This window comes from Bos javanicus, chromosome 6, assembly GCF_032452875.1.
Source record: "Bos javanicus breed banteng chromosome 6, ARS-OSU_banteng_1.0, whole genome shotgun sequence".
Lineage (NCBI taxonomy): Eukaryota > Metazoa > Chordata > Mammalia > Artiodactyla > Bovidae > Bos > Bos javanicus.
The window spans coordinates 101130712-102175461 of NC_083873.1; the positions used below are offsets into that span (position 1 = coordinate 101130712).

Here is a 1044750-nt window from a genome sequence, read left to right on the forward strand (position 1 = left end):
CATCTATTTAGCTATGGTAGCTCCTAACATTTCTATATTTTGATGCAGTTCTTATATATTATGGTGGCTTGACAAGACTGATAACCATTGTTTTACAGTACTTTTCAAATGTCTGTCGAATGACATAGGACTATCCTGACTTTGACCATATGCTTATAACACCTGTGTTTGATTTTCTGATATTTTTCCTTAAATTTTTTTCACTGTTTTTATTTTTGATCAATTTCATTGTAAAAGGAACTTGATATTTTTCCCCCTAAAAAGCAGCATCACTTGCTACAAATACAAGGTTAATATAGCACAAGTGCAATGTCCACGAAGCATCTTATTAAATGCTATCTGAATATAGCTGCTTTGGGAAAACTCTGACCCTTGGAACCTCTGTTTATTTCATGAAAGTGAAGATTGGCAGGTGCCAGAAGCACTTGAGAACTTCTCTCATCCCCAACTGGTACTTCCACTTGATATAATAGTCAGGAATAGCAAATCAAAAATGGACTTGTGTTGCTACTGTGTTATTTGTTATCACTTCATGTCCTGCCCATGTGGCACTTGATTTGGAAGTGCCTCTTGATGAGGGTGAAAACAGATAATGAAAAAGCTGGCTTTAAACCCAACATTCCAAAAACTATGACCATGGCATCTGGTCCCTTCATTTCATGGCAAATAGATGGGGGAAAGTGGAAACAGTGACAAATTTTATTTTCTTGGGCTCCAAAATTGTTATGGATAAGGACTGCAGCCGTGAAATTAAAAGATGCTTGCTTCTTGGAAGAAAAGACAAACCTAGACAGAATATTAAAAAGCAAAGACATCACATTGCCAACAAAGGTCTATATAGTCAAAGCTATGATTTTTCCCATTGTCACATACGGATGTGAGAATTGGACCATGACAAAGGCCGAGTACCAAAGAATCAATGCTTTTGAATTGTGATGCTAGAGAAGACTCTTGAGAGTCCGTTGGATTGCCAGGAGATCAAACCAGTCCATCCTAAAGGAAATCAACCCTGAATATTTATTGGAAGGACTGATGCTGAAGCTGAAGCTCCAGTACTTTGGCCATCTGATGTGAAAAGCCAGTGCATTTGGAAAAAACCCTGATGCTGAGAAAGACTGAAGGTAGGAGGAGAAGGGGGTGACAGAGGATGAGATGGTTGGATGGCATCACGGATTTAATGGACAAGAGTTTGCGCGAACTCTAGGAGATAGAGAAGAACAGGGAAGCCTGGTATGTTTCAGTCCACGGGGTTGCAAAGAGTCTGACATGATTTAGTGACTGGACAACAACCACACTTTGGGAAATACAGTCCACTCTTCGCCAGTACTGACAGCCCTACTTCCTTGAATGTTTGGCTTCATATCTAATGTGAACCATGGGTATAACTTGCAAGAGTCTCATGAAACCCTCTTGTAAACATACCAAGGTCTGAAAAATTAATGAGCTTCAGGGAAAATGTTTCATATGTGGAAAATACTTGCTCAAATGATACTTACTAAATACTTTATGTAAGACAGATTGCTAGCTGGAAATCTGTCGTGTTCCATTATGCTTACTCTCTTGGTAATGTATTTTAAAAGTACATCTGAAGCGGGGGACCTGAATTTCTCTTTCCTTTCATTTTAATTTTGAATAAATTTAAGCTCACTTCCACTAACCTGATTGAGTGATGAAAAAAAAATAGCCAATTAACCAAGAACTTTCCAAGTATTTGGCATATCTGTCAGTTGGCATCTGTGTACTTATTTGTAAGAAACAGTGGAGGAATAAGAGTTCAGACTTTGATGAGAAGCAGGCACCATTTACTTCATATGTTAACAATCTGAGACTAGTTGCTTCTCCAAATTCCTAGTGTCCTTGTATGTAAAATGGAAATAATCCCGAACAACCCCCTCAATTGGATTCGTGCACTTAAAAATAAAAGAGAGTGGAACAAAACCACCAGGAATAAATGGTACAATATGAAGAAGGCATTTAGCATATTTATTATCATTTAAGTATCATGACATTGATGATGATGGTTTTAACATTCTGGGCTTCCCAGGTGGCGCTGCTGCTGCTAAGTCGCTTCAGTCGTGTCCGACTCTGTGCGACCCCATAGTCGGCAGCCCGCTAGGCTGCCCTGTCCCTGGGATTCTCCAGGCAAGAACACTGGTGGTAAAGAACCCTCCTACCAATGCAGGAGACATAAGAGACACAGGTTTGATATTTGGGTCAAGAAGATCCCCTGGAGGAGGGCATGGCGATCCACTCCAGTATGCTTGCTTGCAGAATTCCATAGACAGAGGAGCCTAGCGGGCTGTGGTCCATGGGGTCGCAAAGAGTTGGACACAACTGAAGTGACTTAGCATGTATAGCATGCACGCGTGACAAGGAAAAGTAATATGCCTGAACACATAAATACAGAAATTGTGCTTAACTATGAACTCTTCAGTGTTTTTAATACAGAATATCTTCTTTTAAGTTTTGAAATCTCCATAGCGATTCCTACTGAAACAGATAAGTATAAGGTCTTATATTCTGAAAATATGTTTTTGTGTGTCTTGTAAGTCAGATTGCAAATATTCTTGCAGGAGTTTGGTGAAAGTACATCCCTTAAAGGTATATATTTTGTGAAATAAATGTATTGAGTTACATTTTACATATCATGCAATTTGCCCATTTCAAGGCAGTGATTTTTAACAGATTTCCCACGTTATGCAGCTGTTACCATGTATCAGTTTTAGAACATTCTCTTCACTCAAATAGCATTTCTTGTACCCTTATTGTTATTCCTAGCTGCCCTTCCTCCCCAGCAGTCACTAATGTACTTTCTGTCTCTATAGATTTTCCCTTTTTTGGACATTTTGTATAAATAGAATTATTCAATATATGGTCTCTTGCATCCAGCTTTTTTCACTTAAACATAATGCTTTTGAACTTCATCCATATTTCAGCAAATATCAGCAGTTTATTGCTTTGCATTCATGAATAGAACTTCAGTTTGTGGAAATAGTACAGCTTGTTTATTCATTTATCAGTTGGTAGATATTTCAGTTGCTTCTGCTTTTTGGCTTTTAGAAGTAATATTGTGAATATGCATTTTGCATGGACATGTTTGCATTTCTCTTTGGTGCACACCTACAAGTGAAATTGCTAGGCTTTATCTGTGTTGAACATTTGGGTAATTGCCAAACTGTTTTCCAAAATGGCTGCGACATTTTATATTTCCACTAGCAATGTATGAGTGTTTCATTTTTTTATCCTAGCCATTCTAGTGAATGTGGAATGGTATCTAATTGCTGTTGTAGTTTGCATTTCCTTGATGACACTGATTCTGTGTATCATTTTATATGTGTATGAGCCATTCTTTAAATACATCTTATAAGGCATACAGTTTTTTATTTTTCTGATTATCTTGATAATTTATTATAAGGAAATGGTTGAAAAATTGCTAAAGAAACAAGATTGTATTCTGGGAATTAAGGTAAACATCTGTGAACTATAGAAAGCCTACATATACATAGTCATGATGATCTCACTGTTGATATTCACTTAAAAATCTATATTTGTAAAGCAAAACTCTGCGTGTGTAACTAAAACATGAGCTCAAAGAAAGTAGAGAATTTTAAGACTCTTGATGATCTTTTTTCCCCTAACATCTACAACAGTGTCTGACACAATGTAGACATTCAATAAATCTTTGTCCTTCACTATCTCCTGGAGTTTGTTGAAACTCTTGTCCATTGAGTTGTTGATGCCATCCAAATATTTCATCCTCTGTCACCCTCTTCTCCTCCTGCCCTAGCCTAGGTACCCAACTAACACAAATACTATATACACTGTAATAAGTTTATAATACTTTTAACACAAATAATACTTTAAAAAACACACACAAAAAAGAAAACATTTTTAATCTTACAGTACAGTACCTTGATGAGTTCAGTAGTACAGTGTAACAGCTGGCCTACAGGGACTGGTGTTGAGCGAACAGGCAAAAAGAGTTACTGACTCGGGGAGGGAGAAAGGGGTGGGAGATGGTAGAGCTGAAGGATGGGCAGCAATACGAAATGGAGGGCAAGCTGTGATTTCTCTCATGCCTGGCATTGGGCTTCCCAGGTGGCTCAGTGGTAAAGAATCTGCCTGCCAATGCAAGAGATGTGTGTTTGATCCCTGGGTTGGGAAGATCCCTGGAGGAGGAAATGGCAACCCTCTCCAATATTTTTGCCTGGAGAATGCTTGGACAGCAGACCCTGGCAGGTTACAGTCCATGAGGTCACAAAGAGTTGAACACAACTTATCAGGCACACACTGACATGGATGGAATACGTGTTTGCATCTTTGAAAGTTCACAACTCAAAGAGCTGTAATATAGGGGATTTACTGTATATGTGGTAGTAAAGTATCCTTTCCAACAAAGAGCTGAATAACATTTTAGTGTGAGATCCACAATAAGTATATAATTGGATTCTTTTAAAACTTTTTCTTTTTTCCCTCAATATATATGTGTGTGATCAGACACTCAGTCATATCTGACTCTTTGCAACCCCATGGACTGTGATGTTGGCTTCTGCTGTCCATGGAATTTTCCAGGCAAAAGTACTGGTGTGGGTTGCCATTTCCTCCTCCAAGGGATCTTCCTGATCCAGGGATTGAACCCATGTCTCCTGCATCTCCTGCATTGGCAGGTAAATTCTTTACCGCTGAGCCACCTGGGAAGCCCCAACTGGGATGGTATCATTTAGCTCACATTTGGAGAATGCTTTTGTGTTGTAATAAAAGACCACTGAAGTGTCCAAAGGAGGGACAAGTTTTGAGTGGATTTGAACACTTTTGGTGTTGATTTTGTAGATTCACATGGATATACCAAAAAATCCATTTAAGTTCCTTTTAAGACTATGAATTATAGATTCAGCAATGTAAAACTAAACCTTTATTCATCTCCTTTATAATGCACAAAGATTTTTTTCCCCTACATTATTGACTTTATTAGAAGAAAATAAGAATTCTGGAAAAGAATGTTTGCCTCCTTTATTGTTTATCCTAGAGTCAGATCATCAAAATCTTCCAAAATTTTGGTTTCCCTGGTGGTTCGGGGGTTAACTAACATTCTGGGCCTCCAGTGCACGTGCTGCATCCCTGGTTGGAAAACTGAGATCCCACAGGCCTTGCCACTCAGCCCCCCTCCTCCAAAAGTTCCCAAAATTATGATGGTTACAAAAATACATGAGCAACATGCAAAAGAGTCAGTGTTGAAGACACATTAATAAGAAAAAAAAAGTTATATTAAGGAAACTTTGGTTGCTATTTAGTTTTCAATAACTAGAAAAATTATGTGTGATACTTAGTTCTGGTTTTTTTATTTAAAAATGAAAATATTGAATTATGTACATGAATTTTAAATGCTGTTGGGGGAGTTTTAAAAGATATTTTTAGCATATGCCCATCAGCATCAGAACATCAATAATCCTTCTCTGGAACATTCTTGATTGCATAATCTGAAATCTCTCAGAAAAAAAAAAAAAAGATTATTTGTTGAATGTATTATGATGATGACATTTCCTTTGTTTCTCCTGAAATTCCATCTGTGGAGTTTAGTAAAGGGAAAAATATGTAGGCAGACAACATAAAATTGTAAAGTAACTAAATACAGCTGTAACTTCTCTATCTTAGCTAAGGCAAGTTCATTAACTGTTTGCCAGGATTTTGAAGACCACATGAAACTGAAATTACAGCTCATAATGCTTCAAGTACTGAGTACAGTTGAAGCCAGCCGGAGCTATGTGACAGTCTCAGGTACATACAGGTACTAATGTCAAGATATGGATGCTGGTAGCGTTGTATAAACCCTCTATGAAAGAATACTTCATGTCTGTACATGGGAGTCAAATGTTAGGAAAGATGGCATACCCCATTTTAAACAAGAAATGTGAGATCATCATTCATATCTCACTGCTGCTAAGTCACTTCAGTCGTGTCCGACTCTGTGCGACTCCATAGACGGCAGCCCACCAGGCTTCCCGTCCCTGGGATTCTCCAGGCAAGAACACTGGAGTGGGTTGCCATTTCCTTCTCCAATGTATGAAAGTGAAAAGTGAAAGTGAAGTCGCTGGGTTGTGACTCGTATCGACCCCATGGACTGCAGCATACCAGGCTCCTCCATCCATGGGATTTTCTAGGCAAGAGTATTGGAGTGGCTTGCCATTGCCTTCTCCATCACATCTCACTAGATAATTACATAATCATAGTATACTTTAGTTCAGTTCAGTTCAATCACTCAGTCAGTCATGTCCGACTCTTTGTCACCCTATGGACTGCAGCATGCCAGGCCTCCCTGTCCATCACCAACTCCCAGAATTTACTCAAACTCATGTCCATTGAGTCAGTGATGTCGTCCAACCATCTCATCCTCTGTCATCCCATTCTCCTCGCGCCTTCAATCTTTCCGAGCATCACGGTCTTTTCAAATGAGTCAACTCGTCACATCAGGTGGCCAAAGTATTGGAGTTTCAGCTTCAACATCAGTCCTTCCAATGAACACCCAGGACTGATCTCTTTTAGGATGGACTGGTTGGATCTCCTTGCAGTCCAAGGGACTCTCAAGAGTCTTCTCCAACACAACAGTTCAAAAGCATCAATTCTTCGGCACTCAGCTTTCTTTATAGTCCGACTCTCACAGTCATACATGACCACTGGAAAAACTATAGCCTTAAGTAGACAATCTTTGTTGGCAAAGTAATGTCTCTGCTTTTTAATATGCTGTCTAGGTTGGTCTTAACTTTCCTTCCAAGGAGTAAGCATCTTTTAATTTCATGGCTGCAGTCACCATCTGAAGTGATTGTGGAGCCCCAAAAAATAAAGTCTGACAATGTTACCACTGTTTATCCATCTATTTGCCATGAAGTGATGGGACCAGATGCCATGATCTTAGTTTTCTGAATATTGAACTTTAAGCCAACTTTTCTCTCTCCTCTTTCAGTTTCATCAAGAGGCTCTTTAGTTCTTCTTCACTTTCTGCCATAAGGTTGGTGTCATCTGCATATCTGAGGTTATTGATATTTCTCCCAGCAATCTTGGTTCCAGCTTGTGCTTCTTCCAGTCCAGCGTTTCTCATGATGTACCCTGCATATAAGTTAAATAAACAGGGTGACAATATACAGCCTTGATGTACTCCTTTTCCTATTTGGAACCAGTCTGTTGTTCCATGTCCAGTTCTAACTGTTGCTTCCTGACCTGCATACAGATTTCTCAAGAGGAAGGTCAGGTGATCAGGTATTCCCATCTCTCTCAGAATTTTCCACAGTTTATTGGGATCCACACAGTCAAAGACTTTGGTATAGTCAATAAAGCAGAAATTGATGTTTTTCTGGAACTCTCTTGCTTTTTCTATGATCCAGCAAATGTTGGCAATTTGATCTCTGGTTCATCTGCCTTTCCTAAAACCAGTTTGAACATCTGGAAGTTCACAGTTTATGTATTGCTGAAGCCTGGCTTGGAAAGTTTTAAGCATTACTTTACTAGTGTGTGAGATGAGTGCAGTTGTGCAGTAGTTTGAGCATTCTTTGCCTTTGTCAAGCATTGGAATGAAAACTGATCTTTTCCAGTCCTGTGGCCACTTCTCTGAGTTTTCCAGATTTGCTGGCATATTGAGTGCAGCACTTTCACAGCATCATCTTTTAGGATTTGAAATAGCTCAACTGGAATTCCATCACCTGCACTAGCTTTGTTCATAGTGATGCTTCCTAAGGCCCACTTGACTTCACATTCCAGGATGTCTGGCTATAGGTGATTCGGCCGTTAAGATCTCTTTTGTACAGTTCTACTGTGTATTCTTCCCACCTCTTCTTAATATCTTCTGCTTCTGTTAGGTCCTTACCATTTCTGTCCTTTATTGAGCCCATTTTTGCATGAAATGTTCCCTTGGTATCTCTAATTTTCTTGAAGAGATCTCTAGTCTTTCCCATTCTATTGTTTTCCTCTATTCTTTGCACTGATCACTGAGGAAGGCTTTCTTTTTTATTATTTTATTTTATTTTAAAACTTTACAATATTGTATTGGTTTTGCCAAATATCGAAATGAATCTGCCACAGGTATACATGTGTTCCCCATCCTGAACCCTCCTCCCTCCTCCCTCCCCGTACCATCCCTCTGGGTCATCCCAGTGCACCAGCCCCAAGCATCCAGTATCATGCATCGAACCTGGACTGGCGACTCGTTTCATACATGATAGTATACACGTTTCAATGCCATTCTCCCAAATCATCCCACCCTCTCCCTCTCCCACAGAGTCCATAAGACTGTTCCATACATCAGTGTCTCTTTTGCTGTCTCATATACAGGGTTATTGTTACCATCTTTCTAAATTCCATATATATGTGTTAGTATACTGTATTGGTGTTTTTCTTTCTGGCTTACTTCACTCTGTATAATAGGCTCCAGTTTCATCCACCTGATTAGAACTGATTCAAATGTATTCTTTTTAATGGCTGAGTAATACTCCATTGTGTATATGTACCACTGCTTTCTTATCCATTCATCTGCTGATGGACATCTAGGTTGCTTCCATGTTCTGGCTATCATAAACAGTGCTGCAATGAACATTGGGGTACATGTGTCTCTTTCCCTTCTGGTTTCCTCAGTGTGTATGCCCAGCAGTGGGATTGCTGGATCATAAGGCAGTTGTATTTCCAGTTTTTTAAGGAATCTCCACACTGTTCTCCATAGTGGCTGTACTAGTTTGCATTCCCACCAACAGTGTAAGAGGGTTCCCTTTTCTTACATCTCCTTGCTATTCTTTGGAACTCTGCATTCAAATGGGTATATCTTTCCTTTTCTCCCCTGCTTTTCATTTCTTTTCACAGCTATTTGTAAGGCCTCCTCAGTCAGCTATTTTGCTTTTTTGCGTTTCTTTTTCTTGGGGATAGTCTTGCTTAGCAAATATATGTTATTCCTTCCAGTTTTTTTTTTTTTTTTTTCCTGAGCCATTCCTGAGGGATATGTGAAGTGAACAAGAAGTATCTTAGTCCACTTCTTTCAAGCTGTAGTCACATAATCCAATGAATAATAAGTGCAGTTTGTTAAGTATAATTTTAAAATATCTGTCGATGAGTTTTCTTGTGTCACTTACTATGAGTGCTTTCTTTATATCCACCTGAAAATAGGTCATCTGAATTGACAATAATTTTCCAATTTTTTAAATCATTCGTGCATTTCCTGGCATATATTTCACACTTCATGAATTTAAGAAATCATATTTCACAGAACAGCCAGAGAAAGTATTAACGCGTGGATATTACTCCATCGTGACTCCCACCTAAATTAGAAATGCCTATGTTTATTAAAAATCGTAGCAAACTAACTACTTCTTCCATTGGCAACAATAGATGCTCTGTGCAATGTCAAAGGCTAGAGCTTTCTCCTGAGACAATTCTGAATAAATATAATAAAGTTCTGGCACTGAGAGAAAACAAAATCCAACACGCATAGTCAATCAGGGAGAGTCTTGATTCATTTTCGTCATACCATAAAACCAATTGGATATTTCGTCAAAAACTCTATGAATAACACCTTAGACTAACACAATGTTACATGTCAAGTATATCTCCATAAAAATAAACTAAACAAATATGTTTTCAGTTACAAAATTAATCAACATGGATATTAAAATGAATGAATATGGCCCTGGTGACGTGGGATTCAAGGTTCAATGTTATATCCAAATTTAACTTAGAAGTAACATTCCAACACAAATGGTGCACCCTTGTACTAGAAATAATGTTGTGTGTGTGTGCTCAGTCGTGCCTAACTCCTTGCAACTCAGAGTTAAGTATAACAAATAATTTTCCTAGTTATTGAAAACTAACCACCAAAGTTTCCTTACTATAACTTTGTTTTCTTATTAATGTCTTCAACACCGACTGGTTTTACATGTTGCTTATTTGCATATGTAGTACCTTAATGTGTATGTAGTATGTATATATATGTATATATAGTATGTAAATACACATGCAGAATCTCTGTGGTTTGCAAACAGACTATCTCTAATCATATCATTGGTGACCTTCAAATAATTCTTTAGGTTAATACTTATTCTAAGGAATTGTATACATTATAAATATGAATAGAGTCTTAGTTTAATAAAATCTTTGTGACTCTTTGACCTCAGATTTATTTTCTATGGGAAAAATGTATGGGAACATTTTTTTCATAGCATATGACAAGAGTTTGTATGGTATTCATGTCATTTATGGGGCTTCCCAGGTGGCGCAGTAGTAAAGAATCCACCTGCCAGTGCATGAGATGCAACAGACGTGGGTTTGATCCCTGGTTCAGGAAGATCCTCTGGAGAAGGAAATGGCAACCCCCTCCAGTATTCTTGCCTGGAAAATTCCATGGACAGAGGAGTCTGGTGACCTACAGTCCATGGGATCACAAAGAGTTGGACATGATTGAGCACGAGCGCATGCACACACGCGTGCACACACACACACACACACACAAAATGTCATTTATAGTAAAAGGATGCACCATGAGTGTTTGAATGTTACTTCCAAGTTAACTTTGGACATAACATTGGACCTTGGATCCCAAGTCATAAGAGCCATATTAACTCATTTTACTATATATGTTAATTAATTTTGTAACTGAAAACACCTTTTTAAATTTATTTTTATTGAGATGTAATTGACATAAAACATGTTGTAAGTTTAAGGCATGCAGTGTTTGTTAAATATAACATAGATGTGTGTGTGTGTGCGTGCCCGTGCGCACGCTAAGTTGCTGCAATCGTGTCCAATTCTTTGCAACCCCATAGACTGTAGCCCACCAGGTCCCTCTGTCCATGGGATTCTTCAGGCAAGAATACTGGAGTGCGTTGCCGTGTCCTTCTCCAGGGGATCTTCCTGATTAGGGGACTGAAACCCTGACTCATGGGTCTCCTGTATTGGCAGGGGGGTCCTTTACCACTAGCGCCACCTGGGGAGCCCATAACATATATATCACAGCATGATTGCTGTTGTAGTGTTCACTAGCACCTCACCAGGTCAATTCAGTTCAGTCGTTCAGTCCAGCCCGACTCTGCGACCCCACGAACTGCAGCACGTCAGGCCTCCCTGTCCATCACCAACTCCTGGAGTTTACCCAGACTCATGTCCATTAAGTCGGTGATGACATCCAACCATCTCATCCTCTGTCATTCCCTTCTCCTCCTGCCCTCAATCTTTTCCAGCATCAGGGTCTTTTCCAATGAGTCAATTCTTCGCATCAGGTGGCCAAAGTATTGGAGTTTCAGCTTCAACATCAGTCCTTCTAATGAACACCCAGGACTAATCTCCTTTAGGATGGACTGGTTGGATCTCCTTGCAGTCCAAGGGACTCTTGAGTCTTCTCTAACACCACAGTTTAAAAGCATCAATTCTTTGGCACTCAGCTCACTTCATAGACCAACTCTCACATCCATGCATGACCACTGGAAAAACCATAGCCTTGACTAGACGGACCTTTGTTGGCAAAGTAATGTCTCTGCTTTTGAATATGCTGTCTAGGTTGGTCATAGCTTTCCCTCCAAGGAGTAAGCACCTTTTAATTTCATGGCTGCAATCACCATCTGCAGTGATTGTGGAGCCCAAAAAATAAAGTCTGCCACTGCTTCCACTATTTCTCCATCTATTTGCCATGAACTGATGGGACCAGATACCATGATCTTAGTTTTCTGAATATTAGGCTTTAAACCAACTTTTTCTGTCTCCTCTTTCACTTTCATGAAGAGGCACTTTACTTCTTTGCTTTCTGCTGTAAGGGTGGTGTCATCTGCATATCTGAGGTTATTGATATTTCTTCCAGCAATCTTGATTCCAGCTTGTGCTTCCTCCAGCCCAGTGTTTCTCATGATGTACTCTACATATAAGTTAAATAAGCAGGGTGACAATATACAGCCTTGATGTACTCCTTGTCCTATTTGGAACCAATGTGTTGTTCTATGTCCAGTTCTAACTGTTGCTTCCTCACCTGCATACAGATTTCTCAAGAGGCAGTTCAGGTGATCTGGCATTCCCATCTCTTTCAGAATTTTCTACAGTTTATTGTGATCCACACAGTCAGAGGCTTTGGCATAGTCAATAAAGCAGAAATTGATGTTTTTCTGAAACTCTCTTGCTTTTTCAGTGATCCAGCGAATGTTGGCAATTTGATCTCTGGTTCCTCTGCCTTTTCTAAAACCAGCTTGAACATCTGGAAGTGCATGGTTCACGCATTGCCGAAACCTGGCTTGGAGAATTTTGAGCATTACTTTACTAGCGTGTGAGATGAGTGCAATTGTGCGGTAATTTGAGCATTCTTTGGCATTACCTTTCTTTGGGATTGGAATGAAAACTGACCTTTTCTAGTCCTATGGCCACTGCTGAGTTTTCCAAATTTGCTGATCTACCAGGTCACATGATTATAACTTTTTTTTTTAGTGAGAACAATTAAGGTGTAGTCTCTTGGCAAACTTGGCATTAATAATACAATATTGTTGACTGAATTCACTATGCTGTGTGTTAGATGTCCAGAACTTCTCTACTATTAGCAATTTAAGGTTTATTTAGGTTTTTTGTTTTTATTATTGTTGGAATTGAAAGCCTATTTATGAATATGGTAGCCTTTTTAAAATAGAGTTATATTGTTGTAATATTGCTGTGGGGAAATGTCTCTGAATATTCTACACAAAGCCTTTTGAATGTCTAATTTGCATTAGCCTTTCCACTCCAGTGAAATGACCTTGGTGCTATAATGGAAAACATTGGATTTTTTTAGTCTAAATTTTTAACTTACTTAGAGAAATAAGAGTGTGGCTATTTATAAAGTGAAGCAATGTTCTCAAACACTAATGCAAACTGACTAAATGATGCCACCTCTAATGACTTGCCTATAAAATATGTATGTATGTTTCTCTGTGATATGTATTTATCTTATATTCTTAAACATCCTTCCTTTGTATTCAAATGTAGTATTCAAAAGCTATGCATGAGCGCATTCTAAGTCACTTCAGTCCTGTCCAAACCTTTGTGACCCTATGGACCTTCCAGGCTCCTCTGTCCATGCGATTCTCCAGGCAAGAATACTGAAGTGGGTTGCCGTTTCCTCCTCCAGGGGATCTTCCTGACCCAGGGATCGAACCTGTATCTCTTATGTCTTCTGCATTGGCAGGCAGGTTCCTGACCACTAGCACCACCTGGGAAGGCCTCAAAAGCTATATGACAAGGCATTTTACTTGTCACTTATTATGTATTTGGCAAAATGATTATCACTTATATATGTGTGTTTGGGGTCTAGGGTGGGAAGACAGGCTTATAGCAAAAAAGACCAGTGCTGTTATATTAATGGAAGTGAGTGATATGATCTTGAACTTGAGTAGTGTCAATAAAGAGGGAATGGATTCATAAGGTACGACATCAGAATATATAGGATCCAGTTATTAGCATTTTTCAAACTTTCCAGATGGTTCCAAACTGCAGCTCAGTCTGAGAATCACTAGTCAGTCACTCTTAGATATAGAGTCTCAGGAAAAGCAAAATTTAGGTTGACTTCCAGGTTTCTTGCTTGTTTGTATGCATGATGATGCCATTCATCATTGAGAAAATGGTAAAGAAAGAATTTTATTGCAAGATTTTTGCTGTTATCCAGCTTTGTTTATACAGAGTTCAGAGACGGTATGGGATGTCTAAGAATTCAGTGGAAAAGTCTGGTATGGAGATGTATACTCATAATCATTGTGGAGAAGTGATGATTGGCCTGGATTTAGCCAGGGTGTGTACATAGAAAATAACACTTAGAGGCCAGTAGAGGGAAAAAGGCTTGGGGGCTGATTAGTAAGCAATGATGGCCAGAGAAGGAGAAGGCGAGTGAGGTGGCAAAAAATGAATGAAATTAGAGACTTACCCATGGGAAATATTTGCCAGAAATAGCAATCAAGGAATATCCATGAATTTTTTTCTCATGTAGAGATATAGCTATTTTCATTTGAGTGGTCTATTATGTGGAATCATCAAGCTCAGATTTCTCAAAGTAATATCTTCCTACACCTACACTCAGAGTATTGCACATGTGTGTGCATACGTGTGTATGGTATGTTGGGTTGTATATCATGCTGTCAAATATTCTTGTTATCTGATTTGTTGTTGTTTAGTTGCAGTCATGTCTGACTCTTAGTGACCGCATGGACTGCAGCACACCAGGCTCCCCTGTCCTTCACCATGTCCCAGAGCCTGCTCAAACTCATGTCCATTGAGTGATGCTATCCAACTATCTCGTCCATTGTAGTCCCTTTCTCCTCCTGCCTTCAGTCTTTCCCAGCATCTGGGTCTTTTCTAATGAGTCAGCCCTTTGCATCAGGTGGCCAAAGTATTGGGGCTTCAGCTTCAGCATTAGTCCTTCTAATGAATATTCAGGATTAATTTCCAGACTAGCTAACATTTTAAGGGAGGAGTCTATACACACATAAGTAATCACATATGTGTAAGTAATTTAGAAGTAGGAAAAAAATGTCAACATGACAGTTTGGTTTGAGCATGAACAACATCTCCCATCACCATCCCTCCTACCTTTGTCATCAGGAACACTGGGGAGATGAGTATGTAATTAGTCAGCTCTAATGGATGGTAGAGTAGCCAGATTTTAACATATGACATTACACATTAGAATTGCCTCCTTATTTGGAAGTTTTCCACCTCAAGTACATATTGTTTATTAAGAATCAACCTTGAGAGTAGAGGAGCTCTTTAAAAAATTTCAATGCCCAAGCTTCACTTAGTCTAATTTAATCAGAATATATAAAAACCAATCATCAGTGTTTTTAAAAAGCTTTCCGGGGACTCCAGTGAACAACCAAGGCTGAGAATCATTTTCTTCTGTGTCACATTGGTTAATCTGGCAACATTTCCATAAACCCACATTATCTAAAAGCATGTTTCTGTCTTTCTGATGATATTTTATTACCTAGGACTCTGTCAATACCTTCATGGTTTTATAAGTAAGCTCCCCAGATGCAGATTTGGGAGTTACATTACAGCTTCCCAAGTGGCTCAGTGATAAAGGATCCACCTGCCAATACAGGAGATGCTAGAGATACAGGTTCAACCCCTGGGGTGGAAGATCCCCTGGAGGAGGAAATGGCAACCCACTTCAGTGTTCTTGCCTGGGAAATCCCATGGACAGAGAAGTCTGTCGGCTATGGTCCACGGGGTCGCAAAGAGTCGGACACAGCTGAGACACTGAGCAGGCTCGAATGCACGCAGGCTGCCTTAATAGAACACCACACACGGGGTGGTTTAAGCAACAAACATTTATTTTCTCACAGTTCTGGAGGCTGACAGTCGAAGACCAGGATACCAGCATGAGTGGGCTCTGGTGAAGACTCTCTTTTTGGCTTTTAGATGGCCACATTCTCACCCTGTACTCATCTGGCCTTTCCTCTTGCATGTGCACAAGAGCAAGTGGAGTTGGAAGCAAGCTTACCTGTGTCTTTTATTATAAAGACCCTAATCCCATCAAACCAGAGTCCCACCCTCATGACCTCATCTAACCCTAATTACCTCCCAAAGGTCCCATCTCGAAACGTCATCACATCGGAGGTTGAGATTTCAACATATGAATTTGGGGGAAACGTGTTCAGTCCATACAAGGGTCGTCATGCAGTTCTCTGCCATCGTCGCTTTTAAGCCTGGAGGCTTCTTGGAGACAAGTACTAATTCAGTGTGGTCCAGACGGATAAAACTGTCCTTTGGTGTTGTATGTAATTCAGCAGTGACTCTTACATAACTACAGTGAGGCGAGACAGTTTAACCAGATTCAGATTTCACTGCCAAAAAGCATACTGGTATCTGGTTATGATAGATACATTTAAAAAAAAGAAAAGCTAGAACAGAACCAGACTTTTCTTGTAAATGTTTAGTTTGGAACTGCCTGCTGCCTTTGGACTCACTTTTCCATGTCCTGGTGAATTTGGCGCACAGAACAGCGTGTAGTTTTAGACAGTTTGTTGGCAGGCTTCATCTTGGTAATGCTCCTGAATGTTTCAGTCTCATATACGTTCTCCCTGTGACTTGATGGGCATTACATTATTTTTTCTTAATTCCAAGCAGATCTTAGGTCATCTCACTATATGTGTTGCAAAGAACTTTGCAATAAGTGTAATAAATTTCCTGTGTGGGTACACTGGAAATTCATTTTAGTCACTTAAATTATGATGTGTTCTGTATCCACAGTGAAAAATTCCCACTTCTAATTTTGAGGCTTAAAAGTTTTAAGGTTTTGATCTGTGTGGTATTATACTTGTAATCACTGTGGCATTCTCCTTTTCTGTGTGCATGATTCTGTTTATCAGGGAAGGTGGAAGTGGGGTTAGAGGATGAGCAAGAGGGATTGTTGTCAGATTCCTTTATCCCAGATTAGTCAAAGGCCTATATTGTACATAGATTATAAATAAACAAGCAAATTCTGGGAAGTATAAAAAGCTTCTTACAACCACACACCTGGCAGGGACTTTTCACCTGGAATATACAGAAAAAGTTTAAGTCAAATAAATGAAGCATGGTATGGAAACGTGTTGATGGTGATGAAAGTGAAAAGTGAAAGTCGCTCAGTCGTGTCCGATTCTTTTCAACCCCATGGATTATACAGTCCATGGAATTCTCCAGGCTAGAATACTGGAGTGGGTGGCCTTTCCCTTCTCCAGGGGATCTTCCTAACACAGAGACTGAATCCAGGTCTCCCTCATTGCGGGCGGATTCTTTACCAGCTGAGCCAGAAGGGAAGCCCAAGAATAATAGAGTGGGTAGCCTATCCCTTCTCCAGCAGATCTTCCTAACCCAGGAATCAAACCAGGATCTCTTGCATTGCAGGTGGATTCTTTACCAACTGAGCTATCAGGGAAGTTGATGGTAATGGGTTAGCAATATATGCCCAAGGGGGACAAAAAAGATCTATGTTGTTCATGTCTGTTATACCTAGAATGGGGTGAAAGGCAGTAGACACTGTAGGTGTTCAAGAACTATTTGGTGAGTGAATGATAGAGCAATCTCAAAATGACCAAAGGAAGACCTGCAAGGATGTAAAATTGGGTCCTTTATAGAAAGTCACATGGAAATCAGGCTCGATTTTAAAAAACACCACAGAATCCAGAATTAAAGTCCAAGTCCAATCTAAGGTGAAACAAACTCCATCTGTTGAGCAATTAAGGGGCATATGCTACAGAGCATCTTCTGGCCTGATAGCTCTTTCACTCGGGATCCCTGGGCCTGCCATGGTCTTTTTGCTTTCACTGGATATGACGTGCACAATTTTTAATTTCTGAAAACAGATTTTACCACCAGGTGAGTGAAAAAGACCTGAGGTCTGGGTAATGAATTTACATTAGCACATAGTTTTGAATTTCTCCCGAGTGTGTGATTTTTAAACCACCCAAACCCCCACCTTGGGACTGCCTTAGTGGTCCGGTAAAAAAATGAACCTGCCAATGTGGAAGACGTGGGTTCGATCCCTGGTGGGAGAAGATCCACATGCCGCAGGGTAACTAAGCCCATGTGCCACGGTTACTGAAGCCCAAACTCCAAAGCCCGAACTCGAAAGCAACAAGAGACGTCTCCGCCGTGAGAAGCCTGAGCGCTGCAACTGGAGAGTAGCCCCTGCTCGCCACAACTAGAGAAAGCTCATGTGCAGCAGTGAGACCCAGGGCAGCCAAAAATAAATAAATAAAATATTTTTCAAAAGAGCTTCTTTAAAAAAAAAACCAAAACCCCTCATATCTCAGTGATTAGCCCCAATTTGCTTTCTGTGCAGTTTCCTGTTTGTTTACCCAAGTGGAGTTTAAAAGGACCCACTCACTGGGCTACTCTGAGGACCTGAGACAGGGACAGATGTGTATAAGTGTGTGCTGCTGCTATTGTTACTATTATTATTACTACTACTATTATTAACCAGTTTAGGGATTTTAACTCCCTATTGTATATCGACTCTTGTTCTAATACAGTCCATTCACTTTGTTGTAAGACATGATATATTTCTCTGAGGCAAAGAGTGTATCGCATGAGGTACTTTGAGCAATTAACGCATACCATGGATATGTACTTAACTGACTGTACATATTAAAGCAAATATTAATTAGGCAAAATAGGGGCTTTTCAGTAAGAGATATAAGGCTGCAGAGTTAGATGCAGGAGGTAGCTATTTGTAGAATGGATATACAAAGAGATTTTTCAGAGAAATATCAGATTTCCCCTTGCAGTGAGTAGCCTACTGGCAGTTAAGGAGGATGGACTGGGATCCTCTTGAGGTGAACTGGAACTGACAAACATGTTCCAGTCTTCCTGAAACAATTGTTTTCTTCCATTCAGTGGGAAAGTGAAAGTCACTCAGTCGTGTTCAACTCTTGGTGACCCCATGGACTATACAGTCCATGGAATTGTCCAGGCCAGAATACTAGAGTGGGTAGCCTTTCCCTTCTCCAGGGGATCATCCCAACCCAGGGATCGAACCCAGGTCTCCTGCATGTGGCTCTCCTCGAGCCACAAGGGAAGTTCAGTGGGAAAAGGACAAAGCTAAAAATGAGAGCACAATGCAAAGGGAGAAGTCTCTATTTCTACAAAATAACCTAAATTTAGCAAAGCATCTCAAAAAGTCATAAATTTTTAAGTTGTTGCCTTTAAGCAAAAAAAAAAAAAATGTAATAGCCTTTACTAACTGAAATAAAAAATAACATATTTGTCATTTTTTTCTTACCATTTTTATATAACTAGCAGAGTATAGGTATATACTTATAATGCTGGAAACTAATTAACGTATCACTTTAGGGAAGGAATAAAATAGTTATCCCGCTTCACATCTCTTATCTTGATTCATAGCTCAGATATTTCTATTCCTGGAGCATTACTGCAGCTTTGGTGCTAAGAAAATTGCTGGTGGGTGAAGAATGATTCTGCGCTGTTTCATCCTTCACAGTTTTCACACCATTGCCATTAGTCTGACTTTGCTTTCGCGCCACCTACTGTTCAAAGGTCCTCACTGCTACAGCTCAACTTTATCGTGGAAACACAAAAAGATGTCTTCAAAATGTATTTCTTGTTTATCATTATTGTCTCATGTATTTATTGCATTTAATTCACATTTTTATATATTCTATTTATATGAGCCTATAAATTATACTTGATATACTCCACATATTGAAATTACGCACATGGGCTCAGTGGCTCTGGTGTGTGCACCTCTTTCTGACCTCATAGACTGTACACACCAGGCTCCTCTGTTCATGGAATTACCCAGGCAAGTATGTTGGAGTGGATTGCCGTTTGCTTCTCTAGGGGATATTCTGTACACAGGGATCAAATCCAAGTCTCTTATGTCTCCCTCACTGGCAGATGGATTCTTTACCATTGAGCTACCTGGGAAGCCCCATTGAACTTATACTTATTTTATATTATTTTGGTATCTTTGCTGTGCTTTTTCTCTAATGCTACTAGAAGGAGCATTAACTTTGAAGGCAACACAACCCAACAACCCAGTCACGGATTGGATTGGATTAGAGTGGACTAGATATGAATAGAATCATAAAATGGAAATCCTTAATTGCAATAATAGATGTCACTGCATATCCTGCCCCAGGTTGTGGTTCTGTTAATGCTCGTGACTGAGCTTTCAAGTGTCTGGTGCTTTACTGCATATCTAGAGGCAGGAAGAAACACAAGCTGGAATCAAGATTTCCGGGAGAAATATCAATAACCTCAGATATGAAGATGACACCACCCTTATGGCAGAAAGTGAAGAGGAACTAAAAAGCCTCTTGATGAAAGTGAAAGGGGAGAGTGAAAAAGTTGGCTTAAAGCTCAACATTCAGAAAATGAAGATCATGGCATCTGGTCCCATCACTTCATGGGAAATAGATGGGGAAACAGTGGAAACAGTGTCAGACTTTATTTTGGGGGGCTCCAAAATCACTACAGATGGTGACTGCAGCCATGAAATTAAAAGACGCTTACTCCTTGGAAGAAAAGTTATGACCAACCTAGATAGCATATTGAAAAGCAGAGACATTACTTTGCCAACCAAGGTCCATCTAGTCAAGGCTATGGTTTTTCCAGTGGTCATGTATGGATGTGAGAGTTGGACTGTGAAGAAAGCTGAGCGCCGAAGAATTGATGCTTTTGAACTGTGGTGTTTGAGAAGACTCTTGAGAGTCCCTTGGACTGCAAGGAGATCCAACTAGTCCATTCTAAAGGAGATCAGCCCTGGGATTTCTTTGGAAGGAATGATGCTAAAGCTGAAACTCCAGTACTTTGGCCACCTCATGTGAAGAGTTGACTCATTGGAAAAGACTCTGATGCTGAGAGGGATTGGGGGCAGGAGGAGAAGGGGATGACAGAGGATGAGATGGCTGGATGGCATCACCGACTCGATGGACGTGAGTCTGAGTGAACTCTGGGAGTTGGTGATGGACAGGGAGGCCTGGCATGCTGCGATTCATAGGGTCGCAGAGAGTCGGACATGACTGAGCGACTGAACTGAACTGAGAGAAACACAGAGGGGCTTTGGACTGTATGAAATAGAGTAATTTACCAGAAAAGAAAAAAAAAAACACTAGTGTCTTTTATTTTGCTTTACCATTAAGACTATTTTATGTATATCTTTTCAAAAAATATTTTGGAAAGTATTTTTAGGAATAAGTGAACTTGAACACAGTTTTCAAGATGTCCCAGAAACATGATTTTTATTTTCTTTACTAGCCTTTAAGATGGTTTCTACATTGTCTATTAGAAACTTAATAGAAAAAAAAATCATTTCTGTAATTATGAAAAGAATAAAATTGGTTAAAGACATGTCCTATGAGAACACCCCCATCATTTTAGCATCTGTAAAATGGTTGACAGTATATGCTACTTGCCCCAACTGGCTCTGATGTTAAAATGGAAAACCTCAGCCCTTGCCCTGTCTAATTCTGAGGTAGGTGAAGTCCCGTGATCTTTGAAGATGCTCCCTTCTGCTCGGACTTCATCCTCTGACCTCTGTTCTCCCTTAGCTTATTGTCAGTTTCCCACTTTGGGCTCTGTTTACCTGCCTTGCTTTAATCAGAATGGCTTCTTTTATTCTTCATTCTCAGTTCATTCTTACACTCTCTCACATCTTAGCCTCAACATCACTTCCTCAGAGAAGCCCTTCAATTCCTGAATTAGTCTTTTATTGCTATTAGATGGCACCCAATACTTTTCCTTATTATCATTCACACACTTTGCAGTTAGATACTTGTGTTATTGACTTTATTTTTCTGGGCTCCAAAATCACTGCAGATGGTGATTGCAGCCATGAAATTAAGATGCTTACTCCTTGGAAGGAAAGTTATGACCAACCTAGACAGCATATTAAAAAGCAGAGACATCACTTTGTCAACAAAGGTCTGTCTAGTTGAGGCTGTGGTTTTTCCAGTGGTCATGTATGGATGTGAGAGTTGGACTATAAAGACAACTGAGTGCCAAAGAATTGATGCTTTTGAACTGTGGTGTTAGAGAAGACTCAAGAGTCCCTTGGACTGCAAGGAGATCCAACCAGTCCATCCTAAAGGAAATCAGTCCTGGGTGTTCAGTGGAAGGACTGATGTTGAAGCTGGAACTCCAATACTTTGGCCACCTGATGCGAAGAGCTGACTCATTTGAAAAGACCCTGATGTTGGGAAAGATTGAGGGCAGGAGGAGAAGGGAATGACAGAGGATGAGATGGTTGGATGGCATCACAGACTCAATGGACATGGGTTTGGGTAAACTCCGGGAGTTGGTGATGGACAGGGAGGCCTGGTGTGCTGCGGTTCATGGGGTCGCAAAGAGTCGGACACGACTAAGCGACTGAACTGACTGACTGACTTGTGTTATTAGGGCTTTCCAGGTGGCACTAGCAGGAAAGAACCCACCTGCCCATGCAGGAGACATAAGAGACATGGGTTTGATCCCTGGGTAGGGAAGATCCCCTGGAGGAGGGCATGGCAACCCACTCTAGTATTCTTGCCTGGAGAATCCCATGGACAGAGGAGCCTGGCGGGCTACGATCCTTTGGGTTGTGAAGAGTCGGACACAACTTAAGGGACTTAGCCTGCATGCACCTGTGTTACCTACTTTCTGTCTCCTGCTCCCACCAGATTATAAATTATAAGCAGGCTAGAATATTCCTTAGGGTCCTAGCCATTGTGTTTTCTGTAATTTCCATTACAGAATAGATGCGGGGGAAATAGTTGAGGAAATCAAGCTGAGAGTCCAAAATTGAGAACTGAGATGCCCATTGTTTCAGTCCATGTAGAACTGTGACGTCAACTCTGCTTCTATGTCACCCTTGGGGCAAGAGAATAGTCATGGAGGCAGGAAGTCCCAGGGCCTGGATCCCAGCTTCTGAAGGAAGACCTTTCAGCGACTCATCACTTCCCGAAGCAGAGTCACGGAGTGCAGTGTTTGTTCCCACAGCTTACAGAATCCCTGGTCTTGCTCGCCACCGCTCTTCCCACTTCCTGGGAATCAACTGACCTTTCCCCCTCCCCCTGACCACCACCTCTCCTTCCCATGCTCCTTTTCCCCACCAGCCCCCAAGAAGCAAAGCAAAAGGAAACCAAAAAATCCCCAAAACAAACAACTGCCTCTTCCTATCTCTGCTCTCAGCCATCTTCATGGATTAACAGGGATACAGAGAAAAAAATATAAATTAATATTTCAGGAGATTATCCTGTTACTCTGGTATTCGGCAGAAAATAAAAATAAATTTTGCACATTACACAGAGGACACGTTGAATTTTCAGTGCTTATTTTTGTAGCACCTCCCTTTGCTTTCTAAAAGACTCTAAGGATTCGCAGCTATCTTAGATTATTAGACAAGCAATCATGCTGAGAACAACCATCTTTAAAATGAACTTTTTAAAAAAGCTAGAACATGCCGTACTAAACTTTATGTGTCTATAACCAATCACCAATGTCTTCTAGAGAATAAGAAATGAATTTAGGATCCAGAGATAATTAATTTTATATTAATTAATATACACATAGGGCTTTCCCAGTGGCTCAGTGGTAAAGAATCTGCCTGAAATACAGGAGGTGTGGAGACAGAGCTTTGATCTCTGGGTCAGGAAGATCCCCTGGAGTAGGAAATGGCAACCCATGCCAGTATTCTTGCCTGGGAAATTCCATGGACAGAGGAATCTGGTGGGACAGGGATCGCAAAGTGTTGGAGATAACTGATCACACACATATGTAGACTGGGCATTTGGGGTATGCTGCATTATGTTTTATTTAAAATCTGGTACATATATTCTCATTGTTTTATGAAAGTAACATTCTTGCTTAACATCAGATACACACAAAATATGAGTGTTTACACTTTTGAATATTTTCAAACCACACTGAGGATTCCAAGTCCCTCTAGGTCCTTCTCTTCCCCACCTGTAGTAGCATCTAATAGGCGTTACCTAAGTATGTGCCTCTTGAAAGCTGGATTGACTAATTTAATTGCCAACAGAATACAGAAGTCTGACTCTTAGATGTATATTTGATGAAAAATGAATCAAATAGTATAAACTTCACTCCATAAAAAATCTCCATACTTCTATCCCCACAGCAACACAGATGTACACACAGTGGCATCACTTCTTAAACTGTATCTCCGAGAACTCCCAGAACCGGTTATTCCTTATGCCAAGTATGAAGACTTCTTGTCCTGTGCCAAACTGCTCAGTAAAGAAGAGGAAGCTGTAAGTCAATGCAACTATTTCTTAAAATGCTATTATTTGGGGGGTTTGTCAGTGTTCCTTGTCTTTAACCTGTAAATTTTCCTTTGCCCTGTTTTTGGATTGTTTTCCACTATGCTAAGTATTGACATTACACACAGTTAGATTGTTATACATGTTAGATTTTTACACAGTTAGATTTTTACATTTGGGCTTCCCTAGTGGCTCAGCTGGTAAAGAAGCTGCCTGCAATGTGGGAGACCTTGGTTCGATCTCTGGGTTTGGAAGATACCCTGCAGAAGGCAAAGGCTACCCACTCCAGTATTCTGGCCTGGACAATTCCATGGACTGTATAGTCCATAGGGTCGCAAAGAGTTGGACGCAACTGAGTAACCTTCCCTTTCACTAACACAGGTCCCATTTATAATCCTCTCTCTCATCAAGAAGGAAAGTAGAGCTGAAGAAATGAAATCAGCACTCCTTGCCACACTGCCCTCTAAATGCTAAAAATTGGAAGGACTCTCACTATACTAAGGCTACTAAGTTTAAGTTTTGTGGTTTGCTAAGTGAAGTCGTTCAGTCGTGTCCGACTCTTTGCGACCCCATGGACTGTAGCCTACCAGGCTCCTCCCTCCATGGGATTCTCCAGGCAAGAGTACTGGAGTGGGTTGCCATTTCCTTGTCCAGGGGATCTTCCCAAGCCAGGGATCAAACCCAGGTCTCCCGCATTCCAGGCAGACACTTTAACCTCTGAGCCACCAGGGAAGCCCCAAATAACCTAACTGTAAATAAGGCTATTTTTCCTTTTCAGTCAGTTGTGAACAAATGTTAAAAATGGTAAATCTGTTTCTCCACAAATAGTACTCACAGAGATATTTGAGATGCTTTCACATCTTTTGAAAATATTTCTGAAATGCTCTCTGTGATAGTGGCAAGTTTTTAAGACAGGATCCATCACTGGTAATAGGTGAAACTAACAAGAACAAAACAAAACTAAAAGCTGCATGCCCCTTTCCCATGTGCTTCCATTCCAAGGTCAACACTTAGATAACATGCATTCTCTTCTTTATACTCAGGGTGTTAAAGAATTGGCGAAGCAAGTGAAGAGTTTGCCGGTGGTCAATTACAACCTTCTCAAGTATATTTGCAGGTAAGAATTATCCTAAAGACAAAATGGAATTTTAAAAGACTGTATTTACACTGACAATAGTCCATTTTGACAATGAATAAAAATCAGTTGGGTTTCCCTGGTGGCTCACTGGTAAAGAATCTGCCTGCCAATGCAGGAGATGCAGGAGACACAGGTTTGATCCCTGGGTTAGGAAGATTCCCCTGGAGGAGGAAATGGCCACCCACTTCAGTATTCTTTGCTGGATAAGCCCATGAACAGAGGAGCTTGACAGGCTGCAGTTCATGGGGTCACAAAGAGTTGGACATGACTTAGTGACTAAAATAACAAAACAACAAAATCACTTAACTGCTCTGAGCTCCAGTGTTGGCCTCTGTAAAATTAAGAGGTTTGACAAGGTGATCTCAAAAGTTTCTCTGAGCACTAAAATTGCTTGATTTTGTAATCTGTTGTTTCTGAAGTCTCTTTGACCTCTACATGTTGAAAATATGTGGCTTTGAACTTCCATCGAAGTTGTACCATGTACCATTGCTTAACAGAATGAGCCTGTATCTTGGCATGAGAATCATTTATCTAGGAGTCCAGATTCTACCACTGACTTCATACATGATTTTATGCAATTTTCTTCTCCTCTTTGAGACTAAGAGTCCTAATAGATAAAAGGGTAGTGAAAACACACATTTCACATGATTGTTTTAAAAATTAAAGTATATTACACTATTGATACTATGTATAAATAAGTAATGAGAACCTACTCTGTAACACAGGGAACTCTACTCAATCCTCTGTGGTGACCTAAATGGGCAGGAAATCCAAAACAGAGGGGATATATATGTATATGTATAGCTGATTCACTTTGCTATACAGCAGAAACTATTACAACATTGTAGAGCAACTATACTCCAATACATTTTAAAAATTTTATATGCATATATATTTATACATATGATGAATGTTAATATATTATTCGTTCCCATTTTTCTCAGGGCTCACTGAAGAAAACATTGTAACTCAGTTTTGCCAGAACACTAATTGTGCCTCAAAATACTCTCTGTCAATGACCATGTTTAAGGCCAGGGATGGCATGTCCCGTGTCTGTGCTGCTACTTAAGAAATCAAGTATATATGATTGAAACACATTGAATTTATTTTTTAAAATGTTATTGGAGTATAGTGGAAATACATTAAGCATATTAAATTTAAATAAAGAGATGAATGATTAATAAAGGCTTCCCCGGTGGCACAATGGTAAAAGATCTGCCAGACAACAGGAAGAGCAAGATCAGGAAGATCCCCTGGAGAAGGCGATGGCACCCCACTCCAGGATTCTTGCCTAGAAAATTCCATGGACAGAGAAACCTGACAGGCTACAGTCCATGGGGTCGCAAAGAGTTGGACACGACTGAGTGAGCACACCACACTACTAATTTCATCTATTTCAAATAATAAATGGTAGTTTGACTTTTTGCCCTTCGATTTTGCTGTAATTTAGGATGTATAAGAGTAGTGAACATGTGCAAATAGGCACCTTTTTAGAAACTCATGAGATAGTCATCAACAGCCCAGACTCTAGGGTAAGAGCACCTGGGTTCAGGTCTCAGTCCTGCCGCTTATTAACTCTGTGTCCTTGGAGAAGTTTCTTAACCTCTCTGGTGCCTCATGTGTCTTATCTGTAAAGTGGAGATAATAATAGTATTTAGCTCACTCAGAGAGGCTATGAGAATTTAATAAGCTAGCACAATGACTGGCACAGAATGAAATATATTATTTTAAATAACACACAAAGTAAGTTTTCTAAAAATATTTTTCTTGCTTCTTCTTTGTCTCATTAGTACAATTAATAAGCCATGAATTAATAGAAGCTCTTGTAGTACTGAAGAGGGGATGGGAAATGAACAAAAGCTGAAAGATTAAAGAAACAATCTCTGCTACTAAAATCATTCCAGGAAAGGACTGTTTCATGGCTCTTATTCTTTAGCACCTAACAAGTTAAAACAATTTGTGTTTGCAGTTTCTCATATCAATAGAACCGAGGTTTTAATTTAAACCATGTTTAATGTCACTTTTTTAATAGACTATAAATTTGAGGCTCACAAATTGACCCACAAGGGGGATTGATTCCTCTTCTCAGAAATAAGAGATTGTACCAGACAAGCTTATTTTTATAGTTCTCCAATTAAATATGTATATAAATTGGATATTTACTTAGAGATAAGAAAGAAATTCATATTCTTGAATCTCAAGTCCACAATAGCATTATTCAAACACACTCGTTCCTGTGACTGACAGGGGAAACCAAGCCAGGCCAGAGCAGATATTTTATATGATCCCTTATGATTCTGATACTTAAAAATTTGCAATATATATTCTTCACATTTGGCAGAGAGATGTTTGAATTTCTAAATGACTGTGTGTCCATGATCATCTTTGAACAGACTCCAGTTCATAAATTTCCCAATAACCCATTTTTTTTTCCACTGACAAATTTGATCCCATTGTGTTTTGTTCATACTCTTTTACTCAACAGGTTCTTGGATGAAGTGCAGTCCTATTCAGGAATTAACAAAATGAGTGTGCAGAACTTGGCCACTGTCTTTGGCCCTAATATCCTGCGTCCCAAAGTGGAAGATCCCTTGACCATTATGGAGGGTAAGTGAATTACTATCATATATCGTCATCAGAAGAACAGTCAGTTGTCTCTTGATTGTCCTGAACCTATTCTCCTGTGAGGAAACAAAGGAAGTAAGTGAACCCATGGTAATTTCATTTACGGACTCAAGTTCTTCAAATGTAAAACCTTCTTTTGAGAGCCAGGCATTTTTTGAGGAGTTTACTAAACATAAGTTACTAAGCATTTCCTCCATATTTTCATGAGAATTAACAGAACTTGCATAAATCATCTGTAAAATATCACACAAGAACTGGAAAAGTCTACTTCACTTTCTGAGTTGGATGCAATTTTCTGAAACCTCAAATAGTTATGCTTCTAAGTTAATATATTTTTATTAGTTCTCGTTTTTTGGACTGACTTCAAGAGGCAGAAAACATGGGCCTCTAAGACAATGCTGCTTATTTACTTTGGGTTGAAACATGAAGAATTTCTTGTTTTCTATACTACAAGATACCTCAAATTATTTATCACAATGAGAGGTTACTTCTATTTATTTTCAGCAGGTCTCCTTGCTAGAGTACCATTCTTTCTTGTGGGCATTAGTAGCAGCACTGATGTGCAGGTCTTGGCGAGCTTTGAGAGTAAGATTAGAGGATGGGAAACTCAAGTAAGCAGCATTAAAGAGCAAACTAGACACAGATATTATTCCGAGATCTGGAGAGGATATCCATTAAGTCTTTACCTAAGAATTGATTTATGCTTGCAGGAGGGGACTCTGTGCTACTTTATGGGGAAGAGTACCAGAAATCAGTTGTCTGAGGCTTTCCTGGGCCTCACACCAAGCTTGAAATAAGTGTATTTCCCACAACCAGAGTAGAAAATCCTGACATCGAGGCATTGCATAGAGTCCTCAGGAGGGTCTTACCTTGGTGATCATGTTAAAAGTTATGGACCAAGCTCTACAAAGCTTTTAAAAGAAATCCTAATGATTCAATAGAGGATTGAGGAAGAAAAGAAGGAGGAATAATTGGAGCACAAAGGATTTTCAGGGCCATGAAACTATTCCATGTGATACTGTAATAGTGGATATATGACACTGTGCGTGTGTCAAAACCCAGATCACACAGAGAGTGATTTTAATATAAACTATGCATACATGCATGCTAAATTGCTGCAGTTGTGTCTGACTCTTAGCAACCCTATGGACTGCAGCCTGCCAGGCTCCTCTGTCCATGGGATTCTCCAGGCAAGAATACTGGAGTGGGTTGCCTTGCCCTCCTCCAGGGGATCTTCCTGACCCAGGGATCGAACCTGCATCTTGTACAGCTCCTGTATTGTAGGCAGATTCTTTACTGCTGAGCCACCAGGGAAGCCCAATATAAACTATAGACCTTAGTTAATAATCATAATATATCAATATTGGTTCATCAATGGAAACTAAAACTGGGCTTCCCTCAGATGGCAAAGGATCTGCCTGCAATGCAAGAGACCTGGGTTCAATCCCTGGGTCAGGAAGATCCCCTGGAGAAGGGAATGGCTACCCACTCCAGTATTTTCGCCTGGAGAATTCCATGGTGGGCTACAGTCCATGGAGTCACAAAGAGTCAGACATGACTGAGCGACTAAGGCACACTCAGCAATAAAAAGGATGAGCTACTGATGCATGAATAATAATATGGGAAAATGACAAGAGCCTTATGCTAAGTGATAAAAGACCTGACTCTATAATTGTGTTTATATGAAATTCTAGAAAAGAAGAAAAGTATAGTGACAGAAAGGAGATCAGTGGTTGCCATGGGTAGGGGATTGGCTACAAAAGGACACAAGGAAATTATCTATAAAATGGTTAGATAGTGTTTCCAGGACTGTCGTTTGTCAAAATTTATCATATACCTCACAGATATCTTGTACATGTACTGAAGGATACATGTGCAAAGCAATTCATTGCAAAAAATACAAATTGAAACTACATTTTATAGAATGCTCTGTGTGTGTGTGTGTGTGTGTGTGTATTTGTTTAGTCATTCAGTCGTGTCCAATTCTTTGTGACCGCATGGACTGTAGACAGCCAGGCTTCTCTGTCCATAGGATTCTCCAGGCAAGAATGCTGGAGTGGGTTGCCATGCCCTTCTCCAAGGGATATTCCCAATCCAGAGATCAGACCCAGGTCTCCCGCATATATATTAAAGTACCTAGGTGCCTTCGAAGGAAAACTGAATTCTTATCCAGTTCTTATGAAGACTCAAGTGCTCATAGTATGGTATTAAATTCAACCTGTATAAAATTATATGAGCCTGGGGGAATTGTTGAAACATGTAGTCCAGTGGGACTCCCAAATCTGCATGGATTCTTCAGATTGGCCTGGTGATCACAACCGCTCTGGAGTCATATAATTTTATACATCACCTCTCCGAACCTCAATTTTCTCATTTGAAAAACATTAAGTCTTATCTCAGAGCCTTGAATGCATGCTAACTCACTTCAGTCATGTCTGACTCTTTGCAAGCCTATAGACTGTAGCCTGCCAGGCTCCTCTGTCCATGGGATTCTCCAGGCAGGAATACTGGAGTGGGTTGCCATGCCTTCCTCCAGGGGATCTTCCTGACCCAGGGATCAAACCCATGTCTCTTATGTCTCCTGCAGAGGGAGCAGGTTCTTTACCGCTAGTGCTACTTGGAAGCCTTCTCAAAGCCTTATGAGAATATTAATTTAGAAGATGTTTAAGTGAAACATTTCCACCTAATACAGTTTCTCAAACTCTAACACACACAGGAACCACCTAGGGATATTGTTGACATGCAACTTATGATTCAGGAGGTCTGTGTGCAGCCCACTAGGCAATACCAAGGCTACTATTCTGTTATCACTGTTGTCTTATCATCTGGGGCTGGTCGCTGCTGCTGCTGCTGCTAAGTTGCTTCAGTCATGTCCGACTCTGTGTGACCCCATAGATGGCAGCCCACCAGGCTCTGCCGTCCCTGGGATTCTCCAGGCAAGAACACTGGAGTGGGATGCCATTTCCTTCTCCAATGCATGAAAGTGGAAAGTGAAAGTGAAGTCGCTCAGTCATGTCCGACTCTTCTCGACCCCATGGACTGCAGCCCACCAGGTTCCTCAGTCCATGGGATTTTCCAGGCAAGAGTACTGGAGTGGGGTGCCATTGCCTTCTCCAGGGGGCTGGTTAGAAACATAAAATCTCATGCCCTACTCAACATCTACATTTTAACAGAATCTCCAGATAATTTGTATGAACACTTATGTTTGAGCAACACTGGCCAGCATCAGACCTGACACATTGCTGATTCCTGATCTAAATATGTTAGAAGTTTTGAATCATGACAGAAGTGTGCAGGATATAGATGGATATAACACATTTCTTCCTATTCAGAATTTGAGTTAGGCCAGTAAGTCTCCCATTCTTTACCAAGGGGCCCTGTGTGCTTGTTGGGCCAGACTTTTGACACTCAGCCAGGCAGTTTACAACTTTGCTTTAGCATTCTGGTCCTGCTTGTGCAGAGCTCCAACATCAGCTGGAGATGAGACCTTGGGGACTTTCAGTTCTCTCCCGAGTGTGCACACAGCCCTAGGTATACATAGAACCCTATGCATACATGTACATAATCTTCTAAATCTTCAAGTATATAGCAGAGATTTCAACACCTCCTATGGAAATCTCTTCAGATTTTCCTTCTAAGCTTTTTGTTTAGCCTGTTGTTTTGTCTTCAACAGTTATCCACTTGCTTCAGGCAAACATGCTTTTTTATTTTCCTCTGTTCTATTTTATACCTTTTTGAGTACATATAGTATGATTTTTATTTATTTTTTACTTTATTTATTATTTATTATTTTTTAATATAAACTTATTTATTTTAATTGGAGGTTAATTACTTTACAATATTGTATTGGTTTTGCCATACATCAATATGAATCCGCCACAGGTATATACGTGTTCCCCATCCTGAACCCCCCTCCCTCCTCCCTCCCCGTACCATCCCTCTGGGTCATCCCAGTGCACCAGCCCCAAGCATCCTGTATCATGCATCAAACCTGGACTGGCGATTCATTTCATATATGATATTATACATGTTTCAATGCCATTCTCCCAAATCATCCCACCCTCTCCCTGTCCCACAGAGTCCAAACATGCTTTTAAATGAAAAAGCCCCTAATTGTTTTTGACAAATGCCCCTGAGAAATGTTGCTAATTCTAGTCAACTCCTTAGTCAGATAAAATGAAGACAAGCCTCTTGAGTGGGGTCTTCCAGGGAACCACCAAACAAGTCAAATTACAATTCTTTGGGAAGGCGGCTTTGAAGGAGTTCCAAACCAGCTTTTTCCATTCCAGTCGCTGCCTCACTTCTGGTTCCCGCTAAGATTGAGGGTTGTTGGTTTTCAAGGGTACTGCAGAAAGGAGGATGGGAATAGGGAGAGTTAAAACACTACAGAGCTTGCTGTTCTTCACCAAGAGTCAACAATTTTTAAAAAAATTAACACTCTCCAGATTACAGCAAGCCTTTCATTAATTTCCAAATTTCTGAATATATTGACTGGGAACATTTTTGTCAGTTACTTTTACGGAAGAGAGCATTCTCGTACGTCTTGATTACACCATTCTGGCTAATGTCACTTAATATGCCCTAAAACTTTTGAATGCTGAGCAAGAGTTGTATGGAACTTTATTGACTTGCTATATTATGAAGACAGACCACATATCCACTAGAGATTGTCGAAGGTTCCACTTCAAGGTGCCATTAAAATGTCTTGATATTTTGAGGCAGTTAGATGAGAGATCACAGTGACTTCTTCTAAGAAAGATTTTTCATAATTAAATGTCAAACTTACAAGAAGTGGTGTGTGCCAATTAGAAGCCTGTTCTTTGGAACTAGTTAATTCTGGTTTTAAGCTCTTCTTTTTCTCCTTCATAGCTTGGGACATTGGTCAAGTTACTTAACCTTTATTAGATAGTGATAATAACAGTATCTATTCATAAATTTTAAAAAATTCAACTAAACTAACAAAAGTAAAGTGCTTAGTACAGTTCACGTTAAATGTTCAAGAAGTTTTTAGCTGCAATTGCTATTGTCTCCCTAACCTGGAGAAGAAAATGGCAACCCACTCCAGTATTGTTGCCTGGAAAATCCATGGACAGAGGAGACTGGTGGACTACATTCCATGGGGTCACAAAGAGTTGGACACTACTCAGTGACCAAACAACAACAATTGCTATTGTCATCATTAAAAACATAGTTTGGCACTGCTAATAATAATGCCGAATGTGCACCTAAATATGGCTCTTTAAAAGTCACTTTCAAAATAGGAGATAAATCAAAACTGTTTTGCTCATACTCCTTTGCTTTGTTTGCAATTCCAGGCACGGTGGTGGTTCAACAGCTGATGTCAGTGATGATTGGCAAACATGATCGCCTCTTCCCCAAAGAGGCAGAGCTGCAAAGCAAGCCCCAGGATGGCGTGAGCAACAACAACAATGACCTTCAGAAGAAAGCCCTCATGGGGCAGCTACAGAACAAGGAGAACAATAATACCAAGGACAGTCCCGTAAGGCGGTGCTCTTGGGACAAGCCTGAGTCTCCCCAAAGAAGCAGCATGGATAATGGATCCCCCACAGCTCTGCCAGGCAGCAAAACCAACAGCCCCAGGAACAGCATCCACAAGCTGGATGTCTCTAGAAGCCCCCCTCTCATGGTCAAAAAGAATCCCGCCTTCAACAAGGGCAGTGGGATTGTCACCAATGGGTCCTTCAGCAGCAGTAATGCTGAAGCACTCGAGAAAGCCCAGACCACTCCCAATGGGAGCTTACAGGCCAGAAGGACCTCTTCCCTGAAGGGGTCTGGTACCAAAATGGGCACCCACAGCGTGCAGAACGGAACCGTGCGCATGGGCATCTTGAACTCTGATACCCTGGGGAACCCCGGGAATGGCCGCAGCATGAGCTGGCTGCCCAATGGCTACGTGACCCTGAGGGATAATAAGCAGAAAGAGCAAGCAGGAGAGTCGGGCCAGCACAACAGGCTCTCCACCTACGATAACGTCCACCAGCAGTTCTCGGCGATGAGCCTCGACGACAAGCAGAGCGTCGACAGCGCCACCTGGTCCACTTCCTCCTGTGAGATCTCCCTGCCCGAGAACTCCACCTCCTGCCGCTCCTCCACCACCACCTGCCCGGAGCAAGACTTTTACGGTGGGAACTTTGAGGACCCCGTTTTGGATGGGCCCCCACAGGACGACCTCTCCCACCCCGCGGACTATGAAAACAAAAGCGACCGGAGGAGTGTGGGCGGCCGCAGTAGTCGGGCCACCAGCAGCAGCGACAACAGTGAGACCTTCGTTAGCAACAACACCAGCAACCACAGCGCCCTGCACAGCTTAGTGTCCAGCCTGAAACAGGAAATGACCAAACAGAAGATAGAGTATGAGTCCAGGATAAAGAGGTGAGGAAAACCTGGAGCCCCTAGTGGCCAGAGAGGGTGCGACAGCCTCCTGTGAGGCTCGCCCGGGTTAAATCCACTAACTCCAGTCAGAGACCTGGGTTCAGGTCCTACGTTCGCCATTTGTAAGCTGTGGGACTCAGGGAAAGTTCCCTTCATCTCTGTGAGTCTCAGCTTGCCAATGTGAAAATTTTTAAACTCTAGTAGTAATCTACCTCAAGGTGAAAATTGCTCAGATGTGTCCAACTCTTCTTTCATGGGGATTCTCCAGGCAAGAATAATGGAGTGAGTTTCTATTTCCTTCTTCAGGGGATCTTCCCAACCCAGGGATCCAACCCGGGTCTCTTGTGTTGCAGGCAGATTCTTTACCAACCTCAAAATCATGTTAAGAAATCATTACACATTGTCCCCAGGACAGAGCAGATGCTCAGTAATTCTACCTCTTGTTATTAGTAAAAGCATGGATTTAGGTTCAAAAGCTGGGGAGAGGAGTGGGAAGGGATGTCTGGAGAACAAGGAGTTCATTATCACAGGAAGAGGATGAAATGAGAGTAAATAGAAGTTGGAAAATAAACAGATCTTTGTTGTTCATTATGTCCATGGTTGAATGCTTGGGGTTAATGCTTGTCTGCTGTCGCCCAGGCTCAGACCAGGCCACAAGGATTCAGCAGTGAGTAAAGAAGACAAAAATTCAGCCCTTGAGGAACAGGCTTGCAGTCCCCTGGAAGAGATAGATAAATAAGTAAACTGATCCTATGCTAAGTAGAAGACTGAAGCAGGGAAGAGGGGTGAGAAGTGTTGCTGTGGGTAATTCTAAGTGTAGGGCCCTGTAGGAGGCAATGATGCAGATACCCAGCAGAAGTGGAAATGCCCTGAGGTGGGATGGACAAGGAGCTCAGAGAGGTACCATAGAACCTTCAAGATCATCTTAATCTTTGGCTTTTACTCTGAGATTGGAATCCAGGCAAGTTTGTGAGAAAAGTGATAGCATGAAGTATAGTCATATAGACAGGAAACTTGTAGCACAAACGGGGAGCAAAAAATATGATTTATAAGGAAACCATTGTGCTGAAACCTAAGTGATACCAGTTGACATCTTCTCATAAAATATCCAAGAGAGGAGTTGGCTTAGCAACTTCAAGGAGGTAACCTGGGAAAGATAAAGGATATTGGCTGAGCATATTGCCTTGACAATGCCCCTGACTATCAGATGCTCCAAGGTCTTGAGAGGCAGCAATACAGAAAATGGAGCCACTGCCCCACAAGTACAGCCTTGTGCTGGAAACCTGAATATCACCACACTCCACAATTTCACCAGGGTTACAGGAATTACAAAACTGATTGTTTTTCTGTTCACCTTTCAGTGTAGTATAGGGGAAGGACCCTGCACTCTTAAGAGCAGGTCTGAGGCTCAGTTCAGCCTGAAGTAGCCCCTCTAGGGGCCTCAGCCCCAGGCCCAGGCTGTGCCTTGGTAGGCCCCTTCGTGTTCTAAGATCCTCATGGTACGTGAACATCTTTGTCCTGTTCAACTGCTTCCATGGCCCTAAACCACACATGGTTGTTTTCTTTATATATAAAGTTGACCTTCATGTATTTTAATGTTTCCCATCCATTTATCAATTATCAAGCCAAAAGATACATATTTTTAAGAGCTATGGAAAAGTAAATAAAAATACCTACATGTTAGATTGAAAAATTACTTTATTGGAAACAGAAGCTTGGTTTGAATTTTTCTAAATAATGCCAAGTGACAGGAGACTTAAATAAGAAGAAAAAAGAGCGTTATCATCTTATAAGGCTGCTCTTCTTTCTGAATGTAGTTTATGGAACCAATGGCTACCAAATCTCTGAATTGCTGCCAATGCATGATGGTAAATTAGCACTTAGCAGTGGAAAGCTGAGATGACACTTGAAACTTGAATTAAGATAGAACATATATTATTCTGAACAGTTGCAAATGTACACATTCATTTCTGAGAACATTGGTATTACATTTATGTTCTGAGTCTGTGGTGCATTTCAGAGACTTTGATAAGAGGACGTTTCAACAGAATATCATCTCATTGGCCTCTTTCATTGGCATTTTTACCCACTTGACAAGCAAAGGAAGAGGTCCATGATAAAACGGGGTAGAGGATCTGCCATATGACCAAGCCAAGCAGTATAAGAAGTGATTGTTCTAATTACTGGTCATTACTGTTTAAAATTATATATTTCTCTCTCAATTCCTTTTTAACTCTACAAGTATTGAGGCTAGATAGATGATAGATATGTGTGTACATATATACATACATCCCTAGATAGACAGATAGATCATGGAGAAATAAATAGATATTACTTTATTTATGTATCATTGATATATATGATTTTTAGTTTTTAAACATGTGAGTTTAATGCTCTTCTCTCCCTCAAATTAGTTTCTACCTTTATTACACTGTGGTCAGATCAATTCATTTATAGATATCAGTCATTTGGTCTGGTAAGAAGTATTATCTTATTATTGGTTTGAGATTATATATATGACCAATAGATCAAATCTGTTAATCAAGCTGTTCAAATATTTTTCATTTCTCCTAAATTTTATTTGCTAGATCTATAATTTCTAACAAAGCTTTCTTAAAATTTCCTAATTTTTGTGGATTTATCTATTTATATTTATAATTTTGTTATATTTTATATTGAGTAACTTGGGGCTATACAACTAGATGAATGCAAGTCCAGAATTGTTTATATCCCCCTAATGAATTGATCCTTTTATCATAAAATAATAGTAATAGTGCTTTTTGCCCCCAAATATTTTTCTGATGTTAATATTCCTATATAATTTCTATTTTCATTAATAACTCCTTGCTATATATTTTCCATTGTTTCAAGTTTTGTGTATAACTATTTGAAGACATATTTTTTCAGTCCTGGAGTACAAAAGAGTACATCTCCTCTTTTGTTTGTTTCATCTCCCCATTTTCTGAATTTTCTCTCTATATCCCTTACTAAAGTATGTTGGACCTTCTTAGTCCAATCTCCCTCTCCATCTTTGTTAATTTCACCTTCTTATATTAAATTTTCATCTTTTTTCATTCCATGAGGCATTTGGATAGTTTTTCTCAAAGCTGTTTTCTCATTTATTTATTTCCTCTTCTGATTCAATTCTGTCACTTCACTCAACCCATGAGTAGAGTTTTCGTAGTCTCTTTGCCATTAAAGACTATTGATGTTCCAAGCTCTCAGTTGAGTCACTTTCAGCCTTCTGTCTCTCTTATACTGGATATCTCCTCTTCCCTGTGTGACAAGTGAAAACCTAGTCGCAGCTTCTAGGGCTTCTATCTGAGACAAATACCCCTCGTATGTTTTCACTTGCTGTTCTAAACTTGTTTCTTCCTTGGTTCTGATACCTGAAGATGCTCTTTTATTTTTTTAACTTTGTATTTTAAAAATATTTTTCTAACATATTTTTCCAACATTAGTCTGTGCTTGCAATGGGAGGGGTTTCTTCTATTTTCAACTCAGCCATTAGATTCCAGGAAGTTTCATACAGGTGCCTGATATGTACAAATGCATTAGTATATTTTTAAAGGATAGTCTTCCTTGATATTAAAGGTTGAGTTTCTTCCAACTTTTTTATTTCTAAAACAAATAGCTTTACAAAGCAAAGAGAATATATTGGGAAATAGTTCTGGGTGAGAACCAGCACATTACCAGGTTTTTAATGTAAAACACATGATCATGTGATCAAAATGGCCTTCCAAACTAATTAAAGAATGTGATTTTTTTTTAAATCTTAGTTGCTTACAAAGAGAGAGCAGATTCATCTTTAAGTGTTCTTATGATTATCTGGATGAAATAACATATGGGACTCATTATTTCAGAGCAGAAAAATAATTGAGATTTTAATTTGAAAATTATTAGAATAATCAGATTTTTGAGTGCTAAGTGTGCATTAGCCTCTCACATTTCAGTAGCATGGCAAATTCAAGCATACCCTTGCAACTTCCACGCATAACAGGAGAAATTAAGATGCCAGCTATTACCAAGACACATCATCTAATAAAGAAGTGCTTAATGTTCCTCCTTGAACAACAGCAATAATAAGTTGTGTTTTGGAACTTAGTGATTATGGAGAAAACTCTATTTTTTAGGAAATTATCTAAAATTATATAGCCATCTAAAAAAATACAGCTATCAATCTATAAAATACAGCAAGTCCCCTACATGCTGCTGCTGCTGCTGCATAGTCACTTCAGTCGTGTTCAATTCTTGTGCAACCCTATGGACTGTAGCCCACCAGGCTCCTCTGTCCATGGAATTCTCCAGGCAAGAATACTGGAGTGGGTTACCATGTTCTCCTCCAGGGGATCTTCCCAATCCGGGCATTGAACCTACGTCTCCAGCATTGCAGGCATATTCTTTATCTCTGAGTCACCAGGGAAGCCCAAGTCCCCTACAAGGAACCTTCCAGTTGTAAACTTTCAAAGAAACAGATGTGCATCCCATTAATGTCAGGTGTGAGTAAAACTGCAGCTTGCCCTCTGTCTCCTATTGCTGGTGATCCTTCAGCTCTACCATCTTCTACCTCCTCTCCCTCCTTCAGTCAATAATTCTTCTTGCCTGTTTACTTGATACCAGACCCTGTATGCCAGCTGTTGTACTGTATTATTGTACTTTTCAAGGTACTATACTGTAAGATTAAAAATGTTTTCTTTTTTGTATTTTTAATGTCTTATTTCTATGAAAAGTATGATAAACCGATTATAGTACAGTGCTATATAGCCAATTGTGTTAGTTGGATACTTCAGCTAACTTCGTTTCTTGGACTTACAAGCAAATTGGATTTACAAATGTGCTCTTGGAACAGAACTCATTTGTATGTAGGGAATTTACTGTATAGTGATCTTAAGATACGTTAACTTGGAAGACAGAATCGCAGCTAGCAGGCTACTTAAGTGGACTCTGTTGTCACAAAATGTCAGGTGAATTACTTATTCAACACATGTAAGCTCTACTTCTCTTGTGAATGTAAGGCGGCTACTTTTAGAACCACTTTTGTAAGAGGGGTGCTGTATAGTCCCTTCTAAGTCCATTCTTAACAGTGGACTTACTCTCTCTAGCAATGACATTTTCACTGCCACTCTTTTTCCTTTGGTAGAAAGCAAATTTGACGGCCCTCTTTTCTTTACAACTTTATCAGACTTTCCCCTTTCTTTCAGTGAAGACAAATTTACATTTAATGACTCAGGAAGCTTTGTAGTTTGGGCTCCCTCCTGCTTCTGCCAAATTCTGTGCTGCATGATGACCCTGGTCTCTGGCTTCTTTGTGCTGAAATTCATTCATTCACTATCAAATGACAATGAAGTGCTTCCAAGAGAGGTCTTGGGGTCTTGCAGAAATGATAGTGAATCATGTTATGAAATAGTAAAAAAAGAAAAGAAAATATATGTATGTATGTATTAATCAGTGGACCTTGATTCACTGATTTGAAAGGGCTCATTCCAGTTTCCAAAGCATTGCAGAGACAGAGTTTAGGAAATATTTTTTGTAATCTTTTTTACATTTCAAAAAACAAAATTACTTTATCTCTTATTCCTTCTCCCACCCTGTGCAGCTTAGAACAGCGAAACTTGACTTTGGAAACAGAAATGATGAGCCTCCACGATGAACTGGATCAAGAAAGGAAAAAGTTCACGATGATAGAAATCAAAATGCGAAATGCCGAACGGGCAAAAGAAGATGCAGAGAAAAGAAATGACATGCTTCAGAAAGAGATGGAGCAGTTCTTTTCCACGTTTGGGGAGCTGACAGTGGAACCCAGGAGAACGGAGAGAGGAAACACGATATGGATCCAGTGAGGGGCGCTCTCTCCCGCTGTCTCGAGCGGCCCTGGGAAGGACGCTGGGGATTCTGGTGGGAAGATTATATGGGACCAGGTGGCTGGTCACCTGGCTGTACAGAGTTCTAGCTGGGGAAGGCATATCATTTATAGACATTACCCGCCCATATCTTCAATGTGTACCAAAGTTGTATCATGTCCTATAATGCTACTGTTAAGTGTTACAACTGGATATGTGTATATAGAGTAGTTTTTAAAAAGTAAACTAAAAACAAGAAGCATATCTCAAGAATTATTTTATTGGCAGTCTTGTATTTAAAATGTTAAATCAGTATGTCATTGCAACTTAGCTTGCTTTCAAGCTTCACCCCTTGCACTTAACATAAGCTATTTTTGGCATTGTGTTATCATCAGCTTATTTTATAGATCAATATTTTTATTTCCCCTTTTGCTGAGGAAACGGAGATAAGCAGGTATATAAATATATGAAAATATATATGAGATGAGTTATTAAAATCAAAAGAATACTTTGTGGCTGTGCTGTTTGTGCTGATAGACCTTGCCGTGACCAAAAAGAGAAATGTAAATAATTTTATAAAATATGATGGAATCCCCAGGAAACTTTGAATCACTCTATGAATTCTGCCCTTGACACTGTTCAGTTTTCTTGATGAGATGGTTTGACACAGGAAATTTTAGATTAAGTAAAAAGGTCTCCTTCTCAAGTCCCCTGGTCTGTCTTGCCCATGCCATAGACGCATGTCTCCTATGCAGGATGCACTTTAGAGGGGGGAAAAAATCATTAAAAAAAAAAAAGAGCATTTAAGTAGTCATGCCTTGAGTTACTCTTTCTGCTGGATGGTTATGAGAGAAAATTCTTCCTGCCATTGGGATGTTGAGAAACAATGTTTGCTAATTATGGTGTCCATGTTGAGCACCTGTCCCCCTACCAACCTCCCCCTGCCCTGAACTGCCCTCCGGAAATGCAAACAGTGAAACAGTATTACCGTATCTCTCTCAGTGAAACTGCTGGAGTACGTGCCTTATATTCCTCTTTTGCTCAGGCTGACTGTTCTGTTGTCATCTAGGATCCTTTCCGAATGAGAGCTGGCAAAGGTAGTTTGAAGCCAGAGGGAGGTGATGGAGGGAACAGGGACCAGGAGAAGGAGGAGACAGTTTGGAAGAAACTATCTGGCTTCTAATTTGTTTTTTTACAATATTGTCCTTCCCTATTAAAACATATTTATGCACAATAATTTTAAAATGTGAATCTTTAAAAGTCCGATGGTGATCAATTTGTGAGCATCACTAATGGTAACTTTCCAGACTCTCTGGGACTCTCTGGAGCTGGAGATTGGAGAGAACAATTCTTCACAATTAAATAAGGCAATGATTTTGAGAGGCAAAGCAAATAAATCTTTCTCAGACTAGAACAGAAAGTCACAAAAGGCATAATTAGAAATAAATACTACTTGAGTTTATGGGATTTGCGTTGTTTGGAGGCTCTCTGCTTGTGTGTATTTATTTTCAAGGGGACAGTAACCTTTACAACCTCCGTTCTTGTCACTGTGCTGCCTTTGTTTATATATTTAAACTGAGCAAGCTTATGTGGTCCTTTGGTATCAACCACTGTCTCTATAGCAATAGTTCTTTTATCTTTAGTTCCCTTTTCTCTCTCTCTTCAATTCTGTAGCAAGATACTCCTACCTGGATATCCTATAGAAAATTCAAATGCAAAATGTGCAAAAATGATCTCTTATCTTTTCCCTAGTCCCTGCCTTAGTTAAAAACCACAGACTCATAGGAAGCTGTATGTAACAATAGTAAAAATCAAAGACTATGCAAACTGCTCATGTTCAAATTTTTTCCAATTGTCCAGCTGTTACTAAATCTTCTGTGCATCTCTTTTTTTCATCTGTAGAATAGTTGGGCATAATAAAAATACTGCTCTCATAGACCTATGTGGTTTCAGCAAGGTAGCTTATATCAGGTTGAGGACGGTACCTAGTATACAGGAAGGGCTCCATCAATGTTAACTGGAATTTATCTCTACTCTACCCTCTTCTTCATGTTAACATTCACTCATCAAGTACTGTCTAGTCCACCCATCCTCACCTTTTTCATCTGCTCGCTTTGATCAATTTCTCCCCATCTCTTGATGAAAGCATCTCACCCAGCCCCTTAAGTTTTGGTATTTCATTTGCAGACTGCTCTTTGTAAGTCATCCTTCTGACCATTGTAGCCTTTTTAATAACATTCAAATGCCCCTCACACAGTATATATGACTCTAACTTGCAGTTTCAGTCTCAGATCCTGCCACTTCCCCCATACCTGTAATGCTGTCTCATGCCTCTGGAACGTTCCACCTTCTTTTTCTTTAAGATTTTTTTTCTTTTTTGATATGGACCATTTTTAAAGTCTTTATTGAGTTTTTACAATATTGTTTCTGTTTTTGTTTTGTTTTTTGTGTCATAAGGCAGATGGGCTCTTAGATTCCTCACCAGGGATCAAACCTGCACCCCCTGCATTGAAAGGAAAACCTTAACACTGGACCACCTGCAAGTCCCTCCACCTTCTATCATTGTGTGCATCTTGACTGCCTTCCTTCTATCTGGCACACACCAACCATGTGTTTTTTGGTTTTTGTTTTTTGCCAAATCAAATATCAGTTCAGTTCAGTTCAGGCACTCAGTCGTGTGACCCCATGGACTACAGCATGCCAGGCCTCCCTATCAACTCCCAGAGTTTACTCAAACTCATGTCCATTGAGTAAGTGATGCCATCCAAACATCTTATCCTCTGTCAGCCCCTTCTCCTCCTGCCTTCAATTTTTCCCAGCATCAGGGTCTTTTCAAATGAGTCAGTTCTTCCCATCAGGTGGCCAAAGTATTCGAGTTTCAGCTTCAGCATCCATCCTTCTAATGAATATTCAGGACTGATTTCCCTTAGGATGGACTGGTTGCATCTCCTTGCAGTCCAAGGGGCTCTCAAGAGTCGTCTTCAACACCACAGTTCAAAATCATCAATTCTTTGGCACTCAGCTCTCTTTATGGTCCAACTCACACATCCGTACATGACTACTGGAAAAACCATAGCCTTGACTAGATGAACCTTTGTTGGCAAAAGTATGTCTCTGCTTTTGAATATGCTATCTAGGTTGGTCATAACTTTTCTTCCAAGGAGTAAGAGTCTTTTAATTTCATGGCTGCAGTCACCATCTGCAGTGATTTTGGAGCCCAGAAAAATAAAGTCAGCCACTGTTTCCACTGTTTCCCCATCTATTTGCCATGAAGTGATGGGACCAGATGCCATGATCTTAGTTTTCTGAATGTTGGGCTTTAAGCCAAATTTTTCACTCTCCTCTTTCACTTTCATCATGAGTCTTTTTAGTTCTTCTTCGCTTTCTGCCATAAGGGTGGTGTCATCTGCATATCTGAGGTTATTGATATTTCTCCTGGCAATCTTGATTCCAGCTTGTGCTTCATCCAGCCCAGCATTTCTCATCAAATGTCAGCTCCCCTTTAAAGCTTCCTAAGATCTCAATGGAAGGTTAGTTGTGCTTTGTGCTCCCAATTTATATATATCCCTTTTACCCTTTTCCATGTCTGATTGTTTTCTTCACCAAGTTAAAAAGCAGTTTAGGAAGCAGCAAAGTGGAATGGTAATTGCAGGAAGCTGAGAACCATACAGAAGTAAGCATCTTAACAGTTAGAACCGGACATGGAACAACAGACTGGTTGGAAGTTGGGAAAGGAGTACGTCAAGGCTGTATTGTCACCCTGCTTATTTAACTTATATGCAGAGTACATGCAGGCTGGATGAAGCACAAGCTGAAATCCAGATTGCCAGAGAAATATCACTAACCTCAGATATGCAGATGACACCAACTTTATGGCAAAAAGCAAAGAGAAACAAAAGAGCCTCTTGATGAAAGTGAAAGAGGAGAATGAAAAAGCTGGCATAAAACTCAGCATTCAGAAAACTAAGATCATGGCATCTGATCCCATCACTTCATGGCAAATAGATGGGGAAATAATGGAGACAGTGGGCTGTTTTCTTGGGCTCCAAAATCACTGCAAATGGTGACTGAAGCCATGAAATTAAAACATGCTTGCTCCTTGGAAGAAAAGCTATGACCAACCTAGACAGCATGTTAAAAAGCAGAGACATTACTTTGTCCACAAAGGTCCATCTGGTCAAAGCTATGGTTTTTCCAGTAATTGTGTATGGATGTGAGAGTTGGACCATAAAGAGAGCTAAGCACCATAAAATTGATGCTTTTGAACTATGGTGTTGGAGCAGACTCTTGTGAGTCCCTTGGACTGGAAGGAGATTAAACCAGTCCATCCTAAAGGAAATCAGTCCTGAATATTCACTGAAGGGACTGATGCTGAAGCTGAAGCTCCAATACTTTGGCTACCTGATTCGAAGAACTGATCATTGGAAAAGATCCTGAAGCTGGGAAAGATTGAAGGTGGGAGGAGAAGGGGATGACAGAGGATGAGATGGTTGGATGGCGTCACTGACTCAATGGACATCAGTTTGAGCAAGCTCCAGGAGTTGGTGATAAACAAGGAAGCCTGGTGAGCTCCAGTCCATGGGGTCACAAAGAGGCAGACATGACTAAGCAACTGAACTGAACTGGACTGAATATGCCTCAGGCAAGGCACAAAAAAATGATAAGTCATTTAACCTTTGAGCCTTAGTTTTTTCATCTGTAAAGTGAAGATGATAACTAACTCTATTGATAAATGCAGTTTCTTAAGGCACCAGAAAGATATCTTATCGATTTTAGGTGCCTCCCCCTCCATCGTCACTGGCCTTCCCAGGTGAAACAATGGTAAAGAATTCTGCCTGCCAATGCGGAAGATGCAAGAGATGCAGATTTGATCCCTGGGTTGGGATGATCCCTTAGAGTAGGAAATGGAAAACCACTCCGATATTCTGGCCTAGAAAATTTAATGTACAGAGGAGCCTGGTGGGCTACAGTCCATGGGGTCACAAAGAGTTAGACACGACTGAGCACACACATTCTTCACCATTGTTATGTCACAGAGTATCAGCATGGAGAGTTAGCAATAAATTTTGTCTTTGCTTTATGAGGGATACTGTTATTAATCTTAATTATAAATAGTGATGACAATCTTCAGTCAATGCATGCCATGAGCAACTTGTCCATCTGGGTTTTTATTGGTTTTTATATTAATTCAGCTGAAAGCCTAGAAAAATATCAATGGGAAATTGACATAAGAATATATTGGAAATATACAGGTAGTGTTGAGGGTTCATTTGCTGCATTCTGCATACATTTCTTTAAAACTCTTTAGACAACTGTGATGATTTTTACATTATGGGCTCAGGAAAAAAGACTTGCTTCCAAGTGAGTCTATAGTACTGGTTTGACTTATCAAACTATATGGCTATGTATCCTTTAATGAACATTTAAAACAGAAATGCCCATGCCATCAAGCTAACTAAAGTGCAGATTTTATATGTAAATTTATCATGAAGTGACTAAAAACTCCAAGTAGAATTTAAATAATGTCATTCCAATTTATTCACAATCTGAGGATTCCTTTTACAAAATTATATCAATGCTAGGTAAGAGAGTTTAAATCTCTTTTTAAAGATATAATTAATATGATATAATATTCTAAAACTAATTCATATAATTAATACTGCCATAATTTTAATGATATAATTATCTCTCATTGGAAATGCAGGAGTGGATTAAAGACTGGGGTTGTTGTTTAGTTGTTAAGTCATGTCCAACTGTTTCCAACCCCATGAACTGTAGCCCGCCAGTCTCCTCTGTTCAAGGGATTCTCCAGGCAAGAATACTGGAATGGGTTGCCATTTCCTTTTCCAGGGCACCTTTTGGACTCAGGGATCAAACCCATGCCTCCTGCATTGGAGGTGGATTCTTTACTGCTGAGCCGCCAGGGAAGCCCCAAGAAGCAGACCACAAAGCCCAGTGTTCCTTATATTGCAGATTTGTGCCTTCTTGGTGTAGCATCCTAGAAGAGAAAATTCATGAACTTTTGCATTAGGAGACCTGGATCATAATCCCAGCTCTGCAGCTTAGAAGTTACATAAGCTTAAAGGAAGTTACATCAAGTTTGTAAGCCTGTTCATTTTTATGTAAAATTGGGATAATAATAGTGTCTTTTCCTTATTAGATTTTTTTGAGGCATGAGTAAGTGATTAGCACTGTATTTGGCATATAGTAAGTGTTCAGAAAATGAAGATCATAGCATCTGGTCCCATCACTTCATGGGAAATAGATGGGGAAACAGTGGAAACAGTGTCAGCCCCCTTTATGTTTTGGGGCTCCAAAACCACTGTAGGTGGTGACTGCAGCCATGAAATTAAAAGACACTTACTCCTTGGTAGAAAAATTATGACCAACCTAGATAGCATATTGAAAAGCAGAGACATTACTTTGCCAACAAAAGTCCATCTAGTCAAGGCTATGGTTTTTCCAGTGGTCATGTATGGATGCAGTGGAGAGTTGGAATGTGAAGAAAGCTGAGCGCCGAAGAATTGATGCTTTTGAAGTGTGGTGTTTGAGAAGACTCTTGAGAGTCCCTTGGACTGCAAGGAGATCCAACCAGTCCATTCTGAAGGAGATCAGCCCTGGGATTTCTTTGGAAGGAATGATGCTAAAGCTGAAACTCCAGTACTTTGGCCACCTCATGTGAAGAGTTGACTCATTGGAAAAGACTCTGATGTTGGGAGGGATTGGGGGCAAGAGGAGAAGGGGACGACAGAGGATGAGATGGCTGGATGGCATCACCAACTCGATGGACATGAGTTTGAGTGAACTCTGGGAGATGGTGATGGACAGGGAGGCCTGGTGTGCTGCAATTCATGGGGTCACAAAGAGTCAGACACGACTGAGCGACTGAACTGAACTGAAGTATTCTATAAATGGTAGCTGTTGGCTCCCAAATTACTCCTGTTAAAAGGATGCTTCTGGAGCTCATAGCTGGGTTCTGGCCTTGGGAAATGGACCAGCAATGAAGCACTAGCAGGCACAGCAGCAGAGGCTGTAATTGTGACCCTGTCTCAAGGACTCTAATTTTACCTTTTCTCAGATGATCTACCGAGATTGACAAGAGAGAGGCATGCTAAAAGCATCCTTTCTATTTGGAATTAATACAATTACATCCATAATCTGGGAATAAAATCTAAAGAACCACCTCTAACTGTCCATCAATTTTGTCTATGTGGACATAGAGGAAGACAATGGGCATTAAAGGTATTAGGTAAAATACGGTGAAAGTGCCTAAGGATGTGGCCAGTGAACACGCCTACAGTCATATCAGCATCACCTTTAGTGAATATTTGTTGAAGGAGTCCACATTCTAGACTAGCAGGAGGGGAGGTGCCCTGGGATACCTTGTTGTTCTTCAGTTGCTAAGTCATGTCCGACTCTTTGTGACTCCATGGACTGCAGCATGCCAGGCCCCTCTGTCCTCCACTATCTCCAGAGTTTGCTTAGATTCACATGAATCTGCGCAAACCCCAGGAGATATTGAAGGACAGGAAAGCCTGGCGTGTTGCAGTTCACAGGGTCACAAAGAGTCAGACGCAACTTAGTGACTGAACAGCAACATGTCCCTTGAGTCAGTGATGGCTATCTAACCATCTCATCTTCTGCCACCCCCTTCTCCTTTTACCTTCCATCTTTTCTAGCATCAGGGTCTTTTCCAATGAATCAGCTCTTTGCATCAGGTGGCCAAAGTATCAGAGCTTCAGCAACAGCCCTTCTAAATGACTATTCAGAGTTGATTTCCTTTAGGACTGATTAGTTTGATCTACTTGCAGTCCCAGGAACTCTTAAGAGTCTTTTCCAGCACCACAGTTCAAAAGCATCATTTCTTCAGTGCTCAGCCTAGTTTATAATAATTTCCACATGAGATGTATGGCAGATGTTAAAAGACCACAGAGGTGAGGCTGGGCAAGGCACCGCAGAGCCATCACTATGACATGAGCCCTAAAGGATGAGTTGGATGTAATCAGACAGGGAGGCAGTTTGGAGCCAAGACCTCCCTGGAGCACACGTGGAACAGCATGTACGAAGGTGCTTGTGCTACAGACTCCAGGGAGGGGGCCTTTTCAAATACACAAGATGCCCTATCCAGCCTGTGCCATCGAGGTGGCCTTCTACCTAACCACCTTCCTGCACCCTGTGAGACTTGAAAACACACGTAGGTCCCAGGCGGCTTCTACTCTTTTATTCAAAGGAAGCAGCCAGGGCATGAAGTGTTTTGCCTTGTTTGAATTCACAGACCACAGGGAAAGAGTGCTGGATCGGTGGCTCCTGTAGGTCTCTTTCATTATTCTCTTTATAGTCTTCTTAATGGGACCAGTGGGAAATGAGCCAGGTGTTAGAACTGCCCAGCTGAGGTGCCTCTTGTTGCCAAGTGACTTGGATAACGAACAGTTTCCCAGGCAGCCTGACTTTACTGAACCTACTCTAGAGCTTTGAGGGCAAAGTTTAGCCAATGAAAAATGTGTTTAACATCCCATTTGTGGCTCAGGTCCAGGGCCGGATGCCACTCTTTATTTATGGACTGTGTATACCTGCTGTCATCATAGCCCCTCGAGGGTCAAGCCCAGGCGAGACCAGCCCACACAGGTAGGAGTCCTTTTGTTTTAACTCAGGGGGTCCCTTTCTTAAGTGGAGAGTACAGGTAACAGGATAACACTGAATTGTCTGAATGAGGAGTCAAGTTGGACTATTTGCTTGGAGCAAAGCTATCTCTTGGCTCTGAGGGGAGCCCTTTAAGAATTTGTGAAAACACTAAGTCCATCCTAGCCCTTTCCTCCCGACATGCACGTTCCCTGCCTCCACAAGTCATTAGAATTGGCTAATGACTCTTAGCCAATTAGAACAGGCTCCCACACTTCGCCCTCTGTTGTTGTTGCCATTTAGTTGCCCAGTCGTGTCTGGCTCTTTTGTGACCCTATGGACTATAGCCTGCCAGGTTCCTCTGCCCATGGGATTTCCCAGGCAAGAATTCTTGGAGTGGCTTGCCATTTCCTTCTTCAGGGGATCTTCCTGACCCAGGGATCGACCCCTAACTCCTGCATTGGCAGGTGGATGCTGCTGGGCCACCTGGGAAGCCCTCACCCTCTGTTACTTTTCACCGAAGTAGCTAATGGTCCTTGTCACTTGTCTCCACCTGTGAGCTCATCCCCATCTTGCTCAGCACATTCCCACATTTGCTTCAAACTCTGATCCCTCTCCCATTATTCCCCAACCTTTCCATTACACCTTCTAGATCTGCCAGCATCCCCTCTCCATCTTTCCTGAAGCAGCTATGTCCTAAAGACATGGCTGTCCTGCAGCCCTCTCCAGGGTGGCCTATTTTTCCTTCCCACAGCACAATTCAACACAAATGATAATTCCCACAATTATCATTAGCCTGATGGAGAGGAAGGTCTCTCTTTGCTTTTTATTGCTACTTTCAGAGGGTTGATCCTCTCTCCTCCCTAAGAAGCTTCTTGGAAGTACATGTCACATGCCAGAGTATTTTTAGCATCTAATCAGCTGTTTGTCCTAACCTCTATTTCTCTGTCATATACCAATCTGGCCACACAGCTCCTTGACCTACTCGGTCCTGAAAAGTCTTGTTTTCCTTTGCCCAAACATCAGCCACCTGTGCCCAAGGTTGACCTCACACCATGACGTTACAAAAAATTGTTGCTCTTCTTGGGTCTCTAAGTCATGTCTGATACAGTGACCTCATGAACTGCAGCATGCCAGGCTTCCTTGTCCTTCACTATCTCCCAGAGTTTGATCAAATCAAGTCCACTTACTCGGTGATGTTATCTAACCATCTCATCCTCTGTCATCCCCTTCTCCTCCTGCCTTCAATCTTTCCCAGCATCAGGGTCTTTTCTAATGAGTCAGCTCTTGCATCAGATGGTCAAATTATTGGAGCTTCAGCTTCAGCATCAGTCCTTCCAGTGACTATTCAGAGCTGATTTTCTTTAGGATTGACTGCTTTGATCTCCTTGCAGTCCAAGGGACTCTCAAGCCTAGCATTTCATATGATGTACTCTGCATACAAATTAAACAAGTGAGGTGATAATAAACAGCCTAAAAATAACTGCACCATCACCAAAATGTCTATACCAAGCATCCACTCTCTGATTATCACTTCTTCTCTTTATAGATCACTCCTTTTTGCACCATCACTCCAACAATTCTTGAATGCTCCCAAAGTATCTCAGAGTCATGGGCTTGCCTAAATTTTCACAAATTATTATCCCCTCATGTCATCCCTCATGGCATCACTTCCCTCCTTGACCAACTTAGCTTCTGTGGCTCTCCATCATATTTATTCCTTGGAGTAGGAAATGGCAACCCATCCCAGTATTCCTGCCTGGGAAATTCCATGGACCAAGGAACCTGGTGGGCTACAGCTCAGGGGGTGCCAAAGAGTCAGACACAACTGAGCACGCGCTCACACACTCCACTCTCAAATCCCTTCATCTTCTCTTCCACCACTCCACTCATCTGGGAAGCAAAGAAAAGAACTCAACTTTGGCTAAATCCAATTTCTGATTCCTTCTAACCTTCATCTAAAAAACTAAAAGGCAGCCTTCAGAATGGGAGAAAATAATAGCAAATGAAGCAACAGACAAACAACTAATCTCAAAAATATACGAGCAACTCCTACAGCTCAACTCCAGAAAAATAAATGACCCAATCAAAAAATGGGCCAAAGAACTAAACAGATATTTCTCCAAAGAAGAATACAGATGGCTAACAAACACATGAAAAGATGCTCAACATCACTCATTATCAGAGAAATGCAAATCAAAACCACTATGAGGTACCATTTCACGCCAGTCAGAATGGCTGTGATCCAAAAGTCTACAAGCAATAAATGCTGGAGAGGGTGTGGAGAAAAGGGAACCCTCTTACACTGTTGGTGGGAATGCAAACTAGTACAGCCACTATGGAGAACAGTGTGGAGATTCCTTAAAAAACTGGAAATAGAACTGCCTTATGATCCAGCAATCCCACTGCTGGGCATACACACTGAGGAAACCAGAAGGGAAAGAGACACGTGTACCCCAATGTTCATTGCAGCACTGTTTATAATAGCCAGGACATGGAAGCAACCTAGATGCCCATCAGCAGATGAATGGATAAGAAAGCTATGGTACATATACACAATGGAGTATTACTCAGCCATTAAAAAGAATACATTTGAATCAGTTCTAATGAGATGGATGAAACTGGAACCTATTATACAGAGTGAAGTAAGCCAGAAAGAAAAACACCAATACAGTATACTAACGCATATATATGGAATTTAGAAAGATGGTAACAATAACCCTGTAGTATGAGACTTCGAAAGAGATACCGATGTATAGATCAGTCTTATGGACTCTGTGGGAGAGGGAGAGGGTGGGGAGATTTGGGAGAATAGCATTGAAACATGTATATTATCATGTATGAAACGAGTCGCCAGTCCAGGTTCGATACACGGTACTGGATGCTTGGGCCTGGTACACTGGGAGGACCCAGAGGGAGGGTTGGGGAGGGAGGAGGGAGGAGGGTTCAGGATGGGAAACACGGGTATACCTGTGGTGGACTCATTTTGATATTTGGCAAAACTAATACAATATTGTAAAGTTTAAAAATAAAATAAAATTTTAAAAAAAATAAAAAATAAAAAACTAAACGTGGCTGAAGAGCAGAGTATCACTGATTGACTTGTCTACCTTATATAAAAATGGCTCATTTCTCTCTCATTGTTGTCCAGTAACTTATCTTTGTAATTTTTAAGGTCTATTTCACACTTCATAAGCCCCATGAGCTCTTTCTATCCTCATATTCAGCTGATAATCTTACTTATATAACCTTACTTACTGATAGGCTCTTTTTACTGAGAAAAAAAAAATCCACAAAGCACATGAGATCTTAGCTCCCCAACCAGGGATCAAACCCACACCCCCTGCACTGGAAGGTGAGGCTTTTCCTCTGGACAACTAGGGAAGTCCCTGTTTTAACGTTTCATCGTCATATTTACCAGACAACCTACATCTGCACTGTACACACCACCTTAGCTCTTTTTCCAAAAACCTGCCGCCTGCCCCACCCAGGCCAACGATTCCTCTTTGAGAGCACACCTCTCCTATTCCAGAATATTGCTCCTTCAAATAGATACTCTTTCTCTCTTGCATTAGATATTTCGCTCTTAGCTATTAAGCCCTCCCATACATACTTACACTTTGGTAACTTAAAAAAATCCTTTCATCTTATATATATATGTCTAATTTCAACATCACTCTTCTGCTTCACTTTTCAGGAAAAAAAAAAAAACTTGAATTTTCTGACCTCATTTCTAGCTTCTTGCTTCCCATGTTCTCTTGAACTCAGTGGAATCATGCTTTCTTGCTCAAAATTGCAGAGAAACTACCGTAGTCAAGGTCAGCCATGACCTTCATAAAATCAAGTCCAATCGCCAATCTTCCATCTCCATCCTCACTGCTCAGTGACATTGTCCATGGTGCCCACTCCCTCATTTTTGAAACACTTTGGCTTCCAGGATAGCACATGCTCCTAGTTTTCCCTCTGCTTTACTAGACATTCTTTAGAACACCCTCCTGTTCCTGACTTCTGTATGTTGGAACAAGAGGTACATTCATCTTTGGACTCTTCTTCTTTATCTACCCTCAGCCTCTTAAAAGCCTCTTATAATCTCCTTGTTTCAATCAACACTTATGAGTCTCAAATTTATGTTTCAGCTCAACTTCTTTCCTACCTCCAACCTCGTAGAAACTCCAGCTACTTCATATGAGTATCTAATGAACTGACATTTCCAACAAGAAATATGAATTTCTTCACAAATATGTTTCTAGCCCATCATTCTCAGTCAACCACACCATCATTTACCTTGCAGCTTATATTTCTTAAAAGTACAATCATTCCTTCATCTCTTTCTTCCGTATCACATTTCAATCTATCAGCAGATCTCGTCAACTCTACCTTCACAACGTATCCTTAATTGGACTCTGACTCCAACTCCTTCTCAGCACCAGCTCTTCTTAGCCCAAGTTCCATCTTGCCTTTCTGGACTCCTGATACACCTTACAATGGATTCTTTGTTTCCATTCTTGTCTTTTTTCTTAACCTCCTCTCTCTACTCAGCAGCAAGGGAGATACTTTTTAAAAAGAAATATTATGGCATTTCCATGCTCAACTCTATCCATCATCTTCCCATGATAGAATCAAAGCCCAAGATCTTGCCATGCTCTGACTCTTTCTATCTCTTCAATTTCACTTATTATCACACTTCTCTTGTCCATTATGCTTTATTCACAAGAGGCAGTGTGTGCTTAGTTTTGTCTGACGCTTTGAGATCCCCTAGACTGCAGCCCAGCAGGCTCCCCTGTCCATGGAATTTTCCTGGCAAGAATACTGGAGTGGGCTGCCATTTCCTCCTCCTAGGGATCTTCCCAATCCAGGGATCAAACCCACATCTCCCCAGTCTGTTGAATTGGCCAGGCAGATTCTTTACCACTGAGTCACTGGGGAAGCCCTTTATTCACAAGACTGTCATTCTTGTCAATATAAGAATTCTTATAAGAATATATAAACAAGCTCTTACTCCAAGGCCTCTGAACTTGCTTGTCCCTCAGATACTAATATAACTCATTCCCTCACTTTATTCAGGTCTCTGCTCAAATATCACCTCTTCTGAGAACCTTGCTCTGATCACCTCATCTAAATGATACCCCTTATCATGCCTTATCCTTTTAACTACTTTGTCTGTTTTCTTAGTGTTATCCAAGACCTTGGGCTTCCCTCATTGCTCAGTTGGTAAAGAATCTGCCTGCAATGCAGGAGACCCCGGTTCGATTCCTGGGTCAGGAAGATCCGCTGGAGAAGGGATAGGATACCCACTCCAGTATTCTTGGGCTTCCCCTGTGGCTCAACTGGTAAAGAATCCATCTGCAATGAGGGAGACCTGGGTTCAATCCTTGGGCTGGGAAGATCCCCTGGAGAAGGGAAAGGCTACCCACTCCAGTATTCTGGCCTGGAGAATTCCATGGACTGTATAGTCTATGGGGTCGCAAAGAGTCGGACACAACTGAATGACTTTCACTTTCACTTTTTCAGTGTGCATAGAACAATCATGGGAGGACTGAAGTACTTAATATCTGTGGCATGGGTCAGTGAGTGAATGTTCAGAGTTCAATGTCAAGTTTCTGGTTCACATATTCAGTGATGTTCTGAGTTGGAGTTTCTAACAGAAAATAACAAATGAGTAAACTCTACCTTATTTTAGGGCTCCAACAACCCCCACAGACTGAACAAATTTCAAAGATTTGGCTTCCTATGAGAGCATCACTGCAGAGAGACTCCAGTATCTGCTGTGATGTTCTTTACTCATTTGGATATTTTGAAATATGAGCCTCAAGCTCAGCATTCAGGCCCAATAGCTCTCGGAAGAAACATGTATCAAAATGAACTTTATATTATGTAGAAAAAAGCTTCCATGCTATTTTTGTTGTTGTTGTTTTCTAGCCTCTGAACTTCTTATCTATTTTTCCCCCAGGATACAAATATCATAAGTCATTGGCAAGGTGTCAAAATGCCATCACATTTCTCCCTTTTTCTGGAGACTGAAATTTGTTTGTTGTTGTTTAGTTGCTAAGTGTGGTCCGACTTTTTGGCACCCCATGGACTCTGCCCAGGCTCCTCTGTCCATGGGATTTCCCAGGCAAGAATACTGGAGTGGGGTGACACTTCCTTCTCCAGGAGATCTTCCCAACCCAGGGATCCAACCCACATCTCCTGCATCGGCAGGCAGAATTCTTTACTGCTGAGTCACCAGGGAAGCCCTTCCTTAATTGTACTTATGTACGATTAGACAAAATGATAACATCAAAAGGAGCAGATTCCGTGTTTCATTTGCTTTAAGAGAATAATAAAAATGGAATCATTCAAATCATGCCACTAATTTGAACACGTTATTATTTTAAAAGAAAGTAATAGATGAGTTAAAGATTTTTTGCTTTAACCACTTATTTTTAAACTGTTAGGCTTTATTTACTCTGAAGTTGTGAGGATAAGAACTATATTGTATTTATCTCCTACAAGGACACAGAGAGAGATGTTCAACAAATGGCCTTGGAGTGAATGAATGTGCCACTTAAGAATGTAACTCAGAATTTAAATTAGAAATTTAGAGCAATTTTCTGAGAGCTTGATTTGCACCAAATCCGAGTTTGCAAAATACTAACATTAAGAAATAAGCAATGGCTTTTTGAAAGTCTTCCTTTCATAAAAGAAGCACTTTAATATCAACAGTTTCCTTAGTCCATGTAAAATATTATTTGGTTTATAAAAATTGATTTTGTGTATAGTTGTTCATAAATAATCCTTCGACAAATGCAAATATAAATGTGTTTGTGAAAAGCAAATTGTGAGAGATACACTTTTATAGGAAGAGTGTGGAGAGGTTTTAAGATGAATAACATTTTATATCTGCTTTCGAGTTGCAGACAACGTGGATCATTGGGTAAAAAGAAGGAAAAGAAGGACAGAACCGGAAGTTCAGTGTCACGGAAGTGAACCATGGAGTAAAATTTGAATCTTCTAAATTGCACTTCAGACTTCTTTTACATTGCGTTTTATACTATGATAAACAAGTCTTTAATATGTGACAAGAGAGGATGGGAAATTCCAAAGTGGTGTTTGATTCTTGTGTATGTACCATCATATCTCATGTGCTTAGGAACTGTACATGTCTACAGTTTGTTTCAGTAACAAAAGAGAAGACACTGATCTAAAAGGATGAACAGATCAAATTCAGTCTGGACCTGGGGAGATGACTTGCCATGTTCAGTGGTCCCTGATGTGAACTGACCTGAGACAAGAGCGTTTTCAGTGTGTTTCACTACTTGCAAATGTCTTCCAGGCATGCCTTTCAAAATTCAGAGAGGAAAGACACGCAACAAGTAGCTTTCCGATAAATCCGTAAGGTCAAAAACCTCTAGCTTGAGTACAACCCAGTGCAACTGCTGAGCAAAAAGAATCCTCCTTCTAGGGTGGCTGTTGCACAAGCAAGAAAGGTAGTTTTCAAGATATCTTTAGTCTCACTGTAAATGTGCTCAAAATGACCCACATATTTGGTAACTTTTCATGGCACCTGGTGTGCACCAATAACTCCTCCTGATCCTTTCTCTCCATGAGCAGTCTTATGGCGTGTGATTCCCCTTCTTAATATTGTATTTTCAGGTACCTATACTTGGCCACTTTTAAACTTACTTTATTAACAGAGTAAAGATATGTGATTTAAAATAGAAGCTATGCCAGAGATAACAAATGGCTTTTGGTTTCTATTTTTCTCATATATAATAGGTTCGGTTCAGTTCAGTGGCTCAGTCGTGTCCGACTCTTTGTGACCCCATGAATCACAGCACGCCAGGCCTCCCTGTCCGTCACCAACTCCTGGAGTTCACCCAAACTAAATTGTGTTAACTCAAAAGAATAGATATGTTTATCTTCCAGATTTTCTTTGTAATAGTTAGCTGGTTAAATAAAACATTGCATTTATAGAAATAGAAGGCCATTCCTCAATTTTTCAGATGTTTCCAGCTTAACATGGGTTTGGTGACCTTATCAAGACATAAAATCATAAATTCAAAGAGGAGTAAGGTTAACTACCATGTAGACACACACACACACACACACACACACACACACACACACACACAACAACTTTGACCTCTCTCGAGTAATGACTAAACTGATCAGGACTTCTGATAAATTAACCTGATATTTAACCCTGTTTTACTCACCTAATACCCTCAGAAAATTATTTTTTCCTTCTTCACCGATTTTACACCTTAAAAGAAACTTATATGAGTTGTAGATGTACAACCAACATCTCCAGACAGAAATGAAGGCTATTTTTAGGAGAAACTAATCTCAAATGAAAGTAGAGCTTTCTACATGGTCACATATGTATTACACACTCATTACCCAAAGTGAGAAAGTAGGTCACTCCTCATTTCTTATTTATTCCCTGGCACAATCAGACTGCACAATGAAATCATGTGATATGCTTCAGAGCTACTGTCAGGACATAAAACCCAAGACAATGAGCAGCAGGACAACAGTTAGCAACAGGCAAATTCCAACAGTCTGGGTTTGGATTTGGTTTTATGTTACTAGAAGCAGATTTGCTCTGTTTTTTAATAGTTCATAAGAAACAGAAATCACAATGTATCGACTTCATATCCACCTACAAAGAGTTCAAAAAAGCCAAAGTTCTCCCCCCATTCATCCTCTTGTTCCACCAATATCTTGAAAAGAAAAAAGAAAAAAAAAAACACACAAAATGAAAAAGAGTGAGAAAGGACACAAATGATTTAAATAATTTCAATCCTTATTAAACATCACTGAAGTGCATTTGATCTATCAGGCTGACTTCCAGTTCTCACCACTAAGACCTTGCAAAGAAACTGGATTGCGTAGTTTTGTTTCCAGGGTTGATCTAGAACTGTAAAGATGAGATGTGTATGAATGTGTGTATGTGTTTTAAGTCCATTTCATAAACACGGACACAGGACGATTCTCATCATTTGTAATAGTCTTTGGAGTCCAATCATGCAGAGTAACAGGCAGGTGTAAATTAGGTCTTGTTGCAAGATATACATGGCAAGGTGAACAGTTCAGTGCTAACTAGGGGTGGGAGATTTCTGTCCATTAGGATATACTGGCCATTGGTCCCACATAATCAAAAGTTAGATGTACAGGAGTTCATATACAAACAGAGATCTTCCCTTTCAGCTTGCTGACCAAGGAAATGAGTCAAAGTGAGCCATTTCAGACAGCGAAAGAACTGTCCAAGTGCTAAAAGAGATAAAATCTTGTATTTTAATCACATGGAAAATAATTAGTGTAACTATGTACATTATAAGTTGATTGTTGTTCTTAGAGAAAGGAGTTTCCATTCTGGGTTCAAAAATCTCTGTGGACAATATGCATGTTGGGCATTGTGAGCAGGGTAGAGAGTGGAGATTTCTCTTCAGACCCAAAGTGGTTGGAATCAAAGATTTCTCAGGCTATTTAATCTCTTGCTCTGAGCTATACAAGATAAATTCTCTTCAGCTAACCTGGTTGATAGCATTCATCACAGAGCACAATGCTTTTAAGATTTAGATTATCATATGTTGAGAATTACATAGAAATAGATTTGGAATAATTTAGATTTTGCAATGACTATTCAAAATTTTGAAGTCCATTTTGCTTATTCTGCCCCCCACCCTTCCCTGGCAAGTCATAAAAGGATTTATCTAATCTCACCTAGTCTACTTATTCTATTTGTCAAGGCCTATTTCCTGACTTATCAGTCAGCTGCTATCAGTATCCTTAGGTAATATTTTTCTGATAATGATAACAGATTGAAAAAAAAAAAAAAAAACTATACAGCTCCCTGGCCTTCAATTAAATAGTTTACTCCAAGTGGAGGGAACAGACCAGGCCCTGGTCCATCTATGGGGTACATTCTCTCAAAGCTCAGTCATCAGATTCTTGAAGATGCAAGATTATTATCAGTTTTTATTCCACAAGAAGAAATTTGGTTATCAGGCCGTATCTCTTTTGGCCAACAGAATACATATAGAAATATCAAAGTGGGGGTGGTGGTTTTGCCAAGCTCTCTCAAAAATCTAGTTCCTCCTGCACATGGACATGTAGCTATCCCTCCTGTAAAATACTACAAAACATTTCTTGAAGGATCACTATGAAACTACTTGCCCTTTAAGGAAAGTCAGGCCAACTTTGCATTCCGAAAGGAACCCCAACCATAGGCAGGAATTTCACTTTTCCCAAGAGTGACCTGACACCCCCCCTACCTGAAAAGCAGGAGAGACCTTTTGAAGGAATGGGTGACTGCACTGGAAATATTTGTTTTTTCGAGAAAAGAAGACTCAGTGCAGAACATAGTATATTCTGTGGATCTGGTAACAACATAATCACCTCCTGAAGGGACTGATAAAATGGACCCAAGGTTGTGAAGGGTGGGTGGACTTTTGCAATGATGGTTCTCTTTGTTGGCCTATTGCCTGTTGCTTTGATAATCTAGGAAAATTAATTGTAGAAGCTATCAAGAAGCTAACCCTTAGCTTGCTTTGTAATACATGATATCTCAATATAAAGGTTGTTTCATTTTCCCTTGACTGGAGGGAGTTCTGGCTGAAGGTAACCCATTTCCAAGAGACAACAGGAGAGGCCAGACTAGTGGAGTTTAGAGAAGTAAGTAAGTAGCAAGTGGAAGTAGCAAGTAAGGGGAGGGACTTTAGGTAGTTCTTGCCTGGTTTCATCTGAATGGAAAAAAAAAAAAATCACTTCCACATACATGAGACAGAGTAACTGTCAAGTGGTTTGAAGTTGCTGGCTGGCTGGAGATTTCCTTTTGTCTCCTGATGTTGTTTCGTGGCTGATGAAATTCTCCCTGGGATTCACTCTCTTTCAACAGCTTCGTGCTCTCTGCACTTAATCTCATGTGGTTAAAGAGCCAGGAGGGGAGAGGCCGCAGGTATAGCAAGAGAAGAGCACAGAGAAAGGAGATAAACAAAGAAAAAGGAACGCAGAGAAGAGAAACTTTAAAGGGGGAGGGGGAGTGAGGGAGAGGGTTGAGAGAGTGTGACACAAAGAAAATTGAGAGAACTCATGTGAATGTGGAAGCATTTTTCCAATCAGATTGTCTGCAATATTAACCAAAAACAAGGGCAGCAAGATAGAGACATGGGCCACTTCTATTCCAGGGGGCAAGCTGCACAGTCTAATAATTTTTCTCTCCATTTTGAACAAATGACCTCTTGTCATGAAATCTATGGTGCGAAGCAACCCCTGGTAAATGGCAGCATTGCTCCCGTGGCGATGGTGGGAGTTGATTCTATTGCTTAGGAAGAGATACAGCTTCCCTATCGTTGTGTTTAAGGCAGTTTTCACAGCACTGGCATTCTTGGCTGCTCTGTTTTCCGAGGGATTCCATTTGCCCGTCATCTCACACTCAACCAGCCATCCTGTGTTTCACTCCTTCTTCAGGTGAAATACCACCACATTGGTGAGCACCAAAATGGTCAGAGTGCAGAGTTGTGATGGATACTTCACTAGAGTGAATAAGAGGAGAAGGGTCGACCTAGTCCTGTTATTGCTGAGAAGTTATCCTGGTATCGCCTTGTATGGAACCAGGATGTTTCACAGTGCCTCCTTCAAGTGCCTGGGAAAGCACTTTCATTTATTTTTGAGCTAAATTCAGGAGATTTTGCTAAACATTGACATCAATGCTTCATGGCTTTTAAGACACTCTATTGCTAAAGCTATTTAGGAGCAGTAACTTATGGGCAGAGTTATTGCTGTCATGTCAACTTGTGGTACAAAACTCAAATGATCAGCCCTTCTTGAATTGTTGAAATTTATGAAAAAATAAATAAATAAGAGACATTGGCCATGTTAAGGAGTCGGGGAAACCCCTGAGGAACGTCTGTGGATGTTTTCAAATGCTAACCTGAGGATTGCCCTGGGCTTTGGGTATTTTTTTAAGTAATCTTTTTTTTTTTTTTAATTCCAGAAGAGGGAAGTAATATTTCTTCTCAAAATAAAACCTTGACAAGGTATAAACATGGAAAATAGCACAGTCATGGAAAACACAACCCACAATCTAAAAATAGCCTAGGCAAACTCACTTTTTGTTAGGGATACCACGTAGAGGCAGCTCCAGTCTATTTCAGAGAAGGGTTCCCATCAGATATGGACACACTAACCCTGCCTCACTAGCTGCCAATCTCTTCTCAGTTGTGACACATAATTTGCAAACGATAAATGAGGGTCTCCTTTCTAAAACAGGAATGCCGGTGTCTCCTAAATCTGGGTCATACCTCCTTTAGTTCTTTCTCCCACATGGCCACACTACCCTAGTCTCTCCTACCCACTCACTATCAGAGAAAAGACCCTCAGCTGTTATGCCTACCTTCCTTCTAAAGGTCAAACCATTCAGTACCTGGAAACTGTTACCCTCTCCCACCCCGCACTGTACATAAGCATCACATATGTTCTTTCTACAAATTGGTTTACAGGTGCCATTTAATCAGTTCAGATTTGGAAGCTACATCTTCAAGGGTCCAAGAGAACTCACTCCCTCCCCATATTCCGCCCTTTACACATTTTCTTATAAGACATACAGCTTAATCAATTAACAAACTAAATAGCTTATATACTGGCAATATATTACAGATGGGTTTATGTCAGAGTAATAGATCACATGAAATGGACCATGTGGTACCCCAGTGCGTGATGTCTTGGGAGAGCCCTGAGGACACTGACAGTAGCATCTCTAAGTACGTGGTGCTGTATGAATACAGACACATGCGGATCTGTATCTACATCCATCTGACTAGGCCAATAGGAGCAGGTAGATGCAAGATAGAGACACACACATGCTTGATGGGGCCACTGCACACCTTGTCATGCCATTTGAAAGGGCAGTTACAGGTCACTGGTTCTGCAGCCATTAAAATTACACTTTATGGAGAAGGCTTCTCTAATTGTGTTTGATTTGCTTTCTGTAGTAAAAGCATCATTGGAAGAATACCAAAGCAAGAGCAACTAGGAGTTAAATATACATTTGGCTTAGCTGCAATACAGAACTCTGGAGAAGAAGCAGGCTGAAAGATGTGTTTCAATTTTAGACTCGGATTCTCTCCCTTGCCACGTTCTTGTCGTTGCGTGTCTGCGTTTGCGTGTGTGCGTGCGTGTCTGCGTGTGTGTTCCATCACATCATCTCCTGAAGAACGCTGGGTTTCGCAGGCAGGCGGCTAGTCACCTGCAACAACCCAGGGGTCCTGCCGAGGCTTCCAGGCTGCTGTCAGTGTCAGATGCCAGGGTCTGGTCGGTGGACATGGAGGAGATGTCATTGACGGATGAGGAAGGAGGGAGGCTCTCACTGCTGTTCACGGCTGCACCTGTGCTAAGAAAATGAAGACCGACATGACTAAACCTGGAACTAGACTCAGCTGGATGTCACTCAGCGGACAAGTGCGTGCACAGACGACAAGGCAGCGCTCCCCAACCTTTTTGGCATGAGGGACCGGTTTCATGGAAGACAGTTCTTCCACAGAGCAATAAGGGGGGATGGTTTGGGGATGATTCACGTGCCTTAGCTTTACTGTGCATTTATTTCTATTATTAGTACATCAGCTCCACCTCAGATCATCAAGCATTATTAGATCCTGAAGGCTGGGGACCCTAGATAGGGGATGTCTGCTCCATCATTCATTCGACAAGTCCTCACAGAACCACTAATACAGAGCACTACATTAGACTGTGAACATGAGGATAACAACACAGTGTCCCTGGTCACAAGTTATTCAAGGGTTAAAGCAGTCATTCAAAATTGGGAAAGGAGTACATCGAGGCTGTTTATTGTCACCCTGCTTATTTAACTTATAATATGCGGAGTACATGATGAGAAACGCTGGGCTGGATGAAGTACAAGCTGGAATCAGTGTTGCTGGGAGAAATATCAATAACCTCAGATATGCAGATGACACAACCCTTATGGCAGAAAGTGAAGAAAAACTGAAGAGCCCCCTGATGAAGGTCAAAGAGGAGAGTGAACAAGCTGGCTTAAAACTCAACATTCAGTGAAGATCATGGCATCTGGTCCCATCATTTCATGGCAAATAGATGGGGAAAGAATAGAAACAGTGACAGACTTTATTTTTTGGGTCCCAAAGTCACTGAAGATTGTGACTGCAGCATGAAAATAAAAGACACTTGCCCCTTGGAAGAAAAACTATGGCCAACCTAGACAGCATATTAAAAAGGAGAGACATTACTTTGTCCACAGAGGTCTGTCTAGTCAAAGCTATGGTTTTTCCAGTAGTCATGTATGGTGGTAAGAGGTGGACCATAAAGAAGGCTGAGCACCGAATAATTGATGCTTTTGAACTGTGGTGCTGGAGAAGACTCTTGAGAGTCCCTTGGACTGAAAGGAGATCAAACCAGTCAATCCTAAAGGAAATCAACCCTGAATATTCATTGGAAGGACTGATGCTGAAGCTGAAGCTCCGTTACTTTGCCACCTGATGGGAAGAACTGACTCATTGGAAAAGACCCTGATGCCAGGAAAGATTGAGGGCAGGAGGAGAAGGCGATGAGAGGGGATGAAATGGTTGGATGGCGTCACTGACATGAGCTCGAGCAAACTCTGGGAGATTGTGAAGGACAGAGAAGCCTGGTGTGCTACAGTCCTTGGTGTTGCAAAGAGTGGGACATGACTAGTGACTAAATAACAACAATGCAGTAACTGTCAAATTCTGCTCTACCCTAGAAATCACCTGTAATGATTCTAAAAGAAAAAAAAAAAAAACCTCCACTAAACACCCCATTCACCCTTCACACCTCTCATATCGTAACGCATCTGGCCTTGGGTAGAATCAAGGCATTTGCATTTTTCAAAAGCTCCCTGGAGACTGATGTTAAAGGCTGAAGACCACTATTCTATGAAGAGGGCAAATAAGTGAACACCTTTAAAGTAATCACCTGAACCTGGATGGTTTCAATTCAGGAAGGTGTTTGTTTGTTTGTTTGTTTTCCTGCATAAGGCAGTAGGTGAGATTTTAGTTACTGACCAGGGATCAAACCCACACTCCAGGAACTGGAATCACAGAGTCTTAACCAGAGTCTTAACCACTGGACTGCCAGGGAAGTCCCTCAGGCAACTTTTAAAACAAACACATATAAGCCTCTTATCCCAGAAATATAGGCTGAGGTAATTCCCAGAGATCAGAATTACTTTGAGGCTACAGTTATAAGAAAGGAAGGTATATTAAGTAAATATTATTTTACCGTCATTAATTTGACATCAAACTTAAAATCCATGTAGGAAAATCCAGGTAGGACTGTGGATGAAAGTTACCATAGACCAAAAAAAGAACAGAAGTCAGACCCACAGTCAGCCTCTTGAGTGCGTTTACTTTTCATCAGGCTTGCTTACCTGGGAATCTCCAAATAAGAACTACAAAAATTTTTTAATTGATCTGCTATGTAGGAATACAAAGGTTTTGAAACTCTGAGGAGAAACCTGCTTATGGTAATCACTCAATAAATACTTACTGAGCTACAGTAGTTTTAAGAACCACACAGGGGAGATTGTAAAACTGAATTAAACCAAAGCACCCTGGAAAGTCCAATCACTTTTTCTCTTTATAGAGCCTTTATATTCAAGCGATACAGGTGGTGAAATGCATGTTTTGTGAAATAGTTCACTATTAAAAATATATGAAGTATAAGCATCTAATAAAGTGAGATATATTTGGTGAAAATCATATATCCCTGTGAATAAGTCACAGTAGTATTATCAAATACATCTAATAAGTTAGGGGGAAAAATCTAATGAAGTGGAGAACTTAATACAATCTCCTTGCTCCTGGAGTAGGTAGGTGATTAAAATGTGACAGTAACTGAAGAGGGTACACACACTTAAACTAAGACAAATTACATGGATCCTTTTAAAGCTGTTCTTTGTTGATTATAACCATATTTATGCAAATTATGATAAATGTAAAAAATATAGGAAAAAAAGACAGCAATATGCACTGATCCTCAAATTAATGATAACTATTAAACTTTTGATATATTACTTTCTAGTCTTTTTGCTAGGAAGTCTAAGTATAATCATTTCATATATACCCTTTTGTATCCTGTATTTTCTTATCCAAAAAACCTATGCAATATTTCATGTTCTTTAAACTCTTAAAAATATCAGTACCCACTAATCTTAAATGTCTCTATATTTTTAAATCTGTCTTATTAACATCTTCATGTAAATACCTTGACTCTTATTATCATATAATATTATGATATATTAATGATATATATTAATGATATATATTAATATGATAAGTTATATCATATTAATATAATGTAAAGTTCGGCTCAGTTCAGCTCAGTCGCTCAGTCAAGTCTGACTCTTTGCGAGCCACGGACTGCAGCATGCCAGGCCTCCCTGTCCATCACCAGCTCCCGGAGCTTGCTCAAACTCATGGCCATCGAGTCGGTGATGCCATCCAACCATCTCAGCCTCGTCTTCCCCTTCTTTTTCTGCCTTTAGTTTTGCCCAGCATCAGGGCTTATCCAATGAATCAGTACTTCGAACGTGTGCTTAGTTGCTCAGTAAGCATACAAGTAATGTAAAGTTATCTGGCTTCAATTCATTCCAGCTTTATTTGACTATATCCTTTACAGATATGGTGCAGAGCTACTTCATTTCCTCTTCTGACATATACTAGTAGATTTCTGAGGCCAGCAGACAACTCTTGATTAAACAGCCCAACTGCCCAGCTCTGTTTTTTTCCCTTTGATTTTAGATTAAATTATACCAACATCCTCATATTCTTTCATCAGCTATGGTCTCTAATAATTGAGCATTACTGCAATGGGCTTCTCCGGAGAAGGCAATGGCACCCCACTCCAGTACTCTTGCCTGGAAAATCCCATGGACGGAGGAGCCTGGTAGGCTGCAGTCCATGGGGTCGCTAAGAGTCAGACACGACTGAGCGACTTCCCTTTCACTTTTCACTTTCACACATTGGAGAAGGAAATGGCAACCCACTCCAGTGTTCTTGCCTGGAGAATCCCAGGGACGGGGGAGCCTGGTGGGCTTCCATCTATGGGGTCACACAGAGTCGGACATGACTGAAGTGACTTAGTAGCAGCAGCAGCGATGGGCTTCTCAGAAACATCTTAAATTTTTCCACATTATTATTAAAGGGTAGAGATTAAAACTAGATGCAGGATTTTAATAAAGGCTTGATCAAATTATGGGCTGACAGAGTGAGATTACTGTCTATTCATCTCCTGAATGATATATTCTTATACTATGGATGGTTTTCAAATCACGGTACTAGAGTTTAGATTTAGTTTTAATTTGAAATATAAAATATTGCCCATATATCTTTTGTAACAGCTTCACTGAGACATATTTCACAAATCTAATTTGTATAATTCAATTTTTTTAGGTTATTCACATAGTCGTGTAATCATTACAACAATCAGTTTTGTAGAGTTTTCATCCCCACAAAAGGAAATCCTATAATCTGCTTCTTACCACCCAGCCCTAGGCCATGACTAACTTACTTTCTGTCTTTATAAAACTGTCTGTTCTGAACATATCAGATAAATGGAATCATACAATATGTGTCTTTTGTGACTAGTTTCTTTCACACAGCTTAATATTTTCAAAAGATTCATCTGTATCAATACTTCACTTCTTTTTATGACAACAGTATTCTACTGTATGAATATATCCCTTCTGTTTATCTATTTATCAGATAATATCACATGATATTTGTCTTTCTCTGACTTACTCCACTTAGTGTGATCATCTCCAGATCCATCTGTGTTGCTGCAAATGGCATTATTTCATTCTTTTTAATGGCTGAGTAACATTCCATTGTACATGTGTACATAGATCTTCATGCATCCATCTGTAGATGGGTCTTTATGTTGCTTCCTGTCTTGGCTATTGTAAACAGTGCTGCAGTGAACACTGGTATGCATGTATCCTTTCAAACCATGTTTTTCTCTGGATATATGCCCAGGATTGGGACTGCTAGATCTTTTGGTAGCTGTATTTTTAGTTTGTAAGGAGCCTCCATACTATTCTCCATAGTAGTTGTACCAATTTACATTCCCACCAACAGTGTAGGAGGGTTCCCTTTAACCCATAACCTCGCCAGCACTTACTGTTTGTAGGCTTTTTTATCATGGCCACTCTGACTGGTATGAGGTGATAACTCATTGTAGTTTTGATTTTCATTTCTCAGAATCTTTATCAACCGTATTTCTAGGGTTCCATAAATTGTTGTTGCTGACTCTGTATAGCACAAATGCATTAAAAAAGGTTCCTAACAGTGCCTCTATAAAATCCCCGTTACATTCTCAGGTTGTATGTAAAGAGTTTCCCTATACAGTGCTGTGGGGGATGGGAATCTTGTGTACTGTCTAGCAGCACGCTGCGGTGGTTTTAGTGGCTTTGAGAGTCAGTTATTAGCATTTCTTTCCAATTTTGCCTTCATCGATGACATATCAGTAGCTTGAAATTGATCACAGAATATTTACACGATCAGTTCAGTTCAGTTCAGTTGCTCAGTCGTGTCCGATTCTTTGCGACCCCATGAATTGCAGCACGCCAGGCCTCCCTGTCCATAGAAATTAGTAATTGCTACAATCAGTCCATCTTTTTTAAAGAGATGATTGCATGCAGGCATGCTCATTTGCTCAGACATGTTCAACTCTTTGTGGCCCCATGGACTGTATGTAGCCAGCCAGACTCCTCTGTCTATGGAACTCTCCAGGCAAGAATACTGGAGTGGGCAGCCATTCCCTTCTCCAGGGGATCTCCCTGACTCAGGGATCAAACTCTATTATTATTAAAAATTAAACCCCACACTGTAATTAAAAAAAAAAAAACTTTTGCTTCTGTATGATTTTTTCTATTGCACTATACTATATGCCTTCTCAACTGTAGCCATCTCTGGCTTTACTGAATGATCCTCTCAAGTCTGTTTTTTATGTAGACAATAAATAAATTTTTAAACCATAAAAACAAACAAAATTAGAAGGTTCCAGACAAATATTTTGGCTTCAAGTTGTTAGTTTACTGCCAAACAGTTTGGGACAATATGTTAAAAGTAGAATTGAACTGAATTGAACTTATCATTGCCCAGGATATCCTAGCAATGTGATAAATACCCCTCTTCCTATATTGTTTTCAGAGAAACCAGTAAAATACATACTTTTTTAATAAAATTTTTTTGTTAGTAAAGCATTATAAATTTTTGTCAATAAATGTGTCATTTAAATTAACTGGAAATACTAATAAAGTTACAGATAAAAAATACTAGTTACTTTCAAAATTACCTGAAAAAAATTTAGGTTTTATGGAAAGACATAATAACCTCAGATATGCAGATGACACCACCCTTATGGCAGAAAGTGAAGAAGAACTAAAGAGACTCTTGATGAAAGTAAAAAGGAGAGTGAAACAGCTGGCTTAAAACTCAACATTCAAAAAATAAAGATAATGGCATCCGGCCCCATCACTTCATGGCAAATAGATGGGGAAAAAATAAAAACAATGACAGACTTTATTTTCTTGAGCTCCAAAATCACTGCAGATGGTGACTGCAGCCATGAAATTAAAAGACACTTGCTCCTTGGAAGAAAAGCTATGACCAACCTAGACAGCACATTAAAAAGCAGAGACATTACTTTACCAACCAAGGTCCATCTAGTCAAAGCTATGTTTTTTCCAGTAGTTATGTATGGATGTGAGAGTTGGACTTTACAGAAAGCTGAGCACCGAAGAATTTATACTTTTAAATTGTGGTGTTGGAGAAGACTCTTGAGAGTCCCTTGGACTAAAAGGATATCAAACCAGTCAATCCTAAAGGAAATCAACCCTGAATATTCATTGGAAGGACTGATGCTGAAGCTGAAGCTCCAATACTTTGGACACCTGATGGGAAGAACTGACTCATTGGAAAAGACCCTGATTCTGGGCAAGATTGAAGGCAGGAGAAGGGGATGACAGAGGATGAGATGGCTGGATGGCATCACTGACTCAATGCATATGAGTCTGAGCAAGCTCCAGGAGTTGGTGATGGACAGGGAACCCTGGTATGTTGCAGTCCATGGAGTCCCAAAGGATCAGACATGACTGAGTGACTGAACCGAGCTGAACTTACAAAAATTTACCAGCTAAAAGTTGCATGTGTATCTGTGCGTGCACACTCAGTCACTCAGTTGTGTCTGACTCTGCAACTTCATGGACTGTAGCCCACCAGGTTCCTCTGTCCATGGGATTTTCCAGGCAAGAATACTGGAGTGGGTTGCCATTCCTTTCTCCAGGGAACCTTCCCAACCCAGGGATCACACCCGCATCTCCTGCATCTCCTGCACCAGTAGGCAGATTCCTCACCACTGAGCCACCTGAGAAGCCTAGAAGTTATCCAGCCAAAGGCATCCATAGTCTCAAAGGAAAATACTGTTCTGCTTTTCTAAATAAAATTATTTTCCTGACCCATCCACACATAAAAAGAGACACAAAGTATTATGAGAACCACTAGATTCGTTTTAGTCACTAAGATGTATTCCTTCTCTGTATTCATGGCTATCAGCTTCAGTTGGTTTAGGGGCTGATGTTTTTAAATAGAAAAAGTTATTGGGATAGATCTGTAAATAATTGGGAGGAACATACTCCCATAAGATGTAGAGGAGAAGGAGGGGCTATATATTAAAATCACTGGGAAAGCTTTATCTTCCATTTAGAGATTCTAAGAAATCTCTACCCATCTTGATGCTAAGCATCCCTAGCTCAGTGAGTCATTGTCACTTCTGGGAGGTTTACTTCTCAGGCAACAGGGTGGTGAACAGACTAAGAATCTTTGTATTAGATGACCTTCTAGTTTGTTCTTGCTCTAACATTCTATAGTAAATGCTTTTAGAAGAAAATTAATTTCTATTCATGGGCTGTTATTCCCTCAGCAGTCTTTACAAATCAATTCAGAAAGCAAGCACTCATGCTACTCTTGAAAATAAATCACTATGCAAGTAAAATCAGATAGTAGAAGGGAATATAATTATTTATTTAGAAGTGTATCTGGGGTTTAGATTTATTTCTTATTGATACACAACAATTCCATCAGTAAATTTCAAGCTTCTGTATTATTCTGCAAATGCACATTTAACTTTCTATTTACATTTTAAAAGCATCACTAAAACATGAGTTTGAGTATTAGAACAATTTTGTCACTGAAAAACTGCATTAACTTATTCCCTTGCTGCTGGGTTTCTAGTGTTGCCATGACTGAATATTAAGGGAGTCTAAGTCGTAATATTATTTCATCTCAGCTATTTACAAAATAAAATGTGATATGCAACATTCCTGAGAAAAGGTGATTATAATGAGGAATGCAATAAGGCTGAATCTTCAAAAGTTTTCTAAGTAATCGCTTTCTCTTTCCAGCATAGTTTACTGCAAATGTATGTGTGTGTGTGTTAATTGCTCAGTCGTGTCCAACACTTTGCAACCCCGTGAACTGTAGTCCATTAGTCCAGCTGAACTCCTCAGTCCATGGCTTTTCCAGGCAAGAATACCAGAGTGGCTGTATATATATATATATATATATATATATATATATATATATATATATACACCATGCACACACACACACACACATGCACACGCACACGCACACACACGCACACACACACGCGCGCACACACATACACACACGCACACACACGCACAGTGGTATGCCAATAAAAATTTAACAAATGGCTCTTCAGAGGGGTTAAGAATGCCTTGATTTGTAGAGTCAGCCAATTTCTATGTCTTAAATCCTACATGGTGGATTTCAAGCTACAATATGAGGTCAAAAAACTCAGATGTACACAAGCGGCTCGTTGCTCCAGCACATGGCTGTCTTATGTCTCCGCATAATGCACGGAAATATATCAAACACAGGGACTTCCCTGGTGGTCCAGTGGTTGAGGATCCACCTGCCGACGCAGGGACACAGGTTCAATCCCTGGTCCAGGAAGATTCCACATGCCTCAGAGCAACTAAGCCCATGTGCCACAACTACTGAGCCCTCATGCCACGGTTAGTGAAGCCCATGCACCCTGGAATCCACACTGCACAACCAGAGAAGGCACCTCAGTGAGAGGCCCACACACCGCAGCTGGAGGGTAGTCCCCCACTCACTGCAGCTGGAGGGTAGTCTCCCACCCACTGCAGCTGGAGGGTAGTCCCCCACTCACTGCAGCTGGAGAAGCCCATGGGCAGCAGTGAAGACCCGCTGGGCAAAAATAAATAATAGCTAGCTAAGTAAATAAAAGAATAAAAAATACCAAACAGAAATATGTCATATAATATGTATCACACGTATGATTTCTCAAAATCAAGCCAGGAATCTTTTCCTTTAAAATCATGTAGTGAAAGATTGAATCCACAATCATTTTAACTATAAATTGCTTAAGCCAGGCCACTATAGTTTAGAGCAGGTGTAGAAGGTAGATAATTTAGTATTGTTACAGGTAGTTGGAATGGGTAAAAGTATTTTGGCCTTCTCGTGTGCACAAAGAGCCTAAGGGGAATGTTTTATGATTAATTGCTAGCACACTAAACTAACTGCTAAGTCACTTCAGTCGTGTCCGACTCTCAGCGACCCCATGGACTGCAGCCTTCCAAGCTCCTCCGTCCATGGGGTTTTCCAGGCAAGAGTACTGGAGTGGGCTGCCATTGCCTTCTCCGACACTAAACTAAACGGGCATGCAAAAAATTTCAGGAATATATATGTCCCACAGTGAATAAATAAAAAAACCACCTGAAAGCATGGCAAAGCTTTGTCTGAAGCAGGAGTAAATGCCAGAAGCAACATTTGTGTACTTGATACTCGGTTCATTTACCTTCATGATGATTAACAAGTGAATAAGTATTAACTGGCATAAGAACATACTGAACTGCATACTGTCCCAAAACTATAATCCTGTCTTGAATTTTGTCTTTGGGAGAGCACCAAGAAACATGTTGAGGAAAGACCTGAGCACCAATTTCCAAATTAATAAATATTTAACAGGCTACTATTATGTGTAAGTTCTCAGTCCTGTCTGACTCTTTGCAACTCCATGGACTGTAGTCCATGGAATTCTCTAGGCCAGAATACCGGAGTGGGTAGCCTTTCCCTTCTCCGGGGGTTCTTCCCAACCCAGAGATCGAACCCATGTCACCCGCATAGCAGGCAGATTCTTTACCACTGAACCACCAGGGAAGCCCTTCTCTGGTGGCTCAGAGGTTAAAGCGTCTGCCTATAATGTCGGAGACCTGGGTTCGATCTCTGGGTTGGGAAGATCCCCTGGAGAAGGAAATGGCAACCCACTCCAGTATTCTTGCCTGGAGAATCCCATGGACGAGGAGCCTGGCGGGCTACAGTCCACGGGGTCACAGAGTCGGACACGACTGAGCGACTTCACTCACTCATTATGTGTAAGGGATAATACTCTGGCACCGCAGGGCACACAAAGCTGAATATTTAAATCTTTTTCTCAATGAATTTACAATCGATACAGGTAATAAGACAATGTGTAAAATACAAGTACTATTAGGACCCATAGGAAAGAAAGATCTTATTCTTTGGGAAGATATGAAAAGTCTTTTGGAACAGATACGAAAAATATTTGGGGACAAGGTGGTAATAAAAGAACACTTTTGAATGGGCAGAAAGGTGGGGAGCCAGTCAAGTAAGGCAGCGACAACGCAGGACCCTAGAATGGGTATAGTATCAAAAGCGGGAAAATGTGGAGTGTATTTCAGAGGGCTGTCTGTGTCAGAGGTTACTAGGCTTAAATTATAAGTGATGCAAAGCTATTGGAGGCACTGATCAGTAAATGATTGCTCAACCTATAGTTCTGAAAGATCAACTTAGGTCAAGACTGAAGTATGGTAAATTATTTCAAGAAAACTTTAATCATAATGGTGTTAACATAAAGGTATGGTAGCAATTCGATGTAAGACATCTAGCAAGCAAAATGTTTAGGATGCAAAGAGTGACTGACAGTCATAATGTGGGTATGGAGTGAAAGGTCAGTTATGGGTTTCAGGCTGGGAGGCTGAGAAAAATAGAGTTGCCATTAATAGAAATGGGAAAGTTGAGACAAAATTTACGGCTGAGTGGGTGAATCTAAATGGAGAGGATGTGTTTGGTTTTAAACAAATGGAATCTGAATTGGCAGCATCTCACGCGTCCTGGCCCAGTATCCTAATTTCTTTATGACTAGGTTATACTCATCATTACATAATTTGGCAGAATGAATTTATTTCACAGTGATTCCAGAAATAACAAACTACTCTGTAAACTAGGCTTCAGTTTTATTCACCTTAAATATATTTCTTACAAACTTAAAAATAATTACTTGGCCAAGACTCAGGTTCATCTATTCAGAGCACGTAGAAATTATGTCAATAACCTTAGATACTGTTCAAGAAAATGATCCAACACTTGGGATTGGTGCCAAAAAAAAAATGAGCATATAACCTTTTACTATCACACTTGAGCATTTTTTAATAGGCCCCCTCCAAAGGGTCATCTAACTGTTTTGTGGAACATAACTTTTTGACTTAATATTCTCAGTAGATTAGGATCCAGATGTTTTATAACATTGTAAACTTGTAGAAAACTGATAAAGTAAAACTCTTTTCTTTTTCTGCCTCGTAGAAAAGACAACCACAAAGATAGGTTTGGTTGCTGTGTAGGACATTTGTAGGTTTTTATTTAATTTGGTAATCTTATCTCAGTGTTATTTTTTCCATAGACTGCTGCTGCTGCTGCTGCTGCTAAGTCGCTTCAGTCATGTCCGACTGTGCAACCCCAGAGACGGCAGCCCACCAGGCTCCCCTGTCCCTGGGATTCTCCAAGCAAGAACACTGGAGTGGGTTGCCATTTCCTTCTCCAATGCATGAAAGTGAAAAGAGAAAGTGAAGTCTCTCAGTCGTGTCCGACTCTTAGCGACCCCATGAACTGCAGCCTTCCAGGCTCCTCCGTCCATGGGATTTTCCAGGCAAGAGTACTGGAGTGGGGTGCCATTGCCTTCTCCTTTCCATAGACTACCTAATCTTAATTTCTCATATCTTCACTGAACTTTGTCATCCTGTCATTTCCCTCATTAAGGAGCTAAAAGAAACTTTGCATGTACTCACTTTCTTTTGCAATAAGAATGATGACTTTAATGATTAAAGAATTACACTTCAATTATATACAAACTTTGTTCCTTTACCAAACACTCCAGCCTTTCTTATGGCAGATCACTGATCGCATCCCTTTAATGATCCATTGATCTCACTTGTACCATCGCTAATTCCTTTCTGCCTTCCCTGAGCTGTACAGTTTGCCTGAAAGGAATCGTGGGAATAAGATTTTTGTAGAAGTTTGTGAAAGTATTGAAAAGCAAATTGTGTATTTTTATGCCATCATAGATTAGCTGTTGTGAAGACCTGGTCAGGGTTGAGGGGAAAGTGGAGGAAACAAGCAGAAGATGGGGTATCCTGGAGTGGATAGCATAATTCTGAGCTCTTTGCAAAAAAGAAAGGAGATAATGAATGGATTTCCCTGGTGGTCCAGCGGTTAAGAATCTGGCTTGCAATGCAGTGGGTAAGGGTTTGATCCCTGGTTGGGGAACTAAGATCGAATATTGCTGCGGGACAATTAAACCCATGTGCTGCTGCTACTGAGCCCATGCAGCACAACTAGAGGGTTCTTCTGCAGCAACAAAAGATTCTACATGTTGCAATGAAGATCCTGCATGCTGCAAATAAGACCTGATGCAGAAATAAACAATTTTTTAAAGAAAGAAGAATAGAAGAAACTGTGAAATTTGTCCTGTCCTGTCTTGAAATGGGGCTTCCCTGGTGGCTCAGTGGTAAAGAATCTGCCTGCAATTCAGGAGACCCAGGTTCGAGCCCTGGCTTGGGAAGATCCCCTGGAGAAGGAAATGCAACCCACTCCAATATTCTTGCCTGGAGAATTCCAGGGACAGAGAAGCCTATCGGGCTACAGTCCATGGGATTGCAAACAGTCAGACACGACTAAGCGACTAACACTTTCACTTTCACATCTTGAAATAGGGCTTCCTAGGTGGTGCTAGAGGTAAAGAAAGAATCTGAATCTGCTTGCAATGCAGGAGAAATGGGTTCAATCCCTGGGTCAGGAAGATCCCCTGGAGAGGATAATGGCAACTCACTCCAGTATTGCCTGGAGATTTCCATGGATAAAGAGGCCTGGTGGGCCACAGTCCATAGGATTGCAGAGTCAGACACAACTGAGCAACACTTTCACTTTCAACACTTCCTGAAATGCTAAGTCACCCTTCACTGGATTCTGGTATTTCAACTTCTTAATGATTATAGGAAAAAGTATTTTGACCATTATGATAATTCTTAAGTTAGGGAGTCTTTCTGCCTTAGCAGGTGGCATCTTGCTGTTGGATTCAGTCTCTGGGCTCTTTAATCAGCAGCAGATAGAACAGGCAGGTTAAGTAAGAAGCATCTTCTACAGACTTGTATCAGTATAGAGGCGGGGTTGAATAAATAGGGTGGGCAGACAAACAACTCCGATGATTCCTTTAACCTTCTTTGACAATAGGAAAGACTTGACATAGAATTGGACATTTCCCTAAGTCTAGAAGTGAGAAAAACATGTCATAACTAAACAGCATCGGTTTGGGTATCATAGTAGTTGTGGGTTGCAAACTTGTTAAAGAGTAATATCAGCAGGAGGAATTGACTCACTCATTCTGTTTCCTGAAATGATTTAAATTGCATGGGAAAAATTATATATCAAAAGTAGGACACCAAATCTACTTTCTCTAAGGTAATAATTTGCAGCCTACAGTTTTGTCAGCATGATCTGAGTGTTGTTTAAAGCTGATGATAAAGTTGTTACATTATTTAAAACTATTTTTATATTCTCTTTCTATTCAGAACATCGGTCCTAGGAAAAATATATTGGCATTAAAAAGTGTAAGTAAATTATCTCAAGTCATCCTAAAGCTCATTGGTGAGCTCAGGAAAATATGAGTATTATATATGTGCATGCTAAGTTGCTTCAGTTGTATACAGCTCTTTGTAACCCTATGGACTGTGGCCCACCAGACTCCTCTCTCAATGGGATTCTCCAGGCAAGAATAGGGAGTGGGTTGCCATGCCCTCCTCCAGGAGACCGTCCCGACCCAAGGATTGAACCCTTGTCTTTTATGTCTCCCGTGTTGGTAGGCAGGTTTTTTACCACTGGGAAGCCCATGTATATGTACTAATGTGTGCTATATTTTGTAGACTGCCAATGGAAAGATTTTTCTGTGCTGACTTTAATTGGACCCCGTTGTGGTTAAGGCTTCAACTACTGTCACATCAACCTTAGGAAGAGTAAACTTTAGAGTGAATGAAGGAAAAGGTTTTAGCTGGAGGGATTGATTCCTGAACTCCACACTGAGGTGGTGGTCAAGAGGGCATTATGGATCTGAATTTTGAAGAGGAGCACCCACCCTTTAATCAGATTATGCTAATATTTCTTCAAGATTCCTTGTTATTTTAAAGCTCTGAAAGAACTCATGCTAAATCATTATAGTCAGAATAAATGCCACACTAACCATCAAAAGCAAGGAGACTGAAATCATTAGAGGGAAACAGGTAACACTGGTTCATATGCTTGATAAGCAGTATTATTGACTGCAATCTCTCCTTAAGGCCAAGAAAAATACGCAAGTACCGGTTTGTTGGTTATTCATTGAGAGTGAGTACCTGAAGGAGAAGGCTGTCCTTTCACAACGCCATTCTTCGTCTTTTCTTCCGAGTTCATTACTTCCTTATAGATAAGTTCTGTAACAAAGGTACCAGTGTTATGAAAATCAGTTTTCTCCTTAACCCAAAGAAAAAGTCATTCATAACAAACAATAACATTTTGATGGGACTGAGTCAATTACAAATCAAGTGGAATTTTTTACTCTTCTGTTTTTACGTGCTCAGTCATGTCCAACTCCTTGAGACTCCGTGAACTGTAGCCTGCCAGGCTCCTCTGTCCATGGAATTTTCCAGGCAAGAGTACTCAAGCGGATTGCCATTTCCTCCTCTAAGGAATCTTTCCAACCCAGGAATTGAACCTGAATCCCCTGCATTGGCAGGTGGATTCTTGACCACTGAGCCACCTGGGAAGCCCTATTTTCTCGCAAAAGCACAGAGCTTGGCAAACATAGGTGCTCAACAGTGCATTTGACCAAATCAATGTATGTAGAATACACATTACTTCTTTTCTGAATTCTTTGGGGAATTTCTGATGCATTCTGACTTTATCTCTTACAGATTTTAATGCCTTAGTTTTGAACATCCATTTCTCTTTTATGTTCTTTCCCTAAGAGATGCACATATTCTTGTGACTTGAAATTATTACTTTCTATCCATTTCCAACTCTTACTTCATCTTTTTTTCCAGACTCAAATTTTGGATTTGTAAAACTAAACTTGCCTAAAATCCAACATTAAAAAAAATTATTACCCTCATTTCCAAACTGGCATCCATTTCTGGCTTTTTCATTGCTAGAGATAAAAATGTGTATATATTCATTTCTTTTTACTTTATCCCTTTTAGCTAAAAATTACTCTGTGCAATTCATTCCTGCTTTGCAATGGCTTACAATTAACACAAGCACCATCCTTTATAGGTATTCCTCCAGTTTTCAGAATTGAGTCTATCCTCCTTGAGTGATATTTACACCCTATTACTTACCTAACAAGAACCTTTGAGTGCGCTCTGGTCCTTATTTAGATCAACTCTTTTTCTGTCTATCATTCTCATGATTTTTAAAATTTGATCTACTGTTTATATGAGCTTATTTTTCCATACTCTCCAATATGATCTCTCGAACAGTGGATTCTCCTTACTATCTTTATAGCACATTTTGATCATTCTTACCCTTTGGTTTTCTCTTATATTTTCATTCTAGTATTTTTCTCTATTTTTTATTTTCCCAACTTAGAATTACTAATTCTTTCAAGGTAGCTCAAACATTTCTTTCCTTCTGATGTACCCTTTCTCTTCCTCCTCATTTTGACCTAATCATTTGTTATAAACTGCATTTGGTTTTTTCATATTTATTCTACTCTGTGGTTATTTATATTAGTTTAGCAATTCTTCTCTGCTTTGTTTCATCCTGAGTATGATATTGACCATATAGTATGTGTTTGGAAAAGTTTTGTTAAAAAAAAAAAAAGGTAATTAATATATTCACTCACTGTTTTCTTACTTTAAATGAGAAATAAGCTGTTTGAATGCATACATTTTCATTTAAATTCTCAAGTCATATAAATTGAGTGAGTGAATTCACATATTCACTCTTTTATTTTATAATGCCTAGAACCATCTCAGGCATAACATTATCCATTTAATGTGATAATTTTATGTACAAACTTAGAATGTTTAATTCTGAAATTTTGAATTAAAGCTTGACTTTCACCATGACAAATATTTTGACAATCAGTACTATTTTTTAAAATATGTCAGTAATTAATTCCTTTCATTTTGGAGTAAATGTAATATTGCTATTAGTATGAAAAGACAGATGAAGTTTAGGAGTTTTGAAAATGGTCTAAGAGGATAGCCCTTAGAAAACCATCTGTTACTAAAGCATTTTAAAAGGAAAATACTTAAAAATATTTTATGAGTTGAAAAAAAAAGAAAAAGTACACTTAATTAGGCAGTAGGATCACCTTTCCATTCTTCAATGGTGTGCTCTCTCTCATCCAGCTGTTTGTCATATATCTGAGGTGGGGGCTGCGGGGAAAAAAATGAACAGACAATAAGCTTTCTATAATAGCCTAAAAATAAACTCTTACAATGCAGGAGAATATCTTGCTATTCACTGATTTTAGGGGTGATCAGAATCTCATATAAATTGTGGAGTAATTATAGTGGTGAAGAAGTTTACATTGCCCCAACAAACATATGAAGGATTCATTTACATGCCAATATTTGCTGCTAACAAATAAGGCAGCTGAATACAAAACCCAAGAGCTCACTTTCCAAAATCTAATTCAGAACTCATGTGTTACCAATTAATGTTCAGTTTGGAAATGGCAACCTGCTCCACTATCTTGCTAGGGTAATCCCTTTTACAGAGGAGCCTCATGGAATCGCAAAGAGTTGGAAACAATGGAGCAGGCATACATTCACTCTCTTTAGAATGCAAACAAGACACTTGATAACAAGGACCCAGAAGTTGCATTTTGTCCATTCACTAGCCCTCTAACAGAACCCTGCTAAAATTATCCCAGACTGATAAGATTCTGTTCCATTTTTAGAGCCTTGTGAAGAAGAGTCTTCAATGCCTCTCAACAGACCATAGTACTAGCCTCCAGCATAAAGGAATATTTAGACCTAATCAATTTTTATTCTTTTGAAGCATCTTAAGACATTTTTAGACATAGCTGGGTGCCCTATATTTAAATGTTTTAATATATTTCCTCCCCTCAGGCAGAAGCAAATGCCAGTTCTCTAGAGGGGTTCAAGGTTCACTCACCTTGGACCCCCGAGTGGCCCAACTTAACCCTCTCTAGGAAAAGGATATGACAGAACTTTTAGCCTAACATATGCCTTCCTCTTGCTCTGAGGAATTTGGATATGGAAAAGGAGAAATTTTCACAAATTGAGGTGCCTTTTAGGAAGGAGATCTCAGACAGATTCCTTAACCTGCTCCTCCCAAATCTTGGACCTAGAGAATTCTATCATGGTGACATGGTAGCTCCAATTCAGCTCAAGGAAGAGGGAAAGAAAAAAAAAAAAATATCTTAGAGAAAGAAAGAGGTGAGAGAGAAGGAGGTATATTGGCCAACAATGGCTTCAGTGAAAAAAAAAAAGAGCTGCAAACGTCTGGTGCCATGAGACAGGGGCCCCAGAATTCACGCTGTCCAATGCTCCAAAAGCAGCAGTTTTTTATAAGAAACAGTTGCTCTCAATAAAGTGACTCAGGTCTATTAGGATGTGTGTGCACACTCAGTCGCTCAGTTGTATCTCTTTGGGACCCCCATGGACTGTAGCCCACTAGGCACCTCTGTTCATGGAATTTTCCAGGTAAGAATAATGGAATGGGCTGCCCTTTCCTACTTGAGGGGATCTGCTCCACCCAGGTTTTGAATGCACATCTCCTGCGTCTCCTGCATTGGCAGGCAGATTCTTTACTGCTGAACCACCTGTGAAGCCTGTTCGTTTTGAGGACAGCCTTCCTCACAAGGGCTATCACAGGAAGACTTTGGACAAGATCTTCAGAGAAAGTTTCTGGCTTCTGTGGGAAGGTCTTTGACCTGTGGGCAGCACCGTAGTATCACATGGTTCTTCTTTACTGTGTGCAGAATCCCTGGCAGCCTGCATCATAACAGACAGGAACACTCCCCTTAGTCTCAGTATGCTGAGCCAGTGTCACATATCACAGAAGGAGCTGGATATAAAACTGAAAGACTGACCAGTTGTCGTGGGCAGCTTAACACCATATGGAATTACTGAGAAACAACTACTGATGAGCTCAGACATTCCTTCAAAATCTACGACTGCTACTGGGACAGAGGTTTTAAACCAGCTACTGTGATTCCTTGGTGGTTCACACGGTAAAGAATCCTCCTGCAGCGCGAGAGACCTGGCTTTGATCCCTGGGTTGGGAAGATCCCCTGGAGGAGGGCATGGCAACCCACTCCAGTATTCTTGCCTGGAGAATCCTATGGACAGAGAAGCCTGGTGGGCTACAGGCCATGGGGTCGCAAAGAGTCGGACGTGACTGAGCGACTAAACACACATGCACCAGTTATAGAAATATGATGATTTAATGCGTGCATGAGCAAAATAAGGTTATTTTTGATAAATTGTGAAAATGCATCTAAGTAAGCTAACGCAAAGCCAAACTCTGGTTATGTAAAGACACTTTTCCCAAGCGGCAGGTTTTCTGCTTTGCCTCTTACTGAGCTTACATAAAGCCATGGTGAGGTCTTCTCTAAGTGAGCCCTGTCCAGGCCCCCCAGCAGGGAGGCACACAAGCTCTCAGAGCCCCCCACTCCTCCTCTACCCGCACTCCCGAGCTCTGTGCACTGTTGGTGCCTCTTCTAACAATAGACTCAGCTCAGGACCCTTTGTGGCTGACATCTCCAAGCAGTGGATTTTTTAAGTTTCAAAACGGAACATGGCTCAAGAGTGTTATTTCCTGCCAAAGCTCATGAATGCCATATTCTCTTTGCAACTAAACTGTTTGAGAGAGGTTTTCCTTGGAGCTTCAGCAGATTGCTGTTGCTGATGTAGAAAGCACGAAGTATTACACTCTAACTGCAAACTATAAAGAAAGAAAGCAGAGTACTGAGTCCAAGATGTTACCTTTCAACAAATCAAAAGGACTGCTTTCAACACACCTGCATTAGCGCTATGGTTGAAAGAGCAACCTGTTTGTTTGTTTGTCTGTTTTAAAAGAGGGGATTCGATCACCTGCAATGGAAGGGTACTTCACATAAAGATGTTTCTACATCGCAATATAAAATAGTAATTGACCAATAATCCAAAAAGAGTAATGTCATATTCCAACATACATATGCATGTGCTCAGACAGCTATCATCAGCATGCAGTGGTCCAGACACCCCCTGCCTTTCCTGTTAAATGAAGCTAGGGGTCTACTGCTCTGTTGTTCCCTTTCCCCACCTTACTAAACAGGAAGGATTCTCTCTTCCCAGGTAACATTCTAAATAAGAAGGAAATGAGGAGTGAGTATCATGAGAAGTGCCCCAGAGAGTATTTTAAGAAAGTTTAGTAGATTTGAACAAATTGAGATGTGAGAAAATTAAGGATGAGAAGAAATTAAGAATAATCTATGGAGAGTTATTAGGGCTTATATCTTGCATGCTTTTGCATATTCTTCAAGAGACTGATGATTTCTTTCCTCTTGAAGATTTGAACTCTGTTTACCTGTTTTAAGTTCTTTTAGGAATTCATATAGATTGCATGTCTAAGTTAATATGGATTAGATGTGTTTTATATTAATTACACCATATATACAGGCACAAATGTTTTCAGTTAAATTAGATAAACATATGGCCAAATACAAGTAACTATGAGTTAGTAGATATTGGGATTGACTTATTCATTTATTAAATTCATTCATTCATTAAAGGTTTGGGGCACCCAGTATATGTATGCTAGGCTATATTAGAAATTGATATTTTGAAAGTGAATAATATGACTGCTTGACTTCAAGGAACTCAGAATTTAGCAGGGTAAGACTTATGCAAAACAGGTAATTAACATACAACATGAAAAATAAAAGAAATACATAGGTGGTATATGGGAGCAGAGTGAAGAAACACTAAGCAAAACCTTTTGATTCTTGGAGTAGATGATACTTGTACTAGTTCAGTGAGCAAAAAAATATCTTGGATACTGACAAGGTAAAGTGAGGAAAAGAAAAAGATGACTCTAGGCCACAGAATCTAGAAAACAGAATGATGATGGTGGTGAGGATGGTGCTGGTGATTGTGGCAGTGCTGGTGTGTGTGTGTTTCTCTGCTCAGGTGCACACACACAGCAAGAGAACCAGAAGCATCTGTGGTCATAAAATATAACTTATGTGGTCAGAAGGGACAAGAGGGCCATGCCTAGAGAAACAGATGGGTCAGAGAAAGGCTGGATCAAGAACGGTTTCAGTTCAGTTCAGTTCAGTTCAGTTCAGCTGCTCAGTTGTGTCTGACTCTTTGCGACCCCATGAATTGCAGCATGCCAGGCCTCCCTGTCCATCACCAACTCCCAGAGTTCACCTAGACTCACGTCCATCGAGTCAGTGATGCCATCCAGCCATCTCATCCTCTCTCGTCCCCCTCTCCTCCTGCCCCCAATCCCTCCCAGCATCAGAGTCTTCCAATGAGTCAACTCTTCGCATGAGGTGGCCAAAGTACTGGAGTTTCAGCTTTAGCATCATTCCTTCCAAAGAAATCCCAGGGCTGATCTCCTTCAGAATGGACTGGTTGGACCTCCTTGCAGTCCAAGGGACTCTCAAGAGTCTTCTCCAACACCACACTTCAAAAGCATCAATTCTTCGGTGCTCAGCCTTCTTCACAGTCCAACTCTCACATCCATACATGACCACTGGAGAAACCATAGCCTTGACTAGATGGACCTTTGTTGGCAAAGTAATATCTCTGCTTTTGAATATGCTATCTAGGTTGGTCATAACTTTCCTTCCAAGGAGTAAGCGTCTTTTAATTTCATGGCTGCAGTCACCATCTGTAGTGATTTTGGAGCCCAGAAAAATAAAGTCTGACACTGTTTCCACTGTTTCCCCATCTATTTCCCATAAAGTGATGGAACTGGATGCCATGATTTTCGTTTTCTGAATGTTGAGCTTTAAGCCAACTTTTTCACTCTCCTCTTTCACTTTCATCAAGAGGCTTTTGAGTTCCTCTTCACTTTTTGCCATAAGGGTGGTGTCATCTGCATATCTAAGGTTATTATTTCTCCCGGCAATCTTGATTCCAGCTTGTGTTTCTTCCAGTCCAGTGTTTCTCATGATGTACTCTGCATAGAAGTTAAATAAACAGGATGACAATATACAGCCTTGACGAACTCCTTTTCCTATTTGGAACCAGTCTGTTGTTCCATGTCCAGTTCTAACTGTTGCTTCCTGACCTGCATACAAATTTCTCAAGAGGCAGGTCAGGTGGTCTGGTATTCCCATCTCTTGAAGAATTTTCCACAGTTTATTGTGATTCACATATTGCTGAAGCCTGGCTTGGAGAATTTTGAGCATTACTTTACTAGCATGTGAGATGAGTACAATTGTGCAGTAGTTTGAGCATTCTTTGGCACTGCCTTTCTTTGGGATTGGAATGAAAACTGACCTTTTCCAGTCCTGTGGCCACTGCTGAGTTTTCCAAATTTGCTGGCATATTGAGTGCAGACTGAAATGAAGATGTTTTTCTAATGGGGGAGAACCCACTGAAGAATGAAAGATAACAGCATGGCCAAATCTATGGGCAGAGTCAAGAAAGACACAACTAGAATCACAGAGAAGAGTCAGGGAGCTGCTGCACCATCTAGAAAAAACACTAAAAGGTCTGGCTGGGGTGGAGACGGTAAAAATAGATAGAAACATGGATTCAAGAATCCTTAATTCTTGGGGTGGGATGGGGAGGGAGATGGGATGGAGGTTCAAAAGGGAGGAGATATATGTATACCTATGGCTGATTCATGTTGAGGTTTGACAGTAAACAACAAAATTCTGAAAATCAAATTAAAAAAGAATCCTTAATAAATATTAATAAACCAAATTGCTAGAATTTTGTTTTTGGACTGTGTGTGATGGGGAAGAATGACTCCCAGATTTCTAAACACAGTAGCTAGACAATGGCAATATTTGTGGAGTCAACTGAAAATATAGAGAGTAAAAACATAGAAAATGAGATTGATAGAGAAATGAGCCTTAGTGTTATGTGGGCAGAGATGGTTATTTGATAATCAAACATATAATATGATGTTCATAGAAATGCCGTTGGCTAGAAAAGGCAATGGCACCCCACTCCAGTACTCTTGCCTGGAAAATCCCATGGACAGAGGAGCCTGGTAGGCTGCAGTCCATGGGGTCACTAAGAGTTGGACACGACTGAGTGACTTTACTTTTACTTTTCACTTTCATGCACTGGAGAAGGAAATGGCAACCCACTCCATTGTTCTTGCCTAGAGAATCCCAGGGACGGGGGAGCCTGATGGGCTGCCATCTATGGGGTCGCACAGAGTTGGACACAAATGAAGCTACTTAGCAGCAGGAGCAGAGACATTTATTTGAGACTATCAGCAAGAGGAGTTTGCTGAAGTCAAAGCAGGGAGAAAGAGTAAAGGGCCAAAATGGACCCCTGTCAGACACCAAAATTTAAAGGTTGGCCAGAGGAAGATGAGTTACAGAAGGAGGAGGTGGGGGGAACAAGAGGAGGGGAAAGGAACATTTATAGAAATACATGGAGAATGAGAGTATTGCTATAGATGTGCAGTGATCAGAGGGTTTAAAAAATAAAAAAGAAGTAATTGGAAGTTTCTTATAAATAAAATAAAGATTTTGGCTTTGAAAATACCAGAAAGGCATGATATAAAGTATGCCTCTGAAACCCATCAAGGTTTCCAAACTTCAAAATTGCCATCATGCCCATAAAGATCCAGATAGATTCTTGGTGGGGAACATTAATACAAGCTAGCACCTAAAAGACAGGAACATTATAGAAGAAATATCCTCAATGCTAACATGGATATGGTATATGAATAAAACAAAAAACTGCATAATAGATTGCGACACTGTGACACTAAAGAAAAATGTTACAATGCTCTTAGATCTGCTCCCCTAACTATCTTTGTATGTGCTAAGTTACTTCAATCATGTCCAACTCTTTGCAAACCCATGGACTGTAGCCTGCCAGGCTCCTCTGTCCATGGGATTCTCCAGTCAAGAATAGTGAAATGGATTGCCATGCCCTTCTCCAGGGGATCTTCCCAACCCAGGGATCGAACTGCGTCTCTTATGTCTCCCACATTGGCAAGTGGGTTCTTTTCCAATGGTGCCACCTGGGAAGCAGGGCTTCATAAATGAAGATCACTCTTCTATATCTAATTCTATCTCTTCTATATCTAAATAAGGGAAGTAATATTTTTTTCTGAGAAGATACTGTACACTAGGCTTTTATATACAGTGTAATAATCCTCGAATCAGGAAACTGGGATTCAAAAACGTTTTAAAAAAATATCTTGAAGTTACAAAGTTAATTAATGATAGACTTTTGATTAAAAATTTAAGAATATGAAGAATGATTCAGAGCAAATAGTAATTGAGATGAATCTAAAATAAGGGATAATGAAACAATATCTAAACAATATTTAAATTAGGATCTTTGTAAAACAGGAAATAGAAACATAAGTATAGAGGGTTTTTGTATGAAGCATACAGAGGACTGTACTTCTCAGCTTGCCCAGCATAGTCACCGTGTGTGCTTGCTGTCCTCGCAGTTACTAAGAGCCCTCAGCTCCTTCACTCTCATAAGTGCTTGGAGGACAATTATGTGAGCAGCCTACTTGGCAATGCTGAAATATGCCTATTAGGGATGTCAGGGATACAACAATTGGAAGGGTGGAGAAAATAACTGCAACATTTTTCTACCACTGGAGTCTCAACACTTGCAGCTGTACCCTTTCCTGCTCAAGGACAACATGTCAGCATTTTCTTCCATTTTCTGCATTTTGGGGAATGTGAAACTCAGATATTAGTACTGCCAGACAGTACACGCTCCTGCTGCTGCTAAGTTGCTTCAGTCATGTCTGACTCTGTATGACCCCATAGACGGCAGCCCACCAGGCTCCCCCATCCCTGGGATTCTCCAGGCAAGAACACTGGAGTGGGTTGTCATTTCCTTCTCCAATGCATGAAAGTGAAAAGTAAAAGTGAAGTTGTTCAGTCGTGTCTGGCTCAGCGACCCCATGGACTGCAGCCTACCGGGCTCCTCCGTCCATGGGACTTTCCAGGCAAGAGTGCTGGAGTGGGGTGCCATAAAAGAGTACATTTCTACATTAAGTTAAGTCGCTCAGTCGTGTCCGACTCTTTGTGACCCCGTGGACTGTAGCCCACCAGGCTCCTCTGTCCATTGGATTCTCCAGGCAAGAATACTGGAGTGGGTTGCCATTTCCTTCTCCAGAGGATCTTTCTGACCCAGGGATTGAACCCAGGTCTCCCACATTAGAGGCAGACGCTTTAACCAAATTAAGGAATATGGATTTGGGGGGCAATCTCGAGTTGTTATGGCTGGGCATGATTTCTTGCTGAAGAGATCTTTTTAATCAGCATCTACTTAAATTCCTAGTTGATTATCCTAAGGTACAAGTTGTTCTCTCTTGCAACTTCATTTTTTTAATTGGAGTATAATTGCTTTATAATATTGTCTTGGTTACTGCTATACAACAATGTGAATCAGCTATCAGTTCAGTCCAGTTCAGTCCAGTTCAGTCGCTCAGTCATGTCTGACTCTTTGCGACCCCATGGACTGCAGCACACCAGGCTTCCCTGTCCATCACCAACTCCCAGAGCTTGCTCAAACTCATGTCCATTGAGTAGGTGATGCCATTCCAACCATCTCATCCTGTGTCATCCCCTTCTCCTCCTGTCTTCCACCCTTCCCAGCATCAGGATCTTTCCCAATGAGTCAGTTCTTTGCATCCGGTGGCCAAAGTATTGGAGTTTCAGCTTCAGCATCAGTCCTTCCAATGAATATTCAGGACTGATTTCCTTTAGGATTGACTGGTTGGATCTCCTTGCAGTCCAAGGAATTCTCAAGAGTCTTCTCAACCCCACAGTTCAAAAGAATCAGCAATAAGTATACATATATCCCCTCCCTCTTGAACCTCCCTGCCCACACCCCCATTCCCACCCATCCTCACAGAGCACCGGGCTGAGCTCCCTGTGCTGCACAGCAGCTTCCCACTAGCTACCTACTTTACACATGGCGGTGCATATATGTCAATCTCACTCTCCCAATTCCTCTCACACCTCCCTTCCCTTTCTGTGTCCACATGTCCATTTTCTACATCTGTGTCTCTATTCCTGGCATGCAAACAGATTCATCTGAACATCTATACCATCTTTCTAGAGTCTATATCCTGCTGCTGCTGTTTAGTGGCTAAATCATGCCTGACTCTTTGTAGCCCCATGAACTGTAGCCCACCAGGCTCCTCTGTCTTTGGGATTTCCCAGGCAAGAATACTGGAGTGGGTTGCCATTTCCTTCTCTAGGGGATCTTCATGATCCAGGGATCGAACCTACGTCTCCTGCATTGCAGGGGGATTCTTTACCACTGAGCTACCTGGGAAGCCCTCAGATCCCATATATATGTGCTAATACACAATATTTGTTTTCCTTTTTCTGACTTACTTCACTCTGGGTGACAGACTCAATGTTTTATATCATATATGTAAGTAATAGTTCTTAACTGAGTAGGGCTTCCCTGATAGCTCAGTTGGTAAAGAATCCGCCTGCAATGCAGGAGACCTGGGTTTGATTCCTGGGTTGGGAAGATCCCCTGGAGAAGGGAAAGGCTACCCACTTCAGTATTCTGGCCTACATAACTCCATCAACAGTCCATGGGGTCACAAAGAGTCAGACACGACTGAGCAACTGAACTGAACTGAAAATATATGAATTCTTCTTTCCTTAATCTTCAAGATAATCTTATTATCAACAGCATCATAGAAGGCTAGTGACGAAAGAGGGTTGAGAGATTATCTAGTGCCACCTTCATTTAATTTGCAAATGAGAATATGAAAACTTGGTGATCATAAGTGATTTGTCCATGGTCATAGAGTTAACAGAGGATGTCATAGAGTTAACAGAGGATCAGATGATTGGATGGCATCACCAACTTGAGGGACATGAGTTCGAGCAAACTCCTGGAGTTGGTGATGGATAGGGAAGCCTGGTGTGCTACAGTCCCTGCTGTTGCAAAGAGTCGGACACGACTGAGTGACTGAACTGAACTGAATAGAATTAATTAGTGGCAGAATTACAAATAAAATGTATTATCTCTTATGAGAAAAAATGGAATGAAGAATTCTTCAGTTCAGTTCAGTTCAGTTGCTCAGTCGTGTCCGACTCTTTGCAACCCCATGAATCACAGCACACCAGGCTTCCCTGTCCATCACCAACTCCCAGAGTTCACTCAGACTCACATCCATCGAGTCAGTGATGCCATCCAGCCATCTCATCCTCTGTCGTCCCCTTCTCCTCTTGCCCCCAATCCCTCCCAGCATCAGAGTCTTTTCCAATGAGTCAACTCTTCACATGAGGTGGCCAAAGTACTGGAGTTTCAGCTTTAGCATCATTCCTTCCAAAGAACTCCCAGGGCTGATCTCCTTCAGAATGGACTGATTGGATCTCCTTGCAGTCCAAGGGACTCTCAAGAGTCTTCTCCAACACCACACTTCAAAAGCATCAATTCTTCGGTGCTCAGCCTTCTTCACAGTCCAACACTCACATCCATACATGACCACTGGAAAAACCATAGCCTTGACTAGATGGACCTTTGTTGGCAAAGGAATGTCTCTGCTTTTGAATATGCTATCTAGGTTGGTCATAACTTCTTAGAGTTGAATAAATGTTAAACAGAATAATTCAACAGTCACAAAAGATTTTCATTAATGACAAATTTAAGGATGCCACTCTGATTTCTGTTCCCATTTTCTGTCAGTCTATACATGCAACTGGATCTCGCAGCTATCACGTGAGTAGTCAATATATATTCCAAAAGGCTTTTTGTTACAATACCCTGGCCAACATCAGGGTCTCTCCACACATAAATCCAGATATGAAAGAGCTAAATTGCACTAAGTTGTTCTTTGTATTCATCTTTAAGCCCTGAACTAACATTTTTTCCATATCAGTCATGTTCTGACCATATGACAATCATGAAGATGCTGGTGTTTGCTTTCTGCTTACTTTATCCTAATTCAGCATACAGGATGGTTTTGTTTTACCTTTTTTCTCGGTGTGTATTTGCTCTCTTGTTTAAAATGCTAATGAAAGCCTTAAATAGCATTGTTTTTCTATGTGTGTATTCTCTATTAATTCAGCAGCTGGATCAAAGAAACTTATATTCTGTCCTAGTGAAATATGCTTTGTTTTTTCTTATTAACCTTTGCAGTCTGAGCACTACCAAAGCATGCATGATTTATGGTAAGGCTTCAACCAAGATAAGTGTATTTTAGTACAAAATGAAATCGGAAAACCTGTTAAAAGAAACGTGAAAACTTTGCTTTAAAATTTCCTTGACTCAACACATACAAAGGTAAGTTTTCCAAATGTGTTTAAAATTTTTGAGGAATATAACTTCTTAAAATTTTAGCCTCTTGACTGGAAATAAACATTTATATTGAATAATTTTTCAGTTCAGTTCAGTTCAGTCACTCAGTCGTGTCCGAGTCTTTGCGACCCCATGAATCGCAGCACGCCAGGCCTCCCTGTCCATCACCAACTCCCAGAGTTCACTCAGACTCACGTCCATCGAGTCGGTGATGCCATCTAGCCATCTCATCCTCTGTCGTCCCCTTCTCCTCTTGCCCCCAATCCCTCCCAGCATCAGAGTCTTTTCCAATGAGTCAACTCTTCACATGAGGTGGCCAAAGTACTGGAGTTTCAGCTTTAGCATCATTCCTTCCAAAGAAATCCCAGGGCTGATCTCCTTCAGAATGGACTGGTTGGATCTCCTTGCAGTCCAAGGGACTCTCAAGAGTCTTCTCCAACACCACACTTCAAAAGCATCAATTCTTCGGCGCTCAGCCTTCTTCACAGACCAACTCTCACATCCATACATGACCACTGGAAAAACCATAGCCTTGACTAGACGAACTTTGTTGGCAAAGGAATGTCTCTGCTTTTGAATATGCTATCTAGGTTGGTCATAACTTTCCTTCCAAGGAGTAAGCGTCTTTTAATTTCATGGCTGCAGTCACCATCTGTAGTGATTTTGGAGCCCAAAAAATAAAGTCTGACACTGTTTCCACTGTTTCCCCATCTATTTCCCATGAAGTGATGGGACTGGATGCCATGATCTTCGTTTTCTGAATGTTGAGCTTTAAGCCACTTTTTCACTCTCCTCTTTCACTTTCATCAAGAGGCTTTTTAGTTCCTCTTCACTTTCTGCCATAAGGGTGGTGTCATCTGTATATCTGAGGTTGTTGATATTTCTCCTGGCAATCTTGATTCCAGCTTGTGTTTCCTCCAGTCCAGTGTTTCTCATGATGTACTCTGCATAGAAGTTAAATAAGCGGGGTGACAATATACAGCCTTGACGTACTCCTTTTCCTATTTGGAATCAGTCTGTTGTTCCATGTCCAGTTCTAACTGTTGCTTCCTGACCTGCATACAAATTTCTCAAGAGGCAGATCAGGTGGTCTGGTATTTCCATCTCTTGAAGAATTTTCCACAGTTTATTGTGATCCACACAGTCAAAGGCTTTGGCATAGTCAATAAAGCAGAAATAGATGTTTTTCTGGAACTCTCTTGCTTTTTCCATGATCCAGCAGATGTTGGCAATTTGATCTCTGGTTCTTCTGCCTTTTCTATAACCAGCTTGGACATCAGGAAGTTCACGGTTCACGTATTGCTGAAGCCTGGCTTGGAGAATTTGAGCATTACTTTACTAGCATGGTTAGCCACTCCCTTCTCCAGGGGATCTTCCCAACCCAGGGATCCAACCCGGGTCTCCTGCGTTGCCGGCAGATTCTTTACCATCTGAGCCACCAGAAAGCCCAAGTAGACAAATGGCAGCTTGTAATACTTACCAGTTGATTTTTTTTTAATTGCTTAGACAAGTCTGAGGAAGTAAGTCTATATTCTTAAATAGAAATTAAACACTCTAATACTACAGATGAAGTAAATGCCCTTTAAAAGTCTGATGAGTTGAAAGTACTCTACAGTGAGGGAAAAAAGGTTAATAAAATCTGTCTCTGGAAACCAATCTGATTAATTCTTCTTTTTTAAGTCATCTGGCACTGGGTCCTCAAGGGGGAGCTGAGAAGGGGATTCATGCACAGATGATCATTTGAAGATGTGCTCTCAGGGGGCATCCTGTAAGGGACGGGAGGAGGATGACCAGGGAAGAATGAATGACACAACAGTTAGCAACCTTAACAAGAGCTGTGTTGGTGCAGAAGTCAGACTGATACGTGTGAAAGCGTTAAGTGTGAAGTAAGAAATGAAGACTTCTGAGGCTGAATAACACTGTTGTGAAGTATTTTGCAGGAGGTGGTGAAAAATTGAGAATCTTTTGACAATTTGGATTTGAAGAGGGAGATGTGTGTAGAGTGACTCCTAGGGATTTGGTTCAATCACCTGAGTGGAAAGTAATGCCGTGGATTGAAAGGTGCAAAGTTGGGAAGAAAGAGGAATCAGTTTGGGGTAACAGGGGCTATGTCCAGCTCAAAATTCAACATGTGAATTTTGTGTTGCCAGTCTAAATGCCAATCTAAATCTACTGCTAGATTTACAGATCTGGAGTTCAGGACAGCCATGTGTAACAATGCATATATTTGAAAGTCATTCGTAGTAATTAAAGTTCGTGCAGTGGGCAAGGAAGCCAAAGATTCCCCTGGGGAAATGAAGTTAGGGCTATGGGAGAGGACTCCTGGGATCCCCAGTTCTAAGGGAAAAGAAAACAACTCAGACAGCAGTGGTGACTAGAGAATAGGAAAGGCGTCATCACAGTGATCAGCGGGGAATATATCGGGAAGGAGGGTGTTTATAGTCTAGTCAAATGTCAAAGATGCACAAGCTGCCAATTTTCTTTGGACTTGGCCCTTAGGAAGTCACTGGTAATCTTCAGTTCACTCGCTCAGTCCTGTCCAACTCTTTGCGACCCCATGGCCTGCAGCACGCCAGGCCTCCCTGTCTATCACCAACACCCTGAGCTTGTTTAAACTCATGTCCATCGAGTTGGTGATGCCATCTAACCATCTCATCCATTGTAGTTCCCTTCTCCTCCCACCTTCAATCTTTCCCAGCATCAGGGTCTTTTCAAATGAGTCAGTTTTTTGCATCAGGTGGCCAACGTATTGGAGCTTCAGCTTCAGCATCAGTCCTTCCAATGAATATTCAGGACTTATTTCCTTTAGGATCGACTGGTTTGATCTCCTTGCTGTCCAAGGGACTCTCGAGAGTCTTCTCCAACAGCACAGTTCAAACGCATCAATTTCAAGGTTTGAGACGTGAACTAGAGTAATTGTGAACAAAGTCTAATTTTTTACAGAAACTTGACTATAAATTGGTGGAAGATACTTCCATTGCTAATGGTGTATTTTAAAAAATAATGACTGATTCTTTATTCTTTAAATGAAGGCAGATAAAGCATGTTTATTTGTTTTAGTATACCAGAAGTATACTAGTATTACCAGTATTACCAGAGGAAAGTGAAAGATGGGAAACACTCCATGAAAGAAGAAATGTCCATGCAGAAAAAGACCATATGTGAGAAAGTACCATACCCTGAGCTTTTCTGGATTTTGTGTAACTGACTTTATCACAGCTTTCTCAGTGTCATCCTCCACATCATCCCCATCCTAGAACCATTCACACAGAGTTGATTTTCTTAGTCCAATTAATAGTCCTCCTCTTCTAGGCATACAATTAAAGCACAAAGAGATTAAACAGTCTATCGGTAAGTAGCACAGGCAGCATTAAACCTAAATCTATCTGAATGTAAAATCTGTTTGTTTGTTTTTTTGCATTTTCCACTCAACTATAGCTTATTATATGGAGCTTCCCTGGTGGCTCAGACGGTAAAGAACAGTTCATGCTAATTTAACCTGTTGAAATAAAGTTTTCTGTTTAAAAGTTTTCTTAACAAACCAAAGCAAGAGAGAATAACAGGGGGAAAAAGTCAATGCTGTCTCTAGTTGGAGGAACCCTCAAAATGCTATTAATTAGCATTACTGACACAAATTTCTAAGTCCGTGCAGCAGAAGGGCCTGTGTGTGCACTGTATTGTCATACTGCCACCTCGTGGTTGCAAAAAGCAAAAGCAAACATTAACTAAAAGCCCAAGTTCACCATTTTTATCAAATTGCTGTCACCCAGGGGCTCTCAACTTTGGTTGCACATTGAAATCAACTGGGAACTTTAAAAATGCTGATTCATTAATCCCACACCCAGAGATTTTCATATGATTGGCCTTCAGTGAGATCTCAGCACCAGGATATATCAAAGCTCCCAGAATAATTCTAACATGTAGCCAAGATTAGGACCTCTGTTCTAACTCCTTACACAGTAATCAAGGTTCAGTTCAGTTCAGTTCAGTCACTCAGTAGTGTTCGACTCTTTATGACCCCATGGACTGCAGCACGCCATACCTCTCTGTCCATCACCAACTCCCAGAGTTCACCCAAACTCATGTGCATTGAGTCGGTGATGCCATCCAGCCATCTCATCCTCTGTTGTCCCCTTTTCCTGCCCCCAATCCCTCCCAGCAACAGGGTCTTTTCTGACGAGTCAACTAAGTTTTGTTATTTGCCTAAGTGTGCCTCATTTGTATAGATGCAAGAGTCCCTTGGACTGCAAGGAGATCCAACCAGTCCATCCTAAAACAAATCAGTTCTGAATATTCATTGGAAGGACTGATGTTGAAGCTGAAACTCCAAAACTTTGGCCACCTGATACAAAGAACTGACTCATTTGAAAAGACCCTGATGCTGGGAAAGATTGAAGGCAGGAGAGGGGACAAAAGAGAATGAGATGGTTGGATGGCATCATCGATACAATGGACATGAGTCTGACTAGGCTCCAGAAGTTGGTGATGGACAGGGAAGCCTGGCATGCTGCAGTCCATGGGGTCGCAAGGATTCGGACATGACTGAGTGACTGAACTGAACTGATGTATTAAACAGGTAACTAATGAGAACCTACTGTACAGCACAGGGAACTCTACTCAATGCTCTGCGGTGACCTAAATGGGAAGGACATCCAAAAAAGAGTGAATATATGTATATGCATAAGTGATTCACAATGCTATACAGCAGAAACTAACACAACATAAAGCAACTATACTTCAATAAAATTGTTTTAAATAAAATTTAAAAAATATTTTGCTCATGTCTATTCTCAGGCTGCCATTAGTTCTAACCTGTGTTACTACAGATTTATCCTCCAACCTTCCATCTCCCTTTTCTCTATTCGAGACTCACATTGTGTACAAAGGGACTCTGTGGTTCAGTCGCCAAGTCCTATTCGACTCTTCGTGACCCCATGGACTGCAGCACGCCAGGCTTCCCTGTTCCTCACCATCTCCTGAAATTTGCCTGAGTTCATGTCCATTGAACTGGTGATGCCATCCAACCATCTCATCCTCTGAGAGTGACCTTGCAGAAGTTCAAATCAGATAATGCTATTGTTCTGCTTGCTAGCTTTCTTTTTTTAAGAATAGTTGATTTACAATGTTATATTAATTTCAGGTGTACAACATAGTGATTCCTAATTTTCATAGATTGTACTCCATTTAAAGTTTTAGGAAATATTGGCTATATTCCCTGGTGGTGTACAATACATCCTCGTAGCTTATTTATTTTATACATAGTGTTTTGAATGGCTTCCCTTCACCCTTGGGATAGAGCACACGCTCCCCATGTTTTTCTTCCTTGTGTGGTCCCTGTTTACCAGCCCCAGTTGTTTCTCAACCTTCTCCACTGAGTCACCCCCAAAGATGTGCAGTTCTCCCAACCCTCTCTCGACTCTGAGTTTTTTGCCAACCCTTTCTTCTACCTTTCTTTCATTTGGATGACTCCTGCTTTATTTTTCATACATCTGTTTAGACATTAATCATCTAAATTTCACCTAAAATCATCCAAAAAGCCTTCCCTAATTCACATTACTGAGTTGAGTTTTTTCAATGTGCTTTGACAAACCTAGATGGCATATTCAAAAGCAGAGACATTACTTTGCCAACAAAGGTCCATCTAGTCAAGGCTATGGTTTTTCCTGTGGTCATGTATGGATGTGAGAGTTGGACTGTGAAGAAGGCTGAGAGCCGAAGAATTGATGCTTTTGAACTGTGGTGTTGGAGAAGACTCTTGAGAGTCCCTTGGACTGCAAGGAGATCCAACCAGTCCATTCTAAATGAGATCAGCCCTGGGATTTCTTTGGAAGGACTAATGCTAAAGCTGAAACTCCAGTACTTTGGCCACCTCATGCGAAGAGTTGACTCATTGGAAAAGACTCTGATGCTGGAAGGGATTGGGGGCAGGAGGAGAAGGGGAGGACAGAGGATTAGATGGCTGGATGGCATCACTGACTCGATGGACGTGAGTTTGAGTGAACTCTGGGAGTTGGTGATGGACAGGGAGGCCTGGCGTGCTGCAATTCATGGGGTTGCAAAGAGTCAGACACAACTGAGTGACTGAACTGAACTGAACTGAACTGAAGCTTAAAATTTGGACTACTTGTCATTTAATGCTTAGTGGTTTTACTTCTCACTAGATTGTGGGGACAAAGTCTGGAGGATGAAGATTGTATCTTCATTTACCAGAGCCAAACATTGTACTCAGCACATAACAGATACGACAAGGCTTCTTTGAGAAGACATTTTAGCAAAGAACTAAATTAAATAATGGAGGGAAGCCATGTGGATTTATGTTTTATGATGCAAAAAAAAAAAAATCTGCTGTAAGTCTCTTCAGATTTCCCTGGAAGTAAAAGAAACAGACAAGGAATGATACTATTTCTTATAAATAAATACATGTAATGTGTGTAACTGGTAGTACACATCTGGACTACATTTAAGTGTCCCATCACATGCCCAATGCTTATATTTCACCAAACCATCTAAGTCAGATTCCGTGCCAAATCCCCAAATTCAATCTACATCACATTCTCCACTGCTGCTGCTGCTGCTGCTGCTAAGTCGCTTCAGTCGTGTCCGACTCTGTGTGACCCCATAGACAGCAGCCCACCAGGTTCCCCCATTCCTGGGATTTTCCAGGCAAGACTACTAGAGTGGGTTGCCATTGCCTTCTCCGACATCACTTCCCTTGTGGCTCAGATGGTAAAGCATCTGTTTACAATGTGGGAGACCCGGGTTTGATCCCTGGGTTGGGAAGATCCCCTGGAGAAGGAAATGGCAACCCACTCCAGTACTATTGCCTAGAAAATCCCATGGATGGAGGAGCCTGGTAGGCTACAGTCCACAGGGTCGCAAAGAGTTGGACACAACTGAGTGACTTCACTTCTCCAACATTGTATTCTCCACTATCAGACAACAAGAAAATTTCACCATTTTCAGGAAATTTACAGTCATCATGAATCAGGTAACCATTTAGGGCTGGAGAAAAATGGAAGGATCTTGATTCTCCTTTTGCCTCCAACTTCAAATATTGTGCAATAAATTTGGTTAAGATACCTTTGAGAACAAGTTGTTTTATCTGAATCAGCTAAATAATTGGTAATCAATGCTCTCAAAGACTTTTGTGAATTACTAGTCACCTCTTTTATGTTACCTGTAACTGGCATTGAAACCAAATTGTCAAACCAACCTATCAACCACTCATTTTACCTTTGGTGGCAAAGTTGGCTTATGGCCATAAGTGGTCATAAGTACATGACAGAAACACTTAGTATTAAATCGAAAAGTGCTCACAGCGAACATTAGAGCTGTGGAGTTGGGGAGACAGATCTAAAAATGGGTCATTTCAGCATTGTACATGATATGATGATGGCATGTGGAAGGTTCTAAAGAAAAACAGTGTTAACTTAAAATTCTGAGAAGCAACAGCTTTTACTGCAAGGCTTACCACAGGCAAAAGGCCATATTAGCCTCCATCATATGTTATAGGACAAAATTAAGGAGATAGGAAAACATCCTGGGTGAAAAATCGACACATCAAATATAAAGAGTCAGCCTCTTAAGGTCACGTGCCGTTTGCACTTCTGTTGGACAGTCACAAAGCAGAAGCAAAAGGAACAAGGGGATAAAAGCCCTTCAGCACTTCCCTATCAGTGACATGACTCAGTAGCAATTCATTCTAGAGACATTAACCAGAGAAAACCACACTCCTCTAGTTAGCATAAGTGAGTAGAGTAGCCCCGATAGGAATCCACAACAAATAAATAAACAGAAACTCTACTAAGGAAAACGGATGTGCCTATTCTTTACTGCCATTAAAAGAATGCTAGTGTATTTTAACATAAAAATTCATCTTTTTCCTATTACAAAATAGTTTTATTAAAGTATACATTTTTTCAAACTACAAGTTTCTGCTTTTCTGTCTTTCCTAGTAGTGACCTCTGTGAAAAATCTTGGTGGTGGTGGTTTAGTCGCTAAGTTGTGTCCGATTCTTGCGACTCCATGGACTGCGAACCTACCAGGCTCCTCTGTCCATGGGATTTTCCAGGCAAGAATATTAGAGTGGGTTGTCATTTTCCTCTCCAGGGGATCTTCCCGACCCAGGACTTGAGCCAGTGTCTCCTGCATGCAGGCAGATTCTTTACTGACTGAGCTACAAGGGGAGCCCAAGAACATGACATAAAGATTTGGGATTAGTGAAATTTTTCAATCATGTATAAAGAGTTCTGCTAATCTAGTAATTACTGTTTCTTCTACCTACCTTGGGTTTCCCTGGTGGCTCACTGGTACAGAATCTGCCTGCTGTGCAGGAGATGTACCTTTGATCCCTGGATAGGGAAGATCCCCTGGAGAAGGAAATGGCAACCCACTCCAGTATTCTTGCCTGGAGAATTCCATGAAGAAAGGAGCTTGGCAGTCTACAGTCCATGGGATCACAAAGAGTCAGACATGTATGAGCAACTAACACACACACACACACTACCCACTTAGATTCAATACACTTGGCACATTATATAAGTAAATGTTCATGTACCATTCTATAAACACAAGATGGTCATCAGGTAAAAAGTAGCAAATATTGTAACTTCATTTCTATTCTAAATTTCATCAATACAAACATTATTAAAGAATTTCCTTTATGAAGAATAATAGATGTTTTTAAAGAAAATCATGACATAGTGCAACAACCACTGGTTTAGAACCAAGGTTTTTAGCTATGGACTGTGTAAAAGTCATTTCTAAATTTTGTCAAATGGGAATAATGGTATTTAGAAATAGTGGTAGGGGCTCTTTTGCCGGAGTAACAGGAATATAGATGGGAAGATTAAATAAAGTAGTCAATATGAAGGTGATTAAAACACTTCCTTAATTAATTATTCTGAGAACTTGCAGTGTGCTAAGAACAAGTAGTTACACCGATGATGCAACTGAATGAGACAAAACCTTTGTCCTCAAATTGTTCCTAGAGCAATCATTTCTAATGTATATATATATACGGTGGAAACAGAATGCTGGGGTGGGTGGGTAGATGACTGGATAAGGAACAGAACTACCTAATGATGAAGGATTATTTCCTACTGATTTGCTCACAAGATCCTAGCATACCCCACACATCCCATCAAGAATTATTGTCTTGAGATTTCCCTGGTGGCCTAGTGGTTAGGATTCCAAGTTTCTCTGTGGTGACCTGGGTTCAATCCCTGGTCAGGGAACTGAGATCCTCCAAGTCTTAGAGCACAGACAAGAAAATGATAACAATTGCCTTAATGCATGTTGATGACTTGATGATTGCTTCTCAGGTACACTGTGGAAGATACAGGTTGAGAACACAAGTTTCCTCCTTACAAGCACAATCATAGGGAACTATGACCTAATGTAAGGCATAACTATTGTCCCTATTTTTCCTCTTAAAACATTTCATACAATAGATTTTATTTTTTAAAAAGTGCATGCCTTTTCATTCAGTAATGAGATATGAAAAAGAAAATAATTCTAATTGAGCTTTTCATTAATAAGACACAAATAAACAGCATTTTCATTTCCCTTATGTCATAAAGGTTAAGACCGTTAGGTTGAAATGATTTTGACTACACTCACAAACTAAATGTCCCTCTTTAGTAACATCATGTATTTTCAAATCTATTGAGCATTTTCACATATAATATCTTATCTATTGACATTGTTAGATAGGAAAATTCATAGATAAAGATCAGTTGTGACAATTATACCACCAAAAACATCCTGAATCTATCATTCTTTTTTCATCCCCACTGCCATTGAAGTTCATTTTATTATCATCTTTTATATCAACTACTTCACCAGCTTCCTAACTGCTCTTTCTGATAATGGTCACCATCTCATCAGTCAGAAAGAATGGTCTACCTCAACAGACATCTCTGATCAATATTCCTACAGGGATCCTTTCTGTTTTCAGTGTGGGTTCTCTCTGAAAATGACTTAATGGTGCTTCCTGACCTGATCCCTTCCTTGGTCACACTGAATTACCTGAGAAGAACTGCAGGAAAATGTTTTTTCTCTCTTGATCTTTGAACAGGTTGAACCTTTGAATAGAAGATTCTGCACTTCAGTCTCTGTTTCATTTGGCTAACACTTCCCCATCCTTTTTGATCCATTTAAGACTTTCTTTCCTTCTGAAAGTCTCACAAACTGGAGTCAAGATTGCTGTGAGAAATATCAACAATCTCAGATATGCAGATGATACAACTCTAACGGCAGAAAGTGAAGAGGAATTAAAGAGCCTCTTGATGAGGGTGAAAGAGGAGAGTGAAAAACCTGGCTTAAAACTCAACATTCAAAAAACTAAGACCAAGGCATCCAGTCCCATCACTTCATAGCAAATAGAAGAGAAAAATGTGGAAGCAGTGATAGATTTTATTTTGGGGGGCTCCAAAACCACTGCAGACAGTGAGTGCAGCCATGAAACTAAAAGATGCTTGTTCCTTGGAAGGAAAACTATGAGAAACCTAGACAGTGTATTAAAAAATGGAGATATTACTTTACCAACAAAGGTGTGTATAGTCAAAGCTGTGGCTTTCACAGTAGTCATGTACAGATATGTGAGTTGGACCATAAATAAGGCTGAGTGCCAAAGAATTGATGCTTTTGAACTATGGTGCTGGAGAAGACTCTTGAGAGTCCCATGGACAGCAAGATCAAACCAGTCAATCCTAAAGGAAATCAACACTGAATATTCATTGGAAGGACTGATGCTGAAGCTGAAGCCCCAATACTTTAGCTACCTGATGCCAAGAGCCAACTCCCTGGAAAAGACCCTGATGCTGGGAAAGATTGGAAGCAAAAGGAGAAGGGGGCAGCAGAGGATGAGATGGCTAGATAGCATCTAATGGACATGAATTTGAGCAAACTCCAAGAGAGAATGGAAGACAGAGGAGCCTGGTATGCTACAGTCCATGGGGTCCCAAAGAGTCAGACTTGACTTAGCAACTGAACAACAACAAATTCATTATTCTTTTGGCTTCTGTAGTGCTTTAGCCTTCTTTTTAATATAATTTACCAGAGGTCAAAATTTCTCATTTATTCTATCAACACTACTATATTATAAGAACTAAGTAATAAGAATTAAGTAATTTTATAATTATAATTAATGAACCCTCAATGACTATATGTGATTGAAACTCAATGAAAATTTAGGGAATTAAAGGTAACATAACCTTTAATTGTGGACTGTGAGCGGTTTCCATTGTGCTCTGCTATCCCCCAGATAACGACTTTGGTCTCCTCACTCTGTAACTCCTTGTTTTCTCCCATTGCCTAGAACCCCTTGGTTTAAGGAAGCTAGGTTATACGCCTCAATATTATAAATTAACTCATTGCAAATCTTTTTTTTCTTTTTCACTTATATTTTTGCTAAGCCTTCTATTTGTGGGGGGCTTCCCAGATAGCTCAGTTGGTAAAGAATCCACCTGCAATGCAGGAGACCCCAGTTCAATTCCCAGGTTGGGAAGATCTGCTGGAGAAAGGATAAGCTACTTACTTCAGTATTCTTGGGCTGCCCTTGTGGCTCACCTGGTAAAGAACCTGCCTGCAACGTGGGAGACCTGGGCTCGATCCCTGGGTTGGGAAGATCCCCTGGAGAAGCGAAAGATTCTAGTATTTTGGCCTGGAGAATTCCATGGACTATACAGTCCATGGGGTCACGAAGAGTCAGACATGACTGAGTGACTTTCACTTTCACTTTTCTATGTGTGGGGAATCTACTCAACACTTAAGAACTTCTCTGTGAGCGTATGTGTAAGAATTCTGGCCAGGGATAAACTTTTCTTTGAAATTATATAGGAGACCCAAGGCAATGGAGCAGGGAACACAAGCAAGCTTGCTTCAGAAAAAGAAGTGGTAACAGATTGCTGTAACATGATAACAGCATTCTGGTGCATATGTCATGAAAAGAAGTCACCAAAAATGGTTTATGCTAGACTTAGTCCATAGTAACAAACATCTTAAAATAAGAAATTTTCAGAAAAAGTGCCCAAAGCATAGCTATTTTATCCCTTGCTACTTTCAGAAGAACATGAGGAGTTCAGTTTTCAAAAAGTACATAAAGATGGAAATAATATCCTCCCTGGAGTTAGAAACTGTGGGGAATGTCTCTTGGTTATCAATTAAAAACATTTGCATAAACAATAAATTTCATTTTTTTACAACATGTTGTGGGTGAATAAATGACACTGTAAATCCCAAATTAAACCTGCAGCAAGTTATAGAGGTGATTTTTATCATTCTTAAGACTGTCTTGCCATTAGAAAGGGACATAATAATTTTATTATACTACACACTCTGTGAAAGACCATAAACTTTTAATAGACTTATAAAAAGGGAGTGTAACCTTTTCAATATTCTGTGTCATCCTTGGGTGAATCCATTCCGCCCTCTCCTCATGCAAGATGGATGCCCCAGGGCCCAAGTAATGGTTCCACACTCGAGAAGAAAATGTTCAGATCCAGCCTTTTCCATGAATTTGAAGGTTAGCATGATTTAGCACTCAAGAGCACTTCCCGGCCACCCTTTTTCTGATTCTACAGCTCCTCAGATTTCCAGACTATAGACTTCTGGTCTTAGAAGAGTTCTGCTGACTTCATCTCTATAGCTTTCATCTGGGGCTAAAAAAATCAAACTAAATATCATTCAGATTTAATAGCTTTGTTCTCACAGGACCACACATTTGTTTTCAGCACCATTAAGGATTATAGTTTCCTATTATTTCCCTAGAACGTGAAATTTCTCAATTTATCTCCTAACCTTGATAGCATGTGGTGCTGTTTGGACTCTACGTCATGTCTGACTCTTGTGATCCCATGGACCGTAGCCTGACAGGCTCCTCTGTTCATAGGATTTTCCAGGCAAGAACACTGGAGTGGGTTGCTGTTTCCTTTTTCTTCTCCAGGGGATCTTCCTGACCCAGGGATCAAACTTGCATCTCCTGCATTTCAGGAGATCTCCTGCACTGCAGGCATATTCTTTACCACTGAGTCACCAGGGAAGCCCATTACCTTGATAGCATAACCAAATTTAAGCATGAATTTTAAAACAAAATGACTGACTAACTTGACCCTATGGTCCCCCCTGCATACTGAAGAAATTAGGCCTTTTTATGTGTTTTAGCTGTTCATTTGTTTGTTTCTCTTTTATAAATAAAAAACATATCCACTTTCTTAGAAAATAGGCAAAATTCCAAAAATCTCTGGAGACAAACATGGTCAGAGAAAAATGGATACTGCAAAGGAAGGAAGTCTTTAATTAAGAGGAAAAAAATGGAAGCAAAGTATGGAGAAAACTGAACGGCTCATTCTCAGGAGACCTGTTCTTCATTGCAGAACAACGCCATCATGAAGCTATACACCAACCTGCTAACTGAACCCCTGAAAGTTCCATAGCACAAGAAAAGAGCTGGCTACTTGGAAAGTAGACATTGGCTATTAATTCTACTTAGGAAAAAAAATGTCATTTTTAACTTGCTTAAAAACACAGAAAACCTTTTCATATCTTCAATAAACTTAAAAAATCATAATAAAATTTGCAAGCATAGTGCTTATATTTACCTATCCTTTCTCCCGAGAACCCCCGCCTAAAAAAAGTAGAATGTTTGTAGATGAAGGGTCTTTCCATACAAATAAAAATTACCTCAAGGGTAAAAATTACCTCAAGGGTAAAAATTACCTGAGATTTTTTTAAGAAGGCATTAACTCTTTTGGCTACAGCTATGACCGATAGCCAAATCTAATAGTCAATTACACATATTTTTATAGCTCCCTCATCTAAAACTTTCTGAATCAGACTAATGTTTTTTAAAAACATTGGAGACAAAAACTCTAAAATCTCATTAAACTCATGAACTATATCCCTAGGAAGATGTACACACATAATTATAGGCATATAATTTCAGTATGTTTTGCCCCAGCCCTCTGAGGCTCATCCAAGGAACCTCTAGGGATAAATGAATGCCAGAATAAGAGAGCTTAGGGCTAGATCATGAGCTCAGCAGAGTAGGAGAATGTTTCCCTCATTTGTGCCTCTTTAACTATGGAATGGTGCTTAACATAGCACATATGCACAAAGAATTTGTTACACTGAATTGTGCATGCTGGCATGTGTGTAGTAAGGGATTTTTTTTTAAGGAGGATATACTTTTTAAAAGTTCATCATACAAATAAACTTCCTTGAATCTGGTAGACTTGGGACAAAGAAAAAGTTTTTTCAAGTAGCAAACCAGAGCAGCTTTAGGAACTTGCACATGGCCACCCACCAAATGGGCTTCCCTGGTGGCTCAGTGGTGAAGAACTTGCCTGCCCATGCAGGAGATGTGGGTTTAATCCCTGGGTTGGGAAGATTCCCTGGAGAAGGAAATAGCAACCCACTCCAGTATTCTTGCCTGAGAAATCCCATGGACAGAGGAGCCTGGTAGGCTACAATCCTTGGGGTCACAAAAGAGTCAGACATGACTTAGCAACAAACAACCCACCAAATAAGCATTACTGCCAGAAACAGAACAGAAAGTGAAAGTGAAAATTGCTCAGTCGTGTCCGATTCTTTGGAGACCCCATAGGCTATACAGTCCATGGAATTCTCCAGGCCAGAATACTGGAGTGTGTAGCCTTTCCCTTATCCAGGGGATCTTCGCAACCCAGGGATTGAACCCAGGTCTCCTGCATTGCAGGTGGATTCTTTACCAGCTGAGCCACAAGAGAAGCCCAAGAATACTGGAGCGGGTAGCCTATCCCTTCTCCAGCAGATCTTCCTGACCCAGGAATCAAACTGGGGTCTCCTGAATTGCAGGCAGATTCTTTACCAACTGAGCTATCAGGGAAGCCCAAATAGAACATTGGTGACCTTTAAATTACATACATACTGATTTATATATGTAATTTAATTTATACATAATTCATATATATAATAATTCATATATGTTTTATATAATCATTAACATGTGTGCCTTGCAGAAAATATCCCCACCTCTGCACAGCAGTAGCAGTTTCTTTATCAATAAAGGTTCTATATTGAAAGCATTCATAATGATATGAAGGTGGGCAGAAAAGCCTTACAGCTACACTTGAACTTGTAAACACAGTAGTTTAGAGGATATTCTTTTAGGACAGACAAAAAACTGTGGAAAGGAAACAGCCTAGTTTGATTATTTCAGTAACACAGTGGGTAGTCAAACAAAGCCAGAATGCAAATCACCAAGTAAGTTAGGTTTCCTAAAGATGAGCGATTTTTATGACTTCTGCTTATCTCAAGGCAAAGCTGTCCAGCAGAGATTCTCTCTTCTGACTGGCCTTTCTTTTTTCTTCTTTAGTCTTCCTCTTACTATAAAATTTGGTAAGTTTTCATTGAAAGAAAACCTTACAAGTTCCAATATTAACTTCTTTGCTTATCTCTTACAGACAGCTCTGAAAGGGGAAAAAATTTATTGTTTTTATTCTCTCACAGCTTGTGAATTATACTAACTTGTGGCATCTTTGCCAACAAAGGTCCGTCTAGCCAAGGCTATGGTTTTTCCAGTGGTCATATATGGATGTAAGAGTTGGACTGTGAAGAAAGCTGAGTGCCGAAGAATTGATGCTTTTGAACTGTGGTGTTGGAGAAGACTCTTGAGAGTCCCTTGGACTGCAAGGAGGTCCAACCAGTCCACCCTAAAGGAGATCAGTCCTGGGTGTTCATTGGAAGGACTAATGCTAAAGCTGAAACTCCAGTACTTTGGCCACCTCATGTGAAGAGTTGACTCATTGGAAAAGACTCTGATGCTGGCAGGGACTGGGGGCAGGAGGAGAAGGGGATGACAGAGGATTAGATGGCTGGATGGCATCACCGACTTGACGGACATGAGTTTGAGTGAACTCCGGGAGTTGGTGATGGACAGGGAGGCCTGACATGCGATTCATGGGGTTGCAAAGAGTCAGACACAACTGAGCGACTGAACTGAGCTGTGGCATCTGCCACAGTGAATAATCTTTCTTTCTAGGATGAAAATATTAAGAAAATAAAATAGGCTCTCATAAATGCCTACTCCTGTGAGTAAAGTTGGTGGATCTCACAATAACTAAAGTCATCTGGGAGAAAACAAACAAAAAGTTGTAGATTTGGGAGAAGCTGACAGGGACATTGTAACTCAGGCTTTCAGAGATCGCCACCTGTGATCTCTGGGAAGATAATTTCTGTTCCCTTCCCATGTTTTTAAAAGAATTCTCCTCCAGTGGTCTATTCAAGAGATTAAAAATATTCGCTGCCTAAAGGGTCCCACAGAGGAGCAGCAAAGGATGAGATGGTTGGATGGGATCACTCATTCAATGGACATGAGTTTGAGCAAACTCTGGGAGATAGTGCAGGACAGAGGAGCCTGGCATGCTGCAGTCTGTGGGGGTCACCAAAAGTCAGACATGACAGGGGCAGAACAACAATGAAAGGTAATGTATGAAAAGAAAAGCCTGATTCCAGACTCTACCAGTCAGCAAAACAGGTATCTCCTGAGAAAACACTCTCCAACCACTCCAGTTTTGACACCTGAGAACTATATACATTCAGTGAACTCTGAATCTCCCAATGATTCAAAGTCAAGAAGGCTTTTCTTCTGTAGAACAATTTGCTAAAATTAGAGACGAATGAATTAGTGTTTGAGCGAAGTATATATTCTTCTTGTAAGTCATGTAGGGAGAGGGGCCTTTAAGAGCAGGTGGCTAAATCTATCTACAACAAACATTTTGACAAGCTCCCACCAGCATGGCATCAAAACAATCCCAATGTGATTCAAAAGATATCTTCACTTTAACAGCTGGGCACATGAACTGTAAGTTTTATTTTTCTCCAGCAGGCAATTAGTAAACTGCTCACATTTTGCTGCTGAAAAGACTGCACCACCATGAACAGATGGAAATGCAGAATTCCACAAATGGCAGATATTAGGAATTAGAGACGTTGATTTAACTTTCACCAAGCAAACAAGAATCCAAAAACACACGTCACTCTTTCTATAATTAAATACATCAGAGTACATCAGATTCATATCCATTGTAAGCTCATGTTTCTTCCTTCTTATTTCTAAATTTATATACATTCTCTGTATAACAGACCTACTCAGAGTTCAACTCCACAACAAAAGGCTCTTCTGTGACAGATAGATGGCACTAAACTATTTCTCAAATTAAGCTTGCCAGGGAGTCGCACTAGCTTTTTCCCAGCGTGATGCCTGCTGCAATAATAAGAAATCATAAGACTGAAAGAGGTAGTCCTTGTGTCAGGACAGATGGAGAGAACAGCTGAGAGAAGGATTCAGCCAATTTAATAACTCCCTGTGAGTAGAATAAATCATAGTGAAAGGAATTCAGAGGAACATTTAGTCTGGAAAAAAAAAAGAATTTAAATGGTGGCAATTTTAGAATGGAATGAATAGAATAAAAATGTTTCACCTTACAATATCACACAGTAAAAACAAAAGACAGACATAAGGTCACTAGTGACCTGAACCCAAATTATAGACCAGACTAGTGACAAACGCTTGGGAAGCATTTAGACTGATTGTCACATTTAAAAGACATAATGCATGCTAACATACTAAGGAGATGAAATCCACGATGTGAGGTATTTGAGGAACCACTGTTAATTATTCTTTCCTCCCTCTGAAATGGCAATTTACCCTACTTATGAACATAGTTAAGAGAACTTATCATTTTTGATATTCTTAAAATGCTAGAGACAATGTGAAAAATCTTTTTTTGAGAACAATTTCCTTTATACAACCTCCCAGGACTTTCATGGGAATATTCAATTTATATTCTTTATTACATATAGCAATATGTCTAGTTGCAAATATGAAAACAAAAAAGTCTTTATAAGTTTTCCAAATTTTAATCCAAGGGGAGATGACAATGTGATTGAAATTATCTAAAGAAAAGTAAAAGGATTTTTTTTTTCTTACCAAAAGTGAGTGTACCTAACATCAAGAAGCAAACTAGTAATAATATCACTAGTAAAATCCCAGGTCATAGTCCGAGACACAGTCTTTTTTGCTTTAAAGAAAAGCGTTGAAGGCTTTTTGTCCATTAAATGTTAAGAGACACTAGTTATCTTATTACATTGGTGAAATAGAGTTTTTCTACCCCAATAAAAATTTCAGATTACACCAAAAAATTCTTAAATAGCATAAAGGTTGCAGGTTATGTTTATTTAAGGGCTTCCCAGGTGGTTCAGGGAGTAAAGAATCTGCCTGCAATGCAGGAGATGTGGGTTTGATCACTGGGTCAGGAACATCCCCTGGAGGAGAGCATGGCAACTCACTCCAGTATTCTTGCCTGGACAATACCATGGACAGAGCAGCCTGGTACGCTACAGTCCATAGGATTTCAAAGAATCAAACACTACTGAAGCAATTGAACATGCACGCATGTTTACTTATATATGTAAAAGTTCTTTCTTTGTATTAATAGTTGAGAGTTTCTATTAAATTTTATATCATAAACTTCATATTCAAACTGGCTTCTTTCTCAGGCACACTAAAAACAAACAAACAAAAAAGTAACACCCATTAACCCTTTAAGCGTGTGTCTATATTCCCCAGGCAAAATCAGGAAACAAAAAACAGTGGTTTCTGAATTTCAGATTGATTACTTATTCAGAAGCTGTCTTGAGGATATGGCCTAACCTTTTGATATTACTCACCAAAGAGAAATGTCAGTTACAAAGACTTTAATCTCCTTTCCCCTCAATAGGAGAGACACAGCCTATAGAGAGAGTTGTTTTCATTTATAACTCTTTTATATCATCTTTTCTAGATACTTCATGTTTAATGGTGTTAGACTCACTGAATTAGTACAGAGATTGTAAAATATTTGAAGCAAACACAACACCTCTTATTCAGTGGTTTATCACCAAAATGTAAACTGCTGAGGGACTCTTTGAACATGAGGGGCATCAAGTTCATATTCACAGTGGCTCATATTTTTCTCATTCCTAAATTTACATTCATTCTGAGTCTAGCAGAATGCATTTAATGCATTTATAAATGAAAATATTTATAAGCCTATTCTTTACCACATTGTTTTAGGAACTTCTTATGGACTCAAGAGAATTTTGTAGAAGATAGCTGGTTAAGCCATAGTTAGTGAAGATAAAGATAATATGAACAATAACTCATTCATGAAGTAAGTAATAGAAAAAGTTAATACATGATGTTTGTAATCAAATAATATTAGCTTTTACTATATATTCATGAGAATTAGAAGTAGAAAAGGAGAATAATATCCCACCATCACCCTCAATAACTTGAATTTTTTGGAAGGCCACAGATAGCCAATATATTTACAGATGACACATGAAGTCTTTACTTAGTATGCCAACTTCAGGATTCTTTGAGTATTCAATAATAATCTATGTGTTACAATTACTAAAACATACATAGGACACTGATTTGTATTCAAAGTCAAATAGTTTTTTAAATATCATAGCTAGAGACAGACTATCATAATTTGTTAAACAGGTTTCAAAGTAATTGATGCACATCAGGTCAAGGATTAGAAGATGGTCATTGCTATCTAGTTATTCCTGATTAACATTGAGGGACAATTATTACAGATTCTTCTTATATTCAGAATCTTACATACTAAACAAGTTAAATAGTCAAGTAAGGTAGATAACCCACATTTGGAGTCATTTAGGTCCAGAGATGATAAGTTATAAAATTCCCAATCAATAAAAATCTTCATTAGCTATTAACTGAATAGTCAAGACATATTTAAGAGAAACAGAAGACCAGTAAAAGCAGGCACTGTTTTTGTTTTGTTTTGTTTCTAATTCACTGCTGAATCACCAGAAGCTAGGTCAGTGTGGGACACACAGTTTGGGTTTAATAAATATTTACAGAGTGAATAAATACTAAATTGTTAATAAATAATCAAAACAAATTTGAATAACTCTGTAGGAGCTGGATAAAGAAGACGGGCTAATAAGAGAAGAAAAGACAAAGAACAAAGAACCAACCAAGCAGTGAATGAGAAGAAAGAATGACAGAGTGGCCTTTTTTCGTGTGTCTTACCTGCTTGGCAACAAAAAAGTAGCATGAAAACAACCTAAAGGAAAACAGATGGCTGAGTCCCTCACGTCCCCATGCATGGGCTGTTCAGCGTTGGCTCCACAAGCTGCAGGCTCCTCCTCAGTCACACAACAAACAACTAAAAAGTGATACCAATGTACACAAGGGAGTACACATATTCCGTTGAAAACCCAATGAGAAATGCTCTCTTGCCAAGACACTCAGGTTGGCATAGTATTCATGATTTCCTGGTAAGAAGCCAGAGTCTTCTCCTCTGCAGATTAAGTGTGCCTAATCAAAGAAATGCAAAAAAGCATCTGAGGAGGCCTTACAAATAGCTGAGAAAAGAAAAGAAGTAGAAGGCAGAGGAGAAAAGGAAAAGGATACCCATCTGAATGCCAAGTTCCAGAGAATAGCAAGGAGAGATAAGAAAGCTTTCCTAAGTGATCAATGCAAAGAAATAGACAAAAACAATAGAATGGGAAAGACCAGAGATCTCTTCAAGAAAATTAGAGATACCAAGGGAGTATTTCATGCAAAGATAGGCAAAATAAAGGACAGAAATGATACAGACCTAACAGAAGCAGAAGATATTAAGAGGTGGCAAGAATACATAGTAGAACTACACAAAAAAGATCTTAATGGCCCAGATAACCACAATGGTGGGATCACTCACCTAGAGCCAGATATCCTGGAGTGCGAAGTCAAGTGAACCTTAGAGAGCATCATTATGAACAAAGCTGGTGGAGATGATGGAATTCCAGCTAAGCTATTTCACACTCCAAAAGATGATGTTGTTAAAGTGCTGCATTCAATATGCCAACAAATCTGGAAAACTCAACATTGGCCACAAATCTGGAAAAAGTCAAGTTTTCACTCCAATCCTAAAGAAAGGCAACGTCAAAGAATGTTCAAACTACTGCATAACTGCAGTCATTTCACATGGTAGCAAAGTAATGCTCAAAATCCTTCAAGCTGACCCCTAGTGAACTGAGAACTTCCAGATTTACAAGCTAGATGTAGAAAAGGCAGAGGAACCAGAGATCAAACTGCCAACAAACATTGGATCATAGGAAAAGCAAGAGAGTTCCAGAAAAACATGTACTTCTGTTTCACTGACTATGCTAAAGCCTTTAACTGTATGGATCACAACAAACTGGAAAATTCTTTAAAAGATGGTAACACCAGACCCCCTTACCTGCCTCCTGCAAAACCTGTATGTGGGTCAAGAAGCAACAGTTAGAACCAGACATGGAACCATGGACTGGTTCCAAATAGGAAAAGGAGTTCGTCAAGGCTGTATATTGTCACCCTGCTTATTTAACTTATATGCAGAGTACCTAATGTAAATGCCTGGCTGGATGAAGCACAAGCTGGAATCAAGATTGCCAGGAGAAATATCAATAACTTCAGATATGCAGATGATACCACCCTAATGGCAGAAAATGAAAAGGAACTGAAGAGCCTCTTGATGAAAGTGAAAGAGGAGAGTAAAAAAGCTGGCTTAAAACTCAACATTCAAAAAATGGGGGTGGGGGGAGCGGTCCTAAGATGGTGGAGGAATAGGATGGGGAGACCATTTTCTCCCCCAGAAATTCATCAAAAGAACATTTGAACTCTGAGAAAATTCCACAAAACAACTTCTGAATTCCAGCAGAGGACATCAGGCACCCAGAAAAGCAGCCCGTTGTCTTCAAAAGGAGGTAGGAAAAAATATAAAAGATAAAAAGACAAAAGAGGTAGGGACCGAGCTCCATCCTGTGAAGAGAATCTTTAAAAAGAGAGAAGTTTCCAAACACCAGGAAACACTCTCACTGCCGAGTCTGTGGTGAACCTTGGAACAACAGAGGGCAACATAACCGGGAGGAAAAATAAATAAATAATTAAAACCCACAGATTACGCACCCAACAGTAACTCCCCCAGCAGAGAAGCAGTGTAGATGCCTGCATTCGCCACTAGCAAACAGGGGCTGGGCAGGGAGGCACGGGCTGCATTGCTTAGAGTAAGGACCTGGCCTGAATGCCCCGAGGGCAATCTGAGGGAAATAAGGTTGCTTGGGATAGCAAACCTGAATGCCCCGAGGGCAATCTGAGCGAAATAAGCTTGCTTGGGATAGCAAACCACACTGTAGGATAACTACCACGCGAAAAGCCTTTTTCTTGGGATTCTGGACGGTCAGCATCCGCCTGAGAAGGTGCGCCATTTGTACACCCAAAAAACCGAGAGGCAGGGACAGGGGAGGCAATAAGTCGCAGCGACTGTGCTCACCAAACACCTGGTCACCTGAGCTTCTTGGATCTGGGAAGGGCACAAAACGCAGGCCCAACCGAGTCTGCGCCTCTGAGGACTATCCGAATACCTAAACCTGAGTAGCTTAGACCTGGGTGCATACAACCCAGGGCTGACCTCAGACAGTTCCTGGCAGAGCAACCTAGAGCCTAAGAAGTGCAGACAGGGAAAGCACAAACACCATGAGCGCCGGCAAACCCAATGTGGCCGAGACACTGCGAGCACACGCCAGTGTTACTTGTTTGCAGCGTCCCTCCCTCCCCACAGCACGACTGAACAAGTGGAGCCTAGAAAAGTGTCCACCATCGCCCCCTTGTGCCAGGGTGGAAATTAGACACTGAAGAGACCAGCAAACAAAAGAAGCTAAAACAGAGGGACCCTCCTTGGAAGTGACAGGTACAATAGATTAAAACCCTGTAGATAGTACCGACTACATAGGAAGGGGCCTATATATCTTGAGAAATATAAGCAGGATCAAGGAGCTATCTGAAAATGAACTGACCCCACACTGCCCACAACAACACCAGAGAAAGTCCTAGATATATTTTTACTATTTTTACTATCATTCTTTAATTTTTTTTATTTTTAAGTCCTCTATTACTCCTTTAATTTTCATTTTTATAACCTACTATTACTTTGCAAAAAAAAAAAAAAGAGAGATAGAGACCCTATTTTTTAAAACAAACTTCATATATATATATATATTATAATTTTTGTGAATTTTTTTCCCTCTTTTTCTTTAATATTGTATTTTTGAAAATCCAACCTCTACTCTAGATTTTTAATCTTTGCTTTTTGGTATTTAGCATCAATTTTGTACCTTTAAGAACCCAATCTTCAGTACCCATTTTTACTTGGGAGCGAGATTACTGGCTTGACTGCTCTCTCCCCCTTTGGACTCTCCTTTTTCTCCACCAGGTTGCCTCTATCTCCTCCCTCCCCTTTCTCTTCTCTTCCCAACTCTGAATCTCTTTGTGTGTTCCAGATGGTGATAAACACTTAGGGAACTGATTACTGGCTGGATCTGTCTCTCTCCTTTTGATTCCCCCTTTATCCTCCTGGCCACCTCTGTCTCCTTCCTCCCTCTTCTCTTCTCTGTATAACTCCATGAACATCTCTGAGCGGTCCAGATTGTGGAAGGCATATAAGGAAGTGATTACTGGCTAGCTTGCTCTCTCCTCTTTTGATTCCACTTCATGTCATCCTGGTCACCTCTATCTCCCTCCTCCCTCTTCTCTTTTCCAGGTAACTCTGTGAACCTCTCTGGGTGTCCCTCACTGTGGAGAAACTTTTCATCTTTAACCTAGACGTTTTATCATCAGTGCTGTATAGATGGAGAAGTCTTGAGGCTACTGTAAAAATAAGACTGAAAACCAGAAGGAGGAGGCTTAAGTCCAAATCCTGAGAACACCAAAGAACTCCTGACTCCAGGGAACATTAATATACAGGAGCTCATCAAACGCCTCAATTCAGTTCAGTTCAGTCGCTCAGTCCTGTCCGACTCTTTGCGACCCCATGAATCACAGCACACCAGGCCTCCCTGTCCATCACCAACTCCCAGAGTTCACCCAGACTCATGTCCATCGAGTCAGTGATGCCATCTAGCCATCTCATCCTCTGTCATTCCCTTCTCCTCCTGCCCCAAATCCCTCCCAGCATCAGAGTCTTTTCCAATGAGTCAACTCTTCACATGAGGTGGCCAAAGTATAGGAGTTTCAGCTTTAGCATCATTCCTTCCAAAGAAATCCCAGGGCTGATCTCCTTTAGAATGGACTGGTTGGATCTCCTTGCAGTCCAAGGGACTCTCAAGAGTCTTCTCCAACACCACAGTTCAAAAGCATCAATTCTTCCGTGCTCAGCCTTCTTCACAGTCCAACTCTCACATCCATACATGACCACAGGAAAAATCATAGCCTTGACTAGACAAAACTTTGTTGGCAAAGTAATGTCTCTGCTTTTGAATATGCCATCTAGGTTGGTCATAACTTTCCTTCAAAGGAGTAAGCGTCTCTTAATTTCATGGCTGCAGTCACCATCTGCAGTGATTTTGGAGCCCAAAAAATAAAGTCTGACACTGTTTCCACTGTTTCCCCATCTATTTCCCATGAAGTGATGGGACTGGATGCCATGATCTTCGTTTTCTGAATGTTGAGCTTTAAGCCAACTTTTTCACTCTCCTCTTTCACTTTCATCAAAAGGCTTTTTAGTTCCTCTTCACTTTCTGCCATAAGGGTGGTGTCATCTGCATATCTGAGGTTATTGATATTTCTCCCGGCAATCTGGATTCCAGCTTGTGTTTCTTCCAGTCCAGCGTTTCTCATGATGTACTCTGCATAGAAGTTAAATAAGCGGGGTGATAATATACAGCCTTGACGTACTCCTTTTCCTATTTGGAACCATTCTGTTGTTCCATGTCCAGTTCTAACTGTTGCTTCCTGACCTGCATACAAATTTCTCAAGAGGCAGGTCAGGTGGTCTGGTATTCCCATCTCTTTCAGAATTTTCCACAGTTTATTGTGATCCACACAGTCAAAGGCTTTGGCATAGTCAATAAAGCAGAAATAGATGTTTTTCTGGAACTCTCTTGTTTTTTTCCATGATCCAGAGGATGTTGGCAATTTGATCTCTGGTTCCTCTGCCTTTTCTAAAACCAGCTTGAACATCAGGAAGTTCACAGTTCACATATTGCTGAAGCCTGGCTTGGAGAATTTTGAGCATCACTTTACTAGCGTGTGAGATGAGTGCAATTGTGCGGTAGTTTGAGCATTCTTTGGCATTGCCTTTCTTTGGGATTGGAATGAAAACTGACCTTTTCCAGTCCTGTGGCCACTGCTGAGTTTTCTAAATTTGCTGGCATATTGAGTGCAGCACTTTCACAGCATCATCTTTCAGGATTTGAAATAGCTCAACTGGAATTCCATCACCTCCACTAGCTTTGGTCATAGTGATGCTTTCTAAGGCCCACTTGACTTCACATTCCAGGATGTCTGGCTCTAGATCAGTGGCGCCTCCATACCTACACTGAAACCAAGCACCACCCAAGAGCCAACAAGCTCCAGAGCAAGACATACCATGAAAATTCTCCAGCAACACAGGAACATAGCCCTGAGCTTCAATATACAGGCTGCCCAAAATCACTCCAAACCCACTGACATCTCATCACCCATTACTGACACTTCATTGCACTCCAGAAAGAAGTCCAGCCCCACCCACCAGAACACGAACACAAGTTCCCTAACCAGGAAACCTTGATAAGCCACCCCTACAACCCCACCCACAGCGAGGAAATTCCACAATAAAAAGAACTCCACAAACTGCTAGAGTACAGAAAGGCCACCCCAAACACAGCAATATAAACAAGATGAAGAGACAGAGGAATACCCAGCAGGTTAAGGAACAGGATAAATGCCCACCAAACCAAACAAAAGAGGAAGAGATAGGGAATCTACCTGATAAAGAATTCCGAATAATGATAGTGAAAATGATCCAAAATCTTGAAAACAAAATGGAAACACAGATAAATAGCCTGGAGACAAGGATTGAGAAGATACAAGAAAGGTTTAACAAGGACGGAGAAGGCAATGGCAACCCACTCCAGTACTCTTGCCTGGAAAATCCCATGGACAGAGGAGCCTGGTAGGCTGCAGTCCATGGGTTCGCTAGGAGTCAGACACGACTGAGCGACTTCACTTTCACTTTTCACTTTCATGCATTGGAGAAGAAAATGGCAACCCACTCTAGTTTTCTTGCCTGGAGAATCCCAGGGATGGGGGAGCCTGGTGGGCTGCCGTCTACAGGGTCGCACAAAATCAGACACGACTGAAGTGACTTAACAGCAGCAGCAGAAGAAGAAATAAAAAAGAGTCAATATATAATGAATAATGCAATAAATGTGGAGAAGGCAATGGCACCCCACTCCAGTACTGTTGCCTGGAAAATCCCATGGATGGAGGAGCCTGGTAGGCTGCAGTCCATGAGGTCGAAAAGAGTCGGACACGACTGAGCGGCTTCACTTTTGCTTTTCACTTTCATGTACTGGAGAAGGAAATGGCAACCCACTCCAGTGTTCTTGCCTGGAGAATCCCAGGGACAGGGGAGCCTGGTGGGCTAACGTCCACGGGGTCACACAGAGTCGGACACTGGACTGAAGTGACTTAGCAGCAGCAGCAATAAATGAGATAAAAAACACCCTGGAAGGAACAAATAGTAGAATAAGGGAGGCAGAAGATAGGATTAGTGAGGTAGAAGATAGAATGGTAGAAATAAATGAATCAGAGAGGAAAAAAGAAAAACGAATTAAAAGAAATGAGGACAATCTCAGAGACCTCTGGGACAAGGTTAAATGCCCCAACATTTGAATCATAGGAATCCCAGAAGAAGAAGACAAAAAGAAAGACCATGAGAAAATACTTGAGGAGATAATAGTTGAAAGCTTCCCTAAAATGGGGACGGAAAGTATCGCTCAAGTCCAAGAAACACAGAGAGTCCCAAACAGGATAAACCCAAGGCAAAACACCCCAAGACACATATTAATCAAATTAACAAAGATCAAACACAAAGAGCAAACATTAAAAGCAGCAAGGGAAAAACAACAAATAACACACAAGGGGATTCCCATAAGGACAATAGCTGATCTTTCAATAGAAACTCTTCAGGCCAGGAGGGAATGGCAGGACATACTTAAAGTGATAAAAGAAAATAACCTACAGCCCAGATTACTGTACCCAGCAAGGATCTCATTCAAATATGAAGGAGAAATCAAAAGCTTTACAGACAAGCAAAAGCTGAGAGAATTCAGCATCACCAACCCAGCTCTCCAACAAATGCTAAAGGATCTTCTCTAGGCAGGAAACACAAAAAGGGCGTGTAAACTCGAACCCAAAACAATAAAGCAAATGGCAACGGGATCATACTTATCAATAATTACCTTAAGTGTAAATGGGTTGAATGCCCCAACCAAAAGACAAAGACTGGCTGAGTAGATACAAAAACAAGACCCCTATATATGTTGTCTACAAGAGACCCACCTCAAAACAAGGGACATATGCAGACTGAAAGTGAAGGGCTGGAAAAAGGTATTCCACCCAAATAGAAACCAAAAGAAAGTAGGAGTAGCAACACTCATATCAGACAAAATAGACTTTAAAACAAAGGCTGTGAAAAGAGACAAAGAAGGACACTACATAATGATCAAAGGAGCAATCCAAGAAGAAGATAAAACAACTATAAATATATATGCACCCAGCATAGGAGCACTACAATATGTAAGACAAATGCTAACAAGTATGAAAGGGGAAATTAACAATAACACAATAATAGTGGGAGACTTTAATACACCACTCACACCTATGGATAGATCAACTAAACAGAAAATTAACAAGGAAACATAGATTTTAAATGATACAATAGACCAGTTAGACCTAATTGATATGTATAGGACATTTCACCCCAAAACAATGAATTTCACCTTTTTCTCAAGCACACACAGAAACTTCTCCAGGTTAGATCACATCCTGGGCCATAAATCTAGCCTTGGTAAATGCAGAAAAAATTGAAATCATTCCAAGCATCTTTTCTGAACACAATGCAGTAAGATTAGATCTCAATTACAGGAGAAAAACTATTAAAAATTCCAACATATGGAGGCTGAACAACACGCTGCTGAATAACCAACAAATCACAGAAGAAATCAAAAATATGCATAGAAACGAATGAAAATGAAAACACAACAACCCAAAACCTGCGGGACACTGTAAAAGCAGTGCTAAGGGGAAGGTTCATAGCAATACAGGCATACCTCAAGAAACAAGAAAAAAGTCAAATAAATAACCTAACTCTACACCTAAAGCAACTAGAAAAGGAAGAAATTAAGAACCCCAGGATTAGTAGACAGAAAGAAATCTTAAAAATTAGGGCAGAAATAAATGCAAAAGAAACAAAAGAGACCATAGCAAAAATCAACAAAGCCAAAAGCTCGTTCTTTGAGAGGACAAATAAAATTGACAAACCATTAGCCAGACTCATCAAGAAACAAAGGGAGAAAAATCAAATCAATAAAATTAGAAATGAAAATGGAGAGATCACAACAGACAACACACAAATACAAAGGATCATAAGAGACTACTATCAGCAATTATATGCCAATAAAATGGACAACTTGGAAGAAATGGACAAATTCTTAGAAAAGTACAACTTTCCAAAACGGAACCAAGAAGAAAAAGAAAATCTTAACAGACCCATCACAAGCACAGAAATTGAAACTGTAATCAGAAATCTTCCAGCAAACAAAAGCCCAGGTCCAGACAGCTTCACAGCTGAATGCTACCAAAAATTTAGAGAAGAGCTAACACCTATCCTACTCAAACTCTTCCAGAAAATTGCAGAGGAAGGTAAACTTCCAAACTTATTCTATGAGGCCACCATCACCCTAATACCAAAATCTGACAAAGATGCCACAAAAAAGAAAACTACAGGCCAATATCACTGATGAAAACAGATGCAAAAATCCTTAACAAAATTCTAGCAATCAGAATCCAACAACACATTAAAAAGATCATACATCATGACCAAGTGGGCTTTATCCAGGGATGCAAGGATTCTTCAATATCTGCAAATCAATCAATGTAATACACCACATTAACAAATTGAAAAATAAAAGCCATATGATTATCTCAATAGATGCAGAAAAAGCCTTTGACAAAATTCAACATCCATTTATGATAAAAACTCTCCAGAAAGCAGGAATAGAAGGAACATACCTCAACATAATAAAAGCTATATATGACAAACCCACAGCAGACATTATCCTCAATGGTGAAAAATTGAAAGCATTTCCCCTAAAGTCAGGAACAAGACAAGGGTGCCCACTTTCACCACTACTATTCAACATAGTTTTGGAAGTTTTGGCCACAGCAATCAAAGCAGAAAAAGAAATAAAAGGAATCCAAATTGGAAAAGAAGAAGTAAAACTCTCACTGTTTTCAGATGACATGATCCTCTACAGAGAAAACCCTAAAGACTCCACCAGAAAATTATTAGAGCTAATCAATGAATATAGTAAAGTTGCAGGATATAAAATCAACACACAGAAATCCCTTGCATTCCTATACACTAATGCCGGGATCCTGCCCTGGCTGATCCAGGGTATTCGAAGCGGGGACGGCATCGGCGACCTATTTATTTAAATATTTTATCAAAGATATAAACAGTAATAGGATGAGGATAGCTCAGTAGGAAAATTCAGTGGAGAAAAGAGGCTGAGTAGCTTGGTTTACGCAGGAGACCAATAAAACTTCAAGACAAGAAGTTTGCACCACTTACGTAGGCCGCAGGCGTCCTTCCGTTCTCCCGAAGGAGAGGAGACACTGAGGCCTCCCCGGTCGGATCTTAGAAGCCTAGGCATAATTAGTAAGTATGGCGGGTTCCGCGCTCCAGACGGAGACTCAACCAGAGTGAGAGAGAGAGCGACATGGGGAGACCAGTATTTCGAGAAACTGATTCCAATTCTTTATTTTCCATGATCTACTTTTATACACTGAGATGTTATGCAAAAGTCACGCGGGGTCAGCAGTCCTGACTTTTATCAAAGTCAGGTGCTTCATACAAATGTATACGAGGTCTTAGGGGTGTTACATCATCTTCTGGCCAGGGGCCTGCTGACAATTTATGACCCTCTCCTTGTGACAGCGGTCAGTCAACCAGGACACTTATTTCTCCAGGGGTGATTACTCTTAAAACAGACACTACCCAAATAAAGTTACATTCCTATAGGGTGAGGGTGTAGTGGGCTTTAGTTAAGGAAAGAATTTACTTAGCCTAAGGTCTAACGTGATTAATATCAAAGGTTAATACTTATTTCTTCTATATATTCATTAATGTGTGTAAGGGCAGGGGATGTGGAGACTTAGCAACAAACATTGGCTCAACAAATGAAAAACCCTTCACCAATACAATTTCTAATCAGCCCATTATACTTATACTAATAGTTTTCTAACTTTTCTAAGGAACCTGTTTTTAGAAGGTTTAAAGCATCTCATGCCTCTCACGGTTGGGAGGCTGTGAGCAATCACATGTGGCCGGACAAGCCTGTCAGGCAGGCCAGAGAACCTTCAGAGGAGTTTGTAGGTTAAAACACTCTTATCACGCCCAGGAATTATTATTAACTGGAGCTCTAAGTTAACTCATTCTCCGAAAGAGGTGGTGGGGGACAGCCCCCCCGTAAAGTCAGAGGTGTAGGTGAGCACAAAATAGTAAAGTAGGCAGGCTCTGGTTATGGGGGTAGATGCTCAAGGATTTCCAGGGGGACTCCTGAGGCTCGATCCCGCCTTTGCGTATGTCAAGCCTCCTTCCTCATGACCCTTATCACGGGCGGAGTACCTCACTCTGGCCCCCAACACACTAATAATGAGAAAGGCTGAGCACCAAAGAATTGATGCTTTTGAACTGTGGTGTTGGAGAAGACTCTTGAGAGTCCCTTGGACTGCAAGGAGACCCAACCAGTCCATTCTGAAGGAGATCAGCCCTGGAATTTCTTTGGAAGGAATGATGCTAAAGCTGAAACTCCAGTACTTTGGCCACCTCATGTGAAGAGTTGACTCATTGGAAAAGACTCTGATGCTGGGAGGGATTGGGGGCAGGAGGAGAAGGGGACGACAGAGGATTAGATGGCTGGATGGCATCACTGACTCGATGGACGTGAGTTTCAGTGAACTCCGGGAGTTGGTGATGGATAGGGAGGCCTGGCGTGCTGCAATGCATGGGGTTGCAAAGAGTCGGACACGACTGAGTGACTGAACTGAACTGAATAATGAAAAAACAGAAAGAGAAATTAAGGAAACAATTCCATTCACCATTGCAATGAAAAGAATAAAATACTTAGGAATATATCTACATAAAGGAACTAAAGACCTATATATAGAAAACTATAAAACACTGGTGAAAGAAATCAAAGAGGACACTAATAGATGGAGAAATATACCGTGTTCATGGACTGGAAGAATCAATATAGTGAAAATGAGTATACTACCCAAAGCAATCTATAGATTCAGTTCAATCCCTATCAAGCTACCAATGGTATTTTTCACAGAGCTAGAACAAATACTTTCACAATTTGTATGGAAATACAAAAAACCTCGAATAGCCAAAGCTATCTTGAGAAAGAAGAATGGAACTGGAGGAATCAACCTGCCTGACTTAAGGCTCTACTACAAAGCCACAGTCATCAAGACAGTATGGTACTGGCATAAAGACAGAAATATAGATCAATGGAACAAAATAGAAAGCCCAGAGATGAATCCATGCACATATGGACACCTTATCTTTGACAAAGGAGGCAAGAATATACAATGGAGAAAAGACAATCTCTTTAACAAGTGATGCTGGGAAAACTGGTCAACCACTTGTAAAAGAATGAAACTAGAACACTTTCTAACACCATACACAAAAATAAACTCAAAATGGATTAAAGATCTAAACATAAGGCCAGAAACTGTAAAACTCCTAAAGGAGAACATAGGCAAAACACTCTCCGACATAAATCACAACAGGATCCTCTATGACCCACCTCCCAGAATATTGGAAATAAAAGCAAAAATAAACAAATGGGACCTAATTAAACTTAAAAGCTTCTTCACAACAAAGGAAACTATAAGCAAGGTGAAAAGACAGCCTTCAGAATGGGAGAAAATAATAGCAAATGAAGCAACTGACAAAGAATTAATCTCAAAAATATACAAGCAACTCCTGCAGCTCAACTCCAGAAAAATAAATGACCCAATCAAAAAATGGGCCAAAGAACTAAACAGATATTTCTCCAAAGAAGAATACAGATGGCTAACAAACACATGAGAAGATGCTCAACATCACTCATTATCAGAGAAATGCAAATCAAAACCACAATGAGGTACCATTTCATGCCAGTCAGAATGGCTGCTATCCAAAAGTCTACAAGCAATAAATGCTGGAGAGGATGTGGAGAAAAGGGAACCCTCTTACACTCTTGGTGGGAATGCAAACTAGTTCAGCCACTATGGAGAACAGTGTGGAGATTCCTTAAAAAACTGGAAATAGAACTGCCATATGATCCAGCAATCCCACTGCTGGGCATACACACCGAGGAAACCAGAAGGGAAAGAGATACGTGTACCCCAATGTTCATTGCAGCACTGTTTGTAATAGCCAGGACATGGAAGCAACCTAGATGTCCATCAGCAGATGAATGGATAAAGAAAGCTGTGGTACATATACACAATGGAGTATTACTCAGCCATTAAAAAGAATAAATTTGAATCAGTTCTAATGAGGTGGATGAAACTGGAGCCTATTATACAGAGTGAAGTAAGCCAGAAAGAAAAACACCAATACAGTATACTAATGCATATATATGGAATTTAGAAAGATGGAAACAATAACCCTGTAAGCGAGACAGCAAAAGAGACACAGATGTACAGAACAATCTTATGGACTCTGTGGGAGAGGGCGAGAGTGGGATGATTTGGGAGAATGGCATTGAAACATGTATAATATCATATGTGAAACAAAATGCCAGTCCAGGTTCGATGCATGATACAGGATGCTCGGGGCTGGTGCACTGGGATGACCCAGAGGGATGGTACGGGGAGGGAGGTGGGAGGAGGGTTCAGGATGGGGAACATGTGTACACCCGTGGTGGATTCATGTTGATGTATGGCAACACCAATACAATATTGTAAAGTAATTAGCCTCCAATTAAAATAAATAAATTTATATTAAAAAAAAAAAACAAAAAACGAAGATCATGGCATCTGGTCCCATCAGTTTAGATCAGTTCAGTTCAGTCGCTCAGTCATGTCCGACTCTTTGCGACCCCAGGAACCGCAGCACGCCAGGCCTCCCTGTCCATCACCAACTCCTGGAGTCCACCCAAACCCATGTCCATTGAGTCAGTGATGTCATCCAACCATCTTATCCTCTGTCATCCCCTTCTAATCCTGCCCTCAATCTTTCCCAGCATCAGGGTCTTTTCCAATGAGTCAGCTCTTCGTATCAGGTTGGCCATAGTATTGGAGTTCAGCTTCAACATCAGTCCTTCCGATGAACACCCAGGACCGATCTCCTTTAGGATGGATTGGTTGGATCTCCTTGCAGTCCAAGGGACTCTCAAGAGTCTTCTCCAACATCACAGTTCAAAAGCATCTGGTCCCATCACTTCATGGCAAATAGATGGGAAAACAATGAAAACAGTGACAGACTTCTTTTTCTTGGGCTCCAAAATCACTGTGTACAGTGATTGTAGCCATGAAATTAAAAGATGCTTGCTCCTTGTAAGAAAAGCTATGACAAACCCAGACAGCATATTAAAAAACAGAGAGGTTACTTTGCCGACAAAGGTGTATATAGTCAAAGCTATGGTTTTTCCAGTGGTCATGCATGGATATGAGAGTTGGACCATAATAAAGAAGGCTGAGTGTTGAAAAATTGATGCCTTCAAACTATATAGTGCCAGCAAAAAACTCTTGAGTGTCTGTGGACTGCAAGGAGATCAAGCCAGTCAACCCTAAAGGAAATCAACTCTGAATATTCATTGGAAGGACTGATGTTGAAGCTGAAGCTCCAATAATTTGGCCACCTGATGCAAAGAGTTGACTCATTGGAAAAGACCCTGATGCTGGGAAATATTGAAGGCAGAAGGAGAAGGGAAAGACACAGGATGAGATGGTTGGATGGCATCACCAACTCAATGGACATGTTCAGTTCAATTCAGTTCAGTTGCTCAGTCATGTCTGACTCTTTGCAGCCCCATGGACTGCAGCATGCCAAGATTCCCTGTCCATCACCAACTCCTGAAGCTTGCTCAAACTCATCTCCATCGAGTCAGTGATGCCATCCATCATGACATGAGTTTGAGCAAACTCTGGGACATGGTGAAAGACATGGAAGCCTGGAGTGCTGCTGTTCATGGGATCACAAAAAGTTGGACATGACTAAGTGACTGAACAACAACAGAACAGTCAAATTCATAGAGTCAGGAAGTACATTGGTAGATGCCAGGGACCAGAAGGCAGAGTTGGAGTGGGGAGGGTGAGGGAGATGAGGAGTTAATGTTTAATGGAGACAGAGTTTCAGTGCAGGAAGGTGAAAAATTCGGGAGATATATGATGGTAAGAGTTGCACAACAATGTGAATGTACTTGGTGCCACTGAACTGTACAGTTAAATATGGTTAAAATTTAAAAGGAGAGAGACAGAGAAAAGCATATCTGCTCTATCTGCTCTTGACTTTTGCCCTGTGATCAGAAAATGTTCTTAGCTTTGCCTCTGTATAAATGCCTTATAGGGTGGTATCTTCTCAACCTCTGACCTTAGAGTACAAGTTTCTGCTGAACTGGTCCAATGTGCCCGCCCTGCCCTCTGTGATTTGTTCACATCTGAGTCAGCCCTCACTCTGGATTGCTCAGACCAAGCTCTGGAATCTGTGCTACTTTAACACAGGCTCCTGATTCTCTTTTTGATGCTTTCTGATTCCACACCTAGCCCTATTCTACTCTCCTCCTCATGCTTTCTGATCTGTGTGCCTGTTGCTGTTTATAATTGTAGAGCTGATATTCTGGATGCTGATACTGGACAAACTGTAGCACGCAAACATTCTACAATGATCTTTAAGCTCTCATTTAAGATTTACCTTGAATAAATTTCTAGACATACACAACATTAAAATTTACACATCTATGTCACAAAAAGATTAAAAATAGTGCATATTTCTTGTATGGTTGGTCATCTCTTCCATGTGCTCACTTTGGTAATGACCAATAAGATACAAAGGCAGACAAGATAAATAAAATAATGTCAGAGAGTAACACTGCTCAAAGAGCATGAAATCTATGATGGCCTTGCAGTAAAAGAGTTTATAATAGTCAGGTTAGCTTGTTCCTATACTTTCACTGCTCACAAAAATAACATAATCCCTAGAGCTATGTAATAGTAAATATTAATAAAACATTTAAGGCTCTACTAATTACCTTATGTTATAAACAGTAAATTTGTAACATTACTGACTATTCTGGGCTTACATTTTCACCATGCTTATTTTAATTGAACTTCAGCACTAATACATGTAAGCATTACTCTGTTTCCCAAGTTATTCTCTCACTGGGGAGCTGACAACCAGGTTGTTTAACTTAGGGTCTATATAGGTAGATTAAATTCCCACACAGCCTTGTCCCAATTCCCAAATTAATCTTGAATTGGATAAGAAATAACAAATAAGTTCAGCACTGGCTTTGCTTTCCTAATCACACTCCACTGAAACTGGATTGGATTAGCCACACCTTTCCTATATGGATGGCAGGTATATTTCTATTCCCAACCTCTCTCTCTAGTCCATTGTCAGCTGAGGCCCACGTTTCAAGCCTCTCTTCCCGCATTCTCTCCTGTCACTTTGACTCAGTCACCAGGCAGAAGGTTTGGCTTGCCTGCCAATCCTCCTCTATACTGCCAAGTATCTATGGCTTGCCAACTGGAGGGCAGAATTCTCAGATACCAGCTGCCTGACTGGTTCAACCTGTCCCTCTGTCCAGATTCCCAGAGTGATGTTTTGACCATTTAGGACTGTATCTGGGCTTCTCAGAGACAGAGCCTTCCAACAGTGGACCTGATCACTGCTGGCCATGAGCCTGGCCCCCAGGAGCAGTATTCCAGGAGACAATAGTTCTAGTGTTAGGTTAGAAGCCTTCCTTTTTATCATGAATTGAGAAATGAATGTCCTTCTCTAACATGGTAAGTTCCTAACTGAGATCTTCATGATGATTACTTTGAATATTTATTTGGCTACTCTGGGATCTTTGTTGCGGCATGTGAACTCTTAGTTGCGGCATGTGGGACCTAGCTCCCTGACCAGTGATCAAACATGGGCCCCCTGCATTGTGAACATGGAGTCTTAGCCACCGGACCACCAGGGAACTCCCATGATGATGCCTTTGAGTTTGGATGTCTTTGGTTTGGTAGCCAAGCATTTCTCCCTCCCTTCTTCCTCCCCTCCATCTTCCTCCCCCCCATCTCCAACACAGAAGAATTACAGAAGCCCTTAGTAAGTTTCCTATATACTCATGAGCTTTCATAGGGTGCTCAGAAGTTTCTGAAAAAGTTAAAACTATGTATATATATAAAAAAAGGTCACATATCATACTCTTCTTAAGTTACTTTTTTATATGCCCTGAGACAGAGTTAATTGACTCCTCCTTAGCTTGCAGTTCACAAAAATCCTCCTAAAGTGTATCCATATGCCTATTCTCAGGGGTTGCAAGGTGAGAGTCACCCTGTATCCTAGCAGGGTCTCTAAACTCAGGAATCGGACAAGAAACAAGGCAGCTGATCCCTACTGTCTCGGTATTTCCCTCCAACAGAGCACAGAGAAAATGTCAAGCTGATTCCCTAAAATTGCCCTGACTATACGCTAATTTCTTAAAGATATCAATAGTTATAAAGAATATTTGTAAACAATGTAATTTATCTTTGGATGCATGCTTGCATTCTCAGTTGTGTCTGACTCTTTGTGACCCCATGGACTGTAGCCCATCAGGCTCCTCTGTCCATGGAATTTTCAAGGCAATAATCCTGGAGTGAGTTGCCATTTCCTACTCCAGGGAAATCTTCTCACCCAGGGACTGAACCAGCATCTCCTGCAACGGCAGGTGAATTCTTTATCACCGAGTCACCTGGGAAGCCCCATAATTTGTCTTTATGTTGGCTTAAATTAATGGCACTGGATTTTCTTATACTTGGAGGGTCTACATCAGCAAAATAAATAAATAAAAGCCAACTATTTAAAATCTTACAGGAACTAGATGGATTTTAGTGATTTTTTTTAAAATGTAGATTATTTCTATAGTTTCTTGAGCAGCTCCTCTTTTTCACCAAATATATCTGTTTTTCTGAATATCAAAAGGTAGCAAAGGCTTGAGCAGGCTTCCCTGATGGTTCAGTCAGTAAAGAATCTGCCTGTAATGCAGGAGACCTGGGTTTGACCCCTGAGTCAGGAAGATCCCCTGCAGAAGGAAATGGCAACTCACTCCGGTATTCTTGCCTGGAGAATCCCATGGACAGAGGAGTATGCCAGGCTACAGTCTATGCGGCTGCAGAGTCAGACACGACTGACTGACTAACACACACACACACACACACACACACACACAGCAAAAGCATGCAAGTAAAAATCATAATAGTAATAGTAATGATTATGAGAATAAGAATTTGTGTGATATTTACTGGCTACCAAGCACTGTACAAAGTACTTTATCTACATTAACTCTAAATTCCTGAAGAACACTCTACAATATGTATGATTGTTCTCTATTCCTAGTTAAGAAAACAGAGTTCAGACAAGAAACTTGAATTAGGCCAGCTTGTAAGTGACAGAACAGGAATTTAAACCTAATGCATCTTTCCACATCTGTGATGATGCAAACAACTCAATAAATGGCATTTATGTCTGATATCGAACTCTTCTTAATGAATACTGAAACAGTGAGAATACCTCCAAGCGTTTCATGAAAAAGTATTGACGGTAAATGTGGCCTTTGTGTTTGAGGAACATATTTCTGTTGCTCTGAACATTACTTGAATAAGAACTTGCTAATAATCTGAACAGATCTAACTTCAAATTTGATGTTCTGTTACACAAAGAGATGAATATTCACCTTGACATTCAACTTTGTACACTTTCAACTTCATCGTTACATGAATAATTTTCTCTCTTAGCATTATGACACCATTCATGTGCTCTTCTCTTTTCAGTTTGGTAGTTTGGCACTTTTGGAAACGTGATAAGATAGCTTGTAGTATGATTAACTGATTAATACACATAGCATTTCTCTACCCTTATTTTTCCTAAAGACATCATATTCTTTTGCACTTTCTCCTTTATTAAATCCTCTACTTGCCCCCCTTTTCCTTCAAAGACACTCACTTTGGCAATATTGAAATGACTGAGAAAAAGATTCTAGCCTTTTAAGTACCCTAAATTTGATCTTTCTATACTTGAGAGGAATTTTTCATAAGAAGTTAAAATTAATTTAAAAACCCATTGAAACTATTCATTAATATGTTGTTATAGATTCTAAGCAACTGTCTCTTTTATAGGCAACATAATTACAAGTGAATTACAAATACAGACTTTATGACTCCAATTAAACTCTAGGCCACAATCCATTAAAAACACATTATACACATTACATTACATATAAGGAAAAATATATATGCAACATGATTCCAGCTATCAAAATAACTGAGCAGTAATTTCAAATAATTTATGTTTATCTAAAATTTCATCAGCATCAGTGTCTCTTTTGCTGTCTCGTACACAGGGTTACTGATGTATGGAACAGTCTTATGGACTCTGTGGGAGAGGGAGAGGGTGGGAAGATTTGGGAGAATGGCATTGAAACATGTAAAATATCATGTATGAAACGAGATGCCAGTCCAGGTTCGATGCACGATACTGGATGCTTGGGGCTGGTGCACTGGGATGACCCAGAGGGATGGTATGGGGAGGGAGAAGGGAGGTGGGTTCAGGATGGGGAGCACATGTATACCTGTGATGGATTCATTTTGATATTTGGCAAAACTAATACAATTATGTAAAGTTTAAAAATAAAATAAAATTTAAAAAATAAATAAATAAAATAAAATTTCATCAGCATAACCTCAAAAATCATCAGAGAAAAAAACTCATGCTTAATTTTCACATATGTCTACATCATACTTTCTCTTACTTATTTCATTATTTCATTCTACCCCAGGAATATATTTGAAGTATTTCCCAAGAATGAGAGATTGGAAGAGATTCTAGTTTTTAGTTGTAAGAACACTAGTTTTTTTTTTTCAGTTTTAAGAGCATTAGAATTAAACTAAGAATATTTAATTTTGGGGATTTTACTTAGAAAAGGCAGAGGAACCAGAGATAAAATTGCCAACATCCGTTGGGTCATAGAAAAAGCAAGAGAATTCCATAAAAACATCTACTTCTGTTTCATTGACTACACTAAAGCCTTTGACTATGTGGGTTACAACAAACTGTGGAAAATTCTTTAAGAGATGGGAATACCAGACCCCCTACCCGCCTCCTGCAAAACCTGTATGCAGGTCAAGAAGCAACAGTTAGAACTAGACATGGAAACATGGACTGGTTCAAAACTGGGAAAGGACTACATCAAGGCTGTATATTAACCCTCTGCTTATTTAACTTCTATGCAGAGTACATCATGAGAAATGCCAGGCTGGATGAAGCATAAGCTGGAATCAAGATTGCTGGGAGAAATAACAATAACCTCAGATATGCAGATGACACCACCCTATTGGCAGAAAACAAACAGGAACTAAAAAGCCTCTTAATGAAGGTAAAAGAGGAGGGTGAAAAACCTGGCTTAAAACTCAACAATCAAAAAATGATGATCATGGTATCTGGTCCCATCATTTCATGGCAAATAGATGGGGAAACAATGGAAACAGTAAGAGACTTTATTTTCTTGGGTTCCAAAATCACTGTAGATGGTAACTGCAACCATGAAATTAAAAGACACTTGATCCTTGGAAGAAAAGCTATGACCAACCTAGACAGCATATTAAAAAGCATAGACATTACTTTGCCAACAAAGGTCTGTCTAGTCAAAGCTATGGTTTCTCCAATAGTCATGTATGGATGTGAGAATTGGACCATAAAGAAAGCTGAGCACTAAAGAATTGATGCTTTTGAAATGTGGAGTTGGAAAAGACTCTTGAGAGTCCCTTGGACTGCAAGGAGAACAAAATAGTCAATCCTAAAGAAAATCAGTCCTGAATATGCATTGGAAGGACTGATTTGAAGCTGAAGCTCCAATACTTTGGCCACCTGATGCAAAGAACTGACTCTTTAGAAAAGACCCTGATGCTGGGAAAGGTTGAAATCAGGAGGAGAAGGGGATGACAGAGGACAAGATGGTTGGATGGCATCACTGATTTGATGGACATGACTTTGAGCAAACTGCGGGAGTAGGTTACGGACAGGGAAGCCTGGTGTGCTGCAGTCCATGGGGTCACAAAGAGTCAGAGATGACTATTCAACTGAACGGAACTGAACTGAACTAAACTGAGTTGAAAGTCTAGAAAAAAATCAACTGCAAATTCACATAAGAATAAATTGGAAATAAATAGGTAGTATTAAGTGTTCATTTGCTACATTCTGTGTACACTTCTTTAAAACTCTTTAGGCAACTGCAATGATTCTTGCATTATGAGTTCAGGAGAAAAGATTTGCTTCCAAGTGTTGAGTCTATAGTATTGGTTTTACTCATCAAACTGTATGGCTATATATCCTTTGTGCTGTGCTGTGCTTAGTCATTCAGTCGTGTCCGACTCTGCAACCCCATGGACTGTAGCCTGCCAGACTCCTCTGTTCATAGGGATTCTCTAGGCAAGAATATTGGAGTGCGTTACCTTGCCCTCCTCCAGGGGATCTTCCCAACCCAGGAATCAAACTGGGGTCTTCTGAATTGCAGGCAGATTCTTTACCAGCTGAACTACCAGGGAAGCTCATGCATCCTTTAGAAAACATATAAAATAGAAATACAGGCAGGAGGAGAAGGGGACAACAAAGGATGAGATGATTGGATGGCATCACCGACTCGATGGATATGAGTTTGAGCAAGCTCCGGGAGAAGGTGAAGGACAGGGAAACCTGGTGTGCTGCAGTCCATAGGGTTGCAAAGAGTCAGACACATCCGATTGACTGAACAACAACAAAATTTTGTAAAAATCAAGTCAAGTGACTAAAATTAATTTTAAGCAAATTAAAATTTCATCATCATTGTAAAGCTGCTGAAGAAAGAAGGTCTTAAGAAAATGTTAGAATGTTATACCTCAGTTTCCACACAGAAAAGTCATTTATCACTGAATTATTTTCTCAGAAATTTTGTAACGCTTAAGAACTGGGTTACTATGAAAAGTTGCTTTTTTAGTATTATGTCTATAAAGTTTGATTCTACCTGATTTTTATTCTCATCCTTCAGCTCTCAATTGTCCAGTGAAGAAGGGAGGAGAATTAATGCCAGCTTGAACCTAGCATCTCTGACACAGTGAAGCAGAACAAAAAAGCCAAAAAAAGCAAGCTTTGGATGGGCCAGAATATCCTGGTATATAGTGAAGGTCACAAGAAAACAAATAGAAAGAATATTTCAAATAGAAAATTAATGACCAATTCAAGCAAAGTAATTTGAAGGTACTATGAATCATTTAGCACAGGTTTTCAAAGAATGTGAAATTTTGATGGGAGAAGGTAACACTGTTGATAGTAAAGTTTAAAAGAGGGACATTCCTATTGGGAGGCTTATTGAACACACATGGGCAAAACAGTAGGCCTGTTTCCTGAGCAGCCCTGGATCTACTCAGAGAAAAGGAGATAGCAAAAAATTAAAGAGTTTTGCTTCTGAGAAGATTCTTTTACTATGTCTCAATGGAAAATATGGAGATATACCTTCCTATGGCAGTCAACTTAGAACCAACCTGAGACAGTGGCCTTATTGAAATACCCAATTTTTCTCATCTAATTTATGCAAAGCTTCACAAAGTCACCAATGCCCTAGTAAAAGCTTTATAATCTAAATGTTCTGCTTTTGCACAATGAAGGAAACTATAGGCAAGGTGAAAAGACAGCCTTCAGAATGGGAGAAAACAATGGCAAACGAAACAACTGACAAAGAATTAATCTCCAAAATATACAAGGGAGCTTGTACAGCTCAATACCAGAAAATTGAACAACCCAATCAAAAAGTGGGCAAAAGACTTAAACAGACATTTCTCCAAAGGAGATATGCAGATGGATAATAAACACATGAAAAAGATGCCCAACATCACTCATTATTCAGTCAGTTCAGTTCAGTCTCTCAGTCATATCTGACTCTTTATGACCCCATGAATCGCAGCACGCCAGGCCTCCCTGTCCATCACCAACTCCCAGAGTTCACTCAGACTCACGTCCATCAAGTCAGTTATGCCATCCAGCCATGTCATCCTCTGTCGTCCCCTTCTCCTCCTGCCCCCAATCCCTCCCAGCATCAGGGTCTTTTCCAATGAGTCAACTCTTTGCATGAGGTGGCCAAAGTATTGGAGTTTCAGCTTTAGGATCAGTCCTTCCAAAGAACACCCAGGACTGATCTCCTTTAGAATGGACTGGTTGGATCTCCTTGCAGTCCAAGGGACTCTCAAGAGTCTTCTCCAACACCACAGCTCAAAAGCATCGATTCTTCGATGCTCAGCTAGGGAAATACAAATCAAAACCACAGTGAGGTATCATCTCATGCCGGTCAGAAAGGCCATCATCGAAAAGGCTACAAACAGTGAATGCTGGAGAGCGTGTGGAGAAAAAGGAACCCTCTTACACTGTTGGTGGGAATGCAATCTGGTACATCCACTTGAGAGAACAGTATGGAGATTCCTTAAAAAACTGGAAATAGAACTGCCATACGATCCAGCAATCCCACTGTTGGGCATACACCCTGAGGAAACCAGAATTGAAAGAGACACATGTACCCCATTGTTTGTTGCAACACTTTTTACAATAGCTAGGACATGGAAGCAACCTAGATGTCCATCAGCAGATGAATGGATAAGGAAGTTGTGGTACATATACACAATGGAGTATTACTCAGCTATAAAAAGGAATCTATTTGAATCAGTTCTAATGAGGTGGATGAAACTGGAGTCTATTATGTAGAGTGAAGTAAGTCAGAAAGAGAAAGACAAATACTATATATTAACACATATATATGGAATTTAGAAAGACAGTAATGATGATCCTACATACAAGGCAGCAAAGGAGACACAGATGTTAAGAATAGACTTATCGACTCAGTGGGAAAAGGGAAGGGTGGGATAATTTGACAGAACAGCATTGAAACATGTACATTACCATATGTAAAACAGATGACAAGTACAAGCTTGATGTATGAAGCAGGGCGCCCAAAGCCAGTGCTCTGGGACAACCGAGAGGGATAGGGTGGGAAGAGATGTGGGACGGGGGTTCAAGATGGGGGGACACATGTATACCTGTGACTGATTCACATGGATGTATGGCAAAAACCATCATGGTATTGTAAAGTAATTATCCTTCAATTAAAATAAATAAGTTAATTAAAAAGAATAAATGTTCTTAGTACCACAGCTTATTAAAACCAGGAACCTGATTGGAACAGAGGCAAAGAGATTTCTCCTCTATTACATTTTTTGTTACTTAGTTTGCATCAAGAGAGACTGATCATTAAATACAAGGAAATACTGGTGGTGTTAATAATTTAACAAAAACTAGTGGAAGTGTGTCATGAATAGCCAAGGTATTGGACTGAATCACCATCTCACATAGGAAATCCTGAAAAAGAAATGCAACTCAAAACATAGGTTGAAGAAAATAACTTGTAGAAGGGAAGGTAGTAGCTTTGTGACTTAGGAATTTTATGAGGGCCCTTTGAGAATTCTTTGGGATTCTAACTCTCTTTCAGTGCACACCATTGCGCACCCAGTTACTACCATTTGTTTGTGGAAAGAAAATAAAATAAACCTAAACCTTACCGCCTCCACTTCAGCAGGGTCATACCAGACATTGATGTACGGATGTTGTAAGGCGTCATCCACTGATATCCTTTTTGCTGGGTCAATCACTAGCATCTTTGACAGCAAGTCTCTGGCTTGGCTGGCTGAAGGAAATGAATGAAGAAAAAAATTTGTTAAATTTTGATTTTGGCAAGGAAATTTTTTGGAGGGAAAAACAGTTTTTAAAAAGTCAATTAGCACCTTCCTTCCAAACATCAGCTAACTTCACCAAGTGTTTAGGGAAATGCAAAATGAAACAATGAAATATTTTTTATCCATCAAATCAGATCAGATCAGTCGCTCAGTCGTGTCTGACTCTTTGTGACCCCATGAATCGCAGCACGCCAGGCCTCCCTATCCATCACCAACTCCCGGAGTTCACTGAAACTCACGTCCATTGAATCAGTGATGCCATCCAGCCATCTCATCCTCTGTTGTCCCCTTCTCCTCCTGCCCCCAATCCCTCCCAGCATCAGAGTCTTTTCCAATGAGTCAACTCTTCGCATGAGGTGGCCAAAGTACTGGAGTTTCAGCTTTAGCATCATTCCTTCCAAAGAAATCCCAGGGCTGATCTCCTTCAGAATGGACTGGTTGGATCTCCTTGCAGTCCGAGGGACTCTCACAAATAAAACATGGCATAATATTCAATAATCTCATTCATGTTGGTTGCAGTGTAAATTGATAAAGATTTTTTTAGAGGGCACATTTGGGAGTATCTTTTAAAATTTTAAATGTGAATAACTTATGACCCAACAGTTCCACTTTTCAGTATACAGTCTAGAGAAACAATTGCACATGTTCACGAAAAGCATCCAGAAAGGATGCTCACTGCAGCGTTGGTCAAGGATTAAACATTTTAAACAATCTAAATGTTGCTGTTGTTCAGTCACTAAGTCATGGTGAACTCTGCAACACCATGACTGCAGCACACCAGGCTTCCCTTTCCTCTCCCATCTCCTGGAGTTTGCTCAAATTCATGTCCATTGAGTTGGGGATGCTATCTAACTATCTCATCCTCTGCCACCCCCTTCTCCTTTTGCCTTCTATCTTTCCCAGCATCAGGGTCTTTTCCAATGAGTCAGCTCTTCTCACCAGGTGGCCAAAGTATTGGAGCTTCAGCATCAGTCCTTCCAATGAATGTTTGGGGCTGCTTTCCTTTAGGATCAACTGGTTTGATCTCCTTGCAGTCCAAAGGACTCTCAAGAGTCATCTACCTGTACCAATTAAGTTTGGCAGTTTTAAGTCTGGCAGGCTACAGTCCATGGGGTTGCAAAGTGTCAGACATGACTGAGCAACTTTCACTTTCAGATGTATTCACATGGACATGGTATTAAGTGAAAAAATAACTGCAGAATGACCCATAGATCCTGATGCCACTGTATAAATCTGCCTCTTCGCAATAAAACAACAAGCATTTCTGATAAAATTTGTACATGTATTGCTTGTATAATTAAAAATAAAAGTTAAAAGAATTGTTTTTTAAAAGGAAACAAAGTGAGTGTACACCACTCATTTTAAAACTTCAGAGCTGCAGAAAAGGACAAAGCAGTATCTGGAGGGAGGCAAGGAAGTTAGAGGTGACTTTCTGAGAATGGGAGAGATAATGAGGACTTTAATGGGAGCCGAAGCTTCAAGGATTGAGAGAAGGGGGGCAAATCTGAGAGAAAAAATCCACAAGATTTAGTAACCAAATTGATGCAGGGAATCTTGTTTATTTATTCAGTATTCAATTTATTCAATATACATCGTCTACTGTGTGCCAGGTACAGTTTCAGATGCTAGGGATACAAAAAATTTGCATAGTGATAATCAGTAAATGTATTTATTTAATAACATTGCTGAGTGAAGTGTATTAGTTGCTCAGTCATGTCTGACTGTGTGTGTGTGACCCCATGGACTGTAGCCATCAGGTTTCTCTGACCATGGGATTTTCCAGGCAAGAATACTGGAGTGGGTAGCCACTCCCTTCTCCAGAGGCTCTTCCCAACCTAGGGATCGAACCATGCTCTCCTGCATCGCAGGTGGATTCTTTAGCATCTGAGCCACCAGGGAAGCCCCTAACTTTTCTAAAGGATGCTCTAAACATATCCGAAAATACAAAATATGTTTCAGAAAATAAGGATCCAAACTGATTTGGAAATTTTTGTGGTGAAAATATTCAATTTATTCCAAACATGGTAAAACTTCAAATTAAAGAAAGGAAAATCTAAACTGGTTTGCTAAATTAGGGAAAAGGCAGTGTCTTTGAATTCATGAATATGTACCAATTTTTAATTAGCAATTGTTTATTATTAATGAAATATGGTTAATTATAAAATTTTGAAATTACATAAAACATAAAATCCAGAAAAGCTAACCTTCCCCACCATCTGGAAGCAATCATTCTTATTATTAATGTATTCCCTTCTAGTTTTATGTAGTTTCATAATTTTGATTATACTAGAGTTAAAATGTGGCAATCTAATTTTCACCTCTACAGCATTTGTATTTCTTGTGTTATTACATTTTAATAAAATATTCACATTTACTTATACTAATTATATAATTTTTAAAAATCACTAGTTAAGTTACTGGAAGATTTTTTATTTCTATTAGTCATTTTTCTGGGGATCTCCATTCCAAACACTTAATTTCTGCTACTCCCAAACTGACACTTTGAAGTTCACAAGAGTGATGAAAGTACAGAAATATACAATGATTTTCAGTATTAGTTTCTCTGATTGTTAACCTAACAGGTCTGTGTCTATTTCATTGGTTCAAGACCTCTTTGATTTGTAACTGATTTTATACCCAGACTCACACACTCCACGGGTTCTCATGTCACCCACATTTCTGTTCTTGGAAGAGTAGGGGTTGGGGTGGTCTCCTCATCTATGGGCAAATGAACTACTGGAACACCAAATCATCTCACTGAGAAACAATGATCACTACTGCTTGTAGGGAACAAAATGAGGAAGAGGAAAAGATTTTAATTCTTCATCGTTCACTCTTTTGTTTGCAAGTAAATGTCTTACACTCTTTAATAACAGTAGAATAAATCCTTCCCTTTGATTATTTGTGTAATTCTTTATAATCTGCTGATTTTGTGTTACAATTGTAATTCAATAATTATACAATTCAGAGAGTGGTACAGGTAGCTGAAGGGAGAAACCCAACTGTGCAATGGAAGTGTCACAGACACAGAAACAACACTGTACTTAATTTAAAAACCACCAGATGGAAGTCTGGAGAAGACAATATGACCCTGGAAAGTTGTAACACTATATTTCGGTTTCTCCATCTCATTTAATTCTATATTAGCTATAAATTAAGTCTGTACATTTAATCTCTAACTAATTAATTGTCCACTAAACATTTGCAGTAAAATTTCACAAGTGTATGTCCTTTTGAGGTGGGGGGGATTCCCTAATAGCTCAGCTGGAAAAGAATCCACCTGCAACGCAGGAGACCCTAGTTCGATTCTTGGGTCGGGAAGATCCGCTGGAGAAGGGACAGGCTACCCACTCCAGTATTCTTGGGCTTCCCTTGTGGCTCAGCTGGTAAAGAATCTGCCTGCAGTGTGGGAGACCTGGGTTTGATACTGGGTTGGTAAGATCCCCTGGAGAAGGGAAAGGCTACCCACTCCAGTATTCTGGCCTGAAGAATTCCACGGGAGTCCACGGGGTCCCAGGGGAAGCTGAAGTTCCAATACTTGACCACCTGATGTGAAGAGCCAACTCATTGGAAAAGACCCTGATACTCTGAAAGATTGAAGGCAAAAGAAAAAGATAAGATGAGGTTAAGATGAGCAGAGGATAAGATGGTTAGATAGCATCACTGACTCAATGGATATGAATTTGAGCAAATTCCAGAAGATAGAGGAGGACAGAGGAGCCTGGTGTGCTACAGTCCATGGGGTCACAAAGAGTCAGAGACAACATAGCAACTGAACAACAACATAGATCCCCTGGAAATAATAATTTTATTATTAATAAATATTTATTATTTTTTAATATCTAACAGTTACTGCACATTTAGTGTGAGACAGGCAGTGTTCTAAGTGCTTGACAAATTATTCAATTAATCCTCCCAATGATCCTATAAGATAGACACTTCTTGCTTTAGTTTGTTAAAGAAGGTACAGAAAGATTAGATAACTTTCCCAGGTTCACATAGATTTTAAGGGATAGGATTTCTTCCCCCGGCAAAGGAAAAAAATAAGATTTGCTTCATATCCCCAATTTCTGAAATGTCATAAGTTAGAATAAGAATTAAAATATTACTTATACTTTATAGGTTGCCAAATTTATTCTATGTCTTCAATCCTATAAAGAAGCTGTTATGATCCCTGTTTTGTGGGTAAGAAATTAAGATCCATTACTAAAGTTCATAATGGCAGACATAGTAGTAGAAAAAATTACTTATTAATGAAAGTCTTTGTTAGAAACAAAATACGAAAGTAAAAATCTCATTTGTCACTCTAAAATAAAAAATGTTGGTTAAGCATTAAGTAAAATACAAATAAAACTCAAACATCTATAGTTTCAAGATTTTAAAATGAAAATCTTGTGTTGAAAATATTTTCCAGAATATAAAAATAACTGGAACAATTGCTTCAATGTATATATAACGTTGTTCTTTTAGCGTTAACGTTGCAAAGTAATTTTAGATTCTAAATAAGCCCCGTGAATAGTTAACCCATACCATTGTCACACACTTTATTACTAGTCTTTTCCCTAGATATCCAGAAAATTTTTAAATCCTTGATTACTCTCCCTTTGTAAGGAGGATCTTTTAAAAATACCTCTTCTTAAATTGAGGTTGTTGTTCAGTTGCTAAGTCGTGTCCAACTCTGCGACCTCATGGATTGCAGCATGCCAGGCTTTCCTATCCTTCACTATCTCCCTAAGTTTGCTCAAACTCATGTCCATTGAGTCAGTGATGCCATCCAACCATCTCATCCCCTGTGGCCTCCTTCTCCTCCTGCACTCAATTTTCCCAGCACCAGGAGAGGTGTCTCCATGGTCTGCATCACCCACGCAGTGGTTCTGAAGTTATCCCTGAAGGGCTTACCTTTGAGTTTATTGTGCTCAGAGTCCGCTGGGAAGAGGGAATCTGGAAAGAGCTTGGGGAAGGTGAGTCCTGCATACTTGGGCCGATTCTCCACATAGTTTCTTACGGTGGGTTGCAGTTTCTTCATGAATTCTGGACATGGTGTTCCTAGTTGCTCAATAACCTTATTCCACTGGTCAATATCTGAGAATTGAATAGTTAAGGGCAAAAACAAGTGCAGGACACCAGCTCTTGCCTTTCACTAGTTGGGAGACTAACTGCTTCTCAGAGCTCTGAACGGTCAATAACACAGAAGAAGTTTTAAAAAAACAACAAAGGACAAACATAAAAAATCAGACTGTCAGGCAGTGAATGCCCTTGGAATTTTAAATTCACTTTGAGAACACATATACTTTTGAGGAATTAGCATTACTTAACAAAATATGATATCATGAAAGAGTCCTTGGGTTGTGTCAATGGAAAGGTATTTAAATAACACAAGAATTTCTTTTATTGAGTTAAACTTCTATATAGCCATGTAATTTGGAAGAGAAAAATTATAATGACACATAATAATATTATCATGAAATTATTCTAATCATTTACTTTCTAAAAATGACAGATGAATAAATATTTTATAAAATTCATCTATACTTTTCTTAAATTCTTTATAAGATTCTTTTTTCCTCTTGTTCTCTAGAAAATGCGAAATTTCCTTGTCTGTTAATTTTTTTGACTCATGCACATTACAAATAGAATCAGTATGATAATAACTCATTAACTCTTCATCAAAGACTTAAAAGATTCTGTTTATCAAAGCAGTCGCAACTTCATACCCATTTTCTTACTTCTGATAATAGTGCCTTATATCCTGAATATTGTAATATTCAATGAAGTATGAAGGTAAACACAGGATGTTCAGTTCAAGGCAGATTTCATCCAAGCGCCTGTGTTTCACAAGCATGTTAAACATGGGGGATTTTATAAGAAAAACATGATCTCTCTATGAAAACTAATACTTACAAAACTGGGGGTCTTTGACAGGCACACCCACTGATTGAGATTTTCTTTTTCATCTTTCATAGATATTTGATATGTCAGAGCTTGGGAATGACAAACACCACTTCTGAAAACTCTGAATAGTCAACTGGAAGAAGTTGATTTCAAATAGATTTTCTTGCCATGTGTCAATGAAAGACAGAGGCCTTAGAAATTGTCAAATCCAATACCACAGGCAGTGTTCTCTCCAATGTTGCTAATTCTATAACTCTATCTTTACTGTAAAGTTAATTCATTTCTGTTAACGCAATTTGTGACAGTTCAGGGAATGTTACCATAATTATTTAATTAAGATTTCTAAAATCATTACCCCTAGTTTTTCTATAGCATTGGACTAAAAATGATGGACAGTTCTGACAAAATTAACTAATTTAACAAAAATAAATATATAATGCAATGTAGATAGGTGACAGAACAAAGGTAAAACCAAGCTAATTTGCAAATGCGCTTCTATTTCTCATATAATCTAGCTGAATAAAAATTAAATTATATATCCTCTCAGTTATTAGGATGAAAAAATGTATGACTGTGTAATATCAAGAAATGAAGTAAGAGTGGGAAAAACTGAAGAATATTCCTTTACAAAATAATAGACATAACTAAACAAGAACATCTCTCAATAAAAATTCATCTCAGTTGCCATGTATATGAGAATATATAGTAGTAAATGAGAATCATTAGGAATACAGTAAAAAAATGTCAAAGATTAGAGTTAAAAGTCACTCTTAGACAAAAACTTATGTTAATACTATCGATAATAGGTAAGCTAGATTTACTTAGATATATTTTAAATAGAAAACATTAATACAGTTAAATAAACCTCAATGCTTACACTGTAAATTATGAAAAGAGATCTACTTTTTAATACAATTCAGTTATCATGTCCTAACAAGACATAATTTAATCAGTGATCAAACTTCTTGAGAATTCTAAAGATTTGATCAGGAAGAAGAAGTTATCAGATTTTCTGTAAAGGAATCTTCTAACAAAGTTAGCAAAATACTCCCAACACACTAGTGTAGTTATATTTAGCTACAGTATGGTAGCTCAGATGGTAAATAATTTGCCTATCATGCAGGAGACCCAGGTTTGATCTCTGGGTAGGAAGATCCCCTGGGGAAGGGAATGGCTACCCACTCTGGTATTCTTGCCTGGAGAATTCCACGAACAGAGGAGCCTGACAGGTTACAGTCCATGGGGTCGCAAAGAGTCAGACACTACTGAGTAACTCACACTTGACACAGTTATTTAATTCAAAAATGAATTGCTTTTAAAGCAACATTTCCAAAACAATTGCATGGTTTTTTTACAGTAAACTTTCAGAAAAAGTGAAAGTCACTCAACCATGTCCGACTTTTTGCACCCCATGGACGCTATAGTCCATGGAATTCTCCAGGCCAGAACACTGGAGTGGGTAGCCGTTCCCTTCTCCAGAGGATCTTCCCAACCCAGGGATTGAACCCATGTCTCCCACATTGCAGGCAGATTCTTTACCAGATGAGCCACCAGGGAAGTTTAAGGGAGTCAAACGTCCTGGAATTAATTAAACAAGAACTATTAAAATGTTTCTTATTAAAAGTTATAATTAAAGTCTCTAGAAGCACTCAGCATGTCTTCCTACCTTAGATTGCTCTTTAGATGAAACACTGTTATGGTCCTTGATATAATAGTTTACCAAAAAAAACCACTAATCTTTATTATTGGCAATGAAATACTTGATTGTTATAACTGTAAATATGTGGTATAGTCATCTTTAAAAGTGTGTGCCTTTATTTTAACCAATCTATTTCAAGCTCTTTCTTCCCAAAAACATGACTAGTGCATTTAAGCACTAAGTACATGTTTCACAGGCGTTCACAGGATTGCATCATTAACTATGTACTTAGTTAATCATATGAGTTTTCTCTATAATCATAATTAAACAAATACAATCCAATACTAGAAATAATAGCTCCTGGCTCTAAACCCAGGACTTGTTCCAAGGATTCCAGAAGAAGAAGACCAAGTCTGGAACTGACATAGTAAACATTACTTTAATTTTGCCATAAAATTGATCGTTTGTTTGTCCCAGGCAATCCCTCTTAAAGAATGCCTCTGAAATTGCTTTCTTAATCTATTAGGCCAACTTATTCACATAAAACAACTAATTTTATTAATATTTAAATAGAAAATAAGGTGATACATTTTAAAAGAACTTTTTAATCATCAGATTTCCACAATGATTATACTTTTTAAAATACATAAAATATTAACTAGGTTTTTATGATTATGTGTTAATTTAAAATAGTAAATTTTTTTAAAAGAATGACCAAAATTATTTTTGTAAAACAATTTCTCTGCTTTAGAACACTAATAAGTCATCATTTTTCTACTATATGAGTAAGGATATGAATACCTACAGATCCCAGCATGTGCAGTCATCAAAAAAGCAAACTATATATATTTTTGATCTACTAGTTCAGAAATCATCATACAACATAATTATCAAATGTATTTAATAAAAATTTTAAACTGTCATCTAGTAGGAATTATTTGACAATATTCTCATCTAGTTCTAAATTCACTACATAAAGATAGTCATAAAAAGTTTGGTTTTTTAAATAGAGTATGATAAGATAATGTTCAACTATTTACTACTAATGTCTTCAATAAGTAGTATTGTAATAGATGAAAGAAACAAAGTATGGATTGTAAAAGTGATTATTTGAAATCCTAAGATTGGAAATCATTCCAGCTAATTTTTGTCAGTTAGCCAAGAACTTACATTTAATGTCTTCCTTTTACATTAACTTCCTTGGTTGAGAAACTTTCTAAAATATATAACAAATTGCCTTGAGCCCAATGTATGAATAATGTCTTACTATTTTCTGAAAATTTGGGGTCATAATTTATACCATGTACATTTAAGCTTTCAGAGGCTACCAAGTGGGAGCAAGCGGCTTCCTTGGTGGCTCAAATGGTAAAGCATCTGCCTGCAAATGTGGGAGATCTGGGTTTGATCCCTGGGTTGGGAAGATCCCTGGAGAAGGAAACAGCAACCCACTCCAGTACCCTGGCCTGGAAAATCCCATGGACAGAGGAGGCTGGTAGGCTACAGTCCATGGGGTCACAAAAAGTCAGATGTGACTTAGTGACTCCACTTTTTCTTTCAAGTGGGATCATAAAGAGTTGTTTAGTGGCTTCATTCTTCTATGCCCTTTGAATTATTTATCTCCATTTTGTTTTTCCATTGATTACTTTTTCTTATGATGAATATGGTTTCCAGAGTTGACACCTTTGTGAATTCAGATTTGCTTTTTATTCTGCTCTTAGCCTTATATTCAGTATTCTGTGCAAAAATGTTGACATCTCTTCACAACCTAAAGAATATCAGTGTTTGTCCCCAAATTCTTACCTATGCTTTTAAAGATAATATTGTTTAAGAGTACTGTCTTTAGAAAAGTTCCAGGAGTGACTACTTTATCTTGCAAGACAAGCAGCTGCCTGGTCGGCACTGTGTTGTGTATCATTGGGAGGCTTCATGTTAGCCCTGCAATGAATGTGCAATAGGAGGTGGAGGTATGCATGCCACGTGTTAGGCATCATGATAAAAAACTGCAGTTCCCAAACTGAATATTCATAACTTGGGGAACTTATAAAAATATAGATCACTCCACTCTCCCCATTGATCTACAAGATTCTGAATGCATATGCTTGAGATGATATCATTAAGAAACATCACAGTAATTGCAATCCAGGTGGCCCCTGGTATATTTGAGAAATACTGACAATATCTTGTGAAAAAAATAAGTCCAGATCTAAGAATAAAGTACTAACCTGTTTCAGTTTTATGACACGGATTAGTTTAGGGTCAATTTCACCAAAATATTATTCCACATCTTTTGCTATGGAAAACTTAGGGGTTGTTCACATGGAAACATGACAAGGAAAGAAAAATCCTAATATTTGTTCCCTTTCCCCATGTCACTTTCCCAAAAATACCATGAGAAATTATGACAAGTGTCACACATAAGCTCCATGCAGAGAAAAAGGGGTTCTACTCATGAATACCTATAGGATTGAAATTACATGTTGCTATCATAAAAATACAGGTTGATATCATGTTACTACTCATGGGAAGTACTACTCATGGGAAGCATAAAAGCTATTCAATATAAGTTCAAACTATTTTACTATTTTTAAGTAACTACTCCATAATTCTGTATGATAAAATTTGTTCTCAAAGAACTCTCACTTCTGAGGACATTGTAAAATTCAGGCTAGAAATATATCTATATTCATATGACAAAGGTCTGGATTCAGATTTTCATGGTTTTGTCTTGAGTTTTTTGTTACTTTAAAAACATTTTTATTTTTTTTCATTTGAAAAGTGTTATTTTCATCTTGATAGTCCCCCTGAAATTCTAGAAATATGAATGTGACAATGAAAAATTATAACTAACATCTGTTTTCATTATAAATGAGCACAGGAAGGGGAAATATTATAAGCTAATAACACTTTGAAAAAGTCAAAGCTGACAGTTTGATTAAAAGGCTATTTGTTCACTGGCAGCTGATTGCTCATGGAATACTGTGGAACATGAAATATCCAGAGGCTAATATTTGAAGCATGATATATATGCACCTCAGCATAATCTATTTCATCTAATAAATCTATTTATCATTGTAATCTATATTTATTTACAAAGCAAAAAATATTGAAGAGACATTTCACATATAAGCAAATTCAATATATGTTAATATGTATCACAATGTAGAATTTTAATTAAACTATTGAGGGTTAATCTTTAGGGCCACTCATTTGTACAGGTCCCTTGCAAAATTCTATGCCTAGTTTTGCATTTGTAATATTAATTTTTTCTTTACATAACAACTTCCTCCAACTGCATTATATTCCGGCCTCATAAAGACTAGATCTGACTCTACCTGCATTTTGAAACTGGAAGATGTCTTGGAAATCATTTAAATTGACATCTGTATTTTGTAGCTGAAAAATGTTGAGGTGTTTTAAAATTGGTAAGTAAAATGACTTTAAGCAAAGTAGCGGATACAAACAGCTCCCAACACTAAAAGAAATACAAAATTCTATTTAACAGTTTTGGTAACTCTCTACTCTGTTCTGTGAAAACCTCTCTGAAAGATTACACTCATTTCTGGGTATAACACTATGCAAGAAAAGATTTAGAAGGGACAATGAAGTTTATATGAGGTAAAGAAAACATGCTATATGAGGCATACTTGACAAAACTTTTTATGTTTCAATTCAAAAAGAAAGGAGAAAATCCTTGCCTCCTCCATCCTCACACTCGCACTTTGATCCCTCTTTTCCTTTAGTTGTTAACACTTTCTAATACACCATGCCTTTTATTTTAAATTTCATGATGACAAGGATTTTTATCAATTTTCTTTACACGTATATCCCTAGGTATAAGCACATAGCAAGTGCTCAAAATATTTGTTGAATAAATAAATGTCTATTTTATGTTCAATTAGAGTTTTTCAAGGAGATAACTTGAAGAATAAGGAGAGAAAGTATTCGAAGAAACAAAAATTGAGAAATTCCAGGAATTGGAGAAAGGTTGAAATTTAGGTAACAAAGGGAATCCTGAGAGGTAAATAAAAAGAAATCCAGACCTAGTCACATGGGAGAGAAACAGCAACTAACCAAAGATCAAGAAAAAAATTCCTAAATGAAAGGAGGGAAAACAGACAGAGTATGTCCAAAGATGACTATCACACTGATGGCTAATTATTCAACAGTAATATTAAAAAGAAAAAGCCAGTGGAAAGACACTTCTAAAATGCAGGAAGAAATAACTGTCAATCTAAAATTCTATATCCAACAAAACTATCTTTCCAGTAGGGAACACAAATCAGAATACAGCTTTATTGTTAAAGACTTCTAAAGAACTTCTAAAGGATATACTTCAGAAGGAAAGAAAATAATCCCAAAGGGTCAAATTGCAAGAAATACTGATAAGCCAAGAAAATTATAATCATAAGGGTAAATCTAAACAAACTCTATCTTTACATAACCAAATGATAATGTCAATTTATGAGGTTCAAAGAAAAAAACTAAAATACTGAGCATAGATAGCATATTTAAATTGGTACAGTAATGATCTAAATTATTAGTATGTGGTAAGATCCTTCTGTGTTCAGGAGAGAGATAAAAATTATCTGAATTAAAACAGAAATTCTCCACAAACTGAACTATAGATTCAATACAATTCCAAAATCAATGCAAATAGGGATCATTTTATAGAAGTTAGCAAGCCAATTTTAAAATATTTGAGGAAAAGCAATGGCTCATTAATAGCTAAGGTACTTCTGAAGAAGACAAAGAAAGAAGATATTTATCTTATCTGATATGTGTATAGTATACACTTGTATTCATTAAGAAAGGGTAGTTGTGGTATAGAGATAGACAAAAAAAAAAAAAAAAAAAAACCTCATTATGAAACCGAATACAAAGCCAAGAATTTAACACCCTTTCCCCCTAAATGTGAAAACTTATGACAAAGACAGCATTATAGAACAATGAAGAAAGAATTAGCCATTCTTCCTCAGTCAGTAACTGGAAATGAAATTCCTCTTTCACACCATACACAAAAATCATTTCCAAGTGAACTAGAAGCTTAAATATAAAAGATTAAAATATTCACACCAAAACTAAAAGAGAATATAAAGGCATCAAAGGATTCTTAAGAAAGACATATAAATAAATGAACTATAAAAAAAGCAAATTCCAAAATCAATATAAAATAAAATGGCAAAATATTCTAAATAAGGGAAAGGATATTTTCAACACATAAAATGGACAAAGGTTAGGTACCACAATAAATAAAGAACTCCTACAAATTAGTTTTTAAAAATACAATTTAAAAATTTGTTCTAAAAAACAAAAGATATATTACCAGGAGGAAATACTAATGGCCAGTAAATAGGAAAAAATGCTTGTAAAGAAAATATAAATAAAAGCTCCAATGAATAGGATTTTACATCCAAGAGATTACTAACAAATTTAAAGACAAATCTGGTAATATCAAGAGTTGGTTTGGATGTGGAGTAGACAGTTACTTTTATACATATACTGTTACTCTGAAAATCAATCTGATGTTATCAACACAAAGTCAAGCTTAAAATGTGCACACCTATGAGTTCTGGTGTGACTTCCCAGATGGTTCAGTGGTAAAGAATCCACCTGCCAAGTAGGAGATTGAGGTTCAATTCCTGGGTGGAAAAGATCGCCTGGAGAAGGAAATGGCAACCTACTCTTATCGTTGCCTGGGAAATCCTACAGAGTAGCATGGTGCATGACTCAGCAACTACACAACAACAATGATCCTAGGCATTTATCATAAAGAATCTTGTCCATTTGCTCCTAGAAACATGTATTCATTGTTTATAAAAGAAAAAGCAAAAACTCAATGTATTCCAAAGTCTATTTGTAGAAGAACAGATTTATTGTATTAATAGAACATTCATATACTGGAATGCTATACCGCAATGAAAATGAATGAACTATTTCCTATGTACCAACGTGAATAAATCTTAAAAATATAATGCTAACTTCAAAAAAAGCTTGCTTTCCAAAAAAAAGCAAGTCACAAAGTAATAATAGCACAATATGTAAAATGGATAAAACTAAATGGAAGGAAAGTTATGACCAACTTAGGTAGCATATTAAAAAGCAGAGACATTACTTTGCCAACAAAGGTCTGTCTAGTCAAGGCTATGGTTTTTCCAGTGGTCATGTATGGATGTGAGAGTTGGACTGTGAAGAAAGCTGAGTGCCGAAGAATTGATGCTTTTGAACTATGGTGTTGGAGAAGACTCTTGAGAGTTCCTTGGACTGCAAGGAGATCCAACCAGTCCATTCTAAAGGAGATCAGCCCTGGGTGTTCATTGGAAGGACTGATGCTGGAGCTGAAACTCCAATACTTTGGCCACCTCATGGGAAGAGTTGACTCACTGGAAAAGACCCTGATGCAGGGAGGGATTGGAGGCAGGAGGAGAAGGGGACGACAGAGGATGAGATGGCTGGATGGCATCACCGACTCGATGGACACGAGTTTGGGTAAAATCTGGGAGTTGGTGATGGACAAGGAGGCCTGGCGTGCTGCGATTCATGGGGTCGCAAAGAGTTGGACACAACTGAGCGACTGAACTGAACTAAAATGATATGTTGTTTAGGGATAAATATGTATGTGCTAAAAATATAAGGAAAGTCCAAGAGATTGTAAAAACATGCCTTTAGGAATGCGATGACCTCTGGGGAAGAGAGAGGATATAACCGAGCAGGAACACACACAAAAAGTTCATAGGTATTGATAATGTTCTACTTTTTTAACCTGAGTGGTAATATATGCATGTTCATTTTATTGATCTTTTCAAAAGCTATAAATTTAATATTCTTCTAATTCACTTGCATAATTTATTGTGTAATTTTAAAGTAAAAGTGTCTGCCAGGGTGAAATTCATTAGGAGACCTCCCAATAGAAAAGTATCTCAGTAGTTGAATTCTGACTTTTCTGTAGAAAGTTAAACACATTTGATTTGAATAAAAATTTAATTAAAATACATCAAAATACAGCTACTAATAAAGGGTTTCCCTGGTGGCTCAGACTAAAAAATCCACCTCCAATGCAGGAAACCTGGGTTCAATCCCTGGGCTGAGAAGATCCCCTGGAGAAGGATATGGCAACCCACTGCTGTATTCTTCCCTGGAGAATCCCATGGACAGCGGAGCCTGGTGGGCTACAGTTCTTGGGGTCACAAAAAATCAGGCATGACTATGTGACTAAGCACATAACACAAAAATACAGCTACTAATAAAGTGGCATAAAAATGCATTAAATTTTAAGAACTGTTTTTGGTTATCTAAATTTCTCAAGGCTAAAAATAATGTGAATTCGTTTAGGTATAAAAAATAAAGGGTATAAGACCGTATTTTTAAGTTTTGTTGTTATTTTATGTATTAAGAACACATGTATAGCTCATATTGCACTGACTTTTATCAATCATTTATTTTGAGAATGTCTTCATATAAATGATATGTTAAAAATAATATGACTGCCTACAGAATATTGTATAGATGTATACTACACACACTATATATCTAGTAGATTAAATATAATTTTATTGCCACTTTCAGATGTCATGTTTAATAACAGGGCATTTCAAAAAATAAGTAATCTGTTTTGTATTTTAAAAGTTTAACATTATAATAATGAGTCTTCATAATATGTTTGCCTGAAAAATTCTGATTTGAAATTACCAACATGTTTGAAATTATGAAAAGACTGCATCTGACATTCAGAGGAGACACTTTAGTTAATAATTACCATTTACCCTTCCCAAAATTTACAAATATATCCCTATACAAGAGCTCCATAAATAACCAAAAATAAAAATACCAAGCTCAAGTATTGAAAGAACAATCTGAGACTTCTTAACATTAGCAGCAACCCAAAGGTTTACTTATAAGGGATTTTGGTATCAAGTTAAGAAATGATAACCAAGCAACTTAAAAAAAATGGATTCTAAGAAATGTTAATCTGTTTTAATAACTCAGTTGTGGAAATCTGATTTGATTTTCTTTAATAAAAATTATAAGAAAAGTAATGAAAAATAATCATTTTAATTTATAGGTGGCAAATAATTCATTTCAATCATCAATTATTCAAGCAAAATGAACTTCTAAAATATCAAAGAGTACAAAGTTAATAGATTGAGTCTGTTTTTTATCAAATGTCTAAAAATTAGGCAAAACTTAACTGTTTCATATTCATGTTCAAAGTCCAAATTCAAGTTTATAATCCACAAGATTTCAGAGAAATCTTGTTTTTTTTTCCAATTTGAAGGAATTCATTTTTTATCATGCTAACATACTTTTAAAGAGTATTAACATAAACATGAATGTTGTAAATTTATAGATACTATTTAGTAAAACGTATATGCAGAAGACAATACTGCAAAACAGGCATAAATTTTTTAGAAATAAATGTGTGTCATATAAAACTAAAAAAATATTTTTAGTAAGAATAGAGTTAAAAGTAGTGCAGTTTTATTTTTAACTAAATAAAACATTTCATGTTAAGCTTCTTATCCACAAAAACTGAGTGTCTAATTCAGTCAGTTTGTAAATTTGTCCAATACAGAGAATATATGCATGCACTTAATATTTGTTACATATTAATCTTCAAAGTAAATGGCTAATTGCACAGTTAGGCTACAATATTATTAATTAGATTTATTTTATACATTAAAACCCCATTATTATAGGCTCAATTTTGTTTTCAAACAGTGATCATTTAAGTAATGCTCATCTTATCTTTAGTATGATAATGACGTAATAGTTTGTAAGTGACTGTGAGTAGGATACTTAACTGACTAAATAAAATAAGTTATTATAAACCCATACACTAAATCACACTCTCCATATCTTTTTAATACTGCAAAGCCCATAGAACCTTTACTTGCTAATTATTAGCTGCTTAAGGGATCACTTTTACTTAACCAAGTGATATACATTTGTTTTCTTTGGATATTTCATATAATCATTATTAATTAATGAGGTTTTAATCATGGTACTTGTTAATAATGTGGAGAGAATAAAAGCAGTAATGGAGCTATTATTCCTAGACATTAAGGAAATGAGAAAAATTATTTTAGAAGATCATTTTTAAAAGGAAATTCATATGAATGTTCTCTGAATATGTGTTAATAATAAACTGATTGCATTTATGAATGAACATAAATTTAACTGATAAAAGATTTCCATGCCAAATGAGTATTTGTTATGGTACAAAAGCATAAATCTTTAGTCTTAAACTAAAAGATTTTGTCATTTATTATCTAGCTATGGATATAACAACTGACACAACTGAGTGACTAACACTCTCACAACAAAAAACAGTAAAACATAATAGAGTATATCATTGTTACTAGTTTCATAAGACTGAATTAAGGCAGATCTTTTGATAGTAATTGAACGTTTCATATGTGTTACAATATTATCTACATACAAGCTTGCTGGGAGACAAGATTACTCTCCCATGATGCCAGCTGGTAAATGTGACATTGGAGTTTCACAGAACCCCTCTAAGGGCAGTGAGGATATACCACCAACAGTATTATACTGGAGACCTAATGGAATCGATTGAACATATTACCCATAGAGACCACTGGCTTCTAAGAAGGATACGATCAGTGCCAGGAAACAGCACTGCACCTTTTATCATTTCGCCCATGATGCACCCTACTGACCACATGTCAACTGAAAACAAAAATGAAATGAAGATAAACAAGAAGACAGGAATAGAACAGCAAATAAACAAAAACACTTCACTACCCAGGCCTTGGAGCAATGGTCTGACCTTTTGCTGACTGGGTTAACAGTGCTTTAAAACACTTAACAGTGCTTTAAAACAGGGGGGTGGGAAGAACACAAGAATGTCAGGGCCCTTTCTGCTATGCAACTGAACTAACCATGCCATTCAATGCCACCTAATGTATGATAATATTACTTTGCAATTATAATGCAATGATTAATTTAGGTTCTGATTTAAAAGGTCTGATTTGCATTCATCTCCTAGAATCCTACTGATTTGTATTGTAAATTATTCTAGATTGTGTTAATGTGGGAAACATGCAAATTGGTTTCTCTTTCATTCTTTTGTATACCACACTTGGAGAAAGAAATAAAAGACTGAGCCGCCTGCAACCTCATAAGAAAGGGTTTCTTTTATAAAACACACTTACTCTTATTTATAAATATGGATAAATTTCCGGAAGTGAAATGCCAGTTCAGGAATGAGTGTTTTGGAATAGGCTGGTTCAGTTTCATTGACTCTCACCAAAGAAGTACGTTTTTAAACAGAAGCTTTGTCTTATTCTCGTAAAAACAATTGCTTTCTAACTGTCCTTGGTTACTCACGTGTTCCTACTGAAAACTCAGAAAGAAAGATAGGTCATTCTTATGAGGAAAATTAACCTAGAAGAATAAGGGAAGTTGAGGGGGAACAAATAGGGAAAGACATTAAGATAGCACACTAGAATTTTGCTCCACTTATTCTTCCAGTTATATATTGTAATTTGGCAGTGACCTTACAGAATTCCTCGAGATTCTTTCCCAGGTGAAGGTCTCACTCAGGTTAAATGCAAAGTTTGACCAAATACCTAAACAGAGTTATCACTGCAAAGAAACGGTTATAGCTATGAAGGTGACAAGCATACCCAGAAAAGCAAATTTGTCTTGCTTCCATTTTAGGAAAGCAAGTGACATGCAAAAAGATCAGGAAAAGATAGAGCAAACAGTTGTGCATCCCTTTATTATTAATACATTTGGAATTCAAGATAATATGTGTCTCACGAGAGGTTGGTATTGTGAGCACTTTGATTAAAGGGCAAAAAAATTCTCTAAAACAAAATTTGCTTTTGAATTGCAAATATTCTTATCATCAAAGTGACCAGTCTAAGTTGTTATTTACCATGTATCTATTTTTTAGAGATATTGTGGGAGAGAGAGATTTTTTTAAAAAAAGAGAGCTAAAGGCTCAATAAGCAAGGCTTTCTCTTGCCTGCATCAATTTAAACATTTGGGAAAAGGTTATTTCTGCCCCAAACCTATCCGCTAGTTAAAAAACATCTATTTCTATATTTATTTAATGAAAAAATATCTCTTTTATGTTATCTCTGACAGATATTCATTTTTTTTTTCTGCTACAGAACCAATCCCATTGCTTTCTAACTGTACATGTATGTGTTAGTCACTTGGTCATGTACAACTTTTCGTGAGCCCCATGGACTGTAGCCTGCCAGGCTCCTCTGTCCATGGAATTCTCCAGGCAAGAATACCAGAGTGGGTTGCCATTTCCTCCTCCAGCGGATCTTCCTGACCCAGGAATCAAATTCAGATCTTCTGTGTTGTGTCTGTCTGAGCCACCAGGGAAGCCCAGCCTTCTAAATGTGTATCAACTTGGCCAAGTTACTGACTCTCTCTTTTCATCCTCTAAAACATGGATGGCATTTATCATGTAAAAATTTTTTGACTTAAAAGGATTATGCCTGGTAAAGATCCTTCCACATTGCCTGGCATATAATAAGTTATCAATAAATGTTTGTTATGTATCATGTATTATATATATATATTAGAATTAAATATACATAGAGAAGGCATATTCATTTAATATTTATATACTATTATACTATATCTTATATTAATGTCTATAATTAAGAAATTTTTCCAATGAGGGAAGCTTACCACTCACTGGGCAATCCTTTTCACTGTTGAAACCACTTTGAAAGGCACTCCACGTATTAAATCACAGTTGACTCCATGGAATTTCTCTCCATTATCTAAATCGGAATTATCTTGTTCTCTAATACAAATAATAATCTTAAAATAGAATCTGTGACCCCTGACCACTCTTGCAAAACTGACAAATTTTCCTCTTTCAGACTAGAATCCCTTGCGTTTTCTTCTCCCTCACCTAATGCTGTTAAACAGCAACAACAGTAACAACAGATGCCCTAAAGAGGTCTTAGTCCCAGGGTTACTTCAGTCTCACTTGGCTCTAGATAGTTCTTGGTTTAATAACTGCTGTGTCTCCCAGTTCTCACTTATGTGGCTCTGTGGGATACAGATATTCTAAAGTAAAAGCAGAACATTTTTGGAAATATATCTTCATGATAGAAGCTACAATTGTAGACTTAATAGATCACAAAGCCTTTGTGTGAAAATAATGTAGAGAGATACAAACTCAAGATCTGAACTACTGATGAAAATACTGAATTCCATTTGCTTTATTTAATGTACCATTTGCTTTATTTAATGTACCTTTGCTGAGTTATAATACCCTGGAAACCTCTCCAAATTCCAGTTTCCATTTAACTTTCATCACAATTCACTATTCCTATAGACTCTCCATGCTTATGCCACAGAAATGCTAAGCCTTATGCCTGGCCTGGAAGCTAAATTGGTAAAGAATCTGCCTGCAATGCAGGAGACCACCTGCAAGGCAGCAGACCCAGGTTTAGGGATCAATCCCTGGGTCAGGAAGATCCCCTGGAGGAGGAAATGGCAAACGACTCTAGTATTCTTGTCTGGGAAAACCCCTGGACAGAGGAGCCTGGTGGGTTAGAGTACATGGGGTCGCAAGAGTCGGATGTGACTTAATGACTAAACCACCACCACCATTATAAATTACAAAAAGGGGAGTAGATGCATATGAGTTTATATAGATTTTTATTATTCAAGGCAGGATGAAATGTCAAGAGAACGTCATTGCAACAGCCACAGCGAGGGATTTTATTAATTAGTTATCACAACTAAAACAAGAAAGAGGGAATAAAAGAATTTGGTTCTAGATCTTTTTAAATCCTTTGGGGATGCGGGGTGATAGCTTTCCCTCAACTAATTCATCTATATGCTTATCAAGATGAGACTGGATTATTTTATGAAAATTTCAAGATATTCCAATGAATACCGACTGTGCATAGACCTTAGAAGAAATTGTCAAATTCAATCACAGTTGGAAACTGGATTTTGTTGCTCTCTGAGACAGTCTGATATGGTATGTGAGTCTCCATAAGATTTTTGTACACTAATGCCACCCAGGCAGAATTCTAGTTCCTTCCATGATTCTGATCATAACATTCCTCTCATCATCAGTATTTCCAGAGAAAGCAGATTCATTTGCAATTGTGGCACACAGAAACTGATTTACTTTCCTTAAAAGGAATGCTTAGTAAGTTTGGATGTTACTAAAATATGGTTATCAGTTTTCTAAGGGAGAAAATCTCAAGTGTATCATTTGTCAGGCATTAGATTATGCTAAATTATAATTTTTCTACTCTAGTCAAGAGATAGAAATAAAATAATAAAGGTCGTGACAGTTTAAATCTAAATTGTTGTTGTTGTTGTTGTTTAGTTATGTCTGATTCTTTTGCAACCCCATGGGCTGTAGCCCGCCAGGCTCCTCTGTCCATGGGATTTCCCAGGCAAGAATACTGGAGTGGGTTTCTATTTCCTTCTTTCTCAAGGGGATCTTCCTGACCCAGGGATCAAACCTGCATCTCCTGCATTTGCAGGCAATTCTTTACCACTGATCTACCAGGGAAGCCTCTAGTGAAGAAAATGGCAACCCACTCCAGTATTTTTGCTTGGGAAATCCCATAGACAGAGGAGCCTGGTGGGCTACAGTCCATGGGGTTGCAAAGAGTAAGACATGACTTAACAACAAGGTTGTGTCAGTTTAAATCTAAACATAGAAAGCACTTTATTGCTACTTCCACACCCCAGTGGCTTGATCTGTGATTTATGATGGAATATTTTTTGGACTATGAGAGCTTCTATCCAGCAACCTAACACATGTTTCCTGTCTAGGAGATTATGCGGTTCTGGTAATGCAATTATGAGACCACACTGCTTTTCTCTTTAACCTAATTATATCTTCATTTAGCATAGGATTCAGACAATGGGTTTTGATAAATCTTTCAACAAGCACTTCAAAGTACAATAGAAGAAGATTTAATATGGTTTTCTAAAATCAGAACACCATTTCTTTAAAATGTTTGCTTTAAAAGTTCAAAATTTAATTAGATATTTTACAAAAACACATTGTTTTAAACTTTAGTGCAAAGATAGAATTATGAAAAGCTACCGATATGCATAAATAAACTGTGAATGTACCTATTTTGCATCTGTGGATCTAACTAAGAAAAATAAAAAACATTCATGGAACACAATGCTAAATATTCTAGTTCCAGGAAACAGAGGATTTTTCTCCTTGGATCTAGCTATTCAACTTGTTTTTCTTTCTTTGTAACTTCTATGGCATCATATTAATTTTTAATGTTTATTTTATAGATGTTATACCATTGATTTTCTTTTTTAATGAAACAGAATAAAATCCATTGAAACTTACTATAAAGAAGAAAATCTTTAGCTTTATGTTAAATTATAAATAAAACTGTAATAATTTTCAAAATACTCTGCCATAAAAAGTCTTGTCATTTTTTATTGCACCAAAATATTTTAAATTGTCATCTTTAAAATCTCTATAATTCTGCAGTGTGTATAAATAAGGAATCTGAAGAAATCCTAATGTTGAAAAAATAATTTTTTTCTTTAAACTTTTCATGTTTTGATGAACACATAGTAAATGCTTGGCTCTGAATGTTTCACATTATCACCAAATTAAATACAAGTTCCCTGAAGATTGGGGTAATTATCCTCATTTCATTTTACACATCAACTTGCAGAAGTGCTTCAGTAAGTGACGAACTACTCATTTTCTTTCCTTTTACTGTCTAATTCACAGATAATTTTGGTTTCTCATCACTTGAGAATTTTTTTTAAGGCGGTCTTTTGGTTATTTCTATTTTTTTAAATAGTTTATCTAATTCAATTTGAAGGTTATATTTGGGCTAAGGTACCCCCAAACTAATTCCATGCCATAAAAATTGGAGTTCTTTATAATTTAAAGTTATTTACAGGTATGTGTATGTTTGTAAGGGGCTTCCCAGGTGGCGCTAGTGGTAAAGAATGCACCTACCAATGCAGGAAATATAAGGACACAGGTTCAATCCCTGGGTCAGGACGATCCCCTCAAGGAGGCATAGCAATGCACTCCAGTGTTCTTGCCTGGAGAATTATATACATATATGTGTGTGTGTATATATATATATATATATATAGTATATCATCACAGCAGTTCTGTAAGGCTGGCACAGGAGGTATTATATAAAATACATTGAAACTCCTAGGAGATAATTTATGACTAAAATGAAGAGGACCAGAGCCAGTTCTTGGAACCCTTATGCTCTGGAGTCTCATCTGACTGCTGAAGGGAGAGAGTCCCATAATAGGTTATCACTATTCGTGGATTTCGTCCTAAGAGCCAATCAGGCTAAGGGCGGTTGGAATGGAATAGCACAGTAATGACTAAGGAATCTGTTGTTTGTAGTTTTACTCTGTCAATTAGTTCAGTTTATTTTTAAAGATCTTCCAGTACTCCATCTACAGAACTGTAGAGGAATAAGGAAAAGCAATATGCTTTTAAACCTTTCTATATCTATTTCTCTCCTCTTTCACTTTCATCAAGAGGCTTTTTAGTTCCTCTTCACTTTCTGCCATAAGGGTGGTATCATCTGCATATATGAGGTTATTGATATTTCTCCCAGCTTGTGCCTCTTCCAGCCCAGCGTTTCTCATGATGTACTCTGTGTATAAGTTAAATAAGCAGGGTGACAAAGGAGCCTTGGCGTGCTCCTTTTCCTATTTGGAACCAGCCTGTTATTCCATGTCCAGTTCTAACTGTTGCTTCCTGACCTGCATACAGGTTTCTCAAGAGGCAGGTCAGGTGGTCTGGTATTCCCATCTCTTGAAGAATTGTCCACAGTTTATTGTGATCCACACAGTCAAAGGCTTTGGCATAGTCAATAAAGCAGAAATAGATGTTTTTCTGAAACTCTCTTGCTTTTTTGATGATCCAGCGGATGTTGGCAATTTGATCTCTGGTTCCTCTGCCTTTTCTAAAACCAGCTTGAACATATGGAAGTTCACGTTGTGACCAAACTAGATAGCATATTCAAAAGCAAAGACATTACTTTGCCAACAAAGGTCCATCTAGTCAAGGCTATGGTTTTTCCAGTGGTCATGTATGGATGTGAGAGTTGGACTGTGAAGAAAGCTGAGCACCAAAGATTTGATGCTTTTGAACTGTGGTGTTGGGGAAAACTCTTGAGAGTCCCTTGGACTGCAAGGAGATCCAACCAGTCCATTCTAAAGGAGATAAGTCCTGGGTGTTCTTTCCAAAGGACTGATGCTAAAGCTGAAACTCCAATACTTTGGCCACCTCATGCAAAGAGTTGACTCATTGGAAAGGACTCTGATGCTGGGAGGGATTGGGGGCAGGAGGAGAAGGGGACGACAGAGGATGAGATGGCTGGATGGCATCACCAACTTGATGGACATGAGTTTGAGTGAACTCCAGGAGTTGGTGATGGACAGGGAGGCCTGGTGTGCTGCGATTCATGGGGTTGCAGAGAGTTGGACATGACTGAGTGACTGAACTGAACTGAACTGAACTGATATCTATTTCTGGGGGACAGGGGCTCCTGGGAGAAATGGCAGTCACGGTGGAGCTATGTGCATGGTCACCCAAATGCTTCTCTCCAAGGCATCAAGATCCATCACCTCAATTTATTTTCTCCTGTTCCACCACCAAAGCTGGTTCGCTGTGTCCTCCCTTACTTTCTGCCCCCCTCAATATACCCTTCTGACCTTTTATCCCAGTTATGCCTTATCCTGCCCTCTAGTACAGTGGTCCCCAACCTTACTGGCACCAGGGACTGGTTTCATGGGAGACGATTTTTCCATGGACCAGGGATGGGGAGGAGGATGGTTTCAGGATGATTCAAGCACATTACACTTATTATGTACTTTATTTCTATTATTATTACACTAATTCCACCTGAACTCATCAGGCTTTAGATCCTGGAGGTTTGAGACCCCCACTCTGGTATACTCTGGCCTCCTCTAAATTTCCTGTGAGAAGAATTTTCCTCTTAACTCTGATCTTCCATCTGTTCAGATAATCTCAGAATCTTCAGCTTACTCAGATTTTCTTAGAGTAATAAAGGGAAGTATATTAACAAATTCACAGTGAAAAATATTCTCTTAAGCAAATACAAAGAAAAAGAAGTTAAGTCTTATTTTTTCAAATGTTTGTGATTATTGGCCATTTGTTTATGGGTGTGAAGAATGACTATTTTTAAACCCTGACTATAAAGTATGTATTGTTTGAGATAATGTTTTATTACTATAATATTAGGTAGAAGACTCAGGCTATAACAAAATGTATTAGTTGCAAAAGATTATTAGGAAATAAGCAAAGTTATTTCAAAGAGGGAAGGATTAAAAGTATCTATCTGTACTAGATGGATATAATAATCCACAGCCTCCAATTTTTGTTCACCTTACTTTGATTATCCCTAATTTTCATTTCTTCAAGCTTAGAAAGATGTGATATTTAGTTAATCTGAGGATGTTTTCTTTATTTCTTCAAATATATAATATTTTGGTAAATCATTCCCTGTTCCATAATAACCTGTTTTCTTGGAAAGATTATATATATATATATATATATTCTTTTCTTTCTAACTGAAATTTCTCATGTCCTCAGAGGGAAAGGCAAGAAACAGTGTTTTAGCAGCTCAACTGTCAGCTTTAATCAGAAATAATATGCCTGAGGTCCAGAAGTTTCAAATGAATATGGTGTGCCTATTTATATCATTCCCCAGATCCAGAGAACTCTAGCAGAACTCAAAATAAAGGAATATCACCTGATCTTGTTTAAAAAGGTGCAACCATTTGAAGTAGAATAGAAATAAAAAGGTAGAAAGAGTATATCTATTTAAAATGGATAACCAACAAGGTCCTTCTGTATAACAGAGGGAACTCTGCTCAATGTTATGTGGCAGCCTGGATGGGAGGGGAGTTTGGTGAAGATTGGCCACATGTATATGTATGGCTGAGTCCCATTTTTTCAGAACAGTCCCACCTGAAGCTATCACAACATTGTTAATCAGCTATACTCCAACACAAAATAAAAAGTTTAATTTTAAAAAAAGATTCAGGTTTAAAGAAAGAACTGATATTACAGTATATACAAACTATACTGATATTATATGAGACTTTGGTAATCAAGAAAATACCATGCCCTGGTTGGGTTGTGGAAGGAGTCAGTGACTAGCTAGTTCTTTAAAAAAAAAAAAAAAAACAGACAAACTTCCAAGAAAGTATCATAAAACTGCTGCACTATAAGCTATTATTGAAAGAAACAAGATCTTAATGAAATGTAGTCTTTGATGCCTCTTATATGATCATTGGACTATGTAAAGAAAATAGAAAATAAGTGACTTGGCATATTTATTGTTCTCTAACTTGAAATTCATCATAGACTGAAGAATTATTAGTAATACTATTATTATGTCAACCTATATGCAGGTTTTAATCATAAAACCATAATGAAAATTGAGTGTTTAATAGTGCATGTTTATATAATTAAGAAACTATTTACACAATAAAAACAAATACTTTCTATATGTTTCTTTGGATATTACAAAGGCTAGCAAACTAATGAATGGAAAAGTAAGTATGTACGTATGTATTTTGCCAACATTTTAATTTAATCATCAAGAAACTACCTTGTGATATCATCTGGGTCATGTCAATAGTCAAGAAACCCACACAATGTTCCTCAAAGTGAAAAGACAATTTTAACACAGTAAAATAGCTAAAACTTCAGTTGTCAATGGTAATTTCCTAAGAGCTCCCAATTTTTCAAGGTGTTTTACTATTTTCACTTAGAATACGGATTTTTTTAAAAGGAAGATTAAAAAGTTCTGTTCAGAGAGAAGAATATCTTTGCTTATGATGACAGAGTGCTATAACATCATTTTTCAGCCTCAGAGAAATTCAACGGAAATCACTCTGAATAATTCTAAGTGAATTATTCATTTAGATTGTTTTTTTGTTTTTGTTTTGTCTGTGAAGAATCTTGGAAGTACCCAAGGTATAAATTAGCATATACTAAACTTTGATATTACTTCCAGTAAATGCTGAAATCATTTCATTATGCTAAAATATTGATATGAGTCTTCTCCCCATAAATAAGCTCCATCAGCCCCCAAACTTGTGTCTGATCATCATGGTCTAGTGAAGTTACTTTAGTGTTCTGATCCCTTTATTACTGGTAGTAAGCTCTAATTACAAAATGATAATAATTTCATATAAAGATTAATGAAACAATTTCACCCAAAAACACAGAGTATATATAATCCATTGTTCAATAAGGATTTCTATGGTTTAGTTTAATTTTTAAATATGGTCACGACTAAGACATTAAGTTATAATTTTAATTATAGGAAAATGAACTAATTTCAACATATTTCATGTGGAAATTATTTACCCATGTTTAAGTAAAATTTAACTTAAGCAAGACATACTATCTTTACGTAGCTTCCCCACTGACTTTTACATCTACACTAGGGCTCCTTATCATATTTCATATTACCAGCTCATTTAATAATTCCAAATCAGAGATATCTGTCCAAAAAGTTCCTGATGAAATCTAGCTAAAGATTCAGTGGTATAAGGCAAATCAACACAGCTTTTTTTTAATTGACTACCTCCCCCACATTGTACATTCCATTTCTTTAATTCTAAATTTCATTGGAAAAGCAATTATCTATGTCTAAGTCACATCTCCAAGTCAAATAAGGAAAGCCAATTTTGAACCTACCTGACCTCCAGCAAGTTGACTAAAATTATGATTTTTAAATGTGGAAGTTCATGTTTTAAGAAAGATGTGCCTTAAGACTGGATATAGTGTCGAGAGTAATTCAAATCAATAAAGGTGTGGACAGAAGCTTAAGATGTTGGCAAGAAGAGAAATGAGCATGCCGAAATTTGTAGAAGCATAAAATGGATTTAGAAAAAAGATGGGTAATACTTGCAAATAGTGATTTCTTTTGCTAATTCGAAATATATTTTAATCACTTGAGATATGTTGGCCTCTCTTATTTATGAAAAACAGCACTGCTATTCTGAGTTATAGATAAAATAATTTAAGGGAAAAAAAACATCAAAAATGTAATTAAACTATTGAGATAGGTAATCTTCAGTACTGGTCAGATTATAGAAATAATCACTTTTTTTTTTTTTTAATCGCAGTTACACCACTTACCCAACTTTTTGCTTCTATCTTTACTCTCCTGGTAAAATCATTATGTGTTTAAAGGGAGAGAGAACAAAACAGGTAAAGCTGCAGCAAAAGGTACAAGGATACAGTCCCTTCCTGGAAACAGGATTTTGTGGCGAACCATTTCTCCCATAATGCATCCCACAGACCATATATCCACTAGAACAGGAGAGAGGGAGGTGAAGAAAAGGGAGGAAAGTAAAGTTAACTAAGATAATTGATCTCTGAAGGAGGAGGAAAAAGAACAGTTTGATTAGAAGGTACAAATTTTTGTCTCCCACCAAAAGTTGGTCAAAAAGGTGAATTAAAACCAGCACTGGAATGTGACATAAACGATGTCTAGTAGAACTCAAGTTTTAAAAATTACTTTGTGATGCCTTAGATTTTCCTTCAGTGCCTTAAGGTGGTAACGTGGACAAGCACCAGTTTAACCAAACTTATCTCCATGTCAGGTGACACAGCTCAAAGCCACCAAAGGGTTTTCAACGTCATTCTCTGGAGGGAGAGAAATTAATCTCAATCAACTCTTAGGGGTGGCTATTTCCATTTTCTATTCTACCCAATTACATGGAATAAGCCAACTAGACATCATCTTTTTTTGGTCCAAATCCAAGAAACTAGGAAACGGCTGAAACTATGGTTTGAAGGCAGAAGTATTAGTGACTTCTTTTACTAATTCAAAATATATTTTAATCACTTGAGAAATGTTGGCCTCTCTTATTTATGAAAAACAACACTGCTATTTTGAATTATAGATAATAAAATAATTTAAGAAGAATAAAAAAACACTGAAAATTTAATTAAGTCCTGATATTCAGGACTTAGTTTTTCCTTCAGAAGTTATTCTTATAAATATCAGTTTGAGTTCCTTTTTGATATATCTCAAGAAAAAAGATGTATAATTAATTTGCACAGGTATAAAGGAGTCATGAAGGAAACAGAGTATTAATGGTGTTAAAAAGTTGTTAAGCACGTATGTCGGTTTCTCAGTTGCCATGCTTGTTAACGAAACATACTTCACCTTCTCCTACTAATCTTTACCCTCTTCCAACTCGCTTTTTAGTAAGGATGAAGGGAATTGGGCAAAAACATTAGGCTAAAACACTCCTTGAGGAAGGAAGGCAGGGTTCGGTGCACAGGAGAGCTGGCATGCCTGATATGGGAGCAAGCAGGTTTTGTGCGTGATAACCCTCATCCCACACGTGGGTGAGAGCAGCACAAGGGTGGTAGGTATGCTTTCTCCACGGGTCCAGAGAAGCCAAAAATCTGAGGCAGAAACTTGCAATCCTGTCTAGTAAGGGAAGGACAAGGGATGCAGTCACATGCCATCTGTGTTCAGCAAAGATCTGAAAATCATTAATAGCAAATTCAGACTCCCCACAGATTTTTGTAGATTCTTGAATTTTTTAATTGGTTCCCACTTTGATTTTTTTTTAAATATGAAGAATGTATACAACCATCTGCTTTTCCAAATAAGTTAGACGTAGTATTGCCTTGGAACAGGATTAGATTTTTTTCCTCCTCCAAGCCAAAAGGAAACAGAACTCTGCCACTGTTCACCACAGTTAAGCCTGACCTTCCTGAGAACTTTTTCGCTTCCTCTGAACAAATGCACAAAAGAACTGGCTCTCCTCTAATCTGGAAGGAGCACAAGAAATTTTTCAAAATTTTGGTGGCCAGGAAATTTTCATAAAAGTACTCTGTAGCACCTACACATAAAAATACAATGATAATTATTTCTATAGAACTTACACCTTTCCAATAACTTAATAAAGTCTCAAAACAAGTATGAAAGGTATATTAAGTATACATATACAATTCTACTTTAAAACAGTTTTAATTCCTGAATATATTGGATTTTTTTAATACACCTCATTACTTGTTCGGGCTAATCCTTCAAAATAATATACTGCAGTGCTTTCTAATAAGAATTTTTATAAATCCTCATTTTAATAAAATCAAATTGTAATGTATTTTGAAGATTCTTTCTACCTTTTCTTTGCAAGTGTTTATGAATACTACATTTTCTTTATGAAAGCAGCAGTGTAAAATTTAATATTATTCTTTCTGTATGGTTTCAGAATTTATAAAAGCTTACCAGGTAATTACTACCTTAACTATTACTTACAGAACAGTATGTATCCAACTTGAACAATTTGGATTATTCTAAAATGACTATGCATTAAGCATGTGTGAAGATTCTTGCTCCAAGGATCTGTGGTATCTTTTTGTTTGTCTTTTCCTAGGACTAGAGACACCAGTTTAAGACATGACATAAAGCCAAATGGTCAAATGCAATAGATGGATTTCTTCCTGTTTATATTCACTGTGAGTTGAGCTGCCTTCTAAATATCAGTGTTTCTGAATATCTACAGCACGTGTGCTCATCAGTATCCATATGACTGTTTAATCAGACTGTATTTATAATTCTTTTGAGTTATAACATTTCAATGTTCTTCTAGTTATGCGTGCTTCTCAGAAGCATCCTTCATGTTGATTTTTCTTAGTAGTAATTTTTGAAAACCTCTGACTATGAAGGCTGGTAGCCCTATTTTTAAAAATTCACATACATGAGAGAGAACACTGCTCTTGACATACTTAGTTTCTTTACAGTTTCTGTGGCTGCTGCTCAAGAGGCATCCTTACCGTTCTCCTTGTAGCCCATTCCCAGAATGACCTCGGGGGCCCGGTAATAACGTGTTACCACATAGGGAGTCATCATGAAGCTTGTGCCTGCTGTTCTGGCCAGCCCAAAGTCTAGGATTTTCAATGTGCAATCAGACTTGACTACAATGTTACTTGGTTTTAAGTCCTGACAATAAGAACAAGAGAAGAAATTAAAAACGAACATCAAATGGCCCATGTGACGTCCATCTACTCAATCAACACGGCAGTCTTGCAATAGCACTGATGGGCCTTCCCACTGGCTGTAGAGCCCTATGTAAAGCCAAAGAGTACTGCCCCAAGGAAGCTTAAGATTAGGTTTGGGATTTTTTGTTTTAATATCCTCAGAAAGTTTTTTAAACCCAGAGGATAACTGTATCATTTTTACAATTTTTGGCTCATCTTGGGAAGAGGTTTTTAGGAAAAAAAAAAAAATCATTGATTGTCATCTGTTAGGTTTCTCTTTACAGCAACATAAGCCTTGAGTTTATATTTCATTTCTAGGCCTGACAGAAGAGCAGATCAGGGCAGCGGTCTTTATGCAACCAGAAACAAACAGGGGGAATGAGTTGTCTTGTTTCAGCTGCACGTATGACCTCTGCCAATCAGAATTTCTGAGAAGGCTCATAAGCTGACTTTCAGTGAGCTGAAACAAAACATTAAACAAAATGAGCTAGCGTGCTGAAGTCTCCTCCGACACGTTAGTGAGCTATATGCTTATTCTACAGTAAAATAAATGAGGAAGTACATTATATGTACCCAAGCTCCCCTACCTGAAGAACGTAATCTACAGCTGCCCTTTGTCTTCTCCACAAGCAACTTTATAGTTCTGGACTGTGTTCTTACCCTGTGAATAATCCCAGCAGAGTGAAGGTGCTTGATGCCACACAACATTTGGTAGAGCAGGTAAGACATTCGCTCGTGGTCTAACTCCATCTGAATCACCTGACACAAGTTAGCATCCATCAGCTCCATGACTAAGTAACTGCAGGGTAAATCCGCAGTGTTAGTTTCAAATCACAAGGCCCACGGAGTCCTTCAAACAAGTCAGAATCCTCTCCTAAATCTCTAACTCTTCCACATTTCCCAGCTCCACCTCTGACTGAACTAAGAATATGAAAAACTTGCAAGTATTGCATGCGTGACAGCCGTGGTAACCCTACCACAAAGGTGCTAACAGACGTAGCATTTACGGGTGTGTGGTTTCTGTTTGTGTAGTTTCTCCCTTTGTTTTGTTCTCAACTTTACCCTGAATTCCCTGAACTCTTTCCTGAGTATTAATATTACAAATAAGAAAAAAAATTCAGAATAGAATTTTCCATTAAATGCAGTGTATCTGTGTTAAAAAAGACAACATGCTATGATTCACTTAGAGTCACTATATTCCTGGTAATTTTTTTGCACAAAATCCAAGACACCACAAAAATAGAATAAGGACGATTTTTTTTTATCATGTCCACTATTAATATTTCTCAAAGTGAACTGACTCATTCTAGAAAGCTCACAAAATACATTAAAAATAAATAAAGAATAAATAGCAAGCCTTCCTGGATTCTGATTGAACCAAGAACATAGGACAAAAAACGCAAAGAACCAGAAAATAGCGGAACCGTCTTTCCAGGAAGAAACACCATAAAATGAGACTTTCGGGATCCCTTTCATTTGCTGCCAGTTCTTAAGGGATTTCACTCATTTGACTCCTGTCAACGTCACTTGTGTTATTTGGATGTTATACTCCCGCTTCCTTCATGAGTTGTGTTACTTACACATCTTGGAACTCCTCCAGTGTTTTCTGGGGTGTGAAGACATTTAATAAACTAATAATCTGAGAAGAGACAGTGGGATGGGAGGAGAGAAAGAAAAAGGGAGAAAAATAATTATTTGAAAAGCATATTTAAACAAGTACTTATTCCGCTCAAAGTCACATATTAGTACTATGATGGAAATAGAAAAGTTGGAAGATTTTTCTAGAACTGTCTCATAGAAAACTGTACTCAAAGGATATATGATCCGTCTTCGGTTAAAATGCAATTAAAAAGCTCAAATTCTTAAGCAGAGGAGTCAGAGAAGATACATAATTGTGGTATTGCTCTAGAGTGTGGTGGTTCTCCTTGGTAAATACAAGGTGGTAATATAATTAAACAAAAAAGGAGAAAAAACCACGTAAGGAAAGTTAAGCATCAGTGAAATACCCAGCAGGACTGGCAAGGCTATGTGAGGGGGTTGTGCATGCTAAATTGCTTCAGTCGTGTCCAACTCCCTGTGACCCCATGGCCTGTAGCCTGCCAGGCTCCTCTGTCCATGGGATTCTTCAGGCACGAATACTGGAGTGGGTTGCCATCCTCCTCCACGGGATCTTCCCAACCCAGGGATTGAAGCAGCATCTCTTATGGGTTCTTCACCACTAGCGCTACCTGGGAAGCCCATGTTTTCCTCCAAATGAAAAGTTTGCTTTCTATGTCAAGGAGGTATTCTAAGTCAAGATTTTTTTGTGTGTTGTTACTTTAGTTTCTTTTGCTCCTACTTCATTCACACTCCAATACTATTTAAACTAAAACTCCAATGGTATGTGTGGGGAAAGGTATGTCTTACATGATATCAATGATGAATTTAAAGGCAAATGTATTTTTAAAGTTATTAAAATTCTGCTTTTTGAATTTTTTCTCCTGCTTTAGTTATTTAATATATTAGATAGTAAACAGAATAAGTAAACTTTAAAAGGAAAAAACCTTTGTCTTACACAACTCAATTGCATACATAAGTTGCTCAAAATTTTCTTTCAGCTAAATATCCTGTATTAATGTGTCAGTGGGAAATAAAACCATAGAAAGCAATACTCTACTCATAAAATGGATGCAACCATTTCACAAAAACAAGTGGAAGATTTATACATCTTTAAAACATGAACTAATGAATTTCAATAAAGTTCAATAAGTGGTACACAAACAAGAAGTAATAAACAAAATGATTTTCAACATCTGAGGAATGCAGTCAATTTAGGGAATGATTTAGGTCTTCAGTAGTTTTCATTTGTTGATAAATTACTGAAAAAAATCACAATACTATCCAATGCATATATATATAGCCTGGTGGTCCACAGTCCATGGGGTCGCAGAGTTGGACATGACTGAAGCGAGTTAGCACACATGCACAGGCATATATACATGGCAATGGTTGTATCAAAAACAAGACTATCTATTCTGAAGCAGCCTTGCAGTATGGAATATGCATATAGAAACAATATAGTTTCACAATATTTTCAAACTTGTGATTAAAGTGCTTTGTTATTCTGTATACTTAGTTATGGTTTGTGTTGAAAAATGTCTCCAGATCTCTTTGGAACATATATTGTGAGCCTGTTTTTATATTACTTCATCAATCTTAGAAAGTAATTTATTTTGCGCGTGTGCCAAGTTGCTTCAGTCATGTCAGATTCTTTGCGACCCTACAAATTATAGCTCACCAGGCTCCTCTGTCCATGGGATTCTCCAGGCAAGAATTCTGGAGTGGGTTGCCATGCCCTTCTCCAGGGGATTTTCCCGATCGAACAATTTATTTTAATATTTGTTCAAATGAAAACATCAGCAACTATGTATAGGACACACACACACAAAATTCATACAAACAACTCTTAAAGATGAAAAAGTGCTAATCGATATTATCTGGTGAATAGATAATCTAGATAATCTAAATTTATCTAGAAAATAGCATTACCATTTTAAATAGATCGAGGTTGACTACTTTAAAGGTCAATCCCCAACTGTATATTATTGTATTCCTTTTTACCATGCCCTTGTAACACCTTCATTGTGTTTGATTTTCCTTTGAGAATTTCTCCTCTGTTCTTCCTTTTATCCCTTGTAAATCCTAATTCTTATTAATAACCAATTAAAAATCTTGTCTTTAGAAACAGATCATCACAGGTATTTCCATTTTAGTTCGACCATGTTCAGGCAGGAATCTGATTTGGTTCCTTTTTATTCTAGCATCTTAAGCTGCACAAATATGAATCAATGACCCCACTATCATACCAGCAATCACTTCCTAGAAGGATGTTCACTTTCTAAACAGATTGTCTTCTTTATTATTAAAATTTTAATTGGCATAATTTCAATATTTTACATTACTTCCCACAGCATTAACAGAGTTCTGCATTCTGACTGAATTTAGTTAGTATTATAAGCACTAATGCAGAATTTACATTTAGCTGTAAGGGAACTTCCTCTCTATTAACAAGTTATAGAAATTTATTTCCACAGACTTATATACATACATGTATACAAATCTATGTACATACACAGATTAATGGGGTAGCATATCAGATGCCATTTAAAATCATTATTTCAATTTGGAAATCCTTTTCAGGTATCATAAACACGAACCCCCATAGTCCAGTTAAGATTGGGGAATATGAGTCCCTCATATTGACAAAGTAAGCAGGACTTTCTCCACAATGTCTTTATTGCATTATAGGGGGTTGGAGGAAGGGTTGAAAGTGAAAGTGAAGTTGCTCAGTCGTGTCCCACTCTTTGCGACCCTGTGGACTGTAGCCTACCAGGCTCCGCCGTCCATGGGATAATCCAGGCAAGAATACTGGAGTGGGTTGCCATTTCCTTCTCCAGGGGATCTTCCCAATCCAGGGATTGAACCCAGGTCTCCCGCATTGCAGGCAGACGCTTTAACCTCTGAGCTACCAGGGAAGAAGGGTTAGGGAAATATAAATATACGAAAACAAAAACTACCAAAACTCGCCATGTAGTTGCTTCACCATTTGTGTCCATCCATCTCCCACTGCCTGTGGTATTTCTCATCCTCTTTGCTATCATAAAAATAGATTGCATTGATCATGTGGTTAATCTTGCTCCTGCCTTTACTTATCATACTCAAAGAACAAATTACATTAGTAGAATGATTTTTCTTAGGAATCATCCTTTCTGTCATCTCTATATTCCTTCCTAAAAGTATCATGTTCCTTGCCTGGCCAAACTAGAGATGGGCTCACACTTCATAAAATTTCTCTTTCTTAGAGGCCTTTCCTGCTCAACCTATTTATAAAAGAGTTACCCTATCCACTCTGTACTGACCAGTAGTTTTTTTTTTTTTTTTTTGACCAGTATTTTTTATCTTCCTTCTTTGTTTTGTTTTACTTGATAGACATTCTATACATAGATATGCCTATTTTGCAGACTGCCTTTCTCTCCTCAGTCGAACATGAGCATCACTTGGGCAGTGACTGGTCTCTCTTATCTTCACTGCTGTATTCTTAGCATCTAGAGCACAATCTGTACCTGGCACTGTTATTCAGTTAACAAGTATTTGTCAAGTGACTGAATTAAAAACTCATTAGAGTAGAGTAATAGAGGAAAAAAGGAACACTATCACTGGGCCTAAATCCATATATTTTTATTTCAAATATCTTTCAGCTATATACACTCATGTATTTGCTTCTACTTAGCACCTTATGACAAATTCACCTATTTATAAAGTGTACTCATAATTTCATATATTCTGTGATTTGATTCATACTCAAGAAAAATTTTGTAAGCAGTTAATATTACAGTTTTATAATAATAATCTATTTTATTACATGTTTATATGTAACAAAATATACACTATATTTATTATGATTTACTTATTAATATTATCTTTATTAAAAGAAGAATTATCTCCCATTTATCCTTACTAAGAAGAACGGGAGCACAGAAAGAATTCTAGAGGCCTTTACTGGTGGTTGAAGATTATACTCTGAAGTGAAGAAAGCTCTGTTGTAATGGTGCTCCCTACTGAGTTTAAATGCCAAAATGCTTTTATTTTTTGTGGCTGCCCTGCAAGACGTGGGATCTTAGTTCTCCACTGCAGTCTTAAGCACAGAGTCTTAACCACTTGACCTCCAAAGAAGTCCCTGAACAATGTTCTTGAACAAACCTGTTCTGAATGCTCTGCAGATATGTCTCTGCACCTTGCCCCATCCTACCAAAAGCAAGATGCCAAAGCACAGTATATACACTGAACGGTTGGAGACCACTGCCAGACTATAGCTAAAAGTAAAAGGAGACAAAAATCTTCACCTGTTAATAATTACATTTAAATTATTATAAAGAAATATAGCGTATTGTTCTTTAAGATATTTTTGGTTTTTGTTTTTTTTGGAGGGTTTTTTTTTTTTCTGGAAATGTGTTAAGTTTTCTGGTTAATCTAGAGTAAGAAAACCAAATATGGTTAATTTTTTAAATTAATTATTTTAATTGGAGGCTAATTACTTTACAATACTGTGGGTTTTGCCATACACTGACATGAATCAGCCACTGGTGTACATGTGTCCCCTATTCCGAAGCCCCTCCCACCACCCTCCCCATCCCATCCCTCTGTGTTTTCCCCACGCACTGGCTTTGAGTGCCCTGTTTCACACATCCAACGGTTAATTTCTTAACAGGGAAATCTATCCAATTCAGTCCCTCCATGCCATATGGTTTTCAGATGATTTTTAAGCAGAAAGCTACCATGAGGACAATGAAAGCAAATGTAGCACATGGGCAGGATAAACAATCTTAAGAGGCAAAAACTGCCAAGTAAAGAAAGCTTTTCCCACTCAAGTTGGCATACTGATCTTCTTTTCCCAATCTCACCACCTCCCACCACCAGCAGTTTAAAATACCAACTCACGTTTTTATGATTCACACACTTCATGAGGACCAGCTCCCGGTAGGCTCTCTTGGCATGCGTTTGGTTCTGAAAGGGTCTGCTGAGCTTCTTAATGGCCACATTTCTGTCAAGAACAGCATCATACGCAGCGCTGCAGAGACCCAAAAGCAATCCGGAATTAAGAACAAAGGAGCCCTTACAGTTCCTACCTACTGAGCTAAGGGTATGGATAAGGAAAATATCAGTTTGGAACCCTAGTCAAATACCTGCTTCTCAAGGCACATGTCAATCAACTGTAAATAAAGACATAAGAGTGACTAGTATAGAAACCTTCTACTTGCTAGGAAAATAAAAAGGGCTTCTTGCCAAGAAAACAGCATGTAATTGCATCAATGAGTGGGGGATAAAAGAAGAAAGAAAAGTCCTCAACTTTCTTACTAGCCACGTGACTGTGGCAAGTCATTTAATCTCCAGCGGCTTGAATTTCTCATCTATTAATATGTGATATTTAGCTATAAAACTTTATTGTTCTTTGATTATTTTAAGTAGACATTCATTCTTTCCCCATTCACAGGAACCAGTTTTTAAGGCATGATGCTAATTGCCTTGAATGCACAGGTGGGCTGATGTTCCAAGTGCACTCATTAATGATAACAGAGCTTGAAATACAGAATGTAATCAGAGAGAATTTCAGAAGCATAAATAACTTCATTTAAATACAAAGACAGAAATGAATGCTACTAACATTGAAGCTTTCAAACCATTTGAGAATAATTTACCATGCTTTATGTTTCTGCCATACTCAAAGTATATGGGTCTAGGGGTCAATGAGGAAGTGAGTCTCTTCTTGCTATTACATCTAATTAGACCACTTACAAAGTTTTTCCATCCCGGCAAATTTGGATTGTACTAGATTTTCTCTTATTTGCCAGAAGGAAGGCAGTAACCAGTATCCTACTGATCTATTGTATTGGAAGTGACATTAACCATGTAGAGCTCCAGTCTCTACACTAAAAGATAAAGAAAATAATTCCTGTGTTGCAGGATGACAGACTTACAAGATAATTTTGGACACAGCCTTAGAGTTCATCTGGTCCATGCCTGCATTTATACTTATTCCTCTCCAAAATATCTTCATCAAATTTTGACCAGTCTCTGCTTGAGCAGCTTCAAAAACCTGGGCTCCTTGACAAAAAGGCAGCCCATTCTGTCGTTGGACAACTTCAAGGGTTAGAAATGTCATCATTCTAATGAACAGAATTGTCTCCGTGATTTCTATTAACTACGTTCAGCCTTGCCTTCCAAGGCAACTCAAAATAAAGTCCTCCCTTTTTATCATGCTGTGCTGTGTTGTGCTTAGTGGCTCAGCTGTTCCCGACTCTTTGAGACCCTATGGACTATAGCTCACCAGGCTCCTCTGTCCATGGAATTCTCCAGGCAAGAATACTGGAGTGGGTTGCTGTGCCCTCCTCCAGGACTTTTCATCATGACAGACCTATAATGACTGAAATCTACTAAAGACCCTACTCAATCTCTGGCCTAATCTATAAGCACTCAGTAAGCACTCAATAACTCTTAGCTTTCCTTCCTGCCCCCACCCCCTCCCACCTGCCAAGTATTTTCTTTCTTGAGCTAAATATCACCAATGTCCTACTCCATTTGTCAGAGTGTGATTTCAAGTCCTACTGCCATCTGGTCAATTTCTGCCGAATATATTCCAGTCTGTCGATCTCTGAAAGTGATGTTGTTCCTCTAAGCATGTCATATCAGTGAAGAGTAGAGAAAGGCTAACTCCTTCATACATTCATTCTGTTGACAGTTAATACAGCTGAGTCTGTCCTAGCTCCTTTGATAAATGCCTCACACGCTATTGATTCACAGTGAACCTATGCTAATTAGAAACACTTTTTTTTTTAAAATCTTATGCTGCTATTTGACTCTGTCTTTAGCACTGGTACTTCTATTCTTGTGTTTGTTCTTGTTAACCTACCAATGGCAGCACAAGGAAAGGAAAGAGTCAAATGGGTCTTCATCTTATATGTAGTGTATAAGGGTAACAATGAGTCTGGAAATAGAGGAAGTGAAATTGCTTCCTGCAGATAAGAAATTGTATCAGCAGGAAACTGATCAGAACAGTCACCTTAAAGAGAAAGACTAAATTTAAAGTCAAAATAACTAAGGTCAAGTAATTAAAATATCTAAAGAAAGAATAGCAATTAGTTATGTCAGCCTAGGAAGGAGTTCAGTTCAGTTCAGTTCAGTCCCTCAGCCGTGTCCGACTCTTTGCAACCCCATGAATTGTAGCATGTCAGGCCTCCCTGTCCATCACCAACTCCTGGAGTTTATTCAAACTCATGTCCATTGAGTCAGTGATGCCATCCAGCCATCTCATCCTCTGTTGTCCCCTTCTCCTTCTGCCCCCAATCCCTCCCAGGATCAGGGTCTTTTCCAATGAGTCAACTCTTTGCATGAGGTGGCCAAAGTACTGGAGTTTCAGCTTCAACATCAGTCCTTCCAATGAACACCCAGGACTGGTCTCCTTTAGGATGGACTGGTTGGACCTCCTTGCAGTCCAAGGGACTCTCAAGAGTCTTCTCCAACACCACAGTTCAAAAGCATCAATTCTTCAGTGCTCAGCTTTCTTCACAGTCCAACTCTCACATCCATACATGACCACAGGAAAAACCATAGCCTTGACTAGACGGACCTCTGTTGGCAAAGTAATGTCTCTGCTTTTGAATATGCTATCTAGGTTGGTCATAATTTTCCTTCCAAGGAGTAAGCGTCTTTTAATTTTATGGCTGCAATCACCATCTGCAGTGATTTTGGAGCCCAGAAAAATAAAGTCTGACACTGTTTCCACTGTTTCCCCATCTATTTATCATGCAGTGATGTGCCCAGATGCCATGATCATAGTTTTCTGAATGTTGAGCTTTAAGCCAACTTTTTCACTCTCCTCTTTCACTTTCATCAAGTGGCTTTTTAGTTCCTCTTCACTTTCTGCCATAAGGGTGGTGTCATCTGCATATCTGATGTTGTTGATATTTCTCCTGGAAATCTTGATTCCAGCTTGTGCTTCTTCCAGCCCAGTGTTTCTCATGATGTACTCTGCATAGAAGTTAAATAAGCAGGGTAACAATATACAGCCTTGACGTACTCCTTTTCCTATTTGGAACCAGTCTGTTGTTCCATGTCCAGTTCTAACTGTTGCTTCCTGACCTGCATACAGGTTTCTCAAGAGGCAGGTCAGGTGGTCTTGTATTCCCATCTCTTTAGAATTTTCCACAGTTTATTGTGATCCACACAGTCAAAGGCTTTGGCATAGTCAATAAAGCAGAAATAGATGTTTTTCTGGAACTCTCTTGCTTTTTCCATGATCCAGTGGATGTTGGCAATTTATCTCTGGTTCCTCTGCCTTTTTGAAAACCAGCTTGAACATCTGGAAGTTCATAGTTCATGTATTGCTGAAGCCTGGCTTGGAGAATTCTGAGCATTACTTTACTAGCATGTGAGATGAGTGAAATTGTGCAGTAATTTGAGCATTCTTTGGCATTGCCTTTCTTTGGGATTGAAATGAAAACTGACTTTTTCCAGTCCTGTGGCCACTGCTGAGTTTTCTAAATTTGCTGGCATAATGAGTGCAGCACTTTCACAGCATCATCTTTCAGGATTTGAAATAGCTCAACTGGAATTCCATCACCTCCACTAGTTTTGTTTGTAGTGATGCTTTCTAAGGCCCACTTGATTTCACATTCCAGGATGTCTGGCTCTAGATGAGTGATCACAGCATTGTGATTGTCTGTGTCCTGAAGATCTTTTTTGTACAGTTCTTCTGTGTATTCTTGCCACCTCTTCTTAATATCTTCTGCTTCTGTTAGGCCCATACCATTTCTGTCCTTTATTGATCCCATCTTTGCATGAAATGTTCCCCTGGTATCTTTAATTTTCTTGAGGAGATCTCTAGTCTTTCCCATTCTGTTGTTTTCCTCTGTTTCTCTGCATTGATTGCTGAGGAAGGCTTTCTTGTCTCTCTTTGCTATTCTTTGGAACTCTGCATTCAGATGCTTATATCTTTCCTTTTCTCCTTTGCTTTTCACTTCCCTTCTTTTCACAGCTATCTGTAAGGCCTCCTCAGACAGCCATTTTGCTTTTTTGCATTTCTTTTTCTTGGGGATGGTCTTGATCCCTGTCTCCTGTACAATGTCATGAACCTCCATCCATAGTTCACCAGGCACTCTTGTCTATCAGATCTCATCCCTTAAATCTATTTCTCATGTCCACTGTATCATCATAAGGGATTTGATTTAGGCCATACCTGAATGGTCTAGTGGTTTTCCCTACTTTCTTCAATTTAAGTCTGAATTTGGCAATAAAGAGTTCATGATCTGAGCCACAGTCAGCTCCTGGTCTCGTTTTTGATTACTGTATAGAGCTTCTCCATCGCTTCTTCAGCGTTACTGGTTGGGACATAGGCTTGGATTACTGTGATATTGAATGATTTGCCTTGGAAATGAACAGAGATCATTCTGTTGTTTTTGAGATTGCAGCCAAGTACTGCATTTCGGACTCTTTTGTTGACTCTGATGGCTATTCCATTTCTTCTAAGGGATTCCTGCCCACAGTAGTAGATATAATGGTCATCTGAGTTAAATTCACCCATTCCAGTCCATTTCACTTCGCTGATTCCTAAAATGTCGACATTCACTTTTGTCATCTCCTGTTTGACCACTTCCAATTTGCCTTGATTCGTGGACCTAACATTCCAGGGAAGGAGTAAGAGAGGCAAATTCTGGTACTGCCTGGCAAAATAAATGCCTTCTGAGGTAGGGCTCTGGTGGCTCAGATGGTAAAGATTCTGCCTGAGGTGCAGAATCCTCCTCCAGTGCAGGAGACTGGGGTTTGACCTCTGGATTGGGAAGATCCCCTGGAGAAGGAAAGGGCAAGCCACTCCAGTATTCTTGCCTGGAGAATCCCATGGACAGAAGACCCTAGCGGGCTATAGTCCATGGGGTTGCAAAGAGTCAGACATGACTGAGCAACTAACACTGACTGACTGATGTTGGTCCAGGCATCCAGTCAGCCAGGTGGACATCCCCACTGTGGAAGTCATAGACCTAGGCCAGTTAGCAATCTAGTCTGTGTCTCCTTAGGCTGATTCTATCTTCTGCAGTTAAAATTCTGCTCATCAGGCTCTCCCTGAGACTCCTGCATGCAAGAAATCCACCCATATTTGATTAGTTTGACTACTTTGAATTTCTTGTAATTTAAAAAACTGGCATCTGGTTTTAAGTGTGAGCCTTTAGTGAAGCTCATCAATGTGCGTTTGAGTCCCTGAGATACTGAACAGATCCTGCAACACCATAGGCCCATGTGGGATAACCGAGAAAATGTCACCTTCTGGGGATCTGGGCAGGTTCTGGCCAGTTTCTCCTAGAAGTGTTGTAAAGTTCTCTCTCCCTCTGGTACCTCTTTTTGAAACAATTCTAGGTCTGAATCAGCACTGCTGCTTAATAGATGTGAAGTATGAGCAAGCTACTTACACTTTCTGAAATCAATGTCCTCATACTTAAAAATGGAGATAATAACAATCTGACAAGATTATAAGGAGTAAATGAGATGGTGATGTATCTACAGTACCTCGCTTAATGTGTGCACTCGATAAACAATTACTATTATTATTTTTCAAGTCAATGTCTTCGTTACTTGGAGGAACAAAATCTGCCTCCATGTTGAATCTGTTTCTTGTACTTTAACCTTTGCTTCCCATTGCTTTTATTTACTAAAAAGATAGTATCTATACATAATGGCCTGCCTCAGGGAACCCTGCCCCTCTGCCTGAAGGTTAAACCAAAGTGTCTAGGATTAGCTGACCCATTTCTGACCTGTGAATGGCCACAGGAAAAAGAAATGAACACATCCCCTCCCAAGGCAGGCTATTCCAGGAGATATTTAAAAGACTTTAGGCCTTTTTACTTTACTTCCTAACCTCCTCCACCTTTCTGTTCTATTTAAGAAACTGGCATCCAGACCCCTGACAAGACAGTTATTTATTTTGAGACACTAGTCTGCCATCTTCTCGGTCTGCTGGCTTTCTGAACAAAATCGCTATTCCTTGCCTCAACACCTCATCTCCCAATTTTATTAGTCTGTCATGCAGTGAGCAAAGTGAGCTTAATAATATCCTTGCTAGAATCATTGTGTGATGTAGGGTAGGATAAAATATATAGAGATATATCATTCTTTTTTATATTTATGTGTTATAATTGGATAGGTATAATATCTACTAATTAGCAATTTTTTATCTTTCTATTAATTACAAATCAGTTATACTACCATCTTGACCACATATCACAATTTTGTCCCATGATATAAAAGTCTGGGACAAAAGCTTTGTTAAAATCCAGATACATCATAGCCATACAGTTCCATTACCTACCACTTTAATAAGCTATTTGCTGTGATTTATTTTTAATGAAACCCCTATTCTCAATGATCACTACATCCTTTCTCAATGGCTCACAGGTTTTCTTTTCTAACTAATGCTAGGGCCAATGTCAAGTTCAACAGATATCTCTTATGTGTTTTTTCTTCCTTCTAGAGAAATAAGAATGTTTGCCTATCTATGGTTGTATGGAACATGGTAGTTTGGCTCACTGAACTTCCACTTAACCCCATGAATCATGCCTTCCTATACTGAAGAGAAAATGAAGATCATGGCAACTGGTCCCATCACTTCATGGGAAATAGATGGGGGAACAGTGGAAACAGTGTCAGACTTTATTTTGGGGGGCTCCAAAATCACTGCAGATGGTGACTGCAGCCATGAAATTAAAAGACGCTTACTCCTTGGAAGAAAAGTTATGACCAACCTAGATAGCATATTCAAAAACAGAGACATTATTTTGCCAACAAAGGTCTGTCTAGTCAAGGCTATGGTTTTTCCTGTGGTCATGTATGGATGTGAGAGTTGGACTGTGAAGAAAGCTGAGCACTGAAGAATTGATGCTTTTGAACTGTGCTATTGGAGAAGACTCTTGAGAGTCCCTTGGACTGCAAGGGGATCCAACCAGTCCATTCTAAAGGAGATCAGCCCTTGGATTTCTTTGGAAGGAATGATGCTAAAGCTGAAACTCCAGTACTTTGGCCACCTCATGCAAAGAGTTGACTCACTGGAAAAGACTCTGATGCTGGGAGGGATTGGGGGCAGGAGGAGAAGGGGACAATAGAGGATGAGATGGCTGGATGGCATCACTGACTCGATGGACCTGAATCCGAATGAACTCCGGGAGTTGGTGATGGACAGGGAGGCCTGGTGTGCTGCGATTCATGGGGTCGCAAAGAGTCAGACACGACTGAGCGACTGAACTGAACTGAACTGATACTGAAGAGACTTGAAAGACACACATGCTATTCCCAGAAGCTTTTGCAGCTGGTATTCTGGATTCCAATATGGTCCTGGATGCAGATGCAATCATGGGAGATTTGTCAGGCAAAAGCAAGGGTGGTAATCTTCTATCACCTCTCAGTTGGCAGGCCTGGTCTCAAGAAGACCTGAAATTTTCTTCTGAAGCAGTGAAAATTCATGCCATGTACCAGATTCCTGGGTGAGGGGAGCATCTGAAGCAGAGGCATTACTGGTCTCCAGGGCCAAGCCACCAGGCCAGTGGTTTCCAGTCACCAGCCTGATGAAGTAGCAGTGATGGTAATAAAGAGCACACAGTTCCAGCTCTGTGATTTTCAAATCTTGGTTACATCATGTACTCTGGAAGTTCAGGTTTTCTAGGATAATCTCAGGGGTTGGAGCTCCCCTGGTGATTCAGCTCTCTTGTGTCTGGGAGCCATTCCAAGAAGCCCAGACTAGAGTCCACTTTTCCAGGCTTTCCAATGCACCCAATTTACCGAATTAAATCTTTGCTTATTTACAGTATTTCTGTCTCCCGCTATGAACCCTGGCTGGCACTACTATCTTTCCCATTTTCTGTAATTTCTCAGTGATTACTGGCAGCAGTTTAGCAAATACATCTGCAAGTTGGCATCACTGATGCTGCATAGTCACAAATTAATGTCTGAAAGTTTTCCATTACTCTTAAGTCCTTCTTTTTTTGAATCTTGGTCTATAAAATATTACTTTATTTCTTTCAGTAGTTTTTCTTTTTTCTACATGTAGGTGAAAAAGAGAAAAATCTTTATAAAGGTTTTCCAACAACTTCTAGCAACTTTACTGAAAATTTTCGAGAAATTTCTTGACATACAGTACTAACTCACCTCCACTTCTACCAGGTTTATTCATAAAAGAAAGATATAGCCTTCTGTTGTTATGCTCCTGTTATTTAATCCAGTTTTATGATGCAATAAAGTTATGTTTACCTCCTTGAATATATTATACAAACACACACAGACACAGACACACACACACACACACACACACACACACACACATCCTTGTAGGCAAGTCTGTTCTCAACATAAAATCAGTTTTCCTTCTAGCAACTGTAGACAACCTTTTGCAAAATTTCCTTCTTCCTAAGTCATCATTATTTATTTGATAATTTCTCTTGTTCCCCTTCTCTATCACATTTAAAATGTTTCTTGATCAATATTAACATGTTAGTGCACAGAAAATTAAAAAAGAATACACCAAAAATCCCTAGGCAGGATGAAAAGAGCTTTATGTCTTAATAAAATAAAAATTAAAAAAAAACCTTATCATTGGAGCACCTTAAGATTCTCAAGCCACAGCTGGGAAGCCAAATTCTGTCCCAGAATGCACACTGCACCCTCCACTGCGCCCTTCACTGCTCTGTCCCCATGTTACTATTATGTTCTCACTTTGGCTTTTACCAAAGGCCTGGTTTAATTGAAAATTATCAAAAAGTCTCTACCCAGTACCTTCAAATATCTCTTTTAGGCCCAGACTTTAGAGTTCCTAGCCATGCTACCAAGACACTGATTCCAGCACAGACAAATGCATAGGCCAGCCTACAAAATCACCTCTGCATTAGGGCTTTTGTTCTTTCTGCCAGAAATGCTCTTCCCACATCCCCACTGGGCTGACTCCATCATATGATTCAGGTTTCAGCCTAAACATCATCTCCTCAGGAAAGGCTTTCCCTAACCCTCTTATCAAAAGTTAGCAGTTGATATTTTTTGATTGATTAATTTTTCATTGAATTGCTTGGCTATAACTTTTTTATTATATTTTGTTACAGACACTTTTTTCTGCTCATGGTCATTTTGGTTTATTTGCATTCATATCTTAATGCAGACAGATACACAGACATATAAATAAAATGAAATTTTTAAAAGTTTTAAACTCATAGAAGTATTTTTTAAAACATTTTATTGGCATATAGTTGCTTTACAATGCTGCGCTAGTTTCTACTGTACAGTAAAGTGAATTAGCTATATATATATATTCCCTCTTTTTTGTTTTCCTTCCCATTTAGGTCACCACAGAGCACTGAGAAGATTTCCCTGCTATACAGTAGGTTCTCATTAGTTATCTATTTTGTACACAGTATCAATAGTATATGTATGTCAGTCCCAATCTCCCAATTCATCCCATTTCCCTTCTTTTCCCCTTGGTATTCATACGTTTGTTCTCTACCTCTGTTTTATAAATAAGATTGTCTGTATCACCACTTTAGATGGCAAGTAATAGAATTATGACTAACAGTGACTTAATTATTAAAGGTATTCATTATATCATGTAACAGAAAGTCTAAAAATAGGCATGTCCAGGTTTCAGGAATACATTATAACTTTCATGGGCCATAGACACTTTTGATTTCTGATTTTCTGAAGATTGTTTCTAAACATGTTGAAAACAAAAGCCAATAACAGAAATCCATTAGTTCTTCAAAGGAAAGTGTAGGTGTTGCCATGAACCACTAAGATGCCCCTTCAGGAACAAAGGACTTTGTTTGTATCCAACTGCTGGGAATGCTGCTGGCACACAGCCCCGCAGCTTAGTCCTCTCTGGTTATAACCTCAGCTGAAAAGAGCTGCCTAATCAAAGTTACAGTCTCTTCTTGGGCAGCCTTCAATCAGCAAGTAACAAATCCAGGATTATGAAAGCCTAGTCATCTTGCTCCAACTCAGGAGAGCGAAGAAGGCTCATTCCCTCTTCAGAATTCCCAGTAGGGTTAGCAGAGGCTTCCAACGAGTTTCCATTGCAGCGGAACTTCTGCCTCTGCTTCTTTCCCATCCTTTCCACTGCTTTAAATCCCCAAAACACTCACTAATAAATCTCCTGCATGTGATCACCATCTCGAAGTGTATTTTCTGGGGAACATAACATTTGACAAGCAGTAACTCACAGTCAAATAGAGCAATAAGCTGCGGCATTTGCCAGGATCTTTTTCTAAGCAAAAGGAAGTTTCCCAATTGTAGGTGAAGGTGGCTGGGCTCAGAGCTCAACATCAAGAAAGCCACTTCATATGCAACAAACTAACCTAGATGACCAAGTCTTATTATCTAGATGGGTCGTTTGCAGAGATGTGGATGGACCTAGAGAGTGTCATACAGAGTGAAGTCAGAAAGAGAAAAACATATTAATGCATACATGAACCCAGAAAATGGTATAGATAATCTTATCTGCCAAGCAGAAATAGAGACACAGACATAGAGAACAAACATATGGATACCAAGGGGTGAACAAGGGGTGGGAGGAACTGGGAGACTGGGATTGACACCCACATATTTTGATACTATGTATAAAACTTCCCTGACAGCTCAGTTGGTAAAGAACCCGCCTGCAGTGCAGGAGACCCCAGTTTGATTCCTGGGTTGGGAAGATCCACTGCAGAAGGGATGGGCTACCCACTCCAGTATTCTGGCCTGGAGAATTCCATGGACTGTACAGTCCATGGGGTCGCAAAGAGTTGGACAAGACTGAGTGACTTTCACTTTCACTTTTTTTTTATTCATAAAATAGATAATGAGAACTCATTGTATAGCACAGGGAACTCTCCTTAATGCACTGTGATAACCTGTATGGGATGGAAGCTCAAAAAGGAAGAAATACATGTATATGTATGGCTGATTCATTTTGCTGTACAGCAGAGGATGAGATGGTTAGGTAGTATCACTGACTCAATGGACGTGAATTTGAGGAAACTCCAGGAAACAGTGAAGGACAGGGAAGCTTGGAGTGCTGCAGTCCATGGGGTTGCAAGGAGTCCGACACAACTGAGCAACTGAACAACAATGGCTGATTCATTTTGCTGTACAGCAGAAACTGAGACAACATTGTAAGGCAGTTCAGCTCAGTTCAGTCTCTCAGTTGTGTCCAACTCTTTGCGGCCCCATGGACTGCAGCACACCAGGCTTCCCTGTCCGTCACCAGCTCCTGGAGCTTACTCAAACTCATGTCCATTGAGTAGGTGATGCCATTCAACCATCTCATCCTCTATCATCCCCTTCTCCTCTTGCCCTCAATCTTTCTCAGCCTCAGGGTCTTTTCCAATGAGTCAGCTCTTTGCATCACGTGGTCAAAGTATTGGAGTTTCAGCTTCAGCTTTAGTCCTTCCAATGAATATTCAGGACTGATTTCCTTTAGGATTGACAGGTTGGATCTCCTTGCAGGCAAGTATGCACCAATAAAAACTAATGTAAAAAATACACTTTGCACTTGATGGACAACAGAGTTGAAGCATGAACAGCAAGGGACTCAGAAGCTGAACCCTCCAAGATAGGACCAAAAGCAGCAGCTCTTCCAAACACTAGGAACTGAACTAGAACTTTACAGCCCTCCAGCAAATGAGTGTTGTGGGAGATCACATCAAGACTTACCACGTGGATGAAGAATGGGGGACTAGCTAAACAAACTCATCACCACCAAAAATAGATGAAAGTGAAGAGGATGACTGTCTTAAGCTCAAGACAACAATATTCTCGGAAATCGGGATGATGGCATTGGAGAAGAATGGAAGGCTCCCAATTAGAAGCTGCTTCATCTCAGTGGGATGGAATGATAGGCGCTGCTTCTCTTCTTTTCTTTCGTTTTTGTGACAAGCTGTCTCATGCCCACTCTGCTGCCCATAGAGTACCACCATGTATGATCCGGTCCATGATTTAGCCTGCAAAATTCACAGAGCTACCATGCCACTCTTTGATAAACTCAGTAGGAAAGAGTTTAGTTTAAAACTACAGTTTAGCTTGATAAGAAATATCTGGGGGTAAAGAGGCTGATCAGCCTGCTATAAAGCCTATAATGAGGTTATAGAGATTAGTCAGAATAACTGTGCTACACTGATTTTGCCACGTGTGTGGCATCAATTTATAATTATTTATCTTTTAGTGATTAGTAAAAGCTTTTTTAACTTTGCAATAAAACCCTTTTGACAAAAATAAATAAAATTGAGGCTGCATATTTAATTAAAATTCAAGAAGGCTGAGCGCCAAAGAATTGATGCTTTTGAATTGTGGTGTTGGAGAAGACTCTTGAGAGTCCCTTGGACTGCAAGGAGGTCCAACCAGTCCATTCTGAAGGAGATCAGCCCTGGGATTTCTTTGGAAGGAATGATGCTAAAGCTGAAACTCCAGTACTTTGGCCACCTCATGCGAAGAGTTGACTCATTGGAAAAGACTCTGATGCTGGGAGGGATTGAGAGCAGGAGGAGAAAGGGACGACAGAGGATGAGATGGCTGGATGGCATCACTGACTCAGTGAACTCCGGGAGTTGGTGATGGACAGGGAGGCTTGGCGTGCTGCGATTCATGGGGTTGCAAAGAGTCAGACACGACTGAGAGACTGATCTGATCTGATCTGATGCTGAATTTTCATTTCTCATGTTTTCTTGGGCATAACTAAATGAAAACTAGAAAATAATTTTCCTAAAGAAACATCAGTATCTATTTCAAAAATTAGTAATTATTTTAAGGCCATGCCCAAAGACAATGATTTCACACATGCACCTAAAATGCATTTGAACTATGACTTTTCATTTAGGTCAAATGACAATTTTAAATAAATCTTATTTTCTATATCAAGGTGTATTTTTGGATATGTACAAAAAGTTAAGCAAAAGTTTATCAATGAAAAAAATTCTTAAGGTTTCAATTATGTCTGCTTTACATCATTTTATCTGCTTTATGCCAAATACTTCAAATATAAAATCAGAACTTTTCAATAATAGTTGGATTTTATATAATATATTAGAAACTATACTATAGTTTAGCTTGATTTTCTATAGGACAGTGGTTGTGATGTAAAAACAATTCACATTTGAGTTCAAGCAAATTGAAATATTCTATGAATCAAAATAAAATTTGCATATGTGCCAAGATTTGAAAATAGAATGTATACATGGTTAAAATAACTTTATTACAAAATTTTGGAGAAAAAGCTGATGTTGAATCAAAAAATACAGATGCTTCTGGAAGGCAGTCAGCATTTTCTTAGCACCCCTTATGATTCTGGTTGAAGAACAACTTTTAGTAAATAATTCTTAAATTTCAGATTGTTTTTCATAATCACTTAGAAATCTTTAACAATAGTATTCAGTAAATGGAGCATCCCTATACTTCATCTCTTGAAATTTTAGGAAACAGCTATTAATATAAACAAATAATACTTGCAAATAGAAGCACCCTGAAATGTGGTGAAAGGAACTGATGCAAGAAAGAAATGGAACAAATCAAATAATAAAATCATGTTTGAAGAAAGTTTCCTTCAGAAAAATACCAGTGAAATTGTATAAGAGACAGAGAGGACAATGAATTTTCAGTTGATAAAAGTACATGAGAATAAATGAAGAATAATCATTCTTCGCATGTTATATTTTTAATGTTTAGGTTATCAATATAAACACATCTTAAAGTTTTATTTGTGTTATTTTAAGTAATTTAGAACAAACAGCTCTAATTTTAAAGTTGTTAATTAGTCACTAAGTTGTGTCCAACTCTTTGTGACCTCATAGACTACAGCGTGCCAGGCTTCCCTGTCCTTCAACATCTCCCAGAGTTTGCTCAAATTCATGTCCGTTGAGTCGGTGATGCCATCCAACCATCTCATCCTCTGCCACCCCATTCTTCTTTTGCCTTCACTCTTTCTCAGCATCAGGGTCTATTTCAATGAGTCAGTTCTTTGCATCAGGTGGCCGAAGTACTGGAGCTTCAGTTTCAGCATCAGTCCTTCCAGTGAAAATTCAGGACTGATTTCCTTTAGGACTGACTGGTTTGATCTCCTTGCAGTCCAAGGGACTCTAAAGAGTCTTCTCCAGCAACCACAACTCTTTGACACCCATCAACATATTGTAGTGTGCCCTTTCACTGCCCAAAATTTCCCAACTTCGAGCTAAATGATATGCTCCCCTGCTACTGATGGCCACTGTGCTTCTTGTTGAAGAGGCTTTTGCAGGTTGCTTCCACAAGATGGGAGAGACAGAAGCAAGGAACTGCTCTTCCAGGATTATTGCTACATTCTTATCTTTGGCTGTTTCCTGGCAATAAAATTCGAAGTCTGATTTCTATTTAATAGTTTTAAGTGCAAATAGGTTAGGTGAGTGTCAGAACCTGGATGATGGCAGAGTTAGCTAAGGACTGAGCATTCACTGAGCACATCATTTTCACTTGGGCAAGTAACTCTACTCTGAAATGGCACCTCTCAAATTGGCCTTCTAATAAAAATGTGCTATGTCTCAAATTAATGCAACTAAAGACAGGAGGATGTTCCTGTGGCTCAGAGGTTGGTACTATTTCTTGACACCTGCCAGCTTAATGAGATCCATTAAGTGACCCACAGGAATCGCAAATGGTTCCTGCACACAGGACATATAATTATGTCAGGAATAAGCTTCACTGCCCAGCCCACGGGCCTACTCTCTCTTCTCCTGCGCCTGGCCCAGCACAGCGTTTCTGGCTTTACGATTGCCCTCCAGAGTCTGACAACTGTTGCAGCATTGTCAACTATGGATGACCCCCAGCATCTCTTGACTCTGAAAATGTGTATTAGCTATTGTTTACGGCCCCTGGACTTCTTTCCTTTGTATTGTCCTGTTCCTCTTTGTCTATTATTTATCTTTTTTAATTCACTTCCATGACTCTGATATTTGGCTGATCTTTATGAAACTGACTTTTATATCTGCAACAGTTTATTTCTATGATCATTATGATTTAATGATCATTACCATATACCATAATGATCATACATTACCTTCTACTACAGTTCTTGCTATCCTCAGAGTCGTTGTGCTTCTTCAAAATCCTGCGGGATTTAGCTCTGTATACCCTACAGGTTTGTTGCATGGAATTATATTTGCTGTTGCTAATTTTTTATGTCTAGAGCTTTAAAGATGTTAGGAAGATAGCACTGTATAAGTTAAGAACAAAAGTTCAAATAACCCAAGCAGCATATTTTAATTTAATGCTGGGTTACTCAAGATACTATCTCTAGCTAAGATGTCTGTCTCAAAGCTCCTGATTCACATAGACAACTACCTACTGTACACCCCTAATTAAATGTCTAAGAATTATCTGAAAATTAATATGCCCATAAACTGAAGAAACCCCTGATTTTTCTCTTCATCTGTTTCTCTTTTAAACACCATTTATTCAAAATAGAAGTCATCTTGATTTTTCTCCTCTCATCTCTTCCCCATACCCAATTCATGAAGGTCTATTTAATTCCAATATAAGTTTTCAAATTAATCCACTTAACTCTAACTCCATTTCCACTATAATGTGCTACATGTAGTCCAGAGAATCCCCTTAAATGCTCTCCTTAGATTAACTCTTGCTTCTCAACAACCTGCAACTCCCCACCCTCATAGTCTCATTTTATCTAAATGGGGCTGTCCCTGCCACACTACTTTGTTTCTGAGAATCCTGCTCGTTTTTAGTACTTATCAAGAAAATGACTTGAAGTAACACAGCATTAATATCATAACTGATAGAACCTCATAAATTGTTACAAAAATTGTTAGCTTGACTTAAAAAAAATCTGCCACACTGCTTGCTTTTAAGTCCACTGAAGGCAGGAGCCATTTGTATCTTGATCACCTTTTTACTCCAGCTTTACTGGGATATAATTGACAGATAACATTGTATTAGTCCAAAGTGTACAGCAAAATGACTTGATACATGTTTATTTTGCAAAATCATCACCACAATAAGTTTAGCTGACATTCAACTCATCAGTTCAGTTCAGTTCAGTTGCTCAGTAGTGTCCAACTCACTGCGACCCCATGAACTGCAGCACACCAGGCCTCCCTGTCCATCACCAACTCCCAGAGTTCACCCAAACCCATGAACATCGATTCGGTGAGGCCATCCAACCTTTTCATCCTCTGTAGTCCCCTTCTCTTCCTGCCCTCAATCTTTCCCAGGATCAGGGTCTTTTCAAATGAGTCAGCTCTTTGCATCAGGTGGCCAAAGTATTGGAGTTTCAGCTTCAATATCAGTCCTTCCAATTAACACCCAGGACTAATTCCCTTTAGGATGGACTGGTTGGATCTCCTTGCAGTCCAAAGGACTCTCAAGAGTCTTCTATAACACCACAGTTCAAAAGCATCAATTATTCAGCGCTCAGCTTTCTTTATAGCCCAACTCTCACATCCATGCATGACCACTGGAAAAACCATAGCCTTGACTAGATGGACCTTTGTTGACAAAGCAATGTCTCTGTTTTTCAATATGCTGTCTAAGTTGGTCATAACTGTCTTTCCAAGGAGTAAGCATCTTTTTAATTTCACCGCTGCAATCACCATCTGCAGTGATTTTGGAGCCCAGAAAAATAAAGTCTGACATTGTTTCCACCATCTCCCCATCTATTTCCTGTGAAGTGATGGGACCGGATGCCATGATCTTAGTTTTTTGAATGTTGAGCTTTAAGCCAACTTTTTCACTCTCCTCTTTCACTTTCATCAAGAGGCTTTTCAGTTCTTCTTCACCTTCTGCCATAAGGGTGGTGTCATCTGCATATCTGAGGTTATTGATATTTCTCCTGGCAATCTTGATTCCAGCTTGTGCTTCCTCCAACCAAGCGTTTCTCATGATGTACTCTGCATATAAGTTAAATAAGCAAAGTAACAATATACAGCCTTGACATACTCCTGTTCCTATTTGGAACCAGTCTGTTGTTCCATGTCCAGTTCTAACTGTTGCTTCCTGACCTGCATACAGGTTTCTCAAGAAGCAGGTCAGGTGGTCTGGTATTCCCATCTCTTTCAGAATTTCCCACAGTTTATTGTGATCCACACAGTCAAAGGCTTTGGCATAGTCAATAAAGCAGAAATAGATGTTTTTCTGGAACTCTCTTGCTTTTTCCATGATCCAGTGGATGTTAGCAATTTGATCTCTGGTTCCTCTGCCTTTTTGAAAACCAGCTTGAACATCAGGAAGTTCACAGTTCACAAACTGCTGAAGCCTGGCTTGGAGAATTTTAAGCGTTACTTTACTAGTGTGTGAGATATGTGCAATTGTGCAGTAGTTTGAGCATTCTTTGGCATTGCCTTTCTTTGGGATTGGAATGAAAACTGACCTTTTCCAGTCCTGTGGCCACTGCTGAGTTTTCCAAATTTGCTGACATATTGAGTGCAGCACTTTCACAGCATCATCTTTTAGGATTTGAAATAACTCAACTGGAATTCCATCACCTCCACTAGCTTTGTTCATAGTGCTGCTTCCTAAGGCCCACTTGAGTTCACATTCTAGGATGTCTGGCTCTAGGTGAGTGATCACACCATTGAGATTATCTGGTTTCGTGAAGATCTTTTTTGTACAGTTCTTCTGTGTATTCTCGCCACCTCTTATTAATATCTTCTGCTTCTGTTAGGTCCATACCATTTCTGTCCTTTATTGAGCCCATCTTTGTATGAAATGTTCCCTTGGTGTCTCTAATTTTCTTGAAGAGATCTCTAGTCTTGCTGTGTGGGGCCATCCAAGATGGAAGGGTCATGGTGGAAAGGTCTGACAGAATGTGGTCCACTGGAGAAGGGAATGGCAAACCACTTCAGTATTCTTGCCTTTAGAACCCCATGAACAGTATGAAAAGGCAAAAAGATAGGACACTGAAAGATGAAGTCCCCAGGTCTGTAGGTGCCCAATATGCTATTGGAGACCAGTGGAGAAATAAATCCAGAAAGAATGAAGGGATGGAGCCAAAGAAAAAACAACACCCAGTTGTGGATGGGACTGGTGGTAGAAGCAAGGTTCGATGCTGTAAAGAGAAATATTGCATAGGAATCTGGAATGTTAGGTCCATGAATCAAGGTAAATTAGAAGTGGTCAAACAAGAGATGACAAGAGTGAACATCAACATTCTAGGAATCAGCAAACTAAGATGGACTGGAATGGGTGAATTTAACTCAGATGACCATTATATCTACTACTGTGGGCAAGAATCCCTTAGAAGAAATGGAGTAGCCATCATGGTCAACAAAAGAGTCTGAAATGCAGTACTTGAATGCAATCTTAAAAACGACAGAATGATCTCTGTTCATTTCCAAGGCAAACCATTCAATATCATGGTAATCCAAGTCTATGCCTGACCAGTAATGCTGAAAAGCTGAAGTTGAACAGTTCTATGAAGACCTACAAGACCTTCTGGAAACAACACCCAAAAAAGATCTGCTTTTCATTATAGGGAACTGGAATGCAAAAGTAGGAAGTCAAGAAACATCTGGAGTAACAGGAAAATTTGGCCTTGGAGTGCAGAATGAAGCAGGGCAAAGGCTAATAGAGTTCTGCCAAGATAATGCACTGGTCATAGCAAACACCCTCTTTCAACAACACAAGAGAAGACTCTACACATGGACATCACTAGATGGTCAACACTGAAATCAGACTGATTATGTTCTTTGCAGCCAAAGATGGAGAAGCTCTATACAGTCAGCAAAAACAAGACCAGGAGCTGACCGTGGCTCAGATCATGAACTCCTTATTGCCAAATTCAGACTGAAATTGAAGAAAGTGGAGAAAACCACTAGACCATTCAGGTATGACCTAAATCAAATCCCTTATGACGATACAGTGGAAGTGAGATATAGATTTAAAGGCCTAGATCTGACAGAAAGAGTGCCTGATGAACTATGGACGGAGGTTCGGTAGATTGTACAGGAGACAGAAATTAAGACCATCCCCAAGAAAAAAAAGAAGCAAAATGGATGTCTGAGGAGGCCTTACAAATAGCTGTGGAAAGAAGGGAAGTGAAAAGCAAAGGAGAAAAGGAAAGATATACCCACTGAATGCAGAGTTCCAAAGAATAGCAAGGAGAGATAGAAAGCCTTCCTCAGTGATCAATACAAAGAAATAGAGGAAAACAATAGAATGGGAAAGACTAGAGATCTCTCTTCATCTCATCACCTGACTTAGTTACAAATTTTTCTTATGGTGAGACTTACTCTCAGCAACTTGCAAAATATAATACAGTATGGTTAACTATAGATACCATGCTATGTGTTACATCTCCATGACTTATTTTATAACTAGAAGTTTATACCTTTTGACCACCTTCAACAATCCCTCTTCCCACCCTTATTCCCATCTCTGGCAACCATCAATCTGTTTCTGTATCTATGAGTTCAGTTTTTTTTAGATTCCACATATAAGTGTGATCATACAGTATTCGTTTTTCTCTGACTTTGTTAACAAGTTCCATCTACGTTGTTAACAAGGTCCATCTACGTTGTTAACAAAGTCCATCTATGTTGACACAAATGGCAGAATTCCCTTCTTTTTATGGATGGATAATAGTCCATTGTGTGTGTGTGTGTGTGTGTGTAGATACCACATTTTCTTTATCAATTCATCCATCAACGGGCAATTAGGTGCTGTGTGCTTAGTCACTCAGTCGTGTCCATGTCAGTCAGTCTTTGCGACCCCATGGACTATAGCCCACCAGTCTCCTCTGTCCATGGGATTCTCCAGGCAAGAATACTGGAGAGGGTTGTCATGCCCTCCTCCAGGGGAATCATCCCAACTTAGGGATCGAACCCAGCTCTCCCGCATTGCAGGTGTATTCTTTATCAACTGAGCCAAATGGGCAATTAGGTATTTGGTAAATAATGCTGCAATGAGACTTGCTCACCTTTGTTTGCATTGAGAGCATAGCAGTGTCTGGCATGTATTTTTAAACAAGTAACCTAATTGCTGATTGAAATACTCCTAATAGTAGAGCAAAATGAATTACTGATCTCAGATTTATAAAAACAAGAGTCAACTAACATAAATATTCTTGAAGTCATATGTTTCATCTTTAAAATTCATATAAAATTTGTATTTTAATCCCATATATATCCATATTTAATATAAAATTTCACTTCTTCATTAATACTTCAGTCTTTACCTTAAATCTGAGCTCCAGGCAGGCCTGCCATATTTATCATGGGGCTCTGAGCATTCCTGCCAAGCTGCATCAGTATCCCTCCCCAAGCAGCCCCTTACCCTGAACCACAAAGACTCCAGTTTGAAAAATGGGAGAGTAACATCTACGCTGTTTTCTTTCCTCCAAAATTTGATTAACATTTCTAGACAACAATAAGGTGACTGAAGTTTCTTCCACCGGCAAACCTTTTCCTAATATCAAATAATTTACCAGATGCACTTTAGGAAAGATCAATTAGGTTCATCCTCACATTGACAGACACTGATGGGAAGCCTAGGTAAACCTGAAATGGGAAGCCTTGATGTAAGTGTTAACTCTAGGTCAAAAAAAAAAAAAAAAAAAAACTATGCATAGGCAATTTGATTTTAGGGGGATGTTATTTAAGTAATCATAGAAACTCAAATGGTGTTTCTTACAGTAAGTTTTATTATCTATAAAGCACAGGTTGTCATTAACTTAGGCAGGAAAAACCCCAGGTTGCTAAATATTATGCATGTAATAATCTTATAAGATAGGCACTGTTATTACCACCATCATTAATGTGACAAAACTGAAACTTAATGATAGCAACCAGTATTTATCAGCTTTAAGCAGTTTTCCTCCCAGTTTATTTTCTTCTAAAGTTCTTAAAACTTTCTATTTACTAGCGCATTTGATCCTCACCAAAATTTTAAGAAATAAGTATTATTATGATCTTATCATGGTTATTTTTGCTATTCCTACAACTTTAAAATCATTTCAAAATAAAAATTTGACATCATTATTATAAATATATAGAAATACAGCACACATTTGAAAAATAAAAATGTAACTGATGTTATATGACTGCAACATTGTGAGATCTCTTAATTTTCCTCCAGTTCTTATTATTAGAATTTTCTATGTTTCCTTTACTATCTCTATTGTTAGTCAAAACTATAAATATTCGCAAGCCATTACACTAAGATGTCAGCCTTTCTGATTCTTACTTCACAATTAGTTCATTCTTCATTCATGTATACATTCAATCAACAGATAGTTAATATTTATTTAGATAATTGAAAGAACTTCAAAAAATCACTTCATGATAATAACTAAAATTTACATTTCTCATCTGGACAGATGTTAGCGAACTTGCTGTATGTTTACAGAAAATTGGCAAACTAGTGGAGCTAAGGAAACTGAGACTCAGAATGGTTAAATAACTTGCTCATGAAATAATTAGCATATGAGTGATCTGGGGATAAACTGCTCTCCCATTAAAGCTTTACTGCTTATATTTATAAAAGAAACGAGCTTCCAGGAAATACCAAAAGCATATTTTTAAATAACGGATTTTTGATGTGATCAATTCCTTTGAGAAACATGGTAAAATCAGATAAACGGCTGGCAAATTCTGCTGGGGTTAGTTGTTTCTGCTTGCTTTAAACAAACAAGAACATTGCTCAGCATAGGTTTGGTCTACAAAGTATTCTTCTCACAAAACCTATCTTCCTAAAAATGTTAAACAGTGATAGAGAATTGGCACTTTAAGACTCTACATCAGAATTTCTTTGCAGAACTACCCAAAAAGGACCACACCTATCAAGTACAAGTATTGATTTTACTTCTAAATGATTGCCTGCCTCTTGCCATCTCCACCTTCTTCCTGTTGGTTGGTATCATTAGCAACCTGCTTACTGACCCCAAATGGGTTTCCTGATGAGCTGGTGTTAACAGCACTCCCACTGCATCCTGCTTTTATGGTTTTATGTGTGCTCAATTTAGGAACCCAAGGCACCCAACACTCATAAGCACCAAAATGGAAAAGAGATTTATTTATGTATTCTTTTTGTGATGCAGGCTGAGTTCAGAATGTACAAGAGTCACTTTAACAATAACAAAAACTCCCTTCTTGCAAAGGTTCTTTCTGTGTCACTGGTAAAGATTAAAGCATTGTGTACGTGTATATGCCTGTGTGTATGCCTGTGTACACAGGCACAAACACACGCATATGCATTTGTATCAATCGTCTATTCTGGGACACCTTAATATAGATGAAACTATGTGAACACAAATTCTACGTCCTCTAGGATTATTAAAAACAATATCTCTCTTTGTCCTTTGGCTACACATGATAAGGAAATGGAATTCCATTGTAACGTTTCTTTTTAATTTGAACTAATACTCGGTTTTTAAAATTAAGTTAATTTAAAATTGTTGCATCTCTTTATTCACTCAACAAAAATTTACTGATCTGTCAAGTGTCTGTTTTTCTTTATTAGGTATTTTTATTTGGATAAAATAAAAAACTTCATAGAAGAAGGTTAAATTCTGCCAGGTAGAAAATTAAGCAAAATCTTGCAATTATTTATTGTAATATATACAAAAAAAAAATACAAGTTCAGTTTCTTATATTCAAAGCACTGTGACATATTAGGGATGACCTAATACAGGAATAAAATACAAACTGAAAATATTAGCTAAAAAATGAGAGAAGAAAACACAGTACACAGATGGAAAAGTCTAGTTTTAAGGAGGATGGCAAATAGGACAATTGCTAAAGATGATAAAATGATGTGGGATCTAGTTTACACAGGACTAGTTTATACAAGTGTAGGGATTAGTTTATACAGGAAAAATGCTGTGCAGCATCACCCAGAAAAGTAGCCTGAATAGGTGGAGATGACAGTACATCCGTATGGATAGTGGTGGTGAAGAACTTGCCAATGTTCATTTCTACTGGCCTTTAATTTTGAAGTGAAACAGGAAGCAAGATCATCTGCTAAAAGAAAGCATGGGCAAAGTGGTGTTCGAGTTTTGAGGGCAGAAAAAGGAATAAAATTGTCACCGATAGTGGTAGAAATGTAACAGACTAGAGTTTCTGAGTGCTGAGTGCTAAGTCACTTCAGTCATGTCCAACTCGGTGTGACCCTACAGACTGCAGCCTGTCAGTCTCCTCTGTCCATGGGATTCTCTAGGCAGGAATACTGGAATGGGTTGCCATGCCCTCTTCCAGGGGATCTTCCCAACTCAAGGATGGAACTCACATCTCCTGAGTCTCCTGCATTGGCTGGCAGGTTCTTTACCACTAGTGCCACCTGAGAAGCCCCGATAAGTAAAACTCAGAGAGCTCGAATCCCTACATGGGTGTGTGTTAGGCACTCTGTCGTGTCCAACTCATTGCAACCCCATGGACTGTAGCTCACAGGCTCCTCTGGCTATGGAATTCTCCAGGCAAGAATACTGGAGTGGGTTGCCATTCCCTTCTCCAGGGGATCTTCCCAACCCAGGGATCGAACCCGGGTCTCCCGCATTAGAGGCAGGTTCTTTACTGTCTGAGTCACCAGGGAACCCAAATGTGGAAAGTTTAGATACTTTTTGTTTTGTTTTTTGGCTGCATAACATGCAGATCTTCCCCAACCAGGGATTGAACCCATGCCCCCTGCATTGGGAACACAGAGCCTCAACCAATGGGCCACTGGGGAAGTCTGGGCAGTAATAAAGAGATTCTGGATGGGCAGAATAAAGCCCCACTTCATCTTCTGGTCTTGAATTTAGGAGCAAACAGTCAACATGACTAAATGTTTTTCTCCAGCCATGTTTGGTGGGGAGGAGTTAGATTAAACCAGCATTTGAGTTTTGCCAGGAAGGAAGAGAGAAGGAGATAGTTGAGAGTTAATGTATGGGATAGATTATATTATCAGCCACAATATCTAAGCTATGGAAGGAGGAAAATGAGTGCATGAAGGTTATCAGGAACAGAGAAATGAGGACAGATAATAGATTGTAGGTCCTTGTAAAATTGGGAATAGGGTGCTGTGTCAAATGTATCAGGCTTCCCCGGTGGCTCAGCAGTAAAGAATCCACCTGCCAATGCAGACGGTGGGCTACCGTCCATGGCGTCGCAAAGAGTAGGACACAACTGAGGAACTAACACTTCACTTTCACTTTCCCCCAAATTCATATGTTGAGGTCCTAATGCCTAGTGTGATGCTGATTGGAGGTGGGGCCACTGGGGGGTAATTGTGTCCTGAAAGCAGAGCTCTCATACACTGGATTAATGCTTTTATAAAAGAGGCCTCAGAGAGATTCCCTCTGCCATCTGTCACGTAAGGTTGTTGCTAAACGACACCAACTATGAACCAGAAGACAAACTTCCACCAGACACAAAATCCTCTGGCATCTGAATTTTGAAATTTCCATGAGTTTGCATGCATGCTCAGTCACATATGCTCTTTCCAACCTGATGGACAGTAGACCCCCCAGGATCCTCTGTTGATCAGATTTTTCAGTCAACAGTGCTGGAGTGGGTTGCCTTTTCCTTCTCCAGGGGATCTCCCCTACCCTGTCTTGCAGGCAGATTCCTCACCACTGAGCCATCGGGCAAGTTGAACTCCCCAAAACTGCGAGAAATAAATTTCTGTGTGTGTAAGCCACACAGTTTATGGCATTTTGTTACACCAGCTGGAAAAAACTGAAACATGTGTCTACAGTTTTGTATTTGAGAAAATCTGAATACGTAATTCTTTCTGTGGGTGTTAAACATATGAATCTAACATTCTGGATGGAATTTTAGGTTCAGACTTTGGATGTAGAGTCAAGACATCTTCACTGAGACTCAATTCAATATTCAGCCATTACCAGCAATGCGGTGCACGAAGTGAGGAGATACCCTGCTCCAAAGCTAAACATAGCACTACCTTGACCACCTTCTAGAAGCAGATTCTCTACTTAAAAACACTGATAGCTTACAATTTATGTCTCTAAGGTAACAAAAAGTCTACACAAACTTAGAATGGGAAGAAAACTAACCCACTTAATCCAACAGTCCACCAAAAGAAGAAATTTTATGTAGAATACAATATTCTTAAGAGATAGTCATCCAAATAGCATGGTGTGTGAATGTGTGCTCAGTCATGTCCGTGTCCAACTCTTTGAAACCTTATGGACTATAGATGGCCAGGCTCCCCTCCATGGAATTTTCCAGGCAAGAATACTGGAGTGGGTTGCCATTTTCTCTTCCAAATAGCATGGTATTGGCGCAAAAGTAGAATTATAGATCAAAAACAGAATAGGGAGCCCAGAAATAAAACCATGCCCTTACAGTCAATTAGTCTACAACACAAGAGACAAGAATATACAATGGAGAAAAGAGAATCTCTTCAATAACTGCTGCTGGGAAAGGTGGACAGCTCTTGGTACAAGTGAAAAGTGAGATTAGGACATTTCCTCACACCACATACAAAAATACGCTCAAAATGGATTAAGGACCAACTGCAAGCTGAAAACCAGAAAAAATTAACCATTAAACCTAGAAGAGAACATAATAGAACATTCTGACATACACTGTAGAAATTAAAAAAATCTATCTCCTAAGGCAAAGGAAATAAAGGCAAAAATAAATCCAGAACAAAAAGACAACCTACTGAATGGGATAAAATACTTGTAAATAATATGATCTATAAGATGTTAATATCCAAAATATACAAATATCTCATACAATGCAATATGAAAGAAAAAAATCAACCCAACTAAATATGAGAGCAGAAGAACTGAATAGACATTTTTCCAAAGAAGATATACAGGTGACCAACAGGCACAAGAAAAAAATGCTCAAAATCATTAATCATCAGAGAATGCAAGTCAAAGTCAAAATGAATATCACCTCACACCTGTCAGAATGGCTATTATAAAAAAGGAAATAACAAGTGTTGGTGAGGATAGGGAGAAAAAAGAACCGTAGTACATCATTGGTGGTGTGGAGCCCTATACCAAGGACACAGGTGCAGAGCCCTGCACCAATGTCATCTATGGAACTGACCGAGCACCATAGCAACCATTGCTATGAGCACCCCTGATCTAAACTGGCCAGATCCATAAGCCCATGTTAGGTAAAAACACCCACCCTAACCAATCACCTAATGCTACTCTTCCAGCAGGAATTTACTTAGTCTCAAGATTATAAAAATTGGCTACTGACCCATGAAAGGGTCAGCTCTCCCTTCAGCCAGCCCACTGTTCTAACAGTCAGCTCTCTCTTGAGCCTGTCCACTGTTCTAACAGTGTCTCTCATTCTAATAAACTCTCCTCTGCTCTCATTATGCCTCATGTCTGGAAATTATTTTCCAACCCACACACAGACCAAGAGAGGTGGAATTGTAAATTGGTTCACTCACTATGAAAAACAGAATGGAGGTTTTTCAAAAAAGCTAAAAACAGAACTACCATATGATCCAACAACTCCATTGCTGGGTATATATCTGAAAAAAAAATGAAAACACTAACGTGAAAAGAAATATGCATTCTAACATTCATAACAGCATTATTTACAATAGTCAGGATATGGAAGCAACCCAAATGCCCATCAACGAACGAATGCATAAATAAGATGGGATATATGTATATATTCATATATATAAATATTCAATATTCATATATATAATATTCATATATATATGAATATTACTTAGCCATAAAAAATAAAATTCTACCATTTGCAATAATGTGAATGGACCTACAGAGTATTATGCTTAGTGAAATGTCAGATAAAGATAAATATTGTATGATATTACTTATATATGGAATCTAAAAAATACAATAAAGTAGTGAATATAACAAAAAAGAAGCAGACTCACAGATAGGGAGAACAAACCAGTGATTACCAGTAGGGAGAGGGGACAGAGGCAGAGTGAGATAGGGATATGGGATTAAGAGACACAAACTTCTATGTATAAAATAAATAAGTTATAAGGATACGATACATAGCACAGAAAAAATAGCCATTATTTTACAATAACTTTAAATGAAGTATAATCTATAAAATACTGAATCACTATATTGCACACTTGAAACTAACATACTGTAAATCAATTATACTTCGATAAAAAGAGAGAGATTCATTCTCCCAGCTTTTGCTTAAAAACTATCAGTAACCAATTGCTTACATCTTCACAAAGAAGACAGCCCATTGATGAATGGTTCTGACTCTGATAAAGTTCTTTCTTAAAACCAAATTCATTTCCTATTAATCCCTATATATGTCCTCTGGAGTCAAATGGAGTACATTACTGATTTATTGACACAGATATCTTCAAATATTTGAAGATATTTTCCATCTCCCTGAAAAGTCAACCTCTCGCCAAATTAAGTGTCTCTAGCTCTAGATTCAACAACCATACCCTTCCTATGTGTGAGAGAGAAAGAAAGTGAAAGTCATTCAGTCATGTCCGACCCTTTGTGATCACATAGACTATACAGTCCGTGGAAATCTCCAGGAAAGAATACTGGAGTGGGCAGCCTTTCCCTTCTCCAGAGGATCTTCCCAACCCAAGGATCGCACCCTTGTCTCCTGCATTGCAGGTGGATTCTTTACTGTCTGAGCCACCAGGGATGCCCCTTCAGTTCAGTTCAGTCGCTCAGTCGTGTTCGACTCTTTGCGACCCCATGCATCGCAGCACGCCAGGCCTCCCTGTCCATCACCAACTCCCAGAGTTCACCCAGACTCACGTCCATCGAGTCAGTGTTACCATCCAGCCATCTCATCCTCTGTTGTCCCCTTCTCCTCCTGCCCCCAATCCCTCCCAGCATCAGGGTCTTTTCCAATGAGTCAACTCTTTGCATGAGGTGGCCAAAGTTTCAGCTTTAGCATTAGTCCTTCCAAAGAACACCCAGGGCTGATCTCCTTTAGAATGGACTGGTTGGATCTCCTTGCAGTCCAAGGGACTCTCAAGAGTCTTCTCCAACACCACAGTTCAAAAGCACAATGCTTCAGCGCTCAGCTTTCTTCACAGTCCAAATCTCTTAATAGCAATTAGTAATCAAATGTTGCAAAACAACATCAGTCTCTACCCCATCCCCTCTATCCCACTGCCATCACACACACACGTACACATACAAACACACACACTTTTTTGGTCTATTACTTGTATTTGATCTGCAAGCTGATGATAACATCCAGGTGTTTCAGATTTTCCAAAGAATAAGAAGCCATGAAAATGAAAGAAATTTTACCCTTGGCAATAAGAACTATATATTCTACTCATCATTTAAAGGATAGGAAATTTATGTACACATTCAGATTCCTACTGGCTGCAATGTACACACACATGTGGGCATGAGTGTGTGCAGACAGATACACACTCACATATACATACATAGACACAGACTATTGGCTGCAGAGGCTTGAGAATTGGCAATTACTTCCCATGCTCCCAAGCCAAGGTTCCTAACAGATGCACAACAAATACTTTGCTAAGTGCTAAAAGCACTGTGCTTGTCAGCAGCAGTTTTCAAAAGGAAAGAAAAAGCATATTGTACATTTCCATAAATAGCAAATGGGCTACATAGCAAGACTTAATTTTTAGCTAGCAAGACTTCTAATCACTGAATCCATTTTGTTTATAAAGAGGAAATCGAGGCCTAAGGAAGACAACTGACTTACCCAAAGATACATGGTTTATTTGCAACATCAGTTCTACAAGATTCTGTCTTATGTTCTAAAGATTCAGCTGTACTAAAACATACAAGTCAAGCTCAGAATGGCTAATGACCAAGACTGAGTTAAGGAACATGAAACCACCTTATAAAAAAGATACTGTTTACAAAAAATGATGCTAGTACCCAACTCCTTGCAACCCCATGGACTGTAGACCACCAGGCTTCTCTGTCCATGAAATTTTCCAGGCAAGAATACTGCAGTGGGTTACCTCCTACTCCAGGGGATGACCGAGGGATTGAACCTGTGTCTCTTGTGTCTCCTGCATTGACAGGCGGATTCTTTACCACCAGCGCCACCTAGGAAGCCTTGCTAGTATCTTACAAGAAGTTAAGTCCACAGTGAACATGAGATACTTGACCACTGAACAAGATGCTAAGAGGTACAGTACACACCACAGGTGTTGTGACACAAGATAATCGATCCCTAAATGTGAGGAAACTGTCATAAGGTCCATCTCCTCATTGGGAGTAAGGGGCAGGGAGAATCCTGTGTTCAATATAAACAAAACAAAGCTCTATAGAATTTACTGATATAGATTAGACTTTTTAAAATCTACTTTGAACAATCTAATAGGGCAATGCTAAAGAAAAGCATCTTTTACTATAATATTAATGTAATAAAAACAGATAAGCACAATTAACATTTAGTAAGACAAAAAGAAGTATCAAGATCGGGCCAGAATAGAACACGTGTACACCCATGGCGGATGCATGTTGATGTATGGCAAAACCAATACAATATTGTAAAGTAAAAAAAAAAATAATAAAAAAAATAAAGTAACATTAAAAAAAAGAAAAGAATCTTCAATCCAGATCAAAGAGTTCTTTTATGTATCTGTGGTGTGGGTGTGCACGTTTGTGAGTTTGAGTGTGTGTGCGTGTGTGTATGTGTGTGTGTGTGTCAGTTTGGGCCTAGGAAGGGACAGAACCAGAATTTGTTGAGCATCTGTGTCACATACTGCATGTTGCATTTTACTTGTATTATACATTTTAATCTTTACATACCCTCACATAATCCTGTGATGTAGGTATTACTATCTCATTTTGCAAAAAAGGAAAGAAGCTCTGGAGCTTCAGGTCATATTGCTAAGAAGTGGCAGCAGCTAGGCTGAAATCTATGTATGCTGAATATTAAAATCTATAACCATTCAATTGATGTTATATTAATTACATACTAAGGTACTTATCTTTTTTTATTTTTTTCACAGTGTGGACTTGGTCATTCTCATTTAGTTATATACAATCATCACCACCCCATAACAAATTAACAATTCTGTTGCATCTCATATCTTCACTGAGAAGAATGCCTAGTAGTTAGAGGAAGGTCAAAACCAGGGACTCAGTATTCTTTGGAAAACTCTGTCAGACAAGGCTTATTTCTCTTTAAACATGCTCTTTGTAAGTAGTGACTCCTGGTGGTTCAGACTGTAAAGAGTCCGGCTGTAATACAGGAGTCACAGGTTTATCTCTAGGTCAGGAAGATCCCCTGGAGAAGGAAATCGCAACCCACTCCAGTATTCTTGCCTGGAGAAATCCATGGACAGAGAAGTCTGGCAGGCTACAGTCCATGGGGCTGGACACAACTGAGTGACTAACACTTTCACTTTCCTCCACATTTACCTGTAAGATGCATATTTAAGTAAAATGGCTGTAGAATTCCTGATTGCAGCAAAGTTTAACAGTGTAAAACCTACTTCCAGCACTAGAAAATGAATGACTCAGTAGCCATTAGATGTAAATTTGTGTAAAATCCTCCACACGTGGGAATGTAGGTATGTTTGACGCACTTCTAAGATATCAGCCTTGCAAGAATCTCATCCACTTATGAGGATTAACTGAATAATCCTCTGAGGGCAAATGAGATGACTTTGAATTAGTTTTCCATGCTGCATAATAATTACCCCAAACTTAATGGTTTAAAATAACCAAAATTGATCATCTCAGGGGTTTCATGGGTCAGGATTCCAGGCATGCATAGCCTAGCTGGACCCTTTGCTCAGGATCTCACAAAGCTGAAATCAAGGTGTCGGACAGCTGAAGGAACTTTATAGATCTCAAGGTTCTCTTCTGAGCTCACATAGTTTTTGGAAGAAATCACTCTTCTGTGGCTGTAAGACAGAGGTCCTTACTTTCTTGCTAGCTGTCAGCCAGAGGCTCCTATCAGCTTCTAGATGCCACCTCCAAGTCAGAGGCTTATTACCCACTTACTACATAATGGCTCACTCCTTCGAAGCCAGCAGGAAAACATCTCAGTCTCCTAAGAGTGTCTTACAACCTAATCAAGGAAGCGATGATCCTATCTATCACCATTGTCATACTTAAGTGACTGGATGTAAGACACAGGTTCCATCTGCTCCCAAGAGGAGAAGGTTATACAAGGGTTTGACTCATTGGGGGTTACATCAGTGTGTATCCACCATGGACTTGCTATGACTGAATGTTTGGTATCACCCAAGTCCATGCATTGAAACCCTACCCCTTAATTGTGATCATGTTAAGAAGTGAGATTTTGGGGAGGTAAGGACAATTCAATGAAACCATGAGGGATGACCTCATAAATGGGATTAGCGTCCTTCCAAGAGTCCGGAGGGACCTTGCTTCCTCTTTCATCAGGTGATAACACTGAGAAGAGAGCCATCTGTGAACTAGGAAACAGGGTCTCATAAGACACTGAACCCTCACCAATGCAGACAACCTGACTTTGGACTTCCAGCCTCCAGAACTGTGGGAAATAAATGCCTGGTGTTTGTAAGCCAGCCAGTTTACGGTATTTTGTAATAGCAGCCTGAGATGACCAAGACAGACCTCAAATCAGAAAGAAAGCTGTAGCAGTGAATTTAGTCATCCAGATCTTCTTGCTCATCAACAAGTTTTCACTCCATTCTTAATCAGTTGCAGTTTCTGACACAGAACAAGGACAAAGGGAAGCTAGCCAGCTGGGATTTAATTGTCCCATGGGAAAAAACAAAACTCAATTATGAAAGGGTTGCAAGCAAGCTATCAAGAAAATAACACAAACTTCATCCTTCTGATGACCCAGATAATATAGCTAGATTATTTTTTATTTTAGGACTCCTAATTAGGTCAATATTTTGAAGCATCAATAGGCAGACCCAAATATAAATATAAACTGCCCAGATTTGGCAGATCAGTTGCTTCCAAAGACTCTCTTACCAATCCTGCCCTTTTGAAGCCAAAGGATAGGTCAAGTCTGAAATATGCTGGAAGTGTTGTTTTTCCATCTGTTTCAGTTATCAAAAATGTTAAAGATTCCAACCAAAAAAATCAATTAATATAATAAATGACATATTTGCTATTGTTAGTTACTTCATTGAATATCATTGTTTTCTCAAATTCAGCTGTAGGATTTTTCTTTTCCTGGGAGAGAAAAAAGAAAAATATGGCTAGTTCCTTTAGTTTTTAGAGGAAGTTCATTTTCTTTCTCATAATTTTTTGCCATAGTTAAGGATGGAATTTCAGGAATTAACTATCTACTATGTACCCAAAGATTGTGCTGGGCACTTTTTATGCTCCTCTACTGACACTGAAAGCAAGGATCAGAGATTGTAAGTAATCTACATGCAGTCACTCAGCTAATATATATGGGGATGATGTTGTGCCAGTTCAGGCAGATTTTAAACCCAGATTCCTTTGGTGTTTACTTTTTATCTAAAAACTGTCATTCAAACAGAAGGGAACTTCAGGTGGGTGATCAAAGGAACTCAAATTATGAGGCTAAATAAATATGTGAACTTGGAAGGAATAATTTTTTCAACCACAGACCTTGAAAATTAAAAAGCAAATAGAGACTTCCCAAGAAAAATGTGTTTTTATTTCAAAGCAAGTGAAAATCAGAACCATCCTTTTACATTCCAAAGGACTGTTAAATAGAGACCTTTCCTTTCTCTTCCTGGATAAGATTCTTCATATTTCAGACATTAGATCTCTCACTCTCTTTCTCCTGCCCTCCCCACTTCCCACACTCTGTCTTAGAAGGAGGAGGTTGCAGCTGTGTTGCATTTCCTATACAAACTCTAAGATTCATAATTTCTTCTTGTTTTCAAAAACCCATCTGCTTATACAGGATAATATTTGGCTTTTATAGCTTAACCCTGAAAGGGGACATTGGTAACTGATGCAGTTGTTGCTGTAAGTAACAATATTCTGCATCAGATCTAGAAACTTCTTGTTTGCTTTCAGGACAAAATAAATTAATATAGATATTAAAAACGTGGAATGAGCTGTAAAAGAAGCAGAGATCTATGAACATCGTTAGACAAGTCATCTGCTATGGACATGGTAGCAGAGTCTGTTTCCATTCCCTGCCTATTATCATCCTATTTACCAAAAGAAAAGCTATTAATCATAAAGCATTTCAACTAATAAGCTTCATCCTCCTCAAAGAGCAAAGAAACAGTTGTTCGGTCGCTAAGTTGTGTCCTACTCTTTGCGACTCCATGGACTGCAGGACGCTAGGCTTCCCTGTCCTTCACTATCTCCCCTGGAGTTTGCTCAGATTCATGTCCATTGAGTCAGTGGCAATTTTATAAGCACTGCTCTGTGACTAACGCTATTCTCTTTTGTCCCACTTTTTCTTTCAATTGCCTTTTCATATGTAGCTGCATGGTCAAAAGACTTCTTTGTCCATTCAGATCTCTACCTCTATTTGAGAGTAAAGCAACGTTAGTGAAGAAATGTTACACAATATATCGAAGACGCTTCTCTATAAACGAAAGAAAAAAGCATTTTTCTCAATTTTGCTCTTTCATGAAGAATTATCATCTCTGTTTAAAGCTAATCCCGTAAGCATCGTCTCGTTTCCTCAGAAATTGTTCTCTAACAGATATGTTTTCACTTGCTGGTATCTTCGGGCTCTCTGCCTCTCTCTGTTCTCTGGGCATCTCTCAGCCACCTCTTTGTGCCCCCACATCTCTCCATCTTCACTCTTCCTTTTGTGCATCTGTCGCTGGTTTCTCTCTCACTATTTCTGTTTCTACATCTGTCTCTATCTTCTCTTACTTCTCTAGACTTGTCTCTCTGCTACCCACCTTCCTCGCCACACACTCAATCTCCAGCATCCAGCATTTCCCATCAGATGGGGTACACAGATTTTCCTGTCTTTAAAAATATACTCTTCCCTTGATCTGTGTAAAGCAAGCATTGAACACTCAAGATTGCTCCTTTGCAAGCAAATTTTAGGGGAAAGGAATCCACATAAGAATTGAGAAGGTACAGCTGAAAAACTCAAAGATAAACCTTTAATAAGAGAGTACCAAAATGAAGTCGCGAGTGCTAAACCAAAGAGGAAGAGGCCCGCGAGAACTTGCCGTCTTTGTCATTTGGTTACTGGGAACTTAGTAAAAGCAGTTCCCACAGAGCAGTGTGCACAGCAGTGGACTCCAGTGAGCTGGGGGGTGAACAGGAGATGAAGAAGAGAAAACAGCAATAAATACTTTTTAAGTGTCTACTCTAAGCCAGGACTGTGCTAGGCCTTAGAAATACAATTGGGATCAAGTTTGACAGTCTTTGCCTGTAAGAGCTTCTATAGTCAAGTGGGAAATGAAACACTACAAAGAAACAACATAAATACGGCATGATGATGATTTGACAAAAGAAGCATGGAGTGGTGTGGAAGCATATCAGAGAGGCACTGACACTGGATTCAGGTGGGTGGTAGACATTTAGGGTGGGAGGAAGGGGGCATGGTGAGAAATGCTCCTTTTTCTGTCTTTAGATGAAATTATCTGCAGATACAATTTATGGAGCTATGGCAGCCATCTTGTGACCATGAGGGACAACTCTGAGACTGAAAACCTACATGCTGTGGATGGTAAAGGGAAAAGGCAGAAAACACCTAGGCTGGGTGCTTGATGACATTTTTTGGGCCTCTGAATTAATCAATCTGGGAAATGATATACCCAGCAATAATATACCTTATTGTTTAAGCTATATTTATATTTTTTAGAAATAATAATAAAAATAAATAAAATAGGGCAAAGACTCCAAATCCTAGTCCCCCTCCTCTTCTTGGGCACATGGCTAGATATTTTCAGCCTCCTAAACAGCCTTGTAACTGAGCTCTGGTCACTGGACTGTAAACAGAGGAAAGCACACCCCTTCTGGGCCTGTGCAATAAGAGTAACTCCATGCTTTATCCCCCGCTGTTGTCTGGAGATCTTAGATGCCACAAGATGAATATGACAGAGCCTTCATCAGCCTGGCTCCTCTGATCACAAAATAGATGACTCACCCTTTTAACTACAGTTAATAATTCAGTTCAGTTCAGTCGCTCAGTGGTGTCCAACTCTTTGCAACCCCATGAATCACAGCACGCCAGGCCTCCCTGTCCATCACCAACTCCAAGAGTTCACTCAAACTCATGTCTATCGAGTCGGTGATGCCATCCAGCCATCTCATCCTCTGCCGTCCCCTTCTCCTCCTGACCCCAATCCCTCCCAGCATCAGAGTCTTTTCCAATGAGTCAACTCTTCGCATGAGGTAGCTAAAGTATTGGAGTTTCAGCTTTAGCATCATCTTTCCAAAGAACACCCAGGACTGATCACCTTTAGAATGGACTGGTTGGATCTCCTTTCAGTCCAAGGGACAAGTTGCTAAGAGAGTAGATCTCATAAATTCTCATCACAAGAAAAAAATTTTTGTAACAATGAATGGTGACAGATACTAACTAGACTTATTGTGATGATCATTGCTAAATATACACAAATATAGAATCACTACGCTATATACCTGAAACTAATGGCAATTATACCTCAATAAAAATGTATATTTGAAGTAGATGATTAAATATACATTATATCAATTAAAAAAGAAACAAGGTGTAGTCAGAACTATAGTGGAAAACATTAGGGACTGAACTGTGAAAGGAAATGAAAAGCCAAGGTTGGACGAACATTTAAAGCTTACAAATATTTGAAAAGTAGAGAAAAATAACTCATAAAAGAGATAGATAATTCTTCGTTAGGGAAGCAGGAAGGGACCAGGAAACAGTTGGCTTCAACCCAGTTTAACATCACAACCACTCACCCACCAGCCCATAATATTCATGACACTTGTCCTAGAGTCATTCCATTGTTCCCAAATTTCTCCCATTTTGACCCACCTTCATACCGGTTTTTGGCCTTTGATTCCATTCCCCCTTTAGAATCTCCCTCTCCATAGGATTTAGAATTAGTACCTGCCTTTTTGCTCATTTTGCTCTGGCTCCTGATTCCAATCTGCCTTCGGGAACTTTGGATTGATTTTTCTTTTACTATCTTTCTGCTGCTGCTGCTGCTAAGTTGCGTAGGACTCTGTGCGACCCCATAGATGGCAGCCCACCAGGCTCCCCTGTCCCTGGGATTCTCCAGGCAAGAACACTGGAGTGGGTTGCCATTTCCTTCTCCAATGCGTGAAAGTGAAAAGTGAAAGTGAAGTTGCTCAGTCGTGTCCGACTCTTCGCGACCCCATGGACTGCAGCCTACCAGGCTCCTCTGTCCGTGGGATTTTCCAGGCAAGAGTACTGGAGTGGGTTGCCATTGCCTTCTCCATCTTTCTGAGCATTACACTATCAAATACAGTTCTCCATCCAGCCAGTCCCTTAGCAACTGGCCATGACCCAGACCAGCCAACACTAATGAAAACCAACATGTATTGGCTACTTACTAAAGTCAAACACTATGTTAACTAATTTAATTTGTTTTAACAACAACCCTATACATGCATATTTCTACTATCCCCATCTTCAGATGAAGTAACTGAGGTCACACATGGGTAAGACTGAGCCTAGATCCCAATCAGGCAGTCTGACTCCAGAATCTGCTTTCTTAACCACCATGCAGCACTTCACATGCTGCTCAGTTCATCCGATTCCAAAGGGCAGATTTTGAAAATTCCCAGCTTGACAATCAAAGTAAGACAACATTCAAGAAGAATTAAATGAATACTTACTATTTCCAAACATTAAAAAGAAGTAAAGAAACGAGGGCTGAAAAAGGTGGTGGCTTATTAACCATTTAGGGGTCAATGGTAGCCTTCTCTATAGCATCCTACTCCATCCAAGGGGGTGATGGTACTAGAAATGGGGCTGTCTGTGGCATGAGAATTTAAACAGTATGTGAGGCCCTAAATGTAGACTATTTTATCCAGAAGTTTGATGATGAAGAAAAGAGAGTCAAGAGGCAGAAATCAGGCACATTCTAAATAACGTTTTTTACACGAGAATTAAGTGGGAGGTCTTCAAGGGTCTGGGCAGAAGAAGCTACTGGAGAAGAGAGAGTTGAAGCGAGACAGGGAACTACTGGCAGACCCCAGAGGCAAGGAATGAAATTAAGAACACTGGTGGGCGCCCACCTCCAGAGTTCCTCACGGAGGAACTAATTGGGAGAGAAGACTGCAGACAGAGTTAGGAGGTGGAAGGGGAAATTGAGAGCTCACAGGCCTGACTGAGGCCATCTGTTCTCTCCAGGAAGAAGGAGGCAAGCCTTCCACCAAGAATAGCGTGGGTGAAGTGGAACCAGGAGCTTGCAATAATGGTCATAAAAGGATTGTAAGGGCCACCATGGGAAATGGGATAGGGGGCTGATGAGACACGTAAGTAAAAGGATTGCTAAGCAGCATCAAGGGCCCAGCTGAGGATGAAGCTCATAAACTTATAATGGAGGAAATCAGCGTGATTATGTGTTTTCTCCAGCTGGGCTCAGGCTTTGGCAGGAGGAAACAGCTCGTGGGGCTGCCCAGGATGAGGGTTTGGAAAACAGAGAGCTGCAGGAGACAGAGAGGGAAGAAAACAGACAGCCTCCTATACAGTCTTTGAAATTATTTTCATGGCTCCAGACTTAATAGGAAAAATGTTAATCTAGCAGGAGGATGACAGAGAACAGGGAAACCTTGAAAGACTGACATCTGTAAGGACATACAGGGAGAGAAAGAAGGTACGAGAAGGAACAGCATCAGTGTGTGACAACAATTTGACTTTTAATTTCTCTCTGCTCCCTATTCCTCTCCATTTTCTTATATTTCCCCACCAGGGAATTATTTAACCTCCTAAATTTACTAGATTTCCACTGCATACTAGTTACTCTTCAACTTCTGTTTTTGCTAGGTAAATTGAGCCTCTCTCATTTGTTGCTGTTCAGTCACTGAGTCATGTCCAACGCTTTGCGACCCCATGCACTGCAGCACCCCAGGCTTCCTTGTCCTTCACTATCTCCCACAGTTTGTTCAACCTCATGTCCACTGAGTCAATGATGCCATCCAACCATCTGATCCTCTGTCGCCTCCTTCTCCTCTTGCCCTCAATCTTTCCCTCTTTTCCCTCTTGCCCTCAGTCTTTCAAAGTTTCTCTCATGGATCCAAAGTTCATTCATTCATTAGCAGCTCAGGTGTGGTGTGTGAATTAGGAGCAGGCAACTCCTTGGGGTACAGGGGACCTCCCCCACAGGGCACACTGCTGGGAGGCTGAAGGGCAGCCTGGGTTTCAGCCCCTACACTTCCCTCATCTATATGCGCTTGTGCAGGGCATCCTTCCCCGGCTATATTTTCCAGTCCCAAGTGAGCCCAGTGAAAAAATGTTTAAAATATATTCAGCATTGTAGCTCTCTGGATTGGGAGTACAATCTTGATTTTATGCACGGATGTATGAAAATCTTCTGTGGAAACATTTTGAATGATGAACATAGACAAAGAAGAGCACAGCTAAGAGGTCTCTAAAGTCCGTGTCTTTAAACGAAAGAAGCCCCATGTCATATGAAGTGGCTAAATTCCCTCTCTGATGGTGACTGACGACCCCATCGTATCGAGAAGCTTAAAATTCAATGGTTCAGTGCTGGATTCAAACACTGGATTCAAACACTCAGTGCTGGATGTTGGACACGCAAAGTGCAAGTCGCTTGACAAGGTCAAGTATTTCAAATACATTTAACGAGCCCAGGAATAGAGAGCGGAACGAGGGAATGACAGGGCTGTCTCTCAAACTTCTAAAAGATATCTTCCTTCATCCTCAGCTTCCACATTCAAATCCGTGATTAGCAAGACAGCTCAAACTCTATAAACAGAATAGGATGCTGGAATGGGCCAGAAGCATGACTCTGCAGAAGACAGAGGGCCAAGTACCTTCCCTCGGAGCTTTATAAAAAGCTCCTTGAAGCCTTAGTATTTTTAGTTACCAAATTTATTACACCTACCTGCTCTCCATTTTTTTTAAGTCATATTAATCTACAGATAGAATGGAAAGATCTCTAAGACCAGTAGCTCAGCATAATCAATGAAATCAGAGGAATAGCAATTGCCATCTGTTATTTGTTGTTGTTCAGTCTCTAAATTGTATCCGACTCCTTGCAACCCATGGACTGCAGCCCACCAGGCTCCTCTGGCCATGAGCTGTTTCAGGCAAGAATGTGGGAGTGGATTGTCTTTCCTTCCCCGGCTGATTCTCCTGACCCAGGGATCAAACCTGTGTCTCCTGGTAGCAGGCAAATTCTTCACCATTGGGCCACCTGGGAAGCCCATCTATATTAAGCATAATTTAATCTAACCAAAGACATTGTCTCCTTTCTGTGAAGAATGATGTTTTTTTCCGAACATGCAGGATAGTACAAGATTAATCTTTTAGGGATTCCCTGGTGGCTCAGACAGTAAAGAGTCTGCGTGCAATGCAGGAGACTGGGGTTTGATCCCTGGGTTGGGAAGATCCACTGGAGAAGGAAATGGCAACCCATTCCAGTATTCTTACCTGGAAAATCCTTGCTGGAGGAGCCTGGCAGGCAATAGTCCATGGGGTCACAAAAAGTCTGACATGACTGAGCCCCTTCACGTTTTCACTTACATTTAGGTTATAGTTTATATATGTATATAACCATGAATGCCCTCTAATCCAAACAATCAGAATGTATCTAGCAAAAAAGTACATGAAGCATAAACTAATTTTAGCTTTGCAATGAAAATACCTATTGATAACCTAGAAGACACATCCTCAAAGAAATAAGAATTAGTGTCACTTAAACTCTTAATCTTTGGAATTGAAGTAGAAACTGGAAAAAAAAATAGTTCATTTGTTTATTATTAATAGTTCTCCTGATAGGACATTAACGTTTATATCAATAACTGATTTACAGAGAAGACTCAGTCATGCATAAGTGAATAAATATCTATGGAATTTAAATAACTACTTATCCCTTCTGCCAACAAAAATGTTTCTCAGCTATAAACTCTCACTGTCCATTTTAACAACAGGGATATAAATTAATTGCCAAGTTTATTAAAGAAAGACAGGATTCAGAATAAATGTCCATAATACATTGCAAAATTAAACATAGTTTTAAGATTATATACAAGCTATGCCATCATTTATTGCACTGGCAATTATATAAGTATGGACATACGTACTTTATGGTTAACACACAGAAATATGGAACTTGTATAATGTTTTCCCTAAAAGCATGCTGCTACGAAACTCCTCTACCCATGGTTTCTTAAAGTCTACCTTTTCTCAGTGAAGGGAAAAAAGGTAATGTGTATAAGTCTTAATCACTAGTCAAGTAATAGAGCAAGTAAATATTTGGGGCTTATGCTAGGCAACAAGGCCAAGAAAAACAGTGAAATATAGAAGGAGAATACAGTGTCTAATTCTGTCCTATTACACCATCACAACCTCAACTGTCTTACCAATACAAAAGGCAATATCTGAAGCTCAATGCTCCTTATACCAAGAAGGTTGTGTTTAAAAAAAAAAAAAAAAACCACTACACACAGGAGACTATATTCAGTATCCTGTAATAAACTATAATGGAAATTTTTAATTAAAAAATAAAAAAGAAGTTTGCAATTAAGGGTCTAAGTTGTAAAAATAATGGAAAATAACAGGGACACAAAAGTGTGCTGATATTCCAGATGTGGATCAGAAGGCAATCATGTCCCCTAGTCAGAGGCTAAATGGAAATGTGTGAGTAACGCTGCATTGTTTAGTATAATGGCTCATTAGGAACTCTAAGAAGAAAAATGCACTACAGGATCAAAAGTGATGTTTCCAGAAGCAAAATAAAACCATCATCTGGGACCCACTGATCAGGCCTCTTTTGTGTTATTCAGGAAGCCTGATCACCCTCTGGATGGTCTCACTTCATACCATCAACCTAATTACCATAAAACATTTCTATCCAAATTCTGTGCTTCAAGATGGTTGGCAGACTCTGTGTCACCGTGTTGCAACTTTAAAAACTAATATTTAAAATTTGTGTAAATATTGTAAATATCCTTGGTTAACTGAAACTCGGAATGAAAAGGTTCAGAGGCTTTTCTTGACTCCATCATGGAGCATTACATAAGTCATTTTTTGCATCCCATATTCTCAACTACAATATGCAAACAATATGCACAGTCTAAGCAACTGTCGCAATCAGCCATCTTGGGTTATATGTGTTGACCTTCTGCAATTTTCCATTGATCGAAGAGTAACATTGTCTACCTTCCTTGAAATCTACTAAAATTCATGACAACATCAGATTTATAAAGCAATCTCATATATCTAATTTGTTTTATGCTATTTGAGTCCTCTGAGATACCAATGTCTCCATTTCACAGTTGAGTACAGATGAGTTCTGAAAGACTGAATGATAAATACTATCACTGATAAAGTACAATGGGAAATTCAATTATTCTGAAGTATAAGTGTATTGATAATTATAATGACTGAGCATGATAATATGAGGTATCTTAAAATATGTGTAGGGCTTCCTGGGTGGCTCAGCAGTAAACAGTCCACCTGCAATGCAGGAGATGCAGGAAATGAGGGTTTGATCCCTGGGTCGGGAAGATCCCCTGGAGGAGAAAATAGCAACCCACTCCAATATCCTTGCCTGGAAAATTCGATGGACAAAGAAGCCTAGTTGGCTACAGTCCCTGGGGTTGCAAAGAGTTGGAGTCAGACATGGCTGAGCACACACACACACAAACAACAACAAAAAATCTTTAATTGAATCAATAGTATTTAAATGTGCAAGTATTTTACAGAATTCAGATAATTTACTTAACTTCCATCCCAATCTCAATCAGCAATAAACATATATTGAATATCTTTCCATCATACAACCAAACATTGCCAAGGTTGCAACTCCTTTGTTTTGGTGTACACCTACAGATATTTCTTAACCTTTGCCAGTCATTTTGTAAATGTGTGCCATTATTTCAAGGGTGATTAAATCAGAGTCTAGATAAAAGAGCTCCAATTCATCATCAAGATGAGAAAAGCTGCTAAAAGCATCAGTGAGTCAATAACATCTTTTTTTTAATAAAAATGAACATTAAAAGGGGGAGACTTTCCATAACTCAGTTTTTAAAGCACATAGAAGCTACTATAATTTGAAGGAAATTCCAAGGATTTTGATGCTCTAATAATGTGATTTGATGATTATCAGTAATTATTTTGAGCATTTGAACAAATTCAGAAATTCTTGGGGGCTGGTTCGTGGTTGTCTTGGTTTTTGATGAGAGCTCTGGCCTACCCACAGTAATCCTACTTGTGAGGAGTTTCCCAGGTAGCCCCTGTGAATGCAGGAGGCACAGATTCAATCCCTGGGTTGGGAAGACTTCCTGGAGGAGGAAATGACAACCCACTCCAGTATTCTTGCATGGAGAATTCCATGGACAGAGGAGCCTGGTGGGCTACAGTCCATCCAGTCACAAAGAGTTAGACATGCTGAGCACTGAGGGTACAACTCATTATTATTATTATTATAAGTACTATGTGGAAATGATGCTTTTGAACTGTGGTGTTGGAGAAGACTCTTGAGAGTCCCTTAGACTGCAAGGAGATCCAACCAGTCCATTCTGGAGGAGATCAGCCCTGGGATTTCTTTGGAAGGAATGATGCTAAAGCTGAAACTCCAGTTCTTTGGCCACCTCACGCGAAGAGTTGACTCATTGGAAAAGACTCTGATGCTGGGAGGGATTGGGGGCAAGAGGAGAAGGGGACGACAGAGGATGAGATTGCTGGATAGCATCACTGACTCGATGGACGTGAGTCTGAGGGAACTCCGGGAGTTTGGTGATGGACAGGGAGGCCTGGCGTGCTGCGATTCATGGGGTCGCAAAGAGTCGGACACGACTGAGCAACTGATCTGATCTGATCTGATGTGGAAATGGGAAGGCAAAGATTCAAACTGTGTTCCACAATTTAAAAAAGCCATGAAGAAAACCAACAAATTATGTTCCACAATTAAAAAGACAAATCATGAAGAAAACTCCTTTTCTTTTTATCCCTTTTTAAAGCACAGGGGAGATCTTCAATCAACTTAGGTTGTATGCCTTATTATATCATCACCCTTAAGGAGATTCTACTTTGAGGCATATGATAACCATCTTCCCTAAAAATTAGATGGATACTAAGTCTCATCTATCTTTTCCATCACTTTTTTTTCTTTTTGAATTAATTTTTATTGGAGTATACTTACTTCACAATGCTGTGTTAATTTCTACAGTATAGCAAAATGCATCAGCCAACATATACACAGAACTTCTACTTTTTGGATTTCCTTCCCACTCAGATCTCCATGTTGCATTAAGTAGAGCTTCCTGTGCTATAGTATGGTCTCATCACTTTAAATCCTATTTGAGGGTAAACAAGGTTCCAACACATATGTATCTGTATACGGCTACCAAAATAATACAAGTACAGTTTCAGATGCTGAGCCAAGAATGGGCCCACAAGATAAAATGCTGTAACCGACTTAGTTTTCCGCATCACAGTGTTTCTTACAGAATGTTTTCTATCCCTGTCCTCCTTCCATGTAGATCACACCCATATTAAACAGATTTTTAAAAGCCACAAGTACAGGAACTCTAAACACTTTTTCAGTCTCCATTCAGTTCAGTCACTCAGTCGTGTCCGACTCTTTGCCATCCCGTGGACAGCAGCATGCCAGGCTTCCCTGTACTTCACCATCTCCTGGATCCGTAACCTGACCAGGATGATAGGACATTGCTAGGCAGGTTCACTGTACTCACCAGTATCCACTTATCAAAGGAAGGTAATGAAATAAGAATACATGAACACACGATGTTCTGCTGAACATGTTTGACAACTTAAATCTTAGATTGTTTATCTGCATCGGAGCTTACTGCTATAGACCACTGATTGAAGGACAATCACCAGAAATGATTTTTTACATTTTTGTAAATTATGTAAATTACATTAACATATATGTATGCAATATGTTATAAATTATGTATTTGTTATATATTCATTTCGTATATACACATATGGATATGTATCTAATTTAGAATTGATTAACCCACTGCATTATTACCAGGGCATCTTAGGACTACAATTACTTCTATTTCTATGTTCTCCTGTTCTAATTGGACTTTCAGGAAAGTTTAGTTAATACACAGTGTATAATAAATATTTAATTTTCTAAGTATACATTTTTATAATAAGCCACTGTAAGTCTATACTTTTTCAGCATTCAGCGTACATCTTTGACACAAATATCCTGTAAAAGATCATCTTACAAAATTGCATTGGGACTGCTTACAAGTTGATTACAGGTAGATAATAAAGAGGGGCTTCCCAGGTGGCACTAGCAGTAAAGAGCCCACCTGCCAATGCAGGAGGTGTGGGTTCAGTCCGAGTTGGGAAGATACCCTGGAGAAGGGAATGGCAACCTACTCCAGCAGTCTTGCCTGAAGAATTCCATGGACAGAGGAGCCTGGTGGGTTACAGTCCGTGGGGTCACAGAGAGTCAGATACAACTGAAGTGAGTTAGCACACATGCACAGATGATAAAGAAAACAACCTCAAGAAGGAAAGAAAATGTCATTTAAAATACTTCCTGTCACTTAAAACTGTGCAATCCATTCTTTTCGATTAAGGGGCAGATCAAACTTGGCAAGTCTTCTCTGCTGAACTTGACTGACCTGAATTTTGCCACCATTTCACTGTCACTTTAAATCATCTTTGCAGAAAGAACAGAAAATAGACATGTTTTCCGGGTTTGACAAGCAACAGCAGAACTGAAGTAAGAGAAGATAATGGACTCCCTGCTGTTGATTTCTTCCTACATTCAGTTTTTGTTCTGGAGCTGGTAGTAGACACAATGCTAATGAGATCCTCTTCTGATGATTGAAAAGATGTTCTGAAATGATTTGTTCATCTGGCTCCTGACTATTGCTGTTAAAAATACATTTTATACATCACTTTATGATTCCCCACCTAGGAAGCCACAGAGGACTTCTTTGTTCCCATGGAGAAGGAAAGTCATCAGTTTCTTTTTGTTTCAATGCGTAATATATTTTCCTCAGTGGTAGAAAGAAATTTTTAATTTATTCTAAAGATTTTATGTTAGATTTTATTTAATGATTCTAAATAATGACATATTTGGTCTATTATCTATGGTGAATGAAAAATAGCATGGTAATGGTGAATTCCTTTTGAAAATACTTTAGTATTGCCTATTTATTTTCCTGATAGTAGGTAAGCAATGAAGCCATTCAAAGAGAGGAAACAACATATAAAAAACCAATAAAAAGTTTAAGGTAACAGGAACAGGAGAAAGGAGAATCCATTTTAAACAAGTTAGGAGAATGGAGATTCTGTGACTTAAGTACTAATATATCAACAGTTCACTTGAAAAGCAAAATCCTTCTTATACATATACACAGAATTTTATAGTGATGTATGCCAAAATAAAAAAAAAAATTGATGATGAATTTCCCTTTTGGAGGAGGAGGAATTGGTTCCTCCATGTCTTATTCCTGTTCTAAATAAAATAAATCATCTGCTTCACATTGTCTGCCCTCCACCTCCTTCTGGGGACCCCAGACACCCCCAGTTTCCAATTTCTCCCAGTTACTCTACTCAGGATCATGCATGTGTGTGTGCTAAGTCTCTTCAGTCATTTCTGACTCTTTGCAACCCTACGTGGGACATTCAAAATATGCAAATCTGAGATTTCATGAACAGAGTAAAGGTGTGGATTTTGCAATCATGTTGGGAATAAATGTGTTTTTGGCGTAGAGAAGTGGATGAACTCACCATTGACAAAAGGTAACAGGAAAAAAAATTAAATATAAGAAAGGTAGATAGGACAAATCTACAAAAGTAGATCTTCCAGAAAAACAGCACATCACAAACCCAAATTATAATAAGTAAACAGAGATAGCTCAAAGTTAGGTTGAGAAAGAGGGACAAGGAAGAGACAACTGTATACACAGACAGAAGGGAATGTGCTGGAATTGTATCTGTGCATGCGGTAGAATGGCACTGGAAGAGGATGGAGAGGAATACATTATCCCATTTCTGCCCCTTCATGTTTGTCTTTGCTACTTTTATTTTCCTCTAATCTCAGGAAATTCCAAGGCTAATATTTTGGAATTCAGGTGTCCTTTTATCGACAAGTTTGCTGATAAAGCTATCATTAATTTTACTGATTTTACTGGAGTAAAAATTGTACTCAAGGACATTTTATTTACTGAAATTTGTTTCAATTACTATACTTAAGATCTTGTATGATTTCATTTCTGTACAAGAAGAAACAGAGGCCCAATGTATCCTATAAAAGGCTTCCCGGGTGGTTCAGGTGATAAAGGATCTGCCTGCAATGTAGGAGACCCAGGTTCAATCCCTGAGTAGGGAAGATCTTCTGGAGAAGGGTATGGGTACCCACTCCAGTAGTCTTGCCTGGAGAATTCCATGGACAGAGGAGCCTGGTAGACTATAGTCCATGGGGTTGCAAAGACTTGGACATGACTGAATGAGTAACACTAGCAACTAACTAATGCCCTATAAAAAATACTACAAAACTATTAGTTCTAGTAGATTTTCAAATGTTTCTGGGGCAATTTGTTAACTTCTTGAGCAAAATGGTGCTTTGGGTCTATTTTTTAATCTTTAAAAATCTATTAACTTCCTCTTAATACTACTCCTGATTTTTATGGTAGTTTTATTTGAAAGAAAATGAAATGATTCCAATGAAGATTGGAGCATCCAAACTATGGGTCTTGGGAAAATTTTCTCATGTTCTACAACTTTCCATTTTAAAAAGGTATCCATGAATCATTCTACTTTCTCCATCTGCTATTTCTCCTCCTTCACAGAAATTTTTGTTTCTGTTTTATTTTCTATTTTACTTTGAAAATTCTTCATGGATGCAGTGACCTCTTAAATGGGGTTCCTACTCTCCAAGTGGTATCCAAACCACAGAGTAGAATGCAGAAGAAAACATAAACATGTAATCTAGAAAATAAATTAAACCTTGGGCTGCTACGTTGCTTTAATCGTGTCTAACTCTCTGCAATCCTATGGACCATAACTCACCAGGATGCTCTGTCCGTGGGATTGTCCAGGCAAGAACACTGCAGTGGGTTGCCACGCCTGCCTCCAGAGGATCTTCCTGACCCAGGGATCGAACCCACATCCCCTGTGGTTCCTGCATTCCAAGCAGATTCTTTACTGCTGAACAACAGCGAAGCCCAAATTAAGCCTTACTAATAATTAATAAACTGTGGACAATTCTGAAAGAGATGGGCATACCAGACCACCTGACCTGCCTCTTGAGAAACCTATATGCAGGTCAGGAAGCAACAGTTAGAACTGGACATGGAACAACAGACTGGTTCCAAATAGGAAAAGGAGTACTTGTCACCCTGCTTATTTAACTTATATGCAGAGTACATCATGAGAAACGCTGGGCTGGAAGAAGCACAAGCTGGAATCAAGATTGTCAGGAGGAATATCAGTAACCTCAGATATGCAGATGACACCACCCTTATGGCAGAAAGTGAAGAAGAACTAAAGTGCCTCTTCATGAAAGTGAAAAAGGAGAGTGAAAAAGTTGGCTTAAAGCTCAACATTCAAAAAACTAAGATCATGGCATCCGGTCCCATCACTTCATGGCAAATAGATGGGGAAACAGTGGAACCAGGGGCTGACTTTATTTTGGGGGGCTCCAAAATCACTGCAGATGGTGACTGCAGCCATGAAATTAAAAGACACTTACTCCTTGGAAGGAAAGTTATGACCAACATAGACAGCATATTCAAAAGCAGAGACATTACTTTGTCAACAAAGGTCCATCTAGTCAAAGCTATGGTTTTTCCAGTACTCATGTATGGATGTGAGAGCTGAACTATAAAAAAAGCTGAGCACTGAAGAACTGATGCTTCTGAACTGTGGTGTTGGAGAAGACTCTTGAGAGTCCCTTGGACTGCGAGGAGATCCAACCAGTCCATCCTAAAGGAGATCAGTCCTGGGTGTTCACTGGAAGGACTGATGTTGAAGCTGAGGCTGCAATATTTTGGCCACCTGATGCAAAGAGCTGACTCATTTGAAAAGATCCCAATGTTGGGAAAGATTGAAGGCAGGAGGAAAAGGGGACGACAGAGGATGAGATGGTTAGATGGCATCACTGACTCAACGGACATGAGTTTGGGTAAACTCTGAAATTGGTGATGGACAGGGAGGCCTGGAGTGCTGCGGTTCATGGGGTCGCAAAGAGTCAGACACGACTAAGCGACTGAACTGAATAATTAATATTGGTCTCTCCCAAGCACATTTTATCTTCCTTACTTTGGTCATATATAATCTAGGGTAAAAGATGCAACTTGGAAGGAAAAAAGGAATTTCACAGTTTGGGGACAGTTGACAAAGGCACTCTGAACTCCTTTGAAAATAATATAGTTTGGTGTGTCTGCTTTTTAAGAGATTTATAGCAATCATCTTAATAGTAGAATATTATAATGTATGTATTAGTGTTAATGCCACAACAAATCACCACAAACTTAGCTGCTCAAACATAAATTTATTATCTTACAGTTCTTCAGGTCAGAGGTCCTACATTGAGTCCCTCAGGGATAAAGTCAAGATGTCAGCAGGCTGAGTTCCTTTCCGGAGGTACTGTAGAACAACCTGTTTCCTTGCTCATTTGTGTATTGCTGGCAAATTTCAGGTCCTCATGGTTGTATGACTGTGATCTCCATTGTCTTGCTAATTGGCAACTGAGGGCTATTCCCAGCTTCTAGAAGCTGCCCTACTCTTTGTCTCCTGACATGTTGCCTCTGTCTTCAAAACCAGCAACAAGGCAAGCCCCTCTCATGTTTTGAATCCCTATTCCCTTCTCTCTCCTTGCATCTCTCTTATCCATTCTTCTGTCTTCCATTTCCATTTTTAAGAATTCATGTGATTACATTGGTCCCACCTTGATATTCTAGGATAATCAATCCCCCCATTTTAATACCCCCTTCATCTTAAAGTTATATGGCAAAAGTTCCTTTTGCCAAATAAGATAACATACCAAGAATTCTGGGGATTATTTGAAGGACCATTATTCTGTCTACCACACTTTGAAATTGTTTTGTGTAACACAGAAGTTCACCTGCAACTTTGTGTGTGTGTGTGTGTGTGTGTGTGTGTCTGTGTGTGTGCTCAGTCACTCAGTTGTGTCCAGCTCTTTGTAACCTCATGGACAATAGCCTGCCAGGCTCCTCTGCCCATGGGACTTTCCAGGCAAGAATACTGAGCTGTTTGCTTTCCCAGGGAGTCTTCCTGATTCAGGGATGGAACCCACATCTCTTATATCTCCTGCATTGGCGGGTAATTCTTTACGACTGTGCCACCTGTGACATTTTGTGTCACAAAGATATTGACCTGCAACCTTGCACCATAATAAATAAACATTAAAAATAAAAATTTACCTAGCTTTTAAAATATCTACACAATGAAGTTTTGGCCCATTATTTTAAAATGTTAAAATATTCCATCTTCAAATTGCAAAAACAGCTTCTGATTGACATTGGCAAAGACTGAAATTCCCTGGGTGAATTTCAATAAAAACCTTGGTATATTTGATAAACGGAGAAGGCAATGGCACCCTACTCCAGTACTCTTGCCTGGAAAACCCCACATGCTGTGGAGCAGCTAAGCCTGTGTGCCACAACTATTGAGCCTATGCTCTAGAGCACGTGCTCCACAACAAGACGAGCCACACAGTGAGAAGCCCGCACACCACTACTACAGAGCAGCCCCTACTCGCTGCAATGAGGGGGGAGCCTCTGTAGCAACAAAGACCCAGCACAGCCAAAAATAAATAACAAAATAAGTAAAATTATTTTTAAAAAAACGTTTAAAATAATGTTTATTTCATCTTCATCTCATTCATCTCTTAAAAGGGATATTTGTATTTTTAAACAGATATCTCTACTATAGCTTTAATTTATACAACAAATAAATATATTGTTATAAGTAAATATCCCTTATAAATAAATATCAATATACATGTATATTTATAATGCATGTCCTAAATTTTTACTTATAGTTGTGAGCCACAAAATTGAAAATTACACTAAGAAGTTCACACTAAATATATTTGGTTGCTAAATTACAAGTTAAAACTACAAAATAAATGCTTACCAATCTGGTATCATCACTTTTGCAAGAGTTTTATAACCAGTAAGTTAGATCCTGATTTGTCAGCATTTCAATTTGCCACTCAAAATGTCACAAAAAGAATGGTTACCAAGGAGCCCAAATCTTTCCATTTTGGAAATACTCAACAAACATTTTTTTAATACCTCTTTTCTAATAGGCAACTGAATTGGGAGAGGGAGAGGGTGGGAAGATTTGGGAGAATGGCATTGAAACATGTAAAATATCATGTATGAAACGAGATGCCAGTCCAGGTTCAATGCACGATACTGGATGCTTGGGGCTAGTGCACTGGGACAACCCAGAGGGATGGTATGGCGAGGGAGGAGGGAGGAGGGTTCAGGATGGGGAGCACATGTATACCTGTGATGGATTCATTTTGATATTTGGCAAAACTAATACAATTATGTAAAGTTTAAAAATAAAATAAAATAAAAATTTAAAAAAAATGAATTTTAAACATTAAGCTTTAAAAGTCACTGAAACATTTGAGATCTCATTTATACTTCTTCAGAGTATAGAATTCTACTTCTACAGAGTAGAGAATTTTATTTTCTGGTTATCTGAACACATATTTCCTCATTTCTTGCTGTGAAAATATCCAAATAAGATTTTTGAAATGCTTTAGCAAAACCTCTGGTTTTCTTGGTTCCTCTATGGCTGTTGTGTAATGGATTTTTTTTTTTTTTTTTTTTTTTGACTAGGAAAAAGCTAGTCACAAGCAAAGATGTACATATTGTTAACCAATGGGTCGATAAATTTCTAATAATGTTCATAAATTTATTTTTCCTTGGTAGAATGGATATTTCCCATCTCAAGTCATACTGTTTATTTGTATATGTGTGTTTGTGGCTAGTCAACATATACAGCTGTTTCCCTCTAAAAATAGAAGTTAAATCCATCCTACTTACCAGACTATTCCCTGAGCCCCAGAGCCAATAGGCTTTAGATTCTGGTAGCGTTTGAGAACCGTGAACGTTGAGTCTCCCACTTCCACACTATAGAACTGGTTGTCAACTTTGCTTTTGCTCATGTTGTAATGTTTGGCGATATATGACACATCCACTTGTTTATCGAATCCCTGTGGAAAAGAACAAGAAAAACATGAGACAAGTGGACAGCCAGAATGGCAATGAGCCGCAGAGAAGCCTGTTCTTTCGATGATTACTAATACTGTGTCATCTGTAACAAAATTCTATAAACCTGCATTTCACACAGGAAAAAATATCGATTAGCCCACACATGATAATCTGGAGTAAAAGAGCTTAGAAATGTGCAAAGAAAAATTTGTTTTCGATGTTAAAACTATTTATGATAAAATATTCTTAGATCTGCCTCATCTTTTCTGAAATGTTTCACTGAAACCATATATTTATGCAGCAAACACCTACCAAACATATACTGGCCCCAGAGACCATGTGAGATATTAATACGTCAAGGATGATCCCTGATCATCTGTTGTAACAGCCATATGAAGAAGAATAAAAGAATGCATTCAGGTCTTCCCTAGTGGTCCAGTGGCTAAGACTCTGTGCTCTCAGTGCAGGGGGCCCAGGTTCAATCCCTGGTCCGGGAACTGCTCTCAGATGCCGCAACGAAGAGTTGGCATGCCACAAGTAAAGATCTCACCTGTCACAACTCAGACCTGGCACAGCCAAATAAATAAACTAAATTTTTAGAAAAAGAGCAATGAGGGCTAATTTGCCTTAAAAAAAAGGTTGTATCTACATCCTTTTCTCAGAAACAAATGAGATACAAAATAATGCATACTTTTAATTTGGAAAGTTTGAATTAAATAGTGTTGACTTCTTTTGCTCTCAGTAATACCAAAAGTGCTACTATCCTGCATTGAAAGATTTTAGTCACTAACACTGTTCTAAAATACCACATGACAGCTTTTTTATTTCAAGCTTAGATTTTAAGTATCTCAATTGCTATATCTTTCATTTATCACTAAGAGAAATTCTATTCATTATATTTAGCAATTGAAGAAATTGCTATTTTGAATCATGATTTATGAATATATATAATGTAAATATCCATTATCCATGATCATTGTTTATGCATAAATGATCTTTCTATTGCTTTCTATGACATTAAGTAGTTTGGATTCTGTAGTGGGAAGGGACGTTACAGAATATTATCCAGCCTCTTCCTTGCGGCACACATTGGTGGATGCCTACCCAAAAAGTCATTCATTTCCTTCTTGCTTACGTTGTTCAAGTTTTGAGCACACACATGCTCCATGGGTTCCTTCCAAGTTCCAGCACTTGACAACTGAACAGTCTAAACCAGTGGTTCTCTTTAGAGGTGGTGCCAACCCTTAGCAGGCATTTGGGAGACCTGTGGGCATGTTTTGGTGTCCACAATAACAGGAGATGTGGTTTATCAGCCAGTGCTAGTGGTCTACGAGTGGGACATTCCCCACTCATAGTGAATGGGACATTCCCGCACAGTGAATAATTTTCTATGTACCTTACAATTTTTGAGCATGCCAAAGTTTTAACTAGTAAAAAATAAAACAAAACTGGCTTTAATGTTCTGAGCCCAGAATCTAAACTAAAGGTCTTTGGTTTTAACATATACTGACCTCAGAAAATCTAATTCTCACATAATATGAAAGAAAAATTAAACCTTCTCAGGCTCTGAAATTCTAGCTGATAAAAAACCATTTCCTAGACATTTAAAAAATATTTTTAAATTGGAGAATAATTGCTTTACAATATTGTGTTGACTTCTGCCATACATCAACATGAATCAGCCATAAGTATACATATGTCCCCTCCCACCCCATCCCACTCCTCTAAATTGTCACAGAGCACTGGCTGGAGCTCCCTATTCCTGTACAAAACTTCCCACTAGTTATCTATTTTCCATATGGTAGAGTATATATGTCAATGCTACTCTCTCAATTTGTCCCGCCCTCTCCTTCCCCCGCTGGGTCTAAAATCTGTTCTCTATGTCTTTGTCCCTATTCCTGCCTTTTAAATAGTTTCATCAGTATCATTTTTCTAGACTCCATATATATGACTTAATACACCAAATTTGTTTTTCTCTTTCTGACTTTCTTCACTCTGTTTAACAGGCTCTAGGTCCATCCATCTCACTAGAACTGACTCAAATGCATTCCTTTTTGTGGCTGAGTAATATTCCACTGCATAGATCCTTAGACATTTTGGCATTTCATTTCTAATTAAAAAATTGAAATGGAGTACAAACTAATATGCCCTAGTATGCTCTTGGAAGACGGGCAAGCAGCATCAATGATGCAAATGAGGAGAATACAATGGGGACTGTGCGGACATGGTGGCAAAATCTACGAATCTAGTGCAAGAATCTTAAGACCTCAGACAGACTTGAGACCAAAATACTCGTGACAGAAGCAATCTATGATTGGGATGCATATGCTAGAAACAATCCAGTACCAATGCACTCAGACCTCAAAGAACAGAGTGGACTATATTAGGAATCTAGGTTGTTTGGACAGAGACTGAAAATCCAAGTCATTTACAAATACAGTGATGAGAGGTTTGAAATTCAGGAGGCAGTCTGTGAAGCACAGAACAGAAAATTAAACAAGACTATTAAGAATCAGAGCATTGTAAGCCCATTCACGGGAGACTAAACAGTTTATAATTTAGACAATGGGTGTGGACAATAACAGAAACAAGGACATTATAACAATCCTTTATTTCAACCACAGTATCAGGAACTGTTCTCCACATCTATAATCCATTTCTACTCTAGATTTTTTTTTTTTTTTTACATATTGGTAAAGTAACCCTAATAAAGTCATTTTTCCTCTCAACTAGGAAAGGTTAAATAAATCGTAGTTAAACTAACAAATGAATTTCATCTGTCAAGGTTGTACATGCGTGCTATGTCACTTGAGTCATGTCCGACTCTTTTTGACTCTATGCACCATAGCCCGCCAGGCTTCTCTGTCCATGGGATTCTCCAGGCAAGAATACTGAAGAGGATTTCCATGCCCTCCTCCAGGGGATCTTCCCGACCTAGGGATCAAACCTGCCTCTCTTATGTCTCCTGCACTGGAACATGGATTCTTTATCACTGAGCCACAGGGGAAGCGCCCCCCGTCAAGATTAATTTGGGAAGAAATGCCTGACTTGCCATTTGGCATGTTCTGACTCTTCTTTACATTTTTTACTATTCTATTTCTGACCACCCACAAAGTTCTTAGCATACATGAGTCTCATCAAACCTATTTCCTTCTTCCCCCATGTATTCTCTTCACCTCTGGAATGTCACTTATTCCAACTGCACTCCATGTGTGTAGTGATCCTCTGTAATGATCCTTTTGTTCCAGACCTCTGACACTGGAGACAGAACAAAAAGATAAGTCCCATCTAGATGAAGACAGTCAAAGAAGCAGGGAGTTAAAATATGGATGGTGTAGCTTAGAGCAGAATAAAGAAAAGATGCTGGGAGCAAACAGAGTAGCGACTAATTGCCTGCCTACATTCATTACCGTTAATTCATTCAACTACTAGGTACAAAACCACCACAGATGCCAAGCCATGGTTTAAAACTGGTTATGTTGAAAAGAAGACTTGATTTGTGTTTCCTCTGGCGAACCTTATTCCCAGTCCTCCCTGCCTCTAGCTGATTCTCAGATGTGAATCTGCGTCTGGACCACCTGGGAAGCTTAATCAAATACAAATGACATAACCCCTCAGAGATGTGAATTCAGGCCATCAGGATACGTCCTGAGTGTCGGGAGATTAGCTGGCAGTCCAGGTGGCTCTGATTTGAGGATCTGACTTTGAGAAAGGCAGCATTAGAACATCATTCTCACAGTGTGCTCCTTGGAGCATCCATATTGGCATCACCTGCACACATGTTTAGACCTACGACTGCCTCACTCCCACCCCAATCCTATTGAATCAGGAACTTTGAGGTCCAACATCTTACTTTAATAAGCCTTCTAAGTGTTCTGATGGATATTCAGAATCACACCCTGGAGTGAAGGACTGCCTGAAGCCTGTGAAACAGATCATACAGCTCTGCCTGAGATATTGTGAAAATAAAGTGAAACACTTATTACACAGCAGAAATAATATTTCTGCATCAACATCAGGGAACACACTCTGTGTCTTTACATATTGCCAAATTCCATTGTCCATGGCAAACACAAACTGGCAACCAGAATGCCTAGTTAGGACAAGGATTTATCCTGTATCTCAGATTCAAGTATTTGAAAGAGACCCACTGCTCCAGACTCAAGGACTAACAAAATCTTGGTACTCACACAGGTCACCAGCTGGCCAAGTACTATGTAATGGAGTATAGCATTTCATCCCAGCAATGGACCCACCTGAGAAGTACCCTGTAATTTTTCCCAGTGAGTACCTGGAGCAGGACTTTTCACATAAAGGGGAAGCTATAAATGGATTTGGTGGTAGTTTGGTAAAATGTTTAAAACAATCACAGAGCTTGGACTAAGAGCAAAATTTTAGCTACAAAAGTATTCCTTGTCAAAAAGAAAAAAATAAAAGTAACTCAAACGAAATACCTAATGCCCTGACACATTTTTTAAAATAAAAATTACTCTGTGATCTTTTTTATCCATTTCAGAGAATATAATTTCTTACAATAATATTGAAAATCATCATTGTTAAGTTTGTGAATTCACACACACACACACACACTTTCCTTCCTTAATTTCCATGCAGTCTCTCTTGTCATGATTATAAAGGTCGAACACAAACTCTTCTCTTAAAATGTGCCTATGAAAATATGCTATTAAGCACACTATATAAAATATGATCAGTGATGAAGAGCTTTTTCACCAGTTGTATATTTTAATATATTCTTGGTTCATACCCCAGAACTAATGATTTGAACCCAAGAAGGGAAGAACCAAAAATTCATATTAGAAAGGCATGAGTGAATGTTCAGTCATATTTGACTCTTTGTGACCCCATGGACTGTAGCCCACCGGGCTCCTTGGTCCATGGGATTTCTCAGGCAAGAATACTGGAGTGTATTGCCATTTCCTACTCCAGGGGATCTTCCTGAGCCAGGGATAGAACCCACATCCCCTGAGTCTCCTGCATTGGCAGGCAGATTCTTTAGCACTGCACCACCCAGAAAGCCCATTGGAAAAGTATGACTTTAGTTTAAGGCCAATAGATTAAGGCAGAGATGCTGATGTTTTAATATAGATCAGAACTTCCTGAGGAGCTTATAAAACAGATTGCTGAGCTCCACCAAAAAGTTTCTGATTCAATGGAACTAAGACAAGACCAAGAGTTTGTTTTTCTAACAAGCTTCACAAACTTCAAGAACCACTATTTTGAAGAACAGTAGATGTAAGAGATCTCACCACTCAACAAGGGCTAGTTGGAGAGGCCAAAACTCAGAGAAATGCAGGTTAAACCAAGTAAACAAAGGATGCGGAAGTTAAAAATAAGGCCAAGATGACTTTCCTTGGTACCAGCACCTCTATAACAGGCCCGGATGTCACATTCCCTAGGATATGTTCTCCTGCCTCACAGGTGCAATATAGCGCCCAGTCAACTTTACCTCACTTATCTCATGGAAATAAACATTCCATGACCTATTTATATTAAATTTATATAAAACATGGAAGGAATGTATAAAATTCACAAGTATTCATACATGCTCATCAAAATGAAAAGTCTCTTTCCAGAGAAGAAGCTAAGATGTTGATGAAATTAATTATACATAAGAAATATTACATTAAAAATGATAAATATCACAGTGGTAACATTTGGAGGTCAATACAGCTCAAAATAACTACAGGTTTAGAATAGTCTATTCTATTATTGGGTTAGGGTGAATGGATGTGAGAGTTGGACTGTCAATAAAGCTGAGTGCCAAAGAATTGATGCTTTTGAATTGTGGTGTTGGAGAAGACTCTTGAGAGTCCCTTGGACTGCAAGGAGATCCAACCAGTCCATTCTGAAGGAGATCAGCCCTGGGATTTCTTTGGAAGGAATGATCCTGAAGCTGAAACTCCAGTACTTTGGTCACCTCATGTGAAGAGTTGACTCATTGGAAAAGACTCTGATGCTGGAAGGGATTGGGGGCAAGAGAAGAAGGGGACGACAGAGGATGAGATGGCTGGATGGCATCACTGACTCGATGGACATAAGTCTGAGTGAACTCCGGGAGTTGGTGATGGACAGGGAGGTCTGGCGTGCTGCGATTCATGGGGTCGCAAAGAGTTGGACACGACTGAATGACTTATCTGATCTGATTCTATTATTGACTCAAATTATTTTTTAAAGTATTTAACTCATTCTTTCACCAAATACTAATCTTATATTTAAATGACTTGACAATTTACTTGATACAGACATAATAGAATTTTCTTTGAAAAAATTCAAAACAAATTCATTTCCTCCCTGTCCCCCATCTGCCAAAAAAAATGTTTAAGCTAAATTAAAAGAAGACATTTTGTTACTAGCAGTTTGGTAGGCAGAAAGGAAATCTGAATAGAACCTGTTCTGTGAAAAGACTGCATATTACAGAGAACTATAAAAAAAGGGGGGCCTTGTTTCATGATTGCCCATCATCAGTTCAGTGGCTAGCACATTGCTTCGGAGTTTGCAAAGAAAAATGTCCCACGTTACTGATCCTATCTTGCAAATGTCCAAAGCCTTGGTTGCATTTTTCTCAAATTTAATAACCTGTATGTCATCCCCTCCCCATTTTCATTTGTGCATGGCTGGCCAATGTTACTGCCAGTCAGTTCCTGAGCAGGAAGCATTAAGGTTTAAGAATTTTTAGATGTTAAGTTTCTTTAGTTTCTCTTGAATGATATAACTGAAAAGATCATCAGGCCTGGATTAGTTCTGCACTTAATATCTATAAAACCAAGCAACTTTATTGTTTCATTCATTTATTATTTATATTCTGTGTGGTTTCAAAAAGGATTTGTGCAGTTCACCATAAAAGATATAGAAACAATAAAAGCATTAAATCCATTTTTAAGAGCAAATGTCAAATAAAGCAGGTTGAGAGATGACAGTCTTACCAGAAGATTTAAGTTACGAATACCTACTGTCTGGAACACAAAAGTCAGTGTCATGCTTACAGCAAGCCAAAGAAAAGCATGACAACAACAGAACCACAGTGAGTGGCAACTTTTGATTTGCTAATTTCATGAAGTATATCATACAATAGTCCATAGGAAAAGCAAAAGTTCTTCAGCACTCAACCCTAAGGGAAAAAATATTCAACAGTTCTTTATATAACCCTGGAATCAACAAATAGGCAGTAGATACAGCATTTTTTCATCAAAGACATAGAACTCTGCTCCATACAAGTCATATGATATCAGTCCTCAATAAGGCAGGGGGAGAAAGATGAACCAGCATTAATCACTTACCAAGTAAAGGTGAACTTCATACTCTGTTAGATACTATATTCAACACTAACAACAGGTGGGGGAAGTGGCATATAGAGTTGTTAATTGGCTCAAAGTCTTGATACTTTTAATTATTAATAGTTGTACCAATTAGTATGAAGTTTGTCCAAATCCAAAACATGCAGTTTTCTTTTACTATTCATTTGTTCAGCTAAAATAACTTACAATGGTGATGTCATTTCTTATGAAAAACTGAGCTGTATGAACAGAGCTTAAGAGAGATGAATGAGTAACACATCCTACTCTTTCATTGATCAATTGCCTTAGTCTGGAGTTTGAAGTTCACTGAACAGTTCAGGATTGAAGTAGACAGTCTTGTGTTGGTGACGGAAATCTGGATTTTCAGAGTTGCCCAGAAAATGTATTTGTTAAATGCTTGAAGTGAAAGTGAAAGTCGCTCAGTCGTGTCCGACTCTTTGCGACCCCATGGACTATACTGTCCATGGACTTCTCCAGGCCAGAATACTGGCATGGGTAGCCTTTCCCTTCTCCAGGGGATCTTCCCAACCCAGAGATCAAACCCAGATCTCCTGCATTGCATGCGGACTCTTTACCTGCTAAGCCACAAGGGAAGCCCAAGAATACTGGAGTGGATGTTAGATGCTTTGTGCCAGGCACTATTGAAGATGCTCTGGATGTGATGTCGATCTAGCTCAACAGGATAACCAAGATGAGTCCACTACAAAACACATCTCCAGAAAATGAACTGGTCAATCTGCTGGATAGTACTTTACCACTGATATTTGGATACTGAAAACTATCTGCCAAAAGTGATGATTCTGCTTTTGACACAAGTGATAATGAGCTCTTTAGTCTTGTAGTTATGACCAATATATTGAATTGCTCATGATGGCCCTCCATGATTGAAATATAAAGTCAGCAGGAACAATGCCTGCTACTCTGTTTGTTATGCCAGAAAGGAACGTGTTGAATCCATTTAAAATCTGAATCACATAATCTACATATGAGTTTTAAAGGGGAGATTTGAGATAATATTTAATGACATTAAAGATGATTAAGGTTTCTGAAAAAGTAATTGTGGTTTCGGACAGTGAATTTTAAATCATTAAAACTAGGCTCAAAAACATCTTTATTAGTCAAAATAGGAACCATTATAATCAACATATTTCTGCCAACAAGAAATATGTTTGTTTATTCCTGTAGCATAAAAATCCTTGCTTTGGGATTCAGTGAACTCTTAGAAAGCATTTTCTGCATCCTGCTGGTTATGGAAGCATTTTCCCTGCAAAAAGTTCTCAAGATGCTTGAAGAAGTGGTAGTCAGTTGGCAAGAGGTCAGGTGAATATGGTGGAAAAGGCAAAACTTCAAAGCCCAATTCATTCGACTTTTGAAGTGTTGGTTGTGTGACGTGTGGTCGGGTGTCATTGTGGAGAGCAATCAGGCCCTTTCTGTTGACCACTGCCAGCTGCAGGCGTTGCAGTTTTGGGTGCATCTCATCGATTTGCTGAGCGTACTTCTCAGATGTAGTGGCTTCACCAAGATTCAGAAAGCTGTAGTGGATCGGATGGGCAGCAGACCACCAAACAGTGACCATGACTTTTTTGGGGGGGTGCAAGTTTGGCTTTGGGAAGTGCTTTCAAGCTTCTTCTTGGTCCAACCACTGAACTGGCCATTGCCAGTTGTCGTATAAAATCCACTTTTAGGGGCATGTCACAATCTGATCAAGAAATGGTTCATTGCTTTTGTGTAGGATAAGAAAAGATAACACTTTAAAAGAACAAATTTTTTGACTTTCAGTCAGCAAAGATTGAAGACAGGAGGACAAGGGGATGACAGATAATGAGAGGGTTGGATGACTCACTGGATATGAGTTTGAGCAAACTCTCCAGGAGGCGGTGAAGGACAGGGAAGCCTGGAGTGCTGCAGTCCATGGGGTCACAAAAAAATCAGACATAACTCAGCGACTGAGCAACAACACGAGGCACCCACGTATTGAGGTTTTTCACCTTTTCAATTTGCTTTAAATGCTGAGCAACCATAGAACGGTCAACAGTGAGTTCTTCGGCAACTTCTTGTGTAGTTGTAAGGGGATCAGATTCAATGATCCTCTCAGTTGGTTGCTGTCACCTTCCGCTGGCCAGCCAATGCACTCCTCATCTTCAAGGCTTTCATCTCTTTTGCAAAAGTTCTTAAAGTACCGCTGCACTGTACTTTCATTAGCAGTTCCTGGGCCAAATGCTTATGGATGCTGTGAGTTACCTTTGCTGCTGTATGACCCATTTTGAATCCGAATAAGAAAATCACTTGAATTTGCTTTTGGCCTAACATCATTCCCCTAGTTAAAAATAAATATAAAATAAACAGCAAGTAATAAGTCATTAGCAAAAAAAAAAAAAAAGTGAAAAATGCACATTAAAATTTATTTAAGAATGTATTCCAGTATCTAACAGCAAAGTTCAACAATGTCAAAACAGAATTATTTTTACATCAACCTAAATCGATTTTGTTCTGTCCTGAGCATATTTTCCCCATTCAACTTCTTGAAGTGTTTCCACTTTAAGAGGAAAACTGCAGTATGGAATCTTTTATTTATGCTGGTTGGCCCAGAGACCCTTACTCTGTGGAATCAATGGCTTGTTACAAATCAGTAATGCAGTAAAAACTCTTAAGACGTTTGTTTAATCACTATTTTCACTTACGTGAAAAAGTATATAACAGTAAGCAATAACAGGACAGGCATGGCTTCTGCCTGCCTGTTCTTTGTATATAACAGAAGATAACTAATACTGCTTGAATACCTACTAAGTACCATGCTTATATTAGGACCAGATGCTGTGTTAGTGAAGTCGCTCAGTCGTGCCTGACTCTTTGCGACCCCATGGATAGTAGCCTGCACCAAGCTCCTCCGTCCATGGGATTTTCAAGGCAATAATACTGGAGTGGGTTGCCATTTCCTTCTCCAGGGAATCTTCCCAACCCAGGGATCGAACCCAGGTCTCTCACATTGTAGACAGACGCTTTACCGTCTGAGCCAAAAACACACAAAAGACTTAACTATTTTCATTTTGCACTTGAGAAATCCTAGACTGGGTACTTCAGCAAAGGGTAACAGTACAACTTTTATCTACGAATCATTACTGTGAGGCCTTGGGCAAGCTTTTAACAATCTTAGCCTTAGTCCTTTTATATGGAATGCCGGCAACATATGCATATCTTGGAAATAATGTAAGTTTCATTCCAGTTCACCATAATTAAAAGAAAAAAAGAGAGTCACATGGATTTTCTGGCTTCCCAGTGCATATAAAAGTTGTGTTTACACTATACTGTAGTCTCTTAAGTGTGCAATAGTATTGTGTCTAAACTCCAATGAGTATGAAGTGAATCATAGTCTTTTAGCTGGTGGAAGCTCTTGTCATGTCTTTGGTGACTGCTGACTGATCAGGGTGGTGGCTGCTGAAGGTTGAGGGGCTGTGGAAATTTCTCAAAGTAAGACAACAATAAAGTTTGCCACATCAACTGACTTCCTTTCACAGATGATTTATTCGTAGCATACAGAGCAGTTTCATAACATTTAACCCACAGTAAAACTTCTTTCAAAATTGGAGTCAATCCTCTCAAACACTGCCGCTGCCTTATCAACTACGTTTATACTTCAGTTCAGTTGCTCAGTCATGTCCGCCTCTTTGCCACCCCATTGCCATAGCACACCAGGCTTCTCTGTCCATCACCAACTCCCGAAGTTTGCTCAAATTCATGTCAAGTCGGTGATGCCATCCAACCGTCTCATCCTCTGTCGTCCCCTTCTCCTCCTGCCTTCAATCTTTCCCAGCATCACGGTCTTTTCAAATGAGTCAGTTCTTCGAATTAGGTGGCCAAAGTGCTGCATTTTCACCTTCAGGGTCAGTCCTTTCAATGAATATTCACGAATGATTTCCTTTTGGATTGACTGGTTGGATCTCCTTGCAGTCCAAGGGACAACAGCACAGTTCAACAGCACCAATTCTTTGGCACTCATCATTTGTCCAACTCTCACATCCATACATGACTACTCAAAAAACCATAGCTTTGACTAGATGAACCTTTGTCAGCAAAGTAATGTTTCTGCTTTTTAATACACTGTCTAGGTTGGTCATAGCTTTTCTTCCAAGGAGCAAGGGTCTTTCAATTTCATGGCTGCAGTCACCATGTGCAGTGATTTTGGAGCCCCCCAAAATAAAGCCTGTCACTGTTTCCACTGTTTCCCCATCTATTTCCCACGAAGTGATGGAACCAGATGCCATGATCTTAGTTTTCTGAATGTTGAGTTTTAAGCCAGATTTTTCACTCTCCTCTTTCACTTTCATCAAGAGGCTCTTTAGTTCTCTGCTTTCTGCCATGAGGGTAGTGTCATCTGCATATCTGAGGTTATTAATATTTTTCCAAGAAATTTTGATTATAGCTTGTGCTTCATCCAGCCTGCCATTTCGCATGATATATTCTGCATATAATTTACATAAGCAGAGTGACAATATAGAACCTCAACATACTCCTTTCCCTGTTTGGAACCAGTCTGTTATTCCATGCCCAGTTCTAACTGTTAATCCGTGACCTACATACAGATTTCTCAGGAGGCAGGTCAGGTGGTCTGGTATTTCCATCACTTGAAGAATTTTCCACACTTTGCTGTGATCCACACAGTCAAAGACTTTGGCATAGCCAATAAAGCAGAAATAGAAGTTTTTCTGAAACTCTCTTGTTTTTTCCATGATCCAGTGGATGTTGGCAATTTGATCTCTGGTTCCTCTGCCTTTTGTAAATCCAGCTTGAACATCTGAAAGTTCATGGTTCACGTACTATTGAAGTCTGTGTTGGAGAATCTTTAAGCATTACTTTGCTAGTGTGTGAGATGAGTGCAATTGTGTGGTAGTTTGAGCATTCTTTGCCTTTGCCTTTCTTTGAGATTAGAATGAAAACTGACCTTTTCCAGTCCTGAGGCTACTGCTGAGTTTTCCAAATTTGCTGACATATTGAGTGCAGCACTTTCACAGCATCATCTTTCAGGATTTGATATAGCTCAACTGGAATTCCAACACCTCCACTAGCTTTGTTAATAGTGATGCTTCCTAAGGCCCACTTGATTTTGCATTCCAGGATGTCTGACTCTAGACCAGGGATCACACCATTGTGGTTATCTGGGTCATGAAGATCTTTTTGTATAGTTCTTCTGTGTATTCTTGCCACCTCTTCTTAATATCTTCTGCTTCTGTTAGGTCCATGCCATTTCTGTCCTTTATTGCACCCATCTTTGCATGAAATGTTCCCTTGGTATCACTGTTTTTCTTGAAAAGATTTCTAGTCTTTCCCATCCTATTGTTTTCCTCTATTTCTTTGCATTGATTGCTGAGGAAGTCTTTCTTATCTCTCCTTGCTATTCTTTGGAACTCTGCATTCAAATGGGTATATCTTTCTTTTTCTCCTTTGCCTTTCATTTCTTTTCTTTTCTCAGCTATTTGTAAGGCCTCCTCAGGCAACCATCTTGCCTTTTTGCATTTTTTTTCCCTTGGGGATGGTCTTCATCCTTGCCTCCTGTACAATGTCATGAACCTCATTCCATAGTTCTTCAGGCATTCTATCTATCAGATCTAGTCTATTGAATCTATTTTTCACTTCTACTATATAATTGTAAGTGACTTGATTTAGGTCATACCTGAATTGCCTAGTGGTTTTCCCTACTTTCTTCAATTTAAGTCTGATTTTGGCAATAAGGAATTCATGATCTGAGCCACAGTCAGCTCCCAGTCTTGTTTTTGCTAACTGTATAGAGCTTCTCCATCTTTGGCTGCAAATAATATAATCAATCTGATTTCATTATTGACCATCCGGTGATGTCCATGTACAGAGTCTTGTCTTCTGTTGCTGGAAAAGGGTGTTTGTTATGACCAGTGCATTCTCTTGACAAAACTCTATTAGCCTTTGTCTTGCTTCATTTTGTACTCCAAAGCCAAATTTGCCTGTTACTCCAGGTGTTTCTTGACTTCCCACCATTACATTCCATTCCCCTATAATGAAAAGGACATCTTTTGGGGGGTTAGGTCTAGAAGGTTTTATAGGTATTCATAGAAGCATTCAACTTCACCTTCTTCAGCATTATTGGTTGGGGCACACACTTGGATTACCGTGACATTGAATGTAAACTATTTTTTACATTATATTCTAAATCCTTTGTTGCCATTTCAACATTCTTCAAAGAAAATCACCAGGAGTAGCTGGCTTCTCAAGAAACTACTTTTTTTGTTCATCCCTAAGAAGCAATTCCTCATCTGTTAAAGTTTTATCATGAGATGGTAGCAATTCAGTCACATCTTCAGGCTTCACTTCTAATTCTAGTTCTCCTGATTTTCCACTGCAGGAATCTTCAGTTCTTCCCTCCACTGAAGCCTCAAACTGTTCAAAGTTCTCCAGGAGGGTTAGAATCAACTTCCTCTAAACTCCTGTTTAATTGATATTCTGACCTTGCCCCATGAATCACAAATATTCTCAATGACAACTAGAATAGTGAATCCTTTCCAGAAGATTTTAAATCTACTTTTCCCAGATCCACCAGAAAAATCACTGTTTATGGCAGCTCTGTCCTTTCAAAATGTCTTAAATAATAAGACTTGAAAGTGGAAATCATTCCTTGGTTCATGACCTCCATAATGGATGCTGTGCTAGAAGGCATGAAAACAACATTAATTTCACTGTACATATCCATCAGAGCTCTTGGGCGACAAGATGCCTTGTCAATGAGCAATAATATGTCAAAAGGAATCTTTTTTTGAACAGTAGGTCTCAACAGTGGGCTTAAATTATTTAGTAAACCATATCATGAATAGATGTGCTGCCATGTAGGCTTTGCTTTTTCATATACAGAGCACAAGCAGAATAGATTTAGCATCATTCTTAAGGGCCCTAGGATTTCCAGAATAGTAAACAAGCATTGGTTTGAACTTAAAGTCACTGGGTATATTAACCCCTAATAAGACAGTTAGGCTGTCCTTTGAAGCTTTGAAGTCAGGCATTAACTTCTCCTCTATAGCTATGAAAATTGGCTTAAAACACAACGTTCAGAAAACTAAGATCATGGCATCTGGTTCCATCACTTCATGGGAAATAGATGGGGAAATAGTGAAACAGTGGCAGACTTTATTTTGGGGGGCTCCAAAATCACTGCAGATGGTGACTGCAGCCATGAAATTAAAAGACCCTTGCTCCTTGGAAGAAAAGCTATGACCAACCTAGACAGCATATTAAAAAACAGAGACATTACTTTGCCAACAAAGGTCCGTCTAGTCAAACCTATGATTTTTTTGAGTAGTCATGTATGGATGTAAGAGTTGGACTATAAAGAAAGCTGAGTGACGAAGAACTGATGCTTTTGAACTGTAGTGTTGGAGAAGACTCTTGAAAGTCTCTTGGACTGCAAAGAGATCAAGCCAGTCAATCCAAAAGGAAATCATTCCTGAATATTCATTGGAAGGACTGATGCTGAAGCTGAAACTCCAATACTTTGGCCACCCTGATGTGAAGAACTGACTCCTTGGAAAAGACCCTGATGCTGGGAAAGATTGAAGGCAGGAGGAGAAGGGGATGACAGAGGATGAGATGGTTGGATGGCATCACGGACTCGATAGACATGAGTTTGAGCAAGCTTTGGGACTTGGTGATGGACAGGAAAGCCTGGCCTGCTGCAGTCCATGGGGTTGCAAAGGGTCAGACATGACTGAGTGACTGAACTGAATTGACTGACTCTTTGGCAGTTTCCTCATTTCTCTCAGCCTTTGTAGAACTGAAGGAACTTGAAATCTTGCTCTGGATTAGGTTTTGGCTTCAGGGAATGTTGTGGCTGGCTAAATCTTCTATCCAGACCAGTAAAACTTCTTCCATACCAGAAATAAGGATGTTTCATTTTCTTATCATTCATGTGTTCACTGGAGTAGTGATTTTAATTTCCTTCAAGAACTTTTCCTTTGCATTCATAACTTGGCTAACTTTTTGGCAAAAGAAGCCTAACTTTTGGCTGATCTCAGCTTATAATGGGCTTCCCTCATAGCTCAGATGGTAAAGAATCCACCTGCAATGCAGGAGACCCTGGTTTGATTCCTGGGTCTGGAAGATCCCCTGGAGAAGCAATAGGCTACCCAGTCCAGTACTGTTGGTCTTCCCTTGTGGCTCAGCTGGTAAAGAATCTGGCTGCGATGCAGGAGACCTGGGTTTGATCCCTAGGTTGGAAAGATCCCCTGGAAAAGAGAAAGGCTACCCACCCCAGTATTTTGACCTGGAGAATTCCATGGACACGACTGAGCAATTTTCACTTTCACTTTCAGCTTATAATGACTTCCTCACCAAGCTTAATCATTTCTAGCTTTTAATTAAAAAGTGTCTCAAGACACTGCTATAAAATCAGTGTACAGCCAACAGGTTTCAGAATGGCCAGGTAATAAAATATTTTTCTATCATTTGTGGTGGAGACAGTCAGTTCTCTGTGGATACTCATGTGCTCTACTACATTTCCCAGCCTCCCTTGCAGTTCTATTGGGGCATTTCTGGCCGAGGGATTACAAACAGAAGAGGCAGGTGCCACCTAATGCATTTTGTAGGCATCTTGACCTTTTTAAGAATGAGTTAGAGATGTATTGAGTATATAACCATGCCGGGAGCCGGCACATTGCATATTGAGTGCATATTGCCTATTGAGTGCAGCACTTTCCACAGCATCATCTTTCAGGATCTGGAATAGCTCAACTAGAACTCTATCACTGCTGGAGCCAGTGTGAGGAACTCCGCCCATGGCAAAGGTCATGAGGAAGGAGGCTCGGCATACGCAAAGGTGGGATCGAGCCTCAGGAGTCCCCCTGGAAATTCTCGAGCATCTATCCCCAAAACCAGAGTCTGCCTCCTTTCTGCTTTGTGCTTTCACCCACACCTCTGACTTTACGGGGGGGCTGTCCCCCACTACCTCTCTCTGAAAAAGAGTTAGCTTACAGCTCCAGTTAATAATTCCTGGGTGTGACAGTGTTTCAACCTACAAACTCCTTTGGAAATCCTCTAGCCTGCCTGAATAGGTTTTTCCGGCCACATGTGATTGTTCAGAGCCTCCCAACTGTGAGAGGCAGGAGATGTTCTAAACTGTCTAAACACAGATTCCTTTGAGTAGTTAAAAGATTGATTAGAAATTGTATTGGTGAGGGGTTTTTCACTTGTTGGGCCAATGTTTGCTGCTAAGTCTCCATACTCCTTACCTACTATGTCCTTGGCAGTGTATTGATTGATATAATGGGTGTATAGAAATGTAAGTAGTAGCCTCAATGTTTGTAACCTTGGACCCTTGAGTTAATTCTTTTCTTGATTGAGCCCACCTCACCTTTGCCCTATAGGAATGCAACTCTATCCAATGCTTTTTGGAGGCTGGCGCCTGACTTTAGAATAATCGCCTGACTTGAGAATAATCAGTTTTAGAATAAAAGTTTCTTAAAATGTTAACAGGCCTCCTGGCCAGAAGATGATGTAAATCACCTGAACTTTTGCATATGATAAGTTTGAAAATCTGGCTTTGATTAGGACCAGGAACTTCTGTCCTTGCATGACTCCACCCCTTCCCCCATTATCCTCTATGCACAACTTAAGGTATAAAAACTACTTTGGAAAATAAAGTGCGGGCTTTGTTCACCGAAACTTGGTCTCCCCATGTCGCTCTCTCTCTCACTCTGGCTGAGTCTCCATCTGGAGCACGGAACCCACCATGCTTACTAATTATGCCTGGGCTTCTAAGATCCGACCGGGGAGGCCTCAGTGTCTCCTCTCCTTCGGGAGGATGGAAGGACGCCTGCGGCCTACGTAAGTGGTGCAAACTTCTTGTCTTGAAGTTTTATTGGTCTCCCACGTAAACCAAGCTACTCAGCCTCTTTTCTCCACTGAATTTCCTCACTGAGCTATCCTCATTCTATTACTCTTTATATCTTTGATAAATATTTAAATAAATAGGTCGCCTATGCCGTCTCTCCTTTGAATACCCTGGATCAGCCGGGGCTGGACCCTGGCATAACCAGATAAATATATACCTTTAGAGAAGATAAACAAAAGAAGAGTTGAATAACATATTCCTGCTTAGTACTGGTTTTAGAACTCAGAATGAAAGTGGACATTACTCTTCTTAACCTACTGAAAAATTTCACCTTTGCTAAAATTTTAGCCTTTGAACCCCAACCTCAATAACAGCTTTGCAGAAGAGCAAAATTATCACTTCATATATTTTTTGAAATCTTACACCAGAAGGTAATGAAATTAAAATAGTGTATTAAGGAATTGGGTTTACCTGGTACTCAGATGGTAAAGAATCTACCTGCAATGCAAGAGCCCCATGTTCAATCCTGGGTTGGGAGGATTCCCTGGAGAACAGAATATCTACCCACTAATTAGTTGATATCTTAGGAACACTTATATAGATTAAAGTGGAATCCACAAATTGGTGCTTTTCTGACACAGCATTAAAGTAATGCTCACCAGGCTTCAGCAGTACATGAACTGTGAACTTCCAGATGTTCTGCTGGTTTTAGAAAAGGCAGAGGAACCAGAGATCAAATTGCCAACATCCGCTGGATCGTGGAAAAAGCAAGAGAGTTCCAGAAAAACATCTATTTCTGCTTTATTGACTATGCCAGAGCCTTTGACTGTGTGGATCACAATAAACTGTGGACAATTATGAAAGAGATGGGAATACCAGAGCACCTGACCTGCCTCTTGAGAAACCTGTATGCAGGTCAGGAAGCAACAGTTAGAACTGGACATGGAACAACAGACTGGTTCCAAAGAGGAAAAGGAGTACTTGTCACCCTGCTTATTTAACTTATATGCAGAGTACATCATGAGAAACGCTGGGCTGGAAGAAGCACAAGCTGGAATCAAGATTGCCGGGAGAAATATCAATAACCTCAGATATGCAGGCGACACCACCTTTATGGCAGAAAGTGAATAAGAACAAAAGAGCCTCTTGATGAAAGTGAAAGAGGAGAGTGAAAAAGTTGGCTTAAAGCTCAACATTCAGAAAACTAAGATCATGGCATCTGGGCACATCACTGCATGGTAAATTGATGGGGAAACAATGGCTGACTTCATTTTGGGGGCTCCAAAATCACTGCAGATGGTGACTGCAGCCATGAAATTGAAAGACACTTACTCCTTGGAAGGAAAGTTATGACCAACATAGACAGCATATTCAAAAGCAGAGACATTACTTTGTCAACAAAGGTCCATCTAGTCAAGGCTATGGTTTTCCCAGTGGTCATGTATGGATGTGAGAGTTGGACTATAAAGAAAGCTGAATGCCGAAGAATTGATGCTTTTGAACTGTGGTGTTGGAGAAGACTCTTGAGAGTCCCTTGGACTGCAAGGAGATCCAACCAGTCCATTCTAAAGGAGATCAGTCCTGGGTGTTCATTGGAAGGACTGATGTTGAAGCTGAAACTCCAATATTTTGGCCACCTGATGCAAAAAGCTGACTCATTTGAAAAGACCCTGATGTTGAGAAAAATTGGGGGCAGGAGGAGAAGGAGACGACAGAGGATGAGATGGTTGGATGGCATCACCAACTCAATGGACATGAGTTTGGGTAAACTCTGGGAGTTGGTGATGGACAGGGAGGCCTGGCGTGCTGCGGTTCATGGGGTCACAAAGAGTCGGACACGACTGAGTGACTGGACTGAACTGAACTGAACTGACAGAGCATTATTAACCAAACACTGAAAACCACAGATAATTCTGGGATCTTTTACAGCACAATTATTTTGACAGATATAAGCAATAACTTGCTTTAATCTGATTACTACCTCAACCATAATTGCTCTCATAATATTGAGCTACCTTTACATTCAGGTTAAGATCATTCAACAAGAAGTCAAGCCTGAACTTTCACATGCTTCAAGCAAACCAAACACATACTCACGTAAACCAATAGAGAAGTTCATCATTACAGAACCAAGTCTTAGGTGGGATCTATACATTTTTGTCAGAGAAGGCAATGGCACCCCACTCCAGTACTCTTGCCTGGAAAATCCATGGACAGAGGAGCCTGGTAGGCTGCAGTCCATGGGGTCGCTAAGAGTCGGACATGACTGAGCGACTTCACTTTCACTTTTCTCTTTCCTGCATTGGAGAAGGAAATGGCAACCCACTCCAGTGTTCTTGCCTGGAGAATCCCAGGGACAGGGGAGCCTGGTGGGCTGCCGTCTATGGGGTCGCACAGAGTCGGACACGACTGAAGCGACGTAGCATAGCATAGCATACATTTTTGTTAGATAATATTTAGTAGCATAACAGAATCTACTTACTAACTGGAATAATTAATAAATCTCTAAAAAAAAAGGCTGCCCAAGGTATAAGACCTAAATGTAACACAAAAGTCACTCTTGAAATCTGTTTAAAAGTTAAGTTTTTGTTTATTTAGAACAGCCACCATTTGTGGCTAGGAAAATTATTATTACTATATATACACACATAGTGCATTTGTTATCCAGACATTAGAGTAGCAAAATAAAATTTAATTACCTAGTCATCTAGTAATATTTTATATCTATTAAGAAAAGCATTGCTTTAACTAGAAAATTCAGCATGCTCAGTCTTGGCCATTATATCTAACAAGGGGCTATACCAAAAAACACTAACTTCTGAAGACACTGAAAACAATTTTGACATTAAGAACTCTACAAAGAGACTGTTATTTGTGTCATTATCCAGTAATATTTTAGACCTTATACATCAATACTGTCCTTTGGAATTTATATAAAAGTCTTCTTTGTTTTCCTACTGGTGACCAATAGAATCTTAGGCTTCTTTGCATTTAATTATAGTATTTTGGTTCTGAGTCCTATTCGCTACTCAGTTCAGTTAAAATTCTGTTATAATCAATAGAAGATGTCAAAATTCCATGACGAGACTGGATAAAGACATTCTAGTAAAATGGCTCAGGTTTCCAACCCCAGAATAAAACATAATTGAATTCAGTCTGGGTAGTTAATGACATTGTAAAGATTAAATGAGATAAAGTCTTAATGAAGTCCTCACAGATAGTAAGCATCTGTTAAGTATTGAGGTGTTTCCTTCTCTGACTTGTTATCGTTTAGCCCATAGTTATCATTGAGGTTTTAACTCAAAGTCAAAGAAGTTTTCTTTATGTTTTAAGCCAAGCTACTCTCTACTGCGCTTTAGACTAGATGGTGTGTTCTTTGAGGAGAGTCACCATTTCCACCCTGTACCCCTAATTTCTACAAGTTACAGGTCCACATTAGAGGTACTCAGTAAAGAAGTGTGTTAGTCACTTAGTTGTGTCTGACCCTTTACAACCCCATGGACTGTAGCCCTCCAGGTTTCTCTGTCTGTGGAATTCTGTAGGCAAGAAATACTAGAGTAGGTAGCTATTCCCTTCTCCAGAGGATCTTCCTGACCCAGTGATCAAACATGGGTCTCCTGCATTGCAGGCAGATTCTTTATCATCTGAGTTTCTGTGTCACAGCAGAAAAGCAGATCACTGAGCTCAGTCTCTTTGTTTCTAGTGTTACATAAACCCATAACTGTTGACTCACTAACATGAACCTCCTGTCTCTTAAGCCTTTCTGAAAATCAAGAAATCATTTTAAATGATTTGTAACCAACTCAAGCATCAATAACAAGATAGGGCAATAAGTTGATAAATTCTTAGATAAATGTTAGATTAACACTTGTGATTAACAAATTAACCAAAATACAAATTAAATATATTCCAGTCCCATCACTTCATGTCAAATAGATGGGGAAACAGTGGAAACAGTGGCTGACTTTATTTTTCTGGGCTCCAAAATCACTGCAGATGGTGATTGCAGCCATGAAATTAAAAGACGCTTACTCCTTGGAAGGAAAGTTATGAACAACATAGACAGTATATTCAAAAGCAGAGACATTACTTTGTCAATAAAGGTCCGTCTAGTCAAGGCTATGGTTTTTCCTGTAGTCATGTATGGATGTGAGATTGGACTATAAAGAAAGCTGAGCACAGAAGAATTGATGCTTTTGAACTGTGGTGTTGGAGAAGACTCTTGAGTCTCTTGGACTGCAAGGAGATCCAACCAGTCCATCCTAAAGGAGATCAGTCCTGGATGTTCATTGGTAAGACTGATGTTGAAGCTGAAACCAATACTGTAGCCATCTGATGTGAAGAGCTGACTCATTGGAAAAGACCCTGATGCTGGGAAAGATTGAGGGCAGGAGGAGAAGGGGATGACAGAGGATGAGATGGTTGGATGGCTTCGCCAACTCAATGGACATGGGTTTGGGTGGACTCCAGGAGTTGGTGATGGACAGGGAGGTCTGGCATGCTGGAGTTCACGGGGTCGCAAAGAGTCGGACACGACTGAATGACTGAACTGAACTGAAATGCGCTTATCAAGATGTTAAGATGTTGAGAAATTGACTTGATTTTCAAAGGTGAGCAAATCTCTACTAGTGCTTTTCTGAGTTTTTATTTACCCTCTTTTATTCAAAAAGCACTTATTGAGCATTTCCTGAATTAAGGTAGAATTCTGGGCTTGGAAGACAAGGATGAGGACACCCTGGCCCTACTCTAGAGGCCATCACCATTGAGCTGGGAAAGCGTAAACCTGTACAACCAATGGTAACACAAACTGGGATATGGTAAATGCTGTAGACACCAGTGGATGTGCATGCGGTTTCCAACATACATTATCTCTCTGTGCATATATTTCTTGGTTAAAACCATGACTCATCTATTCAGTACATCAGAGTTCCAAAAACAGCAATTTTCACAGATTTTTTCTTAATTCATAGAGTGAAATTTAACAGTTCTTCACTTTTCTATTCAATTGAGAAAAGAGGGCTAAGAATCTAGCTTACCTACATCTCTGGAGAATCAAGAGTTCTGGCACTTTCAATTCCCTGTTGGTCTATATTTTGTAAATGATTTATACAAGGGCAAACTTAAGATTTTTTTTTATTATCTATGACAAATTCCTCCCCATAATAGAGCAAGAAACCTCCTGCCTGCAAAAGCGGCTTGATGTTTTTAAAGAAAAAAAAAAATGAAATGAATAGGAGCAGCTAAAAAATTCAATGAATCTCATGTTCTTCAAATAATTCAACAAAGAAATAAGGTTATTACTACAGTTAACTGACATATTTACTGTTGATAAATAACTACCTGGGCAATTTTATTTTCTATATTTTCTGTGATTTCTTTCTTATAACAGTGAAAAACCTGGAAATATGATATAACTTTTTAAAGCCAGAGATTAAGATTCAAGAGACCTAGATTCTGGATATTCTTGTTTAGTCACTAAGCTGCATCTGACTTTTTGTGACCCCCATGAACTGTAGCCTGCCAGGCTCCTCTATCTATGAGATTTCCCAGGCAAGAATACTGGAGTGCATTGTCATTTCCTTCTCCAGGGACTCTTCCCCACTTAGGGATGGAGTCCATGTCTCCTGCATTGGTAGGCAGATTCTTCTACCACCGAGCCACCAGGAAAGCCCTCCATTTTGGATATACTCAATCCCTAATTGTTGACAAGTTACTTAAAGGTCTTCACATACCACCTGTGAGACAAGAAGTTGGAAACAACCTAACCCTACTATACATGGTGTTAAATGCCACTGCATACCAGGGATCCATGAGATGTCTCATAAAATGAGAAGCTTCCAAAGCACATAGTTTGAAAGACAACTCAAGCAAATAAATAGATAAAACTCAAATAAATAAATTCTGTATTCATTTAGAGAAAATAAATACACCATTTTCTTTAAATTGCTAGAATAGTAAATGAGGCACACAGCTACAGGAAAGAAAAAATAAACATCATCAAATTAAAATTCTCCATGGAAAGTAAATTAAGCACTCTGAGTCACAGCTAGAAATATTCTGCTTGCTATTATATTTTTAGGGTTTGTTAAGTTATAGAATACACATGTGTATTTTCTAGGTATTAAAAGTTTACAGTAAGCAAAAAAAAAAAAAAAATCAGAGCCATTAAAAAAGTTCATGCTTCATTTCTTCTCTTTATTCCTTTGCTTTAAACTCTTTAAGAACTCTTCCTAGAAATAGACACTCTGAATCTGTACCCAAATTTGGGGAGATGATTTAAAAATAACTTCAACCTACACAGAAACTTTTTGGATTAAAAATAATAGCTGAAGTTTTAAGATTTTTTTTTATAATTTCTTAAATTCAGATTAATCTCAAAATATGTAAAAAATAAACATTTTTTGTTTGTTTTTGGTTTGGTTCTTAAGGGCTAATGCCCATGGTAAATGACTAGGATCATGGACACTAAGGAAATGGCTTACAATCATAAAGCTTGCAAATGGTCCAGAGATTCTAATCAGAAATTCAGGCCTGCTCGTTTTCCACCAGGGCACTATCACAGCTGCAATTGACTGCATTAACCAAACATGTATCATTCATTCATTCATTATGCAAATATTTGGTGAGAGCCCACCCTCTCAGATATTATTGTTAGTACTACAACACAGCTGTGTGCAGAGGAGACAAAATCCCAACTATGTGCTGCTAATTATTCAACAACTGGCTAGGGCTGGGGGAGGGAAGAGGACTTATCTGCACGATTTGTTTATTTACATAATGTACATATTCCTATCATGACAGATCTACCAGCCCAATATCACTGAACTTAGAGCAGGGAAAGGTGTGCACGCTCAACGCTTGTGAGCCTTGTCAGCCTGTGGGAGCTCACAGCACATCACTGAAAAACTTCCATGCCCAAGTGAAAAATGTATTCCAGCAGAGAGAAACAACATGCCAGTCACATATATTAAAAGCTGTCATGGAGGGGACAAAATAGAAAGACAAAGAGGTTGGGTAGGAAGTGTGAGATAGGCAGTGTGGAGTAGGAAGGGGCAATTTTAGATAGATAAGCAGGAAAGACTCCTCTACAAATGAATATTTGAGCCAAGTTCTAAAGGTAGTGAATGAGTGAGACAAGTGGAAGAGTATTTTAAGGAAGCGTGTCTAGGTGGCAATACCCAAGGCAAAGGCTTAGGTATTAAAGAATTTTTACCATTAGTGAGGTGGGAAGACATCTCACTGACCGAATGGTTTTTCTGTTTCATTTGTTTTCTTTTTAATCAAGGAGTGACGTGATCTCCCTTATATTTTTCAAAAATATCTCTTGATGAAGTTTTGAGAGTAAACCCCTTAAGCTCCCGCAATAACCCAGGCTTGGATCAGAATCAGCTCAGTTCAGTTCAGTAGCTCAGTAGTGTCTGACTCTTTGCGACCCCATGAACCGCAGCACGCCAGGCCTCCCTGTCCGTCACCAACTCCCAGAGTTTATCCAAACTCATGTCCATTGAGTTGGTGATGCCATCCAATCATCTCATCCTCTGTTGTCCCCTTCTCCCTCCACCTTCAATCTTTCCCAGCATCAGAGTCTTTTCAAATGAGTCAGCTCTTTGCAACACGTGACCAAAGTATTGGAGTTTCAGCTTCAACATCAGTCCTTCCAATGAACACCCAGGACTGATCTCCTTTAGAATGGACTGGTTGGATCTCCTTGCAGTCCAAGGGACTCTCAAGAGTCTTCTCCAACACCACAGTTCAAAAGCATCAATTCTTCGGTGCTCAGCTTTCTTTATAGTCCAACTCTCACACCCATACAAGACTACTGGAAAAACCATAGCCTTGACTAGATGGACCTTTGTTGGCAAAGTAATGTCTCTGCTTTTTAATATGCTGTCTATGTTGGTCATAACTTTCCTTCCAAGGAGTAAGCCTCTTTTAATTTCATGGCTACAGTTATCATCTTCAGTGATTTTGGAGCCCCCAAAAATAAAGTCAGCCACTGTTTCCACTGTTTATCCATCTATTTGCCATGAAGTGATGGGACCAGATGTCATGATCTTAGTTTTCTGAATGTTGAGCTTTAAACCAACTTTTTCACTCTCCTCTTTCACTTTCATCAAGAGGCTTTTTAGTTCTTCACTTTCACCACATTGATGGGTGGTGTCATCTGTATATCTGAGGTTATTGATATTCCTCCCGGCAATCTTGATTCCAGCTTGTGCTTCCTCCAACCCAGCGTTTCTCATGATGTACTCTGCATATAAGTTAAATAAGCAAGGTGACAATATACAGCCTTGATGTACTTCTTTTCCTATTTGGAACCAGTCTGTTGTTCCATGTCCAGTTCTAACTGTTGCTTCCTGACCTGCATACAGGTTTCTCAAGAGGCAGGTCAGATGGTCTGCTATTTCCATCTCTTTCAGAATTGTCCACAGTTTATTGTGATCCACACAGTCAAAGGCTTTGGCATGTCAATAAAGCAGAAATAGATGTTTTTCTGGAACTCTCTTTTTCGATGATCCAGCGGATGTTGGCAATTTGATCTCTGGTTCTTCTGCCTTTTCTAAAACCAGCTTGAACATCTGGAAGTTCACAGTTCACATATTGCTGAAGCCTGGCTTGGAGAATTTTAAGCATTACTTTACTAGCGTGTGAGATGAGTGCAATTGTGCAGTAGTTTGAGCATTCTTTGGCATTGCCTTTCTTTGGGATTGGAATGAAAACTGACCTTTTCCAGTCCTGTGGCCACCGCTGAGTTTTCCAAATTTGTTGGCATATTGAGTGTAGTACTTTCACAGCATCATCTTTCAGGATTTGAAATAGCTCAATTGGAATTCCACTAGCTTTGTTCGTAGTGAAGCTTCCTAACGCCCACTTGACTTCGCATTCCAGGATGTCTGGCTCTAGGTGAGTGATCACACCATCGTGATTATCTTTTGTTCGTGAAGATCTTTTTTGTACAGTTCTTCTGTGTATTCTTGCCACCTCTTCTTAATATCTTCTGCTTCTGTTAGGTCCATACCATTCCTGTCCTTTATTGAGCCCATCTTTGCATGAAATGTTCCCTTGGTATCTCTAATTTTCTTGAAGAGATCTCTAGTCTTACCATCAGAATGGATCAGAGTGGTAATGGAGAAATTGGTAAGATTCTAGATATACTTTTAAAGGGGAGCCAACAGAATTTACTGACAGATTGGATGCAAAGTGTTGTCCAAAAGCTTATTCTGAAGATTTTGTTCTAAGAAACTGGAAAGAGGGGTTAGCATTTACTGAATTAGAGCAGAGCAATCTTGACAGAAAGATCAAGTATTTGGTTTGGTATATGTGTCATTTGCTACACCTATTAGACATTTGAGCTGAGATGTAGAACAAGCAATTGGGTATATGAGCCAAGTTTCAGGGAAAGCTTTTGCTAGAGGTATAACTGGGGAGTATTCATGATATCGATAATATTTAAAACACTAGAGTTCAAATGAGAGCCCCACAAGAGAGAGCATGAATTTAGTGAAGATTTAGTTAACTACTTAACAAAAACATATTCTCAGTGCTCTGCAAGTATGAACTCACTTGTTTCTTATAAACCTATTACCTTTTCCCTTTTTACTAATTAACCGAAGCACAGTAAGGTTAACTAACTTGCCCAAGCTCACAAGTAAATTGCTAAGTGGCAGATTTAGAATTTCTAACCCAGGGTGTTCAGATTCAGAGCTTTTGTTTTGTTTTGTTTTGTTTTAATTTTAATTTTAATTAAAAGAGGATAATTACTTTATAATATTGTGGTGGTTTTTGCCATACATTGACATGAATCAGTCATGAGTGCACATGTTTCCCCCCATCCTGAACCGTTCTTCCACCTCCCTCCCTACCTCATCCCCCTGGGTTGTCCCAGAGCACCAGCTCTGAGTGCTCTGCTTCACGCATGGAACTTGCACTGGTCATCTATTTTACATATAGTAATATACATGTTTCAATGCTATTCTCTCAAATCATCCCACCCTCATCTTCTCCCACATATTCCAAAAGTCTGTTCTTTACATCTGTGCCTCTTTTGCTGCCTTGCATATACGATCGTCATTACTGTCTCTCTAAATTCCGTATATATATATATATATATATATATATATATATATATATATATATATGTTAATACAGTGTATTGGTTTTTCTCTTTCTGACCTACTTCACTCCAGATCCAGAGTTCTTATTAGAGAAATCATCTGAAAGCCTGGAAGTTTGTGGCACTACAACAATTTAGAGGCCAGGAAGATAAAATAGATCAGTAAATCCTATTCATAGAACATAATACATTTTATTTTTCCATAGAAATTCTAACTATGCTCAGCGTAGAGAGTAGATTTACCAGTGTTTTGTTTTCTTTGTACTTTTCTATATTTTCTATAGTAAGCATGTTACTTCTAGAATTAGAAAATATTGTATTAAAATAATATTATTTTGAGTTATTTTTTAAACCTCATCTCAAGGGACATATGTCATTCTGTGTATATAACCCATCTCGATGAGAAAATACAGCAAAAATCATTACAGAAAAAATGGAAGTGCTCTCTGCTTGGAGTACGATTAGAGCTACTATAAAATTTACCAGCCACATAACAATCCCCTAGTGTAAAACTGAGCTCTGTTAATGATACAATGACCACAGTCTTAAGTCAGAATGACCTAAACATACTTAGAGGAGGTACGAGCACCTCAAGTAGACTTTTTCTTAAGAATATCATTTGTATGAATACAAGAGTGCAGACCTTCTATTGTCCATGTACACTACCTCGTCACTAGTAGGTTAGCGATACCTTTATTTGTCACATTGCTGCTAGTCTTATTTGTTCCCAACTCCTGGCTAGAACAGGGCATTGAAAAACGAACTAAGGGCTGTGTGTGCATGCTCAGTTGTGTCTGACTCTTTGCGGCCTCATGGATTGTAGCCCACGAGGCTCCTCTTTCCATGGAATTTTCCAGGCAAGAATACTGGAGTGGGTTGCCATTCCCTTCTCCAGGGGATCTTCCCAACTCAGGAACCAAAACCCTGTCTCCTGCGTTGTCTGCATTGGCAGGGGGATTCTTTACCACTAGTGCCACCAGGGAAGCCAAACCAAGCACTGCCTACACACTGTTACATCTGAGTCCTGGAGACTCTGCACTTGGGGCTCATCAGTCCTGGGATCAAAAATGATATCTATTTCAGCTATTTTGATTATTTAAGCCACATTTTAAGGATTTGAAAAAGACATATTAATGCTGTTAAATATAGTAAGAAATCACTTTATACTGTGATTAAGTACAATATTTGCAATATTAAAAAGAATTCTCTTCATTCCTATTCTAAGATAAATGAACTGGGGGAAAAAAATCTAGGCATCCAATTCTACTCCCTAGGCTACTTTTAATTCTACATAAACACTAACTTTAGTGTGAAACGTGCAAGATGAAATGGCAAAATGGAAATACAAGGGAATATACTGTACCTTGTTTTACCTGTAAGGAACACACACCTGACAAAAGGCAATTTTCACATCCAAGGTTGGTTCACTGCAGTAGTACAATAAATGGAGGCTCATAAATACCTACAGAAAAAAAGGGGGCATGAATTGCTAACTCACCTAATCATTCATTATTTAATAGTTATAAACTTTAGTATAATTTGAATTATACACAAGGTGTCATGCACAACATATATTTGGCATAATCCTTTTCAGACCAGTGCTAGGTACTTTTAACAAACTGCAAATATTAAATGAAATAAGGTAAAAAAGGTCTTATCATCTATCCTGATGGATGTCATCACAATCATGAAGACTAGATATAAGAAACTGAATATACCTCATATGTTAAAGTTAATTACATCCTATCACAGAGCACTTTCAGTTCTGGGCTTTCCTGATGGCTCAGATGGTAAAGAATCTGCCTGCAATGCAGGAGACCCAGGTTAGAACCTTGGGTCAGGAAGATTCCCCTGGAGAAATGAATGGCCAACCCGCTCCAGCATTCTTAGCTGGAGAATCCCATGGACAGAGGAGCCTGGTAGGCTATAGTCCATGGGGTCAAAGTTAAGTACATCTTATCACAGAGCACTTTCAGTTGTAGGCATCTAATTCTTAAAAATATCAAATATATGTTCAAGAAGATATATATAAGAATATTTATTGTAGAATTAAGGGCTTCCCCGGTGGTTCAGCAGTAGAGAATCCGCCTGCAATGCAGAAGAGGCAGGAGACTCTGGTTCAGTTTCTGGGTCCAGAAGATCCCCTGGAGAAGGAAAAGACAACCCATTCCAGTTTTTTTACCTAGATAAGCCCATGGACAGGAGAACCTAGTGGGCGATAGTCCATACGGTCGCAAAGAGTCAGACGGGACTGAAGCAACTGAGCACACACTCAAAAAAAACTTAATTTATAATAAAATTACAGACAGGACTTGGAGTAATTGAATCAGAGCTTAGGGTATCAGCATAGATAAACATTTCAAACATGATGCTGAATGGGGAAAAAGTATCTTTCAAAAAAGTATCAATATCATTATTAATGTAAAATTTTGAAGTACATAAAATAATATAAATTGCTTTGTTATCTAACCATAGAGTAAAAAAGATACTATATTAACATGTGTTTAATCGTGGTGGTAAGAAAAGATTTCAAGTATATTATTTTCTGTATGTTTCTTAAAACTCCTAAAGTTTTAAGGAGAGGATAATAATCTAGAGGTGGAAGTGCCAAATCAGGTATTGGTTATTTGGAAATGATGAGGCAGCATCAGAAAAATCCAACTGAAATCTTATTCAGTTCAATTGAACACACTTGATTGAATATTTATTATGCAAAAGATACAATTCTGTGATTAAACAATTTTAAAGCCACTATTGACAAAGACTTCTGTTTCAGGCAATATGAATGGCAAGATATCCTGAAAACCACTTTCAGTGCAAAAAGTGTTAAAAAGGTTAGATGAAAGAGACAAAATATTTTTAAAATGCATAGCTGAGCTGCTCAAAAAGAAAAAAGGGTAAGAAGAATTCTGCGAGACTGAAAACAAAGTGAAAGGATCCATGCGGAGAAGTAAATGAGCTGAACCCGTCACTTGTGCGCAGACCATCTGCTGATGTCTGAAGATCAGAACCTTAGCTTTTAAAGGGCAGCAGGCAAGAAGCCGAAGCTTGGAGCTGATCTGTGACGGGTAGTCACACTGGAAACACCTGCATAACATTTACTACAAGAAGTTCCAAACAAAACTCGGGAACAAGCAAAATAATTCCAGAAGTTCAGAATTGCAAATATATACACACATATATATTTTTTACATTGGAATGTGTGTAGATTTTTTAAATACAAAAAAAGAATGGCAGGAGTAGAATATATAAGACATTTCTGAAGAACAAGGTGGATATTTGAGGGGGTTGGGAGAGAATTGCTCTACCAGACAAGATTTAATATAAAGCTGTAGTATGTAAAGCTACATGGTATTGATGCCGAGAGAGTTGCTCATTCATGTCCGACTCTTTGTGGCTCCATGGACTGTAGCCCACCAGGCTCCTCTGTCCATGGGGTTCTCCAGGCAAGAATACCGGAGTGGGTAGCCATTCTCTTCTCCGGGGGATTTACCCGACCCAGAGATCGAACTGGGGCCTCCTGCACTGCAGGCAGATTCTTTAACATTTGGGCCACCAGGGAAAGAAAGTGAAAGTGGAAGTGAAAGTCTCAGTTTTGTCCGACTCTTTGGCATCCCATGGGCTATACAATCCATGGAATTCTCCAGGCCAGATTACTGGAGTGGGTAGTTGTTCCCTTCTCCAGAGGATCTTCCCAAACCAGGAATGGAACAGGGGTCACCTATATTGTGGGCGGATTCTTTGTCAGCTGAGCCAACCAGGGAAGCCCAAGAATAGTGGAGTGGGTAAGCCTAACCCTTCTCCAGAGGATCTTCCTAACCCAGGAATCGAACCCAGGTCTCCTGCATTGCAGGTGGATTCTTTACCAGCTGAGCTATCAGAGAAGCCTGACTAATAGATCAGAGAGCCCAGAAGCAGATGCTTACATACATGGAATCAAACAGATAATGTTATGTTAATGTAGATGTTTAAACCTGATTATATTAAAGATACCTGGGAAAAGATGAAACTTTGCATTAAACCATGCAGAGACAATTAGTCATGAATACTGGGGCAAGGGGAAAAGGACATACACCCTTTGCTAAGAGACAGTTGCTTCTCGTATTTGTGCAAGTCTTACAGGCAGAGGCGCTGGCTGCCTTTATTCCAGACTATGTTCTCAAGGATAGTTATAAGAAAAAACAGCCTTGGAAGGGAAAGATGCCACTCTCTGGAGTATAAGGCAGGTTTTATTACTATCTATTATCCAGTATAATATAGACAAGGTGCCCCTCTAGGTTAAAGGTAAGGCGTGCTAACCTCCCACTACAAGAGACCCTCTTCTGTAACACAACTCACTGTTTGTGTGGTAGTCATCTGACCTTCCTTGAGTCACCCTATGGGAACTGGGTTTGAGAAACTGGCGTGAATTCTGACACTGTAGCTCCTGCTATTAATGTGAGTAGTAAAGAACTTTTCACCTGACTCGGGAACTGCGTTTCTTCTGCCCCAGCATCCTCTGGCAGGCTACTTTGTTAGCTTGCAGGCAGAGTAACATCTTAGACTGTTAAAAGTTCTTCACAATCTCTACCTCACATTGTATACAAAACACAATTCCAGATGGATAAAATTGTTCAAGAAAGCCCAAACTTTAAATAATATGGAAGGAAATGTAGTTGAATATCTGAAAAATACATCATAAATAATATGCAAGTTGGTGGGAGTTGGGAGGGAAGTTCAAGAGGGAGGGCATATGTGTATACCTGTGGCTGATTCATGTTGATGTATGGCAGAAACCATCACACTACTGTAAAGTAATTACCCTCCAATTGAAATAAAATTTAAAAAAAACAAACATGTAAGTTGCTACCTTATAAAGGAAACTGTTGACAAAACAGACTACTTAAAATGAATCATTTCTGTTTATGAAAAAATGTGACAGGGTAAAAAAAAGTAGGCCATAAATTCAGAAAAGATATTTGACAGACACATAACCAGAGGAAGATTCATCCAGAATCTATAAAGAGCCCCTAAAATATGAGAATAAAAAGGCAGAGAATCCACAAGAAGAATGGACAATAAAAAATGGACTACATTTCATAGAAAAAGAAATATAAAAGCTTTCATAAATATATGTGTAATTTTAAGCCACACTGAGATACTATTTTATACCTATCAAATTGATAAAAACTGAAAAGTATGATAATGTTCAGTTTTTACAAAGCAGTTGCTCAGATGGGGATGTTTATACACTGCTCATAGTTATACACAACTGGCAGTTAGAATAACCAAATTCAGGGGCAAAATAGCACTAGGAAATAAACTTCTGCATACCCTGCTGCTGCTGCTGCTAAGTCGCTTCAGTCGTGTCCGACTCTGTGCGACCCCATAGACGGCAGCCCACCAGGCTCCCCCGTCCCTGGGATTCTCCAGGCAAGAACACTGGAGTGGGTTGCCATTTACCACCCAGCAATTCTATTTCTATACATATTTCCAGAGACACTCTTGTGTTTTGCTACCAGGATACACATAAAAGGCAGTTCATGAGAATACTTTTGTAATGGTAAAATAAATAATAAAAACTAATACTAGGAAAAAACAAATAATCATAGAAAGACCAATGAATAAACTATGGTACATTCATTGAGTACAAAGCAATGAAATGGTTGTTCAAAGAAACAAACATCCAGGTGACACAATATCATAAACATTTTAAACAAATGAAAAGAAATCCTACAGTATGTAGTTTCTTTTTTCTTTGATTGGGCTTCTTTTGTTCAGCAAAATGCTTTTAAATGTATCTATGTTGGCATAAATATCAATAATAGTTCTATTTATTGCTGAGTAAAATGTATCAGTTAATTTATCTATTCTGCTTTTAGACATTAGAGGTGTTTCTAATTTTTGGATATCAATAATGTTGCATGAACATTTATGTACATGTATTTTTGCACAAATATGTTTTCATTTCTTTGGGGAAAATATCTAAAGAGGGAATTGTTGGGTCATTGGATAAGGATATATTTAACTTATTAAAAACTGTTAGACACATTGGCTACCCACTGTAGCAATGCATAAAAATTCAGTTGCTTCACATCCTTGCCAACAATTGGAGTTATCAGTTTTCTAAATTTTAGTCAGTATTTAGTAATATTTCATTATAGTTTTATTTTTTTACTTCCCTGATGACTAATAGTGTTAACAACTTTTCCATGTGTTTATTGGCCATTTATTTATTTTATTTGGTGAAGTGCCTTTTCAAGTACTTTGTCCATTTGGTGAGACTGTAAATAGGGGAAGGGGGTTGTCTTTTTATAGAAATTTCAGAAATTCTCTATTTCAGGTAAAAGTTTACTATTACTTACATGTATTATGAATATTTTCTTTCAGTCTGTAGCTTACATATTCAGGTTACTAATGTTGTTTTTCAGTGAATAATAATTTTATGAAATTTATTTTACAATTTTTTTCCTTTAATTATTAGTGTTTTCTTGATTTTGTTAGGGCTCTTTGCCCACCCCAAGTTCATTAGGATTTTCCTGCACATTTTCTTCATGAAGCTTGACATTGTTATTTTTATTTTTAGGTCTGTGATACCTCTCCAATAAATTTCAATTCATGCTATGATGTATATGTTGAGATTCACTTTTATTTCCTTAATGATACCCAGCGGCTCAAACATTCTTGGTGAAAAGACTTTCCTTTCCATATTGAGTTGTCTGCTGTCTTCGTTCAATTGACTGCACCAGTGTAAGTCTATTTCAGCACTCCATTCTATTCCATTTATCTGTTGTCTATCTTTAACCCAATACCATCCTGTCTTGATTACTGTAGATTTATAATAGTCTTAAAATTAGGTAAATACTTCAAAATTTTGTTTTTATTTGGGAGACTAGTCGAGGTCTCTGCATTTCCACATTAATTTTAAAATCAGCCTAGTGTTTCAAAATATTAATAAGTTAAAAAAGAAAACCTTCTAAAATGTTGTTTTGGATTGCATTGGGAAGAACAGATATCTTAAAGTTGAGTGTTCTATCCACCACAATCATAGTATATTTGTCCATTTACTTGAGTACTCTCTAATTTATCTTGGTAATGTTTTGCAGTTTACAGTATATAAATATACCTTATACGTTTTTTAAGTTTACTCTTAAACATTTATATTTTTGATGCAATTATAAATGACATTTTCATTTTCACTTCCTAAACACTCATTTCTAAAAATAGTCAATTTTTGTAAGTGACCTTATATTTAGAAGCTTGCTAAATTCACTTATTATGTGTGTGTTAGTCACTTGGTCGTGTCCAACTCTTCAGTACCCCACACACTGTAGCCTGCCAGGCTCCTCTGTCCATGGATTCTCCAGGCAAGAATACTGGAGTGGGTTGCCATTTCCCTTCTCCAGGGGATCATCTTGATCAACAGATTGAACTCAGGTCTTCTGCATTGCAGGTGAATTCTTTCCTGTCTGAGTCACCTAAATCTAGTAAATATTTTGCTGATAGTTTAGGAGTTTCTTTACACACAAAAATGTCTTCAGTGAAGACAGTTTTTGCTTTTTCCTTTCCAGTATGCCTTTTATTTTTTTCAGCTAATTGTCCTGCCTTTGAAACAACATTGAATAGAAGTGATGACTTGCTGATAATCTCTGCCTTTTAACAGATCCACATATCCATTTTCATTTAAATTATGAACATTAAGTCCATCATCATACAATTAGTTTTGAATGTGTGTGTGCTAAGTCGTTTCAGTCTGTTTCAACTCTGAGAGTCTATAGACTGTAGCCTGTCAGTCTCCTCTGTCCATGAAATTCTCCAGGCAAGAATACTGGACTGGGTAGTAAGGCCCTCCTCCAGGGGAATCTTCCCCGGGATCAAAACCACATCTTTTATGTCTCCCGCATTGGCAGGCGGGTTCTTTACCACTAGCGCCACCTGGGAAGTCATTAGTTTTGTATTTATTCTTTTATCCCAATTTTCTGGAAGAGCCTTTCTGTAAGAATTGAGTATTGGTTTGTTTCCCATTTTATTTTACATAATAAGTTATTATTTATACTTCTTTTTCTTTTATTAATGAGTGTTGCTCTAGAGTTTGCAATCTTCATTTTTAATTTTTAGTAAATTAGATTCAAATAATATTATTCTACTCCAAACATGTAGTTTTAAAAACTTACAATGGTATGCTTCAATTTTCACCTCTAATCCTTTAAGATACTGTTATCATATGCTTTATTTATACATATTTTATAAACCCTACAGCACATTGCTATTATTTTTCCTTTGCGTAAGTCATTCTATTTTAAAGAAATTAAGAATTTACAAAGAAAAGTATTTTATATTTAATCATATATTCTGTGTGTAGTCCTTTCACACCTCTAAGTTTATTTTTAAGCACTTTTATTCTTATATTTTCATGTTATTATAAATGACATTTTTATTTCATTTCCATTTTCCAAATGCTCATTTTCAGCATTTAAAAGATGATTTTCCAAGATTTCCTGGTGGTCCAGTGGTTAAGACTTCGCTTTCCAATGGAGGGGGTGTGGGTTCCATCCTTGGTCAGGGAGATAAGATCCCACATGCCTTGAGGCCAAAAACCCAAAACACAAAACAGAAGTAATACTGTAACAAATTCAGTAAAGACTTTAAAAATGTTCTACTTCAGAAAAAAAAAAGGGGGTTGTTCCCTTGCTGTTTCACTACCTCGTGTGTGCGTGCGTGCTCAGTCACTCGGTCATGTCCACTCTGTGACGTTATGGACTGTAGCCTGACAGGCTCCTCTGTCCATGGGATTTTCCAGACACGAATACTGGAGCTAGTGGCCATTTCCTCCTCCAGGGGACCTTCCCGTAGAGTGCATTAAATGGGGAAATGTTCTCCCGGCCACTCTCAGTCTTTTCCTTCTTCTCACAGCACTTTGTTCATACTTTAATTATGAGTATCTTGTAATACTGTAACTGTTCATATGTTTGCTCCATACTATATTATGACCTTTGGGGGAAATGATTCTGTTCTATTCACGCTCACAACACCAGGACAGAGCACTACTCGTAGTGTATAGTTAACGTCAAATAAATGTTTATTGAATAAAAAAAGAATCAAAGGAAAAAAGCTTCTTTCCTTCTCTACCACAAATCTAAGTATTTTCACTATCTTCTCATATTGAGACCTGTGAATTTTCAACAAATTTGATCCAAACAAATTAGTAATGAGGAGTCTGCAGTAGTGAAAGTACGAAAGAGCCTAGCAAAGACAACCTCAGAAATCTTAGCAAGCAGGAATGTTTTTGTTCTGTACTGCTGACCTGGACATGTGGGAAATAACATCCAGCCCACCCACCTGAAATGAACAATGTATTTTCATTTTTAATGAATGAATAATCTTTCTATGAAAAGCAAGTATCTTGACCTTTCCTGATTCGCATTATAAAGATTCCAAATGTATTAATTGCACCTATGGCCAAGTCACTAAATCAAGGCAGAAGCTTCTGGTTCTACAAAGGGACATTAAGAGAAAAAGGACACTCAGTATGATAATTCTAGTGAATTACAGAAAGCTAGTCTGGTAATTATATTTCCTGATAGCATGGTAGAGAACATCTGGCACCATTACATAGAAACAGCATAAATGGCCAGGGCATTATCCTGACATTAGTCTACAATGGAATTAGTGAGAGCATCTTGGTATCTATGAATAGCTTGAAAAGGGAGGGGATGATAACTGGGGGAGTTTAGTGCTTTCAATTACTGGTTGTTCTTTTGGGAAAACCCCCATATGTTCATTTCTTGCCATGTACTCTACTGAGTTCCTCCTCATTACATGCCTATAGGAGTTAATGGCTACTCTGAGCAGAACAGTAGGCCAAATTGTATGAATGAGATACACTTGAGAATTCATTAGGCTAAACTGGTGCACAGCAGTTGCTATAAAAGAATGCAACTATGATGTGTTTTAATAGCTTAGATCAATACTTAAATTCTTTTGTATGTGAGATGTGCCAGCTAAACCACAGGAAGCTTGAGAATCTTTGCAGATGAAAAAATCAAATTGTTCTGGGCAGCTCCAGGCTCCCATGGTTTGTCACTGAAATGCAATATATAGAGGGGAAGACCAAATGACCTACTGATTCCAAAAATAGCCTAAGGTCCAGCAGTTGCCAAGGTGAGTTGGTACACAACAAACTCATTGTAAATAATTTTTGTATTTCATACATCTCTCATTTATTATAAATGACTAACAGCCTGCAAGCATATATACAATATTTAAATACAAAGTCACTGTTAATTACAAAACACTGCTTCTTCTATGCCCAAAACAATTCTCCCAACTATATGCAGAAAAAAAGTAATTATATCTTAAAACTAGTAATTATCTTTCCAAGTGCTGATACAGAAAATGAAATTAAATTTAATTCTATTAACAACTGTTTATATGTTCACTTTAAAATATTATTAAGTCTTTACATCCATGGACTATCATTTAGAGCAGGACTCAGCAAGCTGTAGTCCATGGACCAAATTCAACTCACTGCTGCTGCTGCTGCTGCTGCTAAGTCGCTTCAGTCGTGTCCAACTCTGTGCGACCCCATAGACAGCAGCCCACCAGGCTCCCCCGTCCCTGGGATTCAACTCACTACCTGCTTGTAAATAAAGTTTTATTGGAACACAGCCCATTGATTCATTTACATATTATCTAAGGCTGCTTTTACACTATTGTGGCAGAGCTGAGTAATTGTAGGAGGGAATATATGGCCTGCAAAGTCTAAAATATTTACCATCTCACCATTTACAAAAATGATTGCCTCTGATGAGAGCACTCTTCCCACAAACATCTAGGAGAACATGATTAACTTCAGGAAATATGCTATCTCCTTTCAAGGAATCAGTGCTTGTCTACCTCTAAAAGCTGCTGCTGCTGCTGCTAAGTCACTTCAGTCGTGTCCGACTCTGTGTGACCCCATAGACGGCAGCCCACCAGGCTCCCCTGTCCCTGGGATTCTCCAGGCAAGAACACTGGAGTGGGTTGCCATTTCCTTCTCCAATGCATGGAAGTGAAAAGTGAAAGTGAAGTCGCTCAGTCGTGTCTGACTCTTAGTGACCCCACGGACTGCAGCCTACCAGGCTCCTCCATCCATGGGATTTTCCAGGCAAGAGTACTGGAGTGGGGTGTCATTGCCTTCTCCGCCTCTAAAAGCTAAGTATCTCTTAAAATACTATTTATATAACAAGATGATTCCTTCCACAGAAGTCCTCTGATAAGCTTATTTAGCAGAAGTAAAGCAATAGAGACCAAAATGTAAGCGATGGGTTGTTGTATTTTGTTGTTTAGTCGCTAAGTTGTGTCTGACTGTTTTGCAACCAGAGATGGGGGAAAGAGGCAAATGAAGAAGAAATGGAGTGGAGTATTAAGAGATAGAACATATCAAATAAAAGATGTATAAATGGTGGAATTCAACAACTCAAGAACTATAACATGCACAAACCTTGTTGAGCTTTCTGAATTTTGGACAAACAGCATTGCTTCCAGTCCTGGGAACCCGGTAAAGTTAGCTAACGGAAACTCATGTCATAAAGCTCTACATGTGCTGGGTAAAATATAACAAAAAATTAACAGACAGCTGAATTTATAGTAAAAAAAGAAAACTGCCAGTGATGTTGAAGTTAATAAGCTTACAAAATCTGAGTGTGCACATCTCTTCCCACCTCCATGCTCAATGACACTTCTTCAGTTTTTTAAACTTGGCTATGCTGGGGATATGCTACAAACCTGAGCACTTTTTCTCAGAGAGCTTATAATTAAACATCTACTAACACACCACTGGAAGTTACCAGGTACCGAAAATGATAGAGAAAAAAAAAACCTGAAAGATGAATCATATATTTTCTATAAATATCATGAGGAAAGCAAACATCACAAGTGAGAATCGTCAGATACTATAAAAGAAATATTACAACACCACAAGAATTTCAGACATGACAGAAAAAAACAGAAAGACCATATGTAGGAATGAGAAAAATAATTAAAGAGTCAAAATAAATGTGATAAGAAATAAGCTAGTGATGTGATAAAAGGAAAAATGGATAGATTTGAAAATGAACTAAATAGAAATTGTGAAAAACGTAGCTTTAAAATTAAAAGCCTTATAGATTAAACAGGTTAAACTAAAACAGTTGAGCTAATGAACTGGTAGGACATTCACAGAAATTTGTGACAGAATAATAAAGAGATGAAAAATATGAAAGATTGAGAGACATATGCAATACAAGGTCAAAAATAAATATAATGGGAGTTCCAGAAAGAACAAAGCAAATAAACAGAAAATGCAAAGGGGCAATATCTGAAGTAATAATGAAGTAATAACATGAATTTAATTCTTAAAAACTGAAAAACATAATGAAGTACTTAGCAGGATAGATAAGGATATATCCATGCCTAGAAATATCATGACCAACTGTAGAAGAGCCAACACAGTGATAAAATCTTAAAAACAATTAGAGATAAGAGTCAGAATCCCCAGAAAATAATGATGGGACTGAAGGAAGACTGATGGGCATAAAATAAAGTGGGTAGGAAAAATGATGTTTTAGAAATAAACCAATTAAAACACACTATAGAACTAACATATTAAGAACAATAAAACGTACAAACAAAAGAGATCAGTTTATCACCAACATATAATAGAAAGAAAAGTGCTCTAATGTTGATAAGAAAAATTCTAATTTTGATGAGGAGACATAGTATGATTGGCAACCAGCTGAAAGAGAACTAAATAACACTGGGGATATTCTTCCTCCTTTACCAAAGAGAGATACAGACACCAAGCAAAGTGGTCAGTACAACAGAAAATCCCAATACAAAAGATGGCTACCAAAGTAATTTTTTAAAGGGCTTCGATCTTCATAGTGAAGAAATAAAAAATAAGATAGCATTTATTCACCAAGGGCTTCCCTGGTGGCTCAGATTGCAAATAATCTGCCTACAAAGCAGGAGACCCAGGTTCAATTTCTGGGTTGGGAAAATCCCCTGGTAAAAAGCAATGTTTATCCACTCCAGTATTCTTGCCTGGAGAATCTCGTGGATAGAGGAGCTGAAGTCCATGGGGTCTCAAAAAGTCAGACACAAACTCAGTGACTAACACTTTCACTTTTCACTCTTTACTCACCAAATTGAGGAATTTTTTTTGATGAAACAATATTAAATGCAGAGAAACAGACGTACCCTGCTCTCCTCCCCCCAAACATTCATTTTGCTCAATACTTCACTCATGTTTACCCAATATAAAATATGCACTAAATAAATACTTGTTGAGTGAATCAATAGGTGTTGCAAATAAATATCCATGCACTAAGGGGGCAGTTGACAACAGGTATTCAATTGCTTAAAAATGCATTTAAGACAAGTAATTCTGTACCTAAGAATTTGTGCTAAAGATATAATCAAATATCTTACAAACATCTAAGAATGTTCACCACAGCACTATATATAGTAAAATAATTGCAAAATAAAGTGTTCAGTAAAATGGATTAATAATTACTGTAAAACCATATATCATAATTCCATTTAAGCATTTATAAATTATAAGATGGATGAATGTTCACAATATATTATAAAGTGGAAAAACATAACAGAAATATATTACAATATGTCCTCAGTCTTTTGGGCATCCCTGGTGAACCAGTGGTAAATAATACTCCTGCCAATGCTGGAGACAAAGGTTCAGTTCCTGGGTGGGGAAGATCCCCTGTAGGAGGAAAAGGCAACCCACTCCAGTAATCCTGCCTCGGAAATCCCATGAACAGAGGAAGCTGGTGGGCTACAGTCCATGGGGTCGCAGAAAGTCAGACACTATTTGGTGACTAAACAGAAAAACAAGTTCAATCTTGTAAAAACTAAATGGATATGGATAGATATGAATATAATTTTACAGAGCTAGAAATGTGCTTTGTGCTTTTATGTATTTTCCAGTTTCTACAATGAAGACTACCTCTTTTTAATAAGGAAAAATGTTATTACAGGATATGGTAAAATAACAGATGCAAAGCTTTTAAGTGAAATAAAACACAGCAAACATCTAAGCAACTTCTTTTCACAGATTAGAAACTTGAGGCCTAATGGTAAACAGTTAGTAAATCTTCCAAATTCATATACGTCATCAGTGAGGCAATAAGGACTCTAATCCGAATGTCCCAAACGCTATGCAGTAAACACAGGTTAAGATTCCTCAAAATGTTGGCTGGCAAACATTTTAAATATACCAGTGATGGCCTCTGAGGCTTCTGAGATGGCTCAATGGTAAACAACACACCTACCAATGCAGGAGATGTGGGTTTGATCCCTGGGTGGGGAAGAGCCCCTGGAGAAGGAAATGGCAACTCCCTCCAGTATTCTTGCCTGGAGAATTCCGTGGATGGAGGAGCCTGGCGGGCTAAAGCCCATAGGGTCGCAAAAGAGTTGGACCCGGCTAAACAACAACAAAAATAGCCTCTGACCAACTGATTTTTTTTCCTCTTCTAAATGCTCCTAAAATTCATGTATATGGGGTTTGCATCCAGACACAAGTGTTTTACTTATTTTTCTAGAATATCCCGTATACAATTACATTAACACAGAGAAACAAGATTTTTATCATCCTTATAATTTATAAATCTAATAAAATGTTTCTTGAATTGCTTCTAGTGGGTTTAACAGACACCTCCATTTCAGATCTCATTATCACAAAACTTATTTTGTCTAGGCGTGAGATCGAAACTACTATATTTTTGCCTGGTTATATCTTTTTTGTCATGACATTTTCCATCTAAATATCAAGAAGTATAAAGTTCGGCTCCTCTGTTACTGCAAGAAACCCTGGGTATCTCCCACCACCACAGACATGATCATATTCACAGAAAACTCAGCATCTGACATCTGCATGCTCCATTCACCCACAGTCATTTGTAGGTTTGTGTGTGTGTACACATGTGAATTACATGTGGTCTTTTTTCCTAAATAGGTACCCGAGGTAAAGGGAAAAGAAAGTTGTGTCTGACTCTTTGAAATTCCATGGACTGCAGCCTGCCATGCTCCTCTGTCCATGGAATCCTCCAGGCAAGAACACTGGAGTGGGCAGCCATTCCCTTCTCCAAGGCATCTTCCCGACCCAGGGATTGAATCCTGCATTGCAGGCAGATTCCTTACCTTCTGAGCCACCAGGGAAGCCCCAGATAAGGGAAAAGATGATTTTTTTTCCTTAGTGATTCCACATTAACAATATTTGTAAAGCATGGAGCAGAATGTTTTTTATAGAGTAAGAGTTAACTATGTATCTTTATACATACATTTGATTAGATAAGTAAATAACATTTCACATCACAGAGGATAAGACATACAGATTACAAGCCCCAAAGAGTAAAAATAGACAAAATGTTTGTAGTTTTATTTTGATTTTTAGTCCGAATTACTTATGATATGTATAACCATTTTTGTACTAACTTCACTTTAAAAGGAAAATTTGAATTCTTAGCACATGAAGTGAATGAATATATGTATATATCCAGTATCCACTCTGTCAGGTGCTACAGAGAGGACTCCAAGTATGAAAGTGAACAATTCAAAGATAAAAGGTAAAAATTAGTGCCTTTAATGAATTCCCATTAAATTAAAATACTGTACATATATATATATAGGTTTTTTTTTATCCTCAGAGTTCAAAATTTTCTATATTAGAGTACTTTTTAAAAATTTTTCTAAGGATGGAGTTTTCTAAGGATGTTTATTTTAACACAGATGGGCATAATAATATGCTTTAAGCCAGAAAAAGCAATAAACCTTTGGGCAATCCATTTAAAAGGCAAAATAAAATCCAATTCCACTGAACAAGTAGCATTATTGCCTTAATTATGCATCCCCAGAATAACTAGGCCAACAGGGGCTATTAATTAGGTGAAATGTCAACTTGAATCTTTGAGAGGTGTTGAACTTACAACGAACAAATCCATCCCTTAAGTGATGCGGAAAAAAATCTAACAATGTAATGAGAAGAATAAATTCAGAGGTCACTTTATCTTCCAGTCACTTAGCAACTGAATTGGAGTGAAGAGGGCAAGAGGGAAATGATTTGTAAAAATAATTAACCATAAACTCTGAAGCAGACATTAGTACAGAGGAAGCAGTTTTTTCCCAGGGCTTCAAGCCAACTCTCCTAGTAGAAACATATTTATTTATCGTCACACAAAGCCCCAGAGATAAGGCTTACCACCATTTCTTTTTTCCATACATTCCTCTGTCCCTGCCAACTTCTTCTTTCTACTGCTCTACTTCACACACACACACACACACACACACACACACACGCAAAACTAAAGCCATGTTCTTTGTCTTCTTCACACCCTCTTTCCACCTCGGGTTTGCAGGACAGATTCCTCTTACTAGCCTCTTGCTGCAGGCACAATTAGCACACATCCTATTTTGCACAGCCAAATCTTTTTAAATTCTAAAGTAAAGCACAGCGCAGATAGACTTAGCATCAAACAGAGTGAAGTCAGAAAGAGAAAAATAAATATCATATACTAAGTTGCTCCAGGAGTGTCTGACTCTGAGACCCTATGGATCTTAGCCCACTAGACTCCTTTGTCCATGAGATTTCCTAAGCAAGAATACTGGGGTGGGTTGCCATTTCCTTCTCCAGGGGATCTTCCCAAACCAGGGATCAAATCCACTTCTCTTATGTCTCCTGCATTGCCCACCTGGGAAGCACATACGTGGAATCTAGAAAAATGATGCAGACACAGACGTAGAGAACAAATATATGGATACCAAGGTGGTGAGAGGAATTGGGAGATTCGGACTGACAGATACACACTTTTGATACTATGTACAAAATAAATAACTAATGAGAAGTACTGTGTAGCACAGGGAACTCTACTTAATGCACTGTGGTGACCTAAATGGGAAAGAAATCCAAAAAAGATGGAATATATGTATACCTATAGCTGATTTAATTTGCAGTACAGTAAAAACACAATATTTTATTTTTTTTATTTTTAAATTTTATTTTATTTTTAAACTTTACACTATTGTATTGGTTTTGCCAAATATCGAAATGAATCCGCCACAGGTATACATGTGTTCCCCATCCTGAACCCTCCTCCCTCCTCCCTCCCCATACCATCCCTCTGGGTCGTCCCAGTGCACCAGCCCCAAGCATCCAGTATCTTGCATCGAACCTGGACTGGTGACTCATTCCATATATGATATTATACGTATTTCGATGCCATTCTCCCAAATCATCCCACCCTATCCCTCTCCCACAGAGTCCAAAAGACTGTTCTATACATCAGTGTCTCTTTTGCTGTATTTTAAAGCAACTATACTGCAACTATACTTTGACTTCCCTGGTAGCTCAGATGGTAAAGTGTCTGTTTACAATGTGGGAGACCTGGGTTCGATCCCTGGGTCAGGAAGATCCACTGGAGAAGGAAATGGCAATCCACTCCAGTACTATTGCCTGGGAAATCCCATGGACAGAGGAGCCTGGTAGGCTACAGTCCATGGGGTCACAAAGAGTCGGACACGACTGAGCGACTTCACTTACTTATACTTTGGCTACCTGATGTGAAGAACTGACTCATTGGAAAAGACCCTGATGCCGGGCAAGACTGAAGGCAGGAGAAGGGGACGAAAGAGGATGAGATGGTTAGATGGCATCACCAACTCGATGGACATGAATTTGAGCAAGCTTCAGGAGTTGGGAATGGACAGGGAAGCCTGGTATGCTGCAGTCCTTGGGATCACAGAGAGTCGGACATGACTGAGTGACTGAACTGACTGATAGTCCAATGAAAATTAATTTAAAATATAAGCACAAATTTAAGGAACCAAAATTGTAAACAGCTATTCATTTCATTTAGTAACATATTTCTTTATATTAGAGTAAAGAAAGAAAAGGAGGATACTTGGGATATGACCAACACAAACTCATATCACAACCCATTTATTCCAGCAGAATAAATCATAAATTCATATGAGGTCAAACGTCCCCTCAATTTATTCTTTTAAATTAATTTTTTTAAAGTGGATATTTTAAAAGTATGTTTATTATAAGAATAATGTGTGTGCTTAGTCATTCAGTTGTGCCTGACTCTTGCAACCCCATGACTGTAGCCCGTCAGGCTCCTTGGTCCATGGGATTTTTCAGGCAAGACTCCTAGAGTAGATTGCTATTTCCTCCTCCAGGTATAAGAATAATATGTCTGTAATTTTAGGAAATGTAGTAATATACAGTAATATTGTCTTGTGGTTATTACAAAGATTGTAGCAGGTTTAACCAAGTAATACTTAACCTTTTAGAAAAAACTATTTTCTTTAATAATAATTAAATTAGGAGACAATTTGAAGATTTTTCTCTTTAGATAATTATTTCATGGAAAAAATATTTTATATTCTTTAAGTAGAATATTTATTTTCTTGCATTTAAATTGTTTTAATTATCCGCTAGTGTAACCCATCGGAGAAGGCAATGGTACCCCACTCCAGTATCCCATGGACGGAGGAGCCTGGTAGGCTGCGGTCCATGGGGTCGCTAAGAGTCGGACAGACTGAGCTACTTCACTTTCACTTTTCACTTTCATGCATTGGAGAAGGAAATGGCAACCCACTCCAATGTTCTTGCCTGGAGAATACCAGGGACAGGGGAGCCTGGTGGGCTGCCATTGATGGGGTCACACAGAGTCGGACACGACTGAAGTGACTTAGCAGCAGCAGCAGCAGCGTAAGCCATAGATTATGAAATGAAGTTAGGAGAAGGCAAAAAACATCTACTGAAAATCATCTACAGGCAGAATTCTCTGCTAAGTGCTTTTTATGATAATTAATTGTTTAATATTTTTTCAGAAATACATATATGAACAACAGTGTATCTCCTAATCTAACAGCATAAACCTGCACGTACTTCTGCAAAGCTTATGTTTAGAAATCTTATCTCTATCCAACCTAAATAAATTGTGATATACTAAGTTGCACAGAAAAAAACCATTTTAAAATGTACACTACATAAATGCCAACAAACTACTTGTTTGAAAAATGTGTAATCATCACTTCATGGCAAATAGATGAGGAAGCAGTGGAAACAGTGGCTGACTTTATTTTTCTGGGCTCCAAAATCACTGCAGATGGTGACTGCAGCCATGAAATTAAAAGATGCTTACTCCTTGAAAGGAAAGTTATGACCAACCTAGACACCATATTCAAAAGCAGAGACATTACTTTGTCAACAAAGGTCCATCTAATCAAGGCTATGGTTTTCCCAGTGGTCATGTATGGATGTGAGAGTTGGACTATAAAGAAAGCTGAGCGCAGAAGAATTGATGCTTTTGAACTGTGATGTTAGAGAAGACTCTTGAGAGTCCCTTGGACTGCAAGGAGATCCAACCAGTCCATCCTAAAGGAAATCAGTCCTGGGTGTTCATTGGAAGGACTGATATTGAAGCTGAAACTCCAATACTTTGGCCACCTGATGTGAAGAGCTGACTCATTTGAAAAGACCCTGATGCTGGGAAAGACTGAAGGCAGGAGGAGAAGGGGACAACAGAGGATGAGATGGTTGGATGGCATCACCAACTCAATGGACATGGGTTTGGGTGAACTGTGGGAGTTGGCAATGAACAGAGAGGCCTGGCGTGCTGTGGTTCATGGGGTTGCAAAGAGTCGGACACGACTGAGCGACTGAACTGAACTGAACTGAATCAAACAAAAAGGTATTTTAATATGACTCATGACAAAATAGAATGTTATGTCATACACATTTAGTTTGCTTTAATTTCATCTATGATATTTCATGATTAGTTGAAATGTCACAAGAACAAAAAATAAAGTTCAAAAAAACACCATTAGAAAGCTGGCCTGTATTTAGCCAACACTTGCAAGAGCTTTGTGTGTGCTTAGTCATGTCCAGCTGTCTGCGGCCCCATGGACAGGGGCAATAGTTGGCCCGACTCCTCTGTCCATGGCATTTTCCAGAAAAGAAAACTTGAGTGGATTGCCATTTCCTACTGTAGGGGATCTTCCAGACCCTGGAATAGAACCTGCATCTCTTAAGTCTCCTGTTTTGGCAGGTGGATTCTTTACCACCAACACCACCTGGGAAGCCCCACCTATAAGAGCTACTCAAGTCAAGTGTTTCATCCACAGTTAAATAAAAAGAACAAAAACGAAGATTCAAGTTTCACAAGATACTAACAGTTTGAACCTATTTTTTTTTTAATTGAACAATAGGTAATGTGGAAAAATATAAGATCATTATAGGAGTAATATGATTTCAAAAAAAGATATGAATCATGAATTATATCCACTCTCTTTCTGAAAGTAATAACATTTTGATAAATGGATGGTGGAGTCAGGAAAGAAAAGGCAGTGGTGCCATGAATCCTCCTTAAGTTCTGTTTAGTCTAAACATATGAAAAGTGACAGAGAAATATTTTATTTTCTTCTTTTATATACATTGATCATATAATTAACTGGTTAGTATTTAGAAGCAAATGTATGTATACGTATTAAACTCCATTTGAGTTTAAAGTTAGAAAAGCAAGTTCAAAATTTTACAATTACTTCTGAATAAAAAAACAGAAGTTAATGTTTCTTCTAGTGACATTTTCCCCACTCCAGTACTCTTGCCTGGAAAATCCCATGGACGGAGGAGCCTGGTGGGCTACAGTCCATGACGTCGCTGAGAGTCGGACATGACTGAGTGATTTTACTTTGACTTTTCACTTTCATGCATTGGAGAAGGAAATGGCAACCCACTCCAGTGTTCCTGCCTGGAGAATCCCAGGGACGGGGAAGCCTGGTGGGCTGCTGTCTATGGGGTCGCACAGAGTCGGACATGACTGAAGTGACTTAGCAGCAGTGACATTTTCAGCCTAGTATATTATATTTGTTATGGCATTTCTATCTAGGATTATAACGTTTGGATCAAGGCAAATATGTCTCTTTTTGTTTATTTTACCTAATTTATTTCTGTCTTAATCTCCAGGCTCTCTATAACCTTTGAATATGGTCATAGATTCAGTTGTATCTTAATTATCTGACAACATAAGGTACTTGTGAAGGAACAATATGATATGCCTAAGGATTAGCATTTTGTACCACTTTCCTCTCGATTGAACATGTTTAAGAAAGTTCTCCCTTTCCTTGACTTAAAAGCAGACCTTGGCTAGCTCTGCTAGGATAGAGACCACTGAGGAAAAGGGGACAGGGAGATGCCAACTGCCTGCAAGAGTCAGGGTTCTCACTCCAAGGAAAAGTCTAGAACATTCTTGACAATCTATTGCTATATGGATAATGAGATACTATTATTGCACAAAGAATTTGCATTTATTTCAGATAGATTTAAAGACTTTGTAGACAATCATTTTATCTAAACTATTTCATAAACCAAAGTTGAAAAGACAGGGTAAAAAAAACTTGGTAGAGAAATTTAGCCAAAATGATTTATTAAAATGACTTCTTAGTGCATAATATATCACTCCAAAGTCAACTGCATGAGTCTGTCCTTGTAAGTAACTCAATGGGAGACATTTCAAAGCTTGCCTTAATCACGCCCATTCGAAAAAACTGAGTAAAAACCTGACATGCGTGTTGTTCTCTTCACTTATGCATATCTACCGGGTTGGCCAAAAAGTTTTTCTGTGTTACAGAAAAACCCGATGGAACTTCTTTGCCAATGCAATACAAACTTTGGGGTTTCCCTAGTGGTTCAGTGGAAAAGAATCTCCCTATAATGTAGGAGATGTAGGTTCAATCCCTGGGTCTGGGAGATCCCTGGAGCAGAAAATGGGTCCAACTTTTTCCTACTAAAGTGGAAAGGGGAAAAATACTTCTTTTGCCTGCCTCCTGTAAGACGGAATGTGGTCAGTGATCTACAGACAGTCATCTTAAGAAGTAATTCAGAGCTATGTATCAGATGGAGATTATTGCTGGGCAGTATGGGAAACGAGAGAGGACAGTGGTAGCAGGTGTTCAGAAGCACCAGAGTCCAGAAACATCCCTTTCTTTGGCTTTTCGCCTCTGCTGATCACCCTTGGTTCTTGACTGGTCCTCCAGTCATCCAGAAGATATGCCCTTTTACCGAATTCTTCTGCTTAAACTAGCAAGAGCAAAAAAGATATCTTTGCAGAGTAGAAACTGTACAGAAAAAAAAAAAAAAAAAACTACATGGTACCCAGGAAAGTTACAATTAGGTCCAATACAAGGACTTTCTCAGTCAGTGGTTAAATATTATCACTAGCTCCTTAATGGGGAGGAAGTGGAGATAACTGCCGGAATCTATTTAGTTCTTTATATTCAATTATATGTTGATCTCATTAGGAAAATTGGTTTGACATTCTCAACAAATTTTATCATCATTCTCATAACATCCTGAGTTGAAGACTTCTAGTGTGTTTTTTTTTTTTCACATATAGATATCTGGACTGGATAATTAAATCCAATAATATGTTATCCAGATGAATAGAACTAGAAAAGTACAAGAGAAGATCTTCTTTACTTGTCTTGAGATAATTTTAATTCAAATTAAAGTAGATAGTCCTGGTACTAAGAACTGTTACCCTAAGCTACAAATACATGGAAATATTCAGCTGCAAAGTACAAACAGAATAAAATTGCCATAAAAATGTATTTTATCAAAGACACAACAGTTAAAGACAACAACATTAGCCTGAATTGACAAAACAAATCTAAGATATTCACATCCTCTTTATCTTAAGCCACATTTAATCTCTTTTCAATTATGCTTTTTATTTGTTAAAATCTGTATGTCAATGAATTAGTTGCATAAATAAAATATAAAAACATTCCCAAATAAGTCTCAACCTCTATTAATATAAATATTATATAAATTTTGAAATACTTTAAAAATCAAATGGAGTAAGTATTCCCAAATGTGGGAAAAAAACACAATTTTTCTTACATAAACCAATTGTATAAATATATTTTACATCATTAAATAATCATAATTTCCATCAATAAATGGTTTAATTGATATTATATAATTTATCCAGGCAATTATTTAAAAACAAGCAGCACGTACACGTGAGTATTTGTAGCTGTGTATAATGGCATATGTGTTACTAAACTACCTATGCTGGCCCTTAGGTCCATAGCTCCTACTGTCTAAGTAGCCATATTCTGCACCTTTTTGGGCCAACCCTGCCATCACAGCTGACTGGACTGGGCTGAGCTAGGATAGAGAGCTACATCAAACCTCTTGTGTTCTGGCTCAAAATTGTGATTTGGGTCAACTATCAGATCAGATGAAACCAGAAAATTAAGAGACTGTATAAATTAAATGAAAGAATAAGTTGTGCTTTAAAATGAGGCTATGGAAGTGTAAGAAGAAAGCACATGCTACTATAACAATACACGTCAGTTAAAATTAAAATGTAGTAGGAGGTAGGACAAAATATAAAAGACAAAAAGGGAGACAAAAGAGTTAGGGATGGAGACCTGTCCTGCAGAGGGAGTTGTGAAGAAGTCTCTACACAGTGGGAAGCCCTCTCACAGGCGGGTCTGTGGGGAGTTTTCAAATCTTAGAAGGTAACATAAAACAAACAAACCAAAAAAAAAAAAAAAAAAAAAAAACCCCACACCTAATTGCAGAAAGAATACACACTTAATTGTAGAAAGAGAACTTTCCCTTGATAGACTCTAACCCTCTCACAGAACAAAGGATTGAGCAAATACCAAAGGAGAGCTGCATACCGGCCCCTCCCCACCTGGAGGCAGAGAGGCAGGCTTCCTTCATCCAGGGCCAGAAGGCAACAGGCTGCTGCAATCTCAGCCACAGAGATGGCACCTTCCACCACACTGTGAGCAGGCTCCCAGCTGCTAACCAGGTCTTCCTGAGGTTCCTGGATGGTTGACATCCGCCAGGAGGGTCACAGTCTGAGATCAGCTTTCTAGAAGAGACATACAGTGCACCTGAGATGGTGCTCTCATGACGCACCCAGGAAACTGCACGGCCTGGACCAGGGAGGTGATTAAGACACACGGTCTACCTGGGACAGTGTGCTCTTCAAGAACCTAGTCACCTGAACTGCTCAGATCTGGGAAGGGCACAAAACACACACCCAACCCACAGAGACTAGGCCAGAACTGTGTCTGAGTGTCTCGTGTGAAGATAAGGTTCAGCAGTTGCCTTGCACAGGGCAGGGGCTCTGGGTGCAGCAGACCTGAGTAGGGCACAAGCCCTCTTGGAGGAGGTCGCCATTAACCCCACCATAGAACCACCAGAACTTACACAGGACTGGGGGAAACAGACTCTTGGAGGGCACAAACAGAACCTTGTGTGCACCAGGACCCAGGAGAAAGGAGCAGTTAACCCACAAGAAACTGACCTAGACATGACCATGAGTATCCAGAAGTCTCCGGCAGAGGCATGGGTTGGTGGTGACCTGCTTCAGGGTCAGTCACTGAGTGCAGTAATGTGTGCATGGGACATTTTGAAGGAGGTCCCCATTATCTTCATTACCTCCATCATAGTTTGGCCTCAGGTCAAACTACAGGGAAGGAACACAGGCCTGCCCATCAACAGAAAATTGGATTAAAGATTTACTAAACATGGCCCCTCCCATCGGAATAAGACCCAGTTTCCCCCTAAGTTAGTCTCTCCCATCAGGAAGCTTCCATAAACCTCTTATCCTTATCCATCAGAGGGCAGACAAACTGAAAACCACAATCACAGTAAACTAACCAAACTGATCACAAGAACCACAGCCTTGTCTAGCTCAATGAAACTATTAGCCATGCCATGTAGGGACACCCAAGACAGATGCTTCATGGCGGAGAGTTCTGACAAAACGTGGCCCACTGGAGAAGGGAATGGAAAGCCACTTCAGTATTTTTACCTTGGGAATCCCATGAACAATATGAAAAGGCAAAAAGATAGGACACTGCAAGATGAACTCCCCAGGTCAGTAGGTGCCCAATATGCTACTGGAGATCAGTGGAGAAATAATTCCAGAAAGAATGAAGAGACGGAGCCAAAGCAAAAACAGCACCAAGTTGTAGATGTGACTGGTGATAAAAACAAAGTCTGATACTGTAAAAAGCAATATTGCATAGGAACCTGGAATGTTAGGTCCATGAATCAAGGCAAATTGGAAGTGGTCAAAAAGGAGATGGCAAGAATGAACATTGACATTTTAGGAATCAGTGAACTGAAATGGACTGGAATGGGTGAATTTAACTCAGATGACCATTATATCTACTACTGTGGGCAGGAATCCCTTAGAAGAAATGGAGTAGCCATCATGGTCAACAAGAGGCCGAAATGTAGTACTTGGATGCAATCTCAAAAACGACAGAATGTGTCGGGAGCCGCGTTAGGCATTACTGACAAAATAGAGGCACAGCCCCAGACCCCTCTCCTCATTCCGCAGGCACGGATCCCAGAGCCCGGGATGAAGAAGTTAGGCCTTGTAATTCTGACTTGTCTTTTCCTCTTCTTGGCTGAGTTGACTGAAAAGGAACATTAAGGTGCTTATTGTTCTTGAGAGGAGCATGAGAAGGCACAAAGCCTTCTGTAGCTGTGCTCAGAAAATAATTCATAAAGTTAATCATTGACATTTGTTCAAGGACTTTTACAAAAGAGTGTTCCAGGATGAGCACATAGGCCGTAGCTTGAGGCCATGGGAGGGATTGCTATTTGAAGCCTATTTGTGAGGACAATGTTTATGGCAAAGGAGTTTACTGAACTTAGGGCTTAGAAATAATTAAAACAGTTAGAAGTTAAAGATTTAAGGAATGTTGTAAAGTTAGCATATTTTACTATAGCTTATAGAAGTTAGGAATTTTTAGAGATACTATAGCTAGAAACCTTTTTAAGAGATAGTGAGCTCAGGATGTTGGGAAACATCAAACAGGATTTAGGAAGATAAGTGGTAAACTGAGGAATGTAGCATGAGTTACAATGTGATCACAAGTTAACTATAGGACACGTTAGAGGAGGTACATAATAGATGATAAGGCTGATTCTGAGAGAATCACTGAAGCAGGAACTGTGTTTGAAGAGCAACAGTGATTTATGGAGATAATAAATCTGGGAGAGGGGGAACTGAAAATGTCAAAGCTCTGGCCTAATGTTTTTGTAAAAGTATAAGAGAATCTTAAACTTGAAATAAACAGGCAGTCCAAGAAAACTGAGAGGCTGCCTCATTTCTCTCGCCGACACCGTTCATCTTTTCAGGTTGAATCCCTGGCTGCTGGAGTTGGACTCTGGCAAGAATGATCTTTGTTCATTTCCAAGGCAAACCATTCAATATCACTGTAATCCAAGTCTATGCCCCGAGCAGTAACGCTGAAGAAGCTGAAGTTGAATGATTCTATGAAGACCTACAAGACCTTTTAAAATTAACACCCAAAAAAGATGTCCTTTTCATTATAGGGGACTAGAATGCAAAAATAGGAAGTCAAGAAACACCTGGAGTTAACAGATAAATTTGGCCTTGGAATACAGGATGAAGCAGGGCAAAGGCTAATAGAGTTCTGCCAAGAGAACTCACTGATCATAGCAAACACCCTCTTCTAACAACACAAGAGAAGACCTGTAGAGACACATGGACATCACTAGATGGCCAACACTGAAAAGAACTGATTATATTCTTTGCAGCCAAAGATGGAGAAGCACTATACAGTCAGCAAAAACAGGATCAGGAGCTGACTGTGGCTCAGATCATGAACTCCTTATTGCCAAATTCACACTTAAATTGAAGAAAGTAGGGAAAACCACTAGACCATTGGGGTATGACCTATATCAAATCCCTTACAATTATACAGTGGAAGTGACAATTAGATTTAAGGGATTAGATCTGATAGAGTGCCTGAAGAACTATGGATGGAGGTTTGTGACATTGTACAGGGGACAGGGATCAAGACCATGCCCAAGAAAAAGAAATGCAAACAGGCAAAATGGTTGTCTGAGGAGGCCTTACAAATAGGTGGAAAGAAGAGAAGCCAAAGGCAAGGGAGAAAAGGAAAGATATATGTATTTGAATGCAGAGTTCCAAAGAAGAGTACCGAGATATAATAAAGGCTTTCTCAGCAATCAATGCAAAGAAATAGAGGAAAACAATAAAATGGGAAAGACTAGAGATCTCTTCAAGAAAATTAGAGATACCAAGGGAACATTTCATGCAGAGATGGGCACAATAAAGGACAAAAATGGTGTGGACCTAACAGAAGCAGAAGATATTAAGAAAAGGTGGCAAGAATACACAGAAGAACTGTACAAAAAAGATCTTCATGACCCAGATAACCACGATGGTATGATCACTCACCTAGAGCCAGATATCCTGGAATGCAAAGTCAAGTGGGCCTTAGGAAGCATCACTACCAACAAAGCTAGTGGAGGTGATGGAAATCCAATTGAGCTATTTCAAATCCTAAAAGATGATGCTGTGAAAGTGCTGCACTCAATATGTCAGCAAATTTGGAAAACTCAGCAGTGGCCACAGGACTGGAAAAGGTCAGTTTTCATTCCAGTCCCAAAGAAGGGCAATTCCAAAGAATACTCAAACTACTGCACAATAGCACTCTTCTCACATGGTAGCAAAGTAATGCTCAAAATTCTCCAAGTCAGGCTTCAACAGTACAACACTATGTGAACTGTGAACTTTCAGATGTTCAAGCTGGATTTACCAAAGGCAGAGGAACCAGAGATCAAATTGCCAACATCTGTTGGATCATCAAAAAAACAAGAGTTCCAGAATAACATCTACTTTGGCTTTATTGACTATGCCAAAGCCTTTGACTGTGTGGATCACAATAAACTGTGGAAAATTCTTCAAGAGACAGGAATACCAGACCAGCTGACCTGTCTCCTGAGAAATCTGTATGCAGGTTAAGAAGCGACAGTTAGAACCGGACATGGAACAACAGAATGGTTCCAAATAGGGAAGGAGTAGGTCAAGGCTGTATATTGTCACCCTGCTTATTTAACTTATATGCAGAGTACATCATGAGAAATGCTGGGCTGGATGAAGCACAAGCTGGTATCAAGATTGCCAGGAGAAATATCAATAACCTCAGATACACAGATGACACCACCCTTATGGGAGAAAATGAAGAAGAACTAAAGAGCCTCTTGAGGAAAGTGAAAGAGAAGAGTGAAAAAGTTGGCTTAAAACTCAACATTCAGAAAACTAAGATCATGGCATCTGGTCCCATCACTTCATGGCAAATAGGTGGGGAAACAGTAGAAACAGTGGCTGACTTTATTTTGGGGGGGGGGCTCCTAAATCACTGCAAATGGTGACTGCAGCCATGAAATTAAAAGACGCTTGCTCCTTGGAAGAAAAGTTATGACCCCTAGACAGCATATTCAAAAGCAGAGACATTACTTTACCAACACAGGTTCGTCTAATCAAAGCTACAGTTTTTCCAGTGGTCATATATGGATGTGAGAGTTGGACTATAAAGAAAGCTGAGCACGGAAGAATTGATGCTTTTGAACTGTGGTGTTGGAGAAGACTATTGAGAGTTCCTTGGACTGCAAGGAGATCCAACCAGTCCATCCTAAAGGAAATCAGTCCTGAATATTTATTGGAAGGACTGATGCTGAAGCTGAATATCCAATACCTTGTCCTCTTGATGCAAAGAACCAACTCATTGGAAAAGACTGAAGTCGTGAAAGATTGAAGTTGGGAGGAGAAGGGGACAACAGAAGACGAGACATTTGAATGGCATCACCAACTCAATGGACATGAGTTTGAGTAGGCTTCGGGAGTTGGTGATGGACAGGGAAGCCTGGCATGCTGCAATTCATGGGATTGCAAAGAGTCAGACACGACTGAGTGACTGAACTGAACTGAACTGAGTGCTTATCCTATGTGCCCAAAACTATGCTAAATATGTTACATGCATTATCTCATGTAATCCTAATGATAACCCTATGTAATAGATATTCTTTTTAGTCACAATTTACAAGTAGCAAACTGAGTCACAGAGAGGGTAAGTAATTTGCCCAAAATCAAATATTTGTGTAAAACCAGAATTCGTATAGAACATGAGTATCTGAATCCATATTTCTTATACTTATCCACTGTACAATCCTGCCAGTTATATGAGAAAATGGCAACTAAAAAACCATAAGAAAAGATCATATCCTTTACTGAAAAGGAAAGACAGTCTAAAGCAAGAATCTTGTATATCTAGTTCCCCAAAAGACTGACTACAATACACATCCTATCCTTGGGCTCATATAAGATTTCTATATCCTCAAAGTCAAATGTGCCGAGTAAACATAATTGATACATACACTTCTATATGCTCAACAAATTGTTCTACCTATGATTCCTTCTACCCTGTCTTAATATATATAAATTTAAACAATCACCAAAAAAAGTACTTTCCATATATATATTTTTTTAATTACCATTGTACTCTTGGTTTGAGGAACACCATGATGTTGAACTTGAAATTGAGTTTATAATTTACCAAAATCACAATTAAGCATTTTTAATTATCAAAGAGGGACAGAGTGCTTATCAAGGAACTCAATTATAAATATTCATTCAGTAGCTATTATTGCACGGTTCTAGGCACTGAAGATGTAACAATGAATCAATCAAACAATAAAACAATTCCTGCCTTCATTGAATTTGCATTCTATTTGTACAAGACAATTGAAAAAAATAAATGTGGCGTAGTACAAGATCCATACCAATAGACAGCTTCTAGAAAAATGATGCCAAACCACAGCTTCAAACTGCATGGCCAGAGCTGACCAAGTTCATCCACATAATTGAAAAAGAGAACACTTATGAGAACTCTCCCTAAATGTGCCCACTGTTGGAATTCTACGTTTGATATTTTTAAGAACTATTTACATAGTGTGGGCATAGATAAGTCACAAATTATAATGACTGTCCAAAATGAGAAACTTATTTGCACATGCCCATTCTGGTTGGCTGACTTCCCAGATGAATTCTGTACGAGAATATAATAAAATTCAGATGGAATTCATGATTTTGAACTGGACTTACAGAATAGTAATTAAAGTCTGCAGTGCTAATAACAGACTTAGTAAATCAGTATTATTAAATTTCTCTATCAGATAATATAAAATTTGAGGGTTAAAAAAGAGCAAGAAAGGTTATCTCAGCATGGTTTTGAACAAAAGTAAAAGTAGCATTTACATAAAAATGAGACACCCAACATTTCCTTATAAAGACACATACCTCTAATACCAAAACAGGCCACTCAGAAATATACATGCAGCTCTTTCCCACGCAAGTAACAGAGTCTGATTCCATTTTTGATGCTTGATTGCTGACACTTATCCAGTTTTCCCCTTTCCCCTCCCCTCCTGCCCCACATGTAGGAAAACTGAGAAGAAAGCTCAGATGCCCCCTCTCTTGGTGATGTCAGGAAATTCAAAATACTCAAGTCCTGGTCCATAGGGTTACAAAGAGCTGGACACAACTGAACCAACTTAGTATGCATACAAAACTTTGCATAGCTTTTTGAAGCAAGTATGGTATCATCAGTCAACATCTGAAGCAAATATCGGGTGGGAGATCCATCTCTCCTCTTCACGGTAACCAGAACAACTGACCCAGCAGGCATGTCCAAATGATAATCAACCAGCGCTGGTGGGGTCAAGAAGGGTGGGGGAGGTCTTTCTCCTCTTGCTTAGGCTTGCTAACTAGCTCTGCTGCCTGTGGACTAGCTCTTTGCTGCATTTGCTGAGTCCCTGCTCAAGCTTCTGTTGCGGATTCAACTGACCTGCACCAGAAGTTTCACTCTCTGGCATTTAGGACAGGAGTATGGAATTGGGGCCCACCTTAAAGGGACCGTGGATTACGCCTCTTGAGCTGGACCTATCTGTGAGTCATGTGTCTTGATCCCAGCCCACAATGCCACTGATGTTAGACTCAGGGTGTGTGTTTCATTGAGGAACTGGCCCTTTCTGTAGAGCAGCAGTCCTCAGTCTTTTTGGCACCAGGGGCCAGTATTGTGGAAGACATGTTTTTTTTTTTACAAACGGGACAAGGGGTGTGGTTTGGGAAGGACTGAAGCACATTTAGGGTTCGTGCTCTTGTGATAATCTAATGATGCTGCTGATCTGAAAGGAGGTGGAGCACAGGTGGTGAAGCGAGTGAAGAGGAACCGCTGTCAATACAGACGAAGCTTCACTCACTCACCTGCTACTCACCCTCTGTGGCGCAGTTCCTAACAAGTACACGAGGTACTGACCCGGGGTTTGGGGACCCCTGCTGTAGAGTGCTCAGGAGAAAGACCAACATCCTGCACAATGGTGGGCCCACTGGCTGATCTCCTGTGTGGAGGAAAGGCGGTTGCTATGCGGCATGCTAAGGTCCCACTCTAAGAACCGATGGCTGAAAATGGGACACTGTGAACTGCCCTTGCTGATGCTGCTGCCTATACCTCTGTCAACAATAAAGGTCTTTACCTCAGGATTACCAAGAAAAACAGCCACGCCCCCATCCCCCACCCCATGATACACCCAAGGGTTAAGCCACACACAACATCAACCTGGATTTCTTAAATTCCACAAAGTAACCATTGACATGGAGGAGGACCCTAATCTTTCAGATACTGATTTGAGGCTTCTGAAAGAAGAAACATAAATATGAACAGTGTAGAGAGGACCATCTTTCCATTGAGGTGTACTGAACAAAACAACCATAAATAGAAAACTAATACAGGATATCGAAACAAACAAACAAAAAATGAAACAGAGGTCCACACCTTGACTAACTGGAAAACCAAATTTTACTAAAAAAAAAAATTTATACAAAAAGAGAAAAGGAAACTAGCTTTCATGCCTTTACAATATTGGTTCTGAATCAATTTTAACAAATATTGAAATGCACCAGCTGCCAAATTCTCATGTTGTTCGATCACTAAGTCATATTTGACTCTTAACAACCTCACGGACGGCAGCACGCCCGGATTCCCTGTCCTTCACTATCCCCCAGAGTTTGCTCAAACTCATGTTCATTGAGTCAGTGATACCATTCAACATCTCGTCCTCTATCACGCGTTCTCCTCCTGACCTCAATTTTTCCCAGCATTAGGGTCTTTTCCAATGAGTCGGCTCTTTGCATCAGGTGGCAAAAGTATTGGAGTTTCAGTTTCAGCATCATTTCAGTTTAGTTCAGTTCAGTCGATCAGTCGTGTCCGACTCTTTGCGACCCCATGAACCGCAGCACGCCAGGCCTCCCTGTCCGTCACCAACTCCCGGAGTTCACCCAAACCCGTGTCCATCAAGTCAGTGATGCCATCCAACCATCTCATCCTCTGTTGTCCCCTTCTCCTGTCTTCAATCTTTCCCAGCATAAGGCTCTTTTCAAAAGAGTCAGCTCTTTTCATCAGGTGGTCAAAGTCTTAGAGCTTCAACTTCAGCATCAATCCTAACAATGAATATTCAGGGTTGATTTCCTTTAGGATTGACTGGTTTTATATCCTTGCAGTCCAAGGGACTCTCAAGAGTCTTCTCAAACACCACGGTTCAAAAGCATCAATTCTTCAGTGCTCAGCTTTCTTTATAGTCCAACTCTCACATCCATACTTGACCACTGGAAAAACCACAGCCTTGACTAGATGAACCTTTGTTGGCAAAGTAATGTCTCTGCTTTTCAATATGCTGTCTAGGTTGGTCATAACTTTCCTTCCAAGGAGTAAGCGTCTTTTAATTTCATGGCTACAATCACCATCTGCAGTGATTTTGGAGCCCAGAAAAATAAAGTCTGACACTGTTTCCACTGTTTCCCGATCTATTTCCCACGAAGTGATGGGACTGGATTCCATGATCTTCATTTTCTGAATGTTGAGCTTTAAGCCAATTTTTTCACTCTTCTCTTTCACTTTCCTCAAGAGGCTCTTTAGTTCTTCTTCATTTTCTGCCATAAGGGTGGTGTCATCTGCATATCTGAGGTTATTGATATTTCTCCCAGCAATCTTGATTCCAGCTTGTGCTTCCTCCAGCCCAGCGTTTCTCATGATGTACTCTGCATATAAGTTAAATAAGCAGGGTTATAATATACAGCCTTGATGTACTCCTTTTCCTATTTGGAACCAGTCTGTTGTTCCATGTCCAGTTCTAACCGTTGCTTCCTGACCTGCATATAGGTTTCTCAAAAGCAGGTCAGGTGATCTGGTATTCCCATCTCTTTCAGAATTTTCCACAGTTTATTGTGATCCATTATAATATACATCAAATTCAATTCAGAATTTTGAATATAACCTGTCCTGAAATTTGGAATATATTTTTGTAAGAATATTATTGTATATTACTCAAAGGGTGATAGAAAAAATACTACTTATTGAACAAATAAAATATATCAGAATTTCATGGTTAATAAAGCAGAAATAGAATTTTTTCTGGAACTCTCTTTCTCGATAATTCAGTGGATATTGGCAACTTGATCTCTGGTTCCTCTGCCTTTTCTAAAACCAGCTTGAACATCAGGAAGTTCACAGTTCATGTATTGCTGAAACCTGGCTTGGAGAACTTTGAGCATTACTTTACTGGCATGTGAGATGAGTGCAATTGTGCAGTAGTTTGAGCATTCTTCGGCATTGCCTTTCTTTGGGATTGGAATGAAAACTGACCTTTTCCAGTCCTGTGGCCACTGCTGAGTTTTCCAAATTTGCTGACATATTGAGCGCATCACTTTCACAGCATCGTCTCTCAGGATTTGAAATAGCTCAACTGGAATTCCGTCACTCCACTAGCTTTATTTGTAGTGAAGCTTCCTAAGGCCCACTTGACTTCACATTCCAGGATGTCTGGCTCTAGGTGAGTGATCACACCATCGTAATTATCTGGGTCATGATCATCTTTTTTGTATAGTTCTTCTGTGTATTCTTGCCACTTCTTCTTAATATCTTCTGCTTCTGTTAGGTCCCTACCATTTCTGTCCTTTAATGAGCCCATCTCTGCATGAAATGTTCTCTTGGTATCTCAAATTTTTTTGAAGAGATCTCTAGTCTTTCCCATTCTATTGTTTTCCTCTATTTCTTTGCATTGATCGCTGAGGAAGGCTTTCTTATCTCCCCTTCCTATTCTTTGGAACTCTGCATTCAAATGGGTATATCTTTCCTTTTCTCCTTTGCTTTCCACTACCCCTCTTTTCACAGCTATTTGTAAGGCCTCCTCAGACAGCCATTTTGCTATTTTATATTTCTTTTTCTTGGGGATGGTCTTGATTCCTGTCTCCTATACAATGTCACAAACTTCCGTCCATAGTTCATCAGGTACTCTGTCTATCAGATCTAGTCCCTTAAATCTATTTTTCACTTCCACTATATAGTCAGAAGGGATTTGATTTAGGTCATACCTGAATGGTCTAGTGGTTTTCTCCACTTTCTTCAATTTCAGTCTGAATTTGGCAATATGATCTGAGCCACAGTCAGCTCCTGGTCTTGTTTTTGCTGACTGTATAGAGCTTCTCCATTTTTGGCTGCAAAGAATATAATCAATCTGCTTTCGGTGTTGACCATCTGGTGATGTCCATGTGTAGAGTCTTCTCCTGTGTTGTTGGAAGAGGGTATTTGCTATGACCAGTGTGTTCTCTTGGCAGAACTCGATTAACCTTTGCCCTGCTTCATTCTGCACTCCAAGGCCAAATTTGCCTGTTACTCCAGGTGTTTCTTGACTTTCTACTCTTGCATTCCAGTCCCCTATAATGAAAAGGACATCTTTTCTGGGTGTTAGTTCTAGAAGGTCTTGTAGGTCTTCAAAGAACTGTTCAACTTCAGCTTCTTCAGCGTTACTGGTTGGGGCATAGACTTGAATTACCGTAATATTGAATGGTTTGCCTTGGAAACGAACAGAGATCATTCTGTCATTTTTGAGATTGTAGCCAAGTACTGCATTTCGGACTCTTTTGTTGACCATGATGGCTACTCCATTTCTTCTATGGGATTCCTGCCCACAGTAGTAGATATAATGGTCATCTGAGTTAAATTCACTCATTCCAGTCCATCTTAGTTCACTGATTCCTAGAATGTTGATGTTCACTCTTGTCATCTCCTGTTTGACTACTTGCAATTTGCCTTGATTCAGGGACCTAACATTCCAGGTTCCTATGCAATATTGCTCTTTACAGCATCTAACATTGCTTCTATCACCAGTCCCATTCACAATTGGGTGTTGTTTTTGCTCTGGCTCCATCCCTTCCTTCTTTTTGGAGTTATTTTTTCACTGATCTCCAGTAGCATATTGGGTACCTACTGACCTGGGGAGTTCATCTTTCAGTGTCCTTTCTTTTTGTCTTTTCATTCCATTCATGGGGTTCTCCAGGCAAGAATACTGAAGTGGTTTGCCATTCCCTTCTCCAGTGGACCACATTCTGTCAGACTTCTCCACCATGACCCATCCATCTTGGGTGATCCCATATGGCATGGCTCATAGTTTCATTGAGTTAGATAAGGCTGTGGTCCATGTGATCAGATTGGCTAGTTGTCTGTGATTGGTATCCTCTCTCAATGCCTACCATCTTACTTGAGTTTCACTTACCTTGGACATGGGATCTCTCTTCACAGCTGCTCCAGGAAAGCACAGCCTTGCAATGAATACTCAGGGCTGAGTTCCTTTAGGATTGGCTGGTTTGAATTCTTTGTTGTCAAAAGACTCTCATGACCTTCATAAATTTGGGGACTCAAATTAAGTTAAACTAGGACATCCTACTAAACTTATACAAAGTATTTTTTATACTCACAGGAAAGTTACAAGATACAAAATAGAGATAAAATCCATTCTCATCTTAACCACCAGAACTATTCTTTGCCTAAATTTCACATAGCCATGAAGATCCCATGGAGGAAGCCATGGCAACTGATTCTAGTATTCGTGCCTGGAGAATCCCATGGACAGAGGAGCCTGGTGGGCTACAGTCTTTAGGGTCACAAAGAGTCAGACACAACTGAAGCAACTTAGCACAAATGCACACACGGTGTCCGTTGCTCTAAAATATCTTCCAGGGGTCATGCATACTCTGACCCAAACTAAATTAAGTCTTTGGTACTTGCAACTGGCTTCTTAAAAAGGAACCCCATGGACCTTCCGCTTTGAGGACCATTATAAGAACTATTTAGGAAAAGGGTGATAATGACCACTATTCCTTCATCAACAGATGAATCATCATCAAAAACCAAATTTGGGTTTTTCTTAAATCTGAATGAATGAATGGCATCTCAGGGTGGATTCAGAGAAGGCAATGGCACCCCACTCCAGTACTCTTGCCTGGAAAATCCCATGGACAGAGAAGTCTGGTAGGCTGCAGTCCATGGGGTTGTGAAGAGTCAGGCATGACTGAGCGACTTCACTTTCACTTTTCAGTTTCATGCATTAGAGAAGGAAATGGCAACCCACTCCAGTGTTCTTGCCTGGAGAATCCCAGGGACGGGGGAGTCTGGTGGGCTGCCGTCTATGGGGTCTCACAGAGTCAAACACGATTGAAGTGACTTAGCAGCAGGGTGGATTACTAATATTCACTATTACTATTACCTAATACCACGGTCTTACCCATGTAAGGTCTCCACACCCAATACTATTAAAATTATTGATTGGACGGATCCAATCAGCTATTGGTGTGTATTCTGATGTTATAGATTTGGTTAATTTGCTCTCTTCAGTGCCTGTTTCAACAGCCTCTCAGTCACAGTTTACGGCTTGCCCTCACCTTTGAAGGGACAGAACACACAGCCTGGCCACCCACGGCTGAATACTTCAACTGCCCCGCCATGACACTCAGTGTTTGTGGCAAAGTCTAAACTTCATCCAGCTTTCTGCAGGGGCAAGTATTCTATCACACTGATGACATCTTGCTCCAAAGAGATTCAGTTGAAACATGTAGTCAAGACATACAAACATTCACAAACGAGCTCACAAAAAAAACGGGATGGGCATTGCCCCACACAAAGTAGAAGTTCCCACCATCTCAGTTAAATTCCTGAAAATTATTTGGTAAGCCAAGTGTCACTATATCTCTATCAAGAAATAGTTGTTAACTCTCAGCACTCAGTGTTAAACAAGCCCAGCATCTTTTATGCATTTCTGGGTTCAGGACACACCATATGCCTCACTTGCAAATTTTACTTAAGCCCATTTAGGGGCTCTCCTAAAGAATCCGCCTGCAGTGCAGGAGTCCTGGGTTCAATTCCTGGGTTGGGAAGATCCCCTGGAGAAGGGAATGGCAACCCACTCCAGTATTCTTGCCTGGAGAATTCCATAGACAGAGGAGCCTGGCAGCCACAGGGTTGCAAAAAGTCAGACATGACTGAGCAACTAACTTTTACTTTAAAATCCATTTATGCTATTATTTACAAATAAGCCCATCTAGAATGGGACCTCCCAACAAAAGGCTCTAAAATCTATGCAAATTGCAATACAGAAGGTCTTCCCACTAGTGCCTCCTGCTTTCTTGAGATTTCTTCAGTGCAAGGACTTCAGTAATTTTTTCTTTCATTTCCTGGAATGTCTGGACCACCTGTGATGGACAGAAATTGCCCATGGACTGTGGCACAAGAAACTGTCCTCCTCAGTTACATTCCATCAGAATGGAATCTGCTGCATGCATTCAGTACTCTTCTGAAAAGAGGAGCTCTCACAGGGTCTGAGTCCAAGATCCTCCACACTCAGCTGCCTTGAGTCACGGGAGCGCAACCTGCAAGAATCGCACCACCACTGAGGCCTCTTTGCTACAGAATTGTGTCAAACCCGGGCCCCTTATCAAACCTTACCTGCAGGAGGAAGTGGCCCACCCTATTCCACCTTCACCCCTCACCCCCTTTCCACACTGCTGGGCAAGCTGATAAGAAAGCACCAGATGCTCCCTGATTTGGCACCAGCAGGACATTTGGATCACACAACCTCTGTACCATGCATAAAGAAACTCTCACCCCCAACCATAAAGAAACCCCAAGCCAGTCTCTTTCCCTTTCTTTCTCATGCCATTTTTGAACCTGCTTAGGAACATACCCTGCTGTCCCCCAACAATTCCATTATATGAGCAATAAGCCTTTTCGTACCCTCTCAGTACATGTGTGGCATTATTACTCAACATAAGAACCAAATTTGGGGTGGGTGTTCAGCCTCCCTCTGCAGGCTGAGCACAACACCCCTCTACATTAATGGGTTAAACATGCCACAGTTTTTACTTTAAAACTTTTTTGAACTATGGCTTACTTAACATTTTGTAATACCCAAAATTCCATTTGTAAGAGTTAGATCTCTATCTCAATTCTGATGGGCTTCCCTGGTGGCTCAGATGGTAAAGTATCTGCCTACAATGCAGGAAACCTGGGTTTCATCCCTGGGTTGGGAAGATCTCCTGAAGAAGGGAATGGCAACCCATTCCACCATCCTTGCCTAGAAAATTCCATGGACAGAGGAGCCTGATGGGCTACAGTCCATGGAATCGCAAAGAGTGAACACAACTGAGAGACAAACAGTTTCACTTTTCACTTTTCAATTCTGATGATCTGAGTACATATAGAAACAAAGCTTTCCCTGAGCTTTCATGTAACAAACATTTATGGGACTTCCCTGGGGGTCCAGTGGTTAAGAATCCACCTTGAGATGCAGGGAATGCTAGTTCAGTCCCTGTTCAGGGGACCTAGGATCCCACATGCAGTGGGGAAACTAAGCCCATGCACCTGGCTGCAAAGGAAGATCCCACACAAGAAGATCCCATGTGCGACAACTAAGATCTGAGGCAGCCAAATAAACAAATATTTAAAAATGTATGGAATACATACTACAAAACATTTATTGAATATATACTACATAGACCAAAGCCATTTCAGGAAATGCCAATTTTCAATTGTGACAAGTTCCAGGGAGAAAAGTCTACAATCCTGGGTGGACCTATCTGTTATACTGGGATCAATCCTAGACAGGAAGTTTAAGGAACTGATATCTGTGCTGAAAGCTGAAGAATGAGTAGAAGTGAACCAGTGGATAGTAATGAGAATTCCAGGCAGGACCAACACAGGACAGGGGGAGCTTAGGGAAATCTGAGGGACTGAAACTCGGAGCAATCAATGCCATCAAATGGTTTCAGGGTAAGCAAAACATGAGCAGACTTGTGTTTTTAAATGCTCACTCTGAGTCAGTCTGAAGAATGACGTGAAGAAGGTTGGGTAGTAGAAGATCAAGTGTCAATAACCAAATATTAGTACATAGTCACTGCAGAGGATTGTATAGACCTCAGTTTGTGTTTTCTTCTAAGTCTAGGTTAAGTTCAGAGAACTTCATCTTCTGAAGTGGACATTTAAAGAAAAATTACTCACAATTAATGCCTTCACCATTTACAGAAGTAATATCTTAAAAATGCCTCTCTATAGCAATGAAAATTAAGCCTCATTTATTTTGCAGTAATCTAAAACTTATAGAAGCATATGCCTAGTTGGCCTAAAGAAACCTTGAAGCTGACTGTTCCCAATTAGTGTGGAAATTCAACTGCTAAAGTACATTAATACCCTAGAGGGAAAAACAGTTTCAATACCCACACAAGAATCTAAATAGTTTAATACATCTGATTTCTGTGCAGAAAACAGTCAGTAGCAGGCCGTGTGTGCATACTAAATTACTTCGGTCATGTCTGACTCTTTGCGATCCTATGAACCAAAGCCTGCCCGGCTCCTCTGTCCATGAGATACTCCAGGCAAGAATCCTGGATTGGGTTGCCATGTCCTCTTCCAGGGGATCTTCCTGACCCAGGGATCAAACCCATGTCTTTTATGTCTCCTGAATTGGCAAGTGGGTTCTTTACCACTAGTGCTAACTGGGAACCAATAGCAGGCCTGAGATTGCTAATTCTAAAAAGGCTTGCTTGAAAGTTGGGCCATTGGCTGAAGTATGGGAACTTGTATTTGAGGCACATTTCCACCATGACTAGAACTGACCATGCCAAAATTGTGTGTACACACAGTGTGGTTTTGGCCGAACACGTGCTCTCCTTCTGAGACTCTCAATATTGGTACATACCAGGCAAACAGGAAATGTGACTAGACTCCTTGGGCAGTGGGTCTCCACTGAGCTTCCCCAGTAGCCATGCTGTCACAATTTTTTGCTGGAGGGATTAGGCAGGTCCTCTGAGACTCTGCTGGGAGAAGCAAGACTCTAGGAAGCTGGAATGTGATTCCTCTCAGACCTCAGCCCACCTGTCTGTTTCTTTTGCTGACTATGCCTTGCATCCTTTCACTGTAATAAATCTTGGCTATGAGAATGGCTATACTCAGTCCTGTGAGTCCCTGAATCCATCTCCAAAGCTGACAACAGTCTCGGTGACCCTGACACAGTTTCCATATTTTATCAGTAAAATAATAGGATTGAACAAATATATCATTTATTCCTATTCTGGAGTTCTTATACTTGCCTGGAGAATTCTTGTTGTTGCCTGGAGAATTGTTAATAAAATATTAACATATTATTTGCCTAGTCATATTTAAAAGTAATAGGCATTTCTAGAAGATACTGTATTCCTGGTGCCCACTGATCTAAGCATCATAGTTAAGTTTCTCTCCTATATATTCTCCACAAATTTTTCCATGGATACATACTCTGTTGGTCTTCCCAGGTGACTCAGTGGGTAAAAAAATCTGCCTGCAATGCAGGAGACACGAATTCAATTCCTAGATCTGGAAGCTTCCCTGGAGGAAGGCATGACAACCCACTCCACTGTTCTTGTCTGGAGAATCCCATGGAGTGAGGAGCCTGGCGGGCTATAGTCCATAGGTGGCAAAGAGTCGGACAGGACTGAAGCAACTGAGCCCATATATACAGTCTGTTAGACATATATACACATAGGGGTTTACCCGGTGGCTGGGCAGTAAAAAGTTGCCTGCAGTGCAAAAGACACCGTTGATGCAGGTTCAATCCCTGGATCAGGAAGATTCCCTGGAATATGAAATGGCAATCCACTCCAGTATTATTGCCTGGAAAACTCCACAGACAGAGGAACCTGGCAGGTTACAGTCCATGGGATCACAAAAGATCAGCTACTATTGAGCAACTGAGCATGCAAACACAGATATATGTGGATACAAATACAGATCTAGATAAGACAGATGTACATATATACACACACACACACACACATATATATGTATATTTCAAAAGAGAAAGAAGAGAGACTTCTAACAACAGACTTCTCTGACAGTAGATCAATAAAAATTTAATTATGACAGTGTAATGCAAGTGGTCCTTATACTGCACTAAATAAACATGGAATTTCATTTTTTTAAGGTTAAAAATATTTTTCACTTCCTGGGGCTTTCTGGCTTTCAGCTTGTCTCACACACTTGCTTCTAACTGAGGTGAGCTTGGCAAACTGGCATGGTTTTATGAAAAAATAACCTAAGTTTATAGGGGTCCACATGATAATTAACAGGCAAGTTTCTATCACTTGGGTATCTAAATATCCAAGACTTACTCCACATGTAAAACCAGACTTTACCAGACTTTCAGAGAGCAGTTTTAAGATCATGGTACATTTTAGAGTCCTTAGATGCTGTCAGATACAATGGGGACAAATGCAATTATATTTTTAAAATTAATTTTTTATTGAGGTATAGTTGATTTACAATGTGGTGTTCATTTCAGGTGTAATTAAATCTTAAAATAGAAGGAAAAAAGCATATTATTAGTGATAGGTTAAAAGATTATTGTTTTAGAGCCCATCATTATATTAATAGTACATTATGTCAGAGAAGGCAATGGCACCCCACTCCAGTACTTTTGCCTGGAAAATCCCATGGATGGAGGAGCCTGGTAGGCTGCAGTCCATGGGGTCGCTAAGAGTCGGACATGACTGAGCGACTTCCTTTTCACTTTTCACTTTCATGCATTGGAGAAGGAAATGGCAACCCACTCCAGTGTTCTTGCCTGGAGAATCCCAGGGACGGGGGAGCCTAGTGGGCTGCTGTCTATGGGGTTGCACAGAGTCAGACACAACTGAAGTGACTTAGCAGCAGCAGCAGCGTCATGCCAGAATGTAAAGATATTTTGAAACCTCTTTATTGGACACACGGGTTAATAAAGAGCATGAAACCTTATTTTTTCTTTTAAGATTTTAATTCAGTCCTGTAATGAATATTATTTCAGTCAGTTTCAGAATGAGTGATCCTTGATGGAAGAATCCAGGAGGAAGCCACCACTTTGATTTCTCCTCAAGAGTTTCAAAAATAGTTCGAGAAAATAAGAGATGATAGATGTGCTGGGTATTTAATTTTCTATTTCATGTTAGGACAATATATTTGAGAATTCTGTGTTTTATATTACAAGCATAACTGAAGACCATTTCCATAGTGAGTAGTAATTCCTTAAGAGTCTGATATGGCTGTCCTTTAACTTTTACCAATATCATGTCAATTGAGCATAAATCCTCCATGTGAGAATGTACACTCACAAGGCTTTGTAAATTCAATTTATCTGGATAAACTCAGTAGCATGTTTTCAATATATTTGATGCATTATTTTACCTGATTTTTGAAAAAAAAAAAAACATTTTATGTCCAATAATAACACATCGTGAATGTCACAATTTATCTTATCATTCATGATAATATAAAACCCACGATGAACCAAAATTGAGAAAGGGCTTTTCTCACACTGTTCCTCCCATATTTGTTCTGGTGGTAGCAAAATGTAAATACCTTCTTTGCCAAACACCAAAAACTATTTGAAAAAAGACATGTAGATGGTATTATTCTCAGGTTTTTAAGATTATTTTCCCATCTGTCAGCAAAATTGATTATAAGATAGGGGTTTGTCCTAAAAGACACTTAGACCAGCCTTGGAGACTATGTATGGCCAAACCAAAATTCATCTAAGACTCTCAACAAATTTTATTCTTACATGAATAGATAGAAAAGAAACAGAAAGTAATATTGATATGGCTCTTTCTACCTTTGCTTCTCTGATCCTCAGACTGGACACTGTCCACCTCTGTAGACATACTTCCTTCCCACCCTCACCCCACATTTTGCTTGAACAACCTTAAACTGCTTATGATATCACATAATACAGTGTTCTGTCTGCCTTCTCCTTTCCTTATGCAATTTCTTCTGCCTGAAATCCTTCTCTCACACACTTCTGTTTTATTTTTATACTTTGTTTCACTGAAGATATAAATTCATCTTAGAAGCCTCATCAGACAACTCCTACCAGATCTAGACTAGGAAAACTATGCTCCCAAGGTACCTGGAAAATCCCATGGACAGAGGAGGAGCCTGGCAGGCTACACTCCGTGGGGCTACAAAAGAATCAGACAAAACTTAGTGACTAAACCACAACAATACGATACCACAGGTATATTTCTACCACTCTCTTTACCTTAGAATTACAGTGTCTGCTACCCACTGCACAATGGGGATCTGGAAAAAGAGGATACCTCTTATTTATGTTTGCATACCTAGCACCTTGCACAGTACCAGACACAACGGTAGACACACAATACATATTTGCTGAATAAATGAATACTGACTCCCAGTAAGGTGTGCTTTCAGTCAACCTATCTTTATGTCTTAATTTGAATCCCTCATGAATAACAATGACTACAAATTACAGGTTGAGTCCATGCTTCAGTGATACTCATTTTATTAAGAAACAAGACTATGCATGGTTCTAAACATGTAGCAATTAAAATTCTACAGCACCTCTAAATTTGCCTTTTGAGAGAAAGCAAAAATCAAAAACTTAAATAAATTCTCCATATACTGACATTTTCAACCTCCCTCTTGAGTTTGCAAGGCAGCTAAAGATTGTCCACCAATACCCCAGTGAGCTTCTGTTAGGTTTAGACATAAAAATCCCAACTAAATCCTAATGGGAAGAACAAAGGATCCATTCACATTCCAGGGGCCATGTGAAGTCTAATTTGTTCATATCTACTGCCTACACTCCCAGATATATTAATTATGGATCATTAAAATATCTTCAATGAGCTAAAATTTGGTTATAATAAAATAATAAACTAGTCACTGTGAAAAGACCATATGGCAGCAATATGCATGCAGAGCCATCAAGATTAATCTACCTAATACCCACACCTAAAAGGGAAAGCCCTAGCATATTAGTCAATGTTTATCAAGGATTAATCATATAGAAATGATTAATCCTTACAAAACTCTTTTCTCCAGCACTTGTCTTTGTAGGTAAACACTCTCCAAACACTATCCATCAGGAGAAACTGATATATTGTTGTGAAGGAAATTATTCATATTTTGATATTCATCAAAAATTCAGTGACTTCAGCCATGAAATTAAAAGACGCTTGCTCCTTGGAAGAAAAGCTATGACAAACCTAGACAGCATATTAAAAAACAGAGACATCACTTTACCGACAAAGGTCCATCTAGTCAAAGCTATGGTTTTTCCTATAGTCGTGTAGGGATGTGAGAGCTGGACCATAAAGAAGGCCAGGCACTGAAGAATTGATGCTTTTCAAACTATGGTGCTGGAGAAGACTCTTGAGAGACCCTTGAACAACAAGGAAATCAAACCAGTCAATCCTAGGAAATCAACCCTGAATATTCATTGGAAGGATTGATGCTGAAATTAAAGCGCCAGGACTTTGGTCACCTGATGCGAAGAGCTGACTTGTTGGAAAAGACCCTGAAGCTGGGAAAGACTGAGGGCAGGAGGAGAAGGGGGCGACAGAGGATGAGATGGTTGGATGGCATCATCAGCTCAAAGGACTTGAGTTTGAGTAAACTCCGGGAGACAGTGAAGGACAAGGAAGCCTGGTGTGTTGCCATCCATGAGGTCACAAACAGTCAGACATGACTGAGCAACTGAACAACAAAAATGCAAGGACGGGACTTCCCTGGTGGTCCAGTGATTAAGACTTCACCTTCCAATGCCGGGGGTGCAGGTTCAATCCCTGGTCAGGAATCTAAGATCCCACAAGACTTAGGGCCAAAAAAACCCCATAAAACACAAGTAATATTGAAACAAATTCAATAAAGGCTTTTAAAATGGTCCACACCAAAAAAAATTAATTTTTAAAAATGCAGAGAAATAACTGGCTTTTCATTGCTGACCAGATTAAAAACATGAAATATATACAAACTTTATTACTTTTTGCAAGATGATGCAAATGCATCTTTTTTGGATTTTATTTTATGAAAAACCACATGCATAATATAATTTTCTGGCAAAAATTAAAATGACACGCTCCGAGAATAATTCTGAATTATCAGAACTGAAAATAATCAATCACAGTTTGGGAAAAACTGTTTCTCAGCTTTTATATCTAAATGATTATTTAAAAAACCAAAATAATACAGTTTGGTTGATTCCAAAATATATTTCCCATTCAGGACTGTATTTCTTTTTGAAGATTATTAATTTCTTTCTTAAATGGGAGATTAAGCATGTGAAATGTCACTGCATGAATTACCATATGATTTTAAATTTTACCACTTAAAGAAAATAAAATGTAACATATAAAGAGAGCTTCCCTTACTCATTTCTAAGAAAACATTCAAAAAGACTATGAAGTACCTTCGCCTATCATGACAGCCTACTGTTTGCTGCTAATTTTTAAAATAAACTATCTCTACTAATTTTATCTCAGGATTATTTTTGTGAATATTCTACTTTCTATGCAAGTGAGGAATCAAGAGGATTATTGGAATTATTGATTCATATAATTTATAAGCTTAATATTTAAATACATTGAAGTTAATACATTACCTCTGTACTAAGGAAATTGTACTCGTACAAGCTCACCTTACTAACTCCCTACTATAGAACTAATTTATAAATTATTTCTTTAAAACCACCCTTGATTTATTCACCTTTATTTTTGTACAATTTGAATTTCAGCAAAATGTTACTGCCGCAATGATTTTAATCCTAAAATATTGCATAACATCTAGTCAACATTTTTATCATCTCTAGTTTTATTGGAAATTATAAAGTCTTGGCACTTTTAAATACTTGTTCAGGCTACTTTTTGTTTTATTAATTACCTTTTTTATCTGCTCAGATACGAAAGGCAATTTAACAGTCCTGGAAAAAGTGGTCATTGAAGCATGTATATTACCATATATAAAATAGATGACCAGTGCAAGTTTGATGCATGAAGCAGAGCACTCAAAGCTGGTGCTCTGGGACAACCCAGGGAGATGGGGTGGGGAGGGAGGTGGGAGGGGGGTTCAGGATGAGGGGACACATGTGCACCCATGACTGATTCATGGCGATGTATGGCAAAAACCACAATACTGTAAAGTAATTAGCCTCCAATTAAAATAAATTAATTTAAAAAATCTAAAGCTGAGATAACTAGAAAAGACACATTGAAGGAATATTATAATTTTAGTTCCAGCTGAATATTTTGTCAGAAAAGATGAATTGATAAGCACTAGAATCTTCACCCAAGACTAATGATGACAAGAAAGTCAAAATGCAAGGAGGGGACTTTTAATAGCCTAATGTATTACCCTGGTTATTAAAATGATTTCTGTAGTATATCCTGTAATTGCGCTGTAGATATTTAAGATACATATTTATTATCATCCCTAGAGAGCTTTTACCAGTTGTGTAGAAGTTGAACGTCCAAATAAAATACCTGCAATATTTGAGACACACTTATACTAAAAAGCTTATTTATTGGTCATTATTTGAAATTCTAATTTAATTGGGCATTTGTATTTTTATTAGCTAAATCTTGCAACTTCTGTTGAAGTAATTAGAGGGATGTGCTCAGTCACTCAGTCATGTCTGACTCTTTGCAATTCCATGGACTGTAGCCTGCCAGGCTCTTCTGTCCACGGGATTTTTTAGGCAAAAATACTGGAATGTTGCCATTCCCTCCTGCAGGGAATCTTCCCAATTCAAGGATCAAACCAGTGTCTCCTGCGTGCCCTGCATTGGCAGGCGGATTCTTTACCCCAGAGCTACCTGGAACCCCAAGTAGAGGGATACTAACCATTTCCCCTCATGTTTCAACTGAAGAAACTTTTGACTCTAAACATTATAAAAATACATGTTCTTATAATGTTTAGAGTCAAAAGATAGCTACCTAAGGTGTGGGGCTCCCTTCAAATTGTAAACACAGGCCCCCTTTCAAAAATTATTATTTCAAGATGGCAGCAGTAGAGACTTAAGCCAAGTATCCATGAAGCCAGTCCCATTCTTAGAAGTTTAGCATCCCAGACATTAGGGTACATCTGAATCAAGTACTCTTAAATTACAGAGAAACAAATGGGGCCATTTTTAACTGGAACTGGTCTGTACCAGCGGTCACCAAACTTCACCTATAAAGGGTCACAAAGTATTAATAAATATTTTAGGCCAGGCAGTTTCTGTCACAACTGTTAACTCTGCTGTACATAAATAAAAGTGCATAGGCTGTGTTCCAATAAAGCTTTTTTTTTTTTTTCTTATTTTCCACAAAGGAGCTGTGGACCAAATTGACCCATGGTCTATTGTTTGCTGACCCCTAGACTATACTACAAACATGAGCAAAATTATCAGTTAGATCTGTTCAGTCTACACAAATATAACACCTAAGGTAGACATTTGGATTATACTCATTTCCACAAGACATTAAAACAATTTTGCAAAAATAGATAACAGAGTTTATTAAGTATGTATCTTCACACTAAATGCAACCATGTAATTTACTCAAACCACTGCCTCAGTCTTCTAGATACTCTAAAAATGTGTACCAGGGAATGCATAATGAGAAATGTAATAAAAGTTCCTTTTATCTTCCTCTTCTATTTAATTTTTATTTACTTTCATATGCCTTTTTATTGGCTAAAAAAAAATGTCAAAGGAAAAAACATGAAGAAAAGCATAGACAAGTGGCTGTCTTGGTCTGTCCTTTCTGGAGTGGTGGCTACATGATAGGCCATGCAAGGCTGAAAACTGTTCATGTATACAAGCCTCAAAGACCTTCTTGGGGTTCCAAGTGTTTTCTTTTCACATAATGCAAGCCCCTTAATAGTAAATAGGTGAAAGAGTTACTATTCCCATTTTGAAGCTAAGGAAACTAAGACCCAAAGAGGTTAAATATCTTCCAAGAATCATGTCAGAAATAGAAAGGTCAGGCTTATGTTCCAATCTTCTGAGCTCTTGGTATCGCAGAAAGTGCAGAAAGTAGTCATGAACCTTGTTTTTGAGCAGCCAGTAGTCAAATATAGACAAAAAACCAAGCACAAAGACCCAAGGAGCAAAACCATACATTTAACTAATTTTGGTAACTCAGGAATACATATATTATAATACAGAATCTAAGTACTCAGTGAAGTCAGAATAACTGATGGTTACATAAGGCCTAGTTCTAGGAATAATTGGAAGTTAAAGCTACCCACTCCAGTACTCTTGGGCTTCCCTTGTGGCTCAGCTGGTAAAGAATGTGCCTGCAATGCAGGAGACCTGGCTTTGATCCCTGGGTTTGGAAGACACCCTGGAGAAGAGAAAGGCTACCCACTCCAATATTCTGGCCTGGAGAATTCCATGGACTCTGTAGTCCGTGGAGTTGCAGAGTCAGACACGACTGAACGACTTTTGCTTTCATTTTTCACTTTCATAGTATGGGGAAGAACTAGTTCTAAAACATTCTAGGGAAAAATAAATTTTCTGAGTGACTGCCACAAAGATTTGGCTGAATAGGTATGTCTCAGCTATTTTGCTTCTTCCAGGCATGAATCTCCCTCCCCAGAGAGCATCCTTTGAAAGCTGACACACCAGTGACAAGCAAGTGCTTGGCAGTCTTTAGAATCATATTATATACAATCTTTGAAATTCTCCTTTCACTCAACATGATACTCCCCAAATTCATCCATGCTGGTGCATGACACTCAATGTATCATTTTTACTATTGTAAAAGATTTCATTGAGTAAATAAACCACAATTTATCCTTCTATTCTATTAATGGGAATAAAAGAGCATGATGTTTTTCAGCGCTCGATTTCTTCTAACTAACATTTTGGTGGTGGGTTTTCAAGGTTATCCTTACCCCAAGTCTGAAAAAAAGTGGAAAGGTACCATCTTGTACAGCAGGCTGGGAAGAACTATTTCCCACCCATTTGGTTTAGCCCCTCTCTACCCTAGGCACCCTCTAGAGCAACAACAGGTTTTTCTGACCATTTCACTTTGATCAGGTTTTCTTAGCCTACCCATCTTTGTGGCCATCATTACAAGAACCATAAGGAAATGCTCAGAACCCCAGGATACGGTATCGTGTTCCCCAAGGTGTGTGCTTTCCAAGTTACGCATTCTAGGTGACACTGATTTTAGATGAAAGAAGGGGAAAAAAGATAACAGGCCAGAGCTTTCCCTTTAAAACCAAGAATCATATGTAAAATGACTGTCCTCTCAATCATAATATGTATCAGAGTGAAGCTGCCCAGCATGAAGAAAAAAAAAAAATGAAACTATGGAGTCAGTGTATCTGCACTAACATGCAGGGCTCACAGTGAACTAACTATGCGACCTTGATCTTTCAGGGCTTCCATTAACTTCTACATAAAATGGGAAAAATAGTATCCCTGTTTCAGGGTTGACATATGGAGTCATAAAAATAAGAAATTAATGTAAAAATTCCGATATATATTATTTCTTCAATAAGTAGTATTTTTTTATCATCCTTTGAGTAATAGACAATACTATTCTTACAAAAATATATTCCAAATTTCAGGGTAGGTTATATTCAAAATTCTGAATTGAATTTGATGTATATTATAATGCTACTTACAAAATAAGAACCATTTCCTTTTTATGTCTTTATTAGATATTTGGTTTTCACTTTCATTTTCTTTAAAATAGTATCTTGAATACTTTCATTTAAACCATGAATACCTAGCCCAAATCTTCAACACGAAACACTTTATTAAAATAAATGAGTGATCATCTGACAAATGTATTAACAAGAGAATTTGCTTTCATTTCTAAACAATTGAACAAATCAACTTTTCTTTAAAATCATCATTGTCGTTTTCCTTATTAACATGGATTTTTACTCACCAACCCCAGAGTTAATCCTCTAGCTCTCAAAGTTTATAATACTCTAGAAACACTGTCTTGTACATTAAGGGGGAAGTTATAATATTAGACTGAAATCAGCAATCTCTAAGACCCTTTCAGGAAGTCCATCTCTTTGTAAGAAAAATTTCAGCCATCTTATTTACTTAATAAAGTAGGCAGATGCCTTCATGCATTTACTGAAAGCATGCAACAACAGATTAGGAGGAAAGAGAGGAATCAAGAAAAACAAAAATCATAACCAGTAACTGCTCCTGTACTCTCGTGCTACATTCATTTTCCAGGTAAAGAATCTAGATTATATCACATTACTCCTATAATTTAAATTAATAACATACAAGCTTTAATTATAAAATCCAATTTTCCTGCATTATCAAATTCACCCAGATATCACAGAAGCCAATTCTTAGACTCACATACAGAAATGAACTGAGATTACTGGGCACTTCCTTGCTTTCTAGATGAAGAAATTGAGGCCTTAGAAGGAAAGATTTTTATCTGAGTCTCAAACATTTCTGTTGATCACCCTTACCTGATCAAAAGGGAAATTTCAATATTCCTAATTCCTATCAAAAATATGTTTTGTTTGCACAGGCTCCCTGGTGTTAGAGGTCAGGACAGGGGTGGGATGCAAGGAGGTCTCCTGGGTGCCCACAATGTTTCATTTCTTGATCTGGCTAAAGATGTGGATGTGTTCATCTCGTGAAAACCCATCATACTGCACACTTGGGCTCTGTATACTTCTCGATATACTTGTTATATTTCATTAAAATGTAGTAAGATGCATTTCTACTCTCAGTGATAATTGACATATATCACATAGTAGTGAAAAGTCACTCATCGTTTATTGAATATCCACTATTTGCCAAGTCCAGTGATTTGTACTGAAAATATAAAGATAAATGAGGTTAAAAAAAAACAAAAACAAAAAACACTTCCCTCAAGCATCTTTCACAGTCTGGAGAAAGACAAGTAAACAGTTGCAAAGCTGTGAGCAAAGTGCTGATAGCTGAGTAGACGAGGAGCTGTGGGACTCCAGCACCTGAGTCAGCAGGGCTGGAGGTGAACAGTGTGCTGAGGACAAGTTTCAGAAAGAGAAGATGCCCCTCCCACCCCAGGTGAGCACTGGAGTTCATTCTCTGCGGACAGAAACTCCAAAATATCAAATAGGAGGACAACTGAGAGAGGAGGCTGGGCCCTGCCCAGCAAAGAGACCACATATTCCTCATTCTCAAAGTCAGGGAGATCTTCCTGACTAGAAAGCTCCTTGAAGGTCAAAAGGGGAGTGATGCCAAAGCCACCCATAGGCCTCTTCGCTGGAATCCATCTTGGCTGAGCAGTGCGTGCCTGCACACGGGAGGATCCTGAGATAAGCCCAATGCAGACTCAGAACCAGCCAATCAAAATGACTGGCCAAAGGAATCCCAGAAGCAATGCCCCACAGAGGTGACTCAAACTGCCATGAAGATGTAACTCTCTCTGAGAGCACGTGCATGTCTAGTCACACGTAGTGTACTCTTTTCCTCCTAATAAACACTTTGTTTCACTACAAAAAACAAGAGAGAGAAGATTTGTGTCCCCTATTAATTTCTCACTGCTGCTGCAACAAATTGTTACAAGCATAATACCTTAAAGACTGCCGGCAGAAATATCAATAACCTCCGATACGTGGATGACACCGCCCTAATGGCAGAAAACAAAGAGGATCTAAACAGCCTCTTGATGAAGGTGAAAGAGAAGAGTGGAAAATCTGGCTTAAACTCAACATTCAAAAAACAAACCATGGCATCCGGTCCCATCACATCATGGCAAATAAGTAGGGAAAAAAATGTAAATACTGACAGATTTTATTTTCTTGGGCTCCAAAATCACTGTGAGCAGTGACTGCAGCCATGAAATTAAAAGACACGTGTTCCTTGGAAGAAAAGCTATGACAAATCTAGACAACATATTAAAAAGCAGAGACATTACTTTGCCTACAAAGGTCTTTATGGTCAAAGCTATGGTTTTTCCAGTAGTCATGTATGGATGTGAGAGTTGGACTACAAAGAAGGCTGAGTGTTGAAGAATTGATGCTTTTGAGTTGTGGTGCTAGAGAAGGCTCTTGAAAGTCCCTTGAACAGCAAGGAGATAAAACCAGTCAATTCTAAAGGAAATCAACCCTGAGTATTCGCTGGAAGGACTGATGCTGAAGCTCCAATACTTTGGCCATCTGATGCAAAAAGGCAACTTATTAGAAGCTCCAATACTTTGGCCACCTGATTCGAAGAACTGACTCATTTGAAAATTCCCTGATGCTGGGAAAGATTGGGGGAAGGAGGAGAAGGGGACAACAGAGGATGAGACGGTTGGATGGCTTCATCAACTCAGTGGACAAGAGTCTGAGCAAACTCCAGGAGACAGTGAAAGACAGGGAAGGCTGGTGTGCTGCACTCCACAAGGTTGAAAAGAGTCGAACACGACTGAGCAACTGAACAGCAGTTCCTGGAGGTCAAGTCCACAGTCAGTCCCCCCCGGCTAAAGTCAAGGTGTTGGCTGGGATGTCTCCTCTCGGAGGCTCTGAGGGAGCATCAGCTGCCTCGACCAGCTGCCAGGGCCTCCTACACTCCTTGGATCTGACCACCTTCCTGCATCTTCAAAGTCAATAGCAATGTAGGACTTTCAAATCTCTCTCCTTCTGACCTCTGCTTCAGTTACCGAATCTCTTTCTCCTGACTCTGACCCTCCTCCCCAATTCATAGGGACTCTTGTGGTTACACTGAGTCCACCCGAGTAATACAGGGTAACAGTCTCATGGCAAGATTGTTAATTCAATCACACCTGCAAAGTGTTTTACCATGTAAGGTATCATTGTCATGGGTTCTGGGAATTTGGATATAGATATTTGGAGTGGGGGGACATTATTAAGTCTATCACACGTCCTGAAAGATGAGTAGATATGAGCCAACTGGAAAAGAGAGAAAAGAATATGCCTGGAAAAGGGAGTCAAATTTTGAGTCCTTTGATAAAGCCAGATAGAAACGTAGGTCAGATTATAATGTGATTAATACTGCCAAGGTCAGCCAGTTCAGTTCAGTTGCCCAGTCGTGTCTGACTCTTAGTGACCCCATGGACCACAGTACGCCAGGCCTCCCTGTCCATTACCAACTCCCGGAGTTTACTCAAACTCATGTCCATTGAGTCGATGATGCCATCCAACCATCTCATCCTCTGTCATCCCCTTCTCTTCCTGCCTTCAATCTTTCCCAGCATCAGGGAATTTTCAAATGAGTCAGTTCTTCGAATCAGGTGGCCAAAGTATTGGAGTTTCAGTTTCAGCATCAGTCCTTCCGTATGAATATTCAGGACTGATTTCCTTTAGGAAGGACTGGTTGGATCTCCTTGCAGTCCAAGGGACCCTCAAGAGTCTTCTCTATCACCACAGTTCAAAAGCATCAATTCTTCGGCACTCAGCTTTCTTTATAGTCCAACTCTCACATCCATATATGAGTACTGGAAAAACCATAGCTTTGACTAGATGGACCTTTGTTGGCAAAGTAATGTTTCTGCTTTTGAATATGCTATCTAGGTTTGTCATAACTTTTCTTCCAGAGAGCAAGTGTCTTTTAATTTCATGGCTGCAGTCACCCTCTGCAATAATTTTGGAGTCCCAAAAAATAAAGTCTGTCACTGTTTCCACTGTTTCACCATCTATTTGCCATGAAGTGATGGGATCAGATGCCATGGTCTTAGTCTTCTTAATGTTGAGTTTTAAGCCAACTTTTTCACTCTCCTCTTTCACTTTCATCAAGAGGCTCTTTAGTTCTTCTTTGCTTTCTGCCATAAGGGTCTTAACCTCCATCAGAGGGCAGACAGACTGAAAACCACAAGCACAGAAAACTAACCAATCTGATCACAAGGACCACAGCCTTGTCTAACTCAATGAAACTATGAGCCATGCCATGTAGGGCCACCTAACACGAACAGGTCATGGTGGAGAGTTCTGACAAAAGGGGCTCCACTGGAGAAGGGAATGGCAAACCACTTCAGTATTCTTGCCTTGAGAACTCCATGAACAGTATGAAAAGGCAGAAAGATAGGACACTGAAAGATGAACTCCCCAGGTTGGTAGGTGCCCAGTATGCTACTGGAGATCAGTGGAGAAATAACTCCAGAAACAATGAAGAGACGGAGCCAAAGCAAAAACAACACCCAGCTGTGTATATGACTGTTGATAGAAGCAAAGTCTGATGCTACAAAGAGCAATATTGCATAGGAACCTGGAATGTTAGGTCCATGAATCAAGGCAAACAGGAAGTGGTCAAACAGGAGATGACAAGAGTGAACGTCGACATTTTATGAATCGGTGAACTAAAATGGACTGGAATGGGTGAATTTAACTCAGATGACCATTATATCTACTACTGTGGGCAAGAATCCCTTGTGAGAAATGGAGTAGCCATGATAGTCAACTACCAAGGTAGAAGTTCATATCACAAAAAGAAACACAGAAGAATTTAAACCAGAAGAGTGATGTGATCTGATGTGTATTTTTTAAATATTTTAACAGCTCTGCATAACCTTAGGCTTCCCAGGTGGCTCTGTAGTAAAGAATCTGCCTACTGGTGCAGGAGACACATGTTTGATCTCTGGGTTGGAAGATCCTCTGGGGGATGGCATGGCAATCCACTGCAGTATTCTTGCCTGGAGAATCCCATGGACAGAGAAGCCTGGACTGCAGGGAGTTGGACACTACTGAAGCAACTTAGCATGCACATTTGGTCTATTCAATACACAGTAACCAGAGAAACCATGATCTCTTCCCTGGTCAAAACCCCAAATGACTCCAAATGCATTCAGAGTAAAATCCCAAATCCTCTCAACAGTCTATCAGGGTAGACAATCTGGCACCCTCAGGGTCTCTAAGCTTGTTCTCTACTCTTCTTTACCTCACCTGTTCCGCTCCAGACACTCATGGTAGCTCCCCCAAATACCTTAGGCACACTCCCACCTCAGGACTTTGCACACATTCTTTGCTCCACCTGAAACTCTCTTCTTCCAGATACCCATGTATCTCCTGCCTTGGGCTGCTTCCTGTCTTGGTTCAAACATCACATTCCCACTGACATCTTCCCTGATCACCTAGTTAATGAAGTGATTACCCTGCCAACCCCAGTACTCTGAACCCCTGTTTCTTGCTTTGCTCAGTCCATGGCACTGTTCTTTGTAAACTTACAATTTATTTCTTTGCTTGTTTACTGTCTGTCCTCCCCTGTAAGCCTAACCTCCTCCTGAAGCCACTAGAATGTAGTAAGTTTCACAACGGCAGGTGTGACTTTCCATTCACTGCTGTACATGGAATACCATCTGGCAGGTAGTAGCAACTCAATAAATACTCGTTTCCTGATTAATGCTGGAGTGCAAGGAAGAAGACCAAATGGAAGCACGTATTTAAGAGTCACATAAGTGGGGACTTCCCTGGTGGTCCAGTGATTAAGAATCCACTTTCCAATGCAGGGGATGCAGGTTCGATCCTTGGTCCGGGAACTAATATCCACGTGCCATGCCGTGGGACAACTAAGCCCACACTCTGCAACTACTGAGCCAGCGCGCTACAACAAAAGATCCCATGTGACACAACTAAGACCCAACACAGCCAAATAAATATATATATTTTTAAAGTCACATACGTAGAGACCTATACTAGCACATCCACAGTGCTACACAGATACACACTTTTCCAGGTGTTCTTTATAATTCTTATGTTACAACTAAAGACGCATAAAACTTAGGGGAGAAAATCTGTATGAAAAAGGGAAGAATAACATACTTTTTAAAAACATTTATAAAAATGATGCCAACCATTTTGTGCATCTTAGTAATCTGTGACACTACAACACATCCACATAGAATCATTTTTAATGAATGACAACATGAAATCAGAGAAGACACTGCCACAAGGGTTATGCAAAAGGTAAAGCTCCTTATATTTGAGACACCTGCAATTTCCAAAATGATTTTAAATATATTATTGCTCATTGATACTTACTGGATCTTATGCTTCTCTTTAATATGCATCAAACAAAAGGTCATTTCTAGTGGTTCAATTCACAATAGTCCTTAATAACATCTTTCAGCATTAATAAGTGAAGTGCCAGCTTAGAAGCAACTCTAATAAACACAGTGTCCTGTAAGAACCATAATGTGGCTTATGACACTTGCTGCAAACATCCTGGACGGACTACCAAGTACCATACAGAGTGCATATGTGCATTTTGTGGTTCCCAGAAGACATGGTGGAGAGCAATAAAATGTCAGCAACCAGTTTAAAAGGTAACTTTCAGAGGGATAATCAAAGGGCTGAGCCTAAGTGTCCCTGGCTTTTCTATTTTGAATGGCATCATCTGGTCTCTTTGAGCCTAAGAAATTTTCTTGTCAAACTTAACACTGAAATTTGGGAAACTCTAGAAGACTCCCTAATCCTTGAACACTGACACAATCTTTTCTTAGGATAGCCAATTGCTTGCATAACCTCTCTTTCAATCCTGTGTGTATGACATAATACTAACTATAAGAGCTCTTTAACATTTTATTTATTTATTTGGCTGCATCAGGTCTTAGTTGAAGCACATGGAATCTTTGTTGCATCATCTGGGATCTTTTGTTGCAGCGCAGGGACTCTTTAGTTGTAGAGTGTAGGCTCGGTAGTTGTGGTTCACAAGCTTAATTGCTCTGTGACTTGTGGGATCTTTGTTGCCTGACCAGGGATCGAATTTGAGTCCCCTGCATTGCAAGGCAGATTCTTAACCACTTGACCACCAAGGAAGTCCCTGTAAGAGTTCTTTATACATCTTTTATTCGAGTTGCTTTGAAGACACTGATTTTCTCAGGATAACTGTGTACATGTCTCTAAACTACAAATTACAGAACACACACCAGCACAACAGCTAACTTGTTAAGGAAAACAAAAACTTACGTAATGACCACTGTTGCTTGCCTACATAGAATCTATTCATTGCTTTTACCTTTTTAATACAACACCAATTTTGGTTAAATAATCAAAAAGTGAGAGCTGACACTTCAATAGTGCCTTCTCTGTTTCTTAATAATTTACATCTAATAACACACTAAACCTCAGGGTAACTTTATGAAGTAAGTACTGTTATCACTCCTACTAAAAATGAAGAATCTGAGTTAGAGTTAGCTTGTGCTATTTCACAGAGCAGGTAAACAGAAGAGGCGGAAATCTGAATGCAGGCAGTGGGGCTGTCTATGCTCTTAACCTTCACACCTTCCCACGCTCAGCCTGCTTGGTTGGGGGAAGTTAATTTCCTACAATTTCAAGAGAACCTCCTGACTAGTAAGCCAATCACAGTCATTCCAACTATCTTGCATGCATTCAAGTCACTTTAGTCGTGTCCGACTCTTTGCGACCCCATGGACTGTAGCCCACCAGGCTCCTCTGTCCATGGGATTCTCCAGGCAAGGATACTGGAGTGGACTGCCATCACCTCCTCCAGGGGCTCTTCCTGACCCAGGGATGGGACCTGTGTCTCTTACGTCTCCTGCACTGGCAGGTGGGTTCTTTACCACTAGTGCCACCTAGGTTCATTAAATGGCTTTCCTTGTCAGTCCTAATAGTCAGGGCTAATGCACAACTTAAACGGAACTTAAGGACTTCCCTGGTGGCTCAGATGGTAAAGTGTCTGCCTGCAATGCAGGAGACCCGGGTTCAATCCCTGAGTTGGGAAGATCCCCTGGAGAAGGCAATGGCAATCCACTCCAGTACTCTTGCCTAGAAAATCCCATGGGCAGAGGAGCCTGGTAGGCTGCAGTCCATGGGGTCACAAAGAGTCGGACACATCTGAGTGACTTTATTTTCTTTCACTTTAAGTGGAACCAATCAGCCTAAAGGGAGGAATATTTGCTCTGTGATAAGAAGGGAGGTCTACTCCAGAAAAGAATGTGCATTACTGCCCATGCTGCTGGCAGCCACCTGCCAATCAAGAAGGAAGCCAGTCTGAGGTCAAAGCCCAGAGGAAGGAAGGAGGAGGAGCCAAAAGAATCCTGAAGTCATGAAGCTGGAGTCCTGATTTCATTCCACTCTCAGCCTGCTCTGCCTTGGTACTTTCTTTTGTTTGGACAACAACTTCCCTTACTGTCTGAGCCAACTTGAATCAAGATGTCTCTTTCTTACACCTGAAGGTATCTGATAAATATTGGCATGATTAAGCATCTTATACACAAATTATAGGGGCTTCCTTGATGGCTCAGCAGATAAAGAATCTGCCTACAATGCAGAAGACACAGGGTTTCGATCCCTGAGTCGGGAAGATTCCCTGGGGGAGGAAATGGCAACCCATTCCAGTATTCTTACCTAAGAAATCCCATGGACAGCGGAGCCTGGTTGGCTGCAGTCCATGGGGTCGCAGAGTCAGACACAACTGAGTGACTATGCATGCATGCACACAAGTTCTAAATTGCTAAAAATCATTATTTAATCTGAACTGATTTTCCCTCCACCCTGATCCTGAGACCTGTGGTAATGCAACATTTATGTTACCGCCACTGAACTTACTGCTGAGTCATTCCCTTTCTAGGACACTCATCGACTTGACAAAGATTTATTGCACACTTACTCTGTCTCAGGCATTGTGAGGTCCTGGTTTAGGGAGATAAATGAGTCACAGCTCCTACCCTCACAGAATTAATGTCTAGGAAGGGAGAAAGACATATAAATCAACAAATTACCATAATATGTGATGGTGTTAGAATATATAAACTCTGCGAGTGTGCACATGCTGTGCAGGTACCCTGAGAGCATACAGGACAGAAACTAAGATGTTTTGAAGTCTTTATGAATGTTTTGCAGAAGACTTAACATTTTATCCTTGACTAGGAGTTTTACAGCAGAGAAAAGGACTTCTAGGGGAAGCATCTGATCAGAAGCATATGACTACAGAAAAGCTGGGAAGGTTTGAGAATGGCGGAAAGTTCAAGTGATGTTGTGCTTCAAAAAAGGGACAAGTTCTAGGGCTCCAGCCCTGGCTTAGTCTCAAGTCTTTCTGGTTTTTTATTCTCATACTTTAAGTAGCTTTCTACTTTCCTTCACTTAAGCTACATTACCCTCAGTTGAATTAATACAGCCAAACAAAGGGTTAAGCTCCAGTACTTTGGCCACCTGATATGAAGAGCTGACTCACTGGAAAAGACCCTAATGCTGAGAAAGACTGAGGGCAAGAACAGAATTGGGAGACAGAGGATGAGGTGTTTGGATGGTATCATTGACTCAATGGACATGAGTTTGAGCAATGTCCAGAAAATAGTGAAGGACAGGGAAGGCTGGCATGCTGCAGTCCACGGGGTCGCAAATAGTCAGACACGACCGAGTGACTGAACAACAACAAAAAAGTCAAAGCTGTGTTTCTCTGGCTTTTCTAGTTCTCCATCCAAGACCAGACGCAAAAAGCTCAAGAGATGTAGTTAATTACCAGTACAGCATTTGTGAGAACTAATAGTGATTTGTAAAACTCTGGTGTTACTTTTTGACAATCATAATTTGTTAGTGCTTCATGTTGCTTTACTACTTTTCCTAAACTTTTCTTCCACAATTAGTTTTGATGTATTCTTTGAAATTTTCTGGCTATTTCAATTACAATGTTAATTTGCTAACTTCTTCCTGTAAAGCTGACTCACAACCTTAACTTAGATACACACTGTATTCTAAATGAGTCAAGAGAATCAAACAAGAGAAATCAATAAAGTTTCTTTTAACCTCAATTTGTCACTTAGCATATAAATACTATATTTTTACTGGGTACCTAATAAATGCATAATAAGCACTGCAGATTTTTATTCAAATGTAGCTTTAGAACTAAGTCCACAGGAAATGGTTAAATAATAAAATCTCAAGTGGCTGTAGCCAGAAAATATTTCTGATGGTACCACAGAGGAAATTTCATAGAGTGCATGACCCCACCAAGCAACTCTTCTTTCCTACCTAGGTTGAGATCTCTGTCCAATGTAATTTGGGGTCAACTGGGAAGATTCACTCTCTCTCACAGTGACAGGCAACAGTGAAGCAGACTAGTGACCACCCCCCCTCCCCCGCCTGCCAAGCAGCAATGCCATTATTTTTAGATGAAAGAGCAGCTGAATTGTCAATCTTATTAAATATTTCAAAGAACAAATCATAAATTTCAGTATCGCAATGGTAAGGAGACAGAAATGCTGTCAATAAAGATTCTGTTGAAAATCTAAATTTTGAATTAATTCTGAAAGACTTAGAATGTTCTGAAATTGTTTTAAAAAGTAGAATTTAGCACAGGCAATTATGACACTAATTTGAGTCAGCAAACAAAAATAACAAAAGAGAAGAAATCTGACTAGGTCCAAGAAAAATCTCTTTGCCATTTCAACCTCCAGCTTCTTATCAGATCCCTAGTGAGGATAAACTGATAGCTAAAACCAGAACTTTATTATATTTATACATTATATATATACATATATATACATATACATATACCATATGCTTTCAGGTACATATAATGAAACAGTGGCTGAAATTAAATAGAAATTTATGTTTGTCACTTAAAAAGCCATCTGGAGGTAGGTGGTTGCTGGCATTGATCTAGAGGCTCAGTTATGTAACACCCTGTTTCTGTGATTCCCCTGTGCTGGGTGGAATGGAACCATCCCAAGATGGTTGCTAGAACTCTAGGCTCATCCTCGTTAGCTGCTAAAACAAGTAGGGGAGGACCAGACTTGCCAAGTCAGTCCCTGTTAACTTAGAAAGGGACATTTTCTGAGACACAGTCTTAGCAGACTTCCACTTGGGCAGAACTATGTCCCAGGGGTGGCCCCTTTTAGCAAAAGAGGCAGGAGAGAGAATTTTTTAGAAACCTTTTTCAGCCTCTATAGTGAAAGATGAAAGCAAGAGAGAAAAAGGATTGGAAAGGACTGCAGGTCAATCTGAACCAGGTCAGCCTGTAAACGCAGGAACTCATTGATCAGTATGGTGGGATACAGCTTTTTGGCCATATAGTGGGTTTGACCAATGCCAACAAATCATTGGCACTGAATCCCACATTAAAGAGTCTTTTCAAATATTTTTAAGAGAGATTTCTTGACCAAGTGGACACCCTAAAGACAAATTGAGCCAAGAGGTTTATACCTGAGGGAATCATCTGAGAAAACATCATGATTATACAACGAAGCCTTAACAAACTCACTCCTGACTGTATAGTCTACACATCATTGAACCCTAATGGGAATGTTAAATAAGGATATTAAGTGACTGTACTAAAAAAAGCTTCATGTCTAAAAAGGAGGAAATCACATGAAGTGAGGTCGGAACACATACACAAAAGTAGGGCAGCTAAAAATAGTACCTTTGACTATTTCTTATCGTTTGTCTTTATCCAAAAGCAGGAAGATTGGCTAACTGACCTTTTAAGGTCTTTCCATGGTAAAACTGTGGGCTTCCTCCACAGCTCAGCAGATAAAGAATCTGCTGCAATGTAGGAGCCATAGGAGACTTGGGTTCAATCCCTGGATTGGGAACATCCCCTGGAGGAGGAAATAGCAACACACTCCAGTATTCTTTCCTGGTGAATCCCATGGACAGAAGAGCCTGGCGGGTTAAAGTCCATGGAGTAGCAAAGAGTCAGACATGACTGAGCACATAGAAGCACACAGTAAACTATCCAGCTACACTCACAGGAATGATGATCTTTACAAACTTTCTGCAAGGAATTTGTCAAACCCATGGAGCTGTGGTCATTAGTTAAATATATTTGTTTGTCTGTCCTACAGAGCTTTGAAATAAACCTTTCTGTCCAATAATCACAGAGGCTTCCCTGATGACTCAGACAGTATAGAATCTGCCTGTAATGCAGGAGACCAGGGTTCAATCCCTGTGTCGGGAAGATCCCCTGGAGAAGGGAATAGCAACCCACTCCAGTATGCTTGCCTGGAAAATCCCAAGGACAGAGGAGCCTGGAGGCTACAATCCATGGGGCCACAGAGTTGGACATGACTGAAGGACTACACTCACTCACTCAATCACAGAGGCAAGCGACTGATTTCCTAGCAATCCTTGTACTGTACTTGTGGTCATCTTAAGTACGCTCATCAGAGGTTTTAAAAGATCTCAGACAGACGAGCTCTATTCTATGTTCTATTTTAAACGTTAGCAGAAGGAGATTATACAGTCTCAAGATAACTGTATCATAAAAATAGCTGTTATTCCTGGTGAACCATGTTTCTGCTGTTAAAACTGACTGAAAGCCTAGAGACTTTCAGGGTGAAAAAAAATTAGAAAGAGGCAATATTTACCCAATTTTGAAGTAAAGAATCAAGTTTCTTAAATTTTAATTAAATTAAGTCTAAATTTTATAGGGGAGTCATTTGACATCCCCTGTCTTTAAATTTCCTTATTATGGAATAGAGAAAGTAGCAAAGAATAGTCAATTACACAATTTCTGGAAATGCAGTCACTGCCGTAAACAAGTCATGGACAAGCTTCCTGGGGCCTTAACGATGTACTAGTGTCCAGGAAACATGTTTTCAAAGAGCCAAGCTGATTAATTTCACCAGCGGTCATGAGCCACAACACAGCCAGGGGACATGACAGATTGACTGTTGGAGGAAACTATTATTTTTCCTCTGTGACCAATGCTGTAACTGTTGAAATCATAGCTGGGAAGAGTAAGCTCAATCATGCAGTTAAAATGTTGTTTTCAACCAACTGACCAATAATTTTCTCACTGAAATAAAACTTCAGGGATCAACCCCTAGAAGTGAAGGAGTTACCCATCACAACAAATAATTGCTCCCACATTCAAAGTCTAAAAAAGATTCTGGTTCTTCAAATCACTGAGCAAAGACAGCAATCTACAATTCTCAACGTTAAGTAAACATCTTTTTTTTAAAAACTTTACAATAAACATAAAATTAAAAAAATAAAATATTTTCCCCAAAGTATCAAAATGCTTAAGATAATGCTTATTTTTCAAAAGAAGATAAACTAACATACAAATGCAGCTCCTCTGCAAGGACACAATATATGAGTGATATCACTGAGTCGACCAATCTGCTTAATTAATATGATTAATATGTCAATCAGAGTAATGTATTTTTGAAATCCTATTTTCTGAAGATAAACAATGATAAAGAGACTTTCATTACAGGAAAAAAAAAGCAAAACAAAAAAACGACTAAGATGGAAGCCTGAACAGGATAGAGGATGGAAGTGGGTGAGGAGATAGGAAATAGAAAAGGTGTTCTGGTTTGGTTTCACCTGGGACTATCACTATTTTCCAGTTTAAAAAATTAGAAAAATTAGTGCACCTGCTTTTTTAACATATAGTTTTTCAAAATGCATTTCTTGGTGTCAGTGAATGAAGAACATGAACAGAATTTGATATCAAGGTTTTCAGTCTATAACATGTCTCACTGTTCCTGACTTCTTCCTCAACGCATGTAACATTTTTAGTTTTAGTCTGTATGTACTTCGGTTTTTATTTGAGTCTGATTGCTTTACAATGTTGTGTTGGTTTCTGCTGAACAACAACTTGAATCAGCCATATGTATACATACATCCCCTCCCGCGTGAGCCTCCCTCCCAGTTTCCCCATCCCACCCCTCCAGGTCGTCACGGGGCGTCAAGCTGAGCTCCTTGTGCTATGCAGCAGCTTCCCACTAGCTGTCTATTTCATACATGGTAGCGTGCATATGCCAATGCTGCTCTCAATTCGTCCTGTCCTCTTCTTCCCCCACTGTGTCTATATGTCCTTTCTCTACCTCTTCGTCTCTATTCCTGCCCTGCATAATAGCTTCATCTAGATAGGATGCTGCAGCAGAGGGAGATAGTCTCAAATGGAAGAACGCCCTTCCTTTCTCAAAGCATAAATGCTGCCCTGATAAGACATTCTCCAGTGCATCTGCTCTTATATGCAACAGGGAAAGGACTTTGGAGACCTGCATTTAGATCTAATTAAAACCACAATCTGGTCTTGAATGATGGCTTTTACAGCTGAATACTGAAATATTTTAGAAATCACGATTCTCTCTGCTTTTTTTGATTGCAAAATTTCAGAGAAGTTGATCCAAACTGAATTTTCTTTTTCTGGGGGAAGAGATGTGGGGGTTGTAGCCTGCCAGATTCCTCTGTCCATGGGATTCTCCAGGCAAGAATGCTGGAGTGGGTTGCTATGCCCTCTTCCAGGGGATCTTCCTGACCCAGGGATCAAACCCATGTCTTTTATGTCTCCTGCATTGGCAACTGGGTTCTTTACCACTAGTGCCCCTGGGAACACCAGCGTATACTTAGCACATGATATACACTGGGCTTCCCTGTCAGCTTAGCTGGTAAAGAATTCACCTGCAATGCAGGTGACCCCAGTTCAATTCCTGGGTCAGGAAGATCTGCTGGAGAAGGTATAGGCTACCCAGTCCAGTATTCTTGGGCTTCCCTGGTAAACAATCTGCCTGCAAGGTGCGAGACCTGGGTTTGATCCCTGGGTTGGAAAGATCCCCTGGAGAAGGGAAAGGCTACCCACTCCAGTATTCTGGCCTGGAGAATTCCATATACTGAATAACCCATGGAGTCGCAAAGAGTCTGACATGACTGAGCGACTTTTACAATATATAATCACTTAAGAGAAAATTTGCCAGAAGATACAAAGAAAGAGAATGGAGAAGACAAATGGAAAGGAGGGAGGCCAGGTATCAGGTAAGTAAGCTGAGTTACACATTTATAGGTACTGGACAAAAGTTTCTGCATCTGAGAACCTCATGTACAGCAAGCAAATAAGGGCCAAGAAACCGTCCCCATTCTTTCTCACAAATAATTTTTACTGTGCTTTATTTAACATTATCAATGGCTTTCATCTCTACAATCAACCAATGTCCCACATAGAGACAGACTGATCTGGTGCCTTCGAAAAGCCATGACTGTGTCCACAGCTTGAATATCCTCTCCAGAGGAGAGTGGAAATATACATTTAACTAAAATTTGCCTGTTTATTTTAATTGCCAATTGTCAGAAACTTAGGGAATTAGTTACAATGAGGAAATTATAGCTGTAAAATCATGTTATAAAAGTTTCCACTCCTGTATTGAAATTGGCCAAAATTACATTATGTTTCTGTTTTGCTTATTCTGAGAACTGAATATTTGCATAAAATTAGATAATTTTCCTTTTTTTACTTTCATAGGAACATGATATATATTGCAAAATGAACAAATATTTCAATTTATTTAATAAGTACCTATATTTCTTCTGAGCAAATTACCACATTCTTTTAAAATATATATCATTGGATATCTGCAGCTTTATGTACTATATTCCACTGATAATGACTGCATTAGGTCTTTATATCAGGTAACTGGCCATGCACTATATTACTCTGCCTTTAATGTGAATATCATGTCTCACCGTACTATTTTAAAGAATTACAGAAAAGATAGGATGCAAGCATGAATATATTCTCAACTATACATGACTAATAAATTGGTATTTTTATTAACCTTAATAATAATTTATTTTCTTATGATTTCATCTCACCCAAAAAGGAAGAAAAAGCAAAGCCCAGCTAATAAATGGATCATTTTAGGTTGGTTTGGATTATGATCAACTGAGGCTTAATTTGCTATTAAAAAGGACAGATACTGAATCTACATATCATACCCACTGAGAGTGAATTTCCCAGGCAGTCTTTCTGAGTCCCACAGAATGTCTTAAATCTCATGAACTCATCCTACAGGGCTCATGTGATCCATATATCACCTCCCTCTTTTTTACTGATTGCAATTTTCCACTGAGTCAGCAATGACTTCACACAGGTTCACAGACTCCCTCTTAACCCCTGCGATTGTGCTGGGTGAATTCGATCCTCACACTGCTAACCATCCAGTAGTCTTGCCTCCCAGTTCTTTGTCGTTCTCGGTTCCATTTACTCTCACCTCCACTTTGCTTTAGGCATCTTCATCTGAAGCATTTATATCAGTCAAAACTGCCCCATTTTCTGATGTCAAATCCACTGAACCACATCCTCTCATATCTCCAGTTCCTTCACACCACTCCATCTTTGCTGCCCTTTAATCTCTCCAATTGGTTCTAATTCATCAGTCTACTCCTATTTATTTTCCCTCTTCTCTCTGAGTAACCTAAGCATCGTTTTAAATTCAATCTCACCAAACCCCTTAACTCCCATTTTCTCAATCAATTCATCACACGTACCAAGCAAAACCTCAAGCCTGGATCAATTCGGCTGTCTATTTATTCCTCCTCTATGCCTAGACTGATAAGGCGTACTACAGAAAAGACAGAATGCACAATCAGGAAGAAAAATGGTATGAAAAATTCATGGATGCCAGCTTCAACTGTACCTTCAAAATTGTTTTGCAGTCCTTGTCATCGTATTCTTTGTCCCACAGTGGCTGTGTGAAATCATCCCACGCTTCTACCCTAGTTTATCATTTTTAACAAATAGCATCGATTCCCTACTTCAAAGAAAAAACTAAAGTTGTCATTTGCCTCCCCTCAACACTAAATTATTTATAAACAACTCAATATTTCCTTGGGGCTGCAAAGTTAGGCACAACTTAGTGATTGTCAGACACAACTGAGCGACTTCACTTTCACTTTTCACTTTCACGCATTGGAGAAGGAAATGGCAACCCACTCCAGTGTTCTTGCCTGGAGAATCCCAGGGACGGGGAGCCTGGTGAGCTGCTGTCTATGGGGTCGCACAGAGTCGGATACAACTGAAGCAACTTAGCAGCAGCAGCAGCAGCAGTGATTGAACAACATTTCCTTATTCATTTTTGTCCCAGCAGAAGAGATCTTTCTCCATGTATTGGGTGGGAAATATGTTAGTTTGGGGTTTTCCACACCATCTCACAGAGGATGAGATGATTGGATGGCATTAGTGACTCAATGGACATGAGTTTGAGCAAACTCTGGAAGATAGGAAAGGACAGGGAAGCCTGGCATGCTACAGTTCATGGGGCCACAAAGAATCTGACACAACTTAGCGACCAAATAAAAACATGGTATGTTACAGAAAAACTCAAACATTTTGGCCAACCCATTAGAGTCCATTCTCTTTCCCTCATTTCCCATGGCCTTATATATCTCTTCCTATAAATTCATATCATCTTGCCCAACTGGATTTTTAATCTCTTCTATGCTCTTCTACGGAGAAGGCAATGGCACCTCACTCCAGTACTCTTGCCTGGAAAATCCCATGGATGGAGGAGCTTGGAAGGCTGCAGTCCATGGGGTCGCTAAGGGTCAGACACGACTGAGCGACTTCACTTTCACTTTTCACTTTCATGCTTTGGAGAAGGAAATGGCAACCCACTCCAGTGTTCTTGCCTGGAGAATCCCAGGGACGGGGGAGCCTGATAGGCTGCCGTCTATGGGGTCACACAGAGTCGGACACAACTGAAGTGACTTAGCCTAGCCTATGCTCTTCTAAAGCTGAGCGCCAAAGAATTGATGCTTTTGAACTGTGGTGTTGGAGAAGATTCTTGAGAGTCCCTTGGACTGCAAGGAGATCCAACCAGTCCATTCTGAAAGAGATCAGCCCTGGGATTTCTTTGGAAGGAATGATGCTAAAGCTGAAACTCCAGTACTTTGGCCACCTCATGTGAAGAGTTGACCCATTGGAAAAGACTCTGATGCTGGGAGGGATTGGGGGCAGGAGGAGAAGGGGACAACAGAGGATGAGATGGCTGGATGGCATCACTGACTCGATGGACGTGAGTCTGAGTGAACTCCGGGAGTTGGTGATGAACAGGGAGACCTGGCGTGCTGTGATTCATGGGGTAGCAAAGAGTCGGACACGACTGAGCGACTGAACTGAACTGAACTGATGCTGGTTTCACCCTCTCTTTGTCTGTAATTATGTTCAAGTCTTTCCTCTAATAATACAACAGGATTTTTCTTAAACAAAATGTTTACTAACCTGCATGTCTGAATACCATATTGTTTTTCCTTTTCCCTTCATAATTATACCACTAGAAAGAGAGGATCACGTGCTTTCCCTCTTCACCTTACATTTATTCTACCAAGGCAATCTACTTTCTACCTTCTCCCCATGCTTCCACACTTCCTTTTGTCCAAGTAACATTGCCTCCAAAACTCAAATGGAAACTTTTCAACTACTATCTTACTTAACCTCCTGAAACATATGGACTGCTGTATCCTTTTTGAAATTACATCTCGCTCCCTTAACTTCCTTCAAGTCTTTCCTCAGATGCCACTTTCTTATCTACCTACATAGGTTACCTGATTTTAAAATGCCAACACTGACCCCTGCACTCGGCCCCCCTTACATTTTGCTTTATTGTGTTTTATTGCATTTTCATCTTTCAACAAAATAGAGAATTTACTTACTTATTATATTTTTGTCTATCTCTCCCTAGCAACAAAGAAGTTTATCTGCTGTGTTCCCTGATTTATCTCAACATCTCACACAAAGTAATAACTCAAAAAATATTTGTCAAAAGAACGGGCCTTTTGGTTTCCAGGACAAAAGTCTCTCTCAGTTTTTCTCATGAATTTTGGATTTGTCTTTCTCTGTCTCCTTTGCAACCCCTCTATACACTCTAACTGTTAGTCTTCCATCCATAGGCCCTTTTTTCATATTCCTCTGAGAGATCTCAGCCACTATTAGGATTTGAGCTACTTCCTTTATGTTAAATATGAATACCTATATTTCGAGTCCATATCTTTCTCCTGAATTCAGACCCATGTATCTCGCTTCTTTCTATATATCTACACTTAAAGTTCCCACAGGCAACTCAAACTCAACGTGTTCAAACTCCAACCTACTACAACCCTTCACTAGCTATGTATTTACATGTCTTCTGTAAAAGTATCATTTCTAAGTTAAGTACAATATTTTACCTAAAATCTTATGGTGGAGGTGAATGATACTCTGGATGTGAAATTGAACCTATGTTTTATTTAACCAGGAAGTGCTCAAACCACATCTAGAGATTTAGAATTCTAATTGTATGAAAGGGAAATATTTATGGGTAGATCAAGGAAACCTTTGGTCTCAACCCTCAGTGATATTTTATCTATAATTCTGATAATCAGGGAAGTAATGACTTAGTATACTGAATTTTCTGTTACAAGTACATATAGAGAAAAAAAAATTTTTAATTTACCCTCCAAGCCATTTGCATCTACAAATGAAAGCCATAAACTAGCAACCATTATAGTAAATAAATAAATAAATTTATTTTTTAAATTAAATCTAATTTAATTTTTAAAAAATCTAATTTATTTTAAAAAATAAATCTAATAAATTTAACCAAGATGATCGCATTTCAAAAGCAAAACATATAAGTAAAACTATGTAGCATGATCTCCAAACACCAGAAAAGTGTGACATGGGCAAAGCATACCCTATTCTAAATAAATTTTAAATAAATAACATACACACAATGTGGACTGGGGGAAAGAATACTAAAGTTAAAAACTGATGCCTTGGGTTCAAATTTTACTTCTACTTAATTGTTTGGCTTCAAGCAAGTCAGTGATAGTGAATACATACTGAGTACTTACTATATGCTGTTTACTTTTCTAATAGTTTTGCATTTTTCAATTTTCATGACAACCCTACACAACAGGCGCCAGCATGTTTCTCAATTTCCAGATGAAGAAACCGAGGAATGTAGAAGTAATTTATTCAAGATCACAGTTTGTAGCTGGCATTCGTGTTTCAAATCCAGGTTGTTTAGTTCCAGGGCCCAAATTGTGTTTTGAGGGTTTGCCATTTATAAAATAGAGGTTTCCTATAAAAAATCAAGGTTTATTTAAGGTAGTATGTAAAAATGTCTTTTTGCAGATTTTAAAATACTATCAAATGTAAGATATAAAATTACTAGTGTATAGAGACACAGATGTAGAGAACAAATGTACAGACACCAAGGGGAAAGGGGGGCCTGGGATGAATTGGAAGACTGAGATTGATACATATACACTATTGATACTATGGATAAAATAGATAACTATTGAGAAACTACCCTATAGCACAGGGAACTCTACTCAATGCTCTGCGGTGACCTAAACAGGAAGGAAATCTAAAAAAGAGGGGATATATGTAAACATACAGCTGATAAAGCTAGACAGCATATTAAAAAGCAGAGACATAGCTTTGCCAACAAAGGTCTGTATGGTCAAAGCTATGGTTTTTCCAGTAGTCAAGAACAGATGTGAGAGTTGGACCATAAACCAGGATGAGAGCCAAAGAATGATGCTTTTGAATTGTGGTGCTGGAGAAGACTCTTGAGAGTCCTTGGATTGCAAGGAGATAAAATCAGTGACTTCTAAAGAAAATCAACCCTGAATATTCATTGGAAGGACTGTTGCTGAAGCTCCAATACTTTGGTCACATCATGCAAAGACTGGACTCATTGGAAAAGACGCTGATGCTAGGGAAGACTGAAGACAGGAAGAGAAGGAAGTGACAGAGGATAAGATGGTTGGATAGCATCACCAACTCAATGGACATGAGTTTGAGCGAACTCCAGGAGATGGTGAAGAACAGGGAAGCCTGGCGTGCTGCATTTCATGGGGTCACAAAGAGTCAGACACAACTTAGCAACTGAACAACAGATAGCTGATTCACTTTGCTGTACAGCATAGATTAACATTGCAAAGCAACTATACTCCAATAAAAATTAGCAAAAATAAATAAACAAAAATAAAATAAAACTATTAGTCTAGTAAATCATAAACTCCGAGAAGTGGTTTCTTTCTTTAGTTGGGATTTGTACTGCATCACTGCCTAAATGGATTTGAGAAGCTATTTCCTTCATGTAGTGGATTCTCTGATTTGAATTTCATTGTTGAGTCTTAAGAGTTACTCTGCAGGGACCTTAAAGATAACATTAAAAGTCTACTAAAATTCAGAGGAGAGCTCTCAGACATCCTGACAAATATTCTTATAGTAGTGCACTAAAGAAAAACACACAGCTCAAATCTTATTTGCATTCTTCACCAACTTAATGGATAAATTTTCATCTGCCATCCTTAAAAGGAAACAGATATGACTGGCTCTCTATAAAAAAAAATACAAATCTATGAAAATCAAGTTTTAATGCCATTTAACAAAGGCACTGGCCCATAAGAAAAATTTGGCCCAAAGTTTTAATCCACTATAGCATGCATTGCCGTTATATTCTTTCATTTATTCAACTCATCCATTCAACAAACTTTACTGAGTATTTACCATGCAGGCCACTGCATTAGATGTTACATGTGCAATGATGAGACAGATAAGACTATTGTCCTCACAGGGTTATTGTCCAGTAGGGCAAATTTTTTCACAAAAGTATTATAATGCAACATGATGAGGAGTATAGTATGGTTTAGGAGGACAGGAGAGGCCATGAGACATCTGACACATATATGAAAGGCCATGCTAATACATTTATTGGAAGGCAATATGACAGTATATTTTAAATTGGGGTATAGTTGCCTTCCAGTGTTAAACAATGAAGTGAATCAGCTATATGTATACATAAATCCCTCCCTTCTTGGCCTTCTCCCCATCTTACCCATTTAGGTCACCACTGAGCACTGAGCTGAGCTTCCTGTGCTTTGTAGCAGGTTCCCACTAGCTATCTATTTTACACAATTAGTGTATATATGTTCATGACATATATACACTCTCCCAAGTTTCCAATTCATCTCCCTGTCCTCTCCAGCCCACGTTTGGGCTCTTCATCTGCATCTCTCTTTCTTCCTTGCTAATAGGTTCATCTGTACAATTTTTCTAGATTCCACATATATGCATTCAGATCAGATCAGATCAGTCACTCAGTCGTGTCCGACTCTTTGTGACCCCATGAATCACAGCACGCCAGGCCTCCCTGTCCATCACCAACTCCCGGAGTTCACTCAGACTCACGTCCATCGAGTCAGTGATGCCATCCAGCCATCTCATTCTCTGTCTTCCCCTTCTCCTCCTTCCCTCAATCCCTCCCAGCATCAGAGTCTTTTCCAATGAGTCAACTCTTCGCATGAGGTGGCCAAAGTACTGGAGTTTCAGCTTTAGCATCATTCCTTCCAAAGAAATCCCATTGTTTTTCTCTTTCTGACTTACTTCACATTAACACATTTTTTAGGGCACAGGAAAAAACGCATCATCTTTTTCATATCTTTTCACTTTGCAAACCTGGAGAAGGAAATGGCAACCCACTCCAGTATTCTTTCCTGGAGAATTCCATGGACAGAGGAGTCTGGTGAGCTACAATCTATGGGGTCACAGAGTCAGACACGACCAAGCAACTAACACACACACTTTGCAAACTAAGCATTACGATATCAACTAATTCAAGGGGCTGCCTGAATACAGAACTAGCTGTTGCTCAATGCTCTTCGTATAATAATAGTCAAAACAACAATTCATCATGTTCCATCATGAACCATCTCTTTGGAAGATCCTGTTGGCTCACTGGCTATTTAAAATCATCTGCTTGTACAAAATGGAATGTGGGCTTTCTTTTTTGTAACAGGAGCTGAATTGGTCTTCTGATGTTTGAAACCTTAGCCCAGTTAAGAACCTTGTCTCCTGCCCTTTTTCATGTCTTTCTCTGTTTCTATACAGGAAATCCAGCAAATACTAATTAGAAGCATAATATGTAGGGGCAAAGGGTTAACAAAATCTTTTTTTTCTTTCTCTCTTAGAATTTGACATTCAATTCACTTTTTAGATCTGTTACCTTGGCAACCTGATAGAGGAGATATATCAACTAAGTTACCAGGTAGCATTGCTTACAGTAAAAATAATCTATGCTTGGTCAGTTGCATCTGGGTTGGGAACAACTATAAATGAATGATAAACACCTAACAGGTTTCGACTCTTGTAACTGGCATGTCTTCTGCAAAGGCTGTAGGAGCCTTGCCTCAGGAGTTGTTACTAGAGATATTGGCTCCTGTGGAACAGGGGTCTTTAAAGCCAAGGGAACTTTTATGCCTGCTCCTTCTGAGAATCATTCTTTCAAACCTGAGCTGTCACCTGGGAAACCAAAGGGTACAGCTCAAACTGTTGTGCAGACTTCAGGGATTTCTGCAGGGGCTGCTCTCACAGAAGAGCAATATCTGATGTTGCCCTGCTGCCCAGCTGGGGTTCCTGTCCCGTGTCCTTCAAGGTGAATCTGATGCCATGGATGACTTATGGTCATCTTGTGAATCTGATTCTTTAGTGGAACTTAAAAAAAAAAAAAAGCCCTGGCCTTGCCTTCAGAGCTTAAAGTAGAGTAATGGCAGATAACAGAACAACACATAAATAATGAATAAACACACCAGGAAGATGCTTCTAACTGCCCTTTTTAACATACTTCATTAACTGGACTCATACTGTGTGTTAAAATAAATGAATAAATTAATAAAATAAATAGAATAAATTAATGAATCTCACCAATTCAATGACTGAAAGAAATTAGAGCCTCAGCTCTCAAGCCCCATTTGATCCTAACTCAGTTTTCCTAACTGAGGAAACTAACTGAATGATCCTAACTCAGTTGTCATAGCTCGACACTCTCCTTGATCTTCAATCCACTTATTGATCCTCTGCCTGACCTCTTGCGCTGGGGAACTTCTACCTGCTCTTCTGTAGTTCCTCTCCAGTTTTCTCCACCTGCCCTGTGTCCAGGAGGATGGCCAGCATGCACTTCATTCACTGCCTTGCCCAGCTGCTTCCTGTTGAACCACTAAGGAACACCACAGAGATTAGAGGGAGGGTAAAGTTGGCTTCCCTGGTGGCTCAGTGCAGGTTCAATTTGATGTATGTTCGATCCCTGGGTCAGGAAGTTCCCCTGGAGAAGGAAATGGCAACCCACTCCAGAAGTCTTGCCTGGGAAATCCTGTGAACAGAGGAGCCTGGTGAGCTAAAATCCATGGAGTCGCAAAAGAGTTAGACACAACTTTTCGACATTCGCAAAACAGAAGATTGGGATATTTTTTTCACCAACTCCTTCCTTGTGGAGCACATCATAAGGAGGCCATTGTCACAGTCACCATGGAGTGGCTGTAAAAGTCACAGCTACTGTGAAGCTACTACTGTAAAGGTCACATCTCCAGGCTTCAGGAACCACCAGCCCCTAACCCCTTTAGTAGAGAGTGAGAGTTGGACTATAAAGAAAGCTGAGCACCGAAAAATTGATGCTTTTGAACTGTGGTGTTGGAGAAGACTCTTGAGAGTCCCTTGGACTACAAGGAGATCCAACCAATCCATTCTGAAGGAGATCAGTCCTGGGTGTTCATTGGAAGGACTGATGCTGAAGCTGAAACTCCAATACTTTGGCCACCTGATGTGAAGAGCTGACTTATTTGAAAAGACCCTGATGCTGGGAAAGATTGAGGGCAGGAGGAGAAGGGGACAATAGAGGATGAGATAGTTGGATGGCATCATCAACTCAATGGACATGGGTTTGGGTGGACTCCGGGAGTTGGTGATGGACAGGGAGGCCTGATGTGCTGCAGTCCATGGGTTCGCAAAGAGTCAGACACGACTGAGAGACTGAACTGAACTGAACCCCTTTAGGCTTAGGCATGGTCATAGCTTCCTGTCTACTTTCCTCAGGAGATCATACCATCTCATTATTTTTCTACACTATGTCCATATGTTTAAATTAGTCCCTGTTTAAATATCCACACCAAATGTGAGTACACTGTCTTGCAGGACTCTGACTGAATCATCATTGCTTCTGCTATTTTTCAGATTTCTTATAATAATTTTCCTGCTCCTAATGTATCCACCTGCTTCAGCCACCGGTCATGACCTACCTTGAGTGCTTCCATATTTCCAAACTTGGTCTAATCTAGCTGCAATCAATGCTAACCCTTGATGTTTACTTACCAAACCCCTCAAGACCTCATTGTAATTTTCTGGGCCCAAACTAACCGCCCATGCCCTTATAGCCACTACCCCTTATATATTGGTATGACAAGTAATCAGGGATTAATTTTTGCTTTGGAGACATAGCTAGATATAGCTGAAAGAGCAAAGGATTTAGGTCCAGATAGATGAAGGCTTGAATATTAATTGTGGCACTTCGCTGGTGCCTGAGCAAGTCAACAAAACTATCTGAGCGTCCATTTCTTCTGGAAATCAGAGAGAATGAGACCTATTTTGCAAGATTTGAATAAACACTGAAGATGACGTACATTGATATTAGAAGGTAACATGCACTGAAAAAAGGGGGTAGATTATGTTATTATTACAACATATTTAAAACCCAAGACCTATTATAAAGCTCATTCCAACAAAGGGGTCATTTTCAAAGCTGAATATATTCAGCTCTATTTGCTGTTGTTCCATTGTTAAGTCTTGTCTGACTCATTGCAACTCCATGGGCTACAGCACGCGTGGCTTCCCTGTCCTCCACTATCCCCCAGAGTTTGCTCAAATTCATGTCCATTGAGTCAGTGATGCTGTCTAACCATTTCATCCTCTGCCGCCTCCTTCTTCTTTTGCTTTCAATCTTTTCCAGCGTCAAGGTCTTTTCCAATGAGTAAACTCTTTGTATCATGTGGGCAAAGCATTGATGCTTCAGCATCAGTCCTCCCAGTGAATATTCAGGGTTGTTTCCTTTAGGATTGACTGATTTGATCTCCTTGCAGTCCAAGGGACTCTCAAGAGTCTTCTCTAGTGCCACAATTTGAAAGCATCAATTCTTCACAGAGAGATTTTGAAATTCTGCATTTAGGTGTAAAAAATCCTTTACTGCCTATTTCTCTCATATAAACTCACAATATCAAATGATTATGATTATTGATTATAATTGTTGCTTAGAGATAAGGTAAATATTCTATTGCCTCTAGTTGCTCCAGACATAAACAGAAGAAAAGTTATGTATCCAAGACTTCTATTTCTGGCTTATAATAAAAAATTTTGAAATTTGAAGTTAACAAGAAATGCCATATTAATTCCATTTTCCCCTATCAGTGTAACATATTATGACAGGCTTCATAGTGTATGATTTTCCTTTAACATTAAAGCTTTTTTTTGTAAAGTTGCCAAGATGTTTGGCATAGTTGCCAGTCCAAATTAAGAATATGGTCTTTCAAAGTGCAAACATTCAAAGAGTAAAAAATTTTCCAAGCCAAATGAGTTTCACACCACACAAGAACATGAGAAAACAAGATATTTCTCTTCAACTTCTTGGTCTGCATTAGAAAAACTTTTAAAAGTCCCACTACTATATCAGCCTTAAAGTCAGAAGAGCTGGTAGGTTGCAAATTGTAATTTTAAGGCTGCCAAAAGGATTTTTAAGACTCCTCTGCCCTTCATTCTAATCCCCTTCAATGATGTCTGAAATTCCTCTGACAATAAAGAAGTCTATCCTCTCATAACTAGAGATATATTTAAAATTCAAAAAGTCATTAAATTGAAATGTCTAGCTATATTTGCTTTTGTTTTTTCCCGATTCTGATAAAGATTTACAGCAAGGAAGGAACTGAATGGTTGAGAGGAGGGGGCTGGGAGCATTGAAAACAAACATCACCTAATTCACATTTGTGCCTCAGGAAGGCCCTGCACCCAGCTCTTCAAGAGTTGAATAGAATTCCTTACTGTGCTTCTTTCTTCTTAAGTAAGTCCCCCTGCTCTTACTTTTTGATGGTCATGGAATTAAGGGTCATGGAGATTCTGAGCCCATTCAGAAGCATTCCTTCACCCAATAACCTAAAAAATATTCTGTTGTGAAGTAAGGGAATTCAAAGCCCCTTCTATGCCCAACTGACTCATTGGAAAAGACCCTGATGCTGGGAAAGATTGAAGGCAGGAAGAGAAGGAGACAACAGAGGATGAGATGGTTGGATGGCATCACCGACTCAATGGACATGGGTTTGAGCAAGCTCTAGGAATTGATGGACAGGAAAGTCTGGCATGCTACAGTCCATGGGGTCACAAAGAGTCAGACACGACTGAGCAACTGAGCTGAACTGACTATGCCCAAAGGTGGCCTGCCAGGCTGAGGAATTCATGGGATATTCCCTTGAGTATCCACTGATAGAATCTAAAAAATGGATTGGCTTTGGTGACAGGGAAAACAACATGAATGGGTTATCATTTCATTTTGTTTTCCTTTGTTTCTGATACATGGGCACTGAAGGAGGATATATGAAAAAAGATTAGGAGAATGCTTGAATTCTCTTTCCACCCCTTACACAAATGGAGAGATGCATTAGAGATAGGTACTGCAGAAACTATTTTCAAGAGATCTTTTGTTTTTGTTTTAATGATGTCCATAAGCAGTGCTGTTTTACTGTCAGTGTGACAATGTGCCACCCAGAGTTGAGGCAAGGTTCATTACCCCTTCTGCATGAATGCCAAGCTTGCTCTGACCTTGAGGACTGATGGTTTCCTGGGCAGCAAGGGATAACATCTTTAACTCAGCATTTTCACATCTGAAAACAGGACTGCTTCATAAATAAAGAGAAGGATAAAGGGAAAGTGGAAATTAAAAAAAGAAATGTTATAAAAAGTGTTGGCAGATTGGTTCAAGAGAACATCTGAGGAACTTTGTGGCCCTTCCTTTAACATTGGCTGGGCATACAAAACACCCAGAGAAAAGAGAAGAGATGTCTAATAACTGGAAGATGGGGTCCTCTTTCAGCAGGTACCAAGCTGAGAGCTGCCATGGTATGTGAAATAATACACACTGAAATAAGATGCTGAGCTCTGCAGTCAGCCCCCAGATTTAAATGCTGGCCTAGCACTTACAGCTGTATGGCCTTGGGCATGTTATTTAATAAACAGTGCTTTGGTTTCCTCTTGAGTAAAATGGACATCATAACAGTCCCTACTTCACATTACTGCTGATTCCAAGGGTTTATACATGCAGATGGTTAGAATAGTAACAACGATAATGACAAACATTTGAGTGTTTGAATTTCATCCCATTTGTACCCATAGGTTGATGACGTCAGAAACATCTGGAAACAGATTAAGTAGCATTCTCTAAGCCTAATAAACATCTTCCTACTTTCTCTACCATCCTAAATTAGAGTAGCAAATGGCATATATCATATAAATATCTGGAGAAGGCAATGGCACCCCACTCCAGTACTCTTGCCTGGAAAATCCCATGGACGGAGGAGCCTGGTGGGCTGCAGTCCATGGGGTCGCTAAGAGTAGGACATGACTGAGCGACTTCACTTTCACTTTTCTCTTTCATGCATTGGAGAAGGAAATGGCAACCCACTCCAGTATTCTTGCCTGGAGAATCCCAGGGACGGCGGAGCCTGGTGGGCTGCCGTCTATGGGGTCGCACAGAGTCGGACACGACTGAAGCGACTTAGCATAGCATAGCATAGCATAACATATAAATATCTGTTCAAATTATGTAAAAATAATAAAAGAAGCTTTTATATTTGCTTCCTGATGGACTAGTATGTGTTAATAAAATCTTCATGAATCATAAATGAATCAGGATTTTGAGAGAAATTCACTTAATCCTCTAGAGTTTTAATTGATTACTGTCTGCCTCTATACAATCAGACCTGCTGCTGCTGCTAAGTCACATCAATCAGACCTAGATAACACAAAATACTAAAAACACAAAGGAAAAAGTAGCATGTCCCCTCACCAAAGTATAAATTTTTTTTATTTCAATCCTTATCAGATCCATCATCAGTGACGTGGGTGTGTATTATATACCGCATTTTCTTTATATCAAAGTTCAGATTTCTATGTAAGCAACCAAGTTGTTTGGACCATTTTAGTCTCCAACCCCAGGCTGCTCTGCTGAGCATTAGATGAAACAAATTAACAGGTGTGTAATTCAAATGTAAATGGGTGCAATCAGCCAGAAATGGATTCACAACTACAAGAAAAATGCTGTCCTGAATGAAAAAGCCCACAGAAGTTACTATTTGAGTATAGATTTTTTTCCCTCAAATGTTGTAATTTGCCTCTGCAAAGATAAAATTGCCCTCTGACTTTTGATAGGTAGACAAAAGAAAAATTCTAATAGAGCACCTGAATCAAAAGCCACATAAATGTATTTATTCCATCATATCGTTTTTCTTCTGGCCAGTGTCTCAAGATGTCCTGAGATCTTAATTCTCTGAGTACTCCTGTCAGCTACTTCTTTCCCTCAAGGAAGAGGTCAGCCTCTTGAGGTCTTCAAATACCACTTGCTTTGAGGCTTGCAGGACAAATCGCATCATGTCCCTGTCTCCTTCAGTAACCACTGGAATTCCCAGCATTCTTTCTCTCAAGCAGGTTGATCCCCATACTGCTCTGGACATGCCCTAATCTGTCCTTACACGCCTACGCCCGTCCACCTTGCCCTCTGCAATTTAATCTTTCATCTCCCTCCTGTGACCTCAGACAATTTTCCACCTTCCTGCTATGACTGACCTCGGGGTTGCCCTTACAGGGCTCTCAGGTGGTAGATTTAGTTTGTTTCACACCTCATGTTTCTCAAAGATTTCAAGTAAAGTTAGTTTGCTCCTTCCTTCCTAGCACTTTTTCTAAGTATTTTCCCTCTTTGTCTTTCAAAATCTTAAATCATTTGAAGTCTGTTTCATTACAGTTTACCTTTCATTCCTTTTTGATATTAGGAATCCAACTCTCAGTCATTCTCTTCTATTTACTAATTATCTTAACGTTTAACTCATTGTCTCACACTTGTCCACTGTTTTTTATCACCATTCTCAGTGACTTCAACATCCACCAACGAATCTTCTGGTTTCTCAGTTCCTTGACTCCCTTAGTTCCAATGACTTTTTCTCCACCAATCGCACATAGCTCTACTCTCAAAGACTGAGCGTGTGTGTGCTCAGTCGTGCCCAACTCTGCGACCCCATGGACCCTGTAGCCTGTCAGGCTTCTCTGTCCATGGAATTTTCCAGGCAAGAATACTAGAGTTGGGTTGCCATTTCCTACTCCAGGGATCTCCCTGACCCAGGAATTGAACCCACATTTCCTACATTGGCAGGCAGATTCTTTTAGCACTGAGCCACGGATTACCCATCATCAATAATTATAGAACCTCCAAATCTCAATTTCAAAATACTGTTTTTGCATTCAAACCACTCATCTAGCAATCCTTACCAGTACTTTCCCATTCTCACTCAGGATCTCCAACCCATTACCCCTTTGGCGTTTCATTTCCAACCCCTCCACCATAGTCTTGGCTCCCCTTTATTTAGCATCTCATCCATGGTCCAGCACCATAATCCCTCTCTGATAGGATTTGCTGACAGATTGGATTTGGAATGGAGAAGGAAGAGAGGAGAATCAACAATGGCTCCAAGGTTAGGGAAGGATAGAGTTGCTGTTTACTGAAATTGGGAAGACTCTTCCTTTATCACATCTGCCTGGAGAAACCTTGGCCTCTGTTAAACACAACTATCCAATCATTCTTGCCAGAACCTGAGCAAATGAACACTTTTGGAGAAAATCCTGACCATCTTGATTAGTCGCACTTCAAACTGGAATCCACATTTCTTGGCATTGCCAGAAATAATTCACGATTCTTCTCTTAAAAACTCAATTTCCATTCTCCCAGATGATTTTCATTCCTCCTTCTTATTCTTCTGGAATCTTCAAAAAAACCCAAAAAACCTCTTCTGCTCCACTCTGACCTGATAATCTTATATCATAATTCAAGAAAACAAATGTAATCAAAGACCTACCCCATCTTTCCATCAAAACTTCTTGCTCATTCTCTCTGCCTTTCCTTCTGCTCTACTGCCAGAAGAATTGCTGCTCAGATCTTTGCCAACCCTTCCTCTTGTGTTCCAACACTTGCTCTATTATGCTCTCATTTTCTCAAAGGCCTTTCCAGTGGCGATTTCTCATGCTCTGCTGAATCCTTTCACTGGCATACAAATGTGTGTTAATATTACCCAACTTAAAAATAGAACAAAACAAAAGCTTCTGTTGAACTCATGTCCCCTTCTAGCTACCATCCCATTTCTCTATGTACTTTCACAACAAAAAATCCTTGAAAGTCTCCATTTCTTGTCTTCAAATTCCTTTTCCCCTTTCCTCTTGAACCAATACCAGTTGGGCTTTTGCCCTTACCACCCACTGAAACAGATCTTGTCAAATTTTAATGATTCCATGTTGCCACATCTAATGCCAAAATTTCAGACCCCAAACCTGCCTGATCTACCAGCATCATTTGACACAGTTCACCATTTTCTCCTTCTTGAAAGAATTTCTTCACTTGGCTTCTTTGTTCTCTGCCTAACTGGTATCTCCTCAGTTTCCTCACCTTCTGACTTGCAGACATTGAAGTGCCCAGACCCCAGTCCTCAGATCTTTTCTCTCCTCCCTAAGGTACCTCATTCTGTTTCTTCTATAAATATCATCTACTGCTGATCACTCCCACATTTGGATCTATAGTCAAAGTCAGGATTTCTCCACTGAAGTCTAGAGGACGTGTGTGTGTGCATGTGTGTTTGCATACACACACTCCACATCACCTTTTAGGTGTTTAAAGATGTCTCAAAAAAAGTCCAGAAAACTGATACTTGCTTTTCTTCTAAAAACTCACCTACCCTGAGGTCTTCCCCATTTCTGTAAATAGCAATTCCATTTTTCCAAAACCTTGCAGCCATTGACTCTTCTCTTACTTACCCAAATCCAGTCTGTCAACAAATATTATCTGCTCTGCTTTTCCATAACGGAGGAGCCTGGTAGGCTGCAGTCCATGGGGTCGCTAAGAGTCGGACACGACTGAGCGACTTTACTTTCACTTTTCACTTTCCTGCATGGGAGAAGGAAATGGCAACCCACTCCAGTGTTCTTGCCTGGAGAATCCCAGGGACGGGGCAGCCTGGTAGGCTGCCGTCTATGGGGTTGCACAGAGTCTACACGACTGCGGTGACTTGGCAGCAGTAGCAGCATCATCCTCCCTACTACCATCCTAATCCTGTTTCAGGCCTAAATGATCAAAATAGCCTCTTAACTAGTCTCTGCCTCAGTCCTTGCCTCCCCAGGCACTGCGTACAACATGACAACCAAAGTGGTGCTTTTAAAGAATCTGCATTCCTCTGCTCAAAATCCACGATTAGCTTCTCACTCAGAGTCAAAAGCAAAGTCCTTACAATGGTCCATGGTCCCCGACATCCTGGGATGCCCGGCCTCTCCTGGTAGCACCAACTACTATCCTCCCATCCCCTCTTCATTCTACATTGCCTTCAATGCCATTTCTCTAAGAAGTCAAAACATACCTGTTTCATGGCCTCTGTTTTCTGTTCTCTCTGCCTGAAACTCTTTTACCCTAGATATCCCCCTCTCATTCTTAAAACGTCTGGTCAAATATCACCTTATTAAAATGACCTTCCACGATCACACTAAAAAATTGCAAGGCTACCTCCACCTTCAGCGCTCTCATCCTCGTTCTGTTTTTATATTTATCCATATTTATCAATATCTTGGACTTCCCTGTAGCTCAAATGGTAAAGAATCTGCCTGCAATGCAGGAGACCAGAGTTTGATCCCTGGGTTGGGAAGATCCTCTGGAGAAGCAACTGGCAATCCACTCCAGCATTCTTGCCTGGAGAATTCCATGGACAGAGAAGCCTGGCGGGCTACAGTTCGTGGGGCCGCAAAGAGTCGGACATGACTGAGTGACTAACACAGACACACACAACAATATCTTACAATGTAATCTCTATGGAGGACAGAATTTCCTTTCCTTCTGGCTCTTTTCCCAGCATCTGGAATGGTGAATGGAATCTGTAACATGCTCAGAAAATATTTCTTGAAATTAACTCATTGAAACAGCAACATAGCCAAAATAGAACCAGTCACACACACACACACACACACACGCTACTCCCTCCACCAAATTCGCCGTCTCCCTAAATAGCTCCATTATTCCCCCAGCTGCTCAAGTGAAAAACCTATGTTGTCATCTTTAGTCCCGCCTTGCCCTCAGACCCCACATACAGTTCTTCAGGAAGTCAGGCCCACATTAGGCCACCATAAAAATCAATTCCACCTTGGGCCACTTTCTCATCATATTTACTGCCATAATTCTATCCCAAGCCTTTAGAAACTTCCACCTGGACCAGTACAACAGCTTTCTGCTCCAGTCTTGATGTCCACCCAACAACCAAGCAATAGTTCTGAAGCATAAATTCAGAGTACATCCCTCCCCCACCTCTCTGGCTTCTCATTACAGCTGGAAGAAGATCTAACATCCTCCCTGCAGCCCACAGGCGCTGCATTAATGCCTGGGCTGCCTCTCGGATCCCATTTCCTCCATCCTCCACTATCAGGTAGACTTTCTTTCCCTTTCTTAGACATGCAAAGATCTTCTCCACCTGTGTTTATTTGCTTTTGATGTTCCTTCTCCTCGAATAACTCCTTCTCTAGGTCTTCATTATGGCTGTTTTCCCCTTACATTTCAGGTCTTAACTGAAATATTTCATCCTCCCATGGGCTTTCCCTGCCAGCTCTAGACAGAGTTAATGGCCAATCCCTCCCTTTTTCTATACATTACCCATATATGTAATGTTTTGTAGAACCTATCAGTATGTGAATGAATGAATTACATGTCATTGTCTCCCCTATTATCTTATTCCCACCAGGATGTAAACTCTTTGAGGGACCTGACTACTTCTATGTCATTCTCCATTATATTTGCAGCGTCTACAATAGTGAGTGGTATGTGGTATTATACATACAGTCATGATTTAATTACTGACTTCATAATGTCTACCAGAATTTGTTGTTTTTTAGTCTCTCAATCATGTCCAACTCTTTGGCAACCCCATGGACTATAGCCCACCAGATTCCTCTGTCTGGGATTTCCCAGGCTAGAATACTGGAGTGAGTTGCCATTTCCTTCTCCAAGGGATCTTCCTGACCCAGGGATCAAACCTGCATCTCCTGCATTGCAGGTGGGTTCTTGATCACTGTGCCACCCACACTTCTTTACCCAATAGCTAAAATGTACTTTTCTCTGTTCAAAATACGGAGGCTATACAAAGGTGAAAGTAATAAAATACCCATATTATGAGAGAAAAAGATAGATAAATAAATAAATTTCAGCAATGCAATGTGACATTTTCTGCATTTCTCTCCAAACTTCCTAAATATAAACTACATAAATCATTTTAACCCAGCGTGAGCTATTAGGCTGTGTAGTGAGTTCACCGCTCTGTCATTATGACGTATGCCTGCACTGCTTAATGTTTTTGGTTCCTGTCATTTTGACAAATTCAACTTTCTCTTTGCTAGCCTCAATGCTTCAAATCTCTTCTTCCAGTTAATGCAAATTTGGTCTTTTAAAATCTTCCCTTTTTATCACCATGACTACCTCACTGCACTCAAGTTCTTCCTCTTGCTTCCTAGGTCTTAATAATTCAATTCAGAAAGTGCTTGAGTGCTTACCAACACACTCAGTCTGTACATCCTATCTCAGCACTCAAGGCCCGTATCTCAATTCCTACTTTCTTGCCTCTATGCAGCCCATTTAGTAATTCATATTCTTTTTTCTCCATGTCTCTACTCCTATTCGGAGAGCAGTTCTACTTCAAGTACTACACGCCTTGCCAACACCTGCTCACCCAAACCCAGGCTCAGTCTGATTAATAACAAAACCCTAGATAACAAAATAAAGATTGTAAGAAAGCAATTAAAGTTCATTCTAAATAGTTGCTATGATATGAGCAAAATTCAATATCTGGTGTCCTTAAGGTCATATAATAGCAAGAATCCTGTAAAGTAGTAGTAAAACTATTTAATAAGGAAACTCAAATTAAAAGATATTTATATATCAATGTAGCCTAAATTTTAAAGTAAAATATGTTACTCTGAAACTGTTTTATGAATAATTGCATATTATAATGCAAAGATCATGAAGAATATTATGAACATATTATTACATCAATTTATAAGAGAAGGCTTACAACTTTAAATAAGAAAAATGCAGTGCTTAGAAAATACCTTAAAACTTGTTCAAGAAAATCAAAATATTTTAAAAGCATTATATGGACTAATTTATATAGCACCCATTTGGGTACAGAAATGGAAAGCAAACACAATATAGAACAATTCCAACTAGAAATTTAGGATCTCACTGTTCAAAAGATGCCCAGGATTCTAACTCATAAAATGAAACGATGAATTTGGATTCTCAACATTTAGTATATTTCTTAAGAGATAATTTTTTTATTTACTTTTTGCCTAAAACAAGAAAGGATGAAGCAAAGTGAGATATGAGCAAAAATAAGAAAGCACTATTTGCAGTTGCAATTTAAATTTAGGTAACTAGAATGCTGTGTGCAGAAGAATATGGAAATGCTAACTAAAAATTTCTAGAATCCAGATAGTTGTAAAATACATGAAATTAAGAGGGAAAAGCTAGGTCCTGCTAAGTCTCAAAGGCTTGTACTCCTTGACTCATACTGATAAAACAGAAGATTAATCAAAAGACTTTTACGTACCTTTGACTTCAAGACCAGCTATTATTCACACTTATTCCTTTGACCCATTTTCCTGTACAACTTAGGAAACATTATGATAATTAAGAATTAAAATCTTATTGAGATAAAAATGACAGTGAGATTGAAATTGACATATATACACTGCTGCTGCTAAGTCCTGTCAGTCGTGTCCGACTCTGTGCAACCCCATAGACGGCAGCCCACCAGGCTCCCGTCCCTGGGATTCCCCAGCCAAGAACACTGAGTGGGTTACCACTTCCTTCTCCAATGCATGAAAGTGAAAAGTGAAAGTGAAGTCACTCAGTCGTGTCCGACTCTTAGCAACCCCGTGGACTGCAACCTACCAGGCTCCTCCACCCGTGGGATTTTCCATACACTACCATATGTAAAATAGATAGCTAGTGAGAACCTGTTGCATAGCAGAAAGAACTCAGCTCAGTGCTCTGTGATGACCTAGTGGGGTGGGATGGGGTGGGGTGAGAGGGAGGTCCAAGCAAGGGATAAATGTACACAGACATGACTAAACAACAACATAGCTGATTCACTTGATTGTCCAGCAAAGACTAACACAATATTGTGAAACAACTATACTTCAATTTTTAAAAAAATACCATAAGTACATCATTTAATGATTTTGGATACATATTTACATCCTGCAACCACTACTCCAATAAAAATACAGAATGTCTCTAATACCCCATTAAGTTCCATCATGTCATTTCTAGACCACCCGCATCTTATCAGCAACCACTGTCTTGAATTCTGTCACCATAGATGAGTGTTGTCTGTTCCTGTGTTTCAGAATATGAAAACATGTAGTGTATAATGTTTTGTGCCTGGTAGATACTTCTCAGAATTATGTTTTTAAGATTTATGCCTGTTGTGATATGCATCGATAGTCAATTCTTTTTTATTCAGGGGTATTATTCCTCTGAATGAATAAATCACCATTTGTTTATGCATTTAAGCTGTTGTTGAAATTCCTGGGTTGTTTCCAGGTTGGAGCAATTATGAATAAATCTCCTTTGAACACTCTAGTACAGGTCTTTTTGTGGAAAAATGTTTCATGTCTCTTTGTTAAAAAACATCTAGGAGAGGAATTACTGGTTAATAGATAGATAAATTGATGCTTTTGAACTGTGGTGTTGGAGAAGACTCTTGAGAGTCCCTTGGACTGCAAGGAGATCCAACCAGTCCATTCTAAAGGAGATCAGCCCTGGGTGTTCTTTGGAAGGAATGATGCTAAAGCTGAAACTCCAGTACTTTGGCCACCTCATGCGAAGAGTTGACTCATTGGAAAAGACTCTGATGCTGGGAGGGATTGGGGGCAGAAGGAAAAGGGGACGACAGAGGATGAGATGGCTGGATGGCATCACCGACTCGATGGACCTGAGTCTGAGTGAACTCTGGGAGTTGGTGATGGACAGAGAGGCCTGGCGTGCTGCAATTCATGGGGTCGCAAAGAGTTGGACACGACTGAGCGACTGAACTGAACTGAACTGAGATAGGTATATCTATGTTAACTTTTTAAGAAATTAACAAACTGCTTTTCAAAGATGTCCCATTTTGTTGTCCACATAACCCATTTGGTGTAGTCAGCTTTTCAGTGATAGATATTTGAGCAGACATAATATGATATTTCATTGTGGTTTAATTTGCGTTTACCTGATGACCAACAATGTTAACACCTTTTCAAGTGCTTCTTGGCCCTTCCTATATCTTCTTTTTTGTCTATTCCAATTTTTGCCCAATTTCTTCAACTGACCCTGTTGTCATTTTATTATTGATTCATAGTAATTTTAAAAAAATATACTCTGGGAACAAGCCCTTTGTCAGATTTTGTATTGCAAGCAAGTATTTCCTTCCAGTATGTAGCTTACTTACCCCTTCATTTTCCTAGCAGTTGTCTATGGGCAAGCAGAATTTATCCTTTTTTTTTTAAACCCTTTTTTTTAATCATTAATGCTTTCTGGTACCTATCTAAGAAGCTGTATCTATCCACAAGGTGTAAAGTGTATTTTTTAAATTTTTTGCAGAAGTTTTATGGCTTTAGCTTATTGCTCAAATCTATAATCATCTCAAATTAATGTCTGTATGATGTGAAATAGTTTGAGATTTATTTTTTCCATACATTTATATTCATTATTAAATTTTAAGTTAAAATTTTGGGTGAGAAACATAACACAATATACCTGACATCAGCACTTACTTTTTTTTCCCTTTTACATTTTGCCAGCTTTCTTTTTAATGTTGTTGTTGCTTTTAATATAGCTTCTGTCTGCACAAGAATAGTCCAAACAGAAGCAGACTAAGACGGTTCTCGGGTCTGGAGAGGGCAAACTGCTTTTGCCATTTGCTTCTGGGCAAATTCTACCTTTTCTGAGGATATTTTCTGGATGGCTCAAGCTCAGGAGGTTTCTTAGAAGGTCTCACATATCCTTAGTCAACATGCATATTGAGTGGATTACAGCAGCTGCTGTTCTTATGAAATGCACTGACATTGACAAATGATTTGAACTTCTACCCAGAAATCTACCAAAACCTGCAGTCACGCAGTTGCTACCTGGCCATGGGACTAAGGACTAAGTGAACTGCCAGATCTCTTTTTAATAAAGATAACACAATGCTATTCAGACGGGCTTTTTAAAATTCTACAAAATAAAATAACCAAGTAAAACCTAACACTTCAACATATCTAATTATGAGATCTCATTATTTTATTAAAATTTTTATTTAATTGGAGGAGTAATTACTTTAAAATATTGTGTTGGTTTCTGCCATACATCACCCTGATTCTTCGCGACCCCGTGGACTATGGAATTCTCCAGGCCAGAGTACTGGAGTGGGTAGCCGTTCCCCTCTCCAGGGGATCTTCCCAACCCAAGAATCGAACCTAGGTCTCCCGCATTGTAGGTGGATTCTTTACCAGCTGAGCCAGAAGGGAAGCCCCAAAATACCGGAGTGGGCAGCCTATCCCTTCTCCAGAAATTTAACTGGGGTCTCCTGCATTGCAGGCGGATTCTTTACCAACTGAGCTATCAGGGAAGCCCACCATGAATCAGCCACAGGTATACAGAATATGCCATTTCTATTTACAATAAGGTACACCAGCATTCTGACCTTAGGAAAACCACAGCTCTACTGTAATAAAAAGAAAATAAAAGCTGTATGAGCACAAAATTAGTTTGCCTAAGGCCAAAAAAAGTAAGACAGTTGCTTCTGAGGTGTTAACAAAGCCAAGACATAAGCTGCACCTATTAACAGAGTTCCAAAATCTCTCAAAATAACAGTTCACATTTCTTCCTTTTCCAAAATCCTGTTAATAAAGTCAACCAAGGGAGAAGAGTTAACATGTTTCACTTGTACTTTTCTAACACAGACATTAACTAGTTCATGGTCACTAAGTCCAGAAACCACTTTAGCAGAAACTAACACAATTTTGTAGTGGTGTCTATGATCTTCAGAGAATCTGATTTATTGCCAAAAGTCACCAAGTCTGACTCTCTGAGCAATCAGATATTAATACTGTATACAAATTTTTGCCTTCACCATATTTGATTTTGATACAGCACTCTTCTAAAGTATTTCAAAATAAGAACTGAATTTATAACTTCTGTGATCTTTATATAAAATTCAAATACCTGGGTGGTGTTGTTTAGTTACTAAGTAGTGTCTGACTCCTTTGCAACCCCATGGACTGTAGCCTGCTAGGCTCCTCTGTCCATGGGATTTCCCAGGTAAGAAGCAGGTTGCCATTTCCTTCTCCAGGGGATCTTCCTGACCCAGGGATCAAACCTGTGTCTTCTGCATCTCCTGCATTGGCAGGCAGATTCTTTATTGCTAAACCACCAGGGAAGCCCTCAAATACCTGGTACAAAGTGTCATATTCAAAGAAAGAAAGAAAGAGAAAGCAGCAACCAAAAGTAATTAAAAGTAACTTAAATTCCCAGTTGGACCCCTTGAAATCTATTAAAAGGGATTCAATTTACAACCCATTTTCTTAAAATCTTCTCTTTCTTTCTCATTCCTGTTGATTGCCCATTTCTCCCACTCCTGAACTCTCCCTACACTCACTTTCTACTCTTTCCTAAACCTCCTTCCCTTTCTGTTTCTTGATGGGAACTTCCCTTTCCTTTCTCTGCTTCCTTGTTACCCCCTGCTACTCTCTTTTTTCTCAAGGCAATATCTTCATGCAAATACTCATCCCTAATTCTATTGTTCAGCCTCTAAAGATTATGCCAATGTGCACAGTAAATTGGTTAGGCAGGGGAATAGAGAAAAAGATGTCTCCTCACACACTGATCCCTTCTGTCCCTGTCACATACACATCTCCTCTTTTTGAGAAGTCTCAAGGTATGTTAAGGTACTCAGCATTCCAGTGCTCCTCCAACTAGTAGTCATCTGTCAATCAAACTTGACAGAAAGACTGAGGTTAAGCAATTTCCTCAATTAAATTGACGATAATAAGGAATTTGGCTTAGGGCTCTGTCTCCCAAATTAAAACATGTTCCCAGGGTACACCAAGCCTCTCTAAGGCTTTACATGTACAGACACATCTTATTCGTCTTCAAAACTGACTTTACTGGCATTATAAGCTTTCTCCACTTTTCCAAAACAAAGGATCTTGATTAAAAAAAAGAAAAACGAATGGTAATCATTTGGTACAGTTACTAGGTGAACATGGACCAGGTTTTTCACAAAATAAACATAAAATTCTGATCTAATGGATGCTTAAAGAGATCACTTTCAATTATACTGCCTATAGATAAGCAAAAATATAAAAAGCCCTTATCTCCATATCTATTGGGTTGGTCAAAAAGTTAGTTTGGGTTTTCCCATACAGTGTTATGGAAAAACGAACATTTTGGCCAACCCAATACATAAAGAATAAGAGTCTAGCTAATTTTGTGTAAAACATAGGGCTGCTAGGTTTATAACCCTTGCTAGAATATTTTAAAAGTCACAACTTAAAATAATCTACATAACTTTTCAGATAAGATAAAAGTGAAATCTGTGACAAAAAATGATAGAGTCTACTTCTAATGAGCAACTCCATATACTTAATTCTACATGGTTCATACTGGGACCATCACACCTAAAATCACATTTTATCAGAGTGGAAGGCCCAAAAGACAGTGAATACCCAAGCAAGTTTCACGAACTTATGAAAGATCCCCATCATGCTATATCTGTCCAGACCTAAAATATTCTGAAGTCAAATATGATTTTATTACCTCTAGAAAAGATGTACAAGAAGTATAGAATAAAAATGTGTGCTCTGGTTTCCAAAGTATAAAGATATGTGAATTTTGAGTTTTAACTAAAAAGCCATCCCCTTCAGGAAACTTCTCCTGATAAGGTTAAACATTTCCATCTCACTTAATTTCAACTTTCCTAACTCTTCATTCATATTTGATTTGGCATTTAAATGTCACTAGTACTCAAGGCCTGTTTGACTTCTTCAATGTCAAGCCAGCCTATCAGTGATATCTGCATAGGTTTGTTCAATGAGTATTGTTAACACTGAAAATATACTTTGATATTTTGGTTTCATGAAATATTTTTTTAAGTGTTGTGAACCTTTCTGATAGAAATTTGGGGCCTATATGAAAACTCTTTGTAAGAGTTTTTCCCTTGTTTTGTTCAGTTATTTAATTGACTCATATTTTTCCATAATCAATGATCTTCTAGTTTCTCAAGATTACCAGGCAATGTTTCCATATTTTCCTAGTACCTGTCTCTTTTATTCCATCTCCCACTTACCATTATTTCAAACTAATTTCATTCTTTTCAAACTTCATGCCCTTTCCCATCAATTCTTCATTCTCAGAAAATAATGTAATCTCATTCACAAAGAATATAGAATTTGTCTCTGCAACAGTATATGTTGCTACAACCAAGGATTAGCAGTAAAACTCAGTATTTCAATAAGACAAATGCTTATTCTGACATAATATGCAAAGGTAAATAGGCAGGCAATCTAGGTTCTGCTCAGGATAACAGCCAGGACCCCAAATGTTGACTCATGACCTTACATCATGAAGATGTCCAAGACTGACTTCCATTTCAACCAGATGGAGGTGAGGAGAAAGAGACAAGCCCCTTTATCTTCCCCATAAGGTGCACACATCGTTCCAGTCACATCCCACAAGCCCAAACATGATCACAGAACAAATTAGCTGTAAGGGAGGCTATGTGCCTTGCTAAAATTAAGGAGGATTCTATTACTAATAAGAATACAAGGGAAATTAATACCAGAGGCAATTTAGCATCCATCAAATCAATAGATAGGAATTTTTCAAATTAGCTCCACAAATCATAACTCTAAACCTAACCAAAAGCCACAAAAAAATGTACCTTGATTCACACTCACTCCTTCTGATGCCCTTTGGTTAGCAGAGGCTCTAACCAGCCTCCTTTCATCTTGAATCCATCCTATTTCATTGTCCAGGAGCTTCCTCTATCATTTACTCTCTCCTGCAACTTCAAAATACCCTGTGTCTGCTCACTTCTCCCCATCAGGATTACATGTTTAGATCTCTCCTGTTTTCATTCTTCAATTTCCTTGAGCTATTTTCTTCTATAACGCCCTTTATAAATTTAAATTCTTGAAATATTCCTCTAAAGTAGAGAGATATGCTGTTCTGTGAACTGCCTTCATCAGAATCACCTTGGGAACATTCTAAAAATTCAGATACCTAGGTCTTATCTTGGAGAGAGTCAATTCAGAAAACCTAGCACAGTGTAGAATCTATATTCATAAAGCCCCAGATGATCTTAGGAGTCAGACACAACTGAATGACTTCACTTTCATTTTTCACTTTCATGCATTGCAGAAGGAAATGGCAACCCACTCCAGTGTTCTTGCCTGGAGAATCCCAGGGATGGGGGAGCCTGGTGGGCTGCCATCTACTGGGTCACACAGAGTCAGACATGACTGAAGCAACTTAGCAGCAGCAGCAGCAGCAGATGATCTTAAACTTACCCAGTTTGGAACTCCCTAGAATGTACTTCCTCACCTCCTGTTTATACACCCAGTTCTGTTTGCATCCTTAGTAGTCCACTTGGGAGATCATGGAAATTACATCTCTACCTATTCGGATGGGCTAGAAAACTACAAGTCAATCTTGACTCCTCTTTCTCCTTTTGCCCACAAACCAACACACTACTCATTACTTACCAATATCTCCTCTATTGCTAAACATAACCTTTATTGATCAAAGATAACATTTACTGATGGAAGCACTTCATGTGTCCTGACTCTATTATTCTTCTTAATAACCTGAAGTATCTGGTACTATCACTATCACAATTTTTAAATGAGACACTGAAACTCAGAGTGGCTAGGATGACTAGCATCCTAGCACCACAGTGAACTAGCATCACAGTGCTAGTTCAGGGCAATGGCCAGGATTTGGACTGGAAATTCAGTTCTTAATCTATGGCCTTAACCCTCAGCCATTCCTCTAAACCGCTTCCTTATCCCTTAAAAATTTCTCTAAACTGCTCAGATCTCACCAACATAGTCTGGACCACATAATCTGCCAGGTTTAATAGAGTGGCCTCTAACTAGTCTCTAAACCTCAACTCTGTCTTCTCCAGCCGCAGAGATTCTCATATCAAATCACTAGAGAACCTGCTCATATCAGTCCATTAAAGCAAACTGTGTATCCCTTTTTATCTTCACATTTAGTGACATCATGCATGCTAAATCACTTCAGTCATTTCTGACTCTCTGCAACCCTACGGACTGTAGACCGCCAGGCTCCTCTTTCCATGGGATTCTCCAGGCAAGAATACTGGAGTGGGTTGCCATGCCTTCCTCCAGGGGATCTTCCTGACCCAGGGATCAAACCTGTGTCTCACGTGTCCTGCGTTGGCAGGCGGGTTCTTTACCACTAGTGCCACTCGAGAAGCCCAGTGATATCATATGGGTAGCTTTCAAATCAGCATGGTAGAAATACGTACACCACAGAAATGGACAAGCACCACACCTCAGGGGTGTTCATTCCTCTGAAGAGCCACTTTTCAAGCATTTGTTAGCACACCACTGTCTCCAATCTCTGTTCATATACCAAAGACTTTATAATCCATAATGCTACTCATGATCATGTGATCAACTTCATAAACGTTATAAATCTGGGCTAGTTGGTTCTTTTCTGTGCTCTTCAAAGGCTTCAAACTTGATCACCCTAGCACTGATCACCCTGTATTGCAATGGTCTGTTTACCTTACTGCCCCATTAGAGTGTTTGAGAATAGAAAGTGTTTGTTTCATTGTGTCCCTAGCAACCTAAAACACTGCCCGACACAAAATCAGTGCATAAAACCTATTCGTGGTATAAGGGAAGGAAATAACAAATAAAAGGTCTTTGCCCAAATATTTGCCAATCTTCACACCACTCCTCTTAGCAACAGCTTACCCTTTCCTCCTCAGTTTATGAACCAAATGTTCCAGGACATTATGGGTTACTGAGAGGCTATTTATCTCCAGGTCACACTTTTTAAAAGTCAGCAATAAACTTGACTGGGCTCTAAAATATTAGAAATAGCAACCATCATCAAAGTCACTGAAAACACTCTTTTGCATTTTATTTGCTCATTTTATACGAAGTTCAGCTTGTAATAGAATTGCAGCCTCAGCTTCCACCTTACAAAAGTCTTCTGGGAAAGAAAAGAGTTCTTGACAGCTAGCTTCTGGAGCTGGAGAAATGCCACAAAAAAATCTGAATATGCTGCTGTTCCCTAAAATAAAACCCTCTCTCATTCATGTAATTAGTGTTGCTTTGGAAGCATTATTTCTGTGGGTAAGTACAGCATAATTAATGCAATGTACAAACTCCATCTCCAACTAGAATTTTAACATGCTGTGCTGTGTGCTGTGCTTAGTCATTCAACCGTGTCTGACTCTTTGCAACCCCATGGACTGCAGCCCACCAGGCTCCTCTGTCCATGGAATTCTCCAGGCCAGAACATTGGAGTGGGTTGTCATGCCCTTCTCCAGGGGATCTTCCCAACCCAGGGATCGAACCCAGGTCTCCCGCATTGCAGGTGGATTCTTTACTGTCTGAGCCACCAGGGAAGCCCCAGAATTTTAACATAATCTATCCTTAAGTTCTTAGAGAAGGCAATGGCACCCCACTCCAGTACTCTTGCCTGGAAAATCCCATGGATGGAGGAGCCTGGTAGGCTGCAGTCCATGGGGTCGCTAAGAGTCAGACACAACTGAGCGACTTCACTTTCACTTTTCACTTTCATGCATTGGAGAAGGAAATGACAACCCACTCAGTGTTCTTGCCTGGAGAATCCCAGGGACGGGGGAGCCTTGTGGGCTGCGGTCTATGGGGTCGCACAGAGTCGGACACGACTAAAGCGACTTAGCAGCAGCATCCTTAAGTTCTATCCCCAAAGAAATGTAACAGAAGTTAAATATTTTTAATTTATATAAAAAGATACCCAAAAAAACAACTGTGCTTTGTTCAGAATAGCTTATCTCATCATTTTAGGGTCTCTTTTTTTTTTTTTTCAAGTGGTAATATTTTGTCTTCCCAGATGGCTCAGATGGTAGAGAATCTGCCTGCCACTGCAGGAGATGTGGGTTCAATCGCTGGGTCAGGAAGATCCCCTGAAGAAGGAAATAGCAACCCTTGCTATTTGTAATACTTGTAATAGTATTCTTGCCAGGAGAATTCCATGGACAGAGGAGCCTGGCAGGCTACAGTCCATGGGGTCACAAAGAGTCAGGCTGACTCGACTCAGTGACAGAGCGCGCACAATACTTTGACTAATTTCATTTTACTTCATATTCAGATATCATTCTATTACCCAATCCTCATCTTAATTTAGATGCCTTTTACTGATATAGTCTATCCAAATCTTAAATTATTTTTAAAAAACAAAAATGTATTGGTCATTTACTGTGTGTTCAGTCCTGTTTTAGGCACTGAAAATCAGAAATAAAAGGATCATAGAAGATTCCTCCCCTTAAGTAGCTTATATGATAGTAAGGGAGAAAAACAGTAAACAAAGTACTTACCGAGAGTAGTAAAAGTTTTAACAAAAGTAGAGACAGGGCGATGAAACAGCAAATGTGTCAGGTCAAGGGGTAGACAGGACAAGGTGGGCTATTTTAGATAGTCTGGAGGGACAACATATACATTCAGATGGGAAAAAAAGACAAGGGTATATTTGAGGGAAAAGCATTCCAGGTAGAAAGAATACAACAGCAAACTCAAATACTCTGAGAAAGACATGAGTATAGTGTGCTTGACTGGTGGGGAAAAAGTCACTAATAATAGGACATGGGTGTGGTCTTCAAATCACATGGTCTTCCAGTATATTTCACTTTCTTTATGAAAGTACATCACCAATTCAATGGACATGAAATTGGGTAAACTCTGGGAGATAGTTAGGGACAGGGAGGCCTGGCACGCTGCATCCATGGAGTCGCAAACAGTCAGACGTGGCTGGGCAAACAGCAATGAAAGTATATACTCATACTGTTAGTCATGAGCTTATCAAACTACCAGTGTGAACTCCCTGCGTACAGAGCTGAGCAGAGATGTGCAGTGCCACCGTATTAGAGACTATTTCAAAGACAAATAACCTCAAGAACACCAATAACACAATAATAGCAAAAAGTAATTTTAGAAACCAGGAAATGATGTCTTGAATTTTTAATCTTTGTTTTGAATAGTACTTTTTGTGCCTTTATACAATTTAATTTTTAATAATGACTGTGTTTAATAACTGGATGACGAAACTCCTCAGAATTTAACACCTGGTTCTTAGAGCCAGCTGAAGCCGGTTACAAGGCAGCTTCAGCACACCACTCCTGCACGCTCTGAGTCAGGCTCTTTAATCTGCCCAGAAACCTAAAATGATCTGCAAGGACATTTAATTTTGGGTCTAGCTCCCCGTTGCCAAATGGCTTTTCCCACTTCCCCATCACTCACTGAAAAGAAAAAGGAAAAGGAAATAATGGTGTATGGGTATATCATCTGTGGCAAATCCTGGGAAGTAAACTGTTATTTTTTAATTTTTAAGATTTCTCAAATATTAATATTAAGGTTGAAAGCCAGTTTTCTGGGGATCCTAAGTCTTGGTAGTAACAAACTAATAAAATTGTTTAAAAGAAATCATATGACAAACTTAAATTTAATACTAAGATTACTAACACACTTTTAAAAGTACTTAAGCATTGAAATAAAAGCTAGTGATTATGCTATTAGATGACACAGCAGAATGTAACTTTTAAAAATGCTACTTTTGTGGGGGGGACACACAGTTTTCAAGGGCAGAAGCCCCTATAAGCCCCTTTGCCTGGCAAAGTAATAAAGCTATTCTTTTCTACCTAAAAACAAAAAATGCTAACGTTTTTTGCAAAAGCAATGTATACCAGAATGCAATGCTGAATAACCAACATTCCTGTGTCCTGAGTTGATAAATATAACAGCATTGCTAGAATGATAGCATACTAAATAGTGGCTTATAACGAGTATATAATTTTATTTTTTCTACATTTAGCCACACCTTCACTCTCACTCATCTAAATATAATTGGCAGGAAATGGTTTACCAAACATCAAAATTTTTCTGTATATGTTGGAAAACTGGAGCAGATGTCACCATTTATTTTTAAGAGGAAACAAACACACACAAACAACACATAATAATACTCCTAAGATTGCAAAAAATTAAGGAGCGCTTAAAGATTGGTTCTCTAACATGAGAAAAACTTACATATGTATAAATTTATTATAGATATTAAACACAAAAGTATAAAATTATGATGGTTTTTAAATGGGTACTTTTAAAATTATAACCAAAACAAACAAATTATAAACAGATGACTACAAAATTATTTTCTTTCAGAATAATTTATATCACTCTTTTGGCACGTTTTACTCATATCAAAAGACAGATGCACAATTTTACGTATGGAGGATTGTTTTAATGAGCTATACACAGTATCATAAAACCTAGGCTAATAGCCAAATTGGCCTGAAGGCCTTACTGATAAATGTAGCTTTCAAAAACAGCAAAAGAAATGGCTTGGATACTCATCAAATGGACAGATTTGACTATAATTCACTAACTCCCTAGTGTGGTACTACATTTCGTTTCAGAATAAAGATTACCTTTGGCTATGGCATCCACTCCAAAGCATGAACAGAGCAGACTGCTCATCTTTCACTTAGCTTATTACACATCAGATAGAGCATTTAGTTACATGTGGCTTAAGGAACAGGTTATGTTTTATACCAGAGAAACTTAGACACTGAAAGGCAAGAATGCATTATTGATCCAGGAATCCATATGGTTAGAGGTGCCGCAGTATAACAAAACCTAATAAGAAAAACAAATAAAATTTACTAAAATTGAAAATGTTAATCCAACCTAAGTTTCAAACAAAAAAGTTAATTTAGCAGTTTATTAAAAGGAAAAGAAACTTATGATTAAAAAGTTAAATATAGTCACCTTGTTGTCACTGTTCAGCCTCTAAGTCATGTCTCTTTGCAACCCCACAGACTGCAGCACGCCAGGCTTCCCTGTCCTTCACTATCTCCCAGAGTTTGCTCAAATTCATGTCACCTTAATTGAACAATATTGAACATCACTAGTAGTAATGAACACACTGATATTACAAACTCCCTGAATGAATGCACTAAAAAGGGCATTCTTTCTCTAAATGCATAACTTCAATTTACTTATATGAATGATCACACAAGATCCAAATCAATACTCCAATACTTTGTAGTATTTTGAAAGTACTTAAAGTACCAAAGTCATAAGAGACCTAAAGAAAAAAAAAAAAAAGACAGAGGCACTGGGGCAGATTGAAAGTGGTTAAAGAGATACGGTAAGTAAATGCCACGTAGGGTCCCAGGATTGGCTTTTGGAGCAGAGAAGCAACGTTAGTAGAAAGGCTACGAAAATAGAATTAAAGTCTGTGGTTCTTTTTTTAAGCATTTTTTTTTAATTGAAATATAGTTAGTTTATAATACTGTGTTAGTTTCAGGTGTACAGCAAAATGATTTAGCTATACAGATTCTTTTCCATTATAGGTTATTATAAAATATAGAGTATAGATCCCTGTCCTATATTAATATATTAATAATTAATATATCATAAGCTATATTAATTAATATAGCTCCCTGTCCTATATATTAATAATTGTCATTTATCTATATTTCATATAGTAGTGTATCTATATTAAGCCCAAACTCCTAAATTATCCCCCGCCTGCCCCAAAGTCTATAGTTTGTTAATAATGATGTGTCAATGCTAATTTCTTTGCTTGTCTCATTGCGCCATGGTTATCTGATGTGTTAACCTTACAGAGGCTAAGACTATACATGAGAACTGTTTGTACTATCTTTTCAAATCTTCTGTAAAATATAACATTATATAAACATTACAAGTTTAAAAAGTTACATGGAATTACAATATACAAAATAAAGAAAAAATAGAAAGCATATATTTTATCATCAAACAAAAGAGACATTTGTTGATTGCTGATCTGTCATTTTCTCTGTCTTTCTTTCAATACTAAGTCTCTGAACACTTGTCTTTGCAAGACAGGAACGTGGAAAAAGGCATATATTCAGATTCTATCTCTATCATTTACTCTGTGATTTGGGGCAAGTAAATGAACTTCCTGTGCCCACTTCCTTTGTTGTACAGATGGGAAGAATAATATCTGCCAAATCAAGTTGTTGTGAGAATAAATGAAATAATGGGCAAAGCACAGAACAGTGTGTGCAAAAGTAAGCACCATTCGACAGAAACATCAAAACAGTCTGGAAGCAGTGATGTCTCCCACTCTGGAAAGTGAAGGGGTTCAGAATGAGCCTGCATAAAATGTACCAGCTTGGCAAGTAGATTATTTTAAGCTAAAAGCAATCCAGACCCTGTGGTTCAAGAAAGACTTCTGTTCCTCCCTAACTATCTAGAGAATTTAAATTGGGGGTGGGGGTCTTTCCCAGAATGGAAATTATGGCCAGAGATTAATTTTATCTGAGTGACCCATCTGCATGGCAGTTCAGTTCAGTTGCTCAGTCGTGTCTGACTCTTTGCGACCCCATGGACTGCAGCACGCCAGGCTTCCCTGTCCATCACCAACTCCCGGAGTTTATTCAAACTCATGTCCATTGATCAGTGATGCCATTCAACCATCTCATCCTCTGTCGTCCCCTTCTCCTGCCTTCAATCTTTCCCAGCATCAGGAAGCAAACATCTAATTACCAAACATCTCCTCTTTTTCTTGTTATGCTGTAAATTACCCTCCTTCCAGTTGAAGCCTCAATCCTTTTCTCATTTCTTAGCTCAGGATGGCATATCTACTTCTTTTTACCCTGTCTTTGAACCCCTCATATATTTGGAGATTTCTGTACCTACAAAATTAAATTTGTTTTTCTCCTGTTAATCTGTCTTATGTCAATTTGATTATTAGACCAGCCAAGAGAACCCGTAAAGAATAAAGGAAAATTTCTTCAAAATGAAATAACTTTCCCTCCCTTTTCTCCTTGCTCTAATGCAGCCGATATTACTAGAATTTGACTCATCTAACCGAGTATCGCTGACCGGAATTTTCACTTCAGAAAGAATAACATGTCAAAGGGCAGAAAATCCCCAGTCCTGGCATCTAAACAAACCCTCCCTAGATGGACTCTCAACTGACTACCTTTCGGCTTCCTGGTCATCTTCCCACCCTGTTTCTCCAAAGCACCTGCTGCTCTGTGAGCCATCCCGAGCCCTTCCCTCTGCTGCTCAACTTGGCAAGTGTTGTTTTCTAATACTTGCAGCCAACCACAAACATGTTGTGTGCATGCCCTGGTACTGTGGGTGTGTTCAGAGACTGTTATCCAATTCCTAAACTGTGGGAGGAGAAGTGCCCTTACATATCAAATGTTGTTAAATCATACTTTGAAAAGAAATGAAGTTTGTTGAGTTGGTGTTTGAGACAATAAATGGAAGAGGAAATCCCATTAGAATGTAGGGAAGGCGCAGTGCTTCCTTGAAGAAAGGTGCAGTGCTTCAGTCATTTCCAACTCTCTGCAACCCCATGGAAGGCAGCCCACCAGGGTCCTCTGTCCATGGAATTTTTCCAGGCAAGAATACTGGAGCAGCTTGCCATTTCCTACTTCAGGGGATCTTTCTGACCCAGGGGTTGAATCTGCATGGTCTCTTGCATTAACAGGTGTATTCTTTACCACTAGCGCCACTAGGAAGCCCTAAGCAGAGGAACCAGAGATCAAATTGTCAATATTTGTTGGATCATAGAGAAAGTAAGGGAATTCCAGAAAAACATCTACTTCCTGCTTCATTCACTACACTAAAGCCTTTAATTCTGTGGATCACAACAAACTGTAGAAAATTCTTAAAGAGATGGGAATATCAGACCACCTTAACTGTATCCTGAGAAACCTGTATGCAGGTCAAGAAGCAACAGTTAGAACCAGGACATGGAACAATGGACTGGTTCCAAATTGGGAAAAGAGTACGACAAGGCTGTGCATTGTCACCCTACTTACTTAACTTATATGCAGAGTACATGTTGGAAAATGCCAGGCTGGATGAACCACAAGCTGGAATCAAGATTGCCAGGAGAAATATCAACAACCTCAAATATGCAGACGATACCACTCTAATGACAGAAAGCAAAGAGGAACTAAAGAACCTCTTGATAAGGGTGAAAGAGGAGAGTGAAAAAGCTGGCTTAAAACTAAACATTCAAAAAACTAAGATCATGGCATCTGGTTCCATAACTTCATGGCAAATAGAAAGGGGAAAAAGTGGAAGCAGTGACAGATTTTATTTGGGGGGCTCCAAAATCACTGCGGACAGTGACTACTCAGGAAATTAAAGGATGCTTGCTTCTTGGGAGGAAAATTATGACAAACCTAGACAGCATATTAAAAAGCAGAGACATCACTTTGCCAACAAAGATCAATATAGTCAAAACTATGGTTTTACCAGTATTCATGTACAGATGTGAGAGTTGGACCATAAAGAAGGCTAAGCACCAAAGAACTGGTGCTTTTGAAGTGTGGTGCTGGGCAAGACTCTTAAGAGTCCCTTGGACTGCAAGCAGATCCAACCAGTCAATCCTGAAGGAAATCAATCCTGAATATTCATTGGAAGGACTGACGCTGAAGCTGAAACTCCAATACTTTGACCACCTGATGCGAAAAGCCAACTCAGTGGAAAAGACCCTGAAGCTGGGCAAGACTGAAGGCAAAGAAGAAGAGGGTAGCAGAGGATGAGATGATTAGATAGCATCACTGACTCAGTGGACATGAGTTTGAGCAAACTCTAGGAGACAGTGAAGGACAGGGCAGCCTGGCATGCTGCAGTCCATGGGGTAGCAAAGAGTCAGACACAACTTAGCAACTGAAGAACAACAACAAATAAGGATACAATTATTGATTGAACCAATAGAGGAAATGACCCCTAGGCTTGAGTTTGTTCTCTAGACAACTCACTATATGTTAAACAGTAAAATTTCAATCTGGATCTTTAGTGGATGCTTCACAAGAAAACTTTGTACTAGAGAGTGGCCATGGCTATCATCGTGTTTTGCATGTGGGAAAAGTTATTTGAGAAGATGGAATAATTACTGAAGGGCCTAGATTACCATGTAAATGCAGGGTTACTTAAGTGATTGATAAGAACTCAAAAGAAATGCATTTGTCTTACAAAAAAACTGTTAATTAAAATTTTAGAATATCCAATTAGTGGCTCAGCTGGTAAAGAATCTGCCTGCAGTGCAGGAGACCTGAATTCAATCCCTGGTTCCTGAAGATCCCCTGGAGAAGGGAAGGGCTTCCCACTCCATATTCTTTCCTGGAGAATTCCATGGACAAAAGAGCCTGGCGGGCTACAGTTCATTGGGTCACAAAGAGTCAGACAGGACTGAAAGACAAACAATTTCACGCCCTTTTAGGCTCAGATTGGGTAATACTTCACGAGAAAGTCAAAATAACACTCAATTAGTTAATCATTTGAAAGTACAAATGAAAGTCTCCACAATGGTTTGTGGATGAATGTATAACAAGAATGTTACATATTGCTAATTAAGAATCAGGAAGTCTAATCAAGAATCATACCATTAATATGATATATTTAAAGATATTCCCTTAAGGTGAATATTTTATTTTTTTTTAATTCATTCTATTGTAATCCTAACAACTGCATGGTTTGGAATTTTACTGTAGGCTTGCTTCATATTTATACAACTGCAAAAAGTAGAAACAGTCTTGGAGATAATTTTAAAACTGTACTGCAACTATAAAATAGTAACAAAATGGGAAATTGCAATGGTAAATACAGATCTAAAAAAACACTTTATTTTAAATTTTCCCTAGTGCCAAAAAGGAAGAGTACTTCTCCCTCTCCCTTTAGCATCTTCCTTAGAAAACTTGAAATTGAAACTGCTTTCTCTGTCTTCTAGAGATGTATATGAATCTTTTAAAAAGCTTGAAAAGCCTTATGTCAGTTCTGCATCTCAGGAATGTATTTCTTAGCGAGCTCAGAAGCATTTCTTTGAAATGTGAACTTCCAGGAGGATGGATGGCACTTGGCTCCCTGCCTCTGAGGGAATTTAAGCCTAGGTGTTCACTTTCATGATGGTTCTGTTACCAAGTCCAAGTTCGTTTTACTCACCGCGTGACAGGCCAATGAATCGGAGACCAGGTGTTGAAGCAAGAAATAGGACTTTATTTGGAAAGCCAGCTGACTGAGAAGATGGAAGACTGAAGTCTCACAAAAAAACCATCTTCTCAGAGTCTGCACGCCGGGTTCTTTTATAGAACAGAGATTGCGGGGAGAGCGGGGAGGTGAGGAAACAAAGCAAAAAGGACAGTAATCTTGCAAATATCTCCTAGAATGCCAAAACTCTGGTAGGGGACATGTTAATTTCATCCTTCCTGCCTTCAGAAGGTGGGCAGGATTCTGAAGAAAGGCACTTTAGTTTAACAGTCACACAGAGGGACAAGATTCTCTGAGGCAGGCCATTATGTATGATTATAATAACAAAAGCCACGGAAAGCTTGTCAAAGAAATAATTCCAACAGGGAGTCACAATTAACTTTTCCCTGCAACACTACTTCTTGCTTGTCATAAAGATACACGAAGTTTTGGGTTTTATTTTTGACAAAGACAATTAACATGTATGCAGTAGATTGTATCTGCCTAGCTGTATAACAGGGTGAGGTTTGTTTCTCCATTTGCAGTCTCCTTAGCAGATTGCCTGTGATGTGCATCTCAGCCTGATTTAATGTTTATTCAATAATAAAACTTTTTCCTTCTTTTCTACATAGAGAAGATTTATTGGAATGTCAGGAGATTTCATTTCTAATTATATTTCCCCAATCCAGATTAGTCATAATAGGGTACAGTGGGAATAATTCCTATAGAATTAGTTGACTTCTCTCTGAATAAACTCAAGCCCAGTTCTTAAAAGCCATGTAAGATATGCCATCAGATACAGAAACATTAAATAGAACACCAACTGATCAATATAAGCTACTAGCAGTTCTGGGGGAAAAAAAATAAAATAAGACTTTTGAATAATGTGGTTTTTTATGTTAATATAAAAGCAGAGTGCACTAGAGAAATGTAATCCAACATATAAGGGAATAATGTCTTTATGACATGATAATGAACAATGGACCACAAACACTTTAAGGGAATTATAATAGGGTACTACCTCTGGGCTTCCCAGGTACCACTAGTGGTTAAGAATCCACCTGCAATGCAGGAGACATAGATGATGTGGGTTCAAACCCTGGTAAGGAAGATCCCTGGAGGAGAGCATGGCAACCCACTCCAGTATTCTTGCCTGGAGAATCCCAAGGACAGTCCATAAGGTCACAAAGAGTAAGACTCAACTGAAGCGACTTAGCATGCACTCACAAAATAAACCTCCAGACTGGAGATGGCTGGAGCCATGCCAATTTTGACACAGTTTTTTTACAATGTTCTGTAAATGTGCCGAGAAAACTTCCGGTGTTAAAGGTGATGATGCTGCCAAGGCTGGAGAGCTTCGATACACGGTTTTGTATGCTGGATAAAGAGGGCATTCACGGTGCTTCATAAAAGCTCAAAGGCCTCTGACGGCTAGTTGTGCACAGTGCAGGAGATCACTGAAAGACATTCTCTCCTCTGTTTTTCTACTCTTCTGTATAATAAGTATGAAACAAAGAAAATTGGGCTTCCAATTGGGTTTTCCAAATAGTGGCACAGACAGTAAATAAACTGCCTGCAATGCAGGAGACTCGGGTTCAATCCCTGGGTCAGGAAGATCCCTTGGAAGAGGAAATGGCAACCCACTCCAGTATTCTTGCCTGGAGAATCCCATGGAGAGAGGAACCTGGCAGGCTATAGTCCATGGGATGGCAGAGTCGGACACAACTGAGTGACTAACATTTTCACTGTTCACTTTCACTTTCAGAGAAAATTTCCTAGACTCTGCTCTGTATAACACCAATCTCCCACAAGACATCATTTAGACTGCATGATAAAAAAGAAAGGAGGAGGAAGGGGGAAGAGGTTCTGTGATCAAATAACTCAGAAAATCCCCCTCTGGAAGTTTTAGGATCTAGGTAAGCATATGAAAGGCTACGAGGATATATGCAGTACATGCATGCTAAGTCGCTTCAGTTGTGTCTGACTCTTTGCAGCCCTATGGACTGTAGCCCGCCAGGCTCCTCTGTCCATGGGATTTTCCAGGCAAGAATACTGGAGTGCCTTTCCATGCCCTCCTCCAGGGGATCTTCCCCACCCAGGGATCAAACGCTTGTCTCTTTTGTCTCCTGCATTGGCAGTGCCACCTGGGAGGCCCCAGACATGCAGTAAACAAACCCAATTAATGAGAACTTTCAAATTATTTGACTGTGGATTCTCCTCCCTTTCATTTTTACCCATTCAGTAATAATGATGATGATAATAGCTCTCACTTATTGGAGACTTACTCTGTGTCACAGTTTTGTGTACATTAAGATTCATCTAATCCTCATAAAAACCATATGAGGAACGTGCTATCATTATCATCTCCATTTCACAAATGAAGAAACTGAAGCTTAGAAGGGCTGAGTAACTGGCCCAAGATTACCCAGCCTGTGGTAGAGGAAGAACTCGAATCTAGAGAGCCTGGCCCCAGTGACTTTGCTCAGCTGCCTCTCCTTCCTTAGCAGAGAGTTGTGCCTGCTCAGAGCATTTATTACCAGGGAAAGTTACTGCTTCCATTTCAACTGTTCTGAGAAATGGAATATTCCCTGCCATATCAGTAAACAAAGGATGTCACAGTCACCAGCAATTGTCATCGCCCAAAATGGTGAGCTGGTGAGCCCTGAGGGAACTCAGAAAGGAAAGACTACCCACCATCTAGTAGCCATCAGACTACAGCCACTCCCCACGGTGAGCCCTGAGGAAGCTCAGGATGTGAAAACACAGGATCCTGGCCCCAGACAGCCGAGATGCATATTAAAGGAATGATTTCAGGAGCCCAGATTCTTGCATCTTCTCATACATAGAAAAGTGCTAAATGCTTTAACTTGGGATAACTGGTTTTCTTTAATTTACAATAAGCTTTTTTTTAATATAAATTTATTTATTTTAATTGGAGGCTAATTACTTTACAATATTGTATTGGTTTTGCCATACATCAACATGAATCCACCACAGGTATACATGTGTTCCCCATCCTGAAACCCCCTCCCTCCTCCCTCCCCGTACCATCCCTCTGGGTCATCCCAGTGCACCAGCCCCAAGCATCCAGTATCATGCATCAAACCTGGACTGGCGATTCGTTTCATACATGATACTATATATGTTTCAATGCCATTCTTCCAAATCATCCCACCCTCACCCTCTCCCACAGAATCCAAAAGACTGTTCTATACATCTGTGTCTCTTTTGCTATCTCACATACAGGGTTATCGTTACCATCTTTCTAAATCCATATATATGCGTTAGTATACTGTATTGGTGTTTTCCTTTCTGGCTTATTTCACTCTGTATAATAGGCTCCAGTTTCATCCACTTCATTAGAACTGATTCAAATGTATTCTTTTTAATGGCTGAGTAATACTCCATTGTGTATATGTACCACAGCTTTCTTATCCATTCATCTGCTGATGGACATCTAGGTTGCTTCCATGTCCTGGCTATTATGCAATGAGGTACCATTTCACGCCAGTCAGAATGGCTGCTATCCAAAAGTCTAGAAAGAATAAATGCTGGAGAGGGTGTGGAGAAAAGGGAACCCTCTTACACTGTTGGTGGGAATGCAAACTATTACAGCCACTATGGAGAACAGTGTGGAGATTCCTTAAAAAACTGGAAATAGAACTGCCTTATGATCCAGCAATCCCACTGCTGGGCATACACACCGAGGAAACCAGAATTGAAAGAGACATGTGTACCCCAATGTTCATCACAGCACTGTTTATAATAGCCAGGACATGGAAGCAACGTACAATAAGCTTTTGATGTTCATATTGCCTACGCTTTGTTGCAAAACTTTTCTATAACCCTGGCTGCCCCATCTCACCTCCTCAGAGTAGTTATCTCGGAGTTGCTGCCTCTCAGACTTAAGTCCTAAAAATTCCCACCGAATAAAACATAACTCTCAATTTTCAGGTTGTGAATATTTTTTAAGTCTACAGGTCTCATTCACGCCTCTGAATGACTTCTACTCCATGGCTGGTTATCCCTGGTTTCCATGCCCATCAGCTGTGCAGCTGTGACTTCATTGTCCCTTCCCTCTGCATTTTGCCCGTGGTTCTCAAGTTAGCCTTCCACGGCACACTGTGCCTCTGTTCACACATCTAGAGAACAGGAATGACACCACCTGCCTCACAGGTTATTGTGAGGCATAAACAAAGACCTGAAGTGAACAGTCTTTTGAGCAGCAGCCTGTGCAGCAAGAGCATGGTGAATACTAACGATGATGATCGCCACCATTATTTATATTATTGTCATTGTTTTCCTCATTGATTCAGACACGGAGTTAGCTTCCATGTGAGTATAGAGAACATCACATGGCTAACAGAAGGATAATGGCATTCAACTACTTAGGGTATGAAGTGACTAAGAAACCAAGGGTCTTCACACCTTCTTTCAGAAGAGCAAGCTTTTTTCTCTCTTGCAATGGAGACTATCCAGTCTAGTCTCTATGGCCTTGCAATAAGTAGAAAGTCCCTTAGAATCTAGAAAAAATAAACTGCCAATCCCTGTTTTCTTTCCTATTGTGATTTTTTTGTGTTTTCATCTGTTTTTATAGACATTTAAGTTAGAAGATGGAAATGAATGTATTAAAGAAAGCCAGTGAGATGTTATTTTTAACCAAATCATGGAATTTTGATTTTAAAAGATAGTCTTCAACAAAGTTTGCATCCTCTAAAAACCCTGAGATTTCTTTCCAGTTTGTTACTTAAAACTCAAGGAAATTGTCTCGTTTGAAGAGAGTGGTTATATAAGTTCAGTGTCATTCCCATTCATGAGTTTTAGAGAAGCCTAATATTTGTAGTTACATGGACTTTGAAAGAACCGTGAAAGAACTTTGAAAGCTTAAATCACATCACTGTTAGCGTGCATCCCTTGATCCATACAGCAGTAGATGGTAACGAGACTGCTTTCCGCGCTTTCCATCTGAAGCTGACTTTCAGTGCCTGGGCAATGCTGGCCTTCCAACCTAAAGCAGTGTCTCTCAACGGGGCTTTGGTGACACGGTCTTACCACTCATTCTCACAGAGATTCTATTATTGTTCTTTCCATCACTGCCCAGAGAAGTAGTATTAATGAAAAGTAATAAATAATAACAATTGCAACAACTAACACTTACAGTGTTTACTCTGTATCAGGCAGTGTTTTAAGCACTTCATATGTATGTGTGTGTGTGTGTGTGTGTGTGTGTGTGTGTGCTGTGAGCTCAGTTGCTCAGTCCTGTCTAACTCTTTGTGGGCCCATGGACTGTAGCCCACCAGGCTCCTCTATACATGGAGTTTTCCAGGCAAGAATACTGGAGTGGGTTGCCATTTCCTCCTCCAGGGGATCTTCCTGACACAGGGATCAAATCCTTGTCTCCTGCATCGGCAGAGAGATTCATTACTGCTGACCCACCTGGGAAGACCTTCATATATATACACCTTTAGATATGTAGGAGAAGGAAATGGCAACCCACTCCAGTACTCTTGCCTGGAAAATTCCATGGATGGAGGAGCCCGGTGAGCTACAGTCCATGGGGTCGCAAAGAGTCAGACACAACTGAGTGACTTCACTTCACTTTTTAGATATGTATGTGTATTGGAGAAAGAAATGGCAACCCACTCCAGTATTTCTTGCCTGGAAAATCCATGGATAGAGAAGTCTGTCAGGCTACAGTCCATGGAATTGCAAAGAGTCAGATGTGACTTAGTGACTCAACAAGAACAACAAATATATGTGTGTGTGTGTGTGTGTGTGTGTGTGTGTGTGTGTGTGTAAACTCATTTAACTTCATCCTTCATAGTAATTATATGAGTTAGAATTATTATTATCTTCATTTTACAGATAAGGAAACTGAGGCAGAGAGAAGTGAAGAAATTCACCCAAAGTCACACAGCTGATACGTGGCAGAGCTAGTAAATGGCATGGCAGAGATTCAAATCCAGGTGGCCTGGCTTCAGAGCTCTTGCTCTTAATCTCAGGCTGTGCTGAATGAGGGTGCTGTGGAATTCCTTATGTCCATGAGAGATGGGGTGGGCAGGAAGGTTGTCACCTCTAGAGCCTGCTCCCCCTTCGAGCTACCCACCTAAGAGTAGCCTTAGGCACGGTAACTCGGTTTGTTGGTTGATGATACTTTTCAGTGTCAGAAAAGACTGATGGGAGAGAAATCTTAAAGGCTGAACCAACAGGATTTGCAAACTGATGGATGGAGAGCGAGTTAGAGCCTGTTTGGTAGAATGTACTGTTAACAGAAATAGAGAATCAGATCTGCCTTCAGGGACCTTCAGTTGCATTCGTGAAAGACCAGAGTATAAATGCACTATTTCAATTCAATGAGGAAAGTAGTATGATTTGCTCCAGGTGTTCAGAAGGACAAAGGAGGAGCACTTACCCAGCTGGGTGAGGAAAAAGGATCATCAAGGAAAGCTTAAAATAGTTGAACCCATTTTCTAGGATTACAGACCCATAAATCCAGTATTTCCTCCTACAATCCATCAATAAAAATGTTTTTTTAATGTTGTCTATATTTATCACAGTTAAACAGAAACACTGCAGACTGTACTAGAGTGAGTCTCGTTTTCAGTTTTCTAAGCATCTATTAATCATGAACTATTTCTGTCAAAACGTCTTATCCATGAACTTTTTTGGGTTTTGCTTTTTATTGTTTTGTGGGTTTGGGGTTTGGGGGTTTCTTTTTACCAAAAATGGGCCATATGAACTCTACATGCTGTCTAAATATACTCTCACCCTTTTATATATTTTAATCTTAAGAATATGCATCACCAAATAGGAAACACAGATGCTATCCTTTCAGAAAAGAGTCGTGAGTAACAGTTTATTCTACATCTCTCAGCATCAGGTGTTCTAAAAAAATCTCAAGAGAGTCAAGTTATTTTTATTGTCCCTAAATATTTGAGGCATAATGTGATTTTCATTGTTTAAATGCTTACTTTAAAATTATCCCCATTAATCCATAAATTGCACACCACTGTATAAATCTACCTAATATCTTTTTAAAAGAAAGCCTAATCACTACCAGATGTTGATGCTGAAGCTGAAGCTCCAATACTCTGGCCACCTGATGAGAAGAGCCCACTCATTGGAAAAGACCTTGATTCTGGGAAAGATTGATGGCAGGAAGAGAACAGGGCAACAGAGGATGAGATGGTTGGATGGCATCACCAACTCAGTGGATGTGAGTTCGAGCTAACTCTGGGAGATAGTGAAGGACAGGGAAGCCTGGCATGCTGCAGTCCCTGGGGTTGCAAAAACATGACTAAGCGACCACAGCAATCACTACCAGAAATAATTCAAGTTAAGAATGGTCTTCAATAATATTGATGGTATCTAGAACCAAGCTATAGCTTGGAATTTATCTAAAAATCAGATCTGTGTCTGCCTTGTTCATATTCTTGTGATAAAAAGTTTGAGTAACTGAGTTGGGTCACTGGGGCTCCTATAAATATGAAAAAGAAAATAAAAAATGATAGAATGAAGAGGCTGGATATATGCTGGTTTCTGAGGTTACCACTGGAGATGCGAGCACCAAGATCAAGGGCATTGAGTAAGGATGGAAGAATGGCACAGTGAGGAAAGACCGGGACTATGATCCAGATATCCCAACTATAGCTTTCAGCTTAGTTTTGTCACCCCCCGAGTTCTGGCCTTCAGCTTCATCATGTATAAAATAAGGCATTGGATTAGATGATCGCCATGTTGAATTCTACAAAATCTGAGATTCTTAACTCTGCATTTGCTGCCTTAATGTTGTCAAACCCTGCCTTTTTGTCATGTGGAAAACTGCATATATTTAAAAATTATAATCTAAAATTTCATATAGTTTCAGAACATCATTTAACCATTTTCTAAACCAGAAATGGGCTGCATTTTACCCAGTGCGAGACTGTTGATCATAACAATGCTACTAGCCTAATGTTTGGAGGAAACACCAGAGATTCTCTGAATTGCTTCTTTAGTAAACAAAGATACCAAGTAATCATTAATTCATCAATACACTTTTAGCACCCCTATGTGCCCAGTTCTTTTCTGAACATTGGCAAACCAGAGATGAATGTTAATGTCATTTCCTTCCAAGGGTTTACAATCCAATAAATGAAAAAAATTACTTCCAATTAAGATACAGTTTTTTAAATGCTATGATAGGGCTGTAAACGGGGAGGCTATGGAAGCTAAAATTCAAAATAAATTAAAAATTCAAATAAATATGTACTATAATGCCATATGTTTCCCTTGTGGCTCAGCTGGTAAAGAATCCTCCTGCAGTGCAGAAGACCTGGATTCGATCCCTGGGTTGGGAAGATCCCTGGAGAAGGGAAAGGCTACCCACTCTATTCTTGGGCTCCCCCTGTGGCTCAGCTGGTGAAGAATCTGCCTGCAATGCAGGAGACCTGGATTCGATCCCTGGGTTGGGAAGATCCCCTGGAGAAGGGAAAGGCTACCCACTTCAGTATTCTGGCCTGGAGAATTTCATGGACTATACAGTTGATGGGGTCTCAAAGAGTTGGACACAACTGAGCGATTTTCACTTCCACTTTCATATTGCCATATAATGATGAAGGTTATTTGTTGTTGAATCACTAAGTCATGTTCGACTCTTTGCGACCCCACGAACTGTAGCATGCCAGGCTTTCCTGTCCTTCACTATCTCCCTGAGCTTGTTCAGACTCATGTCCATTGAGTCAGTGATGCCATCCAACCATCTCATCCTCTGTTGCTCCCCTCTTCTCTTGTCTTCAATCTTTCCCACCATCAGGGTTGTTTCCAATGAGTCAGCTTTTCACATCAGATGGTCAAAATATTGGAGCTTCAGCTTCAGCATCAGTCCTTCCAAACGTTATAAAGAACAGTAAAATAAGATGTGGGAATATAGACTGGTGGAGGAGTCCGTGTTTAGACAGAGTGTTCCATGTTTAATTACTGTCAGGGATAGTCTCTGTGTTGACATTTAGGCAGACATGAATAAAGTGAAAGGGCACTGAGCATATTCAAGTGAATGTTCCAGGCAAAGGGAGCATCCACAGAAAAGTAGAAAGTGACAAGGAAGGGTATAGAGATGAAAGGCTGCTGAGGACTAAATTACGTGGAGCCAGTTGGCTATGATAAGGAGGCTGGATTTGCTTCTGGGAGGATAGAAAGCCACTGAAGGTTTTTGAGTCGAAGATTGACACGGTCACATTTTTAGTTTTTAAGGATGATTCTAGATGCTGTATAGAGAATCTACTATGAAGAGGCAGAGGCAGAGAACAAGAGTTGAAGCAGTGAGAAAAATATTAGAAGATAATTTTTATATTCACGTTACTACACACATACATGGGTGCTCATGTCACTAGATCATGGGTTTATTAATCCATAATGTCATAAATTATATTTCCATATTTATATTATAATGATTATATAAATCACATATATACCACAATATATTATTTTATAATGATACAAATAAAACATCCTTACATACCAAGAGTATCAGTAAATCAAACATATTTTATATATTTTCATACAGAGTTAGATCCAACAGGACCTGCCAGTGGATTTTCTATGAGAGGTGAGAGAAGAAAAGGCTTGTGGAAGACTCTTAAGTTCTGGCTTGAGCAACAATATGAGCAATGATGCCATTTACTGAGATGGCAAAAAAAAAAAAAAAAAGGTAAAGGTTTGGGAAGCAGGGCTGAGAATCAAAAGTTTTATTTTGGACATACTAAGTTTGGGATGAATGTGGATGAGATGTCAAGTAAGCAGCGAGATATCAAGGTTTGGATAAAGTGGTCAGAAAAGTCAAGGTTGGAAACACAAATTTAGAGGTATCATGTGTAGTAAGCCACAGGAGTAGATGCGCTGATACAAGAAGTGGAAAAAGAAGAAAAGAATTACGATGATTGAGCTACAAAGTACCCAAACATTTCCAAGTCATGAGAAGGAGAAACCAGCAAAGGAGATATTGATTAAGAGAAGAGGAGAGTGGCATCGTGGTAGCAGAGCGGTCTACTGCATGGAGTGCTGCTAAGAAGAAGTCATAAGAACTAAAGAACTGCTCCTTGGATTTAACAAGCTGTTCTTCTTGGAACACTGTTCCAGATGGCCACATTGCTGTCAATCTCTTCAGGTCTTTACCCAAAAGTTACCTTCTTGATGATGTTGGCAATGGCCACACTATCAGTAATGTCAACCCACTCTCCCACTTACTTGTGTCCCCTTACTCAGCTTTATTTCTTTTCCTTAGCACTTTTTCACTGTGTAAAAGACTAGACGTTTTACTTATTGTCCATTTTCTTCCTTAGAATTTTAAAGAACAAGCAATAGACACAAAATAGAGTCACTTATGCCAAGCCCCAGGCCACCAAACTGAGACTTTACTTAATTACAGTTTCAGCTCTCCCAGAAATAAAATCTCAAACCCACTCCATCAGGAACAGGCTGATTAGCACTAGGTAGGTAATCTGCCTGATAGACTCCTGCCATCCCCTAAAGGCAAGTAACCTTGCAATAACCCACCCACTTTTCACCTAGGATAACTTCCTTGTTCCCATTCCCTTCTGCTGATAAAAGTCTTTCACCTTGTACAGCTCCTGGGAGCTCCCTGGCTTCCAAGGTGGCTCAGCAGTAAGAATCTCCCTGCCGATGCAGGAGACATGGGTTTGATCCCTGGGTAGTGAAGATCCCCTAAAGGAGGAGATGTCAACCCCCTCCAATATTCTTGCCTGGAAAATCCCACAGACAGAGGAGCCTGGTGGGCTATAGTCCATAGGATCACAAAAGAATCGGACACAACTTAGGGACTAAGCATTTTTTGGAGCTCCTTTCTATCTACTAGATTAGCTGTTGCCCAAATAAAATAAAAATAAAATCAATTTTTTGTTTAAATAAGTGCTTAAAATTTTTAACATGGGTAGTTTGTCTTTCAACAAGAATAAATTCATTAGGAAAGACAGGAATTTCTGTCTTTTTTATTCATTGCTGTTTCCTTAGACATAGAATAGTGCCTGGTATTCAACTGACACTAAGCACTTAGTAAATATTGATTGAATGAATGAACAAATCCATCAATTACTACATCAGATCTAGGAGCTCTACAAATTTGGCCTTCTTTCCTTTCTTTTCAAATCAAAGCTTACCTTTGGGCACAGACCTATCTTCCTTTAGTGAAAAGCAAATACATAAAGGAAGAGATACCTGCATATTTCTTGAAAATGTTGAAAGACTAGCTTGTTAAAAGTTTACCAGATACTATGTAAACCATTGTATAGACTTGATAATGAAAGGATGTATAAGGCAGGGTGGCTACTCTCAAGGGACATTCAGTATGATGGTGAATGAAGACTTGTAAACAGAAAAGCTATGAACAATATTGCCGTAAGTACAAACACAGGTAAAACCAATGAAAAAATGAAAGTGAAAGTCGCTCAGTCGTGGCTGACTCTGTGAGACCCCATAGACTATACAGTTCATGGAATTCTCCAGGCCAGAATACTGGAGTGGGTAGCCTTTCCCTTCTCCAGGGGATCATCCCAACCCAGTGATCAAACCCAGGTCTCTCACATTGCACGCAGATTCTTTACCAGCTGAGCCACAGGGAAGCCCATGAATACTGGAGTGGGTAGCCTAGCCCTTCTCCAGAGGATCTTCCTGACCCTTCGCTTTTATTAAGCTTCTGTTGGCTTTACCTGTTTTTGTACTGTGTCTCCAGACAGCTGGAGAATTGGGTCAGACTCAACCTGTGCATCATGGGGAGCACAATGCCAGAAAAAGTATGAGACTTAAGTCATCTGTTCACTGAATATTCATTGACATCTCAGCACCATATTAGACACCAGGGATACAATAAGCAAAAGAAACACAGCCACTTCCCCTAAAGAATTTGATCTAGCAGGGGTTATGATCTATCTGTGTGAAGGCAGTGCTTCAAAGAAGCATCTGTTAAAATGCTTTAAAGGTCCTCAGTCAACCAATTCTAAGTAGCTGAATTACACATCTCACCAGCCTACACTGAAAAAGCAGATGCGATGGTCTGATGAATGGTTCTTAGTGAAAATATCCAAGCACACCTCATCGCTGGCCCAGTAGTTACAGAAGAGGTACAAGGTTTTATTTGAGCAAAGGGGGACAACGGAGCTATATACATTTTTTTTTTTTTTAAGAAATGCATTTAGCTTTGGCATTTCAAACTGAGACGTGGCGCTGGAAGGCTAGATGCTGGGATGAAAAACTTGTAAATTACAACATTTCAGTATTTTTTTTTTTTAGGTTTTCAGATAATTTATTTCTAAGTACTGGCCACTTTCTGTATGATATTCCATTGCACTTGCCAATTTCCAAACTGAAAAGATTCCAAGGAACCCAATGCCCTGGCTTACAGCAGGAGAAGGGAAAACAAATTAATTTTCAAGGGTTAATGCTACAAATTCTTATAAAACAGTTGGAAGTCAAATGCAAATAAGTATTTATATGGTTGTGTAATTTTTATTAATAATTTTATACTTATAAACTTTTTATAAGTATAAATGTCTATACATTAGTCAGGGAAAAAACTTCAGGCAATCATGCTTCCCTCAGGGAAGACCACCATTACATCAGACCATTTCTCAAATCTTTCTAAGCTGCCATGGCCTTTCATTAACAGAGCCCATGGAGAGAGAAACTTACTTCTCAGATTTAACAAGGTTTCTGAGTCTGAAGAGTGTTTATAAGGAAGCTGACCAATTAATCAGGAACCATGCAAGGTTTTCAATATTTTCTAATGATTAAAGTTAGAATTCTCTCTTTTTAAAAATGGCATCTAGTAATCTATTTCTAATAAAAATTTAGAAGAATACACAGAAATGTGTGCAACTGTTGTCCAAGAAAAGAGTAATATGACATTGACTTTCATGACTATTAAGAAAATATAATCCTTCCCTCCACACCTCCAGCACAAATTCTTAAAATATCAAAGCATAATCCTCATTTAATTCTGTCAATAACATATTGGAGGAAAAAGCATTTAGGTAAATAAATGGAGAGATTCCCGGGGTCAAGTGTGTTTGCAGTGCAGCAGTAATAACAGACGTGTTGAACAGTGCTGACAAGCCAAGGGGTGGAGACAAAGGAGATAATTTAGGGGTGGGAGGGGTAATGAAACCACTTCAGAGAAGGCTACGGCATCGCTGATCTCATAACTATTTTTTACACAACTCACTAGTATTGTTTTCCTGTCCAGGCTGTAAGCTATACTCCTCCTCTCATGCTATTGCTGCTGCTGCTGCTGCTGCTAAGTCGCTTCAGTCGTGTCCAACTCTGTGCAACCCCATAGACAGCAGCCCACCAGGCTCCCCCGTCCCTGGGATTCTCCAGGCAAGAATACTTGAGTGGGTTGCCATTTCTTTCCAAAGCATGAAAGTGAAAAGTGCAAGTCAAGTCACTCAGTCGTGTCCAACTCCTAGCAACCCCATGGACTGCAGCCTACCAGGCTCCTCCGTCCATGGGATTTCCAGGCAAGAGTACTGGAGTGGGTTGCCATAGCTTTCTCCGCCTCCTCTCATGAGAAAGGTACAGATGCATAAAACTAAGTTGGCAGGATATGTTTTGTAAAAAAAGCCACTTCGGAGGTTCCCATCTATTTCTTTCTCTCCACACCTACAAAGGCAACTATGTCTATGATTTCCATATATGACATTCCTTCTGGCCATGGGGAATGTGCTCAACCACATAGAGAAAAAACTGGGCGTGCAGTCAACACCCACAGAAGTGCTTCTCAACAAATGATGGATGAGGAGTCCAGAGAAATATACCCAGCTTTCTTCCTCCCAGGTTTTGATAGCTCTGAGGCGTGATGTATCTATTCCACTTCTGCAGGCCCAAGTCCATCGCCACATCTGGTGAGTGAGTTGATAACACCCCATTTAGTGTCTTCTTCCCCTTCCCCCACTCTTCCAGGTGTGTTTCTTGGGATCACCTCCCAAACGAACCACTCTGCATGTAAATCACTATCTCTGGGTTTATTCTGAGATAACCCAATCTGAAATACATGGCAGAATTTATGCTTCCACTGTACACAGGTTTTCTTTCTTTATTTTAATTGAAGGATAATTGCTTTACAATATTATGTGGGTTTCAGCCATATCAACATGAATCAGTCATAGGTATACACGTGTCCAGAGAAGGCAATGGCACCCCACTCCAGTACTCTTGCCTGGTGGGCTGCAGTCCATGGGGTCACTAAGAGTCAGACATGACTGAGCGACTTCACTTTCACTTTTCACTTTCATGCAATGGAGAAGGAAATGGCAACCCACTCCAGTGTTCTTGCCTGGAGAATCCCAGGGACGGGGGAGCCTGGTGGGCTGCTGTCTGTGGGGTCGCACAGAGTTGGACACAACTGAAGCGACTTAGCAGCAGCAGCATACATGTGTCCCCTCCCTCTTGAACCTCCCTCCCACCTCCCACCCCATCCCACTCCTCTAGGTTGTTACAGAGCACCGGACCTGAGCTCCCTGCAAATTCCCACTGGCTATCTAATTTTACATATGGTAACGTATATGTTTCAATGCTACTCTCTCACACAGGTTTTTAAGTGTGGGTCAGAGTTCACATTATAAGTATATAAACAGGTTAGACTCTGAGAAGCTTTTAATTAGCCCATGTGTTGGGCAATCAGAAGTTATACTGGGAGTTCATATAACTTTCTCCCCGTGAGGGATTAAGAGCCAAGAGGATTGCTCTCCTCCTTTAAAAAAATTAAATTTATGTGTGAAAATAAGTTGTTGGGTTTTTTCCCACATTGGACAATAGCCAGAGCAAGACTGTGACCCATAAGAGAAGAAAAACAAATGAAGTGATCTTTACACTTTCTCCAAGTTATTGCCTAGAGGCAGCTCTAGAGGCACAGGGAAGGAGAAGCCTAAGAAAGTTCCCTAGGGCTTCCCAGGTGGCACAAGTGGTAAAGAATCCACCTGCCTTCCCAGGAGATGCAGGAGACATGGGTTTGATCCCCAGGTCGGGAAGATCCCCTGGAGGAGGAAATGGCAATTCACTCCAGTATTCTTGCTTGGAGGATTCTATGGACAGAGAAGCCTGGTGGTCTACAGTCCAAGAGGTCACAAACAGTCAGACGAGACTGAGCAACTGAGCACTCAGGCACAGGAAGCTCAGGGTCTCACTGTCTCCTGCAGCAGAGGAGTTCAAGAGGGCTGAGGCAGCCAGAATTCTTGAAGCAGGGTAGCAGAAAGGGGTGAGCTGCAGAGAAAGAGCTTCTGAGATCTGAAGAGAAGGCCTTTTGAGATTTTGCAGGATGCTGATCAACATTCCACACAACCATGGAAAAAATCCTCCTGAGGGAACTCTCAGAGATCAAATCAGATTAAGAGGAGTTTGCCTCTTCATGCACCAGAGAGGAAAAAATTGATAATCCATGGAACTTGGATCGAGTCCTCAGAAAGCTGTCACCTGAGTAATCAGTTAAATTAGCCCTAGATTAAAAGCTGCTGTGGTGGTGGTGGTGTAGTCTCTAAGTTGTGTCTGACTCTTCTGACCCCATGGACTGTAGCCCATCAGGTTCCTCTGTCCACGGGATTTCCTAGGCAAGAACACTGAAGTGGGGTGTCATTTTTCTCCTCAAGGGGATCTTTCCAACCCAGGGATTGAACCTGGGTCTCCTGCACTGCAGGCAGATTTTTTACCAACTGACCCACCAGAGAAGCCCCCAAAGCTGCTGTGGACCTGCCAAAATAAAGCATAAAAGCAAGATTTGAAAAGGTCAATGTGATCTGAAGTAGCTTAACTGTGCACTAAAACCAAGCCCAACACTTCTATCCCCTTGGCTTTCATGTCTACATCATCAAAGAATAAAACAGCACAAAGTTCAAAGAATTCTACATCCAGTAAAACTTACCAGGTATGTAAAGCAGCAGTGGAAAATATCAGTTAACAGAAACAGACCCAAGAATGGCAGAAAAGGTGAAATGAACAGACAAGGACCTTAAAGCAGAACTTGATAAATGGGCTCAAAAGTGAGGAGAAGGTACATACATAATGGGGAGAGAAATGGGAGACATTAAAAGATCCAAATGGAGCTTCTGATTATGAATGTCTGAATGTCTGAAAGGAGAAATTGCAAAGAATGACAAAGACTTCACTGAGCCAGTAGGATTGCACCCACTACATCCCCCTCTGGCCCCAGGCCTCAGGGACTTTGCACTGGCTGATGCCTCTGCCAGGAGTCCAGATTGTGTCTGACTTGCTCCCTCATTCCCTCAGGTCTGTGCCCTGATGTCCCCATCTCTGGGAGGGCCTCTGTGCCTATCCCATTTAAACCCCTATTCTCCAACTTACTTCTCAACCTCCTTCCCTGCTCTATTTTTCTCCATAGAATGCTGTGCTTAGTCACTCAGTTGTGTGACTCTTTGTGACTCCGTGGACCATAACCCACCAGGTTCCTCTGTCCATAAAATTCTCCAGGCAAGAATACTAGAGTGGGTTGCCATTTCCTCCTCCAGGGAATGTTCCTGACCCAGGGATTGAGCCCACGTCTTCTGCGTCTCCTGCACTGCAGACTGATTCTTTACCCACTGAGCCATTGGGGAACCTCTCCATAGAATATCTCACCATACACCTTGCTTCCGCTTGTGGTAAAGAACCCACCCGCCAATGAAGAAGACTGAAGACACTTGGTTTCCATCCCTGGGTCGGGAAGATTCCCTGGAGAAGAGAATGGCAACCCACTCCAGTATTCTTGCCTGGAGCATCCCACAAACAGAGGAGCCTGGCCAGCCCAGTCCACAGGGTCAAAAAGAGTTGGACATGATGGAAGCAACTTAACATGCACTTTAATGTATGTGGTCTTTCTTCTGGCGGGGTTTAGTCAATTTTCCTCACTAAACTATAACCTTCATGAGGGCAGAGACTTTTTTTCCCCTGCGTTCGCTGTCTCCGTAACATGTACTTCAGTTCCTGGCACATCATACGGGGTCAAAGAATATAGGTCAAGTGAATATTTTAGAAAAATAACTCTGGCTCCAATGTACACTGACAGTCTATCACAACACAAAAGAAATAGAAAACAAAGTTTTATAAAAATGTGACACAACATCTTTTGGTATTATACCTTCTGACATCACTATATATCTTCATATTCGTAACTGTATGTTCTCAGCATTTCCCTGCTCCTTTTCTCTCTTGTTATAAACCAAAGATTATTTTTTTTCCCCTCCCCTGAACAACACAGAAACCAAAACACTCAAAAGTTCTAACGGAAATGCAAAACAGAAAAATTTGATAGCAACACAAACTTTTTTAAATTTCCTGCTCTTAAAGATTAGGTGCCACATTAGGAGCCCTAATATAGATGAGTTAAGGCCATATTGGAGAGGAGAGGAGAGGAAAGTTCAGCAGTGACTAACTGAAAAAGAAGGCAGGGCTAAGGTCTCAGGAGTGGGAAGGGAGAACAGGACCATCTGAGGAGCATTAAGAAACATTGAGTGGTCCTACACTGGACACTGAGCCCTTAATGGAGAGATGGACACTTTTTGTGAGTCAGGATGTGAAGAAAAGCTTCACCCTTCAGATAAAGTAGAGCCAGGCAGAGCCAGGTAAGAATTTCCCTATTAGATGAGATTTTTCTTTAAATGAGAAAAAATTATTAATAAAGAGCAGCACTGACTGACGAACCTAGGACTGGAATGCGAACATGATTTTCTTTGCCTATAAACTATTTAATGACACAAGGAATCGCATGCCAAAGACTTGGATAAGAGAAGCGACCTAATCCACTCTAAGAAGAAAAGCACAGTCAAATTCTCATTAAAGTTAGAATTTTTAATAGTTTCTACTACGAGTTCTTCTTTAATAATGAGAATTTCTTACATCTTAGTCATTTGATGACCCTGCATATGCAATTCTAATTATTTCTTAAGACATTCTTTGTAAATTTTATTCCTAGGACCTCTGCCTTTAGAAAAAATGACTTCTTGTATCCTTAGTATTGAAAGAAATCAATCTCAACCTGCCAAAGTCTTGGTTATCAACCTTCAGTGAGCATGGGAATCCATTAGAGGGCTTGTTAAAGACTGAATGTGGGCCCCACTCTCGGAGGTTCTGACTCATAAGCCTGAGATGAGGCCTGAGCATCTGCAGTTTTAACAAACTCCTAGATGATGCTGATGCTGCTGGTCCAGGTACTACAGTTTAAGAGCCACTGACTGAACATTTTAATTAAAGAGTTATAGGCATTTCTGGCTTCCATTATCTGCTTTGTCTCTCATACAACTTACAACGCAAGTTGCTGGCACATGGTGGGCTCTCAGTAGATCTTTGTTGAATGAATGAGATTGGCTTATTTCTAAAGTCATATGAAAATCATCAAGTATCATTATATCCATATGAATTTTTTACCAGTTATAAAGGCAAACTTCTATTTTATGAACATAGCTTGTAAATGAAATTGACATTATAGAATAAGACTTAGCTTTCTGTGTTATTTAATAAGTTAAGGCTTTTATTCTACACCATAAAAAACACAGGTGTTAAAATACTTTCTTTAATTATCTTGACCTAATGGGAAAGTTGAACTGATAGATAAATCAGTAACTCAAGTCAATGAAAGGCTAAATGATATCATGGTTTCTGGTATCAACTCAAGTTTCACAGTTCAAAAACCAAAAAAGGAAAGTGGGGTGCAAATACTTAAGACTTCACATCACATACAGCAACATAAGAAACACTGAAAACAAAAAAACCTGGGCTGGATCATCATCAAACATTTGTTGTAAGCTAATGTTTTTGAGCAGATGCCACAATAGGTGGTCAATAATAAGAAGATGCAGTGAAGAATATGTCATATTAAACAGTATTTTTAACTTTTTAGTATTATACTTTGTGAGACACTATTACATTTTGGGGTTATCAAAATAAGAGATTGTCATTTAAAAATGATTTATTTCTAAAAGAGGAAAAAGAAACCAGTAACTATAATGATGACTCAAATAATACTACTCAAAGAATCACATAAACAAGCAAAACACAGAAATTTAAAAAAAAAAAAAAAACTTCCTATCCTAACACTTAATACCAGGGATCTATTTTCAGCAAAATCACACCATCTGTCTTGTTCATTCAATATTGCTCATTCAAACCTTAATATTTTTTAATCTGGTTCATATTTAATTTGTAAATCTGCTGGCTTTATAGTTATATAAAAACTGTAAACACATAGACGTTATATAGAGTTTTATATGTGTACACATTTGAATAGCTTCCATCACAGCTCAGTCGGTAAAGAATTCACCTGCAATGCAGAAGTCTGCCTGCACTGCAGGAGACGTGGATTGGATCCCTGGTTAGGAAGATCCCCGGAGAAAGAAATGGCAACCCGCTGCAGTATTCCTGCTTGGGAAATCCCAGATAGAGGAGACTGGTGGGCTACAGTCCATGGGGTCGCAAGAGTCGGACACGACTTAGCAACTAAACTACCACCACACATATGAATAATTTTATTAAAAAATGTTTACTGATGAGAACTTTGATCCTGTAATTGTTTCCATAGACATTATCCAATGTTATCACTGTCTTAAGCACCTTTCTTATATCCAATCTTGCCTCAAGTCTATTCCTTTCATTGCAGCCAGAGTGATAGCCGTAAAATATAAATCTTATAATGACCCTTCCCTCTGATAGACTTTTCAATGGCTCCCTCTTTTCGTCTGGAAAAACTCTAAGTTCCCTAAGATGACACAGAATGTCTTCATGTCCTGGCCCCCTCTTATCTCTCCAGACTCCAGGCTGACATCTCCCTGCCTCTACCCACAGTCACTTGAACCACTGCTGATTCTGTGTGTGTTCTTACTTGAATCAAATGTTTGTTCTCATTGTTCTCATTTGTCTTATTTGCCTGAGCTGTTCCATCTGCCCAAAATGCTATTCCCATAATTTCACTGGACTTACTTAATTCCATGTTTTTGTAAGATTCAGCTTAGATATCAATTCCTCTCTAAGTTTTTTGCTGACCTCTTCCAGAGCACTCTAGACTACCCATAGTAATATTCATCATAGTCACACTCAATTATCACGTTCTATTTTCTTGTTTGCATTCTGCCAGAGTTTGCAGACTTTTCCAGAGCTGTATCAATATTAATATTACTGAATTCCTCCCAAAATTTTGGTGTACAGAATGGACTAAGCAAACTTTCTAAAATATAAGAATGAAACTCAATGATAGAATAAATAGGTCTGAATCTTAATGAACCCTGCCACCGTCCCATTAACTGCCACTGAGACCCTCCTCCAGCCAGCAGGAAGACTGGAGTGCTGAGCTGTAGTAAATATCTGAAGCCCTTCCCTGATCATGCCTTCGCTCCTTGCAGACACTAAATACTTACCCACATGCTTGAACTAGGAACTACTCCACTATCTCCTATTCTGGAAGCTTCACAAAGGTAGAAACTATGTCCCTCTGCATCCCAGTGCCAGGCACATTGTAAATACTTAGTAAACACTGGTTGCTTATTGTAACCTAATCATGGTTACTGACAAGCCTTATTTCTGGTCATGGTTGTTGGTTAGTCGCTAAGTCGCGCTAAGTCGCGTCTGACTCTTTTGCGACCCCATGGACTGTAGCCCACCAGGCTCCTCTGTCCACGGGATTTCCCAGGCAAGAATACTGGAGTGGGTTGCCATTTCCATCTCTAGGGGATCTTCCCAACCCCGGGATCAAACCCACATCTCCTGCATTAGCAGGCAAATTCCTTACTACTGAGCCACCAGGGAAACCCATGTCTGGTCATTAGTATATGATCAAAGTTAATTCAGACAGCCAACTGGATATTTCCTGAATGCTCAGGGACTGACTCAAACATACTTTCACTCCCCATCACTTTCCTTTTTGTTTTTGTTTTCTTCTTCCTTTGTACTCAACTTTAAAAAGCAAGGCAGATGATGGGCGGAATGGTTTTGCTTTAGTTCTCTATTTTTCTTTATGGAAAGATGAGGTAGGACACATGAGAAATGGATTTGGATGATGAGGACAGGAAAAGTAGAAAGATATTTTCTGTGTTTTTCCCCCTTTGAAGCCAATATTAATAGTCAGTGCTAACATAACCTCTAAATTTCGACTTACAAGAAAGAAACCCAAAGGGCCTACTGTTGTTTGAGTACTTGTGAGCTATGACCTCCTTGTTACGTATCTATAACTTGAATCAATTTATTAGTACAATAAACAGTAATTAGCCTAAAATAAGAAAATTAGTTTTTCAGAATAAAAGATGTAATAATAAAACTTGATTTATTGTGCAACTTTAAATATGTGAATCTTTATGAAAGAGAACTGTTTAAGTATTTTAAATAAAAACTAAAAGTAGGAGAGTTTACAGACTTGATTTTGGCAACACATAGATATGATAATATAATATTAATATTAATTTATCTAAGTACTTTATAAATTTATTTTCCAGATCTCCTTTCTTTTAAACCATCAAGACTAGGTGGTTAAAGACAAAAACTAGAAATTACTATGTTTTACTATTTACAAAGAAAGCATCTGGAAAAGGGATTTAATTATAGTATTTGAGAGCAGAAACACTACCCTTAATCACTGTTCATGGATTTGCTAAACTAGAATATTATATGGTAAACAGTGTTCAGATCTTTCAAAAGAGATATTATTCATTTCTTATTATAAGAAGGTTGTGAGAATTAAATAGTTAACACACATGAAGAATTTTAAAATGAAAAGCTTCCTTCCCTTTAAATGTCACTGAAATCACTAAACAATGACAATCAATATCCCCTTCTTAAACCTTGGAAAGATTTATCCAGTATTGGGCAATTATCTAACTTTTCCACATTAGAACCGAAATTTGAACCCCATGCATGTGTGCTAAGTTGCTTCAGTCGTGTCTCACTCTTTGCAACCCTGTGGACTGTAGCCCGCCAGGCTTCTCCGTCCATGGGATTCTCCAGGCAAGAATTCTGGAGTGGGTTGCCCTGCCCTCCTAGAGGGGATCTTCCCAACCCAGGAATTGAACTCATGTCTCCTGCATTGTCAGGTGGGTTCTTTACCACTAGCGCCACCTGAGAAGTCCTTTAGCACCATATCCATGAATTAAAGTGTTCAGTTCTTTTTAAAACAGAAGCAACAGTTAGAACCGAACATGGAACAACAGACTGGTTCCAAATTGGAAAAGGAGTAGGTCAAGGTTGTATACTGTCACCCTGCTTATTTAACTTATATGCACAGTACATCATGCAAAAAGCCAGGCTGGATGAAGCACAAGCTGGAATCAAGACGGCCAGGAGAAATATCAATAACCTCAGATATGCAGATGACACCACCCTCACGGCAGAAAAAGAGAAACTAAAGAGCTTCTTGATGAAAGTGAAAGAGGAGAGTGAAAAAGTTGGCTTAAAATTCAACATTCAAAAAACGAAGATCATGGCATCCGGTCCCATAACTTCATGGGAAATAGATAGGGAAATAATGGAAACAGTGACAGATTTTATTTTCTTGACTCCCAAATCACTGCAGATGGTGACTGCAGCCATGAAATTAAAAGATGCTTGCTCCTTGGAAGAAAAGCTATGACCAACCTAGATAGCATATTGAAAAGCAGAGACATTTCTTTGCCAACAAAGGTCTGTCTAGTCAAAGCTATGGTTTTTCCAGTGGTCATGTATGGATGTGAGAGTTGGACCATAAAGAAAACTGAGCAGTGAAGAATTGATGCTTTTGAACTGTGGTGTTGGAGAAGACTCTTAAGAGTCCCTTGGACTGCAAGGAGATACAACCAGTCCATCCTAAAGGAAATTAGTCCTGAATATTCATTGGAAGGACTGATGCTGAAGTTGACGCTCCAATACTCTGGCCACCTGATGCGAAGAGCTGACTTTTTAGCAAAGACCCTGATGCTGGGCAAGATTGAAGGCGGGAGGAGAAGGGGATGACAGAGGATGAGATGGTTGGTTGCCATCACCAACTCAATGGACATGAGTGTGAGCAAGCTCTGGGAGATGGTGAAGGACAGGGAAGCCTAGCATGCTGCAGTCCATGGAGTTGCAAAGAGTCGGACATGACCGAGCAACTTAACAACAATAATATCATTCAGTTCAATTTAGAGTTTTCAAAGACAAAAAGTGCCCAACCTAAAAATGATGTTATTAAGATTACTGAGCCACATTTACTTTCCAGAATTTGATGTAATACACAAATACCCAATTTTAAATTTTTCTGCAATGAGAAAAGATTTAGAACAATATAAAATATTTAATATTTATAGCAGCTTCAAAACTCTATGTGGTATATTTGTAGAGCTTTGTTTTTTATGTTTGTCTTAAAAGCAATGGGATATTCAGGATTGATTATTCCTGACACTCAATTTGCGTATTTGCCTTTTTGGAATTTGGAGCTACTGGAAAGATAACCACGTATCTGAGTTCAGACTCCGGTAGCAAACAAGAGTCTCTGTAAGAGTTTCTGTTTCCATGGTAACCTCTTGAGGTAAAGAAAAAAAAATTTTAAGTACAAGAAAATAAGCCAAAAAGATTAGAATTAGTACAGAACTTTAAGAATATCTGACAGTATGTTGCTATTCTTTTTTTCTGAAAGAAAAGATGGTTTAAAAAAAAAGCCCAGCAAATGTGATTATTACCCACATCTATAAAAATTATTCAAGATTTAAATCCGATAACTGATTCAGCCTAATGTTTTATTAAGTCCTTAGTCCTATTTGTCCTCCCCTAAAAGAATCTGTATACAAGTGAGACTCCACAAACAATGCTAACAGTTACTTGTAGCAATATTTATTTTTTAATAGGCCCTGAAGAAAGTACATCACATATTTTTATTCAATAGTGGGGAGCAGGTAGATTTAGTAAAGAATCAAGGATATTAAAGAATTGAGGCTGTTACAATGTTTGTAATAAATTATTGCAATAAAGTTGCTATTCTAAAGAAAAAGAAAATAAGCCAGACTTAAGGGAAAAGCTTCTCAGGTGGCACAGTGGTAAAGAATATGTCTGCCAATGCAGGAGACATGGGTTCAATCCCTGGGTTGGGAAGATCCCCTGGAGAAGGAAATGGCAACACACTCCAATATTTTTCCCTGGAAAATTCCATGGATAGAAGAGCCTGGTGGGCTAGAGTCCATGAGGTCACAAATAGTCTGACACAGCTAAGCACGGATGCTCATGAAGGGGATAAAACACGGGGGAGGAGGATGGAGATGAAGAAGGCATAATTCTGAAGGGTTCTGAACACGTTCCACGAAAGAACTTGAAGCATCAGAGCAGGATTTCTCAGCCTTGGCAATACTGACATTTCGTGCCCAAAAGGTCTTGGTTTGGAGAGCTGTCCTGTGCACTGTAGGATGTCTAGCAGCGTCCTTAGCCTGCAGTTACTGAATGCTGGTAGCACTCCTTATCCAACCTCATCCTCTGCCAGATGGGACAACCAAAAAACAACTCCAGATATCGCCCAATGTCCCCAGGGCAGCGGGGCTGGAGGGGAGGTGCGGGGGACTAGGGGAAAGGACGCAGAGACAAAATCATCTCCAGTAAAAACCAGGGACAGAATTTGGCACAAAAACACCCTTGGAAGTGCCTGTATAAAACAAGTCCTGGGAGCTGTGTGATAAGAAGAGGTGGCCAAAGAGTCAGAAATGACAAATGATGCCACCAAAAGCTGTGACTAATTGGCTCCACTAACTGGAGGGGTGGGGCGGGGGCAGGGAGAGTGCTGATGGTAAGAGCTGCCTTTGAGTGGCGTCTGTTGGGAATAGACACTTGGGCCACAGCCCTAAGTACCTGCCTATGGAAGCACCACAGCTGATACCCCAAAGTGAGGATCATGGCAGTCGGCTATAGGCTCTTCAATGAAAGGAAGAGTCTAATAGCGTCTTCTAGGAAACTTGACTGGCTTAAATACCAGAAATTTCTTGCAGGGGGTTCACTGAGTTTCATCTAACTCATTAAATATTTATTGAGCACTCTGCTGTGTTGTGGGCTTCCCAAGTGGCTAGGCAGTAAAAAAAAAAAAAAAAATCTGCCTGCCAAGGTAGGAAACTCAGGAGATGCAGGTTCAATCCCTGCATCAGAACAATCCCCTGGAGTAGGAAATGGTAACCAATGTCAATATTCTTGCCTGGAGAATTCCATGGACAGAGGAGCCTGGCGTGCTACAGTCCTCGGGGTCACAAAAGAATCAGACACAACTGAGTGACTAGCATGCACGAATGCACGCCCAGTGTCAGGCCCTGCTTACTGTCGGGAATGCGGTGAAGACAGTCTACCCTCAAGGAACTTAGGCTCTAGACAGAAACATCATTACAACAAATCTGGTCTTCAGATTCCCAAGATAGGGTTAGGGTAGCCAAAAAGGATTCCAGTTCTCTACACTGATAACCACCACATAACTAAAATTTCAAAATCATAGTACGCTTCATTTTTAAAGAGCAAAAACTGCTTAGCTTGTTTCTCTATTCAAATGCTCTATTTTTTCCCCCTCTCATTTTAAATTTCTCAACCATTTCACTGGCATTTCAGGCAGCTGCTTTTTCTCCATTTCAGAGAAATCAATATATGAACATGTTAAACAGCAAAAAAAAAAAAAAAAAAAGCACTTCAGTTGCAAATGTATTTTTCCACTGGCAACCTTGGGCACAGTCATTTGGATTCACATGACGATGCTGACCAGCCTGGGTCTGCGAACCTTCCTGAAAACGTCTTTGACACAGTGATGACTGATGTACTGTCATTTCTCATTTAGGCCCAGCTGCCTAATAATAGCAAGGTACCATTATTAATAAATTACTTGCATAGCTGGCTTGGAAACATACAATATAATTACACACAGTATTTAATTCACGACAGGCAAAAAGCTCACTAATGTTCCACATATCCTCGAAGGCCCATCTTCAGGGGAATTGAACCACATAGCCTTTATAGACAAGTCATTAGTATTCAGAATAAGAAACAATTGCTTGGAACAGGAAACACAGAAGCCAGATATTTGGCAGCATCACACAGAGTTCACGACGGAAGTCAACCGTCAAAGAGACTGGGCTGACAGTAACTGGCCTCCGTTGCTATGGAAACAGCAGTGAGCTGTGTTAGTAAATAGTTTGGATTCTCTTACCTGCCAGGACATAAATTCAGAATTTACTGCTGGATTTTAAGCCTACTATTTGTAAGTGACCTACTTATGAAGTAAATAAGAGAAATTACTCTTTGCTTCAGAAGAAATATCCAAACATTCATAAAAATATCTTGAGGTATCCAAACACAATTAAATCCAATTATGCAAAATATCTGACAAAAAAAGTCTATCTCTTCATTCTAACAGTTGCTTATTTGGCCAAAAACTGGTTCCTAAAAATGCAAAACTGGGAATCCTGAAGACTTTTCTAAATTCAGGATAAAGAATCAAGTCACTTTTTAATTTTATTCAACCCATAGCTCCATATTTCAAATTGTAAAAATAAAGTCATATTTATTTTAAGTTTCTTTCATTCTCACTTATAAGAAATGAGCTTAGACTGCCTCTTGCCCACTTTTCACTCAAATATCCCCTTCTGGAAATTCCTCTCTCTTGATAATTATGATAATTATTATCCCTAGTTTACAGATATATAAAATATGACAGAAAAAAAATGTCTGGACTGTAGCAATCCAGGAAAAAAGCCATAATGCAAGCCTCTAAGTCTCAGCTTTCTTAATCCATATTTCTTCTAGGTCATTCTGGCTTCATTAAGCATCTTTCAACTCTTTTCAATTTTATGCTGAATTATATTTTCCCATAAAATCTACAAATAAAAGAGTTATTTGGGACTTTGCCTTGAGAAGCCTATTCCTCCTCATCTACAAATGCTAAAACATGCCCATCACCCTCTTCTGTGATTTCTACTTTCATTCATCATGGTAAATAAACATTTACCAAGCAAATGTCTATATGTTGTATGTTATATGCTTGGCAAAAAAGTAGATGATACAAAGATGAATAAAGCATGTTTTTTGCTTTTGAAGAGCTAGTCTAGTGGAGAAAACAGAAATATATATGGATATACTCCAATTTGGTAAAAGCTGTGGTAGAAGTAGATTAAAATAGATTTAAGTAGATTAAAAGTGCAATGGGAGCATTATGAGGCAAAAATGTTAATTTTGCTAACAGAAATAGAAAAGGACCTACTACGAAGGTATTTTCATCATATTGTAAAGAACTGTTGTGTTGTTTAGTCACTCAGTCACTTATAACTCTTTGCAATACCATGGACTGTAGCTCACCAGGCTCCTCTGTCCATGGGATTTCCTAGGCAAGAATACTGGAGTGATGAAAAGATGCTCAACATAGCCCATTATTAGAGAAATGCAAATCAAAACTACAATGAGAAATCACCTCACACTGGTCAGAATGGCCATCATCAAAGTCTTCAAACAATAAATGCTGGAGACGGTGTGGAGAAAAGGGAACCCTCTTGCACTGTTGGTGGGAATGTAAATTGATACAGCCACTATGGAAGACGGTATGGAGATTCCTTAAAAAAACAAGGAATAAAACCACCATATGACCCAGCAGTCCCACTCCTAGGCATATACCCTGAGGAAACCAAATTGAAAAAGACACATGTATCCCATTGTTCATTGCGGCACTATTTACAATAGCCAGAACATGGAGGCAACCTAGATGCCCATCAACAGACGAATGGATAAAGAAGTTGTGGTACATATACACAATGGAATATTACTCAGCCATAAAAAGGAACGCATTTGAGTCAGTTCTAATGAGGTGGATGAACCTAGAATCTATTATACAGAGTAAATCAAGACAGAAAGAGAAAGATGAATATCGTATTCTAACATATATATATATGGAATCTAGAAAAATGGTACTGAACAATTTATTTACAATAAACAATTTATTTACAAATGGAGAAACAGACATAGAGAACAGACTTACGGACATGGGGAAAGGGGAAGAGAGGGTGAGATGTATGGAAAGAGTAACATGGAAACTTACATCACCATTTGTAAAAATAGATAGCCAACAGGAATTTGCTGTATGGCTCAGGAAACTCAAACAGGGGCTCTGTATCAACCTAGAGGGGTGGGATAGGGAGGAAGATGGGAGGGAAGTTCAAAAGGGAGAGGATATATATATACCTATGGCTGATTCATGTTGAGGTTTGGCAGAAAACAACAAAATTCTGTAAAGCCATTATCCTTTAATTAAAAAATACATTAATTAAAAAAAAAAAAAAGAATACTGGCATGGGTTAACATTTTCTTCTCCAGAGGATCCTCCCAACCCAGAGATGGATTCAGAGTCTCCTGTGCTGGCAGGTGGATTCTTTACCACTGAGCCACCATAGAAGCCCATCTTAAAGAATAATTAGGATTTTATACATAGAAGTTGAAGGGGCAGATAATAAAATATACTTTTTCAAAAGTTAAAAACATTACTCCCAGCCATATATAAAATTCATATGTGCAAACTCAGTCACTCAGTTGTTTCTGACTCTTTGCAACCCCATGGACTACAGCCCACCAGGTTTCTCTGCCCTTGGAACTTTCCAGGCAAGAATACTGGAGTGGGTAGCCATTCCCTTCTCCAAGGGATCCTCCCGACCCACGAATCAAACCCACGTCTCCTGCACTGCAGGCAGATTCTTTACTGTCTGAGACATGAGGGAAAGACCCATACTGGAACTGGGATCTTGGAGTCAAATTATAAAGGATCTCACAAGCCTTGCTAAAGAGTTTAGACTTTGCTCTCAAACGGTGGAAAGCCATTGAAGGATTTGACACAAAGTGTTAAATTAAAAGACGTTTTCTGTTTGCTCACTCCTGATTCTAAATCTATTCAAATCTGCAATTTCTGCATACACAGCTTGTTTTGGAGTGTTTCTTAATCCAATATTTAATTTTTTCCTGTTTTCTAAATTTTAAAAATGTCTCCCAAAAAAGTCTATCCATATTTCCTTCTATTTCTATCCATATTTCCTTCCATAAATGCTACCTTAGGAAAAAGCCATGTAGACTCTGGAACTTGAGAAATTATCACTGAATTATTTTAAGATTACTCCCTCGAGAAATCTTATGCTTCCATTATATAAGAATATAAAGATCATTTTCAGTAACTAAATGATAGTCACATACTAAAATTAAAATAATTAAGAATTAAAGAAAAGGTAATCCTGAAATATGATGGTAAAGCAAGAGGACAAATACATGATTTGATTGTTATTTATTTAGGGTTTCAATACAAATTAAAATAAAATAAAAACTGACACCATCATTTTCTTTTTAAGGCAAGAAAGGGTCTCTATTAATACCCATTATTTTTAAAAATCAAGGAAGTGAAATCAATTTTCATGCCTAATATCATCACAATTTAAAATACAGTTGACCCTTGATCAACGTGGATTAGGGTCACCCACCCTCAGCACAGTGGAAATTCCACATATAACTGTACACTTGGCTCTCCATATCCATGGTTTTGCATTTGTGGATTCAACCACAGATTCTATAGTAGTGAATTTACTGAAGAAAAGCCAAATAAAAGTGGACCCATGCAGTTCAAATCCTTGTGGTTCAAAGGTCAATATAATAGTTATCATAAACAAAAACAGTCTGCTTGATAATATTGGGACTTTATTTTATATACATGAATGTAATTATCAAACTTTTTCTCCAGACCCTCTTAAAAATAATTGAGAACTCCAAAGAACTTCTGTTTATGATCATTAGGTCTATCAGATTTACCAGTTTAGAAAGAAAAACTAATAAATATTTTATATGTCTATTAGTTCAAATAACCATAATAAAGCCATTAAATATTAATACAAATAATGCATTTTCACAAGATAACTGTATTTTCCTCCAAGATGCATGAAAAGAATGGCAGTATTTTTGCTGCTCTGTGATGACTTAGAAAGGTTGGATGAGAAAGTGGAAGGGAGGCTCACAAGGGAGGGGATATATGTATGTTGCATGAGTATGTGCTTAGTCATGTCTGACTCTTTGTGACCCCATGGACTGTTGCTTGCCAAGCTCTGCTGTCTGTGAAATTTTCCAACCAAGAATACTGGAATGGGTTGTCATTTCCTCCTCCAGGGGATCTTCCTGACTCAGGGATTGAACTGGTGTCTCCTACATTGGCAAGTGGATTCTTTACCACTGAGCCGTCTTCAAGTCTATCATTCAAGCATGGGTCTAATAACCTTCTGAGTCTGTGCAGTCATTCCACTCATAAACCATGTGCCATAAGGATGGCCAGAAAAGAAAATGAAGCATAACTAGTGTCATCTACTAGGGCAAAAAAAAAATCTTCAGCTGACCTACAATGGTATAAATCAAGCTAAATTTTAAGAAAAGTTTCAACAGTTCCATTAATTAGAAAATAAATATGCCCTTACATCATCTACCTTGTGATAGAAAGAGTCCATGGGTTCACACTGCACACAGTTTCAGACTGTCTTTTCAATAGGTTAAATGCAGATCTTTGAGTCTTACCAACATGTAACTGAGAGCTACCTAGGGTGATAGTACCCCAGTTCCATTCAAATGGCCTAATATTTTTTATAAGGAACCCTTACACATATGAACGAGTGTGGGACTAGGCAGTTGGAAGTGTGTTGGGAAATGTAGCATTGATTATAATACAAAGAATTTTAAGAGAAGTACAGAGGGCTAGGGGCTTCCCTTGTGGCTCAGCTGGTAAAGAATTCACCTGCAGTGGGAGACCTGGGTTCAATCCTTGGGTTGGGAAGATCCCCTGGAGAAAGGAAAGGCTACCCATGTCAGTATTGTGGTCTGGAGAATTCCGTGGACTGTATAGTCCATGGGGTTGCAAAGAGTCAGACACAACTGAGCAACTTTCACTTCACCTTCACTTTCACTTTCACAGAGGGCTATGGAGATTCATAGAGAGAAGGGAGGACTTTAGGTTGTGAAAATGAGAGAGAGTTAGAGGTGATGGACACAGACAAACACAGGCAGATATAACTTCAAAAAGTAGATATGGAAAGAGAGGTTATCCTGGGGGCGGGGGGAATGGTTTAAAAAAAAAAAAAAAAACAAAGACAGGAAACATGATTCATGTTCATGAAATGGTGAAGAGTCTAGTTTGGTTGGAGGACAGACTTGTTGGACAAATAGAAGTCAAACAGGAACAATAGAATGATGCTGCCTTATTGTAAAGATCCTTGAATTCCTGGTCCAAAAGTTTATAGTTCATTTTGGAGGCAAGAGGAAATAATTTTTTTTTAATTTAAGTAGTAATCAGAGAGTCATATATCAGGTGGATTGGAGAGGAGAGGTAAAATATCAGTAACTGTCTTTTAGGGCTTCCTCAGTGGCTCAGCAATAAAGAATCCACTTGCAATATAGGAGACTTGCAGGAGATGTGGGTTCGATCCCTGGGTTGGGAAGATCCTCTGGAAAGGAAGTGGCAACCCACTCCAGTATTCTTGCCTGGGAAATCCCATGGACAGAGGAGCCTGGAGGGCTACAGTCTGTGGGGTCACAAAGAGCTGGCCACGACTGAGCAACTAAACAACAACAACAAACTTTCTGCTATTTCAGTTGAGGCCAGAAGCAAAGAATGAATGAGTCGTAAACTGGAGTTACAGAGACACAAGTCACTTTCCAGGTAAGAGTCTATATGACGTACCAACAGGTGAATATAATGCTTAAGAGAGAAAGACCTCTCAAAAATGACTCTGATTCTGCCCCTAAACCATTAGGGAAATAGTGGTACTATTAATATTAATAGGAAAGTACAAAGAGGAAATGAATTGATTCAGAAGAAAGAAGTTGTTCAGCATTGTGAATTTCAGACTAGAGGTCAACTAGGCATTAGAATAGGATTTAAGTCTCATCTATTGAGATCTTAAGATATCTCTTTAACATCTTAAACCTCAAAGGGAAGAAAAAGGTAAGAATGAGGTTCTTATGGGAAAGAAAACAGATTGATTTTATCATTACATTTTATTCCAAAAAGATGAAATATCTGACATTTAGTATCCTGTATTTCTGCATACAGCTTCAAATGAGTAGTCTTCTTTCTTTGCTGAATTGCTGTCTTAACTTGAAAATTACAGAGAGAAAAGGAAAAAAAGGAGGGGAAAGAAAATAGACTTGTAAGAGTTCATGGTTGTATGCAATATAATACTTCTGTGCCTCTATTCTTGCATGAATTTCTGGAGGTCATCCCCCTTTTTGGAAGTGAGGATACATCTCATGGCATGATTTAGTTAAATTATTAATAGCCTGTTTAGGTGATCTATCCAAAAATAATACTCACAAGCTACTTACCTGGCGAGTGTCAAGCCTTTAGCTTGCTTTAGAATAGACAGGGGGATAATGCACCTGCTGTCCTGACCAAGGAGAAAGGAGACTTTTCAAAGCTATCTGGGATTGGAAAGAAAACATACCACTGAAGAAGAAACACCATCTACCTTCTCTGCTAATTTTGCTAAAATAACTGCCATTCAATTAAACAATATTTAAATTGTACTCAGTGGACTTCATTTCATAACACTGGAAACACTCAATAGGATGATGATTGAGTTAGCATATGTAAAGTCCTTAGAATACTGCCTGCCACACAGTCAGGTGTTATTTAAGCACTGGTATGGTCATTAGCTGCTGCAGCAGCCATATAATGCTGAGCAGTAGCTGAAAACCTTGGATATTAACATTTCTTCCATTTACAAAATTGAAAAAAAATTACTATACTCCTCATGTTAAAGTGAAAAGGAATCATTTCAAATTCAAAACCTTACAGGTGAGTATTCTCTGTTGGCACTGGAATCTGGCTTCTAATTTAGTTTTTTGCAGTTTATTTTGTAACTTGCTTCCTAATTTAGAAACTCTGTAACTAAAATGAAAAATAATTGAGGCTCAAGTGCAGTCCCACACTCTCCACTGATGCTAGTCAATGGCCACATCTCCACCATTGCCACAGGCAAATTATGGTCAAATGAACTCTGGCTTGCAGGTATCTTGCTGCCTCCAAGCACACACACATCACGTCGGTGTCATAGGTGAAGGGGGCTTTTGCTCAGAGGTCAAGGACCAAGGTCACAGTGCCTTCACACACCTGCCATCTGCATTCAACAGTCTGTGGGAGAGCTTTGTAAAGGAGAGTCTTCCAGCCACAGTGATGTAAACTTAAACTAAACCACTGGGACCTTCCCTTTCCTGGCCATGAGCTGGAAATCATTTGTAATGGTTAAAACTGGACCCAGAGACAGTTGGTCTGTATTCAAATCCCAGTAAATTCCAAATGTGAGACCTTGGGCAAGTTCCCAACCTCCCTCCCTGCCAGTGACTATGTGATAGTGATAGAATCTTCTTCATGGAACTGTTAAAGAGCCCATGAGTTAAGACATGTGGAGAGATCCGCACCGTGCCTGGCACACACTAAGTGCCTACTAGATGGAACTTAAGCTGGCAAGGCTGTGTGCCAGGCCACGTGCCGGCCTTGGGATTCGCTGCTGCACCACTCACCTCTGAACTGTTGGAGTCTGCTGGTAACACCCTGGGCACATCCATTAATACCCTCTGTTTTGGCTTCCATTCAAAAGTACAGAGAATATATCTCCTAAGTATGGGGCTCCATTTATTATTGTTGTTTAGTTGCTAAGCTGGGTCCGACTCTTTGCAATCCCATGGACTGTAGCCCACCAGGCTCCACTGTCCTTGGGAAAGAAAACTGGAGTGGGTCACCATTTCCTTCTCCAGGGGATCTCCCCTATCCAGGGATCAGATCGTGTCTCCTGCATTGCAGGCGGACTCTAACACAGAGCCATCAGGGAAGCCCCTCCATTTATATATCAAGTAATATATGACTGCTGAAGTGAAAGTGTTAGTTGCTCAGTCGTGTCCGATTCCTTGCGACCCCATGGACTCTCCAGACAAGAAAACTGAAGTGGGTTGTTGTTTCCTCCTCTAGGGGATCTTCCTGATCCAGGGATCGAACCTGTGACTCTTGTCTCCTGCATTGGCAAGTGGATTCTTTACCACTAGCACCACTAGGGAGCCCAATATATGACTAAGTGACTTGATAAAGTGTGAAGGCTTCTGATAGCCATGGGCTCCTCTATTACTAACTTCCTTACAAGCAACATAAATATGATGCCAATATGTCAAGGGAGTTGATCCTAAAATTGCTGGCAACCCAAAAATCCACTGAAATGTTTTCAGCTTCCTAAGCTTGAGTCCTGTTTTTAAAACATTGTTCACTTCCTCAAGGCACTATTTATGATGGCTTGCTCTCTGTTGGTTTTTGTTTCCCTAATTTCTCACTGTGTGATTTAGTGCTTTTCTTCACAAAGAAGATTCTTCATTCCTTTCCTGCTGTGGAATGCTTTTTATGAAAGCAGCTTTAATTATTTACTCCATACCTCCTACTGTGGCACAAGTCACATTACTTTTAAGATGGGCTGTTACATAGGTTTCTTGTGAGAGCTCAAGTCAGAAAGAGGCCCAGAGACAAAAAATATCAGGAAGTCAATTCCCAAGCACTATATGATATACTTGTGACTCAGCTGGTAAAGAATCCGCCTGCGATGCGGGAGACCTGGGTTTGATCCCTGGGTTGTGAAGATCCCCTGGAGAAGGGAGAGGCTACCCACTCCAGTATTCTGGCCTGGAGAATTCCATGGACTGTATAGTCCATGGGGTCACAAAGAGTCGGACACGACTGAGCGACCTTCACCTATCACTTTCATATGATACACAGTTTTAAGTTACATATACACACACACAATAACAAGCACTTCACATATCTGTCCTCACAAGCAAACAGTTCTGCTAACATGATAGCCAATACAACATGTTTTTACTGCTTGAATAGTATAAATGTGTTAAGAACAACAAAAATGGCTCAGCATTAAGAAGCTTAAAATAATATTAAGCAGAAAAAAAAGTTATAAGATGGAAATCTTAGGCTCACTATTATCTTACATATTGGTTTTTATAACTTCCCTGTAGCTTAAACCGTAAAGAATCTGCCTGCAAGTCAGGAGACCAGAATTCAATCCCTGGGTTGATAAGTTCCTCTGGAGAAGGGAATGGCAATCCACTCCAGTATTCTTGCCTGGAGAATTCCATGGACAGAGGAGCCTGGTGAGCTACAGTCCATGGGGTCGCAAAGAGTTGGACATGACTGAGCGACTAACACACACACATTGGTTTTTATAGGTAATCCCAGGTGAATCACTATCTTTTCTATGCTCATGGCTGCAAGCATTTTTTAAATGGCACTGACCTTACATAATAGGACCTTCAGGATAATTCTTGCATGGAGTTTGAGGATCTCCATCTCCAACACTGCCGCTAAGAATTTTTTTATCTTGTAGAGAGCCCATGAGACTTTAAAATATTGTGACTAAATTCTTTTGCTAAATGATGCCAATTTCTCCTCTTCCCTTTTGCAGAGAGATCCAATAGTCCAGAGTTTCTTCCATACATATAACAATAAACACACTGAGGCTCCTTACTTCCTAGTAGGCTGCACACAACCTTTGCTATTGTAAATTACACTGAATGAATATCCTTATATAGTTTTTGATTATACACACACATTCTAGAAGTGAATTACTAAATCTCACAATGTAAACTTTACACTGTTAACTTGCTAATACCACATTGTCATTATCAAATTACCTTCCAAGAATGTTATACCAGAATATTTTTTGCCTGTTAGTTTTATTTATGTTTATGTATAAAATTGCTTTCTAAAGTAAATAGAGAAATTGTCTAACTTTGGTAAAGTCATACATTCCTGATAGATAATATCAAATATCCAAAACGAAGTGGATAGAAATCACTCAGCCTCAAATGCAGAGTTACATTAAAGCTTCTTCACCTAGATTTATTTTTAAAAATTAAAATAAAAAATTAATAATTTCTGATATATATAAAAAATAAAATAAAGTATCAGTTTCTTCCCCACAGCAATAAAAGTTGCACACTTAAGCCTTCTGTGTGGGTATCTACTCTTTGTTTTTAATGTTTGTATTTGTTGTTGCCTTAATGCCTTCTGAGAAGTTGATCACATGATCATGAGTAGCCCTGTGGATTATAAAGTCTTTGACAGGTATGTGAACATAGATTAGAGAAAGTGGTGTGCTAACAAATGCTTGAAAACTGGCTCTTCAGGGGAACAAGATCCCCTGATATGTGGTATTTGCTCATTTCTGTGGTGTATGTGCGTGCATACATGATAAGTTGCTTCAGATAAGACAACAGATAAGTTGTCTGATTCTTAGTAACCCCATGGACTATAGCCCACCAGGCTCCTCTGTCCATGGGATTCTCCAGGCAAGAATACTAGAGTGGCTTCTTGCCATTTCCTCTTCCAGGGGATCTTTCTGACCCAGGGGTCAAACCTGTGTCTCTTATGTCTACCTGCACTGGCCGGAGGCTTCTTTACCAGTAGCGCCACCTGGGAAGCCCACAGTCTATTACATTTCAAACTTGAATGAGAACCTGCACTGATTTAATTTGATTCACATTTTCAGGGTTGATACTTATTTCTGGTCCAAGTTCCCAAACCGTCTAATAGCAAATCAAGTAGAATATCTATATTTGTTGCCAGAAAGAATAGCACCATTGCCATAGCGTTTTGGGTAATAAAGAATCTATATGGGTTGGTTTACTAAGCATTCTAATAGTAAACGTGTTCTGTAATTCTAAGACAGGTATGTTCTGTCTCATTTGCAATTTATCCTTTTCAAATGAAACTCCGTAAAGAGTTATTCGATAAATGTTAAATTCTATTGGAAGTCAAATGTTCATAATTCCATAAAACCATCTGCCTTGATCCATAATAGCTAAAATATAGCCTCAAACTACTGCACCCATTTAAACAGTGCTACAGCATGTTTTGAGTCATGAAAAACTATTTAAGGAACAGCTTCTGACAATTTTTGTTTACAGATCAGAAAAATCATGGAAAAAGTTGCATCTGTTTGTCCTTGAAATTTCTGTATCAGCTTCTCACATCTCAGGAGAATACGTCCCCTATACGTGAAATATTTCAGAACATAATCTAGTCAGCCACCACACATTCTGCAGAGCTTCTATTCATGGAACTCACAGAACAAGGCTGCTCCAAAAAGATGTGAGCTTATGAATTCTAACCCAAATTAATTGGCAAGGAGGAGGCAAACCAACCTGAATAATGCCTATGCAGAAGTCTAAGAGCCTTCTACTCGAGTCTGACCTCCTTACAGAGCTTAAAAGGAAAGAAAAGTCAGTAACTGGGAATCACTCCTATGGCAGAATTCAAGTCCACACGTGCTCATGTGACTGACTACCTTGTTCTGAGATGTCAGCAGCTCCAGCCACGGGTCATTGCTTGTCACAGAAAGTTTATATCAAATAAGAATTACCCCCAGTACAACCACAGCACCTCATTAGAGACTTTGCCTTGGACCCAGAGAAGTCCCATTCTCTTTCCTAGGGAATTTAAAAGTCAGTAATTATGGCTTGAATGCTCCCCAAGCTCATTCAAAATCTGAAATATTCAGGTCAGGAAAGAGGCAAATTTTAATTTTTGGATTTCAGAGGAAAAAATGAGTTCATTTTGAAAAACAGCATTTATTTATAGCAGGAGGTAGACTTGATGGCTCAAGGAGTAAAGAATCTACCTGAAACGCAGGAGACACAGGAGGATGCTGTGTCAATCCCTGGGTAGGGAAGATCTCCTGGAGAGGGAGATGGCAATCCACTCCAGAATTCTTGCCTGAAAAATCCCAAGGACAGAGGAGCCTGGTGGGCTATAGTTCAAAGGGTTACAAAGAGCTGGACATGACTGAGCAACTAAGCACCTATAGTAGGAGATAACAGCAGAAATCCACCATACATGTCGCAAAGGAAATGCTGGTAATGAGAGGCAAACTTCCTCCCTTCTCTCTTCTTTATGATCCCTCAGGAGCAAATCTGTGTAATCTCTTAGTCTCTCAATGTGGTCTCATGTTTCATTTTTATTATAAATTCAGGGCAGGCCAGACATGGCACAAATCAAAATAAGCTAGAAATAATGTTTGCCAACACTGTGTTGGACATTAAGTGTTTTATGTATGTAATCACATTTAAACCTCACCAAATACATCCTGAGTGCCTTGGAAAACTAACTTGTCCAAGATTATACAATAAGTAAGTGTCAGAATCAAAGTTTAAACCAGATCTATCAGATTTTACAGTCACAATTTCTCCTATAACAGACTAAACATAACTGAAAATTCTAGGGAGAATAATAGGAAAGAATTTTAATAACATATAAAGTTCCCTGTCAGAGTCTCTGTGGCATCGGTGCCTGGTCAGAAGGTGCTATACAATAAAATTATCAAAAAATATTTTACTGTTACATTCAGTAGGGTATTATTTGTTATGTATAGGATATGTAAGTTGATTTAGGGATGATCAAGAGAGTCAAACCACCAAAGACAATATACATTGAAAAACCTGCATGAAAATAATGCTTATCTTAATCTAAAGAGAAATAATCTCCCTTCTAAGAAATCCAAGTGAGGTTACAGGGGAATTTCTTTGCCATCACTGGATTGCAGGATTGAACTATTACATAGTCTGTTATAGACCAATTCTAAGTGGTAAAATTGGAAATATTCTACAGGTTCTCTTCGTTTGAGGTGGAAAGTTCCCAGCAAAGATTTAGAAGAAGCAGTACCAACATGTGGGCCTAAAAGAAGGGCCACGTTACACACTGAACGTGAAAAGTGAAAGTGTTAGTACCTCAGTTGTGTGTCCCACTCTTTGCAACCCCATGGTTTATTTGGCTATTAAATGCACAAAATGAACAGAAGATAATTCCTCAGAGGAAGGAGAGATAAACTCAAATAAATGACACTCAGTATTTTCCCAGCTTGAATCATACCTCTGCCTAAATGTCATCTTCTTTACTGAATATCTCTTTTTAGTAACTATCTGAAAGGCATGCGCGCATGCTCAGTCGTGTCCAACTCTTTGCCACTCCAGGGACTGTAGCCCATCAGGCTCCTCTGTCCATGGGATTTTCCAGGCCAGAATACTGGAATGGGTTGCCATTTCCTTCTCCAGGGGATCTTCCAGACCCAGGGATCAAACCTGGATCTCCTGCATTGGCAGGCGGATTCTTTACTGTCTGAGCCATCTGGGAGGCTCCTGAGGACCAAATAACTAATATTTTTGATCACTTATTGTATGCCAAATACTAGAACCACACATTCATCATCTCTGTCCTCACGACAACACTGTCTCTTATATACTATTAATATTATCTCCATTTCGTACAGGAAGTGGAGGTTTGATGTGGTCAAACCATACCCAAATCACAAAACTTGTAAAAGGCAGAATTAAGATTTGAACACAGCCTTCCCTAGTGGCTCAGTGGTGAAGAATTTGCCTTCCAATGCAGGAGACACAGGTTTGATCCTGGTTCAGGAAGAACCCACGTGGCTCAGAGCAGCTAAGCCTGTGTGCCACGGCTGTTGAGCCTGTGCTTTGGAGCCCTGAGTGGATATGTCACAACGACTGAAGGCCGAACACTATAGAATCTGTGCTCCGCAACAGGGGAAGCCACTGCAGTGAGAAGCCTGCACACCAGCAGCTAGAGGGTAGCTGCTACTTACCACAACTAGAAAAGAGTCCGCACAGCCAAAAATAAATGCATACATGAATAAACCTTTTTTAAAAAACTGGAATGCTTTAAAAAAAAGATTTGAACACAAGTAGCAGTTTTCAGATTCCTTACACCATATCATCTTCATAATATTTGGTTCCCTGGTGGCCCTAGTGGTAAGGAATCTGCCTGCCAATGCAGGAGACGCAAGAGACACAGGTTCGATCCCTGGGTCAGGAAGATCCTCTGGAGGAGGAAATGGCAACCCACTCCAGTATTCTTGCCTGGAAAATCCCATGGACAGAGGAGCCTGATGGGCTACAGTCCCTGGAGAGGCAAAGAGTCGGACACGACTGAGCATGCGCGCATGCCTTTCAGATAGTTACTAAAACGAGATATTCAGTAAAGAAGATGACATTTAGGCAGAGGTATGACTCAAGCTGGGAAAATACTGAGTTTATCTCTCCTTCCTCTGAGGAAGATAGAATATATTGCATCTCTATAAATGAAATAAATTCACATTGCCTATAAAATCTACTGCAAAAATTCCATCATAAAGAGCATCACTAATGAGCCTGTATTCCCCTCATTTTTCAGTCACTTCCCTTTTGAGGAATTCTCATCTATGAATTTCTTCTACCTACTTCATAAATCTGAGCACCTCCTAAAACATACATCTTTATTCACACACACACACAAACACATTCACAAAATTTGCTCTTCATAGCAAAAACTGGGAGAGGGAGAGGGTGGGGAGATTTGGGAGAATGGCATTGAAGCATGTATAATATCATGTATGAAACGAGTCGCCAGTCCAGGTTCGATGCACGATACTGGATGCTTGGCGCTGGTGCACTGGGACGACCCAGAGGGAGGGTATGGGGAGGGAGGAGGGAGGAGGGTTCAGGATGGGGAACACAGGTATACCTGTGGCGGATTCATTTTGATATTTGGCAAAACTAATACAATATTGTAAAGTTTAAAAATAAAATAAAATTTAAAACTTAAAAAAAAAAAGCACTAAAAAAAAAAAAAGAAATCATTAATGAATGGAAAGTTAAAACTGGAAAGAGAATATGAATACAAATGTGAAGAAAGAATTCAAATGATAAATCAATAAAGAACATAAGTGGTAAATAAAAAAAATTTTTTTTTAATTTTTTAGTTTATAGCCTACATAAACTCTCATACTTTAGCCACTGCACTCTGTGCATAGTCTTCTAAACTGCATATTGTTTTGGACAACATTTGCACAAAGGAAATGAGGAGTTCGATTTAGTTTCTAATTCCTAACTCTCCTTTTGTTGTCATTTTAGTGCAACCTTCTGTACCTGTAAGCTTCCAACTAACAGCTGCAATTTGAAGTGGAAAATACTCCTAAATACACCCTAAACCAATAATTAAATAAGCGAGGTCCAACAGAGCACAGAGGAAAAGCAGGTGGTGAAGTAATTGAGGAATATTAATAGTAATAACAGCTAACACTTATTGACCGGAGCCTAGTTACTTTTAAATGAAATAACTCACTTAATTCACAAAATCATCATATAAGGAAAGTTACTAATTGTTGTTGTTGTTCAGTTGCTAAGTTGTTTCTAACTCTGCGACCCCATGGACTCAGCATGCCAAGCTCCCCTGTTCCTCACTATCTCCTGGAGTTTGCTCAAACTCATGTCTAATTGAGTCAGTGATACTATGTAAACATCTCATTCTCTGCTGCCCCCTTCTCCTCCTGCCTTCAGTCTTTCTCAGCATCAGGGTCTTTTCCAATGAGTCAGCTCTTTGCCTCAGGTGGCCAAAGTATTGGAATTTCAGTTTCAGCATCAGTCCTTCCAATGAATATTCAGGACTGATTTCCTTTAGGATTGACCAGTTGGATCTCCTTGCAGTCCAAGGGACTCTCAAGAGTCTTCTCCAGCACCACAATTCAAAAGCATCAATTCTTCGGCTCTCAGCCTTCTTTATGGTCCAACTCTCACATCCGTACATGATTACTGGAAAAACCATAGCTTTTACTCTACAGACCTTTTTCGGCAAAGCGATGTCTCACCAATATTGTCTCCATTTAAAGGAAAAAGAAATTTAAGCACAGTAACATCTTAAAGTTATTCAAGTAGTAATTGGTGTAGCCAATATTTCGACAGCTCGCCTCTAAGGTTACTTTGCTTAACCATATACTATGCTGTTTTCCATATTTCATTTATTGAATTAGCATTATCAACAAATAGTACTGCTAAACAATCTTAGACGTGAGTGTGGTGTTAGAAATGTCTTAAATTTTATAAGACACAGCCTTCATTACTTATGAGTGTTTATTATTAAAAATTGCACATGCTTATATCTAGGAACTCAAATAGATTTCAAAAAGATGCAATTGTATCCTAGTGTTTAAATAAAATTTAAGGGGCAGTCCAAGATGGTGACATAGGAAGATTCTGAACTCATCTCCTCTCATGGACACACTAAATCTCCAGCTACATATGGAACAATTTCCTCTGAAAAAGACCTGAAAAGTAAAATTAATAGCTTCTTCACAGTTGGTTAAAGGGCCACATTGAGAGGAGTAGGAGAGGCAAAGACATGGTTTCTCACAAAAAAGAACCCTACCCCCAGCACAGCAACTCAGGATCAGAAGGGGTCTCACAAATCCAGAGCCCCTCCCTGAAGAGAAAGGGGTTTGGGCCCCATATCAAGAATCCTAGCCACTGGGATCTGCATCAGGGAAACAAGCCCTCAAAACATCTGGCTTTGAAAACCAATGAGGTTCTTGTCCGGGTGACCGAAAGGGATGGAGAGAACTGAGGTACTCCTCCTAAAGGGCTTGCACGTAGACTCACTCACCCCAGGGACCAATGAAAATGTATCAGTTTGAATAGCACCTGGACTCTATGTGAAAGAGATTTATTTGCTAATCTTCGTGTCTGCCAGAGGGCAGGGGGGCCTGCTGAGACCCTCTCTGGGGAAAAAGGCATCACAAGGGATCACTTTTACATTCTCCCTCTACCCTGATATTGCCAGCAGGCATGCAGCCCTGCACCTTCCCATGGCCTGGCAAGAACCAGTGGACACTCGGTAGCCCTGCGCTCTCCCAGCAACGCACACATCCGGGAGGTGCACCCTGGCCCTGCACTCTCCTGCTGCCGTGCCAAAGCTGGGAGGAGCACACAAAGGAGAGGCTCCTTGATCGTTTGGCTCTGATGACTGGGGGACTTCTGTGCCTGGGTCCTCCAGGACTTTAAATAACTGGAGAGACAGTTCTTAGCAGGCTACCACTCCCAGGGCCCTGCACAAACTACAGACTGAAATACACCCTCAGTCTTTCTGTGAAAAAAAGCCCACCTACTTGTCTTGGAGCTTCAGCCTGAGGGGCAGACTTCGGGCATGCCACACATCTACAGGGCACAGAAATGCCCTTTGGGAATGTAGGCCAGGTGACGGCATCTCTGCACTCCTCCTCTACCTCACTAGAACTCACCAGAAGGAGAGTTCTCAGAAGTTCACCAGAACGTCTCAGAAAGGAGTGGAGACACTCATCTGAAACCCCAAGTTCTGCAACTGTTCCCCAGGGGTCACCCGCCAGATCACTCGGTCTGGAGCAAACAGGGTTTATAACTGTAATCCCATGAAAGTGTGAAAGTGTTAGTCCCTCAGTCAAGTCCGACTCTTTGTGAACTCATGGACTGTAAACTGTAGCCTGCCAGGCTCCTCTGTCCATGGAATTCCCAGGCAAGAATACTGGAGTGGGTTGCCATTCCTGTCTCAAGCGGATCTTCTCTACCCAGGGATCAAACCCAGGTCTCCTGCATTGTAGGCAGATTTTTACCATCTCAGCCTCCAGGCAAGTCCCCCAAATGGGACTACATGTGTTTGCACATTTTAAAAGCCAGACTTCCAAACAGCCTGAAACTAGCTGCAAACTGCAATCCCTCCCTTTGGAATACTGACGGGTCTTGGCACACCCTCAACAACTGAGACCTCTCAGGAATAAGTTAGGCTGCTTAGACAACCACAAAGGATCAAGAGACACCCAAGAGCTAGTCCAAGGTTGAAAGATAAGGTTCATCTCCTATACAGAGCCACTCTGTTAAGACTAAGAGAGGAAGCTCACTCACCCAACACAGAGAGTCAAGCAAAATAAGGAAACAGGGGAACATATTCCAAGTAAAAAACAAAATAAAACCTCGGGGGAAAAAATCTTAATGAGACAGAGATAAGCAATTTACCCGATAAACAGTTCAAAGCAATAGTCATAAGCAGAAGTCACAGAGCTGAGGAATACGCTAACTGAACTGAGAAATGCACTAGAAGAGTTCAAAAGCAGACGCTACTAGATGAATCTGAAGGATTAGTGATCTAGAAGACAGAGCAGTGAAATTTATACAGAGAGAGCAGAAAAAAGAAGAAAAGAATTTTTAAAAATGAAGATCGCTTAAGGGACATGTGGAACAACATCAAGCAGATGACATTTGCACTATAGGAGTTCCAGAAGGTGAAAAGAGAGAAGGGGGCAGAAAACATATTTGAAGAAATAATGGCTGTGGATTCCACAGTGTAACGGTTAGCACTCTGGACTCTGAAGAAATAACAGCTGAAAACTTTTCTAACCTGAGGCACAAAACAGACAACCAATTCCAGGAAATCTAGAAAGATCTAAATAAGATGAATCCCAAAAGATCCACACCAAGACACATTAAAATGTCAACAGTTAAAAATAAAGAGAGAATCTTTAAAGCATCAAGAGAAAAACAGCTTGTTACATACAAGGGAACCCCCATAAGACTACCAGCAGATTTTTCAGCATAAACTTTGCAGGCCAAAAGAGAGTAGAACAATATTTTCAAAGTGCTGAACAGAAAAAATACTAACCAAAAAATATTCTAGCTAGCAAGGTTATCATTTAAAACTGAAAGAAAAGTAAAGCATTTTCCAGACAAGTAAAAGCTGAAAGAATTCATTGCCACTACACCGGCCTTACAAGAAATGATAAAGGAACTTCTTTAAATTAAAAAAAAGAACATTAATTAGTTGACAACATATGAAAGTATAAATCTCACTGGTAGAGGCCAATATATATAGTAAAGGTAGTGAATTAATCACTTAGGAAGATAGTACAAAGGTTAAAAGACAAAAAATACTAAAAATAATTATAACTAAAATAATCAGTTAAGTTATAACACAAAATAAAAAGGAGGTAAAAGGTGATTTCAAAAACATAAAAGATGCGGGAAGAGTAAACTGGTGCTGCCACTATGAAAAACAGTTTGGGGGCTGTTCCTCAAAAAATTAAAATGAGAACCACCATAGGATCCAGAAATTCCATTTCTGGATATTAATCTGAAGAAAATGGAAAAACTAATTTGAAAAGATATACACAGCCCTATGTTCACTGCAGCGAAATTTACAATAACTAAGATATGAAATCAACCTAAGTGTCCACTGATGGATGAATAGATAAAGAAGATGAGATACATATATATGCAATGGAATACTACTAGCCATATAAAAGGAGGAAATATTGCCATGTGCAATTACGTGGCTAGACCTTGAGATATTAAGCTAAGTGAAAGACAAATACCATATGATCTCACCTCTGTATGAAATGTAAAGGAAAAAAAAAAAAAAAACAAGCAAAACAAAACTCACAGAAGACATAAGGGCAGTCGCCACGGGAAAAGGGTTGGGTTGGGGCAGCGAAATGGGTGAAGGAGATCAAGAGATAAATCTTCCAGTTATGAAATAAATAAAGGGATGTACCATATAGCCTGGTGACTATAGTCAATAATATTATAGTATATATTTTAAAGTTGCAAAATACATATATAAGAACATTGTAATTTTTATTATAGTTGCAATGTAAAGAAGTGCTAAGTAAAAAGTAATTTAATGTAAAATGCTGCACGTTAACTCACTTCACCTCGTTTCCTTAAACAATTGTTTGATTAAGATTCCTAATACATATCTAACCAGTATCAAATGGGTAAATCATGACTGAGAAAAGAATACATAAAGAATTTATAAATCAAAAAGTCTATATAGAATTTATTCATTTGTCAACCAGAATTAATTGAGCACTTAGCATGTTCATATAGCATGCCCAGAGGACTGTACGAAGAAAACAGCCCTGTCTCTGAGGATGTCTCCCTCAAAAGAGTTATGAGGAACAAGAAAAGGGAGCATTATTTTTGCTGAGTGTAAAAATGCCCAGAAAGGCCTTCACAGAGTCAGGGACACTGCAAAATAAATGTGACTTACCCAGGCAGAGACTGAAATTAGCTGCACAGAAGACTCCAGTCAGAAGGAAATGCATGAAAGGACATGGCAACAAGAAAAAAAGATGGAGGACTTCCCTATCTGTCCAGTGGTTAAGACTCCTTGCTTACAATGCAGGGGGCATGCGTTCAATCCCTGGTCAGGGAACTAAGATCCCACACATGCTGCGTGGCACTGCCAAAAAAAGAAAGAAGGATATGGCTTGTTAGGGGAACAACCAGAGTCTTAGATTCACAAGGGCCAGGAAATCAGGAAATGTGGCAGGCAAGAATATAACGAGACTTGGTTACTATGGTAAGAAATTTGGACTTTATGGGAGAATCACTGGATACATGTCAGCAGGGATGAGACATGTCTAGTCTTTTTTCAAAAATTCACTCTGACAGAGCTGAGGCAGAGTCTGGGAGGGAGGTAATTGCAGTGGTTTGGGGCTGAGCTGAGGCAGCCGTGGTTAAGAGGAGATTTAATGGAGAGATGGCTTCTCATAGCTTCTCCCTTCCCCCTGCAACTCCTCCTAAACACTGAAAAGGGAAGCCCACTATATAGTAGCCTGAATTCCTTTTAGAGTAGTACATCTCTGGAGTTAAACACGGTTGGCTTACACTGGATTTTTAGCTGAAAAATCTACCAAGTACAAGTCTCCAGCTCTCTTCGCCACTGGAAAAGAAATTAAGCAATAACAAATAATAAAACTAAAAGACAACCACATTCAGTAGGGAGATAAAATCACTAATGAAATATGGAGTAAACTATTTATGCTAACAATTATATAAGTGCGCCTGGGAGCACAGGAAATATACACAGTTACTTGATTTTAAATCTCACCGTGTAAGTATTTAACCACCTTGTTCCTTATTATATTACTTTCAGCATTCTTAAATCTATTTTAAGAACCTTTTTATAACTGTGCAGAGGGAGTAGATGTACAAGGAGGCATCTTTCTATTTCACATGGTATCTAATCCATCTGGTTGAAAGTCAAATACTTTATTAAATTTTACAAATCTTGGAAACCTTGGGTATTCCAAGAGACGTTTACCAAATACACAGTACCATGATTTCTGTTTTTGACTTTCACATAGATTATCCCACCTCAGGGTTTAAAAAATGATCTCATGCTCAAGTTTAAAAAATATAAATTTTTTCCCTTAGCCAGTGCCAACATGCAACTTGAACCACTAAAATCCTAAGGAATTCTAATTTATAGTGTTTGACACTTTTCCCTGAGTTACTTATAGCCTTACTTTCTTTTGCAAATGCTTAAATATTTACAAGTTTCACTCTTGCATTGAATACTGTCCTTTGAAGGACAACATGATTGCAATGTCTTACATAATGCTTCATTAAGTAGCATAACACTGTACATTTTTAAATGCTACTTTTTCTAAACTCTCAATATTTATTAGTGTTATAAACTCTATTTGCAATCAAACACACTCCACAAATATAAACATAGCTAAACATATCATAACCAGCTAGATAAATGAATATAAGTTTTTAATTCACTGATCTCCTAGTTCTACCCCTTTTCAGATTACTACTACAGAGATCTTTAAGAATGCAATTAATCTTGATACTAAACTGCATTGTTATACTATAATTTTATTTAAGCAGGAAACCAGCACTGTGTAATAAAGAGGAAGATGTCTTTCAATATCCACGGCCTGTTACCATGAGCAAGGACAGGCTCAGCAAAAAGAGATCCTTGTCTGGGGCTTACGACAGCGTGACTCCTCTTCTCCAGGCCTGCTCTCATCACTTCGTTCTTCACTGCACCTCCTGTCAGATCCCTTTGCAAAGATCCCAAGTCATCAATTTGTCTTTCTTCCCCTAGTTTTGCTGAATAACCTCCCTCTCTGGTCTCTACAGGTCACCTCATTTCTACCTGCCTAAAATGAATGAATGAAGAAAGGAAGGAAGGAAGGGAGAGAGGAAACAGAGAGGGAGGGAGGGAGGAAGAATGAACCTTTTTGGAAAAACTCCTATTTTAAGAAAGTCTACTGTTTTCAAATGCAGCTGTGTCCAAAGTGATAAATCTCATAAGCAGTTAAGAGAGTAAAACAAATCTTACTTGGATAAGGACTGACAGAGGCAACTATTTTCTAGACTTTCCATTTAGTAGAATTTTACATCCTTAATTCAGGGAAGTTCAGTTATGAGGGGTCACCAGAGACAGCACAGAACAAGTGTGTACCCTGCTGTGCGTATGTGTGCACAGGTGTCCTTCTCCCTGAAAATGAGTGTCTACATATGTAAGATTCCACATAAATGTGTATTGTCTTGTGTTACTCAGAATAAGCAGTATCTTTCTATGGGAACTGATACAATAATAATATGGCACTTATTTCAGTTTCTTTGTATTCAAGCAGAAGTTCATGAGAACCTCAGGCACCTGCTAGCTAAACTCCTCACCCTAATGGGATTCACAAACTATGCACAAGTGAATCAAAACAGATTTAAGCAGGAGGCTCTCAAATAAACTACATCTTTGTCACTGTGTTTCTCTATCCGCTCTTCCACACCTGAAGGAAACTCTAGCACCGACTCAGAAGCTACAGGGATCACTACTAAGCGGGCTGCTTCCATTTCTATGTTAACTCGACATGGTCATAATGATGGGTAGAAGTCTGAATCTTTTTATCAAAATATTAAGCTAATTAAATATATTAAACACACCTGTTGGTGTTCTTTCTGGTACCAAGAGATCATGTGTAGAAACTGTATACTGTTCGTTTTCATCCTAGAGTTACAGCACAATGTCTAGCTACTCCATAAGTATTTGTTGAATAAAACAAAAAAAGTTTGAAAAAAACTACCAAAGAGAAAACAGAAATACTGGCAAGTGGTTTACCAATATTGTGAATGGCTTGCAAATAAATCTACAAACTCAGAGAGCTCGGGTCACTATGAAAGTGAAAGAAAGAAAGTATAAGTCCTTCAGTCATGTCCAACTCTTTGCAGCCCCTGGGTCTGTAGCCCACCAGGCTTCTCTGTCCATGGATTCTCCAAGCAAGAATACCAGAGTTGGTTGCCATTTTCTTCTCCAGGGGATCTTCCCAACCCAGGGATCAAACCCATGTCTCCCACATCACAGGTGGATTCTTTACTATCTGAACCACCAGGGAAGCCCTGGTCAGCATATATAAAATGTATGTATATGTGTATATATATATCTATAGATATAGATATTATACAATAGTTCAGCTGGCAAAGAATCCACCTGGAATGCGGGAGACCTGGGTTCGATCCCTGGGTTGGGAAGATCCACTGGAGAAAGGAATGGCTACCCACTCCAGTATTCTGGCCTGGAGAATTCCATGGGCTTTATAGTCCATGGGGTTGCAAAGAGCTGGACATGACTGAGCAACTTTCACTTTCACATATATATATATATAAACACCTGAGCTAAAAACTCATCTTTACAAGGAAGCTAGAAAATGAAGTGTGAAGACAATAGGAACAATGCCTTCCTCTCTCAAGGCTGACTTAATCTACCAGGAAAGTTCTTAAAATCAAAGACAATCTATAGCTTTCCCCAGGTTCATCAAAGCAGGAGCCAGAAACACAGGCTTTTCCAAAGGTGTAGATAATTCCATTCAAAGCAGAGAGCAACAGAAGCAGAGAAGGAATGTCGTTCCCCTCGCTTAACAGCACACGGGCAAGACACAGAACACGGAGCAGACTCCGCACTTGTCTCTGAATACAGGAAATTTCTCAAACATGATGTGTGGCCAAGTTCCAGTTTGACTGTGATTACAGAGTCCCCTCCGGACCCTTCTATCAGCCTGTAAACTCAAGAACAGAGTCTCATCAGAATAAACCAAACAAGGGAAAAAAGAGCCACTTCTGTTTATGATTCTCGGGAAAGGACTCTGAAAGCACAGGTGTTCCTTCCCTCTCATGACCTCACTGAACTGAAAAGAAAAATGTTCTCCACTGGCTTCATCGCCCTGTTTTTCCTTCGACAAAGACTCTGTACTGAGAATTCCCTCAAGCAAACAGTCACTGAAGGCTTTTCAACAGGGAAAGGCTCACGCATTTTTTTCTTAAGAGCAACAAATCAATCATGAAATGGACCTCATGAAAGACACGTCATAGTTATGAGGAAATGCGCAGTGTGACAAATGATTCAGCAAGTATAATTATCTACAAAGCCTGTTTGGAAGGAAAAAAATACTACCTAGTACTAGAGAAAAAAAGGACTCTTTAACTGGTTTTGCCTATGCTTTTCCTGGGTTTATAACTGAAATTCACTTAATCGTTAACTATGTCTTTCTGTCATTAATCTTACTTTCTTTTTCCCTTGGGACCCATTTTAGCATCTGAAATGATTAACTGACAACCTTACATTTTTTCCTAAAAACGTACACCCCTGTAGCAAGACTATTTATGGCACACTATTTTTTCCTTTAAATAATGCACAAATGTACGATGGATGTTCAAAACAACACAAACTAACATAACAGAATTAACGTGTTAAGATAATAAAACCAAACTTAAACGCATTTTACATTTAAATAAATTTTTAAAGCCTTAAATAAGCTTTATTTTAAATAAAACTTTACATGAAATACAACTGTATACTGAAATGCTTCTGCTAGTACTTAGTTGGGTCTGACCCTTCGCAATCCCTTGGACAGTAGCCCTTCATACTCCTCTGTCCACTGGGTTACCTCAGCAAGAATACTGGAGTGGGTTGCCATTTCCTCCTGCAGGGGATCTTCCAGACCAAGGGATCAAGCCCATGTCTCTTGTGTCTCGTGCCTTGGCAGGCATATTCTTTACCTCTGTGCCACCGGGGAAGGCTCCCACTTAAATGCATCATTTCATAAACCATTCTCCCCCATTGCGAAGTTTTTTTTTTTTAATTATTCTTAAGTTTCACAGATTCATCAAATTCATGTTGTGGATTTTAGATAGGGGGAAAAACTTGTGGAACAAATACATCCTTGAGATTCAGTTGAAAAAAAAAAATTCTGTAATTCAGCTCTCTATTGTGGAAAAGAGCTTCTGTGGTACTGGCAGTGGTAAAGAACACACCTGCAATGCAGGAGACATGAGAGACTCATGTTCGATCCCTGGGTTGGAAAAATCCCCTGGAGAAGGGCATGGCAACTCACTCCAGTACTCTTGCCTGGAGAATCCCATGGACAGAGGAGCCTGGCAGACTACAGTCCATAGGGTCGCAAAGAGTTGGACATGACTGAAGTGACTTAGCATGCATGCATAATGGAATAAGGAAAGAATGCCACCCATGAAATTCCATAGAACATTAAAGAACACATTCCGTCCTACCTTTATTGTGAAGGCACTGGTGTGGTTTGACACAACATTGTACCACTCTGGCATTTGTGACATTTCTCTGTGCCCTATTCTCCCATAGATAAATAGGCCACTTCATCCTGTAACTTTCCCCAAAATCTTTCACAAGAGCTCCTTAATAGTCTGGAGGTCATAGCAGAGATGATGGTCCAACTGACCTTCAAAGACAAAAGCCTAGGGTCAAAACCAAACCTGATTTGAAGCTGGTAAGGAAAAGCAATTTTTAGGGAAACTTCCTCAAGGCAATTCTTGCCATCTGTAATAAATGGAAAGAAGCAAGCAAGTGGAGTGAAATGCACTAAAATATAATTGTCATTTGTCCTAGGTGAGAGCACTCTATTTATATCTGGTTACAATTTTATCCTGTATTTGTTCCCAAGGTTCTCGAGAGAGAAGGCCATAGGTTTTGCATCCAAATTTAATGCTGCCGACTGATGGATAATGGCAATCAACTAATTACGGTGTGGCTGTGGAGATTTTTAAAAAGCAGCAGAACTCTAATTTATAATCAAGGATTGCCTGATGATTATTTTAGGTCATACCTGCCTCCTTCTGGAAAAAGCATGCACATTCAGTCACATCCAACTCTTTGTGACCCCATGGACTGCAGCCTGCCAGGCCCCTCCGTCCATGGGATTTTCTAGGTAAGAATACTGGAATGGGTTGCCATTTCCCCTCCAGGGGATCTTCCTGACCCAGGGATCGATCCCGAGTCTCCTGCATCTCCTGCATTGGCAGGCAGATTCTTTACCACTGAGCCATGTGAGAAGCCTTCTAGAAAAAGCAATGCTTCTCAAATGTATTCCCCTCATAAAGTACGCCTCGCTGCTCTACTCCAAAAGCAAACTGTTTCTGTGACTTCTTTTCCTATTCCAAGTCTGCCATCTAGAATTTCCCAACACCTCTCTCCTCACCTCCCCTGTCAAACTGCTGGACAACACCCTCCACACTTGCTGTCTTTGCCCCCTCATCTCCCACTAGATCCTCAGCCTATGATCTGTCTTCTCAGGCCATCGCAACAGTAAACAAGTTCTTGTTAGTGACAAATGTCATTAAATGTAATGGACAATTTTCAGCCCTGATCTTCCTTGGCCTCTAGGCAGTGACATGGCTCTAGATTCCCTCTCTGCCCAGAGTTTCTGTGCAACACAACTCCACGGCTTTCAGAAGAACATAAAGACACAGAGAAAGAGCCCACATCACTGAAGTCAGATCACCCATGCTTAAATCAGCTCTGACAGACACCAGCTCTGTGACAATCTGTAAGGCACACAACCTCATTTAGACTCCACACATATTTTTCATCCATAAAATGAGGGATAGCAGTAGCACCAAACTGTCAAGATGACGAAATTGATTTAATATATGAAAAAGCACATAAAATAATGCCTGGCCCACAGTAACTAGGGGGCTTCCCTGATGGCTCAGACAGTAAAGAAACTGCCTGAAATTCGGAAGACCTGGGTTCAATCCCTAGGTCAGGAAGATCCCCTGGAAAAGGGAATGGCTACCCACTCCAGTACTCTGGCGTGGGAACCCCACAGGCAGAGGAGCCTGGCAGGCTTCAGTTCATGGGGTCACAAAAGGTAGGACATGACTGAGCGACTCACACACACACACATATACACACACACACAGGAACAGCCATATACATTTTAGATTTTATCATTTTTATTAGAGTTTTCTTCCTACTTCTCTGGTTCCTCTTTGTTTGTGTTTATCAAGGTTTGTTCCTAGATTCTCTCCTTCCCCCAACCAGCTACAGGGTCCTGCTCCTTGCTGATAAAGCCTGAAAGTCATCTCCAGCCCACACCTAGTTCTTAAACTTTAAACGTCCATATGCAGCTGCCTACCGGATATCTCAAATTCAACACATCCACAAATGAATTCATATTTCTTCCAGGCCTGTTCCTCCTCCAGTGTTCCCGTTCTCTAAAACAGCAACCACCACCTACACAGTCATTCAAGCCAGAAACCAGGGATCGTGTCTGACTCTGTCATTCCCTCATCTTCCAAATGCAGACAAGTCCTGCAGATTCTATCTTCCTCCTAAATATCCCTGAACACAACCACCATCTTGTCTTCTAACTCTGCAGCACCTGGTCCAGGGTGCTGCTATGTTTCTCTGGACCATTGCAACAGCCTTCTTGTCTCTTCACCATTGAACTTACCCTTCTCTAAACATTTTCCATATGGCAAAGGTGGCTTTCTTCTAACCCTCAAATCTGATCATGCCTCCAACCCTTCACTTCCAGCTCTTCTACATCATAATGAATATGGCACGTAAGGCTCTTCATGATAGAACCTGGACCCAGCATGTTTCTTAAGTCTCATTTGTATTCTTGTCTCTCTTCAAGGGAGAAGGCAATGGCACCCCACTCCAGTACTCTTGCCTGGAAAATCCCATGGATGGAGGAGCCTGGTGGGCTGCAGTCCATGGGGTTGCGAAGAGTCGGACATGACTGAGCAACTTCACTTTCACTTTTCACTTTCATGCATTGGAGAAGGAAATGGCAACCCACTCCAGTGTTCTTGCCTGGAGAATCCCAGGGACGGGGAGCCTGGTGGGCTGCCGTCTATCGGGTCGCACAGATTCGGACACGACTGGAGCGACTTAGCAGCAGCAGCAGTAGCTCTCTTCAAATCTTTGTCACTGCTAGACTCTCACAGATGCTGTTGCCTCAGTCTAAAACCTTCTCCCACTTCACCAACCTCCTTCCTTTATCTGGATAATTCCTACCCAGCCAACTTTACTCAAGGAGATGTTCTCTGACACCTAAACTATATTCGGTACTCTTGTAATATGCTCACAAAAAATGCAATATTTATTTAAGTATTTAAAGTTAATATTAAAATAAATTATATAATTTATATATTTAAAAAATGTGATACATGCTATGAAGGGAACTGTTTGTGTCCCTCTCAAACTCTGATCTTACAAGGATAAGACCTTCTCTGAGCTCAATATCTAGAATAACAGGTATTCAAATGTGTATGTATATATGTGTATATATATAGATATATATGTGTGTATCTTAGTCATTCAGTCGTGTCTGACTCTATGTGACCCCATGGACTGTAACCCACCAGGCTTCTCTGTTCATGGAATTCTCCAGGCAAGAATACTGGAGTGGGTTGCCATTCCCTTCTCCAGGGGATCTTCCCAACCCAGGGATCGAACCTGGGTCTCCTGCATTGGCAGGCAGATTCTTTACCATTTGAACCACCAGGGAAGCCTGTATATACACAGAGAGATAGTCACTAACAGAAAGAAGAGGGAAGAGGAGAAAAGATAGTCCTATTTTCTACGTGCACTCACCTGTACAGGTAGAAAATCAGATTCTCTGCAGCACTTACTGTCGCTGCCCATCTCCACACATCAGCCCTGCACCTCCAATGTCATCTCAGTAACTCTGACCCAGTGAAAGGTAACTCAGTACCTGGGATAAAGTTTGATACATGCTTTGATGTGATCGTGCATGCTCAGTTGCTTAGTTGTGTCCAACTCTTTGCGAGTCCACCAGGCTCCTCTGTCCATGGAATTTTCCAGGCAAGAATACTGGAGTGGGTTGCCATTTCCTACTCCAGGGCATCTTCCTGACCCAGGGATCGAACATGTGTCTCTTGTGTCTCCTGCATTGACAGTCAGATTATTTACCACTAGCGCCACCTGGAAAGCCCCTAAACAGTTATTAATAATTGGCTGTATGTGATAGACTATCTTAAGTGTAGAAGTCTATTCAAATTAAAAGATCACAAAACTGTTAGAAGCTAAAGCTAAAAACTGTTTGCAGCAAATATGTTGAAGACAATGGTATATAAACACTATGTGAAAAATGATTTTTCAAATTTAAAACCTGCCATAATGATCCTGCCCTAGAGTATAAGGCAAAAAAGAACCAGATAGTATTCCTACAGATAGAAGTGACAGGCTAAAAAATAAGTTGGGATTTTTTTAAATCATTTTGCTTTTTATCTTCTTGCTCTCTTTTCCTCTCACTCTTTTATTCCTTTTCTTCTCTGTCTCTGTCTCTCTCTGCAATAGATAATACCTTACACAAGTCATAAAATGTCAGAGATGCCCCCTGAGTTGGAAATTTGTCAAAAGAAATCAAACGCATATCAAAAACTTTCTAACATAAAAAGACAAGTATAATTCCTGTTGAAACCAGTGTAAGAGCAGATAATAAATGTACGAACAAAAAATGCCATACAATAACCTTTAGAAAACAACTAGAACATGAAATTACTTTTATAAATTAATGTCAGATAATTTCCAAGTCAGGGCAGAATCAATTTCATGGAAGAGAGATAATTTTTAAAGTTTAAATTGCTATCTTTTAGTGATCTGTGTATTTTAGGAGAGCTAAACCATTGTGACTGACTCTAGAACTTGGTCTTAATTGTTTGTGATCCAGTCTTAAGCAGAACTGAACGTTTTAACTGAAGCTTGACAACTCTACTTTCTCCTATCAGTGATTCTTGAGAACTTGTCTGAAGGGTCTATCAAAAAATTAGAGGCACCCACAAACCCTTGGATAGATGGTATTATCCAGGAAGATAACATGTAGAGAACTTACCCAGGAAATGCTTCCACTTTTATCAAGGATACAGTTTTGGAAGGGACAAATATAGAATCACACACAGAGAGGAAATATGCTCGTGCAGACATACCAAAAGAAGTCTGTGTTCAATATCACTCCAGGGAGCCTTCACTGGTCACCCTGTCTAAAACTGTAACCCTCCACCACACTATCCAATCCATTTCCCTGCTTTAATATTATCCTTGACCATTTCCAACGTGTGATATACAACATATTTTACTTATTCTTCTGGTTTACTCTCTGTCTCCTTCCCCCAGAACATAAGGTCATAAAGTCAGAGATGATTTTTTAGTCCACTGCATTCATCACTGTATCCTCACGTCTAGAAGAGGACCCGGCATGCAGTAGTGCTCAGTAAATATTTGTTGAGTGAATAAAAGTAATCAACCCTATCCTATGGGAACTTATGGTAAATCATAGGGCAATTTATGGTGCAGCCAGATTACCTTTACCTCCACATGGCAAGTTTAATGTAGCAAGAAGTTTCAGTTAAGTTCAGTCACTCAGTCGTGTCCAACTCTTTGTGACCCCATGGACTGCAGCACGCCAGGCCTCCCTGTCCATCACCAACTCCCAGAGATTGCTCAAACTCATGTCCATCGAGTTGGTGATACCATCCAACCATCTCATCCTCTGTCATCCCCTTCTCCTCCTGCCTTCAATCTTTCCCAGCATCAGGGTCCCTTGAAATGAGTCAGTTCTTCCCATCAGGTGGCCAAAGTATTGGAGTTTCAGCTTTAGCATCAGTCCTTCCAATGAATATTCAGGATTGATTTCCTTTAGGATGGACTGGTTGGATCTCCTTGCAGTCCAAGGGACCCTCAAGAGTCTTCTCCAACACCACAGTTCAAAAGCATCAATTCTTCGGCGCTCAGCTTTCTTTATAGTCCAACTCTCGCATCCATACATGACCACTGAAAAAACCATGGCTTTGACTAGATGCACCTTTGTTGGCAAAGTCATGTCTCTGCTTTTTAATATGCTGTCTAGGTTGGTCATAGCTTTTCTTCCAAGGAGCAAGTGTCTTTTAATTTCATGGCTGCAGTCACCATTAGCAGTGATTTTGGAGCCCCCCAACATAAAGTCTCTCACTGTTTCCATTGTTTCCCCATATATTTGCCATGAAGTGATGGGAACAGATGTCATGATCCTAGTTTTTGGAATGTTGAGTTTTAAGCCACCTTTTTCACTCTCCTCTTTGACTTTCATCAAGAGGCTCTTTAGTTCTTCTTCGCTTTCTGCCATGAGGCTGGTGTCATCTGCATACCTGAGGTTGTTGATATTTCTCCCGGCAATCTTGATTCCAGCTTGTGCTTCATCCAGCCCAGCATTTTGCCTGATGTACTCTGCATAGAAGTTAAATAAGTAGGGTGACAATATATAAGCTTGATGCACTCTTTTCCCTATTGGGAACCAGTCTGTTGTTCCATGCCCAGTTCTAACTGTTGCTTCTTGTCTTCACCTGCATACAGATTGCTCAGGAGGCAGGTCAGGTGCTCTGGTATTCCTATCTCTTTAAGAATTTTCCAGTTTGTTGTGATCCACACAGTCAAAGGCTTTGGCGTAGTCAATAAAGCAAAAGCAGATGTTTTTCTGGAACTCTCTTGCTTTTTCTATGATCCAATGGATGTTGGCAATTTGATCTCTGGTTTCTCTGCCTTTTCTAAATCCAGCTTGAACATCTGGAAGTTCATAGATTAAATTTGGAAGCAGTTTTCTGCACTTGCGATAGAGGTTGGTAATTACTTTGATCACCCAAGAAAGGCAAATCATGCCTGAATCTCTTCAGATGGACACTTCAGGCACTGCTCAAGGTCTGTGTCTACACTTGCATGAGTGGTTGCCTAGAACAAGGCGGGTTATAAGCCCCTTTGTGTTTGAGAGTCAGAAAAAAGAAACTGCCTCACACCACAGAGAGAATGGGGAAATGGAAAGTGGTAAAAATTCTGAGTCCATAAGATGGTGGACATCTGCATCAGACATGATTGTGTAATCCAGCAAGTTTGCAACCCAAGAAGAGGGACTATTGCAACTAGTCATTATATCAGCACGTCAATCAGGAGCTGCCGCAGAAGACAGAGAGAATGGACATGTGAGGGCAGAGCAGGTGGGGAAGGGAAGGGTGGGTCACATTGGGAGAGTAGCATTAACATACACACACTACCACGTGTAAAGCAGATGGCCATTGGGAAGCTGCTGTATACAACACAGGGAGCTCAGCTCAGTGCCCTGTGATGACCTGGAGCGGTGGGACGGAGAGGGAGGTGGGAGGAGGCTCAAGAGGGAGGGGCTATGTGTATACATACAACTGATTCACTTTGTGGTACAGCAGAAACACACAACATTGTAAATCAATTATCCTCCAATTACAAAAAAAAAGAGAGAGAGCTGATGCAGAGCACCCACTTTATCTGCAATTGTCAGTCCACGTATAATGAAAGAAAACGTTGCTCTCTACTTCCCTCGATCACCAGATGAATCAGTCTGTGGGACCAAGCGCTGATGCTGGGAATGCACTGAGGCTAAAATATCCAGAATCCTCTACCTGGCATGCAAGCTCCCATTCATCTGCCCAAATACTCAAATACTAACAGACCAGTTAGTTTTATGCTTATCGTATATGCTTTCTCAAGATTTACCTATTTGCCTTTTTCTATGGGTCGGAAGATACCCTGGAGAAGGAAATGGCAGCCCACTCCAGTATTCTTGCTGGGAAAATCCCATGGACAAGAGGAGCCTGGTGGGCTGCAGTCCATGGGGTCGCAAAAGAGTCACACATAACTTAGTGACTAAACAACAGCAACAAAAGTCCAACTGCTCAAATTCTGGTTTCCTTGAACTGTGGTGTTGGAGAAGACTCTTGAGGGTCCCTTGGACTGCAAGGAGATCCAACCAGTCCTTCCTAAAGGAAATCAGTCCTGAATATTCATTGGAAGGACTGATGCTGAAGCTGAAACTCCAATACTTTGGCCATCTGATGAGAAGAACTGATTCATTTGAAAAGACACTGATGCTGGGAAAGATTTAAAGCAGGAGAGGGGGATGGCAGAGGATGAAATGGTTGAATAGCATCACCAACTCAATGGACATGAGTTTGAATAATCTCTGGGAGTTGGTGATGGACAGGGAGGCCTGGTGTGTTGCAGTCCATGGGGTCACAAAGGGTCGGACATGACTGAGTGACTGAACTGAACTGAATCTTATTTTCCTTAACATATAATTTAAAATCTGCTCTTCTCCCTGCCTTCCTTGACAAATTAATTCCATTCCTCTCTTCTTGTTAGAATTCCTATGGAAATTATTTTTTAATCTTACATTTGCAAAGGATTTAAGAATCTGCAAAATGTGTCTGTATACATTATTTCACTTAGATAAATAAACAGCTGAGTACTATTTTATACACTCACTTTTTTCTTGCACTTTACCACCCTAAACCCTTTTCACAGCTTACTTTTCCCAAACCGAGTAGCGTCACCCAGAGCATGCGTGCTAATAAGGATGAAAATAAAATTATTTTATTGTATTGAAAGTACCTCAGGGCATTTGCCATGATAACAACTGAGTTTCTTTAGTATTTCAATAATGAAACTGCTTGGCAATGATCCAAAGCAAGCCAATCTTTTTCAAAGTTTTAGTGTTATAATAGCAATAACAAAATGCAATTCTCCGCTGTAGCAAGACATCATACTAAAAATGTTTTACATTCAGTTCTCTCAAAAACTATGGAATATGTAAAACATAACCATTTTATAGATGAGGAAAGTCAGTCTTAAGATTGTTAACTAATTGCCTAGTGTCAGATTAGAAATTTGGACCAGATCTGTAGGACTTGAAAGCCAAAGCCCTTTGGCTCACACTCTGCAGTCAGGTATTATTCTTTATTCAAAGTTTAAGGGCAGTCTACAGCACGGGGCACAGTCACTTCAACCATTGCCGGGAACAGACAGAAGACAAAGGACAATAAATAACATTGATTTTCCTTATCAATAAGTAAATAGGAAATGTATGTGATTGCCTGGGGCTTCAGACAGTCATGCAGTGACTAAGGCAGAAGCAGAAAAAGGGGAGAAGTTGGAGCTAAATAAGATGAGAAGTCTTGAGTAAACCTGCCCTCTCACCTCACCCAGGACAGGAAGAGTTTATCTGGGGCAAGGAGGTCTGGAGGCTTTCCTTCTAGATTCAACCACAGAGACTTCAGGTCCCCCTTTTATGAACTGCATCACCTTCTCATCTTCTGTGTGTGTGTGTGTGTGTGTGTGTGTGTGTGTGTGTGTGTGCGCTCAGTCACTCGGTCACGTAAAACTCTTTTGCAACCCCATGGACTGTAGCCCACCAGGCTCCTCTGTCCATGGGATTTCCCAGGCAAGAATACTGGAGTGGGTTGCCATTTCCTCCTCCATGGGATCTTCCCAACCCAAAGATCGAGCCCACAATTCTTGAGTCTTCTGCATTGGCAGGCAGATTCTTTACCACTGTGCCGCCCGGGAAGCCCCTCATCTTCATAGTGCTAATTATTAATCGTCATTTTAATCAGGTTTATCTGGCCATATGAATAGATGTAGGGTTTGAAAAAGGGGAGGACACAGGGAGAGCCTCAATCATTAGCCTAACAGTGTAATTTCACTCTCCAGACACTGTAGTTGACTTGTTTCTTTATTGTTGTAAGTAAAGAGGCAATAAAGTGGAATGCATAGTGTTCAGATTGTGCTTCACCATCAACAACTACGGGATCTTGAACATGTTGCTTGACCTCTCTTTGCTGCAATTTATTCATCTGTAAAAGGAGCACAGTAATAGTGCCTGCCTCACTTTAAGGTATTGCGAAGAATAAATGAGATAATACATGCGGTGTACTTGAGATGTTGCCTGGCTCAGAGTAAGTGCTCTATGAGCATTTACTATTACAATTACTATATAATGCATGTGTCATAAGAATTACAAAAATGATGCCTAATATTCAATGAAAGATGCAATGTGATTTCTGTCTATTCCTCCCATGAATCTTGTGAAGTAGTTACTACCACTGTCCCAATTAAAAACGAAACAGAGGCTCAGAGAGGTTATAGAGGAGTCCAAAATTAAACAAAATTAACTTTATTTTTTGGGCTCCAAAATCACTACTAATGGTGACTGCACCCATGAAATTAAAAGACGCTTGCTCCTTGGAAAAACAGTTATGACCAACCTAGACAGCATATTAAAAAGCAGAAACGTTATTTTGCCAACAAAGGTCCATCTAGTCAAAGCTATGGTTTTTCCAGTATTCATGTATGGATGTGAGAGGTGGACTATGAAAAAAGCTGAGCACTGAAGAATTGATTCTGTTGAACTGTGGTGTTGGAGAAGACTCTTGAGAGTCCCTTGGACTGCAAGGAGATCCAGCCAGTCCATCCTAATGGAAATCAATCCTGAATAGTCATTGGAAGGACTGATGCTGAAGCTGAAACTCCAATACTTTGGCCACCTGACGCAAAGAACTGACTCATTTGAAAAGACCCCGATGCTGGGAAAGATTGAAGGCAGGAGAAGGGGATGACAGAGGATGAGATGGTTGAATGGATTCATTGACTCAATGGATATGAGTTTGAGTAAACTCTGGAAGTTGGTGATGGACAGGGAGGCCTGGCGTGCTGCAGTCCATGGGGTCGCAGAGTTGGACACGACTGAGCGACTGAACTGAACTGAACTGCAAACTAGCCAAGCAGTAAGTGACAGGGTTGGGACTCAAGTCCAGCAAGTCTGATTCCAGAATCAGGTTCTAAACCACCATGTTATTTCAGATGGGTAATAATATTTGCTAATAGCTACTGAAGTTTTGCTCTGTGCCAGGCTTTGTTCTAATAACTTTAAATCTCTTACAGAATACCTTATATCTCTTGTGAAAATTAAGTAAAATTCTCAAAACTACCTTATGGGACAGATGCATTTATTGTGCCTATATTACAAATGAGAAAACCAAGAAGCCAGGCATTAGGTTACATGGCCAAAATCACACAACTGGTAGATGGCTAAAGTAAGTGCACCTCCTACTGAAAGGTGGGGGAAGCTGAGGTGATAAATTTAAATTTCAGTCCATGGGGCCACAAATATTCAGACACAATTTAGTGACTGAACAGCAACAATATCAGATCGAGCATCACAATTTTCAAAAAGAAAACTCCTTCCTAGTATATCCATCTGAACAATTTCTGAGCCAGAACGATTAAGAGAGATACTCAATGTTGGAATCATAAAAGAAGGAACTTATTAAATGCTAATTTATTCTGATTTGCCTTACTACTCAATCATCTTCCCACCTCTAATAGCAGCTATTTTCAGTAGTCATTTTCATTCTATCCTCTACAATTTGAATAGATGCACTATTGGCAAATAAGGATCAACTTTTCATAGGAAGCAAGACCATTACGTTCATGCATTTCCTGTCCCATAGAAGTTAAGAGGCAATCTAGAGAGAGATAGTGGATGAATACTCAAGCTACACAACTATGATAAGAGGAGAACTGATAAGCATCAGTTGTAATGGATAACAACTGATTGGGTGCTGAGCAGGACCACAGTCGTCCTATAACTCTTGAACTATTTAAGCAAATTATAAAAATAAGCCCTGGTTTGCTGAGCAGAGCAAAGGTTTCATTGTAGCCCAAACAGCTCACTAAGCCTCAACAGTATGAACAAAGAGTCTGGTGTATGTTTCAAATGGATCTCAATGGATGTGAGCTCATATGGGAAGGTGCCTTTAGAAGTCTTGAGAGACATGATGCACAGCAAGGACAGAAACATATTGTTACAGATCTTGGGAACAGACTGAATAAGACACAAAAGTTCAGAAGGAGGATGGTTAACAAATTTTTTTATAGAAAGATTGTGTAGGAAGACAACACTGTGCCCTGAGAAATAATACCAGTCAGGTGATTAGAACAAGTCATCAGATCTCTTTATTCACTGCACAATTAAACACACCTAATTTGCTAGGCAAAAAGAAATCCCAGTATGAATATATATATATATATATATATATATATATATATATAAAATAATTAAAAATTTTTAAGATTTGGGGCATTCTTCAGAATGTTATTCTCAGTAAAGAAAAGGTTGATGATCAATTGTGTGGTCACAAGTTAACTCAGTAAACAAATAATGAATTAACAAAACATACAACAAGAACCTGATTAAGAAAAAAGACATGTTGATGATAATACATTTGACCAAAACAAAACCCAGCAGTTACTGAGCACGTCATGTATTTCACATACAGCTTCCCTGGTGGCTCAGATGGTAAAGCGTCTGCCCACAATGCGGGAGACCCGGGTTTGATCCCTAGCTTGGGAAGATCTCCTGGAGAAGGAAATGGCAACCCACTCCAGTATTCTTGCCTGGAGAATCCCACGGACAGAGGAGCCTGGTAGGCTACAGTCCATGGGGTCACAAAGAGTCGGACACAACTGAGTGACTTCACTTCATTTCACTTCATCCTTATAATAACCATATGAGATCAGTAGCATTATTATTAATAGTACCATTTTACAGATAAGAAAACTGAAGTTTAAGAGATCATGTGATTTAACCAGGATCATTCACATGAGATAATAGAATTTGGGTTTAAAACCAGATAGGTTAACTTTGGAGTTTATATGCTTGAGCACCATGCTATACAGCTAAGTGTTAAATTAATGGAAGTAGCCACAATTAACAAGAGCACAGATGCAAGTACCAGACACATCAAATGCTGTACACCTCTATCCACATAGAGAAAATTCAGGATAATGAGGCTCCTGATAGCAATAAGAAACCTGACCAGAATAGAGTGATGGAAATAATGAGATACAATGAAATTCAAATGCTCTTAAAAGGATGTCTTCCCTAACCAGGAAAATAGTTTACAATAAGCAAGATTCATAATCAACAAAATAGAATGGACTTCAATGCCTGGCTTTGTCGTCTCAATTTGGAATTGACAGAGAATCAGTTTGCTGTGTAGGCATTTCATGGTAATGACTTTACTATTATTAACAATGACAATAGTTCCAGGCAATATTTCATATTTGCATAGCAAGCCTTCAACAGAGAAGCAAAAGCACCTGGCAAACATTCTCATTTTTATTATTGATGGCTTAGATTAGTGGAGCACTTTTCTGTGAAGGAGTTCACTAATGCTTCCATGCACTCTTGTGACACAGATAGACAAGCAATCCATTTCTGTGTTTTTACATACAGAAAAGCCAAAGCCCAAGGACCTTTTTATAACTGCTTAGTAATACTGTGGCTGTGTCTACAATGACATCACAAGGAACCTGAAATTCCCCTTTCTTACTGATGGAAGCCCTTCTTACTCCAAATTATCTGAACGTGGGTACCTTCTCTATCTACTGGATCCTTCCCTACCCATTCTTACCACCTCTTCTTCAATTCTCATTCCTTCCTTCCCTGTAGCAGCTCAGCTCCATCCTCTCTCCTCCTCACACCACTCTCAGTCTTACTGCAAGATTCATTTTCTTCACTCTGTTCAGAAAACAGCGGTAGCTCTTCTTGGTCTATGGAAAACGGACCCAAATTCCTTCAGAGATCATTCATGACCTCCCTTAACCTAACCCCAAGCTTTTTCCCAGCCATGTCTGACTTCAATCTCCTCTGTGCCTATATCACATAAGCCTAAACTTAAGAACCCCAAGCCCACTCTTCTCTTTACTCATTCTATTGCCTCTTCTAGAAGTAACCTTTCTAACTCCAACGCTGTCTGCTAAAATTACCTTCCCAGTTCCACTCTGATGCCATCTCCTCATGAATCCCTCTGACAACACCTTAGTTAAAAACAGCTGCTCCCTCCAACTCCACAATACCCATTTAACCTTTATTTTTTGCTCTCACTGAATTCTATCTGGGGCTGCTGTGACTTATAAAGGTATATATCTATCTTAGAATGTTCTATCCCTGAGATTCATAGAGTCAACAAGGTGTCGGGCCCTGTGAAAGCTAATAGGTGAAACAAGAGACATAGATCTCTGCCTTCACAGAGGTTACAATCTTATAGGATTTCTCATCTCGAATTTCTCCTTTGAAAGACCAAACACACTATAGTCTCTGTTTCTCCACGAATGATGCCATTCTAGGTCATAAAAGAGATGTTAATTCATTGCATACAACAAATGCTCTTTAGAAGTGGTTCTCCAGACTTCCATGGTGGTTCCGTGTTTAAGAATCTGCCTGCCAATGCAAGGGACACGGGTTCAATCCCCAGTCTGGGAAGACTGCATATGCTGTGTGGGCAACTGAGCCGGTGCATGGTAACTTCTGAGCGCACACTCTAGAGCCCTCGAGCCGCAACTACTGGGCCCACGTGCTACAACTACTGAAGCCCACACACCCTAGAGCTTGGGCTCTGCAACAAGAGAAGCCACCGCAATAAGAAGCCCCCACTCACAGCAACTAGAGAAAGCCTGCATGCAGCAACGAAGACCCAGCACAGCCGAATATGAGTAAATAAATTCTTTTTTTAAAAAGTAGCTCTCCAAGTATCATACATGTGCTCGGTCACGCCCAACTCTTTGCGGCCCTATGGATGCAGCCCACCAGGCTCCTCTGCACATGGGATTTTCCAGGCAAGAACACTGAAGTGGGTTCCCATTTCCTACTCCAGGAAAGTATCATATATAGATGTCCTGAAGGTCCTCAAGACTTTTTCAGAGGGGCCCCTGAGCTCAAAACTAACTCCAAATAATATTAAGACACAGTTTGCCATTTCACTCTCATTTTTCTCTCAGATTTGTAATACAATCCTCCAGAGACTGCATGGTGTGTGATATAACAGCAGACTGAAGCCATAGGTAGATAAGAGAATTCAGCTGTCTTCCATTAAGCCAGTCATTAAACAGATATACAAAAATGCAATACCAAGCTTGTCGCTAACTTATTTTTGGTTTGTGAAAGGCAGTTTTCATTCAAAGATACATTACTTTTATTTAACACATCTTAACAGTTTACTGTTACTTTTTAATTACTGAAGTACTTCAAACTGATATCTGAATTTCTGATACTGTAAATACCAATGGTGAGGGCAGGCTTCCCAGCTGGTGCAGCGGTAAAGAGTCCACCTGCCAACTCAGGAGCCACAGGAGATGTGGGTTCAATCTCTGGGTCGGGAAGATCCCTTGGGGAAAGAAATGGCAACCCACTCCAGTATTCTTGCCTGAGAAATCCCATGGACAGAGGAGCCTGGCTGGCTAGTCCATGGGGTCGCAAAGAGTCAGACACGACTGAGTGACTGGGCACGCAGGCAAATACCAATGGATATAACGCACATGAACAAAACGTCTTCAGCTTTTTCAACAACTATGGAGTGTATAAAGGAATCCTGAGGCCACAAAGTCTGAGAATGGCTACCTTAGAGAGCAGGGACTCATGTGTTTCTGGGAAGCCCCAGTCAAGAAGGTCTGAGTAATTAGTTGAGTGATTTGTAATTGCACTGTTCCCCAAACTTGTCCTCCATTAAAACAACTATCCACCCTACGTGTGAGATAAATTTATTATCGACGCTGCAGCACCTAGCACAGAAGCAGCCAATAAATACTTGAGAGAGAAAGGAAAGAAGGAAGGCAGGAGGGGAAGAGAGGACGGGATGGAGAGAGGAAGGGAAACAGGAAGGAAAAAAGGAAGGAGGGAGGGAAAAGAAGGAGACGTGTCTTCTTCATTCTTCAAAAATTCTACCACAGTAATCTGTCCACTGAAATTATTAACCTTCAAGTAAACGTGTCACATTGATATGATTTCTAAGGTGATTAAGATGCCAGTAGTCTTATCCGATGTGTTGGTACATCCCAAATACAGCTTAGAAACCATGATTTTAAAGACAAAGTTTTAAAGAATCTTCTCATAAATAAATGAACAAACATCTACACACACTAATCCTTCAATATAAGAGGATAATTTTAAGATAAAGAAAGATACAAATTAGGAAAACAGATGCAGTCAATGTGGTTGTGTATGCATAAGTTATCTTCCTTATGGATAATAAAATCTCAATAATTAGAGGTGACTTGCTATAGTTAAAATACTTTATCCCTAGATTTAGAGTGAGAATGGGTAGAATTAAGCCAAAGATAATAAAAGGGGACAGGTCAAAGCAAAACTGGGCATAGGCGAGTCTATCTTCAAGATCCTCTAAATCTCTATCTGGCCTATTCTTCCCCTTCAGCTGCCCATGATGCTGCTTGTCATCCCTATAAAGTCCCTTCACCGACCAAGGCCACCCTCACCAAGGTACTCCACTTGGCCTGGCCTTCAGGGCATTAATCTATGCTTTAATTCAATCTGTACAATTTAATCCATATAATTTTTATAGTCATAAAAAGAAACATCATCTATCACAACTCCCTCATACACAATTGAAACTCAACTAGATTAAGACTTGACCCAACAGGTATTAATTCATGACAAAGCTGCAGTGAGACTCTAACATCAAGTTCTCTTCCTTTTCCAGAAATAATATAATGAAAAATTTTAAATAATCTGCTAAACCCCTTAAAAGCACTTTCTTTCAGACCACTCTTAATTCCCTCTCCATGTAACAACTTTTCCTACATATTCCATTTCCTTAGTCTCCTATGTTAATGCAGTAAGACATTTAACCAACCATGGATGTTATCTATATTCAAAATCCATGAAGTTAGTTCATCAGGTTAGTTCTCCAATCACTTTACCTCATAATATTGGGGGGCCTCACAGCATAGCTTGTGGGATCTTAGTTCTCCAACCAGTTCTCCAGACCCCAGCAGTGAAAACACCAAGTCCTAACCGCTGGACCACCAGGGAATTCTCATAAGATTTCTATTGTAATAGGAACAGTCTTCAACCAAAGGAGTAAGTGGGAATCTCACACATTATATCAGGGTCAGAAACATGAGAACTGAGAGCCAGAGGACATTCTGGCTCCTTAAATCAAGACACAAAGTCAGAGAGAAATATACATACATGGTGCACGCATGCTCAGTAGCTTCGGTCATATATGACTCCTTGCAACCGTGTACATTGCAGCCTTCCAGGCTCCTCTGTCCATGGGGTTCACCAGGCAAAAACACTGGAGTGGGTTGCCATGCCCTCCTCTAGGGGACCTTCCCAATCCAGGGATCAACACAGCGTCTTGCATTGCAGGCAGATTCTTTACCACTGAGCCACCTGGGAAGAGAAGCTCTCTCTCTATATATATACATATATATATATGGATATGGAAAGATATATAAATAGAAAAAAAGAAAAAGAAACAGAGGAAGGAGAAAGAAAATAACAAGGAGAAAAAAACATAGCCCAAGGGACTTTGTAGAAAAATAACTAGACTACCAAAAAATGCATCAAAAATTGTACCTCTGGATACAATTTGGAAATTGTACAATCTGGAATGCAGCCTAACAGCCTTCTTTGTTTTATCAGCCAGCCAACATATATTCATGCAGTACTAACAAGTATCAGGCACTGTGCTAGGCATAGACAAGTCAAAGATAATTAGATCTGGCTCAAATTACTCACAGGCTAAGGTGGAGAGATAGACATTAAACAGTTAATAAAACACTATAGTAATGCAGTGAGAAGCTCCAATACTTTGGCCACCTGATGGGAAGAGCCAACTCATTGGAAAAGACCCTGATGCTGGGGAAGACTGAAGGCAGGAGGATGAGATGGTTGGATGGCATCACCAACTCAATGGACATGAGTTTGAGCAAACTCTGGGAGACAGCGAAGGGCAGGGAAGCCTGGCATGATGCTGTTCGTGGGGTCACAAACAGGTGCATGTGACTGAGCAACTGAACAATAAAATGCGGTGAGATAGACATGCATAGGCTGAGGTGAGAACACCTCAGCCTTATGGAAGGATTCAGGAAGGGTTTCTGGAAGGAGATAACATCTGATGAAGTCTAATGTAAGTCTAAGCAGCGCCTCTTGAACACAAAATCACCTGAGAATCTTGTGGGAAAAATTCTGAATCAGTAGATGTAGGAGAGACTTAAGATGCTGCAATTCTAATCAAGTCCCAGACAGCGTTTGAGCTGTTGGTCCTCGGATCATTCTTTGAATTGCAAAGGTCTTAAAAAATGGCTAATGACTAAGTAAAGGATGGAGAGGGTGAATACAGGCGGAAGAGACAATATGAAGTAAATTACAGAAGAAACACTTGAGTGTGTGATGAAACTGAAGCACATTGGGGTCCCCAGGTAATTGGAGAGATATTCATTGCTAAATTGGAGGTAGATGGGAGTATGGTATATTTTAAGTAGAGGGGAATTTATTACATAGGCAATGGAGCATATCTAAGTAAGCTGGGCGGTTACACAGTAAAAACTGCACATCGAATCTGGAGGTTTCATTGGTAGAATCATGAGCAAGAAGATAATATGCTAGCCTACTTTAAATAAAACTGCTCACAGTGATGACGAGGGCCTAATTTGTGCTGTTAGCAATAGATTTATTTCAAAGGGAACTGATGTGAGACATGTTTAGAAGATAAAGTAGGTCAATTTATTTTAACTTATTAAATTTTTAAAAAATTTAAAAAGTTGCTATTTCTTTGCATTCTCTGTCATCCAAGTGTCTCTTCTTAATCTGACAGTAACATGTGATCTTGACCAAGACACTTCTTTTCACACTAGGTTTCACATTTTAAAACAGTAAAGAGTTGACCCAAGTAAACACTGTGGTCTCTTTAAACCCTAAACTTTATAATCCTATGAATTAAATTCATCTCTCATTGAATAGTGCAACCATAAAATATATTCTTAAAGCCTACCACAAGACCTAGAATATATTTAAATATACATTGTATTACCTAGCCTTTGAAGCTACCTAGCCACCAGGTCTGAAAATTTGAGACTTTAAAATCCTCCCTCTTCTTCACCCATGACATTCATTACTGGGTCCAATTAATTTGCACTGTGTCCTACTGATGATTCTTTTGTTTATGCCCTTATTATTTTTTAGCTGAGCTCCCGCAATAGTAGCTGATAAGTCCCCTGGCTCTAATCTAAACCCCTTTCAAACATGATTTAAGAAACTGCTTAGTAGCACAGTGGTAAAGAATCCGCCTGCCATGCAGAAGACATGGGTTCAATCCCTGATCCAGGAAAACCCCACATGCATGGAGGAGCTAAGCCCATGTACCACAACTGCCGAGCCCTCACCCTCGAGCCCACAAGCCTTAACTACTGGGCCCACCACTGAAGCCCGAGCACTTAGAGCCTGTTCTGCACAACAAGAGAAGACAACTCCAGTGAGAAGCCCACGTAAGAGTAGCCCCCACTCACCACAACGGGAGAAAATGAAGCAACTTGCGGCAATGAAGATCCAGAACAACCAAAAATAAATAAATTAAAAAAAAAAAGAAACTGAAGAACTCTGGAGTCAGAAAGACCTGGGCTTACATGCTAAATCCTCTGCTTCTTAGTTATGTGATTGCTAGCAAGTTATTTAACCTCTCTAAACCTGAGTTTCCTTATCTATAAATCATAGGGATGACATGAGGATTAAATGTTTGTAAAGCGCTTAGCACAGTGCTTATTACACAGCAAGAACTCCATAAGTGCTAGTTGTCATTCTGAAAGACTAGTCGCATAAAGACTTTGCAGGCACTTCACAACAGAAGATCAAATGGCCAATAAAAATTAAAAGAATTCTTCTTCCTTAGTAGTCAGCAAATGCAAACTACTACTTCCATGAGTACAATTATGCATCCACCTGATCAGCAAATTTTGAGAACTTAAAAATAAAGAGTTGGTGAGGATATAGAGCTTCTTATATACTGCTGATAGGAACATAAATTCATGCAATTGATTGAGGAAAATATTTGGCATTATTTAGAAAAACTTGGAGAAGGCAATGGCAACCCACTCCAGTACTCTTGCCTGGAAAATCCCATGGACAGAGGAGCCTGGTAGGCTGCAGTCCATGGGGTCGCTAAGAGTCAGACACGACTGAGCGACTTCACTTTCACTTTTCACTTTCATGCATTGGAGAAGGAAATGGCAACCCACTCCAGTGTTCTTGCCTGGAGAATCCCAGGGACAGCAGAGCCTGGTGGGCTGCCATCTATGGGGTCGCACAGAGTTGGACACGACTGAAGCGACTTAGCAGCAGCAGCAGCAGCAGAAAAACTTAATGTGCACATACCCCAAAACTCAAGAGTTCCTTTCCTTGATATGTATCCTACAGAAGTTCTTACGCATGTACTCTAGAATCTATGAGCAACAATATGTGCATAAAAAGTAGCATATGTATACTTAATGTTATCATATATAAATATATGTATTTATTAAAATTTATTTAGTACATTTATATAGAAATAACTCAGGTTAATAATTAGGGTTGATTTCCTTTTGGATTGACAGAAGGAAATCAACCCTGAACGTTCACTGAAGGACTGATACTGAAGCTGAATCTCCAATATTTTGGCCACCTGATACAAAGAGCTGACTCATTGGGAAAGGCCCTGTTGCTGGGAAAGTTTGAAGGCAAAAGGAGAAGAAAATGACAGAGGATGAGATGGTTAGATAGCATCACAGACACAATGGACATGAATCTGAGCAAACTCCAGGAGATAGTGCAGGACAGGGAAGCCTGGCGTGCTGCAGTTCATAGGGTCGCAAATAGTTGGACACGACTTAATGACTGAACAACAACAACATACATACACAGACACACATACGTCATGTAGAAATGATCCAAATGTCTATCAGTGGTGAGATGGATAAGTAAATTTTGATGTATTCATAGAGTAAAATACCACATAAGTTACTTGAATAAACTACATACATTAACATGAGCCTTGCAGTGTTTCACAGGCTTCCCTGATAGCTCAGTTGGTAAAGAATCCACCTATAATGCAGGAGACCACAGTTCAATTCCTGGGTTGGGAAGATCTGCTGGAGAAGGGATAGGCTACCCACTCCAGTATTCTTGGGCTTCCCTGGTGGCTCAGCTAGTAAAGAATCCACCTGCAATGTGGGAGACCTAGGTTTGATCCCTGGGTTGGGGAGATCCCCTGGAGAAGTGAAAGGCTACCCACTCCAGTATTCTGGCCTGGAGAATTCCATGGTCCATTGGGTCACAAGAGTAGGACACGACTGAGCAACTTTCACTTTCACTAGAGGGTTTCACAAAATCAAGTGATTAAGAATATATATATACTACCATGGCTTCCCTGGTGGCTCAGACAGTAAAGAATCTGCCTGCAATGCAGGAGACCCAGGTTCAATCCCTGGGTCAGGAAGATACCCTTGAGAAGAGAATGGCAACCCATGCCAGCATTCTTGCCCAAAGAATTCCATGGAAAGAGGAACCTGATGGGCTAGAGTCCATGGGGTCGCAAAGGGTCAGACTTGACTGAGCAACTGTCACTTTCTTTCATCACAATTACAAGATTGAAAACCCACAAAGAAAGGCAAGGGAAGAAGTGACAAGAGGCAGAGTAGTGGGTACCTCTAGCGGGGAAGGGAAAGCATGTGGTCTTAGAGGAGCACAGAGGGCTTACTGGGAGTCTACTTGGTGGTTATACAAGGTTTGCTCTGTAATTATTCTTTAACTGAATTTGTTTTATGTACTTTTCTGCTGCTGCTACGTCGCTTCAGTTGTGTACGACTCCGTGCGACCCCATAGACAGCAGCCCACCAGGCTCCCCTGTCCCTTGGATTCTCCAGGCAAGAACACTGGAGTGGCTTGCCATTTCCTTCTCCAATGCATGACAGTGAAAAGTGAAAGTGAAGTCGCTCAGTCGTGTCCGACCCTCAGCAACCCCATGGACTGCAGCCTTCCAGGCTTCTCCGTCCATGGGATCTAGAGTACGTGGTATTTTCTAAAAAATAAGTTTCATAGCATCATTCTACTTAAAATCTTTCAGAGGTTCTTTATTGTGGAATAAAATACAAACTCCTTAGCTTTGTCTTAAAAACTCTTTCATGTTATATCCCCTGTACCTTTCTTCAGCTTTATCTTTCCCACCCCCATTTATGCCCCAGCGCAGTAAATGACATCTCGCTCCCCCATCAATCATGCTCCCTCAAGTCTCTAGGCCCTTGAAAAACGTTCTCACTGTTCCCCTTCTTCTAGCTAACCTCTTATTGTCCTTAACATTCAGCTAAAATCTCGCTCCCTCTGGGAAGCCTTCCCTTCCAGACCCCCACCCCATCTGTCTTAGACTCTCCTCGGCGGCACTTCCTTCAGCACTAGATGGCTACCCATTTAACAGCAGTGGATAAGTACCCCACTCTTTAGAAATCGCTCCCTGTTTTAATGACATACTTTATCGTAAGTGTCACATACTTTAAACACGGCTCCTTTAAAGCAGGTGCTGTCTTCTTCATCTGTCCCAAGTGCAAAGGATGATATCTACACCACAGATTCTCAGTAAATGTTTGCTTAATGAATACATGTTTAAGAGGGGGCAATATATATTTTTGACATCACTGGGAGTGACCCATAACTCAAAAGATTAAGTTCAGCCATAAAAAAAAATCACCCTTGTTTGAAATCAAAATGGTTGATTACTGGCAATTACGTATTTTCTCAGTCATAACAATCATTTAACACATATTGATTAAGTACAGCATAGTGATGACTATTATATCTGCTTCCTCAATGTAATCATAATCAGACTGTAATAAGAATCATGATGTGAAATAAGTACAAGGTTAATTTCATCAATCCTCCACAGTTATGGGTTATGCATTGATTCATAGCGCAGCCTATAAACCCAGAGTTATATAAGCCAATAAACAAATGAAAGAGAGATATCGATCACTTGTTCAAAACAGCTTCTTTTGGAGTCTTACAAGCATCACTGTCATAATCTATTTCTCAAAGATGTTGTTTGACAGATTATACCTGGTTCATCTCCACTGGAGTCTATTGATTATTGACATTGGCAACTATGAAGCATCAAGTATTAAAAAATATATTTTGCCTATGTGAGCTGATATTTTTATAAAATAATAAGATTTTAAAATGATTCCAAATAACAAAGCAGCTGGATCTATTTTTAATACTGTCTTTATTAAGCAAAGAATTTGTAGGCTAAAATGTCCACAAATCGAGTTTTATAAAACTATGATGTGGTTTCTCTTCCCTTATGTCTAAAGATCTAAATGTTATGTTAATATATATCACATATATCTTATATACACATATATATGTACACACATGCTGTGTGTGGGCTAAGTCACTTCAGTCGTGTCTGACTCTTTGCAACCCTATATGGACTGTAGCCCACCAGGCTCCTCTGTCCATGGGATTCTCCAGGCAAGAATACTGGAGTGGGTTGCTATGGCCTCCTCCAGGGGATCATCCCGACCCAGAGATCGAACCAGCGTCTCCTGTGTCTTCAGCATCTCTCGTGTCTCCTGCATTAGCAGGTGGGTTCTTTACCACTAACACCACCTGGGAAGCCCCATATACGAGCATATATGTTCCTGAAAGGAATTAAGTGTTAGAATTTAGATCAGAACCAGTATTCTCCTAGAGAAGATGAAGCAGTAAAATGTAGAATTATGTTGCAGATAATAAATGCCACTGAAAAATACTGTTATGTAAATACCCAACTGTTACGCAGCCCCAGGAAATTGCTCACTGCAGTCATCTCACTTAGACTAGTACCATCCAGGGCAGTAGCATTATGGTGCTGGATGACGCACTTATGCCCCTAAAGGCCTCAAGCTCCTTCACGTGGTATTAATAGCACCACACCATCAGTTAAACACTGATTTTCACCTCTTTAGTTGACATGATTTGGGAGCAGTATTTCTTCAGATCCACACACTAAATCATATGCAATATTTAAATTGCTTATGTAGATCACATGTTTCCTGCTAAGGAATGTGTTTAAGTTTGCAACTCACCACTGCTTGTATGGTTTCTCATCTACAGGAAATGGGTCTAATTCAACAGCTTCTTGCCTGAGTCGCCATAACAGAGATCTGAGATGGTGTTGCCGTTGGTGTTTCTCACGCTAGCCTAAAATCAAAGCAAAAACACAATCAAGTTTGATTTTACCATTTCAGTGGGGATTTCACCTGCATTTAGAAAAGTCAAAAGACTAACAAAGACATTGGGGGATGAGTAGTGAGCACACAAGGGAAAGGAGTAAAATCTCAAGGTAGTTCGCTCTGTTCAAATTTATCAAACACTAGAACTTTGGTGTGGCCATCACCAGAGTAGCTGGATATTTTAACATTTGAACATAAGCCCAATTAGTAATTGTTACCTTGGTTGACATGGATTTGAGTTTGTGATAGGAGGCACCCTATTCAGCTTCAACCATGAGCTCCCTGTTACAAGTTTGCACAGTCTGCTCCTCATACAAGAACAATGGGTTCACATGGAAAAATGAATTAGAGAGTCATTGATAAAGGAGAAGTTGAAAAATTTTTGAACTATGTGAAATAAAATGAAACTAAACTGAATTTGAGCAACCATACTCCAACAAAAATTATTTAATAAAGAAGGCAAAAAATAAATTAAAATGTTAAAAACTGAAGTTGGTGTAAAGCTAGAAAGAGACCTGTATGTATATTTTTCCGTTATCTGATCCAGTTACAAAAGTAGGTTTGTAACTTCAGTCTGTTACTGTTACTTTTTGACATTATAATGGAAAAAAAAATCTCCAGGACTGTGCCAGTTTTCTATGTTCTAGGGCTTCCCTGGTGGCTCAGTGGTAAGGAACCCACCTGCCAATGTAGGAGATGCAGGTTAAGTCCCTGGATCAGGAAGAACCCCTGGAGGAAGAAATGGCAATGCATTCCAGCATTCCAGTATTCTTGCCTAGAAAATCCCATGGACTGGAGGCTGGCAGCCTCCAGTCCATGGGGTTGCAAAAAGTCAGACATGACTGAGCACACACACAGCTGTTCCAAGCAAGAGTTCCCTTCCAGGCCAAGTACTTACAACTGTTGTTGGACTTCTCCCCCACCACATCTTCCTGCCGTCCCCATCCCAACGTGGCCTACCACCATTTCAGAAGGGGTGAATTTCTTTCTACTGTGAATCCCTATTGCATTTGTTGAATAGGGACATTTGATCATATACCACGTTTGTTATTTAACCTCATCTCCCTAAATGACTATAAGCTCCCTAATGGCAGAAGCTGTGTTGTATGTGTGTATGTTAGTTGCTCAGTCATGTCTGACTCTTTGAGAGTCCATGAACTCCCCTGTCCATGGGATCTCCCAAGGGAAAATATTGGAGTGGGTAACCATTCCCTTCTCCAAGGGATCTGCCTGACCCAGGGATCAAACCCAGGTCTCCTGCATGGCAGGCAGATGCTTTACCATCTGAGCCACCAGGGAAGCCCAGAAGCTGTATTACAGTTTCCCAAACTCTATCACCCACAGTACTTAGATAACTCTGTGCATGGAATACCTTCATTTATGGAATATTGATTGTGCCCCTACTATGCACCAGGCAGACACAGTCAGTGCCTGACAGAGATTATAATTGAGTAGTGAATACATGAAGCCCAGGAAGAGGCAATTACTGTGCTGCAGGATAAGTGCTATCATAGAGGAAGCACAGACGCTGAATGAACATTGCCCAATAACAGACACACCGGCCTGACTTCTCTATCCGGGCTTTCAGATCCTATTTCCAACGTATGAGAAGAGGATGATTACTTTAAGAAACTCGTTTTCACGAAGTACATGGAGCACCCAGGCAGGTTAACATCCAAAACCCAGGAGGCGGTTTTACATCCATGAAGACAAGTCAGTACTGGGTTATGTGTGTGTTTTCCTGCTTACACACACACACACACACACACACACACGTAGCAGAAGTCTTGTTTGTTATTCTGCAGGCCACTCTGCAAATGCCTAATTGCCCTGGAGGAGAATTTCATTTTATACCTGTGTGCCATGCGAGGTTTTAGAGCAGCTATGGGTTAGGAATGCTTCTAAGGAAACTTCAGTTCTTTCTTTCTCCACTGAAAATTTAATTTCCATTCCAGGAGCATTAGTTCTACAAGCTTATGAGTTTCACATCTCACAGTCACCAGGGACAAGACCAGTGAGAAAGGCTTGTTATAAATCTAAAATGTCAATTCAACTAGAAAATCCTTTATCAAAAATAATTAGAAACTCGCAGTCCACTTTTTAAACTAAACTGTTTCTCTCAATTTAAGAATTTTCAAAGATCACCTGAAGTCTCCATTTAGAGTTTCTACCAAGATTCACAATTAAAAAATGGAGTTCTTTTTCATTAAATAGTGGGGGGAAACAGAACCTGAAACATACAGGCTTTCCACTTTTTCCTCTTTGCCTTGATTCTCTTATAAGGATAAAATGTACTCAAACTAAAATATCTTTAGTCAAAACCCTTACAAGTCTGCTATGAAAATATGTACAGATAGGTACATTTCTGAAAATCCAGGCTCCAAATCCAAATTAAATTTTCAATCAATTTGCAGCATGATCTTGTATCTGAATCAGCAGCAGTGTCTCATTTCAGACTTATGCAATGCAATAAATATCTCTCATATGCTAAAGAAGCAAATGGATTCTGTTCTTTATCAATAAGCATCTCCCCGTTTAGTCTATGTGCCCAACTTTTCCCACAAGTCCTTAGTCCTCGGAAGAAGCTGTAAGAGATGCAAGTATGGTAGGAAGGAAGCCCTCAGCCTATAGCAAATAAGGCACGATACCGCTTTTGTGTCATCCTTGGACACTTTGTGCCTCTTTTTTGCATAAGTGTTGCAATGTCCAACCAAAAACATAAAGGAGACTACAAGACAAAACAGGGGCAATGGAGAAAGAATTTAAAATGTCAATTTATCACTTCTTATTCTAAGTGAAGCAAGTCTCTCTTGCTTTGAGTTCATTATTCTCACTAGCAACTAAACAATCATTTTATTTGAGCACACCAATCCCATGTAAAGTCTTATAGCTACAAATAGGACCTGCAGCCAGAACTAGATCAGGAAGGGAGAGCATCTGCCCTCGTGCTTAACAAGAGAAACCCAATTTGCCTTCTTTCCCTTATCACCTGTATTCAAAGACTGTTACACTAAGATTCACTTACATAAAGTCACACACACACACAAAAACAAACAAACAAAAAGACCTCCCTTTAAATATGGGAGGCTTTATCACATTTCTTAAAAATCAGGCAGATTCCTTTTGCTTATGATATTCCTATAGGATATACTAACAAGGGAAATCCTATGAATTTTCTTGTAATTTTAAAATATACACATATTTTAGGGCATCCACCATCCATTCTCAGTTCATTTCAGCCGTGAAAAATATTGACCACACACTATGAAACCATTAAACACTAATAGCTGCAGACATACCAGACAATGACAGCAAAAACACACTTGGCCCCTCTGGGATCTGTTCGTGAACATCGCCTTCTAGCCTGGCAAACACGCTCCTCCCCACAGCAGATGCTGCTCTGGGGCAGACAAGCAGGAAGCTGGAGGCAGCACCTGGTCTTTCCCACTGGTCGTATCATTTCTTACTGTCTCATCATCAAGAGTCTTTTCACCCACACTGTGAAGATTTTATAACACCAGGAGACTGTCGGATTAAAGACACCTTGCAACAACGAGAGGGAGTGATGCGCAAATGAGGAAGCAAGAAGACTCTTTTAATATCTAAGGTCATACCACCTTTGTCATTGGCTTTTCCAGTTCCCTTGTCAGGGCGAGAAAACCCAGTGTGTTTTGTGTGATCAAATAAGCTAACTTAGTACTTTGTGTCAATTCTAAGAATGAGATCAAGGTAGTGGAAGGAATACATACCCAGAGATGGCAAAACTACTACATCCAAAGTGTCTGACCCCTATAATCCGATGGCTCCAAAGTGGAGTCGGAAGCTGGCAACCTCATCCATAAGCGTGAGCATCCCTGTCTAGATGTACAACAGAAACACTCACCTAAGGCAGAAAATTTACAGAAGCCTCTCTCAGAGTCATGGGCCTTCCTGCAACCATTTTAACACATGCATCAGCGTTCTGAGACCTTCCGGGGTCTGACAACTGGCAGACGAGGGGCAGAGGAAGAAATCAGACCTCGGACTGCCAATGCCTGGTGCACTTAGACCCAATTTCCTTCCGTCTAAACTGTGGCCTGTCCCATAGGACTTAGCCTGCCTCTGTCGGGTCTGTTCATAAAAGTTACTGTCAACACATCAAGAAAGGGAGGGCGGCTGTGCAGACACTGTGGAGCTCTGCAGCAAAGACAGCCCATGTAAACAACCTTGTGACTGCCTCAGCGCCAGCTGCCACGGGATAAGCTGTTCTTCTGTGGTTAAATTGCAGTACCCTAGGAATGTATGCATTTAAGGGGGTAAAAGCAGAGACTTGGTCTCTAGATTTAAATGAGAGGTGGGGGGGAGAAATAGGCCCATAATTTTCTTGAAATGGCTCTAGTCTTGATTTACTTGAAGATCTTCCAATAAATCACATTTATTTTGCTGCAGGCACAAAGACATCAATTCCGCTAAATATATTGCCCTGGTCCTCTCTGATGATAGACCTTTTTCTCCCAAATGGGCTCTGACATTTCTAGGGGACACGGTATCCCAGTACAGAGCACCTGGGAACCATGCCATAAAGAAAAAAATGCTGCCTGCTGTGGACTAGCTCACTTTCTTAAAGGGACCCTTTACCTGTACGACTGCAGTGCCAATGTTTCCTCTTACCTTTAACCTGACCACCCCCCACCCCTACTTCCCATTCTATGTTCCTCTCTCCAGCTCAGATTTAGCCTTGGGTCTCTCTGCAAGAGTAATGCTGTTAGTTTTGCAACTACAATATAAAAAAAAAAAAAAAATACCGTTCCCTAACTAAAATATGTAAATATGCCCCCAAATATCTCTCTAAGCACAACATCTCATGAAGTAAACATAAATACATAACTTAAAGATGTGATTTTAATGTTTTACGGAGCCCACAGCATTTCTTAAATATGGGACTAAGGCAAGCACTTCTAACAAGCACAGCTGTTTCGCTCTCTCTCTAATTTTCTCTTCCTTTTTGCAGATCTGCAATGGTCTAAAAAACCCCTGGTCACAATAAAAATGCTCCCTCCCACCCTCTGCCAACCCTCACTCCAAACAGAAAGGTTTCAACACGCCCAAGTCCTGGGAGAGATGCTCCGCACAGAAGGAAAAGCTGGTGGCTTCTTGCCTCAGAGGTAGTTCACTTCATTAATCTCCTATCCACCCCATCTCTGCCCCCCTCTCCCATGCTCACTCTCCCGCCCCACCAGGAGCAATCAATAGACATAACACCACCCTCCAAAAAACCGGTTAGAACCCAGAATGAGCAAAGAGCCACCTACCATTCCGTGCTTGAGAACTACGATCCTGATCCAGCAGTGTTTGCCCCAGAAATCCTCCCTACTTGTCTCTCATTAACCACATTCCGAACTGTAATAAGGAATAGATTGTTTGGAGGTGGGGAAATTGTTTAAAATTAATGATGGACAGGTGATTGCCAAGAAAACCCAAGCGTAAAGTCATTCAAGCCCCTAGGAATTGAGGGGTGAGGAGAAAAATGGAATACTGTAAAAACGAAAAAGGAAAGAAAAATGGTAAGTACAGAACAAGCACCAACCACCCCCATAAAAATAAAAAGAGAAGGGGAGGTTTAAAAAAAAGAAGAAGACGAAGAGTGGCTTGCTGAATCACCCTCTTTCACTGCCTGGAAACCATTGTGCAGCGCGATGCTGCCTGTACCATTGTGGAACCGACCAGAGGAGACGGACAGAGGGCTTGGGGAATGGGGTTGCTATGGCAACCAAAAGGAGCACACGTGACGTCAAACCCCAGAGAGGTCTAGGGAGGGGGGACAGGGGGGAAAGGAGAAGAGGAAAAAGTCTCTGTGCGTCTGCAGCTACCGTGTTTTCCGATTAAATGAGGACCTGGCGAAATGGAAAGGAGCAGGGTTCGTCGGCGGCCGCTATCAGCACCTAGGACATCAGGCAGCCAGTCTGCGCAACGGAAACAGCTCTCTCCACGCAGCCCTGGCCCAGCACTCGGCTGCGCTCAGAAAACAAATGCTTGCAGACCCAAACACCATTGGAAATGTACTCAATCTATGCTTTTCAACTCGCCCAGCTTTTTGCAAACAGCACAAAGGCATGTCGTGCCTCTAAGTGTCAAAGCAAACAAGGATGGTAATAACCTCGGAGGCCAAGTGAGCGTCTGGGTCCCACCTGGACCCCAGAGGTCATTTGAAATGTCATAATCCCTCTTGTCTGTTTCCTTATCTTTCAGAGAAATCCTACATAAATACCAACTAAACCAAAGTCAGCAAACTAATTCTGAGATTGCAGCTTGAATTTAGAAAGAAAATACTGATAATTTGAGTTACCAAATCTAGATTCTTTTTTTTTTTTAATTGGGTAATTCTTTAGAAAATGGATACAAATTGCATTATTACTATTTGGAGCAGATATCTCAATTTTATTTAAGTAATTTGCCCTATCTGCGACTGTCAGAGTATATTTTTGTCTCCATATATTAATAGTTTGTTAAATGTTAAATATAGGTGCTTAAATATAGATGTCATAGATTATTAAATCTAGAGTATTAATCTATAAATATATGGTTTCTAGAGTGAGAGTTCAGAATAATGGAATATTCCCACAATTTTTTTTAATTATCATTTTTTTTTACCTGTTTAAAAATATTTTTTACTTAAGTAAATTTTTCAATACACATTTGGCCTAACCAGGCTCAACCCTTGGGCATCTCAGGTTACATAATTGAATCAAATTCCTTTTTTGCTTAAGTAACTTTGAGGTGAGTTTCTGTGTATTGCAACGAAGTAAGACTGAGTTTTATACCACTTGACACTGTTTTAGAACTAGCATACATACATGAATAAGGAGCTTCTTCCATATGTTAACAGAAAAGATACAACTTGCAACAGATACAAACCAAGCAATGACTGATCCACTGAAACACATCATAAAACCATATGGGACCATATCAGGTTTCCTTATTTTAGGAGGGAATCAAGGGGGAAAAAAAGTCTTGTGTGTTTTCTTTTTCATCTGTTGGACAAGTTTTTGGATATTGCTTTTTTCTAATTTCAAGTTCAACAAGAAGCAGTTGATTATTAATTTTTAGTCTTGGCAATGAACCTACCTTACAAGACAACTTTGTCTCAAGAAAAATATGTATTAACTAGCCAAACGACTTTATAGCAAAATATAATTGGCATTGAAACTTTTAATTTACTTTATTCTAAGTTTTGATATCAAAGTTTTGATATTAACTCTTAATAACTGGATATCAATGAGGAAAAAATGAACTTCAACTCCTACCACACACTGCAAACACAAAAACTTAATTCAAGGTAAATTTACACTGAAACATGAAAGCCAAACTATATAAAGCTATTAGAATAAAATGTATCTTTCAGAAGAAAAAATAGCTTTCTGTTCTCAGAGCAGGCAAAGATTTCTTAGGACACAGAAATTACTCACCATAATAGGAGAAAAAAAAATAGACTTGATCAAAATCAAAAGCTTCCAAAATAACCATTAAGAAAATGAATAGACAGCCTCAGGCTAGAAGAAAATATTCTTGATAAACATGTCTGAAAATACTCTTGATATTCACAATTTCTAGATTTTTAAAAAAATATCCCACAACTCAATGATAAAAACAATTTTGTTTAATGGGCAAAAGTCTTAAGCAGGCACTTGACAAAGAAAGATATATATATATGGTCAATAAGTACACTATAAAGTATTCAACAGAACTGGTCATCAGAGAAATGCAAATTAAAATTGCATAAAGGCCATTTCACACTCACACAAAAAAAAATTGGCTAAAATTGGAAAGACTAACAACACTAAGTCCTGAGTAGGGTATGGAGAAATCAGAACTCTCCTACATTACTTGTGGGAATAGTAAATGGTAAAACTACTTTGGGAAATGGTTTGGTGGTTTTTAAAGATAAGCATATACCTACAGTATGACTCAACAATTCTATTCATAGTCACCTAAGAGAATAGAAATATTTGTCTATCAAAAAAAGTTATACATAAATGTTTATGCCAGCTTTATTTATAATTGGTAAAAACTGGAAACAACTCAAAGTATATCAACGGAAGAATGGGTAAGCAAACTATGGTATATTCATATAATAACATACTGTTTCAGCAATGAAAAAAGAATGATAACTATAAATAGGTTAAAACCAATATTTCTTCTAGTAGGTGTTAATTCTTGATTTCACAAATGACAGTGGTAGATTGCACTGGGGTATATTTTACTAGGGCTTTAATATTCAACCTATTCATTTGAGTAATATTTAGATGATTAAAATGTTCTTTTAAGTCTATTCTATGCAGCATAGAAAAAATAATTTCCTAAAATTAGATCATCTGATACAAGCTAATTTTTAACACTTAAATATATTTCATTCCTTATTGGATAAAGCCAAAACTCTTCATTTAAAGTCCTCAGTAAGATAATATCACATTTTGAGAAAGAACTATGGAAATATGCAATAATATAAATGAATCTCAAAAACACGCTATGTTAAAAAAAAATGAGACAAAAGACTGTTTAGAATATAAATCCATTTACATAAAGCTCTAGGACAGACAGAAATATTCTATGGTATTAGAAATCAGAACTATGATTGAGGGAGCCACACAGCTGAGGGAAATTTATGTAGTGATGAAAATATTCGACATCTTGATAGAGGTGTGAGTTATTGTGTAGATGTAAGCATTTGTCAAAATTCTTCAAATTCTAACTCTTAAGATCAGTGCATTCACTCAGTGTAAATTAAGTTGCTGTTTTCAAAAAATTAAAGTCAATTCCCAAGAAGAAAACTGCTAAATGAACAATAAGTTAGAGCTCCTAAACCTACAAATCTGGTCCTATACCTGAGTCCTGACTTTACAAACCCAAGCAGACCAATAGAGGAAAATAACAGAATGGAAAATACAAGAGATCCCTCAAGAAAATTAGAGATACCAAGGGAACATTTCATGCAAAGATGGGCTCGATAAAGGACAGAAATAGTATAGACCTAACAGTAGCAGAAGATATTAAGAAGAGGTGGCAAGAATACACCCATCTATACAAAAATGATCTTAATGACCCAGATAACCACGATGGTGTGATCACTCACCTAGAGCCAGACATCTTAGACTGCAAAGTCAGGTGGGCCTTAGGAAGCATCACTACGAACAAAACTAGTGGAGGTGATGGAATTCCAGTTGAGCTATTTTAAATCCTAAAAGATGATGCTGTGAAAGTGCTGCACTCAATGTGCCAGCAAATTCGGGAAACTCAGCAGTGGCCACAGGACTGGAAAAGGTCAGTTTTCATTCCAATCCCAAAGAAAGGCAGTGCCAAAGAATATTCAAACTACCAAACAATTGTGCTCATTTCACATGGTAGCAAAGTAATGCTCAAGATTCTCAGTAATCTTGAGATTACATCTGAGCATTCAAAGTAATGCTCAGGATGTAAACCAGAAACTTCCAGATGTTCAAGCTGGATTTAGAAAAGGCAGAGGAACCAGAGATCAAATTGCCAACATCCATTGGATCATAGAAAAAGCAAGAGAATTGCAGAATAACTTCTGCTTCATTGACTACCCTAGCCTTTGACTGTGTGGATCACGACCAACTGTGGAACATTCTTAAAGAGATGGGAATACCAGAACACCATACCTGCCTCCTGCTAAACCTGTATTCAGGTCAAGAAGCAACAGTTAGAACCAAACATAGAACAATGGACTGGTTCCACCTGGGGAAAGGAGTATGTCAAGGCTGTATATTGTCACCCTGTTTATAACTTCTATGCAGAGTATATCATGTGAAATGCTGGGCCGGATGAAGCACAAGCTGGAATCAAGATTGCCGGGAGAAATATCAGTAAACTCAGATATGCAGATGACACCACCCTTATGGCAGAAAGTGAAGAACTAAAGAGCCTCTTGATGAAGGTGAAAGGGGAGAGTGAAAAAACTGGCTTAAAACTGAACATTCAGAAAACTAAGATCATGGCATCTGGTCCCATCACTTCATGGCAAGTAGATGGGGAAACAAAGGAAACAGCGACAAACTTTATTTTCTTGAGCTCCAAAATTGCTGCAGATGGTGACGGAACCCATGAAATTAAAGGATGCTTGAAGTGAAGTGAAGTTGCTCAGTCATGTCCAACTCTTTGCAACCCCATGGACTATAGCCCCACAGGACAATCGGTCTATGGGATTTTCCAGACATGAATATTGGAGTGGGTTGCTATATCTCCTTGGGAAAAAAAGCTATGTCAAACCTAGAGAGCATATTAAAAAATAGAGACGTTACTTTCCAACAAAGGTCCATATAGTCAAAGCTATGGTTTTTTTCAGTAGTCATTATGGATGTGACAGCTAGACAATAAAAAGGGCTGAGTGCCAAAGAACTGATGCCTTCGAACTGTGGTGTTGAAGAAGATTCTTGAGAGTCCCTTGGACTGCAAGGAGATCCAACCGGTCAATTCTAAAAGAAATCAATCTTTTTTTTTAATTTAAATTTATTTTAATTGGAGGCTAATTACTTTACAATATTGTAAAGTTCTGCCACACATCAACATGAATCCATCACAGGTTCCCCATCCTGAACCCCTCTCCCACCTCCCTCCCTGTACCATCCCTCCAGGTCATCCCAGTGCACCAGCCCCAAGACTCCTGTATTGAACCTGGACTGGCGATTCGTTTCTTATATGATATTATACATGTTTCCATGCCATTACCCCAAATCATCCCACCCTCTCAAATCAATCTTGAATATTCATTCGAAGGACTGATGCTAAAGCTGAAGCTCCAATACTTTGGCCACTTGATGAGAAGAGTCGACTCAATGGAAAAGATCCGAGGCTGGGAAAGATTGAGGGCAGGAGGAGAAGGGGACAGCAGAGGACGAGATGGTCGGATGGCATCACTGATTCAACAGACATGAATTTGAGGAAGCTCCAGGAGATGGTGAAGACAGGGCAGCCTGATATGCTGCAGTCAGTGGGGTTGCAAAGAATCAGACACGACTGAGCGACTGGACAGCACAACAAAGCAGACCAAGAAATAGAAACAGCTAGACTCAGGTCACCAGGATCTTAAGAGATAGAGCAGTCCCTCTGAAGTGATGAAGACAATTGAGGGAGATTTGCCTGACAAACAAGAAATGAGATGTTTAAAAAGAGATTTTTAAGAGATGCCTGGCAAGAACTAAATTGCCAGGTTCCTCTGTAGGGATTATTATTCAGCCGCAGGACTAAAACTGAAGGAAATGAAGGTGATCAATACCTGGTTTTCCGAACAATAAATGGCAAAGACCTCAAGGATAGGAGAACATAAAGGAATCAAGTCAGTGAGATTGGACTTCCAAGTAGTAATTTAATTTCTAAATCTAAGTCTCAAGTACATTCATGGGGGCTAACAGTAAAACCAGTTACTGTACTAAGGTCTTCTGGGCTTCCCTTGTGGATTAGCTGTTAAAAAATCCGCCTGCAATACAGGAGATGTGGGTTCGATCCCTGGGTTGGGAAGATCCCCTGGAGAAAGGAACGGCTACCCCCTCTAGTATTCTGGACCATGTAGTCCATGGGGTCACAAAGATTCAGACACGAGTGAGAGACTTTCAAGGAAGGAAGGTCTCTTATCAAAACTGGTCCCAGAGCAGAGAGATCAACTGGTTCTCATTTGCCAAGGACTTCCCAGGTTTTAGCAAATCTACATGCCAGGAAATCCCTCAGGCTTAGGCAAACAGGGAAGGCTGACTGCCCTATTCCAGAATTTAGCATGGACTTGAACCCTCAAATGAGAATTAAAGGTCCCACCTGCAAAGAAATGATACAAGTGAACTTACTTACAAAACAGAAATAGATTCATAGACTTCAGATCAGATCAGATCAGATCAGTCACTCAGTCGTGTCCGACTCTTTGCGACCCCATGAATCGCAGCATGCCAGGCCTCCCTGTCCATCACCAACTCCCGGAGTTCACTCAGACTCACGTCCATCGAGTCAGTGATGCCATCCAGCCATCTCATCCTCTGTCGTCCCCTTCTCCTCCTGCCCCCAATCCCTCCCAGCATCAGTCTTTTCCAATGAGTCAACACTTCGCATGAGGTGGCCAAAGTACTGGAGTTTCAGCTTTAGCATCATTCCTTCCAAAGAAATCCCAGGGCTGATCTCCTTCAGAATGGACTGGTTGGATCTCCTTGCAGTCCAAGGGACTCTCAAGAGGCTTCTCCAACACCACAGTTCAAAAGCATCAATTCTTCGGCGCTCAGCCTTCTTCACAGTCCAACTCTCACATCCATACATGACCACAGGAAAAACCATAGCCTTGACTAGACTTACCTTTGTTGGCAAAGTAATGTCCTGCTTTTGAATATGCTATCTAGGTTGGTCATAACTTTCCTTTCAAGGAGTAAGCGTCTTTTAATTTCATGGCTGCAGTCACCATCTGCAGTGATTTTGGAGCCCAGAAAAATAAAGTTTGACACTGTTTCCACTGTTTCCCCATCTATTTCCCATGAAGTGGTGGGACCGGATGCCGTGATCTTCATTTTCTGCATGTTGAGCTTTAAGCCAACTTTTTCACTCTCCACTTTCACTTTCATCAAGAGGCTTTTGAGTTCCTCTTCACTTTCTGCCATAAGGGTGGTGTCATCTGCATATCTGAGGTGATTGATATTTCTCCCGGCAATCTTGATTCCAGTTTGTGTTTCTTCCAGTCCAGCGTTTCTCATGATGTACTCTGCATAGAAGTTAAATAAACAGGGTGACAATATACAGCCTTAACGTACTCCTTTTCCTATTTGGAACCAGTCTGTTGTTCCATGTCCAGTTCTAACTGTCGCTTCCTGACTTGCATACAAATTTCTCAAGAGGCAGATCAGGTGGTCTGGTATTCCCATCTCTTTCAGAATTTTCCACAGCTTATTGTGATCCACACAGTCAAAGGCTTTGGCATAGTCAATAAAGCAGAAATAGATGTTTTTCTGGAACTCTCTTGCTTTTTCTATGATCCAGTGGATGTTGGCAATTTGATCTCTGGTTCCTCTGCCTTTTCTAAAACCAGCTTGAACATCAGGAAGTTCACGGTTCACATATTGCTGAAGCCTGGTGGTTGCTGGGGGGAAGGGTGTGCGGAAGGGATTGTTAGGAGTTTGGGAGAGACATGTTCACACTGCTATATTTTAAATGGATAACCAACAAGGACCTACTGTACAGCACATGGAACTCTGCTCAATATTATGTGGCAGCCTGGATGGGAGGGGAGTTTGGGGGAGAAAGGATACATTCTTTGCTGTTCACCTATCACAACACTGTTAACCAGCTATTAATCAGTTAACATTAACCCCAAAACAAAATAAAAAGTTTAAATAAAATATAATAAAAACACTGAGAAAAACTGAGGTTAAAAACAACTATTTAAATTTCTTAAAATTAAATCAAAATTTATATATCAAAATAACTTTTTGAAAGTAACTTTTAATTAATATGTTTTATCATTCTACTTGGATGGGAAACACATGGCCAACAGCTTACCATGGCCATAATAATCTTCAGTGGAACGTAACACATTATTGACCAGAGATATACTAATGCCACGGGTGTTAATTTCTGCAAAAATTCCCCAGTCAATACTGTGTTAAAGTATTAATGGTCCCTCATATGATCCAGTTTCATTTATGGGTATTTTTCTGAAAGAAACAAAAATATTAAATTGAAAAGACACATGCACCCCCATATTCATTGCAGCATTATTTACAACAGCTAAGATATGGAAGCAACTTACGTGTCCATTGATAGATAAATGTATAAAGAAAATATGGTGTATATATGCACACACATATATTTACTGGTGGCTCAAATGGTATGAGTCTGACTGTAATGCAGGAGACCTGGGTTTGATCCCTAGGTTGGGAAGATCCCCAGGGTTTCCCTGGTGGCTTAGATGGTAAAAAGATCTGCCTGCAAAGCGGGAGACCTGGGTTTGATTCCTGAGTTGGAACGATCCCCTGGAGAAGGAAATGGCAACACACTCCAGTATTCTTGCCTAGAGAATTCCATTGACAGAGGAGCCTGGCAGGCTACAGTCTGTGGGGTCTCAAAGAGTCAGACACAATTGAACAACTAACACACACATATATATAGTGTACACATATATATAATCACATACAACAAAATATTCAGCCATAAAAAGAATGAAATATTTCCATTTTTGACAACATGGATGGACCTTGAAGGAATCAGTTCAGTTCAGTTCAGTCACTCAGTCGTGTCTGACTCTTTGCAACCCCATGAATTGCGGCACACCAGGCCTTCCTGTCCATCACCATCTCCGGAAGTTCACTCAAACGCACGTCCATCTAGTCAGTGATGCCATCCAGCCATCTCATCCTCTGCCATCCCCTTCTCCTCCTGCCCCCAATCCCTCCCAGCATCAGAGTCTTTTCCAATGAGTCAACTCTTCACATGAGGTGGCCAAAGTACCAGAGTTTCAGCTTCAGCATCATTCCTTCCAAAGAACACCCAGGGCTGATCTCCTTCAGAATGGACTGGTTGGATCTCCTTGCAGTCCAAGGGACTCTCAAAAGTCTTCTCCAACACCACAGTTAAAAGCATCAATTATTTGACCCTCAGCCTTCTTTATGGTCCAACTCTCACATCCATACATGACCACTGGGAAAACCATACCCTTGACTAGACAGACCTTTGTCAGTAATGTAATGTCTCTACTTTTTAATATGCTGTCTAGGTTGGTCACAGCTTTTCTTCCAAGGAGTAAGCATATTTTGATTTCATGGCTGCAGTCACCATCTGCAGTGATTTTGGAGCCCAAGAAGTAAAGTCTGCCACTGTTTCCAGTTTCCCCATCTATCTGCCATGAAGTGATGGGACCGGATGCCATTATCTTCATTTTCTGAATGTTGAGTTTTAAGCCAGGTTTTTCACTCTCCTCTTTCACCTTCATCAAGAGGCTCCTCAGTTCCTGTTCACTTTCTGCTATAAGGGTGGTGTCATCTGCATATCTACAGTTACTGATATTTCTCCCTGCAATCTTGATTCCAGCTTGTGCTTCATCCAGCCCAGAATTTTGCATGATGTACTCTGTGTAGAAGTTAAATAAGCAGGGTGACAATATACAGCCTTGACATACTCCTTTCCCAATTTGGAACCAGTCCATTGTTCCATGTTTGGTTCTAACTTGCTTCTTGACCTGCATACAGGTTTCTCTGGAGGCAGGTAAGGGGTTCTGGTACTCCCATCTCTTTAAGAATTTTCCAGTTTGTCATGATTCACACAGTCAAAGGCTTTAGGGTAGTCAATGAAGAAGAAGTAGATGCTTTCCTGCAATTTTCTTGCTTTTTCTATGATCCAATGGATACTGGCAATTTGATCTCTGGTTCTTCTGCCTTTTCTAAAACCAGCTTGAACATTCGGAAGTTCTTGGTTCACATGCTGTTGAAGCCTTGCTTGGAGAATCTTGAGCATTACTTTGCTAGCATGTGAAATGAGTACAGTTGAGTGGTAGTTTGAACCTTTTTTGGCATTGCCTTTCTTTGGGATTGGAATGAAAACTGACCTTTTCCAGTCCTGTGGCCACTGCTGAGTTTTCCAAATTTGCTGGCGTATTGAGTGCAGTACTTTCACAGTATCATCTTTCAGGATTTGAAATAGCTCAGCTGGAATTCCATCCCCTCCACCAGCTTTGTTCCTAGTGATGCTTCCTAAGGCCCACCTGACTTCACGTTCCAAGATGTTTGGCTCTAGGTGAGTGATCACACCATTGTGATTATCAGGGTCATGAAGATCTCTTTTTGTACAGTTCTGTGTATTCTTGCCACCCCTTCTTAATATCTAAAAAAATTAAACACTAATTTATTTTAAAAGAGTAAATTTTGTGACTTTTCAATGTCAAGAAAGAGAAAGAATCTACCTGTGCATGCCTTTTTCTTCTTAATGAACAGACTTTATTATTTTAAAGTAGTTTTAGGTTTATAAGAATATTGTGCAGAGAAATACAGAGAATCCCATATACCCTGCTTCCCTCTCCATGCAGTTTCCCCCATTATTAACATCTTGTATCAGTGCAGTAAATTTGTTACAGCTGATGAACCAATGTTAATACATTATCATTCACAGAACCCATAGTTTATATTCGAGTTCACTCTTTGTCTTATGGGCTTCCCAGATGGCTCAGCAAGTAAAGAATATGTGTGCAATGCGGGAGACACAAGTTCGATCCCTGGGTTAGGAAGATTCCCTGGAGGAGGAAATGGACAGAGGAGTCTGGCTGTCTACAGTTCAAAGAGTCGCAAAGAGTTGGACACAACTGAGCAATTCTACATATTGCACTCAATTTCAATTTTCTTCCTGCTAGGACTCAATTTTACATTTAGTAAACAACTGTTTTCATATCAAAAGGAAGTAGATATTGGTCTGCTGAAAGTTTTTCCTAGTGGACAGGGCATTATTATAAGACTTTAGTGGCAGGAAATGTACCTTGAACCAATTTTTATTAAGCTTATAAAAGCACTGATTTTTTTTTTCAGTGGGAACACCCATAACTAGCCAAATTATGTCCCTTTGTGGTTAAACACACTTTGATTATAAATGCAGAATACCTGCTGCTTGGAAAATAGTAGTTATATGCCGCTTTTCAGTAGCCTGATAGACTTTTTCGAACATCTGGATTTAGTTTACAATAATTATGGGTGCTGGGATTCTATTTTAAAAAAATAGCAAACTAGCTTAAACTTCTTCAGGTAGTTTTAAGCAACAGCTTTAAAAATCTAATTACAGCGTTTGTCTTTTGAATAATAATGCTAACAGAAAATTGCGCTTCCCTAGATCCCAACAGGAGCTGGTGTGTGAGATAAAGAAAGAGCTATTCTTCCCAGACAGCCTCAGGTTTATCCATACTTCCATCCACGCACATCTGTGGGAATTTCAATTTTCCTTATCCCTGCTTTACTGAAGTGCCCCCAAAGCACAACAAAAGCATGGAGATAGCATGGATTATATTCGAGTCTGGCCTAGAAAATGAACTTCTTACAACTCTGTCGCAATTCATCTCTTTATTAAAAGGACTATTCTTTTATTCCAGCTTCATTGAGGTATAATTGACAAATAAAATTATAAGATATTTAAGGTGTACCGTGTACAGATTTGATATATGTGCACATTGTGAAAAGATTCTCCCCACTGAGTTAATTATCATATCCATCACCTAATGCAACATATTTTTGTTTTATTCTTAATGAGAACGTTTAAGATCTACTCTCTTAGCAAATTTCAACTCTACAATATAGCGTTCTCTGCTGCAGTCAGCATGTTATACATGAGATCCTCAGGATTTATTCATCTTATTTTTGAAAGTGCATACTCTTTTACCAAGCTCTGCCTATTTCCCCCGGCCTCCAGTCCCTGGAAATCACTTTCCTATTCTGTAAGTTCAGTTTTCTTCAGGCTCCACATGTAAGTACTATCACGCAGTATTTGTCTTTCTCTGTCTGGCTTATTTCACTGAGCGTAATGCCCTCAAGGTCCATCCTTGTTGTCGTAAATGGCAAGCTTTCTACCAAGGCTGTTCTCACCACTGACTCCGACTTGCCACCACAGCACTCAAAAAGCAAACAGTCATTGACACAGGCCAAGACACAAATGCAAGCCCAAATTTTTCTAATCAAATTTAAGATAAAATGTTAGCATATCCTTTGGATAAATACAGATCTTCTATCACCACTAAATGAAATTTCCTAATATTAGAGAGCCTATTTTTAAACACTGATGTAAGAAGACTTTTTTAATCACGAAATTAGTGAGTGAATTCTGGGTCTGTGAGATAGAGCAACAGGCTACATAATAGTAATGCATGGTAAGAATATCCTAGCAATCAAAAGAATAGTAACCAGAGTTAATAATATAATACAGGATTTGATCTCTTTGGTCTTATATTTTTAAAACAATAGTCACCAGCATTAACTTATATGTACAGCTTACACTTGCTATATTTTCAAATTATTAACCAAAAAAAAAAAAGTCTGTGTATCCTAAAGATGCTATTTAACCTTTATTGAAATGTTATATTCAAGACAGAGAGGCGGAAATAAGAATCCAATTTTGAAAATTATCTAAATTCACAAAGAGCAATGATGACAGTATAAATTAAATGAACATCTTGTGTATCTATGCTGAACATCTTGTGGATCTATGCTGAAGACATTTTTTTTAATTACAAAATAAAGTGTAAATACTTTTTAAAGTTCATTTAAAATACTGGATAGTGAAAAGAGTATTGGATTCACCAACAGATTTTGCTTTAATCTATTGTTCAAATAGCCATCCTGTTTCCTATCTGTGTGAGTTGCCCCAGACCACACAGCCTCTCTACTTCTTAATTTAAGGATTGACATAATGGGTGTAATAACATTGGCTTCACAGAATTTTTGTGATAATCAAATTAAATAATGTATACTACAGTGCCTGGCACAACCCTTGGTACATGACAGTCAAGAAATAGTCAACTGTATCTATTCACAATAAGAAATATGTAACCCACAGTTAAATTTAAATTTCCTGGTATGCAACAAGGACCTACTGTATAGCACAGGGAAGTCCGCTCAACATTATGTGGCAGCCTGGATGGGAGGGGAGTCTGGGGGAGAATGGATACATGTATGTGTATGGCTCAGTCACTTTGCTGTGCGCCTGAAACCATCACAACATTGTTATCAGTTATGTGTGTGCACGCTCAGTCATGTCCAACTTTTTGCAACCCCATGGACTGTAACCCACCAGGCTCCTCTATCCATGGAATTTTCCAGTCAAGAATACTGGAGTGGGCTGCCATTTTCTATGGCTGGATCACTTTGCTGGGCACCTGAAACCATCACAGTATTTTTAATCGGCTATATTCCAATATAAAATAAAAAGTTAAAAAAAAATCCTGGTATGACTTTGTAAGTTATGAACACTGTCCAGTGCCCCAGGAGCGTTCATCTTCTATTGTTTGATAATATTCTTAAAGTAGATACACATGAGGAGGTGTAGTTGATCATGTGCTACTTGGCCGTGTTGAACCAGCACTGTGGAACTAATAATAAACTTGAAGGAATTTGAGCCTACCTGCCAGTCCACACTTGAGAAGCTATTCAGGACATCAGCAATTCTCCCTGGAAATTTCCCAGAGAAAATTCAGCTACTTGGTCAGCAGATATTCAGAGATATACTCTTTCACAAGAAAAAGAGAACCAGATCAAGAAAACTAAGCAAAAAAGAAAATAGCACAGCTGTTGGAACCGATTGTCATTTCTATAATTTAATTAAAGTCCATTCAATTAGCAAATCACTGAGTAGCATACAAATACAAAACCCTGTGTTGGAGATTTGGAAAAGAAGTGCAAGACGTGGTACCCGTTAAAAAGAAACTCATGATCTTATTGCAGAGTCAAGACTGACCCACTAGATTAAAAAAAAAACAAAACTCTTAAGTCCTTAAATATAGGATAAAACAGTAGAGTCTCTTGTTAGAAGAGGGAAAACCTTAACATGGGGATCTATGCTGAAAGCATGGACCTCAAATTCTGTGTGTATTCAGAAGGAGCATGGTCCAATAAAAACAGAGATCTAAGTTCTAATTCCACTATGATGAACTATCTAGAAGGTGCTGGGCAAGCAGATGCTCTCCAGATTTCAGTTTCCTCTTTTATAAAATATGATAATTATAGTTCTTCAGCAAAATGAAAGAAAGAGCCTTAAGATGATTCTCGAGCAATGAAAAGAATTTGGACAGTTGGGGATTTAAGGACAATGAGCTTAAAAGTGAGGGAAAACATATCATATTTAGACGAGAGTAAAGATATAATACTTCCCTGGTTGAAGAGAGTAGGAAAGTGGTGAGAGAAATGGAAAATCTTCAACCAGATGGTCTTACGAGGCAAAAGATGCAAACCAAACATTTGTATTAAAAATGAAAATGTAAGGCAGAGACAACAAAATCCATGGCTGAAGTCAGTTCTGGCTTTTTGAGTCATTAAAAAACATTATTTGACAATAATAATTCATAGTTGTTATCATTTTTATCACTAATATCTTCATAAACATCTTTACAGTTATTTTTGCTACTATCTTTTAAGAGCATACTCTGTCTCAAGAGCTAGGCTAAATTTACAGACATCAGTTCCAATCACACAGCATTTCTTGATCAGTGTCTCACTAACAGGTGCTTCCCAGGTGGTGCTAGTGATAAAGGATCTTCCTGCCAACACAGGGGATGCAAGAGACACAGGTTCTATTCCTGGATCGGGAAGATCCCCTGGAGAAAGGAATGGCAACCGCCTCCAGTATTCTTGCCTGGAGAATCCCATGGACAGAGGAGTTCATGGCATCGAAAAAGGTCGGACATGACTGAGCAACTGAGCACACATCTCCTAACATTTATCAATAAGCCACTGTGTGCTTGAGTCCATGCTCCATGACCATAGTCCTCACTACTACCCCATCAGTAGGTAGGATTATTGCCCCTACTTTATAGACAAGAAAACTAAGACTTGAAGTCATTAGTCCAGGATCACACAGCTAATAACTAGATGCATCAGGATTTAAATACATGTCTATCTGACTGAAGTTCCTACACTGAGAGAGTAAGAGGGGAAATACTAATGAGCTTAAATTATAAAAGTAGTATCCTTCGAACAGTAAGTCTTTGCACACATTCAGAATAGGGGCACTAACCAAGTCCTGCTGTTACTGTTGGCTTATACGGTTTGTTGTTGTTCAGTTGCTAAGTCATGTCCAACCCTTTGCAATCTCATGGACTGCAGCAAGTCAGGCTTACTTGTCCTTCACCACCTCCCAGAGTTTGCTCAACTCATATCCATTGAGTCAGCGATACCACCCAACCAACTCATCTTCTTTTGTCCCCTTCTCCTCCTGCCCTCAGTCTTTCCCAGCATCAGGGTCTTTTCCAATGAGTTGTCTCTTCACATCAGGTGGTCAAAGTATTGGAGCTTCCTCTTCAGCATCAGACCTTCCAATGAACATTCAGGGTTTATTTCTTTTAAGACTGACTAGTTTGATCTTCTTGCTGTCCAAGGGACTCTTGAGAGTCTTCTCCAGCACCACGGTTTGAAAGCATCAATTCTTCGTCCTCGCATGGTACACATGGAAAATTGTCAGGGCAGTAAAACCTTGTGAGCAGAAGCAGAGAAACTCCTAAACAGGAAGGCAGAAGAGGCCTTTCAAAGATGTCATGTAACTGGGAAAAACAACTTTTAAAAAATATGATATGGCTGTGAACTGCTCAGCAGTAGCTAATAGAACACCTGGAGTTCCTCTGTAAGGAAGGTGACCGGCTTTTTATCCAGCAAAAGTTTTAGGCAAATCCACACGTTATCAGAAGTGATGCCAGTGCCACACTGGTCAGAGCACAGAGTTACCCCAGTGATTCACAAAGTGTGGTGAGCATGTGCAGGGGAAAACGGAAGTACGTTTTCCTTCATACACGCCTGCGCACAACACACATCGCGTAGTAGGCAATGTAGTTTGCGGGAAATCTGTAGGGATATAGAGAAGAAACGAGCTTAGAGTAATGAAGAGACTGCTGACTAAAGATATATAGAAAACCAATCGGAATACTTGAAACGCAGAAATGGGCCAGGTTACTCACTGTCGCAAACCACCAAGAGACTGCAACAGCTACTAGTGATGCATTTGGGACAGACAAACCAGAAATGAAGTTCAAGTTACAAGGCCAATAAAAATTCAGTGGGAACTAGATTCAATTTGCAAGAAATTTAGCAGTCCAGTAGAAAACACTCTCTCAATCCAGTGTGTTAAGTATTCCCTTACCTCCTGTGTGAACCTCAGACGATTTTCTGTGATGAATTCTGTGAACATGTTGTCATTCTAATGCAATAGATATAAGTACAAATTAATTCCCTCAATCCCATAACAGTTTAACACAAAATAGAGTCTGCAGTATGCCAAGCATTATACTATGGGCTTTCACACTTATTCCTCTATTCTGGGCCTTATCCCATTCCTCTATTTATCATTATTATTGCTGCTGTTGTTATTATTATTATTAATTGCACTGCGTCTTCATTGCTGCACAGGCTTGCTCTAGTTACAGCAGACAGGGGTTACTCTTCCCAGCTGCAGTGCACCTCTCACTGTGGTGGCTCCTCCTGCTGCACAGCATGGGTTCTGGAGTGCACAGGCTTTAGTGGCTGTCACTGCGGTGGCTCCTCCTGTTGCAGAGCATGGGTTCTGGAGTGCACAGGCTTTAGTGGCTGTCACTGCGGTGGCTCCTCCTGTTGCAGAGCATGGGTTCTGGAGAGCACAGGCTTTAGTGGCTGTCACTGCGGTGGCTCCTCCTGTTGCAGAGCATGGGTTCTGGAGAGCACAGGCTCTAGTGGCTGCAGCGTGCAGGCTCAGTGGTCACGGCTCCTGAGCTTTGATGCCCTGAAGCGTGTGCAATCTTCCTGGACCAGAGATCGAACCCATGTCCTCTGCTTTGACAAGTGGATTCTTAAGCCTTGGACCACCAAGCAAATCCTGCCTTATTCTATCCTACTGATGAAACATAATTCACACTCACTTGGTAGGAAGGATTGAGATTTGCCTACTCAAACTCCAGTAAGCATTCAAAATAAAGGCAAACACTCCAAAAGCAAAGAAGTTATTCCCTTCTTTTCCTCCTTCGATAGTCTCAGGATTTCATCTTTCAGTCTAGTCAGATAGGGTTATACAAAATGTTTTTAACTTTTTTACTGCCAACTCAAAATCTGGTCAAAATATATTCCATAATATCAAAAAACACACATACAACACCCCTAAATAAGTCATTATTTTAGCTAAGTGAATAGCATAAGAGAAACCTGACTTTTACAGCTGGAAATGCAGGCATCAAAAAATGGAGGCCTAAAGCTAAGTAAACACGGTAAAACCCAACAAAAAACTTCCTAAAAATGAGTAATCCAATTCACCATATTCAGACTTCATGAGAAAGGAACTATGACCATCCAAAATTCTTGCCTAAAGTACATGTGTAAGTCCGCTGTTAAGATGACCTCCTCAACTAGACTGAATGCTTATCGAGAGCGTGTCCCAGACATCCCATCATCCCCAGTAGCTAATACGTGCTTGGTAGAAAAGAAAAAGGGGGGTGGGGGGAGAAGTCATATTTACTTGCTGTTGCTGCTGCTAAGTCACTTCAGTCGTGTCCGACTCTATGTGACCCCATAGACGGCAGCCCACCAGGCTCCCCTGTCCCTGGGATTCTCCAGGCAAGAACACTGGAGTGGGTTGCCATTTCCTTCTCCAATGCATGAAAGTGAAAGGTGAAAGTGAAGTCACTCAGTCATGTCTGACTCTTAGCGACCCCATGGACTGCAGCCTACCAGGCTCCTCCGTCCATGGGATTTTCCAGGCAAGAGTACTGGAGTGGGGTGCCATCGCCTTCTCCAATATTTACTTGAGGACTTAAATAATTAAACATACCCTTTTTAAGACAGTTGCCTAAAATTCCTAGCATCCGATATGCTAAGAACCAACCATGCACTTTCCCAAGACTACTGCAGAATCTTTCAAACAAATATCTTGGAGAACATACTCTGCCATGTCTTTTGAAAACAGAGAAAATAATTTAAATTCAATACAAGTGGACCACTAGCGTGAAGATGACTTCTGGAGACAAACTTCCTGTGGGAAATTCTTCTCTTAGGTTCTTTCTGACCCTTGCTTGGGGTTTCTGCTCCAGAGGAGCCCATCAAAGGTGATGAGAAATGTGATGGCTTTATAAGCAAGAACCCATTTCCAAGGCTGAGTGTCCATATCATAAATAACTAAAGCCCATGGACTCTTCAGAATTCTATGGCAGCCAGTCATTCCCTGTAAAGTAGCTATCTTAATGAGACTGGGGAGGTCTTTGATGAAGCTTATCCACTTCCTAAGAACTGTCTTCCCATTGGGTTGGCACTAGCACTCTGAAGGTGAAGACTATCCAGATTCTCCTTGACTTATGGCCACTCTTACACAGATCTCTGAAGACAGATGTTCACAATTGCAACAACTCCCAGCAGAGCTCTATTACTCCATAACCCAGAAGATTCAGATTTCCAGAAGAAGAGAAGGTGATTCTCCCACATCCTGGAGAGAAGCTGACCTAACAATAAGAATAGTGATCAACTACAGCTACCTACAGAGCCTCCCAAAGAGCCTCTGCTGTCAGGAGTTGGCAATTGAGCTGCAGGCCTTGGAGAGAGAGGGACCAGAACCAAGGGCTGCTGCTAAGTTGCTTCAGTCATGTCCAACTCTATGCGACCCCATAGACAGCAGCCCACCAGGCTCTGCCATCCTTGGGATTCTCCAGGCAAGAACACCAGAGTGGGTTGCCATTTCCTACTCCAATGCATGAAAGTGAAAAGTGAAAGGGAAGTCACTCAGTCGTGTCCGACTCTTAGCGACCCATGGACCGCAGCCCACCAGACTCCTCCATCCATGGGATTTTCCAGGCAAGAGTATTGGAGTGGGGTGCCATTGCCTTCTCCGAACCAAGGGCTAGATGACCTAAACTGTTACTGGGAGGAGGAGGGAACATGTGGAGTGCACATATCATGAGGGCAGGAATGTTTTCTATTTATGTCGATATCCTTCATAGGTAGAAGAGTTCCTGGGAAACACTTAATGGACATTTTTAAAGTGAATGAAAAACAATGAATCAGTGAATCAATGAAACAATCAAGCATGAACAGTACAAGGAGCAGATGTTTTACAGTACAAGGAGCAGATGTTTTAAAGTTTCTATCATGGATTGATTTGTGCTCCCCTCAAAAAAGATGCATTGAAATCTTAACCCCCCCCCCAGTACCTTAGAATATGATCTTATATTTGGAAATACAGTCCAGATAATTTGCAGATACAATTAGTTAAGTCGTGATCAGGGACTTCCTGGTGGTCCTGTAGCTAAGATGCCACACTCCCAGAGCAGAATCTGCCAGCAATGCAGGAGACCTGAGTTCAATCCCTGGGTCAGGGAGGTCCCCTGGAGAAGGGAATGGCTACTCACTCCAATATTCTTGCTTGGAGAATTCCATGGACAGAAGAGCCTAGAGGGCTATAGTCCATGGAGTCGCAAAGAATCAGACATGACTGAGCAACTAACACTTTAATCCATTAAAGACAAGATGTCCTTATAAAAAGGGGGAATCCATACACAGACAGATATGCATTGAATGAAGATGATGTGAAATGGCCCCAGGAAAAGAGGGCTATCTGCAAGCCAAGGAGGGAGGCCTGGAACAGATTGCTTCCTCACAGCCTCAGAAGGAACCAGTCCTGCCCACACCTTGACCTTGGACTTGAAGCCTCTGGAACTGTGAGACAGTACATTTCCATAGTTTAAGCCACCCACCTGGTGGTATTTTTGCTTCAGCAGCCCTAGCAAACTAAACAATCCTGCAGGTTCTCCCTGCTCCTGTCCTGTCTGTTCTCCCCAGAGCAACCACCGTGATCAATTATACCATGTCTCTTCGCCACACAAAATACACAATAGCTTCCATCACGCTGAGAACACAATGCAAATTCCTTATCACGGTCCACCAGGCTCTGACTCCCGGCTCCCTCACTGACCTCATAATCTACCCTTCTCTCCTTCACTCCCTTCTCCCTCCAGCCTCTTTACTGTTTTTCGAAATAGTCAAGAATGCTTCCGTCTCATAACTTTCCCACTTGCTGTTCATCCTCTCTAAGACTCTATTCCTTAATATGTGTATTATCTGTACCTCAGTTCATTCAGATCTCATGGGAAGGGCTTCAAGAGAGGACTTTTTGATAAACCTGTCTAAAATAGCAACCCACAGCACCTTTATCCTTTATTCTGTGGCTGTACAGCAGTTACTGCTTCCTGATATATTCAGTGTTTACATGTCCATTTTCTGTCTTCTCCTTTAAAATGTGTGAGGATGGAGACAATGTTTTATTTACATCTGAGGATACATTCGTATCCTCAGCACCCAGAACAGTGCCTGACACATAGGAGGTACACTGAATAATTATGTGGTGAAACACTGAACGTAATAATTTACACACACAAGGATGCTCTGACATCCTTGAAAAGTCTATAAAAAAGAAGATATCACTCAGTCACTAAACATCTACTTGGCACTTCTTTTGCAGCTGGGACTGGAATAGACACAGGAGAGATACATATACATCCATCATGGACTGAGCCCTTGAGAAGCTTGGCGAGAAATATAAGCATGTTCTGTGAGTTACAAAGGAGAAAACAATCAGTCCTACCTGGCAGGTAGGAAAGGCTTCTTGGAGTAAGTAACAGGTGAATGCAGGCTTAAAAGAACTTTCAATATAAAAGAGGCCCCATAATCATGCCCAAGATAGCATGGGACAGACTGGCAGATTTGGATGACAGAAAGTACTGAAATATTGTTGGAGCACAAGAGTTCATGGGCACAAGAGCCCAGTGCTGACGAGGTTAGAGTTGAGGTTCAGTGGAAAAGCAGGGGACAGATAGCTTATTTCCCATTTTAAGAAATTGGGAGTTTATCCTAGGGCCCAAAGAACTTTCCTAAGACCCAGCCCAGAGGACACATTACTAGTTTAAAGTCTGAAAGGGATCACAACTCTACTACCAGCATTTGTTCTTGTTGTTGTTGCTTAGTCGCTAAGTCGTGTCTGACTGTTTGCAACCCCAATGACTGTGGCCCACCAGGCTCCTCTGTCCATGGGATTCTCCAAGCAAGAAACCTAATCCTCTAACAACACGCATCACAACTCTAACTACCAGCATTTGTTGCTGTTCAGTCACCAAGTCGTGTCCAACTCTTTGAGACCCCATGGACTGCAGCACACAAGGCTTCCCTGTCCATCACCAACTCCCAGAGCTTGCTCAAACTCATCTCCATCAAGTCAGTGATGCCATCCAACCATCTCATCCTCTGTCATCCCTTTCTCCTTCTGCCTTCAATCTTTCCGAACATCAGGGTCTTTTCCATTGAGTCAGTTCTTTACAAGCCAAGGTATTGGAGCTTCAGCTTCAGCAACAGTACTTTCAATGAGTATTCAGGGTTGATTTCTTTTAGGATTGACTGGTTTGATCTCCTTGCAGTCCAATGGACTCTCAAGAGTCTTCTTCAGCACCACAGTTCAAAAGCATCAATTCTCCAGCGCTCAGCCTTCTTTAGGTCCAACTCTCACATCCACACATGACTACTGGACCAGCATTTACCATTTTGCAAAAATTACTTTGGAATAACAGCTAAAAAGGAACAAAAATGCATGCGGGCAATTTGATTTGTTAGAGATGGGAACTTTGGGGTTGTTGGTTTCTTTTTATTTTCTATTAAAGTGCGGTTTGGTCAAGGTCTATTACCTGTTGGCTTAGTCTCCAGTTTTATAATTGCTACTTCTCTATGTAAGTCTGATTTCCCTGGCATCAACACATCTCTTGAGACAGCGTGTCACAATTATTTGTTGATTTTACTTGAAGTACTTTAGCCCTCAACTGTGCGTTAGTCCCAGTTTTAACAAAGAGAACAGGCCAGTCGTACATAAGGACTGCCGCTAACAAATTGGTTTTTCTAACCATTTGAGTCCTGAGCGTCAGGCCTTCTGGTTGTCAGTTTTCCAATCACAAACCCTTAGTGCATTTATCTAGTCTAACTTGTTTTTGATTTTCTTAATGAAATCCTTTTTTCTTTTCCTAAGCAAAATCTCCCACAGAGTCCAGTGTATAAAATCTGTACGGCCATGTTTAATTCATTACAAATACATTATGCAGATTTAAGTTTGTACCATTTGTTTATAGTAAAAATGATTGGTGAATGCAATACGGCTTTTTTGATGAATTGGATATTTTCAATCCTGACTGATGGAAGACAGCCATGGACCTGTTATTAACATCAGGAAATCTGGTTCTGTATATATATATATATTTTTTTTTTTGAAAATACATTTCTTTTCTGAAACTGACTCATAGATTCTGAAAGCAATCAAAGCAGAGCTAGAAATTTTATCCTATGTCTCATTTATAGACTGCAATAGTGTATTTAAGTTGTATGTTGGATGTTGTAAACTCATCACTCTAGACTCCAGTTTAGTTCAGTTTAGTTCATAGTATGTTTTTTAATTAATTGCCATTGTTTACAAATTGAAAGATTTTACTTAAAAATCTGTGTTTCTTGCTGGAGAGGAGAGGGTGTGGAGAAAAGGGAACTCTCTTACACTGCTGGTGGGAATGCACGCTAGTGCAGCCGTTATGGAGAACACTGTGGAGATTGCTTAGAAAACTGGAAATACAAGTGCCATATGACCCAGCAATCCCACTGCTGGGCATACACACTGAGGAGACCAGAATTGAAAGAGACACATGTACCCCAATGTTCATTGCAGCACTGTTTACAAGAGCCAGGACATGGAAGCAACTTAGATGTCCATCTGCAGACTAATAGATAAGGAAGTTGTGGTACATATACAAAATGGAATATTACTCAGTCATAAAAAAGGATTCATTTGAGTCAGTTCTAATGAGTTAGATGAAACTGGAACCTATTATACAGTGAAATAAGTCAGAAAGAGAAACACCAATAGAGTATATTAATGCATGTATATGGAATTTAGAAAGACAGTAATGATGATCCTATATGCAAGGCAGCAAAAGAGACACAGATATAAAGAACAGACTTTTGGACTCTGTGGGAGAAGGCAAGGGTGAGATGACTTGAGAGAACAGCATTGAAACATGTATATTACCATATGTAAAACAGATGACCAGTGCAAGTTCGATGCATGAGGCATCAAACTCAAAGCCATTGCTCTGGGTCAACCCAGAGGGATGGGGTGGGGAGGAAGGTGGAAGCGGGGGTCAGGACAGGGGGAAACATGTGCACCTGTGGCTGATTCATGTCAATATATGACAAAAACCACCACAATATTGTAAAGAAATTATCCTCCAATTAAAATAATTGATTAAAAAATAAAAAACAAAAATAAGAATTAGAGAACATTAGGGTAGGTCAGAGAAGGTGATGGCACCCCACTCCGGTACTCTTGCCTGGAAAATCTCATGGACAGAGGAGCCTGGAAGGCTGCAGTCCATGGGGTCACTAAGAGTCAGACATGACTGAGCGACTTCACTTTCACTTTTCACTTTCATGCAATGGAAAAGGAAATGGCAACCCACTCCAGTGTTCTTGCCTGGAGAATCCCAGGGACAGGGGACCCTGGCGGGCTGCCGTCTATGGGGTCGCACAGAGTTGGACACGACTGAAGCAACTTAGCAGCAGTAGCAGCAGCAGCAGGGTAGGTCACCTAAAATATGGTAAAAATCTGTTGCATTTCTTAGATGGCACAAAATCTTAAGTGTGCCATTTCAGAGCTCACTTCCAATTATATCTTATGTTTATTTGTGTATTTTCTTGTGCTCTTATATTGACATTATTTCAGAACGACTTGTCCATTTAGTTTGTATTCATGGCATTGGAGAGCTATTTTTTTCCCCGAAATTGTTGCTGTATAAGAAAATTTTATCTATTGTTCTGTAAAACCTTTACAAAATTCTGGTAGATTTAAGTAAGCATGCTATTTATTAATTTATGAAATAAACAAATATTTTTTGTAGACATAAAAATATCTGGATTTCTGATTTCTCTTGAAATCTCCGAGAATCTGCAAAAATCATATTCCTGCCTATAACTACTTCTTTAGATGGTTTGCTGTTTCCAGATAACCTTACACACACACACACAATCTTCCACTCCATACCCTTATGGGTCCTACAGCAATTATATTTGTGCTCCCTGAACTATACATCCAAAGATGTTGGGAGAAGCTGTATTCCCTTCTCTCTGTCTCTACTCTATCACTCTACCCCAATCCAGGACACCATCAGGCTCCCTGTGGGCCACTGCAGTAACCTCCTACATGTTCTTATTCCGGGCTACCCTCCCTCTGCAAGCCTATTTGTGTTGTATTTGCCCTGGCTCCATTCCTTATCCTTCCCTGCCTCATGTAGTCTGCATTTTCCAGACACTCATATTAGCTGTCTTCTGACTGGGATCAGCCAAGGGGGCGGCACTACAGGAGGTCAGATGAGGGTTACAAGGAAAAGCCAATGCCTGTGTGTCCCTCCTCTCCGCCTTGTGCAGCAACTCTAACAGGAGCATCTCCCTCCCACGACTCTATCTCCTGAAGTCTTTACACAGGTCGTTTCTCCTATTAGGAATAGCCTTGGGCTCCCAACAAGGAGATGGCACATTTGAAAAGAATAATTCAAGGTGAATTTATTTGCAAAGGGATTATTTACAAAGATATAGATACAAAGGAACTTGGAGAAGGAAATGGCAACCCACTCCAGTACTCTTGCCTGGAGAATCCCATGGACAGAGGAGCCTGGCAGGCTACAGTCCATGGGGTCACAAAGAGTTGGACACGACTGAGCGACTAAATGACAGAGGAATCACAGGGGTTAGTGCTTAGCACTCCTAGACTCAGTAACAAGGAGAGAGTCAGGCAGAGGTTTGCCTTCGTAAGGAGCAGGTACCTTCAGGCGAGAGATACAGCCAGCTGAAGACAGCTCCGCAGGAAGGAGCGAGGGGAACAAAATCCCTCAGAATAAAATGACTTTCCTCCTTTCTCTGGGTTTCTCTACCATGGAACTATGTCATCATTTGGGGCCAGTAGTTCTATGTGGACAAGCAGGGCCGCCTTGTGCATTGCTGGGTGTTTAGCAGCGTTCTGGGAGATATCGAAACAACTGAAGTTGTCTCTAGACACTGTCTAATGTCCCCTGGGGATCAAAATCACTCCCCGGGTGAGAACCACGGAAGTTCAACTACCTGTTGTAGTCCATTCAGGTCAGCCGCTCAGAGCAAAGAGAGAGGTAGAGAAAGGGGGAGGATGGTTCTGGAAGGGCAAACAAAAGACAGTTGGCCCAACTCTTGGCTCTACATTAACCTGACCTGGTATTGAGCCCCACTTTTACCTGGTGCCCACTGAGAAAGCCCTTTCCTAGCCAGCCCCCCACTTGTTAAATAAAACTCTCACTCATTATTCTAACTAACTCTTCCCTGTTCTTTCCCCTCAGACCTTATCACAGCTGGCAATAATGTATTTTATGTGTCTGTTTATTTTTAATATATGTCTCACCTGTGGACCAAAGCCCTTCTGAGGATATGGGCCATGACAGGCCATTCACCTGTCACCTAGCACAGCGGTGGCATAAAGTTGGAGCTCAATAAACATATGATGAATAATTGAATTACGATGAGTGTGCTAACTTGACAGCATATGTTAATGTGCTGGAGGGTTTTGTTAGGTTAAATTTGTTTTGGATCACATTTGGGTGTTCTCGTAGTTAAACAAATAAAATATATTTCAAATACAGTCAAGAAATAAAATCTGACTCAAATATTCAAACAACTCTTACCTCAAGTTCATGAAAAACATAAAAATCTCTTACCTAGTAGAGCTTCCTTATTTTATACATGAAACTAAGTTAAACTAATGAGACAGACAAAACCAGGCAAATCAATAATAAGAGTATTCACAAAAAGAATGCAAAATTTCTGAATAAATGTAATTTGGTCTATAAAAATATTTTAAATGGAGAAAAACTTAAAAGGTAGAAATAAAAAGTAGTTATTGGGCGCAGTAACCTAGTTAATAAAAATGAAAACAATGTTTAAAATGAATAAACTCACTTGTATACTCACATTCATAGAAGCATTGGTCACAGTAGTCAGAAGATGGAAGGAAGCCACAGGTCTATCAACAAATTAATGGATCAACAAAATGTGGCATAGCTTCCCTGGTGGCTCAGCTGGTAAAGAATCTGCCTGCAATGCAGGAGACCTGGGTTTGATCCCTACGTTGGGAAGAGCCCCTGGAGAAGGGAACAGCTACCCACTCCAGTATTCTGGCCTGGAGAATTCCATGGACTGTATAGTTTATGGGGTCAAAGCAAAGAGTCAGACATGAGTGAGCAGCTTTCACTTTCATATACATATGATGAATATTTTTCAGCCTTACAAAGGAAGAAAATTCCGACACATGTTACATTATGGATGAATCTTGAGGACATTATGCTAAGTGAAACAAGGCAGTCACAAAAGGGCAAATTCTATATGGTTCTATTTATATGAGGCATCTAGATTAATCACATTCATAGAGACATAAAGTACAATGGTGGTTGCCAGGGCCTGGAGGAAGCGGGTGATGGGGAGTTGTTTAATGAGCATAGAGTTTCAGTTTTGCAAAATGAAAAAGTTCTGGAGATTGCACAGCAATGTAAATATACTTAACACTATTGAATTTTAAATGGTTAAAATGGTACATTTTATGTTAGGTATATTTTACTACAAAAATAAAAGTTTAAAAAGGCAAAAAGTAAGTAAATATATAAATAAGTAAGATCACTCAAAATACAAAAATAAAAATAAGTGGTATCTATACCAGTACAAGGAAAGCTATGGCAAACCTAGACAGTGTTAAAAAGCAGAGACATTACTTTGCCAACAAAGGTCCATATAGTAAGGGCTCTGGTATTCCCAGTGGTCACATATGGTTGTGAGAGCTTGACTGTAAAGAAGGCAGAGCGCCAAAGAACTGATGCCTTCATGGTGCTGGAGAAGATTCCTGAAAGTCCCTCCTTGGTCAGCAAGGAGATCAAATGAATCAATCTTAAGGGAAATGAATGCTGAATACTCATTGGAAGGACAGATGCTGAATCTGAAGCTCCAGTATTTTGGTCACCTGATATGAAGAGCCAACTCATTGGAAAAGTCCCTGATGCTGGGAAAGATTGAGGGCAGAAGGATAAGACGGCATCAGAGGATGAGATGGCTGGATGGCATCACCGGTGCAATGGACATGAACTCAGGCAAACTCTGAGAGATGGTGAGAGACAGGAAGGCCTGGTGTACTGCAGTCTATGTGGTCGCAAAGAGTTGGACATGACAGGGCAACTGAACAACAGCAGCAACTTAGCAATACAAAGTCCTCGGGTTATCACTACCAAAAGACAGGCATACGTTCCATCGGAGACTGTGACCCATTTAATTTCTGCCTGGTGATTCTGCTGCTGGCTGATGTCAGAGAAACACACTTTTAGGTCAGTGTGGGAAGCAGCAGAGAGTAGCATTAAGGGCATGAATCCAGAGACAGATTGTCTAGGCTCAAATCCCTGCGGCTTCTACTTCTTACTTGCTGTGTGAACTTGAACAGGCTGTTTAACTTCTCTGTGCTTTAGCTTTCTCATCAGTACAATAAGAATAATGATACTAATAGCTTATAGTGAACAGTGTCAGATTCATGATATCCGAAGAAGATTTAGCTTCGGGACCAACGACCAGGCTTGATCACTCAAGAGCTTCTGTGTAGCAGAGTTTTATTAAAGTGAAAAAAGGGCAGAGAACGCTTCTGGCATCAACATCAGAAGGGGAATGGAGAATGTCCCCCTCGCTAGTGTGAGCAAGGGAGTTATATATTTTTTAATTAGTTATTACAATAAATCAAAAGAATGTCTCAAGGTTGTAAAGGTCTTACTAGACCCACTCCCATAATTTACATTTTAAGATAACAGGATTAGCCAGAAGGTTTTCAGGAAGGAGAAACTGTCCTCAAGCAGGATACATTGTTGTTATATAATCCTTAAGTACAGAGTTTAAACTGAGTTGTTCGTTGTGTAAACATCAGTTCCTGGCTTAAAGAAAAAAAACGTTTTATGTGACTAAGACTAAGGAATGTAGAGAAAAAAAAAATGTTTGTCCTTTCCTCCTCCTTGAGAATTCCAAACCCATATCTCCTCTTCGAGAGCCCCAGACCTCTTTTTCCTCCTCAAGGACCCCGGACTTCTTATCAACCTGCCTAGGAATTGACTCTCTCGATACTACATACTTCATAAAATCATTGAAAAAATTTTTGTGGTTGTATTCTCAGACATACATTAGGCTTCCTTTCCATGAAGTCTTATTTTACTTTTCTTCCCTTTGGGTACAAGACTAAAAGAGTCCATCCTTCTTGCAACAAACTGCTCCCTTGAGAGGCATTTGTATTTACTCTAGGCCAAGGGGCCAGCTGAGCTATTTCAAGTCCTGAAAGATGATGCTGTGAAAGTGCTGCACTCAATATGCCAGCAAATTTGGAAAACTCAGCAGTGGCCACAGGACTGGAAAAGGTCAGCTTTCATTCCAATCCCTAAGAAAGGCAATGCCAAAGAATGCTCAAACTACCGCACAATTGCACTCATCTCACACGCTAGTAAAGTAATGCTCAAAATTCTCCACGCCAGGCTTCAGCAGTACGTGAACTGTGAACTTTCAGATGTTCAAGCTGTGTTTAGAAAAGGCAGAGGAACCAGAGATCAAATTGCCAACATCCGCTGGATCATGGAAAAAGCAAGAGAGTTCCAGAAAAACATCTACTTCTGCTTTATTGACTATGCCAAAGCCTTTGACTGTGTGGATCACAATAAACTGTGGAAAATTCTGAAAGAGATGGGAATACCAGACCACCTGATCTGCCTGTTGAGAAATCAGTATGCAGGTCAGGAAGCAACAGTTAGAACTGGACATGGAACAACAGACTGGTTCCAAATAGGAAAAGGAGTATGTCAAGGCTGTATATCGTCACCCTGCTTATTTAACTTCTATGCAGAGTACATCATGAGAAACGCTGGGCTGGAAGAAGCACAAGCTGGAATCAAGATTGACAGGAGAAATATCAATAACCTCAGATATGCAGATGACACCACCCTTATGGCAGAAAATGAAGAAGAACTAAAGAGCCTCTTGACGAAAGTGAAAGAGGAGAATGAAAAAGTTGGCTTAAAGCTCAACATTTGGAAAACTAAGATTATGGCATCCAGTCCCATAACTTCATGGCAAATAGATGGGGAAACAGTGGAAACAGCATCAGAGTTTATTTTTCTGGGCTCCAAAATCACTGCAGATGGTGACTGCAGCCATGAAATTAAAAGACGCTTACTCCTTGGAAGGAAAGTTATGACCAACCTAGATAGCATATTCAAAAGCAAAGACATTACTTTGCCAACAAAGGTCCGTCTAGTCAAGGCTACGGTTTTTCCAGTGGTCATGTATGGATGTGAGAGTTGGACTATGAAGAAAGCTGAGAACCGAAGAATTGATGCTTTTGAACTGTGGTGTTGGAGAAGACTCTTGAGAGTCCCTTGGGCTTTAAGGAGATCCAACCGGTCCATCCTAAAGGAGATCAGTCCTGGGTGTTCATTGGAAGGACTGATGTTGAAGCTGAAACTCCAATATTTTGGCCACCTGATGTGAAGAGCTGACTCATTGGAAAAGACTCTGATGCTGGGAAACATTGAGGGCAGGAAGAGAAGGGGACAATGGAGGATGACATGGTTGGATGGCATCACGGACTCAATAGACATGGGTTTGGGTGGACTCTGGGAGTTGGTGATGGACAGGGAGGCCTGGCGTGCTGTGGTTCATGGGGCACAAAGAGTCGGACATGACTGAGTGACTGAACTGAACTGAAGTGTCTAGCAAGTGGCAAATCCTTTAGCCTTTCAAAGGTCTGTCTGTGCATTGTGGCAACAATGGCTGTCAGGATCTCCCTGCTGTTCAAGTGAGAAAGCTTTGTCCAGGCAAAGCTAGAACCTCACCACCTGTTCTCTTATTAACTCTTTGAGCCTTCGTTTTCCACCTGACATATGATAAGCAGGTAGATAAATAATTTATGAACTCAACTCCCTTCCTGGTTTTAATCTTACATTTTCCACAGAACATCTTAGTGTTGGAAAGGCAACATTTATTAATTTCAGAAGAATATGACCTAGATGTGACCCAGTAAAATAAAATAGAAATTACACTTTTATGTCAATTCAAGATGAACCATTAATCACAAATAAACAAGCTAAAACACCTATTAGTTCAGTTCAGTTCAGTCGCTCAGTTGTGTCCGACTCTTTGCGACCCCATGAATCGCAGCATGCCAGGCCTCCCTGTCCATCACCAACTCCTAGAGTTCACTCAAACTCATGTCCATCGAGTCGGTGATGCCATCCAGCCATCTCATCCTCTGTTGTCCCCTTCTCCTCCTGCCCCCAATCCCTCCCAGCATCAGCCTTTTCTAATGAGTCAACTCTTCGCATGAGGTGGCGAAAGTACTGGAGTTTTAGCTTTAGCATCATTCCTTCCAAAGAAATCCCAGGGCTGATCTCCTTTAGAATGGACTGGTTGGATCTCCTTGCAGTCCAAGGGACTCTCAAGAGTCTTCTCCAACACGACAGTTCGAAAGAGTCAATTCTTCGGCACTCAGCTTTCTTCACAGTCCAACTCTCACATCCATACATAACCACTGGAAAAACCATAGCCTTGACTAGACAGACCTTTGTTGGCAAAGTAATGTCTCTGCTTTTTAATATGCTATCTAGGTTGGTCATAACTTTCCTTCCAAGGAGTAAGCATCTTTTAATTTTATGGCTGCACTCACCATCTATACATGACTTCAAAACCATGAAATTTTGCTAGCTTTCAAAAAAGAATAAAATAATAAGTATTCCCTTCTTCAACTGTACGTTATCCTTTAAACATAGATTTAATATAGGAAGAAGATAGAGAAAATTTACATTTAAAAAAATTTAAGTATCATTACAAAAAGTTGGGGGAAGTACCAAGAATACAAATGATTTTTAAAAAGAAAACTTAGACAATCATAAATAGACATGACATGTGAACTCCGGGAGTTGGTGATGGACAGGGAGGCCTGGCGTGCTGCGATTCATGGGGTCGCAAAGAGTTGGACACAACTGAGCAACTGATCTGATCTGATTTGATTGTACCTTACATAGAGTTGAAAGGCAAAAGAGGGACTACCTATGACTAAAGTGCATAATAATTGTAAAGAACTAAATGGCCTGGTTTATCTTCTTTGATTAATTTTTCATCTTCACATCTCTTTGCTCTCATTTCTAAACAACCTAAAACACATCATTTCTTTCATCATTATATCCCAAAGCTTCATGGACTATTTAGTACTCACTAGTTTCTACAGTACACTTAAACATTACAAGCATTGAAGAACATGAAAGCTCTCCTTACACATCACCATTACTGTCTTTTATCTGGGCCATCTCTAAAATATAGAACGTTGGCTTTGATTTTGTCATCAGCCTGTTTATCCATTTAGCAATTTTTATCGAGTGACTCCTATACCAGGAGCTGGGAAATAGCAAGAAGTTCCGGCTACATAAAAGCTATATTCCAACTGCAGGAACAGAACATGCAAAGAACTTTGCATATTCAAGGCAGAAAGAATAACCAGTGGAAGAACCATAAGGTAGGACAGAACATATTCAAAAAACAGCAAGAAAGCCTGGAAGGAAAGCGAGAACAGTACGAAATGAGGCCAGAGGGGTAACCGGGACGTATGGTAGGGACTTCGAATTGTATTCTGTGTAATGGGAAGCACCGAGAACTTGAAAGCCAGGATGTGACAGACCCTGGCTCACACCTGCAGATCATTCTGGGAGCAGGAAATATGTGGAGACCACAGAGTAAATGGGCTTCCCTTGTGGATCAGCTAGTAAAGAATCCACCTCCAGTGTGGGAGACCTGGGTTCAATCCCTGGGTTGGGAAGACCCCCTTGAGAAAGGAAAGGCTACCCACTCCAGTATTCTGGCCTGGAGAATTCCATGGACTGTATATTCCATGGGGTCACAAAGAGTCGGATACGACTGAGTGACTTTCACTTTCACCTTACAGTGTAAATGGAAGAAGCAAGAGACAAAGAAACAAATTAGGCAGGAATAGAGGTACAGACATACAGAATGGACACATGGACACAGGTTGGGTGGACACAGGAGAGGATGAAATGAATTAGGATATTAGAATTGGCATATATACACTACAATGTATAAAATAGATTGCTAGTGGGAAGCTGCTGTACAGCACAGGGAGCTCAGCTCAGTGCGCTGTGATGACTTATAGGGTAGGATGGGGGTGGAAGGAAGGTTTAAGAGGCAGGGGATATATGTATGCATATAGCTGATTCACTTCATTGTACAGCAGAAACTAACATAACTTTGTAAAGCAGTTATCTTCTAATTAAAAAAAGAAATTAGGATGTTATTGTTGCAGAAACCAGTATTTGAGAAACCAAGCACCACACTCAGAGAGTTAGAGAACTCAGGTTTATTATGCCAGCAGGCCCAGAGGAGTTAACACTCCAAGCTCTGAGCCCCGAACAAAGGGATTACAGAGTTTTTATAGACAGACTGTAGTGGGCAACACTAGCTGTTAATAGGCTGGTTTAAACTAAGGGGTTTCGTGCGCACAGAAACAGTAGTCAAGATGGGGAGGGGGATGCCTGACCTTTACATGGACAGGCATGATTAAGCAGGCTTGCAGGGGCTGGGCAATTGCAAAGAGCAGGACGCAGATGAGTGAGATAAGCTCCAGCTCCTAGTATTGCAGGTCCCCACTTTCTGAGACTACATGACCTACGTGATCTAGACTTTGCAAGGGGCAAGCTGAGTTACAGAGGCAGAAGGAGAAGGAGGTCATGTAAAATTTTAACTTTTCCTCTTCATTATTAGTTGAGCCAAGAGATGATGGTGAGCTGGATAAAGAGAGTAAGGGCAGATAAGAAGAGAAGTGGCTGGATTCAGAACACATTCTGAATGTGGAGACAACAGATTTGTCGATTGTAGGATGGAAAGCATGGGATAATAATTAATACTTGTTTTTTATTTATGAATGTTTCATAAAATTCCAACAACGCATCTTGCAAAGTTCAAGTCAATCAAGAAATTGTCATGCACACATGTACTAAAAGAAAACACTAAAGTTTTAACAATATCCACCTAAACAGAAGGAAAAACAGATTTCCAAATAATTACATCTAAACTGTTTTCTTATACATGAAATGCTTTTGGGCATAGCACCAGCATAGTAGAATTTATTGGAATTTTAAAGTACATAAAAACAAAATTGTTCATATTTTGATCTTCATACACTTTACTACTTTTCTTTCTCAATTTTAGATTAAAAAAATGTTTCAGTGTAACATAAACATTTCTGTAATTAATGAATAGAAGTATCACCAAATATTCTGCTGATTAGCCGCTGCAGAAACAACTGACAAATTCCTATTTGAAATGACAACCCACTCCAGTGTTCTTGCCTGGGAAATCCCATGGATGGAGGGACCTAGTGGGCTCCACTGGGTCTCAAAGAATCACACACAACTTAGCAACTAAACAACAACATTCAGCCATTTAATCTACCAATCACTGCTGATCATTTTTACCATTCTAACAACTATTGTTAATCTACCATTTTAAAATCATTCTGTTATCAGAAATGACACAAGCTTTCCAAAGAATTTCCTCACAGCAGGTGAAATTTTTAAAAAAAATTTAAAAAGCCCTATGACTGACTTCAGCAGTGTCACTTCCTTCAACTTACAGCTTTGATAACATTTCCTGTGTGCCTTGTCTTTCTTTACAGTATAAACCATTTAATCATTAATCCTTTACAAATTAATCATATATCTTCAATACAAACTGATAGAGATTTGTTATTTCTGAAAATCTACTTGGTTTACATCAAGGGCTGCCCACAAATTTTAAACTAAAGAAAACAAATCTATGATTTAAACTTGTAAAAATCTACACACGATGAATACAATGAGCTCCCAAAATTAAGGGGCAGTTAAGAGATTGCAAATACGAAACTGGTAAGTCTGGAACACACAGCACTCCTGGGTATAATCTCCAGGATGTCAGAAAAGTGGTTATGCATGTGTGCTATGTTGCTTCAGTCGTGTCCAACTCTTCGTGACCCTACGGACTGTAGCCCATCAGGCTACTCTATCCATGGAATTCTCCAGGCAAGAATATTGGAGTGGGTTGCCGTATCCTCCTCCAGGGGATCTTCCCGACCCAGGAATTGAACCCATGTCTCTTACATCTGCTGTGTTGGCAGGCGGGTTCTTTACCACTAGCGCCACCTGGAAAAGTGCCTATAATTTAGTAAAATAAGACAATCAGTTGCATTGTGTCTAATGTAAGGAAAGACTATGAATAGCAACAGGATATTTAGATTAAAGAACACAAAGGAAAACCTTAGAGTTGGAGTATTTACCCAGTCTTAACCAGATAAAGAGAGACAAAAGGACTGGTAAAGGAAAAAAATATTCCATCCTACTTTATCGTTTGTAATTGCATGCTTAATATCTGCCTTCCCCCACTGGATTATAAACTCCATGAGGGGAGGGACCACATCTGTACACCAGTGTATCCACAGTGCATTGGTCAGAAGGGAATTCCATTACCCCATTCCTGGATGACATAGAGATATAGTTCCCCAAACACAATTATGGCATCTCTCTGTCCCTTTACAGATCCCTCACGTAAGAGAGGACTTTCCCAGGTGGCTCAGCAGTAAAGAATCTGCCTGCAATTCAGGAGACATGGGTTTGATGCCTGGGTTGGGAAGATCCCCTAGAGAAGGAAATGACTAACCACTCCAGTACATGGATAGAGGAACCTGGCAGGCTACGGTCCATGGGGTCACAAGAGTCAGACATGACTTAGCAACTGAATGTGCACTTGTGTAAGAGAAACGAAAGCTGGGAAGAACAATTGGGCGTTCTCAGTTGTACTGTTTTCTCTCTTGGGAGCTGCCTGCCAAGGGAGCGTTTTTCACTTCCCCTCTAGGACGTAAGTCCCTGAGCAGGAAAGCTCTGTCCTGCTCTAGGACTGGAGGGACCATGCGAATAGGTATTTCTAATTCTGAGATTCAGTTTATCAGCCTGCTTGATTCTTTCACAAATCTATGCCTTCATTCCTGCTCTATGAGCAACAGAGGTGATATTTTTATTTCTATCACCTGTGCTGGGTTTTCCTTAAATTATTCAGAATTCAGACAGGGAGAGAAAAGTTCTTATTTATTTGGCTCTCTTGAATTCCTACACGTCGCACAATATCTGACTTACTGTAGTTACTAAGCAAATATTTGTTGATTGACTGTAGAGATTAGTACAAACGGTTGATTCTGCAACTGAAGTCCTCTGCCAATGAGAAGAATTAGTGTACTACAGGTTGAAACTTGAAGGCTTAAGGCCTAGCAGCTGAAGCCCATTTTTCAGATAAAATAACAGAATGGTCTGGAGTCCTGAGACCTAGGTCAGGCTGGGATATCCTGTTGGTGTCTAGGAAGATATCTACTGACATATCTCCTAGGATATCCTGCTGCTGCTGCTGCTGCTGCTAAGTCACTTCAGTCATGTCCGACTCTGTGCGACCCCATAGACGGCAGCCCACGAGGCTCCCCCGTCCCTGGGATTCTCCAGGCAAGAACACTGAAGTGGGTTGCCATTTCCTTCTCCAGTGCATGAAAGTGAAAAGTGAAAGTGAAGTCGCTCAGTCATGTCCGACTCTTAGCGACCCCATGGACCGAACCCCACCAGACTCCTCCGTCCATGGGATTTTCCAGGCAAGAGTACTGGAGTGGTGTGCCATTGCCTTCTCTGCCTAGGATATCCTAGGGGATCCTTTCAGGCTAGCAGACTGTGCTGAATACGGAACATCATTCAACTTAGGACTTCAGTAGAGAAGAGAAGTGGGCTGTCTATTCAATTAAAGGAGGTACAGAAATTTAAAAATCTAGATATGAAGCCAAAAGGATAAAAACCAGGGACACACACATACATGCAATCCATTCTAAATGGATTAGAATAAAGGCTTGTGGAGAGGAGAAGTTCTGGAGAAATACTCCGATCAGACTTGCAGACAGCTGCAGTGTGTTTTATCATAAATTCTGCCACTGGAGCTGGGGTAAAGAGGAAGCAGAGGGGAGTAGGTTAAGTTGGACTTGTTTGGCTGGCTTTGAGGGGACAGCAGTCATGTTCTGAGACAGGGAAGGTATCCCTCAAGCTTAAACGGACTAAATTGCATTTTACTTGAACAAGAAAAAAGATCATATCCGGCCTGTTTCAACTTAATTCTGCCAATGATTTTCTGCTCCTGGGTATTATTACCAAAATGTACTCATTAAAAGGCCTTGTATTAAACTTGAAACAATAAATTAGGGTTTCCTTTCACAATGAACTACTACGTAGGCTCAAGCCTTTACCAAATCACACAATACTTCATTTTATCCATACAACCAGAATCTTGACATTAAAAAAGCATTTCCTGATATTTGTTCTCAAGGTTCAGGTTTGGAACAGAGTGAGTCCCTGAGCACCTATCTCCAGGTATCTGGCAGTCACTGTGGTCACTGCCCCAGTGCTCCATTCAATCTCTTCAACAGAGAAAAGGAAGGGAAGGGAAAACCTTGGTCACCTTGTTTGGAAGCTATTATTTTTACTATCCTCATATGGTAGAAGAAAAGGAAAATGAAAAAACATCCACATAGTTCATATGGACATGAAAAGAGTAAACTGAACCTTCTTCTCCAATTAGTGTTTTCTGGGTTATTTTTTAGGGCTCTCATAATATCAGACTCCCCAAGTGGCACAAGTGGTAAAGAATCTGTCTGCCATGCAGGAGACGCAAGAGATGTGGGTTTGATTCCTGGGTTGGGATGATTCCCTAGAGAAGGAAGTGGCAACCCACTCCAGTATTTATCACCTGGAAAATTCCACAGACAGAGGAACCTGGTGGGCTGCAGTCCACAGGGTCACAAAGAGCTGACACAACCGAGCACATAGCCAAATGCCTCCTAAAATCAGTTATTTCTTTTAACTGAATCTAGTTGGTTCTTATTTACACAAAATACAACATACTACTTGAATATAAATAATGTTTAAGGCAGTTACTTAACATAATGAGAAAGTTCTTTTATTTAAAAATTATTTAAAGTATACACACATAAATATGCGAGAAAAGTTTAAGATCAAAAAATAATAAAATTACTAAACGAATGGTAGATTATCAATGTAAATTTGTGAACTGTATAACTTCTGTAAGCATGTTAGAAAATTCACAATATTAAAAGAGCCATAATGTATAATGTAACTTGTAATTTACCTCATACAGTTCAGAAAAAAAAAAGTGTGTTTGCAGAATATATACACAATTTATATAAAACATGCCACCACTCCCATAGGGCATTGTACACTACTTATTTTTGTCAGTTAATGTGTATACACATTATAGCTATGACCAAGGATATAAAAATGTATATGAGTATTTATATCTGCCTCTTTTGTGATCCCATGGACTGTAGCCTGCCAGGTTCCTCTGTCTATGGAATTCTCCAGGCAAGAACACTGGAGTCGGGTGCTGTGCCCTCCTCCAGAGGATCTTCCTGACCCAGGGATTGAACCCGAATCTGTTGCATCCCCTGCATTGGCAGGTGGGTTCTTTACCACTAGAACTACCTGGGAAGCCCCTTATATAGTATTAACTTTTCCATGCAACTCTAAAATTAATAACTAACAAATATTAACACTAAATACTACAAATTAAAAAATAAACACAAGAAGAATCAAGCAGATTATCACAGAGCCAATTCAGTTATTTGCCAAATGATACATGCTGCTGCTGCTGCTGCGTCGCTTCAGTCGTGTCTGACTCTGTGCGACCCCATAGACAGCAGCCCACCAGGCTTCCCGTCTCTGGGATTCTCCAGGCAAGAACACTGGAGTGGGTTGAAGTGAACTTTATTCATTGGCCTTTATGGGAAATTGGATTAAAAGAGCCAGAAACATAGTGTCTGTGACTTGTTGCCCCTGGAAATCCTGACCACCAACTTAATGTCACAAAAATTTGCCAGGCTTTCTTTGTGATTCCAGTCTCACTGTATAACAAGTCAATCCAACAATAGTAACAGAATTCATGTAACAAAACAACATTCATACTGTTTTTAGTTTTGTAATGGCTCCATGGGTAAAGAATCTGCCTGCAGGAGACATAGGAGACACAGGCTGGATCCCTGGATGGGGAAGATCCCCTGGAGAAGAAAATGGCAAACTCCAATATTCAATATTCTCCAATATTCTTGCCTGGGAAATCCCATGGACAGAGGAGTCTGGCAGGCTACAGTCCATGGGGTTCCAAAGAGTCAGACACGACTTAGCAAATAAACAACAACAACTTTAATATAAGCATAAATATAAATACATATAAAGATAAATAATAATAAATCATATGAATTATACCCATGACATTTCTGTTTTTAAAAGGAAACCTAGATGAGTGAAATTTATTCAATACCAGAGTTCATCATTTAATTTTAGCCTCAAGAACACTGCCTGGCACAAAATAGACATATAATAAAATTTTGTTAAACAATTTAATGAATGAATAAAATGATACAATGTATGTAATATTCTTGGTAAAATAATTAAAATATAGAACTCAATATGCTAGTCCTTAACAAGAAACATCTGCTAAGTCACTTCAGCCGTGTCCGACTCTGTATGACCCCAGAGACAGCAGCCCACCAGGCTCCCCCGTCCCTGGGATTCTCCAGGCAAGAACACTGGAGTAGGTTGCCATTTCCTTCTCCAATGCATGAAAGTGAAAAGTGAAAGTGAAGTCACTCAGTCATGTCCGGCTCCTAGAGACCCCATGGACTGCACCACACCAGGCTCCTCTGTCCATGGGATTTTCCAGGCAAGAGTACTGGAGTGGGGTGCCACTGCCTTCTCCGAAGAAACATCTACTTGTTTATTAATAATACTACACTGTGGTTGTATGCACTATATTAAATAGATATTTGTTCCCTTATGAATGTAGTCTGAATATGAGCTCTTCTTCAAACAATGAGAATAGTTTCAAAATTGACAGAGGCATATGTATGTCTGTATGTATATATATCACATGCACAAACACACACACACAAGCACAACTCCTCCAAGCTTTAAAAGTGTTAAGCTTATACTTTTAAAATATTGATGTTGGAAAGTCCAAGCAAAGCCTTGAATTGTAAGGGAATAGTGATACCCCTTCACTTCCTTTTAAGTTTAAATTTATGCTAGGTATTTATAAAAGCAAGAAATAGTAATACTAACTAATATTTATAAAGCACTTAAAGTGATTCATATATTTAATGCAATCCTGTAAGGTAGATGCTGTAAGTCTCTTGATTTTACAAATGAAAAAATCCGGGCAAATTACTCAGGATCACACAGCCAGAATGCAGCAGAATCAGCCTAGAGCCCAAGATCATAATTGCTATGCTATCTGTGTCTAAGTGGCAAATGAGGTTCAGGAGATACGATGGTAAGAGACAAAGGATGATAGTGCTATGCAAAATCTGCAACGAAACCTCAAAGCTAAATGTATTGCTTATGGAGAGCTATTCTGCCTATGCACAGAACAGACCACTGACACTGCAGACTTTCTAGAAGCCCAGAGTTTAGAGATGGGCAGATCTAGAGAAGTGGGTTGACATTAAGTGCGGAAGCAAGGCTACTTGAGTCACACTATTGCTCAGAGTTTGATCATCCAAAGCAAGTTCATTGGAGTGAGTCTGGCTGACTTTCATAAGTTAGAAGCTCTTACTCTGCTTGGTTGGCCCACAGAACTATATTCACTCAGGTCAGTTGTCATTGATTCTGTCACCAGTTCTGGCACTTACTTATTACCATGGCTAAAAAATAACTAGTCTTTTACTAGTAGAGTAGAAACTAGCACTCTTAAACCTCCCTTTCAGTCCTCCCTGAGCCAAAGCTGCACAAAAAAACCAACAAGAATTGTCCAGATCTTCTTCACAGTTATTGATGCACCTTAAAGACAACTTCCCTTGGTAGAGATGTGGTTTCAATTTGAGAGGAAATCAGCATGATTTCTTTTTGTTTTTTTCTTGGCATCATCTAAGAAGACAGTGGCTGCATAGAAAGCATTTAAGGCACTAAGAGAGATGTTTCAAAAGTGAAACAAACAAAAATTGAAAGTACAATATTATAAGAAGAAACTAGAAGCCATTCTGAAAATGTAAGCCTAGATTTCCTAGATTTACAAGGCTTAACCAAGTAAACAAGTTCTTCCTGTGGGAAGTTGCCAGGGGAAACAACCTGAAAGTTTCAGCATTGGAACTTTCAACCCCACCCCCAAGCTTTTCCACCTCCCGCAAGGGGAGAGAGGCTGGTGGTTTGTTGCTATTCAGTTGTTAAGTCATGTCCAACTCTGCAACCCCTGGGACCTCAGCACGCCAGGCTCCCCCGTCCTCCTGGAGTTTGGTCAAATTCATGTCTATTGAGTCAGTGATGATATCCAACCATCTCATCTTCTGTCGCCCTCTTCTCCTTCTGCCTTCAATCCTTCCCAGCTTCAGGGTCTTTTTCCAATGAGTCAGCTCTTTGCATCAGGTGGCCAAAGTATTGGAGCTTCAACATCAGTCCTTCCAATGAATATTCAAGAAGCTTCCTACCCTGGACCTAAACTAGAGGCAGCCTCCTACCCAAGTCACCCAGAGTAAGGGAGTGGGGACCTAAAGGCTATACTTCTCTTCAAAGACATTTTTTTAAACAAATTCTCTCTCCCCTCTCCACTTTCTGATTCTTTTTATTTTTTTATTAAACTTTTAATTTTGTATTGTAGTATAGCCGATCAACAATGTTGTGATAGCTTCAGGTGGACAGCAAAGGGACTCAGCCATACATAAACATGTATCTATTCTCCCCCAAACTCCCCTCTCATCCAGGCTGCCACATAACATTGAGCAGAGTTCCCTGTGCTATACAGTAGGTCCTTGTTGGTTATCCATGTTAAATATAGCAGTGTGGACATGTCCATTACTTTGCCAACAAAGGTCCGTCTAGTCAAGGCTATGGTTTTTCCTGTGGTCATGTATAGATGTGAGAGTTGGACTGTGAAGAAAGCTGTGATGCTTTTGAACTGTAGTGTTGGAGAAGACTCTTGAGAGTCCCCCTTGGACTGCAAGGAGACCCAACCAGTCCATTCTGAAGGAGATCAGCCCTGGGATTTCTTTGGAAGGAATGATGCTAAAGCTGAAACTCCAGTACTTTGGCCACCTCATGTGAAAAGTTGATTCATTGGAAAAGACTCTGATGCTGGGAGGGATTGGGGGCAGGAGGAGAATGGGACGTCAGAGGATGAGATGGCTGGATGGCATCACCGACTTGATGGACGTGAGTCTGAGTGAACTCCGGGAGTTGGTGATGGACAGGGAGGCCTGGCGTGCTGCGATTCATGGGGTCGCAAAGAGTTGGACACAACTGAGCTACTGAACTGAACTGAACATGTCCATTCCTGGAGAAGGTAACGGCAACCCACTCCAGTATTCTTGCCTGGAAAATCCCATGGACAGAGGAGCCTGGAGGGCGATAGTCCATGGTGTCTCAAAGATTTGAACACAACTTAATGACTGAACAACAACAATCACCACCTTGTTTTCTTTGGAATCCTAACTCTACAATTGCAGTAAAAAAAAAATCTGCCTTTATTAAAGTTTTTCTCTGAGAATAACCAGGTTACAAACCCAGAGTCAGCTGAAGGAAGTGTAGTCTTGGGAGTTTTTGCGTGTGCACTTCAGCTTCACAGCACGCTGGGAAGAAGTGGTGTCAGCCACTCTAGAGACACAGAAACTTCAGCTGCAAGAGGAGAGCCCATGGATTCCTCAGGAAACAAAAGTGAGGCCCACTGAGATGTTCACTCACTGCAGATACAGGGTGTGGCTTTTAAACTTCTGAGAACAAGAAGCTCTCCAAGAAAGATCACTAGTCCAAAGACCCCTGTTCACGGGTGGCTTTCACTCCACATAGGAGATAATCCTTCATGAAAGTGTTCTCTGAGAATAACCAGGAGGTTAGGGCTTCACTTGTGGCTCAGCTGGTAAAGAATCCACCTGCAGTATGGGAGACGTGGGTTCGATCCCTAGGTTGGGAAGATCTCCTGGAGAAGGGAAAGGCTACCCACCCCAGTATTCTGGCCTAGAGAATTGCACAGACTGTATAGTCCATGGAGTCACAAAGAGTCGGACATGACTGAGCGACCTTCACTAGGGCTTTCCAGGTGGTGCTAGTGGTAAAGAACCCGCCTACCAATGCAAGACAAGTAAGAGATGCAGGTTAGATCCCTGGGTCAGGAAGATTCCCTGGAGGAGGGCATGGCAACACTCCACTATTCTTGCCTGGAGATTTCCATGGACAGAGGAGCCTGGTGGGCTACAGTCCATAGGATCGCAAAGAGTCAGGCAGAACTGAATGAATTAGCACACAACACATGTCCATCCCCAACTCTCTAACTCTCTCCACCGCGCCCCCCCCCTACTTTTCCCCCCTCACCCTTTCAGCAACCATAAGTTCATTCTCTAACTCTGTGAATCTCCTACTTTTCAAATAAGTTCATTTGTATCTAATTAAATTTTTCATTTAAAATTTTTGCAATGACAAAGCCATCAAAAAGTATTACAAATCTTTATTTTCTTTGAAAATTCTGCATCTTTTTGGCTTATCACTTTAACAGGCAGATCTATTGCAATGGTTTTCAATCCTATCCAACCCAATACACACTTTTAATAACAAAGTTTTTTATCGCCCTCCTTTACTACCATGGAGTAAAATTTGTAAATAACACAACATATACAATTTTAAAGAATCAATATAATGCATCAACTGTTAAACAGAAAATAAGTAATATTTTACATATACACATACTAAAATCATATACATTTCAGTATTTAAATGTTCAGGTGTGTCTCTACCAGAAAAGAAAACGAAGAAGCCAGATGTTTGCCCTCACTTCAGTGAATAAACTCGTATTTAAGAAAAGGCAATATTCAATTGAATATTGTCAACCTTTCTTCTCTGTATTTGTCATTTTAAAGTAGGGGTTAAATAAATATATCCAGAGTTGGACAGATGAGAGAAAAAGGCTCTTTCAACATGGATTCAAGAGCTGTAAATGCAAAATGATCCACTTTAACAATTCAAATTCCATAAGTGCCACTGCCTTCAGGGACACATTGTGAGCTCCCTGCCAACTCCTAGGAACTCTGAAAACATAAAAAGATCGTTTAAAATCTTTCCTCCACTTACACAGTAATTGCATTCCTAGGAAATTCAGGGCATATGAAAATCATGACAAAGTATAAAGGTTTGTCCCATGCGATATATTCGAAAGTCTCACAGAATATGGGACAGTTTCTCATTGCGTGGGGCTGTCCCACACACTGCAAAACATCCAGCCCCCTTCTTCCCTGTGAGTTAAAGGTCAGTTGGACCCCTAATCACTGGAATATCCAACAAAGACCAAGAAATCCAAAACCTCCTAAACTTCTCCTGGGTAAGTGTGACATATCTTTTCCCATCAAGAATCACTCATCTATTGTCTCAAGATGCCTAGAACAAAACTTAGATGTTACATCTCTTACATCCTGATGGGAGTGAGGGAAGTATAAAATCTTTTGCGAAGAGTACAGAAAAATAAAAGGTCTTGACCCAGAGCATAATTTTGTGTCATTCAGTGTGACTAAATGCAACTACCAGAAAAGTGAAAGTGAAAGTTGCTCAGTTATGTCCAACTCTTTGGGACCACATGGACTATACAGTCCAGGGAATTCTCAAGACCAGAACACTGGAGCGGTTAGCCGTTCCCTTCTCCAGGGGATCTTCCCAACCCAAGGATCAAACCCAGGTCTCCGGCATTGTAGGCAGATTCTTTACCAGCTGAGCCACCAGGGAAGCCCCAAAATACTGGAGTGGGTAGCCTATACCTTCTCCAGCAGATCTTCCCTATCTAGGGATTGAACTGGGGTCTCCAGCATTGAAGGCAGATCTGTACCAGCTGAGCTACCAGGGAAGCCCCTACTTACCAGAAGTTTACAGCTAAATCAAGATGCCAATAGTTTCCTCTTACTTAGCATATACGTGATTTCCTACCTGAACTTTGTTTTAACACTTTACAAAGGTTAGCAGTGATGATTAGGCTGATGAGAAAAAAAGTAACCTTTTTTATAAAAGGTTTCTATAAATTTTATAATTCTTATAATTTTACAAAATTGTAAAAAAAATTTAAGTTTTTATAAATTTTATAATTTAAAAATATATAAATATTTAATAAATTTTATTTAAAATTATGAAATATTGCTTTAATATTTCTTTACAACCTAATGTGGCCCAAAATGCTAAATATCTGAATTCATAATACCTGTACTATTCATTTTCAGATATTAGAATGTATCCTGGCCAGATTTCCAAATATTAGCTTTCATCACCTATTAATAGATGAAACGCCCAGACAGGTGCTTAAAACTGAAAGTGAAAGTCACTCAGTCACATCGACTCTTTGTGACCCCATGGACTCTACAGTCCATGGAATTCTCCAGACCAGAATACTGGAGTGGGTAGCTGTTCCCTTCTCTAGGGAATCTTCCCAACCCAGGGATCACACCCATGTCTCCAGCATTGCAGGTGGATTCTTTACCAGCTGAGCCATAAGGGAAGCCCTTAAAGCTGAAAGCATCTTTATATAAACAGTGATACCCATTGTTAGGGGCTTCCCAGGTGGCTCAGTGGTAAAGAATCCGCCTGCCAGTGTCGGAGACGGGGTTCCATCCATGGGTCAGGAAGATCCCCTGGAGAAGGAAATGGCAACCCACTCCAGTATTCTCGCCTGGGAAATCCCAGGGGGAGAGGAGACTGATGGGCAATAGTTCATGGGGACACAAAGAGTTGGACTGGACCAAGAAACCAAACAGTAGCAGCAGCACCCGTTGTTAGAGAAAAAAATACACTCATTTGTGTAACTGTTTTGTGCAACTGGTTCTTATTCAGAAAAGCAAAGTAAATACAACTTTAAGCATTTATGAATGATTTGACTGACATTCCACAAATAGAAATATATATATCAGCATATCCTTAGCAGCACATTATAAGGCAAACAGGCACATGTCTCTTACAAGCATCCTTTCTCCATCAATCAGCTACTGTGAGCTATTTTTCAAGAAGCTACATCATGGGTGAACAGAGAAAACCCCATCTCTGCCCTTACATAAATTTCCTCCAGTATGAAGGCAAGGGTTAAAACAGTATTTCAAAAGAAAAAAAAAAAAGTGTTTCCTACAGAATTATCCATGGACCTAGTTCTGTATTTTCACCTTTAACTCAGTATGCTGCTGCTGCTAAGTCACTTCAGTCGTGTTCGACTCTGTGAGACCCCATAGACGGCAGCCCACCAGAATAACCCTAGGGAAATCATTTACTCTCTGGCTTCCATCTGAAACAAGTGATTCTAAGACTTAACTTTGTTATTCAAGAGTAGCATGGAAACATATACATTATCATCTGTAAAAAAAAAAAAAAAAAAAGCTATTTGGAATTTGCTGCTTGAAACAGGGAGCTCAACCCCATGCTCTGTGACAACCTGCAGGGGTGGGACGGGGTGGGAAATGGGAGGGAGGCTTAAGAGGGAGGGGACATATGTATACCTGTAGCTGATTCATGTTGATGTGTGGCAGAAACTAGCACAATATTGTAAATTAATTATCCTCCAATTAAAAAAAAATTTTTTTTAAGAGTTAACTGTAAAGAAAAACAAACTAGTTAGCAACTCAGCATTGGTCAATATACATGAATAGTAACTGTTATATCTGTGTTAAGGCCCTTATAGCTTCTCCCAAGTAGTCCAATATTTAGTGCCTTCCGAAACACTTAGGGCCAGAAAATCAAGCTACCAATCTTTGTCCATGTAGAAATTAACCTAGGTATTTTCCTGGGCTTACCTCTTTTAGAAACTGGCTCTCAAAGTAATGTGCCACACAGTTGCTATTTCAGAGGTTTCATTATTTTAACTATCTGCATCACCAGTGCATTATTTTTGAAAATAATAGAATATTTTTTAGGAAAGACCCCTTTTTTCCACATTTGGCCTCATCTCAGACATGAAAGCCTATATACAAAATCAGATATGAATTTGAGGAAGATGAAACTAGTCATGCATAATTTACATCCGAGCCTATTTGTATATTTAATGGCATCTCCCTTAAGCGTGGTTTTAGTCCATGAAATTATATTAGAATTTCTCACACTTGCATGTCATCAAAATGCAAGGCTCTATAAATATTATCATAGATCATCACTTTAATTATTGTAATAAAAAAAAACTCTGCTTGAATAATTATCCTTTCAGATAAGACCAAATGGAAACAATTTAGATTTTTATTTTCTGGTCATATTAACCAGAGTTTAATCTTTAGCAATACCATGCATATGTCTACATGCAAGTTTTTCAAGTATATTATGATTGAAGAATAATATAATTATCCACTGTAAGTATTCACAACTATTTTTGCAATGCCACATCAAGCCAAGTATGAAGTGCAAAATGAGTAGAGGCCCAATTCCACAGCTTAGAGTCCAGCTAGCTCTCTTTCAGTTCAGTTCAGTTCAGTCAGTCAGTCGTGTCCGACTCTTTGCGACCCCATGAACTGCAGCACGCCAGGCCTCCCTGTTCATCACCAACTCCTGGAGTTTACCCAAACTCATATCCATTGAGTCGGTGATGCCATCCAACCATCTCATCCTCTGTCATCCCCTTCTCCTCCTGCCCTCAATCTTTCCCAGCATCAGGGTCTTTTCAAATGAGTCAGCCCTTCACATCAGGTGGCCAAAGTATTGCAGTTTCAGCTTCAACATCAGTCCTTCCAATGAACACCCAGGACTGATCTCCTTTAGGATGGACTGGTTGGATCTCCTTGCAGTCCAAGGGACTTTCAAGAGTCTTCTCCAACACCACAGTTCAAAAGCATCAATTCTTCGGTGCTCAGCTTTCTTTATAGTTCAACTCTCACATCCATACATGACCGCTGGAAAAACACAGCCTTGACTAGACAGACCTTTGTTGACAAAGTAATGTTTCTGCTTTTTAATACGCTGTCTAGGTTGGTCATAACTTTCGTTCCAAGGAGTAAGCTAGCTCTCTAGTCAGTTAATCCCCTCTCTGGTGATTCAGAGATTTGATATATGAGTATGGCACTAGGGGAGATGGAGAGAGATATAAAAAGAACTTTTAGGAAGTTATGCTCTAAGATAAGCTACATGTAAGATTCCTAGAAAACATAACCTAAGTTTCTGTAGTCCATTGTTCAAGGCTTTGGGAGTTAGACTTATGTCTTTGACCAAGAGCTCTTGCAGAGGCTGATTTCAAGACAGAGCACACTTGCCAGGTGTAATAAGGATTACCCACATGTAATCCTCAGGGCTCCCCAGGTGGCACCAGTGGTAAAGAACCTACCTGCCAATGCAGGAGACGTAAGAGACGCCAATTCGATTCCTGGGTCAGGAAAATCCCCTGGAGGAGGAAATGGCAACCCACTCCGGTATTCTTGCCTGGAGAATCCCATGGACAGAAGAGCCTTCGGGGCTACAGTCCATAAGGTCCACAGAGTCAGACATGACTGGAGCAACTTAGCACACACCCATATGTATTTAAATTCTTTAAGGAGAAGTCAAATTCAAATGTGTTGATAAAAATAGCCATATTTTGACATTTTATCAAGAGAAAAAATAACCTTTTTTCCCTTCAAGAACAGCTCTGATTAGAAAGTTAAGATCATTTAATAAGATAATTCCAAATGTGCACCCAATAAGCCTATGGTTATTTACTTCAACAAATTCAACTCAAATTTTTGGCCATCTAAGTTCATTTCTTATAGGTTCCTCTTTCATATCAAGCTTACTTCTTTTTTTTTCTTTTTGCCACACCATGGATCTTAGTTCCCTGGCTAGGGATAGAACCTTGGCCCCCAGCAGTGGAAGCATGGAGTCCTAACCATTGGGAAACTGGGGAATTCTTTTCTTAAAAGAATACTTTACTAAACTTTGTTAATAATAAAAAGAAAAGGTAGGACTTCCCTGGAGGTCCAGTGGTTGAGACTCCATGCTTCCATTGCAAGGGGCATGGATTTTATCCCTAGCTGGGGAACTAAGATCCCATATGTCATGGGGTGTGGCCAAAAATAAATAAATAAAGCATTCCTTAAAAAAAAAATGTTGCTATTATGTAAATTGACAGCCATATAATTTTCATAATTGAAAAAATATTCATGATTATCTACAACTCAATAATGTTTATGACCAAAAATAATGTTTCAAATAGAATTACTACCAGGCAAACATTAACAAGCTGAATATTATTATTTTAATATTTTATATTAAATATATATTGAATATTTTAAATACTGCCATTATAGCTTTTGTTTCATTAAGTTACTTTTTTCCACAGTCATCAAGGATTATTTTTAGCTTTTTAAGAAAGACCCAATCTATATTGTGATGCTAATACAAGCATCCTTTACTTAATCTCTGTGAGACACTATCTTTAAATCTATGGGTCTGTTCATACTCAAAGACTTTAAGCAGAATGGCAGAAAACGGAAACAAAACTGAAAGCTCTCCATGACACCAGGGATAACAATAGAAACATGACTCTAAGTTCCATAGCAACTCTCTGTATGACCTTAAATATCTTTCTTGCTCTCTTTATGTCTCACTGACTTGCATAGGTGAAGGTCCTCTTTAAGGGTATTACAGATCCACTCTGTTGCAACTTAAGAGCATAACATTTAAAACATGTTAGTGAAAATGAGAACATCAGATAACTAATAAGAAATAGAAATTGATAATATTTGAAATTGTTTCTATTTGAGCAAATAATAATATGCCATTTTTTCATGCTTGCTTTATCAATATTTCAAAATTATTTTTAGTTATTTATTTTTTTAGAGAGGATATATCCCAGAAGAATATATCAAAATTGGAAAACATGTAAGTTTGAAAATAAAATAACTACTTACCCTTTGTTTTGACTACTTTTTTTTTTATTTCTAAAATGCTTGCAAATAATATTTTTAAACATTTTAAATTACGAACAGTATATGATACAACAGTTGGATGGCATCACTGACTCGCTGGGCATGAGTTTGAGTAAGCTCCAGGAGTTGATGATGGACAGGGAAGCCTGGTGTGCACCAGTCCTTTGGGTCACAAACAGAAACAACTGAGCAACTGAACTGAACTGAACTGATATGATATTTGCAGATTGGGAAACCAGACTTAGTAGGTTTAACAAGAACCAAAAGCTAAAACAAACTTTACTTGGAAACTTGAAAGGAGTTCAAGGAGGCACAATTACCTATGGAAAGGGATAATGGGGGAAAATACTATATTTCTTTAACATCCAAACACATTTTCTTTTTGTTCCCCAGATTTCTCAACTTTGTTATTACTATTATTAGATTTACTCAGCACCTTATCTCTAAATGTCTTTTTTTTTTAATTGGAAGATAACTGCTTTACAATGGTTACTGCCATACAGTAACCGTGAATCAGCCATAAGTATACATATGCCCCCTCCCTCTTGAACCTCCCTCCTACCTCCCATCCCATCCCACCCCTCTAAGTTGTCACAGAGTACTGGGTTAAACTTCCTACTTAACACATTTTCCACCTTAAGTAGAATCTCATGTACTTTTAAAATTGAAGTGACATTTAGATCTACTATGGCAGAGCTTCCCAACCTTTACCAAATCTTGGCTCACATAGAAAACAGCATTTACACAATGCTCTGGGATTACGGATGAGGTTGCTGCAAGCTGAGATGACAGCCAAAGGCTTTGGGTCACCCCCAGACACAAGCCAGCTGCTCTAGTGGCTGAGTGGATCAATATCTCCATACATCTGTGTCCACTGTTGCATCATGTGTAGGGAAAGCTTAGTCCCCAAAATGAAAGGTCGTATAAATCTTCTATCTCTTCTGGAAAACAGTGCAAAGTGCACCATTCACAAAATTAGTTAGTAAAAATCCACTACCTTATTGCAGCATTAAATATTACATACAAGCTATTTTTGAGGGCCAAAGTATACTATAAGCTCAAGACTTGCATACAAAAACAAGGGCAATTATCTTCGTTTCATAATTATACAAAAAAAGAAGCACTCAATTTTTCAGATCAGTTGCTGAGTCGTGTCCGACTTTTTCTGACCCCATGGACTGCAGCATCCCAGGCTTCCCTGTCCATCACCAGCTCCCAAAGCTTGCTCAAACTCATGCCCATTGAGTTGGTGATGCCATCCAACCATCTCATCCTCTGTAGTTCCCTTCTCTTCCTGCCTTCAATCTCTCCCAGCATTAGGGTCTTTTCCTATGAATCAGTTCTTCACATATGGTGGCCAAAGTATTGGAGTTTCAGCTTTAGCATCAGTCCTTACAATGAATATTCAGGACTGATTTCCTTTAGGATGGACTGGTTGGAACTCCTTGTACTCCAAGGGGCGCTCAAGAGTTCAAAAGCATCAGTTCTTCAGTGCTCACCTTTCTTTATAGTCCAACTCTCACATCCACACATGACTACTGGAAAAACCACAGCTTTGACTAGACAGACCTTTGTTGGCAAAGTAATCTCTCTGCTTTTTGATATGCTGTCCAAATTGGTCATAGCTTTTCTTCAAAAAAAAAAAAAATCTTTTAATTTCATGGCTGCAGTCACCATCTGCAGTGATTTTGGAGCCCAAGAAAAGAAAGTCTGTCACTGTTTCCATTGTTTCCCCATCTATTTGCCATGAAGTGATAGCACTGGATGTCATGATCTTCGTTTTCTGAATGTTGAGTTTTAAACCAACTTTTTCACTCTCCTCTCTCACTTTCCTCAAGAGGCTCTTTAGTTCCTCTTCACTTTCTGCTATAAGGTTGGTTTCATCTGCGTATCTGAGGTTATTGATATTTCTCCTGGAAATCTTGATTCCAGCTTGTGTTTCATCCAGCCCGGCATTTCGCATAGTATACTCTGCATATAAGTTAAATAAGCAGAGTGACAATACACAGACCTGAGGTACTCTTTTCCCAATTTGGAACCAGTCTGTTGTTCCATGTCCAGTTCTAACTGTTGCTTCTTGACCTGCAAACAGATTTCTCAAGGTAAGGTGGTCTGGTATTCCCATCTCTTTCAGAATTTTCCACAGTTTGTTGTATTCTACACAGTCAAAGGCTTTGGCACAATCAATAAAGCAGAAGTAGATGTTTTTCTGGTATTCTCTTGCTTTTCTATGATCCAATGGATGTTGGCAATTTGACCTCTGGTTCCTCTGCCTTTTCTAAAACCAGTTTAAACACCTGGAAGTTAACAGTTCATGTACTGTTGAAGCCTAGCTTGGAGAATTTTGATCATTACTTTCTAGTGTGTGAGATGAGTACAATTGTGTGGTAGTTTGAACATTCTTTGGCATTGCCTTTCTTTAGGATTGGAATGAAAACTGACCTTTTCCAGTCCTGTGGCCACTGCTGAGTTTTCCAAATTTGCTGGCATATTGAGTGCAGCACTTTCACAGCATCATCTTTTAGGATTTGAAATAGCTCAACTGGAATTCCATCACCTCCACTAGCTTTGTTCATGGTGATGCTTTCTAAGGCCCACTTGACTTTGCATTCCAGGATGTCTGGCTCTAGGTGAATGATCACATCATTATGGTTATCTGGGTCATGATGATCTTTTTTTTTTAAATTCTTCTGTGTATTCTTGCCACCTCTTCTTAGTATCTTCTGCTTCTGTTAGGTCCATACCATTTTTGTCCTTTTTTGTGCCCATCTTTGCATGAAATACTCCCTTGGTATCTCTAATTTTCTTGAAGAGATCTCTAGTCTTTCCCATTCTATTATTTTCCTCTATTTCTTTGCATTGATCACTGAGGAAGGCTTTCTTATCTCTCCTTGCTATTCTTTGGAACTCTGCATTCAAATGAATATAACTTTCCTTTTCTCCTTTGCCTTTTAAATCCATATTTTTGATTCATATCCAATGTATTTTAAAAATTCACCTATCTGATATTTGGACCTGGCTTCCTAGGTGGCCCTAGTGGTAAAGAATCTGCCTGCCAATGCAAAACACTCAAATTTGATCCCTGGGTCTGGAAGGTCCCCCAGAGTAGGAAATGGCACCCCACTCCAATATTCTTGCCTGGAAAATTCCATGGACGGTGGAGGCTGGCAGGCTACAGTCCATGGGGTGACAAAAAGTCAGATCCAACTGAGTGACTGAGCACACAACGATATTTGGATAATTAACCAAAATCAATCTCTAGCTATAAAGTAGATACTTTCTTTTCGTCACTTCTATTTTTTAGCTAGCCATTTCAGCTAGTGTAATTATTAGCTAACATGTCAACATTTTCTAAAACCATACTCTCATGTAGCAACCAAGGATTAAGTGTTAATATAAAAAATGTCATGAGAAAGAACAAAAGAATACAAGATGTGAGCAAATCGTTATGAAGAAGATGGTCAGACTATAAATCACAAAAAAACGGTAGTTGTAGAGGCTGGAGAAGATATAGCTGGAGAGAGATGAAGGTGCCAGAGAGTGGAGTTAATGTTTCACTGCATGCATCATATTCTTTCTATCTGTACATTGCAAGCATTTTTAGGGCAAACCTAAGTAAGCAATCCTTACAACATGGAAGGTCTGGAGCTCCTTGACCCAAAACAGTAGCCATGAAGTGTGGTTAGGCCTAATCGTGATGAACTACATAAGTGTAAAATACATATTCTACTTTAAAGACCTAGTACCAAAAGATATCAAGTAGCTCATTAGTATTATATTGACCACAAACTGAACTTAAAATATTTTGGTTTAGTCGCTAAGTTGTGTCCAACTCTTACCACCACACTGACTGTAGCCCCCCCGGTTCCTCTGTCCATGGGATTTCCCAGGCAAGATACTGGAGTGGGTTGCCATTTCTTTCTCCAGGTGATTTTCCTGACCCAGGGATTGAAACCAGGTGTCCTGAACTACAGGCAGCCTCCTGCGTTGCAGGCAGATTCTTTACTAACTGAGCCACCAGGGAAGCACCATATTTTAGATATACTGAGTTAAATAAAATATACTATTAAAATTAATTTCGCCTCATTATTTTTTAACATGGCTTCAAGAAAATTTAAAAGTATCTATGTGGCTCACATTATCCTTGCACTGACGGCGCTGGTCTACAGCACAAACTGTGCACAAGAGAAGAGAAAGATGGAATGAACACAGAGAGAGAAGGAGAAGATGCTCTGGAATAGGTCAGGAAATAGACATTTCTAATAAGCACACCAAAAAAGTTTCTATTAATTCCTCAGTGAGGAGAAATTATAAATTAGGTCGCCCACTGTGTTGGGCCTAACTAACTTAACTGTGCAGGGTTCTCAGCCTGTAACATGAATTTAGTCATTTTAAACGAAGTCTTTCATTATCACTTTTATACATTCCTCCTTTAAGTATTTTGATAGATATTTAGATGACAGATAGATAGATATTTCTTCTTCATGGAATAAGTGACAACTGCAAAAAAGATCCACAAGAAAACTCTGCCACCTTACAACTGTATACTTTATGTAGATTTGCCAAGGTCTAGAAAGCCAACTACTCCAACTATGTTTTCAGGGAAAGCAAACAAATTATCACTCAAGACAGATGGTGAACTCTCCTATTTTTAAAGATCTCCAAACATTTTCGAATAAGAGGGTAATAGTCTTTGACATCTTCACCCCTTCTCAAGACATCAGAAACTTCCAGGGGAGCTTCTCTATCTGCTCTGGGCTCCCTGGTATGAGATAACTTCCTTACCTTGTGGATCAGCTACAGCTACTATCACCCTCCCTGGGTAAATACTCTCATTTCTTTTTTATTTAGAGTCCTATCTTATCAATTGCCATTCATTTGAAAGTTAGTCCCGGCATTCAGTTCCACTGTGTTTAAATTTACTCTGATAGCTAAAGATAAGGGAAGAAAAGATGGAAATAGACTGTGACAAATGAATTTCACAGATAGTTACATAAGCTCTGAACATGCTATGCCAAAATCAATAAATTTTCAGGCTTTTACGGTTTCAATTAAACACCATGTGGAGAAAATGATTCTTTTTCAAGAAGCAAGCACAAAATCTATCTATTTTCCACCCTTTTTCCGTGTGCCCAGATATGATCATCCCTAATAATAATCCTCATTTCACTCCTAGAGAGAGAGATGGTAGGTAGATAGATACAAGTTAGATAGATAAATAAGCCAACAAAAACTGTGCTCTTTAGGTAATTAAAAAAAAAAAAAAACTGAAGTTCAGTTTGGAAGAAAAATTCCAAAAGCATATTATTTCTGAAGACTTTTTTTTAGAAGCCCAAAGATCTTGTGGCTTATTATGACTCTTTACTATATGCCAGATACTGTCCTCACCACACTGAGAGAGCAGACTCATTTAAGTTCATAACAACTCTAGGTGGCTTCCCAGGTGGTACGAGGAGCAAAGAACCTGCCAGTGAAGGGAGACGTAAGAGATGCGGGTTCGATCCCTGTGTCGGGAAGATCCCCTGGAAGAGGGCATGGCAACCCGCCCCAGTACTCTTGCCTGGAGAATCCCATGGACAGAGGAGCCTGGCGGGCTGCAATCCATAGGGTCTCACAGAGTCGGACACGACTGAAGAGACCAAGCAGCAGCAATAGCTATGTGGTAGGTTGTATAATATTATTATCAACAAGCCCCTTTAAGATGGGAGTCTAAAACTCAGAAAATTAATTTACTTGCCAGCTGGCCAGGCTGTTTGTTAGCAAACAGCAGAGCTGAGACTGAACTCAGATAATGTCTATAGAATATATGCTCCCAGTCCCTGCACAGTTCTGTGTCTCTGAAGGATGAATTCAAATCTAAGTCAAGATTTTTACTTAGCACATAGCTTTTCTTCCCAATATTAGTGCCCCTTGTTATTAATAAGTAACATACAATCTCCATTTCTATATTATGAATAGCCTGAGGGCAAGAATCACTTGCAGTTGCAACCCTCCCTCAAAGTGGTTTTATCAATTCAGTCATTCAACAAATTCAATACTGAGCACCTAATAGGCACTAGATGCCCAAACAGGTGCTGAGGCTATACGATGGGCAAGACAGTCTCTGTCCACGTCTTAACAGTAGGAGGTGGTTCCTTAGCTGGAATACATTTTGACAAATGCTGTCCTAGTAGTATGACAGCAGTCCAATGAGAAGGAAACAATTCATTCGACTTAGCAATATTATAAAAGGAGGAAAACTTGATAACTTAGAGATATTCATTTAAAGTTGTCCATAACACATACGGACAACTTTAAGTTGTCCATAATACATATGAGCTTCCCTGGTGGCTCAGACAGTAAAGAATCTGCCTGAAATGCAGGAGACCCAGGTTTGATCCCTGGGTCGGAAAGATCCGCTGGAGGAGGACAGGCAACCCACTCCAGTATTCTTGCCTTGAGAATTCCATGGACAGAGGAGCCTGGCGGGCTACAGTCCAGTCCAGGAGGTCGCAAAAAGTTGAACATGACTGAGCAACTAACATTTTCAGTTTCACTTTCATGGTACATATAAAATCGTATGGTAGTGGTGGCTTCGGAGAAGGTAATGGCACCCCACTCCAGCACTCTTGCCTGGAAAATCCCATGGACAGAGGAGCCTGGTGGGCCGCAGTCCATGGGGTTGCTAAGAGTCGGACAAGACTCAGCAACTTCACTTTCACTTTCATGCACTGGAGAAGGAAATGGCAACCCACTCCAGTGTTCTTGCCTGGAGAATCCCAGGGACGGGGGAGCCTGGTGGGCTGCCGTCTATGGGGTCGAACAGAGTCGGACACGACTGAAGCGACTTAGCAGCAGCAGCAGCAGTGGTGGCTTAGTTGCTAAGTTGTGTCCAAATCTGGCAACCCCATGGAAGAGTTTCCACCAAAAAAAGTCACTTAGATGAGATGTAAACAAGTATGGGAAACTGTAACATTGAAAAACATGATGCAGCTAAAGAATTCTTCTGTGGTATATATTGCTAATACATAAATATATAAATACACTCTCATGCAGACTTACAAATCTACTTCTCACATCTTACAATCATATCATGTACAAAGTTTCTGCTAAACTATTATTGTTTTGCCACTCTGTTAGAAATTTTAATGATATGCCTTAGGGTTAGATAAGTTTCTGACAAAAGCTCACCTCCTCTCTGACATTACTTACATTATTATTTTTTCCTCTTATTTAGTGTTGTTTATTTTGCCTTTCTGCTAATGCTTTTCTTTTCCACATCCATGTTTAGTGCAGTTTCTTATGACCAAAAAAAAAAAAAAGTCATATTAAAAGAGAGCAGACATCTTTCAAGCCCTGAGAACATTATTGTGGTAATGCACAGGAAAAATAAGCAAGTATATCTTCCCTCCCTTTCTCTTTCCTTCCCTCCTTCCTTCCGTCTCTCTCTCTTACTCTCTCTCCCTTCCCTTTCTCTTTCTTTCTCTTCTTTCCTTCCTTCCTTTCTTTCTTTATTCTTTCTCTTTCCTGTCCTTTCTTTTAAGTTGTAGAGAGATTTAGCTACTAGGAATAGTCAGTTACCACAAAGATGCAACAGCACAACAGAAAATATCTTTTTATTCCAAAGCCCATATGAATGTATTCAAATCAGGATAGTGTTAACAGTTGACTTAATTTCTATAATAAATTTGCTTGAATCAATTCACTTTTTCACCAAAAAAGTTATAATGAGCTTTCTAGTTGTATAAGCTGTCACTCAACATGTAACAGATGGTACCCTCTGAAAGAAGAGTTTAATGGTGGTATTTGCTTCCTTGCTCCCCTGTATTTTCTTTGGAAGCTACTTCCTTCTAATTCAATGACATTTTGGCGGCAAAGTTCAGAGGCTTTACCCTAAATGTACTCATAAATTAATTCCTCCATAAGTTATCATTGACCATTATTACTTTTATTTGGGGGGGGGGGGTGGGAGGGGGCAGCTTCCCTGATATCTCAGTTGGTAAGGAATTGCCATGTAATACAGGAGGCCCCAGTTCAATTCGTGGGTCAGGAAGATCCCCTGGAGAAAGGATAGGCTACCCACTCCAGTATTCTTGGGCTTCCTTGGTGGCTCAGCTGGTAAAGAATCCACTCACAATGTGGAAGACCCTGGGTTGGGAAGATCCACTGGAGAAGGGAACAGCTGCCCACTCCAGTATTCTGTCTGGAAGGTTCCATGGATTACAGTCCATGGAGTCACAAAGAGCTGGACACAACTGAGCAGCTTTCACTTCATTTTTTAAAGAGTTTTGTCGATCCAGTAAATATAAGCTCTGATTATGTGCTTACATATACATGAATAGTGAATATAGATTGAAAAATCAAATGTAAGTCACTAAGTCAACTTCTTCATAGTTAAATAAATTATAATTTACAGAACTATAAATTAAGGGAATTAGTATACTGGCTTCATGCTTTATTAATGGAATTTCATTTCAGATTTGTCTCTATTTCTTTAACAGGTTTATAAATATATTTAAAGTGATGTACTGCAGGAAAGACACTAAAGTTCAAGTCAAAAATGAATATGAAATATTGAAGTGATCAAAGAAATTATCATTAGCATCCCATATATTAGAGGAGAAATGCAACTCCTGTTTTGTCCATCCTTCATGTCTGTGAATATATGATAGGTAAGGAAGTGTGCATTCCTGTCCTGTAACAACAGCTTTTACTGACTGGAACTTTGGCTCTAGATTGTTGGCTTCCATTGAAAGGCAAGGTAAGAAATAGCATTAAAAATTGCAATAGCTGGAGGGATGCTGTTGAGATTGTTAACCACTGCTGCTGCTGCTGCTGCTGCTGCTAAGTTGCTTCAGTCGTGTCTGACTCTGTGCCACCCCATAGACGGCAGCCCACCAGGCTCCCCCGTCCCTGGGATTCTCCAGGCAAGAACACTGGAGTGGGTTGCCATTTCCTTCTCCAATGCATGAAAGTGAAAAGTGAAAGTGAAGTTGCTCAGTCATGTCTGACTCTTAGCAATCTCATGGACTGCAGCCTTCCAGGCTCCTCCGTCCATGGGATTCTCCAGGTAAGAGTACTGGAGTGGGATGCCATTGCCTTCTCCGAGCATCCTATATAAAGTGCCACCTAATAAACATGGCAAACATGATTTATTCTCAAGGAATCCCTTTAGTTTTTACATTTTGGTTAGGGTCCAATAAAAAGAGAATTTGTGAATATAATAGACAGCTTGGTTATCATCCTACTAACCATTCTACCCTTCATCCCTGATGTTATACCCATGTGGTTATAGAAAATTTGGTTTACCCTCAGCCCAAGGATGGGAGTACAAAACCTAGCATAAGGTAATTATTGCACTCCACACTCTGAGCACTATTACTGGCTCATTCATGGACATGAAATCTAGACTAATATAATCAGAGAGGGTATCAGACCTTATGTGGCAAATTCTGGCATAAAGATAATCTCTACTTCTCAGAAGTGTGTGATGTGCAGGTACAATAAGTGGAATTGTTGTTGCCACTTTACTATCATGAAAAGAAGTAACCTAAAGAAGCAGATACACAGAGGAGGGCAGAACCAGAGTACCTGCATTACAACTGTCTTGATCAAACTTTGTTTGAAGTCCATTATTACTGCTGGGTTGCCCAACTTTTAAGGTTCATATTATTTTGGTCAGTCTGTGCTGATTTTTTCCTTTGATGCAAGTAATACTTTCTGATCTTAACAGAACTCATAATATATCCCAGCTTCTGCATCGTTTCTCTTTTAACAATTAAATCATAGGTATGCTAACTAATGTCTTAGCCCTTCCTATGAACTCTAGAAAACTTGATATTAAACAGAAGAAATCTCATTGCCTTAACCCCAAACTCTTAAGACCCAGGACCAGTCACTTTTGCCTATCCAACTCTGAACTAGTGCCCAAATCTGAAACCTTCTACCCTTTCTAACAACTGAATCTCTTATGCCTTGTTTTCTTAATCTTTCTAACTATAGTCAACAGGAAACAGTTGATAAGTAAACATTTTATTTTGGGCAAAATATGCCTACTGTAATCTGACAAGAAAGGATTTTATACCATTCCAGAGTCAGTTATTTCTAACCATATAAAATATACTTGAGATCAGAAGTTAGAGATCAGAGTTAGTCCAAATGGCTCAAAATCATTTACTAGTCACTAATTCAATTTCTCTCATCTTCTCACAAAAACACTAAGAAGACAGAAAAGAGTAATAAAAATTTAAAACAACCTTGAAAACTAAAACTGAAAGACAGCCTAATGTCAGAATCTTAAATTAAGTAGTTAGAGTGTAAAATGAAGCTAGACAGAGGAAAATATCCCTAAATTGCATCTCACAGCAATATAGCATGGTGGTCAAGAACATGTGATCCAAATCACACAAAGGTGGGTTGAATTTCATCATTATCTAGCTAGGTGAACCGGGTAAATTAAAATTTATTAATTTTATTTTCTATAAAATAGGGATAATAATAGTACCACTACTGGGGACTGAACCTTGACACTCATCCCCCTAAAAAATCATACATTGAAGCCATAACCCCAATGTGACTATACTTTGAGATAGTATCTTTAAATAAGTAATTACGGTTAAAAGAAGTCATAAGGGTGGGGTCCTCATCCAACTGAACTGCTGTCCTTATAAGAAGACAAGATTCCTGAGGAACAACACAAGAGGATATTGCACTTATTACCATATATGTACCTAATACAGTGTCAGACTTTATTTTTGAGGGGCTCCAAACTCACTGCAGATGGTGATTGCAGCCATGAAATTAAAAGACACTTGCTCATTGGAAGGAAAGTTATGACCAACCTAGATAGCATATTCAAAAGCAGAGACATTATTTTGCCAACAAAGGTACGTCTAGTTAAGTCTATGGTTTTTCCAGTAGTCATGTATGGATGTGAGAGTTGGACTGTGAAGAAAGCTGAGCACCGAAGAATTGATGCTTTTGAACTATGGTGTTGGAGAAGACTCTTGAGAATTCCTTGGACTGCAGGGAGATCCAACCAGTCCATTCTAAAGGAGATCAGTCCTGGGTGTTCTTTGGAGGGAATGATGCTAAAGCTGAAACTCCAATACTTTGGCCACCTTATGTGAAGAGTTGACTCATTGGAAAAGACTCTGATGCTAGGAGGGACTGGGGGCAGGAGGAGAAGGGGACGACAGAGGATGAGATGGCTGGATGGCATCACCAACTTGATGGACATGAGTTTGAGTGAACTCTGGGAGTTGGTGATGGACAGGGAGGCCTGGCGTGCTGCAATTCATGGGGTCACAAAGAGTCAGACACGACTGAGCGACTGAACTGAACTGAACTGAACTGAACCTAATATAAGAGCACAGAAATATATAAAACAAATGTTAAAGGCATAAAAGGAGAAATTAACAATACTAAAATAACAGTAGGGAACTTTAACACCCTACATATATCAATGGACAATCATCCAGACAGAAAATCAATAAGGAAACACTGACCTTAAATGATAAAATAGATCAGTTGGATGTACTAGATATTAAAGGAACACTCTACACAAAAACAGCAGAATAAACATTCTTTTCAAGTGCACATGGAGCAGTCTCCAGGATAGATCACATACTGGGACAAAAAGCAAATCTCAACAAATTTAAGAGGACAGAAATTATAGCAAGCATTTTTTTTCCCCCCACAACAATAGTATGCAGCTAGAAATCAACACAGGAAGAAAATGGTAAAGCTGAAACACATGGAAACTAAATAACATGCTACTAAATAATTAACTTCATGCAGCCATGTTAAAAGACACTTGCTCCTTGGAAGAAAGGCTATCACAAACCTAGACAGCATATTAAAAAGCAGAGACATCACTTTGCTGACAAAGGTCCATATAGTCAAAGCTATGGTTTTTCCATCAGTCATGCACGGATGTGAGAATTGAACCATAAAGAAGGCTAAGCACCAAAGAATTGATGCTTTCTAACTGTGGTGTTGGAGAAGACTTTTGAGAGTCCATTGGACAGTAAGGAGATCAAACCAGTCAATCCTCAAAGAAATCAACCCTGAATACGCATTGGAAGGACTGATGCTAAAGCTGAAGCTCCAATACTCTGGCCTCCTGATGCAAAGAGCCAACTCACTGGAAAAGACAAAGATACTGGAAAAAACTGAGGGCAAGAGGAGAAGGGCGTTACAGAGAATGAGACAGTTGGATGGCATCACCAATTCAAAGGATCTGAGTTTGAGCAAACTGGGAGATAATGAAGGACAGCAGAGCCTGGCATGCTGCAACCCAAGCAGTCACAAAGAGTCAGACATGACTGAACAACAACAACAAAGATAGAACCAGAAAAATAATAGATATGATCCAGCAATTCCACCATAGGGTGTATATCCATAGGAAATGAAAGCACTAATTCAAAAAATACATGCAATGTTCATAGCAACATTATTTACAATAGTCAAGATATGGAAGCAACATAAATATCCATCAACCGAAGAACAGACAAAGAAGTTATTATATATATATATATATATATATACACACATACATACACAGACATATAATGTATATATATATTATATATGTATACACACACACACACACCATGGAATATTACTTAGCCATAAAAAAGAATGAAATTCTGCCATTTGCAAGAACATGGATGGACCTAGAGGTTACTATGCTTAGTGAAATAAATCAGAGAAAGACAAATGCTTTGTTATCATTTACCTGTGAAATTTGGAAAATAAAACAAATGTATATTTTTAGAAAAACAGAATTAGACTCAGATACAGAGAGCAAACTAATGGCTACCAGTGGGGAGAGAGAAGGGAGAGGGGCAAGATAGGATTATAAAATTAAGAGATACAAACTATTAAGACTTCCCTGGTGGTCCAGGGGTTAACATTGGGAGCATGGGCTCAATCCCTGGTTGGGGAACTAAGATCCCACATGCCACAGGCATGGACAAAAAAGGAGAGAGATACAAATTACTAAGTATACAATAAGTAGCATGGGTATACTGTATAATACAGTATCCATTATTTTCTAATAACTCTAAATTAAGTGTAGTATATAAAAATACTAAAGCACTATATTGTACAATTGAAACTAATATAACATTGTCAACCAGCTATGTGCTAAGGCACTTCAGTCGTGTCCAACTTTTGCAACCCTATGGACTATAGTCTGCCAGGCTCCTCTGTCCATGAGATTCTCCAGGCAAGAATATGGAGTGGATTGTCATGCCCTCCTCCATGGGATCTTCCTGACCCCCGGATCGAAGCTGCATCTCTTATGTCTCCTGCATTGACAGGTGGATTCTTTACCACTAGTACCACCTGGGAAGCCCAAACCAGCTATAACTTTAATTTTAAAAAGTGAGGAAGAAGAGACCCCAAGGATGTACATTCAGAGAAAAGGTCATGTGAGCACACAGTGAGAAGTCAGCCATCTCTGAATCAAGGAGCGAGGTCTCAGGAGAAACCATCCCTACTGATACCTTGATCTTGGTTCTAGAATGGTGAGAAATAAATTTCTGATGTTTAAGTTATTTGATCTGTGGCATTTTATTAAGCCAGCCCTAGAAAACAAATACAGCTACCCTCATGGACTGTTGTGAGAATTAAATCAGTTAATGGGGGATTAATCTTCCCTGGCTAACTTACCAAAGGAATTTTGGGACAGATATAGAGGGATGTAGAAAGTGTTTTTCTACCCTTTTCCACATGGTCTTGTTTATTAACTAATTATAATCATTTAATTAATTTATTGGGGCTTCCCTGGTGGTTCACAGGGTAAAGAATCCACCTGCAATGCAGGAGACCTGGGTTTGATCCCTGGGTTGGGAAGATCCCCAGAAGAGGGCATGGCAACCCACTCCAATATTCTTACCTGGAGAATCCCATAAACAGAGGAGCCTGGCGAGCTACAGTCCATGGGGTCGCAAAGTGTCAAACTCGACTGAGTGACCAAGCACAGCACAATTCATTCATTCATTGTTTATGAACTAATAAAAATAACAGGAAGAAACATTCATGAGCATTTCCATGTCCTAGACTCTATATTCATTAACTGATTTGGTTCACAGCAAGAAGCTATCTTCTTCATGCACACTTTCCTTTTTCAGGTGACACTGGGATCCAGACTGCATTCCTCATTTCCTAACACTTGCAACAAATATGAGGGTCCAGCAGTAGCTAAACCGTGGTCCAGAGGGGGTTCCCTATATTAACCCACCATCAGTCATATTCTCCCAGGAGACAAATTTCTGACAGCTAATAAATATCCAGTTCTCAAACCATGGGAAGAATAGAAGGTCGAAACCAAGGGTGGAATCAGTTTTCTCCCCCATTCCCCACTGTATTAAGGGTCTCTCTCTTAAGAAACTTCTAGTAGAATTGCTCTTATAGGTAGGTTATATGTAGGATAAACTGTCCACCTCCACATTGCCTACACATTCCCCTCTTCTTCATTTCACTAACTCAGGGAAAACATGCCTCATCTATTTAGGTCCACATGCACACACAGATAGAAGTACATAAACACATCAAAATATTAACAGCGACTTCCTAACATTTACTGGGTTATTAAACCTTCTTTATAAAAATTTTCTTCTTTGTTTGGACTTTTATTTCTGTTAATTTTATATGATAGATGTGTGCTTTTTGCATAATTTTTGAAGTTATTTTAAAAGCGGAAGTGAAGTTAGTCATTCAGTAACGTCCAACTCTTTGTGACTCCATGGACTGTAGCTCACCACGCTCCTCTGTCCATGGAACTCTCCAGGAGAGAGAATACTGGAATGGGTTGCCATTTCCTTCTCCTGGGGATTTTCTTGATCCAGGGATCGAACCCATGTCTCCAGCATTACAGGCAGATTCTTTACCAACTGAGCCACCAGGGAAGCCATCGTAAAGCTTTTATAAAAGATTCATATTCCCCTGAAAAAATAAAACCTTTCAATATTGATTATTTGGATAACTAAAGAATTGTAATGGAGGGGTTTTTTAATATAGTTATTTATTTGCATTTAATTATTCAAAAAAACCTGTTGTGCTTCTCCATGACATTTTGTGTACGTGGATTCAATTTTTAAAACTTAGATTCTTAGGTTCTTAAATAAACCATTTCCCAAATCTATCTCTTCTTCAATCTTTCTGCTTATAACTCAAAATAACCCTTGAACAACTTGTTTAAAGCTATAGCCCAAGGCTACTATAGTTATTTCAGCAGGGGTTACTTAATCACAGAAACTGAATTTTGATGGAGTTGAACAAGGATGACTTAAGGTATTATGTTTAATATCCCCTTACAGATGATTTCTGAGATTATTTTAATTAATCTGGAGATCCTCCTCTAGAGCCTGCTTATCTCTTGAGAGATCCTACTGTATTCCCAGTGTGTTCAAGGCCATTCTTGCTGCACTTCCCAGAGGATCTCTAGTCTCTGATCTTTTGCAAATCCTCTTCTCTCTTTTCAAGACTTTCCTTGTTTGGGGTCTTATCCCACAAGTTCTTGCTTTTCTGAAGAAATAGTAAAAAATCATTCATACTGTAGTTGTGAATTATCTCAATGGCAGATAAGTAATAAATGCATTGTATATATGGATAACACGTTTTATTGATCTTTGTGCTCACATAATATATTGCACATGTATATACGGTACACAGTATGTCTTTGTGACCCCATGGACTATAGCTCACCAGGCCCCTCAGTCATGGAATTATCTAGGCAAGAATATTGGAGTGGGTTGCCATTTCCTTCTCCAGGGGATCTTCCCAACCCAGGGATCGAATCTGGGTCTCCCACCTTGCAGGCACATTCTCTACCATCTGAGCTACTAGGGAAACCTTAGTATGTTTTATTGCTCTTTTTACTCACATAATGCATTGCATATGTACACATGGTACACAGTAAGCGTACAAGAGGTAGAGTGCAGAGTTTTAGAGAAAAATACATAAGATATCTTTCCCAAAATTTGACCTAAAATGTAGAAATTTTTCTTCATTCCATAGTTACTTCCTGTTTCAAATGACCTTAAAGCAACCTTTTTCTATGAACATACTGCAGCTTCCCTCATGAACCATTAAGCCCCAAACAACATAGAGCGGAGCCCGGCTCTACTGCAAATGAACAAACTATTAATCATTTCAAACTACTAGCTCCCTCTAGTACAGTAATCTACACACAGTACACACTCAATAAATGTTATTGGAGATTATGATTAATAGTATGAACATTTAAGGCACACAGTAGTCAGTAAACACTCATTAAATAACTCAATTTAACAGCAAGTTGAGAGTGTTTGGCTAAGAAAAAATGATTCTTTTTCTTTTAATCTGGAGTTATTTTCTCAGTGTGTGGTGTTTGCCATTTCTAAATCACCAACTCAAATGTGTTTTCACTTTAAACCCTACATTTAAAAAACTCATATACTTTTATCCAAAGTCATAGAAAGTGTTTTACTTTCACACATCAGTTAGAGATTATAATTAAAGTAACAGATTATTATAGACTTATTGCTAAATCATTTGCTATGAAATGCACCAAGGCAGTAACTTGAAAGTCATCAAGAAGACTTAATAAATTATAAACTATTGATAAAAATTAGCAACTGCAGACTAGTCAAAACATCCTAGTATAAAATACTCCTTTTATCTTTAACAATCTTTTCTAAAGACTAGATCAATCAATCCTATTTATCAAAAAATAGCAATGGTAGAATATTTGCAAGGATTTACATCTAAGAAGTTTTCACAAATTTAAAAATACATCTCTTTTACTGGCTTTGGAAGGGTAGCCTTGACTATTAACATAAATCTTTTTCTAAATGAAAAATTATTTCTTTATCATAATTTCTTTGTGCTTTTATCAGTTTTACTGGTTTTGTTTTCCTTCTCCCTTTGACAGTGGTAAAATAATTGAAACATCAATTCCACAAATTAAAAACAATATGAAAAATACTGCTATTCATATACATTTAACAACTGATCTCTACAGCATATACATTTATGAACACAAAAATTAGATATATAACAATTTACCATACAACATGATCTTACCTAATTACTCTATAGGACTCAAATCAAATAGACTGTACCATCAAATTGGAGATCACATTTTAAATCAATTCATTTCCATAAAATTTGTGTGGTCATAAGCAGTAAAACCAAATTGCTTAATAATCACTTAGCATTTTGTAATACACCTGACTTGAATTCCAAGTTCATAGATTTTGATGAGAGAGTCTTCAATGAAAATGAAATAATGTTTCATACAAGAATACTCATTGAAATTTGAGAAAAACTGCTAAAACTTCAAATCACTTGTGTTTCATCTTCTAGTTTATTTCCTCTTATACCCCTTCTTAGGAATCTGACTTAGTGGCATCAGATAACACCCAGGATAACAAGTTTTCACTGATTTTTTATAGAAAGTCTTGGAAGTAAAGATGTGAGGACCCAAGGAAGAAGTTCTAACCGTATCTTGGTCATAACAGTGGCTCCTGTATCTCCTAACATGATGCTGTCAATGGAATTGCACTCACTCACTCATTCCATCACAATTCTGAATGCCAGGAAATACGTGCCAAGTTCTGCACCACCACTGGGGTAAACTAAGAATAACCCGGTTCCTTCTCCTAAGGAGGCTATAGGCCACCAAAGGAAATGGGTCATAAAGGTGGTTACAATGAACATACCATGAATGTCTGGTAAGGAACCGCCATTCACTTGAAAGGGAATGTGATGAGGTAATCTAGTGTGTCACATGTGCGTGAATGGGTGTGCATCTGATTAATTTAAATGTGCAATAACAATTCTTATCTTCTGGGTCATTTCACCAAGTTCTATTTCCCTTTTTGGCTTCTTGACGCACCTATAGTAGTATTGGGCAACTGATTCACATTGTTCTGGATTAGGCAGTACCGTGACTCTAATTACATTTATTTTCTTATGTTTAAGAGCAATAAATTATTCTCTTTAGAACATGTTAAATTCCCAGTTTTAAAGAAAAACATGTAACAACATAAGCCTTTCTGACTTTTTATCTTGACCTATTCTAACCATTATTATATTTTGAATAATTCTAGATATACTAAGTTTTATTTTAATTTTTAGCTGTGTGTCCTCAGTGTTCTTTGGAAGGAATGATGCGAAAGCTGAAACTCCAGTACTTTTGGCTTCTTCTTGGCCTCATGGGAAGAGTTGACTCATTGGAAAAGACTCTGATGCTGGGAGGGATTGGGGGCAGGAGGAAGAGGGGACGACAGAGGATGAGATGGCTGGATGGCATCACCGACTTGATGGACGTGAGTTTGAGTGAACTCCGGGAGATGGTGATGGACAGGGAGGCCTGGCGTGCTGCGATTCATGGTGTTGCAAAGAGTTGGACACGACTGAATGACTGAACTGACTGACTGACTGATGATTAAAATTCTAAGGAAATTACAAAAATTTAATTTTTAGCTGTATGATTAAAATTAAGCAAATTTACAAAGCAAAATAGCACTAAGCAAAAAATAATAAATAGCTGCTATTTAATTTTCCTAAAAATATTACTACTCCTAGGTAGTAACTGAATAAACACTTGCACTTGTTTCATATTTTGAGAAACAGATTCTTCTAATTACTTTGGTATTTACTTGATAGTACATTGATATCTCAGGTTCAATCTCTGGGTTGGGAATATCTCCAGAGGAGGAAATGGCAACTCAGCCCAGTATTCTTTCCTGGAAAATTCCATGGACAGAGGAGCCTGGCAAGCTACAGTCCATGGTGTCTCAAAGACTCAGACACAACTGAACCACTGAGCACACACACCTACACACATATATCTAGTTATTCTCACCATGATCAAATCAGACACATTTGCATAACAGTCAAGCAATCAAGTGAACTGTATTTTGATTCTCTCTCTGTGACTAAAGAAATACATTTATCTTTCTGCTTTCACATGTAAAAAGTGGAGTGGGGACATTTTTTTTTTAATCTCTAAGTCACCTTTCATCTTTTCTGCATTTTTTGTCATTTTTAAAAAATTATTTGTACACTATGCACTGGGCTGTTAACCAAGAATACAAAGGTGAATAAATAATACATGGTCTCTGCCCTAAGTTGCTCAGAGTCTATTAGGGGAGAGAGAACTGTAAACATAATTGTAGTCCTATTTGAAAAAGACAATAATAGTTAATATTTAATGAATCTTAAGTATGTGCCAGGTTCCGTGCTAAGTATTCTGCATGTATTATTTAATTTTTTTCTCCACAATAAAATAATCATTAAGGAAACACCATCACCTGCATTAAACAAATGAAGACACTGAAACCTGGAGAGTTTGCGGGACTTGACCAAAGTCACACAGCTCAGTGTGAGCAGGGGATGGAGCCGAGATGTGAATTCTGGTGGCCTGACTTCAGGGCCCATGGTCTTAACCATTATGTACACAGCATCCAAGAGGAGAAAGAATAGTATGGAATGCTGGGACGATGTAGGTAAAAGCAACAGGGGGTCAGAGAGAGTCATTCATTCTTGCTTGGAACACTTTATTTTACTCATCTTCCTAGGATAATTTTTAACAGTGCCCCTCAAAATATCTCAAGAGGATAATAATTATATGGTCATCCTATTCATAGAGGAGGTTGAATTTGGGCTTACAATTTAAAAAGCAAATGGGAAGGAAATCCAAAGAAGATTACATATAGCTGACTCACTTTGCTGTAGAGCAAAAACCAACACAACATTGTAAAGCAATAAAACACCAATTAAAAAAAAAAAAAAAGCAAATGGGAGGTTGCCAGCTGGAGAATAGGTGGTTCAGGAAGAAGAAGTCCGCTCCAGGCAAAAGGAATACAAAACACCAGCTCAGGAGTCCAGCTCAGGAAAGAAGGACCTGGGCGCTGAGAAAGAAAACCTGCAGACAGATCTCAGCCAGCCACTAAAATTAGCAGTTGGTGTTAGATACTCAGTCGTGTCCGACTCTTTACAAGCCCATGGACTGTAGCCCGTCAGGCTCCTCTGTCTGTGGGATTCTCCTGGCAAGAATACTGGAGTGGGTAGCCATTCCCATCTCCAGGGGATCTTCCCGGCCCAGGCCTCACACATTGCAGGCAGATTCTTTACTGTATGAGTCACCAGAGAAGGTCAGTTTTCATTCCAATCCCAAAGAAAGGCAATGCCAAAGAGCGCTCAAACGACCGCAAAATTGCACTCATCTCACATGGTAGCAAAGTAATGATCAAAATTCTCCAAGCCAGGCTTCAACAGTAGGTGAACTGTGAACTTCCAGATGTTCAAGCTGGGTTTAGAAAAGGCAGAGGAACCAGATATCAAATTGCCAACATCTGCTGGATCATTGAAAAAGCAAGAGAGTTCCAGAAAAACATCTACTTTTGCTTTATTGACTATGCCAAAGCGTTTGACTGTGTGGATCACAAAAAACTATGGAAAATTCGGAAAGAGATGGGAATACCAGACCACCTGACCTGCCTCCTGAGACATCTGTATGTAGGTCAAGAAGCAATAGTTAGAACTGGACATGGAACAACAGACTGGTTCCAAATAGGAAAAGGAGTAAGTCAAGGCTGTATATTGTCACCCTGCTTATTTAACTTATATGCAGAGTACATCATGAGAAATGCTGGGCTGGATGAAACACAAGTTGGAATCAAGATTGACAGGAGAAATATCAATAACCTCAGATATGCAGATGATGCCACCCTTATGGTAGAAAGAGAAGAAGAACTAAAGAGCCTCTTGAAAGTGAAAGAGGAGAGTGAAAAACTTGGCTTAAAACTCAACATTCAGAAAGCTAAGATCATGGCATCTGGCCCCATTACTTCATGGCAAATAGATGGGGAAACAATGGAAACAGTGAGAGTATTTTTGGGGGCCCCCAAACCACTGCAGATGATGACTGCAGCCATGAAATAAAAAGACACTTGCTCCTTGGAAGAAAAGTTATGACCAATCTAGACAGCATATTAAAAAGCAGAGACATTACCAACAAAAGTTCATCAGAGCTATGCTATTTCTAGTAGTCATGTATGGATGTGAAAGTTGGACCATAAAGAAACCTGAGCACTGAAGAATTGATACTTTTGAACTGTGGTGTTGGAGAAGACTCTTGAGAATCCCCTGGACTACAAGGAGATCCAACCAGTCCATCCTAAAGGAAATCAGTCCTGAATATTCATTGTAAGGACTGATGCTGAAGCTGAAACTCCAATACTCTGGCCACTTGATGAGAAGAACTGACTCATTGGAAAAGACCCTGATGCTGGAAAAGATTGAAGGCCAGAGGAGAAGGGGACAACAGAGGGTGAGATGGTTAGAGGCCATCACCAATGTGATGGACATGAGTTTGAGTAGGCTCTGGGAGTTGGTGATGGACAGGGAAGCCTGGTGTGGTGCAGTCCATGGGGTTGCAAAGAGTCAGACACAACTGAGCAACTGAACTGAACTGAACTCAACCAGTTGCAAATATTCCCTACACTGTAGTGAATAGGAGCTTTCGAAAGCAAAGTGATACCAGGCCTGTCCTCTGACAAAATCCTCTCAATGGTCTTCCACTTCTCCTAGAATAAAGCCTGAATTCCCTACTATGACCTACAAGGGCCCACGGGATCAGCTTTGCCCGTCTCCAGCCCCATGCTCACTTCATCCTCACTCTCTCCTCTATGGACGACTTCGAGTTTCACGTATTTTCCCAGTTCCTCAGAGAGGGACTTTTCTGCTTAAAGTCCTCCCCACCCCAGGTCTACTGAATTATCTATTCCAGCACCCCGCTTAGGTCCCTTATAGCTTCATCCCCTCAGTTAACTATTTTGGGTATTTATGTTGTGTATTTATTGGTCATCTGGCTCTAATATTAGAATGTGAGCCCTCAAGGGCAAGAACCTTAACTGTAATGTTCACAGGTATATTGCTCTTACCAGCAGAGTAACCTGCAAAATACAGGTGTTTTATGAATTATACCTGAATGAGTGAAGTGTTAGGTATAAAAGCAAAAGCAACATGGAGTTGCTAAGAGGACTCTCGAAGATGGAGCTTGGAGGCCACGAGAACTCTGACTTATGCACATCTCAGTGTGGACAGAATCTGACCTTTGACCACTAACTGTCTTAACAAATGCATCCAGAACATCTGCCAGAAACTCAAGATACTTAGTCGTCCAGTCGTGTCTGACTCCTTTGCAACCCCATGTACTGCAGCCCACCAGGCTCCTCTGTCCATGGGATTTCCCAGGCAAGAATAATGCAGTGGGTTGCCATTTCCTTCTCCAGGGGGATCTTTCCGATCCAGGGATTGAACTCATGCCTCCTGCATTGGGAAGCAGATTCTTTATCACCGAGCCACCAGGGAAGCCCTGCAAGATCCTTTCCAGACCCTAAAATAACGCATAATAGTCTATCTACTTATCAGACCCTATCCTAACACAATTCGTGATTCCTTAAGAATAAATTTTTCTTATTCGCATCAGTCAATCACAGTTCTCGTCGGGCAACTTTTCACAGCTTTGTAGCTTTTTCTTTTTATAAACCTCTGACCCCTTTTCTTCCCTGAACTGTCTTTCAAAGTTCTCTGAATCTGTGCCTCTCAAATTGCAATTCTTAAGACAATCAATCTTTTCTTATTTGCAGCCTCCTAACATTTTTTGGTAGACAAGGTAGTATACTGAATGTAGTACACTCCAAGAAGACTTGCATTTTTAAAGAAGTAAACGTAGAAGGCAATGTTCAACATGTGGAAATAATCTTCTAATGTTAAACTGGAAGCCTCGGTGTGAAAGAGATTCAAATACTTCAATCTTTACCTGAAGATATATTCAATTCTGCTGATCACTTAACGGCCACGGCCATTAATAAGGACAATCACAACAGCGAAAACTATCACTGTCACCATCTGGTGAATTATAATATCATATGCCAAGTACTTTATATACATTATTAGTCAATTTTTTATTTGATTTAGGGTAATGATATCTTTCTTGTCCTCCACTCAATTATACTTACCAAAGATGTGAATAATGAAATTTTTAAAATGACTATCTGGTTCCTGATGTGCCTATAAAAATACTATAGAAAGACAGAATAGCTTGTTTCTCTTTTGAAAAGTGAATATTACACTTTTTTAAGCACCACATATATTAATTTCATTGGCACCCTTGGCAAATCAGTACATAGATTTCTTTAGTGTATGTACTTTAAGTGTACACTTCCCTAATTGCTCAGTTGGTAAAGAATCCACCTGCAACACAGGAGACCCCAGTTCAATTCCTGGGTCGAGAAGATCCTCTGGAGAAGGGATAGGCTACCCACTCCGGTATTCTTGGGCTTCCCTTGCGGCTCAGCTGGTAAAGAATCTCCCTGCAATGCAGGAGACCTGGGTTCGATCCCTGGGTTGGGAAGATCCCCTGGAGAAGGGAAAGGCTACCCATTCCAGTGTTCTGGCCTGGAGAATTCCATGGACTGTATAGTCCCATGGGATATCAGAGTTGGACACAAGTGACCAACTTTCACTTTCACTGACTCACACAGGTAGGATTTTTTTAACACTCATTAAAGTAAATTTCAAAAGAGACTGGCAGGCATATGAATGAAAGGGTGGGAAGTTTTAAGGGAGGTTATATGAAACTCAACTGGGAATGTTATCAAAATGAGAACAGCCTGTGTAGACTATGAAAATTGGAAAATCTTAGCAAACAGGAATTATACTAGGAAAAGAAACACATTAAGGCAAGCATAAGAGACTTTTTGTAATGAATTTTAATTCTTTCCTGAGCCTTTGTTGTTATTTGCTAATGTAGTTTCCGAAGGTAGAAAACTAAAATTTATTTTTTCATTAGCTTTATTCTTTTCCACAGGCAGATATCAACTCTTCGCAGACCCTCACTTCAGAAATACATACAGCTAAAATGAATACTGTCTATATTTCCCCTTGCAGTACTTACAAACACATTTGTATCATATGAAATCAAAATAGCTTAGGGTAAAATGTATTTTACCTACAGAAGCAATGTAAAGAGAAAAGCATTCTGGGATAGGAATGTTCTAAGAATTTTCCTCATTATTATCATACGAACTGTTTTATTAAAAAAAAACTCAGGTGGGACAAAATAATTTAAATAGCCAGCCTTCAACTGCTTTTTCATTCTGGAAATACTGGAACATCAACAAACAACAGTGAATAATGACTGCACATCTGTTGCTTCTATGACACTCTCTTTAAACTCTGAGGACACAGAGAATTTTAGGCAGAAGACTTGTTGTCAGATGAGCAAAATATCCTGGTAGGTACACAAAACATACACGTGCTTGTAGTCAATAGCAAATCAATCATAGGATTTAGATGATGAAGGAATTAAGGCGTAAAAGGAAAGAATGAAGGCAGGCCAACCTTAGTTTTACTAGCAGGATGATCTTGGATAGATTGCTTACTGTCTATTAATATAATATTAGTAAGTAATAACGGGCTTCCCTGGTGGCTCAGACAGCATAGAATCTGCCTGCAATGTGGGACACCTGGTTTTGATCCCTGGGTTGGGAAGATCCTCTGGAGAAGGAAATGGCATCTCCAGTATTCTATGGACAGAGGAGCCTGGCAGGCTACAGTCAATGGGTCGCAAAGAGTCGGACACGACTGAGTGACTATCACTCAGTAAGTAAAATAATAAACAGGATTAAATAAGAATTAAACCAGTTAATGTATTTAAAATACTTAGCATATTATAAAAATCAACAAATGTCAGCAAGGGCAGTGGACATCCTTGCTCACGGTTATGGCAGTTAGGTGGTAGCTTACTGAAGGTGTAGATAGTTTTTATGGCCTAGAAAATCTGGAGACCTCGTACCTGTCACATATGACATGATGACAGCATCCCACACCTGTCACACTAGGTCCCCAGGGTATATATGAGGTGTCCCCAGGTTGTGCTGAAATATATCAGTATCACACACATGTCACACAGATTTCCCTCCAGGTCTATGTGTCTATGTGTCTCCAGGCTATGCTGGAGTGACACCATCAGGCACCCTCAAGTATGTGGCTGTGTGCTGTAAAAACACAGTCACACTGTGTGTTTCCAGATGAGTCAAAGTTTTCAAAAAGAAGCTTCATTCTCCCTGTTGAAAACTGGGAAAGAATCTATTTTTCTCAGAGTATATGCCTTACAAGGCTTCTAAGTGCTTTCTCATCTCTTTAAATGTATCCGGCTAAAGGGACTTCCATGGTGGTGCACTGGATAAGAATCTGCCTGCCAATGAAGAGGACACAGGTTTGATTCCTGGTCCAGGAATATCCTGCATGCCATGGAGCAACTAAGCCTGTGAGCCACAGCTACTGAGCTTGTGCAGAACAACTACTGAAGCCCACACAGCCAGAGCCGGGGCTACACAACGAGAGAAGCCACCGCAATGAGAAGCCTGCGTTCCGCAATGAATAGCACCCACTCCGTGCAACTAGAGACAGTCCGGGCAAATCAGTGAAGACCCAGCACCCCAGAACAGCCAAGAATAAATTTTAAAAATTTTAAGAAAAAAAAGTATCCCACTAAATAGGTCTTTTGTCAGCCAGTCTTTTTTTTTTTTTTTTTTCAATTTTATGATGTAGGAATGTCTCAAGATCCTGAGAGCCATCTTTTTCAAACATACATGTCAAGGAAATAGTTCCTTCCTCTTCCAGTTCCTGCGGGACTGTAGGAGCCAGACCTCCATAGGGAGCTTGTTCCAACTTGGAAACTCTCGCTTGCCAATGCAGGAGATGTAAGAGACACGGTTTCCATCCCTGGGTTGGGAAGATCCCCTGGAGAAAGAAATCGCAAACCCACTCCAGTATTCTTGCCTGGAGAATCCCATGGACAGAGGAGCGTGGCGAGCTACAGTCCATGGGGTTGTAAAGACATGACTGAGCGCCTAACAATTATATATATATTAATCTGAAAGTAGTATACAAGATGTATTGAAAAGGTGATTACTTGAGAGATCCACAAACCAATGGGGAGACTTGTAATATTCATATAAAGGAAGTGCATTTTAGACAACTTGCCCTATACAAAACTGAAGATGCCTTATGAAAACATTTATGGTGATATTCTGACAGCTGGTGGAATTCCACCAAACTTCACTTCCCACCCTCCACTTCAGACCCTGTCTTCAGGTCGTACATTTCTTGTTTTCATTGTTTTGCTTCAGCTTAGATGCTCATACTATGTCTAGCATCTTTGTGAAGGAGCCCTTGACATGCTGGCTGTCTGGTCTCACTCAGAGACTCCCTGCAGGAAGCTGCCTATTGAGTCATCCTTGGCCACCTGCCCTAGCCCATCTTATCCTTCTCTTTAAAAAAAAAAAAAAAAGAGAGAGAGAGAGAGAAACCCAGAGTCCAGAGCTCTGGACTCCTGCTAATCTGAAAAGATGAATCAGAAGAGAGAAACTGTGACTCATTTGATTTGGAGACAAGAGAGAGAGAAAAGCTAATGCTGACTTCAGTGACTCAACCATAGCTGGCCATAAGAAATATGCCTGCTGGCAGACGAAGGTGAAGAAATAAATCTCAGGGGAAAGCATCAAAGCCAGAAGATTGAGGAGCATCTCAGTGAGCCTTGTAAGGAAAGACTTGTGAGGAAATAGCAGAGTGTCAAGGACTAAGCCCACATTCAGTGTCAGGAGGAAGAGACATCACCAGCAAGAGGACAAAGGCAAGCAGGCATTTACATAGTGAAAGCCAAGAAAAGAATGAATCAAAACTTAGGAGCTCTGAAAACAGCAAAGAGGGCAACAAGAGTAAGAACAGATAGATTTCACTGGTGGTCCAGAAGCTAGGACTCCGTGCTCCAAATGCAGGGGGCTTGGGTTTGATCCCTGGTCAGTTCAGTTCAGTTCAGTTCATTTCAGTCGCTCAGTCACGTCTGACTCTTTGCAACTCCATGGACCGCAGCACGCCAGGCCTCCCTGTCTATCACCAACTCCTGGAGTTTACCCAAACTCATGTCCATTGAGTCAGTGATGCCATCCATCCATCTCATCCTCTGTTGTCCCCTTCTCCTCACACCTTCAATCTTTTCTAGCATCATGGTCTTTTCCAATGAGTTGGTTCTTCATATCAGGTAGCCAAAGTACTGGAGTTTCAGATTCAACATCAATCCTTCCAATGAACACTCAGGACCTCAGGACTGATTTCCTATAGGATGGACTGGTTGGATCTCCTTGCAGTCCAAGGGACTCTCAAGAATCTTCTCCAACACCACGGTTCAAAAGAATCAATTCTTCAGCACTCAGCTTTCTTTATAGTCCAACTCTCACAGCCATACATGACCACTGGAAAAACCATAGCCTTGACGAGACAGACCTTTGTTGGCAAAGTAATGTGTCTGCTTTTGAATATGCTGTCTAGGTTGGTCATAACTTTCCTTCCAAGGAGTAGGTGTCTTTTAATTTCATGGCTGCAGTCACCATCTGCAGTGATTTTGGAGCCCAGAAAAATAAAGTCAGCCACTGTTTCCCCATCTATTTGCCATGAAGTGATGGGACCACATGCCATGATCTTAGTTTTCTGAATGTTGAGCTTTAAGCCAACTTTTTCACTCTCCTCTTTCACTTTCATCAAGAGGCTTTTTAGTTCCTTTTCACTTTCTGCCATAAGGGTGGTGTCATCTGCATATCCAAGGTTATTGATATTTCTCCTGGCAATCTTGATTCCAGCTTGTGCTTCATCCAGCCCACCTCTCTTCACAATGTACTCTGCTTATGAGTTAAATAATCAGGGTAACAATATACAGCCTTGATGTACTCCTTTTCCTATTTGGAACCAGTCTGTTGTTCCATGTCCAGTTCTAACTGTTGCTTCCTGACCTGCATACAGATTTCTCAGGAGGCAGGTCAGGTAGTCTGGTATTCCCACCTCTTTCAGAATTTTCCACAGAGGGAACTAAGATTCTGCATGCTGCAACTAAGACCCAGCTCAGCCAAATAATTTTTTTTTTAAGAGATTAAGGGCTGATAAAATCCCTCTTTTTCCTAATAGAGTTTAACTTCCCAGTTGGTTTAATGGTAGATAATACAGTGGTAGTCCTAAAACAAAATGACTATTAGTTCAAACATGACTTCTAATATAGAAATGTGTTTCTGGAAGTTGCATGTATTAGTTTAGTTCATTTTTTAAAAGTTTATATATATAAAAATGTTTATATACATATATATACTATATATACACAAAATAACTTCAAATATTTTCCTACTTTCCAAATGAAAAGAAATTTTCATTTTAGTATTTTCACTAAACTACTAAAAATATATCTGTTTTGTCTGTTGGAGATTTCAGTTTTTCTAAGACCTTCTTCAAATGACCCAGTTTTATGACTCAAGCACTGGGCCTAATGTATGGCTTTCCTTCTCTTCTTGAACTCATTTCTTCCACAGCAATGTCCCACAGAGAGTTGTATTTTAAATCTACGTCACAGGTTAAAAATTTTTTCTAGACTCAGTCTAAACTAAGCCATGCTAAAAATTCCTATGTTTCAAATATTTCTTTCCAAAAGACTTTGTATTTCTTTTCTTGTCAGCATTCCTTTGTTGTTTGTTGTTTGGTTTCGGTTGGTGAGGGGTGTTGGGAGCGTTTTATTTTGTTTGTTTTTGCCTTTCTGTGCAGCATGCAGCATCTTGGTTCCCCCACCAGGGACTGAACTCGGGCCCTGCAGTGAAAGCACCAAGGACTAACCACTGATTTCCTAACTAACCAAGAATTCCTATAATCTCGTCTTTAAATGTAAATTTTTATTGCAATCAACATTCAGAAAACTAAGATCTTAGCATTGAGTCGCATCACTTCATGGCAAATAGATGGGGAAACAATGGAAACAGTGAGAGACTATTTTGGGGGGCTTCAAAATCACTGCAGATGGTGACTGCAGGCATGAAATTAACAGATGCTTGCTCCTTCGAGAAAAGCTATGACCAACCTAGACAGCATATTAAAAAGCAGAGACATTACTTTACCAACAAAAGTCTGTCTAGTCAAAGCTGTGGTTTTTCCAGTAGTCATGTATGGATATGGGAGTTGGGTTATAAAGAAAGCTGAGTGCTGAAAAATTGATGCTTTTGAACTGTGGTGTTGGAGAAGACTCTTGACAGTCCCTTGGACTGCAAGGAGATCCAACCAGTCCATCCTAAAGGAAATCAGTCCTGAGTGTTCATTGGAAGGACTGATGTTTAAGCTGAAACTCCAATACTTTGGCCACCTGATGTGAAGAACCAACTCATTGGAAAAGACCCTGATGCTGGGAAAGATTGAAGGTGGGAGGAGAAGGGACAACAGAGGATAAGATGGTGGGATGGCATCACCAACGCGATGGACATGAGTTTGGGTAAACTCTAAGAGTTGGTGATGCACAGGGAAGCCTGGCATGCTGCAGTCCACAGGGTTGCAAAGAGTCGGACATGACTGAGAGACTGAACTGAACTGAACTGATTACGATCAAAGCACTTTTATTCAGAATAACTGGTGGGCCACTATGAACTGGATTTTTAAGCCTTTTTCAGAATACAAGTGCAGGCAGAGTATGAACTTTGTTCAACACCCAAATTCCCACTTTCTCTGTAGAGTGCTCTTAAAACCTCAGACAGATATGAAGTCAGAACAACACATCAAATTCTACACTTGGTAAATAACAAGTGTAGATAACAAACTACCATTTGTTAGGACCACTATGTACCAGGAAATGGGCAAGGGCTTTACACACACTACTTTATTTAATCCTCCTACTTCTTCACAGAGTGGGTAACCTCATCTTTACTTTACAGAAAAAGTAGCTAAAACTCAAAGAGGTTAACATGAACTCAATTATACCACTAGTTATTAATGGAATCTATATTCAGCCTAGCTTTCCCTGACTTCAGAGTGCAGGTTTTCAACTGTACACATGCCCTCCCCTTCAAATCACCCTATAACTTTAAAAATAGTTATAAATACCCAATGTAAATGTCTGAACTTTGTTATAGTTTTAAAGCACCAAATTACATTGGTGGATGATACTAAAATGGCAATGACTATTAACCTGAATTCACCTAAGTAGACATTTTAAATAAACAGTGTTAAAAACTGTATAGTGTATAAGATCCTCAAAGATGCTATTTAAATATTTGAGCTAATATTTCAAATTGCTTATTTAAAATTAAAAAAAAATTTGTTCTACTATCCAGTTAAGCAGATATTTTCATTATATTTGCTATCTTATCCTCTCTAGGAAATGAGATTACAGAATCACTTAAAGACCACCTATGCCCTACTGTGATTTCATGAAGTTCTGCTCAATGTTGGCATTCTGTTAATATTTAATAATAAAGGGATTTAAACCATAGAAACAAGCAGAGAGACCTAACTAGCATTCAAACTAGAATAACCCATAAAGGATTCAACAGAAAATTAGTGCCTGAGAATACTTCAAGAAAAAAGGTGGAAGATGGATGGACCAAGATGCAGATATGAAGATAATCAGAAATCAACTTTATGATTTCAAAATATTCTTAGTCATAAGGAGGTTTTTCTACGTGTCATCAATTGTAGCACTCATTTCTTTCACCTTGTAACATTTCTGAAATTATATATGTTTTAAACTTGATTTTATATCATAATCCTCAATACTTTTTTTCTTTTCTAGTGGTCTATAAAATAAATGATGCGTTTACAATAGACAGTATGGTAGCCAGTATTCAGTGGCTCCCAGTGACCCCTACATCCTGGCATTGACAGCCTTGACTCCTCCAACACCATACCAGGGTGGTCTGTGTATCCAACAGAATATAGTAGAAGTGATAGTATGCCATTCCCAAGATGAGTTTATAAAGGAAGCTGCTGCTTTTGTCTTAGTATCTCTGTCTCACATCACTCACTTTCCACTTTGAGGAAGTCAGCTGCTATGTTGTGAACAACGCTGTGGAGAGTTCACATGGCAAGGAATTAAGGCCTTTTGTTAACAGTCAGCCAGGAACTGAAGCCTGTCATCAGCAACCTTCTGAGTAAGCTCCCTTGGAAGCAGGGCTCCCTCTTCCAGCCCTGGTGAAGGTGACAGGTCACTGCTGCGTGGGTGGCACTGTGACTACCACCTCACAATAGACCCTGAACTAGAATCACTTTATGTTGCCCCAGGTTTCCTGACCCTTACACACCGTGTGTGTTAATAACTGTCTTCTAATTTGGGGAATAATTTATTATGCAGCCATAGGTAACTAACATAGATGGTCTCTTAGATTCAATAAAATAGAATAAAGAAGGTTCATGGGAAGGATTTATTTCAAGAGACCCTCTAGGGTAGGGGTCCCCAAACTCCAGGATCAAATGCCTGATGATCTGAGGTAGAGCTGATGGAATAACAATGGAAATAAAGCATGCAATTAATGCATCTGAATCATCCCCAAGCCACTCCTTGCCCCTTAGTCCATGGAAAAAAATGTCCTCCATGAAACCATCACCAAAGAGGACTGAGAAGGATGGAGGTGCTTGTGCTTCATTTCAAGTCTATGAAAGTGGTTTTAATATTACCAGTCAGAGGGCATGTCTCTATTGTAGTTGGGCACACAGTTAACCAGAGGGTGATTCCCACTTGAATAAACAGTAAGTATGAAGCCAGGCTTGGCTGCTGTGGCAGGGAAGAGGGACAAGTGACTTCCTTGGCTTGATGTCAAGCCCTCAAGTTTGTCAGGCCAAAGGGTAGGTTGATATACTTCAATGGGTACATGAATTCCGGAAGTGGGCCACCTGAAAAAAAAAAAAGTGGCCTGCAGCCAATTAAACTTGGTAAGAGGACCACCTGCAAGAGTGATAGGCCTCAACAGAGTGAGTTTACATAAAGCAGAACAGCGGAAACCAAGGCTGAGAGGGGAAACCGCAGCAGGAAAAATAGAACATCACTGTCTGTTTCAGAAAAGATGCAGGGAAGCCTCCAAAGTCCCAGAAAGATCTAGCATCAGACACCTGCCAAACTCAGCAGAAAGCCCTGCTGTGGCAATGTAAATTAAGAGTTTTCTATCCCCCTTTGAAGTGGTAGTTAGGGAGTTTGGGATGGACATGGATATGCTGCTACATTTTAAGTGGATAACTAACAAGGGCCTGCTGTATAGCATAGGGAACTCTGCTCAATGTTAGGTGGCAGCCTGGATGGGAGGGGAGTTTGAGGGAGAATGGATATATTTGTATTTATGGCTGAGTCCCTTTGCTGTTCACCTGAAACTATCACAACATTGCTAATTAGCTATACTCCAAAATAAAAAGCTTAAAAAAATAATTTTTCCCCTCTTCCACTCCATCCTTACCTCTTTCTGCTCATACTGAAGACCTTGTAAAAGTAGCAAGGAGGGCAAGAGAGAGATACTGCCCCGTGGTTAGCCCAAGCTGGGGGAGGGGGAAAGATTTTAATAACTGACCTAAGATGTTGCGTCCAACTTAAAGTAAATCAAAGTTGTTGTTGTTGTTGTTGTTGTTTACTAAGTGACCAGAAAATCTAGCCCTGTCAAGTTTTCATCCAGGGACTAGGGAACTACATCCCCTGTGAAAAAAGATTGTAGAGAGATAGTAGGAGACAAAAATAAAATTGCATTTGGATTGCATCCCACAGGTTGTGCTGGTCAAACACACCAGGTCCACGAGTTTGGGAAATGGTGCATACTGTCTGTGTGTTAGTCGCTCAGGGATCAAACCTCAGTCTCCTGCATGGCAAGCAGATTCTTTACCATCTGAACCACCAAGAAAGTCCACAGTTTCCCTTTGTGCTGTGCTTAGTCGCTCAGTCATGTCTGACCCTTTGTGATCCACTGGACTGTGCCCCGCCAGGCTCCTCTGTCCATAGGATTTTCCAAGCAAGATTATTGGAGTGGGTTGCCATTTCCCCCTCCAGGGGATCTTGCCAACCCAGGGATCAAACCCTAGTCTCCTGTGTCTCCTGCATTGCAGGCAGATTCTTTACCTGCTGAGTCATAGGGGAATTTTAGGGACACATAAAATATCTGAAAAACACAGCAGGAAAGTTGCATGCTTAGCTTTCCTTAATCCTATACATTCCAAACTTGTTTGAGCATATCTCCCTTTCTGTTCACTTACAGTCTATTTTCTGGAATCAGTTCTTGTGCAAGTCACTTTGCCCAGTTAAGCCTGGATTTCTCCATCTTTGAAATAGAGGCAATAGCCAAACTGAGTTCAGCTCAATCGCTCAGTCTTGTCTGACTCTTTGCGAACCCATGGACTGCAGCATGCCAGGCCTCCCTGTCCATCACCAACTCCAGGAGCCTACTCAAACTCATGCCCATTGCATCAGTAAAGCCATCCAACCATCTCATCTTCTGTCGTCCCCTTCTCCTTCCTTCAATTTGTCCCAGCATCAGGGTCTTTTCTAATAAGCCAGTTCTTCGCATCAGGTGGCCAAAGTATTGGAGTTCCAGCTTCAACATCAGTCCTTCCAATGAACACTCAGGACTGATCTCCTTTAGGATGAACTGGTTGGGTCTCCTCGAAGTCCAAGGGACCCTCAAGAGTCTTCTCCAACACCACAGTTCTAAAGCATCAATTCTCCAGTGCTCAGCTTTCTTTATAGTCCAACTCTCACATCCATACACGACTGCTGGAAAAAGCATAGCTTTGACTAGATGGACTTTTGTTGGTAAAGTAATGTCTCTGCTTTCTAATATGCTGTCTAGGTTGCTCATAGCTTTCCTTACAAAAAGCAAGCGTCTTTTAATTTCATGGCTGCAGTCATCATCTGCAGGGATTTTAGAGCCCAAAAAAATAAAGTCAGCCAGTTTCCTCTGTTTCTCCATCTATTTGCCATGAAGTGATGGGACCAGATGCCATGATCTTAGTTTTCTGAATGTTGAATTTTAAGCCAAGTTTTTCACTCTCCTCTTTCACTTTCATCAAGAGGCTCTTTATTTCTTCCTCAATTTCTGCCTTAAGGGTGGTGTCATCTGCATATCTGAAGTTGTTGATATTTCTCCTGGCAATCTTGATTCCAGTTTGTGCTTCATCCAGCCAGGCATTTTGCATGATGCACTCTGCATATAAGTTAAATAAGCAGGGTGACAATAGCCGTACCTACCTCATATATTATTTGAGAGCATGAAATAGTTCAATGTATATAAAGTACTTAGCATTTAATAAGTATTCTTCAAATCCTAGGGAAGGGAAAACACAGAAAGTTGGTACCTGGTTTTTTCATTTTTTCAACTTGATCACTCTTGTCAAGTAAAATATTAATGTTGTATTAAATGCTCAAATGTGGTTTCCAGGGACTTCCCTGGTCTAGAGGCTAAGTTTCTGCATTCCTAATGCACGGAGCACCCAGGTTCAATCCCTGGTCAGGGAAGTAGATCCTGCATGCCACAACTAAAGGTCCCGCAAGCTGCAATTAAGACCCAGGGCAGCCAAATAAAAATAAATACTTAAAATAATAAGAAAATTTTAAATGTGGTTTCCAGGTCATAAATACTATCCATATCATTCTCATAACTGCAACTCAGAGCTATTTTGGTAGCTCTGGGTCTTGTATCATCCTAATCTTCTCTTCTTTCTCAGTTGTCCTCTTTGTAGCTACACTCATTCCCATGAATCAAAATTATTTCTTCTTTGTTTCATCAGAGAGTAGGAGATCATTGAACTGCTGAAAACAAAGGCTTTGTCTTATTTATTTCTAAATTCACAGCATCTACCTAAACCCTACAACATATAAGATACCCAAAGAATAATTAAGAAAAAAGAAAAGGAGAGAGGAAAAGACAGAAGAGAAAGAGGGTTAAATAAAATATTTTGCTTAGCCTCCAATTAAAATAAATAAATAAATTTTTAAAATATATTTTTTTCTTTAATGTGTGAAAAATAGACTGTGCAAGGTTCTCAATGTACTGACAGCTTAAACAAATTGACCTAATTCACGTAAGTATAGCTCTCATTTCATATTTCTTCTTGAATATGTTGGAAATGTTATGCTCTAATTCTGTTATTTTAGTGATTGCCCTAAAATACAAAATGGATATTTATCTTAATATCAGATGATATAATACTCTTCCCCTCCTCTCAATTATTATAAGGACTATAACTACTTTACCCTGGATAAGGAAATGACTACTCACGCAAGAATGCACACCAGGTAAATCCCATGGACAGAGAAGCCTGATGGGCTACAGTTTATGGGGTTGCAAAAGAGTCAGACACACCTTAACGACTAAACAATGACCACTTTAACTCAAGCTATGCCTGCTCATGTTGAAAGCTATCGTTTCCCGGTATTTTAACTTAGCTTTATCTTTCTTACCCCACAAATTAGATATAGTTATTGATGTTTAATATGTTTAATGGTTATTTAAATTTCATGGTTACCACGTTCCTTGCTCACCTTTACCTCTCAGCTCTTCCTTCTGAGATTTTGCTTCCTCTTGAAGTAAATCTTTAAGAATTTCCTCGAATGAGCATCTATTATACAATTGTTCTTGAGAGAGTTTCACATGGCATAGAATTCTAGATTAACATTAATTTTGTTTTGTTGTTTTGTTTTTTGGCCACACTGCACGGTATGAGGAATCTTAGTTCCCGAACCAGGGATGGAACCCGTGCTCCGTGATGTGGAAGCATGGAGTCTTAACCACTGGACTGTCAGGAAAGTCCCACAGATTAACAGCAATTTTATCTCAGTTGTTCAAAGTTTTATTACAATGTCTTCTGGCTCCTATTGTTACTATATAGAAATTAACTGTAAATAATTACCTTGCAGCTTTTAAGATCTTCACTTGTCTTTGAGGTTCTGCAATTGCACTAGGATAGATTTCAGTGTGGATTTACTTTTATAGATTCTTCTGGGTTCATTGGGCCTCTAGGATTTGAGTATCATACCTTCATCATTTTGTATAATCCTCTCTACTATTTCTCCAGAATATTGTCTCTTCCTCCTTTTCTCTAGCCCCCTCTGGCACTCCAATTAGATAGAGATAATGCCTTCTTACTCTGTCTTACGTATCATGCACCTCTCTTTCATATTTCCAACTTTACACCTCAATTCCCCAAGACATTTTACATTCATTCTTCCTTCCCTTATCATGTCAATCTGCTGTGTAAATGGTCCTTTGGGTTTCTTATATATATATATATATATATATATATATATATATATATATATATATATATAAACTTCCAGAAGGCCTTGTTGTTCTTTTTTAAAATCTGATTGTTTATTTTTGGTAGACTGTTGTCTTCGGTGGTATTTATGATAGTATCCTGCATCTTCTTTAAAAATATTAAATATTTTTACTTACATTTGGCATCTGATAAGTTCAAATACCCAGTTTTTGCTTGTCTGATTCTGTAGGTTTTTTTTACTGGCTTTGCTCATGGTTCTGGACTTCCCAGTTGGCACTAGTAGTAAAAAAAAAAAAAAAAATCCACCTGCTAACGCAAGAGACTTAAGAGATGTGGGTTTTGACCCCTGGGTCAGGAAGATCCCCTGAAGGAGGGCACAGCAACCCACTTCACTATTCTTGCATGGAGAATCCCATGGACAGAGGAGCCTGGTAGGCTATGGTCCATAGGGTCACAAAGAGTCAGACACGACTGAAGCGACTTAGCATGCACTTGCATGGTTCTACATATATTTCATATTTATTCTCTGTTATATACATAGGAATTCTATCTGAAGGACTGCACTGAAGCTTGAGTTTGTAATGAGTTCCTTCAGATAGATTTGCCTTTGATTTTGCTTAGGGCATAAGAACGGAGAAGGTAATGGCATCCCACTCCACACTCCAGTACTCTTGCCCGGAAAATCCCATGGATGGAGGAGTCTGGTAGGTTGCAGTCCATGGGGTGGCTGAGGATCAGACATGACTGAGCGACTTCACTTTCACTTTTCACTTTCATGCATTGGAGAAGGAAATGACAACCCACTCCAGTGTTCTTGCCTGGAGAATCCCAGGGACAGGGGAGCCTGGTGGGCTGCCATCTGTGGGGTTGCACAGAGTCAGACATGACTGAAGTGACTTAGCAATGCATAAGAAAACACAAAACCCAAGAGCACTTAAGTTTTCAAAGGTTTTTCAATCCATAATAGTATGGATTTGGACCCCCCGACCCTTGACCCCACAATAAAGGAATAAACTATGTTAGGGTGGGCCTCATAAAGACTTCTCAGAAGACATGTTTTCTCCTGTTTTTCCAAGAGCCATGGCAGAGATAGGCAAGAATCCATGTATCACCCTCCAGCAGACAGGGGTTTTTCTGGTCTACCCACTGAGGATGTGGAGGAGTTAGCTTTATGGCCCAATCTTTCACTTTGTGCAAGTCCCAAGACTGGTCTCCATGGTCCTCTCACAGCTCATGAAAGTGACACTGACTGTCCTTTGCCTTCTGATTCATGCCTTCTTGTCCTTTCTCTGGTAATTTCCCTTATTTTCCTAGTGGCTCATCTAAACATTAATTTTAAAAAATATCATACTGGACTTGTAGATGTCCTTTACAAGAAGAGTTACTCCAGATATCTGGTACACCACATTACCAGAAATAGAAGTTCCTGAATCTATAAATAGGGATATTTCTGGCACTTTTGCATAGTATCAGGCAGTGTTGAAGGAACTGTTCTCACTGAACTAAAATACCATCAGCCCTCCTTTTCTATTTTTGAATGGGGATGGCCTTTCTTCTGAATACAGTGGAACACTGCATTGAGAAAACAATAGATAGATCGAAAGAGAAACTTTTCTCATTTTTCCACTAATGGTTAAGACTTGTCTCTCCACCATGAAAAAAAAAGAGGGAAAGTACTGTCTATTTAAGAAATAGAAATGACATATCTATCAGAGGCCTTCCACAATGTAAGGCTGAAGAATTACTTTCTAACAATATTTTATCATTTACTTTTGAACACATATTCTCCTCACAAAAAAATTTATTCATGAAGAAGGTGTATTAATAGCAACCAGAATGCAGCCCAATACTACTAAAGTGAAAGTGAAGGAAAGTGAAAGTTGTCAGTCATGTTGGACTGTATAGTCCATGGAATTCTCCAGGCCAGAATACTGGAGTGGGTGGCCTTTCCTTTCTCCAGGGGATCTTCCCAACCCAGGGATGGAAACCAGCTCTCCCACATTGCAGGCAGATTCTTTATCAACTGGGCCACAAGGGAAGCCCAAGAATACTGGAGTGGGTAGCTTATCCCTTCTCCAGGGGATCTTCCCAACCCAGGAATTGAACCAGGGTCTCCTGTATTGCAGGCGGATTCTTTACCAACTGAGCTATAGGAAAGCCAATACTACTCTGTATGTTCCAAATGATAAGGAAATGGCTGTGCATCATTGTTATCTCCAAATAGACTGTGGCTTCTTTCACATTTGTCAAGATGCAAATTCAACATCTCATTGCACTGATTCTGTACATTAAACAGCATTTACCAAGCTTTGTGTGGTTTGGGGTTTTTGTGTTTGTTTCAGCTTTGGAGAACTCCTGAGGAGGAAAACACCATGTATGAATAATAATATCATCATTCAACAGGAATGAAAAACTGCTCTCCTCTGTTTTGTATATTACCAGTATTTTTTCTTCTTTTGGAAAATTATCTGGGCCTGCCACTTGCTTCCTCAGTACAATTGAACACATAATTACTATGTAAATGTGGATTTCCACATGCTTCCAAAGAAACACAGACCATTTGGTACTGGAGATTTTTAAAACATTAATCACTTGGAATATGGTACATTTGACGTAATCTATAAAATGAAAATACTTCTTATCTGCCTTGCATGGTCTAGTAGTAAGATTAATTTCTTAATTTTGGATAAGTAATTTGAACATGAAAAGCCTTATACAAATGAAAGTAGGTACTAATATTAAAACAGAAATTACTGAGCTACTCTGTAAAAAAGCACAGAGATATAGTTTCTGCTCATTATTTTTCCGTCTTTATTTTTATTATCATGTATATTATTAGATCATTATCTAATAATTTCTAGATTTAAAAATGTAAGACAACAAATAGATATTTTTCTTTAAGACCTGACACTCACATAGGGGTTTTCCCTTTTTCACAAAAGTAGCATCGAGTATGTTGTTGTTCTTTAGTTGCTAAGTCGTGTCCAACTCTTTTGTGATTCCATGGACTGTAGCCCGCCAAGCTCCTCTGTCCATGGGATTTCCCAGGGAAGAATGTTGGAGTGGGTTGCCATTTCCTTCTGCAGGGGATCTTCCCGACCTAAGGATCAAACCTGCATTGGTTTGATTCTTACGTCCTGACACCTCCTGCATTGGTGGAGGGATTCTTTACCACTGAGCCACCAAGGAAGTCCACTGAGTGTGTTGCTGTGCTGTGCTTAGTCGCTCAGCTGTGTCCAACTCTTTTCAACCCCATGGACTATAGCCTATCAGACACCTCTGTCCGTGGGGATTCTCCAGGCAAGAATACTAGAGTGGGTTGCCACGCCCTTCTCCTTTCTGCTGCTGCTGCTGCTGCTAAGTCGCTTCAGTTGTGTCCGACTCTGTGTGACCCCATAGACGGCAGCCCATCAGGCTCCGCCTTCCCTGGGATTCTCCAGGCAAGAACACTGGAGTGGGTTCCCATTTCCTTCTCCAATGCATGAAAGTGAAAAGTGAAAGGGAAGTCGCTCAGTCGTGTCCGACTCTTAGCGACCCCATGGACTGCAGCCTACCAGGCTCCTCTGTCCATGGGAGTTTCCAGGCAAGAGTACTGGAGTGGGATGCCAGTGCCTTCTCCGGCCCTTTTCCTTATTACCACTCAAATCTGTGATTCCTAACCCAGTGATGACCTGTTTCATAAATATTGTGGTATGGCTTGGACCACTGCATGTTTTTTTTGACTGGGTTGAGTATTGAGAAGAAACAGCAAGCCTCTTTTTAAAATTACTTGCAGAAAATAAAATAAAATTTAAAAGTCAGATATATAGAGAGATTGCTCTAACTTTAAAATCCATTCCCTAAACCAATGGAGAAAAAACATATTTCATTTTAATTAAAGAATTACAGATGCCCCACTTGTACTCATGCAGATTCCTGGTCATATAAAAAAAAAATCCAAGAAATAATTATTGATTGAAAATCCAACATTTTGTAAGAAGAGAGGGAAGAACAGAACAAACATAAAACTATCTGTTATTAAATGTTTCAATGACTCCTTTTTCCATAGCATACAGTATAAATCTATCAGCATAATACAAAAATCTTTACCATTTTTTCTAATGCCTATTTCTCAAACCTCATTGTTTCTTTCAATAGTTTTTAACCAATTATTACCGAGCATCCACTCTGTGCCGGGTTCTTTGTTAAGTGCTAGGAATGCAAACAGAGGGTGAGAGGGAGAGAGAGAGAATTCCTGACAGCATAGAGATTAGACTCTAGCAGGAGATGCAAAAAGTTAACTAAACAAATGGTTAATTATGTACCCTGTGTAGTTAGGTCAGGGACTACAAAGGTTATCACAGGATGCAACATGAGCATAAGACAGAGACCTAATCTAAGGGGTAGAAAAGCTGCCCCTACAGAGGTGTCATTTAAGCTAAGATCTGAAGAACCAGAAATTATCTGGGCAGAGTTCAGTTCAGTTCAGTCACTCAGTCGTATCTGACTCTTTGCAACCCCACGAACCGCAGCACGCCAGGCCTCCCATCCAGGCAGAGTTAGAGAAACAGGAAGAGGGACAAGTGACTATGTGTGAAGGCTCTGAGGGGAACCGGGCCTGACAAGGAGAGGAAAAAGGGGGAAGTGGCTGGAGTTGGGGCTACAGGAGCAGGTGGGGCCCAGATTAGAGAAGATTTGTGACCAATTTAGTGCCTCATCTTGAGAGCAACTGGAAACCACTGACATACTTGAAGCAGTCGGCGTGAAATATTTACAAGTGTGCTTCTTAAAAAACCATTCTCTCTGTTGTATGAAGGGGAAAACCTGACAGGGACAGGAATGAAAGCTAGGCTGTCATTGTTAGAAGGTTACTGCAGTGGCTTAGGACAGAAAAGATGACAGGAAATAAAGGAAGGAGGGGCAACAGCTGAAGTATGAGGAAAGGAGGGAGGAAAAAGGAAACTCTTAACTTCAAATGTCATTTAACAATAAATAAAAATATTTTCTACAATATTAGGCAAAGAATCAATTCCCAGCACATATACAGAACTTCTAGAAATCAACAAAAGACTAGCAACTCAATGTTTAAACTAAGCAAACAATGAGCACTTTATAGAAAAGAAAATATAAATATTATAAAAGTCATATAAAAATGTTTATAATTAGAGAATTAAAAGTTAAAATAATAACATTTTGAGATATTTTTCATCTGTAATATAAGTAACATTGAAGGCCCCAGTGAAAGTCAGTTTGGGAGTTTAAGAAGTGCTGCATGACAAAATTATTAAGTAGACTTTTTACTCAAAATGTTATCTACTATTGGTGAAAATTCACATTCTACTCTCACATAAAATACATTTAAAAACCCTTCAGTAAAGAAATTACATTTAATTTGGCTTAACCCAGCACTGCAGGCTGCGTCTTCAGAGAGCAAGCTCTCAGTGGAGATCTGCATGTCTAGGCAGCTTACTGGGGACTGGTTTCCTTCCAAGAGGGCCAGAGCTGATAATAGAAATGATGCTACAGAACTCATTCTTTCTTTCAGGGAGATGACAGGATCCCAGAAGAGCAAGAGTCTGAGAGCAGCACTTAACCCTCAGATGCAAGAAAGGCGTAATTACCATGATGAGCAGTGAGGACTGAATGGCCTCACTCAAAAGGATCAATGAAAATGGAAATAAAACACAGGGCTCCTAGGGGGAAACAAATGGACAGCCAAATAAGGATAATCCTTAATTTATATGACCAAAGGGATCATAAATGGGTGAGCAGAAGGCTGAAGTCAGACCTCCAATAGGAAAGCCATGATCCTTTCCCTAATTTCCAGACCTGAGCCAATTCTCAGACCCAGAGCTTCCTACCATAAGTAGAGGCTGGGATTACATTAGAAAAGATTGTAAAAGAGCATGGAAAATGTATGCAGTAATTCCCTGTTCTTCCCCCTAGGGAACCATAGCAATTCATTCAGTTCATGATATACTGGAAGAAGAAAAATCCAGATCGTTTGAAGGCTGTTGTACATGGGGTCTGAGCTGATGCTGATATTTGGTGTCATTATGGAAATGAGACAATAAATGGATTTCTGGCCAAGTCTGTCTCATGGTTATCATTCATGTGAGACAGACAATGTCAATTCAATGTCTTGACGTAAGGCTATAAACCTCCTGCTCCCTGTTATAATGAAAGCACCTGGACCATCTGGACATTCTATAGACCATCACATTAATTCACTATATTGATGATATCATATAAATCAGGCCTGATTATCCAGAAGTAGCTAGTATTCTGAGTGCCATAGTGAAACTAATGTGCTCTAGAGGGTAGGAGATAAACCTTGCAAAGATTCAAGGGCCTATCTCATCAGCAAAATATTTAAGGGTCCACTGGTCTGGGTCATACCCAAGTATCTTCTTCAAATTAAAGAACAAGTTATTCACCTTGCACATTTTACTTACTTATTCACCTTGCACACTTTGCCAACAAAGATCTGTATAGTCAAAGCTATGATTTTCAGTAGTCATATATGGATGTGAGCGTTGGACCATAAAGAAGGCTGAGTGCCAAAGAATTGATGCTTTCGAACTGTGTCCTGGAGAAGACTCTTGACAGTCCTTCGGACAGGAAGGAGATCAAACCAGTCAATCCTAAAGGAAATGTACCCTGAATATTCACTAGAAGGACTGATGCTGAAGCTGAAGCTCCAGGACTTTGGCCATCTGGCGCAAAGAACTGATTCACTGGAAAAGACTCTGATGCTAGGAGAGGTTGAGGGCAAGAGGAGAAGGGGGCAACAGAGGATGAGATGGTTGGATGGCTTCACTGACTCAGTAGACATGAGTTTGAGCAAACTCTGGGAGATAGTGAAGGACAGGGAAGCTTAGTGTGCTGCAGTTCATAGGGTCACAAAAAGTCAGACATGACTTAGCAACTGCACAACTTCTATTGGGCTCAAAGAAAGAATCTACCTTACTGTTTTCTTAGAGAGAGATTTAAAAATTGCTCATCTATGGATCCTGTCTGTCAATATAGACGAGATCAGGCACGTTCAGGGTGGTATGGCCGTAGACATGTCAATATAGACCTATCCCCAACTACTAGCTCTGATATTGGCATGCCATTTAGCCAACATGTATTTCTACGTAAAAGTGAAAGTCGCTCAGTCATGTCCGACTCTTTGCAAACCCAGGGACTATACAGTCCATGGAATTCTCCAGGCCAGAATACTGGAGTGGGTAGCCTTTCCCTTCTCCAGGGGATCTTCCCAGCCCAGGGATCAAACCCAAGTCTCCCGCATTGCAGGCAGATTCTTTACCAGCTAAGCCACCAGCAACCATTCTATGTAAGGACCCTAACTAATCAAGGGCAAAGTTTCCTCATGATTTACAAATTTTCAACAAACTCAATTTTTTCTTAAATAGTTTTGTCTAAATATATAAAAATTCCATAGACAGAAGATCCTGGTGGGCTATAGTCCCTGGGGTCACAAAAACTCAGATACAACTGAGTAATTGAGCCTCACACATTGGTCTGGAAATGGATAAACACACAATCAGAAAGATAATAAGCCAAATAACTTTCTAAAATATTGTCCACCTAATACTAAGAAATAAATCTCAGTACTTTAAAAGGATTACCTTTGAAATTGTGCTTCAAAATTTTTTTTCATTGTTATTTTATTTTTAAACTTTACATAATTGTATTAGTTTTGCCAAATATCAAAATGAATCCGCCACAGGTATACATGTGTTCCCCATCCTGAACCCTCCTCCCTCCTCCCTCCCCATACCATCCCTCTGGGTCATCCCAGTGCACTAGCCCCAAGCATCCAGTATCGTGTATCGAACCTGGACTGGCAACTCGGTTCTTACATGATATTTTACATGTTTCAATGTCATTCTCCCAAATCTTCCCACCCTCTCCCACAGAGTCCATAAGACTGTTCTATACATCAGTGTCTCTTTTGCTGTCTCGTACACCAGGTTATTGTTACCATCTTCCTAAATTCCATATATATGCGTTAGTATACTGTATTTATGTTTTTCCTTCTGGCTTACTTCACTCTGTATAATAGGCTCCAGTTTCATCCACCTCATTAGAACTGATTCAAATGTATTCTTTTTAATGGCTGAGTAATACTCCATTGTGTATATGTACCACAGCTTTCTTATCCATTCATCTGCTGATGGACATCTAGGTTGCTTCCATGTCCTGGCTATTATAAACAGTGCTGCGATGAACATTGGGGTATACGTGTCTCTTTCCCTTCTGGTTTCCTCAGTGTGTATGCCCAGCAGTGGGATTGCTGGATCGTAAGGCAGTTCTATTTCCAGTTTTTTAAGGAATCTCCACACTGTTCTCCATAGTGGCTGTACTAGTTTGCATTCCCACCAACAGTGTAAGAGGGTTCCCTTTTCTCCACACCCTCTCCAGCATTTATTATTTGTAGCCTTTTGGATCGCAGCCATTCTGACTGGCGTGAAATGGTACCTCATGGTGGTTTTGATTTGCATTTCTCTGATAATGAGTGATGTTGAGCATCTTTTCATGTGTTTGTTAGCCATCTGTATGTCTTCTTTGGAGAAATGTCTATTTAGTTCTTTGGCCCATTTTTTGATTGGGTCGTTTATTTTTCTGGAGTTGAGCTGTAGGAGTTGCTTGTATATTTTTGAGATTAGTTGTTTGTCAGTTGCTTCATTTGCTATTATTTTCTCCCATTCTGAAGGCTGTCTTTTCACCTTGCTAATAGTTTCCTTTGATGTGCAGAAGCTTTGAAGGTTAATTAGGTCCCATTTGTTTATTTTTGCTTTTATTTCCAATATTCTGGGAGGTGGGTCATAGAGGATCCTGCTGTGATATATGTCAGAGAGTGTTTTGCCTATGTTCTCCTCTAGGAGTTTTATAGTTTCTGGTCTTACGTTTAGATCTTTAATCCATTTTGAGTTTATTTTTGTGTATGGTGTTAGAAAGTGGTCTAGTTTCATTCTTTTACAAGTGGTTGACCAGATTTCCCAGCACTACTTGTTAAAGAGATTGTCTTTAATCCATTGTATATTCTTGCCTCCTTTGTCAAAGATAAGGTGTCCATATGTGCGTGGATTTATCTCTGGGCTTTCTATTTTATTCCATTGATCTATATTTCTGTCTTTGTGCCAGTACCATACTGTCTTGATAACTGTGGCTTTGTAGTAGAGCCTGAAGTCAGGTAGGTTGATTCCTCCAGTTCCATTCTTCTTTCTCAAGATCACTTTGGCTATTCGAGGTTTTTTGTTTTTCCATACAAATTGTGAAATTATTTGTTCTAGCTCTGTGAAGAATACTGTTGGTAGCTTGATAGGGATTGCGTTGAATCTATAAATTGCTTTGGGTAGTATACTCATTTTCACTATATTGATTCTTCCAATCCATGAACATGGTATATTTCTCCATCTATTAGTGTCCTCTTTGATTTCTTTCACCAGTGTTTTATAGTTTTCTATATATAGGTCTTTAGTTTCTTTAGGTAGGTATATTCCTAAGTATTTTATTCTTTCCGTTGCAATGGTGAATGGAATTGTTTCCTTAATTTCTCTCTCTGTTTTCTCATTATTAGTGTATAGGAATGCATCCTTCACTCAAGAGGCAAGGGCTTCCCAGGTGGCTCAGTAGTAAAAAATCTGCCTGCCAATGCAAAAGATGCTGGAGACATGGGTTCAATCCCTGGGTTGGGAAGATCCCCCTAGAGAAGGAAATGGCAACCCACTGCATAATTCTTGCCAGAAAAATCCCATGGACAGAGGAGCCTGGTGGACTGGGCTACAGTCCATGGGGTCACAAAGAGTCGGACACGATTCCATGACTGAGTACACAAGAAGCAAGTATTTATGTCCATTTACTGAACACTCATTACAAGTCTATCATTTATCTAACCCATGTCATAAACTATTCCAAATCAGGGTAGCTTAAAATAACACCCCGACATTTTTTATGATTCTGTGGGTCAGCAGTTTGTGCTGTATTCAGCTGGGTGGTTCTTCACTGGTCTCACATGGAGTCTCTCTATGGCTACAGGAGCAGATAGGTTTGACTATCTGTTATCTGAGCTGCTTTAACAAAATCCCATAGGCTGAATGACTTGAACAACATACACTTCTCGTAGTTCTAGAGGCTGAAAGTCCAAGATCTGGACTTACCTGCAGATATGATATCCCGTGGTATCTTGCTTCCTGATTCATGGATGGGCTGTCTTCTCACTGTGTCCTCACACAGCAGAAGAGGCAAGGGATCTCTCTGGAGCCAGGGCACCAATCCCATTCATAAGGGTCCCAGCCTCATGACCTAATCACCTACTAAATGCCCCACCTCCAAATATCATTATATTGGGTATTAGGATTTAACATATGAATCTGGGGGGAGGCATAAAATTCAGTCTATAGCAACTGGGTTGGGTGGGCTAGCATGGCCCCTCTCCTATGTCTGGTGACTGGTATGGGCTATTGGAGCTCTCTCTACCTGGTCTCTCATTTTCAAGGAGCCTTCTTCACATGAAAGTCAAGGAGTTTCAAGAAGATATAAAAAACACAGTCTCCTGTTACCTAAGCACAGAAGCACTACAACATCATTTCAACTACATTTTATTAGTCAAAGTCCAAAATTCAGCCCAAACTCCAGTGGGAGTTGGTGAGGCAGATGGATGGGGAAAATGGACTTCTTCTCTTAGAATAAATAGAAAATCATGCTACAAAGGGGCAAGAAGCCAGGGATGGAAAAATCTGTTTGGCTATCTTTACAAACAATCATTCACCTTAGGGTCTATGGACCTATTTTACACATATTCATCAGGTCATTTATCCTTATAATAATGGCATAGGAAAAAGATTTTCAATCCCACTTCACAAATTCTGGATCAGGGTTGCATTCTCATTTTTGTCTCTGGATTATTTTATTAGAATCTTCTCGAGACTACCCATAGGTTACAATAAAATTTACCATTGTTTTACGTTAATCACTTTAGAAGCAGAAAGTAGACTAATAAATAGAGCTTTGTGAACAGAGAAAGATGTAGCACTAATTACACATCATCTCATTTCCCCATCTGTAGTGCAGGGCGAAAATGTTTTCAAAGCCTGAGCTTTCTATTATAGGGATGTATGGTTGACGGAATTGAGAATTGATAACTACTAGACCATGAGTGAGTGGGGCTGGACCCAGTACCAAGGCTCCACTTCAAGGGAGCGCTAAAAGAATAAGATTCTTCTTGCTGAGTCGCTTCAGTCATGTCCGACTCTGTGCGACCCCATAGACGGTAGCCCACCAGGCTCCCCCGTCCCTGGGATTCTCCAGGCAAGAACACTGGAGTGGGTTGCCATTTCCTTCTCCAATGCATGAAAGTGAGAAGTGAAAGTGAAGTCGCTCAGTCATGTCCGACTCTTAGCGACCCCATGGACTGCAGCCCACCAGGCTCCTCTGTCCATGGGATTTTCCAGGCAAGACTTCTGGAGTGGGGTGCCATTGCCTTCTCCGAAGATTCTTCTCGGTGTCATATAAATTAGTGATTTTCAAATTAAAGTTCGTGAGCAATAAAATCAATTTATGGAACTACCACCAGTATTTCTTAAGTGAAATGAACAAATTACAGTAGAATAGAAGAAATAGAAGATGGCACAGCACCCACAGGATATGACTAGAGATCAAATAATTAATTACATAGCCAGTCCCACTAGCTCCTGTCAAGCAGAGGAGACTAGATCTTCACTAGTCCCTTTTGTTCCATCTGTTAAATTAGCTACAGAGATTCGATGCTTATTGGATTACACTCTTCTGAAATCCAATATTTTTGGAGTGGGGTCCTGATGATATATTGCCTTATTTGGTTAAGAGTATTTTTAGGTTCTAATCTTACTAAGCTGAGCCAAATTCAACTAATACTAGAAACAAAGCCTTCTTAAAGCCAATACCACATATCTAAGAGTTGTGCTTTTTAAATCACATCAGAATCAATAACTAATCTCAAACTTAGTGATAAGATTTATCCCAAATTCTTAGGCTTCTTTGGTAGCTCAGATAGTAAAGAATCTGCCTACAAGGCAGGAGACCCAGGTTCGATCCCTGGGTTGGGAAGATCCCCTGGAAAAGGGAATGGCAACCCACTCCAGTATTCTTGCCTGGAAAGTTGCATGGACTGAGGAGCCTGAGAAGCTACAGTCCATGGAGTCACAAAGAGTTGGATGCGACTGAGTGACTAACACATACCAAATTCTTACCTTAAGGGAAATAATCAAAATATTTATTTAAAATTCCTATACAGAAGTTGAAACCAACTTCCCTTTTTCTTTACCTTTCAAGCTGAAATTATCTCATAGAACGCTTTAAAAAATGTCCTATTCACGTAAGGAACTACAGAGTTCATCAGTCTTCTCTACCATCTAAAGAAATACGGATACACACTAACATCCCTCTTCCCTGGAGTTTGCACTTCTGGCAATACAAGTTACTTTGAGCAAAATTAGACCTTGGCTATAAGTGTAAAAGCCTCTGAGCAACTCCTAGAGAGGGAAAATAAAAGTCACATAGTCTAGGTGGCAAAATCCTTTCAATTTATTAAAAGAATTTTTACCCATTTTACACTGTTATTGATTTTCCAATCATAGCACACTTAAGGCAGAAAATTACTAAAAGATGTTTCACTTAGATATAAGGATAGTGATAGCAATAAAAATGATAGCTAACAACTCACTAAGTTGAGAAATAGGAAAACTGTCAAAACTCTGATAAGAGGGCACCAAAATACAGCAGTTTATGCTGCTGCTGCTGCTGCTAAGTCGCTTCAGTCGTGTCCGACTCTGTGCAACCCCAGACGGCAGCCCACCAGGCTCCCCTGTCCCTGGGATTCTCCAGGCAAGAGTACCGGAGTGGGTTACCATTGCCTTCTTAGCAGTTTATAGTTGTTCAGTATAAGTACCGATGTAGCCTTACATATACAACCTACATACATACCATCATGAGTGATTCTCACAAACAGAATAATAATTGAAAGAAGCACTAGTGGTAAAGAACTCGCCTGCCAATGCAGGAAACATAAGAGACACGGGTTCGATCCCTGGGTCTGGAAGGTCCCCTGGAGGAGGGCATGGCCACCCACTCCAGTATTCTTGGCTGAAGAATCCCATGGACAGAGGAACCTGGCTGGCTGCAGTCCATAGGGTCGTATAGAGTCGGACATGAGTGAAGTGACTTAGGACCCACACACAAACCAAAATAAAAGTATATGCTGAATGATTCTACTTATTTAAAATTCAAAAATATGCAAAACAGATCTATGGTGTTAGGAATTCAGGCCACTGATCGCCTTTGCGATAGGATCAATCAGTGGAAGACGGCATTTGTTGGGGAATGAGAAGGGTTGCTTCTGAATTACTAGTAATGTTCTTATTCTTCATCTGTGTGATATTTTCACTTTGTGAAAACTCATAGAGTGGTACACTTACATTTTGTACATTTCTCTTTATGTACACTATATTCAATTATTTACAAAAAAAGATTAGGTAAAATTAAAATGTGATTATGCATTTTATTTCTGTTGTGATCATATTATAGAGCATAAAATTGGAGGTTGTGTCCGTTCAGGTCCTACAATAAGCAGTTGCCAAGACAGGATTAAATATGCAAGGGTTTTATTCAGGGTAACACTTGTGTGGAAGACACTGAGAAGAGAGCCAGTGGGGCTGGGAGGGCCATAGCCACCATGCAAGTCTGAAGTGAGTGAAGAAGGAAAGGAGGTTGGGTGGAAGCGTCCTCCACTGCAGTGTAGCCTACAGAAGTTTCGACGGGGCCGCTGGAGAGGCCCCGGACCCTCAAGAATAGGCCTGCCTTAGCGCCCCTGCCATGCTTAGCTTAGTCATTGACAAATGCAGCAAAGTATTTCAAGCACAGTAGCAGACCCTTTGTCCATCAAGCTCCCTGTGTTGGACGTGTGCAATTCGTATTCTTGTGGACACTAGAGACACTTTGGCAAGGTATTCTCTTTTTTATTAAAATATATTTTTTTAGTTTCTAAATTTGTATCCACTTTTTTAATTTATATACAGCAAAACTGACTTACTTTAGGGACAGTTCTATGAGCTCTGACAAATGCATAATCATATCACCACAACCACTGTTAAGAAATTTATCAGTTCTATCACCCTAAAAATTCCTCACCCCATCCCCAGGCCCCAGCCACAATTGCCCCTATAATTTTTTCCTTTTCTAGACTATAAGTGAAATCACATGTTATGAAGCCTGTTGAGTCTTAATGCATTTGAAACTAATCCATATTCTTACATGCATCAGTATTTTTTTATCTTTTTTAATATTTATTTCTGAGCAGTATTTTACTGTATTGATATACAACACTTTTTAAAATCCATCCATCAATTGAGAATGTTTAGTTTGTTTCCCATTTGAGATACTTATGGATAAAGCCACTGTAAGTATTTGCAAATATGTTTTGGGATAGACAGAGTGTTGTGCCTCATGTCAGAGGGAACGTGCACACATTGGAAATCTATTTACCATCACATTCAAGTAACAGTGAGGGATAGGAGGGAGAACTCTAAGACACTTTTTATCTACATATGCAATCAAGATCATAGAAAAACATTAGAGACTATCTGAAGCATTATGTCATCTTCGAAGGTTTGGCAACAAATTTCCAGGTTGTTACCTGGTCAGGATGTCTTGGGAATGTCTCACCAGATGTTGTCTACTTCAATCCCAGGGAATATATATTTTCAGATTACCAGATAATGTTTGGGTGCAGTCAGGATTTGACACTGTCTTTAGGTGTGTCACATGGATCCAAGAGTCAACTCCTTGAAGTTTCTCAGCACAAGGGTTAGTTAGCAGTACTTGATTGGTCCTTTCCAGTGAGGCTGAAGAGGGTTCTTCTGCAGTTGTCTTTTCCAGCAGATGAAATCTCCGGGATGCAAAGTATAATGCTTAAGGTCTTTGTTTCCCAAAAACACATAGTGAAAAGACTGCTCTACCAAAACACGGTTATTTTTAATAGAAGCAGTTCAGTTCAGTTCAGTCACTCAGTCGTGTCTGACTCTTTGTGACCCCATGAACCGCAGCACACCAGGCCTCCCCGTCCATCACCAACTCCCGGAGTCCACCCAAACTCATGTCCATTGAGTCAGTGATGCCATCCAACCATCTCATCCCCCTGTCGTCCCCTTCTCCTCCCGCCCTCAATCTTTCCCACCATCAGGGTCTTTTCAAATAAGTCAGCTCTTCTCATCAGGTGGCCAAAGTACTGAAGTTTCAGCTTCAACATCAAGGCCCTCCAATATTGGAGTATCTCGCCTTTAGTCAGTTGTGAATCAAAAGAGTCAAGTGCAATGGGCATCCAGTGACTATCTCAAAGGATGAGAGCTTATGAGTTCCAAAAAGAGTAGATTTGAGATGTAGAGGGACTGATGACAATGTTTTTGGCAACTTTATTCGCAGGGCCTCTATCAATTTTGCTAATTGAGTCTTAATTATGCCATTACTTAACAATGCCATTAGTGCATGTGAGTAAACCAGAGGTTTGAGGATGGAAGGCACAGTGACAGTGTTGTAAAATGAGCCAAACAGCACAGACTTGTTGAAGCACTGGACCAGTTGGGTTCCTTGTTTAACACGAAGTTTGAGAGGAGTTCTCCAGGTAGAGGTAATATTTCCCAAAAGGATTTTAGCCATAAAAGAAGCAGTAGCAGCCTGTCTGCAAGGGAAGGCTTCAGTCCAGTGTGAAAACATACACATATGTCAAATATATTCATATCCATTAGATGGAGGGATCCATTTGCCAGACATAACCATTTAGTTAGAAATGCACATGAGGAACGGCTGTGGTTTTTAAACATAAAATCAGCCAGAGTTCTCTGGGGGTTGGAGTGCCCTCAAAATACCTAGATAACTGGGATCCCATTTCCTAGAGGTTTTTCCTCTAGAGTAAAGAACAATTTTCAAAAGCTCAAACAACTTACAGCACAACAGCTCAATGTAAACAGCTTCCAAGCCCTTCCTAGCCAATCTTAAGGAGGCAGCTTGGTCTAGAGGATCCAGTTTGAAGGGTTTTTTTAGCCAGTCTCCAGAAGACAGAAGTCTTCCAAAAGAATAGGCTAATGGCTAAAAAAAACTGACATCACTTCAGAGAAATAACTCCTGTTCCTGAAGGAATGAATGAATTCTTTGAACTATAAATTCTGTATCTAACAACTGGGCTTCCCTGGTGGCTCAGACAGTAAAGAATTCGCCTGCAATGCGGGAGACCTGGGTTCAGTCCCTGAGTTGGAAAGATCCCCTGGAGGAGGGCATGGCAACCCACACCAGTATTCTTGTCTGGAGAAGCCCCATGGACAGAGGAGCCTAGTGAGCTACAGTCCATGGGGTCACAAAGAGACACGACTGAGCAACTAAGCACAAGAAGGAAATAATTGAGAACATACATAAAGATAAATACATATATATCGGTGTACATACATACCAACACACACGTGTACATTCAATACAATGTCATCTGTGGCATAAGAATGCTGAACATAATCTAATTTCAGCAATATGGAATTGTTGAAATAAATATATCTCTATAATGTATCATACAGTCATTTAAAATAATGTTTCAGGTACAAATCTACAGATATAAAAAAAGTATTCATGATAAATTACTATGAGAAAAAGGCAGATCACTAAAGATATTACTGTATGTTCCTATTTGTTTTAGTATATGTGTGCCTATAAGTGTGCATTTGAAAATACTTACACAAGAGTGAGCATTGGTTATCTTTGGATAACTGTAATAACTGATGTTTTCATCTGTGTATTTCTGATTTTCTGTAATGAGTATTGCTTTAGTAATGGGGAAAGGGTAGGGAAGGAAAGCAAAGCATTACAGAGAAATATCATATTTAATTATTAATAGTGATGGATGAATCAAGAAAAAGTTTAAATGTGTTTGATATACTTATTAAGGAAGGCAGATTCAATATTAAATATTAAAATATTCTATTGAGTTGAATATGTTTCATTTGTATAGAAAAAACCTCATTCTTATGAATAAGGAGATGAGGTATATTTCTGTGTGCATATTTGTGTGCATATGCCATGAAAGTGAACCCACTCCAGTGTTCTTGCCTGGAGAATCCCAGGGATGGAGGAGCCTGGGGCTGCTGTCTATGGGGTCGCACAGAGTTGGACACGACTGAGGTGACCTAGCAGCAACAGCAGCAGCAGCCATGAAAGTGTGTGTGTCTGTCTGTATATTCTACAAAGTAAGCCTGGGACTCCCTAGCCTCTTTCACTTAGTCATAGAGAACATTTGACCTGGAAGGCAACGTTCTGATTCATCCCAAAGCCTGAACCGGAACTGCTGAAATGTTTTTTATTCTTACTTCGCTACAAGAATTGAGTTCACAGAGTAACTCACACTTTAACAGTTTGCTCAATTTGGGTCAAAGAGACTTACTTTTGCATTACATAGTCACAGAAACTATAGGAACCGTTTAGCCACAAAGTATGTGTCCCAAAGACATGATATTTCACAATAGAAATTCCAGGCTTTCATAGCCCATATAGTTGTGTAGACTTCTTTTCACTTAAAGTTAGAAAGATGATTCTCAGAGGACTTTATCTCCTTCATTTTTTAAAAATAACCTCAGCCTACTGACACCCAGAACACAAACGTTTTTCCAAACAGAAAGCACTTTCCAAGTCATTCAAAAATACTGTACTTCTTAAAGCAGTCTCAATGAAGGTCAATAGCAATCTGATACGCCATGAAGCTGTAGTGATTTAGAAAACATCAACCAAAACATCAATCAGATCCGAAACACCACCCACACTAGAGGACCAGGAGGAAGACACACAAGCAGCACATTCTCGGATGATTCTGGTTCCCTCTATTACGCCCATTGATGGCTCTCCTGTTCTTTTCTGGTATTTTGTTAATGAATAGAAGAGTAGTAAATTCCACTAGGAGCTTGAAAATATCTTTTATTTCATTCCAGGGACACAAAAGGAGGTATCTTTGTGTGTTATTAAAGTATGGAGACCAAAAAAAAAAAAAAAGTATGGAGACAAAAATCAAGTGAGCTCAGAAAAGCTTTTCTCTTTCCCCAGGAAATGATGATGGAAACCAAATCAGTCCCTGACTCCTGAAGAACAAGTAAAACTAATGCTTTCTTTTTTCCTTTTACCCTTGGTTACCAAAAGCAGGAGCATCAGTGGCATTTTTAAAATAAAACCACTGCTCCAGTAAGGATGCTAACAGATGTATATGTTCTAATTTGAGTCAAATATGGTAGAACTTGTAACAATAATAATCCAATCATTTTTTTTTAATTCATACAAATTCTTAAAATATTTCAATCTTGTTTCATAGTAACTTTTCTTTACATTTTTATTATAAAATTTTTTGATGTATTAGCAATCAGATCAGATGAGATCAGTCGCTCAGTCGTGTCCGACTCTTTGCGACCCCATGAATCACAGCATGCCAGGCCTCCCTGTCCATCACCAACTCCCGGAGTTCACTCAGATTCACGTCCATCGAGTCAGTGATGCCATCCAGCCATCTCATCCTCTGTCGTCCCCTTCTCCTCCTGCCCCCAATCCCTCCCAGCATCAGGATCTTTTCCAATGAATCAACTCTTCGCATGAGGTGGCCAAAGTACTGGAGTTTCAGCTTTAGCACCATTCCTTCCAAAGAAATCCCAGGGCTGATCTCCTTCAGAATGGACTGGTTGGATCTCCTTGCAGTCCAAGGGACTCTCAAGAGGCTTCTCCAACACCACACTTCAAAAGCATCAATTCTTCGGCGCTCAGCCTTCTTCACAGTCCAACTCTCACATCCATACGTGACCACAGGAAAAACCATAGCCTTGACTAGACGAACCTTTGTTGGCAAAGTCATGTCTCTGCTTTTGAATATGCTATCTAGGTTGGTCATAACTTTCCTTCCAAGGAGTAAGCGTCTTTTAATTTCATGGCTGCAATCACCATCTGTAGTGATTTTGGAGCCCAGAAATATAAAGTATGGCACTATTTCCACTGTTTCCCCATCTATTTCCCATGAAGTGGTGGGACCGGATGCCATGATCTTCATTTTCTGAATATTGAGCTTTAAGCCAACTTTGTCACTCTCCACTTTCACTTTCATCAAGAGGCTTTTGAGTTCCTCTTCACTTTCTGCCATAAGGGTGGTGTCATCTGCATATCCAAGGTTATTGATATTTCTCCCGGCAATCTTGATTCCAGCTTGTGTTTCTTCCAGTCCAGCGTTTCTCATGATGTACTCTGCATAGAAGTTAAATAAACAGGGTGACAATATACAGCCTTGACAAACTCCTTTTCCTATTTGGAACCAGTCTGTTGTTCCAAGTCCAGTTCTAACTGTTGCTTCCTGACCTGCATACAAATTTCTCAAGAGGAAGATCAGGTGGTCTGGTATTCCCATCTCTTTCAGAATTTTCCACAGTTTATTGTGATCCACACAGTCAAAGGCTTTGGCAGAGGCCTTACAAATAGCTGTGAAAACAAGAGAAGCGAAAAGCAAAGGAGAAAAGGAAAGATATAAACATCTGAATGCAGAGTTCCAAAGAATAGCAAGAAGAGATAAGAAAGCCTTCTTCAGCGATCAATGCAAAGAAATAGAGGAAAACAACAGAATGGAAAAGACTAGGGATCTCTTCAAGAAAATCAGAGATACCAAAGGAATATTTCATGCAAAGATGAGCTCGATAAAGGACAGAAATGGTATGGACCTAACAGAAGCAGAAGATATTAAGAAGAGATGGCAAGAATACACAGAAGAACTGTACAAAAAAGATCTTCATGACCCAGATAATCACGATGGTGTGATCACTCACCTAGAGCCCGACATCCTGGAATGTGAAGTCAAGTGGGCCTTAGAAAGCATCACTACAAACAAAGCTAGTGGAGGTGATGGCATTTCAGTTGAGCTATTCCAAATCCTGAAAGATGATGCTGTGAAAGTGCTGCACTCAATATGCCAGCAAATTTGGAAAACTCAGCAGTGGCCACAGGACTGGAAAAGGTCAGTTTTCATTCCAATCCCAAAGAAAGGCAATGCCAAAGAATGCTCAAACTACCGCACAATTACACTCATCTCACACGCTAGTAAAGTCATGCTCAAAATTCTCCAAGCCAGGCTTCAGCAATATGTGAACCGGGAACTTCCTGATGTTCAAGCTGGTTTTAGAAAAGGCAGAGGAACCAGAGATCAAATTGCCAACATCTGCTGGATCATGGAAAAAGCAAGAGAGTTCCAGAAAAACATCTATTTCTGCTTTATTGACTATGCCAAAGCCTTTGGCTGTGTGGATCACAATAAACTGTATTAGCAATACATGCATGCAATCAATTCAACCCTCACAACTGCCTCTACGCCAAAGAAAGAAAACTAAAGTACTTGGAGGTTAATTAACTTTCCTAAGGTCACACATAATTAACAGGTGTTCAGACTTTGTTGCATTTGCTTTACATCTTTTGTCATTTTTAGAAATAAAATATCACACACATAGATGAAGTCCCTGTTTCAGTCCTCAGTGATTCTGTTTCTTCTTACATCCTAGATGAAATCACTATCCTAAAGATATGTATCATTTGTTACATTATTGTACCTTTATTACATATATATTTACTCATAATATGTAGAATTGTTTTCTGTGTATCATTCTGCATTTGCTTTTTTTTTTACTGTATGTTTTTGTGCTATAGCCACTTTAAATCATATAAATCCACTGCATTCACTTAGCTGCAATATAGTACTCCATTATACGAATATATCACAATCTAACTATTTATTTCTCCTAATGATAGATATTTAAGATGTTTCAAATTTTTCAATACTAAAAACAATGGCACTGAGCAGATTTCTCATTCTCAGTAAGTCCTTCCAAGGAGCTTGGAAGTGGGCAGTCCACCCTAACAAGTAAGAAGTTAAAAATCAACAACTCTCCAGAGAGCCATCAAAAAAGTAAGGTCACAGGGCAAACTGCTGCCCTCAAAAAGTGGAGAAATGCATACAGAGAGTTACAATTTACCAGAACAGAAATCCATGAGCAGAAACCTCCATGCTGGAGTAGGAAAATCTGAACTGTAATTGAAGAATGGCTGGAGGCTCAGTGTGGACAAGCCAAGAGTTAAAATTTCCAGGGAGCCTCATCTTCCAGTTCTCCACATTATTGTGAGTTTTACCATCAGGACTTCTATCAAGTTCTCACAGTGAAGACTGAAGGGGAAAAAAAAAAAAAAAAATTGCTCCTTGTTGTGGGGGAGGAGATAAGTAACCATTTTTAACTCACTAGAGCATTCTGTTCTTAACAATCTTGCCCTCAAAAAACTGTTTTACAAGACTCTAGTCATGTATGGATGTGAGTGTTCGACTGTGAAGAAGGCTGAGCGCCGAAGAATTGATGCTTTTGAACTGTGGTGTTGGAGAAGACTCTTGAGAGTCCCTTGGACTGCAGGGAGATCCAACCAGTCCATCCTGAAGGAGATCAGCCCCGGGTGCTCTTTGGAAGGAATGATGCTAAAGCTGAAACTCCAGTACTTTGGCCACCTCATGCGATGAGTTGACTCATTGGAAAATACTCTGATGCTGGGAGGGATTGGGGGCAGGAGGAGAAGGGGACGACAGAGGATGAGATGGCTGGATGGCATCACTGACTCGATGGACGTGAGTCTGGGTGAACTCCGGGAGTTGGTGATGGACAGGGAGGCCTGGCGTGCTGTGATTCATGGGGTCACAAAAAGTCGGACACGACTGAGTGACTGATCTGATCTGATCTGATAGTACTGGAGTTTTATCAGAGCCTAATCTACTTGGAGGAAAGGAACTCCAGCCATTCAACCCCAATTCCAGCCCCCTCTAGCCATTCTGTCCCACTATGCCAGGGGAAAAAAACTGAGAGGCACTTGTGAAGTTCACAGAGCAGGGGTGCAGACTCACTAAATGACTGAGACCAAATCATAGGACTATAGAACACTCCCCCTCCCCTGGCACTCTATCACCACACCACTAAAGGCTATTTACAAAAGTTCCTTTTACCCCATACATCATATCTGGTTTTAATAAAAAATGACAAGGTGTACTAAAAGGCAAAAAACACAGTTTAAAGAGAATGAACTAGTAACAGAACAAGACTCAGATATGGCAGGACAGTTGGAAGCATCAGACCATTAATTTGAAACAACTACGAATAATATGCTAAGAAGCCTAATGGGAAAAGCAGACAAGATGCAAGAACAGATAGGCAATGTAAGCAGAGATGGAAGTTCTAAGACAGTACTGAAAACAAGTGCTAGAAATCAAAAATACTGTAACAAAAATAAAGAATGTCTTCAATAGGCTCATAAGTAGACTAGATACAGCTAAGGAAAGAATCTCTGAGCTTGAGGATATGTCAGTAGAAACTAAAAAGGGAAAATAAAAAAATCAAAAAAGACAGAAGAGAATATCCAAGTACTATGGAAAAACTACAAAAGATGTAACATAACTACACCATGGTTATGTGTAGTGTAGTCTCCTTCATGGTAGAACAAAGAGAGGAAGAAGAGCCAGATCTGAAGCAACATGACTGAGAATTTTTCCAGTTTAATGGCTGACACCAAAGCACAGATCCAAGAAGTCAGAAAACACCAAGCAAGGTAAATGCCAAAAAAAAAAAAAAAAAAACCCACTAGGCATATTGTATTCAAATTAAAGAAAATCAAAATACAGAAAAAAATCTTAAAATGTTGAATACATGTCAATTAAAAAAAAAAATAGTAAAGAAAAACAAAAATATCCTGAAAGAAGCCAGAAGAAAAAGCACCTCACCTATAGAGGGCTTCCCAAGAGGCACAGTGGTAAATAATTTGCCTGCCAATGCAGGAGACACAAAAGATGTGGGTTCCATCCGGGGGTGGGGGAAAATCCCCTGGAATAGGAAGTGGCAACCCACTCCAGCATTCTTGACTGGAAAATTTCATGGACAGAGGAGCCTGGAGGGCTATAGTCCATGGGGTCCCAAAGATTCAGACATGACTGAGTGTGCGCACACATAGAGGAACAAAGATAGGAATTATACCTGACTTCTCTTCAGAAATCATACAGTCAAGAAGAAAATGAAGTGAAATATTTCAAGCACTCAAAGAAACAAAAACACCAAAATGGAATTCTGTATCCTCTGAAATTATCCTTCAAAAGTAAAGAGGAAAAAAGACTTTCTCAGACAAACAAAAATTAAAACAGGAGATATGCTTTGCAAAATACTTTTTAGAAAGTTCTTCAGAGAAAAGGAAAATAATACAAGGTCAGAAACTCAGATCTACATAAAGAGAGGAAGGTTAGAGGGGATGAATAAGTGAAGGTATATAGAAACTTTTATTTTTTTATTCTTAGTTGATCTAACAGATAACCGTTTGTTCAAAATAATAATAGCAACAATATATTTGGTGATTATTGCTTATGTATAGGTGAAATGAATGCCAGCAGTGATACAAGGGATGAAGAGGGAGAAATTAGGAATACTTGGTGTATTAGTGAGCGTTCTCCAGAAACAGAATGAGTAGAGAGTGTGTGTGTGTGTATGTATCTACTAGTTTATTGCTCAGTCATGTCTGACTCTTTGTGACCCGGTGGACTGTAGCACACCAGGCTCCTCTGTCCATGGAATTCTCCAGGCAAGAATACTGGAGTGGATAGCCATTCCCATTTCCAGGGGATCTTCCTCACCCAGGGATCAAACCTGGGTCTCCTGCATGGCAAGCAGATTCTTTGCCATCTGAGTCACCAGGGAACCCCGTCTGTGTATATACATATATAATGAGGAATTGACTTATACAATTATGGAGGCTGAGAAATCCCAAGACCTCTTATCTGTAAGCTGGAGACTCAGAAGAAACAATGGTGCAATTCAGTCTGAGTCCTTCAGTTCAATTCAGTTCAGTTCAGTCGTGTCCGACTCCTTGCGACCCCATGAATCGCAGCACGCCAGGCCTCCCTGTCCATCACCAACTCCCGGAGTTCACCCAGACTCACATCCATCGAGTCGGTGATGCCATCCAGCCATCTCATCCTCTGTTGTCCCCTTCTCCTCCTGCGCCCAATCCCTCCCAGCATCAGAGTCTTTTCCAATGAGTCAGCTCTTCGCATGAGGTGGCCAAAGTACTGGAGTTTCAGCTTTGGCATCATTCCTTCCAAAGAACACCCAGGACTGATCTCCTTTAGAATGAATTGGTTGGATCTCCCTGCAGTCCAAGGGACTCTCAAGAGTCTTGAGGTCTGAGAATTAGGGAAGGTGTTTGTGTAAATCCCAGTAAACGGCAGAAAAAAAATACAATGAGTTGTCCTAGTCCAAACGGTGAGGTAGGAAAAAGAAGGGGCCAATTCCCCCTTCCTCTGCCTTTTGTTCAGTTCAAGCCCTCAAGGGATTGGATGATGCCCACTCATATTGGGGAGGGAAATAACTTCTTTGAGCCACAAATTCAAACGTTAATCTCATCCAGAAACACCTTCACAGACACACTAAGAAAAGATGTTTAGTCTGGCTCTCTCTTGGCCAATCAAGCTGACACAAAAGTAATCATCAGGCTTGGTTACAATAAAGTACTTGAAGTACTCATGAAGCACCACAATGTCGTTTGAAAATGTACTTGGACCAGTTATCAACTCGTATTGCAAATTCTAGAGCAACCACTGTTGTTATTTAGTCGTTAAGTCCTGTCCAACTCTTTTGTGACCCCATGGACTACAGCCCACCAGGCACCTCTGTCTGTGGGATTCTCAGATAAGAATACTGGAGTGGGTTGCCATTTCCTTCTCCAGGGGAGTTTCCTGACCCAGGGATCAAGCCCACATCTCCTGCAATGGCTCATTACCACCGAGCCACCTGGGAAACCCAGGGCAACCACTTAAGAGAGTAAAAACATGGTGAAAGTGAAGTCACTCAGTTGTGCCCAACTCTTTGTGGCCCCATGGACTGTAGCCTACCAGGCTCCTCTGTCCATGGGATTTTCCAGGCAAGAATACTGGAGTGGGTTGCCATTTCCTTCTCCAGGAGATCATCCTGACCCAGAGTTTGAACCTGGGTCTCCCACACTGTAAGCAGATGCTTTACTGTCTGAGCCACCAGGGAAGTAGCAATGCCAATTTCATAGATGTCATGGGCATTAATTGGAAAGTGCTTTAGAAATTCTAAGATAAAATATTCGAGAAGTGCATTATCTAACATATCCAATAAAATTTTATTTAAAAGAAAATGTTACTGTGAACATCCTTGCATGGTTCTCCCTGAGCAGATGTGGATGAAACTACTAAGCCACAAGGTCTTCAGGAGCACTTCCACTCTGCGAGGCCCCCAGAGTGCTTGAACCAATTTACACTCCACCAGTGGTTCTTGCTATTGCTCTCCACCCTTGTTGATACTCCATAGTGTTAAACTTTTAAATTTGGGGTATGAGATGACACACATCATTTTAACTTGCCTTCTACAATTATTGGGCTTCCCTGGTGGCTCAGAAGGTAAAGTGTCTGCCTACAAGGTGGAAGACCTGGGTTTAATCCCCAGGTCAGGAAGATCCCCTGGAGAAGGAAATGGCAAACCACTCCAGTACTCTTGCCTGGAAAATACCATGAACAGAGGAGCCCAGTAGGCTACAGTCAACGGGATCGCAAAGAGTCATACACGACTGAACAACATCACTTCTACAATTATTAATGTGATTCATCATCTTTTCATGTGTTTGTTAGCCTGAACTTCCTCTTCTATGAATTAGCTGCTCATTTCTTTGCTCATTTTTTTATTAGTTTGTTTGTCTTTTTCTTATTGAGTCCTGCATATGTCCTAGCTAAGAATCCTTTGTTGGTTCTATGTGCTATAAATAAATATCTCTTCTCAGTTTTTGGAACTCATCTTTTCACTTATTTATGGTGCACATTAAATTTTTATAACATAAACTATCCTTATAAGTGGAAGTAAGATACTTGCAGAAACAGGGTATATGAACAAGGCCTCTTCCCTGTGTTTATCGCTTTTATTATTGTTATTTATTTTTCTTTAGTAAATAGCATATGTGCCTAGCACAAAATTCAAAATACACAAAATGATAAATATAAACAATAAATCTTCTTCCTTTCTCTGTTCCCCCCAAGATACATAGTTTCTCTCCCCTGAGGCAAATACTAGAGCTAATTTTTTTGTATCTGTGAAGACAGACCATGTACTTATGAACATTTATCACTATAGTCTTTTTTCCACAAAATGATAATATGCTACACCATGCTATTCCTTGCAGTTTTCCTATAAAATATATGTCTTAGAAATGCTTGTGTTTCTAGACAGTCTAGGATAATAGTAGAGAACATAGAGTGGCTTCCTTCTTTTTCAAACCATCCTAGAATTCCACATATATGGGAGAAACTATAGCCTAGTTAAGAATATGTCAGCTTGAGAGCCTCAATTTGAGTTCCAGCTCCTCTATTAGGAGGACTTCCCTGGTGGCTCAGACGATAAAGCGTCTGCCTACAATGCGGGAGACCCAGATTCAATCCCTGGCTCAGGAAGATCTCCTGGAGAAAGAAATAGCAACCCACTCCAGTACTCTTGCCTGGAAAATCCCATGGACAGAGGAGCCTGGTAGGCTACAGTCCATGGGGTCACAAAGAGTCGGACACGACTGAGTGACTTCACTTTTCCTCTATTAGAAGCAAATTAGTTGTTCTGTGTCTCAGTTTCCCATTTTTGCAAAAAGAGGATAATGATTCCTACCTCATCTATTTCTTAGGAGAGTTAAATAAGATTGTATAAGTGCACATTATGGTACTTTGTAGTTGTTTAGTCGCTAAATTGTGTCCAGCTCTTTGTGACCTCATGGATTGTAGCCTGCCAATCTTCTCTGTCCATGGGATTTCCCAGGCAAGAATACTGGAGTAGGTTACCATTTCACTCTCCAGGGACTCTTTTCAACCCAGGGGTCGAACCCACGTCTCCTGCATTACCAGGCAGATTCTTTACCCAAGCTGAGCCACCCAGGAAGCCCACTATGGTACTTAGCACACACTGAACATTCAGAAAAACTCTAACTATCCTTATAAATCATATTTTATTTAAACAATATCCTATTAAAGGGAATTTAAGTGGCTTCCAGATATTTCTATTATAAACAAACAATACTACCATGAATATCTTTGTGTACATTCCTTTTGCCCACATATGAATATTCTTTAGGATCAATACCTCGAAAATATATAGCAAGATGAAAGGCTATATGAATTTTTCAGTTAGCAAGTTATGGCTAAGTTATCCTCCAAGGAGTTTGTATCAAATTACACTCTCATCACTAATCAGTAGGAGAGTAATTTCCCTATGTCTTGCTAACCATGTATTATCAAATCTTTCTTTGGCAACTTAATATAGTGAAAATAAGTGCTATAAAATATGTTGCTGTTCAGTTGCTCAGTTGTGTCCCATCTTTTCTCCATTGATATGAAATACCACTTTTACATTAAAATTCTATATATATATTTGAGTCTATTTCACAACTTTCTATTCTTTCTATTCATAAAGCAGTACTACACTTAAATTATGTGGCTTCCTTGTAGCATATACATATTAATATGAGATGAGCAAGTCCTACCAAAATCATCTTCGTCTTTTCAGTTCAGTCACTTAGTTATGTCTGACTCTTTGAGACCCCATGGACTGCAGCACGCCAGTCTTCCTCTTTTAGTGTATTAGAATTTTCCAGGCTATAGTTTCTTGATCATTTTTCCATATGAGTTTCAGAGTAAACTAGTCTGTTAAACCAAAACAAAAATTCTGGTAGTATCTTAGCTTAGATTTATAGATTAACTTAGGGAGAAATATCAGCCTAATAATATTAAATCCTCCTTTCCTTGAACATGACATGCCTTGTTGTTTCCCCAAGTCTTCTTTGCGTTCTCTAGTAATATTTTAATTTTTTCATGTAGATCTTGTAAATGTTTCTTAATTTTATTTCTAGGTATTTCACCTTTTATCACTATTATAAATGAACATTTTTCCATTGCATCTTCTAACTGACTGTTGTTTATCTATTGTCCTTGGGGCCTCATTTTCTTGCTTCCAGATCTAACCCTCTATGAAAGTTTTCTACCCCTGTAATCCATCAAAATCTTCTGAAGCTCTGGGCTGACCAGTAAGTACTAATCAAAAGACAGTACAAATGTCATCATGGTCATGAGGGTAGCACAGACCTCTTATTTATTTTTCTAAAATTAAAATACAAATTCAAAGCTAAAGAATGCTTTACTCAAGACCACCAGTGGTTTCAGTGAACTCATGGGCTTCCATAATATAATATTTTTTAATCGTATTTCAATTAAATACAATGACATGAGATGGAAAATCCAGCAGACCCTCAGTTCAGTACAGTTCAGTTGCTCAGTCGTGTCCGACTCTTTGTGACCCCATGAATCGCAGCACACCAGGCCTCCCCGTCCATCACCAACTCCCGGAGCTTACCCAAACTCATGTCCATCGAGTCGACCCTAGCTCAATTTTAATGTGCTATATGACCTACTGATATAGTTTTTGGTATACCAAGAACAGTGGGTTCTCCCAAACATGACCTCCAATGAGTGATATATGCCTTTACATAATCCCCTTCAGGGCAGAAGAAATTATGACCTGCCTCTTAGTCAACAGAATACAGCACGGGTAATAGGATAAGTACTCCCTTGGTTAGGTTACATCATACGGCAAAACGCTAGCACAGTCACTCCTGTGACTCTGCTACATTATGTAAGAATGTCTTTCAGAATGGAGGGAGAGATTCTCCCGCCAGCTTAAAGAAGCATGCTGCCATGTTGTAAGAGGGCCATGTGCCAAGCAGTTTACGAGATCTCTAGGAGCTAAAAGTTGCCCTGGATAATCACCAGCAAGAAATGAGGCCCTCAATTCTATAACCTCACGGACTTGAATTCTGCCAGTAATCACAGGAGCTTGAAAAAGGATCTCAAACATCCCTGGTGGTCCAGTGGTTAAGAATCTGCCTGCCAATGCAGGGGACATGGGTTCAGTACCTGGTCAGGGAAGATTCCACAGGGCCCGGAGCAATTCAGCCCATGTGCCACCACTACTGAAGCCCGTGCAGCTAGAGCCTGTGCTCTGAAACCAAAGAAGCCAACACAATGAGAAGCCTGCACATGACAACTAGAGAAAGCCCATGCACCAACAAAGACCCAGTACAGCCAAAAATAAACATTTAATTTAAATTTTAAATTTAAAAAGAAGAAGACCCTGAGTTCCAGACAGAAATGCAGCCCAGCTGGCACTCTGACTGGGATCTTGTGAAGCTTTGAGAAAAGGATCTGGCTAAGTTGTACCTGGACTACTAATCTATAGAAACTGTGAGACAATAAGTGAATGTTGTCTTAAGCTTCCAGGTTTTATAGCAGCAATAGAAAGCTAGTAACACTGTGCCAAATCCTACCCCCTAATGTTGCAGCTACAAACAGCAAATATCTCTTACAGATTGGCAAATCTGTGGTGAAGTTACTTCTGAGTGAAAAAATCAGTATAATATAATTTCATTCTCTTCCTAAATTTAAATTTGTGTAAGGAATTCCAGACTGTTCCCAGACACTCCCAAACTCAAAACTTTGATGTTATTCTTTCATACCACATACTTCAAAACCTAAGCTAAATATTACTCACCAGCATTTAGAACTTTTCTAAACTGAAATATGCATGGATGTGAGAGTTAGACTGTAAAGAAATCTGAGCACTGAAGAACTGATGCTTTTGAACTGTGGTGTTGGAGAAGACTCTTGAGAGTCCCTTGGACTGCAAGGAGATCAAACCAGTCAATCCTGAAGAAATCAGTCCTGAATATTCACTAGAAGGACTGATGCTGAAGCTGACGCTCCAATACTTTGGCCACTTGAAGCAAAGAACTGACTCACTGGCAAAGACTCTGATGCTGGGAAAGATTGAAGTCAGGAGGAGTAGGGGACAACAGAGGATGAGATGGTTGGATGGCATCACTGACTCGATGGACTTGAGTTTGAGCAAGCTCCAGGAGTTGGTGATGGACAGGGAAGCCTGGGATGCTGCAGTCCATGGGGTCACAAAGGGTCGGACACAACTGAGTGACTGAACTGACCTGACTGAAACTGAAATCTTTTATATGTGCAAGAGTCTGCTTGAAAAATCAAAGGATTATATTAATTTATAACTGACAATGGGGAGAACAGAGTCTTATTTTAGAATAAATTGAAATGCTTCATTTATCTCTGCCTTTGCTTCTTCAGTTAACCCCTGGGGTATAAATTTTAGTGCTTTCTTATGGTCAGAAACAAAACCACAATAGCCTACCCATAGTTATAACTACAATAACATTTCCATGGCAAACCCAGTTTTCTAGAATTTCGCATAATACAGCTATTTGAATGCTTACAATCCAGCATATGGGTTCAAACTTGACATTTAATGTCTCAAGGCTTAAAGCAAACTGTTTCATCTCTTTCAAAAAAAAACATTAAAATGTTGGCTTCCAAAACAATATGTTGGCTGACCAAGGACTTTCAATGCTTACAGTCCTTGAATTCAAAACTACTTTTTTTATTAAAATTTTTTTTCTTTTTCTTCTCCAAGTATTGTAAAAGGCTACAAAATTAGCATCTGACAGTCTACTTGGATGTAAATCCTTCAGTCACTCAAAGAAAAGGATCATGTCCAAAGTCACATTTTGGAAAGACCCTGGAGTAGATGGAGTTTCTCAAGAGGATGGGGATTAACACCACAGATTTCAAGGAGTCCCCACTCAGGGTCAGAGAGAAGCACAGACAACCAGAGAAGAAGGTAAGGCCAGACTCCGTTTATTTGAAAAGTCCTCTTAACAAATAAGTTGTATTCATCATCCAGTTTTAAATTTTTATGTCCTACACTGTTATTTCCAAACTTTCTGGAAAGCTGGTACATAACAGCCTTATGTGGGCTCCCCTGGTAGCTCAGCAGTAAAGAATCTGCCTGGAATGCAGGAGACCCAGGTTCGATTCCTGGGTTGGGAAGATCCCCTGGAGGAGGGCACAGCAACCCACTCCAGTATTCTTGCCTGGAGAATCTCCATGGACGGAGGAGTCTGGTGGGCTACAGTCCATGGGGTCACAGAGTCAGACACAACTGAGCGACTAAGAACAGCACAGCACTACAGCTTTATGTTAGCAGTTCTCTTATGAATTTGTTGTTGTTGTTCAGTTGTTAAGTTATGTCCAACTCTTTATGACCCCACAGAGTGTAGCCCACCAAGCTCCTCTGACCATAGGATTTCCCAGGCAAGAATACCGGAGTGGGTTTCCCTTTCCTTCTCCGGGGGATCTTCCCGACCCAGGGATCAAATCTGTGTCTCCTGCATTGCAGGCAGTTTCTTTATCACTGAGTCACCAGGGAGTGAAAGTGAAAGTTACTCAGTTCTGTCCAACTCTTTGTGACCCCATGGACTACACAGTCCATGGAATTCTGCAAGCCAGAAGACTGGAGTGGGTAGCCTTTCCCTTCTCCAGGGGATCTTCCCAATCCAGGGACTGAACCCAGGTCTCCCACTTTACAGGCAGATTCTTTACCAGGTAAGCCACAAGCGAAGCCCAAAGCCCCTATTTATACTCTAAAAACCATTTAATCGGTTACTGATTAAAAGGCTGGGGCAGAGTTGGAGGGGACTAGGGACCACAGACATAAATTCCCAAATACTTTCGGGAATTCCCAAGAACTTTACAAAGCAGGTTCTGACAGTCAAGGGCAGTTGACAATAAAGACAGCCAGTGCTGACTCTGGAATGACAGCTCATTTGGAACATGCATGCACCGAAACAGAAACAAAATCTGAAGATACTGGACAATCCACTTACTACACAACCCTCACAACAACTCCAAGAGATAGCTACTTATTTTATTTCCATTTTATAGGCGAGGAGTCTGAAATACAGAAAGATTAAGTGAGATGCCCAAGATCCTACAGCTGGTAAGTGTCAAGCCAGGACCTGACACCAGATCGTCTGCCTCCAGAGTCTGTACATATCATATGATTAAGTTAAGCGCCAGAGCAGAACGTACAGAGACCAAAGGCAGAACAAAACCATGGCTAGGAATTAAGCGATAATAGAGAACAGGGAGAACCAGAAACGACTAAGATGCAGCCCAAATACTCCAGAGCAAGATGATCCTTGTTTGGGTGAAGATGGTAATGAGATTTTTCTACTAAATGGTTAGAGCCCATAAGGGCATCAGACCCTTGAGTTACACATAACATTCACTTTCACTCTAAGCGTGCAGGGGAGAGAAATTATCGCAGGCAGAAAAGCAGCTATGGGGAGAGGGAAGGAACATAAGACAATTTTCCCTCCCACTTCCCTTTCCCTCTCTAACTCCCCACGTTCTCCTTCTGTACACACTGTCATGCATGTGTGCATGTACACACACACACACACACACACACACACACACACTGAAATCTGAAAGCCTCCTGCCGTTTGTTTCTGATATTTATTGAAAATAATTAGAGAAAATTAGCTGAGACATTAAATTCAACACACCATAGCAAGGAACCATGTCAAGAGAATTTCCTATAAGCTAAAGCTCACCTATCAAAATAATTTAGGTAGCGGATAGCTTTTTAATTAATTTTAAAAGTTAGTTGCTTCAATACATAATTTGAGACTCCCTGGGAAGGCTTGTGATCCATAAAATATTTCTTTTGTCAATCAAGTTATTAAATCTACCATTAGATTTTCCCTCATTTGAATACTTTCAACTTTTAAAGAGTCTCCTATGAGTTTCAGCAACGAGATAGACTCAGCAGTACAGACACCCCTCGTGTTACCAAAAACCAAAACGCTGGATAAAGTATAACCCCCGGGGACTTCTCTGGTGGTCCAGTGGTTAAGACTCAGTGCCTCCACATGGGGCAACTAAGCTCCTGCACCACAACTACTGAGCCTGTGCTCCAGAGCCAGGGCGCCACAACTGCTGAAGCCCTCATACCCTAGAGCCCATGCTCTGCAACGAGAGAAACCACTGCAATGAGAAGACTGGGCATGCAACTGGAAAGCAGCCCTCACAGCACAGACAAAAACAAATAAGTAAAATAATAAGACTCAGTGTTTCCAATGCAGGGGCCGCAGGTTCGATCACTGATCAGGAATCGAATATATATTCAGTTCCTGGAGAGACAGATATATATATCAATTCAGTGCAGTTCAGTCACTCAGTCATGTCTGACTCTTTGCGACCCCATGGACTGCCGCATGCCAGGCTTCCCTGTCCACCACCAACTCCCAGAACTTGCTCAAACTCATGCGAACATCTTTTAGATCATTGAAAAAGCAAGAAAGTTCCAGAAAAACATATATATATATATATATAAAAGTGAAAGTGAAAGTCACTCAGTCAGGTCCGACTCTTTGCGACTCCATGGACTATGGTCCATGGAATTCTCCAGGCCAGAATACCGGAGTGGGTAGGTGTTCCCTTCTCTGGGGGATCTTCCCAACCCAGGGATCCAACCCAGGTCTCCCACATTGCAGGCAGATTCTTTACCAGCTGAGCCATAAGGAAAGCCCATATATATATATATATATATCCCAAAATTAGTTTACAAGGCTGGGTAATAATAATAAATAAGAAAGGTAAATCTTAAGTGCCAGAAATTAAGCAGGAACTCAAAACCAGAGGTCTGACAATAGAAGTGGATGTCATGGATCTGGAGGGCAGAGCCAGGAGAGAAGGCAAGAAAACCAAGTCCTGGAAGAGGCTGTCTCCAAGATAGGAAACCTAAGGGGTGAAAAATAACTCCACCTCAGTAAATTAAAGCCCCAAGGCTGAAGCATGCTTGGGTATATGTCTAAATTTAAAAATATATATATAAATATATGGAGAGACAGAGAGAGAGAGAGTAATTAGCATAGATGTACACAAATAGACAAACAGAACGTAACTGGAGACACAAGAAAGGGACCACATATACGTGCAAACTGGATACATGACACAGATCACATTAAAACCATCGGAGAAAAAAGGCCGGAATGGCTGATGAGAAGGCTGATCAGCATGTTTCACCATCCATAAATATAAATAAAAATATCCATATAAATATCCATAGAAACAAACTAAACTTCCATATCTAACTCCCACTACACCCAATATATTCAGATAGATCAAAAAGATAAATGTATAAATCAAGCCCTCCAAAGAACATATAGAATATCTTTATGACCTGCAGTAGGGAATTATTTCAACAGGGCATGAAACACACAGACCACAGAGAAAAGGACCAGGGTCTCGGTGCGACAGACTGTGTCATTCTGAACACAACTGCGCCCCCCTACACCCGCACCCCATGCTATTTGCTTTGGCCAATGAAATGTGGGTATAAAGTGACAGGTGCCACTGGCAGACAGAAGCTTTAAGAGCCTTCCTGTGGGTCTGTAATCTCTTCTCTATGTTGAAAGACTGACATGTCTAAGATAAGAGCCACATCTTCAACTCTAATCTCTGGAGTGAAAAATCTGTGGAGCAGGGCCTGTCAACCCACGTGAATGTGAGTAAAAGCGGAACTTACGCTGCAATAAACCCTGAGATCTGGGAGTTCTATTACCGTCACACGATTTACCTTAAGCTGACTGAAACAGCGACATTCAAACATAAAAACTATGGAAGCAAGACTTGCCTGGTAGCCACAAGAGTGGCTAAGACTTGCACTCCCAATGGAGGGGGCCTGGGTTCGATCACTGGAGAACTAGATCCCACATGCCTCAGCTAAAACTCTCACATGATGCAATGAAGATTGAAGATTTTGTGGACAGCAACTAAGACCCAGCACAGTCAAATAAATAAATAAAAATAAATATATATCTTTTTTAAAAAACTATGAAAGCAAACAGATTCAGTACAGATCTTTTCAATGGGTATGATTGACAAAGAGACTGGTATACAGAAAACAGGAAGAACATCTACAAATCAATAAGAAAAGAAAAACAACTCAAGGAAAATGGGCAAAGACTGTGAATAGCCATATTGTAAAAATAAAAACCAAATGGTCCAGAAACATAAAAATAAACCCAACCTCATTACTAATCAGGAACTAAAAATTAACACAAAATGATACCATAGTTCATGCCTAGCAATATGGCAAAAATTTTATTCTGACACTAAAATATATTACAAGAATGTGGAGCAGAAGGAATTGTCACAGACTGCTAGAGAAAAAAGGGGGTATAAATCTGTACAACTGCTTTAGAGAAAAATTTGATAGTATCTATTAATAGTAAAATTTCAGAAACTCCACTTCTAGGTTCACCCCCTAAAGAAACTTTTTAACACATACACAAGTTTAAAGATTTTACTGTTTGTAATAATGGAAAAATTAAAACAATTTAAGTGCCTATCTACAGAAGAATGGATTTTTAAAAATCAAATATTCCAATAGTGTACTGCCATACAGTAATTAAATAGGTAAAATATATGAAATAGAAAGACATATACCAAGATGTGCAGATCTCAAATATTCACCACTGACTGAGAAAAAGTGAGATATAGATAAAGAAATAGAGATACAGGATAAGTTAGAGATTGATAGGTATGGATATATTGTATGAAACCATTTAGTAAACTGAAAACATAACAAACCATACTCTGTGTGGGTGTGTGCATCTGTCTGTCTGTCTGATGTATCATACATAAGCAGCAACATCTAAAGAGGATTCTGGTAAACTCTGGGAAGAAAAATAAGGAAATGAAGTAGGTTGCATGGGTTCACTGTATCTGTAGTATAGATTTCTTTTTTTTTTTTTTTAATGTTTTTAGAGCAAATATGGCCCAAAACGTTGACATCTGTGAAGTCCAGCAGTGAATAGTAACAATGTTGAGCTTCATCAGAGTCCTGTGATCCTGGAAAACAGCAATGTTTAAAGAAATCCCCCCCACTCACTCTTTTGTGTACCGGAAAACGGCTTAGCTCAAACAACCACTGGTCCCCATGTAAACTAGATAAGACTCACAGACAGTGCCCTGGTTTACCTTCAACGTGGACAGATACAGACCCTCCAAATTCCCATTCTCCACCTCAGAAATGATTCACTGAACTGCTTGTCCCCACTGATCCAGCAGAAGAAAGTGTTTGTTAACCTGTGATTAATTTCTCTCCTACCCCAAGGTCTCTTGTCCCTTAGAGGTCCCTGGAGAACAGACTGTCCTTAGGGTAGAAAGGTCTCTAATCTATCCCATCTAGCTACCCTTCCAGCCCACTTCTGCACACCATTCCCTCTCACCTTCCTATTCTTTCTATTAAAGAAGATCCCTTTTTGTATAATGCTTGCAGATCTGATGGTCAAAGTCTTCAAAATGGGTCTCTTTCCCCATTGTGCAATAATCCCCTCAAATAAAGTCTTTCTTGGGCTTCCCTGGTGGTTCAGTGGTAAAGAATCCACCTGCCAGTGTGGGAGACACAGGTTCAATCCCTGATCCAGGAAGATTTCGCATGCTGCCGAGCAACTAAGCCGGTGTGCCTTTAACTATTGAGCCTGTGCTCGTCAGCCCAGGAGCTCCAACTATTGAGTCCATGTGCCAACTACTGGAGCCCACACACTCTAGAGCACATCAACACAATTGGAGAGTAGCCCCTGCTCACCGCAACTAGAGAAAAGACCACGCAGCAACAAAGACAGTACAGAGAAAAATAAAACAAATAAATAAAATTAAAAAAATAAAGTCTTTCTAAGTCTGGATTTGTTTTTTATTTGACAACCCAAGTACTTCTACTTTCTCATATATTGACTATTTCGTAATATAAAAGATATTTTAAAGAGGGTCTTATTAAATAGAAAAAAAATAATTGTTTAAAAAGAATAGTTTTCAAAATGTCTTGATGAAAACAGCAACAGAACTCAAGCTGTATCAACCTTCTATCAGAGGTAGGATGAGAATTTCTGATTGACCAGGCCGGTCAGGGGATCCCTATGAGATAAAAGTGAAGGAACTGCGAAAGTTAAATCTGGGAATTAAGACTCAAATGGGCAAAACAACTGCCTTCAGATATGTAATGGGTTAATTACATGAGAAATGGAAGGAAGTTTCTATACGTTGCCATTAGGTAGAATTGTGATCAATAAATGGAAGCTTCAGGAAAATCTCAGCACAATCTACTGAAGAATTGTCTGACAGCATTGTCCAAAGGTGGAATGGGCTCCTTGCAAGTGCCAAGGTCCAGACATTATGTGTATGAACCGCTAGACCAATTGTGTTAGATAGGTTGTTGGACCAGGTAACCCACTGGCTTCTGGATTCCATGGTTCTATCTACTGGATAATGCAGAGAGCATCTGAGTAAACTTTAATAACCAGGCGGTCACTTACTGCCAATGTTTTCCAATTGCCAATAGTTTCCAATTCATTAGACATAAGGAGCCGAAAAAAGTAAACACCACCCACTGGAAGATACACGCATTAAGAACTTTTTTTAAGAGGGGAAAGAATAAAATCAGAATAATCATTAAGCAAAAGAAGTCATTCTTTCATTAGAGTGTTCACGTGAGAAAGATACAAAAAGAACTCTAACTCCAAGACACCAGACGTAGCTTATGCTTCTTACTGCATCCATCTTAAAGCATTTATGAGACAAAAAAAAAAGTAAATTCTCCACCAAGGAAGTATTTGATGGCTGAACACTGGATAGAGCAATGAGAGACTTCTCTGAAAGCCATAACAGGAAACTCTGAATGGATATATCAATCAATCTAACATAACTGAGACAATAACAAGGTTCTGGACAGCCAAAAAAAATGACAGCTGATTGAATTTAAACAACTTCTTTACAGAAAGAAAAAGAAAAAAGCTGCTTTGCAGATCTGTTTGTCAGTGACTTTCATATTCCAGTCTCCATGACCATGAAAGCCACACAAAGGGTATAATTATATTTCACAGAAGCTGTTCTTATTTTAAATCTGCCCCTAATATAAAGCAGCCAACAGAGGAAATTGTATTTAATAAGACATCTGGCTTCTAAATGAAGATACCCATTTTTCTTCTAAAATAATGTTAATTTGGTTTGTAATTGAAACATGTAGTTGATGTCATTTAGAGTTTCCTGTCCCAGAAAATTGTTTACAAATGAAATACATCAGAATACTTTCAAGCTGCAAGATTATGCTTTTATCTAAAGTATGACAAGACTGAATAGATATTTTGACATTAACATCTTCCAAGAGAATTTAATTTCTTTTTATGCATGAGATTATATTTTCTTTAACTAAAATGAATAACACAGGATATTTGTTTTGCTATTTGCTTTATTCTATGCTATCTTTTTATTTTAATATTTATCTAGCCATTCATTCATTCTATCCATTCATTTTCTCCAGAATTAAATGTTTTTACTTATACCTCCCTCTGTTAAACAAAATTCTTACCTGCTTCCATTGTACCGCCTTTCTTTTTCCACTGCTTTCCTTTTCTCTTATCTCCTATCTTCCTCCTTCTTTATTCTACCTTTGCAACCAAGAGGATTCATAATTGTTCACTACAAAGGGAAAGAACTGAATGCTAGTGGGGGAATTACTTTGCATACAGAAGACCCTCCTATAGAAAGACACTTCTAAAAAGTGTCATAGAAGACAGTCAAATGTGAAGTAAAAAAGTAATAAAAGATGGCCCAAATTACCCAAAAGTCAAACTACTCAAATCTAGAAATTAAGATTAGTGGTTATCACAGTCACCAAAGCAAAGACAGTTCTATTCTTCCTAAAATAGCTATTGACATTTTATTACTAATTAAGAATTAAAATATTTAGTTCTTATAGTACATTGGCAATAAAATTGGATACTATGGAGAATTCATCAAGAAAAAAAATCTTACTTCATAAGTATTCCACTAATCTCTTCTTGCAAAATAAAAAATAAATCCATGAAAAGTGAATAGAGTGGAAGCCTGCACCCAAATCCATCTCTTCTCAAAATAATTGGCCTCTCCTGTCTTCTTTAAATTATACATACAGGTATTCCTGAGTTAATCTTAAAATAGAAATTTACAATTAAAATAAAGTTGATTCTATGAAAAAGATTGTTTCTTTAAAATGTAAAGTATTGTTTCTGTCATTATGCATGTCCTAATATGTATTTTTTGAAGATCAAATGGAGTACATTTGCTAGCATGCTGCAACACCCCTGGCTTAATTAAAATGCCTGAAAGATGCTTTTAGCCTGCAGCAGAAATTGTTATATAATTACTCTAATGCATCTGCTATGTTTTCACTTTTATTTTTTTTAACAAAGATGAACCCAGGTGATTTCTGGGTAACTCTAATATGAATCAAGAAGGATAATTGTAGAAAGTGAAAGTGTAAATAACATATGTCAAATTCAGAGTAATTCTAGAACTTTGCCTTTGAATACAATTACAGTCATTTGCTTTTTAAGAGTTTAGGGGGTCTGTTATAGTTGTGAAGAAATTTTCCTAGCAATATTCATCAGAAATAAACCAATTGTCACAATGAACTTGTATGTATCAAACTGAGTTACAGGACAGGAGGCTGAGTGTATTACAGCAAATTCTAATCTCAGCTATTTTTAATTTTTAAATTGATGGATGTTCCAATGGCTACATGTGTGTGCTTAGTCCTGTCCAACTCTTTGCAACACATGGACTGTAGCCTGCCAGGCTCCTCTGTTCATGGAATTTTCCAGATAAGAATACTGGAGTGGGTTGCCATTTCCTTCTCCATCCAATGGCTAAGACGGTAACAAATCTGCCTGCAATGCAGGAGACCTGGGTTCAATCTCTGAGTCAGAAAGATCCCTTGGAGAAGGGAATGGCAACCCTCTCCAGTATTCTTGCCTGAAAAAATCCCATGGACAGAGCTGCCTGGTGGGCTACAGTACGTGGGGTCACAAAGAGTCAGACATGACTGAGTGACTAACACTTTCAGTTTCACCAAATTTAAGAGTTCTCCTTTTTAGAAAACTAGAACTCTGAGAAGAACACAAACTTAAGTCATCAATAGTTCACTTTAGTTCATTTAAATACATTTTTTTCAGTAGAGTAATAGCATGTCTCCTACAACCGTTTCTCACAATATTTTAAAATAGTAAAAGTAATTCTCACAATATTTTAAGATAATAAAAGTAACTCTTAATGATATTTATGGATTTTAAGAAATCGAGTATTTATGCCTCAATAGTTTTATTCAATTATTGATATGTACACATCTGAGAGGAGTGGTTTGGCATTGTATTTATAAAAGATTTTTTTTTAAGTGTAGAATACAGATAAAAGATACAGTTGCAGACTTTAAACACAAGGTGAGATTCAGAAATATGTAAGAGCACGATATAGACAACCATATACAGAGAAAATACTTCTGGCATTTTTCAGGGGAAATTATGTCATTTGTGATTCACTTACATTTGGCAATGAAACTGCTGTTTCTTCAGATGTTCTGTCCAGGGCCTGTGAAAACTGAAGTCTTACCAAAATTTTTACCTAGAAATAATGATCTGATTATATTTTGAGATCATAAATGTTGTGTTTCTCTTTGGAGGGGGTAATCAGCCATATTTAAACAGATACCACATACTGAGGCAGGAGATAGATGGGCCCCAGGCTAAGCAGCCAGAATTTGTCCTTGTGGATGGGTATCCCAAATGAGGAGTAAGAAAAGAGCTGAACCCTGCTCAGATAAGAGATAAATGACCACATATTCCTTATTCTCGAAGTCAAGGAGAACTTCCCTACTACATACATACAGAGAATCCTAAAAGATGACACCGTTAAAGTGCTGCACTCCATATGCCTGCAAATTTGAAAAACTCAGCAGTGGCCACAGGACTGGAAAAGGTCAATTTTCATTCCAGCCCAAAGAAGAGCAATGCCAAAGAATGTTCACCATATCGCAAAACTGCACTCATTTCACGTGCTAGCACAGAAATGCTCAAAATCCTTCAAGCCAGGCTTCAACAGTATCTGAATCGAGAACTTCCAGATGTTCAAGCTTGTTTTAGAAAAGGCAGAGGAACCAGAGATCAAATTGCCAACATCCAGGGATCACAGAAAAAGCAAGAGAATTCCAGAAAAATATCTATTTCTGCTTCATTGACTACAGCAAAGCCTTTGACTGTGTGGATCACAACCAACTGGAAAATTGTGAAAGAGATGGAATACCAGACCACTTTACTTGCCTCCTGAGAAATCTGTATGCCCGTCAAGAAGCAACAGTTAGAACCGGACGTGGAACAACACACTGGTTTCAAGTCAGGAAAGGAGTATGTCAAGGTTGTATATTGTCACCCTGCTTATTTAACTTCTATGCAGAGTCCATCATGCAAAATGCTGGGCTGGATGAAGCGTAAGCTGGGATCAAGATTGCCAGGAGTAATATCAATAACCTCAGATATGCAGAAGACACCACCCTTATGGGAGAAAGTGAAGAGGAACTAAAGAGTCTCTTGATGAAGGTGAAAGAGGAGAGTAAAAAAGCTTGCTTAAAACTCAACATTCAAAAAACGACTATCATGGTATCCGGTCCCATCACTTTATGGCAAATAGATGTGGAAACAATTTAAACAGTGACAAACTTTATTTTCTTGGGCTCCAAAATCACTGTGGATGGTGACTGCGGCCATGAAATTAAAAGACACTTGTTCCTTGGAAGAAAAGCTATGACAAATCTAAACAGCATATTAAAAAGCAGAGACATTACTTTGCCAACAAAGGTCCGTCTAGTCAAAGCTATGGTTTTTCCAGTAGTGATGTATGGATGTGAGAGTTTGACTATAAAGAAAGCTGAGCATCCAAGAATTGATGCTTTTGAACTGTGGTGTTGGAGAAGACTCTTGAGAGTCCCTTGGACTGCAAGATCAAACTAGTCAATCCTAAAGGAAATTAATCCTGAATATTCATTGAAAGGACTGATGAGGAAGCTGAAACTCCAATACTTGGACACCTTCTGCAAAGAGCCGACTCATTGGAAAAGACCCTGATGCTGGGCAAGATTGAAGGCAGGAAGAAAAGGGGACGACAGAGGATGAGATGGTTGGATGGCATCACTGACTCAATGGACATGAGTTTGAGCAAACTCCAGAAGATGGTGAAGGACAGGGAAGCCTGGCGTGCTGCAGTCCATGGGGTCACAAAGAGTCCAACACAACTGAGTGACTGAAGAACAACAACAAGCACAGAAAGGCTCCTTGAAGGTCAAAAAGACAGGGGGCGTCACCTCATGGTAATGATGTCAACCTGCTGTTAGGCATCTTCACTAGAAACCATCTTGAATGCACAGAGGAAAGGACCTTGATATTAATATATATCAAATACAGACTCAGAACCAGCCAAAGCAAGATGACTGGCCAAAGGAAACCTGGAAGAAATTCCCCATAAAAATGATTCAAAGTGATTCACCTTAGAGCAGTGGGATTGAGTTTTTCAAAAAGAGGAAATGGAAAAGGGAGGACATCTATGTATATGTAGGCTTCCTGGATGGCTCAGCAAGTAAAGAATCCGCCTGCAATGCAGGAGATGCAGGAGACATGGATTCAGTCCCTGGGTCGGGAAGATCCCCTGGAGACGGGCATGGCAACTCATTCCAGTACTCTTGCCTGGAAAATCGCATGGACAGAGGACCTTGATGGGCTGTGTCCATGGGGTCACAGAGAGTCAGACACAACTAAAGGACTGAGCACACATGCATCTTTGAATGTTTTTGGCGGATCACAGAAATCGTTATTATTTGTTAGAAATGAATGAAGTAGCTATACAAAACAACTGTTGATAGATAAACTGAGGCATATTTTAAATTTTAAGCAAATGAGCAAAAATTAATTGAAATGAGGCAGCACCAAACAGAAAATGGTTAAGGGTACTCTTAGACTCTTGGCAGACAGGAGCTAAGGAGAAGACATACAGAAACAGTACAGATATAAAGAAAGGAAGTTATTTGATTTGTTACAGCGTAAAGCCTTAATTGTTTGTGATTGGTCATCCCTACATTTTCAATTTTGTAACCTTGAGGCATCTGCAGGCTAAGATTTTGTTTTGCTTACATAAGCCACCATGGCATTAGAGCCAGCAAAGTGTAATGGTCTCTCATTCAGTTAATTTATCACTACATTTGGTCATTTTTCTGATTGATATGGAAAGTTCTACAAATTGTTGGCAGAGGTTCAGTTCAGTTGCTCAGTTGTGTCCAACTCTTTGCGACCCCATGAATTGCAGCACGCCAGGCCTCCCTGTCCATCACCAACTCCCGGAGTTCACTCAGACTCATGTCCGTCGAGTCGGTGATGCCATCCAGCCGTCTCATCCTCTGTCGTCCCCTTCTCCTCCTGCCCCCGATCCCTCCTAGCATCAGAGTCTTTTCCAATGAGTCAACTCTTCACATGAGGTGGCCAAAGTACTGGAGTTTCAGCGTTAGCATCATTCCTTCCAAAGAACACCCAGGACTGATCTCCTTCAGAATGGACTGGTTGGATCTCCTTGCAGTCCAAGGGACTCTCAAGAGTCTTTTCCAAAACCACAGCTCAAAAGCATCAATTCTTTGGCGCTCAGCCTTCTTCACAGTCCAACTCTCACATCCATACATGACCACTGGAAAAACCATAGCCTTGACTAGACGGACCTTTGTTGGCAAAGTCATGTCTCTGCTTTTGAATATGCTATCTAGGTTAGTCATAATTTTCCTTCCAAGGAGTAAGCGTCTTTTAATGTCATGGCTGCAATCACCATCTGCAGTGATTTTGGAGCCCCCAAAAAATAAAGTCTGACACTGTTTCCACTGTTTCCCCACCTATTTCCCATGAAGTGATGGGACCAGATGCCATAATCTTAGTTTTCTGAATGTTGAGCTTTAAGCCAAATTTTTCACTCTCTTCTTTCACTTTCATCAGGAGGCTCTTTAGTTCCTTTTCACTTAATCAGTGTTAAAATAGCTTTCATATATAATAATTGAGACATCCCAAGACTGAATCTATAATGTTGGAATCAATATACTGCTTTATTTTCCTCCAACCAGGATTATTAAACATAACAAAATTCTATATACAAGGTGACTTAAATCTGCTGTTTCAAAATGTGGCACTTTCCTTAACTAGTATTTCATAAGTCAAGCCACAGAGGGTCAAAAGGCTTACTCTAAAATTAATAGGAAAGTGACCAATGCTTATTACATGAATGGTCTAATTACTAGAACTCTAGTATATTATATTATCTATAAGATAATTAACATAAGGTACCACTGAGGGCCTGTGACAGGCTTCGGAGCACTGATACAAGACGTCAGGAGGCCATTTTGTACACTGCCACTGTGATGCCATCGTGTTTCTGGAGCATAATATTCCCATTATCTGATTCTAGACACACCACAGAAATACCAGTGGGGTATGAGGTTAGCTTAGCTGCTTGCTGGGCTAGAACAGATATCACCCCAGCATGCTCATCTGACAGGGTTCTGCGGCAGCCCAGATTGAGTCCTTGTAAATCTGTGCACAGGACTCCAATAGTACATGGATTCTCCATTGTGTCCTCCAAGCACTGCTGCAAGGTAGCCTCCATCCCGCCACGTGTCGCCTCCTTCTGGCCACACTGGTGTCAGGGGCCCCTCAGTCAATCACATGACGCAAGAGGTCAATATACTGCTTTTAAAAACAACACAATTTAATTTAGCTATGATTATATAATAAGCTGGAACCCAAACAAAATACTGAAGTTGGAGTTACTATTAACAGAGACGCAATAGGTGTCTGATGGATGGGAGAGTTGGACTATAAAGAAAGCTGAGTGCTGAAGAATTGACGCTTTTGAATAGTGGTGTTGGAGAAGACTCTTGAGAGTCCCTTGGACTGCAAGGAGATCCAACCAGTCCATCCTAAAGGAGAGCAGTCCTGGGTGTTCATTGGTAGGATTGATTTTGAAGCTGAAACTCCAAAGCCACTTTGGCCACCTCATGTGAAGAGGTGACTCATTTGAGAAGACCCTGATGCTGGGAAAGATTGAGGGCAGGAGGAGAAGGGGACGACAGAGGATGAGATGGTTGGATGGCATTACCGACTCGATGGACATGGGTTTGGGTGAACTCCGGGAGTTGGTGATGGACAGGGAGGCCTGGCGTGCTGCAGTCCATGGGGTCGCAAAGAGTCGGACACGACTGAGCGACTGAACTGAACTGAATAGGTGTCCATGATTTCTATTACCTATCATCTCTGGCAGAATATCCTGTGAATATTTTCTTGCACCCAATGTCATACTGGTCCTTGAAACTATTTTTCTTCCTTTATCATCACTGTTGACCACCTCACCCCACTGCACCGCAGTTTAGCTCACAAAGCTGTGAAGTGTGCTGAAGACAAAATATTGACTAATGTAGTACTTGACACAAAGTGAGCAATTCCACCAAAGCCTGACCAGACATATAAATGAAGGGACAGATAAGTGAGTGAACACATTTTGACAGAGATTCAGGAGCCTCTGTCTGTAAATACTCTCTTCTACTCTGACACAGGATGAAGAAAACAAACATTTGGAAATGCAAGTGATCAAATGTGTAGCCAGGGGCATCAACAAACATCCAGTCACCCTAATCCCTGCCAGAGTTCAATTTGTGGGAGACAAGCTTTGAAGCCAGAGACTTTTTACCATAAAAGTTATAGAAGTGGAGGAATAAAAACTTTTAGCGCTATGATTCCCACCTCTAAATTTCTGTTTCTACAATTCGCAGCTGAAGTTCCTCTTGTGTATCCCCTAATTAGTCTCCTTTAAAATAATTGGTGTTGTTCTCGCCTGTTATTTGAGTGTTGTCCCTAGCTGTGACACAAAATGAACCTTTCTGGAAGTGTCTCCCCAGGAGGGATTTAAGTGCTTAAGGAGGCTTATTTATTCTCAAGGCTGAGCAACCACTTAGTCCATTACAGTGGAAACGGCGATTTCAAGGCAAGTGTGTACTGCTAAAAACAGGTGCATAAGAATGTGGCTGTCTTCCAGTTTTAAGAAGGCAAGAAATTCAAATTAACCCCATGAAGTCTTCTGCTGGAAACCACCACTCAGACAAGCAAAACAATAAGCACTTTCTGCTCAACTCTGGACAGCTTGATTCTCCAGATTCTTGGCACTTTTGGTTATTTTCTTTTACTACTTCAAAGTCAAGAGGAAGCAAATCACAAAGCTTCAGTAATTCTAAATGAAAAGCCACAGGAAAGAAAAACAGCAATGAAAGAGAAGGAAATATTGCAGGTTATTAGAAATCAAACTTTACCCAAATTTTAAAATTCATTTCTCAATACAGTGGGTACAATGTTTCAATCTAGGAGAAAATTCATTTTAAATGATTTAATGCTGGCCTTGCTTATCCACAAAAACTCATTAGCTTAATAAAACAGAGGCTTTGTTTGCCAAGTCGCACACTCCTGCCTGGCTCATTTACAGGGCTAGAGGGCAGCCTGACGCTGTTCTGTCGCTCTTAAATTCTCCCATGTGCCTAACACAGTGATAGGTGACTGTGACTGGGGAGTTGAAATTTAAAAACACCACCCAAAACCTAGTGCTGCTGCATTTCATTTCAAACAATAGTCAGTCCAACAACATAAATCCTGCTTGTAGAATGAAATGCTATATGAAGTCACGTCCCAAACACCACATTCCTCTTTTCCTTTACGCCTCTTCCCCAATGTCTACTGAACAAAAACGCACAGCCTGAAAGCTGAGAGTTATGTTTTATTCACTGGACAAAACTGAGGACTTAAGTCTGGAATACAACCTCTGAAATACTGCTCCGAAGAGGTGTGGGAGGAGCTGGGATACACGGGAGTTTTTGCAACAAAGACCAGGTCAGTCAGAACATCAAAAGATTACTATTAATTAAAGAAAACCAGCTATCTCAATTTAAGGAATTTAGTGCTTTTCTATGCATGGAAAGATGCAAGAGTATGGGCTCACTGAAATCATTCCTTTGATATGCACCTCAGCTCTCTTTCGGGTCAGAATATCTTGTGCTTTTTCATCCTGAGTCTCCCCAGGGTGCATGATGGGGGAAGGGCGGACACATCCTTTGTTTACTGCCACGGCAGGCAATATGCGCTCAGTGACGCCCATTCATTTCTAGCTCTGTGCCACAATGTGTGCGTGTGTGTGTGTGTGTGTGTGTGTGTGTGTGAAGGGGGGAAGGAAGAGAAAGACACAGAGCAAAGTTGCTGCTATCCTAGAAGACCACGCCTTCTCCCAACAATGAGACATTTATTGTGGATTGATTTGCCTCTTCCAATAAGCGTTGTGTGGACAAAAGAAATGGCCTGAATGAGGCATCTTCGAATTACAATGGACTGACTCGATCAACTGTGGAACTAAATCGTGGTGAACTTTTTAATTCCCTACCATTAAACCTGCTCATGCTGCCAGGATGCGTTGAAATTTTGCACATGGGACCCAAGAGAATAAAGACACAGTGCTCTGGCACTCTTGGTTCTGTCTGGGGTAAAATTCTAATGAAAAATGAACTCGAGAAATTAAAATCAAGTTAATTACTGTCACTTAACAGAGACTTGAGTGTATCCAGTTTCTTGCTTACCTGATATTTTTCACTTTTTCTTTTGTGTGTGCGTGTTGCAGTTGGGAGACAGTTTTCCAAACAGCCAATTCTTGGATTTAGATGGTGCAAGAAGAATTCTAGCTGTTACAGCTGGGGTTAAAATGTGCAAACGCCTGCAGCACATCACTCTCTTTGACTAAGCTGTCAAAACATTTAAATTGTGTCCCTGTCTTTCCTCCTTCCCTCCTCCACGATCTCCCCAGCAGGGGCCCCCAGCACTGAATTTTTGTCAAAAGAGAAGACAGAGTCAAATTGGCAAACTGTATCTTTCTAAAAGGACTTCCAACCTTCTTTGTGTTGCTTGTCATGTTTATTTTGGTATGTCATTTTTGCATTAACCCTTGCTGATTCTTTCCAGTTTGATTTCATGGAAATGCCCTTATCTTAGGTCAGCTAACAACAAAAGACATCACATTTGGTTAACAGGTGTGCTTTAAAAATAATAATCGTAATTGGAGACTTTCACCATGTCTGGACAATGAGGAAAATAAGTAGTTTGCAGAAACACCTTTTAATTACTTCAACTGATAATAGGATAAACTGTAGAAGAAAGACTTTCCTAAATACGTTGTTTAAATTCTGAAATGTGTACAATGGAACAAAGAGACAAACATCACCCTTACATTGTAAATAATTAAATAAATATTATTAATATACACTTATGACTGCAGTCCATGGGGTCGCTAAGAGTCGGACACGACTGAGCGACTTCACTTTCACTTTTCACTTTCATGCATTGGAGAAGGAAATGGCAACCCTCTCCAGTGTTCTTGCCTGGAGAATCCCAGGGATGGGGGAGCCTGGTGGGCTGTCATCTATGGGGTCGCACAGAGTCGGACACGACTGAAGCGACTTAGCAGCAGCAGCAGCATGACTGTAACCAATATTAAAAATTATTAAAATGTCAGAAAATATTTATTATTAAATACCTGCCAAGACCCAGGCTCTATACTTCCAAGCACTGCATTTAGTCCTCACACATCAGGCATTCAACCTTGCACCCACACTGTGCTAAGTCTTGTCATACAGATGAGAAAGACACAATATTTACCCCTCTGATAGCTCACGGTCTAGTGAGGAAAAATGACTGGTAAAAAAATTGTGAAATGAGATTCTATGGATGCATGTCCACTTACAAAGTCATCTGAGAAAGGTCATTCAACTATAATTGAGGGAGTTGAAGATGTTAAACAAATACAGATTTGTTTAAAAAAAAAAAGGGCGGGGGGAGGTGATGCAAGTACTGAAAAATTTAAGTTAGCCAGAAGAGAAAATACTGGGGTGGGAGCAAGAGAAGGAGGGGCCGTTTTTCAGGTCACGAAAGCAGCCTTTAGAAAGGCAGAGAGACTTCACTGCTGGTCCAGTGGTTAAGACTCTGAGCTCTCAATGCAGGGGGCACAGGTTTGATCCCTGGTCAGGGAACCAAGATCTCACAGCCAAACAAAGGCAGGAAGTTCTATGAAAGCAACGCATGTTTAGAAGAACACCAAATGGTCATCTTTAAACCTCAAAATGGAAGACAAGGGAAAGACACCTTAATACATAGCTTAGTGGACTTTGCTAAAGATAGTGGGCTTTATGCAGACCCTACAGAGAGAGAGCAACATAATTTTTAAACAGAATAGCTCAAAAACTGTATTTCTAGTCTAGAAATAATGACATAGATATTCTTTATTAATATTTCTTGCCTTTTACCTTCTACATTAATTCAATGTAACTCTCTATACAATATTGTATGTATTATATCCTCATTTTACAGATAAAACAACTGATGCTCACAATCTTTAAGAAACTTGTCCAAGTTCATCTAGCAGCTACGTTTCACAATGTTCTCAGTTTCCCACTCTCTCGCTCATAATAGCTATAGTTGTGTGGTGAAGAGCAGGTGTTTTGGAGGCTAACTGAGCATGAATTCTTCACCACTTTATTTTCTGTGTGAATTTGTGCAAATTTTTCATCTTCTGGGAAAGATAAATGCGATAGTGCACATAAAGCAGTTAGTACAGTGCCCACCCCACAGTTCAATGCTAACCATTAGTAGTATGCTAGCAGGTCAGCTTGAGCACATTTTACATACAAGAACCAAGTATGGGTATTAGTATCTTCATTTTACAGATTTTAGTTAAATGCTGAAACTTAAAGAAATTAAGTCACTCACAGAAAGACATAGAACTATTAATATATGGGAGAGCTTGTTCTGCTCCGAAGACCACACTATTCTTTTAATGTAGAATATAGTGAATCAGAGACTGTCCCTGATGCCCTATAAAAGATAAATTAAAAGGAGATAAGATAGGAGGCAAGGAGTAGAATATTTAAACAGGTTTTTGTAGAAATGTAAGAGGGAGATTGCAAGAGTCTGAAATAAGTAGAGTTAAAAAAAAAAAAAAGACACTTAAAAGATATCGACAAGGTTGAATGAACAAGAATGGATGGCAAATTGGATGTTGGGAAGTCAGGGAGCTAGAGAAACAGCACCAAGCTCCCCAGCATATGGCTATAAACTCTTGGAATGTATCTTTTTTCTGCTTTCCTCCTCGCCATATAGTATTTTTAAATACTAATAAATATTAATATTCAGGATGTTCTCGTGTAACAGCTTCTATTTGCTGTGTGTTAGGAAAATTCATTCATAGGATATAATGGGCAAGGTTGCTCAAGGAAACCTAGCCAGGTTTGAATTAGCTTTTGAGCAGCAGCAATGATAGCTCAGTTGGTAAAGAATCCGCCTGCAATGCAGGAGACCCCAGTTTGATTCCTGGGTCAGGAAGATCCGCTGGAGAAGGGATAGGCTATCCACTCCAGTATTCTTGGGCTTCCCTTGTGGCTCAGCTGGTAAAGAATTCACTTGCAATGCAGGAGGCCTGGGTTCAATCCCTGAGTTGAGAAGATCCCCTGGAGAAGGGAAAGGCTACCCACTCCAGGATTCTGGTCTGGAGAATTCCATGGACATTATAGTCATGGGGTCACAAAGAGTCAGACACGACTGAGCGACTTTCACTTTCACATTCAAGAGAAAGAATTGCCCAGAAACACAGAAACATCAGCAAACTATAGTAGTAAAGGCTAGTATTACTGCAGGCAATGAATCTGCAGTGGAACTAATCCACATAGAGGTGTGCCTTATAGCAACGTTATTCTATAAATGGTTGAACTAATACTCTGTTGGAGTATTAGTATTACTATTGGCAAAGAATTTGACAGTATTGGTGCAGATTATTAAAATGATAGTCCTTAGGGTATTCTGTTCCTTTGCTGGAACCATCAGTTCCCTATTAGACCACCTCCCCTTCTCCTTTATTTCTCTTTCTCCAGTGAACTCTTGGCCTTCCAGTAGATGCAGCATAGATATCATTTTACAGGAGATGCCTTTCCTGATTATACCAAATATGTCAGTTCCCTCCTCTTACACTTTCTTATGGTCTTCCCTGGTGGCTCAGATGGTAAAGAATGTGCCTACAAAGCGGGAGACCTGAGTTGGATCCCTGGGTCAGAAAGATCCCCTGGAGAAGGGAAAGGCAACCCCTTCCAGTATTCTTGCCTGGGAAATGCCATGGACAGAAAAGCCTGTTGGGCTACAATCCATGGGGTCACAAAGAATCAGACACAATTGAGCGACTAACACTTTCACTTTGTTATACAATTCTTTGGAGCACAGTTTCACTGTCATCTTACATGTTTAAGAAATTAAAAATGCAATTATTATTTGGATTACTCTTTGATCAATGTCAGACTCCCCCAGCTGACTGTAAACTCTTGGAATTTATCTTTTCTCTGCTTTCCTCCTCACCATTATATCTCCTATGTCTAGCAAAGAGCCTATGCTTAGTAGGTGTTCAAGAAATAGTTTTTTGAATGAGTAAATTACTCAAAAATGAATGATTGGATGAATTTGTGAAAATAATAAATAAGGAAGCATATAAACAGGTGGACAAGGAGGGAACTGAATCAAAAAGGGTCAGCAGCTTCAATGAGTTCAAAAACAGTATCAAGAGTTTCACAAGAGAGCCAAAGGCTGTGGGTATTATAGACTGAATTGTGTACCCTTCAAAATTCACCTACGAAGCCCTGAAACTCAATATCACTTAGAGGATGGGACTTTTAGGATGTAACCAAGCTTAAATGAGGTCAAAGGATGAGAATCCAATAGAACCAGTGTCCTTATACGAGGAAGATACACCAGGGGGGCTTAAGTACGGAGGAAAGCTCATGCAAGCGCACAGGGAGAAGGTGCCATCTGTAAACTAGGAGAAGAAACCAACCCTATCGGCACCTTTGTCTTGGACTCCCGTCTTCCAGAATTGTGAGAAAATTAATTTCTCTTCTCAAGCCACCCAGTCGATGGTACTCTATTATGGCATTCCTGGGAGGCTAAAAAGGTAAGCTATAGATTTTAAGTTTGAAAGAATGGAGTGAAAGTGGGGGGAAGAAAACTAAAACTTAATAGACACAAAAACAAATTAACACACTGTAGTTTAATAACTATATTGAGTACGTGCATGCTAAGTCACTTCAGTCATGTCTGACTCTTTGTGATCCTATGGACCATAGCCCACCAGGCTCCTCTGTCTGTGGGATTCTCCAGGAAAAATACTGGAGTGGGTTGCCATGCCCTCCTCCAGAGGATCTTCCCAATCCAGGGAATCAAAAGATAAATACCACATAGAAGGGGAGGAAAGAGAATCAATCCAAGTAACTTTTGAGCACAGTATTTTGACATTATCCCCACAATCTAGAGAATAAAATAGCTACAAAAAAATCAAGAGTTCTTTCTGCTGGGTTTGTCATCATGATACTGGTGTAGTTATTCTGACACTATTTTGTGTGTAGTGTAAGACTGAGAAAATAATTTGATGATAATTTTTGGAGCCAAGTTTCAACTTGTTAGGGAAATTAAAATGAAGATAGTCTTGTTCAGGCTTCAGGGGAGCAGGGCTCTGACCGACTTCTGACCTTGCCTGGACCTACCTAGCCTACATGCCTACCTGCAAGCACATCAGTCATTTCCAGCAAGTCAAACAGCACTTTGGATAAGAAAGCAAGTGGATGTTGAAATTTCTTCAGCCCCTGGAGACCTAGCCAATCCCTCACGGTCTAAGGAATCTTATGACTCAAGAAGTGAAACAAACAGCTTTGTAAAAGTTAAAAACTGGAGCTGCATTTTTGCAAGCAAACTGATAACAGTATCAGTTTGTGGCCTGGGATTATAAGCGAGAACCCCCAAAGATGCAATTTGAAATCTCACCCATGGAGTGGATACACTGCCTAGGACCCTTTCTCAACTGGAACTCCAGATTGCTGTCATTTGGTACTTTCCAGCGCTTTTCAAGTCTGGATTAATGAAAGTGAAAGTTGCTCAGTCATGTCCAGCTTTTTGCAACCCCATGAACAATACAGTCCATGGAATTCTTCAGGCCAGAATACTGGAGTGGGTAGCCATTTCCTTCTCCAGGGGATCTTCCCAACCCAGGGACTGAACCCAGGTCTCCTGCATTGCAGGCGGATTCTTTACCAGCTGAGCCACCAAGGAAGCCCATAGGTATCAGCCCAATTTGGTGATGTATACTTGGTTACTTCTCTCTATTGCTTCTATTTATTTTCTTTTAATGACTTCATATTAAAATTAAATTAAATAATCTATTAAAAATTGAAACTGTTTATGTGTAACAAGTAGTTTCTTTTGTTAATTAATCCTCCAAACCTGAAACAAAAGTAAATCTTTCAACAAAACACAACTGTGGGAAAAAGGATAAAATTATGTAATGAGATAGGGAAAAAACACCCTGAAACTATCATAATAAAGACTCATTCACTGCATCCCAGTGAGAAGAGCTCAATGAGGAGAAGGATATGTGCATAGTCCCAGAGTGTCTCCCCACAGATGACTTAGCAGTGAAAGAAAAAAATAATTACAATAACCATACATGGAGAAACCAGAACATCTTGGTTAGGTGACCAAATTAGCATCACCAGTAAGGGCAAACGGATGATGTAGTACTCTGAAAGGGAAAATACACTGATGTTGTGGATGGGTAGGCGCACATGATCTAAGTCTAATCATCAGGAAACACCAGACAGACCCAAAGTGATGAACATCCTATCCTGTATTCTTTGAAAATATCAATCATTTGTTATTAAAGAACTTTTTTAAGAAGCTAAAGAAATCAATCTGGACACAACAGAGATAGGACAACCAAGTGCAATACAGGAACCTGAAATGGATCCTGTATTAGAGAGAAAAAAGACATCACTGGGATAATTGACAAATTGGATTATGAACTATAGATGGGGGGAAAAGTATTGTGTCAATGTTATCCTAAACTTGACAACCATACTATGATAATGTTAAAAAACATATCATTTTTCTCAGGAAACACATAAAGTATTAAGAGGTCAAAGGGAATCATACTGTAATATGTGCTCAAATGATTTTATATATATTTATGGGGGGAGGGTGTAGGGAGAATACAAAAAAAAGCAAATGTGGCAAAATATTAAAAATTTTTAAATCTGTATAAAGGGTACATAGGCGTCTCTATTATTCTTTTAACCTTTCTATGTTTAAAATTGTTTCAAAATAACAAAGTTTTTGTGTTTTTTTTTTTAATCAAACAAATGTATACTCTGGCAGGGGATGTTGAAACTCGGGAAGGCTTTGCATGAGTGAAGGCAGGTGGTATATGGAAAATCTCCACACTGTCCCTTCAATTTTGCTGTGAGCCGAACTTCTCTAAAAAAAGATACCAATTAGAAAAAATCATACATGTATATGTATGACTAAGTCCCTTTGCTGTTCACCTGAAACCATCACAACATTGTTAATCGACTATATCCCAACACAAAAGAAAAAAGGTTTTAAAGAAAATATCAGATGAATAAACACAAAGACAAGATGTAAAGGAGTTGGGATGTTGTAAAGTCCAAGCCTTGATTTTAAGATAGATTCCTGAATAGTCTAAGACACAAATCATAACAACCTCAATTTACTAAGACAAAGTTGGACTTCAAGAGGCCTCAAGATTTCAGGCTAGCTAGAGAAGATAAGACCCAGATGAGAAGAAAATGAGCCAAGCTCTTTCCTTGGCTCTACTTTCTTTCTTAATTTAGTCCCTTGACAGATGAGCTCACTGAAGGGAAGAAAGCAGTTTCCTCACACCATTCCCCACCTCCTCCCATTTCTGAAATGATGCTCTGCTCAGATCATTAATTGTCTCATCAAGGCTCCAGCATGCACAGTTCAGTGATACTGGCCTTTTATTTCCAGACACAGCTGATAATAAAGAAACTGTGGTAAGATGTCTGCCCTTACCTCACGTTTCCACAGCAATAAAGGAAAAGATAATTTTTCATCAATGTCAGGTTCAGGTTTAATAAGTACGATTTTGTTTTTCAAGCTTCTTACATACAATTTCATGAGTTGGATAACATCCTATAACCCAGTTTTCCTATCCAGATAAAGAGAGGGTAATACCAGATCTAGATTACTGGACTGAGTAATAGGGAAGTAATATGGAAGTATTACCTAAGAAATTGCTAGTATGTAAGTAATATCTAACAATATTTAAGACTGAGTTTTGTGCAACATTTAAAAATAATTTTGCAATTCATTACTGTTTAGCCATTAAGTCATGCTGATTCATTGTGACCCTAGGGACTACAGAGCATCAGGTTCCTCTGTCCATGGGATTCTTCCAGCAAGAATACAGGATTGGGTTGCCATTTCCTTCTCCAGGAGATTTTCTCAACCCAGGGATCAAATCCACATTTCCTGTGTCTCCTGCATTGCAGGCAGATTCTTTACCTGCTGACCCACTGGAAAAATCTTGGTTGTAATTGGGTATGAACTTTAAAGGGCTTCTGGGCACAATAAAGGACAGAAATGGTATGGACCTAACAGAAGCAGAAAATATTAAGAAGAGGCGGCAAGAATACACAGAAGAACTATACAAAAAAGATCTTTACGACCCAGATACTCACAATGGTGTGATCATTCACCTAGAGCCAGATATCCTGGAATGCGAAGTCAAGTGGGCCTTAGGAAGCATCACTACGAGCAAAGTTAGTGAAGGTGATGGAATTCCAGTTGAGCTATTTCAAATCCTAAAAGATGATGCAGTGAAAGTGCTGCACTCAATATGCCAGCAAATTTGGAAAACTCAGCAGTGGCCACAGGACTGGAAAAGGTCCATTTTCATTATAATTCCAAAGAAAGGCAATGCCAAAGAATGCTCAAACTACCGCACAATTGCACTCATCTCACACGCTAGTAAAGTAATGCTCAAAATCTCCAAGCCAGGCTTCAACAGTACGTGAACCATGAACTTCTAGATGTTCAGGCTGGATTTGGAAGAACCAGAGATCAAATTGCCAGCATCCATTTTATCATCAAAAAAGCAAGAGAGTTCCAGAAAAACTATTTCTGCTTTATTGACCATGCCAAAGCCTTTGACTGTGTGGATCACAACAAACTGTGAGGATCACAACGAACTGTGAAAAATCCTTAAAGAGATGGGAATACCAGACCACCTGACCTGCCTCTTGAGAAACCTGTATGCAAGTCAGGAAGCAACAGTTAGGACTGGTCATGGAACAACAGACTGGTTCCAAATAGGAAAAGGAGTACATCAAAGCTGTATATTGTCACCCTGCTTATTTAACTTATATGCAGAGTACATCATGAGAAACGCTGGGCTGGATTAAGCACAAGGTGGAATCAAGATTGCCGGGAGAAATATCAATAACCTTGGATATGCAGATGACACCACCCTTATGGCCAAAAGTGAAGAACTAAAGAGCCTCTTAATGAAAGTGAAAGAGGAGAGTGAAAAAGTTGGCTTAAAACAGCATTCAGAAAACTAAGATCACTTCATGGTAAATAAATGGGGAAACAGTGACAGACTTTATTTTGGGGGCTCCAAAACCACTACAGATGGTGATTGCAGCCATGAAATTAAAAGACACTTGCTCATTGGAAGAAAAGTTATGACCAACCTAGACAGCATATTAAAAAGCAGAGACATTACTTTGCCAACAAAGCTCTGTCTAGTCAAAGCTATGGTTTTTCCAGTAGTCATGTATGGATGTGAGAGTCAGACTATAAAGAAAGCTGAGCATCCAAGAATTGATGCTTTTGAACTGTGGTGTTGAAGAAGACTCTTGAGAGTCTCTTGGACTGCAAGGAGATCCAACCAGTCCATCCTAAAGGAAATCAGTCCTGAATATTCATTGGAAGGACTGATGCTGAAGCTGAAATTCCAACACTTTGGCCACCTAATGTGAAGAACTGACTCATTGGAAAAGGCCCTGATGCTGGGAAAGATTGAAGGTGGGAGGAGAAGGTGACAACAGAGGATGAGACGGCTGGATGACATCACCGACTCAATGGACATGAGTTTGAGTAAACTCCAGGAGTTAGTAAAGGACAGGGAGGCCTGGCCTGTTACAGTCCATGGGGTTGCAAAGAGTCTGACACAACTGAGCGACTGAACTGAACTGGTGGCTCAGTGTTAGAGAATCTGCCTGTGAATACAGGAAATTCAAGGGATGTGGGTTCAATCCCTGGGTCGGGAAGATCCCCTGGAGTAGGAAATGGTAACTTCCTCCAGTATTTTTGCCTGGAAAATTCCATGGACAGAGCAGCCTCGCAGGCTGTTGTTCAGGGGGTCACAGAGTCAGACACAATTGAGTGACTAAACAACAACCACAATTTTTGCAATATGTATCCTCAAATCAACCAAACTCCTTTCCTCTAATAATTTTCCCTTTTCCCAACCAAACCCCTTTACTCTAACAGTTTTCCCCTTTCCAATAATTTCTGGTATGAACTTTAGCTTCCACATCTGCCAGAATTTTCTTTACTACACAATGGTGCTTGGCCCAAGCTAGGCGCAATCCCAGGAAAAGCTTTGAAGTAGACAAAAATCATCTTTACCCTTCCCTTCTTCACACCCCTCTCTTTCTTTCTTCAAATCTGCAGCCTTCACAGCTGTAGCAGATGGTAAAAACTGCATCAAACCCCTCCCCACCCAGCGGCAATTTGGAGCCTCCCATAAGAAAGACTTGATTTCTCCACTCTTTGAATCATTTGGCCACATGAGCTGCCAAGTGGGACGTAAGCAAACAAGAGGTATAGCAGAGGCTTAAAAGTGCAGGTGCTGGCTCCCTTGCTGCACCTAAAAACCCAAAACTGTCTCTTTACAGGCTTGCTGTAATGTGCTAGAGGATAAGAGGCCAGTGGAGGAGGACACAGAGATACTCTAGCTAACAGCCAGCCAACTACTGGACATGTGAAGGAGGCCGTCTGAGACCAACCAATTTCCCAGCTGACTCACTAACTTATCTAGCAGGTGACCAGAGACTCATGAGTAAGCCCAGCTAAGACCAGTAGGAAAACCAAGCTGATCCCATACCCTAACTATAAGCTAACTAATGACTATTGTTTCAAGCCACTAAATCTTGGAGTAGTTGTTCATGGGGCAATAGATTACTAATTTAGTCTCAAATACCTCCAAGAAGGTATTGCTATCATCCAGCCTCCTGGTTACCCAAAAGCTGATCTTTTCTTCCACCATCAAATTTCATTTGTTTCATAGGTTTTAGGACCTCAAAATCCTTGACTAATGTTGACTAAAAAGATGCACAACATGAGAGTTATGAGTTAAGTTTTATTTGAGGGCAAAATGAGGACTGCAGCCCAGGACACAGCACCTCAAAGAGCTCTGAAAGACTGCTCAAAGAGGCAGTGGGAGAAGGTCAATATATAAGATTTTGGTGAAGGGAGAGTGTAATGCAGTCAACCACTTACTTTACAAGAGGTTTTCTGCTAGTCACTTGATATCCTCTGAGCAGCATGATGACATGATGAGTCACATGAGGAGCATCTGATGTCATCATGAAGGGATTTAGTGCTTTTTTAGATATCAGAAGATGCAAAGACTGGGATCATGAAAACAGTTCCTGAAAATATCTAAATTTAATTCCCTGAAGCACAGAATTCCTCTTCACTCTGAACTCACTCAGGGCATATTGAAGGTCACAGGCAGATGGCAAATGCCCATGGCAAGTGCCAATTTGTAGCTGACACTAAGCTGAAAAGCCCACTATGGGGAAAAGACCCTGATGCTGAGAAAAGACCCCAATGCTGGGGAAGATTGAGGGCAGGAAGAGAAGGGGGAGACAGAGGATGAGACCGTTGGATGGTATCATCAACTCAATGGACATGAGTTTGAGCACATTCCATGAGATGGTGAAGGACGGGGAAGCCTGGCGTGCTGCAGCCCGTGGGGTTACACAGGGTCGGACACAACTGGGAGACTGAACAGCAGCAACTAAGTCGACAAACTAATAGGAGTTAAATAACCTATAACATGAATTAGCCCTAATTCATGTAATTTGAGGATAAGAAATAAGATAACATACAGAGTACTTACAAAAGGCACAGCATAAGCCTTCACACTTCTTCCGTCAGGTATCTCCCTCTGAAGCAGCAACCTGAGAATTTATAGGTCTACCTCTTTTTTTTTTCCCTTCCAAGGAGTAAAAGTTAACTCTCATTTTATCCACTAGAGATAAAGTCTGTTCAAATGTACCCAAGTTAAGAAATCATTGCTCTCATTCCTTATCTCCCCTCTCTCTAGTCAGATTTGAATGGTTTCCAAATGAGTTGATTCATCTTTCTCCACTAAAATGGACATATCTTGAGTACTTTCCAACTCACTCTCTGAACAATTAAGCCCTTCAAAAGACCATTTTTCTGTTCCTTTATCTGTAATCAATCTCCCCACCTCCAATGTCAAAGGTTAACAAAGCCCTCCAGATAAAAAGTCAAGTATGGTTTACATATTCCTGATTCATCAGCAAGTCACAAAACATTCATTTAGACCACCAGACTTGCCACCTAGCTGTTCTACAATTGTTCATTCTTAACTATATTTATACAGTAAATTTCACATCTGCCTCTTCTTAAAACGTATTCACTCATTCAGGAAACGTTAACTACTATGTCACTGAGAACCTCCTTTCTCCTGGTCTCATGATTCCAAGGGTAAGAACTTCTGCAACAATAATTTCCATAGCTTCTCTCCCACCTGCTCACTCACTCCATCCAAGACAGAAAAAGGAAGTATACTATAGCGGACTTTGGGAGAAAGTGTTACCAAACCACACTTGGGTCTGCTTTGACACAGCAAAGCCAATCTAAACTACAGTGTCTATTGCAAGGAGAACGGGCAGCTCATGTTCAAAGGCCCAAACTCCTCGATGACTTCCAAGGCAGGCTTTTAAAGACGATGTGAGGTAGAGGGTCACAGGGTATATCATCAGCTTGTACTCAATTCTATGACTGGTTGATGGTGGGGTAACAGACCTTAGTTTCTGTTTGCGAGAGCATAGTTTACCAACCAGAGATTGAACAGGGTACTGGGCAATGAAAGTGTGGAGTCCTGACCACAGGGCCACCAGGGAATCCCACCGGTAGATTATTAGAAAGTCCACTGCAGTGGTATATCTATGCAATATGCTCTAGTTCAACTTTTATTATTTGAAAAAAAAAATATATATATATATAAAACATGCTTCTGCTTTGATCTCCAGAGGCACCTGCACAAAGGTACCAGCCCTGGGGACAAGCAAAGACTAAATCCAGCCCAACTCCTGCACACCAAGCCAGCTCCCCACAGCTTTCTTCTCACTTATCCACCCAGAGAGTCAGTCTATCTTCACATCATCTTCCTGCAGTGGAAGTTTTCTTCTACTTCATTTGTCCAAAAGAAGAAAAAAATGCCTTTTTCTAATCTGAACAAAGGCAGTTTATGAGCTAGCTGCAGATGGTTGATTTCCAGCTATCTGACTCCTTTGTCTATTTCTTGATTGGTTCCCAACTTAAGGAAAGCAAGGGTCATTAATTTAGCTCCTAAAATTCCAGTACCACTGCTAGGTAGGTGGTATTGGACCAGGTATTGTGCTAGGCGTTGGAAGGAGTGGAGGGAGAACATGAGTAAGATAGAGTCCCTGACTTCAAAAAGCTCATTGTCTAGGTAAATGCTCTAGGTTCTCAAAACCACTGAGTATTTGTTTTTATAGAGAGAGAAAGTTCAATGGCCCGGAGTAGGCCTGTCCCTTTGAATGTCTGCATTCTTGGCTCCCACTCAGGGTCTTGAGGGACCTCCCAGGCATGAGTTGAGCTGTGTGAACCAGGGACAGGAAGTGTGTACAGTGGTCACAAGGGTGACAGAGCTGTGGTTGCTGTGAATGGACACAAGTTCCTCACATATAAGCGCATGAACTTTCCTGGTGGTTCAGTGTTTATGAATCCACCTGCCAGTGCAGGGGATACTGGTTCACCCTGCATGCTGTGGGGCAACAAAGCTGGTACCACAACTAATGAGCTTGTGCTCTAGAGCCCAGGAGCTGCAACTCCTGAAGCTCCTGCCCCTAGACCCTGTGCTCCGCAACAAGAGAAGCCACTGCAATGAGAAGCCTGTGCACCACAAGGAAAAGCAGCCCCAGCTCAGCAACTAGAGAAAGCCCACATAGCAATGAAGACCCAGCTCAGTCAAAACTAAAATAAATAAAACTTTTTTAAAAATTGCAAAAAGAAACAAAACAAGAAAATAGAGGTACATGACAAAGTTTATACACTAACAGCAACTCAAGGCAGCGGAGACAGCAGACCAGAGTGAGGAACACACATCCCTCCAGACAGAGGCGCCCGCCTGACAATCACTAAGCACCTGTTCAGGAAAAGATCTTGTGTGTCCCTCAGGAAGCTTCTTTTCTGCTTCCCTGGTGGCTCAGACAGTAAAGAATCTGCCTGAAATGCGGGAGACCCAGGTTTGATCCCTGGGTTGGGAAGATCCCCTGGAGGAGGGAATGGCAACCCACTCCAGTATTCTTGCCTGGAGAATTCCATGGTCAGAGGAGTCTGGTGGGCTGCAGTCTATGGGGTCGCAGAGTCAGACACAACTGAGTGACTTTCATTCATGGAGCTTTTTCACATCCGCTGACTCCACCCCAGTTCTGGAGACTCTAAGAATCTGACTGCCCACCAGGATTACCAGCCCCAGACACTGCTGCTCAGTGCTAGTCTGGGTGAACCAAAGGTCCGTGTCCCAGGAGAACGTCTCCCAGCAGCTCTGGCTCAGGGCCACGAAGGTCTACTCCTGCAATCAGGAGAGGAACCCTATGACCAAAAAGATGAGAAGAGCTGAGACACGGTGGGGGGTGCTAAGGCCCAAAATGGCAGGAAGGCTGTCTTGAAGGTTATCAAATCTGAAAAAGCCAGAAGCAAATTTCAAAGTGATGTCAAATCCTCAAATCCAGGATCAGGCAAAGGGAGCCCAGCTACAATCTGGGAACAATGAATGGGGAGAAAGAAATACAAGAGAGATGAGGATTCTTGAGCAACTCCCTCCAGTGTAAGAAGTTAAGATCAACTGAACAGATGAGAACTTATTTTGACACCCCTCATAGATAACATTCCTTTTTAAACTGCAGTTATCACGTTCCTTCATCTTAGAAGTAACAGAATTCCTGAACCAAGAAACAAAACATATGATTTTACAGTGTGTCTAAACTGCATAAAAATCAAGTCATCTTGAGAAAGTTGACTCCCATAGTAATTTTGGATATACAAAGAGTGAAAGTGTTAATAGTTCAGTCGTGTCTGACTCTTTGCAACCCCATGGACTGTAGCCCACCAGGCTACTTCCTCTGTCCATGGAATTTTCCAGACAAGAATACTGGAGTGAGTTGCCATTTCCTTCTCCGGGGATCTTCCCAATCCAGGTATCGAACCTGTATCTCTTGTGTCTCCTGCACTGGCAGGCAGATTCTTTATTACTAGTGCCACCTTGGAAGCCCTGTCCAAATATAACGCAGGTGAATTTTTTAAAATAACATTAGTTATTAACCAGAAATATGGATTTAGACTTTGGCTGTAATACTGAGCGCTTCTTTTTTTGTATGATTATGAAATAATCAGCCCTCATCAGTCCTTCTCAGCACCTACCATCAGGGTAATTTACATGCCTGGAATCTGCTAGGGGGCTTCCCTCATGGCTCAGAGGGTGAAGTGTCTGCCTGCAATGCGGGAGACCTGGGTTTGATCCCCGGGTTGGGAAGATCCCCTGGAAAGGAAATGGCAACCCCCTCCAGTACTCTTGCCTGGAAAATGCCATGGACAGAGAAGCCTGGTAGGCTACAGTCCATGGGATCACAAAGAATCGTACACCACTGAGCAACTTCACTTCTCAGAATCTGCTAAAGTATTCTGACTACTTTTACCCTCAGAAATAAGCTCACATACTATGACTTTGTGATCAACTTCATATCTGAAAGTCTAAATAAAACTTATCTGTTGTTAAGAAAAAACAGGAAATGCACTGTTTACAATAGCCAGGACATGGAAGCAACCTGGATGTCCACTGATAGATGAACAGATAAAGAAGATGTAGGACATATATACAATGAAACCACAAAAAGGGAACAAATTTGAGTTAGTTCTACTGAGTTGAGTGAACTTAGAACCTATTATACAGAGTGAAGTAAGTCAGAAAGAGAAAAATAAATATTGCATAGGAACGCATATATATGGAATCTAGAAAAATAGCACTGATGAATCTATTTGCAGGGAAGGAATGGAGACACAGACAGAGAACGGACTTGTGGACTCAGCAAGGGAAGGAAAGGATGGGAAGAATCGAGAAAGTAGCACTGACATATATACACTATCACGTGTGAAACAGCCAGCTAATGGGAAGTTGCTATATAATTCAGGGAGCCCACCCTGGCACTCTGTGATGACCTAGAGGGGTGGAATGGAGGACGGAGGGAGGCTCAAGAGAGGAAATATCTATATAATTATGACTGATTCACACTGTTGTATGGCAGGAACCAACACAACGTTGTAAAGCAATTTTCCTCCAATTAAAAAAATAAGGAAAGAAAAACCAAGAGTTGCCTGCTATTAATAAATCACTGTGTGCAAAAAATTAAAGTATCTTACTTATTGAGACTACATTACTTTTTCTCTTTGCTGTTAAGAATCCTGGCTGGAAAGAAAGTAGCTAGAGAACCAAATTAGAAGCTGGAAAGGACATTCACACCTAGTCATAGTCCCTAACCACATGCTATGTGTAAGGTAAAAAATAGACCACTTCTCACCTTTAAGAAAAACTAAAAATACTTGTACATGCTTGGAAAATACAGAATAAAATTATAAGGAGTCAGCATAAACAACAACCTACAAAAAACTTTTTAAAGTCTAAGCATTAAAGTGACACACCTTCCTACCAAGAAATAAAAACAGATTATTAACTAATCTCCTACATGCATCTACATGCTTCAGTTTAGGGCCACTCTTGTCAGATAACAAGGTCGAGGGGAAAGAATGCCATATTAAAGCCCTGCTCATTCTCCCACTTCACTCCAACCCTGCCCAGAGGGAAACCATGGTTAGGAAACCCCATCTGCTCATGATTTCCTCTTTAGTACTGACCTGTGATGGTTGCCATGGATTTATGAAGATGGCTTTTTGGGCTATGCTGCTTGACTAGAGATGTTGAAATGGTTGAAAAGGGAATATGTACATGTGATGTGGTCCCTTCTCCCTCTCTTCCTCAACACCCAAGAGGTGAAGGTATGGTCTCAGCCCATCCTTCCTGAGAGAGCCCGCCACCCAACACCCCAACACCCTCTGTCTGGCAGGCTCATGCTCTGTTTCTCTTTCTGGGTTCTCCAGTGATGGACATGCACCCTAGACCAGCTCTCCACTGGATTTTGAGACCAACGCTCTCTAGTTCCTTCCCTTCTATCTTGTGCTCACTTTAGCCTCTTGTTGGCATACATGGAGTTACAATAATAAGATTCTGATCCAGGCTGTGGAGTAGAAGCAAGCAGAACAGATAATTAACCCCTTTTATAGCCCCCAGCTTCCCAGGCTTATGTAGAGTTCCTGGTGGTGTCCTTCCTTGCTCACTGAAATTCTTCACTGGGGATACACACACACATCCATGGCAAGATGGTGTATTTTCTTATAATTTTTTAAAATTCTTTCCCACTAGGTTTATTAGAGGATACTGAATATAGTTTCCTGTGCTGTATGTGTACATGCGTGCTAAGTCACTTCAGTCACATCTGACTCTTTGCGACCCCATGGACTGTAGCCTGCCAGGCTCCCTGTTCATGGGAACCTCCAGGCAAGAATACTGGAGTGGGCTGCCCTGGCCTCCTCCAGGGGATCTTCCTGACCCAGGAACTGAACCTGCATCTCTTGTCTCCTGCATTGGCAAGTGGGTTCTTTACCAGTAGCACCACCTGGGAAGCCCTTGCTATTCAGTGGGATCTTATTGTTTATCTAGTTTATGAAAAGTAGTTTATATGTGCTAATCCCAAACTCCTAATTTATCCCTTCCCCACCCCCTTCTCCCCCTCAGTCACCACAAACTTGTTTTCTATGTCTGCAAGTCTGTTTCTGTTTAGGATTCTTATTATTTTCTTCAAATACTTTTTTTTTCAGGATCTGGTAAAGAAAATTGCTAGTGGGAGGCTGGACCCAGGTTTTCTGGGATCTCAAACCTAATATGGTCAAAATACCATCTTAATCACAACTCAGAAACCAAACATCCAATTTCAATAGGAAATTTTAAGAGCTGGTAAACAATGTTTATATTCTCTTACTCCCTCAACCATGGTAGCTGACAAAGTTCCAGATGGGGGCTATTCCATCAGCATAGAAAAAGGAAGGGAATTCCAGGAAAACATTTATTTCTGCTTCACTGACTATGCTAAAGTCGGATGGCATCATCAACTTAATGGACATGAGTTTGAGCAAACTCCAGGAGACAGTGAAGGACAGGGAAGCCTGGCAGGCTGCCATCCACAGGGTCTCAAACAGTTGGACGTGACTGAGCGACTGAACAAGGAACAACAAATTTCATCAGCATGGATCCCAGAGGAGGAGACTTGAGCAAACTTCCGCCAATCTGTAGTGAGCACGTAGTGTAAAGTGAAACGCAAATTTTGTTGTCATAGGTCACTAGGGTTTCACAGTTGTTTGTTACCCAGCATTATCTAACACAATGATTGGTGGTGGTAGTGGCGGTGGCTGTGTTTCAAGAGGATCTAGACCTAAGCAGTACGTCAACTTGGTGTGTCAAACTCTATAACTGGCAACATAGCCAGGGCCATCCCCTTGAGAATGGCCTAAGAGATGACTCAAACTACCCTAGATGTCTTCAGACCCCCCAGAAGATATCAACACTTTGGAAGCTGCAGTTAAAAAAAAAAAAAGCTCTCCATACAGATTCTGCTCAAGTCTCTACTGAGGATGTAGGCCCTGTGATAGATGGGTTCACCACTGCTCCCAGTCTAGGGCCAGTACCCTACCCACTGACACATGGTAATCCTGATGCCTAACCTTCTGTCTACACCCATCCTATATACGGGCTTCCTTGGTGTCTCAGTGCTAAAGAATCTGCCTGCCAGTGCAGGAGACCTGGGATCGAACCCTGGGTTGGGAAGATCCCCTGGAGAAGGAAAGGGCAAACCACTCCAGTATTCTTGCCTGGAGAATCCCATGAACAGAGGAGCCTGGTGGAATACAGTCCATGGGGTCGCAAAAGAGTCACTAGTCACACGACCTAGTGACTAAACAACAACAACAACACAACATCTTACATACAAGCTATAAATGGAAAACACCTCAGACCTGATATTCCTCTCCTTTCCAGATACTACAGTGCCTTCAGTGTTCCCACTTTCACTGTTCAAAGAAATTTTTAGCAATTAAACAGGAGTTTTCACAGCCTTGGCAAAATAGTCATCCTACCTGGTTGCGTTTCCAAGGACAACATCACAAGGTGACTCCCTTCATTTTGAACATGAAAAATTGTTAGAAAATTCTTTCTTACAAAAGGTTGAGACTTGCCTGCACATGCTTTTCTTTTATTCTAACTTGCAAAGTTTTGATCACCTATCTTAAAATTCTACTTTTTTCTAAGTTTCCTGGAAAGAGGTTAATCCTGGCAAGAAACGGGGATTTAAGAAAGTAGATTTAAAGGAGTTTGTAGAAAAATATTCTCTCTCTGGGTCCTTGGAGTATGTCCTGGATTATGAGTCATGAAATGGTCCAGAACAATTCCAGTGGTGAGAAAAAAAAAAGCTGCCCCTACAAAGGAATGGAGAAGGAAATGGCAAGCCACTCCAGTATTCTTGCCTGGGAAACCCCATGGACAGCCTGATGGGCTACAGTCCATGGGGTCACAAGAGTGGGACACAACTTAGCGACTAAACTACCACCACCAGACAAAGGGAACTAGACCGAGAGAGGCAGAGGTAGGAAACTAGCCTGAGCTGGTGTGGAAGACATTTCCTGCCTACTGCTCTGTCTCCTCTATGTTTCTACCTTCAGCAAACACTTAGATCATTAAAACTCACTAGTCTGCAAATGCAGTGAAGACAAGGACCTGTTCTCTCTCTTTTATTTTTTTTTTTTTTGCTTACCTTTCTATCTGCATTACCTAGTTCTGAGCCTAACATATATCAGGCATTCAGTAGGCTATTTGTTCGGAGAAGGCAATGGCACCCCACTCCAGTACTCTTGCCTGGAAAATCCCATGGACAGAGGAGCCTGGTGGGCTGCAGTCCATGGGGTCGCTGAGAGTCGGACACGACTGAGCAACTTCACTTTCACTTTTCACTTTCATGCATTGGAGAAGGAAATGGCAACCCACTCCAGTGTTCTTGCCTGGAGAATCCCAGGGATAGGGGAGCCTGGTAGGCTGCCATCTATGGGGTCGTACAGAATCGGACACAACTGAAGCGACTTAGCAGCAGCAGCAGCAGGCTATTTGTTGAATGAATTATGAAATCGGTAGGTGTGGGATTAGGAAGTGGTCGGGGCTTAACTTGGGGTTTCCAAGGGGAAATAATTTAACTTAAAATGTGCAAAGGATCATGCCTTATTTCAGACTGACCTTAGGGTGCAGTGAGGCTTAGTCCTGTGTGTTTGTGGGCAGGGAGAGGGAACATTACATCAGAAGAACAACAATGCAAGCCTGGCGGGATGGCAGCATCCTGGGTCTACATAAACAGTGTGTTCATGTGGGGAAATCCAGGGAAACACTAGGTAGGCAAGCTGTATTCAGCCTCCTTGGAACAAGAAGGGGAGGGGTTTCCCACATGTGCTGAGGTTAGGGTCAGGTGGGAGGAGAAGGGAAGATGGCTGGGGAGGGATATGTATGTAAGTGTGTTAGTTGCTCAGTCATGTCCAACTCTGGCAACCCCATGGACTGTAGCCCACCAAACTCTCCTGTCCATGGGATTCTCCAGGCAAGAATATTGGAGTGGGTTGCCATTCCCTTCTTCAGGGGATCTTCCTGACCCAGGAATCAAACCTATCAGAATTGCAGGCAGCAGGCAGATTCTTTACCATCTAAGCCACCAAGGAAATCTGAGAGATATATAGGCAAATTTTAAACCCTGAGTGAAGTGAAAGTCATTCAGTCATGTCTGACTCTTTGTGACCCCATAGACAATACAGTCCATGGAGTTCTCCAGGCCAGAATACTGGAGTGCATAGCCTTTCCCTTCTCCAGGGGGTCTTCCCAACCCAGGGATCGAACCGGGTCTCCTGCATTGCAGGCAGATTCTTTACCAACTGAGCTATCAGGGAAGGCCCTCTTAAACCCTGAAGCTAAGTGGACTGTGAACACCAAAGTCAGTCAGTGTCGTTCTTTGTCACCCCAACCTGCCACTACTCTAACTTTAAAATGCCTGACATGTTTTAGGTGTAATAACTGTTTATAAAGCCTTTGCTTGCAAATCCTTAATTGATCTTGCCACTCTCTCAAGGAATTGGGTAATATGAGATTACCGCATTGTCTCTTCCCAAAGGATCCCCACCCTTGACCTTTAGTATAAGGTCCCCTTTGATTTAATCTGGAATTAGGGTCCAGACACATCAACCCAATTTCCTAATAGTTCAAGAACTCAAGGCTCAGTTTGGTCTGAGCCTGACTTCTCAGGGCTGCCCTAAGAAGTTTAGCATGTATCTTCAACACAAAATGAAGTTCAAGGTTAGCTTATGTTGGGTTGAGGAGGGTGAAGGGAATGGTTTTAGTAGTCTGACAGCCTGTATTCATTTACACAGCTGTTACTAAAGGCACTGTATCAATATTACTGTTTTATTATGGAGAATTTCAAACACACTCAAATGTAGATAGAATGATACAGTGAGTTCCCAGGTATGCCTCTCGTGCCAACAAGTATAAGCCCAAGACCAATTCTGCCATATTCCCACCTCCATCCGTTCCATCCTTTCCACTATATTGAAGCAGGTCCCAGATATCATATGATTTCATCTGTAAATATTTCAGTGGAAATCTTTAAAAGACAACAACTTGTCTTTAAACAGACCTCTAATACTATTATCACACCTAAAAATAGGTCAGTTCAGTTGCTCAGTCGTGTCCAACTCTTTGCAACCCCATGAATCGCAGCACGCCAGGCCTCACTGTCCATCATCAACTCCCAGAGTTCACCCAAACTCATGTGCATCGAGTCGGTGATGCCATCCAGCCATCTCATCCTTTGTTGTCCCCTTCTCCTCCTGCCCTCAATCCCTCCCAGCATCAGAGTCTTTTCCAATGAGTCAACTCTTCGCACGAGGTGGCCAAAGTATTGGAGTTTCAGCCTCAGCATCAGTCCTTCCAATGAACACCCAGGACTGTCTCCTTTAGGATGGACTGGTTGGATCTCCTTGCAGTCCAAGGGACTCTCAAGAGTCTTCTCCAACACCACAGTTCAAAAGCATCAATTCTTCAGTTCTCAGCTTTCTTCACAGTCAAACTCTGACATCCATACATGACCACTGGAAAAACCATAGCCTTGACTAGACGGACCTTTGTTGGCAAAGTAATATCTCTGCTTTTGAATACGCTATCTAGGTTGGTCATAACTTTCCTTCCAAGGAGTAAGCGTCTTTTAATTTCATGGCTGCAATCACCATCTGCAGTGATTTTGGAGTCCAAAAAAACTAAAAGTCTGACACTGTTTCCACTGTTTCCCCATCTATTTGCCATGAAGTGATGGGACCAGATGCCATGATCTTAGTTTTCCAAATGTTGAGCTTTAAGCCAACTTTTTCACTCTCCTCTTTCACTTTCATCAAGAGGCTTTTTAGTTCCTCTTCACTTTCTGCCATAAGGGTGGTGTCATCTGCATATCTGAGGTTATTGATATTTCTCCCTGTAATCTTGATTCCAGCTTGTGCTTCATCCAGCCCAGCATTTCTCATGATGTACTCTGCATAGAAGTTAAATAAGCAGGGTGACAATATACAGCTTTGATGTACTCCTTTTCCTATTTGGAACTAGTCTGTTGTTCCATGTCCAGTTCTAACTGTTGCTTCCTGACCTGCATACAGGTTTCTCAAGAGGCAGGTCAGGTGGTCTGGTATTCCCATCTCTTTCAGAATTTTCCACAGTTTATTGTGATCCACACAGTCAAAGGCTTTGGCATAGTCAACAAAGCAGAAATAGATGTTTTTCTTCCACTATCTTGATTATTCGATGATCCAGCGGAGTTGGCAATTTGATCTCTGGTTCCTCTGCCTTTCCTAAAACCAGCTTGCATATCTGGAAGTTCATGGTTCACATATTGCTGAAGCCTGGCTTGGAGAATTTTGAGCATTACTTTACTAGTGTGAGATGAGTGCAACTGTGAAGTAGTTTGAGCGCTCTTTGGCATTGCCTTTCTTTGGGATTGGAATGAAAACTGAGTTTTTCACTCCTGTGGTCACTGCTGAGTTTCCCAAATTTGCTGGCATATTGAGTGCAGCACTTTCACAGCATCATCTTTCAGGATTTGAAATAGCTTAACTGGAATTCCATCTCCTCCACTGGCTTTGTTCGTAGTGATGCTTCCTAAGGCCCACTTGACTTCACATTCCAGGATGTCTGGCTCTAGGTGAGTGATCATACTATCGTGATTATCTGGGTTGTGAAGATCTTTTTTGTACAGTTCTTCTGTGTATTCTTGCCACCTCTTCTTAATATCTTCTGCTTCTGTTAAGTCCATATCATTTCTGGCTTTATCAAGCCCATCTTTGCATGAAATGTTCCCTTGGTATCCTTAGTTTTCTTGAAGAGGTCTCTAGTCTTTCCCATTCTGTTGTTTTCCTCTATTTCTTTGCATTGATCACTGAGGAAGGCTTTCTTATCTCTCCTTGCTATTCTTCGGAACGCTAATTCCTGAATAATATCAAACATGTCCTGTCAACTATCTAACATGCTCTTCTGTCCTACACTGTCGCTATGTAGTCATTAGGTCATGTCTGACTCTTTGAGACCCCATGGACTGTAGCCCACCAGGCTCCTCTGCCCGTGGGATTTCCCAGGCAAGAATACTGGGATGGGTTGCCTTTTTCTTCTCCAGGGGATCTTCCCGACCCAGGGATCAAAGTCACATCTCCCGTGTCTCCTGCATTGCAGAGGTATTCTTTACCGCTGAGCCACCAGTAAACCCTCTGTCCTATGAATTGCCTGTAAGTTGGTAGTTGGATCTAGAAGTTTGATCAGAATCAAGTTTAGTAAAGTTTTTTTTGCAATATATTAATTTCTATCAAAAAAAAATGTCCACCAGAGTAATCTCAAGTTTTAGCCAAATAATTAGCCAAAATCTTTGCAGAATTTATACTAGAAGATATTGCATAAAGCACCAAGAACCTATAATTTATAAATAGACATAGTACTCTGCATCTCATGGAAAAGAGTATAACACATACACACGACCACCACCAAAAATAAACACAAGAAAAGTTCAAGTAACAACAACAACACTTAGCATCTAAGAAATGCTCAAACCTGGATTAATGACACACTTTCTAGCTGTTTAAATTGAAGACTTAGATGTTCAGAACTATTTTTGATTCAAAGAATGGAGCTTTCATCCCCCAGGTTTTGGTTCAGTTTACCTCAGTTACCGGTAGAGGGAGACCAAGATACATCTAAAAAACCACTTAGAAACCAGGCCTCAAACCTGAAAGATTTTCAAGTTTCTGTCACATATCAAAATTCAATATTAAGGATTATTTATTTTGCATTTTGGGTTTCCCTGATAGCTCAGTTGGTAAAGAATTGGCCTGCAATGAGGGAGATATGGGTTTGATCCCCGGGTTAGGAAGATCCCCTGGAGAAGGGAATGACCACCCACTCCAGTATTCTGGCCTGGAGAATTCCATGGACTGTATAGTTCATGGGATCGCAAAGAGTCAGATGTGACTGAGCAACTTTCACTTTTTCACATTTTGAATTTTACGAGGAAACATTGTACTAAGTCATTTTATATCTGATATCTGCCTGTATTGTAAAGAACAAAAAATAGCCTTTATGAGTTCTGTACAAAGTGTTTGACACAAAACACACCTTTAAAGGCTTCCTTCACCCCAGTACTTTTCAAGACAAGAAGAGGTATAAGAACCTAAGTAGAATGTATTTTGTGAGTTTTTCTTAAAGAAATTCTAAGGACTTTTAAAGAATGCAATACTCCCAAATCCCTTTCAAATTATAATTTTAAAACATTAAGCTGTAAAAGAAGCATAAGGAAATTCAACAAATTTATATTTTTCCAACGATGACTAATATATTTTGGAGAGACTGAGGGAGATGCTTGAGGGCTAAGGCAAAAGGAGAAGGGGGCAGCAGAGGATGAGACGGTTAGATAGCATCATCGACTCAATGGACATGAATCTGAGCAGACTCCTGGAGATAGAATAAAGGACAGAGGAACCTGGCGTGCTGCAGCCCATGGGGTCTCAAAGAGTCTGACTCAACTGAGCGACTGAACAACAACAGCAAGCTCGTGCTTCCTCAACTTTGGGATAAGCCAGCTGTGTTTCCTATCCTGCAAATAACTAGCTAAAAATGTCAGAACTCACTTACCTCTCCTTTTACCACAAAACATGCACTCTCCTTATTATGCTTTATTAACATAGCTCTTTAAGCTTTATAACTCCTTTTCACGTACTATTTCATTTATCCTCAAAACTTAATAATCAAAAACTATTATTCCCACTTCAAGACAAACAAACACTCCAAGCAGTGAAATATGTTTTGGGAAGTTCCACAGCTGTAGTCTACATAAACAGGACTCAAAACCAGAACTTCAAACTTCTAAAACTCACATACTTTGTGACTCCACTGAAAAAAACCACTGCTAACACATTTCAGTTCCCCCATGCACTGGCTTATTTCCTATATCAATGCCTGTAAGACTCTTAAAAGCATCAAAGTGACTCTGATGGTTTCCACCTCAGTGAATTTGGCAAGGGACTACAGAAGCCTGTACTGAATGGCCAGTCTTGGTGCCAACGGAAGGCACAGTCCAGGCTCCTTGGCTCTTTCAGTAGGACTCAGAGCACAGACTGCACTGCAACTGTTTAGGCCCCGGGGCAGACCCAATGGACTGCATCTCTGAGAGGCCTTCAGATGGTGTAAAGGCTGGAGTTTTTCATGGCCATCATAAATGTGCCTTTACTCACCAATCATTAACACCTCCCTGGGGTCACAAAGAGTCTGACATGACTGAGCAACTGAGAACACACACAAGTGTATTCATGTTAGCTACCGTTGGAGGGGCCTGCTGATCTCCAGGCATCACTTTTCCTCAGCCTTCACTGCCCTTTTTCTCTACAAATAAGCTCCACTTTCTTCAGCCCCTACCTGTGCATCTACACAGATGAAGTTGTGGAGCACCCAAGTGGCACTCAGAGTAAAATTATAAAGCTCTGCATATTTGTGAAACACTTAAATATGTACTATTTCAGAATTACATCTAAACTACCTTCTCATCTTAAATCAACGTCCACCTGACCAAACATTTAGTTCAAATATGGAATTGAATACTTACTTTTTAAAGATCACTCTTTTTTGCAACCCCATGGACTGTAGCCCACCAGGTTCCTTCTGTCCATGGGATTTTCCAGGCAAGAATACTGAAGTGGGTTGCCATCTCCTTCTTCAAGAGATCTTGCCCACCCAAGGATGGAACCTATGTATCCTGCATTGGCAGGTGGATTTTTTTTACCACTGAGCCACCTGGGAAGCCCTTTAAAGGTCACACCCAACTACAAAGAATCACAACTGATTCATACAGCTCAACAGCAAGAAAATAAATAACCCAATTTAAAAATGAACAAATGACCTGACTAAACATTATTCCAAAAAGATATATGAATGGCAAGCAGGTATATGAAAAGGTACTCAACATCACTAATCATCAAGGAATGAAAATCAAAATCACAATGAGATATCACATCACATGTCTATCATCTTTCTAAAACTCATAAAAAATTCAGTAAAGTCTCAGCATACAAAAATCAGTGACATACATTTCGTTACACTAGTAATACACTATCAGAAAGATAAATTAAGAAAGCAATCTTATTTACAATTGTATCAAGAATAAAATACTTAGGGTTAAACTTAACTAACAATGTAAAAGATCTGTATGCAGAAATCTATAAGATGCTGATGAAAGAATTTCTCTAACCAAAGAAGACACAAATGGAAAGATATCCCATGGCTATGGGTTGAAAGAGCTTATATATTTTTAAAATATCCCTTCCTGGTGGCTCAGACAGTAAAAGCGTCTGCCTACAATGCAGGAGACCTGGGTTCAATCCCTGTGTTGGGAAGATCTCCTGGAGAAGGAAATGGCAACCCACTCCAGTACTCTTGCCTGGAGAAACCCATTGATGGAGGAGCTTGGTACAGTCCATGGGGTCGCAAAGAGTTGGACATGACTGAGTGACTTCACTTTCACTTAACCACCCAAACTGATCTATACTTCCAATGCAATCCTATCAAAATTCAAATGTCTGTATAGCACAAGGAACTCTACTCAATACTCTGTAATGTTACATAAGGGAAAAGAATCTTATAAAGAGTAGATACAATATGTGTATACGTATAACAAATTCACTTTGTTATATATCTGAAACTAACACAACATTGTAAAACAACTATATTCCAATAAAACCTTTTTAATTCCAACGTCTTCTTTTTTTTTCCCCCTCAGAAAAAGAAAAAATAATCCTAAAATTTGTATGGAAGTGCAAAAGACCCCAAACAGACAAAGCAATCTTGAGGCATAAGAACAAAGCTGGAAGCATCATACTTACTGGAAACATCATACATACAATATACTTCCAAACTATATTACAAAGCTATAGTAATCATAATCGTACAGTATTGGCATAAAAATGGACACACAGGTCAATGGAACAGAATAGAGAGCCCAGAAATAAACCCATGCATATTTGGTCAATTAAATCATGACAAAGAAGATAAGAATATACAAACGACAAGGGATAATCTCTTCAATAAATGGTGTTGGGAAAAGGACCAGCTTCATGCAGAAGAAAAAAACTGGACCACTGTCTTCTACCATACACCAGAATAGACTCAAAATGAATTAAATATTTAAATGTAAGGCTTGAAACTGTAAAATTCCTAAAAGAAAACACATGTTGGGGGTAAGTTCCTCAACATGGGTCTTGGCAATGATTTTTATTTGACACCAAAAGCAAATGTTAGAAAAGCAAAAATGAGCAAGTGGGACAATGTCAAACTAAAAAGCTTTTGCACAGCAAAGAAAACCACCAAGAAAAATGAAAAGACAACCTGTGGATGACAGGAACTATTTGCAAATCACATATCTGATAAGGGGTTAATATTCTAAATACATAAATATCTCACTCAGCTCCATGGCAGGAAAAAAAAAAAAAATGGGCAGAGGGACTGAGTAGACATTTTCCAAAGATACACAAGTGGCCAAATGATACGTAGAAAGATCCTCCAACTCACGGATCATCAGGGAAACGCAAATGAAGACCATGATGAGACGTCATCTCACACCTGTCAGAATGGCTATATCAAAAAGATCACAAAGAAGAAGTGTTGCTGAGGATTCAGAGAAAAGAGAATCCTTGTGCACCTGTTGCAGGAATGCAAATTGGTGTGACCACTATGGTAAACAACACGGATTTCCTCAAAAAATTAGAAACAGAACTACCATTTGATGAGCAATTCCACTTCTGAGTGTATATACAAAGGAAATGAGAACAGAATATTGAAGAGATTATCTGTACTCACATGTTCATTGTAGCATTATTTACGATGGCACTGTGATATGGAAACAACTTAGGTGTCCATCAGTGAATTAATGAATAAATCAGATGTGAGACACACACACACACACGGACTTCCCAGATGGCACTAGTGGTAAAGAACTTGGTTGCCAGTGCAGGAGACATAAGAGACTAATCTCTGGGTCAGGAAGATCCCCTGGAGGAGAATATGGCAACCCACTCCAGTATTCTTGCCTGCAGAATCCCTTGGACGGAGAAGCCTGGTGGGCTACAGTCCATGGGGTCACAAAGAGTCAGACATGACAGAATCGATTTAGCATGCATGCATGACAACACACACACACACATACACACACACTGGAATACTATTTGACCTTAAAAAAAAAATCAAAAGAGATCCTGTCATTTGCAACATCATGGATGGTCTTGGAGGGCATTATGCTAAATAAAATAAGTCAAAGAATGACAAAGTGAAATAAGCCAAATAGCATGGTATCACTTACATGTGGAATCTTTTTCTTTTAAGTCAAATTCATAGAAACAAGGAGAAGGCAATGGCAACCCACTCCAGTACTCTTGCTTGGAAAATTCCATGGACAGAGGAGCCTGGTAGGCTGCAGTCCATGGGGTCGCTGAGGGTCGGACACAACTGAGCGACTTCACTTTCACTTTTCACTTTCATGCATTGGAGAAGGAAATGGCAACCCACTCCAGTATTCTTTGCCTGGAGAATGCCAGGGACAGGGGAGCCTGGTGGGCTGCCGTCTGTGGTGTTGCACAGAGTTGGACACAACTGAAGTGACTTAGCAGTAGCAGTAGCATAGAAACAAAGAGTAGAATACTAGCTACCAGGAGCTAGGGGAATTGTAGAAAATGGGGAGAAAATGGTAAAAGAGTACAAACTTTCAGCTATAAGATGAGTAAGGTCTAAGCTCAGCCTGGCCATTCTAGTCAATAATACTGTGTTGCATAATCAAAATTTGCTTGGAAAGTAGCTCTGAAAGCATTCCCGGAGAGGCAGCAAGGAAGGAAGGAAGGAAAGAGCAAGAAAGAGAAAGGGAGACAAAGAGGAAGGAAAGGAGGGAGAAAGGGATGGAGAAAAAATTACTACTGGATGGTCACACCCTTTGGAGGCTTCCCTAGTGGCTCAGTGGTAAAGAATTTGCCTGCAATGCAGGAGACACAGGAGACATGGGTTTGATCCCTGGGTCAGGAAGATCCCTGGAGAAGGAAACAGCAACTCATTCCAGTATTCTTGCCTGAAAAATCCCACGGATAGAGGAGCCTAGTGGGCTACAGTCCAACAGGTCACAAAGAATCCTTCATGACAGCAACTGAGCACGTCCACACCCTTTTGCAATCAGAATTTGAAGTGAAACATTCCTTTCCAGCAAGTTAGCTGCCACCTGTGCTTTCAAACTCCTCCCAACCAGTGTCTGGAGAGTGTGGAATAGCTGGACCTCAGGATAACACACAGAGAGACAGACACACTCATAGAAGACACAGTGCAGAAAGCAGCACAAAAGGAAAAGTGGCTCTATCTCAGGTGGTTGTAATCAAACATTAAAGGGGAGATTTACTCTACGCTGGCTCGGCCTAACGTGGATCAGAGGCAGCTGAGTTGTAAGCACACCGGGAACCCAGACTTGAGTTCATGACCAAAGGGAGGGCGGGGAGGAATTCAGCAAGAACATTTCCAAACGATTCTGCTGATGCACTGGTTGTTTCGGTTACTTTCTTGCCAGGGCCGTACATACACACCCATAGGCGGTGTCTCCAGATCACGAAATGCAGTGAAAATGGGTAGGTTGTTGAGATGATATGAACTAGACAAAAGGCTACCCAGATAATTCACTTGTCCAGAGAGGATTGTTTTGTTTTTGCTTAAATAATTGATTTTGGTTTCTTGCTATAAACCACTTGTCACCTATCTAACATACGTGCTTAGTTGCTCAGTCGTGTCCTACTCTTTGCAACCCCATCGACTGTAGACCACCAGGCTCCTCTGTCCATGGGGATTCTCCAGGCAAGAACACTGGAGTGGGCTGCCATGCCCTTCGCCAGGGATCTTCCCAAGCCAGGGGTCAAACCCAGGTCTTCCACATTGCAGGCGGATTCTTTACTATCTGAGCCACCAGGGTTTCCCTTAATAATAGAACTTTGACTTTATTCCAAGCAGTGGTGTGTCCAGCTAAATGACTGCATTTGCTGACCTCTCCTGCAGCTTGGGATGGTTGAAGAACAATAAGTGGGCCTTTAGAGAAAAATCCTTAAGGCAGACAGCTAAAGTGTGCCTTTTTGTCCTTCCTGATTCCTTCCTAGAACATATATGTGATGTCTCAAACCCTAGCAACTATCTTAGACCTTAAGACAACCTTGGTGATGGGAACCACACGCTATCGACGGTGGAGAAATAGCAGAAACAGCCTGGTCCTTACTCCCACTTTAGATGCCCCTTTAAAGCCTGGGGGTATCTCTCTTCAGCCTTCCTTTATAAAAGAAAAAAAAAGACAAAAGCCCATCCTGTTAAATTCCTATCTGTGTTATCAGCAATTGAATGAAATTTACAACTAATATGCCAGCTCTACAAATCACCCAAGTTACCTGGAAACTGCCCCAATACCCATTTATATCATTTTGGGATACAGAAACAAAGCTTTCAAACTAACCGTGATAGTTATGGGTGATTTGATTCTCAAGCCAAAAATTAGGTCACACAATAAGAATACTTAGAATCTACTTATGGGAGAAGCAGATCATCAGCTCATTTGAAAGCTGGGCTGCGCTAGTACACCCAGATGCTATGATTCTACTTGAGTTATTAAGTTCAAGCACGCTGCAGTAATCCTGACCTGATTTTCCACTTCATCAGAAAAAGATAAGTCTAGGTACCAGGTGATACACACCATTCTAACCAGGAGCTTTAGTTTAATACGTAATCTCCGAAAGTAATTTCACAAAGGGTTCTGGGCCTCCAGAAACTCACATTCTCCTCCCCCATAAACTTTGGTAACTGTGTGGTAATTACACCCATGCTTCTCTCTGTATCCACCAAGAAGCTTTACTGGCGCCTTTTCCTATAGAACTCAGTTCTATATACTTAGTATTTGCCTCACCTAAGCCCTCTATATCTGTTTCCACATAGAAGGATAATAATACTTACCTTTCCTCCAAGGTGTGTTGTGATGTTTAATTAATGTTTACAAAGTATATAGTAAGCTGTAGATGAAAGATGCTAAAGAAGCATAAAGTAGTATCATTAGTCTGACTCATCACTTAGCCTTATTAGGTATGCAAAATGAAAGTCATGTTGCTACAGCTAAAATAGTTATGAATACACATTAGGTCAAATATAAATCCAAGAGAGATTTAAATCTGTATGCCAGGTCCACAAAGCCAACACCTGAAGCTCCTTATTATTAGAGCAATGTGCTTTTTTGTTTCCCTTTCTAACAAGTATTTACTTGAAACCCCTTAGCTTTCAAGAATAGAAACTGATTAGAAGGTTAAGGTTACAGTGAAAACATGATATATTTGGGAAACATCTGAAGTTCTTCATACTTTAATATGAAGATAAAAATTCAATCTGTAGTGATGCAAAACTCCATAAAACTTGGGAAAACTTTTGATTCTTCCACAATTGAAACTAGCAAGAAAATTCCGGGACTTTCCTGGTGGTCTAATGGTTAAGATCCCATGCTCCAATGCAGGGGGCCTGGGTTCAAATCCCAGGTCAGGGGACTAGATCCCACATGACATGACTAAAAGACCCCAGCATGCCTCAACTAAGACCCAGGGCAGCCAAATAAATACATAAATAAATATATGTTTATATATATATAATATATTTTTTTAAAAAAAGAATACTCTGAATTTCATAGGAAATTTAAAAAATAAACTGATAACCTTGAAAGTTTAGTACAATGTTTCTTGAGTTCAAATGTGCACTATGTTGAGATGTATACATATTATTTTATATACAGTCTTCAACAATTTTCAACTAAATATACAACTATATTTAGATAATAAGTATATATTAAGATTTTACATACTTCTGAACCAAGGAATCATTGACACTATATGCTCTATTTTGGCATATAAAACTAAAATATCACTTTGTTGTGCAACATGGAGCTCTTTTTCAAGCTCTGTATCCTAATGTTCCCCTTGCTGTGTAGCAGAAAGAGAATTAGGAAATAGAAAGAGCCCTGCTGACGAGAAGGGCTCATTATGCAAATAGCTGGGGTAAGTCCATACTATCCATCCATGGCTTACCCTGGATGTAGAGTTTCAAAGAGAACTAATAGTCTTATGAGTGAAAATGCAACACACACACAAACCCACACAACGAACATGCACAATAGAGTAAATGCACAAAGGAGGAATCCCACGTGGTTCTGAAAGATGTTGCAATGGGATTCATCATTACATGGTCTCAGAGAATGAGATGATGACTGTCCTCCTCTTCCAACTTCCACAAAATTTGGTCAGTTTGGAAACTTATGATCTAGTTAGGTTTACATGGAAGATAAAAAGACACATTCATTTCATTCCCCAAAAGCACAAAGTCAACATTCTTCTGAGTTAAGGAAAAGCTTTCTGGAGACAATTAACTTCTTATAAAATTTTTTCTAAAGAGAGAGAGGGAGTAGGTAATTGCATTACAGGACAAGAGCAACTCTTAAAGGTCAGAGGATTTGATGACATCTTAACCAGTCCAGATTTAGTTACTGAAGTGTTAGAAATAATCTAAAATTATTTTCTTCTACTTCTTCGATGATTACTTTTCTCATCTCCATTTCTTCTTTTCTTCTTTAAGTGTGTTGTGATCCATATGTTTACAAGCTGGATGTTCCCAAAATAGACACCACCCCCTTCTATTTCCACATATTTTTATATACACTATGTGAATTAAAATGCAAAGAATCCCTATCTTGTATATGATGGAAAACCCACCTCATCCCTAATACTTTCATGAACAATAAAGGAACTTCCATTACTCTGAGTCACTTCCTCGGATTTCTTGCTCCTGCTGAATTCTTAAGTGGTATCTTTGTCTTTCCTTAGGTTTAATCCATGCTGACTCAGTATAGAATATATTCCAAAACACTAATTTCCCCAAAACACTAATCCCTTAAGATCTAATCACATTATAGCCGTGATCATATATCTTTACTGAAGTTTCAATAACAACATGAGGTAAGAGGGTGTGCTGTATCACAGCACAACACAGCAAAAGATTTAAACATGAATTCAGTATTCCTGCTATTCAAAGACACATTCTCTCCACTTTAATGGGCTTGGAATTTTGATATATCTTACAGTCAATCTGTACAATTAAAGTGCTGTCATATTTTCTCTTGAAAAGATCTTATTAAATTGACAGTATATCACATTACCATAGTATCCTAAAATCAAAGGGATTTTATTTTTTTTTAAAAGCCACCTGTGGTCTTCAAAGTCCAAAGCCACACCCACAGTTAGGAACTTCTCACTGATCTCCTCATCCCTGTTCACTCCAACACCCACTCCATCCCCTCCCATCGTTTGCCGTTTCCCAATTTTCCCCAGTTCTTGGAGTTCTTCCCATTCTTCTTCTATATTGATCCTGTAGGCCTCACAAACCTTGTCTCTATGTCTTCCCTAGACTACTATTATGGTGACTGACTAAAGAAAACATTTTCTTTTTTGAGAAATTTTTTTAATGGCTTTTGTTTTTCCTCCTTACTTTCTCTTTTTTTTCAATTTTTTAAAACATGTTTTAAATTGAGACATAGTTGACAATGTAACATTGTATAAGTTTAAGGTATATGACGTGTTGATTTGATAAATTTATATATTGCAAAATGATAACCATCATAGCATTAGCTAACACCTCTACCACATAATTATTTATCATTTCTTTCTTGTTGTGAGAACATTTAAGATATCAACAGTTTGGGGACTTCCCTGGTGGTCCAGTGGCTAAGACTCTGCACTTCCAATGCAGGGGGCCCAGGTTCGATCCCTGGTCAGGGAACTAGATCCTACAGGCCACAACTAAGAGGTCGCATGCTGCAACTAAAGATCCTGCATGTCGAAACTAAAAGATCCTTCATGTTACAAAGAAGACTGACGATCTGCCTGCCTCACTAAGACCTGGTATGGCCAAATATATAAATCTTAAAATCATTTTTTTTAAAAGATCTCAATAGTTTTTAAAGGTACATCTTCTCCTATCACCCCATCAATTTTTCAAATTAACTTTCTTTCTACATAGATTTCTTTCAGCATCTGTAATTAACAGTCTTCTCTTTTTACATTCTTTCCCTTGGGATTCTTATCCAGTTGGAGAGCATATGACTTCCACCTTTCAATCTTCAACTTTTATCTCTCTTTTATCTTCTGGACTGACATTTCCATTCTGAAGGATATGTTCACCAAAACTTAGCACACAGACAGACTTCAAAATTAACACACAATCCAAGGAAAATAAGGCATATTCTGCGAGGCTCCCATTCCATGTGAATCAACAATATGGACTACAGAGTAAAGTAACAAAGGTTTACACTAGGAAGAAGAGTAGGATTCAATTGCCAAGGCCTCCAAGGATGTGAAAAGACCTTCTGCAAGTCAGAAGATCGTGGTTTACCAGATGCCTCTGAAGTCTCAAAGCAGGCACTGCTGATAGGGGACTGCAAAACAATTCAAAGTTGAGTACTGAGGGACTTCCCTGGTGATCCAGTGGCTAAGACCCAGCACTTCCAAATAAATAAATGTGTGCTCAGTCGTGTCCAGCTCTTTGCAGCCCTACGGAATGTAGCCCACCAGGCTCCTCTGTCCATTGAATCTTTCAGGCAAGAATACTGGAGTGGGTTGCCATGCCCTTCTTCAGGGGATCTTCCCGACCCAGGGATGGAACCCAGGTCTCCTGCATCTCCTGCAATGGCAGGAGGATTCTCTACTACTAGTGCCACCTGGAAAGCCCAAGTAAATAACTCTAAGTAAACGCATAAACGGGAACACTGAAATGAACCTAGATGTGTAGAACTTCAAAGCAAAGTCATGATACATGAAATTAAAGGCATCATCTTCCGTTCCTGACAGTCCAAGCTCTGTTAATGGAACTCTGAGTTTTCTAGTCACACAATTTCAAAAACTTTGCCTTTGACTCTTCTGTCTTGATCTTACCTTGTACTCCTTCAATTGTCCAGTTCTTTCACTCCAGACTCTAAAATGTCCTTTCTCTTTGCTATCCCATAATCTTTCAATAAAATGGGCACCTAAAATGTCTCTCTATCCTCAGGTTTGTTTTTTTTTTTTTTTCACTTAATCTAATCCTTCCCATTTACCAATGAACAGATCTTCATAAACTACAGTGCTGATGATATCACTTCCCTATAAAATCTTCAAAGGCTCTTTATTACCTGTTAAGTTGAGTACACACTCCACAGTAAACTCCCCATTGCCAAATCCAGGGGTCAATTCTCAGTCTTTATTTTATTAAACCAATCAAGAGCATTTGACAATTAATCTCTAACTTGAATTTCTGCAGTTAGTCTCATTTCAATCCTTATTTGATAACTGATTTCATAAGCAGCTATGGTGATACTTTTAAAACATAAATTAGATTATGTCACTATTCTCATTAAAGTCCTCCAATGGCTTCTTTCTATCTCACTTGGGGTAAAATTCAAAGCACATGCAATGGCCTGCAAGACCCTGTATGATGTGGGTCTACCTCTCCAACCTTATCCTCTACCACAAGCCTTGGTGGTAGAGGCTTTATAACCCCACTTTGTAACCCCACTCTAGCTACGCCTGTCATCTTGGTGGTACTAAAGGACAAAACCTTTCGTACCCTCACCTTTGAGGTTCTGCAGTGGCAGTTCCCTTGACCTGAGTGCTGCATGGCTCTCTCTGACCCATTCAAATGTCTGTTCAATATCACCACAATGAAGGGCTCTTCTCTCTCCACTCTGTGTAACTAACATTCCCCCCAGCCTACCCAGCCACTCCCTATTCTCCATAACACTTGGCATCATCTGAAATATTTTATTTGTGTAACATTCTATATCTTCTGTTTCTTCCCACTAGAATATAAACGCCCTGAAAGGAAGGTCTTTGTTTCTTTTACAGCTTTCTTGTCAGAGACTAAAAGAGCTCCTTATACTTAAGTGACTGAGCATGCATGCACGCATGCATGAGAATATAGAACAAATATATACCAGGAAAAGACTGATGATTCAGATTGATAAATAAAAACTTGAAAGTCATGGTTAGTCGTATCCAACTCTCTGAAACACCTTAGACTGTAGCCTGCCAGGCTCCTCTGTCCATAGGATTCTCCAGGCAAGAATACTGGAGTGGGTTGCCATCCCATTCTCCAGAGGATCTTCCTGACCCAGGGATCAAACCCAGGTCTTCTGCATGGCAGGTGGATTCTTTACTGTCTGAGCCAGCAGGGAAACCAAAATAAATACTTATGCCTTATAAATAATACCACTGGCACTGTTTTTTTTTTTTTTAAGGAATACAATGAAATATTACTCAACTATAAAAAAGAATGAAATCTTTCCATTTGCAACAATATGGATGGAGCTTGAGGGTACTATGCTAAGTGAAATAAGTCAGAGAAAGACCAAAACTATGTGTATAACTTTTATGTGTGATCTAAAAAACAAGCAAATGAACAAGCAAAACAGAACAGAAACAGACTCATACACAGAGCAAACTGGTGGTTGTCACAGGGAAAGAGGGCATGGAGGAACAGACAAATAGGTGAAGGAGATTAAGAGATACACTTCCAGTCATAAAATAAATAAGTCAAAGGGATGTAATAAACAGCATAGAGAATATAGCCAATAATATTGTTATAACTTTGTATGATGACAGATGGTAACTAGACTCACCCACCAGGCTCTCCCGTCCCCGGGATTCTCCAGGCAAGAACACTGGAGTGGGTTGCCATTTCCTTCTCCAATGCAGGAAAGTGAAAAGTGAAAGTGAAGTCGCTCAGTTGAATCCGACTCATAGCGACCCCATGGACTGCAGCCTACCAGGCTCCTCCATCCGTGGGATTTTCCAGGCAAGAGTACTGGAGTGGGGTGCCATTGCCTTCTCCGAACTAGATTCATAGTGGTGACCAGTTCATAATGTAAGTAAGTGTCAAGCCACTATGTTGTACACCTGAAACTAACACAATATTACGTGTCAACTATTTGTTGTTGTTCAGCCTCTAAGTTGTGCCCGACTCTTTATGACCCCATGAACTGTAGCATGCCGGTCTTCCCTGTCCTTCACTAGCTCCCTGAGTTTGCTCAAAATCATGTCCATTGAGTCAGTGATGCCATCTATACTTTCATAAAAAATAAAGTAAAATGAAATAGAGGAGCAATAATACAGAAAAAATTCCACATATATAGCAAACAATAATCCTTAATATACCAAGAATTCCTATATATTCAACATACACAAAACAGTCCAGTAAAAATGGGTAATGGATAGACGCACAGAAAGAATAAAATGCTGAGTCCCGAGACAAAGGGAACGCAGACTCTGCCACCGTTGCTGCCGCCGCCGCCTAGTACGCCTCGCTCGCCGGGCCGGGCCGCCCGAGGGACGCGAACATGGCTGGGATCGCCCTCAGCAGACTCGCCCAGGAGAGGAAAGCTTGGAGAAAAGACCACCCGTTTGGTTTCGTGGCTGTCCCAACAAAGAACCCTGACGGCACGATGAACCTCATGAATTGGGAGTGCGCCATTCCTGGGAAGAAGGGGACCCCATGGGAAGGAGGCTTGTTTAAACTACGGATGCTGTTCAAAGACGATTACCCATCCTCACCACCAAAATGCAAGTTTGAACCGCCGCTGTTCCACCCAAACGTGTACCCCTCAGGCACAGTGTGCCTGTCCATCCTGGAGGAGGACAAGGACTGGCGGCCAGCCATCACCATCAAGTAGATCTTATTAGGAATACAGGAACTTCTAAACGAACCAAATATCCAAGACCCAGCTCAAGCAGAGGCCTACACGATCTACTGCCAAAACAGAGTGGAATAGGAGAAAAGGGTTCGAGCACAAGCCAATAAGTTTGCTCCCTCATAAGCAGCGACCTGTGGCATCGTAAAAGGAAGGGATTGGTTTGGCAAGAACTTGTTTACAACATTTTTGCAAATCTAACGTTGCTCTACAATTACTGGTCACCTGGGAAGGGTGGGCGGGTGCCATTTTCCATTTCCGCCACTGGTACAGTCTCGACTTGCTGAATTGCCCAGTTTTTCATACAGGGTCTCTTCCTTCAGTCTTTTGTATTTTTGATTGTTATGTAAAACTTGCTTTTATTTTAATATTGATGTCAGTATTTCAACTGCTGTAAAATTATAAACTTTTATACTTGGATGAGTCCTGAGGAGCGCGTTCCCAGAGCTGCACTTAGCCTCCCGCTGGCCGCATGACGCGGGAAAGCAGAGCTGCCCGCCCCCAGAGCCCCAGAGCCCCAGCCAGCCAGCTTCGCGTTTCTGCATCACTTCCTTTGTGTTTATATGGCGTTTGTCTGTGTTGCTGTTTAGAGTAAATAAACTGTTTATATAAAAAAAAAAAAGAAAGAAAGAATAAAATGCTATTCCCAGAAGAAAAGACAAAACGGTCAATAAGCATTAAATAATAAGCAGAAAATAAAAGTGAAAACAATAATAAAATACCAGTGCTTAGCTATCGGAATGACCAAAAAGATAAAGAGTTTGACTATATCAAGTGTCGGCAGGTGTACGGACAGAGAAATGTGGGAAAACAGCCCTTTCATTACAACTGCCACTTCAGAGGGCAATGATTAGTGTCTATCAAACCAAAAACAGACATACCCCGTGGCCCAATAATCCCGCTTCTCAGTATCTCCTCTAGAGAAACACCCATGAGCGTAAGAATCTTTGTAAGCATTGCTTATAATTCTACAGACAAGCCTAAAAAGGAGACAGGCTAAATATTATGAAATGTTACGTGTTGCATCTTGGGGTAGTAGGCAACTGCATACAGAGGGACAGTATTTTACTATGTTTTGTAAAAAAAAAAAAAACACTCATACACACATTGGTCCTTACTCAAATTCACAAGAAGTACCAAACATGCATTTACATATCTATCACAGCTTAAACAGCATCCACAAACCTACAACTGTAGCTGCTGGAGGGAGGAAGAATGTATTATGTCTGGGGTGCCAGAGGAAAACTGACCCATTTCTGTCAAACTTTAATTTGGGAAGAGAAGCATTAGCCATGTACTCTTGGTGCAGTTTACACTACATGTAAAACAGCCAATGTGTTTTTTGATGGTATGCAAATAAAAGAATCATTCCTTAAGCAAGTGCCAAGACTGAAGACATAGTTTGGCACTTCCCACGGAGTCCGACCAGTACCGATTACCTGTAAGCTCAAGTACACGCTTGTTAAAATGGATGAATGAATGGGGATGAAACAGGAAGTTGGAGCCACATCATGAAGAACCTTAATTTCTGGGTTCCTGAGCTTGCAATTTGTTTGACATAACAGATAAATGAGACAATACATTTAGCACAGTTACTATTGATACATTTTAGCATTTATGATCAACATCACATCTCAGGGCTTCCCTGGTGGCTCAGCTGGTAAAGAATACGACTGTAATGTGAGAGACCTGGGTTCCATCCCTGGGTTGGGAAGATCCCCTGGAGAAGGGAACAGCTACCCACTCCAGTATTCTGGCCTGAAGAATTCAATGGGCTGTATAGTTCATGGAGTCTCAAAGAGTCAGACACGACTGAGCAACTTTCACTTCACTTCTCATTTCAATTTTATCTTATTTCATGACCAGAAGATGGAGCTCCAAACATTTAAACTTTTTTTTTTCCTCTTCATAGAGGTTGTGGTTTTGTTTCTTGAGTTCTGGTTCCCATTTAAACCCTTCTATTTGCATTTAGTTCTCAGATGATCAAAATCCAATTGCTGACAGAGAGCAGATAGGAGGAGTAACTATAGGGGAAGTTCACCCTTTAGTCAGATTTTTCTACCTCTGGGGACTTCCTTGTTCCATGCACTAGGTTCCTACATTTTTATCCAACTCTTCCCATCTGGAACTCCTCAAAATAGAAAAGCACACTCTAAACAGGTGCCAACATCTCATGCTGTCCTCTTGGGAGGGAAAATTCCAACCCTGCTACACCCAGCCTTTATCACTGTGTATATCCAGGAACTGGTGCGCTGTGGGAAGATGACCTGGCAGGGCTGGAATCAACACTTGGGACAGTTCTCCAGCTTCTATGATTTTCCAGAATAAATCCACAGAAGTCTTCCTCAAGACCTCTAAAGACTCACGGAAAATAATGTATTTTCTAAATTTCCATAATAGCCACTCTATTACCATTATGTTGATATTACTAATACAGCCTATTAGTTGACCATTCATTTATTGACTCTCTTTTTTCAATAAATATTTATTGATCACCACTGCAAATTGCAGAAAGGTTATGGTGGGACACACGTGCACACGCACACACACCTCCTACTCTAAGTCCTCAGTAAATTTATTCAAGAATACACAACCTAGGAAAGCCAGGAGAGACTCAAGCAGGAACAGCATCATCTACCAGGACTCTTCCTTGGCCTTTGTTCCTTACCCTGAGGACAAAGTTGTCAGTGATTCTGTTAAGGTGCAGCAAGAAAAATTTCTTGCTTCACTAACGGCCCTATTATACTCAGGCTGACGTTTTGAAAACAATCACCAATATACACCATCGCTTAATGGAATGTTAAATACATTTGGCTCCTCTGTTTCTTGATCAAATTCAGCATTAAGAGACACGTGTCTTCAATAGTCCAGTAAAAATCCTTCTACCCACTGCTGCTTGGAATTCTTCTTAAAAGGCTCTTTTGTCTGAACCTACCAAACTTCTCCCTAGTTCTAAATCAGTATTTCTGGTCATTTCCAACTGTAAATTCAAAAAGGTTTCGACCGAACTTATTTTCTATCTTGATGCTTTTCGTCTCCCTACCCAAACCTGGTCACCTCTCAGCTTTCTGGAGATCATCAACTCATATAAACCCTTGCAGAAATGACTTGGATTTCACTTCTCCTTCATCTCCCACATGCAATCAAAAAGTCCTGCCCATTCTACTTCCACAGTGTGCCCCAAATCCAATCGTTGCATATCCACTGTCGGCAGGCAACCTCCTCACCCATAATAATCTCAGTAGTCTCCTGAAAGTGTTAGTCACTCAGTCATGTCTGACTCTGTGACCCCATGGACTGTAGCCTGCCAGGCTCCTCTGTCCATTGAATTATCCAGGCAAGAATACTCAAGTAGGTTGCCTTTCCCTTCTCCAGGGGATCTTCCCCACCCAGGGTTTGAACTTGGGTCTCCTACATTGCAGGCAGATTCTTTACCATCCGAGGTATCAGGGAAGCCCATTCTCTTTCTACTGAATCTTTGCATGTGTGTGTGCTAAACTGCTTCAATCTGGTCTGACTCCTTAAGACCTCATGGACTGTAGCCCGCCAGGCTCCCCTGTCCATGGGATTCTCCAGGCAAGAATCCTGGAGGGGTTGCCATGCCCTCCTCCATGGGATCTTCCCAACTCAGGGAATGAACTCAAGTCTCTTAGGTCTCCTGCATTGGAAGGCAGGTTCTTTACCACTAGTGCCACCTGGGAAGCCCTCTCAATCTATATGGACTGTATTAACACCCTACCAGGATGTCAGGTAAAATGCAGGACATCCTGTGTTTTTATTTGCTAGATCTGGTAGCCATGCACCATACTCCCTTTCTAAACACAATTCTGCTTGTGTAATGCTCCGATTTAAACTCTCTCCCTTCTGTTACCAAGTTTTTTAAATTTAGTTTTCGTTGTTGTTTTAGTTTCCTATCCATTACTGAATTAAAGCTAAACTCTTCACACCATCACTCTACAAATATTTCATCCATCACTCGCAGTGCACAAAATGTTCTGATTGTGTTGTCAAGTATGCAAAATAAATAATTTACAGTCTCTGTAAGGAGCTTGCATGCTAAAGAATGATTATTGACTTTAAGAAACAAGCAAATATAGAGTGATAAACCCCAATTTAGTTTGAGAGATGAGAGTTGAGGAGATTCCCAGCTTTACAATCTTGTTAACTAAATTTGAATTTGGCCTTGGGCCAATGAAAGCTTTTTTAACCCCACCCACACACTAATCCTAAAAAAAAGTCACTTAAACAAGTCAACTTCTTGACATTCATCCTTAGCCTGTGACAAAGCCAGCTAACAAAGCTTTTCCCCAGCATATAAAGCAGAAGAAAGCAAGATGTCTTCATTCAATTCCATAGCTGGGAAAACCAAGTATATAGTTTTCATAACTTATACAGAATCCTGAATGATTAGAGGAGGTAGACGGTACATTCAGCATTATTTCGGAAGCTATATAGACTTCCCTGGTGGCTCAGACAGTAAAGCGTCTGCCTACAATGTGGGAGACCCAGCTTCGATCCCTGGGTTGGGAAGATCCTCTGGAGAAGGCAATGGCAACCCACTCCAGTACTCTTGCCTGGAAAATCCCATGGACGGAGGAGCGTGGTAGACTACAGTCCATGGAGTCACAAAGAGTCGGACAGGACTCAGTGACTAAACAAACTTTCTGAAGCTATATAGGACTTCAAATCTTTGAAGAGGGACTTCCCTAGTGGCCCAGTGGCTAAGACTCTGCCTTCTCAATTCGGGGAGCCTGGTTTCGACCCCAGGTCAGGGAACTAGATCCTACATGCCGCAACTAAGAGTTTGCAAGCCGCAAGTAAAAGTCCTGCATGCTGCCACAGAAACTGAAGATTCTGCTTGCCACAACTGAGACCTAGTGCAGCCAAATAAATATATAAAAATAAAACCTTTAATGAATAAAGTGATTTTATTTGAATAAGCAACACATAGTGACATAGGAATAAGCAAATCAATAAGACATAATTAATATGGGAATAGCTGTTTCAAAGATCCAAAATTTAAAGGCAAACCCCTGAGTATATTCTGAATATCTGCTTCCAGGGAATTTCAAACACTGAGACTAACTGGGTCACAAAGAAATCATGAGAACAAGATGGTGCTGTCTGACAGCAGCTTCCAAAACTAACCCTAGAATGTAGAAATGTATCTAGCCCACATATCTCTTATTTATGTTCATCAGTGCTATAGAAGAAATATATGCTGCTGCTGCTGCTGCTGCTGCTAAGTCGTTTCAGTCGTGTCCGACTCTGTGCAACGCCATAGACAGCAGCCCACCAGGCTCCCCCGTCCCAGGATTCTCCAGGCAAGAACAGTGGAGTGGGTTGCCATTTCCTTCTCCAATGTATGAAAGTGAAAAGTGAAAGTGAAGTCGCCTAGTCGTGCCCGACCCTCAGCGACCCCATGAACTGCAGCCTTCCAGGCTCCTCCATCCATGGGATTTTCCAGGCAAGAGTACTGGAGTGGGGTGCCAATTATATGACTATAATATAATTTTATTTAAAAAATACTATTTTTGGAAACTTTGTGGGAGAAGGCAAGGGTGGGATGATTTGAGAGAAAAGCATTGAAACATGTATAATATCATATGTGAACTAGATTGCCAGTCCAGGTTCGATGCATGAGACAAGGTGTTCAGGGCTGGTGGACTGGGATGACCCTGAGGGATGGGATGGGGAGGGAGGGGGGTTCAGGAGGTGGAACACATGTACACCAATGTGTTCATGTGAATGTATGGCAAAAACCACCACAATATTGTAAGGTAATTAGCCTCCAATTAAAATTCTTTTAAAAAAAGAAAAAATACTATTTTTGAAAACTTTAATATAAAGCAGTTCTGTGGTATTTTAAGAAAGAAATATAAGAACTGCATGGTTGAGGGAGAGGAAAGGGGAGAAAGCATATCTTCTATTCTTAGCTTTTTATAGTTTTTAAATTCTGTCACACAAGCATATATATATATAAGTATTCAAAAAATTTTTAAACAAAAACATTGTTAAAGAATATCAGCTCATTATGGACATATAGTGGGGCTTCCCCGGTGGCTTTCCCAGGAGGTAAAGAATCTGCCTGCAGTGCAGGAGACCCAGGTTCGATTTCTGAGTCGGGAGGATCCACTGGAGAAGGAAATGGTAACCCACTCCAGTGTTCTGGCCTGGAGAATCCCATGGACAGAGGAGCCTGGTAGGCTTCACTCCATGGGTTCACAAAGAGTTGGACACAACTGGGCGACTAACACTTTCACTCTCACATGGATATATAATGGTTTTAGTTTTCCAATAAGTTTCCCAAAGCCACACCATTTTCCTGCTGCATAGCAGCTCCTCAAACATATCATGTGCTTTGCAAACAAATATGGTTATTACAACTATCTCGTTCAACTATTTCAGACTCTGTGCTGTTCACTCAAACACTTCAATTGTATTTTCCATCAAAACTCAACTTGTCGCATGGCCCATAAGAGGTTAGACTTTTAGTTTTGGACTAAAAGGAGAGGGAATTGGCAAGATGACGGGGTTGGGGCGGGGACTGGGGGGAAGGTCATGAGGTAGGATTCTGGCTCTGTGCCCCCTGCACCCCTCCCTACTTCTCAGTGGGAGCGCCTTTGGATTGGATCAGGGAGCAAGCAATGAGCATCTCCTCTTGTGACTGAGCAAACGGTCATCCTCTGCTCGGTGGATTATTACTTCTCCCTAGACTATCATCTATGGGCTCAGGGAGGACCAGTGGTGGCTCCAGGCCTCCCCTCTGGAGGGAGGTTTGGTTACATCCTTTAGCAAATGCTGCTCTGGAGGCTTCCCCCACATGTGAGTCCCTCTTTGCCCCAACACTGCATCAGTCTTAGGACAACTGCAGCTCCCAAGGCTCATATATTAATTATTTCTCAGAGCCCACTTCCAGGTCTACAGGCATGTGAGGGCTCCCTCATCTGCACTTTCAAGAAGGAGGAACCCTCACCAGCTGGATTTTGTTCCCCTCATGCCATTTCCACTCAGGTCTCTTTCCCCACATCCCCATCACTCACAAGGTGCATCAGCAAGTCTGCTGCTTGAGAAGGTCATGCTGTCAGGGAACAACATTGTTTACTTTCCAAGTGATTTGCTTGAGCTCCCCTCCTTCACACACTTGATTTGAGAGAAGGAATGACTTTGTACATCCACTCCCTAAAAGGCTGTCTTCCTCTCCCCCAAAGTTCCCTGGGAGTCATGGGCGGTTGGGTCCTTTCTCTAACTCTGGGCCTCTCATAGACTTGAGTCCTCCGGGAGGGTGGCTGACGTCAATTGCTAGTAATTTTATAAATTTAGGAAATGAACCACATTGCACTTTGGGCTTCAGTTTGGGTCTTAACAGTAGTTAGTTCCATGGCAAAAAGAAAATTCCTAGTAGGCATCCTATAATATTTGTCAATGGCATCTATCATCCATGTATGGTAAAGACACCACCACAATTTTAGTTCTAAATGAGTAGGAGGTCTTAGTAATAATGGTTCTCAAATCTAGATCACATCAAACAACCTAGAAGGCTTTTTTTTTTTTTTTTTAATACATCTATCTATCTTAGAACCACTTGATCAGAATGTCTAGGGCTAGGATCAGGGAATTTGCAATTGAATCAAATATAAGCAGCCTGAAGTTTAGAACTTGTAATTAAGAACTCAAAAAAAAAAAAAAAGGAGAGGGGAGAAGAGAAAAGAAAGAGATTTTGACAAAAGGTCAAGAAATTAATTGGGTTAAATATAAGCCCCATGGACAGAAACCATATCTATCTGATTCATTTTTGTAGCTCCCACACTTAGAACAGTGCCAGCATATACTAGAATTCCAGTAAACATTTATTGCATGAATGAATGGGTGAGTGGAACACTTCCTTTTCATGGGAAAAGCAACTACCAGTCTCACAAACATGTACCACAACACACAGTGGGAAAACAAGAGTCTAACCAAAAGTAAATGTATTTTTTTCTGTAGTCATCGTAATGTAAACAAAGAAGGGTTTTTTTGAAATTGGATGTAGCTAAATTGGGTGAGCTGAGAAATGCTACTTAGGCTGTCTGGCCACTGGGGTGAGAGTTCTCAGGGCTGCCTGACACCATGACAAGATCTCAGCCTTGCCAAACCCAGAACTGATCAGGAGGCACGAAATCCAAACAAAGGGAGTTAGAAGAGCTCCGTGATTGTTGAGCTAACATCGCTTGGTGCACCCTTTCCCACCATAACAAAACCAATATGTAATGTAACCTGCCAAACATGACTAAGCCATTTAAATTAGAGAGTGCTGGAGATTTACTGAAAAAAATTCTCTCACTGGCTACCTTTTCTCTAGACTCCATTCTGTTTACCAAACTCAGTAGCTAACCAGTCTTTGCCTAAGCAAGTTATAAAGCAATTGATTCTATTTGCACCTTTACATTAGAGTCATGTGTAAGATCCCCTACTCTGAATATGTTCAGACCCCCTTGATTAACAGTGTGCATTGTTCCATCAGATGAGTTAATAAGAGGGGGAAAAAAATTAACTGATGCCTTGATTGTTTTGAGGTGGTACTTGTTGCTGTTATGGGATATTTTTCTATAGTTGCAGATATTACTATTATTGCTGTAGACTCAAAAAGGAAACCTAACAATCTCTTTTCCCCACCCCACTGCAGGAAGCACTGGTTTCTAAAGTTGAACCCCTTGGGAATGACATGTATACTCTACTGATACTATGTATAAAATAGGGCTTCCCTGGTGGCCCAGCAGTAAAGAATACACTTGCAATGCAGGAGGCACAGTTGGATCCCTGGGTTGGGAAGGTCCCCTGGAGGAGGGCATGGCAATCCATTCCAATGTACTTGCCTGAAGAATCCCATGGACAGAGGAGCCTGGCAGGCAACAGTCCATTCAGTTCAGTTTAGTTGCTCAGTCGTGTCTGACTCTTTGCAACCCCATGAACCACAGCACACCAGGCCTCCCCGTCCATCACCAACTCCCGGAGTTCACCCAAACCCATGTCCATCGAGTCAGTGATGCGATCTAACCATCTCATCCTCTGTCGTCCCCTTCTCCTCCTGCCTTCAATTTTTCCCAGCATCAGGGTCTTTTCAAATGAGTCAGCTCTTCACATCAGGTGGCCAAAGTATTGGAGTTTCAGCTTCAACATCAGTCCTTCCAATGAACAGCCAGGACTGATCTCCTTTAGGATGGATTGGTTGGATCTCCTTGCAGTCCGAGGGGCTCTCAAGAGTCTTCTCCAACACCACAGTTCAAAAGCATCAATTCTTCAGCACTCAGCTTTCTTTATAGTCCAACTCTCACATCCATACATGACTACTGGAAAAACCATAGCTTTGACTAGATGGACCTTTGTTGGCAAAGTAATGTCTCTGCTTTTGAATATGCTATCTAGGTTGGTCATAGCTTTCCTTCCAAGGAGTAAGCGTCTTTTAATTTCATGGCTGCAATCACCATCTGCAGTGATTTTGGAGCCCAAAAAAATAACGTCTGACACTGTTTCCACTGTTTCCCCATCTATTTGCCATGAAGTGATCAGATCAGATGTCATGATCTTAGTTTTCTGAATGTTGAGCTTTAAGCCAACTTTTTTACTCTCCTCTTTCACTCTCATTAAGAGGCTCTTTAGTTCTTCACTTTCTGCCATAAAGGTGGTGTCATCTGCATATCTGAGGTTATTGATATTTCTCCTGGCAATCTTGATTCCAGCTTGTGCTTCTTCCAGTCCAGCGTTTCTCATGATATGCTCTGTATATAAATTAAATCAGCAGGGTGACAATATACAGCCTTGACATACTCCTTTTCCTATTTGGAACCAGTCTGTTGTTCCATGTCCAGTTCTAACTGTTGCTTCCTGACCTGCATACAAGTTTCTCAAGAGGCAGGTCAGGTGGTCTGGTATTCCCATCTCTTTCAGAACTTTCCAGTTTACTGTGATCCACACAGTCAAAGGCTTTGGCATAGTCAATAAAGCAGAAATAGATGTTTTTCTGGAATTCTCTTGCTTTTTCCATGATCCAGCGGATGTTGGCAATTTGATCTCTGGTTCCTCTGCCTTTTCTAAAACCAGCTTAAAGATCTGGAAGTTCACAGTTCACGTATTGCTGAAGCCTGGCTTGGAGAATTTTGAGCATTACTTTACTAGCGTGTGAGATGAGTGCAGTTGTGCGGTAGTTTGAGCATTCTTTGGCATTGCCTTTCTTTGGGGTTGGAATGAAAACTGACCTTTTCCAGTTCTGTGGCCACTGCTGAGTTTTCCAAATTTCCTGGCATATTGAGAGCAGCACTTCCACAGCATCATCTTTTATGACTTAAAATAGCTCAACTGGAATTCCATCACCTCCACTAGCTTTGTTCGTAGTTCTGCTTCGTAAGGCCCACCTGACTTCACATTCCAGGATGTCTGGCTCTAGGTGAGTGATCACACCGTCATGATTATCTGGGTCATGAAGATCATTTTTGTACAGTTCTTCTGTGTATTCTTGCCACCTCTTCTTAATATCTTCTGCTTCTGTTACGTCCATACCATTTCTGTCCTTTATCGACCAGTAATGCTGAAGATGCTGAAATTGAATGGTTCTATGAAGACTTAAAAGACCTTTTAGAACTAACGCCCAAAAAAGATGTCCTTTTCATTATAGGGGACTGGATGCAAAAGTAGGAAGTCAAGAAATACCTGGAGGTACAGGGAAATTTGACCTTGGAGTACAGAATGAAGCAGGGCAAAGGCCTGCTTTGCCAAGAGAACACACTGGTCATAGCAAACACCCTCTTCCAACAACACAAGAGAAGACTCTACACATGGACATCACCAGATGGTCAACACCGAAATCAGATTGATTATGTTCTTTGCAGCCAAAGATGGAGAAGCTGTCTCTATACAGTCAACAAAAACAAGACCAGGAGCTGACTATGGCTCAGATCATGAACTCCTCATTGCCAAATTCACACTTAAATTGAAAAAAGTGGGAAAAACCACTAGACCATTCAGTCAGTTCAGTCAGTTCAGTCACTCAGTTGTGTCCGACTCTTTGAGACCCCATGAATTGCAGCAGGCCAGGCCTCCCTGTCCATCACCAACTCCCGGAGTTTACTCAAACTCATGCCCATCGAGTTGGTGATGCCATCCAGCCATCTCATGACCTAAATCAAATCCCTTATGATTATAAAGTGGAAGTGAGAAATAGATTTAAGGGACTAGATCTGATAGAGTGCCTGATGAACTGTGGATGGAGGTTCATGACACTGTACAGGAGACAGGGATTAAGACCATCCCCATGGAAAAGAAATGCAAAAAAGCAAAATGGCTGTCTGAGGAGGCCTTACAAATAGCTGTGAAAACAAGAGAAGCAAAAAGCAAGGGAGAAAAGGAAAGATATAAGCATCTGAATGCAGAGTTCCAAAGAATAGCAAGGAGAGATAAGAAAGCCTTCCTCAATGATCAATGCAAAGAAATAGAGGAAAACAATAGAATGGGAAAGACTAGAGATCTCGTCAAGAAAATTAGAGATACCAAGGGAACATTTCATACAAAGATGGGCTCGATAAAGGACAGAAATGGTATGCACCTAACAGAAGCAGAAGATATTAAGAAGAGGTGGCAAGAATACACAGAAGAACTGTACAAAAAAGAAATGGTCCCTTGGTATCTCTAATTTTCTTGAAGAGATCTCTAGTCTTTCCCATTCTATTGTTTTTCTCTATTTCTTTGCATTGATCGCTGAGGAAGGCTTTCTTATCTCTCCTTGCTATTCTTTGGAACTCTGCATTTGCTGCAAAGAGTCGGACACGACTGAAGCAACTGAGCACACATGCCCATAAAACAGATAACTAATGAGAACCTACTGAACAGCACAGGGACTCCACTCAGTGCTTTGTGGTGACCTGAATGGGACGGAAATCCATAAAAGGTGGGATATATATATATGTATAACTGATACACTTTGATGTCCAGTAGAAAGTAACATAACATTGTAAAACAATTATACTCCAATGAAAATTTTTCTAAAAGTTGAGCTCCCTGCCTCCCTCATGAGGAAGGAAGTAAACAGCTTACGTGTTTGAGGTAGACTGGAGGAGATTCAGCTTAATTCCCCAGTGGAGGCGGTGTGGAGGAGAGAAGGTAGAAGATGCCACTGGGGGAGAGGGAGCATTTCCAGCAGGGAATGGAGACAGTATTGGGGGTCATCACAGCTGCCAAGCCACAGTCTCTTCTGGCCCAAAGAGCCCAGGGTTGGGGGAGGCTGGAACTACATGGAGTGAGAAGGAGGCTGGACAACCGGCCAAGGAACCTCAGCAAAAGATCCCGGCAACCAGCGAGAGAGAGTGAGAGGAGGCACTCGTCTTCAAAAAGGATCGCAGGGGCTTCAACGACAAGCTTCTGGATAGTTACTGAATATAAGCCCTTAGGAAAGGGGAGGAACCCTCCACACTGATTGACACTTGGCATCTCACTGGGTCAGGGAGATCCCCTGCAGGAGGGCATCATAACTCACTCCAGTATTCTTGCCTGGAGAATCCCATGGACAGAGGAATCTGGTGGGCTACTGTCCACGGGGTCGCAAAGAGTCAGACAGGACTGAAGTGACTTAGCATGCTTGCATGCATCTCACTGCCAGCACCACCCCCCCCTCCCCGTGAGAGGGTGCTTGGAGCCAAGTTTCATTAGATTTGGAAAATTAAGTGCTGTGATTTTTCTTGTGCCAAAGCATTGCAGGGAAACATGTAAGCCCTAAAGTTTGTCCAAATTCTTTAGATCCAGATTTACAGGCAATCTCTCATGATTTACTTGTACAGGTGGCTAATCTACTGCTTGTGGGTGAATTTTATAAGCGTAACTCTCAGCAAGCAATCTTATTTCTATATAACTAGGAAACACTTCACTGTGCTTCCATGTGCCAACAAAAATCTCCTCGAGTATAATGTGTGTGGGTTTTTTTTGGTTTTTTTTTGGTACTGTTCACAGACGGACGGGAGGTAACACATTTATAAAGAACCCACAAGGTCATTAACTAATCAGACAAGTCCCAATAGAAAATGAGAAGAGCTAGGTTAATTTTGCTGCTAAGTCACTTCAGTCGTGTCCGATTCTGTGCGACCCCATAGACAGCAGCCCACCAGGCTCCCGCCATGGACTGCAGCCTACCAGGCTCCTCCATCCATGGGATTTTCCAGGCAAGAGTACTGCAGTGGGGTGCCATTGCCTTCTCCAAGGTTAATTTTACTTTCTGACTAATGGAGTTTTCCATAGAAGCAACAGCTTCTGTGATTTCCGAGAAAAGGAAACAATATTTGTTAAGCAACTTGTTCGGGATTCCACAGGAGAAAATATGCACCGGGAGTAACTGATGATTCATCTCTCAGCTTTTGTTTTTTTTTAACTTTCTTTCTTCCTAACCTTTGTTTTGGGCTGCCACTGAAAGGCGTCTGGCATGTGAAGACTGGGGTATCCGGTAATGGATTTCTCTTCAATCCTTTCCTTCTTGTCCAGGCCTGGAAGAGAAATGCCTTCAGTTACCTCCTCACTGCACTGCTATAGCTCCTCCTCAACCTGCCCAGTTTCTCTATACACTCTCATTAGATTAATCTTCCTAACCCATTTTATCCAATTCTCCCATCAAAACCCCCTAATCTAATACCATTCCATTCAAAGAATGCTGAATGAGGAATTAGGAAGTTAAAAACATTGTGCTTCATACTCTGAGATAAGACCTTGAAGAAGACAGCTCTGCCTTTAGGCAGTTTACATTCTCAAAGGAGATGCAGACATCTTCCAACCCACTACAGGGCAAAGTATGCTAACTTACTATAAGGCGGTACTTAGTCGCTCAGTGTTTCGAAGTACGAATAAATTAAAAAAGAAAAACCTTGTAAAATTTTGTTTGAGGTTGCATTAGAACTATAGATCATATTGGGAAGAATGGATATCTTAATGTTGAATCTTTTATCCACAATCATAGTATATTTGTCCATTTACTTTAGTGTGAAAGTGTTACTCGTTTAATCGTGTCTGACTCTTTGCAACCCCATGAACTGTAGCCCGCCAGGCTCCTCTGTCCATAGGGATTCTCCAGGCAAGAATACTGGAATGGGTTGCCATGCCCTATTCCAGGGGATCGCCCAACCCAGAGATCAAACCCAGGTATTCTGCTTTGCAGGCAGATTCTTTACTGTCTGAACCACTAGGGAAGCCCTATTATAAGGCTAAAGTATTCTAATTAAGGTTAAGGTTAAGGCTATAGCAGTCAAGGTGAAGAAAGAATGAAGCTGGTTCCTTTTCTGATGATTCCCATGGCTTACAAAAGAATCTGAATCACGTATCCAGTGCATTTCATAAATGGGCCCCATCAACTTACTCCTGTCCCATGCATTCTTCACACACTCGGTTGAATCGGTCTGTTCAGCTCCAAAAGCATCTTGCTGTGTCCACTCCCCTCTGTCCTGATGCCACGTTTTCTGAGGAGATCATCAGCTCAGGCCTTGCTGCCTGTCCAGATTCTACCCACTTTATATACCACCTTTTCTATGAAGACTGTTCTGCATCAACCACCCAGAGTGGCCTTCCCCTCCTCAGCACCTGAGTCACTCACTGGAGTCTTTCCCTGTGTCCACAGTCACCTCCACATGCACTCCATCTCCAGGACGCACAGGATTCTGGGTCCTTCCCATCTAGTATCTCTGCCGCAGTCTAGCATCCTAGCCTTACACCACCAGCCTTGGCCTGGTGATCCAGTGCTTCATGGTCCACATCCCCAGTGCTATTGGTCTTTAATCTCCAGCTCTGTCTCTCAGAATTTAGAGACCATCCCGCCCCTACTATGGAGACCACACCCTCTTCCCCTCCAACATGTGTTTCATTTGTCTTCCTATTTACCTCAGGCTATGAAACTGCCTCAGGAAAAAAAGCAAAAACTCAGCAGAATTTGGCTGGGATGACTTTAGGAATGAAAGTATAGCGTGATGACATGGATGAGACTTGAAAGACATATGCTAAGTGAAATAAGACATTCAGTTCAGTTCAGTCACTCAGTCGTGTCTGACTCTTTTCGACCCCATGAACCGCAGCACTCCAGGCCTCCCTGTCCATCACCAACTCCCAGAGTTTACCCAAACTCTGGGTAAACTCAATGTCCATCCAACCAGCTCATCCTCTGTCGTCCCCTTTCCCAGCATCAGGGTCTTTTCAAATGAGTCATCTCTTTGCATCAGGTGGCCAAAGAACTGTAGTTTCAGCTTCAACATCAGTCCTACCGATGAACAGCCAGGACTGATCTCCATTAGGATGGACTGGTTGGATCTCCTTGCAGTCCAAGGGACTCTCAAGAGTCTTCTCCAACACCACAGTTCAAAAGCATCAATTCTTCGGCACTCAGCTTCCTTTATAGTCCAACTCTCACATCCATACATGACCACTGGAAAAAACATAGCCTTGACTAGACGGATCTTTGTTAACAAAGTAATGTCTCTGCTTTTTAATATGCTGTTTAGGTTGGTCATAACTTTCCTTCCAATGAGTAAGCGTCTTTTAACTTGCTAAGTGAAATAAGCTGTTAGGTAGGTAGAATAGGGAAAAGGAGTCCAAAATGGCTGTGACTAGAAGACAAGGAAGGTCAAAGAAGGTCTGAGGACCAGAGTGAAGACTTCAGGCAGAACAAACAGCATTCCTGGCTAAGCCCAATTTGCAGAGGGCAGGCCCAGGTGGAGGAAAAAACATATAAAAGGAGGAGCCAAAGCACTTTCTCTGGGACTCTCTCTCCCACGTGCATGCATGCACTCTCTCTCTCTCTTTCTCTCTCTTTCTCCCTCCCCACACACTCCTCCACTCTCTTCTCTTCGAGTCTTGGATTCTCCTGCTATCTTATAAATAAAATAGAGCTGTAACACTGATTTGCCTAAGAGCTGTAGCACGATTTGTCCAAGACCCAAGAGCTGTGACGTGCTGAGGGCTTTAATGTCCGTTGCTCCAAATCTTTGTTGTGACGAGACAAAGAACTGAGGAACATACACTCGCATGACAAAGCCATACAACTAAAGAACAGATACTATATTATTCGGCTTAGATGAGGTACCGAAAGTAGTCAGATACCTAGAGACAGAAGGTGAAGTGAAGTGAAGTGAAGTGAAGTGAAGTTGCTCAATCGTGTCCAACTCTTTGCGACCCCATGGACTATAGCCTACCAGGCTCCTCAGTCCATGGAATTTTCCAGGCAAGAGTACTGGAGTGGGTTGCCAATTCCCTCTCCAGGGGATGAGACAGAAGGTAGAATAGTGGTTACCAAGGGCTGGAGGGAGAGAGGAACGGGAGGTAATTGTTTGATGGGAACAGGTTTCCAGAATGGAATGAAGAATAAGTTCTAGAGATGGTGGCACAATAATGTGAATATACTTAGTGCCACTTAACTGTACACTTAAAAATGATCAAAATGGAAGGTGTTCCCTGGTGGTCCAGTGGCTAAGACTCTGTGCTTCCAATGTAGGGGGCCCAGGTTTGATCCCGGTCAGGGAACTAGATCCCACATGTCACAACTAAGAGTTCAAGTGCTGCAACCACAGAACCTGCGTGTTCCAACCAAGACCCAGTAAAGCCAAATATACAAATATTTTTTAAAGGTGACTAAAATGGTAACTTTTATGCTACATATATCTTACCATGATAAAATAAATAAATTAAATTTTAAAATGAATTATTCACAACATGAAGAGAAAAAGTAAGACACTGAGAGTTTGGTGGAAAATCAAAATAGAGAACTCTATCCGCACTCATTCTTTTGAGATTCCTAACTAGCTGGCTAAGTATCTCCCCTACTAAGATTTCATAAGACTGAATATCTGCTCTGGATATACCTTTGTTCTTTCTAGTACTTGGCTTTAGTTTCTTCTGAGCCACTTTGTGGCCTGACTCTGAATAATACACTTTAAAATAAAGTGTGTGAGCAATTCAGAGCCAAGGGTTTCTAAACAAATAAGTTCACCAAGGTATGACTTCCTGCTTATGGTCTTACTGTTTGATTTTCCCACCCTCTTCGGCCTTCATGTCCTGTCGACTCAGCCTCATTTGCTCCCTGACTAGTGAGTATACTTCTCCCATGAGAAAGAGAGGAACCCATCTTTTTCACTATCTCAGTTTCCCTCCCGCTGTCATGGACACACCACAACCATCTGCTTAGAATCATGGCTTCTAAAGATACAGCCTTCTACTGCCTCCACAGGGATCCTGTTGCCATAACCACTGAATTTATTTACCATACAGCTCCCAAGACACTTCATTAATACTTGTCTTTTCCACCACATAGTGTTTCCTTGTAATATTTACCTCTCTGGAAGGCAGAGTACTTTCTCATATGTCTTTATACTTTGTAGTGACTTTATGCACGCCACATTTAATATATATATATATAACTAGAATGTGAGACACTTTAAGGAATCATATCATAATTATTAATCCAGAAAAAAATTTTTTTAATTAATCACAGAATTTCTTTTAAGCATGAATCTATGTATTACTTTTAAATGTTGCTCCTGTTTTCCTTAATTCCCACAAAGTTCATGCAGGCTATTCTCAGAGTTCACTGAATTCCATTGCAACGTCCCTCAGGTATGAATCATAAAGATTTTAATATATGTCAGTCTGATAAATCCTACTCCCTCTAATGAAAATTTCCAAGATGATATAATATGAGTACTGTTCTTCAATCCTATAATTCACTTAAATGCCTTTTCATAAAAATCCTCAGTAGGGTGGTTTCCGGTAAAATTCCTAGACTTTGGATCATGCCTTTGATCACTACTGTGAAAATTGTCTGAGCTCTGTCTAGGCTATAACCCATTAGAAAATTTCACCCAAATAGCATTCTCCAGCAAACGAATGAGAACTTCTTAGAGAAATGCTGATTCTAGGGCTAGAGTAGAACAAATATATGAGGAGCCCAGAGCATCTTATGGTGCCAGAAAGCTCAAAACACAAAAAGATAGAGGAATATCAAAGGTATTCATAAGCTAATCTGAAAACTCACAATGGACAAAACTGGAAAAATTTAAGCAACAAAATAAAAAACATGGCAAGGAATTACAATCAAAGTACAAAATAAATGCATGTGAGTCCACACTAATATAAATGAATGAATGAATAAACAAATAAGAGAGAGCAAATAAAACTTTCTTAGAAATGACTTCCAAACATAGATAGACAGACAGATAGATAGATACTCCCCCTTCCAGGAAGTGAAAATTAATCCCCCATACACTCTCTTCTGTTGGGTGTGAGCTAGACATAGGGACTTGCTTCCAAAGAATAGGGGTTCAGAAATGGAAAAGTAGTAAACTTCCAATGGGGAAACTTGGCAAACAAAAACTGACACAGTTAACATGACCAGGAATAGTCATGTTGATAGCATGTACCCCTAATAGGATGTGAAGAGAAGGGTGCTTCACCCCTGTGACTTTCTTCCCAAAACTTGTAATCTCACTCTACTCATGAGAAAAACATTAGACAAACCAGAGTTAGTGAACATTCTACAAAATACCTGGCCAGTACACCACAAAACTGTGCAGGTCATGAAAATCAAGAGACAACTGAGAAACTGTCACAAACTAGAGGAGATTAATGAGATATGATGACTGACTGTGGTCCCAGAGCAGATCCCGGAACAGAAAAAAGACGTACTGGAAGAATGAGAAAAATCCAAATAAAGTATGAAGGTCAATGGGCAGAAATGTGCCAATGCTAGGATTTTAGTTCTGACAAATGTGCGATGGTAATGTAAGGACATCATTCAGGGAAACTGATGAGGAATATGTAGAAACTCTGTACTATCTTTGCAACTTTCCATGAGTTAAAATTTTTCCAAAATAAAAAGTTAATTTTGAAAAATCCATTAATACTTTTTCTAGTCATCTTTAGAAGCAAATAGAGAAATAGTCCCCTGTTCATGGAAGAGGCTCCTTTTCTATCCTGAGACTTAAAAAAATCAATACTATAGACTTATGTCCCTCTGTGTAAATAGCTTAACATGGCTTAATGCTTTTTCTCAACCTTGTCATGACTGGACTGGGGGTCTTCCATTTTGAGTTTTGTTGGTGAAAAGAAACAGAGTTCAAAGGGCGACCCTTGATTCTTCTGAATCTTGAGCTCACGTTCAAGAAGTGAGCACCCAAGGGTCTTCTGCCAAAATAGTGACTTCCAGGATAAATTTATAAAATGCTAAAATTTACTAGAAAATAATTCAAGTTAATTACTGCTGAAACAGATTTGGCAATTTATTCAAAACCAAGAACCCAAGAATCATATGAAGACACAACCCAAATTAACTATACTCTCTTCTATCAACAACTATACACTTAATTAAGGGGAATTCCCTGGTGGTCCAGTGGTTATGACTCCATGCTCTCACTGCCAAGGGCCCAGGTTCAATCCCTTGCTTAAATATACTTAATTAATATGAGAATATATTTAAATGTATGTACTCTTTATGCTATGAGATAGCTATGTCTTCATAAACTCCTTAATCTACTTTAGTAGTTAACCAAATCTGAACGGGAATAATAAAAACAAGCTGAGTTAAAACCATCTGACCCTCCAAATTTCCAGGGTTGAAAATTTTAAACGTTTGCTTGTCTATTTTAACAAAGTACTGAAGTATACTTCAAAGCGTGGTATCAACTGTGATGCAAACAATCCCACAAAATTTCTATCAAGTCTATGGCCATTGTACTCTTAAGGATTAAGTAGATCCAAGAGAATTATGGGCTGTATCCCAGAGAAAATTCACAGCGAAACTGAAAGTGAAAGTGTTAGTCACTCAATCATGTCCAACTCTTTGCAACCCCATGGACTGTAGCCACCCAGGCTCTTCTGTCCATGGAATTCTCCAGGTAAGAAAACTGGAGTAGGTAGCCATTCCCTTCTCCAAGGGATCTTCGCAACCCAGGGATCGAACCCAGGTCTCCTACACTGCGGACAGATTCTGTACTGTCTAAGCCACAAGGGAAGCCCAGAGGAAATTCCCAAAGGAAAATCCTAGAGGAAGTTCACAGTAAATCTACAGTAATATCAAAAGGAAAAAATGTAATGAGGACATTTTATTTCTCTATGTCCCCAGATATTGACAACGGTGAGGTTCTAGTCAACTGAAAAATTGATGTAGGAAAACTAGAAAAAGACAGTCTGATTCAAGGCAAAATTGAAGCAATAACAGCATCAATCTACTAAAGAATTTAGTGATAGAAGAGTATAATCTACACTAAAAACACTCAGCAGGCAGTCTTCTACAATAATACCTATAATAGTAAATAGGCTTACATAAATCCATGCTTTCTTTGGACAGTTTTTGGTTTTCAGTGTTTAATTTTACTTGACATAATTCAAAGAAGTGGAGCCAAGAGTAAGAAAGGGCTTTTTTGTTTGTTTTTCTAGATGGAAACAGATGTGTATTAGAGAACAATCCGTCATGAGTAACTCATGTACTGCAGTCACAGAGCCCAGACAATATTACATCTATTCATCCTGAGGTTTCAGATTTTAGGGAATAGCCTTCTCTATTTAATTTTAAAATTCTCCTGAGTTCTACTTTACATACCATCTTCTTAAAGGAAAAATTCAACCTTGCTAAAATGCAACTTCAGTTTTCTTCTTTTAGTTGTAGACAAAACCTCATTTGCTTTGTTGCTCCCAGGGTTGCCTTTCTACCACTTTCTTCAAAAATAAAGATAACTTATTTCAACATTGTATATTATGCTAATCAAAAGTATTTATATGGGGATATAAAAAACTATTTAGTAAATATTTGTTCAGGTTTTTCCTAAGATGGTATGGAAGAATTCGAATGAACATTTTGGCCAACACGATTTAAAACAAAGAAAGAAAAGAAACCATAGAAATCTAGAGAGCTCTTCCTTTCCACTTTCTCTTCTCTTTTTTTTTTCCCAAAACAATTAAGTCCTAAAGTCATTAGGTGGAAACAAGCAGGAGAGGGAAAGTCATGGTGACCCTGGGTGAGGGTATATGAGCATCTATTTGCATAGAAGGAAGACCCAGCAAGGATGCTGGAGACGAAGCAGGAAAAGGAAGATGTCCATGCATGAGGGTGCCTGGCTCAGGGTACGGGAGACTGGGTAGAGTGAAAAGGGGTCAGCTTGGTGGTGTCCAGCTACAGCTGCAGGACCCCTGCAGTCACTGAGAGGACTGTCCCCCTTCCTGGGTAGAAATTCAAGATGGAGACTTGAGGTCCAAATAGGTTTCCAGATCTGAGAAAAGCAGGTACTTTTGTTCTACTTCCTCCATTAGATAAGGAAGGAGTCGCTTTCAGAAGAGCCGCTGACAACCTAAGGTGGCTGCAGAGGGGTATGGAAGGCAGCAGGTCAGGGCTAGAGATGGAGAGAGTGGCCAGCCTGCATAACCTCCGTGATTCTGCACAAGGAAAATGGAAGGGAGCTGGGACTAATGAGACAGCTAGTTTGCAGGCAGGTGGGGAGTGGGGAATGACCACCTCAGAGGATAAGGAGGCCCCACACTAAAGCTTGGGGCAGGTGGTTTTCAGCAGCAGCAGGAAAGATACTAAAACTCCCAGCAGCAATTGCTCTGTACTGCACTGCCCATGCCCAGAATATAAAGAACATGCTGCATCCTCAGCACATCAGCGGGGCCAGGAACTCACAGACAACATTTACAGAAGGCAGGATGCAGCCCGAAAGGACTGGAGGGTAACACAAGGACCGGATACCCATCCCCTACCCAGCAGGACAGTACCATGAGTTTCCTCTATTCCCAGAGGCCGTTGCCTGGGCAGAGGAGGGTAGGAGGAAGGAGAAATCCTGAATGGGAGTTTGAACTTTGAATGCCATAATGACCTGAAAGAGAAATACTCTGAACTAGTAACAGATTGACCTCAGTTGCAAAGAAATTTAAAGTCATTCATGTATTCATTCAAGATATGACTGTAAATTTCAAAACTAAGACCTCTATCTCCAATGTTATTTCTGCCTATCCAGTATTTATTCTCTCTTCTGATAAAAGCAGCTGAGCTTCCCTTGGTACTTTTTTCCCAAGGCCTGGATGTTTGTTTGATTTTGTAGCCTGCCAAGAAAGTACTTTCCTTCCTTTAAATTTGAAAGTAGGTCAGTTTGTTATTTGCAACTAAAGGATACAGCTGATACAAAGTATATAACCTCAGGTTTGTACACAAACCTGTCTTGTGCACAAGAGCTTGCACACACACACCTACACACACATGGACACAAGGAAAAGATGAGAAAGAAATCAGTGAAATGTTAATAGTGATCATCTCTGTGTAATAGGATTATAAAATATCACTAGTTTCTTCTCCCTTTGTTTCTAAATTTTTTACACTCCATAATGAGTACACATTGTATTTTTATTCAGAATATGAAAAGATAGATAAGTACTTGGTGGCTCAGAGGGTAAAGAATCTGCCTGCAATGCAGGAGACCAGAGTTCATTTCCTGGGTTGAAAAGATCCCCTGGAGAAGGAAATGGCTACTCACTCAGTATCCTTGCCTGGTGAATCCCACGGATGGAGGAGCCTTGGGGGGTACAGTCCATGGGGTCACAAAGAGTCAGACACGACTGAGCTACTAAGACTTTCACCTTCAGAGAAGTATTATTCATAATGTTCTGCAAAAAAACATTAGGAAGTCCAATTTATTAAAAAGACATGCCACTGATCTTTGTCTCTTGGCATCCTGGGCCAGTCAGCATCTGCGAGCCTAAGACCTGCAGGGCAGCACCAGAGAGCTACAGACCTGAGTTTTAGCTCTGGCTCTGTCCCTAACAGGCTGCGGACTTTCGATTAGTCTCTCAACCTCCCTGAGCCCCAAGCATCTTCATCTGTGAAATGAAGGATTGAACTGCCTATAAAACCATAGAGGTCACTGACCTATCAACCAGACCCAGGCTCAGGTTCCAACTCCCAACATTCTCAGATAAATGTGAGACAGGACAAGATGTCCCTGCTGGGCCAGCCACGTTTTATCTTTCAGAATACTCACAAGAGAACTCTACAGATGCCGCTTGTTTTGCTTCTGAGCCCGAGACCTAACAGTGTCACTTGGATGTTTTCCATCTGGTTTTCATGCTATCTGTTAGACGAAAGACTGACAGCCCCACATTGCCTGCCACCGGCATGAGAGCGCAGTGAGCACCTGGCCCTGACAGCAGCCCCAGATGAGCCTACGCACCCAGATGCTGCCACCTTTCTCCCTACCGTTAGCACACTGCCTCGTCATGGGTCCGTTACCAGAGGCATAGACAGCGGGAAAGGGCTTACGGAGGGATCCAGGGAGGGGCAGGCTTGCTTCTGCTGTTTCAATCCCGGGAAATCACAATGTGAAGGAAGCCCAAAGGAATGTGGCGCTGTATCTCACACCATATCCTCAGTTGGCAGGGAGTGGGTGTGTGGCGGGCGAGTTTGACCAGGCAGGGGACCTGGATGAAGCCCAGATGAAGAACATGCACAAAGAGGAGAGCAGGCATCAAGGACCTCCTGCACAGCTTAAATTCTGCTTCGGGAAACTCTGCTCAATGTTGTGTGGCAGCCTGGATGGGAGGGGAGTCTGGGGGAGAAAGGGTGCATGTGTATATGAATGGCTGAGTCCCTTCGCTGTTCACCTGAAACTATCACAATGCTGTTAATCGGCTATACCCCAACACAAAATAAAGAGTTTTTTTTTTTTTTTTTAAAGGAAAAGAGTACAGTAGGCATGAAGCTGTAAGGATGTCAGAGATCAAACTAGTAACTTTTATATCTGTTGTAAACAAACCATAACTTCACAAAACTAATTTCTTAGCTTTTTTTTTTTCTTCTTCCATTCTCATATCTATGTTTGGCAACTTCCTCTGGGAATCTGCTTCCTCTTTTTACACACATCTAAAACTCCTCTTTGGCTTCCTGGGGACAAACTCCCCATGTGGCAGAGTGATGCATGGTCGGAGGCTCTCCACCATGTCCCAGGAGACACCAAACTCTGAGGTCTCCAAGAAAAATAGAAGCCCTGAAGCCCTTTAATTCTCTACAGTAAACACCAACTGCCCAGTTTTCTGTACATCTTCATTTTCTAATCTGAGGGAAGAAAATAGAATGGAAATGGACTGGGTAACCTCTTCTAAGAAAAACTTGAATTTGTTAAATGCTTAAAAAGAGAAGAAGTAAAACTTGAATGCAGAAAAGATACAATAAAGCACGCTTGCAACCTTGGCAGTAACCTTACTAAGAGCGAGGAGCAAGGAGCGTAAAGGGAATTAGACCGCGTGGGAGTCAGGATCAGTCCAAAGAAGACAAGCCCGGGAATGTTTCAAGATGGGATCTAAAGAGATGGAGTGCGTCACTGAGTGAAGAAGGGAAAGAACAGGAAACACCAGAAGACACAGTCTTTCCAGCGAAAGAAACCCTGGAACCAGGAATGAGGAAGTTTAAAGGGTAGAAATGCTATTTAAACTAAAAGTGAAGAAAAGGAAAGAGAGAGGGAAAAAATAGCCATTTGTCTCTTTGCCAGAATGGAATGAGGAATGTGGGAGGGACTGAAGAATTCCAATAAGGAGGTTATCTCCCCCAAAGAATGCCTGAGAAAGGTTTTTTTCCACAAGAGATTAAGTCATTATTCTTAAATAACCCAAGAGGTCATACATGGTCTTTCTGGGGCTTACTAATATAATCGCTGAGCAGAAAAAAAAAAAAAAAGAAAATCTAGTATGAAGTAGGGGAGCAGGAAAGGATAAAGATCCCTCAAATTAAAAATACGAGGGCACTGTTCATTACATTGCAATGTTAGGAGCAAACTCAAAGGAGAATGTGTATGAAGGCTTTAATATCTTCAAAAGATCCCCTCTTCAACTCCTCAAAAAAGGAGGGCACGTCATTGGTTTATGGTTTTAAAAAAATGGGGGTTGGGGGGAGTAGAAAAAGTCCTGACTCTGCAGACAAGGCTGACATTACAGACTGCATCATAGTTAACTGCCTACCAACTATTCTTATTAAAAATGCTGCAGGACAGAAAGCCACAAACATCTTCTAAGTCTTCCTTTATCTCTCTCTCTCGTAAGTTGCTTCAAGTCACAAATATAGCTTTAATTCAGTGAATGAAAGTGTCACCTACTCACATTTTCTACTTTCAAACCCATAACCAAAATCAGTGAACAGCACAAGCTAATTTAATAAACAAAGAAAGTATAAAATAAAATTGTAGCCACTTTGAGAGAACTCTAGTTTCTTGATTATATTTTTAAAAAATCATTTCTATTCTGTTGTCAATGGAAATTTCTGGTAGTGGGTCTATCTGATAAACTTCAAAAACAATAGTTGTATTGAGCTGTTGGAAAGGAAGTTGTTATGACCAGATTGCTTCCTGTGGTGAACAAAGGGCTTTTGCTGACATGGCAACTTCATGGTTACACAGACAAGCCTGCAAATTTCGTCCTTCAGAAGTGAAAGTTGTTGATGTTGCTTAATTTCACTATTTCAAGAGGTAACAGAAATCTTTAGACTTATTTCCTTAGCTACAAATGTTACAAAGCCCATGTGGGTATCATCTTAAGGCTAAGAATAAAGGGCAAAGCCCACACCTGGTCAAGGATGCAGGGTTTGGAAATGAATGCAAGGATTTATTCACCTGAAGATGTTTTAAGAAGTTGAATGGATGTTTCAGGTTAGAAGGCTGAGTCTTGGGAATGAATGCATGAAAAAAAAAAAAAATAGGATACTTTCTCTTTCACATCCTTCCTTTCTCTTTTGTCATTGGTGTTGAGGGCATCATTGGTAGACAGAATGAAACGGGTCACTGTTGTGAGGATCAGGAAGTCCTAAAGCAGGTGTGCTTTCCCCTGGGTACTTTCTCTATGACAGGCCCCTTTCCCAGACCCCCTCTCCCATGGTTAAACCCATGATGAAAAAACCCCAGAGGAATTACTGTGGATCAACTGAGGCTACTTTCCAATGGTACAGCCTAGATCTGTACTGGTACTGGAAGAGAAAGCAAGTGTGTCTTGATAGGTATGTCTCTAAGTGAAAAATACAGATGCTTGTTGCATTTTTCATGATGAGGCATCGGGAGAAGACCTGACGGAAGTCCAGGAAGGAGCACAGAAAAGAGGTGTTAATGAGAAGAGAGAATTCAGTTTAGTACTTCAGACATTGGTTTTGCTTCAACTCCAACTGGGGACATTTTGCCTTAATACCTAAATAGAATAAACCCCAGCTTCGGGTTTTAAAAAAAGAAATTAGTCATATATTAGACATACATTGGAGAGTAATTATATCAGTCTTCCTTTGAAAATAGAAGCAAATCACTGCAACAGAACTGGTTATGTAATTTGCAAGGTCCAGCGCAAAATGAAAATGCAGGGCTCAAAACAAAGAATTCCAAGAGGGCAACAGCAGAGCATTAAACCAGGCAAGGGGCCCTTCTGAGCACAGGTCCTGTGTGACGGCTCTAGACATACATCCAAGAAGCCAGTGCTGCCCAACAATTAAGATCAGATTTGGATGGATTCAATAAAGCACTGAGGGTGGGGGAAATCCCACTGTAAAAGTTCAAGAGGGAGAGCTTGACTACTAAAAGCAGACCCAGTTACCCTGTGCCTTTATCTGAGCTTCAATAGGTCAGGACCATGCCCTCGATTCTACTTCCAGTCCTGGTATTTTACCATTCCAACAGATCACAGCCTGCTCACTATGAACAATGAGAGCTTGGAAGGACATCATACACAGCTCTCAAACCCGGAAAAGGCTGAAAATGTGTTCTACACAGTTTCAGCTCTCTTTAAATACTTTTACTACACTGTGAGTCCCAAGTAAATCTATGCTTTCATTGTTATGAATTAGTAGTTTCAGTTCTGGAGTAAAGTGAAAATACTACTGATAAGTCACTCTTTATTTCAAGTATTTCTAAAACACCAGTATAAATGCTATCATTTTATTTTAAAGGTTAAAAATTAGCAAAATTAAATATTTAATACCTTTAAATATAAAATTTTATCGATTTATTAGATATCAAACAAAAATGAAAATTTATAAAAATATAAATGTTAAACATTCATTATCCATGTGATAAAAATTTTCCATAGATAAATTATTCAAAACATTTAAAAATATATCAAACACTATATTTGAATTAAGATAATTGAATTAAAGGTGGTCCAGTGGCTAAGACTCTGCACTTCCAAAGCAGGGGGCATGGGTTTGACCCCTGGTCAGGAAACTAGATCCCACATGCCACAATTAAGAATCTGCATGCTGCAACAAAGATCAAAGATCCAACATGCCACATTAAGACCCAGTGCAGCCAAATAAATATTTTTTAAAAAGATAAATGAATTAACCATGAAAAGTCAGAAATAAAGTATACACTTTTCTCTCTTTTTTTAAATTTATCTTTTTATCGAAGGATACTTGCTTTACAGAATTTTGTTGTTTTCTGTCAAACCTCAACATTAATCAGCCATAGGTATATATATATCCTCTCCCTTTTGAACCTCTCTATCTCCCGCCCCATCTCACCCCTCTAGGTTGATACACAGCCCCTGTTTGAGTTTCCCGAGCCATACAGCAAATTCCTGTCGGCCATCTATTCCATATGGCAATGTAAGTTTCTATGTTACTCTTTCTATATATCTCACCCTCTCCTTCCTATTCTCTATGTCTGTTTCTCCATTGCTGTCTGGTAAATAAATTCTTCAGTACCATTTTTCAAGATTCCTTATATATCTGTTAGAATATGATATTTATCTTTCTCTTTCTGACTCACTTCATTCTGTATAATAGGTCTAGGTTCATCCACCTCATCAGAACTGACTCAAATGTGTTCCTTTTAATGACTGAGTAATATTCCATTGTATATATATAACATAACTTTTTTATCCATTCATCTCTCAATGGATATCTACGTTGTTTCCATGTTCTAGCTACTGTAAATAGTGCTGCAATGAACAATGTGATATTTGTGTCTTTTCCAGTCTTGGTTTCCTCAGGATATATGCCTAGGATTTCTGGGTCATATGATGGTTTTATTCCTAGTTTTTTAAGGGATCTCCATACCATCTTCCATAGTGGCTGTATCAATTTACAATCCCACCAATAGTGCAAGAGCATTCCCTTTTCTCCACACCCTCTCCAGCATTTATTGTTTGTAGACTTTTTGATGATGACCATTCTCACCAGTGTGAGGGGATATCTCATTGTAGCTTTGATTTGCATTCCTCTAATAATGAGTGATGTTGAGTATCTTTTCATATGTTTATTAGCCATCTATAGGTCTTCTTTGGAGAAATGTCTGTTTAAGTCTTTTTTCCCACTTTTTGATTGGTTTGTTGTTTTTCTGGCATTGAGTTGTATGAGCCACTTGGATATTTTGGAAATTAATTATTTGTCCATTGTTTCATTTGCTATTATTTTCTCCCATTCTGAGGGTTGTCTTTTCTCCTTACTTATAGTTTCCTTTGCTGTGCAAAAGCTTTTAAGTTTAATCAGGTTCCGCTTATTTACTTGTGTTTTTATTTCCATTACCCTAGGAGGTGAGTCATAGAGGATCTTGCTTTAATTTATGTCATCAAATGTACTGCCTGTGTTTTCCTCTAAGAGTTTTATAGTTTCTGGTCTTACATTTAGGTCTTTAATCCATTTTGAGTTTATCTTTGTGTGTGGTGTTAGTTCAGTTCAGTTCAGTAACTTAGTCGTGTCCGAATCTTTGTTACCCCATGAACCACAGCACGCCAGGCCTCCCTGTCCATCACTAACTCCCGGAATCCACCCAAACCCACGTCCATTAAGTCGGTGATGCCATCCAACTATCTCATCCTCTGTCATCCCCTTCTCCTCCTGCCCTCAATCTTTCCCAGCATCAGGGTCTTTTCAAATGAGTCAGCTCTTCACATCAGGTGGCCAAAGTATTGGAGTTTCAGCTTCAACATCAGTCCTTCCAATGAACATCCAGGACTGATCTCCTTTAGGATGGATTGGTTGCATCTCCTTGCAGTCCAAGGGACTCTCAAGAATCTTCTCCAATACCACAGTTCAAAAGCATCAATTCTTCAGCACTCAGCTAGCTTTATAGTCCAACTCTCACATCCATACATGACTACTGGAAAAACAATAGCCTTGACTAGACGGACCTTTGTTAACAAAGTAAAGTCTCTGCTTTTTAATATGCTGTCTAGGTTGGTCATAACTTTCCTTCTAAGGAGTAAGCATCTTTTAATTTCATGGCTGCAATCACCATCTGCAGTGATTTGGGAGCCCAGAAAAATAAAGTCAGCCACTGTTTCCACTGTTTCTCCATCTATTTGCCATGAAGTGATGGGACCAGCTGCCAGGATCTTAGTTTTCTGAATGTTGAGCTTTAAGCCAACTTTTTCACTCTCCTCTTTCACTTTCATCAAGAGGCCCTTTAGTTCTTCTTCATTTTCTTCCATAAGGGTGGTGTCATCTGCATATCTGAGGTTATTGATATTTCTCCTGGCAATCTTGATTCTAGCCTGTGCTTCCTCCAGCCCAGCATTTCTCATGTATGGTGTTAGGAAGTGTTCTAATTTCATTTTTTTATAGGTAGGTGTCCAGCTTTCCCAGAACCATTTATTGAAGAGGCTGTCTTTTTCCCGTTGTATATTCTTGCCTCCTTTGTCAAAAACAAGGTGCCCATAGGTGCATGGGTTTAATCTCTGGGCTCTCTATCTTGTTCCTTTGGTCTATATCTCTGTTCTTGTGCCAGTACCATACTGTCCTGATGACTGTAGCTTTGTAGTATAATCTAAAGTCAGGAAGGTTGATTCCTTCAGCTCCATTCTTCTTTCTCAAGACTGCGCTGGCTATTTGGGGTCTTTTGTGTTTCCATATGAATTGTTAAAAATGCCATTGGTAATTTACAGGGATCGCATCAAACTTGTAGGTTGCGTTTGGTAGTATAGTCATTTTCACAATATTGATCCTTCCTACCCAGGAACATGGAATATCTCTCCATCTATTTATGTCATCTTTGATTTCTTTCATTAGTGTTTTATAATTTTCTGTGTACAGTTCTTTTGTCTCCTTAACTAAGTTTATTCCTAGATATTTAATTCTTTTTGTTGCAGTGGTGAATGGAAGTGATTCCTTAAATCCTCTTTCTGATTTTTCATTGTTAGTCTATAGAAATGCAAGTGATTTCTGGGTATTGATTTCGTATCCTGCAACTTTGCTAAATTCACTGATCAGCTCTGGTAATTTTCTGATACTATTTTAGGGTTTTCTATGTCCAGTATCATGTCATCTGCAAACACTAAGAGCTTTACTTCTTTTCCAGTCTGGATCCCTTTTAAGAAATAAAGAATACACTTTTAATAAAAATGCTTTATAAGAACAAAGTGCATGTGTGCTAAGTCGCTTCAGTCGTGTCTGACTCTTTGTGACCCTAAGGACCATAGCCCACCAGGCTCCTCTGTCCATGGAATTTTCCTGGCAAGAATACTGGAGTGGGTTGCCATGCCCTCCTCCAGGGGATCTTCCCAACCCAAGGACTGAACTCACATCTTTTATGTCTCCTGCATTTGCAGGCAGGTTCTTTACCACTAGCACCACCTGGGAAGCCATAAGAAGGAAGGCATCAGTTACTTGTCATGATTCATCCTTGAACAAAATTTTCTAGTTTTTTTTCCAGCTGCTGCAAAAGTGTTCTGACTATATATTAGTTGGAAGAAATGGAAAGGAATAATTACATGTGTCATCTCCAAATAATTTTCTCTGGCCCTTCATTTTCAATTAACTCTGTTTATTATTTGATAACTTCGAGATGAACTTTGGAAGCAATTTTTTGTTTCAGAGACTACAATGTTTTGATTGATAATGATTGCCTTGTTTTACTGATATTTTAAAGGAAAGTATTTCAAGTTCATATTCATTTTCTTTAATTTTATTATGTATAAATGAAGATTCCCAAATAGAGCTGTATCAGTTTCAAAATCAGTATTTTTACATTCCATTTGTACAGAAAATCTTTGCACTGGGGGTAAAATTTAATTTTTAAATAGAAGTTTTCCACTTCCACATTATGGTTACTCACTGAGACTCTCATAAACGCAAACCTGTCTGGAGTAGCTATCTTTCTGTATAAACTGAGTTTTGGGGTCATTGTTCTTGATCTCAAATCATAAGTGATTCAATAATATTTTTTGAGTTAAATTTTTTGTAAAACAATAATTTTTTTCAAAACAATAGAACAGTGTTATCACACAAGCAAAAAATCAATATGTAGGGGGTCACAGTCCATGTCACAAAGAGTTGGACATGACTGAGCAACTGTACAACAACAAGGGCATTACAAATATCACTACACGAAAGAGTAGCAGTTACAAAACACCAGTTTGCCATCACTGTTATGGTTCATTTGCTGTGGTGACCCAATCTCTCATGTATATACAAAAGTTAGTTTTATTTTGAGAATTCCAAGGTTATCCTTGAGAAAAGTAGAAACACGCTGTAGTATCAAAAACCCGAGGTTAGAATTAAATTTAAATCATAATTAAATTTCTGATCAATGAACAATCCAGAAATATTTCCAAGTTAAGACCAGGCAACAGTATGACAAAGAGCATAACACCATCGACATAGCATCTCCATCATCGACTCATGCTTCACACTCTGATAGCAGCCAGCTTGGGTTATGAAGTAACCTTGGCAATGGAGGTTCACCCTCAATAGAACAAGAAAAAAGGACCCTGGATCCCTGATACAGGGGACGGCCAAACCAGCCTTGAATTGACTACTTCAAGACATTTACAAGACAGAAAATACTTAGGTCATTGTTATCTGAGATTTTCTGCCACACACAGTCAAGCTAAAAAGACAGAATTCTGTGTACCAAGCATGCTGCTTCAAACACAGAACCTGAACTATGTGGTACTGGTTCAGTGAAAGTAGTTGGCATACTTCCTAGGGGCTGGAAGGTAGCAGCCCTTCTTATGGCTTTTGCTGTTGTTCAGTTGCTAAGCCATGCCTGACTCTTTTGTGACCCCATGGACTGTGGCCCACCAGACTCCTCTGTCCTTGGGATTTCCCAGGCAAGAATACCGGAGTGGTTTGCCATTTCCTTTTCCCAACCCAGGGATCTTCCTGACCCAGGGATCAACCCACACACATCTCCTGCATCGGTAGGCAGATTCTTTACCACTGAGCCATCAAGGAAGCCTCTTTGGTCTTAGAAAATATTTAATAAAACTGTTACTTACAATAACTCAGAATGTAGACCACTTGCTAATTAAGAATGTGGTACTTGGAAAATGGTCAGAAAATATAAGAATACTTATTGGCTATGTCAAATTCTTACAAGCTTCAGTTACAGCTAGCCAGACTTCAAGCAAAGCTGGAAAGGGCTTCAGTTCTGCTGAGAGAGAGCTACTCTGCTGATAGCCTGCAAACAAAAGGAACTGAAATCTGATCAATTAGGGCTTCCCTAATTGGGAAGATCTTCCTCACTTGGGAAGATCCCCTGGAGTAGAGAATGGCAACCCACTCCAGTATTCTTGCTTGGAGAAGTCCATGGACAGAGGAGCCTAGTAGGCTACAGTCCATGGGGTCACAAAGAGTCAGACACGACTGAGTAACTAATGTGACGTGTGAAGATTTAAAAAGCCAAGGCTTCTCTCCCCCAAATGAAATAGTTTTAAGCAGTGCCTTACAAACCACAGGAGACCTGGGTTCAATCCCTGGGTTGGGAAGATCCCCTAGAGAAGGGAAAGGCAACCCACTCTAGTATTCTTGCCTGGAGAATTCCATAGACAGAGGAGCCATGGGATCTATAGCCACAGGCTATAGTCCATAGGATCATAGAGTCGGACACGACTGGGCAACTAACACTTTCACTGCCTAGAAACCACAGTCTTAACAGTACATATACCCTATCTTACGAAAGTTGCTAAGGAGATGGATTTAAGACTTTTGCCTTCTCCAACCTGTCCGTTGCTTTAGTTGACTCCCTAGTTACCATTAGCTGAGTGACGGGAAATGAACAGAACTCAAAGGCTACCAAGAGATACCAGAGTTTTCATGCAAAAAAAAATTATGTCTACACAAGTATTTTGCCTGTCATTACTTACATATGGAACTGACCAAGATTACAGAGCACTCTATTGCCAAGGAATTCCCACAAGACCAGCTTGCAAAAGGCTGAGACTGTTCAACTCCAATAACCCACTGGGCATCTAAATCTGAACCAACAGAAAGTAATGGATACAGTAGCCTCTCCAACGGCTACCTCACTGGAAGATAATGAAATCTTACCATGGAAGATAATGAACAATGAAGAATCTCTCAGAGGGCAGTGGCAGGGCTACAGAGGATGATGGGCAAGGGAGTTCCTCCAGGGAAGCAGAACCAGGAATTCCAAAGCGGGTGGGGTGAGAAAGGGCTAATCCAGAACTTACCCTCCTCCCAGAGAAGACAGTCTTTCCTATATCTGTATATTGGAATTCTAGGGATACCGGATCTTCCCTTTACCAAATGGGTGTTTCTATTTTAGCTATCTTGCTCCTATACCACCATGGTATAAAGTAAGAGAAGCAAATACCTTATCCTTCAGTTTGTAGCTCGTTGAACCAAGAGGACCCACATTTAGAACTGGTAGAAAAGACCGTACTTTATTCAGATTCTAGACTTCAGGCCTTTGATCTGACTGAGACTTTGAAATTGTCTCTCTTGGGAAGATAGCAGCGAATGTATTATTTACACAGGAAGAAGGGTGTACAGAGCAGACACTGGCAAAGACTGATGGTTGTTCCCCAACAGATTCTGTAGCAAGAGAACTCTTGATTTGTATCTAGTCATTCAGCCACCTGAAATAAAAGCTACATTTTCCAGACTTCCCTGTAGTTAAGTACAGGGTCTTTAAGCCACGTGACTACATTCTTATCAAAAGGATGCAGATAAAAGTGGCACACACATTTCTAAGATGCAACCTTAAAGGGAAAAGACATACTCTTCTCTTTCCTTGTCTTCCTCCCCAGTAGTGGAATATAGACCTAGTGAATGGAACTGCATCAGCTCTTCTGGACAAATGATCTTGTGAATGGAGGTCATGCAGAAGCCTGGGTCTCCAACACTGTCAAGCGTTACATTATGGCTGGATCTCCAACCTCTAGACCTGCAATGTTCCACACACTACTCTTCAGCCATATGTGGCCATCGAGCATTTGAAATAAAGCAAATTCCAACTTAGCTGAAAGTGTCAAATGCATATCAGACTTCTATTTTAAAAAAAGTAAAATATCTCAATAATTTTATATTAGTTACAAGTCTAGCTATAACATTTTGTATACATTGAGTGACCAAAATATATCACTAAAATTAATTACAACTGTTTCTTTTTACCTTTTTAATATGGCTGCTAGAGAATTTTCAATTACATATGCGATTTGCACTGTACTTCTATTGAACAGCCTTGTACTAAACTTCTATGGGGGGAAAAAAATCTTCTTTCTTAAGCCCTTGTTATTTTGGATTTTCTGTCACTCACAATTGAAATTCATCGTAACAAATTATTTACAAATACCTTTTTAAAAATTCTGTCTCACATCTCAGACCTCTCATCTGAATTCCAGATACATATTTTCAAACATCTACTTAACATTTCACCTTGGCTATCTCAAAGGCATTTCAAACCTACAGGTCTCATATTGAATTCGTGATCCTTTCCTACATACACCCACATTCAAAACAGTTTCTCTTCTACTGTATTCTCAGTGAAATCACTACCATCCATCCAGTTATACAAGCCAGGGGACTATGTATAGTATTCTTTGACATTCACCTTTCCCTCACTCAGAATGCTCAATTTATCATGAAGTTCTAGAAAGTGAATCTGAACTATCTCTCCACTACTCCACTTAACTCCACCACATAACCACTCTCTAGTCTTAACCATCCCCCTTTCTGGAATATTCCCAGGTGGCACAGTGGTAAAGAATCTATCTGTCAACGCAGGAGATGCAAGAGATGCAGGATCAATCCCTGGGTTAGGAAGATTCCCCTGGAGAAGGAAATGTCAACCGGCTCCAGTATTCTGGCCTGGAAAGTTCAATGGAAAAAGGAGCCTGGTGGGCTACAGCCTATGGGGTTGCAAAGAGTCAGACAAAACTGAGCATACACAATACACCTTCCTTTCTACTCTGATCTACTATGATAGTCTCATCCAGCCTCTTCATTCCAGTACTTTTTTCATGCTGGCAACAGAATGTTCTTTTCTGAAACTTAATCTGGTCATATAAGCCTCAAGTTTAAAAACTTTGGATGGCTTCTTATTGCTCTTAAGGTAAAAGCCAGTCTCCATTTAAAGGGCCATAATACTCTACATTGTCTAGCCCACTCATCCCTTACTCTCTGTACTCCTACCACATGAAATGCAGCATGCTCTGTCATGTCAGAGGGCCTTTGCTTATGCTGTTCTCCCCATCTGTGTTTTAGGGCCTTCCCTTCATCCTCTCTTTGCCCAGTTGACTCCCATTCATACTCTGGAAACTAGGAAAGCTTTTTCTGACCTCCTGTATATTATATATGAACATTATATATTCTCACAGAATTATATTTCTCTCTCTTAGACGACAGTCTTACCTTATAACTATATGTTCACTTTAATTTATGTCTGTCTGTGAAAATTGCAACAGTGTCTGTTTTGGTTTTCTAGCCACACCAATGAGAAGTCCACGCACCACAACTAGAGAGGAGCCCCAGCTCTCGGCAACTGGAGGAAGTCCACTGGAGCAACAAAGACTCAGCGCAGCCAAAAATAAATTAAATAAACAAATAAAAATGTTAAAAGCCGATCACTCCTGATGTTGAATTTTTATTAGAGATGGTGAAGTATCTACTTCAAAAGCGCATTCAAAAAAAACTTCTTTTGCAACCCTTTGCTGCCGTAACACTTTGGGGCCTGACTTTTTATTTTCATAGGTTTAAAGATATATTTTTTATTTCTGTTGAATTTTGTCACTAAAGATACTTATTACTAAAAAATATTTCTGGTGGATCAAATCATATCTTAAAAGCAAATAAAGAGGAGACAATAAGAAACACAAAAAGGAAGGGTTTAGGGACCTCCCTGGTGGTCCAGTGGTTAAGACTCTGCACTTCCAATCCAGGGGCACAGGGTGGATCCCTGGTCAGCTTGCCATGCAGTGTGGCCAAGAAAAAAAAAAAAAAAAAAGTTGCAGGGAAGGTTTAAGAGAGACAGGAAGAAAAGAATACTTAGAAACTGCTTGTTGGGAAACTGTCCTCCATGGATCTCTCACATTTCTGCCTGTCGTGCAAGCAAAGGAACTGACTCCCCTGACCCACACGCCACCGGATAATCTTTTCAAGGATGTTTGTAAGAGAACAACCTTGGAAGAATGAAGGAGTATGTCTCTTTGGAGCAGAGGGCAGGTTTAGTTCGTTGTGCAGCACAATTGAGATAATGTTGGGCAAAGGTTGCAGTTCCCTTATAATTGACTCGGGGCTCCTAAGCTCGGGGTCCCTCCGCTGTGATGGAACCCCCTGCTTGTATAGTGTTTGCCTGGACCACTGCACAGCAGCTCCCCAAGGCTTGTGGGGGCACAAATGACCTGAACACAAAGCGTGTGCTGCCTGATGTGCTGTACGTAATAGTCCTCCTTCTCTGACCTAGGAATCTCCTGTCTTTTGCCAGCATCTACACATTTAGATATATGATTTCATCCACATTCTAGAAGCCATTTTAAATGGTTATGGTTCCCAAGTCTGTATCTCCGGTTCTATCCTGTCTTCAAGTCCCAGACCAGTTGAAATGCCTGTCAACTTGGCTATTTCAACAGGCAATTGAAAAAAAAAAAAAAACTGGAATAAGTATATCTTTTCACTCCTTCCTTGGGCTTCCCAGGTGGCTCAGCAGTAAAGAATCCACCTGCCAATGAAGGGGACTTGGGCTCGATCCCTAGATTCCCTGCAGAGGGAAATGGCAACCCACCCCAGTATTCTTACCTGGAAAACCCCATGGACAGAGGAGCCTGGCGGACCAAGGTCAATGGGGTCACAAAGAGTCGGACATGATTGAGCAACTAAATGAAAACATTCCCTCCTTTCTTTTCATGGTTAATGGAATCAAGATCCTCAAATCTCTCAAGCGAAAAACTGATTCTGGAGTCCCTCCTCTTCTTAGCCATCTACACCCCAATCCTATCTTTTATTTTTCCAGAAATACACTCAAAGTATGACCATTAGCCCCCATTTCTACTGCGAGTAATTAATTCAGGCTTTTCTGATTTCTATCCCAAATTAATGGCACGGTGCTCTATCTGGTCTCTCAGCCTCACCTCAATCTCACCTCCACTCCATTTTCCTGCCACAATTATCTTCTTCCCAAATGTGATTACATCCTTCCTTTTAACGGTTTCTCTTGATTTCCCACTAGCTGCTCCATGAAGGCCCAGATTCTTTTGTCTGGGTATGATGCCCTTCATGGCGTAACCAATATGCTGTTCCAATTTCATTTCCCACTCCCTACCACAGCCCCAAGGTCCAAGCCACAATGAACTTCTCACATATCTTTTCATAACGCGGTGCCTTTGCACATTTTGTTCTCTTTGCCTGAAATGCCCTTTCTCCCTCTACTTCATACAGCAAATTTCCATTCTATCCTCAAGAATACCAAGAGCTCACCTCCCACACAGATGTAGAGAATGGACTTTTGGACACAGCGGGGGAAGGAGCAGGCAGGATGAACTGAGTAAGTAGCCTTGACAGATATACATCATCATGTGTAAAACAGAGAGCTGGTGGGAAGCTGCTGTGTAACACAGGAGCCCGACTGGCATTCTGTGATGACTGAAAGGGATGGGATGGGAGGTTGGGAAGGAACAGATATCTAGTTATGACTGAATCGTGTTGTTATGCAGCAGATACCGACACAACATTGTAAAGCAGTGACTCTCCAATTAAAACATAAATTTTAAAAAGATAAATAAGAAGTGGAAAACATTTTTTTGTAAAAAGGACTCACCTCCTCTCTCAAGCCAGCCCTGATGTTCTCAGCGTCTACCACAGCACTTATTTCTGTGTATTCAATTTATTTCCTCATGCATTTACCTCTTCCACTAGACTGAATTCTTTAAGAATAAGGATCATAGGTTTTCATTTTTGAGTCCTAAACGCCTATGCACAAGGTCTTGAATGTGGCTCAAAAAAAATGCTCATTAGCTTAATAACAACTTCTTATGTTAAATCAGGGTTCAATGAATGCCTTAGCCTGGAGTCAATTCTTGAGCAACTAAATGCTGTTATTTTACATATTTTCCATATTCTGTATTACATAAATTTTATTCTTGGAACCCTTTATTCTTTAGGTTACTTCATGCTTATGCTCAGTCATGTCCGACTCTGTGATCCCATGGAGTGCAGTTCGCCAGGCTCCTCTGTCCATGGGATTTTTCAGTCAAGAATACTGGAGTGGGTTGCCATTTCCTACTCCAGGGGATCTTCCCAACACAGGGATCAAACCCACATCTCTCACGTCCCCTGCATTGGCAGGCTGATTCTTTACCACCTAAACAAACATAGTAACTATCACATAGGGGAAAAAACACATTTAAATTTTATTCATTATTCAAAGTTTAAGAATTTTGGGAAGGGAAAATACAGATGCTATTAGCTAAATTAAGGATCAGGAGTATCTATGAATTATCTTTGCATCCCTTGGGGTCATGAAAAATCAAGAATGTGACCATTTGACTAGATACAAATGTATTACTGATCACATCATTCCTTATAATATCTGGAATTTCACTAATAAAGTAAAAGAATCTAATTTGAAGATCCCAAGAGATTATTCTGTATACAAAATTATATTCTGTTCTGAGTGTGGATTTCATTGGTTTGGGCCTTAGCATTTTACAGTCTACTGCAATATATAGCTTGTCATTTTATCAAACTGAACAAATACCTCCTGCGCTATCTCAGAAACACGTCAAGGTCCTTGAGGACAGAGAACTTTTACTTATCCCTTCTCCTCTCCGGGTGAATCATTCTGAATGCACCTTTGCTGAACTGTATTAAACGGAATGCTTCAGTCTTTCTTTACAAAATTCTAGATGATATTCTAATAAGGCATACTCATCAACTATCTGATATAATAAAACACATGTGCATTAGAAAGAATGAAAAGATCTGCTTTTACTCTTGTGTACTATTTAGCAGAAATAAATAGAGAAATGTTTTTAGGCACTCTTCGGGCAGAGGGACCTGCAGAGTAATTGCTGACTCAGTCACTGGAGGTGAAAACAGTTTACTTCTGTCAACTAAAAGAGAGAGTACGTAACAGACCCAGGGAAAGGAGAAATATTTTTGCTTCACAGACTACAGAACTGTGAACACAGAAAGAGCTAGATGCTGGGCAAAGCAAAAATAGGGTGTTTATTTATTATGGAGGCTTTTAAAGTTTGGGGTATATAAAACAACTAAACCAAAAGATAACTTTGACAATATTTCCTAATGCCTGAAAATCCTTAAAAAAATTTAAATTTAACAATGTGAAAAATGAAAAAACATTTTAATAACACTGGCAAAGTCATCAAGTTATAAGATGTCCCTCCAATGTCATTTCGGTTGGTATTCAGCCATAACCTCCATGAGTTTTATTTTTTTCTGAATGGGCTGGGCAGTGAAACCCACAAGATTTGCCCTCTGGGAGAGAGCCACTTAAAACACAGAGCTCTGCGCACTCATCACACACAAGAAAGCAGTGAATCATTCATCTTCCAGCCAAAATTAAGATGGGTAATTGCATGGCTATCAACCTTGGCAGTTAATGTTTACATTCAGAATTTGGGGTAAAGGATAAATGAGTTTTTAACAACAATGACAGAAATTATATGAAGTGAATTATTAATGACATTCTAACTGGAAAGAAACTAAATCTTTTTTTTTTTTTTCTTTTTGATGGCAATAGTAAATGTTTTAAAGGTATATTACTTGTTTTTCAGCCTGTCTTTTTCTTGACCACAACCAGCACAGGATATAATAATTCTAAAATAACAACCTCCTAAGTTATGTTATTGTAGAGTAGTTTTACAGCCCAACCCAAAGCAAAATAAACATCAGTAAGAAATTCTTCCCATGAATCAACCCAAGGAAAGATTGACACTAAAGGCTCACACTAATTTTTAAATGCCTAAGAAAGGTAGAACTCTGAGGTATGACAGTTTCATTGCTAATTTATGTCATCCAAGGTTTCATCAGTTGAGCAATTATTCAATTAGGAAATAATATCTTGAGAGTCTTATTGGCTCTAGTTGTAATCATTTACAAACAACTGATAAACTTAAGGATATTTCAAAGGATCAAACTGTTCATTTACTTAGTGCTACTGGTTGAAATTAAATGAAACCTAAATGCAATTTCGGTTTCATTTAAAATAGGTGACAAGTATTTTTTTCTTAATACAGAACATAGAGGTGACTGATTCATCATAGTCTTTGTTTTCACATTAGCCATTTAGCATCCAAGAAACTTAATATATCATGGGAGGTGGTGCAGTAGGAGCCATATTTCTGAAAATGAAAAATGCTGTTTTCATATACTCTTTCTGTTGGCTCTTAAATTCAAACATTTAGAGAAAATATGTTTTCCTTGATTAAATGTCCTGACTCAGGCAGAATTTAATAACAACTTTTTTCTAAGCTGAATCATTGTTGTCTTGATGCTGCTACGTGGTGGCAACACATTAAATGTTTCATTCTTCCATGTACCCCAACCCCACTACCACCAAAGAAGTTCCTCTGGACTTGGTCATTCTTTGGAAACAAACAACTGATTAACTTATTGATGAATATACAGGGCTTCCCTGGTGGCTAAGTGGTAGAGTCTACCTGCAGTGTAGGAGAGGTGGGTTCTATCCCTGGGTCAGGAAGATCCCCTGGAGATGGAAATGGCAACCCACTCCAGTATTCTTGCCTGGGAAATGCCATGGACAGAGGAGCCTGGGGGGCTACTGTCCATGGGGTTGCAGAGTCAGATACGACTTAGCAACTAAGTAGCAATAAACAACAAAGAACATACAGAGGTGAAACAAAAAATGCAAAAAACATATTTTTAAAATTCTAACTGGTTATAATTACTATTTTCAAACTAGTCTCCTCTATTCTTTGATTAGCCTAGGTTGAGAAATTAAATATAGACCACTTAAATAAATCACACTTACAAATCAATTCATATATTTAAGTCACATAGGTTCAGGAAACTATACTCTTATTTCAGAATTCTTATTTGAAAATTTAGATGCTTCATAATTTTTTCAACATTAAATGAGCTTTTATATTTCATCAACTGCAGGGCCAATAATAAGGCTTTGTATTTAGCATGCTGTCTTTCATCTTTGGCCTTTGAAACACTTTACAGGCCTTAATTGATTTCCACCACACCCCTCTGAGACAGGCTGGTATTATTATCCCCTTTTTATAGTTGAGGAAATGAAGACAAAAAGAAATTAGTATGAGATTTGCCCACTGACATAGGAAAAACCAGGGACTCACTCAGGGTGATTACAAAACTCCTCAACAGATAACCAAGCTGTTGGCTCTTCATTTTTCCTTCCTATCAGCATCAGTGGTTTAACCTTCTTCACAGAAAAAGTTTCTCATTTACCAGAGTTAAGCTGAACCACTTTCTCATTATGAAAATTTTACATTGCCTCTTAGAAGATTTATTTTACTGCTTTCTTTTTGTTATAAAGTATATTTTTGATATTTTGCAACTAAATGTATAACTTGATACCCTGAGAAAATTATAGAGTATGCCTTACTTTCAATGAGATATAAAACTTTCAGGAAATATCTAGCATACAGTTTAGATCATTTATAGGGATATTTTAGAGTCCACAGAGGCCATTCACCAGAAATCTTTATATAACGTTAGGATACGAACTCATGAAGTGACTCATCTTGGCTTGTTCGGGCTTGTGCGTTTTGTGAACTGAAGGTCTGCCATAAACCCAGTTATGACTAGTTTCTCTGTCTATTGCATTATGTCTCGCATTGACTGTGAAAGTAAAATGTGCATATCCATATTTCTATCAGAGCCCAATGGCACATGTCTGCTACTGAAGCGAAATGAAAAAAGAAAATGAACACTTTTTTTCCTTCCTTTTTCTGTTGAGACATTCCAAAAAGTTTATCTTCAGGCTTAACCAAATCCAGCAGCTTTGCTTTTCTAGCTCTTCCATGACCAGCATGTCTTATTAAGAGAGATAATGCCCCTCTTTCAAAACAAAATGTCTTGTCTGGATGGAAATGCTTATTGGGAGATATCTCTATTATTAGATTTATTTCAAGTTAGGTTTTCTTGTGCTGCCTACCAGCCCACTAAATCATACCAGATCCTCATGCTTCCAACAAATGGTCTCTCTTCAGATTGAACTCTTCTTTTCCCTACTCAGCTTTGAATCATTTGTATAAAATATAAGGCAGTGTTTACCATTGAGGAAAAAGTAAATAGAGGAATGGCAAAAACACACCATTTTAACTTTGAAACTTTTGAAACTACACTATTCAAATATGTTATGCTCCTTACCTTTCATACCCACTCACTTTCCTTATATAATACCACCAGTCTTTATGTTTAGGACATTATTAATCATATGATAAAGCTTCCCTGGTGGCTCGAAGGTGAAGAATCTGCCTGCAATATGGGAGACCCAGGTTCCACCCCTGGGTTGGAAGATCCCCTAGAGAAGGAATGGCAACCCACTCCAGTATTCTTGTCTGGAGAATTCTATGGACAGAGGAGCCTGGCAGGCTATAGTCTGTGGGGAAGCAAATAGCTGGACATGATTGAGCAACTAACACACATACACAATCATATGTTACCAGCAGTAAACATTTTGTTTCAAAATTCTGTGATATTACACAGGGAACTCTGCTTAATATTCTGTAATAACCTAAATGAGAAAAGAATTTGAAATAAATACATGTATAACTGAATCACCCTACTATGCATGTGAAACACAACATTGTTAAGCAACTGTACTCCAGTATAAAATAAAAATATTTTTAAAAGAGTAAAAAATTCTGCTTTACTAAATTATAATAAAGATCACCATGTTGTGTATAAAATATGGATATATACACATATGTACATCATATATTTTTGTTGTTGTTTAGTTGCTAAGTTGTGTCCAACTCTTTTGTGACCCCATGGACTATAACCTGCCAGGCTCCTCTGTCCATGGGTTTTCCCAGGCAAGAATACTGGAGTGGGTTGCCATTTCTTTAACCAGGGGATCTTCTCGACCCAGGAATTAAACCTGCATCTCCTGCACTGCAGGCGGATTCTTTACCCTGAGCCATCTGGGAAACCCATGTAAATATATATACATACATTTCAAGAAGAATAGCAAGACTTTTCAATATGAATGAATAATTTACTCTAAGTCTCAGGTTTGATAGAACCCTGTAGTTAGCAAACCTCAATTGCTAGATATTTTAAATATCTTCCAAAGTCCACCAGTGTGTACCTATTCAGTTTAGATATGTTATAAAATAATCCTTCCCTCTTAAAGTAGAAATATGTTCTATTTCCCTTAAATGAAATATCTCAATTGAAGGACACATCTTCTTTCAATATTTACTGCAACTTATAATGGAATTCTTATTGTAAAGTTTGGATAGAATCAGTTATACCCACTTGCCAAATACTCCTAAATATTTACTTTACGGAGTACCTGATAAATCTGCCTGTTCTATTTGGCAGTTTAAATGAGGTCAATTTCACCATTTGGAGCTAAGCACCATACAGCACCCTTATCTTGCTAACAGCTAATCTGAAGTAGTTAAGTAGTAATTTATTGACTTTCCTCTTTTTAACTGATGCAGCAAGCATTACAAAACAGAAGAGAAAAAAAAACCAATAACATGCAATAATCCTCACTGATTTCAAGGTAGAAAGCTTGGTAAACTATTTTCAATTCAAAATAAACTTAAAACCATTTTCATACTGTTAGTGGATTCCTTCCTGTGCAGGACTAAAACATCACGGAGTATACTTAATGAACTGTGCAAGGAATGAAGGGTGCTTCCCAGGTGGCTCAATGGTAAAGGATCTGCCTGCCGATGCAGGAGACACAGGTTTGATTCCTGGGTTGGGAAGATCCCCTGGAGAAGGAAATGGCAATCCATTCCAGTATTGTTGCCTGGGAAATCCCGTGGACCGAGGAACGTGGTGGGCTACAGTCCATGGGGTCACAAGAGTCGGACTCAACTTAGCAACTAAACAACAACGAGAAGGAATGAAACCTTTTTGCTCTTACAGAGTTCACATCAGAAATAGAGCAAAGCACATTACATTCTTCTCTCATTGTAGTAAAATCCCTATTCAATCTCCTAGGTGACTCTCTGTTGCTGTATATCATGACTTTTAAGGATATAATGTGAATAATATGATACTTATTATTAGTAGTGGTAGTCTTTCTAATAATCATTCTATCATGCCTTAATAAACCAGACTCACATGTGCTCCAGGCAAATGAGTTCAGTTTCAAAAGCGCTTTCATTATTTTTACTGAGAGCAATTCACCAAAACCTCCGCCCTCTTTTCCAGAATCGACTCTTCATTGTTGTTTCTCTTTTGATTTACAGTGAATGAAAAGCTGCTCTAACATTATGGAGTTCTGTTCTTTACAGAAAACTAGCTCTGCTGAGGGATAAAGTACATATATATTAATTAGTAGCATATGAAGATATAATTATTTGAAAGCAGACAATATGAAATTCGATGAAGTAGATAATAAAGGAGGATATTTATTCACCATAAAACATTTCTCTGGATCAAGCCATGTACTGGGCACTGGGGAGACAAGATACAGACACAATCCTTGCTCTCAGGAACTGACAATCTGGTTAGATTAAATAGAAATTGCTTCCCCGCCACCCCAATTCTAATGTTTATCATTCTAATTTGGGCATTTATCACTTCCTGCTTAGATTACCACAATGGTCTCGAAAAAGAGGCTAAATTGATTTAGCCTTTGGTAAATCCCCCTATTTGATCCTTCCTGGATTGCCTATTCATTCTACCTCTCCCTTTTAAATAATAATAATAATATTAATGTAGGATTGTGTAATCCTGCTCAAAAAGCTTAAGAATTGATGCCTTTGGAATAAAGTTCTAATTTTTTAACACTTCTAAAATCTGATGCCAATCTACTCACCAGTCCTAACTGCTGTATTATCCCCATACTATAAGTTAAACTATACAGCAAATCATTCCCTATATATGACACATTCTTTCCCATATTTCCATATTCCTACCTTGGATAACAGTGTTCCTTTGTTTAGAATTCCCTCTGTTGAAATCCTACCCATCTAAGGTTAAGTTCATGTTCCACTTCTACCATAAAGCCTACCCAGAATTCCTCTAGCCAAAACTACTCACGCAGGCACCCCCAAGCCACTCTTACTTCTGTGTGCCTGCATGTGTGTGTGTGTGTGTGTGTGTGTGTGTGTGTGTGTGATCTAAATGCTTTGACTTCTTTGTATCACTCTTACGGCACCAAATACTACCTTGTATTGTTATGTTTCTTTCTTTCTTCCTCACAAACATATTAAACACCCCCACATAACTCTTGGCATGTGTCATATACATTGAGCGATTAGTTAATAACTGTGAGGAGTTGAACAAATACAGTGAGAGGAACAAGTGCACCAGACATGAGAGTAAATATGTTGGTGGGGACAAATGTCATGGGAAGCTCTGTAAAAAAATAAAAGAAGTGGAGCTTAATATTGAAGAAAGGAATTTTATTCACAATTGTGTCAATGTATTGTTTCCTTACAAGAACGTTCCAGCTTCTCACATAAGCATTTCATTCATTTGTAAGATATGCTGCTGCTGCTGCTGCTGCTAAGTCGCTTCAGTCGTGTCAGACTCTGTGCAACCCCACAGACAGCAGCCCACTAGGCTCCTCTGTCCCTGAGGGAGGTACAAAAAAGTATGGAAGTCACTAGGTGAAATTATTGTGAAAATGTCAGGAAAGAGGAAATTTAGAATACCTGAAAGAAAATGTGTCCATGGTAGCAGCATTATTTGCAGTCCAGGCAATTAAGTGACCAGATTGTATATGCTAAAATAGCTGTTTACTTTTGTTTTCTGTATTAAGGTGTCAGGACTTCCCTGGTGGCTCAGATAGTAAAGAATCTGCCTACAGTGTGGAGACCCGTGTCTGACCCCTGGGTTGGGAAGATCCCCTGGAGGAGGGCATGGCAACCCACTCCAGTATTCTTGCCTAGAGAATCCCCATGGACAGAGAAACCTGGTGGGCTACAGTCCATGGGGTGACAAAGAGTTGGATACAAACTGAGCAGCTAACACTTTCATTTCACATGGTAAGTAGGTCCATTTGGGACTGGAGTGACTTTTCTGATTATTTGATACATGTAACCTACTTCCTTCTGGCTCATTTAGCGGCTTTGTTTTGTTTTGTTTTTTAATATTTATTGATTTATTTGGCTGCATTGGGTTTTAGTTGCAACACATGGGATCTTCAGCGTGTTATGCGGGATGGGATCCTTCGCTGGGGTGCACAGACTCTCCAGTTGTGGTGGAGGGCTCAGCAGTTTCAGCATACAGGATTAGCTGCTCCAAATCACGTGGGATCCTAGTTCCCAACTAGGGATTGAACCTGTGGCCTCTGGATTGCAAGGCCCATTCTTAACCACTGGACCACCAGGGTAAATCCCTGGTTCACATAGTTTTAAGGTGAACAGTCTCCTGACCATTGAAAGGTATTAGATGCATAGTGGTTTTTTATATTTTTAAGTTTTTTTTTTTTAATTAGAGGAAGAGAAAGGCAAATATCATATATTAATGTATATATATGCAATCTAGAAAGATGCATAGTGTTTTGAAAAAGAAACAAACACAAGAACAGAAGAGGAAAGGGACTGCAACTGTCAGAAGTAGCACAGGAATTCAGTTCAGTTCAGTTCAGTTGCTCAGTCATGTCCGACTCTGCGACCCCATGAATTGCAGCACGCCAGACCTCCCTGTCCATCACCAACTCCCAGAGTTTACCTAAACTCACGTCCATCAAGTCGGTGATGCCATCCAGCCATCTCATCCTCTGTCGTCCCCTTCTCCTCCTGCCCCCAATCTCTCCCAGCACCAGAGTCTTTTTCAACTCTTCGCATGAGCCGGCCAAAGTACTGGAGTTTCAGCTTTAGCATCATTCCTTCCAAAGAACACCCAGGACTGATCTCCTTTAGAATAGACTGGTTGGATCTCCTTGCAGTCCAAGGGACTCTCATGAGTCTTCTCCAACACCACAGTTCAAAAGCATCAATTCTTCGGCACTCAGCTTTCTTCACAGTCCAACTCTCACATCCATACATGACCACTGGAAAAACCATAGCACAGGAGTTGCCTGTCCTCAAAGCAGCTGGTTTCAGAGGCCCTTGCTTGCTTCTCCATGGCATCTTTTTCCCTTCCCTTAAGATATAGCACTTGACTCAAAGGGAATGCCAGCTGACCACAGAAAGAAGGTAAGAAATCATTGTATAAAGTGTTTATTTTTCTATGGATGCAAATAAGAAGTGCTGAGATGCCACCCAATGAATCCTGTTCTCTCCACTCTGCAGGATCCCACATGGGCCTGGAGTTTGTGTGTGTGTGTGTGGGGTGACCCTTTCCCCTCTTCCACCACCACTTTAAGAGGAGATGAAACAGGGTGCACTTTCTTCAGGGTGGATTTAGGCCTCAAAGTTCTGAAAAGGGTGAATTTCCGGGAGGGCAAGAAAGTCTTGGGGAGGAATTCTTCAAGCGTACAAGGTCAAACTACTCTGGAGAATAACACAATGGAGTATTTGCCTAGGCTTGCGGAACAATCTGAATTTATTCAAGCTGGCGAGAGTGGGGGAGGTTCAAGGGCCTCCCACACTGGAAAGTGTGCTTAATGATCTGGCATCCTGAGAACTTCTCCACACTAGCGGGAGGAAGTTGAACTCTACAAGTGTGCTTCTGGAGAATTCTTACATTTCCCACTCCTGTTGAGAACTCAACTGGCCACACATGTGGCAGCCAGATGGCTCCCCAGTTAACTCAGAATATGAGGCGGTGGGGACAGAGGGAAGATGGGTCAGCCTCCGACTGGACACCCACAACACCTTCATCAAATCAAGCTCATCTGTACACAGCTTTGTCTTCTAATAGCTCAGAGCAACATTTTTATTGAGCAAATCCAGAGTATATTTTCAAAGTACACATATAACTTATTTCTCACTTTGCTCGGGAAAACAAATCCACGTTAAAATAAACTGAAAGCTTTAATTCCCAGGATTTCTACTAATATTACTTTGCAATGACATTTAAAAAGCAAACAGGATGCAAAAATCTGAAATGCAGAAGATGTCATATATCTCTTAACACTATGATGAACTATTAAGATGCTCTCAGTCACACAAATTTTCTCTAAAGCTGCACTTCGGCTCATCCACAGTATCATAATTGATCCCAAAATGGGACACAGAGTTGAAGCACTTGAAAGATCTTCAAGTTCCTCTTGAATCATTGCAGATAAAATTGTGTTTTTTTCGAAAACCAACTCTGTTGGATAAAAGGCACAATGAAAAGGCAAAGACATAAATGTTGCATTTTTATGTAGCACATGCTACAGCAAAAATAATCCAGTGTTCAGTGCTCCAGTCCAGGAAGAGATAAGATTCAGCTTGCTTACAATGCTTGTTGCCTATGCATCCCCATTTTCTTGTTTAAACTTCTTTGACAGCTCACCATTTCCTCCGATAAACTTTCTAACTCTTTTATTTGGCCTTTCTCCTCACATTCCTAACACTTCAAATGTATTCCAGTTACTTCCTTACATAAACCTCTGCTCAAGATAAACTGATCTATTTATTGTCTCCTGAACACATCATTCACATTCTTTCTACCTTTGTGGTTTTGCTCAAGCCCTTCTCCATGAGTTTTATCCCTTCTCCATTACTTTTTTTTTCTCTTCAATTTTTTTAGTATTTTGTCCAAGCTGTTACAGGAAGGGAGACCCTTTCCAGGGCCCGGAAGTGGACTCTTGTCTAACACTTAGAATTGAATTGTCCGAGGAGACACATGTGCTGAAAAAGCAAGAGATTTTACTGGGAAGGGGTGCCCAGGCAGAGAGCAGTAGGGTAAGGGAACCCAGGAGGACCGCTCTGCCACATGGCTCGCAGTCTCAGGTGTTATGTTAATGGGATCAGTTTCTGGGTTGTCTTTAGCCAATCATTTTGACTCAGAGTCCCTACTGGTGGTGCACACATCACTCAGACAAGATGGATGCCAGCAAGAAGGATTCTGAGAGGTGGTCGGACACGTGGTGTCTCCTTTTGACCTTTCCCGAACTCTTCTGGCGGTGGCTTATTAGTTCCCTGTTTCTTACCAGGACCCCCTATCGTAAAACAACTCATGAAATCGTTAGGGTGCCTGGCCAGGGTGGGCAGCTTCAGTCAGTGTGCTTCCCCTAACAAAACTACACAGCATGTGGGATCTTTGATCCCAACCAGGGATCAAACCTGTGCGTGCCCCCCACCCCTATCTTGGAAGCATGGATTCTAAACCACTGGACTGCAGGGAAGTCCCCCCATTATCTTTCTGGAAGATCCAGTTTAAGCACTACCTCTTCCAGGAAGCCTTTCCCCACCCTCTCGCTACCAACCGATCCACACACATTCAAACCCCTGCGGAACATCCTCTTGCCTATATTCCTCTGATAAGTACTTTTGGCCTCCCTTTTGGTCTTTACCTCATGCCTCCACCCATCGCTATACTGCTTATATTTATTCCCTCTTTCCAAGATCAAGGATCAGGTCTACTATTTTTACCCCCAGAAACTAGAACTAAAAAGTACTCAATAATACTGTTGAACTAAATGTCCATCAACGGAGGAATGGATAAAGGAGATGGAGTACATATATACAATGGAATATTACTCAGCCATAAAAGGGATGAGACTGGGTCATTTGTAGAGGCTTGGATAGATCAACAGAGTCAAACAGAGTGAAGTCAGTCAGGAAGAGAAAAACAAATATTGTATATTAATGCACATATATGGAATCCAAATAGAAAGAGATATAGATGGACTTATTTGCAAAATAGAAATAGAGACACAGATGGAGAGAACAAATATACAGACACCAAGAAAGAAGGCAGGGTGGGAGGAATTGGGAGATTGGGATTGATTTATATACACTATTGATATTATGTATAAAATACATAACTAATGAGACCAACAAAGGTCCGTCTGGTCAAGGCTATGGTTTTTCCAGCAGTCATGTATGGATGTGAGAGTTGGACTATAAAGAAAGCTGCGTGCCAAAGAATTGATGCTTTTGAACTGTGATCTTGGAGAAGACTCTTGAGAGTCCCTTGGACTGCAAGGAGATGCAACTAGTCCGTCCTAAAGGAGATCAGTCCTAAGTGTTCATTGGAAGGACTGATTTTGAAGCTGAAACTCCAATACTTTGGCCACCTGATGCAAAGAGCTGACTCATTTGAAAAGACCCTGATGCTGGGAAAGATTGAAGGCGGGAGGAGAAGGGGATGACAGAGGATGAGACGGTTGGATGGCATCACTGACTCAATGGACACGAGTTTGGGTAAACTCTGGGAGTTGGTGATGGACAGGGAGGCCTGGCATGCTGCAGTTCATAGGATCACAAGGAGTCAGACACGACTGAGCGACTGAACTGAACTGAACTGAATGAGAACTTACTGTATAGCTCAGGGAACTCAACTCAGTGCTCTGTGATGACCTAAATGGGAAGGAAACCCCCAAAAGAGGGGATATATGAATATATATAGCTGATTCACTTTGCTGTACAGTAGAAAGTAACAAAACATTGTAAAGCAACTATACTCCAATAAAAATAAATTAAATCTTTTAAAGGAAAAAGAATAATCCCATTGCAGATAATAATGTTCCACATCCTCATTTTCCATTTCTATCGATAGACATTTAGGTTGTTTCCATGTCCTGGCTATTGTGAACAGTGCTGTGATGAACATTGGGGTACATGAATCTTTTCAAATTTGGGGTTTGTTCCTGGATATATGCCCAGGAGTGGGATTATTGGATCACATCTTACAGTTTTCTGGGGGAACCCCCATACTGTTCTCCATTGTGGCTGTATCAGTTTGCATTCCCACCAACAGTGTAGGAGGGTTCCCTATAATAATGTTGATGTGATGATAATGGACTTATGGAAAACAAAGATTAGGGTGGAATCTCTTGGGAAATTACTGACCACAAAAACATGAAAACACCCTATTCCTTTACTAAATTCACCAGATATAAAAGTAACTTCTACCATGTTTTGACTAATAATCACATGTTTGCTCATTTCTTCATGGTAATTACATTCATTTTGGTAGATCTCTTTTAAGACTGCATTTCAAAATTATACACTATACATAAAAATATTATTCAAAAGTATGATGTCTCCCACTTGAAAACTCAGCACAGAACATTACTTCTAGGAATTTTAAGTTATAGTCAGAGTTTTAGTGCTCCCCTTCCCCTCCCCTCGGCTAGATGGTACAGTAATTCCCTGTATATCTATACCAGCCCAGGACGGGGGAGCCTGGTGGGCTGCCGTCTATGCAGGCACACAGAGTTGGACACGACTGAAGCGACTTATCAGCAGCAGCAGGGTTTACTTACACCTCTGAATTTTCTGATAATTGATAACACTTAAAATAGACAAGAGACATATACACCTGAGAATGTACTGTAATCCTTTGAAAACCTTCTATAGCTGAGACTAGAATTTGTTAATTTTAGTCTTGGCTATACTTCTGCGTCACTTTTCCATCAGTGAAATAGGAATAATAAAACCAATCCTTTTCTTATTGCATATTAGATAATAGATAGGAGACAATAGACCTGAAAATCCTGACATGAAAGCTAACACATAAAGTCAAAGTATTATCCATTAAGATAAAAAGCAAATTTCTTCACTGCTTGAAAAGGAAATTTTATGTCACTAAGCACTTATAATGTATCAGGTAGCTCACTGCTTTGGAATTTAAAGATAAATATGACCAAGGTTCTGGATCTCAAAACAGAGTAGAGACAAAGACTTACACAAATAGAGCAGAGGTCAGGAAACTTCACTGCCTGTTTTCGCAAGCTTAAAAGCTAAGAATGACTTTTACAGAAAAACACTTGCCATCAATTTGATAAATGAGAACACTAACTTTGAACAACAATTAAGAGAAATGTTATTCCTTCGAAAAGAATTCTATCGTTCTGATAAGTTTATCTGTATCACAAAAACTGTACTCAATTGTTATTTTTTTCAGTAAAAGTCATTAAAACTTGCTTTCTCTCTTATATATAAGTACCTACATCATATCTTTGAGTTTATCTCTTGGTCTGAACGCTAAAAATATTTACCAACCATAAACTTTATAGAAGCAGTGTGCTGACTTCTGAAATAATGAAACCGATAATGTGGTAGATACAGTGATAGAGACTGCAACTTGAGAATTTAAGTTATTGAGAAAACAACTAAATTAGCTTTTGTTTTCAGTCACCAAGTCATGTCCGACTCTTTGCGACCCCCATTGACTGCAGCATGCCAGGCTTCTCTGTCCTTCACTATCTCCTGGAGTTTGCTCACATTCATGTCCATTGAGTCAGTGATGCCATCCAACCATCTCATCCTCTGTTGCCCTCTTCTACTTCCCTCAATCTTTCCCAGAATCAGGGTCTTTCCCAATGAGTTGGCTCTTCTCATCAGGTGGCCAAACTATTGGAGCTTCAGCTTCAGCATCAGTCCTTTCATTGAATATTCAGGGTTGATTTCCTCGAGGATTGACAGGTGTGATCTCCTTGAAGTCCAAGGGACTCTCAAGAGTCTTCTCCAACACCACAGTGTGAAAGTTCAGCACTCAGCTTTCTTTACAGCCCACCTCTCACATCCATACATGACTACTAGCAAAATCACAGCTTCGACTAAATGCACCTTTGTGGGCAAAGTGATGTCTCTGATTTTTAATATGCTGCTTTGGTTGGTCAACCCATGGTTTCAGGGTAGACTTCTGGGAATAGAAGCAATAGGACTGAATCTGAAAAAGAAAGTAAAAGTAAATAAGAGCGGTGAGCAGAAGGGTCATCAAGGTGTATGGGTGGGTTAGGTCAGGTCCTCAGGTAAGCAGATGCCCAGACGGGATTTCATGGGATTAGTTTAGGTGTTCATGATGCTTAACTCTATGCCCTGCCATGGACTAGATTTCAATTATAACCGGCTGCCTGATGGTGCATAGAACCAGCTGTGAAAGAGCTCTGTGAGTGGGAGCAGGGGTCTGTACTGAGAAGACACCAGTCTCTATCCCTCCTCTGGATATGGTACATGTTATACATTCTCTTATCTCTTTAGTGTGTTCACTGTTCATTTTTAAAAGTTGCACTGTTTATACAAAAAGTAAAATAAATTTTTTAGTGACAAATGTCTGTAGAGAATAAAATGAACTGATAAAAATCACTCTTTACAGTGACCTCCAAATTTTACTTATTTTCAGTAACAGATTGTGAATAAAATACATATATATAATTATCCAGGGCTCCCCTAGTGGCTCAGTGGTAAAGAATCCACCTGACAATGCGGGAGATGTGGGTTGATAAATAGGTTGGCAAGATCTTCTGGAGAAGAAAACAGCAACCCACTCCAGTTTCTTGCCTGGGAAATCCCATGAACAGAGGAGGCTGGTGGGCTACAGTCCATGGGGTCTCATAGTCAGACACAACTGAGCAATTGAACAATAACACTTCATGCAAAGATGGGCTCAGTAAAGGACAGAAATGGTAGGGACCTAACAGAAGCAGAACATATTAAGAAGAGGTGGCAAGAATACACAGAAGAACTGTATAAAAAAGATCTTCACGACCCGGATAACCACGATGGTGTGATCACTCACCTAGAGCCAGACATTCGGGAATGTGAAGTAAAATGGGCCTTAGGAAGCATCTCTACAAACAAAGCTAGTGGAGGTGATGGAATTCCAGTTGAGCTATTTCAAATCCTAAAAGATGATGCTGTGAAAGTGCTGCACTCAATACGCCAGCAAATTTGGAAAACTCAGCAGTGGCCACAGGACTGGAAAAGGTCAGTTTTCATTCCAACCCCAAAGAAAGGCAATGCCAAAGAATGATAAAACTACCACACAATTGCACTCATCTCACATGCTAGTAAAGTAATGCTCAAAATTCTCCAAGCCAGGCTTCAGCAATACATGAACTGTGAACTTCCAGATGTTCAAGCCAGTTTTAGGAAACGCAGAGGAACCAGAGATCAAATTGCCAACATCCGCTGGATCATGGAAAAAGTAAGAGAATTCCAGAAAAACATCTATTTCTGCTTTATTGACTATGCCAAACTCTTTGACTGTGTGGATCACAATAAACTGTGGAAAATTCTGAAAGAGATGGAATACCAGACCACCTGACCTGCCTCTTGAGAAACCTGTAGGCAGGTCAGGAAGCAACAGTTAGAACTGGACATGGAACAACAGACTGGTTCCAAATAGGAAAAGGAGTATGTCAAGGCTGTATATTGTCACCCTGCTTATTTAACTTATATGCAGAGTACATCATGAGAAACGCTGGGCTGGAGGAAGCACAGGCTGGCATCAAGATTGCTGGGAGAAATACCAATAACCTCGGATATGCAGATGACACCACCCTTATGGCAGAAAGTGAAGAAGAACTCAAGAGCCTCTTGATGAAGGTGAAAGAGGAGAGTGAAAAAGTTGGTTTAAAGCTCAACATTCAGAAAACGAAGATCATGGCATCCGGTCCCATCACTTCATTACAGATAGATGTGGAAATAGTGGAAACAGTGTCAGACTTTATTATATTTTTGGGCTCCAAAATCACTGCAGATGGTGACAGCAGCCATGATATTAAAAGACACCTACTCCTTGGAAGGAAAGTTATGACCAACCTAGATAGCATATTGAAAAGCAGAGACATTACTTTGTCAACAAAGGTCCGTCTAGTCAAGGCTATGGTTTTTCCAGTGGTCATGTATGGATGTGAGAGTTGGACTGTGAAGAAAGCTGAGTGCCGAAGAATTGATGCTTTTGAAGTGTGGTATTGGAGAAGACTCATGAGAGTCCCTTGGACTGCAAGGAGATTCAACCAGTCCATCCTGAAGGAAATCAGTCCTGAATATTCATTGGAAGGACTGATGTTGAAGCTGAAACTCCAATACTTTGGCCATCTGATGTGAAGAACTGACTCACTTGAAAAGACCCTGATGCTGGGAAAGATTGAGGGACGGAGGAGAAGGGGATGACAGAGGATGAGATAGTTGGATGGCATCACCGACTTAATGGACGTGGGTTTGGGTGAACTCCGGGGGTTGGTGATGGACAGGGAGGCGTGGCGTGCAGCATTTCATGGGGTCGCAAGGAGTTGAACATGACTGAGCGACTTCACTTTCACTTTTCACTTTCATGCATTGGAGAAAGAAATGGCAACCCACTCCAGTGTTCTTGCCTGGAGAATCTCAGGGACAGGGGACCCTGGTGGGCTGCCGTCTATGGAGTTGCACAGAGTCGGACATGGCTGAAGCAACTTAGCAGCAGCAGCAGACAGAATATGGAAAAGCAAAGACACTACTTTGCCAACAAAGGTTCGTCTAGTCAAGGCTATGGTTTTTCCAGTGGTCATGTATGGATGTGAGAGTTGGACTATAAAGAAAGCTGAGCACCAAAGAATTGATGCTTTTGAACTGTGGTGTTGGAGAAGACTCTTGAGAGTCCCTTGGACTGCAAGGAGATCCAACCAGTCCATCCTAAAGGAGATCAGCCCTGGGTGTTCATTGGAAGGGCTGATGTTGAAGCTGAAACTAATTCTTTGGCCACTTGATGAGAAGAGATGACTCATTTGAAAAGACCCTGATGCTGGGAAAGATTGAGGGCAGGAGGAGAAGGGGACGACAGAGGATAAGATGGTTGGATGGCATTACCGGCTCAATGGACATGGGTTTGCATAGACTACAGCAGCTGGTGATGGACAGGGAGGCCTGGTGTGCTGTGGTTCATGGAGTTGCAAAGAGTCAGACACGACTGAGCGACTTAACTGAATTGAATTTGTGGCCTGTTTTTTCATTTTTGCAAGAATATTTTTTGAAGAACACAAGGTTTTAATTTGATGAGATTTATCAATTTGTTTGTTTGTTTATGGTTCATGCTTTCTATGTCCTAAGAAATCTTTTTAACAAAAGGTCAGAAGAATTTTCTTCTAGATATTTTATAGGTTTCACATTTTGTTCTATGATCCATTTCAACTTAAGTTTTTTATATCAGTCAGTTCAGTTCAATGGCTCAGTCGTGTCCGACTCTTTGTGACCCTATGGACTGCAGGACACCAGGCTTCCCTGTCTATCACCAACTCCTGGAGTTTACTCAAACTCATGTCCCCTGAGTCAGTGATGTCATCCAACCATCTCATCCTCTCTCGTCCCCTTTTTTATATAGTGGAAGTAAATTTCAGGTTCAATTTTTTGCATATGATGTTTAATTGTACCAGCACCATTTATGGAAAATCTTTTGCATCTATCATCCTGTCATCTTTGTTGAAAACCATTTGACCACAGATATGTGGGTACCTTTTTGTGCCTGCAATGTAGGAGACAGGTTTTGTCCCTGGGTCGTGAGATCCCCTGGAGTAGGACATGGCAACCTACTTCAGTGTTCTTGTCTAAGAAATCCCATGGACAGAGGAGCCAGGCAGGCTACAGTCCATGGGGTCCCAAGAGTTGGTCACAACTTAGTGACTAAACCACCACCACCATAGACTACTTACTATGTGCTAGGCAATAAATGCTTCACAAATGCCATTCATTTAATCCTCATATTGACTTTATGAGTTGGTATGACTGTTAATTACAATTTGCTGATGAGGGAACCGAGTGATAGAAAACTTAGTTAACTTTCCCAAGATTGGTGGTTCTCAACTAGGGGTGACTTTGTCCCTTTCAGGAGACATTTTCTAATGCCTGAAGATAGTTTTAGTTATTATAGGTGAAGGAGAGAATGCTGCTGAAATCTAATGAGTAGAGACCAACAACTCTGCTACATAACCTACAACGCAAGGATAGCTCCTCACAACAAAGTTGACAGAAGCCATGAAATTAAAAGACGCTTGCTCCTTGGAAGAAAATTATGACAAATCTAAGCAGCATGTTAAAAATCAGAGACATCACTTTGCCAACAAAGTGATGGTTAAAGCTATGGTTTTTCCAGTAGTCATGTACAGATGTGAAAGTTGGACCATAAGGAAGGGAGAGTGCTGAAGAATTGATGCTTTCAAACTGTGGTGCTAGAGATGACTCCTGAGAGTCCCTTGGAGAGCAAGACCAAACCAGTCAATCTTCAAGGAAATCAACCCTCAATATTCATTGGAAGGGATGATATGAAGCTAAAGCTTCAATGCTTTGGCCACCTGATGCAAAGAGCTGACTCACTGGAAAAGACCCTGATGCTGGGAAAGATTCAGGGCAGGAGGAGAAGAGGGTGATAGAGAATGAGACGGTTGGATAGCATCACCAACTCAATGGACATGAGTTTGAACAAACTCTGGGAGATAGTAAAGGACAGAGAAGCGTAGTGTGCTGCAGTCCATGGGATCACAAAGAGTTGGATAGGACTGTGCGACTGAACAACAAAAACAAAATCAGAAGAAAGAGCTGGAAAAGTTGAAAGTAGTTGCTTCTATGGAGGTATAACATTGGGTGGGAAAAAAGGTCAGTAGAATATTTTTGTGTATGTTTTTTGTTGTTGGTTCTGTTTTTTGTTGTTCTTTAAGAAGACCTGAGCAGCCGTGAAGAGATACCCCACGCCCAAGGTAAGAGAAACCCAAGTAAGACGGTAGGTGTTGCAAGAGGGCATCAGAGGGCAAACACACTGAAACCATACTCACAGAAAACTAATCAATCTAATCACACTAGGACTACAGCCTTGTCTAACTCAATGAAACTAAGCCATGCCTGTGGGGCAACCCAAGATGGGCGGGTCATGGTGGAGAGATTTGACAGAATGTGGTCCACTGGAGAAGGGAATGGCAAACCACTTCAGTATTCTTGCCTTGAGAACCCCATGAACAGTATGAAAACGCAAAATGATAGGATACTGAAAGAGAAACTCCCCAGGTCAGTAGGTGCCCAATATGCTACTGGAGATCAGTGGAGAAATAACTCCAGAAAGAATGAAGGGACAGAGCCAAAGCAAAAACAGTACCCAGCTGTGGATGTGACTGGTGATAGAAGCAAGGTCTGATGCTGTAAAGAGCAATATTGCATAGGAACCTGGAATGTCAGGTCCATGAATCAAGGCAAATTGGAAGTGGTCAAACAAGAGATGGCAAGAGTGAATGTCGACATTCTAGCAATCAGCGAACTGAAATGGACTGGAATGGGTGAATTTAACTCAGATGACCATTATATCTACTACTGCAGGCAGGAATCCCTCAGAAGAAATGGAGTGGCCATCATGGTCAACAAGAGTCCGAGATGCAGTACTTGGCTGCAATCTCAAAAACGACAGAATGATCTCTGTTCGTTTCCAAGGCAAATCATTCAATACCAGAGTAATCCAAGTCTATGCCCCAGCCAGTAATGCTGAAGAAGCTGAAGTTGAAGGGTTCTATGAAGACCTACAAGACCTTTTAGAACTAACACCTAAAAAAGATGTCCTTTTCATTATAGGGGACTGGAATGCAAAAGTAGGAAGTCAAGAAACACCTGGAGTAACAGGCAAATTTGGCCTTGGAATACGGAATGAAGCAGGGCAAAGTATAATAGAGTTTTGCCAAGAAAATGCACTGGTCATAACAAACACCCTCTTCCAACAACACAAGAGAAGACTCTATACATGGACATCACCAGATGGTCAACACCAAAATCAGATTGATTATATTCTTTGCAGCCAAAGATGGAGAAGCTCTATACAGTCAGCAAAAACAAGACCAGGAGCTGACTGTGGCTCAGACCATGAACTCCTTATTGCCAAATTCAGACTTAAATTGAAGAAAGTAAGGAAAACCACTAGATCATTCAGGTATGACCTAAATCAAATCACTTATGATTATACAGTAGAAGTGAGAAATAGATTTAAGGGCCTAGATCTGATAGATAGAGTGCCTGATGAACTATGGAATGAGGTTCATGACATTGTACAGGAGACAGGGATCAAGACCATCCCCATGGAAAAGAAATACAAAAAAGCAAAATGGCTGTCTGGGGAGGCCTTACAAATAGCTGTGAAAAGAAGAGAATCGAAAAGCAAAGGAGAAAAGGAAAGATATAAACATCTGAATGCAGAGTTCCAAAGAATAGCAAGAAGAGATAAGAAAGCCTTCTTCAGTGATCAGTGCAAATAAATAGAGGAAAACAACAGAATGGGAAAGACTAGAAATCTCTTCAAGAAAATCAGAGATACCAAAGGAACATTTCATGCAAAAATAGGCTCGATAAAGGACAGAAATGGTATGGACCTAACAGAAGCAGAAAATATTAAGAAGAGATGGCAAGAATACACAGACGAACTGTACAAAAAAGATCTTCACGACCCAGATAATCACGATGGTGTGATCACTGACCTAGAACCAGACATCCTGGAATGTGAAGTCAAGCGGGCCATAGAAAGCATCACTATGAACAAAGCTGGTGGAGGTGATGGCATTCCAGTTGAGCTATTCCAAATCCTGAAAGATGATGCTGTGAAAGTGCTGCACTCAATATGCCAGCAAATTTGGAAAACTCAGCAGTGGCCACAGGACTGGAAAAGGTCAGTTTTCATTCCAATCCCAAAGAAAGGCAATGCCAAAGAGTGCTCAAACTACCGCACAATTGCACTCATCTCACACACTAGTAAAGTAATGCTCAAAATTCTCCAAGCCAAGCTTCAGCAATATGTGAACTGTGAACTTCCTGATGTTCAAGCCAGTTTTAGAAAAGGCAGAGGAACCAGAGATCAAATTGCCAACATCCGCTGGATCATGGAAAAAGCAAGAGAGTTCCGGAAAAACATCTATTTCTGCTTTATTGACTATGCCAAAGCCTTTGACTGTGTGGATCACAATAAACTGTGGAAAATTCTGAAAGAGATGGGAATACCACACCACCTGATCTGCCTCTTGAGAAATTTGTATGCAGGTCAGGAAGCAACAGTTAGAACTGGACATGGAACAACAGACTGGTTCCAAATAGGAAAAGGAGTATGTCAAGGCTGTATATTATCACCCTGTTTATTTAACTTATATGCAGAGTACATCATGGGAAACGCTGGACTGGAAGAAACACAAGCTGGAATCAAGATTGCCGGGAGAAATATCAATCACCTCAGATATGCAGATAACACCACCCTTATGGCAGAAAGTGAAGAGGAACTAAAAAGCCTCTTGATGAAGGTGAAAGTGGAGAGTGAAAAAGTTGGCTTAAAGCTCAACATTCAGAAAACGAAGATCATGGCATCCGGTCCCATCACTTCATGGGAAATAGATGGGGAAACAGTGGAAACAGTGTCAGATTTTATTTTTCTGGGCTCCAACATCACTGCAGATGGTGACTGCAGCCATGAAATTAAAAGACGCTTACTCCTTGGAAGGAAAGTTATGACCAACCTAGATAGCATATTCAAAAGCAGAGACATTACTTTGCCAACAAAGGTTCGTCTAGTCAAGGCTCTGGTTTTTCCTGTGGTCATGTGTGGATGTGAGAGTTGGACTGTGAAGAAGGCTGAGCACCAAAGAATTGATGCTTTTGAAGTGTGGTGTTGGAGAAGACTCTTGAGAGTCCCTTGGACTGCAAGGAAATCCAACCAGTCCATTCTGAAGGAGATCAGCCCTGGGATTTCTTTGGAAGGAATGTTGCTAAAGCTGAAACTCCAGTACTTTGGCCAGCTCATGCGAAGAGTTGACTCATTGGAAAAGATTCTGATGCTGGGAGGGATTGGGGGCAGGAGGAGAAGGGGATGACAGAGGATGAGATGGCTGGATGGCATCACTGACTCGATGGACGTGAGTCTGAGTGAACTCCGGGAGTTGATGATGGACAGGGAGGCCTGGCGTGCTGCGATCCATGGAGTTGTAAGGAGTCTGACATGACTGAGCAACTGATCTGATCTGAAGAAAACCTGAAGAATTACTTGAATTATATTTATTTAAATGTTCAAATGATTAATAATATTCAAATCATAGACAAATTTTAGCTTGACCATTGTTTCTCATATTTTTGAAGTGTTTAGTAATGTGCAGAAGTAATATGGAGAAGGAAATGGCAACCCACTCCAGTGTTCTTTCCTGCAGAATCTCAGGGGTAGGAGAGCCTGGTGGGCTGCCATCTATGGAGTCACACAGAGTTGGACACGACTGAAGCGACTTAGTAGTAATATGCAGTTTATAAGAGTTTTCTCTCAGTGAATTTTAGCTGAATGAATGAAAAGAAGTAAAAATATTTATGAAGGACAGAATATACAAAAAGAGAACTTCCATTCTGATTGACATCTTGCATATCAAGTTCCAACTTGCAACATAATGAAGCATTTCAGACAGAAAAACCTGAAGATCCAGATTCCTAATGGGAAAGCTATTTCAAACCTAATTATAAGCAATCAAGAAAAAATAGCTTTACTAGATAATGATAGATTATCAGCTCTATCATTACATATATAAAAGCATCCAGAAGAGAGGAAGAACAAAGTTATTTTTTTTAATTGAAAAGTAGGTGAACTAAGGATGACTGTTACTCTCTTTAGTTTCCCCTCAGTTGTATCACATGCCTTATGGTATCTTAGTTCCCTGACCAAGGATTGAACCCAGGTCCCAGCAGAGAAAGTGCTGAAAGATGACTGTTTTTCTTAATAACTATTTTTAAACTCATAAATATGTGCAATCTTGTAAAATCTGTACAGAACATACAAATCTAACTTGGAAACCCACCAACGCCCAGTAGCTTGTACTGGTAACAATATATTTTTAATTTAAGAGGATATACTGCAGAGAAAAAGAAGATGCCAAGTTCATGTCACTACCAGACCAATAGACTGGATCAACAGATTATCTCACTCTATTCACATATGGATGTGAGAGTTGGACTGTGAAGAAGGCTGAGCACCGAAGAATTGATGCTTTTGAACTGTGGTGTTGGAGAAGACTCTTGAGACTCCCTTGGGCTGTAAGGAGATCCAACCAGTCCATTCTGAAGGAGATCAGCCCTGGGAGTTCTTTAGAAGGAATGATGCTAAAGCTGAAACTCCAGTACTTTGGCCACCTCATGTGAAGAGTTGACTCATTGGAAAAGACTCTGATGCTGGGAGGGATTGTGGGCAGGAGGAGAAGGGGATGACAGAGGATGAGATGGCTGGATGGCATCACTGACTCGATGGACGTGAGTCTGAGTCAATTCCGGGAGTTGGTGATGGACAGGGAGGCCTGGTGAGCTGCGATTCATGGGGTCGCAAAGAGTCTGACATGACTGAGCGACTGAACTGAACTGAACTGAACTGATTCTCAGAGAAAACAAAAGCAAGACTCTTCCCCATCTCTATTCTATCCCCACATCTCTATTTTCGTTCTTTGGCTATCTCTGTTTGAGGGTCTCTATCTATTCTTCCCTCACCCTCCGACTATATAATTTCCCATTTTCAAAAAATAAAAGGACATCAAAATGTGTGCAGTAAGAAGTCTTGATCCTGCTGCTGTCCACATTCAGGCCATTCCTCCCTGTCCCCTAGAGTAACTATTTTTAACAGCATGGGTCTTCTTAGCATTTCTTTATGTAAATACAAGCAAACCTAGGTATGTACATATATGCATATATTTCTCATATGCCTTTTTCTATTTCTTGCTTTTTTTTCACATAGCAATACTCCAAATAAAATTTAATATGTTAAAGTCTGGCCATCTTAGAAACACTCATCCTGTACAAATGAGAAAATGTCAGTCTAAAAAGATTACATCTCTATTAAAGGGATGTAATTATATTTAACAATTATTTAACAACTACTAAATAATTATTTAACAATCTTAAAATGTTTCACAGTTCTACACTAAAAGAAAAATATTTGTAAAATCAAATATATACTATCTATGTTTTAGCATGTCTTTAAAAGTTTTAAGAAGTTACTAGTTAAGCCAACTAAATAAAAATTTGTACTTTAACAAATAGTGTGCTTGGAAACAGAGTCATCATGAGACCTAACAATATTCCTTGTATAAAAATAAGTCAGTGGTTTTAAATTGGCTATACTTTGTCGCATTTTCTGTACTGCTAAACAGTAATTACTTAAAATTTCAATAATGTGCTGCTTTATCACAGATTTTAATTTCTCATATTAAAAAATCACTCTGAAATGCTGAAAGCTTAAGTAAACACACTGAATTCAAATATTATTCAACAACATTTTAATGGGAAGCTAAGGGTCTTAGAACTGTGTAAATAATTAAACACTTCCATTTTTCTACCAATATTTCCTATCTCACAACTCCATGCAACCTGGACTGCTCAGCTGGAAACATATTTCTTTGAGTGGAGGTCAGAATGGAGACTTGGCAGAGGAGAGAAAGAAAAATGCAGGATATAACAACCATCCACCAAGTTAATTCAGGGCTTCCCAGGTGGTGCTACTCGTAAACAACCTGACTGCCAATGCAGGAAACATAAGAGACACAGGTTCGATCCCCAGGTTAGGAAGATTCCCTGGAGGAGGAAAATGGCAACCCACTCCAGGATTCTTGCCTGGAGAATTCCATGGAGAGAGGAGCCTGACGCGCTACAGTGCATAGGGTCACAAAAAGTCGGACAGGACTGAAGCAACTTAGCAAGCAAATTAACTCAGGAATATGCCTCTTCACATCGCTTCAGTCAGGCAGATTTGGCCTGGAGCTGTGAAATAAGGAGTGTGTGAGGTACTCTGTGGCCTTTCCAAGATTCTTGCCAAGAGCAAAGCCTATTTCATATTCACCGGAAAAATCACTATTCTATGGTGGTGGTATTTCAATGAATGGTTTTCCATTCCAGTGCAAATTAATACTATTTTTGGAGTATATATTAAATTCATGGGCCCCTTTTATTTTGAGTGAGAAAAAAAATTATTGTGAAAATAGAGAGGTGACCTAGCAGATAGTCAGAAGTTATTACATCACATCTGTTTGAATTTCTTAAGGCATATGGACATATGCTTGTTTCAAATGAAAGAATACAGAAAGGAGATCAGCTCCATGCCTTAAAACAGAGAAAGAAAAAATGTCAACATATATAAAACAATTAAAGGAAATTAAACATGTACTGAATCACTACTATAAGCAAAGAAAGCATTTGCCCCTTACAACTTCCCAGAGGTTAAAAAAAAAAGTCCTATCAAAAATATGACAAAACTGTCAGATATAGATTTTACCAGCTCTCTATTTAAGAAAATTACATCCATTAAAGATTGTGTATATTCACAAGCAGGACATTAAAAACAAAGAAAAACAGTAAGAACTTTATCAAAACTCGATCAATGATATCTCAGTTGCATCAAATCCTCCCAGTGGGTGTTCCATCTGAACAAATATGTATGTTCACTCTTGTTCAGTTTTGCATAGCCAACTTATCTTTCTTTGAGTTGTTAGTATGTGTCCTTTATTGTTGAAGACTGAGATGTATGAATTTGAAATTCTTTATATAATGTATAAATCTGAAGCTTTGAAGAGACAATTTTTTAAAACATTATTAATAGGAATAAAAGCATAACCTGACAATTGAACTGAATGATCTTGTATGTTACTAGTTGGCATTGATAAGCTTCTAGAAATTATGAAAATATAATGAATCATTCTTCAAACATTGAAGTGGCATGTGAACCAAATGATTTTCACAACTGATGCCAAAATAGGAACTAATTTTCTGTTAAGATATCATTAATCAGGTGTATCCAGTATAACAGGAATTCTCAGGAATGTCATAGTAAATCTAAAATTGTTTTCCTTTCTTTTCAAAAGTATAAGAAATATTTATCATCTGTGAAGGTAACAGCAAACATGAAATCCATTTATGAAAAAATAAGCCAAAAGTAATCTTCAGCTCTTTCAAAGTCAAAAGCAGTCCTTATTGGGAAGAAGAGACTTAAATGTGAAAGGCAAAATGGCTAATTTTAATACATATTTGAGCAATGGCACCCCACTCTAGTACTCTTGCCTGGAAAATCCCATGGACAGAGGAACCTGGTGGGCTGCAGTCCATGGGGTTACAACTGAGCAACTTCACTTTCACTTTTCACTTTCCTGCATTGGAGAAGGAAATGGCAACCCACTCCAGTGTTCTTGCCTGGAGAATCCCAGGTACGGGGGAGCCTGGTGGGCTGCCATCTATGGGGTCGCATAGAGTCGGACACGACTGAAGCGACTTAGCAGCAGCAGCAGCAGCATATCCTTAGAAGTACATTATAAAGTTATATTATTTTCAAGGACTACGTGCTGTTATATTTGTTGGAAGGACTGATGCTGAAGTTGAAACTCCAATACTTTGACCACCTGATGCGAAGAACTGACTCATTGCAAAAGACCCTGATGCTGGGAAAGATTGAAGACAAGAGGAGAGGGGGACGACAGAGGATGAGATGGTTGGATGGCATCACCGATTCAATGGACACGAGTTTGAGCAAGCTCTGGGAGTTGGTGATGGACAGGGAAGCCTGGCATGCTGCAGTCCATGGGGTCACAAAGAGTTAGACATGACTCAGTGACTGAACTGAACACTCTGTTATTACTAATATAAATGTATGATTTTCAGAGAATGCTTACAGTAGTAGTATGGAACAGGCAACAGTAGTAACAGAGTAGTTACTGCAATCGTAACTAAGTTAAGCAATAGTAGTAAAAGACAATAGTAGTAAGCAACACGTTTTTGCATATATAATGCAAATATTATATCAAGACTTTGGTTTTACCAAAACTATACAAGTGTTAACTTCATTCATGATCATATCAAAATAACTACTTTGGCTCTTTGCTTTCCCCCTCTAAAACAGGCCTCTTGTGTCTCAAAGCTATTACATTTTACTTAGTTTAATCTATATCTAGAGCAAGAATGAAATAATCATGTATGTTATCATTAAAAAAACCCATTTATACAACACTGTGGAGGAAGAAAAAGGCAGTTACCTGCACTGATGACCATCAAACAGAAATTGGGAATTAAACCAACGGACCCTAAAAGACTAGTAATTTGATAGATAATTTTCTATAGTAACAGACAAATTAAGGATACTTTAAACTCTTTTAAAACCAAAAACTAATCTCTTTTATAAGACTTTTACATTTTAGTTCATAATTTACATGTACATTTTTATTTTACTACTGTAGTTATAGTTGAACATGTTATTAATACAATTGTTGACATGATACAAAAATTCATACTTTATGAAACTACTGCATTATTAAAATACAGATAATTCATTTACAATCTGTTTTACATTGAAATAGCTCATAAAGTTCTTGCTTGTTTACTGAAAGAGTCGGGGGAAAAACTCATTGTTACTACAGCTGTGTGCTTGTTCACCCTTCTTTCACCACCCACTGGCTGTTTGCTGAAAGGGAGGGCTGGTGATCTTTCAAAGCATCTCTTTGAATGAGTTTTTGCACAAAAGTGCTTTTACTTTCCATTGAAGGGAAAGAGTAGTATGTGTGTGAGTGTATGTAGGGTGATGACAGTGAAGGGAAAGGCATGGCATGGTGACTACCTCTCTTTACCTCCATCCACATGAAATAATTTCGTCAGAGACCTTGTGATGTAATGAACATAAGCAGTGCTGCTTCAAGAACCAGGCGACAAAGTATGGCACAGAGCTGGCCTTGCCCCTGCAACTGAGCTCAGTGCCACTCTCGCTCTTGGTGAGCAGCTTTGAGAGCACTCAGAGATAATCCCCTGACCCCAGCGTGGATTCCCTCATGGAGGATATTAGCAGCAGTGGAAGTGGCAAGCTCCCTAATGCAAGTGATACTCAGCACCAGACTTTCAGGAGAAGGTGTGAGGACAAGAACAAAGACAAACATTACAACATTACAGAGCACACAGGAACTGTCTCTTGGAGAATTCTGGAAATACGGGAACGAGGTGAGACATTTTCAGGAGTCTAGGGTCCTAGTGGAAGCAGAAGGGGCTAAATTTATATTATTAATATACCTGGAATTCAGTTCATACCCCAGGCTGGTGAGAGCTTTAAAGAGTGATTTTTGGCTAACGGGTTGTTAGCTAACAGATACTCTTCATGTAATTCAAATTGCCAATGGTGGGACTGAGAAGACTTTCCCATTAAGAGAACTGGACAAGAGAAAGGAAGATCATTCAAAGTACAATGAAGTAAGAGAATGCTTATGGCAACCTGAGTAACTGGAGTATATTCTCTGATCAAAGGCAACAGGGGTCATTCTTCCAGGGACAACAGAGGATGAGATGGTTGGATGGCATCACCGACTCAATGGACATGGGTTTGGGTGGGCTCCGGGAGCTGGTGTTGGACAGGGAGGCCGGGAGTGCTGTAGCTCATGGGATCGCAAAGAGTCAGACACAACCAAGCGACTGAACTGAACTGAACTATTTTGAGAGAGTAGTAAAGTCTCTTTTCCCCCCACCCGCCAACACTACACCTGGAATATTAATCTCTCTGCTATTTGCCCTTTCCTCTTTTCCCCTCTCCCTCCCTCAACAGGGTGACAAGAATAAATGTATCAACCATCAACAAAGATTAATATTTTCTGAATACTTCTGGTGTATAAGATACTGTGCTAAGCACTATACCAGGATTTTTCAAAATAAAATAGAAGCACTATTAAATGACCTTCACTTAGTCAAACCGCGAGATTAACTATCATTCTCCATTCCCTCTATAAGACACACAGACTGATACCTACAGCCTTTGAATGTTTACTAATGAGCCAAATCATGGGATGTGAACATTTATCCTTCCTCCAGCTGAGTTAAAACAACCAAAAGCCATTCATTCATTGCCTTCACAGAATCTGAGTGCCTACCATATGACAGACACTGTTGTAGGAGCTAGGGACATAGCAATGAATAAAACAGACAAAAATCCTACTTTAATGAAGCTTACATAAAAATCAGTTGTTTTAGTTTTCCAAACTCTTAATGTAAGTTATTCCTGCTAATGTAACTAGGTAATTTAATTTTTATATACTTAAGTGTAAAAGACATTTTCCTACTGAAAATAAAGTTGAAATTTTAAAATGGTTAAAATGGTTCATTTTATGTTATGTATATATTTTACCATAATTTTAAAAAAATGAAGTTGAATGCTACAGAAAGACAAATTGTTGCCACAAATTACCAGAAGCAAAAAAACTGTAATATACTATACAAATATAGAAGTACTCTAAAGTCATATTACTGTGCTAGTGTCCTTTAGGTTCCATATTTCCTTTAACATAAAACAAAACAGAAAATTGTAGCTTTTGCATTTGGAAAGAGTTTATGTAAAAAAGACAACTTGGAACTCATGGTCAGAATCAAAGATTGGCCCAGCATCAAAAGATTTGCTAATGAATGTGTAATGACAGGTTTTTTTCATAAAAGTAAAGTGCTTAAAATTATATATGTATAATTTTTTTTTACACTTTCCTACTTTAACTTTGTAGATGAACTAAAGGACTGCTCAGCTTCAACTCTCTAAGATAAACTTCCTCTCTTCGCGTGGTTGTCAAGTGTAGCCGGGTTCAGTGTTTCTCCCACTAAATGATATTCTAAGTCAGGAGAGGGCCCTAAACTGGTAACCAGTTTCCATAAATTAGATCATTTTCCTCTTAGGTTTTCTTTTAAACATTACAGAAGAGAATGCAAAAATCAAGGCAATCAACTTTTGAGGAATTTCTTACAAAGTGATGCTTTGTTTCATTAAACATTCTGATTCCACCTTACAAAGCCTTTAATGATCAACTTCCCTGCACAGCAGCTCACTCTCATCAGACTTTAGTTTATGTTCCTTAAGACAGAGCATAAACTAGAAAGCTTAACTTCTGATTTGGTTTCCATTTCTGGGAACACTTAAAAAAAAAAGATTAACAGTCATGAACCCTAAGGCAAGTCCTTTAGGTCAGATTTAGATGACAGCATATTCATATTAAATTACCTTGTGTGTGTTCAGACATGGCCAAGTTTCAAAAAGCAGAAGGGCTATGCTTATTTGCCATACTCCCTTCAACCAAAGTGGAGAGGTGGTTCCAAAACCTGCCAGGACAAGTAATAGAAATGAGTCAGAGAGGACCAGCCCCGGTAAAAACTGTGAATTAGGCAGTTTGACTTCAGCGCCACACCCCTTGAGTACTATATACTTCTCTGCCCCTCCCTTGGTATCAGCAGCCCTGAGGGTCACCCTCACACCGCATACCTCTTCTACTCACGCGGAAACTAGCTTCCCCTCATTCCTCTTTCCCCTCCACTAATTAAAATTTACCTCCCCAGTATCTCTCACCCTCAGGGTTTAAAGTGACAGCTACCTAATCTGATAAAGCAATCACATGAATGCCCGAAGAGAGAAAGTTGGAAGGGAAAGCAAATTTAACTTCACACTTCTAAAGTTGACACCTTGCAGTTTAACTCATTAGTGACTAAAAGTGAGAATTACCAGCTGAGGCATTCAGGGGAGAGAAATATTCTGAGTCAGGTGGAGCACCTGGCAAATCAAGTAGGAGGAAGTGAATGCTTTTAGCCTAACATGGTTCCAGCCTTCATCTGAGTGGCTAATAAGTCGTGGTCAAGTTTGGGGGCCAAGGTTTCCCTGGTAGCTCAGTTGGTAAAGAATCTGCTGGTAAAGAGACCCTGGTTCGATTCCTGGGTCGGGAAGATCCCCTGGAGAAGGGATAGGCTACCCACTCCAGTATTCCTGGGCTTCCCTGGTGGCTCAGACGGCAAAGAATCCACCTGCAATGTGGGAGATCTGGGTTCAATCCCTCAGTTGGGAAGATCCCCCGGAGGAAGGCATGGCAACCCACTCCAATATTCTTGCCTGGAGAATCCCCATGGACAGAGAGGCCTGGCGTGCTACGGTCCACGGGGTTGCAAACAGCTGGACACAACTGAGCAACTAACTACACAGTAGTAGTGTGTAGTTAGTAGTCTAATAGTGCAGTAGACTCTTTGTGACCCCATGGACTGAAGTTCGCCGGGCCTCCCTGTCCATTGTCAACTCCCAGAGCTTGCTCAAACTCATGTCCATCAAGTCGGTGATGTCATATAACCATCTCATCCTCTGTCATCCCCTTCTCCTCCTGCCTTCAATCTTTCCCAGCATCAGGGTCTTTTCCAATGAGTCAGTTCTTCGCATCAGGTGGCCAAAGTATTGGAGCTTCAGCTTCAGCATCAGTCCTTCCAACGAACACCCAGAACTTATCTTCTTTAGAATGGACTGGTTGGATCTCCTTGCAGTCCAAGAGACTCTCAAGAGTCTTCTCCAACGCCACAGTTCAAAAGCATCGATTCTTTGGCACTCAGCTTTCTTCCTGGTCCAATTCTCACATCCACACATGACTACTGGAAAAACCATAGCTTTGACTAGACAAACCTCTGTCAGCAAAGTGATGCCTCTGTTTTTAAATATGCTGTCTAGGTTGGTCATAGTTTTTCTTCCAAGGAGCAAGCATCTTTTAATTTTATGGCTGCAGTCACCACCTGCACTGATTTTGGAGCCCAAGAAAATAAAATCTCTCACTGTTTTCATTGTTTCCCCCATCTATTTGCCATGAAGTGATGGGACTGGATGCCATGATCTTCGTTTTTTGAATGTTGAGTTTTAAGCCAGCTTTTTCACTCTCCTCTTTCACCTTCATCAAGAGGCTCTCTAGATCCTCTTTGCTTTCTGCCACAAGGGTGGTATCATCTGCATATCTGAGTTTGTTGATATTTCTCCCGGCAATCTTGATTCCAACTACAACTAAACAGTACGGGGGAAATGAGAAAAGAGCCAAGAATCTGGTTGGCAAAAAAAAAAAAAAACAGAAGCACCACAATTAAATTTTTCTGACAATCTTTCATAGGACTACCTGACCCTGGCACCTAATAAATACTTTCGAAAGTTTCTCTTCAGAATGAAAGAGATTATTTATAATTTCTGTCTCATTAAGTTTAACACTAATTGCAAATATCTGTACAGTTTTGGTTGTTGCTGTTATTTGATTTTTTAAAACAGTGCTGTAAAGTTTACAAATAGCTTTTATACACGTATTTCATTTACTTCAATTGAACACTGAAAGAACATTACAGGCTAGTACTCAATGGACATGGGTTTGAGCAAATTCCAGGAGATAGTGAAGGACAGGGAAGCCTGGCATGCTGCTTCCACGGGGTTATAAATAGTCAGACATGACCTAGCAACTGAACACCATGTGGAACATATCAGCTATTCCTATTTCCTTCACTTTCTAGAGGAGGAAAATCATGCTCAAAGGAGTTTGATAACTTGCCAAGATTTGTACTTGAGTCTTCCGAGTGCAAATGTTGTGCTCTTCCATTGTACTGAGTTACCAGGCAGCCTCCCAATGCTTAAGAGTTACCTTTGCCACTGCTGTCATGTAACTCCTCATCCTAGGGGAATTCTCACATTTTAAAGAGAGTTCAGCTACCACCAAAAGAAAACAACCTGCTTATTCAATGGAGCCAAGGGTAATTGTAGTCCTATCTGGTTTCCATCACTGCATTTTCTCGCTAGGTAATTCTTGGTTCACTTGGAAGTGTTACTACTGCCTCACAAAGTCTTCCTTAAACACTGTTGTAGAGTTTGTGCTCCAATTACCTGCTCGTGTTTTGGAGGATTACTTATCTCTCTTCTGCTTCTCACTTGAGCAAAGTTCCCATCACAGTCCTTACTTTGTAAGCAAGAAAGGATAATATGTTCCTGGGCTTATAGTGGGAAAAAACACTAACATAGTTGGTACAAGTCAAAATACAAATATTTCATATTGAGATGAACACAAGAAGTCAGCTGGGAAAACACTGCTATTTACAGATTTCGATTAGCTTAGGATTCATTTCAACCTTTAAAAGGTGATATTTTAAAATCATTGGCATTTAAAGCACACAATCGCAATGTTTTGGAGAGATATATACCCTTTCCTGAATTTGTTGAAGTGTTTATTAGACACTTTCCCTAGAAAAATACACAAAACACACATTTTTGGAATACAGTCTCAAGGAGACTGTTATGGGGTGATCCCTGGGTCCCACAGAAAACATTTCTTAGGATGGTCCTCAAGTAATGGACATTCCGAGGCTCACGGATCATGTTGTCCTTGCTCAGTTGTTGTGTCCAACCCTTCGCGACCCCATGGACTGCAGCATGCCAGGCACCCCTGACCTTCACTATTTCCCTGAGTTTGCTCAGATTCATGTCCATTGAGTTGGTGATGCTACCTAAGAATCTCATCCTCTGTTGCCCCTTCTCCTTCTGCCCTCAATCCTTCTCAGCTGCAAGGCCTTTTCCATTGAGTCAGTTCTTCGCATCAGGTGGCCAAAGTTTTAGAGCTTCCACTTTAGCGTCAGTCCTTCCAATGACTATTCAGGGTTGGACCATATGGGAGCCCAATTAAATTTGTGTTATGGCCAGCTATCTAATTTCTTTATTGTTAGAAGTGATAAACTATATTGACCTTTTTGTTTATAAGTTTTAATAGAAACTAGCAAAAGAGAAATGGCAACCCACTCCAGTATTCTTGCCTGGAGAATCCCAGGGACGGGGGAGCCTGGTGGGCTGCTGTCTATGGGGTCGCACAGAGTCGGACACGACTGAAGTGACTTAGCAGGAGCAGCAGCAGCAAAAGAGAAAGAGATTTTCTTTCATCTTTTAGAGAAAAATCAGGTATGCTAGCCTCTGAATTAGCACTGTCCTATAGGACTTCTCCCAGAGAAGGCAATGGCACACCACCCCAGTACTCTTGCCTGGAAAATGCCATGGACGGAGGAGCCTGGTAGGCTCCAGTCCATGGGGTTGCTAAGAGTTGGGCACGACTGAGCAGCTTCACTTTCACTTTTCACTTTCATGCATTGAAGAAGGAAATGGCAACCCACTCCAGTATTCTTGCCTGGAGAATCCCAGGGACAGAGGAGCCTAGTGGGCTGCCGTCTATGGGGTTGCACAGAGTCGGACACGACTGAAGCGACTTAGCAGCAGCAGCAGCAGCATAGGACTTCTCCAGGAATTGGTGATGGACAGGGAAGCCTGGCGTGCTGCAGTCCATGGGGTTGCAAAGAGTCGGACATGACTGAGCAACTCAACTGAATAAGACTTCTTGCCATGATCGAAATGTTCTGTGTCTCTACTGCTCTGTATCTGTGCTACACTTGAAACACTCCTAGTTTGACTGAGGAACTGAATTTTTAATTTAATTAAAATTTACAAAAAAATTTTTTTCATGATGAAAACTTTTAAGATCTACTCTCTTAGCAACTTTCAAATATACAATAGAGTGTTATTAACTATAGTGCCTTTGCCATACATTATATGCCCATGAATTTATACATCCCCATGACTTATTTTATAGTGGGCAATTTGCCTTTTTTAACCCCTTTGGCCTTCTATACAAAAGTAAACAATCTTGTGAAGATTTTAAATTAAAACATTTCAGAAATGCAACGTTTTCTGGATTTCTAATTCTTGTAGAAACCATTGGTAACACTATAAGTATCACCATATATCAAAACATAGATATATGTACTTTTGAACAGAAATAAGATCATTCTGTATGGCCACTTGATTTTGTCACCAGGTAATATACCTGAGTAACCATAGTTAACTTAATCATTCCACCATTATGGACATTTATTTTGTTTTTAAATTTTCTGACTATCAACAATACTGCAACGAATATTCTTTTCTTTTTTTTTCTTTTTGCCACACTGCATGTGGGATCCTCACTCCCTCTCTGACCAAGGATCAAACACATGATTCCTGCATTGGAAGCCTGAAATCTGAACCACTGAGCCACCAGGAAGGTCCCAGAAAGAGATCATATCTCTGGTCATGGGTATACATATTTTTATAGGAAAAATTTCCAAAAAATAAGTAAAAGGATATAAACATCATAAATTATGAAAGACACTGCAACTGCACTCCCAAATGAAATAACCCTATTTATAATCCTACCAACAATTATGAGACAATATCTATTTCACGTGTTTTCACCAACACCAGATATTACATCTTTAAAAATATTTTTCCAATTCAATAGTTACAAATGTATCATTTTTAGTTTTACTTCTCTATACAGTTGTTTTATTTTTAAATATTTATTGCTTTTTAAAATTTCTTTTGTAAATTTCCTATTTGTTGCATTTTTATTACTCTATAGAAGCTTTACATGGCTATGTAGTAAAATTTACAAATTCTTTTAAGGTTTGGGGGGACAAATGGGTAGTTACTGCTACCACCAAAATAAATTCCATATGGATCAAAGAATAAACTGTGAAGGCTATAAAAGCTCTAGAAGAAAATATGGGATAATATTTTTGGTAACAGAAAATAGACTGGCTTGTAGACATATAAAAAGTGCTCATAAGAGAATTGAAAGTACAGATGTAATGTGATAGCATTTTGTATTTATTAGATTGGCAAAGTTCAAAAAAGTTTAATGATGAGGATGTAAAGAAACAGAATGCACTCTCAAAATTTTCATCTGTATTAGAATGACTGTAACTTGTACCACTTCTTGGCTTTGTCCATCAAAACATAAAATGTTACTCTAACATTTTATAACTCAATAAAAGATGAGTATCTTTTATTGCTTCTGAAAGTTTTTCTATTAGTCCTTAGAGTTTGCATATAATTTGCAAACAAATGACAATCCTAACATTTTCAGTGTTTAATTTCTTGTTTCTATTCCACACCAGTGGATAAAGAATCCACCTGCATTGTAGGAGACACAGAAGACTCGGGTTAGATCCCTAGGCCAGGAAGATCACCTGGAGGGAGAAAATGGCAACCCACTCCAATATTCTTACTTGAAAAACCCCATGGACTAAAGAGCTTGGTGGACTATAGTCCAAAGGGTCGGAAAGAGTCGTTCACAACTGAGTGACTAAGTACATTCCATATCTAATTTCATTGGCTATCATTTCCTTACCTGGACTGATGATGGGCATTCTTGGCCTTGCTCCTGACTCCAGCAGGAATTAGCATAGTGGTTCATTATTCAGCAAGTTTCTGACTTTGATGTAAAATATACATTCTTCAAAACTGTTTATTAAGGAACGATGCTGGATTTTACAAAATCCTTTTCAGTATCAATTAAGGCACACAGTTTCTCTCCTTTGACTTAATATAGTCAACTATATAAGTTTTCTATTACAGAATCATTCTTATATACTTGGCATAATTCTTAACTTCGGCATACATTCGTAATACAGTTCTAGTTCTACTGTTAATATTGTACTTTAATTTTACATTATATCCAAAAAGGAGATTAAACTATAGATTTCTCTTTTGTGTACTCTATCAGGTTCTGGTATCACAGTCATTTATTTTAAAACCAGCCTTTCAGCTCCTATAAGACACAAGGATCACTGGGAAAAAGCCTGGAGGGCAACCACCTGAAAAGGCCTTAATGCACACACAAACACACACACAAACTCACAGCACTTTAGTTTTTCTAACTACTTTTGTGAAAATTTCCAAACCATCCTCTTTATACCTTCTTTCTGACATGAATGCATAAGTTATCCCAAGTATTATGGATCTTGCTTTTCTTTCTAATAAATGCAGGAACTTTTCTTTCAGTGGCAAAACAGAGGCAGATGTTCCATGAAAGCTTTTATTCTCACAAAATGACCTCTCCCACTCTACCTTCCCAACCCATACTTAAACCAGAACATTTAAAACCTCCTATTTCAGAAAATGAGGGAAGGGCTAGGGAATTGCGCCAATCCTTCATTTCTGTCTCTAGGTCAGCTGGCCTGATCTTCTCATTGTTATTTACTTCACCACTCTATTCCTGCTGTTGCATTTTGGTTTTACATTTTTCTTTCAAATAAATGTCTTTCCTCATCTTTGCTTCCTTCATCCCACTCCCTACCCTTCCAAGTCCAATTTAAATTCCTTTCCTCCTTAATCTGACTAATCCAGCCCATTCGACATACCACAGACTTGCTCTCATTGACTACTGCACTGCACTCAGTGTTTGGCTGCACATTCTGGCTATAATCTCAAATTGTTTCAAGAATGCTAGTTTTCTTTCTTAGGCCTTGCGTTTATCTCCTTGAGGGCAGGGTCCTTATCTTAAAATTCTGCTGTGCATTTTCTATTGTGTTTAGTGCTGTAAGTAATCACACTCAGCCCATATTTGCAAGGCATATTCGACTGAATACATCCATCACAGCTATTCATTTAGTAAATGAGATAATGAAAACGCAAGTGCTCACCAAAGGTAAATCATTATTATTAATTCCCTCATTCATCATACATGTACAGCAGCCTCAGGGGCTAAGGAGCCTAAAGATTGCAGCTCTTATTTTGCTTCATATCTCTCCATTTTGGAACCAGCCAAGAAGGTGAGATTCATCTAGGGCTTAACACGGCGGGGGGGGGGGTGGGGGGTGGTCCAAGAATAACTTAACCTGCAGGTCCCCTTGTACCAGGTTTACCTTATACTTCTGAGAGTAAACCCAAACTTTTGAAACTCAAATGATGAGATATCCTTTGCTCTTGAATTCAGTAAGACTTCCTGGTTAAACTGTGGACACGAAAATTTTTTAGCTGCTAGGACATACTTTTACTAAGCTGTAATATGTAGTTCTATAGAAAAATGGGTGTCTTTATTTTATTCCATTATGTCAAACTAAAAACTTCATTTTTTTTTAAACTTTAGGATTATCTGAACTTCAGAAGGAAAATAACAGGATTTTACGTACTTTATTATTATTTTTTTTTTTTTTTCAAAAAGATGAGAATGTGAGTTTTCCTGAGGGCATCTGGGGTTGACTAAGTGTTCCACCGCATCTCTGAAGATCACTTTACAACTGTGGGAAAACTCACCGAGCTGTTTTCGTCGACCCCGCCATTTCCAAGTTGCAATATTGCTGCAGGGAACTGGCACAGCCCCGCTCTTTCTCGCATTCTTCTCCTCACCCTTTCAAAGCCCAAATCCGCCCGGTGAGAATATGGAAACAAGGCTGGAGACAAGGGAGTGCAAAGAGAGGGGGAGGGGTTTATTTAGATTCGCAGAGGAAGAGCAGGGCATTTTTCCATTCTCCCTCGCATTCCCCAGGGCCATAAAGTTCTGTTTCCGAAGTTGGAAGTGTGGGGGCGGTCGGCGGCATTTTCAACTTGGTCTGAAATTACGAGTCCACCCCGGAGGGGCTAGGAACTTTTCCCGCGGGGCCATCAACCTGAGCTTCTGGCAAGCCAGAAGTTCTCGAAAAGCCAGGCCCAAGGCACCGGTTGTCATAGGAACCTGGGCGCCGGTCTCCCCGGCGACCTCGTCTCTAGGGAGGGGGCGGGGCTGAGTGGCCGTCGGGCCAATGAGGTCGAGGGGATGGCTTGGTCGGAGATCCGCGGGGCTTCAGAAGTCCGAAGAGGGTTGATTGACAGGGACTGGGGCGGAGCCAGGCGAGCGCCAGAGGTGGAGCCCGAGAGGAGCCGGGAGCTCCCGCAGCCGCGGCGCGGCAAGGGTGACACACTGGGATTACCGCCCCGAGAGACCGTCGTGGCGGGCGGGCAGCGCTCCCCGGCTTCCCGGTCTGCCTCAGGCATATCTCGGCAGCGCTCGGAGCCGGCGGCCTGAGTTGAGCGGCCTCGCTCCGGAGGGTTTGGGGAAGCCCTTGGAGGCGCGCGGGGCAGCCGAGGGTGCGCGAGCGCTCCAGGGTCTGGCGGTCGGCCGGGGTCGCCGCTGGAGCGGTGTTTCGGAGGCGTGGAGGAGGAGGAGATGCTGCTTCTCTTCTCCCCCTCCCCAGGCTCCTTCTCCAGCTTCTTCGGCCAGCGCCCGCAGCCGCTTGGGGGAGAGGAGGTGGTGGCTTTCGGCGCCCGCGGCGGCTGCCCGCGGCCCGCCTCGACGCCGCGTCCCCGCTGCCCTTGCCCCACGCGTCAGTAGCCGGACCGGGTCTCGGGACGAGCGGGTAAGGACGTGCGCTGTCCTGGGCGCTGGGCTGGAGGGGCGCAAAGTGCCAAACAAAGTGCGCCGCGCTCTCTATTCCTCCCTCTCTCTGTGTTTTTGGGGGTTTTTTTTTGCTCCAGCTTCTCAAAATCAACCTCTCTATGGCCCTGGTGGAAGGAACTTTTCTTTGGTGGTGTGTTAGGGTGGGGGTGGGGTGGCGGGGGAGGGTAGGAAGGATGAGATGCTGTTCGATTGTGAATTAGGTAGATCCGCCTCCTCGGCGGAGGAAAGTCGGATCCTTGGGAATTAAACCCCAGAGGGGATGAGTACAGAGATTGTGGGGCAATCGAGAGTGACATTACCCGCATCGTGCTACTCCAGCTCTGTGCGTGCTGAGGGAAGGGCTCCCGGAGTCTGTTTCTCATTTCTGTAAATGATTGTGGACATGGTGTGGTTAGAGGCCGCCCAGAAGAATGTGTATATGTGAGGGTTCGAAGAAGAGGGGGTGGGGTGGTGGGGAACAGAGAGCAGAGGGACGGACACGGCCTGATGCAAGCTCTTTTATTGCTCTTCTCCGCGTTCTGGAGTTAACCACCCTCTCCCCGCACCCGCGCCCCCCGCGCCCCCGCCTTTGCTCATTGCAAGATGCTGTAGTACCGAAAGCTGGGAAGCTCAAGTTCGGTAGAGGCAAGAAAGTTTATACCAAGTTTAATTTCCCTGTATTATAAGTATATTGGAGAAGGACGAACTGGGAGAAATATTACCACTAAAATAGATTTACAGCAGTACAGTTTTCGTTGGCCTTACACAGAGATGATAGACTCCTCCACGCACTTGGGCAGCTCATCTGTTCGACAGCCTGTGTCATTTTCGTTTAATTGCATCTTTGAAACAACAAACGCGGTGACTTCATAGGGAGCTTCCTGGAGCTGAGTTTACCTCTCAGAAAATGGGGCAATCGGGTTTGTTTTCAAGGCGGGGACCTAAACAAAATGTAGGACACCTGATCTGTGGGTTGACGGGCGCAGGTAACTAATTTAAATGATATTAAAATTTAGATCTACAGAGGTTACTAAAGGATTGGGGGATGGGGAGGGGGGGAGGAAAGAAGTTATTGTATTTTGAAACAAGCTTTGGTATTTTCCCAAATTCTTAATGACTGGGTTGGCAGGATCAACGTGAAAACTTGCTTCATGCTCAATGCTCGCTTGTGTTGTGCTATGATACAGATTATTTTTTGTATTATCAGCATCAGTAAGTTCTTGTATGTATTGATTCAGTAAATTCGTACAGAGGCTAGTGGACTGCTTTACGATCCAGTTTTAGATTAGTTTACGTTTTTCATAATAACTTTGTGTTCTGACTTTGATGTTCTAGCGGCTTTGTGGGAGTATGTGTGGGGGAGATGGCAGAATGGAAGCAGAAATTAAATAGAAAAAACATCTAGGTTAGTTATTAAGAAAAGGAACTAATTTGTAGTGTGTTTCACTTTTACAAGAACTTATTTTTAGCTCTTACGTAGTTTGTCTTGGATTAACATTTGTTCCACCAAAACTTTTACTTGCATGAGAAGCCCACTTATTTTTAGGAGAGTGATTACCAGCATTTTAAAATATTTATAGATAGCTTGTCATGTCACAAGTAACACATATACACAAACCGTAAAAACCAGTGTCAATTGCAAGGACGGACTTAGATACTATGATGGGATCAAAAGTTTTAAAACCTACATTATTTTTTCTGGAGGCATGCCTCAAATGAAAAGTGAATGTGAAAATTAGCTAATCAGTTGTTTTCAGTAAATGATAGACATCAGTCTTGAATGGAATTTATGTTTTGTTTTTTTTAATTAAGAAGAACAGGTCAAATCCTTGCTTTATTCTACTTTAGTAGGTCAGGGATGGGATGAGGAACATTGTAACTTCTTCTGTATCAGTTGAGTATGTATTTTTTTAGCTCATCTTATTGCCCAGGCCAGACTTCCTAGAGAAAGGGATTATTGGGGATAAGCCCCTGCTGCTGCTTCCTTTTTATTTTTTTTGAACAAGAGTTTGTAATTTTTAAATAGACTACAAAACACTTTTGTGGTGCAACTGAATTGTAATTAATACCAATTGAAATCGAAAGGAAACAGTTAGACCTCAAGCCTGTGCATCTAGGAGTTAACTCCTATCAACATTTTCTTATTTTGGAATATGCTTTGGGAGAAGCCTGTGCCATGAATTAGAAGAGTGAGTTGAAGGTTTTCTCCTGTCAGGCCTCTGATGTAACCAAGTGTTACTCATTTGAGTTGATGTCTCTTTGCAAGGCTGGGGCCTGAAAAAGGAGAAAGGATATCTGGTCTCAGGACTGAAGAGTTAGTGCTGATGGGGAAGGGTGAGGGTCTCTTGGGCTCTTTCCCATTTTTTCCACTGACAGCTTTTCTTAATTTGAAACTTAAGAACAACCCAGGAACTGCATTTAAAAAGCTTTTAAAGAGCAAATTATGATAGAACATTAAATGGTCTAAGTTAAATTAAAAGTTACATAGTCAGTGTAAATTTGTTGTTGCCCAGGAAATCCCATGACAGACTCGTAGGTATGTCACATCAAAACCGTGGTCTGTAATTGACAGACTGAGAGGCCGAACTTAAAGGTTGCAGGGAGAAGGATGGGGGAAGGGATGGTTAGGAAGTTTGGGATGGACATGTACACATGCTATATTTAAAATGGATAACCAACATGGTTCCACTGTGTAACACATGTAACACAGGGAATTCTGCTCAATGTTATGTGGCAGCCTGGATAGGTGGGGAGTTTGGGGGAGAATGGATACATGTATTTGTGTGGCTGAGTCCCTTTGCTTTCCACCTGAAACTGTCACAACATTGTTAATGGGCTGTACTCCAATACAAAATAAAAAGTTAAAAAACTGGTCTGTAAACTGCTCTATGAGGAAGAGTTCCAGTCATCCTGTGAGTCTAGGGGGCAAAATGAAAACCCCTGTCTTATTCCTGTTTAGTGGCAGGAGGCCCTGTGACTGCGCGGCCTGTATGAAGGCTGGATGACAGTAGCTAACAGCTTGTGAGGCAGAAGGAGACCAGTTATTTAACTTCTTAAGGTAGAAGGATAGCAACTCCTGTGTGGTCTAGTGCAGAGGCTGGTGGGGAGTTGAAGCACCGATGCACATGTTTTTTTCCCCAGGGTTTGCTTAGGAAATACAGGAGCTGGTCTAAGCACCTGTTTAAGGAGGTTTGCCTTAGCCTGTGCTCCACCACTGAATCCTGCTTTTTATTTTTCTTTCTTTGATTCCAGTATGAGAATTTATTGAAACAGACTTCCTCAGAGAGAATTCTGCTGTACTGTAAAGAATGTGTACTTTACTGTTTGAGAAACATGTGTCCAAATCCTCGGGAACATCTTTTATTTTCCACATCTGTAATTTAATAATACCTACTTCTCATAGTATTTTGAGAATGAAATTAATAATATATATAAAAGTGGCAAGTGCAAATTGACAGTAGTTTATTTCCTCCTTTTTTAATCTCTTTTACATATTTGAAAACATTCAGTAATAGCAAAACTTATGTTGGTACACCGAAATTATTCCTGAATGTTTAGAACATGTAACTCACCATAGTCCTCAGAGTGAACTTGAATCTGGGTTGCCAAAAGGCCCTCTTGCCTACCAGCAAATAAATGTCTTTGGTTGTATACTGCATCTGTGCTTAATAGACAGTTTCTTAGTTTCTTTCTAGTTTAGTGATACTCTGGCTGCATGATAGAGTCACCTGGGTGGCTTTTAAAAATCTTAATGCCCAGGACTCAACTCAGACCAATTAAACTAGAATCTTTGGGGTTAGGACCCAGACATACATATTTTTGGAAGCTCCCTAAGAAATTACAATGTGGAGCCAACTTGTGAACCAATATTCTAGTCCTCTCTAGAAGGTTAGCATAGAAAATTCGATTCTCAAAAATGTAGCACCAATATTGTTACATTATGTACTTTCCTCTACATAAATCACAAGAATTTAAAGAAAATAAACTTACGTCTCTGTGTATATACACATCTACAGGCTTTTTACTATTTGAATCAGAATGTAAGGTGTAAATGTTTCCCTCCAGTTCCTTAAAGCTGCACATGTTGTTAACTTTAAATTAATTAGGTATCATTTAAAGTTCAGTTCCTTATTTCACTGAAGAATTTTTTTAAACCATTTTATTGAGATATAGTTGATTTACAATGTTGTGTTTAGTTTCTGCCGTACAGCAGAGTGACTCAGTTGTATATATATTTTTCATTTTTTTCCCATTATGGTTTATCACGAATATAAATTATCATTCCTTCTTGTTTATCCATCCTATAATAGTTTGCATCTGCTAATCCTAAACTCCCTCCCCTCACTAACCAAATTTTAAGGATTCAGCAGCTACTTTTGGCTCAGTAGCCGCTGTATCGAACAGCTCGGCTATGGAACATTTCTGTCACCATAGAAAGTTCTGTATTAACCTAGAGATTTTAAAATTTATATTCCAGTTTCTCCTTTGAAATGAGATATATGTGACATATATATAGTCTTTTCTGTCAGATTTATAATTGAAAGTATATATAGTATTATTTTTGATAGTTTTTTTAAGGAGAAATACCACATTTTTGATGCTTATATTTCCTCTTTCTTCAGTTTCTTGTACCTAGCTGTGAGGTGTTCTTTCCAAGTTAACCGAGAAGAGGAACTTGAATGTCCTTATATTTGTCATTTATATCAGTATGCTCCGAATCTAAATAGATTCAGGAAACAGAGAAATTCATCAGTTCAGCCTAAGTGCTGGAATTTGATTCAAGGTTTTTCTTTCTGGAGGAGGTTCTTTTTTTTCTTTTGCAAATGAAGTCTCTTCGTTGTCATATGATATGATTGAATTTTCCAACAGAGAATCATCTTTAGTTTTAACATGAACATGCACCAGAGACTTTTTCTTCCCACAAGAAAGCATCCCCTTTAACAAAAACGAGGTTCCTAAGCAGTTTGAGATGTTTTAAAGCTAACACTACGTCATCAGTTTTAGTGGTATTTGTCACTTGTTAAACACTGAGGCTCAACTTAGAGGAAACTGTACTCATAGTTCATCTCAGCTGCACACCGCCCTCCCCCCCACCGTAAAAAAAAGTCAGTTTTCCTTATTGTCTTAGGGTTTTAGACACTTTTTCTAGAAAAATGTAATTTCTAAAATAAGCATTTAAACTATTAAGGGATTACTTATTTTAGGTCATTGTGTAGTCAAATACCTCTCTGCAATATATAGTGTTGAAGTGAAGAAATAATCAGTATTTTGACCCAGGAGTTTCCCTTATCATAAGATTTTGAATGATAAATTTATTCCCCCAGCCAGAGTCTTTCATATTCTTGGCTTTGAGGTATAATTTCATAGGATTATTTGAATGCACTATTGATTAAAGTCATTCTTCACACAGTCTATTTTGATTTTACTCTTATGGCTAGTTTCTAGAAGTGAAGGAATGAACTTCAGACAATGATTCAGATGTAACATATATCAATTTTCTAGGTACTGTATGAAAATTTACAAAAGCTAAAATGTATCCTTGTAGCTGTACTTCATGAAAGCTGAAATAGATGTTTCATTAAAAAAAAAAAAACTGATCAGCTATACTTGAGTTAAAAAAAATAAAAACATTTTAGATTAAAAAACTGATAAAAAATTTAAAATATATAATAAATATAATTTAGGAGTATTTGATTATCAAATGTAAACTATCTAAAACTGTTCTGTGGTTATGTACCATTCAATTGAGTTCAATCAGAACTTTGAAATCCTGGCAGTGCTTTGAGGTATATAAAAATAAATAATAAGTAGGATATGTGTTATTACTTAATACATGGCAGTATTGCTATTTCAGTTATAATTCAGGTCAACACATACTTCAGTGTTCATTGTTATGCAATTCTTACACTTACAAAGAAATCTAGACTGTATTGTTTTCCATTATTAAAATTTAATGGAAATTTTCAGTTTTTAAATAAAAGAAAACATATTAATGTGATCACATATACTTGTGTAACTAAAGACAAAGCAGAGCTATATTTTTTTTTAAAAAGAATTCGCCTAAATCTTTCTGTTTGTGCTTAAAGACTTTGTCTAAATTCAAAGGTATTTTAAGGCTGTATTGAGGTCCTGGGGTTTAACTTAAAAACAGATGATATTGTTCCATCTAAAGGGATTTTAAAGAATCACTGTTGATGGACCAAGCCAGTTGAGTGTTTTTCAAATAGCAACAGTGATGAATCTGGAGTGATAACCTTATTGTGGTGACCTGCTTCCTTTTTAGTTGTTCTGTATTCAGTAAGTATACATTGAGTACAGTAAGTGTACATTACATTAAGTTCAGTAAGTGCCTCTGCCAGGCACTCTGCTAGCCACTGGTGATACACAGAGGTCACATTTCCAAGTTAGCTGATAAATGGAATAGTCTGTGCCCACATATATTTGATCATCTGAGATCATGCCAAGCAAACCAGCCGATTGACAGGATATATTGACACAGAAGAGTTGTGAAGATAAAAATGAAATGATACGTGAAAACCTTACAAACATCTGGGTACTGACTTGAATAGACATAAATTGTATTTAGATGCAGTTGTACCTGATGTTGACCATTCCTCTTTGGTTTAGAGAGAGTATAGCACAGAATTTCGACCATGGACTCGAGCCACGCTGCCTGGGTTTTAATTTCTGACTCTGATATACAGGCTCTATGGCCTTGTGCAAATTTTCGCTTTTTTCCATCTACAAAATAAGGATTATAGCTAAGCCTCTTTTATAGGTTTGTGGTAAGGATTAAATGATTAATTCATTAGAACATGTAGAGCAACAAAGCAGTACCTAATACATGTTGTTGTTCAGTCACTAAGTCATGTCCGACTCTGCAGCCTCATGGACTGCAGCACGGCAGGCTCCATGGGGTTCTCACCTAATGCATACGGGTATTTAATAAATATTAGATTATTATTTTTGATACATTTACATTTTACTTATAACAGTTTTTTTTTTTAAACATTGGGTAAAGGTAATATATGAACTTAAATGTGTTTTTTTTTGTTTCAACCTTCTTTAGGCTGCTTGTTCCTTGGGTTACATGTTTCTGTTTCTTCCACACATTATTTGGACTTGATATATGTTACCTGTGCCTAACTTTCACACACTTCGTGGAACTTGTGAAAATAAATGTCATTCTCTTCAGACTACTCTTTTTTTTTTTTGCCATGGCTTACAGCTTGTGAGATCTTAGTTTCTTGACCAGGGATTGAACTTGGGCCATGCAAGTCAAAGCACAGAGTCCTAATCACTGGACCACCATGGAAGTCTGTAAACTACTCACTTTCAGAATCCTACATCTCCTGTTTTGGAGTTACTTTTTAGATCATGTGACATGTGGCGTATGTCTTCTTTGAGAATAGATTTGATTCAATTAAATAACACATTCATATTCTAGTAAGGTGAATGATTAAGGAGGATATACTAATTTCAAGTAAATTGGGAAATGATTATAAAATAAAAGGAGCAATTTTTTAAATGAGACTGTAAACATGATTAGAAAGGAGAGTCCTAGAAATGTCTCTGATAATGTGTGTGTTAGTCACTTAGTCGTGTCCGACTCTTTGTGACCCCATGGACTGTAGCCCGCCAGGCTCTTCTGTCTGTGAGATTCTCTGGGCAAGAATACTGGAGTGGATTGCCGTTTCCTTCTCCAGGGGATCTTCCTGACCCAGGGATCGAACCTGGGTCTCCTGCATTGCAGGCAGATTCTTTACCATCTGAGCTATAGGAAAGTCCAGAAAGGAGGGTCCCAGAAATGTCTCTGATAATACTGTGTTTGAAGCCGAAGGTATCTATTCTCCCGAAGTGTCTATTTTGAAAGTTAACACTCTCAGATATGTGAATTGTCCACAGTCACACAAACAGAGATATTGTTGCAGTCATGGAGTCACAAAGAGTTGGACACAACTTAGTGACTGAACAACATGTTGTTATGCCCTTAGGAGTAAGCATTTTGTAACATAACATAAAATTCTTGAGTAAGTATTACTGGACATTCATCCTGTTATTGTGTGCACTTTTAGACCCTTTGATATTCTAATATACCTTATGAATCTCCAAGATAATAACATGTACAGTTGTCCCTTACTATTCTCCAGGGGATTGATACCAGGACCCATAAGGATATAAAAGCTGTGGCTAGTCAAGTCCCTTATGTAAAATGGCATAGCATTTGCATATTACCTATGCAAATCCCCCCACATACTCTAAATCATCTCTAAATTACTTATCATATCTAATACAATGTAAGTACTGTGTAAATCATTGTAAATACTATATAAATCCTGTGTGAATAGTTGCCAGCATGCAGCAGATTCAAATTTTGCTTTTTGGAACTTTCTGAAATGTTTTTCCCCCAAAATATTTTCCATCTGAGGTTGGTTGAATCTGTGGTTGTGGAACCTGTGGTTACAGATGGTCAACTGTTTATCATTTTCATTTCTTTGACAATTTAACTGCAGAGTTCATAATGCATCTCTCGTAACAGGGGCACTGATTTGGGAAATATTCTGTGTGCTTGCCCTATCCAAGACCACTGCAATGAACTGTTTTGCTTCTTCCAATTAGAAATTGCATTGGGTTGCTAATACAGAGACGTGGCATAACAGTGACCTAAAGAAGGTTGGGATTTTTTTTTTTTTTTCTGTAACATAAAATCTTGGCATAGTACTCCAGAGCTGCTGGATGACTGTTTCAAGAAATGGCAATGAACCCAGACATCTTTTTTTTCTTCTCTACCTCCTTATAATATGGCTTTCATCCTCACGACGCCCTCTTGGTGACAGAATGGCTGCTGGCATTCTGTTAAAAATGTTGTCCTTCTAGTTAGACAAAATATGGAAGAAATGGAGGAAATGGCAAAAATAACAAAAGGTGAGTGTGCCTGCCAGCTGAGTCAGATCTTTTCAAAAAATTTTCTTGAATTCCTTACCCAATGCTGTACATCATGAGATGCTGGGAATTGTTTTTTGCTGGGCACTTGGCTGTCCCCAACCTGACAACTGAAGAGAGTAGATATTGGGGATTCAATGATTGTTTTCTTCAGATTTCCTAACACCTGATCTCCATTTGTTTCCAGCTTAATGGAATTTGGTTGTAGTATGTATGGATAAATTATAGGTCCTATGCTAGGTTTTGGGGTGAATACTGGTTTTACTAACTTATCGCTTGATAGCCAACACATCTATTATGCTAATTAAAGTGCCTTGGCCTAGAAAATAATTAAAAACTGGATTTACTGTCTGTGGAGGCTAGTTCACAGAGATTGTTTAGTATTTTATACTTTGTGTGGTTTGATACTTAATTCCTTGTAATAAATATGAATCATTCACACAATTTTTATTATTTAACCTACCATTGAAATATTAAACTAAGTTACTGCTAACTTTTAACAGGACAAAATTAATATATTTATGTTCATTCTTAAATGTTTAGCTTTTGTGAAAACTAAATCTAGGCTGTGTCATAATTTGCTGTTCACATTCAAGCAAATTTGGAAGCATAGTATAGTAGAAAGAGCACAGATTTAAAATTTAGGTGGTCCTTGGTATGTATTTTAGATCTTTTAGTAATTAGAGTCATTTTGGATAAGTGATTTATCCAATCTGTTTGATCTATAAAATGGAAATAATATCTACCTCAGGAAGTTCCATGAGCTTTATTCCTGAGCTCATACAATTTATGTATGAGCTTTACATACATAAATTGGTTGGGCACAGCCCAATTGATTCAGTTAATAAGAATTCTTTACCTTTCACCACCCTTTTCATCTGTATATATTGGACAAAATAGCAAACTACTAAGAAATATGATTCATTATACTGAGAAAAAACATGGCTTATCTCTTTATCCACGCAGATTTTAGCCTCAGAAGTATATTTTGATTAGGTCACTGACTATGCTTTGGTTATCAAATGTATTCCAAGCAAGATCTTTTTAGACGTAGTAACTACACATAGGTCACATTAAAGCTAAAATGATTGACATCTTAAGGGAAATAAAATGGGCAAACCTGCCATGTCACCTTGAATATGAGAAAACTATGGAAAATGGTAGAAAAAATACCTGCAGAATTATTTGACGATAGTTAAAATAGCAGCAATTTAAAATGTCTTTCAAGTAATATAAATTTTTGTTGTAATGGTCTTTTGTTTCTTAACTAATTATATAGCTGTAAAGCATTTGACTGACTACTCTGTGTGTGGAATTATTTTTGGTATATTGAGGAATGGGCTTCCCTGGTGGCTTAGTGGTAAAGAATCTCCTTGTCAGTGCAGGAGACACAGGTTTGATCCCTGGATTGGGAAGAACCCCTGGAGAAGAAAGTGGTAACCCACTCCAGTATTCTTGCCTGGGAAATACCATGGACAGAGGAGCCTAGTGGGCTACAGTCTCAAGAGAGTCAGCCATGACTTAGCAACTTAAACAACAGCAGCATTGAGAAATACTAAAAAAGGAAAGGAAAATGGTTCCTACCAAAAAAATTAAAATCTAGGTTTAAAAAAAAGAGCAAATAATAAAGATAGGAAACCATTATATTACAAAACAATCAATACAGTACAAGTTTTAAGAAAGTGTGGCTCAATCAAAGGGTTCACTTGGGTAGAGATTGATCTGTCTTGGAGACATTTTTATTATCTGGGAGCCAGCATGGTGTATCATTTGTTGTTGTTGTTAAGTTGCTAAGTCATGTCCGACTCTTGTGACCGCATGGACTGTAGCCCACCAGGCTCCTCTGTCCATGGGATTCTCCAGGCAAGAATACTGGAGTGAATTGCCATTTCCTCTTCCAAGGGATCTTCCTGACCTACTCACTAGATAATTTTAATAGTGAAAATATTTGTAACTTTTAGTTTAAGGTTAGAAGTAATGATCTTATTAAGGTGTGATCATTAAGAATAGTTTATGACCCGCTCTCCATTCCATTCTTAGTGCATTTAAAAATTGTCCTTTGGTTTGGTTGACAGCTGTGTTTACAGAGCCCCAAACTCTTGGTGACTGCTAACAAAGTTTCTTTTCTTCTCCTTTGAATTGACTCTTTCAGTAGGCTTGCATGCCTTGTATGTGGTGCTGTAGAAGGGAGATAAGAGAACTCCAAAATTTCTAAATTTTAGTTTATCATACAGTTTTAAAATTCATTTGCAATATAAATTGATTGACATTTGCTTTATTTGGAGAAGTGGAATTTATATCCTGAAGTTCTTTGAAACATAAAATCTCTATTCACCCTTTCCCTTAACTGTTTTCATGGCTTTTTTCCCACTTAAGAATCCCATAGCATCGTCATGCAAACAGTTAGATGATCATGCAGTTTTTCACTCAGTGAAAAGTTTTGTTGCTCCACAGGTTTTCATTACGGTAGCAGGTAAAGTGTGTTTTATTATTTTTAAGTATCTTATTTTTCAGAGTAGGCAAAACGTGCGTATTGAACAAGATTGAAAAGTACAAACATTAAAAAGTCAGTCATCTTTCTAGTCCTGTCTCCAGGTCCCCTCTTGAGGTGCTTTGCTGCAACCTTCATTTTCAGTAATGTCGTCAGAGCCAGGAGGAAACATTGTGAATGATATACCAATAAGTTTTCCTCAACGGGAAGCTTTACGTGTACCCTCTTAGTATGCTGAAAAGTTCTGTGCTTTTGAAAATAATTTATAGAAAGTCTTCCTTTTTTATATATTTAACAGTTCACCTTTATTTTTTTTTATTTTCTCCCTGCCCCCAATTACCTCATTAGTCAATCATGTCTCACATTTTTGACCAGTTTATCTCCATTCTTTTGTTACCGGTTAGAAATCTGTTAGTAGTAAAAGCAAAGTTGAATGTTTTACCATTAATGTACTGTTTTGTTTGTTAAGTTGGACATTTTCTTGATAAATATTTGGTTGCTAAATATTTGGTACAGCTGAAGTTGGATCGTTTTGCAGTTGAAGGGCAACTTAAATGTATTTCAGTTCTTTTATGGAGCATTGAGTTATAAAGAAACCCTAGTATATAGAAATGTTTGGTATATAGAAATTCACTTATTCTTCTGGTTTTCTTGGTTAATGCATGAAAACTGAAGACTATATATGGTCTGTATATGGACTCTTACTTTATACCCAAAGTTCAAATTTATTACCTGCTTAGAGTGCATTGGCAGAAAAAGTAAGAGCATACTTTTTGATAACATTGTTATAGCTCTTTGTAATTATGCTGTCTTTTATGTGTACCTTTTGAAACATAGGCAAAAGATAGGGTAGATTGTAGTTTCTAAATGCAAGCTGTATCTGAATTATCTTATGAATTGGTTAAAATAAACATTTTGGGATGCTTCCTAGACCCCCAGGAATTTATAGTTTTAAAACATACTCCACATACAGCTTTCCTAAAATTGGTGGAAAATAAATATGCTTTTTATTGTATCTTTTTAGGAATCCTATCTTCCACCTTTAAAAAAAAAACATTTTCTCCATGCTTTTATACATTTGTTTTATAAGTTAAAAAATATAAGTTAATTTGTTGGGATAATGTTATACATACCCTTCAGTAGGTATCACTAGCCTCCATACCTGTAGGGACAAGAAGGGTCAGAGATAGTTGAGGGGGAGAGGAAGACAATAATGAATGATAGATATTGTGATGAACGAAAGGGCTCAGACTGTAGCTAACGTGGACATCTGCTCCCCACCTGGAGTTCTGCCCCATCTCCTTTTCTCCCAAGATTTTTATATGACATTTCTCTAATTTGTGAAATTTTCCAATGTACAAATACTGGCACAATTTCACACTTTGGAAAATATGGTCTGGGCCATTGCTCTCCAGGCAAAACCCAAGTCTGCAGGCCAAATAAAGCCCATGGGCCACGGTATGCCACCCGTGCCCTAGATTCTTTTAACTACCTTACATTTGTATGAACTTGCCATATTGTGTTTTGACATTTATTAAGGGATAATAATGATGATAATGCTTCCAGTTGTCTGCCTTGATTAATATTTCACTTTAACATATTAGTTATATAAACATTGGATTTTTGCTTAGGAAGAAAGGAAAGAATAAGACTGTTTTCTAAAATGTGTCAAGGACAGTGTCTGTGTAAATGTATCAGAGACTTGGTTCCATGATGTTTCTTAGAAAAATTTAGTTCTCAATCCCTTTCTTTCTCAAAGTCTGTCCTTCTTCCTTCGCCTGCCTGCACATCCAGTATCTTCATGCTCTTCCCATGAATGTGCTTTTCATTTGCAAGAATTATGAAAGAAATCCTTCGTATAGAAACTCTGCAGAATGAAAATCATTCTGTGACTGACTTAAGCTGCACAAACTTCTAGACATTCTTCACTATAGCATTAAAATTCCATAGCCTTAGTACTATTTCTTTCAAATGTGCTTTTTAAACAGAAGAATGACTGCCTTTAAGGCCAGCAGTGAAAAGACTCACACAGAGGCAATCTGGGGGGGCAAGCTCGTAACCATGAAAGATTTGACCCCAAGCCATCAGGAAGGATGGTTGAACTGAGATGCCGTTTACAGTGGCTCAGTACAGAGAAACAAGCATAATAAAGCAGCAAAACTTCCGCTTCTAGCCAAGATGCAGTAACAGGGACACGATTCTGTCCACACCAGCTAAAAAACAAAGAAAATGCTGGAAACAACTATTTTTAAGTCACTGGACATCAGGCAGTGAGAGACAGTGATATCCACGAGAGAGAGAACTAAGGTGAACCTTCGGATTGCTCAGGTTATAACTTGAGAGACTTTCTAGGCTGTGGTGCAGGGGTGGGAAACCAGGTGCAAAATGGTATACACCCTGAATTCAGCACTTACTGCTGAAAGCCTGAGGAGACTAAGGCAACCAGAGTTAATAGGACAGAGTAGTAAGCTGAGAACAGAGCAGAGAGAACCCCAGAAGGGTTCCTACAGAGGGCCCTGCAGAGGGTCCTCTTTGAGTGTTCGGCCGAGTACTCTAAACACACGCGTGTGAGGAAACTGAAGGACTGTAGAGGAACCACACAGAAGGAAGAAAAGGAACAGTACTTGAGGATGCTGGCAGGGCTGGGAATCATGCCTGTTCCCACAAACCAGACTGGAAGACCTCAGGGTTCATAGGGTATTAGATAGGGTACACAGAAGAACTCGCCCCACCAAACGAGCCCTAGACCTGCATTGCTCTGGGCCAAACTAACACATCTTAAAAGTTAGACCTGAAAGGATCAAATTTACAAGTTTTCAAGTAATTTAACTTCATCCCTAAGCAAAACTCAAGAATATGTATAAATACATTCAGTATCCAACAAGATGAAATTCACAATATTTGGCATTCAATCAGAAATTTCCAGGCTTGTAAAGAAGCAGGAAAATATGACCTGTAATGACAAAGTAAATAGATTAGACTGCACACAGAGGTTAGAACAGCAGAAAAGTACATTAAAATAGTTTTTATAACTATTCCATATATGCAAAAGTTAGCAGGAACACACTGAACTTCTCAATATGAAAACTAGAATGTCCGAGATGAAAAATACAGGGATGGGATTAATGGCAGGTTAAACATTACAGAAGAAAAGATTAGTAAACTTGAAGACATACCAGTATAAAAATCATTCCAAGTGAAACACAAAAAGGAAAATAGTTTTTTAAATTAACACAGCATCTATTGTGAGATAACTTGAGGTGGCCTAATATACATGAAATTTGAGTCCCTAAAGGAGAGAAGGCCATGATGAAAAAGGCACTTGAATAAATTATGGCTGAAACTTCCAAATTCGCTGAAAGCTGTACACACGCAGGTTCAGAGTCTTATGAAGCCCGAGCATGAGGAACACGAAGAAAATTGCACCAAGGCACATCGTATTCAAACTGTTCAAAACATGAGAAAGAGGCAGTCTTAACAGCAGCCAGAGAAACAGAGGAATAAGGAGAAGTGTGACAATACATTTCTTGTTACAGACAATGCAGACAGGAAGACAGTGTAGCAATGTCTTTAAAGTATCAAAAGAAACTGTCAACCTAGAATTTTCTACTCAATGAAAATCTTTCAAAATTGAGGTTAAATAAAGACTTTTTTCAGAGATAAAATAGCTGAAAGAATTGATCACCAGCAGATCAAAGAATGAAGTTCCCCAGGCAGAGAGGCCAAGTGATACCAAATGGATAGAAAATAAAATGCTAAATACACTGGTAAATATATACGGTATTTTTCCTGTTATTTAAAAGTGTTTTAAAGGTAATCTATAAAAGGCTGAGAAAAATAGATTCATAGGCCCATTCTATATAAGAATCCCAAAATGCAAAAATGAAATAATAATGGCTAACATATTTTGGCCACTTACTGTGGGCAAGAAGTTTTATATCATTTTTCATTTAATCCATCTGATAGTCCTTTAATTAAGTACCATTGTTGTTACCTTGAGGAAAGTAGCTTGTTAGGAGGCTGAAATAACGTGTCCAGGATCACACAACTGTTAAGTGAATGAGCAGGAATTTAAATTCATTCTGACTCTAAAGCCTAGATACTTCACCATTTTCCTACACTGCCTTCCCAGGGAAGGAGCAAAGAGTATAGAACATGTGATCACAGGTCAAAGAGGATGAGGAAGGAGTCAAGGGGGAAGGAATAGAGAGGCGGCAGACAGTTTGGAAGACTGCATCAATTCTTTATGTGTGTATCACCGATTATTTCCAGTTAGATGGTCAAGGGTACTCAAGGTGGCACTCTTCTTAAATTTTATTTATGTTCATTTGGCTGCATCAGGTCTTGGTTGCAGCAGGCAGGCTCGTCATTGTGACCCACAGGCTTCTCTCTAGCGGTGGCAGGCAGGCTCGGCAGTTGTGTGCCGGACTAGTTGCTCCACAGCATGGAGGATCTTAGTTCCCTGAGCAGGGATTGAACCTGGGTCCCCCGCACTGACAGGTGAATTCTTAACCACTGGACCGCCAGGGAAGCCCTAAGGTGGCACTTTTGACTCTAATATTTTTTAATGTAAAATTTACACAGATGTGGGAGCCAGGGAGTTCAGATGTCTTGTTTTTAGCTTCACATAGTTCAGAATGTGCCCTCTGGAGTTACGGAAGGGAGGTGATGAACCTCTCTGTTCAGGCAGCCAGCTCTTGCATCACTTCAAGTAGCTCTCACCAGTTGGCTGGGCTACAGGCTCAAGTTATTTAAATAAATTTTCTCTTTCATTTTTAAATAACAGTTGTAATATTTTAACACTTTACTTGCAAGGTCAGCTAGCCAGAAGAAAAACTAATTTGACTTGTGCTAGTAATAACAGTGATTAGGGCACAGGAGAATGGTTTAAAAATACCTATGGATAAAGAGTGGTACTTTTTAATGTGCTTTTATTATGTGTAGTAAACTTTTTTTAAAGAGATAATTTATTTTAAACAAAATAATAATAGTATGGAGGTTGTAGTATGAGATTTCCCTGGTGGCTCAGATAGTAAGGAGTCTGCCTGCTATGTGAGAGACCTGGGTTCGATCCCTGGAGAAGGGAATGGCTATCCACTCCAGTATTCTTGCCTGGAGAATTCCATGAACAGAGGAGCCTAGCCAGCTGCAGTCCATGGGGTCTCAAAGAGTTGGACATGACTAGCAACTAACATTTTCACTTTTTTCACCGTGGAAGTTAAATACATATAAAAGTAAAACGCATGGCTTTGGCCCACAGGTTGAGAGTGGGACAATGAAAGACAGTTGACCCTTGAATAACACAAGTTTGAACTGCATGGGTCTACTTACATGCAGATTTTTTCCAGCAGTGTTATAGTGCTGTGTGATCTGTGGTTGGTTGAGTCCATGGATATGGGGGAACCACATATATGAGGGGTTGACTGTAAATTATACACTGATTTTCAACTGCATAGAAGATCAGTGCCCCTAACCCCTGTGTTCTTTGAGGGTCTGTATACGTTGTGGCTTCTTATGAAATGGTATAATACCTTCTGAAGATAGATTGGGATAAGTCAAAGATGTGTACTATATATGTGTATAGCAGAGATGAAAATAACAAAAAGTTATAGCTACAAGCTAACAAAAGATAAAATGGAATCATGAAAACTGTTGTTAATCCAAAGGCAAGAAAAGAAAAAAAAAAAGGTGAGCAGGAAAACAGGCAGGACAAATGTTTTTAAAATAGCAAAACAATAAATCCAACTATATTAATAATCACATTGAATGTAAATAGTTAAAACACCCCAGTTAAAAGGCAGAGCTTGTCACATTGCTACAATCTGGTCTTGATTTTTAAATCCATTCTTAATTGATTAAAGGATGGGAATTCCCTGAGGGGTCAGTGTTTAGGACTTGGCACATTCACTGCTGTGGCCTGGGTTCAGTCCCTAGTCAGGGAACTAAGATCCTGTAAGTTGTGCAGTGTAGCGAAAAAAAAAAAAAAAGTGAAAGGATGGAAAAGATATACCATGTTACTACTGATTAAAAGAAAATTGGCTATATTATCAGACAGAGTGCATCTCAGGACAAAGAATGTTACCAGGTTGAAAAAATACCATTTCATAATGACAACAGGATCCATTCATTAAGAAAATATAACAGTTCTAAACATTTATGCAGCTAATAACAGAGCTTCCAAATACTCAAAGCAAAAACAGAACAAGTGAAAATTGACAAACCCACAACTGTAGCTGCAGATCAATATATCTCTTTCAGGAGCTGACAAAATAAGTACAAATGTACCTTGGAGATACTGTGGACCCAGTTTCAGAGCACCACAATAAAGTGAGCCACACAATTTCTTTGGTTTTCCAGAACTTAAAAAAGTTATGTTTACACTAACTGTAGTCTACTAAAAGAAATAGTATTATGTCTTAAAAACAATGTACTTAATTAAAAAATAATGAACTTGCTTGATACAGGATTGCCAAAAACTTTCAATTTGTAAAAATTCAAAATCTGAAGTGTAGTAAATAAAGCAAGGTTCAATAAAGTGAGGTGTGCCTGTAGAAAATCAGTAAGATACAGAAGACTTTAACAACATAATCAACTAACTTAACATTTATAGAGCACACCGCCCAAAAACAGGAGACCCAACACATTCTTTTCTAGTGCACATAGAATAATCACCAAGATAGTTCATATTCTGGGTCACAAAACAAGTTTTAATGCATTTAAATGTATTCAAGTCATAAAAATGTCTGGGAAATTCTCAAGAAGTTGAAAACTAACACACTTCTAGATAATCCATGGCTCAAAGAGGAAATGAGAAAGTATATTATTGGGGCTAAAAATGATGACACGGTATATAAAAATGCATGGCATGTAAGCTCCTAAAGCAAAACTTGGGGGAAATTTTATAGCATTAAGTACCAACCACAGAAAAGAAAATATGTCTCAGACCAGGTTTCTCATAGAAAAAGAAGCAAAGTAGTAAATAGTAGTAAACTAAGTAGAAGAAAGGAAAGTATGAAGGTCAGAGGAAAAATTCAACAAACAGAAAGGAAAAACAGGATTGGAAATCAGAGAAACTTAAAGTCGGTTCTTTGAAAAAACCAAGTAAATGTATAAACTTCTAGCCAGACTGATCAGGAAAAAGAGAAGACACTAACTGCTGATGTAAGGAATGAGAGAGGTGGCATTGCAACAGATTCTGCACTTAATGAAAGAATAATAAATTAATATTATCGATGATTTTATGCCAGAAAATTCAGCAACTTGAAAGGGACAATGAAATCTACTGAAATATAGGCCCTCTCAAACCTTACTGTTGGATTCCCCCAGAAGTTCTTCAGGCAAAAAAAAATGACAATGATGCATTTATTTTGTGCTTTCCTGGAGAAATTAAAATTTAAAACCTCCCAAGAGTAATGTCTTCAGATAACTCTATTTTACTTTTACCTAAGCAGTTCTTTAGAACGCTTGGAATAGTACTTACATAGATTCTTTCCCTTACAAATGATGATTTATTTAAAAATGCTAAATATAAGGTGGGGGTTTCCCAGGTGGCTCAGTGGGTAAAGAATCCACCTTCAGTGCAGGAGATGCTGGTTCAATCCCTGGCTTGGGAAGATCCCCTGGAGGAGGAAATGGCAACCCTCTCCAGTATTCTTGCCTGGAGAATCCCGTGGACAGAGGAACCTGGCTGGCAACAGTCCACGGGGTCACAAAGAGTCATGACTGAAGTGACTGAGCATGCACGCAAACATAAGGTAGAAGGTTCAAAGGTTTGTTCAGTGGCTCAGTCGTGCATTTTATAAGGTTCGTGGAGTTGTTTTTTCAGCCTGCTGTTCGTCTGAATGTTATCTCGAATCCTTAAGGCTTATACTTCAGTATTTGCCATAAATATAGCTGCCACAATTCCAGATATTGCCTGTAGATACCTCACTGGCTAATGTGTTGGGCGTTCCCACGATCAACCCAAGTTCCATGCTGTGTTCGGACAGCTCACAGGACTCAACAGAATAGATTGGTCACAACAAAAGGGTGCAAAGCAAAATCCACAGAGGGGAAAAGGGCAATGAGACAAAGCCTGGAAGAAACCAGGGGCAAACGTCTAAGAGTCCTCTCCCAAGGGAATCACACAGGATCCGTTAGTTTAAAGAGTTGCTTATTGTTGTAATATTGCAAATTTCTTTTCACGCAAGAGTCTTTGTCTACACTATTATATAGTTGATTTTCCAATTGATATTCTTTTTCAAAAAGAGTCACCTTATTTACCATAAGAACGTTCATCTTTTCTCAGTGAAGTTGTTATTTTTTGGTTTGACATTTATGAATTTCCTTCATGATTGACAGAATACTTCTGCCATGGTCAATTAAATAGTCAATTCAAGTGAAAAATCAGTTGGAATTATCAGATAAATGTAATCACTTTGGGATTTTACAGTGGAACAAAAGTCATCATAATTCATTTCCTAATATGACGGTTGTAGTATGTTGTTAGGTGCTCAGCCGTGTCCAACTCTTTGCGACCCCGTGGACTGTAGGCCTCCAGGCTCCTCTGTTTATGGGATTTTCCAGGCAAGAATCCTGGAGTGGGTTGCTATTCCCTTCTCTGGGGTATCTTCCCTACCCAGGGATTGAACTCAAGTCTCCTGCATTGCAGGCAGATTCTTTACTGTCTGAGCCACCATTCCTGACCATGTGCTATGTTGGCCATGGATTAAAACAGAACAGTCCTTTAATGAATGAAATTCCAATAAGGGATTGTTGATTTTGGAAATGCCTCTGACAATAGACTGCTAAAATGTAGGTGTAGGTTTAAGAAAGTTGAAATGTTCTTCATAAACAGACTTTAAAATTATTCATTTTTGAATGAAGAAAGAAATCTGTTAGGAATATAATTGCCCTGTTTACTTAAGATTTAATTACTTGTGGAAGTAAGAGATTGTCATCCAGTTTATTATTCACGAACAAATTCAAATATCCTACTGAACTACATGTTAATGCTAACATGTATTTTAGTTGTTATTCAGTCAGCAAGTTGTGTCCAACTCTTTGCAACCCCATGGACTGCAGCCCGCCAGGCTTCCCTATCCTTCACTATCTCCCAGAGTTTGCTCAAACTCATGTTCATTGAATCAGTGATGCCATCCAACCCTCTCATCCTCTGTTGCCTGCTTTTCCTTCTGCCCTCAATCTTTCCCAGCGTCAGTGTCTTTTCCAGTGAGTTGGCTTTTTGCATCAGGTGGCCAAAGTATTGGAACTTCAGCTTCAGCATCAGTCCTTCCAATGAATATTCAGGGTTGATTTCCTTTTGGGTTGATTGGTTTGATCTCCTTGCTGTCCAAAGGACTGGTCCACATCAAAAAATTTTATTAATAGTAGTTAATGACATGATTAATAATAAAAGTAAACTTACCTAAATAGGAGAAATTCTAAAAGCAGAATGGCCAATATTTACTTTAAAAATAAAGTAAATAAAAACTCAGTTCCTCTTGTGCACTGGCCACATTTCAAGGGCTCAGTGGTCACATGTGGCAGTTGACTTTTTCATACTGGGAAGCATAAATGTTAAGATATAGCCATCATCACAAAGTTCTGCTGGACAGCACTGTTCTAAACAATATAGAGGAACCAATAGAAGTCTTGAAAGTTATCAGATATAGTCAAGATATATTTTGAAAGAAGGGCCAATAGGATTTTGTAACTGATTGGATATGGGATATGAGGGAAAGATTGAAGTCAGGTGACTCCAAAGTTTGTGGCCTGAGTAATTGGCTCAGTTCCATTTCAAAATGGAGAATGCTGGAGGAGAGGTTTAGTAGATGAAGTTTAGTTTTTTATTTGATAAATAACATGGCTATATAAGAGTCAGACATGACTGAACAACTGAACTGAACTGATGCCTATTAGAGAGAGTATGTGAAAGTGAAGCCGCTCAGTCGTGTCCAACTCTTTGCAACCCCATGGACTGTAGCCTACCAAGCTCCTCTGTCCATGGGATTTTCCAGGCAATAGTACTGGAGTGGATTGCCATTTCCTTCTCCAGGGGATCTTCCCGACCCAGGGATCAAACCCAGGTCTCCTGCATTGTAGACGGGCACTTTACCGTCTGAGACACCAGGGAAGTCCTGAGAGAGTATAAGACGAGGATCATTGAATTTGGCAACATGGACATTAATGCCCTTAAAATTTTTTTTCAAAATACTTTTTTATTCTTTGCCCTGTGATAATTAAGTCTGTGTACTTTTCCTAAAATGAGAATGCAATTGTTTGTGTGTAAATTACATCCAGTTTAAGAAGGTTGAACATATTTATCAACTTAATATCTTAAGTCTCTGCTTAAATGATAGTAAAGAAATTAAAATGTTAAAGGGCTTCCTAGGCAGTGCTAGTGGTGAAGAACCGGCCTACTAATGCAGGAGATGTAAGAAACGTGGGTTCCATCCCTGGATCGGGAAGGTCCCCTGGAGGAGGGCACAGCAACCTACTCCAGTGTTCTTGCCTGGAGAATCCCATGGACAGAGGAGCCTGGCGGGCTACAGTCCATATGGCCAGCTACAGTCCGTAGCGTCCCAAAGAGTTGGACATGACTGAAGCGACTAAGCACGTGTGCACAATAAAGAGGAGAACGGATGAGGGGGCATCTGTTTCTAGAAAAAGTTAAAATTTTTAAAAATGATCCTTGGAGCAAAGGCACCTGAGGAAGCAAAGTAGAAGAAATCAGGCTCAGAAAATGAGCAGGATAGAAAAGTGAAAGTGAAAGTTGCTCAGTCGTGTCCAACTCTTTGCGACCCCATGGACTGTACAGTCCATGGAATTCTCCAGGCCAGAATACTGCAGTGGGTAGCCTTTCCCTTCTCCAGGGGATCTTCCCAACCCATGGATCAAACCCATGTCTTCTACATTGTGGGCAGATTCTTCACCAGCTGAGCCACAAGGGAAGCCCAAGAATACTAGAATGGGTGGCCTATCCCTTCTCCAGGGATCTTCCTGACCCAGGAATTGAACCAGGGTCTCCTGCATTGCAGGCAGATTCTTTACCAACTGAGTTGTATAGATAGAAATATAGAAAAGGGTAGACTCATTTTGTCCCAGTGAACCCTGGAAAGACCTAGGCTCAGAAACATTAGGTGTGAAGGGAAGCAGGAGTACAATGTGTGATAGAAACAAAGATGGGAACTGAAAGATTTAATATATATTATTAGTGCTTCAGGTTACGTAATTCTGTTATTATTTGAATCAATGAAGATTCAAAGAGTACATAGTATGTCATTTTTTTCTGCCAATAGTTTCCAAAGCATTAAATGAAAATTCAAGATGCCCCATTGCCTTTACCATGCACTCCTTCTATGCTGAACCCCTGTTTTTCTTTAATTTTGAGGAAATCCCAGATACATGTCTTACATATTTAGGAAGGAGTGGCGGGAATTCCAGTGTGACATTAAATATGGAGGAGCCGCTTTCAGGTTCTTCCTCTCCCATTTCTTTACCTTTGCCTTGGACACAAGGGATAATTAGGAAGAATTACCTCTTACCTGCACGGTAAGGCCAGTTCAGTTCCAGTGAAATTCACCATCTCTTTCTTTTGTGAGCCTCACCTCAGTTCTTTCTGTGATTCCCAGAAGGGAAACTGCTCTGCCTGGATTTGGACCCACTAAAGAGGATAGAGTTATGCAGTGATTTAGGGGAAAGCATCTTGTAAAAATTCTGTTATATAGGGAAATATAACATGTATATAAATAGCTATTTTGTGATGTAATTGTAATATTGAATTTAATTGAGGTATAGTTTATGTCAGAGAAGGCAATGGCACCCCACTCCAGTACTCTTGCCTGGAAAATCCCATGGACAGAGGAGCCTGGTAGGCTGCAGTCCATGGGGTCGCTGGGAGTCAGACACGACTGAGCGACTTCCCTTTCACTTTTCACTTTCATGCATTGGAGAAGGAAATGGCAACCCACTCCAGTACTCTTACCTGGAAAATCCCATGGGCAGAGGAGCCTGGTAGGCTGCAGTCCATGGGGTCACTAGAGTCAGGCATAGCTGAGCGACTTCACTTTCACTTTTCACTTTCATGCACTGGAGAAGGAAATGGCAACCCACTCCAGTGTTCTTGCCTGGAGAATCCCAGGGACGGGGGAGCCTGGTGGGCTGCCGTCTATGGGGTCACACAGAGTCGGACACGACTGAAGCGACTTAGCAGCAGCAGCAGCAGCAGCATAGTTTGTGTCATAATGTCAGCAATGTTGACTGTTTAGACAGGAGGTTCTGAAGTTTAGTTATGAGTCATGAAATCTGGAGAAAGAGGTTCTAGAAAGTTTTTGCTCTGTTCTCCTTCACAGATAACCCATAAGTGTTAATGAGCCCATTAACTGAACCATCTAAGTCGTCAATTTTTCCTTAAGAACAGAATTTGTTTAAGCTTGTGTTTCCTGTGCTGTATTCATTTGAGTACTACCATCATAATCTTTGTCATATCCTAATGCTCTTTACTTAATATTTTTAGATATCTCATTTTTATGTTTGAATTTGTTTAAAAAATGAAATCTTAAATCTGTATTATTTTCTTAAATGGAAAACCAGTAAAATGTCCTGCCAATAGAGACTAAGTGGAAAAGTCAATATCATTTTGAAACCTGAAAACATAATAATGTCATTAAGTACAAGCTATAATAGAGTGGCCTGCCTGTGCAGCAGTGCTCCATGCTTAGGACATGTCTGTATTTGTTGAAAGGGGAGATTAGCAAATAAAACAAACTAACTACTACTAAACTGGAACTTTCTCCATGACCTAAGCAGGAACATTGAAAGAGAATTTAAAACAGAGCCTTGATGAGGGTGAAAGAGTAAAGTGAAAAAGCTGGCTTGAAACTCAGCATTTAATAAAGCTAAGATCATGGCAGCTGGTTCCATCATTTCATAGCAAATAAAAGAGAAGGTGGAAGCAGTGACAGATTTTCTTTTCTTGGGCTCCAAAATCACTGCGGACAGTGACTACAGCCATAAAAGACACTTGCTCCTCGGAAGAAAAGCTATGACAAATGTAGACAGCATATTAAAAAGCGGACACATCACTTTGCTGACAAAGGTCTGTGTAGTCAAAGCTATGATTCTTCCAGTAGTCACATACGGATATGAGAGTCGGACCATAAAAAAGGCTGAGTGCTGAAGAATTGATGCTTTTGAATTATGTTGGAGAAGACTCTTGAGAGTCCTTGGACTGCAAGGAAATCAAACCAGTCCATCCTAAAGGAAATCAATCCTGAATACTCATTGGAAGGACTGATGCTGAAGCTGAAGCTGGTGGCAGTGGTGGTGGTTTAGTCACTAAGTCGTGTCCGACTCTTGTGACCCCATGGGGTGTAGTCTGTCATGCGCCTCTGTCCATGGGGATTCTCCAGGCAGGAATACTAGAGTGGGTTGCCATTTCCTTCTCCAGGGGATCCTTCCGACCCAGGAATCGAACCCAGGTCTCCTGCACTGCCAGCAGACTCTCTTACCGACTGAGCTATGAGGGAAGCCCTTGTAGGGAAAGTGGTGGTAGGTGAAGCTGAAGCTAGATACTGGGAAAGACCCAGCATCTGATGCTAGGAAAGATTGAAGGCCAAAGGAGAAAGAGGGTGGCAGAGGATGAGATGGTTAGATAGCATTGCAGACTCAATTGATGTGAATTTGAGCAAACTCCAGAAAACAGTGGAGGACAGAAGAGCCTGGTGTGCTACAGTCCGTGAAATCCCAGGGATCTGAACATGACTTAGCAGGTGATTCTAGTGGTAAGAATCTGCCTGCCAGTGCAGGAGACAGAAGGGATGCGGATTCAATCCCTAGGTCAGGAACATCCCCTGGAGGACAGCATAGCTACCCACTGCAGTGTTCTTGCCTGGAGAATCCCATGGACAGAGGAGCCTGGTGGGCTGCGGTCCATAGGGTCACAAAGAGTCAGACATGACTGAAGCGACTTAGCGTGTGTAGCGACTGAACAGCAGGAACAACTTACTTGCTGTGAAATTCAGTTTTCTAAAATTTAGCTGCAGACATCTTCTCACCACTAGCATTACTCTTAGAAAAGCTCTGCTTCATCCAAATGTAATAATCTGAGATGTTAGAAAAGATGTTTAGGGATATATTGATAAAAATGTGATATCGTGACAGAGATTGAATCTTGGGTTTCTTCCTATTGCTGTCTTTCCACTCCTAAGAAATGAAAGCCCTTAGAATATGGAAGGGTTCCAGAATTGTCTCTTTTCCTTATCTGAATTTTAAGGGAGTTTCAGCATGTTTACTTACCAAAAACAGCAAACATTGCCTTTTTCCTCTTTTAAATTTTTCCTTTGTAGTAGATATTTGAAAGATCAAAGAACTTGAATTTTCTTTCTGCATCTGTAGGGTAAGCCCATCTCAGGCTAGTGGCTAGTATACTTGTAAATGCAGCATACATTCTCCTTTATGAAATTTCCATCCTTGAACTGCCAGAAAGACTGAAAACTCCAGCTCATTTTTTGGTATTTCTTTCAATGGAATCTCTCTCTAATCTGTTTTGATACTAATGAGTAATGTTTATTAAGCAATTATTATGTGCCAGGCACATGTTCAAAGACTGTTATATATATGTTAACTCGGCAACCCCCATTTTCAGATGAAATCATAGCACTTGAGTTCACATCCCAACTGCACAATTTACTGGCCATGTGATCTTCGGCAGTTTATGTAATTCCGGTCCTCATATGTACTATGGAATAGCCATGGTATCCACCTCACAGAATTGTTGCAACAGCAGTAATTTCCTGTGCTACCCAGCAGAATTGTTAAAGGGCGAAGTGTCTCTTGCTTAATATAGTCAGTCTGTCCATTTTCTCATTTCAGAAGCCAAATCTTTACTGGTTTGATTTTTGTTTTGCTTTTTAGTTTTTGTGATATTTTGGTTTTTGGGGTGGGTTTTTTTTTTTTTTTTTTTTTGCATTAGAGAAAAAAACTTGTAAAGTTTGTACAACAGGACAAACAGGATTAAAGACTATTCTCTTTCCTGTTTTTGTAGATATTGAAAAAAGTTTCCTTATTGGCCATTTTGACAGTTTCCTTATTCTGTAGAGTTATATGTAGAAAGAACCAAAATTTAGTGATTGTTATGAGTATACGAAAAACTGTACAAAAAAGATCTTCATGACCAAGATAATCACGATGGTATGAGAGCCAGACATCCTGGAATGTGAAGTCAAATGGGCCTTAGAAAGCATCACTAGGAACAAAGCTAGTGGAGGTGATGGAATTCCAGTTGAGCTATTTCAAATCCTGAAAGATGATGCTGTGAAAGTGCTGCACTCAATATGCCAGCAAATTTGGAAAACTCAGCAGTGGCCACAGGACTGGAAAAGGTCAGTTTTCATTCCAATCCCAAAGAAAGGCAATGCCAAAGAATGCTCAAACTACAACACAGTTTCTCTCATCTCACACACGAAGAGGCAGACACGACTGAGCGACTTCCCTTCCACTTTTCACTTTCACGCATTGGAGAAGGAAATGGCAACCCACTCCAGTGTTCTTGCCTGGAGAATCCCAGGGACGGGGGAGCCTGATGGGCTGCCGTCTGTGGGGTCGTACAGAGTCATACACGACTGAAGTGACTTAGCAGTAGCAGCAGCAGCAGCATCAGCACACGCTAGTAAACTGATGCTCAAAATTCTCCAAGCCAGGCTTCAGCAATACATGAACCGTAAACTTCCAGATGTTCAAGCTGGTTTTAGAAAAGGCAGAGGAACCAGAGATCAAATTGCCAACATCCGCTGGATCATGGAAAAAGCAAGAGAGTTCCAGAAAAACATCTATTTCTGCTTTATTGACTATGCCAAAGCCTTTGACTGTGTGGATCACAATAAACTGTGGAAAATTCTGAAAGAGATGGGAATACCAGACCACCTGACCTGCCTCTTGAGAAACTTGTATGCAGGTCAGGAAGCAACAGTTAGAACTGGACATGGAACAACAGACTGGTTCCAAATAGGAAAAGGAGTACGTCAAGGCTGTATACTGTCACTCTGCTTATTTAACTCATATGCAGAATACGTCATGAGAAACACTGGGCTGGAAGAAGCACAAGCTGGAATCAAGATTGCTGGGAGAAATATCAATAACCTCAGATATGCAGATGAAGCCACCCTTATGGCAGAAAGTGAAGAGGAACTAAAAAGCCTCTTGATGAAAGTGAAAGAGAGTGAACAGTTTGGCTTAAAGCTCAACATTCAGAAAACAAAGATCATGGCATCTCATTCCATCACTTCCTGGGAAATAGATGGGGAAACAGTGGAAACAGTGTCAGACTTTATTTTTTTGGGCTCCAAAATCACTGCAGATGGTGACTGCAGCCATGAAATACTCCTTGGAAGGAAAGTTATGACCAACCTAGATAGCATATTCAAAAGCAGAGACATTACTTTGCCAGGAAAGGTCCATCTAGTCAAGGCTGTGGTTTTTCTAGTGGTCGTGTATGGATGTGAGAGTTGAACTGTGAAGAAAGCTGAGCACTGAAGAATTGATGCTTTTGAAGTGTGGTGTTGGAGAAGACTCTTGAGAGTCCCTTGGACTGCAAGGAGATCCACCCAGATCATCCTAAAGGAGATCAGCCCTAGGATTTCTTTGGAAGGACTGATGCTAAAGCTGAAACTCCAGTACTTTGGCCACCTCATGTGAAGAGTTGACTCATTGGAAAAGACTCTGATGCTGGAAGGGATTGGGGGCAGGAGGAGAAGGGGACCACGGAGGATGAGATGGGTGGATGGCATCACCGACTTGATGGATGTAAGTCTGAGTGAAGTCCGGGAGTTGGTGATGGACAGGGAGGCCTGGCGTGCTGCAGTTCATGGGGTTGCAAAGAGTCGGACACGACTTAGCAACTGAACTGATGAGTATACAATACTCATAATTCTTATAAGTATAACCAAAATTCTTAATAATATGTAGTATTTCAGATTTGAGTTGGTATATGTATTTTTTTTTTTTAAACTGTCAATAATTTAGTGTGTGTTCTTAGATAAACCATTTCATAAAATGTACTCTCTTACCTCTCTGGTATGCATTAGCCATCCTTGTGGAGTTACGTTCCTCCATAACTTTTATAGCTATATGCTTTTCTGTTTACTTATTGTCTCTCTCTTCTGATATTAATATTCTAACTCCATGGGACTTGATGTTTTTGTCTGCTGTTCACTGTTTTCTTCAGTGTCTCAAAGAATGTCTGGCTTATAGAGGGAACTCAATAAATATCTGTTGATTTAATGAATAAAAATAGAGCAGCTACCAATGAATAGCACATAATCAGATCAGATCAGTCGCTCAGTCACAGCACGCCAGGCCTCCCTGTCCATCACCAACTCCGGGAGTTCACTGAGACTCATGTCCATCGAGTCAGTGATGCCATCCAGCCATCTCATGGTCTGTCATCCCCTTCTCCTCCTGCCCCCAATCCCTCCCAGCGTCAGAGTCTTTTCCAATGAGTCAACTCTTCGCATGAGGTGGCCAAAGTACTGGAGTTTCAGCTTTAGCATCATTCCTTCCAAAGAAATCCCAGGGCTGATCTCCTTCAGAATGGACTGGTTGGATCTCCTTGCAGTCCAAGGGACTCTCAAGAGTCTTCTCCAACACCACAGTTCAAAAGCATCAATTCTTTGGCGCTCAGCCTTCTTCACAGTCCAACTCTCACATCCATACATGACCACAGGAAAAACCATAGCCTTGACTAGATGGACCTTTGTTGGCAAAGTAATGTCTCTGCTTTTGAATACGCTATCTAGGTTGGTCATAACTTTCCTTCCAAGGAGTAAGCGTCTTTTAATTTCATGGCTGCAGTCACCATCTGCAGTGATTTTGGAGCCCAGAATATTAGCACATAACAGTTTTAACAAATATTTAAATAAATAAATGAATGAGTGGTTAAATAATCTAGTTGGTGGATCATCTCATTCTCTCCTAATGTATTTGACTCTCTTCTAGCTTTTTTTTTTTGTTTGTTTTTTTATATTGAGGTTTGTTGATGTACAATATTTTACAAGATTCAGGTATACAACCATAGTGGTTCAGTTTCCAAAAGTTGTATTCCAAACTAGTGGCTCTAGTCCCTGTGTTGTACGGTATATCCTTGTAGCATATTTATTTTATACATAGTAGTTTGCACCTCTTAATCTCCTACCCTTGTCATGCCCCCTCCCCTTTCCCTTGCCCCACTGGTAGCCATGAGTTTATTCTCTGTATCTGTATATCTGTTTCTTTTTTGTGGTATTCACTAGTTTATTGAGAAGCTGACTTCTGACTCCAGGGAAAACCATGAAAGAGACACCTAGGGACCCTTATTCACATTATGATGTGATGTGTGATCCTGTACTCAGAGACCCCAACTCCAGCAGTCCCTTTGTTTTGGTTTGCTAGTTTTCTACACTGAAAAGAGTCCCACTTAAAATAGCCCTTTGTCATTAGTTAGTTAAAGAGCCTCTAATTGCTAGAAATCAAGGATTAACTTGACAAGGAAGTACTCAACTGGCTGATCTTTGATTCATTCGGAAAGCCTGACACTGATTGTTCCTCTTTTAAAATTGATTAATTTCAGGATGATCATAGGAGTTATTGGAACTGTGAGTTAAAGCTTTATCTGAAGATATTTAGTGCAATGATTCTTTAATATTATTACATATGAGAATTAGCAGGAGAGTTACAGATTCCTGAAACACCCTGAAAGAAAGTCACTTTTTGCAGTAAGTAAGCAAATGCACATGTGTACCCAGCATTTTGAAACAAGTCACAGGGAGTGCATCACTCAGCCCAGGAGGCCCTTAGGCAAGAAGTCTTCCTCATAACTTTCCTCTGTCTGCTCACATGCTGCTTTCCGTTTGACTTCAGTGGACCTGATGAAACATCTAAAGGATAATCCGTTCCTTTGTGACCTTGCCTACTACTCATGCACCTCCTCTTGTATCTTCAGCCTCTTGACTGGTTCTTTCCCTCAACATATACACAGGGTCCGTTATAATTTAAAGTCAGAGCAAACATCCAGCCTCACCTTCAAATTTATCGTCCTAACTTTACTCCTGTCACCAACCAAGTTTCTAGAAATTTGACTACATTTAAAATTCAGCATCAATTGCTTCCTGTCTTACTGGACTAAAACTTCTTAGAATAAAATTACCAATGACATCCAGAGAGCCAAATACATATGTTCTCACGTTGCGTGACTTTCCTATGTGGTTTGAGAAGGACAGTGATGAAGGGCAGTTATTAATGCTGCATACTAGGTCCTGAGGCGTATGTTTCTCATCTAACTCTTGCCAATTTCCCTTAAGATAGGAATTATTTATAACTTTCTTTAAGAGAAAAGTTGATCTTACTTGCAAAGCAGAATGAGAGACAGAGACCTAGAGAATCAGTGTATGGATTCCAAGGGGGAAAGGGAGGGAAGGAATTGGGAGATTGGGATTGACATATATATACTATTGATACTATATATAAAGCAGATAACTAGTGAGAACTTACTGTATAGCACAGGAAACTCTACTGAATGCTCTGTGGTGACCTAAATGGGAAGGAAATCCCCAAAAGAGGAGATATATGTATACACATAGCTAATTTACTTTGCTGTAAAAGCAGAGACATTACTTTGCCAACAAAGGTCCATCTAGTCAAGGCTATGGTTTTTCCAGTGGTCATGTATGGATGTGAGAGTTGGACTGTGAAGAAAGCTGAGCACCAAAGAATTGATGCTTTAGAACTGTGGTGTTGGAGAAGACCCTTGAGAGTCCCTTGGACTGCAAGGAGAGCCAACCAGTCCATCCTAAAGGAAATCAGTCCTGGGTGTTCATTGGAAGGACTGATGCTGAAGCTGAAACTCCAATACTTTGGCCACCTCATGTGAAGAGTTGATTCATTGGAAAAGAGCCTGATGCTGGGAGGGATTGGGGGCAGGAGGAGAATGGGACAACAGAGGATGAAATGGCTGGATGGCATCACCGACTTGATGGACATGAGTTTGGGTGAACTCTGGGAGTTGGTGATGGACAGGGAGGCCTGGCGTGATGCGATTCATGGGGTCGCAAAGAGTCGGACACGACTGAGCGACTGAGCTGAACTGACAGTAGAAACTAACACAACATTGCAAAGCAACTATAGTTCAACAAAAATTAACTTAAAAAAAAAGAAAACTGAACCTAAAAATAATTAATTTGCGAAAAGTTATAGAGCCAATGATCTGAATCCAGAAAACATGGCACAAAACTTCAGATTCTTTATCTTCGTTCTGCCAATGTCCTGTTTGAAACTTGTCTTTCATCCTCCCTAACATAATCATCTTATGATTTTCTTCCTATTTCTCTGGCTGTTTCTTTTACAGGTACGTTTGCAAGCTCTTTTCCCTCCTATAATTTTTAAATGCTAGTGCCTTCCAGGTCTCTGTACTTGCCTCTTTTTCTTCTTAATAAGAAGTCCCTCTGCCTGGGTGACTTTATCCAAACTCATGATTTTGTCTATCATTTACATACTAACCATTTCCCAATCTATAGTTCAAGACCTCTGTTGGTTCCATTCTCTAATTAAAATGATCCTTCAAGAATTCAGATTTTGTCACTTTACACCTCACCCTGATATTTGCTGTTGCCTCTTCATAGGTTGCAGCATAAAATTCAAGCTGCTTAGCCAAACCACAAAATGGCTTCAGTGATCTGGCTCCTACTCACTGCTGTTGCCTCATGTCTCCCCTCCCCATTACAGAATTTCAACACCATCTCTGTTTCTTATCTGTTTTCAGGTTTACAGGGTGTTCCTTTGCCTGGAAGACCTTAACTCTAACTCTTGTATCTTCTTCATCTGCCTTCCTCCACTTTATGAGACTTGAAAGATTAATTTCAGAGAGATTGAGAATGAATAAGCAGCAGTTCTTAGGAGACAAAGGTGAAAGAGAGAAAAAAAAAGTCAAAGAACAGAGACTTGGAGCCTGCTAGCAATAGCACCCCACTCCAGTACTCTTGCCTGGAAAATCCCATGGACGGAGGAGCCTGGTGGGCTGCAGTCCATGGGTCACAAAGAGTCGGACACGACTGGCGACTTCACTTTCAGTTTTCACTTTCATACATTGGAGAAGGAAATGGCAACCCACTCCAGTGTTCTTGCCTGGAGAATCCCAGGGATGGGGGAGCCTTGTGGGCTACCGTCTATGGGGTCACACAGAGTCAGACACGACTGAAGCGGCTTAGCAGCAGCAGCAGCTGGAGGAATAGCGCTAATCTTAATCTTCTTGGAATAATAAGATTGGCTGATTTGGAGGAAAATATTATTTTATTTTAGGGTTTTTGGGCCACTCCATTTGCAGGATCTCAGTTCCCTGACCAGGGATTGAACCTCGTCCATGGCAGTGAAAGAATAACTACTAGGTCACCAGGGGACTCCCTAAATGTAATGAATTTGATACAAGAGCACCCAGGCCAAAAAAAAAGTGCAGTACATAGTTAAATTTAAAAATCTAGAACTTGAAACAGGGCTTTCTCAAGGCTGGAGATAGGTTTAGGAATAATCTGCCCTGAGGTGATTAGGTGAAGTCTTGGCAGCAGATGCATTTCTTCAATAAAAACTGGATGTAGAGAACACTTCTAGCTTTATGAGAATAGATGGAGATTATTTGAGTTAAAATTAATTTTGATGTTGAGTGGCATTGATTAGTGTTAAAAGAGATGGTGTGATGTAATCTGAAATTAAACTCAATTTTGACAAGTGACTTGTAGAGGGGAGTACATTATTCTAGGTTATTCTAACCTATAATACATTAGTATTCAATTTGAATAATTTACCCAAAATGATTTTACCATTATTTGTCTATAAGCATGAACTCCTTTATTTTCTGCTTTGAAAAAGGCTACCATTGCATTTACATATTAGTGATTCTTTTCTATGACAGTTGCACAAGAGCACTGTATAGTTAATTAAAATAAAAATTAAATATGGAAACTACACCTTGAGAAACACATCTTTATGGAGTTAGTTGGATTGCCACAAATTAAAGGAATACCCTAAACCACATGGGATTGGGTTGATAAGTTTTTTTAAGTCATGTCATTATTTCAGTTATAAGCAATAGTCTCATTTAGTTGTCACAGTGATATTAGATAAAATAAAAATGGCATAATAAACAGCAGTACTCAATATGAATATCTCTTGTGTCACTGCTTAGTATTTTCGATTTGGTTTTCAGGTTTATTGAATTTATTGTTTTAGGTAATTATATGTTTTATACCACATTTCAATTTTTTAGATGTTTCTAAATGGAAATTGGTAATGTCAAAATCACTTTTAGGATGGAGCAATTTGAATAGAATTTTGGCTGTCTCCAAACATCAAGTTGAAATTACTTTTGTAATTACTGGAGCATGCGTAGGTTTATTGTGCTTCATCTGTGACTTGTGCGGTCATTTGGGCTTACTCTTGTTTCATTTATTTTTATCTAGAGTCAAAGTTGATTTGTCCACATTAATACAGAATGACATCTACTGCTTTATTTCATACTGCAGTATAAATTTAACCCCCAATTTTTAGATTCAGTAGATTTGGATAGATTCGTAAGAAAGGTCAGGAAGAGAAGACAAACATCACTTTCTCCTTCAGTATTCAACTTTTAGTATTGAGGGTGTTTGGGTTTTTCCATAAGATCATAGGGGAAAACCCAAAAGAACTTCTTGGCCAACCCATTATCTGCCACTTAGGTAGAGTTTGTTGCCTTCTGCCTTCTAACACCTCTAATAGCTGACTTCTTGCTGCTCATTTAGATTGTAACTGTAGAAGTATTGCCTGATCTTGAGAATGCTAACCAGTGGAAAATCAGGAAAATATTGTAGCAAGAGCCTCTTTAATAAACTGGCACTATTTGTCTTGCTTATATTAGTCATTCACTTCTGAGTCGAGTGAGCTTTGGTCCACTTTTCTGGATCACCTAACATTATATCCCAAACAGTGTATGATAAAGGCACCTCAGTGCACATTGCTTTGCCAATTAAAGCATGAAGTAACAGGTTTGTATAAACCTTGATGTCTAGAAAGACAAGCTTAATTTACTCAGCATGTTCCCTCTCTTATGAGATCCACTTTAATGGTCTGAAAGCATTATCCTGAAAACTTTAAAAGTATAATAACAGGACTTACTTTTTTATATTTTCTTCAAAATCTGTACCCTGGTTGTATTTATTTTCTATTGTTTCTATTGTATAACAAATTACCATAGAGTTAGTAGCTTCAAACAAACACATTTATTTATTATAATCTGACTTTATTTATCTTTGGCTATGCTTGGGTCTTCGTGGCTATGAAGACTTTTCTCTAGCTTCAGTGGGCAGGAGCTCCTGTCTTGTGGAACATGAGCTCTAGGGCGCACAGGCTTCAGTATTTACAGCATGTGGGCTCAGTAGTTTGCAGCTCTCGGGCTCAGTAGTTGTGGCACAGGGGCCTAGTTGCTCTGAGTCATGTGGGATCTTCCAAGATCAAGGATCGAACCCATGTCTTCTGCATGGGCAAGCAGATTCTTTACCACTGAGCCACCAGGGAAGCCCCAAACGACACATTTTATTATCTCAAGTTCCTGTGGGTCCGGAACTCAGGTGCAGGTTAACTGGGTGCTCTGCTCAGGGTCACACCAGGCTGGAATATCAACTGAGGCTTGGAGGTCTTCTTCTGAGCTCTCTGGTTATTTGGTAGGACTCAATTCCCTGCAGCTGTAAGGGGTAAGTTTATCATTTTCTTGCTGGCTGTCAGCTGAGGTCTGCTTTCGGCTCAACGGTCTAACCATCGACTCTTTGCCATGTGGTTCCCTCCATAGGCAGTTGACGGCATGATTGTTGGCTTCATCAGGGTGAGCAAGGGAAAGCTCCATGTCTTTGAATTCCTTTCCAGTTTGCTCCAACAGTCTACTATATCAGGGGTCCCAAACCTCTAGAATTTAATGCCTGGTGATCTGAGGTGGACCTGATGTTATAATAATAGAAATAAAGTGCTCAGTAAATGTAATATGCTCAAATCATCCTAGAACCATCCCCCAACCCCGTCCGTGGAAAAACTGTCTCCCAGGAAACTGGTTCTTGATGCCAGAAAGGTTGGGGACCACTGTTCTATATCACAGCCGAGTCAAGTGGGCTCCTATCCCTTGATATTTACTGGTCCCATCCATAAGCAAAGGGATGATTATATACACTAAGATGTATGCCAGGGTATACCAAGGGGACAGGAATTTAGGGAGCTATAGCAGAGTTCTACTTACCATAGTTTTGCCTCTGAACCCATATGCTCACTCACAAGCAAAATACACCCCCTCCCCTGGTTCCCAGAGTCCTCATCCTATTAAAACATCAGCTCCAAGTCCAAAGGCTCATCTGAATCATCTACATTAGGTATAGATGAGGCTCTTGTGTGTGTCTTATCCCGTGAACCTGTAAAACTATAAAACTAAAGAGACTGTTCCAAACATTCCCAGCATAAAATGGTGGGACACACCAGGGATAACTATCGCAGACATTCTGGTCCAGAAGGGAGAACGGCAGGATGGAAAGTCAAAAAAGAGTCTCTGTCCATCACTGTCCCACTTTCCATAACAGTTCTGAGATTCAGGTGGGCAGATTGGCTTTTTTTTTTTTTTGGTTGGGCTTCAAAGCCTGGGAATAACCCTTCAAGGCAGTCAGCTCTGCCCTCTGAGTCTCAATTCTGCCTTCTGAATCAGTCTTCCTTTTTCTAGGATGGTAGTGTATATTTGCAGCTGAGTGGTTTCTTTCAACCAGCCTTTGTCCTGGCAGTAGAACTGAGGTTGCAATCCAACAGCCTCCTTTCATTTTATATTCTTTCTTTTAGTCCAACCCGGCAGTGTTTATGCTGAAACCATTTTCTCAGGAACTTTGGGTTTTATGTGGATTCCACAGGGATTCACTACATTAGACAGAAGTTACACCTGTGAATTTTTATTTTTTTTCTTTTCAAAATAATCCTTTTTCTGTCTTTGCCTCCTCCTGCGATGGCTAAGGGGAAACTCTAAAGCTTACCAGAGACCCTTAAAATCTTGACAGGGCCCTCTCTGTGACTGAATCCTCTGACCTTTTGACCTTTCTGAAATTTTAGCAGAAGATCATTTTTTGTCTATTGTATTTTTGGCAACCATTTCTGGTTTTTGGCATCTTTTGCTATCTGGAAAGGCTGGGTACTTTCAGAATTATGTAGTCCTGATGCTTCCTCTTTAACAGGACTTTCCTCTATTTCTCTCTCTCTCTTTTTGCATTTTACTATAAAGAGCAAGAGTAAACCAGACAGCATATTTAACACTTCTCTTGGAAATCTCCTGTGTATCATATGTGCAGTTTTGCCACTTGGAAGTTCTGCTTTCCATATTAACTGTAGGATACAATGTCATAAGATTTCTGCCACTATGTAATACGGATTCCCCTTCTTCCAGTTTGCAATAATGTGTTCCTCGTTTCTTTCTGAGCCCTCACCAACAATATTCAGGTTGAAGTCCAGTTATCTATTAAAAATCTGTTTGAGGCAAATTAGGCTTTCTCAAAATTCTTCCAGCTTCTGCTCACTACAGTTCCGAAGCTTCTCCTCCATTTTTAGTCACTGTTGTAGTGGAATCCCAGGGTCCCCTGGTAACTCAGATGGTAAAGAATCAGGAGACCTGGGTAGGGAAGATCCCCTGGAGAAGGGAATGGCTACCCACTCCAGTATTCTTGCCTGGAGAATCCCATAGACAGAAGAGCCTGGTGGGCTACAGTCCATAGGGTTGCAGAGTTGGACACAACTAAGCGACCAACACTCTCATTCATAATGGAATCCCACTTTCAGTTGCTACAAATTTAGCTCACACTTATTACCTTGCACTTCTTGTTTGTCAGGATTCTGGGTGCACGTGATCCTGTTCCCTTTTTCAGGATTTTACCAGACTGAAATCAGAGTGTCAGCTTGGGAATACAGTAACATCTGAGACTCTCAGTCCCATGACACATTCACTGGTTGGTGGTAGAATTCAGTTTCTTGTGGTCATAGAACCATTGTCTTGCTGGTTGTTGGCTGGAGTATCCCTCAGCTCCTGGTCTTGTACCTCCCCATAGGCAATTCACAACAGGAAAGGGAATGTTGAGGACAATCTCTGAATTCTGCCTACAACATTCTGCCTAATTCTGCCTAAACATTGTTTATTACAATATGAAAAGCAAATAGGAATTTTTTTTCATGGACTTTTGTGCCTCATCGTATTTGTTTCCTTTATTGGCTGTTATCCTGAGGCATTTGAAGTCTACGTTTCTTTTTTCTAAAAATTATCTATCTATTTGTATTGGCTGTGCTGGGTCTTTGCATTGCTCAGGCTTTTCACTAGTTGCAGAGAGCAGGCTTCTTATTGCTGTGGCTTCTCTTGTTGCAGAGCACAGGCCCTAGGTGCTCGGGCTTCAGTAGCAGCTCCTGGGCTCAGTAGTTGTGATGCATGAGCTCTTGTGGGATCTTCCCCCATCAGGGATGGAACCCTTGTCTCCTGCATTGGCAGGCAGATTCTTTACCACCGAGCTACCAGGGAAGCCCCGAAGTCTACGTTTCTTGAAGACGACCAACCAGGTATTCTAAAGCAGTGATCATAACGAAAGTCAGTGGGTGGAGAGGAGAGGTGATGTAGAAAAACCGAACTTCAGAACTAAAGTTCTACCATTACCTTGTTTTCTGTTGGTACATCCCAGTTGGTGAGGAAAAATATAACACATGTGAGACTAGAGGTTTTCCCCTCAATTTACTTTTCTCCTAAATTTAAATGATCCAGAGAGATAAAAGAGTTCCAGAATGCTTCTTTTGGTTTTTTGAAGCTGCCCTTTGAAAAACAGGGAATAGGCATATATGATTTCTATTTAGACAAGTAGTTGACTTGAGCCAGAGGCCCAGAAAGGCAATTTAGACTTGTGTTTTAGTTTCTCTTCTCTCACTGGAAAAGTATAATGGAAAAGTTGACAAATATTAAGCTTTCCTCTAACATCAATAAAAATGTTTAGACACATGCTATTTTCTACCTTGAGGCAACATCCAATTAAAACTTCACTGACTTTTATCTCTTTTTCTCCTTAAAATCTCAATTCTTTCTTAGTCTTTTTCTGATTACAGTGGGCAGTAACATTTTCTCTACTACTTGATCTGTACATACGCTCTAATGGAAGAGAAATATTCTGTTTGTTTTTTTTAAATTAGGGAGATGAGCTTTAAGTCTTTAAGAGATCTAGTTGTGCTTTTGTTGTTCCTACTTTGTATACATCTGGCTTGGTGTTGACCGTTTCTTTATGGATTGACAGATAAAAGGTAGAAATAATTTCACATTATTTCACATGGCCTATAATTTTCGTAATTATACTTTCAGGTCTAAATGCTTTAGGAAATTAGAAGTTGAGAGAAAAACAAGAGCTTGCTATCTTGAATAAAGGTTTTTACAAAATTATTGTGTTATCAAGCCACATATTCTAGCTTGAATAATATAAGCTATACAGCGTCTTAGATATGCTTTGGCTGTTTCAGAAAGGAAAATCTTAGATTTAGCCTAGCCGTGGATTTTGATTTGTCTAATAGATTTTATTTTAATGGGAGAAAAATTAACTTTAAGATTCCTTCCCCAGGGGATCTTCCCAACCCAGGGATTGAACCCGGATCTTCTGCATTGCATGCGGATTCTTTACCATCTGAGCCACCTAACTTTTAGAATAGCGGTCCCCAAACGTTTTGGCACCAGGGACCTGTTTTATGGAAGACAGTTGTGAGGGAGAGGGTGGTAAGGCAAGTGATGGGAAGTGGCAGATGAAGCCTCACTCTCTGGCCTGCCACTCACCTCCTGCTGTGTGACCCGACTCCTAATTTGCCCCTGGACCTGTTTTAGAAAAAAAATTTTTTTTTCTTTTTAAAGCATGTGTTGCTTGTTGTCAGGGCTTGGTTTCTTCTGGGGGAAAAAAAATGCAGTTAGCTTCCCAGGACAAAGAAAAGGAATGCTGTCCTGGCTTTGGTCAGGTTTAGTTTGCTTTCTCTTTTTAACAGCTTTATTGAGGCATAACTGACATATAATAGACTATACGTATTGTGTGCAGTTTGCTGAGTTTTTGACTTACGTGTGCAGCTACCTGTGAACCATTATCGGGGTAGGGAATGTATCCATTATCCCCAAATGTTTTCTCACGTTTGCTTGTAATCACTGCCACCTGCCTCTTCATGGCACAATGCCATCCTTAGGCAACTGAGCTATTTGTCATAACTATAGTTGTCACTTTCTATAATTTTGTACAAATGTAATTATAAAGCACATACTCTCTCTTTTTTTCCCTTGATCTAGCTTCCTTTACTCAGTATAATTATTTTGAGATTCATGTTGTTGCATGTATCAATACTAGTCCATTCCTTTTATGCTGACTAATATTCCATTGTGAGAATATACTAAGATCAGTCTATCCATTCACTTGTTGACAGTTGCTTGTTTCCAGTTTTGGGCTGTTACAAATAAAGCTGTTACGAACATTTGTATATAAGTCTTTTTATTTCTTTAAGAAATTGAATGTTTTATTTAAGATGAATTTGAGGATTATAACCTGGGAAGAGCATCTCAGAAAGTTTTGAGAACCGTTCCCTTTGTGTAGATATAAGCTTTCATTTCTTTGGGGTAAATACTTAGGAGTGGAATGGCTAGATCCTATAGTAAGTAGGCTTATATTAAACTTTTTATGAAACTGTTAGTTTCCCCAAGGGTACCATTTTACTTTCGGACTAGTTATGTGTGAGTTCCGGTTTCTCCACATCCTTGGCTACACTGAGTATGGTCAGTTGTTTTCATTTTAGTCATTCTGATAGCTGTGTGGCAGTATCTCATTGTTTTAATTTCATTTTCCTAATGACTATTGAAGTTGAGCATCTTTTTATGCTCATTTGCCATCCATGTACTTTCTTTCTTGGATGAAACACCTGTTCAAATCTTTTGCGAATTTGATGTAAAAAATTTGAATTGTTTGTTTTCCTATTGTATTTTGATAGTTTATATATTCCGGGTTATGAATCTTTTATCAATTATGTGGTCTGTAAATGTTTCCTTTAATTTGTGACTTTTCTTTTTATTCTTTGAACAATTATTTTCAAAGAGCAGAAGTTTTCATTTTGATGAAGTCTTAACATTTTTCTTAACATTTTTTTTTAACTCTTGCCTGAGATCAACATGTACACGCTGCTATTTTTATTTTTTATTTATGTATCTTTGGCTGAGCTGGGTCTTCGTTGCTACACAATGGCTTTCTCTAGCTGTGGAGAGCAAGAGCTACTCTCTAGTTCGTGGCGCACGGGCTTCTCATTGGAGTTGTCTTTTCTTGTGCAGCACAGGCTCTAGGTGCATGGGCTTCAGGAGTTGCGGTATGTGGATTAGGGATTGAACCCCCGTCTCCTACATTGGCAGGCAGACTCTTATCCACTGTGCTACCAGGGAAGTTGAAACTTGTAACCATTTTTTAAGGGTAATTTTGATGTTGTATCTAAGAAAAATTTGTCTGATCCAGAATCACAATGATTTTTCTGCTAACTTTAAAAAAATACATACTGTATATAGCAAAGCTTATTGAAAATTATTTTTAAATGAATATTCTTATTAAATTACAAATTCTGAAACCTAGTTGTTAAGTTTCTAAGGTCAGTTATTTTACTTGTAGAAAAGATTTGTAGTCACTTTTAGGGGACCTTTTGATTGAGTATATGATCCTATTTTCAAACTTAATTAAAATGCCTCAATTGTTTTAAACTGCATTCATACAGTTAAAAATTGTCTTCTAGAGACTTCCCTGGTGGTCCACCTTCCACTGCAGAGGGCATGGATTCAATCCCTGGAACATTTATTTAAAATTTTTTGACTTCTAAAAGTATTTCAGTTGTCTGACTGACCCCCACCCCCGCCACAAAATCCTGAGTACTTAAAGAAGTCTGTAATGAATGGAAACTTGTAAATATGCTAAGATTTAAGTTCTTTTATTTTCCAGTGGTATTTGTGATATTTTATATAAGCCTGAAATCATTTTCTCAGTTACATTATTTAAATTGAAATCACAAGCAAATCTGTTATTTGGACCTATTTTTCTTAAACATTATAAACAGCTAAAATACCAAATATGTACAGATACTAATATATGGGCTTTCTGCTCTTAAAATTTTATGAAATTCATTGTAAATTTTCCTGAATTAAAGATGTTTGTAACTTTGGGGATTGCTTTCTCAACTCACTGTGATTTCTTAATGACCTTAGCTAGTCCTTAGACAACGATGAGTGTCTCTATGCTCCAAACTAGTGGCACATCTTTGTTTTATAGTTGGCTTTGTTCTTGAAACAGGTTCTCTTACGGTCCTGTTTCTTTTTTCTTCCCCCAGACTTTAAACTTTTAATTTTGTATTGGAGTATAGCCAATTAACAATGTTGTGGTAGTTTCAGGTGAACAGCAAAGGGACTCAGCCATACATATACATGTATCCGTTTTACCCCAAACCCTCCTCCCATCCAGGCTGCCACATAATGTTGAGGAAAGTTCCATGTGCTATAGAATAGGTCTTTGTTGGTTATCCTTTTTAAATATAGCAGTGTGTACATGACTTCCCAGACTCCCTATCCCTTCCCCCCAGCAACCGTAACTTCATTTTCTAAGTTTGTGAGTCTCTCTGTTTTTAAGTAAGTTCATTTGTATCATTTCTTTTTAGATTCTACATATAAAGGATGTCATATGGTATTTCTCCTTCTCTGTCTGACTTACTTCACTCAGTATGACTCTCTCTAGGTCCATCCATGTTGCTGCAAATGGCATTATTCCCTTCTTTTTAATGGTTGAGTAATATTCCTATACACACACACACACACACACACCCCACATCTTTATCCATTCCTCTGTTGATGGACATTTAGGTTGCTTCCATGTCTTGGCTATTGTAAACAGTGCTGCAATGATCATTGGAGGTGCAAGTATCCTTCCAGATCATGTTCTTCTCTGGATGTATGCCCAGGAGTGGGATTGCAGGGTCATATGGTAGCTCTATTTTTAGCTTTTTAAAGAACCTCTATACTGTTCTCCATAGTGGCTGTACTAATTTACATTCTCATCAACAGTGTGGGAGGGCTTCTCTCCACACCGCCACACCGCTCCAGCATTTGTTACTTGTCAATTTCCCTCATGGCTCAGCTGGTAAAGAATCCACCTGCAATTTGAGAGACCTGGGTTCAGTCCCTGGGTTGGCAAGATCCCCTGAAGAAAGGAATGGCTACCCACTCCAGTATTCTGGCCTGGACAATTCCATGGAATGTATAGCCAGCCCATGGGGTCACAAAGAGCTGGACACAACTGAGCGGCTTTCACTTTCATTTCATCCTGATTGTTGTGAGGTGATATCTCGTTGTAGTTTTGATTTGCATTTCTCTAAAAACTTGTGATGTGGGACAGCTTTTTATGTGCTATTGGCCGTCTGTATATCCTCTTTGGAGAAATGTTTATTCAGATCTTCTGCCCATTTTTTGAGTCATTGTTTTGGTATTACTGTACAGTTTGTGGGTCACCTGCCTGATGTGTATGGGGTTTGACTTTATCATGATTGCACCCCTCCTACCGTTTCTCTGCAGCTGCTTCTTTGTCTTTGGACATGGGGAATCTTTTTTTGGTGGGTTCCTGTGTCCTCCTTTTGATGGTTGTTCGACAGCTAGTTGCAATTTTGGTGCTCTTGCAGGAGATGAGCACACATCCTTCTCCTCTGCCATCTGAGTGGGTTGTTTGTTTGATGCTATTAAGTGTCATAAACTGTAAATTTTGAAAATGAATGCCTTAATCGGTCACATCATTTGCAAATGTTTTTTCCCAATCTGTGGGTTGTCTTTTCATTTTGCTTATTGTTTCTTTTACTGTGCAAAACCTTTTGAGTTTAAATAGGTCCCATTTGTTCATATTTGCTTTTATTTCCATTATTCTGGGAGATGGATTCAAAAAGATGTTACTGTGATTTATGTCATAGAGTGTTATACCTATGTTTTCCTCTAGGAGTTTTATAGTGTCTGGCCTCACACTTAGGTCTTTAATCCATTTTGAGCTTATTTTTGTGTATGGAGTTAAGAAATGGTCTAATTTCATTTTCTTTTACTTATGGCTGTCTACTTTGCCCAGCACAGTTTGTTGAAGAGACTGTCTTTCCAACATTGAGTAGTCTTGCCTCCTTTGTCATAGATTAATTGACTGTAGGTGCTTGGGCTTATTTCTGGATTTTCTATCCTGTTTCATTGATCTATATGTTTGTTTTGTTTTTGTGCTAGTACCATACTGTTTTGATGACTGTGGCTTTGTAGTACAGTTTGAAGTTAGGGAGCCTGATTCCTCCAGCTCTGTTATTCTTTCTGGAGATTGCTTTGGCTATTCAGTGTCTTTTGTGTCTCCGTATAAGTGTTGAGATTTTTTTGTTCTAGTTCTGTTAAAAAATGTCATTGGTAATCTGATAGGGACTGCATTGAATCTGTAGATTGCCTTGGGTAGTATAGTCATTTTGACCATATTGATTCATCCAATCCATGAACATGGTATATCTTTCCATCTGTTTATGTCTTCTTCAATTTTCTTCATCAGCATCTTATAGTTTTTGGGGTACAGGTCTTTTGTCTTCTTTGGTAAGTTTATTCTTAGGTATTTTACTCTTTTTAATGCAGTGGTAAACAGGATTGCTTCTTGAATTTCTCTTTCTGATCTTTCATTGTTAGTGTATAGAAATGCAACAGATTTCTGTGTATTAACTTTACAAAATTCATTGATGAGTTCTAGTAGTTTTCTGGTAGCACCTTTAGGATCTTCTATGTATAGTATCATGTCCTCTGCAGTGGCAATTTAACTTCTTTTCCAATTTGAGTTCTCTTTACTTCTTTTTCTTCTCTGATTCCTTGTAGCTAGGACTTCTAAAGCTATGTTGAATAAAACTGGTAAGAGTGGACATTCTAGTCTTGTTCCTGATCTTAGAGGGAATGCTCTCAGCTTTTCACCATTGGTGTGACCTAGTTGCAGGTTTCTCATATATGGCCTTTATTATGTTGAGGTATGTACCCTCTATGCCCACTTTCTGTAGAGTTTTTATCATAAATGGGTGTCAAATTTTGTCAAAAGCTTTTTCTGCATCTACTGAGATGATCATATGGTTTTTATTCTTCAATTTGTTGATGTGGTGTATCATACCGATTGATTTGCAGATGTTGAAAAATCCTTGCATCCCTGGGATGAATCCTACTTGATCGTGTTATATGAGCTTTTTATTGTATCACTGGATACAAATTGCTAATATTTTGTTGAGGATATTTGCATCTATGTTCATCAGTGATATTGGCCTGTAATTTTCTTCTTTTGTGGTATCTTTCTCTGGTTTTGATATCAGGATGATGGTGGCCTCATAAAATGAGTTTGGAAGTTTTCCTTCCTCTGTAACTTTCTGAAAGTTTCAGAGTGTTAACTCTTCTCTAAATGTTTCATAAAATTCACCTGTGAAGCCGTCAGGTCCTGGACTTTGTTTGTTGGAAGGTTTTTAATCATGGTTTCAATTTCAGTGCTTGTGATTGGTCTATTCATATGTTTTATTTCTTCCTGGTTCAATATGGAGACTGTCCCTTTCTAAGAATTTGTCCATTTCTTCCAGGTTGGCTGTTTTACTGGCACACGGTTGTTCCTAGTAGTCTCTTATGACCCTTGGTGTTTCTGTGTAGTCAGTTGTAACTTCTTCTTTTTCATTTCTAATTTACTGATTTGGGTCCTCTCCCTTTTTTTCTTGAAGGTTTGTCAATTTTATCTTTTCAAAGAACCAGCTTTTAGTTTCATTGGTCTTTGTGCATGTTTTCTTTGTCTCTTTCATTTATTTCTGTTCTCATCTTTATGATTTCCTTTCTTCTACTAACTGCCTAAGTTTTGTTTGTTCTTCTTTCTCTAGTTGTTTTAGGTGTGAGGTTAAGTTGTTTACTTGAGATTTTTCTTGTTTCTTGGGATAAGATTGTATTGCTACAAACTTCCCTCTTAGAACTGCTTTTGCTGCATACGTTTTGGACTGTTGAGCTTTTGTTTTCATTTGTCTCTAGGTAATGTACTCTTACAGTTCTGTTTCTTTAGAATCTATTTAAATGGTCCAAGTTCATTAGTCAATCCCCAGACAAATTGTCATACCACTTGAGTGGATTCAAGTCAATCTGTTTACTGTTTAGTTCTTTTTGAAATCACTTTTATGTGTTTCCTATTTGCTGAGTACCACAAATCCTTCAGGATTAAAATGACATCATTAGAATCTTTTTGTGATTTTATCTAACTCTGTGGGCACAGTATTAAGGTCATGACAATAATACCTATATTAACCAAAATCATAAAGCTCAACATTCAGAAAACTAAGATCATGGCATCTGGTTCCATCACTTCATGGGAAATAGATGGGGAAACAGTGGAAACAGTGTCAGAGTTTATTTTTTTTGGGCTCCAGAATCATTGCAGATGGTGATTGCAGCCATGAAATTAAAAGACACTTACTCCTTGGAAGGAAAGTTATGACCAACCTAGATAGCATATTGAAAAGCAGGGATATTACTTTGCCAACAAAGGTCCGTCTAGTCAAGGCTATGGTTTTTCCAGTGGTCACATATGGATGTGAGAGTTGGACTGTGAAGAAAGCTGAGAACTGAAGAATTGATGCTTTTGAACTGTGGTGTTGGAGAAGACTCTTGAGAGTCCCTTGGACTGCAAGGAGATCCAACCAGTCCATCCTAAAGGAGATCAGTCCTGGGTGTTCATTGGAAGGACTGATGCTGAAGCTGAAACTCCAATACTTTGGCCACCTCATGCGAAGAACTGACTCATGCAAAAAGAACCTGATGCTGGGAGGGATTGGGGGCAGGAGGAGAAGGGGATGACAGAGGATGAGATGGCTGGATGGTGTCACCAACTCGATGGACGTGAGTCTGAGTGAACTCCGGGAGTTGGTGATGGGCAGGGAGGCCTGGCATGCAGCAATTCATGGGGTCGCAAAGAGTCGGACACGACTGAGCGACTGAACTAACCAAAAACATAATGATGATAATAAAACACAATAATAAATAAAACATAATAATAAATGATTATTTATTTGATAGTCTTTCCAACAATGTGGTTCTCATGTAACCTACCACTTTTAAGGAAATAAAAGTGAATTTTATGCTTATGTGTATTGTAAAGTGAGACCTTTTTGATAGTAAAATAATGCCAGTCATTTATCTGCACCCCAGGTTATCTCATAATGTGTCCAAAGGAAACAGTTAAAGTAATAAACTCTTTAGAATGTTCATAACTTTTTCCCTCTTAAGATTTATTTATTTTTTCTCTACTTCCTTTTTGTTGCATCCCTCTTCTACTTCTGCATCTCTTTCATTCCCTTTCTTCATTCCCTTTCTTCAGACTTACTGATCTGGAGAGCTATAGTAAAGGTGAATAAAAATAACAGAGAGGCAAATGATGATGATAGTAGTTGCCAAACTTGGTGATGGTAGACAATTTATAATCTATAGTTATGTGTTATTTGCTTGAATTTTAGAAAACCACTTTAACATGTTATCTTGAGACTGGGTGATTAGAGGGTTGAGGCTGTTTTTAAAAACAGTAAACCTCTTTTCTAGCAAAGTTAATACATTTAAAGTGTCTAATCTCTTGTGTTAGCTAGATGATATTATGTCTAAAGACATATATTCCTTCTATGTTTTGGTGGACTAATAAATTCCAACCAGAGATATATACAGATCTTATACTAAATAGGCAAATTTTAAAATTTTAAAGAGGATTAACAACATATAAATCAGACCTGACTGAATCAAGCAATAAAGGTGTAATTTTTGTAGACAGAAAAAATTCTGTTGTCTGGTAGTTACTTTTGATTTTTCTTATTCTTATTTATAGGAAGATTTTATTTTAAAAACCAATTTCTTTATACCTAAAATAGTTAAATTCATACAGTCAGAAAGTACATTGGTAGATGCCAGGATTTGGCAGAGGGAGTTAAAAAGCAGAATGAGGAGTTACTGTTTAATGGGGACAGAGTTTCAGTTTAGGAAGGTGAAAAATTCAGAGATGGGTCTTGTGAGAGTTGCACAACAATGTGAATGTACCTGGTGCCCCTAACTGTACAGTTAATTATGGTTTAAATAGTATGTTTTATATTAGAAGACTTTTTACCACAATAAAAAATATTTTTTAAAAACCTATCTCAAAGCTTCCCAGGTGGCTCCGGTAAAGAATCCACTTGCCAGTGCAGGGGACACAGGTTCCATCCCTGGGTGGGGAAGATCCCCTGGGGAAGAAAATGGCAACCTACTCCAGTATTCTTGCCTGGGAAATCCTGTGGACAGAGGAACGTGGCAGGCTACAGTCCATAGGGACACAAAGAGTTGGAACTAAACAACAAAAACCAGTATCTTAATATTTAATATGGTGTGTGTGAGAATATAGCATTTGCTTTACAATAGGTAATCATAAGCATCTTATTTTACCCCTCACTTTTCTTTCTTTCTGCCTTCCTTCCATCTTTCCCTCCCTCCTTCCTGTCTTTCTCTTTTACCTTCGCTAGGGGAAGTTATTCTTTTGCCTTTATATGAAACTCAAGTTCATGCTTCTCTATTCATCCTTTGAGAATAATAACTGCAGTCACATATGTTGAAAATATAATGTTATTTCTTTAACTTAAAGTCTGAAAGAAAGAAAGTGTTAGTCACTCAGTCATGTCTGACTCTTTGTGACCCCATGGTCTGTAGCCTGCCAGGCTCCTCTGTCCATGGAATTCTCCAGGCAGGAATACTGGAGTGGGTTGCCATTCCCTTCTCCAATAATTAGGCCTTTCCTGGTGGTTCAGACGGTAAAGCGTCTGGCTGCAATGTGGGAGACCTGTGTTCGATCCCTGGGTCGGGAAGATCCCCTGGAGAAGGGAATGGCAACCCACCCCAATACTCTTGCTTGGAGAATCCCATGCACAGAGGAGCCTGGTGGGCTACGGAGTCAGACATGACTGAATGACTAACACTTTCTTTCAGACTTCAGACTTCACTTTCACTTTCTCCGATAATTAAAAGTCTTGTCTATATATTAATTAACATTTCAGTCTTTATTCAAAGATGAACCAGTTCCTTCCCCTGGCTGGGATTAGCAGTAAGTGGGAAGCAGTGTGATTGGCTTCCCTTCTTGTTGCTCATCTCCTCATCCATTTGCCAGTTGCTGTATCTGATTCCATCGGGATTTAAACTAGGGGTAGGAAGAAAGGTAGAGAGGCAAACAATTTTTTACTAGCCTTTTGTTATAAAATGGCTTCACACTCTCTGATTCATTGTGTGCTTAAGGCTGACCTTTTTTCTTGTGTTTTCATGGGGTTCCTCCACTGGAGCTATCCTTCATGTGACACTTCAAAAAGATTTTCCTTCTAGCCAATACCCAAATCTTCTTCCTCTTCCTCTACTCCCTCTCCCCTCATACTTCCTTTTCTAATGCTTCCTCGTTTCCTCCTCCTCCTCATCAGTACTCTGGGAACCTCAGGCCGTACGCCAGGTAGAATATTTTCTAACAGCTTTGTAAGTAATTACTTAATTTAATTTGCTTTTGGCTGCACCAGGTCTTCATTTCTTTGAGCCGGTTTTCTCTGTTTGTGTCCAGCGGGGGCTACTCTCCAGTTACTTCTCATAGCAGTGACTTCTCTTGTGGAGCACAGACTCCAGGTGCGTGGACGTCAGTAGTTGCGGCACATGGGCTCCGTAGTTGCAGTTTGCAGGCTCACGGGCTCAGTTGCTTCACAGCATGTGGAATCTTCCTGGACCAGGGATCAAACCCCTGTCCCCTGCAATGGCAGGCAGATTCTCTACCACTGAGCCACCAGGGAAAGTCCATTTTTTTTAAACAGCTTTATTGAGATATAAATGACATACCATAGAATTCACCTTTTTAAAATATACCTTCAGAGTTCTGCAACCATTGCCACAATCTAAATTTGGGGACATTTTCATCATCTGGGTAAGATTTCATTAACTCCGAGCTATGTGTTCCTGCTCCTCGCCCCTCTTCCCCTCCCCCACCCAGCTAATATCAGAGTCAATAGAGCTGGCCTCCTCCGCCAGCTCTCTTGTGTGCCCTCTCCTCCCTCTGACTGCTGTCTTAGCCTAAGCCTTCAGATTCCTGAAGTATCAAGCTCAAGTCTGTGGTGTCCTCCCTACCTCCAGGGAACACATACCAAACACCCCTTCCCACCGCCTCCCACTGGAAGAGGCATGAGAATCAGTACAGCTGTCTTCAAAGAAATTCTCTTTATGCAATTTTCTCCCTACTGTTTATACCCTGTGTGTAGGCTTTAGAGCTATCTAACTGGTTCTCATTCATATCGCTTTGGAACTTTGCTACAGATTAGTCTTTCTCACAAGTCTCGTTGGTATCTGATGGCTAATAGTATCTTCTGTTGAAATTTCCAATTTAGTATAGTGTTTTATGTAGAAGATTATTCAGATACCTTTTAGAAAAGAATGAAGCTTCTATTTTTTTTTTTATTCAAAAACTGTGCCATTACTGTGCTATCATATAATAAAATACATGAGAAACTTCGAGAGTTGGAGGGGAGGGGATCTGAATAAATGATCCCTTTCTTGTTCAAGATGGATAAAACTCTGTGACTTTTTCAAAGCAGTATCTTACATTTTCCCTCTAACCACCACATTGCTCATTTAAGTAGGCACCCCTCAAGGCAGACTCTAAGAATTAAATGCTATAGTAAACATGTGAAAAGGACAGTAATAGCACAAAGCTGGCCTCATGTATAGAACTGTAGTTGATGTTTTTCCATCTGGGTTAAAGTATCATAAATGTAAATTAAAAGAAAATATTAGGTTTTCTTGCTAGCTGAGTAAGCAAAGTCAACTTTTATCAGAAAAAAATGTTTATTTTTAAAACATCTCTTCAAGTTTAATGAAGGATATAATTACAGAAAATAAGTATTTAACATTTTCTACTCCTTCTAGTTTCTTTTCCAAACCCACTGCTTCTGCCTATCGACAGATACACATTATTCTTAATTTAGTTTGGTTAGTGTAGAAATCTCAGTGATCATTACAAAGAGCAGTTTTCTTTTCAAGGAAGGTTAATTTAGGAAAACTTATAAAGGAAGATTTTGACTAGCTGCATTTCCCTATTCCAAAGTGAAAAAAAGGATCGTTGAGCCCCATGGAAAATCTTGTTTCATCAATATATTGCCTACACATTGAATGCTTTAAAAAAAATTGACCTTACAAAAATGTCACAACAGAGGCACCTTTCTGATTTTCTGTTAATTCAACTTGTATAGTGTTTTAGATTACAAAGCGTGATTACGAGCATAGCTTCTTTCCTTACCACAGCCACCTCAAAATGGCATTATTGTTCCTGTCTTGTTATTATTCCCATGTCACATATGGAAAACTGAAGTTTAGATGTAAAATGGCTTTGCCAGGGGCAAATGGTAAGTTGGCAGCAAAAGCTGAGTCTAGAAATATTTAAGTTTACTTAGTGCAAAATTATAGTATATTTTGAGAAATATAGAAATCAGTGAATGGAAAAAAATGTGTCCATCTTATTTCTAACTTTTTTCCGCCATGGTCATTGGGTCTCCTCTCTATTCTTTCTACCTTGGATGAATAGAATGAAACCTGGAACTCCAATCTGGTTGCTTTGATTTAATTGTCTGTAGTTTTGGTGTCTCTGGTACTTTGAGTCTCTCTTCTGCCATGAAGTAGTCACCACTGTCACCAAATCAGGCTTGGTCTGCTTGCCACATGCTGCTGCTGCTGAGTCACTTCAGTCGTGTCCGATTCTGTGCGACCCTAGAGACGGCAGCCCACCAGGCTCCCCCGTCCCTGGGATTCTCCAGGCAAGAACACTGGAGTGGGTTGCCATTGCCTTCTCCAATGCATGAAAGTGAAAAGTGAAAGTGAAGTCGCTCAGTCGTGTCCGACTCTTCGAGACCCCATGGACTGCAGCCTACCAGGCTCCTCCATCCATGGGACAGGCCAGTAAATCAGAAGAGGAGAAATAGCGACTTTATTCAGGAATCCAAGTGTCTGAAAAGATGGCAAACTGGTGTCTTCCAGTACCATCTTATCAGGGTCTGGTTGCCAGTTTCTTTTATAAGAGGGGGAGGAGGTGAGAAAGTAAAATCAGAAAGACGTAATTCTTGCAAAATATCTCCTGGGTTGGCCAGCATCAGAGAGGAGATGTATTCATTTCTTCTCCGCAGCCTTTCACAGGTGGGCAGGGTCGGAGTGTCTTCCTGTGAATTGAACGAAGGCACTTGTTTAACATTCAGTCAGAGGGGCAGGGCTCCTCGAGGCAGGCCATTGTGTATGCTTTTAGCTATAGACAGCGTCCTTCTAGTGGTTATAGTAACAAACATAACAAAAAGCAAAGGGCAAAGAAACAGATCCAACATGGAGTCAGGTTTTGTTCTTCCCTGTTACACCACTATGGCCGTTCTCCAGGTCTGTCTCTGAAGTTGACCGTGTTGGGCTAGGGCATATGGTTGTTGTGAGAGTTCTTTTCCTCTAAGTCCTTTCTGTCTACTACTTGAAGCTGTAGGACTATGTAGTGTATATACTGAAGGCCATATTGAGAACTTAGGTGGACAGGGACTTCATAGACTCATTACTGATGGAGAACTTTCACTACTGCAAATGCAGTGAATTGGTTGACGTGTAGACCATCTGTTACCTTTGTTTCGTAGGTAATATGCACGTGTCACTAGCTGAGGCCCTGGAAGTTCGGGGTGGACCACTGCAGGAGGAAGAAATATGGGCTGTATTAAATCAAAGTGCCGAAAGCCTCCAAGAACTATTCAGAAAAGGTAAGTGTGTGTGTGTGGGGGGGGGGGGGGGGGATGTCGCAGAAAAGCAGCTACTGTGGCAGACTGTAGAAAGCAGTGCTTTCTTTTATCTCTCTTAGGACTGAAAAAGCTCAGATCTTCGCTGCTTTCACTGGAACATCTTATGTATGCTAAGCACTGAAAATATCATAGTGTTTAAAACTGAAAATCTTGCCTATCTCTCTAGAACTTAAGTCCAGTGTGGAAAATACCTGTTAATAAAATACTTATATAAACAACTAAAAAAAAAATGCAATCATGACAAGGAGTACCAGGGAGGGAAATCGGTTGACTATGAGAGCCCATAGTAGGAGGTTTTGACCTGGTGAAGAGGAAGCAAAAGAAGACTTCCCTGTATAAATCACCCCTGAGCTTAGACCTGGAAAAAGAAAAGATAACCATGTAAGAGGGAGGAAAAAACATTCCTGGCAGAAAGAATTATATGTGCATCCCCAGAATAATGAAAATTCATTAACTAGTGTGGTGCTGCCTGATGAGGTGGTTACCTGGTGCAAATGGTTGTGTGACATTTTGAAACTAGAAAATTTACAGAGTGAGTCACCCTTTATTTGTTCAAAACCATTTGATATTGTGCTGAAAAGCTCCACACAAAGATGGTGTTTGCCATTCACACCTTATGTCCAACTCTAATTTAGAATAGTAGATAAAGAAACCAAACTTCATCTAAAGAAAGAATTCAACTTTAAAATTGATTTTAATTAATCTGAAGTCAAATGGTTCTATGAAGACCTACAAGACCTTCTAGAATTAACACTAAAAAATAGATGTTCTTTTCATTACATGGAACTGGAATGCAGAAGTAGGAAGTCAAGAGATACCTGGAGTAACAGGCAACTTTAGCCTTGGAATATAAAATGAAGTGGGGCAAAGGCTAACAGAATTTTTCCAGGAGAATGCACTGGTCATAGCAAACACCCTCTTCCAACAACACAAGTGATGACTCTACACATGGACATCACCAGATGGTCAATACCAAAATCAGATTGATTATATTCTTTGCAGCTTAAGAGGGAAAAACTCTATACAGTCAGCAGAAACAAGCTTGGGAGCTGACTGTGGCTCAGATCATGAACTCCTTATTGCAAAATTTAGACTTAAATTGAAGGAAACAGGGAAAGCCATTCAGGTATGACCTAAATGAAATCCCTTACATTATACAGTGGAAGTGACAAATAAATTCAAGGGATTAGATCTGATAGAGTGCCTGAAGAACTATGGATGGAGGTTCATAACACTGTACAGGAGATGGTGATCAAAACCATCCCCAAGAAAAGGAAATGCAGAAAAGCAAAATAGTTGTCTGAGCAAGCCTTACAAATAGCTGAGAAAAAAAGAGAAGCAAGAGGTAAAGGAAAAAAGTAAAGATTTACCCATCTGAGTGCAGAGTTCCAAAGAATAGCAAGGAAAGATAAGAAAGCCTTCCTAAGTGACCAGTGCAAAGAAATAGAGGAAAGCAATAGAATGGGAAAGACTAGAGATCTCTTCTAGAAAATTAAGGGAACATTTCATGCAAAGGTGGGCTCGATAAAGGACAGAAATGGTATGGACCTAACAGAAGCAGAAGATATTAAGAAGAGCTGGCAAGAATACACAGAACTATATGAAAAAGATCTCAATGAGCCAGATAACCAATATGGTGTGATCACTCACCTGGAACCAGACATCCTGGGATGCAAAGTCAAGTGGGCCTTAGGAAGCGTCACTGTGAGCAAAGCTAGTGGAGGTGATGGAATTCCAAATCCTAAAAGATGATGCTGTGAAAGTGCTGCACTCAATATGCCAGCAAATTTGGGAAATGCAGCAGTGGCCACAGGACTGGAAAAAGCTTTCATTCCAATCCCAAAGAAAGGCAATGCCAAAGAATGTTCAGACTACTGCATAATTACACTCGTCTCACAGGCTAGCAAAGTAATGCTCAAAATTCTCCAAGCTAGGCTTCAGCAGTGCATGAACTGAGAACTTCCAGATGTTCAAGCCAGACTTAGAAAAGGCAAAGGAACCAGAGATCAAGTTGCCAAAATCCACTGGATCATAGAAAAAGCAAGTGCATTCCAAAAAACATCTATTTCTGCTTCATTGACTGTGCCATACCCTTTTTTTGTGGACCACAACAAACTGTGGAAAATTCTTAAAGAGATGGAAATACCAGACCACCTGACCTGCCTCCTGAGAAATCTGTATGCAGGTCAAGAAGCAACAGTTAGAACTGGACATGGAACAACAAACTGGTTGCAAATTGAGAAAGAAGTATGTCAAGGCTGTATGTTGTCACCTTGCTTATTTAACTTACATGCAGAGTACATCATGTGAAATGCCAGGCTGGATGAAGCACAAGCTGGAATCAGGATTGCCAGGAGAAATATCAATAATCTAATAATCTGAGATATCCAGATAACACCACCCTTATGGCAGAAAGTGAAGAGGAACTAAAGAGCCTATTCATGAAAGTGAATGGGGAGAGTGAAAAAGCTGGCTTAAAACTCAACATTCAAAAAGCAAAGATCATGGTATCTGGTCCCATCACTTCATGGTAAATAGATGGGGATAGATTTACCACTTCATGGTAAATAGATGGGGAAACAATGAAAACAACGACAGACTTTTTTTTCTTGGGCTCTAAAATCACTGCAGATGATGACTGCAGCCATGAAATTAAAAGACACTTGCTCCTTGAAAGAAAAGCTATGACCAACCTAGACAGCATATTAAAAACAGAGACATTACTTTGCCAACAAAGGTATATATAGTCAAAGCTATGGTTTTTCCAGTAGTCATGTATGGATGTTAACGTTGGGCCATAAAGAAGGTTGAGCACCGAAGAATTGCTGCTTTTGAAATGTGGTGTTGGGGAAGACTCTTGAGAGTCCCTTGGACTGCAAGGAGATCCAACAAGTCAATGGTAAAGGAAATCAGTGCTGAATATTCATTGGAGGGACTGATACTGAAGCTGAAGCTCCAGTACTTTGGCCACCTGATGCGAAGAGCTGACTCACTGGAAAAGACCCTGATGCTGGGAAAAATTCAGGGCAGGATAAGAGGGTGATAGAGAATGAGATGGTTGGATGGCATACTAACTCGATGGACATGAGTAGGAGCAAGCTCCAGGGGATAGTGTAGGACAGGGAAGCTTGGCATCCCGCGGTCCATGGGGTAGCAAAGAGACACAACTGAGGGACTGAACAACAACAACAATTAAGCACAATAATTGTAACAGAAATAGGGGAGCATTTGAGGATAGTCAAAGTTCTCAAAGTGGATCCCTGGATGGGTAACACCCGTGTCACCTGAAGCCTTGTTAGATATGCAGATACTTAGGCTCACCCTAGACCCACTGAGAAGGAAATGGCAACCCACTCCAGTATTCTTGCCTGGAAAACTCCATGGACTGAGGAGACTGGTAGGCTACAGTCCATGGGGTCACAGGGTTGGAAACGGCTGAGCTACTTCACTTTCACTTTTAGACCCACTGAACAGGAAATCCTCTGTGTGGAGCCCAGCCTTTTGTGTTTCCGCAGATCTTTAGGGATGTTCTGATGCATGTTAAAGTTTGAGAGCCATTATACAGTTGAATTGCTGAAGACCAGGAGCCATGGGAATGTTTCGAAAGGTCTAGAGGTTAGGTGGCTTCTGACTGAGTAAGGAAAGTCAGGAGCACAGGGAAAGAGTGAGGGTAGATGCTGATACTTTGTTTTGCTGCTGTCGTTTTCCAATCCGGAGGCAGGAACTTAAAACAAGGTTAGGACCCATCCCATTTTTCTAGCCCCTGGAGTAGGAAATGGCAACTCACTCCAGTATTCTTGCCTGGAAAATTCAATGGGTGGACAGAGGAGCTTGGCAGGTTACAGTCCATGGGGTTTCAAAGAGTCAGACACAGCTGAGCGACTAAGCACAGAAGCACGATTCTTTTATAACCTAGATATTTGATAATCTTTGATTAGAGTTAGGATTCATTTAAAGGAAATTTATTCCTTTTATCTAACATGACTTACTTAGAACCTAGTTATTTTCAGTGGATCTTGTTTGCTTCATTGTAATTTTTCAGAGAATTTTCAGAAAAGTATTGGCCCTCTGGAGTACAGAGCAGATAGCCGTGCTGCAGAGGTGTTGTTGAAGGAAGGATATGTTGGTGGCATTACTCAGCTAATTACCAACAGTCCATTAATGTTGAAAAATCATCTCCTACTTGTGAGGTATTGTTTGGAAGATTCCAATAAATAGAAGGTGTGGCTTGCCCTTAAGGCATACGCACCAAATAGCCAGGTGCATGTGGAAAATTTACTACTTCAAAACAGTGTGCCAGATGTGTGATAGAGACAGGAAGTACTAGGGATGTTCAGAGGAGGAAGAAATAATGCCTTTTTTCATTATGCTAATTGGGAGATCACTGCCCTGCCCATGACTCATGGAATATAAAGCGTCTCACACACTGTGAGTACCTAAGGGTTTCTTTCTTTCAAATTTTGCAACATTAATAGAGATTGAAAACTTCCCCAGTGGCTCAGACAGTAAAGAATCTGCCTGCGCTGCAAGAGCTCTGGGTTCGATCCCTGGTCAGGAAGATCCCCTGGAGGAGGGAATGGCTACCCGCTCCAGTATCCTTGCCTGGAGAACTCCATGGACAGAGGAGCCTGGTGGGCTACTGTCCTTAGGTTGCAGAGAGTCAGACACAACTCAGTGACTAACACTTGCACTTTCAATAGAGACCGAACATCTGAATATTAAGTCCTTGTCATTGAGATGCAGTTATTGCATAACATATTGGCCCATTACAATAAAGAGATTTATTGGATGTGTTCATAAAATTAATTGTGAGGCAGCTATATCTTAAACACTGCCCAGTGGGATCTGGTTATCATAAAGCCTTCCGTTGAACTCACAGAATAACATCAGTGATACAGAGAAATTGAATTTGTGTTCTTTGGCAGTCTGGAGATTACCAACTCTTATGATTGCTAGTTGGAGTTTTCAATTTTTTTGGAGGAAACTCATGCTTATTTGATTAAGTTTAACTGAAATCTAAAGGTTTCCTAAATGGCTCTGTAGTTAAGAATCCACTTGCAATATAGGAGACGTGGGTTCAATCCCTGGATTGGAAAGATCTCCTGGAGTTGGAAATGGTAACCCACTCCAGCATTCTTGCCTGGAAAATCCCATGAACAGAGGAGCCTGACAGGCTACAGTCCATGAGGTCTCAAAGAGTTGGATACGGCTGAGCGACTGAACACAGCACATCTGAAATCTCTGGTTTTTCATTCCTTTTATTTGATAGCACACTCTTTTTTTTTTTTCTTTTTTCTTTTTAGTAGTGTCTTTTTGCCACAAGTTCTTCTCCTAACTGTTTTAACAAACTGAAATAAAAATAACTATTTTCTTTGCTTATTTTGTGGATGAATGGTGTTTGTCTTGGTAGACACATTTATGAATAATACTGGGAACGTTATGGGGAACAAAGCAGGTAAAATACAATGGACTCCAAGAAATTTGTTTTTTTATAATGTGTTTTCCCCTCTAGATTTTCTTTGTCCTTTTGTGTCTGGTATATAATCTCTCAGTTCTTATGGATTTTTTTTCCCTTTATTTTCTTGAACTTGTATGTTGCTACTGTGTCTTTTTCAGTGCAAATTGACATTCCTATTAGTATAAATAAAGGCTGAAAATAAGCATCTCTACTGGGGGATTACTGAACAGAAGGTCAAGAAAATTATTTCTTCATGTTTTTAAGACTCCTAGTAATTTGAGTCCTTTTTAAAAACAAAATTGTTATGGTAAATATTTATAGAATAATGATATCTAAGCATGACCTTGTTGAGAGATATCATATTCAGATGTGATTCCAAGCATCTTGATGATGGTGATGATGACAAGTGGTTCTCTTGTAAGAAGTTCCTTAGTGTCACTGTCTTGTGAATATTAAAACAAGATCAGTGTGATTACTTTTTAGAGTTTTTTGTCACAGCCTTGCCACATGGTCTATTTTTGTAATATCCTGTAGGATATTTGTGGGAATTTGAAAAGAATGTGTTTTTTCTATTTATAAGGTATAACTTAAGCTTGTTAGATGTTTGTGCTTTAAAATTTTTTCCTATATCCTTATTGCATGGCATTCTTGCTCTGTCAAATTCTTAGGGAAAGTTTAAACTTTTCACTATAAGGATGTTTTTGTCTGTCTTCTTACTTCATGTTTTTGTGCTATTTTATGATACATATAATGGCTAATGACTAATTTAAATGGGCTGGATCTTTTTTCACTGTAAAATAAGCTTCCCCCCTCCCATTTTTACTACTCATCGCCTAAAATCCTGTTCCTCTGCTCTTAATATTGTCACCTGTGTTTCCTTGCCATTTACCTAGTATGTTTTTTAATCCTTCCTTAATTTTCAAATAATTTGTATTGTAACTTAGATATCATTTGTAAATAATAAGATAGCTGAATTTTACCTTTTTGCCTCACTAATTTCTTTAATTAGGAAATTAAATGTGGCCATTGAAATAAAAGTTCTGGAGGAATTTCATAATCAGAGGTCCACTTGTATCATGAGTTCTAATTATATATATATTTCTCAGTTCATCTTATTAACTGATTGGGAAAGCTTATATCTGAAAATATATACATAATTAAGATTTTAGCTTTTACATCACGGATGAACTCATGCAGGGGCTAATGATAATTAAGTTCTGGATAATTTTTTTTAAAAATGCTGTTCTCACATGAATTCTGGATAATCTTTAGAAATGAAATTATTGCTGTGTTGAAAGTTTTAGCTTGCACTTACAAATTCTGATAAAGGTGACTTTATCCTTTTTTCTTTTATGCATCATCCATTCAATGTCATATCTAAGAAATGTTTGTCCAACTCAGAGTCAGTTACTGTCTCCTATGGGCTTCCCTGGTGGCTCAGTGGTAAATAACTCATCTGCCAATGCAGGAGGCTCGGGTTTGATCCCTGGGTCGGGAAGATCCCTTGAGGAAGGAAATGGCAACCCCCTCCAGGTATAGCCTGGGAAATCCCATGGACAGAGGAGCCTGGAGGGCTGCAGTCCATGGGATCACAATAGAGTCAGACACAACTTAGCAATTAAACAACAACATGCTTTCTTCTAGAACTTTTATACTTCTAAGAATCAAAATTTTTTTCTGCATCTATTGAAACATATGGCTTTGATTCTTTAGTGTGTAATAAATAAAAGCAAAAATAAGCAAAAGGGACCTAATCAAATACTCATAAGCTTTTGCAAAACAAGGAAAGTAATAAATAAAAGTAAAAAGACAACCTTTGGACTGAGAGAAGATATTTGCAAATGATGTGACTGACAAGAGCTTAATTTCCAAAATATACAAACAGCTTATACAACCTAATTAAAAAATGGCCAACCTAAATAGACATTTCTCCAAAAAAGACATTCAGTTCATTCGCCTCCTGAACATACCATATGATATCACTTATATATGGAGCCTAAAATATGACACAGACTTGTCTATGAAACAGAAACAGATCCACAGACATAGAGAACAGACTTGTCGTTGCCAAAGAGGAGGAGGGTGGTGGAGGGGTTAGATGGGGAGTTTGGGACTAGCAGATGCAAACTGTTGTATATAGAATGGATACACAACAAGGTCTTACTATGTAGCACAGGGAACTATATTCAATATCTTGTAATAAACCATAATGGAAAAGAATGTATACATATATATATATATAATAATGAATCACTTTGTTATACCCCCAAAACTAACATACCATTGTAAATCAACTATATTTCAGTAAAAAATAGATAAAATAAAAATACTCTAAATTTGAAATTTAATCCCTCAGTTATGTTAGCCACATTTAAGTTCTTAAAAGCCATCTGTAGCTGTGCCTGCATGCTCAGTTGCTCACTCATGTCTGACTCTTTGCAACCCTATGGACTGTAGCCCACCAGGTTTCTCTGTCTATGGGATTTTTCCAGCAAGAATGATGAAATTGTTTCCTCCTCTAGGGGATATTCCCGACCCAGAGTTCAAATCCACCTCTCCTGCATAGTGGGTGGATTCTTTACCAGTGAGCCAGCAGGACTTCCATTGAGCCCCCTGGGAGACCCAGGTTTGATCCCTGTGTTAGGAAGATCCCCTGGAGAAGGCAGTGGCAACCCACCCTGGTATTCTTGTGTGGGAAATTCCATGGACAGAAGAACCTGATGGGCTACAGTCCATGGGGTTGCAAAAGAGTTGAAGATGATGTAGTGACTGAACAACAATAGCAGTGATATGTGGCTATCACTTCACTTCAGTTGCTCGGTCGTGTACTACTCTCTGCGACCCTGTGGCTAGTGGCTACTAAAATATGCAGTTAGAATTTAATGTCCTTCTAAACTGAGGTTCAGGAAAAGGGACTTCCCTAGTGGTCCAGTGGTTGAGAGTCAGGTCGGGGAACTCATGTGGCGTGAGTCCACATGCCATGACTACTGAGCCCTTGTGCCATAGCTAAGACCCAATGCAGCCAAATAAATAAATAAAATTTTAAAACAGAAAAATGTCTCTTTTTTGTCCACATTTTCAGACAAAAACTCAAGTGTATTTACCATCAACAAACCCTCACTGAGCAAATTGCTAAAAGGTGTATTTCAGGATGTAAGAAATTTAATTCAGAAGGAAAAAGAAAGCTTCAAGAAGGAATGAAAGCAAATTAGTCAACTTGATAATAAATCTAAGTAAACATTGGCTATATGAAACATCCATAATGATGTCAAATTTAACACTATAAATAAAATAGTAAGACTTAGACTTGGATAGATGGTAGGAATAAAACCAGTTACAGGTTTGATTCTATTTATGAGAATGATTGGTTTCTTGACCTTAAAGTTTGTAATGGTAATCACAAAACAAAAATAGAGAAAATGTGGAACTTCCAACCTGGTGGAATCAAAGGAGAGTAAGTAACTCAATGCATGAAAAGGGAGACAAAGTACTGAGGTTCAAATTGGCTTACTGGTTGGTTTGTTTCTTTAAGCCTTTATAAGAAATATGGAAAGTTTTGTGGATTAAAAGCTTTTGAGTAAATCTTTATATAGTCTCTGCAGCTTTTAAAAGACCAAAGCCTAACTTGTCTGTCTATATTACATTCCTAATTATTTACAATCATAATTTTCTTGATTAACAGGGTTTACTAGTTGTCTTTGACATGCTATGTCTTGTCCTGCCTTCATAAAGCCAGAGTGAACAGGTTCTTCAAGTTAAATGTGTTTGAACCAGATACAATTACCCCATATGTTCCCTGGAAACAAACTATAAAACCTGAAATTAATTTAGTACCTAGCACTCTTAAAATGAATAATGTGGGTTAACAAGTGTATAAGGCCCTCGTAGTAAAGCATCCCTCCTCCACAACTATTGTCAATACACTATGTTTTGATTTGAAATTCTTTTGGCTCTAGATGTGAAAAACAGGCCATTTTATAAACTTAAAGAATCATATATTTAGAGATGAAATCAGCCACAGGTCATGCTCTCTAGCCCCTTCTTTGCTGACAAATATATATTTACTATATATTTTTTTAATTTAATACAACAATTTTTTAAGTCAGGTATAGTTGGCAGCATTATTCTTAATTGTACTGTCTAATGAAGTTTATAAATGTACATAGTTGTATAACCACAGCCTCGAGTGTTCCTAGCACCCCAGAAGGTTTCTATCCTGCTTCCTCTTAATCAATTCTTGGTTACGAATAGTAATCATGATTATGACATAAATAAGTTTTTAAAAATCTAATTTTAAGCATCCTATAAATAGAATCGTGCAGTGTGGACTCTCTTGTGTCTGACTTCTTTCACTCAACATTTTGACAAGAGATTTTTCCACATTATGTACTAAGCTTTTTAAGGAAAACATTTTACAATTCTCACATTTCTTTTGTCAAATATAGAAATTAGGGGGCTTTATGCTTGTATCGTTTAGTGACAAGTAAAGATTTTTCTGTGTTGGGGTGATGTGTACCAGTCATGATTAACATTTTTATAAGAAATTCTAATATTTATTTTCAAAAAATAGATGTTTACCAATTAAATAAGCCTCCTCCCTCCTTTTCCCTTCGAGAAGGAAAATGTCTTTCAAATAGGAGGGTGATCATCTAAAGAGCCACAGAGAATAGCATAGTGATCATAAAATATTTTTTATAAGTAGCTACAGATCATGCTTATATGGAATCATGTCACCATAAAGCCAGTTCGTCTCTGGAACACTATATATTTCCTTCCGCTGCAGACTGAAAATATACAGTAATCTTCATTGACCTTTTCATCTAGTTCAAAAAAAAAAAATGACAGTCACCCTTGGAACTATTGGTTTTTCAGTCTTTGTATAAATTCCAGGTCCTTGAAACCTAAAGAGAAGTTGCTGAGTTCATCTTTTTTAAATTTTGTGTTCTTTTTCTCTCCTGGCTTTATGCAAATAGCAAGGGTGGAGGATCTTTAACCTGAAACTTTGTATTGGCTGGAAACCCCAAACATCTGCTGGGTAAAGGGCCTTTACTATATAACTTACATCTATTTGCTGATTTCTTCAGTTATAGTTTATTTTGTCTGGCAAAACACAGTGCAGCAGTTGTGTGATAGACAAAGGCTGTCGTGAAGTTTTTAGGTGGCTGCACAAACACCAGTGCTTTAAGCAGCTTAGCACTTAGTTCCAAGATTGCATAGACAAAATTGTTAAACTCACAATAAAAGTCAAGTTTTTAAATAGATTTTCCCATTCAGGATTAACATTTTTACAACTGTTGAATGGAATATTCAAATAAGATATGACTTGTGCGTTTTAAGAAAGAAACCACCTTCAAGCAAATGTGTCTCTTGGAAGTCTACAGCCTAAAATAACATAGACATAAGAAACAGTTTTGCTCTCAAAGTTTAAACTCTCCTTGGGGAAATAAAAATTGGTATTAATCCCAGGATCTTTTCCATGTACTGGTTGTGTGCTTAATACCACATTGACATTTCAGACAGGGTAGAAGAGATCAAAGTGGCTCACCCCAAGGCTTGAACAGATACAACGTAGATATTCACTGGCTGTAAGCAAGTATCAGAAAAGAAGCAAAGTGCATCGGAAGTTCATTTGTAGTTTGCTTTCCTTTGGGAACAAGATAGAAAAAAGTCAAAGATAATTTTATTAGCTGCATAAGGCAATTTATTTCTAAGTTCTCAGTCAATGACATCCTCAGTTCCGTGCCATTTATTCAGCTTCCTCCGTATAAATAGAGAAGAGCTATTTAAGTCTCACTTCTAGTCTAAAATTATTTCTGATAGTCATTCTGCCTTTCTAAATCAAAGTGACTTTATTATAATTTGATAAAAATAGTTACTTGTAAAACTTTCTGGCTTACCATATCTCTTATTAAATGCCTCATTTGTGGCTTTATAAGTTAAAAAGAAATTTGAGCATTAAGGATATAAAGTCATACATATTCTATCTCATGATATCCTTAGTAATAGTTAATTGACATAGAAATGGAGCCATGTGCAAGGTCAAGTTGCAACTTACTTGAGCTATGATACCATTTTATTGACTCTAATAAGGGCATTGGTTCTTATTTGTCTGTTGGGTAGATTGATGTGCCCATCTGAATCCCCAGGAAGCTTTTGGAAAGTACTGTGTAGAATCCTGTGCCCAGTCTCCAGAATTCACACAAAAATCCTGTGTATTAGGAGAGAGAAGGCCTCTGTGCTTTCTCGGTTACCCCAAAGCCATCAAAATCAGAGACTTTGTGAATATTTGTCAAAAAAGCTGACACTTCCTTTCCTCACACTTGAAAATGTAACTGCAAGTAGTAAAGATTGGAGAATAAAAAGAAGATGCAGAGTTAGAGTTCTTGATGTTCAAAAGTTGAAAGAAAACTTTTCTTTATAATTGTCAAAATAATATTTATTTTTGTGATCTGCAAAATGTAAATTGTTAAGTTGTTGTCCGAGAGCAGGGCAGAAGGATGTTTTTAAGACTAGTGGTCTAGAGTTAGCATTGTAAACAAATTCATATTAAGTATTGCAGTTTCCTTATCATAATGTTATACTTGATTTTTTTGGAAATTCATATTTCCTGATCTTAGGCCTCTTATATTCTAGAAGAAGTGTGTGAAACAGAGTTGCAAAAGCATTATGTTCAGTATTTTGGCATATAATTTTGAGGTGTGCAGTTTTTATTAGTGAGGATAAAAAAGATTGGTGAGAAAGGTGAATGCTGAAGAAAAATGAGAGGGAAAAGTTAGTATGTTAAAGAAACAATGTGGGCAATTTCTTCAGAATATGATAAGAATGCAGTAGAAAGATGTTTCTGCAGCTGTTTCCTTAATGCTGATCAGGTGGCCAAGGAGATTTGCTGAAAAGGAGGACAAATCCTTTGATACTTGCTGCCTTCTATTCATATTGTTCATTTAAGCCCTATCGCTTTTAATAATCATAACCAATTTAGTTTTACTAATATAGATTATATGTATATCTTATATACATGTGTGTATGTGTTGTTGTTCATTCACTAAGTTGTGTCCAACTCTTTGTGACCCCATGGACTGCAGCACACCAGGCTCCTCAGTCTTCCACTATCTCCAGGAATTTGTTCAAATCCATGTCCATAGAGTCGGTAATGCCATCCAACCATCTCATCTTCTGCCCCTCCTTCTCCTTTTGCCCTCAGTCTTTCCCAGCATCAAGGTATTTTCCAATGAGTCAACTCCACATCAGGTGGCCAAAGTAATCACAAAAGTGATTTTATATATACATATATATAAATCTTTTTTTTTTAATTGGAATATAGTTAATTTAGTGTTATGTTGGTTTTTGGCGTACAGCAGAGTATTTTGGTTACACATATACATATATTCATTATCTTTTTAAGATTCTTTCCTCATATAGGTATCTCAGAATATTGAATAGAGCTCAGTATTCTGGCCTGGAGAATTCCATGGACTGTGTAGTCCATGGGGTCACAAAGAGTCAGATACAACTGAGCAACTTTCACTTTCACTTTTCCTGTGCTATAGAGTAGATTCTTGTACTGTCTGTCTTTTATATAGTAGAATGTTTGTGTGTTCATCCCAGGCTTCTGATTTATCCCTCCCCCACCCGTGTGTCCCCTTTGGTGACCATAAGTTTATTTTTGATATCTCTGTTTCTGTTTCTTCTTTAAACAAATTAGATTCCACATATGAATGATATCATATGAGATATTGTCCTTCTCTATCTGACTTACTTCACTTAGTGTGGCAATCTCTGGGTTCATTCTTACTGCTGCAAATGGCATTATTTCATTCTTTTTTATGGCCAAGTAATATTCCACTGTATATATGTACTACATCTTCTTTATCCATTTCTCTGTTGATGGACATTTAGATTGCTTCCATGCCCTGGCTATTGTAAATAGTGCTGCAGTGAGCATCAGGGTATATACATCCTTTCAAATTACAGTTTTCTCTGGATATATGCCCAGAAATGAAGTTGCTGGGTCATATGGTGAAACTCCAATACTTTGGCCACCAGATGCAAAGAGCTGATTCATTGAAAAGACCCTGATGGTGGGAAAGATTGAAGGTAGAAGGAGAAGGGGACGACAGAGGATGAAATGGTTGAATGGCATCACTGACTCAATGGACATGAGTTTGAGTAAACTCCGGGAGTTGGTGATGGACAGGGAGGCCTGGAGTGCTGCAGTCCATGGGGGTCGCAAAGAGTCAGACATGACTGAGCAACCGAACTGAACTGATAGTAACTGTATTTTTAGTTTTTAAAGGAATTTCCATATTGTTCTCCACAGTGGCTCTGCCAATTTCCATTCCCTCCAACATTGCAGGAGGGATCCCTTTTCTCTACATCCTCTCCAGCATTTATTGTTTGTAGGTTTTTTTACGATGACCATTCTGACTGGTGTGAGGTAATAATCTCATTGCAGTTTCGATTTTCATTTCTGTAATAACTAGTGATGTTAAGCATCTTTTCATGTATTTTGTTGGCCATCTGAATGTTGTCTTTGGAGAAATGTCTATTTTAGGCCTTCCACACATTTTTTGATTGGTTGCTTTTTTTTTTTTTTTTTGACCTAGAACTGCATGGGCTGTTTGTATATTTTGTAAATTAATCACTTGTCTGTTGCTTCGTTTGCAAATATTTTCTCCCATTCTGAGGGTTGCCTGTCTTTTTGTTTTGTTTATGGTTTCATTTGATGTGCAGAATCTTTTAAGTTTAATTAGATCCCATTTGCTTATTTTTGTTTTTTTTCCCATCACTTTAGGAAGTGGCTCAAAAAAGATATTGCTGTAATTTATGTCAAAGAGTGTTCTGCCTGTTTTCCTCTTACAGTTTCACAGTATCCAGCCTTACATTGAGGTCTTTGATCCATTTTAAGTTTATTTTTGTGTGCGTGGTGTTAGAGAGTGTTCTGATTTCGTTCTTTTTCATGTAATTACCCACTTATTGAATAGACTGTTTTTCTCTATTGTGTACTTTTGCCTCCTTTATTATAGGTTAATTGACCATAGATGCATGAGTTTATTTCTGGGCTTTCTATTCTGTTTCATTGATCTGCACTTTTATGTGCCAGTACCATAATGTTTGGATTGCTGTAGCTTTGTCGTGTAGTCTTAAGTCAGGGAGTCTGATTCCTCCAGCTCTGTTTTTGTTTCTCAGGGTTGCTTTGGCTCTTTGGGATCTTATATGTTTCCATATAAATTTTAGAATTTTTTGTTCTCATTATGTGAATTTTTTGTTCTCATTGTGTCATTGGTCATTTGATAGGGATTACACTGAATCTGTAGATTGCCTTGGATACTATAACCATTTTGACAATATTGATTCTTCCAATCCAAGAACAAGGTATATTCTTCCATCTGTGTTGTCTCCAATTTCTTTCATCAGCACCTTATAGTTTTTAGAGTAGAAGTCTTTTGTCTCTTTAGGGAGGGTTTATTCCTAGGTATTTTATTCTTTTTGATGCAGTGGTAAATGGGATTATGTCTTTAATTTCTTTTTCTTATCTTCTGATGTTAGTATATAAGAATATGAGAGATTTGTGTGTATTTTGTATCCTGAAGTATTGTTGAATTCATTGATGAGCTCTGATAGTTTCCTGGAACTATGTTTAGGTTTTTCTATGTATAATATCATGTCATCTGCAAACAATAACAGTTTTACTTCTTTTCCAATTTGGATTCCTTTTATTTCTTTTTCTTGTTTGATTGCTGCGGCTAGGACGTCCAAAACCATATTGAATAAAAGTGATGACAATGGACATCCTTGCCGTGTTCCTAATCTTAAAGGAAGATTTCTCAACAGCTTTTCACTGTTGAGAATGATGTTAGCTGTGGGTTTGTCATATGTGGCCTTTATTATGTTGAGGTTCGTGCATGCAAAGTCACTTCAGTTGTGTCCAACTCTTTGTGATTCTATGGACCATAGCCTGCCAGGCTCCTCTGTCCATGGGATTCTCCAGGCAAGAATACTGGAGTGGGTTGCCATTTCCTTCTCCAATTATGTTGAGATATGTTTCCTTTTCCCTGGTGGCTCAGATGGTAAAGCGTCTGTCTACAATGCGGGAGACCCGGGTTCGATACCTGGGTCAGGAAGATCCCTTGGAGAAGGAAATGGCAGCCCATTCCAGTACTATTGCCTGGAAAATCCCATGGACAGAGGAGCCTGGTAGGCTACAGTCCATGGGGTCGCAAAGAATCGGACAAGACTGAACGACTCCACTCCACTTAAGTTTCCTCTATTCCCACTTTCTGGAGAGATTTTATCTTAAATGGGTATTGAATTTTGTTAAAAACTTTCTGTATCTGTTGAGATGATCATATGGTTTTTTATTCTTCAGTTTGTTAATGTATTACACTGATTGATTCACAGATATTAAAGAATCTTTGCATACCTGCAGTTAATTGTATTTAATCGTGGTGTACAATTTTTTTAACATGTTGTTGGATTTGGTTTGCCAGTATTTTGTTGAATATTTTTGCATCTGTGTTCATCAGTGATACTGGCCTGTAGTTTTCTTTTTTGGTGGTATCTTTTTCTGATTTAGGTAACAGGATGATGGTGGGCTTATAGAATGAGCTCGGGAGTCTTCCTCTGCAGTTTTTTGGAAGAGTTTCAGAAGTATAGATGTTAACTCTTCTTGAAATGTTTAATAGAATTTGCCTGTGATGTCCTCTTGTCCTGGACTTTTGCTTTTTGGAAGTTTCTAATTACTGTTTCAATTTCAGTACTTGTTACTGGTCTGTTCATTTTCTATTTCTTGCTGGTTCAGTCTTAGAAAGTTGTGTCTCTCTACGAATTTGTTCATTTCTTTTTGGTCCACTTTATTGGACTAGTTGTTTATGATCCTTTGTATTTCTGTGGTATCAGTTGCAACTTCTTTTTCATACCTAATTTTATTTATTTGAATCCTCTCCCCGTCCTTTTTTTTTTTTTTTTTTGGTTCCAGTGAATCTTAAATGATTTAATCACAAAGCTTTACTACTAGTGAAAGTGAAGTTGCTAAGTCGTGTCCGACTCTTTGCGTCCCCATGGACTGTAGCCTACCAGGCTTCTCCATCTATAGGATTTTCCAGGCAAGAATACTGGAGTGGGTTACCACTTCCTTCTCCAGGAGATCTTCCCGACTCAGGGATTGAACCTGGGTCTCCCACATCGTAGGCAGACGCTTCTGTCTGAGCCACCAGGAACGTCCTAAAATATAGGGGATTTATTCTAAACTGTGTATTTTTCTGTTTGTGCATTGTTACACCAGATCATTGACTTAACACTGTGTGTCTTTTTTTAATGCACATGTGAGCTGAGTTTATGAGTGAATTCTGTGTGATAGAATGACTACATCAGATCCTTCAGAGTTTGAAACAGTGGACTCTGCATAGATTTTTGCCAAGTACTGTAATAGAACATGTGTGTGTGTGCTCAGTTGCTCAGTCATGTCTGACTCTGTGACCCCATGGACTGTCGCCTGCCAAGTTCCTCTGTCCATGGAATTTTTCAGGCAAGAATACTGGGACGGGTTGCCATTGGATCTTCCAGAGCCAAGGATCATACCTGCATCTCTTGTGTCCCCTGCATTGGCAGAGGACTTCTTTACTGCTGAGCAACCGGGAAAGCTCATAATATGTGCTTAAATAGACCAAAGGATTTTTCAGGTCAAAATGGTTTCATTGTTGTTCTGAGTTTTTAGATGATTTCCTGATACTTTGAGTTCTTTTGCCTTATCATGTTTGTTACCCAGTTACGATCATTTCTCTAATTTTATACTGTAATTGGAGGGCCAAAAAATGAAATGAAGTGGACAATCTAAAGGAAATGAGAAGATCCCTCAGTGCAGGGAAAATATGTAGATATGTCTTAGATTAAAGGCACATCAGAAAGAAGTGCTAAGATGTTTCTTTGCATATCAGATTTCTGCTTATTTCTAAGTTTGCCTCTAACTGCATAATATTTTGAGTAAGCAGCTTTTTCTGTGGAATGTTGGTGAAAGCCTTTAAATAGAATCGTTTGAGCACTGAAATCGGTTCACGTCAGGTTTACTCTTTCATAACAACAGCATTCTTGAGGACAGTCATCACACAACTAAAACATTAGGGAACACTAAATTACAAGCTTCTGGAATCCTGTTTTTAAATCTTCTTTTGTTAGCATTCTTTGAGGGATTTTGAATACATTTGCCTTAAATTCTTTCTCTGTTAGTTAGACAAGGAGGGTGAATTAGACAGATTTCAGCCAGGACTCTGAGTTTCCTCACACGAAGGTTTGCATAACCCTTTAAATTATTAAAAAATATATTTTGTGGTCTGTTTTCTAAAGAACGTGGTGCTTAAATGTTGTGTGTGTGTTTTGGGAATTTGACAACAGTGTAGTTTGTTGTCACAGCTGCTTCAACTTTATTACCAGACATTTAAAAGCTGCACTTGAGAGCAGTGATAATATTTGTGTCATTTCTTTGTATGTGTGTTTTTTAACAAGTAAAACTATGACCCACCTTGGTAATTGTGTTTCTCACTGTTCTCTACCATTCCTCTGCTCCAGGTTCTTGCTGTTCCTTGTACAAATTTAATAATTTCCTGACCACATGCTTTTGCCTTGGCTGCCTCTTTTTGGAATCTCCCCCTTAGCCAAGGTCAAATTGTACTCATTTTAAAGGCACATACAAAAAAAAATTAATTCTCTCTTCATTGTTACTGAAGTAATTTCCTCTAAATCCTCTTTTATATTCTTTTCTCCCTTCTAGATACCTTATACTTACAATCTTATTTTTATTTTTTTAATACATTTTATGTTTCCAATAACACTATGGACTCTGTCAGCAATGGACGTGAATTCGAGCAAACTCCGGAAGATGGTGGAGGACAGAGGAGCCTGGCGTGCTGCAGTCTATGGGATCGCACTGTCGGACACAACTTAGTGACTAAACAACAACGACTATGAGCAAATGACTTGACGTTTTGCGAATATTATGTTTAGATATAAAAAGTGAAAGTGAAGTTGCTCAGTCATGTCCGACTCTTTGTGATCCCGTGGACTGTAGCCTACCAGGCTCCTCCATCCATGGGATTCTCCAAGCAAGAATCTGGAGATTCCACTGGATTCCACTGGAGAACCCACTGGAGTGGGTTGGCATTTCTTTCTCCAGGGGATCTTCGCAACCCAGGGAGTGAACCCGAGTCTCCTACACTGCAGGCAGTCGCTTTACCTTCTGAGCCATTTAGATATATAAACTACTTAAAATAATGGTATACTTTAGATGTTCAGTAAAAACGAACAAAAATTTATTGTTTAAAGCAAAAATTGAAAGATACATTTCTTGTCAGTGTAGTTTTTTTGACCTTCATTGTGCTGATAAGTGAATAAACAAACCTGTTAATTTCAAAGCTATAAGCAATTGTAGATAACTTTTACCTGCAGCAGTTTCTGTTGTGTGCCACCCTGTAAAGAAGAGGGTAGAATCAGTCTGTTGCCTGGGGCAGGGAGGAAGAGTGTGGTGGAGGTTTAGTCTCTAAGTCATGTCAAACTCTTTCAGTCCTATGGACTGTGACCCACTAGTCTTGTCTCCACATGAAATTTCTCAGGCAAGAACTGGAGTGGGTTGCCACGCCCTCCTCCAGGTGGTCCTCCTGACCCAGGGATCAAACCCACGTCTCTTGCAGTGCAGGCAGTCTCCTACATTGTAGGTAGATTCTTTTACCACTGAGCCACCAGAGGTCTGAATGGATACCAATGCCAAGAATGGCGGGACAGGACAGAGCATTTAGACTTTAGGATGGCACTCCTCCTTCTGTATTAGCTGTGATCCCTGATAATTTATAAATTCAAATGGCAATAAGTATACCAGAAATCATAATTCTGTCCCCAGATAAGGCTAACAGGAACTGGCACGAGAGTTGGAATTTGCTCAACTCCCTTTCTTAGGTTCGGGATTGGATGCTGGGCCCCTTGATAGAAAGACTATTAAATAAAAAATTAAAATGGTGAAGTGGAGCTTGACACTGATGCACAAAAGAATTAAAAGAGAGAGATTGTGATGCCATACTTGGTGTGGATGCCCCAGAAGAGAACAGCAAGCAGGAAGGAAAGACTGAGAAGGAGCAGCTGGTCTTAATGTTGGAGCAGCCCAACCACAATCCTTGTTCTTAATTTCTTTTCGATCTTAAAACTAACTTTTTGTTCCTCTCATCCAGTTACAGGGTTTTCAATACCATCTCTTAGGGCAATGACTCCCAAAATATATCTCCAGTTCAGATCTTTCTCCTAGACTTGAGATCCAACTGCGTACTTGACACCTCCATTTGCATATGTAACAGATATCTTCAACTTAATAGGTCCCAAAGTAAAGTTGAATCTCCCAGCCCTGCCTCAGCAACCTATGCTACTCCTATAGTCTCTTTACTCTCAGTTGATGACACACCATCCTTCCTGTTACTGAGACCAAAACCTTGAAGTCATTCTGATTCTCCTTTTTCTCACTCCACATCCAGTCTGTCAAGAAATTCTTGCTGTAAGTGTCTCTGAAATACACTCACGTTCTAACAGGTTCTCACTACCACTGTGGTTCCAGGCCATCGTCATCTTACACCAGGTATCAGTGCATTGCCTTCGGGATTGTTGTAGTGTTTGCCCCATTTGGGCTTTCCTGGTGGCTTCCCTGGTAAAGAATCAGCTTGCAATGTGGGAGACCCAGGTTCGATCCCTGGATCAGGAAGATCCCCCGGAGAAGGGAATGGCCGTTAGTTGCTAATTTGAAAAGAATTGATCATAGACTGTTTTATTATGTCTGTGACACACATGAAGTCTCAATATTATGAATAGCAACGTTTGGTAAAGAAAATATTGTTCTACCTGGTTTGAGTTCTCTGGCTGAATTTTGTGGTATTTGTGCATGAGATAGATACCCAAGAAGAAGCTTTAACAAGAAAATGTGTAAAGTGGCTGAGAAGCAACAGTATACCTAGGCTTAACAGCTCTGATGATTCATTGAAACTTATTTTGCCATGAGAATTGAGAGTCTTGTTCTTAGCAACCTGATGTGTGATTGAGTTGGAATATGAAGATCTGTAACTGGGCTTCAGGGCAACACAAGGTACACTGAGTGAATAAAGATGCATTCAAACACTTTTCTCTTCCTTGACACAATTATTAAAGACATGTTTCAAATTCATAAGAATGCAGGAGAGTGTGTAGTTGCCTTTTTAACCTTCAAAGGAGAAATAAAGTTTACTTTTTTTTTTTTTTAAGTTTACTTTTTTATCAACGTAAGTCAAATTCTGATGATTAGAATCTTGACCACAGGTAGAGGTTTAAAAGTCAAAAAAGATCAATGATTCTCTTCTAATAGAAGTTGGTTTTAGGAAAGTATACTTACTGTATATTTGATAAACTATTCCACAGACTTCTGTCAGTTTCTTATGACTTGAGTTAGACAGCAATATAACCCATTCAGATCAAACAATAGTGTCACTGTTTGTCAGAGGCCTTTTGTGACTTTCCTATAGAGGTATCTTGAGTCTGTAACTCAGTTTCATTTAGCAGTTACCTTAAAACCTAGATTAATTTCCTTTTGAAATGTGAGGTCAAAATAAAATTCCCTCTAATAAGTGTGTTTTATTGAGCCTAATGTATATAGTTTTACTTTTAGAGGAGGTCTGCTAAAATTAAAATCTAAGGATTTTTAAAAAACTACTCTTAAACTGAATTCTTAGGTGCAAATATAAACAAACATCTAAACAAAACAAAATGAACAACCTCATTGATTCCATTTGGTAGCATGGAAGCTGTCTGAAATTCTACTGAAATGATGAACAAATGGAAACTAGACAAATAAACATATTGATGCAAAAAAGAGATTTTCATTTTAGCTGGAAACTTTACTACTTCTAAATCTGATGAATTATCAAGGGAATTATTTTCTGTCCATTTCAGGGCTCAATACTATAAATCAGGGACTCAACCTGGGATCCATAAATGGGCTCTAAGGAGATCCATGAACACCTTTTGCTTATGGGGTTTTATATTTATGGACAGTTTCCTTGAAAGGGTTTCTTGATTATAGTTTTCACCAAATCCTCAAAGGAATCCATGATCCCTTCCCCTACCACCAACATGTAAGGACTATTGATTCTTATTCATATCTCTGTATCACTGTGATGGAGTATTTGAACCAGGTTCAGTCTTATGACTAGCAATGAACGTTCTCTAGTTTCTTAGATCTGCCATCTAGTCTAAGTTTGAAAGACTAAGCCAGATCCAGATCCATGGTTGTTGATAATGCTAACAGTAGTAGATGAATGATCCTTGTCTCTCTTTATAGCATGTTGCTTTAGTGTATGTAACTGCACGTATCTATGACTATGCTTGGATATTCATTTAAGTGATCTATAATTGCCTAATTTTAAACACCTTTTTTTTTTCCTTTTCATTCTGGGCGGTTACAAAGCAGTAAGCATAGCTGACCCTGCTGCTCTTGGCTTCATCATTTCTCCATGGTCTCTGCTGCTGCTGCCATCCGGCAGTGTGTCATTTACAGATGAAAATATTTCCAATCAGGATCTTCGTGCATTCACTGCACCAGAGGTTCTTCAGAGTCAGTCACTCACTTCTCTCTCCGATGTTGAAAAGGTAACATTAAGTCTTTTTTTTTTTTTTTGGCTTGATTTTGTTTTGGTGGGCGTCGGAAAAATAGACACTGAACTACCCTACATCAACCCTCTGAAAAACACTCATTGAATTTTAAATAATCATGAAATTACTTATAGTATATGGAATCTAAAAAATACAACAAACTAGTGAATAAAACAAAAAAGAAACAGACTCACAGATACAGAGAACAAGCTAGTGGTTACCAGTGTGGAGAGGGAAGTGGGGAGGGATAAGAAAAGGGGAGAGGAGGGAGAAGTACAAACTATTAGGTACAAAATGAGTTGTAAGGGTATACCGTACAGCATGGGGAATATAGCCAGATATTTATAGTAACTATAGGTGGAGCATACCTTGAAAATCTGTGAATCACTGTGTTGTACACTTATAGCATATGGTGTAGTATTATAGTATAAGTGAAAGCCGCTCAGTCGTGGCTCTTTGTGACCCCATGGACTATACAATCCATGGAATTCTCTAGACCAGGATACTGGAATGGGTAGCCTTCTTCTCCAGGGGATCTTCCCAACCAAGGGATCAAACCCAGGTCTCCCGTGCTGCAGGTGGATTCTTTACCAGCTGAGCCACCAGGGAAGCCCAAGAATACTGGAGTGGGCAATCTCTCCCTTCTCCAGGGGATCTTCCTGACCCAGGAATTGAACCGGGGTCTCCTGCATTGCAGGCAAATTCTTTACCAGTTGAGCTACCAGGAAAACCCCCTGCTATTACAGTATGCTTCAACTAAAAAACAAAATGACCGTGTATTCCAAGAAGTTCATATTTATTTTAAGAATTCGAAGTAATTTTATTAAAATGTATAGGTCTAAGAAAAAAAAACATGAAAAAAATATGAGCCTTTATTAATTCAAGGTTTAAAATACTTATTAAAAGCCTGCTATGTATAAAACACTGTACTTGTGAGGAAGATACAAAAATAACTAGAAGGTGGATCCTGATCAATGTATATAGACCAATAAAGTAAATACAAATAAATGATGTATAGAGGGATAGAGTTTAGAAGAGGAGCAATTTTCTGTTTAGAACGGTACGGCAGAGAAGGTAGCATTTGTGTTGGCGTATAGTGACTAGAATTTAGAAGTCCATCCTAAAGAAAATCAGTCCTGAATATTCATTGGAAGGACTGATGCTGAAGCTGAAACTCCAGTACTTTGGCCACCTGATGTGAAGAACTGACTCATTTGAAAAGAGCCTGATGCTGGGAAAGATTGAAGGTGGGAGGAGAAGGGGACGACAGAGGATGAGATGGCTGGATGGCATCACCGACTCAACGGACACAAGTTTGAGTAAACTCCAGGAGTTGGTGATGGACAGGGAGGCCTGGAGTGCTGCAGTCCATGGAGTCGCAAAGAGTCGGACACGACTGAGCGACTGAACTGAGAATTTAGAAAATTGAAAATAGGTAGGAATGGGGATTCCACTCAAGGTTGCTGTGCTGAGAGTAGGAGATTGTGCCCTCTGATGGGGAGTGTTTGGTCAGATTGATTAGGCTGGAGCATCCCCTCCGTGGAAGGCTGTGGTTAAAGGGAGACGACAGGTCAGAATGAAGAAGACAGTGAATACTAGAAACTTAAAACTGTCTTCTGGGATATATCTTTAGGAGAGTGATGTGATGTGATTTGTTACCTCCAAGTTTGATGAAAGTGGATAAACGAGATGAAAAACTATGTAGAAATCTAACTGGGGCATTTTAATAATCTGAGGGACAGAACTAAAAATTGTATAAGGCCTTGGGCATGTAAAGGTGGGGATGATGGGGTTATAGTAGAAGCAAAGCTGAAAGAGTTTCACAGTTGATTTGATGAAGCAATGAAGAAGGAAAAGTTTATGATAGGAATATCCAGTCTGAGGATAGCAGTGCCATTGATATTTGAAGATCTAATTTCATTGTCAAGGCTCTGAAAAGAAATTTTGGAATAAGTATGTGTATTTTGTGTAGCAAGCTGTGATAATTTTTATTTATTTTCGGCTTATCACGTGGCTTGTGAGATCTTAGTTCCCTGACTAGGGATTGAACCAAGGCCCTTGGCAAGGAAGGCACAGCGTCCAAACCACTGGAGCACCAGGGAATTCCCAAGCTGTGATAACATAGATAGGGAACTTTGGAGAATTCAAAATTGGCTATGGATATCATTTCTCATACATCAGTGCATGTAAGTGCAAAAACTAACTTAATAATTTCCTAGTAGTAACATTGTTAAATCAGAGTATGTGCATTTAAAATTTTGACATGTAGTTGACCCTTGAACAACTCTGATTTGAACTGCATGGACCCCCTCATGTGAATATTCTTCTCAATAGTAAATACTCCAGTACTACACGATCCTCAGTTGGTTGAATCTGCAGATGCAGAACCACTGATACAGAAAACCAAGCCTGCCTGTTACACAGATTTTCTAATGTGAGGAAGACATCTTGATTTGAGCCATTGGTTATATATCTGAAATAAGACTGACGAGAATTGGTAGAGAATCCAGTTTTATCTACCTTTTATATTCCGAGAGCTGCTTAAGAATTTGGGAAGGTACATGCAAAGCAACCAGTGAATAGAAACCATAGCTATGAAGTGGAGGTAATGCTGAAGGCATTAACCCTAAGAAATTTCCCATTATGTGCAAGGAGGTGTTTGCAAAGGACTTTGTTTAATACCCAGTATGTACAGTGTTGGTAGTTTTATATCATGAAGGCATTTATACTGGTAGTGTTTTATTAAACTGGATACCATATGTATAGCTGCTGGTAAGTCGCTTCAGTCATGTCCGACTCTGTGCGACCCCATAGACGGAAGCCCACCAGGCTCCCCCGACTCTGGGATTCTCCAGGCAAGAACACTGGAGTGGGTTGCCATTTCCTTCTCCAATGCATGAAAGTGAAAAGTGAAAGTGAAGTCGCTCAGTCATGTCCGACTCTTAGCAACCCCATGGACTACAGCCTACCAGGTTCCCCCATCCATGGGATTTTCCAGGCAAGAGTACTGGAGTGGGGTGCCATTGCCTTCTCCGTATGTATAGCTATGTATATTTAAATAGTGTGCATTCATTCTGTATACTCTGTGATTCCTTTAATAATAAGATTTTTAAAGATAGAGATTAATTGGAATATTAGAGATAGGCATGATGTGTGTGTAAATTATTTAACCCTTGAGATTTCTGAATCTTAACTGAGCTTCAGGATATCTACAAACCAATGAAATGATGTACTAAGTGTTGTGTGTCTGAGCACTTTAGGGGCAGGGGTGTCCTTCAAACTGGGTTATCAGTCTCTCAGGTGGGTCTGGTGACCCAAGGAAAACTGTAAGAATCACTGCAGTAGAGTCACAAGTGTCTTCGTTTTAAAAACTGCTGCTGAATTATAAGTAAGTTTTCTCTAGTTAAGAAAAAAATTTTGCACAAGTGTTTATGAATTCTTTCTGCAAGGTATTTAAAATCCACAATTGAAAAACTGCTGGATAGGTGCACGAGTGCTTTTCTGACTTGCCAAGGGCCTTCCCAGTTTGTCCTGCGATGCCAAAATACCCAGACAGTAAACCTCCCATGTACTTAGGTACAACTGTTAGATCCTGAGTTTGGGAAAGTGATTGAAGCCTCCCTATTATTAGGCTAGGTGTTCAGAATCAAGTGTTGGGGATGTGATGGGCATTGTTCCATTCCTACAAAGTTGCCAACTGTACTCTGACATCTTGAGAAAGAAGACGGTAAAAGCATTTCATAGTTTCCTGAGTTAAGGATATGCCATTTTTAACTTGTTCTCAACAAATGTTTGCTATTGATAGTATATGAAATTTTTTTTAAAATATATGATACTTAAAGCCTAGCTTATGAATAATATTGAATACTTAGTAAGATCTTGACCTGTGAAAATGTTTCCTTCATTCAATGAAACTTGTTTTGTAAACTACATATACAGTTATATGAAAAAAAGTTTACCTTACCACGACACTTTGCATTTATTTGCCCTAAAATTTTACTTTTCCAGATAGCATGCCCATTTATTTAAATAACTAGACAAGATTATATAGGTCACACGAAGCTTTTTGATTCTCTGGTTTTCCCTTCAGTGAGTAATTGTTTACTTCCTGCTTGCTTGGCACATGATTAATTTGGCAATTCTTTTGAAATCATTTTGTTAGGACTAGAACCTGAATCAAATTCTTGTTTTGTTTTCTCTTCAAGATTATTGGACATACACCAGGGATTTGAACTATATCCCTGGTGAACTAAAGGGATCTTAGGTTAAGTGTTTATTTTCACTAACTTACAGTGTAAGTAGCAGTAATTGTGTTTCTTGCTACTGCTAAGTTGCTTCAGTCATGTCCGACTCTGTGCAATCCCATAGATGGCAGCCCACCAGGCTCCCCTGTCCCTGGGATTCTCCAGGCAAGAACACTGGAGTGGGTTGCCATTTCCTTCTCCAGTGCATGAAAGTGAAAAGTGAAAGTGAAGTCGCTCAGTCATGTCTGATTCTTAGCGACCCCATGGACTGCAGCCCACCAGGCTCCTCCGTCCATGGGATTTTCCGGGCAAGAGTACTGGAGTGGGGTGCCATTGCCTTCTCTGAATTGTGCTTCCTACCAGACAGTAAAGAATCTGCCTGCAATGCAGGACACGCAGGAGATCTGGGTTGGATCCTGGGGTTGGGAAAATCCCCTGGAGAAGGGAATAGCTACCCACTTCAGTATTTTTGCCTGGAGAATTCCACGGACAAAGGAGCCTGGCGGGCTACAGTCCACTGGGTTGCAAAGAGTCAGACACAACTGAGCTACTAGCACTTTCACCATATCTATACTTCTTAAAATCAAGAGTCATCTTTAGAAGGATAATATGAGGGAACAGCAGAAACCTCAAATGAACTTGTTTTAAAGACCAAATGCCTTTAGCCACACTACCCTACATTTATTCTACATTAATTCTTACTAATCCACCCTCTCTCCCTTCCATTTGTTGCCATTTATCCATAAATTTGAAAGTATAGTTATTACACACAGGCATTTGAAGAAACTCCAGGGCGGTCTAGTTCTAGAGTCCAACATTTAATGACAGAATTAAATTAAAAATTTAAATGCTAGGGTTATAGAGATATCATCTGGCACCCATTAGACTGACCACTATCCAGAGAACAAAAAATAGCACGTGTTTTTGAGAATAGAGAAGCTGGGACTTTCATTTACGTTTCTGGGACTGTAAATTGTGTAGTCATTATGAAAAACAGCATGGCGGCTTCTCGAAAAAGTTAAACATAGAACTGTTATGTGATACAGCATCTCACGTCTGGGTGTATGTCCAAAAGAACTCGAAGCAAGGTGTAACTGGCAGGTAGGGTGTAGAACAGTAGTTCTCACACTGTATCCTGCGTCAGAATTACCAGAGGGACTCGATAAAACACAGACTGCAGGGCTTACCTCCAGGACCTCTGATTCAGTAGGTCTGGGGCAGGGTCTGAGAACTTGTTTTTCTCCCAAATTCCCAGGGGATGCAGATGCTGCTGGTTGGGGAATAACTCTTTGAGAATCACTGGTATAGAGCTGAAAGCTAAATGCGATGATACTTGTTAAATGCTTAAAACAGTCCCCAGCATAGAGTAAGCACCCACTGAGTATTATCAGTTACTATTATATTAAGTGCAGTCCTAGGTCCTGGGATAAAATTATGGATAGGACAAAGTCGTTTCATTCAGAGTTCATATTCCAGCCCATTATAACTGTAAAGACAAAACAGATTTCTCTTTCCCATGGAATATATTGGCTCTTTCAACTCTGTGTGTGTGTGTGTGTTTTACTGTCACATTTTCACATCTTTATCTCTGATTCCTGCCTTTCCACAAGTCCACTTAATTGCCTAAATTTCTCAAGTCATCTTCCCAAGTCCAGCCATTCTATCCTCTCCTCTTCAGCCCTATTGCCAGGGCTATGGTAGGGTCCCCATTTCCTTTCTCTTGAACTTTTATCATAGTCTTCCAACTTAATTCTGCCTCTTGACTATTTGCCCAACTGCTGTCAGATTAACCCCTCTGATCATCTTTTTTTTTTCCTTCAAAAACCTTCTGCTTTTTTTACCCAGTTAAATACAGATTCCTTTGCAAAACCTAGGAAACCTCTCCAGAGTTTGATTCCAACCATATTTCAACTCCTCTCTTTCATATGCACAAGTTGTAATCAGTGATTATTAAAGAGATTCTATGCTTTGTGGCTTCCCTCTTTTGTATAACAGTGCCCTTCCCCATTTCTGCAAACTCACATCCTAAGTACCAACCATTCTTTCAATGACCATCTCTCGAGGACTTAGATATTCTATATTAGGCCATAGGTTTACAGAGATATGGAATAAGAAATAGTCTTTGCCCTCAAAGGGAAAATAGTAATGTAAGTATCAGTAATGGAGAGACAGACAAAAAGCAATTAATAATAATAATAATGAAAATACAAGGATAGTAGGTCTGTACAAAATAGTAAGAGAACACAGAAAGGGGACACATAACCTATGTTCAAGGCTCAGCTTAAACTGCCCCTGCTTTAAATTTCTTCCCTAATCAGAAGTAAGCTTGTCTTTTTTGGATTTCGCTAAGAGTCAGACACGACTAAGCGACTTCACTTTCACTTTTCACTTTCATGCATTGGAGAAGGAAATGGCAGCCCACTCCAGTGTTCTTGCCTGGAGAATCCCAGGGACGGTGAAGCCTGGTGGGCTGCTGTCTTTGGGGTCACACAGAGTCGGACACGACTGAAGCGACAGCAGCAGCAGCAGTACAAATTTACCACTTCTTTGTTTGATTCATACGTATATATTCTCTCTATATATATCTATATATATATCTCATATTTGGATATTTATTAAACAGGAGTCTCCAGAGAAACCAGATCAGTAGGGTGTGTGTGTGTGTGTGTGAAGAGAGACTTATTAGCTCGTGTGATCATGGATACTGACAAGTCCCAAGATCTGTAAGATGAGCTGGCAAGCTGGAGACCAGGAGATCAACATTGTAGTTCTGGTCTGAGAACCAGGAGAACCAAGGGTGTAGTTCCACTCTGAAGGCCAGAAGGCTCGGGGCCCAGGAAGAGCTGATATTTTGGATCAAGTCCAAAGGCAATAAAAAGCTGATGTCCTAGTTTGAAGACAGTCAGGCAGAAAGAATTCTTTCTTACCTGGGGGTGGGTAAACCATTTTGTCCTACACAGGCCTTCCAGTGATTGGATGAGGACAACCCATACTGGGGAGAGCAGTCTGTCTTGCCCACTTTACCAATTTAAATGGCACTTTCATCCAAAACGCTCTCCCAGAAATACCCAGAATAGGGTTTGATCAAATATCTAGGCATCCAGTCAAATCGACACATAAAACTAACCATTATAGTGTATGTATATTTAGATGATCAGCAAATGTATTAAGTTTATAATCTATTTTTTAAATGTTATTAATCTTTTATAGTCTTATATGTTATTAAAGTAATTCAATTCACATACTGACAAGTAAATATAATAAAGGATCTTAAACTACTACCAGTATCTCAAAGAACCACAAATCAGAATTAATATATTAAGAGACATATATTTGAGTATGCAGTTCATCATTTTTGCTAAAGGTATGAAAATGTTTTTCACATGTGAGGCTCTTTGAAAAGGTGTTTCCATATGAGGTTCCTTGAATTCTAAACAGAAATGTGATACAAATAGTCTGCAACATGTTGCCTTGAACTTCATGCACATTTAATTCAGTTCACCAGGCATGTATTGAATATCTACTATGTACAAGTTGTGTCAGTTGCTAAGAGGGATATTAAGATGTATAAAAAACGAGGCTCCCTCAAGGAAGACAAACAAGCAAACATCCTAACTATGTTGCAGGTAGTATTAGTTAACTGTTTCATTAGAGATACAAATGAAATGAAAACTGTATCATATAAGAGAGAATGCTTTGTACAGTTGGGAAAAGATTTATATAGCATTCATAATAGATAACAACATCTTTGGGCTATCAATAATGGGTAGAACTTTTATTGACAGATGAGGAAAGAAATTCTTGGTAGGAGGAACAGTTCAAAAAAAGCTGGGAAAGAGAAAGATTGGTTTGCCAGCAGAGAATTATCTTTTAGTTTTGAAGTGTTTAGGTGTGATAGAGAAAGGAATGAGAAGAGAAGGAAGACTGAAAAATCTGTTTGGAAAATGGAGATGGAGGCAAGTCAGAGTGAGCCTGGTGTATCATAAAGAATTTGGGATTTTGAACATTGGGAGCCATGAAAATATTTAAAAAGAGGAACAAACTTTTTCTAATCTGTAATTTAAATGCTGTGAGATTCTAAGGATATCCAGTTTTATATGGATTTATCTCACGTATATCTAAAGAGGTTTGAGACAGTTTGTATAATTAAAAATAGAGATGGAAAAATGACAGCAAAATGGAAAAAAAAGAAAAGACACTGAAGATGACATTGCAGTAAGATGGCTACAAACAAAATGTTTGTGGTAAGATTATTCAATACTGGGAGAGCTGGCTGAACGTTTAGCTTTGAATCTCTTAACGAGAGCTGGAAAATGATTACTTAGAAGGATTAACTGTCCACTCTTTAGGTCGATAATCTTGCTTCCTGTTTCACCAGGGGGAAAAAAGTAGAAGTAACCAGGAGACTTCTCCCAAGATCCCATGACCAGATTACCCACATAAATTTTCATATTCTTTGCTTCCCTGCTTTGTAAGAACTGGCTGTGCTCCTCTGTGAAGCCAACTCCTTCATCTGTGTGTTAGCCTCCACTTCCTCCTGCTTACTCATCAGTGTTCTCCCAGCTGTCTCCTCTCTCCTGCAATTCCAGTTTTCCCTGTTCTATCCATACTATCAGCATAAAACTATGTTGTCATTTTTCCAATCTTTAAGAAGCAAACAGACAATGAAAAAGGAACCTTTTCTGACCCAGCTTTTTTTTTCCATGTGCTACTACCCCATCCATTCTTGGTAAGAAAAGTGCTAATCAAACTGTAATGAGATTTTTTTTCTCTTTTCAGTTCAGCAAACAGCTTCATAACACATTCTATGGATAAGGCTTGTGGAAAAAAAGTCTCATATGTTGCTGTGGAAATGCAAAAGGATAAAACGTTGTGGGGGGAAATCAGACAAAAATGTATCAAAACTACAGATGATTTGCTCTTTTATTCATAATGTAAGAGAGTCAATTTAAGAGGAATACTTGCATGTACAAAAAGACATTTCCAAAACTGTTTACTAAAACTTTATTTATGATAGCAAAAGTTTAGGAAATTTCTAATTGCCAATTAGTGACAGATCAGTTAAGTAAACAATACAGTAACCACAAAATATAGTTCTATGCAGCAGTGAAGAGTTAAGAGGTTCGAAGCTAAAGAGATTCAGTGCCATCTCTAAACAGTCATAACCTGTCTTGTTATATTAAAACTGCAAGGTGTTGAGTAATTTTTTAAAATTTCTGACCTTTTGTAAAAGAAATGGAAAGTCAGAGTTTTTATTCATATTCTCTTGAGTTTGCATAAAGAAACTTTAAATAAGAAATGGGGGAGAATGGATACATGTAAGGTATGGCTGAGTCCCTTAGCCGTTCACCTGAAACCATCACTGCATGTTAATTGGTTAACCTCAATACAAAATAAAAAGTTTAGAGTTAAGAAAAAAAAAAGGACTGATAAAAATGATTACTCATAGCAGACAGACTGAGGAGTTGGAAAGTAAAATCTGTTCTGATCATTTACAGTCTTATTTTCTGTTTTAAGCTCTCACATACATTTTTAATTTAAATTTATTTATTTTTAATTGGAGGATAATTGCTTTGCAATACTGTGTTGGTTTCTGCCATACATTAGCATGAATCAGCCATAGGTCCCCTCTCTCTTAAACCTCCCTGCCACCTCCCACCCCATCCCACCCCTAGAGGTTGTCACAGAGCACCAGATTTGAGCTCCCTGCGTCATACAGCAAATTCCCACTAACTCTCTGTTTTACATAAGCTCTCACATTCTTTTATGCAAAATATGAAATGATGGTTTTGTCAAATCACGTGTTACATTTTCTTTGGAGCAAGAAGTGATGAATATATAGTACTTGCTAGATTAACTTTTTACCATAAAATGATTTCTTTTTTTTAATTCTATTCCTAGATCCATATTTATTCTCTCGGAATGACATTGTACTGGGGAGCTGATCATGAAGTGCCTCAGAGCCAAGTAAGTCAAGCCATCACATGTGTACAATATTATACTTTTTAAGAAGCTCTTCTGTGCATTCAGGTGTTCTGCAGTGTACTGTCAGGCACACCAGCGTTTCTATACTGGTTGTTCACATTAATAATGTCTTCTCTCAGAATGAAGTAATAAAGTACTAAAGAAATTATTTTTCTGAGAATGTTCTTAGAAATATAGAAGTCATCAGAGGATGGTATGGCAACCCACTTCAGTTTCCTTGCCTGGAGAATCCCCATGGACAGTGGAGCCTGGCGGGTTTTCCAGGCAAGAGTACTGGAGTGGGGTGCCAATGCCTTCTCCGTGTATACATGTATATGCATATATATAAACTGCTTACCAAAACCCTTGGTTAATCAAAACATTCCATTTCTTAAGCATACCAAAAAAACCCCAGTTTTTTTTTTTTTATAATAACTCCTATTCTTAGGAGATATATGTTAACCGTCCTTCGCTAATACAGTTTTTATGTTACGAAAAGGTAAAATGCACTCAAACATTTATGCTACTACATAAGGAATTCACTTCCTCCAAGTATTTGAAGTGTATTTATTTGGTATGGTTCCTGTGACTCTGAAAATGGTTTGTCTCCCATTCGTTCAATTTACCTTAGCTGATCAACGTGACCTTTCCTTTCTTTGTCCTTAGCCTATCAAGCTTGGAGATCATCTCAACAGCATCCTACTTGGAATGTGCGAGGACGTGGTTTATGCTCGGGTCTCTGTCCGGACTGTCCTGGATGCTTGCAGTGCCCACATCAGGAATAGCAATTGTGCGCCTTCATTTTCCTACGTGAAGCAGTTGGTAAAACTGGTTCTGGGAAGTCTTTCTGGGGTAAGCCACAGTTCCAACTGGTGCATATAGTCATACTTTAAACTTCAGTAGCATTTCACAGGATTTTCTTTAAATATGGATAGCATTGCTCCATGGAGACTAGGAACAGGAGGCTGAATTTCTTTCAAACATTAGTTGTTTATTTGCAACAGTACTTAAAATAGAAGCCCACTGCAATAATTTAGTCTTACAAATTTTATGAGAATTTGTCTTTTTTAATTTTTGAAAATTAAAAAAATTTTTTAATTCGAGGATGATTGCTTTACAGTGTTGTATTGGTTTCTGTAGTACAACAGCGCAAATCAGTCATAACTATATATATACACACATATATATAGTTATAGGGAGGGAATATGTATGTATATGTACATATACATATTCCTTCCCTCTTGAGCCTCCCTCCCACACACCCCACTAACCTATCCCACCCCTCTAGTTCATCACAGAGCACTAGGCTGGATTCCCCGTGTTATGTAACTATAATACTAGCTATCTGTTTTATACAAGGTAGTGTATATAATGCCAGTGCTCTTTCTCAATTGATCCCACCCTGTCTTTCCCCTGTGGTATCCATAAGTCCTTTCTCTACGTCTGTGCCTTTATTCCTGTCCCACAAATAGTTTCATCAGCACCGTTTTTCTAGCTTCTGTATATGTATGTTAATATACAGTATTTGTTTTTCTCTTTCTGTCTTTCTCCACTCTGTATAACAAGCTATAGGTTCATCCACCCTAGTTCAACTGATTCACGTTTGTTCCTTTTTATGGCTGAGTAATATCCCATTGTATAATATACCGTAACTTCTTTAACCATTCATCTGTTTATGGACATCTAATTTGCTTCCAGGTTCTGGCTATTGTGAATAGGGCTGCAGTGAACACTAGGGTACATGTGTCTTTTTGAATAGTCTTTTTTTTAGAACTTTATTCTAGAAAGTAGTATAGAATCACAGCATGTTAAAGCTAAAAATGTCTTCTTGCCTCTTTTCTTTCATTTTTTCCTATGGAGCTTTCAGTAAGTGAGTTTATCTACTGTGAAAGCCATATGGACATGCAGAATGGGTTTTAGAGTCATTTACATGCATTTTCAATTGCTTTAGACCTCTTTCTTGTCTACTTAGTCTGGACCTCTTAAGTATTTCTACACCCTCCCCGCCTTATTTGCACATTGGCTTCTGGTGTGTGAGGGGGATACATGCTTGCATCCCTACCAGATTAGTCCAAAACTGGGACTACCTTTATTTTCTCGCTTGTCTTAGATATGAAGAATCCGAAGACTAACAGTCTGTATATGTAATAATCCCTCCATTGTATTTCTCAAGCTGTATTCTATCCTATTTGCCATAGATTGGCCATCCTTTGTTGTTGTTTTTTAAGGAAATTCTTTTCTCTCTCTTTTTAAAATAATTTTTGTTTATTTATATATTTATTTTTGGCTGTGATGGCTCTTTGTTGCCATTCAGGCTTTTCTCTAGTTGTGGCAAGCAGCGGCCACTCTCTAATTGTGGTGCACAGGTTTCTCATCGCGATGGCTTCCCGTGTTGCTGAGCACGGGCTCTGGGACATGTGGGTTTCAGTGGTTGCAGTTCCCGGGCTCTCGAGTGCAGGCTCAGCAATTGTGGCTCAGGGGTTTAGTTGTTCCACGGCATGTGGATCAGGGATCAAACCCACGTCCCCTGCATTGTCAGGTGGATTCTCGACCACTGAGCCATCAGGGAAGCCTTCTTTTGATTTTTGGTATTTGATCTAGATTTGACCTTCGTCTGCTCTTGCCCCTTACATTATGGTACCTTGAGTTCCTCTCTTTTATGCGACTTTGGATAGACTTGTCACTGTCACACAGTGTTCTTGCTGGCTTCCTCTTAATTTCTCATCCCTAGGGATTTAGTTCTGCTAACCTTAACCAAGATGTTGTATGGCTGGCAAGGATATATCCAAATTCCACATGCTTTGCCAGTTGATAGGTTCATAAAGTCTTCTAGGCAAATGGTTTATAAAGTAGACTCCAAGGAGCCTTTGCAATTCTGTAGTGAGAGGAATTGGGGTAGTAGAGGCTAAGTGAAGAGGGTTCTTGGCCATGTATTTCCCCTTCTTAACTAGGGCTGATTTATTTGTATTTCTATGTGTAACTTTTGTTTTTCCAAAACAAAGATAAAGATACTAAAAACTTAGGAAAGCCCTCTATCCCAAAGGTCCCCAGCCTTTTTGGCACCAGATTTTGTGGAAGACAGGTTTTTCCACAGACTCAGGCAGTGGGGAGAGTGATGGTTTGGGGATGATTCAAGTGCGCTACACTTATTGTGCACTTTATTTCTATTATTATTGCATCAGCTCCACCTCAGATCATCAGGCATTCAGATCAGATCAGATCAGTCGCTCAGTCGTGTCCGACTCTTTGTGACCCCATGAATCGCAGCACGCCAGGCCTCCCTGTCCCTCACCAACTCCCAGAGTTCATCCAGACTCATGTCCATAGAGTCAGTGATGCCCAGCCATCTCATCCTCTGTCATCCCCTTCTCCTCCTGCCCCCAATCCCTCCCAGCATCAGAGTCTTTTCCAATGAGTCAGCTCTTCGCATGAGGTGGTCAAAGTACTGGAGTTTCAGCTTTAGCATCATTCCTTCCAAAGAAATCCCAGGGCTGATCTCCTTCAGAATGGACTGGTTGGATCTCCTTGCAGTTCAAGGGACTCCCAAGAGTCTTCTCCAACACCACACTTCAAAAGCATCAATTCTTCGGTGCTTAGCCTTCTTCACAGTCCAACTCTCACATCCATACATGACCACAGGAAAAACCATAGCCTTGACTAGACGGACCTTTGTTGGCAAAGTAATGTCTCTGCTTTTGAATATGCTATCTAGGTTGGTCATAACTTTCCTTCCAAGGAGTAAGCGTCTTTTAATTTCATGGCCGCAGTCACCATCTGCAGTGATTTTGGAGCCCCAAAAATAAAGTCTGACACTGTTTCCACTGTTTCCCCATCTATTTCCCTTGAAGTGATGGGACCGGATGCCATGATCTTCGTTTTCTGAATGTTGAGCTTTAAGCCAACTTTTTCACTCTCCACTTTCACTTTCATCAAGAGGCTTTTTAGTTCCTCTTCACTTTCTGCCATAAGGGTGGTGTCATCTGCATATCTGAGGTTATTGATATTTCTCCCAGCAGTCTTGATTCCAGCTTGATTCCAGAGGTTGGGGACTACCACTCCATTCAGACCAAGCTATCCTACATATTTTGAAATACATTTTTGTTTAAAAAAATTTCTCTGTGTTCAAGTAGAGTTGAGGGAAAACTCTTTAAGGAATATAAAATGTATATTCACTGTAGAACTTCTCAGAGCCTTTAATATACTAGGTTGTATCACTAACCCTCAAGAGGGAAAGATACATAGGTGAAATATTTCCCAAACTTATTTGAGCCTTCTTTCACAGATCTTCTCATAATACTGATGTTCTTGTGAAAACTCCCTCTGAGGAATGATCTGCACTAACTCCTTCACTTTATAATTTACCTATTTCTATGTTTGCTTTGTTTTTTTTAAAAAACATTTTGAAGATTTTTGGGGTTTTTTTGGCTGTGCTGGGTCTTTGTTGCTGTGCGGGCTTTCTTCTAGTTGGGGCCAGTAGGGGGCCACTCTTCGTTGCGCTGTGAGGGCTTCTCATTGGGGTGCCTTCCTTTGTTGCGGAGCTCGGGCTCTAGGCACGAAGGCTCAGTGGTTGTGGCGCATGGGCTTAGTCGCCCCAGAGCATGTGGGATCTGCCCAGACCAGGAATGGAACCCATGTCTCCTGTATTGATAGGTGGATTCCCATCCATTGGACCCCCAGGGGCATCCTATATATATTTCTTAAAGAAATTGAGACTCACAAAGCTTATGTGACTTCCGTTTCCTATTAATCAGTCAGGAATTTAACAGCTATCAGAGTTTGAGGGGAAAGGATACAAGTAATGACTGAGTTGAAAAAGAGAGCGTTAAACTAGATCCCAGAGACTGGATAGAAAGAAAGGGTAATCCAGGCAGAGGGAAGTAAACTTGGATCAGTCCCCTGAGATGGGAAAGAGCAGAATGTTCAACGAACAACGATAAGTCTGACACAGGATGTGCTGTGGGACTTTTTAGTGGGAGAGAAGCATAGAAAGGTCAGTTGGAGTCAGCAGGGAGAGAGCTCGCCTTTCCAGAGGCAGATTTCAAAGTAGAAATAATAACACTCCCCCCATCCATTGCTCTTGAGAGTCTCCTGGATATCCAGACAAGTAACTCTCATAGCTACCATTTTTAAATGTTGAGTTTGTTTTGTGCTGAATGACTTATGTGTTTTTTTCACCTTTATTCACCAAAATAGCCCCAGGTTATTAGCATGAAACCAAGGCTCAAATAGATGAAATAACTTGCCGTGGCCACATGCATGGTAAATGACAGAGACACAATCGGAATCTGGATCTCTCTGACCCTGAAGCCCATGCTGTTAGCCAGCACGCCCCTCTGAGACTATCATTCTCCCCAGTAGCTGATAGAAAGACTTAGTCTTTCATCCAGTGTGAAATTCACTACAAGTGTCCATAATCCTAACTCACTTAAAATTAATTAGCCTGGAGTAAAAGTCAGTGGGCCAGCTTACTTGTCAGCATTCCTCCACTGATTTAATCTTATAACGTGTTTGAATGCAGTTTTACTTACCTGTAAGATAGTAGTAATAGTGCATACCATCCACCCATATTAGTGAGTAGTTGTAAAGACAATTATTTCAATATTGATGAGCTGCTTCAAGGTCCTTAGAAATTTGCTATTTCTCCCTTTATTGTAATGTGAAATTAATAATATATACCACTTGAGGGTTTTTTGATAGTTAAATGACATTAAGTATGTAAAGCCCCAAAGGTGGTACCTGCCTTATAGTAATTGCTCAGTAAATGTCAACTGTTATTAATAGTAGTGTTCATGCAGGAATACCCAAAGATGATACAGGATATTTTCTCTTCTGTTACTGATAATATAGTACAATGTGAACTAATATATAATTGAAACAATACCATCGTTTCAGAAATATTTCCATTTAAGTCTTCTTATAGGTAGGAAGCATAATGCCTTCAATATACTACCTTAAATGGATTTTTAATTCATATTTAAACAAGTTCCACTCATGGAGAAATAATAAAATGTATTAAATGTGTATAAACAGATAAGTCTGCATGCTCCTGGTGCCAGAGTTAAGTAATTTTTCTTTACCATTCTCTCTTCTTACATTTATTTCTTGAAGTTTCTATTCTAATTGATCATCTGAATAAACTCAGTAGTAGTCTTAACATTTCACCCCTTGTAATATGGAATTTGATCTAATTTGACATGCTTTATTTTAAACAGGTACCCTCGGTTGAAGTTATTAAAGTTTAAGACTACTTAAACTTTAGTTCTAAAAGAGTCTCAAAAGAGCATTGATTTAAATTTAATTGTTATCCCTCAATATATCCATTTAGTTTAAAGCGTATTTCAAATGTAACTTCTGGCAGGCAAAATCTAGAAAATTATTTTCAAAAATAATGTAAATCAGCACTCTCAATTCATAGTTACAAGCAGGAGAAAGCTTTATTGTACCAGAATTAATGTGGTTTTAAAATTTTAATCACACTTGAGAGATGAAAGTAGTTTGGGGAAAAAAGAATACATGGAGTTTATTGCTTTGAAATGGAACTCATTTTAACTAACTTTGTTCCCTAGTTAGCAGATTAGGCTTTGATAGATGTTTCTTGGCTTGTATTTCCTGAAGATGAATTGGCCAGAATTAAGCTACATAAATCTTATCCAAATATATATTAACAATAGCATATGTGCAGTGTTTTTACTCAAATACTACAGCTTCCAAAAACTATCTAGTTGGTGTCATTCTGTAGACACTTACCTTGAACAGAAGGGAGATTCTGTAGTCAAACTTGACTTTTGATTACCTGTGTACAGACGGATCAGCTTTCCCGTAGCAGCGAGCAAAAGCCTGATCGAAGCCAGGCTATCCGAGACCGATTGAGAGGAAAAGGATTACCAACAGGTAAGAGTGTGTTAACAGAAAATTTTTAGACTTTAAATTTGTTACTATTTCCTTTACAAAATCTTAGTTAACCTAGCGTGAAAATCTGGTACTTATGATCATAATCATAAGTGTGCAAAGTGGAGGCATTGAACAGGTAGGAACACTGGATGTATTAATATATAAATCCTTGATCATTTTGCAGAAAATGTTAATACAGTCAGGACACCCACAGTATATCATTTCTTTCCCAATATTGTTATTATAGCAATAATATCTTTATTTACTTTATCATGATATTTTTTATTAAAAATACATTTTAAAGGATGATAAAACACACAAATTTATGAACATAAATGTTACTAAAGCAAAAGTTTCAGAAAACAACATTATTTTTGTTGCATACTATTATTTTCTATTTTTCTTTTTTTAAATGCTAATCTCAACCCACTAAATTGATTTCATGACCAATGAGTTGACTTGCAGTTACCAAATACTTAGGTTATACAATGCTTAGTAAGTAAAAACTGATGAAGAGTGGTTTTGCTATTTGCCAACAGCATTAGATAATTGTAGGGTCTACATAGTTATTAAATTTATTTTTTTAAGGAAGTGAATACAAAATCAGATTCAAAACACATGAAGTAAAAGTGGAAAAAATAAATGTTTTTATATGAAAGTTTATTTTGCAGTGTTAAGTTTCAAGCGTGGTTTATTTATAAAGTGAAATTTTGTTTTTGCTGATTTTCTTTGTTCTCTTTACTTCTCATCAAGCAATATTAATAACCATGGTCATTTAAACATTAACAAAAATGTTTTGTGAGTGAAATATTTTGTCTTAAGTCTAGGAGCTGCGGTAAAGTAACTATAAATATTGCTTAAATATATTCTAATATAACATACTAATTGATATATTAAAAATTAAGATGTTTAACTATTTAATTAGATCATCAGAACTCAGCTATCTTAATTAAAACCTATGAGAAACTCTCATTGTGAAAACCAAAAACAGACATTTGATTATCTGGACTAGCGTTTTGCAGAATTCAGAACTCTCATGTCTGAGAAGGACAGATGTGCCCTAAACAAGTGTACTGGTTACTTTAAGTCAAGAAAAGCAATAAAATTGTTTCTAATGGGAGTTGGTAATGGACAGGGAGGCCTGGCGTGCTGCAGTCCATGGGGTCGCAAAGAGTCGGACACAACTGAGCGACTGGACTGAACGGAGTGATTCTGTCATAGTGCTGTCAGCTACGTGTCTGTTTTGGTGCTTTCATTTTACTTATTGTGAATAGGGATTTTTTTCTGAAAAGGCACCAAGCTGTCATATCATCAATATAATTAATTTACTTCGAGTTGCATAAAGTTCTGTTTCTAATACATAATTAGATTATGCATGGGTCAGGAAAGAAGGCAGACTTTAAATTTAAAAAATATCTTTAACCCTTTTTTCTGTTTTCTTACTATACTTACATCCTTAAATATATATATATAAAATATATATATACAATATAAATATTTATATAAATAAATAAAAATAAATAAATATTCCTCAAATATGTGTGTGTGTGTGTGTGTGTGTATAGATATATAGACACACCTTCCTCTCATAGGTAAAAGTTTTTGTGTTTTTTTTTTTGTCTTAAAGGACACGAGGATTTGAAATACAATGTGAACCTTGGTGCTAAAAATAGCAGCACTTTGTTAGTCCATCAGATTTTCAATCAGTCCCCTGTTTTGGAAATAAATGAGTCCTTTTTGAACGGACATGATGGATACTTTGATAAATGAACATTAAATTTAAAAGAAATGATTTATTTATTTATTATCTTTCTATTTCTTACTCCTTCCTTCTCTTACCTCCCTTTCTCCCCTGCTCCTTGCTTTCTTATTTCTCTTTTATGTACTTTCTCTTTTTGTAGTTCCCTATCATCTCCTGCTTCAAAGTGGCCATGTTATAAAATTGAAGTTTGTATGCTTGGTTGTTACTTGTTGATTTAGTGATTTTAATGCTATATTGTTGATGATTAGTTTTTAAAGATAGTTGTTTTTTTTTTTAACTAAAAGAAGCTTCGTTTCTTTAAGAATAAAAAATGTTCCTATAAATATGAAACCCCTCATTCTATCTATATGCATTATAAATTTATTGAGTCTAAAGAAAAAGATCACTCTGTTATATTTAGTTTATCAAATTTTGAAAACTAACAAATGTTAACATAATTTAGTTTATATTACTTTCAATGACTGAGTTTTATTTTTTCAGACATGAAGTATTACATAATATTTTAGAAGTAGCAATAGAGATTGAACTGAATCTATACCAACTCTACAATATACTTTTTTTTTCTGGTTATCTATTTTTTTAATTTTTATTTCATATTGGAGTATAGTTGATTTGTAATATGTTAGTTTCAGATGTACAGCAAAGTAATTCAAAGGTTTACATATACATGTATCCATTCTTTTTCAAATTCTTTGCCCATTTAGGTTATTCCCATTAGGTTAGATTAGAGAGTGTTGAGTAGAGTTCCATGTGCTGTACAGTAGGTCTTTGCTGGCTATTTGTTTTATTTATAACATATTTGGTTAGCCAAAATGTTCATTCAGGTTTTTCCACATTACAGAAAAACCTGAACAAACTTTTTGGCCAACCCAATACTTTAAATAGCCAGTTATTTACTTATCTTAGATAACTCAGTCGTGTCTGACTCTTTGTGACTCCATGGACTCTACAGTCCATGGATTTCTCCAGGCCAGAATACTGGAGTGGGTAGTCTTTCCCTTCTCCAGGGGATCTTCCCAACCCAGGGATTGAACCCAGGTCTCCTGCATTGCAGGCAGATTCTTTACCAGCTGAGCCACACTGTTTATGAAAGCCATATACAAAATTAAGTTTTCTAGACGTGTATATACTAGAGATGAGGAAAATCTACCAAATTAAGCACATTACTTTTTGTAGATGTTAAATAAATATTTGTTGATTTTGAGTTGATTTTCTCATGAGTATGAGAAAGATATAATAACGTCTATAATATAATTTTAATGGTTCCAAAAATAAATATATGAGACTCTTGATTATTTTTTTAGATAACTTATTTTAAACATTAAGTTGCATTCAAAATAAAAAGTAAACTATAGTTCACTATTTTGGCTATAACAACAAATATATCAGAAGTTTTAAACCAAATTATTAATGCCTTTTATTTATGATTTTGTTTTTATAATATTAAAACTTAGTATAATTGTCTAATAGTGCTTTAGAATTATTATGACTAATAGACTATTGGATGCAGATAATCTAGAATTGACTGTAATAACTTAAGAAAATTTACAGAGAAGTCTTTAAATAGCCTATCCATTGATTTTAATTCTCTTAATAATCCTGTCTGCTTATTAGAGAATAAAATGTCCCCAATATCAAAACTCAGGAGAATTTTTGTAAGGAATTACAGTTTGTCACACAGAATAAACCTGAATGAGTTCCTCTAACTTAGGGTAGAATTCGAGGTCCTTGTATTTAAAGAAACAGTAGCCCTTCTTTGGACTGTGTGTGTGCATGCTCAGTCGGGTCCAACTCTTGGCGACCCGATGGGCTGTAGCCTGCCAGGCTCCTCTGTCTGTGGAATTTTCCAGGCAAGAATACTAGAGGGAGTTTCCATCTCCTACTCCAGGGGATCTTCCCAACCCAGGGATCGAACCCTCTGGACTCTCCTGCATTGGCAGGTGGATTCTTTTACCACTGAGCCAGCTGCGATAGCCTTTGTTGGATCAACTATAATGGGAGAGGATTCCTCAGTTCATCTTAGCCATTGCTTATCACAATAGTAATAATGCTCAAAGGCTCTTTTAATTTATCCTTAAAAATTTATAAAACCACATCTCAAGGACAGAATTAATATAGCATACTAATTTATAGGCATTATCAGACAGAAGAAGTTAGGAGCTAATAGTGGCATAAACTTAAATAATATAAATCTTTTTAAAAATTAACTCATAAAGAAGAAATACTCTTGTATGACAGTGGTATTACTTAGGAGCAGTACCAGTTCTTACCTGCCTGTGGTCCCTTGGGCAAAGCAACGTTGTCGTATTACATTAGTAGTAAGGCATTCACTTTGACGTAGATGAACCTAAAACCTTTATGTAGTGATAACTTGTAGTTTATTTGGTTCCTGACCACTGTTCTCGATAAATAAAATGTCAAGATTTGACATTTTCCAGTGAAATATAGAATTAGATTAAAAGAAGTGGACAATTTTAGAGATAATGCCTCATACCTAAGTGATTTGATTGTTCAATTAAAATATAGCAATAACATTTTTCATCTATGAGTAAATGAGCTTGAAAAGTCTCCCCTTATATCTTACCTCTGAGATCTGTTACAGAAGCTAAGGCCTGAACTAGCAGGCTGTGGGCCCCTACTTTGTTATTTAATACTGCCAGCGCACTAAATGTAACAGCTGCACTAAGCAGAAAGAAATCAAGCATTTCCTGCCAAGTGAGCTTAAGGTAGAAACCTACACCTTGATCAGATCAGCATGATGGTGCTCCAGAACTCAGGCATGTTGATAATATCATGTTTCTTTTTTTTTTCGTACCTGATCACATTTGTGAGGACAGATGGGAAATCAGGGAGCCTCTTTTAATACTGAAATGTCATTTTGAAGTTAGCTTCTAAGAGGTGCTGTGAATTTGAGTCTGTGTGTGAGGGGAAAGATGAATGATGCTATCCCATTAAGGATAATGTTAATCATAAATAACAAAAACAGTTAAAACAGTGTACTTTACAAGGAAGGTTTTTTAAATTTAATAAGTAAAATATGTTATATTATGAATACTCTTTATGATCTTAAAATCTTTTATTAATACCTCTTCAAAGTTTATTGTTTGCTCTTTACTTTTTAGCAAACTACATGCTCTCTGAAAGGAAAATGCTTGTGGTTTCATTTTAAATTTGAATACTTATAATTGTGTGTAATCTAATGTTGTCTATAAATTCTCTGAACTCAAAACATCCTTAAGAAATAGAAAAATCTACCTACAATGACTACTTGTTCTGAATAACTTGATTTTTTATTATAGAATCTAAAACTTTTCTAGGAGATCTTTTGATTTCTGTTTTTATGATTTTTCTTTCAAAAGGAACTTAAATTCTCCCTCAGTAGATAATTATATGCTGAGAAAAACAAAGCAGAAGCAAAAAAAAAAAAAAAGAGGCAAAATTTAGAATTTTATGCTGCTACTTGTTCAGAAGAGCTTATGATGGTTCAAATGGGTTAGTTTATTTATCCTATCATCTCTAAGAAGAAGGCATAGCAAATTATATCCACATTTTTGTAGATGAAGGAAGTGAGAAACAGAAATTAAGTGGCTTGCCCAAACTCATGGATTGAATGATAAAGCCAGAATTAAAACCCCATCTTTTGACAGTAATCTTTCTGGTAGATTGTGCTACTTAAGTTGGCTTAAAAGGGTTTCATAAGTTATATATTCATTCTGTTCTACAAATGTTCTTTTGAAATTTCTTTTATCGGGAACTGGAAGTACAAAAACAAGTAAGACGTGGTCCCTTATGTTATTATTCCAGTTAGGGGTGGAGGTGAGAAAATGAGTAGGAATGATGGCAGATATAGAATATAATGGATAATTTTAATATAGCGAGAAAAATGTCTTCATAGAGGTCCAGCATGCTCTGTGAGTTTAGGTGAAGGAACTTCTAACTCTACCAGAATGGGAAAATACCACAGAAAGCTCCTCTTGAAATCTTTTAAGAGTAGCTACAGTGGATATTCCTTTCAGAAATACCATTAGTTAAGTTTCCTGTGATCAAAATGAGTAGTAAGGATAACTATTGAAAGTGAAAGTCGCTCAGTTGTGTTGGACTCTTTGCAACCCAATGGACTGTATAGTCCACGGAATTCTCCAGGGCAGAATACTGGGGTCGGTAGCCTTTCCCTTCTCCAGGGGATCATCCCAATCCAGGGATCAAATCCAGGCCTCCCGCATTGCAAACAGATTCTTTACCAGCTGAGCCACAAGGGAAGCCCAAGGATAGCTATTAGGTATACTTAACTAATTATTTCAGTGCTGTTAATTGCTTGTTTGATAAAGTAATTATAATAGCCTGGGCACATGTTTAGAAGCTCTGGAAAGCAGCTGAAGAAACTGCATTTTATATAGTGTCAGATTGGGAAGTGGCACTGGTATTAACAGTGGATGGTTTTCACTGGTGTGGTAGACTTAGGCATCTAATACACGGGCCAAGAATGCCATGATTCTCCTCATTCATATGGCCAGATTCTATATTTAAGCTCTAATTTTGAATTCTCAGATTAGTGAAATTTTTTCCCTAAATGCTTTAGCATCACAAAAGCCATGATACTGTTCTTCTGTGCATGATCCATATGTATTTTATCTACCTGTGAAGTGTTAATGAGGCAATTACATATCTCATGTGGTTGAAGATAGCAAGCATCACTGACATAACAAAATGCATCAAGACTCCTGCCGGTTAGGAGTATGTGATTTAAGAATAGTATGTTTGTAACCAGCTGAAACCCACTTCTCTGTGTCCTTACCTAAAGATGTATCTCCTTTTTCTTCCAAAAAGCAAACAGAAGCAGTCCTAGGCTAGAGGGTTCACTGGAGAAACCACTTAGCTCAAAACATCTCTTTCCTACCACTTCCTTTCTCTTCCTTCAAAAGGTCATCCACACTGTTTCTCCCTTTAATAATTTTGTAGCTCATAGCTCTTACAATTTTACTTTAGATCATCTGTAACAAGTATATAGGGATCACTTTGGACCTTATTTCACACCTCCACAACCTTTTGCCTGTTTTCCTGAAGAGCGGCAATGCCTTCTCCCTCCCCTACCCACCATCTTACTTTCTCACTCCACTTTCTGTATCATCATGCCTTTCTTTGTCCTCTTGGCTACTAGAAGAGACCTCAACTGTGGTTCAAAATCATCCTTTATAAGTAACAGTCATGAGATCTTAGGTTAGTTATAATGTGACTTTCAAGCATATAGAGCAAAATAAGTCATATTTTATAGAAACAAAGTAGGAAGTTAGTGTGAACTTTTTAAAAAAATAAAGATTGATATTTGTGTAAACTTTTAAGTGAGTTATTTTCATTGTAATTTTGTACTACCCTACAGAATTTAAAATAACTTTCTGAATTTTTTAATAGACATGAACTGAAATATTTTTATATCTACTAATTTTCATAAGGGTTTCCCTTGTGGCTCAGCTGATAAAAAAATCTACCTTCGATGTGGAAGACCTGGGTTCCATCCCTGGGTTGGGAAGATCCCCTGCAGAAGAAAAACGCTACCCACTCCAGTATTCTGCCCTGGAGAATTCTATGGACTGTATAATCCATGGGGTCTCAAAGAGTTGGATACAGCTGAGCAACTTTCACTTTCATTTTCAATTTTCATGAAGACAGTAAAAGCTAGCATTTATAAAGTAGTAGTAATCTAAGAGCCACCTTATTAGTTTTTAGTTTTAAACTTTATATGGCTAGTGAGAAGACATGGTTCTTTTAGAATACCATGGCCCATTTACATATTGGTAATAAATACTAATTTCCTAAAAGGGGATGATAATTTACTTGTTACAAATAGTCTCATGATATGTCAGTAGTGGTCAGGGTATCTTCACTGAAGAAGTCATAAGTAAAACTATAGAATGGGAAAGAACTAACCACAAAAAAGGTCTAAAAGAGACCACTCAGGGAAGATAAAATGGTGTATACAAAGGCCCTAACATATAAGAGACCTTAACAGAGAAAAACCGTGGCCTGGATGGAATAAAGAAAATGGAGGTGAATCCCTAAAAAGGATTCAAGTTGCACACCCAGAAGGAGTCTAAATTGTATTTGGAGTGCAATAATTATGCCTTTGAGACTTATTAAGAATAGTGACATCATGGAATGTGCTTTTAAAAGATGGTTCTAGCTGTTGAGTGGAGTATAGTGGATGCAAAAAGAAGCAGGGTGACCATTGCAGTTACCTAGTCAAGTGGTAGTGTTAATTGGGAATAAGGGGATTTCAGTAGAATTGGAAATAATCACATGGAGTAACCTATCTCTGAGAATTTAGGTAGCCAGCACTTTCTGATGAATTTAATATGGGAAATGAGGAAGATGAAGAGTTTCAGGAGGGTGCCCATATTTCTGTTTTGAGCAATCAGCTGAATAATGGTGCCACTGATCCAAGTTGGAAAGAGTGGGGTAAAGGACATCTCCGGGTATGGGAAGCGTAAGGTTAGTTTTAAGCATGTTCACTTTGAGGTGCTTCTGAGATACACAAGTAGAAGTTCCAGTTTCTGTTTCAGATTGGAGCTCCCAAAAGAAGTCAGTGCCATGAATATAAATTTGGGAGTTGTCAATATGTAGAAATATTTAATATTTCACTCTGTTATAGAGTGAAAACATAAGATTCTAAAAGCGACACCTGAGGAAAACCAACAATTGGATATCCAGTAGAGGAGGGGAAAAAAAAGACTTAAAAGGAGCTGTCTAAGTAGGAAACCAGTCTTGTAAAGAGAGGAAAGTGATTCCTTAAGGGATTGTTCTCACTGTAAGTTGTCACTGAGAAGTAAAATATGAATACAAAAGTGTCTACTGAATTTGGTGCTATGGATGCCATTAGTGATAACATGATGGGAGCTACCAAGTTGCAGAGGAGCTGGAAGTTGACTAAAGTGGGTAGAATAATGAATGGGAAGGGAGAAATTGGAGACAGCAGTAACTAGAGGGGAATGTGGTCAGAGGGGAGAGGTTTTGTTTAGTTTGTTTTGTGATAGAGATATAAGGGAACGTTTGTATACTAATGAGAAGGACTCAAGAGAAATGGGAGACAAGGAGGATGGAAGCAGAGCAGGCAGAAGTTAACCAAAGAATTAAAATCATTGATAAAAGTAAGAGGAGGGGGTGAAGAGAACACACACTGGGAATTGGCCTTCAACTGGTAGGAAATTTCACCCCTTGAGACAGTAGGGAAAAGATTGCCGAGACAAATAGATATATAGAATTAGGCATGGAACAATGAAAAAGCTCTCTTCTGACAACTTGTTTTTTCTTGGTGGAATATGAGACAAGAGCATCAGATAGAGAGGTAAGGTGGGAAAGAACGAGGAAACGTGAATCCATCATTGTGAAAAGTGAGTGATGTTGAGTGTCCATCATGGTTGACCATGAATTTATGTTGCTGCCAGAATACTTGTTTGATTGTCTCCAAGGTTTAACTCAGCTTGGTAGCCAAGATAGTAAAAGGAGGCAGATTGTTGAGCTCATATATGCTTCTTTGATTCTTAAATCCTTTCGATTCTTATTTTTTATCGATTGTATCCTATCAACTTTTAAGAATATCTTTGTTCTCTATTTTTTAATACAATTTTAAATAACTGAGTTTCAATATGTGATTTAAGAATGTAATTCACCACTGAAGTACTGTAACATAGACATATGTTTATCAGTTTTAAATTATTTTATATCAGGATCCAAAGTGTGTGGCAATCTATACATCCAGATGTAGGATGGTATATTTCCCTGTATTCTGAGCCCCAGATACATGTATCCTTACTTGCACTTGAGTGGATTCATGTTCAGGGAAAGATGAATTCCAAGAAAAGCAAAACATTTGAATCTAATTTTCAAGCAATTATGTGTTGCCATTCTGAAATTAATTGACTGTGATGTTTAAGGTAAAATGTGTGGTGAGGGAAGAAAGCTAATAGTTGTTACCTCAAACAGGCAGTCAACTTATTCAAATATGTTAATAAATCATTTATTGTTACTGGGAAGGTTTTAGTTATCATTTTATATTGTATCCACAGCAAATAGCTTATCAAAGAGGGATTACAGATAGTCATTCTGGAAATCTTCAGTGTTATGGGTTATTGATGTCAGTAACTATAAAGTATTTTTCTGCATTTCTCATTTAAATAGTGGAGCCATATATATGTGTGATTTTTTGTTGTTGAATCTGTGAATTCAAAAAATTTCTGGCTGGGCATTTTTGCTCCTCTTCAATGCATTTATAGACTGCTGCCTTGAAAAAACATTAGAATGGCTTACTGGTTTTAACTACATCAAGGACCAAAGCGTAAATAAGAATGGGTAATTTATTCCAGTTAACAAATATCGATACATAATGTTTGAGAGGAAAAACTATTTCAGGATATGATGGTCTGCTATAGAAAAATTAAGTTACTTATGTAATTTAAACACAATCAAATTGTCTGGATTTTAAGCATAATCAAATTTTCTGGAAACATATATGACCTTAATAAAACTTTGATACTCAATAATTCTAAATACTACAGCAGGAATTTTTTTTTTTCCTTTGAGCACATTTATTTGAATGACCAGAAAATGGCAAGGCTTTATATTGAAATAATACATATTTGAATTGTATCTGTAGCCATTAAAAGAGTGTACTATGTATTCTATTATTAACTCCAAATCATTTTATGAATAATTAATATCTACCAAACTGGATAGTATCAGAAACTCTTATCTATTTTTTTTAAAACCAAATAAGTCACCTTTGAATATAAAACAATGTTACTTTAAAAACCAAGTTCTATATGTTACTGATACCATTTGGTAAGAAACACTGGACCCTGAAATATAACATCCAACTAACAAACATACCATTTTTTTTCCAGTTCCCTTACCATCATCACCATCCCATTTCATCTCTGATTCTCCATTTGGAGAACTGGAAAATGCCACCACTCTCATTGTCAATAGTAAGGTTACATTCCAGTTATTTTCTAAAAAGTCTGTGCATACATGATAGATTCTTATCATTCCAGGAAGAAGCTCTACTTCTGATGTTCTAGACACATACAAGTCTCCATTCTGTCATCAGGCCTTTCTTAACAAAGGGCTTAGTAAATCCATGGGATTTCTATCTATCAAAGATACACGAGATGAGGAAGATTATTTCAAGGACCTTTCATCAGATAATAACTCTGGACAAGAAGATTCGGAAAATTCCTGCTCCCCTTACCCGTTCAAATCTAGTGGCCCAGAAAAAAAAGCTGTCCCTGGCCTCGACGTGCTTCCCAAGAAGAAGATCTGGGCTTCGTCCATGGACTTGCTTTGTACAGGTGACAGAGACTTCTCTTCTGGGGAGACTGACAGATACCAACGCCGTCTCCCTGAGGCGGTTACAGTGCGGACTTCAACCACTCCTAGAAAAAAGGAGGCAAGATACTCAGATGGAAGCCTAGCCTTGGATATCTTCGGGCCTCAGAAAATGGATCCAGCATTTCACACACGAGACTTGCCCACCTCCTCGGCAATATCAAGTGCTTTGGACCGAATCCGAGAAAGACAAAAGAAACTTCAGGTTCTGAGAGAAGCCATGAATGTAGAAGGTTAGTAATTTTGTGTGTGTTTGAGAGAGAATTGAATCAAATTGTTTACAATTGTGTTTTGAAATAAAAAAGGGTTACGAAACCATTCCATAAGTCTTATTTCCACTGCCAAATCTTTGTACCCAAGTCAGGCTCTTTCTTCTTTGTCAGCTTCTGTTCTTCCTCCCACAAAAACCATAACTAAAGTACACTGTTTCCAAAAGTCACCTCTGCTAAGCATACCCAGTCCAGCCACCTTATACTCTCTCCGTGTTTTAGGTAGGCAGGGGCCATGTTTTCAACTGCTTTTTAATCCTCCACAGCATCATCTTTCATGCACCATCTTGTGGGAGGCTTCCGTAAAGGGCTAGTTCATGGAAATGAGATACAGTTAATCAAAATCAGTTATCCAAGGGAGGCAGCATAGCCTGGTGATAGTGCAGTAGTCTGGAATGACGCTTAGATCCGTGTTTTTATTTATTTTTGTTTAGATCTCTGTTTTTTGAAATCATAGTATTTAGGTTTATCAGTTTAGAGTCAGGCAGCCTAGGCTTGAATTATTTACTCCCTTCAGTAGTTATGTGATCCTTACTTTGGCAATGGGGCTTAATCATGCCAGGTCTTAGGTTAGCCTGTGTGTGTGTGTGTGTGTGTGCTTAATCACTCAGTTGTGTCCAACTCTTTGCAGCCACATGGACTATTAGCCCACCAGGCTCCTCTGTCCATAGCATTCTCCAGACAAGAATACTAGAGTGGGTTGTCATTGCCTTCTCCAGGGGATCTTCCCAACCTAGGGACTGAACCCAGGTCTCCTACATTGTAGGCATTCTTTACTATTGGAGCCACCAGGGAAGCCCATGTATAAAATGGGCTCAATAAAAATAAATTAATTCAGTAATGAATGTAAAATGATTACATTAATAAATTAATAATTATTAATTAATTAATTAAATTATTATGAAACTACTATGGGGGCATAAAATGACTATAAGTTACCAATTCTTATTATTTATAGGGGAATGCTCTTTCAAAAATACCTGATTGATACACAAAGCACAGTATATTGAATAGAATAAAATTGTGTTCTAGTCATATGATAGAGTCTATTTTTAGTACAGATAGATGGAACAGAAAGCAAAATAAATGTTTTCAATCTCATCCTCTGCATTTTTGACGATTAAAGTTTTATATATGCCCCTTGATCACTAGACCCCTGGGACATAACTGATTAAGGGGTTTCTAGTTCAGTGAGAGTAGTAACGTAATGAAGGGTCATATTTATTCAGTATTTTTAAAGTCAATGTCCTAGTTGAATGTTTTTAATTCATAGGTTGCCCTTAAAATACTCTGCTAACGGTTTGTTCTATTAAGTTTCAAGCATAGTTCTAGAACTGAAAATACATTCCACATTGTGCTTTAATTCTCATAAATGAAGCCTTGCATTTTTTTCAACATAGGAATTGCATATTAGTGAGGAAATTGGAATTATGGAGGAAATTATTGAACACTTAATACTATAGATTTATATATAATTGCACTTTTATAAGCATTAGCCAGCATTATGAGATAGTTGAGTATAACCTGGATCTAAAAACTCTCAAAGTCATGGACTTGCCTGGTCATCCAGTGGCTAAGACTCTTGAGATCCCAATGCAGGGGCCCAGAGTTCGATACCTGGTCAGGGAACTAGATCCTGCATGCATCAACTAAGACTCAGTGAAGTTAAATAAATATTTAAAAGCTTTCAAAGACAGAAAATGAAAAATTAGAAATTTATTTTATGCATGATTTCACTGTTTAAGTCTTAGAGTTGTAACAGCAAAAAGTAGTCACTTTGTAGCTTAAAGTCTCTCTTTTCAGAATTTGTATTTTATGACCATTTAGTGTTACACCACAGCTAACACATGAATATAATTTAGCTTCACATTCTTATGAGCATTCCCTCATGGAGACATTTATATAAATAAATTCTGCCCATTGTTGTTGGGGGGGAACAGTCCTTCAGTGATTCAAACAGATAGGACCATGGTCATCTCAGAATATAAGGAGTGAATATACACACCAATTTAGATGGCTTTCTAACATTTAAGAGGTTCAGTGGTATCTTTTCTTAACATGTAAATATTAAAATTGTTGTTATTGTTCAGTAGCTAAGTCATGTCCCATTCTTTGTGACCCCATGGACTACAGCACACCAGGCTCCCCTTGCCTTCACTATCTCGTGGAGTTTGCTCAAATTCATGTCCATTGAGTTTGTGATGCAAGCTAACCATTTGCCACCCGCTTCTGCAAGTAGTAATTAGGATATGTGAAGTCTGAGAGAAGTGTTTTTACATTTGAACCTTGGTTGAGAGTTAAATAGTAAAAAAATCAAAACTATGGTGAAAATATTTTTAAAAATTATATTACAGCAAATAGTCGGTTTAGCATGTTTTGCTTGAATATATAATTTATAGGAATTTCCTATAAGTAAAACTCTGTCATGGTTTGCATGTGCATGCATGAATGTGTAAGTGTAAAGAAACTCAAATAGATCAACTTGTTTTCAGATATGCATATATACATATATATCTGTAAAGATAATATATTGAGTTGGCCATAAGGTTACAACCCAAATGAAATTTTTGGCCAACCCAATATAATCTGTATAGACCCTTATTTGTTCAAAATACTAACTTGTTACCTCCCCCAAAAAATTTCTGAATTGAAAAATTTTAGGTTTATTATAAGAGATACAAGAAAAGGAAAAGATTTCCTTTTAAAAGTAAGATAAAATATGCTTTCAATTATTTAATGTAGGACAATTTTTATCCTGAAATCTATCTTTGCATTAAAAGAGTTTTCAGAAGCATTTGCTCCCACAAAATATCTACCAATTTTTTTCCCTAGAGTATATTTCATAACCAAATTAAACAAAATAGAACACCTTGAAAAATGTTGGTTTATTATGGAAATACTTGTACCACCTTAAATAAGCTCCATTATTATATAGTAGTAATAAATTATGATTGTTTTTGACTAAGAGCATTGTTTGAAAGGAATGTTTGAGGTTTGGAATTCAAAAGCAATAACTCTTACTAGTTATTTAGTTGAGTAACTTGCTGGTTTTATGCTGTGCTGTCTTTTTGTAAAGGTAAAATAATTTATGTTGGCTGTGCAAAGTACAGATTGTTAATATGAAGAGTTTAGCTAGTATACTAAGAAGAAAAAAGAATGGAAAATAACAAACCACTTATTTAATTCTTGTGAAAAATAGGCTTCATAGATCCCTATTATGTGTGACAAATCAAGCAGAACAGTGGATATTATTCATGTACCCATTTTCTTGTACACTTTTCTTTTGAAACATTCCTATTTTAAAGCATTTAAAAGTTATAATACTCTACAGTACAGTTTTTGTGATCTTTACAATTGAAAGTTGTCACTGAGGATCAGTAATTTTAGAATTAGAAGAGGTTTTAGAGCGCATGTGCTTGAGCATGTGAAGATTTAATAGCATACCCAGAATCACATAACTGGTTAATGATAAAGTTTCCATCATTATGGGAGATTGTAAGTTTCCATCATTATGGGAGATTGTAAATTTCCATCACAGATTTGGCATTCCAGTCTAAGGATTTCCCACTACATGTTACCTCCTAATTTTTAAAAAAAGATGTATTACAGTGTCCAGTGGGATAATATACAATCAGAAAAAAAGAAATTGCTAAATTTCAGTTCATTCTTTGGGGCACATGAACATTCAGGAACTGATGGAAAAGACTGTTGTCTCCTTCAGCCTCAAATGGATAGCTGTTTCCTTTAGCCCAGGCCCCATCCTCTTGAAAGGAACCTGTACCTAAATCATTTCCACAGCGTCTCCTCAGCCGACAAAACCAACCAGCCGACTGGCACAAGGGAGACCAGACTTTAAAATCATGGAGTAGTGCTGGAAGGAACTTGGGTACCATTTTAAACATCTCATTTTCAGGCATCATCAGACCTCTTAGGTCTCTTCTTAATAACATTATATAATTTTTAATATAATAAAAGTATTTTATTATGAAATAAAAGCTCGTTTGGGTCTTCCTTCAATAAACCATCCTGGGTGAAGGGTTGAGATGGAGCTCCATTTAACCATGTAGCAGACAGAGGGATTTTATTTTCCTTTTTGGGATAGTGTTTTGATGGGGCTCTATTATTACAGGATCTATAAAATGGTTATCCAGTACCTGATGACATAAGAGAGTAAGCTATCAAAAAGCAATGGTTATTATTAAGTGCTCTGATTCCTTTGGGAACAAAATAAAGTTAAGAACAAGAAAGATTCCAAGAAAGAAATTGTAGTTGAAATTTTAAGATTATAAATAAAAGATTATTACTAAGATTATTAATCATTTCCTACATTCATAAAGCCTTTTCATACTGTTCATGGGGTTCTCAAGGCAAGAATATTGAAGTGTTTGCCATTCTCTTCTCCAGTGGACCATGTTTAGTCAGAACTCTCCACCATGACCCGTCTGCCTTGGGTGGCCCTGCAGGAGATAGTGAAGGACAGGGAAGCCTGGCACACTGCATTACATGGGGTCGCAAAGAGTTGGACGCAACTTAGCAACTGAACAACAACACTCATAAAGCAGTAGGAGAGGCAGGAAAGAACATAACAGCTTTCTCGCATAGAAACTAGTTTTAAAATTTGATGTCATTCCCTTTTTTTTTTTTTTTTTTTTTGCTTTATTCTTTTCATTTCACTCTTTCTGCCTTAGCATAGGACTGTCCTATTCTACTCTTTTCCTTCTTCATTTCCAGGCTTTTCTTTTCCACCTCTCTCTGCTCCGTCTCAAGAGCTGAGAAATCGTCTGCTTTCTAATGAGAGTTTCTGTCTCTGTGTTGTTTGTGGGGTAATTACCACACACTCCCTGTCCATCACTCTGTGGGTTGGCAGCACATTCCTGATTATGAGAGACTGACTTGGAACCGGTACTGTGAGTATAGTATGAACAGACTCCACACCCTGGGTGGGGACCGTGAATAGCATTTGCTTAGAACAGTCAAAACTCCCCTGCATTCTGTGTAATACTAGAAGGGCGAGTGTAAACAACAGATACAATTAAATTCTATAAAAGTGACTATGGTTAAATAGGACTTATTTAAGGAGTTTAAAGTCAACCCATTGTACCTCATGTCTAAATTAAGTGTTGTCTCCTTTCTTTCAATGCTGTGTCTTCTGGTCTAGCCTAGTTTTGCTCTTCTATGACTGCTCTGTGAATGCAGCTTAAACTCTCTTGTGCAACTAGAGTGTGTAAACACTCAAGTATGTGAGCCTGTTCTCATTATTGAGGCATCGTAATACTTCCTTTCCATTCATGTTCATTCCATTGAACTTGAAAGTGCATGTATTTTTATAGTTACATTTCAGAAAAGCAAGAGGGTGGATTCATAAATGTTACAGTTCATCATATTGGATGCTACTAGTGACACTTTATAGGCTTCCCTGGTGGCTCAGATGGTACAGAATCCACCTGCAATGAAGGAGACCTGGGTTTGATCCGTGGCTTGGGAATATCTCCTAGAGGAAGGCATGGCAATCCACTCCAGTATTCTTGGCCTGGAGAATCCCCATGGACAGAGGAGCCTGGAGGGCTGCAGTCCGTGGGGTCACAGTCAGACACAATTGAGTGACTAAGAGAGGAATGATTGCAATTTCAATTTTTAAAATTTTTGTCTTTCTTTTCTAAGATCCTGAACTAGTAAAGATGAGCTACTCTGTTTATTTCCTTCACTATATTTCCCTCTGGATAGCACCCCTCCCCTCCAAAAAAATAAAGATTGTTATTTGGATTACTCCCCGAACTTAAATAATTTAAATAATCAGTTTCCATAGAAGTAAATATGAATAAACAGGGATTTTATATGATGTTAGTCAAATATCCCATGTATTTCAGTATTAATGACTGAATAATTACACTGAGATAAAAATACGTTTAGTATCTCTGAAGAACACACTAGTATAAATGGATTCAGCGACTTGGCCAGAAAGAATCAAGCGCCCACTGTGTTTCCACAGCTGATGAAATTTTTATTTATTTATTTATGGCTTCACCCCACGGCATGTGGGATATTAGTTCCCCAACCAAGGATCAGATTTGCCATTCCTTCACTGGAAGCACAGTCTTAAACACTGGACTGCAGGGAGTCCCGAGATTTGTGTTTTAGACCAGCATTGCCCAGTAGAACTTCAGTGGAGGAGAAGTACTACATCTACAAATTCCACCTAAGCAGACTGGACTTCAAGTTACAAGTCACAGGTGACTATTGGGCATGTGCTTTCTAATGCAACTGCGGAACTGAATATTTTATTTAAATTACATAGCAACACAGGGCAGCTTCAAACCATTCTCATATAGAACTAGTCCAATAAAAAATACCAGTGTTCAATGGAGGGAAAATTGGCTTGAGAAGCATTTGAGAAGAGATACACAGTAAGTTATTCTTTAGCTTAAAAACAACAGAGAATAGACATTTGCTTTTTTGATTTATCCAAGTGGAAAAATGAAACTGCATCTTTAAACACTAAGGAAAGTTAAAAATGAAACCAAACAAATGTTCCAGTGTCTATATCCATAGTAATATAATACTGATTTTGGAGTCCACAGAAATCCATGGCTACTTTATCAGAAATTAGAGACCTAATTTAACTCATACATGGTTAACATAGACCCAGTTTGGCTTTGGTATAGAAACCTTCTGAAAAGCATGGACTGATATGTATTAAGGGAGATTTAAAATAGAGCTTACTGGTCATGAGTATCTACACAAGCTTTAAGACCCAACAGTTTGGGGGTTTTTTTGGCCACACCATGTGTCATGCGAGGTCTTAGTTCCCCAGCCAGGGATCTGTGGGCTCAGAATCTTAACCACTGGACCACTAGGGAAGTCCCAAATGCAGGGTTTTTATTTTTGTTTTTGTTTTTTCTTTGTTGTTGTTATTTTTGGTCACATAGCATGTGGTAAATCTTAGTACCCTGACCAAGAATTAAACCTGCACTCCTTGCATTGGAAGCATGAAGTCTTAACCACTACACCACCAAGAAAGTCCCCCAACAGTTATAACCCCCAAAATATTTCATTTCATCCCAGTCTCTCAGTTCCTTCTATTGTCCATGGACTGTAGAACTAGCTTTCTAAATTGATCTCTTAGCTATAATTTGTCCTCCATTTTGCAGATTTGAATACATTTCTTCTCTGCCTGCAGCCGCTTAATAACTTTTCATCTGTTGAGCAGGATAAAATTCAAACTCTTTCGATTATGGCATTTAAGGCTTTCGATTATTTCCATTATCATTTCTCTCCAGTCTTACCCTTTTGCATTTCCCATCTCACAAGTCGCTCCAGCAATATATATGTTCTCTCTCCCTCCTTCCCCCGCTTCCTCCCCTAATACGTGCCATTTTATATTATCATGATTTTATTCATGCAGCTTTCTGCCTTAAGACTTTAAACTTTCTCTCATCTTCACACTTCAGGATGATGGCCTGTATTTTTCACTGAAATTATTTGTTTTGAGGAGCTTGTTTCTCCTCTTGTAGACACTGGAATTTTGCCCCGGTCTAATTCATGGCTATATCCTTAGTGTCCACCACTCTGCCGGACATATAATAGATACTCAATCTAAGCTGAATATTGCAACATGGCTCTTAACACTAAATATTTAGTGTATTCAGTGGTGCTATTTCAGATACAGAATACAATAATATTCTCTGAATTATACTATATAGTGAGGAGAAATCTCACCTTCGTCTCCTGTTTTGTCCAGCTCTAAGAGAAAATCACATACTTGTCAATCACAGCCTGACCAATCAACAGCAAATGCAATCACTTTTCTTTAGAGCTCTGTACTGTTTGAAAGCTTTAGGGGGGACAGTTGAAGTCATGACAACAAAGGATGCTAGAGGATGCTGGAAGAGTGGTATAGCTGGCCTAGATTTGTGGCTACAATGTTATACACAACCCTTGTAGAGGAACTGTTCACTCTTGTAGCAATCCTACTCTGCACAGATGTTCCATCTACAAAGTCATTTATATTTCACAGAATATTCATCTCTTACCTTCCTTGTTTGTACATATATATATATATTCATACTTACATGAGCTCCGTTCCTCGTTAAGAATTTTATTGATCATGTCTGGCTCTCAAAGAATTTTAGGATATGTTATCTTCTTGTATCATGCAGTGTGATGTAATATAGAATACACTGGACTCTATTGATCATAAAGAAGGTACAATCTCTAATCTCCAGAAGTTAACCCTCTAAAAAGAAAGCATAGAGAAAAACACTTGGTACGTGAATACACAGTGTTCTTACTTTTGTTTGTCTGCTTATTTGAATATTGAAATATTTTATTTGTTAGGAACCATAGCTATAAAAATGCAGGGGTTTAATTTTCTTGTTTTCCCCAACAATTCTAGCGACAAAACCAGCCATCTTAGTGCATTTCTATTTGAAACTTTTTTCTGTAATTTGGGTCATGTATTAAAGGAGATAAAGAAATGCCAGGTTAAAAGTGTTTATTTAATTCCTGATGTTGCAATTGCCTGAGTCTCAGTTTCTTCATGTTACTTGTCTGAGCTTGAATATGTGTCACTTGTAAATGGTGCTTTTTGATTACACTTTGTGCTGGCTTAGGTTCATTTTAACATGAAGATTGTAGATTTTCGTGTTTCATCTAAAACAGCTTTACGTAACCGCTGTATATCATGCAAGTCTTCATAACCCTGTGCCACAACTTTGTATGTTTAAAGTGTTAAGTGTTGGTGGAAATTGTGGCTCTTAATTGTCAAGGATTTATGATAGAATACTAACCTATGGAAAAACTGCCTTTTATGTTGCTATGTACAAGTGGAGTCAGTGCTCTATTAGAGTTGGCATTTAGATAATCCAGATTAAAGGATAGTAAAATATTTGTCAGATTTTTATGCATTGTCATCTGGCATAAAGATGGTATACTCTTAATTATGGTAAATTAATACTAGAAATTAAAAGATATTGTCAGAGAATCTATATTTACAGAATCTCTATAACTAGACTTTACCAAGATTTTTTATTATTAAAATATAATTGCTTTACAATATTGAGTTAGTTTCTGCTGGACAATGAAGTAAATCAGCCCTATGTATACATATGTCCCCTCCTCTTGGATGTTCCTCCACCTGCATCCCACCCCTCTAGCTAATCACAGAGCACCCAGTTGACCGTCCTGTGCTTTATAGCAGGCTCCCACTAGCTATCTATTGTACACATAGTATCATATATATATGTCAGTCCTAACCTCCCAATTCATCCCACCCTCCCTTTCCTACCCCCACATCCATGTCTGTTCTCCTCATTAATTCTTTAAGCCATTCTTCTGCGGTCCCTATTTTTCTCATCCTCTCACCACTATTCAACAGATTGCTTTCAGGAGACACTGTATTCCTCTGTCTTTATGTATCTACATTACACACACACATACACGCACACACTGAATTTGGTGCTGCTTTTTTTGGTGACTTGTATCCAGGCTAATTTTATTCTCCCATTGTTTTCTTTTGCACTCATTATTATTTCTACATTAAGATTCTTAATTCCAACCTCAAATTCCATGTCTAAAAACTGTCCTTGTAGGAAGTCAGAGATGGAAATCATGTAGTGAAATGAGGAATAATCATGATCCTAAAGGAATTCTAGTATATGGATTTCTGCAATGTAGATTTCATTTAAATATTTACTAGCTGAGAAGTTTGCAGACCAAAAATTAGATACTGAATCTAATTTTACCCTACAAGTCAAATAAATTCAGTTCTCCAATTATAATGGTGACAGCTTAAAATTTTGCTTACAGTTTTAGCACTACCGTGAAAGTAACTACATGTATATTTTATAAAATGGGTATTTGAATATTCTTAACAGGTTCATTGCACATGACTTAAGAACTTTGGCATTCAGAAAACTTTGTAATGGTCTATAAATACTTAGGAGCATCTCGTTTTTTTAAAAAAAAAAAAAGTCTAAAACTTTGTAATTAAAATAACAGTTATTAGATTTTGTTGATGCTCGGAGATGAGTACATATGAGGACTTACTGTGTACTCTTGTCTTCATGTCTGATGAGTTTTCATAATAAAAAGTTGTGTTTTTTGGGTTTTTTTTAATCACTTGGTAATACTACATTCCTAGGATCTGGACCAAACCTAAATGCTAATATTATACATTTAAGTGTAGACAGAAAACATATCTGTGTTGTTTGGTTCCTCTGAAAAGAAGTTATTAATAATGTTAGGATCTTGTGGAAAATTAGAGATTACCCTTCTTTTGTTGACGAGATCAGAGGAATAAAGCCTGTATCTATCTAGTTAGTATCTTTTAGTGTTAGTTGCTCAGTCGTGTCCGACTCTTTGCTACCCCATCTACTATAGCCTGCCAGGTTCCTCTGTCCATGGAATTCTCCAGGCAAGATTACTGGAGTGGGTAGCTATTCCCTGCTCCAGAGGATCTTCTGACCTGGGACTGAAGCCATACTCTGCCGCACTGCGGACAGAGTCTTTACCGTCTGAGCCACCAGGGAGGCCCAGAGTCAGTGTCTGCTTGGTGCCTTTTGTGTAGATCATCAGAAAGTCAAGAAGTGTTTCTTTCCAGGTGATCTGGAAAATATGCCACTCCATATGCACCAATGCAGATGATCTTGGTACAGGAAATGTAATTTGTTAATAATTCATGAAACTGTTACATTTACTATTCAGAAATGGAAGCTTGTAAGGCTAACCTTTCTCATAAGCACAACTGAGTAGTAAATTTTGACTGAAAACTGAAATCTGATTATAGCCTTCTTATAAGCATGACTGAGTAATAAATGTTGCCTGGGAACTGTAATATCGTTAGATCTGCCATGCCATTGCATGAAAGGAACATGGCTAACAACATTCTTTTTTAAAGGTACATTCCAGAATACAAGAAGCTCACAAAAAATCCCTACCACTTAATTAACATAGATATACCACTCCTGTTTTTTTTTTTTAATCTGAGTTTAATGTTTTTTTGTAATTTATTTTTTAATTGGAGGAAATTTGCTTTACAATGTTGTTGATTTCTGCCATACAACAATGCAAATCAGTCATAATTATATATGTATGCCCTCTCTCTTGAGCCTCTTTCCTTTCCCACCACCCCACCCCTCTAGGTCATCACACCCCTCCTGATTTAGAAGAGGGATAAAAAGGTCTTCCTACCCTCAATTTTCCTGCCATGCTAGTCATCCAGTTCATGTTTCTGGAGTGCTTGTGCCCAGTTACTCTAAAATGGTAAACCATTGTAAACCAATGTCCTTCCTCCCCCAGGTGTGGTACTGAGAACATTTAAAGACCAACAGTTCATCTAGGGAAGATGCTTTATTGTTATATTTTTAAGAGGGTTTGTCAAAGTTACATTAATTTGTCTTACAGAGGAATCCAAGGGTTGAAAAAAGTTTACTAATGTTGTCAATAAAGGAAACAAGGAGGAAAAAGGAAATAAAATATAGGCAAGCTGAAAACAAGGAATGTGGACCTGTGAAATAATGTAAGAACAATTATAAAGCACCACCAAAGAACAGAAATTGAAATTAAAATTTACTCTCTTACAGCCACTTTGCAGAAATAGTTATGAAACAGTAAATTCATGAAATTGTTGTTGCATGGCATATATTCACGTGACTGAGGTTCTCTACTCTGTCTACCGAATAGGTTTATTGCAACTTTCAGCTTTTCTTTGTGAGGTAAAACTATATTGCCTCCATCCTTGTGGGTCTTCTCTTTGGCCTTGTTGGTTTTACCGTCCTATAGGTTACAATGCCAGGTTTGGCATTTGGTCAAGTTACCTTGGGAAAATCCCTCAAAACTTTTCCATGGAAGTTCTGTACAACAAAAGAAAAAGTTCTTTGTTGCTCCTTGAAAATAACATTCTTCTTACATAATCATTTAACTATGTTCATTAAATTCAAGTAGTATTAGATAAAGCTATTATTTGACATCTTCTATAATCCTTTCAAATCATGTTCCTCTTATACCAGAGGAATTTGTTTTATTTTGTTTTTTATTTTACCATGTCACTTCCTGTGGTAGCATGGAATCCTTTTTTTTTTAAGTGCTGGTCAATATTTGTCTTTTCAATTCCAGAGCTCTTTTAATTATAGTTTTATTTGACACTTACATTCACTGTATACAAAGCTGGACAAAGTAGGAGTCACGTATATTATACCTGCTTCACCAGGTAAACATTGTTATAAGAACAATACACAATATCCTGTCCGTCAAATCCATGGCCATTTATCCTCCTACTCCTCCCGGCATGACGTCTACCCTTTGCCTCAGCATGACCTCCCATTTTTCCAGCCCATCATTTCCATTCTGATTCTACAAGCCTAGTCTCTGTGGTGCCATTTAATTATTTCATTCATTCATCTCTTTTTATTTTTATTTTTAATAAGCTCTCTTAAAATACCTTCTAGCACAAGGGAATAATTCATTTTGTGAAATACCTGCCCTCAAGTTAACAAAGAAGTAAAAAAGAAGCCCTCACATACGTTGATCATCTGTTACCTTGGATCCCACACCACTCCTTGGGTATTTCCCATGGTCTGCTTTCTCTAGTGCCTAGGAAAAGCCACACAACCATTCTGATTGGCTTCAGTAAAATTCATGCTTTCTAGCCTCATCTAAACTCTCATTGCTACATAATAGCTTTCACGCGTATTTGCTGATTCTTATCACAGCAGAATTTCTTTAGTCTTCTTGGGAAGTGGTTTACTTTCCTTGCCAGGAATGAGGCATATTTCTAGTACAGGTTTCTTAGAATTGCCTCTGTTTTTTCACTCCTTTCTTTGTTTCCTTTCTCTTAAGAAGGAAAGGTTCTTCCTTCCTCCTACATTAGCCATCTTATGTATGTTGGGTCTTTTCCCATCTCCTGTTCTTCCTTCACATTTTTCCATCTGTATTCCCCTCCGTCATTTGCAATCTCCTCCAATCTACAGTCGTCTTATCCACTGCTTAAAAACATTCTCAAACATTTCTCTCTGCCAAAAAGACCCTAATAACTCATTTAGTCTCATTTAGTTTGTTTTTGTTTAAATCTTTCTCCTTTCTCAAATCTTTGAACTTCTTTAAAGAACAGTGTTACTCATTTTCTCAGTTTCCTGTCTTCCAGCCTGATTTGGCCCCTCACCTGTCTGTGCAATGGAAATAGTCCTCTTTAAAGATCATCAGTGACCTTTGTGTATCACTTATATTCCTCTGTTCATTCATTTATTCATATCCACTCAGAAAATATTTATTTTGTGTTTGCTATGCATCAGACGCTTGCTTGATAATAAAGGTACATCTGAAAAAGATACAGTCCTTTTTGCCTAAGTTTGTGATTTAGGTAGAGGAAAACAAACAGGTGGGGAAAGAACTATAAGGCAGTGAAGAGTTACAGTTATATAAGCATAAGGCAATATGAAAGTATCAGAAATGGTGTATAACTCAGTCTTTAGGTGGTCATGAAAGCTTTTGTGAACAGGAAAGGTTTTTTTCCTTTAAGTCTTCTCTTAAAGGACAAAGAAAAAGGATTCAAAAGAAAAGAGGAGGAAGAGCATTCTAGCAGGAAGAGTATCTGAGGAAGGAATTTCAAAGTTTATATGCTTTTGGTTATTTGTAAATTCAGTAGCAAGAGTGGAAAATCTGGAGAACTGGGTGGTGATGATGCCCTGAAACAAGGGTTCTACCTAGATTGAGTTTTTCAAGTTCCCTGTCAATATTTGTGTGCCCGTGTGTTTGAGGGCTGCGGGAGGAGAGAGGTCTATGCTTTTCATGATTCTAACAAGTTAGAACCTATATATTCACAGCATGTAGAGCTACTGCTGTAAATGTAGTCGTGGATCAACTTATGAAAGGCTTTGAATACTAAGGAGACATTGAACTATATCTTAAAAACTCTAGTTTGAAGAAGTTTAAGAAATACAGCAATGTGCTCAGATTTTCGTTCGTGGAAAGTTCACTCTCTGTAATGTGCGTTATAATATGAGACAAGCAAGACTGCAGAAAGGGGAATCTAGGACAGTTAAAAGTAGTCCAGGCATGAGACTTATCATGGAATTATCATCTATGCTAGTGATCACAGAAGTGTGAAGATGAGGGGCTGAGGCAGAGACATTGAGAAGGTAGAATTTAGATTTCAGTGGAGTGCTTCCCTCCTCGTACAGAGCATACACCGCACAACCCTGCACAGACCCCCACCCACTCCCAGTGCTTACTGATCTCATTCTGGTGGAACTAAATGTCCCATCTTGAGTATTTTGTATTTCTACATTAAAAAAAAAAAAAAAAACTTGTATTGGTGTATAGCCAATTAACAATGGTGATTAACAGTATTGTGATAGTTTCAGGCAGACAGCAAAGGGACTCAGCCATACATTTATATGTATCCATTCTCCCCCAGTCTGTCTTCCCATCCAGGCTACCACATACCGTTGAGCAGAATTCCTTGTGCTACACAGTACATCCTTGTTGGTTACCCATTTTAAATATAGCAGTGTTGTACTTCTGCATTTTAAATTATTTGAGCTTGGGGCTGGGTGTCTGGATTTTTCTATCCCTAATAGCACCTGAAACAGAATGATGTTTATATAGCATCTTCTCTGTTCTGAGAGCTTTGCATATGAGTTCGGTTAGTGCTACAATAACCTTAGGAGATGTGCATTTCCCTTATACCCTCTTTTCAATTGAAGAAGAGTCACAGGAAAGTTAAATACCATCCCCATATCATGCACTTGGTGAGTAGTAGACCTGAGATTCAAACCCAGGCAATATGGTTTCAGAGTCCAGGACCCTAACCAGGATGCCAAACCACCTCAAAATTGTAGTCACATTTTTAAATGACTATCCAGTGATTAGTAAATTTAAAGCAATAGATGTTCTGGTCTCACAAGAATAAATGTAGTGCTTTATATGATTGTGGAACAGCTAATGAGATTGCTTTCTAATGTTTTTGTTTTAATCCTTTCAGAACCAGTTCAAAGATACAAAACTTACCACAGTGATCTCTTTAGTACATCCAGTGAAAGTCCATCTATTATTTCCTCTGAATCGGATTTCAGGCAAGGTAAGAAGCATCTGAACAAGCAAAACATTCGTAAGAAACCATGATTGTGCTGTTTGATTCCACATGATTGTGCTGTTTGGCACCCTACTCCAGTACTCTTGCCTGGGAAATCCCAGGGATGGCGGAGACTGGTAGGCTGCAGTCCATGGGGTCTCAAAGAGTCGGACACGACTGAGCGACTTCACTTTCACTTTACACTTTCACGCACTGGAGAAGGAAAGGGCAACCCACTCTAGTACTCTTGCCTGGAGAATTCCAGGGATGGGATCCTGGTGGGCTGCCTTCTATGGGGTCACACAGAGTCGGACACGACTGAAGCAACTTAGTAGCAGTATACCAGATACCTAGAATAGTCAAATTAATACTGTCAGAAAGTTCTTTTGTAGATGCCAGGGCGGGGAATGGGGAGTAAGTGCTTGATGGGGACAGAGTTTCAGTTTAGGAAGGTGAAAAATTTGGGCGATGTATGATGGTGAGTGTTGCAAAACAATGTGAATGTACTTAGTGCCACTCAGCTGTACAGTTAAATATGGTTAAGAATAGTACGTTTTATATTATGTGACTTTTACCACAATTGAAAAAAAAACATTAAAAAAAGAAGCTATGATTTTTGTTCTTTCAGTAGTGTTGAGATATAAGGTGTGAAAAGAATAATTCTATATAAAAATTTTTAATTACAAAAAGCTTCCAATTACTCATTTTAACACTGTTATAGGTACGTAAGGGCTTCCCTCATAGCTCAGTTAGTAAAGAGTTGGCCTGCAGTGCAGGAGATCCGGGTTCAATTCCTTGATCAGGAAGATCCCCCGGAGAAGGAAATGGCAACCCACTCCAGTATTCTTGCCTGGAGAATCCCTTGGACAGAAGAGCCTGGCAGGCTATAGTCCATGGGGTCGCAGGAGCCAGACATGATTTAGTAACTAAAACCACCATAGGAACTTAATAGCAGTTTCATCAAACAGCAGTATAGTCATTTTCAAATGCTAAGTCGCTTCAGTTGTGTTCGACTCTTTGTGACCCCATGGCCTGCAGCCTACCAGGCTTCTCCGTCCATGGGATTCTCCAGGCAAGAATATGAGAGAACATAATTCATTGTTTTCAAAAATAAAATGACTGCCACTGAAGAGTTTAATGGCATTATATCATTAATTTGATTATGTGAATATGATTTGTAAAAATTATCTTATGTGTCTTCTGAGTGCTTATGTTTTAAATAAGATTATTTCATATTTTTATGACTTGTGCTATTCCTTTTCATTCACAATTAGTGAGAAAAAGTGAAACTTCAAAGAGATTTGAATCCAACAGTGGTCTCCCAGGCGTAGATGAAACCCCAAGTCAAGGCCAGTCACAGAGACCAAGGTATGTAATATGAAAAAATGGTAATATATTTCCAGTTGCATGTGGTTTTTTTCTTCGTTAGAATCAAGGAGAATATTTTTTTAATTATTCTCTTCCCTCTGTTTTCTCCATTCTCCTTTTCTTCCCTCCTCTTTAAGTTCTTGCAAATTCAATTATATAAAAGATGTTACAATTGTTTGAGTTATTGGAATCTTTTAAAATTAGAATTGGCCCTGATTATTTTAGTTTGTGCTTGATTTTTTTTAATTGCCGATATGAATATAAAATAACTAACAGTATGGATGTTCTAAAGGTATAGCATTAAACATCTATGAGAAGATACAAACTTTGATTTCTAAAAGAATAATGCTTTTTTCAAAAGGTTACATGGGCTCAACAAGTAGGCTTTCAGTACTATTTGTTTAATGAATAATTAGTAGATTACTACTAAGTAACCTATCATGTGAAATCTATTATATAAAAAGTTAAGTTTTCACTACATCTTCCTGAATTAAAAGAAGCTATCTTGTACTTAAACTTTTTTTTAAGCCCAGTTTGGACTGTTTAGAGTTCATTTTCATACTGAGACACTCAGCATACTTATAAGATTAACCCTAGCAGTTATTCTTGTGGTATTATAACTGTGGGTTGATTTACTTTGAAGTGAAATGTGTCAACTCAGTACTGAATATATTAATGTGTGTCTTCTTCATGTGTGCACAGATCCCTTACATGAACAGAAGCATATTGTTAAAGTTAAGCATTAATTTGAAATTCATAGTGTAATATTAGAGAATCAGAAGTTGCTTCAGAATTTACTACCAAACTATAGTAATACTTTTAAATTTGATATCTCAGTTCATTTGATTTAGGTACCATTATATACAAAAGTATCATTTGGAAATTAACAAAAACCTGCCCCTTAGCTGATTAATTCTGGCAGGCAAATGTTTCATACCCATAAACTGTTAATAGTCTAGGTAACCCTACCCATGTGATTAAAGCAGACAGTTTATCCAGGGTTAACACTCCAAGTAATTACATACATTGCACTAAAATTATTCTGTAATATTTCAGTTTTTATGAAATTTATGTCTTTTTCTCGTGTTCCTTTTTAAAATGTCCGTGAGACTTTCTATGAGGAAAGTTCTAATCAGTGTTCATTTGCCTAAAGTGATATAATCTTCACATAATAGCACTGTATATTACTATAACCCCATTGTGGGAATAGTAATTGCAATGAGCCTATTTTGGTAATTTTGACCAAAGAGATTAGAGACAAAGATAGATCTATGCTTGATAGTAGATAGTTTTATTAAAGAAGCAAAACTGTTTGGAGATGACCAGCAATAAGAAGCAAATGTTGAATTGCACTAAGGTCTGTGTTGAATTGAGGAAGTCACTCCTCTCTATATCTGTAATTTAGAGAAAGCTTACAGTTAATATGATGCCTTTTTAGCTTAATCAAAAGAAGGAATAGAGAGCAATGGAAGAATTGTTGGAATTATATGTTAAAATTGATGGATTTTATAGTCAGTTTGCTAGTTATTTAGAAAACATATTCCTCCAAACAAAGTTAAATCATTTTGTGAGACTTACTTCAGTTTTCTTGAGACGGTAACTCAAAAGCATAGGGATTATAAGAGAATCTTAGTTTTGACTGTTTCCAGTTTTTTTTTAGGAAACAATAACATTAAAGTGTTAGCTCATCAGATCATAATTTAGTGATAAGCTGCTTTTATTTCACACTTTAAGATGTTAAAAAACACAACTTGATGTTCATAGCATCTGCATTAGATATAGGTGAAACAGAAATATTTCTTTCAAGGAGAAGTTGACTGTTATTGTTGTTAGTCGCTAACTTGTGTCCAACTCTCTGAGACCCCATGGACTTAAGCACACCAGGCTTCCTTGTCCTTCACTGTCTCCCAGAGTTCACTTGAACTCATGTCCATACAGTCGGTGATGCCATCCAGCCATCTCACCCTCAGCTGCCCCCTTCTCCTCCTGTCCTCAGTCTTTCTTAGCATCGGGGTCTTTTCCACTGAGTTGGCTCTTCACATCAACATGCAGCTTCCAGTGAATATTCAGGGTTGATTTCCTTTAGGATCGAATGATTTGATCTCCTTGAAGTCCAAGGGACTCTCAAGGGTCCACGGTTCAAAAGCATCAATTTTTTGGCACTCAGCCTTCTTTATGATCCAACTGTCACGTGACTACTGGAAAAACATAGCTTTGACTTTGTTGGCAAAGTGATGTCTCTGCTTTTTAATACGCTGTCTAGGTTTGTCATAGCTTTTCTTCTAAGGAGCAAGCGTCTTTTAATTCCATGGCTGCAGTCACCATCCACAGTGATTTTGGAGCCCAAGAAAATAAAATCTGTCACTGTTCCACTTTTCCCGTTTGCCATGAAGTAATGGGATAGGATGCCATGATCTTAGTTTTTGAATGTTGAATTTTAAGGCAACTTTTTCACTCTCCTCTTTCACCCTCATCAAGAGGCTCTTTAGTTCCTCTTTGCTTTCTGCCATTGGAGTGATATCATCTGCATATCTGAGGTTGTTGATATTGCTCCCAACCATCTTGATGATGTTTCCATCTGTCCAAGGAAAAACACATTAACTGAGGTATTGTCTAAATTTCTTATTCAACTGCAGAGTTTTCTGTATGTGTACAAAGTCTTCTGAAAATATCTTTAACATGTCAGTACATAATCAGGAGGTTCTGTTTGTTCTTTAGGTCACGTATTTGTGAGATCTATAAATAGTTCTCTATTTAGATATGTTACATAATTCTTTATAAAAATTTCCATTCCTTTATCTAGAATGAAATGGAAAAAGAGATCCACACAGTGCTATTGATTTATATCATAGTGGGTGGGAGGAGATTAACAGGAAGTTATGAGTCAGATCCATCAAACTGAGTAATTTTGGATTTTGAACTATCAAAAGTGTCTTTCAGTGACCAAAAAAAGACATTCAAAGCTATTTTCCGAAGAGCATCTCTAAATTTTTTTTCTGTGTTAACTTTTGAAGTACAGTTTTACATAGTACAATTCCTACTGCTTCTATGCGTATCTTTAATGATGTAACCTTTTTTTGTCTTGAAAGAACTTGTTTATCCGTTCCTAAATCATCTAGGTTTTGTGAGTTTCTTGTTTGTTTGCGTGTGTTTTGTCTATATTTTGTTCGTTTTTGTTTTGCCTCTCAAACGTTGCAATCAGATACTGTGATGGGACACAAAATGATGATCAGTCACTTTTGTTATCTGTTTGTTGCTCTGGTAGAAAAGAATTTGAACAAGAAGGCTAATATATTTGATGAAAATGACAGGTGTGGGTTAAAATGTATAGATTCAAAGTTTTATCGTTTTCCTTGACCCCCGTTAAGTGAGAGCGAGCCATAAAATCATGTTCAATCACTGGCTCAATAGTGTCTTCCCTGGTGACTCAGAGGTTAAAGCGTCTGCTTCCAATGCGCGAGACCCGGCTTTGATCCCTGGATCGGGAAGATCCCCTGGAGAAGGAAATGGCAACCCACTCCAGTATTCTTGTCTGGAGAATCCCATGGATGGAGGAGCCTGGTAGGCTGCAGTCCACAGGGTCGCAAAGAGTCGGACACGATTGAGCAACTTCACTCACTCGCTCACTCACCTTGTAGAGGGTACTTCTATGTACAGGAAATGAGATCATGAACAAGACCAAAAAATTCCCTCTAGAGATGTGATAGGGCTGAGAGATATTCGGTAAACCACTAAAAAAAAAGAAAGTAATGCACCATCAAAATGTGATGGTACTTGGAAGAAAAATAAACCACGCTAAAGAGATAGAGACTGCAAGGGTATGATGTCCAAGTTCGAGTTCACTTAGGTAGGCTGGTCAGAGGAGGCATCTCCTAAGGGTTAGGGTTAGGATTAGGATTAACTATTTTGAGTATAATGGGAATCCATTGGATGGTTGAGACATAGAGAGCTATGATCATATTTACATTTTAATGGGATTACTCTGATCTGTTCTGTGAAAAACAGATTACAGAAGTAAAAGACTGGTTTGGAGGTGATTACAGTGCTCCATTTGAGATGCATACAGCACAGACTAGTTTGTTAGTAATAGAGAAGAGTTGGAAATAGATTTCTTCAATGTTATGCCCTTAAGGATTTGCTGCTCATTCAGATGTTGGATTTGTAAGGAATGAAGAATGACTCCAGATTGTGTCCTAAGCAACCAGTGAATGATTGAGAGAAGGTTGCACATAAGTAACAAGTATCAAGAGTTTGGTTTTAGACATCTTAGGCTAAAGATGCATATACACATCCAAGTCGAACACTCACCTAAGCAGGTAAGTAGAATCAGAATTCAAGGGAGAGCCTGGAGTTATGGAAATACAAGGTAATTGAGGCCATGTGACTACATGAGATCAGATAAGTGTGACCTGTATATGGAGACTAGAAAAATCTGGAGGTCTGAGCACTATTGTGGTCTAAAGTTGTTATTGTTCAGTCGCTAAGTTGTGTCTGATTCTTTGTGACCCCATGGACTGTAGCACACCAGGCTTCTTTGTTCTTTACCATCTCCCAGAGTTTGCTCAAACTCATGTCCATTGAGTCAGTGATGCCATCCAACCATCTCATCCTCTGTTGCCCCCTTCTCCTCGTGCTCTCAGTCTTGCCCAGCATCAGGGTCTTTTCCATTGAGTCAGCTGTTCAGATCAGGTGGCCAGTGTTTTGAAGCTTCAGCTTCAACACCCGTCCTTACAATGAATACTCAGGGTTGATTTCCTTTAGGATTGACTGGTTTGATCTTCTTGGTAAGGAACTCTAAAGATTCTTCTCCAGCAATGCAATTTGAAAGCATCAATTCTTCAGCGCTCCGTCTAACATTAAGAAATTAGAAATGAAGGAAGATCCAGAAAAAAAGACTAAGGAGGAGCCAGTGAATATTTATTTTTGGCTGTGCTGAGTCTTCGTGGCTGTGCATGCTTCTCTCTAGTTGCAGCAGTGGTTGGAGGGGAGGCGGCTGCTCTCTAGTGGTGGTACACAGGCTTCTCATTGCAGTGGCTTCTCTTGTTGCACAGCACAGGCTCTTGGGTGCTTGGGTTTCAGTAGTTGTGGCTCATGAGATTAGGGGCCCCATAGTATGTGAGATCTTCCTGCATCAGGAATAGAACCCATGTCTCCTGCACTGGCAGGAGGATTCTTAACCACTGAGCCAGCAGGGAAGCCCCAGAAGTCAGATGTTTAATGACTGAATAACTATGCTATAAGGTGCTTGGAGGTCAAGTAAGATGCAAACTAAGAATTATCCTTTGTCTTTGATTACACTGAAGGCAGTCTTTTCTGTGACTGGTTTTGGGAACTGTTAAGGACTCAAACTATGGGTCTGAGTCCAAGAAGAAGTGGAAGATGAAGTGGAGATAAAATTTAAAAGACAGTTTTGAAGAAACTTACTCTAAAAGACAGCAGAAAAACGAAATAGAATCTAAAAGGGGATATGGAACCAAAGAAGAGTTTTTTTGTTCTAAGTAGAAAATGGTACAGCATGTTTGTATGACATGAATAACCTAGTGGACAAGGTGGATGATGCGTGTGAGAGGGTAACTGCAGGAGCGAAGTCTCTGGATAGGGAAGAGGGTTGGAACCCCATGTACAATAGAGGCTTGAGGCCTATGTAAGTGTGCAGGAGATCTATCCATTGTACCAGAAAAGATTAGAACATCGATCTGGAAAGTCTGGTGGTAGAAGGATAAGGAAGTTGTTTCCTGTTTGCTTCTTATTTCACCAAAAAAATTGAAGGGAAATCATCAGTTGAGAGAGAATGAGGGAGGAAGTTTTGAAAGAACTTTGATAAAAAAAGAAAAGGAAAAAAATATGAAATAGTTCTCTAAGAAAATGAATCACCATGAAGCACTGAGAACCCAGTGAGGTCAGTCAGCATGGTTCTGCAGTTTCGTGAGAGTTCAGGTCGTATGCCAAGAAATGATTTTCATGATGGGCTGTACAACTCAAGCAATGTGAGGGCTAGAGGGGGTTAATAGAATTAATGTATAACAGGTATAGAAAATTTAACATCTTATGGAAAAACTCTAACTTTTTGGCCTATCCAGTACTAACTGGTTTTATGACATAAGTGGAATGATGTCTATCAGATGAATTACTGAAGACTGTGTTGTACCCTGAACCATAATACTTGTAATACCAATACATGATAAAGCAGTGTGGTCTAGAAGATAAACATTTCTAATTTCAGATCATAAAGTAATCCATTAGTTAACATGACATTAAAAGTGTAAACACTCTAAGTCAAGATTTCTAAAGCATTAATATATCACATTTATGGGAAGTAAAAAATTTTTTAAAGTGTAAGTTTTAACAGAGAGGAAGTGGTCCAATCGGTGAACTAAAATTCCTGATAGAGTCAATGAATGGTTTGATGGAGGGTGTTAGAAGAAGTGAGCTAGAAAAAAACAAGGAGATAAGATGGAGAGGGTTTTGGAAGATAGAAATAGGACATTCTAGAGGCTGCACAGTTATTGGTATAGCCAACATGACTTGCCATGGGAGCAGAATTCTGGCTGAGATGGAGGAAGCCAGGGTGTTGTAAGACTCCCCAATCTCTGTTAACACCACCATGAGTGATGATAGCAGTGGTGTTAGAGAAGACTGCGTCAGGCACTTAAGTCTGTAATGCATAAAGAAGAGTTGGCCAACAGAATGAAATCTAGAGCAAAGCAGATCAGTGAATGGTTTGATTTCATAGCTCATATTTCAAGGAAAGGGAAGAGACCTGGGTTTGATGCCTGGAGATCCACTGGAGAAGGAAATGGCAGCCCACTCCAGTATTCTTGCCTGGGAAATCCCATAGACAGAAGAGCCTGGCAGGCTACAGTCAGAGTCAGATGCGACTGAGCACCTAACACTTTCAATTCAAGGAAGCTGGAGACTCTTGGAGGAGGAGTCAGTAATGATCTGAAAGCTGAAATAGAAGTCCAAGGAAATCTCTGTCTCATGTCCAAGCCCACTGGTGCAGGATTATGAGGATAAAACAGCCCCAATCTGAGAGAACCACAGCGGGAACAGTTTCAGATGTTGAGCTATTTCAGAGAAGAGGTAGAGGACATATATCTACCCACTGAAAATGAGACATCACAGTATATTAAAACATTAAAAATAGGACTGAGGAGTTACTTCAAAGGTTCTTTTGAAATGAAAAAATAAAATTTGTCTAAGTTCTTAATACCTTGCTTAACATGATATTTTTTTCTTGATTAGACTTAATATGTTTTTTTCTCAATCCACTTTTCACTTTTCTATATGGCAGACAATATGAAACACCTCTTGAAGGCAACTTAATTAATCAAGAGATCATGCTAAAACGGCAAGAAGAAGAAATGATGCAGCTGCAAGCCAGAATGGCCCTTAGACAGTCTCGATTGAGCCTGTATCCAGGGGACACCATCAAAGCTTCCATGCTTGATATCACCAGGGATCCCTTAAGAGAAATAGCTCTAGAAACAGCCATGACCCAAAGGAAACTAAGAGTAAGTTGATTCTCAGTAAGTTGTAACTGCATCTAAACTTGGTCTCATAGGGAAATGTTATGCAAAGTACTTTAAAAAATTGTATAATTCTGAATCTCATATTTAAGTTTCCTTTGATGTTAAATACCTTGTTGGTTGGGGTACTCTTTCTACCCTCTTCTGATGCCTATGTCAGAAGCTTTCTCTATCTCCTTTATACTTTAATAAAACTTTATTACACAAAAGCTCTGAGCGATAAAAAAAAAAAAAAATATATCTTGTTGGTTGACATTAAAATATTTAGCTCTTTTCATGGTTTCATTTTTACAATAACATGAGATGGATTTACAATATCTTAACTGTATATTTTTAAAAGTATATTTGTGATCCTTAAGTCAACTGGCTTTATTCAGTATTGTGGTGGATTACCTTTTAATATTTATTATCCCACAAACCAAGAAGATCAGAGATAGAGAGTTCAAGGTTGGTTCAGAAGCTCAAGAATTCTATCAAGTACATTCCATCTTTCTGCTCTGCCATTCTCAGAATTTTGGCAGTAATTCTCTTTATAGTTAAAAGATGGCTGCATTAGCTCCAAGTATCATATCCTTGTATTAAAAAGTAAGAAAGAACAAATCTTGTTATCTGTGGGGGAGTTTTCTTTTATGTGTTTAGTTGGTTTATTTTTCTTTCATCATATATCCTCTGTATTTTTAAAAACATAAGCTCAAAATGAACATAGTCTTTTCTCATATAAAATATCATGAACATTTTACAACTTTTATAATATTATTGTTAAGGGCTGTGAGGTACTCTACTATGTGAACTTACCATGTACCATAATTTATTTAATCATTTTCCAGATATTGGACATTTAAAATCCTTCTAATTTGTAGTTACTATGAACATCCTGATAGCTAAACCTTTGCAGATAGCTTCCTCCAAGTAGAATAGCCAAGTCAAAGGCAAACACCTTTTTAGACATTTTTATACCTTGTCAAATTGCACTTTAAAAATTTCAGTTTATGTTTCCTCTGATCATGACTGTTTCACCATTTTCTTACTGACTCTCATTGTGTCATTCTTTTTTTTTATCATCACCAATTTGATAGATGAGGCAATATCTCATTGTACTATTGCTTTACGAATAATTCTTCAAAAGCAAAGTAAATAATAGTAAAAGTGATAAAATCTAAAGCAATTTTTTTTTTCTTTCTAGTCCTATGCTAAGAAAGTATATTATCTTATTCCGTTTTGGGTTTTGTTGCTTATTTCAAACAGTCTTCTTAAAAGCAAATTTATATACCCTGAAATTGACAGAATTCAAAATTTTCCTCCTAATTTTCTAAGAAGAAAAGTGTTGCATGGTGAAAATTACACTGAACTACAAATTAAGAGACTTGGATTCAATTTCTAATAATTTCATTTCTAATATGATGTCTTTATGCATATTTTTAAACCATTTTGTGTCTCACTGTGCCAATTTTTAAAATGTGGAATTAAGTTGTAATTTATAAGACAGATTCCGGTTTTAAAGTTATTAGATTTCAATAAAATATAACTCAATTTATTTTAAGCCAAAAGGAAGAAATTCCATAAGACTTCATCAATTTATCATTATAAATAATACATTTGTCAAAATTAAGCAGTAGTCAGGATAGCATGGGTTTCCAATAATTAAAGGCACACATAAAGCAAAAGGGGCACACACATATACACATCTTTTCCTAAATCATAGTTTCAGAGAACTAATACAGAATTTTGTTACATTAAGGAGTCATAAATGATATTCTGTACCTTTATTGTATACCACTGTTACGTGTCATCTCACTAAAAACTTGTGTTTCCTTTTAGGCAATGCTATCTGGCTATTTTAAAAAAAAAAAAAAAAAGCATACTTTTTTCAACAGACTACATCAGTGACTAAAGAATTTGAACTACTGATCATTGAAGAACCACATAGTATTTTTTCTTTAAAAAAAAAAATGAACAGGAAGGGAAAATTCCCCAGCGGTCCAGTGATTGGGATTCCACACTTCAACTGCAGAGTGTGGCCAAATAAATAAAGGAGGAAGGATACATTTTTGAGTCTGAATAAAGAGTTCTAGTGCTCAGAGGACCGATTTCACAATTGAATTAATATTCTTTTCTAAAACATAACTTTTTATTTTTTCTAGATTATTTTTGGTGTAGGCACATTTTAGTGTTCATACTCAGTTTCTTTAGTTGATTTGTATCAGATTCTGTCTTTAACATGGCAAACCATTGTCATTTCTTCTACTCTGTTTCTATTCCCATTTAAAATATGTCCTGCTGGTTCACTGAAAATTAACAAATGCTTAATGTTAAACTTTTACCTAAGTGGAATGGGGTCACATGTTCGATACTCCATTGATTGGATAGAATTCCCACATCAAGTAACCAAAGGAACTGTACAGAGAAGATGCAAAGAAGAAACCAACAAAAATAAATCTCCGTATATTTATGAAGTGCACAAGAGTGCACACACACACAAACACGTAGACCACCTGCCTTAGGCCTCAAGATTAGTCCTGTGTTCATTCTACTTTTCTTCCCCTTTGGATGTCATGTTTCAGTCTATTCTGAATCCTACTCCCCCATTGAAGTCTAACTGTTTTAAGTTATCTTTTCAAACAATTCTTCTCTCTAGGCAGAAACCCCTGGATGTACAAGACAGAAAGGGAAAGAGTAGATTGAAAAGCAGTAAATGCAGAGTGTGGACTCTACTTCTCCTAGCTCCCGAGATACTGTTTTCATAGTAGAGGCAGAGACCGTGACACCTATAATAAGCCTGCCTGCATGCTAAGTCACTCAGTCATGTCCGACTCTTTTGGGACCCATGGACTGTAGCCCACCAGTATCCTCTGTCCATGGGATTTCTAGGCAAGAATACTGGAGTGGGTTGCCGTTTCCTTCTCCAGGGATAATATCCCTAATTGCCACTAATTAGAGTACAGGGTTGTGAGAACTTGGTTACAGGTGAATGTGTCTTTTGTAGTCACAAAGCAGATGTGGGCCACTAGAAGACTTGTTTTAGGACAAATTGAATATCACTCTCTGAAATAATAAGATTCTATTCAATTACTTTTCACATTAGCAATAGAAACCAAATCCTTATATGAACTTGATAACCCTATATTCAAAAAATGAGACTGGTGGTTTTTTTGAGAGAGAGAGTTTGGGTCTACCTGGAGTCCAAAACATGAAAACCTTTATTTATGTAAAACGGTATAAACCCAGGCTTTATATTTTACATCTCTGGTAGGATTCGAAGCTGATAAAATTAATATTTACAGTGTAAGGCACATTTCAGCCTTATTCTTTTTTTCTTTGAAACTGACATATTTTTACCTTATAAACATGGCAGAGTATTCAACATTGAAACAGAACAACAATGAAATTGGTTTTTAATTGCACTTCCAGTTTATACATTAAGTATTATATCTTTGAGCCTACCAAATTTCTGATTGTCTATTTTTGAAAAATGATTATAATTCTGCTGTACTTCTTTATCAAAAGTTATGCATTTGTTTCAGATCTCTAGTTCTAATATGATGACCTTACATGTAGTTTGCTATTATTATTGATTATTTATTATATTTTTATTTATTTTATTTTTTAATTTATTATTATTCATATTATTATTATTATTACATTATTTTCCTTTCAAGGGAAGAGCTAGAATAAGTGATAATAACTATTGATTCCTCTTCTATGATTCACAGAATTTCTTTGGTCCAGAGTTTGTGAAAATGACAATTGAACCATTTATATCTTTGGATTTGCCACGGTCTATCCTTGTAAGTAATAAGACCACTTTGTCACTCTGAGAAAATAACTTTGGTAATGTTTTTTTAAGCAGTTAAAATTCTTATCATGGTTACATTGGTAACTGCCATTCATTTTTTTCAATTGTAGACCAAGAAAGGGAAGAGTGAAGATAACCGAAGAAAAGTTAACATAATGCTTCTGAGTGGACAGAGACTGGAACTGACTTGTGATACCAAAACAATATGTAAAGATGTGTTTGATATGGTGGTGGCCCATATTGGCTTAGTGGAACATCATTTGTTTGCCTTAGCTACTCTCAAAGGTACCAAGACATTTTAAACTCAGGGTAGAGTGTGGAAACCTGGCATCAGTGACCTCCTATACCCGTTCTACCTAACCTTCTTCTGGGGAATATTGGTGGTGGTTTAGTCACTAAGTCATGTCCAACTGTCTGTGAGCCCATGGACCAGTAGCTCACCAGACTCCTCTGTCCATGGGATTTCCTAGGCAAGAATACTGAAGTGAGTTGCCATTTCCTTCTCCAGAGGATCTTCCTGACCCAGGGATTGAACTCAGGTCTCATGCATTGCACTCAGATTCTTTACCAACTGAGCCACCGGGGAAGCCCTTGGGAAAATTTAACTAAATGGATATGTCAGCATTGAGAAGTAGGAGTTAGGAGCTGTCTTTCTTTTCCTAACTCAGTGCATTGTCTTAATAGCTGTGTCTTTTTAGTATCTTCTGTACTCAGCCCTGAAGATTTGTCTCTGGCATTGTCTATATCAGTTCAGTTCGGTCGCTCTGTCATGTCTGACTCTTTGCGACCCCATGAATCACAGCACGCCAGGCCTCCCTGTCCATCACCAACTCCCGGAGTTCACTCAGACTCACGTCCATCGAGTCAGTGATGCCATCCAGCCATCTCATCCTCTGTCGTCCCCTTCTCCTCCTGCCCCCAATCCCTCCCAGCATCAGAGTCTTTTCCAATGAGTCAACTCTTCGCATGAGGTGGCCAAAGTACTGGAGTTTCAGCTTTAGCATCATTCCTTCCAAAGAAATCCCAGGGCTGATCTTCAGAATGGACTGGTTGGATCTCCTTATAATATATTTTAATTGTTATATTTGGGGGATCATTATTTACCCATATATGTACTTTAGAAATCAGTATCCTCTAATATGAGTTTGAATATATAGCGAGACCCTATTTCCAAATCTCCATGTGAACTCCTTCAGCTTCAGTTCAGTTCAGTCGCGTCCAACTCTTTGCGAGCCCATGAACCACGGCATCCAGACCTCACTGTCCATCACCAACTCCCAGAGTCTTCCCAAACTTATGTGCATCGAGTCGGTGATGCCATCCAACCATCTTATCCTCTGTCGTCCCCTTCTCCTCCTGCCCTCAATCTTTCCCAGCATCAGGGTCCTTTCAAATAAGTCAGCTCTTCACATCAGGTGGCCAAAGTATTGGAGTTGCAGCTTCAACATCAGTCCTTCCAATCAGTCCCTAACCCAGGACTGATTTCCTTTAGGGTAGACTCTTTGGATCTCCTTGCAGTCCAAGGAACTCTCAAGAGTCTTCTCCAACACCACAGTTCAAAAGCATCAATTCTTCGGCAGTCAGCTTTCTTTATAGTCCAACTCCCACATCCATTCATGACTACTGGAAAAACCATAGCCTTGACTAGACGGACCTTTGTTGGCAAAGTAATGTCTCTGCTTTTTAATATGCTATCGAGGTTGGTCATAACTTTGCTTCCAAGTAGTAGGTCTTTTAATTTCATGACCGCTGTCACCATCTGCAGTGATTTTGGAGCCCAAAAATAAAGTCAGCCACTGTCTCCACTGTTTCCCCATCTATTTGCCATAAAGTGATGAGACTCGATGCCATGATCTTAGTTTTCTGAATGTTGAGCTTTAAGCCAACTTTTTCACTCTCTTCTTTCACTTTCATCAAGAGGCTCTTTAGTTCTTCACTTTCTGCCATAAGGGTGGTTTCATCTGCATATCTGAGGTTATTGATATTTCTCCCAGCAATCTTGATTCCAGCCTGTGCTTCCTCCAGCCCAGTTCCTCATGATGTACTCTGCATATAAATTAAATAAGCAGGGGGACAATATAAAGCCTCGAGGTACTCCTTTTCCTATTTGGAACCAGTCTGCTGTTCCATGTCCAGTTCTAACTGTTACTTCCTGACCTGCATGCAGATTTGTCAAGAGGCAGGTCAGGTGGTCTGGTATTCCCATCTCTTTCAGAATTTTCCACAGTTTATTGTGATCCACACGGTCAAAGGCTTTAGCATAGTCAATAAAGCAGAAATAGATGTTTTTCTGGAACTCTCTTGCTATTTCCATGATCCAGCAGATGTTGGCAATTTGATCTCTGGTTCCTCTGCCTTTTCTAAAACCAGCTTGAACATCTGGAAGTTCACGGTTCACGGATTGCTGAAGCCTGGCTTGGAGTATTTTAAGCATTACTTAACTAGTGTGTGAGATGAGTGCAATTGTGCAGTATTTTGAGCATTCTTTGGCATTGCCTTTCTTTGGGATTGGAATGAAAACTGACCTTTTCCAGTCCTGTGGCCACTGCTGAGTTTTCCAAATTTGCTGGCATATTGAGTGCAGCACTTTCATAGCATCATCTTTTAGGATTTGAAATAGCTCAACTGGAATTCCATCACCTCCACTAGCTTTGTTCGTAGTGATGCTTCCTAAGGCCCACTTGACTTCACATTCCAGGATGTCTGGCTCTAGGTGAGTGATTACACCATCGTGATTATCTGGGTCATGAAGATCTTTTTTGTATAGTTCTTCTGTGTATTCTTTCCACTCTTCTTAACATCTTCTGCTTCTGTTAGGTCCCTACCATTTCTGTCCTTTGTTGAGCCCATTTTTGCATGAAGTGTTATTGTTCAATTGCTCAGTTGTGTCTGACTATGAGACCCCATGGACTGTAGCCCACCAGCCTCCTCTGTTCATGGGATTTCCCAGGCAAGAAACTGAAGTGGAGGAAGGCTTTCTTATCTCTCCTTGCTATTCTTTGGAACTCTGCATTCAAATGGGAATATCTTTCCTTTTCTCCTTTGCTTTTCACTTCTGTTCTTTTTACAGCTATTTGTAAGGCCTTCTCAGACAGCCATTTTGCTTTTTTGCATTTCTTTTTCTTAGGGATGGTCTTGATTCCTGTCCCCTGTACAATGTCACGAACCTCCATCCATAGTTCATCAGGCACTCTGTTTATCAGATCTAATCCCTTAAATCTGTTTCTCACTTCCACTGTATAGTATAAGGCATTTGACTTAGGGCATACATGAATGGTCTAGTGGTTTTCTCCACTTTCTTCAATTTAAGTCTGAATTTGGCAATAAGGAGTTCATGGTCTGAGCCACAGTCAGCTCCTGGTCTTGTTTTGCTGACTGTATAGAGCTTCTCCATCTTTGGCTGCAAAGAATATAATCAGTCTGATTGCGGTGTCGACCATCTGGTGATGCCCATGTGTAGAGTCTTCTCCTGTGTTGTTGGAAGAGGGTGTTTGCTATGACCAGTGCATTCTCTTGGCAGAACTCTATTAGCCTTTGCCCTGCTTCATTCCGTATTCCAAGGCCAAATTTGCCTGTTTCTCCAGGTGTTTCTTGACTTCCTACTTTTGCATTCCAGTGCCCTATAATGAAAAGGACATCTTTTTTGGGTGTTAGCTCTAGAAGGTCTTGTAAGTCTTCATAGAACTGTTCAACTTCAGCTTCTTCAGCATTACTGGTCGAGGCATAGACTTGGATTACCATAATATTGAATGGTTTGCCTTGAAAACAAACAGATCATTCTGTCATTTTTGAGATTGCAGCCAAGTACTGCGTTTCGGACTCTTTTGTTGACCATGATGGCTACTCCCTTTCTTCTAAGGGATTCCTGCCCACAGTAGTAGATATAATGGTCATCTGAGTTAAATTCACCCATTCCAGTCCATCTTAGTTCACTGATTCCTAGAATGTTGATGTTTACTCTTGCCGTCTCCTGTTTGACCACTTCCAATTTGCCTTGATTCATGGACCTAACATTCCAGGTTCCTATGCAATATTGCTCTTTACAGCATCAAACCCTGCTTCCATCACCAGTCCCATTCATAAGAGGGTATGTTTTTGCTTTGGCTCCATACACATAATGCCTTTTATTTTTTTAACACAAATTTAAGTATTTGTTAGAAATAGAAATTTTATTCACAAAGACAGTATTAAAATTTTTTGTTATTATTACAGAATTTCAGACATGGAGAAACATTTTCAAGAATAGTCAAAAAAATTCCCCAGTACTCTTTATTCAGATTCCACCAGTGTTAATATATTATTACATTTGCTTTCTCACTGTTCTCACTCTTGCTCTCTGTGGAGACAGTGTCTTTCTTAAATGTTATCAGTTGATGACTGAAGCTAAGTCTTTTCACATTTTTTAAACATTACGTCTGCTAACCTTTGACATTCACAACCACTGTGGTCTCAGAACACAGATTTGGTAGAAGCTGATGCTATTTATCAGTTAGAATTGCCATAGCATTAAGAAACCCTTTGGAATTGGGTTTTACTGAATATTTCTTTAATAAGTTACTATATTTGTAAATTGCTTTTCAATACTTCAGATTCCTGTTTACCTCAAAATAAAAAGCTTGACAACAAGGTACAATAAATTATAATTGCAGGATCAAATCACCCTGAACCCCTTCAAGATCAGGATAACACTGTCTTCTTCATACAAGAATTATCTTTCAACTTAGTTTATTGAATTCTTGTTTCTTAAAAGCAAATAATTGATTTTGTAAAAGAGTCCAATAAATATTCAGTTGGTGTGTACTGATGTTCTCTCACTTTACTGATTATAGTGTTAGACTAATCATGTAATCAGTGCCCACTCACTCAGTTGAGTCCAACTTTCTGCAGCTCCGTGGACTGTTAACCGCCAGGCTCCTCTGTCCCTGGAGTTTTCCGGGCAAGAATAGTGGAGTGGGTTGCCATTTCCTACTCCAGGGAATCTTCCCCACCCAGGGTTCGAATCCACATCTCTTGCATCTCCTGCATTGGCAGGCAGATTCTTTACTACTAGGGCCACCTGGAAAGCGCATAAACATGTAATACTATCTATATAAAAATATTCAATTAGTCAGAATTTTTATTTAAATTGTACCTAATTTCTTAAACATTCTGCATAAGTCAGATTTTACTGACTAATCTTTTATTTGGAGAGAGTCAAACTAAATGATATGATAGCTAAAGATAAAATGATGGTTATTGTTCCTCCTCGGTTTCAATGGTAGTTCAAGTATAACAGATCCTAGCTAACATTTATTGAATGCTTACCACTTGACACATGCTTTAAACTACCAAGTGTTTTATATCCGTTATGTCTTTTGATCTCTACAAAAACCCTAAAAAGCAGAAATTAGCACTATTCTGATTTTATAGACAAGAACACTGATGTCTGGATAGGTTACATAATTTACTCAGTATCTCACAGGTAGTAAATGATGTGGCCAGGAGTTAAATCCAAGTCTCTCTGTCTTCAGAGGCCTCGTTTATGAAAGACTGAGCCATATTGCCAGCCATCCGTATGCAGTGTATCAGAATTCCCTGCCACACTTCTTAACAATCCTGTTAATAGTGTGAAGCTGTTTTGTGCAAGTCTGACCACAAAATGAAGAAATTAAAAGATGACATGAAAGTATTTTTATTTTATCTGAGTATTTCTCATTCTGTTCTAGATAATGAGTATTTCTTTGTTGATTCTGATCTAAAATTAACCAAAGTGGCCCCAGAGGGATGGAAAGAAGAACCAAAGAAAAAGAGCAAAGCCTCCATTAACTTTACTTTGTTTTTCCGAATTAAATTTTTCATGGATGATGTTAGTCTGATACAGTGAGTACACAAGAGTTTCTCTGTTTCTCTTTTGGCCCCTGGTCTTTTGACCCTTGAGTTTACTGATACTGAATTATTTGCTTCTGACCAATGATAAAGTCTTCTTTATCATAAAAGAAACATTTCTTTCCACATTGTTTATTCATTTCTCATGCTTAATCATAAGCCATGTTGGCAACTAAACTTATATGCCAATTTAAAAAGTCACCCAGGCTTCAAGATCAATAGCCTGGATGTTTTGTGTGTGTGTTTTTTTTCCCAGACACACTCTGACCTGTCATCAGTATTATCTTCAGCTGCGAAAAGACATCTTGGAGGAGAGGATACATTGTGATGATGAGACTTCTTTATTGCTAGCTTCCTTGGCTCTCCAAGCTGAGTATGGGGATTATCAACCGGAGGTATGATTTATTTTTTTCTGCGGGACAAGTATTTTGCATTATTGTTCTTATCCTCAGCATGGTTAAAGACTGAACCTGGTTGAGTGTTTACTGTTTAGATCCGGAGGTTTTTGAGGACAGTTCAGTGCCTCAGAATGACAAAGTTCCCCGTGTATATTGGTTATTTAAAATCACGTAGTGTGGGATTTTTTCTTTCTTTCTTTCCTTCCTTCTTTCTTTTTAAAATTATCCCTTTTCAGAGTTTTGGGATATCTAGCACTTACCTTCCTAGCTCCCTATTTCTAACTCACAGATACTAGACATAAGGGTTTCCAGCCAAATCTGAATCAAAGGGGTCTTCCACCTCGCCCATGGATCCTTGTGGCTGAGAACCTAGCCGAGCTCTCTCTATGGGAACACATGTTCAAGGTCAAGTGCACCTGAATATACACGGACCTGAGAGGAAGCAGGAAACTGGAAGAGACTGTGCCACTCAAGTAGCACCCTTCACAACAGTAGCCCTTAACTTCAGTGACATTTGGTTTACATTTGGTCTGAGATTATCAGTCTTTCCTCAAGCTTACCAATCAGTTCAATCTTTCTGTTCTGCCTCACTGAATAAAAGAAAAAGACTTAACTGTACTTTTTCTAAAACTCACTCCTCAGAGAGAAGAGTGAATAGGAATACCTGATCTGTTGGTTGAGGCAAGAACTTTAAGACTGGAGGAAGAGAGCAAACAGACTTTCTTACCAAACCACTCTCCTTTCTAGGTTCATGGTGTGTCATATTTTAGACTGGAACATTACTTGCCTCCAAGAGTGATGGAGAAACTTGATTTGTCCTATATTAAAGAAGAACTACCCAAATTGCACAATACCTACATGGGAGCTTCTGAAAAAGAGACAGAGTTAGAATTTTTAAAGGTAAGCCCGCCAGATTACAAATGATAAACTGTATTTTTCCAAAGTAAACAAGAAATGTTGGAGGCCATATATCTAAAAACTCAGGTGCCAGTAACTGAGGCTGTGTGCTTCATCTCCTCTTATTTATTCCTGGCTATAAACCATAGTATTTTAATTCTCATTTTGTAAAAGAGGGAACTGAGGGTCAGAGAAGAGACATAGTGTTCCCAAAGTCAGTGGCTGGAATGTGGATCACAACTGTGATTTAAACTCATGTCTATCTGAGTAGGGATTATATTCTTTTATCCTTTTTTATACTCTCAAAATCAAGATATGTATTTTAATATATAGTGAAACTATGTGTAACTTTGTTATGTATTTTCCAAATCTCCTGTAAATGTGTTATCATACTTTCATAATTTAAAAAAGAAAAAAATTAATATATGTTGTAAAAAATAAACAATTTTGTGACTGAATAAGAGGGGCAAGTTCAAACTAATTCTAGAGTTGTTTTGCTTTTTTGAAAAAAAAAAAAAGCTTAAGATTCAATTAAGTCTTCTAAAAAATAGTCTTTCCATTAATGCCAACTAATTCATGCAGGGGACTGGGGGTTAGAAAAAGTGATTTATATCTTTAATTCTGCCACCAGCTACCTATAAGACCTCAGATGCATGTGTGTGTGTGTTTGCTCAGTCACTTCAGTCGTGTCCAACTCTTTGCAACCCTATGGACTGTAGCCTGCCAGGTTTCTCTGTCCATGGGATTCTCCAGGCAAGAATACTGGAGTGGGCTGCCAAGCCCTCCTCCAGGGGATCTTCCTGACCCAGGGATGGAGCCATCATCTCCTGTATTGCAGGTAGATTCTTTTACCACTGAGCCACAGGGGGAATCAGATGTATAATAGTGCATTTATGATTAGAAAAGATAGTGCTTCCAATATGAATAACAAATATATGATGACATTCTATTGAGAAGGGAAACTTCAGAACGTTCTTGTCTTACTGCTCCCTGGGATGTAACAGTGTTCCTTAACCTTGCTGCTCTGTAATAAGGGAGCCAGGTTTCCCAGCCCTACAAATACCTATGAAAGGGTTTCATTCACAGACTCACACCACATTTAATCTAGGATTCATGGTTTGTTTTGTTTAAGGTGAGTCTACTTTTAAAGACATTACATTATGTGCTTATTTTTTTCCCTCAGTTATTACATTTTTTACACTTGCAGGAAATAAATATCAAGTTATATCTTTGTCAACGAAGGTAGAAGACATTAGCACAGTGGAATGATTTTGCATGGGGATTTTCAGACAGTCTTTCATTTGAATTCTTGTTTCAGCCAGCTGGGTGAATGTGGACAATGTACTTAAAATCTCTCTGAGTTTCAGTTGTCCCTGTCTAAGTAATGTGCTCAGTGCATAGTAGGTTGCCCTTCTCCTTCTAATAATGTATCCTCTTCCTCCTTTTCTCTTTAGCTTGAGCATGCTTCTTCTAACATAAGAATTTTTTTTAATCTCATTAATATACCCTTCCAAGGTTACCCTTGTGTTACATATCATATTGCCTTTAAAAAATTTTTCTTTATGTAAATCTGCTTTATTGAGGTATAATTTGCATATAATAAAACTGACCACTTTTAAATGTTCGATTCAGTGAGTTTTGATGATACATGTACAATTGGGCATTTCCTAGCTGAGCGGTAAAGAACCCACCTGCCAATGCAGGAGACGCAGGTTCAATCCCTGGGTCAGGAAGATCCCCTGGAGAAGGAAATGGAAACCCACCCCAGTAATCTTGCCTGGAGAAGGAAATGGTAACCCACTCCATTATTCTTGCCTGGAGAATCCCATGGACAGGGGAGTCTGGCGGGCTACATACAGTCCATGAGGCTGCAGAAAAGTTGGACATGACTTAGCGACTAAACTACAACAACATACAGTTGAGCAGCCACTCCACAATCGTGATAAAGAGCATGGGCTAGCACACTGTGGCCTGCCTGTTTTGTATGTAAAGCTTTATTGGAACTTGGCCAAACTTATTTGTTTCCATATGGTCTGTATCTGCTCTCACACTGCAACAGCAGAGTTAAGTATCTACAACAGACATCATATGACCCACAAAGCCTAAAATATCTGGCCCATTAAATAACAAGTTTGCCAGCCCCCAACATAACACATTTCCAACACCAGAAAGTTCCCTCCTGTTGCTCTCTAGTCAGTCTCTTCCCCCACTCCTAAACTCTGGCAACTACTGATTTGTGTTCTATCGGTATCATTTTCTCTTTTCTAGGATTTCATTGAAAGAATCATATATCACCTAGTCTTCTGTGTGCCTCTTTTTACTTAAAGTAATACTTTTGAGGTTCATCTGTGGTGTGGTGTGTATGGTGCTCAGTCCCTTGGTCGTGTCTGACTCTTTTGTGACCCCATGGACTGTAGCCCGCCGGGCTCCTCTGTCCATGGGATTCTCCAGGCACGAATACTGGAGTGGGTTGCCATGGCCTCCTCTAGGGGTTCTTCCTGACCCCGGGATCAAACCCAAGTCCCCTGCGTCTCCCGCACTGGCAGGCGGAGCCTTTACCACTAGCACCACCACCCCTGGTGTGTATGTAGTTTGCTTATTTGTGACTGAGTCGTTTTCTGCTGTACAGATTAGCAGCAAGTTTTGTTTACCGTTTCTTTAGTTAATGGCTATAAAGCTGATGTCAATACGCATAGACTGATTTTTGCATGAACATATGGTTTTGTGCTTTTTCCCCTCTCCAGTGAATACTTAACATTAGGTTTGCTGGGATCTACGGTAAGTGTGTGTTTAACTTCTACAAAATTACCAAATTGTTCTCAAGTGGTTGTACACTTTTGCACTACTGCCAGTAATGTATGGAATTTCCAGTTGCTCTGTACCCTGAATAGCACTTGGTATGTTTTTTTTTCTTTTTAGCTATTAAAGTAGGTTAAGTAGAGGTATATGACTATGGTTTTACTTTTAATTTCCCTAATTACTGTTATTTTCAGCATCGTTTGATGTATTTATTTGTTGTTCATATATATTCTTTGTTGAAGTGTCTAATAAAATCTGTTGCCCATTTTTTTATCTGGATATGTGTTTTTTTGTTGAGAAGTACATGTTCTTTGTATGTTATAGATGCAGTTCCTTTATCAGATGTATATTCTACATAAATATATTCCTGGTCTGCGACTTACCTTTGTTTTCTTATCAATGACTTTTGAAGAGCAAAAGCTTCTAATGTTAATGAAGTTTCAGTTTACCAATTTTTTCTTCTATGGTTCCTACTTTTTATGCCCCATCTAAGAAATCTTTCTCTAATTCACAGCCATAAAGATTTTCTAAATTTTATGGTTTTTAGCTATAAATTATAATTATAAATTATAACTAAAATATAAATTTTATCATATATTTAAGTCTCCTCCTTTTGGGGGTAATTGTCATGTATTGGTAAAGTAAGGGTCAAGATTCATTTTCTCGGCATGTGAATTTCCAATTCCAGCAACGTTTGTTTAGAAGGCTGTCCTTTCCATATTAAACAACACTAATACAACTACTGATTCCCTCCGCCACCTATTGCCAAGGTGCATTGCTGTGTTGTGGTATTGTTCCAACAGGTCTGCCAAAGACTGACAGAATACGGAGTTCATTTCCACCGGGTGCACCCCGAGAAAAAGTCACAAACGGGAATACTGCTTGGAGTCTGTTCTAAAGGTGTCCTCGTGTTCGAGGTTCACAATGGAGTTCGCACACTGGTCCTTCGCTTTCCGTGGCGGGAAACCAAGAAGATTTCTTTTTCTGTATGTCCATTTTAACCTCTTTTGATTCTACGTTTAAATAGGTGTTGCTGATTTCCAATGTAACATATTAATTGACTTTCCTTAAATGAACTTCAGACCTTAGCATTCAGTAGGGCTTATCTTTATGTCTTAATACTATTTAACTCCTCTTTCTTGGTTGTAGGAAGTATTATTGAGGTTTTGTTTTTGGTTTCCTCAGGAGGTGATTTTTAAAAGAATTCTTAGCTAGTTATATGCTCAGTTAACTTTAGTTAAATTACAACCAAGTTGACTTCTCTGTTAAATCAGAACTTCTCACATGGAGAAAACCCACTAATGTATTTAAGATTGATGATTACCTCAATCGCAGTGAACTTGGTCTAGCTCAGTAATAGGCCCCTCACAACAACTATATTTGAATCTCAGTGGTCCAGAGGTTTACTGGCTTTTAAAATTAGCCTCAGGATTTTCTACAGTTTTCAGGTTTAGGGTATAGTCTCTGGAGATAAAGTTAGGAAAGTGGTTTTTAGAAAATCATGTTTATGAAAGATACTGAGGCATATTTGATTTTGGGTGTAGATGGAAAATCTGAACTTGATGTGCCATTAGTAAACCCCAGAGGCAAACCAAAAATCTGTTCAGGTATTTGTTTCCCTAAGAGTGTTCAGGGACTACTGACATCTTTAGTATATATTTGGGCTGAAATATGGTCTCAGGCTCAGAGGAGCCTTGTATGCTGCAGTCCACGGGGTCACAAAGAGTCAGACGCCACTTAGTGACAACAACAATGGTCTCAGCAGAACAATGTTTATAAGGAGGCAATAGGAAGGTCCCAGCTGACTCTGGATAATCTCCAAAGTAGAGAACTTTGAAATCAGTTCTAGATTTAAGTCTGGTTAGTTGGTTGGTTTCCTGTGAAACCCAGAGTTACCACTAAAATAACCAGATAATAATGTATGCTCTCAGGAAAGCCCAGACCGTCCTTATGTTCCCAAGATTGTCAAGACCAGGAAATTACCTCAGTTTAATTTACCTTCCCCAATGGAAATGCTGGCAGAGCAAGTGCCTAGAAGAAACCATAGATTAATTAAAAATAAATCTAATTTGGACCAGTTTTGAAAAGGCAACAAATCAAATAATCATCTAGCATTCAGCACTCTGTCATTTGCCAGCTGTCACATCAGCCCTGCAATAAAAATAGAACAAGCTCTGATGAGCTCATTTTTAAAGATCTCTAGTAATAAAGAATAAACCACATTTCCCCGCAAACTATTCCCATCTTCAACAGCACTTGTTTATCATAAAGTTCTCGCTAATACAGAGCTCTCTTTTTAAACTCTCCTTTTTTTCTTCCACTGGCCTCTGGAGAGATGGAAAAGTCACCCTTTTCCCTTCTCATCTCTTACCACTGAATTCTCCTAGACACATTTCTTGTCCATCCATCAGTTAACATTTAGAACCAATATTCTTATGATTTGTTTCAAACCCGTACAGCAGTGGAGTTCAACATCCTTGGGAATTACTTGGTAGTGGTAAAGGCCAATGTTGGATAGGAAGAAAATTCCCCAACTATTTGAAGTGTTACTACATAGACTACTGGTACTCAGGATGCTAGTTTGGTGCTACTGTATCTTGAACTCCTCTCTAAGACTTGCTGACCTCCTTTTTTTTTTTTTTTTTTTAACAGAGTGAACAGGGTCCCCCAGATCTCATTGGTAACAACATCTAGCAAGAATTTAATAGTCTTATTTTGTTTTTAAGACCAGGAATCATGGAGATGGCACTTGCCATCTCTTCATAACAGAGTTTGAATAATACTCTGTTACATCTTTTGTGAGCCTGTGAAATTTGACTTGTCTGAGCATGTTTCTGCATTTGACATAAAGACAAAGGACATGAAATAGAATAATTTATAGAGTAGAAGAAGCCGGGAGCTACAGCAGATCTAACGGGGCTTGAGCCATTCTCTAGAGACATTAGTCTTAGATCCCTGACATGATGAAAGCTCATCTTTACGGCATCTTTTAAGGCATATGGATCGCTGCAAGCTAGAATATAGGTCACAGTATTAAGATGTCCTCTTATATGAGAGACATTCATTTTTTTAAGAAACAGGGAGGTACAGGTGATTTGTGGTTCTCTTCCTTTCCCTGAATTTAGCAAGACATTCTTGCTAAATGTCTCTAAATATTGATGTGTTTCATCTCTGAGCCCAGCAGTTACATTATCCGATGCTTTTATATGCCAACATTTTCCATAATTTCCCACATCTTCCAGCCCAGCCTTTATGCCACCAAGATTTTTCTTGACTAAATCACAGTTCTTATTGTTGGATATTATACCAGTTTTTGATGAACTTCATTTTCTTTATCCAAAGGATTAGGATATATATTTCTTGTCATTTTTTTTTTCACACAGTTCTGGTGTTTGTAAACATTGCGGTAAACTCAAAATATCAGTAATCTTTAAAGGAAACTGTTTCCCTTGCTCATGGCTCCATGCATGTGTGCTAAGTCACTCAGTCATGTCCAACTATTTGCGACCCCATGAAGTAGCCTGCCAGGCTCCTCTGTCTGTGAAGCTTTCCAGGCAAGAATACTGGAGTGGGTTTCCACTTCCTCCTTCAGGGGATCTTTCCAACCCAAGGATCGACCCACATATCTTCCGTCCCCTGTAGTGGCAGGCAGATCCTTTACCATTGCACCACCTGGGAACCCCTTTGTTGATGGCTGGTATACAGTTTATATAGTCTGACTTAAGCTACAGTTTCTAAAAGTGGCAAACAATATTAATTTCATTTCTTTTCTGAATTTCTAACAATACAGGATTATATTTTTCTATATTTATATTAGATAGAAGTCAATGAATATGCGTGCCTAATGATGTGAAATAAAAATAATGTCTCAACTTATTCATTATTGTTTCTAGAATTGTTTTTAGATAGGGAAATATCCTAATTTTTAATACCACTGATTAATATTGCAGAAAAAGAAAATCACGTTGCAGAATACTTCAGATGGAATAAAACATGCCTTCCAGACAGACAACAGTAAGATATGCCAGTACCTGCTGCACCTCTGCTCTTCCCAGCATAAGTTCCAGCTGCAAATGAGAGCAAGACAGAGCAACCAAGATGCCCAGGATATTGGTAAGGAGGTGCAAACTGTGTCAGATGACTCCAGGGTAAATGCATGATTTTTGCCACAAACTTTAAAAGGACTTCCATATTTAGGATGAAAATGACAAGGTACGTAGATGTCAAATGACTGAGTCAAACTCATAAAGGTATCATAAATGAAGCCGAGGCATCAATTTCATGGATATTTTGAAAATAAACAGCCCTGATGAGTCAGGGAGTACCTGTTGAACTATTTTGTGCTTATCGTTAGGCTAGCCAGTGTATCAATAAATACTGTAAAAGTTTCAGTCATATTCTCTACCCATAGTAAGCTTACACACTGTTTGGGAAGATAAGGACAATATACATGAAACAGTAATACACACGAGAGGGTCAGAGTTTTAAGAACAGGTTATATTGCACAGCCTCTGTGATCTACATTACAGGAGGAAAGGGAGATCAAAGGAGAGAGTATGAGAGTAGTCGCACTTGAATTGAAATTTGAAGGACAAAAATAGTTAAGTAGACTGAAGATAAATGGAAGGACTCTCCAGATGAGGGAAAAACATGGGAAACAAGGCAGGGAGCAAGGGGAGTTACATACCATAACAGTTTTAGGGATGATCCATTTCCTTTGAACTTGGTCACATCCCTGTTCTGAGACTGAAGTGAATAACTTATAGTGCCCAACGTGAGCGCTCAGGAGAGTGATTTAACTTTTGCAGAGGAACCAACAGAAGAAACTAGTTTAGCTCTGAAAATAATCAGAGCTGAAATATTTAAAGCTTACTCTACAAGGCCACGTGTAGAGATTAAGGTTGTAGAAAGTCTAGTTCTGCACAGTCAGTTCTTAGGGACTTTAGCGAAGCATTCTGAAGAATTTGATTAAAAAATTAAATATGGTAGCACTGATGACTTTGTGCAGTAGAGCCCTATGAATTCTTTATCCAAACTTTCTCCTGTCCTAAAATCTTACAGAAAGATATATTCCCTGTAGGGTCAGACTTGGGTGATGGCAACCTATGAATAGATGTTTCTCACTTTTTCAGAATCAAGATGGTAGGGACTGTATACTTATTAAAAATGAAGATTCCAGAAACCTACCTGAAACTTAGTGAATCACAATCTTTGGGCATTTGGTCCCTGGAATCTGCATTTTAACAGGCTTTCCTCTGTAATGATTTTTATGCATGCTAAAATATGATAACTACTACTACTATGATCCTATTGTTCCTTTTCTTTCCCTACTTTGCTCTGCTAAAAAGTGTGTATGCGCTTATGTATTTTCAAAAGATCATAAAATATCAAACTTATCAGAGCTATCCGTATTCCTACTTGGACTAATATTCTCTTCAATACAAATCAAAATTGCAACAATTGAGGGTTACGTTATAATAGATGGTGGTACAGTGTGCTGTAGTGAAGAGTCAAAACCATGAAGCCAGCCTTCCTCCCTCAACATTTCAATGGTAGAGTGTAGTAGTTAAGAGTATGGACTGTGGAACAACACTGCCAGTGTTCCAACCAGTGTTCAGAGCTTGCAAGCTCTGAAACCATGGTCAGGCCACTCAAACTCTCTGCCTTAGTTCCCCATCTGTAAAATGGTTATCATAGTAGTAATACCGGCATCATAAGGTTATTGTGAAGACGAAATGAATTCATGCATGTAAAAGTGCCTGGCACAGAATAACTTTTGAATAAATATTATGATTATTTCATCACCATCTTCAACATTGTTTTACAACAGCTACCACTAGTAAAGGGGCTTCCCTGGTGGCTCAGATGGTAAAGAATCTGCCTGCAATGCTGGAGACCTAGGTTCAATCCCTGGGTTGGGAAGATCCCCTGGAGAAGGGAACAGCTACCCACTCCAGTACTCTGGCCTGGAGAATTCCATGGACAGAAGGGTCTGTCAGGCTACAGTCCATGGGGTTGCAGAGAGTTGGACACGGCTGAGTGACTTTCACTTTCACCACTAGTAATAGTGGTGGTGGTGGTGGTGGTGGTGGTGGTGGTGGTGGTAGCAGCAGCAGCAACATAGTAGTAGTAGTAGAATGACCTTGGGAAAGTAATTGACTTTTCAAAGTCTTGTTTTCTTCAACCGTGCAGTGAGTATGTTCAACGAATCTGTTTTGCCCCTTGGAACACAACTGTGTATCCCTAGCTCAAATGTTAAAGGACTTTAAGGTGGTATTAGCCACATCTATTCCCTTATTTTGGTAAGCTTTCAAAGGAATTAATTTCTTCTTGGAATCGGCTTAGAAGTAACCATCTGCCTACTTAACTGTCTGTACCAGTGAAAATAATAAGTGAAAATAACTGGTGTAATCTATAGGAGGTTGATGGGGGGGCTCACAAGTGTATGTTGCTTTTTTAGCATCATATAATATGGGTTCTTTCTAGAACCTCACAAGCCATTAAGCCCAAAATTTTACTGCTGAGGAAACAGGTTCAGAGAAAACAGTGTCTCCCTTCACCTCATAGTTAGAGGTCAAAGAAGACTGGACCCTGATCTTTTAATTCCTAATCCAGTGTTCTTTCTTTTGATAACTTTACAAAGAACTAATTTGCATGGAATGAAGTTAAGATTAATAATCATTTACTGAGCACTTACTGCTTACAAGATACTCTGCTAGGTGCTATGAGTTAGCAAAAGTAAATGAATCCAGAGAGCATACAGTTAAGTTGATGATATAAAGAGATACAAAACAAGTACAAAAGACAATAGAAACATGTAGATTGCAGACTGTGGCCTTTGAGTTCAAATTTGAAACATTAGTAATAGGATGTAGGTTCATTCTAATGTCCTTCCCATCCTGGCGGTCCTTGTTGGAGTCCATTCCAGGTGAAAAGCAGTTGGACAGTAGATAAGTGATTGGTTTATTATCTATTCCATGAATATGTGCCAGATTTTAAGTTCTGCCCAGGAGTGAGCTATGAATGGATTTGAATAGCATTATCGTTGGTATGTTTACAAAACAGACATAACCTAAGCTGAACTGTCTAATCCTATTCCTGCTAAAATTTGTCTGCATTTCCTTCAGGGTAAGGAAATGTATTGGGTAGAGAGGCATTTTCCAGCAGCTGAATCTGTATCAGACTCAGTTTTGAATTTTTGAATAAACTCTGTTTTCAAAGAAAACAGAATTAATGTAATCTGTTCTAAGAAAAAAAATCTATTTTAAGCTTAAGATTATTCTGGGAATTTTAAAACCACTCTTTTTTTTATTATCATGTTTTAACTTGCTGTCCACTTCTACTTTAGAGAAAAAAATGATGAGTTTTCCCGGTGACAGTGAGACATGTTTATTTAAACTTCATTCTGATGCATGAACATGAAAGAATTTTAGTGTTTTTCCTGTCTGTTTATGTCTGAGATGAAATACTGATTATTAATTTTCCTGGGAATTAGAAGATAAATGAAACAAAATCTAAAGATCCAAATCAACATCATTTGACATTTTCTTTTAAAAACAAGTTTTGGGGACTGTTTACTTAGTGGTCAAGCTGTAATTCCCTGTAGAGTGCAAAACAGGGTTGGTACTTTCCATGGGGGGACCAATGCGTATGCCTTGTGATGTGGATTACTAATGCATGAACAACCAAATCATTTGAAATTCTGTGCTCCTGATCCTTTATATACATGAAAGGATTTTGACGCCAGAATTCTGTGATTCATTGCTTTCATTTATAGCCTCAAATGTTCAACTACTAACATGACATTGGCTCTCACAAAATAGAATGGTCAGTTACTTGTTAGGAAGTATCCCTAAATTTAGCCCCAAAAAGAAGACTTGGATAAGTATTTAAGACTGAAACGAATTTAAGCGTAAAGAGAATCTCAGCTCATTGATGTGTTAACTAACAGAAACATCCTGTGAGGAAAAAAGTCAATAAGAGGGGAAGGTGGTATTGACATTGAAATAAAATGACAGAAAATTTGCCATAAAAGGTTTTTGTTTTGTTTTGGGTGGTTTTTGTCTCAGGTTTTTTTTTTTTTGTTTTGGGGTTTTTTTTTGGGGGGGGGGTGGGTAATAGTTCTATTGAGATCTAATTCACATACTGTACAATTTACCCACTTAAAGTGCACAATTTAGTGATTTTTCATATATCCTCATTGTTAACCGAGTTGTGCAAACATCACCACAATCTGCCATAAGTTTTTAAAATTATAAGAATGTTCTCTCTGGGCGAAACTCTCCTCTGCACAACTTTTTTCAGGCATGAACTCACCATATCGGCCTGTCCAGGTTTGATCTCTCCCTCTCCCCATCCTTGGTTCCCTGGTGTTTTAGCAGAGGTACTCCTAGGGTTAAATGTCATTCTCTGTCAAATGTCATTTTCCTTTGTAAATGAGCACTATAATTGGGAACTCAGGGTCAACAAGCCTGAATGAAGCCCAAACATTAGTAAATCCAAGATCACTAGCTGAAGTTAGAAAGGCTGACCAGGCCCCTCCCTGGCTGTGAGAAAGCTACAAGGATGGAGAGATGGTCTGGAAACCAGGATCTTCCCACCTACTTTTTAAAACCCTCGATTGCCACTCTCTGAAAGCTGCCTACTTCTGCAGGCAATCAAAATGAGTGAAAACTGCATGCTGTCTTTTCTATTTCTTAAAATAGCTCTTCTCCTAAAGATTCTATGGTGTTTCCATCACGTAAAGCAATCCTGTTTCCTTGTAGAGAGAGCTTCGTTTAGGAGCCTGAACCTCCAAGCAGAGTCCGTTAGAGGATTTAATATGGGACGAGCAGTCAGCACTGGTAGTCTGGCCAGCAGCACCCTGAACAAACTTGCCGTTCGACCTCTGTCGGTTCAAGCTGAGATTCTGAAGAGGCTCTCCTGCTCAGAGCTGTCGCTTTGCCAGCCATTGCAAAACAGTGCAAAAGAGAAGAATGGCAAGACTGCATGGGAGGAAAAGCCTAGAGGGATGAGTAAATCATACCACGATCTCAGTCAGGCCTCTCTCTACCCTCACCGGAAAAATGTCAATGTTAACATGGAGCCCCCACCACAAACCATTGCGGAGTTGGTAGGAAAAACGCTTCACCAGATGGCAAGATCTGATACAGAATCTCTGGCAGGAGTCACAAAACTCAATAAGTAAGGACATAATTAAGGCAAACTACCTACTTGTGAATTCTACATTTCATACTTTTGTTTTTGATGATTTATTTTCACCGTTTTTTTTTTTTTTTACATTGACACTTCCCCCCTTCCTACCTTTGCTTTTCCCTCTTTAGTTCAAAGTCTGTTGCGAGTTTAAATAGAAGTCCTGAAAGGAGGAAACATGAATCAGACTCCTCATCCTTTGAAGACCTTGGTCAAGCATATGTTCTAGGTCAGCATAAACCGGCTTACCTTCTTTCTCCTGTGCCCCTTGCTCATAGTGAAGGAAATGAGACAATGTTAATTACCAGGAAGTTAGAATTTGGGGTCCTGTTTCCTAATGGTCTCAACTTTTTGTGAATATAAAAGTTCAGACTACTTTAAAAATACCAAAACAAAAATAAAAAGCACCAAGTCAAATTTAAAAAATTGATTTAACAGGTGATTGCCTCACAGCATAGGCTGTTTGCTTTCTCTTGGTCGCAGTTCAAAGTCATGACAGTCTTACCGAGAGAACCCAGACAGTCTGGTGCCATGGCTCTGGGTAGCCTTTGGGTTTTCCTTGCAGCCTGTGAGAGTAGACTCCACTAATGCTACATGTTTTGAAGAGCAGTTTATTTAAGGTACTTTCTGAATGGAGACAATGGACAAAAGTTTATTTAGGGTACTTTCTGAATGGAATTGTCTCTAAAAAGGAGATAAGTTTTAAGAACTGTGCTATGGTTGTTAGGTAGAAATTCCTAGTTGATTTAAGTTTTCTCAGATTCTCCCAGCTAGCTATGAACTCTTTTAGACAAAAGTCATTTGTGTTGCTGATACATATACATACTATTGTTTTGTGCATCTTAAAAGGGAAAAAATGTGGGAATCCATCTTTAGAAGACTGGATATTTAAGCATAAAGGTCTGAATGATTACTCAAAATAGGAAATAACTAGGGAGACAAGAGATCAACAAGGATGCCCTCTGCAGTTGTTTTATTAAATAATACTAATTAACTCCCCCTTAGAACTAAATTTGATTGTTTAGCCCTAAGCACACAGAGTTAAAAAAGTATTTTCTCACCCTGTAATTGGATTGAGAATAAGTGGAATAAATGAAGTCAAAAAGAACTGTACACTATAGTTGTTAAATATTTATAGAAAGTCACATTACTTCATTAATATAGATTTATACAACTTTCAGAGATTATACTATCATCAATTTAAATTGAATTGCTTAAAAAGAAACTTAAAATAGCTGAAAGACAAGACTCCATCTTATAGGTTACCCTATGCATTGAAAATAGCCTAAAAAGCCACCAATTCAATCTTTAAGAAAGTAATTTTCAAAGTGTATTCATGTATAATGAGATCTCTTATAGACTCTTAAGTTATTTTCATTAGGAAGGCTTTGTTCATCATAAAAATTCATCACATATCAGGTGCTGAGTAGTAAATATTCCATAGGAAAGCACAAGTAAAATTCAACCATGAAAGAAAATTTCTGTATTTGTTTTTGATTGATTATTCATTCTTTTTGAATATTGAACTTCCTTATAACATTTGAACAGACACCTTTAAAAATCATTTTAGTTTCATCATTTCATATATGACATATCAAAATGTCATTGTCAGAAACAATACATTTGTGTTTCAATTAAGTTCATTGTGGGAAGACATTATTCTGAGTGTAAATAACAGAAATTGTTGTTGCCTTGATGTTTTATTGATTTTTATTATTTTATCAGAAGAAATTTCTTCTATATATAATATCTGACAATTTTTAAACTGTCTAATAATCTAATTTATACTACAGGAATGACTTTGCATAGTTCTGGAAATTCTTCATCCCAAGTACCCTTAAAAGAAAATGGTAGGTTTACAAAATGTTTTTCCCCTCATTTCCATCATATTTTTTCTCTTGTACCTTGTAAGAACATCGTGGACCTACTAATAAATAGTTTTCAATTCCATGCCAAGGATTTTAAGCCTTGCCTTACATTGGAGTCAAAGGAGAGTTGTGGTTTTCAGCATTTTGATGATGTGAAGGGACCTATAATGTAGACTACTGTGAAGTCACAAATTCGAGATAAGGACACTAATTGGGGAGCTAAGATAGCTTAGATGGGAGATAATTTTGATTGAAAAGAGCTTTAACTCAGGTAGTTATTTGAAAGGGATACTTCTGCTGAATCTTGAAATAAAAGGAGTATTTATTCAGGCAAAGTGGTATAGATAAGTATTTCAGACCAAGGACACAGTATGATCAAAGACATGCAGACATGGGAGAAGATAACCAGATTCAAGGAAATGTACGAATCTCAGACTGGGGGTATACTGGGGTCAAGGTGAAGATCAAGAACTAAATGTGGACTATCGTTGAATCTTACCATAAATCTTTTGGGAAGAATCTGAAGACTTTAAATGTTGAGGTAAAGAGTTTAGAAAGAATCTGAGAAGAAACAGAATTGTAGGAAAAAAAACTTTGTACAATGATTTGAAAGTCAGTGGGTTCAGAATGTTTAGAATTTAGCTTACTTTCATGTACATTATTTCATTTTTCTAACAACTTTCATGGGTCTAAAGAATATTATTATCACTATGTATACACTATTTTTTCTCCCAAAATGTTTACGTTTTACCCTTAAATTCTTAAAGTTGAAATAATCAGAAGCCTGATGAGAAGGAAGCAAATATGCTAATCAAAAGTGTTAATATTGTTAAACCTGATGAAACTTGAAGTTTTGTCCTCATTTTCCTGAGAGCCAAGGCAAAAATAAAGGCATGAATATTGGTTGAACCATATGAAACTTGTTTTTGTAGGTCAAAACTGTCAGACCCCAGTAAGTTATTTTGTATAATTCTCATTCTCTAATAGAAATACAAATACACATGCAAGAGAAGAACATTTTTCTTGGGAAGCAAAATTGTGTCCCAAAGTAGATCTTCTTACTTTTATAATATCTTAAATACTCAGAACAAATAAAGATTTTTTTTCATTTCATAGTTTTCCATGTATCAATCCTCAAAAAGTCTGAGAGTATACGAGTAAAGAAAAAGTTAGTCAACTTACACTTGGGCATAAGTTACTAAGACCTTGTTGTATAGCTTTTTGATAACCAAGTGTTTTTCATGGACTGAAGTTAGAATACCTCTGTACCTAAAAGAACTCAGTTATTAACATGTCCATAATGGTTGTACTTATTGTCTGACGGTTCCTTAGTGCTTACTATGTGCCAAACACTTTTCTAAGTGTTATGTTTAGCTCTCAGTCCCTACAGCAGTCCTGTGAGGTGGATCTAATGTTATTTCCTTTTCACATGAGAGACACCAAAGAACAAAAAGGTTGAGGTGCACAGTATGTCATGGAGCTGGCAAAAGCTGGTGCCGTGATTTGAATGCAGGATGTCTGTTTCCAGAGCCCACACTCTAAACCACCCTTTAGGCTGTCTCCTAGAATAATAATGCCTAATTATTTGTAGGTATTATTTTTCCCAGCTAAACTTTTGAAAGAAGCTGAATAATAATCTTTTCAAGAATGAGAACCTGAAATGTGTTCTTTACCTAGATTCTAATGGGAAAGAATATGAACTTACATTCTGAATTCGAAATAAACAGCCTGTGCAGAGTAGGATCTATGTTTAAAGTTCTGGGCACCTGTATTTTCCCACCTGCCCCCTACAGCAGGGCCAATCCACCTTTCCATGGAGGCATTCCCCTGTTGGCTTACAGACAAGTTTATATTTTCTTTAAGATTCTCCTTGAATCAGTCCAAGTAGCCCTGAATTAATTAATGTCGAGAATTGAGTTTTGACATAGTAGAGCATGGCAAACATGTTTTTCCAGATAAGGTAACTGAAGATTAAAAAGTTAAGTTATTTGCCCATTGGTCAAATATAGGACTTTTTAATTTCTAATTTCAGTGTTTTTCTTTGCTCATCAAGACTACTAGAAGAAAATTAGAAATGAGCATTAGGTAATACTGAATTATTTACCACTTAATATAAGGACCAATGAATAAAATTTAATCTTAGCCTTTTACAACTTTCAGAGACCCATAAAGAATGTGGAACTTAGAGGATAAAAGAAAAAGGCAAGAGTCTTCTATCTCATGAAACAAGTATGGAAAGGATTCTAGTCCTTTGATTAACTGTAATTTCTCCCCCCTTTTCAAAAGAAGGTTGCTTAACCTTTCAGAAAAAGATTCATCGTATAATAGCCCTTTTTTTCTTTTTTAAAAATTATGGTTGATTTATAATAGTTTCTAGAGTACAACATAGTGAAGAGTATTTTATACTTCATTAAAAGTTATTATGAAGCAATATCTATTATTATTACAAAGCAATAATTCCATGTACTGTACAATATATCTTGTTGCTTATCTGCTTTATACATGATAGTTTGTATCTCCTAATCCCATACCCCTGTCGACCCTCCCTGATTCGGTCTCCCCACTGGTGACCACTGGTTTGTTTCCTATACCTGTGCATCTGTTTTGCTAAATATATATCCATTTGTTTTATATTTTAGATTCCACATGTAACCGATATCATACAGTATATGTATTTTCTGTCAGACTTATCTCCCTAAGCACAGTATTCTTATTCTCTAGGTTCATCCACATTGCCGCAAATGACAGAATTTCATTCCTTTTTATGACAGTGATATTCCATTGTGTGTGTGTGTGTGTGTATCACATCTTTATCCATTCATTCTATTGATGGACACTTGAGTTGCTTCTGTATCTTGGATATTTGTAAATTGTGCGGCTATGAACTTTGGGGTACATGTGTATTTTTGAATTAGTGATTTTGTTTTTCCTGGATATATACCCAGGAGTGGAATTGCTGGGTCATGTGGTAGTTCTGTTTTTAGGTTTTTGAGAAACATCCATACTGTTTTCCATAGTGGCTGCACCATTTTACATTCCCACCAACAGTGTACAAGGATTCTCTTTCCTCCATACCCAACAGCATTTGTTTTTTGCATGTAGCCATTCTGACAGGTGTGAGGTAATAGCTCATTGTGGTTTTAATCTGCATTTCTGATGATTATTGATTTCAAGTATCTTTTTCTGGGCCTGTCGACCATTTGTATGTCTTCTTTGGAAAAATATCTTTTCAGGCCTTCGGGTCATTTTTTTTTTGATTGTGTTTTTTATATTGAGTTGTATGAGTTATATATTTTGGGTATTATCCCTTAATGGTCATATTTGCAAAATACTTTCTCTTATTCAATAGATTGTCTTTTCATTTTGTCAGTAGTTTCCTGTGCTTTGCAGAAGTTTTTAAATTTATTTGTTCATTTTTGCTTTTATGTCGTTTGCCTGAGGAGACATATCCAAAAATATATTACTACAATTTATGTCAAAGTGTGGTTCTGCCTATGTTCTCATCTAGGAGTTTTATGGTTTGGGGTCTTTGATCCATTTGGGGTTAATTTTTATACATGGTATGAGGAAATTTTCTAATCTCATTATTTGACGTGTACTATCCCAGTTTCCTTAAGCAACACTATTGAAGAGACTGTCTTTACTTAATCATATATTTTACTTCCTTTGCTATACAATAATTGACCATATTCTTGTTCAGTCACTCAGTCATGTCCAACTCTTTGCGACCCCAGGGACTGCAGCATGCCAGGGTGCCCTGTTCTTCACCATCTCCTAGAACTTGCTCAAACTCATCTTCATTGAGTCAGTGATGCCATCCAACCATCTCATCCTCTGTTGTCCTTTTTCCCTCCTGCCTTCAATCTTCCCAGCATCAGGGTCTTTTCTAATGAGTTGGCTCTTCTCATCAGGTGGCCAAAGTATTGCAGCTGCAGCTTCAGCATCAGTCCTTCCAATGAATATTCAGGACTGATTTCCTTTAGGATTGATTGGTTGGATCTCCTTGCAGTCCAAGGGACTCTCAAGAGTCTTCTCCAACACCACAGTTCAAAAGCATCAATTGTTCAGTACTCAGCCCTCTTTATGGTCCAACTTTCACATCCATACATGAGTAATGGAAAAACCACAGCTTTGACTAGACAGATCTTTGTCGGCAAAGTAATGTCTCTGCTTTTTAATATGCTGTCTAGATTTGTCATAGCTTTTCTTCAAAGGACCAAGCGTCTTTTAGTTTCATGGCTGCAGTCACCATTTTGGAACCCAAGAAAATAAACTCTCACTGTTTCTGTTGTTTCCCCATCTATTTGCCATGAAGTGATGGGAGCAGATGCCATGATTTTTGTTTTCTGAATGTTGAGTTTTAAGCCAGCTTTTTACTCTCCTCTTTCACCTTCATCAAGAGGTTCTTTAGTTCTCTTCACTTTCTGCCATAAGGGTAGTGTCATCTGCATATCTGAGGTTATTATTATTTCTCCCAGCCATCTTGATTCCAGTTTGTGCTTCATCCAACCCAGCATTTCGCATGATGTATTAGGCATATAAGTTAAATAAGCAGGGTGACAGTATACAGCCTTGACATACTCATTTCCCGATTTGGAACCAGTTCATTGTTTCATGTCCAGTTCTAACTGCTGCTTTTTTACCTGCATACAGGCTTCTTAGGAGGCATATAAGGTGGTCTGATACTCCCATCTGTTTAAGAATTTTCCACAGTTTGTTGTGATCCACAGTCAAAGGCTTTAGCATAGTCAATGCAGCAGAAGTAGATGTTTTTCTGGAATTCTCTAACTTTTTCTATGATCCAACAGGGTATTGGCAAATTGATCTCTTGTTCCTCTGCCTTTTCTAAATCCAGCTTGTACATCTGGAAGTTCTCAGTTCACAAACTGTTGAAGCCTAGCTTGGAGAGTTTTGAGCATTACTTTGCTAGTGTATAGCAAGGGTTTCCCTGATAGTTCAGTTGGTAAAGAATCCACCTGAAATGCAGGAGACCCTGGTTCATTTCCTGGGTCGGGAAGATCCGCTGGAGGAGGGATAGGCTACCCACTCCAGTATTCTTGGGCTTCCCTTGTGGCTCAGTTGATAAAGAATCCACCTGCAACGTGGGAAACCTAGGTTCAATCCCTGGGTTGGGAAGATCCCCTGGAGAAGGGAAAGGCATCCCACTCCAGTATTCTGACCTGGAGAATTCCATGGACTCTATATAGTCCATGGGGTTGCAAAGAGTTGGACACTACTGAGCGACTTTCACTTGCTAGTGTGTGAAATGAGTGCAATCGTGTGGTAGTTTGAGCATTCTTTGGCATTGCCTTTCATTGGGATTGGAATGAAAACTGACCTTTTCCAGTCCTGTTGCCACTGCTGAGTTTCCAAATTTGCTGGCATATTAAGTGCAGCACTTCAACAGCGTCATCTTTTAGGATTTGAAATAGCTTAACTGGAATTCCATCACCTCCACTAGCTTTGTTTTTAGTGATGCTTTATAAGGCCCACTGGAGAAGGCAGTGGCAACCCACTCCAGTGTCCTTGCCTGGAGAATCCCAGGGACCAGGGAGCCTGGTGGGCTGCCGTCTATGGGGTTGCACAGAGTTGGACACAACTGAAGTGACTTAGCAGCAGCAGCAGCCTAAGGCCCACTTAACTTCACATTCCAAGATGTCTGGCTCTAGGTGAGTGATCACACCATTGTGGCTATCTAAGTCATTAAGATCTTTTTTGTATGGTTCTTCTGTGTATTTTTGCCACCTCTCCTTTATATCTTCTGCTTCTGTTAGGTCCTTTATTGTGCCCATCTTTGCATGAAATGTTCCCTTGGTATCTCTGATTTTCTTGAAGAGATCTCTAGTCTTTCCCATTCTGATGTTTTCCTCTATTTATTTCCATTGATCACTTGGGAAGGCTTTCTTATCTCTCCTCGCTGTTCTTTGGAACTCTGTATTCAGATGGGTGTTATCTTTCCCTTTCTCCTTTGCCTTTATCGTCTCTTCTTTTCTCAGCTATTTGTAAGGCCTCCTCAGACAACCCTTTTGCCTTTTTGCATTTCTTTTTCTTGGGGATGGTTTTGATCACCACCTCCTGTACAACGTTATAAGCCTCCTTCCATAGTTCTTCAGGCACTCTGTCTGTCAGATCTAATCCCTTGAATCTATTTGTCATTTCCATTGTATAATTATAAGGGATTTGATTTAGGTCATACCTGAATGGCCTAGTGGTTTTCTCTTTCTTCAATTTAAGTCTGAATTTTGTAATAAGGAGTTCATGATCTGAGCCACAGTCAGCTCCTGGTCTTGTTTTTTCTGACTGTATAGAGCTTCTTCGTCTTTGGCTGCAAAGAATATAATCAATCAGATTTTGGTATTGACCATCTGGTGATGTCCATGTGTAGAGTCGTCTCTTGTGTTGTTGAAAAAGTGTGTTTGGTATGACCAGTGTGTTCTCTTGGCAAAACTCTGTTAGCCTTTCCCCTAAGTAACCATAGGTGCATAAATTTATTTCTAGGTTCTCTGTCCCATTGAGCTATGTGTCTGCTTTTGTGCCAGTACCATGGTGTTTTTATTACTGTAGCTTTGTAGTATAATCTGAAATCTGAGATGATGAGAGCTTTATTTTTTTTTTTTCCCCAAAATTGCTTTGGTAGTTCAGGGTCTTTTGCCATTCCATATAAATTTTAGGATTATTTCTTCTAGTTCTGTGAAATATGTCATATGTATTTTTACATTAAATCTGTAAAGTGCTTTGAGCAGTATGGCCACTGTAGTTTTCAGAGTGAAGATCTTTTACATCCTTGGTTAAGTTTGTTCCTAGGTATTTTATTGATGTGATTTTAAGGAGAATTTTGTTGTTGCTTGCATGCTTTCTTTTTAACTTTCTCTTTCTGATATTTCCTTATGAGTATATAGAAAAGCAACATTTTGCTGCTGCACTAGGTCTTCATGGCTGTGTGCAGGCTTTCTCTGGTTGCGGCAGTCAGGAGATACTCCTGCATTCAGTGCCCAGTCTTCTCGTTGCGGTGGCTTTTCTTGATGCAGAACACAGGTTCTGGGGCACCCGAGCTTCACTAGTTGTGACTCACAGGCCTAGTGGTTGTGGCTCACAGGCTCTAGCGCGTGGGCGCTCTCTGTTTGTGGTGCCCTGGCTTAGTCACTCCACAGCATGTGGAATCTTCTCAGCCCAGGGACAAACCCGTGTCTCTTGCATTGGCAGGCAGATTCTTATTCACTGTGCCACCAGGGAAGTCTGCAACAGATTGCTATATGTTAATCTTATATCCTGCAACTTTACTGACTTCAGTACTAAGTTGAATAGAAGTGGAAAGATTTGGGCATCCTTGTCTTATTCCTGAATTTAGAGGAAAGGTTTTCAGCTTTTCACTGTTCGGTATGGTGGTAGCTGTGACCAGCGTATTGGTCACACACTTTATTATGTGGAGATATGCTCCTTCTATACCCACTTTCTGGAGAGTTTTTATCATGAATAGATGTTGAACTTTGTCAAATGCTTTTCTTTGTCTATTGAGATGATCATGTGCTTTTTATCCTTCCTTTTGTTGATGTGGTATATCACAGACTGTTTTGTGAAACAAACAATCCCTGTGTCCCTGGAGTAAATCATGATGTATGACCCTTTTTATATAGTTTTACATTTGGCTTGCTAATATTTTGTTGAGGATTCTTGCATCTATATTTATCAAAGACATTGGCTTGTAATTTTCTTTATTTTGTAGTGTCTTTGTCTGGTTCATACCGTAATAATGGATGGTGGCCTCCTAGAATGAATTTGGGAGTATTGTATCATCTTCAGTTTGAAGGAATACTTTGAAAAGCATAGGTGTAATCTTCTTTAAACGTTTGATAGAATTTTCCTGTGAACTGTCCAGTACTGGACTTTTTTACTGGGAATTTTTTAATGACAAATTCAATTTTCCTGCTAGTGGTAGGTCTGCTCAAAGTGACCATTTCTTCTTGACTCAATCTTGGCAGGCTGTATGTTTCTAGAAATTGGTCCATTTATTCTAGGTTGTCTAGCTTGTTGGCATGTAACTGTAATATTCCCTTATGATTTTTTGTATCTCTCTGCTGGGCTTCCCAGGTGGCATGTGGTAAAGAATCCACCTGCCAAAGCAGGAGACACATTAAGGGATGCGGGTTCAGTCCCTGGATCAGGAAGATCCTCCGAAGGAGGGCATGGCAACCCACTCCAGTATTCTTGCCTGGAGAATCCCATGGACAGAGGAGCCTGGCAGGCTACAGTCCATAGGACTGTAGATTCAGACACTACCAAAGAGACACAACTGAAGCAACGGAGCTGAAGCAACGGAGCACGCACAGTGTTCATTGTTATTTCTCCTCTTTTAACTTCCTCTCTGATCGTTATTATTTTCTCCCTTAGGCTGGCTTTGGGCTTTGTTATTTTTCTGTTTCCTTTAGCTAGTAGGTTAGGGGAATTTTTTTTTTTTTTAATCTGGTAAATTACATTGTTTATTTTGAGATTAAAAGATTACTTTTTAGTCAGATATCAAGGACCAGTGTAATTTAAATGCTAGGGTTTTTTTTTTTTCCACCTAAAGTTTAATTAGGATACATACATAGTTGAAGATTATGAAAAATAAAAGTCCAAAGTGCTCACAGAAGATTCAGCAGATATGAGAATTAACCAGAAACAAAATATAGAGTCAGATAAATTGAGAACTGAAAGGAATTTTAAAGTTTATCTAAAAAAAATATTAAAAGTTTATCTAAACCAAGCCTTTCAGTCTATGAATGGGTTAAATATGTCCCTGAAGTGTTATATGGCTCCATTTCACTTAGCTGATTTGTGCTGTCACAGAAACAAAACACCAAAGTTACCATCATGATTTTCTGCCTCTGCCATCAGAGCAGTTAGTGTATTAGGTGATATAACAATGAAAAATACCTCTCTCTATTCTTATACCAATGTAGTGTTGCTGGTCCATCACCTCCGGGTTTGAAATGGGTCTTTTTTCCCTAGAGTGAGTGATGAATTTATCAGGTGCCTCCTCTACCTTTTGTCTGTTTCCTCTTAGAACCAGTTTTGTGGAGCTGCTTGATAATTGACAAGGGTCTGTATCTGTAACCCAAAAAAATAATTTTCCTTAGAAAAAGAATTATTGATTCACTTAAATCAATTATATGGCCTTGGCCTTACCTGAAAAGTGCTTTTACTAGGAAATTCCGATAATTTACTCATATATGTATTTATCATTAGTATCCACAATTATTCTACTTGGGGACTGATACATCCTCATGAGCCTTATGAAAGATGAGAAAGGCAACACTGAAACAGTCTCTAATGCAGACAGTGTGCATTTAATTTCTGAATTATACATGTATCAGTTCTTAAGATATTTCACAGGTAAAATTAGGAATAACACCAGCATGTATTACTTAAAGAAGTAGTAATTTCTATTTGAGCCTCTTTTTCACATTAAAATATTTGCGGAATTTGCTGTGGCCATAGGAAAAGAAAATAATTTTAAAGATGTAAAAAATACATGCTTTGAATATTAATGCTTGTTTCCATACAGTAATTAAAATAACTCAGAAACGTCTTGGTACTTGAAATGTCTTAAAATGTCTGGTTCCTCACTTTCAGTGATTCATAAATTCTATTTAATCCTCATTGAATTCTGTATCTTTAAATTTAGTTGGGTTCTTATGTACTATATACCTCCAGATACTTGTCTTTTTTTTAAGCCAACAGAAGTATTTTGAACTTCTATGTGAATAGAATACAAGATAAATATAAATTCAGTATGTGCACACTACTGTCTACTCACATGTAGCTCTACACCGACATTCTTCCTCTGTCCCCATGTTAATAAGTCAGGATGACAGGTGTGGGTCCCTGTTATAAGGAGTAGGTTAACAAAGCTTCACTTTCCAAAATAGTATTCAACTCCACCTGACTCATCTTGTATTTTAGCCAAGCTGATCTGTGCCATCTTCCCAGAAGCTTTTCCACCTTTTATCCATCTCAGCTTTTGTTAATGCCTTACATGATTGTCCAGGGTGGCTCAGACGGTGAAGCGTCTGCCTACATGCAAGAGACCCAGTTTCAATCTCTGGGTCGGGAAGATCCCCTGGAGAAGGAAATGGCAACCCACTCCAGTGTTCTTGCCTGGAAAATCCCATGGACGGAGAAGCCTGGTAGGTTACAGTCCATGGGGTCGCAAAGAGTCAGACACGACTGAGCGACTTCACTTTCTTTTCTTTCTACATGTTGTACATGTATACCATGTTGTACATGTATACCATCTACATAGTCCACTTATTAAACTGTACCTCATGTCCTTGAGGAGCTTCCCAGATGGCACAGTGGTAAAGGAACTGCCTGCCAATGCAGAAGATGCAAGAGATGTGGGTTTGATCCCCAGGCCGGGAAGATCCCCTGGAGAAGGAAATGGCAACCCACTCCAGTATTTTTCCTAGAAAATTCCATGGACAGAGGAGCCTGGCGGGCTACAGTCCATGGGGTCATGAAGAGTCGGACACGACTGTGTGCGTGCATGCGTGCACACACACGTCCCTGAAGTCTCTTTTTTTTCTGGCAGGGAGAAAGCTCTCTGTTCTTACAGGTCCGACTCATACTTTTGTGATACAAATATTTCTTTGAGTGGTTAACATTCTGTTCATCAGTCAGACAAATCTTTGTTCTTCTAGCCTGACCTGACTGAGCTCTGATCTGAGCCAACTTCATTACACTAGCAGTTTTCATATGGATTGTCACTTTTTCATATTATCTCTTTTTATTTTCGCCGGTTGCCTAATGAGTGACTTTCATAGGAATATTATTCAGCAACTGTTGGGTTAGCCAAAAAGTTCACTCAGGTTTTTCTGTTAAGATGTTATGGAAAACCCCAAACGAACTTTTTGGCCAACACAGTATTTGAAAGGTGAAAGTATAACTGAATAAATGAATATTCAAATCTCATTGATGAATCCTTGAATCTATATTCAAGAGCCTAATCTGTTGCTTCTAGTTAGAGAAATAAATACCAAAAAAATTGCATAATTAGTGTGTGTATGTACATATATCCCAATATTGTTTACCTAGGAAATGTTTTATATACATGCACACACATATTTTTTAAAATAAGTAGCATAAATAACCAATCTTGTAAGTACATATTGTTGGAAATGAAAATAGAGAAATGGCATTTTTATTCTTTGAATCAATACCTTTGACTTGTAGCAGATACTCCTTAAAAACATTCAGAATATTGATCACTTTTATAATCAAAGGCAGAAACACTCTGCGTAAAGGAAATGGACTCTGTCTTCACAATGGTGATAAAAGTTTACATTTAATACCTAACATGACTTCATCCCTTATTTGTTTCATTTTATCAGTTTCATTCTGTTGTATTTTTTTTTATTTAACTCTAACTGAAAATTAGAGTTAATCATCTATTTTAGGATGAAAGTAGAGTCTGACACGACTGAAGCGACTTAGCAGCAGCAGCATATCAGCCACTTAGATAATATTAATTTAGACAATAATTCATGAACTTTACTTGTGTAAACTAAATATATAAGGCTCTTCATATGATTGTCCAGTGATCTTTTTCCTTTTTTTTTTGATATCTCATTAGTTAGAAATATTGAACTACTACAACTTCTGTTGATTATAGCTGAGTTTATAACTAAGTTTTTGTCAAAAAGAAACAACACAGTAGAGACACGTATACTATAGGGAGCTATCAAGCTTGCACTGGTACTTGGTGCTTAAGCGACAAGGTTAATTCACTTCAGAGAGCATCTGGTGGTGGTGGTTTTCTGAAATTAAAGAGGTTTATTGCTAGAATATGAACTATCACATTTGCATCGTTTAAGCATTCGTACATGTTGTGTAACATGTTATTATTAATAACGTAATAATGCATTTTGAAATCCATGGGTAGTCATATGTTGGTGGATAACCTCTAATTTTCAAAAAGTTTCAATATGCCTAAAAACTATTTAGAGATAAATTTGCAGATTTAAACAGATATCTTTCTGAATGTGTTGAACTCATTTGCTGCCACTGCCACCTCCTCACACACAGACAAGTGTCAACTATTAAATTACAGTTGATGTTAAGAAATGTACTAATTTACTCGAGCTGCCATAACTCGGTCCCACAGATTGGGAGGCTTAAACAACATAGGTTTGTTCTCACAGTTCTGGAAGTTAGAAGTCTGAGATCAAAGTGTCAGCAGCATTGATCTCTTGAGACCACTCCTTGGCTTTGTAGATGGAGGTCTTCTTCTGTCTTCACGTGATTTTCCCTCCATGCACACATGTCTATATCTACATTCCCTCTATATAAAGAGAAGTCGCTCAGTTGTGTCCAACTCTTTGCGACCCTATGGACTGTAGCCCACCAGGTTCCTCCGTCCATGGAGTTTTCCAGGCAAGAGTACTGGAAGTGGGTTGCCATTTCCTTCTCCAGGGGATCTTCCCGACCCAGGGATCGAACCCAGGTCTCCCTCATTGCAGGCAGGCGCTTTACCATCTGAGCCACCAGGGAAGCCCCCCTCTTTATAAGGAAGAAGTCATATTGGATTAGGCCACCCTAAACACCTCATTTTAACTTAATTATCTTTTTAAAAACCTGTCTCTAAATATGATTATGAATTCTGCGGTACTAGGAGTTATTGGTTCAGCACATTTATTTGTGGAAAGGGTGGAGGAACACATTTTAACTCATGACAAGAAGTGTGTGTGTATATTTCTGTGTTTTCACATGCTCTGATTGCTAACTAAATGAAGTAATTTTAATAATATGACAATTAAGTGGCATATTTATTGGTTTAATTTAGGAGATACTTTTCAGTGACCCACTTGCTAAAAAAAAAAAAAGAAGTGGAAATAAGAAAAAGTAAATTTTAGTTTGGATGCCAACATTCACTCAGTGTATTTAGCATTTATCAAGTGCCTAAGGTGTTTTGCTGGAGAAGGCACTGGCACCCCACTCCAGTACTCTTGCCTGGAAAATCCCGTGGATGGAGGAGCCTGGTAGGCTGCAGTCCACGGGGTCACGAAGAGTTGGACACGACTGAGTGACTTCACTTTCACTTTTCACTTTCGTGCACTGGAGAAAGAAATGGCAACCCACTCCAGTATTCTTGCCTGGAGAATCCCAGGGACGGTGGAGCCTGGTGGGCTGCCGTCTCTGGGGTCGCACAGAGTCGGACACGACTGAAGCGACTTAGCAGCAGCAGCAGCAAGGTGTTTTGCTGGGCAGTGATGCCCGCTATAATCTTGAGCAAGTCATGAACTATTATTCCTCATCTGCTAAAAAGTGACTAAAAATCTCTTTGCCTACCTCCTGAGATTGTTCCATAAATAAAATAAGAAATAAATTGAAGCCCTTTGAGAATATAAATGTGCCAGCCAAGTCGTTAGTCAGATTTAAAAGAATTAATCCTGTCTCTTCATAAACCTTAGAATTCACCATGAATGTTTTACTCATACAAGTAGAAATATCAGCCACTTATTAGTAGAAGATTTACATATTGAACATTGTCAAATTCAGGAGGTCAGCTATGATGTGACAGAAAGACATAGAGTGTAACAACCTAAGTTTATGGTTCGTTTCTTAAATGTACTAACTGAGTGAAAGTGAAAATGAAGTCGCTTAGTCGTGTCTGACTCTTTGTGACCCCATGGACTAGCCTACCAGGCTCCTCGGTCCATGGAATTTTCTAGGCAAGAGTACTGGAGTGGGTTGCCATTTCCTTCTCCAGGGGATCTTCCCAACCCAGGGATCGAACCCAGGTCTCCCGCATTGCAGGCAGCGCTTTACCATCTGAGCCACCAGGGAAGACTGAGTAAACTTGCTCAAATCATTAAATTTCTTGAGATCTATTTATGCGTTTGTAACTGAAATATACTGATTTCACAGGGAACCATTTATAAGGAATAAAGGAATAACATAATTATTTGGTAAACTATAACTCATTATCAGCAGATAGATAATAGCATATTATTTAAAATATGATTTTAAAGTGACTGAGCAATCTAATAGTGAGCTTTATTGTTTAAATTGGAACAAGCAGACAGTCTCAATGCCTAACCATGTTATGTTAATTGTATCTTACAATTTCCCCATAGATGTGCTACACAAAAGATGGAGCATAGCATCTTCACCAGAAAGGGAGATCACTCTGGTTAACCTGAAAAAAGATGCACAGTATGGCTTAGGTAAGTCACTGAGATTCTTCAAGGTCTGTGAGAATTCAAAGAGAAAAGGTCGATTGCATAACATGGGCATTGAGGAACCAGCCCACTTGTCCCCACCTGAGTCCCCTTCTCCCACTTGCCCAGTCAGGAAATGCCAAAGATGAAATGCATACAAGCAATGTTTCCACCAAATTTGAGTCCCGTCTCACATGTGTTACCTATTAAGTCATATTCAGTATGAGTCTGTACACTTCTATGTGTCAAACAGACTCATCATTAGTCCTTGAAAGCACCAGTGTCATGAGATATTTTCATTTTTACTTTTTTTTTATTGAAACAGTTGATTTATAATGCCATGTTTCAGGTGTACAGTATAGGGATTCACAATTTTTAAAGGTTATATTCCATTTATAGTTATTATAAAATATTGGCTATGTTCCTGTGCTATGTAATATATTCTTGTAGCTTATTTATTTTATGCATAGTAGTTTATACCTTTTAGTCTCCTAATCTGTATCTTGCCCCTCCCCATGAAGATTTTATTTTAATGTGCTGATTCACAGGATTTCAAATTATTGGTGGAGAAAAGATGGGAAGACTGGATCTAGGTGTATTTATTAGTTCAGTTACTCCTGGAGGACCAGCTGACTTGGATGGATGCTTAAAGCCAGGTATTTATTTTTAGGGAATTTAGGGAATTTCCTAAGTATTTACTGGGCTTCCCTAGTGGCTCAGATGGTAAAGCTGCCTGCAATATGGGAGATCCAGGTTCGATCCTTGGGTTGGGAATATCCCCTGGAGACGGGAATGGCTACCCACTCCAGTATTCTTCCCTGGAGAATTCCATGAACAGTGGAGCCTGGCAGGCTACAGTCCATGGGGTCGCGAAGAGTCAGACACACAACTGGCCAACTAACACTTTCACTTTAAAGTACTTACTGACAGTGAATTTGCACAGATGGCAAAAGTAGAAGTTGGGGAAAACAAAAATGATGAGGGGGAGGTAACATTTCTAAGATTTAGCCTGAATTTCTCTTAGCTGTAGAAGACACTGGGTTGTCTGTTTTTACAGGAGACCGTTTGATATCTGTGAATAGTGTCAGTCTGGAGGGGGTCAGCCACCATGCCGCAGTTGAAATTTTGCAAAATGCACCTGAAGATGTGACCCTGGTTATCTCTCAGCCAAAAGAAAAGCTATCCAAAGGTAACACTGTGGACGTCTCTGAGCTGTGGATTCTGTTCCAGTTCCCACAAAAATTTCAGTACCTTGACACATAAATTAGATTTAAACTTTTATTTCCTTTCTGGAAATCTAATATGTGTAGTTCTGATTGCTTTAATTTTATGCATCAGTACAAGTCTTTCATTCATCACTTCCAAGATTTCCTGTCTCATTCCTCTTTACGTGCATAAAAATTATTTGTTGTGCAAAATCAGTATCACTTGAGTAAATTCCAAGTACTTGGTGTGTTCTATCACATCTTAGGCCAAATTAGAAATAAAATTCTTAATCATTGCCCAATTAATATAGTTATATAACAGTTATCTATGAAGTCCTGTCTTGAACCTGTTTATAAAAGGGAAAGGATGCCAACATACCAGAAATATAAAAGACTTACATATGTAAAAGACCATATTTTTGTACCATTTTTCTAGATTCCACATACATGTAGTATCTATAATTCTTTTACACATGTCACCTGTGATTTTCGTCTTAGGAAAGCTTTCCTAAGTGGCTTTTAAAAAGAACTATATATGTAAGGAGGATGGAATTACCTTCTTTGATAATTACTTGGAGTCTAAAACATGCAGTTTGTTAAGACAATATAAAACAAGTATATAAATAACCATTCAACAAAGATCTTTGGAGATTCAAATTATCTCTGGATAGGGAATTAAGAAAGTCTTCACAGAGGACTTACTTGAAACAGGTCTTGGGGAATGGAAATGAGGAGTTCAGGTGAGGCAGGTACACATTCCCATAGAAGTTGCCCAAAGAATGACCAAAAGAAGAGGCAAAGGAAACAGAAAGCATCTTCAGTGTTTGTTGGGACCTTGTCATGGTTCCAAGCCCCAGTCAGGTGTTGTGCACATGTTATCCTGCGTAAAATCCTCGCAGCAGCTACCAGGGAACATTGTGCATGGGTGTGAGCCCAGGCGTGTGTCACTAACCTGTCATCCTCACGGGCTGATTTTGACTTTGCAGTGCCTTCTACTCCTGTGCACATGGCCAACGGCACGAAAAACTACATGAAAAAGCCTTCCCCCCTGCAAGACGGCACTGTAAATTCTTCTGAGGACCACTGCTGGCCACGGGGCACCCCGAGGCACATCTCAGAGAGCTCGTTTGGGCTGTCTGGGGGCCTGCGGGAGGGCAGCCTGAGCTCTCAAGATTCCAGGACTGAGAGTGCCAGCTTGTCACAGAGCCAGGTCAACGGGTTCTTTGCCAGCCATGCAGCTGACCGCAGCTGGCAGGACTCACAGCGTGGCAGCCCTTCCCCATCTGTGATATCCAAAGCCACCGAGAAAAAGTGGACTTCTACTGATAGTAACCGAAGCAAAGCTAAAAATACAGGCATTTCTGATGCACCAGATTACTCTGACCGTGGAGATTCAGACATGGATGAAGCCACTTATTCCAGCAGTCAGGATCATCACATACCAAAAAAGGCACCATTTAATTTGAATTTTGGTTTTTATTTTTTTTCCCCCCACTTAACAAAACAAACAACAGCAAATGTATTATAGAGCAGAATAATCTACTATGAACAGAGTACATTATTCTGGAAAGGAGAAATCGTTTATGTATAACGCTACTAACTGCTACTGCATTTGATACTAACTTTCAGAGAAATTAGCAGCTTTGAATACTAATTCCAAAATGGCTATTATTCTGGGAACTTGCTACGTGATTACACAAAGGAATGAATAACCAGATTATGATTGTTTTCTATAAATTGTTTCTCTCTTGCATACTTAATATTTATATTAATAAGAGAACTTAATAGCTGAAAAAATTGTTCCTAAGTAATTCATATAATGGACAGGTGACTTTACTATTAACAGCCTAAATTACTCTGAAGTTCTGAATGTATGATAATAAGAACAATAACATAGAAAATTGACCATTTCCTAGAAATATTAGACATGATATAATTTAGACCCATTTTCACAAGTGGATTCAGAAAAGAACCTTAAGCCCTTTGTTCATTGAGAAACATTCCTCGTTAATGTCTCCAGCATTCCTCTTGAGAGAGTTCTGTCCTTATAGATTAGGCTTAGCTGTTGTGCCTATGTTTATATTGGATTTAAACATTAGCAAAATAAACTTGAGGCCTACTCATCTTAAAGGCCCAAGTTAAAAGCTACTACATGATATATATGGATTTTTTTTTTAAAGGAAATAGAAATGCTTCCTAAGTTTGAGTGTATAAAAAGCACTGGATAAGGATTATGTAAAAGCCAAGGTTTGAATTGGATTCTGGGCTTCCCTCAGTCATATCTTTTTACCTGAAGCAAGCCCTCTAGGCTCTAGATCTCAATTTCCTCAGTTTTAAACTCTGAAGGCCTTGGATTAGATGATCCTTAAGATCTTTTCCAGCCTTCATCATTTTTGAGTCTACTCTATCCTTTAATATCTTGCTTTTTCTTAATTTTTCAAAAAGATAAAGATCTTCCATTAATAATTCTGTTTGATTCTAACAAGAAATGCTTTTGTTTGTTTTTCTTTGTTAAGGAATCTTCCTCCTCCATGAATACATCCAACAAAATGAATTTTAAAACTTTTCCTTCATCACCTCCTAAACCTGGAGATATCTTTGAGGTTGAACTGGCTAAAAATGATAACAGCTTGGGGATAAGTGTCACGGTACTGTTCGACAAGGTTTTCAAATGTTTTCTCTTCTCCATTTCCAGCAGCCTATCATATGCCAATTTATTACTTGAATTATTTTGCTTCAAAAAGGAAACTTGTCAAATATTTGCAAAACTTTAAATTGAATTACATCTTAAGACTTTTTTTTAAAAAACTTATGTTTTCTAGTCACTTTTTCCTGTGGTTTAAAAGAAAGTAGACAAATGCTGTTTTCCCCCAGAGATTTCATACTTGTTTAATCTGAATACAAGACTTGAAAAATATAAAATTGAGAAGTATGTCTTGTATATATTTGGCAGCTTCTACATCAGCATGGAATAATTTTAACCTACATCATAAATAATTAAAGTCTAATATATATTTATATACCCTTCACTTCATAATACATCTTGGCATGTAAATATGATTAGTAGCTTAATATTAGAAGTTCCCAAAAATATGTGTAATACTTCTAAAGAAGTTAAAATATGAGCATAGGCTATTTGATGAAACTGCTTTAGAATTCTATTAATGTACTATACCCTAAAGTATAATATTATCATTTATATTTGAAGGATGTTGTTTGTTAGGAAAAGCCATTTAGAAATAAGGTAGAAATAACACTCTTAACATATAGAGATCCAAAAGAAAACCTGATTTTCTATCAGTCCTCAATACTGTAACCCTTTTTATCTTGTCCGTAACTTCTTTAGAATTTTATTATCTTCCTACTGTGAAGGGAAATAAAAGCTGAATATCCACAAGAGATGGAGCATCTACTCAGTAGATCTCATCTACTCTGTAGCACAACTTCTATGCCAAAACCTTTTAAAGTGAAAAGAAAATTTTCCATTGACTCATGAGATTTATTTTCAGATTAGCAAATATGATCTGAAGTGTATTACTCCATATGCTGTTTATTTCTAACAGTTATATTCTCACCCTAATATTTCATGGCTGGATTTTGCTTGCCATTTGTGCCTAATGCGTGGTATAGACTTCTGAAAGGAAGAGCACCCCCTCATCCAGGCAAAGATCTGGCATGTCATTATTTTCTGAATAAAGAATGTTTCTAAAACGTAGCTGCTTTTGCATTTGGAAAACTTACTAGAAATATTCTTGGGTATTGAAGTAATTGCATGTGCTAATGTGATGCTGCTGCTTTGGCTGATGAATGGAATGCTTTCTAGGTCTCAGACCTGAAAGATGGAGTGCAACATTTTTCATGTGACAAAACATTATTTGTCTTTTTCCACTTAGGGAGGTGTGAATACCAGTGTCAGACATGGTGGCATTTATGTGAAAGCCGTTATTCCCAAGGGAGCAGCAGAGTCTGATGGCAGAATTCACAAAGGTAGAGTGTTTGTGGGTATGGGAATTACATAAGGATTATCATGTCAACAAATAAAGAAGAAATTGGAAAGTTGATGAAGACCTTCAAATTATTCATAATATAAAATAAGAACATATTATTTTAAGATTACAACATGAAAAAGCTCCTTGATATGATTCCAAAGACTCTTATTTCCAGCTTATCCTCTGTGCTGTGCTTAGTCACTCAGTCGTTTCTGACTCTTGGCAACCCCATGGACTATAACCCACCAGGCTTCTCTGTCCGTGGGATTCTTCAGGCCAGAATACTGAAGTGGGTTGCCTTGGCCTCCCTAAGGGATCTCCCTAACCCCGGGATCAAACCCAGGTCTCAGGCACTGCAGGCAGATTCTTTACCATCTGAGCTACCAGGAAAGTCCATCCTCTAAATAGTATCAGAAAATATCTTGTTTTAGTTCATGCTTTGTACTTTTTAAGAAGCAAATTTCCAGAGAATTGGAAAGGGGTAGTGCCCTTGTAAAAACAATGACATTTGCATTTCTAATAAGAACTAACTAGGTTAGTTACCTCCCATCTCTCTGCGTTTGTAGCTCTGTGTGTCATTTTTTTCACAATTAAAATTGATTTTATAGTATATATAATATCCAATTTGAAAATATACCTAAGATTAGCTGTAGAATAGAGAAAGGAATTAAGTACATGTTAAAGAAACTCTGTGACAGACTTTTGTCCAGAATTTGTCTGAGTCTCTCCTCGAGCAAATTACTATAAAACAAGACCTTAAGGTATTAAAGAACATGTAGAATCCTTATTTTATGACTTGCTTCTTTCATCATTACTGCCTAATTTATAGGTGATCGTGTCCTCGCTGTCAATGGAGTTAGTCTAGAAGGGGCTACCCACAAGCAAGCTGTGGAAACACTGAGAAATACAGGACAGGTAAGAGATCATTATACCAGCCTTTTCTAGATATCTCAGAACATAATAATGTGTGAATAATACCAGTTTCACTGAGATCTCCAAATTTATTAGTCAGGAAACAAAGCCTGATTAATGTAAATAAACATGCTTGTATTTTTTTCCTTCCAAATTGGGAGGCAAGGATTATGACGAGGATTTTTATTGTGGAAGCAGGCTTTATATATCACATTTAGCCCTGATATCACCAGAGATCTGCCAGGAGGAAGGGGAGAGATTGCCTTAACATTTTTTTTCCGTAAACATCTACAAATACCTAATGGTTTTCACTTCCAGGTATCCTTCAACCCAAAGGATAATTCACATTGTTCTAATACATTTATAAGTCAGGGAGTTTACAAATTACTTCTAATGGTATTTATATTATTAAGATAATAATGATTTTTTTTCCATCTTTAATTGGAGGATAATTGCTTTACAGTATTATGTTGGCTTCTGCCATACAACATCATGAATCAGTCACAAGTATGCATGTGTCCCCTCCCTGCTGAACCTCCCTTCCACCTCCCACCCCATCCCACCCCTCTAGGTTGTCACAAAGCTCTGGGTTAAGCTCCCTGTGCCCATACAGCAGCTTCCCAATGGCTATCTGATTTTATTTTAGTATCTGACTTTTCTAAAATGTGTTTATATTATTTTTATAATAGAATTTTTTTCTTTCTAATCATTTATCTTCTTTATACAGAAAATAATAAAAAAACTTGATTTTGACATTTTTAGTCCCTTGCTTTTGTCTGTTTTTTCCTCCCTCTACTTGTGTTTTGGTAGACCAGAGAGTTACTTTAAATGATTTTATACCACCAACTGTACAAAGTCCTGAAAATTTATTTGCTTTCTTATGTAACCTTCTTCTTAGTTAATAAGGCACTCTTCTATTTATACAGGTGGTTCATCTGTTGTTAGAAAAAGGACAGTCTCCAGCATCCAAAGAACATGTCCTCCAGTGTACGGTCTCTGATCCAGACACCCAAGGTCAAGCCCCAGAAAAAATGATGACGAAAATGACTCATGTCAAAGACTACAGCTTTGTTACCGAAGGTCAGACCTTGGGAGGCTGTCATCTCACCTTAAACTTATTCCTGGATTATTCAAAATTTGATTTTTACATGTCGGATCATAATTCATCCTGAGTCTCTTGATTCTTGTCAAGTATAAATAAGAACCTGATGCAGCACTGTACTGAATTTGGGGAGGGCGGGGGGAACCACGCGTAGTTGTAGTTCTTGAAGTCTGAAAGGCTTTGACTAATGAAATCAGGCACAAAACAAATTATGGTCATTTAATGGTGCCTAAAATAGTTGTAAAATTCAAACTAAAATTTGTAAGAGAAAAAAATAAATATAAATAACTGCTGAGAATGACTTCAAACCCATATGAAACCTTGACTCTTATGTTTTCTATATATCCGTTTGATTTTACGAACTTGTGAAGCTAACTCTGATAGAAATTCACTAACAGTTCCCAGATACTTGTTTTCCTTACAAACGTTTCCAGCTAACTGGTAGTAAAATTGGACATGCCACTAACTCGCAATGAAAAAAGGAAATCAAGACTAATGTAGTGAGTTTTTCATAAGGTTAAATGTAGTCATAATACAGAAGTACTCTTCATTCTGAGTTTATCTGTCTTCCTTTTGATGGGTATAAATGTCCTTTACTTTATAAATGGTGGTGGTGGTACATAAGCATTGTTTTGTCTTTATTTTAGATTTTTCTTTGCTTATACAACTTTCATCAATTCTGAATTAGTCCCCAAAATAAGGAGAAAATATTAGCCCAACCTATATCATCTTTCCTGATTATGAAAATAAGATTAGCATGTCCACTTAATCCTACTGTCTTCTGTTCTTCCATTATTTCTTCTGTTACTATGTCTTTAAATATATTTCTTCATGCTTTCCTGATTATTATTCTTTTAATTTCTTCTGTTGATGAGAATTTTATCATCATGCATTACAGTTTTACTGAATTAAATTATATCTCACCTAAATATTAAGTCACCTATCCACTTCCCCATAACCCTTCTCTGTTATTTGTTTTGTTCTTCTTACCATATCTGTCCCATTTATGTCTGAATTTCTTTCACTGTCTCCTTTCTTGGATTTTTCCCTCTTTTTCTCTGTCATTCTGCAGTTTATAAAACATGGAATTAAGACATAGTTTCCTTTTTAGAATCTTTTTTTCAGAACCCACTTTTCTGATCAGGCAGCCTATTAGTTCATGCAGCTCAGTTCAAGAAGTTAAATTTTCTTAATAACAGATTGTGAAGTGGGATTTGAGTATAGAATAAGGGTGCAATAAGTGCATATAAAGCTGTGAGCATGGTGGAAATGGGCTTTTTAATAATGTATTCAAAACTGTATATGTTTATACATGCATAGAGAGAGGCTGTTAAGAATATTCACATTTTTTGATACCTTTTTTTCCAGAGAATACATTTGAGGTGAAATTGCTGAAAAATAGCTCAGGCCTAGGATTCAGTTTTTCTCGAGAGGATAATGTTATACCCGAGCAAATGAACACCAGCATAGTAAGGGTTAAAAAGCTCTTTCCTGGACAGCCGGCTGCAGAAAGTGGACAAATTGATGTGGGAGATGTTATCTTAAAAGTGAATGGAGCCTCTTTGAAAGGATTGTCTCAACAGGTGAGCCCCCAGCCTGTGGAGTACAGCATTTTTAATGAGGCAGATCGGTCTTTCGGAATGAAATGGTTTAACGTGTCTTCATTTCTCATTCATGGTTCCCCCAGGAGGTCATATCCGCTCTCAGGGGAACGTCTCCAGAAGTATCCTTGCTCCTCTGTAGACCTCCACCTGGGGTGCTACCAGAAATTGACCCTGCTCTTTCGGTGAGACTGAGGAAAAGTACTTTACACTATTATAGAATGTCAACGAGTGATTAACTCAGTTGTAGTGGTTTCATCGTTGATTGATCTCCTGGGTTTCATCCTAGTTAATTCTTTAGCTGGGAGTATTATCTTACATGGGTCACATAACCTGCGAGTGTATTCAATGTTTATAATATAAAGTAATTCACTTTCTCTTCTCTCCCTTCTGATTCTAGGATTTGGGGAATTTATTTGCCAAACATAAGTAGAAAAAGATGTAAAATATTGGTTACAATAACCTTTTGTCCATTTCTTCATTGAATCAAATTTTAAAATATAATCCTCCTTCTGAGCTAGTTTAGATGAAAATGAGAATTATTTAAGATTTTTGGGGGGCCTTAATTTTTAATACTGGAAATCAGAGTAGGCAATTCATTTGTCCATTTCACTCTCTTGTATGACGGAATAGCTAAAAGACCCAAAATCTATTTTGATGGTTATTTATAAATTGCATACTAGTAGTTAGGAACCCACACATAAGTGAATAATAATCTAATTGAAAGCCTTTGTCCTATCTACTTAAAATAGTGTTCCATTACCAATGAACGTGATCACTGAGTATCAAAGACAGGAGTGTCTGGCCCCAGAAACTTTAACCCTTATACTGGGGAGAAGGAGGGAGTATTATAAAGACATTAACAGGGAACTAACGTTTCTGAAAGGTCATTGTCATTAGCATTTTAAGAGACGACATTGGTTTTGGTCATCAGATAGGAAGAACTGAGAAATTCTCTCAGTTCTTGAATATATATGTTGATACAATCTTTCTGGAAAGCAATCTGGAAATATTTAACAAGGCCTTTAAAAACATCTTATGTTCTAAATATAGAAAATTATACTTCTATTACAGAAAATTGCAACGAAATAATGAGAAACTCAGATGAAAACCTACATACAAAGAAGTTCTAGATTTCTATTAATAGTAAAAAGCTAGAAAGAACTCTGTATCCAATAAAAAGCTGTAGCCAGTTATAAGATTATTATACAGTTTATGCAGTATTTGCAAAGCATGTTTAAGGATTTCAGAAAATACTCATGGTAGAAACCTAAATTTTGAAAGCAAGATGCAAAGTACAATATATACTATGACTCTAATTCTGAATGAAAGTACAAGTTGTACAATATAAACAGTTCTTACTTTTACATATGATTTTTTTTCTCTAATGAGCATAAATTACTTTTATCAAGAAATTGAGTATTTTAACAGGAAGTACTGATGTTTAATTTGTTTATTTTCACCTAAATGAAAATATAAGTTAATACACGTTGTCACCCTGACCTTTTTAAATGTGTTTGTTACAGACCCCCTTGCACTCTCCAGCACAAGTACCTCTGAACAACAGCAAAGACCCTCCTCAGACAGCGTGTGCGGAGCAAGGCACCAGCTCAGATGAAAATGAGATGTCTGACAAAAACAGAAGACCATGCACGTCCCCATCCAGGAGAGATAGTTACAGTGACAGCAGTGAGAGTGGAGAAGATGACTTAGCGAAAGCTCCAGCAAAGATACCAAACATGAGCTGGAGCTCAGCTTTGCAACAGACTCTAAGTAACATGATGTCACAGGCACAAAGTCATCACGACACACTCAGGAGTCAAGAAGATCCCATTTGTACCATGTTTTACTATCCTCAGAAAGTACCTAATAAGCCAGAACATGAGGGCAGGTATTGTCAATATTGGGCTTCCCTGGTAGCTCAGCTGCAATGCAGGAGACACTGGTTCAATTCCTGGGTCGGGAAGATCCTGTGGAAAAGGGTTAGGCTACCCACTCCAGTATTCTTGGGCTTCCCTGGTGGTTCCATCAGTAAAGAATCCGCCTGCAATGCGGGAGACCTGGGTTTGATCCCTGGGTTGGGAAGATCCCCTAGAGAAGGGCATGGCAACCCACTCCAGTATTCTTGCCTGGAGAATCCCCATGGACAGAGGAGCCTGGCGGGCTACAGTCATGGGGTCACAGAGAGTCGGACACAGCTGAGCAACTTTCACTTTCTTTCACTTTGTGTATATTCAGGTCCAACTGTATTTGTTCAAGTTTTTTATTGTTTGTTTTTTTTTCTATGATGTCATCCAAAATAACTACAAGAGAAAGGCTCTTTATTTCTTTTTTTTTTATTATGTTGAAACACACATTAGGCTTCTGATAACATTAGCTTCAGCCTTAGCTCCAAAATTAACAACTGGGAATCAAAAATATATTTATTTAACTTTTCTCACTGATTTGTGCAGCTTAAAGAGATCGACAGAGAATAAAAATCAGTAATATTAGCACATAACAGATGTGAAATAAATTCATAGTCCAGAATCAAACTAAAAATGATCTCACTAAAAAGCAGGTGTAAATGTTTTTTAAACATTCTCTATCTGTGGTACAAACTTACTATATTGGCATTGCAATGTGTTTGAAAATAGTCTTGCTTTGTCTCTGTAGTAACCCTCTTCCCCCTCGACCACTGGATGTAACTCCTGGGCAGAGCTGTCAATCTCAATCAGAATCTCTTCCCATAAATGCAATGGATAAATATCATACACATCACACTTCTGAACCAACTAGACAAGAAAGCTTAACATCTTTGAAAAATGACTTGGAAAACCACCTTGAAGACTTTGAACTGGTGAGTTATTTCCTTTGTATAAAGAACATTCTATATTTTCTCAAGTAAAATGTAGTTCCTCAAGTAAAATACACAGCTTCCCTTTAGGGAAATTGCTGTCCTTTAGATCAGCCTCGTATCTATGCTCAGTAAACAGACAACACATCTGCCGTGTTTCTCTGCTAAGAATTCAGGGAAAAGACAAAAAGACTTGGGTACACGTCCTGACTCTCCCAGTGACTTGCTATAATTTGGCAGATGCTATGGATGAATTACTTAATTCTTCTGAGTTTTAGCAATTTTAGCTGTAAAATGGGACTAGTAACCTCATGGTATTGTGGTAAGTATTAAATGAAATAATATATATAGAGCACCTAGCCCAGTACCTATTATTTCCCAAACTCGACGAGTTACCTGTTTACTCTTTAATCAAGTTTGAACGTAATTTCATTCTCTTCCACACTGTTTTATGGGTGCCTAAATGGAATCCTTTATACTAATAACCCTAGAACTTCTAAACTTACAAATTCACTTTGGAAGTCACATTTCTAATAGAAATAACATCCCTTGGACATAAACAGTGATAGCACAATCATCTGAAGAAAAAGAAAGAGAATCTGAGTTTTGTCATTTCTGTCATTCTGTCTGACCACTTGGAGTTTTTAATTTCAAATGTAAAAGGTGAAAAAATTTGTTTGAAAAAAAATTTACGAAGTCTAAATTTTTTGGTAGTTCCAATTTTTGATAAATATAGTATTTTTTGAATTTGAAAAAAATAATATCCTTAACACTGATTCAAAGTCACCCTTTTAATACATTTTTTTGCTACCTAAGTAATAAATACTTACTATAGAAAAGTTAGAAAAGATTAAAACCATCACTAGTCAGAACCCATAAACACTTTAATCTTTCCAAGCACTTTGTTTCCCTATAATTGTGTGTGTGTGTGTGTGTGTGTGTGTAGCATCTACATCTTCAATTTCATTCTCAGCAGTAGAGTGAAAATAATCTTTGGATGATTTCCTTAGAAATCTGTCATCACGCCTAGAAGCCCTAAGCAACCCTTGTGCCACAGTTAAAATCTTAAAATAAAAATTTTTCATACAACTAAATACATCAAGTTGTGATATTTAATCACCCAGACTTCATGTTTTTACCCAAGAAAAGCTTTCTTCTGTTGCTCTTGGCATGGGTGTTTTGTGTTTTTTTGTTTATTCTGAAAATATAAGAATTGAAGCTTGAGTAAGTTCTGGGTCAGCTATCTCCGGACAAGCACATAATGTTGAATTTAAACCCAACTTTTATTTTGCATTGGCAGGCAAGAGGTTGGAGCGGTACCTTCTGTCTAGAACTAGACATACATACCTGCCTTCTTTACTTGGGCAAGTTAAGCAGCCTTTTAAGGTTTAGTTTTCTCCTGTGTTAATCAATGGAAAGAATAGTTGTCTTTCTCTTTGTACTGCAAAATAGAATCACTGTTTCTTTCCTTAGGAGGTGGAACTCCTGATTACCCTAAATAAGTCGGAAAAAGGAAGCCTGGGCTTCACAGTAACCAAAGGCAATCAGAGCATTGGTTGTTACGTTCACGACGTCATTCAGGATCCAGCCAAAAGTGATGGGAGGCTGAGACCTGGGGACCGGCTCATCAAGGTAAGACATTTGAGCAGACTGTGTTTGTGCCAGTGTGGCTAGACAGGTGGTGCTAGTGGTAAAGAACCCACCCGCCAATGCAGGAGACGCACATTCACGATCCCTGGGTGGGGACGACCCCCTGGAGTAGGGCATGGCAACCCACTCCAGTATTCTTGCCTGGAGAATCCCATGGACACAAGAGCCTGGCGGGCTACAGTCCATAGGGTCGCAAAGAGTCGGACACGACTGAAGTGACTGAGCATTGCAGCAGGGCCAGAGATCAAGCCAGTGCTGCAGAAGGAAAACCAAGAAGGTTGAGTTGATATAATGCTCTATTTCTCCATTTGGTTTATGTTTTCCTTCTCCACCTCTTATAAATAAAGGCCTTTATATAGTCACAGTTTGGAAAGACTTTCAACAAGCAATCTTGAGTCTCAGAAAGAGAAAGTTTCTTAAATTGCTCTAAGAATAAATTTTCTATATTAGCAAAGCAATAACATCTGTATTAGCAATAGTAATAGCATTATTATTTCATTTATAATTACTTGGTCTTTGTGCTCATGATTTCCACAGTAAAGAAGATTATTAGTAAACTAGAGACTAGACTCTCTTTTTTTTTTTGCTGCACTGGGGTCTTTGTTGCAGCACATGGGGGGCTTTGCTCAGTGCAGCGTGCAGTCTTCTCGTGTTGTGGCACATGGGCTTCTTCTAATTGCAGTGTGCAGGTTCTGTAGTAGCACTGCATGGATTTCATTGCCCCGTGGCATGTGGGATCTTAGTTCCCCCACCAGGGATCAAACCCATGTCTCCTACATTGCAAGGCAGATTCTTAACCACTGGACCACCAGGGAAGTGTCCCTAGAGACCACTCTTCATTGTGAATCTCCTACTAGCCAAAATAGATTATATGGAACATTAGGGAAATTACTATATTTTGTCAGCAACTTCTGTGTTCCAAAAACTGTAATCCCACTTTGGCCCTTTCTCATCTCTGTAGGTTAATGACACAGATGTTACAAACATGACTCACACAGATGCAGTGAACCTACTCCGAGCTGCGCCCAGGACAGTCAGATTAGTTCTTGGCCGAGTTCTGGAATTACCCAGGATGCCAGTGCTGCCTCATTTGCTACCTGATATCACATTTACGTGCAACAGAGAGGAGTTGGGTAATGGCAAATTCAAGCTTTGGGCAGTGTGACTTTTCTTGGATAGATTAAAAGTACATACTGTTAAGCCTAAGGAAACAAATATTTTTCTATTTCCTGAAGGTTTTTCCTTATCTGGAGGTCGTGACAGCCTGCATCAAGTGGTGTATGTTAGTGATATCAGTCCGAGGTCAATCGCAGCCACAGAGGGTAATCTCCAGCTCCTAGACGTCATCCACTATGTGAACGGAGTCAGCACACAAGGAATGACTCTGGAGGAAGCTAAGAGAACATTAGACATGTCACTTCCTTCAGTGGTGCTGAAAGCTACAAGGTACTCCACCATCATTCATGGATTTTTGTGTGTGTGCACATGCATTTCAGGCCGTTAGATTCTCTTAAAGATATTCCTGAATTAGTAATTCACAGACTAAATGGATGGGGAATTAGTAAAGATTACGTGTTTCCTTCATGATGGTCAAATGGCTGTGTCAGTCTCGTGACTCATGTGCATCCCACACTGTCTAGACCAATCTTCAGACAGTTCTCACTGATCATAGTAGTCAAGCAAGGACTGTATGCCGATTGCCTTAGACGTAAATTCAGATGAGTCCTGATGAGGCAAAGGAATGAGAATATATTGGTTGGCCCTGGCAAGTCCTACCTGATTCCCAGAGCTGGAACACAGTCTGTCCTCCCAGAACCTCATATCTACAACCAATGAGGCATAGACTCGCATCCACTATACCTTCTGACCATTTCCCATTATAAGAAATGCAAATAGCAACTTTTCTTTCTTTCTTTAATAATGGAAATAATTTTTTTTAATGTATGTGTTAGTTTCCTGCTACCAAATGACTACAAATTTAGTGGCTTAAACCAATAAAAATTAATTATCTTAACAGTTCTGGAAGCCAGAAATATAAAACGGTCTCATTGGGTTAAAAATCGAAGTGTTAGCAGAGCTGCATCCCTTCCAAAGGAGAAAATCATCTCCTTGCCTTTTCCTCCTTTTAGACATTGGCCATCTTTCTTGGCTCATGGCCCTCAGTCATCCTTAAAGCCAGTGATCACAGCACCCTTGGTCATCCTGTCTGTCTGACTCTGACATTCCTACCTTCCTGTTTAACTTATAAGGACCCTTGTGATATCATGAGATAATCCAGGATAATCTCTTAGTCTCGAGATCTTTAATTTACTCTCTCCTGCAAAATTCTTTTTGCCATGTAAGATAACATATTCAAAAGTTCTGGGGATTATAATGCAGACATCTTTCGAGCCATTACTCTGCCTTCCACAAGGACATGAACCCAGGCTTTTTAGATTACAGTCTTATATTACATAAAAGAAAAATTCACATTTGTGTCTGTGACGCAGGATGGACTTTACATAGTATGTATTCCACCATATAGGAACAGTTAATAAATCATTTGATCATAAGCCTATTTCTCCTTCTGAACCTTTAAGTTCGATTGTATACTTTTCCCCTTGAACATAATTCCTGACCAGTTTCCCTCAATATTTCTAAAAATTTGATTGCCTACAGTTATTTTCATAAATGTAGCTGAATGTTAATTAGTGGAGGAGAGAAGTGTTCAGACAACCTGGGAAAATGTTTTTCTGATTCTACTAACCATAGATCTAGAATTTTTTGCCTCCAGATTACTAGAGCATCTCTTGAAAAAAAAAGTGGAAGTGTTGGTCAGTCTGTCGTGTCCAACTCTTTGTGACCCCATGAACTGACTGTAGCCTGCCAGGCTCCTCTGTCCACAGAATTCTCCAGGCAAGAATGCTGGAATGGGTTGCCATTTCCTGCTCCAAGGGATCTTCCCAACCCAGGGATCAAACCCAGGTCTCCCGCATTGCAGATAGATTCTTTACCATCTGAGCCACCAGAACATCCCTTTCCTCAGGTCTAAAATCAGTTTTTTTCATCTACTTTCGTCTTTGCTGAAGTCACTAAAGATACAGCTCAGTTCAGTTCAGTTCAGTTCAGTCGCTCAGTCGTGTCTGACTCTTTGCAACCCCATGAATTGCAGCATGCCAGGCCTCTCTGTCCATCACCAACTCCCGGAGTTCACTGAGACTCACGTCCATCGAGTCAGCGATGCCATCCAGCCATCTCATCCTCTGTCGTCCCCTTCTCCTCCTGCCCCCAATCCCTCCCAGCATCAGAGTCTTTTCCAATGAGTCAGCTCTTCACATGAGGTGGCCAAAATACTGGAGTAGTCCCATTACCTTCCCCTTCATCTTGCTTCCAGCTACAAACTAGCCAGTTGTGATTTTATTATTTAAAGAAGTGATTCTTAATCTTTTTTCAGTCACAAATATCTCCTTCCAGCATATATAGATGAAGACTGATAAAATCTTGTCTACAGCATCAGAAAGTACATAGACCCCTCAAAGTGAAAGTGAAGTGAAGTTGCTCAGTCGTGTCTGACTCTTTGCGACCCTGTGGACTGTAGCCTACCAGACTTCCCCATCCATGGGATTCTCCAGGCAAGAATACTGGAGTGGGTTACCATTTCCTTCTCCAGGGGATCTTCCCAACCCAGGGATCGAACCCAGGTCTCCCACATTGGAGGCAGACTTTTTAACCTCTGAGCCACCAGGGAAGCGGACCCATGAAGCCCATCCAAAATAAAACTCGAGGCAAAATGGTTAATAGATAGTTTGAAGGATACTTAAGCAAATATCTTAAATAATTTACAATTTTGTTTTCTTTCTTTTTCTATTTTAAACAACACAGAGATGGTCATCCAGTGGTTCCCAGTTCCAAGGGGTCTGCTCTTTCAGCTTCAAAGTCAGCCAAAGCCAATGGTAAGGATACAGTGGTTTTTTTTTTTTTTTTTTTTTTTATGATACAAGTACTTATGGAGAGGTAACTATCTTTTCCCAAAAGCAAGTTTGGGTACTGTCAATATAGTGTTCTATTGCCCTTACAGACTATTTTGTAGAATCTAAGTGAAAAAGTGACATTTAAATAAAAGCTTGTCTAAAATTCAGTGCATGATAGGAAAGAGTGGAGCAGCATGGACCCTAGGATTTAAAGCCAGACAGACCTGAGTTCATTAGGTCCCGTGTAACCTTAGGAAGTTACTTGATCTATATCTAAGCCTCTGTTTTCTACCATAGAGATGAAAAGATTATTATAAAAGTATCTACCTTATAAGGTTATAATGAGGCATAAATACAATAATATGTCAACTTATTACAATGATTGTCACATAATAATTTATTCAGGCAGTTACTGAATTTCTTTTCTGTGACAGACAGAGTTCTGGGCATTGTGAGTATAGCGATGAGTAAACAAAGCATCTGTCTTATAATCTAGCATAGTAATAGAAATTATAGTATTAATAGTGGTGGCAGCAGTTAAGATTAATTTAATGCTTTTTCTGGACTAAGCATTCTTCCAGGTGCTCAGATACTCACAACAACCCTGTGAGACTGTTATATCCTCCTTTTATAGAAGCAAAAGCCAAGGCCCTGAAAAGTATGATAGCTTGCCCAAGCTCAAAGGATAAATAAATAGTCAAAGCAGAATTTAAACCTAAGATGTCTGACTCCATGCTCTCATTTACATAATCAGACTTGGTAAATGTAGTTTTTATTGGCAGTATTCATACCATATAAGAATGTTAGGCACAGGGGAATGTGGTCAAACTTAGAGTGTTTGAAATGTAAATCCAGTACTTCTTTATAGAGCTAAACTTTTAGGGTATTTGGCCACCACCATGCTCAGAAGCTCAGTCGTGTCCAACTTTTTGCAACCCCATGGACTGTAGCCCACCAGGCTCCTCTGTCCATGGGATTGTCCAGACAAGAATACTGGAGTAGGTTGCCATTTCGTTCTCCAGGGGATCTTCCCCACCCAGGGATCGAATCTGGGTCTCTTGCTTTGCAGGCAGATTTGTTATCCTCTGAGCCACCCAGGAAGCGCAATAGTATCTAAGTACCAAAACAGCTCAGAGAAATATGACAGCTGCAGCCACGGTTTGATTATCTTCTGAAAGCTAAAACACATCTGTTTCTCTCCTCCTCTGTTATCTTGAATGCCTTAGGGGCCCTTCCTGCTGCTCTCTGGTAATTCTGGTTCACAGTAGAGTCAGACTAGGTCACACAACAGTCAGGAGAGCATTTGTCTAGTGACCTCCGAGACAACTCAGAAGTTCATAACTTTCAAGCCTGAGGAAAGTAGCTGTGCCCTGCCCTCCTTGTAGAAACTGCCTAGTAATCTGTCTTTATGGGATTCTCTGACCTAATTTCTTTATGAATTCTGAAAAATCATATAATATCATTCCTTAGGAATTCTCTTGCAATGCTGAATATGTAAAATGGTACAACCATTTTGGAAAGCAGTTTGCCAATGTCTTAAAAATTTAAACATACCTACTGTGTGATCTAGTCATTCCACTTCTTTGTTTACTCAGGAGAAATGAAGCCATATATCCAGAGACAAAAACTTGTCCAGAAATTTTTTTAGCAGCTTTCTTTGTAACTACCAAAATCAGAAACCACTCAAATGACCAAGAACTGTTGAATGAATAACCATTTGTATAAACAGCCTATGGAAAAACCCTAATGAACTTTTTGGCCAACCCAATAATATATTCAAACAGTAGAATATTACTCAGCAATAAAAATGAATAGACTGTTGATACATGCAACAGCATAATTAAAATAAACTCAAAATAAGTATGCTGAGTGAAAGAAACCAAATATAATAATAATACAAAATAATACAAAAAGGAATTCATATTATATTATTCAGTTTATACAAAATTCTACAAAAATGCAAGTTAATCTGTAGTGCCAAAGCAGATCAGTGGTTGCCTGAGGACAGAGGGCGAGAGAGCAGGGACAGGGGAGAGGTTGCAAATTATAAACTGTTTGTTTCATACCATTGCAATATGATTCCTTTGAACGAGTGGTTCAATTTTTGGTACCCTGTTTAATTATTTTTCCTGGCAATTTAATAAAGTATCTCCTAGAAATAATCTAATTTTTTCAAATACATACATTTTTAACTGTAGAGAAAACAATCTCATTTTTAATATTTGTATTGAATTTTTGTGCTGAAGGCTAAGAGTTAAAATCAGCATTTGGTTTAGAAACATAGTCTCCAGTTATATCCATACTTATTTTCCTGTGTTAAATCGATAGTCTTTGTGAAATGAGATAAAGGATCTGCTATCTTTCCGGTGACTATAGTTCAGCACCTACAATTTCTCTCCCATTTAGTTGGGAAAATCTATATTCATTTTCAAATAGTAGAAACACTTAGACCAAACTGAGCTTTTATACCAACTTTTTTTTCTTTTTTTTTTAAAGAAAACTAGTTGACTTTGTCCGTGGAATAAACCCTCCTCTAAGATTTGATTCCATCTAGTTGATTTAAAATCACATGGTGTTATGACCTCTCAGTATATTAATAAAAATAAGAACATGCTTAGAAATTGTCGGTGTTCTTTCACTATTATCCCTAATGTGGTTCTGAGTGGCTCATCTTTTTCTTTCTGTTCTTCCTTCAGGTCCTCACATTGTGGAGCCTTGTGGCAAACCTTCACTCACACCTAATAACTCGTTCTCCAAGGTAAGTGAAAGACCACCTTCTTTAGATACCTTCTTTAGTATTGATTTTAGATACATGTACTTAGTAAGCAGATTTTATTTTCTTGGGCTCCAAAATCACTGCAGGTGGTAACTGCAGCCATGAAATTAAAAGACACTTGCTCCTTGGAAAGAAAGCTATACAAACCTAGACAGTGTGTTAAAAAGCAGAGACATCACTTAGCTAACAGAGGTCCCTAGTGTCAAAGTTGTGCTTATTCCAGTAATTGTGTATGGATGTGAGAAAGTGAAAGTCACTCAGTCGTGTCAAACTCTTTGCAACCCCATGGACTATACAGTCCTTGGAATTCTCCAGGCCAGAATACTGGAGTGGATAGCCTTTCCCTTCTCCAGGGGATCTTTCCAACCCAGGGATCGAATCCAGGTCTCCCACATTACAAGCAGATTTCTTTACCACCTGAGCTACAAGAGAAGCCCATGGATGTGACAGTTGGATCATATAGAAGGCTGAACACCAAAGAATTGATGATTTCAAATTGTGGTGTTAGAGAAGACTCTTGAGAGTCTCTTGGACTGCAAGGAGATCAAACCAGTCAATCCTAAAGAAAACCCTGAATATTCATTGGAAGTGAAAGGTTGTTGCTAAATCATGCAAAGATGCCAGGATTCTTGGCCTCTGAAGGAGAAGAATTCAATCTGGGGCCCAAGACGAGACTTGATCACTCAGAGCTTTTGTGTAATAAAGTTTTATTAAAGTATAAAGGAGATAGAGAAAGCTTCTGACATAGACATCAGAAAGGGGTAGAAAGAGTACCTGCTTGCTAGTGTTAGCAATGGAGTTATATACTCTCCAATGAATCAAAAGAATGTCTGGAGGTTGTAAAGATCTCACCAGGCCAACTCCCATAATTTACATTTTAAGATAACAGGATTAGCCAGAAGGTTTAATCCAGAGACTATCCTCAGGCAGGATACATTATTGTTATATAGACCTATTCCCATAATTTACATTTTAAGATAACAGGATTAGCCAGAAAGTTTAATCCAGAGACTGTCCTCAGGCAGGATACATAATCCTAAGGAATGTAGAGGGTAAAAAAAAAGTTTGTCCTTTCTTCCTCCTTGAGAATTCCAGACCCCTCTCTCCTTGGGGACCCCTAGACTTCTTATCAACCTGCCTAGGAAATGACTCTCTCATTCCCCTCTTTTCTTTTAGGAGAATTATGTTGCCAAGGGAAAAGGCGTCATTTTCATTCCGTAACTACTTCCTACTGTTTAGGGATGTGGTCCCTATATTGTTGAGGCAACATATTCTCCTAACGCTCATATTGAGGGTCTCTGATCCAGGGGCCCCAAGTAATAGTTGGAGGAGGCTGGTGGCACCGTAGGAGCTTGGACAACCATTTGTAACTTAAAAACTAGAAACAAATCCAATTACACAGTTACAAATGCAGGAAACAAACAGCAAAAATAGAACCATCAGAATTATTGTAATTAAGATAGTTTAAAAGTCACGTTATGTCCATAGTTACATCAGTCCTTCTTAGGATTGTTAGATGTCATCAGTTGAAGAAGAAGCATCACACATGATTGTTGTCGAAGGTATTCGCAGACTTGGAGAAAGTCTTTTCCTTGAAGTGGAGATGTCCACCATGGGAAGCCTTCCACTGACGAAGAAGGCCGTGCTCCACAGACCCAGCAGTTAGATTGATTGTGAAATGCTGAGTAGGAGTGAGCCCAGGACAGGAAGGCATTGTCTTGAGGATCAAACGGCAGACTCTGGATTTTTAGAGTCAGCAGAAGTAGGCTCACATAGATTATCAGGCCCATCTTTGGGCTCATCTAGACAGTCCCATTATGGAAGCGGATCGGGAAGAAAGTGGGCCAGGGGCTTCAGTAAGTACGGCGTAAGTTGCCCCAGTATCTAAAAGGAAATTGACAGATTGGCCCCTCACAGTTATTGATAGTCTGAGTTCCTCAGGTGTAATTAGGGCGGGAGCTTGTGTGGGGACCTTCAAGTCCTGAGTCCAACCCGTGAAACCTACGCCTCTGGGGGCAGTCTCTCTTCCAGTGTGGTCCTTTGCAGACCGAACATGGAGCTGGGGGTGGCTTAGGTGCCTGAGGGCAATTCCGCTTCAGATGCCCCTCCTTTCCACAGTAATAGCAAGCCCATCCCTTTTCACCTGGGTCCCTCTGGGCATTTTTCTCAGGCTGTTTAAGAACAGCCATTTCAAGGGCTTCTGCCTTTTCCTTTGTCTTTTTCTGCCTTTCTTTTCCTCATATTCCCTACCATAATAGACTGTCTGAGCCAGTTGTAACAGATTATCTAAAGACTGATTTGGTCCATACGCCCATTTCAGTAGCTTACGGCAGATATCTGGAGCTGACTGAGTGAGAAATCTATCTTTTAAGATCACTTTTCCCTCTTCACTTTCGGGATCAATCTCAGTGAATCTTCAAAGGGCTTCTCTCAGTCTATCTAGGAATTTACTAGGAGCTTCCTTCTCCTCCTGTTCTATGTTTGCCAATTTGCCATAGTTTAAAGGCTTAGAACGCGCCTGCCTGAGTCCTTCAAGAATACACCTAACAAAATGACTCTGATCCCATCCTCCTTTAGCTGTGTTGTAGTCCCAATCTGGTTCTGTAGTTGGGACCACCTGATTCCCAGTGGGGAGGGTGGTTATCTCGTCCTCCCTCTTCCCTACTGATTCATTATCAAATCATTCATCTCCATAAGTGACCGCTTTTCCCAAAACTCGAGTTTTTGAGTAGGGAGTCAGCATTTGTCCCAAGATATACATCACATCCTTCCAAGTAAGGTCATAAAGCAGAGTAACACCTTTAAAAGCTCTAATATATTTTTCTGGGTCCTCTAAATAGTCTCCTATATCCTCCTTGATTCTTTGTATTTCATGATAAGAAAAAGGCTTATTAACTCTCATAGACTGATTATTTCTCCCAGTGGGTGCTTCATGAAGAGGCAACAGCTTGTGTGGCTGTTCCTCAGTCTCTCTGGCTGCTCTGCGCATATGATCCCAGGGATAGATTGGAGAAACCTGCTTTTCTTTATCTCTTTGTCTCCTGTCTTCCATCTCATCTAGCAAAGTAGGAGGACTGGAGGGAGCTGGAGGAGTCACCCTTAGGGTGACTAAGGTGTGACAAATCTGTACCCTTAGGACGTAAGTCTGGCATATTTCGCAGACAGAAAAAGGGCAACACGTAGGCTACTTCTACCCATTTCCCTTGTTTTCTACAGAACCGGTCTAATTGTAAAACAGTTTTATACTTAAGAGACCCTCCAACCAGCCATCCTTCGCCATCCTCCATTGGATACCGTGGCCACGCAGTATCATGTAGGAAGACCAGGTGTGTCTTCTTTAAGCCCTGGGAATCAAATCTATCCCAGTTTTTCAGGATACAGTTCAAAGGAGTGAGGCTGGAATTGTTAGCTCCCATCTATAAGAGAGGAAAAAAGGGACCAGGGCCATCTTTCTACCGGAGACGTCCCTCCCTGCTCTAAATGGGGGTGTAGACAGACTTTACACCAAAGCTTTCCTTCCCTAGTCAGACTTAGTCTGTCCCTTACTGACACAGGCGACCTACTCGTCCCTCCCAGTTCTACAAAGAGACGTGGTGGAGATGCACCGGGGGTAGACCTGAAGGCATCCCTAACTGCCGTCCAGCTCCTCACCATTAAAACCTTGCTTGCCTCTGAGGCCACCCGGGGTGCAATCAGAGTAACCTTCCGAAATGCCTCCCAGGCTAAACCGCTGGGAGAAACGTTCGTCACCTGAGTGCCTATGCACGACCCTGAGTATATTCTGACCACAATAAGACTGATAAAAACGTAAAACTGAAATGTTTCTTCCAAGCATCACCACACCAGTATAAGAGCCTCCTCTGGCCCACTAAGAGCCAGTGTTACCAAAGGAAAAAAACCCATTGTAGTTTCAATCTGAGTAACCTAGTTCCAATCTGAGTAACCTTTAACCTCAGAGATGCTCTTGTAGCCAGAGCTCCATCTAACTTCCAAACTTTCGATTTCTAGTGAGGCTAGGTGCTTCCTGGCTACCAATCCAAATTTGGGACCTAAGTCATAGTACACAGTACCAGCATAAATCACAAGTCTCTCTTTTTTTTTTTTTTTTTCACAAGTCTCTTGGAAGTCTGTGATCCAACAGATTAGATTCGTACTTCTAATTTCCAAGGAGTTATGAAATGGTCAAAGAGACCGAAAAGTTTGACCGAGAAAGGAGAGTTCAGTCCACATGTTTTGCCCATTTCTGGTCGGTCACCGAAGGAGATGTTGGGTGCCTCTTGGCATTGGCAGGTCGGTATAAACCCCTGACAGGTTTCTGCCATAAGCCGTATGAGGTCACCATGGAACCGCAGAGCAGGGCTCCTCACTTGCTTCACGCAGGGTGTTTCATTCGTTCACGCAAAACACCGTAGAGTTAGTAAAGTACAGCAGAAAACATGTTCACTAGGAGAACAAAAACTAGAGCTCCAAGCATCCTTACCTTGTCCTGAAGGATCCCAGACAAGCCCCCAAGATGAAAGGTTGTTGCTGAATCACACAAAGACGCTGGGATTCTTGTCCTCCAGAGGAGAAGAATTCAATCCGAGTCCAGAGACGAGGCTTGATCGCTCAGAGCTTTTGTGTAATAAAGTTTATAAAGGAGACAGAGAAAGCTTCTGACATAGACATCAGAAGGGGGTGGAAAGAGTACCGCTTGCTAGTGTTAGCGATGGAGTTATATACTCTCCAATGAATTAAAAGAATGTCTGGAGGTTGTAAAGACCTCACCAGACCTACTCCCATAATTTAGCCTTGGAGTGCAGAATGAAGCAGGGCAAAGACTAATAGAGTTTTGCCAAGAGAATGCACTGGTCATAGCAAACACCCTCTTCCAACAACACAAGAGAAGACTCTACACATGGACATCATCAGATGGTCAACACCGAAATCAGATTGATTATATTCTTTGCAACCAAAGATGGAGAAGCTCTATACAGTCAGCAAAAACAAGACTGGGAGCTGACTGTGGCTCAGATCATGAACTCCTTATTACCAAATTCAGACTTCAATTGAAGAAAGTGGAGAAAACCACTAGACCATTCAGGTATGACCTAAATCAAATCCCTTATGATTATACAGGAGAAGGCAATGGCACCCCACTCCAGTACTCTTACCTGGAAAATCCGATGGACAAAGGAGCCTGGTAGGCTGCAGTCCATGGGGTTGCACAGAGTCAGACATGACTGAAGCGACTTTACTTTCACTTTTCACTTTTCATGCATTGGAGAAGGAAATGGCAACCCATTCCAGTGTTCTTACCTGGAGAATCCCAGGGACGGGGGAGCCTGGTGGGCTGCCGTCTATGAGGTTGCACAGAGTCGGACATGACTGAAGCGACTTAGCAGCAGTAGCAGCAGCATGATTATACAGTGGAAGTGAGAAATAGATTTAAGGGACTAGATCTGATAGATAGAATGCCTGATGAACTATGGACAGAGGTTCGTGACATTGTACAGAAGACAGGGATCAAGACCATCCCCATGGAAAAGAAATGCAAAAAAGCAAAATGGCTGGCTGGGGTGGCCTTACAAACAGCTGTGAAAAAAAGAGAAGCGAAAAGCAAAGGAGAAAAGGAAAGATATAAGCATCTAAATGCAGAGTTCCAAAGAATAGCAAGGAGAGATAAGAAAGCCTTCCTCAGCTATCAGTGCAAAGAAATAGAGGAAAACAACAGAATGGGAAAGACTAGACATCTCTTCAAGAAAATTAGAGATATCAAGGGAACAGTTCATGCAAAGATGGGCTCGAAAAGGACAGAAATGGTATGGACCTAACAGAAGCAATAGATATTAAGAAGAGGTGGCAAGAATACACAGAAAAACTGTACAAAAAAGATCTTCACGACCAAGATAATCACAATGATGTGATCACTCACCTAGAGCCAGACATCCTGAAATGTGAAGTCAAGTGGGCCTTAGAAAGCATCACTACGAACAAAGCTAGTGGAGGTGATGGAATTCCAGTTGAGCTATTTCAAATCCTGAAAGATGATGTTGTGAAAGTGCTGCACTCAATATGCCAGCACATTTGTAAAACTCAGCAGTGGCCACAGGACTGGAAAAGGTCAGTTTTCATTCCAATCCCAAAGAAAGGCAATGCCAAAGAATGCTCAAACTACCACACAGTTGCACTCATCTCACACACTAGTAAAGTAATGCTCAAAATTCTCCAAGCCAGGCTTCAGCAATCCGTGAACCATGAACTTCCAGATGTTCAAGCTGGTTTTAGAAAAGGCAGAGGAACCAGAGATCAAATTGCCAACATCCGCTGGATCATCAAAAAGCAAGAGAGTTCCAGAAAAACATCTATTTCTGCTTTATTGACTATGCCAAAGCCTTTGACTGTGTGGATCACAATAAACTGTGGAAAATTCTGAAAGAGGTGGGAACACCAGACCACCTGACCTGCCTCTTGAGAAACTTGTATGCAGGTCAGGAAGCAACAGTTAGAACTGGACATGGAACAACAGACTGGTTCCAAATAGGAAAAGGAGTACATCAAGGCTGTATATTGTCACCCTGCTTATTTAACTTCTATGCAGAGTATATCATGAGAAATGCTGGGCTGGAAGAAGCACAAGCTGGAATCAAGATTGCCAGGAGAAATATCAATAACCTGAGATATGCAGATGACACCACCCTTATGGCAGAAAGTGAAGAGGAACTAAAAAGCCTCTTGATGAAAGTGAAAAAGGAGAGTGAAAAAGTTGGCTTAAAGCTCAACATTCAGAAAACTAAGATCATGGCAAATAGATGGGGAAACAGTGGCTGACTTTATTTTTCTGGGCTCCAGAATCACTGCAGATGGTGACTGCAGCCATGAAATTAAAAGATGCTTACTCCTTGGAAGGAAAGTTATGACCAACCTAGATAGCATATTCAAAAGCAGAGACATTACTTTGCCAACAAAGGTCCGTCTAGTCAAGGCTGTGGCTTTTCCAGTGGTCATGTATGGATGTGAGAGTCAGACTGTGAAGAAAGCTGAGCACTGAAGAATTGATGCTTTTGAACTGTGGTGTTGCAGAAGACTCTTGAGAGTCCCTTGGACTGCAAGGAGATGCAACCAGTCCATCCTAAAGGAGATCAGTCCTGGGTGTTCATTGGAAGGACTGATGATGAACCTGAAACTCCAGTACTTTGGCCATCTCATGCAAAGAGTTGACTCATTGGAAAAGACCCCGATGCTGGGAGGGATTGAGGGCAGGAGGCGAAGGGGACGACAGAGGATGAGATGGCTGGATGGCATCACCGACTCGATGCACATGAGTTTGGGTGAACTCTGGGAGTTTCTGATGGACAGGGAGGCCTGGTGTGCTGCATTCATGGGGTAGAAAAGAATAGGACAGACTGAGGGACTGAACTGAAGATAATGGGATTAGCCAGAAGGTTTAATCCAGAGACTGTCCTCAGGCAGGATACATTATTATTGGAGAAGGCAATGGCACCCCACTCCAGCACTCTTGCCTGGAAAATCCCATGGACGGAGGAGCCTGGTAGGCTGCAGTCCATGGGGCCGCTAAGAGTCAGACACGACTGAGCAACTTCACTTTCATTTTTCACTTTCATGCATTGGAGAAGGAAATGGCAAGTCACTCCAGTATTCTTGCCTGGAGAATCCCAGGGATGGGAGAGCCTTGTGGGCTGCCGCCTCTGGGGTCGCACAGAGTCGGACACAACTGAAGCGACTTCGCAGCATATAGACCTACTCCCATAATTTACATTTTATGAGAACAGGATTAGTCAGAAGGTTTAATCTAGAGACTGTCTCAGGCAGGATACATAATCCTAAGGAATGTAGAGGGGGAAAAAATAGTTTGTCCTTTCTTCCTCCTTGAGAATTCCAAACCCCTCTCTCCTTGGGGACCCCTAGACTTCTTATCAACCCGCCTAGGAAATGACTCTCTCAGAAGGACTGATGCTGAAGCTTCAATACTTTGGCCACCTGATGTGAAGAACCAACTCATTGGAAAGGACCCTGATGCTGGGAAAGATTGAGGGCAGGAGGAAAAGGGGGCAGCAGAAGATGAGACGGTTAGATAGCATTACCAACTCAATGGACATGAACTTGAGCAAACTCCAGAAGATAGTGAAGGACAGGGAAGCCTGGCATGCTGCAGTCCATGGGGTCACAAAGGGTCAGACATGACTTAGCGACTGAACAACAACAATAGGACTTAGTAAGTAACTCACACAGTGGAAAGCCCAACACAAGTAACCCTTCATCACTGGGCACACATTCAGCTCTTGGTGGTGGTGTGACTAAGTCGTGTTCAACTCTTGGGAGCACATGGACTGTAGCCTGCCAGGTTCCCCTGTCCATGGGATTCTCCAGGCAAGAACACTGGAGTGGCTTGCCATTTCCTTCTCCAGGGGATATTCCCAACCCAGGAATCAAACCCGGGCCTTCTGCATTGCAGGCAGATTCGTTACTTAGTGAGCTACGAGGGAAGCCCACATTCAGCTCTTAAATAGGCTAATTACTTACATAGATAGCTTTAGTGCTGTGATTTTTTGATTAACGTGCACAGTTCTTTTGGTTGTCTCTTAGATATCCAGAAGAGAAGATGTAGTTAAGAGTGGGTTAACATTGACCAGCAGTGACTCTCAAATGACAAGTCTCTAATACTGAGGCAAAACTAGTGGCAAAAGAAATAGGCTTACTTGAAAATGCTTCACTACATAATAAAATGAAAGAACCTGAATCATTTAAGATTAGGATAGAGAAATCTGGAGGTGATTTAACATAACTGTTTTAATATGTAAATAAATTCCACTTTCCAGCTCTTTGTTTAAGGCTACATGTGTGCCCATTTGTCTGGTTAACATTTCTTTTGACTTTCTGGCATGTAATGTATGGGACTTCCTAGGTGGCGTGGTGGTAAAGAATCTGCCTGCTCATGCAGGAGATGCAAGAGATGTGGTTTCAGTCCCTGGGTAGGGAAGATCCCTTGGAGTAAGAAATGGCAACCCGCTCCACTGTTCTTATCTGGGAACTTCCATGGACAGAAGAACCTGGCAGGCTATAGTCCATGGGGTCGCAAAGAGTCAAGACACGACTGAGCAGGCACGCACACATGTAATGTACACAGCTCACACTGCATCTTTATTTTGTGGAATTGTTTTATCTCAGACACATCTCCTCAGTACTTGAATGTTTTTCCTCTTAAAATCCAGACCTGAGGCATTTCCCTCCTAGTAATCTGAAAATCTTATCAGCTCAACAAGATTTGGGAGTGAGCTGGGTTTAGTGCAGGAAGAGATAATGAATTTACTGACCAGAAGCCCCAAATTCGATGCTTTTCATCTCGCTGTGTTGTCTCAAACTTGTGACATGGTTTAGCATGTCAAAATGATTAGGACACAAAACTAAAACTTTCTTAGTGTCTGTATGTTGGTAGATTAAGACATGGCTACACATTATGTTCTGTTTATTCAGAAGGTCTCCAAGTTCACATAGCTGAAGCAACTGAATTTCCATGTATTTCTAGTATTAGTCGTGCTGTGTAGTGCTTATTTTCTTTGTAATTATCACCATGTTGTTGAAGGGGAGAAAGGGTAGAGTTTCTGTTTAGATTAACATAAAACTCTAGAAATTAGAACTTTTGTTATTTGTGATTGCAAACATTTTTGTTGGAATTAAAATCTTCCAGGAGGGCTTCCAAACAATATTCTGTCCTGGAATACTAATGTCTGTACTATGAATTTCTCATGTAGAACAGAGTTTTATAACCCAATGAGATTTTTGGCTTTATGTAACCACTGTTTGAGGCTTCTCATATGGCTCAGTGGTAAAGAATCTGCCTGCCAAGCAGGAGATGAGGTTTCAATCCCTGGATCGGAAAGATCCCCTGGAGGAAGACATAGCAACCCACTCCAGTGTTCTTGCCTGGAGAATCCAGCTGACAAAGGAACCTGCCAAGCTACTGTCCATGGGGTTGCAAAGAGTCGGACACAACTGGGAGACTAAAGAACAGCAGCAACCGCTACTTATAACTTTATCCTTGCATCTACTATCCTTTTCATTTTAATTTAAAAAGTAAAATCTTTAGAGCAAACCACCTTTTATTTGTATAAATTATTTTCATTTATTCAAATCAACTTAATTTTGCATTTTTTTCCCTAATCATCTTTCTTTTTATAGGTTGCATGCCATGAAGTGCTTCACAATTAACCATTAAATTTTAAAAGTTACATTCCATTTAATAATTACTTTATAGTTACAAATCCATTGCTCTTTTCTTGGAGCCAAGATGAGATTTAGATTAGATTTGAAAATCTTTACAGCCAACAGTTGATCAGGTCACTAAATCGAAGACTATCCATGAAACAACTTCATAGATACTTAAAAGATTGACTTTTATCTTTGACAAAGGAGACAAGAATATACAATAGATTAAAGACAATCTCTTTAACAAGTGGTGCTGGGAAAACTGGTCAACCACTTGTAAAAGAATAAAACTAGAACACTTTCTAACATCATACACAAAAATAAACTCAAAATGGATTAAGGATCTAAACGTAAGACCAGAAACTATAAAACTCCTAGAGGAGAACATAGGCAAAACACTCTCCGACATACATCACAGCAGGATCCTCTATGACCCACCTCCCAGAATATTGGACATAAAAGCAAAAATAAACAAATGGGACCTAGTTAAACGTAAAAGCTTCTGCACAACAAAGGAAACTATAAGCAAGGTGAAAAGACAGCCTTCAGAATGGGAGAAAATAATAGCAAATGAAGCAACTGACAAACAACTAATCTCAAAAATATACAAGCAACTCCTACAGCTCAATTCCAGAAGAATAAATGACCCAATCAAAAAATGGGCCAAAGAACTAAATAGACATTTCTCCAAAGAAGACATACAGATGGCTAACAAACACATGAAAAGATGCTCAACATCACTCATTATCAGAGAAATGCAAATCAAAACCACTATGAGGTACCATTTCATGCCAGTCAGAATGGCTGCGATCCAAAAGTCTACAAGCAATAATTGCTGGAGAGGGTGTGGAGAAAAGGGAACCCTCTTACACAGTTGGTGGGAATGCAAACTAGTACAGCCACTATGGAGAACAGTGTGGAGATTCCTTAAAAAACTGGAAATAGAACTGCCATATGATCCAGCAATCCCACTGCTGGGCATACACACTGAGGAAACCAGAATTGAAAGAGACACGTGTACCCCAATGTTCATCGCAGCACTGTCTATAATAGCCAGGACATGGAAGCAACCTAGATGTCCATCAGCAGACAAATGGATAAGAAAGCTGTGGTACATATACACAATAGAGTATTACTCAACCATTAAAAAGAATACATTTGAATCAGTTCTAATGAGGTGGATGAAACTGGAGCCTATTATACAGAGTGAAGTAAGCCAGAAAGGAAAACACCAATACAGTATACTAACGCATATATATGGAATTTAGAAAGATGGTAACAATAACACTGTATACAAGACAGCAGAAGAGACACTGAGGTATAGAACAGTCTTTTGGACTCTGTGGGAGAGGGAGAGGGTGGGATGATTTGGGAGAATGGCATTGAAACATGTATAATATCGTAAATGAAACGAGTCGCCAGTTCAGGTTTGATGCACAATACTAGATGCTTGGGGCTGGTGCACTGGGACGACCCAGAGGGATGGTATGGGGAGGGAGGAGAGAGGAGGATTCCAGATGGGGAACACGTGTATACCTGTGGCGGATTCATTTCGATATTTTGCAAAACCAATGCAATATTATAAAGTTTAAAGATTAAAAAAAATAAAAATAAATAAGTAAATAAAATAAAAATTAAAAAAAAAAAAGATTGACTTTTTTCCCATTTCCCTCAACTTCTAAGTTTAGTAGTACTATTTAACTTTTCTGAAAAAATTCTATGGAAGATAAGTCCCATAAAGTAAGTTTAGGAGATGTACAGGAGATGTAGTTTAGGAGATGTAGTCAAGTAAGTTTAGGAAATAGTACACGATGCATTTATCTTTTGACAACTCACAGTTTATATTAGTATTATGAGAATTCTTGAAATAAAAATCTTGGTTTAATGTTGTTTAATGTAGTGTTTCTAGACATATTTGATGATGGAAAGGCCCATCCCCTTTGCACCGGTATCATTGCACTGGTATTTCCTGGAAGCGCTGATGCAATGTGGGGAGATAGAAGAAGGATTTTCTACTGAGAAAGACGGGGAGAAGGACATGGAGGGCCAATGTGCATTCTCTACCTAATCCCGGAAGTTAGTAAAATAGTGAACTAATGATTTACTTTGTTTTTTTTTTTTTATTTTAGGTTAATGGAGAAGAAATCATTGAAATTTTGTACCCTGAAGGAAAATGTTCTACTTATCAGATGAAGGAATCAGCAAACCTGATTCTGTACAAAGGTAGTTTTCGAAATCAGCCATCTAATTACTCTAAGTGCCCTAATAATTTTTAAAGAAATTTCTTTAAAATAAGTTTTAAAGAAATATTGGTAGCCTTTCTTATTTGCCTTACATGCTCCTGTATTTTACAAGGAAATATTGTTGTTCAAAGAAATAAAAGAATAGCATAAAATTAATACTATTAGCTATACTACTGTACAAATTTCCAGTATTCATTCTCACCTCTTAAGATTAAAACAATTTTTAATTGCTTGAAGAGAGAGCAGTTTTATTTGATAATGTTTCTTGTATTCTTTGAAGCAGCAACTCACAAGCTACCTAATAACAGAAATTTTTTCTTAAAGATGTTTGGGCTGCCCTATTATTATATATTATATATCCATAGTCTTTGTAACATCTTTAGTTGACCTTCTTTAGTTTCTTTTATAAATTAATAATTTAGGACTAGTTTAGGGAAATAAAACATTAAATTATTAATATTTCATGAAAAGCTGTATCACACACATTGATTTTGGTTTATTCAGTTGCATTTGTGTGGCCTTTTGTCTTAAGAGTCAGAACAGTTCTAGAAGTAAAAAATGCTTTCCCTGTCGTTGATGCTTTTTCGGAGTAAATGCTTAAGATTTGAAGTACCTGGCATGTTATATGTGCCACATGGTCTCTTTCTCCTATCAGTATTTTTTAAAGTAAAACCCCATGTCGATTACTGTTTTTCAAGAATCTGATGGACAAGAAGATGAGAACTACGATGATCCTCAAGAAGCTGAAGTTATCCAGTCTTTGCTGGATGTTGTGGATGAGGAAGCTCAGAATCTTTTAAACCAAAATAATGCAGCAGGAGATGCCTGTGTTCCAGGTAGATGAACCAGAATGAGTAAGTTAGTACCCTAAAGGATACTGGAAGGCCTCTACAGAGCATTTTAATTCCTCTTGGCCCATTTCTCTTGCCCAGGTGCATTGAAAGCCAATGAGAAGTTATCTGAAGAGAGAGCACAAGATACATACTGTGATGGTTCACCTTTACCTGAAGATTTTACAGAGGTGAGGATAATACCTAGGTAGACACTGTGATGCTGTATCTTGTTAGAATTCTCTGATAAGGTCTTACCTCTCCCAGCCTACCAGTTTCCCTTCTAAATATTACAGATAATATCCTGATGGCTGGTTAGTAACCTCAGTTACTCAGAGTTAGAACTGATATCTTTTACTCATTTTGCAGAAAGAACTTACCTTTAAATCATTTAACCTCTTTTGGTGAAGGTTTCCATTCAGGAAAAAAGTGCCCGAAAATCTTGAATCTTTTTTTTTTTTTTTTTTTTGGTATCTTTATTATTGTTGCACCAAATAAAAGTTGGTAATTCCAAGATCCCATTCCAGTTAATACCTAACCTAGGTAGGAAATTTGATTTTTATCCTTGAATGCTTGTTTTCTTCTGTCTTTCTTGAATTCTTGGTCTTAATTATCATGAAAACATATATTTTCAGTTATTCCATGGCTTTTGCTGTGATCGGCCTGCAATTTCAATTGAGACATGTTTTAATAGATTTGGGCAGCTGGCTCATTCATAATACATTAGATTAGTTGGATCCAAGCTAATAAAAATAAGCTGTCCAAGAATTAGTATTCAACATATATAAATTTGTTAAAATTTTTAAGAAAATAAAACTCAAAAGTTGGAATCATCTTAGATTCATTTTCTTGTTGCATTTGAGAGTCATCCTATGCCAAATAGTTACATTTAGAATGAATAAACAACAGGGTCCTAATGTGTAGCACAGGGAATTATTTTCAATATCCTGTAACCATACTGGAAAAAAATACTAAAAAAAAGAATGTTTCCAACAAAAAGTCATCCCATTCCAGACAAAGTATTACTATTCAAATTTCCTTAAGCCAAAAGAAGAAAAAGACAGAGAAAGAAATAATTTTCAAAATGTAATGATAAACTTATTTAAGACTAAGGCTTCATATTTTCTGGGATATTCAGCTGACTAAGAAAAGAGCATGAAATAGTGGATAAATAATATGTTGTTGTTCAGTCTCTCAGTTGTGTCTGACTCTTTGCAACCCCATGGACTGCAGCATGCCAGGCTCTCCTGTCCTTCACCATCCCCCAGAGCTTGCTCAAATTCATGTCCATTGAGTGGATGATGCCATCCAACCATCTCGTCCTATATTACCCCCTTCTCTTCCTGCCCTCAATCTTTCCCAGCATTAAGGACTTTTCCAATGAGTCAGCTTTTCGCATCGGGTGGCCAGAGTATTGGAGCTTCAGCATCAGTCCTTCCAATGAATATTCAGGGTTGATTTCCTTTAGGATTAGCTGGTTTGATCTCCTTGCAGTCCAAGGGACTGTCAATAGTCTTCTCCAGCACCACAGTTTGAAAGCATCAATTCTTTAGTGCTCAGCCTTCTTTATGGTCCAACTCTCACATCCATACATGACTACAGGAAAAACCACAGCTTTGACCATAGGGACCTTTGTCGGCAAAGTGATGTCTCTGCTTTTTAATACACTGTCTAGCTTTGTGATAGCTTTTCTTCCAGGGTGCAAGCGTCTTTTAATTTCCTGGCTGCAGTCACCATCTGCAGTGATTGTGGAGCCCAGAAAAATAAAGTCTTTCACAGTTGCAGTTGTTTCTCCATCTGTTTGCCATGAAGTGATGGAACTGGGTGCCATGATCTTCGTTTTTTGAATGTTAAGTTTTAAGCCAGCTTTTTCATTCTCCTCTTTCACCTTCATCAAGAGGCTCTTTAGTTCCTCTTCTCTTTCTGCCATAAGGGTGGTATTGTCTGCATATCTGAGGTTATTTCTCCCGGCAATCTTGATTCCAGCTTGTGCTTCACCCATCCTGGCGTTTCACATAATATACTCTGCATATAAGTTGAATAAGCAGGGTGACAATATACTGCCTTGATGTACTCCTTTCCCATTTTGGAATCAGTTCATTGTTCCATGTCCAGTTCTAACTTGCTTCTTGACCTGCATACCGATTTCTCAGAAGCCAGGTCAGGTGGTCTGGTTATTCCCATCTCTTGAAGAATTTTCCACAGTTTGTTGTGATCCACACAGTCAAAGGCTTTGGCATAGTCAAAATAATACATAAGCCTGCTCAAACTAGGCATCACTGTATCTATATGAGTCTGATCTTGCTCATTGTTTGAGGATAATTTCCCCTCACAGGTCTTTTTAAACTTCCTAATGAGCATCTTCAAAATTGTCAAAACCAAGCTGCTTTGGATTCTTACTATGTATGCACCCACACACAGTCTTATATACACTTGATTATTTTCATTAAAAACTTACAAATAATTGATGTGTGTAAATAAAAGGAAGTGTTTATCTGTTTGGTATGTATTTCCTAACCTTAAAAAAATGACTACACAAATATTGGATAGCTCACAATATATCATGCTGTAGTGTTTTTACGTAAGATGCTGTTCTTTTGTACTATTAATAATTATAGCAATAAGCTCTTTGTAAAAGGCTTTCTGAATATTTTAAATCATACTGACTTTAATCATATTTTATTAATAATACTATTTAAAATATGCCTTGCAACATATGTTCTGAAATCTCTTAACTAAGGCCATAATGACACATCTCTCTAGACAGCATATTAAAAAACAGAGACATTACTGACAAAGCTCCATATAGTCAAAGTTATGGTTTTTCCAGTAGTTATGTATGGATGTGAGAGTTGGACCATAAAGAAGGCTGAAGACTGAAGATGTTTTCAAATTGTGGCACTAGAGAAGATTCTTAAGGGTCCCTTCAACTGCAAGGAGGTCAAACCAGTCAATTCCAAAAGAAATCAACCCTGAATATTCATTGGAAGGACTGATGCTAAAACTGAAGCTCCAATACTTTGGCCACCTGTTGCAAAGAGATGACTCATTGGAAAAGACCCTGATGCTGGGAAACATTGAGGGCAGGAGGAGAAGGGGGAAACAGATGATGAGATGGTTGGATGGCATTACTGAATCAATGGCCTTGAGTTTGAGCAAACTCTGGGAAATGAAGTGAAGGACAGGGGAGCCTGGCATATTGTGGTCTATGGGGTCACAAAGAGTCGAACACCAGTTAGTGACTGAACAAAAACAACCCTTGACTACAATAGTCTCTCCCTGTCTCCCATCCACAGTTCCACTTTAAGAGATCTCAGTTACCCACAGGCAACCTCAGTTAGAAAATGTTAAATGGAAAATTCAAGAAATAAACAATTCATAAATTTTAAACTGCATGCCATTTTAAGTAGTGAGATGAAATTTTGCGTGCTCCATCCCACCCATAACACAAATCATCACTTTGCCCATAAGTCAGTTAGTAGCCATCTTGGTTATCGGAACAACCATTGCAGCATTGAAGTGTGTAATGTAACTTATTTATGTTTCTATAACTTATTGCACTTAATAATGGCCCTGAAGTGCCAGAGTAGTGATGCTGGCAGTTTGAATTCACCAAAGAGAAGCCATAAGTGCTTCCTTTAAGTGGAAAGATGAATGTTCTCTACTTCATAAAGGAAGAAAAAAATCATATGCCGAGGTTAGATCTGTAGTACGAACAAATCCGTGAAATTGTGAAGAAGGAAAAAGAAATTTGTGCTACAAGTTCTGTTGTTGCACTTCAGACTGCAAATGTTATGGCCACCGTGCATGAAAGTGCTTAGTTAAGATGGAAAAGGCATTCAGTTTGTGAGTGGAAGACATGAACAGAAGACAGTGTTGAGTACTGTCCGCGGTTTCCGTCATTCACTGGGGGCTTTGAAACAAATCCCACTCAGATAAGGGAGGGGATTACTGTGACTCTTAGTAAAGTACTTCAGGCCAGTGTCTGTGTCCTATTTATGAATGAAGGAATGAATGCCAGTCATAGGCATTATTGTAAATTATCATCTAATGTTTCAAAACTGAACTTGTTGGGTTATTTGGGGGATAACAGGGTTAGAAGGGACGTCAGGGCTTCTGTCCATTTTTGCTTAGTAAAGAATCTGCCTGCCAATGCAGGAGACACAGGAGATGCAGATTCAATCCCTGGGTCAGGAAGATTCACTGGAGGAGGAAATGCCAACCTACTCTAGTATTCTTGCCAAGATAATCCCATGGACAGAGGAGCCTGGAGGGCTACAGTCCATGGGGTCACTCAGTCGGACACGACTGAGCAGGCACGCACACACACACAAACCATATATAGATGAACTTTGCAAAATTAGTGAGAAATCAGTTAATACAAGTATCAATATAGTGTATGTCAAACTGGGCTTTATCTAGTTATTTTAATGTTGATAATAACACCTTACTCTTATAAAAGGCTTTATACTTTGCAAAATGATTACACACATGGTAGATTCCTAGATCAGGATTATGGTGGGGAATAAGAAATCCAAATGACTTTACTTGGAAATCAAATTTAGACCAGACTAAAATTTTCAACTCTTAAAAACAGATAAGATCTAAGAAGCTTTGTTTTTTTTTTAGTTGTCAGTGGATTAAAAACAGCCTACTTTTTTTTTTCCTCCATAAAAGTTCTGTGTTTCCCTCAGATCAATTGAAAATGATATCAGAGTAACTTAATTATAGATACTTTTTAACTCTACAATATCTATAACAGGGCAAATAAACATGCAATTACAAGTTGTGATAAAGTCTATGAAGTTTAGAAAAGAAAATGCTTGAAAAGAGAATAACCAAGGAGAACTGTGTTTAGCCTGGGTGGTAGGAAACGTCCTCAGAAAATAAAGACACTTACACTAGTAAGGAAAAAGTGAAAAAAGATGAGTGATTTTGAAGAGCTCAAGAAAGGCCCATGAGTTTAAAGTCTAGTTAGGGAAGGCGAGAGTAAAACCAGATGGAATGTAGAGGCAGACAGAAGCCAGATAATGCAGAGTCTTGAAGTGAAAGCAATTTCCGGTTAAGATAATTTGTTCTGATGAAGATTGAGACATAAGATTAACCATGTAAAAATTCCACTTGGCATCTTTTTCTGAGTGTAGCAAAATGCTTCTTCAAGACTTGGGTCTCTGGGACTCAGCTAAACTATGAACTAATTAATTTGTGTTCCCTAGAGAGACACCCTTTACTTTAAAAGGGCAAATGTGGTATTACTTATGTGTGCAATCTGAAGTATAATACAAGTGAACTTACTTACAAAATAAAAACAGACTCACAGATAAAGAAAACGAACTTATGGTTACCAAAGGAGAAAGGGGTTGGGAGTTGGGATTACTGAGTTTAAGATGGACAGATACTGACTTTTATATATAGAATATATAACAACAAAGACCTACTATATAGCACAAGGAACTATATTCAGTATCATGGAATAAACTATAATGGAAAAGTGGTTTTATATGTGTTTATAGATATATACACATTTATATGTATATAACTGAATCACTTTGTTGTACACCAAAAACTAAAACAACATTGTAAATCAACTGTACTTCAATTTAAAAAATATTTTTTAATAAATGGGCAAGATAATTTAACACGTTGGAAATTTTAGATTTTAAACTGTTGTTCAGTTGCTAAGTCGTGTCTGACTCTGCAACTGCATGGACTGCAGCATGCCAGGTTCCTCTGTCCTCCACTGTCTTCCCAGAGTTTGCTCAAACTCCATGTCCATTTAGTTAGTGATGCTGTCCAACAATCTCATCCTCTGTCATCCCCTTCTCCTCCTGCCTTCAATCTTTGCCAGCATCAGGGTATTTTCCGGTGAGTCAGCTCTTCACATCAGGTAGCCAAAGTATTGGAGCTTCAACTTCAGCATCAGTCTTTCTAATGAATATTCAGGGTTGATTTCCTTTAAGAGTGACTAGTTTGATCTCCTTGCAGTCCAAAGGACTCTCAAGAATCTTCTCCAGCACCACAGTTTGAAAGCATCAGTTCTTCGGCACTTAGCTTTCTTTATGGTCCAACTCTTACATCCGTATATGACTGCTGGAAAAAACATAGCTTTGACTATATAGACCTTTGCCGGCGAAGTGATGTTTCTGCTTTTAATACGCTGCCTAGGTTTGTCATAGCTTTCCTCCCATGGAACAAGCATCTTTTAATTTCATGGCTCAGCCACCATCTACAGTGATTTTGGAGTCCAAGAAAATAAAGCCTATCACTGTTTCCACTCTTTCCCATTCTCTTTGCCATGAAGTGAACTCTTAGTTTTTTGAATGTTGAGTTTCAAGTCAGCTTTCACTCCTCTTTCACCCTCATCAATAGGCTCTCTGGTTCCTCTTTTTACTTTCTTGCCATTAGAGTGGTTCAGTTCAGTTCAGATCAGTCGCTTAGTCGTGTCCAACTCTTTGCGACCCCATGAATCACAGCATGCCAGGCCTCCCTGTCCATCACCAACTCCCAGAGTTTACTCAAACTCATGTCCATCGAGTCGGTGATGCCATCCAGCCATCTCATCCTCTGTCGTCCCCTTCTCCTCGTGGCCCCAATCCCTCCCAGCATCAGGGTCTTTTCCAATGAGTCAACTCTTCGCATGAGGTGGCCAAAGTACTGGAGTTTCAGGTATCACCTGCATATCTGAAGTTGTTGATATTTCTCCAGGCAGTCTTGATTCTAATTGTAATCCATCCATCCTGGCATTTCTCATAATGTGCTCTGCGTATAAGTTAAATAAGCAGGGTGGCAGTATACAGCCTTGACATACTGCTTTCCCAATTTGGAACCAGTCCGTTGTTCCATGTCTGGTTCTAACTGTTGCTTCTTGACCCACATACAGGTTTCTCAGGAGACAGATAAAGTGATCTGGTATTCCCATCTCTTCAAGAATATTCCACAGTTTGTTTTGATCCACACAGTTAAAGGCTTTCATGTAGTCAATGAAGCAGAAGTAGGTTTTTTTCTGGAATTCTCTTGCTTTCGCTGTGATCCAAAATGTTGGCAATTTGATCTCTGGCTCTTTGCCTTTTCTAAATCCAGCTTGTACATCTGGAAGAGCTCAGTTCACATACTGCTGAAGCCTCACTTGAAGGATTTTAAGCCTAACCTTATTAGCATGTGAAATAAGTACAGTAGTACAGTAGTTCGAATGTTCTTTGGCTTTGCCCTTCTTTGGGATTAGAATGAAAACTGATCTTTTCCAGTCCTGTGGCCACTGCTGAGTTTTCCAGATTTGCTGAGTATTGAGTACAGCACGTAAACAGCATCATCTTTTAGAATTTTAAATAGCTCAGCTGAAATTCCATCACCTCCACTAGCTTTATTCATAGTAATGCTTCCTAAAGCCCACTTGACTTCACACTCCAGGATGTCTGGCTGTAGGTGAGTGACCACACCATCGTGGTTATCTGGGTCATTAAGATCTTTTTTGTATAGTTCTTCTGTGTATTCTTAACATCTCTTCTTAATCTCTTCTGCTTCTGTTAGGTCCTTACTGTTTCTGTTCTTTATTTTGCCCATCCTTGCATGAAATGTTCCCTTGATGTCTCCAGTTTTCTTGAGAGATCTCTAGTCTTTCCCATTTGATTGTTTTCCTCTATTTCTTTGTACTGTTCATTTAAGAACACCTGCTTATCTCTCCTTGCTATCCTTTCAAACTCTACATTCAGTTGGTTATATCTTTCCTTTTCTCTCTTGCCTTTCACTTCTCTTCTTTCCTAAGCTATTTGTAAAGCCTCCTTAGACAACCGCTTCGCCTTCTTGCATTTCTCTCTCTTTAGGATAGTTTTGGTCACTATTTAAAAACATGTCACAAGTGCACAGGTAAACAGTCATTACTTTAGGTTTTCCTTTTTCTTTTTCCGTATCTCTGTACATTCATACCCCCTATGTAAGAAATGAAAAAACAAAATGAATGTGAAGATGGGTAAATGGAGCCAGCAATAATTATCATGTTGTCTTTGTAACATGAGGATGAACGATAACAGTAAACATTGGCAATAATTAATAGGAAAAAACTGAACATTATATAAGATAGTTTTTTTTTATAGTAGGCTATTTTGATATTGATTTCTCTTTATCATAGTCTACCAAAATGAATGGCTGTGAAGAACATTGTGAAGAAAAAGGTAAAAGTGAAAGGTAAGAAAATAATTTTCAAGTATCTATAACAATTTCATTCTTTTTTTAGAAGCACTCTGAAGATTTCCATTTAGATGTTGATTTTTAAGTTAATTTATCTTCTCCTATAAAATGAGACTTGGGTAAATTATGAAACTACAGTTGAAAATTTTAAATGTTTTAAAAATGTTGTTATAAGGCGGTTCCAGTGACATGTGACAATGTGTTTATTATAACATTGCTCAAAAAAAAGGCAATATATTCTCTTCATCATCAGAAAGAATTCAAGAAGGGTCTACAAGAAGATACAGTGATAATAGTATCTTCTCCTGGTATATTTATAGGCAACTTATTTTTCTACACCTCATAAATTTCATTCTTTAATAAAACCATAGCAGGTAAGAAAATAAAATAAGTAAAATAAAACCAAAGCAGGTAAGAAACATTTTAACCCCCCACAAATGTTTTTCCTGTTGAAAACAGTTTCTAATGTAAGATTTTTTATTTTGTAACACTAAATGATGTATCAGGAAAAATTATATATATTGTTGGCCAGCAAAGCGATTGTATGTGAATTTTGCTTCATATTAAATGATAACCAAGCAGTCGAAGGGAGTTATATACAAATTGACAGTGAATTTTTCACTAAGTAAAGTTAATGCATGCTAAGTCACTTCAGTGGTGTCCGACTCTTTGTGACCCTATTAATGTAGAAGTGCATGGTTTTATACTTAAAGGATTAGCAGATATCTGGGCCAACTACCAATATCTGTAAGACATAGGCTTTTCCCTGTTTGGCAGGCGAGGGAGAAGAAGAGTAAATTAGTATATAACTTCTTCAAGTGGCAACTGAAAACATTATTAACACATAGATTTTTTTAACATGTTCCCAGTTCTTGGAAGCACTTTTGAAATTTTAACATCTCTGAAATCATGAAGGGTTATAAAATTATAGTCATTGATATTATTTCTTTCTTAATGTAAACTAAGTAACAGTGTGTCCTATAATGATAGATGTCATGTGTTCAAAGAACTGTAGTACTGATACATTCCCTTCAACCTAGCAATTTTATTTCTAAGAATTGGTCCCCACTCTTGCCTGGAAAATCCCATGGATGGAGGAGTCTGGTAGGCTGCAGTCCATTGGGTCGATAGAGTCGGACACAACTGAGCGACTTCACTTTCACTTTTCATTTTCATGCATTGGAGAAGGAAATGGCAACCCACTCCAGTGTTCTTGCCTGGAGAATCCCAGGGACGGGGGAACCTGGTGGGCTGCCGTCTATGGGGTCGCACAGGGTCGGACACGACTGATGCGACTTAGTAGCAGCAGCAGCATACAATGAAATACTAAGCAGCTGTTCAAAAGAATGAGAAAGAAGGGACAATCCTGGTGGGAGGAGCTGCAAAACATATCCTTCCAGACAACATGAACTTACTGGAAGACCAGAGAGACCTCATGGATGCAGAGCTTGCAAATTATATGTTAATTGCGATATACAATTAGTCGGAGCAGAGGAAAGTGTCCACTATAAAAGCAGCATAGTTGCTATCCTGTTATGATGTTTCAGGAGCATTAGTACATGTCCTCCTTAATGATGTATACAGTGCCATCAGACAAATGTACTCTGCTTTGTTCCCCTGAGCATCAGAAAGTGAAAAAGTGTACTCTGGCCTTTGTGTTATCCTTTGTTATCTCATCTTATCACTAAACACTTGTCTTCTACGTAGCTTCTCTTTTCTAGCCACCTATTTTACCAAGGAGATGGCTTCTGCTGTGTACCCCTAGAATAATGAGAACTTGTGCTGAATTTTATTACATTAAGTGAATACCCAAATACAGGACTGTAGCCCTAGTTGGCTATAGTCCATGGGGTCACAAAGAGTCAGACGTGACTGAGCACGTGCGTGCATACACACACACACACACACAGTATCTTTATACTGAGGACTTCCCTGGTGGCTTAGTGGTAAAGAATCCACCTTCCAAGAAGGAGATGGAAGTTTGATCTTTCAGTTGGGAAGATCCCCTGGAGAAGGAAATGGCAACCCACTCCAGTATTCTTGCCTGGGAAATCCCATGGGCAGAGGAGCCTGGCGGGCTACAGTCCATGGGGGTTGCAAAAGAGTTGGGCAGGACTTAGTGACTAAACAACAGCAAATACAGGAGTGTCCTCTTAGCCTCCTTTTGTAGCAAAAGATGGTCCATCAGTTGGGACTTCTGTAATTAAAGAATCATTTTATTTACATAATTGTAATCCCTGGTCCACAACGAAGGGTGGATACAAACCATGACCTCTCCATCCCCAAGAGGACTCCTTTAACCAAAGACTTGGGGTTTATTTAAGCACATGATGTGAACTATATTAAGCAATCTGGCTCTCAGTCTTAGTTACCATCTTTTGAGAAACCTCTGTGCCATGAGAGTGAAGTGAAGGAAGCAGCAAATGGGCAGGCTGAAGCACAAAAGAAGAAAGATGAGGCAGAGATCCAAGTAAACGTGTACACCCACGGAAGCCACAGAAGCAGAGACAAGGGAAGCCAGAGGCCAGGGATGCTGGTACAAACTGCTGGACTGCCTGCCTACTATCTAGAACTTGTCTCGATGGATCTGGAACACCTGTGGCCATTCTGGTTGCCTTGACCACCTTGGAAAGACCCGCCTTGCTCATATCAAAACGGTCCCTTTTGGTCCTTTACCCTGGACCTCTGATCTTATGGACTAATTCTCTTCTCAGTTGTGGCTGAATGCAATGTGTGTACAATGAATCATCTCTTTTGCCATCTTAGCTGAAGAAAAAAAAAATCTGTACCTCAGTTTAATTATATCTACCTATAAATTTTAGGAAGTATGGATTTGAGGATTTTTTAATCATATAATCTATTTTTAAATAGATTATTATTAACATTACTAAATTCAATAATAATTGTGGAAATGTGCGGTTCAAGGACATAGTATTTACATTTATTTTGGTGACAGAACTGAAGAAAATATAAATGTGTTTTGTTGTCATAGCTTAATTCAAAAGTCAGAAGAAAAGAAGACTGAGGATGATGAAATAACATGGGGAAGTGATGAATCGCCAATAGAAACAACAGACCACGAAGATTCCAATAAAGGCAAGAAATTTATTAGCAACTTTTAATCAAAAACAATATATAAAATAAATAAGTGAGAATTACAGTTTTCAGAACATATAGATGTTATTTCACTGTAGGTCTACATTATTAGGTTCTGTACATAAAATTAAATCACATACGCAGACATCAACGTTCATTTATATGACCAGATTTTTTGCACAGTTGTTAGAATAAAATTGTCAGTGGCTTGGAATAAAACATGTAAATAGATGTATAAACACACAGAAACACAAAATAAAAATTTTTCCATCTTGGAATAAGTCAAGGAGCACATTTTATTTATAGCGAAGTAGGAAGAACAGGTCAAAGACAGGAAAATGTTTAAGAGCAAAAATCAATTGGTCTGTCCTATTACTGCCTCTTTGTTTTAATCTGAGCTAACAGAGCAATAAAGTTCCATTTAGTGTTAAACTTCTCTTTTCTCATGTAAGGAAATGCTATACTAATATAATGAAACAGCATGGTTTTGTAATTTGAAGTCATTGTTGAAAGAAACTAAACAAGTTGAATTAATACTTTTTTAATTTAGGTAGATTGTTGGTATCAAAAGAAATGCTCAAATCCTATAGCCCAGGTTCATCTCTCCAGCCTCTGAGCTCCTGTTGCATTCACACTCAGTCCTGTAAAAGTTTGCAGCTATTTCGTATGATTGAATTTTGTATTCACAACTAGCCTTCACTCCAGACAGACGTTAAGCTTCTTGAGTATCCCCCTGCAGTGCCTGGAATTACTGTCGCTTGCATAGTAGCTGCATCATCAAAATCCTCCTATCAACTGATTGATGTAATTAAAGCTACACTTGTGCAGACTATAGCAAGAAGTCTCTCCTACATTTTTTCCCGGATAACAGTTGTCTTCTGTTATCAGCAGTTTCCATAGCCAGTGCAGATACTAAATTAGACACATACCACTTCCTTAGACACTGATATCACTTATTTGATAAACTTCTAAAGACCCTAAGGATTTCATTTGCATGGAGAAAACTATAAAATGCCAGAGATAGTGGCACCAAGTACCACGGGTGGGTAGAGAGAGGAGAAATCAGTGTTTCCAGGGCAGTGTTCCCTGATAAGGAATTTCTGGAGCATCCCTTCTTCATTTTTCCTCCATGTGCTTGGAAGCCAATTTAAATGCAAAGTAAAAACAGGACTAAATACATTTTTATCAAGTGAACAGTGCCATTGGAGTCCAGAGAAACAGAAACAATTTAAACTCCTTTAGAAACTTTTAAGTAATTGAGAGTCAAGAGCCCTTAAGAACACTGAACATTCAGCAAGGAGTTCCCTTAAAAGTTGGGTACAAGGATCTTGCTATGACTAGGATTTCCCTTTGTTGACTGTAGATACCTGCCTACCTGTTAATTCTATTGCCTTATTAATTTCAATACTCTCAACTTTTGTAAAAACCAGATGAGGTGAAGATAAGCTCAAATTAGTTCTCTTATTGGCTCAATCAGTTCTGGGGGAATTTTTTTTTAATTAACTGGTGTCTTCTTTTAGAGCATCCCTTTCTGACAAATGAGGAACTCACCACACTCCCCATCATCAAAGTGCTTCCCTCCGGGAAATACACTGGTGCCAAGCTGAAGTCAGTCATTCGGATGTTGCGGGGTTTACTCGATCAAGGAATCCCCTCTAAGGAGCTGGAGGTAAGGAGCTTCTGACAGTGGTTCTTTCTCACATGAAGTTTTATGCAAGGTTAAGAGAAATTTTGAAAAATTTGAAAATGTCTACTTCTTTACAACCTCCAACTATAAAAGCACCATCTTGTCATTTCTAGCATGCTCAGTCACTCAGTCGTGTCTGACTCTTTGCAACCCCATGAACTGTAACCCTGCCAGGCTCCTCTGTCCATGGGATTTTCCAGGCAAGAATACTGGAGTGGGCTGCCATTCATTTCTAGCAGTAAATTAATTTTTCTGATTAGAGTCCTAATAGACTAATTTCAAGGAATCTCTTTAGACATTTTGGAGCTTGATAAATCTCCTTGAAGAATATCCTCTTATGTTAATAAGATGAAGAGTTTTTTTAAAAAGCCAAGTATCAATTCTAATCATCCACTGAACTTCATAGCTAATACATTATAGATGTGATGCATCATTTGCAACAGTTTATTGATTTAGTATTGGGATTTTAGGCTGATTTGTATTAACAGGACATAACTATTTCTAAACAAAGTTCGCCCTCATCAATAGTCAGTTTTGCTGCCTGTACATTTAAAGCATTTGCAATCATTACAATGAATTACTGCTTATCTCAACAAATTTAATTTTATTTCTATTTTTGCTTAACAGAATCTTCAAGAATTAAAACCTTTGGATCAATGTCTAATTGGACAGACGAAGGAAAACAGAAGGAAGAACCGATATAAAAATATACTGCCCTGTAAGTTCCAATTTGGTTTCAAATCAAATGTATGTTTACTATAATTTAAACCAGTTTAAAACTTACGTGCTAGTTTATCACTCACGTAAGTGTGCACACACACAGAGACATACATCCAGAGATTTACATCAGTAACAAATAAATTTATATATATAGTGTGAACTCTTTTAAAAGTTTCTGTGTATTCTGAAAATTGATTAGGGGAATCTTAAATGTATCTTCAGACATTTGTGAATATTTAAGGTCTTTCTAAAAATATTAAATGGCTTCTGGATAAGCAATTTCTTAGTTCATGTGTCATAGTCAGATCTATATATTCTGCATTTTAAGCACAGAGAAATGTCTGTGGTCATAACAGCTGTGGATGTGCACGTGGCCACTGTGGGACTGCCAAGTTGCATTGTCCTTTGAATTGTTTCAGATGCCACATGGAAAGACTGGTGATCCTTTTTACCCGTCCCATTTCACAAATCAACATGTGACTTTTTTAAAATATATATGAATATATGTATATGACTAAAATACTAACATCTAGCAACTTCTTATAATAATCACGAGTCATGTTTACATATATTGGCATATTGAATTATATCACATGACACATTGACCTTATCTTTGCCAGGAAGTCATAACTTCAAAGATAAATAACAGAACCAATAATGACAAACATGCAATAAAAATAACACAATTGAATTTTTTCAATCAGGGTTGAAGATACAAAATTCATTTAGAAAAACCTCCTTTAAGAGTTGAATTTCGTATAAATCAAATGCATTTCAAGAAAAATTTTTTTTAAAAAGAATTGAATCTTAGACAACATTTTTTCAATGGAATAAATAAAATAAAAATGGAATAAAGAGCCTGGTTTGCCATAAAGTACACGATGATTATTTCAGGCAAATAAAAAAATGGCCAGACTAGTATCTCAAAGCAGAATGGGATAAATCATAAATCAAGAATTACTGAGTGTATTTGCTTCTGTGGAACAAGAAACAGAAGTCAAGTGATAGAAGGGCAACTGACAGAGGATTTTGAAATCTGTTACTAAATGTTATAATTTGGCAATCACAGAAATAACCAGTTAAATTTGTGAATATTTAAAATAGAAATTACTGGCAATGTATAAGTATATGCAAATTAATTCTCTTGGATAAGATGACTTATATAGTGCTTACTTCGGCAGCACATATACTAAAACTGGAACGATACAGAGATTAGCATGGCCCCTGCACAAGGATGACATGCAAATTCGTGAAGCGTTCCATGGTTTTTTAATGGAACATTACTCTGCCATAAAAAGGAACACATTTGAGTCAGTTCTAATGAGGTGGATGAACCTAGAACCTATTATACAGAGTGAAGTGAGTCAGAAAGAGAAAGATAAATACCGTATTCTAACACATCTATACAGAATCTAGAAAAATGGTACTGAAGCATTTATTTACAGGGCAGCGATGGGGAAACAGACATAGAGAACAGACTTATGGACAAGGGGAAAGGGCAGGAGAGGGTGAGATGCATGGAAAGAGGAACATGGAAGCTTACATCACCATAAGTAAAATAGATGGCCAACAGGAATTTGCTGTATGGCTCAGAAAACTCAAACAGGGGCTATGTATCAACCTAGAGGGGTGGGATGGGAAGGGAGATGGGAGGGAAGTTCAGGGTGGGGGGGATATATGTATACCTATGGCTGATTCAGGTTGAGATTTGACAGAAAACAGCAAAATTCTGTAAAGCAATTATCCTTCAATAAAAAATAAATTTAAAAAAGAAAGATGGCTTATATATACTTTTCACTGGGAAGCCTGCTTTGAAAATTTATATTTTGACTATATGAAATTACAATGCCTGGAGAATGAAGCAACCTACCTTTTTATTTATTGCATTAGTTTATTATTTTGGCTGCTTACTTAAAGGAATATAGTTAGATAAGCATTAATTGTGCCAATCATATTTGTAATAAGTACTTTTGTAGTTTCCCAACTTGGGGGGAAACTCACTGAGTTACATCTTAAATATACTTGCAACATGAGGGAAATATACAAAATGATTTCATTGTACTACACCTTGAAAAGATGCCTATATTAAAATACGTTTGTGATTTCATCTGTGGTTATGAGGAAGGTCTCAATCTTTGACTCATCTAGTCTATGAGGCTCTTTAAAAATGCATGATACAGATGACTGTGTATTGTGATGGAAATTCACAGATGACGCTACCAGAGTGCCTCTTGGAGATGAAGGTGGATATATCAACGCCAGCTTCATCAAGATACCAGTGGGGAGAGAAGAGTTTGTGTACATCGCCTGCCAAGGACCTCTCCCCACAACTGTTGGAGATTTCTGGCAGATGATTTGGGAACAAAACTCCTCAGTGATAGCCATGATGACCCAAGAAGTAGAAGGGGAAAAAATCAAATGCCAGCGCTATTGGCCTAATGTCCTAGGCAAATCAACCATGGTCAGCAACAGACTTCGACTGGCTCTCGTGAGAGTGCAGCAGCTGAAGGGCTTTGTAGTAAGGGCAATGACCCTGGAAGATATTCAGGTGCGTGCATTCAGTCTTTCCATGATTACATCAGTGTCTTTCTCTGAATAAAAGCTAATGATTTGAGTCCCATTTCAGTGGAACTAATTCCACCTATTATTTTTAATCTAATAGAAACTTTACTGTGACCTTCGTCATGAATTCTGCCAGTTTCCTCTAGTATATTGTTTAGTGACTAAATCATGTCCAACTGTTGTGCAACCCCCTGGACTGTAGCCCACCAGACTCCTCTGTCCATGGGATTTCCCAGGCAGGAATACTGCAGAAGGTTGCCATTTCCTTCTCCAGGGGATCTTCCTAACCCAGGGATCAAACTCGCATGTCCACATTGGCAGGTGGATTCTTTACCACTAAACCACCAGGGAAGCCCTTCCTCCAGTATATACTGTATTCAAATCAAAATGGAAATGCAGGACTTTTACAGAATTAACCATCATCCTTTGCTTGGTGTGATAGCACAGAACAGCTCAAAAACTATGTGCTAGAAACTCTTTTTTTTTTAAAGGTCAAACCTCTAAGTAGGCTCAATAAAACTTTTAAAAAAAATCTCCACATAGAAAATAATCCCCTACAAAGACAACATATTTTAATATAAGGACAATTGTAGCATAAATGTTTGTTAATCAGGTGATTCCGATTGCTCCACCTAAGCACTAAACAAATTATCTTAAATTAGATAAGTGGTTATACCTGAGGTTAAGCTTCTACTGTTTCCCCACCTCTACACACCCTCACATTTTTTCCTTCGTCCACCCAGTAATGCTAACTTGGTTTGAATAATGTGTTAGGTTCCGACTGGAGTTTTAACTTTGTTAAAGAATTATTTTATTTTCATAGAAACAAAGCTTATTGACTCCGTGTTGTTGGTGGCATGTAAACAGAGCCTGAGAATTTCCTTCATGATTTCTAATTTGTGATTTTACAAAGATTATATTTCTGTGTTCATTTACACCAGCCTACGCATTACTTGGGGGCTTCCCTGGTGCCTCAGATGGTAAAGAACCTGCCTGCAATGTGGGAAACCCAGGTTCGATTCCTGGGTCGGGAAGATCCCTTGGAGAAGGGAATTGCTCACGATCCACTCCAGTTCAGTTCAGTCTCTCAGTCGTGTCCAACTCTTTGCAATTTCATGGACTGCAGCACGCCAGGCTTCTACTCCAGTATGCTAGCACAATTGTTCGGTATTTTTTAAACGACTTATTAAACAACACGTTTATAGAGCTTAGACTTTGTTATAGAATCTAGGGATTCAGAAGTTAACCATACAACCAAAGGAAATTGCTGACCTCATGGAAAGTAATTTCTAATGAGAAGATACTGATGTTGATGCCATGAGAAAGTCAACATCACAGGGACGTTGTGGGGAGGGAAGCGTTTCAGTCAGAAAGAGCAAGTGCCAAGATCCTGAGACTAGACTGTGCCGAGTGTTTTTAAAGAACCAGAGCGGGCCCTGTGCTGCAGCAAAGTGGCCAGGAGGAAGAGGTTAGGTGTGAGAGGAAGCCGGACCACATCTGTAGGGCTTTTAAGCCCCTGCAATGACTGTGGCCTTTACCTGAGTGAATTTGAAAATGGGTCATTTAAAAAAAAAAAAAGGTTGTTATTCATAACAAAACATAATTTGCTTTTAGGGTTTCCAAAAAGTAGTTTTTACCAATATTTGAAGCGTGGATCTAGTAACCTTTTTTATTTTTCATTGGAGGATAATTGCTTTACAATGTTGTGTGGGTTTCTGCCATTACAACAATCTGGTAACCTCCTTTATAAAGGTCCTCCATGTGTTGTCTGATGGAGTCTCTTTGTCTCTTCCATTTTTATTTGGATCTAATCCAATGGACCAGGCAAAATTTTTAAAGGACAAAATAATAAGAATTAATTATATGTAAATGACATAGTATACCTTTATCTACTTATTCTGTTGTACAATTTCAGACCGGAGAGGTACGACATGTTTCTCATCTGAATTTCACTGCTTGGCCAGACCATGATACACCTTCCCAGCCAGACGACTTGTTGACATTTATCTCCTACATGAGACATGTTCACAGATCGGGGCCAATCATCACACACTGCAGTGCGGGCATTGGACGTTCAGGGACCCTAATATGCATAGATGTGGTTCTCGGATTAATCAGTCAAGATCTTGAAGTGAGTACAGGATGTGTTGCGATCTCAGAATTTTTTATTTATTAGTTTGTATGAATGACAGTTTTCTTACTACATAGAATTGCAATTTAGTAAACTTTCAAAACTGCATAGGGCATAATCAAGAAGAAAATAATATTCCAAACTTATATTTGTTTTACTGGGGTTTTTTAACCATCCATTTAAAGCCCCTTATGTGGCATTGCATTTTTACTCTGTATAGTCTTTAGATTTGTGTAAGATCTTCACTGTTGTTATCACACTTTTAGAGACAGAAATATTGAAGTGCCAAAGAAAGTGTATCTTTGAAATGAAAGTTTATATTATTTTGTTATTGTTATTGTTACCTATAGGTGGGAAACACATACTTTATTATACAAATCGATACTGAATTGTCTAAACAATTACTCCTGATTTTTCAAATTACTACTAAATAAGCAAAGTTAATAAGAGTATGCTGCTGCTGCTGCTAAGTCGCTTCAGTCGCGTCCGACTCTGTGTGACCCAGTAGACGGCAGCCCACCAGGCTCCCCGTCCCTGGGATTCTCCAGGCAAGAACACTGGAGTGGGTTGCCATTTCCTTCTCCAATGCATGAAAGTGAAAAGTGAAAGTGAAGTCGAATAAGAGTATAATCTTACTTAAAACCTAAATTAGTATAAATCATACTTAAAATGTTATCTTACTATACATAATATGTAACTAATCATTATCTCTTAAAGAATTTGCCAAGAACCATACTATCTTGCTCTTCACACTCTCATGATAATTTAAGTAGGACAAAACAGTCTATTTCTCCATTGGGGATATAAGAAGATCAGGAATTTTATTCTGAGCAGCAAAATATAAGAAAAATAGTTAATGGAGACACTAGAAATTAGTTGTTCCAAAGGAAAGAGAATTCCTATTGGGGACTTTCTAATAGAATAAACATCCTAATTCTTAGAAAGATAATAAATAAAATTATCAAATGATGGCAAAGTCAGTTCACCAACTCATTTTGTCTGGAAGACTTTCTCAAGACTGATAGAAGGGAAAGGAGATCGGGGTGAAGAAATCTATATAAGCCACTCCTTGGTGAATCTTTGGGGTTCAAAGTCAGTTATCATTTTTATATAACATACAGACTCTGTTTCCTTTGGCAGTTCGACATCTCCGATTTAGTGCGCTGCATGAGACTACAGAGACACGGAATGGTTCAGACAGAGGTGAGTGTCGGCTCCTACCTTCTGATGAAGATTTTTGTAAAAGTATTTCTAGGACTGTCTTTTTTTCAATATTGCCTTTTAGTTTAAAAAATAAGAAAATGCAATACCAACAATGAATAGATTACAGAGAATAGGATGGCACATTGGGGGCAAAAATTTGAGGTGGGACAAAATAGCATGTAATTAGTGGCATTTCAATTCCAACCTAAAAAAGAGAAGGTAATATTCTTGCTACAGAATTTTCCTGAGAGGAAATGGTTTCGGCAGCATTGACTTGAAGGCATAAAGGGAGTCTGGAGTTCTTAGCTTGGGAAAGAGTTCATTTATCCTCTGCTTTGGTCATTTTCATTTCTCTTACCTAAAGTCAAAAGGTTATGTCACCCACTGACCTGCAGACATGGGTCCTTCCCAGAGACTACATGACTTAGAGTGTCTGTCTACTCTGCATAGCTCAACTGTCCTTTTTGTTTATAGTGGGAGGGGAATACATTGCACAGTTCTGTATCCCGCATCTTACATTCAACCCTGTAACACGATTTTTCCATATTTTCAAAGTTGCTCAAACATCACTTCCAATAGTGGTGAAGCTATATATATCAGTATATATTCACACTATACATCTGGTCTTCTCTTCCTCTCTCTCTTTTTCCTCCTCTCTTTTTTTTTTTTGTTTGATGTGGAAGCTGTGTCCATATATCTGTTAACTTATATTTCTCTAGCTCCCAAAAAATACAAAAGTTTACTATTTTTAAAATTAAAACTTGCCACCTTTCCTTTCATATACCTTTTAAATTCAAATTAAGTCTCCTAAATATTAAGACTTATTCAGTCTTTTTTTTTTTTTTTTAGGTAAAGAAAACATATAAAAAAATAGTTCTTTAGACCCAGAAGTTCACTTGTTCAGCAGATATTTATTAAGTGCCTACTGTATGCCAGGCACTCTTCTAGGCGCTTGGGGCATGTCAGTAAATAACTTGAATAACAAAGATCTTCTGCCAGAATAAAAGATCTTCTGGTGGATGGTGATGAGCAAGGCAGATAATAGATCCATTTACTGTACTCGGTTATGCTATAAGTTATAAGATATTTGAAAGTGGTAAGTGCTTTAGAAGGAAAAAGAGTTGGGTAGAGGATGAGTCATGGCAGGTTGGGTGATACTTTACATAGAGTGGTACCACTGAGGATGTAACAGAGATGTGAAGGACATGAAGCAGGTGGTCATACGGATGTCTGGGAGAAAGAACCTTTCAGGCAGACAGAACCGCCTTCGAAGAGGTCCATGATAGGAGTTTGTCTTCTGTGTTCAAGAGTAGTCACAACCAGTGGCTGAGGCAGAGGGAGCAGGAGGGGAGGTGTGAGGGGAGGTGACGGGGCCAGAGCTTGGGGCTTCCCCCTGAGTGAGATGGAGCCATCACGGGATTGTCAGTATGGAATGACATAAGTTAACGCCCATCTTAAAGGACCACTCCAGCTGCTGTGCTAGAACAAGACGTGGTTTGGGGAGTAGGGTGCAGGGTTAGAAACCAGAGGACCGTAAGTATCACCAAAGCACAAAAAATAGAGGTGGCCCACCCATCGGAGACAACTTCAGTTAGCACTCACCCACCACCCCAAGGCTGCTTCCTTCCACACTTTGTCAGTCGGGTTTCTCTTTCTTGTCATTTTCATGACACTGCACAATTCTGTATCCTGCTTTTACTTTCAACCTTATAACACAGCTTTTCCATATTTTCAAAATTACTCAAACATTGCTTCCAACATTGGTGAAGCTATATATCATATATTCACACTATACAGCTGAAGTCTGCTCTCCCTGTCTCCTTTTTTTTTTGTTGTTCTAGGATCAATATATTTTCTGCTATCAAGTCATCCTTTATGTCCTGACACGTCTTCAAGCTGAAGAAGAGCAAAAAGAGCAGCCCCAGCCTCTGAAATGACATGAGAAGAACAGCCTTCTGGATATCTGTCCATTTCTTTGCTCTCTACTTAAAGGTCACAGGACAGCAAGTCCATAAAACCTCATTATACTTATTCTCCTCTACCTTAGAGGGGCGTTCTTAATAACAGTAAATAATGGTGACCTGCTGTATTTTTACAGCTGCTGCAACCTGTGATAAGTATCAGAGATTTTTTTAACACTAACTGAATAATGCAGATCTTAGGGATGAATAAGGCAGCATTTGATTATAGACATATCGAGTCTATTTTTCATGTACCAATCTTGTTTATAGCAAAATTATTTTCCAGTATTTTTTTAAAAACTAGAGCTATTTTATAGGGGATACTTGAAGCCAGTATTTAAGCTTTAAATGACAGTAATATTGGCATAGAAAAAAAAAGGTAGCAAACATTCCCTATATCAATTTCTAATGTTTACTATCTAGAACTTCCTGTAATATATTTATATACTTTTCCATGAAAATAGAGATACCAAATATGTTTGTAACTCCATCATGCTATATATCCGCTCACTTTGTAAATAAAAATACACCTTAAAACGTGAACAAGCCAAGAGTGTGTGCAGACAAGTGTAACATTTTCAGTGTGCTGTTTTTTAACAACATCTAGGACCCTGTGAAGGCAGGAATTTCTGGACTCCAACTTCCCATCTCCCCATTTGGTTCCAGTCATGCCAACCAGAGACTGGGAGTATTGTTGGAACCCCTGGAGATCTGCAGACTCTGACATGAGGGTCAGGTACTGACTGACAGTGGCTAAGAAATTCAGTCTCCCTTCCTGCCTCCTCCCCACAAGCCTAACTGATGCCTGAATCAGAATTTTCAAGTCCTAGTTGTTGCAAAACTCAGAATATCTCGCTGACGAGGGTTAATGAAAGAAAACAGTATCACGCTTCCTGGGAGGTTGATGTTGATTCTGCCTGAAGGAAACAGCTTCCCAGGCGGCGCTAGTGGAAAAGAACCTGCCTGCCAGTGCAGGAGACGTGAGAGACTCAGGTTTGACCCCTGAGTTGGCAGGATCCCCCTGGAGGGAAAGCATAGCAACCCACTCCAGTATTCTTGCCTGAAGAATCTCATGGACAGAGAAGCCTGGCAGGCTACAGTCCATAGGGTCACCCAAGAGTCAGACAGGACTGAAGCAACTTAGCATGCCCCACAAAGGAAAGAGATCAGCTTTGAAGAACCCACTTCCAATTCTCAGTACCAAACGTGTTTCACTAACTCCTAGTTCTGACAGCATTCCTCCAGTCTGCCATGATTGATGCCATCCCAAGACCCCAGAAACTGCTTGATTCCTCCTCATAGGATTGACCAATTCTGAGCTAATTAACTGGAATGTCTGAGCTTACCCAAGATCTCCTGGGAACTACTCCTGAAGAGCTGCTGCTGCTAAGTCGCTTCAGTCGTGTCCCACTCTGTGTGACCCCATAGACGGCAGCCCACCAGGCTCCCCCATCCCTGGGATTCTCCAGGCAAGAACACTGGAGTGGGTTGCCATTTCCTTCTCCAATGCATGAAAGTGAAAAGTGAAAGTGAAGTCGCTCAGTCATGTCTGACTCTTAGCGACCCCATGGACCGCAGCTTACCAGGCTCCTCTGTCCATGGGATTTTCCAGGCAAGACTACTGGAGTGGGGTGCCATTGCCTTCTCCAGAAGACAACATCAGGAAATGCACAAAAGTCCACAGGGATGTGGCTGACTCCTCACCAGGCAGCAGGTTTGAGTCCTACATCAGAAGTGACAGGACTACCCTGGTGACTCAGACGGTAAAGAATCTGCCTGCAGTGCAGGATCAGGAAGATCCCCTGGAGAAGGGAATGCAACCCACTCCAGTATTCTTCCCTGGAGAATCCCATGGACAGTGGAGCTTGGTGAGCTGCAGTCCCTGGGGTCGCAAAGAGTCCTGAAAGTGAACACTTTCAGTTCACTTCACTTTTCAGAAGTAGCTCTGAATCTCTTAAGAGAAGCATACTTCATCACCATCACTCCCACTTCCATCAGAACAGTTTCTACAGATTGGGTTGTAGGAACAATTTGGAGTGGGGCCGGGGGAGGGGGGGTGGTTCTGTTGCTTTAAAAGCTATTTGGAAACTCCTGAGTGGGCTGGAATGGTGAGACCTTGTTTTCCTGTCATAAGCACAGGAAATGAGGCCAGCGGGGCTCCGGGAGCCAGTACAGCTGGAGGTGATTAGCTCCCATCCGAAGTCCACAGAGATGGGCAAGGGAAAGCTGGAGAAGATGCTTTTTCTGGAAAGAACGTAGCTAGGAAATGCAAACTGGGGGAAGAAAATGTGAGTTTCGCTTTAGGGACCCTGAATGGAAATTTCATTATAGCAAACATGTTACTGCCCACCCCCCCCACCCCCACCCCCCGCCGGAACGTGGCTCCGCTACCAGAGTTCGGGGAACCCTTGGCTAGGGCCGCACTGGTAGGAAGCATGCTGAGGCCACAGAGCTAGGGTGGCACAAGGAGGCACTCAGCAAACACGTGAATAAATACACCTCGGCTCCTAACGCACGTCAGACAGCTAAGTACTAGAACACGCACAGCCAAACAGAGTGACTCAAACACAACAGAAGTTTCTCTAAGAGTTCTGGGTAGGGGAAGAGCTCGGCAGGCTGCCTCTCCTCCCTCCAGTTGGTAGGAGCCCGGGCTGATGGAGTTTCTATAATCAACACAGTTTCCAAGGTCATCGTGAGAATCATCTCCATACCCCCAGCCAGAAAAGGGGGAAAGACTATGGGGGATCTTTCAAGCTGGGCAGCCTGGAAGCAAAGCACATGACTGCCACTCATTCTATCAGCAAGAACTGGTCAGTGTCCCTGAGCACAGAGAAGCTGGGAAGTGAGTTGGCTAAGCAGCTGATCCCAGTGACAAGACAACTCTACACAAAAGAAGGAGAAGCACAAGAAGTGATGGAATCTATCTATAAAACTGGACTGAAGTTGCATATTCTAAAAGATATATCTTAGTATGGTCCTGAGTATGTAAGACTGGATACATCACTTTTGTCCCCAGGTTTGGTATATGTATTAGTAGAAATATTTCTGTATCAAGATAAAAAGGAGAGAAATGGTTATTGAGAAAAGGTCAGGTGTTCACATCTGTGGTTCCAGATTGCCTGTTAGATCTCTTGGTTTTAAAATGTCTAGTTATCTAAATGCAATGTGATACATCCAAGAAACAACTCACAAAAGCTGCCCTTCAGTCAGATATCTTGATAGTGAAAGAATGTGTTTCCATTTTACATAATTCAAGGTACTTTGTTATGGTTGAGATAAATGTAACAAATTATGCATTGACCTGCATAATATTTTAAAGTCAATTTAAACTTTAATATATCAATTTGGAGTTGCACTTGACTGCAAACAACCAAAAACTAAATCAACAGGCTTACACAATTTAGAGGTTTCTTTCTTTAAGAAAACAAGTTCAGAAGTAGACAGTTGCCGGGCTTGATTCTACAGTGTGATAATGGCGGATGTAGTCCCACTTGTGTATTTTTTGGTTTTGTTTCCCTTGCCTGAGGAGACATATCCAAAACATTATTGCTAAGACCAGTGTCAAAAAACATACCACCTATGTTTTCTTCTAGAAGCTTTATGATTTCGGGTCTTATTTGTTGTTGTTGTTCAGTCACTAAGTTGTATCTGACCCTTTGTGACCCCATGAAGTGCAGCATGCCTATCCAACTTCTCTATCCTTCACTATCTCCCAGAGTTTGCTCAGGTTCGCGTCCATTGAGTTGGTGATGCTATCTACCCATCTCATCCTCTGCCTGCCTTTCCCCTTTTGCCTTCAGTCTTCCCCAGCATCAGGGTCTTTTCCAGAGAGTCAGCTGTTCACATCAGGTGGCCAAAGTATTGAAGCTTCAGCTTCAGCATCAGTCCTTCCAATGAATATTCAGGGTTGACCTACTTGAGGATTGTCTGGTTTGATTTCCTTGCAGTCCAAGGGACTCTTGAAGAGTCATCTCCAGCACCACAATTTGAAAGCATCAGTTCTCTGGCATTCACCCTTCTTTATGGTCCAACTCTCACATCCATACATGACTACTGGAAAAACCATAGCTTTGACTAAACAGACCTTTGTCAGCAAAGTAATGTCTCTGCTTTTTAATATGCTGTCTAGGTTTGTCGTAGCTTTTCTTCCAAAGAGCAAGCGTCTTAATTTCATGGCTGCAGTCACTGTCTGTAGTAATTTTGGAGCCCAAGAAAATAAGATCTGTTACTGTTTCCACTTTTTCCCCTTCTCTTTGCCATGAAGTGATGGGACCAGCTACCATGATCTTAGTTTTTAGAATGCTGAGTTTTAAGCCAACTTTTTCACTCTTCTCTTTCACCCTCAAGAGGTTCTTAGTTCCTCTTCACTTTCTGCCACTATACTGGGTGCATATATATTTACAATTGTTGTATCTTTATGTTGGATTGATATCTTATGTAACCATTATGTAATGCCTTCTCTTGTTACAATCTTTGTTTTAAAGTCTATCCTGTTGGATATAAGTACTGGTGCCCCAGCTTTCTTTTGTTTTCCACCCCTCACTTTCAGTCTATGTATGTCTTTAGATCTGAAGTGAGTCTCTGGTAGGCAGCATATATGTGTGTCTTTTTTTTTTTATCCTTTTAGTCACTTCGTGGTAATTAGTAATAGGTATATACATATTGGCATTTTGTTCATTGTTTTCTGCTTGTTTTGAAGCTCTATTTTGTTTGTTTGTTTGTTTTTACTGCACTGTGCAAATGTGGAATCCTAGTTCCCCAGTCACTGAACCATGTCCCCCCTGCAGTGAAAGTGTGGAGTCTTAATCACTGGCATATTCCCGCCAGGGAAGTCCTGTTCCTTCATCTTTTGCTTTCTTCCCTTATGATTTGATGATTATCTGTAGTGTTGTGTTTGGACTCCTTTCTCTTTTGTGTGTGTGTATTTAAGTTGATTTCTTAAGTTCAACTGCATTGGTAACAACCCTGCATTTTTGTTCCCTCTCCCCACATTTCATGTGTTTGACATATTTTACGTCTTTTTGTTTTGTGTATCCTTAAACCAATCATTTTAGATATAGATGATTTTACTACTTTTGTCTTTTACCTTTCCTGCTAGCTTTATAAGTGTTTGATCTACTACCTTTATGTATACTTGTCTTTACCAATGAGACGACTTCTTTCACAATTTTCATACTTCTACTGTTGGCCTTTTCTTTTCCACTTAGAGACATCTCTTTAACGTTTCTTATACAGTTGATTTAGTTGTGCTGAACTCTCTTAGCTTTTGCTTCTCCGTAAAATTCTTTCTTTCTCCTTCAAACCCGAATGATAGCCTTGTTGGATAGGGTACTCTTGGTGTACATTTTTTTCTGTCACTTTGAATATATCATGCTACTCCCATCTGGCCTGCAATCTACTAAAAAGTCAGCTGATAATCTTATAGGAATGTCCTTGTACATAACTAGGTGCTTTTCCCTTGCTTCTTTTAAATTCTCACTTTATCTTTAATTTTTGCCATTTTAATTACAATGTGTCTTAATGTGGTTCTCTTTAGTAGGTTTATCTTGTTTGGGACTCTGTGATTCCTGGACCTGAATGTCTGTTTCTTTTCCCAGATTAGGGAAATATTCAGTTATTATGTCTTCAAGTATGTTCTCTGCCCCTTTCTCTCTCTCCTCCTTCTGTGACCCCTATATTGTAAATGTTAGTATGCTTGATGTTGTTCTGGAGGTCTCTCAAACTGATTTTTGTTTTTTTCAGCTTGAGTGATTTCCTCTGCTGTCTTCTAGCACTGATCCATTCCTCCATATCGTCTAATCTACTATTGATCCCTTCTAGTGTATATGTTTCTTTTATTGTAGTCTCCAGCTCTGTTTGGTTCTTTATATTTTCTAGCTCTCTGTTAAACTTATCACCGTGTTCATCCATTTTTCTTTTTTTTTTTTTTAATATTTATTTATTTGGCTATGCCGGGTCCTAGTTTCAGTATGTGGGGTCTTTGCTATTCATTGAGGCATGTGAAATCTTTCGTTACAGCATTTGGGATCCAGTTCTCTGGCCAGGGATTGAACCCAGGCCCCCTGCATTGAGAGCACAGGAGTACGGCGTCTTAGCCACTGAACCACCAGGGAAGTCCCCATCCATTTTTCTCTTGAATTTGTTTTGCATCTTTATGATCATTACCTTAAACTCTGTTGGGTAAATTGCTTATCTCCACTTAGTTTTTCTGAGATTTTGGTCTTGTTCCTCATCTGGAACATATTCTTCTGTCTTTTCATTGACTTAATTCTCTCATTTGCATTATGTAGGTAGGTTATGTTTCCCAATCTTAAAAAACTGCCTTATGTAGAAGACACATTATGGGCCTCAGCAGTACACTCCCTCTGGTCACCAGAGCTGTATGCTCTAGGCATTCACCTTATGTTGGCTGCATGGGCCCCTTTTATTTTTTTTAATGGCAGGGCTGACTGCAGTGGGCACATTGTTGGGCAAGGCTAGTCCTGGCCCTGCTCCTGCCAGGCCCTGCCTAGTGCAGTGGCTTCAGGCCCACTGGTCGGCACTATTGGGTCCCAGTGTAGTTGACTGCACAGCCAAAGGAGGTCAGCCAGTGCCAACCCACTGGTAGACTGGTCAGGGTCTCAGGGCAGCCCACTGCAGACCCCAGGTGGTCCCAGGGGTGATTCCAACCCACTGGTGGGCAGGATAACATCCTTTTTAAGAAGGGAGACTGAACCTTGCTCAAGATTGTCCAAATAACAACTGGAATTCAATTCAAGGACTGCCTGACGACAACCCGTTCTAGCTCTTTAAGTGTGTTACAACAAATAGCTCTGGTAAAGCCCAGGTTCTTCCCACTACACTCTGCTGTCTCAGCTGCCCACCTGGGTCTTTTCCAGACACAGAGCTGACTCATTCTGCTTAACATTCCTCTGCACTCCCCACTTCTGAACTTCATAGGGGCCCTGCTTTTATGAACACATGATTATTTAGATCAGTTAGAATACAGTTTATTCAGTTAGAGCTTTTGTTTAGTTACATTTTTTTTTTAAAGATAATGCCTGACCTCTTGGACAACCTTTTTTTTTTTTTTTCGTATTTATTTTATTTATTTGGCTGTGTCGATCTTAGTTGCAGCACGCAGGATCTTTCGGTTGCCACGTGCAAGCTCTTAGCTGCAACATGTGGAATCTAGTTCCCCGACCAGAGCTCAAACCCCCAGCCTCCTGCATTGGGAGCACAGTCTTAGCCGCTGGACCACCAGGGAAGTCTCGACTTGACTGTTCCTCTTTCCTCTCAGTGATGTGTTTACAACCATCTCTGGAGATGGCAATCTTCCAATGTGACTACTTTCAAACCCTTACGTTGATTTCTGTTGTTTCTGTCTTAAAGGATGGCTTTTGGTGTACTCATCTCCAGACCTGTCCTGATGGTGGTAAACACTGATCATGCAGTTAATACTTTGAGAATGGAACATGGGAATTTACCATTTTCTGTTAGGTGCCTATGTAGACAAATGATTTAATCCCTTTCTTGAGGATCCTTTCAAACTCATGGGAATGCTCATTTTGGAACTGGGGATCGCTGAACAGCCAATTCTACTATGTTAACTGCAGCAGTTGAGAATTAACAATCATGTCACACATGTGTGAACTTCCTTTCCATATACATATACTTGTGATCCCTAATCTGTCTCTTTCTGTACTACCATGAAGATGGCCTTAATTGGGAAAATACCGTAATAACCATTGCCATTATATATATAAAACCTGTAAGTTCTTGGGTATAGTTACAAAATAAAATTGTAAAGCACTAATCTCAGACAATATGCTTTTACACATTTCACAATTTACAAATAATTTAAAAATGGAACCAAGTAGAGCCCAATAAAACACAGTAATAGAAAGTTATATAAAGTGGCATTTCATATCAGTAGAGAAAAGAGGACTCATTCAGTATATGATGTTAGGACAATTAAATAGATTTTTAACATAGCATAGAAAAATTCAAAATAAATATGTACATATTTAGTTGATCAAAGTAATAGAAAATATAGGAAATATTTTTAATAATGTTAGAGGAGAAGGATGGGTTTTATCTACTGCCAGACAGTATACTCAGCAGCTAGTAAATATTTTGACCCCAAAAAGAACTCCCTGAAAAGGGGCCACATACATTCATGAAAAAGGGGTCTTTTACAATTCATGATCCACACAAAGATATAAATATTCTAACATTTGATATATCTATCTTAAGGTCAAAATACAATTTTGAAAGACTAATAAAGCTGAACATGTGAAACTTCCATACAGCAAAAGACATTATACAAAACTAAGAGACAAAAGAGCGGTAAAATATTGACAAAACAGAGCAGAGTCACTGTCCACCATGTGTTCAAATTTATCAGTCAAAAAGGAAAAAATACAATAGAAAAGCGGGCAAAGGACATGAACACGCACTCATGAAAAATGCTTCACTCGATTTTTACAATTCAATTTTAAATGAGATATTTTCACAAAGCAGAACGATCGTTCTTAAGATGAATATGGCTGTGGGAAACCAGACACTCTCAGGCACTGCTGGTACCACGTTGCCAGAGAGCTCTCTGCCCAGCATTTTAATGTGCAATCAGCCTGGCAATTCAAGTCTAGAAAATGATCCTACAGAAATACTGGCATGGAGGCACAGGTGTTTGTGATAGCACTGTAATGCCAAGAAGTTGAAAGCTATCTAAATGTCCTTGAAGAAGAAATGGTGAAATAAATTACAATCCTTCCATACACTGGAATACTTCTATGAAGCCACTGTTCTAAAGAATGAGATAGGTCAACACAGACCGACATGTAAAGATGCTCTGTAACATATTGTTGGTTTTGTTCAGTCGCTAAGTCGTGTCCAACTCTGCAATCCCATGGACTGCAGCACCCCAGCTCCCCTGTCCTTCATCTCCTGGAGTTTGCTCAAACTCATGTCCATTGAGTCAGTGATTAATCATTTAGTCATTTATGAAACAGTATACATGGAATGCCCTTTTTAAATTATATAACTCATAAATCTATATATTAGAAGAATAAACATGTGCCTGTCTCTAGGGAGTAAAAATATTACCCTCAAGGGTTCATTAGATTCCTCTAGGGAATGTAATGTAATTGCTCGTATTACATCTATAAATCTAAGATTTTCAAGCCCTTAAAAATAATCATTTGAGAAAAGACCCCATTTTTATAAGAGCTGTATGTTTTCTCCCCACTACCCCAAAGCACTTGCCCAAAGTCAAGAAGTCAAGTGGGTCCAGATCTGTCCTTGCCCTGCAGTGTGAGGTGACATTTCTACCCAGAGGCTTAACTTGTGAGATTAAAATTCACAGCTTGACGACTTCATGTAACGATGGGGATCGCTCTTCACTGTACGGGAGACAAGAACACACATAGCAACTAGTAAACATGTTGTGTAAACCCCCAAAGGAAGAACCAGAAATAGGCAGAACATATTCTCCAAGGGGATCCTATGACAACTCACAAGCCACACAAAAATATAAATATGTTACCATCACACACATTCCCACAAGCCCCGCCAACAAGATTCGCTCGTCAGCTCTGCGCTGTCTCTACTGGCCACTCAGGGAGGCAAGGTGTAGTCAAACCAACAAGCCCCTACTTGGCACGTGCGATGTCACCAGTTGGCGTGGGAGCACCGTGGGGATCCACGGGTCCCGACGGCCCAGGACTTAGAGTGGCTTCTTCATTCACCTCCAAGAAAGCAGTGGTCTCTTTAGGAGAAGTGGATTTCTTCCTATGGCGGGCTTCTTGACAACTGGGCTTCTCGTTTCCGTGTTTGTTCTTCAATCTCCTCTTGTACATCTTATATGCTAAATGTTAAAACACACCAGTACTTAAAAATCACTTTGGCAAAGACTATAATTTGGTAACATTGTACACGGGTCAAAACTTAGGGGGTTTGTTTGCTTTGGATCACGTATGTATAAACACACGGGGAAAAAGAGGAAGAAGAGAAAACTAGAACAAAATAATTCAGTGTATCAGGATGGCTATTTCTGTCTGGAATGAACCTTCTGTGATTGAGACACTCATCAGATTGCTGACAACTCATCCATACATCCATCTATCCATCCGTTCATCCAGTCATTCATTCATTCAGTTAATCGGCAACTCCTGTGGATTGCTTACTATGGATCAGATGCTCCCCTGGTGCTTTTGTGACTGGGAATGGACCAAGCATATTCCTTCAGAAACAGTCTCACCATGAGAAGGTATTAAAATTTGGATCTAAGACCAGCTTACTCTTCTAGAATATATCTTGTGGGAAAATTAAACCCTGGTGTTCCTTATACTGATTGTTCTGTCAGTAATCAGTATATAATCAGTTTTATGAGTAATCATTGAGGCTTAGTCGAATCTGTTCTGTGACAATAAATTCACAATGGCTAAGATTAATCTATCAATCTATATATTTTAAATTTAACCTCTGTGACCCTGAATAATGATAGGGATGGGTAAGCACATATGTGCTGTGCTGTGCTTAGTTGCTCAGTCATGTCCGACTCTGTGACCTCTGCACTGTAGCATGCCAGACTCCTCTGTGCGTGGGATTCTCCAGGCAAGAATATTGGAGTGGGTTGCCATGCCTTCCTCCAGAGGATCCTCTCAACCCAGGGATCAAACCCAGGTTTCCCACGTTGCAGGCAGATTCTTTACTGTCTGAGCCATCAGGGAAGCCCAAGGACATATATATGTATGTTTTTTAAAATGTATGTGTATGCATTATGGAGAAGGCAATGGCACCCCCACTCCAGTACTCTTGCCTGGAAAATCCCATGGACGGAGGAGCCTGGTAGGCTGCAGTCCACGGGGTCGCTAAGAGTTGGACACGACTGAGCGACTTCACTTTTCACTTTCACGCACCGGAGGAAGAAATGGCAACCCAGTGGCCTGCCATCTATGGGGTCGCAGAGAGTTGGACACGACTGAAGCGACTTAGCAGCAGCAGCAGCAGTATGCATTATATTTCACAGCCATTCAGCACAATTCTTAGTCACAGAAGTACTGTGAAATAACATTTGGAATATTTCTTAATAAAACATAACGTCATTTTTGAGATTAAATAATTGTTCATGGACAGTTCTGAGAGTGCATTGTTTCTTTGCAAAGCATACTGGTTTGTAAGCTCACTTTCACAGTTTTTTTTTTTTAATATTTTTCTGTGAAACTTCCACTTGTGGCACAGGATCTTGTTTATACATTTATGTTCCCTCGAAATGTCATGCTAAAAATGTATCACAAGGGCAGTCCATGTAGATTCATGTTGAAAAAGGAGTTTGTGAACTGGGTGAACAATTTTCAGTCACGCCTACACACTGGGGTCTTTACGTACCAGCAACCATGAAAAACCCATTCAGCATCTGGAAAAGTCCATAGGCCAATATGAAGCCAAATATCTGGACCAGTTGCTCTGCAGTGAAGGATAACTGCAGCATGGTGAAGCACATCTGAACATTCTGAGTTCCAGTTTCTAAGGAAATTGTCCTGCACCTACCAAGACAAAAATTTCATGTACCAGCAATAAGGATTATACAAAAATCTTCTCTTACATATAGTAATAAGTGCAAGCCAGGAGCTGAGACTACCAAAAGTGCTTACTACAAATGCTTCAATAATTATTTGATGAGTACCTACTCGGTAGGCAGTCTCTTAAGAAGCACCTCTTGAATGGGGCTCTACCAACCTCCCCTAGGAATCTGGGTGAAAAGACAAGATACACGGAAACAACACACGACCAAGCATGATGACGGGTCAGGGAGATGGTGCAGAAATTCAGAAAAGTGGCGTAAATGCCACTTTTAGAGAAGGCTTCACAGAGGAAGGGTGGGATTAAAGGATGGACAGGGAAAGAGGCATTTAATGTGGGAAATGGTTGTTTGGGGACAGGCATGAATGTGGCCTGGTCAGTAAGCACTGCTCATGCTCTAAGCCAGCCTGTGGGAAGTGAAGGACGAGGAGGTGAGAATGGAAAATTGAGTCAGAGACAAAACAGTGTAAACTAAAGAATCTGCCTGCCAATGCAGGACACTCAGCTTCCATCCCTGGGTTGGGAAGATCCCCTGGAGAAGGAAATGGCAACCCACTCCAGTATTCTTGCCTACAAAATCCCATGGGCAGAGGAGCTTGGCAAGCCACAGCCTATGGGGTCGCAGAGAGTCGGACACGACTGAGCAACTAAACAGCAACCTAAATGACACTTGAAAATAAACAGGGCTTCTCCAGTGTCTCAGTGAGGAATCTGCCTGCCAGTGCAGGAGATGTGGGTTTGATCCCTGGGTCAGGAAGATCCCACATGGTGCGGGACAACTAAGCCTGTGAGTCACGACTACTGAGCCAGTGCTCTAGAGCCCAGGAGTCACAACTGCTGAAGCCCACTCGCCCTAGAGTCTGTGCTCCACAACCAGGGAGCCACCGCACTGAGAAGCCTGTGCACCGCAACCAGAGAGCAGCCCTCATGGCGACGAAGACCCAGCATGGCCAAATAAATAAATAAAATTATTTTTTAAAAAAAGAAACATAAAAATTCTATGTGAAAACCAAATGTCTGCAATGAAGTCTTTGGTGAAAGGGTTTAGTAATAAGTTTTGTATACTTTTCTCTGTTTGATTTGTTTTCAAAGGAAGAGAGGAAGGGAGGAAGGAAGGAAGAGCAGGAAGGAGAAAAAAGGAAAACCTAGGCAGGACCTTGGAGGCTGGGTTAGGCAGCTTCATCTTTTCCAGTTTCCAAAGGGCATCTTGAGGTTTTCACAGATGGCAGAAGAGAGGACAGAGGCATGTGATAAGGCAGCTCCTCTACCCACACTGGCTTCCCAGGTGGCTGTCGTGGTAAAGAACCTGCCTGCCAATTCAGGAGACTTAGAGACAAGGGTTCAATCCCTGGGTCTGGAAGATCCCCTGGAGAAGGGCATGGCAACCCACTCCAGTATTCTTGTCTGGAGAATCCCATGGACAGAGGATCCTGGTGGGCTGTGGTCCACGGGGTTGCAAAGAATCGAACACGATGGAAGTGACTTAGCACGCTACGCAAACTGGACTGAGATGTGAAGGTGACAAGGTGTGTAATGTGGGAGTAAACCTATTATCACTAGTACAGGGCAAATTCAGTGGCCCTGATTTTATTTCTAATTATCCTGTTTCTTGTTATGCTTTCTGCAGATTACTCTCACTTCTTTCAGAGACCTTGTCCATAACTTGACATGATTAAGCTATACAGCTGTACCTCATACCTGGACCATTCACAAAGCAAATGCAGTATCTCAGTCCTGATATTTCTCAAGCCATCAAGTGTGGAAAAAAACAAGACTGTTGACTACACTCTGCCATAGGAATCCTTCTCTCCAGACTCAATTATATTTCAAATCCTCAACAGTCCGTGTTCCTAAGGACAGTCAGCCCATGGATTCAACCAACCTCAGATCAAAAATATTTTGGAAAAGAAAAATTGCGCAAGGTTTCTAAAAGCAAAACTTGAACTTGCCTCGCAGGCAACTATTTATGTAGCATTTACATTGTGTTAGGTATTATAAGTCATCTAGAGACAAGTATATGGAAGATGTGCATGCATGCTCAGTCACTAAGTTGTGTCCAAGTCTTCTGCAGTCTCATGGACTGCAACCCACCAGGCTCCTCTGTCCATGGGACTTCCCAGGCAAAAATACTGGAGGGGGTTGCCATGCCCTCCTCCAGGGGATAGTCCCGACCCAGGAATTGAATCTGTGTTTCCTGTACTGCAGGCGGCCCTTACCACTGAGCCACCTGGGAAGACCTATGGAAGATGTACATAGGTTAAATGCAAATACTATGTTATTTTATATAAGGAAGTTGAGCACCCTTGGAGCTGGAGTCTGGTATCTTCAGGGGATCCTGGAACCAGCCCCCTGCAGATATGGCTGTACTGACCTTGTAAAAAAAAAAAAAAAATCCAGGTCCAAATCTTAACTCCACCACATTCTGGTTCTATGAACTTGGTCAGATTACTTCTCCAAAGGGTTTGCTCATCTGTAGAATGGGTAACCAAGAGTATCTACCTCTTAGACTTGCAGCAAGAAGTAAATGAGATACACTTGGCAGAAGTGAAGTCGCTCAGTCGTGTCCGACTCTTGCGATTCTGTGGACTGTAGCCCACCAGGCTCCTCCGTCCATGGGATTCTCCAGGCAAGAATTCTGGAGTGGGTTGCCATTTCCTTCTCCAGGGGATCTTCCTGACCCAGGGATTGAACCCAGGTCTCCCGCATTGCAGGCAGACGCTTTAACCTCTGAGCCACTTGGCAGAGCCTCACCAACTATTTGGTACCATCCTGAAAGTTTCCCAAGTAGACAAAAACATAAAGCTGATTAAAAGTCTCCCACTTCATGTTTTTAAATACATATATGTGTCTATTCTGTTTCTTGGATAAAATTTTACCAAGGATCAAAAGAAGAAAGCCTAGAATTTAAATGGGGAGATCTACATATCACAGTGGATTTCTTCTTAAATTGACAATGTTTGTGATGTGCTAAGTTGCTTCAGTCATGTCTGACTCTTTGTAACCCCATGGACAGTAGCCTGCCAGGCTCCTCTGTCCATGGAATTCTCCAGGCAAGCATACTGGAGTGGGTTGCCATTACCTACTCCAGGGGATCTTCCCGACCCAGGGATCAAACCCATGTCACTCTCCTCTCCTGCATTGGCAGGCAGATTCTTTACCACTAGCACCACCTGGAAATCCCCAACAATGTTTAGGTTATAAACAAAGTACCAGTTAACATGAAAAAAAAAAAAAATCCCCAAACATCACTTTGGGAATTTAATGGCACAGTTTATTTTTCAATAATACTTTTCTGATTTGAAAAGTAGTATATATTCATTATGCATCAAAAAATTTAGATAATATATCAAGGAAATATTAAGAAACTAAAATTACTCTTCATCCCACTACTCAAAATTAAACATTTATCATAGTGGTGGTTTAGTCACTCAATTGTGTCTGACTCTTTGAGAGCCCATGAACTATAGCCTGCCTTCCAGGCTCAGCTGACCATGGAATTTTCCAGGCAAGAATACTGGAATGGGTTGCCATTTCCTTCCCCAGGGGATCTTCCTAACCCAGGGACCAAAACCCATTTCTCCTGCATTGCAGGCGGTCTCCCGAATTGTAGGCAAGTTCTTTACAGACTAAGCCATGAAGGAAGCCAAAATATTTTTGTTTATGTGACTGCACAGAGTTTTAATAGTGACATGCAAACTTTTAGCTGCAACTTGTAGGATCTAGTTCCCTGACCAGGGATTGAACCCAGGCCCAATGCATTGGGAGTGAGGAGTATTAGCTGCTGGACAACCCGGGAAGTCCAATTAGCCTATGGTATATTTCGTCCAATATTTTCCTAAGCATAAAATTTTTCTATTTTCTTCTACAAATGGGAATCAAAATGCATACTGTTTCCTGCTCCTTTTAAACTTATTTCAAGTATTTTCCAAAAGCATTAAAATGGATGAATTATAGTACTCACATAGACACAGTCATGAATTAAATATCTCTTTTGTCAGATATTTAAACTGTCTCTATTTTTTATATTCACACATAACACTGAAATTAATATCCTTGTACATCAGTATTTGTTTGTTTATCTGATTTGCTAGCTTCAGGACAGATTTCTAGAAATAAAGTCACTGAATTAATAGCTATAAATATTTATAAGGCTGTTGATATGACTAAATAGCCTTCCAGAGAGTTTGTGCCAAATTATGTTCCCACCAACACTGTATGATAATGCTTATCTCATTGACAGGCAAAACAGTATGGAGTGTTATCATTTGTAATATTTTATAATGTTTATTTCATGTAAGGATGGGCATGATAAAGGCCAGAAATGGTAAGGACCTAACAGAAGCAAAAGAGATTGAGAAGAGGGGGCAAGAATACACAGAAGAACTACACAAAAAAATCTTAATTACCCAGATAACCACAATGGTATGGTCACTCACCTAGAACCAGACATCCTGGAATGTCAAATCAAGTGGACCTTAGGAAGCACTACTACTATCAAAGCTTATGGAGGTGATGGAATTCCAGTTGAAGCTATTTAAAATCCTAAAAGATGATGCTGTTAAAGTGCTGCACTTTATGTGAGCAAATTTGGAAAACTCAGCAGTGGCCACTGGGTCAGTTTTCATTCCAATCCCAAAGAAAGACAATGCCAAAGAATGTTCAAACCATACAACTGCACTCATTTCACATGCTGGCAAGGTTATGTTCAAAATCCTTCAAGCTCAGCTTCAGTAGTATATGAATCAAGAACTTCCAGGTGTACAAGCTGGATTCAGAAAAGGCAGAGGAGCCAGAGATCAACTTGCCAACATTCACTGGATCACAGAAAAAGCAAGAGCATTCCAGAAAAAAACGTCTACTTCTGTTTCACTGACTATACTAAAATTTTTGACTGTGCGGATCACAACCAACTGGAAAATTCTTTAAGAGATGGGAATACCAGACCACCTTACCTGCCTCCTGAGAAACCTGTATGTAGGTCAAGAAGCAACAGTTAGGACCAGATATGGAACAATGAAATGGTTCAAAGTTGGGAAAGGAGTACGACAAGCCTGTATATTGTCACCCTGCTTATGTAACTTATATGCAGAGTACATCATGTGAAATGCCTACTGGATGAATCACAAGCTGGAATCATGATTGCCAGGAGAAATTTCAACAACTTCAGATATGCAAATGATACCACTCTAATGGCAAAAAGTAAAGAGGAACTAAGATCTCTTGATGAGGGTGAAGGAGGAGAGTGAAAAAGCCGGCTTAAAACTCAACATTCAAAACACTAAGAGCATGGCATCTGGTCCCATCACTTCGTGGCAAATAGAAGGGGGAAAAGTGGAAAAAGTGACAGATTTTCTTTTCTTTGGCTCCAAAATCACTGTGGACAGTAACTGCAGGCATGAAATTAGAAGACGTTTGCTCCTTGGAAGGAAAGTGATGACAAACTTAGCATATTAAAAATCAGAGACGTGACTTTGCCAACAAAGGTCCATCTAGTCAAGGCTATGGTTTTTCCAGTAGTCGTGTATGGATGTGACATTTGGACCATAAAGAAGATTGAGCACCGAAGAGCTGATGCTTTCAAATTGTGGTGCTAGAGAAGACCCTTGAGAGTCCCTTGGACAGCAAGGCAATCAAACCAGTCAATCCTAAAGGAAACAACCCTGAATAATCATTGGAAGGACATCCCACTTGTGGATGGGACTGGTGATAGAAGCAAGATTCGATGCTGTAAAGAGAAATATTGCACAGGGACCTGGAAGGTCAGGTTCATGAATCAAAGCAAATTGGAAGTAGTCAAACAGGAGATGACAAGAGTGAACATTGACATTCTAGGAATCAGCGAACTCAGATGGGCTGGAATGGGTGAATTTAACTCAGATGACCATTGTATCTACTACTGTGGGCAGGAATCCCTTAGAAGAAATGGAGTGGCCATCACAGTCAACAAGAGAGTCTGAAATGCAGTACTTGGATGCAATCTCAAAAACAACAGAATGATCTCTGTTCGTTTCCAAGGCAAACCATTCAGTATCACGGTAATCCAAGTCTATGCCCCGAGCAGTATCACTGAAGAAGCTGAAGTTGAACAGTTCTTTGAAGACCTACAAGACCTTCTAGAATTAACACCCAGAAAAGATGTCCTTTTCATTATAGGGGACTGGAACATAAAAGTAGGAAGTCAAGAAACACCTGGAGTAACAGGCAAATTTGGCCTTGGAGTACGGAATGAAGCAGGGCAAAGGCTAATAGAGTTCTGCCAAGAGAACGCACTGGTCATAGCAAACACCCTCTTCCAACAACACAAGAGAAGACTCTACACATGGACATCACCAGATGGTCAACACCAAAATCAGATTGATTATATTCTTTGTAGCCAAAGATAGAGAAGCTCTATACACTCAGCAAAAACAAGACCAGGAGCTGACTGTGGCTCAGATCGTGAACTCCTTATTGCCAAATTCAGACTGAAACTGAAGAAAGTAGAGAAAACCACTAGACCATTCAGGTATGACCTAAATCAAATGCCTTATGACTATACAGTGGAAGTGAGAAATAGATTTAAGGGACTAGATCTGATAGATAGAGTGCCTGATGAACTATAGACTGAGATTCGTGACATTGTACAGGAGACAGGGATCAAGACCATCCCCATGGAAAAGAAATGCAAAAAAAGCAAAATGGTTGTCTGGGGAGGCCTTACAAATAGCCGTGAAAAGAAGAGAAGCGAAAAGCAAAGGAGAAAAGGAAAGATATAAGCATCTGAATGCAGAGTTCCAAAGAATAGCAAGAAGAAATAAGAAAGCCTTCCTCAGCAATCAATGCAAAGAAATAGAGGAAAATAATAGAATGGGAAAGACTAGAGATCTCTTCAAGAAAATTAGAGATACCAAAGGAACATTTCATGCAAAGATGGGCTCAATAAAGGACAGAAATGGTATGGACCTAACAGAAGCAGAAGATATTAAGAAGAGGTGGCAAGAATACACAGAAAAACTGTACAAAAAAGATCTTCACGACCCAGATAATCTCCATGGTGTGATCACTCAACTAGAGCCAGACATCCTGGAATGTGAAGTCAAATGGACCTTAGGAAGCATCACTATGAACAAAGCTAGTGGAGGTGATGGAATTCCAATTGAGCTATTTCAAATCCTGAAAGATGATGCTGTGAAAGTGCTGCACTCAATATGCCAGCGAATTTGGAAAACTCAGCAGTGGCCACAGGACTGGAAAAGGTCAGTTTTCATTCCAATCCCAAAGAAAGGCAATGCCAAAGAATGCTCAAACTACTGCACAATTGCACTCATCTCACATGCTAGTAAAGTAATGCTCAAAATTCTCCAAGCCAGGCTTCAGCAATACGTGAACCGTGAACTTCCAGATGTTCAAGCTGGTTTTAGGAAAGGCAGAGGAACCAGACATCAAATTGCCAACATCTGCTGGATCATCGAAAAAGCAAGAGAGCTCCAGAAAAACCTCTACTTCTGCTTTATTGACTATGCTAAAGCCTTTGACTGTGTGGATCACAATAAACTGTGGAAAATTCTGAAAGAGATGGGAATACCAGATCACTTGATCTGCCTCTTGAGAAACCTGTATGCAGGTCAGGAAGCAACAGTTAGAACTGGACATGGAACATCAGACTGGTTCCAAATAGGAAAAGGAGTTCGTCAAGGCTGTATATTGTCACCCTGCTTATTTAACTTCTATGCAGAGTACATCATGAGAAACACTGGGCTGGAGGAAGCACAGGCTGGAATCAAGATTGCCGGGATAAATATCAATAACCTCAGATATGCAGCTGATACCATCCTTATGGCAGAAAGTAAAGAAGAACTAAAGAGCCTCTTGATGAAAGTGAAAGAGGAGAGTGAAAAAGTTGGCTGAAAGCTCAACATTCAGAAAACGAAGACCATGGCATCCGATCCCATCAATTCATGGGAAATAGATGGGGAAACAGTGGAAACAGTGTCAGACTTTATTTTGGGGGGCTCCAAAATCACTGCAGATGGTGATTGCAGCCATGAAATTAAAAGACACTTACTCCTTGGAAGGAATGTTATGACCAACCTAGACAGCATATTGAAAAGCAGAGATATTACTTTGTCAATAAAGGTCTGTCTAGTCAAGGCTATGGTTTTTCCACTAGTCATGTATGGATGTGAGAACTGGACTATAAAGAAAGCTGAGCGCCAAAGTACTGATGCTTTTGAAATGTGGTGCTGGAGAAGACTCTTGAGAGTCCCTTGGACTGCAAGGAGATGCAACCAGTCCATCCTAAAGGAAATCAGTCCTGAATATTCATTAGAAGGACTGATGTTAAAGCTGAAACTCCAATACTTTGGCCACCTGACACCTGATGAGAAGAGCTGACTCATTTGAAAAGACCCTGATGCTGAGAAAGATTGAGGGCAGGAGGAGGAGATGACAGAGGATGAGATGGTTAAATGGCATCACTGATTCATGGCACATGAGTTTGAGCAAACTCTGGGAGATAGTGGAGGACAGGGAAGCCTGACCTGGTGCAGTCTATGGGGTTGCAAAGAGTCAGACACGACTTAGTGACTGAACAAGAACAACAGTATTTAGGTATTATATACCCCACATTGTAATGATAATATTTAAGATAAATTCCTATTGTATTTCTTGAATTTGTCCTATCTCCTCTTGCCCTTTATAATTAGCATTTTTTTAAAATTTGGCACAAATAGATAAATGCTTAATCTTTGAATCCTTGCTCATCCTCTAGAATGATCTCTATATTTAGTGAAACCATCTCACCCATCCTCTTAAACTATCAGACTAAGAAGAGAAGTGTGTCCAGATTGCAACAAGTGGTTTGAAACCAAGGCCAAATTGATGGGAAGTTATAATTTGTGAAATTAGGATTGGCATATTGACACCATTAATGAATGATCCCTGGGTTGGGAAGATCCCCTGGAGAAGGGTAAGGCTACCCACTCCAGTATTCTGGCCTGGCGAATTCCATGGACTGTATAGTCCATGGGGTCCCAAAGAGTCGGACACAATTGAATGACTTTCACTTTCACTTTTTCATTTATGTGAAGAATTACTATGATCTTTCCACTCTCTTTTGGAGAAGGAAATGGCAACCCACTCCAGTATTCATGCCTTGAAAATCCCATGGACGGAGGAGCCTGTAGGCTACAGTCCCTGGGGTCGCAAAAAGTTGGACACGACTGAGCAACTTCACTTCACTTCCACTCTCTTTACGATGAGTTGTCCTGTTCCACCCACTTTATAAGGCAAAACTCTTTGTGCTTCCAGACACAGACAGGCAACAAAGTCTGCCAACAGCAATGTGTTTAATTTGTCCTCTTTATAAAAGTTTATGGATAATTTAACTGTACCTCTGCCAAGATTGGTGGGTAAGAAGTGCCAGGAGAAAGCCTGTGGCATGGCCAATCAAAGGAAAGATGAAACTGATCATCAGAAGAATGATGTCTGAACTCCAAAATTCTTTCATCAGCACCATACCAGCCCCTGTGACGACCAAAAAGAGGAGTCCACCAGCAATGGCCCCGATCTAAGAGAAATCAATAAAAGAGGTATGCGTGAACACCATGGTCTTTTTGCAAAGCCCATCACTGCTCTAAAAGCCTTGAAACCTAGAAGAGAGGAACAAAAGAGAGGACTTAGAGAACCACCAAATCCTATGTCATTTTACAGAGGTCCAACGTGGTCAAGTGCCTTAGCTGAGGAGCTAGAATTCGATGAAGCTCAACACAAACCTAAGTCTTCTTATTTTATGACCGGTACCTTTTTCCTTTCAAGTGGAGGATTTTGCCAGAAGAATTGGGTAGTGAAATTTTTCATGGATAGGACACATTTGTGAAATAAGGGGAAAATCTGTTAATAAGCATCGAACACCTCCACACAGGGCTTCCTGGAGGCACTAGCAGTAAAGAATCTGCCTGCGATGCAGGAGACATGAGAGACGTTCGATCCCTGGGTTGGGAAGATCCCCTGGAGGAGGAAATGGCAACCCACTCCAGTATGCTTGCCTGAAGAATTCCATGGACAGACGAGCCTGGCAGGCTACAGTCCATAGGGTCACAAAGAGTATAACACAACTGAGCTCCTCTGCACACAACCTCTCGGACCCCACCCTGGAATCTGTTGTCTGAGATCTGCCCTGCCGACCATCCACCACTGTTTTCCCACCACCCCTTCAACTGCCAGAGATTTCTTACACCATTGATTCCTGTGCTTCTCTCCGCCAAATGAAATTTATCAATGCTTCATTAGACCGCCTGAGCTAATGTTAATGTAATATGAGAGGTACTGACAGATATCTCTATCCTCTCCCAAATGAATACTCTCATACTTTTGTTGATCAACAGTTAAAAATTAAACAAAATTTTTTTCCAAGAAAGGAAGCAAGACCCAGAATATTGGCGGAAAATCAGGATCTTGGCAAGTTCCCACACACATCATACACACAGCAAACTCTTCACCAAGTGACAGCATCAACCTTGATTTCAAATGATTCGGGGTGTGGAGAACCAAAGCAAAATAAAAACAACCCAGCGTACCTCAGCTGTGTCCTGGGGTCAAAATCAGGGAAACACTGGGCCTCCGCCTAACCGAAGATGCTGCAACACGCTAAGGCCTCTGAACTTTCTACCAAGAGAGGGATCTCAGAGCTTAAAATTTACCAAAAGCAACTCATCCAGAAAATGAATCAGATCTATGTTGATGTCTGGCAGAAACCAACACAATTCTATAAAGTAATTATCCTTCAATTAAAAAATAAATAAATTTAAAATTAAAAAAAAAGAAAATGAATCAGATCTAAAATTAAAAGAGGACTAGGAACAGAGAATGAAGACATCCCAAAATGATGATTAAAGTATCCTAATTTTAATGAAGATACTCTAAAATATAGTTATATACATTGTTAAATATTTTCTGCCACAACTCCTACGGAATAGCCAAAGGGTTTTGAATTTGCTCTTTACAAACATATAGGAAATATTTCTCCAATGACACTGATGAACTAGCAGAGGATTTGGAAATGCCAAAATCATTATTTTTTTTGGTAGGTACTCTTTTAAGGAAGTAATTCAAAATAAAGTACTTGAAAAGTAAGAGGTTCCTGGGACTTCTCTGGTGGTCCATTGGCTAAGAATCTGCCTTCCAATGCAGGGGACACAGGTTTGACCCCCTTGTCAGGGAACTAAGATCCTGCATTCCACAGGGCAACTGCTGAGCCTGTGTGCCACAACTAGAGAGCAACCCATGTGCCACAACCAAGAATAAACAAACAGGAAGAGGTTCCCGGGATCAGACTCGTTCCTGTTGTTTCGTAAACAAAATTATAACCACCCACTGCCACCCTGGAAATTTTCTCCTACTGAAATAACAGTAAAGTCACCATGTCCAATCCACACACATACCATTTCATCCTTCCCCCAGTTCCCTGGGAATTGATTTGTCTGCCTCCCAACCTCTCTTCTCTCATTCTCCACCCGCCTGGAGGAAGGGTGGGAGTGGTTCAGTCTCACACCAAAGTGGAGAAGCAGCATCCATGCAGGCGAATGGAGTGGCATGTTCTGCCAGGTACAGCCAAACACCAAGCTTAAGCTGAACCAAGGTATAATCCTCAAACTAAAAGGAGCTGAGATTTCATTTGCCGAAATTCCAATTAGCTCTGAATGTTTCTTTCTTTATAAATACAAAAAATAACTAAAACATTTTTTAAATCTTCATGAAAGCAGCATATATTAAAAGGGTAAAAGCATATATCTTCTAAAACAATACATACTTGGAATCCTAGGGGAGGGACACCATTGTTGAGAATGCCTTCTTTCAAGCCAGATAATTTTTAAAAGCCATTTAACGAGGACATTTGTTTGTTTCTCCAATAAACTAAAAACAACCCTAAGGAACTATATTTAATGTCCTTGAATAATCCATAATGAAAAAGAATATAAAAATGAATATATATATATGTAAAACCAAGTCATTCTGCTGTATACCAGAAATTAACACAACATTGTACATCAACTATACTTCAATTAAAACAAAAAAAGACAACCCTGGAAAGTCAAGAGGAGGCAAGAGGTCCCAGTTCCCATCATTCCTCAACACATTCTGGATGATTTCATTCTGACAGTGATTTGGGTGGTCAGAAGTCCTTGCTTGTGTGTACAGACTCCATCTTTAGAGGCTCCCCCAGGAATGCTTCTGAAAGACAGCGCTGCTCCCTGCTCTTCCAGGAAACCAGCCACATCCTAAACACTGGGCCCCACTTCACGCAGCCTTGAGCAGCCTTCACTGGAGGGCACCATGTGAAGCCTTGTGAGTGAATGGGCGCTCTCTGTCCACACGCAGGCCTAAGCTTTTCTGCCCCTGGAGCATGAGTTCCATGCTTTGCAGGATGTCATAAGCCTCAACGTAGGGGCCCATGGAAGTGAAAAGGCAAGCCTTAGACTGGAGGAAATAGAGCGACTGGATACAAAAATGCAGGGCATGTAAAGAAAATTGCTGGGTGTGGGCTGTATTCTACTGGTCTGTTTGTTCTGGTCATTGCCTACATCCGTTTGTCAAGTCTCAGTGTCTGAAATGTCCCATGGAATTCCTTACCTTAAGAATAATTTTGGATTGTTTTGGCCACCTATAATTCACATAGATACCAAAGGCCACAGGAATGATCAGGCACACAAGGGTGATTCCTGAAAAGAAGAAACATCTGTCAGACTGTAGGTATCCTTTCTCTACCCTTATCTCCCAGGCCTCAACAATTTATGTCTGTTTCACTTAGATAAAAACTTTAATTAAAGCAACATTTTATTTCTGCATCCACCTCCAAAAAATATTTTAATCTTTGAAAGACAGTCTTTGAAGGGTATATGATAGCACTGAATGCCATCATATATTTCTCTCAGAATCCTTCAATAAGCACATGGGATTTTAGAGACAACTGAAAATGTAAAGATTAGAAAACAGATGGACCCTTTTGTGTCTTCAAGATTCTTTGGTTGCTATGTATGGGGTCACCACTCTACAACTACAGCTATTATTTCTCTATTTTAAGCCAATGAGTGATTTGCTTTGCAAAGAATCCTTATTGCAAAACAAACACACCATCTGTTTTAGAAACCAAAGCAAGTTCTCATACTTTCACTTGTAACCAGGTAACCCATAGGCAGGTAGAGAAACACATCAATACATCGTTTAGTGAACACAAGTAAATGAAGACATTGAAGGCAGACTCAATACAGCAGAGGTCTACTTGCCCAACAGGAGCCATACCCTGACATTTTCCAGTGCCACATTCCAAATCTGCTCACTTGAAATACTAGCCAAAGCCATATAAGTTGCTTATAATATTTGGGGCTTAAATTGTATACAAGTGCCTATTATTATATATTATCAAAACAGAATATATTAAATCTCTTAGTAACATGAAGAAGTTGCACGTAAAATTATGATTTCTAAGTTAAGATTTCACTCAAATTTTACAAATTCAATGGGCTTCAGCTGTTACCCGGATGTGGCTCTGTTCATAGTTTTGAACTATGGGCCATGGGTTGTAAGTCCTCCAAGAGATAACTTGAAACTTCAGACTGACACTTTGGAGTTCAAGAACCACAGTTTCTAACAATTCTTCAAAGACTCTGATCAAACCAGGATAGACATATCATCTCACCAAGTTTTTCCTCTAAGCTGAGTAAGTTCACAGAGCTCTCTAAAAAAAGGACAGAGTTTAAGGAGCTGATGAAGGAGATGTGGGTGTGGTTGTGATGTGTGGATATGCTTTAACAGTTCATAAGAATCGTTTGTGTTGATCAGTAAAGAAGTTGAGGCTCACAGGCCACGTGACAGATGAAACTGGGGAACCAAGGTCTCGTAAGAGGCACTGAGATGCAGTCAACCTGCGGGTCACAGGGGTCAAACTACTTTCCAGTGGATTATATAAGGAGAGTTTGTTTGTTTTTAATAAGTGAGTTTTCTGACTTTATTTTCAAAACTGAACACTTGTAGGCCTTAAGAACTGGGACTTTGCAGTCAGATTCCAGAGTCAGAAATCAAGTTCTGCACTTAGCAGTACACAATCTTGGTCAAGTGAGTTCACCTATTTCTGAAAATACAAGAAATGGAACTGGTAATAGAATCTATACTGTTGGGTTATGTGGAGAATTAAATTAGACATATGTAGAATCCCCTGTATAAAGCAGACACATACCAAACAACAGCTGCTATTATTACCATCACTATTACTATTTCACGTCACAAGCCCAATACAGACCTATGTTCTGATATGGAATCGTGAGATTCTGCTCGAGGTTCCAGGACAAGGTGTAGAGATAAAGGCAGAGTGGCATCATTCCCAGGGCAGCCATTGTGGAACAGGTTGTCATACTGATGCTGAAAGTAAAATTAAAGTCATGCTTACAAGGGAGGTTTTGAAATAAAGGATTTAATCCTTAACCAAAACAACTTCTGGGGCACAACTTCTTACACTTGATGTAAGGTAATTGACTTGAAACTCCCTCCTGTCTTATTATTCAACAAATGATGGCAGATTTGTGGTCTAGAAAAACATTTCTGGCAGTTCTTATCACCTATCAATTAGTTCATTTTTTATGAACATTTTCTTGTCCTAAATGTTCTGATAGTCACTGTAAGGATTCATTTTTTTCCTTATACAGTTCTTTATTGATACATAACCCATAGGCAATAAGATTTCATTTTAAAGTATCCGTAGTGGGGAATTCTCTGGTGGTCCACCGGCTAAGACTGAGCTCCCAATGCACGGGCCCCACGTTTAATCCCTGGACAAGGAACCAGTTCCCACGTGTCACAACTATAGATCCCACATGCCGCAACTAAGACCCAATATAGCCAATTAAAATAAAAACGTATTTTTAGTAAATGTGACTATGCTATTCTATTTCCAGAATATTTTCATCACCTCCAAAAGAAGCTCTACCCTATTAGCAGTCCCTCCCCATTCCTTTCTTCCTCCATCCCTGACAACCAGGAATCTACTTTCTAATCTATGGTTTAAGATGTCCAAATTTTCCCACTTTTATATCAATTCAGAGAGGGAGCCAAGAAGTCTTATCTGGGTCCTAAAGTCTTATAATGTTTCAAAAAACAGGGACGGAGCCAAAAGATGCCAGGCTATATTCAAGATTGCTTATTCCTTCTGACCAATGGTCTTCTCACCGGCTTACTGTTTCTGTCTATAGGATTTTGTCCCTATCTGGGTGATAAAATCAACAAGAAAATGAATCAGTAAAATTAGAGGTGTGTGGCAGAAAGTGAAGAGGAACTAAAAAGCCTCTTGAAAGTGAAAGAGGAGAGTGAAAAAGTTGGCTTAAAGCTCAACATTCAGAAAACGAAGATCATGGCATCCGGTCCCATCACTTCATGGCAAATAAATGGGGAAACAGTGGAAACAGTGTCAGACTTTATTTTGGGGGGCTCCAAAATCACTGCAGATGGTGACTGCAGCCATGAAATTAAAAGACGCTTACTCCTTGGAAGGAAAGTTATGACCAACCTAGATAGCATATTCAAAAGCAGAGACATTACCATGCCAACAAAGGTCCGTCTAGTCAAGGCTATGGTTTTTCCAGTAGTCATGTGTGGATGTGAGAGTTGGACTGTGAAGAAGGCTGAGTGCCGAAGAATTGATGCTTTTGAACTGTGGTGTTGGAGAGTCCCTTGGACTGCAAGGAGATCCAACCAGTCCATTCTAAAGGAGATCAGTCCTGGGTGGACTGATGCTAAAGCTGAAACTCCAATACTTTGGCCACCTCATGCAAAGAGTTGACTCATTGGAAAAGACTCTGATACTGGGAGGGATTGGGGGCAGGAGGAGAAGGGAAGACAGAAGATGAGATGGCTGGGTGGCATCACTGACTCGATGGATGTGAGTTTGAGAGAACTCCAGGAGTTGGTGATGGACAGGGAGGCCTGGCGTGCTGCAACTCATGGGGTCACAAAGAGTGGGACACGACTGAGCTACTGAACTGAACTGTGCTAAGTCACGTCCGACTCTTTGAGACCCTATGGACTGTAGCCTGCCAGGCTGATTGTGGGATTCTCCAGGCAAGAATACTAGAGTGGGTTGCCCTGCCCTCCTCCAGGGGATCTTCCCAACTCAGGGATAGAACCCATGTCTCTTACATCTCCTGCACTGGCAGGCAGATTCCTTACCACCAGCATCACCTGGGAAGCTCAAAGTCAGGGGAAATAAGACAAATGGCAGGGCCTCCCAGGTGGCACCTATGGTAAAAGAAACTGCCTGCCAATGCAGGAGTCGTCAGAGACATGGATTTGACTCCTGGGTAGGGAAGATCCCCTGCAGGAGGGCATGGCAACCCACTCCAGTATTCTTGCCTGGAGAATCCCACGGACAGAGGAACCTGATGGGCTACATTCCGTAAGGTTGCAAAGAGTTGGCCACGACTGAAGCGCCTTGGGATGGATGCAAGGTAAATGGAAATGAGATATCCTTCAGGTCAACAAAATACTTTATCTTTAAAATTGCTAGGAAAATTATACAATCTGTTTACGAATGTACAAACTGTCTATAGACATGAATACTGCTGCTCTACTGATTAATTGAGGCACAGGAAACATCATACAACACAAACCAGGGATAAAGCAAGAGTTTGTTCACTTTAACACTAGCCCTCGAAAGTCAGAGAATGTTTTAATATTCACTATTTAGGTTCTCAGAGCAACCTGCCTCGCATGTAGTACATGCCTAACCTGTGGTACAGATGGCTGAGAGACTGAGGCTTACTTTACCTCCCACCCCACCAAGGAGAAGGAGAGGAGACCCTTTGCATGGCTAAGGTCAGCTGCAGAGAAAGCAAGGGTCCTCAGCACTTGATCAAGCCAGCAGGTCAACCATCATTCCTCCCCATACTATGAATCACCAATGTTTCCATTTAATTAAGTACCCTGCCTATAAAATAATCTGCCTGTGATGACTTTGACATTTTCTATCAAAATAACAGTTGTGAGAGCCAGATGGTAAAGAAGGCATAGTGCCGAAGAATCGATGCTTTTGAACCGTGGTGCTGGAGAAGACTCTTGAGAGAGAGAGAGAGCAAAGAGATCAAACCAGTCCATCTTAAAGGAAATCAACCCTGAATACTCATCAGAAGGATGCTGAAGCTCCAATACTTTGGTCACCTGCTGCAAACTCCATTGGAAAAGACCCTGATGCTGAGAAAGACTGAAGGCAGAAGGAGAAGAGGGAACCAGAGGATGAGATAGCTGGATGGCATCAGCGATGCAATGGACATGAACTTGAGCAAACTCCAAAAGATGGTGAGGGACAGGCAGGCCTGGAGTGCTGCAGTCCATGGGGTCACAAAGAGTTGGACACCACTGGGTGGCTGAACAACAATCAGAAGAATGCTTATACTTCCAGAAAAGCAGCAATCATTATACTTCAGTGATATTAAAAATACTCCTTCTGGGAACTTTCCTGATGGTTCAGTGGTTATGACTCCATGCTTCTAATGCAGGGGGCCCGGGTTCAAGCTCTGGTCAGGGAACTAAGATCCCACATGCCATGAGGCATGGCGAAAACAATACTCCTTCTATACTCTCAATCATTGCCAGTAAAAATGCAAAATGGTGCAAAACCTGGAAGGAGTTTGGCAACATCTAGCAAAACTTTGGCCACCTGCAAAGAGCTGACTCATTGGAAAAGACCCTGATGCTGGGAAAGATTGAGGGCAAGAGGAGAAGGGGACAGAGGATGAGATGGTTGGATGGCATCACTGACTCAACGGACATGAGTTTAAACAAACTCCGGGAAATAGTGAAGCACAGAGAAGTCTGGCGTGCTGTAGTTCATGGGGTTGCAAAGAGTTGGATACAACTTAGCAACTGAATAACAACAGCAAGCAAAATTACACATGTGTTTACCCTTTGATTCAACAATCCCCCACCTGGGAATCTAACCCAAAGATGCACCGTCAAATATTTGGCTCACTGATGACCCTTTAAGAAAACTAGGGTTAGGTAATTCACAAGTATTTGTATATATCATCCTTCTCCTCTCTGTTTATATTTAAACATTCCTGTTTCATGGTTGCTTGTTCATTGAATAAAGGCTTATTCTTTTTTCTTTTTAGAGCAATCACACAATACAACTTACTCTGTAGCTTGGTTGCTTTTGCGTTCTTTTCCACTTAATATCACAGTCATTTTCAGGACAATAGATATAAGAAACTCATTTTTTTTTTCAAAAGAACTTCAACATAAATATGCCAAAATTTCCTCAATTACTCCATTAATGATGAAAAATTGCTTTGAGTTTTCTTCTGTTATAAACAATGTTATAATAAGCATTCTTACACATATTTCACTTGAATAATTCTTTTCCTTCTGTAGAATAGATTCTCCAAAGTTGAATCGCTATGTCAAAAGCCTGTTTTTCATTTTAATAGATACTACCAGATTACCTTCAAAAAATTTTATTATATTTCACTATCTTCCCTACACTGGAGGTGATCCCTTTTACTTCCCATGAGAACACTGAATAATGCATCTCACTCTTCTTTTGTTATACATCTGATTCTGTACGAGGTTGTGCTTTCCAATGTTTACTAGCCTCTTGGAAACGCCCTCACAACAGCCTTGCTTGTCTGATTTTTCTTTTCTCAACTTGCAGGAGCTATTTTAAAAGTAGGGTTGTTGGTGTTCAGTCACTAAGCCATGTTCGACTCTTTGTGACCCCATGGACTGCAGTACATCAGGCTTCCTGGTCCTACTCTATTTCCCTGAGTTTGCCCAGATTCATGTCCATTGAGTCAGCGATGCTGTCTAACCATCTCATCCTCTGCTGCCCTCTTCTCCTTTTGCCTTCAATCTTTCCCAGCATAACTCTTTCAATGAGTTGGCTCTTTGCATCAGGTGGCCAAAGTACTGGAGCTTCAGCTTCAGCATCAGTCTTTCCAATGAATATTCAGAGTTGATTTCATATCATCAAATGTAATACAAACATTTTTCCAAGCGTATATTTTAACTATGCTTATGACTTCTGCCACAATAAATAATGAACACAGAGGTAGTCAAATCTGTCCATTTTCCCCCCCCCTGGCTTCTGAGTTCCCTGTTTCATTAGAGATCCCCCCTTCTCCTGAGGTTTTTCAAATATTGCCCCCACTTTTTACTTTTTCATAGGTTTATATTTTACATTTATGTTTTCAGCTCATCTAAAATTTATATTTTATATTGTATAAGGTATGAAACTGATCTATTGTCTTCTTTTATTTACTTGGCTGTGCTGGGTCTTAGTCACAGCCCTCGGGATCTTTGCCCTAGGGCCCGTTTGCCACAACAAGCCAGCACAGTGAGAAGCCTGTGCTCTGCAATTAGAGTAGCCCCACTTGCCGCAACTAGAGAAAAACCTCTGCAGCAATGAAGACCCAGCACAGCCTAAATAAACTAATAAAATAAAATACAAAAACAATGAATGTTTGAGTTGGGCAAAGTATTCTTCCTAACTGAAGAGCAAATTAAGGAAGAAAAGCAGTTTGCCAGAGCTTTCAAATCTCTGTATCCATGAAAAGGGTGTCTGGGACACTTCCTAATTCCTAGTCTATGACAGTGCTTCATTTCTGGCTCCTCATACCATCACATGCTGAAAGGAAGTCGATACTACATCGCTTTGATCTTGAACTTCTGGAGAACTAGCATAGCATTTTCCACCTGTATGGCTTTGGATCAAATCCCAGAAAGGTAGGGTTTCCCAGGGGGTGTGGTGGGTAAACAATCTGTCTGTAAGGCAGGAGACACAGGTTCCATCCCTGGGTCAGGAAGATCCCCTGGAGGAGGGAATGGCAACCCACTCCAGCACTTTTGCCTGGAGAATCCCATGGACCGAGGAGCCTGGTGGGCTACAGTCCATGGCGTCGCAGAGTCAGACACGACTGAAGAGCCTGAGCATGACGCACGCACCAAAAATGTAGGATTAATGACTGTGGGAAGCAAACTGTGAGATTCTATCAGACTCATTCTGTACCCTTGATCACACAGGTGACGATTTCCACCCTTTACACAACTCATGCCCATCACACGCACAGTAATGGTCAAGGATGGATGGCCATCCGTGACCCTGGTGCTCTGCCAACAATTACAAATACCAACAAAGCTTGGAAAAGCACACAGCAAGTGTGCATGAATGCGATGGACAGTCACACCTTTTGCTTTACTGCCATGAAATTCCAGTGCAGCATAAACAGAGGATGTGGCCAACTGGGTCTCTCAGCTACTCACCGAGGAAAACTGTTGGCAAAATCTGACTGCAGTATAACAAGAATCTGCTTGCACTAAGCAGAACAGCATCACCGTCCACAAACCATTATAGAGAATAATGAGACAGACTCGACAGGTCTGGACAAACAGGTAAACCCTGAACCTCCTTTAAAACATGGAAATTACATATCTGTGCATTATACTAAAGTGTAGTGTCCATGGGTATACTATTTTGCAATGGGTTTAAATTATTCAATGGTTTTTAGCTTGAAACCAATAAACTCTGGAACGCTGACACTCAAAACTGTGAAAAAATACATTTGCTCTCCCACTGAAAAAAAAAAAAAACACATAAAATTATCTAGCTAGCCAGATGGACATGGAATATACTATAAGATCAGATCAATAGACTTGGCCCTAGAGATAGGTTCCAAGCCAGGTTTTTCATCCCCAAATATAAACATTACTCGTGTCTGCTGCTCCTCAGGAAGAGTAATCAGCATTTATTGAGTACCACATGCTAAGTATCAGACTTCATTACATACATTTCCCTCTTTTCATCTATAAAACAATTCTATGTGTGGGTATTATTTTCATTAGGAAAAAAAATACTAAAGTATGTAGAGTTATAGACAGAAACTTACACTAAGTCACATGGATTCAGTCTCAGTTCTGTCTCTCTCCTCTTCAGTTCTCCACCAGGCCCTGTTAAGCAGACCTGAAGAATCTGAAGTCCTATTTTCAGGGTCTCTGCTGAAGGATCAAGAACTTCTTTAAAGTCAAAATTGGCCGCTGACTCTCTCAGGCTCTACCACCATGAGTGCCCAGAATTCTTTCTTTGCTGCTAAGGACAAAAACACGTCCTCAGGGAAGGACAGATTTCCTACATCAAAAGTTATCAAACTAGAGTTCCCAGGTAGCCTAGTGGCTAGGATCCCAGGCTCTTGATGCCAGGAGCCAGATTCAGTCCCCGGTTGGGGAACAGATCCTGTAATATCCTGAATGTACTTAACGCCACTGCCTGTACACTTAAAACGGTAACTGCTATGTTATCTATGTTTACCACAATGGAAAAAAGGACCTCATATGACACGAATTTACCTACGAAACAGAAGCCAAGTCACAGACACAGAGAACAGACCTGTGGCTGCCAAGGGGGAGGCAGCAGGGAAGGGCCGGATTGGGAGTTAGGGATTAGCTGATGCAAACTATTATATATAGAATGGGTCACCAAGGTTCTACTGTATAGAAAGGGAACTATATTCAATATCCTGCAATAAACTACAATGAAAAGAAAAGAAAAAAGGACCTCAGAGAGTCTAACCCATTACTTTCACAAATGAGGAAACAATCCAGAAAGGCAAATTGCTCAAAGACACAGGACCTAAAACACAGACCTCTGACACAGTGCTCTTTTGCCTAACCTATATAATAATAATAATAACTTTATATTTATACATATATATGTGTGTGTGTGTGTGTGTGTGTATTGCCTCATTCAATCCAGGCAACAACCAGTGAGGTAGCTTATGTTTTTCCCTATTTTAGAAGTGGGCTTCCCTGATGAAATTAAAGCATACAAAATTTACATGACCTGCCAAGATGACCAAGTTAGTAAGTGACTAGGACTTCAAGCTCCCAACGTGGGGGGCCCAGATTCAGTCCCGGGTTGGAGAAATGGAAGAAAAGTTATGACCAACATAGACAGCATATTAAAAAGCAAAGACATTACTTTGCCAACAAAGGTACATCTAGTCAAGGCTATGGGTTTTCCAGTGGTCATGTATGGATATAAGAGTTGGACTATAAAGAAAGCTGAGTGCCGAAGAATTGATGCTTTTGAACTGTGGTGTTGGAGAAGACTCTTGAGAGTCCCTTGGACTGCAAGGAGATCCAACCAGTCCATCCTAATGGAGATCAGTCCTGGGTGTTCATTGGTAGGACTGATGTTGAAGCTGAAACTCCAGTTCTTTGGCCACCTGATGCAAAGAGCTGACTCATTTGAAAAGACCCTGATGCTGGGAAAGATTGAGGGCAGGAGGAGAAGGGGACGACAGAGGATGAGCTGGTTGGATGGCATCACCGACTCAATGGACATTGAGTTTACCCAGAGTTTGGGTAAACTCTGGGAGTTGGTGATGGACAGGGAGGCCTGGAGTGCTGCGGTTCATGGGGTCACAGAGTCAGACACGACTGAGCTACTGAACTGAACTGGAGAAATGGATCCCAAATGCTGCAACTAAAGATTCCACGTGCTGCAAAAGGACCAGGCACAGCTAAATAAATAAATTTTAAAAAATTTTTTTATGTGTGGGATATGTTTAAAGAACAATTAGTAGTCCATTCTTACTACAGACCAGCTATGCTTAAGGGGTTAATGGGAAATAAACCTACAGAAGTCCATTAGACTTGAATTAGGTTCTATTCAATTTAGCAGGTGTTGAAAAGCCTTTATATGTATATATTCCTTTTCTCCTCACAATACCACAAAGGAACTACTATGATTTCTAGTTATAAAAAAGAGGTCCCAAGTCAGGATATAAAGACAAGCAGTCAAATCTCAGAGCCTATCTTAACCACTTACTACAAAACCACGATGGAGGCATGAGTACATTCTTAACATATCTTAACCACTTACTACAAAACCATGATGGAAGGCAGAGAGTACATTGTGAAGGTGCTGCAACTGGCCAAGAAAGGAACTGTGGGGCCTGAATAGACATGATGACAGTGGAGAGATGGGAAGCCAAGCTCTGCGTGACGCCAAGAGGCTGGGCTACAGTACGAGCCACAGGACTGAACGGAGGAAGAGAAGCATGGACAGAGTCACAGGGGACTGCCAAGATGATGAGCCCAGGTGACTGGGAAGAGGACTGCGGTCAGCATCAGACACTCAAGAATACAGAAACTCAGTTGTGTCTGACTCTGCAACCTCCCGGACTTCGGCCACCAGGCTCCTCTGTCCACGGACTTCTCCAGACAAGAAGACTGGAAGGTGTAGCCATGCTCTTCTCCAAAGGATCTTCCCAACCGAGGGATCAAACCTGGGTCTCCTTCATTGCAGATGGATTCTTTACCATCTGAGCTACCAGATGCTAGACTAAATGCTCTTAGATTTCATCCAGTATGAAAAACAGAATTCCTATCAATGATTGTCTACTGAGTTTTGTTAAAAGTTATTTTTGTTGGTAGTCAAGTAAGAAAAGCAATGAACTTGGATACTGTTTCAGTCAATAATACTGAGCTTCCAGTTTATAATTTTTACAGAAAATTAAGATTTCTTACTCTTGTATCTATAAGCTTTTGAAAATCTAGTATTTAGTCCCCATTTAAAAATTTCATTTCTTTGAATTTAATTTTTTTTTACTTGATTTTTGTTTTGTTTTTTTGTTTGTGAGGCTTGAAATCAAAATTTTATAAGAAAAAGGGGAAAGTAGCTAATATTTACTGTGTACCTACTATGTCCCTGGCACTCTGCATATATATTTCCTGCTTAAAATACAGTCTCATGGGGAATAGGTAATTTTAACCCCATTTTACAAATGAGGCTTATAGGTTAATTTGACCGAAGTTAAAAGCTAATTAAGCAAAGTAAAATGAGCTTTACATTTTACAGACTTCCTATTATTGGTGCTTTTATTATAATGTTGGCTAATAAGAGATGAAGATAAATGTTCTCTTTCCCAGAGGTATTTAAGAACACTGTTTAAAGATGTATGCTCCTACCTAAATGTCCATCAACAGAGGAATGGATAAAGAAGATGTGGTACATATATACTATGGAATACTGCTGCTGCTGCTAAGTCACTTCAGTCGCGTCCGACTCTGTGCGACCCCAGAGACGGCAGCCCACCAGGCTCCCCCGTCCCTGGGATTCTCCAGGCAAGAACACTGGAGTGGGTTGCCATTTCCTTCTCCAGTGCATGAAAGTGAAAAGTGAAAGGGAAGTCGCTCAGTCGTGTCTGACTCTTAGCGACCCCATGGACTGCAGCCTACTAGGCTCCTCCGTCCATGGGATTTTCCAGGCAAGAGTACTACTCAGCCACAAAAAGGAACAAAATTGTGCCATTTGCAGAGAGATGGATGGACCTAGAGACAGTCACACAGAGTGAAGTAAGTTGGAAAGAGAAAAAACAAATACCGTATTAACACATATGTGGAGTTTAGCAAAATAGTACAGGTGAAAGTGCAGTCGCTCAGTCGTGTCCGACGCTTCGCGACCCCACGGACTGCAGCCACCAGGCTCCTCCATCCATGCGATTTTCCAGGCAAGAGTACTGGAGTGGGGCGCCACTGCCTTCTCTGAGTATAGGTGAACATGTTTGCAAAGCAGACATAGAGACACAGATGTAGCAAACAAAGGTACAGACACCAAGCAGGAAAGAAGGGGGTTTAGGACGGATTGGGAGATTGGGATTAATATACACTACGATGTATAAAATAGATAACTAAAGAGAATGAACTGTAGAGCACAGGGAACACTACTCAATGCTCTAAATGACCTAAAGTGCTCTAAGTGGCCTAAATGGGAAGGAAATTCGAAAAAGTGGTGATTTAGGTAAACATATAGCTGACTCACTTTGCTGTACAGCAGAAACTAACACAACATTGTAAAGGAACTATACTTCAATAAAAAAATATTTTTAAAGATTTATGCTCATACTCAGAAGATCTAGTTGTGCTAATAAATAGCATTGAAGAAAGTGCCCAAATTGCAGACTGATGAGAAACAGCTGTGACTTTAAATCTGAATTTTGCCATATTCAATGTGTAGCATTTGGCAATCTACTTAACCAATCTGAGACACAATTTTCTCAGCCATAAAATTCAGAATTATAAACGGTCATTTACAAGGTTGTTTTGAGGGCCAAAAAAGAAGAGAAAGACCATGCGTGAAAGCATCAGTCCTGTGCCTGTTCAGGGTACTTAATAAATACGTGTCCTTTTTCTTGCCCAAAACTTGCAGTCCCTGGAAGTTATCACTGTTATATAAACTTTGTGTAAAGAATATTTATCATTTTCCAATTATTATGTTAATGTCAGCTTTATTGAATTTCAATTAGCAGTGCACATTGAGGGGGGAGGGTTTAAATGAGCGAGGCAAGTGATTCATTTTAAATCTTTGATAAGTGGGTAACTAAAAACATAACCATATGAAAATTAATTATTGGTCTGCTTGGCATGAACCCATTAAAATTTATAGGTGAAATAAGTTCCATATGCTAAACATTGAGCACATGCAGGAAACTAGAAACCCATAGCTGCAGCTGACTCACTAACGTCAACTCCCAGCAAAGTCACCACCTGATTCATTCATTCATTGTATACTAAATTTCAACTAAATGGCATACATACCGAACAAAGATTTAAATTTGTAAGTAGGTCTTTCCCGGGGCAAAAGGTGAAACAGCTTGTTCATAAGTAAGCAAAGATTCTAGAACGACCACTGCTTTGTAGCCCTTTCATTTTTATAATTGTGATTCCATCCTTTCCTCAAATGCCCTTTTTTTCCCCTCATCGGAACAAGTACTCCAAAATATATGTGATTAATTCATTTTCATTAAAATGTAAATGAATGATAAAGCCTGATGTCTCCCCACGGGTTTTCAGCTACACTGTAACTGGGATCAGGGTCATTGACCAAAATGAAAGGAATGAGATTCTAGTAGTGAATGCTAAGCATCTGCAAAGCCACAAAAAAGCTTTAGTCATAAAAGTCTTTGTGTTACTCCGCAAGTCAACTCAACAGGCCTCTTAAAGCAGGATACCCCTGAAGCACCCTTATCCAATCCCCCAAAATACTGATCTCATAAAGTAGGTGCTCATTAGGGTCACGAGGCCCTCATTCTGCTTGTGTGGACACCACCATCACCCCCACTACAATAGCAACCAACTATCCTTAGCTTCCTGGGAGTCTGAGCCTATTGTGAAATTAGGACTGTTGTTAAAGCCATCAGTGTGGGTGAGAATGAGTTCACACCTAGGAAGGGCCACTGGGTGAGGTGGAGACATGACTTCACTACTGTGTATGAGCCCAGCCCCTTTACTCTGAAAAGAATAACTCAGAAAAGTTGCCAGTAAAACAGAGGACAGTCACAGCAAAGTTAATTTTAAGTTCAAAAAGGAAAGTCCTGGGGACTTCCCTGGTGGTTTAAGGGCTTAGACTCCCCACTTCCACTGCAGGGGGTATGGGTTCCATCTCAGGTCCGGGAACTAAGATCCCACATGCTGTGTGGTGTGGCCAAAAATCAAGGGGGTAAAAAAGATGAAAGTCCTTCTGGGACTGAACAAGTCTCTGTAAAATGTTTCCCACTGGAAACTCTATCTAGATTGGCAGAGTGTTTAACACAACCGTGCAAGCCTCCAACACCCACCAACACCCACCCCAGGCAGGGGAAGACAGCTGAGCTTCCCTCATGTAACTTACCTGAGATCCATATCTCCATCCACCCAGAAGGTGAAAATGTTTGAGACAGTTCCCCCTGGGCAACACCCCATGATGAGGACAGCTATAGCTTGGAGTGGCTTCAGGGAGAAGCTGATGATCAGGAGGTAGGCGATGAGAGGCATGAGCCCAAACTGGCAGAGCATTCCCACAGCGATGCCCCAGGGTCTCCTGATGTGTCCCCAGAGCTTCTGGACCTCCACAGAGCATCCCAAGGAGAACATCAGCAGGCCGATCATCAGGGCCGACACCACTGTGAATACGAGGTCCAGGTTCCCGAACGCCTTCAGCCCCTCCGGCAGCTCCTCCTCTGAACTGTTGGCCGGGCAGGCCAAGCCGCTGGAACAATTTGCTCTCATCTCCTTATCTCCGTAAGGCAGCATCACAAATGAACCTCCTGCTGTAATGCCTGGGCAGGTCTATCCTGTTGTATTTTTAATAATGTCACCAAGTCACACGTGGAGGATCATTCCAGGAGCCAAGGGCCAGCCAGGTGATTCATCCTAATTTGGTCAATTTATTCACAAGTGGTATTATAAAAGTAATTATCATGGCCAAGAAACATAATAAACTGTGGAAAGGAAGGCTTTCCACATTTACGGATACTTACCGGTGAACATTCACGTGAAATGAGACAAGCAAACTGACTGTCAAGTGGAGCAACCGGTGTGCTGTCAGCAATCACGCTGGGTTCCAGGAAAGCAGGCTGGTTGGCAAGACATAATTCCTCCAGATTCAGTGGGGATTTCCAAGAGCCAGGATGCAATGTTTTGCAGAGAGAAAGGCTAACTCTGGGGGAAAAGAAAAAAAACAAAGGCAGCTAAGCCAAAGCCACACCTCGTAGCATGAGCAAAATACTTCAGCCTAGAGAATTCTATGAGGAGCATAGAGGAGCCTGGCGGGCTACAGTCCATGGAGTCACAAAGAGGTGGACACAACAGAGTGACTAACACTTTCACTTGCTGTTGAAGAAATTAAAACAAAAGAAGGCCAGTTTAAGAAATGTCAGGAGGGAATAAGGATCATTTCAAGAGAGCTTTGGAATTAGTCACTTTTTCTTCTTTCTGTTTCTACTAGAATGCGTGTCTAAAACCAATGGTTAAACGCCGCTGAGAGTAATACGGTGTTAAGCACCCGGTGGGTCTCGTGAAACATGTGGAAACTCATTTCTGATCTGAACCCAAAATAATTCAAGGGAAATGTCACTCTCCTTCAGAGAATAGAGTCGGCTTTGAGAAGCCCCACCCCTGGGTCTTGAGGTGAGGTCTGGGAATTCAGCAATGAAATGTGATAAAGAGCTTGTCTGGGGAAGGCTCGAGACAAGAGTCCGAGGTCAGCCTGTGACCGCAACGGCCTGGGGCCTCTCTGTGTGTCTTAACCACACAATCACATGTTTTGTTGGCAAAACCAGGCGAGAAAAGAACGGTCCCATGAAACTAAGGCTCCAAAACAGCAGACACCACACCCTTTCTCACTGAAAGCAGGAAGTATATTTGTGGCACAGAGGCTGAGGACAGGGAACACTTTATAAATGGTCCCACGTGTCTTCAGAGTGACACTAGCTCTGCATTGTTTATTTCTAGATTAGCAAATTACTTTCCATGACAAAATGTTCTGGGCATGCTTGCTGTATACAAAAACAAGCTGAATACAAACGTGAAATGAAATCTATTTGCAGGAAGTATAAACTCACTCAGGCAACCTACACCCCAAAAGCAGCTCTGAAGGGAGAACCTTGCTGGAGGCCATTCACAGGTCTTGTTTTATGCCCAAGAACAAGCTAACATCTACAGCAAGCTTGGTGAGCTTGTCAGGAGACAACCCAGAACCATCTGCATTGTGTTTATTCAGAGTCAAGCAAAGAAATGGGCTTCCCTTGTGGCTCAGCTGGTAAAGAATCTGCCTGCAATGAGGGAGACCTGGGTTTGATCCCTGGGTTGGGAAGATCCCCTGGAAAAGGGAAAGGCTGCCCACTCCATTATTCTGGCCTGGAGAATTCCATGGACTGTATAGTCCATGGGATAGCAAAGAGTTGGACACGACTGAGTGACTTTCACTCACAAGCAGAGAAATGGATATTTAGGAGTGGGTTAGGTCTCTGGAAAGCTGGTGTTCTCAGCTGAAAGATGTTAAGGTGTGGTCAAGCTGAAGCGGAATGGAGGAAGGAAAGAATTAACATTTTTTTGAGGACCGACTAAGTGACAGGGGGTTTCCCAGGTGGCTCAATGGAAAGAATCCACCTGCCAAGCAGGAAATGCAAGTTCAATCCCTGGGTCAGGAAGATCCCCTGGAAGAGGAAATGGAAACCCACTCCAGTATTCTTGCCTGGGAAACCCCAAGGACAGAGGAGCCTGGTGGGCTGCAGTCCATGGGGTCACCAAAGACTCGGACACAACTGAGCGACTCAACAATAAAGTGACAGAGACACGCTAGGTTATTTGCACTTATGTGGCTGTGTCTGGTGAAGCAAAACATTTTTAAATTTTATTTAGTAAGCAAGTGAAAGTGAAGCCACTCAGTCGTGTCCGACTCTTTGAGACCCCATGGACTGTAGCCTACCAGGCTCCTCCATCCATGGATTCTCCAGGCAAGAGTACTGGAGTGGGTTGCCATTTCCTTCTCCAGGAGATCTTCCCAACACAGGGATCGAACCCGGGTCTCCCGCATTGCAGGCAGATGCTTTACCATCTGAGTAAGAAAGTATCAGATTATTTCTGTTTGGATAATGTTAAAAAGTCCCTTGGTAGACCTTTCTTACTGAAAGAATCACTTGAACAACTCTTCTTAGTTATACAAATTTAAGTTTAGTAAGCCATACCCAATAGTGATTCGTTTTGCTACTCAGCTCTAATAGCTGGAAAATGAAATGAAATGTGAGTTGCGGGGTACTCTTTCTACCCCCTTCTGATGCCTATGTCAGAAGCTTTCTCTATCTCCTTTATACTTTAATAAAACTTTATTACACAAAAAAAAAAAAAAAAAGAAATGTGAGTTGCTCAGTTGTATCTGACTCTTTGCCACCCCTTGGGCTGTAGCCTGCCAGGCTCCTCTGCCCATGGAATTCTCCGGGCAAGAATACTGGCGTGCATTGCCATTCCCTTCTTGACCCAGGGATTGAATGAACCCGAGTCTCCTGAATTGTAGGCAGAATCTTTACCATCTTAGCCACAGGGAAGCCCTGAGGAGGGGGCTAAATTTGCAAAGTAAACTTAAGTAGTCTCCAAAGGCGAAGGTGACCTTGGCCACTTGCCTTTTAAAATATAGTGTTATCAGAATTTCTCAAATGTAATTCAGTTGGATGATTCCAACGGAGGTCCATTGACATGGATAGTTATTAAAGTCTAATTACACACCAAGAAAGGGATGTCTGGACTGGTGACAAGTTCCTCTGGACCCAGTTGTCTTGGGAGAGATGTCACAGGGTGATAAAGGACACGGTGAGTGAGTACATGGATGCAGCTGGAAAAGAAGTAGCCTTGAGAGGCCAAGCTTGGGCACCACCATGATGTGTGCAAGGCGGCAGTGACAGAGGACCCACTGGCCTTGGTAGAACCAATTTATTCAAAACATCCTGAGGCAGGAAGTAGATGGGCCAAGATGAAAATAGCAGGACAATCAGGGAGGAGGCTGAGCCCTGCCCAGACAGAAGATAAGAGACCACATATTTCTCCTTCCCAAAGTCAGGAGACCTCCCTGTCTACACATGCGCAGAAAGACTCCTTGGAGGTCAAAAGGGGACTGATGCTAAGTGATGCTAATTATGCATAGGCCTCTTTGGTGGAATCCATCTTGGCCAAGAGATATGTGAAGATCCTGAGATATACCAAATATGAACTCTGACCCAGGCAAATCAAAGTGACTGGCCAAAGAAAAAGTCAGAAGAAATGCCCCATAAAAGTGATTCAAACTATCACAAGGGTTCAACTCTCTCTCTGAGTCCACCCAAGTCTATCTACAGGTACTATACTCTTTTTCCTCCTAAATAAACACTTTTCTGGTTTCACTACTTCTGTCTTTGTGGGAATTCTTTTCTGCAAAGCCAAGGAGAAAAGGAAACATATACCCATTTGAATGCAGAGTTCCAAAGAACAGCAAGGAGAGATAAGAAAGCCTTCCTAAGTGATCAACGCAAAGCAATAGAGAAAAACAATAGAATGGGAAAGACTAAAGATCTCTTCAAGAAAATTAGAGATACCAAGGCAACATTTCATGCAAAGATGGGCTCAATAAAAGATAGAAATGGTATGGACCTAACATAAGCAGAAGATATTAAGAAGAGGTGGCAAGAATACACAGAAGAACTGTACAAAAAAGATCTTCATGACCCAGATAACCACGATGGTGTGATCACTCACCTAGAGCCAGACATCCTGGAATGTGAAGTCAAGTGGGCCTTAGGAAGCGTCACTACAAACAAAGCTAGTGGAGGTGATGGAATTCCAATTGAGCTATTTCAAATCCTGAAAGATGACACTGTGAAAGTGTTGCACTCAATATGCCAGCAAATTTGGAAAACTCAGCAGTGGCCACAGGACTGGAAAAGGTCAGTTTTCATTCCAATCCCAAATAAAGGCAATGCCAAAGAATGTTCAAACTACTGTACAATTGTACTCATCTCACATGCTAGCAAATTAATGCTCAAAATTCTCCAAGCCAGACTTCAACAGTATGTGATCCATGAACTTCCAGATGTTCAAGCTGGATTTATAAAAGGCAGAGGAACCAGAGATCAAATTGCCAACATCTGCTGGATCACCAAAAAAGCAAGTGAGTCCCAGAAAAACATCTACTTCTGCTTTATTGACTATGCCAAAGCCTTTGACTGTGTGGATCACAACAAACTGGAAAACTCTTAAAGAGATGGGAATACCAGACCACCTGACCTGCCTCATGAGAACTCTGTATGCAGGTCAAGAAGCAACAGTTAGAACTGGACATGGAACAACACACTGGTTCCAAATCTGGAAAGGAGTACGTCAAGGCTGTATACTGTCACCCTACTTATTTAACTTGTATGCAGAGTACATCATGAGAAATGCCAGGCTGGATGAAGCACAAGCTGGAATCAAGATTGCCAGAAGGAATATCAATAACCTCAGATAAGCAGATGACATCACCCTTATGGCTGAAAGTGAAGAAGAACTAAAGAGCCTCTTGATGAAAGTGAAAGAGGAGAGTGAAAAAGTTGGTTTAAAACTCAACATTCAGAAAACTAAGATCATGGCATGTGGTCCCATCACTTCATGGCAAATAGATGGGGAAACAATGAAAACAGGGACAGACTTTATTTTCTTTGGCTCCAAAATAACTGCAGATGGTGACTGCAGCCATGAAATCAAAAGACGTTGCTCCTTGGAAGAAATGTTACGACCAACCTAGACAGCATATTAAAAAGCAGAGACATTACTTTGCCAACAAAGATCCATCTAGTCAAAGCTATGGTTTTTCCAGTAATCATGTGTGGATGTAAAAGTTGGACTATAAAAAAGCTGAGTGCTGAAGAACTGATGCTTTTGAACTGTGGTGTTGGAGAAGACTCTTGAGAGTCCCTTGGACCACAAGGAGACCCAACCAGTTCATCCTAAAGGAAGTCAATCCTGAATATTCATTGGAAGGACTGATGCTGAAGCTGAAACTCCAATTCTTTGGCCACCTGATACGAAGAACTGACTCACTGGAAACTACCCTGATGCTGGGCAAGACTGAAAGTGGGAGGAGAAAGGGACAGAGGATGAGATGTTAGGATGGCATCACCGACTTGATGGACATGAGTCTGAGAAAGCTCCGGGAGTTGGTGAGGGACAGGGAAGCCTGGCATGCTGCAGTCCATGGGTTTGCAAAGAGTCAGACATGACCGAGCAACTGAACTGAACTGAAAGCAAGGAGTCAGGGCCTTGTCACTGACCACTGATCTAGTGGCCAGGACCTGGTGCTCTCACTGCTGCGACCCAGCCTCAGTCTCTGGCGGAGAAACCCATCCCGGCTTCAGGCTGCTGCAGGACAAGACCACCTGAGATCATATTTGGTACCAAAATCTGGGAATTTAGAAAGTCAAAGTATATCACAGGCGTTGCTGAGCTGCGGCTTGAGGCCCCCAACTTTTGCTCTTGCTTTCTGATTCTCACTCTTCACTTTGCTTTCAAGACCCAAGGGCATAATCTCTGCCCGTTCACAGCATTACGGGTACCCCCAAACATGGGGGTGGCAGGCTAATTTCCCCAGGCCATGCTGATTCAAACAATGCTTGGGTGATAGCTGATGCTGTCCTCTGAAAGATGGTGGAAACCATGTGATTTCCACCATGAAACCATCACAAATTATTTGTGATTTCCAACAGTGCGGGAGCCTGAGGGGTCTCTCTCACTGTCCTATATGGAACCCTCCACTATAGTTTTCTTTTCCACTTTACTCCCACAACAAAGTCTCTTTCTCACTCCTTATTGCTGTGCTCTTCTAGGGAAGGATTTCCTAGATATCATTCCTTAACTGCATCCCTGCCACAGTCACAATTGGTGCTGTCTATGTCAGACAAAATCGATAGATGATTCTCAATTGTATCTCAGCTGCCAGGAAGACAGAGAAAATGATTTGGGGTTCTTCTGTTGTCTAGTCCCTCACCTCACTCAATGCCCAGAAATCTACTTTGAGAATTTCTCTGCCTTTCAGCCCTCAAGCTTGAACCCCGTGTCATCTTCCATTGCGCCCAACTCCAATTTCCTCAAGGGTTCTTCTTTGCATCTATCAGGTCTCTTCACTCCAGGCCTTGGCAGTCTATATATCCTATTATGGACAGCCTACCAGACTGGCTGCTACCCAGAATCCCAAATCATAAACATCATAGATGCTCAGTCAGTCACGAGGAATACACCCCAGCACAGGAAGACTTATCACAGGACATAAACTCTATAGATAATGGATCCTTCCTAAGGAAAGTCCAGGCAACCAGTCTGAACTGGTTCAAAAGCCCTTCTCTGGCTGTGCTGGAGGAGGAGCTTCGCACAAAGTCACAAGGAAGGCCAGACACATCTGGTCGGCAATCAGTGGGCGAATAGAGGATGCCTAGACCCCCATCAAGTTCAAAGGGAATTTCAGGGACACCCAGAACTCCTTCAGGTTAAAGCCTCCTGTTAACTGTTCCTGGGACACTGGATTCCATTCTCAGAGTGCTGTCTCATTCTTTGCTGGAGGTTTCTCAACATGGGAGAATCCCCCTCCAAGCCAGAAGAGACACCTCTGCAGTATATCCTTAAGAACTGGAAATATTTTAATGGATGGGCCAAAAAAGGAAAAACTTAAAATTCTACTGTAACAGGGCTTGGCCTTGTTTAAGTTGGGAAATGTAGAAAAATGGCCTGAAACTTGGTCTCTCGATTACAATACCATTCTGCAACTGGATCTTTGCCACAGGATGGGAAAATGGGGTGAGGTCAGGTTCTCTATAAAGGCTTTCATGATCCTTTACCCAAACCCTGCCCTATACAACTCTTGTAATTCAAAGCCTGGGAACCAGCAGAAGAGTCTCTTGACATTTTAGATGATCCTCTTCTCAGCTCTCTTTATCTTTCAGGGGGAAAACTGAGCTCCTCCTACTTCTGACAGTATCTCTGCATCTCTGGAGCCACCTACTTCTCCTGGTCCCTCTGACTGATCCAAACTCCACCTTCCCAATGTCCCACCATACATTGTTACCCCAAGAAAGAGAGACTAGGCCCTCTGGGGTAACTCGCAATGGAGCTTCCTATCGCCCAGGATAAGGGGAAGTGTGCCCCTCTTAGGGAAGTGGCGAATGGCAAAGGGCCAATCAGATTACATGTGCCTTTCTCTTTAACTGACTTAGTCCAATGCACACAGAAACTGAAGACCCTAGTAAGTTTCTTGAAGGGTTTCATGTCCTAAGGCTGGTCTATGATTTAACTTGGGAGGATGTTCGGGTAGTCCTATCTACCTGATTGTACCCATGAGGGAAAATGGGGAATCTGGAAGCAGCCCAGGGGTAGGCTGACCAGCTTGCCAAAGACCAACCCGAACATTATGCTATGGGTGGAGAAGCAGTCTCAAATCAGGAACCCTCTTGGAATTTTTTTTTTCCAGAAACTGTTTATTTTCCATCAGCCAAATTCATTTTAAGAGTTCGTATAAGAACAGCTTAAGATCACTCAGTGGTTCTTCCTACCCGTGCAGTGGCCTCAGCAGTGGGAGATGCAATCCAGTCTTCAGTGGCAGGCTGAGGAAGTCAAGGTTGGTGCCACCTAAGGGGCTTCCTGCTGCAAGGAATTTGAGGGACACCCTGGTCCTCTATTCACAGGACATCAAGGGTTCTGGACACGGTGAATGTTTCCCTTTTAAGTTACGACGGGAATCCAGAACAAGGCTGTATAGATCCCTGTCTGGGTAACCCTGAAAAGCCTCTCTTGGAATTATAATTCCCAGGAGGGAATAGAAACCAGGAAGTACATGATCCAGTGTGTATTAGAAAGGATGGGAAAGCGTATCAAAAAGTCAATTAACTATGAAAAGGTTAAAGAAGTGACCTAAGAAAAAAGAGAAAATCCAGCCCTCTTTCATGGGTGGCTTGCGGAGCCATTTAAGGAAATATACTAACACAGACCCCGTCCTCTGCTGAAGGTCAGTCCTTGCTGAGCCAGGCCACTCCTGATACTAGGCAGAAGCTCCAAAAGTTACAGTTTGGCCCACAAACGCCCATCCCCCAGCTCTTAGATGTGATCTTTGGGTTTCTAATAATCAAGATCAAGCTCAGAGAAGGATAGAACCCAACATGAAGAAAGACAGGCCAGGGTTCATGCAAAATTGATAGTTGTTGCTGGCAGTCATGCCTTGTGACCTCAGAACAACCCAAGGGGGCTAGGAAAGTCCAACTACCCATCTGGAGATAAGACCAACAAGAGAGTATGCTAAAATGCAAGGCAACAGGCCGCTGAGATTGCCAGAAAGAACCCCCGGGGCCACAGCCAACATGCAAACAAACAGATCACTGGAAGAGGGAGTGCCCCCAGTCCTGAAGGGGAAGCAGGGTGCTCCCGATCCCGAGATGGCCATGCTATAGGACTGAGGTGGCCTGGGGATTCTGGTAGTTCCCCCCAAGAAGACATCTATATCCACTGAGGAGCCCGGGGTAGTCCTTGACATGACAGATACAAAAATCGATTTCCTAACTGATATGGAAGCCACTTACTGTGTCTTAATTTCTCACACTGGACCTCTTTGCTCCAAAAGCTGTACTGTGACCGGTGTCGACAGAAAGCCGGGTGCTTATGACTTTACTGGGCCTCTCACTTGCCAATCTGAGCAGCGGTTGATTTTGCGTGACCTTCCAGTTGTGCCTCAGTGTCCTACCCCACTCCTGGGAAAGGACCTTCTGAGCTCCCTCGGGGTCACTCTCTGGTTAAAAGGTCCTAAGCAGCCCCTTATCTTGACTCTAAGACACACCAGCCACAAGAGCAAGATTCTACTTCCAGCCATATACTATAGGCAGTAGGCACTTCAGTATGGGACAAAGGAACCTCTGGAAGGGCCGTAAACACCCAACCTGTAAGAATTAGCCTCAGGCCAGAAACTGCCTATCCTAACAACAGACAATATCCTATAAAGCTGGAAATGAAGAAGGGTTTACAACCCCTCATAGATAAATTCCTAAGGAATGGCCTCTTGCTGCTCTGCTGTCTCTGTACAACACTCCTACTCTACCAGTTGTTAAGCCAAATGGGGAATACAGGATGGTACAAGACCTGAGAGCAGTAAACGAAGTGGTGGGCCCTATACATCCCTAATGGCCAATCCTCCAGTTCAGTTCAGTCACTCAGTCGTGTCCGACTCTTTGCGACCCCATGAATCACAGCACGCCAGGCCTCCCTGTCCATCGCCAACTCCCGGAGTTCACCCAAACTCATGTCCATCGAGTCAGTGATGCCATCCAGCCATCTCATCCTCTGTCGTCCCCTTTTCCTCCCGCCCCCAATCCCTCCCAGCATCAGGCTCTTTTCAAATGAGTCAGCTCTTTGCATCAGGTGGCCAAAATATTGGAGTTTCAGCTTCAGCATCAGTCCTTCCAATGAACACCCAGGACTGATCTCCTTTAGGATGTACTGGTTGGATCTCCTTGCAGTCCAAGGGACTCTCAAGAATCTTCTCCAACACATTTCAAAAGCATCAATTCTTCAGCACTCAGCTTTCTTCACAGTCCAACTTTCATATCCATACATGACCACTGGAAAAACCACAGCCTTAACTAGACAGACCTTTGTTGGTAAAGTAATGTCTCTGCTTTTGAATATGCTATCTAGGTTGGTCATAACTTTCCTTCCAAGGAGTAAGCGTCTTTTAATTTCCTGGCTGCAATCACCATCTGCAGTGATTTTGAAGCCCGCCAAAATAAAAGTCTGACACTGTTTCCACTGTTTCCCCATCTATTCCCCATGAAGTGATGGGACCAGATGCCATGATCTTAGTTTTCTGAATGTTGAGCTTTAAGCAAACTTTTTCACTCTCCTCTTTCACTTTCATCATATTAACGCAAATCCCTAAGGACGCTAAATGGTTTATTGTACTCAACCTTAAGGATGCCTTCTTTTGCATCCCAGTTCTTTCCTCATCATACTATCTGTTTGCCTTCAAGTGGACTAACCCCAACTCAGGTCAAATACCACAATATACCTGGAGAGTATTGCTTCAGGGGTTTCAGGACAGCCCACACTTGTTCACCCAGGCCTTAGAAAAGGAACTAGAAACAGATGGCTGGCGGCACATAGATCAGAAATCGCTCATACCTCTCTCTGACCAATGGAAAATTAGTAAAGGGCTACATGATTCTCTCCATCTGGGGGAGATGCAAGGTCTATGATTGTTTTCTGATGTTTTACAGGGAAAGGGCTCCTGGTGACAACGTAAGAGTTACTCGAGCCTGTGCCCTTTGTGCCACCCATAATCTAGGAAGTACCCTCAAGCCTCCCCTTCTTGCTAGCCCAGTCCAGTGATGAGGGACTCATCCAGGAGAGGACAGGCAATTAGATTTCACTCAGATGCCCTCTTTTCAGGGCTTTACATACTTAACTAGTCTTTATGGATGCCTTTACTGGATGGATAGAGGCTGTCTCCATTAGAGCAGAGAAGGCAACTGAAGTTGCTAAGTTGCCCCTAAAGGAAATTATTCCTAGAGTCGGGTTGCCTCGTCACCTTCAGAACGACAATGAGCCTTCATTTGTAACAAAGGTCACGCAAGAGCTTTCACAGGCTTTAGGAATTAAATACCACCTCCATTTATCCTGGAGACCTCAGTCCTCAGGAAAAGTGGAATAGGTTAATCATACACTAAAGAAAACTTTGGGCAAACTCTGTCAAGATATGTCAGAGTTGTGGTATCACCTGCTGCCAACAGCCCACTTAAGGATCAGGGCAGCTCCTAGAACCACCACCAAGTTAAGCCCTTTCGAAATGACCGACAGAAGGCCATTCCTTACTCTGGACATGCTAACTGATCAAGAAACCCAGGCTCATCTTAAATATTAACACATTATAAATCTGGACCAGGTCCAGAAGGCCACACAAGAATATGGCAACCGAGTACAGCCTGCTGCAGATGACCGTCTGAGTTACCCTGTTGTAAAACCTGGAGACTGGGTACTCTTACAGACCAGGAAAAATGAGTCCCCCAGAGACTAGCTACTCCCAAAATGGAAAGGTCCTTACCAAGCCCTGTTGTGCGCGCCTATGACAGTCAAATTCCAGGGGTTTCCAGCCGGGCTCATCTGTCCAGGATTAAACCTGTTCTCCACTGATATATTACAGGACCCTGAAGACCCACATTCCAACTATCTCTGTGATATAGTTGATATAGATATCCACCCCTTTCTCCAGGATCCAGAGGACCCAGAACCTGAAAATTCCAGTGCATGATCTGAAACTACTATTTAAAAAGGACAAAAGAAAAAATGAAAAAAAAAACCCTTAAGACCCTAGGCTAAGTGTCCATAGCTACTATCTTCCTTTTGCCTCCCAGTACTTCAATCCAGTTACAGAATATCTGACACGGTCTGGTAGATTTAGATAATTATTCTCTTTTTTGCTCTGACCCTTCACTGGTGGCTCAGATGGTAAAAGCATCTGCCTACAATGCGGGAGACCTGGGTTTGATCCCTGGGTTCAGAAGATCCCCTGGAGAAGGAAATGGCAGCCCACTCCAGTACTCTTGCTTGGAAAAGCCCATGGACAGAGGAGCCTGGCAGGCTGCAGTCCATGGAGTCGCAAAGAGTCAGACACGACTGAGCGGCTTCACTTTCACTTTCACTTTGCCCTGACCCTTCCTCTTAGAATTCACTGAGCTTCTCTGTCCATGCTGGGTGATTTAAATATGTCCCTGACTGGTGCTAGTATGAAGCTAATGATTGCCTTGCTTTTCTATGCCTTGTTGTTCACTAAGTCATGTCCAGCTCTTTGCAACCTCATGGACTGCAGCGAGCCAGGCTTCCCTCTTCTTCACTGTCCCCCAGAGTTTGCTCAAACTCATGTCCATTAAGTAAGTAATGCCATCCAACCATCTCATCCTCTGTTGCCCGCTTCTCCTCCTGCCCTCAATCTTTCCTAGCATGAGAGTCTTTTCAAATGAGTCAGCTCTTCGCATCAGGTGGCCAAAGTATTGGCATTTCAGCTTCAGCATCAGTCCTTCCAGTGAAAATTCAGGGTTGAGTTCCTTTAGAATTGACTGGTTGATCTCCTTGCAGCTCAAGAAACTCTCAAGACTCTTCTCCAGCACCACAGTTCGAAAGCATCAATTCTTCAGTGCTCAGCCTTCTTAACGGTCCAACTCTCACATCTGTACAAGACTACTGGAAAAACCATAGCTTTGACTATATGGACCTTTGTCAACAAAGTTATGTCTCTGCTTTTTAATACACTAATTTATGTTACATTTTGCCTAGTGCTCTACTGTCTTCCATACTTGTTGCAAATCTGAAACTAAGACCTTTCAGTCCAAGAAGGCGGCCTGGGACCAAAAGGATCAGACCTTCCATTTTAGAAACAGAGAATTACTAGAGAAATAGAAAAATACTAAAATTTTAAGCCTGAGATTATCAAAAATATGTTGACCTTGTACAACCAGATTTCTACCCTTGTTTGAGTCTCTGATTATAATAATCTTTTACTAGTCTTTAGCTTCTGCCTCTCTAATCTAACTATTTACTTTGTTTTCTCTTGGGCGTCACAGGACAATGGTGATACGGGGACTCCAGACACTCCCCAGAGCAGATTTTGTCAAAATAACAATGGAATTCACACTGGGGCCCTTTAATGAGAAGGGAAAGAGCTCCACGACCCCCAACTAGGTAGGGTCTAAAGCCCCTTGCCAGCCTGAAGAAGGTACAGAAAACAGACCTTATGTCTTCCCAATAAAGATTTCTCAGGGTCTACCTCTCTCAGAGATTTGAGGCAGGAGGTAGATGGGCCCCCTCAGGGTAGACAATCCAAGATGAAAATAGGATGATTAGGGAGAAGGCTGTGCCCTACCCGATGGGAGACCACGTATTTCTCATTCTCTAAGTCAGGAGACCTCCCCGACTGCATATTTGCAGAACTGCTCCTTGGAGGTCAAAAGAGGAGTGATGCTAAATGATGCTAACTACCCATAGGCCTCTTCGGTGAAATTCATCTTGGCTGAGAGATGTGCACGCAAACATGGAAGAATCCTGAGATATACAACACTGTAAATCAGCTGTACTTTAATAAAATCTATTTTCTAAATAATCCTACAGAGAGTGCCCTGGTGGCCTAGTAGTTAGGATTCCAGGCTCTCACTTCTGTGGCCTGGGTTCAGTCCCTGGTCAGGGAACTAAGATCCCACAAGCTACATGGTACGACCAAAAAAAATACCTTAAAAATAAAAATACTATCACCTCGTGTTGTGTGTATGAGTACATAGGGCCAGGGATACACCAGTTGTCAGGCAGGCAGGGAGGAGGCCATGGCTGCAGTTTGAGGAGGTTCCAAGGCCCTCTGTGCCTGTGTCTGGCAGAGCCGGTGTGAGATGAAGAGACAATCCTAGCACCCAGATAATCAAGAGTTTGGGCCAGACCTTTGGGCAGACACTGAGATAGGAGGAGACACTGTCAGACACTGACACTGAGGAGCCAGACAAAAAGCATAGACTAAGGTGATGAATTAATAAGGAACTTATTAATAAGCTTCCCTCGTGGCTCAGATGGTAAAGAATGCACCTGCAATGCAGGAGACTTGGATTTAATCTCTGGGTTGGGAAGATCCCCTGGAGAAGAGAACAGCTACCCAGTCCATTATTCTTGCCTGGAGAATCACAGGGACATTGGAGCCTGGCGGGCTACAGCCATGGGATCACAAAGAGTAGGACATGACTGAGCAACTTTCACTTTAGTGATCTGGCCCATGACCCTCCAGCACAATGTTCTGCAGGTCAAGCTGGGGATGATGTTTCATTGGTAAGCCACAATTATGGGACCTAATGACAGTCCATATCAAGGTGGTATGAATTTGTGACAATTCATTTTCCTAACACTACCTCTTCAAACCACCTAAGGCTACATTTACCCTAAGAATTTATCATTGAGATCTTCCCTGGTGATCCACCTTGCAAAACAGGGGGTGCATGTTTGATTCCTGGTCAGAGAACTAAGATCCCACATGTCATAGAGCAACAGAGTCCATGTACTCTGGAGCCCGCAAGCCCCAACGAGAGAGCCCACATGCCACAACCACTGAACGCTGGGCGCTCTGGAGTCTGCATGCCACAACTAGAGAGCCGCACACCACAACAAAGGATACACATGACATAGCAAGGAACCTGAGAGCTGCAACTATTAATAAAACTGAGGTAGCCAAAAGAATACATATTTTTTCAAAAAAAGACTTTATCATCCAAACATCAACAGGGATGGCAGCACTTGTCTCAAAATCCTAAGATTACAGTGGTCACCTGCCTTAACTATTCTTCAGTTCTTTTACTCACTTGTTCACTGCTCTGAGATCGAAACCCAGATGATCCCTGAGTACTAATACCCTGAGTACTAATCCCCAACGCCAAAGAATGCTCAAACTACTGCACACTTCTACTCATGCCACATGCTAGCAAAGTAATGCTCAAAATTCTCCAAGCCAGGTTTCAACAGTACATGAACCATGAACTTCCAGATGTTCAAGCTGGATGTGGAAAAGGCAGAGGAAACAGAGATCAAATTGCCAACATCCATTTTATCATCAAAAAAGCAAGAGAGTTCCAGAAAAACATCTACTTCTGCTTTACTGATTATGTAAAAGCCTTTGACTGTGTGGATCACAAAAAACTATGGAAAATTCTGAAAGAGATGGGAATACCAGACCACCTGACCTGCCTCCTGAGAAATCTATATGCAGGTCAAGAAGCAACAGTTAGAACTGGACATGGAACAACACATTGGTTCCAAATTGGGAAAGGAGTACATCAAGGTTGTATATTGTCACCCTGTTTATTTAACTTCTATGCAGAGTACATCATGAGAAATGCTGGGCTGGAGGAAGCACAAGCTGGAATCAAGATTGCCAGGAGAAATATCAATAACCTCAGATATGCAGATGACATCACCCTTATGGCAGAAAGTGAAGAAGAACTAAAGAGCCTCTTGATGAAAGTGAAAGAGGAGAGTGAAAAAGTTGGCTTAAAACTCAACATTCAGAAAACTAAGATCATGGCATGTGGTCCCATCACTTCATGGCAAATAGATTGGGAAACAAGGGAAACAGTGACAGACTTTATTTTTCTGGGCTCCAAAATCACTGCAGATGGTGATTACAGCCATGAAATTAAAAGATTCTTGCTCCTTGGAAGAAAAACTATGACCAACCTAGACAGCATATTAAAAAGCAGAGACATTACTTTGCCGACAAAGGTTCATCTAGTCAAAGCTATGGTTTTTCCAGTAGTCAGGTATGGATGTGAGAGCTGGACTATAAAAAAAGCTGAGCACCAAAGAACTGATGCTTTTGAGCTGCGGTGTTGGAGAAGACTCTTGAGAGTCCCTTGGACTGCAAGGAGATCAAACCAGTCAATCCTAAAGGAAATCAGTCCTGGGTGTTCATTGGAAGGACTGATGCTGAAGCTGAAACTCCAATACTTTGGCCACCTGATGTGAAGAACTGATCATTTGAAAAGACCCTGATGCTGGGAAAGACTGAAGGCAGGAGGAGAAGGGGACGACAGAGGACGAGACGGTTGGATGGCATCACCGACTCAGTGGACATGAGTTTGGGTGAACTCCGGGAGTTGGTGATGGACAGGGAGGCCTGGCGTGTTGCAGTCCATGGGGTCCCAAAGAGTCGGACACGACTGAGTGACTGAACTGAATTGAACTGAATCCCTGAGTACTATAGATCCCTGCATGGATCTATAACACAGAGATAAGCACAACAGAGTATCTCAGGAATAGACTCAGAAGTATGCCATGTGATACTGCCTTAAGGTCAGAATAACTCACATGATAGACGGAATAAATTTGTTACATTTTTTTAAAAATTTTCTTATCAGGCTGCTCCCCTCTCAGGCCTTGTCTTTTTTAATTTTATTTTTTGTTTATCTCCCTCCATTCATTCACATACTCATCTGAGAAGACTTATAAGTTCTTCCAGCTTTGGACAATAACTGCTCTTAGAAACTGGGAAGTAGTTAAAAGAGAACACTTGCCCAAGAGTCGGAGTTTTTTAAAAAATGGAAGATGCATATTATATGGCCAAAGTCTTCACTCTAATGTGGTTATGAGGCTAAAGCCATTCTTCACAGTTCCAACATGCTGAAGAATCATCTGAGGGAGAGACAAATGGAGGCTTGGTTGTCACTTCAAATGAAGCAGTATTACTCCAGCAGCGTCCATGCCACTCTTGTTTAAGCCTTCCACTGTAAGAGATTTGAGATTACATGATATACTTCATGCTCATCACAGATGTGGCTGGAGAACTGGTATTGAGCTGGTAGCATCAGCAGAACAGAAAATCAGATGTATTTTATATATGTCAATAAAGGAATGACCTGTTTTTATCCTACAGACAGTGCAAATTGGAAGTCAAATACCCTTTGTATTCCAAAATAGGGCCTCAAACATCTTGTAATTTTCATTTAAATTGTAGGACGCTTGAAGCTGTTAATCTATTTTTCCAATAACATACTGTTTAATATAGCCCAGAATAAATGATGCAAGTTGTCAATGGATGAGTGATCAACTAATAGCTTTGCTAGTAATTGATTTATTTTTCTTCAATAAAGTTGCAGAAACCAGTGGGAAAACATACTAGCACCTCACAGAAAAAAAGAACCCAATACTTGAACAGAAAGTTCAGAAAAGAGTTAACAAGCATAGTAATCACTAATAATTTTTTACGTACATTACATTAACATGTAGGGACTTCCCTGGTGGTCCAGTGATTAAGATTTCATGCTGGAAGTGCAGGGTGCACGGGTTTGATCCCTGGTCAGGGAACTAAGATCCTACATGACATGTAGTTCGGCTGAAAAAAAATTTTTTAATTGAAAAAAAGATAATTTTGTGTTTCCTAAAAAAACAAAACTATTTTAAAATGAATGTCACTTGTTAGTAAATAAGAGTTGAGTGAAAAAGACATTCTCATATGCTGCAGACAGGAGTGAAAACTCATACAATCTTTCAGGAAGATGTCTGGCAATAAGGTACTGACAGCTTCATCACTGTCAGTCTAAGGAGTTGTCATAAATGAAACAGAGACCAAGAAAACAATAGCAAAGATCAATGAAACTTAATGCTGTTTCTTTGAGAAGACTGACAAAATTGATAAACTTTTAGTCAGATTCATCAAGGAAACAAAGGGAGAGGACTCAAATCAATAAAAATAGAAATGAAACAGAAGTGACAACACTGCAAAAATACAAAGGATCATAAGCAACTACTACAAACAACTATATGCCAATAAAATGGACTACTTGGAAGAAGTGGACAAATTCTTAGAAAGGTACAAGCTTCCAAGACTGACCTAGGAAGAAACAGGAACTAGGAATAGACCAATCACAAATAATGAAATCGAAACTGTGATTAAAAGTCTTCCGACAAACAAAACAAAAGCAGGTGTTGTAATAAATAAGCTGAAATACTGGCAAAAATTTATTATTATTATAAACATTCCTGTTTATAATAGCACTATTATTTATAAATACATTCTTATTTATAATAGCATTCTTATTTATAAAAGCTGAAAACTGAGAACAACTTAAATGCCCAAAGTGAGTCTAATTTAAGTAAGTTTACAGTACAATGAGATAGGATGGAGTTCTTAAAATATAAACATTCTAACAGTGAGAAACGTTTATGTTAGGAGGTTAAGCAAAACAAATCTAGATCAAGTGCCATAGATAGAATGCTCCCAGCCACGTTAAACAGCACCAAAAGAGACCAAATGGAAAGGCTCTAACATCTTCACAGTGATTCCTTCTATATGGAAGATCTTTCTTCTTTATTTTTCTACTATCTAACATCTTTGAAATAACTATGAATTACTATTTGCATAATAAAAAGAAAGGGAACTAAACGGAGTAAAAGAAGAGTAAGTTGTGGTTCTTTCTTTTTTAAGAAGACATTCTTTGTTTTATAAACAGAGCAGGTAGGTGAATTACAGAGAATTTAGAATGGCACACGTAGATGTTTACATGGAGATTATTTTAATCAACAATTAATCTAATCAGTCCCTGTGTAAAAAATTCCAGAAAATCTATTACATGAGAGGGAAGGAGTAATATGATTTTCTTTTTTTTTTTAATTTACTTTTTATCAACATAAAGTTCACCACATTGTGTTAAGTACTGCTGCACAACAGTGTCTCAATTATACATATGTATACATTCTTCTGCATATTCTTTTCCATTGTGTTTATCACAGGCTACTGAATATAGTCTCCTGTGCTCTACAGTAGGACTTTGCTGTTTATCCATCCTATATATACCAGTCTGCATCTGCAAATCCCAAACTCCCAATCCAACCCTCTCCCCACCTCCCCACTTTTAAAAAACTTTGTATTGGAGTAGAGTTGCTTTACCATGCTGTGTCTGTTTCTGCTGTACAATAAAGTGAATCCACTATGCTGCTGCTGCTGTGCTGCTAAGTCGCTGCAGTCGTGTCCGACTCTGTGTGACCCCACAGACGGCAGCCCATATACGTATACACATATCCCCTCTTTTTTTGGGTTTCCTTCCCATTTAGATCACCACAGATCATTGAGTAGAGTTCCCAGTGGTATACAGTAGATTCTCATTAGTTATCTATTTTACTGGGTTGGGCAGATCCCCTGGAGAAGGGAACGGCTCCCCACTCCAATATTCTGGCCTGGAGAATCCCATGGACTATTCCAGGGGATCTCGAAGAGCGGGACCCGACTGAGCAACTTTCACTTACACATAGAAGTGTGTGCGTGTCAGCCCCAGTCTCTCAGTCCATCCCGCCTCCCCTGCCCCACTTGGTGACCCTAAATTTGTTCCCTATATCTGAAGCTGTGGTTATTTCAAACAGCTTTCTAAAAGATGATGACTCCATGAGGAGCCAGATTGTTGAGATGACTCAACCATTGTCTTTGTTCATAGGTTTTTATAAGAAAACCTAACAAATAGCAAAGCTTCCAGGAAGAGATACCTACAGAAAATGGAATGCAAGGGTGTGGGAAGGACTGATGGGCAGAGTCAGGACCTAGAGAAGGATGGTAATGGGGTTAGCCCAAAACAGCACCCACTCCACCCTCAGGATAAAATAACCCAAAGGGAAAATGAAGCATCTCAAAACCAACTGGAAATACCTGTTTACCCTGCACTGGTGCCCTGCTATTTATAATAGTACTGACAGTCCTTTTCCCAGGATCTTTTCTGGCCTCAGCTCATCAAATCAGATGTAGTTAAGATTATAACCATACATTCGTGTAGCCAGTCTAAACCCTAGAATTATGAGAAGAAAATCCACAAACTGTAACAAATGCGATTAATGGAGTTTGTCAGCCATGAAAGCAAATGACTGATTCTGATTTTCTATGATACTATCAGTAAAAATAGCTACCATTTAGCTCTTCCTATAAGTGTCAGGCCTTATGGTAGGTCCTTTATATATGAAGATGAACAGAATCTGACACCCCCAAATATACCACTTTGGCATAAAGATTATTTTGAGCAGAAATCAATTAAGAAGAAGCAGATACAAGAAGAGTTCCTTACCCTCCTCCTATTTGCCTAAAAGTAGGACATAAAGTTATAAAAGTGTTTCCTGTCCCCTCTCTACCAGGAAGACAGGAGCTAATCGCTGGAGACAACTCTAGACCCTTTTAAGCCTAGAGGAACCTACCCAACAAACCTTAGCTAGCTACCATTGGTTTCCCCGTATGTTTGCCTTCCCACCTCTAGAAGCTAAAACTCCTTTTCCTTTGTCATGTCTCTAACACTGTATTGTTCCTTTAAGGTGGTATGTAAGGCAAAATTCTAACCACCTCTTTGAGTCACTAATTTGTGAGTACTCCCATGCGTATGTGTGACACATATGTTAATTAACTTGTTTTTCTCTCGTTAGTCTTTCCTTAGTCTAATTTACAAGGTCCCAGCTGGAGAACTCAAGATGGGGAGAGAAAAAAGATAATTTTTTCCTCCCCTATACATCTCATTTAGTCTTTTCAACAATCCTGTCATGTAGGTACCTTTTTTTAGTCTCATTTACCCATGAATATAGAGAGATTTATAGAAGTTAAACAACCTACCATGGGCTAAGCTAATAAATGACAAGGCAAGATGATGGTAATTGACTCCAGGGTCCAGACTACATATGAAAAATAAAACAATAAAAGTTCATGAACTTCCCTTGTACAAAACATTATTCTTGCTATTGAAACAACATATCACATCCTGGGGACTTACCTGGTGGTCCAGTGATTAAGAATCCACTTTCCAATGCAGGGGACGTGGACTTAATCCCTGGTCGGGAAACAGGACCCCACATGCTGTGGGGCAACTAAGCCCAAGCACCAGAAGCTACTTCCAAGCAAGCCCAGTCTGGAGTCCGCTGCCACAACCAGAGAGAAGCCTGCGTGTTGCAACAAAAGATCACACGCCGCAACTAGACCCAGTGCAGCCAAAAAATAAAAGAAAAAAATTTAAAGAAAATAAAATCACATCCTGGTTGCTGTTATTCACCTTCCTAAACCCTTAACTCAGGTGCTGAAATACAGGGGCACAGTAAACATCTGCTAACTGATACAAATGTTCATGAAAAGGTAATGATATCAACGATACAAATGTTACTAGAAAGGTAATGTCCTAATTTACATGTCTGAATAACTCCTTTGTTTTGAAGAAATTACATGATTCAAACATTCATGATCTTAAATATAAAGAATATTTCCTAGCACTCACTGTAGGTTGTAAGTTACTTTATAGAGGTCTTCCTAAAAAAATACATAAGCAAAATTCAGCAATCAACTACCAAAAATGGGTGGAAGCAGGAAAGTCGGACATTTGACAGTCATGATGAAAGTGGCCATTTACCTTTTCTTTCGACACTTTTACCAGAGGTTAAGCCCTAAAGCCATGGCTATTTTTTCTCTACCTTTAACTGCTCAACCAGGAGCTCACGTACCGAGTCCAGTAGCCAAATTTAATAAAAATATAGAGTGCCACCGAGTTCAAGTATTTTGTAGGAAAACCCGGGATCAATCTCAAGCATCTGGTATAAATTTCTAGGTTTTTTGATCAGACCATTTTTAGCTACCATGTCTGGGACATTTAAGTGCTCATTAAATATTAGCTTTTGTGTTGTAATTATTATTAGTTATTATTATTACTAACATCTGTTACATCTAACTGAGAAAAATAATTATGTCAGTACCAAAAATAAATAGTTCTTTGCTCCTGCTTACAATTTTTGGATTTTCTTTTCAAAGACTTTTGTTAATAAAATTTAGTAATTTCTTTCAAATGCTAAAAAAAGTGAATTAGCTCAGTCGTGTCCAACTCTTTGCGACCCCATGGACTATAGCCTACCAGGCTCTTCTGTCCATGGGATTTTCCAGGCAATAGTCCTGGAGTGGATTGCCATTTCCTTCTCCAGGGGGTCTTCCCAACCCAGGGATCAAACCCGGGTCTACCGCATTGTAGACAGACGCTTTACTGTCTGAGCCACCAACAGTCATGTAATTCCATGATGAAGGAGACCACTATTATGAAACTACCTACCTTTTCTCTTGAATGAAATGAAGTCAGCTATGTATGACTTTTAATTTTAATGTAATGTATGTAAAGTAATTTTGACATTGTTAAACTGCAGTGCATTCAATTGGGTATATCTTTCCCTTTCTCCTTTGCCTTTTACTTTTCTTTTCTCAGCTATCTGTAAAGCCTCCATCAGATGACCAACATTGCCTTCCTGCATTTCTTTTTCTTTGGGATGATTTTAGTCACTGCCTCCTGTACAATGCTATGACTCCATCCATAGTTCTTCAGGCACTCTCTAGATGGTTAGACAGCATCTCTGACTCAATGGACATCAATGTGAACAAACTCCAGGACACAGCAGAGGACAGAGGAGCCTGTCGGGCTGCTGTGGGATCACAAAGGGTTGGACATGATATAGCAACGGAACAACAACTGCAGTGCTCGAGATCTGACAGTCACTCTCGTGGGAACACCCAAAGTTTGACGCAACAGAGCTCCTGGGGAAGGAGGCGGTTCAGGTAATGAAGCTCAGGACGTGTTTGGTTATTTGTTGGGTTCAGGTTATTCTTTTCGTAGCTGTTCCACATACGTGGTGAGAGCAAGAGACTAAATTCCAACGGAAATACCCATTTGGTGAGCAATCCCTAAAATGATGAGAGGGAGTTTGTTTCTGGCACTTGGAAGAAGTTGTTTTGACAGAGTTGATTTGATGTAGGACAAATGGTACCTACAATTGCAGTGTATGAAGGCGGCTACACCTACATTCCAATACTGGGAAAGTCTCAAAGTGAAAAACAAGTCTGGAGAGTGAAGGTAGATGACTTGAAGAGGAGAGAGAGAGATCGAAACTGAAAGGAGTACATGAATGGAGGAAGTGAGCCTATTAGTAGAAAATCCAAAACAGACTGAGATGCCTGATACACTGGCAACTTTCTCCTTCTCTAAGACAGTGCTAAGTCATGTCTGACTCTTGGCAACCCCGTACGTAGACTGTAGCCTGCCAGGCTCCTCTGTCCATGGGATTCTCCAGGCAAGAATACTGGATTGGGTTGCCATTTCCTTCTCCAGGGCATCTTCCCAACCCAGGAATCGAACCCAGGTCTCCAGCATTTCAGGCAGATTCTTTACCGACTAAGCTACATGGGAAGAATATGCCCATGATTAAAAATAAAATAAACCATGGTCCCTAGGTTCTTTTCATAGATTATATCTGTTCTGAGAGACAATGAAAACATCACTAAGCCTTCCTGTCAGTGCCTCTGTTGTCTTGCTTCCTGCCCCTTTAACTCCCAAGTGAAGCAAAAGAAAAATCATAATTCAGTTTCACCTTGGGCTCCATAATGGTGGATTGGTGGCTCAGTGAAGTCTGAATAGATTCAGCAACTTCCCTGCTATCTGTCCCCAAACACCAAGGAAGGAATGGCAGTGCTATGATCCAAGACTGTCTATCTGTGGGATGAAAGATGGTCTTATATGTATCCATTCTGTTCTCTCTCCATCATGATATAACAATTATGTTAGAGTTAATGGCATATTACTTAGCTATTGGTCACAAGATCCATGCTAAAGAGAATGACTGTGTGTCACTCTGAAATCCTGGACTTGGAACTGGTTATGATTTTGAGGAATAAGTGAGTGGGTTTATATATAAAAAGAAGGGTGTAAATGAATGGGAGTGGTCAAAAAGGTAACTGGAGACATCTATTCACTGCTGCCCAGCTGTCATTCTCCTCCTGCCATGGTAAAATAGCATGGCATTTCTTTTGCGGAAACACCCCACCTCGTAATTCTCAGTCACACAATTTGACCCTAACTTCTGTTCTTGTATTCAGAATAGCTTAAACCAATCAGCCAAATCAGGGTTTTAGCCTTGAAACATTTGAAGCTCTATATTATATGTGGGGGCTGGGGGAGGGGTGCTGTCCTGTATATTGTAGAATATTTAGCAGCATCACTGAACTCTACCCACTAGAGGCCTTTGTAATACCCTTCAGTTAAAGTAACCAAAAATGTTTCTAGGCATTGCCAAACATTCCCTGAGGGGGAGAGGGAGGAGGAAAAAAAAATCACCCCTCATAAGGAACCATTGAGCCAAATTCACCCTTCATCTTACTAATCAGAGTTCTTGATTTCAAAAAAAATTAATAACAGGTATACCTTATTTATAAATTATTGAGGCTTTACTGGGGTCTCAGACAGTAAAATAATCTGCCTGCAGTGTGGGAGACCCAAGTTAGATCCCTGGGTTGTGGAGATCCCCAGAAGAAGGGAATGGCTACCCACTCCAGTATTCTTGCCTGGAAAATTCCATGGACAGAGGAGGCTGGCAGGCTATAGTCCCTGGGGTTGCAAAGAGTCAGACATGACTGAGCGACTAACACTTTGACTTTAACCATACTTAGCACTTATTATACATGAGGAATTGCTCAAATAATACTCAATAGCTCCATGAGATAGTGTACTAGGTGGGGTAAAGACAATATTTATACAACAAAAAGGACTCAAAATGCAATGGCTTAGAAAACAAAGACATTTCTCTCATATTCAATAATCTTGATGTGAGTAGCAAACATTGGTGAACTCAAAGACCCAGGTCCCCTCCATTTTGTTGTCTCTTTGGTCTACATTATGTCTACATGGCCAAAGCTGGATGACAACCACGTCAGGGTTCCACCCACCAAGAAAGGGAAAGGGTAATGGAGGAGGTATACACAATGCCTTTCAAGGTTCAGATGTGAAAAGGGAACATATTCCACTGGCAAGAACTTAGCTGCATCCCCACACTTAGTGTAAGTCAACTAGCTGTACAGTCATGTGCTCAGCTATCACACAACTGTGGATTTGAATGTTTGTGTCCCCCAAAATTCATGTTGAAGGGGGATTCCCCACTATGGTATTATTTGGAGGTGGGGCCTTTGGGTGGTATTTAGGTCATGATGGTGGAGCGCTCATGAATAGGATTAGTTCCCTTAAGAGATACAACAGAACTGATCTCTTTGTCTATCATGTGAGACAGAACAAAAGGCGACCATCTGTAAACCAGAACATGGGCACTCACCAAGAATCTGACAATGCTGGCACCCTGATCTTGGACTTCCAGCCTCCAGAACTGTGAGAAACAAACGCTTGTTGTTTAAGCCACCCAGTCTTTGGCATCCTCTTGCAGCAGCTTGAACTGATTTTCAAAAAATACCATAGCTTTGAAAAAAGGGGGAAATAATTTTTGTAGAAAACTAGCAGTCTCTGAATACTACCAGTTTACAAATTAGGACAGTAAAGTACAGAGCTAAAGTAACTTGCCCAATGCCATATGGCTGGCAAGTCAATTCCAAAGCTCATGATCTTAAACACTAGGTCACTATTTTTCAAATCTCTGAATGATAACCTAAAATAATAAAAGCATTTTACTTAGCAACTTAGGACATATATGTGCATGTTTATGTGTATATGTCTCATGACACAATCCTTACCCTTATCACAGTCAATGAACACCAATATTTCTATTCTATAGTATTTCATTTTTAAAATGTTGCTAAGACCCACTATATTGATTTCATAAGCCTTGATGTATTGAGATTAACAGTTAGAAAACAGTGCACCACACTCAATTCTGGTAGGGGAGAGCTGGAATTTGTTGAAAGACTACTGGAGAGCTCACAGTATGAACTATATGAATAAGAAGGCTGAAGAATAAAATTTAGAAAACAGGTCAGTCCAGCAACTTCAAGAAACCCAGAATCACAGCTAAAATAATATCTTGGGAAGGGTCTGTGAAGATGAACCTGATGCCATCAATATTACTTCCACCTCTGCCTCTGGACACTGGATGCCATGACACTGTCACTGAAATCAATGCCACACCAGCTTGGCTTCTCTGCCTCTCTTGCTCCAGATTAAATGTCCCAGGAGAAAGCATTCAGTTGGTATATTTTGGCTACATGCCTATGCCCAGGCTCTTGGGATCAGGCAGAGCAAGAATCTGGCTTTTTAGCTCACAAAACCATAGACATGAGGTTATGGTTCTAGGCAGCCCCAAAAATGAACAAACAAACAAAAAGGCAAATGTCCAATATACTCATAAACCACTAGAAGTATATATTGGTATAGCCATTTGGAGAGCAATTTCGTGTTATTTTGCAGAACAAAAATGTGCATCCTATGATGTAGAAATTCCATTTCTAGGCATAGAGTCTGGATTGAAATTCCCACACAACTGCATAAAGAGACTTGTTTAAGTATGTTTACAGAAGCATTATCTGTAATAATGAAAGCTGGAAACAAGTTAAAGGTTTATCACTTAACAAATGGACAAGACTGGGTCTTGTTCATCTTTAAATCCTAGTACCAAGCACTGCTGACAAATTATCAGAACCAAATAAATACTTGTTGAAATGAACAGCAATTGAATGAATTACCAATCAGAAATTATCCAGGGAGTGATACACAGGTTTGTTGTTCAGTCTTTTGGTTGTGTCCAACTCTTTGTGATCCCATGGACTGCAGTACTCCAGGCTTCCCTGTCCTTCACCATCTCTGGGAGCTTGCTAATGGTCCATTGAGTCAGTGATGCCATCCAACCATCTTATCCTCTGTCATCCCCTTCTTCTCCTGCCTTCAATCTTTCCCAGCATCAGGGTCTTTTCTAATGAGTCAACTGTTTGCATCAAGTGGCCAAAGTATTGGAGCTCCAGCTTTAGCATCAGGCCTTCCAATGAATATTCAGGACTGATTTCCTTTAGGATTGACTGGTTTGATCTCCTTGCAGTCCAAGGGACTCTCAAGAGAGTAGTTCAAAAGCAAAAGGATACACAGGACTGGACCAAAATATTCAAAGAACCTTTAGAAGAAAGGTCATGTGGGGGCTTCCCTGGTGGCTCAGACGGTAAAGAATCCACCTGCCAATGCAGGAGACCCAGGTTCGATCCCAGGAAGATCCCCTGGAGAAGAGAATGGCTACCCACTCCAATACTCTTGCCTGGAGAATTCCATGGACAGAGAAGCATGGCAGGCTACAGTCCATGGGGTCGCAAAGAGTCAGACACAACTGAGCGACTAAAACTTTCACTTTTCACTTTCAGGGTCATATGAGATCTAAAACACTGTGGTTCTTACCAGTTCTCCTATAAGTGGCTCTCCTAAAAGTCCCAAATGATTTAGTAATGGCCTCAATATATTCTTCATATAGAAGACCATCTGGGAACTCTCCAAATATACACAACAAAAGCCAAGGGATCTTACCTGCTAAACTTCACCTTGACACTAACCATCTTTTTACCTATTCTGTCTCAAGAAGACCTTATCTGTCTTATATGTTATCACATATAAAGGTATTGAGAAGGAACACCCCTATCCTGGGTGTTACCTTCCATGTGAAGGGAATTCCAACAGCATTACACTCCTGGCTCTTTCTGCCCCCACATTCACTCCACCTCAAGGGAAGTGGAGCTAACTGATAAGTCTGGAAGGATAAAGTGGATACATGTGATCCAACTCTTTCCTTCTTTCTTCCCCTTGGAAGCTAACATCCTAGAAAACATGTATTCTTAACTCAGCACACTTATTGGAAATCACCCTGCTATCCAGAAGGCCTGCTGTGGTCCAGAGCTACCATAATAAGATGAGGCAGGGATCATTCGCTCCTGTCTCGTTCCAAATTCCTACTTACCCCAAACCAGCCATATTCTCTGATCTCAGATTTCTCAATAGGTCAAACAGGCATCCAGGCCAAACTGGACCACGCAGGTGGCTTAACAGCATAGGTTTCTGGAAGATGTTGGGCTTTGAATTCCATTCCTTTAAAAGCTGTGTCACTTTGGGGAAGTTACAAATCCTTCATCTAGCCCCATGATTCCTTCAGAACTGAAACAGGGACTTGAAAACATGCCAGGTTAAACATACACCTACTATACAATCCAGGCATTCCTCTCCTTGAAGTTTCCACCCAAGAGAAATTAAAACATATGCCCACACAATGCTCAAAGCAGCTTCATGTGTAAGCACGCAAAACTGGAAACAACCCACACATTTATCAATGAATTCACGGATAAACACAGGGGTATATTCATACAGCAGAACACCACTCAGCAATAAAAAGGACTATATACACAACAACATGGATGAATCTCAAAATAATTATGCTGAGCAAAAGAAGCCAGACAAAAAATATTACATATTGTATTTTGCATGTATAGGAAATTTTCAAAAACACAAATCAATCTATAGTACTGGAAAGCAGTTAGATCAGTGGTTTCCTGGGACTGGAGATGGGAAGCGAGCAGTGAGAAAGAATGGATTATAAGGCACACGAGAAAACTCTAGAGGAGGTGGATATGTTCACTGTCTTAATTGTGATGACGATCCTACAAGTGTCAAAACTCAAATTGTATTTTAAATATATAGTTTCTGGTATAGCCATTGACACACCAATAAAAATGACAAGTACGAATGTCAAAGTATATACAGAGAAGAAACAACTGGTATCAAATCCCCTGATCATTCTTCAAAAGTGGCAACTTTTCAATCAAATATACTACTTCAATAAAAAAATTTTTTTGATCAACAAACTTCTGTCCAGGCTCAATAAGAAGAAAAAAGTGAGGACCCAAATAACTAAAATAAGAAATAGGAGAGGAGAAATAGGGAGTTCCCTGGCAGTCCAGTGGTTAAGACTCTACATTTCCACTGCAGGGGGGTGGGTTCGATCCCTGGTCAGGGAACTAAGATCCTGCATGCTGCAAGTCTTGACCAAAGAGTAAAAAAAAGAAAATTTAGAAACTGAAAATATGCCCAATACCAACTGAATTATTTGATGTTTGACAGAAACCAACAAAATACTGTGAAGCAATTAGCCTTCAACTAAAAATAAATTTTTAAAAGAAAAAAAATCTTAAAAAAATTAAAAAGGAAATGAAAAGATGGAACTACCCATGAAATAGTTTAATTTCCCAGAACTGAGGGACATGAATTTCCAGCTTGGAAAGACCTGTGAGGGCCAAGCACAGTGAGTTCTGGTAAGAGTATTGATAGCTAATGCTGTCAGTGTTAGTCCTTCCTCTTATGCCAGGCACTGGTCTAAGTGCCTTACATATTAACTCATTTACTTGTCACAAGTGTCACTAAAGGACAGAGAAGTTAAATAATTTGCCTGACTCCACATTTTCAATTCAGGAGATGTAGGTTCAATCCCTGGTCAGGGAACTAAGAGGGCGCTAAGACCCCACATGGCCCTGGGGTGTAGTCAACAAGAAAAAAAAATTGTCTGAGATGACACAGCTAATAAGTGATGGAGCTGGCATGCAAACCCATTTGACCCATGCTCTACACTCAGTGCTCTAAATATCTATGTGACAATGGATATAAATAGTCTTCCACCATGATTCCTGTCAGAATACTGGGATCTAGGAGGACACGCCATAGTTGCTGGACAGAGAGAAAAAAAGCGGGTTCTAAGGAAAGGATCTGAAGTAAAACCGGCTTTAGGAATGCTCACTAACATATCAAATACTAAACAGAAATAACAAGGCCTTCAAAATGTAAGAGACCTGGGTTTGATCCCTAGGTAGGGAAGATCCCCTGGAGGAGGAAATGGCAATCCACTCCAGTATTCTTGCCTGGGAAATTCCATGGACAGAGGAGCCAGGCAGGCTACAGTCTATGGCATCCCGAAGAGTCAGACATAAATGAGCACACTTAAAATATTACAGGAACATATTTGCAACCTAGACTTCCATACCCAGCCAATCTATCAATGAATTCTAAGTAAAATAAAGATTTTGGACAATAAGACCTTAAATTTTTTACCCACATGTACCCCTTCTCAGGTGACTACTGGAGGACATATTCCATGATAATAAAAGATTAAAGCAAGAAAGAAGATGATGAGGGACATAGGAAACAAAAGCACCTACACTAAAGAGTATGAAATGGATCCCCCTGATGGTAATGTAGAAACCATAGGAGAGCTAGTTCTTAGTGTACAAATGAACAGCTCAGGTTACATACAGCAAGTCTTTCTCAGAGGACTTCTCAGGAGGATGAAATGATAGACTATATAGGGATGTTATAAGAACATTAACAACTGGCAAAGAGCTTGGGATTGACTGAGTGATAAATACATTGAAAAGCAATTCCCAGGTGGCTTAGTGGTAAAGAACCTGCCTGCCAATGCAGGAGATGCAGGTTTAATCCCTGAGTCGGGAAGATCCACTGGAGAAGGAAATGGCTACCTAGTCCAGTATTCTTGCCTGGGAATCCCATGGACAGAGGAGCCTGGTGGGCCCAGTCCTTGCGGTCGCTAAAGAGCTGGACACGACTCTCTAAATTGGAAGTGGTCCAACAGGAGATGGCAAGAGTGAACATCAACATTTTAGGAATTGACTGCAATGGGTGAATTTTATTCAGATGATCATTATATCCACTACTGTGGGCAAGAATCCCTTAGAAGAAATGGAGTAGCCCTCATAGTCAACAAAAGAGTCCAAAATGCAGTAGTTGGGTGCAATCTCAAAAATGACAGAATGATTCCTGTTCATTTCCAAGGCAAACAAATCAATATCACAGTAATCCAAGTCTATGCCCCAACCACTAATGCTGAAGAAGCTGAAGTTGAACTTTTAGATCTTCTATGAAGATCTAAAAATCCTTCTAGAACTAACACCCCCAAAAGATGTCTTTTTCATTATAGGGTACTGGAATGCAAAAGTAGGAAGTCAAGAGATACCTGGAGTAACAGGCAAGTTTGACCTTGGAGTACAAAATGAAGCAGGTCAAAGGCTAACAGAGTTTTGCCAAGAGAACTCACTGGTCATAGCAAACACCCTCTACCAACAACACAAGAGAAAACTCTACACATGAACATCATCAGATGGTCAACACTAAAATTAGACTAATTATATTCTTTGCAGCCCAAGATGGAGAAGATCTATACAGTCAGCAAAAATAAGACCGGGAGCTAACTGTGGCTCAGATCATGAACTCCGTATTGCCAAAGTCAGACTCAAACCAAAGAAAGTAATGAAAACCACTAGACCATTCAGGTATGACCTAAATCAAATCCCTTACAATTATACAGTGGAAGTGACAAATATATTCAAGGGATTAGATTTGATAGACAGAATGCCTGAAGAACTATGGACAGAGGTTCATGACATTGTACAGGAGGCGGTGATCAAGACCATCCCCAAGAAAAAGAAATGGAAAAAGGCAAAATGGTTGTCTGAGGAGGCCTTACAAATAGCTGAGAAATGAAGAGAAGTGAAAGGCAAAGGAGAAAAGGAAAGATATAAGCATCTGAATACAGAGTTCCAAAGAATAGCAAGGAGAGAGATAAGAAAGCCTTCCTAAGTGATCAATGCAAAGAAATGGAAAAAAACAAACAAACAATAGACTGGGAAAGACTAGAGATCTCTTCAAGAAAATTAGAGATACCAGGAAAACATTTCATGCAAAGATGGTCACAATAAAGGACAGAAATGGTACAGATCTAACGGAAGCAGAAGATACTACGAAGAGGTGGCAAGAATACCCAGAACTATACAAAAAAGATCTCAATGACCCAGATAACAACGATAGTGTGATCACTCACCTAGAGCCAGACATCCTGGAGTTTGAGGCCAACTGGGCCTTAGGAAGCATCACTACAAACAAAGCTAGTGGAGGTGATGGAATTCCAGTTGAGCTATTTCAAATCCTAAAAGATGATGCTGTGAAAGTGATGCACTCAACATGCCAGCAAATTTGGAAAACTCAGCAATGGCCACAGGACTGGAAAAGGTCAGTTTTCATTCAAATCCCAAAGAAAGGCAATGCCAAAGGATGTTCAAACTACTGCACAATTGCACTCATCTCACACGCTAGCAAAGTAATGCTCAAAATTCTCCAAGCAAGTCTTCAACAGTACATGAATCAAGAACTTCCAATGGTCAAGCTGGATTTAGGAAAGGCAGAAGATCCAGAGATCAAATTGCCAACATCTGTTGGATCATAGAAACAGTAAGAGAATTATAGAAAAACATCTACTTCTGCTTCACTGACTATGCCAAAGCCTTTGACTGTGTGGATCATAACAAACTGTGAAAAATTCTTAAAGAGATGGCAATACCAGACCATGTGACCTGCCTCCTGAGAAATCTGCATGCAGGTCAAGAAGCAACAGTTAGAACTAGACATGGAACAACACACTGGTTCCAAATTGGGAAAAGAGTACGTCAAGGCTGCATATTGTCACCCTACTTATTTAACTTATATGCAGAGTACATCATGAGAAATGCCGGGCTGGATGAAGCACAAGCTGGAATCAAGATTGCCAGCAGAAATATCAATAACCTCAGATATGCAGATGACACCACCCTTATGGCAGAAAGTGAAGACGAACTAAAGAGCCTCTTGATGAAAGTGAAAGAGGAGAGTGAAAAAGCTGGCTTAAAAGCCAACATTTAAAAAACTAAGATCATGGCATCAGGTCTGATCACTTCATGGCAAATAGATGGGGAAACAGTGGAAATAGTGACAGACTTTCTTCTCTTGGGCTCCAAAATCACTGCAGATGGTGACTGCAGCCATGAAATTAAAAGACGCTTGCTCCTTGGAAGAAAAACTATGACCAACCTAGACAGCATATTAAAAAGCAGAGACATTACTTTGCCAACAAAGGTCCATCTAGTCAAAGCTATGGTTTTTCCAGTAGTCATGTATGGATATGAAACATGGACCATAAAGAAAGCAGAGCACCGAAGAATTGATGCTTTTGAACTGTGATGTTGGAGAAGACTCTTGAGAATCCCTTGGACTGCAAGGAGATCAAACCAGTCAATCCTAAAGGAAATCAGTCCTGAATGTTCGTTGGAAGGACTGATGTTGAAGTTGAAGCTCCAATACTTTGGCCACTGATGCGAAGAACTGACTCACTGGAAGACCCTGATGCTGTGAAAGACTGATGGCAGGAGGAGAAGGGGACCACAGAGGATGAGATGGTTGGATGGCATCACCGACTCGATGGACATGAGTTTGAGCAAGCTCTGGGAGTTGGTGATAGACAGGAAAGACTGGCATGCTGCTGTCCATGGGGTTGCAAAGAGTAGGACACGACTGAGTGACTAGACTGAAGTCAGTTGCTAAATACTGCACACATTGTTTGTGGTTGGTGAGTTGCTAAGTCGTGTCTAAGTCATTCACAACCCCATGAACTGTAGCCCACCAGGCTCCTCTGTCCATGCCATTTCCCGGTAAGAATACTGGAGTGGGTGATATACCCAACCCAGGGATCAAACCAAGGTCTCCTGCATTGGCAGGAAGTTTCTCTACTGCTGAGCCACCTGAGAAGCCTACAATAAACACTTAATTGTGCTTAAATATAGCCTTCATATTCAAGTGTACTTTACTGGATTCAAATTCTAGGAAAACTGGTTTATGCAAATCCAATTCTTTCCAGTTAGTCAATTCCCCATTCTCCAACCACTCTGTACAAGTGAGTTTTCCTCACAGATGCTGTCTTTGTATTTTCATGTCATTTTCACATATGCATGCGTTCCACATGCTCCAGAGGGCATCCCAGAGAGACAGTATGAAAATAGGCAAAAGGAAAAAGATGATTTTTTAGAGAACAAAAACTTTAAACTTGCCACTTTAAAGTTCCACATGAGAGGGACTTCCCGGGTGGTCCAGTGGCCAGGACTCCATGCTCCATTCAATGCAGGGGGCGCCACGTTTGACCCCTGGTCGGGGAATTATTAATAGATCCCACATGCCACAACTAAAAGATCCCACGTGCTGCAACTAAGACCTGGTACAATCAATAAATACTTTTTAAAAAATAAAGTGCCACATGAGAATAATAAATGATGTTTCATTGAAAACTGGAAACTAGGTTACTAAAATGAAACCCACAATTTTTCTCTAATAACATTTTTTACATTTAAAAAATAATTTGTCTCTCTCCTTTTTTGGCACCTCCTTGGGGGTCTCAAAGATGAAAATTCAAAATATTCTTCAAAATAATGTCTCTTGGGGGCAGGGGGCAATGCTTCTGACAAGAAGTTTCCCTTTACCTTGGTGCAATTTTGCAAAAATCAAAATGAATAGCACAAGTGACTCAATGCCAGCAACATTTTCATCTACTTACAGTGCTGTTGTCTGTGATATAACGGTACAAATAGGTGGCTGGAACACAGATCTTTGAGAGCTGTCAGCTAAGAGCTGTCGGCTAAGAGCTGTCTGATAACCTACAGGAGCTGGCTCACCCACCAGGGGGCATTCAGATGTCTGCATCCGACTGCACACAGGGAAAGGTCAGTCCTTCATCCTCTTTGGATGCAAAACCCACAGAGAACAGATTCAACTATGAGATGACAGTCATTTAGGTGGAAGAGGTCTTCTCAAACCAACTGGCCTTTCCCTTAGGGAAAACTGAATTTTCTTAGCTGCATTTTCCTGACATTTCAGGTTATTCAAGCGCTTCATTTCATACTCCCTTTCACACTGGATGGCTGAAAAATAAAATACACAAAGCAATCCAACTGACATTTTTTACCAGGCATAGTTTAGTCCAAGATGAATATTTATCACACAGAAAAATCCACATTCGTGCATACTGAACAAGAAGACAGAGCTACACAGAAGGGAGCATGGGTGTGAATGAGCCGATTTAAACACATGTCTAATAATCAAAATAACACACAAAACTTAAAATTTATTAAAGTAGTTCCTACAGAACTTACATTCTGCTGAAGGGAGCAGACCATCCTTAATGGTTTTACATTTTCTGAGGTGTACACAGCTACCAAATGCAATTTCTTCCAAGAAAGGCAACTTGATGTTCGCTAGTTTCGTGTACCACGTCTTTGTGAGTAGTGCAAGTTCCCAGGGTTCCTGTCTGGGGCAAAAATTAACTCATTCAATAAACATTTGTTGACATTGATGACGGGATATAGATAAGACATTTGCGTTCTCAGTTCCATTTCCCACTAGAGATTTTGGTTTGCAGAGGAGTATTCAGGATTTTCCAGAGTTGCAAATCTAGCCAGGAGAAGGGAGCCTTAAATCAACATGTTATAATCTTTCAATGTAGAAATATTAATATATTGAAAAATAACCATAAATTATAATGATAGGAACTTTCGCTCAAAAAACAGCCTCCATGGAGTCAATCCAATCTTTCCATGTCTTTAAAGAGGATGTAGTTAAAAACTGTAAGCTCCAAGTCTTTCTTGGTTAATCAAAAATATGATCACATTAGGGAAGGAACAAAGGGAATATAATGATTATGGTGCTTGGCACACAGTAAAGCTTTGAGTGTGTGATCTGACTTTTTTTTAATTTTTTAGAAATATTTATTTATTTGGCTGTGCTGGATCTTAGTTGCAGCATGCAAACTCTTAGTTTTGGCATGTGGGATCTAGTTTTTGGACCAGAAATCAAACCCATACCCCCTGCATCGGGAGCATGGAGTCTTAGCCACTGGACCACCAGGGAAGTCCATGAACTGATTTTAATCTTTACAACACCATGGAGGTAAGACAAGGGAACAAAGACTCAGAAGTTAACTGAGAACCAGAGCTGAGATGTAACCCAAGTGTATTTAGAAGTATCAACAGAATCCTTAGAAAAGAGGAGAAAGGAATGAAATCCCAAACTACAGTATTTAAAAATAATCACAATGAAATTTTAATGGATTGTTTTATGTATCCTACTTTGGAAGTTTTAAGTATCAGCTATGTTTCTCAGTTATAGTCAATGTGAACTCATATGTATGAGGAAAGCGGAAAGACCTGCTTTGGTATAGGTAGGCGAAATGAGCTTACTACATACATGCCATCTGTCTTCCTCCTCTAGCTTCCTTGTTATTTTATCATCTAACCTTAAGGAGTGACTTGAAGTCTACAATTATTATAAATGCACTTGAACAAATACACAAAGATGTATTTACAAGAATCCTCAGTGAAACGTTGCTTATCCAAAAAACCTCACAAAACAGTCTTAATGTCTACAAAGAAGAGCCTGACTAAACTGTAGTACACATATGTAATGAAAGAATGAGGTTTATCCTTACCTATGGATTTGGAAAGATGAGCAATCAAACAGTTCATGTTTTCTAGCACCTACTACATGCTGTTGCTGCTGCTAAGTCACTTCAGTCATGTCCGACTCTGTGCGACCCCACAGACAGCAGCCCACCAGGCTCCCCGTCCCTGGGATTCTCCAGGCAAGAACACTGGAGTGGGTTGCCATTTCCTTCTCCAATGCATGAAAGTGAAAAGTGAAAGTGAAGTTGCTCAGTCCTATCCGACTCCTAGCGACCCCATGGACTGCCGCCTACCAGGCCCCTCCGTCCATGGGATTTTCCAGGCAAGAGTACTGGAGTGGGTTGCCATTGCCTTCTCCCCTACTACATGCTAGATACTCTTTTAATCAGTTTACAGGTGCTATTATGCTTATTTTATAGGTTGGGAAGCAGGAGCAGAGAAAAATTTACTCAACGTCACAAGGCTTGGGTTTGAAATTTTAATGCATGTACAAATATATCTATGTATACATATATAGGAGTGTATATATACATATATGTATGCACACATGCATAATACAGGTTTATATAAATGATGTGAATACAGTTCAGACACTGATGGCATTATGGACTAAAAGAACAAAAGTGTTCTAAAACCTAAGGTGTAAATGTCTAAAATCTACAATTTACTCAAGATCACAAGGCTTGAGTTTGAAATTTCAACTCGGAAAATCAGATTCTATAATCTATGCTCTTAACCACTAAGCTACACAAGATAAAGTAGGGGAGGGAGCAAAGTTCAATATAATCCCCCATGTGCAAAAACGTGTGTGTGTACACATATGTGTATGTATGTGCATCACAATCAAGAGACAGAAATTGTAGGAAAACATAAAACATTTTACCTGAGTGGGACTGGGCAGGTAGTATAGGGATGAGATATGAGAGATAACATTTTTATTTTACTTTAAAAGCATTTGAAAATAAAAATGTTAAATGGTTTTGATCTTCTAAAATTGCTTAACCAAAAAAAGCCCAAAGTGAAAAACTGCCTGAGCAAATGAAAGAATCTGCCTGTAATACAGGAGGACCCCAGTTCGATTCCTAGGTCAGGAAGATCCCCTGGAGAAGGGATAGGCTACCCACTCCAATATTCTTGGGCCTCCCTGGTGGCTCAGATGGTAAAGAATTGGTGTATAATGCAGGAGACCTGGGTTCGATCCCCGGGTTGGGAAGATCCCCTGGAGGAGGGCATGGCAACCCACTCCAGTATTCTTGCCTGGAGAATCCCCAAGGACAGAGTTGCTGGGGAGGCTACAATCCATGGGGTCACAGAGTCAGACGTGACTAAGTGACAAAGAATACCAGTCTGTTCCTCTTAATTTAGCTGCTGTTATAAACAGGATGATATCAAATACTGTCCTGTGAGATTGACAGAGAAGACACTGGTTTTGCAGATATTATTCATGATATAAAATGCTATATAGCCAAAACCACAGAATCAGTGCTTTAAATCATTCTCAGGAATGATTTAAATCATATACAGGAATCATTTACAGGAATATCTTGTTATAAAAATTATGCTTGCAACAATGACTATAGTGGTTATTTGCCTATAGTTCAAGGTCTAAAGTCATACTGAACTAACAGAACTAAGCAGAGTGCAATAATGAGTTTTCCCATAACTCTGGTTTTATAACCCCATGGGATGTATCCATTTCCTTCTTAGAATATTGTCAAAAAGTAAAGTTCAATTCACTCACAATGATAAATATATCTAGATTGCGGCTGCTGCTGCTAAGTCACTTCAGTCGTGTCCGACTCTGCTCGACCCCACAGACGGCAGCCCAACAGGCTCCCCCGTCCCTGAGATTCTCCAGGCAAGAATGCTGGAGTGGGTTGCCATTTCCTTCTCCAATGCATGAAAGTGAAAAGTGAAAGTGAAGTCGCTCAGTCGTGCCTGACTCTTAGCGACCCGGTGGACTGCAGCCCACCAGGCTCCTCCATCCATGGGATTTTCCAAGGCAAGAGTACTGGAGTGGAGTGCCATTGCCTTCTCCGATAGATTGCGGCAGAGAGGTTAAAAAACAAGTTCAAAAATTTAAAACAAGATAGCACAACAGTCGGAGAAGGTAATGGCACCCCACTCCAGTACTCTTGCCTGGAAAATCCCATGGATGGAGGAGCCTGGTGGGCTGCAGTCCACAGGGTCCCGAAAAGTTGGACACGACTGAGTGACCTCACTTTCACTTTTCACTCTCATGCATTGGAGAAGGAAATGGCAACCCACTCCAGCGTTCTTGCCTGGAGAATCCCAGGGACAGGGGAGCCTGTTGGGCTGCCGTCTGTGGGGTCGCACAGAGTCGGACACGACTGAAGCGACTCAGCAGCAGCAGCAGCAGCACAACAGTATTACAGAGTGAAACTTGCATGTAGTAGCAACCCATGTTCACTATGGGTTTACTATTATTTCAGACAACATACAAGTACCTTACCTACATTACTTCATTTGTATTCCATACCATGTGGGTCCGTACTGATCTGTTCATTTCACAGATGTGGAAGCCAAGGCACAGAGAAGCTAAGTAATTTACTCAAGGCAGCATGGGCAGCCAGGGGCAGAGCCAGGCTTTGAGCCCTGGTTTTCTTGGTAGGGCTTTTGGTTTTTTGTTTTTTTTTTTTGAGCAGAGTTCCTTTTGCTAACAATGGGTCCTTGTTAGTTATCCATTTTAAATACAGCAGTGTATACACGAAGTATTTCCTAAAGTTCTTAACTATCCCTTAGTTAAGATAGTTAAGATAGTTCTTAACTATCCCTTAGTTAAGATAGTTAAGATAGTTCTTAACTATCCCTCCTCAACTCCCCCACCCCAGCAACCATAAGTTCATTTTCTAAGTCTGTGAGTCTCTGTTTTGTAAGTAAGTTTATTTCTTTTTAGATTCCATGTATAAGGACAGTCATATACATCTCTCCTTCTCTGTCTGACTTACTTCACTCAGCATGACACTCTCTAGGGCCATCCATGTTGTTGCAAACGGCATTATTTCATTCTTTTTAATGGCTGAGTATATATGGACCACATCTTCTTTATCCATTCCTCTTTCAGTGGATATTTAGATTGTTTCCATGTCTTGGCTATTGTAAACAGTGCTGCAGTGCACGTATCCTTTCAGATCATGTTTTTCTCCGGATATATGCCCAGGAGTCAGACTGCAGGATCATATGGTAGTCCTATTTTTAGTTTCTTTATGGAACCTCCATACTGTTCTCCACAGTGACTGTACCAATTTACATTTCCAGAGCCCCAGTCTTCTTGATTGGAAAGCCCATATTGTCCATTTACTACCCTCCAAATACACAGGATGCAAAACTGACTCTGTACCAGTTAATCAAGTGTTCTGTTAAGATGTATCAGACACCAAGGCATTTTAAGTTAGATTTACACTATCTAAAGAGGTATTTTAAGGTTGTTGTCAGTAGTAGAAAATGTTGCTTTGGAGTAAGAAAACTCATACTTCAGTCCTTGTCACTCCCTTGTACTACATGACTGAGGGACTTTGATCATATTACCAAATTTTAGTCTTCTCATTTGAAATTTGTTTTGTTGTAAAAAACCAAGTAAGAATAGTTAACAATCCTTATAAAAGCATTTTCCTTTTTAAAAAAAAAAATCAGTATCCAGGCACCAGAAAATGCCTCATACAGTCCAGTATCTCACGGGGAACATAAGGATGTCCAGTACTTTTATTTTAACAAGGACGCTTCCCCCCCACCCCAACCCTGAGTCAGTGCTTACCTGATAAAAACTACTTACACTTTATAACAATTGCACCGCAAAAGCTTTTCTACTCCATTCTTTCTTTGCAAGCCATAAGCCATGGTGAATTATTACAGTCCAATTTCCTAACACAGGTGCCTGATGTAATGACTCAGATATTCTTGTTCATTTTACCTGAAATGATTGCAACACACCTAATTAAGATAAAATATTTCACTTGACTATTTTAATATCCAAATAATAAAAAGATCCAGAAAAAAAAAATGTCTGAATCTAAGAACCTCCCTCACCGATGTTCATGAACTGAACCTCTATTCTCTTCTATTTTCCACGAACTCATTTTATCACTTCTTGCCACGTTAGGAGAAAATGCCAGCTAAACAGCATCAGCATTCTGGCCTCGTATTCTGTCCTTGCCTAAAGCCTGCCAAAAGGGCTCAAAAAACCTCAACACCAAAATGTGTCTCAAACGTGACAATGTTAAGCCACAAAGCACGGGCTGGCACCGGGACTTTCCGTCCTCCATCCGCGAGCCCTTTTAAAGAACGCAGACCTTCCTCCCAGGTTTTCCCTTTTGCAAAAATCTGCGCTTAAAATGTGACCCACTTCATGTACCACTCCCATGCCTCCTCCCGCTCAGGCTTCGGGATGGGTGTCCTCCCGCTGGATGCGCAGATCCCGGGAGGACCCGGGTCCTCCCGAGCCCGGGGTGGGGAGGAGAGATGAAGAGGGGAGGGAAGTGGGGATAAAGAGGAGGGAAGAAGAGGAGAGACGGTAAGAGGGAAGGAAGATTGCGGGGAGAGGGCAGGGCCGGCCCTCCTTGCGCCTTGCCCACCCACGCCTAGCTCCGCCCCTCCTCCCACCCACGCCTAGCTCCGCCCCTCCTCCCACTCACGCCACACACTGGGCGGGAGCGGCCACTCCGCCCAAGCCTCGCGAGACTAGTGCCCGCGAGAGGACACCGGCGCCCGATTACCTTCGCTGGGGTGTGGGAGGGTCTCGGGGCCCCCATGGGTCGAGGGCCGAGCGCGCGCCCATCTAGTCGCCCATGGCCGCACGCACAGGCCTTCTTCCTGCTCGCGCCTGGAGGTGCGGGCGGCCCTGCGTCAGGCCAGAGCCTCCATAAAGGGCTTTGTGGTGAGGGCCGCGCGCACGAGAGGTCCCGTTGGGGTCCGGGGCTCGGTGTCCCACAGCCGACGGCCGGCTGACGCTTGACGGAACCAAGCCCACAGCTTGTAAGCTAGGCCTTTACCTGAAGACGACGCTTCTGACAGCGAAGGGGTTGAGTGCAGCGACCTGGGGGACTTGGTTTGGGGGCAGCACTTAGAGAAACGCGCTGGGTTCTGACGTGTGGACGTGCGTGAGTCTCCTGCGTGCCCTGAGGGCGCGGAACTGCGTTAGTTCCCGCACGCCTCATGCGTCAGGGCCGCTTCGAACAGTGATGCTCCAGACATCTGATGAGCGTTATGGGCAAAGTAGGCTTGCGAAAACGTGGTCTGATGGACACGTTTCTGAAGTCCTTACAGGGTGGTGACTCAGGACGAATCTATATTACTATGTCAGATGGTCACCGCTTAACGTCAAACGGAAATAGTTTACCTCTATTTTGCGCGCAGGTTTTGGAGTCAGAACTGGGTTAGATTCCTAGTTCCGCCACTTTTAAGTTGATCACTTTTAAAGTTAATCTTGCTTACGTAAGTTTTCTAAGCCGCAATTTCTTTCACCTGTAAAACAAGTATAATATTCTATATCTTACAGGGTTGTTGTGATGATCAAAGGTCGAGTCTAAATTCTCTGCCACAGGGTAAATGCCCAGTTACCTAATTTTGAGCCTATTAACAACTTTATGGGATGGGTGAGGGGTTAGCATTCCAGTTGTAAAGAAGTGGATTGAACTAAGATTGAAGGACTGCCTAGGGTCCGGTAGCTAAGTGAGTTTCAGGGCCAACTTTTGAAGCTAAGGGCTTCCCCTGTGGCTCAGCTGGTAAAGAGTCCGCCTGCAATGGGGGAGACCTGGGTTCGATCTCTGGGTTGGGAAGATTCCCCTGGAGAAGGGAAAGGCTACCCACTCCAGTATTCTGGCCTGGAGAATCCCATGGACTGTATAGCCCATGGGGTCGCAGAGTCGGACATGACTGAGCGACTTTCACTTTGAAGCCAAACCCAGTACCCTTTTCCCTTTGACAAGCTACTTCTGATACTGTGTTAAGTCCTGTCCGACTCTCTGGGACCCTGTGGACTGTAGACCGTGGGGCTCCTCTGTCCATGGGATTCTCCAGGCAGTAATACTGAAGTAGATTGCCATGCCATGCTCCAGGAGATCTTCCCGACCCAGGAATGGAACCAGCATCTCTTCAATCTCCTTCATTGGCAGGCGGGTTCTTTATCACTAGGACCACCTGGGAAGCCCACTTCTGGTACTAGCTCCTGCCTTAATTAGAACAGGCCGGTAGGGTTGACACACTGGTAGGACCACGTTGTTAACTAAGGTCACACCCAGATGGAGCAGGGATAGACTACCCTAGAGTTGAAGTGGCCATGGTTTCCTGGCCTGTATTCTTTTTATAGATGAACAAATCAAGATGCAGGAAGAGGATGTGGTCATATTGAGAGAGATCAGACTGTGATTTCTCCATATGGGAACCCCCATTTTTTTAAATTTAAATTTATTTATTTTAATTGGAGGCTAATTACTTTACAATATTGTATTGGTTTTGCCATACATCAACATGAATCTCATTTCTTTTTTATATGTATATATTGCTGACAATTGTAGTTATTTTCTGTGTGACTCACTTTGAACAAATGCGGTGGAAGTTAGAGCATGGCTTCTGAAACCAGGTCATAAAAGCTGTCGTGGCTTCCTTCTTGTGGTCTCTCTTGGATCACTAACCCTGGAAGAGGTCGGCTGCATGTTGGAAGAATGCCCAAGCCAACTTACTGAGAAATTCATATGCGGTGGGATGAAGGCCTCTAGCCAACAACTGGTGAGGAGCTGAGGCCTCTTGACACCAACCATGTGACTGAACCATCTTGGGAGCAGGTCCTCCAAGGCTCAGGCAGGCCTTCAGATGACTGTAGCCTCAGATCATGTCTTCACTGAAATTTCATGGGAGAGCCTAAGCCAGAACCACTTCACTAAGTCACTTCAAGATTCCTGGCCCTCAGAAAAAAATGAGATAATAAATCATCATTTTAAGCCACCAATCTTACAGATACCTGTTACAGAGCAATAGATAACTAATGTACCATTAAGTGTCTTGATGTAGAAGGAATATTTTGCAAAGAGGAAAATAGCCATATTTTTACAATTGAGGTTAATGATTTAATTTAAATGAACAGTAAAACACATTATGCTTTACTGACATTTACTGGGCAGCTGGTATTGTTAAATCTCTTTAGGACACCCAGTGGTGGTCCAGTTGCTAAGTCTCATTGGACTCTTGGGACCTCATGGATTGTAGCCCACCAGGCTCCTCTGTCCATGGAATTTTCCAGGCAAGAATACTGGAGTGGGTTGCCGTTTCCTTCTCCAGGGGATCTTTCCGACCCAGGGATCAAAGCTGGGTCTCCTGCATTGTAGGCAGATTATTTAAGGGAAGCCCTAGGACCACTATAGATCTTTAAAAACTGTCAACACAGAAAATACACTTGAAACTTGAACAACATGGGTTTGAACTGTGCATATCCACTTATATGTGGATTTTTTTCAGTAATAAGTACTACATGATCCAAGGATGAATAAATCTGTGAATACAGAGGAAACACAGGTATGGAGGGCCAACTGTAAGTTATAGTCAGATATTTGACTGTGTGGGGATCAGTGCCCCTGACCCCTGCATTGTTCAAGGGTCAATAGTATATAGTAACCACCACTCCCTATGTGTATTTATAAACAAAAATAACACTAGATCCTATAGAATGTGAAATGATATTCAATAAGATCTGGTTCTATGCCCACCCCATAATCACTATTTCAGTGTTTTCTTTTGCAATATCAAGTTATTTCTAAATATTTCTCTCTCCCTCTCCATCTTTCTCTTCCCCTCTCTTTCCTTCTTCCCTCCCTCCTCCCTTCCTTCCTCTTCTCTCTCTAACTCTATATAACCGCTCCCCCTATTTTTCTGATGCCCTACACACATCTTCCTATTTGATAAGCCTTCACTAATTTCAACTCCTCCAGAAAGTTCTTTCATTTAAATTGGTTAAGGGAGCATTGCCGCCATCTAGTGATAAAATACAAGGAGGGCTGCAATGGAGACATAATCCTAACAGGAACTTCTATGGTGGTGCAGTGGTTAAGACTCTGCATTTCCAGTGCAGAGGGCACAGGGTTCATTCCCTGGTTGGGGAACTAAGATCTCACTTGGCATGGCTGGAAAAAAAAAAAACACAAAAACATTATTGATATGATAACATTGACTATGCTTTGGTTACTGTTCTAGGTACTTCATATGTGCGTGCGTGCATGCAAAGTCGCTTCAATCAGGTCTGACTCTTTGCAACACTATGGACTGTAGCCCACCAGGCTCCTCTGTCCATGGGATTCTCCAGGCAAGAATACTGGCGTGGATTGCCATGCCCTCCTCTAGGGGATCATTCCAACCCAGGGATCAAACCGAAGTCTCTAAGTCTCCTGCATTGGCAGACAGGTTCTTTACCACTAGCGCCACCTGGGAAGCACCAGGTACTTCATATGCATTGTTTCATTTAATTATCACAAAAGATGCTGTCGTTTAGTGATGTGATTTTCCAGTTATTGAGAAGAAAAAACAGGTACCTCAAGCAGGTCACAGGGTTTGACCCAAGACTATCTGATTCTGGTTTTCTGCTCTCTACCACACTATACATTCTCCCAAGATTGTAATTAGAGCAAGGCTTCCCTGGTGGCTCAGACAGTAAAGAATCTGCCTGCAATGCAGGAGACCTGGGTTCAATTGCTAGTCTGGAAGACCCCCTGGAGAAGGGAATGGCTACCCACTCCAGTATTCTTGCCTGGGAAATCCCATAGACAGAGAAGCCTCATGGGGGACTACAGCCCATGGGGTTGCAAAGAATCAGACACAACTGAGTGACTAACGCTTTAGCGTGTATACTTGTAAATATTTTTGCAACTGCCCTTTTCAAAGACAGTTAATTTTTCATCATATATAGAGTGTATATATATATATATATATATATATATATATATCCCTGCTACTTTGAAGGAGCAATGTTTTGTTTCTTTTAACTTAATATGTAAATCACAGATGCAGCCTATACTCTTTTCATGCTACCCCCAAAACTTCTCTAGGAATGCTACCAACTCAAAGTGAATGATAAAGTAATTCATCTGAAAAACTTTAAAATCACCAAAGAACTTAATGCACTGAAAGCCCTATATGTACTTCTGTACTTGCTCTTCAGTTGCTCAGTTGTGTTGGACTCCTTTGCAACACCACCAAGCTCCTCTGTCCATGAGATTTTCTGGGCAAGATTACTGGAGTGGGTTGGCATTTTCTCCTCCAGGGCATCTTCCTGACCCAGGGATCGAACCCATTATCTCCTGCATTGCAGGTGGATTCTTTACTGCTGAGCCACCAGGGGAGCCTTCTATACTGCTGCTGCTGCTGCTAAGTCGCTTCAGTCGTGTCCGACTCTGTGCAACCCCATAGACGGCAGCCCACCAGGCTCCGCCATCCCTGGGATTCTCCAGGCAAGAACACTGGAGTGGGTTGCCATTTCCTTCTCCAATGCATGGAAGTGAAAAGTGAAAGTGAAGTCGCTCAGTCGTGTCCGACTCCTAGCAACCCCACGGACTGCAGCCTACCAGGCTCCTCCGTCCATGGGATTTGCCAGGCAAGAGTACTGGAGTGGGGTTCTATACTAGCACCTTCCTAATTCTCTTACTTCTCTATCCAGTCCTTCCCATGTTTCCCTCTTTCTTCCTCCCCTGAAGTTTGTGTGTGCCCATAATTGAGATGCTTTTCTTCTGTTTGTTGTACCCCAGCACTCTCAGTGGCTGTACTCTCACTAATGCAATTATCACTTCTCTTTGGATAGGCCCCACATCTGATTCTCTAGCCAGCCTTGCCTTCTTTCTGAATTCATATCCTGCATTTCCATTGGTTTGTGGGATCTTCCTACCTGAATCGGAGAAGGCAATGGCACCCTACTCCAGTACTCTTGCTTGGAAAATCCCTTGGACGGAGGAGCCTGGTAGGCCTGAATATCCTGTCCGGTTGAACATTTCAGCATATCCAAAATGTAATCTATCGCCCACTCACTAAACTATCTCTTTTGCTTCTACTTCCAGGAATGGTGATGCCCTATGAGTATCCCATGAGTCACACTTAAAGTATTGAGCCAATTTAAAGCATACTTTTGGGAAGCTACTCCACACCAGCCAACATTCTTGGCCATCTTCCATAACATTGGATCCTCATAAGTTAGGAGGGGAGAAGTATAGCGGGGAAAGAGTTTATAGGGTTACAAAATGACTTGCTTACAGTTATACGACTAGTAAGTTGCAGAGCCAGATTTAACCTAGGTCAGTTTCACTCCTGACCTCCTTTGAGTTCTCCAGGTCACCTGCCTTGACTGTGTCCCTTTGTCCATGAGATTTTCATTGCATGCTTACAACATTAACTACCCACTCATTTTATTTGAGGTCAACGGATTATGTTTCTGTACCTTAAACACATAATTTTCCAACCAAAACAAAGAACAAGAGCCTCAACTCGGGTCCAGGCTTCTCTGCTCTGCTTAGAGGCAGAAGCTACAATTTTCTAGGTACCCAGTTCTCCTGTTCTTTAGGAGGCAAAACAGATCAGAATGCATTATCCTGATCCAAGACTATGACACATGATTCACAGACTAGGATTCTCCCCAGGACAAAATCTGGAGCTGCAGGGATCCCTGACTGGCTTTAGGAGGGCACCACAAACTGCACCAGCCGTGTAGCTGTGGACACCAAGAGAGCTCAGTGGCACTTGAGTTCCTCCACTGCACAAGCATACAGCATTTGTTGTAAGAGCAGGAAGAAAGTCTTTATTTACTCAGCATAACATATGAGGTCTTTGGGCTGTTACAGGATCACCCTGTTAAGTTCTAATTAGAAGATTTATCTGCTTCAGACCAATTGACATTTCAACTTCATGCTAATTTATAATGTCACTTTAAAAAAAGTAGGGGACTTCCCTGGTGGCATAGTGGATAGGAATCCACCTGCTAATGCAAGGGACACGAGTTCGATCCCTGGTCCAGAAAGATTCCACATGCCGCGGAGCAACTAAGCCCACGTGCTGCAACTCCTGAAGCTGCCCGAGCTCTGGGACTCACATGCTGCAACTCCTGAGCCTGTGTGCCTCAGCTCCTGACGTCTGCGCATCTAGAGTGTGTGCTCTGAAACAGGCCACTGCGGTGAGAACCCCATGAATCACAAAGCAGAGTAACCCTGCTCACCACAGCTAGAGAAAGCCTGCATGAGCAACAGAGACCCAGCGGGACCAAAATAAATAAATACAATTATTTTTTAAAAAGAACTTTGTCTTTAAAAAAAAAAAAGTAGGAAAGTAGAAGCAATCAGAAAATAATAGATGAGATCTCTATTCATTAAACATTTATTAAAATGATTCATATTTGGTTGATTTTTCAAACATAAATCTGATCCATTGAGCTTTCCTGAGGAGGTAGAAACCCTCTGAAGAGGAGGTGGACTCATAAAAAGGATCTAACTAGGAATCCAGAACACCTGGATTATAGACTTCATAAATATGAATGATTCTAAGCCTGTGTGTCATTTATAAAACCAAAAATTCAGAAATATTTTTATGACTGATTCAAATTCATGGAATCAGTCATAAAAATATTTCTGAATTTTTGGTTATATAAATGACACACAGGCTTAGAATCATTCATATTTATGAAGTCTATAATCCAGGTGTTCTGGATTCCTAGTTAGACCCTTCTAAATCCTTAATTGGAGAAGGAAATGGCACCCCACTCCAGTACTCTTGCCTGGAAAATCCCATGGACGGAGGAGCTTGGTAGGCTGCAGTCAATGGGGTCACTAAGAGTTGGACACAACTGAGTGACTTCACTTTCACTCTTCACTTTCATGCATTGGAAAAGGAAATGGCACCCCACTCCAGTGTTCTTGCCTGGAGAATCCCAGGGACGGGGGAGCCTGGTGGGCTGCTGTCTATGGGGTCGCACAGAGTCAGACACGACTAAAGCAACTTAGCAGCAGCAGCAGCAAATCCTTAATAACTTAGTAAAGGTCAATAATTAACCTATTTTATATTTTGGTATATTTTTGTAAAGAATAAAAGGACATCAATTTTGCTTGTCCTAAAACTTTTAAAGATTTATATCCAAGGTTTATTGTATCCATAAACTTTTCTATTCATTTCAGTGATTCATATTTCGTTGTAAGCTCTAATTCAATTAAATTTAAGCCAATTTAACACACATCTATTGAGCACTTTCTGTATGCATAGTTCTGTGATCGGCCCCTTCAGTCTAAACTATGTCCTCCCTTTGCTCCCTCCTCTAAATGTGTAAGAAAAGCTCTCTTTTCCCTTGAGGATTTAAATTGATTATAGAAAGTATACATTCTCAGCTTGGAGAAATATGGAAAAAGAAATTATTGCCTCTCTCTGTCAGCTGTGAAAGTTGTCTTGAAACAAGATTCTTTTTTAGGCCAGAATCTAAAATTAGAATGCATATAAGCCCCCAAAGGCAATAAATATCAAATTACTTAAATTCTAGATTAAAAAAAAAAAGATTATTTCAAAGCATAGAATGTCTTACACTTGCTCAAGCACTGATTTCCTAATGTTAAATTTGTTTGTGAATTTAGTCTTTGATTTTTTGTTTTCCGTTCGAACCACTAAGACAAATTCTTTGTGTGTGTGTGTGTGTAATAAAGTTTTATTAAAGTATAAAGGAGATAGAGAAAGCTTCTGACATAGACATCAGAAGAGGGTAGAAAGAGTACCCCCTTGCTAGTGTTAGCAATGGAGGTTTTTTTTTTTATAATCTTATAATCTATAATCTTTTTTTTTTTTTTTTTTACTTTACGATATTGTATTGGTTTTGCAATACATCAACATGAATCTGCCATGGATGTACATGTGTTCCCAATCCTGAACCCCCTCCCACCTCCCTCCCCATACCATCCCTCTGGGTCATCCCAGTGCACCAGCCCCAAGCATCCTGTATCCTGCATCAAACCTGGACTGGCGATTCGTTTCTTATATGATATTATACAACCACCAGACTGTTCTCTATGTCAGAAGTCACCAGTTCTTAACTGTTTCTCAGCTCCCATTTCTACTTTCAAGGCACCATCAGGAAATCAAAGGACACCCCCTGCAGCTCATTAGTAGGCATTGCAACCTAACATGCTTTTAATTTTTAAGGTTTATTTCATATATTCTGTATATGGCAATGGCACCCCACTCCAGTACTTTTGCCTAGAAAATGCCATGGACAGAGGAGCCCGGTAGGCTGCAGTCCATGGGGTTGCTAAGAGTCGGACACGACTGAGTGACTTCACTTTCACTTTTCACTTTCAAGCATTGGAGAAGGAAATGGCAACCCACTCCAGTGTTCTTGCCTGGAGAATCCCAGGGACGGGAAGCCTGGTGGGCTGCCATCTATGGGGTCGCACAGAGTCAGACACGACTGAAGTGACTTAGCAGTATATTTGAGAAAGGAAATAACAGAGGTAAAATAATGCTAGAACAAACTCAAATTTTATGCCAAAGTTAAGCAAATTCTCTCAAACATATATAACTTTATAGTTTCCTCAAATATCTAAAATAAGTATTCTATTCTAAATCTCAGGAATTGGAAATGTTCAGAATAATATTTCTTATTCCAGGGAGTGCTTTATATTTTGCAAGTTGTGAGTCTTTTAAAGAAGACTTGAAATTCCATAGCAGAGTGACAATACCTTTATAGTAACTTTTATAAGAGCCAATGTTGGCCTTAAAACTCTAGCCAAAATTCTAAATGGCGGCAGAATTCTAAAATGATCCCTGGAATGGGCTGAATTATATTCCTCCCAAATTTATATGTTGAAGTTCTAACACCTAGTACCTTAGAATGACTGAATTTAGAGAGAGGGCCTTTAAAAAGATAATTACAGTAAAATGTGATCTGGGTCAGCCCTAATCCAACGTGACCAGTATCCTTATAAGAAGACCATATTAGGACATAGACATGCACAGAGGGAAGACCATGTGTGGACACAGGGAGGAGAGACAGCCACCTTTAAGCAAAGGAGAAAAAGCTCAGTAGGAAACCAACCCTGCCGATAGCTTGATCTCAGAATTCTAGCTTCTCGAAATGGCAAGAAAGTAAATTTCTGTTCCTTAAGCCTCATAAGCTGTGATGCTTATTATGGCAGACCTAGCAAACCCATATGGAGAAGGCAATGGCACCCCACTCCAGTACTCTTGCCTGGAAAATCCCATGGACCGAGGAGCCTGGTAGGCTGCAGTCCATGGGGTCGTGAAGAGTCGGACACGACTAAGCAACTTCACTTTCACTTTTCACTTTCATGCATTGGAAAAGGAAATGGCAACCCACTCCAGTGTTCTTGCCTGGAGAATCCCAGGGACGGGGGAGCCTAGTGGGCTGCCGGCTATGGGGTTGCACAGAGTCGGACACGACTGAAGTGACTTAGCAGCAAACCCATACAGCTCCCAAAGTTCTCACCTACCTATGTACACACCCTGTATAAGCTGCTATGGAAGTCAGCTGTTGTGTTGTGGCTAGAGCATGAGACTAGCTTCTCAGAGCCAAGAGCAACCACTGCTGACAGCCAGCAAGATAACAGGGACCCCAATCTTAAAACCGAAAGGAACTGAAGTCTACCAGCAGCTTGCAAGAGGCTCTGAATAGACAGTGTGCTCTGATAGAGTCTAGTCTATCAGATGAGAATGCAGCCCAGCTGGCACCTTCGTTTCAGTCTTTTGAGGTCTAAGCAGAGAACTAGCTGTGCCAGGCCCAAACTTACGATGTGTGAGATGATAATTGAGTGGTCTTATAGACTGTTAAAGTTTGTGGTACTGATTTACAGCACAGAAAACTAACACAACATGAACACCCAAGAGTTGGGTGGTCACTGTGTGTGATGCAAAGTCACTTACTTTATAACACCTCAAAGAAAATGCAGTGCCCAAGAGGGTCTCTCTTTTTCCCATCACGTCTTAATAAGTCCCTGAAAAGTGAAAGTGGAAGTCACTCAGTTGTGTCTGACTCTTTGTGACCCTGTGAACTATACAGTCCATGGAATTCTCCAGGCCAGAATACTGGAGTGGGTAGCCTTTCCCTTCTCCAGGGGATCATCCCAACCCAGGGATCGAGCCCAGGTCTCCCGCATTGCAGGGAGATTCTTTACCAGCTGAACCACAAGGGAAGCCCTAAGTCCCTAGTATTTTTTAATTAGAATTCTAAGTTGAAATGTCCCATTCCCTTTTCAAATACTACACTGTTCATTCAGAATTAGTAGTGGACAGTTTTCTTTTTTCTTTATGCCCATCCAAGATCTGCTCTGCTTCCTTTATTGAAGAGTGCCTGTGTGAGTTTTGAGGGCAAATAGGACTTACCTTGCACAACAAGACCAAACTCCGCTTGCTCTGGCCCCATTGGTCAGGACACCACCTCTCCCCCTGGTCTTGGCTCCCTCCTGGGTTTTGGAATCTAAAGCAGGTAATATATATAGATGTGGGACTTAATTTCCCTCCCTTTGAGTGTGAGCTAGACTTACTGACTCTCTTCTAACAAATAGAATAGAGAAGAAGTGACTGTGTATGACTCAGAGGCTCCATCATAAAGGGCACAGTGGCTACCTACATGTTCTTCCTTTCAGATCACTTGCTTTGGGGGAAGTCAGCCACCCTGTTGAGCAGTCCTGTGGAGAGGCCATGGAGTGAAAAACAGGCCTCAAGTCAACAGCAATATGGGTGAGCCGTCTTAGAAGTGGATCCTCTGGCCCCAGTTAAGCTTTCCAATGACTGCACCCCTTGCCAGCATCTTGACTGCAACCTCACAAAAGATCCTGGGCCAGAAACACCCAACTAAGCTGCTCTCAAATTCATGACCCACAGAAGCTATCCAATCACATGTCTATTTTAAGGCACTAAATTTGAAGTAACTTGTTACTCCAGTAGATAATTAACATAATAGGCTGGATTAAATCTCTTACATGAAAAAGAAACACAGAAGGAAAGATCCAGGAATCAGTAGGAGTTAAGAGGAGAAAGAAGTAGAAAGAGGGTGTAGTGAGAATTTCAAAGGTGTTCATTCTTTTGGAAAGACAGCATGAGATTAAAGCAACTGATATAGAAAGTGGAACTCTGGGGACAAAAAGATGTTAAAAGGTATATTTAGGAAGCTTTTTGCCTGGCTATGTGGTATAAATCTCTCCCCTATATTCCAGGAAAACTTTAAGTAAAGATCTATATATTTTTAATAATAATCCTAACACTGCCCAGTGATTTAATGTGTCCCCAGGCTCATGAACCACTTATTTAAGTCTACCCTAGTCATTTTCTCCTGCATCCTCAACTCCCCAACTTTTCTTATAACTCAGGTGGCCACAGTCAAAGCTCTGGCCAATGAGACAAAGGAGTAAGTGTGTCGGGAGTTTCTGGGAAATACTTTGATTCCTGCTGCGGAAAGAAACACAATTCGCTAGCACTGCCCCTGACTTCCTGTCTTAAGTATCGTGAAAGATTGTGTGAAGCCCACATCTTGTGCCAAGGAGAAGACAAGCCTAAAGATGGAAAGGTATCCAGCGGAGGGTGGCTGAGCATCAGAACAGAAAGCGACATGAATCCTGGAGCCAATCACTGAGCAGCTACATCCAACCTGGATTGCCTCCTGCTCACCTTCTCCTTAGGAGAGAGTAGTAACATTCTTTATTATTTAAGCCAGACGTCGTGTCTGACTCTTTGCAACCCCATGGACTGTGTCCATGGAATTCTCCAGGCCAGAATACTGGAGTGGTTAGACTTACCCTTCTCCAGGGGATCTTCCCAACCCAGGGATTGAACCCAGGTCTCCTGCATTTCAGGCAGATTCTTTACCAATTAAGCTATCAGGGAAGCCCCCAAGCCAGACAAGCTATGATTAGTATGGTTTTCTGTTATGTGTGGTAAAACCATTCCTGATACTGAGATGAATATTTGCTTATTAGGTGGTACCACCCTCAAGCGGGTCAACATCACATGTGTTCGCATGAGACCAAATGAGTTCAAAATTGCCTCCCTTGGCACTGAGGAGTCCTCCAGTTAGGAAGGTGCCTCAGCACCTCAGTGTTCTATCCACAAGATGGATATACTTATACTTTCATCACACAACTGTCAGGGTCAGTAGTTGAGAACACATATTACTTAAAAGACTGTGTAGCCCATATTATATCAGTTCAGTTCAGTCCCTCAGTCGTGTCTGACTCTTTGTGACCCCACGAACCACAGCACACCAGGCCTCCCTGTCCATCACCAATTCCTGGAGTCCACCCAAACCCATGTCCATTGAGTCAGTGATGCCATCCAACCATCTCATCCTCTGTCGTGCCCTTTGCCTCCTGCCCTCACTCTTTCCCAGAATCAGGGTCTTTTCAAATGAGTCAGCTCTTCGCATCAGGTGGCCAAAGTATTGGAGTTTCAGCTTCAACATCAGTCCTTCCAATGAATACCCAGGACTGACCTCCTTTAGGATGGACTCGTTGGATCTCCTTGCAGTCCAAGGGACTCTCAAGAGTCTTCTCCAAAACAACAGTTCAAAAGCATCAGTTCTTTGGCACTCAGCTTTCTTTATAGTGCAACTCTCACATCCATACATGACCACTGGAAAAACCATAGCCTTGACTAGACTAGATGGACCTTTCTTGGCAAAGTAATGTCTCTGCTTTTGAATATGCTGTCTAGGTTGGTCATAACTTTCCTTCCAAGGAGTAAGCGTCTTTTAATTTCATGGCTGCAATCACCATCTGCAGTGATTTTGGAGCCCATAAAAATAAAGTCAGCCACTGTTTCCACTGTTTCCCCATTTATTTGCCATGAAGTGATCGGACCAGATGCCATGATCTTCGTTTTCTGAATGTTGAGCTTTAAGCCAACTTTTTCACTCTCCTCTTTCACTTTCATCAAGAGGCTCTTTAGTTCTTCTTCACTTTCTGCCATAAGGGTGGTGTCATCTGTATATCTGAGGTTATTGATATTTCTCCCGGCAAGCTTGATTCCAGCTTGATATTTCTCTCCACAATCTTGATTGTGCTTTCTGTGCTTCCAGCATTTCTCATGATGTACTCTGCATAGAAGTTAAATAAGCAGGGTGACAATATACAGCCTTGACTTACTCCTTTTCCTATTTGGAACCAGTCTGTTGTTGCATATCCAGTTCTAACTGTTGCTTCCTGATCTGCATACAGATTTCTCAAGAGGCAGGTCAGGTGGTCTGGTATTCCCATCTCTTTCAGAATTTTCTACAGTTTATTGTGATCCACACAGTCAAAGGCTTTGGCATAGTCAATAAAGCAGAAATAGATGTTTTTCTGGAACTCTCTTGCTTTTTCGATGATCCAGTGGATGTTGGCAATTTGATCTCTGGTTCTTCTGCCTTTTCTAAAACCAGCTTGAACATCTGGAAGTTCACGGTTCATGTATTGCTGAAGCCTGGCTTGGAGAATTTTAAGCATCACTTTACTAGTGTGTGAGATGAGTGCAATTGTGCAGTAGCTTGAACATTCTTTGGCATTGTCTTTTCTGATCACACGGATCACAGCCTTGTCTAACTCAATGAAACTAAACCATGTCGTGTGGGGCCATCCAAGATGGTGAGGTCATGGTGGAGAGGTCTGACAGAATGTGATCCACTGGAGAAGGGAATGGCAAACCACTTCAGTAGTCTTTCCTTGAGAACCCCATGAATAGCATGATAGGACACTGAAAGATGAACTCCCCAGGTCAGTAGGTGCCCAATATTATACTGGAGATCAGTGGAGAAATAACTCCAGAAAGAATGAAGGGATGCAGCCAAAGCAAAAACAACACCCACTTGTGGATGGGACTGGTGATAGAAGCAAGGTCCGATGCTGTAAAGAGCAATATTGCATTGGAACCTGGAATGTTAGGTCCATAAATCAAGGCAAATTGGAAGTGGTCAAGCAGGAGATGGCAAGAGTGAATATCGACATTCTAGGAATCAGAGAACTAAGATGGACTGGAATGGGTGAATTTAACTCAGATGACCATATTATATAATAGGTATAAATTCTCATTATGTTGAGAGTTTAAAAAGCAAAAACGTAGTATTCAAAATCTTGAAAACCAAGAGAATTCTCACAAAATTTGAAGCTTATCAACTATCAATTTAGGGTCTACAGATAATCTGCTGCTATAATTAGTAGATCTTGCAGAGATGTAGAGTGAATTTGGTTCTTAACTCTTCATTCAGTGACGGAAATTTCCAACAAATACAAAAGCAAAGAGAATCATATACTGAATCTCCATCTACCCATTATTTACCCAATGTAAGCAGCTATCAGGGCTTCCCAGGTGGCTCAGTCAGTAAAGAATCTAACTACCAATGCAGGAGACACAGGTTTGATCCCTGGGTGGGGAAAATCCCTGGAGAAGGAAATGGCAACCCACTCCAGTATTCTTGGCTAGAGAATTCCATGGACAGAGGAGCCTGGTGGGCTATATAGTTCATAGGGTCACAAACAGTCAGACACAACTGAGTGACTAACACGCATACAAACAGCTATCAATATATCTCTGGTCTGGTTTAACCTGTCACTCTCCTCAGAAATGTTGTTGTTGTTGTTTAATTGCTAAGTTGTGTCTGACTCTTGTGATCTCATGGACTGTAGCCCTGTGTATATATTTCTAGAACTAACTCTGTGTGTGTGTGTGTGTGTGTGTGTGTGTGTGTGTATGTGAGTCACTCAGTCACGTCTGACTCTTTGTGACCCCATGGACTGTAGCCTGCCAGGCTTCTCTGTCCATAGAATTCTTCAGGCGAGAATACTGGAGTAGGTAGCCATTCCCTTCTCCATTCCCTTCTGCCATTCCCATCTTCCCAACCCAGGGACCGAACCTGGGTCTCCTTCATTGCAGGTAGATTCTTTACCATCTGAGCCACCCAATTTTTTTCACCTGCAAAAAGGCACAGATTAGCAGTCAGGATCCAATCTCTTGGGTCACTGTGAGAAATAAATAGCAAAACAATGGTGAATAATAGCTGTAATGACTAAACCAGCCAAGCACTTGCCTAAGCACTTTTCCTGCAGTATCTTTCATCCTCAGCATTTGGCACATTCCCAGTGCTCAGCAAATGTTCCTTTCCAGGCCTAAAAGCAGGCTTTACAGCGATAAAGATGACGGAGTGGCGGCCCTGCTTAGGACAGGTTGGTGAGAAAAAGTAGTACCTTATGAGGCAGAGTCTTCCACAAAGCTGGGAGGGAGACAGGAGTGGCTCAAGAAAACCTTCTCAAATCTGCAGCTGAGTCCTGGAGCCTGGAGAGTGAAGAGTGATGTGAAGAGATGGGAACCAGGTTGAGAGGAAATGAGGAGTCAGGAAGAGAGGAAAGTACCCTGAGGCCTCTCAGCCTCTGGAGTGCGCTCCTGATTCACACGGCACCTCCCAGCAGTTAGCAGTCTGCACACTTGGGTTCCGAGCTGGTCCAGACTCAGGCTAGGAGATGAGGTCAAGAGTCAAACCTACAGCCATCTCAGAATGATTGTTGTGTTCCACACAACCACAGCATGCCCTTTGAAAAATATTATTTTATTTATTTTTGGTTGCTCTGGGTCTTTGTTGCTGTCCGAGGGCTTTCTCTAGTTGCCATGAGCAGAGGTTACTCGCTAGTTGCAGTACGCAGGCTTCTCATTACATTGGCTTCCCTGGTTGTGGAGCTTGGACTCGAGGGCTTGTGGGCTTCGGATTCTAGAGCATCGGCTCAATAGTTGTGGCCTGTGGGCTTAGTTGCCCTCTGGCATGTGGGATCTTCCTAGAGCAGGGATGGAACCTGTGTCTCCTGCATTGGCAGGCGGATTCTTACACACTGCACCACAGGGAAGTCCCATCATGCCCTTTGCAAGTGATCTGAATGAGAGTTATTTTTTACAAGACTGGCTTGTGACACAGCTTTGGGAATGGGCGATACCAGGGAGGGTGGGAGGCTGACCTGAACTTGGCCCCAGAAAGACCACCACCCCCATTATCCAGGAAGGCAGTTCCCAGCACCCACTAAGCTTCTGAGGTTCCCATTGCTGTTTGATGGGCCTGCAGAGAATATCTGGTCTGCAAATCAGGGCTGGCTGGGATGGACCCATCAGCTGACTAATCCAGCAGTCCTGACCATCCCAGAAGTCCTGACCACCCCTCCTGACCTTAAAGGCCCAACCATTTCCCAGGAAAGGCTCCAGTCAGCAATAAGCTGGGAACAGAGTTAAGAAGGATGAATCCAAAATCAATGTTTATTAGAGAGGAAGGGCTTCCCATGTTTCTGTTTCTGTCTTCAGAGGGCTTTGTGTCTAAACTGGGCTTTAAACTTGGTCTCACAATACTTCTCAAAGGGGGAATCTGTGAACCCAAAACAATCAAGTGAAGAATTAATTTAACAGGCATAGTCTCAGACCTTGTTACCAAAATTCTAATTCAGATGCTCCAGGGGTGAGGAATCAAGAATTAGCTTTTCAAAAATAAGTCTCCAGGCGATTCTCCTTTGGGTGCTTTTGGACATGTCTCCAAAACTGGCTTGAAGACCATTGTGTCAGATAAGCACCTGGTGTCTTGGGAAAAACACAAATTTCATGGATATCCTGAATGGTCAATCTGCAGGGGCAGAGTTAGAGGGGGAAAGTGAGAAAGGAAACCCAGCCATCTGCATTTTAAAGAAGCTTCCCAGTTGAAGGTGTACTGGCAGACTTTAAGAACCACCTGCCCAGGGAATAACAAAATGTTCTCTTAGAGGTGCCACTGTCTGGAAAACCTATTTCTGCTGAATCTTCTTAAGCTACTTTGGGTGTATTTTCATAAAACCACAGCCCCAAGGCTCAAATAATGAATGAGAAAAAGACAAGGTACTAAGAATAAGAATTGAGTAAACCAACAATGAAAGTGTTAGTTGCTCAATCACGTCCAACTCTTTGTAACACCGTAAAGTGTAGCCTGCCAGGCTCCTCTGTCCATGGAATTCTCCAGGCAAGAATACTGGAGTGGGTAGCCATTTCTTTCTCCAGAGGATCTTCCCAACCCAGGGATCCAACCCAGCCTTCTGCACTGCAGGCAGATCCTTTACCATCTGAGCCACCAAGGAAGCCCCCAAACCAAGAATGGTTCCACTTCAAAGATTTTTTTGTCCAGTTTCTCCAGCAGGAACACCACACTGTATTTTCCCTCTTATTCATCATACTTGGCCTGCAGAAGTTTTCTTATATCAAGATGCTCAATAAATACCCATTGACTTGAATGTATTCCCCTTTGGAGAGCAATACTTTCAACAAGGATTGCTGCTAAATCGCTTCAGTCGTGTCCGACTCTGTGCGACCCCATATACGGCAGCCCACCAGGCTTCCCCGTCCCTGGGATTCTCCAGGCAAGAACACTGAAGTGGGTTGCCATTTCCTTCTGCAATGCGTGAAAGTGAAAAGTGAAAGTGAAGTCACTCAGTTGTGTCCAACTCTGTGACCCCATGGACTGCAGCTCCTACTAGGCTCCTCCGTCCATGAGATTTTCTAGGCAAGAGTACTGGAGTGGCTTGCCATTGCCTTCTCCACAACAAGGGTTGGGTTGGCCAAAAAATTCATTTGAGTTTTTCATACCAGTGTATGGAAAAACCCGAACAAGCTTTTTGGCTAATATAATACTATATTATTTAGTGCTGGTGTTTGGATGAATTCACATGTGTACATGGGCAAGGGGCAGAAGAGGTGGTGCTGAACAAAAGTGGGTTTGATAAAGAAAGGGAGATAAAACTCAACGGGTTGCTAAGTAGACTTAAGTTGTAGTTAGGGAGAACATAAATACAAGTTCTAATTTTGGCTTACTTCCTCTCTTGCCCTGGGATCTTAAGCAAGCTACTTTCATTTCGCTATTTCAACCATGACTTTTTTTCCTTTTTTTAAAGGAATATTCCTGTGGAATTATTTTAAGAAATAAGAAAGAAGACATTGGAAAACACCTTTTCCTCTTAGCCAAAATTATGCAGAAGAGAATTGGAACAGTTCAATGTCAGAAATAGTTTCTTCCTTCTTTTTCTTTCCTTTTTTAAATTTTGTATTCTTCTAAAAAAAATTTTAGGCCACACCATGCAGCATACACAATCTTAGCTCCCCAACAAGGGATCAAATCTGCATTGGCAGGGCAGAGTCTTAACCACTGAACCACTAGAGAAGTCTTTGTTTTCTTTTCTTTCCATAAACTAAAAATAATTCATTTAGTAAATATCTACTGAGGATTTATTATAGAAGGTATGATGACTTCTACAGGCTTCCCAGGTGGTGCTAGTGCTAAAGAACCCACCTGCCAATGGAGGAGACAGAAGAGACGTGGGTTCAATCCCTGGTTCGGGAAGATCCCCTAGAGGAGGGCATGGCAACCCACTCTAGTTTTCTTGCCTGGAGAATCCTATGGACAGAGGAGCCTGGTGGGCTACAGTCCATGGAATCACAGAGAGTCGGATATGAGATAAGGGATCCATGCAAAAAAATAGAGGAAAACAATAGAATGGGAAAGACTAGAGATCTCTTCAAGAAAATTAGAGATACCAAGGGAACATTTCATGCAAAGATGCACTCAATAAAGGACAGAAATGGTATGGACCTAACAGAAGCAGAACATATTAAGAAGACATGGCAAGTATACACAGAAGAACTGTACAATATGACCCAGATAACCATGATAGTGTGATCACTCACCTAGAGCCAGACATCCTGGAGTTTGAGGCCAACTGGGCCTTAGGAAGCATCCCTATGAGCAAAGCTAGTGGAGGTGATGGAATTCCAGTTGAGCTATTTCAAATCCTAAAAGATGATGCTGTGAAAGTGCTGCACTCAATATGCCAGCAAATTTGGAAAACTCAGCAGTGGCCACAGGACTGGAAAAGGTCAGTTTTCATTCCAATCCCAAAGAAAAGCAATGACAAAGAATGTCCAAACTACCACACAATTGCATTCATCTCCACATGCTAGCAAAGTAATGCTCAAAATTCTCCAAGCAAGACTTCAACAGTATGGGAACCAAGAACTTCCAGGTGTTCAAGCTGGATTTAGAAAAGGCAGAGAAACCAGAGATCAAATTGCAAACATCCATTGGATAATAGAAAAAGCAAGAGAATTCCAGAAAAACATCTACTTCTGCTTCATTGACTATGCTAAAGCCTTTGACTACGTGGATCACAACAAACTGTGGAAATTCCTCCTGAGAAATCTGTATGCAGATCAAGAAGCAACAGTTAGAAGCAGACATGGAACAACAGACTGGTTCCAAACTGGGAAAGGAGTACATCAAGACTGTATATTGTCACCCTGCTTGTTTAACTCGTATGCAGTGTGAAGTGAAGTGAAGTCGCTCAGTCGTATCTGACTCTTTGCAACCCCATGAACTGTAGCCTACCAGGCTCCTCTGTCCATGGGATTCTCCGGGCAGGAATACTGGAGTGGGTTGCCATTTCCTTCTCCAGGAGATCTTCCCAACCCAGGGATAGAACCCAGGTCTCCCACATTGCAGGCAGACACTTTACCATCTGAGCCACCAGGGAAGCTCATATGCAGTGTACATCATGTGAAATGCCAGGCTGGATGAAGCACGAGCTGGAATCAAGATTGCCAGGAGAAATAACAATAACCTCAGATATGCAGATGACACCACCCTTATGGCAGAAAGCAAAAAGGAACTAAAGAGCCTCTTGATGAAAGTGAAAGAGGAGAGTGAAAAAGCTGGTTTAAAACTCAACATTCAAAAAATGAAGATTGTGGCATCTGGTCCCATCATTTCATGGCAAATAGATGGGGAAACAATGACAGACTTTATTTTCTTGGGTTCCAAAATCACTGAGGACAGTGACTGCAGCCATGAAATTAAAAGATGCTTGCTCCATGGAATAAAAGCTATGGCCAACCTAGACAGCATATTAAAATACAGAGACATTACTTTGTCAACAAAGGTCCATCTAGTCAGAGCTATGGCTTATCCAGTAGTCATGTATGGATGTGAGAGTTGGACCATAACGAAGGCTGAGCATCAAAGAATTGATGCTTTTGAACTGTGGTGTTGGAGAAGACTCTTGAGAGTCCCTTGGACTGCAAGGAGATCAAACCAGTCCATCCTAAAGAAAATCAGTGCTGAATATTCATTGGAAGGACTGATGCTGAAGCTGAAGCTCCAGTACTTTGGCCACCTGATTGGAAGAGTCGACTCATTAGAAAAGACCCAGATGCTGGGAAAGATTGAAGGTGAGAGGAGAAGGGGACGACAGAGGATGAGATGGTTGGATGGCATCACCAACTCAATGGACATGAGTTTGAGCAAGCTCTGGGAGTTAGTGATGGACAGGGAAGCCTGGCGCACTGCAGTCCATGGGGTCACAAAGAGTCAGACACGACTGAGCAACTGAACTGCTGAGTTTTTAAATGGTGTTTAATAGCAGCAGCTATTAAGAATCACTTTAAAATTTAATCTTTTATCAGATTTAGATTTATGAGGTGTCAGAATGCTCATCTGTTCAAATATTTACTAATGTTTACTGTATGCCACATGAAAGAACAGTGAAACATCCTTCTAGTCTCTGCATGAATCAAACACACACCCTCTCTACCAGTTCTTGCTTACAACAGCTCAGATCCTCTTTCCAACCCCACCAGATTCCCCATAATGTACATGCATGCCTGCGTGCTCAGTAGCGTCCAACTCTTTGTGACCCCATGGACTATAGCCTGACAGGCTCCTCTGTCCATGGGCTTTCCCAGGCAAGAATACTATAGTGGGTTGCCATTTTCTCCTCCAGGGGATCTTCCCGACCTGGGGATCAAACCCCCATCTCCTGCATTGGCAGGCAGATTCTTTACCTACTGAGCCACCTGGGAAGCCCCACAAGGTACACCAATAAATAAAACCTGATGATAAGACAGAAGGAGGCCCTGAGTCACATGATAAAGTCACAAGCTCTGAAATTTTATAGCCTTAGTCCAGAAGGACTGGTCATAATCTCTTTAGTTGTAATTTGGTTAAAAATAGAACTTCCAAGGAACTAGATTAAATTGAAGGAGCATGGTGATACTGGCTTATCTCATGAGACCCCAGGGTAGGAATGCAGCCAGCCCTTGGGCGGGGCCTGAAATCAAGCAGTGGAAAGCCAGGAGCACTGCACTGTATCTCATTTCTGCTTCTCTCTGCATTTGCACTCTTTCCTGCAAGCTGATTTTTCTAGTCTTCAAAGCACAAGATAGAATACAGCTGCCTCTCTTAAAGTTTGAAGTTAAAGTTGGAAGCAAATGGAGGCTGTCTTTCTTTCAGTTCTAATACCAAATACAGAGAGAATCTGTTGGGTTTAACTTAGGTTCAGTGTCCTTTCCTTGGACCGATTAGCCTTGGTGGTGATGGAAGTAGGTGAGCAGAGCTTCAGCACAAACCTGCAGCCAGGGCCCAATCTCAGTGAACAGCGGAGCACCCAGTACCAACATCCTCACTTTAATGATAGGAGATACAAGGTTAATCTGATGCCAGTCAAAGGCACAGAGATAAATGACTTCCTAGGAAGACTTCAAAAATCAAGCCAACTCTTCAACATTCTATAGACAGTGACAGAAACAACAGAAGCCAGTTCAAAGTCAGAGCCTAAAAATACAAGCATCAAAGGAACTGTAGTAAAGTCAGGATCAATGTAGCAAAGTATGTCCAGGAGTGCAGTGGACGTGGATGACCTTCCAACTTCTTCATTGCTAATACAGCTCCAGTTCTGTCCAGGCATCTACCCTCCTCCACTTGGTCATGTGCTTGTGTGGATACATGTCACTAAGTCATGTCCGACTCTTTTGCAACCCCAGGGATGGTAGCCCACCAGGCTCCTCTGTCCATGGGATTTCCCAGGCAAGAATACTGGAGTGAGTTGGCATTTCCTTCTCCAGGGAATCTTCTGACCCAGGGATGAAACCCGTGTCTCCTTGGCGGGCTGATTCTTTACCACTGAGCCACCTGGGAAGCCCCTGCATGGATGCTGGCTACTCCCTAATCCTGAGAATGAAAGTGAAGTGAAGTCGCTCAGTCATGTCCAACTCTTTGTGACCCCATGGACTGTAAACCTACCAGGCTCCTCTGTCCATGGGATTTTCCAGGCAAGAGTACTGGAGTGGGTTGCCATTTCCTTCATCAGGGGATCTTCCCAACCCAGGGATCGAACCCCGAATCTCCCACATTGCAGGCAGACGCATTGCATCTGAGCCACCCGGGAAGCCACCAGTCCAGGTAATACCATTCCCTTTATTACTGATAGATTTGGGCTTGAGTAGGTGATGCAGTCTCACCAATGAAACATGAAGTAAAATGGACTAGGAGTTTCTGGAAAAGGTCTCTTCACTCCTAGAAAAGATAGATAATGAAGAGATTATTTTATCTCCGTTACACCCTTCGGTGTCTGGATGTTTGATACACTGAGAATTGCTGCAGCCATTTCATAACCCTGAGAGTAAATAATGCAAGGAAAATAGCAAAAAGGGAAAAGCTAGAAATTGGAAAGATGAACAATAAGGCCACTTATCACTGAATTAACTGTCCTGGTAGCCATCCTACTTTGGACTTCTTATATGAGATATATTTTCTTATTTTTTTAAGCCACCTGGAGTTGATTTTCATTCTCTTGCTGCTGAAGGCATCCTAACTGAAGCAGAGGATATGGTGAGAATTAAGGCTTCAAAGGCAAGTTAATTGATCCTACATTCAGAATCAAGAGTCAGAATGGAATCAGACTTCTCAGCAACAACCCTGAAAGCCAGATGATGAGATTGTGAAGGAAAATATTTTTCAGTACAAAATTTTCTGTTCAGCCAAATTATCATTCAAGTATGAAAGCAGAATGAGAATATTTTAGTACACACAAGGTCTCAAAAAATACATGTACACTGAATTCCCTCTAGGAAACTAGAAAGAATGTGCTTTTCCAAAATGAGGGAGTAAACCAGAAAAGAAGAAAATATGGGATCCAGCAGATAAAACCTCCATCTTGAGAAGTGAAGAGAGAACCCATAATAACTGTGGGCAAATTTTGAAGGCACCTCCAAAGTAGGAAAAGTGTTAGTCACTTGGTCGTATCCAACTCTTTGCAACCTTATGGACTATAGCCCTCCAGGCTCCTCTGTCCATGGGATTCTCCAGGCAAGAATACTGGAGTGGGTAGCCATTTCCTTCTCCAGGGGGATTTTCCCAACCCAGGGATCGAACCCAGGTTCTTTACCATCTGAGCCACTAGGGAAGCCCAAGGGCACCTCTACAAGATGCACAGCAGAAGGAGATGAAATTATTTTTTTTAATGATGTCTCTGAATATGGTGCAAGGAGTTTTATAAAACTGACAGAAAATTAAGGAAATGGGGGGATTAAGCAGAAAAGGGAAAGTTGTTATAATATACCATGTGTCTCAGATTGGATTAGTATTTGCATGAACACTTATTTGTGCAAAGTTATGGTGTACTGGCAAGATGGGTGCACAGGAAAGACGTGTGAGTATGTGTGTATGTATGAAAGAGCAACATCTTCAGGACTGGAAAGTTTAAATTTTTAAATTGAGTAGTAACATAAGCATTGTATTTAGAGATATGAGGAATATGTGAAAATAACCAAGAGTGAAAGTTGTAATTTCTGAGAAGAGGGGAAATGGCAGGGGACTAATGTTTACAGAGCAATCTTTTAGACTGTTTTTCTTTTCTTTTTTTTTAGACTCTTGTTTTTCTATGGGCATTTTAAACTGTGATTTAAAATATTTTAACAGGTAAAAAGAAACTGTTATTGCAAAAAAGAAAAGGAAGGCTTAGGTAAAAAGTTTAGGTAGAAATGTGAAAACACATCCCAAGGGATTGGGAATATATTGCCTCTATTCATTTTTGCTGATTGTATGACAGGAGGTCCTTGAATGATATCTAAGATGTACAAAATTTTATCCTGGAAGACATAGGATTCGGGGAGTTTTGTGGGCATGACATAATCATGCCCATGGAAATCACTACATGGCAGAATGGAGAATGGTTTGGAGAACATCAAAACTAGGGGCAAAGGGGCTTTCCTGCCAATCCAGTGGTTAAGAATCTGGGCTTCCACTGTAAGCAGTGTAGGTTCGATTCCTGGTTGGGGAATAAAAATTCCACATGCCACAGAATACAGCCAAAAAAAAAAAAAAATGGAGCAGGAAGACCAGTTAGAAACTTTTTCACAAGTTAACCAAGTCAGAACTGAGGACTGGAACCAAAGAGGGGAGATGAAGAGAAACAGAACAGCTGTGAGAAATGGGGAAGGAAGTCTTAGTGACTCATAGGATGTAAGTGCTGTTGAGAGAGGGAGGAAATTTCGAAGACTGATTTGAGCAGGAATGAGATCCCAGTGGCAGCCTCTTTTCATAGGAATTTCCTCAGCTTATTAGTTTTGTGAAACAAAATCAAAGTGGCATAATTCCTCTAGTGCCACCCGGTCCAACCCCACTCTTGGCACTATCCAACACCCAAGTCAAATCTCTTAGCACAGATTTTATTAATAGGCTTAATTAACACAAAAATGTTACATATTAATTTTAAGGCTGGTCTATGGGAGACTGGAAAGCCCCTGGAACTCCACCAAATTCCTGGTCTCTGAGCCGAGATGAAGATTTTGGAAAGTTTTCACAGAGTTTTTATTTTTGTTTATTCCTTTGATTGTTGCTGCCGCAACATGCCTCACTGGTGTTCCCAGGAAGAATACTAAATGCTCAGAATACCGAGTGCTCATAATATGCCAAGTATTTGACTTAATTGTCCCTTTCTACCTTGTGTATGTATCAGTCACTCAGTCGTGTCCAACTCTGCAACACCCAGACAGTAGCCCACCAGGCTCTTCTGTACATGGGATTTTCCAGGCAAGAATACTGGAGTGGGTTGCCATTTCCTTCTCCAGAGGATCTTCCCAACCCAGGGGTCAAACCAGTATCTCCTGTGTCTCCTGCATTGCAGGCAGACTCTTTACTGCTGAGCCACCAGGGAAACCCTTGTACTGCCCTGTTTACAAATGAGCTGAGGCTCAGAAATGTTAAGGGAACTGATTCTGATACATTGCTTAGTTAGCAAATCTTGGTCATTCTTGGTGTGGACCCACAGCTTGGTTCCCCAAACCACTACCCACCCCTGTGCTCTCACTCTTAGTGGCTCCTCACTCTGCCCTCCAGGAATGGACGGGTCTCCCAACAGTCAATGCCTCCCTTCATCTATGACCCGCATGCTTTGGCTGCTGTCAAAACTGTATTTAGAAATCACTGTCTGGTACCAGTTTTGCTCGATGCTATTGAGATGTCTCTACTCCCAGTTTCTTTCAGAGGACAGAGCTAATCAATACAAGCATGTATACATGCATTTATGTATATATGGACCTGTATTTATGAACACATACTCATAAATGCGTGTATTACTGGGTACATCACATCTGCGTGTCTATATCTCTCTACATTAAAAACCAGGGGGCGGTCCTAAGACGGCAGAGGAAGAGGACAGGGAGACCACTTTCTCCCCAACAAATTCATCAAAAGAACATTTGAATGCTGAGTAAATTTCACAAAACAACTTCTGAATGCTGGCAGAGGACATCAGGTACCCAGAAAAGCAGCCCATTGTCTTCAAAAGGAGGTAGGAAAAAATATAAAAGATAAAAAGAGAGACAAAAGAGATAGGGACAGAGCTCCATCCCGGGAAGGGAGTCTTAAAAGAGAGGTTTCCAAACACCAGGAGACACTCTCACTGGCAAGTCTGTGGCGAGCCTTGGAACCTCAGAGGGCAACATAACCGGGAGGAAAAATACATAAATAATTAAAACCCACAATTACATGCCCAACAGTAACTCCCAGCGGAGAAGCAGCACAGAAGCCCGCATCCGCCACTAGCAAGCAGGGGCTGGGCAGGGAGGCACGAGCTGCATTGCTTAGAGTAAGGACCAGGCCTGAATGCCCCGAGGGCAATCTGAGGGAACTAACTTGGGCTAGCAAACCAGACTGTGGGATAGCTATCCCGCGAAAAGCCCTAACCTAAGACACCGCCAGGCCCGCTAACAGAACAAAGGGCTGAGCAGAGCTAGCCGGCTGCGGACTGGCCCATCCCCTGCCAAAGACAGGCAGGCGAGGGAAGCCATAGCCAGAAGAGGGTAATCATGGCCCCAGAGAGGCATCATCTACCAAACTGCAAGCAGGCTTCGTTGCTAACCAAGACTTCTTGGGATTCTGGACAGTCCACATCCACCAGGAGGGTTGCAGCCAGAGATCAGCTCCCCACAAGAGACACACGGTGGTGTGCTGGTTGTACACCCAGAAAACCGAGCGACAGGAACGGAGAGACGATAAGTCCCAGCCTTCAACTGGGGGTGACTGTGCTCGCCAAGCACCTGGTCACCTGAGCTACTTGGACCTGGGAAGGGCACAAAATGCAAGCCCAACCGAGTCTGCACCTCTAAGGACTATCCGAGTACCTGAACCTGAGCAGCTTAGACCTGGGAAGTGCATACAACCCAGGGCCAGCCTCAGACAGTTCCCGGTAGAGCAACCTAGAGCCTAAGCAGTGTAGACAGGGAAAGCACACACACTGAGCAGGGGTAAACCCAGTATGGCTGAGATACTGTGAGCACACGCCAGTGTTATTTGTTTGTAGTGTTCCTCCCTTCCCACAGCACGACTGAACAAGTGAGCCTAAAAAAGTGACCACCACCACCCCCTTGTGTCAGGGTGGAAATTAGACACTGAAGAGACCAACAAACAGAAGCTAAAACAAACAGAGGGAACCGCCTTGGAAGGTGCAATAGATTAAAACCCTGAAGTTAGCACTGACTACATAGAAAGGGGCCTATAGATCTCAAGAAGTATAAGCCAGATCAAGGAACTATCTGAAAATGAACTGACCCCACACTGTCCACAACAACACCAGAGAAAGTCCTAGATATAGTTTGCTATTATCATTTGTTAAATTAAAAAAAAATTTTTTTTTTAATTTTTAAGTCCTTTAATACTTTAATTAATACTTTAGTATTAGTATTAGTATTTAGTCCTTTAATTAATACTCCTTTAATTTTCATTTTTATAACCTACTATTACTTTGCAAAAAAAAAAAAAAGACCCTATTTTTTAAAGAAAACTTCATATATATATATATTTTATAATTTTTTTGACTTTGTTTTTTTCTTTAATATTGTATTTTTGAGAATCCAACCTCTACTCTGGATTTTTAATCTTTGCTTTTTGGTATTTGTTATCAATTTTGTACCTTTAAGAACCCAATCTTCAGTACCCATTTTTACTTGGGAGCGAGATTACTGGCTTGACTGCTCTCTCCCCTTTAGACTCTCCTTTTTCTCCACCAGGTCGCCTCTCCTTCCCCCTTCTCTTCTCTACTCAACTCTGTGAATCTCTTTGTATGCTCCGGGCTGTGGAGAATACTTAGGGAACTGATTACTGGCTGGATCTGTCTTGCTCCTTTTGATTCCCCCTTTATCCTCCTGGCCACCTCTGTCTCCTTCCTTCCTCTTCTCTCCTCTGTGTAACTCCGTGAACATCTCTGAGGGATCCAGACTGTGGAGAGTCAATAGGGAAGTGATTACTGGCTAGCTTGCTCTCTCCTCTTTTGATTCCCCCTCTTCTCCTCCTGGTCACCTCTATCTCCCTCCTCCCTCTTCTCTTCTCCATGTAACTCTGTGAACCTCTCTGGGTGTCCCTCACTGTGGAGAAACTTTTCATCTTTAACCTATATGTTTTATCATTGGTGCTGTATAAATGGAGAAGTCTTGAGGCTACTGTAAGAATAAGACTGAAAACCAGAGGCAGGAGGCTTAGGTTCAAATCCTGAGAACACCTATTCCTGACTCCAGGGAACATTAATCGATAGGAGCTCATCAAAGCCTCCATACCTACACTGAAACCAAGCACCACCCAAGGGCCAACAAGTTCCAGAGCAAGACACACCACGCAAATTCTCCAGCAACACAGGAACATAGCCCTGAGCTTCAATATACAGGCTGCCCAAAGTCACACCAAACCCATTGACATCTCATAACTCATTACTGGACACTTCATTGCACTCCAGAGAGAAGAAATCCAGCTCCGCCCACCAGAACACCAACACAAGCTTCCCTAACCAGGAAACCTTGACAAGCCACCAATCCAACCCCACCCACAGAGAGGAAACTCCACAATAAAGAGAACTCCACAGACTGCCAGAATACATAAAGGCCACCCCAAACACAGCAATATTAACAAGATGAAAAGGCAGAGAAATACCCAGCAGGTAAAGGAACAGGATAAACGCCCACCAAACCAAACAAAAGAGGAAGAGATAGGGAATCTACCTGATAAATAATTCCAAATAATGATAGTGAAAATGATCCAAAATCTTGAAAACAAAATGGAGTTACAGATAAATAGCCTGGAGACAAGGATTGAGAAGATGCAAGAAAGGTTTAACAAGGACCTAGAAGAAATAAAAAAGAGTCTATGTATAATGAATAATGCAATCAGTTCAGTTCAGTAGCTCAGTCATGTCCGACTCTTTGTGACCCCATGAATTGCAGCACACCAGGCCTCCCTGTCCATCACCAACTCCCGGAGTTCACTCAAACTAAATGATATCAAAAAGACTCTGGAGGGAACCAACAGTAGAATAACGGAGGCAGAAGATAGGATAAGTGAGGTATAAGATTGAATGGTTGAAATAAATGAAACAGAGGAAAAAAGAAAAACGAATTAAAAGAAATGAGGACAATCTCAGAGACCTCTGGGACAATGTTAAACACCCCAACATTCGAATTATAGGAGTCCCAGAAGAAGAAGACAAAAGGAAAGACCATGAGAAAATACTTGAGATAATAGTTGAAAACTTCTCTAAAATGGGGATGGAAATAATCACCCAAGTCCAAGAAACCCAGAGAGTCCCAAACAGGATAAACCCAAGGTGAAACACCCCAAGACACATATTAATCAAATTAACAAAGATCACACACAAAGAACAAATATTAAAAGCAGCAAGGGAAAAACAACAAATAACATACAAGGGGATTCTCATAAGGACAACAGCTGATCTTTCAATAGAAACTCTTCAGGCCAGGAGAGAATGGCAGGACATACTTAAAGTGATGAAAGAAAATAACCTACAGCCCAGATTACTCTACCCAGCAAGGATTTCATTCAAATATGAAGGAGAAATCAAAAGCTTTACAGAAAAGCAAAAGCTGAGAGAATTCAGCACTGCCAAACCAGCTCTCCAACAATTGCTAAAGGATCTTCTCTAGACAGGATACACAGAAAGGGTGTATAAACTCGAACCCCAAACAATAAAGTAAATGGCAACAGGATCATACTTATCAATAATTACCTTAAATGTAAATGAGTTGAATGCCCCAACCAAGACAAAGACTGGCTGAATGGATATAAAAACAAGACCCCTCTATATGTTGTCTGCAAGAGACCCACCTTGAAACAAGGGACACATACAGACTGAAAGTGAAGGGCTGGAAAAAGATATTCCATGCAAATAGAGACCAAAAGAAAGCAGGAGTAGCAATACTCATATCAGATAAAATAGACTTTAAAACAAAGGCTGTGAAAAGAGACAAAGAAGGACACTACATAATGATCAAAGGATCAATCCAAGAAGAAGATATAACAATTATAAATATATATGTACCCAACATAAGAGCACCACAATATGTAAGACAAATGCTAACAAGTATGAAAGGGGAAATTAACAATAACACAATAGTAGTGGGAGACTTTAATACCCCACTCGTACCTATGGATAGATCAACTAAACAGAAAATTAACAAAGAAACACAAACTTTAAATGATACAATAGACCAGTTAGACCTAACTGATATCTATAGGACGTTTCACCCCAAAACAATGAATTTCACCTTTTTCTCAAGTGCACATGGAACCTTCTCCAGGATAGGTCACATCCTGGGCCATAAATCTAGCCTTGGTAAATTCAAAAAAACTGAAATCATTCCAAGCATCTTTTCTGACCACAATGCAGTAAGATTAGATCTCAATTACAGGAGAAAAACTATTAAAATTTTCAACATACGGAGGCTGAACAACATGCTGCTGAATAACCAACAAATCACAGAAGAAATCAAAAAAGAAATCAAAATATGCATAGAAATGAATGAAAATGAAAACACAACAACCCAAAACCTGTGGGACACTGTAAAAGCAGTGCTAAGGGGAAGGTTCATAGCAATACAGGTATACCTCAAGAAACAAGAAAAAAGTCAAATAAATAACCTAACTCTACACCTAAAGCAACTAGAAAAGGAAGAAATGAAGAACCCCAGGGTTAGTAGAAGGAAAGAAATCTTAAAAATTAGGGCAGAAATAAATGCAAAAGAAACAAAAGAGACCATAGCAAAAATCAACAAAACCAAAAGCTGGTTCTTTGAGAAGATAAATAAAATTGACCAACCATTAGCCAGACTCATCAAGAAACAAAAGGAGAAAAATCAAATCAATAAAATTAGAAATGGAAATGGAGGGATTACAACAGACAACACAGAAATACAAAGGATCATGAGAGACTACTATCAGCAATTATATGCCAATAAAATGGACAACTTGGAAGAAATGGACAAATTCTTATAAAAGTACAACTTTCCAAAACTGAACCAGGAAGAAATAGAAAATCTTAACAGACCCATCACAAGCATGGAAATTGAAACTTGATCAGAAATCTTCCAGCAAACAAAAGCCCAGGACCAGACGGCTTCACAGCTGAATTCTACCAAAAATTTAGAGAAGAACTAACACCTATCCTACTCAAACTCTTCCAGAAAATTGCAGAGGAAGGTAAACTTCCAAACTCATTCTATGAGGCCACCATCACCGTAATACCAAAACCTGACAAAGATGCCACAAAAAAAGAAAACTACAGACCAATATCACTGATGAACATAGATGCAAAAATCCTTAACAAAATTCTAGCAAACAGAATCCAACAACACATTAAAAAGATCATACATCATGACCAAGTGGGCTTTATCCCAGGGATGCAAGGATTCTTCAATATCCACAAATAAATCAATGTAATACACCACATTAACAAATTGAAAAATAAAAGCTATATGATTATCTCAATAGATTCAGAGAAAGCCTTTGACAAAATTCAACATCCATTTATGATAAAAACCCTACAGGAGGCAGGAATAGAAGGAACATACCTCAACATAATAAAAGCTATATATGACAAAGCCACAGCAAACATTATCCTCAATGGTGAAAAATTGAAAGCATTCCCCCTTAAGTCAGGAACAAGACAAGAGTGCCCTCTCACCACTACTATTCGACATAGTTTTGGAAGTTTTGGCCACAGCAATCAGAGCAGAAAAGAAATAAAAGGAATCCAAATTGGAAAAGAAGAAGTAAAACCCTCACTGTTTGCAGATGACATGATCCTCTACATAGAAAACCCTGAAGACTCCACCAGAAAATTACTAGAGCTGATCAATGAATATAGTAAAGTTTCAGGATGTAAAACCAATGCACAGAAATCCCTTGCATTCCTATACACTAATAATGAGAAAATAGAGAAATTAAGGAAACAATTCCATTCACCATTGCAATGAAAAGAATAAAATACTTAGGAATATATCTACCTAAAGAAACTAAAGACCTATATATAGAAAACTATAAAACACTGGTGAAAGAAATCAAAGAGGACACTAATAGATGGAGAAATATACCGTGTTCATGGATAGGAAGAATCAATATAGTGAAAATGAGTATACTACCCAAAGCAATTTATAGATTCAACGCAATTCCTATCAAGCTACCAACAGTATTCTTCACAGAGCTAGAACAAATAATTTCACAATTTGTATGGAAATACAAAAAACCTCAAATAGCTAAAGCGATCTTGAGAAAGAAAAATGGAACTGGAGGAATCAACCTACCTGACTTCAGGCTCTACTACAAAGCCACAGTTATCAAGACAGTATGGTACTGGCACAAAGACAGAAATATAGATCAATGGAACAAAATAGAAAGCCCAGAGATAAATCCACGCACATACGGACACCTTAACTTTGACAAAGGAGGCAAGAATATACAATGGATTAAAGACAATCTCTTTAACAAGTGGTGCTGGGAAATCTGGTCAACCACTTGTAAAAGAATGAAACTAGAACACTTTCTAACACCATACACAAAAATAAACTCAAAATGGATTAAAGATCTCAACATAAGATCAGAAACTATAAAACTCCTAGAGGAGAACATAGGCAAAACACTCTCTGACATACATCACAGCAGGATCCTCTATGATCCACCTCCCAGAATATTGGAAATAAAAGTAAAAATAAACAAATGGGACCTAATTAAACTTAAAAGCTTCTGCACATCAAAGGAAACTATTAGCAAGGTGAAAAGACAGCCTTCAGAATGGGAGAAAATAATAGCAAATGAAGCAACTGACAAACAACTAATCTCAAAAATATACAAGCAACCCCTACAGCTCAACTCCAAAAAAATAAATGACCCAATCAAAAAATGGGCCAAAGATCTAAATAGACATTTCTCCAAAGAAGACATACAGATGGCTAACAAACACATGAAAAGATGCTCAACATCACTCATTATCAGAGAAATGCAAATCAAAACCACTACGAGGTACCATTTCACACCAGTCAGAATGGCTGCGATCCAAAAGTCTACAAATAATAAATGCTGGAGAGGGTGTGGAGAAAAGGGAAGCCTCTTACACTGTTGGTGGGAATGCAAACTAGTACAGCCACTATGGAGAACAGTGTGGAGATTCCTTAAAAAACTGGAAATAGAACTGCCTTATGATCCAGCAATCCCACTGCTGGGCATACACACTGAGGAAACCAGAAGGGAAAGAGACACGTGTACCCCAATGTTCATCGCAGCACTGTTTATAATAGCCAGGACATGGAAGCAACCTAGATGTCCATCAGCAGATGAATGGATAAGAAAGCTGTGGTACATAGACACAATGGAGTATTACTCAGCCATTAAAAAGAATACATTTGAATCAGTTCTAATGAGGTGGATGAAACTGGAGCCTATTATACAGAGTGAAGTAAGCCAGAAGAAAAACACCAATACGGTATACTAATGCATATATATGGAATTTAGAAAGATGGTAACGATAACCCTGTATACGAGACAGCAAAAGAGACACTGATGTATAGAACAGTCTTATGGACTCTGTGGGAGAGGGAGAGGGTGGGAAGATTTGGGAGAAAAAAAAAAAAATTCAAGATAATCCTGATATGCATCTGGACTTTAAAAAATGATTACAAGTTTTTCTATTAAATGGTAGTTTTTTAGGAAAAAAAAAAAATCCACTGGATTAGGGAAGGCTTAGCTTTCCTTCCAGTTCTGGCAGCTTGTGGGTCCAGAGTGGCATAGATTGTCACTGCCTTTCCTTCTACTTCATATCTTTCTAAGAGTATAATAAGAAAAAAAAATAATAATAAAAAGCAATAGGTTCACACCAGTACCTCAGATTTCAAAGTATTCTAGCCTTCCTCCTTTCCTTATTTGTAACTTCTTTCTCCAATAGTGAAAAATTTGGCTTTCTTTACAATATAATTACTTACTTACTGAGTCTCCCTAAATACATAAAGTGGCTTTTTAATTACTAATGTGTATGCCATGAAAAACATTTGCTGGCTAAGATATTGAACTTGTATACATTTTTTGGTGTCTTTATCCAGGGAAAATACTGTTTTGTAAAGTAAGTTAATTCTTAACTTTCCACCAACAATGTGGGTGATACCTGAGAACATTATCCTGAGTGAAATACTCCAGACAGAGAAAGATAAAAATTGTGTGGTATCACTTGTATGTGTAATCTTAACAAAAAGTCAAACTCAGATATTTTTTTGTAATTTTTTGTGAACAATTCTTAAGACTAGCAACTCTAACCAAAACTTTTAACCCTATATTTTTAACAGATCCTTTTCACTTCTTCAAATAGTCCTAAAAATACCAAGACAGAAACTTTATATTTCTATAAATTTATGTCACTTAAAAGGCTTATGTTAAATCTTTTCAGATATTCATATGTTTTTCTAATGTAAGTACAAAAAATTAGTGTCTGAAATGGATACAAAATATTCTTCAACTCTCATCTGTAAATCTGCTGCCAAAGAAATTTTCTTCCTTCCTTCATTTTGCTTCCCTGAGGTTTGGTTTTCTTACTATAAAATGATTAAGATTAGAGTAACACGTTTCCAATGCTCTTTTCAGCAATAAAAATGTATAAACCTAAAAAAAAAAAAAAAGAAATCCCTTGCATTCCTATACACTAATAATGAGAAAATAGAGAAATTAAGGAAACAATTCCATTCACCATTGCAATGAAAAGAATAAAATATTTAGGAATATATCTACCTAAAGAAACAAAAGACCTATATATAGAAAACTATTAAACACTGGTGAAAGAAATCAAAGAGGACACTAATAGATGGAGAAATATACCGTGTTCATGGATAGGAAGAATCAATATAGTGAAAATGAGTATACTACCCAAAGCAATCTACAGATTCAGTGCAATCCCTATCAAGCTACCAAGGGTATTCTTCACAGAGCTAGAACAAATAATTTCACAATTGGTATGGAAATACAAAAAACCTCGAATAGCCAATGCAATCTTGAGAAAGAAGAATGGAACTGGAGGAATCAACCAGCCTGACTTAAAGCTCTACTACAAAGCCACAGTTATCAAGACAGTATGGTACTGGCACAAAGACAGAAATATAGATCGATGGAACAAAATAGAAAGCCCAGAGACAAATCCACACACCTATGGACACCTTATCTTTCACAAAGGAGGCAAGAGTATACAATGGAGAAAAGACAATCTCTTTAACAAGTGGTGCTGGGAAAACTGGTCAACCACTTATAAGAAAATGAAACTAGAACACTTTCTAACACCATACACAAAAATAAACTCAAAATGGATTAAAGATCTAAACTTAAGACCAGAAACTATAAAACTCCTAGAGGAGAACATAGGCAAAACACTCTCTGACATACATCACAGCAGGATCCTCTATGATCCACCTCCCAGAATATTGGAAATAAAAGCAAAAATAAACAAATGGGACCTAATTAAAATTAAAAGCTTCTGCACAACAAAGAAAGCTATAAGCAAGGTGAAAAGACAGCCTTCAGAATGGGAGAAAATAATAGCAAATGAAGCAACTGACAAAGAATTAATCTCAAAACTATACAAGCAACACCTCCAGCTCAATTCCAGAAAAATAAATGACCCAATCAAAAAATGGGCCAAAGAACTAAACAGACATTTCTCCAAAGAAGACATACAGATGGCTAACAAACACATGAAAAGATGCTCAACATCACTCATTATCAGAGAAATGCAAATCAAAATCACAATGAGGTACCATTTCACACCAGTCAGAATGGCTGCGATCTGAAAGTCTACAAGCAATAAATGCTGGAGAGGGTGTGGAGAAAAGGGAACCTTCTTACACTTGTTGGGAATGCAAACTAGTACAGCCACTATGGAGAACAGTGTAGAGATTCCTTAAAAAACTGGAAATAGAACTGCCATATGATCCAGCAATCCCACTGCTGGGCATACACACCGAGGAAACCAGAATTGAAAGAGACACGTGTACCCCAATGTTCATTGCAGCACTGTCTATAATAGCCAGGACATGGAAGCAACCTAGATGTCCATCAGCAGACAAATGGATAAGAATGCTGTGGCACATATACACAATGGAGTATTATTTAGCCATTAAAAAGAATACATTTGAATCAGTTCTAATGAGGTGGATGAAACTGGAGCCTATTATACAGAGTGAAAGTGAAAGTGAAGTCACTCAGTCGTGTCCAACTCTTTGCAACCCCATGGACTGTAGCCTACCAGGCTCCTCTGTCCCTGGGATTCTCCAGGCAAGAGTACTGGAGTGGGTTGCCATTTCCTTCTCCAGGGGATCTTCCCGACCCAGGAATCAAACCTGGGTCTCCCTCATTCCAGGCAGACACTCTAACTTCTGAGCCACCAGGGAAGCCCCTACAGAGTGAAGTAAGCCAGAAAGAAAAACACCAATACAGTATACTAACGCATATATATGGAATTTAGAAAGATGGTAATGATAACCCTGTATGCGAGACAGCAAAAGAGACACAGATATATAGAACAGTCGTTTGGACTCTCTGGGAGAGGGTGAGGGTGAGGGTGGGACGATTTGGGAGAATGGCATTGAAACATGTATATTATCATATGTGAAACGAATCAGCAGTCCAGGTTCAATGCATGATACAGGGTGCTCGGGGCTGGTGCACTGGGATGACCCAGAGGGATGGGCTGGGGAGGGAGGTAGGAGGGGGGCTCAGGATGGGGAACACATGTACACCTGTGGTGGATTCATGTCAATGTTTGGCAAAACCAATACAATATTGTAAAGTAATTAGCCTCCAATTAAAATGAATAAATTTATATTTAAAAAAAAAAAACATGTGCTTTTACCAATACTTTGAATTCTAATCTGTCACCATAAGGTTCAGCCTAGTTTAATATAATTTAATCCTTTCTCCAATAGTGAGAAACCTGGCCCTCATTATCCCTAATATTTGATCATTCCTTCTCAATACAATCATCTCTGCTGTCTTCTTCCCTGCAGAAACCCTTCTCAATGCACTTAGATCCCAGTACTCTAGGCCAGGCCACCCCACCCACTGTGTGAAAGCCCTCTCACTCCATCTGGGCTCTCACCTGCACAGAGCTGCCTGCTGTGTGAGCTCACAGCTCATTCAGGTTCTGACTCCCCATACCTGCTCCCATGCATGGATCCCTTTCTCCCATCTTGGCCTCAAACACCCAGAGCTCGGCCACTCTCATACATGGATGTCCTCCTGGCCCCTTGTGAGTTCTGATCCTCCATATCACATCACCCTCAAGTGCTGTCCTCCTCACCTTATTCAGGCTCTGAAAAATGGATAAATTGGATTTTGCCAAAATTTTAAAATTTTTGTTCCAAAGGACACTACCAGGAAAGTAAAAAGACAACCCACAGAGTGGGAAAAAATATTTGCCAATCATATATATCTGAAAAGACTTTCTTCCAATGGAGATAAATGGCCAATAAGTACATGAAAAGACACTCAACATCATTAACCATTAGGGAAACACAAATCAAAACCATGAAATACTACCTAACATTTAGTAAGATGGCTGTAATTTTTTAAAAGACAGATGATAAGAAGGTCTGGCTAGGATGTGAAGAAATCAAAACCTTCATACACCCTTACTGTGTGTTAAGTGGTACGGCCCACTTTGGAAACATGGAGTTTCCATTTGACCCAGAAATTCCACCCTTAGGTATGTACCCAAGAAAAATTAAAACATATTTCCACTCAAAAACAATAACCCAAAGGTGGAAACAACCCACTTGTTCATAAACTAATGAATGAGATTTTTTTTAACTTTTTTTTTTTTTTTTTGCCACACAGCACGTATGATCTTAGTTCTCTGACCAGGAATTGAACCTGGGCTCTCAGCAGTGAAAGCAGGGAGTTCTAACCACTGGATTGCCATAAATGAAAGACCTAATCACAAAAATTACCTATTATGTTATTGCATTTATATTAAATATCCAGAATAGGAAAATCTATAGGGAAACAAAAAGTAGACTAACAATTGCTAAGGCTGGTTGCTTTGGTTATCATTGTATCAAGAAATAATAGCAAAAGGGTATGTGGATGATTCTAAAATTGATTGTGAATTACAAAACACTACTGTGCATTGTAAACGAATTGTGAATCGTGAACTATATCTCAATACAGTTGTTTTGGTTTTCTCTTAAAGCCCTCTGACTGTGTGATAAGTAGATGAGAAAGAGGCTTTTCCAATTTCCAAGTTACTCTTCCTACCACAACTCAATGTCTTATATACCAAGCCATCCTTGAATTCAAGTCAAGGTCCTCCCCAAGGGCTAACCACCAGGTCTCCGGTTCCTGTAATAGTTTCAGGATGTAAATATGTTTCATAATGTAAATATGTTTTCTTGTCAGAACAAATAGTAAAGACACAGGAAAAGGAAGAGTTATTATAATAAGTACCTATTGTTTTTCTCTGTCAAGCACCTCCTCTTCTCCTATTACAGAACCCCATGTTTCCTTGGGAAACTACCCCAACTCACTTTTCATCCTCATAGTGGGTGCACCTGTTCAGTTCAGTTCAGTCGCTCAGTTGTGTCCAACTCTTTGTGACCCCAGGGACTGCAGCATGCCAGGCTTCCCTGTCCATCACCAACTCCCAGAGCTTGCTCAAACTCATGTCCATTGAACCAGTGATGCCATCCAACCATCTCATCCTCTGTTGTCCCCTTCTCCTCCTACCTTCAATCTCTCCCAGAATCAGGGTCTTTTCCAATGAGTCAGTTCTTCACATCAGGTAGCCAAAGTATTGGAGTTTCAGCTTCAGCATCAATCCTTCCAATGAATATTCAGCACTGATTTCCTTTACCATTGATTTGTTGGATCTCCTTGCAATCCAAGGGACTCTCAAGAATCTTCTCCAACACCATAGTTTAAAAGCATCAATTCTTCAGCACTCAGCTTTCTTTATAGTCCAACTCTCACATCCATACATGACTACTGGGAAAACCATAGCTTTGACTAGACGGACCTTTGTTGGTAGTGTCTCTGCTCTTTAATATGCCGTCTAGGTTGGTCATAGCTTTTCTTCCAAGGAGCAAGCATCTTTTAATTTCATGGCTGCAGTCACCATCTGCAGTTATTTTGGAGCCAAAGAAAATATTTAAGTCTGTCCCTGTTTTCATTTTTTCCCCAACTATTTGCCATGAAGTGATGGGACCAGATGACATGATCTTTGTTTTTTGAATGTTGAGTTTTAAGCCAGCTATTTCACTCTCCACTCTCACTTTCATCAAGAGGGTCTTTAGTTCCTCTTCACTTTCAGCCATAAGGGTGGTGTCATCTGCATATCTGATGTTATTGATATTTCTCCTGGAAATTTTGAGTCCAGCTTGTGCTTCATCCAGTCCGGCATTTTGCATGATGTACTCTGCATATAAGTTAAATAAGCAGGGTGACAATATACAACCTGACGTACTCCTTTCCCAGTTTGGAACCAGTCTGTTGTTCTATGTCCGGTTTTAACTGTTGCTTCTTGACCTGAGGTTTCTCAGGAGGCCGGTAAGGTGGGTGCACCTGACCCTGCTCCAAATTCTAAGAATGATCATTGACACCGACTTCAGCTAATCAAAGCAAGTGGCCACTTTTGTGCCTACAGATTAGAGTGATTGGCTCAAAGATGAGAAAAGGAAGCAAGTTAACCCAGCCAGCATATATATCCTAGAACTTTCGTGAGAGTTTACAACAAAAGAAGCTCTTCTTGAAACTGTGACACTATAAGCATGAAGGCTTCCGTGGTGGCTCAGACAGTAAAGGATCTGCCTGCAATATGGCAGACCTGGGTTTGATACCAGGTTTCAGAAGATCCCCTAGAGAAGGAAATGGCTACCCACTCCACTGTTATTGCCAGGAGAATTCCACGGACAGAGGAGCCTGGCAGGCTACAGTCGATGGGATCAAAAAGAGTTGGATACGACTGAGTGACTAACACACACACATAAGCATGAAACCACTGGGGATACCAGACAAGGCACAACTGATCCATGATGAACCAAGCCAGGAGATGGAGAAAGACAGCTCTCTGCAACACGTTTTTGAGCACCTGAGTTCAGCCATGCTGGAAGTTAGATCTATTCATGGACTTCACATCTTTATTTGTTCTTCAGTTGCTAAGTCGACAAGAGCTAATAAGTCCCCCTCCTCTTTTTTTTTTTTTTTTTTTTGTTTGTTTCATTGGTCCAATCCTGTTTGAGTTGACCTATCTATAATGTGTGAAGGAAAGAATACTCTCAGGTACAGACATAAACCAAAGACCAACTGTAACAGGAAGGAGGCTGTGCAAGTGTAAAAACAGTATACCGCAGTAGGGTTGAGCTCTATATTTAGTAACTGTACATTGCAAGTTTTATCTTTTTTGACCATATGCTCTATGGAGATAAGAAAACTAAGGCTCATGGTCCCACTTAGTAAGTGAAAGAGTCATGACTTAAACTCAGGTCTTCTGACTCCAAATTTTATCCCCTTTATAAGACTGTGCCACAAAACTATCATAAGTGACTGCATAGTAAAAAGCAATGTATGTGCATTTTACACACACTTTATCTAGCTCCTGTGAACTATGGGGCTTCCCTTGTGGCTCAGCTGGTAAAGAATCCACCTGCAATGCGGGAGACATGGGTTTGATCCCTGGGTTGGGAAGATCCCCTGGAGAAGGGAAAGGCTACCCACTCCAGTATTCTGACCTGGAGGATTCCATGGACTGTATGGATTCCATGGGGGATTTCCATGGGGTCACAAAGAGTCAGACGTGACTGAGTGACTTTCATTCTCACTTTCTTTCTGAACTTTGAGATAGCAGTACATGAGCAAGTGAACTGCCTAAATATCTCCCATATGACCTTTTCATCCTTACTGTTACTGGTTATGTTTAGCTTTCACCCTTTAACACCCACATTCAAAAAAAATTTTTTTTCCTAGATTTTCTCTAATAACACAGAGTTTTGTCTTTGACATTTATGTTCTTCAGTCATCTATAAATTTGTACATAATATTAGGAAGGGATCCAGTTTTATTGTCTCCATACGGCAATCCAGCTTCCCACTTATCTATTTTGGTGCCAACAACATCCAGTATTTTTTCCTATATTTTTGTAATATGCTCTAATATCTGATGAAGCAAGACATACTTTTTATTCTACTGTTCCAAGCTTAACTTAGTTATTTACAGACTTTTACTCCTCTCTATGACTTTGTCAAGCTTCTTAAATTTTTCACCATAATTTTGATTGGGCTTATATCAAATTTATAGATTATTTGAGAAAATTACTATCTTTGTAGTACTAAGTTATCTCACCCCAAAACATGGGATGTCCTCTCATTTGTTCAGATCATGCCTTATGCTCTCCAGTGTAGTTTTATGTTTCTCTTCATACATGTATTACTACTTTAAATAGTGCCTTTAATTCCATTTTCCGGTTCATTATTGTCAATGGGGAGAAAAGCACTTAATTTGTGAACACTGTGCTGGTATCAAAGCTATTATTCAACTTTCTTATTATTTCTAATAAGTTTATGATTTGACTCCATTGGTAGTTTTCTACAGATGATCATATTATCTGGAAAAATCGCAGTATAATCTTTTCTCTTATATCCCTTCAGATGTCAGAAATTTCCTAATAGCATTGGCCAAGACCAGTGATTCTGTACTAATTAACACCAGTAATATTGGACATTCTTTTCCTGATCTCAAAGGCATACATTTAGGATTTCTCCATTTGCTTTCATGTGCACTGCTGAGAATATAATACCCATTAATTATACCTTAAAACTTGGATAGAAATTGTTTGCATAATCATCTAGGCCTTGAGGGGGTTTTGTTTTGTTTAATCCTTATTAGTCTGTTCAAGTTCTTTCTCCTTGCAATATTTTTGTTGTTTTGTGTTTCTTCTTTAGGTTTTGTTCATTTAATTTTGGTTTTCAGTTTTATTTACACACAAATATTCACAATTCTGTTTTGCACAGTTTTAATTTCTGTTGAGACTGCGGTTAATTTCCCTTCTTCATATTGTTATTTTATTTGTATTTTCTCTCCTCTTTTCATCAATCTTGCCATGGATTTGCCTTTCTTATTTATTATTTCATTACTATTTCCTATCTTTTAAAAATATTGCTGTTTTTATTTCTTCCTTTTATATTAGGGCTCCAAAATCACTGCAGATGGTGACTGCAGCCTTGATACTAAAAGACCCTTGCTCCTTGGAAGAAAAGCTATGACCAACCCAGATAGCATATTAAAAAGCAGAGACATTACTTTGCCAACAAAGGTCTATCTAGTCAAACCTATAGTTTTTCCAATAGTATGGATGTGAGAGTTTTTCCACATGTATGGATGTGAGAGTTCGACCATAAAGAAGGTTGAGGGCTGAAGAACTGATGGTTTTGAACTGTGGTGTTGGAGAAGACTCTTGAGAGTCCCTTGGACAGAAAGGAGATCAAGCCAGTCAATCCTAAAGGAAATCGGTCCTGAATATTCATTGGAAGGACTGATGCTGAAGCTGAAGCTCCAATACTTTGGCTACCTGATGTGAAGAACTGACTCATTGGAAAAGACCCTGATGCTGGGAAAGATTGAAGGCAGGAGGAGAAGGGCACAACAGAGGATGAGATGGTTGGATGGCATCACCGACTCAATGGGCATGAGTTTGAGCAAGCTCTGGGAGTTGATGATGGACAGGGAAGCCTGGCATGCTGCAGTCCATGGGGTTGAAAGAGTCAGACACGACTGATTGACTGAACTGAACTGATGTTTGTCTTTTGCTTCTTTCTTGTTTCTTTGGATATTTCTTTTATTCCAATACCATAGTTAAATTCTTAACTGTTTGTTTTCAAACTACCTTGTTTCTTAATAAATATATGTATTTGTAGGTGTTGTTTTCATTGCTATTTATTTCTAAGCTATCAATTTACTTTGTACTTTCCTGTTTTCTTTTCTTTCTTTCTTGCACTTTCCTTTTCTTTTTATTATTTATTTATTTTTGGCTGCACTGGGTCTTCATTGCTTTTTGAGGTCTTTCTATAGTTCCAGTGAGCAGAGGGCCACACTTCATTGCGGTGCGTGAGCTTCTCATTGCGATGGCTTCCCTAGTGGAGCACAGGCTCTAGGCATGGGCTAGAGTTATAAAGCATGGGCTCAGTAGCTGTGGCACTGGGCTTAGTTGCTCTGAGGCATGTGGGATCCTGGACCAGGGTTGGCACCTGTGTCCCCTGCATTGGCAGGCAGATTCTTTTGCACTGCGCCACCAGGGAAGTCCTGCACTTTCCTTTTCAACTTAAAGGTTATTCAGTAATACATACCTTAATTATTGAATAGGTGGAATTGTATCTATCCTTTTGTAATTAAATTTTAGCTTCATTGCAGTGGGTAAGGGCCAGACATGACCCTAATGGATGGCGGCAAAGGGAGATCTTCCCAGTAGGCTTATCTGCTGTCCTGGATTGAACAGGGTTCTCCCCCAAATGCATGTCCCTCCAGGACCTGGGCATGTGACTTTATTTGGAAATGGCATCTTTGCAAATGTAATCAAGTTAAGAAGGTCATATTGGGTTAAGGTAGGTCCTACCCCAATGACCGGTGTCCTTATAGGAGGGAAACTTGGATACAATACACAGGGAAAATGCTGTGTGATGACAGAGGCAGAGATTGGAATGATACATCTACGAGTCAAGGAATACCAAAGATTGCCAGCAGCAAGGGAGAGGTGAGAAATAATCCTGCCCTGGTGGCTCAGTGGTGAAGAACGCGCTGGCCAGTCCAGGATATGAGGTTGAGGTTCCTTTCCTAGGTCGGGAAGATCCCTGGAAGGGGGAAGTGGCAACCCATCCAGTATTCTTGCCTGGGAAACCCATGGACAGAGGAGCATTTTGGGCAACAGTCCATGGGGTCACAAAAGAGTCGGACACAACTGAGTGGCTAAACAACAACAGAGCTTTCAGAGAGAGAAGAGCCCTGCTGACACTTTGATTTCAGACTCCTCGCCTCCAGAACTATGAGACAACTTCTATTGTTCTAAGGTACCTAATTTATAGTGATCTGTTTTGGCAGTCCTAGGAAACTAATATATCTGCTTTATCTGATGGGAGAAGACAGGCGTATGTACACTAATTCATGTGTTGTTGCTAACAGTTTGGCTGGATGGTTAGGGAAGCCAGCAGATTGAAAAGTGGGTGACAGAGATGTACAGAGAAGAAGAACGTTGACGAGCTTCTTGGAAAGGACACAGACTGTAAAGATATTTGTGTCTACGTATATGAATGCTCCCTAGAAGGGATTCTCTGCAGAGGAGGCACTTAATAATCCAGGGGACAAACAGCATGCTCTGTGGATGTCAACCTCTTTCAGGCACCCAGTGCTTATTCATGGGCCAGTGAACAAAACGGTCCTGTCAGGGTTGGAGGGTAGCCGTGGACATCACAACGCAGACTTCTCCTTACCAAGGCTGATCTATCTGGCTAATGCTATCACCGAGTGCCTTATCTGCCAACAGCAGAGACCAGCACCAGCCCCACATTCCCCCCACCCCCACCCCACCGCTGATAAGGCACCATTGCTCAGGGTGATCAGCAGCCACCTGGTAGCAAGCTGATTACATTGGAACTTTTCCATTGTTGAGAGGGCAGAGAAGTCTTCCTCACTAGAATACACACATAGTCTGAGTATAGCTGGCTTCTCTACTTGTAACCATTCTGCCAGGACTTCTTATCAGTAGATTCACAGAATGCCTTATGCAACATCAGCACTGTTTCTGATCAAGAAATTCATCTCACAGCAATAGAAATGCAGCAGTGAACTTACCAACCTAGATAGCATATTAAAAAGCAGAGACATTACTTTGCCAACAAAGGTCCATCTAGCCAAGGCTATGGTTTTTCCAGTAGTCATGTATGGATGTGAGAGTTGGACTACAAAGAAAGCTGAGTGCCGAAGAATTGATGCTTTTGAACTGTGGTGTTGGAGAAGACTCTTGAGAGTCCCTTGGACTGCAAGAAGATCCAACCAGTCCATCCTAAAGGAAATCAGTGCTGAATATTCATTGGAAGGACTGATGCTGAAACTGAAACTCCAACACTTTGGCCACCTAATGCAAAGAACTGACTCATTTGTAAAGATCCTGATGCTGGGAAAGATTGAAGGCAAGAGGAGAAGGGGGCAACAGAGGATGAGTTGGTTGGATGGCATCACTGACTCAATGGACAGGAGTCTGTGTAAACTCCAGGAGCTGGTGATGGACAGGGAAGCCTGGCATGCTGCAGTCCATGGGGTCACAAAGAGTCAGACACGACTGAGAAACTGAACTGAACTGAGTGAACTTACACCTGTAAATTAACAGATCTTGCCATAAATTCCATCATCTAGAAGAGGCTGCTCTAGCTTCACAGTGAAATTGCTTACTGGAAACTCAGTTACGGTGTCAGTTGTGAGACAACACCTTTAAAGACAGGATTGTGTCTTGCAAGATGCTGTAGTGGTATTGTCTCCACGTCCCAGAACACATGGATTCAGGAATCAGATTGGGTAAGTGGGAGTGGCTTCTCTCACTATTGTATTCAGTAACCCACTCACAAATTTTTGCTTCTCGTCCTGGCAACTCTGAGATTTGTTGCTTTAAATGTCTTAGTTCTGGCAGGGGTAGGAGGTGGGAGGGAGGCTCAAGAGGAAGGGTTTGTATGTATACTCACGGCTGATTCAGGAGAATCAAACTAGTCAATCCCAAAGGAAATCAACCCTGAATATTCATTGCAAGGACTGGTGCTGAAGCTGAAACTCCAATATTTTAGCCACCTGATGCAAAGAGCCGGCTCATTGGAAAGGACCCTGATGCTGGGAAAGATTGAGGGCAAGAGGAGAAGGGCACAACAGAGGATGAGGTGGTTGGATGGCATCACCAGCTCGATGGATATAAGTTTGAGCAAACTCCAGGAGATGGTGAAGGACCGAGAAGTCTGATATGCTGCAGTCCATGGGGGTCTCAAAAAGTCAGATGTGACTTAGTGACCGAACAATAACAGTGGCTGATTCACATTGTTGTATGCAACATTGCAAAGCAATTATCCTCCTATTTTAAAAAATTAAGTTACTAAAACATTTTAAAAAGTTAAAAAAAAAAAAAGGATCTTTGTTCTCAAAGGAGAAGTGCTTCCACACAACAGCACATGCACTAAATTGGAAAGTGAGGCTGCCACCTGGCCTCCATCTTGGATTTATTATGTCTCAGAGTGACAGGCAGTAAAAAAAGGTCTCTGCTGCTGCACTGATTGATCCTGACTCCCAAGAGGAAATGGATTGCTGCTAACCACTGAGTATGAACAGGACTATATCTGGAACCCAGGGAATTTCCTGGCATATTGCTTAACATTTCCTTGCTCAATAGTAAGTATGAATTAAGGAAATAAAACCAAAAAGAGGCAGGAGTATAAAAAACTGATATGCTTCAAGATGAATTCACTCTGCTAGGAAACCAACCAACTAAGCTTGTTATTGTTGCTCAGTCACTCAGTCATGTTTGACTCTTTGTGACCCCATGGACTGCAGCACACCAGGCTTCCCTACCCATCACCATCTCCCGGAGTTTGCTCAAACTCATACCCATTGAGTCAGTGATGCCATCCAATCATCTCACACTCTGTTGCCCCCTTCTCCTCTTGCCCTCAATCTTTCCCAGCATCAGGGTCTTGTCCAATGAGTCAGTTCTTTGCATCAGGTAGTCAAAGTATTGGAGCTTAAGCTTCATCATTAGTCCGTCCAATGAGTATTCAGGGTTGACTTCCTTTAGGACTGACTGGTTGGATCTCCTTGCTGTCCAAGGGACTCTCAAGAGTCTTCTCCAACACCACAGTTCAAAAGCATCAATTCTTTGATGCTCAGCCTTCTTTATGGTCCAACTTTCACATCCATACATGACTACCAGAAAAACTATAGCTTTGACCGTACACACCTTTGTAGGCAAAGTGATGTCTCTCCTTTTTATTTATTTATTTTTTTCTCATTTAAAAATATGGAACGCTTCACGAATTTGCGTGTCATCCTTGCACAGGGGCCATGCTAATCTTCTCTGTATCGTTCCAATTTTAGTATATGTGCTGCTGAAGCGAGCACTGTCTCTCCTTTTTAATACGCTGTCTAGGTTGGTCATAACTTTTCTTCCAAGGAGCAAACATCTTTTAATTTCATGGCTGCAGTCACTGTCCTCAGTGATTTTGGAGCCCAAGAAAATAAAGTCTCTGATGGTTTCCATTGTTTCCCCATCTATTTACCATAAAGTGATGGAACCAGATACCATGATCTTAGTTTTTGAATATTGAGTTTTAAGCCAGCTTTTTCACTCTCCCCTTTCACCTTCATTAAGAGGCTCGTTAGTTCTTCATCGCTTTCTACCATTAGGGGTTGCTGATATTTTTCCTGGCAATCTTGATTCCAGCTTGTGAGTCATTCAGGCTGGTATTTTGTATGATGTACTCTGCAGATAAGTTAAATAAGCAGGGTGATGATATACAGCCTTGACATACTCCTTTCCCAGTTTTGAACCAGTCTATTGTTCCACGTCCGGTTCTGTTACTTCTTGTCCTGCATACAGGTTTCTTGGGAGACAGATAAGGTGGCCTGGTATTCGCATCTCAGCCGAGAGCAAAGGAAATATGGACTAGGTAATGAAAGAAGGGGGTCGTAAATACCAACTATGGCTCATGACCAGTTACAAAATCAAGGACAAGAGGGACTTTGGGTGTTTCCTCTTTGCTTGTTATGTGTATGTGTTTATTTGTTAATGTTAAATATTTTCTTCTTTTTCCTGTTCTTTTCCATACAAGTTTCCGGAGGTTAACTTTACAATTGCTTTTAGTCTTTAGGTAATAGTGGGTTGGCAAAAAAAAGGCCCATTTGGGTTTTTCATTAGGATGTTATGGAAAAACTCTTAAGGAATTTTTGGCCAACACAATAGAATATTTATTAGGATTGTGACTGATTTTGAGCTAGTGTTAAAACACAATTTTTAATTTTTAAAATTGTGATAAAATATGCATAACACAGAATTCATCATTTTAACCATTTTAAAAGGTACAGTTCGGTGGCATCAAACACATTCACATTTTTTGTGCAACCCTCACCACCATCGATCTTGAGGACTTTTTTCATCTTCTCCAACTGACACTCTCTATGCCCTCCTTCCCTCAGCCATGGCAACCACTATGCTACTTTCTATCTCTATGAACTTGACTGCTCTAGGATTGGCTTAAGATATGATTTTTTTGAAAGTTAAGATTATAACTCTCATACAAATATAAAAAGATTATATGTCAGAGGTTTTACTTACCTTATTAATTAATGAGGAAACCAGTAAGATGTTACAGTTAGATCACAGAAGAACTCAACAAAGCACACAGATAGGCAACTAAGAATGCTGGAATGAATTTACAAAAAGATAGAAAATGGTGCAACCACAGGAAGGCAATCAATTGTATTTCACTGGACACAATTCATTTCCATTCCTAAAATTGTTTACATTATTCCTCATTTTCTACAACTTCCATAATATGTGAAACAGTCCAAAAACAATGGAAGGAAAAGAATGCTGTTGCTGTTTAGTTGCCAAGTCGTGTCCAAGGCTTTTGCAACCGTGTGGACTGTATGTGGCCTGCCAGGCTCCTCTGTCCATGGGATTTCCCAGGCAGGAATACTGGAATGGGTTGCCATTCCCTTCTCCAGGGGATCTTCCCAACCCAGGGATTGAACCCATGTCTTCTGCATTGGCAGGCAGATTCTTTAGCACTGACCCGCCCGGGAAGCCCCCGTAAGGAAAAGATAACCAGGAAGAATATTCAATAACTACACACATAAACATTAATGAATATTGACAATATAGCACTGAGTGGGGGGAAAAATGGCTGTGGACTGTCCCAGGTATTCACGTCTTGTTTGCCAACTCCAGTGCCTCCTGGAGATGCACGTTCTGTGAACATTGTGATTTGCCAGCTGGTTCAGTGTTAGGCCTTATCAACAGAGGGCGCTGGAGAGACACCGCAAGGCCCAGCAGAGGAGGTGGCTGCCCTTTCTGGATCTTCCGGTTTCTGTCACGTCTCCTATGGAGACCCAGTGGCACTCACTCTCCAGCAAATCCCACCACTACCCCAGTGGACAGCTTCCAGCTGACCACCCCGATCTGCGGGCCACACCCCAGCTCGGAGCTGCGGCTCTCCAGTGAAATTCTGCCAGCTGGTGAACTGCAACCTCGCCCTCTCGAAGGAGGCCTAAGTCACGGCTGGGGCCAGGGCCTGTTCAGAGTTGGTTCTTCCCTGGAGTATTCTTCCTCAACCTCAGAGCTAGTAGTATTACTTGCATTTTCTATTCCACAGTTGTCTTTTCCCTCTCTCAATAGTCTTATAAACTTTGTTAAAAGTCGAACCACCTTCCCTTAGTTGCTGTTACATTAAATGCTCCCTGATAAATCATTAGTGTGGTTTCTGTGTCCTGACCGATACAACCATAACCATAGTTATTTTCTCCCTATTTATTTATTAAATGCATCACATCTATATAATTACCCTAACAAAAGAAGTACATATTAGTATGGTCTCCTGTCCCTTTCATTTTTCTACCAGAGCATCTATCGTATTAATAATATCCAGGATTTTAGTTTGCATTGTAGTGGATATATTTTTTTCTCTTTTGTTTGGTCCTAGTTGCTTTCTCTTTTTTAAGGTTACAAGAGACTTTACTAAAGTATATAATAGTGTTTAAAAAAATTCTTTATTTATTTTTGGTTGCGCTGTGTCTTCATTAGGAGCCTGGTAGGCTGCAGTCCAGGGGGTCGTGAAGAGTCGGACACGACTGAGCAACTTCACTTTCACTTTTCACTTTCGTGCATTGGAGAAGGAAATGGCGACCCACTCGTGTTCTTGCCTGGAGAATCCCAGGGACGGGGGAGCCTGGTGGGCTGCCGTCTATGGGGTCGCACGGAGTCGGACACGACTGAAGCGACTTCGCAGCAGCAGCAGCAGCAGTGTCTTCGTTGATATTCGCAGCCTTTCCCTAGCTGCAGTGAGTGGGGAGTACTCCTCCCTGCTGTGCACTGGCTTCTCATCGTGGTGGCTTCTCTAGCTGTGGAGCACAGAGGTGTGGGCTTCAGTTGTGGTCCATGGGCTTAGCTGCTCCACAGCTAACTTCCTGGACCAGGGATCAAACCCATGTGCCCTGCACTGGCAGGTGGATTCTTATCCATTGTACCACCAGGGGAGTCCTATAGTATTCTTAATTCTCTTACTTCTGATATCTCTTTTTAATTCATTAATTTATACTGCACTATTTGGCTTGTGGGATCTTCGTTCCTCAACCCAGCATTGAACCCAGATCCTTGGCAGTGAGAACTCAGAGTCCTTACCATTGGGCCACCAGGGAATTCCACTGACATCTCTTAAACACACCAGTTTTCTTTTTTTCCTTCTCATTTCTGTACTTCCTCAAATATATTTTCAATGTGGGTCTTTGTGTGGCATATTTTTTGAGAACTTGTTTGCCTGAGGCTAATATCACTTTTCCTATGCTTTCATTTTTGAATGACACTTTGGCTGAATACAAGACTCTAGCCTCACAATTTTTTCAGTACTTGGTATATATTACTCCTTTGTCTTCCTGCAGCCAGTGTGCTGTTGAGAGGTCTAATGTCAATATGACTCTTGTTCCTTTGTAGATCACATGTCCTCTTTTTCTAGAGAGTTTCAGGGTTTTCTCATAATGTATAGGTCTGGTTTTTCCTTATCTCTTCTCTTTGGCATTTTATGAGCTGAAAGCGTTCATCTTTTCATTGGTTATAAGAAATTTAACTTTTTTTCCCTTCAAATATATCCCCTCTTCCTTGTTCTTTTTAATTTTGTCATTTGAAACTCTTACATAGATGCTGGCACATCGTACTTCTTTTCTTCACATCTCTTTTCTATGTTTTTTTATTTATCACTTCCTGGTAGCTTTTCTATTTGTGAGTTTCTAGAAGAAGCCTGCAAACTGCAGTCCATGGGCCAAATCCAGCTTACCATGTGTTTTTTGTAAATAAAGTTTTATTGGAACAGCCAGACTCAGTCATTTATGTACTGTCTTTTGTGCTACAATGGCAGAATTAAGTAGTTGCAGTGGAGGCCATGTGACCAACAAAGCTTAAAATATTTACCATCTGGCTCCTTATGGAAAACATTTGGCAACCCATAATCTAAAGGGCAGGGATAATTTTGTTCCTTCTGTCCTGAAGACCTAAATGTTCCTTGCCCAGTTTTGGTAAATAAATGAATAGATGAATAGCCTTTGAAAGGCAGATTATTATTTCAAAAGATGAAACAGAAGGATTATTTTCAAAAGGTAGAAACTGAGCATTCTAGCTAAAAAGAACAGAAACAGAGTAAGCAAAGAGAAAGAAGTGAAAATCAGGGGTAGATTTTCAGTAGAGCAAAATATTTAACACAAGCGAAGCCAAAAAGACTGCCTTAAGAATTATTCCAGGTAGTCTTGGGTCTAGAATGGGGAATTGGCCTCTTTGCAATTGCCAGACATGTCATGTGACCAGAAATATGCTTACAGAGGACGCATGTGGCGGCACTGTGGATAGCAGATTAGAGAGAGAGAGGTGGGAAACTGCTCAGAGGCTGCTGGAGTAGTGCAATGAAAAGAAGCTGCCTCAATCCAGGGGTGGTAAGTTTGGAGAGACGAGGCAGCTTGTCAGAAAGCCATCCATTTCAGAATCGCAGACTTGGTCGACACAGGGTCCCACGATATTCTAACTGAATTATTGGGCAAGTTGTTCAGTCTGAGTTCCTTCATCTGTAAAACATGGTGATTCAGTCCGGATGAAACTAGGAAATGAACCCTCCTGCCAGTAGAGAGAATTTAATAGGGGAACTAGTTAAAAGGTACAGACTGGAGAGCTAGCTGTTAGACCCAACCAGGGAAGGTGAGACTACCGAGGGATTAAGCAACTGCAGGAAACAACAAACAGCCACGCCCAAGGCTGGGACTGAGGGGGAAGCATTATTGGAGCCCAGGAGGCACAGTCACTCATCTGGGTCTGTGGGAGATGGTGGTAGGGAGGAGGGGCGGCCTTTGGGTCAGAGAGAGGAACAACACCCTGGAGTCTCCTCTCTTCCTGCCTCCAGGCTCCTCCCAGCGCTATCCATTGGCTCGACCCAACCTAAAGTCCATCTCCCAGCAAGAAGTCTGCAAAAGGTGGTTTGCAAGAATCAACACCCTGTGATTCACAGCGCAGTAGAGGAGGAACAGGGGCTGGATGAGGGAAAAGAGCAACTCACCAGCACACAGAGGGTTCCTGTGAACACCTCGGTTGAGATTACATCCTGAACTACCACACAGTATACAATCAGTGAATGGTAAGTGTTCCTTTTTTTATTACCATATCTTACTTTTCTATCATCAACTTTTACTCTTTTTCCTTTCATTTCAGATGTGTTGAAGTATTTCTAGTTTCTACAACTTACCAGGAAGTCTGTCACTCTGGGACTTGTACGTGTTTGGCTGCACGGTGCCCTCCCCAGTCACACACATTCTCCAACTCCCTCTTTCACTTTATGATCATCCTAGGTTCTACCTCTGGCAGGATGTCTTCCCTGAGTCCACTGGTTTTTGTTAGATGCCCCTGTCTAGGCTCTGAGAGCATCCTTCTGCATGCCTGTCCCATAGCATTGAGCAGTCTCTGTGACAATGATCTACTTATCCTTTTATTGCTCTGTATTAGTTTTCTGTTGCTGCAGAACAAATTATCACAACCTACAAGTCTAAGACAATACCCATTTATTACCTTACAGCTTCTATAAATCAGAAAGCCAGTGTACTTGACCTGGGTCACTGCTCACAATCTTATTGAAGTCAAGGTGTTGTCTGGGTGTATCCTCATTTGGGCTTCCCAGGTAGCACTAGTGGTAAAGAGCTTGTCTTCCAGTGCAGGAGACATAAGAGACATGGGTTCGATCCCTGACTTAGGAAGATACCCTGGAGGAGGGCATGACAACCCTCTTCAGTATTCCTGCCTGGAGAATCTCATGGACAGAGAAGCCTGGCAGTCTATGGTCCATAGGATTGCAGAGATGGACACAACTTAAGTGACTTTGCATGCATGCACGCATCCTCATTTGGAGGCTTAACTAGGGAAAGATCCCTTGCCAAGTTCCTTGGCAGAATTCATTTCCTTGCAGTTGTATGACAGAGTCCTATTTTTTTTTTTTTTTGCCAATTGGAGGCCAAAAACCACTCTCAGTTCCCAGAAACCTCTCTCAGGTCCTTGTTTTATGGCCTTCTCCACAACAGAGAGGGCTTCCCCGGTAGCTCCATTGGTAAAGAATCTGCCTTCAGTGCAGGAAATCTGGTTTCAATCCCTGGGTTGGGAAGATCCCAGAGATTGAGAAGGAAATGGCAACCCACTCCAGTATTCTTGCCTGGAAAATCCCATGGACAGAGGTCAGGCTTGTCCCTTTGAAGCTGAAGAAAAGCATCTGCTATAGTTTTGAACCTCTCTGACTTCCTCCTTTGGCCCTTATATCTTCTTTTTTCAAAGAGCTTGCCTGGTTAGATAAGACTCACCCACACTCAAAGAGAAGAAATTAAACAGCAGATACACAACAGGAGAGGGAATCTTTAGAGCCATCGTAGAATTCCACCATCGGAGACTTCCTTCGTGGTCCAGTGGCTAAGACTTGGTGCTCCCAATGCAGAGGCCCAAGTTTGATCCTTGGTCAGGGAACTAAATCTCACATGCCTCACCAAAACACCCTGTGTGCAGCAAATAAAACAAATATTTTTAAAAAGAATTCTGCCTTCTACACTCTTCTTTGAGATGTGAATCCTCCAAGGACAAGGATAGTCTCTCTTTTGTCTTTGTATTCTTGTGATTGAGCAGAATTAGCACCTGACACTTAGTGGTGGTGGTTTATTCACTGAATTGTGTCCAGCTCTTGAGAACCCCACGGACTGTAGCCCACCAGGCTCCTCTGTCCCTGGGATTTTCCAGGCAAGAATATTGGAGTGGGTTGCCACTTCTTTCTCCAGGGGATCTTCCCAACCCAGGGATCGAATCCTGGTCTCCTGCATTGCAGGCAGACTCTTCTATTTGTTTTTTATAATTTTATTTCTTTATATTTGGCCGAGCTGGGTCTTCGTTGTTTGTGGGCTTTCTGCAGTTGTGGGGGCTACTCCCCAGTTGTGGTGTGAGGGCTCCTCATGGTGATGGCTTCCCTTGTGGCTAGTGGACTCTGGAGCACACGGGCTTCAGTTGCGGAGCATGGGCTTAGTTGCTCTGCAGTATGTGGGATCTTCCTGGACCAGGAATCGAACTCGGGTCCCCTGCATTGACAGGTGGATGCTTAACCACTGGACCACTGAGGAAGCCCTGCAGGCAGACTCTTAAATGACACTTAGTAGTCATTCAGTAAAAGAATGGGGAAATGAAACAGAAACAGGAAGGGAACTTGTAGGGAAGGGAAATACTTAGAAGGAAAGTTAAATATGACTTGGTGGGTAAAGGACTTTTTTTGGTAACTAATAAACTTCAATTTTATTAATGTAGTAAACTCAGTTTTCTACAATTTGAAGGAAAGTTATGACCAACCTAGATAGCATATTCAAAAGCAGAGACATTACTTTGCCAACAAAGGTTCGTCTAGTCAAGGCTATGGTTTTTCCTGTGGTCATGGATGGATGTGAGAGTTGGACTGTGAAGAAGGCTGAGCGCCGAAGAATTGATGCTTTTGAACTGTGGTGTTGGAGAAGACTCTTGAGAGTCCCTTGGACTGCAAGGAGATCCAACCAGTCCATTCTGAAGGAGATCAGCCCTGGGGTTTCTTTGGAAGGAATGATGCTAAAGCTGAAACTCCAGTACTTTGGTCACCTCATGCGAAGAGTTGACTTATTGAAAAGACTCTGATGCTGGGAGGGATTGGGGGCAGGAGGAGAAGGGGACGACAGAGGATGAGATGGCTGGATGGCATCACTGACTTGATGGATGTGAGCCTGGGTAAACTCCGGGAGCTGGTGATGGACAGGGAGGCCTGGCGTGCTGCGATTCATGGGGTCGCAAAGAGTCGGACACGACTGAGTGACTGATCTGATCTGATCTGATTTTTATTTATTTTTAAATTGAAGTATAGTTTATTTCTGGTGTTGCATTAGTTTCAAGTATACAGCAAAGTGACTCAGTTATATATGTATATGTTCTTTTGCAATTTCTTTTCCATTATAGGTTATTACAAGACATTGAATATGGTTCCCTGTGCTATTCCTTGTTGTTTATCCATTTTGTATATAGTAATGTATATCTGTTTATCCCAAATTCCTAATTTATTCCTCCCTCCCCCCACTTTGCCTTTTGGTAGCCATAAGTTTGTTTTGCATGTCTGTGAGTTTATTTCTGTTTTGTAAATAAGTTCATTTGTATCAGTTTTTCAGATTCTACATGTAAGTGATATCATGCGATGTCATATGATATTTGTCTTTCTCTGTCTGACTTTTTTAGTATAATCGTCTCTGCTGCTGCTGCTGCTAAGTCACTTCAGTCGTGTCAGACTCTGTGCAACCCCACAGATGGCAGCCCACCCGGCTCCCCCATCCCTGGGATTCTCCAGGCAAGAATACTGGAGTGGGTTGCCATTTCCTTCTCCAGTGCATGAAAGTGAAAAGTGAAAGTGAAGTCGCTAGGTCCATCCATATTGCTTCGAATGGCATTATGTCATTCTTTTTGATGACTGAGTAGTATTCCATGGTATCTGCATGTGGTGCATCCTCTTTATCCATTCCTCTGTCGATGGACATTTAGGTTGTGTCCACATCTTGGCTATTGTAAATAGTGCTGCTACAGGGCACGTGGGGTATATGTACATTTTTTAATTAGAGTTTTCCTCTTTTCCAGATATGCGCCCAGGAGTGGGATTGCTGGATCATATGGTAACTCTATTTTTAGTTTTTTAAGGAACCTCCATACTGTTCTCTATGTTGGCTGCACCAATTTGCATTGCCACCAACAGTGTAGGAGGGTTTCCTTGAAAATGGACATTTGAACCTGAATCCTGGGTTGGCAACCAAATAGGAGGAATTAAGTTGGGTGGGTTGTGGAAGAATGAATGGACAGAGTGAAAAACTATGAGCTTCATACCAAGTATGCTGATTATGTTTTGTCTATGGGACAACCCTGTGGAAATTTCCTGCAAATATACGAGAGTGACAGTTTGGAACTCAGATGAGAGAGATGGATTGTGGTGAACTGTGTAGTTAAAGTTGTACCATAGTCTTCAGGACCCTTTTACCCCCAATCTTGCTCCACTGGGAGCTCACCACCCAGTGGTGCCTCAGCATAACTTGGTTCTTGTATTCTGGTTCTGTTTGTTATTTCTTTCCCTTTTTTGTTTTCCAAATATTTGATTTTCCCATCATCTCTCAGCTTACTTATCCTATTCCTATTTAACCCTCCAGATGTAACTGTCAGAATGAAAACCCATTGCCAACTCCCTCAGGCTTGCTGATATAGATTTAACTGCAATAGGCATTGGTTGGGATGTTTATATTAAAGGAAATCAACCCTGAATATTCATTGGAAGGACTGATCCTGAAGCTGAAACTCCAATACTCTGGCCATCTGATGCAAAGAGCCAATTCATTGGAAAAGACCCTGATGCTGGGAAAGATTGAGGGCAAGAGGAGAAGAGGGAAACAGAGGATGAGATGGTTGAATGGTATCACTGACTCAATGGACATGAGTTTGAGCAAATTCCAGGAGATGGTGAAGGATAGGGAAACTTTTGCCTGGAGAATCCCAGGAACGGGGGAACCTGGTGGGCTGCCATCTATGGGGTCACACAGAGTCGGACACGACTGAAGTGACTTAGCAGTAGCAGGGAAACTTTTCGTCCATGGGGAAACTACAGTCCATGGGGTCACAAAGAGTTGGACACGACTTAATGACTGAACAACAACAACGACAAAGAGTATAACCCTGAGAACCCAGAAAAGCTGGATTCAAATACTGTCTCTGCTATTTGAACTGTATAATCATGATAGAGATGAATAATCTCTCTGAATTTATTCCTTCTTCAAACAGGAACTAGAGCTATACACATATTTTCAAGGGAATTTAAAACAAATTATTTATGAAATGTTTAGTAAACTGTTCTTCCTCTTCTTCTAAGTTGCTTCAGTCGTGTCCGACTCTGTGCAACCTCATAGACGGCAGCCCACCAGGCTCCGCCGTCCCTGGGATTCTCCAGGCCAGAACACTGGAGTGGATTGCCATTTCATTCACCAATGCAGGAAGTGAAAAGTGAAAGTGAAGTCGCTCAGTCGTGTCCAACTCTAGTGATCCCATGGACTGTAGTCTGCCAGGCTCCTCCGTCCATGGGATTTTCCAGGCAAAAGTACTGGAGTGTCGTGCCATTGCCTTCTCCGTAGTAAACTGTAGGTATTCACAAATACCTACATTTTTTATTTAGAGAGAAATATGGATTTGGACTTATAATTTGCTCTAGATTCACTCAGTTCAGTTCAGTTTAGTCGCTCAGTCGTGTCCGACTCTTTGCGACCCCATGAATCGCAGCACACCAGGCCTCCCTGTCCATCACCAACTCCCGGAGTTCACTTAAACTCACGTCCATCAAGTCAGTGATGCCATCCAATCATCTCATCCTCTGTCGTCCCCTTCTCCTCCTGCCCCCAATCCCTCCCATCATCAGGGTCTTTTCCAATGAATCAACTCTTTGCATGAGGTGGCCAAAGTACTGGAGTTGCAGCTTCAGCATCATTCCTTCCAAAGAAATCCCAGGGCTGATCTCCTTCAGAATTGACTGGTTGGATCTCCTTGCAGTCCAAGGGACTCTCAAGAGTCTTCTCCAACACCACAGTTCAAAAGCATCAATTCTTCGGCACTCAGCCTTCTTCACAGTCCAACTCTCACATCCATACATGACCACTGGAAAAGCCACAGCCTTGACTAGACGGACCTTTGTTGGCAAAGTAATGTCTCTGCTTTTGAATATGCTATCTAGGTTGGTCATAACTTTCCTTCCAAGGAGTAAGCATCTTTTAATTTCATGGCTGCAGTCACCATCTGCAGTGATTTTGGAGCCCAAAAAAATAAAGTCTGACACTGTTTCCCCATCTATTTCCCATGAAGTGATGGGACCAGATGCCATGATCTTCGTTTTCTGAATGTTGAGCTTTAGGCCAACTTTTTCACTCTCCACTTTCACTTTCATCAAGAGTCATTTGAGTTCCTCTTCACTTTCTACCATAAGGGTGGTGTCATCTGCATATCTGAGGTTATTGATATTTCTCCCAGCAATCTTGATTCCAGCTTGTGTTTCTTCCAGTCCAGCGTTTCTCATGATGTACTCTGCATATAAGTTAAATAAACAGGGTGACAATATACAACTTTGACATACTCCTTTTCCTATTTGGAACCAGTCTGTTGTTCCATGTCCAGTTCTAACTGTTGCTTCCTGACCTGCATACAGATTTCTCAAGAGGCAGGTCAGGTGGTCTGGTATTCCCATCTCTTTCAGAATTTTCCACAGTTTATTGTGATCCACACAGTCAAAGGCTTTGGCATAGTCAATAAAGCAGAAATAGATGTTTTTGTGGAACTCTCTTGCTTTTTCCATGATCCAGCGGATGTTGGCAATTTGATCTCTGTTCCTCTGCCTTTTCTAAAACCAGCTTGAACATCAGGAAATTCACAGTTCACATATTGCTGAAGCCTGGCTTGGAGAATTTTGAGCATTTCTTTACTAGCGTGTGAGATGAGTGCAATTGTGCGGTAGTTTGAGCATTCTTTGGCATTCTTTGGGATTGGAATGAAAACTGACCTTTTCCAGTCCTGTGGCCACTGCTGAGTTTTCCAAATGTGCTGGCATATTGAGTGCAGCACTTTCACAGCATCATCTTTCAGGCCCACTTGACTTCACATTCCAGGATGTCTGGCTCTAGGTCAGAGATCACACCATCGTCATTATCTGGGTCGTGAAGCTCTTTTTTGTACAGTTCTTCTGTGTATTTTTGCCATCTCTTCTTGATATCTTCTGCTTCTGTGAGGTCCATACCATTTCTGTCCTTTATCGAGCCCATCTTTGCATGAAATGTTCCCTTGGTATCTCTAATTTTCTTGAAGAGATCTCTAGTCTTTCCCATTCTGTTGTTTTCCTCACTAGCATTTTCCTAATTACAATTTTAGATACTAAATCAATTAACAGTACTATTATATAACTCAAAAATATTCATAATCCCTTTGGGATTGGGAAATAGTGTATAGTAGCAATAAATAAAATCTTATACATAATATAAAACTCATTGTACTTGTTAGAAAAAATGAGGTCAGAAAACAATAAAAGGTCAGGTCACTAAGAACTATGTTTTATGCAAAGTGATCGTGATAAAATGCAGTTACTTTAATTACAATGGTTGTGCACTTCTTGCAGCAAAAGATAGCAGGTTTACATTTGCATATCTTCCTCCCAAGTAGATATGTAAAAGCTGGGAATTTCTGTGTCTGCGTACAATCTATGCCCAGCTCTCAGTACACTTTCTCCCATGGCCTCAGCGATTAGGATGACAGCCTTACTGTCTCCTATTCATCTTTATTTTCATCTGGCAGCCACAGTAGTCTTTCTATAATGCAACTTGATCAAATCAACTTCCACTTAGGATGAAAGGAATGCTCCCTAGGTTGGCACGTAGGGCCCGTCACCACCAGTTTGCCTTTGATTTTTCCTATGTTCTCATCACTGCCCTTCATAATCTTTGCTGGAGAACCTACTTCTCCTCTTTCTTTTGTGGTTTTTTTTTTTTTTTGGAAACTGGCTCTATCTCCCCTGCCCTTTGCCTGGCTCAGGCCAGTCCTCCTTCCTCCCTTTCACTGTTCCCCGCTCCCCGTCTACACCACCTTCCCCCATCTGGGTTGAAGTTTTCAACCCAATGTATACTTATAACCAAGTGTATGCTCGGTTAGGATTTATCTGCCAGTTTGGTTAGGACTTTCTTACACGTTGAAGTAATTCATTCCCTTTGAAATATACATGCAGTAATTTTGGAGTAACGTCATTTAAACTGCTGGTTTACAAGACTCAGGTCTTGCTGACTACAGAGTTTAGGAATATTCCAGGCTGCCCAAGCAAACAGCTGTCAGTGTTGTGATGCAGGCACATTTCCCTTCAGTCTCAGTCTCAACATGTATTCCCACCCTGCCTTGTGCAGTTCAGGAACTCTGAGAATATAGCCTATGAGCTTCTCTGAGTCCCTGGAGATTCATTTGTTTGTTTGCAAAATTTAAGTAGAATCATGGCTGAAAATTTTCAGGTAAAACCCCAGGAGTCCTTACACAAAGAGGCAGTTGAAAAAGTTCCATAGTTGTATTACAAAAAAAAAAGCTGGGGGGGCAAAAATTTTTTTTCAGTTCTGTTATAAAAAAGATCACTTATGTCAGAGACATGCTTCACCTAAGCAGAAACATGATCAGAAATAAAATGACTAAGTTGTAAAGATGAAGAAAGTGCTAGAATTTCAGCCAGTGAACTAAAAATGTAACTGAAGAATTCCTATAATGAAGATAGAGGAGAGTGTAGCTAACAAAGTGTAATGTCTGCATCTCCTTTGCATAATCGCTTTTCAATTATGTCATACATTTTTTTGAAAATTTAGATATAACTTCCCTGGTGGCTCAGATGATAAAGAATCTGCTTGCAAGGCAGGAGACCTGGGTTCGATCTCTGGGTTGGGAAGATCCCCTGGAGGAGGGCATGGCAACCCACTCCAGTATTCTTGCCTGGAGAATCCCATGGACAGAGGAGCCTGATGGGCTACAATCCATGGGGTTGCACAGAGTCGGACACTACTGAAGCGACTTGGCATGCACTCAATCACTATTTAAAACAACCTGCTTATTAACTGATTATATACATTGTGACCTGGAGAAAAGGCAGAAAAGCAACTTAAAAACTCACAAGAATGACTGCTTTTCCTTTATGGTGACTGCAGCCATGAAATAAAAAGACAACTACTCCTTGAAAGAAAAGTAATGACCAACCTAGACAGCATATTAAAAAGCAGACACATTACTTTGCCAACAAAGGTCCATCTAGTTAAGGCTTTGGTTTTTCCAGTAGTCATGTATGGATGTGAGAGTTGGACTGTGAAGAAAGCTGAGCACCAAAGAATTGATGCTTTTGAACTGTGGTGTTGGAGAAGACTCTTGAGAGTCCCTTGGACTGCAAGGAGGTCCAACCAGTCAATGGTAAAGGAAATCAGCCCTGAATGTTCATTGGAAGTACTGATGTTGAAGCTGAAACTCCAGTACTTTGGCCATCTGATGTGAAGAGCTGACTCATTGGGAAACACCCTGATGCTGGGAAAGATTGAAGGTAGGTTGAGAAGGGGACGACAGAGGATGAGATGGTTGGATGGCATCACTGACTCAATGGACATGAGTTTGAGTAAACTCCAGGAGTTGGTGATGGACAAGGAGGCCTGGTGTGCTGCAGTCCATGGGGTTGCAAATAGTTGGACATGACTGAGCGACTGAACTGAACTACCTGTCCAGAAATTAATTAATAGAAGCATGCATTGGAATTGTCTATTTACCTACCTGTTTCTGCAAGGCACCAGAAGCTCATGAAAACAGGTGCTCTGTGTCATTGACATGGCCCATTCCCTAGCACGCTGCCTTAAAAATATTCCTATCAATGTCATGAGCTATCCTCTGAACCAAAGGTACATCATCTTCAACAACAACAACAAAATCTGCAACATTGCATCCCTCACCTCCAAAAGCAGTAAAGCCAAATTATCAAACTTTCACTGTCAATGTTATTTACTAAATTGACTACAGATTGAAGGCATTAGGAAACTTCATTGGATTAGGAATACAAGGGAAAAAGTTTTAGATTGATTAAAAAAAAACCCTTCAGATTATAAAGTATGACTAGGTTTATTAAAAAGAATGAAATAATCTATTTGCAACAACATTAATTCAGTTCAGTTCAGTCTCTCAGTCGTGTTTGCAATGTGGATGGACCTAAAGATTGTCACACTGCGTCAAGTGAGTCAAAAGGAGGAGAAATATTACATGACGTCCCTTACCTACAGAATCTAAAAAATTATACAAATGAACTTATTTACAAAACAGAAACAGACTCACAGACTTAGAGAATGAATTTATGGTTGCCAGCAGGGGAAGGATGTGGGGAAGGGATAGTTATGGAATTTGGGATGGATAAGGTACTCATGGGGTCACAAAGAGTCGGACATGACTGAGCGACTGATCTGATCTGAAGGTACTCACTGAGCTTCCCAGATGGTGGTACTGGTAAAGAACCTGTCTGCTAATGCAGGAGATGCAAGAGATGTGGGTTCAATCCCTGGCTCAAGAGGATCCCCTGAAGGAGAACATGGCAACCCACTGCAGTATTCTTGCCTGGAGAATCCCCACGGACAGAGGAGCTTGGCAGGCTACAGTCCACAGGGTCGCAGAGAGTCGGACATGACTGAAGCAACTTAGCAGGCACTCATACTTGAGGCTATATTGATAATGGATAACCAACAAGGACTTACTTTATTGCACAGGGAATTCCGCTCATTGTTATGTATCAGGCTGGATGGGAGGGGAATTTGGGGGAGAATGGATCCATTTATATGTATGGCTGAGTCACTTTGCTGTCCATCTGAAACTATTGCAGCGTTTTTCATCAGCTACCCTCCAATATAAAATAAAGTGTTTAAAAAATAAAAAAATGGGAGGTGGGAGAGGGGTTCAGGATGGGGAACACATGTACACCCATGGCAGATTCATGTCAATGTATGGCAAAACCAATACAATATTGTAAAGTAATTAGCCTCCAATTAAAATAAATAAATTTATATTAAAATATGACATATATTTTTATTTATATATAAGCTTATACATATTTTACAATGAAATATATTAATTCCATAACAAAAAGGTTAAAATATTCGTTATGATTAGAATAGATATCAATCTTTGTTAGAAACATTTAAGAAGCATGCAAACTGGCATCTGTCTGGGGTGATGGCTGTCCCACCTGCCTAGGGAAGACCTCCAAAGCTTTCACCCAGAGGCACAGCAGATCTCATCAGGGGCACCTTAATTATTGTAGCTGTTAAGGTAAATCATTATAATTGTGAAAGCATAGGGAGTAGGGAAAAGAGTTATATTTTGCAAAACAATCCATGGGATCAAGCAGCCAAGAGTTTAATTTGGAAATGCGAATATCTATCGCTTAGGTTTTCGAACAGTGTTTATGTGGAAAATGAAGGAATCAGGAGGGGCAGAG

The 1044750-nt window shown here is 39.8% G+C and overlaps 7 protein-coding genes and 3 non-coding genes across 41 annotated transcripts in view; 5 read left to right on the plus strand and 5 right to left on the minus strand.

Annotated features, from left to right (window-relative positions):
• The window catches only part of ARHGAP24 (Rho GTPase activating protein 24), a 914624-nt gene extending 874388 nt beyond the window's left edge, over window positions 1-40236 (plus strand). For all 9 annotated transcript variants that reach the window (XM_061420700.1, XM_061420698.1, XM_061420701.1 and 6 more), the window contains 5 exons: window positions 23591-23723; window positions 24776-24849; window positions 27356-27477; window positions 32811-33888; window positions 39485-40236. In XM_061420700.1, coding sequence (XP_061276684.1) covers window positions 23591-23723; window positions 24776-24849; window positions 27356-27477; window positions 32811-33888; window positions 39485-39728 — 1651 coding nt within the window. In that variant the 3' untranslated portion in view covers window positions 39729-40236. The remainder of the gene's footprint in view (window positions 1-23590; window positions 23724-24775; window positions 24850-27355; window positions 27478-32810; window positions 33889-39484) is intronic.
• Window positions 40237-60821: 20585 nt separating this feature from the next.
• MAPK10 (mitogen-activated protein kinase 10) lies at window positions 60822-680749 on the minus strand. 12 transcript variants are annotated; one of them, XM_061420724.1, is made up of 15 exons: window positions 680396-680749; window positions 672509-672606; window positions 426671-426785; window positions 250279-250350; window positions 221447-221616; window positions 170362-170491; window positions 165465-165523; window positions 164545-164683; window positions 163681-163846; window positions 161122-161193; window positions 138224-138406; window positions 133151-133275; window positions 78075-78138; window positions 76114-76191; window positions 60822-61717 (listed from the first exon to the last, which is right to left on the minus strand). In XM_061420724.1, exons 4-15 carry the CDS (start codon window positions 250342-250344, stop codon window positions 61575-61577), a joined length of 1395 nt encoding a protein of 464 aa, XP_061276708.1. In that variant the 5' UTR covers window positions 250345-250350; window positions 426671-426785; window positions 672509-672606; window positions 680396-680749; the 3' UTR covers window positions 60822-61574. The 12 variants fall into 12 exon arrangements, with proteins under 12 accessions (XP_061276708.1, XP_061276707.1, XP_061276706.1 ...); XM_061420723.1 differs by lacking the exons at window positions 672509-672606; window positions 680396-680749 and adding exons at window positions 432109-432196; window positions 432667-433040; XM_061420722.1 differs by lacking the exons at window positions 672509-672606; window positions 680396-680749 and adding exons at window positions 432109-432196; window positions 432458-432553.
• LOC133249805 (ragulator complex protein LAMTOR5-like) lies at window positions 561941-562562 on the minus strand. The gene has a single exon (XM_061420696.1). It carries the CDS (start codon window positions 562227-562229, stop codon window positions 561954-561956), a length of 276 nt encoding a protein of 91 aa, XP_061276680.1. The 5' UTR covers window positions 562230-562562; the 3' UTR covers window positions 561941-561953.
• TRNAG-UCC (transfer RNA glycine (anticodon UCC)) lies at window positions 599348-599420 on the plus strand. The gene has a single exon. It is a non-coding gene; the product is annotated as a tRNA-Gly (tRNA).
• On the plus strand, window positions 602934-603780 carry LOC133249806 (SUMO-conjugating enzyme UBC9-B-like). The gene has a single exon (XM_061420697.1). It carries the CDS (start codon window positions 603010-603012, stop codon window positions 603340-603342), a length of 333 nt encoding a protein of 110 aa, XP_061276681.1. The 5' UTR covers window positions 602934-603009; the 3' UTR covers window positions 603343-603780.
• Window positions 680750-681038: 289 nt separating the features above from the next.
• On the plus strand, window positions 681039-902822 carry PTPN13 (protein tyrosine phosphatase non-receptor type 13). 9 transcript variants are annotated; one of them, XM_061420713.1, is made up of 48 exons: window positions 681039-681474; window positions 733687-733806; window positions 755769-755947; window positions 766096-766161; window positions 766825-767010; window positions 772962-773049; window positions 783856-784422; window positions 799436-799531; window positions 800800-800893; window positions 808188-808407; window positions 812133-812207; window positions 812326-812500; window positions 817921-818074; window positions 818337-818475; window positions 819226-819378; window positions 822978-823160; window positions 826125-826287; window positions 830940-831357; window positions 831498-831595; window positions 833160-833216; window positions 847349-847438; window positions 847981-848088; window positions 848490-848621; window positions 849624-850087; window positions 851154-851285; window positions 852531-852624; window positions 853456-853541; window positions 854465-854618; window positions 856009-856223; window positions 856328-856426; window positions 857768-858132; window positions 858897-859080; window positions 860551-860709; window positions 861689-861860; window positions 861963-862173; window positions 864589-864659; window positions 867374-867435; window positions 879789-879882; window positions 880601-880738; window positions 880835-880923; window positions 888858-888913; window positions 891909-892012; window positions 893533-893681; window positions 894327-894417; window positions 896630-896967; window positions 898897-899112; window positions 900253-900315; window positions 902157-902822. In XM_061420713.1, the coding sequence occupies exons 2-48, from the start codon at window positions 733692-733694 to the stop codon at window positions 902250-902252; spliced, it is 7458 nt and encodes a 2485-aa protein (XP_061276697.1). In that variant the 5' UTR covers window positions 681039-681474; window positions 733687-733691; the 3' UTR covers window positions 902253-902822. The 9 variants fall into 9 exon arrangements, with proteins under 9 accessions (XP_061276697.1, XP_061276693.1, XP_061276698.1 ...); XM_061420709.1 differs by having other exon boundaries at window positions 681073-681474; window positions 755766-755947; window positions 851154-851300; XM_061420712.1 differs by having other exon boundaries at window positions 681074-681474; window positions 755766-755947.
• Window positions 895585-895688, plus strand: LOC133250168 (U6 spliceosomal RNA). The gene has a single exon (XR_009737272.1). It is a non-coding gene; the product is annotated as a U6 spliceosomal RNA (small nuclear RNA).
• Window positions 902823-909989: 7167 nt separating the features above from the next.
• SLC10A6 (solute carrier family 10 member 6) lies at window positions 909990-940940 on the minus strand. 2 transcript variants are annotated; one of them, XM_061420733.1, is made up of 7 exons: window positions 940528-940940; window positions 928117-928235; window positions 926451-926539; window positions 923213-923388; window positions 913647-913804; window positions 912005-912123; window positions 909990-911659 (listed from the first exon to the last, which is right to left on the minus strand). In XM_061420733.1, the coding sequence occupies exons 1-7, from the start codon at window positions 940926-940928 to the stop codon at window positions 911657-911659; spliced, it is 1065 nt and encodes a 354-aa protein (XP_061276717.1). In that variant the 5' UTR covers window positions 940929-940940; the 3' UTR covers window positions 909990-911656. The 2 variants fall into 2 exon arrangements, with proteins under 2 accessions (XP_061276717.1, XP_061276716.1); XM_061420732.1 differs by having other exon boundaries at window positions 911913-912123.
• Window positions 940941-975103: 34163 nt separating this feature from the next.
• C6H4orf36 (chromosome 6 C4orf36 homolog) lies at window positions 975104-982238 on the minus strand. 4 transcript variants are annotated; one of them, XM_061420738.1, is made up of 4 exons: window positions 982130-982238; window positions 980567-980704; window positions 975469-975623; window positions 975104-975237 (listed from the first exon to the last, which is right to left on the minus strand). In XM_061420738.1, exons 2-4 carry the CDS (start codon window positions 980629-980631, stop codon window positions 975104-975106), a joined length of 354 nt encoding a protein of 117 aa, XP_061276722.1. In that variant the 5' UTR covers window positions 980632-980704; window positions 982130-982238. The 4 variants fall into 4 exon arrangements, with proteins under 4 accessions (XP_061276722.1, XP_061276718.1, XP_061276721.1 ...); XM_061420734.1 differs by lacking the exon at window positions 982130-982238 and adding an exon at window positions 981507-981619; XM_061420737.1 differs by lacking the exon at window positions 982130-982238 and adding an exon at window positions 980821-981315.
• A 46191-nt stretch (window positions 982239-1028429) lies between these two features.
• On the minus strand, window positions 1028430-1028536 carry LOC133250158 (U6 spliceosomal RNA). Its single transcript, XR_009737262.1, has one exon. It is a non-coding gene; the product is annotated as a U6 spliceosomal RNA (small nuclear RNA).
• Between the last annotated feature and the right edge of the window lie 16214 nt (window positions 1028537-1044750).

Excerpts from the sequence above, each read along its gene's own strand:
- MAPK10 (XM_061420724.1), bottom strand. The coding sequence starts at position 250,344 with ATGAGCCTCCATTTATTGTACTACTGCAGTGAACCAACCTTGGATGTG. Across the intron at positions 161,194-163,680 it reads AATGGGCTACAAGGAGAACG|TGGATATATGGTCTGTGGGA; the intron begins GTAAGGATGCCT and ends CTCCTGTTCTAG. Across the intron at positions 138,407-161,121 it reads CCTGTTTCCAGGAAGGGACT|ATATTGACCAGTGGAATAAG; the intron begins GTATCCTTGTAC and ends TTCAATTCTCAG.
- LOC133249805 (XM_061420696.1), bottom strand. The coding sequence starts at position 562,229 with ATGGAGGCTACCTTGCAGCAGTGCTTGGAGGACACAATGGAGAATCCA.
- LOC133249806 (XM_061420697.1), top strand. The coding sequence starts at position 603,010 with ATGGCTGGGATCGCCCTCAGCAGACTCGCCCAGGAGAGGAAAGCTTGG.
- PTPN13 (XM_061420709.1), top strand. The coding sequence starts at position 733,692 with ATGCACGTGTCACTAGCTGAGGCCCTGGAAGTTCGGGGTGGACCACTG. Across the intron at positions 850,088-851,153 it reads ATCATCACATACCAAAAAAG|GAATCTTCCTCCTCCATGAA; the intron begins GCACCATTTAAT and ends TTCTTTGTTAAG. Across the intron at positions 892,013-893,532 it reads CCACGAAGATTCCAATAAAG|AGCATCCCTTTCTGACAAAT; the intron begins GCAAGAAATTTA and ends GTCTTCTTTTAG.
- SLC10A6 (XM_061420732.1), bottom strand. The coding sequence starts at position 940,928 with ATGCTGCCTTACGGAGATAAGGAGATGAGAGCAAATTGTTCCAGCGGC. Across the intron at positions 926,540-928,116 it reads GATTCCATATCAGAACATAG|GAATCACCCTTGTGTGCCTG; the intron begins GTCTGTATTGGG and ends TCTTCTTTTCAG. Across the intron at positions 911,660-911,912 it reads GGTGACATCGCACGTGCCAA|TGAAGAGCGATCCCCATCGT; the intron begins GTAGGGGCTTGT and ends TCTCCCGTACAG.
- C6H4orf36 (XM_061420738.1), bottom strand. The coding sequence starts at position 980,631 with ATGGCTTATGGCTTGCAAAGAAAGAATGGAGTAGAAAAGCTTTTGCGG. Across the intron at positions 975,624-980,566 it reads CGGTGCAATTGTTATAAAGT|ACAGGAACCCTGGGAACTTG; the intron begins GTAAGTAGTTTT and ends TTTTTGCCCCAG. Across the intron at positions 975,238-975,468 it reads TCTGCTCCCTTCAGCAGAAT|CCATCCAGTGTGAAAGGGAG; the intron begins GTAAGTTCTGTA and ends TTTATTTTTCAG.